At 38.7% G+C, this 1,075,728-nt stretch overlaps 5 protein-coding genes, 2 long non-coding RNA genes, 1 other non-coding gene and 2 pseudogenes across 29 annotated transcripts; 5 read left to right on the top strand and 5 right to left on the bottom strand.

Annotated features, from left to right (window-relative positions):
* Positions 1 to 102,833: 102,833 nt before the first annotated feature.
* On the top strand, positions 102,834 to 176,053 carry CDCA7L (cell division cycle associated 7 like). 7 transcript variants are annotated; one of them, XM_054692419.1, is made up of 11 exons: positions 102,834 to 102,948; positions 111,942 to 112,051; positions 143,776 to 143,916; positions 148,576 to 148,707; positions 151,720 to 152,088; positions 153,253 to 153,324; positions 153,439 to 153,609; positions 154,259 to 154,384; positions 155,000 to 155,149; positions 156,036 to 156,172; positions 158,863 to 159,853. In XM_054692419.1, the coding sequence occupies exons 2-11, from the start codon at positions 111,950 to 111,952 to the stop codon at positions 158,975 to 158,977; spliced, it is 1,515 nt and encodes a 504-aa protein (XP_054548394.1). In that variant the 5' UTR covers positions 102,834 to 102,948; positions 111,942 to 111,949; the 3' UTR covers positions 158,978 to 159,853. The 7 variants fall into 7 exon arrangements, with proteins under 7 accessions (XP_054548394.1, XP_054548397.1, XP_054548396.1 ...); XM_054692422.1 differs by lacking the exon at positions 111,942 to 112,051; XM_054692421.1 differs by lacking the exons at positions 102,834 to 102,948; positions 111,942 to 112,051 and adding an exon at positions 124,201 to 124,271.
* DNAH11 (dynein axonemal heavy chain 11) lies at positions 156,750 to 461,010 on the bottom strand. Its single transcript, XM_037508957.2, is given in 83 exon segments — positions 156,750 to 157,655; positions 158,382 to 158,522; positions 158,971 to 159,083; positions 162,301 to 162,416; positions 162,491 to 162,673; positions 165,027 to 165,269; positions 171,553 to 171,672; positions 174,360 to 174,551; positions 179,265 to 179,492; positions 183,414 to 183,541; positions 184,379 to 184,527; positions 186,416 to 186,609; positions 187,767 to 187,889; positions 188,530 to 188,700; positions 193,549 to 193,689; positions 195,625 to 195,789; positions 203,760 to 203,964; positions 221,203 to 221,325; positions 222,592 to 222,827; positions 225,275 to 225,441; positions 230,544 to 230,682; positions 236,594 to 236,695; positions 238,183 to 238,365; positions 238,985 to 239,128; positions 241,318 to 241,431; positions 248,808 to 248,954; positions 253,642 to 253,875; positions 263,244 to 263,405; positions 284,918 to 285,060; positions 286,749 to 286,872; positions 287,766 to 287,928; positions 291,922 to 292,115; positions 292,363 to 292,524; positions 294,241 to 294,480; positions 296,042 to 296,144; positions 296,766 to 296,931; positions 303,013 to 303,217; positions 306,530 to 306,703; positions 311,562 to 311,693; positions 315,321 to 315,471; positions 325,278 to 325,426; positions 327,578 to 327,713; positions 327,715 to 327,726; positions 329,406 to 329,542; positions 331,598 to 331,675; positions 332,479 to 332,673; positions 333,905 to 333,997; positions 336,204 to 336,342; positions 341,488 to 341,604; positions 344,651 to 344,796; positions 344,918 to 345,074; positions 348,131 to 348,291; positions 349,934 to 350,065; positions 368,346 to 368,579; positions 371,146 to 371,295; positions 385,507 to 385,633; positions 387,130 to 387,221; positions 388,270 to 388,494; positions 391,143 to 391,265; positions 392,003 to 392,125; positions 393,989 to 394,147; positions 395,519 to 395,602; positions 396,640 to 396,798; positions 403,451 to 403,537; positions 403,661 to 403,777; positions 408,479 to 408,701; positions 408,935 to 409,104; positions 409,184 to 409,438; positions 409,659 to 409,991; positions 419,531 to 419,923; positions 420,080 to 420,184; positions 422,611 to 422,806; positions 423,320 to 423,444; positions 425,105 to 425,242; positions 429,910 to 430,026; positions 435,472 to 435,639; positions 436,766 to 436,999; positions 443,317 to 443,528; positions 444,254 to 444,353; positions 445,038 to 445,227; positions 445,710 to 445,906; positions 459,200 to 459,343; positions 460,666 to 461,010. Coding segments are annotated over 83 exon segments (13,545 nt in total). The 3' UTR covers positions 156,750 to 157,407.
* LOC119257288 (midkine-like) lies at positions 205,571 to 206,028 on the top strand (annotated as a pseudogene).
* Positions 461,011 to 476,522: 15,512 nt separating the features above from the next.
* On the bottom strand, positions 476,523 to 547,576 carry SP4 (Sp4 transcription factor). The gene is made up of 6 exons (XM_037508902.2): positions 547,352 to 547,576; positions 546,835 to 546,947; positions 544,761 to 546,315; positions 503,912 to 504,140; positions 494,757 to 494,956; positions 476,523 to 481,381 (listed from the first exon to the last, which is right to left on the bottom strand). Exons 1-6 carry the CDS (start codon positions 547,356 to 547,358, stop codon positions 481,134 to 481,136), a joined length of 2,352 nt encoding a protein of 783 aa, XP_037364799.1. The 5' UTR covers positions 547,359 to 547,576; the 3' UTR covers positions 476,523 to 481,133.
* A 998-nt stretch (positions 547,577 to 548,574) lies between these two features.
* On the bottom strand, positions 548,575 to 1,044,385 carry LOC119248466 (uncharacterized). 10 transcript variants are annotated; one of them, XR_008550755.1, is made up of 10 exons: positions 1,044,054 to 1,044,385; positions 1,030,411 to 1,030,481; positions 1,009,191 to 1,009,268; positions 942,509 to 942,551; positions 874,051 to 874,215; positions 871,226 to 871,312; positions 830,065 to 830,132; positions 686,789 to 686,859; positions 602,409 to 602,486; positions 574,761 to 575,044 (listed from the first exon to the last, which is right to left on the bottom strand). It is a non-coding gene; the product is annotated as an uncharacterized LOC119248466 (long non-coding RNA). The 10 variants fall into 10 exon arrangements; XR_008550757.1 differs by lacking the exon at positions 871,226 to 871,312 and having other exon boundaries at positions 574,763 to 575,044; XR_008550760.1 differs by lacking the exons at positions 871,226 to 871,312; positions 874,051 to 874,215 and adding an exon at positions 582,630 to 582,719 and having other exon boundaries at positions 574,764 to 575,044.
* On the top strand, positions 692,684 to 692,959 carry LOC119248361 (U6 snRNA-associated Sm-like protein LSm5). The gene has a single exon (XM_037515352.1). It carries the CDS (start codon positions 692,684 to 692,686, stop codon positions 692,957 to 692,959), a length of 276 nt encoding a protein of 91 aa, XP_037371249.1.
* On the bottom strand, positions 801,855 to 801,955 carry LOC119251950 (small nucleolar RNA U13). The gene has a single exon (XR_005126668.1). It is a non-coding gene; the product is annotated as a small nucleolar RNA U13 (small nucleolar RNA).
* Positions 862,301 to 865,155, top strand: LOC119243232 (uncharacterized). The gene is made up of 3 exons (XR_005124662.2): positions 862,301 to 862,386; positions 862,854 to 862,945; positions 864,970 to 865,155. It is a non-coding gene; the product is annotated as an uncharacterized LOC119243232 (long non-coding RNA).
* LOC119243211 (G2/mitotic-specific cyclin-B1-like) lies at positions 1,023,687 to 1,025,564 on the bottom strand (annotated as a pseudogene).
* Positions 1,044,386 to 1,044,418: 33 nt separating the features above from the next.
* SP8 (Sp8 transcription factor) lies at positions 1,044,419 to 1,060,314 on the top strand. Of its 7 annotated transcripts, none has more exons than XR_008550751.1 (3): positions 1,044,419 to 1,044,700; positions 1,045,787 to 1,045,950; positions 1,060,203 to 1,060,314. XR_008550751.1 is itself a non-coding variant. In XM_037508863.1 (2 exons), the coding sequence occupies exons 1-2, from the start codon at positions 1,054,418 to 1,054,420 to the stop codon at positions 1,056,956 to 1,056,958; spliced, it is 1,524 nt and encodes a 507-aa protein (XP_037364760.1). In that variant the 5' UTR covers positions 1,054,336 to 1,054,417; the 3' UTR covers positions 1,056,959 to 1,056,961. The 7 variants fall into 7 exon arrangements, 1 of the variants encoding a protein (XP_037364760.1); XR_008550752.1 differs by lacking the exon at positions 1,060,203 to 1,060,314 and adding an exon at positions 1,055,456 to 1,055,477; XR_008550749.1 differs by lacking the exon at positions 1,060,203 to 1,060,314 and adding an exon at positions 1,050,606 to 1,051,058.
* Positions 1,060,315 to 1,075,728: the final 15,414 nt, after the last annotated feature.

Below are 1,075,728 nucleotides of genomic sequence, written 5' to 3'. Positions count from 1 at the left end.
CTAATGATGATGTTGATGATGATGGTGATGATGGTGTTGATGGTGGTGGCGGCTATGGTAATGAATCCTGCAATCATGCCAGAAGCTTTGCACCAACATTCCTACTCCACTGTGGGTGAGTTACTTAACTTCTCTTATCAGTTCACTCAGTTGTCAAACAAGATAAGTAGTAACCTCTTTGCACCAGGCATTCTCAGAAGCAATTGGGCCATGTGCACAAAAGTGCTTTCTCCGGCCCTGCCACAGTGAGATACGAATAAGAAATTTTCTTTGAATCCCCAGAACACAGCCACAGCTCCTCAAGGTCTGCTCATCAATCTAAGCAGCCATCTGCATATAGCTTGCTGGGGTGATACTGGTGTTGGAATCAACATTAATATGGGAAGCAAAAAGGCTGGTCAGACCCTGAGCCTGTTCACGTCTTCCCATCTGGAGCTGCAACCTCTGTGAAGCCCCAGTGAAGCTCCCAGGGGGGCTTTTCCTTACCCTGCCACCCCTTTCCCTCTTACCCCACTGCCTGACTAGGGCCCAGAACTCCCTGGCAGCCAGGCAGCAGCTCCACCCCACAAGCTTGTGCTTCCTAATGGTAACATGGAAGCATAATTTTTAAAAAAAATTTGGGGGGGGGGCGGGCGGTGAATGATTTGTAATATAGAATTCTATAACCATTAGCCATTGACAAAATTTTTAAATAGATTATAAATCTTTTGGAGGGCTAGTAATCATAGAATTACTTCTCATGCACTGACTCTTATAGTCTTGACATTGTATTCCATTGAAATAAGCAAATGGTCCTCCCCCAGATGTAAAAACAGTGCCTCTGCTTCCTCATCTGTGAAATAAATGAGCATTGAATTTATTCATATATGTAGTATAATTTGACTGGAATTTACCTGTGCTAGATATTTGAAATGATAATGCTGTAGACTCTGGCTTTTGAACCAAAGCAGGAAAATGATCGCAGGAATCTGACAGAGGAAATCAAGATCAGATTTTAAAAAGCAGATGAAAGATTAATGAGCATCATAATTTCTGACTGAGAGCAGGGTGAGTGCTCGTTGTACTGTAGTTGTGCCTTCTGAGACACAACTGAGGTTGGGGGAAATTTTCTCTGGTGTTATTTAGAAGTCAGTCGATGCAATCACTAGAGGGCTGACCCTAGACTCTTCCCTGGGCTGAGAAGTTCCCTTTGTGAGACAGAAGTGAAGGAAAGGCTGGAAGAAAGAAAGGGCTGCTCATTCTGGGCCTCAGGTTACATTGCCTGGTGTTTTTCTTTCTTAAATCAACCAGTCATCAATAGAGGCGATCAAGTTAAAATAAGTCCTCATAGGGTGGGCCATCTGGCATCACTGCGGTCCTTATAAGTACACTAAGTTTGGAGACACACACAGGGAGACAAACAGTGGATAAAACATGGATGAAACATCTAATCCTCCCCTCCACCCCCAGAAGGGGTGAACCCTGCTGACACCTTAATTTCGGACTCCTAGCCTCCAGAGCTGTGAGACAATGCATCTCTGTTTCAGCGACCCAGATGGTGGGACTTTATTATGGCAGCTCTAGCAAACTAACAGAGCCTTGCTGGGAAGACCTGAGGGGAGGAAAAGCCAATCATGCAAATATCAGAGAAGAGCATCCCAGGCAGAGAGACCCTCAAGTGCAAAGTCCCTGAAGGTGCACTGGGAGTTTCTGGGCCCATAATGAGCCTGCGTGTCTGCAGACAGTCCGCAAGGTGAAAGGAGAGGCGGCAGATGTCACAGAGCCTGGGTGTTTCTCTAATGCAGAGGAAGGTTTGGGGCAGAGAATGACATGATTTGAGTTGTGTTTCAACATCACTCTGGTTGCTGATCAAAGGACCAAGGGGGAAGCAGGAAACTTATTAGAATAAATGCAAAAAGACACCATGTGGTTTCCTCCAGATGGTGGCAGTGGCCTGGTGTGGTGTATAGTAATTTTGGAAGGTCAACCTGAGAGCCTTTGCTGGTGGATTGGATATAGAGAAAGAAGAATTAAGGTGATTTTCAGTGGAGAAACTGAAATAATGAGATTCCCACTAACTGGAAGGAAAAAGACCTTGGAGGTAGCAGGTTTGAGAGAGACTGGTTAGCTCAATTTGGGATGTGTTAGATTTGAGATGTCTAGAAACATTCACCGGAGTTTCTTTACACCAGCTCTGGCCTGTGTGCTAGACACCCTGGACCTTCAGCCCCATCCATTTCTTGGGTTTTCACCAGGGTCAAAGCCAGAATGTGGTGCAGAGTAGACTTCAAAGCACAGAACACCGGTGAACACTGGACACTTCCTCTGTGAACCACATCTTCCTCTTGGGTCTCACATAGTTGTCTCCTTCAGGCTTTCCTTCCCAGGAGAGATGCAGTGATCTGAGCTGTCATTTTGTCATCACGGACTCTGGAGGCAGCAGCTGGCGCAGATGAAACGCAGCTGCTCCAACACCCACAGTAAGATGCCTTCGAATCGAACTTTTTAAAAAAGTGGCCCCAGACTTTTCACTCAAACTTTACATGGCACAGCCAGAGACCCACTTTATCCTACATGAGTAGGGACCTTCTTTTTATTTTTAATCTTGCGAGCGAGGAATTTTTTACCGACAAAGTACTTCGAATCAGGTGCTCCGTGAGTGTTTGTGCACTTGAACGACGCCTTGACCGCTGTCGCGACCAAAGTGTGAGACGTTCGCGCCCTCTTGTGGGCGTGTGGGCATCCCGGGCGGGATTTCGGTCTCACCTAGAGATAAAGCGCGTTCTGAGGGCCCTAAATCACCGGACCCAAGGGGACCCTGCTAGAAGCTGCCGGCGCGCTGAGAGGCAAGGCTTTATCGCTCCTTCTTAGAGGGTCGCCGCTCAGAGGGGGCTTTTTTTCTTTTTAATAAATTTTATTTTTATATTCCCCATACAATTGCAACCCCCTTATTTTGACCCCAATCCCTCCCCTCCCCGCCCTCCACCCCCCATAGAGTGTCTCTGGTTCATAGTTGTTTGTTGATTTTGATTTTCACTTTCTTATAGTTATTCATTTTCCTGGTCCCTTTTTTAAGTTTTCTAGATTCCTGCTATGAGTGAGACCATCCGGTATTTTTCTTTTTCTTTCTACAGAGGGTGTTTTTCCCGTCCTTTACAATACAATGCAGTCTTTTTTTTCCCCCTTTGAAATGCAGAAACCAAGGGAATGCGCAGGGGAAGGGCCGGGATTGGTGTGTGAGGCAAGTCCTCAATTCCTCCCCGGGTCCCGCCACTGGCTCTCAGAAGGAGAAAATCTCCGGGCATCACCCCCCGATCTGACCCCGGCTTCCTTCTCCAGCCCCTTCCCCTGGGCACTGCTCCCGCCCAAGGGACACGCGTCAGCCCCAGGCAGGGGAGTAAGCCCGGCAGGCGCCCTGGTTCCCAGGCCCGTGGGCTCTTTCAACACTGATCTTGCAGGGGGGGCCGTGGCACTAGGGGGCGCTGTGCTGATCACGTCCCCGCGAAGCCGACGCGGTGGCTCCTATGGGGTTCGCAGCGCGGCGGGTGTGGTGTGGGCCGCATCGCACCGCCCGGGTCTCCCGGCAACCTGGGCTGACCCCTCGGGCCGGCTGTGGGGTCCCGTGCGTTGGATGCTCCTACTCCTGGGTACCCCTTTCCAGTCAAGCGACAGCCCGTGCACCGCTCAGCATCCCGCTCACCCCCACTGGATGGGCCCCCGAGACGACGGTGAATATTTTACCTGGGATGTGTCAGCATTTATCCCAAAACCAGGCACATGGCAGGTACTGGCGTGGCTGGGGAAGAGCGTTGGGGCCCATCGCGGACCCCGGGGCCGGACAGTGGGCTGCTCGGGTGCTGCGGCGCTTTCCCGCCTTCACAGGTGAGCGGGTCTCTTCAGGTGCCCTGCCTGAGGCCTGAGGATCCCCTGAGCCGGGGGCCACCGGGAGGTCTTTTCCGCCCCTCCCAGTCTTGGTGTCTGCCCGTCCAAGGGGCTGGTAGCCTTCCAGCACATTCCTGAGCGCTTATTGCTGAGGTGAACCCGAGTTCACTTTCCCAGAGCCGGGTCCAGGTAAGCCTCACCCTCGGTCTGTGCCAGCAGCAAACAGACGAGGGGATCCAGAACCACTGTTGTCACATTTTTTTCCTCGAGAGTCTGCGACACTGTAAACAGAGAGGGCTGCAGCAGACATTGGCTAAGCTGTGGTTGGAAACAGCACTCCCCTGTTTAGGGGAATCCTTGTGCTCTGCTCTGCTCAAGGTTCACCTCCCAACAGTTACATCAGTCCTGCCAGGGCTAGTCATGTCGTGGCTCACAGGTCCCATGGGGCTGGTTTCCTGGGCACACAAAGCCTGAGCTTTGCTTCCCCCGCCAGCCTTTTGCAAGCCTCTGGAACACTCCCCCGCATGGCCTTTCTGGGTGGCCTGCAACCTGCTAGGTGGAGGTGGGCAAATATGAGACAGTTTCCTTTCCTTCTCTCAGCTTTCCCATGAAAATGCCTTGATAACAGATCCAGAAGGGAAAGTCATCAGCTGTCCTTCCTTTGGTCACTGGCACTGGCCCGAGCTTCTTTTGTTCACTGAGACAGGCAGAGTTTGGGGCCAGGCTTCTCTGGAAAGGCCAGAGTCAAAATGCGGGGACCAGCCGTACTCTAGAGGAGTGCATGTTCTCCATTGTGCACTGAGATTCCCATTCGCCTGGGGTGGAGGTTTCCCCAGGATCATATGGGTCGGTAAAGGCCAAGAAGGACAAAGCACAGATGCGGCCTGGAAGCCAAGAGATGCCCAACAAAATGAAGACAAATGGCATTTCAGAGAGGCTCAGATAGTGGGCGTGAGGCATGGCAGTGCCCGGCTACTTCGTCTCCAAACAGTCCTTCATCTTGACGATGGCAGGTTGGTTTGCACCGGAAGCTGATGAGGGAGGGCCTGGTTGGGAGTGGGGAGGATTGGTGAGAAGAAGGCTCCCCTCTGGGTTTCACACACGGTACTGCCCGCACTTCATGCTCCCCATGTGGAGGGCACTCTTTTAAAAAAAATAAGTTCCCAAATTTAGGAGTTTTTTTTTTTTTTTTTTTTTTTTTTATAGAGGCATGTTTTTATTTTGTTTTGTTTTTTTTTTTTTTTGTTTTTGTTTATACATGCACTGGGTACAGTCAGAAGCGCAGGAGGGTGAGAGAATTCACCAGAGCCAGAGCAGGGAGCAGAGCAGGCAGAAGGACCGAAGTACACTGCTGAGGGGAGCAGCGGGCGGCAGGAGAGGTCTGCGCGCCCTGTGGGACCCTCCTCCGGTGGCCGGGGAGCAGCCGGGGATCGAACCGGCGCTGCAGAGGCCGCGGGCAGCTTTGCAACCCAGCGCTCAACCTCTGCGCCACTGGGGAGGCCCTAGGAGTTTTTTTTTAAGTGGTACAAATCCTGGGAATTCAGAACTCATAGCATCTTCGGGTGGGTGATGAACAGCCCAGTCTTCTCTCACTGTTCCCTCTGCCCTTCCTTCACCTCACTCAGTGCTCTAGTAGAAAGAGCCCTGGGGTCTGTGTCAGGAAACCTGGTTTTTGTTCCCTGCTCCTCCTTCCATGGAGCCCTGGGCCAGTCATTTGTCCCCTCTGAGCCCAATTTTCTAACACTCTGTGACTATGCACGATTAGTGGGAGAAGATGTGGCTCGATTCATTCTGTCACCATGTTGTAAGTGTTTTCATTCTCTTCGGAAAGTCCACTCACTAGCCCATCAAATTCTTAATACATGCAGGAATCCCAACAGGCTTGAAGCTATAAAGTCGAATAAGATGTGGTCATGTCCCTGATCAGGCAGCACGCCATGGTGGAAGGAATACTGAGTTCCCGTGGGGCATGGCCACACTCACTTGTGAACTTAGCTAACTTTTATTTTCTCTGGGCCTCAGTTTTCTCACCCATGTAACAGGGTTATTATACTGGGTAACTCCATTTACCTGGGGCTGTAGAGTTTCTTGAGACATAGGACTTTCAGTGCTAAGATCTAGAAAGTTCCAGGACAACCATTATGAGTTTGTCCCCTAAATAAGAGAGGGATTGAAATGACACATAGAAATGGCCATGGAACAGGGCCCTGCATGTAACAATTGCTCTATATAGGCAACCCTCCTATGCCCCACAAGCACACAGATACACACACACACACACACACACACATACACACACACCCCTCACAACATGCTAAAGGAAAAATTGAAATAAACATGGTGCGACTGAGGCAGCTCCTGGGTTCCTGTGCCCTGCAGCTTCCCTGGCTCTTCTCACTCTTGTTCAGAACAGGAATGCAGAGCTGTGCGCTGAAGAGAGGGTGGATTTTATCAGGTGAGGGGCGATGACTAGGGAGGTGCTTGCTATGCATGAGGCATTTGTAAATGCACAAAAGCTTACAGCTCAGAACTCTGAAGGGTGTTCTGTGTGGCCAGAACTAAGTAGAAATGATCCTAAAGATAGGTTTGAGTCATATCAGAAAAATCTTATGTACTATTCTAACTGGTTTAGGCATCACTTATACTTTTTTTAAAGATTGATTTATTTATACAAGAACTGGGGTACAGGTCAGAGGCACGGGAGGGTGAGAGAATTCACCAGAGACAGAGCAGGGAGCAGAACAGGCAGATGGACTGAGGACACTGCTGAGGGGAGCAGTGGGCGAGGCAGGAGAGGTCTGCCACACCATGTGGGTTTCTCCCTGGCCGGCCGGGAATCGAACCCGTGCTGCAGAGTCTGTGGACAGCTTCACAGCGCAGCCCTCAATCTGCTGCGCCACCAGGGAGGCCCTAGGCATCACTTTTAAAGTCTCATCAGTGATTCATCTTTTGGTGACAAAGTTGAAAACCCATACCTCTCCCAGTCCATGTAGATGTATAAATAATGCACATATATTGTGTAAATAAAATAAAGCATACAAGAGCCAGAAATGTTTAAAGGATCAGCTGAAAGGTAAATATAATGTTTTTGTTCTCTGTTCCAATGAATTATCTTGTCTGTTTTCTCAAGTACACACCCCTCTTTGAGAGAGCACTGCTTGCTGTAGGCAGTAGAGAGTCATGGAAGATTTTAGATTAAAGTAAAAAAACTGATGTAACCAGATTTGATTTTTGGGAAATGACCTTGGCTCCCTATAGAAAGGACTGGAAGGCTGTTGTAAAAGTCTCAGAGAAAGAGCCAGTGGCCTGGACTAAGGTAGCTGGTGGTATACAGTGAAGGTAACAGGCTGTAGAAATATTTAGGAGGTAAAATCAAGAGGACAGGTGACCATGAATAAGCCTATTGAGCTAAATAAATATATGAATACACATAGTTTGAAAGATTTTCACAGGAACAGATATGCCCTAGGAACCACATTAAATTTCAATGGCATTTTTTTTTTTAAAGATTTATTTTTATTTTATTTTTTATTTATTTATACAAGCACTGGGTACAGTCAGAAGCGCGGGAGGGTGAGAGAATTCACCAGAGCGGGGAGCAGAGCAGGCAGAAGGACCGAAGTACACTGCTGAGGGGAGCAGCGGGGGGCAGGAGAGGTCTGCGCGCCATGTGGGACCCTCCTCCGGTGGCCGGGGAGCAGCCGGGGATCGAACCGGCGTCGCAGAGGCTGCGGGCAGCTTCGCAACCCAGCGCTCAACCGCTGCGCCACCGGGGAGGCCCCTCAATGGCATTTTTTTAAAAGTTTATTTATGCATACAAGAACTGGGGTACAGACCAGAGATGCGGGGGGTGGGGTGAGAAGATTCACCAGAGACAGTGGGGAACAGAACAGGCAGACTGACTGAAGTACACTGCTGAGGGGAACAGCGGGCGAGACAGGAGAGGTCTGCTGTGCCATGTGGATTGCTCCCTGGCTGGCCAGGGGATCGAACTCATGCTCCAGAGGCCACGGATTGCTTCGTAAGTGTGGTGCTTAACCTCTTGCGCCACAAGGGAGGCCCTCAGTGGCATTTTAATCCACACTTCAAATATGATATAGAGAAACAGAGTTGGATCATGACTTTTGTGGACTCTGGACATTTTACTTTCACGGGCTGCTTCCTCCTTTAAACATAATAATATATAAATATTTATATATATTAGGTACATATAAATACTATATGTGTATATATGATATATGCAAGTATTTTATAACTGTATCGGTTCAAAATTAATATAATTCAGGAGTATTCCTTTTTCCCTACTGATTTGAAAAGAAACTAAAAGTTGGGCCCTGGGCACAGAGCCAGCGACACCTGGAGGATCAGCCGGCACTGGACGCCTTTCTGGTTGTACTGAACGTTGACGGTTCAACACGAGCCTGGAGCGCCATCTAGTGGCCCACGTGCTTTCAAGGCAGCTGAAAGAACCTTTTTTCTGCCCTGCTGAAAAAAAGAAATCTGCAAAACTTTCAATCAGGGGTCCCTGGCCAGGCACAACCTTATTATTACTGTTTGACTCAAATCCAAGCAACCCTAGACATGGGTTTCAGCAGCCAACGTGAGATCTCACGAGCATGAGAGCCCAATCGAGACCGCAAATCAGCTGAAAAAAGTCAACAGTTCGATCTTTCCATCAAACAGCTTAAGTACAATTGCTTTCAGTTTTTCTGCTTGAGGCGACGGGTTGACAGGAGTATAAATGGACATCAGTTTAGGAAAGCAAATTGAAAAATACTAAAAAAAAAATCAGTTTTGCAACATTCACTCCGTATTTCTTGCTTTCTTCTCCATTGAGATTCCTTCTGTACCTAGGAGGCAAAGTTGTCCCATAATTTGTGGGTGCCAATCTTTCTTTTAGCCAATTTGAGATGACCTCTTACTGTCTGCGCATTATGGTCTGTTCTATTCTGCAGTGTCCCTCAGTTGTGCACTCCATCTGAACAGTGACACTGGAGCAGTACACCTTTGAGAGACTGGACTCAGCTGTGTGTCCCCCTGGAGTAGCCTGTAGTGGCACTCTGACCAGCGACCACTAGAGTAACAGCATCTGCATCCCAAAGTTAGGACTCAGGAGCTTTTCTTTTCAACGGCATATGTTTATAAAAATGTGTTTAATAGTAAGTGTTACTATGTATATTGTTGTAGGTTCAGCTTTTGTGGAGCTTTTTGGTTTCAGTCTTCAATCCATTTCAAGGTAATTTTTGTGATTGGTCTGAGATAGGGGTCCAGTTTCATTTTTCTGCATGTGAGTATTCAGTGTTCTCAACACCATTTACTAAAGAGATTGTCATTTCCCCATTGAGCATTCTTGGCTCCCTCGTCAAATATTAGTTGACCATAATGTAAGGAGTTATTTCAGAGCTCTTAATTCTGTTCCATTTGTCTATTAGTCTGTTTTCATACCAGTACTTTTTTTTTTTTAAATAACTATAGCTTTGGGCCTCCCCGGTGGCGCAGCGGTTGAGCGTTGGGTTGCGAAGCTGCCCACAGCCTCTGCGGCGCCGGGTCGATCCCCGGCTGCTCCCCGGCCACCGGAGGAGGGTCCCACTTGGCGCAGACCTCTCCTGCCGCCCGCTGCTCCCCTCAGCAGTGTACTTCGGTCCTTCTGCCTGCTCTGCTCCCCGCTCTGGCTCTGGTGAATTCTCTCACCCTCCCGCGCTTCTGACTGTACCCAGTGCATGTATAAACAAAACAAACAAACAAACAAATAAATAAATAAAACATGCCTCTATAAAAAAAAAATGCAGTATAAATAACTATAGCTTTGTAATGCAGAGTTTGAAATCAAGAAGCGTGATGCCTTCACCTTGAGCTGTAGATGTTCTTTCTCAGGATTGTTTTGGCTATTCAGGGTCTCTTAATATGCCATATAAATTGTAGGAGTTTATTTTTCTATTTCTGTGAAAAATGCCATTGGAATTTTATAGGGATTTACGGAATCTATAGAAGACTTTGGGTGCTATAGATACAGACTTTTAAAAAATATTAACTTATGATTTGTGAACACGAGATATCTTTCCATTTATTTGATCTTCAATTTCTTTCCTCAAAATATTACAATTTTCTTTATGTAGATTTTCATAGTTAAATTTATTCCTGAGTATCTTCTTGTTTTCCATGCTATCTTTTTAAAAATCTTTTTTAAAAATATTTATTTATTTATGCATACAAGAATTGGGGTACAGGCCAGAGGTGCTTGGGGGGTGAGAGGATTCACCAGAGAGAGTGGGGAGCAGAATAGTCAGATCTACTGAAATACACTGCTGAGGGGAGCGGGGGGCAAGGCAGGAGAGGTCTGCCGTGCCTTGTGGGTCAGCTCCCTGGCAGGGGATCGAACCTGTGCTACAGTGGCTGCCACTAGCTTCATAGTACTGAGACTTAACCCCGAATGCCACCAGGGAGGCCCAAGTTCAGGCCTAGTGTAACAGCAGGAAGGAACAGCAGGATCTCTATGACCCGAGCAGATAGGTAAAGGAGGAGAGTCCTGGAGCCCTCGGTGTCTTTTTTAGGCTTTTACTGGGACTTTATCAGGTACACGGCAGGTAGGGGTGCCGGGGTGGCCAGGAGGCTGGCAGGCCTCCCAGGTCCTGGCGAATCTTCACTCTTCCTGGGCTCTCCAGCGTTCTCTTTTGGTCTGCTGCTCTGCTGGTGATGCTCTCGTCTGGTGGCCTGTTCTAGTTTCGTTCCGCTCGCTCACTTGTTCTCTCCTGGCGTCTCCGTGATGCCACGTTGTAGGCCCAGTCTCAGCCCAGGTGAATCCCACCTAGGTATGCCCACACCCTCCTCCAGGTGCCCTCCAGCAGGCGTGCATTCAGGACCACAGGGATCCATCATCAATCCTAATGGCACGCCTAGTTTGTAGAAATATGTTCAAGCATGTGGACTATACATCAAGGTTACATTATCATGGGAACTACATCTCAAGGCTACATGTTATCTACTAGGACATGTTATCTACCTATGCTGGAAGGTCACGGCAAAAAACAGTCTGAGAAACTCAGAAAACTGTTTTCCAATGAGCCTTACATATGGTCAGTTTGGAAAACATTTTGATGTTTTTTACCTAGAGTTGAACATATTTTTACCATTTTAATTCAGCACTTTGTATTTCCCCAGAGCCTTCTTAACTGTCTGAGTTGCATTTCCTGAACTCATACCCCAGCCTGGGTGATAGGGAGGAGGGGATGTCTGTGTAATCCATGGGACGTCACAGTTTTTAGTGAGCCTGTGCCCAGGGCTGTGCCCTTCACAAGCACTTCTTAGTTTTGTTTTTCTTCCCCTGGGGTGGGACAGGGAGACTAGAGAGGACAGAGTTGGGTGTTCCCCTTTCTCCGAGTGGGTTAGAGTTTGGTAAAACCCCAGCAGGTGGGGCTCTGGTGAAGAAGTTTCTCCTGGGGGCAGGCTTGTTAAGGGGCCAAGTCCCCAGGTGTAGTTAGGAATGGCTGTGGTTCCCTGCTCAGAGCTTGGTTCAGGCGCATCCCAAGTGAAACCTGAGTGAGACCCTGTAGGGTAAGTAAAGTATCAGGCTTTTCTGCCCTCTTTCCATTAGGACTGATGATGGATTCCTGTGGTCCTGAAAGCATGCCTGGTGGCGGCACCTGGAGGGGGATGTGGGCAAATGTAGATGGGATTCACCTGTGCTGAGACTGGGCTTATAAGGGCGGCGTCACGGAGATGCCAGCAGAACCACGAGAGAAGGAGAGAGAACACGAGAGAAGGCCGGAGAGCCCAGAAAGAGTGAAGACTTGCTGGGGGTGCTGGGAGGCCTGCCAGCCTCCCGGTCCCCCAGCACCCCTGCTGCCTTGGACCTGGTAAATCCCAATAAAAGCCTGAAAAGCCACTGAGGGTTCCAGGACTCCCTCCTCCTTCATCCGCCTGCTGGAATCATAGAGAACCTGTCCTGTGTCCTCCTGTCCCTTACAGCCAGAGAGCCCAGAAACAGTGAAGACTTGCTGGGGGGTGGGTGGCCTGCCAGCCTCTGCCCTCCCCAGCACCCCTGCCAGCTGTGCACCTGGTAAATCCCAATAAAAGCCTTGCAAAAGCCACTGAGGGCGCCAAGACTCTCTCCTCCACCGGCCTGCTTGGATCAGAGATCCTGCCCTTGCTCTCCTGCCTCTCTAGGCCCCCAGGCGCAGACGGCTCCAAGAGACCTAGGAGAGCGCAGGCTACTCCAGGCCGGCAGGTAGCAGTCTCAGTGAACAAGGGAACTTGTGAGGCTTTGTCCAGGGCAGCTTAAGAGCAATGTCCGCCTCACCCACACCCACCTTCTCTACCCACCAAATTTCAAAAAAAGAAGAAAAAAAGGCTTTAGCTGGATTCCTTCAGGCCTGCAACCCATTACTCTCTCAAGGTCGTAGCCTTGGAGCAGCGTTTGGGAACGGAATCCCCAGGGGCGGGGGTGAGGCACCTCCGATTGCCCGGCTCCAGCTGGAGGATCCAATTGATTGCCCTCCCCAGCCCCCTCCCCTTCCGGAATGGGGGGAGGGGGAGAGTGTTCTCCAACCTCCCCCGGGAGAGCTCAGAGGGACGCCTCCCTGGGGGTAACGCTCAGGAAAGAGTGGGAGCCTCCCTGGAACTTGAACTCTCAGCTTTGCCCACACCCAGCCCCAGCAACTCCTCAGCTACCGTGAACTTTTGCACAGCCTGCTGGTGTGCACCGAAGCTTCTGCTGCATCTGCTGCTCTGGTAAGTTGTGACTCTATCGACCTGTCTTTCCAGTTTTGGGGACAGTGGTTTGTCCTGCGACCTCTGTTGGGGAGAAACTATTGGAGTGAGGCCGGAGGCGAGGGGGGTGGTAGTGAAAGAATTCGCTAGTGGAGAACAGAAACGGTGAATTTATTGAAATACGCTGCTAAGAGTGACAGTGCGTGAGCCGGGAGAGGTTTGTTTGAGGAGGATTTGAGGCTCTTTTATATGATGCATTTGTGGGCTTTCTTACTTGGGGTGCCAGTTTGCACAGGTTACCTGCTGGGATGTGTGGGCTCAGGCGCTGGCCTTTGGTGCAGAAGCACGTCCTGGCCCAGCTTCTGCATTCCTGGAGCTGGGCTGCTTTTTCTGGCCATGGTGGTCAGTTTTAGGGCCTTGTCCCCAAGGCAGCCTTACACATTCCCTTACCTATCCCAGCCTCCCAAACCTGCCTGCTGGGCAAAGAGTGGGGACTTAGTTCTATACCTCAACAACCTCAGTTTTCTGATGGAGCTAAAAGGAGTTTGTTGATTTTTCGGTTTGTTCAGCTTTGCTTGCTAGTTGTGTGATTAGGAAAGATAACCTCTAAGCTTCTTTATACACAGAATGGGAAAACCGGCATTTGCAATACATTTGTAAATATTTTCAGCCCATTTTCATTATATGGGAGGAAGGGCAGGGTGGTTGTGAAAGGAGCATGGGCTGTAGAGACTAGACCGTTTCTCTAGCCACCCCACCCTCTCCTTCATGTCTTTAAAGCCACTCACGAACAGTCCTCAGCCTGCAGCCCCCTCACACTGGGAGCCTGGTAAAATTGCTGCACCACAGGCACCCACCCCCGCCCCAGACATCCTGCATCAGAATCCACATTAAAACAAGACCTCTAGGAGATTCCTACGCCTGTTAGAATTTGAAAAGCTGGTAAGCTCTGATTTGAAGTTACTTCACACCTTTGAAAGCTAATTAGTTCTCAAACTGTGCACCCTGGGAACCACGGTGAACTCATAGGGTGCTCTGGGGTGTTTTAAATGTTCAAGGGAAACATACATATCTGTATAATACTGTGTGAATCACTGGCTTGAGAGTTCGGTTTCAGCATTAAATCATGCCGTTTCTTTTTTGATGATATCATAATGAGAAGCGAGGATTTCAGCTGTGATCAAATACTAGTGAAAGTCAGTGTGGATGAGAAATGAGGTGGCAGTGTCATGTCTGCGTCCAAGATTTGAGAGGGGCTGTGCAGGGCCCAGCAGGTGTTGTCAGGATATCAGTATGTATTAAGCTTTTTGAACCAGATTTTGTATTAAATAGAACTGCTAGGTATTTCTTTTCCTAGGAGTGCTGACACCTTAAGAGGTGAACTGAGAACCTCTCATTTAAATTTGGTTAATTACTTCCCTCTCACTTGATTTTTGAGTGGATTAAATGTGATAAGGTAATTGAATGTTACTTGGTTTCACTTTGACCTTGTTCAATGTGCTACCTTAACTATTGAATTTCGTCTGTGCTCTTTATTTAGTTATTATTTTTTTGTGTGTGTGTGTGGGACCCTCACCGGCAGCCGGCCGGGGAATGAACCAGGGCTGCAGAGGCTGTGGGCAGTCTCGCAGCCCAGCGCTCAACCGCTGCGCCACCGGGGAGGCCTCTTATCTGTGCTCTTTAAAGACCTGTGCAAAGCCATCGTACCATGGTCAAGGAGCCCAGTCCTATTTGCAGGACATGTTTACAAACACGTAATCAATTTCCCTAACTTCCCTGCCACACAGGGCTTGCATTTGCATCACTCTATTGTACATACATAATCTCCTTGAATTTTCACATCAGAAAAGCCAAGGAAAGGAGCCCTTTGAAAGGAGAAAACCAAAACCTTGAAATTCAGAGGCTGCTGCATAATTGCACAAAGTCACACACTAGCCTTTTGATGCTAGAACACTGGAGGTGAAGGAGGCTATTCAACAACTGGATGGGGTGTGGGTAGGGAGTTTTCATTTGAACTTTGCAGCTGGATAGAGTGCTAACTTCTTGCTTCCTACAGAAGGCTTCCTCTCACTGTAACTATCAAGGTCAACTCAGCTGGCCTGGGGTGCACCCTTGTGATGCCAAGGTATAATTGGAGCCTGATTAATATCCTCATTGTGCCATGAAATTGCAAGGTCTGGGGGTGGGGTGCAGTAGATATCATCCCAGCTCACAGGCATGGTGCCAGCTGCCACTGTGGAATGACTGTCCCTTAGGTGAGCGCTGCCTCCTCAGTGAATGGAGGAAGTGGCTCAAGCTCTAAAATGGAAACCCACCTTGGAGACAGTGTAACATCCCACCCCCTCGATAAACCTAACTTGCCAGCCAGCCCAGGACAGACTTATAAGATGGGCTTCAAATTCCCAGTGGCAGGCACCGCATGTGATGTGCTGGTGAGAAAGACGTGTGTCCCAGACCGCTCAGGTAACGTGCACAGAAGGAAGATAGACTCGGTCTGTCTCCACCCTCTCTGGTGGACAAATAGAGAAAGAGGTTATCTGCTCACAGAGGTTGGGCTCCTATTTCAAGGTAGCCCTGTCTAACTGGCAGCTGGATAAGAGCCCTGTATGAGTTGAGGAAAGGGAAACTTCTCTGCTTCATTTATTTCCATTTCGCTGGATTTAATGAACCTTACACACACATATACACACAAAGGCAGTTTTGGAGGGTCTGAGTGGATCAGGGGATTGGTAATGGATTCTGGTCCCTGTGACAGGGATGCTGATGACCGGGAAAGGCTGGGACAATTCATGGAAAGCAACTGAGGCCTCCACAGAGAGCTTTACTGATGAGGTGAGCTCCATCAGAGCTAGGCAGGCCATTGCCTCTGGATCCCTCATTTGGTTCTTGTCCAGATCAGGGATGACGAGAAATGATGGCCATCTGTCCACTGTTTCACAGCCTCCAGCCGGGGCCAAGCAGGGGCTTGGCACACTGCCACCCCGCCTCTGTTCCTGTCTCTGTTTCTCAGGTTGAATCTCTACTTAAGGAGGCAGTGCACACTCATTTTCCCCACCTCCCTTTTAAAAGCTTAAGTTTTGTTTTTTTTATTTTCTTACATCATTGTTCATTTTTGTACGATATTCGATGTCTCCCCTCAGGTGTAGTCCCCATACATCTCCCATCACCACCTAACCCATGAACTGTCACCGAAGACCCTTGTGTTCTCCCTACCCCTCCCCTGCTGTATGTCTCAGATCTATAATTTGCCTGCTAGTTTTGTCTTTTTTTTTTTTTTGACCCTTTTTTCAGTTTACTGTATTCCTCCTGTAAGTGAAACTCCATCCATGTTGCTGCAAATGGCATGGGTTTATCTTTTTTGATTACTGAGTAGTATTCATTGTGTATATGTACCAGGTATTCTTGATCCAGTCATCTGCTTGGGGGCATTTAGGTTGTTTCCATATCATAGCTATTGTGAATAGTGTTGCAATAAACATAGGAGTGCTGCAATAAACATAGGAGTAATTTAATGCTTTGTGTCCTTTGGGTTGATTCCTAGGAGTGGAAATGCTGGGTCATATGGTAGGTCTATTTTTAATATTTTGAGAAACCTCCATCTTGTTTTCCATAGAGGCTCGCCCAGTCTGTATTCCCACCAGCAGTATATGAGGCTCCTTTCTCTCTGCGTCCTTGAAAACACTTGTTTCTGATCTTTATGATGTGGCCATTCTCAGTGGAGTGAGGTGGTATCTCATTGTGGTTGGGATTATCCTGATAAATGATGATGAGCATTTTTTCTGTGTCTGTTGGCCATTTGTGTGTCTTTGGAGAAATGGCTATTTAGCCCTTCAGTCCGTTTTTTTATATGGGTTTTTGTTGTTGAGTTAATTGTATGAGGTCTTTATAGATCTTGGATATTAGCCCCTTGTATATGCGAATATTTTCTTCCACTCAGTGGGGTATCTTTGTTTTAACAATAGTTTCTTTCATTGTGCAGAGGCTTTTTAGTTTGATATGGTCATTTCCATTGTTTCCCTTGCTGATGGAGTCAAGTCCCCCAAAGACATCTGTGAAGCCAATATCATGGATTGTTTTTCTTTTTGCATTTCATGGTTTCCGGTCTTAACATCCAAGTCTTTAATCCCAGAGCAGTGGTTTTCATACATTAGCAAGATCACCTGGAGGCTCCATAAACACAGACTGCCAGAGCCACCCCCAGAATTTCTTGCGCAGAAGGTCTGGGACTGCTGATGTGTTTGCATTTCTAAAAAGTTCCAGGTGCTGCTGCTGTCTAGGACCATACTTTAAAAAGACCGTCCTAGGGCCTCCCGGGTGGCGCAGTGGTTGAGCGCTGGTTGCGAAGCTGCCCTCAGCCTCTGCAGCGCCGGTTCGATCCCTGGCCACCGGCGAGGGTCCCACATGGCGCGCAGACCTCTCCTGCTGCCTGCTGCTCCCCTTCAGCAGTTTACTTCGTCAGTCTGCCTATTCTGCTCCCCGCTCTGGTGAATTCTCTCACCCTCCCACGCTTCTGACTGTACCCAGTGCTTGTAGAAATAAATACATAAATCTTTAAAGAAAAAGTCACTATTTGGGAGGGAAAAAAAAAAAAAAAAAAGACCGTCCTAGCTGGCTACTGCAGTGGGCGTGAAGGTCATGGGAGATTTAGTTTTGTCCCTTTGAGCAAAGCCTGTGGCCCACTCCAGGAGATTTTGATTCCTTGAATCTGGATAGGACCCGGAAATCTGCTTTATAGATAAGCAAACAAGTGATTCTGCATCAGGTGGTCAGTGGTCATGCTTTGACAATGTGGTTGCTGTCTCCCAAAGGGGCACCTCCCCTCACCAGATCCTCCCCACCAGGTCCTCAGTCTTAAATGCACATTGGAATCAGCTGGGAAACTTAAGCGCTACTGAACTGGTTTACCCTCACAGTCTGTGTCAGTGCGGGCAGTGGCCTGAGCTGCTAGGTGTTTGAGATTTCTTGCAGGTGACTCTAATATGCAAAGTTGACAGTCACTCTACCCAAGCATGGTAAAAAGCAGCTAGGGGCTGGCCTCTGTGGGTGAGATTCCAGGGCGTTAGTCCTCAAAGCCTGGAGAAGTCAAGAGCTCCAGTTCCTCCCCAGAAGGAGCCTCTTCATCACTAAGATCTTTTGCAACCCAAAAGCTTATATTTTTACCCAGAGAACCAGAATTTTTCATCACTCACAAAAGGCAGTGTGCCCCCTGGTGAGCTGTGAGGACTTTGGAGCCAGCCAACTGGTTTGATCCCAGCTTCAACACCCTGGCTAGGAGTGATCCCATGCACATTGTTTTGGGGGTGACCAGTTTTTCCTTATCCAAAAATCTTACCTCCTATGGTTGTTGAGAGGAATAAGAGTTACTGCAGAAGATCTTATACCCTGGCACATAGTAAACTCCAATTAGTCTATTTTATGATTTTTCATTGAATAAGTATGTACGGAGCAGCTATTATGTGCCCCATACTGGGTTACAACAGGGAATAAAACACAAGGTCCTGTATCTCCTAGAACTGAGGAAAAGAGGGAGCAGACAGTGATAACAGATAATGCAAGGGTATGGCATTTCTATCACCGAATCCCTAAGATGTCTTAAAGTGTCCTTATAGGGATTGCACGCTTGTGTCCCACCCCTAAATTCAGATGCTGCAATCTTAATAACCAACGTGGGGGAAGGACCTTTTGGAGGTGAGTAGATCATGAGATTGAGCCCTCTTGAGTGAGATTAGTGCACCTATAAGAAGAGACGGCGAGCTTGCCTCTGCTCACAGTCACCGAGGACACAGCAGAAGACCTCACTCTACAAACCAGAAAGAGGGCCTTACTGGTGCCCAACCATGCTGACACCCTGATCTCTGATTTCACAGCCTCCAGAACTGTGAGAAACACATTTATCTGTTAAGTCACAGTCTATCATCTTTGTTATAGCAGCTGGAGCTAAGACACACCCAAGTGAAGGAGGCCTCAAAACCAAGTCCGGTGTCTGCAGGCAGTGCCCCCATGGGGTGCAGGGAAAGACGGGGTGTGTGTATGGACAGGCCATGAGGGAAGTGTGGTGGGTTGGGATCCCCAATAACCAGCGCACTGCCCTCCCACCTCCCCTCTTGCGGATTAAACCTTCCCAAGAGAATCTCTTGAGCTCTTCCCCCACTTCCCCCTACCTCTGTCCTCTGTGTATTTGCCTTCCTGCAATACCACCTCCAAATTTCTGACTGCCTAGTTTTTCAGGTTCTCCTGCGGTTACAGGTTGCGATGTGGGGATGGGATGGAGTACGAGGGAGGGCAGGGCAGAGAAACCAGGCACAGGTGGTCGCAGGAGCCCTGACTCCAGGACTGGTTGGTAGGAAGTGCCAAGGGAGTGAAGTGGCTTTGGATTTTTCTTTTTCCTCTCTGAGGAAATGTTTCATCTTCACTTTCAGTGGAGCTCCTTAAACTCTAAGGAAAACAATAGCTGGCTGGAGGCTGCTGTCCTTTTCGTCTCCTAAAAGACTGAGTATTGCCCCCATTTCTTCACTCCCCACCCAAGATCTCCCTTCATTAAATCCCCTGGGGTAGAGGAGGCACCGCACTGAAATAACCCGGGCCCGCTGCAGCAGCAGCATCTACCAGCATCTATCAACAAGAGGAGGGGTCTCTTGCGGTGCGGTCGCCCAGCCCCGCGGCTGCTGGGCTCTCCCGGAGCAGTGTGGCCTCGCGTTGCATGCACCTCCTTGCCCCAGCAGGTGTCACTGTGGTCGGGAAAGTGAGTGCACACAGTTCGGTAAAGGCTGTGCAGCCCCCTAGATGGCAACGGGCGGAGGGGGGGTATGGGCGGGGCCCCAGGGGAAGGGGATATTAAACAGATGCAAATAACTGCACTTGGAAATTGCTCCCATCAGCTGCTGACTCTTGCGCCTCCCCTGTGGAGGCAAAGGGACCTTTTGCAAAGCAGGAATGAGAACTGCGTGAAGCTCGTCATGTTGTGTGGGGGCCAGAGCCCCTTCTTCCTAGACCCACCTGCCGCCCCCTTGTGGATGCTTCTAAAAAAGCATCCCCATAATTTGCTGGGGAGTCTGGGGGGAACCTTTAAACGCAGATCCCTGCCCCCACCCTAGAGTTTCTTGTACAGAACTAATGGGATGCTGCCCAGAAATCTGCATTTTTAACAACCACTTCTGGTGTCACAATTGGGGCCGTCCCTACTTCGAAAAACACTAATCAGTCAGAGCAAATCAATTTCTTGGAGATTTGCCAGGAATCTGGGTAGTATTTCGAAAGATGTTTCACAGGCTAATTAGAAAATTGCAGATGCAATTTTACCTCCAAAGAACAGACAGTGGTCGTTTTTTAACACCAATGTGGCTACATTTTGAATCCCATCACTTACCCAGAGCCTGCTACTTGGCTAAACCCTGACTTGTATAATTGTCTCATTTTTTTCTTCCCACAACTTGACCACAACAGTCCCTCCATTTCCTGGCTGGGAAGCTGAGCGTTTTGGAGCTCTGCTCACATGTGGCATATGGGGACTGCCCCCAACCTGGGTCTGTGTTGACCCCCCAAAGTGTTGTCACTTCTGTGCAATTTTTATCAATGGGTAAGAGAAGCACTGGTTCTTGGTCTTTCCATCTGACTCCTGATAGGGTGATAGGCAAGTTCTGAGACTTAAGAGCAGAGCTGAATTCAGAAGAAGGCTGGAGATTAATGTAGTGGCCATTGAAAACTTAGCAGGGATTTGAGGGTCTGATTTGGTCCAAAACTGCATGCTGTATGTCAGTGAATTTTCAGTTCTTTGTACTAATGCATGAAAGCAGCATGACCAAGACATGGCTCTCACTTGCATTTATTCCAAAAGCATCCAAACAGGGCGCCCTGCCTGCATGTGCCCCTGAGAATCTCTTCTCAGCACAGCAAAGTGGGCCTTAAAATGTCCACAGATTGTGACACTCAAATCTTTCAACGGGTTAAAATAAAACCGAAAGTCCTAATGTTAGGGGGAAAAGGATGTCCCAAAGCTAATTCCATACAGGCTTTGTGGACTCCACCCCCACCCTAGCTCAAAGTCAAAGACACTGGGAACTCCAAATCCCATCACCACCAAAGGAAGGTGGCTGGGACCTGAGGGTGGGGTTAAGCAGCCAGGTGGATATAAAAGACAGACACGTGGGCTTTGGGATCCCCCATTTTTGGCTCTCCGCCAGCTCGCAGCGTCCAGCCAGCTCTGAGAGTGACTTTGGGTTTCCAGGTCGTCGGATCGGGTAGGACACATTAAAGACTTTATTTCCCTATTTTCTCCCTGAGTTGTACATTTTCCTTATTTCCTTTTCTCTTGTAAATAAACCTTTTATTAACCTTTTGTGTGTGTGTGTAGTAGAGTTTTCATAAGTCCCTTTAAAGCGCGCGGGTGAGGACTCACAGCCAGGAACCCGTTCTAATATCGGGGCTGCTCTATAACACTAACTGTGGCCCTAAAGGGATCTCTCTCTCCTCACCTTTTGCCATTACCTGCTGCCCGCCCTGCCCCTCCTCTCATTCCCAGCCTAAGGCCTTTCCAGTGATGTTCCCTCTGTCTAGCGTCCTCACCACCAGCCCTCAGCAGGACCTGCTCTCTTAATTCATTTCTGTCTCTAGGTCATTTCTCTAGAATCTTCTTGACCACACTACACAAGAAAGCACCCCTCTACCCATCCCTATCACCCTTACTCTAATTCTATCATCATCATCGTCGTGTATCATAAAAATGTGGTATCACATAAAAATGCTTTGCTACCTTTATGTCCCCTCTCTAATAAGAATTTTTGGTCACATTTAGGTAATAAACCCTAAATTAATCACCTCTAAAAATAAGTAAATTTTCAGTTGATCATGTTCCCCTCCTTCAGCCTGAGCCTTGGTGGCAGTCATGTGAGGAATCTGTAGGCTGGGGCTGGGCAGCTTCTACTCCCCTTCCTCCTTGGAGTCTGTTCATTTCTTGCTTCCTGGTTTCTGATCTCCGCAGAAGGCAGCACAAGAGCAGGAGCCAAGGTGAAGAAGCAGAGTTCTGGCACTGAAGTGCCTATAGCACCAGTGTGCACCTCTTTATACTCCCTTCTCATGTGGGTTCTTATGGGTTCTTTAGAACCTGTCCAAGTCTAGAGAGATCTCAACTGTGGTTACTTTCACAGGAGCAGTGCGTTCCTTTCCTCGCTCAGCTCGAGGAACACAGCAGTATGGTCATCTGAGGTCACTCTACCTCCTCCTGGCTGCCCTGGACAGGACCCAAGAGGATAATTTCTTTTGTCCCTTCCCTGGGTCTGGTCCATGGAAAATATTCATGCATCCGTTGTTCAGTTTGGCTTTGCAGACCAACCCCAAATGAGAAACCATAGTCCAGCACACCAATCATCTACCCTTTGAATTCCTCAGTGTGGGTCAGTGGTCACTGCCCCTACCTCACAACACAGAGGGCAAACCCTCAGCATGGTTTTACCAATGCCTCAAGTGCCTGTGCTTTCCATGTGGGGGGTGGAGAAGATGAAGACCACATGAAGATGAAGAACATTCACAATTTGCTTTAAAGAATCTGCCTGTTCTCTACCTCTGAACCATATTATATTCTAAATGTGTGTTAGGCAGGGCTAGGACTGGGATGAGAAAAGTGAGACACCAAAAACCTCAAATGATGAAACAAATAATTAAAATAAATCATATGGTAAATATTTTTAAAGTCCATGTCAATGCAAACAAACACCCTAATCTGAAAAAAAATTCAAAATTTTATGTAAAAATGAAAGCATCAAAACAAGTTTGTTTTCTCTCCCCAGTTTTGCTGCAACTCTGTTCCACTTGGGATGTATTTTTCTATTATCTTGGAGCTTCAGCTCAAACCACCATTTTAATATCGTACTACACTTTTTGCTTATTTCTGTCTCACCCACTAACATAGTGGCCCTGAGAATAAGGCTCTTTGCCCTGAGCACACACATCCTGCAACAATTTGTGAATGAATTTCGTGATTTACATCTTTTGATTCTTGGATATGGTTTCATTAGGTAATTAGAGTGGGAAATAACTCTGGGGAGAAAAGCTCCCACCCTGTTGTATATCACTTCTACCTGTTGACCATACCTTTATGAGACAGATTTTAAGTACTCTTATAGAAAACAGTGAATAGTGTCTTCCATATATTAATATTATAGTATCCCCAGTTAAAAAGTATTTTAATATTAGGAATCAGTAATGTGCAGTCGTGTATCAGCATGATGCCTCAACCAAAATGTCATAATTCATTTGTGATCTCAGGTTTTCTGATGTGTTTTGTTGTGGTTGGTTGTTTTCCTTATTTTCATTTTATAGAAATAAATGATTGAGGAAGAATCACAATCATATGCTAGACAATTGCTTAAGTTTTGTTTCTGGTTACTTACCTTTTATTTTTTTTTTTTTATTTTTTTTTTTTATAGAGGCATGTTTTTATTTATTTTGTTTTGTTCGTTTGTTTGTTTTGTTTATACATGCACTGGGTACAGTCAGAAGCACGGGAGGGTGGGAGAATTCACCAGAGCCAGAGCGGGGAGCAGAGCAGGCAGAAGGACCGAAGTACACTGCTGAGGGGAGCAGCGGGCGGCAGGAGAGGTCTGCGCGCCATGCGGGACCCTCCTCCGGTGGCCGGGAAGCAGCCGGGGATCGAACCGGCACCGCAGAGGCCGCGGGCAGCTTCGCAACCCAACGCTCAACCGCTGCGCCACCGGGGAGGCCCTGGTTACTTACCTTTTAATACTCAGATTCAATTTATAATAGAATTAAAAATGTCCAGTGACAACTAAACCCTATCATTTGACCCTAGCAATATGCACATTAAATTAGGAAATAGCCATGTAATGCAATAATATTCCTCTTTTTAACAAACAGTGAAAACTTTCTTTGCAAGGAATAAAGAATTGTGCTTATTACTCTCTTATAGCCATCAGTTAGCATTATGGCTCACTCTTTAAAAATAACTGTCTTACATAGTTGAACTGTTTCTTCATCGTGTGCCATTTATACTGACGTAGATCTTCAAGAAAGTATTGGAATTCAAGACTTCACATTTAGATTAGATTTAAAACTTATTAGAACCTAGAATAATTTAGAATATATTCATGCATTTTAATGCAAAAATATTAATAAAGACATTTCTTACTATATATTTTTTCAAATTTCCAAGTCAGAATCACAGAACTAGCATTTGAATGGGACCACAAATAACTCCTGGAGGATCATCTCAAAAAATGCACCATCTTTTTATATAAACTTTTGCTGGTTTGCTTTAGTCTCATAAAATTCAGAATCTAACCTAGGCAGAGTTACATTTATTTTTACTCAAAAACCCCCCAAAATTTAGTTAAATTAAGCAGCATAAAACAGGGCTACTGTTGCCTACAGGATATTTAGGGATATTCCTTAGGAAGCCATCAGGCTCTGAGAAGAGGGGTATAGCCATTTTCAGCTCAAATCCAAGCAAGAGGTTATTCTTTCAGTCTGTAGAGTTTTGAGGTTCTCCCTTCCACTTCCTAGGGTCAACACATACAAAGAGCACAGGTTCTGAACAGGGAGAACAGTTAGCAAAAGGTACAGATCCCTTCTACCAGTCCGTTATGTCCTCCCAGAAAGGCTTGATCTTGGATCAGTCCATATTCCCTAATATGCTATGGAAGAGATTTCAATGGTTTCCTAGTGTGGAGACATAGAAGACTGACATCTGCACCTATTGTGGAAGGCATGTCTCAAAAAAAGCAAAAGCTAATGTGCCTGCCCACCCAGCCCAAAAAAAAAAAAAATTTACTCTCCGATTAATGGATTATGGATTTGGATTTGGCATATCCATTGATTAATGGATTTGGTGAAGAAAGGATGAGATTCTTAGGTGACAGTCTGGAGACAATTTAAGATGCACAGAATTTAAGATCCCTAGGTGAGACTGGAGGCTGTTGTTTGTTTCATTGATTTGTTTTGAAAGAGGTTGCTCTCCAAAGATCTAATGGTGCTTTTCTCATCCTGGGTAACATTGGAGGAACATTTCCAAAGAGGCCCAGAGTAAGGCTAAGGCTGAAATCTCCTGTTGTCCAAGCCAAGTGACCCCACCTGCTCAGCTCTGCCTCCCCAATTCCTTGGTCCAACAAAACCACCAACATGTGCCCCTTGTTGTCCAAGAACCTAGAATATTACTCAACAGTTGCAACTGTACAGACAGCCATTGTATAATTGTGATTTTTTTTTTTCAACACAAAGTAGAGGCAACTGAATTTCATTCCTGTTACAGAATAAGGTGTCTGTCATTATTAAAGCTTTTTCTTTTTCTAAAATATATCCAAGTTAAACTTTTTTTGCTGTGGAGACAGATAACTAGTGAAACTGGTGAAGCTTAAGGCTCAGAGGCACACACTGTGGTGAAATTAACAGAAGCCTAAATGTGCACAATATTCATCTTCCAGGGTCCTGGGTATGTGTTTTCCTGTCCTATATTTTTGTGAAATTTGAAAAAATAAGATAATCCATTAAAACCACTCTCTGTTTTCCACCTCCACTTTCCCCGTAATGACTTTTTTTTTTTTTTGCATCTGGTAACACTGGAGCGACCACAATTGTTTTGGGGACCCAGATATGGGAAAATTGAATTGCATATACATTTGGTTTGGGTTTCATGGAACTTTTTTACTTGGTTCCCAGTTATTTCATGTAAAATTAAGCTATGCTCAGTTATGCTGATTGTCCAGTGTGGGCCAGGCTTTCATGAGCACCTTGGCTCACTGCAGCTCGCTACCCTGGAGTCATCAGAAAGGGAGGGAAGAAGTAGATCCAAAGAGGGAGAAACCTGGTGAGAGGAGAGAGAAGTATAGAAATTCAAGCTGAGCAGGTGAAAGTGGGCAAGAAGAAAGATGAGGACCCAGTAATAGCTGCTAACTAGAAAGAGACACATAAAGCAAAATATTAGGAAAATGTAGAGTAAAACAGACTAAACATTTTAGAGGGTTTTTCTAACTCTTTGCCAGGCCTTTCCCAGATGGTAACTGAACCATTTGTTTAAATTAAGTCTTGCTTAAATTATAAGGAGCTGAGCTAATTTTCAATGTCAAGAATTCTTGGAACAGAGCCACGGGAGGCGGGAGAACACAGTGCTATTGGGTGAAGAAGCAGCTACGCATTTGCCAGCTGAAGATTTCTGGATCCTTCTGGCATTCACTCATGTTTCAAACAATAGTCACCCTCCAAAAGCCAGCTACTTCATCATGATCATAGTGCTGAAGCCAGGACACATGAAATATTCAGCATCTTCAATGGAAAACACCTTAAAAATTGCCTGAAATGAATGCAATGGATGGAAAGTAAAAACCCAAGGAGGTAGCATGGTGGGTGACTCCCCCCCACCCCAATACACACATACTTCCTTTTCTTTTTTCTCTTTTTACTGGAACTTTTGTAAAGTTCTTAAATTCCAAGTAATTCTTAAAACAAATAAACAACATACAAGATGAATGATTAAGCTAAAGCTGGCCTTCCTTCAGCTAAGCCACATGTAGAAATAAGATTCTTGACATTACAAAATAGTTGAAAATTGCTACATTGCTGGAACAGAATTTAAGATGTGCTGTCAAAGGAAAATAAACCTACTGTCATTGGGCAGAGACCACAGGGTCTAGTTCTGAGTACCTGTAAGAAAGAAGTAACTGCTGGATAAGGACAAATTGTCTCCTTTTCCTTCCGAAAACAGCGACTTTGCCCCCTGAAAATGCTCTTGGGGTTCTAAGTCCACCCCCAGCATCTCCAGCTAATTCAAATTCTCGGTCAGATGGCTTCTTCACACCCACCTGCCACAGCTGTGTCTTTCAAAAATACTTTTGAGGCTGCAGCCAAACTAGGTTGTTTTTGTTTTTTTCAACTTTTCATTTTTATTGAGAGGTAAATTAGGAGTTGGGAACAACCCCAACTTAACTTTCCTAATACTGTCACTAAGTGGCCACGGGTAATTGCTTGAAAGCTGCAGCCAACTGCCAGATGATAGTCTGAACAGAACAACCTATGGTGGCGGCAAACCTCACAGGGTCAGCCATTCAAGGCCACTCCACAGCCAATTATTTGTATGCTTTACTGAACCTTAGATGGAAAAACCAAGCCTCCTGGATCTGTGAAATTTGGATCAGAACTACCTGAACAGCTTCTCCACCAGCTTTTCTGGGCTACAGGGATGAGAATTTTAATTGTTGAAAGCTAATGATGATGATGTCTAACAGAAAATTATTTACCCGTGTACACATCAAGTTGGATCAGTTGCTAGGGACTGTTCACCCAGTGCAAATGACTCTGTGGGTATATGAATGCAAGTGCAAGCATTTCCTCTCTTTAAATTCCTGCAGAGGGTCCTCCCTGGTGGTGCAAGGGGTTAAGCACTGCACTATGAAGCAATCTGCAGCCTCTGCAGCAATCGATCCCTGGCCAGCCAGAGAGAAACCCACATGGCAAAGCAGACCTCTCCTGTCTCACCTGCTGCTCCCCTCAGCAGTTTATTTCAGTCAGTCTGCCTGTTCTGCTCCCCACTCTCTCTGGTGAATCCTCTCATCCCCCTGCATCTCTGGCCTGTGGCCTGTACCCCAGCTCTTGTGTGCATCAATAAATAAATAAATCCTAAAAAAAAAAATAAATTCCTGCAGAGCATATACAGGCAGTGTGGCATATTAAAAGGAAACTGAGCCCAGTTCCAGGCCTGTCTCCATTGCCTTCCAGCAAGCAGTGTAGTGGTAGTTAAGTCACCCCTCTCTGGGATCCACTTATATCCTTTTGTAAAAAGGAGGATGATGTCATCTACATATTTACTTGAAAGGATAGTTATGGAGGTCAAAGTGATAAATGCTGTGAAAGGATTTTGAAAATTTCTAGACAAATGTAAATAAATGTAAATGTAAATTTTCTCCACCCCAGCACTTCTCATTGTGGTCTTGATCACCAGCTCTGCTAAGCTGCTATGTAGATACTCTCCCCAAGGGCATTTCAGCGGATGAGGAACTATGCTGTTGAATGCCTTGGCTGTTGTGATTGATGAGATGCTTTCATTTTAAGTAAGAGTCAGTAGTATTTGCAAAGTCTTTTAAGGCTGGAAGAACTTTAGGAATCTTTCATTTGCTGCAAGTTTGACCTGAACCTCAACCAGCCTCATACAAAAGCATTGTGATTGATAAGCATGTGGTGATGGTGCATGAGTGATGGAATGGATGAATACAAATTAATGCACAGACAGTCTTAGCCTGTGGAGTTTTCATCAGTCCTTCCAGTTTTTAATCCATAATGATAATGAAGTAAACTGCATGGAAGCATCACCAACATAATGAAATTTGTCATTTCCTACTCTGTGGACAGACTTTCCTGGTTTACTTACTTGCTCCCAGTAGATCATTAGGCCCAAATTAAAGTTTTCTGCCAGATTCTACCTTAGCTTATTTAGTTGACCCTAAGCTTTCTAAGCAAAAAGGTATCTATTCCCCTTCATGGTTGTGTTTTCAATATTGAAAAATACACTCTTGGGTGAAATATGAAAGTAATTGTCAGCAATAGGAAAACAGATCTCAAAGCTTTCAGGTGGGGAGAATTGAGGGATTAGAAAACAAAATGAACTTTTTGTTTTTTTATTTTTTCAAATTATAAAATTTTTATTACATGCTTTTTGTAGAATATCTGTATAAAGAGGAGCAAGTATCCCATAATTCTCTCCTAATCATAGGCATAGACTGTGGGACTTTATCCTTTAAAACTGTGAGACTGTAAAACTGAGGGATCACCAGAGACACCAAACTGTTAAGGGAAGCACTTCTAAAAGGGTTTCACCATTTGTGTGCACAGAGTCAAAGAAAACATACTCTTAGAGAGAAAAGAGGGAAGGATTTCAAATAATAAACTCCTGATCAAACTCCAGAAATTACCCATTCTCTTGTGGGCAGCTTGCAGCCAAACAGACTCAGCCCAAAGTGGAACAGCTGAGGTCTCAAAATATGCCTCAAATCTCAGGCACCTTCTGGCAGGGAACCACAAGAAAGGGACTAGGCAGATCTTAAAGAGCGAGTATAGGAGAGACTTGAAATTCTCTCCTTCCACTATGAGGTCAGGATAACAGCTGCCATTATCTCTGCCAAAGACCAGGAACAGCCTCCCCATGTGTCCCTTCCAAGTGTCTCTTTTCCATGTGCGTCTTCTTCCTCCTCTCTGCCTTCATTTATATATCCACCCCAACCCTTCTCAGCTGTCCCCTATTCAGACATAGCATCCTGGGAATTATAGTCCAAAGTGGCTTCATCTAAGTGGGAGATGGGGAAAAGTGTGTCCATTCACTGCACTGTGATGCTCCTCCCCCTTTCACAGAGATGCATTCTGTATCAGGGCCCAGGAAGCTGGGCCTGGGAGAACATTCAGAAGGTTAATTAAAAGTCTCCAGCAAAAGGATCTGTGTCAACATGTATACATACATATGTGTGTATATATACAAGTATTTCATGTACACACTTACCTATATAAAGAAATATATATTGGGCCTCCCTGGTGGCGCAGGCGGTTGAGCGCAGTGTTGTGAAGCTATCCACAGTCTCTGCAGCAAAGATTTGATCCCAGTCAGCTGGGAAGATACCCACATGGCACAGCAGGCCTCTCCTGTCTGGCCCGCTGCTCCCCTCAGCAGTGTATTTCAGTCGGTCTGCCTGTTCTGTTCCCCACTCTGTTTCTGGTGAATCCTCTCATCCTCCCGCACACCTGGCCTGTACCCTGGTTCTTGTATACATGAATAAATAAATCTTAAAAAATATGTATATAAACATATAGTTTATTTAGTGGGTCTGTTACAGGGCAGGGAGAAGGGCACCCATTTCATATAGCGGTTGCCCTGAAACAGGTCCACTAGATGTGTGTGTGTGTGTGTGTATACACATATATATATAGTTGAAAGAAAAAGACACAGTATGCCACTGTTTTTATTTATTTTTAAAAAGATTTATTTATTTATACAAGCACTGGGTACAGTCAGAAGCGTGGGAGGGTGAGAGAATTCACCAGAGCCAGAATGGGGAGCAGAACAGACAGACTGATGAAGTACACTGCTGAGGGGAGCAGCGGGCGGCAGGAGAGGTCTGCGCGCCATGTGGGAACCTCGCCGGTGGACGGGGACCGAGCCGGCGCTGCAGAGGCTGGGGGCAGCTTTGCAGCCCAGCGCTCAACCGCTGCGCCACCAGGGGAGGCCTAGCCACTGTTTTTAATCCTTGTTCACATAGGGTGGAAATTTTTCTGCGGCATTCACGGACCCTCCAAAGTCACTGAAATTTTAAGAGATAGTCTTTCCTGTGCCTAAAAATGGTAAATCAAAAAGAAATATTTTTTTTTCACTACGTTTTTTAGACTTAAGCATACAGGTACAGACCAGACTGTCAAAAATCTCTCTTCCCTAGGATATAGCAAATACCTTCACCCCCGACCCCAGTCAAGAGTCAGTTAACTTCCCACTGACTTAAGTGGTCTCCCCAGTCAAGGAGGGGAGCTCTCTTGATTTTCTGTGTCCCCAGACCTCCCCTCCGGTCTGTAATGAAATGGTTTAAACATTTGTAGACACATCAGGCTCTGAGTTCAGTGTTCACACAGTGTGGAAGGCCGAATGGAGGCACACAACTGCTTTACAACCCATCCAGGGAAATTTTGGGAAGTTTCCTACTTTTTTGATAATACTTGCCAAGACTCTTTTTTTCCCAGAGCTAAGTTTTCAAATCAGTTTTTCAAAAATGAGTTACATGTGGTATTTTTCATACCACAGAAGTCAATGAATGTATGTAAATTTTGAGATTATGTATTCCAGTTTCTAGGAGATGATTTTTTGAGAAGCTGATTGACTTCTGTTGTTAGCAGGCAGAAGGAAGGGCACACCAGGTCCCCCAAACCTGCCTGCTCTAAATGGGTTCTGCCATCTGCTACTTAAAAACAAAGATACTCTCAGTGTGTAAGACCTTTGGTGGAAAAAGCTTTAATACAATTAGTGTGCAGTAGAGAGAAAAGAAAGAACATAGTTAAAATAGCTTCCAGTTAAGTACCCAATTACTCATCTCTTTGTGGGTAAGTGCCCAACCAAACAGGGTTGGCCCAAAGCAAGGCCACTTAGGCCCAAAAGCCTTCCACAAGTCTAAGGCACCTTCTGGTGAGGAACTGTAGGAAAGGGGCAGAAGGGGCCAGGCAAGTCTGGAAGGAAAAGCAAAATCTAAACACAAGTCAAGAGAAAAACTGCCATTGTCAACCTCCATGGGTCTCTTACCATACCTCTATTTCAAGTGTCTCTTTCCATATCTCCCCAGTCCCTGGTACAAGTCCAAGGCCAATAAGCAAGCACAGCATCTTCACATGTGTCTCTGCTCCTTGTGCCTCTTCCAATCCTCTTCTTTCCCCAACTGTTTCTTCCTCTTCTTCTTCACCTTCTCCCTGCTCAGCTCCATGCTTCCTTGGGAGGGGCAGGGAACTTGGAACCTCCCCTTTCCATGGATATCACACTGTTACTTGGTATTTCCTCTTTGTTTAGCATGAATGAAACACATTTATTGAGAACCTATTATGAGTTGACTCCGTCATTTAATCCAAAGCAAGAAAGTTTCTTTAGCTTTAAAAGAATGTTTGCTTTTAAACTGGACAATATGTTAACAGTATTACTAAAGTACTTATTTAAAGCAATCCTTATTAAAGCATTTATTTATCTTGGTTTTCTTTATTTTGATGAGGTGTGCAATGTAAGGTTGTGGTAGACAAAAACACTCAAATACATAGTCAAGCAATAATGTTGAAAATGATAGAAAGTACATTGTTAAAACTGGAATAATGTGCAATTTTGAGATATGAGCTAATAATCTATCTTCTCAGATGCAGTATTATAGGTTTATAAATTCCTTTTGTGATGCTGATTATGTGCCTAGTCAATGCATTTATTTTCTTTTCATCAATGTAACACTGCAAATGTGTTGATTTCTGTTAGATCTCAGTATTTTTGTATCTAAGCCAAAGTAATTTGAAAATGTATTCAATTTAAATATTAGTCATATCCCAGAGACCAATTTCAGAGTCTTTAAATTTTTTGAAACTAAACCAGTTTGCTCAAGGTCACATTAGTTGGTAGTGGATAGATTTATAATCCTTAAATCCATTCTTTGACTCTGTTACACTGATAGAAATAAAGGGATTTTTAGGTCTAGGGCATAGCTGATGCCCTCCATCCTTACACAGCACTTGAGAATAGATAGAAGAATTGCCATACTTCATTTTGGCCTATGACCCAAATCTCAGTGTAGAAGTTATTTTTAAAAGCTTCAACAAGCTTTGGTTTTAAGAATGTTTGATATCAGACTTTTTGGGATACAAGCATGGATTTCCAATCTGTGTGGCTTTAAAGACTTGACCCCTCTCGCCATGGTCTGATTTATTTTCAGTGCATCTGTTAGGAATGCAGCTCCAAGGGAGGCTGTCAAAATTCATAGGCTCTGGGCAACTTCTCCTCAATGAAATAGAGAACTTGGATCTGTTAATCACTTTCAAAGGTTGTAGCCAATAAGGCTAAATTTTAAGCATGAGGAAACAGAACAATCTTCCTTTTCTTTGCGCAGACACCTAAACTCGTGGTCTCCAGGTTCTTTTCTAAATATGAAATGTTTTTTGGATACTGTAGTTCACTCAACATTTATTAAGTGCCTACTATTTGCTTGCATCTGGTTTAGGCAACTAGGATACATCAAGGAGTAGTGACTCCCTTGCTTCATAAAGCTTTTGTTCTAGTAAATTCATCAGCTTTCTAGGCTATTTGAAAACATCAATACAACCCAGATGTTCCATTGGTCTAATGTTGCATTTGGTAACCAGAGGCTCAATTCAGCTCACAGATGATTTCTTTAGCTAACCTAGTGGATTTTAAAAGTTAGTTTAGGGCCTCCCTGGTGGCACAGGGGTTACGTCTCAACACTGTGAAGCTGTGGGCAGCCACTGCGACATGAGTTCGATCCCTAGCCAGGGAGCTAAGCCCCATAGGACAGTAGACTTCTCCTATCTCACCCACTGCTCCCGTCAGCAGTGTATTTCTGCTCCCCACTCTGGTGAATCCTCTCACCTCCTACACCTCTGGCCTATACCCCAGGTCTTGTATGCATAAATAAATAAATAAATCTTTTAAATAAAAATCTTTTAAATAAATAAATCTTTTTTAAAAAAGTTAGTTTGAATGCTTTAATAGAGCTACGCCAGTCTAGAAGACTTAAGCCTGAAGCACTTCTGTTTTCACTTCATCAGCATCACTCACACATACCTGCTTGACTCCAGAAGGCCTGAAAGTCAGTGGCCTCTGTCGTTTGGCAGGTCCACAGTTGGCAGTGGTTCCTCATGTTCATCTGGACTTTGCAGGGTAAACTGTTTTCTCAAATTCTTTCATAAGGGTTTGCATCTCCATTAAAAGCAATCATTTTACTCTAATTCTTCCTTGTTCCCAGTATCTGAATTCAGAGTACACTTACAAATAGTTGACATCATTGCTTTATTTATTCAATGTTTATTGGTTGCCATGCGCCAGGCATCTCAAATTTAGTACTTGATTATATACGTCTTGCAGGATTTGTTGGTAGTTTTTGATGTGTTCATCTTTTCTCCTCAATAAAATGTACATTTTTCCATGGTGGCATCTGAGGCCACCATTCACCACCCAGTGTTGTTGTATGAGTTCCAAATGGAATGTGGTGCTTGGAATACCCAACGCCTGCTTTCCTCCCCGCCTTTGCACCCTCCCTGAACTGGTACACCTGTGAGAGAGCCCGCCAACATCTGTAAATGCCCAGCAGAGAGGAGACACCTCAGAAAGGCTTGACCAACCATTCATTTTGTTTAGCGGCTAAAAAGTCTGTGATTATCATTTATCGAATGATTTTTTTCCTAGATTCGGGTTAACCAGGATCTCAAAGCTAACAGCCAATTTCAAATCCTATATTTCTGTAAGAAATACCACAAGCTGGTTGATTTCTGAGTAACAGAATTGCATTTCTCACAGTTTTGGAGGCTGGAGCATCCAGCGTGAGGACACTGGCAGATTTGGTGTCTGGGGAGAGCCCACTTCCTGTTCACAGACAAGTTCTTCTCACGGGGTCCTTAAATGGTACAGCAATGAGCCAGTGCTCTGGGGATATTTTTAGGAGAGTGTATTCCCAATCACTGACCCCCCTCCCCTCCCCCAAACCTCCACCTCCTAATAGTATCACTTTGGGGATTAGGAATTTAACATATGAATTTCAAAAGGTGAAACATTCAGCTTCTAGTGGAAATTGACATCTCTACTCTCTGGAGAGCAATGTGGGGTAAAGGGGAGCAACCTGCCTCCAAGGTCCATGTCATCAGTAAGGACCATAACAGTGTGTTCTCGTAGTTAAGCAAACAGAGTTGAGTGGACTTTGTAGGTCTCACTCATCACCATGGTCTTTACTGCCCTGATACTAACACAAGTGCTGAGATTTTCCAAAATAAGTCACCACCCCAACCAAAGGCTGCTCCCTTGCAGATCCTCCTCCCTGGCATAGGTTTTAGTATTGATCATTACCCTCCATCCTCATCATCTTTCGGCCTCTCAGCACCCAGAGTGGGGTGATGTTCTAGCTCCCTGGAAAGTAAACCTCAGGGCCACTTAAGGTGCTCTTTGGTCTATGAGGCAGGGTGCTCTGCCCTGGGTAGTCACTTAATAAAAGCTAACTGGGTGCCTGGCTATGAAAAAGAAATTGCATACTGGAAGTGGAAGAGTGGAAAGACATCAACTCTGAGATGTCTGTCTCCAAAGCAAAGGAAGAGGTTCCACCCTAAGGCATCATTAAGGGAGTGAAAGAAGGGAGGATAGTCTATTTCTTGGGAGCCTCATTTCTCTCAACACCAAAAAGTTTCACTCAACTCCAGCTTCTTAGAAAGTTTCCACTCTGACTCTTTCAAACATGGAGGACAAATGTTTAAATAGTCTTCAGGAGTTTCCAATCCTTATTAGGGACACACCAAAATATTTCTGACCCTGAGCCTTTTAAAATAGACTAAGGAACTCACATGCAATACACATGCACAAAGTTCCCTATATTTATGCCTATATGTATAGCTCATCTCTATACAAATAGACGCACACAAACACCTTTTATCTTGATAAAGAAAGCACGTTCTATTCATAGGAAAATAGTTGGGTCAGGCTTTCTGGGCTTTTTGTTTGTGCGCCACAGGGAGCCTGATAGCACTGCAGGGGCAGGCATGCGATGTCACGCCAGCCACCTACAGCATGCACGGTGCCAGAGGCAGAGATGAGAGTGCTAATTAGAGGGTGTCAGGAGACAAGGAGAGAAGGAAGGGGGCAAAAAAAAAAAAAAAAAAAAAAAAAGCATAAAACTTTCCATGAAGATGGAAAGTAAAGGAGGGTGGGTTTCTCTATATTTTTGGTGGGAATTCTCTGCTTTTGATTGTACTTACTTCAAAATAGTACTCTGTCTCCTTCATTCTGTAATTTACTGCAGAGTTGGATTTGTGGAAATAGCCAGATGATCTTTCGAATGTTGCCTACGTGCTTCTAGTAAAGAGTTTTCAATCTGCTTTCTTCCACACCTACAGCAGGGTGACTCCCTCGGACCCGACTGGTCATTGCTGAGTTTGTGTTCAAGAGGCTTCGTGAAGTTTCCTTGGTTTTGTGAAAGTGATTTTGTATAATCCAGCACTCCTGGGGCCATATGTGGCTTTGTGTTTTTCATGGCCTTACTTTTATATTTAAGTGGCCCAAGCCCCCTCACAGTGGATGGTGTGTTAGTGGTCAAAGTAAGTGTTGCCTAATCAGGTCATTATTAGAATCTTACCAACAAATTATAAGGACTTACAGTTACTAAAGGTTTGGATGGGTCCAGCCATAAAATTGGCATTTTTCTGGCTCTGATGTTACCTTTTTTCCTAACCTATACTTGTCATCTTTCTAGTTAAGCCTTTCACAACCCTATCTGAATATTAAGATCACCTAGGAAAGTTAAAATATGCCTGGGTCAGAGTTTCACTCTAGAGCAGTGATAGCACAATCTGCAGAGGGGACATTCATGTAGTTATTTCTTTAAAAGTTCCATTCTTCAGGCAGGTTTGTCCTCATGATGTGACACCAGGATTTCGGGAACATATACTTGTGAGCAGATCTGCTCTGCCCCATTCTCATCCCCCTTGGGCTAAATGCCACCTACTTAATCAGAGCACCAGGGCCACACTAGGAGGTGTGAGTGAGTCATCTAAGGCCCAAAATTTAAGGAGACATTCACTCTCAGGGTCCCTGGTGCCCCTGGTCTCATCCTAGTCCTGGGTCTGCAAATCAATTGACCTTGACAGAAACTTGCTTGTGACTGCTATTGAAACGAAACCCTTTCCTTATGTATCTTCCTCATGGCCAACTAAACCTACCCATTCTCTACCTCATTTGGCAGTCTTGTTTAGGAAATGTCACTTTAAGGAAATAAGAGAAATCTTTTTAAATATTGTCTTTAGAGCCAGCACCAACCCATAATTAAAAACATTGTTTTCTTCCCTTTAGAGGTGCAGTTGTGGGTTTTTTTTTTAACCAAAATATTTTATCCTGAATAATTTATTTCACTTTTTTCCGAATGCAAATTCTTCCTCCAAAGGTCAAATTCCAAATTCTTGCTTGAATGCTGGGAAAAATGCCATGGAGTCCCAAAGGCTTTTGTTTCCTGTATTTTCCACTGACCACTCACATCCACCTTGCGGTATAGAATTATTTCGCTTGCATAATGGTTATGTACGGTGATATATTCCAGATGCTAGTGCCGACCCAGATGTCAGATTTCTTGCCTAGAGCCCCTTCCAGTTGCCTACTACATACGCCACCACCAGGAGGTGTCTTTCTTAAATGAATGAGGCTGAAACTCACCTCATTAGCTTTCCTGCTGGACTGACTTTAAGTCTATTAGGACTATAGTCCTTTAGAATCCTCCTAAGCCTCCTTCTCACCTATTCCCTGTCTAGGTGACTCACCCTAATTCTGGAATCCTGGCTGGAATTCCAGTATCAGGCTGGAATCCTGGGAGACATCTGGTCACCCTCCATTCACTTACTCCTCCTACCATTCCATCTCTAAGACCTACTGATTATACTCCCTAAACTGTTCCTCTTCACCATAAGTAATTCCTGACCTATCTAATTTATGTCTCTTGTCACAGCAGTACACTGTCCTCCTGACCTAGTTGGTGGCCACCTTCCATGGTAAATCTTTGAATCTATTCTGGAGGATCTTTGGATCCTCCAGAAAGTGAATCCCCCAGTTCTGAATCCCTACAGCTCTTGCTGGATACGCCCATCGTAATCCTGTAGCTTTTATCATAATTGGTGTAATCGTCTGTGACTATGACTGTGTTCTTCAGGAACCCTGGATTTCTTAAAGCAAAAGCCACTTCCCATCTTGCTTTATAGCCCCAGTTATGAGCAGCTAACAGGTTAACAAGGGATGTTTGTTAAGTGAAACAACAGCACAGGAGCGATAGAGAGTAAGGACTCTGGAGTAAACTACCTGAAATCAAATACTGTGTGGATCCAGGCAAGTTAGATATTGCCTTTAGAGCCAACACCAAGCCATAATTCAAAACACTGAACTCCGGGCCTCCCCGGTGGCGCAGCGGTTGAGCGCTGGGTTGCGAAGCTGCCCGCAGCCTCTGCAGTGCCGGTTCAATCCCCGGCTGCTCCCCGGCCACCGGAGGAGGGTCCCACATGGCGTGCAGACCTCTCCTGCCGCCCGCTGCTCCCCTCAGCAGTGTACTTAGGTCCTTCTGCCTGCTCTGCTCCCTGCTCTGCCTCGGTGAGTTCTCTCACCCTCCCGCGCTTCTGACTGTTCCCAGTGCTTGTATAAATAAATAAATAACTCTTTAAAAAAAAAAAAAAAAAAAAAAAACACTGAACTCCCTCTGTTATGGTTTCCTTGTTTATGGGGTTACTGTAAAGAGTAAATACACTAATAACTTTAAAGAAACTTCGAACTCCGAAATTTAGAAATTCTTTGGATGTACTTCCTTTCTCTCCCCTCGGCAAGTTTATATATGAATTTAGGAATTGTATATAATTTCTTGAAGTCATCTGTAGCATCTAGCTCAGTACAGTGGTTAAAGCCAACTGTTTTTATCAAAAGATTGTGAGGAATAGTGAATTTTACACGTAAAGGACTTAAAATAGTGTCTAATAAATAGTAAATTCTCAGTAAATATTAGTTACTATTATTATTATTATTAGTGCTATTTACCTCCCCAATTCCTTAAATCCACCCTAATGTTTTGTTTTGTTTTCTCCAGTTTAAAAGGACAGGTTTATTAGGAAAAGGAGAAAGAAGAAAGGCAGACAGAAGAGCTGTCTCTCCAATCTTAACCTAATTAAGTTCAAACTCTGTAGCCTAAGGGAGAGTGACTTAGATTGATGTGCCTGCACTGCTTTTATAACTGATGTTTACTACCTTTTGCAAATGCTGTGTCTTTAATCAGTGTTCTTTACCCCAATCTTTTTCACTCATAAAATTCACTTGTTCTTTACGGCCTATTTCATATGTTAATTTCCTAAAACATTTTTCTGGACTTTCTAACTACATATGAACATTCTTCTCCTGAATGCTCTGCAAACTGTTTTCTACTTTTTTTTTTAAATTACTATTCTTGATATTCATTGAGCACTAATAAGCACAGAACACCTATCATTTAACTTTAGGAAAAAATAGTTTCAAACGAGAAAGTATTCAGAGAGGTCCAGTAAGGGGATGCAGTAGGGAGGGTATGTCTGTGGGTATGTGTGTCTCCACCTGTGTCTGAGGTTGATGATTTTACTGGACTGTAATATTAGAGAGGACATAATACACTTTTTCTTTGATGATCCAGACAACTCCTTTGTCAATAGGAGTATCCACTCTCCATAAAACAAAGTACAGAGGGATCTCTTCTTAATGTCAAAAATCAGCTGTTACTATATTTATTTGCATTTGTTCTACTTTAATATACTCCTGGTCATTGTTTCCTCTTTCCCCATCCTTCTCTTGAGTTATACACTCAAAGCATAATATAGAATTGGTTGATTATCACAATGCACTAGTGAAATACTTTGGGAATCAGAGCATCCCCAAATGACATGTAAATTGCGTAAGGAATTAGACCACCCCAACTACTCCAATAGAGAACATTTTATCCTTGGGATAATCAGTAGTGTTCAGTAGTTTATGTGGAATGTTAAGCCTGTAGATATGTAAGAATATTTGTAGATCTTTTCTGAATAGGCTGGTGTGCTGGAGAGCCTCTCTTCCTATTAGCCCTCCTCTATGCTCTGGAAGGTTGATCTGAAATCAATGAGTTTATTTACCTCCTGCATCCTGTTGGGTTTTGACCAAAAATAGGAGGGGGCACCAATAAGAGAAGGGAGAGAAAAGCCGCCTTCTTGCAATGGTGCCTTTGCCATTTCCATGGACATCTCTCTGGCTGTTGATAACCACTCCCACTCCATTGCCTTTTGAAATCTGGAGGTGGTAACAGCTCCAGAATCACCAGTCTTATGGTATCCTTTGTCTTGATGACATCTTTGTAAACAATCTCTCATCAGACTTCCCTCAGATTCCTAAGCGTAGTTCATGCCACCTGTTTTCTAGATACTGGCTGATAACCCACTGATGCTACATCAATACCTCTAAAAGTAATTTAGCCTCAAAGGCCAGGTAGGCAAGGGAAAGACAGCCAGGTACAGCAAGATCTTTCCGAATCGTTAACAAGTTCTAATTTGATGCCTACACAAGCTCTCAAGGAAAGGCTGTGGTGAATGAGGGAGGAATCCCTCATATGGTCCCTCTATTTCTTCTTAGAATTGGATCCATAGCAAAAATGCCAGTGAATTCTAAGATGATTTCTCAACTCAAATCCATGTTTACTTGAGAGGCTGCAAATTCATTGCAGCAGGTTTTGAGCAGAAAATATTTGTCTGAAGTGAAAAACTGGAGTCCAAAAATGTATGATTAGAAAACAAAAAATGTCATTTTTTTTAATTGGGGAAGATGGATGTAAAGTGGAAGATTCCATTCTGTTCTTAATTATGTGGCTGGGTCTTCCTGGACTCTTCGTCTAATCTACATAGATACAAAAATTACACAGCAATCTGGAAGCTTTAAAAAAAAAAAAGAAAGAAAGAAAAGAAAAGAAAAAATGGCAGTAATTAAACGACAAAAAAACTATATTCAAATAAAATTAAGGGTTTGACTTAAAGCCATGGGGGGCATCTCCTTTTGTTTCTTCCTATGTAGCATTTAAAGGAGAATGAAACAAAAAGAGCATTCTGGAAGTGTCTGAGCACTGACTCGTAGCTCCAGCCTGAGGAGGGGTTTGCTGGTTGAATGAACTCTGTGTGTCCAGCAGACCATGTTACTACTTTTGGTTTCATCACTGTATTCATGGAAGATTCCTGGAGCCCCAGAACTGGAAAGAAAGAAGAAACTCAGAGTTCAGTTGTCTGATTTATCCCTTGTATCAAGAAGATAAAAGACCTTAACTAAAATGGAAGTTATTGTTAACGGGCAGGATGAGGGACACCCCAGGATCCCACAAACCTACGTGCTCTAAATGGTTCTTGTCATCCACCACATAAAGACAAAGCATGCTCTAGTGTATAAGACTTTCAGTAGTAAAGAACTTTATAGAGACAAGAGAAAGAATATAGTAAAAATAGTTTCCCCATGAAACACCCACCCCCTCATGAGTAAATGCCCAGCCAAACAGGGTTGGCCCAGAGTAGGACCCGTGAGGCCCAAAAGCCTGCCACTAGTCTAAGGCACCTTCTGGTGGGGACCCATAGGAAAGGGGCAAAAGGGATCAGACAAGTCTGGGAGGAAAGGAACAAAATCAAAATAGAATTTAAGATAAAGGCGGCCAGTGTCAGCCTCCCCACTTCTCTATCAAGTGTCCCCTTCCATGGTCCCCAGGTCCCTGGTACAAGCCCAAGGCTGAGAAGCAAGTGCAGTTTCTTCACATGTCCCTCTGCACCACGGCCTCTCCAGGTCTTCTTCCCGGCCCTCCTCTCCCAAGTCCTTCTCCCAGTCTGTTCTAGCCTCTCCTCACTGCCCAGCTCCGTCCTTCCTTGGGTGGGACAGGGAACCTGGAACCTCCCCTTTCTATGGGGATTATACTGTTATATTCTGATAATAATGGTGAAAAAACAACTTCAGATACACCGAAAAGCACCAAAAAGCAAATATTTATATATATATAAATATATATATAAATATTTTGCTTAATTTTTAAAGTAATAAAATATTTTGGGTAGAGTTGAAGCCTCCATTGCAGCCTTCACTTTTCCCTCCCTGCCACCTTCTCCAGAGGGAAGCACAGCGCTGACACCAATGTTTACCTTTTCTGTCTGTTGAAATGCTTTGCCTCCATAGGAGGTCTCAAAAAACAGTACACATAGTTACAGTGTGTTGTGTACTTTTAAATTCTAGATAAATTGTATTATAAGTTATACATTTGTATAGATATAGATATTATTTACAATGTATTATAATTGTATTATGCTCCATTGTATTTTATTTCTTTTTTTTTTTTTTTTGGCCTTAACCTAGGAACCCCAAAGCATTTCACTCACAAATTCTTTTTTTTTTTTTTGATTTTTTAGCAACTTTACTTTTTCATGTATTTCTTTTTTTTAAATAATAAATTTTATTTTTATATTCCCCATACAATTGCAACCCCCCCATTCTGACCCCAATCCCTCCCCTCCCGCCCCCACCCCCCAAAAAGTGTCTCTGGTTCATAGTTTTTTGTTGATTTTGATTTTCACTTTCTTATAGTTATTCATTTTCCTGGTCCCTTATTTAAGTTTTCTAGATTCCTGCTATGAGTGAGACCATCCGGTATTTTTCTTTTTCTTTTTGGCTTATTTCGCTGATCCATTGTATTTTCAAGAATTATCCATGTTCATACAGGTATCCCCAGATTGTTCATTTCCAATGCTGCATGCTGTTCCATTATATAAATATATGTGATGCTTTATTCTCCATTTCTTTTTTTTTTTTTTAAAGATTTATGTATTTATTTATACAAGCACTGGGTACAGTCAGAAGCACAGGAGGGTGAGAGGATTCACCAGAGCGAGAACAGAACAGGCACACTGATGAAGTACACTGCTGAGGGGAGCAGCGGGCGGCAGGAGAGGTCTGCGCGCCATGTGGGACCCTCACTGGCGGCCAGGGATCGAACTGGCGCTGCAGAGGCTGAGGGCAGCTTTGCAGTCTAGCACTCAACCGCTGTGCCACTGGGGAGGCCCTCTCTATTTCTTATTGACAAATATTCAGATGTTCCCATTTTTCTGCCATTCGAGCAATACTGTGATGGCATCCTTGTGAACAAATTTGAGTGTGCATCCATGAGAGAATCTCTAGGACATATGTTTGGGAAACTATTTTGGGCCAGGTCATGTACCATTACCTTCCCCACCTGAGGCAGCATCCTCCAGAGGGGCTGTGAAGATTTTTTTTTTTTTTGCATTTCCCTGATTACTCGGAAGTTTGTGGTTCCTCCCACATGTTTAATGGCTCTTTCGGTTTCTCTTTTTCAAAAATCCTTTCATCTCTTCTTGCCCCTTTTTCCTATGGATTGTTTGTCTTTTCCCAACTGATTTGTATGACTTCTTTAGCTCGATGCTCATCCTTTGGCAGTTATATGTGGTCTTGGCAGAAGTGCCAGGTCCTATATGCCAAAAAGCATCCCATATGCCTGTCTCAAATGATACGTGATTCCTGGGTTGACTCCCAGCTTTGTCAAAAGGAAAAAACAAACCTTATAAGAGATGTCAAGGTGAACTTGAGACTAAAGCACCACAGTACTTGATTATTTGGCTTGAATTACTGGGGAGAAAGTTTCAGGGAAACACCCTAAGCAAAGAATTAAGAATCTGTTGGAGAATGAATCAAATCTCAAAGCTTAAACCCTGAAAATTTACAGTAGGGTCCAAGCAGAGGGGTTTCTAAGAAAATGTGCTGGTGGTAGGAAGGAAGACTCCCTAGGAGGGTGGCTGCAGTGACTGTCAGGACCTAGAGAGGGAGGCTCCTAATTCCTATCAGCCCCATGTCACAACATGTCACGGTGGGTGCACAACAAGAAGAGAACCAGAAAGAGTTCAAGAAGGAAACCTTCAGTGTCAACTGCAATTTGCCCATCGGAGCCCCTCAGGTCTTTGCAGTGATCAGCCAGTAACGGTGGCAGGTAGCTTTCTCCACTGTGGAGCATGACAACCAGGTGGGAAAGGAAGTAGAGCTTAGATCTGTCACCAAATTGTTAGTGGACTCCGACAGTCAAGCTTTACTCTGCTGCCTCCACCTCAGAACCAGCAAGTAGCAAAACCAGAGGTTCTACTTTTTTTTTTTTTTAAAGATTTATTTATTTATGCATACAAGAACTGGGGTACAGGCCAGAGGTGTGTGTGTGTGGGGGGGAGGGGTGAGAGGATTCACCAGAGACAGAGCAGGGAACAGAACAGGCAGATCGATCGACTGAAATACATTGCTGAGGGGAGCAGCGGGCGAGTCAGGAGAGGTCTGCTGCGCCGTGTGGGTTGCTCCCTGCCAGGGATCAAACTTGTGCTACAGTGACTGCAGACAGCTTCATAGGTTGCACCTTAACCCCTTGCGCCACCTGGGAGGCCTGGTTCTTCTTTCTTTGCTTTCCTTCCTGTCCACCTAGTTAGTAGAGGTTGCCAGGGTGGCAAATGACCCTCAAATAGGAGGAGGCAGGGGAAAGGCAGTCCTCGGCACCGGTTCTGGTCACTGAATGACAGAGTGGTTTTAACCTATTAGCCATATTGGCCCTGTCTCCTGCTCCAGAATGCAATGATATGTGTTATCCTCCAAGAAAGTGGTAATGGCTGAAATGCAGTTAAATGTTTTCCCAAATTAAACATCTCTTAAGTTTCTAGCTTTATCAGGTCTAAATTAATGAAGTACTTGATAAACCTGTTTTCACTTTGGCCATGAATACTGTCTCATAAATCAAGTGAAGAAGCTGGGTCCCCCACAGTGTCTTGGGCACAATCAGCTACATTAGAGAAGGAATTACAAAGCATGCCTGCCCCCCTATTTTAAACCAGATGGAGCCTCTTCTTATAAAGGCAAACTTCCATCCTTGTTGTTGTCTGTCTTCTTGCTAATGCATGTGAGAGTTGGTGTTTTCATCAAGTGCAGACTGCACAGCAGTGAGACATTATGTGCAACAGGCTGGTAAGGCTTGCTGTAAGCAAGTAAACAGTATGCTAACACCTAAGTAAACAAATGGGTCCTGCATTATTGAGTAATTCTAAAGATTTATTTCCTTTTGTTCTGTGTCATTCAGCAAAGTTTATATTTTCTGACTTCCTCCTTCATGACCCATCAGAACCAGTCCTACATGTCCTCATAGCAGACTTGGAAAACAAACAAAGGGAGATCAGAAAATTCCCAGATTTCTTTTTGGCAGTATCAAGTGGCTATTATCTTAGAGCCAAGTGATGTTGCCAAAGACTATTAAAAAAAAAAAAAAATCAACAAATAAGGAAGAGTCAAAGACTGCCAGGGAGTGAATTAGCATGTGAGAGGATCTCTCCTGCTCTTCCAATATTTAGAAATAAAAGACAAAAGTCTTAAGTTAACATGAAATGTCAAGCAAAGCAAATGACATTTACCTTTACAAGTCTATTAAAAGGGTTTTTTGTAAGAGTTTGGGATATTGGGTTTCCAGAAATGAACTGACAGTCATCACTAGGTACATTTATTTTCTAAGGCTATCATTTGCACATTCTCTGGAGTTTCTCATTATTGCAATTTTTGACAAAATTTACTTTTGCACAGGCTATGCTCTAAATGATATTGGACTCTTTAGGTGGTAACCCAGTGAAAATTCTCTGTATTCATTTTTATAAGGAACCCAGCTTTTTCTTACATTCCCAATTCACTTAGTCTGGTAAGCAAAAAAGAGTTTTTTAAATTAGATTTCACTTAACATGCACAACTCTTGCTCCCAATCATATGCTAAAAAAAGTGTATTTGAAATTGGCTTTTACCTAAAATTCCCAAATCTTGTTCCCAGTCAAATCCACATCACCTGGTTATTTGCGTGCTTCAAAATATTTCTCCTCAAAAAGCAATGCTGGGCCTCCCTGGTGGCGCAAGGATTAAGCACCGTACTATGAAGCAATCCGCAGCCTCTGCAGCATGAGTTCGATCCCTGGCTGATCAGGAAGCAACCCACATGTTGCAGCAGACCTCTCCTGACATGCCCACTGCTCCCCTCAGCTGTGTATTTCAGTCAGTCTGCCTGTTCTATTCCCCGCTCTGTCTTTGGTGAATCCTCTCACCACCCGCATCTCTGGCCTGTTCCCCAGCTCTTGTATACATAAATAAATCTTAAAAAAAAAAAAGCAATGCTACATACTTTCTCCAAATTTTTCAAAGGAACCTTCTCCCCTCAGGTAAAAAGCGCTAAGGATATGAAGGAGGGGAACCACCCCAATACTGACAGGTATGCACGAGAAAATCTCCCTGCCTGGCTCAGGGCTTCCCCAGCCGGGCTGCACATGTGAATCTCCTGGGAAACAAACCTGAGTGAAGCTCAGCTCCCACCTCATAGTAATTAAACGAAGATTCCCAAAGTAAAGTCCCCAGACCAGCAGTAGCAGTGGCTCATGGAACTTGTGAGAATTAAATGTTCTCAGAACTCATCCCACACTCATTCATCAGAGCTGAATCAAGCTCTGAGGAAGGAACCCAACAATCTACCTTTCCCCAAGGGCCCCCCCCACCCCAACCTTGAGTCTGATCGCGTTTCAGTTTGAGGGGAAATGCCCCTGCAGTGGATAGTTTTTTTTTAAGATTTATTTATTCATACAAAAATGGGGGTACAGGCCACAGGTGTGGGAGGTGAGAGGATTCACCAGAGACAGAGTGGGGACAGAAGAGGCAGACTGACTGAAAACACTGGTGAGCGGACCAGCGGGCAAGACAGGAGAGGTCTACCGCACCATGTGGGTATCGAACTTGTGCTGCAAAGGCTGTGGATAGCTTCATAGTGCTGTGCTTAACCCCTTGCGCCACCAGGGAGGCCTGGCAGTGAATAGTTTTAAAATGGTGACTCTAATGCACAGCTAGGATTGAGAACTTTTACATCTTCCCTTTTCTTTTTATTGATTTACTTCTGCTTAGTTTCAGTTAAGAAAAGTCCAACTGCATATTGGTGTTTCTGATTCTTTAGATGAGTCATAGTATAACAGAATTTTCCATTAAAAAGGGGTGGTTTCCTACGGGGTGAGGGGTGGAGCTGAGTGGCCCGGTAAAGCTACAGAAGACTTGGAGGAGACATAGGAGGGGACACATGGAACAGATACATGTGTAAAGTGGGAGCTTGTTTCTTAGTTTGGGACTTGCACCAGGGACTTGGGGGACATGGAAGAGACAGAGCTAACACTGGATACATGAAAGAGACATGGGGTCAAGAGTCAGAGACACTGGACAGGGACCCATGGGGTGGCCAATAATGGCTGTCTTTATCTTGATTTGTGCTTTAATTTTGCTCTTTTCATCTCATACTTGCCTGGCTCCTCTGCCCCTTTTCTATGGTTCCCTACCAGAACATATCTTAGACTTGTGGCAAGCTTGTTAAGCCTTAGCAGTCCCACTTTGGGCCAAACCTGTTTGGCTGGGCATTTACTCACTCAGAGATGGCTAACTTCAGTGTTTCACTGGGAAACTATGTCTTTCTATTCTCCATGTCTTTGCACAATCATTCTATTTAAGATCTTTCACACTGAGTAAGCTTTGTATTTGTGTACACGGTTGGCTGGACCCCTTTAGGCCATGCAAGTTGGGCATCCCAGGGTCCTTCTCAGTCTGCCTGCTAATAACTGAGAGGATTCTGGCTTCTTATATGATGGTTCTGGAAAAAAAAAACCAGTTTAAAATCTGGGGTATCAATCTCCAGTAACTTTCCTTTGACAGAAATCAAACAGCCTAGAGCACCAATAAATACTTCAAGACTCTAAAAGAAGTGGAGAGATGCATCATTTTATTGGTCACTATAATATTAATCATGCCTTTTTTTTTTTCACATTGATAGTGCTCTAAGTCTCAAGACTCTTTGACCTGCAAGGGATCTGACTGACTTCCTAGTTGCTACCCCTTAGTAAAAATCTCAGACGCAGTATCATTGAGCTTGAAGTCATATTGATATGGAATCTTGCAGCTAATTTAAATAGGAGGAATTATCCCTGAAGGCATTTCTTCTTCTCAACTCCAGTTTTTAACAATGTTCTTCCTTCCTTCATCCTTTCCATTAACCCTCACCTTACCCCATCCTTTCCCCTGTAAGGACAAACTTTTACTCCTGTATAAGACAATTAGTGATTCTTCTCAGAGCCACATACATGCCCACGCCCCTTTCTGAAATCCGTAGGACCAGATATGATTTTGACATCCATACTTTTTCAATCATAAAAGGATCATACAGTATGCACAGGGCATATCAAGGTTTGAAGCAGAAGGTATAGATATTCAGACTAGAACAGGGACAATAAATAGCTTTATGATGGCTAAGGTTAGGTTTTGCTATCAAATGAATTAAGAACAAAGATCTGTGGACTTTTGGAGGCTTTTGCATTTCACACTGCATACGGGATATGCAGACAGTGTCCTATTCTTGAAACAAGAGGCAGATGGACCCCAACAGGATTGAAAAGTTCCAGAATCTTGAAACAAGCCTAAAGCATCTTGATTCAATGAAGTTTAGATTTTTGACATTTGACAGTATACATCATTTATATGTACATATATCCAAATACAAATGTGAGTAGCTTTGCATGTTAGTGCCTAGACTTGTGACTAAAGCCATCAGGTTTGAAACATTTCTGAGATGACAGGAGCCAGCAGAATGCCCTTTCAAGGGAGAGTTTTATGTGGAAATAAAGCTGGACCTTTCACTCCCTTCTTTACTGTGCTTCACCCTAGATGGACCAAGTCATAAACATTCCATAAAGGAATGAATATTTTTATTGATACCACAGAGGAGAAAACTTTTCAAACAAAAAGAAAACAGCAAGAGTCATAAGAGATGAGACTTGCTAATATTTGCATAAATATAAAAAATTCTTTAAAGTGGAAATCACTGAAAGACTCAAAAATGGCAAGAAATATTTGTAACACACTCTGGGTAAACATGCATAAAAAGTGCTTTTATAAACGAACATAGAAAATACCAGCAAGGGCCTCCTGTGTGGTGCAGGTGGGTGAGTGCCACACTGTGAAGCTGTCTGAAGCCTCTGCAGTGTGAGTTCGATCCTGGCTAGCCAGCAAGAATCTCACATGGCGCAGCAGACCTTTCCTGTTGCGCCCGCTGCTCCCCTCAGCAGTGTATTTCAGTCAGTCTGCCTGTTCTATTCCCCGCTCTGCCTCTGGTGAATCCTCTCACCCTCCCACACTTCCGGCCTGTACCCCGGTTCTTGTATAAATGAATAAATCTTTAAATAAATAAAAAAAAGACCAGTAAACCTAGCCCAAAAGTGGGTAGATAAGCAATCCATAGACAAAAAACATTGCAAATGTGTTTGAAACATGAAACAATTCTCAACCTCATATTTATTTAAATAAGACATGGGAAAAACAATCAACTGTCAGATTAGCAAGGATATATAGTTTGGTAACTCCGTTCTTAGGAATTTACCCTGTAATTTTACTCCTCACAGAGATGCATGATGTATACAAGGAATTTCACTGCAATTTTATTTCCAATAGATTAAGATTTGGAGACAGCCTAACTTTGCTTCAGTAGAAGATTGGTTAAATTAATGAAAATGCATCCACAAGCCAAAGTATTCTGTAGATGTTAAAACAAACAAGATAAACCTTCATGTGATGATGTGGCAAGGTGTCTGCTGTGTCTGACAAATGAACAAAGTCAGTTGGAGTGTGATTACGTCTGTGTGTGTTGTATAAGCATAGAAATGTCTGGTATAATGCACAACACCCTTCATACTAGGGTTAGCCCTGTGAAGGCAAACGCAGAGGGAGTGTCTTATCCAATTTTCTGTATTGTTTGATTTATCTACAAGAAGATTTGATTCAATAACACAATGAAAAACTTCTAAAATCTGCGCTGTTCTTATAAGTCAAAGACAGCTTTCCATCAGTCTTATTTGATACTCATTGCTGCCTTCGAAGGAGGTGGGATGGAAAGGCTAGGATATTGTCCTTTTGTAAGGATGACTTGTTTGTAAAGAAGCTTAATCATCCATTTGCAAGAATGTTTTATTAAATCTTTTGTCAAAAACCAGAGGTAGCAAGTTGGAACCTGTCTGCAAAGGGATCCCAGACTAAGAATATTGGCCTCATCCAAAGGAACTTCATGCTGTTCAAATTTTCTTGACTGAGAAATATTCTTTCTTTCACGCCTAACACATTCTGTTATCCAGTGTGTCTAGGAGCAGAGGGAAGCCACAGGCTCTAAATTTTGTCTGTGATTGTTCAGAAAGTTCTGTACAAGTCCAGTCTTGGGGATGCCAGGAACTGCACCCATGGGTCCTCTTTTCCCTGCCTCGTGTGGCTTCTCTCAAGTGGCGCTGTCCAGACCTTTTGGGAACTTTTGCCAGCTGACTAAGAGGATGTAATGAGTAAGTTTGAAGCCCAAATTGGGATTACCAGAGAAAAGAAAAGTAGGTGCCAGCTCAAGACCCCGTTCGGATTTATTCCTGATGGTGTAGGAAGCAAAGAGCTGATGTGGCACTCCTAGTTCCAGGCTGTCCTCCCACAACCCAACATTTTACAAAAGACACAAAACACTTTAAACCAAAAGATGGTTGCTCCCCCCCAGCCAATGCCTCAGGCCATAGAGAGTGGGGCTGTTGCTGTGAGTGAAACCTGAGTGGAGACCCCAGACCCAGGAGGAAAGCAGCCCCTTTCCTTGTCCCAGCAGGTGTGGCCCATGGTCAAGTAGCCAGAGGCCTTGGGTGGGTACAAGCTAAAGGCTGTGGGGATTTTCCTGTCATCCCTCTAATTTCATGTCTTTTTCTCCCCAGCCTACTCTAACCCATTTTAAGCTCTAGCATGCCAGTCAGGTTTCTATTAGCAGCCAGTTGCACTGTTCGCAAAATAATTGATGAATCAAAAGGGGCTCCACTGTAAAAATAAAAGCCATGAAGCTTTTTATCACTGTGATTTGCATCTCTAGCTTCCTAGCAATCCATCTGATTTACAATGACGTCTTTATGACTCCAAATTTAGAATATTTATTTGGGAAGTTCGCTTCTGTCTCTTAACAGCGACCCCCTGACAAGGCACAGAGAAATGTTTGGGGTTTGCTAATCCAACAGTCATTTCTGAGATCCATACAAATGAAAAACATACCAATAAGACACGAAACCCTTAATTACTCTAATGTATGTACCGAGGCGCTCCTCGCGGCCCCTCCCTCCCTCTCTGCCTCCACCCCACCCTTTCTTAACTCCTCTGGGCACCATCCAGGAGCTGAAGCATCCAGCCCATGGCAGCTCACTTAAACGGCTGCAGGAAATTTGTTTTACAAGGCTGGTTTTAACCGAACTACCTGCTGTGCGGCACATTGCTACTGTTTGTGAAATGAATGATGGGAAAAGGCAAGTCTGTGATTTCATTTGTTCAGACCGATTACTCACACGTTGCACACGGTATCATTTGCTTGTCACTTAATGACTGACCAGCCTGCCTGAATCATTAGTGCTGCAGTGCAGTGAAAGGAAGACCTCAGCATAATGAGGAGCTGAAGGAAGTGGAGTGCTGTTTTACCTAAAAGAAATGGTGTGCAGAAATCCAGCACAGCTGCAGGTGTTCCGATGATAATGTGGGAAGCAGTTAGCTTCCAATTTAGCAGAAAATTAAGAGCGAAAAAACTGTTATTTGTGAGAGAAGATACTCATGGCAGGCAATCATCCTCGCTCTGCATCCACAAGATGAGCATTCAGCTGTCTTTGTCGTGACTTAAAACAATTGGTATCTTGGGCTGCATTCAACACCAGATTGGTGCTTATTATCTGCAGTTTATTCTTTCTTGGGATATTTTGTTTTTTTTTCCCCCCCTATTTTATGGTTAATTTGCTTGCTTGAATGTAAAGCCATTTAAACTGAAAAATCTGGATTGTGGCTGATCATTGTGCCAGGCCTCTGAGCTGTGTGATACAAGATAATTGGCAATTTTCAAATTCATAATCCATTTTGTTTCTCTCACCACCCCCTCCCCCTTGTCCCTTCTGCTGGCTTCCCTGCCCTGTCCTTCAGCACGATCTTCAGAATCAGTGATGGAGGGGTGCCTGAGGAACAGAGATTCCTCTAGTCGAGATCTCAGGCTCGCAAAACTCATCTTCGGGGAATCTAAAGAGGAAAACTCCATGAGGCAGACCTGCACACTTCCTGGAAAGCAGTCTCCTAACGGAAAGGTGCTTTCCCAAGGAAAGATTTCATTCCGTTTGGACCTACAGCTTCCAGTCCTATTGGTAGGACAATCAAAAGATATTTTTACTTCACTGGAGTTGTTTGAGGCAGGCAAGAAAGCCCTACTATCATTTTCTAAACCAACTCCTGCTTTCCCCTTGGGTGATGGTCCGCTGGACAGATCTGACACAGCATATGAAATTCCTCTCTCACCCCATTTGTGTCCCTCGAGGTGATGATAGATAAGATGCCCTAACCTCTGACCACCGACAGACTTTGCTATTTTAACTAGCCTATTGGACTCACCCCAGATAGTGTGATCCTTTCTGATTTCATTCTTTCCTACTTTCCTGATAGAACAATGTCATCAGAGTTCACTCATTTCTATCAAGTTATTGCTGAGCAGTGCAGTTGCACACAGGACAGGTAGCATGTTCCTGTTTTTCCATCCAAACCTGACCTCGGACAGTGGCAGTGTCCTTTGGACAACTTCTCAATGGACTTTTTATGAGTGACAAGAGCAAAATGTTAAACAAACCAGGGAGCTGTAAACAATACTCCTGTTGCCTCAGCCGAACAGAACAGGCAGAGGTTCTTTCTAAGTGAAGAGAATGTACATTTCAGTGATTTTTTTTTTTATTCTTTCAAATGGCCAGACCTTTTTCCTCAAAAGCAGGAGAGCAACACTTTGTCACTTTTCTTCACTTTTAGTGACAATGCATTTATTTGACCTATGCACATACCTGTTACTAGCATGAGTTGAAACTGTAAAATATCATGTTTCCCCATTTTGCAATCATTTTAGCTAGTATTGTAATGTTATTTTTCATATACTTTTGTCTAAATTCACAGAAGAAAATGCCAAAGAACAAGCATAGAAAACACAAAGAGCAATCGTAACCCAACAAGAGGTGTATTTGCGGACGGAGTAGGAAAACCACCAGAGAGACAGGAGAAAAGGTTTTCCGCCCTCAGATTCTATTAGTCGGTATTTATCTTTCATTGCTCTGTCTTTCTGCTTTCATCTTTCTCCCCAACTCAGATACTCAGATTCCCTTTCACCATTGTTGTGGTGATTTTTCAAAATGCTGACAGGCCGACATCGCCAATTTATGCACTGCTCTCCGTGGTGTAAGTTGGGTTTGCAAGCACTTCCATCCCATGTGTGGATTTTCATTTTACTATTTCCCCCTGCAGATCTCCACTTGTCACCAGCTGGCCTGAGAAAACACTCAGCCTTGCTCTATTTTTGTGTCTACTAATAGTCACTCTGTCTTCTGTTCTGCCAATTTGGTGCATAATATTTTCATTTCCCCTATATTCATTTCCAATACTCCTGTCAGCTTTCAGCATCCACTTCATTAAGCTTCTCCTCTGGTTTAACAGCAATCAGCAATGAAGGATCTTTTGTGAGGCGGAGGGAGAATTGATCTTGTTTTCTCACCACACTTGTGGACCTGCCAAAGCAGGAGGATTTACTGCGTGTCACACAGACTGCCCGGAGGACGCTCTGAGTCCCCATTTGTCATGCGGCTTCCATTGCTCACCAGGCACACGGGCTTGTAAACTTATTTCTGAAAATGTGAAAGGATTATCCTCGCTCATAAAATGCAAAATTTGCTTAACTGCCTTAGAAGATTTAAGGCTGCTCCACTTGTTTTTCAAGAGAGGCTTATTTGAATTACAAAGTAAGATTGCCTTGGTGTGGGCTAGAGGGAGGCTGGCCACAAGCTGGTCATCCTCTCCTAGGGAAAGCCAGATCAGATGCAACATGGGTGGCACATAGAGGAAGCTGTGATGTTGCCTTGGGTGCTATTTTACACAGGGAAATAAAGTAGTGGATAAAGGCATCTACTTCTTTTTAATTCTAGGATTCTTGCTCCCATCTGCCCGGTTTTCCAAAAGTAAAGACACTTCAGTGCAAAAGAGCAGCTGAAAAGAATTAAACTCCACTGACTATTTCATTTTTATTAAGCTCCAAAGGATTTATAGATTCTAATTTGAAGGTACAAAGACACAGGCCAGGAATAGAATCTCCATATTCAGTAAGTCTGGAACCCACTCTCTAGCTAAACACATGAAGACTTTCTTGTCTTTTATCATTGCCCAAATTCCATGGTCAACTTTTTATGTAAAGCCATCACCCAACTGAAGGAAAAAACCAAAAAGCAACGTGGTTTCTTATGAAATCTAGATCCTTGACAGAACACACCGTCTATGACCGGTGAGAAAATAAATGCCCTGTGAGGGCAGCCTGAAAGCCTGACTCACTTGCCCAGCTGTCCCTGTGACCATGTCTAATTAGAATTTGTATCCCATGCACCTTTGTGGTGGTTGGTACATAGTAGCGTTGGGAGGCAGGAGAACATCCCCCCGCCCTTTTAGGATATTTTCAGACTGGACAGGCAAACTAATTGACATCAGAAGGATTTGTATGAGAAAGGACCAAATTTAATTACGTAGGTGAGGAAACCCTACATGGCTGTAAATTCTAAAGCAAATGGGACCAAAGGGAGTTTTATTAAAGGCCTCAGTTGACTTTAGTTCCACATGCCAAGGTAACACATGAGAAAAAAAAACTTGCTCTGGGCATCTTGGGAAAGTTTATCTGAACATTTATTTGGAAACAGATCCTGCAGTAGGTTCTCAGTTAATGGCATCTGAATTATGTGGGTGAGGTGTATGGTTAAGTGTTCATTTATTTCTTCTTTGTTTTCAATCGATAATCTCAACTTGGATCAGCTTGCTCAAAGAAAATTCATGGATTTATAAAAAGGATAGATATTTCTGGTGGGAGTAACTTGTTGAGGGAGTATGAAAATACAAACTTAGAGATTTATGAAAGGGATTTAAAAAGAATTTTCAGGTGTAGTCTCATGTTATGGATGGATTAAATGATAGATTCGAGATGGAAGAAGAAAACAAAGGCTGTTATGCAAGCAGAGATGTCAGATGGGGAGAGGAGAGGAGGAGTCTGAATTCATTTAGAATCTGTAAGGGACGCGTCTGAGTACCAGACAAACTTGAGAGTCTGGGCAAGTTTCCCTTTTGTCTCTCTTTTCAATGCTCACTGGGTAAACTGTGCCCTTAGGCTGGCTACACATTCCTGTGTCTCAGAGGGAGCTGCAAAGGGATTCACTGATTTTTTTTTTTTAACCTGAGAAAACATTTTATTAGGGGAGTGCCTATGTAAAATTAAAAATGAGGGCTTAGGGTCAAAACAAGAGGGTGGGATTTGTATGGGGAATATCACCAAGATGAAAATGCATACATTGTGCAAAAATGAAAAATGATGTAAAAATATATTTAAAAAAATAAAAAGGAGGTCCCTGAGAAAGGGTTAGAGGGCTGTCAGACCAAGCTGCAAGTGTGACCCCAAGTAAATACAACAAACCTGGGCAAGCCTCTAGTTCTTAAGAATGTATCTGGAGGGCCTCCCTGGTGGCGCAGGGGTTAAGACGCAACCTATGAAGCAATCCGCAGCCACGGCAGCAGGAGTTTGATTCCCTGCCTGCCAGGGAGAAACCCACATGGCGGGGCACATGGCAGGACAGACCTCTCCTGTCTTGCCCGCTGCTCCCCTCAGCAGTGTATTTCGGTCCGTCTGCCTGTTCTGTTCCCCGCTCTGTCTCTGGTGAATTCTCTCACCCTCCTATGCATGTCTGGCCTGTACCCCAATTCTTGTATAAAAATAAATAAATCTTTAAAAAAAAAAAGAATGTATCTGGAGTTTTCATGCCCTTATGCAAATTTAATTTGCCAACTGTTGTTTTTTGTTAATTGAATTGGTTTACAATACTATTTATGATTTAAGGAACTAGGTTGCCAAATCTTTGGATTTATGTTACCACAACACACGCACCACCAAGGGACCCACAATCCCCACCATAGCCCATTGCCCCACTTCCTTTCTTCCCCACTCCCCACCCTCCCTCTTATAGCCTCAATTCTGCAATTAGATTGCTAGGATTTTTTGTTTAGTTTTTTTTTTTCCTGTTCCTTTTTTACTCTATTCCACATATGAGTAAAACCATCTGGTATTTGTCTTTCTCCTTCTGACTTATTTCACATTGTAGAATCCCCTCCAATTCCATCTATGTTCTCAAATGTCAAGATTTTATCCCTTTATATCTGAGTGGTATCTCAGTGTGTATATCTACCACATCTCCTTCATCTACTCATCTGTATTGGGGCACTTAGGTTATTGCCATTATCTGGCTATTTGTAAATATTGCTGCAGTGAACATAGGGGTGTATATATCCCTTTGAATTAGTGTTTTTGCATCCTTTGGATAAATAACAAGAAATGGAATTGCTGAATCATACGGTAGATAAATTTTTAATATCCTATGGAACCTCCATACTGTTTCTCATAGAAACTGGACAAGTCTACATTCTCACCAACAATGTAAGGGGGTACCTTTTTCTCCTCATCTCGCCAAAACATTTGTTTTATTCACATAGATATATGGGGTGAAGTGGCATCTCATTGTGTTTTTGATTTGCATTTTCCTGATAATAAGTGGCGTTGCACATTTTTTCATGTACCTGTTGGCCTTCTGTATATCTTCTTTGGAGAAATGTCCATTTAGCTCTTCTGCCTGTTTTTTGATTGAGTTATTTTTTGTTGAGCTGTATGAGTTCTTTGCAGATCTTGGATGTTAACAGCTTATCAGATGTATAGTGTAAAATTATTATCTCCCATTGGAGAGAATGTCTTCATTTTGATGATCGTGTCTTTCATTGTATAGAGGCATTTTAGGTCAGTGACATCCCATTTGTTTACTTTTGCTTTTGTTTTCCTTGCCATTGGATTTAAGTCCCCAGAAACATCCATGAAGCCAATGTTATGGAGTGTTTTGCTTTTTTTTCCCCCTGCATATTTGATACTTTCAGGTTTTATATCAAAGTCTTCAGTCCATTTGAGTTAATTTTTGTGTATGGTGTGAGACAGTGGTCTAGTTTCATTTTTGGCTGTCCAGTTTTCCCAACACCATTTGTTGAAGAGACTTTCCCTTCTCCATGGTATGTTCTTGGCTCCTTTGTTGTTGGATAAGATTCCTTATAAGTGAGGGCTTAGTTCTGGGCTCTCAATTCTATTCCACTGGTCTGTGCATCTGTTTTTATTCCAATACCAACAATTTTTATTACTGTTAGAGAAACATTAAGCAGCAAACTCTGAAGCAGTGAATGATATCCTGAATAAGCTCCATCTCCTGATGACTTCATGCACAAGAGATCTCAGGCACCAATAAGTACAACTTCCAACATACTTGCTCTCACTGACTTGCTTTTTGGGTTTTTAACTTCCCTTGGTAGCTCAGCTCAGATGGTGTTTCTGGCAGGACATATCAACCAGTTGATCTTTGCTCTCCCTCTCTCTCTTGCTTCTCATTCTCCTTGTAAATAAACCTTTTTTTTTTTTTTTTTTAAATCTCTCTGTGTCTACTTTTGGGCCTTATGGCCAGTTCCTAAATGTGGGAGTAAGGACTCACACCCAGGTTACCCTGTTTCCTCTTGGTTTGCCCTATCAGGTTACTATAGCATTGGAGTATAGTTTGAAGCCTGGCAGTGTGATACCTATATTCTTCTTCATTTTTGTCAAGATCGCTTTGACTATTCAGGATCTTTTGCAGTTTGATATGAATTTCAGTAATGTTTGCCTATTTGCTTAAAGAATTTCATCAAAATTTGATAGGGATTATATTGAGTGATTCACCAATTCTCATTAAGGCAGGGCGTCAGAAAGAAATGCTGTCCTGTTGCTATGGAAATTAAACAGTTTAAGGCAGGAAAAGCAACTAAGGATATAGAAACACAGAGAAAGCTGCTCTATATAACATAGTCAGGAACCTCTTTAAGACCCCATAGTGACTGTATCTGACAGTTGGATATTTTTTTCTTTAGCTTCCATTTTATGCTTCTCAATTTTAAACTGACAGTTGAATATTCTTTTTCTTTAGCTTCCATTTTATGGTTCTTAAAAATTCCCTTCATGGACTTTTTTTTTCGCTTAATCTTCTTTGGCTCTCTTTTGTCAAATCGGCCCCAGCCTCTCACTTAAAGATCTGTATTCCACAGCCACTGCTCCCATTGAGTGTTATTTTGATGCCAAACCATGCAGCACGGCACGCATCTGTGCTTTGTTGTTTCTGTCAGTGGCACCACCCTCATCCCAGGCTCCACCCCTCAGTTACAATTATGAAATTACCTTGACCCCTCTTACTCTTTTTTCCCTATCCTTTAACCATTCTCACCAAGTGATGTTGTTATTTCACTGTAAAAGTGGTTTTTATTTTCCTCCATTTTCACTGTTACTACTTCAGTCTAGACCTTCAGAGCTTTGTACCTAAATTACTGTTTCAGGCTAGATTCTCTTGTCTCATCACCAGTACCCCTCCCCCACAAATAAATAGGCACACCTTCCCTATCTCATGCATCTGACATGCAATTACCACATTAATTAGGTATAAGCACTGTTTTCATAAACTTTTTACCTTTTTAAGAGCCAAAAATAGCTTTCTAATTGGTAGAACAGCGTAGATTTTATTAAGTATTATCTCTATAAATCTCAGTGTGACTTTTTTTACATTAAGGCCAGGAGTATCTCATTCTGTATGGTTTAGAATGCAAGAAAAAGGCCCCCCAGTCAACTATCTACAGTTTCAAAAATCACTCCTCTCTTTAGAATTCAAGGATTCAGTTCTCATTCCACTTAACTGGAAGATGCTTTTGCCTACACTTCACTCTTTCTGCATCTATGATATTTCTTATCAAATATAAAAACTTTTTTTCATACTCATGTAGATTTAATTTATTTTATTATGCATGCAAGAACTGGGGTGTGGGCCAGAGGTGCAGGGTGTGAGAGGATTCACCAGAGACAGAGTGGGAGCAGAACAGGCAGATTCTTCATGTAGATAGTTTTATATTTTTTTTTCATTATGATGGTCTTTATTTTTTTAAAAGATTTATTTTTATTTATGCATACAAGAACTGGGGTGTAGACCAGAGGTGTTGGGGGTGGTGTGAGAAGATTCACCAGAGACAGAGTAGAGAGCAGAACAGGTGGATCTCATGTAGATAGTTATAAATGGAAAGAAGAATGTAGATATAGTAAGAGATTATAGAAGTCACATAAAAACTGGTATATGTTCTTTTTCACTGAAGATAAACTTATTCTGACACCCAATTGACTCTTTTCAAATTCCAAAGCTGCATGCTTTATAGAAATTTCTTTTATTGCAAATTTATTTCTATCAATGGACTGTTTAAGATTACATTTTAATTTTCCTCACTTATAGGTTGAGCATTAAATGTCTCTTTATAAAGGATAATGGATAGTTCTCTTTTGGACTACTTTAAAGTATATTTGAATAGAACACTTAAACTATGGTTTTTTTCATAGTTTTGCACAGGATGGGGGTGTTAGGGGAGAAGTAAGGGATTCTTTTGTTCAGCCTTAGCTTGGATGGTATGCAACTATGCAAAGTCAGGTTGGGACTTGCATTTGGGAGAAGGGACAGGGAGTCGAACAGTTGTACATTATAAGGAGAAAAGAGTTTGGCCCTCCAGATGGTCAAAATGAGAGGAAGGGGGTGAGGAAGCAAGTGGCAGGTTAGAGACAAGTTAGGCAGATGTGGAATATCACATGGAATGGATCAGTCAATGAGAAATGCTTACTGTCTGGGTAAATGGAAGGGATTTCAACAGCGGGAATGATGGGGCACTCAAAGAGCTGATCAGAGATCAATCCATTTCAGTATTTTCGTAATGGAAGGTGCCACAGCAGAAAAGATAAATGAATTAGTTATATAACTAAGTGAAAGTTGCAGAAATAGTTGTCATGATATAAAATTTTAAAATGTAGAAAACACTATATCATAAAGATATCAATAAATGTATGGCAATAATAATGATACCAGATACAGGATGGTGGTTGCTCTCAGAGAAGGTTGCTGGGAGTGTAACTGAGGAGGGGCTCGCAATGGAACCCAGTTCTGTTGGGAAACATCATTTCTTAAACCGGAAAGTGGACAAATGGGGCCCACTTAATTTTTAGCCTTATTTTGTATCTCAAACATTTCATAGCATATTTTCTTATCATAAATTTTATTTCTTAGAAGTTTAAGATTTACAGAAAAATTGCAAAGATGCTAGAGTTTCCATATACCCATAACATATCCAGTCTCATCTCTTTAATATGTTACACTAGTGTAGCACATTTGTATTAATTAAGGAACTGATATTCTGCAGTATTGTAAATGAAAACCCATACTGTATTCACTTTTCTTTAGTTTATACCTAATGTCCTCTTCCTGTTCCAGAAACCCATCAAGGAGAGTAAGATTAGTTGCAACCTCTCCTTAGCCTCCTCTTGGCTGTGATTGTTTCTCAGATGTTTAGTTTTCGATGGTATTTTGAGTTTTGAGAGTGCTGGTTAGGTATTTTGTAGAATTTTGCTCTATTGGGATTGGTCCGTGTTTGTCTCCTGGTTAGACTAGGGTTCATTGTTTTGGGGAGGTAAACACAGAATTGGAGTGCTATTTTTATCACATCATATCAAGAGTACTGATGTTGAAGTTGGTCACCCGACTGAGGAAGTTTTTCACATTTCTGCACCATAAAGTTGACCTTGTCCTCGCCTTTCTCCTTCCCCCCATGCCCCGTTTCTATACTGTGGAAAGAAATCCCTATCCATAGCCCACACTTAGGGGTAATGTGTCATGTTCCACCTTGACAGCAGAGTATCTACAAAAATTATTTGGAAATCACCATGAGATATTTATCTCCTCTCTCCCATTTATGTATTTGTTCAGTAATGTATATCAACATGAAGTCATGCATTTTTGTTCTACACTTTGGGTTATACTTCAGTACTACTTATTTTGGTACTGAAATTTTTCTAGCTTTGGCATTGGTAACACAAATTAAATTTTCTTGTTGTTGTCGTTTGTTTACTAAGTCACTTACTTTCTGGTACTATAAGATGTTCAGATTCACCCTTAATATTTCCTGCCCAGGTCCTAGAATCTGTCATTTCTCCTAGGAGGCTTGGTTGCTTTTATTAATGAATGGTATGAGAAATCAAGCTCTGGATGCCATGTGTGGTCAGGGCTACTGGGTTGTCACTTCTAAGCCCTCACAATAAATAGAGCAAGGAATATATGTGTTAAACTAATCCATGCATAAGCATATCTACAAGTATCCTTGTATGTAACCACCTGTATCTATTGTAAGTTACATATGAGTTCATACAGGTATCTCCAACTCCAGTCCATTACCATATGGGTCACTGTAGTCTTTTCCCCTTGCTTATCTGTAAATTTTCATTACAACAGCGAGGAACATGGCTCCCACCATAAGACATTTCTAAGCCAGTCTAAAAGTTGGGAGAAAGGAAAGAGCTTTAAGTATATTAGGACTGGATATTAATAGTTCTGATAAAATTTAATTCCATACATCCTAAGCCTACATAGGGAATTAAAAATGAGAGTAACTGAACTTTCATAAAACTATAAATACTCACGGTGAGTATAGTTTCCATCATTGTCATAGCAGAAAATTAGCAAGTTTGTCAAAGGAGGGACTGGTTAAAAACTTATGATACATCCAGACAGTAACTTGCTTGCCTTGAGGCAGGTCTACACGATTATATGTGATCTTAAATATTTAGTGAAAAAAGCAAGTTGTACTTTAATATTTTCTTCCTTTTAAAAAAATGATAATATATTCACATCAATAAGATTCTTTATACTTATAAGATAGCTTTTTATGAAAAACAAGAAACTAGAAAGATTAGTTGCCTGGAAAAGGGAACTGGTGGCTAGAAGATCAGGAGCAGGAAGAGTTTTAAGCAGGAGCTTAAAATCCTTTGTGTATTTTGAGTGTATTGCTAAACACAATGCCTTTTAAAAGAAAATGTTTTCATTTTAAATAAAAGAATAATGTGTCTAGTAAATAATTTCAAATTGTTTGCTATGTGTTGCAGTCTTGTGAAAACCTCACTCTCTCCCAAGCATTCCTGTCAAGGCTTCATGGGGGATCTTTTGTCACTGGGGCATCTTAAATTCTGCTTGTGGCAGTGGAGGAAAGTGGTTGAATTGCACATCTAGGCTGAGGCAACAGAGACAGGAATGGCAGTCTCAAGAGGCTCAAGACACTAATGATATAAGTAGTTCTCAAAATGAACTCAAAGCACAGAAGGAACTCAATCCCCAGGGGTAACCATACAAGTATAACCTTCCCCCCACCAAATTACAGATATTGTAGGGAGGGCATTAGAATTCACCCAGCACATGGAAATAGATGTAGGTGACTGAGCTCATTTTATCTAGATAATAAGGAGAAGGCTAAGTCCATCTGCCAGTGGGTTCATGTTTCTTCATGAAAAAACATTGAAAACCAGCTGTAGAAAAACTAGCAGGAATTATTATTCATCATAAGGACAATAAAAAATAAATTAAGCTGAGTTTCAAGGTTTTTCTTAAAAATCCCCCACAATGTTTGAGACTGACTCACTCACTGGCATCCTTCCATGCTCTTTTAGCGTGGCTGGATTACTGGATCACGTTAATGGACCACCCAGCTTCTCAATCTTCCCTGGAACTATCAGCAGTTGTGATAAGTTATAGTCCTGTATAAACCCTCAGTTCCGGTCACATAGTGCAGGTATTAGTCTATTTGCAAATGGTGTTAGATTATCACTATTCTCAGAGTAATGTACAATACTCTGTATTTGTAAGATTTTGAAACTGTCAGGCTCTTATATTTGTTGTCACTTCAGAGAAAAGACAAAAGAAGGCTCTGTTTTCATTCTAAGAAATCAATATGTTAGAGAACATGGGACTTAAACTTGAGGCAGAAAAAATAACAGTAAATTCACTTGCAGTTCAGTAATGTCTGAATTGATTAACAGTAAGTATAATTTGTGAACTATTACTATTTCCTATGCCAGGCAGGTTTTATGATTTTCCACAATTATCTGAAACATATTTTACAAACTTCTGACAGCAATAAAAATATAAAGGCCTGCAATTTAGGCAGGTAAAAGACAAGCTCTGTAGTAAAACAATTTGACAGTTTTCCTTGCCAACGTAGAGAAGGGATTTACAACACAGTAACTGGGGGGAAAAAAAAAGCAATTTTAGGTCTGTAGAGATTGTTTCAGAGTTTCCCTTTAATTAGAAATAGAATCCCTTCTTAAATGGAGAGTCATATTTCTGACATCATATTATCTATTGTAAAAGAGGGGATTTATATTATTTTTAACATACTATCAAATGTACTATTAAAATGCAGATACTTAAAATTTTTCTCTCCACTGGCTGAAAATATCAGATTATAAAATCAATTATAACATCTCAGATTTGTAGCAATGCATTTAGTTAATGGTCTTCTTTGTTTTCTCTCATTTAGATATATGATTTTTAGAAATCAGTAAATGTGTCCCCTATAATCTCCAATTTGGTCACAGGCTTTTCTATAAAATTCTCCAATTTTGTGTAAAATTCTCAAAAAGGCTTACTACTTTGAACAATTCCCCAGCTATCATCAGTTGGAAAGACAGTTAAATTACCTTAAATCTTACTTATCATTTGATTATGAAGGTGGATATGATGCGTTGCTGCCTCATAACCAATCCCAAATATTAGTAGCTTAAACAATGGGTTTTTATTTCCCATGATTCCATAATTTGACTGGGAAATTATTCTGCATGGCTCATTTGAGCTCATTCCTTTAACTGCAGCTTGGTGCAGGGCATGGTTATGACAGCACTGTGGGCCCTTCAGTATTGTCAGACTGTTGCCTAAAGCTATCAATTCTCAATTCTCAATTCTCCTTCACAGCCACACATCCTGTAGGAGGTAGACTGGGCTTTATGGAATGAAGGAAGTGTTTCAAAAGGGCAAAGGCAGAAGCTGTAAGGCTTCTTCAAACCTACAGTCTTGAACTTGGACAACGTCATTTCTACCACATTAACCATATTGGTCAAACTAAGTCACAGGCCACCCCAGATCGAGGACACCGAGAAACAGCTCGAGACTGGCATAGCTGCAAAATATCCTGGTCATGGTTTCTAACCACAACCATGTAAATGCAGATTCCAAAATGCAGTCCCCATTGCTACTTGTGCAGTTTATGGAAAAGGTACCTTAAGGCATCTTACTAGCATCTTCTAGCAAACTGTAGTAACTAACAGACCTACCAGGGTAACTAATCAGCACGATGTCTCCTGCAGTCATGCAAGAGCACAGACATGTAACTAAAAATAATTGTCCTGCCAATTTTATATTGCTGGGCACTTTATTAAATGTAATAAGGGCCAGAATAACAGTAGACACTTAGATGTAATAAAATTAAATGGGATAGAAAACAAACTGTGGTCTTCAGTATGTATGATGAAAATAGATTATAACAGTCAAGACTCAGACTAGATTTAGACTGTCTGGGATGAAACCCTGGCTCCATTTGTTTGTGAGTTATGTGATCTTAAGCAAAGGATTTCTGTGTCTCAGTTTCCTCATCTGTAAAATGGGGACATTATTGATCACCCACTTTGACTTGTGAGAAGAACTGATTGATGTACATAGAAAGTGGCTGCATCTGTAAGTGCAGTTGTCCTCATTGCTGGTGAAGGGGTCAGGGGGATCCACCTGATTGTGTATGCTGTTGAAAAGTGGGGAGAGATTTCTTTCCAAACCAAAATAATTATAATATATCCTATCTACCTTCATATTCGAGTTAAATGTTTAGGACAGAAAGAGGGAAAACAGTTTTTTTTTTAAAGATTTATTTTTATTTATTTATTTTATTTATACAAGCACTGGGTACAGTCAGAAGTGCGGGAGGGTGAGAGAATTCACCAGAGCCAGAGCGGGGAGCAGAGCAGGCAGAAGGACCGAAGTACACTGCTGAGGGGAGCAGCGGGCGGTAGGAGAGGTCTGCGCGCCATGTGGGACCCTCCTCCGGTGGCCGGGGAGCAGCCGGGGATCGAACCGGCGCTGCAGAGGCTGCGGGCAGCTTCGCAACCCAGCGCTCAACCGCTGCGCCACCCGGGAGGCCCAAAACAGACAGTTTTAAACATTTCTGACCTAAAAGAACTTTAGCCAGGCATCTAGCTAGGTCTTCGAAATGGGAGAACTCATTTACTTAAATAATTAGGATGAATGGCACAGTGCTAATAAGGATAGAACTCAATGTGAAAGGCAGGAATTATTCAAGGACTTTGGTTTAGATATTTTATCAAAATAACTGAAGTTTGTGAGAAGCCTCTGAGTAATCTCTTAGAAACTGAGGGATTCGGGCCTCCCCGGTGGCGCAGTGGTTGAGCGCTGGGTTGCGAAGCTGCCCGCAGCCTCTACGGCGCCGGTTCCATCACTGGCTGCTCCCCGGCCACCGGAGGAGGGTCCCGCATGGCGCGCAGACCTCTCCTGCCACCCGCTGCTCCCCTCAGCAGTGTACTTCGGTCCTTCTGCCTGCTCTGCTCCCCGCTCTGGCTCTGGTGAATTCTCTCACCCTCCCGTGCTTCTGACTGTACCCAATGCTTGTATGTATGTATGTATAAATCAATCAATCAATAAATCTTTAAAAAAAAAAGAAACTGAGGGATTCATAGAGAATATCAATGACTTCCACAGAAAATATATTCAATACATATTACATGTTAGTAACCCTCCTGTCTCCTCCCCTCAGTGTTCTGTTCCATGAGCAGTGTGTATATTTACATTCAGTGAGAGTCTAGGAATCCATGTTTTTTTGTTTGTTTGTTTGTTTGTTTTTTGTGGGACCCTGCTGGCGGCCGGGGAATGAACCGGCGCTGCAAAGGCTGCGGGCAGCCTCGCCGCAGCCCAGCACTCAACCGCTGTGCCACCAGGGGAAGCCCTAGGAATCCATGTTTTTAATAAATGCCCCAAAGGCTTCTTATGATGAAGCCTGTTTGGGATACACTGCTCCCACCTGACCCTGGTCTGTGGCCAGCAGCACTGGCATCACCTAAGAGCTTGTGAAAATGCAGAATCACAGGCTTCACCTAGGACCTCTTAATTTAGAGTCTGTGTGTTTAACAAGACTTTTGTTTGGTTCCTACGCACATTAAAGTTTGAAAAACAAAACTAGATGACAACTTTTGGCTACAGAGGCACTATTGTTCCCTTATCTGAAACATTATAATGTTTGACATTTAAATTACTAGCTATGTGAGAAAGAAGTAGTGTTCTCTCATATAAACTCCATCATTTCAACAAATTGTCTCAAGCAGATAAAACAAAGGTTCATTTTACCATACCTAGTGTTTATGCCTCAAGGCTATTAAGTCTTATAATGACAACTTGAAAATAACAATTATTCATAGGCAGATAGGAAGATAGAGATAGAAAATTTTACGTATACATATGTATAAACAATTTTATATATACATATGTATAAAATTAGGAAAGATTGAGTTAGAGTAGATTAAAATATATCAATCAGAAAAAGATTCAGTATGTATACAGAATACCAAAAATTATCTCTGTATAGCATATATAACTATATAGTGTATGTTTTATATATGTAACATAATATGTACACACACAGAGATAATTTTTACTAGTTGAAAAGAAATAATACCACCAACAGAACAACAGTTCCCAGTTCAGTCTTTCACAACAGGTTCTGCCATGAGTTCTGTGATTGATATATGTATCATCTTATATAATCTTGAAAGTCCATTTATTTAAACCATACTTTATCATTATATGGTAGTAATTTAGATGTTCTCTCTTAATGTCCAGGAAAAAATGCCCTATAGCTATGTTTTTTCCATCTACCTTTTAAGAGAGTTTTTAAGTATTTGGAAATTAATTCTCCTTTAATTATATTGCTCAGTTGCATATCACTTCACTAATAAATTGAGTACTCTAGTGGCTAAGTCACAGTGCAATCTCTCTTTATGATTTTGTCCATTCATTCTTTCTTGTAACAAATTATTATTGAGCTTAACATGTTTGAGGCTTTATACTCATGCAAACTTGTTTCAGGCTTTATACTTATGCAAGAAATACAGAGGAGAACAAAATATGATCTATGTCTCTGAGAAACATCAGCCTAATAGAAAAGACAGACAAGAAAGTCATCAATCATAACTGGATTTAGCAAGTAGTATAATAGTGCTAAGGAGTGCGGAGGAGAAGCTCATTACTCAGGGAGTGCTCAGGGAGCACTCACAGAATGAGTGACTCACGAGCTCAGTCCTGTTGGATGAGGGAGTTAACCAGGGAACATGGTGAGGGAAGGTGCAACTGACAGAGGAAGCAAACCAGATAGAGGTGAAATGACCTGCTTTTTTGGGGGAGTAGTTCAGCTTGGTTTGAGTAAAGAATGTGCCCATGTTTACACATGTGCTTGAAAATGTTGGCTGAGAACCTGTGTGTGCCAGGGTGAAGTTTGGACAGGATCCTGATAGCACGGCAAGATTTGGAAGGCTTATTTAGGGGAGTAAGATCATCATAAATTAGGAAAGATCACCCTAAGAGATACATGGGGGAATAATAAGTTTCTGAATTAAGCCATGGGTATGGAGAGATGAATTAGAAGTGTAAAAGGCAAAATGAACAAGACTTGATGTCCCATGGAAAGTAAGGGGTGCAGAAGAGTGCTTGGTCCCTAGCTTTCTGTCAGAGGTCCTGGGTAGGTGATGATGTCAGTCATCTAAGTTGGGGCCACCAGTGGAAGAAAATAAGCAGTTTGGAGTAGGGTTGAATTGAGAAGCCTGCCATTACCCACTGGAAGTGTGTGGTGTGTGGCTGGAGTAGGGTCCACAGGAGAGGCCCCAATTTGTTTATGGAGTGCCTGCTATGTGAGGCTGAGCGTGAGTCATTGTTCTCATATACTATTGTGCTATCCCCTGCTAGGAAGGAATTTTCTTTCTCTTGCATGCTGATTTTCTCTTTCAACAATGCTCCTGAGTAGAAGTTCTCTTGGTTGACTCCACTTAACGTACAGAATTAAACAAAACTCTCTAGTCTCTCATGTAGATCATGAATACTGACCTTACTGAATACTCCCAACTAGTAGGTGTCTCTCAAATATGAACTCCATGTCCTCTGCCGCCAGCTGAGTTAGCTGTATTTGTCCCTAAACCTATCTATACCAATTGTAACTGTTTTTATAATTACATAATGTAATTGAATAGTATACCCAGCAATGGAACATGAATGTGAGAATAAAGTTGTGGTTTCTATGAATAAGTTTCTCAAAGCTAAAACTTTGAGAAGACTTAATATAAAATATTCACTTTAAAAATTGCTTAGTAATTTGTGTGAATGTTTTTAAAATGTTTCCCCATGTTCAGTCACTTTTTGATTGAGTAACCAACTGTGGTTCTGAGTCTTTTTTTTTTAAAGATTTATTTATTTATTATTTATACAAGCACTGGGTACAGTCAGAAGCGCGGGAGGGTGAGAGAATTCACCAGAGCCAGAACGGGGAGCAGAGCAGGCAGAAGGACCGAAGTACACTGCTGAGGGGAGCAGCAGGCGCAGGAGAGGTCTGCGCGCCATGTGGGACCCTCCTCCCGGTGGCCAGGGAGCAGCGGGGGAGGGGGGGAGGGGAAGGGGAGGGGGGGAGTAGGGGGGAAATTGAACCAGCGCTGCAGAGGCTGTGGGCAGCTTCACAACCCAGCGCTCAACCACTGCGTCACCGGGGAGACCCGGTTCTGAGTCTTCTAATTAGAGTTTCATATGGAATCTGTTTTAGATACCATCTACAGCTTTTGAATTTTTAAAGAAACACATTGACCATGAAGAATTTAGCCTCAAGTTCCACCCAGAGCACAGGTTGCAGCTCTGCCTTTAATTATATGCTCGAAGACAAACAACTTTTTCCTACTCTGTCCCAGTCATTTCTCTTGAAAATTTGGCACTTTTAAAATAACTACATTTGAAAAAAAAAATAGTGGATGTGGCACACACAGTGAAAAACAAGGCAATGGATTTTACAATCTTTTGTTCCAACCTGATTGAACCAGATGTTATCATTCAGCATCACACACACACACATATGTACACACACATACATGAACACAGGTTTGCATTTTGTGTGTACACAATCACAAACATACAAGCAAACACATGCATGTATACACACATAAACAAACACACATGTATATGCACATATATAAACAAGCATAACTATTTGTTCAAGCAAAAGCTATTAAGAGCAATTAAAGCCCATCAGTCAACACTTCCTGAGTTTCATGCATCATGCCACATTACACCTGCCTGAAATGAGGGACTAATGGAGCTTGAGCAACACTCCAATTGTTAATCCACTGGCTAAATTTAGAAACATGAGAAAAATACTATAACTGAACTTATCTGAAGCGCAAACATTTTTGGAAAGAATGCCCTAAATGAGATTGTGTAGGAAATCGGCAATGGAGATCAGTTCTTCTCTCTTAAAAAAAATTATATAATACATATAACATAAAATGATTATCAACTAGTGACTCATGGGTCAAGAATTTTACCATTTTGTTCTGTAGGATTTTAAATTTAAAACTTGGGAGTTTTCATACATAAATCCAGAACATGGGGCATTTTTCATGACATAAGAAAGGCTGATGAGAGAATCCATTTGAGCTAAGCTCTATCTGCCCATTTGACCCATTTTGCCTCCCCCCACGTTGCCTGTTTGTTCACTGAATACATTTATGTGTGTAGCTCTTCCTGGGTTTAGCAAGTGACTAGAGTAAATTAACCATAGGTCGATGGCCAAACTTCACATTCATTCAGTTATGTTCTTTCCGTTCCCCTCTATCAGTAATTGGTCTATGTCTCTATCAGCCACGTACCAGCTTCTAAATTTTCTAATCCATACCTGTGTATTGTAGTCACCTTTGTGCTACATTGCTACTGCTTCTAACATGGCTTGAGGGGTTTCTTTCCTCCTCTCTATTTTATATTGTTTTTTAATTCTCTAAATATGGGTTGGGAAGGTGACATTCCATGTCAGGGCCAGCAAACTTTTTCTGTAAAGGACAAACAGTAACTACTTTTGACTTCGCATGTCCTGCAGTTTCATTCCAACCACTCAGTTCTGCCATGGCACAACAAAGCTGCTGTAGGCAATGTCTGAGTCGGCTCAGGCTTCTATAACAAAATACTATAGACTGGGTGGCTTAAACAAGGAAAATCTTGACTATGGGTAATAACATACATTTGAAAGTAACTAATGTTACTTCAATGAAAAATAAATAAAACCCACTGAATAAAATACAAAAAAATGCTCAGAAATTTATTTTCTCACAGTTCTAGAGGCTGGTAACCTGAGACTCAGGTGGTAGCAGGGTCTTCCAGTGCGGTCTCTCCTGGTTTGCAGACAGCTGCTGTGTCCTTGTGTCCTCACATGGCCTTTCCTCAGTGTGTGCTCCTGGAGAGAGAGCAAGCTTCCTTCCTCCTCTTACAAGGTTATTAATCCCGTCAGATTTGGATCCTACTCTTAGGATTTCATTTAACCTTAATGCCTTCCTAAAAGCTCAATCTCCAAATGCTATCACCTAGAGATTAAAAGCTTCAATTATTAATTTGGTGGGGGGGCAGGGAAGGTGGGGGCTAGAGCAATTCAGTGTATAGCAGACAGTATGTAAGTGAAGGAGCATAGCATTATTCCAATAAAACCTTATTTACAAAAACAGCAGCCTGAATTGGCCTTTGTGCTGTATTTTGTCGATCCCTGTTTTAGATCATTTCTTGATTTATTTTGAAACCATAGTGTCTCTGTATGTCTTCTTGCTATTAAAACTGTTGTCTCCCCAGCAGGCTAAATGGAACATGGCTATAAAAAAATGAAATGTGGTTTCCCAATTGCAAAGATAGTTCATCATGGGCAGTGTGTATTGATTAGCCTTGGAGAGGAGTGGAGAAATCCAAGAAGTGGGGTGGCTCATTTACCTAACTGGCTTAAGTCTCCCTTCACTTAAGTCTCTCCTTCACTTAAGGACCTGTAACTGGGTGGTCCCCAGAAAAGGGGGAGGTTCCAGGTTCCCTGCCCCACCCAAATGGAGGGTGGAGCTGAGCAGGAAGAGAAGAGGCTGCAGAGGAGACTGAGGAAGGAAGGAAGCAGGATGGAACCAGAAGGAGACCTGGAGGAGGCGCATGGAGCCTAGAGACATGTGAAGAAACTGCGCTTGTCTTTTGGTTGTGGACGGGGTGACACAGATGTGGGTGAGACCCATGGGGAGGTGACAATGGCGGCTTTTATCTTGATGTTGATTTTGCTCTTTTCCTTCCGGTCTTGTCTGGTTGTTTCTGGCCCTTTTCTGTGGGTCCCCACTGGAAGGTGCTTTAGACTTGTGGCAGGCTTTGGGGCCTTGCTCTGGGCCAATCCCATTTGGATGGAGTTTTACCCACGAGGGGACGGGTAACTTTGGGTGCTTCATTTAAAAAATAGACTCTTTGCCTTACCTGTATTGTTTCCTAGTTTTATTAAAGTTCCTTCCCATTAAAGTCTCATATGTTTTGTGTTGATGCAGCGGATGGCAGAACCCATTTAGAATAGGCAGTTCTGCGGGGTTTGGGCTGCCCCTCTCCCTGCCCTGTAACAGACCCAGGGAAATCTGAGATGAACCTGAAAGTTGTTTCAAAATTATGGAATTTCATGAGCTTACATTACTAGCTGGTCATGACCGCTGTCAGCTTAACAGGAATTAGTCCTGCCCTAAGAATGTGGTTTTTAAATCAGTAGAGTTGGTATGTTTAAAAATGAAGATTGGCCAAGAAATTAGCTGTAAAAAGTAACAAAACCTATCTTAGCTTAATGTTTCTCAAGACATGACTGACAGTCTGGTGGGGTTTCAGGACTAGGAGGAAAACAATCATTTCATTTCCAGGAAACCCAGAGTTCCTAACAGATTTTAGGTGATGCTGGGAGATGAGCTGAGGTTATTTTTCAGCACTGGGTTGCGGTGTTGCGCCTTTGACAGGGGCAGGAGACAGGGCCACAGCTGAGCTGGTTTCCTTCCAATGAAGAGCCCCACCCTGACCCTGTGGGAAGCAGCACAGAAGCCTGCACCGCCTCCTCTCCTTGTTTACACTCTCCCCACACAACCTTTGGTGATCAGCATAAACAGAGTGGAGGCAACATTCGCTGTTGTTTTCTTGGAAAGGATGTGTTGACACGAGCTACCTAGCTGTGAATGTAAACACCATGCTGACAGCCACGACTGTGCTTGGGTAGCAGGTACCCACTTACCGCGGGCAGATGTTAACCTTGACAGGATTGGTAATTAAGCAGAACCTCAGAAACCGGTGCCTCCCCAGGAGCCAATTAATAATTTGGTGGGGGAAATGTTATATGCAAATTTCCCAGACACACCGCTGCAGAGTGACATTCCACCCTCCACCCAGTGGACTGGGCTGGGGAATCCTCAGTAACAAAGCCCCGTGGTGCGGGTGTGAACGAATTGTAATTAGGCAAATTAAATGAGTGTTACATGTACATCAGTTAATTTCTGGTCACAAGCCACACACACGATTGGCACTACCTGGGCAGGGTAGCAAAGGCTTCGTCTTGGCAATGGCCCTTCCCCCCTCTCCTCCCAGAGGCCTTTGCCCCCACTTCATTCTCCTTGAGTTACTTCACCCCCACTTTCACTGATTTCTTTTGAACACTAATGTAGTAACATACACTTTCCAAATAGCAGCACACACATTCAACACACACTTTCCCAATAGTCTTCAGATTTTTAAAAGCCCCCCAAAAAAAAAAAATGCTGTTTATAAAATGCATATATGTAGCATATATTGCTGCTTCTGGGTACAACAGTGATAACATCCATTTCCTCTCCCACTGAGGCAAAGAAAATAAAATAAGGCTTCTGTGAAAGAATGGCAGGCACAAGTTGGGGACTTCCCCACAGAGTAAATTGTTTGGGGAAGGCACATGATTCAGAGTAATTGTCCCAAGTTAGGTCCCCCTACTGTGGATTTCTGTGGGACTGAGTCATCCCACTAAGCAAAAAGCCTTACAGGAAATGCAGTTAAATAATCGGCCTCTTGCTTCTTGCTGCTAAGACAGATTGTGCAGCATTAACCCCCCTCAAGGCTATAGTCATGCCCCTGTAGAGCTGTCTAAATTTGCTTGCTAAAATTTTATGGAAGAAAAACAAAATAATTTCATACACTGTATAGGGCCTGACAGGAAAAGAATAAATAAAAGCAAAGTTTAGGCCTTTGCCATAATTTAACCCTAATGTCTCTTTCATCTTCGACTGAAGGTCCTGTCAATGTAAACACTCATTCCTGTACCGTGATTTCATTTTCTACAGAAACTATTATCCATTTTTTACTGGTTTTGTTATCCATCACTTTTACTGGTAAAACTGACCATTTAGGCTGAATGGTCCCTCTTGGGTCCTGAGTGGTTTGAGGCAGAGGGCTGTTTAGATCATGCCCAAGGCCATCCTCGTCAATGCTCCAGTCTGAACTAATGCTCCTCTCCAAGTCAAAGCCCTAAATTCATTTGTGGAGGAGCTCAAATTCAATGTGGGGTATTCTTTATAGCTAAGCACTTTTTATTTATTTGAGTAGATAAGATAGTTCAGTGAATGAGCGAGTGTCTATATGGCAGTCCTCTCTGTACCCCCAGCGCTTCCTGACTCTGGCACTCACTGTTCAGTCATCCATATTAGACACCATTGTCTCTGTCACCACACATTCTTCAAAGGCAGATGCCAAACATTTTGTGACACTCCCCAGACTCACTGTGTCAAAGTTCAGTGCTGAGCATGAAACAACATGGATGATCAGAAAATACGCATCCAGTTGAATGTAGCAAAGGAACATGAAATAGGACTCAAGGTTGTCAAGGTAGAATTACCTTCTAGGTGTACCCCACCTGCCTTCTGCCAGCATTGTCAGCACCCCTCCCATCTTTTCCTCCCCTTAGCTCTTTCTGTACTAATCACAGTGGCCTTTTCTTCAGTTTTGTTTTTTTTTTAAATACCACATTCTTTCCTGATGCTAGATTTGTCTTACCCATAATCCCTTTATTGTTGTCACAACAACTGATGAACAACTTCCAATCTTTCTTCAAGTCTGAGCTTAAAACTTACCTCCTCTAGAACAACTCCTTGTTTTTTCAGGGAGAGGTGAGAGTCTCCTCCTGTATCATCCATAGTGAGCTGCTTTCCTGCATTGGAGTCATCATCCATGTGTGGTGTCCAACAGCTGTCCTCACTGATGTACTTCAGGTTGGACGCAAGGGAAGGTACTGTGGGGTTCAAGCCCACTCTTTTATTCCCAAGTACCTCACAAAGAAGATGTATTTGTTGGGCGCTTAGACACATGCGGGGAAGGTAGAGGGCAGGATGAGTGGATGAGGGATGAATAATGACTCAATTGTGGGTGGTGGAATGGCTGAGTAGGTGGATGGGTGCTGGGGAGATGGATGGATGCATTTGCCTCTCCTGACCCCCTTTGGCTTTGGAGCCCCAGGGCTCTGCTATGAGTGGGCTCTCTGGAGCTGAGCTATGATGGGACTTGGGCTGTGGTAGGCTTTGACCATAAGGTCTAAATCAAAGACAGAACCAAAGATGTGGAGGCAAAATGACAAATCAGAAGAATAATGAAAAAACCAAGAAGGAAGGAGAGATATGTTCTGAGGAGGAGCGAATGTAGCCAGGTCTTTAAGTCAGAAGGAAAAGGAGTTGCATTGGGGGGGGGGGCTCTGTATTTAGTGGTATGTCCTATTAAATAGAGTTTTTCTGTCTTCTGATGATGATAAGAAAGTTGCTGCTGAGCATGTTGAGCTGCTTTAGATGAATACAAAAACTTGGGGAAGTGTTACCATTTAAAACAGATTATTTCCAGAGAGCCTTCCTTTCCCCCTTCTCTTCTCCATCTTTTCAATGAATACCTTTCAGAAGCTTAACACAGGATATCCTCTGTTGCACACTTCTGATTTCATCAAGTCAGTAGCCAGATGGCAGATTATAGATGTCCAATTTAGCACACCCTGTCTCGGTGGGTCTCAAACCTGGCTGCAAATTGGAATCACTGGAGAGCTTTTAAAAAACATGAATGTTCGGGTCCCACTCACAGAGGTTTTAGTAGTTTGCATTGCCAGGTCATCCACCGCGATTCCAGCGTTGATCCTGTATCGAGAGGCAGCTCCTCCTGCTATTGAAGAACGGTCACATCTTGCTATGTGAAGTCTGGTCTGGGAACCAGCAGCATCAGTCAGGAGCTTGTTAGAAATTCAGTCTTAAGTCTCTCTCAGACCTACTTTCTCAGACTGTGCATTTCAGCAAGATCCCTGGGGGAATCCATCTACCCTAGGATTTGAGGAACTCAGCTCTAAATAATCCCAAATGTATGAGAATCTGGAGAATATTCCCCAAGGATAAGACCAGGGAAGAGGGCAGAATCAGTACTACTTTGCTAAGGATGCTACAACAAAGTACCACAAACTGATGGCCTAAACAGCAGAAATGGGTTGTCTCAGTTTTGGAGGCTAGAAATCTGAAATCAAAGTGTTGCTACAGTTAGTCTTTCTGAGAGCTACGTGAGTAGAATCTGCTTCAGGCCTCCTCAAGTCTTTTAGATGGCCATATTCATTTTCCTATGGTCTTCCTGTTTGAGCGTCTATGTCCAAATGCCCCCTTTTTATCAGGACACAGACATAATAGGGGTCTACTCTTTCATTGTGACTCCTCCTACTTTAATTACATCTGTATTAATTTCCTAGTGAGATCACACACATCCTGAGATACTGGAAATTTTGGAGGACACAGTTCAAGCCAAGGCCTACAGTGCTCAAGACAAGGCTAATTATTTGACATCCCTTTAAATACTCTTTAAACATTTCTCACAAACTGGTCTAATCTAAAGCAATTTTTCTAAGTCATGAAAAATAACAAACAGGACAGAATAAGAAGTTTTTAGTTTTCCTTCCACAGGAGAAAGTGTGTTGCACCTCTCACTTCCCCCTTCTCTTCTTGATTTTTTTTTTGTTTTCAACCCCCAATACCAAACAATTGCAAAATTCTATGCTGATCTTAGCAGAGACTTGAATTAGCCAGCTGAAATATGTAGATTTCTACCTTCTTCAGGTAAAACCTGAGGGTCCCCCAAAGGTATGGCTGAACCTTTTGACTTTATTATTTAAAAAAAAATGATCTTCCTGGGATGCCCTTTGAAATCCCAAAGCAGCATTAGTCCACTAAAGGAATATCCATATTTCTGATTTAAAATTAGCAAGGAATTTACTTGGTGGGGCGAAACAAATCATTGGCAAAACTTTAGAGAAAAGATTCTAATGTGCCAAAGTACCACTAATCTCTTTCCCTGGGTTTTACTCTAAGAAAAAAATCATGGGTGGGCCTGTAATCATAGAAAATGGTTTTATATAGCTAAACGAGGGTTTCTCAATCTCAGACCTGACATATGGGACTGAATAATTTTTTTTTTCCTTTTCTTAAATTTATTTTTTAATTTTATATATTTTTACATTATTTTTCATTTTTGCACCATGTATGCATTTTCATCTTGGTTATAATCCCCATACAATTCCCACCCCCACCCCCCTTATTTTGATCTTACTCCCACCTTCCTCCCCACGCCCCCGTAGTGTGTGTCTGGTTTATAGTTGCTTGTTGATTTTCATTTTTACTTTATTATAATTAGTCTTTTTTCCGGTCCCTTATTGAGGTTTTCTAAATTCCTGCTTTTTTTTATTTTTCTTTCTCTTTCTGGCTTATTTCTCTGAGCATGATTCCTTCCAGCTCCATTCATGTTGCTGCAAATTGCATGTGTTTATCTTTTTTGATTGCTGAGTAATATTCCATTGTGTATATGTACCACATCTTCTTGATCCAGTCATCTATTTTTGAGCATTTGGGTTGTTTCCATAGCTTGGCTATTGTAAATAGTGTGGATAAATTTTTTTATTGTGAAGGCTGTCTTGTACATTTTAGGATATCTATAGCAGCATTCTTGGCCTCTACCCACAAGTTTCCAGAAGCATGCCCACTCATAACAATCAAATATGTCTCTAGATATTATTTCCAAATGCCCCCTGGAAACTTCTGGGGGAAAAAATCCTGCTTGAGACCACTGAGTTAAAGAAAAAAATGACTTAGTGATCAACTCTGATCTTAAAAACCCTTTCTTAATTATAATGCTTTGTGTTCTTATTTATTCATTCATGTAATTAATTCCTTCTTGGATTTAGAAAAGATTTACTCAAGTGATAGTGGTAAACTTTTTCTCCCTTATTAATCACAACTGTTCTGAACTTTGGACAGACAATAAACAAAGGAAAATATAGTTGATAATTCTAAAACTACTGGCAAAAAGATGAAGCATCTTAAATCTACCAGAATATACTCTAGTCTCATAATAGCTCACTTTAAGACTCATTACAAATGTAATGTATCTAAAGATAGCCAAAATTTTCTTTAAAAGCAGCATAATTTACAGATCCTTATTTTGGCCTCATCTTTTCAGGATCAGGGCAAATCAAAAGGAATAGACTGAAATGAGTGAAAAAAGAGCAGCCCTTGTGAAAAACGGAAAGAATTGTGTCCTTAACAAAAAATTCCTTTAAAAAAGAAATGAATAAAAAGTATAATTTTGCTATCTTAGAAGTTTCTTAAAACAAAATTTCATACTATATTTATCAAAATGATAGAAGGCACAATTTTCTGCAGTTAAATGTATGTATGGGTATACAAACACATGCATGTGTGTATATGTAACATGTATATGCATATCTATGTGTGTATATAAATATGTATTTTTCATATATATGAGAAAGATCTTTCTTGACTCAAATTCATGCTTCCTCAAATCCTGTTGGAATCTGATGCTATAAAAGTAAGTGTGCAACTATACATCTTTCAACATAAATACTTTTTGATTGTATATCCTCCACATTACACTGCACATAGTAGTTGTTTAATAAGTGGTCTCAGGAAAACAAAAGAAGGAATTTGTTTTTTTGTTGGTTTTTTTTTTTTGCATTTGTTTATTTTTTACATCATCCTTCATTTTTATTTTTTATTTATTTTTTTGAAAAGATTTATTTATTTGTTTATACAAGCACTGGGTACAGTCAGAAGCACGGGAGGGTGAGAGAATTCACCAGAGCCAGAACAGGGAGCAGAACAGGCAGACTGATGAAGTACACTGCTGAGGGGAGCAGCGGGCACTGCAGGAGAGGTCTGAGCGCCATGTGTGACCCTCGCCGCAGCCCGGTATCAAACTGGCGTTGCAGAGGCTGCGGGCAGCTTTGCAGCCCAGCACTCAACCTCTGCGCCACCAGGGGAGGCCCCATTGTTCATTTTTAAACAACATTTGCTTCCCTCCACCCCCTCAGGTGTATTCCACAGAGTTTCCTTCACCAATGCACCCGTGCACCATCACCTCAGTTCCCTGTGCTCCTCCTCCCTCCCTCTGATCCCTCTCCCTCCTCCTCTCCTGCAGGATGTCTCTGGTTTATAATTGTCCATTTTTGCTTTGTTGTGTTTTGTACTGTTATTATTTTTTTACACTGATGTCTTATTTGGTTCCCCTGTATTCCTGCTATATAAGTGAAACCATCCAAAATTCTTTTTTTCCTTCTTGCTTATTGCACTGAGCATAATTCGTTCTAGTTCCATTCATGTTGCTGCAAATGGCATGAGTTTATCTTTTTTGATTGCTGAATAATATTCCATTGTGTATATATGCCACATCTTCTTGATCCAGTCATCTATTTTTGGGCATTTGGGTTGTTTACAGGTTTTACCTATTGTAAATAGTGCTGCAACAAACATAGGTGTACAGGTGTTCTTTTGAATCAATGTTTTTGTGTCCTTTGGGTAGATTCCTAGTAGTGGAATTGCTGGGTCATATGGTAGCTCCATTTTCAGTAGACTGAGGAACCTCCAGACAGCTTTCCGTAGTGATTGGACCAGTTTGCACTCCCACCAGCAATGTAAGAGAGTTCCTTTTCCACCACATCCTTGCCAACATTTGTTGTTGCTTGTTTTTTTTGATATGTGCCATTCTACTGGTGTAAGATGGTATCTCAATGTGGATTTTTTTTTAAGATTGATTGATTGATTGATTGATTTATACAAGCACTGGGTACAGTCAGAAGCGCGGGAGGGTAAGAGAATTCACCAGAGCGGGGAGCAGAGCAGGCAGAAGGACCAAAGTACACTGCTGAGGGGAGCAGCGGGCGGCAGGACAGGTCTGCGCGCCATATGGGACCCTCCTCCAGTGGCCTGGGAGCAGCCGGGGATTGAACCGGTGCTGCAGAGGCTGCAGACAGCTTCGCAACCCAGCGCTCAACCGCTGTGCCACCGGGGAGGCCCATCAATGTGGTTTTAATTTGCATTTCCCTGATTATCAGGGATATTGAACACTTTTTCATATGCCTGTTGGCCATTTGCATTTCCTCTTTGGAGAAATTTCTATTAAGTTCTTCTGCCTATTTCTTGACTGGATTGTTTATTTTGTTTTTGTTGAGTCCTGTGAGTACTTTGTATATCTTTGTGATCAGTCCCTTATCAGTTGACTGGAGTGCAAAGATTTTTTTCCTAATCAGTGGGGTGTCTCTCTGTTTTGGTTAATGTCTCTTTTGCTATGCAGAAGCTTTTCAGTTTGATGTAATCCCAGGTGTTTATCTTTTCCTTAACTTTCTTTGCTTTGGGTGATGAGTTTTTAAAGATGTTATTGGGATGTATGTCTTGTAGTGTTTTACCTATATTTTCTTCCATATATTTTATGGTTTCAGGTCTTATGTCCAGTTCTTTCATCCATTTTCAGTTGATTTTTGTGCACGGTGAAAGATAGCTGTCTAGTTTCATTTTTTTGCATGCGTGGTCCAGTTTTCCCAGCACCATTTATTAAAGAAACTTTCTGTGTTCCATTGCATATTCTTCGCTCCTTTGTCAAAGTTCCATTGTCCATATAAGTGTGTTTTATTTCTGGGCTCTCTATTTGGTTCCATTGATCTAGTTTCATTTTTTTGCATGCGTGGTCCAGTTTTCCCAGCACCATTTATTAAAGAAACTTTCTGTGTTCCATTGCATATTCTTCGCTCCTTTGTCAAAGTTCCATTGTCCATATAAGTGTGTTTTATTTCTGGGCTCTCTATTTGGTTCCATTGATCTGTGTGTCTGTTTTTGTTCCAATATCAAACTGTTTTAATTATTATGGCTTTGTAGTATAGCTTGAAGTTTGGAAGTGTGGTACCTCCTTTCCCCTTTGTTGACATCAGTAGGGCTTTGGCTATTTGTGGTTTTTTGTGGTTCCATATGAATCTCATCAGTATTTGTTCTATTAAAACAAGGAATTTGAATTGCCTTCTTTTGACTGATGATCAGATTAGAAATCAGGCAATTTAGAGAAATTACAGCATGTGATAGTTTTGTATGTGTGAATCCATGGACTGAGATTCACACTAGCTACATACACTTAGTCTCTGCTGTGAGACACAACAAAGCCAAGAATGCGACCAGTTGTCACTAGGGGACTCTCACCTACAGACTGCTTTCTAGTATGGGCTTGTGGAGATAGGCTGTTCCACGAAACACCAGTGCTGACGAGTGTGATAGGAGAAACAAGGCGCTCTGTGTAACCAACATCCATTGGCAGCGCGGACCTGAAGGAGCACCCCCCAGGTTTGGGATTACACATCAGAGATGACTGAGACCCAACCACTGCCTTTGGGGAACTTATAGTCTCAAAGGGGAAATGAGTTTTTAAAAGAACCATTCAGTGTTTGCACAGGTATGTAAATAATAGATCACTGATGAGGGCCAGGGAGAGGGCAAAGATGTTTCCCCAAGGGACAACTTTTATACTGAACCTTGCAAAATACATTTGTATTCACCTGGGTGAATGGGAAAGAGAAAAGGCAAAGTATTGGGCCAAGGCAATAGTATGTGCCAAGACAGAGGGCTGAAAAGAGCAGTCAAGTTCAGGGAATGACCAGATGCTCAGTGTTATATGGGATGCTGGCATGAGGCAAGACCATACAAAGGGAATGGTCAGAAAATGAAGGTCTTACAGCCATAGGAAGAAGTATGAATTTTATTCGGAAGGCACTAGGAGGTCACTAATGCAAAAGAGAAAAGTAATAAGGCACGGTTGTTTGACTGATTTTAGAGATGAGGCTGCAGAGTGGTCAAGTGTGAATTTCAAAGACAATAAGAATTTTCATTTCTACAGAAATGATTTAACACCGTAACAGCAATTTTAGACCCAGCATAAGTAGCTTTAAGTATCCATGCAAGTCAATAAGAGCACAGGTCAGGAAGAAGAGGGGGAGGAGGACTGAGTGTCCCTGGCTGGCATCTCCCAGTTCTGGATCTGGGATCATTTGCTACGCAGTGCACAGTCCTGTGGTCGGAGGAGAGCTCAAGGCAAGAGTGGCGCACAGGGCACGGGTGCGGAGGGAACAGCAGTGAGCTGAGAGCCCAGCCCCATTGAGCTCCTCTCCTCTGGGAAGTTCTCATACAGAAGGGGTCCCAGGGCCAGCTTGTGCTGTGGCCCTGGACAAAGCTGAGCCAGGAACATGCACACCTTTTAAGACACTGGGAAGCTGGAGTGTTTGGAGCCAAATTTCAGTCATGTCTGGGCTCCAGGGAACAAATCCACAAATTATATCTTGCAGCTGAGGGGAGGGACATTCCTCTACCCCAGGATTATATTTGTTCAGCTCTTTACTGGGGGCACCCCCAATAGTCTTTCAATAGATCTCCACCTTTCTGAGAGAAAGTCGGAGGAGCAGTGCATTCATTTGCTAGGGTGGCCATGACAAGTATCACAGATGGGGCAGCTTCAAGATCAGGGAGTGCATTTATTTATGGTTCTGGAGGCTGAAAGTCCAGGGTCAAGGCGCCATGTGTTGTGTCTTCTGGGGCCTGCTTCCTTGGCCCGTGGATAGCTGCCTTCCCCATCTTCCCATGGCCTTCCTTCTGCATGTCCGTGTCCAAGTCTCCTCCTCATGTTGGCCTGGGGCTGACCTACATGCCCTCGTGCACCTTGCTTACCCTATAAAGGCCCCATGCCCAATACAGTCACATTCCAAACTACTAGGAGTTCATATAAGACTTGAAAGTATTGGGACTCCCTGGTGGTGCAGCAGGTTGAATACAGTGCTGTGAAGCTGTCCTCAGCCTCTGCAGCGTGGGTTCGATTCCCGGCCGGCCAGGGAGATTCCTGCATGGCGCAGCAGACCTCTCCTGTCTCGCCTGCTGCTCCCCTCAGCAGTGCTTTCCGTCCGTCTGCCTATTCTGTTCCCCACTCTGTCTCTGGCAAATCCTCTCACCCTCCTGTGTCTCTAGCCTATGCCCCAGCTATTATTTAAATAAATAATAAAAAAAAAGACTTGAAAATATTTTGAGGGGACACAGTGAAGGCCAAAGCCATCAAAGGCCAAAGCCATCAAAGTGGGTTTCAGCTGCTTACAAAAAAAAAAAAAAAAACACTTCATAAGTACAGAGGATCAAAATGTTGCAGATTCTTTAATCATTTGTTTAAATTGCTTATCCTCAAAATCCAGGGCCTTGTTTCCTAACAGGCCCACCCTGCTGGGGGTAGCCGCCTTGTGATGCCTCAGCTCTGCTCCCGCTCTGCAGGCGCAACCCTGCAGGTGACACTCCCACCCGCTGTTTGGTGGGCTTGGACCTCCAGGTGCAGGCGGGGATGTGGCTCTCAGGTTGCCCTCTGCTACAGTCACTGGGTCCCCAGAACCACCAGGAGAGCTCAGGTCACAGAGCTGAGGTGGACACTGAGCCCCGCTCCAGCACAAGGGCATGGCTTGCTGCTCATTTCTTTTTCTTCCTTAACACTTTGCACTAAGATTTCACAGGGACTGTCAAGTTCCACCCACTGGCTGGCTTTTTTTTTTTTTTTTTCAAGATTTATTTATTTTCTACATACAAGAGCTGGGGGTGTAGGCCAGAGGTGAGCGGGGGGTGGGGGTGAGAGGATTCACCAGAGACAGTGGGGAGCAGAACAGGCAGATCGACTGAAACACACTGCTGAGGAGAGTAATGGGCGAGAGAAGAGAGATTTGCTATGCCAAGTGGGTTAGCTCCCTGGCCGGGGATTGAACTCGTGCTGCAGTGGCTGTGAACAGCTTTATAGTGCTGAGACTTAACCCCTTACACCTCTTTATTACTAATAAATGAGCAGCAAGAGATTAAGACATAGAAAAGGACAGATTAGAAAAAGGACAAAAATCTGAGATGAATTGACAAGATGTGCTTTTTTAACTTTTATGTGTGGCCTTAATACTCATTATAAAATTTCATATCAGCGAAAAGGCTGGGAGGCTGGGGGGGTACCCCAGTTTCATCATTAGTAATTTGTTCGAGTTGCATAGAATTACATTCAAATTCTGAATTTCAGATGAATTCTTGTTTCTCATGTATTTCAGTAAGTAGAACCTAATTAAAATTCTTAATGTTAGTTAATGTATCTTAACATACATTTCTATAATGTGTAGGACTACTTAATTTAGCGTAATTATCAAGAGGAGCCACATCTAACATTACAAGAAAATTGCAACCTGTCATAAAATAAGAGGGCCATATTATAACAGAGTCCCTACCCTCTGAGATACTCCATTAGAAAAGCCAAATAATGCAAATAAATCGTCACTCCCCAATTTGATGCTGCTTTGGTGATTTGATTAATTATTGTGAAGTGAAACAGCTAACAAAGAAGGATAAATAAAAATAACTTCTTGCATCCAAAAAAGGGTGTAAATTTTAACTGCAATGCATGACAGCAAATGTAAGCAAGAATTATAAACAAAGGGGTGGCTGAATGAATTAATATGCATCAGCCTTCATTGCTAGAAATAGGCCCCTGGCTTGTGCTGGTGCACTGTGGTTTCACTCAACTGCAAATTTGCCTTTTCTTTTCCACTTCTCCTGGGAATTCAGAAACTGTGTTCTTATTAACAACAATGAAGAAACACCACGACAAATAAGAGCCTAGAAATGTGTAGTGACTCTGGGTGCTTTGCCCTTTTCCTAGACCCTGCTATTTTTAGAAGGCTTTTCTGGGTTTCATTTTGTTTTTGTTTCTGTGTTTCATTTCTCTTCATTTCTTAACGTGGACTAGCTGACGCCGCAGACATTCAATCCCACCACAAAGTCCTGCTGGCTGATTTCCACTGGACTCTCACTGATTTGCCCTCTGGCTCATTGTCTATCAAAAGTTAAACCCCGACCCCCAAAGCTATTCTAAATATTTTACCTTTCTTTAATCCCCCAAACACAAGGTGACCTCTAAGCATCTACTTCATTGAGTTTAAGGTCTCTGCTGAGCACAGACGAGGCTTCTGTTAGACACTTGATGGATATTTGTGGAGTGACAGACCACCCTGGTTTTATCTGTCTGCACATAGATTTCCTTCCTCTGCCCTCAGTTTCATTCCTTTCTGGTTCTGGGGAGACTTTTTACCCACAAGCTCACGTCTATAGTCTCTCAGCTGTTCTCTTTCCTAACTGCTTCCTTGCAGCCTCCAAAGATTTTATCCCAAAAACTTGATTTGCAAAACAACCACAAAAGCCGACTAACCATCCTATCAACTTAACCAAAAAAACATTGTCTCCTTCATGTTAGATCTTTCAGTTCCCTGAAATCTGGGACAACTCATTCCATCACTCAATAGGCCATCCCGACAGTGGTTAGGTGTGTAGACATCCAGGACAGAGGAGAGTGTGTGACCTTTATACTGAACCTTTCTGTCTTTTAGCTCCAAAGAGGCCACTTGTGTGGGTGTCCAAGAGGCCTGCTCCCTGAGTCTCCATCTTTCCTTCCTTGTATTTTTTTGATGCCAGCAATTTGTTTGTTCTGGGATCACAAATTCTTCCTCATGAGGCACCACTACTCCCTCTCTTGTTAACGTGGACCACTTCTCATCACAGCATGTGTTTGTGGGATGCTACTAAAAGGCCCCTGTCGCATAAAGCTGGAGGCTCAGGGAGGAAAACAGAGCTTTCCTGCCCCTTCCATCTACCTTTCTATTTCTCTTAATTTCCTGAAATTTTTCTTTAAATGTTGTTCAGTAATGGCTCCCCTCTTCTCATGATGCCCTGCCAAGTGAGCATTTTGCCAGCTTCTCCTTGTTTGACCTCCCCCCACTGAGCACTCCCTCCAGATCCACTCTCAGGTCCACAGTCACCCGCTCTTTCTCACCTTGTAAACACTTCCAGTGCCCAGACCTAACAAATGTCCCTTCTTGCCTACCTCTCAAACCTCCATTCCCATCTCCTTGGCACAGGAATGGCTAGGCTGCAAAGTCTCACTCTTCACATTTAATAGCTCTGTCTGGTCTAGGTTTGGAGGGCTTATGTACTGTGACTTCATCCAGACTCAAACCAGCTTGTCACCAAATCATCAGAGTCAGTTACCTCTCCAAACACATAAGATGCCAACATTTTTCTTTGGCATTCTCTTTAGTAGGCATCTGGTCTTGTATTTCTAAGTACCCAATTTCACCAACCAGTCATGCGTCCTCACATCATTCACTCAAGCCAAAAGTGGTACAAACACACAAACACACTCTCACACACACGCGCTCACCCACACACACCCCTTACTATGGGAAACTAACCTCAAGTTGGAAATCTTGTTGCGGTATGAAGAAATTCAGCAAGGTCACATTATGATTTCTAAAAACACATGATATGTTTTATTTTCACTACTATAACTTGCAAAGTGCAGAAATGATGGCTTCTGCATTTGAATTTACAGACTATGCTGTGTCATTAACTCTCCATTAACATTTTATTCCTGACACCAATGTTACTTTTTGTTATGGAGCTTTTTGCCACCTCATGCTCAGGTGACAGCTATACTGTGACCCTCCACCAAGGGAGACTTGTCATCAACATCACGTACATTTGGGAGTGCCATGGTGGGGTGCCATTGAAGAGTTTGGGTATCAAAGGGTATGAGGTGAGGGTCTTGCCCTAAAGGAGCTATAAACACACAAAATGATAGATGCACACATGAAATGACAACTAAAAGCTCAGAGTACACAGAAGGGAGATGGGACCAAAATCATAAACCAATGGAGACCAGAGCAGAGAGAAGCACAGACAGAAAAGACATCAGGGTTGAGTCTGAAAGGGCTAACCTGTTGAGATATTATATGTGGTGAAAGAAGCTATTGGTCAACAAGGAGATTGGTCAGGAATGAGGCCATGGCCCACAGGGAGCCCAAGAGATGGTGGCCGGCGTAATCTCTTATCACTGGTCCAAGCGAAACAACAGGCTCACAGAGTCAGGTGCCACTGTCTACCTAATGCACTAAGGGGTCTTGAGTCTTTGCTCACAAAGCATCCCTGATAATTTGTACCCCACCCCATCCCATGCAGCATATGTATGTGAAACAACTGTGTTTATGACCCCTCCTCCATCTGATCTCGTTGAAACTGTTTTTTGTACTAATATTCAGTTTTCTAAGAAAGATCTATAAAACTCGGCTACTTGGCAGTTTGTAGAAAATGTAATTTGCTTTATTTTAGGACTAGCTTGTATATCAATTATCAAAAGCATTATTAAAATTATTATTAAAAGCATCTAGGTGATACTTTGTCAGTGATTTCTTTAAAACCTCATTAGGAAAAAAGGAGAAGCTCAGAAATGAACATTATGTAAAATATATCTCCAAACTTTTTTTAGTTTTAATTTTTTAACTGTAAAGCCTTTTTAAAGCAGTTAGGCAGGAGGCTTCCAAACTACTGTAGAGAATGGAATATGGAATTCTAAAGATAAGGGATCCATATTTGGAGAGCTATAGCATCAGCAAAGATTTCTGACATAATGACTTCAAGACAACATGAAGTACACCAATTTTTGACAAGGTCTGGAATAACATATTGGGGAGAAAGAGTAATAGATGTGACTCAAAATGACCAATAACCAGTAGAATATCAAATTATTAAAAATAAAATTTATTTTCAAATTTTTTTATTAAATAATTACCAAGGAAAGTAAAAGCTTCATTTGTATGGGTATATTTAAATTTTGTACTAAAAATTTAATATTATCTCAAGTACTAAAATAAGCTCCATGCATGTTATTTTTTGAAACAAGAATACCACCTTAGAGGAGGTCATTTTTATTTTAAACAGATATGTGAAAACAGTCACAAATGTAATGATAAGAAAATAGCTTCAGGCACAGCAGTGTGTTTAAAGAGTAAAATATTATCTAGCAATCAAAATTATTTTCAGCCGTTTGAACCTGGGAAAATTCTAGCTGTAGAATGTGAATAGAAAAGCCAGGATACAGGGCCTTCCTGGTGGCGCAAGGGTTAAGAAGCAACCTATGAAGCAATTGAAGCCACTGACCTCTCCTTGTCTCACCCACTCCTCCCCTCAGCAGTGTATTACTGTCAGTCTGCCTGCTCTGTTCCCCACTCTGTCTCTGGTGAATCCTCTCACTCCCCCCCATGCCACTGGCCTGTACCCCAGCTCTTGTATGCATAAATAGATAAATCTTTTTTTTTTAAATAAATGAAAAAGAAAAGGCAGGATACAAAGTTGAATGCAGTGCTATCTGACTATGTACACAGGGAAACAAAAGAGGTGAGCATTAGAACAAGGGTTGCAAAAGAGAACGAGTAATTAACAAAGGGTGTTTTTCCCTCAGGGGGATTTTGAGTACCTATTTTCTTTTTGCCAGCTTTCTTTTTTCCAGATTTCTGTAGTGAACACACGCGATTCCTCCCCTCCCTTTCTCTTTCCTTCTTTCCACCCTGTAGCCCTCCTCCCCCTACTCCGTTCTCTTCTCTCCTTCTTTCCTTTTATTAATTACCTACTAAGTGCCAGGCAGTGTGCCAGATTCAGAGAATAACCACATATAAATAGCACAGTCCCCTGAGGAAGTATTCACACAAGCCTTAAAATTTCTAGAATGTAGCTATAGACAGATTAAAAGGATACCTTTCCAAACCTGGGGCTATCAAGAATGGGGGCAGAGAGTGTAATTCTGAAACATATAATAATAATAATTTTTAAAACCTTTTTGGAATTTTCAAGTGAAATGTAGCTAGTAGTTATCCCACTATAAATTGCCGACCCCTTTGGACAAATATTTCCTCCAGAACAGAAAACACACTTGCTAGAGACTGGCACCTAAGAAGTGGGTGGTGGGAAGCTCTGTTCTTTTGGGAAGATCCTGGAGAAAGTTTACTGCTGGGGAGGCTTGGCCATGGCGGAGCTGAGCCGTGGGGTTCCTGCCCCATAGTCAGTGAGCAAACAGCTGCCTGGGAGGGAGATGCCAGGAAACTGCTGGGCTCCCTGACCCTTGGTGTTCTGGTGGTCGCTGGTGACTGGAAACATCTGCCTGCCTGTCTTCCTCCTGGACTCCCCTCAGAACATTTGAGGGATAAACCATCCAGCCTTTTTGCCAGGGAACCCTCAGAAAGAGCCCCGCAGGCCCGCTGGTAGGCAAAAACGAAAGCAGTGTGTACCTGGCATCTGAAAAGCTGTAGGAGGAAACAAAGACTTTTTCTTCCTCAAGCCTTGCCTTATCGCTTTCTTTTCCTTTTTCTCTTTCTGGTCTTAGAGGCTGTTTCCAAAGACCCACTGAATTGTAGCGCAGGGGAAAAAAATTGAAAATAAAACAAGTCAGCATCCAGAAATTTGAAAAGAAGAAAGAAAATCTCATGAATATAACTCTGACCTCAGCTGACTCAAATAAGGTGTTCATTACGGAGCGATTAGAGCCACCTACACAGGACAAAGTGAATTTCTAATCAACAGGTAGTAATAGCAAACCCCCCTCAACAGCCAAGAAGCATTAGAGTGGATTATCCATGAAGAGAGGATTAGAAAAAGAGAGACCCAGAATCCAGCAAAAGAAACCCCAGCGGGCCAGCTGGCTAATGTTTGGGATAATAATTCTAAACGTATTAAAATAAATTGTAAGAAAGAAAAGGCTGAAGGCAATAAAAGCAAGCTTCACACGATACTGTATATTGTGGATAAAATCATGCACATTTGCAATAATCACTTCCCCAGAGGCGAGCAGTAAACGCACCACCAGCAGAGACTGGTAGAATTTAAAGACACAAAGCCTGCTGTATGCTAACCAGAGTGGCTCCAAGTGGAGGGACTTATAATGGAGTCTCCCTAATAGACACCTTCCTGGTCCATTTTTTGCTGTGGCCTCAATACTGTGAAACAAACAATGGCAAAATAGAAGGAAATAGCAGGAGTAGACTTCACTCCTCCACAGCCTCAACTGAATTGCGCTGAAGGACTTCATTCCCTTAAGCAAGGAGGGAAATGCCTTTTCTTTCTCAGGGAGTTTCGCCAGCAGCACAGACAGAAATCATTCAAATCCCTTCGGCCTCTCAGCTCTTGTCCATCAGGGAAGGACAAGAATTCCAAAGCTGACAGGAGAGTTAGTCATTCATTTTTGTTTCACCATAGCCAGAGACTGCCATTTTCTTGTTCAATCTGCTGGCCTGTTTGAGGTAGCCCTGCTACTTCCAAGAAATCTATAAATGGTATTTGTTTAAATATTCCCCATATATTTTTTTCCATTTTTAACCAAAGTTAATGAAATATGATAACTAGCCCCAAGTGGGGGAAGTCACTGGGCCCGAGGTTTCCGTAATGACTGGCTTCTTTGTGTTTTCTCCATGAAATCTGAAATTCATCGATCCTTCATTTTTGAGTAATTGATAGTATCTTTACTCAGGAGTTTCCCTTCTGAGTTGATTTGAGAGTGTGCAATAAGTTCTTGGTTCAAGTTAATATCATTCATTGGTGGATATTAATATTCAGAGCCCTTATTTAAAAGAGTTCAGGAGGCTAGAAAGAGCATTCCCTCGCATGATCAAATCAGCAAGCTGCAGGCCCTGGCAGGTCTTACATCTCCAAAAGAAGTGCCATTTCCTCCCCAGGCAGAGCTGAGGGGTTATTTAGGGGGTTGTTAGCCTTGGAATGGGAAGTGCGCATGGATCTTGTCATTAACACACTCTCCAACCTGTCCCTTCTTCTGACAGTTTGTTTCTGAATAAGCCCTGCTTGTTGTGGGAATAACTGATGGCTTTGTTTGAGGTCAATATGTCCTCCCTTCCTCAAATAGTTGCTAACCTTTAGAAAGTACTGTTGTAGGTGAAGTGAGAGCAGAATGAATAAAATATGATTCTAGTCCTCTAGTCTTCATGGTTTGGGGGATGCGAAATAGCACAGTAAATAATCACAGCAATCAGTTAAGAAAAAGAATAGAAGCTTTCAGAGAGTTTAGTGGGAAGCCCAAAGAGAAAGCTCCCGATACTTTCAATGAGAACTTACATCGCAGGAAAGGAGCTGACCATGGATTAACCTTGAGGAAGGAGAAAGAAGTCAGAGAAGATGGATATGTGAGGGAAGGGCAAGCCAGCGAAAGAGAAAGAGGCAAATGCAAGTATAAGAACTGGGAGGTAAGAAAAAAAGCATGATGTGTTTAGGAAACTGTGAGAATTGTTAGGGTTGTGGATCACAGATGTGCACTGGGGATTTTGAGATTAGAGTAGAGGGAAGGGAATGGAGAGAAGTAGCTGAAGATGACAAAAGAAAGGGAGCCAGAGGCCAACCTTCCCCGTTCTTATGATCCATGAGAGAACTTAGCCAAAGCAAAGCTTGCTGTATACTGAATGCTACACTAAGCACACTATGCTCATATTCTACCTTCCAACTATTCATAATTACACCTTGCTAAATATTCCAGCATCCTCTCTTTTGGACCCATTGGACCGCTGTTTATCTAGTTGGTCTTGATTCATGCTGGTGTAAGAAATTTTCATGAAGTGATTTACCCCTTCTACAGATTCTCCACCAACCCCTGGGGCTGCATGTGTGAAGCTATGCAGGAGACGTGCTTTCTATTGCAAGCTGCCATGAAAGATGATGTGACATAGGTTGAAATTTTCAACATAATAGGTTAAGAGTAAGGATTTTTCTTTTCTTAATTAAAAGTATCTATTTATGGAACAATGTTTGTTGAAGTAAGTGAACTACAAAAAAAATCTATATGTATGAAGGCAAGATTATAATTCACACTAACCTACACCAAGCACAAGCAGACAGGGTTGGAGGATTGGAGGCAGTCTGAAGTGGTTAGTAGTCTGGGCATATTGATCAGATACTGGTTGAAATCCTGGACACACACTTCCTAGCTGGGTGACTTAGAGGATTTACTAAGTTTCTCAAACCTCAGTTTTTTCATCTGCAAAATGGGAATAATGAGGATTACATGAGAACAGGTCTTCGGTGCCAGCCTGATGCACATGAGGTAATGAGCGTGTGCTAACTGGTGTGATTTTGAACCTGATAACTCAAATGAGGTCTTAGCTCATATGTCACTTCCCCAGGAAGCATTTCTGCTCTCCCCCACCTACCACGTACTCCACAAGTCTGGGTTAGTGCTCCTCCTTAGAAATATATGCCAACAGTATCTTATTCTACCTTTACTTATGAATGCTGTCCCATTTTGCACTACAATTTCCCATTTATGATCTGCCTCCCATGCCCTTCCCTCCCCGCCCAGGCTGTGAGCAACTTGAATTCTTGCCTGGCCTCAGGTCCACTCAAACAGTCAGAGGGACACATCTAACTGAAGGTGAACTTTAGTTTAAACAGAAAGGAGCGGCATGTCACCATCAGAAACACAGCTTTTGACTTAAAAGCCAAACTGTTGTTACTACATCAGTTGCACGAAGATGAATTTTATTTACTATGTTGTCAGTTGCTCATGGTTGGACCATCTGCAGGTGTTAGCAGTGGGGAAGCCAGATCTGAAACCTGGCTTTGTCACTTGGTGGCTGGGTGACCTTAAGAAAGTTCCTTAATTTCTGTGAGACTCCACTTTGTGGTCATCTCTAAAATGGGGATAAATCAACAGATAAGAGAAAAGATGTAATATGCTTGGCATATAGTAGCCACCCATCAAATGGAAATTACTGACTTTATGGATATTATTTAAATTGTGCTAATCCCTTAGCTGGGGTTTTTGAGTACTTGGGAAAACTGTGAATGTGTGTTTTCTTTGACCATATAAATAATAATAGCTAATACTTATTGTGGGAATTTTACCTAACACACACAGTCTGTATTTGCTTTATTAACTTATTTAATCATTATAACAACTCTCTTAGATAATGTACCATTATTTTTTTAATCTTTTTGAATATTTTATTTTTTAAATAACATACCATTATTATCATCTCATTTTACAGATAAGTATATGAATAAAAAGAAATGAGCAAATCAATGCACAGTTAAGAACAGAGCCTAGACTCAGCCAGACATCCATGACCACACTTTTTCTATAACCCTGATTGAGGTCAGATCAAGAGCAAATGTAAGAAAAATGCACCGTGGAAGGGCCTCTGCCCTGCTTTATGTAAGGCAAAGTCAGCCATTTAATTTTCCTTCTGTGATATAGGAGGAATCACCTTGGTCCTCACTGAACTCCAAAGTCAAATACAGACATACACTTTTTTTTCTTTCCACAATGATCTCTTAGAAACCATAAAGTGAAGTATGTCATTGCCAAGCGTTGCATATTTTCTCACAGGAATAAATTTCTCATTGGATGTATTCATGAACAAGGCCTCAGAATCAAGTAAATCATTAATATGACCCAAAATGTGTCAAAGAATTAAAGATAAAAGAACCACAAACCTATCCAGCATTCTTTAAAAATAACTATTTTCAGGCACAAAATGTGTTCATACATGCTCTATTAGATTGGCCCAGGTTTAAAGAGGAGAGGAAACTGAATTCATGTGCTGAGTTTCCTTGCTACCTCTTATTTGTAATACTATAACTTGATTTTAGAAGTTAGAATCGCTTGGAGGAAATCATTTGATTTCTCAGGCTTCCAAATTTCTCTATGAAAAGCAAAGGCACTCAAAATAACTCCAGTGACCTCTGTGTTCCTCTTCAAACTGGAATTCGTGTTTTCCATGTTAGTCACTACAACTCTAAATAATTAAAGGACCACTGAGGACTCGTGGCTCTCAAGCCCTTTGAAACTGGTCTTCTAATTTATTTTGCATTTTGTGACTCATCACCCTGCCACCTCACTTCCCCTCTTCCAAGTGAAGGACAGTCTGAAAGAGGGGGAAACCTAGAGAGTTGGGAAATATTTAGATTCTTGCTCCTTGCCTTCTTATTGATAGTTTAGGGTTGACTGAACAGATAAACACCCTAGAGAGCCACATCTTTGTTTAGAAATGCCCCGAGACCGTGTTCTTCAAATGAAACTGAAATGAAAGTGAAGCACATTGACCCAGACCATGAGGATTAAAAGTGTGGGAATAATGATGATTATGTATGTATATAATATTACATTTGTAACAATGTTGATTATATACACTAAGGACCATATGTATAATACATGTATTATAATATTATATAACATATTTTGAATAAGATGATTGCACATAATGGTTAAGTCATTATTACTAAACAGAATAAACAGTTTGCAAGGAAAATAGGTATAATATGATCCCACAAACATAAATAATAAAAGCACAAAGATAACTGAAGGGTAGCTCTCTTTTAGCAGAATTATGGTGATGAAGTTTTCTTTTGGACTTCTTAAACGAGCTCGTCTTTTTTTACAAAAAACAATTTCTCTGAAATAATTGTTTTTTCAATTTCAAAGGAAAAATAAGTTCAAATTCCCAGATACACATCTGTTTCTAGTTAATCCAGTATGAAATCCCTGAGTGACATTTGTAAGCTAGTCTGTGGTGTTAGTGCATACACATGAATAGACCAGGTCTTTGCCCTATGAAAAAATATATATATTAGTAAAATAGAGCTGCTAATAACAGTAACTGATATTGGCAATCTTGACATGTTTTAGCTGGTCTTAAAAGTCAGTGAAACAGAAAAAAGAAAACACTTTAAACGTTTCTGGAGTGTCCTGTGATTCTAAATCATCCCAGCAGATGGCACTGTTGTATAAAAACAGACCATGAATGGGGCTGAAGGATTAGGGCAAGATTTTTCCTTGCTAGGAGTTCCTCCAACCTGAAATGGACAACTCACAGGAATGAGCTGAATAATAGAGTATTTTCTACTGCTGTACAATATAAGTGGTCTTAATGGGAAAGTAGTTTTATTTATTTAAATATGTATTTATTTGGTTGTTCCAGACTGAATGCTTTTATTTACATTCTTAACAGACTTTGCAAGGATACCACTTTTTCCATGTCCCACACCCAAGTTTAATGAACATTTGGTTTCAAAAAAGAGAAGTCACAGAACCTGAGCAGTATTTCTATATTTCACAACCCAATATTACCACTCTGAGATAAAATGTATGGTAAGGGATTAACCCTATTTTTTGTTGTTAATCTTTTCCTCAGTTTGTGTCTAGAAACATGTGATAGGAAGATGATGAGCTTTGGACCCTGGGTTTTCCACTTGCTTGATCACTGAGTCCTGCAATCCATGTCTGAAAGAATTGGAGTGAACAGCACATTCCTACACATGGCTTGAAGGCATTTGAGGTGTCCACATAGACAGCATGATGACACGCCCTGTGTACAGCAGACAGAGTGTGGCTGTCGATGTGAGCACTAACATTCCCATTGGATCTGAGTCATTGATTAAATTGCCCTGTGAGGGATTTCTGGTTCTATTCAGTCTTTCAACATTGACTTCAGAAGGAGGTCAGAAAATTGCCTGATTTAGGTGGGATCTGGTTCATTTCTTAAAGAAGTAGATAACACAGCTACTTCAAATTCATGTCTGTCCATTGGAGCAACGCTTCCATTTGAAACAAAATACCATTTTGGTCAAATCAAGATGATCCATCATTATTGCTCAAGTGCATATGTCGATAGTAAAGGGGTGACATTTGTCCAGCCTGGCAATTGGTGACTTTAGTTAAAGTGAATCTTATAAAATATGTAGTACAAACCACTCATTTTATAGACAAGAAACCTCAGGTCCAATGCAATCTTGTTTAAAATAACAAGAAAAATTCTTTTATAAAAGTAATTGAAACTTGTAGAAAAGTTACAAAATATTATAGAGAATTACTAGGCATTCTTTCTTCCTTAATATAAGCATCTCACATAGCCATAGTAGATTATATACAGAAATTAATTCATTATAATACTATTCCCTAAATCTATTAACTTCATTTAATTTTCTACTAAATAGCTGTTTCTTTTTGTTTAAAGATTTATTTATGCATATAAGAACTGGGGTACAGGCCAGAGGTGTGGCGGGGGCGGGGGAGAGGATTCCCCAGAGACAGAGTGGAGAGCTGCTGAGGAGGCAGCAGGGAAGACAGGAGAAGTCTGCACCATGTGGGTTGCTCCCTAGCCCGGGATTGAACTTGTGCTGCAGAGATTGCTGATAGCTTCACAGTGCTGTGCTTGCTTGACTCCTTGCGCCACCAGGGAGGCCCCACTTCTGCCCATTTTTTTTAAAAAAAAAAATTTATTTATGCAAGCACTGGGTATAGTCCGAAGCGCAGGAGGGTGAGAGAATTCACCAGAGACAGAGTGGGGAACAGAACAGGCAGACTGACAAAGTACACTGCTGAGGGGAGCAGCAGGCTAGACAGGAGAGGTCTGCGAGCCATGTGGGATCCTCACTGGCGATTGAATGGGTGCTGCCAGCGCTCAACCGCTGTGCCCCCAGGGGAGGCTCTTCTGCCCATTTTTTGACTGAATTGTTTACTTTGTTTTAGTTGAGTCATGTGAGTTCTTTGTATATCTTTGTGACCAGTCCCTTTTTGGTTGTACAGAGTGCTTTCTTGTGACCAGTGCAATTAGGTATTTTTTAGCAGAAATGGTGACAAATGGTGACTTTTAGCAGAAATCTTAGATAAGAAATTGTGCCCTCTCTGCATCTTATCAGGGGATTTGGGGTGTCAGTAGATCTTGTTACGGGAGGCACTCATCTTGCTTACTGGTTATCGTTGCTTCTACTAGTTTTTCCACAGTAAAATGACTGTTTCCTATTGTAATTAAGTGATTTGAGGAGAAATTTTAAGACTGTAAATATCTTGTTTATTCTTAAAATTTTACCCGTGCATTATCATCCATTATTGCCCACACAGTGAATGTGATCATGGATTTTTTTTCCATCCTGTTCTTTCTAAACTTATTAATTGGGTTTTCTGTAGAGCTGTGCCCCTTCTCCCTCATTCATTTATTTACTTAATTGATATCTATTGAATTACATGGATTATCCTTTAATGCTATTGTTATTTCTTTTCTTGTGCAAAATGATCCCAGCTTTGCCCACTGGGAGATCTCTCAGGTGGGTTTGTGTTCTTTTGACAGGGCCCCTTCCTTGTGGGAGCATTTCCATGTACTTTGGCAAGAGAAGTTTGCAAGGTTGTCTTGTATTTGCCTGTTGTCATCCTGAAAACAACTGCTCCTCCACGGAGCAGGGCTTCTTTTACTTGACCATGATCTTTGGAAAACAGGATCCATGCACTAGATGTGCCCATTGCTTCTAGGGTATCATTGCTTCTAGACTGTCCCAGTGAACAAGGAACTGTGTGTGTGTGTGTGTGTGTATGTACACTAATCCACATGTACACATATGTCTCTCTTTATTTCTGTGTCTGTATCTCTACACATGCTAATATCTCGGAGTGTAGTCCAGTACTACGGGATTCATTCTAGTGAAGGTTATCTTCCTTCTAGCCTAACTTGTATCTTCTTTCTGTGACATTGAGACTCCAGACTCTCTTTATACTCACTTATCCATTCAATTTAGCATGCATAACTAGAATGCTAGCCCACATCCCTGTTATAAACACACTTACTAATAGATTACATAATTTGTAAACAGTGCCTTTAGCTTTTAACCTTATAGTACCAAGTCAAAATATTTTATAAATTTACTTAGGTGAGTTCTTCTCCTCCCTACCCTCTTCAGTGAGGTTATGTCATTCATATTATATAACTAGTTTACTTGTTACTGTTTGTATTTCATTTTCAGTTCCTGCCGTGCTTCAATTGATTTTAACTATGTTTTATGGTATGTGAAATACAACCGTGTGCTAAGAGTCAGCACTATAAAAATACTCAGTTGTTTCCTCATTTCCTTGCTTCCTTCTCCTTCTGCCATCCTTTCTAGCCGTTTCTACTCATACACACCTATAGAGTTTAATTTCTGGTTTTATCATTTCTGTGTTTCTCTTCGACAAGTAAGCAGATACAGAAAACATGCATTTTTATATCATTCTTTCTTAGTGAAAAGTAGCATATTAGAGATAGGTCTTTGACATTTCTTTTAACATTTAAGAATATGTCCTGGAAATTGTTCTCTCTCCATTCATAGAGATCTTTTTCTTTTTCTTTTTCTTTTTTTTTTTAAGAGGCATGTTTTATTTGTTTGTTTGTTTGTTTGTTTGTTTGTTTTGTTTATACATGCACTGGGTACAGTCAGAAGCGCAGGAGGGTGAGAGGATTCACCAGAGCCAGAGCGGGGAGCAGAGCAGGCAGAAGGACCGAAGTACACTGCTGAGGGGAGCAGCGGGCGGCAGGAGAGGTCTGCGCGCCATGTGGGACCCTCCTCCGGTGGCCGGGGAGCAGCCGGGGATCGAACCGGCGCCGCAGAGGCTGCGGGCAGCTTCGCAACCCAGCGCTCAACACTGCGCCACCGGGGAGGCCCGATCTTTTTCTTTTTAATAGCTGATTTGTAATAGATGTGCTGTTACATCTGTTAGGTAGATGTGCTATGGCTTGTTTTACCCACTCTTCTACATGTCAGCATTGAAGCTGGTTTTCATATTGTCAATTCCAAACAAAATTGCAGCAAAAAACCCTATGCATACATATTTTATATGTTTTTATATTGTGTGTCTTCAAGGTACATTACTAAAAGTAGTATTGCCAGGCTAAAAAACTAAGTACAGCTATAGAAAACAGTTTGGCAGTTCTTCAAACAGTTGAACATACAACTACCATATCATCTAGCATTTTCATTCCAAAGATATTGACAGCAGGGACCCAGGAGCTTTGTATACCTGTTTTCATAGCAGAACAATTCACAATATCCAAAAGGTAGAAGCCATCCAAGAGTCCATCAGCAGATGATCAGATAAACAAAATGTGGCATATACATACAATGGAATATGATGCAGCCATAAAAATGAATGAAATTCTGTTATGTGCCACAATTTGTATCAGAAACACTGTGCTTAATGAAATAAACCATGCACATAGAATATATTATGATTCCACTTTAAGTTGTGCTACTACCACATATTTCATTAATGCTTATTAATATTTTTTTGGGATTAGTATTAACACTTATGCATTTATTCATGGGAAAAGTATATCTTTATCATGTCGAGCTAGTTCTCCTAATAAGAGCTGTCTTTCTGTTTGTTTAAGTCTACTTTTGTATCTTTGAGGAGTATTTTAAATTTTTCTTGTATAGGTTTACATATTTTTAGTATCTATTAGTTTTATTACTGGGTCTTCTCAACCATAATATAAATTACCACTATTTATTTTATTTGATAATATTTTCTTGTGAAAATATTTTATTTTTTTTAATAAATTTTATTTTTATATTCCCCATACAATTGCAATCCCCTTATTTTGACCCCTATCCCTCCCCTCCTCGCCCCCCACCCCCATAGAGTGTCTCTGGTTCATAGTTGTTTGTTGATTTTGATTTTCACTTTCTATGGTTATTCATTTTACTGGTCCCTTATTTAAGTTTTCTAGATTCCTGCTATGAGTGAGACCATCCAGTATTTTCTTTTTCTTTCAGGCTTATTTCGCTGAGCATGATCCCTTCCAGCGCCATCCATGTTGCTGCAAATTGCATGTGTTTATCTTTATTGAATGCTTAGTAATATTACATGGTGTATATGTACCACATTTTCTTGATCGAGTCATCTATTTTTGGGCATTTGGGTTGTTTCCAAAGCTTAGCTATTGTAAATAGTGCTGCTATAAACATAGGGGTGCAGGTGTTCTTTGGAATTGATGTTTCTGTGTCCTTTGGGTAAATACCTAGGAGTGGAATTGCTGGATCATATGGAAGCTCTATGTTTAGTAGGTCCAGAAATCTCCACACAGCTCTCCATAGTGGTTGGACCAGTTTGCACTCCCACCAACAGTGCAGGAGAGTTCCTTTTTCTCTACATCCTCGCCAACATTTGTTGTTGCTAGTTTTTTGAATATGTGCCATTCTCACTGGTGTAAGATGGTATCTTTTTTTTAATGTGATTTTTTTTTTTTAGATTTATTTATACAAGCACTGGGTACAGTCAGAAGCACAGGAGGGTGAGAGAATTCACCAGAGCCAGAGCGGAGAGCAGAGCAGGCAGAAGGACCAAAGTACACTGCTGAGGGGAGCAGCGGGCGGCAGGAGAGGTCTGCGCGCCATGTGGGACCCTCCTCCAGTGGCCAGGGAGCAGCCGGGGATTGAACTGGTGCCGCAGAGGCTGCGGGCAGCTTCGCAACCCAGCGCCCAACCATTGCATCACCAGGGAGGCCCCTCATGGTAGTTTTGATTTGCATTTCCCTGATTACAAGTGATGTTGAACATTTTTTCATATGCCTGTTGGCCATTTGCATTTCCTCTTCAGAGAAGTTTCTTTTTAGCTCTTCTGCCCATTATTGGACTGGATTATTTTCTTTGTTTGTGTTGAGTCTCATCAGCTCTTTGCAGATTTTTGTGATCAGTGGTTTATCATTAGTGTTGTGTGCAAAAATGTTCTCCCAGTCGATGGGGTTTCTCTTTGTTTTGGTTATTGTCTCTTTTGCTATGCAGAAGCTCTTTAATTTGAGGTAGTCCCAGCTGTTTATCTTTGCCTTCACTATCACTGCTTTGGGTGATGTGTCTGTAAAGATGTCTTTGATGTTCCTATCACGTAGTGTTTCTCCTATATTTCCTTCTATGTATTTTATGGTTTCAGGTCTTATGTCTAGTTCTTTATTCCATTTTGAGTTGATTTTTGTGTGAGGTGTGAGGTAGTGGTCAAGCTGTGAAAATATTTTGAATGAAATCATCTTAGCAAAAATGAGCTTAAAAAGTGTAAGTGCATGTTTTACGCAAAATTTATGTTAGACTTATATATTGCAAGAAAGTTGATAAACTTGCATCTTTCCCAGATTGCCAATATTTACCATCCATTATTAGCGTCATAGTGCTTTCACAGAGCATGTAAAAACCAGAAGACATAGAACTACTTAAAAATAGCATCCATTTTAAAAGTTACTGTACTTTTTTCATGTGCCTGTTGGTCATCTGCATGTCTTCTTTGGAGATGTGCTTATTTAGTTTTTCTGCCCATTTTTTTATTGGATTATTTTCACTTTGTTGGGCTGTGGGAGATCTTTGTAAGTCTTGGATATCAGATGTATGGTGTAAAATATTTTCTTTCTTCTTTTTGTTTTAGTGGTAGATTCTTTCACTGTGCAACTTTTTAGTTTGATGTAGTCCCACGTCTCTTGTTTTCCTTGTTGTTGGAATGAATCCACAAAGACATCTTCACAGCCCAGCACTTAACCACTGCACCACCAGGGGAGGCCCCACAAAGACATCTTTAAAACCTGTGGTGTGAGTGTCTGCTTATGTTTTTTTCCTGTGTGTTTTATGACTTCATCATTCATCATCAGAGAAATGCAAATCAAAACCACAGTGATTGTACACCTCATACCTGTGAGAATGGCCCATATCAAAAAGACCAGAAACAAACAAGTATTGGTGAGGATATAGAGAAAAGGGATCCCTCATCCACTGTTGATGGGAAGGTAGGCTGGTCCAGCCCCAGTAGAAAACAGTATGATGTTTTCTCAGAATATTAAAAGTGGATCTATCATATAACCTAGTGATTTCATTCCTAGATAACTACCCAAAAAATACAAAAATACCAATTCATAGGGATCTATACCTTCTTGTGTTCATTGCAGCACTGTTGACCCAAAAACAGATGAGCAGATCATGAAGAAGTTGTGTATATATACAATGGAATCCTATTATAAAAACAGATGAAATCTTTCCATTTGTGACAACATGGATAGAACTGAAGGGGATTATGCCAGTAAAATAAGTCAGAGGGAGAAAGACAAATACTAGATGCTGTTACTTCTAAGTGCACTATAGAAGGAAAAAAACCAAAGGATTGGATAAAGCCAAACCAACAGCAAACTCTAGAAATCTAACTATATAACTGAGGCTACCAGAGCAGGAGGGAGAGAGGAGGGAACAAAATAGAAAGGAAGCATAATGGACGATGGTGGAGAACTATGGGTGATTGGTGGTGGGTGTGGTGTGGTATCAGCACCTGAAGGAGAGATCCTTTACCTCTAAATCACAAACAATCTTGTAAACCAGCTACCTCAATTAAAAAAAAAAAATAAGTTATTGCATTATAAGAAGACAGTATTTTTCTTTCTATTGATACATAGCCTCTCTATGATGAATAGTAGTTAAAAAGCGTTTCCCTACACTGAGACGATAACATGCAGCTTCAGATGTGCATGTTCACACGTGGAACATGACTTTTTGGCTAGATCAAGAGAGTTGTTCAAAATCAGGAGTATAGGGATGTTTTCTATAAAAGCCCAGACAGTAAATGTTTCAGCTCCATGTGGTCTCTGGTACTTATCTGCTTTGTTTTTGGTTTCAGTTTTGATTTTCAATCTCTGAATAATGTAAAACACAATTCTTAGCTTGTGGTTGTGGTGTGTAGTTATCCATCCCTGTTCTAGATTAATTTCACTCATTTTCAATTCTGGTCATTCTTGTGCTTGTTCAAAAATAAAGTAATAGGTCACATGTCAGTTCCCTTACCAAAAGAGGAACTTCACAAACCATTAAATGGCGCCATTTTTATATCAGTGGTGTTTAGAGATATAGTTAATTTCAATTATTGTCCATTTTGGGGGGGCCTAATTCCTATATTCAACATAGTGTTCAGATGTTTATTCTGTCAGAGAACATCTGACATGTTATATGTATGGTGTGATAAATTCCACTGTAAAGTTAACATAAAGGATATGTCCATCATTTTGAGATTAATTGATAGTATGACATATCATGGTAAGAACAATTTTTTTGTTCACATATATTCAATAAGTTTTCTTATAGAAAAATTAACAGTTGGAATAATGTCAATTGCTGTTGTTCCTATTATAAAGTTCATTGCAATGTTCAATTTATTAATTGCTTTGGATCTAAATCCAATCTATTATTAGAGTATTAAAAGCTGCTAGAAACATGGAATTGCTATTTATTCTTTCTACCAAAAGACTCAGAATTTATACCAAAAGGCTGTAGTTAATTGTTCTAAGTGGATGAATCATGCTCGTCTGAAAATCCTGACTTATTTATTTTTTGCAGTAGAGATTTGTTGCTTGTCCAGATGCCTAAAATGGGGCTTTCGTGCAGTGCAAATAGAACCATCTCTTGTGGCTAAACAAAATTTCAGAGTAGAGGTTCTTAGGAGCAGGACATTTATCTCTAACCCCATGGGGGAAAAAAAACAAGATAAGATTTTAATAAAACTTACCAAAACTATTTTTACTATGAACCTACCACAAAAGTTTTTTGCCACCTTAACCCCTCCTCATTCATGCTTCTTCTATAACTGCAAGGTTAGCAGTGTAATACAATTGCTTGAACCACCTAAATCACTGCTGCTGTTTCCCTAAATAATGCTAAAAAAGCTTACATGTCAAGATTATACTTCCAAGCTATTCCATATATAAGTCTGAAATCTAAAATCTCACTATTAGGCAAAATTGCAGTGTTCAGTATTTGTGGTTGTAGTATAAAAACAATCTGCCTTCACTTAAACTCATCAGTAGTTGTAAAATGATAGGGAACCGCAAATGTCTTCAGCTTCCAGAGTGTCTTCTGTCTTACTAAGGGATTTCCTCAGTATCACATCATAAAATTTATTTTTTTCCCAACTTTGTTGAAGTATAATTAACATGTGGAGCTCAAAACTCAGACTCAGAAATATAGAACAGTGGTTACAGGGACTGGGGTGTGAGGAAAGTGGGAGATACTGGTCCAAGGATACAAATCTTCAGTTATGAGAGGATTAGGTTCTGGGGTTCTACATACAGCATGGTTCTACTTGAACTTGGCTGAGGGACTAGATTTTAAATGTTCTTGCTAAATCTAAAAGGAAAAGAATATGAGGTGTTGTGTTAACACAATTGTAGTGATTATTGCATAGTGCATGTGCGTATCAAACCATTAAGTTATTTACCTTAAAACAGTATTCTTACTTTAAAAAACCTGAAAGAGTAGTAATGTTCTTGAATCGGTGTGTTACATATATAAATTATAATTTCATTTCAAATAAATTACAATATTCTACTGATCAAAGTGGAAGTAATAGTTATCAAATTCACAGAGTAATCGCAACTCAGAATTTTTGAGATGAAGCTGTTGATTTGAAGGGGAAAAAAATGAAGCCTGGCAGTATTCACTCTCTGCTTCCTGCTAGAAGTTGGTTTTTAGAAACTTAGCTGTTGAACTGATGTGTAAATCAACTTAAGTCTTCTATGATAGTATAGAATGGTTTTGAAGTTAATTCTTTACATTTTAGCTATATTTTGTCAAAATCATTGGGAAATCTTTGATGCACAATCCTTAACACACAAAGACAGAGCATCAAGAACCAGCTTTTGATGTATTTATCAAATCACAATTATTAAAAACAAAATTGGTGGTTAAGAAGAGATTGAAGTATATTACTACAAAGCAAGAGAGGAGCTGAACTAATAAACACTCAAATAGTGTACAAGATACAATTCTAAGTTCTCAATTCTCTTTTGGAATATCTCCACGTGGAGAAAGAATTTTTCGATGGTGTTTCTAATTTTAATTGAATACATTTCTGTTCTCTGCTAGAAAAGAACAGTTAGTAGCATCTTAATTTGGCTGAATGGTAAATGCAATTGTAAGTAGAGATAACTTATTTGATAAGCTCTATTTCATAAAAGTATTGGTTTAAGAAAGATATTCTGAATGGAGACAAAATAGGACCCATGAGGCTTATGGGCCAAGATAGTGTCATAATTTAATATGAAAAAAATTGGAACTGTGGATTGCCTTCATTAAGCAGCATTTGCTCTAACCTATGTCAACTCTTGAAGAGAATATTTTCTCAGTGAAAAATATTATGGCCCAAGAGGAAGGTCAGTTTCAAATACATCAACCATGAAATGTAAATGTGAAGAAGATTGACAGCAATTTTAGGAAAAAGTTACAAATAGCACCACATATACTCTTTGAAAAGATATGAATGTGTAGAAACCAGTACAGTTAAGAAACAGATTGGAATAAGAGACTGTGTACCCAGAATGATTATTTTAATGCTTATGTTATTTTTAATATTACTCTGGGTCCAATCTGGGGATTATTTTGAAGATTAGTACAAAGAGTTTTTTAATTTTATTTATATATCAAAAGAGATGTGCTATTTTTATTTTCAGAAACAACTAAATTTTTGAATAAAACTTAAATAGAACTCTTCCATATATCTACCAATTTAATAAGATATTTGATCAATAAGTAAATCCTCCTTGAAATTTTGTTTATTTTGTTTCATGCTCAAAAGTGTCCCTGGATGGTAAAATATATAAGACATCACCTCACCTGTAAAAGGCAAACTACACCAGTCAATTACAATTATTTTATTCAGGCTCTTACAAAAGGGAGAATATAATGAGCAATATCTTAAAGCCAGAGCCTGGGGTTTTATAGTGGTAGGTAAATGCCCTACATGTCGATGTCTGATGGGCATCCACCCATCAAAATGTGTCATGAAGAAGAATGGAGGTAGGTCTTATCTCAAAATATGGTAGGATATTATGGTCCTTGCCATTAGATTTTCCCCAGATTACAAAAAGGTGAAGGGACTTTTTAACCATCACTATTTTCTGGGAGCACAGATAAACATATCAGAGACTCAGAAAAATTTCAATATGGTCAGTCCCCACTTTTGTTCAAATAGAGTATTATTTGTCCCTGAAAAAAAAAAGTGATCATAAACTCCCGGTATGGAGTGACAAGACAGGGCCTAAGAAATAGTCTCTCTAGTGTCATTTCTGGAAAACTAGTTGAACCATCTGTTAATTTTTTTTTAAAAAGTTATGCATACAAGAATTGGGGTACAGGCCAGAGGTGCCAGTAGTGAGAGGATTCACCAGAGACAGAGTGGGGAACACAATAAGCAGACTGACTCAAATACACTGCTGAGGGGAGCGGGCCAGATAGGAGAGGTCTGCTGTGCCACGTGGGTAGCAACCTGGCTGGCTGGGGATCTAACCCATGTTGCAGAGGCTGTGGCTAACTTCACAGTGCTGTGCTTAACCTTGTGCCACCAGGGAGGCTCTGAACCATTTGTTTAGTTGTGGTAACAAAAGTAGCTTGTTGAAGGGTCCTGGAGTTTGGGCATCTTGCTAGAGGATCCCTAACATGAAAAAGAGAAACATTAACTTAAAAGATTGTATAAAGAACCAGATCTTGAACTTCATAGTTCAGTGAATTCTAAGTCAGTAGAAACCTATTTCAGTTATATGTTCTTTGTATGCATTTTGGTTACACGTTTCTTCAAGTTCTCAAGTTAGGCTGCGGTACTCTTGGTGAAGTAGTCAACTGTTTGCATTTCTCTAGACTTGTGGTGCAGACAAGGGACATTTGTGTCCCCTGCAGTGACCAGTCCTTTAAGGTTTTGCATCAAGTACTCAGGCTCCAGTGAGAGGGATACCTTCAGATCCTGAGAAAATGCTGCCAGGTGCTAGAGTTCATAGAGGGGCCTGGGTTTTGGTTCACAGTGATGCTAAGTCACACAGGAGAAAATTTGGAAGAATGATTGGAGGATTATGCCAGATGCTGAAAAACACCAGAATAATTTATAATTTGGTAAGGATTGACAATTTGGGGAAGATGACAGGATCTAGTCCCTTTGACACAGAGCAGGGAGAAGTCAATTAAATCTCTAGGAAAGATAGCATTTGCATATCTGCTACAAACAATTTATGAGGACATAAGAGTGAATGTGGGGCCTCCCCGGTGGCGCAGCGGTTGAGCGCTGGGTTGCAAAGCTGCCTGCAGCCTCTGCAGCCGGTTCGATCCCCGGCTGCTCCCCGGCCACCGGAGGAGGGTCCCACATGGCGGCAGACCTCTCCTGCCGCCCGCTGCTCCCCTCAGCAGTGTACTTCGGTCCTTCTGCCTGCTCTGCTCCCCGCTCTGGCTCTGGTGAATTCTCTCACCCTCCCACGCTTCTGACTGTACCCAGTGCATGTATAAACCAAACAAACAAACAAATAATAAATAAATAAATAAGACATGCCTCTAGAAAAAAAAAAAAAATGGTCAAAAAAAAAAAAGAGTGAATGTGATCACAGTCTGAGAACTCAAAAGGCTGTACTATATAGAGTTTTCCATTGAACACTGATTTACATTCTACAGGTATTCCCTCTTTTAATCCAAAGAATCTCAAAGAAAGATTACTCTTCATTACAAAGTAAGATTGGCCTCATTAGATTTGTCTGGTTATTTCAGCAAGAATGATAATTCACTATGTAGATTTTCTTAAGTTTGGTTTGTTGAAGTTTTCATAAGGAATTTCTCATTGGACTTACATAGTTTTCAAAAGTGAATGATCTGACAAGAAAATTGGTTGTTTTGTGTCGTTGGAAAAAAAAAAGATAAAAGTCACTCCAAAGTATTTTAGACAGAATATCTATAAACATGTTGATTAACTCTAATTTTAAAGAAGAGCAAATTCTACATCTACCTCGTGAAAACTGAAAACAAATCTTTGTAGTAGTTTCTCAAAATAGCAAGAATGAACATGTTTATTAACAGACATAAATATATAGCTTCTCCATAGCATATGCATTAAGATGGGAGACAGAAACAATATAAACTTACAGTTATACTTTTAAGTTAAATTTTAATTTTAACTGAATTTGAAAATTAATTTAAAATTTCATTAAATGTTAATAATTAGTATTTAGTGTTATATCTTTTTTAAATGAGTTTATTTATTTATTTATTTTTTAATAGAGGCATGCTTTATTTGTTTACTGGTTTGTTTGTTTGTTTTGTTTATACATGCACTGGGTACAGTCAGAAGCGCGGGAGGGTGAGAGAATTCACCAGAGCCAGAGCGGGGAGCAGAGCAGGCAGAAGGACCGAAGCACACTGCTGAGGGGAGCAGCGGGCGGCAGGAGAGGTCTGCATGCCATGTGGGACCCTCCTCCCGTGGCCGGGGAACAGCTGGGGATCGAACCTGCGCCGCAGAGGCCGCGGGCAGTTTCGCAACCCAGCGCTCAACCGCTGCGCCACCGGGGAGGCCCTAGTGTTATATCTTAGAAGGGACCTAGGTAAGTTATCCAGTGAATATCAACAACTCAATTAAGTATAAATTTTAAATTACCTTAAACATGTTAATGATAGTAAAGATCAAGCCGACAGACTACAGAACACAGCACAAGGTGTGTGTGATAAATGGAATTAGCAATGCAAAGTGCTCAGTTCAATGTGTGAATCATTTTACACTTTTAAAAGAAATTATTTTGAAGTAGCACTGCTTTAAAACATTATACAGGCTTCGGGTCTAAAATCCAAGCCTTTGTTTTGTAACTCTCCTTCCATGTAGACTCTCACTTGACTCTGATAATGATGGCATTTTCGATTTGTGTCTCAGTGGCTAAGGGAGAGGGCAGCATATTTATTGTTTCAACTCTCAGGAGCTGTAGCCCACACTCTAAGGGTCCTGCTTGCCAAGGTGGCTGCTCTGCTGGGCTCCGCCCCACGAGGGATATGAGAAGCTCTAACTGCTTTCTTTCCTCTCCTCCTTAGGTTACAAACCCCAGGAGCGGTAGCACTACTCTGCAGGCACTTTGAAAACAATTAATTAATGCTAATTAAATGGAAAAGATTTTAAATTTAATTCAAAAAACATTTATCAAATTCCCACTGCATGCCAGATATTCTTCTGCCCTGGTGAAGAATATATTCAAGGCACATCCTTAAATATGAGGGAATATCACACAAGGGAAGGGCCAGGTCTTTGCTCTCTCGGGGGCTCAGCATCCATTAGGTGTCTGGTCCCAGATCAAGTCACCCCAACATATGGATTAAAGAGATGGTGGGTGAATGACCCTCCTCTTCTCAGTTTACCCCGGAAATAAAGGTGCCCTGGGACATAGATAGACATCCCCATTTAGTCAGAGACAGGGAGGGAAGCTATGTAAACCAGCTTGCTAAACTCACTAAAGCAGTTGTCAAAACCAAAACTTTCAAGTGTTTGTCTATTCCATACAGACTTTTGCCGCTTTGCCTAGAAACTCCAGAAACTGGATGTTTCGCGCATTCACTAGGTTTCATCTCTCATGGACCTTCCTGTGCACAAAATCACCTCTGTCTTTTCTCTTTCTGATCTCTTACATGATAATTTATTACTGGACTGCTCAAAGGACCCCAAGGAGGTCAAGGGGAGATTCCCCAAAAATCCTTACTAGAGGGGAAATGGAGACAGTTCCAAGTGCAGCCTTTACCCAGAGTGGGAATTCTGTGCAAAGTGCAGTTGCTCGCAGAACAAGGGTGTGTCTGTGCAAAGCCAAGGACAAGCAGGAGCCTAGTGAGATAGACAGCTGGGGGGAGGTAAGTCATGGCCACCTGCTGCACTCATTCCAGTCAGCAGGGCTGCAGGAAGTTTCTGGGGGCCAAGGGAAGAAGGAAACACTGCTGCAAACTCAGGCAGGGTCCAGAGCAGCTGGCTGTGCTTGGGATTTACCCTGGGGAAGCTTTGAAGGTACTTCAGTAGGGGAGTAATGATCAAATTTGTGGATGGAAGCTCTCTGGCAGCAGGCGGAGGCTACAGGGTAAATGTTTTTGTCCCTCCAAAGTTCATATGTTACACCCTAACACCCAATGTGATGGTACTAACAGGTGGGGTGTTTTAGGGGGCATTAGGTCAGGAGGGCAGAGCCCTCGGGTGTGAGAGTCCTTCTCTTATAAAAGAGGCTCAGAGAGACTCCGGCCACCTTCCCCCAAATGAAGTTACAGCAAAAAGATGATCATCAGGCCTCCCCGGTAGCGCAGCGGTTGAGCGCTGGGTTGCGAAGCTGCCCGCGGCCTCTGCGGCGCAGGTTCGATCCCCGGCTGCTCCCTGGCCACTGGAGGAGGGTCCCGCATGGCGCGCAGACCTCTCCTGCCTCCCGCTGCTCCCCTCAGCAGTGTACTTCGGTCCTTCTGCCTGCTCTGCTCCCCGCTCTGGCTCTGGTGAATTCTCTCACCCTCCCGTGCTTCTGACTGTACCCAGTGCATGTATAAACAAAACAAACAAACAAATAAATAACATGCCTCTATTAAAAAAAAAAAAATGATTATCTATCTAAGAACTAGTGGACCGCACCAGACACTGAATCTGCTTTGGTTTTGGACTTCCCAGTCTTTAAATGTGAGAAATAAATTTATATTGTTTATGAGCCACCCAGGCTATGGTACTTTGTTAAAGCTGCCTGAACAGACTAAGACAGTTGAATAGGGGAGAGGCACAGGACAGAAAACTAGGGCTTGAGAGATAACCAAGTAGCCCAGGCAATGACAGGTTATGGCCAAGACAGTGGCAGTGGGGACAGGGTTGGAGCCCAGAGACACCAAGGGATAAGTTTGTTGGATGAAGCCAAGTGGAGGTTTGTATCTATTATTTCCAAAAATGTAAGAATTATACCGTTTTTATTAACTGCTGTATTTCCAACACCTGCAATAGTGCTTGGCACATAGCAGGCAATCAGTAAATATTTGTGGATTGAATGAATGAAAGGAGCAAAGGTAATGGCTAGAGAGTAAATTTTACAAATTTGAGTTTGGAGTGGAATATTTCTAGGTGATGACAAGGACTGATGTTTGCTATGAAGGTGAGAGGAAAATGAGGTGTGGCCATAAAGCTCCCAGTGTTGAGAAGGACTAAGGGCTCTGAGACCATTGACATCTCCAAGGGAGAGAGAAGGGGTAATGGAGAAAGTGATTCCAGACATAGCTAGCCATTATTGTGGGCCTGCCATCTAAGATCAGCAGAGAAATTTAGGTGGAAAGGAATTTATTTCCCATAAACCAGGGTGCCAAAGGGAATAGTGGAGAGCTCTGAAAGTATGGATCGGGAAAAACAAACTCAGAGTATTGTGTGAATGGGAGAAAAATGGATGTTGATAGGAGCTTCCATTAGGAGCAGATAATGAGGAATACAATGTGATGCGATTAAATAGTGTTAGATATCCAAAATTCATTGTATCATTAGGGCATCCTCTCTTATCTCTGACAATATGCCATGTCTTGAAATTAACTTCCATGCTAGCTTCCATATAATCATCACACTAGCTTTCATATACATATATATATAGATATATAGTTTACAAAGTACATTTTTTTCTATCTACATATTTAAAAGATCTTGTGAACAGCATCGAGTTGAGTCTTGCTTTTATATCTGTCTGGCAATCTCTGCCTTTGCTTTAGAGTATGTTCTTATTTACCGCGTATTGGTATAGTTGGATTTAACTCTATTTTGATATGTGTCCAGACAGATTCAACTTCAAGTCTTGGTTTTACAAGTTCCCAGCTGCCTAGCCCTGGGTAATTGACTTAATCTTTCTGAATCTTCGTGTTCCCCTCTGTGCAGGACCAGTATTTGTTGCTGAGAGAATCAAAGACAATGAATGCAAATAGAGCCCAAGGCATATAGTAGGAGTCTACTTTTGGTAGACTCGTGGTAATTGTGGCTATTGCTATTGGAAGAATCAGTGCTCATTTATATAACGAAGATCTTTACTCTGAAAAAATAGCTCAGCAGCATTCTAAAGATCATTTTTTAACTAAGTGAAACTCATATAACATAAATTAACCATTTAAAAATCAACAATTTAGTGGCATTTTGCATACTCATGATGTTGTGCAACCACCACCTCTATCTTGCTCCCAAAATATTTTCCTTACCCAAAAGAAAACCCTGTACCCACTAAGCAAATGCTCCTCTTCTCAACCCCTGGCAGCCACCAGTATGCATTCTATTCCCATAGATTTACCTCCTCTGGATATTTCAAGAGAACTGTAGACTATTGATCTTCATGCCCAGCTGCTTTCACAGAGCATGGTGTCTTCATGCCACTCTCCATCCTATAGCATGGAACAGTGCCTGATTCCTTTCTATGACTGAACAACATTCTGTTGTATGGCTGTACCACAATTTGTTTCCCATTTATCTGTTAGTGGACAGTGGAGTTGTTTGTGGCTTTTCATGATAAGGAGAATGAGACAATTTCAAATAGGAAAAAAAAATAAAAACCTTGAAAAACCATGGAATCACAGACACTTAGGAGAATACCTAAGTGTTGATTTTTTTTTTTTAAAGATTTATTTATTTATACATACAAGAGCTGGGATACAGGCCAGAGGTGTGGGGAGGAGGGTGAGAAGATTGACCAGAGACAGAGCGGGGAGCAGAACAGGCAGACTGACTGAAATACACTGCTGAGGGGAGCAGCGGGCAAGACAGGAGAGGTCTGCGGCACCATGTGGGTTGCTCCCTGGCCGGGGATCAAACTCACACTGCAGTGGCTGCAGATAACTTCATAGTGCTGAGACTTAACCCCTTGTGCCACCCACACCTAAGTGTTCCAGCCACATCATTTTCCAGAAGAATAAGACCCAAGTTCCTCTGGATAACTTTCAGCAGAGTTAAGATTTAGAATGCCGGGTCTAGGCTCCTGGCTTTGGCACAAAGAAAACAATTGGATAAAATTATCCTTGGAGTGAGTCCCATCGTTCAAATAACACTCACCAAGAAGGAAATGGATGAGTGATGGCGCTGCCAAATGTGGAAGAAATAGAGAATTCAGTTCTGTTTTGGATTATCGATATCAAGATATCAAAGAAGTACACACAGTCCTGCCCATTATCGTCTGAAATTGCTTCATTTACCCCCTTAAGGCCTAAGCGCTTATTTCCCAGAAACAGGTCGTGAGACAAAGCATTCAGTGCAATGAGTTTACTTGAAAATATGTACATTAGAGGGAAGCAGAGAAGCCAGACTGAGGTGGAAAAGGGGGGCATTAAGGGCTCAACTGTTAAGTCCGCTGCCGCCGTGGCAACCAGAACTTAATCTTACAGGAAAGAGTGTAAAACACATACACAGTTATCCTACCCAGGAGCCAGGGCACCAGGGTATTCACCCCAATCATTGGTTGATGGGCATTTCCCTGCGTTCTGATGGGCTGTGGCAGTGTGTCGGTTATCTTCTCAAGTTCTACAGAAATAATCCTCAGAAACAAAGGTGCAAATCCTGGCAATGGGAAGCCAGCCAAGGCACCCTGCAGGATCTGAGGGTTACAGGCTGGGCACCCACCCACTCCTCTGGGCTGAGCTAGAGATTTTTGCCAGAACCAGGAGCAAAGAAACACAACAAAACAAAACACAGCAATATCTGGGTCCTCGGTTTATCCTGGGAGTGAGATTAGAGAAAACCTTTTTCATTTTAAGTTTTGTGAAGTCAAATCCCATGGAAAGTTATGCCTTAACTTTTAATTTTCTTCATGATCCTTTTAATCCTGGATCAAAACTTAGAAAATAGGAGCTAGTGAGAAAAGAAGATGAGTGAGCTGAAATGTTGATTTTAAGAAAGAAAAAGGAAACCTACTTCTAAGGCAATTTTGCAAGGAAAAAAAAATATTTCTGCAGGTGAAATGGGTTTGCTACCACTTAAAATTTTTAAACAGCAAACAAGGGGAAGAGAAAAACGTTTAAAATAGACTCCATAGTGTAACTAAGGAGAGTGAGATTAAACAAGAACCCCTTGGTCTAACGGAGGAAAATCAGGATCGAAGTCAAAAAAGGGGGGATAAAGTACTTCATGGTATTGTTCAATATTTTTTCTTACAGCCAGCCACATGTTATGCATACATCTGACTGAAGGAAGCTGTTCTTTTCTTGTGGAGGAGTTTTGTGAGCTGACAAAATTAGAGGATTCTCCAGGCCTGGGGGTGCAGCAGGTCAGTGAGCTTGACATGCATACAAACCGAATGACCCCTTGCTCACAGAGGGACTCTGGAGAGTCACATATTAGAAAGAGACCCAAAACAAAAATAATTTTTGCCTACGTCAGAAAAAATACAGGTAATTTTTTAATGTACAAAACACTCCTAAGGCTCTATTGAAATTCCTCCTCCCCTTTAGGAGATGACTTCACAAATAAGAAATAGTAGTGGCCACCAGGCCTATGAGCTGTCAACAATCAAGTATGTGGCCTTTAGAAGAGATTTGGAAACTGACAGGAAAATTCACTGCCGTGTGGCAAGGAAGCAGGCAGAACTGACTGCCTTAATACTTAGCAGAGTATGACCTTGTCCATTGTTGCCAAAAATGATGACAGTATAAACAGGGCTTTAGGAGGAAGTAGAATGTGTGGGGCAAGCACTAGAATAAAATCAGGCGAATGTTCTCCCTGCCCTAGTGCTGCTGGACAAGTCAATCATCTGGACCTCGGTTTCCTTATCTCCAAATTAACAAGTAAGACGGTAGTTTCTAAGCTGTCTTCACTAATTGAACCTCTGTGATTCTGTTTGTTTAATGGAGGTAACATTGGTTTACAAAACCTCACATGCTTTAGAGGGGATATGATCACACCCTTCAGGTGTGTTACCAGATCTCACCCACCACCAAGGCGCCCATAATCCTCCAGCACAACCCCCTGGGCCTCTGCCACACTGCTCTCCCACCTCCTCCTCCCCCCTTGGACCCTCAGTTCCACAGTCAAATTTCTAGGATTTGTTATTGGTTTGGTTTGTATCTGACCTTTTGTTTTGTTTCTCTATATTTCACATGTGAGTGAAGCCAGCTGGTAGTTGTCTTTCTCTTTTTTCTTTTTTTAAAAAAAGATTTATTTATTTATACAAGCATGGGGGTACAGACCAGAGGCATGGGAGGGTGAGAGAATTCACCAGAGACAGAGCGGGGAGCAGAACAGGCAGAAGGACCGAAGACACTGCTGAGGGGAGCAGCGGGCAAGACAAGAGAGGTCTGTGCCATGTGGGTATCTCCCTGGCAGACTGGGAATCGAACCCGTGCTGCAGAAAGCTTCACAGCACTGCGCTCAACCCGCTGCACCACCAGGGAGGCCCTGTCTTTCTCTTTCTAACTAACTTCACTTAGCACAGTTCCCTCCATGTTGTCACAAACGGAAAAGATTTCATCTTTTTGTTACAGCTGAGTAGTGTCCATTGTGCATACATACCACATCTTCCTAATCCTTTCATCTGTCTTTGGGCACTTAGGTTGTTTCCACAACTTGACTATTGTAAATAGTGATGCAACAAACGTAGAGTGGATATATCCCTTCAAATTAATGTTTTTTGCATTTTTCAAGTAGATACCTGGGAGAGGAGTTGCTGGGCCATATGCTAAATCTATTTTTAATATTTTGAGAAAACTCCAAACTGTTTTTCATAAGGGCTGGACTAATCTATATTCCCACCAATAATGTATAAGGGTTCCTTTTTTCTCCACATCCTCACCAACACTTCATTGTTTCTGGTCTTTTTGAAATGGGCCATTCTCACAATGTGAGAATGTTTTATATTTGTTTGAAAGCTCAGACATGGGAATACACAGAGAGAGAGAGAGAGAGAGAGAGAGAGAGAGAGAGAGAGGATTCATTTATGAATGCATTTAAGCTGCCACTTACTAGAGAAGGAGGGTGATAAAGAAGATCAAAGAGCAATGTCAGGGCAGATGTTAAAGGCGGAGCCTGTCTCTGGGTCAAGACCATGTTCTGACATGTACTTACTCTATCATTCTGTACAAATTACTCAAGTGTTCTTTGCCCAGCTTCCTTATCTATTGAAAAACTAGGTTTAGGGCCTCCCTGGTGGTGCAGGTGGTTGAGCGGCGCACTGTGAAGCTGTCTGCAGCCTCTGTAGCGCGGGTTCGATCCTGGCCAGCCAACAAGAATCCCACATGGCGAAGCAGACCTTTCCTGTCTCACCCGCTGCTCCCCTCAGCAGTGTGTTTCTTCAGTCTGCCTGTTCTGTTCCCCGCTCTGTCTCCAGTGAATCCTCTCACCCTCCCATGCAGCTGGCCTGTATCCCGGTTCTTGTATAAAAATAAATCTTTTAAAAAAAACAACTAGGTTTAATAATAGTACCTACTATAAAAGATTTTTGTGAAGAACAAATCAATTAATACATTGTGGCAGAGAAGTAGTTTAAAACCTGCTCATAAAGATTGTGATTTCCACGGCTCGCTCTCTCTGCTGCCCCAATTTCAGCAGCTTTAAATAGCAGAGTTAATATCTCATGCAGTTTCTGAGGATCAGGAAAATGGGAATGGCTTAGCTGTGTCCCTAGGTTCTGGTTTTCTCTAAGGCCACCATCATCTGAAGGAGATCTGCTCCTCAAATCACTGCGGTGGATATTGGGGGTCTCTAGTCCACATTGACTATTGGTCTCACTGCTGTGCCTCTCCACAAGCCACCCCAGAGCCTCCAGAGAGTAGCAGGGGGCTTCCCCCAGAGTAAGTGATCCGAAAGAGAGACAATGACAAAAGCCAGTGTCTTTTTTATTTGTTATGTTTAAACCAGCAAAGCATATTTATTGCATATGCCACATGGCTATCATGAATGGGCAAGGAGTTTCTGCTCATCACAGTTACCCAAACACCCATCCTAAACACGTGTTCAGAATTGCAGAGCCAGGGATAAGAAAATATGTTGAGCCACATGCTGGCTTTTAAAAATTATTATTTTTTTAGGATTTGAAATTATAGACATGCAGGAAGTTAGAAAAATAATAACTGGGGGCTTCCCCAGTGGCGCAGCAGTTGAGCGCTGGGCTATGAAGCTGCCCGCAGCCTCCGCAGTGCCAGTTCGTTCCCCGGCCGCCGCGCGAGGGTCCCACATGGTGCGCAGACCTCTCCTGCCACCCGCTGCTCCCCTCAGCAGTGTACTTCGTCAGTCTGCCTGTTCTGTTCCCCGCTCTGTCTCTGGTGAATTCTCTCACCCTCCTATGCTCCTGACTGTACCCACTGCTTGTATAAATAAAGAAATCTTAAAAAAAAAAAAAAAAAAGAAAAATAATAACTGAATTTCCCGAGTAGAGATCAAGTATCTTTTCCAAATAGAAAAGTGCTTCAGAGACCCTGCCCTCTGAACGCTGATTATTTTTGTCATTGTGAAAGTTATCATTGCCCCAAAGAAAATGAATATTTAGGTATACATTTAAAAACAGGTACAGGATCTATATGCTAAAAATTATAAAAGGCTGATGAAAGAAGTTGAGAAGCACAAATGGGGAGAGAGAATTTGTTTATGACTAGAAGAATAATATAGTAAAGATATCAACTATCCCCAACTGATATATTGGCTTAATGCATCTCCTATCAAAATGCTCACATGGTTTTATGTAAATATAGGTAAGCTTATTCTTAAACTTATATGAGAAGTGACAGTTCTTAGAGTTGCTAAAACAATTTGACAAAGTGGGAAAAATCACTGCTGATATTAAGGCCTTTACTACATAGTTATAGTAATGAAGACTGTGATATTGGCAGAGAGAGAGATCACTGGAACGGAATAGAAAATCAAAAGGTAGACCTATACAACCATGTTCCTCTGACTTTTGACAGAGTTGTAAAAGCTATGTAATGGAGGAGGTATAGTCTTTCCAACAAGTGGTGCTTATGCAATTGGATACAGTCCAGGGGAGGGGGAAAAAAAAAAACCTTGACCTAAATCTCCCATCTTGGGCCTCCCCTGGTGGCGCAGGTGGTTGAGTGCTGCGCTGTGAAGCTGTCCGCAGCTTCTGCAGCGCTGGTTCGGTCCCAGCCAGCCGGCGAGGGTCCCACATGGAGAAGCAGGCCTCTCCTGTTTTGCCCGCTGCTTCCCTTGGCAGTGTATTTTGGTCGTCTGCCTGTGCTGCTCCCCGCTCTGTCTCTGGTGAATCCTCTCACCCTCCCACGCATTTGGCCTGTACCTCCCGTTCTTGTATAAATAAATAAATAAATAAATCTATAAAAAAATAAATCTCCCATCTTACACAAAAATTAATACTAAATGAATCACAGACTTAAATGTAAAATATAAAACTCTGAACATTTTAGAAGAAAATCATCAGGATCTAGGTATAAACAAAGAGTTGTCAGACTTGACACTGAAAACATGATCCACAGAAGAAAAATTTGATAAATTGAATCTCTTACAACTAAAAACTTTTGCTCTGTGAAATCACTTGTGAAGAGGATGAAAAGACAAATTGAAGACTGACAGGAAATGCTTCCCAAGCACATATTGACAGAGGAGTAATATCTAGAACATAAAAGGAATTCTCAAAACTCACCAGTAAAAAATGGTTTAATTAGAAAATAGGCAAAAGACCCAGACATTTTATCAGAGGATTAAAGATGGCAGATAAGCACAAGAGAAAATGTTCAACTTCACTAGCCATCAGGGAAATGCAGATTAAACCCACACTGAGCTATTACTACTCCTGTCTCAGAATGGTTAATATAAAAAACAGTGACAGCACCAAATGCAGTAGAGGATACATATGGAGCAGGATATTGGATCCTGGAGAGGAAATCAATCACTCACACATGCCTGCTAGGAATATAAAATGGTACATAGCCAGTCTGTAATAGTTTGGCAGTATCATATTAAATTAAACTTGCCACTACCATATATCAAGCAAGTGCACTCTTCATCATTTGTTCCAGAGAAATGAAACCTACATTCACACAAATAACCATAGACGCCTTATCTATAATACCCCAAAACTAGAGTCAGTCCCGATGTCCTTTTACAAGTGAATGGTTAAAACCTATGTACCAGGGAATACTACTCAGCAGTAAAAAGGAATGGGCTGTTTAACAGATACAACTACTTGGATGACTCCCCAGTGAATTATGCTGAGCTTAAGAAGTCAATCCTTAAAGGTTATATGCTATTCTCCAAATAGTTATGGCACATTTTTGAAAGGCTCAGAAATGGAGAACAGATTAGTGGTTATTAAGGGCTAAGAAAAGAAATGGGTAGGAGGGAAGAAGGTGGGCATCATATCATTTTAATTGGATTGGTTCATTGTATCAATGTCAAAACCTGGGTTGGACAGTGTTCTGTAGTTTGCAAAAGTAATTGCTATTGGAGATAACTGGGCAATATATACACAGAATCTCTCTGTAATTTTTCTTTCCCCACCCTTTCCAGTTATGTTTATTGAAGTAAAGTTGGTTGACATCACTGTATGTTTAAAGGGTTATAGGTTCACACCTCTCCAAATGTATGTTTTCACACCATGTCTAGCACCAACGCCCCAGTGCAAATCTACAATGAGGACAATAAATATTTCAACTAAAAAAAATTTAGAGGTGTATTTCAACTTTAATCTCTGTTCCCAGAGAAGGCAAAAAAAGGAACTACTTAAAGATCAGCTATTTGCCAGAGAACCATGTGCTGTGTTGGGTTTGTTTTTTTTTTGTTTTTTTTTTTTTTGTAGTTGTAATCTGGGTGTTTCTAAAGTTTAGCGACCTATAACTATCAAATGCCAGCTGAAATAGGGAAACTGAGTGTATATAACAGCAGTACAGCCCAAAGGACTAAAGCTCAAGACTCTAAAACAGAAGTTGCTAGCATAGGTGTTTTTGCTTGCCTCCAGGGTTTCAGTGAAAAAGATTTCAGAAAGATTAAAGACACTCTTTCAAGCAGTTACAGTTTTGCAAAAAAAAAAAAAAGTTAATAAGCTTCAGAAACTGCCTTCTAGCCTGTGACATTTACCTAACCTATTTCAATTATTTAGTTAGCATTTTTTTTCCAAGGAAAGATGAGAAAGCAAGAGATGTTTCTATGGTGTCAAAGAAATGGTGTGCTGGATTGCCTTTTCTTTCTGTGTCAACCTGGTGACTAAATTCTCTCTGTGGCTGTTATGTAGACAGCTCTTTCTCTCAGAACATAGATTTTATGCTATGAGTATCATCCATGTCATTAATAGTCAATTTCTTTAAAAGCAGGGCTCTGTAGTCTTCTTGTTATCTTGGTTTCTGTTTGTTCCACTTTTCTTCCTTGGGAAGTATGTTTCAAGTTTCAAGTATAATAGATTCAACTTGCCTAAGGAATTGCAAAAACTATGCCTCCTTACAAAATTCAATTAAGTATTTCCTGACCCTATGGATTATCGCAAGCCCAGGTATACAAACTGTTGGACAGATTTGTTAGAGTCTTGGTGAAGAAAGTAGAAAAGATGGGGTGACAGCAATTGTAGGAAAGAGGCTAGGGTGCTGGTATGTTGCTTTCCTTAAAGAACGGAAAGACTCCATATGCACCATTTTAGCTTACTTGATCAGTGTCTTGTTGAAACAGTCCACCTTCTGTTTATAAGAGGAGTGTGAAAAGACTGTGCTTGCAAAATGGCATTGTGTATAAACTATATTTAACACCTTTTCAGAGTAGATGACTTCTTGTCCATAATTCATATACAGATATGCTTTGCTTTGGGAGTAACAGTCAAATGCCCAGGTCTTGTCATCCTCCCTTTCCTTAGCCCAGCCTGGAATTTATGGTTATCGGTTTCATTACATAGTCTTAATATTAGACCTTGAATTTTATGCTGTCAGGCATTTCCAGGGCTGGGCTACAGTCAGCAAGGTCAGGAGCTCATTTAGACTCAAAAGCTATAAAAAGAATCCAGACATGATAAGTAGGTCAGAACTGAAAACTGAAAGCTGTTAAAGACATGGTGATCAGATTATCAGCCTAGAGTGACCATCTAGGACAATTTAGCCACGTTGATGTCTAAGCCACGTGTAGATTTGGGAAAAAAGAGACAGGGTGTTGTGGTGGGGTGGTATGGGGAGAACTCTTGAAAAGAATGCAGGAGCACCTGCTAAAAGATGACCTATAAATGGAAAAAAATATTTTCAGAAACAAATGGGGGAGAAGAAGTCAGACTCCTAGACACAGTAAATAAGTAGACTGGGATGATAGTACATGAAGAACCCAGTTCCCATTGTTTTCAAGTTTGGAAGCTCCCACCCCATCCTGGCTAGCTTTGTAGTAGGACCAGTCAGGGTTCTTGGATGTGCTCAGTTCACTCTAAGTACATTTCTTAAACCTTCAATGCCTCAGTGTCCTGATCTGAAAAAAGGAGGAGAGCTGTGTGCAATCGTTGTGCAACCAGCCCGGGCCGGGGTAGGTTCATTGTTGAATCTGGCAGACAGAAAGAGAACTTCGGAGTATATGTAACATGTATATCTAATGTGTCTTTATTGCTGAATCAGGGAACTGGACACACAGGCACACCAGCAGACAAGCAGGCAGGCAGCAACGGAGCTTCCTAGCCCCTGTGAATCCCCCCTTTATCCCTCCCTTCTTGGCCCCTGACTCCGTAGACATAAGTGAGCATGCCCTGTGCTCATGCTCCCAAGCACCTTTGGCAATATCACGTGTAGGTAATGAAACCTGGGAGGAAAACAAAGCTGCAGGTGGCAGCCATAGAGGCTGGGATGGTGGGGGGCAGGCGGTGGTGGGAAAGAGCCTCAGTATCCCAGGTTCCTTTCAACGTCACACGTCTGTGGTGATGGTGGAGTGAGATAATCCTAGAATATGGTTAGTATCCAACAGATGGAAGGGTTATCACTGTTAATACTGTTTGACCAGTGTCTACCACTCTATCCTTCTGAAAAAGCAGTCACCTCTGATACTACATGTTCATCTTTGTAAAACAACAATAACAAAAAAAAAAAAAAACAAACCAGGAAGGTATGTAGTATCCCCATTTACATTTTACTTGAGAAAAATGAAGGTCAATGATATGTAAGTCCTGGGGTCACCCATCTGGTGAGCAGCCGCCTTGGACTACAACCATGCTGATTCTTACGTCTAACCCAGATTTCTGGGCTCCACTCCCCCAGTTTCCAATTCTGTAGTTCTGAGGTAGAGCCCAGAATTTCTTTATCAGAACTCAGGTGATGCTGCTGCTGGTCTGACAACCAACCCCACTTTGGAAACCACTCTGCAGGATGACAGCAGTGGTTCTAGAATAGTCTTCCCCTTAGAATCACCTAGAGGCATACAGGAATCAAAGAACCTATAGCCATCTCAAGTTTATGGTTCAGCTTTACCTCTGACATTTAAATACTTGGTTATTCCAAGATAACAGAAAGATAAGTCTGTCACAATTTTGGAATTCCACAAAGTCTAGAAAGTTGGTGGGGGGAATCCAAAAACACAGTGTTAATACAAAATATTTAAAGAACTTTTGCATTTCTGATACCAAATTTTCCATTTTATGACCCAAGATTTTCTACTATTGCTTGCCAAATTCTGTGAGGAGGGTTAGCAAATGTGATTACTGACCATAGCCATGGTGGTATTCACATTTCCTTGATACTGTAATGAATATTGACATTTTGAAATTCTTTTCTGAAGCACTGGGTAGTTGGTTATTTTAGCTTTGGCAAGATAGAAATAAAACTGCTTTAAAAATATTCTGCATTTTTTTATCAAACTAATGAAATGCCAGACTTTTTGTCATTTAAGAAGCAGTTTCAAAGTTATTTCTATACATTTATTCTGAACTCTTCATATTGATATTTTATAGATTACCTTTTAAAATACTGCCTATATAATTCTGAAAAAAATTAGTTCTTTTAAAACTCTGTTCCACAGTACTTTTGTTGGTACCAATTAGAAATGGATTATTAGCATTTCCTTTCATAATACATAAGTTCTTATATGTTATTAATTTGTTTTCATTTTCATCCACTTATTGTCAGTGCCTTATCATATTTCCTGTTAACAGACTAAATTATAATATGTCTTTTACAAAAGCCTATGACATATGGATTGCATTCATCATACATGGACTTCACACAGTATCTTTAAGAAATCCCAAATGCTTTGAAAATATCCTTTCATTTATTTTCACAGCATTACTTTTGAGGATCAGATGGAACTGTCACAGTGGAAGGATTAAATGGGAGAAAGCTTGCAAAGGTTAACTGGCACACAGTTTGGTTCCTAGCCTGTGGTCATTAAGTTAGCTGCTATTATTAATATCACTATTACTATTGACTTTTTGGTAGACCCACAGCAGTACAGTTTCATCCTGATGTGTACTTTTCTGCACATTTCTGTGAAGTCATTGATTATTGATTGTTCAGATTATCTTCTCCAAAGCCATTTAAGTGGTTTTCATCAGAATGTATTTAAGTTGTGGGGTCGTGACAGCATTATTCTGGCAAACCAAATCAGAAAAATAGACTCTCAGGTTGTAAGGAAACAAACTTTTTCCAAAAGGGTACCCAGCGACTGTTAGAGAATAACTTTGCTCTTAGAGAATTCCAGATCTTTTATTCTGCAGCAACTTGGGGATTTATCTCTGAGTGACTCAATTTAAGGTTACGTTCTCATCCTGGACTAGGTCTTATTTAATCACAATTAGAGAGAAATTTCAAGGGACACCGGAAGATAGAGACCCACCAGGATATTACTTGAACTGTCACTTTATTTATTCCTGATCAAACATAATGCCAGCAGTATCCAGCTATTCCTTATATTGCTTCTAGCTCCCTGCCAAAGGTGGATTCTTTGCTGAGTTGTTCAGAACATCAAATTGACATGATTCTGTTAAAAAGGATAGACTGAAGAATCTACTCACAAGCCAGAGGGGAAAGAAGAGCTGCTATTTCAAAGCTGAGGACAGATGTTTATAGACTCCTAGAGAACAAAAATTGTGGGCAAGGGCTGATGTCCATTCACAGCTATTTCATGTCATTTAAAGCAGGTTCAATGATGGCAGCTAATCACAAATTTCTGATCTTAGAGAAGGTACTATGAACCAAATTTTTTTTTTTATTTTCTCATAGAAATGTTTAAAAAGCAGTCAAGCACAGATTTCTAAATAGACTTCTTAAAGGAATTTTGCAAGCGTTTTGTCTCCTTTTACTCTGTTGCAATATGTATACTATCACTTCCGGGAAGGAACACTCATTTTTGTGGCAAAGCCCAATGCTCACATGTTTTAATCCCATCAGTAGCTCTGAGTAGGAAATATGATCACAGGATGTTAAAATCTCCAAATTCTTTAGAGATTGTCCTAAACAGAATGGAATCAAAATCTGACCCCAAACACACACCAGTGATTCCATCACTAAGTACCATTCAGCTGCATGCTCTTTGCCATGCAAAGGAAGGGCGTTTCTAGGTTGCCACCAAAGATTTAGGACTGCTAATGGCAAAAATCTAAAGCAGGAAGACGTAGCAGCTTTCAGGTTTCCACATAATAACTAGGTTACTTCAAATGTTTTGCAAAATCTGAACTATTTCAAATTTATACTTCCTTTTCTGAGAGAGATTTGATGTAATCTACAATATAAAGAAAAATAAGATTATTGGTTTATGGGAAAGTAAATATATAGAGAGAATCCTGGTTAATTATATCTGTCCCCGAGTTTCCTGGGAGCCAAAGGGGAAGAGAGACTGTTTAGTCAGGAAGCATCAGGAATGGATTTCTATTTGGCATTTTACAGCTGCCACATATAAACAGGTGATAGGGATCTTTCTCTTAATGTATCTTCTTAGGTACATTTATCTTCTGTTTCCTTAACTTAATAACATGTATTATAAGAATCTGGAAGGGTGAGAGGATTACAAAGAGATATGTATGACAGTAAACTCTGTAGCTTGTCAAAAATGAAAGTGCCTATAATCTACAAGTTTACATTAGCCAATAAAAAGAAAACATTTTCTTAAAATAGATGTTTTATTGGCTTTACCACCCCCAGGATCTGGAACAGGGAGGTATGTAATACATGTTTGCTAAACCAAAGGAGGACAGAGGAAGGGAAGAAGGAAGTCAGTTTCCAGATGTTTTTTTCCTTCAAACTTGAACAGATATTTGGTCCAGTACATTTACTCCTTCAAAAAGATGAGTGTCAGATCCCATGCAGCCAAAAGGGGCTGCAGCAAGTCTCAAGAATATATGTAGGCTTGAACTCATGACCACAGAGCTAAGTAGGTTTCCAACACTGCCCAGCAAATTTGCTCAGACTTCAGGATAATTGCATCTACTAGCTCTCCGCCCAGACTCGACCCACTTGATTCTTCACTCTTTACACCTGCCTCTAGCAGGCCTCCCAGGCCTACGCCAAATTCAGTGCCCCTATTTTACACTATCAGACTATCACCTTTTCTCTCAAGGCATCTAAAAAGCTTCAAATTTACATTTATTTGCACCGTTATTGTTGAACTTATTAACTAATGGTATCATTTGAATTCATGAATGTACCAATTGAATTGTTAATCAAATTAGTAATAATTACGTTTACCTGCATCATGATTATATATTTACAATTATGTGAGCAGCTGGTTCCCAGACTGTACAAACCAACAGAGCAGGGGCTTTTTCCTTCAACCTTGTGTTTCCAGGTCTAATACAGTACCTGCCACATAGTCGTGCTCAGCCAATAATAACAACAACAACAACAACTAAGCAATATTCCTAACCTGTAGGAACTCTGTGGGTGGAGGCCGAGGTGCACAATGGTCTAGCAAAGGGAGTTTAAAACTCCAGAGGTGGTGGAGCTCCACACCTCAGGCCTCGGTAAAGAAACCTGTTTTGCAACGTGAACCCTGTAGCAAATGATTTGGGAGGCTGCAGAACCCCGCCCCTTAACAACTAAGCAAAACAAGTTCCGAAGCAGCCCTAAAATGCTCTCCTGGCTCCGATACTGACTGCAGCTGAAGCTCGCGCTCCGGGGTACACCCTGGAATGAACCCTGCGCAGATCCGGCGCGCGGAGCCGGGCGTGCCAGCTGGAGGCTGCGCCGGGACGGCCCCCGCTCATTTCTCCCGCGCGAAAGCCGGCCGGACCGCTCCACTCCCTCCCTCCACTGCGGGGGGGAGTCCGGCGCCCCCATACTGGCTATTGCTACGGGGGCCTCCAACGGCCACCCCGTCTGGCGCCCTCTGCGAGGCGAAGTTCACTGCTCGCAAAGTTTGGGGCCGTGACCCGCGCCCCCAGGCCCAGCGCGGCGGCGCCGAGGGGGCGGCGAGGAGCGCTCCCCCTGTCCTGAGCTGAGTGCGCCCCTCCCCGGGCGGTGCGGAGCTCGGGCGCGGCGCGGGCAGCGCGGCCGCGGGGCGTTCTCGTGCGCCGGGCCGGTGGCGGGCAGGCTCCGGGGGCGGCGGGAGGCCCGGCGGGCAGGATGGAGTTGGCGACTCGCTCTCAGGTGAGGTCCCTTCGCCCGCCTGCAGCCCGGACGCCCCCGCGGCCTGCGCGCCCCGCGCGCCCCGGCTGAGGGTGGGGTGAGGGCACGTGTGGCTCCGGCCGCTGCGCTGCGGGTTCCGCGCGCCCAGCCCCGCGGGCGCCCGAGCGGGCGCGTCGGGCAGGTGTGCGCCGTGGGTCGCGGCTGCCCCGCCCGGGCTGCGGGGCCCGGGGCCGCCCTGCCCCGAGTGGGCGCTCGGCGTGGCGGGCCAGGCCGGCCCGTGGGCGCCGGGTGGGTGCGTTTCTGGGGACGTGCCGGTGGGGAGGCAGCAGGGGCGCCGCGCCCGCCTGTGCTGTTTTCTAGCACCCCGCGGGTGATGCTTGGGGGGCGGAGAACTTTTGGGGAGCGCCTTCCCCCTGCTTTCTCCAGGAAGAGGCACAGAGATGTGGAAGTTTAAGGAAAGTGTAATTTTCCTAATCATGGTTGGGTCCCCGGTTCCCCTGGGGTAATGGAGGTGGGAGGAGTTGCTGCTGAAGTTGTTGTAGCGCGGTTCTGGATGTTTTAGGGGTTTTTCTCACTAATTGGAAATGGCAGTGTCGTTAGGCCGCGTCAGAAAGCCCCCGGGTCCCACCCCAGTTAGGCATTGTGGTCTGAACTGTTGATAGATGTTAAGTATCTCGCGGATACTTGAGAGTCAGCTCCCCAGATTGTTTCAGTGGGAGGTGGTGGTGGTGGGCAAGCAAACGTGCTTCCGTTTTTTTGGGTTTTTTTGTTTGTTTTGTACTTTTAGAAATGGCTTTTCTTTACTTTTTAGTAGTGAGTAATGTATTTTATTGAGGTAAGCAACAAAAACTTTTCTAACGAGCTCAAAACTTTTAGAAAGGGAAGGAAGCAGCCCCCTGCAGCTTGTGGGAGCCCAGAAGACTGCTTTGTGAGAGTCTGTTGCTGCTTTCACGAGCTACTCTGACTCATTGCTTCCACCTTACCCTCAGTTGGTGTTTACTTCTGTTCTTCACCTGGGTGCTCAGCCCAGGAAAGGGGGCGGGCAGCGTGGAGAGACTGGGGGGGGGGGGTGGTTGCTATTCCAGCGTTGCCAGCTGCCTGTCTTGCAAAGTCTAGGCCACTGTCACCTGCCTGGGTCTGGGAGCAACTTAAAGAACCACTCTTGGTTGCCGTAGCTATTTAGTGATTTTGAAAGTGGATATTGGAGAAGGGTCTGTTGTGGAGGATAATAAAGAGTGTTATTTTAAACTTTCTCTAATGAAAGGTATAAAAAGCAAGGAAAACAGACCGAAGCCTAAGCGGGACTGACACCCTCTTACACTTTATTGTTGCCACGGATCTTTCACCCTGGAATTAGTATCCTGTGTTTCCTGTAGATTCTTGCTTCCCCAGGATTTAAGCCCTTCTGGGAGGCGCCTGGAGCCCATGGTGGGTTTCACCAGAAAATGTAGCCTGAATGTATCATTCCTGAAACCTGTTGTACTGATGGAATTACATTCCCACCACTTAAAACAGCTCAGGCTTAGAAAATTCAGAATGTCCCAGGATGTGGAGGTTGAAAGGGAACATTTTACCATCCAATAATGAAGCTAATTTTGGTAGCTCTATAATGTTAAATAAGCTCTTTACCATGTAGGGGTAATCAGCAAATTATATCTGACCCATTATCCACCAATTAGGGCAAATTACTATACATAAGATGATCAGGTGTTTTGTTTTTTTATTTTCTAAAGGCCTCCTAATTGGCAGCACAAATTGAGATGTGTGATGATATTTACAGTTGGAAATGTTCCTGTTCATCATAATTTAAATGTGAGCAGATTATAGTCTCTTTAATTTGAATTAGTGGAGAGTGGTTCTGTGGGGTGGGCAGGTGACTGCAGATAAGAGCACTTAATGAACAGTTCAGGCGCAGCAAGATGCTAGATTCCTCTGGTTCTACCCTGCATCCAGGCTTATGAATAAAGCAGTGTGATGAACTGCCTGAAGCGGCATTAGAGCACACTAAGGCTCAGCTCCGTGTGCAGTGGGTTTTAATATCACACATGCAGGAAATATGATTTCCATCCCTTGTAAAGCACAGAACTGCAAGCGGTTCCTGCAAAGCAGTTTAGGCCTGATGTTCCAGCAGGGACTCTTGGCAGGGAGAAGAGAAGACACTCATTTAAACTCTGAATTCTTTTCTAGTGTCTGCATCTTTGCAACCTTACCAATGTGAGGGACTTAATGTCCTCTGATAGCAAACCATGCTGCCTTTCCTTCCTGCTTGGTTTGACCACTGTGTCTCTGTGCTTTAATAATGAATGTCTGTGTATAATCCCCTGTAAAGGCAAGGATATGCTCACCCTTACTGTGAGGTCTTAGGGGTGCTGCTCACAGGAGGATGAAATAACCTCAGCTTAAGCAGTGAAAGTGGGAGGCCCTGCATGTCTGTATTGACCTTTCACGCCCTTCTTGCACTAGGGTGCAGGTTGTGTTTTTGTTTTTTTTTTTTTTAAGATTTATTTATGCATGCATGCAAAGCTGGGGTACAGGCCAGAGATGTTGGGGGTGTGAGGATTCACCAGAGACAGAGTGGGGAACAGAACCGGCAGACTGACTGAAATACACTGCTGAGGGGGGCAGCGGGTGGGACAGGAAAGGTCTGCTGCGCCATGTGGGTTGCTCCCTGTCCGGGGAACGAACTCATGCTGCAGGGGTTGCGGATTGCTTCATAGTGCAGTGCTTAACCCCTTTTGCCACCAGGGAGGCTCTTTGTTGTTTTTTTTAATACTCCATCAAAGTGGGATTGATACCTGTAGGGGCTGGAAGGGCACAGAGCAGGGTATCTGTGAGCTGAGCAGACGGGGTAAAGGAGAGTCTTGGAGCCCTCGGTGGCTTTTGCAGGCTTTTTTTGCATGTTTACCAGGTACGCGGCAGGCAGGGGTGCCGGAGGGCTGGGAGGATGGAAGGCCTCCCAGCCTCTGGCAAGTCTTCACTCTTCCTGGGTTCTCCGGCCTTCTCTCGTGGCTCTTGCTTCTCTGCTCCTTTTGCTCTCTTCTGGTTCTGCTGTTCTGCTGGCATCTTGGCACCACCCTTATAAGCGCAGTCTCAGCCCAGGTGAACCCACCTACGCATGCCCACACCCTCCTCCAGGTGCCCGCCATCAGGCATGCATTCAGGACCGCAGATCCATCATCAGCCCTAATGGCGGGAGGGCAGGAAAGCCTGGTACTTTGCTTCCCCTGAATACTGGTTGCTTGGGGGAGGGATAAAGAAAAAATATTAGTGGACCATTTTATTTTGTTATTGTGTACGCAAAGCAGTGGTTTCTGAATGTTTTAAAATCGGACCATTGACCGGCATGTTTGGTAAATGCGGATGAAGTTAACACAGACAAGTTTACCATCCTTAGTAGTAAAAACTAACACCGTGTAGAGTGGTGCAAAGATTGTCATGAGGCTGGAGTTTTAGTTGAAAAATAAGTGATGCTTCCTGGCTGCCTTGCTCCATAATCATCAGCTGGTGACTGAGGGGCCACAGACTGGGTTAGTTCATTTTTCAGATGATCCTTGAGCCCCGACCCTGTGCTGGGTGTTACGTTATGGTGGAAGAAACAGAAGGTAGTGCTTTTTCCCAGGCTCCCAACCAGAACTTCTTGCCTCTTTTACCAGAGTTCAGCTGCCCCTGGATCTGTGCTTTAGGAGAGTCCTTTAAGAGGAGCTCCCCCTTCCACCCTCCTGCCTGCCCCAGGACCTCACTGGAAACTTCCACTACCTTTTAAAAATTGAACTGTGCGAGGTACTTTAAGTTACCAGATTTTACCCTCATTGCAGTAATGTGAAGTAGGTTGTATTGGCAGCATTTTCAAGATAAGGCTAAATTGAGGAATTTGTTCAGGAAAGCCCAGGGATTAGCTAAGTCTAGATTCTGTTCTGAGCTGCTGCACCACTGGATCCTGGCAGGTCACAACTTTCAGTGAAATAACATTATGAGGACAGAATCTTTGCCAGCTTAACTTACAGTGCAGTTGAGATCATCAAGGGCATGCCAGATATACTTGAGTAGAATACATTCTGAATCCTTTTGAATTTTCTCATGTTATCTTCATTCCTTTAACTAGAAGGGCCTGGGTGTTACAGTGGCTGGTCTCATTCATTTTCTAAGAACTGAACTGGTGATTCTTTGAACAGGCCTCCTTGGATTCTGCCTGTAACCAACTTGGGACAGAATAAGATCCACAAAGCGATTTACATAGGAATGATTTTTGCATTGTATGAGTTGTGTGAAATGAAACCCAGCATTGACCTACTGCTCCACCCTGCCCTCTGGGCTTTGTTTTTCTGATATTTTTCCATCCAATGCTTGCTTGTGTTCAGTTTCCAATTTTGCTTAACTTATGTAGTCTGATAGCTATTTGAATTCTCTCCAGCAATGTCAGTACTATTTTTCTGAATAGCTTGGAGATCTTTACAGTTTCCATTTTTAATTACTATCATTTCATTGAGTAGTTATGTGTTTTATGTGTCAATTTTCTGCTGAAAAATCACTCCAGGACGTTTGCAATAAATCTGCGGGTGGTGCATCCCTTGTGCCTTGTATTGGAGTCCACGCTTTTCTAATTACCGTTTCTTCACATACAAGGGATGAGGATCTTGGACACCTAGTTTTCCTAAAGCATTTCCCCTTTATTTTTGTTTCTGTTTTTGTTTTTTTTTTTAATATGAAGCTGGTCTTCTTTTGTCACATTTACTCCAACCATAATTTGTTTCCTGGATTCCTGAGACTGTGTTTTCATTTAAGGTTGGCTGTCAGTACTGACAGTTGCGTGTCAGTTTACCCATTACAAGGTGATTTATAAGAGGTAGACATTTATTTTTTGACCTGGGTGCTTGTTATAATGCATGGGTACAGTTTGTAAAATTTCACCAAGCTGTATACCTAAGTGTTGCACTTAAAACGTTTTAAAAGTACCATATTGAATCTCTAAAAATGAGTCTGTTTTTGGATTGCCTGGGATACCAGATATGTGGGTGACAACTTCCCAGGTGTTTCTTACCTTGGCAGTTGTACTAGCATCACCAGAATTGGGCATGGTCCAGGGACACCCCCACAAACCCTCTCTGCTATTCCCCCAATCCCTCCATAGAAGCAGCACAGGTATGTGCTCAGCCCCCTTTCTTTAAGCCTCTGCTCCCAAAGGGCTTTATGTACACTGTGGAGAGTGCCCTCCTTTTGTGAGTGAACTCTGCCCTGCACCCCTTTGTCTGCTTGTTGGCTGACCTCTGTTTAGGAGGGCTCCAGACTTTACCGAGGGTGGTGACTGGTGACAGGATCATCACATGGTAGGGCAAAATGCTAATTACCCAGATGTGTGAGTGAGTTGGCATCTAGTATGTGTTAAATATTTGTTGAATTTTTAAAAAAATACATGATTTAGGGCTTGGCACTGTGTATAGTGGGTGGAAGTATGTGTTAGGACAGGTTGGAAAAGGCCTGTAGCAGAGCTTCTTGCATTTTCTGCTGGATTCAGCTGCTGCTTGCTCCAGAGTCCCGGAGATAAGGGAGCTCTGTACTGCCTGCACAGTTTCATCACCCTCCAGTTTTATCTGTAAAAGTCTGGCCTCTTTCGTGTTCCATTTTATGATACATTTTATTTTAATACAAAAATGACATTGAAAAATTCTTCTGGGGAAAAAAATCCCCTTCCCCTGTTCCACCAGAGGCCCTGAAAGCCTTTGTGGCTGTCAGGTGAATTCCCCAGTTTGAGAAGGATGGACAGCCACATGTAAGATTTAGAAGTCATACCTGTAATCCTGAAATAGGGAAGATATCTCTCTGCCTACTTCCCCATCCCACAGTATCTTGACTCTCAGGGCAGTTAAATGGAAACAAACAACAAACCCCCACAACTGTAGTTTATGCTGAAATCCCTAAGAATATTTTTCAGTGCAAAACATTGGGTGACTTTTTGTTCTCTATTAACATTGATTTGGAATAGAAAGTTAAGAAAAATAGGTGTGCATGTCAAATCATTGTACTTAATTCTCTTTTTTTTTCCTGACAGTTGGTTCCAGGTTCTGACATTTGGGGAGTTTTTTCTGATTAAAGCACTCCGCCAGGGAGACCTCATCCAGCCTGCCTCACACATGCACAGGGCCACTTACATCAGGCTCCCATACCTGACAAAAAGTGAAAAAGCCCACCTCATTGTTTTCCCCACACTGCCAGCTTCAAAAGTCCACTGAAAAGAGCATCTGGTTGTCCTCCTGACCCTCTTGGTGCTAAGTGTGTCCTCTTTCCCAGCTGTAATTAGGAACCGAGAAAGGATGCACTCTTAGGCGTGTGTACATTCACTGCTGCACAAAGCCCGGAGCCAAGTGGTGTCAGCAGCCTGCTCGATCTTTCGGATGCGTTTTCCCTTAGCAGGGTGGAAGTATGTCAAGGGGGATCCCTGTACAAAGGCTTCCGGCTGGCCCATAGGGTGAAGATCGACCCCCCAACCCCAGCCCTCGTCAGGGTGGAGGTCTGGTCTGTGCTTCTCTGCAGAGAGCAGGGGCACCTCCCCTTGCCTGCTTCCACTAGGAAGCATGTCCCCCCAGGCTGCCTGCAGCTGCTGTCACTTCTCCCGCAGGTCACCTGGACGTCCCTGCTCACATTTGTCTTGCGGCACACGACTCCTTCGCTGGCTCCCTTAGCCTGGTGCCCAGCACATACCTGACCTGACACGGTGCTGGTTACACTCTTAACAACTTTGAACAGTGAACACCAATAGAGCATCATCTACTTGACAGATCATCTTCCAGCCGTAGGTGGGAAGCCATTGGGGCTCTCCACTAACGTTCATGGTCTTTTCCTTCTGGGTAAATGGGAGGAATGCATTTTCCTGGCCCTTGATACCAGCCTGGCTGTGTTGCTGCCTTTGGGCTGATGTGAGCAGATGTGTCCTGTGTCTCTAGGTGGACTTATGTAAATGCCAGTGTGTCATTTACTGTGTCTCATTCCCGCTGCCAGCGTGCATGGTAGTGACAGCTCTGTCACGGTGTCCTGTGGGAGGACCGTGTGGGAGAGAGGGCATGGCTCACCTGGCTGGCCAGGATAGGAACCAAAAAGAAACCTTATTTTAAGCAGTTGAGTCTTGGAGTTGTTTGCTGTCATGGTCTGACAGACACAGCAACACTGATTTCGATTTTGGGCCTCCCTTTGTGATTCTCATCTGAGTGAGCTGGTGTGGTGATGGTAAAAAAAAGCGTGGGGGTTTTTTGTGTGTGTGTTTTTTTGGTTTTTTGTTTTTGTTTTTTTGTTTTTTGTTTTTTTTTTGATAATAGTGAGGGGCAAGTTCCTGTTTTGTGGTTCTGAGTTCATTGGTGGGAAGCACTCTGGGGTGGCAGGTGAACCCCAAGAGTAAAGCTCTTCTGTCCCAAATGCCACCACCACCTTGTCAGGAATCCCTGAGAACAGACTTTCTAATTGGATAATCAGCATCTTACTGTCAGAGAAGTCTTTTTTTAAGCAACAATTTTATTGAGATAATTAAGATAAATTTACATCCTATGCAATTCACCCATTTAAAGAGTACAAATCAGTGGTGTGTATATAGGGATGGTCTTCTGTTTTAACACATGCATGTACAGATATGTCTGCTTCTGTTTCTTCTGTTGTCCAGAGAAATCTTAACATTGGTCACATTTCCTATCTGCTGACCTTTCTGGAAAAGGAAATTATCCAGTACTTCTCAAGTGGTTTGGCTCACTTCACTCCCAGGACCTCTGCCAAAATTCAGGTTCCTAGGCTACTTAATTTGCTGAATAGCTCTTCTAAACCTTACACTCATACATGTCTGTAAATTTCTCCCCGATTATATTTCCTCTTTAAAAAAATTTTGATTACTTTGGCTTTTTTTTTTAATGGTGGTGGAATATATGTAGCAAAATTTACTGTCTTAAGCATGTATACAATTTAATCAAGTACACAGATCATTGGCGTTAAGTACTGTCCCATTGTCCATCTCTAGAACTTTTTCATAATCCTAAATGAATACTCTGTACTCATTAAACAGTAACTTAGCTTTCCTCACCTCCCAGGCTCTGATAACTACTACTCAGCTTTCAGTCTCTGAATTTGCCTGGTTTTGGTGCCTTGTAGAAGAGAAATCTGGCGCTGTTTGTCCCTTGTACCTGGCTGCTTTCATTTAGTATGTTTTCCAGGCTCACTCATGTGGTAACATGTATCCGAAATAAATTTTGTGAAGGCTGAAAAATCACTGCATATACCACACTTATTATTCACTGCATTTCATTTGTTCATCCATTCATAGACATTTGGGTTGTTTCCAGCTTTTGACTAGTGAATAATGCTGCTGTGTACACTGGGATACAAATATCTGTTCAAATCCCAGTTTTTGGTACTTCAAACATATACCTACATGAAAGTAGAACGTGCTGATTCTGTGTCTAATTTTTTGAGGAACCACCAAATTGTTTGGAAAAACAGATGCACTGCTTTACATTTTTCCACATACTTGCTAATATTTCTCAGATAACACCATCCTAATGATGTAAAGTAATACCTCCTGGTGGTTAGATTTGTGTTTCCCTAGTGACAGTGGAGCATCTTTTCACATATTTAGTTGACTATTTTTACATCCCTGGAGCAACATCTAAGTCATTTACTCATTTTTAAATTTTTTTTTTCCCTCCTGATCTGTAGGAGTTCTTTATTCCGGGTAAATTATGTTTCAGATATGGTTGCAAATAGTTTTTCATTGTGTAGGTTGCCTTCGCTCTCTTGATGGTATCTTTGATGCACAAAAGTTTTTAATTTTGATAAAGTCCTCCGGTTTATTTTTTTTTTCTTGGTTTCCTATGACTTTGGTATCATATCTAAAAAATCACTGCCAGATCCAATATCCTGAATTTTTTCCCCTTTTTTTTTTAGAGCGTTAGCTCTTTTCATTTAAGTCTGTGATGCGTTTTGAGTTTTTGTAAGTGGTGATAAGGTCGAACTTCATTTTTTCCATGTGGAGATCCAATTTCATTTGACCATATCTAAGAGTTTATTTCTGTGCTTTCTTTTATTTCATTGATGTGCATGTCTATGCAGAAGCATCTGTGTTCCTCTGTATCTGTTCTTAATTGAAATCAGTGTGAGTCCTCCAGTATGGTTCCTTTTTAAAATTGTTTTCTCAGTATTTTATTCTTTTTAATGCTGCTGTAAGTGGACTTGTTTTCGTAATTTCTTTTCCAGACCTTGATTGTTAGTGTATGGAAATACAACTTATTAATGTGTTGCTTTTGTGTTCTGCAGTCTTACTGAATTCACTAATCAGCACTTAGTTTTTGTGGAATCTTTAGGGATTTCTACATAAAGGATTATAAATGTGAGAAGATACTTTTCATTTCCAATTTGGAGACCCTTTATTTATTTTTCTTGTATAAGTGCTGTGACTAGAGCTTCAACTATTCCATTGAATGAAAGTGAACATTTGTCTTACTCCTTCTGCAGGGGAAAGGTTTTTATCTTCACTGTAGAGTGTGATTTTTGGTGAAATTGATCTTGTTGCATCCTCCTGTCGAGGATATATACCTTTATATATGTCTTTATACCTGTCTTTATTTCAATTCCTTCATCCATTTTGTCTGTCTGATTCTTGATGCATTTCATTCTGTCATGAGCATTTCAGTAAAATTAGTGTGTTGTATTTGTGGCAGATCTTTCTCCCCAACTGGGTTTTTGTTTGGGGTTTTTTTTTTGTTTGTTTGTTTGTTTGTTTGTTTGTTTGTTTGTTTTGGTGTTGCTTTCTAAATAAAAAGTTTTAAATTATATGGTCCAGTATGCTATTCTTTCCCTTTTTGATCTTTACACAGATGCTTAAATTCCTCCCCATTCTAGAAGCCAGGGGCATAGTCACTTTATTTTTTTTTTTTTTTTTTTTTTTAATAGAGGCATGTTTTATTTATTTATTTGTTTGTTTGTTTGTTTTGTCTATACATGCACTGGGTACAGTCAGAAGCGCGGGAGGGTGAGAGAATCCACCAGAGCCAGAGCTGGGAGCAGAGCAGGCAGAAGGACCGAAGTACACTGCTGAGGGGAGCAGCGGGGCGGCAGGAGAGGTCCGCGCGCCATGTGGGACCCTCCTCCGGTGGCCGGGGAGCAGCCGGGGATCGAACCAGCGCCGCAGAGGCCGCGGGCAGCTTCGCAACCCAGCGCTCAACCGCTGCGCCACCGGGGAGGCCCGGCATAGTCACTTTAATATCATCTCTTGTGGTTTACCTTTTTACTCTTGGACCATCTGATTTATAGCATCAGGAGAGAAGCAAAGTAGACTGTTTGTTCCTCCTTGAATAGCCTGCTTACAGTACCATTTATTGATAACGCCATCCCTTTCCAATTGATTCATGGTGTTTCCTTACATCAAATTTAAATGTATTCTAGAATACATTTCTAAGCAATCTGTATTGTCCTACTGTTTCCACACCTTTTTGGTTTTCTTTTTTTTTTTGGACTAAGCCTTGATTCATACACAGTGTAATTTACCCTTCTTGGTGGTCAGTTTTAGTTCTGAAAAATGCCCCCGGTGGTGAAGTCACCACTACAGTCAGATTTATCACCCTCAGAAATTCTTACCTCTTTGTAGTCAATCCCTACTTCTAGCCCCAGGCAGCCACTGTTATCTGTCTGTAGTTTTTTGCCTTTGCTGAAATGTTATGTAAGTGGAACCAGACAGTTTGTAACAGCTTTCTTTACTTGGCATAATGCATTTGAGATTTGTTCTTGTTGTGCTTATCAGTAATTCATTCTTTGTTATTGTTGAGTAAATATGCAGTGGTATGAATGTACCATGATTTGTTTATCCATTCCCTAGTTGATTTGGAGTCTTTCTAGGTTTGGGACTAAAGCTGCTAATTACAAGTTTCATGTGAATGTAAATTTTCATTTCACTTGGGTAAACCCCTAGGAGTAAGATTGCTGGGTCTCGTGGTAAGCATATGTTTAACTTTGTGAGAAGCTGCCAAATTGTTTTCCAGTGGCCCAACCATTTTTGCATTTCCATCAAGTGTGTGAGTGCGCCAGTTGGGTCCCTGTCTGCACTTGGTATTGTCTCTTAAGCCATCCCGATAGTTATGTAATCTTTCTCATTGTAATTTTAATTTGCATTTTCCTAATGATCAGGAGACCAATATCTTTTCATATGTTTACCTGCCATTGTGTATCTTTGGTAAAGTATTTCCTCACATCCTTGGCCCAATTTTAATTGGTTTAGTTTTTTTTTTTTTTTTCTTACTGAGTTTGAGGCCTTAGTTCTTTATCAGATACATTACTTGAAGATATTGTCTACCAGTCTGTTGACTTTCCTTTTCATTCTCTTTGTTTTTTGAAGAACAGATGTTTCCCTCCCTCCTCAGCAGAAGTTCTTAATTTTGATTATCTAATTTATAAATTTAAATCTCTGTATTGTGATTTTGATATTGTTTGTGAGAATTTTTTGCCTAATTCCAAGTCACAGAGATCTTCCGTATTCCTCTAAAAGTTTTGTAATTTAAGTCTTTGATGCATTTCAACCTAGTTTTTGTGAATGGTCTATGGTATGTGTGTTTCTTATGGGCCAAACAGTTTAATCATAATCATAAGAGATGTAAGGAAATGATGGTGTTTATGGTAGAAAATAGTAAAAAAAAAAAAAAAAAATCTTTCTTTTTGGTGGGTTAAAGGAAAAGCTGAAGGAATGTTTTCCTCTATGTAAAAGGTCTCTTTCCAGAATCAAGATAGTATTCCCTGCTTGCAAATTCTGCCATCCCTGCTATCAGAATTGCTTTCAGAATACTTAAGGTAAAATTCCAAAGCATGCATGAATCTCTTGTGCTGATCTTTAGGGCTTAAAATGAAACATATTTCCCGGTGAAATACATACAAAATATTCTTGGAGAAACATTTCCTTGAGTTTTATCAAAATCAGCTCTTGACTCATTAGCCTTAAAGAGAATCTCAATTTCTGTTCCTTCAAAAACTAATAGATGATAAATGTGTTCTTCCTGGAGAGATGGTCATATTTTTTAATCCAACAAGAATGGATTTAGCTATCTTTGAAATTTAGGTTAAAAAATACTTAATTTTAAAATGTGAAAATTAAACTTAATGATACAATAACTTACTTTCAAAGGAAAATACTTGACTGAAAAGCAGCCAGCAGTTGGAGGCATCTTTTTGTGGTTTTTTAGTTTGTTAAATTTTAATGGAGGCTCTGACTGGCAGAGGTCAAGGTAATGTGGAGCCCTCCAAAGCAGTGCTTGCGTTACTCAAGTAATGCTGGAGAAGCAAGGGCTACTTGGCAGGTTTTGTGTTAGTAGTAAAGCTAGTTGGATAGAACAAAGCTGGATTCTACCCAGTGTGGTTCTGAGGAGCTCAGATACCAGGGCTCATGGCATGGTATATCAGTCACTAAAGCTAAATCCTCGACATAACATGTACAAGTATCTGGATGTATCTGGACCCCACCTTACATCACAGGGTTGGTGCCCAAATCACACACTCCTATAGCATGAGGATTGGGTGGAAGTCTAGGCTTGTTCTGTGGATTTTGAAAACACTTTTATTTAAGAAATATAATATTTTCCCACATTTAAAAGTTGTCTTTGATTTGTATTTTGTTGGATTTTTTAAAACTGGTAAGGAGCACATAATACTTAACATTTTTAAGTAGTGTTTAAATTGTTGCATATACAATCTCTGGAACATTTTCATTTTGTATAACTGAAACCTTGTACCCATTAAACAACTCCCTATTTCTTCCTCTGCCAGCTGAGCAACAACCTTTATACTTCCTGTGTCTGTGCATTTTGCAGCATGTATAAAGTACCTGGTATGAGTGGACTCATACAGTATTTTTCCTTTTGTGACTTATTTGACTTACCAAATGCCCTTCTGGTTCTCTGGTTCATTCAGTTTGGTGCATGTGACAAGATTTGCTTCTTTTTTAAGTGAATAATATTCCATTCTATGTATAAGGCATTTTGTTTATTTCCAAGTATCCATTGATAGACCCTTGGGTTGCTTCCACTTTGAGGCTATGTATGAAGAAGAATGCTGCTATGAATATGGGTAAGGCATTTTTAAAATTGCTTCTGAAACGGAGAAATTCATGGGTCTGAGAGTGCATCCTGGTTTCAGGCTAGCATTGATGCTTGATCTGCTGTCTGGTGGTGGCTCCTGTAACCATTTTTCCATGCGCCCATTGGTTGCTGGCACTGTCTGTAGGGCGCACAGGTGAATGGTGGCAGCCAGTGGCAGCTGCAGCACAGGCCCTGCATGATCTGCTGACAGCTGTAGTCAGGAGGCTGACTGAGCCCAGCAGATGATGGTCAGGAATAGCAGCAAAGGCAGCTGGATGATGGGACTTCACAGTGCCCAGTCCTGAGTCAGTCCCCAGGATTGGTAAGGCAGGTGCAAATGCTGCCTGCCATGACTTTGACCAGCAGGCATAGTCTCGTAACAGTGGGGCCTGAGGCAGGAGGCAGCCACACCCCCCTCGGCATGTGTCCCCCTCAGGCTGACTTGTAAGGTGCTCCTCCAGCAATTTCCCCACTTTTACCTTTTTGTCAGCATTCTGTGGGCCACTGCAACACCTGATTTTACTTAATTTTTTTAACACTTCATTTTCCAGTACTATTACTGCTGGACACTACGTAGGTATATTGGTGGTGGTATTTGTAATTCTGGCATTTAAAATTTCCCTGGTGTTGTGCAAGTACCCTGAGTTCTGCTGTACACCTACCCTGAACAAGTTTGAGATCCAGCCTGGGTATTTGGTCCTTACATTAGAAAGTGACAATTGGGATGTTTCTCCCCGTGACTTAGAGTTCTGGCTTCTTGGAGGCCCACTGCAGGATGGGGACAGCTGGAGTGGGGGAGGCTCCCTTTCTGGTCTTCTGTCTTCAGTTGAAAGTCAGCACTTCCCTGGTTGTCTTACCCTGAGCTGCTGCCGTCATTGCTCCCGGCCTCAAAACCTACTTGTGTTCCTAAGATGAGCTCTAAGGTAATTTGTGGGTCTTACAAGTGAAATTGGCAGTGTTTTTCTAAGAGGAGCTGTTGGTATGACTACTTCGATGACCATGTCCTAGTATTCTGGGTGAAAATCCTTCATTCTCGTATAGGAATGTTGCGGTGGCACCTTTGAACCCAGAGCGCCTTCCCTGGGAAGCTACACCTACAGCAAAGAAATGCTGATGACCGTGAGTCCAGGCCCTGTGTTAGGTGCCTGGGACTCCATCCAGGGGCTATGTCCTTATGGGGTGTGAATCATGATCCCCTGTGACCTGTGCTGCCCTTCACAGTTACCCCTGCAGGGGAGAGTGAACAAACGAACCACGTCCTTGAAAGTTAAGAATCAAGTAGATGTGTCTATGGATTACAAAAGCAAGTGTGAATAATACGTCTTCATTTTCAGAAGGGGAATTCTCTGGGTTTTTTTTTTGGGGGGGAGGGGAGGATCAGCTTTTGTCACATTTACTCTAACGTACGTTTCATTACTATCAACTTACCCCGCTGCTTGGAAATTTGTACTTTTTTTTCTTTTCAGTTTAAGGTTTATCTTTACGAGTACTATGTTTGCCATTGTAGTCAAATGGATAAGCTGTGGGAAATACAGTCTGTTGTGCTTTGTGGCTAGACTACGAATCTGCCCAGGGGATCGCTGCTGAACGGAACAGGGAATGATTGATGCTTAGGCTGTCATTGTTGAACTGCTGGTCAGGCTTTGGAAGGGTGTCCTATAAATCCTGTTTTATTGGGTTCTTGTCATACACAAATTTTCCCTTTATTTTATTTATTAAACAGTTTGTTACATGGAGGACTCTTGCATATTTTACAGAGATTTTTGCAAAACTTGGGAGCTTGTGACTGACTCTTCTCTTAATGCCTTTTGGAGTTTGGCAGCAAGAAACAGCCCTGCATGCTGCAAGGATGCATAGTGGTTTTCATTTTTGGAAAGTGTGTTCTTTCCTTTTGTTTCTAATCAGTAATTACAGCCCCCTAATGGCACCTCTGGAGCAGATGCAGAAGTCATAGATGAGGGAGGAGGAATTGGGTGGACATGCAGGCTTCACAGCACTGGCTGCTTTTGACAATAGCCCTGGGGCTAATGCAGTTGCCACTGGAAGCAATTGATTCCTGTCCCCAGCCTCCCCAGTCCCTGTATGTGCTTCCATTTAATCGTTACATTGGGGGCTGCTTCTCTTTTAACCTTTTTTGTTAAAACTTGCTTCTGGGCTAACAAGCTTTGTGAGTCATAGAATGATGTTACCAGCTCAGTGCCCCTTCATATTTGTCCTTTGGTATTTGTTTTGATGGCACAGACGCAAAAGAGGAGAAAACTCCTGATGGTTAATGTGAGTCAAGGTGTTAACAGGGCAGACCCAGCAAATCTGCCCACTCTAAATAGATTCTGCCATCCGCTACATCAACACAAAACATCTGAGTCTTTAATGAAAAGGAACTTTAATACAATTAGCAGACAATACAGGAAAGGCAAAGAATATAGTTTCTAAATGAAGCACCCAAAGTTACCCGTCCCCTCGTGGGTAAAAGTCCACCCAAGCAGGATTGGCCCAGAGCAAGGCCGAAAGCCTGCAACAAGTCCAAAGCACCTTCCAGTGGAGAACCACAGAAAAGGATCAGAAACAACCAGACAAGTCTGGAGGGAAAAGCGCAAAATCAAAATCAAGATAAAAGCTGCCATTGTCACCTCCCCATGGGTCTCTCACCCACATCTGTGTCACCCTGTCCACAACCAAAAGGCAAGCGCAGTTTCTTCATGTGTCTCTCTGCTCCATGTGCCTCCCCCAGGTCTCCTTCTGGCTCCATCCTGCTTCCTTCCTTCCTCAGTCTCCTCTGCAGCTGCTTCTCTCCCTGCTCAGCTCCACCCTCCCTTGGGTGGGGCAGGAAACCTGGAACCTCCCCCTTTCCTGGGGACCACCCTGTTACAAAAGCAGTGGCACCAAACTGGACTGATACTGCATTTCTCACCTCTGTGCACTCGATTTCAAAAGAGAGTGCCAGTTTTGCACATAAGAATGTCGTATTATAGCAATAACATTTATTAAAATCTTGACACTTGAGGTATCTCTTTAATACACTGCATGATGAAATGGGAAGGCACATGAAGCACTTTTGTATCCCCCAATACAAAGATTGGTTATCTCAAGGAAAGATACTGTATACAGTGGAGTTGTGTTCCAAAGATAGGATGATACTGCAATTTTCAAATTGACTATTGCTGGGGATAGTATTGCTGATGTAGGATTGAAACTATTGAGTGGGTAGATCAAGTGAATGTGTATATAAGAAATATTGGAGTTGGGGTTTTCCTTGTCGGGGGTACTGAAGGTACTAATGTGGGATTGAGGGAGGTGAGGAGGAATCCTCCATGGAGGGTTCAAATTTAAGGTGTTGCTCTGAACTTGGGATTCAGGATACTTAAAATATCCTCGCTCTGTTGGTCAGAGAGCCTAGAAGCAATGATACTTGACTGGCAAGCAGCACACAGAGCTCTCAGATCTTGCGCCTTCCTGGACCTGTTGGAGAAATGGCTGCTGCCAGTTCTGGAGCAGGTGAAGGACAAGATAGCTCGGTAGGCTGCTTGTGCCAGAAAGGTTGTTGAGCTAAAAGGGTCGTATCAAAAGGACACAGAAGCAGATTTAGAGGAACTTTCTTTGGCCAATAAATCTGGGACAATTAGAGCATCAGAAGGAATGACAGTAATGGTTTATGACTCATTGAATTAAAGAAAAAAAAACCCATGTATTTACATGAGGCAGTGGGGAGCAGGGACAGGGAGGGAATATTACATTACAGAATGCCAGCTAGTGTATGAAGTAGGAATAGAATTTGAAAATCATCATTGTAACCCCTAATGTGTTAATTGATCTGGGCAAACATTATCAAAGGATACTGAGATTATTGAGTGAAATGTTACCGTGGAGAAGGATATTCACAGTGTCAAATATCACCCCATTATTATTAAGTACCAAGGGTAATAGATATTTCTGATAGTTAGACATCTGGCATATCCTTGTTTACCAAACAGCATCACCACTACAAGAGAAAGCAATACTACCTACAAAGGAGTCTCGTCAGAAAGGAAGCAGACTTGATTTTGGCCAAGCCTCTAGTTTCAACTACCAAATTACAGGAAATCCAAAAGCATCTGCTAAACACCATCTTGGGGCTGCAAACTCTAAGTCAAATGACCCAGTTTTTTGAAAATAAGTTGCAGGGAAAATATCAGGAATTGAGATACAGAACTGAGAGACCTCTGTGTATGGGCCTTTATTAGGTCATGATGTAAACAGTTTAAAAATGTGAGGCAATAGAACTGTGAACACAGACTATATTTGCTTATAAAGTGTGAAATGGTGCTGTGTTTATAAGTAATTTAAAATAAATTTGGAAGGAGGGCAGGTGGGTAGGGGTACAGATGACACAAGAGTAACTATGCGCAGATGCTTGCTAAGGAGTCACTATATGTGTCCATTGTACTATTTCATCTATCTTTGAATATGTTCGGAAGTTCTTATATTTTAAAACACACTAGTACTTAATAGGAGATACTCTGACATTTTGTGTTTTTAATTTATATACAATGCTTTGCAAAGTATATGTTGCCTGTGTAGAATTGTTGCCAGAAATTGTGTATAAATTATGTCCATTGGAAACAATCCAATAAACTCAGTATGTGTGGCATTCTATAGACAGTTGTCTTGGGCTGTGTAAAAAAATGTCAGTGTTAAGAAAAGCAACAAAAATGTCATAAGAATCAAATACAATGTGTGATCCTTATTACCCTCCCCCAAATTATGAAAGACATTTTGTGGAAAGAGGCACGCTTTTTTTTTCAATTACCATTTTAAGAAAATTTTTAAAGATTTTTATTTATGCATACAAGAACTGGGGTGTAGACCAGAGTTGCAGGGAGGTGAAAGGATTCACTAGAGACAGTGTGGGAAACAGAACAGGCAGATCTACTGAAATAACACTGCTGAGGGGAGCAGCAGGCGAGACAGGAGAGGTCTGCTGCACCATGTGGGTTTAGCTCCTGGTTGGGGATCCAACTCAGGTCACAGGAGCTAGCAATAGCTTGATTGCACTGAGACTTTAACCCCTGCGCCCCCAGGGAGGCCCAGTGGCAGACATTTAAAGATGGTGTCAGTTTTATAGAATTGATTTTGTTATTTTAGGTATAATTATTTTTTTGATGTTCTGTAGGAAGATGTCCATATTCTTGGGAGAAAAATGCTGAAGTATTTTAGGATGCATTGGTATTATGTTTGCAAATTACTTGAAACATACATGGATTAGGTTGGCGCATACTAAATTGCTGGTTTTCTAGTCAGACAGTCAAATGTCAGCAGATGTATCTTGTTCAAACCAATATTTGTTAAGAGACAGCAAATGTGGTAACAGGTCATGGCTCCGGAGGAAGAATATATGGCTGTTTATACTACTCTTTCAGCTATCTATGTGCTTAAACTTTTTCAAAAAGAGGTGGGAACAAATTGGCTAGTCAGTATACAAAGTGGACTCAGCAGATAGTATTTGTAACTTCCATGTGTTGACAGTGTTCTCTCTAGGAATAATTGTCCAACAGCATTTTTTTTTTTTTTTTTTTTTTTTTTATAGAGGCATGCTTTATTTATTTGTTTTTGCTGGTTTGTTTGTTTGTTTTTTGTTTATACATGCACTGGGTACAGTCAGAAGTGTGGGAGGGTGAGAGAATTCACCAGAGCCAGAGTGGGGAGCAGAGCAGGCAGAAGGACTGAAGTACACTGCTGAGGGGAGCAGCGGGCGGCAGGAGAGGTCTGCGCACCTTGTGGGACCCTCGCCGGCGGCCGGGGAGCAGCAAGGGATCGAACCGGCGCCACAGAGGCCGCGGGCAGCTTCGCAACCCAGCGCTCAACCGCTGCGCCACCGGGGAGGCCCCTGTCCAACAGCATTTAAACTCCCTTGAAGTTAATTCCAAAATTACTTAAATTGACTCAGGTTATGAAAAAGAAAACTACTTATTTCCCTGTATGAATTTTCATATCTCTGAATCACTGACAAAACACAGAAACAGGAAAAAACTGTAGGTGGAAATTAAGAGGAGCTACGTAATACCTCATGGATTTTTTTTTAAAGACGTGGATAACATTGAAAGATAAATCCTCTGTAAGTGAAAAATAGAGAACTCATTGTTTTCTTGGAAACCAACATCTCTTTTCTTTCTTTTTGTCAAGAGATCAAAAATGTCTTACATCTAGCTACAGCGGTGACATTCGCTGGAAGATAGGCTACAAGCCTAGAATTTGAGAGAGAAAAGTCTTCTCCTCCCCGCCTGCCCATGTTGCTGTGAGGGATCAGCTGCAGCACATGTTACTCCGGGTCCCTGGGGTGTGCCGGGCAGCCTCGACCGATGGATGGAGTTTGAGATGGTCGTTCCTACTGCCCTGTAGAAAATTTTCCTCAGTGGTGAGAGCAATAGTTATATACTTCTTCTTTTCTGCATCCCAAGCAGATCCCCAAAGAAGTAGCTGACATCTTTAACGCCCCCAGTGATGATGAAGACTTCCTTGGTTTTCATGACGATGTTCCCATGGAAACCCTGTCATCAGAGGAGAGCTGTGATAGTTTCGACTCGCTGGAGCCCGGGAAACAGGTACCGCAGCTCTGGCTTCGAGGCAGGCTGTGTCTGGAAGCCGGAACCTTGGTTAGATATGCTTTCTTTTGGCTGTGCTTTGAGGTTGGTGATAGCAATTGTTGCATATTTTTGTTTTCTAAGTGTTTTAATACCTTCACAGTTCCAGACTCTGGTGCTGGAACTTGGCCTCACTTTTGCTGCTTAAATGCTTTCTATGTAATTGATTGTTTGTTTTTTTAAATAAAGGGGACTTCACGTGATTAAATCCATTTTCTTCCACCTTGGAGCTGCAGCCCTGTATTCAGAGCGCTGCCACGCTGCTGGCCGTGAGGGCGAGCCCCGCACAGGGAGAGCCCAGAGCATAGGCAGGAGCTTGTGGTTGCCCCGAGACAGCTGCGTGAGTGTGGCTCTGGGGGCACCTTGCTCTTGGAACTGCATTGTTCTTTCCTTAATGGCTTAGATCTGTGCAGACACAAGTTACCGTTCTCTGAGAGACTCCTGGAGATTGATATTGTGCCTCAGCAATAGAATGGCCAATCAACATAGCTAGTTTTCTGTGGCCTCATCATGACACTGAAAATTCTTCATTCTCCTTTGACCGTGGACTCTCTTAAAAGACTGTAAATCCCATCTTGCTTCGATTGTACAAGTATAAGGGAAGCAGTTATTTTTATATAGACATACGAAGGATCTGCTTACTCAGCTGACTTGTGTATAATCTGGGGGGATGTGCTGTTGAGGTCATTGGAGGCCTCCCCATCTCTGTGATCCTCCCCTGATGTCAGCAGAGCATCTGACCCCTATAGCCACTTCCACTCTCTGGTTTTTTCCTATTACATCTTTATTGTGTTGAAACACAACATTGTTTATTGTCACCTCATCTTTCTCCTGCCCCCCATGTAGGTGTTCTCCAAGTTTTGTCTCCGGACCTTTTTTTGCTTAGTGATCTCCATGATAGCTTGGCTTCAGCGGTTCACCTCCAGGTTTTTTTTTTTTTTAAAAAAAGGTTTATTTATGCATATAAGAGCTGGGGTACAGGCCAGAGATGTGGGGGATGGGGGGGTGAGAGGATTCACCAGAGACCGTGTGGGGAACAGAACAGGCAGACTGACTGAAATACACTGCTGAGGGGAGCAGCGGGCAAGACAGGAGAGGTCTGCTGCGCCATGTGGGTTGCTCCCTGGTCGGCCAGCATTGAGCTCCTGCTGCAGAGGCTGTGGATTGCTTCTAGTGTGGTGCTTAACCCCTTGCGCCACCAGGGAGGCGTCGCCTCCAGATTCTTGCAGCCTCAGATTTATTTCGCTAGGCCAGTTGGACCAGTCAAGGGTTGGACCAGTTCAAGGGTTATCTGAGACTGCCATCTCCCTTCCCCTGCTTGTCTCGCTGGCTTTCCCATTTTATCTCCTCCTTTCCTCTTCCTGCTCCTCTTCTCCCATCTCCCTGACTCTTCCAGGAGTTGATGAAACCTATGCCATGTTCCTCGCCTCCACCCCTCCCTCTCTCTTCACCCCTCTCGCAAGGTCCTCGTAGCCTTTATACGAATGTTCGTCCCTTTACTTCCCACTGTGGTCCCAGTCTGTCTAGCACCCCCTGCTCCCATTCCGCAGCTGCCTGTCCCCATTCCCAAGTGGCCAGGCAGTGATGCAGAGCAGAGCCTGTTGGGTCCACCGGGAAGGGCTTCTGAGCGTGGAGGACCTGTTAGGTGCCGTGCACAAGGCTGGCTTGTAGTTGACATAAGGAAATGAAGCAGCTGGTTTTGCTGCTGTAAGGACTGATTTTATCTTGCAGTTACTTCTCCCCCCAACCCCCCAGTCAGAGCCCAGCCAGTTAGCTGGCCCGTGACTACGTGCTTTTTGGACAAGTCGCTTGTATTTCACATCCCTCCCTGGGAAGCTGTAGGTGCTGTTGTCATTCCCCATTTGACAGGTGATGAACTGACGTTCAGGAGGTGACTTGTCCGAGGCCCACCTCTGAGAAGGCAGCCGAGGTGCTTCTCAGCCTCTGACCTCCCATCATCCTCCCTCCTGCCCACTGTGCTGCATTCGGCCAGGAACTGTGTTGGTCCCCGCGTCACGCACTGTTCTGCCCTCTGCTCTGGGGCAGGCTGCGCTCCTTGTCTGGGCGGCCTCTCGTCATTTTCCTACACTCTACCCCCCCTTCAGATCCACTGTGGACATTCCTTCTTCCATGAAGCCTTCATGGATTTCCTTTCTCCGGATGCTGTACTGCTTAGGTCTCCCTCGTAACACTGATCCTCACGGTGGTGACCTGCCAACCTGTCCAGCTTCCTCTCGTCATAAACCACTGGTGGAAGGGACCTCAAGCTCGAGAGGTGCTTTTCAGCTTCCCGTCTATGACTGCGCTCCTGCACTGTCCCTTTCCTCTCGCTTCAGACATTCAGCCACCAGCCCGCCCATCTTCACTTTCTAGTCAGTTTCTTCATGTCAGAATAAAAACGAAACCATTCTGGTAGCTCCCCTTCTCGAACCTCTTACATGCTCATGTTCTTGGTCATAGAGGTGACTACAGCCCATAGCACGCTGCCTGGATCGATTTGAAAGAATGACAGACAGATTCTGGGTGTCGTAACGAAGGCCATGTAAGCTGGGTGTTTGTTTCATACAGACCCATGTGTTAAAAACAAATTTTTATACTCTGGGGAATAAAGAGAAGGAAAACACTGCCCCAATTTAGTACTGTAGTTAAGTCATTTTTTTTTTTTTTGCCAGCAGAAGCAGTTCTTGTGATTGCTCCTGTGTTGCCCTGTGAGGCCAGCTCAGAGGATAGAGGGAGCCAGAAGGACGGGAAAGTTGAAGCTTGGTGCTCTAAGCCAGCTCTCTTGAGGCCTAGGCAGGGACTGTGGCGTATGATAAAACTCACACAGAGGTCCCATTGCCGTAAAACAGCCTGCGGGCAGCGCAGGGCGCCAGGTGTTTCCTGCTCTGCGCAGTGGCAGGTCAGCGGCGGGTTCCCTGTAGAGAGTGGCTCTTCCTGAGCGGTGCGCCCCGCCCTGCTGCTCCCCGCCCTCCCCCTGCGCGCTGGCGCCTCTCGGCCAGCTGGGAGAAGCTGCCTGAACTCGCACAGGGTATGTGCGGCAGTGCTGCCTTTGGTCTCCCTTAAACACAATTTAAGTTTCTTTAAAGAAAACTTCCCCTTTGTGTGTGCATTATTTTTTTTTTTTTCAAGCAGCTGCACCACAGCTATCAACAAAGGAACAAAGTAATTTAGCTCTGAGCACACTTACTCCACTTACCCATAATTCAGAGGAGACATTTTTAAGCTTAAGAAAATGCTGGATATAGGCGTTTCTTTCTCTTTCCCCCCTTGTAAGTTTTTCCGCTCATCTATTATATCTGTTTTTCTCCAGAGATTATCTGAGCTCTAAGAAGTGTATAATTAAAGTCAAGGAAAGGCAGGGGGAAATAAAGATTCTCCAACCAAATGTGATGCGATGAGGGGTCATTGCTGTATTGGGCGTGGGAGGAAGTGACGTCAAAGGCAATTGGGGACATGGACTCAGCCCCAGTTGCCCGCATGGAGGAGGCTGGGTGTGGGTCTCCTTTCTTTCGCCTCTTCCAGGCATGGAAAAAAGTCATAATTGGAAACTGTCATGAAGAGTCAGTCATGAGGGCCTCCCTGGTGGCCCAGCGGTTGAGCGCTGGGTTGCAAAGCTGCCCACAGCCTCTACAGCACTGGTTCGATCCCCGGCCACCCGGTGAGGGTCCCACATGGCACGCAGACCCCTCCTGCCGCCCGCTCCCTCAGCAGTGTACTTCGGTCCTTCTGCCTGCTCTGCTCCCCGCTCTGGTGAATTCTCCCACCCTCCCACGCTTCTGACTGTACCCAGTGCTTATATAAATAAACAAATAAATAAATAAAAATAAATCTTTAAAAAAAAAAAAAGTCATTCATGAAACATCTTTCCTTCTCTCTCGCTACCTGTCTGGCTGGCTTCTCACGTGCCAGAGAGGAGCTCCTGGGGGTCAGGATTCCAGTGGGCAGGGAGGGCAGAGTGGGAGGTTTCTCTCAGCCCCCTGCAGTGATGGGTCACGGGGCGACTCCAGTGTCTCCAGCAGCGGTCACGGAGGACTGTGGTGGTCTTAGCCCTTTTCCACAAAGACGTACCTTTTGCTAGAGGAAGGCACACTCGGGACTGAGACCTGGAGGAGACCGACTTGGGGTGGCTGTTAGAAGGGAAAGTCAGCATGTGGAGGATGCCACGTTTTCTACTCGCATCTTCCCATGTGTTTCCATTTTGTGTGAAAGCAGACGATGGCCAGCGCTGGCATGAGAAACTGAATTGCATCAGCACTTAGTGATGGAGGCTACAGTCATTCTGACATTTTTTTTAAATAATTTGATTTCTGGGTCCAAATTTCGCTTTAGAAAATGGGAATATATGTGCTGTTTAATGTAAAATACACAGCATGAAATGTACCCTTGTAGCCATTTTTAAATGCAGGCAAGTCCCTAGTTCCTGGCCAGCAGGACGCCAAGTGGCACTGAGTACATTCATGGTGGTTGCAGCCATCAGCAGGGCCCTCTTCCAGAACCCTGACATCACCTCGGACGGCAGCTCTGCCCCCATTAAACGATAACTCCCCACTAGCCCCTACCCCAACCCCTGGTAACCTCCAGTCTTTCTTTTTCTGTGACGTACATATGTTTTTAATTTAGCAGGATATGTGTTTCCACTCCAAATACTTCACAGAAGAACTGAGAAGAATCTTCATAGAGGACACTGACTCAGAGATGGAAGATTTTGAAGGGTTTACACAGAGTGATCTGACTGTCAACAGCAACCCAGAGGTAATGGTAATAATTATCAACATGAAGGAGTGTGGGTTGTAATATTTTTAGTCCTGTTTCTGATTTGTATCTTTACTTGTGACAAATCACTTCACAAATGAAAAGATTTTACTTTGTTTAAACCTTTGTCTTATAAACTAGTTCACAGAATATAAGAGTCATAGCTCTCAGGCGAATCCCTCACCTTCTAGTCTTTGGTTCTTTTAGAGAAAATCCAGGTTTCTCCCCTGGTGCCTTGGGAGCCTTGGGGGGGATGTGTTACAGGTGTACATTATTGTTCTTATCAAAGAGTATCAGATTTTCTTCAGCCACCATGTGAAAAGAGGAGGGCCTATTTGGAGTAGTATGGTTTTTAAAGTCATTTTCTTTCTTTTTTTAAGATTTGTTTGTTTAGCTTGCAAGAACGGGGGTCTAGGCCAAAGGTGTGTGGGTGAGAGGATTCACCAGAGACAGAGCGGGGAGCAGAACAGGTAGATCTATTGAAATACACTGCTGAGGGGAGCAGCGGACAAGACATGAGAGGTCTGCTGCGGCATGTGGGTCAGGTCCCTGGGTGAGGATCAGAGTCGTGCTGCAGCGGCTGGCGTTAGCTTGATAGTGCTGAGACTTAACCCCTGTGCTATGAGGGAGGCCCTTAAAGTCATTTTCTGTTGTGTGTGATGTCATAGTGTTAGGCGTGGAGTTTGACAAAAATTTCCCATGCATTTTTTTAATAGATTTTATTTTAGTCAATTAAAATTTTTGAATATTGGTTTATAACATCATATACCTTTTTTTCCCTGTGCATTCTTGATTTAGGTGCCGACATACTTAATGATACAGTGTTTTATCATTGTAAAGCATTTCCTGGATTCCTGAGGGGAATCCATTCTCAGCACAATGTCATGAAGAGATTTATTCATCTCTTCCTTTATTTCATGTATTAAGTCCACTTTATTTGCCAGTGAGTATTTGAATGCTGGGGTAACTTTAAAGACTAGCCCTTGGAATTTTTTTTTTTTTTTTTAAGTGTACAAGTGTATTATGGTGACTGAAAGATAGCATGCATTTATCCCAGATCAATATACCATTCCTTCTTTGGTATCAGAATAGAATTTCAGCCTCTTAACATTCTGAGAAGCTTCTAAGGAACCACTTCTGGCTTGGAACCTATGTAGAAGTATAAATAGCTGTAACTAGTAGGTTCATTTTGTCTCTCATCTTTTCCTGGGGGGGACTTCGGCCTGAAAACCCTAATGGTAGGCTGCCTTGGTTGATGATGCTTTTTTTTCCATGAATAGCAACACAGAGACCCCAGTGTCCTTTCACTTTCTTTACAGCAACTCTGTGTATGGCAGCTTGTGTGTTCTGGCCCGCACAGCTCTAGTTTCCTGCCAGCAAGATACTAAAATCCTTCCAAACCTTATTGGGTATTGTCTACTCTTTGTGACTTATTTTATATTTTTTAGTGTTGTCAGCATAGGAAAGTGAATTACCCCCAAACTCCTTTTTTCTCCCTCATAGTTTCTTTTTTCTTTTTTTTTTTAAAGATTTATTTATGCATACAAGAGCTGGGGCACAGGCCAGAGATGCGAGGGGTGAGAGGAGTCACCAGAGACCGTGTGGGGAACAGAACAGGCAGACTGACTGAAATACACTGCTGAGGGGAGCATGGGCGAGCCAGCAGAGGTCTGCTTCGCCATGTGTGTTGCTCCCTGGCCGGCCGGGTATCGAACTCGTGCTGCAGAGGCTTCAGATTGCTTCATAGTGCGGTGTTTAACCCACTGCGCCACCAGGGAGGCCCGTTCCCTATAGTTTCTAAATTTAGGGTGTGAACTGTAATGTTAATGCCGATAAAACTCATAGCTCATGGCAGTTTTACCTGAAAATTTTATTTAAAATTCAATGAGAAATCAGTGTTGCCTCCCTGCCCAACCTCTTGCCATCCTGATGAGGTCTGGTGAGCCTGTTTCTGACTGTGGGATCTCACCAAGCCTTGGTGTCTGGGGTGGTTCTGCCAGACGTGACATATCCCCAGTGATGGCCTTGGTCCTCGCGTTCAGCCCTGAGGGCCTGAGTCTCCCCTGGTATTTAGTTTGCCTTTTCTCTCCCCTAGTCCTTTGCAGTAAGCTGCTCTGCATGCTTTGTGAGGAGGCAGGTGGATGGTGACCAGCAAGTTCTCTAACAGTATCTGCCAACTACATGATTCTATAGCCCATTGTTTTTAATTTTGGAGTGACTACTAATAGGGGGGAAGTATAGCATATGTAAAAAAAAAAAAAGGGAGGTAAATCAATGCCAGAGAGTCCTGTTTCTCTCCTTGGCTTGATGTGCAATGATACATACACCAAAGTCAGGCAGTTTTCATTTTTTCCCTCTTATTTTCACCTTGAGGCCAGCTATATCTTGGAGGCTCCCTGAGGACGTGCAGTTGTCATAGCAGCCCTGGTGTCGGGAGCCCCTCACAGAGGTTCCTAGACTAACCTTTCTGGCTTGTGGGCAGGGAAAGACGTCTAGGTCGGCTTGATACTGAAACCTGTCTCTGCTGTTGCTTAGAGTCCCCTCACAGCTGAGATGTACCCACTGTCATCTTTGTTGTTAGTGTGTTCTTGTGGGTCTTTAAATAACACATTAATGCTGGAGACCTATACCAAGCAGAGTTGGAAAGTGAGGGGGGAGAATTTCTTCAGTGGCCTGAAGGGGTGCTCCACAATAACCTGCAGCTCTGCCTTGATGTCACCCCACAGCCCTGAAGATTTACAGAAAAGGGGTGGGGAGTTTCCCTCAGAGTAAGAACCCATCTCCTAGCAATGAGGTTCCCCCATGGACCCTGATGGCTGGTCATTCTGCTGCTTCTCTGGCTTCCAGAGGTGGAGTTAGCTCTGTCTCTCACTCATGAATCCTGTTCCTGCTCTCCGGAAGGGGAAGATTTTGACTGTTCCCTTCCCCCCAAAATAATGTCAGAGTGGTTTTAAACATGTCTTTGTGAAGGTCTGTCACATAAAATACTTCTGTTCTTTCTCGTTTTGTTAGCTTGCAGAGTCGGATTTGAGTGACAGCGACAAAGCATCTTTAGAGAGTGAGCAAGAGGACAGTGACAAAAAAAAGGCTACCCCTAGAAGAAGCAGATCTAGAAGAAGCAGTATTGGTCTTCGAGTGGCCTTCCAATTCCCCACCAAGAAACCGGCCAGAAAGTCAGATAAAGACAGTTCTGAGCCATTGTTTCCTAGCTCTTGCTTACAGGACAGTAAAAAAACAATTCTTGGAAGAAAGAACTGCAGACTGGGGAAGGAAAGGGAAGATTCTACCTCTGAATCTGAGGATGACTCCAGGGATGAGGGCCAGGAGAGCTCGGATGCCCTGCTGAAGAGGACCATGAACATCAAGGAGAACAAAGCCATGGTGAGGTCATGCAGGCAGACCCCAAGCAGCTAATCAGCTTTGTTTTGGGAATAGAAAAACTTCCTAGGATCCTTTGTAGCCCCTTGCACAGTGCCGTGCTCTCATGCCCGCTCACTGTTGAGTAGGTTAAGGTTTGCATACATAGCGGTCCTAGAATTCTGGACAGTGGCTGCCACTGTCTGGTCCCCAGCAGAAAGAAACATGATGTGAGCAGGATGTTGCAAAGTCCCCTGAGGTTTGCAGTGTATAGGTCAGGCGGGCAGTTTTCAGCCTGGAAACCGTTGTCCTGTGGTGACGGCTGTGGTTTCAAGGCAGCAGCCGAAAGAGGCCTAGGCATTAAAACAACTTGCACAGTTTCAAATCACATTAAGAATGTCTTCATTGTAGTAATGAATGGAACAAGCTGAAATCTTAAGTGGTCAGTAGGTTCTTTGCTTCATAATTGTGTGTGCGTATAATTATCTCAATGAATTTAGCATTTTGGTATATAAGTAACTTCTCTTTAATGTTTTCTTTCAATAAAAAGCACAATAAATAAGTTACTGAAGAACTTATTAAGCCTACACATCTGTGCTTAGCTCAGGGACGTTTAGCACTGTAGCTATCTGCATTTTAAAAATAACATTGTTCTTCATGGTTTTAATGACACCTATACATTTGTCTAAATAGGAAACTTTTAAAAATATAATGCTAGTTTTCCGGTGGGTATACAGCTGCATTACCTGGTACTCGTAGGTGTTACTTTATGAAAATATTCCCACATAATTATTACTGATAAGAAGTTAACCCAAAAAAAACCCTATCAGAATAGTTTAGTTGAACCTTTTATTTACCAAACATGATGGAACTTGATTGAGATAGGCAAAAATACATTCCAGGGCCACACTAATCATGAACCAGTCAGGACTTTGGTTGTCCCGGGAGGCATTTCAGTGTGTCATGTCTATATATATATATATATATATATATAAAAGACATGGGCACCAGTTTTATTCCTGTGGATAACAGCTTCTCACCTGTGGAGAAAAAGATGTCTTGAGGTTACAAGTATAAGCGTACATAAACTAGTGCAGTTAAGTTTCTACTAAAGTTGAAGACTTGTGCTGGGTGTTGGCTGAACTGCTGGTCTTTGGTTAAGCTCCTTTCTTTTGTTCCAAACTTCAGCTTGCTCAGCTATTGGCGGAATTGAACTCAATGCCAGATTTCTTCCCAGTCCGGACCCCGAGCTCAGCTTCTGTAAGTGGAACACCTTATGGTTGTTTATAGCACTACTGATATATAGTCATCAGTTGGCACTTGGCACTCGTTCCCGAAAGTACCCACTTTCCTATGTCTCGCTCTTGCTTTCAGAAGAAGAAAACAGTGAGGCGGGCCTTCTCCGAAGGACAGATCACGCGGCGCATGAACCCGACCCGGAGTGCACGGCCTCCTGAGAAGTTTGCGCTGGAGAACTTCACTGTCTCAGCCACCAAATTTGCAGAGGAGCTTCATGGTTTCCGAAGGAGGAGGACAGTTAGTGGGGTATTTGCTGGCTGTAATAAGCTATTCTTTGTCTAAGCCAGTGGTCCTCAAATTTAGGCACATTATTAGTGCCTCCGGGGCTGGTTCAAAGTACAGAGGTTCTGACCTGGTCAAGCTCACCTGCAGAAGGTGAGAATTCACATTTCTACCGGGCTTCCAGGGCCACCCTCGATGAGCCTCCCTGGTCCAAGCTGTTGACCAGAGTCCTGTAAGCTGAGCTCAGGAGCTACTCAGATGTCAAGAGTCTAGTTTGACCTTTAGTGCCATCAGTAAAACCCGCTTAACAGCTGCAGTTGGCTCCCTAGATTTGGGAAGGTACAGTGACCATTCCAAGCCTTTCTGCTGTAATAACTTCCTGGCAGGAGGGAAAAACTTTGGCTTCTTTACATTTGTGGCTTTTCGGTGTGAGTCACTTCTTTTCCTCTCCTCAGTGTGTGTACCAGGTCACCAGAGAACCTGCATTTCATTGACTGGGCTGTCACCTTGCTAACTGAGCAGGGTTGGCGTGACCTCAGTGAGTGAATGAACGGTGCCAGGGTGATGGCACAGTTAATGTTGATGCTGGAGCTGGCTGGGTTTTTCAATTACAGTATTTTTTTCAACCATGCAAAATACCTCACACTGACTTCTGCTTTGGCTTGTTTTGCAGGGGAAATGCCAGGGGTACAGACGGCGTCGGCGTGTGTCGTCTTTCCGGCCAGTGGAGGATATCACAGAGGAGGACTTAGAGAATGTTGCTATTACTGTTCGAGATAAAATCTATGACAAAGTTCTCGTAAGTTACTTTTATGATCATGACTTATTGGGAGTCCAAGTCACTGGTGGTTGACATCCTGCATGGCTTTCATGCTGTTTGGGGGCTTAGAACAATGCGCCCATCCCTGCAGAGCTGAGAGGCTGCCTCTCAACCGGGGGAGGGTCTCTCTGGGGGACAGCATATTTAGATGTAATCGTATTTTAAATATATTTCAAATACTTGGGGGGGGGAACTATAACCATAGAAAATACTTCAACTCAGATACTGTCAAATAGTGACTTAGGGGATGCCAGGGGGAGCTGTTCCCAGGTCTTCACTGAAGGTCACACTAGAGTCCCATAGTTGACGTAGCTCCTCAGTATGGCTTTGTTTTTTGATAAATACTACCTGGTAGTAGGTATTTTCCGTCAACATTTTAGTAGCCTTAGAGGGGGCCACTCAGGCACCCTGTCTCCCCAGCTCTGTACCCCTCCATCTGGGCGCTTTCGTCAGGTCTCTGAGCCTTCCATTCCTCACAGGCTACTGGTGGGTACATGGCTTGAACCAGGGAAGTGATGCTTCGTGTGCCCATGGACAGCACGTGGGGTTCACCCTGTTCGTCCCTTGTGTGCTCACATCACCTTCTGCTCTTAGGGCAACACTTGCCATCAGTGCCGACAAAAGACCACAGACACCAAGACGGTGTGTCGGAATCAGAGCTGTGGCGGGGTGCGAGGACAGTTCTGTGGGCCGTGCCTGCGGAATCGCTATGGGGAAGACGTGAGATCAGCGCTGCTGGACCCGGTAGGTGCAGCAGACACACTCACACCGGAGTGCTCCCTGGGCCATTCACTGGGGACCTGCAGCTTCACAACTCTCCTGGAAATGAAAATTAGCATTTCCTTCTGGAATGAAAGCAAGCTGCCTAAGAGATTGCATTGTCCAGGCGAATGTGGGTGCCTTTCACTGCTTCAGGTTAAACTGTACTAACACATGTGAAACCTTTAAGTTAAATAGTTTCCTGGCCTCTGAATCCCTCACTTTCCTCTGTAGAATGAGGTAACAGCTTCATGGTTAGTATGACCTTGAAACACTGCTCTCTCTGGGAACTCTTACACAGCAGTTGCTGTATTACCCCTACTATGTAGAGGGCTAGAAGCTGCTACTCAGAAATTCACGCTGAGGGGGCGCAGCGGTTGAGCGCAGTGTTGTGAAGCTCCATAGTGCTGGTTCAATCCTTGCTGGCCAGTAAGGGTCCCACATGGCACAGCAGACCTCTCCTACCTCACCCGCTGCTCCCCTCAGCAGTGTAGTTCATCAGTCTGCCTCGTCTGTTCCCCTCTCTGGTGAATCCTCTCACCCTCCCTCGCATCTGGTCTGTACCCCGTTCTTATATAAATCTTAAAAAAAAAATCCTTCAAAAAAACACACTTGGGGGGCACAGGGTGTGCAACAGGTGAGCTATGCAGTTATACCAGGCCTAATGCTCCTGAAGTCTAAATGCGTAATAGGTATTTTGTCTAAAAGCATTTTTCAGCACCTCTTGTGGGTTGTTGCACAACCAACCTTTCTGGGCCTTCATGTGCTGACAGGAGCAAGATTTTTCAATAGACCTTGTAGGAGAGGCCAGGTTTAATCCAAATACCCTGTGTGGCTAATGGGGTAAATTCCTGCTTCATTTCTCTTCTAGGATTGGATGTGTCCTCCCTGCCGTGGGATCTGCAATTGTAGTTACTGTCGAAAGCGTGATGGCCGTTGTGCCACAGGGATCCTCATCCACCTGGCCAAATTTTACGGTTATAATAACGTTAAGGAATATCTGGAGAGGTAGGTCTTAACCATTCAAAAGTGGCAGCTGTACTTTGGGCCATACAGGCAGAGGTTGCCTCATTTCTAGCTTCTAAATCACCTTCAGTGCCACACAGTCTGTTTACATTGAAAAAGCTCACGGTACAGGCATTTTCCCTATTTGGAAAATCCCTCCTTATTTTAACTGTAAAACTGGAAGGAGCTTACAAGAAAGGTTTAGGGACACCTGCAGGGCCAGAGGCAGCGCTCACCCCACTGAGCAGAGAGGTGTGGGGTGAAGCTTTCCACTGTTAGGACACGCGCAAGAGTTGCTTACCTCCCCATGGGGCAGCGTTTTCCTGCTGGGTGTGCTCTGCTGTGAAAGCAGCGAGGGGTCAGCGCTGACCGAGATCCCAGTTTGGACTAACACTTCTCTTTTCTCAGCTTGCAAAAGCAGCTGGTAGAAGACCGTTAGGAAAAAGGAGCCAGCCACACCAGCAGAGGACTCTCCCGCAGGACGTGCCATAGACCGCTGTGCCTAAGATTTTTCTTATAGTTGTGCTTTCTTATAGACATTCTTTATATATCTAAATGCTGTTTTAAAAAGATTGTTGATATGCTTAAAAAGATTTCTCAGGAAAACACAACAGAGGAATCTGTGTATACACAGAAGTGTTTCTATATTGAGTTGTTAAAAGCATCTGCAGATGGTTAAAACTTAGTGGAGTTAAAGAAGCTCAGGTAAGTTACAGAGAAACATTGTGTAAGCAGCTCTTGCTTCTGTTCCTGATCTTATACTTCCTAAACAGTCACTCTAGGCCAAGTTTTTATAGGGGCTCTATCATTCTTTAGTTGCAATCAATAAGTAGTTTTATATTGAAGAGTCTTAGATGAAAAAGTGCAATTAATCACAGAACTTAAAACTTGAACAAAATGTGGATGTGTTACCGACACTGGAGGCCTTGGAGTGCTGCTGGCCAGCAGGAGCAGCTGCCTGTTTTTTTGCTGCTTCTATGTTTTAAAGGAATGTAAGGGCTTACAATTTTTAATTTAAAAATACTCCATTAAAAATCCCATTTAATGACTAGGAGAAACCTGCTGAGTCTGAATAGGTTTCCAGTATTTTTTTCGTACATTTTCTTGTTTTCAAGAGTGTGTTTTGTTTTTAAATTCACACTTCAGCTGGAGTCTGTTGTGTGCCTCTCAGAGTAAGTTACTGTTCATGAGAACGACGCAATGACATGATGCTCACTGTGTGCTGACGGCGGCCCATCTCACGCTTCCAGCAGCAAAGCCACGCCGGCCAGAACCCACTTGGCTGGCTTCTCTTTGCTTTTCAACCTGAAGGTCCAGACATAGTTGGCACCCCTCATTTTGGTTTTGTACACCGGGCACTCATAGGTGTGTTTGGTTTCCTGCCTGTCCGTGGGGATGGCCTTTGCGAAAATGACTGGCATCATGGACGTCAGCTCCTTGAGGCGGGCTTCAACAATGGTTCCTGACTGGGTATCCCATCTGGCACCTGTGGCCCAAAAAAACACAAGGATTGTGACATGTTGGTAATGAGTCTCCAATTGTTACAGGCAATAAATGTTCTGGTTTTGTGACATTACTGCTTTTCAGTGGCTTCCTTGCTTAGCTGGCTTATGAAATGCACAGGAGGGATTAAGATGGGTGCTGTGAAAAGAGATTAAAGGGAAGGCAAATTTGAACATTTATAGTGTAAGAAGTGCTGGTCACTCATATTGCCTCCCCAGCTAACCTTTTTAAGCGTGACCTTCTGGAATCTGGTTAGAAGTGAAAAAGAGCATCTTGGCAGAGGCTAGGACAGCAGATTTCTTGACGTGTTCTGTAGGATAAGAGGAAAATCCTGCAGAATTAATACATGGCAGATAAATTTGGAAAATACTTTTGCTGCTCCACCTGCCTTGGCTTTTCTTTCAGGCATGGTGACAGTGTAAAATTTCAGAGTAAAGTTACTGACAGTTTTCAAAGGGGTAGAAGGATGATTTTGGAATATATTAAGCAAAATAAGTAGGTTTTAAGTTATACTCGGGCATTAGTACTAGCTACACATGCAAATTTAAGTGACAGCTATCAACTTATATGCTTTAAAATGTGGCGCATATTGAGTAGGGACTGGCATTTGAATTCTTCAAAATAATGAGCATTAGCAGGAGTAAGTAGATGCTGAGAACTGGAATCTGCGTACGGAAGGTCCTGATCCAGAGAGACTGGGGTCTCTTACCTTCCATGAGAAGCCCGTGCAAGTAAGCGCCTTCCCTCGGGGGATGGCCATAATCCTCCTTCGTTTTTTTGGTAACATCAACAGTCAAGCACATTCTATCCAGTGGCCACTCATTTTTTCGAGCCATGGTCTGCATGATCGCTGTGGGAGGAACAGTACAAAATGAAGCTGTACATAGGTCCCACGGGTACACAGCAGCCCTAGGGAGAGAAGCTCTGCCTAAGGCCTGCTGGTCCCCTTCAGTGTTTTAGGCTCTAGAGCATTTGCATGTGGTTGAACTAGAGCAAGGCCTGAAAGACAACCTCCCTGCTTGTATAAATGCAGCTTTATTACAACAGCCACATCTGACTGTGCTGTGCAGGGGGCCGTCTTGGCAAGCGGGACCATTGTGAAAAAAGAGCATTTGGCCCTGTCCAGGTTTGCTAGAGGACACTTGCCTGCTCCCGTGGCCTCTTTCCCTGAATGTTACTTTCCTCTGCAGTTGCTGTTGTCACTCCTGCTCCCTGATCTGCAAAGGGTCTGGCACGAGAACTGGGGGAAAGGCTGGGGGAGTCATAAAGAAAAGCACACAGCATGGGAGCTGCCTTACCAGTTAAGAAGGACTGAGGGTTGAAGAAGCCGGAGAGCCACACCACAGCTGGAAGGGACAGATCTTGTGTCCAAGTGTCGAGTTCTCGACATCGCACAAGGAGGTCATTAAACCTGGTTTAGCGGAAGGTAGGAAGAAATAAACTTGCTTTTTAGAAATAGTTTACAGCAGATGTAGATTCTGGAGAAAGGGTGGTGGGCTTGAGGAGTCCACCACAGATAAAGTGTTACCTGGATGGTCACAGAACATTGTCCCTCTAAAGGTCTACATTTTTTTCCTGTTGGGATGTTAATAGAACTATTACAATTAGGGACAAACACCGGGGAATGAGGAACATTCATGTCCATTCAGTCACTCAGGAGAATAGCAATAGCATATAGATCCTCCCCAGGGGAGGTGGTGAGCGTGCACCGGTGAGCTGTGCACGGTCCGGGCAGGTGCCAACAAGGTCTGTTCAGGGGCCTGTGGGAGCCCACAGCCAACTCCCATGTGGGGGTTGGCGCAAAGGGGGTGTGGGGAAGGCTGTGACAGTGGCCAGAGTTGCCGGGAAAGGGGACAGTGGAGCATGTGACAGTACGTCTTCCCACGTGATTACTACCTGAAAGGGAAAAGGTTATTAAGGGAAATCATGCTCTTACTCCATACTCTGCAGGCTCTAGTTTCAGATGCTGTTTTAAAGCAGGTCCTAATTGGCACCACCGTTGTGCAAGGTGGGATGTATCTGCCATTTACCCTTGAGGAAGCTGACTTCACTGAGGTGAAGGCAAGATGGACTTTGGTAAAATTAGGAGATGTGAGAGGCAGGTTGAGGGGCTGCCGCCAGCAGTGGGGAGACGGAGCACAGAGAGGATGGCCCAATGAAAGGTCAGGAAATCAGGTCTCCAGAGTGGGGGCCACAGGCCGGGCATTGAAGTCCTGCGGGCCCTGGGCTGGCCGGGCATTGCGAGGGAGCAGCGCCCGGCCGCCAGCGCTGCAGCAGGCCGCGGGAGGTGCTTGGCTGACCCGGGGCTGCGAAGGCGAGGCTCTGAAGTGTCCACATGCACTCAAGGACCTGCTAGCGTAGAACACGGGCCTGTGCTCTGCTTCGTATTTTTAAAAATAATTGAGGGAACACATACTCAGAGGTGATAAAAAGGAACAGCAAGGGTAGACACACAATACCTTAAAAATTTGTCCCGCGGGTGAACAATGCTACCACACATTTTGCAACGGGAGATTTATAAATGATGCAGTTACTTCTCCAGACAAGGCTATGGTGCAGGTAAGGTCAAAATGAGGATATTAAGTTGGAAGATAGCAAGTAGAGAAATGATGGGTGCAAAGGGAGACTATTAAAAGCAAATGAAGAGTTAGAGCGTTTGAGTGAAAAGAAAATAGGTACTTTGACACAGACTAACCAAATGCTAATTGGACTACGAAGAGAAAGAACCCTGGACAGCTAAGGGTAAAAACATGAAAATATTTATAAGGGGAAAAAAAAAAAAGCTAGGCTCAGAAACAAGCAGAGAATCACTTATGCCTCACAAGCCCTCTGACCTTTTTTTTATACCTGAACTCATTTAGTGAGTGTGAAGTCAAAAAGACTGTCAGGCATGAAAACCAGCAAATCCAAAAAACAGGTTAATAATCCAGAAAATAAAAATGAGTATTTGATTCCTCTTGAGTATGTTTAAACTTCTAAGGAAAAAAAAAAAAAAAAGGAACAGTATGCTTGAGTGACATGTCACTTCTCTTGCAACACAGCCAGGATAGAGAGACAGACTGAAAATACAGAATTCACATAGATAAATGAAGAGGCGGACAGGGCAGTGGAGAGAATTAGGAGGAAAGATGGCTGATGATTTTTCAGTGGAAGCAACACAGTACAGGTGCCTTTGTAAACATCTGCATCCAAATACAGCAGTGAAAACTGTAAGGATGATATTTCAAACTACCTAGAGAGAGAGAGACATGAAGGAGTAACAAGTGTATCTAAGGACAGATGTGTCAGTGACAGTGCAATACTGGTACTCTGAGAGAAAATTAGTTTACTTACCTAGATGTAGAATTCTAGGATACACTTAAGACTGGGTGCAGTGAGGAGAATTCTGACATGATACCTCTTAACCATGCCCCTCCCCAGACAGCCCTGCTGTATGTTTTATCCTAGTGACTAGAAGGGTTGGAGGTGGGGTAGGCAAAACCCACAAAATGCAACAATAAGTAGAGAAATTGATACATGTTAAAGTAATGACTAAAAATACTGTGGTCTGAAATGAAGTTAGAATGAAATTCCAGTCCAGAGGAGCTGATGTTTGAAGGGAGGCTAAAACGTCTCAAGGAAGGAGTGTTGACTTTATGTTGTGCATGTTACAATAAAGAGACTCCACTAAAGTAATAGTGCCTGTACAGAGATAAACACAGAATAAAGAAAACTAAAACCAATTGCAAACAAATTGGGGAAACCACAAAATAAGAAGATGAAAATAAGCCCAAAGTTAATATTAATACAAATTCTTATTTTTAAATTGGAAATATAAAATCTGACTGAGTGTTGATAGCAATAGCAGGAGTCCACAGCAGGCTCTGCTCACTCCCTGCTGATGTGATTTGCCCCCGTCTGGCATTTGCATATTGCCCCGCCCTGTCCAGTGTGCACCTGGCGCACACCCGAGGGCCTCCAGGCAGTCACTTGGAATTCTAATGGGACCTTCCAGTATCAGGCCCAGGCCCAGAGGAGCTTTCTGTTTCATGAGGAAAGATTCTCTGGGCTGAAGAACCAGGAATAGAGAACAACTCCCCACCTTGTCTCCCATGGCCAAGGAGCGGCTGGAGAAAACTCCAGGCTTGGAGCTGTAAATTCCTGTCCTTGGTTTTGTGATAAATCTGCAGTCATAGGCACACACTGAAAGCTATCTGATTGCTTGCCATATTACTAACTTAAAAGTTGGCTATTTAATAGCTTTAGTAATCGCTGGCTTCAAAGACCAAGGATATAAAATATGATAGCATAAGAGCAAACTCAGGTTACCTTCCATGCCTGTTTAAATCAACTCAGAGAATTCTGTTCAATATTTTCAGATGCTAAGCTGAAGAATTAGATCAGGCAGTTTGTTCAAGATCAAATAGCTAATAAGTGAGGCAGAATTTTTAATCTTTGACCCTTTTAATGATTTCTGCCTTTGAAGTAACACACTAAGGAAACTGAAATGAAGCTGGTGGTAGTTTGCAAACTTAGGTTGAGTGCAGTCACAAAACACGGTCTTCACAGTTCTTACGAGTTACAGTTCAGAAGGCTAAACCAGCACCTCTGCAGATAAACACTGAATGAGCAAGGAACGGGCAGCTTACCACTGGGCCAGGCCATAAGTAGATGGATAGGCCAGCTTGCGCCAAGTATCTGGTACCACATCGTAACTCAACGAGGACTGCTGTGCTTCCATGTTGGGAGATAACGTCAGTTCCCCCTGGTATGGAGAGAAAAGGTCAAATAGTGCCTCTCAGTTGAAGAAGCTTACAGCAGTCCCACTTTTACACTTACCTTCAAACCAAGGTCTAATTGTTGAAGTGACACACGGATTTCCTGAAGGAGAAGATTCATCCTCTCACATTCTTGGAAACAAACAAGGACGTAGGGGTTTCTGTTTGAGGTTTTTTGCATTATATCTGCCATATTGAATTCTTCTGGAAGTTTGTCCAAAATGTCATCCAAGATGTTCTTAACCTTAAATCATTAACACAAATATTTAGATCCTTTATCTCCTTTTTGACCAGTGAACACACACACATTTTAGGTCCTCGGCAACTTGTCCAAGACTGAATAGCCAATAAGAGGCAGAATAGATGCCTATTACTCCCAGGAGGTGGACTGAGTAGTGCTGCCAATTACCCCTACATCAGTGTCACCCCCTCCCCTTCTTTAGGTCCCACAATCCAGTCAGGGAGGAGCTGCTGTTTGTTTGCAGTATATTCATTGTTAGAATTAAAGGAACATAGAAATTCACCAACTACAAGTGGATGTCACCAGAATACTTCTGGTGACTATTCTGCTACTCCCAACTGACTGTCCTAGAATTCTGGGGACAATTTAGATCAACATTTCCAAAACAAAGTCTCTACTATAGTTATTGGCCTAGAGCAATGAAGGCTTTTCTTTGAGGATGTGAATAGGTATAGAGTAAATGTATGTATCAGTGTATCGTCTACGCTGTTTTGCTGAGAAAAATGCCTAAATAAGGACAAGACAAAGTATTGCCTAATTTCAGCCTCAGGCTGCTGTCTGGCATTCCTTAATTTCTCAGACTACTACTTATGGTTGGTTCTGACATGCTCATCAGTTGCTTTAGCACCCTGGCAAGTAATCTGTCAGGTCCTGGAATCTTAAACTCATTTACAGCAGTGACAATATGAAACACAATGTGGAAGAGGAATTAGCCTAAAAAATAACTTCAGAATTAGCTAGAATTTGGTTTCCTCATTGACCCTTTCTAGTCGTCTGGCTTTGGCAAGTCACCTAAACCGCTATCTGCAGTAGGGATCCTGATACTCCTCAGCTATTGAGGAGTAAGTGGCGGACCTGTAAAGTGCTGGTGCCTAGCAGAAAGCACCCAGTAGGTGGTGTGGTTACAATCTGTTTGCCCATCTGTGGTGTGGAAGCATTTACCTCATTTGTTTTGCAAGTTCTGCTTTAACCATGAGCTTCCTTGGAAAGATTGAAGCCTAAAATCTAGGTGAGCACCTCTCTGCTTCTGTAAACACTTCAGTTTTTCCCAAATGAGTGAACTTTTCCTTCCTTAAAATTCTACATTCATATAGGTAAGATATCTACAGAATAAAGTACACGGCAAAGTCCTAAAGCTTCTGTAATACAAACAAATGTCTTAAACAGTCTTATCTCAAAAAATAATATGGAAAGCTCCTAGGACCTAGCTATAACTAGATCTAATGGTGTGTTCCAGCCACCTGGATCCTTGTCAATCAAATCTTGATGAATTATTCTTAGAAATAGGTCAAATTGTGGAAAAATAAACTAGATATGTAAATAAAAAATTCTAATTTTGTAAAAAAAAGTTTCTCACAGCCATCATTCAAAGGCAAAAAAAAAAACCCCAAACTTCAAAGAATAGTGTCAATCTACTAAGAAAATGTAAAAAAGATACCCTAATAAAATGATGTGTCAAAAATCATTGAAAGTGAAAGGCAAGCAGATTTTGAAAATATTTGCAATATATGTATATAATAAAGAACATACATTTAAAACAAAGAGTTCTTACATTACAAATCATGGCAAAGCTTGACAATCCAATTAAAGCTGGGTGAGCAACCAGAACACATATAAGCATATATCTAATTAGTCATGAGCAAATGGAAAGATGCTCAACATTATCCCTCAGCTTAGGAACACAAAGTTAAAGCCACAGTGAAATACCATTACCCCTAATAAAACTACAAGGACAAAACAACTGAAACCCTCCCACACTGCCAACCACTTTGGAAAACTTTTGGGCGTATCAACCAAAGCTCAGCATTGTACCCTGTGATCCAGCGATTCAACCTCTGGGTATAGAGAAGTGAATAATATAAGAAAATAACTTTGGGAGTTAATCTTTGTCTATTGACAAAGCCTGTACAAGAAGAAAATGACTGCAATGTTCACAAAAGTGAAAACTGGAAACCCAAATACCCATCCACATAGACTGTATGGGTATGACAGAATACTAAATAAAACAAGATTCAACAATGGGGATGAATCTCACAAGTGTGGCATAAAAAGAGCCAGACATCACTGAATGCATGATGCACGCACAGAAGTCCAAAAAGACAAAGGTAATCTCTGGGGGCAGGTAAGGGGGGGGTGGCTGCCATTGGAGGGGAATGGACATGTTACCCGGTAAGCGGATGAGTATCCTTCCAGAGTACTGGGATTGTGCATATTTTAATCTGAGTGGTTTTTTGGGTGTGTAACAAAGGTAAAAGCCCATAGAGTTGTATAGACTTAATATTCATGCACTTCACTGTCTATACATAATATTCATGCACTTCACTGTCTATACGCAGTGAAAAGACAGACCCTCTACCTTGTCCTCCGTGCACTGCCCAAGCTCCTCACTGCTGAGCACGTTTCTGGGCTGCATCTCCAGCAAAGTTCTGAAGAGAGTGTTGGACATCACCGTCAATAATTCCAGTTCCGCGTTTGGGTGGAGGCCGTACAGTGCTGGGCTCTCTGGAGGAAGCCTCTCCTCTATGTACTGGTGGTAGCCCGGGTAATCGAGATTTGGTGGGGCTGCAAACCCAGGCGCCAGCATTAGTTCATCTTCAATCTTTAGCCACAAAGGAAAAGCTGGTTATTCCAGATCTAAATGGGCATCGGTCATTGCTCCCACTTTGTGAACATTCTGGTAACATTCTGGTAAGGCCCTGCACCATGCTAACCCTTTTGTAATCAATCCTTCCTCTTCCATGTGTGACACAGGCAGACCTCTAGGGAGGATTCCCAGAAAACACGTGAGGCCCAGCTGGCGACTCACATGGAATGTGATAGATGCACACAGGGGTGAACAGGGGCTGAGCCCCCTTCTGGGTTACATGCATCCAGTCACAGGTTCTCTCAAACATCTCTATTACTTGGCAGAGAACGACAGACCCAGCATAACTGGCCTGGGCAGATGTTGGATTTTAATGTTGATTCTCAACTTCGAATAGGATTGCGTAGCCTGAGCTCTCCCAGTGTACTGTTCTTTTCAAAAACATACTGCTTCAAATTATTTTTTATACAATACACAGAACTTGCATAAACATATGTACAAATGTTGAAAAACATGTATGTGTGTAACATTTTACAAGGTGGAAGATACTGCGCGTCAAAGGCAGCACCACCTTCCCACCAGGCAGAGTCAGTGTCGCTCATTCTGAGATGCGCACACAGCCCCGAGGCTGGGGGCCGCACACACTGATGCTACCTGCACAGGCTGATGAATGCAGGGCTGAAGTCTACAAGCCTTTAGCATGAGCGCCCACTTCTTTAAAGTTAATGAAGAAGCTAGACATTCCATATGGAAGAATGTTCTTGAAGAAGGTAATATGAGCAGCAATACCAAACCTAACAGCTACAGTGTAGTTCTTCAAAATGTAACAAAAGAACCTATAGACCTAAGTGTCTGACCAGCCAACACAATTTCCTAGTTTAGTATAATTTCAGATGTCTCCCCCCAATTGTTCTTTAGTTCCCCGGGCCTCCATATACCTCTGTTTTAACTTTCCCAGTTTCTCTTGCTATAAATCCAGTCCTCAAATGTACAGCGGGATTAAAAAAAGAAACTATTACCTAATATAGTTTGTCTAGATTTCTCCATTTTCTGAAAATGAGCTTTCTCTGTATAACCCTGTATGTTATGCCATATACACGTGCATTATAGCTTAGCAGAAGACACTGTGGGGACAGTGAATGTTCACTAATTCACTCAATAATTTGTCCTAAGCACCTAGTGTCCCCAACAAGCCTTGCAAGTATAAGAGAGCCATGTGACCTACTTCAGGAACTCACAGTCTAATGGGGACAAAATCAGTGTGATTTTCTACTTGTCATCTGTAACGGTGGTGTGTTCCTTCCCTCTCAAATGTGCCATCCAGATGCCTACAGAGCCCATGTCCACACAGACAATGCTGAGTGTGAATCCCAAAAGGCATTTAAAATGTTGAGTCAGCATGTCTATTTATTTTTAGCATTTCTATTTTGTACCAGGAGGATTGTCAGAATATCTAGTCTTTCATAGCACCAGAACAGACATCTTGGCAAAATGAATATGAGAAGAATCAACTGGGAAGATCTCACTATTAATATCCATTAGCTTGGCTTGTTTTATTCAACTGTTAACATTTGTCATTTCTCATTTACATAACAAAGACTTTCCAAATTTAAATTTCACCTCAGGGTAACCACAACCCAACCTGTGGAAGAGACTGAAACGTACCATTATTAGCCTCTGACAGCAAAGTTAGCCAGAATAAAAATAGGATCACAAAATATGAATAATAAAAGCAAGAGTTACACACATTCAAACTAAACTATATTTCCTATAAACAAGGGCTTGGTCTTCCTGTGTTTACTAGATGAAAGAAATTTTAAAGCCACTGTGCTAGGAGAAGGCATGCTTAAGTACATCTAGATTTTTTTTTAGAAGAAAAAAAGAATGCCTGAGAAATGTCCTACTATAAAGCCCGAGTACGTTGTCAAGCAAGCAAACCTGAAAAGCAAAGCTTGGTTTAGAGAGAGCTGTGTTCTCCTCCTTTACGCAAACTATGAAGATTTCACCGTACTCAAGGAGCTCCGGGAATCTGACTCTGAAGCCGGGCCTTCTCCCTTCCCACCCCAGGGCTCTGTGAAAGCTGCTGCTTGCTGGTGCTGTTTGAAAAGGTTACTGTAATGTCTCTAGGACTCACTAGTTCTAAAACGATGTTTCTTGAAAGGAGACACATAAGGATGCTCGGCTCGACATCATGAGTCTTTGGGATAATGCAATTCAAAACCATAATGTGACATTTCTCACCATTTCACCTCCACCAAGAAGGTTAAAAGAAAAACTGGACACCAACAGTGCTGTCAAGATGTGGAGTGACTAGAACCCTCATATGATGCTGGTGGGAATGTAAAATGGTACAGTCACTTTGGAAAACATTTTGATGGTTCCTCAAAACATTAAACAGAATTTTAATGAGTCCACAGAAATGGAAATATCCACAGAAACACTTGTACATGAATGTTCATAGCAGCATAACTCACAATAGTCAAAAAGTGTAAACAACCCAAATGTCCATTCCTGGATGAACGGATAAGCCAAACAGATTGTCTCCATATAATGAATATTTGGCCATATAAAGTAATGAAGTACCTGTACATGGTACAGTATGGGTGAAACTTGAAATCATTAGGCTAAGTGAAAGATGTCAGACACAACAGGCCACATAATGTATGATTCCATTCTATGAAATGTCTAGAACAAACAAATCAAGTTGTGACTAAAACCTGAGCCATGGATCCTGAGGAGGCAGGAATGGTGAGTGACTGCTAATGGGCACAGGGTTTCCTTTGGGGATGATACAGATGTTCTAAAGTAGGTTGGGATGATGGATGATGGCTGTACTACTGTGAATACAGCAGAAACCTCTGGATCATCCAATTTAAAGTGGTACATTTTATGAGATTTGAATTATATCTCAATAAGGCTGTTTTTAAATAAATCAGTGGAATTGTGCTTAAGAAGGATGAGGCTCCACATCATGAAAAAATCCTAAGGGATTTGAAGTCATCTTTGCAGAAATCAGTGTCATCTTTGCAGAAATCAGTGTCGGGCACAATTATTAGAAATGGGGAGAGTGAGCGGTCCGGCTTTCTGTTGACCCCATTGGGCTGCTATCTGCCCAGCACTTCCTTTCTGGTATGGAGTAAAAGCCTCACTTCCTCCACTGCCTCTCCCAGTGGTCCTGGTTTTGTATGAGAAGCAGCTCCCAGTTCATTGGAAGTCTAAACAACTGCCTTTGCTCTGGTCCTGTGCCTGGCCCCAAAATGCTGTCAGGGATTTTCGGAAATGATTCAAGGTTGGAGGACGTTATTATGGGATCTCTAGATAATACTTCATTTTACAAATGAGTAAGTTGAGGGAGATCCTGCAGAAAAGCTAGATAGCAAGTTAGTGGCACAGCCAGAACTAGATAGAGCTCTGTTCTGGATTGTCCGGAGTTGTTCTCAGAGGCACCAGTCAGTGTTTGCATGACCTGTGCCCCAATTCCTACTCTCAGATCAGCTCCACCCAGGCAGTGTCCTGCAGACACTAGGGTCTGGTTGGACGCTCCAAGGCTGGTTTTGCTACTTGCCAGCCATTCGACCTCTTTGAACTTCAGGGTTTTTTTTTTTTTTAAATTAAATGGGATATTACCATCTTTGCAGGATTGTAGTGAAGAGAAGAAATAATACACAGAACTGTGTCATACTCGCCTTGACACGTAAGGGGTATTTCACGAATGGTTTCCAGTGTTATCGCAGATTAAATAAAGCATAGTAAAATATTAAATGTTACGAAAAGGTATACTTCAAGATGATAAAACTACCTCCCATTTGTTAAGCATTTTGTTCTAACAATGTACCAAAGTTTAAATCTGACAGCAAAGCCATAGGTTGAGCCAGTCTTGATTTGTCAATGAAGCTGAGGCTCACGTTCAGTGATGCCTAAAATCACACAGCAAATCCAACGCAAAACGGAATTTGAACCCAGCTTGCCTTTTTTTTAAAAAAAAGGTCAAAGCCTCTGAATTGTTACTCTATGTCACCAAGCTAGTTTTTAAATATATGACGACTTTCTGGTGACTTGAAACCTTATTTTCCAAAAGCAATTTGCTGAACAACTACTTTAGCACTGCCAAGAACATGTCTGACACAGGAAAATGTTTCCTTCCCTAACTTTGGTCAGAGACTCCTAAGCTACATCAACATCGGGAAACCTTGAGTGCAACCTCATTCATTTAACAAAAAACTCAACCATCCTCCGAACAGGATGATGTTCCTGAGAGTACTGATTCCTTGCTTAAGAGCAGCAGGGCTTTAAACCCCACCATTAGTGGGTTGCCTTTTTGGTCACCTTCCAATGCAACCAAAGATACTAATTTCCAAATAAGTTAACCCTATGGGAGAAGCGGCAAAAGAAATCCTGCAGATGCTGAAGCATTGGATCAGTTTCCTAAGGACATACACATTGCCCACGCCTGAGCAGGACAAATTTGCACGAGAACAAAATAACTGGGATTTTGAAACATCTGACACCAAGTCAGCAAGTGCTTTCATTTTTGCTTTAGTGAGCGGGAAAGGTAGCGCCGGCCAATGAAGATGAAAGACTGTAAATGAAGCATTTTCATCCTGAAAAATCTCACCAGGTCCGCATGGAAGGGCGGGTACCTAAATTTCTAAAGGGCTAAAAGACACACCAGCGATGGCCCTCAAGTTACATCATCTGTGTTTATTTTACAATTATTTGAATGGGAGTTCAGACTTGTGAAGGTTAATGGACTGTCTCATTTGGCAACAGTAATTCCCTCTCCCTCAGGCCGCAGCCAGAGAGGGAACATCAGCCTGAGCTTCTCGCTCTGCCCCTTGACCTCCACCATCGTTCGGAGAAATCAACCTCTAGAAAGGTCTTGCGCCAACACTGTTTATCTTTCCCATCTCCATGGTAACCTGCTCCCAGACCTGTTCTGAGGAGTGACTACCAATTGTGTTAAAGTGAAATTGTCATTCTGACCTGTGAAATCCTACTCGTTAGAACTAAGGAAACACCAAGAAACTCGCAATCCAAGAAACACGGCGTTCGCAAGGAAGGAAAATATTTTTTCTGCATTGTCCCCACATAGTTTAACATTAATAATAAAAACTTGCCCCTAATTTCGTACATTTAAAGTATAATCCATTATGTCTTATAATACATGTTCATATTCATATAAATAAGTGGACATACTGAAAAATGGACTTGAGGAAGGTGATCAAAACTATGCCTTGCTTTTATGAAATGAACTCAGAGAAATTATAAGCGAGATGTTGCTCAAACTATTTAAAAAAATATATGCCAACGCTCTAAACATGTTTGGTGTCTCACCCAACAGGGAGTTTAGGTGTCTCGCCCAAGAATGGGGTAGGATGTCTTAGTTTCCAAGAAAGAAGCAGGTAATGGCCATGAAGGCAGAAACATTTAGAGCGCGAGTGCGCTGCTGAGGAGAGTGGCAGCTTCCACCTTCAGCAATTTCAATATGGAAGATAACGACAGAGTCCTTCTGCCAGAAGACAGAGCCCTGGTCACAGCCATGTGGGAGTCTGGCCTACACAGACATAGGGTTGATGAGAAGGGAAACGGAAAAGGGGTGCCTGGACTTTTTAAATTCCAGTACAAGGGTCTTCTACCCCTCCCTCCCAGGAGAAGTGGGCTTTCAGTCCACCACATAATCGTTGACCACATGTTAGAGATCAATAGAGAACATTCCATTGCTTCCTTGACATGGAAATAACTATAAATTTCACTTATTTAGGAGCCTCCAAATTCAAAGACCTACGTTTTGGTTAGAGCTCTGCCCATAATCACTGAGTGCCCTGGGGCAAATCACCATTCCTCAGTGTTTTTGTCTAGCAAATGGGGTAACAGTACCAGTTCTGCCTACTTCATAGGGCTGGAAACCCAGTGGTCAATGTGGTGAGAAGGCTCACCTTGGCACATTCTAACTCTTACAGAAATCATCTTGATTCTGAGTATTTACGTTTGGCATATGGCCAGATTCTGCATTTTAGAGAGTACTTAATGTAGCATTGAATATATACGCCTCAGTTTTTAAAGATCACACCTGGAACTCACATAATGTTATCCTGCAATGTTATGTTAATTAAAACATTTTTTAAAAAAGATCCTACATTTCTAACAAATTTCCAAACTCTCTTGAATGTGGGCCAGAATCTACTCACAAAAGGCCAAGAATCCTCAATAACATTCAAGAGTTTTCTATAGAGTGAAATTAGTTTTAAAAATTCTTTCCAGACTTTTTTCCTCAGTGAAATGAATTAAAAAGTCTTACCAGCGAGGGATTCATAAGTTCTTCTAAATACACGCGACACAGCTTGCGATCCCAGTCATCTGTGATGTGGCCCCCATACATGATCTCACCAAAGAGGTACCGGAGGTCTTCCCATGGGACCTGGGGGAAAATCACGCAAATGTTCACTGCTAGATGCAGGGCATCTGTGTGGGAGCAGTCAGCCAGTGGCCCAGACCTCACTGAGGTCTCTTGAACACAAGGCCCAGCTTCCCAGGCCCCCTCAACGGGAACATTTACGAGAGATTCAGAAATTGTCAAAGCTTTGGCAAAGAGTTTCTTGGGAGAATTATTTTCCTTGTGCTTAGTATGTTCAGTGAAAATTCATGTAACACTGAGCTTTTAATGCGGATTTTAAAGCAAACTGAATTCCTAGAACATGTTATTATGTAGGGAAAGTTGACATATTCAAGATCTCATGCAAAAACCATGAAGGGATGTTGTTTCACAGGGCCTTTAACATACAACATGGTTTTATGATCTGGTTTAGAAGAGAAAGAAAACCCCATATAATTTGAATTGGAGGTGTATTTCGAATTCTATCACCTTCCAAAAGTCCAGGCAAGCCAATCCCTTTGCCACAGATTGATTTCAGGGCTTGGTTTATGACTGGCCTGCGTGATTGTTCTGAGGGTTATAACTAATGACAGTGCCATGGCTTAGTCAAGAAATCACTGTATCTCCTCTTTATTTGACTGAGCAGAGTTTGAAGTCTCTCTTTGCTACCCTTTAGCTTCCTCTGGGTTTGCAAAACATGCCAGTTTATGATGAAGCCTTTCTAGACAGGAACCTTTATACCCTCGGGGGCAGTATATTACCTCCCAACCGTTCAAGTAAAAACTTAATTATAGCCTTCATTTGTTGCATGATGTGACAGAACAAGTAAAATTGCTTCAACTATTCCAATGTACTTGCTACAAGTTTATTTGAATTTGAATAAATGAACCTCCAATATGTCTTTCTTTTAAGCCAGCTTAATGCGAGTGCAAAATAAGAGAGAACTGACGAGAGGGCAACGTGCTCTTTCAACCACCCCATGGCCTACCTTCCATCTAGCGGAAATGGATGGGAAACAAAGATTTCCTAATTTTATTCCCCTTCCTGATTACATTTAATTAATGCCTGCTATACATTTTAGCATCTAATACGTATCTCCCTCAAGATTTTAATCAGTTAGGGATTTGTTCTTTTCAATAATTAATTCTCTTTTCCCAAGCCCTAATCTTTATTTTGTACATTTTAAAGAATGTTTGGAAAGACCATTTTGTAGAACTAAACTATGTGCACATACTAACTTAATCCCCAAGTCCTGGTAATTTGCTCTATGATAGGCGGCTAGTGTTGGGTCAAGATATCAGAAAGACAAGGGAGTGTGTTAAAAACCTAAGGTTGCGTGGATCCTAGAACACCAACAGAAGTGGCAGGACACAGCACAAATCAACTGGCCAATTGGTGGTGTCAAACCTGGGATGTGAGAGTTGGAGGAAAATGTATCAACTTCTCTCTCCCTCCCTTTCATTTTACCTCAATTGTGTCAGGACTTCATTCAAATAGGCCAGTTTTCCTGGTCTCAGCCTCCTGTACCAGTTATGGACAATTTGGAAAAAAGTATTAAATTTCAATGTCTTTTTCTACCCAAAGCTATTACAATAATCATTTTCACATGCAACATTTTCAACAAACATGTTAAGAGCAACACAAATATTTATCAGAATGGTCAAAATATACTCAAAGCATATAGACTTGCCTTGTAATTTCATATATTAAAAATTCTATCTATGGAATATTGATCATCACATAGCAGATTAAACCATGTATTTTGGATACAGCTTATTCAAAATGTGTGCTTTGAGAGAACATACCTATCTTAGGTACATAGTGAATATATTCTGGTAGCAGTCAAATCACCTTTGAAGCTTGAGAAAACTGATAACAAAAATTCTAATAATGGTCAGCAAAAAACATAAGTGTCTATTTTTTATGTAGAAACAAGAATATGTTGTTTTAAAGGCACTTTATAGAAAGTGTGCCCGACAGCCTGGCACCTCGTAGGGTTTTGACAAATATACCTCAGTTTTAACAGATTTAACTTAATGTGAAAAGTTCCTCATGTGAGGAGTAAGTTAGAAAATCCTTAGGAATGGCTCATCCTTTTTGAAGTTCAATCATCAGGTTTATAGGAGTTTACACAAATGTTCTTGATGAAGCATTCCCATCTGTAAAATACATTTTAGCTATGAAATAAAATCATTCATCTACCTTTAACTTCAAACCAAGGGGAACGTTACTGAGAAAGTCACAACAAGGTGGCATCCTTAATACATAATAATGACATATGCAGGAAATGCACCATTATTTATACATGTGACGCGCTGTAAATTGCTTCCATCATCAGAACTAATTGTAGTGATTATTAATGCAGTGTTATGAACTGTCAGAATTGCTGTATGTAATTACATTTGTGCAAATGCTTCATTACCTGCCTAATGAATCTGGCATATATGCACATGTAAACCACTGTTTTTGTTAACATAATGAAGGACATTTTTTTTTTATTTGCACTAAGCTGTTGATGTAGAACTGGTTTGACCTATCTTACGAAGTTCAAGCTTCTGCTGCTGGAAAAACCTTTGATCTGGTTTCTTTTCACACTTGGCAGAAGATGCATATATAGTGTCAGCTATTTCAGTAATAGCTTCAAAAGAGAAATTATGGTCCATTTTGACAGTACCCAAAGGCTGACAGATTCAGTACATTCTGCAGAAGGTTGTCTGACCACTGGCACTTACATTAGGATTTGCCTCTAAGTAGTTGTAGAGGACATTGGCACAAATGGTGAGGTCTCCAGGATTGAAGGGGTAGCTTCGGCTCCAGCCCTGTGGGCCAAACCTCAATCTCCCAGCAACACAGGCATGGAAGTAGCAAAGAGAAAAGAGGATGCTTTTAAACTCCTGCTCCTTAGAGCATGCTTCCAGTGTATCCTGGGAAAAAAGAAAAATGTCTGGTTATCCACCTGTATGGTTTCTATGGGCAAGGGTCTGAGTTTTCAATAGTCTTGTAAAGGATTTTGAGACAGATGTGAGACACATTTAACATTCAGTTTTAAGCAAGCTACCTACTCATGAGAGCACAATAGGAGACTACTTGGCCTTTACCAGCCTGTTGATTTATGAGGAAAGCTAATCAGGCTTCAGTTATTCTTCCAAATGTTTCTAAGTTCATTAGAGAATGAGACAAGTCATTGTGACCAAGAGTTTGACATCATTTTACCCTGAAAAAAATTCCTGGGAAAATCCAAATGACAAAAAGTACATCATCTTAATATCTTCACTGTAGGAGAACATGAGATAACTAACCCCAGTTCTCTATTCCCCCAGGTTCCACAGTAATACAGATTATCTGGGCACATGGCCACCCATCAGAAAAAACTACCTCCCAGTCTTGCTTGAAACCAGATGTACCAGATGACCACATTTTTTGCCAGCAAAACTTGACCAGAAGTGAAGTATGCAAAGTGTCATTTGTTTAGAAGGAAATTATTTGCCACAGTTGTCATTCTATTTCTTCTCCCGTGGTCTACAAATGATAACTGGACATCTCTGGAAATCTCAGATGTGGCAGAGGCCCCCATCAACTTGGGAGTGTGGTTGATCTCATGCAACAGAGCTGCCAATGATGTGCGAAAGAATCAAACTTCCATCTTGTTTCAACCTCTATAATTTTGTACTGTATTTTAACACAATCACCGTGACAAATAATTTCCTTCCAATGAAGGAGTGAGAGAAAGGCATATGGAAGACTGGAAAACATATGCCCTGTATACTAGATCTGTGAACATTTTTGAAAATGGAGAAGGAAACTGGAATCCTGGCATGCTGCCCTGACACTGTCATGGCCCCAGCAGCCATAAAAATCAAAGGCAAGAAACAGCCGTCCAATCTATGGCCTAGAGCTAGTGATCTGCCCATCCTTCACTTTGGCAGTTCTGTGAGACCAATAAAAAAAAAAAGTCAAGGATTTCTTCTGCTGTTGTTGGGGAGCAGAAGATGAGGCCAAACTATGCACCTTCCTTTCTTGTCCTTATGGTCAGACTACAGCCAGTCTACCTTCAAAGCGGATAACTTGAGCCACCAAAAATATATATTTAGGACCTTTGGGGAGGTTGCTCAGGTCTGGTCTTCCAAGGCATGTCTGGTACTAAACTCAGACTAGATTGTTCCCTTGTTCTAGGACCAGAATAACTTTTTAGTTTCAGCAGAATCCAGGGTTACCACCAACTATAGCTCTAGAATAAGCTAAGTCATGTAATAAACAGAACCAACTAAATCACCAGGTCATTCCAAGCCACTAGACCAGATTTATGGAATGGGGAAATAAACAGTCATTAAAAATAACTTTCCACAATTTAACATTAAATAAAAGGCATGTTTTTATTTTTAAAGGCAAGCTTTTGAAGGAAGAAGAGAGAAAGCATGTAAGCAGAATTAATCCAGAAGGATAGAAACATATGTATCACTTTCAACTGTATTTCTAGGAAAGCAAACAGATGTATCAAACTTTTACTTAGGAATTATGATCTAATGAGGCACTTAACACATCCCTGAATTACAGGTAGTCTACAGGAAGCCCAAGATACTAAAATAAATATATTACTATACTCTGTATTGCATATAATGTATATCCTGGGCATCCTATTTTGTTGGCGCCTATGACACAGGGACAGAGATGTTGATTAAAGTAATCTATCTTGGTGCCCATTTTGGCTGGGTATTTAGCTAGTTACTTGGGTTAGTTTTATCCTCAGTAAAAAAAAGTGATAGGTGAATGTCCATTTATTAGTCTCTAATAACATAATCACTATAGGAAGAAAATCAGGCTTTCTTGAGAATAAGTATGTATGTACATGCCATTCCACATTTCAGGACAACTATAGTTTCATAAACCAAGTGATAAGCAAATTAAGGTCAGAAAAAAATATATCAATTGTTCTGTATATTTGTGAACAGAGAATAGGCACCTACACACATATACCTGTTTCTTCCTGTGAATCTTATAGAATTGAATCTTATAGAATCTTATAGAATGAATCTAGAGTCTGACTTTTAAAAATCTGGATTTTTTTTTTAAACCAGAGGAGTCAAAATAGCACTGTTGATGAATCTTCTTCAGGAGGCAGACACTACTGAGTTGAAAGAGGCATAGATTAAGCCACAACCAACAAGAAGTTGTTCTTTATGTCCTGGATAACTTATGATCATATTTACATAAATATCCCCTAATGGGTAGAGTAATAATGGGATTAATATTACATAAACTTTGTTAAGAATAAACATAAGTTTGGAGGTAAATGCTGATTCAAAATACAGATTAATTTGACTTAAAAATTAAAGCATGCTAAGCAAACTAAGTCAAAAAGTGAAAGTAGACAGTTTCCCACAAATGTGACATGCAAATAACCAAAGCAAATGAATTAACAAATCACAACAAAAATAACTCTAAGACCCTTGTGGAAAATGTTGAGTTACCAAAGGAGTTGATGAAGAGGGAGGGAGGGAAATCACAGGCACTAGGTAAGTCAAGGCTAACACACTTACTGTAAAGCTGTACTCCTGACATTTGTGGAGTACTACCAACCAATGGTAAATTAACAAAAAAAAATTTGTTTCAAAAAGCGAAATTCTGAAATACAACATTTTACTTGTCTATATTCCTTGGGTGTTCTTTTCACCCAAGGAGGGCACCAGAGAAACAGAGCAGCTGGATTCACTTTCCTGACCCAAATGGGTACTAAGGGGGATGACATGCAGCGCCCTCTCTGCTCACGTTACAGGCTCCAACAAGACAATGCCAGGGATGAAACACTCTCAGGAGAGTGTTCACCGTGTTGCCAGATTATCAAAGGGCTTACCAAAAAAAGCTGAAGGACAACTGGGTTGAAGCATATTTGATCATGAAATGCTCGTTTTTCATGAACATATACAATTGATTTAGGGGATTGAGTTAATCTCATTAAATATGGGAAACTCCTCTTGTTTTTTTTTTTTCAAGATTTATTTATGCAAACAAGAGCTGGGGTGCAGGCCAGAGATGCGGGGGGCAGGGGGTGGGGGTGAGAGGATTCACCAGAGACAGAGTGGGGAACAGAACAGGCAGACTGACTGAAGTACACTGCTGAGGGGAGCAGCGGGCGAGACAGGAGAGGTCTGCTGCGCCATGTGGGTTTCTCCCTGGCCAGCCGGGGATTGAACGTGCTGCAGAGGCTGCGGATTGCTTCATAGTGCGGTGCTTAACCCCTTGCGCCACCTGGGAGGCCCCAAAAACTCCTTTTCTGTACTTAATTTGGGGAAGAGTTTAAAATATTTTAAAGTAAAAATTTTAGTTTTATAAATTAAGGGATGATTAAAAACAAACATGCGCGCCATCATTCATAAAAAAGCATATGGCAAATGTGCAACAGATTCAATAGGTTTTGAGTGCTTTTTTTAAAAACAGTCTACTTACAGCTAAAAATCACTGTTATTTCATTAAGCAATTAACTGCATCCTTCAGTACAATATTCTTATTTGGCCAACTTATTATACTTACTGTTGGTTTGGGTATTGGTATAGAAGGTACGATAGAAAAAGCTAAGCTGTTTGGTATCCTTCATAGTACACTTCTCAGAGGGGGCTAGATATTTATCACCAAATAATATGTATTTCCTTTTTTTTTAAAAAAAATTTATTTATTTATTTATTTATTTATTTACACAAGCACTGGGCACAGTCAGAAGCACGGGACGGTGAGAGAATCCACCAGAGCCAGAGCGGGGAGCAGAACAGGCAGAAGGACCGAAGTACACTGCTGAGGGGAGCAGCGGGCGGCAGGAGAGGTCTGCGCGCCATGTGGGACCCTCCTCCGGTGGCCGGGGAGCAGCTGGGGATCGGACCAGTGCTGCAGAGGCTGCGGGCAGCTTCGCAGCCCAGCGCTCAACCGCTGTGCCACCAGGGGAGGCCCTGTATTTCCTTTTAAGGCTTATTCTGCTTCCAAGAAAAATATTATTTACTAAGGATTTCTCAGAATTAGAGACAGGAATAGGAATTCTGAGAAATAGCAACAAAGAAAACTGAAAAACCTGATTATTTATAGAGAGAGATGACCATTTGAAGGAGAATGACAATAATGCAGGTATCACTAATTTACCTATGCAATAACTTATTTGTTATTTTGGTAGGAAATGAAAATAAAAACAATAGCGCAGTATGGATATAATCTGAAAGGAAGGACTTTAAATTTACTAATATTAAAACTAGATCTAAAATACTAAGTATTATACTAAAACTCTTCCAAGTTATTATTGTTATCATTCTCAACATCAACAAGAATAGCAATAGCTTTTCCTCTTTCTTTCTGTGGTAAGAGACGCTAGTGTGACACATTTATCTTCAACAAGCAAGTTCCTTAAAGAGGAACACAGTTTATTCTTCTTAAATATGTGATTGTAGTTTCTTAGTTTAGGGTGAAACTTAAATATATTTTCTAGCAGTAGGAATAGGGGATGACAAAAGCAAGTCTTTGAGGAGATTAGTGTGACCACCCCCGCCCTGAGATGTCACCTCATTCCCCTGCATGAGATGTATGAGTAGATGATGGGCCCAATGTCTTGTGAGAAGGCCCTGACCTACTCTCCAAGCAGGTTTCTTCTGCTTTCTTACCTGGTCAAAGTTGTAGAGGGCCGCATGCAAATTGGCCAGCATCCCTGTAGGGGGCTCATTAGTGATTTTAATGGAATTTTCTAGGAGTCCTTGAGGGATGATATGTTCATTCGGTGTAGGTGCAGACTCAGCACTCATGAAAACCCTATAATCTCTGTGGCCGACTTGACTGAATCTTTCAAGGAGCTTCTCCAATGTTCCTAGCCACTTGGCTACCAAATGGACATTCTGAAAGACAGTATGATTTAAAATTCTATGAAACTTAATTCTATTAAATTATAGAAATGTATTTTCCTATATATAAAAAGGGTTGAAAACTCAGAACCACGATTAAAATTTTCCTTTACTATTGGAAAAAAAAATAAACAAACCAAAACAGACTTAAAGAGCAAACCGCTGAAGTGCTCCAAACCATCACAAGCTGTCTTTGTAAACCAAAATCTCTTCCCACACACTTATCCCTACTTCAGCACCCATCAATCACTTCTGAGATGGAGGTACTGGATACTTTTCTTTGTGTCAGTTCAGATTCAATTACCGAGACTTATCAAGTACAAAAACTAAAGGTCAGAGAGGTGCGTGATCCATCAACCATGTTCCTGTTTGACTTAAGTCTCCTCTAGTCAAACTTCTACTCATTGCTATATGGACTCAAAAGGATATGAAAGAGGAAAGTCCGGCTGAAAAAGAAAGCAATCACTCTTTGTTAAGATGCTGTGCATACCCCTATAATTTTCTTAAACCCTATCATGAAACAAATGCCACCCTCATCACTGATGGCTCTTCAGTTTTCTGCTTCACACACTTGCTCCTCTAATGCCAAACACCAACAGGGTAAGCTTGGCAGCTGGTATTGGGCAGGCTAGTAAATGCCATGCTTCACAGACTCCTTCGCTTTGAAGAAATTCTTAATATAATGAATTGAAGTATCACCCTTAGAGATATGTGATCATTTCCAACAACAACAAACATTTCAGAGTACAAGAGCAACAAAAATACAGAGAATGAAGGTGAACAGGAGTAGCAATGTGGCTATTGTTTCCTGAAATAGTTCTATTTTAAAAAAGCATATCCCAATTAGTGATTTTTTTTCTCTTTGGCAAATATTGAACATGGGTAGATGTCAAGGGCTGAACTGTGTCCCTGCCTACCAAATTCATACGTTGAAGTCCTGACTCCCAATACCTCAGAATGTGGCTGTATTTGCAGAGGAGAGAAAATCCTCCCGTGCATCGCTGCTGGACACAGGCCGGCTTTAGAATCCACCCTGGGAACCACTCTCGACACACTGACTTGGGGACTAGATTCTTGTACCCCTTTGCCTAAGCGCAGCAATGCCTGTGCAGCACTTTAGCTGATACATCTATTTGAAAACCATGCATTTTGTCCACAAAATGTAATTTTTAAAGCTCATTATGCTAATTCATAAATCATCTAGTGTGCATTTGAGATCAAGATAGCTGCTAGCCTGTTACCTTTGTAATAGATTTCTCTGGAATGTGGGGGTTAGTAAAATGCTAGCTAACTATACACAGAGGGTTGTATCTATCTGATCATAATAACTGACCACTGTAGGGTTTGGTTAAGAACTTACTGACATGTGGAGGTATATGTGCCTGTGGTAATATAATTTAATGTAAGTTACAAACTATGAAACAAGTTCCAATTATACTGATCATCTCCTTGTTCAAAGTCCTGCTTCTGTTTTATGTGTTGACCAAAGGGATACTAGAAACCTCCAGAAACTTGAACAGTTTGGGAGAGTCTCTCCTCTCCAATCATTCCATGTGGGGGCAGGGGGTGAGGAGTGGAGAGAAAGTTACACACCAGATCCAGGATTCTAGACCAGATAATCCAAAAGCAGATCCTTGACTGAGGCACCTTAAGACTTTAAGTTAAAACTTGTGCGCATTTTTGGAGGGCAACTGGTAGCTCAACATGGATAGAAAAACACAAGAAATGTTTTACTTTGAATACTATGTTCTCTTGTGGATGACCACGCCCCTCCTACAGTTCTCACCAGTCTGACCCACTAGACACATGAGAACTCAACGAATTCTTCCTCTTGTGGGAAGATCTTATGCCAAACTGTCTGAGCCACATCACTCTCTGAAAAAATCCTACCCTCCACTCTTCCCTATCTGACTGTGAGCCTGAGAAGTGGAAGCACCATCCAAGTTACCGAGGAAGACTTCATCCAAACAGTAAGTATAACTCTCCCAAAGGGCTATGTTCTGCTTGGACGCTGGGCTGCTTCTTGGTGACTCCAATTATATTTTAATCAGAAATGCAAAATGTATCAACCCTGGATACGGAGGACCCCCAGGGAGGTCCGTGGCCTGTCTTCACATGAGGGCGGTGACACTGGCTAGCAGAAGGGACTCTGCTTGTAACAAACAGATCTAGATTCAAGTACTGGCTCAGTGACTATCCCACTCCCCCTCAAGAACCTTGCACGGCTCAGACTCATCTGAGGCTCATTTTCCTCATTCTTAGAGTAGGGGTGGTCATCCCCATCCTTGCAGCTGTGTTGTCATTAGAGCCAGCACACGGGGTGAATGACTAGTAGAGTCTGCATGTGGATGACAACCTCTGAGATGACTGTGCTATGAATCACATGGCCATTTTCAGACCTGTTGAGACAGCAAGGCCTTGCTGTCAAAGGAGTAAGGACAGCGTGGGTTGGGGCTAGGAAGCTTCTGTAGAGTCCTTTCCTGCTGCTGTTCACTGCACTCCCTGCCAGTATCAAGACCCCCAGCTGTGGCTAAGCCAGATGTGACTCACCAAGTGCCCTGGGTGGAATCAGGCTCCAGTGATGCCATCTCTGCTGCACACTGGCAGTGGGATAAGTTGGGGTCACTTGGGCAGAGAATAAGCCATCAGGACATGGCTTTGCCTAGATGGTGGCATGGACAGTCTATAGGAGGAGCTACAGGGGCAGGCCAAGAAGGCAAGGTTCTATAATCTTGATTTTTCCTTTGATTTGGGAAAAGGACATCATTTTGTATTTGTTCCACCAATGCAGTTTAGAATCGCACCTCAGATAATCGTGGCAAAGTCTTCACAAACTGGAAAATGTTGACAGCAACCATTCTTATTTTTTGTTTGCTTTTTATTAAATCTTAAATCCCCCCATGGGATTTAAGATCCCCCCCCCCCGGTCTGGGCTGGGCTCCATGGTATTTGAATTCCTGCTAGAAAACCTCACCAAGGGTGGTACCTGGAAGATTCTAGATTTAGAATCATAGAACAATAAAATGCTAGCCTAGAAAGGACAGAGGAGTTATCTACTCTTCTTAACTTACAAAGGGGATGTTACATTGGGGTCAGAGTTGTATGAAATTGTTAGGGGGAAAAGGATGTCCTGAAGCTAATTCCATACAGGCTTTCTGGACTCCACCCCCACTCCAGACTAAAGCCATCAAGACATTGGGAAAGACAAATCCCATCACCACCAAAGGGAAGGTGGCTGGAACCTGAGGGTGGGGTTAAGCAGCCAGGTTTTGTATAAAACCAGATATGTGGGCTTTGGGGGGTTCCCTTTTTGGCTTTCCCCAGCTCGCAGCTCGGCCAGCTCTCAGAGTGCCATTGGGTTTCCAGGTCAGCAGATCGGGTAGGACGCATTAAAGACTTTATTTCCCTATTTTCTCCCTGAGTTGTACATTTCCTCATTTCCCTTTCCCTTGTAAATAAATCTTTTATTAACCTTTTGTGTGTGCCTGTAGTGGAGTATTAATAAGTCCCTTTTAAGCGCGAGGGTGAGGACCCACAGCCAGGCAACCCGTTTTATATCGAGGCTGCTCCATAACAAGATCAAATGTATCAAACACTCTGTCAACTGCAAAGCCACATGCGCATGAGAGACACCGTGACCATAGCACTGGCAACCTATACAAACCACTGACGGATTGTTCCAGATAGCTCTAAGTCAGAAGAACAATGTAACGCCCTCTAATATTTTAAATTTTAAAGCACCATGGCTAGCAAATCCCCATATCACCTTTGAGGGTGCTGAGAGAACCCCTGGATTCCGCCATCCGCCATGTGTTGTGTGAAACGCTCAAGTCCCCAGGGGCTGGGCAGCTCTGCACAGTCAAAGACAGAACTCTGTGTGCATCCCAGTGTTTCCCAGGAAAACACGATACCCACCTGGAGTATGACCCAGTGTCCTCCTTTGGAAGCTTTCTCCAGTGCCATTTCTGCCACCAACTCCTGACCTTGTCCCAGAGACACATTGTGGAATTTCCCTGAGTCAATTGTGAACCCAAGTCTCTGGCCTGTGGGAGGACACAACACAGTGAGAGGAAAAGTTAATCAGGGAGAGGTGACATGAATGTGGAACTCTGTGGCCCAATGTCCATCTGTGGTCACTGCTGCCACCTTCTAGGTCATTTTCATGAAGAATCCAAACTAAACCTCTGCTTTTCAATAAGCATTATTATGAGCTCTCACCAAGCATTAGCAAGCATTAGCAAAGCTTCTGGAAATCAGTTCCTCTGGTTTTATGGTAATGAAGCTTTTGACATTTTGATAGATGGGAAGCATTGTTATTGAGCTTTATAAACTCTTGCAGGAGTAGTAAAGCATTTCCCTCATAAAAAGGAGCAACATGTGGTAGATATCACATCATTTTCTGACTGGATCGGCTCATTGGGTAAATGCACGAGTCTCTCACCTTGTGAGGCCGCGCTTGAATCAAGCACAGTCAGGCCATGGCTCTATTAACCTGGTATTCTCAGGGCAGGCCCTGGGGAACGGTAATCCAAAGCACAAAGCGACAGTGCCTTGCACAATCGAATAGACTTGCTCTAATGACCATTATTTAGTCACAGGGGGCACAAGATTACATGAGCGTGGAGAAAATTGCCCTCTGGCCCTCATGTAGTCAAAAGGTAGAAAACAGAACAAAAGAAACTTACATTATGCCAACCAGAGGAATGTTCCCTTTGATCATTTCTTCAGACTAGAGTGTTATTAGCCTTACATTCCCCATACACTCACCTTCCAACAGATTAAACAAACAACAAAGATAACTGTGAACTCAAGAGGAAGGTCAAGTGGGTACAGGTGAGAGGGAGGGAGGGAGAGCAGCCGGCAAGCCTCCTGCCACTCACCAAGAATCTCCAAATCCTTAAGGGCATCTACCCCAGGGGATAGGATGAAGAATACTGGGGTGGCTGGACTGCTTTCTTCAAATGCTTTAACTAAATCCAATCTGCTTCTCTCCACATACTTTGTACCCAGTTTTTCCTCCACAAAATTCCTATAAAAAAGGACAATGCAAAAAAACAAACAAAACAAAACATGATCAGTGTTCTTGACCTTGAAAAGTATCACCACTTGGATCAGCTTAAACTGTAGGCAAAGGAAGGAAGGAAGCAAACCATGTTCATTACATGGGATGTTCTGCTAGAATGACAATATGAAGCCAACACAATTTGTGCACTTGTATCAGTGAAATCCATCTCTGCTTTAGAAGCTCTGAAAATCAGAACATTCCATTTTGGGGGGCTACTGAGACCCCCCTCTGAGTACCACCAGCTGCCTGCATATGGCTTTGTATCCCCCAAATCCCCTGCCAGACCCCCCCCCCATTACTTATTAACAGTTCATTAGATTTGCCACAGTGCAATTTTCCAGCCTGCTGAGCTTCTCATGAATATACAAAAGCTTTTTGGGGTGTTTCTAACACAGGGAAGCTCAATTAAGCACGGATTATTTTCCAGCAGCATCAGACTTAGCAGAAAGTAAGTACTACTAAGCAGAATTAACTTGTAAAGTAGGATTCGGCAGAGGCTTCTGCAAAGAGAAAATTGGCTGAAGGAGACAAAGCGAAGGGAAAAACCTGAGGCATGTGAATAAGACTGAAGAAAAAGGAGCAAGGTAGGGAAGGAAGTTGGAACGCTTTGGTTGGTGAATTCAAATTAGAATGCAGCTTGAGTGAATTAAGTAGCATAGCACCATTTAGAAGCCAAAAAGGGCAATGAAAAAGAACATTTGGACCGAAATACGGACGGGAGATTCTGCTTTTATTTTTATGAGATATCACATTATTGGGATATTGTATAACCAGGATTTGGAATGGTAAAGACTAAGAAAGAGAAAAACTGATTACATAATTAAGCTCGCTGAAAAAAGTAGGATACAAAAGTGTAAAACATTAGAGTCAACATTTATATTTAAAAATATAAATGGGAAAAATACAAATGACAAGAATTGGTAGAAAGTCACACATGAAAATCAGTGGAGACTCTAGATAAATATTTCTTGGCAGTTTTGTTTAGTGCGGCAAATGTTACATTATGTAGTAAGAAAGTCATAAGCCATCATTACTAAATATTCAAAATAGCAAGGCTTGAAATTTAAAATATGAAGACTACATTTTATTTTTACAGTCAAGTGATTTATGTTTTTGAAGATTATTTTTAAATATAAAATTTTATATATCCAAAATTCTAAGATGGCATTTTCTTTAATTGTATACTATTTTTTTTATGCAGTAACATTGGTTAACAACACTGTGTATGATTCAGGGATTCCCACCTTTTCAGGTGTATATTCCCATACTCACCCATAATCCTCCACCACAGTCATCGGGTAACCTCCGCCCTTTGCTTCTTACCTCCCACCCTTGCCCTCCGGTAGCTTCAATTTAGAAACAAAACAAACCCCACACAAATGCTGGGAATCTGAGAGCAGGAGTTTCTGCTTTTAAGTAATATTGTAGAGTTATAATACCCCAGGTATCTTCATAAAAGGAATTTATTTTTGTTTGACTTGCAAAATTTTCAGAACTGAATGCCACCAATGAATAAAGTTGGTGGAAATTATACTTGACTATATATAAGGCATGTTCTTGGTCTTTGAGCTCTGCTGACACCCACCTCTCTTCCTAGAATTCTTCTATTGATTGTTTGTCTTCCCTATTTTAGAATTAAGCTTTTCAGGAAGGATGTGCTGCGTTGGCCTATACACTAGCACACTGCTTAATGTTCAGCAGATTCTTACGATAGTGGTGATTACAATATCAACACTTCAGCAGAGTTGCTTCTCATCAACATAGACCATAAACTCCTCCACCAGGGTCCTAACCCCTAATATTAAGTTTCCTCTAGGTTAACCTGAATTTCTGAAAATGCTGATGGCCTCACCTAAGAGCATATGTCATTCTGTCAGGGCGCATTGCTCTCAAAATAATTAACTTCTGTATTAAACTTTTCTTCTTCCATTCTTGTGGCAGCTTTTCTTTTTCCGGACATTCGGATTCTACCCATTTCCTCCACTGCTTGGCAGATCCTTCCACATCTCGGTCTATGCCTCGAAATTCTTCCATAAGAGCTACTGCCTATAATACATAAGGGAACACATGGGAATAGTGAGTGTGAGAGCTTAAATTTTCACATAAGGACTCGTGAATGCATTGAAACCTATGTAAATAAGTGCTAAATAGGCTTCATTTCCTCTCCAGATTCACTCTACATTCTTTTCTGCCCTGCTAAGAAGGGACTCTCTAAGGATTACATGAACTAAGATCCCTGTTCTGTAGCCGGGTTGGGTCTGGTCAGTAGGAGGAACTGCAAGAGACTGGAGAGCTGCAGGAGACAGGGAAAGGCGGGGCCATTTCTGCCTCAGCAACTTCCCTGTTGTGACAGCGTCTGCTCGTGGCCATGTTGCTCTACCAAATCCCCTCCCACTTCATTTCTCAGTAGTTCCAGCAATGATTCCTTTCCCTTGCTTATTCTTCCCCAACCCTAGTTGATTCCTTCATCTCCCTATCCAGACTATGAAAATACACTTTTTGTTAAACTCTTTCTTTGTCATCCCTTTGTAGGTGTCATCTGTGCTCTGCTGAGATCCTCACTGACCACACAACTAAACCTAAATTTATAATTCTAAATGAATTAAAATTCCAATGAAAATCTAAACATACTATAAAAAATAAAGGATGTTATTTTCAAGCATAGAAATATCCCTTCTTAGAAAAAAGAGTAAGGGAGAGCTTAATATATTATGAGCATCTTTTAGGAGTTCCAGATCTGGAAGAATAAACTCTTAATAGGATTTGCTAACAGAAAAATGGATTATGGATTGATAACAGAAGTTGAAGAATTAATATCACTATTTTCACTAAAGCTGCTTAAAGGTTTACAATGCGAATAAACTAATATATGTATAATTAACAAAACAAGCAATCAAGCTAACAAAAGAAAAAAAACAAACAAACCAGATTCAAGTAAATTGAAAAATTTACTTACATTACTTGACTTTAATCAAAGGTCCTGATGGAGCATACATATTTATTAACTCTCCTGCTCACAAATAGGTCACAAGCTCCTTTATTTCCAAATAAACAATTTAGCAATCAAAGATTAAAGAACATCACATTATATTTCTACAACTGAAATGATATCTAGTTGCTGGATCATACGGTAATTTCTACATTTGAGGTAACAGAGATTTGAAATCAGATACAGAAATTAAAAAAATCACGTTCCTAAGTACCTTAATTGCACTCCATGACTGAGTAGTTAGGAAGTCAACAGGACTCGGGTAAGTGTGTTCAACTGTGAATCGAAGCAGGAAATCCAGTTCAAGAGGGTCTATCTCTCTCTTTCTCAGCAAAATCTTGAGGGTACACAAAATTGAAAAGGATCATTCAATTTACATCAAAATCATGACACAAAACGGCAGTCACCATATAACAGATGTAATTGAATAGGCAGATCCAAATCTTATGAGAATTCCTATATTTATATATCTGTTCTGTACATGAAACAAATAATCTGAGATTACTTATGCCCATGTTCTTGAGCTCTTGATCAGAAATCTAATAAGTAATTATGAAGGCTGGTTTAATCCAACAGTAACACCTATACCTATTAGCAATATATTTGCAATATGCTTTCATAGTTAGCCTTCTGCTCTTAGATCACACTTGTCTTAAAACTTGTTACAAAAATTGAGAAAGCCTCCAAGACAATGGAACTACTTACTAAAAAGAAAGCTGCGCTAATATTGATAGTCTTGTTATTGAAATTATGTCTAAATAACTACAAGATATATGAAAGATTTTTCTTTTTTATGAGATTAAATTGGGAAAAACCCTGGGAATTGTTTTACAGGTACAACTAACCTCTCCTCATGCCACTAGGGTTTCCAAAAAGGTTATCTATGTATGCGTCTCTTCAGTAGAAGTAAAGCACGTAATAAACAGAGGTGTGGGAATTTAACACTGGGGGTGCTACTGACTGACTCACTCCCTTACCTGAAAAGCCATCTGAGACAGGAAGGTGAGTTTGTCCTTCTCAAACAGTGCCTGGCTGGTATAGAGGAATATAGCGTGGGTGATGTTCTCCATCAGGACTGAGATGCGTCCCTGCATGTCCTCCACCTTGTCAGCCTGCTCGATTGCTCTGTGGAAGAGCATGTTGAAAGCCTGGGAAATTTCACTGACTGTTAAAAGGTGTAAACTGGTGCCTGGAAGTCTAGCTAGCCCCAGACACACAAGGCTCCAGTTTACGGTTTATTTAGGGGGAAGAGAGAACAGGAGAGGATTTTTATGAGGATTATATGAGCTCTTAGAACAGTTCCTGGCACATGGTAAGAGCTCATTAAACGCCTGCTGCCATCACTATTATGATTAGCATCCTACCATAAACCCTAACCACATCTCCTCCCTAGTCAACTGAATTGTACCATCTTCTCTCCTTTTACCAAAGTACTTAAAAAAATTAGGCGTGTGTGTATGTGTGTTTGTGTGTGTGTGTATATATATATAAATTATTTGTGTGTATATATACATAAATTATGTGTGTGTGTATATATATACAGATATACATTTTTAATGGTAAAGTACACAAAACATAAAATTTAACCATCTTAACATTTTACTGTACTGTTCAGTAGTACCCGATTATTGTACAATCAATCTCCTGAACTTTTTCATCTGGAAAACTGAACCTCTGTACTAATTAAACAATATTTCATCTCCCACTTCCCCTAATCCCTGGCAATTGCCATTCTATATTCTGTTTCTATGAGTTGGACTATACCAGATGCCTCATGTTGTGGAATTATATAGTATTTTCTTTTTGCAACTAGTATATTTAATGATCTTAGGTTCATCCATGTTGTAGCATGTGTCCGAGTTTCCTTCATTTTGAAGGCTAAATAATAATCCATTGTGTGTATATGTCACATTTTGTTTATCCACTGATTCACAATGGACATTTGGGTTGTTTTTATCTTAAGCTATTATGAAAATGCTGCTAGGAACATGGATGTTCGAATCTCTTTGAATCCATCTTTCCATTCTTTTGTGTGTATACCCTGAAGTGGAACTGCTCAAGCATAAGGCAATTCTACTTTCAATTTTCTGAGGAACTGTCACATTGTTTTCTATAGTTTTGCTGTTTTACATTCTTACCAAGTGCACAAGGATTGCACATTCTCCACATCCTTCTCAACACTTGTTACTTTTTTGTGTGAATTATTTTATTTTATATAATTCTTACATCATTTTTCATTTTTGCACAATATATGCATTTTCATTTTGGTTATATTCCCCATACAATTCCCACCCCCTTTTTCTGACCCTAATCCCTCTTCTCCACTCCCCACCCCCCACTGTAGTGTGTCTCTGGTTTATTCTTTTTCCTGGTCCCTTATTTAGGTTTTCTAAATTCCTGTTATGAGTGAGACCATCCAGTATTTTTCTTTTTTTTTCTGGCTTATTTCGCAGAGCATGATCCCAACTCCATCCATGTTGCTGGACTGGATCAAGATGTGATACATATACACAATGGAATATTACTCAGCAATCAAAGATAAACTCATGCAATTTGTTACTTTGTTTTTTAAAAGTAGTCACGCCAATGATTATGAAATGGTAGGTATCTCATTGTGGTTTTGATTTGTATATCGCTATGTTGGTTTGTGTATTGCTAAGGATTAATGAAGTTAGGTTATCTTTTCATATATTTGTTGAACATTTATATAATTTCTTTGGAGAAATGTCTCCAAAGACATTTCCATGTCAGACCTTTTAAATCAGTTGTTTTTGTGGTCTGTTTGTTCATGTACTTTCGGGATGTCCTTTGATCATCTTTTTCCTTTAAAAACACTCTTGATATTTGTTTCATTATTCTATAATACTTCATGTTTTGATAATGATGACTGTATAGTTTTTTAAAATATATATACCTATATTAAACATATATTTAAATATCTATGTAGCTATAAATAGATATAAATGTAAATTTTTTTTTTTGGCTAGTTGGATTAAGACCAAATATTACAAGTTTGACTTGAATTTCATATAAATATATTTATATATATATATATATATAATTTGAGAAAAGGTAAAGCCCTACAATAATAGGGAAAATATTGCTAAGAAGGTATTTATACATTTGATATTTAATTTTAAAATCAGTTTTCCATTTACATACAATAAAATGCATCCAGTAAGTGTACATCTTGATGAATTTTGATAACTATATTCTTCAGTATCAACCAACAGATCCTTTCAATATATACTACCAACAAACAGATCCTTTCAATATATACTACCCCAGAGATTCCTCATGTGCCTCTTGATGGTCAGTGCCCACAACCCGTGTCAGACACTGCTGATGTGTCTCTGTGACTACAGATTGATTTTGCCTGTTCTGTAATTTCACATAAATAGGATCACACAGCATGAACTTCTTCTCAATATAATGTTTTCATGACATATCTATTTTGTGTGTATCAGAAGTTTATACTTTATACTGTGAATAACATCCTACTGTATGGCTATATTCAGTTACCTGTTAGAACTTTGGGTGGTTTGTAATTTGTGGACATAATGAATAAAAGTATCTATGAACATTTTTGAACAAGCTTTTGTGTGAACATGTTTTTACCTCACTTGGGTAAATACCTAGGATAAAGACCAGAATTATTTAGCAAGAGTATGTTTAATTTTAGAAGAAACTACCAAACTATATTCCAAAAATGATTTTTTTACATTCCCAGCAACATCGGAGAGTTGCAGTAGCCTATCTGTGCTAACAATTTTTAGTGACAGTCTTATATATCTGTGCTAACACTTTTTAGTAACAGTCTTATAAAATTTTAGCCAGGGCCTCCCCTGGTGGCGCAGCGGTTGAGCGCTGGGCTGCAAAGCTGCCTGCAGCCTCTGCAGTGCCTGTTCGATCCCTGGCCGCCAGCGAGGGTCCCACACGGAGTGACAGACTTCTCCTGTCTCCTGACAGACTTCTCCTGCTCCCCTCAGCAGTGTATTTCGTCAGTGTGCCTGTTCTGTTCCCCACTCTGGCTCTGGTGAATTCTCTCACCCTCCCGCACTTCTGATTGTACCCAGTGCTTGTATAAATAAATAAATCTTTAAAAAAATTAAAAAATGAAAAAAAGTAAAATTTTAGCCGTTCCAGTGGGTATATTTTGCACTTCTCTGATGGCTGTTGAACATTTTTAAAATGTATTGCTTATGGGCAATACATATGTCTTAGAATATAACATGTCTATGTGAGTCTTCCATCTATTTTTTAAATTGGGCTATTAGCCTGAGTTGTACAGGTTCTTATAATAATATATAAATTTATTAAAAATATTGTTTTCAATAGTCTGTGACTTGCCTTCTCATTCTTAACAATGTCTTTTGTAGATCATGTTTGTAAAAATTTGGCAAAGTTCAATTTACCGATTTTTTTCTCTGTTTTACCTAGAAAACAGCCACTTAACCTAAAGCCCAATATTTTATATTTTTATTTTAACCTAATTTTTATTTTAACCTAAAGCCCAATATTTTATCCAATATTTTCTAGAAATTGTATAACTTAGCACATTCCTCTTGAGTTAATTCTGCACAGTGTGATGTAATGGCTGAGGCTTATTCCATTTCATGTAGATATCCAGCTGTCTCAGCATCATGTGTTATTAAAAAACTATTCTTTTCTCATTGAATTGTCTTGACACAACTTCCAAAAATCAGTTCTCCATACATTTTTCAGTGTAGTTCTGGGCTCTAAGTTCCATTGATCTATGTATTTTTCTTTGGACCAGTTAGTATAGGTTTATAGTATATCTTAAAATCATATGCTGTACATTTTTCAAATTTCTCACTCTCTTTCAGAATTACCTAGTTATTTAAATTGCTTTGCATCTCTACACAAATTTTAGAATCAGCTGGCCAACTTCTACAAAAAGAGCTTCCTGGGATTTTGACTGAGACTGAATTGAATCTATATATCAATTTTGAGAAAATAACATCCTAATAATAGGGAATGTTGCAAACCATAAGCATGGTCTATCTGTTTCTCTCATAAATTCCATTTAGCCATAATATATCTTTTATATATATATATGGATGGGTTCAATTTGCCAATCTTTTCTTAAATAGTGATTTTCATGAGGGCTCTGCCTTGCAGTTTTCGTATTTGGCCAATACTGGGCAGATACTATTGAACTAGCTGTCATATTTTCCTCATACACTATGCTTAAAATTTTTGCACACACACTAGAAACCTATTAGTCATTCCTGACCCTTTCCTTTCGTTACTGCCCATATCCAGTCTACCTCCAAGAGCAGATTATTCTAGCTTCAAATCATATCTCAGGTCTGTTCATTTCTTCCAGTCTTTCTCTTCTACTTAAAACCTTTCAATGATCTCTTGTTGTACACAGACTATTACTCAAAATTCCTAACAAGCCTATCTGGCCCATATTCCCATCTGTCTAGGTTGGTGTCCTACCACCTTCTTCCCTGCTCATTACCCTCCAGTCTGAAATGTTAGGTTTTTTTTTTTTTTAAATAGTAATAAACTATTATTATATTGAGATGTTTCAGTCATAAACATGAGCTACAGTATGAAGTGTGGAACATGTAATAGTGGATTAAAAAATAGTTGCTCTTACTGTTTCTCCTCTACATGAAAAAAAAAAAAACAAGAAATCTACATATGCAAAACATTTTCATAGAAAAAGTGTAGGAGCCTTAAAGAGGATTCCCCTGTATTTTATAAACTCCTGAAGACTTTATGAATAAAAAAAGTATTATAATATTATACCAACAGTTTTAGTACCTCAAAACCTTATTGAAAATTATAAATGAAAACTTGAGAAATAAAGATGTTGTGGGTTTTTTTTTTCTTTTTTTTTTTGGCTAGCTAGATCCTCATGACTCTGTGCTGGATGCACTGATTGCTTAAGAATAAATTCTAAACTTCCAGATACAAGTTGAACTCCTGAAATTTATAATTTTTCTTAGCCTATTCAGTTTTACCTTCAAAGAGAATTGATAGATGGGGTTTATTTTTCGGAGGTCATTAATAACAAAATAAAGAAGAGATGCTCTTGCTGCCACTGGTCTGTAACATTCTCGAGCCTCGTTAATTTTTCTCTCATTTTCTTCAGCTTCAATCACCTATGGGATCAAACAAAACAAGTAACTTGGTTTTCCTATTCTCTTTTCACATTCAAGTGAAATATTATTTCTTCAACTGAGAAAATACTAACAAGAGATAACAAATACAGCATCTATGTGCTTGACTTTTAAAAAATATTACTAAATTCATATTTTCAAATAATTCTTCTTATAACTGAATTTTCTGTGAGAATGGAATAACTATCTACTGAATGGTTACAGACTAAATAACTTGACTGTTTTCAGTTCCAGAGAATTTATTCCTGAGTAATGTCACCTTCCTGCCTCTCCTCTCTCTTTCAGGGGTTAATAACCCAGCTATATCACCTCCCAGGGATGGCTCTAAAAAGTCTGTTGGGTCAATTCAGTGCCAACAACTTTATTAGTCAACAAGGTATACAAAAGCAGCAAGGTCAATAATATTCCAATATCTATGCTTACTAAAAAAGCTTTTATATAAAGATTCTCATGACTCTAATTCTGACTTGACACTAAATCACCCATATGTGCACATTTAGTTTATCTTTCCATAATAGCCTCTGGTACATTCTAACAGATAACTAAAAAAACAACACACTATCCCCCAATTTATTCATTTCTATCTCAGGCTAAAGTATCTTTTTTTTTTTTTTTTTTAATTCAGATCCATTGCTGGCCCTGTAGCTCTATAAGATATAGTATTTTTCTAACCTTTTCTATTGAATTGACTCCTCATATTTATAGATAAAAGGAAATAAAATGTAGAGCAAAGAGGGAAGTCAATGAGTGGTGATATATGAAGATTATAGATAGAGACATTTTAAGAGACAATTAGAAGTTAACTTCAAAGCTAAGACCTAATTTACTTAATTGCTCTAATCTTCACCATCATAGAACCACCTAGAATTCACTTACTTAAAAAGGATAGAGTAATTTGGGATTCCATTTCTTTGCTTAAATTAAGACAAATGTATTGGATATGTGGTGACACAGCCTCTGTGGGTAATTAATAGATTACATAGTAATGAGTATATTCCAGACAGCAAATAAAAGTTCCTCTCACTTTGAGACAGTGGTGTTTTAAGGGTTAAGAGTCACTTATGAATGTTCACAGTGCACACCATGTATCAGGCATATTGGGACACATATTAGATGTTCAGCAGGAAATCTGTTCAATGAAGACTTTTACTGGCTTTTAGGAAATGTAAGTTTCCCAGGTGAATAATGTACTGGAGTAAAGCAGGAAAACCATCGCTTGCTCAGTCTCCTGCCACTGAAGGCCTGTAAACAAAACTTCAGCTCTAAGTATTTCTCAATAATATGCAACAGACTGGAAGCCAATGGAGAAACTGTAGGATGTCAGCTTGCCAGAGCAGGAAGCTAAGCCTTTTTAGACCATATAAGCCAGTGGGCCCAAATTTCCTTCAAATTTGGTCATCCAGAAAAGATAACAGCAAGACAAGTCTAATTGGAATGACTGGATCTCTCTTTTGTTAGGAGAAGTATAAGTTCAATCACCTCTACCTCCACTCAGGACCCCGCACAATCCAGTTTTTAAGAATAGCTTATTAAATGACCTAAATTCCACAAGTTGGTCCTCTTACAGAAATTACCAAGTTTAATAACCCTTCATGTTGAACACTTCATTCAAAAAGAGCACTGATGACCAGCCACTGCAGCCTGAGTTCAATCCCCGGCCAAGGAGCTGACCCACATGGCGCAGCAGACCTCTTCTGTCTCGCCCGCTGCTCCCCTCAGCAGTGCATTTCAGTCAATCTGCCTGTTCTGCTCCCCACTCTGTCTCTGGTGAATCCTCTCGCCACCCCTGCCCCGCACCTCTGGCCTACACCCCAGTTCTTATATGCATAAATAAATGAATCTTTTTAAAGAAAAAAGACAATCAAAACAAAAAGAGAACTGAAACCTTCCAGGAGGGAGGACTTTGCCTTTGCCTACCTTGCGCTCGACCTCAGCAGCAGTTGCCTTTGTTGTCTCCAGTCTCTCCACCAGCTTGGTGTCATCTAGAAAGCTCCCCTCTGCTGCAGAAAGGCGAAGGAGGAGGTCATCCTCCAGATATTTCAGCTCTATCTTAAAGTCATTTTGGTGCTTTGTCAAAACCAGCTAAGACAAGCCAAGAAAAATGTGAGAAAGTTTGGGTAAATTCATGCTTTTTAAGCAAGTTCCTTAATCACACATTTCATAGACTCAACCTATAAGATACAGTTAATATTAAAACCACACTAATCACAATTAAAAAAATTCTTTATGAAAAAAATCAGAAGATATGTCAACATTTTGATGTCCTAGAATCCAGAATATGAATATCTATCATAATTGTTTTAGATCATGAATCAATTTAAAAAATAATAAAAACTTCCATTTTCTGCTCCAACAGGTAAAAAGTTGAAATCATAATTTCCATCTTCACATTAAGAAAAAAACTAATTAACAACTCTCCTATATCCATCAGTTAACAGAGGTCACTGGGCATAGTGCCACTTTGACAGCTTATCAGGAATATTTAAGCAATAACTGGATAATTGCTGGACGCAGAGCAGAGTAAAAACTTCTGAGGGCTTAGTCTTAGGAAACTCTCCACACTTTTGTAACTTTGACTCTTACAGTGAAACAACAGATTCTTACAGTGAAATGAGAGAAAAACCCATTCCTACTTTGGGCAGCAGAAATGGGGCAGAGACAGCAAATATTTTGAAATATGCCCAGAGGGAAGTTACTATTTAAGATATGTTTAGAAATTTATGAAAGTTCTTTGTTCTCCTCAACAAAAGCCTGCTTTCTGGGAAATATACTACAGCTTTATCTGATCTAAGGGGAAGGGTAATTACACAACTCAGTCTCTTCTAGACTTTCTTTCTCACACAGGTGATAAAATATGAAAAAGATACTCTCCTGAAAGTAAAAGTCAGGTGACTCAGACCTACTGACATTTCATAAGATTATAGAGCGATTCCTGTCCACAATACTTAGTAATGTATCAAATGAGAGAGCTGCAAGATGCACTACTAGAGAAGGTGCTTTTAAGGAAGTCCAAAGACACAGGGGAGACAAAATCAAAGATACTGAAGCCCATGACACCAACAGCCACAGCGGCCATGAAACATAGCTTAACTTCTAGTCATATAAAAATATAAATAACCACACCAAAGCTCTATTTACCTCCATTTCAACGCTCCAATTTATCATGTCTAGCTTTCGGGAAAAAAAAAAAAAAAATACAAAAAAAAAAACCAGTCTGGAGAGACAAAGCAAATCTCAGAAAAAGACTTAGGATTGGCAGAGTTTGCAATAATCGTACTGAGAATTAAGTGCTTAGTATGGCAAAGGGCTCTAATGGTCAAAGAAGATAACATGCAAGACCATATGGGCAATATAGGTAGAGATGGAAACTAAGAAAATATGGGAAATGCTACAAATAATAATAAAAAAATGTAAAAGAAACAAAGAATGCCTGTAATGGGTTTATCAGTAGTTTAGACATAGTTAAAAGAAAAATCAGTGAACTTAAGCTATGTCAATAAAACTAAAATGAAACAAATGAAAGGAGAAAAAGACTAAGAAAAGGAAAAGAATATGCAAGAACTATGAAACAACTACAAAAGGTCTAATATACACACAAAGGAAATACCTAAAAGAGGAGAAAAAGGAGAAATATTCAAGGTAATAATGTCTAAGAATTTTCCAAAATTAATGACATTCACCACAATACAAATCCAAGAAGCTCACGGCAAACTATGCAGAATAAACAACAACAAAAATCTGTAACTAAGCATATCACCTTCACATTGCAGGTATTCAAAGAAAAAGGACAAAACAATCTTGAAAAAAAGTCATGGGGGGGGGACAAGGTGGAAACACCTGATATACAAGGGGAGAAAGGATAAGAGATTACTGGGAAATTCTTTAGAGAAAATATGCAAGCAAGAATAGATTAGAGTAAAATAATTACAAAACTGAAGGGAACAACACCTTTGATTCTGTATCATTCACCAAATTATTTTTCAAAAATGAATGACAAAGACCTATTCTGAAAAACATAAACTGAGGGATTTTGTCACTAGTAGACCTATTCACAGAAAAATTTTTTTAAAAAAGAAATATTTAAAAATTTCTCACAGAGAAGCAAAATGGTATAGGTCAGAAACTCATATCTATAGAAAGACAGGAAGAATGTCAGAGAATGAACAAATGAAGATAAAATATTTTATGTTCTTATTCTTGAGATAACAAATTGTTCAAAATAACAAAAGCAACAAAGTACACTAAATTTTTTTTTTTTTTTTAAGAGTTTTTTTTTTAAGATTTATTTATTTTTATTTATACAAGCACTGGGTACAGTCAGAAGCACGGGAGGGTGAGAGAATTGAGCAGAGCAGGCAGAAGGACCGAAGTACACTGCTGAGGGGAGCAGCGGGCGGCAGGAGAGGTCTGCGCACCATGTGGGACCCTCCTCTGGTGGCTGGGGAGCAGCTGGGGATCGAACCGGCACCGCAGAGGCTGCGGGCAGCTTAGCAACCCAGTGCTCAACCGCTGCGCCACCGGGGAGGCCCCAGTACACTAAATTTTTAAAGTATAATTTATAAGCTAAAAATCATGTAAAATGCTTAATTAAAATCAAAAGGAATAAACAAAACACATAGTAGGATAATCCAACTATATCAATAATCTGTTTGAATCTGTTTGAATATCAATTATCTAAATGCACCAATTAAAATGGATAAAAACACAATAACCAGAAATCTGTTCTCAACAACAAATCCACTTTAAACATAGGCAGATTAAAGGCATACCACACTAACTAATGAGAGACATACCACACTAACATTATTCAAAAGAAAGTTGGAGTACTTGTGTTAATTTTAGACAAACCAGACTTAGAACAAGAAAATTACCAGAAGCAAAAGGGACATTACATATTGATAAAGGATAAATTCTCCAAGAAAACATAACTATTCTTAATGTGTTTGTGCTGAGCAACAGAGTTAAAGCATATGAGATAAAAATTTAAGGTACTGCTAGATGAGCAGACAAATCCACTATTATTGTTGGATAATCCCAAACCCCTGTTTTGACAGATTGATTAATAAATCTAGAAGACAGAAAATCAGTAACAATACAGTTGAATTAAACAGAATCATCAATCAACTGGATCTAATTGATAGCTATATCAATTAGAATATTTCATGCAGTAACAGGAGAATATACTGTTTCTCAAGTTTAAATGATATATTCACAAGATGAACAAAATTCTGGGCCATCAAACACACCCAAAAATATTTTAAAAATATGAATTATACAAAGTTTGTTCTCAGACTATAACAAAGTTAAGTACAAAATCAGTAACAGAAAGATAGCTGAAAAATCCCCAAATACTTGGAGATTAAACAACACATTTCTAAATAACACCTAGGTCAAAGAAGAAATCTCAAGAGAAATAAAAATATTTTGAAATAAGTAAAATTTAAAATACAATTTATTGAAATGTGTGAGATGCAGCAAATGCAGTGCTTAGAGAGACAATTATGTTGAACATACAGATTGGAAAAGAAGAAAGATCTTAAATTATCTAAGCTTTTGCCTTAAGAAACTAGTGAGAGGCCTCCCTGGTTGCTTAGGGGTTAAGTCTCAGTGCTATTGCCACTAGGCTCTGAGTTAATCTCTGGCCAGGGACCTAACCCACATATGGCACAGCAGACCTCCTCTGTCTCCCCTGCAGCACTCCTTAGCAGTGTATTTCAGTAAATCTACCTGTTCTGAGTGGGGACTCTGTCTCTGGTGAATCCTCTCAGCTCTCCTCATGGCCCCCTCCCCAACCTCTGGCCTACATCCCAGTTCTTCTACAAAATAAATAAATCTTAAAAATAAAGAAACAAGTGAATAAAAATCTCAATGGAATTCTTCAAGGAAATGGAACAAATATTGCTGTAAGTCATATGGAATCACAAAGACCCTGAACAGCTGAAGCTCTCCTCCTGACTAAAAAGGATAGAAATGGGGGTATTACACTTAGACTTCAAGCAATACTACAAAGCCAAAACAATTAAAGCAACATGGTACTGGAACAAAAACAAACACAGACCAAAGGAATAGAATTGAAAGCCAAGAAATAAAACCACACATATATGGACAACTAATCTATGACAAAGGAGCAAAGGATTTACACTGGAACAAGTGTAATAAATGGTGTTGGGAAATTGGGCTACCACATGCTAGACTACTATCTCACACCACACAAAAAAATCAACTCAATATAGTTAAAAAAAAAAAAAACCTTGGATTTAAAACCAGACACCAAAAAACACGTAGAAGAAAACACAGATAAAACATTCCATCACATCAACTTCAGAAACAGCTTCGAGGACTTTTCTCCAGCAGCAAGGAAAACAAAGGAAAATAAAAACAGTAGGTACTACATCAAACTAAAAGGCTTCTATATAGCAAAAGAGACAATAAACAAAAAAGACAACCTACTGAGTGAGAGAAAATATCTGAACACCATACAACTGGTAAGGGACTAATATTGAAGATCTGCAAAGAGCTCACACAACTCAACAAAAAAATCAAATAACTCAATCAAAAAATAGGCAGAAGAGCTAAATAGGCACTTCTCCAAAGAAATGCAAATGGCCAACAGGCATATGAAAAATTGTTCACTGTTATCAGTGAAATGCAAATCAGTATCACAATAAGATACCACCTCACACCTGTGAGGATGGCTGATATTAAAAAAAAAAAAACCAAACAGAAACAACAATAACTGATGAGGATGTGGAGAAAGACAAACCCTAATTTTAATTCACTTAAAAATTAAAAAACAAAAACTTTCAGCAAACTATTAATAGAGGGTATTTTCGACTTGGTAAAGAACACCAAAAATGAGATCTCCAGCTAAGATCATACTTAGTGGTGAGAAGCTAGATGCATTGTCTACAATTGGAAACAAGACACAGGTATCCCCTTTGCTAACTTTCATTTAACACTGTATTAGAAGTCCTAACTAATCAGTAAATCAGTGAGGGAGGGAGGGACGGAGAGGGGGTGGGGGGAGAGAGAGAGAGAGAGAAAGAGAGAGAGAGAGAGGGAGAGAGAGAGGGTTATACAGAGAGGGAAGGAAGAAATAAACTGTGGTCAGGCATCACATTATTTTTATAGAAATTCCCAAATTCATGCAACTAATAAGAAATTATAGCAAGGTTGCAAGATACAAGGTTACTGTGCAAAAGTCAGCTGTTTTTCTATATGCCAGCAATGAACAATTGGAAATTTGAAATTTAAAACATGATGCCATCTACACTTGCACCAAAAAATTGAAATGTTAGTTATAAATGTAAGAAGTTATGTCAAAGAGCTATAAGAACTTTGCTGTACTCTGATGAAATAAATTAAAGATCTAAGAAAAAGGAAAGATATTCCATATTTATGGATAGAAAATATAATTTCTTCCCTTCTGGGATTCAACACATTATTAATTGAAATTCTAGTACATTATTTTGAGGATATTGACAAACAGACTCTTGAGTTTATAAGGAAAGGCTTAAGATCCAGAATAGCAACGATACATGGGAGAACAAGTCAGAGGGAAGATACCACCCAACCTCAAGATGTGCTATAAAGCCACACGAATCAAGACAGTATGGTATCAATGAAAGACAGAATCAAAGAAAAATATGATAAATTGATCTTTGACAATTCAATGGAGAAAAGATAATCTTTTCAACAAATGGTGCTGGAAAACAAGATACCCATAAGCAAAAGATGAATCTGGACCCCTATGTCACAGTACACAAACAGTAACTCACCCATAGCTCATGAAAATGCAAAAAGATACAGCAGTGTTGAAAATACTGTTAGCTCTTCAAATGATTAAACATAGAGCTACCATATGATTCAGCAGTCCGGCTCCTAGTACATAGCCAAGAGAAATGAAAGCATATGTCTACCCAACCTGCTTATGGATCTTCATAGCAGTATTACACATCATAGCCCCAAACTGGAAATAACCTGAATGCCCATCAACTGATGAGCAGATAAATAAAATGTGGTATAGCCGTACAGTGGAATATAATTCATATATAAAAAAGAAATGAAGGATGAATACGTCATACAACACAGATGAACCTTGAAGTAAACGAAGGTAGAGACAAAAGAACATTTATTTTATGATTCTATTTGTATGAAATGTCCCAAATTGGCAATTCTATTGCAACAGAAAATAGATTAATGGTTGCCCAGGGATAAGTGGAAAAAACATTGGGTGCATGGTATGTGAATTATCTCAACAAAACTGTTATAAAAATGGGGAAAAACAGAATTTATTAATGAGTGATTTTTCTTGAATGTGTTACTGAAGTAGAGCAACATTTGGAACAACTTATTTTTATATTTAAAAAAGAATGATAACATTAGAGAAACTGAAAATGAATAAGGGTGAAGTTTAAAGGAACAGTATTACATCTTTGCAAACTTTTCTACAAGTTTAAAATAATTCTAAAATAAGATTTTAAAAAACAGCTTCAGATAAAAAAGTATGACAGAATGTTGAAAATTATTGAAGTTCCATAAAGGTCACCTGGGGAGTCAGAACTATTCACTTTCATGTTTGAAAATCTTCATTATCAAAAGGGAAAATAACCAAACTGTTGGGCCTCCCCCGTGGCGCAGTGGTTGAGCGCTGGGTTGCGAAGCTGCCTGTGGCCTCTGTGGCGATGGTTCGATCCCTGGCTGCTCCCCAGCCACCAGAGGAGGGTCCCACATGGCGCGCAGACCTCCCCTGCCGCCCGCCCGCTGCTCCCCTCAGCAGTGTACTTCGGTCCTTCTACCTGCTCTGCTCCCCGCTCTGGCTCTGGTGAATTCTCTCACCCTCCCACGCTTCTGACTGTACCCAGTGCTTGTATAAATAAATAAATAAAATCTTTAAAAAAAAAGAAAGAAAATAACCAAACTGTCAAGCCTTTTGGGAGAAAGAAGATGTAGAATTATGTTACATAACATGACTGTTTTCATATCTGATCACAGTGTGCCAAATACAGACATGTATTTGTCTCTAGTGTACAGACACACTCAGCTGGGCGGTGAGTGCACAAGGTAGCCAGCCTGGGTACTCTAAACCCTGATCTGCGGGTCACTCACTCCTGCCTACTGCAGTGCCACTGCCTGTGGGCACCCCTGCCAGGAGCCCTCAGGGAACCATGCCCATCACAGCCACCTTGATCTCCAGGCTGGCTCTGCCCTGTTAGTTGATGGTACAGTAGCAAATCCAAGTGAAAGCAGGCTCAGAGAGAGTCTGAGCATGCGTGAGAATCACCTGCAGAGCTGAGATAAACACAGATTTCTGGGCACACCTCCAGAATCTTTCATTTGGTGGGAACTGAGCTGTGGTATGAAAATGTTCTTTTAAAGAATTTCCCACTGATAATACTACGATTGTTCAAGAACGAAAAACTGAAAACCACTGATTTATAACAGGAGTGGCAAACTTTTTCCATAAAAGGCCAAATAGTAAATATTTTTGGCTTTTCAGGTCATACAGTGTTTGCTACAACTATTCAACTCTGCCATTACCTTCCCTTTGCAATTTTAAGTTCACTCTGTTTTCCATTAGTATAATGAACTTAATTATTTTCAGTATTTTTTGCTGTATCAATGTACTTAAAGTTGTAAATTTCCCTTTAAATACTAGTTATAAGTCCTCTTAATTTTTCCAGCGTTCTCCATGACTCCTCTTTATTTTTTCACCATGACTATATTATCATCAAACCTACCAGGCCATATACCTGCCTCAACCTCTGTTCTGAGACTGATAAGCCTCTTTACTTCTCCCTCTCACCTGCATCTAACAAGACCTGGAGGCAGCCCATCTACTTCCTGGAGCACAAGCCCAACCACCGTTAAACACCCCTTGAATTAACTTATATGTATAAAAACACGTGTTAATTATTCACAAATATCCTAATTTTTCTCTAGTTGCAAGATTCTGAAGGGCAGGAATCCTATCTTATACTCTGGTGTCTGACACTTTAATTTGTGCAAAGCAAGCACTGACTAAACTTTGGGGGAGGATTTAATAACCTTACCTTAAGTTTCTCCAAATCTGGCCTTTCAATACTGACAACTTCTGCCAGGAGCTGGGCTTCTAGGCCATCTTCTGTAACTGTGAAATTGAGGAGGGTTGTCTGAGCTTGCAATTCTGGCTTATAGTGAGGATTTGCCAATTTTGTGTGAAGGATAAGGCGAAAGTTCTTATTAAATTCACATTCTTTATTTCCAATCTTGACATACCTAACAGAAGCAAAAGCACAGATTCTCATGAGCCATAACTGTAATCAAGTTATCATTCCATTTTTATATTCTGTACTGTAATACCAGGTGATTCAGGACTTTTCAGCTACTCTGTGTTTCTAATGTATAGGAGGGATCAGAATTATCCATTAAACCTCTACCTGATAAAGATTCCTCATTCGTAAAATGATAAATGTACTTTCATAGTACTTTTATAATACTTCTACCACAATTAAATATGATAAATTGTATAAGCAATCTATAACAAGTTAGTTTTCTTTTAATTATAACTTCTTGTGATTAACCTTATATTAAATATTGCTATTCTTTAAGGATGAATATGTGTTCATATACACACACACACATATAGATCTGTGAATACATGCATTAAAATGTACATACACATATCTAAAAGACAGCAAGCATCACTGAACACCTACACCATGCTGGGCCATCAGTCTTTTTTTTTTTTAAAGATTTGTTTGTTTGTTTGTTTATTTATTTATTTATTCAAGCACTGGGTACAGTCAGAAGCACCGGAGGGTGAGAGAATTCACCAGAGCCAGAGAAGGCAGAGAAGGGGAGCAGAGAAGGCAGAAGGACTGAAGCACACTGCTGAGGGGAGCAGTGGGCGGCAGGGGAGGTCTGCGCTCCATGTGGGACCCTCCTCTGGTGGCCGGGGAGCAGCGGGGGATCGAACCGGCCTGAAGAGGCCTCAGGCAGCTTCGCAACCCAGCGCTCAACCGCTGCGCCACCGGGGAGTGGGCCATCAGTCTTGAAGGCACAGACATGCGACCACTAACAAGACATGCATGGTCTCAGCTCTCACAAACATTATTATTATTATTTTTTTATTTTCTTACATCTTTGTTCACTTTTGTACAATACTTGATTTCTCCCCTCAGGTATAGACCCCAAAATTCTCCCACTACCACAGTACCTGGGATTCATCACCATAGTCCCCTGTGTTCTCCCCTCCCCCTTTCCTGCTGTGCGCCTCAGATCTATGGGTTGCCTGTAAGTTTTATCTTATTCCTGATCCCCTATTCGGTTTCCCTAGATTCCCCCTTTAAGTGTCTGCTCTCACAAACATTATTATTTATGCTCTCATAATGGGCATGAGGAGCAAAACATTTTATATACTGATTCATTCATTCTCTTATTCAGTCAGCAGTAAATATGAATTAAGAGCTTACAATGTGATGTACAAATAAAGGTAAAAGATGTGCCCAACTAAAAGATTGCCAGAGGATCTGATGAAACTTTTCTCCAAAAAAGAAATACAAAAGGCCAAAAGCACCTACGAAGATGCTCAACATATAAGTCACTAGAAAAACAGCCGTGGGGCAGCTGTCTGCGCGCTGAGATGACAGGGGTGGGGGTCTGGTCCTGGGCCAGGCATCCCCGCAGTGATGCCTGGGGGCACCCCGGCCGTGGGCAGGGGACCGACCCCTCTAGGCGTGCAGCCGCCACCTTAGGGGCTGACCCTTTGAGCCCGGAAAATAGGGGGGGCGGGCGGCCGTGCATGCGGTCCTTGGTGGGAAGGGGCCGGGCGGGAGTGGGGGGGGGCGGCGGGCGGGGAGTCTGACCCGCGCTCTTCCCCAGGATGCAGCATCGAGGCGCCCTCCTCCTCGCCCTCGCCCTGCTGGCGCTCACCTCTGCTGCGGCCAAAAAGAAAAAGTGAAGAAGGGCGGCCCGGGGCTGAGTGTGTGGAATGGACCTGGGGACCCTGCACCCCCAGCAGCAAGGACTGCGGCGTGGGTTTCCGCGAGTGTACCTGCGGGGCCCAGACTCAGCGCATCCGGTGCCCTGCAACTGGAAGGAGTTTGGAGCCGACTGCAAGTACAAGTTTGAGAGCTGGGGAGCCTGTGATGGGGGCACAGGCACCAAAGCGCGCCAAGGCACCCTGAAGAAGGCGCGGTACAAGCCCAGTTCCAGGAGACCATCCGTGTGACCAAGCCCTGCACCCCCAAAACCAAAGCCAAGGCCAAAGCCAAGAAAGGGAGGGGAAGGACTAGCTCCAGCTGGACGCCTGGAGCCGCGGCCCACCCGTCCCTGGCCTAGGGAAAGCCCACCAGTGCCTTTTGTCTGCTCATGTAGCTTTATCAATCATGCCCTGCTGCTTCCCTCTCACTCCCTGCCCCAGTGCCCAGAGTGGGGAGGGACAAGGGATTCTGGGAAGCTTGGGCCTCCCCTCAAAGGGATTTGATTCCCCGGACCCCCTTTTGCTCATCCCCACAATGATGCCATTACTAAGGAACAAATAAACCAAACTGCGTTTCTTTTTTCCCAATAAAAGCTTTTCTTTTAATATAAAAAAAAGTCACTAGAAAAACACCAATCAAAGCAAGTGAGGTGCCACTTCACACCTACTAGATGGTTATTACAGCAAAAACAGAGACAATAACAAGCGTTGTTGACAAGGATACAGAGAAATGAGAATCCTCACGCACTACTGGTGGAAATGTAAAATGGTGCAACCAGTTTGGAAAACAATCAGTAATTCCTCACAACGTAAATCACAGAGTTATCATTTAACCCAACACATATATATGCAAGTTATATATTAATTATATGATACACAAATTAAAACATGTCCACATAGAATTCTTATTTTTAAAAAAATTTAAAGGTTTATTTTTATGTATTTATGCAAACAAGAACTGGAATGTAGGCCAGAGGGGCAGGGGGTAAGAGGATTCACCAAAGACAGAATGGGGAATAGAACAGGCAGATCTACTGGAATATACTGCTGAGGGGAACAGGGGGCAAGACAGGAGAGATCTGTTGAGCCATATGTGGGTAGCTCCCTGGCTGGGGATCAAACTCAGGCCATCAAGGTATTAGCACTGAGACTTAACCCCTACACCACCAGGGAGGCCCTCCACATAGAATTTTTTTTTTTTTTAAGATTTATATATTTATTTATACAAACACTGGGTACAGTCAGAAACACGGGAGGGTGAGAGAATTCACCAGAGCCAGAGCAGGGAACAGAACAGGCAGACTGACGAAATACACTGCTGAGGGGAGCAGGGGGGGGGGCGGCAGGAGAGGTCTGCATGCCATATGGGACCCTCGCCATTGGCAGGGATCGAACTGGTGCTGCAGAGGCTGTGGGTAGCTTCGCAGCCCAGCGCTCAACCACTGCGCCACCAGGGGAGGCCCCACATGGAATTTTTATACAAATGTTCACAACAGCATCTGTCACAAGAGCCAAAAATAATCCAAATATCTGTAAACTTACAAAGTTAATCAAAAGATGGGATACCTAAACAAAGGATTATTATTCAGCTATAAAAAGCAAAGTGGTACTGATAAAGGCTTCAACATGGATGAACCTTGTAAACACATGCCACGTGAAGCAGTCAGAAAAACACCACATATTGCATGCATGGTTCTATTCACAGGAAACATTCAGAATAGTCAAATCAATAAAAAGTAGATTAGCCTAGGAGTTTCAATTCTAAAACTTTTTGTGGTAATGGCTGCCCATTGCTCTGAATATACTGAAAGCCATTGAACTATTCACTTTAAATGATTAAATTGCAAGGTGTGTGAATTATACCTCAATAGTTAGCCCAAAAAGAGAGAAAAGAACTATGGATCAGAGGTCAAATCACTAACATTTGGGCTTATAACAGTCTATAAGGTAAGTAATCATGCTAACCACAGTTTCTCAGGGTTCATGCTTGACTTTTAGGCATAATGACATGCTTTTTGGGATATTTGATAAAGGACACCTTTCTTAGTTAACCTGCTTCTTTTTGATTGATGACATATATGTATTCAACTATATCTACATTAGGAGCGTTACTGAAATTTTTTCCCATGAGTTTTCCATTTCAAGGGCTTCCAAAATTGATCTCACAAGTAGTTTGGGGAAATCTTTCTTTGTTGACTCAGACTCCAAGATTGGCTTCTAAAGGCAATTTCAAGAATGAAAGTCTTATGTAATTACTGCCTGGAGTTCCCACACATATGAGATACCCAAGTTTATACTCACTTCTTGACAATAATATAACCTATACTTTAACTAAACCTCTGTGCATGTCTTGCAATTTTCTGTTTACTGCTACATCTTGGTTTGAATTCCTTCCTTCCTTATGCAAAGAAATGCCAGGTCAGTCACAACTTTCTGTGGGTTCAGGTTGAATTTTCTTTTCCCCATTTGGTTATGAATTTTCACCAGATTTGAATTTATATTTTATAAACTTCTGTTTTAACCACTAACCTATGTTCCCAGATAAAAACAGAATCTAAACATTTTTATGCTTTAGGAATGTAAATTTAAATGACGAGCATTAAATGAACCAAGGCTAGAATTTCCATTATTGTCTAATGGGACAGCTAACTGTCCCATTGACAGGATTAGGAGCTAAAAAGTACAATTGTGGTTTTGTGTGTGGGATGTGTAGTGTGTGGTGTATGTGTGGCCCTGAGAATCGCAACAAACTTCCAGCAAGATGATTAACATGTTTTTAAAGCTGTAGGTGGGCAGGTGTTAGGAAGGAATCGTCTATAACAGAGGTGGAAGAACTTTTCTGTAAAGGGCCAGAGAGTAAATATCTTACATTTTGAAGGACCACTTATGCCTCTTCCATAGATAGCTGACCCTTGAACTGTGTGGGTCCACTTATATGAGGAATTTTTTCATATCATGAGTTCCTCATTCACGAATTCAATCAACTACAGCTGTCAGTTGGTTGAACCCGAAGATGAAGAACCCACAGATATGGGGTGCTAATACAAGGGGTTTATGCATCAAAATATATTGGCATGGGACTGTCCCAAAAGCAGCTGTGCTGGGATATCAAGGGATAATTGTAGTTAAAGTTTTGAGACGTTAAAAATTATATGTAAATTTTTGACCTTGTGTTGGGTCAACCCCTAAACCTCTGAGTAGTTCAAGTGTTGACTGTATTCTTCATGACTGTTGACAACCCTAATAGAGCATAGTGGATGAGTATTGGGGTGCTGGTGGTGGGCATGGTGTGAAAATACACATTTGTAGAGGTTTAAGCCTATAGCCCTTAGAGCAGATACAATGAAGTAGAAGATGTTACCTCAATAAATATAATTTGAAAAGTAGAAAAATAAAACCATTCTTAGTTCATGAGCTACATCAAGATAGGTTGTTTGTCTAAAGGCCTAAAGCAGCGCTAGAAACCATGTCAGTTAGTGGTATGAGTGTAATCTCCTCTCACAGCAACAGTAGCTAATTCGACTGAACTTCCAACACCTAGTTACAATTTTATCAATCAGTCACTGTATGCATTGTTCTGCACTGTGACTCTCAAGAAAAAACACGAGATTGCAACACTGAGCATGAAGTTCTGACAATTTTGCTTCTTTGCAAATGACAAAAGCTTTTAACTAATATATACTTATTTAACCCAACATCTGCATTAAAGCAACCTCCCTGAGGAGACTCTGGGAGCTCCACATCTTCCCTGCACACCTACATATACCCCGAGGCATTATCATGCCCTGGTTTGAAAAGGAGAAACCCTCCTACCTGGGTGACAAGTCTGAGATTTCTCTGTGAATAGAGAGTTAATCAAGGGAAAAGAGAAGGATGTCTGCCTATAAAACTGCATTTTAAATTTTGCTCTGAAGCATTGTTTTTATAGGTTTAGATTTCTTAGGGATAGTAAATTATCCTCAATTGGAGTGTTTATGATCTATGAAAGGCAAAAACTGCATAATGACTCAGCGGGTTTTATCATTGCTGCTAGGTTAACTTTTGGTTAATCTCCTATCTGGGGCAATTAAACAGGCTGCTACTGCTGCTCTCTCCTGATTTGAAGGAGCCAAACATCAAAGGAGTTAAGCAGAGGGGTGGGGAAAGCAATCACTTTGTTGTTTCTGTGAAAGACATGCATCTAGCGGTTGTGACTTCCACAACACAGAAGGAAGCTACAAGCTTCTGAACTAGGAGCAATAGGTTTGAGGAACAACATAAAAGAATTGCAGCTACTTTCTTAAAGCAGCTCTTCAAGCATTTTCCCACGTCATGCCTCCCAGGAAAAGGACAGCCCTGACCCCTGACACACTACACTGCAGAGAGAAACACGCAGGGCAGGAATTTCTGAATCTGGCCGGGGTTGGGGGAGGGGGTGGGAGGGGGGTGGGGGGGGGTGGGAAGGGAGGCGGGGGCGGGGTGGGAAGGGGGTGTAGGGGTTTGCTTACAGAGGGATTTTATTACTTCCTTCCAGGAGTGAGTTCCTTTACATCCTCCTCACTGGCTAAGATTGTTGGTTTGAAGATGAGAGACTGATTATATGAATTCAGATCTGAAACAAAATTCTTCCCATTATAAATGCTTCCATTTAATTGGATAGTACACAGGGTAAGTCAAAAACATTGTTTCACCTAGCAGAGTTATAATTTTAGATAGGCAGGCAGGATGGGCCCCAGAGATCATTCCTATTTATGGACTCAAGAGTTTATGACTTGTCCAAGGTCATATAGCTTAGTGGCAGAGTTGGGACTAGAACCTGGGTCTCTTGACTCCTACTATAAAGTTCATTTCATTGCACCACATTGCAGGTTAATTTGCTGTGCTTGACAGTGACAGCTTGTGACCCCAACTTCTGTCAACCTGTCTGACTGCCTATCACAAGAGGCTACTGACAGTGTACAACTGACTCAGTAACAAACATGGCCACTAGAGAAAATATAAAGACACACATCAGAGAACAGGCCCTTCTGTCTTTGGTTGTAAATTCTGTTCCTTGTTTAGGAGAATAACATCATTATTGAGGAGTCCAGTTCCAAGCAAAAGCTGTAATTTTTGTTGCTATCTTCATAAAATGAATTTCTTAATTCACAAAATCTAAAAAGTCACTCAATTTATGTGAAAGTTGGTTTTCAGGAAAAAGAAAATATATTTGAAGTACGCCAAAATGCTCACTAATTAGCTGTCTTTACACAATCATCTACAAATTAACTATAAAGTCAGTTTCCCATATGTCAGATTTGTATAAAAATCAGATACATTTGAAATTTCAAAAATCATTGGGTGTGTTAAACATTCATTCAAAAGGTGTTCTGGGATAAAATGATTCCTAATATCAAGTCACCGAAGGTCATTAATGTTATGCAGGATATACAAATTGCATTAAAAACACCTGGACATGAGTTCTGAGCTAATGTGCACAGCATTGGGGAAATATTTCTCCCATTATCAGATTCTCCAGAAAAACCAATGGGTTGAGAGAGGGAACATTACCTCAGTATTACCAAGATGAGAATGTAAAGTTGGAGATGAGAATTTGAAGTCGAAGACTGCAGTCTGGAGATACGGGTCTGGAAACTAAACTTTACTTTTGTTGGAGCTGCTCTTGAGATTTAATGTAGTGAGTGTTGAAAATGCCATTAGTCCTGGATCATAAAAACATAAATAAACTTCTCTAGTGATCAGATACTCTGAGCACCTGAATAAACACCATCATTTTTTATTGTCATCTAACACCAAACTTGGAAAAGTATATTCAATTTAAAAAAAGGAAACTGGCAGCCTGGAGTCTTTACTAAGACTGGCCACAGTAAGACCTTCATTTAAAAGACTTGCAAAATCTTTGCTGTCTGAAGAGATATTTCCTAAGCTAATGTTACATACCGAAGGTTCTTTAAGAGGGACAATTCAGGGGGACAACAATTTCATTGAATATGAGGAATTCCACTCTCTAGACCACAACAGAGCCATTTTGTCTATGTAAAGAGATAGCAGGTGAATTCTGAGATAAGTAACGGATACAGTCCCACTAGTGGGGAGAGGGAAAATCCACACTTAGTAGAAGGGGAAAAAAAAAACAACAACTTTTCAATGGACATCTAAAAGCCTTACTGCATGTCCTGCTGTTTAAAATTAAAAGCTTCTAGATTAGACTTGTGAGCTCCAACAGCTCCAGACAGCAGCACAGCCTAAGGATGAGGTGTAGCCCCTGGCAGAGCGGAGGTGTTACTTAGCAACCTCGGCAGGAAGGTCTGTGTGAGCTGGTCAAACCCTGTTCCTGAAGAAAGGTTTTGGCTGAAAGCTGCACAGCTGGCAAAATATTCAAGGAAAGGAAGGAAAGTTCTGAATAGAAATGAGTTAATTGTCTTGCTGCTTTATACAGTTAATATAACCAACACGTCCTTCTAAGATAAAAGCAAACTTCAATTAGAATAATAAAAGAGAAGATTAATGTTGCAGGAGTCCAGGTACCAATGAATAGAAAAAGGCAGGCAGCAAAAAGAAAAGTCATAGCATATTACTTCCCTTTTGATACATATAAAACATGTATATTATATATACACATATTTCAATACAACCATATTTAGATATTGTCATATGCCATGAAAAATATATTCTGGTTCCATTGATATCTGCTTTCCTTTTTTAGAAAATAACATTTTTTGAAAAAAAAAAAAACATAGAATGGTTTCTCATCTGTGGCCCTGTTTGGTATTTACTTTTATAAAAAGTCACCAAGTATCAGCAAGATGACTGTATATATATATAAATGCACTGTCTGTAGAAGCTGAATGTATACTCGGAGACCTTGATTGTATTTAGGAACAGAAAGATTGCTGGTCTTTTCTGAATTTAAGATTCACTTTCAACTTAGAAATTTAGAAACTAGAAAGCTGAATTCTATTGCAGTGGGCAAAATGTAATTTGAAAAAAAATCTTACCTATAAGACATAATGGGAGAACTTGCTAAATTCAAAGTTTATCTAAAAACAATAAGCTTCTAGCTTGTAGAGGCAGGAAGGGACAGGAGCAGGTTCTCTATGACCTGAGCAGAAGGGGTAAGGAGGGAGTCCTAGAGCCCTCAGTGGCTTTTTCAGGGATTTTATTGTTTACCAGGTATGAGGTAGGCAGGAGTGCTGGGGAGGGGCACCCAGCCCCCCACAAGTCTTCAATCTTTCTGGGCTCTCTGGCATTCTCTCATGACCTTGTTCTCTCTCCTCTGCTTCTGCTGTTCCTTTTACTCTGCTCTGCTGTTGTGCTGGCGTCCCCGTGACGCCGCCCTGATAAGCCCCGTCTTAGCCCAGGTGAATCCACTTACATATGCCCACACCCTCCTCCAGGTGCCCGCCATCAGGCATGCATTCAGGACTGCAGATTCATCATCAGTCCTAATGGCAGGAGGGCAGAGAAGCCTGATACATTTTTTGCCTTACCCTACACAGCTCAAAAGAGCACATTTGATCATAGGTTAATGGAACACGTTGCTATCTCAAATCCACCCAAGATCTCATTCGAACAGATCTATAAACAACTATAATACAATCCTATGACATCAGTTCTAAATGCCACAACATAGTAGTATTTAATAAACTGGAAAACTGCTAGCCAAAACCAAATGCTCTTATTAATAATATCAGCACAACTTTCAGAAAACCACACCAAAATAGTATCTTCCTTATCTTGTATTACTTCTGTAAAAATAGAATTTATATCATAAAGCTAATGTTTCCATTAGTTTCTAGATTCTCTCTAGGGAATTCTACTTAAAGACTATTGTTAGAAGAATAGTTACATGAACAATAAACATGAAATAAAAAGTCTTCAAAATATTTATATACTCAGAAACAGACTGAAAAATAATCTTGCAGTAAGGTTACTTCAGCTAAGATTAAACTTCAAAAATTACTTTATAATACTGGGGGAAATTTGAAAGATTAAAGAGAGAGAATTTTATGAAGATGCTTCACAGATCAGCAACTTCTCTAATATGTAAGCCAGTAAATTTGCTTTGCAAAAAGTACATGTTGATAAATCTTCCCAGAAATGTTTTCTGTCGATTGATACCGTAAGATATATTTTACTCAAAATTAGGATTGTCTGGAGTTTGGTGGATTTAATTATTTGTAATTACCCAGCTGTTGTCAGCCTGTGGCCATTTTATGACAGTGGTATCTACTATGTGGGTCAGGTTCAACTGTATATCTTCTCAAACACAGATTTAATGTGCTATTGACGAAACCATTACTAGAACCAAATTAAAGTCTGGGCTGATGTATTGGTCCACAGGGAGCTGTCAGACATGAAAGGAGTAATTAGTATTCATTACTTCATACTCCACAACATTCCAATTATTAATGAACTTCAACTTTTGGACGATGCTGTATCTATCACAAGCATCTTCTCAGACACTCATTATTAGGAAGAATAAACTAATATTGGTTTTAAAAAAGGCCCCAAAATAAACATTGGTAAAATAAATAAAAACACTATTAATAGCCACCAACTTTCTGAGGGAACGTACATATTCAGGTGTATGTGTTATTCTACCAACACTGAAGATCATGATAGCGTATATTTGTAACCCCCACAGGTAATCAGAGAGAGTATCATGGAAATGTAAAGACAGAAGGGATAAAAAAATCATGTAAATTGTTCATTGTTGGAGATCAAAACAGGAGACCTATTAGGTGATTAACAAACATGTGGATTACTTTGCTATGTGATCACAATGAATATAAAATCTTTCTGTTCGTGTTATAACACTACAAATGGGTAACCCTTTGTTAAAACAAAGCCATGTCAACATTTTCTTTTCCATTGCTTTCTTTCAGTTTTTGTTTCCTGCAATGAAAGAAAGATAATTCCTATTTCTACTAATCTATATTTTTTCCATATCCCCTTTCAGTTTGTGTTGGTATGAATATTTTTAAGTTTTTCTCTTTTTAAAAAAGAGGTACATGAAGGAACAAGAAAGTGTTTGCTTTATTTAAACAAACTTCTTGTCAGGTAAAAGAAAAAGTGCCATCATTAAAATATCAAACTTTATTCCAACATACCTTTAAAGCTTTCATAAATAAAACCACACCCAAAGTTTAGTGTCTCCTCAACGTTTTCCACTCTAAAATAGGAGGTGAGAATAGTCTTAATAGGAAGAGGTGGCTCATCTTCTGTATCATAAAAAACAGCTAAAAGTAAAGTACCTAGTTCAGTTTTCTGAAAAACTTCACAACTTTGATTCATTATGGTTAGCAAGTAAATTTGAAGAAGAACTCTGGAAAACAATTTGGCACATGCTCTATAACCCAAGTGTTCTATTCCAAAAAATAAACTCTGAAGGGCCTCTTGCTGTGTGCACCTGTAGATGTGCATGTGAATGCTCAGTACATTGATATTCATAGCAGCATGGCTTGTAATAGCAAAAATTCTGAAAATAACCAAAATGTCCCTCAATAAGGACATGAAATAGAGGAACTGCCATGCCACAGAATATTATAATTATGAAGATCAAAGAATGAGAGCTAAAAACAAGAATATGGGTAAGTCTTAGATACAAAATTGAGTTAAAAAAATCAAGTAACTTTAAATTATATACACTGTGATGGCCTTTTAATTAAGCCCCAAATCAGACATAACAAAGTATTTTGTTTAAAAAAACACATTATGTGATAAAACTGTTTTCAAAAAATAATGAAGTAGTAACAAAATTCAGGGAATTGATCACCTTGGGAAATAAGAGGAGCATTGGTATTCTTTCAGAAATGATAGATAAATTGATATATAGGTAGATATAAATCTAATTCATTATTATGCTTTATAGCTTTTATATGTAATGTATTTCACATGTATCAGTAGTAAAATTTTAATAACCAAAACCCTCTATTCCTCCTAGAAGGCAATTTAATATATCACAAGATATGACTGATTTCTTTCCTTCCCAGCCCCTTTTCATCAATACCCTTTCTGGCTCCACTTGTGGTTTATTGCAACTTCCCATATCTAAAAGACAACATCTTACTTCAAGAACTCTGGCTTAGCATCTGCTTCATGTTCCAACCAACTATATACCACCACATACCACTGCCTAATGATTCAAAAGAAATAATATTTAATGAGTACTTGTATGTCCTATATTCCTTATTTGTAGTTTATTCTACTCCAGGTAAGAAAACATTAACATTGAAAAACCAGCTAACCAATTTAACCCAATTTAACCAGCTAACCAAGTTACCCATCTAGAGGGCAGCATATGCTAAAATTCAAATCAAGGTTCATCTTACTTCCACCCAATGCTAGTTTCTAACAACACACTTAATGCATAGGCTCCACCTCATAAAATGTTTCTTGGAAATACACAGGGAACTAATTCAAGACAGTGGCTTGACCTTTGTATTTACTTTCCTTGCCAAACCCAATGGAAAAGAAGAAAAAGTTACATGTTCCAAGAAATAATAATTCAAAGTCAGGCTGGAAAACAAGAAAGAGTACAATGATGGATATAAAAATATTGAGGAATTTATGGAAGGTTAAGAAACACATCCTTATGACAATGAAGAAAATATAAAATTAAGCAGCAATGAAATAAAAAAAATCTAGTATTTGATGCTTTTATTGGCACTTGTTTATGGTAACTTGTTTCCTTGTATGTTCTGTGATTTTGTTGCCTGTGGACACATACCTTGGAATTATATTATTCACAATCCTCTCAAGTATGGATTATTACAAACAGACCCTCTAAATTATGGATTATTACAAGCAGATTTTTTTCCTGCTAAGTACACTGGGGTATGGTCAAGTCGAGGCACAAGGAAGTTAAGTTATTGGTTTGAAGTTTTTAGAAAATACAATAATAAAATTGTGTTTTAAATTCCTAAGAGAGATGTTTTCTGATTAGGAATTCTGATGGGATATTATTCTATCAATTCCCAGTGTCGAAGTAAAGACAGGAAAGTTTCTTTTCTGCAGTGATAGCTTTTGTTTGATTTTTATCAAATTTATTCTAAAGCAGAAAATGTGGCCCCCTGTGACTCTAGCATTATACAGGAATCTCTCAGCAGACTTCACACCCTGAATAGGCCCAACGTTTGATCCAATCCCTGTATATCCATTGAAACAGAAATCAAAGGCCATCAGATTTTCATAGGAAAAATACCAGCTTTGGTGTTCCTTGTTTTTCAGATTCTATTTTGTGTTATTGTTGTTAAAAAACGATACATGTCTAAAGGTGTTCTTAATATTTCAACTAATATACTTAGTTGTTTCTTAGTAGACACATGTCTAATTTGTCCTAGTGCCTAGCGTATGATTTCTAGCCAAAGAAAACTTTTAATCTAATAATGATATATGAGTTTAAAAAAATTTAAGTGTATTGTAAGGAGACATATATAGGTAAAATGAGGCAGTGACATCATACAGCTCTTACTCAAAAGGCTCCAAATAGCCCAAACAATACTGACAAAAAAAGGGTAAGAGTGGTGGTATCACACTCCCAGACTCTCAAATGACACTACAAAGCTATAGTAAAGAAAGCAAAATGAACAAAAAAAGACATGCAGGCCAGTAAAATTGAAAAGAAAGCCCAGAAACAAACCCACACATCTACCAAGAGTTAGTTTATGGCAAAGGAGCCAACAGAATACATTGGAGAGGGGAGAATCTCTTCCAAAAATACTTTTGGGGAAACTCGACAGCCACATGCAAAAGAATGAAACCAGATCACCACCCTACACATCACACAAAAATTAACTAAAAATGGATTAAAGACATGAAGGTAAGAGTGAGAATGATAAAATACAATGAAAAAAATAGGCAAAGCTCTCCATGATACTGACTTGAGTGATGTCTTTATAGACTTATCTCCAATAGCAAGAGAAACAAAAATATAAACAAATGGGACATCAAACTAAAAAGCTTCTGGACAGTGAAAGAAACCATCACTAAAACAAAGACACCCAACTGAATGGTAGAAAATATTTGCACATCATACATCTAACAAGAAGCTTAAAGAACTTATAATTCAATAAAAATACGTAAAGAACTTATAATTCAACAAAAAGAAAAGATACGTAAAGAACTTATAATTCAACAAAAAGAAAACAACACAAGCACTAAATGGACATAGTAGCTAAACACACACTTCTCTAAAGAAGACATACAGATGGCCAACAGTCATGTGAAAAAATTCTCATCATCACTATCATCAGGGAAATGCTAACCAAAATCACAATGAGATACCATCTTACATTTGTAAAAATGGCCCATATCAAAAAGACCAGAAACCACAGGTGTTGGTAAGGATGTGGAGAAAAAGGCCCCTGTAGAATACAGTAAAGAAGTTTCTACATATATAATAAAAAATATATCCACCATATGATCCATTATCTACCTGGTATCTACTCCCAGGTATCTACCTAAAGAATGCAAAACATGAATTTGAAGGGATAATATGCACTCCTAAGTTCATTGCAGCACTGCTCACAATAGCCAAGTTATAAAAATAATCCAAGTAGCCAAAGACAGATGAGTGATTAGAGAAACATGACATATACACACAATGGAATACTATTCAGCTGAAAAAAGGAAAAAAATGAACGTGTTCCATTTGTGACAATATGGATGGAGCTGGAGGGGATAATGTTAAGTGAAGTAAGTCAGAAGGAGAGAGCCAAATACTGGATGGTTTCACTTACACATGGAAAGTAGAGAAACAAAACAAAGGGTCAGATACAACCAAAGCAATAACAAACCTTGAAATCTGACTGTGGAACTGAGGCTACCAAGGGGATTGGGAAAATAAAGTGTGGAGGTGGCTCAGTGGACCATGGTGGAGGACTATGGCTGCCTGGCTCGTGGGTGTGGTGTGGTGACATGCATCTGGGAAAGCATGATTCCCTGCATATGAATCACAACACTGTTGTAAACCAGTGTTACCTCAAAAAAGAATTTTTTTTAATGCTGAAATTATATGAATTATTATTCTAAGTATACTAATTGGGACTAGATTGTTCTGGCCTGATAATTTGTGATATAGACTTGGTGTTCCATGCAAAATAATTTTTTTCTAAAATATAAGTCTTCCAGGATTCTCACTGATACTTAGCTATATCCTTACTAAGAAAAAATTATGACTCAAATTTATCAATCTTTGGAACTTTCAGAAAATCCAAAATATACATACACATGTATTTATACATTATATATTTATATGCTATACATTCATATATAACGGAGTGTCACCAAATTTCTTAGACCTAAATTATATTATTCAAAGTCCAAGTTAAAGCTAGAGAGTATGTATTTCCCTGACAAGAAATTTTAGGTCTTCATAATAGAGTCAGAACCTTAATAACAAGGATTTCACTTTAGTGACATTCAAGATTTTACACTATATTTTTAACGCATCAGACACAGCTACAATTATATTTATGTTAGAGTTGCAGTTTGTCAAGTGGCTTATTAGATTGTTCTAAATGCATGTCTGGGCAAATTTTGGTTTATTAAACAATTATAACTTGTCAGTCACTGTAAATGCGTTTACTTGGTGAGTTGTAGGATAAATACTATACTAATCAGTTAGAGACTATTTGAAAAATAGAAGTTAGTTTTTCTACCTAAAATTGACAGGAACAATCTAGTGATAAAGAAGGAGACAGATACTTTTGAGGCAGAGAGTGGGTGTCAAAGGAGAAAGGGGTTGGGAAAATTCTAAAATTATATGTCTGTGAAGCACAAGCAACAAAGAGAGAAAGAAATCCAGTGAAATATGTCTAGTGAATGTTGGTTTCTTGAGTGAAGCATAGAGTGGCTTTGGAACACCACAGTCTCCCCTAAGCCCACACAGGCATGGTTAGAAACACAATTGCTGCCTCTGATCTTTTATACACACATAGAAAGCAAGATGATGGCTCCTTGGAATTGGCATCCCTGCCCCTGGGACAATGTCCTGGACAGTATGGTGTTCCAAGGGGAATGGCAGTCATCTGCAACACCATACAGAACTCGCTAGGGGTACTTCCCAGTTGCTGCAAGTCTGCCGCTGCTGGTAGGGAGAATGATTTAGAGTGCAGTAATAAACGTTTAAAAATTTATATGTATATATACACATACACATGCATAGTTGTATGTATGTATGTATTTATTTATTTTTAAATATTTTTTTAAAGATTTATTTATTTATTTATACAAGCACTGGGTACAGTCAGAAGCGCGGGAGGGTGAGAGAATTCACCAGAGCTGGAGCGGGGAACAGAACAGGCAGACTGACGAAATACACTGCTAAGGGGAGCAGTGGGCGGCAGGAGGGGTCTGCGTGCCATGTGGGACCCTCACCCGGTGGGCGGGGATCGAATCGGCGCTGCAGAGGATGCAGGCAGCTTCACAGCCCAGCGCTCAACCACTGCGCCACCAGGAGAGGCCCAGTTGTATGTATTTAAATGTACTAGCACAGTAAACCCATGATTTTGTGAGTGCTATTACATGGAATGAGGCTGAATCAGAAGAAATAGTGGTTTTAGGGGGCTCCCTGGTGGCGCAGGGGTTAAAGACAGAGCTATCAAGCCATCCCCAGCCACAGAAGCATGAGTTCAATCCCTAGCTGGCCAGGGAGGTGACCCACATGCCGCAGCAGACCTCTCCTTGTCTCCCTGCTGCTCCCCTCAGCAGTGTATTTCAGTCAGTCTGCCTGTTCTGTTCCCCATTCTGTCTCTTGAGAATCCTCTTATCCCCCACATCTCTGGCCTGCACCCCAGCTCCTGTATGCATAGATAAATCATTTTTAAAAATAGTGATATTAAAACCGATTTAAAATGGGAAAAAAAAAACCGATTTAAAGATAAATATATTAGGTAAAAGGGGAACAAGTAGTATGCAGTTATGACCAACATACTAATGGTATTTTGCAAAGTAGTAAAGCTAGAAAAACACTGGTATAATAAAGAAGCAAGTAACCTCAGACTTGTGACAATGTATTTTGTGGTCTGTATGTCAGGCGTGGAGTAATAAGAACCTACATCCATCAAAGAAATAGACTGAAAGTCTGGATCACGTTGCAGTTGCTTTGGTCTTGGAATATAGGTGTCATGGAATGGAAACTCAGGACTATCGCAAAGAAGATGCTGAAAGAGTTCCTCCCTGGTGGCGCAAGGAGTTAAGTCTCAGCACTATGGAGCCGTTGGCAGTCACTACAGCATTAATTCTATCCAGCACGAATTACATCTAGCAGGAGCTTGATCCCCTGGCAGGGAGCTAACCCACATGGCACAACAGACCTCTTCTTTCTTGCCTGCTGTTCCGCTCAGCAGTGTATTTCAGTAGCTCTACCTGTTCTGCTCCCCACTCCGTCAGGTGAATTGAATCACCCCTCACACCCCTGGCCTACACCCCAACTCTTGCATGCATAAATAAATCTTTAAAAAAAAAGAAGATGCTAAAACATTATACTGGATTATGAAGCGAAGGGATGAAAACTGAAAACGGAAAGTAAGTAAGTAAGCAATACTTACTTTCCCTTTTTAATTGTGTTCCTGCCAAGCAGTGGATCAAGGACCGGATCGATTGTTTCTTCAAGATTTTCAATTAAGATGATATCTCCAAAGGCTAAAGCAGTTTCAATGGCATTCAAAAACCTGAAAATTCAGTCAGAATTGAGACAATGAAAGTGAGTAAGTATAGGTAAAACATTCATAATTATTTATGATACATCATATTTCCTTTAATGTAGCTATTTTAACTGAAACTTAGGAAATTAAAATTCAACAATTTGAACTAATAAATCTATGTGTATGCTAATTAATTTTGATATTATCATGGCTGAAATAAATGAAATGTACCCAAATATCATGCATGTAAGTTCATTCAATTGGCTATTTTAGATAAAAAATTCAGATTCTATTAAATGTCTTGTGGTTTTATCAAGGTTTCATTTTTTTTAAACCTTTAAGCTCTGTCATATAAAGTGGTATACTGTCATTTTATTTCATGCCTGCTCTGCTCTCCAAAAATACTCTCACCTTCAAAACTAATTTTCTCCAAGAATTCAGATAAGCAAGGCCTACATTTATCTGCACAACTGCAGAAATTCCCTATTTCATCTTATATGTGAAAAGATGATGGAGTCGTCAAAGGAAATATCAGTGAGTCTAAAATTACTCATTCAACATTAATTGTTATGAGGACCCAATGACAGAAATTCTCAGAGTAGACACAGCTCTCAAAAATGAAATGTAAAATTTGATTAAGAAATTAAATTATCTTTGGGCATCCAATATTGGGATTTGCAGTCATGTTAAGATCCTACTGTAGACAAAGCAGACATTTAGGAATAGGATTGTAAACATCACGAAGTCTATAGGTGCAGCTGACAATTCATGTATAAGCAATTCACCACATACAAAACACCTTAGTGGAGCAATATAACACATTGTTTTTTCATTTTCAGTCATATGAAATTTGACATTTTCCCTCTCAGATGCAGTTTTTGTTCTAACCTTCAACTTAATTTCTTTTTCAGATAAATGGATACTGCTCACTATGAATGCCTTTTCTTTTTCTTTTCTTTCTTTTTAATTTGATTTTATATTTTTATTGAAACAATATATATACCAGCATATAATTTTCAGGTGTTTATCATTAAGAATCAGCAAGTATATATTACATTAAGATCATGGAGAAGAAGCCAAAACTACCCCTTGCTCCCTCTCTCATTTGCTGGTATCTCTTCCCATGCCCTTTCAACAGAGATACTTGATGTGAAATATAAGCAGGCAGGTAAACAAGTAGTACTATAGTGTAGTATTTCAAGGTGACCGAGTGGGCTAACAAATGCCAAGACTTCATAAAAATCAGACCCATTGCACATAAGCTTAACAAACAGTCCTTCAGATTTCACTCACCCTTTTTGGCACAAATGTGTGACTTTCAGGTCCGTTCCATACTTATTCTTGATCCATTTGATTCCCTGTTGTTGGGGATCTATCAGCAGGGGCCAGCGCTCGCAATGTGTTAGGATGGTGGCATTTTCAGTTGACATTCGGTCACTGGGCAGTCCTTCATTATTCCACGTGGCGATTGTTGCATCGTCTGTCAACATGGTGATCAAGTCCAGGCCTTCAGTAATTGGGATGGAAACCTTTAAAATCAGAAGTCAATTCAACAAACTGCCAGTGTGGCAGAGGAGAGTACTCAGCATGACAGACAGGAAACAGAGTTCGAAGAAAAGAGAATACATGCAAATACTCTGTGAACACCCAGGAGCCACAAAATACCTCTCATCATGAAATACAAATCAAACCCATAAGCCTGCCACTTATCTCTCACAATTCTGTCAACTCTAGTAGTCAACTCCTGGTTGAATAACTGCATGTATTGGCTTCAGGCAAATGAGACTGTGCCCTACACATACATTTACAGTTACTCCAAGGTGAGAATGAATTTAGATGCCAGGAAGTATGGCAGGACACCGGAATCCCATCTGCCCCTGGAGTAATCAACCCAAATAAGCAATGCTAAAATGTAGTAGTTTGCTTGGGCATTTCATCTTTCACTACAGCCCAACACCACAGAGAAATGATTCAAAAGCAGAATTGTTGGATCACATGGTAGTTTGATATTTAATTTTTTGTTGAATCCTACCATATTTTTAATCACTAGCTTTTGGCTATATTCCCCTCTCTATTTAAGCACACCTTCCACTCCTGAATTGCTCTTCTGCCTGACCACAACCTTCCCAGTCTCCTTATCTTTCTGGCTTTTCTGCCTGTAAATCTTGGGTTAGCTGGATTTACCATTCTTTGTCCTCATTTCTTATTCTCAGACTGAGTATTTTGAGTAAATCTTTATTAATGGGATTATAAATCTATTTTTTCCAAATATATTTTTGGTTCCTTAAAGCTGCATGACAACACTTAACATCTACTCTCCTGTTGCCTTTGGTGGGTATTTCTGATGTTATCACCACTCTCCCCCGTCTTGTCCTAATTCCACTTTTACTCTCTTTGAGAGTAAAATGCAGCTGGCACTGCATTTCCCTACTTTCCCAAGAGTATAGACACCAGCAGGTAGAACCTCATCAATTTTCTTTCTACCACCACCTCTGCCTGTGCCCACCTTCGCCTTTTTCCCTCCCATCTGGGTTGAAGAAGTCTTGCTTCTCCTACTTGCGGTCACAGCTTTTACCTCTATTCTAGAGCATATCCTCTCCCGGTTCCTGATGCGTCATATCTCTTCACCCTTTTATCATCAGAAATTCCTTTTCCAGTTTTCCTGAGCACAGACACATGTGCTTGTCTCACTCATACTGAGCAAACTCCTCACTTGGCTTCATGTCTCTCATGAGGTCATTTTTACTTCCTCCCTTCACAGACAAGCACCGACAGGAACAGGTGGTCCCACTGTGTAAAACTCAGTGAAATCTGGCTTCTGGTTCATTAAACCTTTGCAGTTACAAAGGACCTTCACATTTGCAAATCTGAAGACATTTTTAGTTCTCAATTCACTCAGATATTTCTATACCTTTGGCACTTCTGACCATTCCTATCTTTATATTCCTGTCTCCTCTCTGGCCTAGGGGTTGTCCAGTCTTTAACTGCTCCATTTCATCTTCCTTCACTCTCCATTTACATGTCAACCCTGAACCAGCTCTCTGTGTCTGTTCTATCACCTCTTCCTACAGGTTTGTATTCTGCAATTATAGTATGGCCCCTTACTAATTACAGTGTTCATCTATAGTTTTCAGTTTATATTAATACATCAGTGAATCTACATTTTCTTTCAAGGTATTGAACATTCTAAAACCTAAAAGTCACCTATAATTCTTATTTGCCACAAAGCTATGAAGGAGAGATTTAACTGCAGTTTTCCCCAAATGGTTGGTCAGTTCTATCACCAGTTCTATTTACTGACAAATTCATTTCCTCTCCCACTGACATGCTATCTTCACTTAAGGATATATTAATTTATTTTAAAAATATATGATAATTTAGTAATTCCTTATAAGATTAAATACAGATTTACCAAAGTTCTGGAAAAATTCTACTGCTGGGTATATATCTTAGAGAAATACAGTATGTCTACACAAAAGCTTATACACTACTAGCTAAAATGTTCATAGCAGTATTATTTACAATACCAAAACACAGAAACAGCTCAAATGCTTAAGGGTTTGAACTTTCAAATTTAGGATGAGTTCTTTCTTGTCCTTATATACTAAATGTTATACACGTAATCTGAAAAGTAGTCATGGAAAAAGACTGTTTAATAATCCATAGTATTAGTGAGAAAACAAAGAGTTTCAAAGTATATGATAACATAATTCACATTCGAATTCAGTTATTCAGTCATTTAACAGTTGATTTGTTAGCAAACTTTCAACTTCTTATCTATAGTTTATATAAATCATTTTCATATTTTCCACATCCCTGTTGAAACCATTATTCAAATAAGAAAAAGTACAATACACAAGAAACATCTTTACACTAGAATTTCTAGTCTGGTATCATTACAAAGGTATAAAAGAGCCTGACATACAATGTGTTTTTACTACTAAAATTTCAATTGGAGGACAAACGTTGAGCTTACCATCTGTTGAAGAAAGGGAACCCACTTGCAGTCTACCAGTTCCTGGCGATACTGTCTCGTAAAAGACCCAACATAAGATACAAAGGCTGCTGTGAGGAGAACATCTCCACAAAGTGTCTTCTCTTGGGTTTCAAAAGATTTAATAGACTGACTCCAGCGAATCTTCTCTGACTGTAAGATAAAATTTTCAGATATAACTGCTGGATGAGCACCCACTCAGCAAATGTTCAATGTCATTACCCTACAGTAGTTTCAGTGTGTGTCCTTTTGAACTTTCTCTAGAAGGAAGAGAACATGATTGGTTTTACTATAATCATTCATATATTTGAAACCCATCATTATCAGTAAGCTTTCTTCAATGAAGTTTATGATGGCATTAGATCCTTAGCATCTCCTTCTCTTTGGAGGCCCTAACCCTTTAAATATGATTGGGGTCTTTTTTAAAGGCTGAAAAGTGCATGCCTGATACTATGGTAATAGAGGATCAAGTTCTGTGGCCAAGACTGAGTGATGTTAGGATTTTTAATAGTGTTCTGACTATTAAGTGTCCGGACCATCCATGGTAGTACTCAACTACACTATGAAAACATTTTTTTCTTAACATAGTGGTTATGAACTGATTACAGGAAGAGAAAAATGACAAACATCACTCATGTTAACTAATAAAAAAAAAGCTTTAATAGTCATCTATTCTGGATTCTATAATTAAAGAACAGTGCCCACAGTTACTAACTCATTTTTCTCATATAATTGCTGATCAATGCAAGAACCTATAGCCTATGTAAAAAGATGGAAATCAGAAGACCTTCCCTAACCTTGAAGACAATATGCTCAAAGAATGCTGTTGAAGTGCTTATATCTAGTCAAGTGGCCATTTAAAATATGATTTCTAGGTTAAGTATGTGGAGCCCTTATTATTGGATTTGAATAAAACTGCAGTAAATATCTATGGATTGATTGAACTGCAAGGTAGCTCACTAATTCACTTTGTTTTAATGCATGCTAAAATTAATACAACACTCTAAGAACATGCAAATTAATTGGACCCAGAGAAAAAAATCAGCAAAGAAAAAACTGAGAGTACAAGCAAAGAAAATCCCTGTGAATCTGGCTTTTTTCATGAGAACACAGAAAATAAGAATGATGTATGTCCAAGTAGACTGGAATGCTGGTCCCCTGCAGGCCATTATAATACCTACAACACTGAGGTTATAAAGTGAACAGGTGAAATGATTATCAAAGCTGTTTAAAGATAGTCTCCTTATTTGACTTGACAAAGAATATCCCAAGTTAGCTATATTATTGAGCACTAAGAAACTTTAATTCTCCAGTGCTCTTTACAGAATTCATTATTTTCCTTCCTCAGCTATAGATAATATATCCATTAATTTTGAAAAGGAATCTCTCATTTGCTTTCCCTCTATCTTTGTTGTCTTTGGTTAGTAAATAATAAACAATAAAGTGCACCCATCCCATTCTCCAAAACAGCTCTGAAATTTCAAGATTTACTAAACACAGACTTATTGGCTATTGAAATCGTCAATAATTTCACTATACCCCCCATGCAACATAAATCATTACTGACACTGGCTAACAAGGGTTTAAGAGTTGGAACATGTCCTGTAATAAATTTCGAGACAGTTAAAAATCACTATAATTTTATTCTAATGCATTATAGATTGCCTGTAATGTCATCCTGGCTGGGGTGACCCATTTCTAATTTTGAACAGCTGTTCAGCTCAGGAGTTAGTTAATGATTAAATATAAATTGCCTGATTTATTAGTCTGAATGGTTGAGCTTCCAGGTCAATGCTATATAGACAAAATCATCAGTCTTGATGCTATTCAGAAGTTAACTGTCTCCTGTTCTAGTCAGAAAGAATTTATCCTCAAAGGAAAAGGTGTGACATCTTCAATTAATCCTTTAAAAAATGTATACTTTTTTCCCCCTAGTTAACATTATTCAACCTTTTCCCCCTTCTTCATCTAAATCACCATCAGTAACTAAAGCCTTATAAGACATTGCTCTATGTTAGGGATGCATGGTGGAGCCTGTTTGTCTTTTGATAAAACTTGTAGACATTCCAGAATTACTTCAGGAAAACTGCCTAAATAGCACTTTTTCTTTTCCTCAAATGATGAATACTTCAAACTACTTAAATCTTACTATATTAAACAGGAGAAGTTGTAAACTTCACTAATAGAGGTAGAATTTCTCAACTGACCTAGAAGAATGAGTCTTCAAGGGCCCCAGTGTTTTTTTTTTAAATCATAAGGGGCTCATAAAACTGCATTCAACAAGTATCTATTGATGCCTATGACATGCCAGGGAGAATTCTTCATGTTTAGGATCAAGTGGTGTAGAAAACAGATGAAGTTCTTGTTTTTGAAAAGCATATATTCTAGTTGGGGAGAACCCCAAAAGTACATATATTTATACATGTACAAGTGTGTACTGTGATGATAAATGCTATAAAAAACAACAAAGTAGAGTAAGTAGAAAGAGAGCTATCAAGTGGGGAACATCAGAGCTGACTCCTGTGTGTGGAGGGGCACAGCTGGTGCTCTTTTACATAGGGAGGACAGAGAAAAGCACATGAGAACTTTGAGCAGGGAGGTGAGGGAAGTGAGGGATCCAGCAACATGATTATCCGGGGAAGTGTAAGTCACATGGAGAAAAGAGGCAAAGGCTCAGTAGGACAGCATTTGCAGGACAAGGAATGGCAAGTCAGCCAGTGAAGGAGGATTAAGAGGGAAAGTAACAGGAGCAAGGCATCCAGAAGCCATGGGTCCTTGGAGGCCAAGTGGGACCTTAGGACTGTACTTTGAGTTAGATAATTACTGGGGAATTCTGAGAAAGCAGTGACATGAATGGATTTAAATTTTTAACACATTGCTTAGCTACAATGAGGGGAGTGGCCTTTGTGGAGGGTAGGGGGGAAGGCTAGGGCAGTACTTCACGGAAGAGACACTGGAGGCCTAGACCAGCATGGTGACGGGAATGTGCTGAGAATGATGGGGTTCTGAATGGACTTTAAAGGCAAAGTCGGCTGAGGCACTGGATATGGATGTGAGGAAGAGAGCAAAAAGGGTGATTCCAAAGGTTTGGGCCATAACACTTGAAAGAAGAGACTTATAATTAAGGAGATAGAATGGAGAGAGTGGATTTTGCAGAATTAGCTATGAGTTTATGTTCAGTGAACTATGAGCTCCGGAAAGATAAAATTTGATTAAAAAGTCTACCGTTATAATGGGCCTCCCTGGTGACGCAAGGGGTTAAGCACCTCACTGTGAAGCAATCCGCAGCCTCTGCAGCATGAGTTTGATCCCCGGCTGGGCAGGGAGAAACCCATATGGCGAAGCAGACCTCTCCTGTCTCACCCGCTACTCCCCTCAGCAGTGTATTTCAGTCAGTCTGCCTGTTCTGTTCCCACTCTGTCTCTGGTGAATCGTCTCACCTCCCCCTCGCATCTCTGGCCTGTACCCGAGCTCTTGAATGCATAAATAAATAAATCTTAAAAAAAGTCTACTATTATTTATAAGAAATTAGAGTGTGACCCAACCTAACCCCTCCTGACACACATTTCTCCCACCTCTCTTGCTAAAAGAACTTGAATTTTGGGCCTCCCTGGTGGCACAAGTGGTTAAGTCTCGGTGCTATCAAGCTATTGGCAGCCACTGCAGCATGAGTTTGATCCCCAGCCATGGATCTGATCCACATGACACAGTAGACCTCTCCTGACTCAACCGCTACTCCCCTCAGCAGTGTATTTCAGTCAGTCTGCCTGTTCAGCTCCCCACTCTGTCTCTGGTGAATGCTCTCACCCCCCACACCTCTGGCCTATACCCTCAGTTCTTGTATGCATAAATAAATAAAATAAATCTTTTAAAAAATTAAAAAGAACTTGAATTTTGACAAGAGCTGTCTTGTGTCCAGTGCCACCAGATGGACTGTGGGTGAATGAGTCAGTCATACAGTTCCACATCCCATTTTGCAGCTAAATGTGGTTGATCTAGTCCCAACTAAAGGAACTTAAGCTGAGTTGGCCAGAGGGGTTTCCAGGAATACTTCAATTTTTCTTACAAAAGGAGAAAAATATAACTGATTTAGATTATTCTGTCTTGCCTGACTGAATGGAGTAGCACATGGCAAAATGTGGAGGATGAGTGACCGAACACCAAGTATGGAGAAGCAGAGGGTACAAAGAGCTTATGCATCTGATCACTAATTACATGAATCAGAAATGATAATGATATACCCTTGGAATTTTTTGCATTCTGTGAAAAAATATAAACTCCCATTTGTTTAAACCACAGTAAATCAACTTATTGCCTTCAGCTAAATGCATTTCTAATAGTGCACTTACATACTTTTAGGTAGCACTTAAATAAAAATAACAGCTTTATTGAGACTTAATTCACATATCATGAAAGTCACATTTTAAAGTACACCACTGAGTGGGTTTTAGTATATTCACAAACTTGAGTGATCATTCCCACTATCTCATTTTAGAGAGCTTTCCTCATACAAAAGAGAAACTGTGTCTCCATTAGCAATTACTCCAAAACTCCCGCGCCCTTGTCCAGCCTCTGGCAACTGCTAATCTTACTTTCTGTTTCTATAGATTTGCCCATTCCAGACATTTCATATGCTTGGAGTCACACAATATGTGGCCTTTTGTGTCTGTCCTCTCTCACTTGGCATGACATTTTCAAGGTTCAACCATGCTGTAGCATGCAGTAGTGCTTTAATCCTTTTTATGGTCAAATAATAAAGCAAATAAAATATGTGACTTACTGATGTCAAGGCCTCTGTGTTCTCCCACCTCTCCTATTCAAACAGGAGAAACTTAGTAACAATTATTCTTAAAAAATATTTATTTCATGGAGTTAACTATTAACATTAACATGTCAATCACCTATAAAAAGATGTCACGGGAAAAAATAAAGCACTGTAGCCTTAGCTTGAAGTAATTTTGTTGGTAGAGTTCCACTGCAAATGCGCATAAAAAGAATCAACAGTAGTTTAATAACACAGTTATATAACAGTGGTCCTGAGTTTGAAATATATCTTAAGAAAGCCAGAATCCATCATATCTTCCTTTGTTAAGTTAGAACTTACAGTATGAAAGATGATTAAATTTATTCTCCTTTGTGGATGATTCCCCTTGCTCTTTGTTATTGTTATTCCCTTCCGTTGTTAATAAAGATAAAATCCAACAAAGCTGACCTGAATGTTTTAATTAGAATTTTGGAAGTAAAGGTCAACTTGCCTCAAGCTCCTTGACGAGTCTATTAGCTTGTTCAATGGTGTTGTTGGTTTGGTTCACCTCTTCTTGACTCCGAACTTTCTCTGCTATTGCCTTTTCAAATGAAGCTGTGAGTCTGCTCAGATTTCTATCGAGATCCTGAATAAGAGTCAAAATTAAATCATGAGTCATTTTTAATAAAATGGAAACATTATAATCATCTTAACACATCTATTACTTTACAGTACATGAAACGAACCACCCTTCCTCCTCTGACCTCTGTCCCTTTAGCATACTCATGTCATGGAAGAAGGCACAGAGCTAATAAAGGCATCAGTGCTGCTACAGACTATCAGTCGCCATGTGGTCTTCTCACCTTCCATCTGCACTGTGGGGAGGACGGACGGTGACTAGGGGGAACAGACTTGCCCTGCTGACTCAACACCTCACACCTTGAGGGCACTGTCCCAATCTTGTGCCTAACACTTATCCTCCAATGCCAGCATTATTAATGGTAAGGGCCACCTTTTGGTTCTCCGCCCACTGACTCTTCTCATTAGTCCGCAACTCAGGCAATGAAGAAAGGTGATTGAGCCCATTGAGACCCTGGCAACCTGACCTAGCTTAACCAATCAGATTTTCTCTTCTGGAAGTTTAGGATTGAAACTCAAAGGTAAGTCCTTGTCTTTAGCATCGAAAGATCTGGGAAGATGTATAAATTCTGGAGGACTTCATTTAGCAGGGAACCATCTTCTACTTATGACAGAGGAAACTATTAAGAAGAGGGAGAGAGCATGAAAGGGACAATGAGAAGTGACACAACCCTAAAAGACACCTGAAGACATTCATGGCAGTTTCCTGATTCCTGCTTCTCTTTCCTCCTGAAGCCTAGTTGCATTCTCCGCAGCCCCCTCCCCCGCCCCCCGTGTATCTGGTAGGCAAGTCTATGTCTTCTACCAGCATTTATGAAAGTGTGGCAGGTTAGCCTTTTGGCTTGCACAGAAGGTAAAATCTTGGTTCTTTCAAAGTTCTTGATAGACCCTGACCTCTCAGGTTCTAGAAATAAGTAGAGTGAGGAATCGTGGGCCTCAACCCAAAGACCCTAACTTACCAGACATCTGAAACCAGTGGCTTTAAAGCTTCAGTGTGCACTGGAACCCCCTGCCAGGCTTGGTAAAATCCAGACACCTGGGCTACCCCAACAGAGTTTCTCATTCAGTAGGTGTGAGGTGGGGTCTGAAGGTCTGTATTTCTAAATAGTTCCCAGGTGACCTGACACTGCTGCTGGTCTAGAGAACACACCTGGAAAACCTCTGCCTAACTAGACTATGGGTTTTCTTTATGACCATCCTCAGGCCCTGTATGTTTGAGAAATATGACTTCTATTCCGCTTTAGCAATTTCTTTTTTACACACCCTTCAATATGAGCCTGTGTATTAGATTGAAACTAGAGATAAAGACTCAAAAGAACAAATGCATATGGACTAACCCTGGTATGAATAAATTTCCATTGCAGCACAGCTGCTGAAGCCAGACACGTGCCTACTTTGCTAGGCAACAGGAGACTTAAGATCAAGAGGAGAGAGAAACCATGAGAAGGAAAAGCAAGCGGCTGGAGGAAAGAAAAGAAGGCAAAGTTAGCAAAAATTTCATTTCACTTAGGCTCAAACCTTGATTTGTCTGTGCAGCAGACAGCAGTGATCAGAGGTACTTTGTCCTTGGCATGACCAGTCATACTATATTCATGGAGAATTGAAACTGGTGGGAACTAACCAAAGATTCTGGTGCATTAATAACTATTCGCTGACACTTCATTCTTGGGCTCTTGGTAGGGGCCTTAAGGGACCAGTTCTTCATAAAGCCAATTTGACTATTACTCTGGTTTTTTCCTCTGTACTTGCAAACTTAGTTCTGTGGTTTATTGAATGAAAACCTATGCAATTATTGTGTGTCTTAGTAAACAATAGATGTAAACCAGTTTTTTGGCTAGTTAGTGGCTATATCCAAAAAAGTACTAGTTCTATAGCCACAGAGTCTTAACTTATGGGTGACACATGACTATCTTGAGCAGCCTTATCAATTTCTCTATCAATATTAAATTGCTTACTTTACGTAAAGATGGGCATTTTTTCCTAAAGGTATTAGTCGACTTGGTATACTTTTGACCAAGGAATGAAGGTAATTTTTATAAAATGATTTTTATAAAATGATCATATAAATATGATCCTTCAGCCATATGGACCTGAAATTGAGCTGGTTCACTAATTCATGGACATTTTTCAATAAATACAGTTGACCCTGTATAGGTTCACGGATTCTACCTACTTCATATTGGTGGATATTCAGGATCAATTATAATGGACTTTTAGTATTGGGGATTTTGGTATCTGAAGGGAGTCCTGAAACCAATCCCTGTGGATACCAAGGGACCACAGAAATTAAGTTTTGGAGGACTCAAAATTTATACCCAAATTTTTGACTATAGGGGGATTAAGGTTCCTAACTCTGTGCTGTTCGAAGTTCAACTGTATTTTTTTTTTTCTAAATTTATCTAACTCAGCTGTTGTTATTGTTACCTTACTTTTCTTTCAATAGTTGCCAGGTATTTACTGAACAGTATTCTGGGTGCTGTAACAGGAATATATGCTAACTGGACAGAGAGAGAGGGATGGTCAAGTGAGTTGGGTGTGAGGGATGGTTGGGAATGTCTACTAGACGGGCTGTAAAGATGAGGGGCTGTAAATTATTGTGAGCAATGCTGACACTTTACCTTTCCTAAGGAGAAGCCTTTAAGGTTATCAACCACCCTATTAAAATAATTATCATTAAAAAGATGTCTCATAATTAATAAATAGTATGAGAAAACAATTAATCCCTTCCTGGTATATAAAAGGAGACAATGCCATGCATGGGCTCTGCTCTCGAAAATGATCTCACTTTTCTTTCAAGCACCTGCCAGGAAATCTGGGAGGCAACCTCTGATGGAAAGAGACCCCTCCCTTTTTGTTTTCTGCCAAATTAATAAGTTGTGGCCCCAGTGGCTAAACCAGACACATCCCTAGTTCAATCCCTGCTCTATAAAAATCCTGGCCTAGCTTCCTGGCCACTCTAAGCATCAGAGACCAGACTAGTTACTGACTTCATAGGCTCAGTGACTCTGGGCAGGATTTACCCTGAGACAGGCACACCTCCCTGAGATCTCCCCTCAGCTTCCAAAGTACACAATCTCTCTACACACATAATCTTCACACCAAAAACTCCCAAATCTATATTCTTGAGCCCAGTCTTTCTCTCAAACTCCAGTTCTGGAGTTCTGACCCTGAACACCTACACATAGATTTTCCACAGGAAAACAGAGCAGACAGACATTTATGAAGTACTTACTGTGTACTTGCACTCTGAAGGCACCAGGATGAATACAATGGAAACAACTTCTAGCTAATTAAACCTAAAGGGAATTTCTTGGATATTGGGGGTGGGGTGGGAATCCTTAGAGGGAGAAAGAAAAGGTGAAGAACCACATACAAGCTCCAGGGTTGGGAGCAGGAACTGTTAACAGTCTCATCTGGACCCGAACTCTAGAACACATGAGCTTTGCTTTTAGTCATTTGATTTTTATTTTTATTTTTTTGCTGTGATTCAAATTCTAGTGTAAAATAGGCCCAGCTTATCATATCTAGTCTTTGGCAAGGAAAGGTAAGGACACCAATACTCAAAGCCCCACCTGAGTATCTCCAAGGAGAAGAGGTCATTAATGCCACAAAGATAAACAGGATGTTATCACCCAAAGAAGGTAGGCTGCATGCTAGGTAGCCAAAAATCACAAATGCTGACCTGGAGATGAGGTTATTATTATGACTATGTTGCAGAGAATAAACAAACACTCTGAAGGTTTTCCTAAACTGCCAAGTTTATATGGCCTCAGCATTCCAATTGCATTATACCACCTTCTCGGGTACCTCAAACTCAGCATCTCTGTACACCTCCCCTCTCCTATGCATCCTTTCCATTAGCCAGCCCTACATCCACCCTGCCCTCTTCTTCACAGCTGCTCATGCCTTAGCTCTGAGACCTATTGTGTGCTTTGTAATGTGCTTTTCTCCGTCTAGACTCGTCTCTCCTTCCAGCTTCCATTCCATTGCTAAAAATCTAGTTTGAACATGTCATTAACCTATTAAAATCTTTCAAAGACTCAATATCACTTGCCAAATAAAATTTAAATTCTGTGACATGAAATGCAAAGAAGGCTTTTGTTCAACTTTGCAAGTTCACATTTCCTTACTTCCTGCTATTTCTAGCCTTCCCCAATTGTGGGTCTGCTAATCCTAAGTGGCCTTTTTGGCCACCATTTTTGTTATCTGCAGTTCTGCATTCTTATACAAGGAATATATTAGTATTAAAATAGCAGAACAACTCAATCAGTTATAGGAGCCCAACCTTACAAGATGCCTCTCAAATCAATGAAGAGCAGAAAGCTTGATCACCCTGTAAAGGGTCTGCATCACGAGGTACAACCTGGAATACCCGGGGGGACACTGACCAATGCATAAACTTACTCCTGACTTACATATCATGAGGTATGACCTGGAACACCCAGGGAGGGGGAACCCTAGAAGCTGATCAGTAGACCACCTTGTTGATAAGATTGGAACCATGGCCGGGGCTCTGGGGTCTGGTTTCAATTACAACATTTGGTCATCAAGGAGGTTAAGAATTATCTGGTCAGCAGACTCATGTTCCCCTGAACCTCTAGATGACATAAGCACATTTTCAGTTTCTACCATTTTTTTCTCTGTCTTCCTACCCCATGTAAATGATGCTGTATGATTATTCTATCAATAAAAAGCCCAGGAGCTTGCTCGTTCAGCAGCATCCTGCATTATGCAGCCTCCACCATGACTCCCATTTCTTTATCAGTGCAGTGTTGCTGACATAACATCCAAACACTCATCTTAGTGCTCTGGCCCGCTGAGATGCTTCAAGTGTACCAATTGTTTCTTCTCCTTTTTCTTTATTCTCTGTCAGAAATACTGTCCCCAACCTATTCTCCTAGTTACTTGTAGGTCAAGTAAGAACCCACATCAAGTAATCATCTTTACTATAAAACTTTCCCAGATTTCCCCAGGCTTTTTTGATATGTTTCTATTGTTTCCTCTCTCTCTCTCCCTCTCTCTCTCTCTCTCTCTCTCTCACACACACACACACACACACACACACACACACACCCATCACACATATACTTAGAATGATGGACTAGAATGAGTTACACATTAGTGAAAGCAATAATATTTGTAGCTAATAGTCCCCAAGTACATATGATGTGCTAGATACCATGCCAGATTCTTCATATGAATTATTCTCAATCCTTAAAATCCTACTTAAGAAATGGATGCTATTTTATTTTTATTTTATTTTAAAGATTTATTTATGCATACAAGAACTGGGGTACAAGCCAGAGGCATGGGGGTGAGAGGATTCACCAGAGACAGGTGGGGAACAGAATAGGTGGATTGACTGAAATATACTGCTGAGGGGAGCAGCAGGAGAGACAGGAGAGGTCTGCTGAGTCATGTGGGTCACCTCCCTGGCCGGGAATTGAACTCATGCTGCAGTGTCTGTGGGTAGCTTTATAGTGCTGCATCTTAACCCCCTGCACCACCAGGGAGGCCCCATGGATGCTATTTTAATATTTACCTCACAGGTGAGGAAACAGGCTTACCAACTTGTGCAAGGTAAAATATTAAACAGTAGAGCCAGGATAAAAAGCTAAGCAGTCTGGCTCCAGAATCCTTACTTTGAATCTGCTACCCAACTTCTTCTATTACCAGACCATGAAAAGTTTAAGTAAACCATGGAAGTTTCCTCCTTTCCAGTTCAGAGTCTAGCATACAACAGATTAAAAATATCTACCGAATGAGTGTATAAACGCACACATGCTTGAAAGATCAGGTTCTTTTCTACTTGGAAGTGCTCAGATGTGGCCCTGCCTAAAGGTGGAATTCTCAAAAAAGAGGGGGAGGGGTTGTCCCAAACTCTTGAGAACTTCTTCAGTGTCATACTTTGCACTCACCTCAAGTTTCTTCCTGATAGCCTCTAATTTTTCGGTAGCTGCCGTCAAATCTAAGTTAGCCTGGGCTAAAGCTTGGCGTTTTGGCTCCACATCACAGTAGACCTGAAAATCCATTTAGGGTATAATTCATGAGATAATAAGGATGCAAAGAGAACAGACAATCTTTCCATCTGACATTTGATGGAAGCTTCACATTCAAACTATCTAAATCATGTAGTACTTTGTTGTTTCTTAACAATGGTACTATCTAAGAGCAGAGCCAAAATCCACATAGCTTCCCAGGTCCTCTCTGGCCGTCCATCATTCATTCCTTTATTCTGGAGGAAATTAACATTACAATTATGTATATAAAATGCTAATAGGTCAAACAACATTAAGATTCTAAAATTATTTTGTCATAAAATTTGCATTCAATCCTCTAGTAACCAATAATTGCATTATGTAGGAACTAAGGCTGAAGTTGTCATTGAGACTAGCCTTTAAGGCAGAAAATAAGGTGGAGAAATTCTCTGAACCCAGAATATCCTTATACAATATTAAGCACGTTTTCAAATTCTTTTTTTTTTTTTTTAAGTTCCTGGCCACCTCAGTTGTATGTTATTTGAATGGGTGATTTGGGTGATTGGATGTATCAATTTCTCTCCTGTTGGGGAGAGAGGAAGGAAATTAAACTTTATTGCCTAGCTTATAGCAAACAACACAGAACACAGCCAGTCTTGTGCCATGCTTATCTTTTCATCTACGGTGCAAATAGAGCAGAGTGAGAACTGTCATATGGAGGGAGGCCATGCACCACTGCAATATGTCCAAACTCTGACTCTGCAAGTCCACTAAAGACAGAGAAGGATCAACAGGGCTTTATTTCTGTGGATTTCCCTGTGAAAATGATATGACCTGTTTTATGCAAATCATTTTGGGAATGACATTAACTATGCTTGGGATATTCAGTAATTCTGTATTTGAATCTAACAGATAGCATTCCAAGACCAAGACTGTTCTTCAGTGTTAATCACCATACATTATTCCCTTTAAACATTCAGCATGTGTAACACAGTTGGTAGAAAGAATCATTTGATAAATAAATGACTAAATGAAATATTAACCTGTCTCTGTTCTAATTGGAAGTACAATGAGTCCAGAACATATACAGGCAAAAAATTAATTATCATTAAAATATCAAAGCAAGAAAAAAAGTTTCTTCTTTATTTAAGTTGAATTTTTTGCTTTGAGAGGAGGGATTAAGTTTCACTGAACAAGAATTCATACTTGCAGTTATTTTGAGTCAATATGAAATTAATATTTTGACATAAATATAATTCATCTATACAACTTTTCATCGAATCAAGTTAACTGCTGTTATTTGATCTAAGATAGCTGATCACTCTACCCTAAAAAAAGAGTTTTCATCATTTCAAATATCCTCCTTGTATATATTTCTCTTTAATCTGACATGTTCATGTCTCTTTCTTAGAACTTTATCTTATTCAAAAAAATTAAATGTCAAATTAACATTTTTGCTGGCATAGAAATTAATATTTTATGACCCTTTGTGACTAACACCTGTAAAACCATTAGATTATGACTGATACCTCATAGAATTTAATAATGTTGATGACCCAAGCACAAAGACCAGCCGCTGCAAAAGATTTGGTCCGAATCAGGTTTGGGTTGAACTCTGGATCTTTCAAATACTGCTCATTCACCACTTTCAGACAGTTTTCTGGAATGTGCTCTTTGTCATAGTTAATTAATGCTTGCAAAAAATCATCAACCTATAAAGCAAAAAGACTTATTGCAATGAACCCCTTTTGGCTGCAGAGAAAATTCCATGATCAAAAGTTAAAATCAGCTTTTAGGACTCACATCACAAAGGGAAAATTGGCAAGCTGCATTTATCCTACTGTTTGACTTTTTCGGTCTTTAGAGTATGAAGTTAGAATTAGCAATGGACACTTTTAAAATCTCTTCTACCCCAGGGTAAAATATTCAGTCCCTCACAGGAGGCATTTACATTTTGAAGAAAAGCAGAAAAGGAAAAAACACACACATATACCCAAAAGCCCCTTTACTACACCTTCTTGTACATTAGTAACATTTTTCCACCATAAGAAATCCATGTAATTTTCTCCCTCCTACACTTAACTGCTTCCATAATTTTGCAAATAATTAGCAATCTTCCAACGACTGCTGCTGTTGACTTAGGTATGTTGTAACCCCAAGCTAACTCCAGCTTGGCAAACAAAAATTTTAAGTCTGGAGAACACAGGGCAGATTACTCCCAGGGAATATGATTTATTTTGATTTGAACACCTTTTGCTGTCAAGTATAAGCATAGGACCGAAAACAGCAGTGAAAGTGTCATGATTTTCATCTTGCCATGATGTCTGATACCTTTCCCATGAAAACTTTAGCTGCTTTCCAACTTCTGTCTTTTGGCACTCTGCCCCGGGGAGCCAGAAGGACCATCACGGCTGCAGTAACATTGGTAACCGCGTTTGGGGGGTTGGGAAAGGCTTTCAGCTCAGTGAGATTGACCTAGGAAGAAACACAGGAGAGACCTGGAGAAGTGCTGCAGTTAAGCTGATCTTCAGTCCTCCTACCTTGCTGTTTCATAAATGTCTCTGTGCGGCCATATTTCCCTCCCACCCAGGGATTCCTCCTGGCACTCAGGAGGGTCAGTTCCTGCAGACCATTGTTGTGATGCTCTGGAAACACCACTGCCCATTTTTACCACCAGGAAAAATGACTCAGCAGGTAAACCATTCCTGCTCACTGAGTTCAAGGAATTTTAGAAACATAGATGTTTTAAGAATTTATGGGATCCATTTCATCTACATAATTTATTAGCATTTTCACTCTCCTGGAAATTATTTAACAGTGTTTCTTAGCTGTTTTTCTGCTTTACATGCACAAGAAGCACTACAGTTCTCAATGCATGAATGAAATCTACTTGCTGCCCTAGTCCTCAATCCCCTCAGGTGAGAACCTTAATTTACCTACCAGACAGCATTAAGGGTATAACTTACAAGTATCAGGATAAATACTTTTGGGCAGGAGTTAGTACCCATAAGAAGTACACATAGGCTCATGATACATGATTGGGAAAAAAGTATTTCCTGTGATATTTTATGACTATATAATATACTCTTACTTATAAAACCTTATCAAATATCGAACCTAATTCTGTGGCATTACCACAGCTGCCAACTTATTTGGGGAATGATTGCAAAGAATGGAAAGGGTATGAAAATAAGAGCAAAAGCAAACACTTAAAATATGCTAATGATGCAGAGAGCTCTCTAACCAAGATTCTTTTGTCATACGTAAATATCATTTATAAATATACTAGCTTTATATTCGTAACATTATTTTGTCTCATTAAATAATATGTTCAGAGAAAAAATTTGCAATTGTAGAGAAGTACATAGAATATAAATATTCCATTGCTTAGAAGGAGAGAGGAAAATACAAAATTCGATTACTCAGAGACTGCCAGTTACTATTGTCGGGGTTTTTTTTTTTCAAACTCCTTTTTTTTTGTCAGCAGCAATGTTCTTAGCAAAAAAAAAAAAATGCTAGTCATATACATGATTTGATAATCTGCTTTATTCACTTAGTATTAAATGAACAGCTGATGTTGCTTACTAGTATTCAATATCATTCTGACCACAGCAGAGTATTTGGATGCATAATCAATCACGGTATATTTACGTTCTTTCAGATTTTTCAATTTTATATTGACACTCTAAGAAATACCCATGTGGAGGGCCTCCCCTGGTGGCACAGCGGTTGAGCGCTGGGCTGCGAGGCTGCCCACAGCCTCTGCAGCGCCTGTTTGTTCCCCGGCCACCAGCGAGGATCCCACAAAAAAAAAAAAAAAAAGAAAAAAAAGAAATACCCACGTGGATAACTCTTTGCTCATGGTCCAAATATGCATGGGTCAATTGGTGGTGAAAATTCTATGGGGACTACAACTGAGAAAAGAATGCAAATATTGTTAAAAAATGAAAAATGATGTAAAATATATAAATTTTAAAAATGGGTGAAATATTTCATTGAAGAGCAGGGAAGTTTGAATCCTTTGCTCACTGGAGTTTAATCTTAAGATCCTCAGGCCTAGTGACTCCCTGGGATTCTTACCAGAGGCCTAGGAAAAACCTGAGGATAAGGTTAGTGGCAGGCTCTTAAAATATCATTGCCCACAATTCTACTTTCCCTTATGATATCCTTCTGGTGGTCACATTATTTTGTTTTATGGGAATCTGAAAATACTCAATGAGATTTCACTAATAGTCTGAAGCTAGAAAAAATGGTTCAGGACAAGCCTAAGTATATTTGTTCCCAGCCATGGTTATTTTCATATTTGGGAGGAAATAAAGAATCCCCCACTTAGTTCTTAAAGCAACACATAATAGGAATAACTGGATTTAAGCCTAACTCAATTGCTAACAACAGACTTGTCTTTCATTTGACAACAAGCCTCCTGGCACTGGGAGTATTCAAGAGGAGGCTGCTTGCTGGGTGTGGATGGACAGCCTGCTGGATGAGAAAGGAGTATGACTCTAAAGATGCTCTTACTCATTTGTTCCAATTTCATTAATTCATAGGTCTTTCTTTCCTTTTTAAGAAGTTTTTAGGTTGGCTGGACTTAATCCTCAGTTATTCAAACTTAACCCTTAAATATAATTTTGAGGATACCCCAGGAGCCAAGAAATTATCTTTACCCGGTTAAGCGTATCGAGTGCGGCTGTGGCAGCTACTAGTGCAGGCTCAGCCTTGAGTAAGTCGGCTTCACACTCCCTTTGTTTCTGGGACACTTCAGTCTGGATGGCTTTCACCTAGCAACAGAGGAAAGGCACACACACACACACACAATCATTGTAGGTGTCTCTATTGAAAAATGCAGGCTGACTCAGAAGTACTGCTTACTAGTTCCTTTGTCCATATTTTGAACAGGTGAGGAATTTGTGGGAGGACTAATTTCCCTTTAGTCACAGTGTCTTCAAAATTTTATATTTGCTCAAAACACACAACCACAAATCCAAATCCCAACACTAATGTATGTGAATGTCAAAATATTCCAAGTAGGGTTTTCACTAACAATAAGGTGCCACTAGTAATAAAGACAAAATCAAGCAATTCCTGTGTTCATCAAATTGAAAACTGTCTTGTCTCTTGGACAAGTAAAAACCCAGGCTGGCTTAGCAACTTAAATCACAAAATATTCTCTAAAATTCTCTAATTTTTGCTAACATCAGCCTAACTGACATGTTGGCTATCTTTTAAGCTTTTTGGTTCAACTGGCTTAAAGATACTGTTCTAATCTGTGTATGTTTAACCACAGATAGGATTTAATTCTTATTTTTAATGATTTTCTATTTTTTAAATTGAGGTAATATTGCATTATAACATAAGCTTCAGGTGTGCATCATTGAGAATCAACATATATAGAGATTACATAAAGTTGGCTAAGCATCCAGTTCTACCCTTCAACTTATGTTCTCCCCTTTGTCCTGATTTACTCACTTCCCTTTTAGTAACTACTAATTGGTCTTACAGTCAAACATTTTATTTTGTTCATTTGTTTTCTCTACATACCACATATGTAGATGTGGCATGTATGGGGTGCATCTGTCTGTGTCTACATTATTTCCCTAAGCAGATCCCTTCAGGGTCCATCCGTATCATTGGATGGCAGGATTTCATCTTTTTTAAAGAGTTGAACAGTATTCTGCTATGTATATATACCACATCTTCTGTATCCATTTGTCTGTTGATGGGCACTTAGGTTGTTCCAATTCTTAGTTATTGTAAATAATGCTGCAGGAAACATGGGGATGCCTGGTCCTCTTCAAATTTTTTATTTTTCAGGTAAATACACAGAAGTGGAATAACTGGCTCCTATGCAAGTTCTTGGAGGTTTTAAAGATTATTGGTTTCTCAAGGGAGTTGGTAAGGACTTATAGCTACAGCAGTAATGGAACAATGGAACAATGACATTTGATGTCTCCTTGACTGTAGAGTCTGGTGGCACACTTCACAACCATAGAGGTTGCTGCATCAGTCTCCTGACAAGAACACATCTACTACAAATAGAAGGAAACCATGTGAATTTTTATTTCTCAGCAGAAATTTGAGTTTCTAAGTTATGGAAGTGGGCACCAGAATCCATTCATGGTGAGGGATGGTTCCTGTGTGATGGTGATTGTGGAACATTAGTATAAAGAGAAGTATAATTCTTCGGATGTGTTTGGAATGAACAGGTTTCACTATACCATAAAATAGAATACTCCTCACAACAAATAAGGTTGTCTACTACAGCTTTATTAGCAGTAATTATCCTTTTCCTGATTAACTGTTATTTTGCTGTATGAATATGATTGGTTCAGGGTAGATATGTGATCTCCTGCCAGCACATACCCAGCTACTATTAATGTAAATAAGAGAAACCTGAGATGTGGTATATATACACAATGGAATATTACCTACCCTGCAATTAAAAATGATAAATTCATGCCATTCGCAGCAACGTGGATGGAGCTAGAAGGAATTATGCTCAGTGAAATAAGTCAAAAGGAGAAAGAAAAATATCAGATGGTTTCACTTATAGCAGGAATATAGGGGAACCAAATAAGACATCAGTGTAAAAAATAAAAATATGAAACAAAAACAGATAATTATAAATCAGAGACATCCTGCAGGGAAGGAGGAGGGAGAGGAATCAGAGGGAGGGAGGGAGGAGCACAGGGGACTGAGGTGATGGTGCACGGGTGCATTGGGGAAGGAAATTCTATGGGGACTACACCTGGACGGCGGGAAGCAAATATTGTTTAAAAATGAACAATGATGTTAAAAAAATTTAAAAAAGAGAAAAACCTGTATGCTTAGTGAGAACTACTCCAAAACCACAACCCTCAAAAATTGCCAGGAATGGACCACAAAAATCATACAGATACCAACTTTTCAAGAGTACTAGAGTATACCTTTGCAGACAAAAGAGTATATATAATGGGCAACTTTTTTTACCTTTGATTTATCCCCCCCCATAAGGATTTAATGAAGCTATAAGTGCTCTTTGTAACCATTTACAATAACATCATTTGAAACTGGACTCAGGATCATAGATTTTTAGCACTAAAAGAAACATTTAAGTGTTTCTCTTAAGTGCTGTTTCATGAGACTAGGAGTTGCTACTATTCTCTTGACCCCTTTACTGTTAATGGAGTATTATTCCTTTGAGTACTTTTTATAAACACAGAAATCTTGGACATTAAATAAAAGGTATAAGTGCAGAAAAAAAAAAAAAACACTCTAGGTTGATCAACTTAATTCTCATTCACAGTACCTCTTACCCTAATGTGCAATAGTACTAAGTAATGCAGATGCTGTAAAAGTTAGTGACTTGGCAAGACCCAGTGTGCAGTTTCCTCTGCCCTGTGACACCTGGGGAATGCCCAGCAAGGGTCAGCCTGAAGAAGAGGGATGAGCTACGCACAATACATGTGTGTGCTCTTCCTCCACACCTGTCAGCTAAAGTAGAGATTCGGAGCTAGCCCCATTCTGGGTACACCAGACCTTAGCCATGCTTTGTTAGTCAAAAGCTCTTTGCAAATGGTACATGATATTTAGTTGTAGTCATACAGAAAGAATAGAGTCCTGATAACTGTTATCAGCTGAATTGTGTCCACCCCTAATTCATTTGTTAAAGCCTTAACCCCCAGTACCTCAGAATGTGACTGATTTGGGGATAGGGACTTGAAAGATGAAATAAGCCTATTAGGATGGGCCCTAATCCAATATAACTGGTGTTCTTAAAAGAGGAAGAAATTCGGACAAAGAGATACCAGGTATGTGGGCACATGGGAAAGACTGACTACACAGCAAACAGGCAGCCAACTGCAAGCAAGGGCAGAGGCCTTGGAGAGGAGGAAACAAACATGCAACACATTGTTCTTGGACTTTCAGCCTCCAGAACTGGGAGATAATAAATTTCTGTTACTTAAGCCTCCCAGACTGTGCCACTTTGTTATGACTTAACTAGTCAACTCATACACTGCTTTTACCTGGCTTCAAGCTGTCAGAAATTACTCTGGGTGGGTGAAGGAAGTCAAAGAGTACAAGCTTCCATTTACAAAATAAACACAAAATGAGTACAGTATGACACTATAGTTAACAATGTTGTGCTGCATATTTGAAAGTTGCTAAGAGAAATCTTAAATGTTCCTATCATAAGAAAAACAATTTTTTTTAACTTTATGATGAGAGATGTTAAATAAATTGGTCATCATTTTGCAATGTAAACAAATATTGAATGTTATGTTATATACTTGAAACTGATATAAGTTAATTATAACTTAATTTAAAAAGAAACATGGAAATATAAAAAAGAAGAAATTCCTATGGTCCTCCAAAGTGCAGCCCTACCTACATTTAGAAAAGAAACACATGTAAAAACTAAAGGCCATCCAGAAATCAAGGGATTGTATTAGCCCTGCAATTTAGAAAGTACTTCTGCTTATGAGGATTCCATCTCACTCAACAAAGCAAGCAGTTTGAAAAGGATCAGAGAAGATCCTTACAACTTTGGAGCTCAAAATTGAAAACCAAAGGATTAATTTTCACAGACTTAATTGTACTTTGTTACTTAAGTTACTGCCATCAACGCTAGTGGTTTGAGAGGTCCTTGATTATTTTATGAATTTGAAGCAACAACTTCAACCTGCTTCTGGACACAGGTTGTCAAGATGTTCAGTAAGGAAGTTTCTAAACCCCAATATTTGTTTAGTCATATTAAAGGTGGCAAGGTACTTTATAAGTTAGGAAGCACATCTCTTCAATTACTTCCCATGTATTAAGCACTGAGACACTAATTTCACCAGCTCACAGAGTCAACATATACACCTTTGAACAAATGCACAGAATCTAGCACACTGCTGAACACATGACTGTGGGAGCCTGTAACACACCTCCAGGTGTCAAAAAATGCCTTCATTCTACACTGTCTACTTATAAACAGACCTTCCCCCATGGCCACCTAATTAATTTTTTTTTAAGATTTATTTATTTATACAAGCACTGTGTATGGTCAGAAGTGCAGGAGGGTGAGAGAGGATTCACCAGAGCCAGAGCGGGGAGCAGAACAGGCAGACTGATGAAGTACACTGCTCAGTGGAGCAGCAGGCGGCAGGAGAGGTCTGCATGCCATGTGGGACCCTCACCAGCGGCCAGGTATCGAACCAGCACTGCAGAGGCTGTGGGTAGCTTCACAGCCCAGTGCTCAACCACTGCTTGGGGAGTCTCGGCCACCTAATTTAAAATAGTTCCTTCTAGAATTGGACTTTCAGTGGTGCAGATGTTTTATGACCATGCACACCTGAAACTTCTATGTTAAAAAGCAATGCTACTTCAATAAGAAAATTATAAAAATAGGGCCTCCCCGTTGGCGCAGTGGTTGAACGCTGGGTCTCGAAGCTGCCCGCAGCCTCTGCAGCGCCAGTTCGATCCCAGGCCACTGGTGAGGGTACCACAGGGCGCGCAGACCTCTCCTGCTGCCCACTGCTCCCCTCAGCAGTGTACTTCTTCAGTCTGCCTGTTCTGTTCCCCGTTCTGGCTCTGGTGGATTCTCTTACCCTCCTGCGCTTCTGACTGTATGCAGTGCTTGTATAAATAAATAAATAAAATCTTTAAAAAAAAATTATGAAAATAGGTTTTTGTTCCTTTTACCATATCTATTTTATTTTTATTATAATCCTTATGAATAACTCAAAATATTTTTTCTATCAACATGATATTTGTCTCCTCTCAGTCTTCTCCATCATAACATGAGCTACATGAGGGCATCTTGCTAGGCAAAAAACAGGTATTCAATTGTTATTTATAATTAAGCCTCATGTATAAAATGGGAATATTTGTAAATATTTTTGTTTCTTGGTATGAATTAGAAATAAAAAATAGCATGTATCATTTCATGTTTGAGGAACCTTGTGAAAAAAACCTGTCAAGTGAGTTCTAATTTGCTAAAGCCTCGCTTCCCCTTTTGTGAGGTTTATTTTGCCTTAGGAATTCACACGCAAAAATATCTTTGAAGATCTCTGAAAAATATCTACACAGACAGATGATGGTATATTAATTATTAAAAACCACACATTTGTGTATTGCCTGAGAAACTGTCCTACATGGAATTAGCTATGATAATCTACTATGTGTGATTCCCAATTGCTTGATATTCTAATATACTTTTACAGACATCCTCTACTTAGCTAAAAACTCAATAGAAAGAGAGTTAGGAATTAGCTATCCATCGGACATGCCAAATGTACCTTATTTTTCAACTTCAAAAATTAAAAAGGAAACCTGTACTCCTACATTTATACCAGCACTGATATGGAAACACCCAAATGCCCCAGAACAGATGAGCAGATCAAAAAGATGTGTTATATAAAAACAATGGAATATTACTCAGTGATCAAAAAGATAAAGTGCCATTTGCAGCAACATGGATGAAACTGCAAGGAACTGTCAATCTGTTAAACAAAATAATCCAGAAGAAGAAAGATAAATACCAGATGATTTCACTTATAGGTGGAATATAGAGAATCAAACAAAGGATCAGAGAAATACAAACTTTAAAATTGACATCTGAAAGCTAACCATAGATCTGAGTCATCCAGGAGGGGAGGGGAAGGGGAGGGAGGGGGAAAGGGGAAGGAAAGAGATAAAAACGAGATGGGGAGACAAGGAGCATAGAGGACTATGGGTGTTTTGGTGATGGAAAAACTATGGTGACCATACCCGGGGGGAGAAATCCTATATTCTGGAAAAAAAAAAGGATGTAAAATAATTATATATCATTAATGGAAAAAAAAAAAAGAAAATACTAAAAATTTGAAAAAAACATTTTTTCAAACTGATTTAGAATTTTGATTTCAAATATATTTTTCAGGTGTTTAGTTGTGCAAGTTAAAAGCAAATCTGCTCTAGGGGGGCCTCCCTGGTGGCCCAAGGGGTTAAGCACCGCACTATGAAGTAAACTGCAGCCTCTGCAGCATGAGTTCTATCCCAGGCTGGTCAGGGAGTAACCCACATGGCGAAGCAGACATCTCCTATCTCTCCTGCTGCTCCCCTCACCAGTGTGTTTCAGTCTGCCTATTCTGTCCCCCACTCTGTCTCTGGTGAATCCTCTCAATCCCCTGTATCTCTGGCCTATACCCCAACTCTTGTATGCATAAATAAATAAATAAATAAATCTTTAAAAAAATAAGGCAAATCACTCTAAATACATTAGAAAGGAAAACCAACTCAATTGTCTATGAATGAATGGTGACTTCACAAGAAAAATATATTTTCTGGTATCATAAAATGCAGAGATAATGGTATGATGGCTATAGAGTCAATGAATAAAGAATATTAACAGTTTATAATTTTTTAAATTAACTAAACCCTGGTTATAATCTTTTGTCTAAAACAGGAGAATATGTCTCACAAATATACATTCATTGAATTTTTAAGCAAGTATTTGTTAGATCATTGTTTACTATGAAATTTCTTTCAGGAAATAAAATACACATAGAAAAAAATACCTTCCCCCATTTGTTGCAGAAGTTTTTGTAAAAGAAGATGACAAAACAAGTTATATATTTATTTCAGAATTGTTGGAAATCTGAGTACAAAGAATCTATAAAATCTTAAACACAATTGTTTCCAACAATAAAATATAAACCAGAATGCCAGGGCCTCCACTGAATCAAAAAGAACAAATTTAGTTTAGGATTTAATAATAAACTCAAGTTGTATTATTAAAATGCAAAATTTGAAAACCATCTTGCAGAGAGTGCTGGAATGGGCTTTGTTAACAATTGAGTTGTTCAATTTGCCTAAAAACTAAAAACCTTTAGAAACCTCAGAGGTGACTTCATGACCTTTACTGTATTACAAATAGGCCTGATGTTCAAGATCCACATCCATTATATGCCTGAATGAGCTCAGTATTTATTGTTCTTTCATATCATTAAAAGAGCTAAAAGGTTGGGAAAATGCATAATGTAAAGAAAGGTCAAGTGGTAATCATGGTGTGAAATGCTGTTACATGTGTAACTATAATAATTCTTTAGATTTTATGCTCCCTGGAGAGGAAGTTGTTCAAAATTGTTCACCTACAAAGGTTTATTTTGTGCTAAATATAGCTCAGCACTCTAAATGGTGGAATTAGCCTGACCTTTTGCTCCTCGGCATCAGCGATGGCCTTTTCCCGGCTCACTTTCTCCGTCTGAAGCCCAATCTTTGTGATCAGAGCTTCAGCATCATGATTTCTCAGTTGCAACTCGGCTTCTTGAGAGGCAAGTCTGGCTTTTAGCTCTCCCACCTAAAGGAAAAGTCATTATTTTGAAGTCACTTGCCTTGATAACCACAAATATAAGGTACAGATTATATTTGAAAATGAATCCAGGGATCCTGAACAGTTTGCATTTTTTTTTTTATCCTTTTCTCCGTGATTTGGCACAATCCTATGTGTAAAAATGCAGTCCTATTTTTCCCACTGTTTAGGAATAAAAATAAGTTTTCCATAAAATTATCTTCAGCACCAGCTATAATAGAAGTTTATCTTCTCAATCTTTGCAGTCAGGAAGCACTCACAAGGTTTCACCATTGTAGATGGGTCTCCTGCTTTTCTGGTCTCATGCAACTCAGGCTCAGGACAGCAGAGGCCTTAGGAAGATGTGCTTGGTGAAAGTAGACCTTGCATGTGCCAGCAGAAAATTGCTACAGGGTTCACAAAGCGTGAAGCCATCAGGACCCATTGGCTATTACCACTTTACTTGGTCAATTGCTTAGTTTGATCAAAATGTTCACAGAGAGCTCTTACCTCTTCCCACAAAATATGAAATGGCCTTCCCAATTTTTTCTTTTTCTTTTTAAAGATTTATTTATTTATTTATACAAGCACTGGGTACAGTCAGAAGTGCGGGAGGGTGAGAGAATTCACCAGAGCCAGAGCAGGGAGCAGAGCAGGCAGAAGGACCGAAGTACACTGCTGAGGGGAGCAGCGGGTGACAGGAGAGGTCTGCGCTCCATGCGGGACCCTCCTCCGGTGGCCGGGGAGCAGCCGGGGATCGAACCAGCGCTGCAGAGGCTGCGGGCAGCTTCGCAACCCAGCGCTCAACCGCTGCATCACCAGGGGAGGCCCCCAATTTTTTCATCTCATGTAAGATTCCACTTAATACCTAACTAAGAAGGGCAAACCACCAGTGCCTTGTGTGTATCAGAACAGTGTCATCAAAAGCTCAAGAACTGTCCTGGATTCTTAGTGTGTATCCTAGAAAACTAGCCCTAGAAGGTCCTTCTTGGCTTAAATAACTTCACTCAGTTCTTGCGGAACTCAGTCTTCTGAGGCATCAACAGATTAATCATGTAAGACTAAGAATCATTTTGTAAGCTGGGAGTTGATGAGGTTCCATAGACCCTACTAGGTTCCTATGTTTAAGGATCATGTCAACAAAAGCAAGGAGAAATACTGGAGAGAAAAACACAACTTGGTTTTCAGAAACATAGGAAAGCAACTTTATACATCATGATAATTAACTCTTCATTCCACTTATTTTCCCAAATTATAAATATTTTTTAAAAATCATACAATTAAGAGTAATCCTAACCATTAATTTTGACTCAACAGCTAAAGGCACTTCAACGGTTCCTTCTGTGGACTGAAACCCCACTACAATATTCAAGTGACCCTGTGAAGTGCCCCCCCCACCCCACAGTTTATTCACATTCTGCCTGGAAGGCATGATTATTACTATGACTGCTATTACTATGACCTATTGTAGTTTAAGCTAAGACTGATTTTTCAGCCTCTCTATGAACTCAGAGTAACTTGCATGTGACATTTGCTTCTCTGCTACATTTAGCTATATGAAATTTGTCATGTGTTAGGCAATAGCCAAAAGAATCATCTAAGAGACTGGGAGGAAACTATTTTGAGCCCAATTTCAGTTTCTAAGAAAGCTATTAGGTCTGAAATATTCAGTGACTCTAGCCCTCACTGCAAGGCCTCATTGATGAAGGAAGGTCACTATGATGACCTATGCTGACATCCAGAGGGGCAAAATGTGGCTATAAAAAGGGTTTACAGATTTATTGCAAGGAATGAACTGCACTAAATTTAGGCATTTATATTTCAAATTGCATAGATAGCGGGCTCTATGGAGCTGCTTAAGGCAGACCTGTAGAGGACCTAGATCCAGCAGGCAAGCATTTTGCTCCTTGCACCCATATACTCCCCTCGAAGGCTTTCCAGTTGTACACGCAAGAAACCATGTTCCCTTTTCATAGTGAACCTATATCAAAAACTCTTAAGGAGCTGTTAAGTGTTCTACCCACTCTTCTGATACTAAGAACACTGCAAGCACAAACAACCAATGAAAAGAAAGCACCAGTTGTCCTCAGTTTATGTTTCTTGTATCTTTGTCTCAGACTTTCTACCTCTTGTTTCTAGCTGAGGGGGAGAAGGAGACCCCAAGCAGCCCAGATGCTGTGGTTGCCTGTCCCATTCTTTCCTCTTCCCCCCTTGGTCCCCCTGGTATCAACAGGTAAGTGAGATGGTTATTAGGGAACCACAGGCTCTCTCTCCACCGATTCCCCTAATGCCACTGGTATGTACTGAGTTGTTATTCCACTTTTGGGAATCTCTGTCACTTGGGAAGAAAACTCTTAAGTGTCACAGTAACTATTTTTTTCTGTACCAAGGATTGCCCCACCCGTATTGATGGCTCAGCTTGGGTGCCAACATTACCTTTTCCTGAGCGGGGGGGCAAAGTCAACAGGTTTGGTTTGGGGCCTCATTCAAATGGACAAATTTCTGAGATACAGATCTTCACTCATCTTTGAGCTCAATGGACACCTAGGAAAGTTGTTTACTAGGGAAAAGGTGTTGATTTTTTAAAATATGGAATTGACAGGCATAGGGAAGAAAAAGAGGGAAAAGCAATAAAGAGTATAAAGATAAAAGAAGAATAGGGCCTCCCCAGTGGTGCAGGGGTTAAAATCTCAGCTATTAAGCTATCCCTCGCCACTGCAACAGGCCAGGGAGCAACCCACATGGTGCAGCAGACCTCTCCGGTCTCACCCGCTGCTTCCCGTAGCAGTGTATTTCAGTAGGTCTGCCTGTTCTGTACCCCACTCTGTCTCTGGTAATATTCTCATCCCCTGCACTTTTGGCTTACACCTCAGTTCTTGTATGCATAAATAAATAAATCTTAAAAAAAATAAGAGTAATGAAGTTCTTTGAAAAAAAAAAGAGATGTATAAATATGATTTTACACTTGGGAAGCCTTTCAGCAACTGCTCTTCACATCGATCTAAGAAACTGTCTCAGAAACCTTCTCACTCTGGTTTCTCTTTCACAGTCACAGATCAGTGCTTTCCCAAGAAGCCATGCCTTGTAGAAGAAACAAAGGGGAGAGAAGCAAGCAGCACTCTGGCTGAGAGTCGGTTTGAAGGACATGGCCACAGAGCCCTGCATGAAAAGGTGCCATCAAATGGTCCCTCAACCAAATCTGATGTATTTCTAGCCTCGTAGAGATGGGTCACTGAGCCTGCTTGGTGAAGAATTGGCTCAATCTTTTGAAAGGTGAGAGTGTGACCTGACAGAACGAGAGGATTCTGAAGAAGACCCCTGGCTTTCAGGGGACCATCAGTGAGAATTTTCTTCCTCCAGTTCTAGGGCCCAGCTGCCTTTATAGGTTGAATCACTCTATAAAGTCTCCATACTCTTTCATTCTAATATATTTTCCCTAGTCACAGAGAGGCAGTACTTGACCATGGATCATGACAGGCTTTAGAGTAAGACAGATCGTGGTTCAAATCTCATCCTCATTGACTCTGTGACCTTAAACTCAGTAGGTGCCACATTTAAAATGCTAGTAGCAACATCTATTTCATAAACTTGTTTTTAAACAATGAAATTAGATGACATACATGTGTACAGACCCACACATGATGAATATCCTATACTAATTCTCTAGACGTAAGCCTGCAGGTTAGAGTCTGTCCTTCGAGGTAGCAGGAGGTTTTATGACCGGGGCTGAGGCCGTCCTGGATACTTTTACCTAAGAGAAAGGGTGGCTAAAAGGAGTGAACAGATACCAAATTCGGAGAAAACTATTAGATGAGGGACCCCAATCACATCGATCCTTATCAGGAAATGATATACATTTTATCTCTATACTCTAGAAAAGGAACTGCTAAGAAAAATAAATCTTTCCCTGTTAAAGAGTCATAGACCTGGAAATGTAAATAATAAGTTTGCTTCCTTAATAAGCATATCTAAACAAGGTCTGGCAGCAGGCCATCCTGAAAGATCTATATCCTTCCCCTTTTCCAGAGTCAAGAATTTGTATGCTAACTAACCAACTTTATCAATGTAAAGTGATTGTGTAAAAAAGAAACTCTTTGTCCCTAGACCAGTGCTCAGACCTGATGGGACTACCCAGGTCTGAGACCTCATGCACGAGTAATAAAGCTTTCCTGACCTCACCATTCCTTAAGTACTGCTTGTTCTTCCCCTGCCTGGGTAAAAGGCTAGAATTTATTTCTGCAACACTCTTTATTGCTTTTCCCTCTTTTTCTTCCCTATACCTGTCAATTCCATATTTTAAAAATCAACACCTTCTCCTTAGTAAACAACTTTCTTAGGTGTTCATTGAGCTCAAAGATGAGTGAAGATCTTCATTGGGAGGGTTGAGAACCTGAGGTCAAAAGGGATGCAAGCTCCATTCTCAGGTGCTAAAACTCAGAGCAGTCAGAGACAAGGGGGATCCAGCTGTGCCTGAATGCTGCCCTGAATCAGGCCAACAAGGGAACGCCTGTCTCCAAACCAGCTGTGAGAGTAATTGGCCAATCTTTTCCAAGCTCAGGAAAGGAACAGTATGTTCTTTGTGTCATTAAACTGTAAATTTTGGCACCAGGCATCTTATATAAATGGGCTAAAATGTTGCTTCAAAAGAATTTTAAGCGGGTACATTTCACTCAGTAATAACACATCCTGGTCATACCTGAGAAGTTGTAGTTTTCAGCTTCTGGATTCCATTCACCAAGCGCTCTTTCTTCTGGGATACCTCTTCTTGTTTCTTCTTTAACAGGTTGTTGAACAGCGATATTTGTCCTAGAAAACTCTTTGGGGTGGTATAGTTGTGTCTTCTCTCATTCTGGTAATACCTGGTACTTATCTCATTTACACTGGTGTGAACGTGTGCCATGAAAAGGCTAATGGAATCTTTTTCCAGTGGCTGAAAACATGAAAATAGCAATTCACAGGAAAGTCTCTCCAGTTAAAAATGCAATTTAAAAAAAAAAGGAAAAATTAGCAAAATTATACCAAGATTTTTTTTTCTAAAAGACTGAATAAAACTATAGCAGAATCTAGGAAGTTTATTCAGCCTTTAAGGGATAGACACAGGATCAGAGATGACAGGAAAGCATTCAGCTTTAGTAACTCTTCTCGCCAAGTAGGGCAAAGGATTTTTATGTGCTTAACATACCAAATCCTTAAGCCAACACACAACAAGGACTGCTTTTCACAACATGATTGTTATCTACCAAGTGTGCAAAACAGAAAAGGAAGAAATTAAGACACAGTAGCCTGAGAAGTATTTTTGATGTTGCTTTCAAACTAAACTTTAGTCAAAGGGTACCAACAACCTGCAGTCACTGAAAAAAAAAAAATGCTGAGAAATACAGTTTGGTAAAAGCCCACCTGAAGGCAAACTGGATGGCAGGGACTAACATTTCTGGGACAAAAATAATCATAATCATTTCTATTCTCATTTGAACCAAACAACAACAAAAATTCCAAATAACTCTTATTTGAAGATTTATTGAAGGGTCCTCCCCCCACCCCCATACACTCTTTCCATTTTGTCCTCTATGACTTCTGAAGTAGTTAACTTTTTAATTTGTGGAGTCACATCTCCCTCATTTTAATGATTATTTATTGCAATCTGTACAAGATGAACCAGGTTCAATTAATCAAGGGAAGCCTAAAAATCAATTAATACGAATTAAATGAGCTACACCAACTCTTAGGAAAGTCACACATAATTTACCAAAGTGTTGTCAATAATGCTCCGACATCTTTGGGAAAATTGCACACAAGTGGCTGGTGATGCAGTTAAATGTTTCAAACCTGAGCCATTAATATCACAAGCAGGGGTGTTAGAAGGGGCCGGCCAAGTGGCTGCTGAGCAGCATCTAAACACTTAGCTTTCCGACATCAAGAAAAATTCCTGGCTAAAAATTATTTCCACCCTGGATTGTTCTGCATATCGAAAATCCATAAGACTCCTAACTAAAATAATATTTTAAGGCAAACGCTAAATACAGGATGATACAAATCCTGAGCATTCTTTGTGTCTGGTAGATCCAAGACATGTGTATATTATCAAACCAGTGGGCTAGAAAATATAAATTTACAAGGAAGTTATATAAACGATATAAATCATATCCCCTGGGGGGTTTTATCTTTAAAAAAGCTAGGCAGCAATATAACCATGGCAGAAATTCACTCCTGTCCTGCCTCGCTTTAATGTGGGCACATATCTTTCTTCAATACAGATAAATACTTCCCCAGCCAAGTGCAACCTCCTTACAGGGAAAGAAAAAAACAAGCACCCTGGCCTCCGCCCAACCATGATCCTTATGAGGAGGCTCCTCGGCTGCCCTGAAAAGCTCTCTTTAACAACAGTTTCATTTGTAAATCTGAGATGAAGAAGTGGTTTCCGGTAGAGCTGGAAGTGGCCCGAGACAACTTGTCTCAATGGGGCAAAATAACTATTGTTATCGGGCTTAACAAAATGGCACAGCATGGGAGACTTGCGGAGCCAGGGAGCAGCTGGTTGTAATTCACACTGTTTTTCAGAAAACTCTAATCGTTCCAGAACAGACCTCTTTGATGACTGGTCTTCCCTGCATTCTCAATTTGTCACTTTCTCTTATGATAAGGTCAGTAGTGACAGCACTTCCTGACATTAACAGCTGTGGCTTTTAAAAGGGTCATTGTAGAACTACTAATTGCAGTAATTTCATTAGCATAAATTATTTATTCTGCCATTCATTTATCTCCAGTTTTCTTTTGGGGTGGGGGCAGCAGAGAGGAAGGGCTGCTGGTGCGGCGCAGCGATGGCAACGCAATGCTGTATTTTTCACTTTTAAAGATGCCAGTGAAAAGCATCGTTCCTGCTACATTTGGCCCCTTAATGAAAACCAGTTGATCCCATTCTGTAGTCATTTAGCAGCCAAATGTGCTGGAGGCAAAAATAAAAATAAGCGAAGTGCCAGTATCAAGTGGTTATCAATCCAAGGTTTCCCTGCTCGGATGCTTTGGAAAACAATGGCGTGCCCAGGGCATAAGCAAAAGCAAAAACGAAACTCCTTTTTCCTCATGGGAAGACAAAGTGTTTAATTCCACTCTCTCAGTTGGCTCACTGTAAACACTGAAACAAACAAATCTCTGCTACTTGTGTGACAGTTTTGGGGTGGTGGCAGTGGCTGCCTCACCACGCACCCCAGTCACCTGACTCTGACAGCAAGTGCCCAAGAGGACAACAAAACAATGACTGAAACACCAATATCAAGAGGTCAGCACTAAATCAAGCATCTTCAGTGTTATTTAGGACTTTACACTTCTCAGAACCATTGAAGAGGACTATACTGGTCTGTAATTTTAAATTTAAACTGTCAAAGAGCACTGCTTTCAAGATAGGGAGGAAGGGTGGGCAAAAGAGAGGGGACAGAGGAACAAAAAACTTTTTAAGTTTAACTTGGGTTAATTTTCATATATAATGTCTGATACCTACAGTCCATCCTGAGAGTCTCTCTCAAATTATTTCTATATAAATTATTTTACAACTTTATTGAGGTATAATTGATATAAAATTTATTTATTTAATATATATGTTAATTTAATATCTTATTTAATATCTATGTTACTTTTTTAAGACTTCCAAACTATGGAATTATAAAATCAATTATTGGTACCTTTTAGTTACTTTTGGAGCTGGTAAAAGTTGGTACTAGATTAATTAGAGATTGTGGTTGTGTTATAGAGCAACCCCGATATTAAACGGGTTCCTGGCTGTGGGTCCTCACCCGCGCGCTTTAAAGGGACTTATGAATACTCTACTACAGACATACGCAAAAGGGTTAATAAAAGGCTTATTTACAAGAGAAAAGGAAATAAGGAGAATGTACAACTCAGGGAGAAAATAGGGAAATAAAGTCTTTAATGCGTCCTACCCGATCCAACGACCTGGAAACCCAAAGTCACTCTCAGAGCTGGCCCAGAGCCCAAAAATGGAGAGCCCCCAAAGCCCACGTGTCTGCCTTTTGTATCCACCTGGCTGCTTAACCCCACCCTCAGGTCCCAGCCACCTTCCCTTTGGTGGTGATGGGATTTGGAGTTCCCAGTGTCTTTGGCTTTGACCTGGGGTGGGGGTGGAGTCCACAATGCCTATATGAACTTTGCTTTGGGACATCCTTTTCCCCCTAACAGTTGGAGGATTGTTTAATCAAATAAAGAAACTTTGATAATGTGCAAAATGAGCAGTATTGTATTTAAGCACCTCTCCTAAGCTCCTCTTAGTACTGATTTACTCTAAGAAAAACTCCAGGAGGCATTCAGGAATTCAGGGTTCAAATCCCAGGACTTGTATTAGATTTCCAGTTCTGTAAAGTTGGACAAATTTTGATACTCCTTGCACTCCCTCCTGCCACAAAACCTAAGGTCATTCCTTTTAACCATTTGTTTTCTTCCTTTCCTTTTTTTTCTTTCAAAAAATATTAAAAATTTGTGCAATAGTCAAGAGAAGGATTAAGACGATGGGCTGTAGTGTCAGAACCTCTTGGGTCCCTTACCTTCAGAGTGATGTTGTGCTCATGGCCTTTATCCACTCGACTGTGTGATAGAGAAACCAGTGGTCCCTCCTTAGAGGCCGGTATTTGAGGTAATAAGCAATGCAAATTTGGAGTGTTAACTTCTGCAGTTGGTGTGGGTAGCAAGAGCCCCAAGGATAGCTCCAGGAAGAATACCAACACCTCACAGGGCAAACAGGAGCACTAAAGGCAATGCCAGGTTTTCTAAATCCCAAACTGGCATTTAGTTCTTGTTTGTTACTGTAGCGACTGCATTTCGTTGTTAGGTTGTTTATACTTTTTTTTTTTTTTTGGCTTTAATTTTAGAACCAATTTAATTTTGTCCTGGTCAAAGGCAAGAACAAGTTCAGCACAATCCCATAACCTTTTAGATGAATTTCCTGAAAGATTAGGAAGCAAGAAACAGTGAAAGGGGTGCCTCCATTGTTCTCTGATAAAACATTAAAACGAAGAAGCAAATAAAGACCGAAAGAGTCTGAGGTGAAGCAGGAGCCAGCTATTCCTCTGAGATCAAGCCAAGGAGAAGGTGTGGCTGGTTCTGGGGAGTCCAGACCACCCAGGAAAACCATAAACAAAACTTGGATGTCTTGATGGCTCTATTTGACTTAGATAAACTTGTAGCTTAACTATATGCCAGGCTCCTGGGTAGCTACAAAAACTGGATCTACCTTTATTTTTTTTTTTTTTTTTAAAGGTTTATTTATTTATTTATACAAGCACTGGGTACAGTCAGAAGCGCGGGAGGGTGAGAGAATTCACCAGCGCCAGAGCGGGGAGCAGAGCAGGCAGAAGGACCGAAGTACACTGCTGAGGGGAGCAGCGGGCGGCAGGAGAGGTCTGCGCGCCATGTGGGACCCTCCACCGGTGGCCGGGGAGCAGCTGGGGATTGAACCGACGCTGCAGAGGCTGCGGGCAGCTTCGCAACCCAGCGCTCAACCGCTGCGCCACCTGGGAGGCCCTGGATCTACCTTTAAAGCAAAAAGGTTTCCTAAGTTTAGTTAACTGCAAAAAATCCTGGGAAGCAGCTGACTATGCTTTGCAATTCTATTCTATTTTTTTTTTTTTTTAAATAGAGGCATGTTTTTATTTATTTATTTATTTATTTATTTGTTTGTTTGTTTTGTTTATACATGCACTGGGTACAGTCAGAAGCGCGGGAGGGTGAGAGAATTCACCAGAGCCAGAGCGGGGAGCAGAACAGGCAGAAGGACCGAAGTACTCTGCTGAGGGGAGCAGCGGGCGGCAGGAGAGGTCTGCGCGCCATGTGGGACCCTCCTCCGGTGGCCGGGGAGCAGCCGGGGATCGAACCGGCGCCGCAGAGGCCGCGGGCAGCTTCGCAAGCCAGCGCTCAACCGCTGCGCCACCGGGGAGGCCCTGCAATTCTATTCTAAATTGGATTAGCATGCACAGAGGAAGAACTGTATGATGAACAGTATTGTGTGCATTGTGTGCAAAAAGGAGAATGTGGGCTGAAGAAGGAAAAAGGATGGTAACAGCTACCTGTGCCTTTTCTCACTTATTGAGTGTACCCTGGAGTCACATGAGATTTAGATGGATTCAAGGCAAATTTGATTGTATCTGTCTTGCTCTTTTAAGTGACTTCAACATTCCTCAGAAAAAGGCTATCTCTTCCAAATTCGTAGAATTTCTAATGAACATCATTATCTTTCTACTTCTCTGTTCACACCAGATAATTCTAATTCACATTTCAAAGCAAGAATTGTACTAAAAAACATTAACAGAAATGCTGCCAACCTAGCTATCTCTGACAAAATATTGTTTACTGCTTTTCATGCTTGGCTTAACATTTTTAAAACAAGCGATCGACCACTGCAGCAATCAGTCTTTAAATACAGCAGTTATGTAACTTTCCTTGGAGAAAGGACATTTTTCATGATGGGTTTAAGATATGGTAGCATAATATGCAATTCCTAAGTTCCCAAGCCCTGCAACAAGTCTGGAATGAAGAGGTGTTGGCATGTGGAATAAATTCATTCCATTGAAAAAAGCTGATGGTGCTGAGCTTGTGTAATTACTTTCAGGCCCATCACATGAAAGGACAGAACTTTATCTTGCCAGGTGATGAACAAGCCTGTGGAGGATGGGCTCCTCCACCCTGCTCAGCCCTCATGCTACTCCTGCCAGTGCAAACCTCACATCTCACTCAGCTCACTTTTTCATTTCCTTTCAATGTTTTCTCCTCTCATTAGGCCCTGCTGTCATGTCTGTCTATTGTCTATTTTGATTATTTTTTTTTTTTTTTTTTTTTAAGATTTATTTTATTTATTTATTATATAAGCACTGGGTACAGTCAGAAGCGTGGGAGGGTGAGAGAATTCACCAGAGCCAGAGCGGGGAGCAGAGCAGGCAGAAGGACCGAAGTACACTGCTGAGGGGAGCAGCGGGCAGCAGGAGAGGTCTGCGCGCCATGCGGGACCAGTCTGCGCGCCATGCGGGACCCTCCTCCGGTGGCCGGGGAGCAGCCGGGGATCGAACTGCTGCAGAGGCTGCGGGCAGCTTCGCAACCCAGCGCTCAACCGCTGCGCCACCGGGGAGGCCCTCTATTGTCTATTTTGACTTGAAAAGCAAAAATACTTTTAATACCCATCTCCCAATTTTCTCTTGAATGTTCCTCACTGGGATGCACATACTTTCTAGTAAGTTCTCCTCCCAGCGTACTTCTCTCAAAGGACCTCTCTTTCTCCCCATCCCTCCAGTGCATCCTCCCATCTCTATTTACAAATCCTCTGTGAGGAGGAGTGTGTGGAAACAAGATCTTCAGATAAATACCCACTGATACTGAAATGTCAAATTATTTTGGTCATTCTGTCAGTTGTCATTTTGTTCACTACCAGGTAACAGGAAAGTAGCACAAACATTTACTTAGACACACCCCTGGCTGCTGAGTGTGTACTGATTGAAAATTATATGTCAACACACACAAAACCGCTTGCCTTTAATGAATCCTTTCTCTGTGGCTAAAGGGGGTCACCTTGTGTAAGTACCTCACACTTAGCAAATGAGGTCAATAATTAAGAAGTGCCTAAATTATGCTGATAACTTTCAATCCTAATGGTAGAAATTAAAACTCAGAAAGTGATCAAATTAGTGCTCATTCAAAAAATTTAAAAGCTATTTTTGACCTTTACAGAAAAGGCACCACACATTTTTAAAAGGAACACAGACATGTTACACTCTAAATTATAATTACTGCTCCTGGGTAACAAATTAGGAAGGTGGGAAAGTGAAATAAGCACACTGCACTGAAATGAAATCATCTGGCTAATTTGTTTCCAGGCATAATTCAGCTCCATAGAAATAGCAAAGTGCTTTTTCAACTCCTATTTGGCTCTCGGCTTCCTATAGGAGGCGTCATGACACCACCAGATAAAGCTCAGGGCCTTCTAGGAGCCTCTGAACTAACATGATGCAAGTCCTGCCTCGTCCAGCAGATGTCAATGGTCACTGGCACATGGAGCTGCAGCAGCGAGTTTCCAAAGTGGTTCCTACTTTGCCTAGAAAGTCTGCACCAAAGCAGTAAAGGCAAGGACATTAAAAGCCCTGGGTCAGACACAAACTGATACCATGCAACTATGTCTGGTTTCCCCCAGACATAGAGAAAGTAATATTAGAAGTAAAGTACATTGGTCCTTACCTCTTACTGACAATACCAGCCTGATACAAAAAGAACTGGGTAAAACAGAATTTTGCTATCAAAAGATACATAGACTCTCTCCCCTCTGATAAATGATTATTATGACCCCTTCCTGTAATTATTATAAGACAAAATAATGTCCTACATAATTCTAGTAATGCAGTGAACCTAGCAGTAGTTTTAGATATTTGTTTGTTGTGACCATGATTTGTTATATTTAATGGCTTTCCAGATTTTGAAGTATAAAATCTTTTGGCAGACTTTACCTAATACTAGTGTTAGTGTCTATTAAACAGGGTGACTTAGCCTCTTCAGGAAGACAAGGAGTAATGAAAGCAGTGTTTTAGACAAGCTTTAACCACTCCTGCCAATGTCTACCACCTTCCTCATCAGTTCACAACAAATTTACATTCATTTTCCAAAATGGAAGAACTGCTCTGCGGTGCTCCCTGACAGTGAAAAATCACTTTGAAAAATAGGTTCATAGATGAAGATTATTCGTTCTTTATCCAGGAAACCAGTGGCTGCTGCTATTTTTCTTAAGGTACAGGTGAGTATTTTTCATTTATTTCTAGAAATATTTTAAGTGTGAGTAGGCAGGAAAGGAGAGGTAAGGTATTTGAGTATCATAAAACCTCTATTGTATACATATTTTAGATAAAGGTGGACATTTCTTTCCTGGCAATTCAACATTAAATATCAGATTAATAGATGATATAGGAAAACAATAAATTATATATAATAAAGTTATAGATATGTAAAACATGAAAATATAATCAATAATTTTAACTGCATACAAATAATTAAATATGTAGCTATGCCTAAATTTCTAACCATCTGGCCACCAAAAGATTCAACACAAATGTTAAAGGACTGCTTTGGAAGAATGGCAGGTGTGTCTTTGGTTACAGTAGGTTGTCCCTGTTTATCATAAACTCTCAATTGCAAACAGACATCATTCCTTACATTTCCTCAATTCTCTCTCTTTTTTTTAAAAAAAGTTTTATTTATTTATTTATACAAGCACTAGGTACAGTCAGAAGCACGGGAGGGTGAGAATTCACCAGGGCCAGAGCGGGGAGCAGAGCAGGCAGAAGGACCGAAGTATACTGCTGAGGGGAGCAGCGGGCGGCAGGAGAGGTCTGCGCGCCATGTGGGACCCTCCTCTGGTGGCCGGGGAGCAGCTGGGGATCGAACTAGCGCTGCAGAGGTTGAGGGCAGCTTTGCAACCCAGTGCTCAACTGCTGCCCCACCAGGTAGGCCCTCAATTCTCTTTTTGATTCAATCATTTGGATTTCTGCTCTACTTTAGGTAACTTTTTCTTTATTGCTAAGTGGAATCAGAAGACAAACCTCTCTAAGAAATGTTCACAATCACCACCCCTCCTAACTAATCAGAAAGGCACCAGATATAAAGCTCCAGTTCTATGAAAGTATACCTCACATTCCTTTCTTCCTTTGAATCTAAACACTTGGGATTTTTGTTGTTGTTTCATGCAGCCATTTAATAATATAACCAGAGGTTCGAATTTCATTATGATTGAGTGACAAACATATCTCATAAAATAAAACCATAAAACAAAGAAACAGATACATTTGATTTAGTGATTACTAAATCCCTGACATTTATCTGTCAGTACTATAATGAGAAAAATCACAATAACTGCCTTACTTTGTTAAAATAAAGTATTGTATGACTGTAGGTGGCTACTTTTTTATTTGTGCTTTCAGTTGTATATTTAAAGGATTTATATTCACTAAACACTATTATGACTCAAGGCAGCAATGACTCTGGCCTTCTCATGAGCCCCTGCATGAATGAGAATATATTCACGTGCTTTGTGTGATTGCGTATGTGAGTGCACATGCATCTCAGCCTGGTGCAAAAAGGTTGGTCTTCATTTTCCATATAATATAAATTAACCAAGATGCTTGTATTATTTTAAACAAGGGTAAGTTTCTGATGGGAGGCATATTTTGGAAAGTGCTTATTTACTAACTCTGTGTGTCTGTGTGTGTGTGTGAGAGAGACAGACAGACAGAGAGAGAGATTTTCAGAGTCTGACCAGCATACCTCAATTCCCTTGGTTTCCTCAATGAACCTCCTGCTGACAGAGACTAGAGCCTCCTGTGGCCACGCATGAAACCAGTCAATAGCGGTGCAGTTAACTATGGCTGGGAACTTCCGAGCTCTAACTCTCAGCGTGTGACCAACTGGAGAGAAACACAAAATGATCTGTGGAGACATGTGGGCAGGGCAGAAACAAGAGGGTGATGGTGAGCAAAGAATTACATTGCAATCCTAGACAATGAAAGAAAGGAGCACGGCCAACCGTGACATTAAACTATCCTGAAGCACCACAGAGTAGAAAGCAACATTAACCTCCTTGCTAATCAAAGTATAAACCTATGCCAAGTGGCTGCCCATCAGACACACAGCAACACTGCTGTGTGCTTTCCTTAATACTTTTTCTTCTTTAAAACATTTTTGAGGATTATCATGCATAGTGGAAAATTTTATGCTTTTCCATTAGGAAAGCAGTATTTTAACAATAAAAAAGTAAACATCAAACCCAATCACCATGATAAAGTCATACCAAATACATTCACCTTCTGTTCAATAAAACTGAAATATATGTATAAAAATATTTTATCCTATTTCAATGTGTTTACTTTGTTCACTTTAAAAAACTATAAAGACTTGTGTTCATATTTTTAAAGGAGTAAATTTCACATTAAACATGTTCTTGGTAAGAAATTTATTTAGTTTCTGGCATAAATCTAAAATGTTAACTATTTAATGAGTTAAGAGCTAATTTAAATTTGAATGGTTCCATACTCTGCAAGGACACAGATAGTCCATCAGCAGTGCTTGAGTGTGGCAGGTCAGTGAGCAGAGCAGGACCTCAGGACTGCAGCGGCACTGAGTGGTCCCTTCTGGGATTCTGAGTCTCACAGGGCTCAACCAAAAAGAGGCCCTGTTTAAAGTGCTACCATGGAGGAGGTGTTATGGGGTGCTCCTTTTGTTCCCTACATCCCCTCTGCAAGTTCCTGTGGACTCAAAGGCACTGAGGGGAAATAATGCCAGCTGAGCTGAGGTCTGACAATGCCAGTCTTGTTTTCCTCTTTTCTAGATATGCCTACAGCATGATGATATAAAACACAGAATTTTGCAGTTTTAAATCTGTAACACTTTGATATCAGGCAATTAATAAAATCATTTTTCAATGCATTTGTCTTTGCTACAGCATTTTAAAAATTCACATCATAAACATCCTGTGCTTGTATGAACCCACATATTCCATTTAACATGTGTTATTATGTTAATTTTACATATTATGAATCTTCAACAATTTATGAGAGGTAAATCCTAAGCTCCAAAATGTTTTTTAATGATTCATCACTGAATGATCATTTATTCATTAAATTCAAGATTCTAGTTACCAGCTGAATAATTGCTCTAACATTGCATGTGCTAAGTTAAAGAGCCTCAGTTACTATGCATAATTCTCACTTATATCTCAGTGTTTCAGTTTTTCCTACCAATCTTCTTTTCCCTCAATACTAGAATATTTCTCCTTTCTATCCAGGAGGTGGTTTTCCACACCCAACTGCTCTCCCATTGGTGACAATTTTTAAAAATTCATTTGCACGTATTTGTAGCAACGGCAGATGAAAAAAAAAATACCCTTTATGTGAGATTCTTATATTTCCATCACTTCTACACTATCTTTTTAAACTTGTTACTACACACTATCAGGTCTTAAAAATGTGTTAGAAAACAATGTATCTGAATCATGTGTGTTTAGCCTGAAGAAAAAATACTTTTTCTGAATCAATTTAATGACATGCCTTCACTTTTCTTTGAAAGATAACACAGAATGCTCCCTCTCTATTCTTTCATAGCTAAAAACATGTTTTCCTGTTATTTACAATTGCTTAAATAAAGGTCTGAATGCCATCTGAAATTCCACATGGAGAGAGGGTGGCAGGAGCCCAGAGATTCTCAAAAGCCTGCCATGGAAAGGAGCTGGTTAGAAAAGCAAACTCATGAACTCACTCCAGCCCCAAGGAATCAGACCAGAGGTGGGACTTGGCAACCTGTGTTTTGCACAGGCTCCCCAGATCATTCCAATACCCAGCACTATAACCTAGTGATTTTGTATTTTCTATGGAAATACTTAAGTTAAATGTTTACACTTTCAATTTTTGCAATTGGTGAAATACATGTCTATATCTACAGACTGAAACAGAAAACTTAGAGAATTTTAGATAAACTAGGTACTCATTAAAAACCTGAAAGTTCTGTTATCTAAAATGGACCCTGGGAACTAGAGAAACATACTTGTTCTTCACTACTTCCTAAGAAAGTAAGACACTGACACACTAGCCTTGGGGTGCATAATCATTTACCAATTCACTGCTCAATAATTTCTAGTTTTGCTAAAAATCTAGTGCAAATGTTCTTCTGCTTTGGTAGTAGTCTTTTTTTTTTTTTTTTAATACCTTAGACACCATTGTTCATTCTCCTTTCAGGTGTAATCTCCATAAAGTTACCACCACCGAGACACCCCTGAACTATCATTTGGTAGTTGTGTTATATGAGAGTCACACACACACAATTATATATCTTACATTATCTTGAGCCACTCATCCATTAACAGGCACTTAAGCTATTTTCATACTTTGGCTACTGTGAATAATGCTATTATGAATAAAGGAACACAGATAACTCTCAAGATAATGGTTTTGTTTCCTTTGGATATATAACCAGAATTGGGATTGTCAGATCATTTCATAGTAGTATTCTTGACATGTTGCGGAAACTTCATATTGTTTTCCATAGTATCTGTACCAGTGCCCATTTCTAGCAACATTGTAAAAGGCTTCCCTTTTTCTGTAAATCCTTGTTATTATTATTTTTTTAAATAACAGTCATTCAATAAGCATGAGCTGATATCTCACAGTGGTTTTGATTTGCATTTCCCTGATGATTAGTGATGTTGAACATCTTTTCATTTACCTGTTGGTCATCTGTATGTTTTCTTTGGGAAAAGGTTATTCAGTTCTGCCCACTTTTTAATTGGGTTATTTTGTATTTTTGCTATTGAACTGTATAAGATCCTTGTAAATTGAATATTAACCTCTTATTGGACATGTGGTTTACATATATCTTCTTTCATCCTATAAATGCCTTTTCCACTTGTTGATGGTTTCTATTTTTGAGCAGATGTTTAATTTGATGTAGTCTCACTCATTTAGCTTTGTTTTTACTTCCTTAGCTTTTGGAGTTAAATTCAAATTATTATCACCAAAACAGATGTTAAGGAATTTGCCCCCTATGTTTTCTTTGATTTTATAGTTTCTAGTTTTACATTTAAGTCTTTAATCAATTGAGTTTATCTTTGCTATGATGTATGATAGCGGTCCCATTTTATTGTTTTTCACATGGCTATCTAGCTTTCCCAACAACACTTATGTTGATGACCCTGTACTTTTCCCATTGTATATGCTAGATTTCTATGTTGAAAATGAATTACATATATGTGAGTTTGTTTATGGATTTGCTATTCTACTTCATTGATCTATGTGTCTATCATTATGCCAATATCATACTGTTTTTATTATAGCTTTGCAATATAATCTGAAATAAGGCTACCTGAGCTCTTAACTAGTTTCTCTCACCAACACAAATGGTTGATTTGTAAGCATCATGGATCTGGATGTGATTTTTCATTGATGAGACAAATAGAGTTCAAGATATCTGAGGGAAATAGCAATATTGTACATTGACCTCCATTGCTGTTTGAACAAAAGAGAATTCAAATGTTGAAGTATTCTAGTAATTACATACTTGACTTTTTAGACTTTGAATTTTAACCAGTCCTGTGGTAAGCATGACTAAAGATTATTATTTTTATAAATATGATCCCAATGAGAAGGTCACCTGAACCCCACCATGAAAATAGTCCCAAAACTGTACAAAGAAATCTTCCAAGTGAGGGATATTCAAGTTCCCAGAAGTATAAAGCTGAAATTACAACAAAATGACAGTGCCTCCTTGTCAATACCTGAAAAATGTACAGCAGAGTTCAGTCTAAGACTTCCTTTCCTTGAAACACACCTTGAAGGGGCAAATTTAAGATGCACTCTTCTACCTGAACAGGTATCATCCATCCTATGTTGAAATTCCCCCACAATAATTCCTGACAAATGCAGTGACCAAATTGGCTTAAGTTAATTCCCAGGAGTAGACTGGAAAGAAAAGTAAGCTAAAAAAATTAAGTGAAAAATGCCTCAAGCAGCTGTGTTCTTTTCTAAAAGCAAATTCTCACAAGTAAAAAGCAAACCCTGAAATCACTATGTATTTCCTGCAGCTCTAACATTTGGATGTCAGGAACTTGCTTTTAGAATCCATACCATAGAATTTTCTGTTCTTTTTTTTTCTTTTTTGCCCCTGCACAGGTGTTATGACTCATTTGCAATAACCCACTTTTCACTGTGCTAGTTGTGATACGTTTCTATTTCTTTTAGCTAAGAACCTACTATAAGTATATATTTATTTAGTATATCACTAACAGAACTCAGTCCATTTCCTCTTGTAATAGAAATCTGAATTACTACCATCACTCTGTCTTCTGCATTATTTTCCCAGTCGATATAGTTTACTCTCAGATAGAAGTACCCTCCCACATACTCATGAAACTTCTATCTGTAAGTTACATTTACATTTATCCTTAGAAGTCTCAGTATTTTTCAAGAATGCCAAGAGCTAGATCTTACTGAGAGAATGCTCATAGGAATGGTAGTATGACTCGTTTAGTGTATCCTCATCTTTACATCTTTTAAACCACCCCCCTGTCAAATAGCTTTTAATTTCAATTATTTTTATATGATACAACAGTATTTTCAACATCTACACATTCAGTATATTTTCATATTCATTTTCTTTTGGTAACACATAATGAAATTATTCTCATGAGCTTTTACTTGTGAATATTGGTCATTAGAGATTTTTACAAGAAGTAACACTTTATATTGGAGATTTAATTTTGTATTTCCTTTTCTTTCCAACAGAGAAAGGGTTCAATTCACACAGAAACTGTGTGTGGAACCCCAAAAGACAGCAGGGAGTTAATCCATTTCTGATAGTAAAGACAGTATGAGGAGCACTCATCTCAGAAGACCTGCTAGTCAATGGTACCCACACTACCCACACAGTACTTACCAGTCCAATCCACAGCTAACTAACCTCATGCAATATTTTTTTTTTTAACAGAAAATAGGATGCCTGACTATCTCCTGGATACATTAATATTTAAATCATGTCATGCTTTTGGTTTATGATGTGTGTGGCTCTGCTAAATGGTAGTCAGCATTTCTGTAGACACTATGTGGTTGTGTAGACACTATGTCTACATAGACATACAGTTCCAAGAATAACAAGACATACAGTTCCAAGAATTTGCTGGCAAATCCCTGATCCAAATGTCAGAAAAATTGGGAAAATAGAAGCTTGATTTTCAAAATGCAAAGTTTATTCCATTCAAAGGGATATCCTTTATTCTGAGATTAAATCTTTTATTTCTCCTGTTATCTTTTATAAAATAAAATAATGGAGATGACTTCTACGCACTGTGTGAAACATCCCCAATTTTTTTCCTAAATAAAAACTTGTTCTGTGTTCTGTTATCTTATGTACCCTTTATCTCTCATATACATAGATGCATATTTATTCTTGTTTGGTGTGATTTGGGAGTTGATGCTTATCTTTCTAACAATAGGGTGGGCTCAGGTGTGCTGGTGCTGGTTCATGCTCATATTCCCGGGGTCTAGCACATCACTGGCACTCAATAGCTACTTATTGAAGGAATAGATGAGTGAGGAAATAGATGGTAGTGTAAATTTTTTTTTCATTGAGGCAATATTGGTTTATAATGCTGTATATGATTAAGAGCTATAAGATCTTATTACCCTTCAAGTATAAGTTGCAAAATACCACACCTACCACCAAGGCACCCTTAGTCTCCACCATAGTTCATTGTGCCCTCTCCCTACTCTATCCTCCCTTTTCCCACCCACTCTGGTAGCATCAATTCTACAGTCAGATTTCTAGAGGTTGTTATTGGTTTGGTTATATCAGTCCCCTTGGTTTTGTTTCTCTGTATTCCACTATAAGTGAAGTCATCTGCTGTAAAAAACAAAAACTGGGCTAAATAAAATATTGATATTTGTGTCTTATTTTTTTTTAGGTTTTGCTTCTTGGGGAAAATTTAAAGACAGTGGACCTCAGATACATAGTAAAAGGCTGAGTTATTCATCGCTCTCTGAAATTCTTTCTACTTGTGTCAAATAATACCAGAAAATGAGAGCACAGGGCCCATGGCCCTATATTCAGAGATATGGTCCTGACAAGCAAAACACTAGGCCAACACTGGAAACACTAGCCTTCAGAATGTTTCTTATCCTCCATCAATACAAATGTCCGAATGAAGGGTAAAAGGGATAGATGACACCTCTCATTGCTAAAGTTATCCTAGGTGGCTGTCCACAAGGAAGGGAAGGAATTGGGGTGCTGTGACTGTCAACCAGCTGTAGTCTGAAAATACTTGACTTTATATCATGCAAGCATGAGGTTTTGTGTCATCTCCTTTTGACTGAATGAGCCAGTATTTGAGCATTTTATACAAGACCATGTAGCATGAAAAGTGCTTCTGTTAGTACTAAGTCTTTTGCCTTATGCTGTGTGCTACTGTGTTCACCGGCTGCACATTTTTTGTTGAGATGGTCATGCTGCCAGATGAACTACTATGTGAGTCAAGAGCACATCGCCCACCTATCTATTGTAAAACTCCAGATATGAATTGCTCTCTCTTTCATCTAAGAAGAAGAAAAATGTCTAACTGTGGCCTGAGGGGAAAATAATACAAAATTAAAAAAAAATTAAAAAGTCTCCTGCAGAGTGAAAGGAAGATAATTACTCTGAAGTTAATTTGATACCAGAAACTAAAGGAAGTGATAAAAATCTGCTTCATACTCTCAAGACACTGCAAGGAAATAAAATGACAAAAACCCATAATAAGAGAACAGACCAGGATGAAAGAAAATAAGACAAGGAAATTTATGTAAGAATGGGAATGGTTAAAATGTAACACCTCTCTCTAAAAACATTAAAATATCTTAAGCCAATATTTCACCAAACTTCAGCAAAGGATTATGAGTGCTCTGGTAGTATCTGTGGTGTGTCGCATACATCTCAAAAGGTGTGAATCTGTCCCCTATGTCATAGGCAGCATTGTAAGCCAAAGTCACTTCAATAAAAAATCAAAAAAGATTTAAATAGAACCATTTTAAAAAATGATATGACTGTCTAGTTAGGAAACCCTAAAGAACAAAATGCAAAATCTATTGGAAATTAATGAGGATTCAATGAGTTGGCTCATAAACAAACAAGCAAGCAAACAAGTAAATATCATTTCCTCCCTCTATACAATGGGTGGGCAACTAGAAAATTTGGCAAGAGCCAAAAGTAATTTTAAAAATATTGAGAAAAAGAGCTTAATAAGCAATGTGTAAAAACATTGTGAAAGTAGCTAAGTGCTTTACTGAAGGTCAATAAAGACATTTTGACTAAATAAAGAAATGTACCACATTCCTGGAGGAGAACAACTGTTTCAAGGTGTTTATTTTCCCTACATTTATTAACAAACTTGTGGCAATTCTAATAATTTTCAACAGGATTAGCAGAGCTTGAGAAAGTGATTCTACAGCCCGTACAGAATAAAAAAGGGGTGAGAACATCAAAAGACATTTGGACAAAGAGAATATTGACAAAGGATTTATAACAAGACTTAATAATAATACAGTATAGGTGAATTAATGGAAACATTCAATACTGTAAATATATTCATCATCCCCAACCTACTCTATATTCTTTTTTAAAAAATGTATTTATTTATGTATACAAGAACTGGGGTACAGGCCAGAGGTATGGGAGGGGGGTGAGATGATTCGCCAGAGACAGAGTGGGGAACAGAATGGGCAGACTGACTGAAACACACTGCTGAGGGGAGCAGTGGGGGAGTCAGGAGAGGTCTGCTGTGCCTTGTGGGTCACTTCCCTGTCTGGGGATCAAACTCATGCTGCAGTGGCTGTGGATAGCCTCACAGTGCTGTGCCTCACCTTGCACCAACCACCAGGGAGGCCCTACTCTATATTATACTCATTGGATTTCTTTTAAATGTTAAGCTGCTTTCATAGTTCATCTGGAAACTTATGTAAATAAATGTAAAAGAGGAAGGGGATATTGCTCTACTAGATTACAGAATATATTGCCTATCTCAGTGGTGAAGTGATTCTATATATAAAATAAATGGAGTTGGGACAATTGGGAAGGGGGTATAAAAGCCACCTTAACAGTCTAAAGCATTAAAGCAGTGTGGTACTTATAAAGGCAAATGAATAAATTTAAATGACTAAATGTGTTATTTTTACACCCTGGAGAATGGAAATGCTTCCTAAAAAAGTCTTCTACACAAAACCCATAAAGGAAAAACTTGACAAATTTTTAATTCCTATAAAGAGACAGAAATCATAGTAAACAAAGTTAACAGACTCATGGTGAACTTTGAGAAAAACTGGCAACATGTGAAACAGACAAGGACATTATGGACATATGAATATATTCAGGTATGTAAAGAGTTCTTACAAACAAATAAAAAATTAAAATAGGAAAATTCACAAAGAGTATGAATGGATAAAGGTTGTATATAAATGGTTATTCAGAACAATGCATCTGAGTTAAAATATTTCACTCTATACCCCAAATTTTTGGAATTGTTTGATATTTTTTCTGGGAGGGGAGACTTGTAATCAAAAAGGCAAAGAGTGAGGTAAAGAAAATAGAGACGTGAAAAAAAAACAGTAAGTTCTGAATATGTGCCTAGTATGCATTTATATACATATGAAAAACTGGAAGGAAGCATCAATATGTTATCAGTAGTAATTATTTCTAGGTGATATAACTAAGCTTAGGTTTTATTTTCTTCATATGTTTCTGTGAGGTTAGCTTCTCTACAATGAGTATGTATTTCTTACACTGTCTGAAACGGTTCCCTCTCCCTCCCCTCCTAGAAACATAGGGTAGTTAGGTAGAGATAGATAGCTAGATAACAGCTAGCTAGCTAGACAGACAGATAATGATAGATATCTATAATTTTGGGAAAGAGTCGGGCTGCTCCATACATAGCAAGTGTTCTTTGTCCTGTGGCATTAGAAGGCCAGGAAGGAAGACAAGTAAGCAAAGTTTTGGGGTTCACTAAAGTCAACAGGGGGGAACATGAAAGTACTTGCAACTCGAATTTTGTGAATTACATAGGAAAAGATGCACATATCCAACTGTGAGGGAGGGAAGGCATCTGGCATTTATTCATTGGTTTATTTCAGGCAATCCAAGGACACACATCTGATCGTTAATGGGAACTGCTCTGTGGGATTCAGAGGTCACATTTTGCATGCCAACAGGTTCTCACTGTCCCTGCATTCCAAATGGGACCTGGCTTTGGGTGGTGAGCATGGGTAATGGGGTGGCAACTTCACATCATTTAGCTTGACCTGCCAGGTGTGCTCACCAACCCATGTAACACATTTAGCTTCCCAGGTTGCCCAGTTAGAAACATATGCAAAGGAGGTATCAGCTCATCAAAACTTCAGTCTTTAGTACATACTGGTGAATATCATGATATTTGAAATGAACAGAGCAATCCAATATACTTTACAAAACAACAACTCCAGGAATTTGAGGGCAAGATATGTTTTAAAAAGAAAGAAGCTGCCATTTCCTAGCTAAAAGGTGACCCATTTTTATGGTGTGGTAGTTCTCCCTCAGATAAAGGTGCTAGCCACTAACCTTTCTCAGGAGGCAGCAAATTAAGTGACAAGGCTAAGAAAGATCAGGAGAGTTTGACGGAGATACCCTATCGCTCTTCTTTAGCATTAAATAACAACAGCAGCAAATTAAAAAAGAAACCTCTTACTCATTTGCATAGCAAGGAGATGCTTTTTTTCAATTAATAATCCTATGACAATGCAGGGAAAATGACCCACATATAATTCCAGGATAAATTCTAGCTTGCATAGACGTAAATGTGAGCCTAACAAAAGAATTAGACAATAATAATGATGAATAAAAAAACTGATCTCAGTTTTGGCAAGCACTGCCTAAGCATAGACTCAAAGGGAATATACAAAAAATGTAATACTATAAAGACATTTCTTTGCAAATATAGATCCTGAATCAGAAGCTAATATAAGACATAATAGCTAATCAAAGCAAATTCCCACATTACTATAACAATGTAATATTATTCTGTACTATTTACTAATGCAATGAGGGAAGAAAGCAGATAAACAGAATCCTAGGCAAGGAAAATATTACCTACAGGTTACATGCTATCAACCAACAAACATACAATCAGAGATGCAGTAAAAGTAGCTGGTTATAAAAGTGAAAATCATTAATTATTCTATATGCCAATAGTACAGCACCAGAAAGCTTTATGAAATATCCCTTCTACAGGAGATTTCCTATCATAAAGATTAAATCCTCTCTAATATAAGCATTTAATATAATTTCAATAAAAATTAAAATGGAATGTGTTCAGAATTTGACAAAATGATTCTGATGTTTATTGAGATGCATAAACATGTAAGAACAAAGAAAACTAGACAAGAAAGAGTAATTAGATGCTTGATATTAAAATGCACACTAGAACTTTAGTAATTTATACAGTTCATGGCTGGGATCAATAGTAGAGACTTGTGAAGAAAATAGAGCATTTGGAAACAGACACAATATGTTATTTGGCATAGACTAAAAAGCGGTAATTTAAATCAGTGAGGAAAAAATGCATGATATTGAGATTTTGGGAAAAAGTAAACTGTAATCTCTCAACTCACCTCTTAGCACATTTAGTAATAAATGTATTCCAGATGTAGTAAAATTACAAACACAAGGTATGAAAGCATAGGCCTAGGATGATCTATAAACTGCTATTCCAAAATCCTTTTCTGATTTTATTCATAAAGGTCATATGACAAGATCAAATGTTTACTTCCCCAGATTCCCTGGGAAGTAGAGTTGTCTATGACATACTTAGGCTCAGTAAGACATCGGCTTAGAATTTTGGGGGGGGGATGTTTCAATTTCTTGATACAAACAGCCCCCAGATCTTCTTTCTCCTGCTTGAATAGAAACCCTACTGCACCTATCTTGTTACCGTGAGGCAGGGTGCATCAGGAGGACCCCTGGCAGAAGAAAAAGGCCAGAAAGCATGGGTCTCCAGGGGCATTACTGAGCTAGTCTGGACTCAACGAGGGAGGAAGCTTTAAGATACTCTTTGTCAGATAGTCTCCTATTTATTTCAGTTGAACAATTGAGTTCCAACTGATGTTTGTGAAATTCTATAATTCTGGAGAGAAAATTATTTCCCAAATTTTTAATAAATCCAAATCCATTAAGGAAAAACCACTAATAGGAAAGCTTTTTAAAGCTTTAAAGTTAGAAACCAGTGCCATATGTACATCTAAAAGACAAATAACAGAATAGGAAAAATATATTAGAGATACAAGAGGACTAAATGCTTAGTAGAAATGCAACTCTTGAGTCTTCTGGAGTGTGGCGTCACCAGGATGGTGACATAGGTTGTTCCTAACTTTGCTCTCTTTCACAAGAAAAACAGCAACTACTCAAAAATAATCTTCACTAGGTGGTGCTGGGATAATTGAATACTCACATGTAAAAGAATAAAAATGGATGCTTGTTTTACACTGCTTTAAACTAAATCAAAGAAAGCCCTTTAAAGAATACACGGGCCTCCCTTGGTGGCACAGCGGTTGAGCGCTGGGCTATGAAGCTGCCCTCAGCCTCTGCAGTTCCAGTTCGATCCCCGGCCGCTGGCGAGGGTCCCACATGGTGCGACAGACCTCTCCTGCCGTGCCTGCTGCTCCCCTCAGTGGTGTGTTTTGTCACTCTGCCTGTTCTGCTCTCTGCTCTGGTGAATTCTCTCACCCTCCTGCACTTCTAACTGTACCCAGTGCTTGTATAAATAAATAAATAAATCTTGGAAAAAAAAAAAAGAATACATAGGAAAAGAGCTCCTTGACATAGGTCTTGGTAATGATTTCTTGAATATGAAAGCTCAAGCATAGCAACTACATAAAAAAATAAACAAGTGGGACTACATCAAACTTAAAAGTTTCTACACCGCCAAAGAAACCTTCAAAAAAGTGAAAAGGCAACCTATGGAATGGGAAAAATATTTATAAATCACACATCTATGATATCCAAAACACATGAAGAACTACTCAAGAGGAAAAAAACCACTCAACTGAAACATGGATAGAAGACCTGAGTAGACATTTCTCCAAGGAAGATACACAAAAGGTGAACAGGTACATAAAAAGTGCTTAACATCACTAGTCATTAGAAAAACAATGAAATAACACCTCACGCCTGTTAGAATGACCAACATCAAAAAGACAAGAGAATCTGCATGTTCTGTTTCCTACTCTGTTTCTGGTGAATCCTCTCACCTTCCACACCTCTAGTCTGTAGCCCAGCTCTTGTATGCATAAATAAATCTTTAAAAAAAAAAAACAAGCGAAAATAAATGCTGCTCTATATGCAGAGAAAAGGGAATCCACAAACACCGTTAGTGGGACTATAAGCTGGTGTAGTCACTATGGAAAACTAGAGATTCATTAAAAAATAAAGAACTGGGGCGGAGCAACATGGCGGCGAGGAGACGCTGCGAGTAAGATCTCCCATTAAAAAAAGTTAATAGGGAGGAAAAGCGGCAGGTCCCAGTGAGAACTGGGACACGGAAGATAAACGGACGACTCCAGCAAACTACCCGAAGAAGAAAGTGGCCATAAAAGAGGACCAGAAGGGAGGGAAGTGCAGAACCCTGCTCCCCTCCCCCGCCCACAGAGGCGGCACTCTCCGTCCGACCAGCAGAGAGGAGGGAAACAACAAAGCAAAACAACAAACAAGAACAAACGACGCAGCAAGCGGGACTGTGAGTGGAAAGGAATTATTGCAGCCACCACACCCCGTGAACGGGAGCTGAGGTGAACCCTGCAGGATTCGCCGCAGCGGTGAGCGAACGGCTCCGAGCGCCATTAGAGAAGAACAAAGACCCCGGGAGACGCGCACACAGCCCGGGCTGCCGGTAAGCTTGCGTGGAAAGGGGCGCGCTCCGCGAGCTTGAAAAGCAAGTGCAGACCCGAATCGCGGCTGCCCAGGTACCCGCGCCTGCGACCTAGGCTTGCGGGGAGACGACCTAGGCTTGCGGGGAGACGCGCGGAGGTCCTCACTGACGTGAAGGTCCCTCCCTGAGTAAGCAGGAACCAGGCACCCGGGCACGGGAGCGGTGCAAAAGGCGCCATTCCCGCGCCACTGAACTGGGCTACAGCCCGCGTCCTGGAACTGAGGGCTTTGAACTGAGACCCGGGGCACGAAAATTCGGGGAGTGGGTTCTCCACGACGGTGGGGCACAAGGCAGACACAGCACCCCAAAGCTGTTGAGGTGTACCCTACCATTCCCGCTCTGTTCCCTGTCCCACGGGATGGGGGGGACGAAAAACAGCCCCCCAAGGACAATAGGAGAGATCTCTGGCGCCACCTAGTGACCAGGAAAAAAAAAGTCACAAACACCCCATAGAACAGGAAATTTCTTAAGACTGCTTGAAAAGGGCAGAAGGCTTCTGGAGGACCCAGTGGCCAGCCGGGAAGTTAGCCCATGCCAGGCCCCTTCCGACCAGCAGTCTGAGCCCACAGAGGGAGCAGGCACCCACGTCCGGGGCAGACCGGGTGCGCAGAAGAGTGTGCCTGAAACCGGAGGCGCAGGGACTGCATCCCGCTTCGCCATTTGAGAAAAGGGACATTTCTTCAGTAAAAACTGCCTAAAACCAGCAGAAAGCTCCCCCAGAAGGCAGAGATGGCTCCTGGAAGAGCCAGAGGGGAGCGGAGAAGTTCACCCAAGATGCCAGTCAGTCCGAGCATCACAGTGTCCCAACGCATACGACAAATTAGAAAACAGACAGTAGGGAGTAGAAGAACCACACGCAACCTAACAACTCCTCAGGAAAGAAGCACACCACAAAAAGAAAACCACTCCCCAGATTGCAACGACAGCAACTTGGAAGAACTTCTGAGCCTTCCAGAAAGAGAATTTAAAATTGCCATGATTAAAAAAGTGATAGATCAGAAGAAGGAAATTGAGTCCCTAAAGAGGGAAAACAATGGTCAGAAGAATGAAATTGAGTCCCTAAAGAGGGAAGTAAAAGAAATGCAGGAGATCAAAGAATTAATGGAGGAACTAAAGAACTCCGGGAAAAGCAAGGAAAGCAGAATAGATGAAATGGAAGAACGAATAAGTTCTCTTGAAGACACAGAAATAAAAAGAACCAAAACAGAAAAGGAAAGAGAAGTACGAAGGAAAAAGAATGAAGAAAGACTTCGAGAACTATCTGACTCCATGAGGAAAGGAAATATAAGAGTTATAGGAATTCCAGAAGGAGAGGAGAGAGATGTAGGAACAGAGAAAATATTCCAGGAGATAATTGAAGAGAACTTCCCAAATGCGAAGAAGGAACTGAAAATTGATATACAAGAAGCAAGAAGAACACCAAACTTCCACGACGAAAGGAAAAACACAGCAAGACACATAATAGTAAAGCTCCCAAGAATCCAGGACAAGGAAAAAATAATGAAGCTGACAAGAGGGAAGAAACAGATAACATTCAAAGGAAAACCAATCAGGCTGACACCAGACTTCTCTGAAGAAACACTACGGGCAAGGAGAGAGTGGAGGGACATAGTCAACAGACTCCAAGAAAACAGATGCCAACCAAGAATACTCTATCCCGCAAAGCTCTCTTTCCTCCATGAAGAAAGAATATGGACCTTCCCAGACAAAGAGAAACTCCGGAATTTCATTACGAATAAACCTCCACTCCAAAAAATACTACAAGGAATCCTAAAGCCAGAACCTCAGAGGGACAAATAAAAACGAAAGAAGACCAAAAAAAAAAAAAAAAAAAAGTTATTAAAAGAATAAATAAAATCAAAGGAAAGACAAACATAATGGCAAATACAGATGCTAACATATCAATATTAACTCTAAATGTAAATGGACTAAACTCTTCAATAAAAAGACACAGAGTTGCAGCCTGGATTAAGAAACAAAACCCAACCTTTTGCTGTCTCCAGGAAACACATTTAGCTACAAAAGATAAAAATAGGCTCAAAGTCAAAGGATGGAAAACAATCCTACAAGCAAATGGGCCAAAAAAGAAAGCAGGAACAGCTATACTTATATCAGATAAAACAGACTTCAAACTCAAAAAAATAAAAAGAGACCCCAATGGTCACTACATTATGATTAAGGGGACAGTACTTCAAGAAGAAATAACACTCATTAACATATACTCACCAAACGAAAGAGCACCAAAATATATCAGACAACTGTTGTCCTCTCTGAAAACAGACATCAGAGAAAACACATACGTAGTGGGAGACTTCAACACACCACTATCAACAATGGATAGATCAACAAGACAAAAAATAAGTAAAGAAACTAAAGCTCTAAATAAGGACCTAGAGCATTTGGGCTTAACAGACATCTATAGAACACTAAACCCAAAAAAAACGGAGTACACATTTTTCTCAAGCGCACACGGATCATTCTCCAGGATCGATCACATACTGGGGCACAAGACAAACATCAACAGATACACCAAGATTGAAATCATACCAACCATCTTTTCTGACCACGAAGGCATCAAACTAGAAATAAATCATAAAAAGAAGGCAAGGAACTATCCTACCTCATGGAGATTAAAAGCCACACTACTGGAAGACCACTGGACTAATGAGGAGATCAAAGAAGAAATTAAAAAATTCTTTGAATTGAATGACAAGGAGGACACCAATATCCTAAATGTATGGGATGCAGCAAAAGCAGTAATAAGAGGAAAATATATAGCAATAGAAGCTCACATCAAAAAACAAGAAAGAACTCAAAGAAACAACCTAATCTCGAAGCTCAAAGATCTAGAAAAAGAACAACAAAAAAACCCCATATCCAGTAGAAGAAAAGAAATAATAAAAACCAAAGCAGAAATAAATGAAATTGAAACTAAAAAAACAATCCAAAAGATCAATGAAACCAAGAGCTGGTTCTTTGAAAAAATAAATAAAATAGACAAACCCCTAGCCAGGATCACAAAGGAAAAAAGGGAGAAAGCACAAATACACAGGATCATAAATGAAAGAGGAGAAATCACAACGGACACAGCAGAAATCAAAAGAATAATCAGTAACTACTATGAACAGTTATATGGAAACAAGTTCAACAATCTAGAGGAGATGGACAAATTCCTACAACTCTACAATCACCCAAAGCTAGATAAAGAAGAAATAGAACACCTAAACAGACCAATTACAAGCAGCGAAATTGAAATGGTAATCAAAAACCTCCCCAAAAACAAAAGCCCAGGACCTGATGGATTTACAAATGAATTCTACCAAACATTCAGAGACGAATTAGTGCCTATCCTTCACAAATTCTTCCAAAAAATTGAGAAGGAAGGGACAATACCAAACACGTTCTATGAAGCCAATATTACACTAATACCAAAACCGAATAAGGACAACACAAAAAAGGAAAACTATAGGCCAATCTCCCTAATGAACACTGATGCAAAAATCCTCAATAAAATTTTAGCTATCAGAATCCAACAATGTATCCATAAGATAATTCACCACGACCAAGTTGGATTCATTCCAGGGGCACAAGGATGGTTTAACATCCGAAAATCAATCAATGTTATCCAACACATCAACAAAAAGAAATATAAAAACCATATGATAATATCAATAGATGCTGAGAAAGCTTTCGACAAAGTGCAACACCCATTCATGATAAAAGCCCTTGAAATTCTTGGGATACAAGGAACATACCTTAACATCATAAAGGCCATCTATGACAAGCCAACAGCCAGTATCATTCTCAATGGTGAAAAGCTGAAAGCAATTCCATTAAGATCTGGAACAAGACAAGGATGTCCACTCTCACCACTGCTTTTCAATATAATACTGGAAGTCCTAGCCAGAGCAATAAGACAAGAGAAAGACATCCAAGGAATCCAAATAGGAAAAGAAGAAGTCAAACTATCACTATTTGCAGATGATATGATAATATACATAGAGAACCCCAAAATCTCCACAGAAAAACTAATTCAACTCATCAGTCAGTTCAGTAAAGTGGCAGGATACAAAATCAACACGCAAAAGTCAGTAGCCTTCCTATACACAAACAATAAATCTGAAGAAGAAGAAATCAAAAAAACCACCCCTTTTATTATTGAAACAAAAAAAATCAAATATTTGGGAATAAATCTAACAAAAGAGGTAAAGGACCTATACAAAGAAAACTATAAAACACTGTTAAAAGAAATAGAAGAAGACACAAAGAAATGGAAAGACATCCCCTGCTCATGGATTGGAAGAATAAACATTATTAAAATGGCCATCCTACCAAAAGCAATATACAGATTCAATGCTATTCCAATCAAAATCTCAATGGCATTCTTCAAAGAAATAGAACAATTATTGATGAAATTCATATGGAATCACCAAAAACCCCGAATAGCCAAAGCTCTACTGAAAAAAAAAGAAGGAAATGGAGGCATCAAACTCCCAGACTTCAAACTATACTACAAAGCCATAATCATCAAAACTGCATGGTATTGGAACAAGAACAGACATACAGACCAATGGAATCGAATAGAAAATCCAGAAATAAACCCACAGATTTATGGTCAACTAATCTTTGACAAAGGAGCAAAGACTATGCATTGGAGCAAAGAAAGTTTGTTCAATAAATGGTGCTGGGAAAACTGGGTCGCTACATGCAAAAGAATGAAGCTTGACCACTACCTCACACCATACACAAAAATCAACTCAAAATGGATTAAAGAACTAGACATAAGACCTGAAACCATAAAATACATAGAAGGAAATATAGGTGAAACACTACGGGATTTGCACATCAAAGACATCTTTACAGACACATCACCCAAAGCAGTGATAGTGAAGACAAAGATAAACAGCTGGGACTACATCAAATTAAAGAGCTTCTGCACAGCAAAAGAGACAATAACAAAAACAAAGAGAAACCCCACCAACTGGGAGAACATTTTTGCACCCAACACTAATGATAAAGGACTGATCACAAAAATCTGCAAAGAGCTGATGAGACTCAGCAACAACAAAGAAAATAATCCAGTCAAAAAATGGGCAGAAGAGCTAAAAAGAAACTTCTCTGAAGAGGAAATGCAAATGGCCAACAGACATATGAAAAAATGTTCAACATCACTTGCAATCAGGGAAATGCAAATCAAAACTACAATGAGATACCATCTCACACCAGTGAGAATGGCACATATTAAAAAAACTAGCAACAACAAATGTTGGCGAGGATGTGGAGAAAAAGGAACTCTTCTGCACTGTTGGTGGGAGTGCAAACTGGTCCAACCACTATGGAGAGCTGTGTGGAGATTTCTGGACCTACTAAACATAGAGCTTCCATATGATCCAGCAATTCCACTCCTAGGTATTTACCCAAAGGACACAGAAACATCAATTCCAAAGAGCACCTGCACCCCTATGTTTATAGCAGCACTGTTTACAATAGCTAAGCTTTGGAAACAACCCAAATGCCCAAAAGTAGATGACTGGATCAAGAAGATGTGGTACATATATACCATGGAATATTACTCAGCATTCAAAAAAGATAAACACATGCAATTTGCAGCAACATGGATGGCGCTGGAAGGGATCATGCTCAGCGAAATAAGCCAAAAAGAAAAAGAAAAATACCGGATGGTCTCACTCATAGCAGGAATCTAGAAAACTTAAATAAGGGACCAGGAAAATGAATATAAGAAAGTGAAAATCAAAATCAACAAAAAACTATGAACCAGAGACACTTTTTGGGGGGTGGGGGGCGGGAGGGGAAGGATTGGGGTCAGAATGGGGCGTTTGCAATTGTATGGGGGAATATAAAAATAAAATTTAAGATTAAAAAAAAAAAATAATAAAGAACTACTATATGATCTAGAAAGTCTATGGTTGGAAATATCCAAAGGAAATAAAAACACTAAGACACACACACACACACACACACACACACACTCCCCCAAGCCCACACATCACACAAACAATGGAGTTATTCAGCCTTAAAAAAGAAGGAAACCTTTCTATGTGTGATAATATGGATGGACCTTGAAGCCAATAAGCTAAGTAAAATAAGTCAGAGAAAGACAAATACTGTAGGCCTCACTTTTATGTGGGATCTAAAATCAACAACAACAACAAAGCCAAACTTACAAAGAGATCAAACTTACAGACAAAGAGATCGAACTCATGGTTCTCAGAGATAGAGGATGGGGGTAGGATTGGAGGAAGGGAGTCAAAAGGTAAAAACTTCCAGTTATAAGGTAATTACTAGAGCTACAATGTACCACATGATAACGATAGCTAACAGTGTTGTATGGTATAAAGTTGTTCAGTAAATCCTAAGCATTCTGGTCATGAGGGGAATGTTTTTTCTTTTTTTTTTTTTATTATGTCTATACAAGAAGATGGATGTTAACTGAACCTACTGTAGTAATCATTTCACAACATATATAAATGAAGCCATCATGTTGTATGCCTGAAAATTAAACAGTGAAATGTCAGTTTTTTCTCAATAAAAGTTGAAAAAACTTTAAAAGTCAAGTCTTGTTTAAAAAATACATGAGGGGGCCTCCCTGGTAGTGCAAGAGGTTAAGTCTCAGAGCTATGAAGCTATGTACAGCCACTGCAGCATGAGTTCAATCCCTGACCATGAGGTGACCCACATGGCACAGCAGACCTCTCTTCTATTGCCCACTGCTCCCCTAAGCAGTATAATTCAGTAGATCCACCTGTTCAGCTCCCCACTCTGTCTCTGGTGAATTCTCTCACCTCCCTGCACCTCTTTTTTGTATGCATAAATAAATACGTTTTGTATGCATAAATTTTTGTATGCATAAGTAAATCTTTAAAAAAAGCACATAGAAATTTTAAGAACAAAAGTACATGTTCAATCTAATAAAAAAGCAAATCCTTTACAGCTTAGCATCAGAAATTATTCAGTATTGTGCTATCCTGTTAGTAATGCAGTCATAAATCTATGCAGATTCAAGGGGAGGACATGGAGACCCATCTGTGAGTCAGAAGAGCATAAAAAATATGCAAGCATATTTTAAAACCACTACAAGCTATTACTATTAAACCTAGCATTCCCCTTCTAGGAATTTTTCCTACAAAAGCAAGCAAAGTTGTACATAGAAGAACATATAAAGAATGCTCATTCTGGCATTATTTTTAACAATGGCCCTCAAATTTCAGCATTCCTCAAAATACCTGGAGAGTTTGTTAGGACAGATTGCTGGGTCCCACCCAGAGTTTATAAAGTTTCTGATTTAAGAGTCTGGGATGGGACTGGAAATTTTGCATTTTTAATAAGCTTCTAAGTGATTCTGATTCTGATGCTCTGAGGAACTAACAAGCAGTGATTTATAACAATACTCTCTTAAATTCTATTGCTCTACTCATTCTCCCATTTCATAAAGAAAATATGATCCAAATATACCACCATCCAACAGGAAGAACTCCCCAGCCTTGTTACCACATGACAAACATATCCTTAGTCATATTTTTGGTGGGAAAATGGGCAAATGATCTCCTAAGCCCAGCTCAGAATTTCTCAGTAAGATTAAGTTGAAATTTGAAATAGGAGGACAAAGAGAATCTTATAGATTACTCTGTTCTTTAGCCTCCAGGCAGAGGAACACTCCTGGCTAGTGCCTCATCCCCTGTCCTGTGTACACCAGGTTCTGCAGCAGCCCCAGGGCCTGCTATGAACTTAACAGGCACAGAATACTACAAGTAGCTAGGAAGTAACTTTCGTAGGTCAGTACCATTTCTATACTAGAAAGCATGGATACAGCTTATTTAAAATGTCTTCTTGCTATGAGTCTGGGGTATTTATTTTTAAAAAATGCTTGACCTTTATTGTTGCTGTTACTTGGCTGGATTATATCCCACATGCTATACGATAGCCAAGAGTCATCTATGGGGAAGAACTTCAGGTTAAGCCTCGGAACATCTGAGTTATACGCCTCAATTATTGGTCCTGAAGTTCTGAAATAATGGTTGCTTCCTTGATTCAAAATTCTCCCCCTCCTTTCTTAATGATTTACAAACTGCTTACCTCATCACAACTTACTTTCCCTGCCTGATCCACCTCATTCTTTCAATAAGAACTCTATGTTCCAGACCTCTGTGTTACAACAATCTTGGGTTTCTCCAAACATACACTGTACAGCGCAGCTTTACTCATCCACTTATTACAAGGTATGGACAATGCAGCTCTTACATAATTTGCTTCAGCACAATGCTTTATAGAAGCTGTCATCACAGACAACCTTAGGAAGACACATTCCAGACATGGGCTTGTAAACAAAATAAAGCAAATATCTTTACAAAATGCATGACTGAAATGTGAGCTAATATGAATGATAATCATATTTAGACCTTGTATCATGGTTTCAACAGCAGGCTTTAAATTATGTATAAGTAAAACTAGCATTTCTTACTTTGAGTTGCAGTTGTACCCTGGCCAGAAAGAATTTCCAACAGTTTTCTCTTGAATCCACCATGCCCAGACTACGAACTTCATTACGAATCCCAGAAATTATCTTGTCCACATCTTCATCACTGAACAAATCTGGGATTTCTCCTGCCCCCAAAAGAATGAGGAAAGTTTCTGAGAGAACATCATAATTTAAATTTTAGATGGCTTTTTTCCCAGATTATTTCTTATTTTTTTAGAAAATTACAAGTAAAATTTCTACTAAATTCCACAATGTTGAATTTTTTGTTACAACTTTAAACATACTTCCCCATATCATTTCAGACAACATACAGGGATTATGCCCAATATATGTGCCATGAATTAAAGTGTGTTAAGAAACTCTTTATGATGACACAGAAACATTAATTCCAAAGGGCAACTGCATCCCTATGTTCATAGCAGCATAACTTACAATAGCTAAGCTATGGAAACAACCCAAATGCCCAAAAACAGATGACTGGATCAAGAAGATGTGGTACATATACACAATGGAATATTACTCAGCAATCAAAAAAGATGAACACATTTAGTTTGCAGCAACATGGAAGGGATCATGCTCAGCGAAATAAGTCAGAAAGAAAAATATTGGATGGTCCCACTCATAGCAGGAATTTAGAAAACCTAAATAAGGGACCAGGGAAAAAACTAATTAATACAAAGTAAAAATCAAAATCAACAAGCAACTATAAACCAGAGACACACGGGGCGGGGAGGAGGGGTGGTGTGAGGGGAAGAAGGGAAGGGGAGAGGAAGGACTAGGGTCAAAATAAGAGGGGGATGCAATTGTACAGGGAATATAACCAAATTGATAATGAAAAATGAAAAATGATGTAAGAATTATATAAAATCAAAAATTAAAAAAAAAAAGAAATTCTTTAAATTAGCCAGGAAAAGATGGTAGTGTCTTTCATAGGTCCAAATATGCTTTTGATTATAAGAGTTGTTTTTTTTTTTTTGTTTTTTTTTTGTGGGACCCTCTAGGGATCGAACTGGAGCCGCAGAGGCTGTGGGCAGCCTCGCAACCCAGTGCTCAACAGCTGTGCCACCAGGGGAGGCCCCTGATTGTAAGAGTTTTTAGCTAATTTGGAGGCTTATTTCTTTTATTAGTTTTGAGATTAGATAAAGATAATTTAAATATTTTAAATTGAGTAAGAAAGGACTTAAATTTGACAGGTGAAAGTACTCTAAACATTACTTCGCAAATATGTCTGTACTTTGGAATTACAGGGAAACTTTAAAATCATTTTCTGCCAGTTTAGGAGTAAAAACACTGTCAATTAAGTTATCACTCATTATAATATATTATTCCTACACTTATTTTGTCAATGCTAGAGAAAAATGTTACTCCCCCAGGCCACTAGTCCCTAAAGCTAACAGTTATTATCAGTTCTAATTTCACTTTCCCCCCATATTTACATATGCTTTTTTAAGTGGAAGTGATTTATAAACCAATTTCAGCTTAAATGACAAAGTTTGAAATAAAAAATGTAATTTTTTTTTTTTTTTGCATTTACAAGCTACACTACACACTGAGGAAAAGCTATGATGAACACACCCCTGAAATTGTACATGCAGGATTAACACTGATCACTGAAGGCCCCTCGAAGATCCCTCCCTTTCGGAAGCAGACTAAGAAAGCAATATACCTCAAATTAGTTAGGTTTATAGGTTTCTCCCCAAAGACTGCCCCAGCAAACATCTCAAAGACAAATTATCTCTCTTTAAAGTTCACTGAAACTACAGATAATTTGTCACTGGGGAAGATCTTTCAAGAAATGTGTTGGTTTAATCACCTGATGCCAGCAAGTCATTAATCAGCACGAGAAAGCTCTCATCTAGAACCTGGGCATCTGTCAGCAGGAACACGGTGGGCATGTTCTTGGCTCCAGTTCTGATGTACAAATTGGCAAGATCTACCTGTAAGGAAAGGAGGCCATCACTCATGTTTTGTTAAAATGCTGATGTGACCACATTAGATGCATGTGTGTGAGTGCTGGGAAGAATTGAGTAACTATAATGCAAGAGCAGCTTTTGGTACTTTTCCTCTGTTTACATATTCTTTCCTGTCAGTGACCCCTTTTTAGAGGCAAACAGCATGACATCACCTCCATTCCTGGCACACAATGATGAGCGTCATGTTTGCGGTTTAATGGAGCACAGGGATGGAAACAGTCTGCTGATGCAAGCTCCCTTCTCAGAGTGAGGGTGAATTCTACAGTGCCTCAGTCAAGCAACACAGTGATTATTAGAACAACTGTCAGTTTCACTGAAAACAGTTTTTGTTTGGGTTATTTTGTTTTACTTAATCATATTGAAAGTATGTGATTTGATTTTTAAATAGCACTTGCCACAAACTCTAAGTACTATTCTGTAAGTATTATTGTGGTTAAAAGCAAAAATTAACAACATGTGAAATTCTTGAATGTATTCCCATTACAATTTATTTTCATATTTTTGTCCAAAGCAGAATAATTCTGTTTGCACCTGTAAAGGCAGTATCTTTTTTCTTGTCCATCCCACATGAGCACTAAAACTGATGAATATCAGATGGAGTCAGTGCAAAGGTAAAAACATGTTTAAATAGCAAAATATTTCCTGGGCCAAGTCTGTAGGCTGATAGACTTTTAAACCTACAAAAATGTTGTCGAAATTTACTAATTCGATCATGAAAGGTAAACAGGTAAAGACAATTATCTTCTCTAAAGCCCTTCTCCTCTCCCTATCCCCTCCCCCAGTCTCCATCACACGGTTAGTTTACACTTATTTGGCAGACACATGGGGGGATAAGACTCCCTGTCACCTTTACACACCTGAAATTCTTGGATTCCAAAACCTTCGGTGAGGGTGATCTGAAAGACCTCAAGGCCGCAAATGTAAGCCGCCAGCCGGGACAGGCTCTGCTTCCCACTGCCACCCACCCCAATCAGGAGCGCCTGGCGCTGAGGGGTCCTGAGGATCCGGCTGATGCGACACCTGGAAGAGAAAGCCCTGGGACATGCTGGTTTTGCTTCTTAAATATTTAGACATTAAATTCCTATTTTTATTTTGAACCTTTAGGCTTCATTCATCTGTTCTCCATCAAACAACAAAGAGGCTGCCTGCATCTGCCCACACGCTGCTTCCCTGGCAAATGGTCCCGTGCTACTAACATTTTGGATTCTCTTCACTGTCCTCCACCAAAACTCAATAAAGAAAACATATACATGCTTTTGGGAAAACTTAAAATATGTTTGAGAGCAAGAAAGATCCCAATTTCCACTACAAGGAAATCAAAAGGAGAATGTCACTGAGTCATCTAGCCTTGCCAGTGGAATTTCTTTATTAAGAATGGATTGGTTTAGATCAACAAACATCTCATCTGTAATTTTCTTCAAGCAGATTAAACATTTGCCTCTTTAGATGAGCCTTGCTTCCTTTCCACTAAAGCTTTCTCTGTGACTCTAGCAAATTTACTGAAACCACTTAGAATCAGAGTGAAATTTTCAGCAAGGTCAATGAACCCTTTATATTATCCAAGAGATTATGAATGCTTGAACTAATACTATTACACTTTATAGTTAGGAATAATTTGGTGTTATGATCAAAATAAGGGTTTGGCTGAAGAAAGGTGACATAATAACATTATAAATACTAAGCAACATGAAACAAAAAAAAAATGAGCATGTCAATATCCAAATGCTAAAAACTGGACATCATCATGTTTGCTTTAGGTTACCTTTCTAAAATGAATTGAAACATCTGGCCCATAATAATCCATAAGTGGATTTTTATGAAATCCATTTAGAGAATTTTTTTAAAATGAAATTGGGAAGTAAATTATACCAGAACCAGTATATCGAGCATTTCCTGAGAACCTTCAATAACTGAAAAAACAGGTCATTTTTACAAGCTCAGTCTTACACAAAATTTTACTTTATATGGCCACAAAACAAAACCACCTTGGGAAAGTCGTAAAATTACCCTGACACAAGCGCAAGCCCAAGTTACAAAGCAGGGTTTCAATTTCTTTTTAATGCATGCTTTGAGATTTTACCTTACAAGATTCTCTAAGTGGCAAAATCTGTCTACAACACTCAAAGACACGTTCTTAAATCCTCTCTAATGCTGAGCAAATCAGCGTCTAGTTCGTCATCCCCGATCACAGAAACAGCCTTCCCTTTGAGGCCACTGGGAATTCTAGCTTGAAGATTATATGGGAAGACTCTTTCCCTCAGCATCAGTAGGAGGTTTCTTCCACCTGAGCCATGACCTTCACACAGTCAGCTTATACTAAAACCAGAAATAGTGTTAACGCATTCACTGAACACCAACAATCATAGATTCTAAAACTTCCTTTGCATAATAAGAATGGCAACTGCAAAGGGATCAATAAAATGATCAATACTTTGCATGCTTTTATTAACTGATAATTGGAAGACCAGTAAAGTTTTTCTTGGACACCTTAGTAAACATTTCCAAGAGCAGTTCTTCTAAAAACTGAATTTTCCACATTTCCTCATTTTGGATTCCCTTCCTTGCAAAGTCTTTGATTTATTTTTAATCATGATTTTGTTTTTTTTTTTTTTTTTTTTTATGATTTCGTTATTTTAATCTCTGCCCAAATATCACTTACTAGAAAGGCCATTATTATTATTCACTGAGATAAAATTTCAACTACAATTCAAATTCGTATGTTGACACGCCAAACCCTAGTACCACAGAATGTTACCTAACTTGGAAATGGGGTCATTGCAGAAATGATTGGTAAAGATATCATACTGAAGCAGGGTGAGCCGCTTATCCAATATAACTGCTGTCACTATACAAAGGAGAAATTTGTATATGGACAGAGCAAGAATGCCATGTGAAGTGTGGCATTATTCCACTGCCATGTGACAAGAAAGTAACAGAAGCTGGAAGGGAATTCTGTAGCAGTGTCTCCCTAGCACCTTCAGAGGGAGCAGGGCCCTAGGAGACCTTCATTCCATTCTTCTTGCCCACAGAACTGTGAGACAAAAAACACCCATTTTTCTAGACTACCTAGTTTGTGGCACTTCATTACAGCTTCTCTAGCAAATACAACCAGTGAGAAAGGGAGGTGAACAGGAAGCAGAATTGGATATAAAGACACATAGCAGCAGCAATAGTGAGGTATTCAGACTATTCAAATAAGTTCATTCCCATGCTAAGATCCATCCAATAGCTTCTCACTTCACTTGGAATAAAACTGAAACCCCTTACTCTGATTATAAAAAAAGACTGTATAAGTAAGGTCTGTTCCTGTTTCTCTTTGTCACAGATGATTCTCCCCACTTCTCTATGCTGCAGCAGACAGACTCTAGCCTTTTTGAACAGTTAGCCTTAGGAACACATAAAATCTGTTCTCAGCCTAGAATATACTCCAGACCTCTACACACCTAATTTCTGCTCATCATTTAGATCTCACCTTAAATGTTACCTCCTCACATTAGATACCTAATACCTCTTCGGGAATCCACTTTTTTCATTTCTCAGAAGCAACCTACTGAATTTCTCAGCATGACACCGCTTCCTGATACACTATTGCTATTTGTTTATGTCCTTATAAATGTCGATCTGCATTAGTGTCAGCTCAGCTAGAGAAGGGACTGGGCTGTCTTGTTTGCTGCTGTTTCCCCAGCACTGAAAACACTGACAGCAGGGGGGCCACAGAAGGTCACACAGTGCACTATATGAAGGCTGAGGAGCTGAGTGAAAGCCTCGTCAGCCATCTCTGCACCAGGACAAGGGCCTTTTTCTAATTTACTACCTGGAAAACATGCCTCCTCTTTTTTTTTTCATATTGCACAAAAGTACTGAATAGGTTTAGCAATGTTCTTGCTTAGTACTCAGGGAGCACCCGATAAAACATGCTTAAAAATGATTAAATCAGTCTTGGTCCATCATGTCTCTTTCACTTAAAGACTTTATAACTTTGAACAAGTCACCTGTCTTCCTTTTTCTGAATATTTGTACCTAATGGTACAGCGAAATAAATAATCTGAAATTACAGCTGTGTTGGCAATTTTAGAATGTAGTATACCTAGCCATGACATTATTATTACGATTGTGACAAGCACACTTGCAATCAGGGAAATGCAAATCAAAACTACAATGAGATACCATCTCACACCAGTGAGAATGGCACATATTAAAAAAACTAGCAACAACGAATGTTGGCGAGGATTTGGAGAGAAAGGACTCTCCTGCACTGCTGGTGGGAGTGCAAACTGGTCCCACCACTGTGGAGAGCTGTGTGGAGATTCCTCAATCTACTAAAGATAGAGCTTCCATATGATCCAGCAATTCCACTCCTAGGTATTTACCCAAAGGACACAGAAACATCAATTCCAAAGAGCACCTGCACCCCTATGTTTATAGCAGCACTGTTTACAATAGCTAAGTTTTGGAAACAACCCAAATGCCCAAAAACAGATGACTGGATCAAGGAGATGTGGTACATATACACCATGGAATATTACTCAGCATTCAAAAAAGATAAACACATGCAATTTGCAGCAACATGGATGGCGCTGGAAGGGATCATGCTCAGTGAAATAAGCCAGAAAGAAAAAGAAAAATACCGGATGGTCTCACTCATAACAGGAATCTAGAAAACCTAAATATGGACCAGGAGAAAGAATAACTATATGAAAGAAAAAAATCAAAATCAACAAACAACTATGAACCAGAGACACTCTTTGCGGGGGGAAGGAGGGATGGGGTCAAAATCGGGATTGCAATTGTATGGGAAATATGAAAATAAAAATTAAAAAATATTTAAAAAATAAAAAAAAAGATTGTGACAAGCAATAATAGTTACTAGAGTCACCTGTTAATTTTATACTATATGGCAAATAGGTAAGAATTGAGCTCACAGAGTGGTAAGTATGGGCTATGGGAAAACAACAATTTTAAAGAGCCAATCATCTCCACTTTGTGCAAAAGCATCATGATTAGTCAACTCACACATGTTGCATGGCATCTTCAAATAACACTAGGTGCATGGCAGCATTTAGTTCATTGTAGTTGTCTAATGTCTCTGTAAGAACCATCTTCAGCACCTCCCAGTCCTTCACTGGCATATAGCATGGCTCTTCTCCCCCATTAGCGAAGTGGCAATAAATAAGAGGCTGTTGGAGTAGCACATGGCTCTCTACACCCTGCAGGAGGAGTAAGAGAAAAGTATGGTCATGCCGGTCATCCAGAATGGTTCCTCTGGAGGCCTAGCCAGGCAGAAGCTTGCAGGGAAATCTGTGAGTGGATGTACACTGTACCCAGTATACACTGGAATCAACAGCTGTCTCAGAAGCTAAGCACTGGCACAGTTCCCTTACTGCCTCACCTACTTCTGTCCTAACACCAATTGGTGACAAAGCAAACAGTGACCTCTGACATTCATAAACTTACATCGAAACATTTATAAGCAGTTTCCAGCAATTTTTTCTGAAACAAATCACAATCCTTCATGTCTATAAGTTTATCTCCATAAACACGAGAAGATTCATGAAGCCAGAGGCGTATTAGATCATTTTGATCCTTTAAACATTCAGGAGAAGCAAATAAGATCCCCTGTAAAGGAAGGATAGAAAAAAATTAAAAATTCAGAAGCTGATGACATTGCTAGACATTTTCTTTAAACATTTCCTTAAACCATACACTGACTTTAGCAATTTATTGAGTAAAGGGAATATCCAGGAATTGGTGCCTATTACATCTTCCAACAGGTAAAGGTTACAAAAACAAACACCAAAGAACTAACATGAAAGTCACAGGATCATAGTGTGTTTTTTTTTTTTTTTTTTAATTCTCAAATCCTTTGATATCACTTAGTCTAACACTTTTGTTTGACAGGTGACTAGGAGACACAAAGGAAGTTGCCTGAATGTCTACTCTCAGGAAGACCCAGGACCAGTTCCTAAAGATTTAACTCCCACTCTCACTCAACACCATGCCCTTCAGGATTTTGGATTCATAAAGACTCACTCCTCATGGAGAGTCAGTTTGTTTTGGACTCAAGAACACCTTGAGTGCCACAACAGACTAAACAACCATTTGTGGTGTCAGGTGCAGTTGACTACTAGAGTGGATGGTGACACAGCAGGCCTCTCATGCCAAGTCACCCACAGCCTTCTTTCTCTTTTCTTCTTAAAATCCACTTTTATTTTTTTTTAAATCTTTTTTTTTTTTATAGAGGCATGTGTTATTTATTTTTTTATTTATTTGTTTTGTTTATATATGCACTGGGTACAGTTAGAAGCGCGGGAAGGTGAGAGAATTCACCAGAGCCAGAGTGGGGAGCAGAGCAGGCAGAAGGACCGAAGTACACTGCTGAGGGGAGCAGCGGGCGGCAGGAGAGGTCTGCGCGCCATGTGGGACCCTCCTCCGGTGGCTGGGGAGCAGCCGGGGATCGAACCGGCGCTGCAGAGGCCGCGGGCAGCTTCGCAACCCAGCGCTCAACCGCTGCGCCACGGGGGAGGCCCTTAAAATCCACTTTTAAACAACCCTTTAGAGCACAATCTTTCAGGCAGATGCTAGAGACTCAGAGATGACAAGGAATAGTCCATATTCTTAGGAAGTTGCTATCCAGTGTGGTGGTATAGTTTTGAGGTAGTTGTCGAATAATGTAGAAAAGATGGTTATAAAAATATCCAGAAACAAAAATGACTAAATATGAAGTCCCACAAAGTTTCCATATTGAACCAGTTTAAAACCTTTCTCACTAAAGAACACTAAGGCATAAATAATCCTCCCAAGTACTTTTACCTATAGGACAGATCATACTTGTTCAATATTTAAAAATTCTTTTTAAATTCCCTCTCTAGAATTTATTTTCTAAATCAAATATATAAATCAACATTGTCATTTTAGGTAAACAGAGTAAGGTAAACAGAGTAAGGGTCACTGTCAAGCCAAAATAATCTAAAGATTTAAGAAATCATAATTTTTCTTGATGTATGCTTAAAAACTACATACATACTTTATTAAAAAATGACAAATTATCCCTCTCAGTGCAAAAGAACACTCAAATATTTATACAGAATAAATGAAATAGGGAGTTTGGACTTTTAGCCATGCACCTGCTGTTATACAACTTAGAGGAACCACTACTCTCATTGATAAAACAGGACAAACCAACCTGCCATACTTACTTTATAGAGAAGTTTTATAGTATGAAAGTATATAAAATAGTAGCATAGTTCTGAACTAAGGTCTGTAAGTGGATGCCATATTGTTCCTCTGATCATTCCCCTGCCCAAAATGCCTGACATAGAGCCATCAAGGTACCTGGAAGATGTTTGTAAGGTCTCTCAGATTAAAGAGGTAGTGGAATTTAATAGCTGTGGGTAAAAAGTTCTGTGCCATCATCTGATGGAACGTTATTGTTGCCTGAATCAAAGTGGGGCCACTCCTGAGAATGGCCGGAGAAAATGCTTGCTGCTGGAAATGGAAACTAAGGACCTGGCCATAGATGGTGCTCAGTGCATCCAAGGATGGAAAGTTGAATGCAAACACTGTAAAATGTCTCTGAAAAGAAAAACAAACACAACAGTTACATAAAAGAGGGATCATCATGGTACTAGTAGATCGCAAAATAGGGGTCTATTTTATCTCTTCCTGTATCTGCACTAACTGCCATGCAACTCCGTAGTGCCTTCTGCTGACTCTGATTTGGCCATAAAGACTTGATGGAGCAAATAGAATGAGGTAGGAGAGAGTGTAATACTCACTGTTAGAGACTCGTGTCTTTACAATTGCTTTCTTTCTTTCTTTTTTTTTTTTTTAAAGTTTATTCAGCACAACTTTTTTTTTTTTAAAGGTTTATTTATTTATGCATACAAGAGCAGGGGTACAGGCCAGAGGTGTGGGGGTGAGAGGATTCACCAGCGACAGAGTGGGGAACAGAACAGGCAGACTGACGAAATACATTGCTGAGGGGAGCAGTGCGCGAGACAGGAGAGGTCTGCTGTGCCATGTGGGTTTCTCCCTGGCCGGCCGGGGATAGAACTCGTGCTGCAGAGGTCGTGGATTGCTTCATAGTGCGGTTGCTTTACCTCTTGCACCACCAGGGAGGCCCTACAATTGCTTTCTTAAATCTCTCCCTTCACCATGAACTCCACAAGCATGCTGAAGGATGAGACACATGCAGCAGAGCTGTGTTGTCCAATCACTATAGTCACAGCTACATTACAGCAGCTGAGAGTCAATACCCAGACATATGAATGAGACCAGCCAACATAGGCAGAGTCCACTAGCTGACTCCCGATAAGCGAGTATAAAACACTATACTGCTGTATGTGTGTTGTTGTTGGTAGTGGTTGTTATTATTAAAAAGCTATATGCACATTCAAAAATCTGCACATATTTATAGGGGCTTTTATTCATAACTGTCCAAACTTGGAAGCAACCATGATGTCCTTCAACATGTGAATAAATAAACTGTGGTGCATCTATACAATGATTATTCAGTTATCAAAAGAAACGAGCTACCAAACCATGAAAAGACATGAAGGATTCATAAAATGCACATTTAAGCTAAGTGAAAGAAGCCAATTTGCAAACGCTACTACATGATTCCAACTATATGACATTCTGGAAAAAGAAAAACTATGAAGACAGTGAAAGGATCAGTGGCTGCCAGGGATTCAGAAGGAAGGAGGAGTGAGTATGTAGTAAAACAGGGTATTTTTAGGACAGTGAAACTACTCTGTATGAAACTTGAATGGTGAGTTCTTGTCACGCATTTCCCAAAATCCATAGGATACACAACACAAAGAATTAACCCTAATGTAAATTCTAGACTTTAATAACTATGTTAGCAATATATCAACATTGGCTTATCAATTGTAACAAATGCACCACACTAACGCAATATGTCTACAACTGGCACAGTGAGTTGGAGTGAGGGACTACGAGGGAACTCTGTTAACTGGTCTTTTAAAAAGTCTGTCAACTTTTTAAAAAGCTTACATGCTTAACTAAATGTCCAGTAGACACCCTAATTTGTGAAAGCACCAAGAGGCAATGCACAATGTTTGAGTGTTAGATTTAGAGGTTGTTTGGGAAGAGGCAGTACTCAGTACCCCACCTGTAGTCTGGGATTGACTGTGAAACTGCCCGCCATGGGATTCATGCAGGCAACATACTGACAATTGTGGACTTCCTTGAGCATCGCCTTCTGTCTATCATACCTGGGAGAGAGAAAAAAAGAACCTGAAATCCAACTGGAGAGGACAATCTAGCAAAATTCACCAGTTCACAAAGGGCGTCATTACAAATTGTTTCTGATCTTTACAATCGCTCTGTCATGTTGAGAGACATAAACACTGAAGCTCAGAAAACTGAAGGCTCCATAGCTCCTTTGATACTCAAATTAAGATCAAGAGCTGAGTCAATACATCTTACTGCTTATTGATTCTCACATAACTATTACTGGTGAGAAATACCCACAGCAAGGCTGCAGGTTCTCCCTGGAGTTAAGCAGGGATTGCAGACTGCAATACCTGAGTACTATGAACTAGGTATTCCCCCCAGGGTAAGGTCAAGCTTTTCATCAGCATCTGTGAGTTAATGCTTAAAGAAGACATGATTTGAGCAGATTATGTTTTGATGAATCTTTCAATTCCATTCTTCCAAGATACAAAGTGAAACAATTCCATTTAGGATGATGAAAAGTGAATGAAAGCAAACTCAAAAGCTATTATAGAAAATGCTCTTCAAATGAATAAATTGGGGTAATTCCATTTTAAGTGTTTATTAGTAATAACAACAATCAGATTTCAGCAGAAAATGAAGTATAGAGATTCGCTTACCAGTGTCCATAATCAATATGCTGCCGAATAAGTGTGTGGGGCTGAACAGTGCCATATGAGTCCACTGCAGGCATATTCATATCATCAATAAAATAAACCAATTTTTTATTTCCTCCTGGGCCATAGTTACGACCAGCCTTTTTCTCTAGAGGTTTCTCAAGAATTCCTGAAACAAAAAATCAATTCCATCTACCAATAACAAATAAAAGGTAAACCTGTCCTTAATCCTATTTCTCATTTTCTATCCATTCAACCACTCTATGACTTCAGTATCACCTCTTTCCAAGTTAGAGACTTGTTGCTGGTTACCTTCCTAGCTGTCATGCTCTCCAGTCAATATCCCTCTTATCCCCAGGGGGGCACCTGACCTCTCCTTTTCTGTAGATACATGTCTGTAACTTGTCATCACACTGGCCATCAGATCTGAGACATTGCCGTTGTCTTTCCTCCCCTAAACCCACTCCAGCACATGACCAACTCCCAGTCTCCCTCCTTGAAGACCCCTGCAGAAGAATCTACAAACAGCTCAAGGGGTTGCCCACACCTCTCTTATTTGGTCATCAGAGAGCAGAAGGACAAGAGGACAAGTATGTAGACACTATCCTGGGCATATGTGAAGTTACATTTTTTCACAAGCCCAGATAACTTTGGAAGATAAACTTGATTAAGAAAGAGCGTTGAGAAAAATCACTCTTGGTTGAGTTACTGATGCCAGCAAGAAAACATACTATTAATCTCCACCAATAAAATTAAGAAAATAATAGCAGCAGCACATGGCCATGCACACTGCACAGAAGCCACATTCAGGGCAATTCAACAGGTTTAATAAACTGGACAATAGTTTTTGCTGCCCCTCCCTTCCCCAGAGTATAACTTCATCACTCCGCTGGTCAGAGTGAGAAACCTCCCAATTATCAGCTCTTTTTTTAAAAAAATATTTTATTTATTTATACAAGAACTGGGATACAGGTCAGAGGTGCAGGAGGGTGGGAGGATTCACCAGAGACAGAGTGGGGAGCAGAACAGGCAGACAGACCAAAGACACTGCTGAGGGGAGCAGCAGGTGAGGCAGGAGAGGTCTGCCACGCCATGTGGGTATCTCCCTGGCTGACCGGGAATCAAACCTGCACTGCAGAGGCTGTGGGCAGCTTCACAGCATGGCACTCAACCTGTTGCACCACCAGTATTTCTCCTCTACTCCCCATGTCTATTTGCCTTGCCCTTCCTAACACTGGGAATGACTCCAAATCTGTCATGTTCTTTTGATTACAGTGATATATGTATTCAACAGTTGAAAATTAGTCCCTCGAGAGTGGAGGGACATAGTCAACAGACTTCAAGAAAACAGATGCCAACCAAGAATACTCTATCCCGCAAAGCACTCCTTCCTCTGTGAAGAAAGAATAAGGACCTTCCCAGACAAACAGCTATTAAATTAAACAGCTATTAAATTCCACTACCTCTGGAATGACTAAACCCCCACTCCAAAAAATACTACAAGGAGTCCTAAAGCCAGAACCTCAGAGGGACGAATAACAACAAAAGAAGGCCAAAAAAAAGTTATTAAAAGAATAAATAAATAAAATCAAAGGAAAGACAAACACAATGGCAAATACAGATGCTAACATATCAATATTAACTCTAAATGTAAATGGACTAAACTCTTCAATAAAAAGACACAGAGTCGCAGGCTGGATTAAGAAACAAAACCCAACCTTTTGCTGTCTCCAGGAAACACATTCCGCTACAAAAGATAAAAATAGACTCAAAGTTAAAGGATGGAAAGCAATCCTACAAGCAAATGGACCAAAAAAGAAAGCAGGAACAGCTATACTTATATTAGATAAAACAGATTTCAAACTCAAAAGATAAAAAGAGACCCCAACGGTCACTACATTATGATCAAGGGGACAATACTTCAAGAAGAAATAACACTCATTAACATATATTCACCAAACGAAGGAGCACCAAAATATATCAGACAACTATTGTCATCTCTGAAAACAGACATCAGAGAAAACACATACGTAGTGGGAGACTTCAACACACCACTATCAACAATGGATAGATCAATGAGACAAAAAAATAAGTAAAGACACTAAAGCTCTAAATAAGGATCTAGAGCGCTTGGGCTTAAAGACATCTATAGAACACTAAACCCAAAAAAAAAAAAAAAAACGGAGTAAACATTTTTCTCAAGTGCACATGGATCATTCTCCAGGATCGATCACATGCTGGAACACAAGACAAACATCAACAGATATACCAAGATTGAAATCATATCAACCATCTTTTCTGACCATGAAGGCATCAAACTAGAAATAAACAATAAAAAGAAGGCAAGGAACTCTCCCACCTCATGGAGATTGGAAACCACACTACTGGAAGACCACTGGACTAATGAGGAGATCAAAGAAGAAATTAAAAAATTCTTTGAATTGAAGGACAAGGAGGACACCAATTTCCTAAATGTATGGGATGCAGCAAAAGCAGTAATAAGAGGAAAATATATAGCAATACAGGCTCACATCAAGAAACAAGAAAGAACTCAAAGAAACAACCTAATCTTGAAGCTCAAAGATCTAGAAAAAGAACAACAAAACAAAAAACCCAAAACCAGTAGAAGAAATAATAAAAACCAAAGCAGAAATAAATGAAATTGAAACTAAAAAAACAATCCAAAAGATCAATGAAACCAAGAGCTGGTTCTTTGAAAAAAATCAATAAAATAGACAAACCCCTAGCTAGGCTCACAAAGGAAAAAAGGGAGAAAGCACAAATAAACAGGATCATAAATGAAAGAGGAGAAATCACAACGGACACAGCAGAAATCAAAAGAATAATCAGTAACTATATGAACAGTTATATGGAAACAAGTTCAACAATCTAGAGGAGATGGACAAATTCCTACAACTCTACAATCACCCAAAGCTAGATAAAGAAGAAATAGAACACCTAAACAGAACAATTACAGGCGGCAAAATTGAAATGGTAATCAAAAACCTCCCCAAAAACAAAAGCCCAGGACCTGATGGATTTACAAATGAATTCTACCAAACATTCAGAGACGAATTAGTGCCTATCCTTCACAAACTCTTCCAAAAAATTGAGAAGGAAGGGATAATACCAAACACGTTCTATGAAGCCAATATTACACTAATACCAAAACCGAACAAGGACAACACAAAAAAGGAAAACTACAGGCCAATCTCCCTAATGAACACTGATGCAAAAAATCCTCAATAAAATTTTAGCTACCAGAATTCAACCATGTATCCATAAGATAATTCACCACTACCAAGTAGGATTCATGCCAGGGACACAAGGATTCAACATCCGAAAATCAATCAACGTTATCCAACACATCAACAAAAAGATATACAAAAACCATATGACAATATCAATAGAGGCTGAGAAAGCTTTTGATAAAGTGCAACACCCATTCATGATAAAAGCCCTTGAAATTCTTGGGATAAAAGGAACATACCTCAACATCATAAAGGCCATATATGACAAGCCAACAGCCAGTATCATTCTCAATGGTGGAAAGTTGAAAGCATTTCCATTAAGATCTGGAATAAGACAAGGATGTCCACTCTCACCACTGCTTTTCAATATCATACTGGAAGTCCTGGCCAGAGCAATAAGACAAGAGAAAGACATACAAGGAATCCAAATAGGAAAAGAAGAAGTCAAACTATCACTATTGCAGATGATATGAAATATACAGAGAGAACCCCAAAAACTCCACAGAAAAACTAATTCAACTCATCAATCAGTTCAGTAAAGTGGCAGGATACAAAATCAACATGCAAAAGTCAGTAGCCTTCCTATACATAAACAATAAATCTGAAGAAGAAGAAATCAAAAAAACCATCTCTTTTATCATCGAAACAAAAAAAAATCAAATACTTGGGAATAAATCTAACAAAAGAGGTAAAGGACCTATACAAAGAAAACTATAAAACACTGTTAAAAGAAATAGAAGAAGACACAAAGAAATGGAAAGACATCTCCTGCTCATGAATTGGAAGAATAAACATTATTAAAATGGCCATCCAACCAAAAGCAATATACAGATTCAATGCTATTCCAATCAAAATTTCAATGTCATTCTTTAAAGAAATAGAACAATTATTGATGAGACTCATATGGAATCACCAAAAACCCCGAATAACCAAAGCTCTCCTGAAAAAAAAAAAGAAGGGAATGGAGGCATCATACTCCCAGACTTCAAACTATACTACAAAGCCATAATCATCAAAACTGCATGGTATTGGAACAAGAACAGACACACAGACCAATGGAATTGAATAGAAAATCCAGAAATAAACCCACAGATTTATAGTCAACTAATCTTTGACAAAGGAGCAAAGAATATGCATTGGAGCAAAGAAAGTTTGTTCAATAAATGGTGCTGTGAAAATTGGGTTGTTACATGCAAAAGAATGAAGCTTGACTACTACCTCATACCATACACAAAAATCAACTCAAAATGGATTAAAGAACTAGACATAAGACCTGAAACCATAAAATACATAGAAGGAAATATAGGCGAAACACTACGTGATATGCACATCAAAGACATCTTTACAGACACATCACCCAAAGCAGTGATAGTGAAGGCAAAGATAAACAGCTGGGACTACCTCAAATTAAAGAGCTTCTGCACAGCAAAAGAGACAATAACAAAAACAAAGAGAAATCCCACCGACTGGGAGAACATTTTTGCACACAACACTAATGATAAAGGACTGATCACAAAAATCTACAAAGAGCTGATGAGACTCAACAACAAAGAAAATAATCCTGTCAAAAAATGGGCAGAAGAGCTAAAAAGAAACTTCTCTGAAGAGGAAATGCAAATGGCCAAAAGGCATATGAAAAAATGTTCAACATCACTTGTAATCAGGGAAATGTAAATCAAAACCACCATGAGATACCATCTTACACCAGTGAGAATGGCACATATTAAAAAAACTAGCAACAACAAATGTTGGCGAGGATGTGGAGAAAAAGGAACTCTCCTGCACTCTTGGTGGGAGTGCAAATTGGTCCAACCACTATGGAGAGCTGTGTGGAGATTTCTGGACCTACTAAACATAGAGCTTCCATATGATCCAGCCGTTCCACTCCTAGGTATTTACCCAAAGGACACAGAAACATCAATTCCAAAGAACACCTGCACCCCTATGTTTATAGCAGCACTGTTTACAATAGCTAAGCTTTGGAAACAACCCAAATGCCCAAAAATAGATGACTGGATCAAGAAGATGTGGTACATATACACCATGGAATATTACTCAGCATTCAAAAAAGATAAACACATGCAATTTGCAGCAACATGGATGGAGCTGGAAGGGATCTTGCTCAGTGAAATAAGCCAGAAAGAAAAAGAAAAATACCAGATGGTCTCACTCATAGCAGGAATCTAGAAAACTTAAATAAGGGACCAGGAAAATGAATAACTATAAGAAAGTGAAAATCAAAATCAACAAAAAACTATGAACCAGAGACACTCTATGGAGGGTGAGGGGCGGGGAGGGGAGGAATTGGGGTCTAAATAAGGGTGTTACAATTGTATGGGGAATATAAAAATAAAATTTATTTTAAAAAAAAAAAGAAAATTAGTCTCCCCATTCTTCTAAGAATTAATAGCTCATGGCCTATCATTTCATCAATGTAGTCTTAATAAATGTTTACCTTACCTAAGAAAGCACCCTGAGCCCTTTTCCTGTGGTATAAGGGTTCCACTGACCTGATTAAAGGTAACCAAATGGTATAGAGGGAAGCAATAAACATGGCTGATGTAAATTCTTGCTATTCTGAACAGTAATATCCTAAATGAGGTGATAAATGATTAAAAGTAGAAATCACAATATTTAGCAAAGTATACTACCAAAAACAGTGATAAGTAACAACTCGTTTGAGACCTAATCAAAATGTCTAAAGCCTAGAAAGCATAAAAATCTTAACAGTTTCAGACAATTATAAATCAGAGACATACTACAGGGGAAGGGGAGAGGAATCAGAGGGAGGGAGGGAGGAGCACAGGGGACTGAGGTGACTGTGCACGGGTGTATTGGGGAAGGAAACTCTATGGGGACTACACCTGAGCGGGTAGGGGGAAGCAAGTATTGTTTAAAAATGAACAATGATATAAAAATAAAAAAAATTAATAAAAAAATTTAAAAAAACTTAAGAGTTTCTGATCTCATTTCTGAATACAAACTGGAGAAACACTTACTTTGCAGAACTGCAGATGTTGTGTAGTAGTTGAAAGGCACGCGGGACACGATGTAACCCTCAGGGAGACTTGCTAGCGCATCACCGACAAAGACTGTTTTTCCTACCCCAGCATTTCCTACCAGCATTAGTGGCTGTCCTCTCTTCAGCAACAACTCTGTGAAGTACCTAAGACGAGTTGTCTCTGATGTGGGAACCAGAACTCTCTGGAGGAGGGTGGAATGGAGGGGAGAATGAGATAGAAGTCAGAGAGACAGGCATTCCAAAATTTTATGTCTGATCCGACACAGTAACTTTATTTTTTTTTTTAATTTTATCTACATAATATACACAGCCTTGATGAACGTAAGTACCTTCGTTTAATCATATAAGAGTAATTTCTGTTTGTTTTTTTTCAGATTTATTGTTTATTTATACAATAGCTGGGGTATGGGCCAGATGCGCGGGAGGGTGAAAGGATTCACCAGAGACAGATTGGGGAGCAGAACAGGCAGACAGACTGACAGCACTGCTGAGGGGAGCAGCAGGAGAGGTCTGCTGCGCCTTGTAGGAATCTCTCTGGCTGGCCAGGAATCGAACCAGCTAGCAGAGGCTGCGGACAGCTTCACAGCACTGCACACTAACCCACTGCGCCACCAGGGAGGTAATATCCTAGATGAGGATATCACACAGTACCTTTAGAATTGAGACCCAAAGAAGCCTTAGTTCAATCAACATCCATTGGGGAGATGGATGTTGAACTGACAGAGTTCAGATTTCACAGCTTAAGGAGAGCAACTGGGTAGTTCCCTCAAAGTGTTACAGCATAAGCAACAGGTTTATTTTTTCCCATCTAAGTACCAGCATTCAAGTTTCCCTACAAGGGTAGACCCTGTCCAACCATGGGTTAGGTAGACGTTTAAGAAACTGTCCATCACTCTTTAGGGCTGACCAAATATTTGCAAAGTCAGGTTGCACAAAGGAAAATTGGTATCAAAACCTTTGTCTGGTAAATGACAAGGGCATAATCCACATTGGAGCTCAGCATAGCAAGAGATCAGTTCAGGGCAAAACAGTGACTTTAATTTTTGTGGAACATTCCCAAGTCGAAAGGACATTTGAAAGATATTGCGTACTGTTTTGTTATGAAAATTTTGTACTTATTGGTTATTTATTTACCTACTACATTTTTTAAAAGATTTATTTGTTTGTTTGTTTGTTTGTTTGTTTATTTATTTATTCAAGCACTGGGTACAGTCAGAAGCGCGGGAGGGTGAAAGAATTCACCAGAGCCAGAGCAGGGAGTAGAGCAGGCAGAAGGACCGAAGTACACTGCTGAGGGGAGCAGCGGGCGGCAGGAGAGGTCTGCACACCATGTGGGACCCTCCTCCGGTGGCCAGGGAGCAGCCGGGGATCGAACCGGTGCTGCAGAGGCTGCAGGCAGCTTCGCAACCCAGTGCTCAACCACTGCGCCACCAGGGAGGCCCACCTACTACATTTTTAAAAAAATATTTATTTACTTATGCATACAAGAACTGGGGTACAGGCCAGAGGTGTGGGGGGGTGAGAGGATTCACCAGAGACAGAGTGGGGAACAGAACAGGCAGATCTACTGAAATACACTGCTGAGGGGAGCAGCGGGTGAGACAGGAGAGGTCTGCTGTGCCATGTGGGTCATCTCCCTGGCTGGGGATTAAACTGGTGCTGCAGTGGCTGTGGACAGCTTCACTGGTTGTGTCTTAACCCCTTGAGCCACCAGGGAGGCCCTTACCTACAACATTTTTGCACAAAGAATTTGAGGTAGCTTACAGCAATATAATTAAATGAAGGATAAAGATAAACAGAAATCAGACTTGGAGAACAAAGACTAAAATATAAGACAGGACAAGGGGTAGTAGATGTGAACACATAGGAATAGATCCTGCACAATGACTCAGAGCCAACATTTCTGTGTATTCCTTTATGGCCAAGTTAAAAAAGGGGTAAACTTCATATGAGTCTCATGTTGCTCATAAGGAAAATTCTGTAATGGATAAAATTCTTCCCTACTTGGATGGCTTATACTGAATACTACTGAGTATTTTATAGGTGATTCAGGATGATCATTCCATTAGAAACATTTATTCTTAAACTTTGTTTTGATTCAGGGACACTCTCAGGGCTTCCTTTCTGAAAGCTTCCTTTCTGCTAGGTGTTATGGATTGAATTTTATTCTTCTCAAATTCATGTGGAAGCCCTAACCCTAGTGCCTCAGAAATGTGACTGTATTTGGAGATTGGGTCTCTAAAGGGGTGATAAAGTTAAAATGACACTGACAGAGTAGGTCCTAACCCACTCTGATAAATATGGGATAAAAGGAGGATATTTGGACACAGTGTGTCCACAGATGCATGTGCATAGAGGAAAGACCAGGTGAGGGACTGTGAAAGGCAGATCTGCAAGCCAAGGAGCAAGGTCTCAGGGGAAACCACCCCTGTTGCCATTTTGGTCCTGAACTTTCAGCCTTCACAACTATGGGAAAAGACATTTCTAATGTTGAAACACCCAGTCTATGATGCCTTGTTATGGCAGTGCAGTGATGCAAGCAGAGTTTTCCCCTGTTACAAAATGACTGCTCTCTTTATAGCAAAGGAGATTTTAGGGGAAAACACCATGTGAAGACTGGAGTTATAGTGCCACAAATGAACACCAAGAGTTCCCCCAATCCAGCAGACATTAGGTGAGAGGCATGAAACAGATTCACTCTTTGTCAAGCCTGTTGACACCTTGATTTTGAACTTCTGGCCTCCAGATGTGTGAGTTGATACAGTTCTGTTCTTTAAGTCACCTAGTTTGGGAAGCCAGCTGCAGGACATGACTCTACATAGGGTTTTCTCTCATTGACACTAGCTGTCTCCCAATTAATGAGTTAGAAACCACTTATGTCCTACTCACAGAGCACTACTTGAAATAAGCAGTTCTAAAATGAATTAAATGATTTTGAGAAAGAAATATAATAAAAGGAGGATGGAATAAGGCAGAATAAGATGATTAAAGAATAATTTGACATAGAGAAATATAGAAGGACAACTCAAGAAGAGAAACTAAAAAAGAGAGAGAGAAAGACTCATTTAGATTTTGTCAGTACCATGTCAATCTGAAACATGAAGAGACTAAACAAATTCATATTATGCTTTGTGGGGTAAAGGCAAAAGTGTATATGAAAGTGCTAAGAAATTACAATAAGGTCAGAAATAAAAATCAAAGAACAGGAATATGCTTCCAATTGCCATGAAACTCACAAAGTTTCTCAGAAAATATTAAAAAAACTATTAGCACAGCAATAAGTTTAAAAAAAAGAGGTTTGCAGACATATAATAGCCACCTTACTAATCATTCCTATAACTGTGATTCTTCTCTTCCAGGAAATGTTTTCCATGCTTAGTGAATCAACACAATTATTTATCCATCAAGAAGAAGTAATTTGCAAAACAAAAAAGGAGGGAGGGGCCTCAAACCAGCACACTCTGTCTTGAAAATTACTGTTCTCAACCACCTACCTGCAGAGGTACATCTGGATCCATAGTAAATTTTGGAATTTTATCAGTCCAAGGCAAGAATTTCTTAGTTTTGTGGTCCAGATAATAATCAAAGATTGTTCCCTGGGATGGAAACTTCACTGCTTTCATCTCCTTATGCCACCACCGGCTGAATTCAGCTTGATAACCAGAAAGCTAAGAAGAACAAGAGCAATCCTTATTGAAGACTTAAAAAGCAATTTTGGAAACATAAAAAGCCCCTTCTAATCCTGCTCATCACATACAGTTGTCAGCATACACAGTCATAATTACAAATGGGATTTAGTAACAAACCCAGGAAAAGTAAGTAGAAATAAGTTAACAAACACTGCTATCAGAGAAGTAGAAAGCTGCAACTGTAATATACCCATCAGGTACAAATTTTCTGGAATAATTAGTAACATAAAAAATAAGGTAAGGCTAGATGAATTTTAAATTACCCCTGGGTTATTCAATTTAACAATGAGCTATCATGCAAATTAGCATGCTAGATACAAATACTGGCACTGAGTTCTACCATTGTTTGTATAAATTCACAGTAAAAGGAGAAAAATCAGAACAATGGAGTGCCTTTTAAAAAAAGGCAAAGTTTGATTTAAATACTATTGTTTATTTTGAGCTTATTGCACTTTTGGATGCTCTGGTGTTATAATACCTTTTCCTTTATAAAACCATGATGATGATAATCATTTGTTTTTATAAATGCCCTCTGAAAAGCAAACAGCTGATAACCCTACTTCCTTCAAATTGCTATTGAAATATTGTTGACCTTGAAATTCTAAATCCGGGACACCCTGCCACTAGGGATAAAGGTATGAAGACATGCTGGGCCTTCGTTTTCTACCAGGGCGTAAGGAGTAGTGTAGGCGGGAAGCCCATCTCCTCTGGAGAGGATGATGGGGGCAAGAACAGGCTCTGCACAGCAGAAAGTGCTTCTTTTATAAAGTGAAAGGTACAAGTCCCTTGCTGCGAGACCAGAATATGGAAAATAGATGAGGGGAAATAACAACTGTGTACAGAAAGTAACAGGCCCTCCCTATATTCACAGGATGACCTGGCCTAATGAGTTTGGTAAACTCCAAAAATTGTGTGTGTCCACTGCATCCTGCAAACTCATACTTATCTGGGATGTTAATTCCCATTCTTTGCCAAAGGAAAACTTAAACCTACTTTTACTTTCAGGTTCTATGTCCTTGGCCTGTGACCCACTTTGTGTACTAGTTGAGGACACACATGAGGAGAGACATTTTGGATGGCTGGAGGCAAGCAATAATCCAGGCCCAGAGTAGGGATCAGCCCCAGCAGGGAGTGCCTGTTCCACCACCTTTAGCCCCAGCTGACTGCTTACCCTACACACTACCACTCATGCACTCTGGACATTAGCACCATTTAAGTTATTTTCAGACTGGTGGCAAAGGATGCTTATAAAGCTAGTCTTAAAGTTAGTTCAGAAATATTTATCTGGAACCATTCTCTGTAGGCAGAATATCAATGACTTCTACCTGACATCAAAATCTGTTTTACTTAAGCACTACATCAGCAAATATTTTGGTGACAAATCTTTGATTCATTATTTCACTCAATTAAAACCTATTTATTCTACAGTGGGAAAGAGAACCCAGAGTTTCTGCCCTCACTGAGTTTATGGGGAAGACAGCGGTGGACACAGGGGAAGCACAGTGGAAGCGCTGGTTAAGCCAGTAATGCAGAGATAAACAGGTGCCTCGAAAGCAAAGCGTGTTGTGAGAATGATGGGAATAAATCTATTGTAACTGGACATACAGGAAAGCCATCTTTGAAAACAGGTGCTTATTGGAAGGGGGCAGGGATAATTCTGGAAAGCAGGAAGAGGCCAGTATGGGCAAGGACCCTGCTGGTGCAGTTTTCTTGATGGGGGCCAGGAGGTGGGGGAGCAGTGGGGAGGGAGTGACAGGGGAAGAAGCAGGGAAAGGGAGTCAGAGCCAGAGCCTCAGAAATAGCACTAAAACTTTTTATCTTACAGGCAACAGTAATGCAATAAAGTAACTTAAACTCTGAAGTTTATCATATATTTCAAATGACAATTTGAAAAAAGCCACACTGGGTTACTGAGTGAAAAACAGATTATGGAACCAGTGAAGAAGCAGAAAGACCAGTGAAGAGGTGACTTCAGATGCTTGGTGAAGAGTGATAATGACAGATAACCTCCTTGGTTTAGTGAAAGCAGACAGGAGGCCTGTGTTGGAAGTTGTCAGCAATCATCTGGATTGAGAACTCAGGTTCTGAGTCAGAGTGCAGCAGTTTGAACCTGGCTCAGGTATCTGTTAGCTGTCTGGTTGTTAGCTGTCTGGTCTCAAGCAGGCCTTATCAAACCTTAAGTTCCTTATTTATAAAAGGAGAAGAATAGCTGTACATGTCCAGGCATGTTTTATTTTTTGGTTGAAGATTCATGAGATCACCTGGGGAAAGCCCTAAAAACATTCCCTGATAGACTGCAGATACTCAAACTTGTTGGGTAGACAAAAGGCTATTCTAACAATATTTCTTGTGTTGCCTGCTTTACTCATGTGCACACTCCATATTCATTCTCTTCATAGTTCTCTCATGAATGTTTCCTAGAGAATTTTCAAAAACTTGATGACAATGACATCGAAAGTTACTTAGTTAGAGAGCACCTGGGAGAGAAAGGTCCCAGTGTGACACCCAACTTTTGGCTTAGACAACTGGGTACGAGGTTTCCATGTTTGCAAATTGTGAAGACAGAAAGAGGATCAGCTGATAGGAATGTGAGGGCTATGACTGGGAATAGAAGGATCCCAGCTGTCCATTTTCCTCATACAATTTTACCTGGGTTTATAGTCCTGAAAAAGAAAAACTCTGTGAATAACAAACAAGGGGAAGAAGAAAAACAAAAAAAACATGGGGGTGGGAGATTCTGCATGTGGCCTCTGTGAATGAGAAATGCACACATTGTAAACTGTGCCTTCAAGGAAAACCACATGAAGCCACCCAACAACGATGCTTGATTCTTACATAGGCAGTTCTTTAGAAGCACTTGGAAATTACAGGAGAAAAACTGGCTTCTGAGAAGGGTTGAAATAAAATCTAGGATGCCATGTGAACACCAAATTTATTTATAGGTATGATTTGTGGTAACCTAGAAACAAGAAGTGGAACTGCCCACAGGTTAGCACAAACATGTATTTTAGGACCTGCAGCCAGTAAACCGAGGGAAATGTGGGTCACTCTTGGCTGTGATGCCTTCCTGTGTAAATCCCTGTTTATATCTTCAAACACTTAGGGAAGCTCAAGAAATGTGTGCCATCTAATTTTAATGCAAAGATTCAGTGGCATCTGTGCAAATACTATGGTCACAAGAAGTTGGGAGACACCATAGGTGTGGAGACAATGAATGTGGATAAGAATCCTTGTGTCATTTCCTGTCAGTGCAACTTTGGTCAAGTTAGATCTCTCTCTGAGCTTCACTTAATCTGCACAATGAGATTAAGTAATTACTATAAAGATAACAATGAAAAATTACTATAAACAATGGAAAATCTATATAGAGAGGTATATGGTAGATATAAGACTTAGAAATTTGCACGAATTTCTAAAGTTAAAAAACTCCCACTTTGTACTTTGGCAAGTCTAAGCAGAGTATGTGTGTGTGCGTGTGTGTGTGCACGCGTGCGGGCGCATGTACTTGTTCAAGTTCTTTTCTCAAGAGTTTGCTCAAAAGAATTCACAGAATCCACAAATGGGCTAAGACACGAATGTGCAGACATGATAGCTTCACTTTAAGCCAAAGTAAAGACCAGTGGAAAGGAATGGGTCCTGGTTGGTTAATGAATTACTCTGGGGATCATGGGTGAGACTGATTAGAGGTTAAGAGGCTAGAGGTGGGAAAGCAATGCTATGGACTGAATTGGATCCACCCCATTCATATGATGATGCCTAATCCCCATTGTGATGGCCTATGACGATAAAGCCCTGGGGAGGTAATTATTTAGCTGAGATCTTGGGTGTTAGGCTTTCATGGCAGGATGAGGGCCCTAGAAGGGACACCATAGTTGTTCATGTCTCTCTCTTCCTGCTCTCTGAGGTCACTGCAAAAGGGCAGCCATCTGCAAGACAGGACAAGGGCCAAACTTGACCCTGCTGGCAGCTTGATCTTGGACTTTGGGCTTCCAGAAATGAGAGAAAATAAATTTCTGCTATTTAAGCCACCCAGCATGGTATTTTGTTACAGCAGCCTGAGCAAAGACGACATGATCGCCCAGGACAATCTAAAGATGAGACTCTCTAGAATGAAGGCAGCAGGGACCGAGAAGAGGGAGAAGATTACGCTGAAAGAACCTGAAAACCATGGGACTTACAAGTAAGAGTGATGTCTCCAAAGGTTTTAAACCAGAGCTGCTGGGAGGAATGTGTCACTGAGGAGAATAAAGAGTAGAAAATTTTGGGGGTAAGCACATGGAGAGCGGCGTCTCAGGCACGGCAAGTGTGAGTACACTTGGGAATAGCTCACCACCTGCATTGCTAAGGGAGCAGGACACACAGAGCCTCTCTCAGAAGGTAAAGAGTGGAAGGATATGATCTGGCATCATCAGTCAAATTTAGCTCTATCAGTTGGAGGAACTTTTTGAGAAAATGTACAGGCTTAGGAAAATATATAGCAGATAGGATAGGCTTGTGATAATACACAAAACCAATGGAATCACATGATATTTCCCACTCAAAGAAAGCTGACTCTATAGGGGACCCTCCTTGGTGGTACACTATGAAGCTATCTGCAGCCACTGCAGCATGAGTTCGATCCCCAGCCAGGGAGCTACCCACATGGCACAGCAGACCTCTCCTGTCTTACCAGCTGCTCCTCTCAGCAGTGTATTTCAGTACATCTGCCTGTTCTGTTTCCCACTCTGTCTCTAGTGAATCCTCTCACCCCATGCATCTCTGGCCTGCACCCCAGCTCTTATACGCATAAATAAATCTTAAGAAAAAAACCAACTCCATAAACTATTGCTAAACATACCTGATCTTGTAGCAGAGTGCCACCAAATGCCCAGATACAAGCAAAGACAAAATACACTTCATAAACTTCTTTCGGGCTGTCAGAAGGTACATTTTCAGGAGTCAACAAGCATTCCAAAAGAGCACAAATAGTCTAAGGAAAAGAAACAGCCATTCATTTAGGGCAACATTTTTTTAAACAGTAGACTATGTTCAATAGATTTTTTTTTTAACAAATGTACTTTATCCTTAAAAGAGTATGTAATTTTCCCTAACTCTGTGATATACTACATTGGCAGACACAAAAATTACTGCCTCATGTTTGCTGGCAAACACTTTTTGCCACTTTGAATCAAACTGATCTTATAGGAAATAAAGTATTTATAAAAACTCAAATCAAATCTTAAATTTTCCAATTAATAATCACTGTAATAATTAGAAATATATAAAATCAAAAAGAAAAATGGTTATCTATCAAGGCTCTTTTTTTAAAGGGGGGGTTTTATTATACATAGTATTCTATAGCCATTTAAAAACAAACTCAAGACATCTGTCCCCACATCAGTGTGACTCATAATATCATGAGGAATGAATGCACAGGATTCCACTGAATGGAAAGACATTTATTTAATTCTTTGCTGCTCATTGGATATTAATATAACCCTCTTTCCTTTAGTGTTTGAGCTCCTATTTCTCCTGTCTGGTGTCATAAATATAGAAAGTCAGGCTGGAAGCCTTAGTCTGGCATTTTTTGGGATACCATCCTAAATTAACCTTAGAAGAAATTCAGGACCTTGTTTTTCACACACTCCAGGTGAAATGGGAATATGCTTTGTTGGCTCAAAATACACCCCATCTTCAGGGCCATCGGTTCAGCTCAGTAATAAGGAGTTGGGGTTGCTGCTAAGGGCTTTCTAGTGTGAAATAAGAATAGATGAGCTCTCTAAAGCACAAAAACCACCATCAATAGCATTGCCACAGAACCTCAAAACTCATGATACCCTTCTCCTAATTATTAGTGACAGAAATATATTTTTACCACTATCATATATACTCAACAAAGGGACTAAGGATTGTGTGCACATCTTTTCCTCTTTGCCAGGAAAGGTAGGGGAAATTCATGGAGACTTGGAAAATGGGTCCTGGAAATAATTGGGAAATACTTTCAATTAAAAGAGTTGAGCAGTTGTTATTTTTTAATCTTCTCTCGATTTCTATTATTTTAAATTGTGCTATGCTTGCCAATTTAATACAATTTTCTAACAGAATTCACTGATTTGTTATCAATAAAAATCATGTAAAACTCTGAGGCTTTGTGATTTCTAAGAAGCCATGTTGGTCTAAGGAACTGCAAAAACTGTAACAAAAAAGACTACAAGGTCTCAATGCAGCATTATCCAGTGATCTGAACACTGATAACTCACATGTTTCCACTTTTCCAAACATAATGATTGAAAAACATTTTGAAGAAACTGTAGGAAATTAAGCATACTTTGGGGCATTTTTCTGAAAAAGTTAATATACCTTACCAAACTTAAGGCAAAGACGCTTCATGTACTAGAAAACAGAGTACATACTTTTCTTCAAGTACTGGGGGAAGGTAGAGGAGGGTTTTGAGACTGTCAAAGTGGTCTTCACTTTTGAGTATGGTTAAAGAGAGGTTTCATTTTCAAATACTCCAGGGCCAGTGCACTGGGGCATGGCCTGGCACTACAGGACTTTTCTGTGGGTGTCACACTACAGGCCTCCCATGCCATCTGTTCCCGAAAACCCCATGGTTTCAGGCATCCCAGCCAGGGCCGTCTGTCAGTATGTGAGCTTATAAAAGGTTCCTGAGTCTACCCTCAGACTGTCCTCCACTGCCCAGTCCTGATATACCCATGTCAACTCCCTTTCCTGCCTCCCAGATTCATTTCCTTCAAAGCTTGGAGCAGACATTTTTCCATCTATCTTAAGTTCACAGGAGCCTCAAGTTCTGTGCAGCCCCCACAGGCACTCACATGAGTAATGGCTGAAAAACTCAGGAGCACTTGGTCTGCGGCACAGGTGACAGACCACATAAAGGCATTTGGACAATGACAGGCAACACAGGGAGAGACAGCACACGATGACCCATACTAGCCGAGGTGTGCAGTAACTCTCCCAGCTAGGGTTGTGTGATTATACTCTGGCCTCTGCATGATGAAATAACTTGATGATGCATTTCTTAGGAAAAAATGTGTCCTCGTTAAAGGACACATGGCTGCGAGTTTTCACACGTCCAGTCATGCAACAAAATGTACTCAGTGTCTCCCCTGTGCCTAATGTGCTAGGTCTGGAGCACTTGTGATACATTTCCTCACTGTGGGGTTGGGGATGCCCACTGTGGGCAGACCTACTTAAAATAGGAAGCAACACTGACAGTTGAAAAGAGGAAGCTAAAGCAGCCATTTCAAACTATTCTCTTTTTTATCCATTTGTGTCTCAAATTTGGTCCTTATAAGTAAACACAGAAAAGAGATTATAAAAACAACTTCAGAGAAACTAAGGACAAAATGCTATTCTGAATCCTATAAATGGGAGAAATGAGAGCAAAAGTCATATTAATTCCCACTGACCTATTTTCACATGACTTGAATGAAAAAGTTCACACCACAGAGAATCACACAAACACACAAGTCAACTCGAGAAAGAATACGATCATGCTTTTTTGCAAGTATTACACCAGAGGAAGTCTAATTAGGCTAACCACATAATTAATTCATTATGAATAAATTCAGACCTGCTTTCAGAAATAAATTATACCTCAGATAATTACTGTTGAAGACTATCGTTTACTTAATTGGTGTGTGAATTATCCAAAAACCTGAACTTTCTCTTCTTATTATGCTTGTGACTATGTCTAATTTAGCTTCAAACAAATTTGGTAACATAGTAACTTAATGGTAACAAAGTAATTAGAAACCGATTTTGCTCCTATAGGAAAAAATACAAGGTTCTAATTGTAAACCTTTTGTGGAGTTTTATACTTATAAAAGGTGGGGATAGTTTTTTTCTCATGCTGAGATTAAGATCACAACCTTCATTTCTGTGTGCTGTGTATTATTTTCATTTGTTTCCATGACAACATATCATATATACCCCTCACACTTCCCAGCTGCTTCATTATGAAGATCAGAAAAAAAAAGGTGTCCCTGGGATATTATGGATTCTCCATGTAGAATGACCTGACTTTAAAAGTATTTTTGGGGAGAGGGAGAAAATAAAGAGAGAGGGCTGTCTATTGGTGGTGGCAACCATAGGATAGAGTTCAGAAGCTTTATTTTATCCACTGGCTAACACCTTTAACTGTGTGGCTTTATTTTATTCATGAAACTAAGCGAGGACCTTTTCTGGGCCAGCTGCATAGGAGATAGAGAAATAAGGGAGTTACAACTTTGTCTTTCCTCTATTTGAACACACTTAAGAGAAGTACAATGATTCAGTGAACACATACTTAGCCCCACTGTGTGCAGGGAACTGTGTCAATCTCTGGGGAACACAAAACATAGTTTGAGGCCTTCTAGTTCACAATCCTGTGAAAGAATCAGGCCACAATTCCAAATGATAATTGAATGGGACAGGTTTGTGATGGAGGTTTGCAAACAGCATTAGGGAACATGGGGGCTACAGAGGAGGGTGGAAGCAATCTAACAACTCCAGAAATCTTTCTATCGTCCTGAGCAAGCAAATACTTCTACTGTCTTGACCAAGCCATACCACATCAGGCCCAGAATATCAAAGGGTCTAAATGAAGACAAACCTGCACCAGGCTGTTCTCTGGGATTGAAGTAACAGTCTTAAAGCTTGTTCTCAGCTTATCCAAGCATGCCGGAACGTATTTATCAAAAAGAATAGTTAAATTGGCCTTCTCTGATTGATGCCGCCTTCTGTCTATCCAACTGGCCACATACCTGTAAAAAAAACACAGAAAAGCTTTTATTGAACACTAGGCTTGAAAAGCAGAATTTTATGAATTCAAAAGCTCCCCCCTTCAACACAGCTTGGTGCAGCACTTCAGGGACATGTTTAGCGAGTTCATTCTATTTCTCAAATGGCAAATATTTTTAAGTGACCCTTTAAAAACTTGTTTTAATGGCCATTTTTACCTTAATGAAAAGAATGTAAAAGAAACTCCTAATAGCACTTAGAAGCCAAACATAATAGAGTATAAGTAGGCCATTACTGAGCATTTATAGGGAAGTACAGTTTGTCATTTCCTAAGGGACTGAAACTATTTTCATAGGGTAGACTTTATTTATGAAAACTATTTATTTATTTATTTATGATTATTCTTGATTAATCTTGGCATCAATTATTTAGAAGTGAAAAATTAGTTACTAATAATAAGATGAAAATTCCACAGGGGCTATTTCTTTTTCAAATTTCCTCCTTTTCTACTGAATCAAATACGATTCTAACCTGATAGCTCATAATGTTTTTCTGATAAGTGGCTAGAACGGCATCTCACACTTGGGTACATGTGTATTAATCTGAAGTTTATGTTAATCATTTTGATACATTAATATATCTAACACATTAGTAAAATATTACTTATTAATAAAAAGAAACTTGGTTTAGTAACACCCACTGGGGAGAAAGCATACCATGTTAAATGATAAATAATTGCTCAAGAAAGTCTACCAAATAGGAAGCAGTGATGACAAATACATATAGCTGCCAGCAGAGAAGCAGTGTAACCACAGACAAATTATAGCCAGACCTTGCTTTACACCAATCAGATATCACATTTTGAATATCAGAAGAAATGAAGGCAAGATAATTAACAAAATTCTCCCTTTTCATATGGCATCACAACAGGGTTTCATTAAATTTTCAACTACCTTTACACATTGCTAGGTTTATAAAATGTCAACCATTGATATGTTTTCAAGTCCAAAAGCAATGGTTTTTTTTTTTTTTTTTTTTTTAAATATTAAATTTTATTTTTATATTCCCCCATACAATTGCAAACGCCCCATTCTGACCCCAATCCTTCCCCTCCCGCCCCCACCCCCCAAAAGTGTCTCTGGTTCATAGTTTTTTGTTGATTTTGATTTTCACTTTCTTATATTCATTTTCCTGGTCCCTTATTTAAGTTTTCTAGATTCCTGCTATGAGTGAGACCATCCGGTATTTTTCTTTTTCTTTTTGGCTTATTTCGCTGAGCATGATCCCTTCCAGTGCCATCCATGTTGCTGCAAATTGCATGTGTTTATCTTTTTTGAATGCTGAGTAATATTCCATGGTATATATGTACCACATCTTCTTGATCCAGTCATCCATTTTTGGGCATTTGGGTTGTTTCCAAAGCTTAGCTATTGTAAACAGTGCTGCTATAAACATAGGAGTGCAGGTGCTCTTTGGAATTGATGTTTCTGTGTCCTTTGGGTAAATACCTAGGAGTGGAATTGCTGGATCATATGGAAGCTCTATGTTTAGTAGGTCCAGAAATCTCCACACAGCTCTCCATAGTGGTTGGACCAGTTTGCACTCCCACCAACAGTGCACAAGAGTTCCTTTTTCTCCACATCCTCGCCAACATTTGTTGTTGCTAGTTTTTTTAATATGTGCCATTCTCACTGGTGTGAGATGGTATCTCATGGTAGTTTTGATTTGCATTTCCCTGATTACAAGTGATGTTGAACATTTTTTCATATGTCTGTTGGCCATTTGCATTTCCTCTTCAGAGAAGTTTCTTTTTAGCTCTTCTGCCCATTTTTTGACTGGATTATTTTCTTTGTTGTTGCTGAGTCTCATCAGCTCTTTGCAGATTTTTGTGATCAGTCCTTTATCATTAGTGTTGGGTGCAAAAATGTTCTCCCAGTTGGTGGGGTTTCTCTTTGTTTTTGTTATTGTCTCTTTTGCTGTGCAGAAGCTCTTTAATTTGATGTAGTCCCAGCTGTTTATCTTTGTCTTCACTATCACTGCAAAAGCAATGGTTTTCACTGGAAGTCCAACTGCAGGAGTCTACCCTGAGAGAGCATCTCTGAGTGCTGGTTACAGGGAGCACCACGCAGCAATGGGAAGCGGAAGTGTTATTTGTTGGAGATGATGGTATGGGGTTTCACTTAGCCCTCAGCTACCGATTTTATTGCATATCAGCTGCCAGAAGTGGAATCCAAGTGTGCAGAGCTTGTGTGCTTGCGTGTGTGTGAGTGTGTGTGTGTCTCTCTCTCTTTCTCTCTCTGTCTGTGTGTGTGTGTGCTGTTGAGATTGATGATGCTCTAAAGTCAGATTGCTTGGATCTGCATACAAGTCCCATCGTTTTGTAACTGTTTCAAGTTAACCTAATCTTTCTGCTCCTGAAGTTTTTCATTTGCCAACAGTGATAATAATAATATGGACCTCCTACAGTAGTTCTGGGTTAAATGAGTTCTCGGGTATAATGTGCTTAAAAATTTGACATGCAACAAATTTTCAGTAAATGTGATTCAATAGCACAGAGTTAGTGGAACTGGGAGAACTGGGTTCAGTTCTGGCCCTGCCTCTGTGCAGCTCTTAAAGGCAGCAGCACACATTAGCACTCAGGAGCTGACAGCCAGGTGGTATAACAAATCCCTTCCCAAACTCCTGACAAAGTTTCTTCAGGACTCTGTGGGAGCAGAGACAACCAGGAGGAGCAGCCTCCATGTAGCCCCAGAAAGGAATATGGACTTGGCAACTAATGAAAGGGGATACCTACTTCATTGAACTAGACTGGCAGCAGCCAAAGTCTCAGCATGGAAAACTGCCGGGCTCACATGCACAGGATGCTCTTGTACAAATCATCCACATAGTAGGTGCTGCTCCAGCAAGGAGGTGAATTCAAGCAAACTAGTGGACACAGTAAGAACTAATTTTGTCAAAAAAAAAAAATTAGCCCCTGATTGACCTCTCTGTAGGGTGAAACACTCCACATGGGATAAAGAGTAAACATTTTTTTTTGAAAAATAAGGAGAGTTTGCATTGTAATTCAGAATAATAACAGACATTGAAAAATAGCAAATTCGGAAATCAAGATTTGGCAAAATCTAAAGCTATAAATCTGCATTTGTTGGTCATTCTCTACCTTCATTTAAAAAAATCCTTATTTTTAAAGGATGGTATAGATTTCATCATGACCAAGTGAAACATACTCCTGTCACAGGTCATGCAACTGAAAATGACACACTAAATAAAATGGCCTATTTTTTTCTTGCCCACACAAGAGATCAACTACATTGGCATCCCTGCCTCGGGAAATAGCTACATCTCAATGCTTTAGTGCATCAACTAATTAATTGCCAATATCTGGGTCACTCACAAAGACTCTTTGGCTCTTCAGCATTTGCAAATGTTTTTCATATAATGAGCTATGTTTCTCTTCTCTCCTCCAGAAGAGCTGTGAGTGCATCACACGAAGTCAAAACCCTGTAATTTGGAAACTAGGCAGCTAGTTTTCAGACCTCTGAAAACTTGCACCTATTGCTCAGCACTCTGGGGTTGGAATCCTGTCATAAAGGATGGCAGGATTTCATCAGAGCTATCAATGACTTGCCCCTCACAACAAGCATTAGCTTCTCTACCATTCTCTGTGGCCTGGAAAAATGGAGATGTTAGGACATGCTGGTCAGTAGTGTATGTCTACAGTTTCTGAACCTGTATGTTTACAAATACAGACAGCACTCAAAGGTGAATGAATGGGGTTGCAGGGGCAGAAGCCAATAAGCTCACCCAATGAAGGTGAGAGAATTAGAGAAACAAACACAAGCATTTTATTTTATTTTTTTTTAAATAATAAATTTTATTTTTATATTCCCCATACAATTGCAATCCCCCATTCTGATCCCAATCCCTCCCCTCCCACCCCCCACCCCCCAAAAAGTGTCTCTGGTTCATAGTTTTTTGTTGATTTTGATTTTCACTTTCTTATAGTTATTCATTTTCCTGGTCCCTTATTTAAGTTTTCTAGATTCTTGCTATGAGTGAGACCATCCGGTATTTTTCTTTTTGGCTTATTTCGCTGAGCATGATCCCTTCCAGCGCCATCCATGTTGCTGCAAATTGCATGTGTTTATCTTTTTTGAATGCTGAGTAATATTCCATGGTATATATGTACCACATCTTCTTGATCCAGTCATCTATTTTTGGGCATTGGGGCTGTTTCCAAAGCTTAGCTATTGTAAACAGTGCTGCTATAAACATAGGGGTGCAGGTGTTCTTTGGAATTGATGTTTCTGTGTCCTTTGGGTAAATACCTAGGAGTGGAACGGCTGGATCATATGGAAGCTCTATGTTTAGTAGGTCCAGAAATCTCCACACAGCACTCCATAGTGGTTGGACCAGTTTGCACTCCCACCAACAGTGCAGAAGAGTTCCTTTTTCTCCACACCCTCGCCAACATTTGTTGTTGCTAGTTTTTTTAATATGTGCCATTCTCACTGGTGTAAGATGGTATCTCATGGTAGTTTTGATTTGCATTTCCCTGATGACAAGTGATGTTGAACATTTTTTCATATGCCTTTTGGCCATTTGCATTTCCTCTTCAGAGAAGTTTCTTTTTAGCTCTTCTGCCCATTTTGGACTGGATTATTTTCTTTGTTGTTGTTGAGTCTCATCAGCTCTTTGCAGATTTTTGTGATCAGTCCTTTATCATTAGCAAACACAAGCATTTTAAACTCAAGTAACAGGAAAATCCATGATGTAAACTTGTGGCTTCTAAAAAGTGATCTTGCAGTGATCTTTTGCTATTTTGCTATTTTGCAGTAATCTCTTATAGAATCAGACTAAATTCCAGAGCTGCTCCCCCCCTTTCCTGTCACATATTATATGCTAAGTATTGATAATGTATCATTGGGTAGAACCCTTTTAAAGTGTTACACTCACTTTGAATAATTTTCATTTAAATAAATACTAAAGTAATCCACTCCTGTATGTTTTCCCAACTTCTATGCATGTTCATTTGGCTTATGGAAAACATTCTTACTGATTCTAATTTTCAGAAATTGTCTCTAATCACCATGCTTATTCTAATTCCCAAGATTTCAACAGACATGTATGAACTGCCCAGGATTCTTCCAGTAAACTGAAACCTCAGAATTAAAATGGAATATGATTTCTGCAGCTAGAAACATGCTGATGTGATGTTAAGGATATTGTCTGACCTGATAGCCACAGTGCCTGCAAAGCGTAGACATAAAATTATCATTAAAAATAGCTCAGTGAATTTTAACAAAAATATTCTAAGAAGCTTAAGTGATAATGACACTATATCTTTGTCCTTAAATGGAACACCACAGAGATACTATGGTCATAGTATCTCTTAATCTCCACTATCCATGTCATCTTCCCAGTTCCTGTAATATAAATTAAGGAAATATACTTCCTAACTCTGCTCACTGAAAGGGCCTAAGAGCAATGACACAGCAGTAGTAATGAGCACAACTGGAATACCTTCTTGAATTCTTAATACCACTCCTTTTATAAAATCTAGTCTCTTCAGGCACCTTGAAGAAATGGCTGAATCAGGCCATTACCTGAATCAGTAAGGGATGCCTCAGACAAGCCAGAAGCAAGGCATTTAGCAAAGCAAATATGAGCCAGAAAGCAAAGCGAGCCCAGGTTTAGGAGGACATGTGAAAGAGAACACAGAGGGGTTGGCTCCCACTGGAGAAAATCTGCGACAATTTGAGCATCAAAAACAGTAAGTTTGTAAAGAATACTACTCACTGAACAAAATGAAAAAGCATAAACAGAAAATGATATTCTACAAAAAAGAAGGGCAAGGGGGAGGAATAAAAAGGAAGGGAGGGAGGGAGGGAAGCTGGGAGGAAGAGGAGGAGAAGTTATTTACAGAAATCTGTCACCTAATATATGAAGATAGAATGATTCAAATAAGAAACCAGCACTTTGGAACCACTGGTGGGTGATTCTTTGAGACATCTGGCTTTGTTCTCCTCAAAACTGTAAATGTCATGAAAGAAAAAAAGTGGAGGAATGTTCTAAATCACAGTAGAAAATAGAGAAAAGTACATGCATTGCAAGATCCGTTTTGATACTAGATTTTTTAAAAAGCTGCAGAGGAAATTACTGGGGTAACTGAAAATATTGAAAGTATAATTAGGTAATTTTGTGTCAGGATAAGCTAACGTGTGTTTGTTGTATTGTGTTCATGCAGAAGAACCTAGCTCTTAGGGGATAAATGCTGAAATACACAGGGATGAAGTGTCATAACGTCTCCAACATATTTTTGATAATTCAGCAAAAACCAAAAAAAGGACAAAACATTTCCATGCTTGAGAAATAAAAGTGTATTACAGCCAGAGTGAAAACTAACTGAGTAAAATGGTAACAAACAGTGAGTGTAGGAAAAGAGTATCTGGTAGGATAGTGTCTCCAACTCTTCTATAATTTTGAATACTTTGAAATTTAAAAGTTGGAGAAATTTGAAATACCAAGATACTGATTTGAAAAATTGAGTTAATCGCTATATCAAGTTTAGAAGGTAATTAAGAATTAAATGCGTCACTGAACGTAAAAATTTCACATTATTATCAGTATGACATTCAAGTAAAAAAGCACCCAATAAATATGAAATGAAAAAAATTAATCCTCAACCTGAAATAGGTTTCAGCTACATGCTTGTAGCTTATAACAAGTTCCTAGCAGGAGATGAAATCATTAAAATATTTTTTAGAAAAGATTCCTATTATTTTGAAACATGACCTGGAGGGACTCTGGTCACATACATGAAAATTAGAAACTGTGCATCAGTCGTGAACATAACACAGACCATTATAAAAACAAAACTGAATGGCAAATGTAGAGTTGTTTACCTTTCTTAGGAATACAAACTGGGTGTGTCTCTAGCCAACCTGCACCCTTGACTTATGGGACAAAAGTCCTTCTTTAAATAGTAAAAATGCTAAAAATAGCTCTAGACAGCTTTTGTTCACACAAATCTCCACACCAAGTTACTGAGGTTGAATCACGTAGGCCTTGGGAACTGTGAGGTTTATTATTTAAACAGACCATACCCAGTAGTGAGGGTGAGTAAGTGGTTCCGTGAAGGAAGTGGGCTTGGTGACGCCTCTGCTCTCTGTACAGAAGTGTATAGGAGTGATGAGCCCAAGAAGAACGCTCCATTTTAGACTTTAAAATCACTTTTACACTCAGCAAAATTCAATAAAGATTTGTTATGCATGAAAGCCTGTGTATGGCTCTCTTCTGCCACAGCTAAGGGTTGAGACCTTTAGTGAGCAAATAGGACACAATAAAAAGCAGCCTGGAGAAGCAAATTAGTCAGGCTGTCTAGCAGGGAACAGATGTCATCCTGGAATTAGGATAATAAGAAAGGGTCAATAAAAGGCTATTGGGAGCAGGGAAACTGCAAGGGAGAGCTCAGTGCCAAGGGGCCAGAATGAAGACATGGTTATTGTACCTATTCCTGCAGGGACAAGAGAACCAAGACTACAGAAAAGGGAAGGAAACAATCTTGCAGAGAGATTTAAGAGGAGCTGTGACCTGAAGCTGAGGGACAGAGCCATCCTGATGTGACCCTGCAGGGAGGCAGCCAGGAAAATAAATAGCCCGACCTCACTCTCTGCTCTCCCTCTCATTTCCTGCCAGGGCTCCTCATTGGCCAAATCACCCAGAAGCCAGAGGGCAAGGAGCCCACTGCTGTCGTGCATACAGGACAGCCACCACGGGCACAGCAGGGTGGAGGGGGAACTTGCAGGTATCTGACAGACGCAGCACACTGGACACAAACACATGTTCACTGCAGTGCTGAGACATTCCTGCAGCTCACAGTGGGAATGCAGGAGAAGGTAAAAAGTGACTGCCAGGACGAATGGTTGAAAGTGTATGCATCGAAGTGGGTACAATAAACTGCCCTAAATCAAAGCATTACTGCTGTCATGTGTGCCTGTTTTATGTGTGTGTGTGTGTGTGTGTGTAGGTATGTTTGTATGTATGTGTGTGTATATATATATAATGTTTATATATAAATATAAATATATATGTACATACATACATAGAAACTCACTAAAGCATATACATATATCCACATGCAATTATTTCTCACTTATTCAAAAAATGCTAAACTTATACAAAGTATGAATAGGGGAGTGTCTAAATAAAAATGACAAGACTCGGTGGCATACCTTTGCAATAGATGTAATTTTATCCTACAAAATAGTTGTATAAAGTGAGAATAAAAAGATAGACCATCAAAATAGAAAAAAATGACAAACCCATACAGGTGCTAACTATAAATTAATCTAATTAGTTTAAATTATCAATACTTTCTTCTAATAATCATATATTGATATTTTTAAAACCTAAATTTTAAAAAGGGAATATTCACAACCAAAAAGCCCAAACAACTTGAGTTAAAAATATGAAAAAAACTGAAACAGACATTTCCACAAAAAAAGACAATAAATGAGATTTATGCACATCTATGTTCAGAGCAGCCTTTTCCATAATTGCCAAGTAATAGAACTAACGTTAAGTGCCCATCAATGGACACCTGGAAAAAGAAATTGTGGAATATATACTCAATGGAATACTACTCAGCTATTTCAAAAGAAATAGCATCTTTGGAACAAAATTGCTTTGAAGTGATTATGGTAAGTGAAATAAGTCAGAAAGTGAAAGACAGATGTCGGATGCTTTCACTTATCTGTGGAACATAAAAATAACAAAAAATGTATATATACTGGCAAAGCACAGCAAAAACAATTCACACATTTTGTTGTGTGAATTGTGAAAAACAATTCACAGCAATTTACACATTTTGTGAAAACTATACTGGTTACCAGAGGGGAGGGGAGGAGCCAGGAGGAGCTAGGGGTGGGAGGTATTGGCATGAGAAGTTTGGTGGAGGGTGAGTGAAGCATGTGTACATATGGTGAAATAAAAATGTCACCCCAAAGTTATACAGAATTGTAAACAACTGACAAATTAATAAAAATTCTCACCCACCATGATTAATCATTAGGGAAGTACAAATCAAAACCACACTGAGATGCATTTCACACCAATTAGGATGGTTATTATAAAAAACATGGAGAAAAACAAATGTTGGCGAGGATATGGAGAAACTGGAACACCTGTGTACTGTTGGTGGGAACATAAAATGGTGCAGTAAAAACAGCACAGCACTTTTTAAAAATATTAAAAATAGAATTACCATAGGATCCAGCGATTCAATTTTCAGGAATATATCTGAAAGGATTCAAAGTTGGGGCTCCAAAAAATATTTACATGTTCATGTTCACAGAAGCATTATTTAAACAGCTCCATTAAAAGATGGAAGCAGACAAAGTCTACATCAACAATGAACAGAAATGCAAAATGTGGTATATGTATACGATGGAATATAACTGAGTCTTAAAAAAGAAAATTCTGGCACATGCTACAACACTGAAACTTGAAGACATTGTTCCATGTGAAGTAAGCTCATCACAAAAGGACAATCACTGTATGATCCCAATTCTGAGGTACCAAAAGAATTCCGATTCCACTGAGGTGGAAAGAAGACAGGTGGTTGTGAGGGACTATGGGCAGGGAAGATTGGGAGTTACTGTTTAATGGGTATGAGGTTTGAGAAGATGATAAAATTTTTGGATGTGATGATCATAACAGCCGCACAATATGAATGTTCTAATGCCACTGAACTGTACAATAGAAAGAGCAAAAATGGTAAATTTTATATTGTGTCTATTTTACTATAATAAATAAAAGAAAGACTCACGGATTCCAGCCCAGGTCTTGTGGGTTCACATACAGAATACCAGCTCTGGAAACAGTAGCTGGGGTCGCTGTACTTAAGTGATGAATCTCAAAGAGCAGTCTCATGGAGGGAGTGAGGGCTACACGCTCATTGCTGGCCAAGGTCAGCACCTGGATGGAGCAGCACAGCATAAACGGAGGCCTGGTCATTCAGAAGCAAAGGTGTGCTGCTAACTCACCATACGCCACAAAGTATTTTCCCCAGAAGTGCCCTGGGCTCTGTGCTCAATGTCCAGGCTGAAGGTGCATATGAAATAAAGCCCTCAATTCAGCCATGAGGGGAGTTCATGAACCCCTGAAGAACAAACTGGCCAACAGGAATTTCTCTGTGGCAACCTTTAAATAACTGTGGGAATTATTACTAAGCCAGAAATAAGATATTTGTTCTGAGAGTTGATTACATACAAAGGTCTGCATACCACACAAAAAAAAAACTTTCTTTAGACTCTGAAACACCACAAGTATCAACTGGCCTATAGAAACTCATGCAAGTATAAAGATTTCAGACCTATATTTTATGATAAATGTTTTAGTTCAAAAAGTAGTAATGGGGTCTCTCTGGTGGTGCAGGGGTTAAAATATCAGCACTATCAAGCTATTGCCAGCTATTGTAGCCTCCTGAGTTCAATCCCTCCCCCAGGGAGATGACCTGCATGGCTCAGCAGACCTCTCCTGTCTCGCCCCCTGCTCTCCTGAGCAGCATATTTCAGTCAATCTGCCTGTTCTGTTCCCCACTCTCCCTGGTGAATCCTCTCAACCCCCTGCACCTTTGGCCTACACCCCAGTTCTTGTATGCATAAATAAAAATCTTTTTTTTTAAAAAAAAGCAGTAATTACTGTTAATTTAAGGTGGTTACTAATGCTACTGTGTAGCAACGATGATTACTGATTTCTTTCTCCAGACCCTAACAACAGAGCTTATGTTCCTTGAGTGGTAGGTATCTCACTGACTCGTACCATCGCCTTTTGTTTTTGCTGGAAATGCTGGATTAACTACAATAAAATGCTTGGCAACACCACAGGAACTGCTTAATTTCAATAGTTAAATTTTATCAGTTAACACAGGACACAAACTTCTTTTATTGTTCTTATTTTTTTTTAAAGATTTTATTTATTTATGCATACAAGAGCTGGGGTATAGGCCAGAGGTGTGGGGGAAGGGGAGGGGCTGGGGTGAGAGGATTCATCAGAGACAGAGTGGGGAGCAGAACAGGTGGATTGACAGAAATACACTGCTGAGGGGAGCAGCAGGCAAGACAGGAGAGGTCTGCTGTGCCATGTTGGGTTAGCTCCCAGGCTGCGGATCAAACTTGTGCTACAGTGACTGATAGCATCATAGTGCTGAGACTTAAACCCTTATACCACCGGGGAGGTCCTATTGTTCTTATTCTTAGTGAAAGATAAAATGTAATAGTTTATACATAGCTTTTAGAAAATGGTAAAGCATTTATGAACTAAATTCTTGGATATTTTCACCTTTAAAGTTGGTCAAATGTATACAGATTAAAGTGTATCTCTTAAATTTTTTTTTAAAGATTTATTTATTTATTTATACAAGCACTGGGTACAGTCAGAAGAGCGGGATGGTGAGAGAATTCACCAGAGCCAGAGTGGGGAGCAGAACAGGCAGAAGGACTGAAGTACACTGCTGAGGGGAGCAGCGGGCAGCAGGAGAGGTCTGCGTGCCATGAGGGACCCTCTCCCGGCAGCCAGGGATCAAACCAGCACTGCAGAGGCTGCGGGCAGCTTCGCAACCCAGCACTCAACCGCTGCACCACCGGGGAGGCCCTGTATCTTTTAAATTTTTTTAATAGGTGGGCCTCCCCGGTGGCGCAGCAGGTTGAGCGCAGCACTGTGAAGCTGTCCACAGCCTCTGCAGCACGGGTTCGATTCCCGGCAGGCCAGGGAGATTCCCACATGGCGCTGCAGACCTCTCCTGTAGAGTCCACTGCTCCCCTCAGCAGTGTATTTCGGTCGTCTGTCTGTTCTGCTCCCCGCTCTGTCTCTGGTGAATCCTCTCACCCTCCCATGCCTCTGGTCTGTATCCCAGATCTTGTATAAAAATAAATAAATCTTTAAAACAAATAATTTTTTTTAACAAGAAAGGTAAGGAGAATTATTAGGGAAGTGTCACTTTTCAAAACAGCAATTAAGTGAAGATCTGGTTAAAGATTACATACTAGTATTAACATAAACAAGTGAATGTAACTCTTAATACACTCTCCAGTTGTGCTCAAGACTTAGCCCTCAGGTGTTACTCACCTTGTTATCATCCATGACAGTATTTAGTGATTCAATCCACATGGGATCAATGTCTCCATCCAGGACTATCCACTTGGGTCCACCATGCATAAGACTTGCTTGTTCTCGAAGAATGGATGAGAAGAGACCTACAAGTTGAATAAACAATCCTAATATATAATGGAGTTGTGCTATTGATAAATTTGCTGTCTCTCTCTGGTGGCAACATGTAGTAACTGTGAGAAGTCTCCTTAACGTCTATGTCTAAGCTTCCCCATGAATAAGAGCTGCGGGATTTCTAAAAAGTAATTTACATAAAACTCAAAACTTACACCAAATGGAAACATTATCCTTTTCCATGCACACACATTCAGTATCTATTTATTTCACTTATTCCCTTTTTTATATAATAATAGTCAAGGACCATAAGTTAAAGTATTCTAAGTGCTATCCATTTCTTTGAGAAACAGTCATTGGCATTATATTAACAGGATGTATAGGTAAAAACATTTTAAATCCATAGTACATTTTGCTATTACTCTATGTCTAAGCATTGTGTGTGTTACAGGGACTATTTATAATGGCTGGTTTTTCAAATTCAAGTATATGTTGAGAAAAACTGTTTGATACATATATGTGGAAGTTTTAATTCCTCTGTGAAGTACCTCATGCAAAAATAAGTGACTGTAATAGAACCTGCTACCATGATTCATAAAAAAGCTAGTGTCTTTTCTAATGGTCACTGATCTGAACAATTTCCACAGATTTTCAGCATTAACTAATATTTAAGGACTGCCAGAGTCCTTAAAAAAAAGTTAGGCTAAGCAAATTCAATGAATAATGTAAGAAATAGCAATGAAATAATGTAAGAAATAGCATATTCATCACAAGAGGATGAAGAATGATGAGGCACACCTGTACAGACAGGAACAGTCTCTGATGTGAGATTTAACCAGATACCTTATTAAGATAATGGAACAAACCACATGGCTATCTGTAGTGCAAGGGTCCTGGCTCAGAAAATGCTTGGCATGTTTCAGGAACAGTGTGAATGGATTTTGTAAGCCAAGGGTAGAGCACCAGAAATAAGGTCAGAGATGGGGAAAGGGAACCTCATTTCAAAGGAGCCTTCTAGACCTTGGGAGAAGGTTAGATTCTAAGGGTAGAAAACTTAAGCAAGGAAATAACATCTTGAAAACAGCCATAAAAAATAAACTGTAGAGCATCCAAAAGATGATAGTGGCCTGAGCTAATGAGGCAACTGTGAGAAGTGAGAAGTGAGAAGTTCTGGAATACTACAAGTATTTTAAAGAGAAAGGCTAGAGCATTTGCTGTGAGGTCCCAGTAGGAAGTGACAGTGAGCGAGGACTCAAGGATGACACCAAGGTTAGGGAATTTTCTGAAATGGAAATAAGAGGTTTTAACCAAGATATATATTTGTCAGGGAATATACTCAGGGCAAGAGACATCTCCCACTAACTTTTGTCCCTGTCACCTAGAACAGTGTGTGCCTAAAACTCAGTTAGTGTCTTATATCAGATCCTTTATAAATGTTTCCTGAGGCATTTATGGGTTGACTTCTCTTCCGGTTTACAGGGAGCCCTGACATAATGGATGTGGGATAAAATACACAGCTCTGAGCATGAATCTGCTGAATGCAAATTGACAACTTATTCAAATTGAGTTTTAATTTATAGGTTATAAATGCCGTTGTGATCTGTTATAGTTCCAATAACACCAACACGTAAACAGTAAATCTACAACTATGACTGAAATTGACTTGAGCTGAGAAAGGGCTTTCTGGATAGAAAAAAAGATACTTTTAGCACCGCAAAAGGGAGACTACTACTTGCCATCTTTCCATTCTCGGGTAGCATGATGTATGAAACCAAAGAGTTCATCTGTTGTCACAGCTTTAGGGTTTAAGTCATTCCAAATGGGTTTCTGTTTCATGTTAACATATGTTTGGTTCAGTGTTCTCAAAATCTGAAGAGAGAAAGGAAAAGAACTGAGAAAATTAGTACTAATGTAAGCTAAGTGGAATGCAAAAATTTCCAAAGGGTTTTCCTTATTACATGTTCCTAGACATTCTGTGGAAAATTGGGAATGGGAAAAAAATTTATTCGTGTACATCTTGAAAATCCTAATACAATCCCTTAGGATCAGTTCAGCTTATTCTTTGAACAAGACTAGACAAAGTCACTTTATCATTTGAGATTTGTAATCATGTGCACAAAGTGAAGTACTATCTATAAGTGCTGTTCGTATTATTATTGTCCACTCTTCCTGTATTATATAAATTGTTCCCAAGATTTAGGCTGCACCAGAATCACTTAGAAGGTATTAATATTCAGATTTCTGGCCCAGTCCTGGAATTCTGAATTCAGTAAATCCGGGTGGGACTGATAATCTGCATTTCTAATAAGGTCCCACGTGGTGCCTACAATGTTGATCTGGATGTGCTTTGAGACCTAGTCATTAGAGTAATGGTTCTCAGCAGGAGACTGTGTCGACTTGGGGGAAGAGGGTGTGCTACTACTGGGTTTCTAGGAGCAGAGTCCAAAATGCTGCTAAATACCTGCAAAGCACAGAACAGGTCCTACAACAAATAGAACAATGGGTACAGAATGTCAAAATGTTAATGCTGAGAAAACCTGATTCAAATAATTGAGGAAAAGAGGCCTTGAGCATAGGAATTCCCAGGATTGATACTCCATGCCTGTTTAATTGATACCCTCACCCTAATATCTGCTCAACTATCCTGTCTGCATGCCTCCAAAAGCCATGGCTTCAATAAATTTATCATACTGACCTACTCACAGTGCTTGAAAGACTGATAAACAATTGCCAAATAATTTGAAATAATATTTTTTTAAAAAACATGACCCTGTGCTTTGCTGCTCTGAGATCAGTTTGAGTAAATGTTGACTAGAACAAAATCAGTCAAGACTAGATGAAGGAAATTGAATGCCTTAGGAATATTAAACTGTATTTTTAGAACCATTAATCTACTGGAAATTATAGAATTTAATTTTATCCTTCCTTGAACCATGGCCTATATCTGAAACTTACTCTAACAAAATAATTACAGTTCTATCAATTATCTACTTTATTATTTCAATTATTACATTTTTTATTAGAAAAATCCCTATAAAGGACCTCCCTTTATAATTGTTCTACTCTGGATTCTGCTCTAAATGCCCCAAGTTCCATATACACCCCCGGTCTAAAGTCTCCTATGCCCACTCTGATTATTTTTAGCGATTGGCTACTAAATATGTTTGTACTCAAGCAGCCTGAATTAAAATGCAAGCAGCTCTGCATATACTGTGTGCCAACCAAGAAAATAAGTATGTTGCCAGGGCTGTCAGTAAGACCAACCAAAGTCAAGCAGAGAACTAAAAATGGGGATAATAATACCCACAAACATATCATCATAGTGTAGAGTATATCAAACTTCAAGTACCTAGCACAACACGTGATAGGTACTTTAAAAGAGTGATTTTTGCTGACTCCTTTTCAAGTTTTGTTTTGGCCCTATAGAGGGTTATATATCACAAGTATTGAAGGAAAATATCTGTGTTTTTCTTAAAGATAGGGAAAAGAATGTAGAATGTTTTGGAAAAAAGAATCATTTTGATAAATGTGGATCAGGCCAATCCAATTCTACACGCCAGACATCTATTCCAGAGTCTTTCAATATATTCACTTTGAATAATTCAGGTATAAGATGCATGAAATAGAATGATATAATTCTAAATGCATGACTAAGATGCTAATAATTTCATATGAAAGTCCAATCTCCATCACAATTTCACATTTCCCCTTTGAACGCAATGTTCTATTTGTTACTATCATTACTATTGGCCCCAATATAAAGGAAAATAGAGTGAATTGATCAAAGAGCATTATTAGAGTCTCAGATTCTAACCCCTACTTGTGGTGGACCTCACTGAAGGGAACTCTTTTAAGTAGTATTGAAAATAGGCCAAAAAAGTTTTGTTCCTTCCATGGTTGAGGCTAACAGGTTATTTTCCATACCTTACTCTTTCCGGTGCCTGCATTTCCAACCACAAAGACAGAGTGCCGCACAGCCAACAGCTCCTCAAGCTGGACTACCTGCACACCAAAAAGTCAGTCACTGATTCCCTTTAATGAGTTGGTGAGAAACAAAAGCACTCATTTTTGCCCAATTCTTTCTTTACAACTCAAGCCAGCGCCCCACTGACAACACTGTGTTCTGAGAAAGTCAAAAAGAGGTGACAAATGCAAAATATAGTTTCTCCTGCATCTCCCAGTATAGAACATGGTGTGAGAATGAAGAAAAACCATTACACAGTGAATCAATGACACAGGCAGAACTGAAGAATGGTAGTGCTGGGCACGTGACAGGAGTTACTTAGAAAATCAATGACACTGCAGCAAGTGTTGAACAAAAACAAAGTACTGCCAGTCACCATCTATAACTGAATAATGACATATCGTCTAGAATAACTGAAATTGATACTCCATATGTATTTTAATGTCATGTATTCACTCTACCCATATAGAACATGATAGGCACAAACTCTAATAAGTCAGATGATATCATACATTTCTTCCCCATTTAAAGCATTGCTAATGATTTTACTTCCAATTTTTCTAAAATGGAGAGAAAGGGAGCAAAATTATCCTTGAGTGCATGTCTCCAAAAAGAACTAAGAATATTTATAACTAACGGAAAGTATGCTTACATTTAAAAACAAGAGTTGATCATATCTGTGTTGCCACCTTCACAGAGATTGAGCGTACTAAATATTTATATTTGCTTTAGAATACTTTAAAGTTTGTATTATGATAGTAGTAAGGTCAGTATCCCTGAACTATAGTTACTGGTACTACACATCCCAAGGGCTGCCATGACTAGTAAAGGTTCATTTTACTTTGAGAATGAAGCTTTCCTCAGGTTGCAGGCGGAGTTCCAGGGTAGACTGCTTGACCATCTGTTCAAAGTGTGGTGTCCTCCTCCGGGGCACATCCAAGGCTGGAAACAGGTCACTGACCAGGCCCAAAAACACGGGGATGTCATCAGTTACTATTTTAGGCATATTGAAGTCCCTTAAAGCTCTCATGAGCACCTAGAAAGGAGAAAACACCATTAAAAGACCAGTACAAGGTCTACTAAATATCTAAACAGCTAAAGATGTGATTTTTAATCCTGTATCTAAAGCATGAGCTATCAATACTTTTCTCTGCTAGGAGGGTGCTCTATCTACTGAGGGAGGTTAAATGTTTGCAGGTTCCCATACGAGCACATGAGAAGGCTGTGTTGATACCATGGACAACCTCAGACTAAAGTGTGAAATTCCTTCTCAGCCAACAATGATTGATTTTGAGAGGGGGGTCTGAGATGCTTCTCTCCTTAATCTTCAAACTCCAGGGCGTAAATTAAACGGGCCCATAAGATAATTTTGTGCAAAGTACTCTGAGAATCTCAGAATGATAAACTTGATTGGTTTTTTGTTTGGGTTTTTGTTCTGTTTTGGCTACAAACCAAAGAGGGTTTTATATTTGAAAAGCAGTAATTTGAACAATAGGATGACTTTTACAGAAAAAATCAAGTGTTCCAACAACAGCAGTTATATAACCAGAGAAAAATAAAGGCAAGAAAATCTGTAGCCAATCATGAATTGTGACAGAGATAGGGAGAGAAATATTGGAAAAGTAGGAACTCACATAAAATATCCTTAAACATGCACAAAGACTCACAGGTATACATCTTTACTAAAAATACTTCTCCAAGTCATACCGCATGCACTGACAGGTCAGTGGATCTCACCACTGTTCTCACCAGAGAAAAGTGCACAACGTGGCTGTTACCCTTTTTCCCAGAAGGGATAGCAGCACTTTTCCTACCAGAGCTGAATAACCAATGAAGCATTTTATTAGGTGTTAGGTGATCGCCCTTCCTGCTCCATTCTTCATGCACATCTTAAATCCCATGAAATGGACATATTTTGTTCCATTATATTATGTCTTCACTGACATTTTCAGGATTAATATCTCAACTCAGTCAGATTTTCTAAATGTCCCTCAGAGGACATCAAGCAGTAATTATTGAATTATTTTATTATGAGTGCCAAAATACTTTCTATGGCTGATATTTCAAAAGCACTTATAAAATCACCTTGTATTTAAGAACACTCCTGATCTTTGGCAACATAAGAAATGTCAGTCTTTTGAAATATACCATTGAAAGTAGATGTTACATTTTTCGAAAGTCATGGAATGCATGTTCCACCACCCAGGTATACCATTTATAAAGATGTCAGCTACTCATTCAGCAAAATCCTATTAACATTGCAGTACCTGATCTTCGGGTCTATTTTTATCTCCTCGTTTCAGGGAGCCAGCCACAACCAAGACAGACTTAATAGCACGTAGTCCCCAGTCATAATGATCCTAAAATCAAAATATAGGTAAGTTTTCTTAAAATTTTTATGAGGGATTAAGATTGCCATTCCAGAAGAAAAAGTTTAAAGCTCAAAGTTCATATAAATGCATGCTTTAATAATGTACAGTGAGATTTCCCTCTCCTCACAGAAACTATAAAAATCAGATCCTTTCAGCATCCTGCTGATCCCTTCACCAGGTTCTCAGATCCTGTCAGCAAATCTCTTCTTTCCATAACATTTAGCTGCAGTATTTGTGCAGGGCTCCCTCTGCCTTCCTCGCTCTTCTCTCAGGAAACATGCTAATTTAGGAGCTCAGGCGCTTCCATGCTTTCACCTCCAACCACAAGCACATTTCTCCAGCTGGATACAGAGAGCCCTGACACTCCACCCTGGCCCAGCTCATATCTCTAATTCACCTAATGACTCTTAATCACTTGGATGATCCAGACCTAATACTGGCTCTTAATATTCAAAACTGTATTATTAAAATTCAGTGATAAACTAGTACCTGTTTGGAACTTGTACGTTATCCCTACTAGATAGTCCTCTCACAGGCTCTGAGTTCTTTGATGTCAGAAATCTGAATGTTTCTTTCATTTGTTCTGTGTCTTACTCTCCCCTCCCCCTTTATCAACAGCATCAATAAATATACTACTTGGATAACAATAAATATACTACTTGGATAACTGTTTATGCTCAATAACTGTTTAAATATTATTAGTGGGAATGGATATATGGTTGCAACTCCATGTTTCCTGGGTTCAATGACATTTTTTCCTATGACCATTTCCCCATTAAAAATTGAAATGGGTTCACTGGGGGAAAAAAAATGATATTACAAACTAGAGAAAACTTAAATGCATGTAACTTAATGCCCAAAGACAAATGTCAAAAATCACACTGTATTTTAAAGTCACTTTATATATACGATGTATATAAAACACACAGTATAAGACATGAAACACTTGCAAATTATAGATCACATCTATAGTGTGGCATGCTGAGGTTTTTTGGCATATAACATTGTCATAATTTTTTTTCATGTTACTAATATTACATGGTTTCCCCCAGAATGTAAGTCCATAGTAATCAAAATGACATCATGACCTTGTCTCTGAGGTTCCAAATTTCACCCAATGGTGGTAAGTTAAATGTGTATATCAGTAGGGTACAAATAACTGTGCTGTTGTAAGTGAGGTATTTAAATGTTTCCATCCTGAAATAGCTGCAAAATAATGTCACCAGGAATTAATAAAAGGTCATCAAAAGACCAAAGTCAAAGGTAACCACAAAGCTGAATTTAAAAAGTGATGCTAATACACATGCAATTTTTTTGATACATCAGCAACTTCAATGTAAGTGCAAGGAGTTAATGAGTGGAGAGTAAAGAATATGTAATTTTGATCCCTTTCAGAGGTTAGGGAGTAGCACAGCAAGTTTTTTTTTTTTAATTTATTTTTTTAAGATTTATTTTCATTTATTTATTTATTTATTTTTAAAAAGATTTCTATTTATTTATTTATTTATTTATTTATTTATTTATACAAATACTGGGTACAGTCAGAAGCATGGGAGGGTGAGAGAATTCACCAGAGCCAGAGCAGGGAGCAGAGCAGGCAGAAGGACCAAAGTACACTGCTGAGGGGAGCAGCGGGCGGCAGGAGAGGTCTGCGCGCCATGCAGGACCCTCCTTCACTGGCCGGGGAGCAGCCGGGGATCGAACTGGCGCTTTAGAGGCTGTGGGCAGCTTCGCAACCCAGTGCTCAAACGCTGCGCCACCGGGGAGGCCCAGTTTGTTTTTTTTTTTTTTTAATAACGCAAAGACAGCCTTTTAACATTTCTATAGGTGTTCCTTAGAAAATCAGCTTTACTTAATTCTTATGAACACTCCTACCTTCTCTGATTAGAAAATAATATTCTCACCAAGAAAAGGAGGCAACATAAAATTCCATTTATAATTATAGCGCTGGTAAAATCTAAAGAAAGTCACAGACATCGATATAAACAGTATTAAGTACAAATTAAACAGGAACCTTAAAATGTCTCCAGTTTCATTTCAGCAAAAAAGAGAAATGTAAAAACAGATTTTCAAAATTTCATGGAAAATAAAAATTACCCCTCTAACTACAATTTGAATGATAATTTGAAGTAATTTCAAAAAACTGTTTTAATGGGATATAAAAATGAAGGAAAAGTAATAAAAGACTCCTCACCTGCTTGGAGAGGAGCTCCCTGCAGAGCGTGTACAATGTAATGAACTTTCGGGCTAGTGAGCGTGCGTCCACAAAACCTTCAGCAACTAACATGATTTCACAGATTAGCTCAATGTCAGGGGCCACCATGGCACAGGGTCTAAAGAGTAGATATGAAATTTAGTTTTAAACTGTGATAAGGTAATAAGTACCAGCTGCTGAAATCAAGTGATTAATTTATACCAACATTCCAACCATTCCCAAGGAGGTCACAATTACTTCTGTCAATCACAGATAACAAGACCCTTCACTTCAACAAAAAAAATGTCCAGTAGTTACACAATACATAGAAAAAGATGGAAAGTCTAAAAATGGCAGTAGCACAAGTGTGGGAGTGCAAGAAAAATCTGTGGGTATATCCCGTAAATTTCTCATGTTGGTTGTCACTACAGAAAGATGAGTGATGTTTTATGCTATATACAAACCAGCCTTTACTGTGGCCAGGACTGTCCTGAAAAATACTTAACAACTTGTTCTTCAACTGATTTTTCTGACTTCCAGGGAATAATTACTTCATGACATCACTAAGCTTGGAACAGAGCAGAGGTACACAAGTTTATACAATTAACTTTTTATTAGTAGCTGATTAAACAATCATCTCACAAAATTGATGAAAATATAACTACTTCAAACTCCTACAAGGCATCTCTGGCACATGCCTGCCTGAGGCCAGCTTGATTACAATTTAAATGAAAATCTACCAAAACTTAACTTGAAAATACCTGTGTTTTTGAGGGGATCTTCCAAAAAGTTCTCCCTAAGACTATTCCCATGAACAGCAACATTTGAAAAAATTTCACTCAACTGAAGTAAAGGGCAAAGGAGGAGCCAAGGTAAGTAAATACACCTGATATCTTAGATTTATGACAGCATACACCCTAACATTTACCTACCTGTTTTTGTGAATATAATTACAGTCTACTTCACGTTTCATGATACTTCATAATCTTTCATCCTAAACATTCCTCAGAGTCCCTTTGGAACTATGTGATCCAGTATTTCTATTTAAGGTGGTCCTACATTTCCCATACATTTTTTTAAAAGATTTATTTATTTGTTTGTTTATAAAGATTTATTTATTTATTTATACAAGCACTGGGTACAGTCAGAAGCGTGGGAGGGTGAGAGAATTCACCAGAGCCAGAACAGGGAGCAGAACAGGCAGAAGGACCGAAGTACACTGCTGAGGGGAGCAGCGGGCAGCAGGAGAGGTCTGCGTGCCATGTGGGACCCTCGCCTGGCGGCCGGGGATCGAACCAGTGTTGCAGAGGCTGCGGGCAGCTTCGCAACCCAGCCCTCAACCACTGCGCCACCGGGGAGACCCATTTCCCATACATTTTTAAATCTCTATCATATGCTAGAAGTAATAGTAATAAGACTAAATAGGAGGAAAAGTGAACAAATTTACTTAATACATAAGCATTGACAATTAATAGTTACTGAGCACTTCATGTTGTATAAGGTGCTAAAAATTTTTCATGCACTCAATTCTCACAACTCTATAAGGTGACTCTATCTATATCTTAAAGAGGCCTTATAGACTAAGGTTCTGGGAAGTACAAGCATATGCCAGAGGTCACATGACGTTTAGGCTGGAAACACAATACTCAAGCTAGTGCATACTGCCTCTATTCTTGACTAACTTTACCATCCAAATTTACCTTCAAACTTTGCTGACATAAGGATTAACACCCAAAATAAATGAGGCTGTACTTAAACCAAAGTTAAGAAAGTTTCACAACAAAGTTTAAGACCCAAATGAAAATGCATATGAGATGAATTGGGTTATATTGTAAAAATACTGGCAAGGTAAACAGTATTTATTTAGTTATAACTACAAAGCTATAGTAATCAAAACAGCATGGTCCTGACACAAAAACAGAATAACAGATCAAGCACAGCAGAATTGAGAGCCCAAAAGTAAACCCACACATTTATGGACAGTTAATCTATGCAAAGGAGCTAAGAGTATACACTAGAGAAAAGTATTTCAAAAAACGGTGCTTGGAAAACTAGACAGCCAGATGCAAAAAATTAACTTAAAATGGATTAAAGATGGGGATATAAGACCTGAAGCCATTAAAATCATTGAAGAAAACACAGGTAAAACACTTCACAATATTGGCTTCAGTGATGTCTGAATGAGACAAGATGAGTAGACTCATCTCCAACAGCAGGAGAAATGAAAATAAATATAAACAAACAGGCTATATCAATCCAAAAAGCTTATGCACAGTGAAAGAAACTATCATTTAAAACAAAACAAAACAAAACAAAAAAAAACCCACCCAGCTGAATGGGAGAAAATAATTGCACATCATGCATCTGACAAAGGGTTGATAGCCACAACCTATAAAGAATTCACACAAGAAAACATTTAACCCATCATAAAAATGGGCAGAAGAGTTAAACAAGACACTTCTCCAAAGAGTTAAACAGATACTTCTCCAAAGAAGGCACACGGAAGGCCAACTGGCACATGAAAAAGTGCTCATCAAACCACCATGTGATACCACCTCACATTTGTGAAAATGGTCCATGTCAAAAAGACCAGAAACAACCAGTGTTGGCGAGGATGTGGAGGAAAAAGAACCCTCATACACTGTTGACAGGAATGTAGATGTCCAGTCCCTAGGGAAAATAGTATGGAGGTTTCTAAATGCATTAAAAATAGATCTACTAAAGAATCCAGAAATTCCACTCCCAGTTATCTGCCCATATAATGCAAAAACACTAATTTGAAGGGATATATATATATATATATACACACACACACACACATACATACATACACACACACACACACTTCGGTATTCATTGCAGCACTACTTACAATAGTCAAATTATGAAAATAACAGAGGAGTAGATTAAAAAATGTGGTCTATGTACACAGTGGAACGCTGCTCAAGTATAACAAAAAAATGTCTATCTATTGCTATTTGCAACAAGGATGGAACTGGAGGAGAAAATGTTGAACAGAATACATCACAGAGGAAGAAAGACAAATACCAGATGCTTTCATGTATATGTGGAATATTGAGAAACAAAACAAAGGATCAGATAAAACCAAACCAACAGCAAACCCTGGAAAACTGACGATGGACTCAAAACTGCAAAAAGAGGAGGAGGAAACACAGCAGGGAGGGAACCAAAACGGAAGTGGAGGATTATAGGTATCTTGGTGGTGGATGTGGTGTGAGGACATGCATCTGAGGAGGTGTGATTTTATGCCTCTGAATCATATACACTGTTGTAAGTGATTCAATATTGTGATTTAAAAAACCCAAAATAGGGCCTCCCCTGTGGCACAGCGGTTGAGCGCTGGGTTGCGAGGCTGCCTGCAGCCTCTGCAGCGCCAGTTTGATCCCCGGCCACCAGCGAGGGTCCCATAAAAAAAAAAAAAAAAAAAAAAAAAACCCAAAATAAAAAAGATATAAAGAAGGTTAATAGCAATAGAAAAAATAATCCAAGAAAAAAAACTCCTTATCTAGTAAAGAAATTGAATTAATCACTAAAAAGATTTTCACAAAAATGGTGTTCAGATGGTGTCATTGATTAATTCAATCAAATATTTTAGTGGTAAATAATATTAATCCTGACAAACTCTGAAGAAAATACAGAAGGGAATATTTTTCTAACTTACTCATGTGGTTAATATAACCTGATTTAAAACCAGACAAAAATAAGAAGAGATATACAGACCAGTATTTCTCATGGCACAGATATTAAATCTGTAACAAAATGTAGCATAATAAGTCCAGAAATACATATATACATACATAGACATTACATATATACATATTTCTCTTGCCTACACAGAATTTAGTCCAGGAATCCAACACTGAAGAACTGTTTAGCATTTGAAAAACCTATCAATATAGTTGAGCGCATTAACAAAAGAAAAAGGGGGAAAATCTATATTGAAATCATTATGCAATAAAACTAGCAGAATCTATATAAAACATTTTGTAATCTATACCTAGTCAAGCTTTCTTAATAGGATACAAAATAGGGCCTCCCTGGTGGAACAGGGGTTAAAATGTCAATGCTATCAAGTTATCCCTTGCCACTGTGGCCTGAATTCAATCCCTTGCCAGGGAGCTAACCCATATGGCACAGCAGACCTCTTCTGTCTCACCTGCTGCAACCCTCAGCAGTGTATTTCAGTCAATCTGCCTGTTATTCTCCCCACTCTGTCTCTGTTGAATCCTCTTACTCCCTGCACCTCTGGCCTATGCATATCCAGTTCTGATATGCATAAATAAATAAAAATAAATTTTTAAAAAACAGGATATAAAACAAACACAACCTCTCCCCACCAAACTGATAAATGATATTTCATCAGATTTAAAACTTCAAACTTTGATGATTCATTTAAGAAAATGAAAAAAGCAAGCAACTAATTGTAGGAAAGTATTTGCAACATATGAAATTTAATCAGGGAATAGAATGTGGAATGCTGCACTTCACAAATGACAGTATGGCGATAATCTGTATGGCCCATGAAAAGATGCTCAGTACCTTTAGCTATCATGGAGATGCAAATGAAAGGTCTTTTAATTATTCACTTAACCATTCTATATTTTGGAATCTATTGGAATCTATCTTGTGTATTAATCTGAAAAAAAGTAACACTTCATTTAAGAGATATTTATAGCCTGCTATTTTATGATAAAAATCAAACCGAAAACAAAACCTATACATCAGAAAATAAGGAATGGTTAAGAAAATTATGGATAAGCCATGGAAGAAACTGTTTTGAAACTACATACAATATTTCCCAAAAAATGTCAATACTATGACAAGCAACTTATGTCAAAATATTAAATAATAAAAGTCAACTCTAGCCTAAACTCCATAAAATATGAATTATCAAAGAGACTAAGACAAAATACAATAATTTCTGGGTGGTAATGCTCTATTTTTTTCCTTTATTCTTTTCTGTATTTTGTAAATATTCTATAATTTCTAAAAATCAAGATTATATCATTATTAAAGAGCAAGCATTATGTATTCAAATGTACCATGTAGCTTTTCAGCAATGATTTTATATCCCAATTTCATAATTCAAGAGAGTCAATTTATCATGGTGAAAATTCGCTCTATAAAGGAATTCCAAAGAAATAGTAAGCTTTTTTTTTCTTCTAGGAATTCTAGAGAAAAAACAAATCATTTAACAGTGCAAACCAGCAACGTTAGGTGGCATGAGTGTTCCAGATGCTAAGCAGCAAAGTTTAACACTTGCCTGAAAAGAGCTTTGAGATTTTCCGGTAATTCAGTACGACCAGCATATCCTGGGTTCATAGTAATAAATATTCCAACTGATGGCTTCAGTGTGATAGCTTCTCCAAGAAATACAAATCTACCATAAAAAGAACACCGATGAAATTAAATGTGTTCATTGAATATGAATGCACATTGACAAATGCAAACCACTGCAAAATGCAAATTATTATTAGGAAGCTGTTTATTCCATGTAATTTTCTTTAAAATTCATAAGTGCACATACTTTGAATATATGCTTTAAAGCATGTTTATTAAAAATACACTCCCTTCCCCCAAAGGAATTATAAATATGGGAAGTATTTTGTTTATCGTTTAGCATAGCCATAGTTTGCTAAAATAGAAAGATGAGGACTTGACTATTGTAGCAGTTAATAAAGGTGATTTTCTTGCCTACAGCGTGGGCTACAAGTCCGTGACTGTATTTTGCATAGACTAAGAGGAGAAAGGGACTCCTTGTTCCTCTGTACTTTGTCTATTTGCTTGCAATGTACTCCCTCCCCCTCCCTTCCTTCTTCCTATTTATTCAACAGCTATCAGTTGATTACCACTGAGAGGTAGAACAGCCTGGTGGTTATGACAGTTCCAGAGGCAGACTGGGAGTAGTCAGAGACTAGCTAGTTCACTACAGACACGTTTCAATTCCCTCAACTAATAAAAGGTGGGGGGTACTAGAATTAACCACCTGATTGCACTATATGAGGATTAACATTGGATATGAGAATTCATATATAAATTACTAAGAGTTCAATGCCTAGGACATGGTAAATACTCAATAGATGTTACTTATGACTATTGCTATTATATCACTTAAAGGTACTGGAGAAGTAGGAAAGATTTTCAGAAAGAGTTGCAAGAACTAAATTAGGCTACTGATGGCCAAGGAAGTGGATGCCAAAGGGCTACAGAGGGAACCAAGTTGAGGGGAAGGAAAAGGTAACTTTCCAATGGGAGTAAATGAGACAAAATATAAGGCTTTCTCTTGATGGCAATGGGAAGGTCTGAAGTAGGTGATGAGCTGGCCTATACACAGAATAGAGAGGGAAAAGAGGTAGTTACAATTTTAAGACAAAGATTCTTAAATGCTAGAGAATTCAGAGAAGGTGATTTTTATGTATTTAAGTGAGAATGGAGAAGTCTCTGTTCCCAGAATGTTAGGCTAGGGACAGCAGGCTTGGCAGGGCTGCTTGCAAAAAGAGAGGTAGACATTACAGCAGAACAACTGACTGCTCTTCCACTATACACAGTGGAGAGAGATACAGTTCCAATATGGACTTCAAGAGGGTACAGGCAGCAAGATTCTAGAGGAATAGCCCCATCTCTTAAATGCTCAAATGTCTAAAACAATTCATAAAACTCATGAAATCATGAAGGAGCCTACCCATATAGACTAGCATAAGGATGAAGAGGTACAACTCCCAGAATGAAGACAGAGAACACCACCAAGAAGCATGATTGGAGATTTTCAGAAAGCCTTGCATACAGCAGCAGTTCAATAAATCTCCTTAAGAAAGGGTAGCCACAAATAACATCTTGGTTAAATCAAATAAGATTTTTTTTAAAAAATTACATAATTTTTCATTTTTGCACAATGTATGCATTTTCATCTTGGTTATAATCCCCATACAATTCCCACCACCCTTGTTTTAATCTTACTCCCTTCTCCACCACCCACCCCCACTCTGCCCGTAGTGTGTCTCTGGTTTATAGTTGCTTATTGATTTTGATTTTTACTTTATTATAATTAGTCTCTTTCCTGGTCCCTTAATTAGGTTTTGACAAAAATCCTTGATTTTGAGACTATGTCTGGTGATCAAAGAGGAAGGAACTAACTTCTCTAACACTAGAATTATGGCACTAGAATTATGGCAGTGAAGGGCACAGACATCCGGTCACAGGGCTGATATCCAGGTGTCAAGTGGCAGAAGGACAGAGAAGTTTTCTATAAGGTGGAAACATCTACCTACAATATGTACACCTACAATAACTGGAAACTTCTACAATAGGTTCAATCTCAAGGAGCTAATCTTTCCCTGCTTGGAGGGCTGGAAAGTTCTCATGGATAAGACACCTAGTTGAACATACCCTAATAAATGGGTAGGCCAAATAAAAGACTACAATGTATAAATTATGTTACAAAGAAAACCAAAATTTTGTACTTTATTTCTCACATTAAGCCATCAAACCCCAAGTGTTAGTCACATTTTGTATTTCTGAGAGTGGTGCATGGAGAAGTAGGTAGGTTCTGGGTATATATGGAAGGTTTTCATTCTGAGTAACTGGAAAAATGTGAGAGTATAATCTATTGGGACAGAGAACTAACAAAGCAAGTGTTGGTGGAAAGATCCGGAATTTGACTATGGATATATTAAATATAATAGGCCTCAGAAATATCAAGTGCAATTTTGAGATGTCCCAACAGGCAGTGCCCATGTATTGATAAGTCTAGATATCAGGGGCTAGGAAGTCTGGGCATCAGGTGGCCAGCAGCATACAATGGTATTGAAAGCCATATGACTGGATAAATCACCAAGAAGACAAGACTGAACCCCAAGCTATTGCATAGTAATAGGTCAGGTAATCGTATCAATGAAAATAATATCTAACACTAATATGGTACTTTCCACACGTCAAGCACTAGTACAAGTGCTTTATATTTAATCACCACAGTCATCTATAAGGAGCTTCCATACTTGCCCTCATTTTATAGATGAGAACAAACCAGCAAAGCAACAGCTGTAAGCCAGGGAGCAAACTAGAAAGGTGTGGTGCCCCTGAACCCACATGGAGACAGTGTGTCACATGGAAAGGAGGGGCCAACCATGACAAATACAACCAGAAGATCAAGCCTGATCAGGCCTGAGAATTGAATCTTTCAGATTTAGCATTGACATGGAATTTATTCCTTCAGTGATTAAAGCAATGAATAAACCTCTGTTGCCTTCAACACTTAAAAAGCACTTAAAATGGGCAATTATTCAAAATAATTCTTCAAAACTTATAATCTCTCTTGTTTTATCCATTTAATTAGACAGAGGAATAGTAAAAGACGGACAAGAAGGTTTACTACCTTATTCCATGTTATTCTTCCTATTTGTAATAGAAAAGAGTCACATGCCACATACCTCTTTCTCCTGTTTCTGATGGCATCGTGTATCATTTTCACTTGGACTGCCACCACTGACAGAACTTCAATAGAAATTCGATTGAACTCATCAAAGCAGCCCCATGCTCCTGCCTGCACCAGTCCCTTATAGATATCTCCTATGGACTGAACGGAGTAAGCAGTAAGGATTTAACAGGAGGGGTTTCTAAGCTATAACTATGAATCATTACAAGTCAGGAGTGATGCTGTTCGAATCTGTCATCTTACACAACGTTTTGCAACTCACTTTGTAGTCCATTTGTTCTGAACAGTTGAACACGTAGACCATCATGCCCAGGGCACGTCCAAGATCTTTGGTGGTTTCTGTTTTCCCAGTACCAGCTGGGCCAGCTGGAGCTCCGCTCATGGTGAGATGAAGTGATTGAGTTAAAGTAATGTAACACCTGTAAGCAATGGAAAACACAAACATTACAGTCTAATAAGAGATTTCTGGAAAACATGAGGGGCAGTCCAACATTTTTTCAAAGTTTAAGAAGCCAGAGTCTAGAATGAGGTAGTAACACAGAATATTGATATACCTATGACTTGTTCATGGCAATCAGTCATAATAATATTTTATATCAAATTTATTTTTAGGTTGGTTATTCAAAAACAGAATGTACTGCTTTATAAATCTCATTTTCTAAGAGCTGTGTATTTGAACAAATAACACATGATTTGCAATGCCACTGAATTTCTGGTATTTCTAGGTAAAGACACTAATATGACACTTAGCTCAAACTATTGTTTATAAAAGATAATTCAAAACCTTGGATGATGTATTAAACACTGACTTCATTAAATTACTATGTAATGAATACATTAAGAGATAAGATATATAAATGTGCATATAAACACTGAGCATGGAAATAATATATACCTATTTCAATGCAGAAAGCTAATAAACACAATTTATTATATTGCTTGAGGGATTAATTTTAAATGTGTTGACACATGCATTTAGGTTATAATACTATTTTTGTAGGAATGTTTGAGAGGTTCTTTTTAGAAAAATCATTCAGACAGAATTGTAAAAAATAAAAAGGGGAAACTAACAAATGGCAATAACCTTACATGGGGTTTTGTGGATTTATAAATTATTGTGTTTTACAGTCACTGTATCTAGTGGAAAGACATACAGGTGGAAGTCAGACAACCAAGGTTGGTGTCTACTCTGCTGAGGATCAGGTTTTAATCTTAAATAGGTCTTTGGATGTCAACATGACTTAGTTTTCTCTGCCCATAAAATGAGGCTTACTGTAGGAAAATAAGGAAAGTCAAAGATATGTTGAAAATTTGGAAGCAGTGTGCAAATAGAAACAACTACTTATGAAAATGGTGCTTCTGTAGTTCAAGGCCACCACATGTTTAAGTGTCTCTTACTATGGGTTCACAGTGAAAAGACCCCTGGACTAGGAATACAGCTCTTTCTGTAGTGGAGACTATCCCCTAATATCTTTTCATGTGGTTCCAAGTTTCGTTGGACCTCTGGCTGCCTCTATGCCACAGACTACATTTCCAGGCAGGAGTGGACAAAACCAGTGTGTTATGTGCTGACTTGTTTGCCATGCCTAGGGCACTTCCTTCAAGATGTTTTCTCCTTTTTCATTAGCTGAAACACAAGTGGGCACCATACTTAGCAAGTCAGTCACCTGTCAGTCTTGACTCCTGCATTACTCTCCTCTGGACAGTTACCCAAGTGAGGTATCAGCCTTGGTGTTACTGAAGGCTTGTTTTTTGGGTCTCTCTGCAACAGCAGCTTGGCCAGCAATCCTAACCAGACCACCTCAAATTTGACCTCAGGCAAGTTTTTGAAAGGTATCCTGTGTTAAGCAATTAGTAAATAACCCAAAGAATGAAATTAAAAATGAAATGTATATACTCTCTTCTCCAGCACTGTCAATGCTGTTCAAAGGAATCTTCATCTTCCTTTTAACTTCCAAATAAACCAGTGATATTTGTGATTAAAATAAGCGATCAGTCTTCACATAGTGATAAACTTTAAATGGCTTGTCACTTTCTTCCTTATATCCTGTGTCTTTCTTCCTATCTTCTCCATTTATGGCAGCATGCATACAGTAAGTTCTTAACATCTGCAGTTTTGACTATTCTGAAGTGTTTTGTCAAGCTACAACTTTTAACCTCTGATACTGCAATCAGGGTGTAAAATAATGAACAAGGACTTTTAGTTAGAGACAAGTGAAAGGAAATTGGAGAAAGAGAATTCAGAAACAATACAATATACCAGTGATGAGATTGGTATGTGTGAGGACAAGCACAAAGCAAGTGAGAGAATTCTGCCAACCACCCAGCACCATCATCACAACCTAGCATTTCAGACTTATTGTTGAAACCATCTACTCTTTAGTCCCAAAAAAAATTTAGTGTCATGACAGTGGATAACTGGGAACATCCTTGTGATACTGAAGTGTAACTTATCTTTAGTGAACACCAAGAATTAAATATGCTTTCTCCCACATTTAATTAATTCAGCAGAGGCTGGGAGAAGAATGAAGAATTTCATGGCCGTGCAATATATCCTTGTCTCTGCAACATTCTGACTGTGGATTTATTTATTTGGTATAAATGGCAATGAACTTTTAATAACTCCTTGCTCCCTTATATACTTGAGCCATGCTGCCTCTCTGTCCATCCCTTGAACTGGCAAGCTCCTTCCCACCTTAGAAACTTTGTATTTTCTTTGCTTGTAATGCTGCCCCAGCATGTTTGCATAAGAGATTACTTGTGATCATTTAGGCTCAGTTTAAATATTCTTTCAATCTATAGTAGACTTTCCCTTCAAGACACTTTCTAACATATATTTTTTTCATTCCATATACCACTGCCTAAAATAACTTTACTTCTTCTCTTCATTTCCAGCCAGCCACTCTCACAATATACTCACTTAACTAGAAAGTGAGCTTTGTGACAGCAGGAACTCTTTCTATCACGGGATTTAAGTATTTAGCACCATGTTTTGTAAGTATTGTTGGATCATTTAATGAATGTGTATGTTCTCTTCCCATTCTTCCTTTGTATGTAATCCTTCAAAAATGAATTAACATAGGTAGTTCTTATTATTACACTGCCAATAAAGGGATCTGGGACAGGGGTGGTTATAAACCTTAACATCAGGATGTTAGCCATAGATAGCCAGGAAGAATGGACTCAGTAATCAAAGATGCTGCCTAAAGACACATTTATCTGTTTGTTTGTTTGTTTGTTTTTCTGTATTTGTGTATTATATGGTTTCTAGGATTCTATTTCTCTAATTTGGTTCTTTTGTCTCTAAAGTCAACACTATGTTACTTAATTAGTTCATTTATATACTGCCTTCATATACTTTCCCAATTCATTCATCATTTTCTTCCATTCTTTTCAGGGTCACACCTCTACACCCATGCTTGGGGAATTATTTTGACTTGGTTTTTCCTATCTAACTAACATCTGTAATAGTTACCTGTCTGTCAGAGGAGTGATCACGAGTCGAGGGCTGTTTCCAAGGTATTCGTAGAAGTACTGGAACTGGGCATCACAAATATTAACAAAACAGTGTTTCTGGCTGTCCTCCCACTGGTGACGGAGTTGAGACAGCCAAGCAAAAGCTTGGGGACTGACAACCTAAAATTATCACATGACCCACAAAAGTAATCTGTTAATATAATCAACTCTGCTGGCTCACATTTCATATCTAAAAATTTCACAAAAGGGAAATATCTTCAATACTACTGAAAATTGCAACTGCTTGTAAATAAATGGAATGCTTAATCAGAAATATGTGAGTAATAAAAGTCTTCATTTTAAAACTTTCAGTATAAAATAGTATCAATTTGTCCATGCAATGCTTTTCCCCTTTTTTAAATCACCCCAGGGAATTACATCATTTTTTAAATATTTTACTCATACCACTGAAATCAGATTTAATACCCATATTAAGACAGCACATGATCTGTAATTTTTGAATGTTGGAGATATAAACACACTATTTTCAATAGGTCTATAATGACACTAGTTTGCTTTTAGTAAGGAGATATTCCACTTTGTTTTTTATTAAATCAGAATATTTTTTCATTGCTAATTCCTTCCTATCTTAATTCAACCTAGTCCTCTTGAAATTATAGGTGACCTAGTGTTCCTTGAAGTCACCAAAATTATTAACTACTTATATGTTTGATTCCTAAAGAAGTCTCAATACACTTACAATAATCAGGAATTAGACAAAGTTTTCATCTCTTTTGGCACACAATAAAGGACATATTTTAAATCATAATCCATCCTACTGCAAACAAGTTACCAAACTTATAAAATAGACTAAGATTTATAAGAAGGTGCAAGCTTGCATTCTAAGAGTAGTTACTGACAGCTCATCACCGAAGTGAGAAAGTAAAATAAGTAATGATTTGCAAGGATCAGTTTTGGATTAGCAATTAAAAAGCATTATTCACTAACTGTCCTGAAACTAGTTCAAGAAGTAATTTTAAGTTTATGGCTGACATGAAGAAGCATTTGCTCATACTTTGAGAAAATTAAAATTCACATTGATTTCAATAAACTGAGAACTAGAAATACAGAAAACACTTCATGATACATACATGCATTCAAATCATCTTGCTTTAGTACCACCACTGAGTAAACAAAGGGATTTGGATGAGTAGGTGACAGGCATGTTATATCAATGACATTAAGCACAGAAGCATATTTCTACCATTTGTAAGTACGAACATATTTTGGAAAAAGGGTGAGAAATTTCTCCTTTCACATTAAATGCTGCCAGCACCTGGCATGTGGACTTGTTAAAGAGATAAAGAAGGTTAGCAATACACTAAAGGATTAGAAAATAACTTCTTCAAAGAAATTTATTTAGTCATGAAATGAAAAGAGGTAACCAACACTTCGTTTTCTTTAGAAGGAAAATAATCAAATGACACATACATAGCTCTGATGTAGGCTGGTTACCAGCCACCGAGGTGATCATCAGAGGCAAATGACTAAGATGATGCTGCATTACATTCTTGCATGATCTGGATTGGAGCCTCCTGACTTGGCAAAACCCTTTGGGATATCACTTAGGATAACTCTCACAAGGATATTATCAGCCCAAATCTGACTCACCCAAAGTAAGTATAACTAACTTCTCAGGACTAACTGAAGTATACCAAACAAAACAAAATTTAAAAAATGACTTTCTTGAAAATATTCTTGCTAATAAACATCATCTTTAGAAATCAAGAAAAAAAATGTGAAATTTTCATGAACAACTTGCCTTCTGAGAAATAAGTTTTGCCACCACATCTCTGGCATGGACATCTATGGTACAAATTGTCATGATCTTTTGTCTGTCTCCAGGTAGAAGTTCTCCCAGAAGAAGTGCAATCAGTGCATTCAACTGAGAAATCTAGAAGCAATTTTAAAAAAAAAATCTAAAAATTACAAATAAAGAATCTAACACACATATAGTCAAATATTACTTCCTTTGAGCTAAGAGTCCAAGAGGACAGGCGAACCTGTGGGCAACGACAAAGCCAGAGGTAGAAGCAAGGTTTCCTGGCTACAGAGAACTCACTTTCCACCCTAATGATGATCTAGTCCACAACTCTGCTGGAATAGGAATGAATACAAATCTCAAATCATCAAAGTGGGCTAAGAGCTACAAAAGTGTAGTATGAACTAAATATCAAGTGCATTGTTGTTTTTTGATAAGAGATAGGAATGCTGAGAAAGGCTAAAAATGTCAAATTGAAGAACATCCTCCTTAATTCTTATTCACGTCACTATTTTTGCTAGGTCCATTGATTTCTTAGATCTTTATTTTTCAAACTACCAACTTCTTTTCATAGAATGGGAAGGATTTAAATGGAACAGAATGATATGATATCATTTCTGTGATATTAGAAATGATACCACAAAGTGATAAGAAAAATATTGTGTTATGGTACTAACGGTATTGTTCTGTGAAACTTTCAGACCCAAATTTTTGACAGTGTATATACATGTGTAGATATGATCTGAGAGAAAATATTTCATATTAATTGTGTAAAAGGTATAAAAATACTATCTTTGGTGGCTGTTTTAACACTTATTCACATAAAATATTGAAAGGTTTAGCTGAGGAAAATATTCTGCTTTACTCCAGGGTAGCATACGCTAAAATACCATTTCCTTTCCCCTTTAGTTCTGCAAAAGACAGTCATTTACAAACTGAGTGAGGTGATAAGAGGTGAATATGACAGATCACCAAAGGCTCTCAAACCTTTGTAGTCTACTATCAAAAACAGATTCCCTACAGCACTATTACCACATCCCAAAAACATGAAATCCAGCAGACTTCCCTCAGACTACTTTGTGGCTGAACTAGAGAAGGTTATAGAACTATAGTAAGAATGGAAAAGGCAGGCAGATAAGCTAACATGTATAAGCTATATGTAATGTATATTCTCTACATGAGAATGGACAATGTACAGGCACTAAGTGTATTGCCTATATCATATCATCTAGTCTCCACAACAGGCACAACACAGACTTAGTAACCACATTTACCAGTCAATGGAGAAAGAACTCAAACCCAGACAGTTTGGTTTCAGAGCCTGAACTTTTACTATATGTAAAAGTAGGTCCCCTGTACCAGTCTCCACAAGCTCAACCCACCCATCACCTTTAAGTTGGAGAAATGGCTGCTGGGCAAGTAGCATTCCAGAGAGACTGAAAACCAAGCACAATAAGGAATGCATATAAATAATGACAAGTGTTTTGCTACGGCAAGCACGGAGTACTGTGATGACACACGGCAATAGGCCTTGACTAGTCTAAGGCTCTGAAAGTCATTTTGCGGAAAACCTGTATGTAAGATTGCAGAGAATTTAAGAGCTGGCCATGGGGTGGAGGTGGTATTTAATTACAGGAGTCAGCCTGTATGAAAGTCTAGGATATAGCAGATGACCTTATCAGGCAACTGAAGAAAGTTAGAATGAGGGAAAAAATGGAGAGTTAGATCAGATGCCCAAGGATGCTGCGGAGGAAAGCAAGGGACCAAACATGAGGGCTAGCCCAGCTTATTGAGGAGTCTGAGGACATGAGATGCTATTAAAGAGATTTGGGAGGTGAGTGACAATTAGACAAAAAACGAGTTTAAGTTTTCTTTGGTTATAGTGTGAAGAATGAATTAGAGGAAAGACTAGAGGAAGAAAAACAAGATCGGTGTATGCTACCATCATCCAAGGGAGAGAAGAGTGGCTTGGGCTAGAATATTAACAATGTGATAGAGAAACAAATGAAAAGGGAGATATTGAAGATACTTGGTGGTTGATTCAAATGAAAGAGTTAAAAGGACTTCTAGTATGACCAACTGGTAAAGAGTGTTGTGGGTTTTTGTTTTTCTGAGTTGAGAACACTGGAGAAGTAGATTTGAGAAGAGTGAAAATGTTTTGAATGTTCTAGGTTGAAGCACTTGTCACTCTTCCAGTGGAAAATTCCAAAGTGTTTCTGGCTGTGCTTCAGGAAGAGAGTCTGTGCCAGAGATCAAAGTTGCCAGCATATCAAGGAAAAAAACCCAAAAAACAAAAAATGGAGCAGCCATCAAAGTAGATGAGACTAGCCAGAGACGTGATGTGGTGTGATGAAATAAAAAAAAAAAGGGACATAAAGCCAAAAGACCAGGAATGTTCTAGGAACAGGAAGAGGAGGAAAGAGAATTGAAATATAGACCAAGAAATGAGTGAAAAAGTAAAATTCAAATAAACATGAATATAAAGGAAAAGAGTATTTGAAGCTACCAGGAACAGAAAATAAAAGACTCAAGGTCAGAGGGAAGGGTTGGTTCTCTCAATGGTGGTGGCAGGGCCTCCATTTTGATGGAGCTGTAGTGGCAAAGCAGCTGGAATGGACCCCTCTGTGGAAATGTTAAGATCTGGAGTTCATAATCCTCAACTCAGCAAATTTAAGTGAACATTACAATGCAACTGACGTAGCACTTTTGGGGGTCAGCTACCAGGACTTTCAAATACTTTCCAACTGGACATCAATGCAGAATTTTTTTTTAAAGATTTTATTTATTTTTATACAAGAGATGGGGTACAGGCCAGAGGCACAGCAGGGTGAGAGGATTCACCAGAGCGGGGAGCAGAACAGATGACCGAAATACACTGCTGAGGGGAACAGTGGGCATGACAGGAGAGGTCTGCCATGTGGGAATCTCTCTGGCTGTCCAGGAATTGAACCCATGCTGCAGAGGCTGCGGACAGCTTCACAGCGTTGCAGTCAACCCGCTGCAGCACTGGGGAGGCCCAACATGGAATGTTTGTTTCACAAACATAGTAACAAAAATTTCTATCTTGAAACCCACTAATTTTTAGCATTATCACCTTTAGCATTATCAGAAACAATGGATTTTCATTTCACCTGAAACAAGAAAAATGTCAAAGAATCCCGGTCCCATCCTCGACGCTACTGGGTTTGTGTTGTAGAATTTCAGTTTGCTGCTCTCCTTTCCAATGTTCATTTCCTACTTCTCCTTAATCATATTGCTAAAACCACCAGCACAATATTGAACAATGAATGTCAGAGATAGTGCACGTAATTACCTCATTCTTGACACTAATGGAAATAATTCTAATGTTTCACCATTAAGCATGATTTTCTCTGCAGGTTTCCAGAAGATATTCTTCATCATTAAAAAGCTTCCATCAATGCTTATATTAGAAAAGAAAAAGGTGTAAAATCAATCATCTAAACTCCTATCTTAAACCTCTAAAAAGAGGAGCAAATTAAACTCAAAGCAAGGAAATACTCGAGATGAAGCAGAAATCTGTAAAATATAAATGAAAACCAGAAAATCAAGAGATTTGTTTTTGAGAATATAAATTTTTTTTCTTAAGGAAGCTTAAGAAAGGGCCTCCCTGGTGGTGCAAGGGGTTAAGATACAACCTATGAGGCTGTCCACAGCCACTGCAGCACGAGTTCAATCCCCAGCCAGGGAGCTACCCACATGATGCAGCAGACCTCTCCTGACTTGCCCTCTGCTCCCCTCAGCAGTGTATTTCTGTCCATCCACCTGTTCTTCTCCCCGCTCTGTCTCTGGTGAATCCTCTCACCCCCCCCCCACTTCTGGCCTGTACCAATTCTTGTATGCATAAATAAATAAATCTTTTAAAAAAAAAGTTTAAGAAAAAAAAAGTGGGGTGGACAAAAATCACCAACACCAGGAAAAAGACAGGATCCTCCCTGTGTGGAGATAGATCAACTCACATCAGTAAATTTGAAACCTGGATGTTTGAAAAGTGAGTGGTGTTTAGCCTTTGCTAGTAGCCTGGTCTCTAGCATGACTCCATTCAGCCACTGTGAGTGAAAGCAGTCAAAGGCACAGTCAGCTGTGACCTGCCTCCCACCACCACTCACACCAAGATGATATAAACACCCTGAAAAATACATTTCCACAACTGACTCTGGAAAGGAAAAAAGGCTATGCAGCAGCATATACAGAAAATCAATCTATGATTTTAAAATGTTCCTCAAAGAAAATTCCAGATCCAGATGGCATCACCAGTGATTTCTATCACAAAATATATAAGAATAGAATATTTTCTATTTCCTTTAAAGGAGCATGATCCTGATCCCAAAACCTGGTAGAGATATTTAAGGAAAGGAAATTATAGATAGTCTTTTATGAACATAAATGCACAATTTCTTGAAAAAATATTAGTGAATAGAATGCAGTAAACACACATACACACACCCCCCCACACACACACTCACTCTAAATTGTAACCAAGAGGAATTTATTTCAGAAACGCAAAGTTGGCTTAGCATTAAATAATTCCCTGTAAAGAAGAAAACCACATAAACACCTCAACTGATTTGAAAGAGTTCAAAGCCTTTTCAAGCTAAAAACTTTCAATATATCATAATGGAAGGGATTTTCCTTCATTTGAGAAATGCATAAACAAAAAACCTCCAACTACTATGACACTTAATGGTGAAGCATTAAATTGTTATTCCTTGAACCTGGGGATATCTACTCATCACTTCTAGTAAACACTGTATTGAAGGTTTTAGTCAATTCAGTAATTAAAAAAAAGGACTTGTATTCAAAACAAAGAAACGCTACAGGTAAAATAAAAAGGTAAAGCACCTTACTAAAAAAATCAAAACAGCAAAATATTTGCATATTTCACTATAGAAGATATATGAATTCCAATAAATGCACAAAAAGATTCCCAATACCTTTATACATCAGAGAAAATCTAATCAGAGAAAACTGAACCCCCAATAAGATTATTTCATACCCACCAGATTGGTGCAATTATAAATACTGCCAATACTCAATACTGGCCAATATATGAAGCAACTGGCATTTTGTTACACTGCTGATGAGAGAGTGACAAAGGAGACCTGTTTAGCAGTTTCTTTAATAGTTAAACATATACCTTCCCCATGATCCAGGACTTTCACTTCTTAGACTGGAGAAATGAAAATATTTGTCCACAAAAATACTTGTTGAAGAATGTGGCAAGCAGCCTTAGAAAAAAACAGCCTGGAACTGGAAACCCAAATGTCAACACAACAGAATGGATGAACAAAGTGTGGTATATTTATACAATGGAATACTAATCAATAAAAAACAATGAACTTGGGCCTCCCCGGTGGCGCAGCAGTTGAGCGCTGGGTTGCAAAGCTGCCCGCAGCCTCTGCAGCACCGGTTCGATCCCCGGCTGCTCCTTGGCCACCGGAAGAGGGTCCCACATGGCGCGCAGACCTCTCCTGCCGCCCACTGCTCCCCTCAGCAGTGTATTCCGGTCCTTCTGCCTGCTCTGCTCCCCACTCTGGCTCTGGTGGGTTCTCTCACCCTCCCGCGCTTCTGACTGTACCCAGTGCTTGTATAAATAAATAAATCTTAAAAAAAAAAAAACAATGAACTTCTAGTATATACAACATAGAAGACTCCCATAAATGTTTGTCCAGAAACGCGAAGGGCCTGAGAATTTATTTGCATGCTGAGTTAACCTGCCAAAGATACATGGATGCTGGTAGAAGACACAAAAACTTCTGGGTCACAGATAAAGGATGTTTATTAGTCATAATAATAGCACTGGGTAATTTCAGCATATCAGCAATCACCAGCCCACGAGTTGAGAGTCCCTGACTCCCAACTTTCAAAGAACAATCTAAAAAGAGCCAAAGAATGCTTGCACAACCAGTGAGCTGTTATAGGAAAGGATTTTTGAGTTTGGGGAGCCCAAATCATTTATAATAGATAGTTATCGAGCTTGACATTTGTCCTGGAAATTTTCTTTATTGGATAGTAAGTCAACAAAATCTCCACTTGAGAAAGACACTATATTTTCCAAGGATGTTCACAATGCAAATGTCCTTACAAAGACAGTCTAGAACAAAAAGAGCAGTATCTCCACTTAACAGACAGACATAAATGTGAAACCCACAAAGGATCATCTCGCAACATTGTCAGGTGAAAATTTAGATCAAACGAAAGGATATTCTAGTTGGTGAGATAGGTCAACAGTATTTTCTTTTGTCCTTAATCATTGCCTACATTTTGTACCAAGTTTATTAGAATTTTATAAGAATGAGTAGGAAATCCACTGGACTCTGTTTAGGGAGGTATGTATCTTTATCTTGATTACCATTTCAATTATTTCTGAAGATGGTCTATGAAGGTTAACTCATTTTGAATCAATTTTGAAAAAGGATTCATAGACAATCATCCATGTAATTTGGACTTTCAACTTAATTACTAGTATAAAATTATACATAGTGGGGTGAGCGTTTGTGTGTCTATTCAAAATATTTTTCAAAGAGGTTATGTTTTCTCTCACTATCCCTTTGATGATTTTTGCTTTCTTCTCTGAACTGCAAACCTTGGTCAGTAATTGGTCTGTTCAAAGAACTTCATTCTTGGATTAATGGATCAGATCAGATTCATATGGGAAATATAGATACCAAACCCTTTTTCCTCCTACCTCCATCTGTTATCGTGGAGATTCTGAGTTACTTCAAGATCTGTTCTGCTTCTGTCTCCACAACAGAGGTGGGGAAACTATAAGCTACGAGCCAAACCTGGCTTACCACCTGCCATTTATAAGTGATGTTTTACTGTAACCCAGCCATTCTCATGAATTAAAAGATTGTCTATAGTTTCTTTTCTACTGCAACAGAGATAAGTACTTTATATTGCTTACAAGTACTAAAATATTTACAATCTGTTCCTTCATAGAAAAAGTCCATCCCATACCCTATAGTCAAAACATATACCCAGGTCCTTAGTCCTCAATAAATGTCTCATTTAGTTACTCAGAGCTTTATTTTGGGGGAAAAACATTTCCATTTAATAATCTCTTGGGATATAGAGGGGACAGAACAGGTTCTGTTCTCCATTTTTTGTACACTTAGTCATTATCACTGACCATGCAACCCAAATTTTTATATTTATTGAATCTAATTTTATAATTTCTGTGGAATTTCAAGGAAACAAAATAGGTTTATCATAGTAATAATTCCCTGTTTATGCCTTGAAAATTATTTTCTCTGTTTTAACTCATTATCCTGTTAACTAATTTATAAGCCTTCTCCAAATTACCTGGTCAATATTCCTATGAACAATATGATTTTTTTTCATATACCTTGTTATTCAGTGTAATTTATGACAAGAGGGGAGGGAGAGCAGAGAGTATTGCTCTGCCCATGATTTTGTGGGTCCCTGCTACATTATGAAGAATGAGACCAGATTAAACTTCTCTATAAAGGTGAAAAATATAAAAACATGCTTGTAGCTGCAGGTTTGGCAGGCCTCCTTAATTACTACTTTGAGGACAAGAGAAGACCACTATCAACATTGTGTCCAATTGCTGTTGAAAGAACTTCTCACTCAGTGATTAAAAGTGAGGCCAAAAATTTGGCTCTAAATAACAAAATGAGTCTGTGGTCTCCGTGTGTGTGTGTGTGTGTGTGTGTGTGTGTGTGTGTGTGTGTGTGAATATATACACATGAGTTTTTGTGATGGAGAGGATGATGATAATAAACAAAGCCATATTGCTAATCTTAAATCTAAAGTATTAAGTAATGTCCCAGTACACTAGTTATTAATTTTTTAGAGTTCAAAATGCTATCTTCTTTTTGTTGATTTTTATGCAGCTGAGCAATAAAGGAAAACTTTATCAAACTCCAAGTTTCCAAAATAAAATATCTCTGTTAAGGAAGCCTCAAATGTGAAAAAAATCATTATTTTAGTTATATTTTCAAAAACTCTAGAAAAACAGGAATGTATAGCTAAAGCATGGCATTTTTTCATTTAATCCCAACATTAACTGAAATAGGTCTTGGAGAAAAAGAGTTTAAAACAATTATCTTAGTTTACTTAACTTACTATAATTTGGAAATGAGATCTAAAGAAATTGCTTATTCAGGCAGATCATCAATTATAGCCAATTCTTATCTCAGTTTTAAAATTAAGCCATTTTAAGATGACTGGATCAAGAAGATGTGGTACATATACACCATGGAACATTACTCAGCATTCAAAAAAGATAAACACATGCAATTTGCAGCAACATGGATGGAGCTGGAAGGGATTATGCTCAGCGAAATAAGCCAGAAAGAAAAAGAAAAATACTGGATGGTCTCACTCATAGCTGGAATCTAGAAAACTTAAATAAGGGACCAGGAAAAAGAATAACTATAAGAAAGCAAATAAGGGGGTTGTAATTGTATGGGGAATATAAAAATAAAATTTAAATTAAAAAAATAAAATTAAGCTATTTTAAGGGGACTAAAGTTCATTTTAAAAACTGCCACAGTATTAGCAAGAATAATTTAATTAAAAAAATAAACTCCAGCAGATGGTTGCATCCTTTTTTAAAGAGAAAGCTAAAGGGGTTTCAATTCAGATGCACACACATTGTACATAAAGTACAACTTTAAAAATATTCAAATGTTAGCTCTAATATGCATATTAGTATCAGTCACAAAATTGAAATACTGTATTGAAGACATTTGTTGGCTGGTCTGTCAAACATTTCAATTTGTGTTCATAATTAAGGAGATAAATGCTTTCTTCAAAAGCTACCACTTTGTCTACTTCTCATCCAATGTGAAAAAGCATTATATAACTCTTGAGCAAAGTAGAAAACTTTAAAACTATTTTAAGGGAGAGAAAAACTAAATTGTTAATTAGCTGAACAAGCTAAAGCTGCTGTGATATGAATAACTTTAGCTCTAAGAGTAGTAAAAAAAAAATCAACCCAATGTTGAAGAAAATGGATGCTTCTCATACACTGGTATTTAGAAGGTAAATTTGATCCATCTTCAAAAGGCTTAGAAAAGGCATACTCTGAGATTATGTGATTTGCCCAAGACTACACAGATAATAAATGATGGGAGTGGATTTGAAGGCAAATGGTCTATCTCCAAGCCAGTGATCTTAATTATAATATGCTGCTTTCTAGAAGGAACCTAAATCTTCAGGATTCAGGAAGCTGTATTGTATAATGCTATAATCACTCATCACATGTGTCACCAGGTGGCAATTATTTGCATACCAGTCTTCATTTTCTTAGTAGACTTGTGAGCTCCTTGGGGGGTGGCAGGGGTGGTGGTGGTGGTGTGTGTGTGTGTGTTGTGTGTGTGTGTATACATACATTAAATGTATGTAATATACACATATATCTATATAAACACATGTCTCATATAGATATATATATGAAAAGGCATATGCTTGACCTAGCAATTTTACATCTGAAAATTTATCCTGAATAAAGTAAAATATGTGCAACCTATATGCATATGCATAGCTGCAATATTATTGAGAGCTAAAAAGAAAACCAAAAAAGCCAGTAGTAAGTAATAATAATAATCGTCATCCTACAATATATTGTATTAAACTGAATAAACAAGTTCCTTATTAACACAGGAATTTTATATAAAACAAACTCACACACAAAGTACATAGCCAAACAGGGGAGGTGGAAAGCAAGGGGCATAGAGGAGAGGGCTAGAGGGAGTGAGACTGTGAGTTGCTTCTTGTACCTCAGGGTCAGAGCAGTAGAATGAATAGGCTACTGCTATGGCAGCCTAAAATGGGATTTGGGTAGAGATCCAAACATCTTGAGACTGAGGATTAAACTGCCACATAGAAACAAAACATTTATGTTCACAGTCTCTTAAACTCCCTAAGCAAGGCAGAGAATTGGAATTGAGATGTTGACATAAAGCTAAGATCCTCAAAGCAGTACAGTCAAAAAAAAAGGCTCTAGAAAAATTCTAACCACCAGCTCTGAGAAGCAAGATGAAAGCTTGAAATCTCTTAGGTCCTGAAGAGGAAAAATTCCTCTAAAAAATGATGATTTCAAGTCTGTGATATAAGAAGTTGTGACAAATTGACCCTACTAATGTGATCTGGAAAATCTAAGCTTAGTAATTAACCACAAAATTAATCCAGAAGCCACAAAATCTGTAGATAGTTGGATGGAATATGGAAAAAAACATGCTATAGGAACATCTGCTCAACCCTGAACACATAGAATTCCCGCAGAAAATACAAATCTAGGCCATATTCAGACAGGGAATTCTGTGACCGTCCGGACCTCACAAAAGCTGTGTGTGGAACTGAGAAAGGGCTGTCCCCAGTCAGAGGTGAGCTGAAGGCCCCCACAAGTCAGGCCCCACCTGGAAGTGAGTCAGAGCCCAGAGGGGCATCCAGTGATTTGGAGCCCAGCGGGCGATCCAGCCACCACCAGGGCAGTCTGTGGTACCTTGAGACCCACCTCTGGAATTAAACAAATACAGAAGGAGGAGATTTTCAGGGACAGCGACCATTAACATATCCATAATACCATTGCCCTACTGGACTTCTGGCATAACAGTATTGGACACAACTGAATCACCAGTTCCCAAATCCCAGAAAGAGCACACCAAAGAGATGCTGGGCAGTATCAGCAACACAGTGTCCCAAAGCACAGGACAAACATGCAGAAAGGAGAAGAAAAATTACAAGCAACCAAGCAAGTCCCCAGAGAAGACACACCACAAAAAGAAAATCAAACACCAGATTGCAACATCAGTGACTTAGAAAAACTTATGAGTCTTCCTGATAGAGAATTTAAAATTGCCATGATTAAAAAACTGAAAGAAGTAAAAAATGATATGGGAAAAATAATCAACAATCAGAAGAATGAAATTGAGTCCCTACAGAGGGAAGTGAAAGAAATGCAGGAGATCAAAGGAGTAATGGAGGAGCTAAAGAGCTCTAGAAAAAGCAATGAAAGCTGAATAGATGAAATGGAAGAATGAATAAGTACTAAGACACAAAAATAAAAAGAACCAAAACAGAAAAGGAAAGAGAAGTACAAAGGGTAAAGAAAGAAGAAAGACTTTGGAAACTATCTGACTCCATGAGGAACGGAAATATAAGAGTTATAGGAATCCCAGAAAGAGAGGAGAGAGACATATGACCAGAGAAAATATTCAAGGAAATAATTGATGAGAACTTTCCAAATATGAAGAAGGAGCTGAAAATAGACATGCAAGAAGCAAGAAGACCAAACTTCCATGATGAAAGGAAAAATACAGGAAGACACATAATAGTAAAGCTCCTAAGAATCCCAGACAAGGAAAAAACAATGAAGCTGATAAGAGGGAAGAAACAGATAACATACAAAGGAAAACCAATCAGGCTGACATCAGACTTCTCGGAAGAAACACTACGGGCAAGGAGAGAGTGGAGGGACATAGTCAACCAACTTCAAGGCAACAAATGCCAACCAAGAATACTCTATCCCACAAAGGTTTCCTTCCTCTATGAAGAAAAAATAAGGACCTTCCCAGACAAATGGAAACTCTGGAATTTCATGATGACTAAACTCCCAATCCAAAAAATATAACAAGGAGTCCTAAAGCAAGAGGGATGAATAAGAACAAACCAAGGGCCCTCAAAATTTTTTTTTAAAAAATAAATAAAACCAGCGAAAAGACAAACAAAATGGCAAATACAGATGCTAACATATCAATATTAACTCTAAATGTAAATGGACTAAACTCTTCAATAAAAAGACACAGAGTCGCAGGCTGGATTAAGAAACAAAACCCAACCTTTTACTGTCTCCAGGAAACACATTTAACTATAAAAGATAAAAATAGAGTTAAAGTACAAGGATGGAAAACAATCCTATAAGCAAACAGACCAAAAAAGAAGGCAGGAAGAGATATATCAGATAAAACAGATTTCAAACTCAAAAAGGTAAAAAGAAACCAAGACACTCACTACATTATGATCAAGGGGACAATACATCAAGAAGACATAACACTCATTAATATATATTCACCAAATGAAGGAGCACCAAAATATATCACACAACTATTATCATCTCTGAAAACAGACATCAGAGAAAATACATAGGTAGTAGGAAACTTCAGCACACCACTATCAGCAATGGATAGATCAAGACAAAAAATAAGTAAAGACAATAAAGCTCTAAATAAGGATATCTAGAGCTCATGGGCTTAACAGCTATCTACAGAACACTAAACCCCAAAAAATCTGAGTACACATTTTTCTCAGGTACACACAGATCATTCTCCAGGATCGGTCACATACTGGGACACAAGACAAATATTGACAGATACACCAAGATTGAAATCATACCAACCATCTTCTCTGACCATGAAGGCATCAAACTAGAAATAAACCATAAAAAGAAAGGCAAGGAACCCTCCTACCTCATGGAGATTGAAACCCACACGACTGGAAGACCACTGGACTAATAGGAGATCAAAGAAGTAATTAAAAAATACTTTGAGTTAAATGACAGAGAGGACACCAATTTCCTAAATGTATGGGATGCAAGAAAAGCAGTAATAAGAGGGAAATATATAGCAATACAGGCTCACATCAAAAAATAAGAACTCAAAGAAAAATCATAATCTCACAGCTCAAAGAACTAGAAAAAGAACAACAAAAAACCCCTAAAACCAGAAGAAAGGAAATAATAAAAATCAAAGCAGAAATAAATGAAATAGAAACTAAAAAACAATCCAAAAGATCAATGAAACCAAAAGTTGGTTTTTCAAAAAAATAAATAAAATAGACAACTCCCTAGCCAGGCTCACAAAGGAAAAATGGGAGAAAGCTCAAATAAATAGGATCACAAATGAAAGAAGAGAAATCACAACAGACACAGCAGAAATCAAAAGAATAATCAGAAACTACTATGAACAGTTATATGCAAACAAGTTCAACGATCTAGAAGAGATGGACAAATTCCTACAACTTTGCAATCACCCAAAGTTAAAGAGAAAATAGAATAACTAAACAATTACAAGCAGTGAAATTGAAATGGTAATCAAAACCCTCCCCAAAAACAAAAGCCCAGGACCAGATGGATTTAAAAATGAATTCTACCAAACATTCAGAGACGAATTAGTGCCTATCCTTCATAAACTCTTTCAAAAAATTGAGAAGGAAGGGATAATACCAAACACGTTCTATGAAGCCAACAATACACTAATACCAAAACCGAACAAGGACCACAGAAAAAAGAAAACTACGGGCCAATTGCTCTAATGAACACTGATGCAAAAATCCTCAATAAAATTTTAGCTAACAGAATCCAACAGTATCCACAAGATAATTCACCATGACTAAGTAGGATTTATTCCAGGGACACAAGGATGGTTCAACATCTGAAAATCAATCAATGTAATCCAACATATCAACAAAAAGAAATAATAGAAACCATAAGATAATATGAATAGATGCTGAGAAAGCTTTTGACAAACTACAATACCCATTTATGATAAAGGCCCTTAAAATTCTTGGGATACAAGGAACATACCTCAACATCATAAAGGCCATATTTGACAAGCCCATAGCCAATATCATTCTCAATGGTGAAAAGTTAAAAGCATTTCCATTAAGATCTGGAACAAGACAAGGATGTCCACTCTCACCATTGCTTTTCAATATAATACTGGAATTGCTAGCCAGAGCAATAAGACAAGAGAAAGACATACAAGGAATCCAAATAGGGAAGGAAAAGTTAAACTATCATTATTCACAGATGATATGATAATATACATAGAGAACCCCCAAAAACTCCACAGAAAAACTAATCAAACTAATCAATCAGTTTAGTAAAGTAGCAAGATACAAAATCAACACACAGGGCCTCCCTGGTGGTACAAAGGATTAAGACACAGCACTATGAAGCTGTTTGCAGCCACTGCAGCAGGAGTTTGATCCCTGGCCGGAGAGGTGACCCACATGGTGCAGCAGACCTCTCCTGACTCACCTGCTGCTCCCCTTAACAGTGTATTTCAGTCAATCTGCCTGTTCTGTTCCCCATTCTATCTCTGGTGAATCCTCTCACCTCCCACACCTCTGGCCTGTACCCCAGTTCTTGTATGCATAAATAAATCTTTAAAAATAATAAAAATTAACATGAAAAAATCAGTAGACTTCCTATTCACTAGCAATAAATCTGAAGAAGAAATCAAGAAAATCATTCCTTTTATTATTGAAACAAAAAAATTCAAATACTTGGGAATAAACCTAACAAAAGAGGTAAAGGGCCTATACAAAGAAAACTATAAAACACTGTTAAAAGAAATAGAAGAAGACACAAAGAAATGGAAAGATATCTCCTGCTCATGGATTGGAAGAATTAACATTATCAAAATGGCCATCCTACAAAAAGCAATTTACAGATTCAATGCTATTCCAATAAAAATTTCAATGACATTCTTCGAAGAAATAGAATATTGATGAAATGCATATTGAGCCACCAAAAACCCTGAACAGCCAAAGCTTTCCTGAAAAAAAAAAAAAAAAAAAAAGGGAATGGAGGTATCACCCGCCCAGACTTCAAACTATTTATGGTCAACTAATCTTTGACAAAGGAGCAAAGACTATGCAATGGAGCAAAGAAAGTTTGTTCAACAAATGGTCCTGGGAAAACTGGGTTGCTACATGCAAAAGAATGAAGCTTGACTACTACCTCACACCATACACAAAAACCAACTCAAAATGGATTAAAGAACTAGACATAAGACCTGAAACCATAAAATATATAGAAGGAAATACAGGCAAAACGTTATATGATATACACCTCAGTAACATCTTTAAAGACATATCACCCAAAGCAGTGATACTGAAGGCAAAGATAAACAGCTGGGACTACATCAAATTAAAGAGCTTCTGCACAGCAAAAGAGACAGTAACCAAAACAAAGAGAAACCCCACCGACTGGGAGAAAATTTTTGTACACAACACTAATGATAAAGGACTGATCACAAAAATCTATAAAGAGCTGATGAGACTCAACAAAAACAAAGTAAAAATCCAGTCAAAAAATGGGCAGAAGAGCTAAAAAGAAACCTCTCCAAAGAGGAAATGCAAATGGCCAACAGGCATATGAAAAATGTTCATCACTTGCAATCAGGGAAATGCAAATCAAAACTACCATGAGATACCATCTTACACCAGTGAGAATGGCACATATTAAAAAAACTAGCAACAACAAATGTTGGCGAGGGTGTGGAGTGAAAGGAACCCTCCTGCACTGCTGGTGGGAGTGCAAACTGGTCCAACTACTATGGAAAGCTGTGTGGAGATTCCTCAAACTGCTAAAGATGGAGCTTCCATATGATCCAGCAATTCTACTCCTAGGTATTTACCCAAAGGACACAGAAACATTAATTCAAAAGGGCACCTGCACCCCTATGTTTATAGCAGCACTATTTATAATAGCTGAGTTAAGGAAACAACCCAAATGCCCAAAAATAGATGACTAGATCAAGGAGATTTGGTACATATACCCAATGAAATATTACTTAACAATGAAAAAAAAGATAAACTCATGTGATTTGCAGCAACATGGATGGAGCTAGAAGGGATCATGCTCAGTGAAATAAGCCAGAAAGAAAAAGAAAAATACCGGATGGTCTCACTCATAGCAGGAATTTAGAAAACCTAAAAAAGGAAACAGGAAAAAAACTAATTATAATAAAGTAAAAATCAAAATCAACAAGCAACTATAAACCAGAGACACACTATGGGGGGCGGGGAAGGAGTAGGATCAAAACGAGGGGGGCAGGAATTGTATGGGGACTATAACCAAGAAGACAATGCATACATTGGGAAAAAATGAAAAATGATGGAAAAAAATGTATAAAATATATAAAAAAACCAATAATGTTAACAGTCCTCCCACATTAATCAGTGTTCAATGCAATCCCAATCAAAATGCCATAAGATTTTTTAATAAAGACTGATTCTAAAAATAAAAAAAAAATACAAATCTAGGTCAAGATAACCTTGAAAATAAAATACAACAAATTTATTTTAAACAGAAGAACCAGCTTCAAGAGAACCAGAGTTAGAACAATCCAAATAAAACTATTAAAATATCTTTGAAGCAATAGCATGATAATAAAACCATAATAAAAGATAAGTCATTATAAAACTTTTTTAAAGAATTAAAAAGAAATTTAGGAAAAACATATAGTAACTGAAATTAAATTTTGATGAAATAGGTATGTAAACCTAAGTATTTAGGGATAAAGATTGCTGATATCTACAACTTCCTTTGAAATGAATCATGGCCAATAGGCACATGAAAAAAATGTTCATCATCACTATTTTTAGGGAAATTCAAATGAAAGGAATCCTTGTACACCATTACTGAGGATGTAGACTGGTCCAGCCCCTATGGAGAAAAATAAGGAGGTTTCTCAAAATATTAAAAATAGACCTACCATATGATCCAGCATTTCATTCCTAGGTATGTACCCAAAAGAAGGCAAAAACACGAATTCAAAGAGAAGCAAAGCATGTTCACCTATATTCATTGCAGCACTACTTATAATACCAAATTATAGAAGCAATACTGAGTGCCCAAGGAGAGACGGATCAATGGATTAAGAAGATGTATTATACACATACAATGGACTACCACTCAGCTATAAATAAGATGAAATCTTGCCATTTGTGACAACATCAATGAAACTGGAGGTGTTTATGCTAAGTGAAATAAAGCAGTAATAAGACAAATATTGGATGGTTTCATTCATCTTTGGAATACAAAGAAACAAAAAAAAGGTCAGACAGAGCCAAAACAAGGACAAACCCTAGAAGTCTGAGTATGGAACTAAGACTACCAGAGGGGGAGTGGAGAGGAGTACATTGAATTATGGTGGGGGACTATTTGTGTCTTGGTGACAGGTATGGTGTGGTAACATATAGCTAAAGAGGTATGATCCTATAATTTTGAATCATATAGTTTTATAAACCAATGCTACCTTAATTTAAAAAAATTTAAATGAAGAAAGATGAATCAATGAATCTATGCAGGATTAAGCACATAAGTGATAAAGAATGCAAATTGCAGAATATGAGTGGTAGGTATGCAAATCACTATACAAATCTTTCAACTTTTTTGTATGTTTGAAACATTTTGATAAATTGTTAGGGAAAATCCCATTAATTTGTATCACATTAGAAGCTGTTGTAGTCATTATCATTATTTTTATAACAGCAAATATCTATTTACAATAAGAAACACCCTAAGTGCCCAAGGACAGAGGAGTGGATCAGAAAAATGTGGTTTTCATACATAATGAAAGACTACTCTGTTATAAAAAAGATGAGCTCTTGCCATTTGTAACCATATGGATGGAACTGGAGGGGTTTACACTAAGTGAAACAAGTCAGAGAGAGAAAGACTAATACCAGATGGTTTCACTTACATGTGGAATAGAGAAACAAAACAAAGAATCAGACAAAACCAAACCTATAACAAAACCTTGACATCTGACTAAAACTGCAGCAACCAGAAGAGAGGATGGGGGAGCAGGGGTGTGAAGGCCCCTGTGTAACATGGTACAGGATAATTGGGGCTATGGTGGTAAGCATGGTGTGAAAGCATACATTTGTATATGATTCTACCTAGAACCCCCAAGCAAACACAGTACTATAAACCAACTGTACCCCAATAAACATAACTGGAGGGAGAAAAAAGTCAGACTGTGAGAGTGAACCTGAAGAAGGTAGTGGGAGGAAATGTGAATTTGATGTGTTTTTAACAAGCAAAAAGGGAGATAATATAATGTATGAAAATGTAACAAAATGTATAGGTAAAAATGGATATTTTTCTAAGTTTATTGATAATTCTGCATATGCTAACATAAATAACTGTAATTATATGTTAAAAGCTGCATATAGATACATATTTATATATGTGTTTATATGTGTATATATACATACATACAGTGACACAGGGAGAGGTATGTATACATTCACATAGAAAGTAGGTGAAGGGATAAATTTTGATGTTTCTATAACAAAATGCTGTTAGTAGCAAGTGAATCTTAAATTTCAATTATTACTAATCATTGCTTAAATTTAAGTTTTTCAGCAAACATATTTCCATTTATTCTATTCTAATGTTTTCCCTCATAATTTTCCCTTGCTGCCTCCAATTTACCATTTTTGGTGATTACTAGAATTTTCACTGCATGAAAGTGTAAAGTATGATATTTCATGTACATTTCTTCTTTATATCAACTTTATTCTTTTCCATTTTATGATTAGTTTATATGTTTTGCTAAATATGAATGGATGAAGCAAACTTACCCCTTCAAGTCCCTGCAAGTCTTAAAATCATGAATCTATAAAATACCTGTTTTTTATGGAAATCCCTTAGGGCCGTTTCATAACCTTCTTCCAGTCTACTGAAGGCTATTCCTACATCTGTGGTCCACCAGATTTGTGAGCTAGTTAGTGCAACTTGAGCTGGGAAGTCAAAAATCCAGAGTTCCCTAGGTTTTTCCTCATAGGCTGCTATGGCTTCCATGATAGCATGTCGCACTGTGTCTTGCATGGTCTGTTCAAGTTGCAGAAGCCACATCTCCACCTATTGAAGTCAATTTAAATGTTACAACACAGGCTTAACTATGAACTAGTGATGATTCAATCCTCTCACAGGCACCAAAGCCATGCACACAGTGAGGCCTGGGGGCGGGAGCCATTATTTTACACCCACAGAAAGAAAACTAGAAGAGGGATATCTCAAAGGAGAAGGTTTATGACAGATGAAGTCTTTCCTCCAAGAACCTGTCTTCTCCCAGGGATGTTACCAAATGGCTAATAAGCTTTCCAAACTCTGAGTAGAGGAGATATTTTTGATTATTTTTCAGATTTGAAGACAAGGGTGTTCTAAATCAAGATCCCCTCTGATAATGCACAGCATTTTGAGAAACCACATGAGTCACCTACACGTAATATTCTAGTGATGATATTCCAGAGCTTTGGGGATATTGGGAAATAGATTTTTAAGACATACCTTTTGATAATTTTTAAATCTACTGAAAAATTTTCTCTAAAATCTCCATACTTATTAGTCTTAAGACAAAGTGTTTTCAGCAAGTATCTTAATTGTATTCCCTACTGATTCTCATCTTCACACTTGTCAGAAATTAGACAGCAGGAGTGTACGAGAGATAAGACACTGCTGACTTGTGAAAATTATTATTTAATTCAGTTCAAGTTTATCTTTCTCCCACAGATATATTTCAGGTTACTATTTTATTCAAATATGCTTTGTTATATTTATCTGTATGTTTCCATGGACATTATATACCATTTGCAAATAATTGACTACCGCATTAAATATTGACTATATGTAATAAATTCCAAAGATACATGAGATGAAGATGCTAGAATGGATTTCTTTCCCCACCTCTGTGAAGATTACAATAGCATTTATTCCTAGAATCTCACTCAAGAATTTACAGGGAGTGATTAATGAACTGACAACCTTCTCTCTTGACAGAAAAGGGAAGCATGTCCTTGGCAAAGGCCAAAACATCCTAAGAGACTTCTCACTTCAGAGTTGGGCTTTGATATTATGAGTTTCCAATCTCATCAGTAGGGCCCTACATCTCTACTTCAGTCACTAAGCACAACTCTTAATGTCACACCGAGCAGTAAGTTCCCTCCATAAAGCAGTCATTGTTTGAGCATCTCCCAGGTATATTGCCACAAGTCCTTAAGAATGTTGCAAATACACATTGATTTTCCCCACCACTTATGGTATTTCATGAGCTTCTATCCAACCCTTTATAATAATTACCACTTCTTACTACTGCTAAATATGTGTATCCTCTCTTTATCAATGAACCTAAGAACACCTCAAAGGTAGGAACCATGTCTTATTTTTGGATCCCCAAATTCTAACTCAATATCTGGTACATAATAGGTATTTAATAACCTTTTGTCAAATAAAATGCAAACAATCTAATTTGGGAACAATAAAGAGGCAGGGGGAAAAAATCTATAGTAAAATACCCTTTTTATAAAACAAAGGCAGTTAGGGGGTGAATGTGGTATATATACAAAAGTCTCTAGCCTAAGTTGCTTTAATAGAATAAATCAGAGCACTGTAAAACTTTCAAATATCAAGGGCTCCTGCTAGTGACAACCACATCGGTCAATTGGACTGTCCTCATTCCGGGCAGTATGCCAATCGGCTAGCAGTCTGCTGGGGAGGGAGGAGGCAGGAACGCACTTTTGTCAAGATAGTTTATGGTGACTTTTTCTAATCATTGTAATAATATCCTTAAAAGCCCAAGAGATTAAAAAATAGATTTTAATCAAAGTATTCCACCATCTGCTTTCCCTACATTTGGCACAATTTTTCTGCTACAATTAAAAAGCAACAGAGAGGTATGAAGAAAACCCCTGTTAAAAAAAAAAAAGGCTGCCACCAAGTTTCTGCAAAGGACATTTTTAGGAGTCTTCTTCCCAGCCCAAATGGTCCTCTAATACAAGTGATTATCTCTACACAAGAGTCACCTAAGAAGAGACAATTCCTTTCCATCATTTGAAAACAACAAGAGTTCTTTCATACATCATAATGAGACATTCTTACAGATAACTCAACATCTTTGAGATATCTGGCTGTGAGAAGAGAGCATACTAACTTGCCTCACTTTGCACATGGTAGACTACCTGACATCAGCCTGGTAGACTCAGTCAATTGCATTTACTAGCTGCCATCCACGGCATTCACTCAGAATGCTGGAGTGCAAGCCCCTTTAAAACCTGCTTTACTGCAAGGTACTGTTTCACTCTAACACTCCCCTGTACTCTGAACAGTGATAAAAACAAATGGCTTTGTAGGAGACTCAGTCACTGAGTTAGTTGCATTCTGTACTAATTGTGGAATCCACGCAATCAGTGACAATTCCTCCCGTCTAGTATCTATGAGGGCCTGCAGGGTGCTGAAGCCAAATGAGCAAAGCCGGGAAGTATGGCAGAGTGGCCCTGTCACCCTGGATCCAGAAATGGGAAATCTCCCAGCACAAAACTAACCACAGCCTGATTTGACATGAGCAGATTTCTTTTCTTGTTCGATTCAACCTTAAAAAAAATCCTGAAAATACTCCTCTAGTATAGAAAACCTTATAATTAAATCTTACGTGGCCAATGCAGTCACACTGGGCTTGGAATGGGACATATTCCTTTTCTTTGCTGTACATTCCAATTGCTCTGTGTGCGGAAACATCCTGATCATCTTCAAACCGCAGATCTGTGATGCTGTCGAAGAGCTTGGCAAGGTGACATGTTACCTAAGACAAGATAATTAGAGAAGATGAGGGTGGTTCTGACTGGAGATGTATCCTGGTTACCTAGGGATGATGGTATATAAAGTCACAACACTTTACATAGAGTTTTCTCAAACTGTTTTTCATCAAAATAAGAATCACTTGTAAAATTCCAGAGTTTGAAATGACCTTGGCAGGGCAGTGGCCAGGGACTCTGGTCACACCATCAGGTGTGTGTCTACCTGAACAGTTACCTGTTCCCTACTTGTGGAGACTCCTTAGCTTTGCTATCTGTGACACATTCCTGTGGGCAATCATCTGCTAGGAGTTTTGTGGTTAAGGCTTTAAAATTCACACTTACGTTTATATTTATACTACAAAAAAAAAAAAAAAACAACAATGTTAGGATATCTGAAATAAGACTCAGTGATACCAATCACTTTACTCTAGAGTTGGCCCCCATGTTCTCATGCCCACAGTATATTTGTTACATGAGAGGTGACTAAGATTCCTCTGTTTTCACTGATAAGGAAATTAAAGCCAAAATAAAGGGCGACATCTTCAAGCTGTATTGCTGAAGTGTCAGATTTTAAGCCTCCAAGACCAGTCCACATCTACTAAGTTCAGATTCTTCTGGCATCATGACATTTTATTTCCTGATATATGGAATCCAGCATACTGAAGTCTATGCACTATGCTCCAGGTTATTTACAAAAAAAATCAGAAGACCAAATTAAAAGACAAAGAACAGCATTTGTTCTGCTATGGGCCGGTTTGGAGACAAAAGTCTAGTGGCCTGTAAAGAGAACACCAAGATGAGCAATAGTTATCCATTCAGTCATGTCAGCACAGACCTCATCTCCTAGAGGAAGGGCTACATCCTGTAGGTAGACTCACGTCCATGGAGAATGAGAAAAGACTATCAATCAGGTATTGTTACAGGGCAAGGAGAGGGGCACCCCAAGAACCCTCAAACCTGCTTTTCTAATTAGGTTCTGCCATCTGCTGCATCAAGACAAAACATATAAGACTTTCAATGGAAAGGAACTTTAATACAATTAGTGAATACAGAAGAGACAAAGAATATAGTTTCTAAATCAAGCACCCAAGTTACCCAACCCTTTGTGGGTAAAAGTCCACCCAAACAGATTGGCCCAGAGCAAGACCCGAAAGCCTGCCACAAATCTAAAGCACCTTTGGGCAGGGACCCGTATAAAAGTATCAGAAACAGCCAGACAAGTCTGGGAGGAAAAGAGCAAAATCAAATGTAAGATAAAAGCTGCCATTGTTAACCTCCCAGCGGGTCTCTCACCCACATCTATTTCAAACAGTCCAGGACCAAGAAGCAAGTGCAGCTTCTTCATATGTCTCTCTGCTCCATGCACCTCTCACAGGTCTCCTAATTGCTCTCCACCCTCTTTCCTTCCTTCTCCAGTCTCTTCTCCAACTTCTCCCTGCTCAGCTCCACCCTCCTTTCTGTAGGGCAGGGAAGCTGGAATCTTTCCTATTCCTGGGCACCACCCAGTCACAGTAGGACACTCCACCTCCCAGTGGGACTGGTAAAGGGCAGACAAAACGAGAGGAAGTTTCAGGAGTGGGAAGTACTCCCTCTTCACACATGATACAGAAAAATCTGCTGAATGAAATATAGCTTGACAGTTTCTCCAAAAGTTAAACACAGAATTACCATATGACCCAGCAATTCCACTGCTAGATAATCAAAATAACTGAAAACAAATACTAAAATACTTTTATAATAATGCTTATAGCAGTACTATTCACAATAGGCAAAAGGTAGAACCAACCTACTTAGAGTCCACTAACGGATGAATAAACGGACAATGGTATATATATACAAGGGCGTATTATTCAGCCTTAACAAAGGTTGAAGTACTGATGGAGGAAAGAATAAAAATCCTATAAAAGTCATCACGAGATTAGAACCTGACTCGCATCACAAAACTAGAATCTGATTCACATAAGGACATGGGGGTAGAGGGGATTAACATGACCATTACCCCAGCTATAGAAATCAAAATCCTTGGTCGCCAGTGCTTATCACAAGGTGTAAGACCCAAGCAGGTATCAGAGTGCTGTAGGGAGTGTTGGGAGCACAGACTTGAGGGTAAAGATACGGATAGGGCCCACTGTGGAATCTGCGATCTCTTTCTGATGCTGCATAGTTGTCCAAAATCGGCAACAATCTAACCACTCACAAAGATGAGCCCCTCCCTACCAAAAGAAGAGGATAAAACCTAAGGCTGCCCCCACAACAGGGCAGCTCTTTCTGCCTGCTTGTGTCTATGCAAGTGTCCTTTGTTATCCTTCTGTCCCCTTTCCCTAATAAACCTGCTCTTTAAATATAACTAACATCTCTGTCTCGTGGGAAACTTGCCTGGGAAACTTGCCACATGCGGCTGAAAGGGGAGCTCTGGAAAAACATTTCCCAGAGGGAACCCAAGGACCCCACTGTCTAAACCCATCAACTCCAAAACTACATCACTGACTGGTATGGACTAAAATGTGGCTGACCCTTGAATACATCCAGTTAAATTAAAAATTCACAAAAGAATACCTACTTTATGATTCCAGTTATGTGAAATGTCCAAAATAGGTAAATCCATGAAACAGAAAGCAGATTGGTGGTTGCTAGGGACTGGGAGAGCAGGAAACACAGAGTGACTGCTTAATGAGTATTTTGGGGTGATGAAAATATTTTGGAACTAGATTAATGCAATGGTTGCACAACATTGTGAATGTACCAAATGCCACCGAATTGTGTATTTTAAAATGGTTGCTTTATGTTATGTAAATTTCACCTCAATAGAAAAAAATAAAAGGTGCTGACAACCAAAAGATGTTTTGAATCTATGTATTATTTACCAGCATGGAGGTGTCATCTCTGTACCGACTCACTAACTTTCCTAACAGTGGATTCTAGAAACAACAGCAACCTACTTAAATTTCCTACACAAGACCAACACCAATATATTGGTAAGGAACTCCTTAAGGGTTATTTAATCTCTAAAGCTTTTAGCCTTTATATTTTTGCTGTATTTGCAGTTTCAGTTTTAAAGAAAATCACAGCTAGCTATCTTCTGAGTTTAACATAGATGAGTTTTTGAAACTTTCACCTACGTTAAAGGTAGACAGAGTGGTAGGCGCTGATCACTGCTTGGGTTATCATACTCTCCTCCATCCCTCAAAGGACCTTTATACACAGAAAGTATCTCCAATAATCTAACAATTCACTGTCACTGCTGAAGTGAGCAGGAAGTGCACAGATGCTTAATGGCTTCTACCGTGTAATGGGTCCGCATAATATTCAGGCGAAAAGCTGTGGGATAAATGAGACCTCCACCATGAGGTAACTCACACATTATTGCCCGGGTGAGAAAACAGCTTCAAAGGAACTTCAAGCCTGTAATCACTCAGTGAGCAGGAAATACAAATCCCGTGGCTTGAAGTTCTCCTGTGACTTATACCTGGCATATTTGAAGTCAGTTATTTTCATATTCTGTTTAAAATTGCTGCGAGAACAAGACTATTTTTAACAGACCCCCTTGTCTTAAGATTGTCCCATTTCTAATGAGGTCTCTTTGTATTTATTAACATGAAAATACAACCCCCTTTTCCTAGTTAGGTGCTTGGAAAGACCTTTTAGTTTACATTAAAAAAGAAAACAAAGTGCCTTATAGGCTCATTTTTTTCCCCTCTCACTAAAGAAATAGAAAGAATCTGCATACTTCAAATCACTATTAAAAGAGCCATTGGTATTGCCTCTTAAGCAGGTTTCTAAAAGGTTAAAAACTGTAATGCATTCCTTCAAGTTAGAGTACTATGTACATTGGGCGAGTCCATCCCCAGTGTGCACATATGCAGGCAGTCCTCTTTCCACATAGCCATGGATGTGGGACTCATAAAATTGACCATCAAAAAAAAAGAGAAAAATAAAGAAAAAATAAGTGGCTGTATCTTAATCAAATAGGGAAACTTACAATTGTGCGTGACCTCTAAAAAAGCTATCAAAACATTAAAATCTCACCCCTGATTATAAAAGCATAAGGAAATAAAAACTGCCAACTGATACTTATAATATACTATAATTTAAAAAATTAAAAAGAATGATAATTAGATATTTTATCTCTGAAGAAAACTTATCAATATTAGTATGAACAGAGCTTGCCTTATCCTTCTCATCTCATAATTTACGATACAGAATGAGCTTCTTTTCTCTGCCTTGTGTTAATTTAAAACCTGTAAACAAAGTGAAAAATATTTACTCATCTGGGTAATTCCACAATTTAAAAACCAATATAGTAATTGGGATAAACTGGTCTACCCTATGACCCATACCCGTTCACTGAGAAAACAAAGGGAAGTAGGGGCCTCCCAGGTGGTGCAAGGGGTTAAGAGATGGCATTATGAAGCTATCAGCAGCCACTGCAGCACAAGTTCATCCCCAGCCAGGGAACTACCCACATGGAGCAGCAGACCTCTCCTGTCTCCCCTCTGCTCTTCTCAGCAGTGTATTTCAGTCAATCAGCCAGTTCTGCTCCCCAATCTGTCTCTGGTGAATCCTCTCACCCCCACACCTCTGGCCTGTACCCTGTTTTGTATGCATAAATAAATCTTTAAAAAAAGAAAACAAAGGGAAATGAAGTTACCAAAGTTTATAATTATGTTCTCAATGCTTACCACTTGCTTTTCAGTTCTAAGTTCATTTTTACCCCAGCTATGAAAAATGTCAGGGCTAATTACTGAGATAAAATGAATACAAAGACCTATACCAATTCTGCCATACTAAGTACCTCACACTTCACTCATATGTAGTTATTAACACATTTATCTGTACGCATGATATTATTTGTCAGAATATAACAAATAATCAAAATGTAAGCAGTCCCATCCACTGCAGATATTATTCTCTAGAAAGATTAAGTCTCTTATCTTTACATGTGCAAAAATTTGAGTCAATCTGTGAAAATGTTAGTTTGCTATTTGTTTTTAATTTTTCTTCTCAGCATTGATGGGAAACAGACAGGCAACATTGTGAAAATGTAAGAAGAACTTCCTAGAGATGGTTAGCAGATGGTTAAGTTGACTATGGCATATCCATGTAATGAAAACATTTATAGATATTAAACATATAGAAGAACATGTAGAAGAATATATATGTGATGACATGTGCACAGATATATTTTTAAAATCCAACTTTGAGCTGTTATAGCACACACACACACAAACAAATGGATTTTAAAAAACTATAATCATGACTACTACCTAACACCATGCACAAAAACCAACTCAAAATGGATTAAAGAACTAGACATAAGACCTGAAACCATAAAATATATAGAAGGAAATGTAGGCAAAACACTACCTGACATGCACCTCAAAGACATCTTTACAGACACATCACCCAAAGCAGTGATGGTGAAGGCAAAGATAAACAGCTGGGACTACATCAAATTAAAGAGCTTCTGCACAGCAAAAGAGACAATAACCAAAACAAAGAGAAACCCCACCGACTGGGAGAAAATTTTTGCACACAACACTAATGATAAAGGACTGATCACAAAAATCTACAAAGAGCTGATGAGACTCAACAAAGAAAATAATCCAGTCAAAAAATAGGCAGAAGAGCTAAAAAGAAACCTCTCCAAAGAGGAAATGCAAATGGCCAACAGGCATATGGAAAAATGTTCAACATCACTTGCAATCAGGGAAATGCAAATCAAAACTACCATGAGATACCATCTTACACCAGTGAGAATGGCACATATTAAAAAAACTAGCAACAACAAATGTTGGCGAGGATGTGGAGTGAAAGGAACTCTCCTGCACTGTTGGTGGGAGAGCAAACTGGTCCAACCACTATGGAGAGCTGTGTGGAGATTTCTGGACCTACTAAACATAGAGCTTCCATATGATCCAGCAATTCCACTCCTAGGTATTTACCCAAAGGACACAGAAACATCAATTCCAAAGAGCACCTGCACCCCTATGTTTATAGCAGCAATATTTACAATAGCTAAGCTTTGGAAACAACCCAAATGCCCAAAAATAGATGACTGGATCAAGAAGATGTGGTACATATATACCATGGAATATTACTCAGCATTCAAAAAAGATAAACACATGCAATTTGCAGCAACATGGATGGAGCTGGAAGGGATCATGCTCAGTGAAATAAGCTAGAAAGAAAGAGAAAAATACCAGATGGTCTCACTCATAGCAGGAATCTAGAAAACTTAAATAAGGGACCAGGAAAAAGAATAACTATAAGAAAGAAAAAATCAGAATCAACAAGCAACTATAAACCAGAGACACACTTATGGGGGGACAGGAAGAGGAGGGATAGGGGTCAAAATAAGGGGGGTGCAATTATATGGGGAATATAAAAAAATAAATCTTTAAAATAAATAAAAATAATTTTTTAAAAAATTAATTAATTAACCTATACCTACCTGGGAATTGTTAGGTGTGGTGAATGGTAGGTTTTCTCCTCCAGCCCTGAAAATTAATATCCAGTTCACCTTAGATTCATTTATTATTGAGGTTTGATTCTCTGAATAACATTCTCCTTTTAGGGGGTCTGACTCCAGTTTTTATATTTTGTTTTCCTATGTTTTTTTCATGCCCATGACGCTGATGAAAGCTCAGATCAGCTGCTCAAACTCTTGCCCACATCTTATAAATCACTTAACGTTCCCAAAGGGAAAAGCTGTGGCAAATATCAGATAGTCTATGGTTTCCTTCTGCTCATACCTTAGCCCCTGAAATCTTGACTTTTCTTCAATAATTAATCAGATTTAGTTAAATATTTTAATCCACTTTTCTAGGCGTTACCAGAAGTGACAGCGCTCTGTTAAAAGCTAATCTGATATAGTGGAAAGCGCTGCCCACTGAATTTAAACTGGAGTTCACCAACCTTTATCAAGGACATCAAACCAAGGCCAGAACAGGCATTTCAGATTCCAAAGTGAGGCCTAAAAGTCCTTGGTGGCAGACCCCACATGCATAAGACTTACTTTGGGGACCTCATAACATTAAGGAGGTATTTTATTTTAATCCTACATTGCAATAACCCTGATTCGGTTGTGTAACTATAAGCAGAATTCTAGAAACATGTTTGCAAAATGAAAAAAGATTTTTATATAGCGAGGCAATTTGTGGTCAAATATTAACTATTTTGCAAGGTTTGCCAAGATAATCCCTATTGGATATATAGTTTATGACATTTATATTAAAATTACATTCTCTATTTTCTTGTCAGACATCCAAAAAAGCCTACATCCTTTGGGTAGTTACCTTTATACAAAGGCATCCACTTAAAATATGACACTTTCCTAAATTATGCAAGTGTTGCCACTCTCACGGCAATTTCTGTGACAAAACAACACTTAGGTGAGCAGCTTCTATTCCTTGTTGATTAGCTGAAGGAAAATAAAGAGCAATGGCAAGATGGTCAAAACCTTGACCATTTTTGGTGTCCTTTTACTGCCTTTCCCCATTCCTTCTTCAGACTCAACCCAAACCCAGGTCAACCCCCCTTCCTTCATGTTAGGTAGTTGAAAGCCCTCCAGCCTTCCTCTAGAAAAGTTAGGATTTTTCTGTTCATTGTATTCCAACCAAAACGCATTCACTTTTACCATGGCCTCAACTAGTAACTTGCATTTTGAGCCTTTTTCCCTCTTAATTGCCTAAGAAGACCCCCTTGCCAGAAAAGTTGTAACATGCTAACATGTAACATGGACTGTTTAAGCTCTTTCATCCTGATTCCTCAAATACATAAGCTCAGACACACTCATGCTATCATAAAGATCATCAGGTGGAAGCACTCTGTGGGAAGGCACACCCTTGTGGTGTATTTGCCCCTTTAAGCACCAATAGTGCTTTTTATTACCTAACATTAATCCTATGTCTAACAAGTGCCTTTTGGAATGTCCATATTTGCAGTTGATTAAAGGTATCAATCTGGTGCCATCTGCCTCATCACTGCAATTTTAGGGATTTCTCAAAAGACAAGTTGGCAGATTTCCTCTTATGCAGATTTGTATTGATGCCACTGAAGAACATTTCTTGGATGCAAGCATTAAACATTTCTGAGCATATATCCTCCTGATCTTATCATCTTAAGAAACGCACTGTGGCCTCCATTTCAACACTAGTAGAAAGATGTGAATGGATTTTAATTTCATTTGACCTAGTATACCCAAGATAGTTTTACTTAAAAATGTAAAAACAAAAATAACCAATGAGTTAATTTATATTATATTCTTCATACAAAGTCTTTGAAATCAGGTAGCCATTTCACATTTTCAGCAAATCTCAATTTGAAATTGTCACTAGAAACATTTGATGTGTATTTAGATTTCATAATACACAGTTGCAAAAGTAGATTCACATACCCAAATTGTTTCAAACATATGCATTTTCCAATAACTGAATCAAGTAAGTTTCTAAGTTTAATTAAAATTTATTGAACTTAAAAATTTAGTTCCTGGGCCCTCCCAGGTGGTGCAAGGGGTTCCACACAGCAGTGTGAAGCTATCTGCAGCCTCTGCAGCATGAGTTCGATCCCTGGCCATCCAGGGAGCTACCCACATGGCATGTCAGGCCTCTCTTGTCTCGCCCACTGCTCCCCTCAGCAGTATATTTCAGTCACTCTGCCTGTTCTGTTCCTCACTCTCTCTCTGGTGAATCCTCTCACACCCTGCACCTCTGGCTTATATCCCAGTCCTTGTACACACAAATAAATAAATCTTTAAAAAAAATTTAGTTTCTCAGTTGCCACATTTTAAGTGCTCCACAGCCACATGTGGTTCATGGCTCCCATTAGAGAAGACAAATGCAGAAGATGACACTGAAAGTGTCTTTTTGACAAATAGATGATTTCACTCATGTGTGGAATATTTTTAAAAAACAAAGCAAAAGAAACTAATGAAACCAAAACAAAACAAACCCTTGAAATCTGATGGCTGCCAAAGGGAAGGGAACTACAAAATTATGGTGGAAAATTAACAGTACTTTGGTGGTAGAAGAAGAGAACATACATTTATAAGGTGGGAGCCCATGCTCATAAACACACACATTTGAAAAGTCAACATTACCTCAAGAAACATAATTTTAAAATGGGAAAATAAGTTTTTCTTTAGTATAACTATTGTAGAGACGCTTTCATTAATCATCATATAGTGAGTAAAGGAAGAGAAAATGTACAAACTCTTCTAGGACAAAAAGATCTTGTTAGTCACTAGATACGACTGGCTAAAAACCTCTTGACAATTGTTGTCAGCTATTCTGACATTCTATAACAACCCAGAAGGGCAGAAAGTGATGTACTAATGTTATTCTGTCTAACCACAACACTGGTTCAGTTAAAAACATACAAAAGGATGCTGTCCTAAAATGGTGTGTGTGGGGGGGAGAGGTAGGAGATCAAAGAATGTTAATATTGAATCATGTGCAACTTCAAACAAGCTGCATGTAACTATATTTATACTGTATCAATTAATCTGCAAGTGTATCTCTAAATTTGTATTTCCATAAGGGACTACCAGAGATTTTTAACTACTTAAATTAGGTAACAACTGTATTCATAGTCATTTAGATATTCCATGCCAGTGAGCATTCAGGGTGAATCCTGAGTCAGGAAAAACTTTTGGGGTGAATTTGATCTCAATCAAGTTTATTGACAGCTAGTAATCACCAAAGGCATTCTAGACACACCAGTTTCATTATCCTGACATTCCATCTCTAGAATCTTTAACTGGGAACTCCCTGCTCAGAGAATGGAGAACGTAGGGACATCAGATTTCTCTCGCAGGGCTCAGGCTGACACAATCCCACAAAGAACTACAGAAAATTTCACTTTCAGCCAATCTTTTAAATTGAGTGAGAGGTGGTAGAGGACAGGGGACTGAAGAATTCAAGTCACTCAAGCTGTTAACATGAGTTATCTGCCCACCTGGGGGCCAATTGCATCGCTAGTCCACACACTGCAGTTGCCATGTTATGGTGGTCTCTCTACAGGGAATATATCCAGGAATGATGGCACAAAGGCAGAGATGGAATGGCTGTGTCTGGTGTTCTGAAACTGATTCTAGTATTGAAAAGAAGGAAAGAGAAAGTAGGCAGGCCAGGCTATTTGGCATAACTGCCAAAGCATTCCATAGTAAGTGACCATTGACCTTGTGGGACCAGTTCAAGACAAGACGCAGATTTTAAGTCTATATGTCTCAAATTGCTCTTAGTTCTTTCTCAATCCTCAATACCAACAAGTCACTCCTGGGTTGTTTGTACCATAGAGGGTGCTAACCACTTTCTAATAATGAACCTTAAGGAATAGTGTGATAGCTTTTTATGTGAATTTAACTTTTCAAGGTTTAATTAGTGTAACATTGCTATCTCAATGAGATCACATTTTGAACACTATTTGAAATAATATAAATTTCAACATTTCAAAATATATATAGAAAATCGAACCAACTGAAGTTGGGAGATTGGGAAAAATGTAAACCTTTTTTATACTGCAGTAACATAACTGGATTCTTTTATTTTTTTATTTTTTTTTAAGATTTATTTTTATTTATACAAGCACTGGGTACAGTCAGAAGTGCAGGAGGGTGAGGGAATTCACCAGAGCTAGAGTGGGGAGCAGAGCAGGCAGACTGAAGTACACTGCTGAGGGGAGCAGCGGGTGGCAGGGGAGGTCTGCATGCCATGTGGGACCCACCTCTGGTGGCCGGGGAGGCGCCGGGGATTGAACCGGCGCTGCAGAGGCTGCAGGCAGCTTCACAACCCAGCGCTCAAGCTCTGCACCACTGAGGTATGTATGGCCTAGAGAGCACTGGGGCTGGAGTTCAACAGCTTGGCATTGAGTAAGTTTGCAGTTTTCCATTCTGTGATTTAAACATTCAGCTTCATTAACATTTAAAATCATTTTAGGGCCTCCCTGGTGGCGCAAGGGGTTAAGCATCACACTATGAAGAAATCTGCAGCCTCTGCAGCACGAGCTTGATCCCTGGCTGGCCAGGGAGCTACCCACATGGCACAGCAGACCTCCTCTGACTTGCCCACTGTTCCCCTCAGCAGTGCATTTCAGTCAGTCTGTTCTGTTCCCCACTCTGTCTCTGGTGAATCCTCTTACACATACCCCCCACCTCTGGTCTGTACTGCAGCTCTTATATGCATAAATAAATAAATCTTTTAAAAAATAAAATATTTTTAATGTTTTATAGTATCTACTCATTAAGTAGTTGTACCAGTCCTAGTACTGAGCAATAGACCTGAAATTTCAGGATCTAGAATTTACAATGGAAATGCCAAGAATGTGGTACATGGGATGATTACTAAGTGGGTCATACTGATATTAGAGAAGATAGCACTGTAAAATATTTAAGTTTTGCTGTAAAATTAATTTAAATGTAAACTTCTGAAGCTTACAGAAAATTCACCCTATAACTTAGGTAAGATAATTTAAGAAATAAATAAAAATCAGGGATGCATAGACCTGTGAGCCAACATATTGTCTGGCTAAGGCATGAAGCATTTTGATGTTGAATGGAGGTAAAGAAAATTTGTGAGAAGTGTATGTTGAGTGATCCATTCCAGTAACATTAGCCTCGGACTTAAAATTAAGGACAGAGGCTTTAGACATGTGCATATTCTATAAATAGCAAACAAGGGTTAGGGTGGGTAAATCTCTTCTAGGGCTTGGTAAAACACATTTCAATCCTTTACCACAATCTACCGCAAGTCACCCCTCTTCCAGGAAAGTACTGTGGGGAAAGTGAATTGTTTTCCCCCTTCTGGCCCTTTATGTCACCAAGTGAGAGGAGCTAGAGAATTGCTCACAGAAACTGGGTACCTGCAAGAAGTGAACCTGTGAGGTGTCCCTTGTTAGGACATTTGTTAAGGCAGACACAAGATGAGGATATAATCAGATAACTGATCATACTACAAAAGGCAAGAACTGAAGGAGTTAAGAACGAGCTGGGGGCCTCCCTGGTGGCACAGCAGGTTGTACATAGTGCTGTGAAGCTGTCTGTAGCCTCTGCAGTGCGGGTTTGATTCCCGGCCGGCCAGGGAGATACCCAACATGGTACAGCACACCTCTCCTGTCGCGACTGCTGCTCCCCTCAGCAGTGCTTTCAGTCTGTCTGCCTGTTCTGCTCCCCACTCTGTCTCTGATGAATCCTTTCAATCTCCTGCACCTCTGGCCTATACTCCAGTTATTGTATAAATAAAAAATAAATCTTTAAAAAAAAAAGATGGAGCTGGCCCTACATACACACATACTTATACATACATATACGTACACACACACAGACATATATCCTCTGAGAAGTTCCCCATGCCCCTTGGAGACTTGCACATGTGTTGCACAAGAGGCCCAACATGTGGATGTTCACTGGTTGAGGGTAAAGACCGACTGTTTCTGCTGGCCAGAAAAGCAGGAATAAGCACTGAAAACAGGCAATGAAGACAGATGATGGCCATCCTTCCTCTCTATAATAAATGGGTAGGGAGGAAGAATAAAAGAAACAATTACTCCCTTCCAACTCCAAATTCATTAGGTGAAGGCTTCATCTTAATATGAAAGTGAGATTGGAATTTTAAACTAGACCTTGCCAAGTTGCTTTTTAAACAGAAAAGGGGACCAGGATGTAACGATGCCTACCCAAGAGTTATAGAGGTGACTGCTACTCAGTCTATAGAGATTCAGTAGGGCACATTTGGGATTAAAAACTACAGAATGATGAAACACTTTCATGTCTATAGTCTATGGAATTAATACTGGCAATACTGTGACTGATTCAATAAACCACTCACACAAATGTTTCTTGAATATTTTTAGAATTTAAAGAATATTATTAAAAGAAAGAAGAATGCTATCACAGTTAAGCTCTGTGTATCATCTCTCCTCTAATTCACATATTAAAATTTTGGAAATATAAGCCTTTGGGATTTGAAAGTCTTCAGGAACATGTATTTGGAAGCCAATATGAAACCTTCTCTCTTATATAATCACCACTGGCAGTAGGTGCAGCTGCTGGTCATGAGGATGTTCCCAGGAATTACTGAAGCATAAGTATGGCTATGATTGCTATGTTTGAAATTAGTGAAACAAAAATAAAATATCTAATTCTGTGCTACATAAAATGAGCAATGGATATATTGGGTTCTGAGCCAATCTAACTGTAGGGGTCTTCTTTACACAGTCATCTGGGATTAGAAAGAATATACAAAACAGTACCTGAGTCATGATCTTGAAGATGTTACCCAAGTTGACTAACAACTCTTATAGACAACCTTACTGCACTTACATGATCAACAGCAAGAGTAACCATGTAACAAAATGATGAATGAGAAATAATCAAGATGAATACTATGTCCAAAGAATTGCAGAATTCAAGAAACTGAAGTGTGAAGAGACACATATTGCAAAGATAATAGCATCAAAGTATCCAGAGAAAGAACACAGAGCCATTCACAGTGATCAAGCACAACCTCTGGCTTCAAAACAATCTGTCATACACAGTCAGCCTAAGGAGTAACCACTTCTTTCAGCTGCAACAACTGCAAGATCTAAGTGAATGTGAACTGAAAAGAGATGAGAAATGCAATATGCTATAAATGTTTAAAGGAGTACTTTGGGATTTGAACACGTTTTCCTTTAATCTGAATGCTCAGGTTACAAAAGATTATTGCTGCTTTTATGTTTTTTTTTTTAAATATTGTCATGGGTGAGACATTAATTTTGTGTAGGACATAAAAGATAAATTTGAAACTACACCAATCCACTCCAACAGCACTGAAGGCTAGTCCAACTTAATAGTTATGACGGTTACTCTGGAGTCAAGATAAGGAATAGTAAAAAGGTACCAGGCATGATCTTTTTTTAGTGACCATTCTCCATGAAGAAAGCTGCTCACTCACCAGGCAACAGATGCCCCAGCCCTTGTCCCAGAATTCTGGGTATTTGGAGCTAATATTTCTCTCATAAGCTTCTTGTGGGATCCTATGTCTTGTACATATGAGATCCTTTCCCTCTCCTGAGAACCAGGCAGATAACTTTCAAGGTCTTTTAGCATGACCTCTGACAGCCACATTCATCTGTGGCTATGTTTCTGGCATGTGACATGGCAGGTGACATTTGACAATGATAGAGAAAATGTGACATTTTTTAGGTAACATAGAAAAAAGTGAGACATTCAAAAAATATACCTGTTTAGGCTGAGCTCCCTTTGAGAGAATGTCAAGTAAGTCTGCAGAAGAGATGAAATAAAAGCGTGGAAAAGCCACACGCTTGGTTTCCAGGTATTCAGCAAGAGCTTTTTCACAAAGAGCAAGCCTGTATGAACAAAAAAAAATCTTTTAATGTCTTGCACATTCAGTTATTAAAAAGTCAACAAAACCCAGCTTCTCTCATCTGTCCATTCATCACACTGAGCTCACTTTTAATAGATAAGCTACCTCCTTCCACTTGACGCATCATCTTACTGATGACTAATATACAAGTCATGCCATGTAAAAGACACACACACATGCACATATGCCACACATCCTATTATTTGAGGCTAAATATAGGTAAGATTTAGGTTGAAGTTACTCATCACTTTTCCCTGTGACACTCCTAATCAACAAGGAGAAAACCAGGTTTGGAATCACTCAACCTGAGCACAAAATACTTTAGTTAAGATATAACTGGTTTAAGTCTTCCTATTCCCATTGAATAGCTACAAAACATAAGTGACTAGAACTCTCCCTGGTTATCAGAGAAGTCACAAAATCTAGACTCGTTCCCACTGTATTGTTCTTAGCAGAGCAGCGATGATCCAGAGGTAAGCCCCCAAGCTTCCAAAGGTCACTGACTAAATAGAAATAATTAACTTCTTAGCAATCCATCCCTTTAAAATTATGGTGATTTTATCTCTAAAACTTCTAGATTATAAAATGATTATTATGTACTATGTACTTTTTAAAAATCCAAATCTTTGACCTACCTACATCACAATTCTATATAGTTTTTCTTCTAGTAACTGATCTGCCAATTTGCAATAAAAAACCAGAATATTCTTATGACCACCAGCTGCTATGAAAGTTATAGCAATTATGTCAAAATTACAAGTGGCCCTTAAAACAAGAATTTTAACAGTACAAATATACTTTCTAAGGATAATTTTAGTATAATTAAACTATACACATATTGGGGCCTCCCTGGTGGTGCAGGGGTTAAGTAAGTTTCACTGCTATCATGCTATTGCCACTGAAATCTGAGTTTGATTCCCAGTCAGGGAGCTAATCCACTTGGCACAGCAGACCTCTCCTGTCTCCCCCGCTGCTCCCGGCAGCAGTGTATTTCAGTAGATCTGCCTGTTCTGCTCCCCACTCTGTCTCTGGTGAATCCTCTTACCAGAGCCCCCCCTGCTGGCCTACCCCCCAGCGCTCATATGCATAAATAAATAAAAATAAATCTTAAAAAAAAAACTATACACAGACTAAAAACGTTAAAATAACTGAGTACAATCCCAGTTGCTGGAACACATATGATTAATACATATTTGCAGCATTGGTTTGATGAAAAATTGATTAATCAATGTTGAGTCTCTTTGATAAGATATTCTAATTTTACTACTATGGTCCTTTCAAAAAGCAGAAATACATTGGGACTTGATTATGTTAATTCACATGGTACATACCATGTAATATGAATAACGTAGCTAGACAACTATAATCATAAATAGAAAATAATTTAGTAGTGTTTGTACCAACAATAGCATGATTAGATACCTAAAAGAGAGCTCATCAAATTATAACAAATTGATCATTTGATAGTTTTATTCTTACCTGTACTGTAAATCTTTAAGTTTTTCATAGAGATTAGGTCTGCATGCTGCTTCTAAAACATTTTTTATTTTTGCTGCATTGAACATTAATTCCTGCATGAAAGTACAACATGAAGCCACTGAATTTAGAAATTCACATTCTTGCTCCATTTTTGGAATTACATAATGAACAAATACGAAAAAACAAGTTTAAAGACACTCCTAACACCATGTCTGGTCATTCTTTGGCTTTTAAACTTTTAGATAATTTCAAAAGCCAAGTATGATCACAGAGCTTTTATCAAAATAAATTCCACAGGCATGACCACCATTCTGGATCTACACAAATGTCTCTCCTCTAAACCAAACAAAAGCAAAAGCAAAAAAAAAAAAAAAGAATAAAAAGGAGAATACAGAATCTTAAGGGTATATTCACATAAGAAAATGAGAGGACTTCTGAACAACCCTATCCACTTTTTCTTCTTTAAAAGTTAAACAAAATAGAATTCCATTAGGTGTTCGACTTTGAATAAGATGAAAATATTTCATCCCCCTTTCTGTTTTAAAAGGTGTAGCAATTATTCTTTGCTAAGGGTCTCTCAAGTCATTGATAATCATGTGTACATGTCCACATATTCTTAGTGGCTTTTATGAAACAAACAACTGGGAGAATTACATTGTACTTGCTCCCCCTCCTCAGTTTTTCCTTTATCATGCCTTGGCAGGATAGGCAATCTCTGACCGATGGGGAACATCTAGACCGCCAACTATTTTTGTATGGCCCAGAAGCCAAGACCAATTTTTACATTTTTAACTGATTGAATAGAAATCAAAGGAAACTTGATGTTTTGTGACACACAAAAATATGAAATTCAAGTGTCAGCATCTATAAATGAAATTTTATTGCAGCACAGTCATGTCCATTTGTTGTCCATGTATTGTCTTTTTTCCCACTCTATAATGATAGCATTAGACCAATATAAAATTGCAAAGCCTAAAATATTTATTCTCTGACCCTTCACAGTAAGTTTTCTGACCCATTCCCCAAATGCAAGCCTATATTCATTTTTGAATGTATGACACCTTGAATCATGTTTCTTTACAAGATTTTCTTACTATTAGGAAAATTTTGCTAGGATAGTTACAGATTGTATTCTCTAACCTTAAATTCAGCATCTACTTCATCAAATCTTTTAACATCTTTCACAAGCTGGATTCGAATGTCTTCTGAACAAACAAAGATACTTTCCAGGTGAGACCAAGTTCGCTGGACTTCCATCCAAGTAAAAATAACAGAGTCTGCTATGTTTAATTTATTTTGCCAGCTTAAGACTTGTTCAATGAAATACTCGACATACTTGCTTTGAAGAAGTGTTTGTAACTGAACCTAAAAGAAAAGTATTTTACATATTAGCCAGACAGGTACCAGGAGGGAGGCCCGTACCTATTCTGTTTATTGTTGGATTCCTAAGACCTGTGTAGGCAAAATCTGGAACAGGCATTGAATAAGTAGTCACAAATTAGTGGTATTAAATATTCACAGTAACATTTTTCCCAAAAGAAAAAACGCAACTGCATTTTAATATGCCTTCTATAGAAAGATCATGTATCTCTTTCTGAGCAGAAAAAATAATAATGCGTACCGGAATACAGGATTAAGAATTAAACTTTATTCTTTCATCCTTCTTTCACTGTCCCCCAGTTCCCTAACTGTGAATCATTTCAACGCTATGGATTTTTTCCGAAGCAAAAAGTCTCCCTCCAGCATGTTAGGACCTCAAGCTTCCATTTTCCTCCTCTTTCAGTTTATTGCCAAGCTTTACAGCTCCCTTCACACCAAGCCTTGCTTTAATGCCATGCACTGTGGGAACCCTTTTCACTTTTTTCTGACATGGAAATCCCGAAAAGTCACTGAGTAGTTTGACCTCATCTCATTCTCCTCATGCTTTCATTTTTTTCAGCTTTACCAAGATATTATTGACATACACCATTGTGTAGGCTTAAGGTATACAGCAAATGACTTGACACAAATATATATAATATAATATATATCATATATATATAATATATATATAATATATATAAATGATTACCACAGTAAATGATTACCACAGTAAAGTGAGATAACAGCTCCATCGCCTCCCATATGTACCATTTTTTGTGTTGTGGTAGCACTTAAGATCTCTTCTATTAATAAATTTCAAGTATGTAATATGGTATTGTTAAATGTAGTCACCAACTGGACCTAGACTCCAGAACTTACTCACCTTATACCTGAAATCTGTACCCTTTGACCAAATCTCCCCTAGCCTCTGACAACCACTACTCTACTGTTTATGAGTTGTTTTAGATTCTACATAAAAGTGAGAAAACAATATTTATCTTTCTCTGACTTATTTCACTTAGCATAATGCCCTCAAGGTGCAAGAATGCCACAAAAAAACTGGATTTCCTTCTTTTTGATGACTAAATTCTATTCCATTGTGTGTGTGTTGTAGGTACCACATTCTTCATCTATTCATCCATCCAAATGGACATTTGGGTTATTTATATGACATTTAACTGCAGAAAAATGTATTATGCAGTATTGTTTCTACTACTTCTGTGATCACTCTCTCTGCCTCTATGTTTTCTCCTCTTGTTCCCCAAATGCAATCCTTTTTGAAGCTCTATTCTCAGCTGGGTTACCTTCATTATCTCTCATTACCCAGCTCATCAATTCTCAAGACACCAATAATAACCTCCCAACCTAAAGTTCTGGACTGAACCTCTGTGCTAAGCTCTGGGTCTGGCTCTCCACCTTTGTATAAATGTCCCTCATCTAAATACAACAAAAATAATGAATATCATTTCTCTATACCAGATTCTTTTCATTCATGCTTTTTGTCCAATAATAATAGTGCTGTTATCGTTTCCTCTGAATATTCTGTCTTTTTCACCTTTCTTACCTCTTACGTCCACAGATAACTAATTCCTAGAACTGTAGAATAAATCAAAGAGCATAAATGATGTTCAATTGCCTGTCTCTCTAGCTTTTTCATTCCCATAAAGAAAATCTACATTCTGGGCCTCCCCGGTGGCGCAGCAGTTGAGCGCTGGGCTGCGAAGCTGCCCACAGCCTCTGCAGCGCTGGTTCAATCCCCAGCCACTGGTAACGGTCCCACATGGTGCACAGACCTCTCCTGCCATCCCTGCTGCTCCCCTCAGCAGTGTACTTCATAAGTCTGCCTGTTCTGCTCCCTGCTCAGGCTCTGGTGGATTCTCTTACCCTCCTGCGCTTCTGACTATACCCAGTGCTTGTATAAATAAATAAATCTTTAAAAAAAAAAAAAAGAAAGAAAATCTACATTCTAGGGAAACTAAACTCTTAAAATTACCTTTGAGTGGTAGGTACTTTCTGGCATTCCAGGATGTGCTATGAGCATCCTCACCACCTGTAAGACCCTTTCCTGAAAGTCATTTTGTATCAAGTATCAGCCTATCCTTCAACGTTCAGCAGAAGTAAGCAGGGCTTACAAGTCCTTCCTGAATCTTTCACCCTCCCCATTACAGAATGACTGCTCCTTTTAGACAACTTGGAACCCTGCTGTCTCCCTTCCCACTCAAAAACAAGCTCCTTTCAAACACAAAATCACATCTTTTAAGCCCAAATGGTACCAGTAGCATGCCTGGATCCTGGGACAAGTAAATGTTCAACAAATGAATAAGTACTGCATATTAGAACTTAGGAAAAAAACCTAAAATCGGGCCTCCCCTTGTGGCGCAGCAGTTGAGTGCTGGGCTGCGAAGCTGCCCGCAGCCTCTGCAGTGCCAGTTCTATCCCCGGCCACCGGCGAGGGTCCCACATGATGCTCAGACCTCTCCTGCCGCACCCGCTACTCCCCTCAGCAGTGCATTTTGTCAGTCTGCCTGTTCTGTTTCCCGCTCTGGTGAATTCTCTCACCCTCCCATGCTTCTGACTGTACCCAGTGCTTGTATAAACAAATCTTAAAAAAAAAGCTAAAATCATAATTGAAAAAGAAAAATTAGTCTTACTTGGTTGTGTTCTAGCGTTTCAAAAAGTTGTTCATCAGACTTTAATAATGGGATGCCTGTCCGATAGTGAACTTCATAAGAGAATTCCATATTTGCCCAGGTCTGACTGATTTCTGTAATAACCTATATGTGAACAGTATTAAGTTATGTGCACAAAAGTTCAATCAAGATTCAATATCTAGGCAATCATCTAGAGATATTTTTACACATTTTTTATAATTCAAAAAAAAGTGATATTAAATATTATTGCCCTCAATATTTTTTCCTCCAAATAATTCATGGTGATGAGTTCTAGAGAATGAATCATTACACAAAAGAAACAAGTATCCTATCAGTATCACAGTTCTTCTGAAACTGAGTTTTAATCCCTCACTAAAACCGAAAGCTAGAACAGTAGGGTACTTAAAAGGTTACTGAATAGATTTGCAAATTCATATTTACATATTTGATGGCATGAGACAGAGAGTGCTCTGAGTGCCTGAATGTGAATCCTAGTTCTCTGTGTGAAGCTGCTTAAGTTTATCACAACTCAGTTCCCTTTTCACAAATAGGAAAATGAACATTAACCTGTTTCCGATGATTAGATGAATTAATATAAATAAGGCACTTAGAACAGCACTTGCTACAAAATAAATGATACATGATGGTTTCTGCTATCATCATCACCAACTGAGCCAACCCTCTTGTTTTACACATTCACTCAAAGGATTCAATTTGCTGCCCAAGTTACATACTTAAGAGCAGCAGAGAACAACCTGGGTCTCGTGTCCACACTCCCATGGAGTGAGGACTTCCCCTGAGTCTGATTTGCTAATGCACAAAATTAGCCCAACATCAAGAAATGGCCCCAAGGGCCCTACCTTTTCAGTCCCAAGTTCTTTCACTGCTTTGTCCACAATGCTTCGGACATCATCTTCCACTTGGTGTAACCGCAAAGCTAACAAATCTGCCAGAGTTGTGGCTTCGTTTATTAAAATCTTGACCTGATTAGGATGGGGGAAAAGGCATAATTTATATTCCACATATATTAATGGCTCGCTTTACCTACTTGTCAGAGGAATGAATCACAGCTAAATATACTCAACTCAGCTGCTGAATATGCCATTAGTTCTAAAAAGTATGGAAAAATCAGATATTTTTAACTCAGAGTTACCAAAGCATTACCCACTGGTTGCTAGGACCAAGGTTTAGGCCATGTTCACATGTTCTTTTGTTACATATCCTTCCCTTGTCAACTTACTTCTTATCTCCTTTGCCCACAAAACCCATTTTTAAAGAGAATCATAATGTTCATTTATTATAATTTGGTTGAATTCCAAGAATTAGGGAGTAAGTAGCTCATTTGTCTTTTCTTCCTAAAGTACCCTATTCATTGAACATGATTTCCAGTTGCTTCCAGGATTTAGCCTAGTTTTAACACTAATCTTGTTTCCTTGGCAGAAAATTCTCTTATTCATAGTATCTATTCATATTTACCATGTGAAAAAATAATTCACATTTATTTCCTCATCCTCTTGACTCCTCACCCCCAGTATTTGCCAAGAAGCTCTTAGGTCTTCCTAACTAGCTAGAATCACCACATTCCTTGCAAATGGAAGGTTGACCCAGTCACATGGTTGCATGAAAGTTATTTCCTTGCCTGCTACTGTTAATATTCACCCCCTGCTTCTGGATGCTGCAGTCCTCATTATTCTTCCCAGCCTGCAGTATTCCTTAGCAACCACCCACCTCTTTGCATAGGGGGACTCAATATTCCTATTTGCCCAGAACTGAGGGGTTTCCTAGAAGTTGGCCTTAAAGTGCTAAAGCATGGAATGTCCTCAGAAACAGGTGAATTGGTTACTCTAACTCTGTACCACAATATCTAACATTCTTTGCAGCCCTGTCGTGCTCTATAAAATGCCTTCATATTATTTTACTTGATCCCCACAAAATCCTCTGATATATAAGAGCAGATAATATCCCTTTCAATTTATTAAAAAAAACAAAATTCAAAATAAATTGTCTTGTTTAAGGTCACATAAGTGGTAAGAGACAAAAGCTAAGTCTTATGTTAGGGCTGCATTAACAGAATACCATATTCTGGGCAGCTCAACCAACATTTTTATTTCTCAGTTTTGAGGACTGCAAAGTCTGAGGTTAGGGTGCCAATGTGGTTGGGTTCTTGATAAAGTCCCACAGACTGCTTTAGAAATGCCTGTTATCTTGTATGTGGAAGAGAATAGAAAGCTCTGGTCTCTTTACCCTCTTAAAGGGCTCTAATCACATTCATGAGGGCTCTACCCTCATGACCTAATTATCTCCCAAGGGTCCTCACCTCCTAATACCACTGCATTTGGGATACAGGTTATATGAATTCAGGGAGGAGGGCATATTTAGGCCATAGCAGGAGGCCAAAGCTAGGATTTTTGTATTTCCAGTCCACTGGTCCTATCTCAAGATTGACCTTGCTCATTTATCCAGAGACCTTTTCAAAAACCTTATTTCAGGGCCTCCCTTGTGGCTCAGGGGTTAAAGAAGGCATTATCAAGCTATGGCCAGCCACTGCAAAATGAGTTCAATCCCTGGCTGGCCAGGGACAACCCACATGGTGCAGCAGACCTCTCCTGCCTCAACCGCTGCTCCCCTCAGTAGTGTATTTCAGTAGATCTACCTGTTGTAGATTTACCACTCTGTCTCTGGTAAATCCTCTCACCACCCACACCTCTGGCTTACACCCCAGTTCTTGTATGCATAAATATAATCTTTAAAAATTAACATCATTTCATCCTAGATGAATGATATAAACCAAGGAATAATACTCCATAGTCACAAACATATTCAGTTAATGATACCCAGAAACTGACCCCAGTGGTCTGCATCAGTTGGTGCCAATGCCTGGCCCTGAGGGCTGGGCTCTGCAGCTCCGTGATGGCTCTCAGCGAGGTGGTCATGTCCTTCACTGTGCTCTCCAGGCCTGCATAAGCATCCCAGACACGGACTTCCTTGTCCAGTGACCAAATTTCCTAAAGTAAAGTGAGAAAACATAAAATTGCTCCCTACATATAATAGTGCATTTTGAAATTTACTTCCTTTGAAAGAATAGCTATACATTTCTCTGGATTAGGAAAAAGTCAATGCATTTAATTCCTGGATTAAGGACTAAACCCAGAGACACAGAAAAGACTCCATTCGTGTTACCAGTCTACTATGTATAAGCTACTTGGATACAGTAGTTTCCTATTCACTGGTTCTAACTGGATGTCTTTAATGAGACATTAAAGGTAGGGAAATAATCAAGTTTACTGGACAGGTACAATGAAGAATACTTCCTCTAGAAACAAAAATAAGCAGAAAACTGTGATCTTCCAATAAACCTGATTCATTAAAATGGTAACCTCAAAATGTTGGTTTCTCAGAATGTAGAGATTTCATGATTTTAAGATATGTCAAATAGGGCCCTTGACTTGGTGGTGTTCTTGGCCCATAGAATAATAACATTAACTATTGCAACTGAGGAAACCCATAGTAAAACAATCTCAGCGCAAAAAAAGGTATGAAGTCACTTCTTTAAAACAACAGAAGAATTTCAGCTGAGAATAGGGGTTCCACCATTCTCTGAACTTAGAAAATCAAATGGTAGAGAAGGAGTGAGCAGAGAAATGAAGCACAATGATCCCACAGCATCCACAAAAATAGATGGGACATTTTAGTCAGGGTCCTTGGAACTTGGGTAACATGGGAGAAAAAGGTGGAGGAGTTGGTAGGACTCCACTCAGGATAGAGGCTAGGATGCTCAGGGGTGAGATGAAAGCGTGGACCCTGCCACTGTTTAACTGCTTCTCACTACTGTGCATCTTGGCTTTATCCAAAGAGGTTCTCCTTTCTTCAAAGTGGTATGGGAACTATTGATAGAAACCACCGCACTAAATTCACTTGTGCTCAATATCCTTGGGATACCAGAGTAAAGCAATAACACACACACAAATCATAACATTCCATAAAAATCCACTAGTGGCATATTTCAATCAGTTGTCCCAAATTTCAGAACCTTTTAAAATACAAAATGTTTACAAAATGGTTGCTAAGGAAAGAATTCCAAAGCTGAACTCTGATTTTTTTTTAATCTTCATTCTAGACAGCCATAGGAAACTATGATAATAGCAGCTACCCATCAAGGCTTTCGTCTTAATATGCTTTTATCCACTCACTTGCAGAAAGGCAGGCTTAATTAAAAGTGCAACTGGCTGAGAGTGAAAAAAAAATGTGGTCTCATATCATCCTGTTTGAAGTAAATAAGGACACGGGCCCAACACACCAGATATGAGGTATGGGAAGATGGAAGGAGGTGGTGCTGAGAAAGATAAATTGTTGTAATAGACAGTTATAGAACTTGCCTTGGCAAACCTTCTGAGTTCTACATCCATCTGTTCCACATTAATCTGTCTCCACTGGGTTTTAGTCCAATTATCAATGCTTCTCTGAAAATGTACAAGCAGATAAAAGTGTCAACAACATTTGGTGAAAGCAAGACTCCACAACAAAATACATAAACTGATGATATACAGTGATTCTATCATCCAGTGCAAAGTCAATTATTTAAATATGAACTGCACTTGTCAAAACTTCTCTATCACTAAAACAAAAAAAAAAGATGTCAGAACTTGTCAAACTTAAGGCTAAAGCATTTTGACATATTAATCTCTAGTAGCAATGACAAATTCCATACATATTGTCATTTAAACTGAGTACTTTGAATTAAAAAGTACATTACCATCAAATACCAGATTCCCATAATTCTACATATAAGCTTTCATAACACAATTTTCATCCACTATAAAAAAATTCTCATGAACTTTTTGAACATATTCTGTCTCGTTAATATATTTCTATGTGACTTTGCACTAAATTCAAAGGAAATTAGATTTAATACCATTATATGTATCATATTATATTTTCACACATGTTTTAAACATATGTATTATATATGCTGCTAACACATGCTATTATGTGAGTTCTCCAGAATTTATTTCTATAATAACTTTTTAAATGTAACAAACCATATACAAATTGATTTTTAGTCAGGATCTGTTACATATATATATAAGATATGTATTTTATGCTAAATGGGTGTGTACATGACTTTGTATCCACAGGGGTGCATACATAATACAGATACATCTGTATTTACATATAGATACATATAGATATATATTTTATATATGTGCTAGAGTGATTTTTTTTATCCTATATAATTCCCAAAGAGGATGTAAAGTGGTCAATTCACTATAGAAAGTTTCACTCAGAACCAAAAACAGAAAGAAATGATATTCAGGAAGAATCTTCTATTAACAGATAATCAAATTCTAACTCTGGGGGTGGGAAATATCTAATACCTACATATCTCAAGATATTAGAAAACCCAAACAGTTTGATATTGACACTAGAAATTTTACATTTACACAAAGAAACTACCAGAAGGGAAAAAAAAACATGCTTTCAAAAAGCAGGGTCTTACTCTAATGTAAATAATGACATCCCAGAGTCCCTTGAGCAATTTCATTTCTTTGCGACACTGCTTCATTTGTTTGTACTCTGGAGGAGCCACTTCAAAAAGGCGAGTTGATTCTTGCATCTGCAGCATTTCTTCTTCTAATGCTTCAAGTTCTTGATTTGCCTAAGGAGAAAATACACTCGCATGCACACAAATACCCTCAGTATCTGACAAACTACCAAAGAGAAGTCAAATCATTCTGTAGCTCTAGTTATGTCAACGTTGACAACTCTCATTTAAAAATATTTATCTGCAGTATAGTTACTGGTAAAATGTAGAAGGCTTTAGATGGGCAAATTCATTTACTCAAAAAGTGAGGGTTAGACCATCAACAAATACAATCATATTTTGTCTATACTCTTCCTTTGTACATTTTCCAGATAAATGTGCTCTTGCATCAGATTCCTAGATATACAGTCTTTGCTCTTGATTTTCATTCTACAGGTGTGGAGCAAAAGATGATGCTTTGGAAACTTTCACTTCAAAATAAGTCTCTTCTTTAAAAAAAAAAAAAAAATTTCAGATTTAAAAATTTCCCCAAATCATCACAGTACAAATGTACTGAAGATAATTCACGAAATAAAACACTGGCACTAAGCACACAGTAGGGTATGAGAAATTTCTCCATAATTATCTTCACTCAAGCTCATTTACCATCCTGTCTATGTAGAACTTATGTTTTATACCAACTATAAGTTAACTTTTCTTTCTTGATAGATCAATTCTTAATTCTTACTAAGAAGTATATTTACATAATACAAGTTCAAGGTGAGCAGAAGAGCTTGTGATGCAGAAAAACCTTCAGGCTCACTCTACAGTTCTGAGAGCTCACGGTCCCTGACTACCTATGCTCTGCCTTTCTTGATTTTCTTGACATTCCATGAGGTTACCAACTTTGCAAAAGGATTTAACTTTGCTTTGCCCATTTTATGCTTCCTCCCATCATCCCCTCAATATCCGGCTCATTAAATATCCAACTAACTGAATTACTTTAATTCATTTGATTTTCAACTTTGCACAATTCTAAACCCTTTTGTGTTTCTTAGCATTCTGCTTTCATTTTCACAAGTTATACTTTTATAAACAAGATGTACAATTTTATGCTCAGTTTTACAAAGGCTTGCCATGAAAAATTCCATACACATAAACTGGTGTGTGTCTAAGCGCCATCCAGTTTAGTATATTATGTTACTATCAACTTTGAAGGGTCATCTTCATTTGAACCCTTTCTGTCCCATTACAAATTTCACCATCAGATCTAAATTTTTTTTAATTTTATAATATCTTTTTAAAAGATTTATTTATACAAGCACTGGGTACAGTCAGAAGTGCGGGAGGGTGAGAGAATTCACCAGAGCCAGAGCGGGGAGCAGAGCAGGCAGAAGGACCGAAGTACACTGCTGAGGGGAGCAGCGGATGGCAGGAGAGGTCTGAGTGCCATGTGGGACCCTCCTCAGGTGGCCGGAGCAGCCGGGGATCGAACCAGTGCTGCAGAGGCTGCAGGCAGTTTCACAACCCAGCGCTTAACCACTGCGCCACCGGGGAGGCCCAGATCTAAATTTTTATTTAATGTTCCTGATTTTTAAATATTCTCACTACATATGTATGTATTGCTAAGTATTAATGTTGCAAAATTTGTGTTTTTGAGACATAGGAATAGTTCCATGTCCTATAAAACATTCAATATTTATTTTTGAGGTGTATTTGTACATTCGCAATGTGTGCAAAGTTCATTACTACTACAACAAACAATGTATATACTATAATTTATTCCACTTCTGATGATTATTAAGGTTTTTTCTGCATTTCACCATTACTGCTAAGGCTACTAACAATTTTCATGTCCCTGATGTAAACATTTTATGTATAACTTTTGTTATTTAGTGGGTTAAAAAGACCTTCTAAGAATTTCTTTCAGAATGGAATGTTGAGCGATATCAAGATATTTTGGTATTTCTTGAGATGATCATGACTTTCTTTCCTAATCTGTTAATGTGATGAATTATATTAATTTTCCAATGTTTAATCAAACCTCTTTTCCTAAAATGAACTCAACTTGTTTATAAATCAGTATAATTCAATAATATTTTAGTTGGTACATTTGCTTCTATATGTACATAAGAAAGACTATTCTATAATTTTTCCTTTCTCGTACTGTTTTTATGAAAATTAGACATGGTGCATGGTGATTTTTATGTGCACATTCTCAGTATACATGGTGATTCTGAGTATACATTATGGTGATTTTTTCTTTTTTTTGGTAATTTTATTTTTTTTAAATTTTTTTTATAGAGGCATGTTTATTTATTTATTTATTTGTTTGTTTGTTTTGTTTATACATGCACTGGGTACAGTCAGAAGCGCGGGAGGGTGAGAGAATTCACCAGAGCCAGAGCGGGGAGCAGAGCAGGCAGAAGGACCGAAGTACACTGCTGAGGGGAGCAGCGGGTGGCAGGAGAGGTCTGCGCACCATGTGGGACCCTCCTCCGTTGGCCGGGGAGCAGCCGGGGATCGCAGACGTCGCCGGCAGCTTCGCAACCAAGCGCTCAACCGCTGAGCCACCAGGGAGGCACTACATTATGGTGATTTTTGAGTAAACATTCTTCTTCTTGTCTCTGGACTTACAAGAATGAGATCTATTTCTCTTTTTTTTAAAGATTCAATTTATTTTTGTGTAAAAGAACTGGGGTGTAGGCCAGAGGTGTGTTGGGGGTGAGAGGATACACCAGAAACAGAGTGGGGAGCAGAACAGACAGATCTACTGAAATACACTGCTGCGGGAGCAGTGGCCAAGACAGGAGAAGTCTGCTGCATCATGTGGGTTAGCTCCCAGGCCGAAGCAATGATAGCGCTGCAATTTAACCCCTAGGCCACCAGAGATGCCCCATGAGATCTATTTCTTGAAAGCCCCTTTGAATTTACCTGTAACACCATAAAGGGTTATTAGTCTATCTGTTGGAAGACTTTTTTTTTACCTCCTAGTAATTAACTTTCCAACTAATTTATTTTTAATAGTTATAGGACTATTTAGATTTACTGTTTCTTGAGACTAGTAAATTATCTTTCTCTAAAAATTAACCTTGTTTTCATTTTTTTATTACACTGATTTTTTGAATTTCTCCTCTTTCTGTATTACCATTCTCTATTTCTTAGACATTTCTTTTTCCTCTTGATCATTCCACCAGAAGTCTGTCAATTTTCTGAAAATCAAATTTGGCTTTGTTGATCTCTTTTCTCAAAATGCAAGTACTAGAAGTTTAGCGATGATTTGTTGGTGATGCATTCCATTTCATTTATCTGAAATATCTCTTACTCTTGTAATTGAAATATAATTTTATTCAGTACAGTTTGGAAAATATCCACTACCTCTGGCCACATTGTTGCTGATGAAGAAGTTTGCTCTTAATCATCATTCTTACAAGTCATCTGTCTTTTCTTTTCTAGTTCCTATAAAGATTTTCTCTTACGTCTGGTATCCTGCCATTCGCTGGGTGTATATAGATGCTGACTTTGCATTCATCCTGGCTGGGATCTGACGAATTTCCTGAATCTACTCATGTATACTTCGATCAGTCCTAGAAAAACCTGTTATATTTCTGACTGTTGTCTGATCTCTTTATTCACTCTTCTAGAAAGTCTAAGAGTTAAACATCATTTTAACTTCTTACTCTCTGTCCCTTTTATATTTTCTCTCTCCTTACACCTATGTGCTGCCTTCTAAGTGATTTCTTTTGTCACTTTTTAAAACCCAATTGCTGAAATGTATTTTTTAAGTAATTTTTGTTTTCATAAATTCCTGGCCTTTTTCAAACTCAGCTATCCATTGCTGATAGTCTTAAAACAGAAGTTTGTTCATTTACCCCCCAGCATTATCTTTTACTTCCTTAAACATCTTTCAACATCTGCTATTTTATGTGGGTCTATTATTGTGTTTTTCTCTTTCTGCTGACTCTTAGGTATTATGGTGTGTTTATTGACTGCTTTATTATCAATTCAGATTTGACTAACTTAACCTGCTGGACTTATAAGGAGATTAGAATGCATGAACTTTTTACCAGGTAAAATTTGGGCTCACTTATACCAGGTACTGTGAAGAACTAAATGTAATCATTTCAAATTTCTGGCCTGGAAATTCCTTAATCACAGGCTGTATTATAAAAGTGAAGCATAAGCCTTGTAAGAATAGGCCTATTTTACAAATTCTCAGAGAATCTTTCTCTTTCTTTTTTTGTCTTACTCTGAATCTCAGCAAGGACTGACAGGTAGTCTCACAGGCTTGCAGGCTGCAGGGTTTTCCCAGTCCCTCCTTTCAGTGAAGGTATAACCTCTTAAGAACATCACCTATTCTTCCTTGAAAGTATTAGTCATAAAGTTCTAGACATGTGGTACTTTGATTTGCCCCTACAGTATCGCAGGCTTATGCATTTGCCTCTACTTTCCATCCTGGTTTCAGCTATTCTCTTCTCCCCTGTCCTTTAGAGATTTCTCTTGTTTTCTCATAATTTCAGCAATAGATTTTATTTTTTTTAAAGATTTATTTTTTATTTATACAATAGCTGGGGTACAGGCCAGAGGTGCGGGAGGGTAAGAGGATTCACCAGAGACAGAGTGGGGAGCAGAACAGGTAGACAGACCGAAAGCACTGCTGAGGGGAACAGCAAGGCGCGACAGGAACGGTCTGCCATGCCATGTGGGAATCTCCTTGGCCAGCTGGGAATTGAACCTGCGCTGCAGAGGCTGCAGACAGCTTCACAGCACTGAGCTCAACCCGCTGCACCACCGGGGAGGCCCTCGGCAATAGATTTTAAATTGTACACCTGTGAATATCTTTCAGCATGTTTTACAAAAGGGCTGTTGAAAATGTCCGATAGACCACATTCTCAAAGCCAATAGTCCTTTAATTTTAATCATTTCTCCTATTACTTGTACTAATTAATCATTCCTTGACATAGACCCAGTAATGTTATTCATCTATTTACTGTATCTTTGGGAATGAAGAAATATTAGCATATAATATAACTTTAGCATGGACTCTTAGGCTAAAAGGAGAGATTCACCTCACCACTGCCCTTGTTCCTGGGGAGTCGATGGTTTCTGTTTGGCAGGGTGAGAGGTCTTGAGCACCACAGTCTACCATACCAGCCCAGAACAAAGATACCCGTGCCTTTGGTTGAATCTAATGTTGAACTAAACATTAGATATGCATGCTGAACAAACACACAGGAAAAGAACTTCAAAATAAAGACAACCCAGTCCTACTATATTTAAAAAATCTCTCAACACATTTGGCAGGAACAAGGATAAGTATCTTTGAAATACATAACGATATGTATTACAGTATAGTGTGCAAATGGTAGGATCCAGTAAACGATAACTATAGTAAATGTTTACACAGGGAACATTGGTTAGTCAAGTAAAAAACATCTTCCCAGCCAATCTGTTGAGAACACCTGCAATTTAGATATAATGTTTCAGAAAACACAACTCTATTAGCATATTCTAACCCACTCCCTTTCAATGAATATATTAACCACTTTTCTTCAGCCAAGGAAAAGAGAAGACCTTATGCTACACAACGATGCTTCCTAAATAGGTTTAAAGCAATTAAACTTAAATTTAACCAAAAATTTGGAAATTGAGATAGAAGCTGTGGGAGCTCCAGCTCTCTACTAGTCTAAAGAGGGAAGACTGGGCCTCCCCGGTGGCGCAGCAGTTGAGCGCTGGGTTGCGAAGCTGCCCGCGGCCTCTGCGGTGCTGGTTTGATCCCTGGCTGCTCCCCGGCCACCGGAGGAGGGTCCCACATGGCGCGCAGACCTCTCCTGCCACCCGCTGCTCCCCTCAGCAGTGTACTTCGGTCCTTCTGCCTGCTCTGCTCCCCGCTCTGGTGAATTCTCTCACCCTCCCGCGCTTCTGACTGTACCCAGTGCATGTATAAACAAAACGAACAAATAAATAAAATAAAATAAAAAACATGCCTCTATAAAAAAAAAAAAAAGCTATAAAGAGGGAAGACTATCTCCAACATGAAGCAATATCCGAAGGGCACCCAGAGGAAGAACTCAAAGATTCCCAATTCCTAAATCTAACATTCACAAAGTTATTGTTTCTCTTGGCTAAAATAACATAAATATTTTTCTAATAAAATTTCAAAACTTTACTTTTAAGCCCATTATGAATTATTCTCCGTCTTGGATTATTTGCCCATTATATTCTTTTTTATAGTCAACTAAAATAGGTAATAAGAGAATTAAATGACTCAATATTTGTATACAGAGTTAAAAATAATTTAAAATTATGAATGACTTATCACATGGTGAAGTCCCTAATGGCTAAAATCCCTTAATTAAAAATATGTAGACAGCTAGAATTTTAGTATTAGCTTTCTCACAATGTAATATCCAACAATTATACATGGTTTATCTTTTTCAAAAAGGAAACTAATAGAAGCCACACCAGAGGGCTGTTGCAAAAACTGAAAGGAATATTGTAAGTTAGTGCAAAATTGTATACATATATCTACACACACACACACACACAATGTTTAAAAATAGCTGTCATTTACACTAGTATGATTACTTTGATGAAGGCAGTGGTTTGGGAGACATGATTTAAAACACAATTTACTTAGTGAAACTTGTTTACATTTGGGTTTTAAATACTTAATTCTCACTTATAATTGCAAAATGAGGACAAGTGATAGCAGTATCTCAGTGCCTAAAATTATTTCCTAAACTAGTTAGTGTTACACATACGAGATAACTGAGACCAGCATTACCTTATCAAGCACTGCGTATGGATTTGCTGCATTAAAGCCAAGAGGAGCATTGAGTCTGAATTTCTCTCTGAACTCAGTCTGCTTTCCCTGATTAGGAAAGAAAGAAAAAAAAAAGCCCGTAAGTGAATCGCAAACAAATAGCTTCAATTATCCTTGTAAAATCTTTCTTAAAAAAACACTTAGGAAAAAAAGACTTGATAGCTAGCTTACATCAAACAAAATGCATTTTTTTCTTATAAGAGTGACTTCTGCATTTTGGAGAGGAGAAACTTCATGTCTGACAGTTGCTGCAATCTTTTTGGTAGTTTCCCATCTTTCAGGTAATTCCTACAAAAAAAGATACGAATGGGAAATTATTTCACTGACTAAAACAAATCACCTCCATAGAATCAAATAATTTGAATTTCTTTATAGTAAACCATGACATCTCTCATTCTGATATAAGGAGTTTATCCAAAAGAAAAGGAAAAAAGATGCAAGTGATCACTAGGCTTAGCACCAGGCTGACACCCAAGCAGACCCCCTGACAGACCATACTTAGGTCTCCCAAGCATAAACCAGAGCTGTTCTAGGGCATAAGATTTACCTAAAATAAGTGAAAATCTTTTCAAAACACATAGAAAAACTCTAAATTGTTTTGCTGTTAAGGGAATAAAACTAAAGTGCTCTGGAAATGACTTTGCTGATCTCTAACAACTAGAAACAGAAGCAAGTCATGGTCAGCAATTTAAGGAGTGAAAAAAGATGTCTTGAATCTGGAAGGGCAGAACTGAAAATGTTAATCAGTTTCATCCTCTGCATTCCTCCAGCTCCCAAAGCTCTGTGTGTACTCTGATTCGATGGAGAATTTGAGCATTTAGGTTAATGTTAAATGACTAGGATTCTGAAGTAAGAAGAGGCAAAAGGAAGGAAAGGTTAATTCCTACTTGATGTAGGACAAGAGAAGCAATAAGTAGTTCAGGTAGCAACTCAACTCTGCTCTCCCACCTACAATGAAAATAGGACGACACCAAGTTTTTTTCTCTGAAGAGCCGTTGTGCATAATTGCTGTTGAAAGCATTCCTTGTGTCCAGACTAACAAAGCAGTGTTTCTCTGGGTCATCTCCTGGGACACTGAAATTGTTTTGTCACATAAAACTATCCATGGTGATGGGACTCCACTTGAGTGGCTGAAGTACAAAAATCAAAGGTTCTAAAGACTATTTTGTAACCCTCAATAAATATTTGATGACTGACTCAGTAACTGCCAATTATAAAGAGTGTATTATGCTAAGTATAATTTGTACCTGTGTGGTGGGCGAGTGCTACACATACAAAACACATTCTTTGACATAAATTGTTTTATAATCTGTCAGATTACCCATGACAGAATGTGTTAACTTCCACCAAGAGGTCTATATATATTATGGACACAAAACACTTGGGGGAGTGGGCGGGCAACACAGTGACAGGAAGACCAAAAAGGCCAGGAACCAAGAGACCTGGGCTCTGCTCTGAACATACTTGTCCTATCTTGTACTTCTACTGTTCATCCCCTCAAAATGGTGTTCTTGCTTGTACAGTTTCACTTTGCATTTCCAATTGACTCCCCAAAAAAAATCTACCACATGGAATTTTCTTTTGAGCCCATGACTGGGAAGCCACAGAGGTCACATCAATGGACTCAGGCCCCTTAAACCTCCTTCAATCACAGTAGATGGGGGTGGGGTGAGAATTTAAGCTCCTATAGAAACTGGACAGTACTCAGGAAGCTAGGGAGCAGTCAGTGAAAGTTTCCTAGCAGGGACAGAAGTTGCTAAACTCTATCAATTAGCAGGTTACTTAGCTTCAGAGCATATTGTAGACAAGTTGTGAGGACACATCCATGTCTAAGGTCTTTTTAGCATAAGACCAAACACAAATGCATATTTGGAAAATACCGAGAATAACTATCATGAGTTGCTTTAATTAATATCAGGGCAACCTCACATGCAACTTGCACTGCTTACAAATCTTGTTTTTGCCCCTGACCAGCTGAAATTATTGACATAGCAACACAATAATAGCTAAACGTGTCCCTCATTTGAAATGTTGAAAAGTCTAGTATTCTTGATAGTGCCGTAAGATGAGGTATTGTGCCAAACTTTTATAACACATATTCTGGATGTTATGACTAAAATCCCCTTATCAATGACTTATTGATTTCTCTCTATATTTTGAGGCCCACAATCTGACTCCAAGGATATCCAAATCTTTCTAAAAACCAACATGTATATAGCATGTTCTCCTCTATTTTATCTCAGTCTTATTATATATCTTTATATCCATACCTTATCTGGATTTTCAGTTCTAAGGACAGTTTTTTTAAAAGATTTATTTTTATTTATTTATGCACACAAGAACTGGGGTACAGGCCAGAGGTGTGGGAGGTGAGAGGATTCAGCAGAGACAGTGGGGAACAGAATAGGCAGATTGACTGAAATACACTGCTGAGGGGAGCAGCGGGCTAGGCAGGAGAGGTCTGCTGCACCATGTGGGTTGCTCCCTGGCTGGGAATCGAACTAGTGCTACAGGGGCTGCGGATAGCTTCATAGGTTGCATCTTAACCCCTTGCGCCACCAGGGAGTCCTTAAGGACAGTTTTATACTTAAATACAATTTAATAATTCACATATAATTCCTTAGTCTTTACAGTCAAAACAGCACTAATAAATACATAGTTGCACTTAATCCTTAAAAAATAAAATGAGGGATAGGAAATGGAGCAGTCCTTGTGAAAAGCTTAGTAGTTCCTCAAAGCATTAAACATAGAATTAAACATCGCTATATGACCCAGTAATTCCACTCCTAAGCCTATTCCAAAAAGAGTTGAAAACAAGTAAACACATATTTTTATGTCTATGTTCACAGCAGGACAATCACAACTATCAAAAGATGAAAATAACCCAAATGTCCATCAGTGGATTAAATGCTAAACACATTGTGGTGTGTGTACACACACACACACACACATGGGGAAGGAAGAGAAGGAAGAATATTATTCAGTGATAAAAAGAAATGAAATAGTGATATTTACAACATGAATGAATCTCAAAACTATTATTCCAGTAAGTGAAATAAGTCGAAAGAGAAAGACAAACAGTGTATGTTTTCACTCATATGAGGAAGATAAACCAAACAAATGAACAAACAAAACAGAACAAAACAAACCCTTAGATTATGATAACAGAGTGGTAGTTACCAAAGGGGAAGAGGATGAGGGTCGGGGAATAGGTAGAGGTGTTGATTGGATGGTGGTGGTGGGAAAATAGACCTCTGGTGGTGGGCATGGTGTGGTCCAGACATTTGTTGGGGTGAGCCGGTACAGAGCTAAAAACAAATTTACCTCAATAAAAAAAAAAAATAAAAAATTTTGTGCCAAGTAAAAGGAAGGACACATAGTGTATTCCATTTATATGAAGTATCTATAATATGTAAACCTACAGAAACCAAAAAAAGATTGCTGGTAGCTAAAAAAAGTTGGTGAGGGGGAGGAAGATAAAAGGAAATGACGATTAATGGGTATGGGGTATCTTGGGGAGGTGATAAAAATGGTTTGAAACTAGATATAGTTGGGACTTGCACTATATTGTGAATGTACTAAATGCACACACTTTGAAATGGTTACTTTACTTTTACGTTATGAAACTGTGAATGTAACCTCAATCAAAAAAGAGAATAGAAAGTGAGAAACTAGAGACATAGACAAATTTTTTTTTAATTAAGGATCTTAAGGATATTTGAAGCATGCTTTAAGGAAAGCAGATGGATGGATTCACATCCAAATGTGAGTCCATCAATTCAAAATAAATTTGAGTTGAGTTCCATGCTCTAAAAACTGAAGTAGGACAGAAGTAAGTTTTTAGTGAGTGTGAGCACTGATCACATTTGCAAGGTTATGTGTCAGCCTAGTCTGGAAGCTAGGGCTTGATAGAAACATCTAACTACCTATAGAACTTCAATACAGAAATGTGAATAGAGCTTGCACTGTGTTATCTTTTTTTTTAATTGTTTTAATTATAAATTTTATTTTTATATTCCCCATACAATTGCGACCCCCTTATTTTGACCCCAATCCCTCCCCTCCCTGCCCCCCCTCCCCTGTGTTATCTTTTTTCATGGTTTCAGTTAAAACTAAAAAGATGGATTTCATTGTTTGATAGAGAAGCCAGCAATTCTTCCAAAGCACAGGAACAGGAGGATGGCACAGAACTCTTATTTAGAAAACACAACAATTTTCCTATCCAAATTGGGCTTTATTTTTTCTTTATTTTTTTAAATGGGAATCACCAATTATTCATTTTTTAAATATTTCTTAAAAATGAAGTACCAGTTTCTTATATTCTTGTAATTTTTGGACAATATAGGATTTCTCCCCTCAGTTGTGGTCACTGTGATTCTCCAAACACCAAAGCACCCACAGTCCTCCAGCATAGTCCATGTGCATCTGACCCTCATTTTCACTGCTCTCCTTTTCACTCCACCTCCCCCTCTCCCTTCTCTCTAGGATGCCTCAGATCTATGGTTAGCTCTCTAGGGTTTAAAGTCTGTCTTTATCTGACACTATGTTTGGTTTCTCTGTAACATGTCCATAGTATGTTTCTAAACAATAAACACTTCTCAACTGACAGGCAGTTTAAATGAAAGAGTTTGGATATATTTCATGTATGAAGGAGTTTGTATATAGAAAGTAAAAGTGGAACTCAAAAAAAAAAAAAAAACCACTTACAGGCTTTCTTAAGTATCTTCTAACAGAAAGGCAGTGTTACACAGCAGTTGAGAGTACTCTGGTATGAAACAAACCTGGATTTGAGTGTTGACTGGTTATACTACTTGTGTGACCTTGAGAAAGTTATTCAGTGACCTTATGCTTTTTTCTAACCTATAAAATGAAAACATTAATGTCTACAGTATAGGTTGTTATGAGGATTTTATAAAGAATGCACATAAAGAATTTGGCTGAAAGAGATACTCAGTCAGGGGGTTATGACTATTTTACCACTACACTTACCTCTAGTTGAATGTAGACTTGCTCAGGCATCTTCTGGCCATAGGTTTCCAAGAGTGTGATAGTTTCTTTTAGTGGTTCAAAGAGCTCATCAGTAGCTCGCTGTCGACTTCTTACAGCCAGAAGATGCCCCATAATGTCAATTAAACCATCATGATCACCTTCACTCAATTCTCTCTGAAGACCAGCATCTGTTTCCTTTATAAATTCTTGTAGCTCATTCAGACTATTAAATATATACACACATCCATACATAGACACAAATTAAGCACATTAAACATTTAGAAGGGCAAGATTTCTGAAAGTATCCTATTTTCATTATTTGCCTAATTTAACATTACTTATTATCTCCACTTATAAAACTGGCAACTTTAATGCTTCTAAAACTAGTATCTCAACTTTAGAAAGCAATCAGGTGTTAAAAGCTGTAATGCTAAATACCAAAGCACAAAAGACTACCTGTCAATGACAAATCTCAAAAGATGCTCCTGAAACATCCAGCTCCATCTCTTAATAATGTTCAGCAAGCTCACTTTGAAAGGCTTCATGTCCACCTTGAACCAACTATCAAACACTCTGAAGTCATCGAAGTTGCTCATCTGAACATACAGAGCTTCATAAATATCAATCTGAAATTGGAAATAAAAAATAAGAATTAATTGAATCTAAAGTCAAACAACTACATTAAATGCAAAGGGGTTTCCTTGCCTGTTCTTTGAATTGTTCTAGAGTTGGTGGCTGTTCAGGTATTTCTTCGCTTGCATGAGCATCCAAATCATCAGATGATAAAGTCTGGCCATACAAAAGAAAATGCTTCATAAACTCAGTCCGGTCATCCACCCAGAGGTAAGCATATGTGTCCAGGGTATTTCTGAAGTCCAAAACTCTGCTGATAACGTCCACCACTCTCTTCATTATTTCCTGCCTGACCTCCACCAGACCTAACATGTTATCCATGTCATTCTAAAGGAGAGGAAAACCACATGCTTATTAAAATCAGTGTTACTGTAACAATTATGTGAATATAACATTATTCAAAGCAATCCTTCAAAGGGAGAGTGGTTGTTAATACCAAAAACTATGTTGTTTTTTCTAAATTCTCCTTTTCCTTCTGTTCCCCAGCATTCCAATTTATTTTAGAACCATCAATATAAAAGCTGATGGCCACTAAGAGTGCAAATACCTGATAATTTTCTATTTCCAGATGTCCTGCTACTCGCTTCATTTGGGAAGACATTCTGAAACTATTGCAAAGCATTTCTTCTACCAGATCATAGAAGCCATCCCCAGCCTCTCTTTCTAAAGAAGGTTTAAACAGAATTTCTGGGGGCATTAAGATCATTTGTGCTTGAAAAAATGGTGCAGGTTTCAACTGTTTTTCTGTATTCATCAGAAAGAAGTCTAAGTCATGCATTATAGCTTGAAAAAAGCCTTCTACCACGATATCATCGATGAATTCTACATAAATCTTCCAGGTATCCAGAGAAGGATTGGCATTGAAGAGCTTCCTATTTTCCTGCAAACATACAAATATGAATGAGTGAATATAAATAATGAATATAAAAATGCTTTCTATTCCAATGATTTGTTAAAGAAAGAACTATACTTTTTGTGAAAAAAAGGGGTAATTCAATTGCCAGGTTGCAGAAACTTAAGCTAGACAGTTAATAGCAAAGCAGAATTTAGTAACATTAATTCAATTATAAAATACATTCAAAAGTCATTCTTTAAAGGAAAAATCAACAGAATGACTGCTATCTTCAAATACTGACCAGTGGTACACTAGTTCCCAATGCATTCTAGATGTATTAGACCTGGGTTCTACTCTTTGCTGTTGCTGACTCTCTATGCCTTTGGATTTTGTCTTCCAGGACCCTGCCTATAAATGAAGTTTCCAAAACTGGTCCTTCAGAGAACACTGTCCTAGGACAGCCAAAGATCACAAAGTCAATCTAGTGTTATGTTCTCAAGGCCATCCCTGGAGACTCATGGTGCACACATCACACATTAAAGTCCTTTTAACTTTGTTGAGCCCAGGTAATTCCAAAGCTTTTTCAAAAACAAAAATGCATAAACAGTTGATGAGGCATCCTAAATGTCACAGGATAATACCTAGCAATCCAGAGAACAACAGTGAATGGTCAGTGGCATGACAAAGATTACTGCTTAAAAAAACCGAATTTCTAGACACATCAGAATACCTCTTCTCGGAAGTATTCTCAAGGCTACTCAGGCCTTCCACAAGGCCTTTGTGGGAATCCTGCCCACTCCTTGACTTTAGACTTCTAGCCTCCAGACTCAGTGAGAATAGATGCTGCTATTTTAAGAAACCCCATTTGTAGTACTTTGTAACAATAGTCCTCCCATGCTATAAGGCAATGATCAAGGAAGAAGGGACAAATTCTTTGTCCTAACAAATGATGTTAAGTAAGGAAAATGAAAACTTTCTTTAAAATCTCGGACAACCTTAGAAGCTTTGAAACCGAAACTTTGAAATTCATATTCATTTTTTTCTTTTTGCTACACATGCTCAACACAGACTGTTAAGCATATGCAACTCATCCTCTTGTGTTTTTCTCTCAGGATGCAGGACACTGCCCCTTCTGATTTACTAACACCATTTCAGTCATTCCTTCACTGCACCTTTAGCTGGTTCTTCTTCCCCTCAGTTTCCTGAGGGTGGTAACCCCCAGAGAAAAGTTCTACTTTAATGGATCTCTTTCAGTGTCCTGCGCAGGATCTTTCGATTCTCGCTCATCCCAGGGATGACTTTAAGGCCAGTTCTTAGACCTCGTCTCTATATACAATTAAATCCTGTCAGATCTCCCCATGTGCATGCCTTTTCATATCACGAATATGCTCCTGACTTCCGATTATATGTCACTCAGATGGACCTCACTCCAGAACTCCAGACTCACATTTGCAATCCTAGCCTGCCCAAAATTTCATGTTGGACAGGCATCTCTAACACATCTAAAAACCAAATCCTGTTTTCTCCTAAAAAATATGCTCCACCACAATCTTCCTCATTATCAATAAAGGGAAACTTCATTTTTTCAGCTGCTCAGACAGAAAACTTCAAAGTCAACCTTGACTCTTTCTTGACTCATCACAGCAAATCCTGCTAGCTTTCCCTTCAAAATACATCCAGCATATGACTGCTTTTATCACTACCACTGTGACCCAACCCATCACTCTTTCTCACCTGGATTATTATAATAATCTCCTAATAATCTTCCTGTCTACCACTTTCTAGCTCCCCTGTGGTTTACACTCCACAGGAAATATTTCGAGCAAAGTCTCTGACTGCTATTTCCCCTCAGAGTAAAAGCCAAAATTCTCATAACAACCTTTCAATCCTATGTGATGTACTCTTAGTTGTCACCTACCACAATTACCCTTGCAAATTCCATTCCAGGTCTGCTGAATCTCTAACTGGTCCTCAGGCCAACCATGCTCCTGCTTCAGTGCATGGGATACTGTATTTTTCACCATCTGGAACTCTGGTCTCCTTGTTAGAGGGAAAAGGATGTCCTAAAGCTAATTCCATACAGGCTTTGTGGACTCCATCCCCCCCCCAGGCCAAAGCCAAAGACACTGGGAACTCCAAATCCCATCACCACCAAAGGGAAGGTGGCTGGGACCTGAGGGTGGGGTTAAGCAGCCAGGTTGGTATAAAGCCAGACACGTGGGCTTTGGATGTCCCCCACTGGCTCTCTGCCAGCTCGCAGCATCCAGCCAGCTCTGAGAATGCCTTTGGGATTCCAGGTCGGCGGATCAGGTTGGACGCATTAAAGACTTTATTTCCCTATTTTCTCCCTGAGTTGTACATTTTCCTTATTTCCTTTTCCCTTGTAAATAAGCCTTTTATTAACCTTTTGTGTGTGTGCCTGTAGTGGAGTTTTTTTTTTTTTTTTTTTTTTTTTTTTAATATTAAATTTTATTTTTATATTCCCCCATACAATTGCAAACGCCCCATTCTGACCCCAATCCTTCCCCTCCCGCCCCCCACCCCCAAAAAGTGTCTCTGGTTCATAGTTTTTTGTTGATTTTGATTTTCACTTTCTTATATTCATTTTCCTGGTCCCTTATTTAAGTTTTCTAGATTCCTGCTATGAGTGAGACCATCCGGTATTTTTCTTTTTCTTTTTGGCTTATTTCGCTGAGCATGATCCCTTCCAGTGCCATCCATGTTGCTGCAAATTGCATGTGTTTATCTTTTTTGAATGCTGAGTAATATTCCATGTATATATGTACCACATCTTCTTGATCCAGTCATCTATTTTTGGGCATTTGGGTTGTTTCCAAAGCTTAGCTATTGTAAACAGTGCTGCTATAAACATAGGAGTGCAGGTGCTCTTTGGAATTGATGTTTCTGTGTCCTTTGGGTAAATACCTAGGAGTGGAATTGCTGGATCATATGGAAGCTCTATGTTTAGTAGGTCCAGAAATCTCCACACAGCTCTCCATAGTGGTTGGACCAGTTTGCACTCCCACCAACAGTGCAGAAGAGTTCCTTTTTCTCCACATCCTCGCCAACATTTGTTGTTGCTAGTTTTTTTAATATGTGCCATTCTCACTGGTGTGAGATGGTATCTCATGGTAGTTTTGATTTGCATTTCCCTGATTACAAGTGATGTTGAACATTTTTTCATATGTCTGTTGGCCATTTGCATTTCCTCTTCAGAGAAGTTTCTTTTTAGCTCTTCTGCCCATTTTTTGACTGGATTATTTTCTTTGTTGTTGCTGAGTCTCATCAGCTCTTTGCAGATTTTTGTGATCAGTCCTTTATCATTAGTGTTGGGTGCAAAAATGTTCTCCCAGTTGGTGGGGTTTCTCTTTGTTTTTGTTATTGTCTCTTTTGCTGTGCAGAAGCTCTTTAATTTGATGTAGTCCCAGCTGTTTATCTTTCTCTTCACTATCACTGCTTTGGGTGATGTGTCTGTAAAGATGTCTTTGATGTGCAAATCCCGTAGTGTTTCGCCTATATTTCCTTCTATGTATTTTATGGTTTCAGGTCTTATGTCTAGTTCTTTAATCCATTTTGAGTTGATTTTTGTGTATGGTGTGAGGTAGTGGTCAAGCTTCATTCTTTTGCATGTAGCGACCCAGTTTTCCCAGCACCATTTATTGAACAAACTTTCTTTGCTCCAATGCATAGTCTTTGCTCCTTTGTCAAAGATTAGTTGACCATAAATCTGTGGGTTTATTTCTGGATTTTCTATTCGATTCCATTGGTCTGTATGTCTGTTCTTGTTCCAATACCATGCAGTTTTGATGATTATGGCTTTGTAGTATAGTTTGAAGTCTGGGAGTGTGATGCCTCCATTTCCTTCTTTTTTTTTCAGTAGAGCTTTGGCTATTTGGGGTTTTTGGTGATTCCATATGAATTTCATCAATAATTGTTCTATTTCTTTGAAGAATGCCATTGAGATTTTGATTGGAATAGCATTGAATCTGTATATTGCTTTTGGTAGGATGGCCATTTTAATAATGTTTATTCTTCCAATCCACGAGCAGGGGATGTCTTTCCATTTCTTTGTGTCTTCTTCTATTTCTTTTAACAGTGTTTTATAGTTTTCTTTGTATAGGTCCTTTACCTCTTTTGTTAGATTTATTCCCAAATATTTGATTTTTTTTTGTTTCGATAATAAAAGGGGTGGTTTTTTTGATTTCTTCTTCTTCAGATTTATTGTTTGTGTATAGGAAGGCCACTGACTTTTGCGTGTTGATTTTGTATCCTGCCACTTTACTGAATTGATTGATGAGTTGAATTAGTTTTTCTGTGGAGATTTTGGGGTTCTCTATGTATATTATCATATCATCTGCAAATAGTGATAGTTTGACTTCTTCTTTTCCTATTTGGATTCCTTGGATGTCTTTCTCTTGTCTTATTGCTCTGGCTAGGACTTCCAGTATTATATTGAAAAGCAGTGGTGAGAGTGGACATCCTTGTCTTGTTCCAGATCTTAATGGAATTGCTTTCAGCTTTTCACCATTGAGAATGATACTGGCTGTTGGCTTGTCATAGATGGCCTTTATGATGTTGAGGTATGTTCCTTGTATCCCAAGAATTTCAAGGGCTTTTATCATGAATGGGTGTTGCACGTTGTCGAAAGCTTTCTCAGCATCTATTGATATTATCATATGGTTTTTATATTTCTTTTTGTTGATGTGTTGGATAACGTTGATTGATTTTCGGATGTTAAACCATCCTTGTGCCCCTGGAATGAATCCAACTTGGTCGTGGTGAATTATCTTATGGATACATTGTTGGATTCTGATAGCTAAAATTTTATTGAGGATTTTTGCATCAGTGTTCATTAGGGAGATTGGCCTATAGTTTCCTTTTTTGTGTTGTCCTTATTCGGTTTTGGTATTAGTGTAATATTGGCTTCATAGAACGTGTTTGGTATTGTCCCTTCCTTCTCAATTTTTTGGAAGAGTTTGTGAAGGATAGGCACTAATTCGTCTCTGAATGTTTGGTAGAATTCATTTGTAAATCCATCAGGTCCTGGGCTTTTGTTTTTGGGGAGGTTTTTAATTACCATTTCAATTTCGCTGCTTGTAATTGGTCTGTTTAGGTGTTCTATTTCTTCTTTATCTAGCTTTGGGTGATTGTAGAGTTGTAGGAATTTGTCCATCTCCTCTAGATTGTTGAACTTGTTTCCATATAACTGTTCATAGTAGTTACTGATTATTCTTTTGATTTCTGCTGTGTCCGTTGTGATTTCTCCTCTTTCATTTATGATTCTGTGTATTTGTGCTTTCTCCCTTTTTTCCTTTGTGAGCCTGGCTAGGGGTTTGTCTATTTTATTTATTTTTTCAAAGAACCAGCTCTTGGTTTCATTGATCTTTTGGATTGTTTTTTTAGTTTCAATTTCATTTATTTCTGCTTTGGTTTTTATTATTTCTTTTCTTCTACTGGTTCTGGGGTTTTTTTGTTGTTCTTTTTCTAGCTCTTTGAGCTTCGAGATTAGGTTGTTTCTTTGAGTTCTTTCTTGTTTTTTGATGTGAGCTTCTATTGCTATATATTTTCCTCTTATTACTGCTTTTGCTGCATCCCATACATTTAGGATATTGGTGTCCTCCTTGTCATTCAATTCAAAGAATTTTTTAATTTCTTCTTTGATCTCCTCGTTAGTCCAGTGGTCTTCCAGTAGTGTGGCTTTTATCTCCATGAGGTAGGATAGTTCCTTGCCTTCTTTTTATGATTTATTTCTAGTTTGATGCCTTCGTGGTCAGAAAAGATGGTTGGTATGATTTCAATCTTGGTGTATCTGTTGATGTTTGTCTTGTGCCCCAGTATGTGATCGATCCTGGAGAATGATCCGTGTGCGCTTGAGAAAAATGTGTACTCTGTTTTTTTTGGGTTTAGTGTTCTATAGATGTCTGTTAAGCCCAAATGCTCTAGGTCCTTATTTAGAGCTTTAGTTTCTTTACTTATTTTTTGTCTTGTTGATCTATCCATTGTTGATAGTGGTGTGTTGAAGTCTCCCACTACGTATGTGTTTTCTCTGATGTCTGTTTTCAGAGAGGACAACAGTTGTCTGATATATTTTGGTGCTCTTTCGTTTGGTGAGTATATGTTAATGAGTGTTATTTCTTCTTGAAGTATTGTCCCCTTAATCATAATGTAGTGACCATTGGGGTCTCTTTTTATTTTTTTGAGTTTGAAGTCTGTTTTATCTGATATAAGTATAGCTGTTCCTGCTTTCTTTTTTGGCCCATTTGCTTGTAGGATTGTTTTCCATCCTTTGACTTTGAGCCTATTTTTATCTTTTGTAGCTAAATGTGTTTCCTGGAGACAGCAAAAGGTTGGGTTTTGTTTCTTAATCCAGGCTGCAACTCTGTGTCTTTTTATTGAAGAGTTTAGTCCATTTACATTTAGAGTTAATATTGATATGTTAGCATCTGTATTTGCCATTATGTTTGTCTTTCCTTTGATTTTATTTATTTATTCTTTTAATAACTTTTTTTTTTTTTTGGTCTTCTTTCGTTGTTATTCGTCCCTCTGAGGTTCTGGCTGTAGGATTCCTTGTAGTATTTTTTGGAGTGGGGGTTTAGTCGCAATGAAATTCCGGAGTTTCTCTTTGTCTGGGAAGGTCCATATTCTTTCTTCATGGAGGAAAGAGAGCTTTGCGGGATAGAGTATTCTTGGTTGGCATCTGTTTTCTTGGAGTCTGTTGACTATGTCCCTCCACTCTCTCCTTGCCCGTAGTGTTTCTTCAGAGAAGTCTGATGTCAGCCTGATTGGTTTTCCTTTGAATGTTATCTGTTTCTTCCCTCTTGTCAGCTTCATTATTTTTTCCTTGTCCTGGATTCGTGGGAGCTTTACTATTATGTGTCTTGCTGTGTTTTTCCTTTCGTCGTGGAAGTTTGGTGTTCTTCTTGCTTCTTGTATATCAATTTTCAGCTCCTTCTTCTCATTTGGGAAGTTCTCTTCAATTATATCCATGAATATTTTCTCTGTTCCTACATCTCTCTCCTCTCCTTCTGGAATTCCTATAACTCTTATATTTCCTTTACTCATGGAGTCAGATAGTTCCCGAAGTCTTTCTTCATTCTTTTTCCTTCGTACTTCTCTTTCCTTTTCTGTTTTGGTTCTTTTTATTTCTGTGTCTTCAAGATTACTTATTCGTTCTTCCATTTCATCTATTCTGCTTTCATTGCTTTTCCCAGAGTTCTTTAGTTCCTCCATTAATTCTTTGATCTCCTGCATTTCTCTTACTTCCCTCTTTAGGGACTCAATTTCCTTCTTCTGATCTATCACTTTTTTAATCATGGCAATTTTAAATTCTCTTTCTGGAAGGCTCAGAAGTTCTTCCAAGTTGCTGTCGTTGCAATCTGGGGAGTGGTTTTCTTTTTGTGGTGTGCTTCTTTCCTGAGGAGTTTTTAGGTTGCGTGTGGTTCTTCTACTCCCTACTGTCTGTTTTCTAATTTGTCGTATGCGTTGGGACACTGTGTTGCTCGGACTGACTGACATCTTGGGTGAACTTCTCCGCTCCCCTCTGGCTCTTCCAGGAGCCATTTCTGTCTTCTGGGGGAGCTTTCTGCTGGTTTTAGGCAGTTTTTACTGAAGAAATGTCCCTGTTCTCAAATGGCGAAGCGGGATGCAGTCCCTGTGCCTCCGGTTTCAGGCACACTCTTCTGAGCACCCGGTCTGCCCCGGACGTGGGTGCCTGCTCCCTCTGTGGGCTCAGACTGCTGGTCGGAAGGGGCCTGGCGTGGAATAACTTCCCGGCTGGCCACTGGGTCCTCCAGAAACCTTCTGCCCTTTTCAAGCAGTCTTAAGAAATGTCCTGTTTTATAGGGTGTTAGTGACTTTTTTTTCCTGGTCGCTAGGTGGCGCCAGAGATCTCTCCTATTGTCCTTGGGGGCTGTTTTTCGCCTCCCCCCACCCCATGGGACAGAGAACAGAGCGGGAATGGTAGGGTACACCTCAACAGCTTTGGGGTGCTGTGTCTGCCTTGTGCCCCACCGTCGTGGAGAACCCACGCCCCGAATTTTCGTGCCCCGGGTCTCAGTTCAAAGCCCTCAGTTCCAGGACGCGGGCTGTAGCCCAGTTCAGTGGCGCGGGAATGGCGCCTTTTGCACAGCTCCCGTGCCTGGGCGCCTGGTTCCTGCTCACTCAGGGAGGGACCTTCACCTCAGTGAGGACCTCCGTGCGTCTCCCCGCAAGCCTAGGTCGTCTCCCCGCAAGCCTAGGTTGCAGGCGCGGGGACCTGGGCAGTCGCGATCCAGGTCTGCACTTGCTTTTCAAGCTCCCGGAGCGCGCCGCGTTTCCGCGCCAGCTTACCGGCAGCCCGGGCTGTGTGCGCGTCTCCCGGGGTCTTTGTTCTTCTCTAATGGCGCCCGGAGCCGTTCGCTCACCGCCGCGGCGGATCCTGCAGGGTTCGCCTCAGCTCCCGTTCACGGGGTGTGGTGGCTGCAATAGTTCCTTTCCATTCACAGTCCCGCTTGCTGCGTCGTTTGTTCTTGTGGGCCGTTTTGGTTTGTTGTTTCCTCCTCTTTGCCGGTCGGAGAGTGCCGCCTCTGTGGGCGGGGGAGGGGAGCAGGGTTCTGCGCTTCCCTCCCTTCTAGTCCTCTTTTATGGCCAGTTTCTTCTTCGGGCAGTTCGCTGGCGTCACCCGTTTATCTTCCGTGTCCCACTTCTCACTGGGACCTGCCGCTTTTCCTCCCTATTCACTTTTTTTAATGGGAGATCTTACTCGCAGCGTCTCCTCACCGCCATGTTGCTCCGCCCCCCTTGTAGTGGAGTATTAATAAGTCCCTTTGAAGCGTGCAGGTGAAGACCCACAGCCAGGCAACCTGTTCAATATTGGGGCTGCCCTATAACAGCCTGATATCTACATGACACATTTCCTTTTCCTTTCAATCCTCCCCTGAAATGTTTCCTTAGTAAAGAAGTCTTTCCAACTACCTCATATAAAACACCCCCTCAATTCCCTGTCTACCTGCTTTATTTTCCACTATTACACTTATTATTGACATATAAAGTATTTGTTATTTTCTCTCCATCTTCGCTGACTAGAAAGTAAGCTCCATGATTCAAGGGACACTTGTTGGGGGTAGTGAAGGAGGTGGGCAGGGGTTGTTGATTTCATTTTTCTGCTTTCACATATTTTTGTTTTATTTTTCTCCTCTTAAACTGATAAACCTAGACTAGTGCCTGTTACTGTTTCAATAATGCAAATATTTATTTAAAGTGTTATTATTACCACCCTCAGGAGATGCTTGAGTTTCACATGAGATGAGGTAAACAAGATGGCTGATACCTGCAGGCATTCAAAAGATGTAATCCTGACAAAGATAAGGATGCCTTCTCTAGCCTTTGTTTCTTTAAAATATCTCACATTCCAAACTCTTCCCTCAGAATGAGAGTAGTGAGAATTACAGAAACTACAGGAAAATAATGTAAATTTCCTCATTTTAAAGGCTTAACAAAACCATACACAAAAAATTTCAGTCCAGTGAAAGAGTCCTATTACTGAGTTAAATACTTTGCTCTTTTCTAAACTACATGAAAAGTTTTGAAACCTTAAAAGCAATTACCTCTACCAAGCTGTGTATTTTGCAGCCATCTTCTTGGATGAGCTTGTATTTTTTAGTGAACAAATCGCCCTTGTCCTCCAAAGTGAAGACAGCCTCCCTTCTGTGCTCTCTCCTAGGAAGGAGCAGGCACTCCGACCAAGCCCTCATCATCTGCTGGATCACATTCACGTTGCTCTGCGTGCGCTCCACTCGGTGCTGCAACTCTGTGGTTGTCGCTTTCACCTGCTCCACGTACCCCCAACAGTCATGCTGCCATGTCAGCCCTGTCGCCACTGCTTGTAGCTGCTCATCAATGGCACTGAGCTCATCTTTAATCAGGGGGTATTCAACTTCCAGAAGAGACTGTTTCAACTTATTATATCCTTGCACAAGAAGTTCAAGAATTCCAATGTACTGAGCAAAGAAAACCCCAAAACAAAAAAAAAAGTACCAAATATGTTAAAGTTATTTAATCGTAAAGCCAAAAAAGTATTGTCAGGTTATATGTTAGCAATTAAAATTCAAAATACATCTATTCAAAATATGCACCTAATTTCTAAAATCACAAACCTTTAAAATAGTGTTTCTTTTTTCAAAGATGGCTAATGCTGAATTTGGTATGTCTGACTTCTTCAACATCAAAAGATATTTTACTTCTCTCAAAACAGCCACTAGCTTTTAAAAGAAAACAAAGATTAGTACATATTTTAAGAATCTCATTCTAACACAAGTTAGAATCAAAACACTTAAAATTTCATCCAATGATGACCACATTTCCAAATTGTCAAAGTGAAAAGGCTTTTGTTTCATCTGCTTTTGAAAAGCAAAACTCATACATTCCCTTTGCTGTGTAATTAAAAATAATAAAGGTATAAATCAAACTACGACCCACTGCTAAAAAAAGAATTTGAGCAAAAGATGGCAACATAGGCACATCAAAATGTGGAATGGAAGGCCACAAATGGATCCCATTCTTCTTCCAGAAATGTCAGTTCTGTCATAACACAAAGAAAACACAAACTTGTCCCAACCTGTTTGATATACTAGGGAGCAATGTGAGTACATCACAGGTTTTATCTTTGCTTATCCACAATTTCATCAGCAAGCATACTAGGTGAGTGCTGAATACTGCACCCAACCAAACCCAAAGGCTTAGAAATATGCAAAATCCTCCCATGCACACATCTCAAATAACCATTAGGTATCTCAGCTCACCAGTATGTGATGAGCCACATTCATCCACATCTATTGTAAGGTCTTATGTGGTTTTTCAAACAATCCTCTTTTTTACTTCACAATAATGCACAAGTTGCAGCGTAAATATCAGTTCTTTGTCAGGAGGAAATGTCATTTACTAAAATATTTATGCATGACCTAACCTTTTTAAATGTAGTAAGCTATGCAACTGTTATTTTTTAAATTCCTGTTATTTAATGTTATCACTGACACAGGTTTTTAAGTACTATACCTCTCACCCCCATTTTCCCCATAAGCCCTGTGTTTTTATTGTGCAATTTTCACAGTACTGATTTATGGGAATGCATGTATCACGCTGTGGCACACTGACTGTATCCCTAAATCACAGGTCCTGTTATTGCACAGATGCCTAAGAAGGTACACCAATTTTTCTCAAGTTATCACTCCATAGGTTAACTAATACAATATTGTTTTGTATCTTTATAATCCCCTCAGGTAGAATCATTGAAATCATTCCAAAAACATCTGAGGAATTTAGTTTCTATAAATTGTTTTTATAAAATCAGAAGGAGAGGAAATCCTTAGTTCTCTTGGTCAAATACTTAAATGTGCTGAGATTTAGAAATAAAATTAAGTGATATTTTAATATTTTGGGGAAATGTCAAAATTTGGGTACAAATTATGGCTATCAAACTTAAGGAGGATAATTTTCCTGCTTCCTAAGTATATAAATTTGGACTGCCGAAAAAGAATGCAACCACTAAAAGGAAATATCTGATTTTCACTGTCCAAAAATTCAACCAGAGATTTAACTACTTTTTCAGTCACAGAGACTTTATAAATAGATATTCTTATATACATGCCCTTTTTCTTTTTTTAAAAAAAATTTATTTATACAAGAACCAGGGTGCAGACCAGATGTGCGGGAGGGTGAGAGGATTCACCAGAGACAGAGTGGGGAACAGAACAGGCAGATTGACTGAAATACACTGCTGAGGGGAGCAGCGGGCGAGACAGGAGAGGTCTGCTGCGCCATTACCTGCCCTTTACTCTAAAGCATATTCATGTAGGTAAATAGAAAAGAGCTTATTTTGCACCTCATATCTAGCAAGTTTTCAGACTTGGAGATAGGTTATTTAATATATATATATATACATGTTTATACATACATACATGTGTACATATATATATAAACACATACACACACAGTTGCTACAGGAAACATGAAATTTCTGTTAATTATTCTGGAATAACAAAAGATTTGTTCAATAAGGTAATTTTTCATCTGAATTACTTAACTGTTAATATTCTGACATTTATATGCTCTTTGCTTTTCTAAAAATTGTTTTATAAAAATTACCATCAATTTAACCAATGTATTCAAGCTTATTGTCCCTCTGAAAATAATTATGACAAAATTACCCTTATTTTCCCAAAGAATGGCAAAGTCTCTCATTCCTTACATTCTGTGGATTCCCCAATACTTAACTTACATGATGAAACTTTAACTAGGAATACTGGTATGTGTGTTACAAATATATATAATTCAAGCCAGAAAACAAATGATAAAAGACTAATGAGTCAATGCAGTTGAGCTAACAAAGTTGTCAGCTGAATACTTCAACTTATTAAGTATTCCCAAGTGCCAGACACTATGCTCGCCATGCAGAAAACAAAAATGAAGTGAAATGGATCCTACTCTCAAGTAACTTATTATCCACTGATGGTGGGAGTGGTAAATAAACAATTACAAGGCAAAATAATAAAACAAAGATCTATTAGAAGTCATTTATAGTTATATTCCTTATAGCACATTTTCCCAAAATAAAAGTAATGAATTATCAGGAACATACTTAATAATAAATGGCATCTTTAAAAATATCTTAAAAACATTAAACCCCTACCTTTGGGTCAAAGTTCACGCTGAGAAGACCATTTATGGCACTGAATTTAACCAACGGTTGATTCAAATTGAATTCACAGATTTCATCCACGTTACTTTTCCATTCATTATAGATATGACTTTCAAATTGGTCTAGCAAAGATGTCATTTCAACATACTTCTGATAAACTAAGGCATCTTCAGGACTTTCCAGGAATCTGTAGGAATATAGTTTTTCTACTTTCCTACACATTTGACAGATTTCAGCTAACTACTTTACAATAACAAAATGCACAGTGAAAAACATAATAAAATACACTATAAAAATCAGAAGAGAAATAATGACCCAATAATGCTTTGAATGGGCTTTGCGTCAAACGATAAATAAATAATAGGAAATAAATGAAGCTCCAATGATTTACTAAATACTAGTAACAAGATACTAAGTCCTACAGAGAAAAGAGAAATGTACAAAAGTCTGTAAAAAAAAAAAAGTGTTAATTATTGAAGAAAAAAAATAAAAGGCTACATACTGTGTGTGAAAAGTAAAAGTACCTGAAAACATGGAAATAGAAGAAGTTATGAGTCCCATTAAACATATTCTAAAAGCACAGCAATACCTCCTCTCAGTGAGCTCAGCCAATGAAAAGAGTAAGGTAGAGGTTCTTTACATGTTAAAATGAACAACTAACCTCTAAAAATTGTGTCATTAAGATAATTTTACCACTTACATGTAATGCAGAGATGCAAAACTTGACCAAAACATTTGAAGTCGTTCAAGGACCTCTTTAGCCCACTTGATATTTCCTGAGGCAAATGGCATATTTTTATTAAGAACCACATTTCCATGTTCAATCTGCAAATTGATATTTTGGTGAAGAGGAAGACAGAACTCTAATCAGAGTGCATTCAAACCTTGTAAGCAATTGTTCATTTTGGTACTTTTATGGTACAAATATATGAAACACATCTGGTAAGTAATTCAATTCGTAGGAAAGTGATGGGCCTAAAGCAGTTTCTTCATCTCCATAAGGAAACTAAAGTGTGAAAGTTTTACCATCTCACACCTGTGAGAATGACTTACATAAAAAAGACTAGCAACAAGTGCTGGCAAAGATGTGTCAAAAAAAGAACCCTTATACATTGTTGGTAGGACAATAAATTGGTGTAACCATATTTGAAAATAGTATGGAGGTTCCCTAAACAATAAAAAACAGAACTGCCACATGACACAACAATCCCACTTCTGGATATCTAGCTGAAGAATACAGAATCACTAATTCAAAAAGGTATATATTAGTGATTCTATATTCTTAGGTTATCTACTCTCTCAGTAGTGCTGTGCAGTAAAACAGAGGGATGCATGTATCAGTAGTGCTGCAGTAAAACAGAGGGATGCATTAGATATATATATGCACATATATATGCACATATATATGCGCATATATATCTAATCTATATATATGCACATATATATCTAATTTATATATATGCACATATATATCTAATACATCCCTCTGTTTTACTGCAACACTACTGATACATGCATCCCTCTTTTTTACTGCGCAGCACTACTCAGAGTGGATAACCTAAGTGCTCACTGAGAGATGAGTAGAAAAAGAATATATGACATATAAACACCATGGGCTACTACTCAGCTATTAAAAAGATGAAATATTGCTATTTGCAGAAAAATGGAAAACTCAAGGGTATTATGCGAAATGAAGTCAGGAGGAGAAAGATATATATTGGATGATCTCACCTACACATGGAATATAAGGAAACAAAGCAAATGAATACAACAAAATAATAGACCAGTGACTCTGACAATAGAACTAAAGTTGCCAGCGGGAGAGGGAGGATGGTAGAAGCAGGTTGGAGGACTTTAATGGAGGACAGTGATGTTCTTATTTTTGTTTAATAAATATTAAAAAAAGAAAAATTTCAAAGGAATGGTATTCAAAACTTCAAGATTATAAAAGAAAAAAAAAAAACTGAGGATACATTGCAGACTAACAGCCATGACAAAGGAACACATGATTTGGACTTGGACCCTTTTCTCTAAAGGACATATTGGGACACAGGCAAAACAGTGGGACTTGAAGATTTTATACTGGCAATGTATTAGTGCTGATTTTCTGATTTTGACGATGATACTGTTATCTATGAAACTTTTTATTTGCAGAAAATATCACTAAAGTGATTTGAGTCATGGAGCATCTAGCTGGCAACCTACTCTCTAATAGCTCATGGGAAAAGATTCTCGGGTCTGAACAAGAATATAAAAATATTGCCTAAATCTAAATGTTATACTTTGAGAATGAGTCCGCTTCTTTGCTGGCCAAATTTAGACCAAATAAATCTTTCTGGATATCTTCAAGAGTAAAAAAAAAAGAAAATGTAAATGTTTGAGTGCTTGTATCTGATCTTCAGAGATCATTAAATACAGTTCCAGCTGATGGCCATTATGCACAAAAACAGTACTGTGGATGTGCTTAACTTTATCCCCCACTTACCTGTTTCATGTGTTCATTATACAATTGCTTACACATATCCAACTCTGCATTAAACATGTGCACCAGTGTACTATAATGTGGGCTGAAAATTTCCATGACAACTGGTTTCTCTAAAAAATTTCCAAATACGGTCAAAAGCTATAAAAATCAAAGTTAAAGAAAGGTTAGAACTATGGATTTTTAATACTAATACTCAGCTCACTAATTGCCCCATTAAACCTTTTACCTGGGTAGAGAGAGCAAAAATCTAGAACCCTAGAAATATTCTGCAGTGTTTCTAAATCTAAAACCTACTTCTGTGCCTATCCATCCCATAAAGCAAATTCTAAAGGTCAGTTGCATTCCTCAGTGGAAAATGAAAGGAGTGAGAAATGAACCCTTCTGCAAACAATCTATGTGCAATTTATACTTCCTCCTGGTGGGCACCAGGAAATGTTTTAGAAAATGCTTTGTGATCTAAGTACTAAGCACAATTTCTGTATCTGAATATCCATAGTCCACACCATTAATAATTAGATGGAATGCACCAGTTACAGTGACTGTCCTGCCCATGGCCACCCATACTCCATACCACACTTCCCAGTGACCCCCAGAATGGTAGACTTGGACAGCAGAGGCGGTCTGTCCCAAGACAACCATTCCACAAGTGGACAGTTCCTTGGATGTGCATGTCCAGGCTCAAACCAGTGGCTTCAGTTAATTAGAGCCTCTTTCTCAGAAGGACAATTCGGGCATGGCAGACTGAAGCTAAGTCAGCAAAATTTTGTGCAAGCAAACTACTAGCGAGCAGAGGAAGCCAATGAGGAGGGAGAGAAGAGAGCAGACACATGAACAGGACCACATCGCCAGCAAGCAGTAGAGTGAAGGTCCACAAACTCCTAAGTTTATTCCATGGAACCCCCAGATCTCAAACTAACCTTTACCCCCAGTTTCTACAACACCAAGCTATCTGGGGAGCCTAACCTTGGATTCCCATTAGCCTCCTGGCTTGTTTTCTGCTTGGAGTCTTCTGTGTGCTAATGTGAAGCAGCTTTCCTTGCAAGAAAAATACTGTAATTAATCAAATATTCTTGCATAACCAATGCTTATATGGTGCTGATTATGTACCCAGAACTATAGTCTTAAGAATGCACGTTTCACATAAGGAAACAGTGATGGGGATGGAGTAATATGCACCCCAACACACAGGCTGAAGGCAGAGCCACCACCTGACAAGGACAGTCTGGCACCAGGGTCTGCTGTGCTTCCTGTGAGGCCTCTTATCCACCAAGGTAGTGTTTAAAATTTTGTTACTTGTTCACTCTGTGTGGTTTTCATAAAATGTTAGTAGGCATGTTATATACAGTAGAAACCTGGTAGCCTAAGTTTGTGCCTTATAAGCAAAGGAGAGGGTTTTGCTTTTCCTCTTAGGGAAACAGGATCTATTCTCCAAATTTTGTTATTACAAAGCAGCTTCACTCAAACATTTTATAAACATTTACAAAAACCAAATTCACTGAGGCAAAAATCAACACAATGAGAATACAAACTGAAATGTAATTCTAAACAGATCTGAGGGACCAATTTAGATATCCACTGCCTGGCCCCCCTTTTTTTCCCTGGTAATATAATTTGTTAAGTACTGCAGAAACTAAGTATTTTGAGTCTGCTTGGTTAGCTGTTACCTAGGAAAATGCAAATTAATAACTTTCCTTTCACTACCACAGTTTTGAGTTTGGACTTGACATTAAAATTCAAAAACACCGCCACATAGATTTAACCAAGAACACATACTCTGACAACAGTAGGGAAAACACATTTATTTCACAACTTTTGTTTTCAATCACTTATCATATCAACCGCAACTGAAACAAATCAAGAAGCTTCCTAGCTACATCTCCTCTTGCCTACCTGGTATGCTTAGTGAGACTTAACTCCAAGTGTAAGAGAGGAAAGAGAAAATGTCACTCGAGGAGGTTGTAAATCACAAAGCAGTATTAAGAAAAGCCTTAACCCTTTAGGCAATATAAATGGTCATAATTTTTCAATATCAGATATATAAAAACTACCATCCAGGATGAGAACAAAGGTCATTTAACCTCCTGCTTCCCTGTCATGGTAGAACTAAGAGTGACTTTATGAAGAGTATAGACTTTGTCCTTCACATCAGCCTCAAAAGGTTCAAGATTGACTCCCACTATGTGCTTCATTCCTATATATTCCATTTGAGATCTGTAAGGTTTACCCTCATTTTCTTCTACTTCTCAGTTCCATTATGTAATATCGCTTTTCATAACACTGCTCAAAGTAGTACCTATTTATAGTTTTCCTAGCTTGGCTGCTTTCAAAGATATTTTTAATCTGTTGCCATCTGAACCATACACACTTCACCATTTTATAGTTTTCAATTATATTGTCCGAAGACTTTTCTGATACCTTTTTGTCTTACAAACTTATGTCTACCTTCATGTAAACACAATGTAAACTTTAGGGAACCACTCATTAGTATTTGTGTGTGTATGTGTGTGTGTGTGCCAACACCACAGGTTTTAAAATACGCTTTTATACTACAGTAAAATAATGTTTGATTCCAGTGACTTTCCTGAGCACGTCTTTTCTAAGAGCAGGCATTGAATCATGGCCCTCAGAGAACAGTCTACAAATATTGATTCCCTAGGACACAATAGTGAAAGGCCAAAGTTCATTATCCTATACTTACAATAGAAATCATTTTCTCCCTAAATATCCAACCTATAATTTTTTCCTTTGCCACTTACTCTTCCTGCAGTTTACCTTTCTTAGTGTGTCATTTCAGCATGTTGATTAGTTCTAGTCTCAAGCACTCAAGTGCCTGCTTTATATACAGTACTGCAAAAGGCAATCTACATATAATGAGAACGGTAAGATGATGTTCCATCCCTACAGAACTTACAAAGGCAGAATCTCATATTTTCCAGTGGACACAATGCAAGTATGTTGAAAGTTAAAGAAAAAAATCTGACATAAGGTAAGATAAAGTTGTTTAAAAAATAACTGGCATGTACTAAAATAGAAACCATATTAATGGTTGTGAGAAGGAAGAGACTCAAATTAGAAAAAATGCAGTTACTTCTGTAAATGTGATTTCTTTCTTCCAGTTATTTCTAAAGAAGGAAAGTAGTTCCAGTAACAGAGAATATGACTGACTACTACAAAGCCATTAAAAATAATATTGTTGAGGGCCTCCCCTGGTGGTGCAGGCGTTGAGCGCAGCGCCTGTGAAGCTGTCCGCAGCCTCTGCAGTGCTGGTTCAATTCTGGCCTACCTGCGAGGATCCCACATGGTGCAGCAGACCTCTCCTGTCGCACCTACTGCTCCCCTCAGCAGTGTATTTCGTCAGTCTGCCTGTTCTGTTCCCCACTCTGTCTCTGGTGAATCCTCTCACCCTCCCACACATCTGGCCTGTACCCCAGTTCTTGTATAAATAAATAAATCTTTTAAAAAATAATATTGTTGAATTCTGTTATAAAAGCAAGGGAAATAGGCTTCCCCTGGTGGAAGAGCAGTTGAGCGCTGGGCTGTAAGGCTGCCCGCAGCCTCTGCAGTGCCGGTTCATTCTCTGGCCGCCAGTGAGGGTCCCACAAAAAAAAAAAAAAAAAAAAAAAGGCAAGGAAAATATTTATGATTTGCTGCTAAGTAAAAAAAGGTTCCTAGGATCAGAATATATCACTTTTGTTAAATATGTAAGCATAGTTAGCTCAAAAAAAGAGTAGTAAGAATTAAATATAATAGTAATTTCTGGGAGATGGACTTACAAGTTGTTTTATTTTATAACAGACTATATATAACAACTAATACCATCTCAGTTTCATTGAAGAGCTCTTAAAAATCAAAGAACTATTTTATCTTTGAGAATTCTCCAAGTTGAAATGCTTGACTGGGACCAGAAGACATGAGCAGCATTCAACACCACCTGACCAATTAATTTGAATTTGAAGGGCAAAATAAAAAAAAAATCTCATATAAAATGTGTGTGTGTTATACCATTTTGCAATTTCATTTTCAATGAATTAAGCTCATCATTCTGTAGTCATGTTTCTTCTGATAATGGTTTCAATTCCTCTTGTGGGATGTCACCTAAATTTTGCATTCACTTGCAATTCTTTGACAAGCAAGTTTCACATGGTTTCCCTGTTGCCCATGCTATAAGCTTTCCACTGGAAAGACTAGGAAGACACTTTTCTTATATACAACTCTAAAAACATACATAGCCTAGTTTACCAGTTCTACAACAAACATTCTCTCATGTTTTAACAATTCTGGAATTGGACATTATATAATCAATGGCATCACAATTCTCAGCAGCACTTTTCTTTGATACACAAAATGATGATGTATCCAATAGTCTGTGGTGTCTTATGCCTGAGAAATTTAGTATATAAATTGCTACTTGTTTCAGTCAAAGCAATAAAGTGGGCTGGTGAATATAATGTGCAAATAATGGCAATAGAAAGAAATTCTTGAATTAACATTTTCATCACTCAATGTGGTTTAATTTTGAATAGTATTTTGTTAGTCATGCAAAACTTGCTGTAAAGGTAATGAAAACTAAAAGACTGTGAATACAAGAAAAGCTCAATGGTTAAACATCCTAAAACTGACCTTGTCCAAAGTAAACTTCATTATTCATTAGTGCATTATTCAAAGTTTATAATTCAGTGAGCTATGAAGAGAATGTGACCAGTTAATAGTTTACCTGGACCAGAAAGAACATATTCATTCCATTCATCTAATAGTTTGATTTAGTCATTAATGGAATTTTTTATGATTATTTCTTCAGAACTAACCTTAAATGCAGCTTCTAAACCATTACAGTTAAAGAAACCTTCACAAAGGATTGTCCCAAGTCTTCTGTCAAAATCCAAAATTTTGGATTTAAACACGACATAATCACTTTCAAATTCCTGCCAAATGCAAAACAAAATATTAATAGGAAAGAATCCAGTAGTGAAAGTAGTAATCACAGGAGCATGATGACTCCCCCCTTCTTTGAATTAATCAATTTTTTAATAACGAGAGTCCAGAGAACCTCAGGATGGAGCTATTTCTGAGTAATAGTTCACCGTGGGGGCTTACAGGGGCCATTGTATGTTTAAGTTTATCAGTTCAGACCACATATCAGTACTTTGTCAATCAGTCCTTCTTCCTCACAAACCACTTTACCAATAAAACAGCAGAGCTTTACAAAAAATTTAAAAAAACACCTACTCTCATCATAACTTTAATATATCTTCAAGCTTAGAGATTTTTAAATTTTGTTTTCATGGAGCAAAAAAATACCTATCAGGAAATACTCTTGCTTTAAGGGAAAATTAAAATCCACTGGTCCATAAGAAAGTATCATCAAAGCAACAGCAAGACAGAATTCTCCTCTTACATTTTTCAGTTTCCTATTAATGTGCAGTTAATAACCCTGGTTTCCTAATCCATAACCACCGACTCCCATAATTAAGAAACTGAAAATAACTAGCATCCTAATAGCATTGTAATTCACAGTCTTCTATGAAGTCATCCCAGAAATTCAGAAATAATAATAATTTGTAGTGCACGCCTCTGGAGTACACTACACATTTGAGTCCTATGCTACCTCCATAAACAATAATAGTAACGACAACATGTATTCAACTCTGTTTTAAATACTTCATATTATCAACTCAATTCTTATAACACATGACATAGGAAATTCCTCCCCTCCCCCATTTTATAGATAACAAAACAGAAATTAAGTAGCTTGCACACTGTCATAGAGTTGGTATATGACAAGGTCAGAATTTCAAGCCAGATAATCTCACTCCAAAGCCCACATTCCAACAATGACATTTCTATGCTTTTGTAAAGGAATGAGCCTTATGCTGAATTTAACATGCACTGAAAAATATTATAACAAAGTTCTAGCACACTATGACAAATACTGCAATACTATATTTAGCATCAAGAGAAATCTCTGTTTCTCTGAAATTGGAGCCAACAGCTCTTCTTTCAAGGATCACTGACTTTTAAAAGTAAACACAACTTTCCAGCAAGTTGTAACAAGCCTAACTTATGACAACAAAGAACAGGCAACTTAAGATCCTCAAACATATTTGAACACTGACTAAATAACATTTCAAGGAAGTGAAAAAATGCTAATCTCTATCCAGGAGATCTTTCTTTTTCAACCTTTGTTTTTTTAAATCATGCATTCAAACAAATTCTGAACCACTGATGGGAACTTTCCCATAGGAAGTCCCACAAGCTTAACCAAGGAAGTAAAGGACCTGTACAATTAAAAGTATGACATTGTTGAAACTGCAGATGATATAAAGAAATGGAAGATGTTCCCTGTTCATGAATTGGAAGAATTCATATTGTTAAAATGGCCACCTTACCCAAGTGATATACAGAGTCAATGCAACCCTATCAAAGTTCCAAAGGCATTCTCCAAAGAAATAGAACAAATATTGATGAAATTCATATGGAACCACATAAAATCTCAAATAACCAAAGCTCTCCTGATTAAAAAGGAGGAGAATGGAGTTGTCATACTCCCAGACTTCAAAACACATAATAATTAAAATAGTATAGTACTGAAACAAAAACAGACACACAGACCAATGGAATTGAAGAGAAAACTCAGAAATAAAGCCACACACATATGGACAACTAATCTTTGACAAAAGAGCAAAGAATATGCAAAGGATAGTTTGTGCAACAAATGGTGCTAGGAAATGGGACTGCCACATGTAAAAGAATGAAACTAGATACTACCTCATACCATGTACAAAAAACAACTCAAAATGGGTAAAAGAATTGCACATAAGACCTGAAACCATAAAATATATAGAAAAAATAAATAGGTAAAACACTGCATGACACACATCTCAATAACACCTGTAAAGATTCATCCCCCAAAGGGGCCTCCCTGGTGGCGCATGGGTTGAGGACAGCACTATCAGCTGTAACCAGCCACTGTGGCACAAGTTCAATCCCCAGCCAGCCAGGGAGCAGCCCACATGGTGCAGGAGACCTCTCCTATCTCACCTGCTGCTCCCCTCAGCAGTGTATTTTAGATCTGCCTGTTCTGTTCCCCACTCTCTGGTGAATACTCTCACCCCCCTGTACTTCTGGTCTACACCCCAGTTCTTGTATGCATGAAATAAATAAATATTTTTTTAAAGATTTATTTATTTATTTATACAAGCATTGGGTACAGTCAGAAGTGCAGGAGGGTGAGAGAATTCACCAGAGCCAGAGTGGGGAGCAGAACAGGCAGACTGATGAAATACACTGCTGAGGGGAGCAGCGGGCACTGCAGGGTCTGCGCACCATGTGGGACCCTCACAGGCGGCCGGGGATCTAACTGGTGCTGCAGAGGCCGCAGGCAGCTTCGCAGCCCAGCGCTCAACTGCTGCACCATGGGGGAGGCCCAGTAAATAAATCTTTTAAAAAACAAAATACTCATCCCTAAAGCAAAGAAAGTGAAGGAAAAGATAAACAGTTGGGATTACATCAAACTAAAAAGCTTCTGTACATGTAGAATCTTCTATGGTGAAAAAAATAAAAAGCTTTAGTATAGCAAAAGAGACATTAACCAAAACAAAGAGACACTCTACTGATTGGGAGAAAGTTTTTGCACTGCATACAAATGATAATCAGGGACTGTTCACAAAGATCTACAAAGAACTCACACAACTCAACAAAAACAAAGTAAACAATTCAGTCAGAAAAATGGGCAGAAGAGCTAAAAAGATGCTTCTCCAAAGAGGAAATGCAAATGGCCAACAGGTACATGAAAAAATGTTCAACATCACTTATAATCAGTGTAATGCAAATCAAAACTACAATGAGATACCACCTTACATCAGTGAAAATGGCACATATTAAAAAACTAACAACAATGAATGTTGGCAAGGATATGGAGAAAAAGGAACTCTCCTACACTGCTGGTGGGAGTGCAAACTGATTCAAACACTATGGAGAGCTGTGTAGAAGTTCTTCAAACAGAAGTAAGCAAAAATGTGAGTTAAGGTTTGGCACAGTGCCCAGTACCTAGCACTTGCTCAGTAAATATTAATTAGCTGATAAACAGAGACTAAGTGGAACCAAAGGGTGTCCCTCAAGAGTAGCCATGCTTAGTTCCTCACCATCTGGGGAAATTTAATCAAGTAGCACCTCAGGGTGTCAGCCAAACAAAATTGCCAAGTCTACAATTAGTTGTTAAACATGAACAATTAAGGAAGCAAGTCTCTCCCTGCTATTGTCTGTATCTCAAACAGTCCCACAGGATGAAGTCAAAGAAAATACCTAAAGTGAACTCTCCATTTAATAGTAATAAGAAACCCAAAAACACATCTATAAACCTGGGAGAGTCCCATGTCCAGTAAATGACCCACAGTGGCAGACCTTTGCCACACCAACAGCTCAAAGTCTAATTAATAGGTTTGAGATTGATGAAGAGAGAAAAGTAAATAGTACTCCCAAAATTACCAGTGATTATTTCTTTGATTTACTAGAAAATATTTAAATAATTTCTACACCAAGCTACAGGAAGGCTGATTATGATATACTCAACTGTTATGTTATTAGCATTAGAATATATTCAGTGGGGACTGAGGTATGCAGGGGGTGTATGCAGTGGGAGGGGAAGGGTATGTGGGTGGGTGTGTGCCATGTGAATACACTTGCATGAATATACTAAATTGCTTGCTAAATTAATGTCTCAAAGATTACTGATTTCACCATATGATCAGAGTACAATGAATTCAGCTAAAGAGCACCAAAATCACAGCTTATTAAGCAAAAATATGTAATCGTTGCAATATTCTGAAGAAACACTGAAAACCAGGACACATTCATAAAAAGCAAAGGTCTTCTTCAACACAAGTATATTGATTAAATAAACTTTTAGTTAAATCACCTTTTGATTTCAAAGAATGTGCAAGTCAAGGAGTTTCTAGATGCTATTCTAAGGCAAGATAATCAGGAGGATGAAGAGGAACCTCAAGGGCAGGTTATCTATGCTCTCAACCCAGACCTGGAGACCAGAGGTAAACACTGTCCATGTTATTGGCAAAATAAAATAGGGGTCTAAAACCAACATACAGGGGTCTGAATACCAAAATACAAATACTGAGCAGAAAAACATGTCAAGAACAAATGAATTTTCTATTCTTACATGTGACTGTGCAGGCTTTGTGCAGACAGGGGCATAAAAAGCAGAAACTTTGGCATTGCTGAGGTAGTCATCAGTTAAACCTGGCCAACTCTGGCTCTTTACAATACAGCCAGGTTTTGTAATTATGAAGAAATCAAGACTCTGCTGCTATTTGAATGCACCCTTGGGTCCTGAGCACACTAGGTCTCACCCTCTGCTGCTTGGCTGCTCAGGAGAGCTGAGCTGAGTCTCTCTTAAGAGTCCCATTACATCGTGAGCACGGAGTGCCTGCCAAGTGCCAGAAGCTTGCCCGGCTCTGGGGAAGCACTCAGGCTACCCATCACCACAGTGCTAGGCTCCTGCCTCTCCACAAATTAGCAGGGACACACAATGGCATTACCATTGAGTCCATTTCTCAAAAACTGACCACAGTTCAGAGGTTTAAGGCTGCCCATCACATTCTTCCAGAGCTGACATATTGCCCATAACCATTTAAAAGAACTGATTATTGGTTAAAAAAAATACAACAGTGAATAAATTCACATTTTACAGAGAACAGTGAGGATGGAAACTAAATCATATATTTTTTTGTACCCAGACTTCACTGTTCTTGCAAACACTATAATGAAGCTATTTTTATCCTGGAGCTGCAGGGATGCTCAAAGGTTACTCCCTGGCTACTAACATGCTGGGATGCTGGGAGGGACAGAAAACAGAAGCAGTTTAAATCTGAAAGCTTCCCCCTACTCCCTGAGGCAGAAATGTGAACTTGCAAATACCTCTAGTGAATAAGAATAAATGAGACATCAGATATGTTAATAATATATGGAGTAAATGTGGTGAAACTAATTGTCCAACTAGAACCTGAAAAATTATCTAGTGACTCAGGAAAAGGTTAAAATAAAAATACTAGGTACATGGACATTGTGTTATCAGATAAAAATAAGCTATGTGGAAAGTTCCCTTTCAAAAGACATGAACAACAAACAAGTCCAGACCACAGTCACTAGAAACAGTTGCAAATGGAAATCTCAAAGGCCTCAGTTCTGGCCTCTGATCTACCACTAAAAGGCTGAGCTTTGAGGCAAGTCATTTAACCTCTCTTCTTCCACAGAGCCTGGACTGGATGGTACCTATTATCACTGCGACCTATCACCCTTTCCAGCTTTAAAATTATAGGACTCTATGAAATGAAAATGCAAAGATACAGTATTACCATGTTATTGCAATCAGATGGGTCATAAGTGCTCTGTTTAAAAACTTTACAGAGTTCTGTAAATTCTTCACACATCTCATGGATTTGTTCATTTAAAATTGCTCCCTTGGTACCGCCAAATTCAAGTCTTTCCAGCTTTTCAAATTCCAATATGGTGACAAATATATCCTTCATAAAAACATAGTACAGTAAATCTCTTTCCACCATTTTGTGCAACAAAATAACAGTTTATATTCAAAACTGGAGAGTCAATGGACACTTACATAACACAAAATAAATATTAATGACTTGAACAAAGTTAACAAGTATGTAAAACAATGGCACATCATTAAAAAAAATCAAAGTAACTGCTAATTTTTAAATTCAAATTCCCATTTTCACATTTGCTGATAATTATCCAACAATACAGGCAATGCCTAACTGACCATAGCTAAACATGACTCCCTAATTTTATGTCCTTCTAATCATGTCAGATTGCCAGGTAATATCCAAAACTTATTTTTAGCCTCCCACACCTTGCAATGAATCAGTTCCCTTATTGGAAGGGAGCTTAGGAAACTGTTAGAAAAGGGTAATGTGAATTGTTTGTAGTTATTCATTTAGTGCTCAGACTTTAAAAGGCATCCAGGCTGATTTTAGTGATAATGAAAATTTTCAAAACATGAGGCTCTAATTTTGAGCATAGTCAACAAATTTCATAACAAAAAAATGTCCAAGCTTAAGACAAAGAGTTACAATACTTTACAAAGAAAATAAGGCAGAACCATTACTGCAAACTTTATAAACTCTCTTAGCCAGTTGGCATGTGGATGCTAATACATGTGGGTTTCCATTCAATATTTAGTGTTAGGTATTTAAAATGATAGTCATGTGTTCATGCTCTATATTAATAAAGAGTTTTAATGGTTTTGTAGAATATACTAAAAGACTGCAAATTTTAGGCTATCAAATGGGTACATTATGGAATCCCAATAATAATCACTAAACAGAGGAAAAAGGAGATCAGTTTATAGATTCCTAATTTACAACTGCATTCCAGGAACTTAGGTTAAGTCGAATCACTGGTTACATGGAGATTCACTTAAGCTCAGTATAATAAAAGGATCAAAGTGAATTTTTAAAAAGTCAAACTATCTTCAAAGCACTGGCTTTTTGATGGTCTCTTAAGAAGCAAAAAGAAAGGAGACGTCCCTCTTCCACCCAAATAAAATAAAATGTTCCCTGAATCATATAAACTCTAGGATTTTTGAGTCTACCTACAAAATGAATAAACTACAAATCAATAAATGAATACCTCTATTTTCATGAAACGGTCAAGAAATGTGTCAAATCTATGAAACACCAGATGAGACTGGAAATCCCATGGTTTCAACTTCTTATTTCCAATAAAACAGCTTGGCAATCCTTTTCTGTAGTTGAAAAAAGAATTTCTGAAAGTCTTTAAGATGTTAATGGCCACCTGCACCTTTTCCAGGGAGTCTTCAATTTCTCCTTTCAAAAGGTCTTCAGGAGAAAGGTAAGCTATTGCCTAGGATTTAATGAAGGGAAACAATGATTAAAAATATGTAAAATATGTTTAGTGTTTTTGACTAAAAACACGTTTCAAAAACTATTATTTATTTTCTTTTTTAAAAAAGATTTATTTATTTTTGCATACAAGAGCTGGGGTACAAGCCAGAGGTGTGGGGTGGGGGTGGAGGGTGAGAGGATTCACCAGAGACAGAGTTGGGAGCAGAACAGGAGGACTGACTGAAATACACTGCTGAGGGGTGCAGCAGGCGAGTCAGGAGAGGTTTGCTGCGCCATGTGGATTGCTCCATGGTCGGCCCCGGGATTGAAATTGTGCTGCAGTAGTTGTGGACAGCTTCACAGTGCTGATGCTTAACCCCTTGCACCACCAGGGAGGCCCTATTATTTTTTTTAATCAATCATTTTTAAATGAAAATATGTAGAACTTGGTCAGCAATGTGGTGAAACAGCACAAATTCCAGAAATTCAGGCATTTGGTTTCAATGACATATACATTAAAAAAAACCTACAGGAGACATACAATTCCTGGATTTACACATATTAGCAATGACTAAAGTTTTGCTAAGATTCACAGATATGAAGACTACCATGTCATCAGAATATGTATAGATATTTCTGCCAGCATATATTTTGCACAATTTTTTTTTCATATAAATTAATCCATCAATCCATGGTTTTTTGGTCACTTTACTTAGTAGCAAGGGTCACTTGCTCAGGTGAGAAATGGACAAAATAGGTGGGCATGCCACTGATAATTCTTTTAGGTTGCAAGCTTTCTTTTAAATATCATTGTAGACCTTGAAATTTAGCTGAAATATGCCTCATGAACTAGTTTTGAACAGAGGAAAGGGAAAGGAGAGAGGATTAAGACGACCAGCTGATCCATGGAACACTGATCAAAATCTCATAGAACCATCATCAAGTTTCCTTCCAGTTCTTCACTCCCCATTTTTATCATGAACATTTAGAATTTCCCTCTCTGGAGACCTCAATTCTAAAGGCTCTTTTGCATGCCATTTTTTTCCTGATGCATTTTAACTTCATTTAAATTACAAGTCTGATCCTGTGTTTTTAATTATGTGGTTGCTTAGGAAGTTGTTAGAGATCTCAATAGAGAATGTAAAAAAGCCAAAACTGAGCATAACACAGCAGATGAAAGGATTTCTCCCCCATAGAACTATTACCCTCATTCTCCTGTTAATGGATAAGTTTTACATGCAATATATATTCGATCATAATGTATAAAGTAAAAAGGAAGCCATTTAGTGTCTAAAAACCTTCCTGATTAGAATCCTTCAAGTTCTAGGTTTAGATTGCCAGTACATGCTCTTAATTTTCACTCCGGATGGGTGGAAAATTAACTCTACATGAAGCCGCTGACATTTCCACACAGAACAGGGAAGAGAATTACCAGTAATCCCTCAGCAAATGTGAGTTTTAGAACAATTTACGCTTTGGTATGGACGGTGGATTCCACATACTGTTATCTACATATATTCTTTATAGTAAGAGCGTCCTTTTAAGAAACTAAAAAATCTATAGGTGTGACTCAGTTGCTTCCTGTTTCAGCAGCCCCTTGTAACCTCATTATCTACATCTAAAATAACTTCTCTTGGGTAAGTCATCTGTATACACATGACTGTTCTTCTTAGCTGACAGTCATACCAAGTAACATCCTGTGTATACAACCCACTGTTGAAAAAAACTTCCAAAGTCAAAGGTACAGTACTATATATCCTAGAGTGGAAAATCCAGTCTATACTTTTCATTGAGCAGCACTGTATGGGAAAGAAGACTGACACAATACAATGAACTGAGGGGGCCAGTAACTACTTTTATGGCATTAGTTGTTTCAAAGGACCTCAGCTGCCTTATCTGCAAACAAATAGAGATGTATTCAGTGAACCTCAAAATCTCTTCTAGCTTTGAGCCTCCCCTGGTGGTGCAGCGGTTGAGCGCTGGGTTGTGAGGCTGCAGGCAGCCTCTGAAGCGCCAGTTCGATCCCTGGCCACCAGCGAGGATCCCACAAAAAAAAAAAAAAAAAAAAAAAAAATCTTCTAGCTTTTAAGTTCTGAATTCTTTGATTTCTACCACAGTAGCTTTTTAGAATACACCCAAACTGGGCCTCCTGGTTGTGCAGGGGTTAAAGTCACAGCACTATGAAGCTATCACCAGCCACTGCAGCTCAAGTTCAATCCCTGGCCAGGGAGATAACCCACATGGGACAGCAGACCTCTCCTATATTGCCCCCTGCTTCCCCAGCAATGTATTTCAGTGGATCTGCCTGTTCTGCTCCCCACTCTGCTTCTGGTGAGTCCTCTCACCCCCTGTACATTTGGCCTACAACCCAGTTCTTATATGCATAAATAAAATCAATAATTAAAAAAAAAGGACACCCAAACCACATCAGCTCTATTATCTCAGTGGTATCAATACAAACAGTCTCTGGATTTAGAATGATGTCCCACTTCAGAAGTGTTATGAACTAAAATACTGCTAACCAATTTATCCACAACCCAATTAATTATCAGTTAACCAATTTGTCAATAATATGTTAGTTTGACACCTGTCTCCCAGATTCTTCCCCTTTTCTTTTTTATGTGCTCTTACAGAGTCTTACTTTTGCTTCTTGACCTCTCAGTCTTGAACTCATCCTCACCTAGGATCTCATGCATGACAACATCTACAACAGAGATACCAAGTCATGGACTAGACAGGACAGTGGGTCTAGAGTGATACTGACTATACAGTGACCAAGAAATACATTCAGATTATCAGAGAAAAGAAGGAAATAAAAAAGACTCCATTAGCAAAATTCAAGTATACCATCAAAGAAAGTGACCAGATGATGCCTTTTATGTGTCTGACCATGTTGATGGTCACTATTAGAAAACAAGTGAACACATGTGTTTCTAAAGGCACAAGAGGTTTCTGACTGACTGAAATGCTTAGAAGGATCAGGCAGATAATAAAAATGAATGAAGCAGATAAGAACAGCAGCAAATTGTGGAGACCATGGTCACCTGGACAGCATGTGGTACAACTAAAGGGGCACTGACAGTTCTAGCAACTGACTGTGCCAGTGGGGATGGTGAAGCCAGGGTACTGTGAACTAAATTTTCAATAAAGGCTGCAATGCTGGAATTTTATTAAACAAGACCTCCTCGATTTAGGCATTGTCAACAATTGTAAATTTTAAAACACTATGCAAAACAACAACCTACAGGCCAAATGCTGCTGAGAGAATGCCACTTCATAGCCTCTGATATCTAATCTAACACAGCCACATACCTGAAAATCTTGTAAAAATAGAAGTCCACAGATTCATGAAAGTGTGCATGAAGCAACAATTATAAAAAAATACAAATCATTCAAGGTAGTAAAAGACTTCCTATATATCACTATACATTCAATAAACTGTATCAAAAATTTAAAAGATGGTAATGCTTGAAATTAGCAAGTTAAAATAAAATTATTTACACAGTGATAATAGCAATGTATTTGATAGCATCTTTTAGAAATTATAAATATTAAATAGTGCTCATGAAAAGAACCTTTGATCAACATTAGCATTTACCATAAGCCAATTACACAAGTTAAAGAAAAAGGATTTTTATATAAAGTTTTCTGCATGTTGGTTGTACAGAGAAAGCTGTAAACAACCTAAATTTTCAAAACTAACAATTATTTTTTAAGAAGCTAGTAAAAAATTATATGTATGTGGAGGGGAACTGGCGGGGAATAAGTCAGAAGGAGAAAAATACTGGATGATTTCACTCATGGAATACAGAGAAACAAATAGAAATATGACAAGAATTGAGGCCACTGGAGGGACAGGTGGATGGCGTGGGGACAATGGGAAAGGGACCCAATGGCCAAGAATAAAGGGCCATTGGTGCTTTGATAGTGGGGGTGGTATGGTCACATACATCTAAGGAGGTGGAACCTATTCCCCTATCATATATAGTGTTGTAAACCAATGTTACTTCAGTAAAAACAATTATACATATAATGAAATGAGTAAATGAGAGTAAGCTCTGGGGGAAGGAAAAATAAAAAAATGAATTTTAGGGTGAAAGGACTGGAGAACTATTCCCATTGTTGTAAATTTTACATCATGAAAACATTTTACAGTTATCATTAGTATACCACATGTTATAATCAGAAATAAACTGTTATTTTAAAATATGAAGCAGAGTACAATGGGTAGGTACAATGGGTGAACATGGGAAAGCTATTCCTCTTCTCTGATAAATGAATCTACTGATAGTACCCATGTTAGTGTTCCTGTGAGGATTACACTTGTGGATTTTATAAAGAGTTTATAGAAGTTCCTGGCAAATAGGCACTATACAATGTTCGTTAAAATATCAGCAAAAAAAACTGGTAAGGAAGAGAACAGCTCTTCAGAGGAACAACCTGCCAGGTATGAAAGTTGGTTTACTGGTGATTTTTGACTGTTAACATGTTAGGGCAGATTTACTGTAAGCCCACTGGGAGAATCAAGGAAATCAGATCAACGGACTCTTTGGATAGAAGCCAGGCAGAGTAACCAAGCAACTAGGCAAACTCTGGCTACCGACACAGATTAGGAGCCAGGGTTAATAGGTTTATAGGCTTATAGGTAAACAAGGCTTCTGAAGAACCACCTACAACCATGAGTGACTACTGCTGGGGTTTATACACTTAAGTGTTTTTTTGCAGTAGCATAGTGGAGATTCTTAAAATGAAATAAACATCTGCCAAGGTAGGGTGGGGAGAAGTGGTCATCACAGACCCTGAAGCAGGGATCCCATACAGAGCTTTCATATGCCAATCAAGTCATTAGGACCCAGCCCACGTGCTTAACAGAGCAAATCTGAGTCTGCAGAACAGAGTGACAGAAACAGAATGTAGCCGAGATGATACAATACAGCAAGCACTCAACCTGTCAGATCCTATCAATAGCTACAACTAGCTTGTAAGTTATCAGTTTGGAATTAACTTTTATTGAGCCTCAATTAAATGCCAGTCTGGCCATTTCACTTAGGTTATCCCTTTTGATCCTCACAATAGTCTATGGACTAGGTATGATTGTACTTAGATGTGGAAACTGAGGCTCAGAGAAGTAATTGAGTTTCCCATAAAAGGTTCAATTAGATTTGACTCCAAATTGTTCTCAGTACAAATTTCTTTCCACACACACACTCCACTTCTTTGGAAGAAAAAAAGTAGTAGCCCAGAAACTCTAAATTGCAAGTCTGTATATATGCATTTCATTCTCAAATATCAGGAAAATTGAGCAATGATGTCATCATTCAAGTCTCAGTTAATTTATCTGAAAACCAGCTAGGACTGGATTGGATCAGTTTCCCAGCCCAGCCATCACACAATGTTGTTCTCTATGTTGCTCAGAACAGCAAGTTTCTGGAGACTAGGGCAATGAGAACTCCAAGCTGTTTGCCTTGACTATCAGCAGACTTTCAGGGATCCAAATCCCCTCCAATTTACTTTACAGGAGGAGGAGAACATCTCTTATTCTCCACCAAGAGAAGACTCAGAAAGAAGGCAGTTGTTTGCACAGCAGGACAAGCGTTCTCACAGGCCACCATGTTGGCGGCTTGATCTGGGTATCCATCTCCAAAACTGTAAGAAAGCAATTTTGGAAAATAAAGCTACCCAATCCACAGAATTTTATAATGGCAGTTCAAGGAAGCTAAGACACACCCCAAATGAGAACCACTGGATTATGTGCCCTTCAAGTATCATTTAGCACTCAAATTACATAATCTCTGATATTATTCTCTGACACAGAATAAATGAAAGTTCACAGGATAAAGGATAAAGCAGTCCACTTTGAACATTTTGCAAATTAAGAGAATCATAAAGACGAGGTATTTATAAAGATCAACAATGAATCAGAATTTTTGCAATGTAATTCCACTATTTTTTGAGCATCTTTTTTTTTTTTTCAGAGTCTCTTAATTTACTTTGCTTTTCAAAAGTCTTCACCACCATTGCTCCTGTGGAAATCACAGAGAAGGATACAAAGAAAATACAAGCATTTCTGCCTGTTATTAGGAGATGTATTAAATCTCTCTGAAGGTTGGATATTAAACAAATTCCAATAACCACCTCTCCCTTGAATACATCAGGCTTATTTTAGAACTCCTTTCCCATTTAGTATAAAAAGTCACCTCCCATTGTTACCACAAAAGTCCTTTCTGGAAAAAAAGGAAAATGGTGTTTTGACTACATATTGGATTTATTTTTCATTGATTGAGAAAAACTTTCTGCAATGGTTTATATTCTTGCTATTTTTTAAATGCTACATACCTGGTCAATGAAGAGATTACAAAACTCTTGCAATAAAACTATAACTCGAACAGGAGTATTATAAAACTTGGAATGACTCCAGATCAGACAGACAGTATGAAATAATGGCGCGATTAATTTACGAGTCTGTGGGAATTCCATCTCCTGGAGACACTGAATGTGTTTCCTCAGTGGTCTTAGATAAAGTTCCACATCTTGGGCTTCAAGGAGAGCTGAAGGAAACCAAACCACCATGAGAGCGATGGAGTCTCTTCTTTCTAAATACATACTTTACAAGTTCAAGAGAACACTGCAAAGTACCACGGCTCCACTTAAACGCTGTCCTGTTTCTTTTTTATATCACTTCTGCCACTGGCACATTTCCTTTGGAAGTATTCCTAACACCCTTTGGGAGAGATACCCTTAGAGTCTAAAGAATAGTCAACGCATAAAAACTGTGAGAGTAAAACAATTCTACGAGGTTGTTGTCACTTTATGGTTTGGACCATAAATTTCATCACTGGGATGTTAATTTCTCCCTGGTCCTTGTTAGCAGCACAATTTAATCTTTTATTGCCTCATTCCAGTGTCCTATGAGAGCAACTCATGCAATGACTGGGAAATTCCTACCATGTATGTAATCAAAATGTAACAAAATCATTAAGCCTGGGAGATGAAACTATATGTGGATGAAGGTTTTATGACACTGTACTAATTAATGCCCTTCCCCCATTTAGTAAGTGAATGAAATGCTGCACTTGATGTCTTCTAATGACACCTTCGTCCTGATCATGTGTACTTTATTCTCCAGCTTTATGAAACTCTTCAGGTTCTATAGTAGCTACCGACCAAAGAGCCTCCAAATTGAAGTTCTAATGAGAATGTGTGTGGTCATCATTGATGTTTTGGTTAAGATCATGAGGGACATAGAAACCAAGCCAAGGAATAAGAGTCTTACCATTTTTCACAGCCATGAAAATGTCCTTTAAAGTTGGAAAATAGCTGCTTTGTTTACTTTTCAAGAGCTTGACCATTTTGAGGACAATAGGAGCCTGAAGCTGATTGAAAATCAAAATAAACATAAGCTAGATTAATTACTATGTAAATGTATACTGTAATACTGAAATTACATTCCACTCACATATAATACACAGAGTATTAAACACTCAAAGACATAAAGCAACATTTTTCCCTAAGCATTTTATTTTGCACTTACTTAATTTGACTTTTTAAAAAATCTGTTAATTTTCATATTACTATGTATGAAAAATATTTAAACTTCCAATAAAACATTTTCTTGCTGTTTCAGAAAATCTCTAAGGGACATGCGAATGAGTGAATATCTTAGTTTTTAGAACATTAAATTGAGTAACTTATATGGGAAATACCCAGCAAAAGAACCAAGGTTAGAGCTTCCACAGCTCTAACCATAGCCTCTAATCTCTCCAAGATTCTACTCCTTCCCAAACCAATCGACTAGATTCATCAAATCTTACATGCTTCAACATTTCCCTAGGGAGTGAATTTTTCAATGCCACAAATTGTTTTCAATTTCCCCAAATGCTATCAAAATATTCTCAAAAAGGTATAATTACTTTTGGAACAACAGAGGAGACAGATAAGTAATCCAAAGATAGCATGTTAAACCTTTAAGGCTACTGAAAATAACTGCTCTGGAGACTAATTCCACAATGGACTTTGCTAATTCAATTTACAAGCAACTTCTAGGGCGAGCTACTTACTTGATCATAAATACATGACAGATTCTCTCGCCTCATTGTCCAGAAATCTAATTCAGTTTGAGGATTTGAGTGAAGACCATATAGCAGAGGCTGCACTGAATCTTTTTCTACAACTTCTTGGATTTGATGTGACCATTTAATAACCACTGACTCAATTTCATGGAGTATTGTCCTCTCATTCAGCTCTAGCCTATAAATATTGAAATGACTGGTAAGATAATTCAAGAGCAAACAATCAAGACTTGGCTTTTAATAATTTTCTAAATGATCTTCTAAAATAATTAAAATTTTCTAAACTATTTTGTACATAGAAATACTTCAAAATCAGATCCATTAGTTTTATGGCATCGATTTGAGTTGTGGCACTGTTATTGTCATTGGTGTGTCTCTAACATTAAAAAATATAGGTAAGCAAAAAATTATATCCTTAAAATCATTTCACCAAAATCATCATCAATATTGGCATAATAGCAATTCTTACAGCTCGCTTGTCTTTTTCAAAAGTACACTTTAAAAAGAAATATATGTATATATGGAGTTTTTCAGCATAACATTTAAAAATACAGTTATAATTCTCTAACTGCCAGCAGTTTGCTGGCAGTAGAATATTAAATGGGTATTCTGGTTCTCGATTTTAATATACTATGCTGCATATACTATATCATTACATACTTGGTCTCTGAACACCTCTGATCCAGGCCAATGTTTCCTGCAACAGTGGGAATTGGTAGAAGAGTTCTTCTCAACATTTTGCCCCTAAAAATATGCATTTTATTTTTCATGACTTCTACGTGACGTTCCATATCTTTCGAAATAAAACAGGACCAGGATTTATGGTTGTTCCTATTAGAAAGAATTGGCACTAAAATCTAGAGCAGAGAAACATTTCAAAAAATTAATTAACAGACAACATGCTCCTTCAAAGACTTTTTTTGTCATACAATATTGGCAACAAAACCATTCAATTTCATATTCTCCTATGATATAAAATCTACAGAGAGGACAAAGTCAGTGATCTATTTTCAAAGTAAAAACACTATAATTTACTTATTATCAAACATTTGTGGAGGTTCCCAATTATTCAAACACTGCATTGAAATAAGCAAAATCATGTCAAGTAAACTGCTTTTTAAAATTCACTTCTTTTAAAAAAAAAAAAGTAATTTTGGACAGTATATGATTTCTCACCTCAGGTGTGGTCACTATAACTCTCCCACCACCAAAGTGACCATAGTTCATCACCATAGTCCCCTGTGCTCCTCCCTCACAGTTTTCACCCCACCCCTCATGGATGCCTGTTATCTATGATCAGCTTTCATGGTTTGCCTTTCACACTTCGTTTTTTCTATATTCCACATATAAGTGAAGCCATCTGACATTTATCTTTTTCCTTCTGACTTATTTTGGCTAGCATCAATCCTCTGGCTTCATCCATGTTGCCACAAATGACCTGAGTATCTTTTTTGATCACTGAGTAGTATTCCATTATGTATGTATTCTACATCTTCTCGAGCCATTCATCCATTTTGAGGCATTTAGGTTGTTTTCATATCTTGGCTATTATAAACAGCGCTGTACTAAACTTTCAAATTAGTGGGGTTTTTTTTGGCAGGAGGGTAGATTCTCAGGCCTGAAATAGCTGGTTAATATGGCAGATCCATTTCTAGTGTTTTGAGGAACCTCTACACAACTTTTCATAGTGGCTAAACTAGTTCACATTCCCACCAACACTAACTACTTACATAATGCAAACTGAACACACTGTCAAATATATTAATAAAAAAAATGTTTTTGAGTTACATAGAGGTAAGAATAAATTAATCTCAAGTCCTGGGTGGCTTCCCAGTGGGTTAAAGTTTGATAGAAAGATGTTTATTATTACATAAACCTTTTCCATTGATGTTTCAGGAATATCAATGAAATTATGTATGTGAAAACTCTCAAAAATGATTTTTTTAGTCCCGGAGTCTAGCACATGTTAATAGGAATTTGCTGAGTTAATGAAATTGATCTCTTCTTGCTTTCCTACTTCTTTCCAATATCTACTAATTTTAAACATTTTTCATTTTTTTTACTCTATCCAGTTTCATCAGCATTATACAAAATTATAATTATGAAATTATAAAAATGATAATTATAGATTATATGTAATTAACAAACTTATTATATAATGCATATTAATTATAATTATGAACTTATAGAATTTCAATTAGCTAAAATGCTCAGAAAAATTATTCTACCTTTTTATTCTGACAATACAGTCTCCTAAATTGTTTTCTAATAGAGCTGAAACACATCTTTCCAAATTATGTTAATATTACATTTTCCTGCTTAGCACCCACAATATATCAAGCTGAGAATACAAAGATACAAAACAGTTTCTGCCTTCAGAGAGCTCAGTGGGTTAGGATCCTTGATGTAAGAGCTGCCACACAGGAGAAACACCTGTTTCTACAAAGAAATATGAGGGAAGACTTGCCAAGAAAGTTGCTACTTGGTATAAATTTTTAAGGTGAAAGACCGGGCAGACATTCCAGAAAACTGAACAATGATACAGAGAATCACTGAGGACTGTGGAGTAAGACACAAGTGGAATACTGCCAGTCTGGCCTAGAGAGCCAGCACCCAAGAAGAATGGCTGTGAGGAAGGCTGGGGGAGTTCATGAGGAGATTTGGAAATCAGACTGGAGAATTTTGGTTTACTGAGCTGAACATCCACTGACCCCATGGAAACTATTTGCTAGATTAAATCCCCAATATTAATAGCTTTTTCTATAAGTCAGGTGCAAGGAAATTTCTGGTTATTCAACATTAATGATTTAACTGGGTATTGATTCAAACAGGTACTATTTCAAAACTACTATGCTTTGAGGAAGCCAACTTTAAAATTAAATGCTTGTGTCAGAAATTAGTTAAAACTTATGAAATTCTGAGTCACATTTTGCAGAGCATTTAGACACAAAGCTAAACTATATAAATAGAGCCTTTTAATTATAATAAATCTTACTATCAAAAAGTATATACAAAGTAACTCAATTTGGGGTTCAGTTTTGTATTAGGAATTTTTATCTACTAGGAATTTTTATCTACTTTTTTTTTTTAAAGAAATCAGACTTCATAATTTTTTTTTTTTTAGATTTATTTATACAAGCACTGGGTATAGTCAGAAGCGCAGGAGGGTGAGAGAATTTACCAGAGCCAGAGCGGGGAGCAGAGCAGGCAGAAGGACCGAAGTACACTGCTGAGGGGAGCAGCGGGTGGCAGGAGAGGTCTGCGCGCCATGTGGGACCCTCCTCTGGTGGCCGGGGAGCAGCCGGGGATCGAACCGGTGCTGCAGAGGCTGCGGGCAGCTTCGCAACCCAGCGCTCAACCGCTGTGCCACTGGGGAGGCCCCTTTATCTCATTTTATAAGAAAAATATCCATGAGGTAAAATACATATAAAATAGAAAAATTAAGTAGAAATAACTTACATAAATAAGAGAATATATGTTCTCTGTATAGCGAATATAAAAAAAAAGAAAAATATACAATTATAGACAAAGGAGTTATGGTGTCTTTACTATGGTTTTCTTACCTCTTTTAAGCTGAAAATATTTTTTATGAGGTTCTTCAATCAACAGAGATTATTACCTGGGTAATACTAAAAACACAGGCACCTAGGCCTCTCCCAGACTTCTTACATGGGATGGAAACTAGAGAGGACTATAAGAACCAACTTTTGTTTCCATTCTGGCTTAGTGAGCATTCATAATCATTGTTTCTATCAACATTTGGATCAACATAATGCATAATGAAATAAACAACTAGAGGACACATCAAATACTTTTGCTAAGTAAAATTATACACAACAATACAGTTACAAGTAACATACGGGGGTGGGGGACACAAAGCTGAGCAGCAGAAGGAAGTTAAATTTTGGGCATATTAGGTTTGAGATGTCAATTACACATTAGGTGGCCATGTCCAGAAAGAAGGTGGAAGGAATTCCTCTGGGAATTCATGAAGGAGACTGAGGCTAGAGGGAGAAATCTGGGAGGCATCAGCACATCAGTACAAATTATGAGTAATCAGTGCATAACTGAGTCAAACTCGATGACAAGTGAGTGTTTTTAGATCACTTAAATGAGGAAAAAAAAAAAAGCCATAAATGACTTTCTCCACCTACAGTTCAAACACTTGGTTCATCCCTTCCTTATTCTATTCCATTTAAGAACCCAAACATTGGAAAACTCCAATACTTTTAAAATCCAATCACTACCCCCCCAACATATTCCCTCCTTTATTCAATTCAGTCAACAATTCACCAATATTTGCATGAAATGGCTCTCTTCTTAAGGCACCCAAAAAGGTAGAGGTTGATTAGCCTGAAATGCACGTTAGGTGTGCCCTAATATATATATTTATTTATATCACACACAAAAAACTTGTTTAGGATATGCATTACCACTGCTGCCTTCTAGTAAGTCAGTTAGTGCATGAATTTGGATCTTACAATGTTGCTTTGCTGGCACCTACCAATGGAAAAATTAGATGACTTTATTTTTTAATCAGCCTCACCAGCCTTATTTTTCACCATCTCCAGCTCTTATTCCCCAATTATTTACACTATTTTAAAAAACAAAACTGCATTTCATCATCTCTGTGCCTTTGCAGTGCTTCCTCTTTGCTCAAAATGCCCTTCCTTCATCTTCTACCTCTAGTTAATGCCTTAGATTTCAACACTATAATGACCGAATAATTTACCATACAAGTCTGGATGCTTTTGAAAGTAAAAGAAAGCACTAAAAATTATTTGAAGATGTTAAGTGATCTGTACTGGTGGAATCTGGAACTGCCCCAGGCAAACAGACCTGTGATCATCCTATTCCAGACTCCCCACCTTCCCTGCCAACCACCTAGATGTGGTAGGATGCCACTAAGCTCCCACAGTATGCTAAAACCCCTAGGGTGGCCCTGCTTACCATGTGGCATCACTGATGGCTTAGATGTCAGCTGCCCTAATTAGACTACTTGCTTTCTGAGGGTAGAAACTGCAACCCAAATTTTTGCATTTATGTTCAGTCACTAGAACCAAGTAAGTATTTAATAAATATTAATTAAATAACTGGAGTTTATTAGCATGAAATTCCTCAAGTGTCCTTTCCAGATAAATGCCCCGCAAAAAAAATTAACATGGAGCTAGCAGAGATCCTACACCATAGGCTTCTACCCTAAAACAGTATGTTGACACTTTAGTGTCACTTGCTGTTTTGTATCCTATCAAAACGAGGTATCAATTAACCCTTACTTAACCTTATTTACTTAACAAGTATTTACTGAGCTCCTATTGTAACAGGGTGGTCCCCAGAAAAGGGGGAGGTTCCCTGCCCCACCCAAGGGAGGGTGGAGCTGAGCAGGGAGAGGAGAAGCGGCAGAAGAGACTGAGGAAGGAAGGAAGCAGGATGGAGCCAGGAGACCTGCAGGAGGCGCATGGAGCCTAGAGACAAGTGAAGAAACTGCGCTTGTCTTTTGGTCGTGGACTGGGTGACACAGATGTGGGTGAGACCCGTGGGGAGGTGACAATGGCAGCTTTTATCTTGATGTTGATTTTGCTCTTTTCCTTCCGGGCTTGTCCAGTTGTTTGTGACCCTTTTCTGTGGGTCCCCACTGGAAGATGCTTTAGACTTGTAGCAGGCTTTGGGGCCTTGTTCTGGGCCAATCCCATTTGGATGGACTTTTACCCACGAGGGGATGGGTAACTCTGGATGTTTCATTTAGAAACTAGACTAGAAACTAGAAACTAGACTCTTTGCCTTACCTGTATTGTTTCCTAGTTTTATTAAAGTTCCTTCCCATTAAAGTCTCCTATGTTTTGTGCTGATGTGGCGGATGGCAGAACCCATTTAGAATAGGCAGGTTTGCAGGGTTTGGGCTGACCCTCTCCCTGTCCTATAACAGATTTGGCGTCCAACGTGATTTAGGACAGAGCCATCCGTGGTTAGTCAGCCCCATGGGGAAATTGGGCTTCCCTGTGGCGCTGGCTACCATAAGCGCAAATGTGATTTTTGGTTTCTCCGGTGTGTTTGTTTCATATGTCGATTTGAAGATCTGTGTGTCTGTATGTAATTTGTTTGTAGTGACTTTCTAAGACATTTGATTTTGTGGAAATTGTTCTGTGCCAGTTTTACTCAAAAGATTAGGCAGTACATTGGACCATGTGGCCAGATCAAAGATGGCGTCTGAGGCCACTTGGCTGGCTCTTGTAAAATTCAGAGTTTCTTGTTGCTAGGACTTTGGAACTTTTTTTTTCTTTCTTTTTGTAATCTCTACTGTCTCATTAGCATTTCTAAAGGCAATAATGGTTCTTCAGTGGTATGTTGCTTTGTCTTTGACTACTTCCTGCCCTGTGTCTGACCGGTTTTGCAAGCCAACTGTGGAGAGGTGGTGTTTTTAATTAGCAAATATATGCCTGGGTGTTAAGGAAAGAGTAGCCTTATCAACTGGTAATCGCTGGTATCCTTGATGGATTCTTGGAGATAACTTGAATTTTTGCAAAGTCTGGATCAGAAAAATTAACAAGATTTTGTCTGAGTCTGAAAGGATTTGCTGCTGTGAATTTTGTCTACACAATTTGTTTTGGGCATGTTTGCCATTTTTGAATACTGGATTTGTTCAATTGCTGGTGTAAGACAAGATTCTAAGTTTCTGCTTCCTACTGAGGAAGGTCTGTTATGGAAAGCACTCTTTAGGGTGCATCATGTACCAATACCAGGTTTTCATACCTGTGTTGTTGTTGTCCCTCCCTAGTGTGGGGGAGGTGTAATCTGTGCTTAGATGTTGAATCTGCTCTTTCAGCTTCTGTCCCAGAGTGGCTAACAGAAGTAAGGAGATGACTCCTTTTAATTGAATGTTAATTACTGATATTTTGATTTTGCTTTTTCAGGTTCTATTCCAGGAAACCCAAGGAGTGCCTGCTTGGTGGCTAACAAGAGATGACTCCTTTTGCTTAAAAGTTAACTGTTACTTTTATTCTTTCAGTTGCTGTACAGAATACCCCAGGATTGACTTCTAACAAAAAGTCTTCAACACTTAAAACCCTAATGTGATAAACAAGGTCATGTAACTCTTGTGATTAATAAAACTTTTCCTTCCTATTTCCAAAGTCTTAGGTTTGTAGGATGACAACTGGAAGTTTTTCTGCCAGCAACACTCCACATTTTTTTTGGACTTTGACATTTTTTTTCTGAGCCTATGGAGTAAAACTGCAGTTACATAACATATTCTATGTGGCAAAACTAAAAAAAAAAAACCTGTCTTTGTCTATACGTTGTATGTCTGTATGTCCTTGTGTCTAACTGTCTTGACCTCCAGTGATTGACAGATTGGTATACATGGTGCCCATAGACGTTGAAAAAAAAAAAAAGAGTTTCCGGTTATGAGAAAAACAAAAAGTTATGGTTTGATTGTCAACATTGTGCTACTGAACTAAGCCGGTGCCTTCATAGAGATTGAATATTGTTGTTTCTGTTAATTTTCTGATATTTATGGCAAAGCTTCCCAAAAATCTAAATTCAAGTACAAATTTGGTGGCCTGTCATTTGACTGATGCAAGGAAATTTTGTGGAACCTCAGTAGAGCTCCTGAGACACTCCACGAAGTTTCTCCTTTTCCTCCTGGGAAAGCATTACATGAATTTGTTCTATTTGGCTTTTACCTAATGAAGTAAAACTGGAAGGGAAGCATTGTCACTTGGGAAAATGGTAAAACTTTGGTGTATACAGAATGTTAACAGTGGTTTTCTAAAATGTGTATTTAAAAAAAAAAAAAACAACCTCTTAGTATCTGGTATGTATTTAAATTGTCACTGGTGATTGTCACCTTGTAATATTGTATAATTCAATTGTTTCATATCTACAGAAATTGTATCTGGCAATATAGGGAGAAAAGGTCTCAACAGATTCCTATTGATGGAACTGTTGAGAGAAAAAAACTTTTCTACTAAGGACTGAATAGACTTGGAAATACACCTCATATTTACTAAGTTTTCCTTGACATAATAATACTGATGATTTTTTTGCATTTTGCTCTAAATCCACAAAGTTTTCTTGTTTTGGTGACCAGGATCTGCAGCAAGGTTGTAATTTTTTTTTTTCCAACAAAGCTAACTTGTGTTTGCATTTTCTCTCCCCTTGATACCAACACGGCATAAAATAGTGGTAGTAATCTTTTACTACTTATCTCAGAGTCTGTTTTTGCATAACTTCCATAGGGATTTTGTTTAAACTGAAAAAAATTGGACATAAGTTTCATTGTGTGGCTTTGTGTGGAGCTCCTCCAGAAAGTTGAAACAGAGCTGAACCAAGAAGAGGAGAACCTGTTTGCTTTGTTCGTAGGGTTCCAGAGACCTCCAAAGAAGGTGAGGAAGCTTGCCTCCATTGGCAGGACTGGACAACCCGGCCAACGAAAAGTCCCTGGTACCCTCAAGAAGAGGAAAGCCCAGGTGGAGTCTGATGAGACCAACTTTGTACCTGAAGCCTGCATCGACTGGATGCCAACGGTTCGCTCTGATCCTATATGGAGTATTTCAACAAAGCCAGCTAGAAATTGCTGTTGGTTGTTTCTGCCCTGTGATTTTATGCAAAAATGGGAAAAATGGTTTAAAGGTAGATTTAATTTGCAAACTTTTGCTATGCTGTTAAAGTTTGGGATCAAGGTTGAGAGAATTCGTTTTTGCATAAGTTGAACCATTTTAACATTTTTTCCCTGTGATTTTGATATATTTGCTATCTTGTTTTAGCCAATGCTCCAACTTTTTTTCTTTTGGCTTGGATAATGGACTATTTTTCAGTAATGAAACTGTCATACTGGACATTCATGGACAATGCTGCTGACTAATTGTTGCTTCTCTTACACACATTGGAACCCTGAAAAAAGACTGTCTCCTAAGACTACACCCTGAGATCTGTGCCACCATAGATATGGTGGAATAAAAATTAAAAGGGGGGATTGTAACAGGGTGGTCCCCAGAAAAGGGGGAGGTTCCCTGCCCCACCCAAGGGAGGGTGGAGCTGAGCAGGGAGAGGAGAAGCGGCAGAAGAGACTGAGGAAGGAAGGAAGCAGGATGGAGCCAGGAGACCTGCAGGAGGCGCATGGAGCCTAGAGACAAGTGAAGAAACTGCGCTTGTCTTTTGGTCGTGGACTGGGTGACACAGATGTGGGTGAGACCCGTGGGGAGGTGACAATGGCAGCTTTTATCTTGATGTTGATTTTGCTCTTTTCCTTCCGGGCTTGTCCAGTTGTTTGTGACCCTTTTCTGTGGGTCCCCACTGGAAGATGCTTTAGACTTGTAGCAGGCTTTGGGGCCTTGTTCTGGGCCAATCCCATTTGGATGGACTTTTACCCACGAGGGGATGGGTAACTCTGGATGTTTCATTTAGAAACTAGACTAGAAACTAGAAACTAGACTCTTTGCCTTACCTGTATTGTTTCCTAGTTTTATTAAAGTTCCTTCCCATTAAAGTCTCCTATGTTTTGTGCTGATGTGGCGGATGGCAGAACCCATTTAGAATAGGCAGGTTTGCAGGGTTTGGGCTGACCCTCTCCCTGTCCTATAACACTATGTTTCAGACAATGTCTTTGGTGTGTTTCAGACCTAAGGATTTGGTGCTGGGCCTAAGGTAAGGTAGGTGAGCCATTTACCTTGGGCACCCAAATCACAGTAATAGAAATGAAATTTTTTTTTAAAGATTTATTCATGCAAACAAGAAATGGGGTGTAAGCCAGAGGTGCGGGGTATGAGAGGATTCATCAGAGAGAATGGGGAGCAGAACAGGCAGATCTACTGAAATACACTGCTGAGGGGAGCAGCAGGCGAGACAGGAGAGGTCTGTTGCGCCATGTGGGTCAGCTCCCTGACCGGCCAGGGATCAAACTCTTGCTGCAGTGGTTGTGGATTGCTTCATAGTGCTGTGCTTAACTTCTTGCACCACCAGGGAGGCCCCCAAGATGAATATTTTTAAAATCAAAAATTACTGCAAAAAATTTCATGATAAAACATTTTTTCAATAGACAAGATCAGTATCACTGACTTTTCCTTTTGCCTCAGGCTCCAATATTACTGGGCATGCCACTGTTAGTGATTCCAGTTTTTACTTTAAAGAGTTTTGTTGTTGTTATTTTTGATTTTATTAAAATGTTATCTGAGGGCCTCGCTGGTGGTGCAAGGGGTTAAGATGCAACCTATGAAGCAATCCGCAGCCACTGCAGCATGAATTCGATCCCCAACCAAGGAGCAACCCACATGGTACAGCAGACCTCTCCTGACTCGCTCACTGTTCCCCTCACCAGTGTATTTCAGTTGATCTGCCTATCCTGTTCCCCACTCTGTGTCTGGTGGATCCGCCCACCCCCCACACCTCCAGCCTGCACCCCAGTTCTTATATGCATAAATAATCTTTAAAAAAATGTTATCCGATTACTGAGGGTTTTTTTTTTTTGGTCCCTCCATGTTCTAAAAGGGGTGCTACCTGCTTTACTCCAGCATTTACAAAGATCCCTGCTCTCCAGAGAGCAGATTCACTGGAAAAGTTCAAAAAAGTTTTTGAACAAAAAGATTTAAAGGATATGAAGGGATTGGCTGAGTAGATTCTAGAAACAATGAAGAAATAAGTACAAAGGCCCAGAGCATGGGTGTGCTGAGGTGACTGAGGAAGGGCAAGGCAGCACCAGTTGTTGCAAAATGAGATGAGTTTAGAGAGGTCATGGGGAGGTCAGAACAGAGAAATTTTGGTCCTGTGCTTTCTTCCTCTAACAAACTTTAAGAATCACCTACTTGCTGATCCTGATTCAACAGCTCTAAATCTGGGGCAGGGCCTGAGATGCCAGTTATAACAATTCACTAGATGGTGCTAATATTGCTGATTCACAGTGAGTTGAGTGATTACACCAAGTCTGTGCCACTGCAAGCACTGGAGACCCATTCAGAGTAAAGGGAGAATCAGTATAGCATGAGCACAAAGCAAAATATTCTGACTTGTTTCAAGGATCACTTCTAGCTGCTGAGTTAGGGATCTGTCATAGATTGGAGCCACAACAGGAGGAGTCCAACCAGAGGCTAGTGCAGTAACACGGGTAAGAGGTTATGGTAAACTGGACCAGGCTGGTAGCTCTGGAGGGGTGAAGGGTATTGTTCTGGTAGTAAGCTTCTCTATCAATTTGGGAAGACAGATAAAGGAGAGGCCTGGAGCCCTCAGTGGCTTTGGGGGGCTTAATGCTCTTTCTCTGCCAATTATTGTGGGGCAAGCCCAGAGGCTGGAAAGGCAGGAAGGCTAGGGGGCCAGGAGGCTGGCAAAACCCCCAGCCTCCAGCAAGCCCTTTCTCTTTGGGCTTTCTGGCATTCTCGTGGTCGCTTTCTCTCACAGCTGTAGCTTGTACTCTTGTAGCCATTCTGTCTTTGAGTGACACTGCCCTTACAGCCTCAGCCTCCAGGCCCAGGTGTGCACACTTATGCATGCCCACTAGACTCCAGGTGTCCACCATCAGGCGCAAGTGCCCTACACCCACGCTCCCAAGCGCCCTCTTTATTCAAGGCCATAGGTGATAGCCACTGAGGCCAATGGCGTAAAAAAGTCTGACCATCTTCATTTACCCTACAGGTACTGATTCTGAAAGTGGAACTTGCAGCATTTCCTCACAGATTACATACAAAGTGTGAGACAGAAACAGGAGTCAGGGCTGACTTCTAGGTTTTCTGGCTTGAGCACGTGCAGGAGGGAGTTCACTTTCCCTGTCCTGTGGATAACTGCATACACATAATACAGGGTGAAGAAGATTAGTTCTACATTGACATTAAGTTTGCGGTGTCCATTACACATCAAATGGGGTGTCAGGAAAGCAGATGGGTCTATAAATTTGAAATTCAGAACAGATCTCACCTGGTGAGAAGTTTGGGAGTCCCTGGCACATCATTAACCACTACTAATGAGCCAACTGTGTGGGCTGTGGTGGATACAAAGCAAAGACAAAGCTTGGAAACAATCTAAAAATTCATGGCCATGCACAAGGGTTTAATTTGTACTGAATTTTAACTCTGTCCATAAATAAGCCCAATACTCATATCCTCTTGCATAAGTGAATGAGAATTTTCCAAAGCTTTAAGTGTGTGAGAATGTTTTTTGCATTCTATAGATGGACACATTGACAGCTTACTTCCTCTCATTCAACCCGTAAGAGTGGTATGCAGATCCTGGTACTGATAAAAATTGAGAGAGAAGAACTTGAACAAGATTTATACTTTTTGTTGCCAGATAGATAGTATAGGGTAAGTGAAAAGGTATCAGGCTTTTCTGATATGAAAAGCCAGCAGAAGCATAAAGAACGAATGGAGAAGGAGAACCACAAGAGGAACAGAGAAGCAGAGAGAACGCGAGCAAAGGCCGGAGAGCCCAGATAGAGCAAAGGCTTGCTGTGTACCTGGTAAATCCCAATAAAAGCCTGCAAAAGCCACCGAGGACTCTAGCACTCACTTCTTTACCCAGTCTGCTGGATTAGAAAACCTGCCCAGTGTCATTCCTGCCCCTTACAGATAGTAAGGTGAGAATTCTAGTAAAGAATATATCTTTGATCTTCCAACCCCACTTGATGGCAGTCGATGTGAATGACAAAAAGGCATTCATATTTCATATGAAATCTTTTATCAAATTCAATTCAATAAACATTTCTTGATTACCTGCTACATACCGAAAATTGTCCCAACTGCTAAAGATAGCAAACTCATCCTCAAGACTCGCTGAAATCAGTTGTAGGGTAAGTTAAAAAAGTATCAGGATTATCTGCCCTCCCGCCATTAGGACTGATGGTGGATCCCTGCGCTCCTGAATGCATGCCTGAGGGCGGGCACCTGGAGTAGGGTGTGGGCCTATGTAGATGGGTACACCTGGGCTGAGAGACTGGGCTTATAAGGGTGGCATCATGGGGATGCCAGCAGAAGCAGAACGAATGGAAGAGCAGAGAAGAAGAACCAGGAGAAGAGCAGAGAACATGGCCACGAGAAAACGCTGGAGAGCCGAGATAGAATCAAGACTTGCTGGCTAGCAGGCCTAGCAGGCCTCCCGGCCCCCAAGCACCCCTGCCGTGTACCTGGTAAATCCCAATAAAAGCCTGAAAAGCCACCAATGGCTCCAGGACTCTCCTCCTTTACCCTGTCTGCTCAGATCATAGAGATCCTGCTCCGTGTCCTGTTAAAAGTACATTCAATAATAGGAGAGGGAAACCTGTCAGGTACTAAAGTTGTGGATGAGGACTTCAGCTAGCCCAGCCAGAGCAAGAAAATACCTCTCTTCAAATGAGGAAAAGAGACTCAAAGTAGAAGCGGTGTGAAAGAGGGAGATTGGGAAATCACTAGTATTATGTTGGCAATTCCTACCTTAGGTGTTGTCTTGGACAAGACTGCACTGATTACGAGACACATTACAATCACCTGGAATCTTTAGTAAAGACTGCTGCCTGCCTCCCACTCCCATTGATTTAATTGGAACCAGGTACGAACTGGACAGTGGTAGACCAGAAAGCTCCCCCAGGTGATTCTAATCTTTGGCAAAGTTTGCTGATCACTGCTCTGGATCGAGGAAATCTGGTCATTTGATGTTCCTTAAAGCTGGCCAATAAACAAATTAGAAATGCAGAATCTCAGCCCACCCAAAACCTACTGAATCAGCTTGCCTAAGGGGTCTAGTGAGCATAAAAATGCCAAGTAATGTGGGTTCACACAGCATTTCTGATTTAAAGCAAATGTTTCTAACACTTGTTCCCACTACCTATTCTTATGATCTGTGATGAGTGACACATAGATACTAACAGAACTCTGAAAATTTGGTAATTCCCTTTTCCTACATTTAAGTTTGTCCCTACTCCAAATGTAAAGTTTAGTGATGCTGCTTTAAATTTACTCTCCTTTAGAAACAAGGAAAGAAACAAGGGAAAAGAGGAGCCTAAAAGTTGCCACCTGTTGAATATTAACATCAGTATCAGCTCATTTCAGATACAACCTAAATGCTATCATTTGCTGCCCACCTGGCTAACAGGCTTCTACACATTTCTCTTGTTTTTAAATAGTCAAAGTTGTCCTGAATAATCCCAAGTATCACAGAGATAAATGGAAGATTCAAATATTAAAGACTAGTACCTCATCTATGAAAGCAGTTATGTGTCCAAGAGATGAAGCAGGTAACTCTCCAAATAAAACCTTTTGAGAGAAATCATTTACTTCAGTGATTTCAGTAGTCTTCTTGGCAACATAAAGAAGTTTATGTTTTGTATCTCTTGGAATCTGAAACAAGAGCAAGATAATTAGTTTAAGTCCACAATGTAGCTTTCATGTTAACAAGAAGGAATTGCTGTATCTAACTTGTAGCTAAACTGTTAGAACAAACAAAACCTGGCATCTTGCCTACCTTTACAAATAAGGTTGTTCCACTGCTTTTCCCTACTCTTCAAAGTGCACAGTTTTCTTTGTTCTTTTATAATGCTAATTTCACAGCATTGTTCGTGTGGAAATATCACCTCTAAAAGCCATGTCAATTATACCAGATTACAGACCACAACATCTCATAATTAAAAACAAATGTAAGGAGCATGGTAGAATGTTGCCATTTTTGCAAAAGTTATTTTTTATATTCTTTTGTTTGGAAATAAGCCAAACTGAAATAAACACCAGATACAAAAGGTTACTTTGTGTTTCTATTCAGGCAAAGGATATCTTTAATCAAAATATTCTAACATTTCTACAACTAGTTATTTTTTCAAATATAAAGACTGTTTAACTTGGGAAATAACTACAGTTAAGTAATACTAGAATTGTTTTACCACCTTGTCTACTGACAATTTTTAAAAAAAAAATCAGTTACAACGAAGAGCAGCGGAAAAAAAAAAATCAAACTCACAAAACCCTAAAGCAAATAACCTAGGAATTCTATTTCCCAACTAAAGACCACATCTAGAGATGATAATGTCACTTTGCAATATTTAACTGACGCCACACGGCTTCAAGTTTGCAAATATTGCTCCAAACTCCCCATAATTGAAAACTTCTATACCAATGCTCTACGTGGAGCTAATTCCTTATCCTTCAAGTGAAGGCGCAATCTAATTTTAAGAAGGAAGCTTGGTAAATACCAAGTGAGCGTAGACTGCCCCGCAACTCCTTTTTAAAACCCTCAATATTTCCCGCAAGAGGTGATGTTGTGGACAGGCCGTCAGCCTTAGTACACGGCAAATTTGGGGTCTGCTAAACACTACCTTTTTAAAGGAAGGCTATGGCTCCGGAGTAGCCCCCGAACGACTGAAAAGAAGTTGTGGCCCAGAGAACCCACCTTGCGCCTAACGCCCAGGCAGCTGAACCGAGCGCTGTTCTCCCCGCTTTGTCCGGGTGGAGCAGCTCAGAGGCGGCCCCAGAAAGCAAACTAATCAACAAGAGTCCTGACAGCCGAGTGGGCGCACGTGGGGGCTCCGCGGACTCCAGCGACTGCCGCAGGCCAAGTTTCTAAAACGCCGCAGCGCGTCCCTGGCGGGGACCCCAGGAGGCGCGACGGGCCCGTCCTCGCGCGGGAGCCCGCGATGCTGGTGGTGCGGCCGGGGCCCCTCGCCCCTTACCTCTCCGGAGACCGTGAGCCGCTTCGCCGCGGCGACGCCGATCACAAGGAACGCGGGGCTGGGGCTCTCCAGAAACCCCCCCAGGACCTGCCGGTTGTCCTCGCTCTCCAAATACTGGCTCCATTTCTCCTCCGGGAGCCCCAGCAGCTGCTCCAAGCGGCCTCCGAGGAAGCGCACCCGCGCGTCCAGGGCGAAACTCCGAGCCCTCCTGGCCGCCGCCGCCTCTTCGTCCTCCTCCTCCAGCCCCATCTCGCCCGCCGCCTCCAGGCTGGAGCCCGAGGTTAAGCAAAGGGTCGGGACTTCCCGGAAACCTAGTGCCTCTCTGGCTGCCACACGGGCTGCCATCCGCACGAGTGGACTCGGGGTGGCCGGCTCCTCTGGCACCCCACGCGGGGGTCGGCGCGGACACCCTTCGGCACGCGAGCCTGGGGAAGCGCCCACCTCCTCCCGGAATCCCCGCGCGTCCAGCAACGCGTCCCCCAGCTGTTGCTGCTCCGCCGCCAGCGCCTGCGCGCTCTGCGAGCCAGGTGGGCCACCGGGACCGACCGCGCGTCCGGTTTCCCGGGGACGGCGGCCCCGCCCCGGCCCGGCCCGCTGGGGGCGGAGTGAGCCACCGAGCTGAGAGGCCTTGGTGCTCTGGCCCCAAAGCCGAGGGGAAGAGACTTGCCTGAAGGTGGTCGGTGCAGTGCTCTAGCTTGGCACCCTCCAGGACCCCCAAACCCTGGCTCTTGACCTGTGGCAATCCCTGTGGAGATCTCTGACACGGAGAATAATAGCCCAGAACTAATTAACAGCTGTAGTTGAAGCAGTGCTGCCTTGTGCCGAATGCTGTGCTAAATTCTTTACCTTGATTATTGCATGTAATCCCTAGAACAGCAGGGCGTCGACTGGTCAGTTTATGGGCCAGGAAAGTAAGTCACTCACGGTGACTAAGTAACCAGGAGATGGTGCGACCGGGATTCAGCTCCCTTGCTGAAAGCTATGCCCAAATATTACCAGAAAAGAGCCAAACTGCAATTCAGTTTTCCTAGTTGTGTATGTCCAAGATCTGTATTCCAAGTCCTGTGTAGTATTCGGAGTCCTGATTGCGATAGGCACTTACCACCATACTAGTATGTTAATGTGCTGTAGGGTAAGTAAAGTATCAGGCTTTTCTGCCCTCCAGCCATTAGAATTGATGATGGAACCCTGTGGTTCTGAATGCATGCCTGATGGCTGGCACCTGGAGTAGGTTGTGGGCATGCGTAGGTGGGTACACCTGGGCTGAAAGACTGGGTTTATAAGGGCCGGGTCACTAGGATCCCAGGGAAGAGCAGAGAGCGACAGAGCGCGGAAGAGTGAAAGACAGCAGAACAGAGTTACGAGAAACAGAACCAGCAGATAAGCAGAGGCCACGAGAGAAGCCGGAAAGAGTGAAGAATCGCTGGGGGATGGGAGGCCTGCCAGCCTGCTCACCCCCACACAACCCCCACCCCCGCGATGCCATGTACCTGGGAAATCCCAGAAAAAGCCTGCAAAAGCCACCTAGGGCTCCAGGACTCCTCCTTCACCCGTCTGCTCTAGTCATGGATATCCTGCTCCGTCCCCTCCTGCCCCTACACACGCCCAGTAAGAGAATGCACAGCCTTTTTGTAGATTCCACATTGTACTAAAACTACCTGGAATTTATTATTCAACCCAAGAGTGAAAGATCAAAAGTTCCACACTAAAAACGGGCTTCATGACATTGAAACGGGATTTTGGTAGGCCCTATTATTGGCACTTGTGAGAGTATTAAGGAAATTCTGATTAGTAAGGTAGCCAAAATTTGGGGGAGGGGGGTGTCTTCAAACTAAAGTTTTTAGTTGGTCCCCTTTAATTTTTCATTTCAAAATAAAACTATACATCCATTTCTCCCATAAGAGCTATGAAACTGTTTTGTCCTCAATAATCCATTATAGTAACTGATTATTGATAAACAGGTATTCCAGCAATATTGGGAGTTTCAACAATTATTTCTTTTCAGATGTCTCTGATCATTGTGCATAATCTTTCCTAATTGTATGATCATCATCCTGAATTAACACAGGCTCCTGGAAAGTCTTTATAATGAATGTCTGTCCTGATCGCTGTGTGGTCCCTGGCAATCACTGGGGCTCTAGGGGATAGTATCAAGTATGTAGATCACTGCATCCTATATATAAAGCATTTTTAATCTCCCTTTTCACCCCTGCATTCCAGCTTTGTTACTCTCTACCCCAAAGAAAAAGGAACCGTGTAAATAAAAGTTTAATTAATTTGAAAGGGGGACACTTTCAAATTCAGCAGGAAAAAATTCAAATAATAATGCTTTTCAGGAAGTTCCATGTGTAACTCAAATGTGGAATGAAAATATGTCAAAGACTTACTCAACTCCCTATTAAAGAAACCAACAACATGATGAATTCTAATTCTCCAAGGGGAATTAGAGAAAGAGATGCATAGGTAGCGGAGAAAGTCTGCAGGGAAAAGATTGAGAGGTTAATATAATCTTTTGGGTTTTTTTTGGGGGGGGTGTGGAGAGGGATGGGACTAATTTAATATTTCAAAAATAATTTACATCTGTAATGAACAAAAATCTATAAATAAAAATATAGCTTCACAGAGTTTGGGCCTGTAATCAACAGTAAATAGTCAGGAAAGGTACATTTTCCTAGGTCTTATTTTTTTTTAAGATTTTATTTATTTATTTGTTTGTTTATTTATTTATGCAAGAACCTGGGTACAGGCCAGATGCGCGGGAGGGTGAGAGAATTCACCAGAGACAGAGTGGGGAACAGAACAGGCAGACTGACGAAATACACTGCTGAGGGGAGCAGTGGGCGAGACAGGAGATGTCTGTCGTGCCATGTAGGACCCTCGCTGGCCAGCTGGGATCAAACCGGCGCTGTAGAGACTGCAGACAGCCTCACAGTGTGGCGCTCAACCACCTGCACCACCTGGGGAGGCCCTTCCTAGGTCTTATTAAACAATCCTTTGTTGGGCCAAAGATGTTCCAATGGGACACTGAAAAGATATGCTACTTTTCTTATATTTTATTCCCATGTTTTGAGTAATTTATCTTAATAGTAATGAAACAGTGATAAAAGGCTCTCTTTTCACCCCAGCAGATAAGCATTCCCATCACTTTTATTTACCCTCTATATTTAACAACCTTTTTTGTTTTTTGTTTTTAATATTGGGAAAAGAGCGTCATAACATTGTGAATTTCTGACCACCAGGTGATGGTAAAAGAAAGCTGGCATCAACTGGTTGCGAGGATAAACATGCTGACCCTTGCGCACTCCCCCTTCTACTCCCTTGTAATTCTGGATAAGTACCCCTGCCCTCTACCAAAGAGAAGGACAGTAGTCTTTTAGACACAAGTCTACCACCCTCCTCAGTTTGTTGACAAATTAAACTACTTTCCTTCTCCTCAAACCCTGTTTCCTTTTATTGGCTAAGTGAAACTGACCAGCATTTGGTAAGAGTATTAACTAACATTTACCAAGTACCAACCAATCAATGACCATGTACTGTACTGAGTACATTTATTTGCTCCACAAATATATACTGAATACCAAAGCAGTGCCCTGCTCTGTTCTAGGTGCTGGGAATAAACAGGAAGTAACAGACTAAGTTCCTATTCTCATATTGCTAGACTATGATAGATTTATATTGGCTAGACCAGACTCTACCAAGCGGCTTTGTACCACACTTCTGCCAGCTACTTACCTTCTAGGTGCTTTGGTTTCCTCATCTGAAATAATAACAAAAGGGCAGACTACCTTTCAGTACATACTCCCTCTCTCCCACATTCATAAGAGCACACTTTCCTGTTCCCTTGAAGTTGTGCTTGGCCATATAACTTCTTCCATCAATGGGGTGTTAGCACACATGACAAACAGAGGCTTGAAATGTTTATGCATGTCAGGGCTTGCCTTCTTGGGCCTGTCATTGTTGTTAAAATAACATCCCCACCTAACTTACTGGTGTCAAGAACCAATCTGGATGCTACTTGTAGCTCAAAGGCAAGTTTGGCTAAGCCTAGTCTAAATCAGTCTATCTTTAGTTAATCCACAGATGCAGGGACAAGAATAAAATGATTACTGTAATAAGATACATAGTCGTGGGGAGGTTTGTTATGCAGCATTAACATAGTAATAGTCAATCAGAGGGTTGTTGTGGTAACTATTCAGTTTAAATATTTAGAGTGCACACACACTCAGTGCCTGGCACATTTACTATTAAAACATTATTAGGAAGTCGAAAACCTGAGAAAATAAACAATAATAAAATGTGTTTATTATGTCAGATGATGATATGTTCTAAAAAGAAAAACAAAGGCGAGTAAAAAGGTGGGGAGAAGGGATATTAATCAGTATCACTGGTCAACAAAGCCTTACTTTTGTAGAAATCTAAGTGAGAGAGAAAGTCATGGCTTCTAGGAGAATATTCCAGTCAAAGGCAATAACAAGTGGACCCATAAAGAGGATGCTTGGTCTTTGGAGAACAGCAAGACCAGTAAGGGAAAGAATAGTAAAAGATAAAGGCAAAGAAGAAACATGGGGACAAATCCTGTAGGGATGTGGTCATGGCTGGGTTTTTCTTAAAACAAAAGCATGTGGCAGAAATTGCTGTTTCCTGTGTCCCATCCACCCTTCATTCCTCCATATAATAAAACACTTACCCCCCCATTCCAAGTTTCAATGGGACTCCCGGTCACCCCACTGTAAATTTCATTCCCTAGTTTCTCTTGTAAATAATGGAAAGTGAAGGAATGAGATACAACTTGTGTGTCATGTTCTTAAAAACAACCTGCCAGTACTCCTTTCCTTCTTGTCTAACTTGCTGGTTAGCATATGACCATAGTATGGTCAATCATGCTAATGGCCCTTAAGTACATGAAAAGATGCTCAACCTCACAAAAGAATAATATAAATCCAAACTATAGTACAATTTTTTACTTACTGGCTTTATGATTGACATCATGTTCATGGTATGTTGGGGAAACAGACACGCATGTAAATCATTGCTGGCAATTCAAAATGATATGACCCAAAAAGAATTTGTCAATTTCTAGAAAAATTACCTACACATTTGCCCTTTGACCAAGCAATATTTCTTCTAGGAATCTATAGTCTAGGCTAGGCATTACAGCATCATTGTAAGAGCAAAATTACTAAGTTTAAGACTGGAAACAACCAAATGCCCAGCTCTAAAAGACTGTTTGAATACACTAACAATATCCAAACAATGGAGTAATATAAAGCTACAAAAAAAGAAATGTTTTAGTGGAGTAATTTCCAAGGTATATTTTCAAGTGATAAAAGAGAGAGAGAAATAAGTGTATTTTGCTACCATTCATCTACAAAAGCAGAAGAGTGTACCCCCCACACACGTGCACACACAGAGTATTTGTTTAATTAATGTATAAATGCCACAATAAAAGAATAAGTCAAAAAATTTAAAATGTTTACATGAGACATCAGGAATAGAAGCTAGACTTCTGAAAATATATATCATTTTCTATAGGAAGCAGGTGCATATATAATAAATAAGCTGACAATGATGCACAACAATGTTACCCCAATAAAAAAAGAAAGAAGCTTAAACTTCTAAGAAAATTTCTGAAAATCAAAACCAAAATGAACTTACACTGAACACTGAGTCATATAGAGAAGAGCTATTTCAAGTGATTTTCAGACAGTAATGACAGCTGTCCCTAAAGAGATATAACCTAGGAACAAAACGAACTAGACAGAATTAAAAAAAAAAATTAACACATCATTTTAAATTATTTGCAGTAGCTACACTGTGAATAATAGCATCAGTAGTATTATTGTAAGACTGGAAAGTGAGAATAAAACTGACATAGGTTGGATTCTCAGATAAGCAGTCAAGCTCTTTTGTGGGATTAGCCTGCGAGTCATTTGTTAGGAAGTTCCGTCAGGGAAAAAATATCTGAATGGGACTAAAGGAAGCAGGACAGAGCAGAGGATGAAGTTGAATTGTCAGGCAGTTGCAGGAGAAGCCATGGTTGATCCCATGGAGAGCTCTTAGGTTGTGATGGCCTCTACAGATGTCCCAGATTGACACCTGTATTGTACTATATGAACCAGTCTTTGAATGTGAATCGCACCAGGACAGGAAGTGTAACTTTGGCTAAGGCTATATCCTTTGACTGTGGATAATTCCTGGTGAAGGACTTGGTGGGAGGCATCAGCAGGTAACATTTCCAGTAGCAGAAGGAATGATTAGCTGTTTCTGAAGAGAAGACCTGGGAAGCTTGGAAAAGCAAATGAATAACACTGCTGGCATTACTGGAAACACGGAGCACTGGCATAGGAGAAATGAGAAACAGACAAGATAGAGGAGTTTTGAATAAAACCCTTTAGTCCTGATTTTGAAATAAAAGTTTCAATATAAGTTCACAATCTATTTTGTCTTTAACAAAATAGTCATTTCTTAGTTGTGCTCACTGAAAGAGTTTGAAATCAGCTATGGAAGTTCAAGTTGGTCTTGGAACATTTTATAATGTAAGAAAGCAAAGAAGCTATTAAACACTGGTGAGAGTGTATCCAGAATTTTCAGGGGATGCAAGTTAAAGGTGCTTCAACTACCTTAAACTTGAGCTTACATAGGAATCGTTATCTATAATAACTTCAAATACTTCAAGTCCGAGTGTATAATGAAATCATGCTTCTGAATTCACTTATGATATAGAAATTTGAGAAGAGCTTCCCTCCCACACTTTCAACAATAACAAAATACTGAGACAGCTGTAAATTCATAAATTTACTTGAACCCATTGTTACAGGACAGGGAGAGGGGCACCCTAGACCCCGCAAACCTGCCTGCTCTAAATAGGTTCTGCCATCCCCGCATTAACACAAAACTTGAGACTTTAATGGGAAGGAACTTTAATACAATTAGGAAACAATACAGGAAAGGCAAAGAATCTAGTTTCTAATCAAGCACTCAAAGTTACCCGTCCCCTCATGGGTAAAACTCCATCCAAATGGGATTGGCCCAGAACAAGGCCTCAAAGCCTGCCACAAGTCTAAAGCATCTTCCAGTGGGAACCCACAGAAAAGGGTCAGAAACAACAAGACAAGCATAGAAGGAAAAGAGCAAAATCAAAATCAAAATAAAAGCTGCCATTGTCTCCTCTCCACGGGTCTCACCCACATCTGTGTCACCCCGTCCACGACCAAAAGAAAAGCGCAGTTTCTTCACGTGTCTCTAGGCTCCATGCGCCTCCTCCAGGTCTCCTTCTGGCTCCATCCTGCTTCCTTCCTAACTCAGTCTCCTCTGCAGCTTCTTCCCTCCCTGCTCAGCTCTACCCTCCCTTGGGTGGGGCAGGGAAGCTGGAACCTCCCCCTTTCCTGGGGACCACCCTGTTACACGATGAGGAAGCTGAGACCTCGGGGCAATGAACAGGTCAGACGCCTTGAATAGGACACGAGCACTTAATTAGCTGGACTAGATACCACTACACACTGCTAAGAGACATTTAGCTAAAAATTTTCACAAATTGCTATCAATACTGAAGTCTATTTAGACAATACAGGGACTGGGGGCCTCCCTGGTGGTGCAAGAGGTTAAGTCTCAGCACTATGAAGCTATCGCCAGCTACTGTAGCACCAGTTCCATTCCTAGCCAGGGAGGTGACCCAAATGGTGCAGCAGACCTCTCCTGTCTCGCCTGCTGCTCCCCTCAGCAGTGTATTTCAGTTAATCCACCTGTTTTACTCCCCACTCTGTCTCTGGTGAATCCTCTCACCTCCCCACACCTCTGGCCTGTACGCCAGTTCTTGTATGCATAAATAAATAAATCTTTAAAAAAAAAAGATTTAAACAATAGAGAGACTGTTGGGGCCACAGATAAAGAAGGATTTTCTCCTACAGGCTCTTCTCCATGGACATCAAAGAGTCTTAGTTTAAAAAGTTTGAGAGAGTCCTAAGAAAGTCTCCTTGGTGGTTTAGACCTGTGGAAATGGAACAAGACTCCACTTTCATCCCTTTCTCTGATCCCTCCTGTGGCAGTTTTCATCAATACTCCTCTACAAAGAGATTCATATTGCAATATATAAATGTATCAAACCAACATATTATATACCTTAAACTTAAACAATATTATATGTCAATTACACCTCAAAAAAGGTACAAATACTTTTGACCCCAAAATAAATGGAAAAAAAAAAAGAAAATAAATAAATTCATCAACACTCCTTCCCTTCAAAAGAAGGAGCCTAATTCCTTTCGCTTTGAAGGTAAGACTAGATTTAGTGATTCTCAGAAAGACTAGAATATAGCAGAAGTGACAATGAGTAACTAGGTCATAAAAGGCACAACAGCTTCCTGCTCTTACTTGGACCCCTCACAATAGGGTAATTTAGCTGCTATCTCATGAGAATCTTCAATAGCCTATAGAAAGGCCCTCCTTCCATTGGTCATGATCCATCCTGAAGGCAAATCCTGCAGCCCCCATCAAACTTAGTGATGACTTCATTCAGCCCCTGCCAACATCCTATAACCACCTGAACCACCTTGAGCCAGAACCACCCAATTAAGGTGCTCCAAAATTAGTGACCCATGGAACTGTGAAGTCTGATCATCAGTGTTTGCTGTTTTAAACCAATGGCCTTTAGAGCAATTTGTTATGTAGATTGTAGTGAAGAGCAGATGTTGTCATGGCAAATACCTAAGAGGCAGTGGGAGGAAATAGCAAAGACCTTTCGAAAAGTGTTGGCAAAATCTTAGACTTATATAAACCACTGTAGAAGACAGAAGGAGGCTGTAGGTGAAGATTTAAGGAAAGGTAAAAAATATCTTATTGGAAACTGGAAGGGAGACCCAGTTAATTGCTCAGCAGCACCAACACCTGCAGTAGTGCAGAAAGAGAATAACCTCATGTACTGAGTGACTTAGCTGAGTTGCTTTCCAGGTAGAATGTTGAAGGTACTGTTTGGTTTCTTCCCACTTAACAGTAATATGTAAAAGATGAGAAACAGACTAAAGACTGTTCAATAAAATCAAATCAGGACTTACTAGTTTTGAAAATGCAGTGTCTCTCCAGATGGCAAACAATGCTAAAAATTAAGAAATGGCAATATCAAAGGCCCTACCAGAATACAGTCTAAAGATGAAGTTGAGATTATAAGTGTAAAATCCTTTGTGAAGACCTTAGTAAGATCAAATTTAATTTTCTCAGTCAAACCAAAGGAAAGGCCCTCTAAAATGTGAAGAGTGTTGCTTAGTGTCTCAGTCAAATAACATCCTTCTTAAAAGTTTTCTAAGAGTATGTTGTCTCCCACTATAAAAGCCCAAGGAAGAAGTAGGTTTACCTCAATGAGTTTTTTAGACATAGCTTTTATTCAATGTATCAAGTCCTAATAAAATATACAGGCTATTCCTTCCCAAAAGCCTTAAATCACTAGTGGAGGGCAACGAATATCACTGCCCTTTAGCCTTTGGTGAAAATCAGTCGCAGCTGGGGTAAGAGAACAGAAAAGAAAATGTTCATTTCCAGGGAAGAGAATGAATACATGCTGACCCAGGCTTATGGCTGGTTACTGCACCTACCGAAGACTGAGGCCTAATTAGAACATCTTTAGTTTTATATTCTTTTTCGAGTGAAGAAAACTTTCTGAAGTCTTCCAGAAGTCTTCCCTTTACATCTACTGGCCAGAATTATATCTCCATTTCTAAATCTTTCTTTTGTCAAGGGAAATGAACTTCATTAGTTTAACAAATCAATATCCATCTCCAGTCTTGTTTTAAGGATGTGGCCACTAGGAGGAGCCTGAGCAAAATCTGGGTTGTTAGGGAAGAGAAAAAAAAATAACAACTGCACTTGATAATCAAGAAATGTATGGAGATTTTTTTACCTCACATGGTCCTAATACATATATCACCATGGAAATTATTATCTACATTAACACAATTTCCCATGAATCACAAAGACTTTGTTACTGTGTCTTTTTTGTAAGTGTGGTTAAACATGAAAGGAACTTTATTTTTAGAGAGGATCGTGATTGAGATCAATGTAAGATTTTGGAAAGAGACGGAGAAACAGTGATTTGAGGAATTTCGACATCAGGATTTTTTAGAGCTATCAAGAGATAGAAACAAGTGGGTGAAGGAAAAATAGAACAGAGTTGGTTTTCAGACATGCAATATGTGACGTGGTCAAGGGTGGTGGACAGAGAAAGGTGAATCAAAAGCCAGTCAAAAAAAGATAAATCACAAGCAGGAATGACACTCCTAAGGTCAAAACCAATCAAATAGATATAAAATAATAATTATACCTGCTGGCTTTAATTAAAAAAAATACCTTTGCAGTATATAAGCATGAATTTAACAGTTAAAGGTGAAAGGATAGTAGAAAACCTAAGAAGTTTCAGGAAACTACTGAAGTATCCTGGAAATGATTTACAGAAAGCAAACAAACACAAAAAAGAACCACAAGGCTCTTAGAAATCCTTCCCCAGTGTACTTACTATCATGTCTTCCCATACCCAGTATAAAATTCATCTGCTTTGCATTCTAGTTTATTTTTGTAGCTTCTTATATTTCCTTATTAATAGCTAAACCCATTCTAGGCAGGCATTATCATTTATTTACTTTTTAGTTGCTGTAGCATCTAGCATAGATCCTCTAGCAATTCTATATTCAAATATTTTTATAGATTTTTATTTATTTATGCATACAAGAACTGGTTGGCGAAAGCTTGATAGAGCTGAGACTTTAACCCTGTGCCATCAGGGAGGCCCTTCCAATATTTTTTGAATTGAAACAAGTCATTCAAAAAATGCCAGCACAGGAAGGACTTCTGTGACCCAAGAAATTTTAGTCAGGGAAGGAGAACATTGTAAGGAAAGAGGGAAAATAAATTTGCAAAAAGTTTAATTAAATTATAGGTGATCAGGACAGGAAAGTAGCTTTATTTTCAGAATGTTACTTCTAGAGAAGAAGCTTTACAGAGTAAATAAAGTCACCAAAAGAATATGAACGGGAGTTAAGTTGTAGGAGGTAAAAGCACAATTATTACTGAATATCTCCTAAATCGTATTAAATATTATTTCTATTCCTGTTTGTTAAACCTTTCCTTGAAATTAGAAATAAGGAGAAAGCCCAGAGAAAGCACTTGAGCTGGCACAGGTGGGAATTAAGTGAGGATTAGTTATCCTTCCCGGCATGGAGGCAACACACATATGTAATTAAGCCTTACATTTGTCTAGTGCTCAAGAGTTTACCAAGCTCTTTTGTGTGTGGTATCTTTTTTAGTGAAGAGAGATTTAAAGAGAAGAATAGTGTAGTTAGGTCAAGTAAATCTCTCCTTTTCTTCTGTATTTACAAAAGAAAAGTGTACCCTTGTAAGATTTCTCTCTAGACCAATAAGCATTGTTTGCATTTCTGCTTTTCTCCCTAAATATACATGCTTATATTCCTAATATGATGGTAGAGAATTGTTCCATGGTATAGAATATCACATATAACTGGAATATTCCCAAATCTCCAAGGATTAGCATCCCGTCTTTAATATCCAAATTCTGTCTGCACCAAGAAACCCCCACCACTTTCCCAGCAATCCCAGTCCCTTACAGAGAGGGTACTTTTCCTTATGACACAAAGAGTGGCTTGCTTGGGCTGGGAAAGGTTACTAAAGCACTCTTTCAGTTCACTCCAACAGTTCTTCCCTAGTCACACAAGTCCCTTTACTCCATATAAAACAGAGGATGCAAAGAGAGTAATCCTCTACTAAACTCCGTAATCTTGTCCTGAAGTGGTCAAGTGATCAATGTCTTGGAGGAGGTTGATGAAAGCAGACAGAAATAATAAACATAGTTTAAAGCGTGTTCCATTTATTCTATTATGCATATTTTAACATCTCTGCAATGGGGGTGTGTCTTACATTATTGTCTGCCTAGAAGCATGTCTGCTATAGTTATTGCTGTACATGCATCTATGGCAAAATCTGCAAATGGAATATTACCGGTATAGAAATTGCTGGGATAATAGTGAAGCATTCTTTTAAGAAATGCTGTATCTTCAAGGCTCTTAATAGCATAGATGATGATATTGGTTGAAATTATGACTTAAGTCCTCTACTGGATCATACCACATAACTCCCACAATATCACATTTTGAAACAACAAATCTAGTAACTCACAGCTTCTGTTGATCAAGAATCTGAGAGGGGCTGTGCAGGGTGTCTGGCCAAGCATCTCTGGTGAGGTTGTAGTCCAGACCACAGCTGGTGCTGCAATACTGGAACACTTTTCTGAGCTGGAAGATCCACTTCAGTACAGTAGCAACTGTCCACAGGTCTCAGTTCCTTATTTATTCCTTAATAGAAAGGGAGAAGCAGCAACTACAAAACTAGTGATTTATAGGTTTAATTCTGATTTATAAACTCTAATTTCAAAAGTATATAAATCTTCATCATACACACTCATGTACACATACACATTTTATATAGACATATATGAATTTGACAAGAATAAGCTAACAAAAGCAGCTTCAAATACATGAAGTTGTAACCATTTACAGTATTCCTGAATTGAGTTGGGATGAATTTTTCAGTGAGTTTGTTAGCCTTTATTTCTCTCAACATTGTTTTCAAGCTTGTTAGGGAGAGTAAACACTTGGCAACGTCCTTCACACAGCATCATGAACTATTGATGTATTTAATTCCATCATAAAATTATGCAAGCTTGGAATGTTACCTTAAGAAAATATACTTTATTATGGCTTTCACATCTCAAAAATAATACAATCAATAAAATACTTATTAAACCAATTTCATAGCAGGATAACAATTTCAACCATGCCAACCATCTAGACTGGCATGATTCAAAGACAAATTGGTGTTTGAGACAACTGCTCAAGTAAAACTTCCCATTTCCTGTAGATTGCTCTTTTTGATCTTAGCTCCCAGCTCTGACTTCTTCGCCCTCTAACTTGAAACCTGTTCATCTAAACTTGGGCCTCCCTGTAGATGCTGGCTTATTGCACTGCAGTCTCTGCAAGCGCTGGTCAGCCCATCTTAGGAATCAGTGAAAGGAGCTCAAGGTTTTCCAGAAATCTAGCAGCAGTCAGGATGCAAGGTAAGTGCAAAAAAGAGAGGATCCCCTGTAACTGAAACCTAGCTGACAAATAAAAAGGTGCTTGATAAATGTAACTGACCAACAGAAAAAAGCATCTCGAAAGAAAGTGAGCTTGGGAACAAAGGGGGCATGTCAGAATCAGAAGTGGGATCTTAAATCAAGGTTACATAATTAACTGGACAAGAAGACTGTAAACAGAGAATAGGATCTAGCCAGGTGCCTCTGAGCCTTCAGGGCATTGTCAGTTTGAATAATTTTTTTGTTTATATCCTAACTCCACAAAAAGTATAAAAATCTAAGTCAAAGTAGCTTTGAGTTCATACATATATAAAGGATCCTATTCTTTTCTGAACCAAATCTGAAAGGAAGCTGTTTGGATTAAAAAAAAAAAAAATTTGGACACCAAGTTGCACATTTTTTGTATGGCTGCAATTTCATAAGGTGCTGAAAACACAGGAGTACATTTGCTCTGAAATATCTCATTCATTTCATTCATCTAATAAACATCTCTCTAAACATAAGGAATAATTTTAAATATAGAAAATTGCCCACAAACATATCCATAAAAAAGTTATTGAACAGCACATGAGCAGCTGTTTCTCAATAACTGATTTCTTTGTGTTCACTTGTTGGGAGGCAAGCATAGTCTGCTATTACTATAAGTTAGAAAAAAACTAAGATTTGAAACTTTAATTTTGCTTAAAGAATTGGAAAAGATGACCATCGTGTAATTCTGAGGTAAAACATCCGAAACTAGCTCATTGGCAGGCAGTTTGAGGAAAACAGATGCTTGAATCAGAATTCCTATGGAACTATCTCCCTCTTTTTCTTAAATGGAGTTAAACCTTTCACTCTGTTGCACATGTTCAAAGTATTTGAGCATTGACCTCAATGCTGTCCATACATCTATGGCAAAACTTGCAAATGGAATATTACTGGTACAGAAATTGCTGGGATAATAGTGAAGCATTCTTTTAAGAAATGCTATAGTTGGGAAATATTCAATTACACCACCAACACCTTTTGGATTAATTTATAATTAACAATATATTATTATATTAAGGACTTGAGATTTATCTTATTTGATTCTCTCAAGAGACCTATGGCCTTATTTTGCCCCCTCCAAAAAAAAAGGCAGAGAAAAGTTAGATCATTTGCCCAAAGTTGTGTGGCTGAACCAGGAATCAAGTTCACACCCCTCTGCCTCCCAGTTGGTGATCTCAACTGCCACAGAGCTTTGCTATTACCAGGGAGGTCAACATACCCCATTATAAGTAGTCCTTTACATATCAGTGGCAAAAATCACAGACTGTACAGGATAATAGTCTCACCTCTTTCTCGCTGTCCTTTCTAGCCCTTCTAGGTGGCTGTGCTTACACTGTGTGCTTCACTGGATCCCTCTTCCTGCAACTTCCTTCAGATATAATGTGCAAGGCTTACTTCCTTGCTTCAGGTTTTGCTGACATCACTTCAGGGACGCTTCCTGTCTACCTTAATTACTACTGCAGCTCCAGCTCTCCTTATTACTTGTCCTATTGTCCTCTCTTGCCCTTACCACTTTTTAATATGGGTAAACTCTATGAAGACTGGGATAGTGCTTTTTGTCTTATTCTTGATCTCTCCGACACCTGGAATAGTACCTTGAACAAGCAGACACTCAATATTTGTTCAATACTCAAAATACAAACCTATTACTCATTACTAAGTTCTATAGCAAAGTAATGTCCAGAAATAGGGCTAGATAAGTGGCAGACTGTGTGAGGGGTGTGAGAACCAAGGGGTTAGGGGGCCCAATGGACTATGGCAGATTACTGGAGCTTTGGCAATGGGTGTGATGTGGTAACATACATTTATAGAGGTGTGAACCTATACACCTAAATAAGTGTTTTAACTCAATGTTACTTCAACAAAAAGAAATAGCACTAGGTAAAAATGTAGTTATGGAAATTATTGGTACAAATCTTTATATGGAATTTATTAAAGGCCATATGTATACAATCACGCCTATGTGCAACTGTGTTTTTTCCTTCTTCTAGTGGCTTTAAAAACTAGATTTACTTTGAAGTCTGAACTTCCTTATCCAACACAAATGTATTGATATATATCTAAAATGTTAAACATACCATATATATTCATTAATTACATAAGCACAACTTTATTAAAAGGAACAAAAGCCTAGTGGATTGCTTCCAGGGAGCACAATTTTTTTTAATGGTACCAGTTGTGCAGAGATCATTAACTGCTTTCTTGAATAAAAAATTTAATATGGTAATATATTTTGTTTTTATGGGACTTTTTAAATATAAGCTCATTTGGAATTTTTGCTCAAGCATCACCCAGTTTTCCTGGTTGACTTTATTAGAAAATGCACCCTGTATTTAAGGAATGAGTATCCTATCGATCTGTGGGCAGAATACATGATTTAACATGAAAATACTATTCCTGTTAAAGAGAATATATTTTAGGTCAGTACTGCCTCATACCATTAAGCATCACTGATCCAAATCATTACTGTAAAGAGTTGCTATATATGTATGTGCATATATAAATTACTTTTCTGGGTCAAGGTATTACAAATAGCATATTGATTTTCTTTTTATACATGAAAACTTGAGTATAATTAGAATTCTGTAATCTAGTAACTTTTTTATAATCAGAACATATTTTTTTCCAGGAGAAATTATCCTTGCATTTGCCAAACTATTATCTTAGACAAAAATAAAGGTTTACAAGATTTATTCTCCTTACTCCTAACTGCCTCCTTCCTTCCTTTTTTCTTAAATGATCTGCACTTGAGGTTACTCTCAGATATCCAATAATTTCATTGCCACCTGCTACTAAGAGGAACACAGCCTAAAGCCTTGGCTAATTAGTAAATCTTAAAAGAATAGCAATACAGTCCTTAAAAATCCAGCAACACAATTACAAGTTGGTTGTGTGTATATCTAACAGAGTTACTGCTGGGGCAGTAAATATGGTAATGTATGATTCAGAGGTATTGAGGGATAAAATATTTCACCTTCCCTGCATCTACTTTGCACCCTTTTTACTAAGCATCTGAACTTTCAAATAAAAATTAACATGATTTATCTTTTACCCCTCATTTCTTATCATTAGGAAAAACAATGTAAACCATACCACATAATACAGGGTAGCTCTTAGCACTGCTTCAAATTTCCTAACTTATTACAACAATAAGCTTTATGTCAACAGTCTATGAAAAAAGTAAAAAACATTACTTTGACGGTATTTTCTTTGATTCAGTCTTGTTCATGGCTAGATAGCTGAAGTTCTAGAAGTCCAAGAATCAAACTAGCACTACCACACTAAAAATTAAAAAACACAAAATTTTAATTTTCTAATTACATCATCCCCCCCCTTTAATGCAATATACCCAACTGCGATTTTCCAAGCAACTGATAGTTTTGACACACACCTTTTCAAAATTGTATTCCTTGTCTTGTTTGCCAAGTAGCATAAATTCAACTATGATTCAATCATTGTATAAACACATATTATCACCACAGCGTTTTAACATAACCAGGTCTTTACCTTCCAGCTTTGCTGAAGATCTATCCATCCAAACACTACATAGTTACCCTCTACCCACTACTACAGATTTCAAAAGACTCTCAGTGGGTCAGTGTACTTCCCCTGGTGCTTAACATTCCCCACCTGCCCCAACCCCTTGTTATATCTAATCTTGCCTGCAGAAATCTTATAACCGAAGTTGTTACAATAATGTATTTGTTATGTCTTCATGAGATTTGCATGGCTCTCCCAGGAACTATACATTGCTTAAGCGTTTCTGAAAGCCTAAATAGTATTTATAATGTTTTCATCTTTAGCCTTCCCTATAATTTTCTAACATCTATTGCTCAAAAATATTTAAGTCTCTAAATTAAATTTTAATTTCCATAAGTGTCTAAAGCAATGGCTACAAATTAACATGAAATTTGAATTGGTGTTCTTTGGAAGTACATTCACAGAAAATGGTGACCAGATCTTAATACCAGGAATTACAAAGAGTTGCCAATACATTTTCTAGTGAGAAACATTTACTTTCCAGTGTTTGTGATAAGAAGGTTGAAGATTCAAACAATTTATTGCTGCTTTATAGTATACATAATTAAATGAAGAAACATGTTAAACTCAAGGGAATTTTTAATAGGTTACTTGCAATTGTTATTGCAGGCAACAACTTGTACATGATTTTATTTCCAAATCCACAAAAAACAAATTTTATACAAATCAGCACTGTAAAAATGTCAATTACAGCCCCAGAGGCTTTGCTGGCAGAATAATTGTCTAAACTCTAGGATGTGGGAAACAGGTTTTTTTCTGGATTCATCTTTTTTTTTTTTTCATTTTCTTAGTTTTTTTTTTTTTACAAAAGAATTTACAAGTGAAATGTTACTACAAAACTTTTTATAAGGAATTTCTGCAAAACATTTACATTTTACCATCAACTATTTCTGTTTTAAAATCATTATGTAGATTTAATACCCTATGCTGCACATCAATTTATGTGGGATGACAACTTAGTGACATGCATAAAAAAACACCACAAGGCATTAAAATGAAGACTTAAATACAAATATTGTTGCAATAAAACAGTTATAAAATTGAAAAATAGGACCTAAACATCATGCTTATCTAAGTTTGACAAATTAACTTTTTCTCCTAGATTACACACTTTTATTACTGCTCTCATGAGAGTGTGATAAATAATGACTTAACATCAAGTTCTAATGTAATCAGCAACACATACACAAACCTAACCAAAGAAAGTATACTGTAAGAAAAAACTATTCTAACACTGGAGTTCTACCATGATAAATACATAGCTTTGCACTGATAATTACAATAAAGAAAAGTTCCATAATGGTGGCAAAGGGAATGAACAGTGAAATGCCATTAAACAAGACTCTACTGCACATCTGTGCCCTATTACTTATAACAGCTATCTCCCACTGAGTCAAATAAAGGACATTGAAATTTACGATTCTTGTAAGACGGAAAAGTGGATTCAGAATGGTATGCAGAACAGACTGTCAAAATATTTCTATTTTGTGGTGAAATGTGCACCTGCTAACACAAATAATATATTTTTATATCCTATAAAGCTATCCAGATTCAGTTTGTTAAATTTATAATAGGCCTCATTGTTGATTTAAAAAATAACTTCCATTTCTGATTAACATACATATAGGTATGCATGAAAACTGGTTCATGGTTATTTAAATTCCACAAATGAGTGAAACCAACCAGTAACTGGTTCATGGAATAAAGGTGCAGAGAGCTCATACTTGGTATTAACAACAACAGAAAGTGTCAGTCTGAGGAAACATGATTCAAACATTAGGAAAAATTCTTTGCATAAAAAAATTTATAGCACTGATTGTGTAGCATAATGATAGATAAAATATATATTTGATGTTTCAGTTCCTATATAATAAAATTATAATTAACACTACCAAATGCTCCTCTGTACCAAACAAAACAACAAACTGAGTCTGATGTTTTAAAGCCAGATACATCAGTTGTTAAGAGTACATTAAATAAAATATACAAAACAATTTACAAAATCCAACTAAAATTTAAAGACTTTGTTACAAGTCTACAAAAGCTTTAAGAAACTTGAAATTTATAACCACAGTGTAAAAATTTTTTCCTTTAATCTCAAAGCTTTTTTATACAAACTGAAAGCACAAAAGACCTTCAGTTTTATATAACGCTACAAAGGGCTGGCCTAAAGTGTACATAGTGTAAACAGTGATCATTACAGTATTTCTCCTTCATCAAAAATACAAGAAACATCACAATTTTGGAAGAGAATTCACATGAGTGGTATTTTTTCCTGAAATAATAGAGAATGCACAAGAAAACATGTATCTATATTCAAACAGTCCCCAAACTAATGATGTTAATAATAATAAACTGAGCAGTTAAAAACCTTAAGTTTTCAAATGGTCAATTCCATTATGATTCTCTATAAATGCCTTTTTAAAACATGAACTATCTAATATTTAAGCTATTGGTATAAATAATCCAATTTTTTCATATGAAACTTTTAGCCATCTTTCCCTATAAGACCCTTGCATACACAATGCAGTATATTTTTTCTTTAGTTACTTGACTGAAAATTATTCTGATTTTTAAAAATAACTTTTGTTTCATAATATCAATCTATTATATATTTGTTAGAATGTCTTTTTAGGGAAAATCCAGTACTGACATAACAAAGACATTACTGCTTTATAAATTCTTAATCAGTCCTCTAACAGTATTAAAATGGGGTTGGCTAATTTTTAGTAGAGAGAAAAATGTAAATTATAATGTAGTTAAAAGATCATTTTCTGCTGGCCTTAAATAAAAGTGTGATAATTCTTTGGCTACCAAGTCAAAGCATAAAGAATTCTGCATATTGTCAACATAACTCATATTTACAGAATATGAAACTACAGAGTGATTTATACTCTATGCAAATATTTCCAATATAAATATTTGAAATGAATTTTGTGGTTCAACCTAGGGTTAGGAATACAATCAATCCTACCTTTAAAACCTTACATATTAAGTTGCCTCATTTAATTTTTCTGAAGCTACTAGGAATTTTGTTTTAACCATTTTTTCCCCCAAGCACTTTCCTAAGGTTTCCATCTAAATTTTAATCTAAGGTTTAGCTCTAAGTTCCTCTTGTGGTCTCCAAATGGAGAAAGTAATTGGACTTCACTGATTGTCTGCATACACACTACTATAATGTAGTGGTAATAAAGATCTGAGATGTATCTCAGAGTATTTTTTTGGAACTTACCTAATTCAACTGTTGAAGAATTTCTAACATTTCAAAAAAGACGGCCAAAACTATTTTCAGTCGATTTTCCAAAACTCAAGCTAACGTACCCCTATCTTTAGTTAACTGTTTTCTGTGCTATAGGGAAAAAAAAAAATTCATGTAAGTTAGTACTGACTGAGTTTATAACAAAGTACTTTCAAAGAAAATAAGTCCTTAAGGTCCAGCCTGCCAACTACTGAAATCTGTCTTTTTAAACATGTTTATACATGATGTTAAGAGAGGGGAAGATTCAGTTTAAGATTATGTGATATATTTCCAAGTAACTACAACTTATATTAGGGAGGAAATACTTTTCTGTTTCCAGTACATCAGTTTACTTTTTGTGTATTTAAAATTTCAACGTTTGACTTGTTGACTCAAAGCCTTGGAATACTTAAAGATGTCAAGAATGAAAACATGATTTCCTACTCTGTGATCCACCTGACCAGCCCATTTCCAGATTTTCAAAGGTGTGTAAACTTAAGTGCAGCACTAGAGGTCTCTGTTATAAATAACTTTTCAGAATTCTTCCATATTGGTTGAAACATTAGGAGTTGCTGGATTTGAATCTTGAGAAATGGCTGCAACTGTGACAATTCTTGGGGAGCCAAGCACCTCTGTAACAGATGAGTCCAGTTCTCCCGAGGTAACAATGGCAAGAGCTGTCCCACCACCTTTCTTATTCTGGTGCGTTTTGACATGTTTGGAGAGATGATCACTCCGCATAAACCTTTTAGAACATTCTGGGCATTCAAATCTCTTTTCACCTAAACAGAAAAATAGTAAATAAAGTTATACACATTTTATTTAAATGAAAATGTAATTTTAAATAACACCCCTTCTGGTCATATCACATTTTTCACTTTTGACTAATGGCAAAATAGTCCTGTTTTCAGTTTTAGTGCTATCAAACAAGAACTGCAGAAGAGGAAAAGGAGCAATGTGACTGGGACTAAAAGTCCTGAGTTAAAGTTCTGCTTCTGCTACAAACTGGGAATAAAAGCTGTAACAAGTAAAATAACCACTCTTGGTTTCAGTTTTCCCACCTATGAAATAAGAGAGTTTCTAACAGATGATCAGAAAAATCTCTTGCAGGTATACAATATACAACCTATGTTCAAGGTTCATGTCTACTCTCCCTTACTACCTGAGTTTTGGTTATGTTTAGAGGCATGAATATCTTAGAACTATTTCTAATAAAGTAAGTTAATAAATCTGATAGAGCATTAAGCTTCTTCACAAAGCAAGAGTCAGGCAAATATTGGGGTGGGGGGGGAAAGAATCAGACAAACACTACATTTCATATTTGGATAGAGTTTTTTTAGTCCTCACCAAGTAAGACTTAAATATTTCAATACATCCTTTAACCTTACAATGGGCCTATTAGAATGAAGTATTTCTATGCTTTAGAATAAAAACTAACTGATAATTAAGAAGAAAAAAGCCATTTTATTTCTGTATGTAATGTATGGGCAACATGGAAGTTTAGTTAATTGGTGCAGCATGATATTCATAATGAATCAACTATCAGCTTCAGTTCTTCCCTCCACAATTGTTACTTAAGGGAATGAAATGATGTTTCCCAGGCTGGTAGTAAAACTTGGAAATAAGAATTTAATTCAGCTGACTTCCTCACTGGGCCCTGCTTTTGACTTACCAATAGAAAATCTATAGGCTCAAGTTTGTCCATGTCAGATATTTTCCCCTCTTCTTTATGTGTTTGCTTTAATATTTATAAAAAATTGCATTTGCAGTATCTCATTGAACTTTTCTTTCTCTTTCAGTCTTGAAAAATTAAATGAAATGATAAATGGTTTAGACAAAACTCTCAAAGACATTAAAAATACAGGCAATTAAGTTTTAAGGTAAAGTGACTTGAATTTTATGAATGCTGACACCTAGACAAGGATGAAAAAAGATTTACATTTTTAAATCAATTTTATAATAAATACCTTTATGTTTCAAGTTTCCCATGTTACCTCAAAATAAAAATTTACAGTTTTACAAATGTTAAAGCTGGAAAAAAATCTTGAAATTTTACATTTTTGTTTTATAGATAGGTAAGCTGAGTTCAGAAACTATTTGCTTCAGAGTAATACAACTTGATATCAAAGCAGAACTCAAGGCACCCAATTTCTAGTTTGAGCTTTTTATGTTACATAACTAGATGCAACTGGAAACCTCAGTTGTTTTACAGCAACAATAGTCAAGAATAATCAAAAAGACATCAGGGGACATGGCCTGAGTACAAGATCATTCAGTAAATACCAAATCAACCAGATGATCAACCTGTTCACACACAGTGGCTATTTAATAAAGTAAATACTTGATAACTGTGATGCTCATGAACTCAATACTTTTCAGCAAATATTTGTAAAATACATACAAATATCTACTGGTAATACAAAACTGAACAAGAGACTCTGACTTTAAGAAGTGTCCATTCCTTTAGATAGTTATTTGCAACCACGTGAAGCTATCAGTACCAATTATGAAGGAAATTCTAGTCTTTGGTTATTCACTGACAAACTAAGATACAGGAAAATGTTGGTGGCTTGGTTTTAATGGGCTTTCTAGTCTGTTCACTCCTAAATGGTATAGGTGGCCAATTACTCTCAAGCAATGAAAATTGACTAGAATGTCAAAATAAGTATACTTTGATGTACAATTAAACTATTATTAGGTGAACAGCATTTCCTTTTATTGTTCCTTTTTTCTATTTTCTGTGGTGTCCAACAATTTCTGAATTCCTAATCCTTAGTAAACATTAGCATTTTACTTTATTTCAGGCAGTAGAGAGCCTGGACTCTTTTTTACATTTTAATCTTTTTTACAACTTTTTATTATATTTATTCTAGGTAGGTTAACTAAAATTAATACAACTAATCAAAATTGTTGATATTTACTATGTATGGTATGCAGAATGATCCTCCAAAGACGTCCATGCCCTAATATTTGGAACAAATGAATATATCTTATTACATAGCCAAAGGAAATCTACGGGTTTTACTAAGGTCACAGAAGTTAATATAGGGAGATTATTTTGAATTATCTGGGTGGACTCAATTTAATCATACACACTCTTAAAAGAAGAGTTAGCTGCAGTTGGCTAGATGCAGTAGAAGGAGCAAACAGAGAGACCAGAAGTCTGAGAAGGACTTGACCTTTCTCCTCCTGTGGATGCAGGGAGCTACAAAGAATATGGGTAATTCCAGGAACAAACACCAACCTCCAGCTCACAGCCAGCAAGGAAACAGTATGTCCTATAATAGCAAAATCTGAATTTGGTTGCTAATGTGTATGAGTTTGTAAACAAATTTTTCTCCAGAATCTTCAGTAAGAAACTAGCCCAGCTGACACCTTGATTTTGACTTTGTGAGACTATAAGCAGAGGACCCAGGACAAGTCCAGTTATATTTTTGACTTAAAGAAACCCTGACAGTATGTTGTTTTAAGCTCCTAATTTGTGGTAGTCTGTTATGGCAGCAATAGAAAACTAATGGATAATCTTGAAAAAATTAAAGCCTAATCAGAAGAAGATAGTATAGCTTATTGTATGGTTCAAGATCTGTGAAATGTCTTTATTATAGGTATGTAAATAATGTCAAGGACAAATTCCAAATTTTATTTCTCTAAAAAAATAAAATCTCAAGAATGTAATCCTGACACCTTTGGCTTGGTAAACTGAGCAAAGACAAAAGTCTCTTCTTTGGTCTAGTTATCTAAGAGAATGACATGCTATAATACATGATTACTAAAAGGATTTAAATATAAGATTCATATTTAGAAACTATTATTAGTCTACTTGTTAGCTTCAATTTTCTTAAAATTAATTTCTTTCAAAAAATTGCTGAGATTTTCAGATGGACTCACAGATTTCAAAGGCTGGACATAATAAATCAGATCATGTAAGTTTTGTTTATCTTAAGTACCATCAAAAGCCAGTTATTGGGCCTCCCTGGTGACGCAGCGGTTGAGCACTGGGTTGCAAAGCTGCCTGCAGCCTCTGCAGCACCAGTTCGATCCCCGGCCACTGGGTGATTGTCCCACATGGCGCGCAGACCTCTCCTGCCACCCACTGCTCCCCTCAGCAGTGTACTTCATCAGTCTGCCTGCTCTGCTCTCTGCTCTGACTCTGGTGAATTCTCTCACCCTCCCGTGCTTCTGACTGTACCCAGTGCTTGTATAAATAAATAAATTAATTAAAAAAAAAAAAAAAAAAGGAGCCAGTTATCTAGTTGTCATTCTGTATTACATTCTGGTTTTCAAAATTTACCCTCGCACTTCAGTTATCACAATATACAAAACATAGGTTAGTATGAACTAAGGGACTGTTTTAGTTTCCTAGGGCTCCTGTAAGAAAATACCACAAACTGGGTAACTTAAACAATAAATAGGACCCCCCCCGATGGCACAAGGGGTTAAGTCTCAGCACTATCAACAGCCACTGCAGTACAAGTTCGATTCCCAGCCAGGGAGCTGAGACCCAGAGGGTGTAGCAGACCTCTCTCCTGCCTCACCGGCTGCTCCCCTCAGCAGGTATTTCAGTCAATCTGCATCTTCTCTCCCTAATACGTCTCTAGTGAATTCTCTCACCTGCCCTCACCTCTGGCCTACACTCCAGCTCTTGTATGCCTTAATAAATAAATCTTTAAAAAAACAAAAAACAAATTCCCAAATAATTATTCTCTCACAGTTCCAAAGGCTAAACATCCAAAATAAAGATGCCAGTATAGCAATGCTTCCACTAAACACTCTAACCAAGTATTCTTTCTTGCCTCACCCTCACTTCTGGTGACTGTTGGCAATCCTTGATTTGTAGCGTCATCTCTCCAACCTCTGCCTCTGCCTTTGCATAGCATTTTCCCACTTGTGTCTTCTCCCCTACTTACGAGGACATCAGTCATTGGCTGTAGGGCCCAGTAGGTTCTAAATCGTAGGCAGTAAGTAACACTGGTACAACCTCATCCTACTTATGATTCATCTGCAAAGAAACTATTTCTGAAGAAAGTCACATGCAGGAATATCAGGAATTAGCACTTGACCATATTATCCTTCTGGGAGAAGATTTAACTCACTCCAAAAAAATTTTTTTTAGAGTCCGGCCATTTGTTATAGCTCAGTAAAAAACACACCCTTTGCTCAATGAATAACTTCCACCAATGTTCCACAATGGACATTATACATACATATAAAACCTCACATTATAGAAATCAATTTTTGATTTGTTCTAAGATCCTAAGTTATTAAAACTGAGACACTAGTTCCTGGATCACTCCAGCCCTTCCCTACAACATTGTCAACCTATCATTACCTCCTGGACATTCTTTCTTACCTACCCAGACTAGAATATCTAAACTAATCTTTACATGAGTATCACCAATTCTACTCTATCATTACTTGTAGACAAAAGTAAATTATAAAAGGAAAAGGGATGGTAACTTTAAAGAAGTCATGTGCTTAAGTTTTCCTGAAGTAGATGACTGGGAGTAAGAAGCTGAGTGGGAGTGAAAATGTACTCAGAACACTTAAAAAAGTTTAGGTAGTTATTAAGGTACTGAGGAACCTGACAACAAAAAATAGAATTGATAGGCTGTTCTGAGAAGCTGGATGAGATTAGAGACCATGAATTTACAGGGACATCAATCTGTATAAAATGTAGTTTTTCATTTTCTCCTTTAGCAATAATCTACTTAAGTATAGAAGCTCTTTGGTCATTTCATTACACATGCTTTTTTGTTAGGCAATCTTATCTACTCTAACTGTTTGAATTATCATCCATTTATAGCATGCTTTGTGGTGTTTTTACTTTGTCTAGTTCCACTTCCCAGGAGCCTGGAAGCCATCATTGGGAGCAGAACAAAGTGGGAGTTCTTCAAAATCTCATCCCCATTAATTATTATTTGTTCTGTCTAGTGGTTCCTTGGAAGACCCCACTTAAAAGACTGTTGTATTTAATCTGACTCATAGGTAAGCCAAAGGGAAAATCTTCTCATGGGGGAAGAGAAGGGTGTATGTTTAGCTAAAACAATTACAGGCTGAATGTTTTAATTTCATGGATACCTGATACAATGGATAATACTTGAAATAAACAATAAGTAAACTAAGCTGAAAGCTTCCATAGAGGCTTTGAAAAACTCTGACACACTATTTGGAATCTAGAAGGTCACACAAATGCTTTGGGGTGTGCGTTACTTAGGAAAGACCTGAAAATGCCCAACTCTCATTTGTGCCTAACCCTTGAGGCTCTGCACAAACAATAAGTGAAAGTTAAGGCTAAAGTTGTCAACTATGTAGCTCAGTGCTAGGGTGTATAAACACCCTCCGGTATGCACAAACACCTGATCCCAGGTGTTTAGAGAAAGTATATTTTGAGAAATAATGGCTGAAATTTCCTAAATTTGATGAAAATCTTCCTATAGACCCAAGAAATATGATAAACCCCAAGTGGCAAAATATAAAGAGATTCAGTGAGACACATTCTCAAAAACAGAGAATCTACAAAGTAGTAAAAGTGACTCATAACCTACAAGAGATCATTAATAACAATAATAGCTGATTTTTTTCATCAGAGATCACAAAAGCCAGAAAGCAGTGGGATGACATCCTTAAAGTGATAGAAAAAAAGTTCATTCTTTCTCTTCAATGAGAACACTGAGGAGGGGTCAGGAGTAGTGACCTTATGGCAGACAAAGAACTACAAATCTTTGTGAAGACCATCACCCTCAAGGTCAAGTACAAAATCCAAGTCAGGCATCCTGTCTGACCAGCAACATCTTATTTTTGTGGGCAAATGCAGTTGGAGGAAGGCGACACTCTCTCGTTACAATATTCAACAAGAGTGCCCACCTTGCACTTGGTGCTTTGCCTACAGGGTGGCATTGCAGAGGTATCCTTCTACCATCTTGCTCAGAAATACAACCCCAACAAGATGATCTGCTGCAAGGGTTATTTATGCTCACCTGCACCTCTGTGCTGACAACTGCTACAAGCTGTACAGCCACATCGAGAATCTGTGCCCCAAGGAGGAGAACAACAGACTACTAGCTCATCCTCCACCCATGCCACATGGCCCTGACAGCATAATGAAGCTTCATTTTCACTGACTAGGGAAGAAGAAACTCGCAATCAAAAACTTTATTGGGTAAAATTGTCTTTCAAATATAAGGATAAAGATGGTATAAATCTTCTATACACAAGAAAGACTAATAATTGAACAGGTAATGAAGGAATTAGAAAATAAACTTTAGAACACCACAATAATAATTGTTACAGGCAAAAGACAATGAAGTGAAATTTTTTCTTTAAAAAGAAACAGATTACTTGCATAGACTTAACTAATCTCCCTACAAATGTTTAATAACTGCTATAGTTGTTTTAAAATATGCCCTTGATATTCCAACCTTTAGGTGGTAATTTGAGTTGAGTGTGGATCAGACTTAGTGACTTGTTTCTAAAAAACAGTATGAAAAGAAAAAAATAACTTCACAGTGGTGATGCCAGACACATATCTTAACAAATTCATCAAGGCTAATATCCCCAATAATAAAACATAATGGCATCATTTACTTCCTGATATAAGAAAGAGAATAACATCTGTGATAGTCTCCTCAATAACAATTCATTAACCTTAGTCAAATCACAAGAAAATATGAGACAAATTCAAACCTTCCAAAGTAAAACCACGATTTCACTTACAAGTAGACAATAAAGAGACAATGCAAATGAACAAAGCTAAACAAAAATAAATGCTTAGATATAAAGAACAGACAGGTGGTGAGCAGAGGGGAAGAGAGTTGAGAGAGGTAGATGAAAAAGAGGGTCAACTTTTGTGGATATGTAGTGTATACTGATGTCAGATCATAATGCTATTATATAATGTTATAAACCAATGTTGCCTTAACAAACCTTTTTTTTTTAGATTTATTTATTTATTTATACAAGCATTGGGTACAGTCAGTAGCGCAGGAGGGTGAGAGAATTCACAAGAGCCAGAGTGGGGAACAGAAGAGGCAGACTGATGAAATACACTGCTGAGGGGAGCAGCAGGCGCAGCAGGAGAGGTCTGCGTGCCATGTGGGACCCTCGCCGGCGACCGGGGATCGAACCGGTACTGCAGAGGCTGCAGGCAGCTTTGCAGCCTAGCGCTCTACGGCTGCGCCACCAGGGGAGGCCCAACAAACATTTATTTTTAAAAAAATGAAGAAACGCCAAAGATAGCAGGAGACTGAAGACCACGGCAAAAAAATACAATTTATATTGTGGACTGAGTGTTAGAACAGAAAAAATACATTTGTGGAAAAGTTTACAGTTTATTTAGTAGTACTGCACCCATATTAATGTCCTAAGTTTTCATAAACTATTGTGGTTATGGGTGAGGCTAGCATTACAGGAAACTGGTGAAAGGTAATATGCAACATTCGGGTAAATGTTAAGTTTGTTTCAAAGTAAAAAGTTATAAATAAATAGCCTCTTACAGGTTGAAAGGGAAAAATTAGGTCACCTATTTAAAAAAAAAAATCAAAAAAAGAACAATGGATTTATTAGAAAACCAGATGCAAGACAGAGAGCAGTGCCATTAATGCTTTGAGTGAATACAATTTTCAACCTACAATTCTGGATTACACAAACCCATTATGTGGAAAAGCAAAAGAGACATTTTCAGACAAATTTATTTCCCTATGCTTCTTTATAGGAAATAGCTCTGAATATCGTCCAGCAACCAAAGGAAAAAACTTAGAAAAATAAAGACATAAGGCTTTCAGAACACTTTCAGAATACATCATGGAAGAAATGTCTTGAGATTAGAGTTGTACAGTAGACCAAAAGATAAATTAGTCTGTATTTGATCAGAAACCTGGAACCCTCCAAAACAAGAAACAACTGGATGGAACTGATAATATTCTCAAGAAGAAAAAACAGCCAACTGAGGTTAAAGTTAGCCCATACAAAAGAAAAAAGGTGATTAGAAACTTTAAGAAGAAACAAAAAACACACAGGAAGGATTATGCGGGCATAGACATTACACAGTCATAATATAATTATATACTAATTTTCAACTTTAAGACCTAAACTATATTTAAAAAGGAGACAGTATTAATTGAAGAAAATATAAACATTATAGCATTGAGAGAAAGTAAGATATAAAAGATGGGAAAAAATATGCAGTGAAAGGGATGGAAAATAAAGGAGAGGCATGGTAATATCCTTATCACAGAATGGTGAATCAAGATATAATATCTCAATTATGTACAGTATAAAGAACTGGAATGTTGTCAGATGGTGCAAAGTGAAGTAAATTCTAAATGCTGAATGCAAGAACAGTCTAATAATAATAATAATAATAATAATATAAGCATATTATTTAGATATATAGCAGACATCACAGGAAGGAAAAAAATGTAAAAGTAGTTAAAAGAATAAATGTAGTTTTCTCTAGGGAGAAAATATGGTTTACTCTGGGGTGGGGTAAAGTATGTCCTTAACATTATAAATTCTTCTATATAATGTAAAAATTTTTCACAAAGCAAAAACAAAAAACCCTACTACAGGGCCTCCCTGGTAGCGCAAGGGGTTAAGACACAACCTCTGAAGCTGTCCACAGCCTCTGCAGTACAGAGTTTGATCCCTGGCCTGCCAGGGAGCAACCCACATGGCGCACGCAGCAAACCTCTCCTGACTCACCCGCTGCTCCCCTCAGCAGTGTACTTTGGCCAATCTGCCTCTTCTGTTCCCCACTCTGTCTCTGGTGAATCCCTCAACCCCCACACCTCTGGCCTGTACCCCAGCTCTTGCATGCATGCATAAATAAATATTTTTTTAAAAACCCCACTAGAGTCAGCAGTAAATAAATTTTTTTAAAGATTTATTTTTATTTATGCATACAAGAACTGGGGTGTGGGCCAGAGGTGAAGGAGTGAGAGGATTCACCAGAGTGGGGAGCAGAATAGGCAGATCTAATCTTCTCAGGGGAGCAGCGGGCAAGACAGGAGAAAGGAGAAGTCTGCTGCACCATATGTAGGTTATCTTCCTGGCCAGGGATTGAACTCATGACGCAGTGGCTGGCTGGCAATAGCTTGATAGCACTGTGTCTTTAACCCCTGAGCCACCAGGGAGGCCCCATAAATAAAAATTACTTATTTATTCATAGTAAGGTACTGAGTTTATACTTAGTGTAGTGATTGGGCATTAAATAAAACATGTTTCTTGCCATGAATGTTTAAGGCTTTCAATTTAAGCATATTTAAACTTACTAATTAATATCTATTTCAAAATATTTCGTTTTTTAAACAATTACAATAAACACTTAGAAGTTACTATATCAAATCTTGAAAAGTAACATAAGTATACTGATATTAAGCTTAAAATATTTCTGTGTAACATATTTAATTGAACAATTTTGCAGATGACATAGTCAAGATATTTGAAACATAAAGTAAATGCACAGTAATTTGATCCTCAATTATTCAAATCAGTAAAAGATCATAATGGTGCAGAGCTATAAAAATAGTAAAAGAAAACATGTCTTCCAACAATTAATATTGTTTTTAAAGGATACATGCATATAAATTCCTGGATAAATTTGTTTATCTATATGATTGTGAATGTGTGATAGAGATGTACATTAGAAACTGATCATTTCTCAAAGAAATAAAATCACAACACAAGGTTCCAAATCAAAGAAAGTGGCAATTTCTCTTGACTTCCTAACCTGTCCTAATGCTAATCTGGTTTGCAATATTGCGTCCTCTCATACTAACATAAATAGCAAAGTATTTTTCTAAAGCAGGTATCAACATTGTTATGAAATTGATTTATCTCATGTTATTTGCCAGTATGAATGGTAAGGTAGCATTAGAAAGCTCCAGTGCAATTCCATATAAAAAGCATTTAAATCTTTATTAAAATTCTTAGTTTTAGCATAATGTTAACTCAAGAACTGAGCCAGCATACCAACACTCATCTGTGTTACTAATTTATGTGCATATCAAACTGGCAAACTATCACATTTAATCAGTTTAACAAGTATTTTCTCTTGAAACTATTTCCTTATCTGTTGTTAAATGAAGTTAATTTCTATCTCACAGTGTTGATGTTAGAAGCAAATAATATATTAGAAATATGTGATATGTAGCAGCTGACCAATAAATGTCAGCTATTCCCTCTTTTGAAATGTACACATTGAACAAGTGGGACATGTACATTGGTACAAGAGTTAAAGTCAAATTCAAACATTTACCTAAATTTATTAATTTATCCATCAATTAAATATTGAGTATCAAATATGTATCAGAGACATGTTCTAAACAGAGAGGGCCAGTGACATGAGCAAAAATGAAAATTGCCCTACCAGATATCAGATTTACTATAACCTTGGGATTATTAAAACAGTGTAGTATTGGTATAGGAACTGACAAAGAGATAAAAGCTTAAAAATAGAGGGACGAGAAATTGAGCTACTTTAAAGGATACAGTAATATATGAGAAGTTTTACTACCAATCAATGGAAAAAGAATGGGCTATTCAAAAAATGGCTTTCCACATGGAAGAAAAATAAAATTACAACCCCATTTCATTTATCATCAAAAAAAAAAAAATCCTAGACTGATAAAAGACAAACTTAAATATATTTTTTTTATGTCATTAGAAGAATGTTTCCTAAAAATTTATGATCTTCTGTAGGAGAGAACTTCATTTAAAAAAAAAAAAGACAAAAGACTTGTATTTGGCTAAATAAAAATGAAAACTTCCATATGACAAAAGATAGCACAAAGATAAAAGACTAGCAATACAGATGGTCCAAAAAAACTTAAAGGTTTTTTGACTTTAAAATGGTGCAAAAAGGGCCTCCCAGGTGGCGCAGCGGTAGAGCGCTGGGTTGCGAAGCTGCCCGCGGCCTCTGTGGCGCTGGTTCGATCCCCGGCTGCTCCCCAGCCACCGGAGGAGGGTCCCACATGGCGCGCAGAGCTCTCCTGCCGCCCACTGCTCCCCTCAGCAGTGTACTTTGGTCCTTCTGCCTGCTCTGCTCCCCACTCTGGCTCTGGTGAATTCTTTCACCCTCCTGCGCTTCTGACTGTACCCAGTGCATGTATAGACAGAACAAACAAACAAACAAATAAATAAATAAAAAAGCATGCCTCTATTAAAAAAAAAAAAAAAAAAAAATGGTGCAAAAATATGTGTTCAGTAGAAACTGTATTGCAATTTTTGAATAGTGACCTTTCCCCAGGCAAATGGTATGCAGTCTTGTGCTGCTAGGCAGCAGCAGTGAGCCACAGCTCTCAGCCACACCATCACAAAGGTAATAACCAGTACTCTATAATGTCTTTCTACCAGTTCCTTTCAAGCCTCAGGAGAGAAAGTGATGACCTGGCTGCTATAGCATCTCCATCATTCAATAATTGATTTAATTAATTAATAAGTAATTTTAGGTTAATGCTTCATTCTTCAAGTCAGGTATGCTTTTAGCTGTGTACACCAATGGTGAGAACCCGTAAAACCATTCTGTTTTTCCATTTTCGGTACAGTATTCAATAAAATACATGAGACATTTAATATTTTATCATAAAATAACTGTGTTGGTTAGATGATTTTGTCCAACTGTAGGCTAAGTGTTCTGAGCATGTTAAAGACAGAAGAGGCTAATCTATGATGTTCGGTAGGTTAGGTGTATTAACTTCATTTTTGATTTATAATATTTTAATTCATGATGGTTTTATCAGTATGCAATCCCACATTGAGATGAGGAAGATCTGTATGTGAAGGAATTGCAATATTTAAATTAGTAAGAAAAAGGAAAACAATCAAGAAAGATGAACAAAGGAACTAATCAAGCGTACAAGAAACAGACATGACCAATAAACATATGAAAAGATGCTTAATCTCACTGATAACCAGAAAAACACCAACTGAAAAACTGAAAAACCATTTCAGGATTACAAAAATTTTCAAAGCCTGATATTACTGAATATTGGTGAACACACTGCAAAGAAGAAACTCTCAATCACACTAGTGAATCAGAGATGGTAACGTCACTGCAGAGATCCATTAGCTGTTAATTTAGCAAAATCAAACATAAGCATTTCTCTTTGACCCAATAATTCTATTTCTTATACATGTTTACTGTATGCTCACAGAAGTAAACACAATGATAGTAAAGAACTTAGTCATAATCTAAACAGTATAGGAAATATATTAATACTAGTGTAGTACAAATATGAGAAACTGTACACCTGAAATCAAGGCTGTTATAAATTGTTATTTCAATTTAAGAAGAGAGGAAAAATTACTGTGATGGAGTCATGTGATAAAATACTATATAGAGTAGTTAAAAAATACACACATGCATAAAAATATACATTAACTTAAATTCAAAACATAAATGAAATTATGATTCTATATATGATACCATTTATGCAAAATTTCTTATTATACTATTATACATATATACTATATATAGTATATATACTATTATATATATGCATATACATATGCATGAATAGTACATATAAGAATATTAAGACTGTACTAAAAAGTTATATTCTAAATTCATGGTAGTTGATTTTGAGAAGAAGATAATTTGTTATTAAAAAATAACAAAATATAGGAGGCCTCCCTGATGGTGCAAAGGGCTAAGTCTCAGCACTGTGACACTATTGCCAGCCACTGCAGCACGAGTTCAACCCCTGCCAGGGAGCTGACCTACATGGCGCAGCAGACCTCTTGCCTCACCTACTGCTCCCCTCAGCAGTGGATTTCAGTCTGCCTCTTCTGCTTTCCACTGTCTCTGGTGAATCCTCTTACCCCTCCACCCCCCACGCCCGCACCTCTGAGTGACAGACAGGGATTTGTTATATAATTCTTGATACTTTAGTCAATTTGGGGGATTATAAAATTTAAAAATAAAGATCATCAATAACATAATTGAACTTTTTTTCATTTGCTTAAATACTAACCAAAAAAAAAAAAAAAGTGACAGGTAAAGGATATAGGTTAAGAATCTGAACTGGAACACCTTTCAGTTATAATCACTCATGTGAATTCTAAGTGTTGTATTTCCAATCTGATAGCTAAACTATTACTCAAATTTTTATCTAAACACTAAAAAATAAAAAGAACAAGTCCTAAAATAAATCAACTAACCTGTATGAGTTCTTCTATGTCTCTGTAGTTCATCACTCCTTGTGAATCTTTTGCCACAAAACATCCAGTTGCATACAAAAGGTCTTTCTCCAGTATGCCAGCGAAGATGTGCTCGAAGGTGAGATGTTTTGCCATAAACTTTTCCACATCCTTCAATATGACAGATATGCTGTTTCTTTTTTCCTGGTTCATTACTGCCTCTAACGAAAAAAAAAAAAACAAACATTATTACAATATCAAATACCACGCTTAAATTATGGAAAAATAAACGGGAGTCAAGATGAATGATGCCTTTCTCAATGCTTTTAATCACGATGCCACTACTGCAGTTACAAATCAAATAATCAAAATGAAAGACTGTACAAAATTCAAAACTGTTATGAAAACATGTTAGTATCAGAGTGGTTATGTTCTACCACAGATTTCATGTTCCACCCCTAGTATGCTCTTCACTTGAGAATAAATCTGTTCAAACCTTTCAAGACACTTAAACATTATTCTGTAAAATAGCAAAAGGATGGTAATCCCCATTTAAAAGTCTGAGGTTCATTTTCAGCAGGACAGTAGGTGTTCCTTGGATGTGCTCCTGAGCAAAAACTGGTAAAAATTTTAACAAACAGCATTTATATTCTCTGGAAATTACCCTATAAGCATACCACAAGCAAAGAAACATTTACTCAAGAAAATCAATAGAATTGGGTAAGAACAGTAAGAGTCTGTGGCATTTGAATCAAGACTCATTTCCTCTCTCCCTCCTCCTTCCCAAGAAATACTTTAGAATGGTGAAGCAAAGAACAGGGTTCCTGCTCCTCCCACCTTCCTGTTAGAGGCTTATCTCCCTAGGGGGCAGGATGTCAGCATTTCTCATTCTACCTCCAGCTTCTGTTGCTAAGGCTAAGTTCCAATAGAGTGACAGGTAGGGACTCCCTTCTTCTACTTCAACTGCAAAAGCAAAGGCTCTACTTTGGATATGGCTCAACAAAGATACTGGAATCCAGGATGCCTTTGACCCAGTTCATTTATAGCTTATAAATTAGAGGTTCCAAGGCAGGAGACACACGCTGAGAAGGCCTAAGGCTATCACTGCCCCCTGCTAGACAATGCTCAGCATCTAAGGCAGGGATGCACTGAGAGAGAAACAAGCCCTTAGTTCACCCGTTACAACACAGATATTTTGGCTAGAAGGAGAGCATACCACAAAACTGAAAGATCCAGATCTCTTCTCAAAGGAGCTAACTTCATTTTCAAGAAAGATGGATAAGTTTTGGTCTAAGGGTACTCTCAAAAACAGCAGTTGTTGGGCCTCCCCTGGTGGCGCAGCGGTTGAGCGCTGGCTGGGCTGCGAAGCTGCCCGCAGCCTCTGCAGCGCCGGTTAGATCCCTGGCTGCTCCCCAGCCACCGGAGGAGGAGGGTCCCACATGGAGCACAGACCTCTCCTGCCGCCCGCTGCTCCCCTCAGCAGTGTACTTTGGTCCTTCTGCCTGCTCTGCTCCCCGCTCTGGCTCTGGTGAATTCTCTCACCCTTCCGCGCTTCTGACTATACCCAGTACTTGTATAAATAAATAAATAATTAATTAAAAAAAAAAAAATAGCAGTTGTTGTAAAAGGCATTTGGGGAATAACTAATAGATTAACTGAAGAAACAGGGTGAACTGTAGGCTAGTTAGGCTGCCAGAGAGAACCAAAGAAAGGGGCAGGCGGAGGTGTTCTTCAAGGTCAGAATAAATCTCAAACACAGATCTTCTTGAAAAGGAATTATTTAAAAGGAATTTGATTGGATCAGTCTGTGCAGTAATATATTCATTAGAGCACTGATGAAAACAACAATAAGCTAGAATTTGCTGGATGCAGTCAGGAAGAGACAGTAAGAAAGATGCTTGCCATGACATTGTCATACAAGGGACACTGCCAGCACCATACCCCAATTTGTACATGCTTCATAATAATGGAGGACAAGAATACAAAACTGGAAAGGAGGTGTCCCAAGACCAGAACCTGACTCACAAGGAGGTGGAGGTTGAGGGGAGTAATATGAACATTAACCCAGCTGTAGAGGTCGTGAACCTTAGGCACCAGGCATGAGACCCAAGCAGGATCAGATGCTATAGGGAGTGGAGCACAGACCTGAGGGTAAAGATATGGAGATTGGGCCCTGGAATGTCTGGTCCCTTTCTAGTTTCGCCTGTTACCCAACATCAGCAACAAGCAGGCCACTCCACGGAGAAGAGAAAAGGACTGTATCAGTGTAGTCTTTGCACAGGCTGGGGGCAGCAATCCCACTGCCCACCTATGACTATGCAGGTGCCTCTTTCTACCAACTCTCTCCCTCTGTAGGGCAGCAGCTTCCTGCCTGCCCCTGACCTGTCAAGGTCACCTGCCTGCAACAATGCAGGGCTCTCTTAGCAAAACCTTTTTTTACCTTTCCTAATAGACCTGCTCTTTAAATCTAACTACCATCTCTGTCTCGTGGAGAAACTCACCGCATGCCACCGAAACGGGAGCTCTAGCGAAACCTTTCCCAGAGTGAACCCAAGGACCCTGCACTAACTCTGCAAAACTGCGTGCAGATATCACTAAAATGACCCAGAGGATCATTAAACAAACAACAGGCCAGACTGGGGGCAGGAGGTATAGGAGTGTTCTTCAAGTTACTACAATACATAACTGATCAGTTTCCAACAAAAAATTAAAAGACAGACAAAATCCCAAAACAAACAGCAAAATAGTCAACTATGACCCATAATTGAGGGGAAAAGAAGACAAGAGAAACTGGGAAAGAAACCAGATTTAACAAAACTTCAAAGTAACTGTTATAAATATGTTCAAAGAAGTAAAGGAGGGCCTCCCCGGTGGCAATTGGTTGAGCGCTGGGTTGCAAAGCTGCCTGCAGCCTCTGCAGCGCCTGTTCAATCCCCGGCCTCCCCGGCCTCCGGGTGAGGGCCCCACATGGTGCACAGACCTCTCCTGCTGCCTGCTGCTCCCCTCAGCAGTGTACTTCATCTGTCTGCCTGCTCTGCTCTCCACTCTGGCTCTGGTGAATTCTCTCACCCTCCCGCGCTTCTGATTGGGCCCAGTGCTTGTATAAATAAATAAATAAATATTAAAAAAAAAAAAAAAAGGATACAATGATTAAAGAAAGGATAACAATGACACATCAAATAGGCAGTATCAATGAAGATACTGAAATGATTAAAAAGGAAAAAAAGAACCAATTAGAAATTCTGGAGATGAAAAGTATAGATGAATGAAAAATTCACTAGAGAAATTTGAGAGAAGAAATACTGTGTCTAAATATAGATCAATAGAGCTTATCCAAACACCAGGACAAAGGGCATGAAAAAGAAAAATGAATAATGTCAGAGAAATGTGAAATCCAGCACATAAATTGTCAACAGGAATGCTAAAAGGAGGGGGAGAGAAAGAGAATGAAGCAGAAAGAAAGACAAAGAAATGATGGCTGAAAACTTCCCAGATTTATTGAAAGTCACTTATCTAACTCATGCAGGAAGCTCAACAAATCCCAAATAAGATAAATGCAGGAATCCACAAATAAACACTTTATACAAAAAGTCCTCAAAAATTAAGACAAGAACACAATTTTGAAAGCAGCCAGTGAAAAACAGTTCATGAATTACATGGAACCCCAAAAAGTTGAACAGTTAACTTCTCAATAGAAACAATGGTGGTCAGAGTGCAGTGAGAAAATACAAAATGCTCAAAGTAAACTATGAAATAAGAAGCCTATATCCAGCAGACTTTTTAAAATAAAAGTGAAATAAAGTTATACCCAGATAAACAAAAAACACAGAATTTGTTGCTAGTGAACCTGTTTGTGAAGAAATATCAAAGGAAGGGCCTTCTTGGTGGTACAAGGGGTTAAGTCTCAGCATTAACAAGCTATAGGCAGCCACTGCAGCACAAGTTAGATCCCTAACCAGGGAGCTAACCCACATGGCGCAGGAGACCTCTCCTGTCATGCCCACAATGCTCCCCTCAGCAGTGTATTTCAGTAGATATGCCTGTTCTGCTTCCCACTCTGTCTCTGGTGAATCCTCTCACTCCCACACCTCTGGCCTACACCCCAGTTCTTGTATGCATAAATAAATAAAATAGATCTTTTATGGGCCTCCCTGGTGGCGCAAGGGGATAAGCACCACACCATGAAGCAGTCTGCAGCCTCTGCAGCAAGAGTTCAATCCCCAGCCTGACAGGGAGCAACCCACATGGCGAGGCAGACCTCTCCTGTCTCGCCCGCTGCTCCCCTCAGCAGTGTATTTCGGTCCTTCTACCCATTCTGTTCCCCGCTCTGTCTCTGGTGAATCCTCTCACCCCCACTCCGCATCTGTGGCCTGTACCCAAGCTCTTTATGCATAAATAAAAAAATCTTCTTTTTTAAAAAAAGAAAAACCAAAGGAAGTTCCTTAGGCTGAAAGTAAATGAACTTAGAGAGTAATTAAAATGTAAAGAAAAAACAAATGATTACCTGGCAAAGGTAATTATGAAAGATAGTAGTTCTTCTCTTAACTGATTTAAAAAGCAACTTTATAAAACAATATGTATAAAATGTATTGTCAAGCCTACGACATACAGAAATATGATATATGCGATGTATTTGCCAATAATCACAAAAAGGAGGTGGGTGAGAGCAAAGCTGTGTACTGGGCTAAGGAAATGACCCCAGATGATAACACAAATCCACAGGAATAAATTAACTAGAAATGACAGAGTTAACAAAAGCTATAAATATATATAGGAGGTCTTTGAATAGCATCAATGTTGACTTATTCAACATTGTTTTGTGGTAACCTTTATGAGAAAAAACAATCTTGGTCCATGTTGAATGAAATAAAATAAATATTATCCTATTCAAAGATTTGCTCTTATACAGTTTTACTTAAAGTCACAGTTTCCAAGAACCTATTGATGAGGTTAAGTGAGGACTTACTGGACTCACTCCACTTCTTTGCTTCTCTAAAAGGCACATAATTACATAAAATGATAATTATGAAAACTTATTCTTGGACTTGTAACATTTATAGATAAAATGTGTATAACAATAATAAAGAGGCAAAAGGAATTATATAGGAGGAATGTTTCTATAATTCACTAAAATTAATAAAATTTGAATCTGATTATAAGATCTATATAGTAATATACAGAACAACAACTAAATAACTTAAAATGATAGTGAATAAATTATTAATACAATTAAACTGCTACATTACAGTTTTAAAATGTTTTATTACATTCACTTAATGCAAAAAGAGAAAGCAGTAGAGAAGGAAGAGAGGAACAAAAGAGACATGAGACACAGAAAACAAAAGTAACATGGCAGACAATCCAACTACATTAATAACACCGAGTATTAATGGATTATATTATCCAATCAAAAGGCAGATTTTTGTCAGGCTCAATTTAAAGATGAAAAAAAATCAAGATCCTGGCCTCCCCTGGTGGTGCAGCAGCTGAGTGCTGGACTGCGAAGCTGCCTGCAGCCTCTGCAGTGCCGGTTTGATACTCAGCTGCTGGGGAGGGTCTCACATGGCACAACAGACCTCTCCTGCTGTGCCCACTGCTCCCCTCAGCAGTGTATTTCGTCAATCTGCCTGTTCTGTTCCCTGCTCTGGCTCTGGTGAATTCTCTCACCCTCCCGTGCTCCTGACTATACCCAGTGCTTGTATAAATAAATAAATAAATCTTTAAAAAAAAAAAAATCAAGATCCAATTATATGCTGCCTAAGGGTAACAAACTTTACACTCAAAGATACAAAGAGACTGAAAGTAAAAAAGATACCATGTAAGCAACAGAGTACTGAAGTAATTATATTAACACTCGAGATAAAATAAACTTTAAAGCAAACAAACAAACAAAAAAAAAAACCCTGTTATTAAAGAGGGAGATTTTATAATGAAAAATGGGTCAATCCGTCAGGAAGGCATACCAATTATACACACATATATACACAGACTTAAATAAAAGAGTAACAAGAGTTCACCAAGATGAAATAAAAACCGACAGAGGGAAAACAGACATTAACAATTGTAGAGATTTCAACACTTTATTTTCAATGATGTTTCAACTAGGCAGAAAATCAATAAGGAGAAGAAAATTGAAAAACACCACAAATGAACTAGATCTTACAGACATCCACAGAACACTCAAGCATCAGTTACTCTTCCCAATAGTGTAGAGAATATTCTTATGATAGGCCATGAAATAAACAATAAATTTTAAAAAGACAGAAATAACACAAAGTATGTTTCTTAACTACAATAGAATGAAGTCATAAAAATCACAGGAGGAAACAGAATAATTTACAATGATCTAGAAGTTAAAGTATATATCCTAGGTAACGACTAATCAAAGAAAGAAGTAAAAGGGATATTGGAAAATACTTTGAGATGAATGAAAATGAAGACATAATAGCGAAAGTTAGGAAACCCATGTAAAGCAATGCTTAGGAGGAAATTTACAGCTATAGTTACTCCATTAAAAAAGATCTCAATCAATAATTTAAATCTTCCACCTTAAGATAATGGAAAAAGAGAAAACTAAGTCTAAAATAAAGCAGAAGGAATGGAAAGCAGAATGTAGGAAATAGTAAAGACTACAGCAGAAATTAGTACAGTAGTAAATCAATGAAACCAAAAGCTGATTCTTTGAAAAGTTCAACAAAATTAACAAGTCTTTGAACAGACTGATCAAGGGGAAAAAAAAAAAAAAAAAAGACAAGACTCAACATACTGGACTCAGAAATGAAAGAGGGGACATCACTACCAGCACCATCTTCACAGATGCTTTTAAAAAATAACGCTGGAACGAACACTTCCTAACTCATTTTATGAGTCTAGTATTACCTGTACCAAAAGCAGACAAGGAGGTTATAAGAAAAGACAAATACAGAACAATGTATCTCATGAACAACAAAAATACTAGCAAACTGAATCCAGCAACATATAAAAACAATGACATACCATTAACAAGCTGAATTTATATCACAAACACAAAGGCATGCTAACATCTGACAATGTAATACAGCATATTGACAGAATGAAAAATAAAAACTACATGATTATCTCAACAGATGCACAAAAACACTGGATATAATCCAACATCCTTTCATGAAAAAACACTCAACAAAATACGAATAGAAAGGAGCTTCCTCAACTTAATCAAGAGCATGCATATATGAGAAACCCACAACTAATACATACATAGTGATAAGAGGCTGGATCTTTTACCTAAGATGTAAACATTTTTACTACTTTTAGTCAGTATTATTTTTTCCCCTGTACTGTAAGTTTTGAACTAAGCAACTAGGCAATAAAGAGAAATAAGTCATCCACAGTGGGAAGGAAAAAGAAAACGCATTTCGACTTGCAGATGACAGCCTCTTACATACAGAAAATCCTAAGGAATCCACTAAAAAAAACCTACTAAAATACAAGAGTTCAGCACAGTTGCAAGATTGCAAGATACAAGACCAATACACAAAAACTAACTGTTCTTGGATCAGAAAACTTAATATTGTTAAATAGGTGAAATTCCCTAAATTGATATATCGATTGAATGCATCCCCACAAGAATCCCATTTGCAGCCTTTGTAGAAATTGACAAGCTGAACTGTAAATATTTCTGAATAGTCAAAATAATATTGAGAAAGAACAATCAAGATGGAAAACTCACATTTACAATTTCAAAAGTTAATACAAAGCCAAAGTAATGAGGCCAAAGATAATGCCAGAGATAGACAAGCCTTTAGTCAACTGGTTTTTGACAAGAGTACCAACACCATTCAGTGACTGAGAAATGGGTATCTTCTCAACAAAGGGTCCCAAATAGATCCTTACCTCACACCCCATACAAAAATTAACCCCTTATTGATAAAAACTTAAAAGTAAAAGCAAAAACTATAAAAACTCTCAAAAGAAAACAAGGATCCTTGAATGAATGAATTCTTAGACCCAAGAAAAGACTGGATTTTATAAAACATAAAAACTTTTGTGCTTCAAAGGACAATATGAAGAAAGTGGAAAGAATATATTACAGAATGTAGGAAATATTTGCAAATCATATCTACATTCATTATATCTATAATATATAGAGAACTATTATAATTCAATAATAAAGACAGCTAATCTACTTTTAAAATGGCAAAAGATCTGACCAGGCATTTCTCCAAAGTTGTACAAATGACTAATAAGCACATGAAAATGTGCTCAACATCATTAGTCATCAAAGAAATATAAATCAAAATCACATTGAAATACCTTTTCACAGCCACTAGATCAGTTATAATTAAAAAGATTATAATGCATGTTGGCAATATCAGAACTCTCAGACACTAATAGGAATGCACAATGATTAAGCCACTTTGGAAAACAGACAGTCCCTCAAATGGCTCAATCTACTGTGAACCAGCAATTCTAGTCCTATGTAAATACCTAAGAGAAATGAAAACATACGGCCAAGTGAAAACTCATAAATGAATGTTGAAGGTACCCTAACAGCCAACAATGAAAAGAATCCAAATGTCCATCAACTGATATATGGCTAAACAAAACACTGTATAGCCATAAAATGGAATTATTTGTTCACTGAAAATGAAATACTGATACATGTTATAACATAAACTTAAAAACATTATGCTAAGTAAATGAAGTGAGTTTGCAAATAACCACATATCGTATGATTCCATATGTACAGAGTCCAGAATAGGCAAAATCTATAAAGAAAGAAATACGAGCTAGGGGGTGGGGGTTGAGGTCAGGGAATGATGGCTAAAGAGTACAGGGTTTCTTTTGGTAGGGTGCCAAAAAAAATGTTCCAAAATTGATTCTGGTGATGGTCACAGAAGTCTGAATTTATTAAAAACCAGTGAACTGTATGCTTTAAATAAATGTTGTTTTATATAATATTACACAATAAATGAAAAAAGAAAACCATAAAAAACATATAAGGTACAAAGTGGAAGACTACTGATCCCCATCCCTAGCATAGTTTAACTTAATCCCCTTTATAACAATATTTTACTTCAACTTCTGGGCTGCAAAGCCAGTAATATTTTAGTGATCAAAATACAGAGTCAATAGATTGTTTTTAACTATTGCATGTCTTCCAGAGAGAGAGAATGAATTGGTAACATAACATTTACCTTCCTTCTCCTTCCCTACAATTAGGACAGGAGCAGGCAACTCTTCGAAGTCTCTTGCCAGGCTGTACCTCTTGGTCAGAAGCTTGCTGGCCTTGCTGCAAATGCACTTGTGTGAGTTGGTCAGGACTAACAGCACCTATCGTTGCATTAGCAATTCCTCCAACTGCTACAGTTACAGGAGCTATTGTAGCCTGTTGGACTTTTACTCCATCTTGTCCTTGCTGCTGACCTAAAAGGGAGAAATAAAAGAGTATTATAATGTCTATTTCTAGAGAAACAATAAAGAAGCAAATGCCATGTGGACATTTTAAAGTTACCACATTTGTTCCAATAGATTATATGTGAAAAGTGCAAAAAGCAAAGGGGCCAATAACCTTTATTAAGCCAACTCTCCTAAAACATAATATTCTTATTTTAGTAGTTCAGGCTGCATCTATATCTGGTAGGTGGGACTAGTCATGCATCATGTAACCCTCCATGGCTTGATTTCTCCACTTGTATAAGATAATTGCATTAGCTATCTACCTACTTTACTAAAGTGCTGTGAGGATTCAGGAAACATTTGAAAAAGCAGCTCTGAAATCCTCATATGAAAGATTATATATAAATACTAAGTGCAATTATTACAATTTCCACATTAAGTAATATATCTCATTCACTCCAAGAAAATGCAGGAATTAAAAGTAACAAAGGATTAGATTTCATGGATATTTCTAATTCTTAAATACATTTAAGCAAAAATTTCTTTACTGATGAGTTTTTTTTTAAGTTACAACACTGACTTAGCTTAAAAATTTTTAAATTCAAAACCATCCATACTGTCACAATACTCATGAAACAGACATTTAGAATATTATTACTTTATTCACTCGGATTAGTTAAGACTTTACCTCTTCAGTCGGTATGTATACTAGTTTTACTTCTTTGCTTAGGGGAAAATTATTATAGAACATAGTATGAACAAAAAAATCTACTCACAAGTCTTAAATTGATCCTGACATATGTGTGGGTATGCCTTTTGATTATCCTTTCTTTAAACATAGCTCTACTTTTCCCCACCCGGTATAGGAATAACAAATAAGTGAAAGGACAAGAAAGAAAACACCAATTTATGAAGGAATGTGCCCACCTAAGAGAGCTAATATAAGGACTAATGTTAATTTTTACAAATGCTTCACCACAGTCCCTGGCACAGAATTGTTCATTACATGCCAGCTATTATTACTACCAGTCTCCACAGAGTTGGGTGGCAATGCAAGAATCACCTATGGTAGCAGACACAAAACATTTTGACTACAGGACAGAAAATAAATGAACTTATTTTAAAGCTGCATATATAGTATTTAAACATATGGAGTAGCCAGGAAGAGACAATAAAAACAAGCAAGTGAGGGCCTCCCCGGTGGCGCAGCGGTTGAGCGCTGGGTTGCGAAGCTACCCGCGGCCTCTGCGGCGCCGGTTCGATCCCCGGCTGCTCCCCGGCCACCGGAGGAGGGTCCCACATGGCGCGTAGACCTCTCCTGCCGCCCACTGCTCCCCTCAGCAGTGTACTTCGGTCCTTCTGCCTGCTCTGCTCCCTGCTCTGGCTCTGGTGAATTCTCTCACCCTCCCGCGCTTCTGACTGTACCCAGTGCATGTATAAACCAAACAAACAAACAAATAATAAATAAATAAATAAGACATGCCTCTAGAAAATTAAAAAAAAAAAAAAAACAAGCAAGTGAGAAAAATCTCTTCTGCATATTTATTTATTTATTTTTTAAAATATAGAGGCATTTTTTTTATTTATTTATTTGTTTTTACATGCACTGGGTACAGTCAGAAGCACGGGAGGGTGAGAGAATTCACCAGAGCCAGAGCAGGGAGCAGAGCAGGCAGAAGGACCGAAGTACACTGCTGAGGGGAGCAGCGGGCGGCAGGAGAGGTCTGCGCGCCATGTGGGACCCTCCTCCAGTGGCCGGGGAGCAGCCGGGAATCGAACCGGCGCCGCAGAGGCTGCGGGCAGCTTTGCAACCCAGCGCTCAACCGCTGCGCCACTGGGGAGGCCCCTTCTGCATATTTAAAACATTCTGAAACCTATGGTAGCACACACAACCATAATACAAATAAAAAAAAGTGCTTTACCACTGTTTTACTAAGGCTACATACTTTAATTCTATTACTAAACTTTACAATTTTGTTCACCTGTGAATTAACATGACGTGATAGGTAAACAATGCAAGTAAAGTCTGAAGTTGTGAATTCATGTCCCATCTGTTGAATGCACTTGGAGATACTCAGTTTCTGCACCTAATAATACTGACCTACTAAAGCCCTGACCTCTACCTTAAAGAGTTGTTTTAAAAGATCAAGTTTATTTCCTAAGGGTAAAGCCTTTGTAAATTGTAAAACATTACCTAAATGTAAAGTGTATTATGCCTCCATAAATACTATGTATCTTTTGAGCACATACAAATTTTACAGTCAGTAAAATGATTTCTTAATGATGACCCTGATTAAGCAACTATTCAAATTATTAGTATCTAGAAACACAATGATATACATATACTTCCCCTGTTTACTACAAAAAACACACTTCTGGAAATGGGAGTTTTATCTGAACCAGCACTATATAGTCTTCATACAAGTCCCTGTAGAGATGCAGGTATTTTAAGTTAACAAGTACTCTTTTTCTCTTCTTCGTTCCTCCCCGATCCCCACACCCCCCCACCCCCACCCCGATTTTCACTACTCCCGAACTTCCCCCCTCTCCCTCCCTTTCTGGATGTCTCATATCTGTGGTTAGCTTTCAAGGTTTGTCTTTGTCTGACTATAAGTTGGCAAATACTCATTGTATCTCCTAAAGTCATGAGATATTTCCAGCCATAATTTTTCCAGCTACTGTTTATACAACAGTTGGTCATTCCTGTCAGGTTGCAGTGGTATTTAAGGTGCTCTTCATTATGCCAAAGAACCACTAGGGATCTCTAATGACTCAGTGGCTAATTATTTTCCTCCAGATCCCTTGACCATTTCCTTGATAAATTCCTCAAGTCTCCAAATTGTGGGCATTATGTCTTCAGTACCTAACAACTTGGCAAGTTATTCAATGAATACTAAGCAGACATACTTGAATTTATATATTTAAGTATGACACTTCTCTTGACTTCCTCACCTAGAATTTCGAGACAGTTCAAGTTCAACATAACTCAATACCACTTTCCTTTCATTTCCACTGCTACCAATGAAGTGCAGCCATCAAACTCTTTACACAAAGGCCTCATTTTAGCTTAATTCCATGGCCTCTCAGACCTCATCTTGTATTAGTCTCTCCCTTGCTCACTCTGCTCCTGACAGAGCCTTTTATCCTGGATCTTAAATCAGGTTCATTCCCTTCTTAAGGGCCATTGCCATAAGAACACCCTAATGGCCAGCAGGGACAGTGGTGCTGAATACCTCTCCCAACACCTTCTGAGATCAGATCAATTTATTAGAGACATCTAGGATGTCTCTGTATTGATCTTTGCATAGAGAGCTATGGTAATACTCTGGTCCCAATAAAAATCTTTCCTCTTTAGAAATACCACTCCTGACCACATCATCTAAAATGGTTTCCTTTAACCTATCTCTGTATTGTCACTAAGTCACTGTCTTGACCCTTATTTATTTCTTTTTTTTTTGGCCTCACTTTTGAGTTTCAACTGCTTTTAGCATAAAGCATAATTACCTGTTAGACTTACTGCGCCATGCCCAGCATTTGAACCAGCATCCAACACAGTAGTCACTCAATAACAAAAGCATCATAAATACAATTTTAAAAATTATTTCAACTCTTGTTTCTATTAATTTCTCCCTTTTAGTAAATATGCTACTACCAATCTCCTTGTTACCCATACTCAGAACCTTAAAAAATACAAAAACTAACTTTAGGCTACTTCTCCTTTACCCATTATATTTAGTAATTGCCAAGTTATAACTGCACCTAGGCGCATAGCTCTTGCATTCACTTCTTTCAGTTGCCAGCACCACCACCCTGGTCTAGGTCCATGTATCTTCCTTTACCAACTTAAAGGGACCTTTGTCTCCTATCTTATCCTTTAAACTGCTATCAGCAAAAATAAAATGATATTCTGATATCACTTCCATGCTAATTCATTTTCAATTGGTCTCCCTTGACCAAAGCCTAGCATTCAAAACATCCCAACGTAAGGACTTAGTTCCTGGCTCACAGACTTCCTCCTAATAGCCAAATCAAATCCAACATGCATTTATTTTCTAAGTAAGCATTATTATAGGATTGCTTTGCTGCATTTCACACCACTGACCACTTTGTTCTTGAAACTTTACTGAGCTCTCTGCATCATCAGAAACACCTTCCTTTGCTGTTAACTTTCTAAACAGTTTTTAAATCTAAACTAAAGTTGCATCCTTATGTGTTTTATCTACATTGGTTGCCTTAATTCATCTCCCATTCTCTCTTCAAACTACAGAAATTAAATGCCCATTTCATCCATTCCTCCGCTAAATCATGACAGGGCTTTATTTGTTGGTAAATTAAAAATATTCTTCTTTTGGATCTTACTTCACCTCTCTGAAGCACATGGAAGCTTCCAATTTCACTCTTTAAACTCTCTCCTTCTTGTGCTTCATTCATAGTACTTACTGTTGGTGTTCCAGCATTTCTCTAACCACTCCCACTTGATACCCTTTTCTCAGCCTCTCTCACTTTGCTCTGCCTAGGCTACTCTCCAGGTCTTTGACTTTTCATTCTAACTCTCTCCTTGGGTAATGTCATCCACTTCCACAGCTTTTACTACTGTGTAAAAGCTGATTATCTTCCAAATCTGTATCTTCTGCCCAAGTGTCTCTGAGTATCAAACTCTTATTGTCAATTGCCAGGGAACATTTCCACTCAGATATCTCACAAGCAATGTGTTTAGGAATCAGACAGTTTACCTAGCTCTCCTAAATGAGGTCTTACTGTCCAAATAATAACACCTGGAAGTCATTCTTGATACTCCTCCATTTCCTTCATCCCTCACATTAACAGTATGTATCATTTACTTACTATGTGAAAAAGTACTTTAGAGGATCCTTCACATATATTGTTTACTGCTATACCTATGGGTGTGGTATTGCTGTCTCAATTTTAAGTTGAGGGAACTGAAGTCCTAGAGGGATATTAAACATCTAAAGTCTAAATAGCTAAGTGACAGCATTTGGGATCTGAGCCAGTTCCAGCTAGGTCCAAAGGCTATTTATTCTCTGCCATATATATACTTACATTGACCAGTAACGGCTCATTATTCTACCTCTTCAAAATATCTCATTTTCCCATTCTCAGTGCCTGTAAATTAGTGCAGGTCCTTATCACCATTTTATCAGTTTTGTCCTTTCCATTGTATCAAATTTGGTTCCCCAGAAAACCAATGGACCCTCAGTGCATTCACAATAAGGTCACTATTTCTTTGAATAGTAGTGCATAAAACTCTGCACAATCTAGCTCTCACTAATGTTCACAGCTTCCTCTCTTGGCACTCCTCCTCCATTCCCTCTCTCAAAACCAAGCAACACTGAACTGTTTTCTCTAATGTCTAACGCTTGTCTCTGAGTCTTCAAGTAACATACAGCTGGAATCCAACATACTCTCTTATCCCAAAAGCCCATCTCCCTTGTTTTGACAAAAGCTAATCCATGTCATAAAACTCAGTTCATGTGGCATCCCTTTGGAAAGTCTTCCTAATAAAGTGCTTCTGTCTGATAGATGCACTGATAAAGTACCCCAGTGTAGATCAGACATTTCTTCCCTTTCTTCCCATAATATCTGGTGCATGACTTTATCTTATTAATAGACAAACTATACAGCTAGTGTATACAGTAAATACTTGTTTGCCTTTCCAATTAGATCATAAATTATTATCTTTGAGGAGCCTTACTGTCCATTCCTAAAAATGTACTACCTGGGTTACTAGATTCATGAACAAATGATTAGCCCACATACTAATGGATGTTGTCACTGAGTTAAAATTAAGAGTACAGGAATTTTTCCTAACATTTTTATATAGAATGATGTGGATATAGCGTAACTTATTAACTAGAGAATGCAGTTGCATGAAGAGAGAATTATTAATTATGAGTCAGTCAGGAAACAATAAGGCTGTAATTTTTAAATGAACATAGAAAAGTATGGTCAAGGGCCTCCCTGATAGCACAAGGGATTAAGTCTTAGCACCAGGAAGCAATCAGCAGCCACTGCAGCATGAGTTCGATCCCCTGCCAGGGAGCTGACCCACATGGCATAGCAGACCTCTCCTGTCTCACCCACTGCTCCCCTCAGCAGTGTATTTCAATCAGTGCACCTGTTCTGCTCCCCGCTCTGTCTCTGGTGAATCCTCTCACCCCTACCCCCTACCTATGACCTACACCCCTATATGTATAAATAAATCTTAAAAAAAAAAAAAGTATGGTCAAATTTAAGCAAAATGGCTAGTTTGCCAGAATGATCCTGCGTTCCATTTGCCAAGTAAACACTGGTTGATAAAGACATTAAATATAAGTTTTCCCGGTTTCTTTTATCAGATATCATCTCATTCTATCACAATATTAATCACAGATTATTTCTAATAAAAGCTGCTCAAGACAAAGGATTTCTTTGCAGTTTTATGTCACTTTTCCTTTGACAATTCCAAGTTCTTGACATAATGAAAGTACTTAATGAATGCTTCTTAATTAAAGAGAATGGTAATCTAAATCCATGTAAACATAACAGCAATAGATCACAGAGCTAATACTAATAATAACTTACAACAGATATGCAATATGCATGAGCAAGATATAAAAAATAAATTGATATTTACCACAATTCTATCCTGCTTCATTAATCTAGAATTCAGATCATATAGGAAAACATCCCAGACTGTAAATCACAACCTGTCACTAAAAGCATCGTGTTTTTCTCTTAGGTATCAGATTTATCCTATAAAATTTGTTACCCATATTCAGCAAAATCTTTTTTGAAGAGCATTCTACAGTATACTTAAAAATGTAAAAAGGGCCTCCCTGGTGGTGCAAGGGGTTAGGCACCGCACTGTGGAGCGGTCCACGGCCTCTGCAGTGTGAGTTCGATCCCCGGCCGGCCAGGGAGCAACCCACATGGCGCAGCAGACCTCTCCTGTGTCTCACCTGCTGCTTCCCTCAGCAGTATATTTCGGTCAGTCTGTCTGTTCTGCTCCCCACTCTGTCTCTGGTGGGTCCTCTCACCCTCCCATGTCTCTGGCCTGTACCCAGCTTTTGTATGCATAAATAAATAAAAATTTAAAAAAATACATTTACAGAATGGACAAAACTCAATTTAAAAAAAAAATAAGAAAACAAAACAGTAAATTAACAAATACACACACACAACCTTGCCATTTAATAAAGGGGTAAGCTAAGATTATCTATTTTCTAACTAGTATCAGGAAGGTTAAGATAGTTTACTATTACAGGTATATAAGTAAGTTTTTAATCCTTCTGCTTTTAACAACAATGCATGCTTGCCATAGAAAAGTATGAAGGAGGAAGTAAAATCATACATGTATCAATCCATAGATTACTACCACTATCATTTTGGTCTATTCATTTCTAACTTTATTTTGTGAATTTTGATAATGATGCAATTCTACTACATAAACAATTCTGTGTTCTGTTCTTTTTTATTTACTTAATACAGGAGTTATAAAGTTAGTACGAATTCCTTTAATATAATGGTTGTACAATATTCTGTCATATATAACTACAATGTATTAAAAAAATTACCATAATTTACAAAACCATTACCCTAATATTAGACACTTTGGTTATTTGAAACAGTCATTACAAGTATCATATAAGTAACACAAATAATGAACAAGTTGAACAAAAACATTTTTCATTATTATTTCTAAGGGATAGTCCTAAAAGTGAGGGATTACTGTATCAAAGGCTATAAAACATAAAACTTTGCAGATTACAATATCATCTATATATAAAATTATATAAGTACATAGAAAGAGCTCTATTCAGTATATGTATATGAGAGTACTCTTGCAGAAGAAAATTCAGTAAGATTTAAAAACAACACTTAATAGACAAAAAATTGGTATCTCCTATGGTGGGTTACTAATAGTGATTTCTATTCTCATCTCTAATATTCTCTATGTATCTTGAAAGTATATGCCAATGCACCAATGTAGTAAGATAAAGAAATAGACCTACATAGTAAAAATAGTCTAGTACATCAAATTATTAGAATAAGGTATTTCAGCAGGATGACCAAATATAAGATCAACATTGAAAAAAAAAAAAAAATCAACAGCGTCCCTCTACAACTCCACAACACTCAGTTCAAAAAATGAAAATGTGGGCCTCCCTGGTGGCGCAAGGGGTTAAGACGCAACCTATGAAGCTCTCTGCAACCACTGCAGCATGAGTTCGATCCCCGGCCAGGAAACAACCCATATGGCACAGCAGACCTCTCCTGACTCGCCTGCTGCTCCCCTCAGCAGTGTACTTCAGTCAATCGCCCTCTTCTGTTCCCCACTCTGTCTCTAGTGAATCCTTTCACCCTCCACACCTCGGGCCTGTACCCCAGTTATTGTATACATAAATATTTTTTTAAAATAATAAATAAAAATGTATTCCATTCACATCAGGAACAGCAATAATAAACACCTGAGAATCGATCTAAGTAGAAAGGTGCACAGCCTTGAGGAAGATTTAATAAAGACATGAGTAGAGAGAAACACAAGTTCTTGAATGATTATATGGAAATAATCATCATATCAATATATTAATTATACATTATATAAATGTATAATCATTATATACATGTATTAATATTTTGTAAATATTTCCTATAAAGTAAATGAATCAGAAAATTAATGAATGCCCATAAAACTCTACTAGCTGATTCAACATGTGAAAAATAAGCCATGACAATTTTGAAAAGGGAGAACAGCAGAAAATAATGATGTTACAAAGCTATAGTAATTGCAACAATGTGGTAGTGGCTTAGGAATGAGTAAAAGAACTGATTCCAGAGAAGAAAACAGATGTATGTATACATGAGAACCTCGTATATGATAAAAATGCTATCTCTTATCAAAGGGAAAAAGAAATAAGTGTATTGACTTGGGACTGTGAATTAGCCAGTAATATAAATTTGGAAATAAGCTTTAACAGGTGTGAATAGATAAATTCTAGTGTACTATGGTAGTTAAAAGAATAATATCCTGAGTTTGGAAATTATGCTTATTACAAAGAATTTTTTTTTTACAAGTTTTGTCATACAACTCTCTTTTTTTTTTTTTTTTAAGATTTATCCATTTATTTATACAAGCACTGGGCACAGTCAGAAGCACAGGAGGGTGAGAGAATTCACCAGAGCCAGAGTGGGGAACAGAACAGGCAGACTGACGAAATATACTGTTGAGGGGAGCAGCGGGAGAGGCAGGAGTGGTCTGTCGCGCCATGTGGGACCCTCACAGGCGGCCGGGGATCAAACTGGTGCTACAGAGGCTGCTTTGCAGCCCAGCGCTCAATGGCTGTGCCACCAGCGGAGGCCCCAAAGAATTTCTTGAAGTTACTCAAGAGTGTAACTACTTACTTTTCCACAGATCAACATAACCTGAGAATATTAAGAAATAAGCACTCTCAGCACTTATTAAATGAAGGTGAACCATATTAGCCAAGACTTCCAGTAGTATTTACATACGATAGGCCACACACAACTTGTAAACCAAAATTAAGTTATTGAGTAGGCAGAAGAGATGGTTTAACAAAACCTACAGATTAAACAGAGCTTTGGGGTCAGACAGATCTGTCTTTTAAGTTCTAATTCTCTGCAGTTTCTTTCTGTTAGAACCTAGGAGTGGCAGGAATCAACTGAGATAATATGTGTGTAACCCACTTAGCACAATGTTTGGAATAAGAGAAACATGCTAGAGAAATGTTAACTCTAATACACTTAACACTCTTTATGTTACTAAATACAAACACTTAATAACAGCCAGTCATATGTCTATAAATCTTAGACGTTTAGATGAAAACCTAGTATACAAGTGAGACTTAATCATTCAATAAACATTTCCCAAGTACCTGCTATATGCTGAACACAACTAGGAAAATAAAATGTAACTTGAAACTCTCACATATAGGACAGACAAGCTCAACAACAAAAACATGCATAGATATTTGAGCAGTACAGAAGAAATAACTTTACTGTAAAGAAGAAACAATGATGGTTTCAAAGGAGATGAAAGAGCTTGCAGTGTGAAAAGGAAAGCAAAGAGGAAGGCAATGGGAAGGATATATTTAAAGGCTGAACTCTGACAGCATATTCCTGGAGACAGAAGTGGGGCTAAAGATAGGGCTGGAGGGATTGTTCAGCAATTTAAGAAATTATTCAATTTCTTAAAGAAGTGATTTTTCTAGGGTAAGGTCAGGGGATGGTCCTTATTAAGACATGCTCATTGTCCCATTTTCGATTCAGAGAATAGCTGCCATATAATAATCATTTATGTTTACTAAATTTCCCAAATGCCCAGAACTGAACTCAAGTACTTTACATTTATACTATGTCATCCACTGCTCTCCTCAGGCTCTGAGAGGTTATGTAAATTTCCCAAGGTCACACAGCCACTATTAACTAACAAACCCAGATAAAAACTTAAGTCAGCCTGAATCTGTACTCTATTACAATTGGCTATACTATTTCCCTGGGAACCAGGGATATTATTGGGTTTTTGGAGCCTATAAAGAATTATAAACAATCTTAAGTAGGGCAATTAATTAATTCTAATTTACATTTTAGATATAATAATGCCATCACTTCAAATGGAATTAAATGTGGAAGTTCTAGCCATAATTTTTTTAGTAAGACCTGGAGAAGATCTATCATATCCTCCAAATTACAGTATGGGCATCAATAAGTCAGTGTTCTATTATGGTTTTTACTCAGATTTGATAGAAAAGTTGCCTTGACAAAAACTATGCATAAATTTAACATTTGTGTTTCCACTACCTTTGTACTAAAAAAAAAAAAAAAAAAAAAAAACACCAACAAAGCCAACATTGATTTACAGGCCAAATAGCTCTTCAAATGGATCAGAAATTCAACAATGCTTAAGAGACATTAGAATGTATTTCTAATGCAGATATCTCAGAAAAACCCCCCTCTTAATTTTGATGTGTGAAGATGGCTTGTCTTTTGAACCTCTCTGAACTAGGAAGGAAAGGCAACTCTAGTCACTTAGAATCTACTGTTAATGAACTATGGCAGGTGGCAATGAAATTTATTTATTTCCTATTTCAAGTCCCAGGGAATTAACCATTATTCATGAATAACAAATAAGGGAATGAAGCGCAGATATGGGTATTTTTAAAAATGTACCCTAAACCTCACAAATGATCAGATATGTACCAAATTCAAGAAAGTCTGAGGAAGAACTCCATTTCTACAGAATGAACATTTAAGCAGGGGCATCTAAGCAGAATTAAGAAGGAGAAAACATTGCTTATAAGAAGACAAACACCATCTCCAAACTTTCTGTACTACATAACCCTATTAGTAAAAAAAATCTTGATTTCAGAATCTAATATATTTATAACTTACATGTATATGATAAATGTATACATTATAAATAAACACAAGCAGACATTTTAAATTATTTGGTTAGAAAATAAAATAATATTTTCTTGGTGCCTTCTGTTTTGGAGACTAATGCCTTTCAAAATAGCACAAGATGTAAGACATAAACAGACAGAAGACCTGTAAGACATAACCATGAAAATTAAAAAAAAAAAAAAAAACCCAACCTAGACACATTGGCAAAAGTTTGTCTATGGAAATTGCTAAAAGCTCAATAAGTTTGCTCAAAAACCATTGTAACTTATATAGTTTGAAACAGCTATTTGATTTGGAGATCCATCTAAAATGTTTTGATAAAAACAGAAACAAAAAGCAGTGCAGTCATCACTGTGGACTCTACAATTCCCAAAAGTGTCACACCAAGATTGAGGACACTATAAAAATCCATCAGTATGTAAAAGCGTTTCGGACAAGAAGGAACACTAAATAGATTAAAATAGTCATTGCAAAAAATAACTTTTCCTATAGAATTTTATATGTAGTATTGGATCGAAGTTTAATTCAGATGGCATTTTTATTTTTTTTTAAAGATTTATTTATGCATATAAGAGCTGTGGTACAGGCCAGAGATGCAGGCGGTGAGAGGATTCACCAGAGACAGAGTGGGGTACAGAACAGGCAGACTGACTGAAACACACTGCTGAGGGGAGCAGCGGGAGAGTCAGGAGAGGTCTGCGCCTCGCCATGTGGGTTGCTCCCTGGCCGGCCCAGAATCGAACTCGTGCTGCAGAAGGTGCAGATTGCTTCATAGTGCAGTGCTTAACCCCTTGTGCCACCGGGGAGGCAGCCCTCAGAGGGCTTTTTTTTTTTTTTAAAGATTTATTTATACAAGAACTGGGGAAAAGGCCAGACACGCAGGAGGGTGAAAGAATTCACCAGAGACAGAGCAGGGAGCAGACAGGCAGAAGGACCGAGGACCGAAGACCAGGGACCAAGGACACTGCTGAGGGGAGCAGCAGACTGAGGACTAAAGACATGGCCTCGCCATGTGGGATTCTCCCCAGCTGGCAGGCCGGGAATCAAACTGGCACTGCAGAGGCTGCGGACAGTTTCACAGCGCTGCGCTCAACCTGCTGGGCCACCAGGGAGGCCCCCCAGATGGCATTTTTAATGCTCAGTATTGAATATGGGAAAAAGTGAAGAGTGAGAATTTATTATTCTTTATCTAGAATTACTAAATTTAAAAACAAACATTAATGAAGGTATCATTTTTCTAGGTGTGAGAAAAGGAAACCCTATAGCAGTGAGTACAGTTTCAATCCTGAGGAAAATCATAACAGTTTCATGTCAGGCACTGTGTTAGGCCCCTTCACATACTTCACACACAACTTGCTGAACACAGGTTATTACTCCTGAAGACCACCTACCTCCCACTGCTCTCATTTCATGTTCACCAGTTAACTTTTTTAATAATTTAGTTTCCTAGGTACTGTGACCCCAAAATATTGGGTTGTTGGAAAAGTCGTGACATATTTTTTCTGATTTTTTAAGTAAAAAGGCATAATGATTTTTCCAACAACCCAACAGAAGGTTAAGAGCATTCTAATATTTAGCTAAGATTTACCTCAACTTCTATCTAAAAGGAAAAATAAGGCATTCTAGTTTCTAAATCAGCCTCTTATGAATTATGATTTTATAATTTGATTTCTCTGAAAATCCTCAGAATTTCAAAGCTAGAGACTAAATCAGATCTATTTTGACTCAAAGAATCACATTAGGAAGCTCTTCTCTGAAATAGGAAAATTACTTAACCATTTTAAGATAATCAATTACAAGCATTTCAATACTGCAATAATAATTTAAATGCAGGCTGACAACTTTCAGTGTTCATATGAGCTAAAATAAATAGCTTGCAACTTACACAAAAACATACAAAATACACCTTGAGTCACCAAGCTCAAATGTGCCTAAATAAGAACTCTTAGAAACAGTGGCATAGACCCCCCACTATAGACTGGAATACCTAAGTGTCATGAGAGTTAACAGACCTCCATAAATGCCTAGTTTAAGAATTATGACCCTGGTGAATGTGAACACACTCATTTTCTAGAGTTGATGCTCCACAGAAAAATCCTGCTTGTCCTCTACACTTGACTTGTAGCAGTATTACTCCTACAATCTATCATGAATAATGATTTTTTTCTTTTTCTTCTTTACGTGAAATTCTTTGGTGTTAGTTTGTAATAAAATTTCACACATTCCTCTAAAATTATTTGGTTACAGATTATTAGAAGGCAGTTCTTAGAGTTAGAAATTAACAACACACACACAGGAACTCAATTTAAATGTATCTTTCCTCATATAGGAGAACCAAACAAGGGATCAGGGGGAAAACAAAAGCAAAATTTATAGTCAAACTATAAATTAGAGACATTCAGCAGGGGAGGAGGTGGGAGAGGGATCCAAGCAGAGGAGGGAAGAGCACAAGAGACAATGGTGACTGTGCAAGTGTAACTTGCTGGAGGGAACTTTATGGGGATTACACTGAGAGGAGAAATCAAACATAGCACAAAAATGAACAACGATGTAAAATATATATATATATATATAAAATTATCTATCCTCATTATTTACAAATAATTCAATGTGTAAAGCAGCTCCAGTTCATGCATTCAATTCAACTTATGGAAATATGCATTTATTGTGTGTCCCCCATGTGTCAGGAATACACAGATGATTAAGGTAGGATATGGGGAGAAAAGCTCAATCAAAACAAGAATATATATACACTAATCTCTGACTCCTTGTTATTTCTATTTATTCTTGCTTTTATCCTGATTATCTTTCAACCGTAAACTTACCCCAGTTAGACAACCAGTTATCACAAAAGATCTATACAATTACTTTAGATAGAACTGTAATTATTTTTTAAATTTTATTTAAATAAAAAAAGATTTTCCTTCATTTCATTCAATCTTTATTAAATCATTTATCTAAGAGGGCAGTGAAAAAATTAAAGGAAAACTTGACTCTCTATAGAATTCAAAGCATGTTCCAGTTCTTTAGAGGGAAATTAAGTCACCATAGGTGTCCTCAACCGGTATGACCTCTATCACATAGCCTGTCCTACTTTAGGCTCCCTCACCTCTTGAAAATGAAATGCATTAAAGTTTAATAACTTGAAAAATCTGCAAATAGAGATCTATGAAGGTTTTCAGGAAAAGAGAAGGAGTACATTCTTTTTTTTTTTTTTTTTAAAGATTTACTTATTTATTTATACAAGCACTGGGTACAGCCAGAAGTCCGAAGGGTGAGAGAATTCACCAGAGCCAGAGTGGAGAGCACAACAGGCAGAGAGACGAAGTACACTGCTGAGGGGAGCAGCAGGCAGCAGGAGAGGTCTGCGCGCCATGTGGGACCCTCGCCTGGTGACCGGGGATCGAACCAGCGCTGCAGAGGCTGTGGGCAGCCCCGCAACCCAAGAGGAGTACATTCTTAAACCTGGGTTTGTTAAGCATGTGATAAAGATGTGAAAAGTCAAGAGGCAGAGAAGCCAATTAAGAAGCAGCTCTTTTACCTTTTGGATGATGAGGCCCTGAAAAAGAACACTGACAAGAGAAGGAAGAACTAAATACAGGACTAATTATTATAATAAACAACTGCTAGCACTTGGTGAAAACTATTCTGTGCTCTAAGCACTATGCAAAGCACTTCACACCATTAAAGAAAAACATGATCATTACTATTTTACAGGTGAGGACACTAGGATATACAGAAACACTTGATCAAATGGTTAAACCAAGACTGAATCAAGATCTGCTTTATTCCAAAATTCAGTCAACAAACGATAAATTTTAGTTAAAATTTCTGTTATGGAGGTGGTCAAATCAGCCTATAAGAATTTTAGTTTGGCTTGAGAAGGAGTAGGCTGAGCCCATTACCCAAAACAGAAAAACAGAGTTGGGTGGGGCCTCCTTCGTGGTACAAGGGGTTAAGACACAGCACTATGAAGCTACATGTAGCCACTGCAGCATGAGTTCAATCCCCAGCCAGGAAGCTGACCCATATGGTGCAGCAGACCTCTCCTGCCTGCTGCTCCCCTCAGCAGTGTATTTTAGTCAATCTGCCTGTTCTGTTCCCCACTCTGTCTCTAGTGAATCCTCTCACACACACACCCCCACCTCTGGCCTGTACCCTAGTTCTTGTATGCATAAGTAAATAAATAACTCTTAAAAAAGAAAAGAAAAAGAAAAATAAGAGAAGGGTAAGCATATTTGGAAAGGAAAATCAGTTCTGAATTCAAGATGGTCCTTATAAGCAGAACCACAACTAAAATTCTGTCATCAATTAAAACTGCTCCACCTGTAATTCAGGCCTAACACTGCCCTCTTCTCCGACCCATTTCATCTCCTGCTGCTTTTCTTACTCCCCACACTTTTGAATTTCATCTTCATCCTTGTGTTGCTCTCTATAGTGATTTGACGAGACACTCCTTTGCTAATCCCTTGCCTCTCTGAACTTCTGCCATATCTGGTAGTAACTCTACTACCACCACCTCGGGAAATGATGATTTTACCTCCGATTACTGCCATATTCAGTTTTTCCTTAGTCCTCACTCTCTAATCCTTCCCACTCCATTAGTTCTAAGTTCCTACTAAGCTATCTTCTTAAAATTAGATTATCCTCTCCTCTCATTATCGTCCATATTATACAATCTAAAATGCATATCTGACCATGCTATTTACTCCCTTAAAGGCACCCCATAACTTTCAGGATATAGTTTTAAATTCCTTATCATGGCAAGGGAAGTCTCCATGACGTGGTCCTGGCTACCAAGGCTGTAATAGCAAATGAACTCTTGGTAAGAACACATGACTCTTACCTTTGCCTGCAATGTCCTTTGTCAACTTCTAATCATCCTACTTATCTCCTCAAGAAAACCTTCCTCAAAAATCCCCTCATTTGAACTTTTACAGAAGAGGGGCCCTTTCAAAGCAATTCACACTGTATCATAACTAATTTTATTTCTAAACACCCACCCCCATCGTGCCTTCTTCAGCATCAATACCTAGTACAGTACCTGGCAAATAATAAGCCCCCCAAACATATACTAAATAAATTAACATGATCAATCATATTGATTGATCTGTATCAGCCTCCACAATACCATCCTCTCCTGTTTTCAAACTTTTCCAAAGTGTGTCCTATACTTGCTTAGTCAATATTTTCACCACTTTTGTCACTTAAATGCTTTTAGTCTTGCTATAGCATTCTCTATGGTTTATGAAGTAGTGCTGCCCTTTAAAACTTTCTGCAATAATAAAAAATACTCTATACCAGGACAGTCCAATATGGATACCATGAGCTCTCAAAATATCATTAGTGTAACTCAGGAAATAATTTTCTAATTTTAGTTAATATTACCTTAAATAGTCACATATGGACAAGTGGCATTCATCTGAACAGCACAGTTCTCATTTTACCAAAGTGATTCAAATGCAAAATCCAATGAACTTTTCTCAACACCTCTCCAAATCATCTTTACAACATTCAACACTTTCTGAGATTCGTCTCAGCTGTTGACATATCATTCTATTCTTTTCCCACCTCTCTGCCTGCTCTCACTTTTCTTGACTCAACGCTCTCCTTTCGGAAAAATATAATTCTAAGTCTAGTTCTTATCTTTCTGCACTTCAAACTCAAAAACTATCTCCCTCATTCATTTTACATACTGCCAAAATTTCAACCACCATCTCTATGTAGAAGACTTTCAAATCCAAAATATGAATTCTGATCACTCTTCTGAGATCCAATCCTTCTTTACTGTTTTTTATTTAGATGGTACAATACCTCTCATGTGCATCTAGCCTCAAACCTTTAAGAGCTACTCTTAAGTTAGTCTTCCTCTCATATTTATGCATCAAATCCCATCTATTAGATTTTCTTAAAGTCTTCTGAGTCACACCCTTGACACCCAAGAAGTGAATTTCCTGCTACTCCTATGTCTACTGCAAACTAAAACACCATTTTACAAATGATACTTCCTTTTCCTTAGTCCTTCAAAAATGCATACATTCAGGGCCTCCCTGGTGGCGCAAGGGGTTAAGACGCAACCTATGAAGCTGTTCGCAGCCACTGCGGGACAAGTTCAATCCCTCGGCCAGCCAGGGAGCTACCTGCGTGGTGCAGCAGACCTCTCCTGACTCACCCGCTGCTCCCCTCAGCAGTGTACTTCAGTCAGTCTGCCTGTTCTGTTCCCCACTCTGTCTCTGGTGAATCCTCTCACCCCCCCCCCCGCATCTCTGTCCTGTACCCCAGCTCTTGTATGCATAAATAAATTAATCTTTTTAAAAAAGATTTTTTTTAAATCTTTAGTTGTTAAGTGTCTCTGGTTGCTGATTTTCCTTTTCTTATTACTTGCTACTTTTCAATTACGTGTACTTGAAAAGTACATTCACAAAGTCCGAGATCTGACACTGTTACTCTACAACCAGACCTGATAAACCTTGTCAACTTCATTGTCTATCATTCCCCTCAGATGGTGTGCCAATATTTAATATATATACATAATATATTCCAGTTTCCTCTCATTTGCACTTGTTTTTCTTGTCCATAATGCCTTCCTTCTTTATTCACTCCTTTCCCTCAAAAACCAGTTTAAACCCTCTAGGCTTCATGAAGCCTTCGTTTCCAACCTGGCACTCAATTGCTTTTTCCTCTTTTTAATTTCAATATCACTACTATTTACCAATCAATTTGCTTATATATGTCATTGTGATTTATTTCTATATACTGCATTTTATTTTAACATATATTTTGTCTCCTCGCCTGAATCAGAAGCTTTTATAAGACAAAGACTTTGTCTTATACCATATTTATTCCTTGAAATCTAGCCCTCTGCCTACACTTAGTAGGAATTTAAGAAATAATCATGAAAAAAGTACATGTAATTGAAAAGTAGCAAGTAATAAGAAAAGGAAAATCAGCAACCAGAGACACTAACAACTAAATGGGTAGAATAGGAAATAAGAGGGGGAAAAACAATCAAATGTGAAAGCAAAGAATATGGGCAAGGTGATAACAAAATCAGGCATTAATGCGCTAACATTCAAAAATTTAGGACCACAATGATCATCAAATGACTTGGGATTTTTCTGCCTTACAAACAGTTCATCCAAACAAGCAATGTCTAAAATAAATAGGTAAAAAACATAATTTGTGTTTTAATTACATTTCATCCCTTATAATGGTATTTATTTTAATGAAATCTGATCTAGCTTGTGCTGATCATGTTCCCACAACATCAGAATAGTAGCCTTAGAGAGTTTATACCTTATCTGTCTAGCCATGGAAATACAGAACTAGCACTCAGTGCTATGAGAGAACAATATGCCTTGCAGGTTCTTAGGGTCACAGCTTAAAATAGTTGCATAGTTCAGGGCCAAGGGATGCTGGGCCAACACTGTTAGGCTGTCATGATCAGTCTAAACCCATAGATGACTATTTTAAGCAACAAATAGAGCAACCAGGAAATACTAGCTTTCTATCTTCAAGAGCAGATGAACCAGCCACAGATTTTCTCTAAAAACTTAAAACCATGAAAGAACCATCCTACATCCTCCACCATGCAATCTAGGCTCATGTTCAGTTGTAGGAAATTTAGCTCTAGTCATTCTTTGACTTCCAGTTAAGATGAGAAGACTATGGACCATCTTTGTGAGGGTGGAGGAAGAGGATTTTTTAATAATATTGACTTGCTTGTACACAACATTTGACATATTTGGGGGATAAAGAGATCAAAACATAGGCAAAGAAGGGTTTTATTCAATGAACAAATTGCTTCAATGAATGAATTTAAAATGTGATTTTTAAAAACTCATTTATAGAAATAAACTGACAGAACTGTTTGTACATTTAAGAGATCAATTTAAGTAATTTAAAAATGTATGCAGACAAGGAATGAACTTTACTGTAAAATTATAACTAAAATCTAATTCTCTTAAGGGCTCTTTACATTTCCTCTTCAAAAAAAGTTGTAAGAATTCTTAAGTTTAATTATTTTGTCCTTTAATTTCTTCATCATCATAAAGCCCTGAAATGTTATGAATTTAAAATACCTATACTATTTCAAAAAACTAGTTATTTATTTCATTAATTGCACACAGCTAACATATCTCAAGATTATTTCCACATACGTATATTTAATCAAAACATATGGCAAAAGATGGGAAATGTAAAAGAATGTAAAAGAACTAATAAAAAACCAAAATATTGGACCATAGTCATATGCCTTTTCTTTTTGTCATATTAGGAAGTTTAATTATTATTTCACATTTCTACTTTGTTGCTCCTTGGAAAAGTTCAGTGTGCTTTTTTATCAGCTGCAAAGATCTAGTGATTATCGAAGACTATTCTTTTCTGCTTACCCTTGATAATATTAAAAAGGAAACGAGCATGTGAGTATTTCATTTCTACACCTAGTAAATACTATAAATTTAGAGAATGGTTTAGAAAAACAAACACACTTATGTATCTATCTTAGAAAGTGTAAAAAAGTTACTAAGTTCTTCCAAAGGATGCCACTAGATTTGTATCACATAAAAGTTTTAGTTTTAATTAGTAAATGATTTTTAAAACCTAAATAAAAAAATAAAATTTGGTCAGATTTATAGTATCAGAAAATGGCTGCCCATGTTTCAGTATGAAATGGAACTAAAATGCCAAAAGAAATAACTTAATTGCTTAATGTGACTTTTACTAGCCATTACAAACTACAAACTCAATATAAAACAGATACATATCAGTTAAAAATAATTTTGCATTACTATAGAATACTGAGGTTTTCATGCTACTGGAGAATAAAATAGATATCTGATTTTACTCAATTAACAAAAAACCAAATCATTCCAAAAGATGAAATCTAAAGTTTCTATATGCATACTACAGCTGAAATATTAGTTCTTGAAATAAATGAAGTCTTGAAAAATACATTAAGAAAAATGAAAAAATATAAAATAAATTTTGTCAATAGTGTTGCATATTCTCCATAAACTATTTATTAAACACCAACTATATGCAAGGTACTGTATCTCTGCACACTGGAAGAAGCCATGATGATAAGGGTTCTGTTAGAAGTAGTACAATGGACCATTTTTAGTTCCCATTTATAGCTGTTTATTTTCCATTACAATAGCTAAAAGCTGTGGCAATAAGAGCATTTCAGAGCCTCTAGGTATAACAGTTGGCAAGAAAAGGGTAGCTGGGAAATCTGGCAGAGACTGGAATTTTTTTTCATAATGCTTGAGTTCCCAAATGAACCAGATTATTTTACATTGTTCTTTCATGATTTAAGATTGTACTATAAAATGAAGTTGCTAAGTGCTTTATTCAATATGATTAAAAATATATAATTTCTCTTACTTAGAAGTTATGCCCTTACTCAGTAAGTTATGCCCTGAGTTATTACTTCAGTTATTAAGAGTGTATTTCTTTAGGGCCTCTCCGGTGGCGCAGCGGTTGAGCGCTGGGTTGCAAAGCTGCCGGCGACCTCTGCGGCGCCGGTTCGATCCCCGGCTGCTCCCCGGCCACCGAAGGAGGGTCCCACATGGCGCGCAGACCTCCTCTGCCGCCCGCTGCTCCCCTCAGCAGTGTACTTCAGTCCTTCTGCCTACTCTGCTCCCCGCTCTGGCTCTGGTGAATTCTCTCACCCTCCCGCACTTCTGACTGTACCCAGTGCATGTATAAACAAAACGAACGAACAAACAAACAAACAAATAAATAAATAAATAAATAAATTAAAAAATGCCTCTTAAAAAAAAAAAAAGTGTATTTCTTTAATCTGACCTAATTTTTTTCTACTAATGTAATTTTATTTTGTTCAAGCTTTTTGAAGAAATTGAAAACTATCAGTAGTATTTGTATAGAGGGCCAATTTTTTTTTTTTTTTAAAGATTTATTTATTTATTTTTATTTATTTATACAAGCACTGGGTACAGTCAGAAGCGCGAGAGGGTGAGAGAATTCACCAGAGCCAGAGCGGGGAGGAGAGCAGGCAGAAGGACCGAAGTACACTGCTGAGGGGAGCAGCGGGCGGCAGGAGAGGTCTGCGCGCCATGTGGGACCCTCCGCCGGTGGCCTGGGAGGAGCCGAGGATCAAACCAGCGCTGCAGAGGCTGCGGGCAGCCTCGCAACCCAGAGCTCAACCGCCGCGCCACTGGGGAGGCTAGAGGGCCAATTTTAAGAAACATCTCAAGCTTTCTTTCTCTTTCTTCAAATGTGTAGAACCAAACCTGAGCCAACATAGAGATCCAGTAATACAGAAGCAGAAGTGATGATGCAGAAATTGGTATTCTCTATGCTTCAGCACTTCTAGAAGAAAATTCTAAACCTCCAGTAAAAGAAAATGTTCTCACGATACCTCTTAGAATACAGAATAAGAAATACAAAAGTAAAACTAAGTTATTTCACAGCAAATCTTGTACATTTACATTTCAATATTATTTCTACAGGAAAAAAAAAAAAACTACCCAAAAATCCACTAAGGAAAACCCATTAAAAATCCTCATTTCTTGACTCACTATAATTCATTCTTTTTTTTCGAATCAACAATTTCTCATTACCTTGGTTCACAATAAGATTATTAGACCCAGTCAAATTTATTATAAGAGTGCAAATACTGAAAAGTGCTTATAATAAAATATTTAGTGTAACGGCGGCAACGTTTCTAAGATTGTAACTCTAACACTGGAAACAAAAGTGAAGGGGGTAAAAAAAAAAAAAGAAAACAAAAAAAGCTAGATTAGTTTTACAAGCTGGAAAAACTATATCAATTGGAACAATTACTTAGCAACCAAACCACTGCCACTTGGGACAGGAGAAAACAAAATTAACTTTAAGACCTTATTCCCTAGAGATAAGGAAAGAAACATGAAAAACTTGCCTGTAATTTTCTGCCTACTAAAACAGCTTATGACACCTGAATGCCTGTTTAAGCCTCAAGGTGCAGACCTGGGTTATCCTGAGTTTGTCAACAACTAAGGATGTGATTTGGGGTTAACAACACATTCACTTTGACCTTTAGTTGTTTCACCAACAAACAAAAGAACTAAATAAAGGATGATCTTGTATAGGTAGCTAGGTATCAGAATTATGTCATCTTCCAATGAGGTTAAAAAGAATTTTATACACACACACGTGTATATACAAACATATGTATGCATATAAATATGTATTTCAATACCATTCTGAATCTCTGTTCAAGTTACTTCTAAAGAAAACTTCAAACTTTAACAACATTTAATACTATTTCTTGATGATAAAATATTTTGCCATAAAGATTATTGAAGAATTCAGTAGCCTACTGTTTGAAATAAAGTGACAGAAAATTTGAGGTACATTAAGTCCACAGATAAGATCATCAGTGAATATTTGTTGTACATGGTTTCCAAGAGAAGTGGGGGCAGGGAATGCCATGCCACATGGAGCCATACCAGGAAGCACCAGAGGTCTAAGAGGCAGGAGAGGGAAGGGAAGAAGCTGTGGGTGCAAGTCTTCATTATGGTTCCCACAGGAAGGAAAAAAAGCAAGGCAGGAGAAACAGAGGCAGTGAAAACAGGCTCAGGACTGGCAAATTTGAATAATCTCCAAGGACTAAGGGGCACAGGGTCAGTCCCTAGTAGTCAGTATATACCTGGCCCTGGAGTGCTTTTGGGACAGGTGGATGGGGGCCTGAAATGTGAGGTCCAATAAAGGAGGTGGTTGGGGAGTAGACTCCAGATTAGCTGGTTTGCAACTGAAAAGCACTTAAAGGGCCGTTGTTTACTATTCCTAAGAGCTGGTTAGTCCTCCTGGAAAGGACAAACCCCTCCAGGGTCAGTAAGGTCCCAGATACAAAACATCAAAATACAGAAAATAAAACCCACAGTTAACATATCCATTAAGTTAACTAACAGGGAAATCTTATTTCTACCAAGTATTTATTGAGCACTCATGATACATAAGCAAGCTAAGAATATAAAAATAATCATACAATAGAAAATAAGACTGCAAAATGCTAAGTACAAACACTAATTTAGAAGAAAAGACTATAGGTAAATTTATAACAATTATAATTTACATCTATTTGGTACTTTGACATTTACAAAACATTTTTCACACATTATTCCATTTAATCCTTAGAAAAACCCTGCATAGTAGAGAGAGTTTAACCTCATTTTTACAGGTGGTATGACTAAGGCTCAAGAAAGCCAAAGTGTTACAGGGCAGGGAGAGGGGCAGCCCAAACCCCGCAAACCTGCCTATTCTAAATGGGTTCTGTCATCCGCCGCATCAACACAAAACATATGACACTTTAATGGGAAGGAACTTTAATTAGGAAACAATACAGGAAAGGCAAAGAATCTAGTTTCTAAATAAAGCACCCAAAGTTACCCATTCCCTCGTGGGTAAAAGTCCATCCATATGGGATCGGCCCAGAACAAGGCCCCAAAGCCCGCCACAAGTCTAAAGCATCTTCCAGTGGGGACCCACAGAAAAGGGTCAGAAACAACCAGACAAGCCCAGAAGGAAAAGAGCAAAATCAACATCAAGATAAAAGCTGCCATTGTCACCTCCCCATGGGTCTCACCCACATCTGTGTCACCCAGTCCACGACCAAAAGACAAGCTGTTTCTTCACGTGTCTCTAGGCTCCATGCGCCTCCTCCAGGTCTCCTGGCTCCATCCTGCTCCTTCCTTCCTCAGTGTCTTCTGCAGCTTCTCCTCTCCCTGCTCAGCTCCACCCTCCCTTGGGAGGGGCAGGGAACCTCTCCCTTTCTTGGGGACCACCCTGTTACAATAGGACAACCCCACAGCAAAGTCAGGGAATTTGCTGGCAGGTCAGGGAATTGAACCCAGCCTTGAGTTTTGTGCATTGCTAATTTCAACAACACCATGATGTTGCTTCCATTTTAAGTTAAATCTATAGCATTATTACGGAGCGACAAATACTAGCTATTCCTAACCATTAAGAATTGACTGATTGTTCCACAGCATCTACCCTAGCAAGACTAGGTTAACATATTGAAAAAACATATAGGACTCTTAGCAACTGATAAAAACAAATTCTTTACCAGAGTTACTTGTGAGTTATATTTGAAGGTACAATTTTCTTCCTCTTCTTTAAATTTCTGTATAATAAGCCTGTTAGACCTCATAAAACCTCTCTAAGACATGATTTCCAAACAGCTATTTCTCAGTAATCGTAAGTAATTAAATATACACTTTTAAACGGTGTTTTTATAATTTAACTTCCAAAATGAAATTCAAGGAAATTGCATTTAAATTTCTTTTAAAAATCCTGTTTAAGGGCCTCCCCGGTGGCGCAGCGGTTGAGCGCTGGGTTGCGAAGCTGCCTGCGGCCTCTGCAGCGCCGGTTCAATCCCCGGCTGCTCCCCGGCCACCAGAGGAGGGTCCCGCATGGCGCGCAGACCTCTCCTGCCGCCCGCTGCTCCCCTCAGCAGTGTACTTCGATCCTTCTGCCTGCTCTGCTCCCCGCTCTGGTGAATTCTCTCACCCTCCCGCACTTCTGACTGTACCCAGTGCTTGTATAAATAAATAAATTAAAAAAAAAAAAAATCCTGTTTAAAAAAAATTCCTGTTGTATCATTATTTACTTCAGTAATTTTTTTTTCACTGAAGTTATTATATAAATGAATCTTTTGACACTGGGGAAATCCAGTATTTAAAGACACATGTTCTGGGGCCTCCCCGGTGGCGCAGCGGTTGAGCGCTGGGTTGCAAAGCTGCCCGAGGCCTCTGCAGCACAGGAGGAAGGTCCCACATGGCGCGCAGACCTCTCCTGCTGCCCGCTGCTCCCCTCAGCAGTGTACTTCGGTCCTTCTGCCTGCTCTGCTCCCCGCTCTGGCTCTGGTGAATTCTCTCACCCTCCCACTCTTCTGACTGTACCCAGTGCATGTATAAACAAAACAAACAAACAAACAAACAAAACATGCCTCTATAAAAATAAATAAATAAATAAATAAAGACATGTTCTTCCCAAGGCAACAGGTAGCATCTGATAAACTCCATTTATGCCAGTAGTGGTGAAAAATGGTGTTCTTTTTGGTTTAATGTCTCCAGCAGAAGATTCCAAACTTCTGGCAAAGACATTACTGCTCTTATAATACCACTGACACTGCAAATCAGCTATCATATTCTTCACCTTCTTCAATAAGAAGTAGAAAGTTTTCTCCTTCTAAATTTCTACATCTTACACTATTGTCCCTGGGACAGGATAAGTGAAAGTGCAAGTCATAAGGTGCTTAGGTAATAAATTGGTTAAGTTGGGATATTTAACTATAACGGTGGAGAGCAAAGGCTATAGCAAAACCTTTGGTGCGAAAATCAGGAACTAGCTTTTGGAAAAGTTAGGAGGTAATACTGGATAAGACAGCTCTCCACAAAGTTACTATGGCAGTATTTATTCTCATAGGGCTCTCCATGCTGCTTGTTTGCAGAGAAGCTCAGACCTAAACAAGCACACTCCCTGACTTAAAGGGCAGCTGGTCTCCAACCAGGCATCTTCAAGGTCTATATCCACTGGCAAGGGCATTTTAAATAGTCAGATGAGGTCCCAGATGGCAATCTGAATGCCCAAGGGTTTAGGGACCTGGCCCACATCTTTAGCATGGCTGAAAGCTGGGCATGTGCCTAGTTCAAAGAATGGTGGTAGAGAATCATTTTTAAAAAAGATTCTGTGAATTATTAATAATGACTCAAACTTTAGATAAATGATCTTCTTTAAGGGACAACAGCATTAGATTCAAATTATATTTGGCTTTAAAGATTCACCAAAACCAAACCAAACCTTGCATTTTCAGAAATACTGACATGTCTCATTTATACTTTTACTACAAAAAAAAAAATCATTTTGATTAAAAAAATGTTTTAACATTGTTAAATAATATTTTCCCTTTGGCTCACTGAAATAAACTTAAACTCAATTTGGTTTCCACATATTTATGCTTACAATTATGGAATTTTAATGCCAGATGAAAATGTCTCAAATATTTCATTTTATAATACACAAATATTTCATTGTAACAAAAAAAAAAAAACCCAACACTTCCATTTCCAAAGGTCACACAACTATTTAAAAGCAAAGACAGCTTGCTATACAGCAGAGTTCTTTTCTTAAATATGTCAGTTACCCCCACTAGTCAGTCACAAATTGCTTATGGAATGAGATATGTTTTCCTTCGAGTTTGAAGACTATAGTTATCACTACCAATTCAGATAGCTGCCAAAGAACCCTTTTAAAAGCACTGAAAAGTGGGCCTCCCTGGTGGTGCAAGTGGTTAAGGCACAGCCTATGAGACAGTCCGCAGCCACTGCAGCATGAGTTCGATGCCCGGCCAGGGAGCAGCCCATATGGCACAGCAGACCTCTCCTGACTCGCCCGCTGCTCCGCTCAGCAGTGTATTTTGGTTGGTCTGCCTGTTCTGTTCACCACTCTGTCTCTGGTGGATCCTCCCAGCCCCCCACCCACGCCTCTTGCCTGTACCCCTGTTCTTGTGTGCACAAATAAATAACTCTTAAAAAAAAGAAAAAAGGGAAAAAAAAGCACTGAAAATTGTCTGAATGCTATTTGATTTCAACGAAGTTTTCTCTGTGACAGTGGGGGTGAGGGTAGGGTGTGAGGAAGGGTGCTAATTTTTTTTAAATTACCCCAAAACAGGTTGGTATTCTTAATTATCTGGTAGGTAGAACAAAGAAGTGATGAATTGGTCCAGATACAGAATATAATCAATTCCCTTAAGTTCTTATACAATATGTTTATAATGAATAAATGTATATATGTGAAGGGACACACATACAGACAAAATGAACTCAATCATATCTTTTGAAAATATCGACTAAAATAAATGTATCTCCTCGTATATTCTAAATTGTTCTTAAGTTTTCCTGGTAGTTTGTTACTAAAATAAATGAGAAAAAGAACTTTTAAAACTTTTCATGGAAGCTAATTTACTTGACACCAAGGATTTATAATGAAACAACTGTAAGAGTTTTGAAGCCATATGGAATATGGGTTCTTTTCCCAATTTCCCCTTATATTATTTTGTAACACTGGGCGAATTGTTTAACCTTTCTGAACACTTTTTCTCATCTATTAAAAACAGTAGTACCTAAGATGAGATAAAACCAAACTCCCATAGAACAAAGTACAGGAGAGCATATGCTTGTTTCCCCAGTACCTAGAACAATGTCTAATATACAGTGGTACTCAAATATCTCATGTTAAATATTTATTCACTAAGCAACAATAAAGTTGAGCACCATCCTTGTCAATTGTGCCAATGCTACATAAAAATTATATGCTGGATTATCTGAAAAACTCAAATTCCATGCATGCAATTCTTTGGATTTTCTTAAAATCATTCAATATGTTCTTCAGAAAAAGAACATAAATTCAATTCTGCTGACATGTCACATCCTAATCAAGAAGCAAGTCATGAAATACATGTCTCATAAAGTATACTATTCATCACTTCATAATTCTATTAATTTTTATTAAGAATATGAATTCATGACATACAATATAAATACTGATTATTACTATGCTAATCATAATTATTACTACTTAATATGAATGTCAGTAAACAATCATTTTATTATTTTTCACAAATAGTAATAAAAATAGAATATGGGACTCCAGTCAAATTTGGTTTGTGGCACACATATAATTAGTAAGGGAAATCATCTTACTGGCCTCAAACTTTTAATCAACACAGAATACTACAAAGCAATACTTTTTAAATTTTACTTGTCTTTGTGGCATATATGGCCCTTGCTCCAAAAGGGAGACAAAGAGTACTCAGTGTGAGATGAAAGACTCAGTTCTTTATTGACTAGACTGCAGTTTTTATAACAACATACTTAAAATAGTATTGCTTAACAGTAAAGGTAGGTGATGGTCCTATTCAGCTAGACCAGTCTTATGAGGTATTTTCACTTACTAGCTGCCTAACAGACTGGTTATTACTTTGGCCTAGATGTAATTTTACCTCTGACAGCTTTAATTTCCTGTCCTATAAACTGAGGTCACCATTATTACCTTCCTATAGGACTGCAAAAAATTAAATGAGTTAATATATATAAAGTGCTTAAAAGACAGACTGAATTTTACAAATGATTACAGGAGAGACACACTGTAATACATAGGAAGTACACAGCAAGAGAAAGTGGTAATGGCTTAGGTATGAGGTCCCAGATCCAGAATACATATGGATTATGCTCTATAACTTACTATGTAGCCTTATGCAAGTTACTTAATGATTGGACACCTTAAATTCTGCACATGACAATAAGCAGGTAACTTTATAGTGTGTTCTAAAGTCTAAATGAGTTATATCAAGTTGCTGCACACAGTATCTGGCATTCTATAAACATGCAGTAAAGGTGGGCCAAAATATAAAACAAATATAACAGTTAATGAAGATCCCTTTATGTCTTGCTTCATTCATAAAAGTGAAGTGAATGATTTATTTCTCTATTAGAACACAATGAAAATGGGAACTGATGCCATGTTATTCAACCTTACAAGGAGCACATCAAGCTTCACAATACAGATGCTGAGTACCTCTTTGCTGACTGAATTTATGGATTCTGTTTGCCAGCAGGGAGTCCAAGAAATGGATGAAAATCTATCAAGAGGTTACTGAAACCACTAACTAGCCCTATCATTAAAATCAATATAGGTACTGACATTCTACCAATGAGGACGAAAGGTTAGGGAAATTCACGAAATAAAAATAAATAGCCCTTAACTTTATTATTAGTAAAGTCACAAGTACTCAACTGCTGTTTCAACAAGCATATCATCATTGACTGCAGTACTCATGACAAATACCTGTCTAACGGCATATGAAATACCAATCTCAAATCAGTTCCTATGCAGATTCAAATATATGGAAAAACTAGCAGGATTTACAAACCACTTTAAGTATAATTATTTCTCCTATGTAAGTTAGTTAACAAAACAGTTTGTAATCACCATCATAGCATCTAATCTCTTCCTCTTACCTCTTCTGCCTCAACTCCCTAGACACCCTCACCTAGAATGAAAAAGGATTCTCCACTCCCTCCCCCAATCCCACAACAGGCACAGGTACCCACTTACCACAGCACAGATCACTATCTGGTTCCTATACTCCTGTGCAAAAGCAGCTCCGCTTCTGTGAACAAAAAGCTATGGTAACTTGACTCATTATTTACAGAACTATACGAAACCCTTCTCTGATAGGCCACATTATGAGGTGACTACATTAAAAACTTCGGAGAGAGAGGAACAAGCAGAAAATTTTAAGTATGTTCAATTTCTCCTCAAAACTCCCCGCACTGCTAAGATTCCCACCTGCAACTATCAAAATATTAAACGATCAGATGTAAGTTCCCACTATTTCATTTTACCAATCACTCTTCCTATTATAATCATAAATTCTCTCATTTGTTTTCAAATTGTGCATCTTTGATCTAGTCCAAGGATCTATCCAACCCAACCTCCTATGAAATCAAAGTTCTCCACCTATTTCTTTTCTCTAAGTTCAGTATCTCCTAGTTCGATATCAGGATTATATCAATATACACTGAGCAATGCTCATCAAGGTGTGAGGATTTTTTAAGTGACACTGCCCCTGCCTACAGGATATTTACAACTTTAATGTAAGCAAACACTCCTTGATTCAAGTCACAATACTGCAATACTTATGGAACAATCCTTAATTGTATTTCTAAACTGCAGGTAAAAATCCAATACAACTAACTTCTTCCTCATCTTTTAGTCATCCTTGAAGGCCCAGCTCTCATGAAAACATCCAGAGACCCTATAAACAGAACTAGTTTTTCTTTCCTCTGGTCTTCTGTAACACCTCATTCATAGCCTTTATAAATTAACCAAATGCCACATTATAATTTAATTAACCATATATCATATTCCACTAAGACCAAGATGCAAATGATCATAAGAAAAAATAAATTTATATGCTTCTGATTTGTAAGGTACATTTCAATGTCAAAGATGTTAAAATGTCCAAAAAGAAAAAAGCCTTAATAGCAAAGAAATATAGCATATTTCCCACAACAGATAATATATTCTGTGAGTGCAGCAAACATGTCTCACCCATCTTTAGTTCCACAACATCTATTACTGTGCTTGACAGGTAGCGTAGCGGAAAAGAGTAAGTAACATTGATTGTTTTTGCCCAATTCCTTACCGTTTCTTTCATGTTGCCATTCTGTATGCTAAAGAGAAATTCAACAACCTGTTTTGTGTATTAACTTCACTTCTATGGCCTTTCCAGAGACCACTGTGAATTCATGACTAAATAACTGTAAGAACAACACCCTTTTTACTGAACTCCTTAAATTTCTAACTTTTCCACTTTTACCTATAAACACTCTATCATTTGCATCACAAATATTTCTATTCAATCCTTTCCATACACTAGATTCATGTTTTTCAAACTTACTTTTTTTATTATTATTTTGGCAGAATCTCTTCTTCAAACAAAATGTTAGGAAACAGCCCAATGAACACAACTTCTCTGGCTGAAACAGGGGTGGCAGTCTGTTCACTTGGCACACACTGAGTTACTCAGGGAGAGCGCGGTACCGCCACAGAGTAGAGACAAGAGCACACACACCATTCCCTGTGTTCGCTGCAAACTTCCATGTGAGGGCTTCATGCTTTTCCAACCCCTGGTCTCTGTTAAACTCATTCCAAGCTTAGCTGCTGAGGTCAAAACATTCTTTCTCTTCACTATTCTACTCTCAAAGTCGCCAATATCCATGTTCAGGACTGTGTCAAGCCGTCTCTACCATAGAAAGTCTTCCTGTTTACTCCAGTCCACTGATCTCACTTGTCTCTGAGCTCTCGTACTCATTTTCCAGACTTACAAAGCCAGTACTTAGTACCTAAAGTAAAAACTCTCATATGCAATTGCAACTGCCATATAATTGTTTCATGTATGTATTTTCCCAACATAAGTATTCCCTTAAAGACAGGTGAGAATACTTTCAGAGACTGAACACAAAGCAGACATTTCTTACTGCACTGAAATGCAACGCTTCCTTTCCACCTGTAGATATACTTCTCATAGCCTTGGCTGCACATCACCATAGCTTTCTACTATTATTTTTATACAGATTTCTCTTGTTTACTAAAATATTTAACTTAAGCTAATATTCGTATCTAACACTACTCATTTCTCCTACTCTACTTCACATTCTTCTCATGGGTGTCTATAGCATTTAAAGTCTTTTTCTATGTATCTCATCTGACCTTTGCAACTCTAGGAGCTAAAGAGGTAAGGAATTAAGACCACTATCTGACAACTTAAAAAAGGAATGAAGCTCCAATTACATGTTTACTCCAGGTGGAAAAGCTAATGGGAAGCATCGCCTGAGCAAAAATACTGAGTTCTAATTGTCAGTCCTGTTGTAGTACAATTTTAAAATGTTATTTTCTCACACCGCCATCAACTTCACCACAAGCAGGCTGTGAGCACCCCACCCAGGCAATCAGATGCACCAACTGTGATGTCACGGGTAGCTCCTATCAGGTGTTTCCCACCCTGCTGTCCCCTGACTATGACCCATTAACATTTAAACACAGTAGTAAAATCCCCTCTCACCTTCCCCTGTGTACCCCAGCCTGACCCCCATAAAGGCAATTGGTCCATGGGTATTTACCTTTCTGCTCCCCAATTTTATGGATGAGCCCACTCCCTTGGTGCTCTCTCAAATGTGACACTCTCAGATGTGCAGTGACTGTCTCTCTAGGACTAGTGACTATAATAAACTTTTTTCTCCCTGTGCTTTTCCTTTGTCTGTTGTGGCTGCACATGATTAATGATCACCTAAAAGACACAAAATACCAGTGCTCTAGGAAGTCTCTCAGTACATAGGTCTGTAGTAATAAGAAACTTATTACTACTTGAACTACACCTCTGATCAAGTATAGATAATTTCTATCCCTAACTTTATTACCATACTCAAGGAAAATGATCTTCATATGTGTGAATTATCACTTTCTCCATTCAAAATAGTTTAAGATTTCAATTTTAAAAAAGAAACACCTATGTTCTAGAGACGCGGTCAAAAAGAAAGACATACTGGTGTGCTAACCACAGAAGGTAACTTAAAAAATTTGAACCTGTGTTTCCCAAAAATATACTCCATTAATTTTCCAGTTGCTCTCCAATTCCATTCAAGAAAAACAAATTATTGCTCATACTAAAGTATCAGAAATATGACTGTGGTTAAAGAGCTACTGAGATAAACTATCTCAACTACAATCAATGCTGGGCACTGACGTGTCTGTCTAAAATACTAAAGCCCAGATGACACACAGGAATAGCATCTAAGAACACAGCAAATCTAATAAGGAAGACTAGAAATCCATTCATTTATGAATTAACGTGTTAAAAGAATTGTTTAATAGAATTGTTTAATAGAATTCACCTAATTTTACTGCTTCTGTATTTTAAAAAGAGGGCAATTATTACTTTCAAGCCCCCTCTCCACAGTCAATCATCTAAGTTTAAGATGTATAGTAACTCCCAATATGTCTGAAGGAAGTACCTAGAATAAGACCATGTGCTCAAATACTGCTTACAATGTAATATACTCAAATACTGACACAATGTTATGTACTCAAATACTGATAACAATGTAAAAATTCAGAATTAGAGAAGGCTCTCAAACTTTCTATACAACAGAAAAAATGTTGCCATTCTTCATTTCTGATTGATGGACATCCAGCCTGTAATGATGGGAAGATCACTACCTTATGAAACAAATCATCTCATTATTTATAGCTCTAGCCCAAGTGTACACACAAAATACATAATCCATTCCTTCCCACCCCACCTAGGTCAAACAAAACTATTTCAATTAAAAAAAAGCCATTCATATAGCTGAAGATAACACAGTTTTACCTTCTTTAACAATAAAAATCCACACTCTTCAATTACTGCTAGAATGAAATGTTTTCCTCATTTCTGATCTTGGGAATCCTTCTTGATATGCTTGCCAGTGTGTCAATGTCTCATTTAAAATGTGTCACCTAGTACTGCACACAATATTGCAGAAATGGTCTGACGAGCATAAAGTACAAGGAAAGCTTTACTTATTTCTTATTAAGTCAATAAACCCCAAATCATATCCACATGTATACTGCTGTCAAGTCAGATCTTTCATCTTGTTGTAACACAGTCCCCCTTTAAATAGAGCATCTGACCTATTGTATTCATCTTGCTAATTCTGGCTCAGCTTGCCAGCCTACTAAGGTCATAGAGAATCTCAATTCTGTCCCTATCATAGTGTTAGCAACAAAGCTTTCCACCAACTTTATCTCATCTTTGAAGTCAGTAAACATGCCATCATTCAGTCTGGCATTTCAAAAAAAATCTCCAACAGAACTACATCAATGATTAAGATAATCAACATTTTTCCATATAATTGAGCAACCAGGTATGAGTCGTTAAAGAAATCGTGACTATCAAACCTGAAATCAAGATACATTGTTCTGAGAATGTTATTTCCTTTGTATATTCATCTGGAAACACAAAAAAGAAAGAACTTAGCGTCTTAGTGAACCTACACTGCCACCCAATGATCCTGCATTATTTCTTTAAATGCTCAAAGGTCAATCACCAAATAATTTATTCAAGGACTTTGTTAAGGATGGTTATCAAGCTCATTTGTAGTTTAGGAAATTTTGAAAAAGTGAAAAATTCTTGTGCATGCTCCATGTTGCATACTTTTTACATTACTGATAAGTGGTCTACAACTAAATCAGCAAGTTTCTACTGATCCTAGGAGAGCATCCATGCGGATCATCCTGGCTTCCAAAAGGCAAGGAAAGGTCCTTTATCTTCTTGAACAAATATCTCAAAATGAGTCACGGCTCTAGTTATTTCGGCTAGAATTGCATTTTCCTTGCTAGTTAGAAGGAGGATGGAGAAGGAGGTGCCTTTCCTCTGTTCTCTTTGCACTAAACCATCTCTCTTTTTACCTGTTCTATTTACATCATACCTTGGGCAAGTAAGTGTCTTCTTGCCTTGATTTAAAGCTTTACAGTTGTTTAAAATAATTTTAAAAGCCTACATTTATTATGAGTTTCTGCTTTCCCGACATAATCCTTAAAACATCATGCTACCTTTTGCTTTCATTTTTGCTTTCATTTTTAATTCTGCGCTCCTTCTATCTTCCACAAACAGTAGTTTAAAATCTGGTACAGATGTCTCCAAGCAGTCATAATACTTTCTACTCACTTTTCTTATTTTTGGTAATAATTGTCTGCAAATACCTCAGATGTTAGTACTAGAAGAAATCTTAACCAAATAGTCAATAGTTCAATTTTCAAAATCACCTTTTAAAGGATTTGAGTAGACATCAAGGACAAAAGGGTGAAAAATAGCCTTTATTGGTAGATTGATTCTTTTACCTTGTGTCACATGAACAAGTCTTGGAGTCAAAAGTGACTTTAAAACATGGCTCCGCCACTTACTGGAGGGCAGATTTTCTTTTAAGAAATTAAAACTCAATGAGGTTATCTGTAAAACAGACATCATAATGTCAACCTTGCAAGGATATCATGGATTTTAGATAGTGTGGATTTGAGATAATGTAAATACCAAGCGCATCACCTAATATACAATAGGTAAACAATAAATGTTTGTTTTCTTTCTTCACAAGTATCATTTTTAAAATACCATTTCTAACTATAGTTTAGGAAAAGGACAATATTTCAACAGCACTAAACACAGAATTTACTCATCTCTTTAGTCCTGAATTTGCTCTTTCAAGAAAGGACAAAATAGTATCACTGAAGTTCCACCATTATCTTCAAAAACATGGAGGCCTTTTCACTAATACTGTATTATTACTGAGGCTGAATATCCAGTGAAAACAGGCACAGTTTATCTAGCAGAGGACAAAGTCAACCTGGATATTCTCCTTGTCTGGTTCCTACACCATTGCTACATCGGCATATTTGTTAGTAAAAGATAACAAAGCTAGAAATACAGTAGACACACAACTGGAGCAAAAGTCAAAATACTAACCCTCATCCTTTACCATAAAGCACAAGAAAATCATTCAACCTTTCTGTGCTCTAGTTTCTTCATTTCTAAAATACCACTCAAGAATGAGAAAGAGATGCTCAATTATCCTGAAGTTACCTTAGTTAACTACAATTTCATTAAAGACTTTATCTCACCACATACTTACATAAGCAATTTGTGGTTCGATAGGTTTCCTTTGCCACAATGTGCTCTCTCACCAGGCAGCAAAATGACAAGTATTATGAACATCCAATCTTATCGCACACCTAGATCAAGAGTGTAGAAGAGCATGCACACCTGTACAGTCTGATACCAGGCCAGGTTCCCCCATTCACAGTCGATTCTTACTATGTCGTTCCCAAGTACTTAATGTGTATCACAGCAGAACCTCTGAGCTATATATTTTGGCTTTTACTTATAACAGTTAAAACACAAAAATTCTTTATTAATAGACTTCAGGAGCAATTCCAAAAGGTCACAACTAGTGAGCAATAATCTGGAAGGTACTTTCAAAATGAAAATTCTATCATTTTGTAAATCTGTTATTTCTACAAAATCTATACATAGCACCTTTCCTCTCTTCCCTCCTTTTCTTTTTTCTCTTCAACTTGCTTTCATGCCTGCTCCAAAATTCCTCGAGTATTACTCAGATTTGCAATGCAGATGACTAAAATTCTATTTTCTCTTGCTCCTCTTCTCCATTCTGAAATTGTTCTCCAAAAATGCCCCTTTTAAAAAGTGATGTGGTCTTTACATTGAGTACATTCTCATCTTCCATGAAAAACTTAAAAATAGGCAATATTGTTAAGTCATCACCAACAGATCTTAAAGGCCATACTATATTATCATCTAATGGGTAAAACCAATTTGGTAGTTCAGAGGCTAAATAAATTATTCGCATGGGGCCTAAGCTTTAAGGACTTCATAATGAATTCCAATCTAAAACAGTAATAGATGACTTTGGAGAAACAAAATTACATGATTAAGCTTAACTGCTCAGAAAAAAAAAAAAAACTACACACAGGAGCACATGTACATGTGCTGTACATAAACATGTATACAGGTGACATATATGTATGACATGTTATTATAAGGTGCCTAATAGGAAAATACAAATTAACAGAAGACATACGGCAAAGGAAAACATGTTTGTATTGAACTTTATCAGTTTTCTTCTTATAGAAGTTCTGGGGAAAAGTCTGGTATAAGAGAACAATTCCAGTGGATTAAGTTAGGTTTTAAAATTAATGTAAATGGGCCGCCCTAGTGACACAGGAGTTAAAGACACACCATATGAAGCTATCAGCAACCACTGCAACATGAGTTTGATCCCCGGACAGGGAGCTGACCCACATGGTGCAGCAGACCTCTCTTGTCTCATCTGCTGCTCCCCTCAACAGTGTATTTCAGTTCATCTGCCTGTTCTGCTCCCCACTCTGTCTCTGGTGAATCCTCTCACCCCTACACCTCTGGCCTACACCCTAGTTCTTGTATGTATAAATAAATCTTAAAAAAATATTAAATGTAAATGTCAATTATTTTGTTGGGTCCCCATTTTCAACAATATGGTGACAAGAGCAGGGCCAAAACCAAATCAAATAGCTGGCCACTGTAAGTTAATTACAGATTTAGGTATCAATGGTTCTTACAGTAAGTTCTAAATTCTTTAAGGAGAGAGATTTTAACCCCTGAAGAGTCCTTTATCTAGGGCTCTTTAGCTATCAGAGTACAGCATGGGGAAAAAGTAGTTCTTTTTCAGGAAATCATCTTCCATGTTCCTCATCTTTGTTTCCAAAACATCTTTCACTTAGTAAAACAAAAGAGGTGAGGAAAAAAACAAAAAGATAGCATTTTTTAAAATGATAGATGAAAAAACAAAGTAAGACAAAGGATGTTCTTAAACCAGCAGTACAATTACATAGTTGCTCTCAACTTAAAATAGGATTTATTCTTTTCCTTCAGTCAAAGTCAAACTCTGAATCCCAAAAAAGGAAACAAAATGTATGTAGGTGATACATGTATTTAGTTTCTACTACAATTTCAAGAAATTAAATGCTAGTTACTCAGGATTCTGAGACCAAAGCACAGAACCATATCACACTGAATATACTGCCAAGGAACGAGGTCCCCGCTACATTGTCACTAACACTGTCATTTCAAATAAAATTAAGTATGAAGAATACCAGGTTCAAAAATTGGTTTCATTTCATTTACCTTGTATGGTTTTTTTTTTTTTTTTTTAACCACATCATCAGATCCTTCCCCTACAGCCTGAAGAGTAAACAGAGGATGGACTGCGAAGAACTTTTAACCACACACCCAACCCATGTTCTTCAGCTAGACATTATTTTCTATCAAAGCTGACTAGCAATTTTTTTTCAAACCCTGGCAATATAGCTGTCATGATGTTTAGAGCAAAGCTTGTCCCATAAACTCAAAAATACCACTCTCTTGGGGAGGGAGGAACCAATATAAAATAAGCAAAAAAGTACTAAACAGTAAATGAAGACACAAAGTAAATGATCTGAAATTCCAGAGTTCATTTACAAAAGAGACATACAGGTCCTTATTCCTCATTGTTTCCCTTCCAGAGGATACCAGAGACCTGGTATCATACTCTTAAATGTCTTAAAAGCAAAACGCCAGAAATTAATGAAAACAGATTTATTTCATTTGCCTCTTAAAACTACTCTTGGGGCATTGTCCCCAATTCCAAATTTTTATTTTCTACATTACCTTCTACAATTTAATTTAGAAAACTTCTGTCAAGAACCTACCACGCTAGACAACAGGGTAAACGCTACAAACAACTGGGCCCAGATTAACTGTGCTTATTGGCAGAAATTGGTGTATTTCTGGTCTTTGTAACATGGTTATCTTAAAATTATTGAGCGTACCTAATTAGAAAATAAACTCTTAAACATCAACACAATTTAAGATCTTCATTTTCAGGGAAGGAAAATCAACTGTAAAGTTAAAATTTCCTCAATTAAGTGCCCCCAGATCACGTGAACTCCTTAAGAAAAAAAACCTATCCCTGAAAATGGACTAAAGATTCCTATTGGGCTCAACAGGTATAGCTGGACAGTACCGGTGAAATAAAAGTTTAAGTAGTATTTACCACTGAATCCATTCTCTAATGCACACCTGACACCCATCTTTTTCACCTTTGCCTCCAGGTTCACTGCTGAAAACTAGACTCTTGGTTCTGAAATTTCCATATTTAGGATCACCTAATTTGTTTGACAGGCAAATATCTTGACCACACCCCCCAAAAACTACTGTTCCAGAAGTTAGAGCTTACACATTTGTAATAGCCACCATTCATGTGAATCTGTGTTAAGTTCTCAAAAGATCAAACTCTTGGTAACAATGGCTTCCCCTCAAAGAGGGCAAGGAAAAAACCCTGGATTGTAATGGACATCAATTAGAGAACAAAATTGACTATTTTGAACCTAAATTATAGGTTAATTTTCTTACTCATAATTCACTTATGTTTAATAGGCAAGACAAAATATAAGTAAAAGAACTTTCGCTTGCACAGTGCAAACATTCCACGCATCAAAAACAGACACGTTTCTGAAATACTCAAGTTATTGGTCAACATTTAGGAAAGAAGCAAGCTAAGGAATGTAATCTTGACAAACACAAATTGTGCTGCAACAGCTTTAGAGGGGGAAAAAAAAAACCCACACTTAGAATATTCTCTGACTAGGTTACTGTGTTGTCGACCCAGGACCCACTGGTCCCATGCGGCTATTTAAATTAAATCAAAATCAGGGAAGGGATAAAAATAATAAATTAAAATCAAATCAAATTAAAAATTCGTGCCTCAGTTGCACTAGCCACATTTTAAGTGTTCAACCGTCCCAAGTGGCTAGTGGTTAACATACTGGATAAAATGGATGCAGGGTATTTCCATCATCACAGGAGATTCTATTGGACAGCACTGGTTTGGAGGTAATGCTTACCTGAGTAAAAAATGTAATCTCTGTTCTGAATCAGAAGACTCTACTTGGCATTTCCAATTTTAAGTCTATACATCTATTTTAGGTATTAAATGTAAAACAAGAACACTACCATAATTTTTCTAAACGCTTTTTCAAGAAAGGTCATTTTTAATGACACGCTTATTCATTGCAGACTGTCAAAATAGAAATATTTATCCAAAGAGGTCTGAAAGTATCAAAGACACTAAAACCAGCACTAGATTTTCATCAATCAGAACCAATGAAAAACAATCAAAGTACTAGAAGAAAAACGGTATTAAGACAGGTGCAGAAAGGTTAAAATACTTTATAGGACTAGTTTTTCAAATACTTCAGAGCCACAGAACCATCCATTTATCTGCATATTATAACAACAACTTTTAATTGGTTTTAAAATGACCTTGATGCAATTAAGTGAAATGAGTGACATTTTACTAACTTCATTTTTAATTGCTTTCACCATCTTGACATTAAAAAAACACCAGATTTACTTAATTTTATAAAGCACTATTAAGTCAAAATCCTGTCAAGTCAAAATCCTGAGCAATCCTTGTGTTACAGCAACTTAAGATGTGAAAATTAATCAAGTGATTATTCGCAACTTAAAATGTTAAGTTTTCACTTTATCAATATCTAGCTTAAAACAACCCAATGCAATAAAACATAAAAGCATAGGCAACAAGAAGCTGAAGTAATGAGAAGTAACTCTGAATTTAAGAAAAAGTTAGCCTTATTACACAGAAGGAAAAAACCTTCAATTAACTTGCAATTCTACACTTAGTAAGCTTTAAACCTACTGTCCCTTAAAAATACAAACATCGTTTTATAGTTTTGAGTTCAAGAGTATTCAAACATGGCCTCTAAATTACAAGACAATTATGATTCTAATCAGGAATTTTGCTCATGAAAGAACAATTTTATATATAAAACTGTCTTAACAAATTTAAACCATAAAACTCAATACTGAAACGCGCAAACATGAAGGGTTCACCCTGACCATTCCAGAGTTACGGTACTTAGCATACTATTCCCGTATAAACTCCTAATGATGATGCTTGCTTTTGAGGTCTAGGTTAAACCTAGTAAGAATCAGCAAAGCAAAACAGTAATCAATCATTATTCAAAACTATTTCAAAGGCTCTTAGAGGAAAGATTGTAGGAACTTACCTGCAACACTAGTGATTGTAACTGGAACTCCTTGCACTTGAACACCTGCAGCACCCAGGTTGGCAACACTCACTGTCTGAAGGTTAGGCACTGATGCAAGCTGGGCAGTATTCAAAGTTATTGGGGCACCAGCAACAGCCACAGGAGCAATCTGAGCAAGAGTTGTGCCACCACTTGAAGACACTGGGGTGATGGTTAACTGTTGGGATAACCCAGCATTCTGAACTTGCAAATTTGAAAGACTCTGAATATTCTGAACCTGTACAGTCTGCCAACTGATTTGCCCTGAAGGTGTTAAAGTTGGAGCCCTAATAAGCACCTGAGTCGGATTTACTGCTTGAAGTTGAACATTCTGCAAAGGCTGCTGCTGGATGGCCTGAATTGTCTGCCCTGACTGGAGTTGAAATGACTGTGGTGGAATTGCCTGAATAATCTGTTGCTGAGGCTGTTGGATCTGGATCTGTTGCAAGATAGGCTGGCCTACAATTTGCACCTGCTGAAGAGAATTTGATTGCTCCTGTGCATTCTGTATTCCATTGGGCTGAAGCTGACTAGAACTCTGGGCTTCAGACTCAGTAGCAGCAGGTGTTTGCGATTCTTCAATAGTTCTTTCAGAACTACTGGTTGAAGTGCTTGCATACTGGCCCGTGTCTGCTGAGCTCACTAACGTGTCACTGCTCGTCAGAGATGTTGAAGCAGTGGTTGTGCACGTAGTGGAGGATGAGGGAGATTCCGGCATAGTACTGGCAGAAGCAGTGGTGGTGGTGGGTGTAGAAACTAACTGACTCCCATTGGAAGTCCCACTATCAGTAGTTGTTGTAGGCTGGCCAGCCTGTCCAGTCCCTCCTCCAGCAGCCACGTTGTTTATCACTGGCAAAGCTAAAGTCACTCCTCCAATGTTAATAGGTAGAGTTGTTACAACTTGAGCCTGAGTACCAGGAAGGGTCTGTAATTGCAGTGGTATTGAAACACCAGGTCTAATTTGGACTGGAACTGTCTGATTTGCCAGGTTTTGAGCAAGAATATTACCAGAAGCTGTCCTGTTAGCAGCAGTGAGTATAGCTTGATTATTACCTGCAGAAATGAGTTGAATTTGACCCTGCAAATCCTGTAGAGATGAACTACTAGTTGGATTGATTTGAATTTGCTGGCCTTCCACTGTCTGAAGCTGTGGAATCACTTGGTACTGTACACTACCACTTGGATTTTGTACTTGTATGACTTGAAATTGACCAGGGGTGGAAGAATTACCTGATTTAGTTTTTGTAGGAGATGCACTCCCGTTATTACTGTTGGAAGAACTAGACGAACTAGAAGCTGGCTGAGAAACGTTACTTTCTTTTGAAGCAGGAGGAGTGGAGGCAACAAGTTGCCAAGCGTTTCCAGCAAGTTGTGTTGTTACCAGTTCTAGCTGTTGTGGTTGATTTTGAAGTTGCACCAATCCTTGGCTTGGATCTATAATAATTTGTTGTTGTCCAGTTGCTTGATTTTCACCAGGAGTCCCTATTTTGCTGCAAGTAGCTGCCAGTAAAGCCAGAGGAGAGGGCTGAGAGTCCTACCCAAAATGGGTGGGTAAAGGAGAGGAGGGAAAAAAAAGTGGGCGGATTTAGTGGAGGCCAGTAGTTGAGAGGGGGTTATTTATTTATTTTGACAGCTCTACATTTCAGAACTTACTCAGGATGTGCAGAAATCAAAAGGAAATATGAACAAAAGTAGTAAGACATAAGAGTAAGGAAGCAGACCCTGTAACACAAAGTTTAAATAAAAGGAAATTTCTAACCAACTTTCTTAAAAGTGTTATTTTCCTGAACCCAAAATGTCCTTGGGAAAATACACACCGTTGTTGTTATTATTTTTTTTAATCGTCTGAGCGCCTGATGTAATTTTAAGCAACGGTATCCCTCACACACGTGAGATCTTTTTGCATTTACAATTTAAGTTCCTCACTCTCAGAAAGATGCTTTCGAGTGGATAAACGTTTTTATTCTGGCCGTCACTTTGGGGCATTTAAAGGGCACACTCCCTCTCTCTCCCCTCACGTCTCGTGACGGATTTTTTTCCTGTTTGTTTTTACCTGGGAGCCTGAGGTTTTGGGTTTTTTATTGTTATTCTCGGGCTCAGAGGGTTTCCCTCCTTCTGCAGCCATCGCCGCCGCCGCCGCCTCCTCCTCCTCCTCCTTCTTCTGATCTGCAACAAGCCCCCCGCGCCCGTCCCCGACAACAGGTTATTAGGATTATTAGCATTCGTCTGCCCCCTCCCGCGCCCCCTCCCCCGAACATCCATCTCCATAACCGGAGCTCCACGCACGCCGGCAGGGGTGGGGGAGAGGGAGGGCGGGAGGAGGGGGATCGCACAAAACGTGGTTTGAAACCCGACCCATCGGCTCCAGAGCAACACCCAGAAGGAGGTTGTTCTCGCTCAGACATTAAGACAAAACACAGCCCTCCTTCCCTCCCTCGATTCCCTCCCGCCTCCTCCTCCTCCCCTTAAAGCATCTCGGCGGCCCCGGGGGAGGGGAGAACCGAGCGGGGTCCGGGCGGGCGGCGGGCGGGAGGCGGCGGAGGAGACCGAGGGGGGTGGAGAATACGTACCGCTCATCCCGCATTAACAGGACAAACCCTCAGACGGAGACACTGGGATAGAGGTGGGTGGGGGTGGGGGCGAGGCGGGAGGAGAGGCCGGTCCCGCCCGCCCGCGGTGGCTCGGAGGAGGCAGTAGCTGGCACAGGCTCTGCCTCTTTTTCCGCGAATGGCCGCCGCTGGGCTGTGGCGTAGCAGCTCCTCTCTCCGCCCGAGCCCGGCTGACTCGCCCTTGATTGACAGCGGCGGCGCGCGGCGCGGGCGGCGGCGCGGGCCGGGGGCGGGGCCAGGGCGGCGCGAGCCCGGCCGACTCCCCACCCCCCTCGGCCTCTCTCCTCCGGAGCCGCCGACTCTCCACCCCTTCCCCCAGCGGATTGGCCGCCGACCTGCCGGGGCCGGGGCGCTGGGGCCGCCTCCTCTCCACCCCTTTCTCGGGTTATTCCTTTCGCTGCTTTTCTTCTCCTTCCTCGGCTCCTCTGCGCGCTTTCTCGCGGCGTCCTAGCTCAGCGCGCGGCCGGCAGGCCCTCCATACAGCCAAACTTGTTGTCTCAGGATATCCCGCCCCCTACTCATTTCCCGGCGCCCTCCCCTCAAAGACCCCCTGCAGCAGCCCTCGCAACGGCCACGCAACACATGAGTAGGGCCGTCTCTCCAGGGAAGAGAGAGGGGCGAGGGCGCGCGGAGCGCCCGACGACCCGCAGCGCCCGGCGAACGGCCCGCTGCCCCCGCGCAGGGAGCATGGCTTTCCTGAGGCGCATCCGGACCCGGGCGCCCTTTTTCCCTGGCTCGGTTCCCATTGGCTGAGCCCTCGGTGACGCGCGCTGAGTGGTGGGAGAAAGGGGGCGGGACGCTGCCGCAAAGGATGGCGGCCCTCGTAGTTTCTGGCGGCCGCGGCGGCCCTCGCGAAGCACCGCCTTTCTTCCCGCCCCCGACCGAGGCCCGGCTGCCGAGCGGAAAGCTGCCCGAGGGGGCGGCGGCAGCAGGGCGTGGCCGGGGCCGAGTGGGAGTTGAACTGAGCGGGAGGGAGGGAGAATGGGTGTTGTTTGCCTGGGCCTATCCGCCGCTCGGGGCTGCCCAAACCACCGCTGCCACCGCCTCCTCGGTTCCAAGCCGCTCCCCGCGGGGCGAGCTCACACCCGGAGCGCGCGGCGATTGAGCGGGCGGCGGCGTGGGGAGGCGGGGTTTGCTGTCCTCAGGGTTTGAATGAACCGGGCGACTTGGGGCAGCCCCTCGCTTTTCTTTTCTTTGCTCGCCTCCTCGCTCAGGCCCCTCGCTTCAAATCCAAGGCCTGTTTTCCCACGGAGGAGCTTCCATTTTATGTTGTTTCTGGCTGATTTTGCTCTTTTTCTCCCAGACTTGTCTGGCTGTTTATGACCCTTTTCTCTGGGTCCCTGCTGGAACGTGCTTTAGACTTGTGGCAGGCTTTGGGGCCTTGCTCTGGGCCAATCCTGTCGATGGAGAACATTGGATGCTTGATTTAGAAACTATATTCTTTGTCTTTTCTGTATTGCACACTAATTGTATTAAAGTTCCTTTCCATGAAAGGTCTTACATGTTTTGCCTTGATGCGGTGGATGGCAGAACCTCTTTAGAGCAGATAGGTTTGGGGGTTCTGGGGTGCCCCTCACTGCCTTGTAACATAATGATCACTCGGCTGGTACACTGCCAGCATACCCCCATCATAACTTAAGGAAGAGCTTTAGTTTATCTACAGATAGTACTCCCTCCCCTCCCCTTCCCCTTAAAGGATTTTAGTTACAATCCTTTGTTTCAAAACCAGTATCCTATGGACTATTTTCCTTCCTCCCATCTCTGGAGTGGAAATTTCATATATATAGTTTTAAAAGATATTTATACATGCTAGAGCTGGGGTACAGGCCAGAGGTGTGGGGGGTGAGAGGATTCACCAGAGACAGAGTGGGGAACAGAACAGGCAGACTGACAGAAGTACACTGCTGAGGGGAGCAGCAGGCGAGTCAGGAGAGGTCTGCTGCGCCATGTGGGTTGCTCCCTGGACAGCTGGGGGTATCGAACTCGAGCTGCAGAGGCAACAGACTGCTTCATGGTGCAGTACTTAACCCCTTGTGCCACCAGGGAGGCCCGGAAAGTTCCTATTTTTTAGTAGTGCAGAGCAAATGTAATACTCAGGTAGCTTTCCCATGCACTGCTCTGTACACCTAAATCAATTCTTAGCCTACATTTGGATAAATGATGCTGGGACTTTTCACAGGTCTCTTTTTTAGATATAAAATTTCTGCTGGTCACCACGACTTTCTAGGAAGGACCTAGCATTTCTCAACTAACTATTAATTCAGTCAACAAGTCTTGAATGCTACATATAATTATACTAAAATCACGACTCCTCCCCTCCCCCCAGTTGAAGTCCTTTGAGAGCAAAGTTCAGGGCATTAATCCCCCTATAGTGCATTTAGTTACATTTAGTAATACTTTAGTACATAAGCATTTGGATGAATGTAAAAGAAGTAGCTCCAAAGGAAACTTTATAATACAGCTGAGGAAACTGAAGCCTGGACACGTCAGATGACTTAAATGACTAAAAGAAACTGTTTTTGAGCATCATCAGGGAGCAACTTGCTGAAATGTGTTAAACTGCTTCCCTTTTGTCTTTGGGAAGCACAAGGTAAAAAGGTATTGCGAGGCTACAAGCCAGAGAAAGGTCAAAATGCAACATCCACCTCGGCTCCACAGTGAATTAACTGAGAGTGTAATCAGGAATCATATACAAGCTCAGTGAGCATATTTTGATAGAACAACAAGCTTCATTTTTTTCCCTAAAGATTTATTTATTTATGCATATAAGAACTGGGGTACAGGCCAGAGGTGTGGGGATTCACCAGAGACAGAGTGGGGAGCAGATCAGGCAGACTGACTGAAATACACTGCTGAGGGGAGTGGCAGGCGAGACGGGAGAGGTCTGCTTAACCATGTGGGTTTCTCCCTGGTGGGCCAGGGATAGAACTTGGGTGCTGCAGTGGCTGCGGATAGCTTCATAAGTTGCGTCTTAACCCCTTTCGCCACCAGAAAGGCCCAACTAGCTTCATTATTACATCTGGACACCATGTATAGCCTGTATTGTAATAAAACCCTAGTAGTTTACAAAATTACATTAAAAAATAAGTTCCTTCAGTGACAACAGTAATTTTTTCAGGACATAGAGAAAGTTTTAGAAACTTAAGTAATGTAATTGGGAACTGAATATAGAACACTCACATGGAAATAGTAAGAGATGACCTCTTAATAGTTATAAATAAATGAAATATAAATATAAATAAATAATATTTATAAATGACCTTCTCAAATAGAGAATAAAGACAGAGCCTCAGACTGTCTGCATTTCTCCAGCAATGGTTGGTACCGTCACAATTCCTTGGCCCTTTCATGGATTGTTCATGTACAAATTCAGAACATTTGATTCATAATTTTAACTGAGCAAAGCTTATGACTTTAACGCAGTTACAATTATTGTTAATTACTAGAACACAATTAGTAGTCATTGGTAGTTAATAGAACATCGAACATCACATAAACATTTATTCAATGTTTTATATCAATTTATATGTGCAAAGGAATATAATGAGGCTCTTTGTTGCCGCAAGAGATTTAGTCAATATGGCAATTAGATATAAATTAATTTTCTTAAGATTATATAAAATTGATGATTAAACACCATGAAAATATAAATGTTGGTTGTATTTGCAATTTTAACTTTCCAAAGCACTGAAATCAAACTAGTTGATTTAAATTCTGGCCTGCCTATTACTAAATGTATAGCTTTGGGCAAGTCACTTTAAATCCTCTGAGTCTCATTTTCATCTATAAAATGTTGATGATGATAATATTGCCACTTCATGAATTTGTTTCAAGAATCTAATGAGATTAAAAACTCCTCGGATTGGGGGGCCTCCCTGGTGGCACAAGGGGTTAAGCACTGCACCATGAAGCAGTCCACAGCCTCTGCAGCACAGAGTTCCATCCCCCGCCGGCCAGAGAGCAACCCACATGGGGCAGCAGAACTCTCCTGTCTCCCCTGCTGCTCCCTTCAGCAGTGTATTTCAGCAGTGTATTTCAGTCAGTCTGCCTGTTCTGTTCCCCACTCTGTCTCTGGTGAATCCTCTCACCCCCCACATCTCTGGCCTATACCCCAGCTCTTGTATGCATAAATAAATAAATCTTTAAAAAAAATTCCTTGCATAATCTCTGTTACAATGTGGTTAATGCTCATTAAATGTTACCTGCTATCTTTTGCGTTACTATTAATATCACTAAGCTGTACTAGTTGAAACAAGTGAAACACAGAGGTTTATAAGTAGAAATCTTTATTTTCCATCCACCTTGATTCCAAACATTAAGTTCACTGGTGTTAACTGACAAATTTCTTCTCACTTTTGATTTACACAAAATGTGTGTGTGTGTGTGTGTGTGTGTGATTTTTCAATGCTCATACACTTGTACATAGAGACTTACTATTCCATAGTATGAATGTATTTTTTTAAAATAAAAATATCCCTATTGATAGCCAGTCAACCTGTTTGTGTTTTTACTCTCCTGAAAATAATTTGCAATTGAATTTAGTTGTATTGGTACTTGCGAAGATATTCTTTTATGTTGGTATTTTTATTTTAGTAGAAAGATTTCCAACAGTAGAATTACTGTCAGAAAGTGTACACAGATCTAAAACTTTAAAGTTTACATTAAGGTTATTGTACAAAGTTACTTTATTTTGCATACTCACCTGCTAAGTATGAGAGTACTCATTTCTTTATAATTTCACCAGTACTAATCATTCCCAGCATTGCAAATTATTGCAAATCCTTTGAGGGAAGACTATTTACCTGGCTGTTAGACTGAACATCTTTGCATTTGTTTAGGGACCACATACATTTCCATTGCCTATTCATATCTGTCTTCTTAATTTCCTGTAATATTAATTGTCTTATCAACTAGGAATTGAATGTATATGACAATATTAAATCTTTGCTTATCATTTCTGAAAGGTTCGGCCCGGTAAAGAAAAGGAGAGCCAGGCTACATTTCTCAAAGGGAGGGAAAGTTTATTGCGCCCCCGGCGGACCTCACGCACCCAAGGTGGGGGTCAGTGAAGCTGCGCACGTTGTTAGGGGGAAGCAGGGTTTTATAGGGTGAGGCGAGGTCAGGTGGGTAGTTGGGCTCGTATGGCGGGAAAAGTTTGTGGGGCAGGTAGAGGTTTTTTGTCTGAGAAGAGACTCGTAGGGGGTGGGGGGAGGCTCATTGTCCTCCAGGCAGGTATCCGCATTCCTGCCCCCCAAGTGGGCTTCCTGGTTGGCTCCTGCATTCCGGCCCCCTGCATGGACCTTTCAATTTCTTTTTTTAAAGATGTATTTATTTATGCATACAAAAGCTGGGGAGAGTGGGTGAGAGGATTCACCAGAGACACAGTAGGGAGCAGGACAGGAAGATTTACTGAAATACACTAAGCAGCTATTCTTATAATAGCAACACGCATTGGTTTTTTAATGATGGTTATCGTTAATAAATCTCTCAACTATTCCAAGGGCAAATAGTTATAATAATATTGCTAAATTCAGATTCTAATTCCATATTTATTTTCATTGATAATAATTTTCTTTTCACAAAGAACTCAGTCATACATAATAAAATAGTAAAATATGAGTTGAAATAGAAAACCAGTTACAATGAAAAAAAGAAAAATGTGACCACCAGAAGTATTGACATGTCTGTTTTATCTGAACTACAAGTTTAACTCAAAACTTCCTAGTAGTCAGAGCAAATAAAGAAACATGATTGGTTGTGTAGTTCTCATTATCAGAAAGGAGAAAAATGCCACTTTCTCAAGGAAAGCAAAACTCAGCCTAGCTCCAAAGATATATCATGCAAATTTGTAAATGCCATTTGCATGATAGGGCTGTGAGTCTGCCATTTTGGGCATTTAAAATGCTTGGAAGATTCAATTATATTAAATTTAAGAATGTGGTTTGAAATAGTTAATAAGTTTAGTTCCTATATGAGATTATTTAGAAAATATTATGTTTATTTTGAGACTAGTAGAGCATTACTCAAATTAAAGGGTAAAGGTAAATTTTAAATTTTATTCAAATACTTCTAGACTTGACCTAGAAGATTTGAAAATTGGATTGAAGGCTTGAGAAAATACATTGTGACTTTAGTAAGGTGAATGTTAATATAAAACCCAAGAATCTATAAACTTGTTGTTCTAAACCGTCTAAAAGTTTCCCTTGAACATTTAAAAAATTCACAGTAAATGAATCAACTCAAAACTAGATATTTAAGAATTTCCACTAAAGCTAATGGTTTTTGTTTAGGTTTTAGACTCAATCCTTCTCTCTAATATCAGGAACAATTCTCTGCTGAGGCTACTGCATTTTGTGATAATACCAAATCTTTAGTCTACGCATGTTAGCCAAACAGGACTCAGGGGAATAAATAGCCAGTTCATCTAAGAGCAAATTCAGTTCAAAGATATGAAATACTACTCTTCCTGCCTACCCAGATTCTTGAGGGGTTATGAAAATGCAGGGTTTTTTTAAAGGTTTATTTATTTATGCATACATGACTGGGGTGGAGGCCAGAGGTGCAGGGGGTGAGAGGATTCACCAGAGACAGAGTGGGGAGCAGAACAGGCAGATCCACTGAAATCCACTGCTGAGGGGAGCAGCAGGAGTCAGGAGAGGTCTGCTGTGCCATGTGGGTAGCTCCCTGGCCAGGGTATGGAACTCATGCTGCAGTGGCTGCGGACAGCTTCACAGTGCTGTGCTTAACCCCTTGAGCCACCAGGGAGGCCCGAATATGCAGGTATATTAAGGGCATCCATAATGAAATTCATGCAGCTTGGCTTCTGGCCATTCTAGAAAGAGTGAGGTAAAGTCCAATGAACATTAGCTGCTCCCAGGCAAGAAGGGCTCCCTTCTCAGTTACCAGGCAGATTACTTATCTGCTCCATGTTTCCTCATCTATATGTAAAATCTTAATAATTTCTGCCATATATGTTATTAGGAAGATTACCTGACGTAATCTTTGGGGCAGGCATTTAGTAGTTAATTTGGATTTCTTCTCTTTCTGGTTCATAGTGTTTTTATTATCTTTTAAGAAAATTGCTTTAATTTTGTTATTTTCCTATCTAAAACTTAGCAGTCTGAGTTAAAGTGCTTTCTATGTGCAAATAGCTTCTGAGGTTATTGGGGGCTTTTTTGATTCTTAAGATCTATCTGTATTTAATTTTTTAAAGCAATTTACTATAAAGCTTACACAAAGCAACTTCATTAAAATTTAATGGGGAAAAGATTTCTCCTTTTATCTCCCAAAGAATTTAAACTCTGAAGTTTATTAATTTCTCTACCTAAAAGACCTAATTGTTCAACAACAACAAAAAAGGCATGAAGGTAACATGAGGGACTCTTCAGTGTATACAAGGCAAGATGAAAGAAAGGGTGGAGGTCGAGGGCTGAGATGTAGGAGAACAAAGGTGAAACCTGTAAAGAATATTATTTGGCTTCCCTCTAACAGAACTTAATACCTTAGTGTGATAGATATACTTGCTAGTGTAGAAGATGCATGGGCTTGGGGGATTTCTCTTCCCTATATCACCACAGATTAATTAATTAATCTGGGGCCTCCCTGGTGGCCTAAGGGTTAAGTCTCAGTGTTATCCCCGCTAGGACTTGAGTTCAATCCCTGGCCAGGGAGCTAACCTACACATGACACAGCAGACCTCTCTTGTCTCACCTGCTGCTCCCCTCAGTGGTGTATTTCAGTAGATCTGCCTGTTCTGCTCCCAACTCTGTCTCTGGTGACTCCTCTCACCCGCCCACACCCCAGTTCTACGCGTAAATCAATAAAATAAATCTTAAAAAAAAAAAAAAGACGATGAGTCTCCAGATAAGACAAAGGGGAAACTATAAACAATAAAGCAGAAAGCAAAAGGGTTGAGACAAATTTACACAGAAAAGTACATGAATGGCAAATGTAACCCTTCAATATCATAATTATCCCATTTGATGAGCTTTTCCTATAAAGATTTGTTTTCCAAATGTCATAAGTAGCTTGAGAAAATCAAGATTAAGAATGTGATCACTCAGGGGTGGGGAAGAACACCTGCCAAGGCGTAAAGTCCTGGTCGTATTATATGCAAGGACAGCTGTGGAGCTGTGAGTTTGCTGTCTTCCCAGAATGTGTCAGGAATGTGCCAGGAAGCCTTGCTAAATCCTGCCAACTCCTTGACCTTTACCAACTCCTAACGGATCATATAATATGAATGACATCACAAGAAAAGTAGGAAGCTACTCACAGAACTATGAAGTCTGAGGTAGGAAACCAAAGTAGGGTACAACACGATTCGACAATCTACAGAAATGAGTCAAATACAACGGCATTGCTCAATATCCACAGTGAAAAATGCAAAGTCGTCAACAGACAAATACAGCAAAGGGGTTGTTTTGTTCTCTGTCAACCATGCCAAACCTGGAATGCTTTTTAAGAAGGACATCCACAACTGGAAGAGACGTTGGGCCAGATGGCAAGAGATGAGGAATGGTTATAAGTATTGAGGATGGTTTGGGAAAGGAAACCATAACACCCTTGAAATACTTTCAGATCTATCAGATGGAGTGGGATAAGGTTTACTTTCTGGAGTATCAGAGGGCTTGAATTTCAATCAATAGGTGGATGTTGATTTTGGCATGGTATAAAAAGAAGTTCTGAGGAATTAGAACTATGTGAAATGAGACAAACTCTCTGTGAGGTTATGAGCTGCTGTAAATTGGAGGTACTCAAGTACAAGCTGAACTACTACTTACTAAGAGTGTTGTAAGAGAGGGTTTATGTATTTGGGAGCAAGAGAAGGCAGGTTCAGATTTTGTGCAACCCAACATTTTAAAATTTGGGGAGCCTTTTTAAGAACAAGAATGCAAAATTATGAATAAAAATTAGAGAGCCTTGGAAGGCACCTTTATAATGGAGGAGTTCTGGAAATGTAGGCCTCATTAGCTTTATGATAAATTCATATCAAGGGAGTCAGTTGATATCAAATAAAGTGAGATTTGAATTTGTTTTAAAATAATGAATAAGTCTTCTGAATTTTAATAAGTAGTCTGTTATCTACAGGATGGCATGTAGGTAATAAAAGGAGAGGAGTAAAATTAAACTCACCTGGGTTGCCAGCCTGCATCTGTGTTTTCATAGCTGGGTAACCTTGGGAAAATTACTTAACCTCTCTTAGCCGCAGTTCCTTCATATATAAATTGGAGATAATGATCTCTATCTTAAAATATTGTTTGGGAAGAATTAAATAAAATTACCTATGTAAAACACTGGCATGTAGATGTGTCAATGATGACAGCTAAATTGAAGGACTAATATGATTTAGGTAGTCATAAGGAAAAGATTTTTAAAAGTGCCATTTGGAGTTATCTGTCACCCTGATGGGAATAAATGACATTGTTCCACAGCCCCCAATTTAAGACATAAGCCAAGAGTTCACAAAATGTCACCAAGATGTAATAGGCACATTAGGCTTACTGCAACCAACCCTGAGAAGAGACTGGAAAAATCACTCACAGAACTGGTTGGCCAAGATAAACACATTTGTCCTCCTTGTCTCCCTTCACTCGTTCAAAAGTTTGGGGTCAAGATTAAGGATTAGAGAATTTCTGTTCTCTCCATACCCAAGATATAGACTGGCTAAGTTCAAGTGTTCACAATTGGGCAATATCACAAGGCATTCTTGGGCATCACACAACTCCAGGTTACCAAAACTCTTGCTACTCTTAAGTGAGGGCCTCAGACATCAGCAATGAAATTACCTGGAGACTTGTTAACAATGCAGAATTTGAGGCTACCTTTGCACTTTAACAAGAGCGCCATGTCATGTGATGCTGGTCTAGACTACCATGTGCTGGTCTAGACTACAGTGTTCTCGGGTCCCATTCTTTGGGCTCTTGCAATGCATTTTCTTTTATGAGGTTGGAAAGGTGAAAAGGAGTGAGGGGCCACCTGCTGTTCCGTGGGCGAAGGCCCAGTCCCCCTGCTATTTGTTGACCTTTCTTTCTTCAGATTGTCTATCTTTCATGCAACTCATGAGATGGAACACTTCCCATCTTCAGGGAGTAAGTTATACTTGGCAGAAAACCCAGTCATCTCTCTCTGGCTACCATCTTTCTTTCTCAGAGGTAGAAGTGAAAAGATGGGGCCAGGAGTTGGCTCCCACTTCAGAGGGATGCCGAGTTTTCCCCTATCTCCCACTTCCTTATCCTTCTCTTCCTTTTGCTTTCCCCTCCTCCTCCCTCTTCTCCATTAGCTAGGCAAAATAAGCCAGGAAGAAAAATATTTGGGAATGACTCCTCTTGTTCTGGGAGGAACAACCAGATGGGCGCTCAGATCTAGGTACGAGGAACAACCAGATGGTGGCTCGGATCTACCTGATTGGTGTGTTCTAGATCCACCTTTCCTGAACTTGGCTGTGACCTTACAAAAAATGGGAAAGAGAAGGAGAAAACTACTAGGCCATATTACTTAAACCTCCAGCCTACACAGAATGAGTGTTCCCTCTGCCATGTCATAGCTTCCTGGAGAGCATTAGCTTTTGGGAAGGTTCATTTAATGCTGAAGGAAATGTCTTTCCTGGCCTGAACCCTGTGCATATATTAATAGCAAAAACTTCGGGTATACTCACATAAATCACAGATATCAACTCATCTCCAAGTAACCCTAGAAGGTGGATAACTGTAGTTCCAGTTTTATGGATGTGGGAATAGAGTCACTCAGTTTTAATAATTTTCAAGGTTGCCCTGAAATGAAGTGGAAGAGCTGGGATTTGAACCCACATGACCCCCACCAGAGACCTTGCTCTAACCTGTCTCTGATAATATTTTTCTCAGGAATCCTGTAGGAAGGCTTGGGTGTTCTTACTCGCCCCAAGTCAGTTACCTACCATCCTAATCGCATTACCATTCCCTACAGAGCTCCTTTGTCACTGCTCAGCAACAGATTTTAAACCACAAAGATGCATATTATTTTGGTGAATGTGGTGGTTTGTTTAGTAGATCAACCAGATTTAAAATGAGAAAAGGAAGCATGTCATGGGCTCAGAAAGATTTTCCCTAGCACTAAGAGTTTTTTTGTTTTGTTTTGTTTATAATGAAGGCAACAGAAGATAATCAGGATAATCTAATCAAAGTGAGACAAAGAGTCTCTCTTTTCCTGTAGTGAATTTTCTAAGGGTAAGATTTTCAAAACAGAGGCAATTAAATTTGTTTCTGTTCTCAACCACAGTTCCTTGCTTTCGGTAAAGCAAACACTCTGTTTACAAATGCTTTCACAGATGTTTACTCTCTGATCTTTATAGCACCCCAAAGATGTTGAGTGTCTTGCCTAAAATAACGAAGTGGCAGTTTAGACTGCAGCCTGTTCCCCTGAGGTAGAGACCAGAGCATTCTAGCTTCCCGGCCTGCTCTCTGCTCCTTACTAGTAACAGTCAGGAGGAAAGAGGTATGAGAACCTTGTACTTTATGCTTGAGTTGCCCAGTATTTTTAGTCACCCAAAAACACAGCTAACAAGTATTGAAAGCTTTATGATGCACCAAATGCCAACCTAAAGTTTGTCTGAAACATATCATAACCGCCATTTTTCAGATGAAGAAGCTGACGCCTGAAAAAGTTAAATCATTTGCTCAAACTCGCACTTCTAGCAAGCAGCAGGATATCTGAGTCCAGAAGCTCTTATCCATTGAGCACTCCTCTCTCTGTGGAAAAATTAAGTTCAAATGTTCTGACAGAGAGCCCAACAGCATCAGTCCTCTGAAGTATCTGTACAGGAGGGTAAGGGAGTTCTAGACAGAGAACAATGCAAGCATAGGTGTGGAGGCAAGAAATGCCTGGAAGTGCGCATCTGAGGTGGGGACAGTAAACAAAGTCTGACAGGACCTAAATTATTCTCGTGTCAATCCCTCACCTTCAGGGTTGTTGCTGTGGAGAATTCTTGGTAAGGTGTCCTGGTACTAAACAATCTCTAAATATCCATCTGTTCCCTAACTTGCCAGGGAATCCTTGATAACATATCATCAATTGGATGGGTAACTCTTTCCAGCAAATCTATGTTCCTCTCACACCCCAGTGGCTGCTGTTCTCTCATGTGGATTCCTTCAGGAGTGCAATCAATCCAGAGAAGGGCTGATGGTTCTAAGTCTGTTGGAAACTAAATCAGCAAATGTCATTACATCCTCATCCTTGGAGAATTCCTAAAAAGTTCCTCTGATCATCCATCATCACTGTCTTTGTGTCCCCATATTGCTTTGGGCTTCCTAAAAATGACCTCTGCCCACTGGTCTACTTCTCAGGGTTCCCACTGGATTCCATTACACGGCAACAACTTCCCTTCCTATATATATCCAAGCATTTCTCTCACATGCTTCACATTGTTAGGGTTAAGGTACTTTTATAGTGTACTGCCATTGCCTTCATTCAAGAAGACATTTATGCCTTCTATGGGATATAATGCAGAATTACAAAAAAATCTTGCCTTTGCATACTTCCAGTCTTCAGAGTGGGTGCTGGCAGGTTACAGGGAAGGGTAAGGAGAAGTAAGTGTATATAAAGTTGGTTATGACTCCTGTGTAGAAAAATGAAGCAGGAATGTAGAATAAGGATTACCTACAGGAGTGGGCAAAGGGGGAAATCAGAAATGCCTTGTGAAGCAGATGAGAGTTGAGCAGAGATCTGAAGGAGGTGAGGAAGTGGGCCACTTGGAGAAGAGTTTTCCAAGCATAGTAAAGAGCAGTGCAGGGGCCTCCCCGGTGGCACAGTGGTTGAGCGCTGGGTTGTGAAGCTGCCCGCAGCCTCTGCAGCACTGGTTCAATCCCCGGCTGCTCCCTGGCCACCGGAGGAGGGTCCCACATGGCGCGCAGACCTCTCCTGCCGCCCGCTGCTCCCCTCAGCAGTGTACTTCCGTCCTTCTGCCTGCTCTGCTCCCCGCTCTGGCTCTGGTGAATTCTCTCACCCTCCCACGCTTCTGACTGTACCCAGTACGTGTATAAATAAATAAATAAATCTTAAAAAAAAAAAAAAAGAGTAGTGCAAGGTGAGGACACTTTTTTTCATGCTTGGGGATAACAAGGAAGTCAGTGTGGCTGGGCTAGGATAGGCAAAGATTAAAGTGCTAAATGAAGAAGTCAGAGAGGAAAGATAGGCAAGCCAGATAGTGAGATCATGGTGAAGATATTGGAAGTAGAAAGCATTAGCAGGTTTTGAGTAGAATAATAACATAAGAAATATATACCAAAAAAACCCCAAAACAAAACAAACCAAAAAACCAAACTCCTGCTGTGTGGAGAATAAACAATAGAAGCAGCAAGATAGGTTCCACATTATTCTTCCATTCTTTTGTTGGAATTCTATCTTTGAGGTCATGTCATCCTCTTCCCTTGACCATCACCATTGTATCTCTTCTCTCCCTGTCATTCACCAGAGATGTTAACTCTTAGTCTTTTCCCTAAGACTTGCCATCCAACAGGCAAAGTTAATACACACATGGATGATACATTCGACTCATTGGCTTTTCAGTTAATTTTTTTTTAAGATTTTTATGGTTTTTTTTAATTTATACAAGAGCCGGGGTACAGGCCAGATGCGTGGGAGGGTGAGAGGATTCACCAGAGACAGAGCGGGGAACAGAACAGGCAGACTGATGAAATACACTGCTGAGGGGGAGCAGCGGGCAAGACAGGAGAGGTCTACTTGCCATGTGGGTTGCTCCAAGGCCGGCGGGAATTGAACCGGCACTGCAGAGGCTGCGGACAGCTTCACAGAGCTGTGCTCAACCACCTGTGCCACCGGGGAGGCCCTTTTCAGTTTATTAACTTCTTACTTCTAATTATCGTCACATCTTTTTCCCAATTAGCCACCTGGCCCCATTGCCAGGCCAAGATCTTATCATCACCTGGGACTGATATACTTCTGAAATTGTACAATAACACATCCATTCTCAAATTGCAAATTCCTGTCTTTGCAATTTTCTTACTTATTTACTCCTAATTTAGCTGAGCCCCAAATTCATGAGAAACACCAGTTCATTTGCTATCATAACTCAATCAGTTTATAGTCATTAAAACTATTTTAAACAATCCTCATACTCTACCCTATTTTTCTCTTGCTAACTTAGAAAATGAAATCTATCAAATTCCTGTCACCCTATCCACCACACTTATCCTTGCTTCTTCCTTCTAATTCTACAGAATGAAGTTAAAACCTTCATCTTGCTCAACTTCTCAGTCTCTCCCATATTGGGCACCTTGCTCCACCACTGTTCCACAAACTCCCTCTTAATTCTGGCTTCTTCCCTTCATCATTTAAATTTCTCATATCCCTCTTATCTTAGAAATGCACATAGAAACACTCCCCCAAAACATACACACCCATCTATCTGTCTCTTGCCTTATCTTTTCTCCTTCACAGCTAAGCTTATTAGAAAAATGTTCTATCCCTTTTTGCATTCACTTTTTCACTCCCTATTCAATTTGGCTCCTACTTTACTCACTGAAACTTCTCTGTTTTACATTCACCAGATTCTCTCTCTAAACCTCATATCTCTGCACTTGTCCTTCCTGACACCCACCTTACTGAGGGGATTCATAGAAAAGCCAAGCTCATGCTGGGATATCCTCTCCTCTAACTTCTGTTGATCTTGTTTCAGGAGCTCTTCTGGTTTCAAAAATTGTTTCTACCAAATTTCCCTCCCCACTCGCCCCCTCTCCCCCCAGTTACTGGGTAAAATAACCTATTGTGCTGGCATAGAGGTTTATGCTTAAATCTTTATTTACATTTGTTGCATTGTATGAAAATTTCTTGTTTACTTCTGAGCTTCCCTTGCTAGACCATAAGTTAATTGACATCAATGTCTATATCACAATTCTTCATATATGCATGGATTATTTTTGTCAGTATATGCTGTATTAAATTTGTGGTGAAATCCAGATTTAAGTAACAGCATATAGAGTTAGGGTTATCTCTGCACATGAAAGAATAACTAAAAGCTGTCAACCAAAGGAGCAAGTTGATCAAAGGAGTAATTTATCATATCCTCTCTCACTTCCCTGTTCTGTTTGTGTCTGTAAACGTTTTCATTTTATTGTGCCCTATGAAATCCTTATTGCATTGTGTGCAAAACTGCTCTAACTCTCAAAGTCTTTCGATTTTCCAAAAAAGGGTGTACAGGACAATAAAATGGATGAGGAAGGAGTGATGTTGGGCATTTGAGTTTGGGACACATGAGGGGCAATAGATGGAAATGTCTGGTGGGCAGATGAATAACTGGGGTTGATGGTCAGGAAAAGTCTAAGCTGGGAATATATATATATATGCACTCAGAAGACCATACCTGGCAATAGCAACCTGGGAGAGTGTGTGCTTACCAAGGGAGAGCATGTAAAGAAGAGTAGAAGCTGCCGCGTGGAGCCTTTAAGGAGATGGGCATTTGATGGATGAACAATGAAAGATGGAAGGTGAGAGAAAGAAGACTATAGAAATGGTCAGAGAAGAAAGAACCGCAGAGAGGACAGATGGTGACCATGTCTGCCTTCTAATCTTTAGCCACTTTGTGCCCATTCACCTCCCTACTCTGCAGACTCTGGGCTGAAGAATTCTGCCTTTGCAGATTTGACACTCCTGCACATGCACAGAATCTAATTTTAATAGATTTTTCACCACTGGGCAGAAACAGTTTGCTATCTGTGACCAATTCCTACCATATTACCCTAATAGGTGATACCACATTTGCCCTAATACTTAAAACTTCACTTTCCCAAGGATTCTAATCATTCTCAACTCTTATTCAATAATACCAGGCAAATCACCCATTTGTTTTTCAAATATATTTAGAGCTGTGCAACCATCACCAGAGTCCATTTTAGAACATTTTCTTACTACAAAAGGAAGTCCTATGTGCTTTAGATTTTACCACACAAACTCCATTACCCAGCCTTCTAGTCCTAGCAAGTTGACCAATAATCTATTTCCTGTCCCTATAGGTGTGCCTGTTCTGGGCCTTTAATTTACTGGAATCACACAATATGTGGTCTTTGTGACTGACTTCTTTCACTTAGCATAATGTTTTCAAGGTTGATCCATGGGATATATATCTGAAAAAGATTCCACTGTGTAGACAGATCACATTTTGCTTATCCATTCAACAGGTGATAGATGTTTGGTCGTTTCTATCCTTTGGCTATTGTGAATAATGCTGTAACAAACATTCATGCACACATTTTTTGTGTGGACATGTTTTCTTTCTTTTAGGTATATGTCTAACATTGGAATTGCTGTGTCATTTTGTAACTGTTTAATTGTTTGAAAAACTGCCAGACTGTTTTCCATGTATCTTCCCCAACTTTAATTCTCACGATCAGTGTATTATGGTCCCAGTTTTTCCACATCTTTGCCAACCATTGTCTATCTTTTTGTTTTCAGCCTTTCAAGCACTTGTGAGAGGATATCTCAATGTGGTTTTGATTTGTATTTTCCTAATGAGGAATGATATTGAGCATGTTTTCATGTGTTTATTAGCCATTTACTTATCTTCTTTGGGGAAATGTATATTCAGATGCTTTGCCTATTTTTTAAATTGGATTATTTGTCTTTTTATTATTGAGTTGTATATTAAGTATTCTCCAGCTACTATAACAAAATACCATAAACTCCATGGTTTAAACAACATACATTTATTTTCTCACAGTTCTGGAGCCTGGAAAGTCCAAGATTATGGTCTAGCCAGGTCCAGTTCTGGTGAAAATAGTTCTTTATGTATTCTAGATTTGAGGGTCTTATCAGACATGTAATTAAAAAAATATTTTCTCCCATTAAGTGAGTAGTTACTTTCTTGATGGTGTTCTTAGAAGCATAAAAGTTTTTAATTTTTATAAAGGGCAAGTTAGCTAGTTTTCTTTTTGGTTGCTTATGCTTTTTGTTCTATCTAAAATGGCACTGTCTAAGCCAAGATCATGAAGATTATGCCTATGTTTTCTCTTTTTTTAGAGATTTATTTATTTATGCATGCAAGAACTGGGGTACAGGCCAGAGGTGCAGGAGGTGAGCGGGGGGCGAGAGGATTCACCAGAGACAGAGTGGGGAACAGAACAGGCAGACTGACTGAAATACACTTCTGAGGGGAGCAGCGGGTGAGACAGAGAGGTCTGCTGCTCCATGTGGGTAGCTCCCTGGCCGGCCGGGGATGGAATTCGTGCTGCAGAGTGTGAAGCTACTGTGGATAGCTTCACAGTATTGTGCTTAACCCCTTGCACCACCAGGGAGGCCCTATGCCTATGTTTTCTTATGAATTATTCTAATTCATATTTTGGTAGTTAGGAGTTGGCTATAATGAAGCACTGGGTTTGAGCTAAGATTCCTCATTCACCAGTTGTCTAACTCTTGGCAAATTTTTATATTTAACTTTTTGAAGCCTTGTTACCTCTTCTCTGAAGTGGAGTGAGTTAATTCTCAGGAGTATAATAACTGCACAAGAATATTTTAAGACTCTATTAAGTTGGTGTTTGTCAAAGCTTCTAACATAATATATGGCACATGTAAGTACTCTAATGATATTAGCTGTTAGAGACCTGCAAGTGTAGCTTCTCATTATTTTCTCACCTTCATCTTAATACTTTTTTCTTTCACTTCTCTATCAGAACAAAGAGTGTGATTGACTTTCAAGCTATTTATTACTAATAACATATACACAATTGCATTTTTTAAAAAACTATGATCAAAACTTTCCAAGAATAAACTTTTGGATGCATTCCTATATTTCTGCAAAACAGGGTGTCACATTATATTGATCACTTTAGCATTACCGTACAAGCTATGTTTTTCATGAAATACAATTATGGCAATTTTATATTGCATTATATAAATCAGAAAGTATTACCACTATTAATTTGGATAATAACAACAGCTATATAGACTGGATGAAGAAAAAAGTCTACCATAACATTTTGTTTTCATATAATTATATAGTTCATTTATTAACAGAATAAATAACTAGTCAACAGTATAATCCACAGTAAAGCCATGATAATTCTTTAAGAATTTGGTTAGGAGTTATTCAAGTATCCTTTGGGAGTAATTTGGAATCAGAATACCTACTCTTAAGGGTGTCTTAAGAGTCTGGTTGGTGAACTTCATTTCCAGTATGCTTGGATCAATAGTTCTCAAACTTTAGTTGTACCAGAATCACTGGAGGGTTTGTTACACAGATTCTGGGCTCTATCCCCAGAGTTTCTGCTTCAGAAGTTCTAGAGTAAGAGCCTAAGAATTTACATTTCTAACAAGTTCCCGGGAGTACATTTCTAAGTACATTACAAAGTTTGCCCAGCATCCAGGGAATTCAAGTGTCCTCAGGACACATTAAATCTACTGGGATTCCCTAGAGCCTCTATGGAACTCCGAAGATCTCAAAACTTCTTTGGACAGCTAGCTATGGGAATTTTGGAAAATTTAGGGTATAGTATTAAAATTTCTCAGAAAGCTTCAAGACCTTTGAGGTTCTGCTGAATTTTAGTCAGGCTTACCCTGCAGCCTAACTAAATAATGGTCCAATTGATTTTGTTTTGACTATTCTCCCCAGCAGAGTAGGACCTGTAATTGGTGTTAAAAATTTTACAAGTTCCAAGACAAAGATCTAATTGACTTTATCAAATGATTCATGAATCAGGCAGCATCCCATACAGGTAACTCCAAAGATTACATAAAATGGAGGGTATTTATAAGGCAGAAAGAAGGTGCAACAAGGTGATCAGTAAAAGAAAAGATAATTTCAGGTAAAGCCACCTTCCCTTGGGGGGCAGGCTTGGGGGGCAGGCTTGGGGGGGTTTCATCATACAGATTACCTCACTGGTGCTGATTAGGTAACTCCAGATTGAATGGTTTAGGATTCCATTTTTGGGAGTAGTTGAAACTGCAATAGGTAGTCGGGGGGTGGGGTCTACAAGAAGGACTCCATTTTGAGCCTGATTTTCATATTTTCAAACATTGGTATCAAGCATCCCACCCTTGTCCAGTTATTCCCTTAAAATAGCATAGGTTAAATTACTGTATGCATACTCCTAAATTTATAGTCATTTCCACACTTTCTGGTCCCTCCCTACTAACATTTTGGGCCTTGGGCAATTTCCTTAGTCATGCTTTGTAGCTGTGTAACCATGTGATATCCACAGAAAGGGGAGGTTCCAGGTTCCCTGTCCCACCCAAGGAAGGATGGAGCTGGGCAGTGAGAGGAAGCTAAAAAGGACTGGGAAAAAGAACTGAGGGAAATAGAGAAGAAGCATAGAGAGAGGAAAGAAGAAGCACTAGGTTAGAAGAAGACCTGGATGGGGCACATGGAGCAGAGACATGTGAAGAAGCGTATTTGCTTCTTGGCTTTTGACTTATACCAGGGACTTGGGGGACAAGGAAGGAGACACTTGAAAGAGATGGAGATGTGGGTGAGAGACCCATGGGGAAGCTGACAATGGCAGCCTTTCTCTTGACTTTGATTTTGTTCTTTTCCTCACAGATTTGCCTGGCCCCTTCTGCCCCTTTCCTATGGCTCTCCGTGAGAAGGTGCCTTAGACTTGTGGAAAGCTTTTGGGCCTCAGTGGCCCTGTTGTGGGCCAAGTCTATTTGGCTGGGCATTTACTCATTAGGGGATGGGTAACTTTGGGTGTTTAATTTGAAACTTTTAACTATATTCTTTCTCTTCTTCTTCTTCTTCTTCTTTTTTAATATTTATTTATTTATATAAGAACCAGGGTACAGGCCAGATGCACGGGAGGATGAAAGGATTCACCAGAGACAGAACGGGGAACAGAACAGGCAAACTGATGAAATACACTGCTGAGGGGAGCAGCGGGTGAGACAAGAGAGGTCTGCCGCGCCATATGGGTTTCTCCCCGGCCGGTCAGGATTGAACCTGAGCTGCAGAGACTGTGGATAGCTTCATAGCACTGTGCTCAACCGTCTGCACCACCAGGGAGGCCCCTCTTTCTCTTCTATTTATTGCACACTAATTGTATTAAAGTTACTTTCTATTAAGGTCTTACACATAGAGTATGTTTTATCTTGATGTGGTGGATGGCAGAATCCATTTAGAGAAGGGATGTTTGGGGGTCTCAGGGTTTCCTCATCTTGCCTGATAACAACTAGAATACAACCCACTCTATGCAAAATTAATAGAACAAGTTCATCTTTAGCATGGAGTTGAAATGTGGAAAGGCATAACTGTGGGACTATTACTAGCCATTATCTCTGCAACATGGAAAAGAAAATGCCAACTTAAAAAGAGAAATAGAACCAAGAGAAGGAAACTTAATATTGTTTGAACCTGGATTACAAACATACCCTTCTCATTCTGAATTATTTGTCAATAAATTTCTATTTTAAGTAGGCTACTTCATGTAAAATTGAGGGTTCCTGGGAGTAGGGGAAGGGTAGAGAGCAAAGTGGGGGAACAGTGGACTCTCATGGAGGATTATAGTGCCTTGGTGGTGGGTCTGGTATGGAAATGATGGAGGATAAGAACAGAAAAACTGGAAAGGAGGCGCCACAAGATCAGAAAGCTGGCTCACACAATGCCAAGAGCTGGAGGTGGAGGTAGGAGGGATTAACATAGCCATTAATCCATTATAGAAACTATCAGAGTGCTGTAGTGAGTTTCAGGAGCACAGACCTGAAGGTGAAGATATGGAGATTAAGGAACAAACCATCCACCCACAAAGATGAGCCCCTCTTTACCGAAAGAAGATGATAAAACCTAACGTTGCTCCCACAAAGGGGCAGCAATCCTGCCTACTTGTGACTATGCAGGTACTTCTTTTCACCAGCTCTCTCCCTCTGCAGGGCAGCAGCCCTTCTGCCTGCCGGTGACCTGTACCATGCCGGGGCTTCTCTGCACTGACCTTCCTCAGCAGAGGCAGCTCTCCTAAGGCCTTTCTCAGCAAACCTGCCCCTCGGGGCAGCTCTTTCCACCCGCTTGTGTCTCTGCAAGTGTCCTTTACTCTTCTCTCCCTTTCTCTAATAAACCTGCTCTTTTAAAATATAACTGGTATCTCTGTCTCATGGGGAAACTTGCAGCGTGCCACTGAAAGGGGAGCTCTGGTGAAACATTTCCCACTCTCAAAACCCATCAATTCCAAAAATGACATCAGTAACAAACGTCTCAAGAGATGTGAACCTATACTTCTAAATCATACACAGTGTTGTAAACCAGTGTTACTTCCAAAACATTGGTTGTATTAATTAATAATAAAATAAGTAAGCTAGTTTCAGTTGGGTTTTTATATCATTACAATTAAGAAAATCCTAACTTCCTGAACTCAACTGCTCCGTAGGGTAAAAAAAAATTACTCTTGTGTCTCTCCACTATCTTAAGTAAGACTCTACTCACAGAATACTTCTCTTCTGACACTTCTGGCCACCAAATATATGGTAATTTTTTTTGTCCGGAACCAAGGAATTCTCTAATTCTCCAGACCCCTGGGTGTTCTATAATTTAACTCGATTCTGACACTAGCTAATTGAAGTTAGTGTAAGATCCCACAGGTAAGGGTTAATTCCCACAAGACTACAATACCCTACCTTCAGAGGTACAATCCAAGTCCACATGTGAAATCACGGCTCCTGATCTTCTCACTGGCCATAAATTGAAGGTTTTCACGACTTCCTCCTAAGATTCCTAGAATGGCTCACAGAACTCAGGGAAACACTGTACATGCTATTGTCTACTTGTTACAAAGTTATTTGAAAGGATATAAATGAACATCCAAGTGGGAGAGACAGGATTGGCAAGTTTTTTTGCTTGACCAAACTTTAGCTGCCCTGATCCTTCTCTCCAATAAGGCCCATCCATGTACTACCTTGTGGAATCCAGTTTCAGCAAAAATTTTATGTCAGTTTATCAAGAATTCCCAACCCTCCATATCTGATCAAATTCTTCATCCCACAGGCCTCCTCTAGGTGGTATTTGATGAACCTGACCTGCCTTCAGTCAGAATCCTAGTAGGTCTGTTCCATCAGAGTCCCCCAGACTTACTGTCTTTTTTGGTAATTTTCTAGCCGTCAATGCCCCTCTCCCTCAACTTTCCCCTTTACTATAAATCTCTATTTGTTCTGGTTGTATGTAGAATTGAGTTCAATTCTATATTGGAATTTCTTTACCCTTGTTGCAATAGTTTTTTGAATAAAATCTTTATCTCTTCAATGTCCAGGTATTATTACTAACCTTAAAAACTAAGCCCCCACTCCTTGCCCACCAGTCAAGTTTGGGAGGCTTGAATAGATGAGGGGAATACATGAGGTTGCCATAGTAACCAGGCCTAAGACCAATTACCTAGACCAGGATCGCAGAACTCTAGGAATGTGGAAGCAGTCAGGACCCTTTCTGTGTGAAAGGTCAATGCCCAAGACCAGACATGCCAGCAAATCACTGGAGCAAAGTGATGCACAGCCAGGAGAGAGTATAAAGAGCCTTGAGCCCCCCTTCAAGTGCAGACCATATTTCCAGTCTTGCCCCCCTCTTTTGCAGGGTACTCAGTAAATCTGCCTTTTCTGTTCTCTACTGTCTCTGGTGAATGCTTTCACCCCCTGCACCTATGGGCAAAATCCTGATTTTCTCTGCACCATTTAACATCTGTCCAGCTAGGATTCTCTCTGTAAGAGGAAGCATTCCCATGTCCTTTCCAGGGGCTCCACCCTCTCGCCACCTTCATGTGTTCAACAACCCAGATGCCCTCTGATCCCCATCTTTTTGCAGTTTTTTAAATGGCAGCTTCATTATGTAGGCCCCATTAATTAAATCTTGGCTTTTGATGATTAAGTTGACTTCCAGTCCTCCTCCCAAAGGATGGCGGGCAGGACAGAAAGTTTCAATCCTCTAGCCACAAGGTTGATTCTTCTGGGAAACAACTCCCATCCTTAGGGAAGTTTCAAAATTCACTTCATTAACATATATTCAGATATGACTGACAGGAACCTGTTATGATTAACAAAAGAGATCATTTAACCTCACTCACTCCAGAGCTATTTCAGGAAATGGAGGACAAACACCAAATATTTTAACACCAAATCCCATTGCTCTTATCACTTAAGAAATGTACATATAATACAAACACTCATAGTCTCCAAATAAAAGATTGGCCACCATACTTTGAGCTTTACTTAGCTATTCCTACTATGAAAAACTGTTAAAGAAATTCAGTTTAACCATGGCAGTAAGAGTAATAAAGAAGCAAAAGATGTTAAGAGGATCACAGATTTATTCTCAAAATTGCTAGGATAAATATTAATAAGATTTTCCTGATATATCATTGACAATCAAACTAAGATAGTGTTGGTAATATGGAATTCCTCATAGTTAAAAATGTATATCCCCACAAGGCTCTCAAATTTATAAGTCACTGTTAAAAGCCAACATAAATTCATACTACCTTCCGGTCACTGGGGTATTTACATTTAACTTTGTAATAATTAATGTTTAACTATATTCTGAAGACATGAGTGAGTTAACCTACTTGGGACAGTTGCAATAACCAAAGAGTGGCTACAAACGGTTCATTTAAAACTGATGATAATGATAGCATGCAATCAAGGGGCACCTAGGGACTCCAGACTAGGGCCATTCATGCACACAAACACAAAGAAAGCATACTCTAGTGTGAAAGTGAAAGATCTTTATAGAATTATTATGCATAAAGAGAGAAGAGAAAAAAGGATATTCCTAACAATACTTTCCCAATAAAAGCCCCAAATTACCCATCCCCTCACAGGCAAATGCCCTGCCAAACAGGGTTGGGTCAAAAATAGGGCATCTCCCTCCCTGGTAGCGTAAGGGGTTAAGTTACAGCACTATGAAGCTACCTGCAGCCACTGCAGAGTGAGTTCAATCCCTGGCCAGGGAGGTGACCCACATGGCACAACAGACCTCTCCTGCCTCTCCTGCTATTCCCCTCAGCAGTGTACCTTGCTAGATCTACCTGTTCTGCTGCCCAGTCTGTCTCTGATGAATCCTCTGGCACCCCACCATCCCTGCACCTCTGGCCTACACATCAGCTCTTGTATGCATACATAAATAAATCTTTGAAAAAAAAAATAGGGCTTCTAAGGCCCAAAAGCGTAAGTTTAAGGTAGTTAAAGGCCCACAAGTTTAAGGCAGCTCCTAGTAGGGAATGATAAGAAAGGGGTAAGGCAGATCTGGGACAAAAAGAAGCAAAATCAAAGTACAAATCAAAATAACAGTTGCCATTGTCAGCCTCCCCTCATGTCTCTCACACACTTGTCTCCTTCAAATATCTCTTTCAAGTCTCTACTCCACATATTTCCTCTAAGTCCTCTCCTACCCCAGCAGTACCAGAGTATAAGTCAGGCTACTGACTGTCCAGTTGGGGCACCACAGCCCCACTGCCCCCTGAGCAGCAAGGACTCTTGAGTGTGACAGGACAAGGGCGACAGGAGCAGGGCCATTTCCCGGACATGGACTATGAAGGCAGGGCCGCCAGGAGAGAAGGTGCAGAAGTGAGAGAGTGCTGGAGAAGAAGAGACACCAGAGGCTGCCTGTGTTCAGTTATGAGCCAACCATGGCTGCTTAACCCCACCCCTCGGGCCCCATAGCTCCCCTGATCAGGAAGTCTGGTTCATGGTTATGCTGGGACTTGTAATCCAAGGTGGCTGAATGTAAAGGTATAGGGGGAAGTGGCATCAACCTCCCCCTTCACAGAGGTATAGTTTATAACAATTACATCTACATTTGAATCTTGGCTTTTTAAGTGCTTTTCCGTGGGTTATCAATATTGTATCTTACATAGTCACATAAAAGAAATCAATCAAAATGTTTGTAGAGTTTAGGCATTAAACTTTTTGCTTTGTGAACGCATCCTTTCATTTTGGCCTGCAGATCCTCATATCCAGTCCTAATCTCCTACCTCACAGACAGCTGTATATGGAGCCCAGCACGTCCCATGCTCCCTCCTTGATGCTGTCATAACTTGGCCATTTGCCTTGTCCACTCAGCAGCTCTTAGCATTTCCAAGAAAAAGACTTCCCCCTTATTCCTCCTTCATGGAGCTTCTGCTATTCAGTTAACCACCATCAGGGGTAGTATATGGAGTGGGATTGAGGACACAGCATGTCATAATCCACACACTGTTGTACATTTTCAGTGATAGGCTTATATTTAGCCAGAAACTGGCAAATCAGATTAGGAAACACATTATTTGAACTTGTTAAAAAAAATTCATTAAAATAAATTTAGAGCTGTAATTAGTTATAACAGGTAAGAAAGTCTCTAAGCAATTTATACAAAATCAAAGGCACTTTTAGTCAGCAGAGTGGAACAAGATTGTTAACAAGAGAAAAGAAACATTTCAGGTAAACTCACTTTCCTTTAGCGGAGTGGTGTCTTATTATAATTTTAATTTTGGGCCTTCCTAGTGGTGCAAGGGGTTAAGTCTCAGCATTGTGAAGCTACTGGCAACCACTGAAGCAACAAGTTCAATCTCCAGCCAGGGAGCTAACCCACATGGCACAGCAGACCTCTCCTGTCATTCCTGCTGATCCCCTCAGCAGTGTATTTCAGTCAGTCTGCCTGTTCTGTTCCCTGCTCTGTCTCTGGGGAATCCTCTCACAGCTGCCCCCTACCACCCCGCACCTCTGGCCTACACCCCAGCTCTTGTATGCATAAATAAATAAAATAAATCTTTAAAAATTAATTAAGTAATTAATTAATTTATGAGTAATGACCAGGAGTCTCTAGATTGATTGGTTTAAACTTCCATTTTTGGGAGAGGCTGAAACTGTAATTGGGTTGGTACTAGATCTGGCTGAGGCTCATCATAAAAGAATTCATTTTGGGCCTGTTGTTCCTTTTACTAACAAACAAAAATTCAATTCAAATGTCTTGTATTAAATTAATTAAACAAGGAAGTCATTTGACATGGGTGGTTCTAAGTCCTTGGTGGCATATATAAACAAACTTAAACACAAGACAGTAAGTGCCTCAAGATTAAGAAATCAAAACCTCAGGACAAGCAATCACAAACACTCTACTAGAATTTTTTTTAAGATTTATTTTTTACTTATTTATGCATACAAGAACTGGGGTGCAGGGTGTAGAGATGGGGGGTGAGAAGATTCACCAGAGACAGAGTGGGGAGCATAACAGGCAGATCTACTGAAATATACTGCTGAGGGGATCAGCAGGTGGGACAGGAGAGGTCTGCTACGCCATGTGGGAGGAAAAGGTAATAATTTTGGTCTTTTAAGTTTCTGACTACTTCATAAATACACTATTAATTTGGTACTCTTATGACTATCTAGTTGTCAATAATACTGTCATTTAATCTTAGTGTTTCAATTCCCTTTGTTTTAGGTTGATGATTTGCTTAATTCAGCTGAAATTATCGAAGCTAGTTTGTGTATTACTTATATAACAAGTGGGTGCATTAAAGGTCAAAGAAAGAAGGCAATCCATTCAATTACAGGTACAAGGCAATCCATTCAATTTATTGTACTATTACAAAGTCATTTAGATAAGTAAAGTAGGTCTAATGCAAGTAACAGCTAAGGTGGTCAAAGAATAAGTAGGTGCTAAGAAACTAGCTAAGGGCAACTATTTAAGCTTAGTGTTAAACTTGATGGAAAATGGAATTATGACGTGTTAAAGATTATGGCAGTGTATCAAGGTAAAAATCTATTCCCTATCTTGTACTTGTACAGGAATCTTGACTAGCACAATAAAGGCATTCAAAAGTTTTTTTTAAGGGAAGGATCATTTTTATCTTAGTAAAACTGAAATCCGACTAATGAAAAACAAAGTGTTAACTCATGGTTCTGCGGAATTTCTATGGGGAACTAAAGTGCCATGCAGGTTGACAGATTACTGATGAATTATCTTGTATAGGTGAAAAACTTAGAGAATCTAGGAAATTGGTCTTCAGTTTTTGTCTTCATATACCTCCTAAAATAATTTTGAAAACTCCTATGTCCCCATCAACATTTTAAAGTTAATATCTAAAATTTTCTATCAGAAATCTAAAAGGTTAAAGGATGTAATTTTCAGCACACTTTAACTATGGCATTTAAAAATTGAAAGTAATACAGCACATTTAAAAATATAAGGAGATAATTTAAATACCATATAGATTCGATACCTTCATTATCCATTTAAAATGCATGCACAAGATTTACTTCAGTAGTCAGAAATTCACATTGTTTCTTACTCTTTTTGAATTCATTTCCATTTAATTTCCACTATAGAGCTGTCTTTGGGGATAAATTATCCTTGAAATAACTACTGACTTTCAACTGTCAAAAAATTGCAATTGTATACATTTCTAAAAATTTATAATTGGTTAATTGTCTCTTTCCATTCGGACTTCCCTCTTTCACACTTCCCTTTTTTGTTGGCTATTTTGGGGGTTACTGTTGGCATTTTTGGGGAACCACCTAAAAGGAAGTTGGAGACTCAAAGACAAATTTGGTGTGTGTTTATTGGGTTACATATTTATGAAATTGACAGACACTTCTGCATATTTTTAAGTAACAACCATCTCAGCATAGGAGTGACACCTATACAAGTAAGTCAGCTCACCCGAAATCTTGACACGAAGCTGCAGGGTTAGAGGTTGAAGGTTGATATGAATGTGTCCTATAGAACAGGCACTAGAAGCAGAGAGGTGGTAGAGAAGAAACAAAGCTTATTTGGAGATGGAAGCTATTCTATGGGAAATTGTCAGCGAATGATTTACTTTTTACAAACTTCTGGTCAAAATAGAAGTTCTCAAATTTCAGAAATATTCTTGATGGTGCAGTGCATATAATTTTGTTTTTTCCCTTTTTGATAGACTTTACACAAAATAGAATTTGGCAGTCACAGATCTATAGCAATACCACAAACAGTATTTATATGTGTGAGTAAAGTCACATGCTTCTACACTATCAATAATAACTAACTATTGATCAAGGGGAAATAATACTAAGTCATAATCTTATTCTTTCCTTAAAATTGACATCTTGGAATTATTATTATATAAATATGCTATCAAAGTGTATGAAGGCAAACAATTTTTTGAAGTAAGTTAGAGATGCGTCAGGCATTATTATGGTCTGAGTGTGTCTCCCCAAAATTCATATGCTGAAATCTTAACGCTCAATGTGATGGTATCAGGAGATGAGGTCGTTGGGAGGTGCTTAGGTCCTGAAGGTGGAACCTTAAGAATGGGTTGAGCCTCCCCTGGTGGAGCAGGTGGTTGAGCGCCACGCTGTGAGGCTGTCCACAGCCTCTGCAGTGCCGGTTCAATCCCAGCCGTTAGGCCAGGGTCCCACATAGCTGGCAGACCTCTCCTATCTCATCCGCTGCTCCCCTCAGCAGTGTATTTTGTCAGTCTACCTGTTCTGTTCCCTGCTCTGTCTCTGGTGAGTCCTCTCACCCTTCTGTGAATCTGGCCTGTACCCCGATTCTTGTATAAATAAATAAATCTTTAAAAAAAAGAATGGGTTAAGTATTCTTATAAAAGAGACCCCACAGAATTCCCTTCCCACAATTGCACCTTATGTCCATTACCTTTTCTCACGTACATTTGCAAGATTGTTGAGTGTGGTGAAAATTGCCAGCATTCCCCCAGTATCTTTTTCCTGTTTCTTTGCAGTGAGACTGATCTATCTGGGTTGAGTACAAAGTGCTTAGTTTAAGACATTTCTCAGCTTATCTACACAACTATGGATATATGACTAAGTTTCAGCTAAGGGATATGTGTGATAAAGAAAAATGCAGCTTCTGGGTCAACTTTTTGAAAACAAAGCTTGCTGTTGCAGACATTTTCTTTCTCCTTTCTATAGGTTGGAATCCAATCTGGACTTTTTGGTATTCTTTGCTCCATCCACCAAACCATGTGTTCTGTCCACCCAGCAGAAAAGATACCTTTTTCTTGATACAAAATACACTTTCCCTTAGCCATGGTCCCATGGAGCTGCCTCCTTCATAATAGGGTGTTGTTTTTTAATTTATCTGTGTACTCTTTTTCTTGCAAAGTTACCTTCCATTTGATGTGAAATGCATGTCTGAAGAAGACATCCTTTAACATTTGCAAAGAGGCATTTTATAGCCTGCAAAACTATAAAATTTGCATAGGGGCAAAGAGACGGACTGGCAGTAAGTCAACTTTAACCACATAGATGAGGATCTCTTAGAGAATGACAGTGCAAAAGTTGGAATGTGCCTGGTTCTTTGAAACACTGTGGAGCAGAGCAACCCTGGAGACAAGACCACCTACCTCCAGACCACTATACGAGAGAGAAATAAATTTTTATCCTATTTAATCCATTGCATGTTTAGGTCCCCCTTCCCCGTCCATCTCCCCCCTTGTTATAACTAAGCAGATTAGTTGCAATATTTACATTTTGGTCCTTTAACCACAAAGTGGTCTTCTGTGCTTTATCCTTAGGCTGGTTGTAAAAGCTGAAACAGTGCTTACATTTTTTTGACTACATGATTGCTGCTTAACATAGGGTGGAACTGTTAGCCAGGATTCTATATATATGTATATATTTTTTTAATCAGTGAATGTCACAAGTGCCTAAGTCACTTGAAAAATAGTTATAGTATCAAGATCAAATGGATTCTTCATTATTATATTCCATCATTTTCATTTCTCAAAAGACAAAATTCTCCTCCCTTGGATTTTTTTTTTAAACCTTGTTTACTATTACTATGTCAATCAATCAAATAAATTTTCCTCCTATCAATATTTCCTCCCTCCCTCCCTCCTCTTCCCTTCCATTGCTCTCTGTCTTCCCTTCTCTCGCTTAACTTGGAGAAAACTCTCCTCTATTATTGTTTTGGTAATTTCCTGTAAAAGATGTCCTTCGAGCTTCCTTTCTGAGAATACTTTCTATTAAGTTGAATGCTATTCCTCCTGGTTTGATTTTCTTGATTTCTTTCTTTCTTTCTTTCTTTTTTTTTTTAAAGAGGCATGTATTATTTATTTATTTGTTTGTTTGTTTGTTTATACATGCACTGGGTACAGTCAGAAGCACGGGAGCAGAGCAGGCAGAAGGACCGAAGTACACTGCTGAGGGGAGCAGCGGGCGGCAGGAGAGGTCTGCGCGTCATGTGGGACCCTCCTCCAGTGGCCGGGGAGCAGCCGGGGATCGAACCGGCGCCGCAGAGGCCGCGGGCAGGTTCACAACCCAGCGCTCAACTGCTGCACCACCGGGGAGGCCCTTGATTTCTTTCTTTTTCACTATCAGATCTTTTTGGTTATTTCCCTATCTTTGTATTCTATTTTTTCATTTTAGAAATGATTTTTAATCTCTAAGAGTACTTGTTCTGATCATTTATTTCTTTTTCTTTTACTTTTTAACATCTATTTTTTATTTTATGAAATGTTACTGAGGTTCTGTGTACATGTTAATTAGAGCATTTATACTAAACCTGACACCACATTGCAATTATCTGCAGAGTCTTAAAAAGTGCTGACACATGGGGTCCCATAATCGAAGATTCTCAATTTATTGGTCTGGGGTCAGCCTGGGTATCAAGACTTCTTTTTTCTTTTTTTTTAACCCCCAGGTAATTCATCTATTCAACAAGTTTGGAAAACACTGTTTCAGACTGCACCTCCCCTGAAAGTTTTATTCTTCTACCTAAATTATCTGATTCTTTCATGGCCCACTTTTTGTTATCTTGTTATCTTGTTTCTCTTAGTCTGTCTTTTATAATGCTAATTCTGACAAGCCTTGGCATAGGAGGTTGGCCATCATATTTAAGAGAGGACAATAGATGAAGTGGCTTGGGTTTCTTCTCCTTCTTATAAGTTGGATCATTTTTTGCCCTCATTTCTCACTTGAGAGGGATTTCTGACTCTGTGTTCAGGTTGGGCCTGGGCTGGGAGGAATGCTTGAGTTGATTTCGCCTCTGGTGAGAGGGCAAGATGAAGATGTCAAAATGTGGCATCAGGAATGCCAGACAGGGGCATTACTCTGAGGGAACCAACATAGAAGCTCTGCTTTTCCGATTGTTCACTCAGTTTTTAGGAAAACATGCCTGACAGTGAATGCAGATTCCCTGTACTCTGTGTTGAGGGAGTAAAAGTGGTAGCAGGTGCTACCACACTTTAAACTGAATTATAATCAATTTTCCTCTTGTCAGCCTGGCTTCTACTTCTCTTGACGTTCATGCAGACTCTGTGGTCAGAACTTTATAAACCCAAAGAATTTCCTTGAGCAGATTGGTTTCTATTTCCGCTGAATCACTTGGGGAATTTTTTTCACTAATATGGATGCTTAGGCCTCACTCCCTTACTAGATCAGAAATTCCAAGGAAAATCCTAGTGCAATTATCTAGCATTAACTTAAGGATTATTGTTTGGAAACCAATAACGAAGACTAACTTTTAAGAGTACAGCAGGGAACCAGCTTGAAACTCACTTGAACTCGCATGCAGATTCATTATTCCATAAAGATATCTCATTTGGATTGTAAGTCAAGAATAAGCCAGCCAGTTCCTTTTCTTAATTCTTATTTTTTCCATGTAACAGAAATCTAACTCATAATCATGGGTCTTTGAGAGTGGCATTAAATGCTTTATCCTTTCTCAGATAGTTCTGGATATTTGCATCAAGCATGGATCCAGAAATTATGAAGTTTTCTCATTGTAACTACTTTCAGCATTTTCTAGATACTGGAAGGTCAAATATTACAATTAGAGAGTTATTAGAAAAAGAGTTCCTAGCCTACCACTAGGGAAGCTCTTGGCTCTGAAATATATATTTATGCTATAATTGCAGGATTTAAACATGATTTAAAAATATGTCCCCGACTTTTTTTTTTTTAATCCCCCTAGCCCATTTCACCACATGGGGAAAAATACCCACATATTAGAAAACAATCAAACTCTTGCTGAAACCATAAACCACAGTTTGGTTTTCCTGAGAAACTGAAAAATCTTATCTTTACCATTAAAATTAGAATATTTCAGAATGAAATCAAAATACCACATGTATTGCAGAGATACACCACTTAACCAAGACTGTAAGATCACAGAAATGGACTTTATTGGCTTCGGAGAGGGGAGGGGAGGGGAGGAAAGGGGAGGGGAGGAGAGGGGAGGGGAGGAGAGGGGAGGGGGGGAGGGGAGGGGGGAGAGGGGAGGAGGGGAGGGGGGGGAGGGAGGAGGGGGGGGAGGGGAGGGGGAGGGGAGGGGAGAGAAGAGGAGAGGAAAGGAAATGTTCACCTCATCTTTTATTTCCTTTCAAAAACTAAATTAAATGTGAAAAAGCAGAACCTTAAACATGCTATCCATCTCTACTCAGCATGTTGAACAGATCTTATTTACAACTTTCACTACTTTTTTTTTTAACCCTGAATTAAGATCTGATGACACATTCTACCTTCCTGCCGTTCTTTATTGAAACAGAAGGCTGGGGGTTGGCATTTGGGTAAAGCTCCCATTTATTCATGTACTGATGTCCTTTCTTGTTGCACATACCATGGGTGCTGTCAGTACCAATCCCAGCACACACTTTCTAGTTCATATCACGGTTCACAGGTAGGATGCCTTTGAATCATCCTTCATCCAGAGAAGTTAAACTTGCACACAAGGAAAAGGGGGAACTATAAGATTTGACTGCAATTTCCTCACTAAGGGATAATTTATATATGTTACAAGAGTCTTGAACAAATGTAGGAGGGGGTTTGCATGCATTATCTTATGTGACAAGACATTTTCATACAAATTGCTTTGTAAAATTTCTAGTAAAGAACATAGGGAATATGTCTGTTGGTGCCCCAAATGGGAAAGAAAAGTAATTGGTGTTAATCTTTGCCAGTCATCTCAGATACAAAAGGGAGACAGGTCATTAAACAGGAGAAAATCTAACTTAAGTTCATGAAGTTTGACACAAATTTTTTTGTCAAAAGAAAGGGCAACTCTTCTGTCAGAAACTTGAACAGTTCAAATAAAGGGACCCTATAGCAGACACTAGAGAAAATGAGGTGGGTAAAAAACTAATTGTGAACTTAAAATTATTTTGAGTAGGGGCCTCCCCGGTGGCGCAGTGGTTGAGCGCTGGGTTGCGAAGCTGCGCGCGGCCTCTGCGGCGCCGGTTCGATCCCCGGCTGCTCCCCTGCCACCGGAGGAGGGTCCCACATGGCGCGCAGACCTCTCCTGCCGCCCGCTGCTCCCCTCAGCAGTGTACTTCGGTCCTTCTGCCTGCTCTGCTCCCCGCTCTGGCTCTCGTGAATTCTCTCGCCCTCCCGCGCTTCTGACTGTACCCAGTGCATGTATAAACAAAACAAACAAATAAATAAAGCATGCCTCTATATAAAAAAAAAAAAAAAAAATTATTTTGAGTAGAATACACAGGATACCATGAAGAACACCTCTGCAAATACCTATCTCTTAAAGTTCTGGTTCTTTCACCTAGCTATTGACTTGTTGAATCTGTCAAGAAGACTCTCTAGATTAATCTTGTCCATAACTTCTCCTAAGTAGAACACCAAGATTTTAAATGATAAAGGGAAAACATGGTCAAGTACATATCCTTCACCTGAATATCAGACAATTGCCAAGAACTGATTCAAATTGTGCACAGATGTAAAGTTGCATATTTGCTTGTAAGCAAGTTCACACACATCTATAATCCTGTATTTACTTACAGTGGGCATCTGTTCTGATTGGTTGGTGTCTGTGCCTTATCAGTTAAATATTTTGGATACTGAACCTGGCCACTTCACCAAATGACAGTGCTCTTTAAATTTTTATGCTATTTATGTTATGCTATTATCTACTAGTGTCATTTGGTAGCGGGTTGTTGCCAAAGGTTGCTCTGTTTTGTTACTGAGCAAAATGTATATTATTAATATCTGTGGCTAATTTTCCCAGCCTGTTAGCAATAGTACTACTTGTCCCTACTTTGCTTTGAAGTGTGCAGTATTAAATAAAGTCTTGATAGTTGGGGAGAAGTGATACAATTTATCAACATTATATTGGAAATACAGTTTTTTGATTGTTTTGGAAAAACTAAATTGCTTTACTGAGAGAAAATGTACCTTTTTGGGAAATGGAGCAGAAGCACAAAAATTTCATATTATTTGACAAAATTTCAAATTTATTGGGGGGTGGGGTAAGTGGATTGACAGTAGAATCATATACAAGAGTTAGATATTATAATGGCATTTTCTATCTGTACTTTTCTTTTTCAGTTCCTTGTATAAAACCATTCCACTCCATATTCATTTTTCCCTGACCAGAAAGAGTCATATTTAGATTTCACAGTAGGGATATGCTATTCATCTTTCTTTATTAAATTATTCTGTGTTGTAGAGTTTGTTATTCTTTGCCATCTTAACTTGATGCTTCCATAAGTAACTACTGGGTCATTTTTGTGACTTGGGGGATAAGGTACACTAGTATTAATTAAAATGCAAAATAATAGATATTTAAAAAATGAAAATATTTTCTAAGATAAGCTTACAAATGCAGGTTTTTTTTTTCGAGAACTCAAAGCAACAATTATTAAAGACATAATAGAATTTCTTTGAGGCTAATATTTAATCTGAAAACAATGTTTTAAATAACAATCTCAATTTTGTGAGATGCATGTGAATAGTTTCCTTCCATTTTTTACTTTCATAAGGACAGATTGCCTGTGAACCATTGTAGATCAGCCAGAGGTCTCAAATAAAAATCTGTTCATGCTCAAAAGGAACTACACTGGTTTACATTCCCAAAAGGATTAACCAGTATTAATAATGTTTATAATAACCAGGGTGTGGAAATTTATTTATATAATCTGAATATTTTGATTAGTGTTTGAAATGATATGTCTTTAAAGTAGATGTCTTTATAATCAAAATGAGGTTCTTACAGAAAACCCATAGTTGAGTCTTGGTTTTTTAATCTAATCTAACAATCTGTCCTCGATGGTGTTTAAGCCATTAAACCATATTTAAAGTATTGATATGGCTAAGTTAAGATCTGATATCTTGCTAATAAATTGTCTGTTCTTTTTTTCTATTTTATTTCTTTTTCCTCTTGTGCTCATTAGATTAGTAGAACTCCTTTTATATTCCCTCTTTATCTACACTAAGTATGTTCCTAAGCTTGTTTGTGAGCATCAAACACAAGTCTGTGAAGAAGAGCCACAATGGGTGGATTTCTCTGTATCTGCAATTTACATGGGTTTTGTAATATCATGCTAGCCAATAGACAGTACTTTGTTAGAAATTGCTTATGAATTCTCCTTACCTACTTATATGGCAGTCACATATTCCTTTTGTGCTCTGCCCAGTAGAGTCGGTCTTTGGATTCTGTCTTCTTTTTCATTTTCCTATCTTTCTTTTTTTTAAAAAAAAGATTTATTTTATTTATTCATACAAGCATTGGGTACAGTCAGAAGCGTGGGAGGGTGAGGGAATTCACCAGAGCCAGAGTGGGGAACAGAACAGGCAGACTAACTAAGTACACTGCTGAGGGGAGCAGCGGGTGGCAGGAGAGGTCTATGTGCCATGTGGGACCCTCGCCCAGTGGCCTAGGATCGAAATGGCGCTGCAGAGGCTGTGGGCAGCTTCGCAACCCAGTGCTCAACCGCTGCACCACCAGGGACACCCTGGATTTTCCTATCTTTCCTTAGGACAATTGGTTGTTCTGAGACTGTAGTTTTAGAAAAATTATAATTTTGAAACATTTCCAGCTTTGGGGGGGTGAATGTTATGGAGATAAAGAGTGATGCCCTGTCTATCTTTCAACATCCAAATCTGAAGTACAATAATAAAGATATTTTGTATAGAGAAATGAGTATCCCAAACAGAAAAGGATTTAATAATTTAGATTTTTTCATTGATGAGAAGTAAAGGATCTACTTAAAGAGTGCCAACTTTATGAAAGTGCTATAAATTTAATTTTAAATAAATTTCTGAAGAAAAATTTACTTATGAATTATATTATTTTAAGTTTAGAGTTCTATAAACTATTAGTATTTTTATTAATATTTAATTTTTTAAAAGCAAATATCCAATCTCTGATGTTCATAATCTGGTTGATTTGATTACAGTATTTGTATGTGTATTAATGTGAGGTTTTCAAATAAATATCTGTAAATTACACACTAATAGTAATCATTAACATAAATTTTAGGGAAAGATATGTAAAAAAATCCTGAAATAATAAGAAATTTCTTTTCAGCATTGCTACAGCTACTTTATTAAATGTAATTTTTTCCATTATAGGATATTGTAACACTTTTTATGTGAATAACTATCTAAAACCTTTCTATTAATAAATTAATTAAATAAATGAATGTTTCATAGTGGTACATAATTTTTGAAGTCTAGTCTATTTAACATTTCTTCTGTGTTATATGATAGATCAATGAAGATTCTATACCTAAACACAACTGTACATATTTTGGGTAAAAGAACTTTTTTAAAAAATAATCCTTTTACATGCTAATACACATTAAAAATAACATGAACTATAATGTCAAGTGTATCCAAACTTTAGTGATTGCCAAACATTTTTGGAATTGCTAATTTCTAAATTAAATTAAATTAAATTATTAAATAGAAAAATGTCAAAGGATAGCCACTGAGTGCCAGGCTGTTTTTTAGATCCTGGAGATCTTTGTGAATAAAATAATCATTATTTTTGCTCTCATGGAACAAATATATATTTTAAAACAGATTCTATTTCTTAAAAGAAAGGTAGAGAATCATTATTTAGAATATTTTTATATACTTTGTCATAGAAATTAAAATAAATATCTTTAATATGTATATAAAATATAAGAAAACTTTAACAGAAAACAGTTTGTATGAGTACCAATAGGTTAATAGTACATGAATAATTAATTTGAATTTTCAAGACAAATAGCAAACACTAATAATAAATGACCAAAGGTTAGAAATAGATAAATCATATATTGTAAAATAGCAACCAGCAAACATATTATAACAAAACTGCTGTTTCCAGTAATCAAAACAATATTTTAGTGCCACTGAATAGCTATGAACTTGCCCATATTAAATAATATACAAACAAAACAAGTGAGTATAATACCTAAGAATAGCCAAAACTACATCTATCTGCTCACTGAGTAATACTACTATTGGGAACTTTTTTCCTAAGGAAATAATCTAACAGAACTATAAAACTATGTTCATGATCAAATATATGTTCACAGTGACTTCATTTATAGTGTTAAACATTGGAAACAACTTCATTACCATGGTAGGCAATGGTAAATATTGTTATGCTAATTTGGTGGGTAATTATAATTTCTATTATGCACCTAACCTAGACAGTTTAGACTTTCTGAAAATAATGATAAAAATGAGGCTACTTAGGTATGCTGCAGGGGGTTTATAAACTCCTGTAATTATTAGAAGAAAAACTTCATGGTTGTGTAGAGATGGTCGTTATTATATGATTAATTTGGGAGGGCTATCCTTAAGGGTTGGTGGCCTGATAAACCAGCTGCCCCTAAATTGTCACCTAAATGTAATTTAACATGGAAACAATGATTTACTGTGCTAGAATAAAGATTTAAAGCAATCTATAAACATTTTGCATATATCTACATAACCTACAAATAACCTATTATGTAATTAATAAAATGACTATGAAACAGTCAAGAAGCAAGATGATGAGTAACATATTAAAAGGGTGTCATAACCAGGGAGGTACAAAATTCAATTAATGCTAATTGAAGACAATTGGGATGCTAATATGGGAGATACTGAATTCCATCTACCTAAATCAGTCAATAAAAACCTGAAAAAAATTTGCATAAAGGTGAAATTCAAAATATATCCAAGGAACATGTTTTGTGGATATAAAATGGCATGAAAGTTAAGAGCATGCTTTTGAGTTCCCCTGTCGATATAGCAAGCAGCACTGGATTGGAAAAAGAAGCACAAATCTGATCTCACAGTCTAGTCTCTAAATTCAGACTAATTACACAGATCCTGTGCTGTGTCTTAGTTTTGAATCATAAGTCAAGGAAACTGGTACTACTGGAGATAGTGTTTTTCACTCTTTATTTAGATAAATGACTTCGCAAACCCAGAAAGTTGTAGAAATAAGTATGGCGATAATGAAGTAAGTCTACAGAAAAGTATTAATACTCTAATAGTCAGTTTATGTGGAATATATTTTAAGTCAATGATAATTTATGCTTCTTATATGCAATTTTGAAATGTCCCAGAGATGGCATGTTAGAAAATGTCTGACATGTTAGAGGATCTAATTATTTGCCTTGTACTTTTAATTAGAAATGCCTGATTGGTACTTGTGACTTAAATTTGACATGCATTAGAGAATGTAATTAACTAAGCTTATAAATAATGTTTGAATGCTTACTAAAGTTGTAAATTCAATTTGCTATATTTTAAAAAGCTGCTCAAGAAGTAATAAAGATTATTTTAGTTTGTAAGCCTTATTAGGGATGTGATGTATTTGAGAAAATAAATAAATATTTGAATTTGTATGCATACTTTAAAATGTTTAAGGGAATTCAGTGAAATGTCATTTGAAAGGATTTAATAATGATATAAGATCATCAAATATATAAAATTATTAGTTAAGATGAATCAAACATAAGTAAAAGTGATTGTGCTTATTTTAATACAAATTATTTATTCATAAATCAACTAGCAAAAATTATAAGTTGAATTTAGAGGCTTAAGAAAAATTCAGTCTTTTAATTAACTACAGTTACAAATTGCATATTTAGACAGCTCTAAGTGGTTCATTTTGCATATAAAAGCCCTCCCTTGGACATTAAAATATTCACCGACATGCTAAGTCCAATGATAATTGTCAATTGAACATGACAACATGACAAATGTATAAGTCACTCTAGAAAAGCCAGTCCATTATACTATTTGCATTTAAATAGTGCATTTAAATTTAAAATTTCTTGCATTTAAAGTAAACAAGTATTAAATTTAAAAGTATCATGTTTATTATGGAAAATTTGTAAGACAAAGAAAAGTATAAAAAGCAAGTAAACATTGGCAGTAAGAGAAGCACTGCTTACATTTTGGATCACTAGTTCTGTCTTTTAATATATTTTTAAGCATTAAATAAATTTGTGACCTACTGTATATATTTTATTTTATTTTATTTTATTATAAAAGATTTATTTATTTTTATACAAGAACCGGGGTACAGGCCAGATGCGCGGGAGGGTGAGAGGATTCACCGGAGACAGAGTGGGAAACAGAATAGGCAGATTGATGAAATACACTGCTGAGGGGAGCAGCAGGCGAGACAGGAGAAGTCTGCTTTGCCATGTGGGATTCTCGCTGGCCGGCTGGAATCGAACCAGCGCTGAGAGGCTGCAGACAGCTTCACAGTGCTGCGCTCAACAGCCTGCGCCACCAGGGAGGTCCTGTATATATTTTATATGTTTTTTGTGTATTGATTTAGGACTTTTAAACTTTTTACTCTTGGAATATTCACAGATTTTTACATATCCAGAAGAGAGAGCAAGGAATTTGAGTGACACTTATGCCATGTAACAGAGGGAGCATGGGATTTGATGGAAGCGAAATCCTGATTTCAATGTGTACTAGCAGGGAGGAATTTAGACAAGTTTCTTAATATGCCCTAGCCTCAGTTTCCATACCTGTGAAGTGGAGATGAGATTATTGCTCCCTAATCTTCTCCTTGGGCTGATGAAATATCTATTGTATATTTGAATTACAAAGGGCAGCACCTGATAGTCAATGGTAATGGTTATTTTTATGTTTAGAATTGTAGAGATTGTTTTCAGAGGTGATTTTTTTTTTTTATTAAATCTATGCTCTTAATCTGAGGCTAGGGGATGTCAGAGATGCGGAAGGATTCTTTGTTCTCCCTGCAGTTTCACATGTAAGGACTCAGAGCTGCTGGGCATGACTACCTGCAGGGTGGGGAGTGTGTTGTAAGAGCTACACAAGGAGTGCACTGGAGAACTCACAGTTAGAAGTTGAAAATCAAGAAAACAGCCAAACTAAAAAATGCTCAGGCAGGAAAATAACACCTGGACGTATATAAAAGTATTTGTTCTAATTTCTTTTATGCATAGTCAGAGACAAATAATTAAAAAGGACAAAAACAGGAACAGGTACTTTGGAAAGCTCAGCAAGCATTTCGGGCCCTGGAGAGTAATAGTTATGAAGAAAAAATACCAAGAGGGTGGCCCTTGATTTTCAATAGGAAAATTGGAGGTTGTATTTGTATGTGTCCAATTAGTGCAGCCAGTCAAATTTTGTCAAATGGAAGAATTCTAAGTCACTTTTTAAAAAGAAATTATGTATGTACCCCTAACAATTGTCCATGTTCTGGCATGGTTGGAAACCACCCCTTTCTTGAATGTGTCTTCTCAGAAAAGAAGCATTTCACTTTATGTGTGGGATATGCTATCTTTTTAAAAGACAATGAGCTTCATAGAAGACCCAGAAATGATCAGAAGTCAGCTTATTCTCAACATAACGTTCTGATTTCCAAGCGTCCGCAGCCACCACCTTTGTTCAGAAATGCTCTTGTGCTTAGCCGAGGCTCCACTCATTCCTGAACCTGACAAGCTCTTTGCTCTTACTTATCATTGTACTGATATCCAGTGTCAGAACATTGTGGATTGTGCTGGAAACACTATGTAATTACATGGGCTTTCTGTGCTCAAAGTTACTTCACCTATTTCATCACTACCTTTCTAAATGGGAAAAAGAAACCCAAGATATAAGACATCAGTAGGAAATTGGCACCGTGGATACTGGAGAACCAATGACACTATATTAAACTTCAAAATGAAAGAAGGATACTGATGGCAAAATTCACTTGCTTCCACTTTCAAAGGTCAACAGGTAACATGCCGGAAACTAGAGTGATTTTTCAAGCGATCTGTAAATACTTCATGGGCTTAGAAATGAATGTGGTAACCTAATCATTTTGGAGACTATAAATTTGCAGCCATCATTGCTCTCTGTCTTCCTCCTTATAGCTGAGAATCTGCACAATGTGTAGACGAAATGGGTTTACAGTTAAAGCAGACCTTCAAGTGAAACTTCTACATTTTTATCTTATTAAATATGTTATGCAATTTTAATATTGCATTACTTAAATATATTTAATATTGCATTTAATACTGCAGATTCAAGGCATTTAAAGAAAGCAGAGTTTTCAATACAAAGATACTCTTCTTTTTGATTTGGAAACAACATTTATCCTCAGAAAGTCCAATAAGTTGTTTATAATCAGTGTTTTATTGCTAGCAGGGACAAGTGTTGAAAGAAAAAAAGGAGGAATGGTCATTAAAAATTTAAAACAATCTCTTTTGCTTTCAAATGACTGTTGAGGTTATTTGATGTCTATGCTTTTGAAACTTCTAAATTCAATGTTTTTTTCCCTATGGACATGAAAAGACTCATTATAGAAATTAGGGAAAAGACAAAAGCACTAAAAAATGTACAAGTGTGCAAGTGATAGGATTTTCTAGTCTTTTATGCAGATAATAAGGGTGCTTTAAAAATGTTGCATGATTAGTAACAACAAAAAGACAAGTTTTTTAAAGGCAAAAATCCTTTGGAAATCAAGAATCCTATCTTAGATCAGTAAAATTTGTTCACTTCATTAGTTAAAAATAGAAAAAAATTATTCTTACTATTGTGACTTTGCTCAACTCTCACCACTTTTGGTGAAGTAGACTCTAAAATAAATGAGTGATTCTAATTTTAAAAGGTATCAATAGACTGGAGCGGTCTACTTAAAGTGATCAAATACTAGTGCTACCACTACTACTACTACTACAACTACTGGCAATGGTAATAGATTTTCATACATTCATTTAAAAAATATGCTCCCTTTTAAAATCTGAGCATTTCTTTGTTTTTGTTTTTATTTTTGAGGAATCAGGTTTGTTTGAGAGCTCAAGCAGTCATCATTGTCTTCCAAAGATGATTAACTCAAGGCCAATTTACCTAATTGATTAAAGCGGAGTGATGAGTTAGGCCACAGGTCTACCTGTGCAAAAGCCAACAACCTTCATGGAGAGAGACGTTCTGTTGCCAGCCTAACACTAGCACCCTAAGCAATGCCATTGGCCACCAAGAAACCTGGGAAAATGAAGGCTTTGTAGACTCCCACCAGCAAAAATGAACATCAGCTCAGGCTTATCCCCAGATGTATTTGTATTATTATGATAATTGGAGATGCACAGAATAGTACACTTGTATTTATGGCTCTAGATCTGCATCTACTAATGTTGTGGCCTTCAGGATGGAGTACCTCTAGAAAGAAAGGTAGTTCCCAGTGTATGCAAACAGTTTTTCTTCCCTTTGCACACGAAGGCAACATTTTGGTTACATGGCATAATGAAGGAATGAAACAAAGAGCAGCAGCAGCTATTTCAACAACAGCAAAGACGTACTAAGGCAAAGAAAGATGCATAGTTAGCAGGACAAAGGATAGTTTAGATCATGGTTGGCAAACTACAGTCTGAAGGCAAACTGCCCAATTTTATAAAATAAAGTTTAAAAAACTTGTGGTAAATATGTATAACATAAAGTTTACCCCTTTAACCATTTTAAGTGTATAAATCAGGGACAATTCACTACATTTACAGTGTTGTGCAAACATTACCATTATCCATTTCCAGTCCATTTTCATCATCCCAAACTGAAACTCTGTACCTATTAAACATTGACTTCCCTTCTTCCCTCCTGGCAGCCTCTAGTAATCACTATTCTGCATTGTGTTCTTATGAATTTATCTATTCCAGATACTCTACACGCAAGCATACAGTACTTGTTCTTTTTCATTTAGCACAATGCTTCTCAGTTCCATCCATGCTGTAGCATGTACAAGTAAAGTTTTTTGGGAATCCAGCCAAGTATACTAGCTTACATATTGTCTATGGGTAATTTCACATTACAATGGCAGAACTGAGTAGTTGCGACAAAGAGTTTGTGGCCAGCAAGAACCAAGTTCTCTACTATCTGACCCTTTGTAGAAGTCAGAAGCCCTAGTTTAGATTAAAGAATCATAAACCCCTCTTTACTTGTGAATCTGTATGAAAGTTTATGTAACATGTGAAGATAAAAAGTATATGATTTTGTTTAAAAGTCTGAAAATCATCTACTTAAACTACTTAGAATAGCTATTTTATTTTATTAGTAATGCTCAGGACTCCTTTGATTATAAATGCCACTAAATTATATATTGACAAATGGAGACTAAACAGAGAAGGATGGTTTTTCTTTGTATCAAAGAAACCAGGAAATGCACATTGTGGTTGTAGATACAGATGAATTGACAGGTAATGCTATTTCCCAGGAGGTCAGGTTTAGATGGCCAGTCCAGGTTAATAAAATGTAATGAACATGGGCAAATACTCCAGAACACCATGCCGAGGTGCCTTGAATATAGCTCTCAATGGGTGTGGTCACTCACCAAACACTACAAAAACAGCATCTGTTCATACACCAAAATAGTATCCTAACAAAATAAAGACATATCCTGGGAAACATTTCCATTTAAAAATATGGTACAAAAGGAGTAGAGACAGAATGGACCTAGAACACCAGAGAGGTAATATTTTTCAGGAATAAGGTCAGCAATGTCCATGCCATAAGAAACAAAGATTTTAAAGTGAGACAAAACATAGGACAAAGATTTTAAAGTGCCTGTCGACTTGGGTTATCAGGTCCCTGTCAACCTTGTATCTGGGGAGGCAGCCTGGAATACAGAATCAAAGAGATAGGAGTTTCCATCCTAACTCCACTCCCTATTCAGTACATGTGTATCCCTGGACAAAATTCTTAGTCTCTCATCTACAAACTTCTCTTTAAAATGACATTTAAAAAAATTTTTATTATAATTTTGGGGTTACATTTTTACTCCTTTGTATGTGCTCGTGCTTTACTCCCCCTCCACCAAACCTCTTGGTCAATGACCTCTCCCTTCCCTCATCTCCTCCTCTCTCCCCTGTTTCCTTTGTAACCAATAAATTTTTCACTAAGTCTAAGATTTGGTTTTGCTTGTTTTTTTTGTAAGATTTATTTATTCATGCATACAAGAACTGGGGTACAGGCCAGGTATGCGGGAGGGTGAGAGGATTCACCAGAGACAGAGAGGGGAACAGAACAGGCCGACTGACTGAAATACACTGCTGAGGGGCAAAGCGGGCATGACAGGAGAGGTCTGCCTCTCCTGGCAGGAGCTGAAGACAGTTTCACAGTGCTGTGCTCAACTACCTGTGCCACCAGGGAGGCCCTGTTTTTGCTTTATTTTGCCAGTTTATGCTTTTTGGTTATTTATGTTCCACACATAAGTGAAACTATCCATCATCTTCATTTTTTGACCTTTTTACTTAGCACAATCACCTCAAGGTCGATCCATTTTTGGCCAAAAGGTGTCTAAAATGACATTTAAAATGCCTTCTCTAGGGCAGTTATTGTCAAAGTGCAGTCCAGAGAACAGAAGTATCAGCATTACCTAGAAACCTATTCAAAATGCAGTTCTTTAAATTCTGGGGATGGGCCCAGAAATCTGTTTTACCATGACTTCCAGGCATCTGTGATCCACACGTCTGAGAACCATAGCTCTATAAAATTGGTGCAATAGGTAAAAGAAATAGAGTGTGAAGAAGGATGGATGGTAATACACAGGAGATCTTAAAAGAGACTCTGCCCATCATCTTTATACCTCCATTCCTACTCTCACTCTGAACCTTCCTTGGCTAACCTGCTAATTCTTATTTCTCAGCAATCTTTTCCCTCCCTTTATTCTCCATTCCATCATACACAAAAACCCACTCCAACGTACTTAACTCTCCTAGGCCAATTACTGATAATGTGGTCCACATGGTGATGAAAGAGCCAATTAGTCCAAATGCATTCTCTTTTTACTGAATGAAAAAGAACTAACTGGTTATTTAAAGTCATGCAGGAACCTCCACACACAAAGCCCAATTATTTGGCTGAATTTTTCACTTTCCAATTGCTTATGTTGGTGTTGTGTAGACAAAATCTAAACTCATTACTCGGTAGGTTTCAGGCTCCAACTGTATCAACAGAATGTAGAAGTCACATATTTGAAGATGCAGCCAAATGGGGTTCCCTGGGAAGAACAAATAAGCAATGGCTTTCCCCTAAATTTGTTTCCGTATTTATTTCTAGTAAAAGCTCCTAATGAAAATTGCTATGTGCACTCGCTGACAGACACATTGAAATGAACAGAGCATCATTACTTGGCACAAGTTTTTGCTTCATAGCTCTGTTTGTATAGCATTTTCATCATTTACCAGAACTTTGTTTTTCTAATCACTAGATTGATAGAAGTAAATGTGGAGTATCAAGAAGAAAGAAAAAGCCTGAAAACAAATAGCCAAGTGCAGCATTTTTATCAATCCCATTGCTTAATTGATAATCAGTGCATTTCCATTCAGTTTAAAACCAATTATGTGATTTAGCTGTACAAAAGAAAATTCTCCTTTCAAGCTACTTGAGGTACTAGAAACAACTTTTAAAAATGTCACAATTTAAATAGATTTTATTAGGCAGATTATGTGCAATCAAATATCAATTCTATTTGGGAAACTGTCAAGGAGCATCAAAGATACTATCAGGAGAGTTTTGTACCATGATGAGTTTTGTACCCTGTCAACGTTTCTATGGTTTAAAGCATTGATGGACTTATATATCTTTATCTCACTTCTATAGATCTATTTTCTAAATCCCCTCAGAGGAGCTGACATCCCTTCTTGAAAGGCAGCCTTGCCCCCATTTCCTGGGTCATTCCTGACACAAGCAAAGAGAATTTAAATAGTCTAGCATCTCAGGACTGATTACTGGGTTCCTGTGGCTCTCCTGAATTAAAACCCTGGCTTTGGGAAAACAGAAGAGGGCGTTCTCCTAAATTTGGGTCCATATTTATGAACTAAGGACTGGCTAGATTCCTGCTAAATTTGCTTTCTTCTTTTTTCCTTTAAGTGCTATTATCACGACCATTGTACATTTAATAAGGTTTGCAGAAAAATCCCCAAAAACATAGTAAATAAAGGTTTACAATGTTGTAGTCATTGGTGAATAAATTCCTAACATAGATTATAAGTGGGGTCCTGAAAAGTCAACCATGTGAAATTTGAATTTCTTTATCACCAGGTTGGTGAAATCTAAGCCAGCCCTCCCCACAGTCAGACAACTGCAGTTCCAGGGCATGGACTGATTACCAATTGCATTATACTGACATCTGTATTGTTACAGGGCTTTCTTACCTTTTTGCATATATTATCTCATATAATTTTCACAAAAACCTATGAGAAAGTTATGACTATTACTCTAATACAATGTAAAGAGGATATGGACCTTGCCTGTGGACACAAATCACTGTTATTTTCATCTCTATCCTAGACATGGCTTGCTAAGCGCCCTATCTCTTATGCTATAACTCTGCTATGACTTCCTGTCTTTGTCACACTCCTAGAAGGCTGAAAGCCTTTCCCTGAACTCCAGCCCCCAGTAGGCTGAAGACAGATTTTCCTGATGAGACCAGCGAACAAAAAACCCCACAACACTGCTTGCCCCTTCACCCTACTGTCAAGATCTGGCTGCCTGGTGGAAACCACACAACTTTCTGGACTGGGTGGGGCTGCCACTTTAACCATGTGACCTTAGCAGAATAACCTCTTTGACCTCAGCTTCCTCTTATGCAAAATGAATGATAATGGTCTTGCACTTTTGTCATGTAAGTGACAGAGAATATATATGTGAAGCCTTTCTCACCGCCTAGGTACTTACATGCTCAATTAGTAAATAGTTTCACCTTTTTTTTTTTTTTTGGCCAGTATGCCTACCAGCTACTTGTGCACAGTTCATAGGACCTGACCCCAGCTCTCAATTGCGAATATCATGCAAACCTTGAGTTTTTTTCCTTCACTGTGTTTTTTCTCTGCTACTAAGAAAAAGTATCACCCAGCTTCTGCTAAGATGCTATATATTAGGCAGTAATTGTTAAGACTGGTTTCTACTTTCTAAATATCATATTAATAATTTTTTAACATTCCATTTTGGGAGAGCCAATTTCCTATGAAGTACTTTTTAATAGCTTTAATGTAAGTGACCCAAAATTTAGCCAAGTCTTTAAGTGCTTAACTGACAGGAAAGTCTTCCCTTATCTCCCCCTTTCTATACCTCTCTGGTTTCCTCTTTGTTCTTTTGGTATATCTGACCCTTTGAGAACCGCCCCCTCCCCACCCAGGCCACACACACACAGACTTAAATGGGCTAGGAAGATTCTAAAATGTTAAAGAATCAATTTTCCCTATGTTCAGAAAGGTCCATTTGATCCCTCCAGGGATCAAAACTGTAACTTTTTATATTAAAGAGATGCAGAGTTAGAGGTCCTTTATGGACTCTAAGAGATGCTAGTACAGTGATATGAATGAATAGATGTTTCTCTGTAGTTCTGCTAAGCCCTGAAAATCCTTCAGCATCTAGAATGCATTTTCCAACTCAGAGACAGAGAGAACTGAGCTCTGATCATGTGAGGGAGAGAATATTCAACTAGAAGTGAGGGATTAAGGTTCTAATCTTAGCTCACTACCTATATTCCCCAGATTAACCCTCATTTTTCTCATTTGCATTGTGAGATTCGAATCAGAACTTTTCCATGATCCTTTGGAAACATGATGTGTGAGTCTATGACTTCACAGAAGTCACAGACTTCCACAGAGGGAAAGGGGAAAGGAGATTGGGAAAATGGAGACAGGAGTCCAGAATTGGGGGAATTGATGCAGAAAGAGTGAATCCTAAGCATTCAGTTACTAGAACATTGCCCAAAGCAAGGCCTGAGTTCTTAAAGCAAGGCAGTGTGGTATATCAGAACGAGGCTCACAAATCAGACAAATTCAGGTATAAATCCAATTTGTACCCCACATTTGCTTGTGACTTTGGAAGAGCTGGTTAGCCTAGCTGAGTCTTAGAGCTACAATCCATGAAGAAGGGATAGTAATGTTTATCACATGGAGCTGTTGTTACTTACATGAGAAACTCATGTAAAATGCTGATGGCATTTCTATTGTTCAAAAACCATGTGATCTCCTGCCTTTCCTTCACTTCTAGTCACAAGAAGTGAAGTAGGGACAACCTGAAAGAGCATCCAGGGGTCAAAATGGGAAACATTTGAGCAGTAAAATAACAAAAGTGTTGGATCATAACCCACAGAACACAACAAATACCCATGGTCCATGCCAATACAAATAAATAATTAAATGTATAAATAAAGTACACAGGAAAGCTCTTCTGTATGGAAACTTTTCAATTAATAATATGTAATAATTGTCATAGACAAGATCCTCTCATGGATACTAAGGTATGTGAACAAAATTGGAGGATTAATAGGATATTTTCATAGTCTTAAAATATTTATAAATTATACTGGGAAAAAAACAGTAACTTTATAGTATGGAAGGCCAGTAGATACCAATGTAACCAACTAATTAAGGCTAACATCATGAGAATTAAGATATTGGCATCACATGCTCTGTTTATTGGGAAAAGAAATCTTTTGGTGCATCCTTCCCCAGACTACATCCCCATAATCTACTCATGAGGAAACAACAGATAAACCCAAATTGAGGGACAGCCTACAAAACTGCTAACCAGTTCTTTTCAAAAATGTCTGGATCATAAAATACAAGAAAAAAATTGAGGCATGAACACAGATTGGAGGAAACTAAGGAGATGTGACAATAAAATGAAATATGGATTCTTTGATTGGATCTGAGACAAAAGTAGGACATTAGATGGAAAACTGGTATGTCCAAAGTCTATAGTTCACTTAATAGTGTTATACCAATGTTGATTTCCTAGTTTTGATTCCTGTACTATAGTTATATATGATGTTAACATTGGAGTAAGCTGGGTGACAGGTATATGGAATATTTATACATTTGTATTTCACATCAACGTGAAATAGAAACTTTGCCCTCTAGGTAAAGAAACAAAGCCAAGTATTGATTAATCCCACCAATCTGAACAGAGTCCAGAAATTAGACTTCTGGGAATCTGTAGATTTCTCTGCATAAAACATTTGCCTTCCTGTTCTGTTAGAAGAACCCCTCTTCATGTGGAGAACAGGGAACCAATCTTCCTGTTCAGGGATGGGAAAGTGACCCATCCCTGGCCAATCAGGATCATTCCCAGGACTTATGCTACAACCAGTGTCTCTCTCTGAAATTATAGGCTATAAAGCAGAATGTATTCTGGAGCACTATAGTTACCATCTGTTCTACTAGTGCAAAAAAATTTCCATAATTGAAGATAACATGGGAAAAGCAGATTTGAAACATGGGAGAGAGAAAGAAAAAAAGAGATTGAAGGGTGTAGGAGTTGAGAAGGAATGAAAGAAGTTAGAGATGGAGAGGAAGAAATAGAACCAGACAAAGAGGAGAGGTCTCTATTAACTTTTGACACAAGAAATCACCTATCCACCATATCTGAAATCTGCATACTTCTGGAGTCTTCAATTATATGACCAAAAGTATTCCTATTTTTCTTAAGAAATGAGTTTGTCATTCACCACCTCAGAAAGTCTTAATTTTCCATTATAGCTCAAAAAACTGGGGAAAATATGATTTATAATCGTTAATATGGAAATAAAGGAATGATGTTGATGGGAAGAAAAATATTTAAGAAATGTTTCATTTTTAAATCTGTTTTAATCATCAATGTAAAAGAGAATATAACCAATTTATGTATCTAATAAGGGAGCAAATTTCTTTGCCTCGATATTTGAGCATGCCTTTGACCATGCAGTAGTAGATCAGGTTGTAAAAATCTAAATTAGTCGGGCCTCCCCGGTGGCGCAGCGGTTGAGCGCTGGGTTGAGAAGCTGCCCGCGGCCTCTGTGGCGCCGGTTCGATCCCCGGCTGCTCCCCGGCCACCGGAGGAGGGTCCCACATGGCGTGCAGACCTCTCCTGCCGCCCGCTGCTCCCCTCAGCAGTGTACTTTGGTCCTTCTGCCTGCTCTGCTCCCCGCTCTGGCTCTGGTGAATTCTCTCACCCTCCCGTGCTTCTGACTGTACCCAGTGCTTGTATAAACAAAACAAACAAACAAACCAGCAAACAAATAAATAAAGCATGCCTCTATTAAAAAAAACAAAAAAAACAAAAAAAAATCTAAATTAGAACTTAATTACAATCTTCCATCCAGGGCTTACACTATAGAGAATAACAAAATCAGTTTACTTTGATATTAGTTTCACTTGCTTGTTCTCCTATCCAAACAGATTTTCTCTCCCTTGCACATGAGCAATGAGAACCAGATATATAATATTTAAAAGTTAATGAACTTACATTTTATTCCTTTCAGTAATGTAGCTGCATTTCTTCAAGGTTAACATCAGTGTGTACTCTAAAGAAACGAACTTCTAATGGTAAATTACAAGATCTGTAGTATGTGGGTGAGGAAGATATTTTCTGTTATTTATCCTGCTGTTTACATGGGAAACCATAAAGATTTCAGACATTTGGGTATCTCTTACATTATTCAAAATTCAGATATATGGTCATGTAAAGGATCAACTCAACTTTAGTTTCTTAAGGTAGAACAAGGCATATAATTTCACAAAAAAATAATTCAGAATTATTTCTGCCAAGTTCCTTCAAAATCCAGACAAATTAATATCACTTACTGCCCACAGGGACTTTTGCCAGAAGGCCATTCTTTACTACCTGGGTGCATAAAAGATCAGAAATGTTCAAACTTTAAATTTTAACTATTTTTAATTAAAATAAAATCCATTTATGATTTCTGTTCACTCAAGTCACAAAGCATGCCATTAAAACAATAAACAAATGTCTAGTTTACACAATTAAATAATTAAAACATCTAGTGAAAATAAAAGGTGGATTGACTAGCGTGAACTTTTGGAGAAGTTGAAGGATAATGCAGACTTTTGGGGATACATGTCCACCATGTTTTCAGTGAAACTCCTTTTTAAGCACTCTCCCCTACTCTAGATCTCTTTTATCACTTCCTCCCCCTCTATTTCTGTTCTTTTTTTCATTTAAAAATTTTTCCTTCCTTTGATCTTCATTCCATCTTCCCTTCTTCCTACCTCCTTTCTCCATCAATTATTTGATTAGTTCTTAGTGGGGAGCTAATCAATTCCAGGTACTGTGTTAAACAATGGGGATTAAATATGAAAAGACAGAGTGCCTGCTTTAGTACTTTTCTATTGCTGAGTGACAAATTACCACAAATTAGTTACTTAACCAAGACCCCATTTATTAATCTCCAACTCTGTGTGTCAGAAATTCAGCATGGTGTAGCAGGAAATCTCTCTCGGCTCAAGATCTCACCTGTGTCAGCCAGGCTAAGAACTCAGGTATAGTTCTGAGACAAATCTATTTCCAAGTTCATTCATGTTGTTGGTGAATTTAGTTTCTTGTATTTCTAGGACTGAGATCCCTGTATCTTTGCATCTGTCAGCTCTTTCAGATGTGTAAGGCATTTCTTATTACATGGTTCTCCATCTTCAAGCCAGCAATAGTGTGTGGAATCCTCCTCTTACTTTGATCTTCCTGCTTTCTCTTTAGCCCCAGTCAGAAAAAATGTGCTGCTAGAGATTTTTATGATTATATTGAAAACATCTAATCCAGGTTAATTTCAGGAGAGATATCATATGCACAGGTCCCAGGGATTTAGGAAGAAGATTTATGGGGGTCGATTTTAGAAATTCTACTTAATACATCTACCTTCAAGGTGCTCACAGTTTTGGACCAAACAATAGCATTGCAACATGATTATTGTGGGATAAACGAATTGTGATAGCCACACAAAATGGACCATTACTCTGTCATAAAAAGGAAGGAAATACTGACTTACACCACTGCTTGGATGAACCTTGAAGTAAATCAGCCACAGAAAAACAAATATTATATGATTCCACTTAGACAAATTATCTAGAAGAGACAAATTCATAATACAGAAAGTAGAACAGAGGTTACCAGGGACTGAGGTAAAGGGAAAGGGAGGGTTTTTACTGTTTAATGGATACAGAATTTTTGATTGGGATGATGAAAACATTCTGGAAATATATCAGGTGATGGTTGAACAGCACTGTCAATGTATTTAATAGCACTGAATTGCATAGTTATAAGTGATCTAAATAGTAAATTTCATATTATGTATATTTTACTGAAATAAAGTTAAAATGTTGAAAAAGAATAGAGTCTGGGCTTGGGTAAAGAATAGCATAAACTGCCTCCTGAAAGATCAAGAATAGCATAAACTGCCACTGGGCAAGAGATGAGATTGGATGGAGTGCGGGCAGGAGGGTGTAGACTGTGAGGAAGGCAGGGGTAGTGTCATAATTTCAGTTCTCTCTCTTTTTTTTTAATTAAAGATTTATTTATTTATGCATACAAGAGCTGGGGTACAGGCCAGAGATGTGGGGGGTGAGAGGATTCACTAGGGACAGAGTGGGGGAAGAGAACAGGAAGACCAACTGAAACACACTGCTGAGGGGAGCAGCAGGCGAGACAGGAGAGGTCCGCCTTGCCATGTGGGTTTCTCCCTGGCTGGCTGGGGATCGAACTAGTGCTGCAGAGGCTGTGGACTGCTTCATAGTGTGGTGTTTTAATCGCTTGCGCCACCAGGGAGGCCCTCAGTTCTCTTTTTAGTCATCTCAAGTCTAAATTAACTTGAGATTTTGTTAACTTGAGTTAACAAAATTAACTCATTTTGTTCTGATGTGGACTTCCTTTGTCACAGAGCTACCTGGAAAGCAAGCCTCACTTAGCAGACATTGCTGGTTGTAGGGTCTCGAGTTTTAGTGGCAGAAGTGTGAATTAAGAAACTGCTATCAATTAAGTGGCAAACTGGTGACCCTGAGTTCACCTTGCTTATTAGGAAATAAAAGAAAACAAAAACTGAACACTACCCCAGGCAGGGCACTGTACTTCCTCACGGTGCTTCAGTTCATACTAGAAGGCTTGATTTGACCAATGAAATAGTTGTGGTTTTGAGAGATAGATAATTTCCCCTTATATCAGGTAGCTAAGAAGGTGAAGCTCTATCTTACATCAGGATCTTTTTGGTTTGTTTTATATAGTTGTTCAATTTTGTACAGTATTTAATTTCTCCCCCCAGGTGTAGTCTCCCTAATTCTCCCACTGTGTGACCCATCACCACAGTCCCTTGCATTCTTCCCTTCCCTATTAAGCCCTCTTTTTCTCCCCTCTCCTGCTGCACCATGTCAAGATCTTGTAATGTGCTGTCTCCTCTACATGGAATGTTTATCTTCTTTTTTAACACTATCACCAGGTGTACCCACACACAATCTGCTTAATACTATTCATCTAATTCCTATCCATAATTAGGTAGGGCTACCATGTTCAACTGTATGTACTGTGCTTTGCAAAAGACTGAGGAACAACATTTATACAGAATACAATGGAAAAGCAGCCCCTGGGCTTGTACAGTGCCCAACCTGCACAAACACACATGGCAAGCAAATTAAGGTTTCGGACTAGGTGCTGTTTCCTCTCTGGTGTCTGGTTAGATCTTGACTCATATTCTCCTTCAAAGTATCTACTATAAGCTACTTAAACAGTTATTTGCATAGTAAGTGTTTTATATGACTTTCCTGCTAAACTGCAAATTCAATAAAGGGAGAAAACATACTTGCTTTAAATCTTTTTGAACCAATGAGGTAGAGCTGGATTTATGTGAGTTCAAAGCAAAGTTTTTTCAATGGTAACTTCCTGATTAGTGCCTGTGACTGAAGCACAGTGCGATGTGGAATGCAAATAATAGCATATTAGCTCTCTAATCCTTAACTTTTGCCTTATTCATTTTTTCTATAGCATAGTAGCTTAACATTTTTTTTGTAATTTTACTAAATATGTCAATCAAGGCTTAACATGCCTATATTATCTGTTAAAGGGGGTATTCCATAGCACTATTTTGTACTAGATTACTGTTCTCTCTCTCTCTCTCTCTCTCTCTCTCTCTCTCTCTCTCTCTCTCTCTCTCTCTTCTCTCTCTCTCTTTCTTCAACCACTGGGTACAGTCAGAAGCGCGGGAGGGTGAGAGAATTCACCAGAGCCAGAGTGGGGAACAGAACAGGCAGACTTATAAAATACACTGCTGAGGGGAGCAGCAGGGGCGGCAGGAGAGGTCTGTCGCGCCATGTGGGACCCTCGCCGGCAGCCAGGGATCGAAATGGCGCCACAGAGGCTGAGGGTGGCTTTGCAGCCCAGTGCTCAACCGCTGTGCCACCAGGGGAGGCCCTAGATTACTGTTCTGATTGAATAGTGTCTCTCAAAGATTGTTGTCCATCTGTAACCTCAGAAAGTGACCTTATTTGGGTATAGGATCTTTGCAATACAATTGAAGTTTTTAAGATCTTTTGGGGTATAATTGGTTAAAACAAGGTTACACTGGATAAAGGTGAGCTCACAAATTCAATGACCCATATCCTTATAGGAGAAAGGAGAGGGAGATTCAGACAGAGAGATGCAGAGTAGACATAGGAGGGAAAAAGATCATGTGACAGCAGGGGCAGAGATGGGTAGGACACAGCTGCAGTCCAAGGGAAGCCAAGGATTACCAGCAATTCACCAGAAGCTATGAAAAGGCAAGGAAAGATTCTTCTCAAAAGCCTTTGGAAGGAGTATGACTCTGTCACGCCCTGACTTCAGAATTCTAGACAACTCTGGTTTGCTGGACCATTCTGCTTCTTTGGAAAAGCTCTATATTAGCTAGCGTTCATGGCCAACTAGAGCTTATTCAAGATTCTCAGTTGCAGATAACAGGATTTACTCTGGCTACCTTGAGCTGAAAGATTTATTACAGGATATTAAGCAGTGATCAAAACTTGTAGGATGTAAACAAAGTTTGGACCCAGCTAGCAGAAATGATCAACCATTCAGAGAGATTGTTCTAGCAAGTGCTTAGCACCTATAATACTAAGAATGGGAAAGAAGACAATTCACAACAGCTGTCCCACAGCCAAACCCCTCCTGCCATCTTGTTTACCTGAACATCTGATTCCCCAAAGTGTGACTGCCTCCTTATGTTGCTCTCTTCTGCTGGCAAGTTTCTTGTCAGCAAAACCTAGATTACAAGCAGAAATTCAGTAATGAGTATGGGAAATGCATATTTTAACTTTCTAGTCTTTGTAGTGTAAGAGGGCAAGTGGAATTGCAATGTATCCCAACTCCTAAAATTGAGCTATTTGAGGAGAACTTTTTCTATAGATCCAACCATGGTGTGTGGTAGAAATACTAGTCCAGATGGGATGTTGAGTGAGAGAACCCTCATGCTTTATCTAGGAAGACAGGAGACTGAGTGAGACCAGATCTTCTGAGTTTAGCAGAATCACTGATTTAAAGGACTTTGACAGCAATATTATTGACTCACCATCTTTTAGCGTTAGATAGCGAACAGTGATCACCAACACCAATCATACCTCTAGAGGCCAGTGTAAATATTTGAAAATAATTTTTAAAAAAGATTTATTTACTTGTGTGTAGACAAAATGGGGTGCAGGCCAGAGGTGTGTGGTTGAGAGGATTCACCAGAGACAGAGTGGGCACAGAACAGGCAGATTTACTGAAATACACTGCTGAGGGGAGCACTGGACAAGACAGGAGAGGAGAGGTCTGCCACACCATATGTGGGTTAGCTCTCTGGCTGGGGATCGAACTCAGGCTGTGATAGTGATAGCGGTGATACTTAACCCTTACACCACCAGAGAGGCCCTAATATTTGAAAATAATTTGATATTTAATCCTAGAACTTCATTGATTATCAGAAGAAAATATACAAAATCAAAAACTAGTAAGATAACTCAGACAATTTTGAGAATCATTGATATTCTAAGATTCTAAGATTAATAAAGGAGGGAGGGGCCTCCCTGGTGGCACAAGGGGTTAAGTTGCAACCTATAAAGCTATCTGCAGCCACTGCAGCACAAGTTCTATCCCTGGCCAGGGAGCTACCCACATGGCACAGCAGGCCTCTCCTGACTTGCCCACGGCTCCCCTCAGCAGTGTACTTTGGTCATTCAGCCTGTTCTGTTCCCCACTCTGTCTCTGGTGAATACTCTCACCCCCTGGACCTCTGGCCTGCAAATAAATAAATCTTTATGCATAAATAAGTATGCATAAATAAATAAATATTTTTTAAAAAGAAAGGAGGGAGGATAGACACCCCAATTATCTTAGTTAATATCTAAGAATGAAAAATATGGGTGGTAAATGTGAATTACTATTCGTGAGTAGTCAACTCTGATTTTTTAAGCTAAAGGACAGACTATTCAATTGGAAAATAAAAACAACAGTAGATAATTCTCTCAGGACCTTCTTTAAGCACGTTCATCTCTAAAATGAAGATGCATAGTCCACACTACATGCCACCATCAAATCCATCTTTCTAACACATTTTTTTAATCATGTCACTCTCCAGAAACTTAAACAGCTTTTTAATGTCAGAAAAAAAAAAAAAAAACTTCTAGCAGTTGGGGTCCTACACATTCTGGGACTAAGCTAGCTCTATAGTATACTTAGATTTTATATTTTGTTTTCAGGTTGGTCTCTTGCCTGTCACCCACAACACATGGCAGAAGCCCACTGCTGTATGTTTATTCATGTTGCTTTCTCTGATAAAATCACCTCTGACTCCGAATGTTATACTTTCTCTGTATGAGACTCCTGCGACCAGCTTCTTCTACAAGCTTTCCTAGAACATTCTAGCAAGAGTAACCTCCTCATCCCTGACAACCTATTACATGCTCTCTTGCCATGTTCTCTTATGTTATAGTGTTGGGTATATATAGCTTTGCTGCAATTTCTTCTCAAGTCCTTGGGGCCAGGGACTGTATCTGTTTTATCTTTATACCCCACAAAGTACTGTCCCAATGATTTACACATAGTAAGGATTTAATACATATTAGCTGTGTGCATGTACATTTGTATGAATGAGTTAGGAAGCATTATGAGTAAAGAGCTATGGTATGTATAATATGCCTTTTTTCCTTTTCTTTTCCTTTTTTTGGTAATTGAATATAAGTGATCAAATTGACCACACTTAACAGCAGTTTGAAAACATAGATCTCTTTTTTGTATTTGTAAAGAAAATTTCCCCGCTTGTAAAGAAAATAATGACCTGGTCTTAATTCTCAGTGTTTGGCCATGCTCTGTCTACATTCAATAGTGCAGGAGGAAGATGTGTCAGAGAAAGGGCTGGCTCTCAAAGTACATGCAACTTACGCAGGATTTTGTGTGATGGTTTGTCATTTGTCAATGTTAACAGGTTCCCCAGCAAAAAAGCCACATCAGATGAATTATGGTTTCCTTTTTGCTCTCAGATCAGCAGTAACCCATGGCCACGTCTTGTTAGAGCAGAGTCGTTAACCACCATTACAAGAGACTCAGCCTTGACGTAGAAACACTTCAGCAGCTATTTGGCAGAAGGCTGAAATATCTGGGTTATTTACTCAATGTCAAATCCATTTTGTGCACTTCTGTGGGACTGCTTAAAGCAAAGTGAAGTTATTGGGGCCTGCTAGGTACAGTAAATTGACTCCTAGAAAACCTCGTTCAATGTCAGGCAACTGGGTATGTGTGTGCTATGAAATTAAAAATATATGTGGATACACAGTTGTAAATCAAGGTGTATTCTTAGCTAGATTGAAGTCTGCTGTGTATCTGCTCTTTTCCCCACAAGCTTTGTTTGTTTTCCTCCCCTTAGGAACAGCAACCTTATGATGCCACATAATTTCAGGAGATATCAGAAAGTAATCTCCTCTATTCCCTCATGAGTTTCAAGAGCTAACCCCTGGGGGAAAGAAAAGAATTTTGTGATATATCAACTGCCTTGTTTAAACACTTCACAAGTGAATTATTGCAATCTGCATGAAACTCTCAAAATAACAACTCTGTCTAAATACTAACCATCATTCAATCACCAAATAAGAAGACAGGGAAATACGAGCATCATAAAATGGCAGTCCTTTTCCTGAAGCCAAGAAGAAATTCATAAAATCATTAAATTCTGCCAGAAGTCACTATATTAAAAGTGAAACACTTGATCAAAGAAGAGGCACACTAAAATGGAAGCATTTGACTTATTATTTTGCCCTTAGGATTGATAACTTTTAATAGAATTAGATGGTTGAGAATTTTTAAGAAATCTTTGAGCAGGAAAGGGAAAATTTGAGTTGCCATTCTTAGATACTTTTTGCTATTACCTTTATGCTTTAATTTATATCCAAGGTGAACCTAAAAGATAATATAAAATAGTCCTTAGTAGAACAATATGGTTGTCTATTGTTCTGTGCTACATAGAAGGAATGAAATTTGCCCCTTCCTGCTTGGTAGAAGCAGCTCAAAATAAAAATGAGAAAACCCAGCCTTATTTAGTGACACAAGAGGAAATACATGGAAAAATTATCATAAATATAACAAAATATAGTAAATGCCTTGGAAGTATCACCTTGTACTCAATGAAAAAAGGAACATGAAGAATGACAGAATCTTTTGCCTACTTATTCCAAGAAAGAGAGCAAATAGTGCATTCAAACAACAAGACAATAATGAGTTTTGCAGTAAAGACAATTGCTTATTGAGCTCTATGTATGTGTTAGGCACTATTTCAGATACTTTCTACAAATTATCACTAATAAGTACCAGTAACAGATAATAAGTATTATCATATTCTATTTTCATTTTACAGAAGAGGGAACTGTTGTTCAGTGAAGATCAGAAATGTTTCCAGAGCATCACAGCTAATAATTTGTGTTCTCTCCAGTATATCACAGTAATTCCCAAAACACAATATTTGGGTATACCAAAGCTAATACTGCACAGAGCTAGACAGTATATGTGTTACAGACACACCTCCATGACTGGGGTAGGATCATAGAATGGGTGTCATTCTTTCCACCCCCACTTACAGGCAGTTGCCTTGGACTACAAGGCCCAGCATGCCATGGAACAGACTTCCTGAATGGGGGGAAGCTGGGAAGGAGCAAGGTGAAGATATAAATGGAGGGAGAGGCACGTGTGAAGAGATCGAGGAGAGACATGGACAGACATCTGGAAGAGACATTTGTTAGAGACATATAGGCAAGAGACACATGGGAAAGCTGCAGAGATAATGGTTCTTGAGAGAGATAATGGCAGCCTAGTGGCTTGACTTTAGGATGGATTATACAGTATATTTTGAATTTTGAGTCTCTGCTTCTGTCACAGCTACCTAGACCTTGCCTGATGTCTTTATTGTGGTTTCCCACCAGAAGGTAATTTAGGATTGAGACAAGCTTTTAGGCCTCAGCAATTTCATTTCAGGACAAGCTTTCTTGGCTGGGAATTTGCCCATGAGGGGATGGGTAATTTTTGGATTTTTATTGGAAAACTATTATTTGAATGCTTTTATCTCTTTTTATGTGTGTGTGTTTGTGTTTGTGTGTGTGTATCTACATATATCTATATAGACATATAGATATATCTCACTAAGAGTATACTTCCTTTGCCTTTGTGTGTTTGTGTGACCAAATTCCTTTCAGAGTGTATCCCCCTTAACAGTCTGAGTACTAACTGGGATGTGTGCTAATATATGAAAGAAATTTTTGGACCTGTCTTTAGCTGTGTATGGGGTTCAGAATTTAAGAACCACCCTGTGACATGCAAAGTGATAGACCATATTTGAATAATTGTCTCATATACAAATTAAATTAATAAATAGGCAGTTGTCCCCAAGGCAGTTATCAGAAGACTTTCCATTGTTGTACCATGGAAATGCAAAGTTTTCCTTTTAATACTGTCATTTATTTCTCTGTATTTATCTGTGGGTTCTTAACATGTCATTGAACCTCTCAGTGATAGTGTCTAGCTCTGTGGGACATAAACTATATGTATTCAACATACAGAGATGCAATGTAATTTACCCTGCTCTTTTTCTTGCAGTTCTACACACCTCTAACTTCTTTAGTTTCCTCCTTTTTCTCGTCTTCTCTTCCATTTGTGACTCTACCAACCCTGAAATTTAAATAAATTTAAAGATTTCTCTTGGCGGCTCTGGAAACGTACTATTCGAGTATTCTTCTAAAATGTAGAGACTCTCCATTTGAAGTCTTTCTGTCTTCTTAATCATTTTTTTAGAATATGGTTTCTATTCTAGAAGACTTGACCTTTGTTAACAAGTGTTTTTTTATTCATGCTATCTACCTTATCCTTCCCTCACGTCTCAATGCTTTCTCATTTCCTGTTCTCAACTATTATTTTAGCATACCTCTATCTGCCATCTTGACTTTCTCTTTTACATGAACTTTCTATCAATTTATTCCATTATCTGCTTGCCCATATGCACTCTTACCTCTGCCAGACAGAACTATTTTCATAGCTGCATGTAATTTGGAGATAACAATTTTACCATTATCATTGCCATTCAGAAGTTACCAAGCAGCCAATGAAAAATCCAGTTTTTAAAATGTTATTTTTTTCATAGCACTTAATTGGTTGTTTTGAGGATCAGTACACAGAAATTTACACACAATTATTTATATCCCAAAAGTCTAAAAAGTCATAGTTATGATTCTTTTCAAAACAGATTTTCCAGAGAGGTTTCAGCTTAAAATTTGGAGGTAAATTTTCCTTAACTGGATAACAAATACCAATATCTCCAAATATTAATAAGCTGTTATATCATAAGTCCCACTCATTCATAACTTAGTATCATATACACTACAATTCAATTTCAGTCTTTCATAGTACATAAACAAAGTTACTAGGAAAGCCGGCCTATCACCACCAAAAGTGTTACAAAGTACAGAAAGTTCTGACAGGATAGCCAAAATAGAGGAGTGATTTTGTTTAGGAAATAATTATACCAAAAAAACCCGTGGGAATAGAAGTAATTTTAAACATTCAAGCCATTCAATGCATATCTGTGACTCCAAATTGTGTTTAGTAGCTTTGTAGAATAGGATATAAAAACTACCCCCATCTATGGAATGTCACACAGACACCCAGGACAATCAAAGCCTCCCATATTCAATATCTTACTATTTTCTGGTTGCTCCAAAAAAAAATAAACAACCTATTCTTTTAAAAAAGGGAATGAAGAGCCTCCCCTAGTGGCACAGCGAATGAGCGCTGGGCTGCAAAGCTGCCCTCAGCCTCTTCAGCACCGGTTTGATCCCCAGTTGCTAGCGAGGGTCCCACATGGCGCAACAGACCTCTCCTGCCATGCCTGCTGCTCCCCTCAGCAGTGTGTTTCATCAGTCTGCCTATTCTGTTCCCCGCTCTGGCTCTGGTGAATTCTCTCACCCTCCCACACTTCTGACTGTACCCGGTACTTGTATAAATAAATACATAATATTAAAAAAAAGGGAGGGATGAAGTGGGTTTCCTTTTTTTTTTTTTTTTTTTTAAAGATTTATTTGTTTATACAAGAGCTGGGGTATAGGCCAGAGGCGCGGGAGAATGAGAGGATGTACCAGAGACAGAGAGGGGATTAGAACAGGCAGATGGACCGAAAGCACTGCTGAGGGGAGCAGCAGGTGAGACAGAAGAGTTCTGCCCACACCAGGTGGGTATCTCCCTGACTGGCTGGGAATCGAACCAGCGCTGCAGAGGCTGCGGACAGCTTCACAGCACTATGCTCAACCCACTCGCCACCAGGGAGGCCCTCCTTCTTAAAAATGTTTCTAGAGCTAGTAAAAATTTGCATTTATGAAAATAGAAGATAAAAAAATTCCTTTGGATTGTACAAGAAGGGAGAAGAGAGACAGGTACATGATATTCATCAGACTTGGCTTCTTTCTCTCCTGCAGCATCAGAGGCTGACACTCCTGGAGTTTCATCTCTCCATTCTCTGCAGGGAAATCTTCTTCAGTTTCTTGAAAAGCTACTTGGCTTTACTTTCCCTTTGCCCATTTTCCCTCTTGCTTGCCCTTTTTTTTTTGTCTGAAGATTTATCCTTTCCTGCCCTTTTGGATTTCATTTCCAATTTGGCAAGAGCAAGATTACCTGACAACCTCACCAGTCTCCTCTTGGGCTCTACATGTTCACCTCCTCTGCCAAGCTGACCATCTCTTGAGCATTATGGCAGTAGGATCAACTATTTTTTTTTAATCCACAAACTTTGATATTGCTTATAAGTTTTGCTGAAGGAAACCCTGATGTTAAATCTGATCACAAATCAGGCCTTTACTGGATATGGCTTTGGCTTCCTGTGTATGTGTCAACTGCAGCATCTTCTTCCAACTGTCTCAACCAGGTTGTATTTGTTTCAATAAAGGGACCCTGGTAAGGGTAACTCTCTAATTGGTTTTTGTCCTTTTCCTTCTTTCCTCCTCCCTTCTTTTCTTGCTTTATTCACAAAGCATCTAATATCTAACAGTTGCTTCAAGTATCTTTTTATGTGTAAGTTATACCCCAACTAGACTGAAGATTCATTTAAAGCAGGATCCTCATGCCATAATCTTTATGCCCCCAACAATACCTAGAATAATAAGCAAAAGATAATTAAAAATATTCTTTAATTTTAATTTGCTCTTCAGGTATATTTATAGCCACTAGGTACATTTGATAATCTGAAGATGAGGATACTCTGGACAATCTAAAATTTTCTTCATAGAATGGAATTTCTTTTAAGGAAAAGGGGAAAAAAAGGTCTGAGAAGAAACGACATTTAAACTTTATCTACTGGCACCAAGTTAATATTTAGTTTCTGGAATTATTGATTTCATTTGGATTCCAGTTATTCTTGGTCTTTCATCAAAAAAAATTTGAATTCCAAAAACATCTGAAGTGGTCCAAACCAATACTTCTGATTCATATACCACCAATATTGCCTCAATTTTTAAAAATGTGTATTCCTTTCTAGGATCATGCAGAAGAAACCCTATTTACTCATCTTTTTCCTAATTGGTTTCCCAAGCAAGTCATCATAGTTGAAAATTATCATTCTTAAGTTTTAGAAAACAAAGATCACATTGAACTAAAACTATATAAATGTTAAAGAGACTGTAAAACATACAATTTATGAACATGCAATAAATTTATCAAATTTTAAGAGCCTTGAGCTAAATGTTTGTATCCATCCAAAATTGACATGCTGGAATCCTTATACCCAATGTGATAATGTTAAAATGCATGACTTCATTTATCCTTCATATAAACTTATGAATTAAGTGCTGTTATCTGCCTCATTATTAAAGATGTAGATTCAAAGACTTTAAAAGGTTGAATAACCACAATGAGATACCACTTCACACCCACTGAGATGACTATAGTGAAAGGAAAAGACTAAAAAATTTACAAGTGTTGATGAGGATGTGGAGAAAATGAAACACTTATATATTGCTGGCAGGGACATAAAATGCTACAGACACTGTGGAAAAGAGCTTGTGGTCCCTGTGCTAAAAACCAAAATTTACAAATTCAGAAATCTAATTGGCTTTATTAAACAATTCATGAGTTGGGCAGCATTCCACTTATATACAGCAGCAACTTATATAAAATGGAGGGTATTTATAAACAGAGGGAGGGTAGGACAAGGTTATTAGTAAAGAAAAGATTGATTGTTTCAGGTAAAGCCACCTTCTCTCGGGGACAGGCAGAGTTAGGAGGGCTCTAATAGTTAGGTGCGTTGGCTGAAACATGGACAAAAGGTAGTCCACAAGGAATAAAGTTAGAAATGTCAAATCTGCCTGGGTTTAGTGCAGAGAAAAGGATTTAAAGGCCTCAGGAGATTGGAATGTTGGAGTGGATTTGTCATTTAAGAATTACTCATCTGCCCTTATAGGGTCCAAATGACATGCCTTTTACTGTGACCATGAGAAATAAATTTGTGGGGAGCCCAGCATCCTTGAAGAGCTCTGTGGTAGTTCTCTGTAGGGCAGACCTTGTTGTGGGAACTATAGTCACTGAATTGGGAAACCTCTATACAACGGGTGATTGGATCCTGGGGAGCAGGAGCCAAATAATGGAATAGTGGTTCTTAGTGACCAAAGGCAAATAATGGACAGCAGAGTCAAAGAAGCAACCAGAACAGTCTGATTCCTATAGGGTTGCCTAGTTGATCAATCATCATGTTCCTGGAAGCAAAGTGGATAGAAAGCCTACTAAATCCTTACTTGATCTATATAAGCAGAAAGTCCTAGGTTAAATGAACAAAAGTCTAACCTGATCAAAGAGTCATGGTCCCTCACAATTTCCACACTTGAACTCGTTCATAGACCCAGAATCCCTTGAAAGAAAGGCCAGTCCTCTTGAGGAATGACCCTGGCAAATGTCACAAGTTTGTTCTGTTAATCTTTCTCCCAGCCTTCCCCAAAGGGACCTATGGTCTTGTGCTATGATGAGCTTATATTGGTGAAAAGGAAATAATTGGAGCTTTCAGGGCCAGCTGGACACCATGTCTGAAATGACACTAATTCTAGGAGACCCGGAAGGTCACTGTGGTTCATGAGTCAGGGGCTTAGGGATGTCAGGGGCTTAGGGATGTCAGGTGAGCAATGGAGTCTTAGCCCAGGTCCCTCTCTGTGGACCCAGTGGGTCCCTAAATGCATCCTGTGATTATTCCCCCAGTTCTGGAATGCCTAATTGGAATCGACACAATCAACAACAGGTAAAATTCCCTCATTGGTTCCCTCACCTGTGGAGTAATGGGTGTTACTAAGAAGATAGTAAATAAAAGCTACATTGAATTCCTGGAGAGACTGCAGAGGTTAGTGTCAACACCAAGGACTTGGATGATGCACTTCCCACCACATGCCCATTCAACTCATCTATTGGTCCTGTGCAGAAGACAGAGGGATCTTGAAGAGTGTGGATTCTCATAAGCTTAACCAGTTAATAACTCTAATTGCAGCTGCTGTACCAGATGTGGTTTCATTGCTTGAGTTAATTAACACATTATATAGTGCCTGTTATATAGATGTTGATCTGGCAAGTCCTTTTTTTCCACACCTGTTAATTAATAAAGACCACCCAGAAGCTGTTTGTTTTCAATGGACCTGGCTTGCAAAACACATTCACTGTCCTATCTCAAGGGTATGTTAGCTCTAGTTCTAGGTTGTAATTTTGTTTATAGGGATCCTGATCACTTTTCCCTTCAACAAGCTATCACCTCATTCATTACATTGATTACTTTGTGCTTATTAGACCTTAGTCAGCGAAAAGTAGCAACTGCTCCAAAGGGTGGGAAATAATTCCAACAAAAATTCAGGGGCCTTCTACTTCAGTGAAATTTGTAGGGATCCAGTGGTATGGGAGAATGTAGAGCAATTCCTTCTAAAGGGTAAATTGCTATATCTGTCCTCCTACAGCCAGGAATAGGCACAGTGTCTAATGAATCCAAACAAAAGAGACACTGCAACAGATCCAGGCTGCTATGCAAAATGTGGTGCTACTTGGGCCACAAGATCCAGCAGTTGAAATGATGTGTAGTGTCAGTGATTGATGGGGATTGCTGTTTTAATCCTTTACCATGTCCCTATAGGTGAATAACAGCAGACTTGGGATCTTGGAACAAAACACTGCTACCCTCCTCAGATAATTTCTCTCTCTTTGAAAAACTGCCTTGGCTTGCTACTAAGACTTATTAGAGATGGAACACTTAAGCATGGACCACCAAGTTACCATGCAACCTGAGCTGCCCATCATGAATTGGGTGTTATCTGACCCAGCAAATCATGAAGTTTGGTGTACATAGCAACACTCGATGGTCAAATGGAATTGGTAAATATGTGACAGGGCCCAAGTAGGCCCTGAAGGAATAAATAAGTTACAAAAATAAGTGGCCCCAAATTCCCACATTGCCTTCTTTCTCCTAGTCTGCATCTAACACCCTGTGGGGAGTTACCAATGATCAGTTAACAGAAGAAGTAAAAACTCAGGCCAGGTTTATAAATAACTCTGTCTGACATGCTGACAAAACCAGAAGGATCAGACAGCCCCTCTCTGAAACATCCTTGAAAGACAGTGGGGAAGGGAAATCCTCTCAGGGGGCAGCTCTTCAAGCAGTGTAGCTGGTGGTTCACTTTGCTTGGAAGGAGAAATAACTAGACATGTGATCACACACGGAATCATCGACTGTGTCCAATGATTTTGAGTACGTGGTCAGGGACTTGGAAGGAGTTAAATTGAAAATTGGTGACAAGGAAATTTGGGGGAGAGGCCTATGGCTAACCCTCTCTGCATGGAATAAAAGAAGGTATTTGTGGTCCATGTGAATGATCACAAAAGGATTTTAATAATCAAGGAGAGGATAATCCATTCTGTGGGTATCAGTCAACCTCTCCCCATCTGCCCCTGCCATTGCTCAGTGGGCTCATGACCATGTGCCCATGTGTCAGAGATGTGGTTATGCACAGGTTCAGCAATGTGAACCTCTCTCACTATGGCTAATCTGGCACTGCTATGCCAGCAGCAGAGGCAACAACGAGTTCTCAATATGGCACCATTCCTTGGAGGTAAATAGCCAGCTACCCATTGATTACAATGGACTACTTCCATCTTGAAAGGGGCAGTGTTTTCTTTACTGGACTAAATACTCTGCATATGGATTTGCCTTTTATGAACACATTTTCCCTTAGCATGACAATTTGTTAGCTTATTTATTTATTTTTTTAAAGATTTATTTTTTATTTATAACAATAGCTGGGGTACAGGCCAGAGGTACAGGGGGTGAGAGGATTCACCAGAGACAGAGTGGGGAACAGAAGAGGCAGACTGGCCAAAGTACACTGCTTAGGGGAGCAGTGGGTGAGCCAGGAGAGGTCTGCCGTGCCATGTGGGTTGCTCCCTGGCTGGCCGGGAATCGAACCCGCACTGCAGAGGCTGCGGACAGCCTCATAGCGCTACGCTCAACCCGCTATGCTACCTGAGAGGCCCCTGTTTTAGCCTTTTTAAGTGCAGATCTGCTGATAAAGAATTCTATTTCTGTTTATCTGACAATATATTTTATCTTCCTTGTGGAATATGTTCTCTCATCAAACTCTTCATGAAAAACTGGTCATCTTTTACTTTTATTAACAAACAAAAACAAATAACAAATTCTGGCACTGCACAAGAGGTTATTTAGGATAAAGCTAAGTAATTTAGAGATATCTGAGAATTAACACTAATCTTCATATATCCATTGGCTCCTGACACTATAAGCCTTATAAAAATGCCTGCTTTAGCACAGTAACTTCAATGTAGTGTTTATGAGGAAAGTTTACTAGTGGCTGTGTTCTACTCCATGTCCATTAAAGATAATTAATTTGTAGATCATTAGGTTTTAGAATATAAAACAATATCTTCCTTAATAGGGTTATCTATACTTTTCAAGAATTGGACTCTTGACTTTAACAATCAGCATATAGGTATACTATTACTTTTGGAAATCTCTCAGTTTCTTGAGCTCATATTTTCTATTTGCACAGAAATTGGCTGAGCCTTAGCAAACAGCCTTAAATGGATTGATAGGACTAGTCATTCATGGCTGACTGCTCTGGATGAACTGACCAGGAAAGCAGATTATAATAGTTGAGAGTAAAAGCTTTTATGGTAAGGAAAATTCTTCTGTATCATTCGAGTATTATTTTCCAATATACCAATCTATAGCCATTTAAACCACAGAATTCCAACACTGCTTTTGCTTTAGAGCTTTTCAATTTTCAGATTTTAAAGTTAGTATTGTAGAGGCCCATTTCTTATAAATTACTGCATCTGGGTATCATCTATATGAAGTAACATTGAAATTACTGGAAAAAAATACTGACTCCATACCCCATTCCACCCGTAGATAACGAAGTCAGTTTTGGAAGTCCTGTCACCAGATACAATACAATATATAACTAAAGTCAGGTTAATTATAAAATGTTAATAACTACCAAAAAGCTGTGTTAGTTGTAGTGTATGTTTCCTGGATAACTTTAAAAATTGAAACCCCAAGCATCCACAAGTTCTCCAGACTACAGAGGTCATTGTCCTTTTAAGATTTAAGTAACAGTAATCAGATGTCCTATAAACCATAGTTTATTAAAGTATAGATGTGTTCTCAAATGTTATCTGGATCTCCAGAAAGGGTACAGAAACACAATTAATCATATCAGGCTTGGAATATGGTTGCACTAGAGATGTATTAAAAAGAATCAAACATCAATAGGATGGTCTGCACAAAGCTTTGGAGAGGAGGGATTGGGGTCAAAATAAGGGGGGGTGCATTGTATGGGGAATATAACCAAGATGAAAATGCACACATTGTGCAAAAATGAAAAATGATGTAAGAAATATATAAAAATAAAATAAAATAAAAAGTTAAAAAAAAAAACCAATACTAGTTCTTTCCCAAGGTATGTCAACTGAGATACTGAGATTTATTTCTCATTTGTGAAAATACAAAGAAATGGTAGTAAACAACCAGCAGCTCATCATTTATGATTTCCAAGAAAAAAGACACTACGATTGTAGGTAGAGAAATAACTCTTAATAGAGATGCAATCTTTCTTAATGAATATTCAAGGAGCCTAAAGGACTCTGTTTCGCATCTCCGGGGAAAGAGAAGGCTTAAAAACAGCATGGTAAACTCGAAGTCATGATCTTCTGGATCAAGAGTGTATTTTAGCCCTTTACTCCTAATTTAAACAAGTGTTTCATTGAACAAATGACAGTACTAATTGCCATATTAACCTTGTGATACTCATTGCTTTACATGACATTTTGATTCAGAATCGAGTTGTGTGGGGGAAATATCCATTTTGCTGGCACAGACTGTGGCAGAGGCAACATAACCCCTGAGTGGGCATCTGTGGTGGCTCATCATTTGGATTCAGCAGTTTCCTGAGCACAATAGGTACAGTGAAGCTTAGGGGAGAGGGTGTGACCTGTGGGATATGGTTCTGGGTATCATGGTTGCAACATCAGTCTCTAATGTCTTTCAAGTGTTCCCAGTGACTTTAAGGCTATCTACATTACACAGTAAATCCTAATAATAATCCTAACTATAATCCTATATTATCTACAACTGAGAAACAGCTTATTACACTCGTCATTACTCAGCATGTCAGTTGGATCTGTTATTCATTTATAACCTTGACAGATATTATTGGAAATCATATAACAAGCTTGTCAAGGCAATAAGCTTCATATATATCATGACATCAAGTTTACTGAAGTGTCAGTTGTTTCTCTATTTCAGAGTAAAATGCATAGTTTTTTATATTATTTTTGTATTTTACTTGAAATACATTATTGGGGCACAGTTCAGGGGACTATTGATTGAAGATGTCCAGAAAAGCAGAAATTACTTTAATACAAACTTTAGAATGGTGGAATACACACACTAAAATCTTCTCACTTTAAAAGATAAGGAAGTACTTATATGAAACAAAAAATTCAAAATGTCCAAACATATTCTCTAGATTCCAAATTTTTCTACATGATTTTAAAAAAATATATATTTCTCACAGAAAATACAGTGCTATTTATGTTGTCACTCACAAATCTCATTTCAAGGAACTGCCCATAATAAGGGAAGTCATACATATGTTGGAATGTACACTATGGGGTGAATATTAATAATTACAATAATATTGTCATAACATTAATAATTACAAAAATAATAAAAGTTAATAGTCTGAGGAACCCAAGTCCTAAATATACTGGCATCCATAGCTCATTATAAAATTAAAGCTGTCTACAAAAACAGTGATTCAAAAGAGCACCTGCACACCTATGTTTATTGTAGCAATATTTACAATAGGTAAAACCTGGAAACAACCCAAATGCCCAAAAATAGATGACTGGATCATGAAGATGTGGCATATATACACAATGGAATACTATTCAGCAATCAAAAAGATAAACTCATGCCATACGCAGCAACATGGATGGAGCTAGAAGGAATTATGCTCAGTGAAATAAGCTAGAAGGAAAAAGGAAAATATCGGATGGTTTCACTTATAACAGGAATATAGGGGAACCCAATAAGATATCAGTGTAAAAAAAAAAATAACAGTACAAAACACAACAAAGCAAAAACAGACAATTATAACCAGAGATATAATGCAGGGGAGGAGGAAGGAGAGGGATCAGAGGTAGGGAGGGAGGGCAGGAAGGAGCACAGGGGACTGTGGTGATGGTGCATGGGTTCCTTGGGGAAGGAAATTCTCTGGGGACTCAATATGAGGGGGTGGGGGGAAGCAAATATTGTCTAAAAAATTTAAAAAAATGATAAATGTTAAAATAAAAAAAATAAAGCTGTCTAGATTTCTAATGTATGATTGAATTTGACTGAAGCAAAGTAAATATGGAAAACAACATGTGGTCACCATTTAACAACCAGTTTATAAAGTTAATAAAGATTAGATATGAGTATTATTAGCATTAAAACAAAAGAAACAGATAAATAGAAAATTACTACATAAAATGTTAAATCCTATGTAATTTTAGTTTTTTAAAGGAATACATCATTAATAATAAAAATATGCAAGGCACAGATAGCTACAATTAACAGTTATATTTTTAATTCAAGTATTTATTCAATAGTTTTTAATTATTCTGTGATATATAAGTACATAGGTATTCTAAGAATTATTTATTTTACTTAATTTTATAAGTGCATTTTTTTTATACAATTCACACAACTTTATGAGTCTATAATATTCCCAGTTGGCATCCAAATGTTTAAGATATTCCCCTATTAATTATTACCAAACTTTGGGTTGTTTTATTTTAATGGTAATATAAAAAATTGCCTAGCAAATACCTTTGTGCTTGTATTTATTTTTCATTTTTAGGATTCTCTCCTTAGGAGATTCACAGAATAGTAATTAATAGCCTCTTGATTAAAATTAACTCAAGTTTTCTAAAATAAACAGTCCAAACTATATTTCATGTGAAGTACCAGGTATTATATTTATATTTTTATAAAGATTTATTTTTATTTATTTATGCTTTCAAGAACTGGGGTGTAGGCCAGAAGTGCAGGGGTGGTGGTGAGAGGATTCACCAGAGACAGAGTGGGGAGCAGAAAAGGTGGCTCTACTGAGAGGAGCATCAGGCAAGACAGGAGAGGTCTGCTACACCATGTGGGTCAGCTCCCTGGCTGGGGATCAAACTCATGTTGCAGTGGCTGCTGATAGCTTGACAGCATTGAGACTTTAACACCTGTGCCACCAGGGAGGCCCCACCAGGTATTTTGTTTAAATCCCCAAACCATACCATCAGGAGTGAAATAGGGTGGTAGAGGGGCAAATTTACCTCGTTAAAAATTTAATGTAAATTTTATAATTACTAGTAAAATTGAATATTTTTCCATATATTTGCTAACTAGCAAAAGCTGTTCCTTCATACATTATGCTCTTTGTACATTTTTTAATTCAGGTCTTGGTGCTTTTTTTTTTTTTAAAAAAAAAAAACACTTTATGGAGAGAAAAATTTCAAAATGTGACTTTAGACAAGGTCATAGATAGTTGAGGGAGAGGCAGAAAACAGAGTCTAAGTAATGGCCAGAGACATATGTGCCAATTAAAATAGAAATCATAAAGTAGAGAGACCAAAGATATAAAAATGTGAGGAATGAACATCAATGTGAAAAGTTAGATTACTGGTATTCTTGTTACCTCATGAAAGATTTGGTTGAAGTAATTCATATTGTTGGGCACTTCATCTTAAAGTGGCAGTGCAGTGTGATGGAAAAAGTGTGGAAGTTGAAAGATAAAGTCCACTTTTATCTTTTAGTGAGTGTCTATATGTGGCAGACAGGATAAACTTCATTTCTGTAGATGCAACTTTTGCAATGTGCTTTTGCAGCAACTTCCACTAGAGATAGAGCCTCTCTTTCCCTTTTTTAAAAAGATTTATTTATTTATGCATATATAACTGGGGTACAGGCCGGAGGTGGGGGGTGGGGAGGGTGAGAGGATTCACCAGAGAAAGAGTGGGAAACAGCACAGGCAGATTGACTGAAGTACACTGCTGAGGGGAGTAGCAGGTGAGACAGGAGAGGTCTGCTGCGACATGTGGGTTGCACCCTGGCCAGCCTGGGATGGAACTTGTGCTGCAGTGGCTGCAGATAGCTTCATAGGTTGGGTCTTAACCCCTTGCACCACCAGGGAGGCCCCTGGAGCTTCTATTTTTAACACTTGAATCAGTGCTTTGTCATGTGATTTGTTTGGCCACTAGGTCATTAACAAACAATCAAGGGCAGTGGGGGTCACTGTAAGTTTTCCAGCAGAATAGAAATGCTTGAACTATGTTTCTTAAGGCCACCCTGATAGTGTTATTAAGAGAAATTATGAAGTAAAGAGATTGGAGGCAGGGAGACCCATCAGTAGATATTGGAAGATAAGGAAGACGTGCAAACAGACAGTGCAGATGGCATTACCACTGAGGGCAGAGATACAAGTTATTTTGGAAGTAGGATTGATGGTGACTAGACAGTGATCTGACATGTGGTATTAAGGAGAGAACTGAATAAAAGACAACAGTTTCTAAATGATGGCACTAGGAGGGTACTGCTGTAGGATTGGGATGCTGGCAGGCCATTCCTCTGAAAATAATCAGGAGACATTGAAGATGGTGCAATGGACAGATTATAACCTTTAGTCACAGTCTCCCAATTTTCAGCTGCCTTGCTTTATTTTGCTTCGTACCTTCTCCATGAATCTATTCTAGAACTCAAAATGTAGAAAAGAAGTTAGCACCATTAGTCCAAATTACACTGAAAAAACAAAAAGTATAGCCTTAATGTATTCTATGGTTCTGCTATCATGGCTATTTTATTTCCTCATTACTGCAAAAATCTAGTTATCAAGACATTTCCTGTTTTAGCATTTATATGATAGAACAGAATAAAATAAATTGTAGGTATGCTTTCAAAGTTCTGACATTTTACTATTTATTGAATATCTACAAAAAAAGGAAAGTGAGTAAACCTGTAAGGACCGAGGTTAGGGTTGCCAGATTTAGCAAGTAAAAATACAGAGCACAAGTTAAAATTGAGTTTCAGATAAAACAAAAACAAAAACAAATACTTGTTCTATTTAAGTATGCCCCAAGCAATATTTGGGATTTACTAATAATTTTTTTTTTTTAAATCTGAAATCCAAATTTAACTGGGAGACATGTATTGATCAGGGCTACCAGAGATATCTTTTATGTAAAACAATGCTCTCTAAAATGCTGATGCATATTAAATGGAAAAAGTGTACTATGGTCCAAATTTTTAGGGAATGCTGGAAAAAGCAAAGTGAAACGCTTCAGGACTATCTCCATACCTTTAATCAGCTACCATACAGTAAAAGTCTCTACAGGAATATAGTATGAAGCATTTCCCACTTTTTGACTGTATGTCAAATGCTTTGTAGTTATTGGGTGGAGGATGGTGGTTAATCTATTTATGTATTCACCAGTATAAGTAATAGGTGTTGTGACGTGGTTGACATGGCATAAGACGTAGGTTCAAAAATCTAAGCACAATTCCCTGGCCCATGTGTCATTCAGTGCTCAAGCAAGTTGCCAAATTTGAGTAAGCTTCACTTACTCCTCAAGTGATAACAATGACACCGAAGTTTCAGGATTTTTCCAAGGCTTAGAAAACACAGCATATGAGAGAGCATTTTGCACACCAAAAAGCACAATCCATATGCCAAAAACATTTAACACGAGAGGAGAAACAAAGTAAAGGATTAGACCCCTGGAGGAATTTCCTAATTCTCAGAGCTACATATTTAGCAGCACACCTGTCCCTGGGGTCCCCTGACTATAAATTCTAAATGTCAGGCTATATGACCCAATGCATTTTATGCACATCACAAAGTCTCACCAATGCCTGATGCTGTTGGGTGTTGGCCGATTCTATGTCTACGGGAGCTTCCATCTCCTGCAAGTGGCTGAAAGTTGCTATCTGGTACAGATTTCATCCAGTTCTGCCCCTGAACACATAGCTGATCCTATGAGGATTGATAAGAACACAAAGGAACCTGTCTATCTGATTCTCTGAAAGCCAATTTAGCTGATTTACTTGTTTCCATTAATTATATAGTTTCAGCTGACTGCTTTTCTTGGTCATTACAACTATAGTTGCTTCTGTACTCATAATTTTGAGGAAAGTTTAATTTGTCTTAGCTTCCTATTGCAGCTAAAAGTTGGGAGGAACTGAAAAGGGAGAAAAAGGGGCTTACTTGAATGTGAGGGATCCTTATGAAACTGTTTTACTAATAAAAATTCTTCAAACCTAATACTGTTAAATCAGTCACTTGTAAGTGGCTTTTTAGGAAACTGATCTAGAACCAAACAGAAATATTAACAAAGATGTTTGGAGGTTTGTGCTTTCCTTTGTTGGAAAGTCATTGAACCTTCCATTTTGGTTTTGTTGAACATTGAATAAAAGCTAGGGAGCCACCAGAGAAAGCTTCTTGGTCCTGAGATACAGTGAGTTACAGCAATTCAAATGTATGTACACTTTCTAAAAACTGAGATATTTATTAACATAGAATTGACATAGAACACTATATGTCATCTAGTACATGTTAGTTTCAGCTATACAAGATAAGATTCAAAATTTGCATGTATTGTGAAATGATCATCACAGTGAGTCTATCTTATATTCATAACCATACACAGATAATTCTTTTCTTGTGATGAGAACTTCTAAAAATTACTCCTAGAAAGAGGAGAGAAATCAAATATTGTACAAAAATGAACAATGTAAGAAAATAAAAAAAAATAAAAATTACTCAGCAATTTTCAAATATACAATATAGTAATATTAATTATAATCTCCATGCTGTACAGTATATATCTCCATAACTTTTTATACGTAGGAGTTTGTGCCATTTGACTCATTCTACTTATTTCACAGACTCCCACCCTCCTTTGACAACCACCAGTCTATTCTCTGTATCTATGAGCTTGTTTTTATTTATTTATTTATTTATTAGATTCCACATATAAATGAGATCATATGGCATTCATGTTTCTCTGATTTATTTCAGTTGCCATAGTGCCTTCAAGGTCCACCAGTATTGTTGCAAATGGCAAGATTTCATTCTTTTTATTTTTTAATTTAATTTATTTATTTATTATTTATACAAGCACTGGGTACAGTCAGAAGCGCCGGAGGGTGAGAGAATTCACCAGAGCCAGAGCGGGGAGCAGAGCAGGCAGAAGGACCGAAGTACACTGCTGAGGGGAGCAGCGGGCGGCAGGAGAGGTCTGCACGTCATGTGGGACCCTCCTCTGGTGGCCGGGGAGCAGCCGGGGATCGAACCGGCGCCGCAGAGGCCAGGGCAGATTCACAACCCAGCGCTCAACCACTGAGCCACTGGGGAGGCCCAAGATTTCATTCTTTTTATGATTAAATAATATTTCATTATGTCTGTGTATTTGTACACTATAAATTCTTTATCCGTCCTTCGATAGGTTTTTTTTTCCCCATATGTTGGCTATGTAAATGATGCTGCAAAGAAGGGGGGAGATAAACATCCAGAAGTGGAATTACTGGATCATATGGGAGTTCTATTTTTAATTTTTTGAGGAACCTCCATACTCTCTTCCATAATGGCTTTATCAGTTTACATTCCCACCAACAGTGTGCAAAGTTTCCCTTCTCTCCATATCCTTGCCAATACTTGTTTCTTATCTAATTTGATAATAGCCATTCTAATAAGTATGAGGTGATATCTCATTATGCTTATGAATTCTGCTTCCCTGATGACAAGTGATGTTGAGTACCTTTTCATGTATCTATTGGCCATCTGTATGTCTGTTTTTAGGAAAATGTCTATTTACATTATCTGGCCACTTGTAAATTAGATTGTTTGGGTTTTTTGCTATTGATTATATTAGTGCTCTGTAAGTACATCCACAACTTTTTATATCTTCAAACAACACAAAATCAGGAAATTGGCAAGAAAATAAGATTCCCTAGTATTATTTCTAAAGAGAAATGTAGGGCTATGAGCCTTTAGTTTTTACTTAGGTTTATACTGCTTGTTTCTTGCAATTTGTCACTGGTAAGCATCTTGCCTTTCCACCATCATTTAGTCTTGACTTCCAGATGATTTTGGGTCTGGTTCCATTGTCTGTGAAATGGTTTCTAATGCTGGTACTCAGAAGGGCTTCCTTCTTAGAAGGCTATTAGTAGCCAAACAAAAAAAAAAGGTGTCATTTAACTTGCAGCTAAATGCATAACTGTAGCTATGTAGAACAAATGAAGAGAACATATGCTATAAACTGATATTCAGGGGACCTTTAACACTTCAGCAATATATGGTATTGTGAATATAACTGAACTATAACCAAGAGAAAAGAATTTATCTTCTCTCTTCAAAGAATCATACTCCTGTGGCCTCCCCTGGTGGCGCAGTGGTTGAGTGCTAGGCTGCGAGGCTGCCTGCAGCCTCTGCAGCGCCGGTTCGTTCCCTGGCCACCGGCGAGGGTCCCACAAAAAAAAAAAAAAAAAAAAAGAATCATACTCCTAAAAGTATTATCTCACCCAATTTGTTAGCAGTAAGAGCTTACAGACGTAAGAACTTGCAAAAGGATGACAGAATGAGTTTTAATGTATCTTGCCAAAGGAAAATTCACCATCTGCCTGTCTTCATGAATCACATATGCTGAGAATAATATTTTAGAAGATTCTGACAACAAGATGCAGTAATTTGTAAATGAATATTACTGATGCTGCCCTTTTTAAAGCTATCTGTGGAATAAATCAGCACACCAATCTATAGGATTATAAGTCAAAGACTTGAATAGGAGAATAATAAACTATATCATTGGCTTTTTGTAATTATAATAAAGATCCCAAATCTTTAAAGTGTAATTACTTTGATTCAAATTTTACTGTTCCCATATGCATCCTCTCAACCTGCCTCTAGATAGATAGGATAGGAAATACATCATTAAGCCAAAACTACAATAAAGTCTTATTAGCAAACATTGTCAGGTATGCAATTAAAGATCATAGAAATATGTCATTGACCAGCCTTATTTCTCAGAAAGTCTTCGCTGTAGCACAAATCTTGAAGATGTTATCAGTGGGAGACTTCTATTTTCAATGGGTATAGCTCTTTCAAAAGACACGACATTAACACTTAAGAAAAAGTGAAATAACTTAAAATTATAGAAATTCAGTTAGGAAATTGGAAATAAATACTTCTGGCAATGGTATAATGAATTTTATTTTTGCTTTACATATCTTGAATTTAGAATAAAAACAATTCAGTTGATGAAAATTAGGAAATAGGTATTCTCTCTTAAAAACTGGTTTAGAAAGGGTATTTCAAAAATGGAAGAAAAAAAGGTTTGTATAGACAGTGACAATTCTTCTATTGTAAGTCACATCATATATGCTTGATCATATGTGAACTGAGAAACCAAATTTTCAACTATTTTCTATTCTCTCATGATGGCAGTAGTGACACTGATACTGTCACACTGTCTTGCTGGCTTTTAAAAGATCTTAAAGATGATTTTCTAATGACAGAGATATTACATGAAAGACAAGTTTGTATTCAGTGGGCAGGAGGTAGAGGACCAAGAGGAAAATTGCTATTTTCTGAAACAAGAAGAATATATTTTTCTTCTCTGCAAACTGAGTAAGAGGAAACCTCTGCAGAGGGAAATACACATTCTGGCAATACTTATGCATGTTTCTTCCATGGAGATAGGTGGAAATGACATTTATACATAAATTCAAAGAATTTTATTCTTCCACAGGTGTTTTTTCCCCAAATAAAAGGATATTAGTGAGGTACATTTATCTCTTGGATCTGGCAGGGAAAAAAAAGTTCTGCAGTTTCATAATGATCACAGTAATGATGTATATTTATCATACGTTATATAGGATATAATTGTTGTTTCTTTCTGAAAATAAACATTTGCATGACAATTAAGTGGCATTTTTAGGAGCTATTTTTGTTTTCTTAATCCCTTGAAATATAATGTTAAGTGATTTTTAAAAAGTACATTTTCATTTTGTTTCTCTTCTACCACCCCACTCTCTCTCTCCTCCCCAACTTTAAGGAGGAAAGATACTTAATAGCTCTTGGATGTGGAATTAAATCAGTGTGGATTCCAAGCTCTTAGAAGTTCTAAAAGGTGTCAAAGTGCCTTCGGGAACTTTTTGCTTTTTTTTCCTGAGAGTCAGAATTTCCAGATGAATGTTAATGGAAGCTTCTAGAATAAAAACAATTGGGGTTGGGAAAGCACTGTTCCCAGAGAAGAGTACAAATCCCAAATTACTATCTAAGATGCTGATTCAAAAAAAAAAAAAAAGAAATCACAGGAACAGAGTTACAAGGAGACATAAGTAAATTCCCTTGTTGACTAAAACTGCAACCTCCCAATTTGGAGTGATTGGCTTTTTCTTCTGGGCTCTCCTCGCCCTTTTTGTACTGGACCAGTTTCAGATCATATCTGGGAAGTTCCTGAGGTTGTAACATACTATTGTCACCGCCAGTGATGTCTTCCATAAATTTTGACATTTTGCATTTTTATTTTCCTCTAATTTAAGCTATTCTATAATTTTCCTTGTGATTTTTTTCTATGATCCATGAATTATTTAGGAATGTATGGCTGACTTTTCAGTAATTTGGGGATTTCCCAATTGTCTGTCCATTTTTGGTTCCTAATCCCACTGTGCATTGAGAACATAGTTTATATGATATCAATTGTTTTAAATTCTCTTTTTTACAGCTTAGCACATGATCAATCTCAAAGAGCCAAATAATTCAATAGGAAAAAGCAAACCAAAAAATAAATGATTTGATTGAAAAATGGGTAGAATATTTGAATAAACATTTTCCCAAAGACATACAGATGGCCAACAGGCACATGAAAAGATACTCAACATCACTCATCAACAGGAAGTACATTAAAACCACAATGAAATGGTTTTAATTGCCTCATACTGTTATAGAATGACTGCCATGAAAAAAACTAGAACTATCAGTTCTAGTGGCAAGGATATGGAGAAAGGGGAACCTTGTATATTATTGGTGGGAATGTAAATTGGTGCAATCACTATGAAAACTACAGAATTTCCTCAAAAAATTAAACATAGAACTACCATGTAACCCAGCAATTCCACTTCTGAGTATTTATTACAAGAAAACAAAAATATTAACTTGAGAAGATATATTTACCCCCTTGTTCATTGCAGCATTATTTCCTATATCCAAAATATGGAAACAATGTAGGTGTTCATTGATAGATGAATGGGTAATAAAGTTGTGACACATATACACATAATGGAATATTTAGCCACAAGCAGAATGAAATCTTGCTATTTGTGACAACATGAATGGACCTTGAGTGCATTATGGTAAGTGAAATAAGTCAGGGAACCAAAAATAGGACTCTAAACAACAACAAACAAAAATAAAACCAAGCTCATAGATAACAGAGAACAGACTGGTAGTTCCCAGGGGTGGGGTTAGGAGGAATGGGTAAAATGAGTGAAAGAGGTCAAAAGGTATAAATTTCTATTCATAAAAATAAGTATGGGCATCTAGTGTATAGCGTGGTAACTGATTAATACTACCAAATTGCATATCTGAAAGCTAAAGAGAATAGATCTTAAAGTTCTCATCACAAGGAAAAATTACATATTGTAAATATATAGTGACAAATGCTAATTAGACTAATTGTGGTGATCCTGTATAGATATATGTATGTACTTTTTTACTCATTATGCTACATATACCCGAGACTAAAATAATGTTATATGTCAATTATGCTTCAATAAAAAAATTTGGTTTTGGGCCTCCCTGGCGGTATAATGGGTTAAGCACCACACTATGAAGCAATTCACAGCCTCTGCAGCATGAGTTCAAATCCTGGCCGGCCAGGGAACAACCCACATGGTGAGGCAGACCTCTCCTGTCTCACCTGCTGCTCCCCTTAGCAGTGTATTTAAGTTAGTCTGCCTGTTCTGTTCTCCACTCTGTCTCTGGTAAATCCTCTCATTTCCCGCATCTCTGGCCTGTACCCAAGCTCTTGTATGCATGAGTAAATAAATCTTTAAAATAATTTTGATTTAAAAATAGGAATAACAAGTTTCCTATCTGATAGGGTTGAGGTAGCCCATGCAAAGTATCGAGTGTGTTATCTATTTTTCTGAAACTAGGAGTTTAATGATTGTTGGCCCACAAAACAAAAAAATGACATGAAGGTCAGATTACACTACTGGGTAAAAGTATGATACTCAAGACCTTAAAAGCCTTAAAATCCTGTGATCAGTGTATTAGGATATTATACAACTGAGCTGCTTTCATTCTCTGCCCAGCTTGTATTTTCAATTGAGATAGATGAAGCAGGCAACTCAATTTTGGAAAAAGGCAGGAAAAGAAGAGTCTTGCAACTCCAGGATTTTTCTTGACCAATCTCCCCCATCATAATCATACATGAATCAGGCACCAGTCAATGGGGAGATTGTTGGAACAATGCTTAAGTCCTGCAAGTCCTAGATAGCCACAGGAGCCAGAACTGTTCCTATTGATATTTAGATCAGATTAAACCACTAATAGACAATCACCACCAGATTAATGTACCAGAGTGATGATTCATACCCCAGCAACTCTGAACAGGCTATGTGACAGATTTATTCCATTATTCCTTTAAAAAATGCAACTCTGGTGATGGTGCACGGGTGCACCGGTGAAGGAAACTCTATGGGGACTACACCTGAGGGGGTGGAGGGGAAGCAAATATTGTTTAAAAAGGAACAATGATGTAAAAAAATTTTAAAAATTAAAAAAAAAAGATACCAAAGAAAAAACTATGTGCTTATAATGGGTGCCTTTTTCTGTACATGTGCTATACTTCAATAAAAGCTTACTAACAAAAATAAATAAATAAAATGCAACTTCGAGTTTTATGCAATTTGAACTTTTGAACTTCTTATCATGTAATGTTTAGCAAATCCATTTATTAAAAATCATGAATAGATATTTACAATGTATTAATCACTTTATCAAATGAGTGTTTGAAAATACATTTAGCAGTGAGTCATTTAGCTGATATCTTTCTGTTTCAAAGCAGAAACCATTATGCAGTTTGGTGTTGTGAATACCTGTGCATGTGCACCTTTTTTCTTTAAATATCAAGATATGCATATTGCACTCAAAATTAGAAAGATTGACATAGGATTTTTTTTTTCACAAGGAAAATGAAATGCAAATAAATGGTCCATTAGCACACAGATTAGTGCTTTTGACTCATGCATAGTGTTTCCACCTGCTTGGGTAATGTGTTCTCTGATATGAACCATCCAGGTATTGATAGATTTCCTACTCTCTATGAGTTTATCTGGATGTTTGGACATAACATGAATCTAGCCTTAAAGGGAGATGTTTGACTTGGAACTTAATTCTTAAAGAACAAATTAGCCAGATTATATGTTGCTAAAATAAGACAAATGAAGAGTGACTTAGATTTTCACCCAAGTGGCAAAATTAGGGGAGGAATAAATAAGTGACCAGGCTATTCTAGTTTCTAGAAGCAGAAGCCATAAATGATTAGATGGAGACTATCTAGGCATTAAGGAAGTCTCTATCCCCCCTCCTAGTGCTTTCTGATTTTTTTTTTCTAAAGTCATAGAGATTAAAGGCACTTAGCACATCTTTAGGCATTCTAATTTTAGCCACGTGATTGGTACTAGAAGCCTACTGAAAGTTTATTCTCAAATAGTTGACAAATTGAAAGGATCAGCAAAATAAATCACTGACAACTGAAAATGTGTGTGTAAGTGAAGACCTGCAGTGTCATTCGTAGCATTCCTCATAGAAGGCTCAATCTGTTGTTGAACTTCACACTGTTGCATATGAAGTGGTGTGCAAATTACACTTCACAGCACACCCTTCCCTTTTACATGCTAGGAGCAAAAACACATTCTCCAAGTCTCAGTGAGACATAAGTGAGAGAAGGCAAAACTGAGCCATGGTAGGTCTCTTATTTTTGCCTGCCTGACACAAAACACAATGTTTAGAAAGGCATTTGAGGGGGGCAAAAAAAAAAGCATGATGGATAATTTTGTATATTGATACACCACTTGACTTTTTATTTGTGCTTGCAGTATTGCAATTAGTGTATTAATGCAACAAGACAACAGTGCATTCTTTTAATGGAAAGTATATCTCTGTGTGTGTATTTCCAAGAGCGTGTATGACTCCTCGCAAAGCCCATAGCCTAAAACTTTCCGGATTACACTAAGGGATACTTGATCATCTTTGTCTAATGTGGGGAGCATCTTAGCTCAGATAATCCAAAATTTCATGATTTGAAAGAAGGCAATGCGAAGTTTGACCTGAATTAAATCACTTGTTTCAACTGTTTTTGACCTAAAAAATAGTAATATATATGTTTCAACTTAATACTGTTGCAAGGTCAAGAGTGGAAGGAGAGTCATTTGCTGATCTATTTTTCCTTTTTCTTTGAGAACATTTGGTTCAGAATCATATTAATGATTTTAAGCATGAAGGTGTTTTCTCTTTCTATCTCAATTAAAGAATTTGATAAACTACAATATATTCTGTTTTAGATGTCTTTCCTAATTTCCACCTAAAGAAACAAACCAAAACCTGATTTATAATATTTACATTTTCTTAGGATTGGTCAACTTTTCTCTTTGTTTTATAGGCTCTGAACCCACTAAATGAAGGTACACTAATGTATCTGAAAGTACTCTACCTAATCTACATATTAAACTATTTTAAATCAATCAGATTAAAAGGAAGGAAAAGTCAGACAATTCGTGCTCTCATTTTTTCTTTGTGGCCCCTCTGTCATTACAGAATATTAAAAATGGTATCTTACTCATCTCTTCTAACACAGCAAATGTCCCATCAGTCAGCTCTGAAAGAGGAGGCAGCCTTCCCTTAGTGTCATCTTGCTAAAGGAACTGTAGAGCTCTTCCTGGCGGTGACATCTTCGGGGTTTTTGACACCCACATTAATAATAAAGAATGGTATCTCTATTTAAAGGACTTTCCTGTTAAGGATACATTTCTGGATTAAAAATTAAATTCCATCTAATCTTTTAGTTACTGCCAGTCTCCCTAGAGACTGTCTCCAATAAAAAGTATTTGATTTGCTAAAGCTGCGTAGCATTTTCTTGTTGACAGATAAATTAGGCCTTTCTCAGGGGAGAAAGGGGAAGCAAACAGGAGAGAAAAAGGAGATGAAATTTCAGAAACCCTTTGGGAACTTATTCCAATTTATTGCAATCTATCAGATTTTTTTCTGTTTCCTTTTAAGTCTACTGAACTCAGAATCTACATTTTGTAAAATATAATTTTGATAATTTCCACTTGTCTTTTCTTGCCAAAATGGGAATACTAACTTTGCAATTTGCAATTGGAGCATTAGAAAAATAAAACTGAAATTTTAACTGGGTTTCAAACTTTTACCTTTCCCATAATTAAAAAAAAAAATGCCTTCTTCATGGGTTTTCCTTTTTTTTTTTTAAATTTATTTTTCCATAGAAGAACTGGGGTATAGACCAGAGGTTGTGGGGCAGGGGGCTGAGGGGATTCACCAGGGACAGAGTGGGGAGAATAACAGGCGGATTTAATGAAATACACTGCAAAGGGGAGCAGCGGGTGAGACAGTGAGACGGGAGAGGTCTGCTGAGCTATATGTGGGTTAATTCCCTGCCCAGGATTAAACTCAGGCCATAGCAGTGACAGTGCTAAGACTTAACCCCTATCAGGGAGGCCCCATGGGTTTTCCTTTTAAGTCAGTACTTTGTTGAGTGTCTTTTATAGCATGCGATGGTAGTAAGTGTGATTTGACCAAGAAGGGGCATAGGTATTAATTATAATAATATTTTTTTGCTACTTATACAATACTAGTTCAAGGATCTTAAAGAACATCTTAGCTAATTTCATTTGCAAGTACTAGTGTCTTTACTTTAATGACAGAAAACCACAGAGATGTTAGGCATCTTCCCTAAGGTTTCAAATAAAATCAATAATTACAGAAATAGAATTTGAAAGGCAAATTATTCTAAAACATTGTATGCCATCAAATATATCACAGAATAATAGAATTCAAAGGCTCTTAAATGTTGTAAGGGAAAAACCCATGTTGAGTAAGCATTTAATTTCTTCCTTAACATCCTGATCTAGAGTTTGTATTATCTCTACTGATACATTTGCTTTTGGGGTGACCTATTCATATGGTGATCACAAAACAAAAGCATTACAGTCACATATACAAGTATTACAAGAAACAATTTACTGATAAATGACCTACAGAGAGCTAGAGCAGAAGTCTAAAACTGGAGATGGAGCCCCAATGATTAATCTTTTAAAATCTTGGTAAAATGCACATACTATAAAATTTACCACTTTAATCAAGTTAAGTGTTCAATTCAGTGGTATTAATTACATTCATATTGTTATACCACATCAGCATCATCAATCTCCAGAATTTTTTGTTTCCAAACTAAAACTGTACCAAATAAACATGAACTCTTCATTTGCCCTTCCCTTTAGTCCTGGGCAACCACCATTCTATTTTCTGTCTCTATGAATTTGACTATTCTAGGTATCTCATATAAACAGAATCATGAAATACTTGCATTTTGTGTCTAGCATATTTCATTATCATAACATCTTCAAGATTCACCCATATTTTGTATTGTGTGAGTATTTTCTCCTTTACAAGGTGACATTCTCTTATATATGTATATATCTTAATTGTTTATCTATTTAGTTGTTAATAGATACTTGGGATGCTCCTACCTTTCAGCTACTGTGATTAATATTTCACTGAGTATGGTATACAAACATCTCTTGAACACTTTGCTTTCAATTTTTTTGGACATAGACCCAGTAGTAGAATTCCTGGATCATATGGTAATTGTTTTTAATATGTTGAGGGACCAGTATATTGCTTTCCACATTGGCTGTGCCATTTTACATTCTCATCAGCAATACATGAGGGTTCCAATGCTCCACATCCTTGCCGATACTTATTTGTTTGCCGTTAAATTTTATTTTATTTTTTATAATAATCAGCCTACTGTTTGTGAATTGGTACATTTATTGTATCCTTGGATTTATTTTTTTTGGCTGTGGATGTTAGACCTTCATAGTGCTTTACAACTGTTTGATTTAGTTGCTAAATATCAGGAACATAGATTAAAAAATTCAGATTTCTATCATCTCATAAAAAAATAAGATGACTGACAACACTGGGCTCTAATTCTTGCATGGCTATTCTTGTCTAGAATTGATGGCTGCTGCCCCTTCTGGACATGGCAGGAGATTTATGCTCAGGTTTTCACATAGACCCCACCCACCACTTCTTGTTGCAACTCTCTTTTACATCCTATATAACTTATTTAATTGCCTAAGCTATAGGTATTTGCACTTGCACCAATTTTTGCATTGAAAATTATTAAAGATAAGATGATATCGTGAACTGTGAAATATAGAACATTGCATAAAAGACTTTTATTCTGAATTGCTCCCCTTAAGAGCGGAGAATAGAATCTATTCTATAGAAAACTATAGCAATATGAAAAGATATATATGATATGTTCATCATTCAGTCAGTAAAAGATATTTATTGACATGTATGCTGTACCAAGTATTGAAAGGTATCAGTGAACAAATAAACAATACTCACTGCCATGCTCTTGTTATATTTATATTCTAGTAGGAGCAAGGGGGCAGAAAGTAAAATATAAGTATAATTAAATATGTGAGTAAGTGATATTATATATTAGGTCATTATATTTAATTGTACCATATAAAATCATGTCTATTGAAAAAATGGGAAGTAAAAGGGCAAAATCTTAATAGTTGTATCAGGATTTAAGATTTTACATCTTTTTAACATATTCCAAATTTTCATTGATATTTTTTAATTTGGTAATTTAAAAATAAATTTATATATTTGAAAAGAATACAGAAAAGTAGCCCATTTAGATTTGGGGTACCTTTTTTTTTAAAGATTTATTTATTCATGCATACAAGAACCCGGGAACGCGGGAGGGTGAGCAGATTCACCAGAGACAGAGCAGGGAACAGAACAGGCAGACTGACTGAAATACACTGCTGAGGGGAACAGCGGGAGAGACAGGAGAGATCTGCCTTGCCATGTGGGAATTTTGCCGACCAGCAGGGATCGAACTTGTGCTGCAGAGGCTGAGGACACCTTCACAGCGCGAGCTCAAACACCTGCGCCACGGCCCACCATTTTTTTTTTAATGAGAGAATGAAAGTAGATAATGTGTATTGTTAGGCCATCTGATGGCCCAATTTCAGTGGCTGAAATTTTGTTTCTGCTCCCAAATTTTTAAATACTTATTTTTTCTATACTTAATGCAAAAGTCAACATAGAACTCAAGTTTCAGGAATACCTTATTCTCTGAAGATGGGGATACTCAGGAATCAGAGCAAATACATTTAAGATTTTCTTTTGGCAAGGCACATAACCTGAAATACTTATATATCTCGGTTGTATATCCTTAATAATGATAAAAATGTTGAGTCTAACAGAGCAAGTCACTCTTGGCATGGATATTTTTCTTTATTTTTTTCATTTAGCACTTACAATGTATGCACTTTTAAATATTTCTGAAAAACAATTTTCTTTTTTTTTAATAATAAATTTTATTTTTATATTCCCCATACAGTTGCAACCCCCCCTTTCTGATCCCAATCCCTCCCCTCCCGCCTCCCACCCCCCAAAAGTGTCTCTGTTTCATAGTTTTTTGTTGATTCTGATTTTCACTTTCTTATAGTTATTCATTTTCCTGGTCCCTTATTTAAGTTTTCTAGATTCCTGCTATGAGTGAGACCATCCGGTATTTTTCTTTTTCTTTTTGGCTTATTTTGCTGAGCATGATCCCTTCCAGTGCCATCCATGTTGCTGCAAATTGCATGTGCTTATCTTTTTTGAATGCTGAGTAATATTCCATGGTGTATATGTACCACATCTTCTTGATCCAGTCATCTATTTTTGGGCATTTGGGTTGTTTCCAAAGCTTAGCTATTGTAAACAGTGCTGCTATAAACATAGGGGTGCGGGTGCTCTTTGGAATTGATGTTTCTGTGTCCTTTGGGTAGATACCTAGGAGTGGAATTGCTGGATCATATGGAAGCTCTATGTTTAGTAGGTCCAGAAATCTCCACACAGCTCTCCATAGTGGTTGGACCAGTTTGCACTCCCACCAACAGTGCAGAAGAGTTCCTTTTTCTCCACACCCTCGCCAACATTTGTTGTTGCTAGTTTTTTTAATATGTGCCATTCTCACCGGTGTAAGATGGTATCTCACGGTAGTTTTGATTTGCATTTCCCTGATTACAAGTGATGTTGAACATTTTGAAAAACAATTTTCTTGAAAGAGTATTTTATAGATTGTATAAATATACTAAATATATATAGTATACACACATATGTATGTATATATACTATGCATATTTTTACCATGATTCATCAATTCACATGTATATATGTATATGTGTGTGTATACTACAGATTCTTGAAAAATGTCATTTTGTTATGATTGATGAGAAACATTTTGTTATATTGATGAGGAAAAGCACAATTATAGTTAAAGCTGAAGGGAACCATGTTATTTATTTATTTATTTATTTATTTTTAATGTTTATTTTTTATTTTTTTTATTAATAAATTTTATTTTTATATTCCCCATACAATTGCAATCCCCCCATTCTGACCCCAATCCCTCCCCTCCCGCACCCCACCCCCCACCCCCCAAAAAGTGTCTCTGGCTCATAGTTTTTGTTGATTTTGATTTTCACTTTCTTATAGTTATTCATTTTCCTGGTCCCTTATTTAAGTATTCTAGATTCCTGCTATGAGTGAGACCATCCGGTATTTTTCTTTTTCTTTTTGGCTTATTTCACTGAGCATGATCCTGAAGGGAACCATGTTATTTAAACACCTGCTTTTGTTATGCATTGTTTCACTTAAAGTCTGTTTCTAAGAACCTATAAACAATGTTGAGGACTTAGCATACATATGTATACACATACATGCATACACAAATGACCTGAAGCATGGTACACAAACACATGTACAGATGCATATCCAGAGTATACACATATGTGTTATGCATGTATGTACATATGTATATAAGCATTCACATAAATGTAAATCATTATGTACATGGCATACACATATATGCAAGATATTAAGTCATGTGCACATACGCACATATATGTGTACACTACTTACATATGTACTTGCATATCTGCATTGTATACCTGTATATATTGGAAAAGTCATGACGCATTTTTGCAACAAAAATACAGAAAAAATATGTCATGACTTTTCTGACAACTCAGTACACGTATCTATAAATATATTATGCTGAGAGTGTCTATTGTTTCTTTTTTTCAAAAGGAAAAAGAGCCTTAAAAATGTGCCTAACATGTTTTTAAGCAACAATTATACTTCTGATGATTTTTATTTTTCTTTATTTATTTTTTTAAAAGATTTATTTATTTATTTATTTATACAAGCACTGGGTACAGTCAGAAGCGCGGAAGGGTGAGAGAATTCACCAGAGCCAGAGCGGGGAACAAAACAGGCAGACTGACGAAATACACTGCTGAGGGGAGCAGTGGGCGTGGCAGGAGAGGTCTGTCACGCCATGTGTGACCCTCGCCGGGGACTGGGGATCAAACCGCGCTGCAGAGGCTGCAGGCAGCTTCGCAGCCCAGCGCTCAACCGCTGCACCACCAGGGGAGGCCCACTTCTGATGATTTTTAAAAGGAAATAATTTGAAATACCAAATATAGTATTTATAGTTGTAAAAAATGTGGAAAATTAAATGTTCAAAAATGCTTGAATGGTTGTATCAATTTTAATATACCCATATAGTGAACTATTTTGCAACCATTGTAAATAACGTTTGTAAATCATATTTTAATAGCATGGAAAAAGGCTATATTTATAATTTAAATGAAAAAAGCATGACTAAAAAGTATAAACACTAATCTCAAATATAAAAGATATGTACTAAAATATACTGACATGAAACACATCAAAATTATAATAATGATTATCTCCAGGTGGTAGGATTATGTATTATTTTTATTTTCCTTATATTTTTCACATTTCTCACAATAAGCCTCCATTATTATAGTAAGTTATTTTAAATCACAGTACAAAGGCTAACAGTAGACAAATTAAAATATTTAAAATTATATCTCAATTGTTAAACCATTGCAGAGATAAAACTGAACAGACAAAATGATATATAAATGAGAACTGAAATTTCAGGAGTCAACCTGTCTCAGAGATATGGACTTACAAACAAGTCATTTATTTTTTGTTTTTAATTATTTCTATTTTTTTTTTTAAGATTTGCTTATTTTTATACAAGAACTGGGGTACAGGCCACAGGCACGGGAGGGTGAGAGGATTCACCAGAGACAGAGCGGGGAGCAGAAAAGGCAGATGACTGAAATAGACTACTGAGGGGAGGAGCAGGCGCAGATAGGAGAGGTATGCCTCGCCATGTGGGTTTCTCCCTGGCCAGCCGGGAATCAAACTGGTGCTGCCGAGGCTGCGGACAGCCTCACAGTGCTGCGTTCAACCTGCCCCTACAAGGAAGGCCCTCTATTTATTTTTAATTGAGGTAATATTTGCCACCCTCATCAGGTATTTCCACCATAGTACACCCACCACCAACTCACCCATAGTCCATCACCAAGTCATTGTGCTTCGTTTCCTCTTTGTTCTTATACCTCTTTCACTACCCTCCCCACCCCCTTTGGTACTTCAATTCTATAGTCAGCTTTCAAGGGTTAGTTTTCAATCTAGTCTTTATCAAGCAAGTCATTTAAATTCAAATTTCAGTGTCTTTACATATAAGGTGAGATAATAATGGCACCAACCTCAGCGGGTGGTTTTCAAGATTAAAATTGAAGTATATTTATATGACTTAGTCCTATACTTCTTACCTGGTAACTCTCAGTAAACAAACTTTAACCATTATCATTGTATTATAATATCTAACTACTTTTTCATTAGATATATTTCAGAAAAGGAATCTAAGAACTCTTGGCTTCAAGATTGCTCAGCCAATCATTATACACTGAGATCACATGCTGTTTCTCATAACTCTAAAGTCTCTAAGTACACAGAGAAAATGAAACCAAGATAAAGAGAATATTCAGAACACAGCCTATGTGGAAATTGGTAAAAACTAATAAATAGCAATGAAGCTTTAAGGTTTAAAGGTGGCTATAAAAGCCGGGCTCAATGATGAAAAGCTCTGGCTGTCAGAGACTCCAACTCTGCTTAGTGCACTAAGCAAGTAGGAGAGAGTTTTCTCAGTGCCCTGCCTGGGACACAGTGTCCATTTTCTTAATGTGCTGTATTTAGGTCCTGTTTCTTCAGTACTAAGTGCTGGGGAATGCCAAGGCAGCAACATGGGTGCCATCTTTGACATCTCTTTCTCTCTCTCTCTTCTATAGCATTCAAGTTATCTTCAAATCCTGGTTTTTTTTTTTAAAGATTTATTTATTTATACAAGAACTGGGGTATTGGCCAGATGTGCAGGAGGGTGAGAGGATTCACCAGAGACAGAGCAGGGAACAGAACAGGCAGACTGAAATACACTTCTGAGGGGAGCAGTGGGTGAGACAGGAGAGGTCTGCGGCACCATGTGGGTTGCTCTGTGGCTGGCAGGGATCTAACCAGCACAGCAGAGGCTGTGGTCAGCTTCACAGTGCTGCACTCAACTGCCTGCACCACCAGGGAGGCCCAAATCCTGTTGTTTTGACCCCTTAAACTTCTCTTTCTAATTTGCTCACTTCTTTGTATCCTCATTGCCACTATTCTAAAATTATAATCTCCTCACCTGTCCGCTTTCTGTCTTGCTCCTCTCTAATCTATTTTTCCTATTATAACTAGCATTCAATCCCATTATACCCTTCTGTGATGAAAGTCTTCTGACAAATTCTAACTGCTCTTGCTGTCTGGATGAAGTTTAAACTCCTGTTTACCTGGCTACTCTTCCTGTTTCTAGTTTCCAAACACCCTAATTATTGAGTTGTGATCAGATCCTTGAAAGCAACAATTTCTCTGTTGTTTTCCTGAAGCACTCTCCATTCCCAAACCCTGTCTAACCTCCCGCCCCCTATTTATATGTGTGGACTGAAAATTTTGCCTCCCCCCCTTCATATGTTGGAATCTCAACCCCAATGTTACTAAATTTAGAGACAGCCTTTTAAGAAGGTAATTAGGGTTAATGAGGTCATAAGAGTAGGGGGTCACTATAAGAAGAGAAAGCAGAATACTCTCTTGCTTCCTCCAATGTTCTCCCCCATGAGAGGACCCAACAAGTCGGTAGCTATCTACATGCCAAGAAGAGAGGTTTTACCGGGAACTGACTATGCTGGCATCTTGATATCAAATTTCTCAGCCCCTAGGACTATGAGAAATAATTTTCTGTTGTTTGCGCCTCCCCGGTGGCCCAGCGGTTGAGGCGCTGGGTTGCGAAGCTGCCCGCAGCCTCTGCAGCACCGGTTCGATCCCTGGCCACCAGTGAGGGTCCCACATGGCGCGCAGACCTCTCCTGCCGCCCGCTGCTCCCCTCAGCAGTGTACTTGGGTCCTTCTGCCTGCTCTGCTCCCCGCTCTGGCTCTGGTGAATTCTCTCACCCTCCCGCGCTTCTGACTGTACCCAGTGCTTGTATAAATAAATAAATAAATCTTTTAAAAAAATGTTAAAAAAAATAATAATTTTCTGTTGTTTAAGCCACAGAATCTATGGTATTTTGTTATGGCAACCCAAGCTGACTAATACACAGTGCCCTCAACAACTACCACTTACATCTCATTTTTAAAAGACTTCAAGTGAGGTAATTTTTTCTGTGGGACCCATCTGGGTGGAGTATCCCCAAACCCCAACATGCTCTCACAGCATCCTGTATTACACCCTGTCTCTCATTACAATATTATCCCTCATTTCACATTAGGGTTCCCCATTCTACTAGCCACCATGAACCCAAAGAACCCAACTCTATTTAGCTCCAGAGTCTGGCACTCTCTAATATGGCGGTGTCTCAATGAGTATTTTATGAATTGATTTGACTATTTGAAAAGTCAGCTATTTCTCCTCATTTCCATTGTTTCCTAGCCATGAAAAAAATCTGCATTGAAATTTTTGAAAAATAAATTGAAGGACCAAGAAATAACAACTTTAGGGCACCAACCGATTTATAAGAGAATGGTCTTTTATGTTATTTGTAAATGCCTATGAGTCTAAAACCAAAAGAAAAAATGAATTGTAAAAGGATTTTTAAGACCTTTATAAGGATTTTATAAAGTCATATTTCATACTGGCTAAGAACAGAGGTTTAGAGTCCTGGCTGCCTCCATTGGGACCCCAGCTTGCACTTACCAGCTGTGTGACCTGGAGAAACATTCTTAATTTCTTTATCATTCAGTTTCCTCAGTTACATTCCTGGGGATAATATTAGCACCTGTCTCTTAGAATTGTCGGCAAAATTAAGGAAATAAACACAGATAAAAGTTCTTGGACTAATAATTTAGCGCATACTGAATACTCAGTAGATGTTAGATATTTTATTTAAATTAGTAAAATAGGTACAGGAAAAGGCAAATTGTCAGTTTTGCTACTCAAAGTCTCAAGATTAAGGGCTGAAATATACTGTTTTAGGCATTAAGAATTATGGTTTTCCATGGGTTCTCTTTTTGAAGTTGCCATCTCCAACATACAATATTTTATTTAATTTATATCTCACTCTGTTCCAAAAAGAACTTCAGGGAGCGTACAGATGAACATAAAATACAACAAGTAACATGAGTTAAAGGCAGAATGAAAGAAGAGAGAAAAACAAGAATGAGGACAAAGTTGGGCTAGGAATAAATAATACATCGCTAAAAATTACGAGCATGTAAAGACTTAAGATGAAACACTAAATCAAAGAAGCTATGGTGGGAATGTTATTTTAATTTCTTCTTTTTCCTTCCCCTTTTCTTATTTCTTTCCCAAGATGATTTAAATGCCATTTTAATTTAACAAATTTCAAACTATTGTTACTTTTAGCATCAAATAATTGTACACTTAATGAATGGAGACTCATTTTCCATATCTTGGTTCAAGAAGCCATATTTAAACTTGTAAACAGACAATTAATGGGGATGAAGGAGGTTAGTAATGATTAAGCACCTATGACCTTCTGGATATCAGTTCAAGCTTTTATCCAAGTTGTTTTTTGATACCACAACCCTGAAGTGTTTAAATACCCATTTTATAGATAGCACAGAGAATTGAAGTGATTTGTTCACTTTGTTGCAGTTATAAGAAGTTAGAACTCTAAACTATGTGCCTGACTCTTGATGCCTGAACTGCTATCATCATATAAGGAGCAGCTCTTCAAGAGATAATACACATATTTGCCAAAGACAACAGAGCAGTTCTAAAAGGCCCTCTAAACACTCAGCTTCTTGGTTTCACTTTCCTATTGAGAATTTATTTAATATATCACTTGCTTTGTTTACATATTTTGCCATACTGATATCAGAAAGGAAATTTAGGGGGGTGTAAGGAAGAAATCTTGGCAGAGATATGCAGGGCTACAATAATCATGCAGAAGATTGCAGATCGTTGAGCTCAACTGTAAAAAACAGAGAAGCTAATGGATGTCAGGATTCAAGAGTAAATAAGGCAGACTTAAAAGCTTATGGCAGGATCTGAGAAGATTTTTTAGAAATATAGTTGGAGGCAAGAGGGAATTGAAGATGTTAAAGCCATGATGTTCATTTTATGCACAACTGACACTAGGAAACAACTGTAAGTGGAAGTATGATCACCCAAAGGTAGCTGAGACTAAAAAAGCACAATGAAAGAAAAAGTAAAACTAAGATCTCTCTTATTACTTCACAGAAATTATTATTACACAGGAACAATTTACGGTATGAAACATAAGGTCTAACCTTATTAGTTCAATTTTCTGAATAGTCTGAATTTTTTTTCATGACTATAACTTTTAATGAATTTCAATCTTACTTGATTGTATTGTTTGTTTCTTGAATCACCATCCTGAAAAACCCTTACTCATCCCTAGTTGTTCTTAAAATAGAAAAATTTGGACATGTACTACCTTTTAACAACAAATCTCTGGGTTAGGGGTAAAGCAGGAGTTGGAAAACTATGTTCAAATGCACCTGGCTGTTTGTTTTTGTAAATAAAATTTTGCTGGACATCTCTATGCTCATTTAAAAAAATTATTTATGTATTTTCACATTGTTGTTCATTTTTGTACAAGTTTGATTTCTCCTCTCACATTTGTTTATTGCCTGTGGCTCTTCTGTGCTACACTGGCATTGTTGAATGGCTGTGACAGAGACTATCTGATCTATACTATTTATTATCTCATCTTTTAGAGAAAAAGTTTGCCAACACTAAGGGTAAGAAGGGAGAGAATTTTATTTCTTATTTTTACATGTCGAAGGACAAAACAAAACTAAATGTGTGATAGGTGATTTGTATGTGTTTGTGTACTTTTTTGTATTACATGAATTTTCTTTAAATCAATAAAAATAACTTAGAAATATTTTTAAAGCTTCAGCTCAAATGGTATTTCATCTCTGGAATTTTCTGTTTCGGTCTGCTTTCTATACATTTCCAGGGAATTATAGAATTTTCTATATTGGTACTTCCCATACTGCATGGCAAGTCATGTTTCCACATTTACCTTAGCCCATGATCTCACAATGACCATGAACTTGCTAGGAAGCCCACAGACTCCATAATGACAGAGAGATGGGGCTGTGTCTTTTTAAGGTCCTAGCCAATAATAAAATGATTTTATAGCACAATGAGAGAAAAAGTTCTTGACATTATAGTTTACAGAATATTTTCATGATAATTATTTGATTTGTTTTTACTCAAATACCATTTAATCAGAGAAGGTGCCCCTAAACACCCTCATAAAAAAAAAGCAACCCTAGAAACCCATTCCACTCTACCCCTTTATTTAATTTTTAAAATTTTTTTAAAGATTTATTTATTAATGCATTCAAGAGCTGGGGTACAGGCCAGAGATGCAGTGGGTAAGAGGACTAACCAGAGACAGAGTGGGGAGCAGAACACTGGGTAAGAGGACTAACCAGAGACAGAGTGGGGAGCAGAAATACACTGCTAAGGAGAGCAGCAGGAGAGTCAGGAGAGGTTTGCTGTGCCATGTGGGTAGCTCCCTGGCCAGGGCTTGAAAACTCATGCTGTAGTGGCTGTGGACAGTTTCATAGTGCTCTGTCTTAACCCCTTGCACCACCAGGGAGGCCCTAATTTTATTATAACTCATGTTGCTACTTTGACTAGTAAACATTTATTGATTAGGCTCCCTCTTTCCTTACTTCCCAGCAATGTAAGCTCCCTATGGGTTTTGATCTATTCTATTTTCAGTGTCTACAACACTGCCTGGAACATGAGATTGGTAGAACTATCCCTACCCTCATTTTACAGACATCAAGGAAACCAAGATGGAAAATATTTTTTGATTTTTTTTTTCCAAATGAAAGGGGTTTTATTTAAACTATACGTAATTGTCTTGATTGTTTTCCCTTTGAAAATAAAGGTGAGGGCCTCCCCGGTGGCCCAGCGGTTGAGCGCTGGGCTGCGAAGCTGCCCGCAGCCTCTGCAGCACCAGTTCGATCCCCGGCTGCTCCCCGGCCACCAGAGGAGGGTCCCACATGGCGCGCAGACCTCTCCTGCCACCCGCTGCTCCCCTCAGCAGTGTACTTCGGTCCTTCTGCCTGCTCTGCTCCCAGCTCTGGCTCTGGTGAGTTCTCTCACCCTTCTGCGCTTCTGACTGTACCCAGTGCTTGTATAAGTAAATAAATAAATCTTTAAAAAAATTTTCAAAAATAAATATTTAAAAAAAAAGAAAAGAAAGGTGAGCTTACTCATTTAAGATTTCCTATTTAAATTCCTATTTAAATTTGAGAAAAATCATTTTGCAAGTGCTGGCAGCCTCTCTTCTAAAAAATTTTTCTGCATTTAGCTAATTATTTGTATTTACTGAGGTTTTAAGCAAGTTACTTTAAGTTTTATTGATGTATAATTGCCAAAGAAAATTATAAGATAACGAAAGTCTAAAAATGCTATGCCTTGTATACCTGTACATTGTGAGAGAATTCCCCCATTGAGTTAATCAACACTTCCATACTTCCATCACCTTACATATTTAACTTTTTTTTTTTTTTGCATAGAAGAAGTGGGGTATAGGCCAGAGGAGTCAGGTGGGAGTGTGTGTGAAAGGATTCACCAGAGACAGAGTAGGGAGCAAAACAGGCAGATCTGAGGGGAGCAGAAGGCAACATAGGAGAGTTCTCCTGTGCCATACCTGGGTTAGCTCCCTGGCCCAGGACCAAACTCAGGCTGTAGTGGTGATAGCTCTGAGACTTAACTCCTAGGCCACCAAGGAGTCCTTATTTACCATTTTTTTTCTTTTTTAAATATTTATTTATTTATGCATACAAGAACAGGAGTATAGACCGGAGGTGCGGGCAGCAAGAGGATTCACCAGAGACAGAGTGGGGAACAGAACAGACAGATCAACTGAAATACACTGCTGTGGGGAGCAGCAGGCGAGTCAGGAGAGGTCTGCTGCGCCATGTGGATTGCTCCCTGGCCGGGGATGGAACTCATGCTGCAGTGGCTGTGGACAGGGAGGCCCCTTATTTACCATTTTTGATGAAGTTTTAATTGATTGCCTATCGTCACACTGACTGTAATTGTTGCACCAAGAAATAATAAATGGGAATAATAGATGAGAAATGGGAAGGAAGAGCAGACAGGAGAAATAAATGGATGTTTTCTCAGGATCAAATGTGTCAAGAGGAGCGTTTGGTTAAAAGGATAGAAAAAGAAAATACCTATGTCTCAGTAAAGAGTAGTGGTGATAGCACCAGCAACATTGTTATTTCAAAAAGTCTAAAAAGCTATTGAGTGTAAGATGCTCCTTTATTAAGAAAAATTTTCCAATTTAGAACTATGCCTTTCCATTGATTAGATGCATCCTCATTTCTGAGTTGCTAACATGCAAAAAAAAGTATTAGAATAGATGTAATAAAATTAATAACCATCTCCTCCATCCCCATGCTCTCCCATCCCCAATTACTACCATTTCTAGGTTACCTCAGGCTTTCACAACTTCCCTTATGACCTTTGATTTATAGGAAAGGAAACTGAATCTTTGCATCAGCTGAGTTATTTTCTTGAGATTACAGCACTAGGAATTTGAGTTCATGGCCACTAATGTCTATGATATGGAAATCTAGTAACAGGCACTACATTAGCAAAATGGGCTTGCAATTAATTAAAACAATTTTTCATAATATTTAATGATCATCTACATAAGACCTGTTTCAAAGACTCTACTGCTGTATTATCGTACCAAAATTCAACAATCTATATATCTGTATGTCTTTACCTATCTAGCCTTTAATGTAAAAATTTTTTTAAAAATAACTACCATAAAATTCATCTGTTTGATGTGTTCACATCAATGATTTTTTAGTATTCACAAAGTTGTGCAACAATCACCACTACTTCCAGCACATTTTTATCTCCCCTAGAAAAAATATAACATACCCATTAGCATTCACTCCCCATTTACTCACAAACTTCTTAGCCCTAGGCAACTATCTATTTTCCTTTCTCTATAGATTCTATTCTGGACATTTTGCACAAATGGAATCATACAATATCTGGTATTTTGTGTCTGGCTTCTTCTACTTAACATTTTCAAGGTTTATAGAATGTACAGTACTTCACTCCTTTTTGGAGATGAATTCCATTAAATGCACAGACTGTACTTTATATATTCATCAATGCCAGATGATAGGCACTTGGGTTGTTTCTATTTTAGACCTATTATGAATAATGCTGATGTGATCATTTGTGCAGCCATATGGCCTCAATTCTTTTAAGTATATATGCAGATATAGGATTGCTGACATATAGTAAACTCTATGTGTAACATTTTGAAGAAATGCCAGACTGTTCTTTACAGTTTTTGTATTATTTTACATGATCATCTGCAATGTGTGGGGGCTCTAATTTCTCCACATCCTCACCAACACTTGTTAATATTTGTCTTTTTTTTGTAGCCATTCCAGTGGGTGTGAAGTAATTTCAGTGTTGTTCCACTAATTTTTAAAGTATCAGTTTCTAATTCTACTATATATGTATATATACACACACAAATATATGCATGTACATACATACATATGTGTATATCATGACTGTGATCTCTGAAAATATGGAAAATTGTCCTTACAGCCATATGTGTACATATTCACTTCCATTAAATCCCCAGGGCTCAGTCTGATGGATGTTAACAACACTCCTATGGAGTAAGTTGGTAGGAAAATCATCATCTCCAAGAGCTATAAGCTGAGAAAGGCTGCCAGCCAAAAATAAATCATTCTATTTGCAGTTCGGTGCTTTATTACCAGGTCACTTTGCCTATAGATAAGGAATGTGAGATATAAGAGACACAGAAAAGACTCACTGAATTGTATACTCCATTAGAATATCTAAATTTAAAGCAGAACCTACACCTACAATATGTCTTTTTATGACTTGTCCCATTCGCTTTTAAAGCCAGGAAGTTGGCAATAAAAAGACTCTGTATCATGTAAAATGACACGTTTTATTTTTCATATTTGTTCCCCAAAGAGGTAGCATTGCAAGGAAATAGCATCTTTCTGAAAGCCAAATACTTCATCATTTATGAATTCTCCATGGTGCTGGCAGAAAAACAAATTATTTCAGTTCTCAAACTCAAGACACATTTAACTTTTAAGTCAAAGTCTTGTTATAAATTGTATATGTACATATATAGAGAGATTTTATAGTCAGATTTATATATAGATATCCTAGTAATAAGATACGTAATGTGCTATTTATATATAGATATCCCAGTCATAAGATATATGTCAATCAGAATGACTTATATTTTTGTAAGTTCTTTTCTTAATGAAACAATGGAAAGAAGCAAAAATACAACAAAATACCATCCCCCCAACCCCTCAAACTTGCTAAACTGAGCACCCATATTCTTATCCGTCAAATAAGGATTAAGTTATCAAGTTGTAAACCTTAAATGTGTATCTTATTATACCAAGAAGGTTTTACTAAGTACTTTCAATTTTTTTCCAAATCAATCTATTGGCATGTCTAAGTACTGATGAAACTTCTAGAAGTAGTTGATAACTTAACATTTCTTTGAATACTATTGTATTAATTAGTTCACAATAATATTGAGCATCTACTACGCATAAGACACCAGGCAAGGCTATTTTTTTCTTGTTATTCTAGCTCACATCATCAGTAATGAGAACTTCCTTATTATCTAGAATGATCTGATCAGATAACTTGATCATTCAATTCTTCACCTGCCTTAAACCTTTGTTCAAATGCCACTTCATAGTTGAAGAACACCGTACCTAAAATTTAAAACCTTCCTCCCATACCTCCAGCTCCAACCATTCTCTTTCTCTGTCTCATTGTTCTTCAAAAAATACTTATTACCTTCCCACTTAATTTATTTTATTCATTATTTGTTTTCTCCACTATAATGCAGGGAGGGATTTTTGTCTATTCTCTGTCTCAGTGTCTCTCTCTCCCTGTGTCTCTGTCTCTTTCTCTCTCTCTCTCCACCCACCATGAAGTAATATTGGTTTATAATCATCATTTCATTTCCAGTGCCTAAATGGCTTTTAGCACATTGGACTCAATAAATATTTGTTGAGGGCCTCCCTGGTGGCACAAGGGTTAATCTGCAACCTATGAAGCTATCCGCAGCCACTGCAGCACAGAGTTTGATTCCCAGCCAGCCAGAGAGCAAGCCACATGGCACAGCAAACCTCTCCTGACTCGCCTGCTGCTCCCCTCAGCAGTGTATTTCAGTAGATCTGCCTGTTCTGTTCCCCACTCTGTCTCTGGTGAATCCTCTCACCCCCCTCCCCAACACACCCACATACACCTCTAGCCTGTGCCCCAGCTCTTGTATGCATAAATAAATAAATCTTAAAATAAATAAATATTTGTTGAATAAAAGAATGAATGAAAATGGCCACTATTTATTGGGTCTTCCCCAACTCTGACTTCTTAGATGACTTGGATTTTTTTAAGTACATATTCATTAGATTTTTCCTTACTTTGATTTTGACTTTGATGCCTCATAATTCATTTTTCTTTTTTTAAGTTGCTTATTTAACTTTTGTTCTGGAGTTTCTTCTTTTCTATATATTTCCTCTCTTATTACCTAAGGTGTTCGCTTGCCTCTACCACGTAGATGGGTCCCAGCACTAACTCCCTTCATACAATCCATTGCTAACAGGTCATCTGTACCTTGAGCACCTCAAGTTGAATAAGTCTCAACCAGAAATGATTACATTCACTTAAAATTTATTGTGGATTTATAAGCTCACCTTGGTTAATAACATCACTAATATACAGTCTCCTAAGCTAGCAATACCCTCTTCCTATGATATTAGGACTTCTTGGTTCTTCTTAATTATATTATGGCTTCTACCTCTCCAACCCTAGCTTCTCCACATCCACAAAGTCACTATTTTAGCCAATACGCTTATCTCCTACCCTGAGACAATGGCAGCCTTCTCTGTAGAGTGTCAGGAAAGGGCCAGGAAACCTCAGGAACTTACCACACATACTACTACATTGGAGGAGAGAACATGAGGTTTTTCTGGGGTAAGCTACTATGGCTTATGCAGCATTTATAGGGTGGAAGCTGCCTTGCTACATGATTGATCCAATGCTTGACAAAAGCTAAACATAACCACATGTGGTCTAAACACAGGTCCGTGTTCATCATCTCTGAGGAAGTTGGTGATAAACCAAGAAAGCAGCCCTTGACTGGTTGAATTGACCTAACATCAAGATCTCTGTGTGGTTAGCAGCCGACCTGACATTCATAGTTAAACCATGGTGCTCTCAGAAGTCTAACAGAAACCTAATGTCAGATAGGACCCCTCTTTGATTGTGATAAAGTGGCATCAAATGAACAAACAAATTTCATAATCTTATCTAAGCACACACAAAACAAGTTCACTGTTTTAAAGTCATCTTTCCCAGCTAATATGAGAGGCTGATGCCTCTAACAATTACAGCTTTAGCATCATTCTAGTTTCCCCTTATTTTATTTTTTATTTTGTTAAAGATTTATTTATTTATGCATACAAGAACTGGGGTACAGGCCAGAGGTGTGGGGGGTGAGAGGATTCACCAGAGACAGAGTGTAGTTTCCCCTTACTTTTAGATATAATTTAAGGTACCCAAGTATAGAATTCCTCCCACACTCCCACTTCCCCCACTTCCTGAGATTGTCCAATCCAAGGCAAAGCTCTGCTTCCTTGAGCCCTGCCTCAAATCATCTAACACCAGCACAAACCCATAACAAGTTTTTTCTAACCCACAGTTCCCCATTATGTACATTCTTCTTTGTTGCAAGAACAATAGGCCCATCTTGGCCAACTTTTGGTTTGTTCCTGGTAGTCTTTAGCTGAAGGGCATGGACACCTGGCATTGGAACTGTGCTCCATATTTTAAGATTTATTTATTTATTTATATAAGCACTGGGTACAGTCAGAAGCGCGGGAGGGTAAGAGAATTCACCAGAGCCGGGAACAGAACAGGCAGACTGACGAAATACACTGCTGAGGGAGCAGCGGGCAGAACAGGAGAGGTCTGCGCGCCATGTGGGACCCTCACCGGTGGCCGGTGATCGAACCGGCGCTACAGAGGCTGCAGGCAGCTTCGCAGACCAGCGCTCAACCGCTGCGCCACCAGGGGAGGCCCTGTGCTCCGTATTTGAATGAACTTTCAGTTGGTATTTATGAGCTCTGAGTTTTTCCACTAAGGGGTTCATTTTGCTATTTCTCTAGTGGCTGATTTGAATGGGCTTGACCTTAGAAGGCAGACCTTACAGAGAATAGACCATATCTGTGGCTAATACCTTGAGACACACATGGATCTGGTAAAGCATAATGAACTCCACATTTGGAGTACTATTGTCTAAACATTACAATAATTCCCTTGTGACTGAGCTGTAATGCATCATATAAATTTGTCTACAAATAGTTGATAGCACTCTTGAGTGCTTACTGAGTATGATAGTAATATCCAAACCCCTTGCATGGAGGAGACTGAAGGCAATTTATTCTGGTAATGTGGACTTGGGGATTTAAGTGGAATAAACATAAAGGTTATTGATTCCAGAATTAAGTTGATTACCTTAAAATTCCATATTCCTGATTGCTCATTATCATCAGTAAGGCCGGTACAGATTTATAAAGACAGAGTTAGCCTCCTCAGTGACAACCCAGAATATCAATGTCTATCTTCTGGGGAAAAGTACAAAATTCCCCTGAAGACTGAGAAGGTGAAATTATACTGGTCACCAATTTAAGACATACTAGTTGAAAAAGTTAAATCTATAGAAATTAAGTATTCATATCTTAAACTGTCATGAAAAATCAGTTTTATCAATGCACATAAGTCTATTGACTTAAACATGACCTCATATATATGTTACTAGAAAAGGGGTTTTTATTGTAAACCATGACTGTATTTCTTGAGTTTCCAATGTTGACAAGTTAACCAATAATCTAGGAAAAAATACAGAATCTGCTGTCACTTTGATTTTGCTCTTTCCAGAATGCAGAACTTTGAGAAATGTTTGCTGAGTAAGTCACCCAGTTTATGGTATTTTATTACAGCAGCCAAAACTAAGACAATTCTCATAGTTTTTTTTTTAGAGATTTTTCTCTAGAGGGTCAACTTTTCCTAGTATCCTTTTCCTCTGATAGAGGCATGTTTGACTTTCTCCATATTCAGATATCACCTCCTAACATAGGCCTTTACTGATATCATCCAAGTTAGAAGAAATGGCAAGACAGTCTTTTTCTCTCACAATCTTCATATTAATTTTTAGTATTTTCTTTTTCAGACATATTTTTACTTTTTTATTATTTATACATACAAGAACTGGAGTACAGTCCAGAGGTGTGGGGGGTGAGAGGAGTCAGAGAGAGTGGGGAGCAGAACAGGCAGATTGACTGAAACACACTGCTGAGGGGAGCAGCAGGCGAGTCAGGGGAGGTCTGCTGCACCGTGTGGTCAGGCCCACAGCCAGCTGGGGGATAGCTTCATAGTGCTGTGCTCAACCCCTTGAGCTACCCAGGAGGCACCCATATTTTTACTTTTATTGTATTTCACACCCAATTATAAATCCAAGGACTAGAAGAGAGCTTATATATTGGTTTATTACTGCAATGCCTAGAAAAATGTTTGGAACATGAGGAAAGCTCTGAAAATATTTTTCAATTTAATCAAGAAAGCCAGATTACCAGTCAGCTATCATCCAAGCTATCCAGGTATTGCATCCTCTTTACAACTTTAGAACACATTCTCTAAAGACATAGTTTATCTGAAAGCTTAAGGGTTTATTTCAATAATCCATGAAAATCTGAAGTAGCATGTTTTCTTCAAACAAGCATTCCCACTTACACTAGGATTCTCAAGGCTGCAAGTTTTCCTTAAGCATTTGACATACATCTTCAGTTTGAGTCACCTACCTTATCTTTGTCTATCCAACATTTAATATTGACAAAAAGAAATGACTTCTATAAATACATTATAGCCAAAATTTTATGTGAATTTTTATAGTTATAATTTATTATTTAATTAACTGCTTAATAATAGGACGTGTTATACAGATTTTTTTCTTAACTATCAATGGACTTGAACTGCAAACTATGTTGTGACCATCTTTATATGTATATATGACTTTCTGGTAATTAATTTCTCAGAGCCATTAAAAAAGCAACTTTATATCAACTGATATCAAGAATGAAGTTGAGAAAATGTAATAATCTTCAGAAGTGTGTGTGTGTGTGTGTGTGTGTGTAAGCGTGCATTGGGGAGAGGAGTCTGTGAATATATATAACATATAGTAATAATACTTCTGTGTCTCACAAGAATCTATGGTGAGTATAGATTCCAGTAAAATTTATAGTTAAGTGAGAGTAAACTGACTGAGAAGTTAGGCAAATACGTTTAAAAACATTCTGAAAAAATAATTACATAGACTATAATTTCAGATTATCCAAGTTGAGCATGGGGATTGTTAGTGATGTGGGTAAGGGACTAAAATGCATCACTCTTGACAAAGAGGTTATAAAAGAAGCCTTGATGTTGATAATTTACATTGCTTTGCTAAAAATTTAAAGAAAAAGAACAATAGAGTTATAGTCATAATTTCTAAACCACTAGAGTAAAAATTATCCAATTCAGTCAATTCTGTTTAAGATATAAACTTAATTGGTAGAGCCTTTACCTTAGAAACCAATTTGGGATGAACTGACCTCTTAATACTGCCCAGGTTTTCATGTAGGCAAATCTTTTGAAATATCTAAAAAAAGATTTGTACTTTCCTTCTTATATTTGGTATACATTTTCTATTTATTCTAGCTGTATGTTTACACATATATGAGTATACTCAAATAACTTTATATGTCAATTATATCTCTATAAAAATAAGAGCAATATATAAAATGTGAACATAATCTTAGCTTTTTACTTCTCTATCATTTTATATTTATTTAAAAGAGTGATTGATTTGTTTTTATATTTTCCATCACTTTAGTGACATTCTTATGATTTCAGGAGATTTTTCCAAAAAGCAAAAGACACATACCATATGGCTTCACTCATTTGTGGAATATAAATAACAAAAAAATACATATAGGCAAAATACAGTAGGAATAAATCCTGAACTCTGTGAAAGAATACAATGGCTACCAGAGGGAACAGGGGAAGAGAAGTGAGGAAAGAGGAAGGAGGCAGAGGGGGTGCTGGCATGGGTGGTTTGGTGGCTGGTGAGTGAAATGTGTATACATGGAAGACCAAAATGTAACCCCAAAGTTAAAAATAAGAGTTTCACTGGTTTTCTAAGTATAGCATTATACTGATTAAAAGTAGGGTCTCCGAGGTGGCGCAGCGCTTGAGCGCTGGGTTGCGAAGCTGCCCGCAGCCTCTGCAGCGCCGGTTCGATCCCCGGCTGCTCCCCAGCCACCGGAGGAGGGTCCCACATGGCGCGCAGACCTCTCCTGCCACCCGCTGCTCCCCTCAGCAGTGTACTTCGGTCCTTCTGCCTGCTCTGCTCCCTGCTCTGGCTCTTGTGAATTCTCTCACCCTCCCGCGCTTTTGACTGTACCCAGTGCTTGAATAAATAAAAAAATCTTTAAAAAAAAAAAAGTAATGCCAATTTCTTTCCTCCTTAAAATAGTTATGTCTCTTGTTTTGATTTTGCATCTCATTAATTGACTATATTCAGGAAAATATTATATATTTGAGATAGCATATTCTTTTATTTCCTTAAAAATTATTTTTAAAGATTTATTTATTAATACAAGAACTTGGGTACAGGCCAGATGTGCAGTAGGGTGAGAGGATCCACCGGAGACAGAGCAGGGAACAGAACAGGCAGACTGACCGAAACACACTGCTAAGGGGAGCAGTGGACGAGTCAGGAGAGGTCTGCCGTGCCATGTGGGATTCTTGCTGGCGGGCCGGGAATTGAACCCACGCTGCAGAGGCTGCAGACAGCTTCACAGTGCTGCGCTCAGTCGCCTGCGCCACCAGGGGAGGCCCCTAGAGTAAAACTCTTTTATAAGTAATACACAGTTTAATTTTCTCCATAACATGTAGAAAATTTACATTAAACAGCGATATGAAATTACAACAAGATTTTTGTGTTCCTACTCTTTTTTTCTATCCATTTAAGCTTAATAATTCAAAATCATGCTTTTTAATATTATGCTTATTCAATTATTTTTGAGTTTCTGTCACAAATATTTTTTCTTGTAGGTTACAATACATCAAATTTGATTAATGCAGAAAGCTGTGACAGACATTTTAGTGAGTAGATTTGCACCACTTAATGTTTGAAATTTATATAGTTGGTTGACAGCCTAGCTAAGGCAATAAAATACTGAGAAATAAGAATACAAGCTTGTTTTTAGAGTTAACATATGTTTTCTGTATCAGCACTAAAAAATTCCATATTTATAAATTTATATGTTGTCACTTTACTGGAAGCAACAAATTGTTATCATATGGATTTCTCTGAGTTAAAACAGTAATCTAAAGACCTAGTTATGTGTGGTTTGCTTAATTTTCTGGCTTTTCCTCTTAGAAAAGATCCCTCTAAAATAAATTTTTTCATAGTATCTCAAGATTTGCCTTTATCATGAAAAATGTATCGATACTCTCTGCTCTTGAATTCATTTATTCTTAGCACTTATGAATACCTATCATGTGCTTTGCATGCTTGAGATAATTCACAAATAAAACTGATAAAGATTCCCTACCTAGATATATTTAGATGCCATGCAGCAGGCAATAGGCATCAAACATACAAGTGAATTAAGTGGTATGTTAGAGTCTTACGTGTGAAGTAGGGGTGTTGATGTGGGAAAGAAGTGAAGAATGCAATATAAAAAAGTGATTGGTACAAATCTCAATGGGTGAGTTTTGAGGAAAGACTTGATTGAGGCCAAGGAGCTAACCAGGCACATATTTTGTTGGCTTGTTCGAGGACTGGCAAAGAGACCACTAACTGAAAGAGTGAGTAAGGAGGAAGAGTAGAAAAAGCCAGAGGTAATTAGAGGGTGACACAGAATTACTACAGAAATGGTGACTTTCATGGGATCCATCAGGGGATTTTGCAAAGATCATTTTGGCTATAGTGCTGAGAATAGATTGTAGGGGGCCAAGGGAGAAGCCATGAGAACTGCTAGAAAGTTATGTGAGAACTCAGTCATCTAGGCTTAAAGGAACTAAATTCATTCCTACATTGGTCCCATGGATCATGTTTCTGACAGAGATTGGCTGTAGTTGGGGATGTATCTAGACAGAACTCACAACTCACAGCTAAATTCATTTTTGAAAAATCCCAGGGAGGAGTAATAAGTTCTTTCTTCATTGTGCTCCTCAACACAATGCTCAGCTCAGTTTGAGAAGTTAACCAGTGACAATATTTCCAGTCTCTCTCCTCTTGTATAGGAAATAAGTTCTAAAGTAAGGGAGGATCAGGACCAAGATGGTGACAGGGGAGATTCCTTGCTAGGATCCTAAGAAGATCATCTAACAGTTAACCAGAGTGATACTTCATCAGAGAATCCTGTGGCATGGGACAAAACTGGAACCCCTCTCAGACACTGGAGATCAACACAACAGGAACAGAGATGAGGAGACCAAGAGGAAGAGTCACAATTTATTAAACAGGAGGTGGGTGGAGAGAAACAGGAGGGCTATAGTTAGGGCAGGTGATATATATGGTGTGGCTGCCAGAGTAAAATGTTGGAAGACAATTCTAGAAGCAAATGGCACTCTTAAAAAAGCAGGGCAGTCATACTTATATAAGATAAAATAGACTTCAAACTAAAAGTGTTAACAAGGGACAGATATGGTCATTATGCGTAATGAATAAAGGATTAATAAGTCAGGAAGACATAACACTTGTTAATGTATATCCACCAAATAATGGACTATCTATCTATCTATCTGAAACTATTAATAAACCTAAAAACATGACAGAAACACAATAGTGATAGAGGAGATAGTGGACTTCAAACTTATATGAACATCAATAAATAATTTATTGACAGTAATCAACAAGGAAACAATAACAGTAAATGAAGAATTAAGATCATGGGCTTAACAGAAATTTATAAGACATTGCACTCCAAAAGAGTTGAGTACATATTCTATCAAGTGTACATGAAGCATTCTCAAGGATAGATCACATGTTGGGATAGAAAACAAGTATCAATAAATTAATAAAGATTAAAATCGTATCAGGTATCTTCTCTGATCACAATGGTATCAAACTACAAATCAATCATAAAGGTAGGAAAACCTTAAATATGTGAAGATAAAACAACATGCTACTGAATCACTATTATGGTAATGAGGAAATCAAACGAGAAGTTTAAAAAATACCTGAAGATGAAAGAAGGTGAAGACGTAAGTTACAACTTTTGCATGCAGCAAAAGCAGTACTAAGAAGGAAGTATATGTCAATGCAGCCCTATATCAAGAAACAAGAAAGAGCTCAGAAAAATCTAAGTATACACCTTAAGGAACTAGAAAAAGAAGAACAAATGAAATCAAAATCCACTAGAAGGAAGGAAAGAAAAATTAGGAAAGAAAAAAAAGTAAAAATTGACTGAAAAAATAAACCTCTACCTAGTGTCACAAAAAAGTGAGAAACTCTAATAAATAAAATTAAAAAAAATGGCTAAGTTAGAACAGACAGCTCAAAAATATAGAGAATCATAAGAAATTATTGTGAAACTCTTCATGCCAATACACTGAATACATTAGAAGAGAGGAAAAAATTTATGGAAACATACAACTTTCCAAGACTGTGTCAGGAGGAAATAGAAATCCTGAAGAGAAAAATTACAAGTAAGGAAATTGAAACAGTCATCAAAAGTTTCCCAAAAAAACAAAAGCACAAGTCCAGATGGTTTCCCTAATGAGTTATAGTTCTAAATCTTGCAAGAGGAACTAGACTCTATTCTTCTCAAACGCCAAAAAAAATTGAGGAAGAGGGAATGCTTCCAGGAACATTTTATGAGGTCAAAATTACTCTAATACCAAAAGCAGACAAGGATATCACAAAAAATTAACTATAGACTAATATCTCTAATGAATATAAATGTAAAAATTCTCAACAAAATTTTAGAAACCCAAATTCAACATTGCACATTAAAAGCATCATACATGATGATCAAGTGGAATTTATTCCAAGAATGCAAGGACAGATGGTTCAACATACACAAATTGATCAATGTAATTTACCACATCAACAAAAGGAGAGATAAAAACCTTATGATCATTATCAAATGAAGCAGAGAAAGCATTTGACAAGATTCAATATTGTTTCTAATAACTCTCCAAAAGATTGGGATAGGACATAATAAAAGCCACATGAAAAAATCTCACAGATAACATTATACTAAATAGTGAAAAACAGAAAACTTTCCCTCTAAGATCAGGTACAAGATTAGGATGTTTACTTTCTTTTCTTTCTTTCTTTCTTTCTTTCTTTCCTTTCCTTTCCTCTCCTCTCCTCTCCTCTCCTCTCCTCTCCTCTCCTCTCCTCTCCTCTCCTCTCCTCTCCTCTCCTCTCCTTTCCTTCCTTCCTTTCTATTTATTTTTATTTATTTATTTATTTATTTATTTATTTATACAAGCACTGGGTACAGTCAGAAGCGCAGGAGGGTGAGAGAATTCACAGAGCCAGAGCAGGGAGCAGAGCAGGCAGAGGCAGAAGGACGGAAGCACACTGCTGAGGGGAGTAGCGGGGGGCAGGAGAGGTCTGTGCGCCATGTGGGACCCTCCTCCAGGGCCAGGGATTAGCCAGGGATCGAACCGGTGCGGCAGAGGCTGCAGGCAGCTTCGCAACCCAGCGCTCAACCTCTGCGCCACCGGGGAGGCCCTAGGATGTTTACTTTCACCACTACTATTCACCACTACTATTTCACTACTACTAGTACACAATACTGGAAGTACTACTTAGAGCAATTAGGCAAAATAAAGATAAAATGAATAGAAATTGGTAAAGAAGTAAAATTGTTGCTATTTGTAGACAACTTGATAATAATATATAGAAAACCCTGAAGACTCTACTAAATAATTATTAGAAACAATAAATCAGTACAATGACATGTAGGCTACAAAATCAATATACAGAAATCTGTTGCATTCCTACATGCAAAGAATGAACTAAAATAGAAAGGAAATCGAGGGAACAATCTCATTTACAATCACATCAAAAAATTAAGTACCTAGGGATAAACTTAACAAGGGGTGTGAAAGACCTGTACAATAAAAACTTATTAGACATTGTTAAAAGAAATAGAAAACACATGGACTACTCATGTGTTACAAGAATTAAAGCTGCTAAAATACCCGTGTTACTCAAGGCAGCATTCAGATTCCATACAATCCCTATCAAAGTTTCAATGGCATTCTTCAAAGAAATAGGACAAACATTACTGAAATTTATATGGAACCACAAAAGAACTTGAATAGCCAAAGCAATTCTGACAAAAAAAAAAAAATGAGAGAGAATTGAGGTTTCACACTCCCAGATTTTATACTACAAAGGTATAGTAATCAAAGCAGTATCATACTAGAATGCAAAAATACACACAGAAAACTGGAATAGAATTGAGAGTTCAGAAATGAATCTACATTTATATGGACAGATAATTTATGACAAAGGAGCCAAGAGTATACATTAAGATAGAAAAATCTCAGCAAACAGTGCTGGAAAAACTAGACAGCCACAGAGAAAGAATGAAACTAGCATACTATGTCACACCAGATACAAAAGTTAAGCCAAATGGATTAAATATTGGATATAGGACCTGAAACCATAACAAACATAGACGAAACAGGCAAAATACTGGACATTGGCTGTAGGGGTGTCTTTGAGGACTCAACTCCAATAGCAAGGGGAACAAAAGCAAAAGTAAACTACTAGGAATACATCAAGTTAAAAAGCTTCTTTCTGCACAGTAAAAGAAATTATCATTAAAATGAAAAGACATCCTACCAAATGAGAGATACCTGCACATCATACATATGACTGGGGGCTAATATCCAAGATTTATAAAGAACTCGTATAACTCAACAACAAAAAAAATCAAATAACCCAATCAAAAAAAAAAAAAAAAAGGGCAGAGGATCTGAATAGACACTTCTTCAAAGAAGACATAAAAATGGACAACTGATGCATGAAAAAATGCTCATCATAACTTATCATCAGAGAAATTCAAATCAAAACCATAGTGAGATACCAATTCACCCCTGTGAAAATGGCTCATATCAAAGAAAATAAGTGTTTATCGGATGTGAACAAAAGGAACCCTCATACACTATTGGTAGGAATATAGATTGGCCCAGTTCTTATATAAAAATGGTATGGAGGGACCTCCCTGGTGGTGCAAGGGGTTAAGCACAACACTGTAAAGCTATCCACAGCCTCTGCAGCATGAGTTCGAGTTTGATGCTGGGCAGGCCAGGAAGCTACCCACATGGTGCAGCAGACCTCTCCTGTCTCACCCGCTGCTCCCCTCAGTCAGTCTGCCTACTCTGTTCCCCACTCTCTCTCTGGTGAATCCTCTCACCAAACCCACACCTCTGGCCTATACCCCAGTTCCTGTATGCATAAATAAATAAACCTTAAAAAAAGGTATAGAGATTTATCAAAATATTAAAAATAATTCTACCATATGATTAAACAATTCCACTCCTAGGGTATCTATCCAAAGAATGCCCCCCCCCAAAAAAAAACCCCACTATTTCTAAGGGATATATGAATTCCTTTATTCATTGTTGCACTATTTAAATAGTCAAGTTATGGAAACAGTCTCAGTGACCAATGACAGATGAGCAAATTAAGGAGATGTGGTGTATATACACAATAGAAACCATTCTGCTATATAAAAAATATGAAACGTTATTTATGACAATATGGATGGACCTGGAGGGAATTATGCTAATCAAAATAAGTCAGAAGGAGAAAGACAATTGACTTCACTCATGTAGGATATAAAGAAACAAATGAACAGACAAAATTAATCCAAAAGAAACCCCAGAAATCTAACTATAGAACTGAGGCTACCAGATGGAGAAGGGGTGAGGAATGAAACAAAGAGGGAGTTCAGTGGACTATGGCAGTGGGTTATGGGTGCTTTGGTTGTGGGTGTGGTGTGATAACATATATCTGAAGAGGTGTGAATCTATACCTTTAAATAATTTCATATGGTGTAAATTAATGTTACCACAAAGAGAGATTATACAATTTAAAAAATATCCTAAAGAGTATCAAACAAGAGTCATTTTAGTGTGGGTTCTAGGATCTCTACTGCAAATAAAAGGAAATGGTACATTTCATAAGAGGCTTGCCCATTGGTTATTCATTGCCAAGTCTCAGAACATATATGTGCTCCAGTGATTTCTGCAGTTCTATTTTATTTGGCAAATTGTCACCAGCACTTTTGATGTTGGAGTAGTGGCTCTCAGTCTTCTAGGACCTCCCACAAATCTAGCTTTTTCCTTGTTTATTTTTAGTTCTAAGACAAGTTAGTGAAGAGGAAGATGACAACTTGTAAGACTTAGTGGTCTTATTTTAGCCAAGTTAATCTGGCTAAAATCATAGGATTATCATTTTTTTTTTAAAGTAGCAAATATCTAAAGGTATCTAAGCCCTCATAAGGAAGTATTATCACCCATGGTCTTTTATAGGGGTTTAGAAAGAGTATTTTGCTTCCATTTCTTAGAATTTTAACAACCAGAATTTGTAACGACAAGATATTGTTCACTCCTCAATGGCTCCTCCTTATTTTAAACAAATGGCATATACAAGATCTCAATGTTTTTAAAATCCTCTTCTAAATGGATAATAACTCTGATTGTTGAAATGACTAGAGGACATTTAGCGCTCACATCCATGCTATTTACATGAGGAAACAAAGCATGGACCCTCCAATTCCCAATCACATGTTCCAGAATTTCCTCTCTATCATTTGTACACTACATATTATTATGCACAGTATTCACCATTAAAACATTTGGAGTTAATAGGGGACAGAGGTGAGCAAGAAAACACAGTATGGCTCCCTTCCCTTTTTTCCCCTCCTCTTCCTCTCTCTCTCTAAGGACTTGTTCCAAAATCTCTATTGATTAAAGAATATTAATGCTTCAAGGCATCTCAAGTCAAAATAAATATTACTTTCTGGCCAAACATAAATATCACAATGGGAAAAAATGAACATGAGTGTGTCTAGAAGGGCAAAGTTAGAATTGTTCATCCTTCAGTGGTTTTAACTCAAAATGGTTGAAGCCTTAGATTTCTCAATCTCAAGTCATGACATTTGTATTGTTCGATTTCTAGATGCAAAAAGCAATGAAATTTAAATAGATATTTTATTTAAAAGTCAAGCATAATAATAAATTTATCTCTCTTCAAATCTGTTAGACTAAAAGCTGACTGCCCTCTGGTGGGCTGTTTCTAAAACATTTAGCACCTCTTTATATGAATTGCAATGTAAAATATTACACAGTGTCGTGAAATTATTTTACAGTTCAATTCATGTAAATAGCAAAATTACTACGGAAAAGGAGACACTCTAAAAAGTATTCTATGAATGTAAGTTTTAACTTGAGTTTAGCTAATTCTTAATTTTCAAATATTTTGAAGTGTAAATTTATTTTAGTTTCAAGTTTAGAGTGATGGAAGCAAATTAAACAATTTTTGGAACTTCATTTTTCAATTTTGACATATCTATATTTTGACAATTGTGTTGATTTTCAGTTGTTAAGTAATGGGGAAAAGTTAAGTGTTTACCACACTTAGGTCTGTTCTCTGTCACTGTTTAATTTTACTGTTTCAAAAAAGAAATAAATATGAGATAATTATGTTTTTGATCAAAAAAATCCTACACTACATTTCTTCAGAATAAAAAGCTAAAAACACACCACATTAAAGTATAAGAGCTAAGATGGTCTTAAATAGGTGCACATTTAGGGAGTATTGATAAAATACTATGAATCTTAGAAAATTCCTGAGGAGTACCGTCAATCTTGTAATACAACAGGATCTCATTCTCTTCTGTTTGCAATTCCCCCCAATACAGAGGTTCTAGTGAGCTGAAATCTCAGTCATGCAAAACAACTGAATTTTTAGTTTTCATCTTTGAATTTGTGTATATTAACAACATCTGAAGTCACCAGTCTCATTTTGTTGGACAATACCACTATGTGAGAATTCCAATTCATGTTTTAAATTATTTCCTCATCATATATCTCATACTTATGCAAAAAATCATATGGATAGAAATTTATAATATTGTTACAGTAATAAACTTATTTCAAATAGACAAAGATTGTGTATACAGAAGTCAAGGGTAAGCAAACCTTAAAAAAAAAAAAATCTCAGCATCTCTGTAAGAAAAATGAAAGAGAGTAAGGAGCAGTTTATGTGGTCAATTTCATCAATACTGATAACATCTAGAAAATTCAATGTAAGTCCCCTTCCCCCTTTTCTTAGTAGTACTCTTTCTTGGAAAAGGCATAAAGATCAACTAATTAACTCTCAATTTCATTTTGCATTTGCAAATGGAATCTTAAAGAAGAAAGAAAACTCTGTGACAACTGAATTCAACACCGCAATCAAATTATTACATTAGGTTCATTTTGTGGTTGCAAATACTAAAGTTGAAGCATTTACATCTAAACATATGCAGATCTCTCCAAATTCAACCACGGACAGAAGACATTTGAAATGCACAATAGCAACTAGATGCATTCCTCCAAAAAGTCAAGAAAGTCATGTAATTTAAAATGTTAGCTGCAAGTGTTCTGGTGGAATTTACCATTTTCCATGTTTGCTTTTAAACTGCTTAACAACTGAGAGAGCCTTATAATAATAGGCTGTTTTCCCTTTGACATTTGATCCCCCCTCCCAATTAAAATACAACGTAAATGGAAATATAGAAGTGAAGAGGTGAGTAGTCATTAATTAATTACTATTTTAAATTTGTAAAATCGACTCATTTATAAAGGCTTAATTGAAGTTGGGTTGAAAGTGGCCAAAGCAAACCAGGTTGTGCATTTTTCCTCGCTATAGCGAGAGAGCTAAAGGATGCTCTCAGCGGTTTTGCTTTTTGTCCCCCACCCCTGCCTGAGGGAATTAGAAAGCTCCATGATGTCCGTGTTCGGCTGAGTTGTTACAGTTTTCATTTTAAAAATTATTTAAATTACAGATCCTGAGCTTTCAGCGTCATTGTTCAAGCCAACTTTTCTATTCCGTTTCTGAAATATTTGAATGGAAATACAAGTGTGAGTAGGTGACTATATCCACAGAGTAACAAGAAGTCCTCTTACCTAGCATTTCCAGGTATGTAGAAACGGAGTAATTTGTGTGTATGTGTGTGTGTAAAATATGTAATCCTCTGAACTTGTAATAATCTGCACGCTATCGGTGTCCTTAAATCAATATTTTTATGCTTAAAGTGTGATTTTACATCACAAATGTGTACTGGCTGCTGCTTTTTTGACTTGTGGTGGGAAGCTTCTGGATGTATGCTCCGCTGCGCATTCCTCTTTTCATCAATAGAGGGCACTCTGTTGTTTGCCAAGGAGCTCAGCTATGTAAGGAGGCCGAGGGATGAGAGTTCAGCGTCTGACAGAGGAGGTTTGCATAGTTCGCACCATTAAGAGGCAGAAGCTCTTCCATCTGGTCAGTGTATAATTTGTAAGAAATGCTACTGATTATTGAAACAACATACCTAGATGAAAAAGAATCTCATGATTTATAAAAGTTGGGTGCAAGTGATTTCATGTCAGTGGTTTTTGGAGTGTCACAAGTGTTAGTACTGGAAATCACCATATGCATAAAAAAAAAAAAAACAAAACAGATGCATGCTCAAATACAGGCTCACCTTGTAGAGAATGTGACAGCTTTATTTATGTTGCCTGCCCTCGCCCTGTGTGCGGGAGTGTCTTTCGTGTGCCTGCTTCAGTAGGACTTAAATATATTATAGCTGCTTTATATTTGATCCAAGAAAGATGAAATAATTCCTCATATGGTAATCTATCTGGGTCATAATTGACACATTAGAAAGGTTCTAGCTTTTTTTCTCTGCCACAGGTTATAAAGAAAATTTCAGGTGTTGGTGCTACTAATTTTTCACCAGTCAAAGGTACTAAATTTAAACTGAAAACTTGAAAGAATGAAAAAAGACACACTTCAAGAAAATTAGATTTTCTCCGGGTATTTGTCCAAGATCTACATTTACTGATATGTAATTTATTAGGTGCTTCAACACAATGAAGTAATCATAACCAGGTAGTACAAAGATTGCATTTTACTCTCTGTGGCAGAAAAGTTTTACAAATGTCTTAAAGCCATTGTAAAAGCAACAGTGAGAAATTCTAATAGGCACCAGAATCAACATATTTGACAGAAGTGTATGCATTATCATGGCCCATTATTTTAAATGAGAGTATTCAATCTCAAGAACTGGAATGATACCACAAATAATATAGTAAAAATGGGAATGTGAAAGTCAGACAACATGACAGAAACTGCTTAGATCTAGGAAAAAGGGGCTTTTTAGGATGCAGTTGTGTTCTAAAAATCTTATGAGAAAATGTGCTCCATTATCACAGAAGGAAAGAAATGCAAGGTTTTCTTATTGTTAAATGTATGTTTGTGTAATATTAAGGATGTTGAAGCAAATATTTAACAGCTAGGATACTGCATACCACTAATAATAATTCCTTTATCATTTATCCGACTAGAAGATAGGTGCCATTTTCTTTCTTTTGCATATATATTTGCCAGCAGCTGTTTCAACATTTATAAAGACCATTTCCACTGATTGCCAAATAACCATAAATTCATTTACGCATATTTTTGAGTTGGAGGCATAAAAATAATTACATGTCTGATTAAATCCACTTATGCCTTCATGTCTTACTAAATCTATAATAGATATGAATTGTTACGATGTATTACATCTAAGTGCATAAATAATACAATGCAGATGTAGAGTCCAGCTTTCCTACAACAGAATGTGCAGCTATAATTTATACAGATTCAGTTAGGATACATTTTTAAAAATAATTTATTTTAGAAATTGTTATGGAATGTCTGACATGGAAGAGCAGGACTTCAGCTAGAAAATGGAAGAAACTAATCTTGTTTATTATTGCTTCACTAGAGTGAAATACGTTATAAATAATTATTTTAATGAGCTGGTTATTAGAGAAAAATAATCTGAAAACTCCACTCCTTAATATGCAAACTATGGAAAATCATATATGTGTGTGTATGTATATATACTTCCAACTTGGCTGAATTCATGATGTATATCATTTGCTCCTCCCATCAACCTACCTCCTACTCCCACCCTATCACTCCGTCCTTCCCCAACCAACTCCTTGGCTACTTTGAACCAAGGTAATTTAAATGATTACAGTATTTGGAGAAAACCTTTAAGGGACTGTTCAAAGTTAAGAATCACCATGCTTAGAAACAACAGTTTGATTCTACTCTTAACTCCCTGCAATAGAGATGGAATTTTGCTTTCTTTTGATTGAGGCTCAGCTTATAATAACTTTAATCACATAATATTTAACCATATTTGTTATACCACAACACTTGGTAACACTTCATTTTGAGTGTTCCAGCATTATTAATTCATTTGTATTCATTGTAATAACACAGATCATAATGAACTCATTTGGTATTCATGTGGATGTCATAAGTACTTCCATAGGAATTCTACTGCATTTCAGCATTAATTAGACACTAATTTTCTTAGGAAAACAGGAATATACTATATTTCTTAAGAACTATGTCAATAGCACATACACTGGGCTGATTATTAAGTCATACTTAGAATTATCTGTGTTTTTGAACATATCATTTTATATGCGAAACAGCTTACAAACCAAAATCAATGTCTAGGTTTTTGTGGACCACGGTATATTTTCTTAGTATCAGCATTTACCATCATGATATTTACCATCATGTTTCTCATGTAAAGGAGAAAACAACCCTGCATTAATTTCCAGAATCACAAAGAAAGAGAACATCTTTAAAAACAAATACACATACAAATATCAAACATCCAGAGAAATGAAAGTCGTCTAAACAGAAGGGACTTTGCATGCTCCTGTCCTTCCTGCCTCATTTTTTCAGATCCAGAGGTACCTGTGGACTTTGTTCCTTATATCTGATATTATGGTATGCCACTTTTGTGATGTCCTTCACTCAGCAAGGAAAAAACACCATCCCCTATTAACATCCTGAGTTGGTCAAACCAAGTGGCTTATTAAAGAATAGTACAAACCAGTTTAATGAAAAATCTAAAATTTAATAATCTTCAGTTACCTCAAGGTTTCTAAAGTTATAAAGGCTTTTAATGTGTTCACAAAATGAACCGATCACATCCCCTTTTCTGCTGCCAGAGAGTATATTTCTCAGCCCTAATTCCTTACTCTTTATATTAAAGAATAATAATGATACCATAATTGATAGTATGTGAGACCCCATCATGAGTTTTAGCTTCAAGCACCAGGGGGGTCTCGATGTTAATATGAGAGAGATACTTTTGGTTTGATTTTGCTTTTTCTTACCATTTATCTGGAAACCAAAATCAGGTAGCAGAGTTAAGAAGTAAAACCTTACAGGGTATTAGGTTTTCCTCCCACTTGATTTTGTAATTTTAACATGGGAAAGGAGGAGGAATTATTTAACTCTTAAAGCATCTGAATATGTTTTAAAATGGGAATCTCCAAATGCCATTTAAACTCTGGGATTATTTGTTCTTTATTTCTGAGTTATGACGAATAGAAAAATAGAGCTAAAAAATGGTATTTTTATCAGGAAACACTTTCTCTCCATGCTGTGATAGAGTAGAAACAGTTCTAACACTTCCTATAAGAATTATAATTTTAAAATATATTAAAATAACACTCATATTGTACTTTTCTAAAACAGAAAATGAAAAGGAGAAGAGAGTTAATGAAGATATTTATTTTTTTCCAGTACATTTAGAGATAATGTGTTTATTTTCAGTGGAACCCCATGCAGTGAGAATAGAAAATTCAGTTCACAATTCTAATGTAATAGAGGAGACAGATTGTTTTTTCTCCTATGGCTTGTAACTCCTGTTACATTTAATAGGGACTGTACATCAAGGCGTGAGGAACGAAAGCAGATTCCTGTTCTGGAGGTTGGAGAATTACTGACTATTCAGAATTTCCCTGACATTTGGCTACAATGGGACAGGTTAAAAATGTTACCTCCTCTGAATTCTAGGCTTTTGTTCATTTCAACATTCAAGGCAGACCTCTCATACACACAAATTACTTCAACGGTATGCATTCATTTTTTGTTTATTTGTTTAGTTTTGCAGACCTTTTTCTGAGAATAGTACTTATTAATCTTTGGACTGAAATATTTTTAGTAGGCTAATGCCATTTACCTTGACGTTGCCTGTTTAATAGCTGCAGATTCTGTTTTGCCACTGGTGGCAAACAATTTAATTAGGGACACAAAATAGCTGGCTGCTTTATATCCCCCCCCCCTCAGCCCCAACCCTGCAAATGATTCTCTATGTCCCAGAATAAGAAACCACCACTATAAAAATCTTTGTTTTTGAGCTGTCTCTAATGAAACTTCCCTATTCCACTTGTTTCACTGAGCTTTCTCTGCAACATTTTATTCTTCCTTTCTAAACAGACCTTAGGTATGCGAGGCCATTTGTAAATTATATGGTACTGGCAATATCATGAAATATCATGACTGCAGTTTATGGGCAGATGAATGGGGATGAGTTGTAACAAGAATAAATTACACAAAATACATTGGGGGAGGAATGGGAGAGCACTGGTGCCAGCAAAATTATTAAACTTTAGAGTGGTACTTAATGAAGACACTAAATTAAGTGACCTTGTGAATGGATGGACAAAGCAAATAGGATTCTCGGGGAATTATCTTCCATTATCTTACAAAGAATTAAGGGGACACAGTATCAGAGGCCAAGATCAGCACTGTACAGGTGAACTGAATATTAGCAAAATAAAGCAGTTGAAGGAAAACAACTCTCCCCTTAGAATCTTCTAGAACATACAACATAAAATCACTAGCTGGTGAAAAAAACATAATTTATGATTTGAGGTAATACATTTTATTCCTAATTTTGCTTTTTTACAAATGTGTCTTGGTCAAATCATAAGAGCTTTTGTTGTATCTGCCATTAATGTAGACATTTGAAGAGTATTGGGAACTAGGGAAAAAAAACAGTCATGAGCTTTAGATTTCTCTCTCTACCTTACTTACTATGGGAAAGGGGTGGTAATTCTGACCAACCTGTAGAAAACTAAATGAGGAATTACTAATATATGGTTGAATATAAATTTAAAACATATAGGCATATGGGATATGTATGCGTATGCTGTTTGCTCACAGATACCTTTTTAAATGAGTGAGAATTAACATGCTATAAAATGCACAAATCTCATACATACAGCTCAATGATTTTTTTCTTATTTATATACTCCATGACCACATCGATATTTTCAGGACCCTAGAAAGTTCCCTCCTGCCCTGTCCAGTTCATACTACCCCAGAGCTAATGCTTTCTGACTCCTCTCACCATAGATTAGCTTAAAATATTATTGAATTTCATTTATGTACACAGATGTGAAATCATACAGTATAAGCTCTTTTGTATTTGGGATTTTTCTAACTCAACATAATTTTGACTCTGATGCCATCTCCATGATTAAAGATTGAGAGTTGGGGAAACAGAATTAGCTGCAGTCTAAATGTTAATGCTCAAAGTGTCAAAACCCTCTTACCTCCCTTTGCGCCCCCCTCCCCCAATTCTACTCTGTTCTACATCATTATGACCAAATGGCCTCTGATATCTCTCAGACTGGGAATTAATTTTAGCTCCATCACTACCACTGTGTAAGTCTGGGTAACATAAAGTCTCTAAGTCTTAGTTTTCTAATTAGAAGATGTAATAAGTAACTGCCTCATATGATTGTTGTGAAGGCTAAATAAGATAATATACATCAAGTGCTAAGTATATCTTCTGGCTAAATATATCTTCTAAGTATATCAAGTATATACTTCTAAGTATATCAAGTGCTAAGTATATCTTCTTCCCCTAAATAGTAGTCTGGCCTATTCTAAGTCAAAAAAGGACTTTTTGGGTTGCCCAAAAGGACAGCAGGGAGAAGGATCAAGACTTCTAGGCTCTGAAAAGAGTGGTTCCAATAAAACAAACAAACAAGCAACAGCCCTAAACCCATCTTTCTGTACCTCAGTAGAGCAAAAAAAGCTTGTTGATGTGTGTTCTTTCCTAGATATACCTGTGCCAATTTTGGTCCTTTTGAATAAAGGAAACACTACTAAAAATGTATTTACATGAATTTCACAATTACCAATGCATTTTTTTTTTTATTTTGAGACAACTGCAAATAGTAACGATTTTTAGAACTACAGGGGAACTTACAAATCAATCGGCTTGTCTTCATTTTATAAATGAGGAAACTGAGGCAAGTAGAGTTATTTTCTAAGGTCAAGAAAAAAAAAAAAAAAAACTAAAATCTTTGTCTCATAGTCCAGGACAATGTGTCTCAAAGTGCTGTTCCCAAACCAGTAGCTACAGCATCACCTAATGCTGATGGAACTTGTTAGAGATGCATATTTTCCGGTCACACCCAAGACCTATGAAATCAGAAACTCCAGGGGTAGGGCACAGCAATCTGTGCCTTAGCATGCCTCTAGGTGATTATTTTTTTAACCTGTCTCAATATAAGGCCTTGCTATTCTAAGTACTGTCTGTGTACACCTCACCTGGAAGCTAGTTAGAAATGTACACAGGCTCTCAGACCCTGGGTCAACAAAACTCTGCAGTTTAATATAATGCCCAGGAACTCTGTATGCCCAATACTGCTAGTAAGTCTTCATCTAGACTAGCAGCTTCTTGGTTGGAACCCCTTGAGACTAAGTTGTCTACCAGGTTTAACACCATTTTCCATTTTTTGCCATCAGAACCCACTGACCCTAGTCTCTCCCCCAGAGGAGGTGCAAAACAAAAACCAACAATGAGAGTTCCACACATGTGCCAGAGCCTGCACAAAGAAGCCTCTATAAAGCCATTTAGGGTAAAAATCCTTTAATATAGAAATAATTATTGCCATTTTACCAGTAGGAAAAAAGTCTCAAAAAGTTGTTCCTCATCCAAGGTCATGCCATCACTAGATGGAAGAGTTAAGGTAAAATCTTTGCTCTTTGGGACCTTGTTCCAACATACCATGTGACACCAGTTTCCTATTTCCCACTGGACTAAGCACTCTGGCAATTATCTAAACCAGGATCTTCTCTGCTCTAAAGCTGATATTAATTTATAAAATCATAAGAAGTATAAGGGTGTCGGTGAATATAATATCTTGCATATTACCACTGATTAATGACAGCACTAGGACGATAAATGAGGTCAGTGCTTCTCAAACTACCTGTAGTGAAGGAATATTCTTTCCCCACCCCACCTATCAGATACCAGTACTTTTATAACATCTGATACAGTGAATTACTGGAAAGATAATTAAAAAATACACACAAAAGATAAGCCAAAATTGAAAAAAAATCAATAGCTGTAAAATTGCACTGAGTTGCTATAAAAATTTCTAAATGCTTATTCTTACTTTCTGTCCTTACATAGTTACAGATGAATACATGTTATATATTCATTCACTATATATATATACTATAGACTGGTATTGTTCTGGAAGTATGCTTTGAGTAGCAAGGAACTAGGCAATCTGCTAATGAAGATGAGGCACAGTCCCAACCAGTTTTAAATTACTATTAAATAAATAAAAGGTTATCTCTATGATGTTGTATTTACACCCATAGAAAGTTATGGAAGATCATTGATATTTTCCCTATGGCCAGCTTTAGGAAAATAAGAAACATTTCATTTTTTGGTGCATTCATTCATTCATTCATCCAGCTAACATTCAGTGATAATTATGTGCCAGATTCTTGGGATATAAAGCTGATGAAGACATGATAATATTTTAAACAATGCTATAAACCAACATTACCTCAATAAAAAAATTATTTTAAGTACAATGACTCTAACAAAAGAATAACATGGTCCCTATTTTTAGGTACTCATGGTTGTCGGTAATAATAATTTTCTGTCTGTATATTATATATTGATTTCTATATTTATATACCATTAAAATTGAAGTGGCTTAGTTTATACTAGAATGAGATAAAAATAAGGCCAATAAAAGATTTATGTTGTGTAGTATTTTATTAGCATCTCATTTTAATCTTGACTTTTCACAATAAGTTGTGGTGTAATTAAGATGGGGGTCATTGACATTTTAAACATGAGTAAACAGGCTCAGAAGGATTGCCTTATGTGTTCAATATTACAAAGCCCCTGTAAGGCAAAGCAAGGAGTCAAATTTAGGTTTGTTGCCTCCAAGCTGTGCTGTGTTCACAGCACCCTAGCCATGCTTGTTTTTCTTCCACAATTTTTCAGTCACTTTAATCCTGGGCTTACCTTTTGGATGCCAGCCCTTCCCCAAGCATCTTGACCTTATGACCCTCTACAGGCAACCAGACTCTCACTTGGGCTTCTATCTACATTTCTTCAGAGCTAAGGGATTTGTACTCTTTTTTTCAAGTTCAGATTTAACTGACCTCTATCCTATTCACTCTTGAGCTTACTCTATGCGGGATGACAGCACAACTACAAAATTTGAATATATGTCTCTGTTTAATAGTAACCAATAGCTAATTATTTCCTTTCTTTCTGGGGGAAGACCAGTTAAATTTATGAGATAGTAGAAGTTTGTCTTCATTACTTGTACTCTCTTGGTGCTGCATCTTCATCCCCAAACCAGTGATCCACAAATGGATACCTTTTTCTTCATTCCTTTAGGAAAATGCTCCCAGAGCATTCATTCATCTAAAGGTATAATATAATGGTGGCTAGCAACACAAAGCATTGGCTACATAGATGCATATTTTTGTGTTCTGTTCACTATTGCATTGCCATAACTCAGTATATATTTTTCATGTGGTAAGTGCTAAATATTTCTCAAAGAATTGTAACTAATTTATAATTTGGTAGGAGGAAACGTTTTTTTCTAAGTGGCTAACAGGAACAGAAAGGAAGATGTAAGCTTTCATCTTTTGCCTGGTACCATGTACAGAAGTCATATGCTTTTTATTTAATTTTTGCCTTAATTTAATTCATCACTTTGTCTTTGGTCTCACTTCCTTCCAGTCTTTTCTCTGCAGATCTGTTAGAATGATAGTACTAAAATTCATATCTGACCATGCCTCTTTCTTGCCTTAAATCTTTTCTGCGTATTTCTTTTGCCTTTAGTTTATAATCTAAGAACTTTGTCAGGTGATATTCACGGCAGTAGCATGGAAGCAGAAAGAAGTGAACAAATACAGGATTACAGAGGATGCAACTGATAGGAATTAGAATCCAATTGGATGAAGGGATTGAGAGGAAGAAAGGCTTGCTGATGATACTACAGATAGGGCTGGTAAGGAAAATAATGGAACAAGTCACATCATAAAAATGTCTGCTTATTTCTATGGTCCTCCTACTCAGACCCCCACTCTTTCTCAAAATATACAAAGTCCAAAGAAGCTCCTTAAAACTCATCTTTTAGGGGCCTCCCTGGTGGTGCAAGGAGTTAAGCAATGAACCATGAAGCAATCCGCAGCCTCTGCAGCACGAGTTCGATCCCCAGGCGGCCAGGGAGCAACCCACATGTCATGGCAGACCTCTCTTGTCTTGCCTGCTGCTCCCCTCAGCAGTGTATTTTGGTCAATCTGCCTGTTCTGTTCCCTACTCTGTCTCTGGTGAATCCTCTCACCACCACCACCACCCCTCACCATATCTCTGGCCTGTGCCCCAGCTCTTGTATGTATAAATAAATAAATCTTTTTAAAAAACCAAACTCATCTTTTAATATGGTAAAGAATTCAGGAATGATAAAAACATAGTTGTATAAATATATTAAAGGATAAAACCTTACCCAATGTTTGCCAGTTTTAGATACCTGATTTTCCCATTGTGAGGGTATTAAAAATCCTTAAAACTATAGGCTTTACATATTTTCTGTGTCAAAAGAGAAATGGATGGGCAAAAAGGTGATTTAGATGATGTGTCACTTCTTTCTGGATATTGGTTATGAGCAAAAGCCCAAAATGGAATGGGTGGTGGAAACTTCCAAGCATAGGAGCAAGGTCCTGGGCAACTGTCGGGACCAGGTAATAGGCATAGGGAGATACAGCCTGTGGGGCATAATGGCATGAGTCTGGCCCCAGACCTAGAGAGGTCCTCTCTATCTCTTATTAACTAGAAAACAAGTTACTTAACCTCTTTAAGCTATAGTTTCAACATCTATATAGTGAGTATCATAATAGCACATACTTCAGAGACCTATGGGTTAAGTAAGATTTTTCTCCATAAATGCTCAATAAATATTCACGATTACTGTAATAATTACATGACTTAATAGAAAAACCATGGTGGTCTCTATGGCATATGGGCAGGGTACTTAAACTCCCAAAGTGTTTAGGTCATCTAGAAAATACATATTTTTCAAGATTTTCATGTAAAATTTTTGTTTATTGTACACTTTACCTCACATTGATATAATTTAGAGAAAATAGACTTAGTTAATATCCTTTCCAAATAGAAAAAAAAGTTTTTTCACTGTGATTAGAATAATCAATAAAAGGGAGAACAGATTTTTGGGACAGTGGATTGCATTCCTATAAGATATGCCATGGAATGGGGAAGTGTTCCTCTGCTTATTTCCTCCTGTTCCAAATAGAAAGCAAATTTCTTCCCCCAGCTCATGGAGATAGTTACTGGGAAGCTAAGAGGGTTTATCTGAGATATTATGATTTTGGTTAAGTACTTTCTAAAACTCCAAGACTAGTTTCATTCTATAGAACAGTGGAGTCCATACATAAACTTGCTTCAGAATCTTCAGAGAGCTTGTAAAATTCAGATGCCTGAGCTTCAACCCACGGTGTCTGATACTTACGTCTGAGGCATGTTTAACAAATTCCCAAAAGTTTAACAAATTCCCGTGTTTAACAAATTCCCAATGATTCTGGTCAGGTGCCACACTTGAAGAACCATTTCTTTAGAACTGAGAGTTCATTCCCCAGCTAAAATGAGATTCATAGTATAGACATTTCTTGATGAGCCATTAACATTATTTAAAAAAATGTTCTTTTTTTCTTGCAACACCCTGCATTTATGGGCCTGCCATTTCAACCCACATTATCAACATGTCCCTGTACCCTTTCTCCTTCTTGGCAATTTAGTTTCTTCTACTTCTGCACCATGCTTCTGGAAATCTTCCCAACACTTTCTTTCTTTCTTTCTTTCTTTTTTTTTTTTGGTGAACACTTTGGCATGCTCTGTATTGCATTTTGCTTGCTCTGTCTGTATAGTAAGTTTTGCTTGTTTTTATAATTTGAATCCTCTCCTTTGCTCTTACTTTTGACCTAACAGTTTCTCCCCACAAAGTTCTTGCCTCTTATCTTGTATGCAAACAATCAATACAGCTAATAGAGTTAAATAATAGCATACTTCATTAGAATATGCTTACTATCCAGCATGCATCATTTTTAACCAAAAATAAAACTAAAAGACCAACATTTGCAATTGATATTTAAGCAATGAGTAATTAATTGACTTCTTTACCAATTTCATTAAAGATGTTGCTGCTTAGCTCACTTAAAAGATATTTATGCTGAAAATCTATTGAAATTTTTTGTTTTTTCCTACATTTTATTAATTTCCTGTTTTGGTGTTAGTGTAAACCTTAATTTAGAGTTATGGAAAATATAATATTAATATCAATTTTCAATACTGTCTCAACTGGATTTCCCATTGTGACCAAATTTGTTTTTTAATTTTTGGAATGGCTAAATATAGCTTTACAAATGTTGCTCAAATGTAAATACATAGTCAACTATGTATTTATAGCATAGTTGTATTTATAGTATATATGTATTTATAGGACAGTTGCATTTTTATTTATTACAACTGACATCTTCTTTACAGCTATAAGAAAATGAACAGCTTGCCATATTCATTAAAGAGAAACCATGGTGCATGTGTGTTTGTGTATATACATTGGCGTGCATCCTTAAAAATGCTACACCTTGCGGGCCTCCCTGGTGGGCACAAGGGGTTTAGCACAACACTACGAAGCAATCCGCAGCCTCTGCAGCATGATTTCAATCCCCGGCCGGCAAGGGAGCAACCTACATGGTGCAGCAGACCTCTCCTGACTTGCTTGCTGCTCCCCTCAGCAGTGTATTTCATACAGTCTGCCTGTTCTGTTTCCCACTTTGTCTCTGGTGAATCCTCTCACCACCCCCGTGCCTCTGGCCTGCACCCCAGTTCTTGTATGCCTAGATGAATAAATCTTTAAAAAATAATGCTACACCTTGCTACATTGTACTTAACCTCAATTATAATAACTAGTATATAATAAAATATGATTATCAATTTGTGTTCTGCTTCAGAAAAGTAAGCATTTAAGTTAGCTCCTCAGAATCAGGGCATAGGATTCCTTTCTATGGAAGTTGACAGGAAACAAATAAAAACTATATTTCAAAGGAAAATTATTGCAGAGGAGGATCTAATAAAATGGTTAAAAGAAGGGTAAAAATTGGTTGAAATTTGCCCTTAAATTACGAGGACATTCAGTTTTATCTAGTTGCTATAATTGCTTAGGAAAAACAAAAATTCAAATTAAATGGGAAGGTGAGAGAGCAATAAGTAAAGATGGCCAGCGGTTGAGAGGACTTGGCTACAAAAAAAGGAAAGGCAGAAAGACTTCAAATTCCCCTTTCTTCCTTTTTGGTTTATACTTCAGCTCTTTCATGATGAATTTTTTATGTATAAAATTTGAAAATTAATATTTTGATGATTATTAAACATTTCATATTATCTTAGCCATCAAATTTAGCTCAACTGTGCTAAACACAAAAATTTCCACATTAAATAACTTTTACACATGTGGAAAGACAAATGTTCCAGTGATATTCATTGAAATGTTGTTTGTAATAACATTTATTTATTAATATGTAGCTGATTATAAATTTTGTTTTACTCCACAAAAACAGACAATTATAAACCAGAGACATCCTGTGGGGGAGGAGGAGGGAGAAGGATCAGAAGGAGGGAGGGAGGAGCACAGAGGACTGTGGTGGTGGTACACAGGTACACTGGTGAAGGAAAGGCTAGGGGGACTACACTGGGGGGCGGAGGGGAAGCAAATATTGTTTAAAAATGAACAATGATGTAAAAATTAAAAAAATAAAAATAAATTTAGTTTTATTCCATCTGATGGAATATGATACAAACAACCTCACCTTGTGGACCTCCCTGGTGGCACAAGGGGTTAAGCACAACACTATGAAGCAATCTGCAGCCTCTGCAGCATGAGTTCGATCCCCAGCCGGCCAGGGAGTAACCCACATAGCACAGCAGACTTCTCCTGACTTGCCTGCTGCTTTCCCTTGCTGCAGAGGCCTGCAAGGTTATTAAAACAACCTCAATATGTATTGGTGTGGAATGATATCAAAGAGATATTAAGAAAACCACATGTTTATATTTCATTAACATACAATATCTAACATAAAATACCTCTGAAGAAGCTGGTTTAAGTGGCTGTGTTAGGGTAGGGTGTGATGTAGGGCAGGGAATCCAAGGTGAGAGGGGAATTTCACAACATTCTTTGTGGGAACTTTTGAATTTTAAACCCTAAACATCTACAGAAAATCCTCACTTAATATCATTGACAGGTTTTTGGAAAACTATGACTTTAAGCAAAACAACATATAAAGAAACCAGGTCCTTGAATAATGTCATTTCGTTTAACTTAAGTCAGAATTCCTTTTTTCTCATTACTGTTACAATGAAACAACATTGAATAGAATGAAATTATTTGAGGACCTGCTCTAGTTTATATTCAAATGAATTAAAAAAAATTTAAAAGCCCATGGAAATTAAAAAATAAACCTGAGACAAACTGGGTTAATGCAACTTACTTCAGTGACAAACTGGGTTAATCCAACTTATTTCAGTAACCCAAGAACTGAGAGTCTAAATCATTTACTTCTGATTATAATGAGAGGTAGTCTATACAGAAGGCATGAGTCTTATTCTAGGCCATGCAAACTCAGAGTCAGGAAAGTACTTACTGTTAACAATATTATTTCTTACACAGGCATTTGTAAAACTAAAATGCGCCCATTCTTTGCTTTTCCTGACATGCTTAATAAGTTTCAAGCCTGTATCTGTAAGGTAAAATAAAGGAAGCTTTGTAGCCATCATTAAATGTCCTCCCTGGAAGATTTATTGCCATAATTGTGACAGAGAAAATGATTTTTTTCCTTGGCAGCAAAAGTAGTCTTAAAAAGAAACTAGGTATTGTTTTTTCTTTTCCAAGCAAAGTATAGATACCCAAAAAATTACATGGTGTCACAGAGCATGCCATAGTTAGAAAAAATGATGCACTGCCTTTTCAGTCTTATTAAGAAAATTACACAGTTAACTCTTTGTATCTTTGAAGGATGTCTCTGTCTGATGAACTTTGTTATTAGAACAACATTCAGCTGGAAATTGTGTATTGAAACCAACTCATTTTGGAGTTTACAGAGTAGATTTTGGAATAAAACAGAAATGTCATAGCAATAGATAAAAGTTCTGCAACTATGACTGCACATTCCAAGGTTTTTTTAATTAGCTATTGGTGGAGAGAACAATAAAAAATGTAAAAAAATCTATACTCTACCAAGTGATTAACAAATGGGTTATTAATGTACTAAGGGAAGTCACCATGTCATTTTTTTACAGTGCTATCTGCACAAATTAGTATCATGGGGTACATGATAATCATTCATTTATTCACTACTCTCTCATTCTTCTGATTTGGATAGTTGGTCACCAACCCTGATCTCATTGTTAGCTGTTAAATTTTTATAATGTAAAATTCTATAGCTATATCTCTTTTTCTTTAAATATGTTAAAAAGAAAAATTTGGGGCCTCCCCTGGCTGGGCAGCGCTGGGCTGTGAAGCTGCCTGCAGCCTCTGCAGCACCAGTTCGATCCCCGGCCACTGGCGAGGGTCCCACATGGCGCGACAGACCTCTCTTGCCACGTCCGCTGCTCCCCTCAGCAGTGTACTTCGTCAGTCTGCCTGTTCTGTTCCCCGCTCTGGCTCTGGTGAATTCTCTCACCTTTCTGCGCTTCTGACTGTACCCAGTGCTTGTATAAGTAAATAAATAAATCTTTAAAAAAAAGTTTTAAAAAAATTTAAAAAAAAAAGAAAAATTTGAGAATTCTTATTGCTTCTTTCTGAAAAGTAACTACTTTTCCCCTTGTTCTTTGTGTTTTAAAAATTTTTTAGTGCTTATTTAGAATAATTTTGCCTAACTCATGGTAAATCATTTTGTATTGTGATTTTTCTTCAGCTCAGGAAATTTTCTTCTATTATATTTTTTCTATAGTTTCACTCATTATTGCTCTGGTCACTGCATTTGTAAAATAAGTCTGATCTCAAGTCTCTCATATTTTTTCACAGCTCTTTACCTATTTGCATTGTGGGAGTATCATCTCAAATGTGTTCTCCATTGTACAGATATGAATTTATAAATTATTTATGTGGTCTTTAACCAATATCAAAGCAAATTTACATTTTTCTGTCACATTTTTCCATGCTCTATTTTCCTATTTTAGCTGTGTCCATATCCCCGTATTTCCCTCAGATTTATCTTTCTGATGGTGGCCTGCTCTTCTTTCAAAGAGACTTGTTTTGAATTCTTTTGTGAGACCAAGTAGAAACTCTCTTATTTTTGCCAGCTTATTATAGGAGGAAGTCAGATATTTTCTTTAAAGTTTTAAGGCAAGATCCTCTTTTCCTTAACTGGCATTATTTATTAACATTTTCTTCACAATAATGATTTGCCAGATTACTTGAAGTATAGCAAAAGAAGATCACTTAAGAGGCAGAAAGGAAAAGGGGCGGAGCAACATGGCGGCGAGGAGACGCTGCGAGTAAGATCTCCCATTAAAAAAGTGAATAGGGAGGAAAAGCGGCAGGTCCCAGTGAGAACTGGGACACAGAAGATAAACGGGTGATGCCAGCGAACTGCCCGAAGAAGAAAGTGGCCATAAAAGAGGACCAGAAGGGAGGGAAGCGCAGAACCCTGCTCCCCTCCCCGCCCACAGAGGCGACACTCTCCGACCGGCAGAGAGGAGGAAACAACAAACCAAAACGGCCCACAAGAACAAACGACGCAGCAAGCGGGACTGTGCGTGGAAAGGAACTATTGCAGCCACCACACCCCGTGAACGGGAGCTGAGGCGAACCCTGCAGGATCCGCCACGGCGGTGAGTGAACGGCTCCGGGCGCCATTAGAGAAGAACAAAGACCCCGGGAGACGCGCACACAGCCCGGGCTGCCGGTAAGCCTGCGCGGGAAAGCGGCGCGCTTGGCGCGCTTGAAAAGCAAGTGCAGACCGGGATCGCAGCTGCCCAGGTCCCCGCGCCTGCGACCTAGGCTTGCGGGGAGACGACCTAGGCTTGCGGGGAGACGCGCGGAGGTCCTCACTGAGGTGAAGGTCCCTCCCTGAGTGAGCAGGAACCAGGCGCCCAGGCACGGGAGCGGTGCAAAAGGCGCCATTCCCGCGCCACTGAACTGGGCTACAGCCCGCATCCTGGAACTGAGGGCTTTGAACTGAGACCCGGGGCACCAAAATTCGGGGCGTGGTTTCTCCACGACGGTGGGGCACAAGGCAGACACAGCACCCCAAAGCTGTTGAGGTGTACCCTACCATTCCCGCTCTGTTCTCTGTCCCACGGGGGGGGAGGCGAAAAACAGCCCCCCAAGGACAATAGGAGAGATCTCTGGCGCCACCTAGCGACCAGGAAAAAAAAAAAAGTCACTAACACCCTATAAAACAGGACATTTCTTAAGACTGCTTGAAAAGGGCAGAAGGTTTCTGGAGGACCCAGTGGCCAGCCGGGAAGTTATTCCACGCCAGGCCCCTTCCGACCAGCAGTCTGAGCCCACAGAGGGAGCAGGCACCCACGTCCGGGGCAGACCGGGTGCGCAGAAGAGTGTGCCTGAAACCGGAGGCGCAGGGACTGCATCCCGCTTCGCCATTTGAGAACAGGGACATTTCTTCAGTAAAAACTGCCTAAAACCAGCAGAAAGCTCCCCCAGAAGACAGAGATGGCTCCTGGAAGAGCCAGAGGGGAGCGGAGAAGTTCACCCAAGATGTCAGTCAGTCCGAGCAACACAGTGTCCCAACGTATACGACAAATTAGAAAACAGACAGTAGGGAGTAGAAGAACCACACGCAACCTAACAACTCCTCAGGAAAGAAGCACACCACAAAAAGAAAACCACTCCCCAGATTGCAACGACAGCAACTTGGAAGAACTTCTGAGCCTTCCAGAAAGAGAATTTAAAATTGCCATGATTAAAAAAGTGATAGATCAGAAGAAGGAAATTGAGTCCCTAAAGAGGGAAGTAAGAGAAATGCAGGAGATCAAAGAATTAATGGAGGAACTAAAGAACTCTGGGAAAAGCAATGAAAGCAGAATAGATGAAATGGAAGAACGAATAAGTAATCTTGAAGACACAGAAATAAAAAGAACCAAAACAGAAAAGGAAAGAGAAGTACGAAGGAAAAAGAATGAAGAAAGACTTCGGGAACTATCTGACTCCATGAGGAAAGGAAATATAAGAGTTATAGGAATTCCAGAAGGAGAGGAGAGAGATGTAGGAACAGAGAAAATATTCATGGATATAATTGAAGAGAACTTCCCAAATGAGAAGAAGGAGCTGAAAATTGATATACAAGAAGCAAGAAGAACACCAAACTTCCACGACGAAAGGAAAAACACAGCAAGACACATAATAGTAAAGCTCCCACGAATCCAGGACAAGGAAAAAAATAATGAAGCTGACAAGAGGGAAGAAACAGATAACATTCAAAGGAAAACCAATCAGGCTGACATCAGACTTCTCTGAAGAAACACTACGGGCAAGGAGAGAGTGAGGGACATAGTCAACAGACTCCAAGAAAACAGATGCCAACCAAGAATACTCTATCCCGCAAAGCTCTCCTTCCTCTTTGAAGAAAGAATATGGACCTTCCCAGACAAACAGAAACTCCGGAATTTCATTGCAACTAAACCCCCACTCCAAAAAATACTACAAGGAATCCTAAAGCCAGACCTCAGAGGGACGAATAACAACGAAAGAAGACCAAAAAAAAAAAAAGTTATTAAAAGAATAAATAAATAAAATCAAGGAAAGACAAACATAATGGCAAATACAGATGCTAACATATCAATATTAACTCTAAATGTAAATGGACTAAACTCTTCAATAAAAAGACACAGAGTTGCAGCCTGGATTAAGAAACAAAACCCAACCTTTTGCTGTCTCCAGGAAACACATTTAGCTACAAAAGATAAAAATAGGCTCAAAGTCAAAGGATGGAAAACAATCCTACAAGCAAATGGGCAAAAAAGAAAGCAGGAACAGCTATACTTATATCAGATAAAACAGACTTCAAACTCAAAAAAATAAAAAGAGACCCCAATGGTCACTACATTATGATTAAGGGGACAATACTTCAAGAAGAAATAACACTCATTAACATATACTCACCAAACGAAAGAGCACCAAAATATATCAGACAACTGTTGTCCTCTCTGAAACAGACATCAGAGAAACACATATGTAGTGGGAGACTTCAACACACCACTATCAACAATGGATAGATCAACAAGACAAAAAATAAGTAAAGAAACTAAAGCTCTAAATAAGGACCTAGAGCATTTGGGCTTAACAGACATCTATAGAACTAAACCCCAAAAAACGGAGTACACATTTTTCTCAAGCGCACACGGATCATTCTCCAGGATCGATCACATACTGGGGCACAAGACAAACATCAACAGATACACCAAGATTGAAATCATACCAACCATCTTTTCTGACCACGAAGGCATCAAACTAGAATAAATCATAAAAAGAAGGCAAGGAACTATCCTACCTCATGGAGATTAAAAGCCACACTACTGGAAGACCACTGGACTAACGAGGAGATCAAAGAAGAAATTAAAAATTCTTTGAATTGAATGACAAGGAGGACACCAATATCCTAAATGTATGGGATGCAGCAAAAGCAGTAATAAGAGGAAAATATATAGCAATAGAAGCTCACATCAAAAAACAAGAAAGAACTCAAAGAAACAACCTAATCTCGAAGCTCAAAGATCTAGAAAAAGAACAACAAAAAAACCCAGAACCAGTAGAAGAAAAGAAATAAAAAACCAAAGCAGAAATAAATGAAATTGAAACTAAAAAAACAATCCAAAAGATCAATGAAACCAAGAGCTGGTTCTTTGAAAAATAAATAAAATAGACAAACCCTAGCCAGGCTCACAAAGGAAAAAAGGGAGAAAGCACAAATACACAGAATCATAAATGAAAGAGGAGAAATCACAACGGACACAGCAGAAATCAAAAGAATAATCAGTAACTACTATGAACAGTTATATGGAAACAAGTTCAACAATCTAGAGGAGATGGACAAATTCCTACAACTCTACAATCACCCAAAGCTAGATAAAGAAGAAATAGAACACCTAAACAGACCAATTACAAGCAGCGAAATTGAAATGGTAATTAAAACCTCCCAAAAACAAAAGCCCAGGACCTGATGGATTTACAAATGAATTCTACCAAACATTCAGAGACGAATTAGTGCCTATCCTTCACAAACTCTTCCAAAAAATTGAGAAGGAAGGGGCAATACCAAACATGTTCTATGAAGCCAATATTACACTAATACCAAAACCGAATAAGGACAACACAAAAAAGGAAAACTACAGGCCAATCTCCCTAATGAACACTGATGCAAAAATCCTCAATAAAATTTTAGCTATCAGAATCCAACAATGTATCCATAAGATAATTCACCACGACCAAGTTGGATTCATTCCAGGGGCACAAGGATGGTTTAACATCCGAAAATCAATCAACGTTATCCAACACATCAACAAAAAGAAATATAAAAACCATATGATAATATCAATAGATGCTGAGAAAGCTTTCGACAAAGTGCAACACCCATTCATGATAAAAGCCCTTGAAATCTTGGATACAATACATACCTCAACATCATAAGGCCATCTATGACAAGCCAACAGCCAGTATCATTCTCAATGGTGAAAAGCTGAAAGCAATTCCATTAAGATCTGGAACAAGACAAGGATGTCCACTCTCACCACTGCTTTTCAATATAATACTGGAAGTCCTAGCCAGGGCAATAAGACAAGAGAAAGACATCCAAGGAATCCAAATAGGAAAAGAAGAAGTCAAACTATCACTATTTGCAGATGATATGATAATATACATAGAGAACCCCAAAATCTCCACAGAAAAACTAATTCAACTCATCAATCAATTCAGTAAAGTGGCAGGATACAAAATCAACACGCAAAAGTCAGTAGCCTTCCTATACACAAACAATAAATCTGAAGAAGAAGAAATCAAAAAAACCACCCCTTTTATTATCGAAACAAAAAAAATCAATATTTGGGAATAAATCTAACAAAAGAGGTAAAGGACCTATACAAAGAAAACTATAAAACACTGTTAAAAGAAATAGAAGAAGACACAAAGAAATGGAAAGACATCCCTGCTCATGGATTGGAAGAATAAACATTATTAAATGGCCATCCTACCAAAAGCAATATACAGATTCAATGCTATTCCAATCAAAATCTCAATGGCATTCTTCAAAGAAATAGAACATTATTGATGAAATTCATATGGAATCACCAAAAACCCCGAATAGCCAAAGCTCTACTGAAAAAAAAAGAAGGAAATGGAGGCATCACACTCCCAGACTTCAAACTATACTACAAAGCCATAATCATCAAAACTGCATGGTATTGGAACAAGAACAGACATATAGACCAATGGAATCGAATAGAAAATCCAGAAATAAACCCACAGATTTATGGTCAACTAATCTTTGACAAAGGAGCAAAGACTATGCATTGGAGCAAAGAAAGTTTGTTCAATAAATGGTGCTGGGAAAACTGGGTCGCTACATGCAAAAGAATGAAGCTTGACCACTACCTCACACCATACACAAAATCAACTCAAAATGGATTAAAGAACTAAACATAAGACCTGAAACCATAAAATACATAGAAGGAAATATAGGCGAAACACTACGGGATTTGCACATCAAAGACATCTTTACAGACACATCACCCAAAGCAGTGATAGTGAAGAGAAAGATAAACAGCTGGGACTACATCAAATTAAAGAGCTTCTGCACAGCAAAAGAGACAATAACAAAAACAAAGAGAAACCCCACCAACTGGGAGAACATTTTTGCACCCAACACTAATGATAAAGGACTGATCACAAAAATCTGCAAAGAGCTGATGAGACTCAGCAACAACAAAGAAAATAATCCAGTCAAAAAATGGGCAGAAGAGCTAAAAAGAAACTTCTCTGAAGAGGAAATGCAAATGGCCAACAGACATATGAAAAATGTTCAACATCCCTTGTAATCAGGGAAATGCAAATCAAAACTACCATGAGATACCATCTCACACCAGTGAGAATGGCACATATTAAAAAAACTAGCAACAACAAATGTTGGCGAGGATGTGGAGAAAAAGGAACTCTTGTGCACTGTTGGTGGGAGTGCAAACTGGTCCAACCACTATGGAGAGCTGTGTGGAGATTTCTGGACCTACTAAACATAGAGCTTCCATATGATCCAGCAATTCCACTCCTAGGTATTTACCCAAAGGACACAGAAACATCAATTCCAAAGAGCACCTGCACTCCTATGTTTATAGCAGCACTGTTTACAATAGCTAAGCTTTGGAAACAACCCAAATGCCCAAAAATAGATGACTGGATCAAGAAGATGTGGTACATATATACCATGGAATATTACTCAGCATTCAAAAAAGATAAACACATGCAATTTGCAGCAACATGGATGGCACTGGAAGGGATCATGCTCAGCGAAATAAGCCAAAAAGAAAAAGAAAAATACCGGATGGTCTCACTCATAGCAGGAATCTAGAAAACTTAAATAAGGGACCAGGAAATGAATATAAGAAAGTGAAAATCAAAATCAACAAAAAACTATGAACCAGAGACACTTTTTGGGGGGGGGGCGGGAGGGGAAGGATTGGGGTCAGAATGGGGCGTTTGCAATTGTATGGGGAATATAAAATAAAATTTAATATTTAAAAAAAAAAAAAAAAGAGGCAGAAAGACCTTAAATAGATCTAAAGATAAAGCTAATATAAAACCTACCCTGAAATCCCATTCTTTGGCATTAGCAGATACATATTTGAACCATCTTTATAAGCAACAAATGGCAATATACCAGCCATAAAAGACAAACAAGAATAATTGTTATGAGAAGTTCAGTTCCTCCAGATGCTAAAATGAGGAAGAAATTTTACATAAGGTCCAGCATACCTGGTATTCTGTGCAACATAGTAATCACTGTCCTTAACAAGACTTGGAAGAGAGGTACTGACCAGTTTCAAATAACTAATGACATAGGATAATATTTTAATCCAAAGGAAATTCAAGTATTAGAGTATGTGGAAGGTTGCATGAATTTCATTCATAGTCTTTGAGTGATTATCCAAAATTTTTCTTCCTTCAGTTAAACTTTTGCTGAATATTGGGCAAATGTGATTTTGAGATTGTTTTCTTTGGCATTATATGAATAGTGATTGTTCTGTTCCTAAATGAATTTATTTAAATTTAATTTAGAACTACACCTTAATAAAATGTCCGACCAGAAGAAGGGTTAATACTCTTGTGAAATTACTGGAGCCAAACAGAAAAACATGATTTTAAAAAGGCACATAAAATAATTTGATTGTCACACACAGAATTACCTAGGAGTCAATGCATTACTCGTGATCAGAATAAAGTTTCTTCTTAGAAATAATTTATCCTCACTTTAATGCACACACAAATGGGAACAGAAACTCCAAATTTCTACTCGTAGAAGTTGACTATAGCAATTTTATCATGGGAATTTTTTTAATTGATTAAACATTTTTACTTTCTTACATTGTTGTACAATATTTGATTTCTCTCCTCAGATAAATCTCCCATCACTACATCACCTGTGAACTGTCACCATAGTCTCTTGTGCTCTTCCCTCCCCTATTTTGACCCCTCTCTTTCCTCCTCCCCTGCTGTATGCTTCAGATCTATAGTTTGCCTGCAAGTTTTATCTTTTTTTTTTTTAACCCTTGTTCAGTTTCCCTATATTCCTAGTATAAGTGAAACCATCTGATATTTTTCTTTTTCCTTCTGACTTTTTTGACTAAGCATATTCCTTTCTAGCTTCATCCACAGCATGGATTTTTTAAAGGCAGATGTACTCAAATACTCAACTGCAGACATAACACATCTCAATAAAGTATTCAGAATCCATTACTTTGAGCAATACTACTTCCTGTTGTGTTCTCTAAAAAACTGTTACCTAAATAAATACAAAACTGAGTTGATTATTAAACTAAAACTTGGAAGTATTATAAAAATAAGTTTTTAGCTTTAAAATGAGCACCATTTGAAGAAATAATCAGATGGGAGAGCCAGGTGTCCATAATGGACACACTTTAACCATTTCTGAGATAATCTCTTTTGTATATTTGAAAATTCTCATATTTTGCCTCCTATAAGAGATTCTTTCCAAAGCATTTAAGGCAATAGTTGAAATGGATTTGAAACCAAGATAATCCTGCTTGCAAAGGTAGTGGGAAAAATCATCCTATATGTTCTCCCACAGAAAAAAAGATAGACAAATCAATTGCGGAAAAAAGAAAAAGTTTCACTGTGTGAAACTAAAATAAATGAGTAATCTTTAAAGGATACTGTGAAGCCTGTGGGGATAGTGGTGATGAAGTTAGACTGGTTGGAATGATTACTAGACTCTCCCACTGGCAGTTCCTTGAGTATCTATAGAGCTAACAGCTAAGGGGGGGTTTCCCCAAGAGAGAAGCCTAAGCTATTTTGCTCAACAGGGCAATCTCAAATTGCACCATCAGGAAATCTCAACTATTTTATCACAATTATTCTGGAGTGGTCCTCCTAAAAAACAAACAAACAAACAAACAAACAAACAAACAAACAAAAGGTCTGTTTCTTCCCTAAAACGGGGTGTGTGTGTGTGTGTGTGTGTGTGTGTGCACATGTGTGTGTATGTGTATGTGTGTGACTTAACACAATACCTGGCAAATTTTTCATACCTTTTTAAGTGTCAGTGCAAAATATGGTAAAAGGCATCCAAATGCAATCCAATTATCCCTTTCCCTTGCCAATAGAAAGATTGTTCTGGTGTAGATCTGACCCTTGTGACAAATCAGAATGAAATGATGCACTTTAAGGTGAATCTTCTTGGCTGGGAACATATAAGCCTGTGAATTCTTGGAGGGACTGATGAGGGCTACAGCTCAAAGAGTGCTTCTACAGCCAAAGATGCTGCTGCTTAAGGGTGTATTTCAACACTGTGAACGTCATTCCCATTATGTGACAAGATGACAAATAATATCCAATGAACCACAACACATAAAAAGGAAAAATAACATTTTCTCACCTTGGGAGGGCTTGAAAGGTCCATCTAGCTGCAGACACCAGCTTCTATTATTTTGCCAAGATGTTTTCAACCTGGGATGGGTTCAAAGAGTAGAATACTAATTAAGAAGGAGATTGAGATAAAATAAGAGTTTTGTTAGAGGCTAATATGGGTAAAACAAGATGGACTTCGATAAAATATTCTTAGCCCTTTTTTTGAAAGGGCGCTTCTGGACTCTTCTTTTTTACATCTGTTTTTAAGTAGGTAAATAGGTGAAACATTTTTCTACAAAACAACCTCCCAAAATACAGAAGGTGAAGCAGCGCTCTAATAAGCACAGGCCTCTAAACATCTGGTTCTCAGTCCTAACCCTGTCTGGGTATCACTTTCAAGAAGATCATTTTTTTATTGTTTCTTCAGGCTGAGACTAGATAAGAACTTACCATCTATATGATCAATAGTCATTTTGTAAGTCAGCTCCACTTATGGATGCAAGCACGCACAGCCAATCTGCTGTCAGTCAATTGAGCTGTCCCCTTAAACATGCAGGCTTGACTGAGTAATTTAGTTTTTCACAGTCTGATCAAACAAATATCATCCAGAATGGCTATTTTCTCCCACTTGGGGCTGTTTGTTTAAGTTCAACAAGTGTCAGGGGAATTTAATGAACCATGTGGTAGCAAAATCAGTTAAGTGAGTGATTCTTTCTTTGATGTCCCTGTTCTTACAAGGGCATTAGTAGATGTCAGACTAAATTTTGAGGACAGGGCTGTCAACGTATATTCTAGTTAAAAAAAAAAAAGCAAAAGCAAAAAAACACAATTCTCTATTCTTTAGGAACTCTGATTTTAAAATATAATCATCAGTTCCTATGCGAGTTCTACCTCTGAAGATAACTTACAGAACAATATTCATATTCATGGAATGATTTCATTTTGGCTGTTTGGAGGGATCAGACATTGATGTTTTAACTCTGGAGGTCTCATTTTGTGATTCTACAGATAAAAAGAAGTTCATATAAAGAGGGAGAATAAAAGTTCACACTTTGGAGCATCATGTTTTGCCTACTGTAGAAAGTTCATTTGTCATCAGAGCTTCCAGCCTACATATACATTGTTGGCTCTGTGTTACATCTTTGTGATAGGTACTAAAACCTACAAAACACTTTGGAATTCCAAAGCCAAAATTACAGGCACGGAGAAGTACTGATTAAATACACAGGCTCCGGACCATAATGTCATGTTCCTATCTTGCATTTACCCACCATCTATTAGTCATTTGACTTTGAGTGAATTACTCAACCCTTTTGAATCTCTGTATTTGCAGCTATAAAAAGGGGATAATAACAGCTATGCCTTAAAGGAGTGATATGAGGATCAATTGAACTAATATACACACTACCTAGCACACTGCCTATCACATCGTGGTAACTCAATAAATGATAACCACAACTCAGAGATGTAACAAGTGATCTTTGGGAATGTAACACTTGCTGAAGTCTTCATTCTCATCCATGAGAAGTAAGAAAAACCAACTTGATTAAGGGTCTGATTCCCTGATTTCTATATCTCCCTTTGCTTGCCTTTTTTCATCCTTTCATCACTGCATAATTCTCAACACAATCCAGTTTAAGACAATTCTGCTAGAGGAGAGGCAGAGAAGAATGGGAAGACAGTGTGCTCCCCATGAAGACTAGCAGAGCGAACAAATAAATAAAAAGAAACCTGTCATCTGGCTTAGTGCAGAATGTTTAGTAGGGGACTTGGTATAAGTTGAAATGTAGTTTTATGTGAGATATCAGTTATCATGATTTTCTTGATAATAATTAATATGGAACATTAAGAGGTGAAGAGAGGCATGTGTGTGCATATGCCTAACGCTCTATGCAAGCACACGTTTTTGTGCACACATGCACACAATTTCCTTCTGACATTAATCCCTGTACAGTTACAATAAATTCTGCCTTCAAAATCCTGCATGACATAGCTCGGAAAAGGACACAGTTCCTAGACAAATGTCTGAGGCACCGACAGCAGTCCCTGGACTCAAACATTGACTTGCTGGTGTTCTGCCATCTTCTATAAAGATCATGTCCTCTGCTTCAGTGATAGAGAAATCTCCAAAGAAGGGGTTAGTTAAAAATGAGTATTTTAGTAAAAATACTTGCTATTCCTCTGTCACCGCCTGAGATAGGAAGATGTGGAGTCAATTTAGTGAGCTTCAATTGCAGCTGACTTTGGAAGGAATAATATACTCATGTCTCTCTAGATGCATATCGAGTAGGGAAGCTCTCTCCAGGGCTGCGATTTTACAGATTGCAACCTGATCAGATTTCCTAACACAGAATGTCCCCTTAAAACAGGGAGAGGTTACTCCTTAGATGTGGGGAGATCAGTGATTTAACGGCTTCCAATTCATTTCTAAAACATATGTGGGAGGTTCTCCAATTTCATAATTTCCTTGTCAACCTTGACACTACTCGATGCCTAAAATGCCACCACAAAACCTGCATCCGAAAGTAATTTTCTTTGAAGCCACAAATTTGGCATGAAGGAATTAAACTGGCTGAGGTGGGGTGTAGTTGGGAAGAGACAGTGCAGTCAAATACCCTCTTCACAGTTTTCTGTGGCGCTGGTCTCAGAAATCTTGCACAAACCTTGAACAATCCTTTGGTGTTCAGCAACATGGTCAGATGTCCTATACTAGCTTTGATGCCTCTGATTGCTCAGACCATTGAAGAATGTCAATTCCAGGCAGAAGACAGGAAAGGACTTTGCAACTCATAAGGAATGAGGAAAGAACGAAACCCTTCAATTGCTCTTAGGCGGCTCAGTCAGGATATCACATATTTCCAATTCATTTATCAGTACATTTATTCAATAAATATTTATTTAGAGTCTAAGTATGTTCCAGGTGTAGCCAAAATATAGGGAATTCTATGGCAAGAAAAAACCCCAAAAAACCAGCTTCATCTCTGTCCCTACGGAACTGATATTCTATAGATGCTTCTAAAGGATCAATAGGCATTACTAATAGTAATATATGTAAAATTCCATCCTTGGTCACTCCTGGAAAGGAAGAGGAGATTGTGTTGCAAGAGCAGAAGATGTGGCTGGCAGACATCATCAGGAGGGTAGAGGGAAGTTATTCTGAAGAAACAAAGACCCAGTAAATCTGAAGTGTGGGTTGGATAATTGAAGGAAGTAGGAAGAAAATACCAGGCAGAGAGAACATTATTTGCATATTTTGTGGCAGGAAGGATCAGGGCACCTTCAAGGGACAGAAAGAGGCCTAGAGTATGGAGAATAGGGAGAAGAGGGAGAATAGGGCTGGTGAGGTGGAACCAAACCTGCATTTGCAGGCCATTTCAATTATACTGTTTGCTTGAAGATTAGTGGGAAGCCTAGAAATACTGTTCTTTAAAAACTGGCAGTGCCACAAAACAGATAGGACACTCTTGGGCTTTTTTAATCTCCAGATTAAAAAAAAAATATGTCAAGTTTCTAGAAAATAGGGTTCATCTCAAGGCTGTTAATGTGGTCTTTGTGTTGTATTCTGGCTATTCATATCTTACTCTGTTGTGACCAAATAGGCTTCCAGGAGCTGTGGGGATAGGGGAAGCCGCTGTTAGACTTTCTTTGATCAGCAGACAGGTTGTTTTCTCTAAGTGGAGACTCAAAGGACACACTTGAAATGGAAAGTTGTGTGAAAGGAATCTAAATTGGTTAAATGTCATATATATCTATGATTTATGCCTCCTTTACATCTCAATGCTGATAAAGCTAACACTCCTTATTACTTGTAGTCGTGTGTGTGTGTGTGTGTGTGTGTGTGTGTGTGTGTGTGTGTGTGTGTGTAGGAAAAAAATCCCAGGCAAAGAGACTGGAAGTTCATTGCCTTATTTCTCTTGGCACAATGATATGGTTAGGAAAACATCTAAATAGAAAAAAAAGAGGATTTCAAGCCATGCACAGGGCAAACTCCATACTAATTTTTTTATACCAAACAGTTCATACTCCTTATAGAAGTTGGAAATTTCTATGACAAAAAGGTAGAAAATTGAAACATCCCAATTCTATTAATAGTTTAGTGTATATACTGCCAGATACTTGCCTCTCTCTGTGTGTGTGTGTGTGCATCTTTAAAATTTCTAACATGTCATGTTATTGAATGACATGTTAGAATTTTGAACAGAAAAACTAATTCCCATTCACAATGGAAATTAATCTAGAACTACATGAGATGGAGAAGTCACAGCTTTCATTGTGAGATTAGTCTTTTTCTGTGAAACCCCAAATTTTACAACAAACAATTCTGTCTTTTAATTTTCAACATAATTATTTCCTTTCAAGCTGTTAGTAATTTTAGGCAACGACAAGGATAAAGGAAAGGTAAATCAATGTCTTTAGATGTTTGATAATCAAAAAGAATTCTCCAGACACCCAACTGCAGATTTTTCACCTATGTTTGTGGAGGCCTGGAAGTCCTGGCTCATGAATTTTATGCCAGAAAACAATCTGAAGCATGGTTCTCTAACACATTAACAGATGCACATGAATTCATTTTCTAAGGCTGCCATAGCATATTATCTAAACTGGGTGACTTAAAACAAATTTGTTCTCTTAAAGTTCAGGAGGCCAGTAGTCCAAAATCAAGTTGTTGACAGAATTGGTTCCTTTAGAAGTGCTGTTTTCTTTAGAATCTGTTACAAGTCTTTCTCCTGGCTTCTGGTGCTCACAAGCAAACCTTGGGTTCCTTGGCTTGTAGCCACCTCTTTCCAGTCTTTCCCTTCACTGTCATGTGACCTTCTTTCCTACATGTGTCCTATGTATCTCTGTATACAAAGCCCTCTCTCTTTTCTTTTTTTTTTTTTTAAAGGATTTATTTATTTATGCATACAAGAACTGAGGCCAAAGGTGTGGGGAGTGAGAGGATTCACCACAGACAGAATGGGAAACAGAACAGGCGGATTGACTGAAGTACACTGCTGAGGGGAGCAGCGGGCGAGCCAGGAGAGGTCTGCTGTGCCATGTGGTTTGCTCCCTGGCTGGCCCGGGATCGAACTCATGCTGCAGTGGCTGCAGATAGCTTCATAGGCTGCATCTTAACCCCTTGCGCCACCAGAGAGGCCCTCTCTCTCCTTTCTAATAAAGACTCCAGTTTCTGGATTTAGGGACCACCACAATCCAAAGGACTGGATCTTAATATAGTCTATATTTACAAAGACCTTATTTATAAACAGAGTTACATTCATAGGCACCTGGGATTAGGAATTGAATGTATTTTGGGGGACACAATTTAATCCTCAGTACTATACTACCCAATGTACAGTAATTTACCTGGATATTCTTTATTATCTGTACATTATCTATCTAGCTAACTTATCTATTCATTACTAGCAGCATTATGGGAAATTTAAACTAGCAAAGCAGTTTTATTTTCATTAATGATACAAAGATCATCTCCTGAGCTCACTACCCCATACCTAAAATAGTAATTCTCAGAACAAAACAATCCTTTTCTTTGGCAGATTATGGATAGACCTTAGGCAAACACCAAATGAAATCTGGGCAACAGAAGGGGCAGAGAGCAGATTCATGAGTCCTTATGATATTATCCTCATATATTAATTTAAAGATGCATTAATGTATTAAGGAAAATTATAGATAAGAGTATCCTATAGTAAATGAATTCTCATTCTCAGTATAAGATGCCACTTGCATGTAAAAATAAAGCCAAACAAATGTAAGTTACTTCATAATTTTCATAGAATTGGGGCAGTCTATTTGAAAAATAGGGCACGAAAAAACTCAGATTCTTTTTTGGCAGGATGTTTTAATATAAAATCTGATCTGAGACTTTGGGACACAGTATAATTGCAAGTACAAATCTAAGAAATGAACTTCCAGCGTAGCAATGGCGGCTAACGCTACCACTAACCCGTCGCAGCTGCTGCCTCTAGAGCTTGTGAACAAATGTATAGGATCCAGAATTCACGTTGTGATGAAAAGTGATAAAGACATTGTTGGTACGCTTCTAGGATTTGATGACTTTGTTAATATGGTACTGGAAGATGTCACTGAGTTTGAGATCACACCAGAAGGAAGAAGAATTACTAAGTTAGATCAGATTCTGCTAAATGGAAATAATATAACAACGCTGGTTCCTGGAGAAGAAGGACCTGAAGTATGAGTGGATTTCCTTGACTTATGCTAGATTCTGTTTTGTCTTAAAATGACAACAAAATAGAAAATTTGTTTTAACCTTTTAATGTTTGGATTCTGTGAAGCGAAGTTTCCCGTTAAAGGGAAATGCTTTGGAAATGCATTGTAAATGCCCATGTTTGTAAGTTAATCATGATTATCTCAGAAAAAGAGCGGTTTGTTCTTTATAGACTAAAATCAAGGTGTTTTTGGTTAAAAGAAAAAAAAAACAAATCTAAGAAATGATAATAACATTTGTCTTCACTAATACTGAATTTCAAATTTATTATTTTTCTATAATTTCATATTTTAAAAATATAAATATTTAATATTTTTAGAAACTTTTTTAGTAATTAAAAACTTTCTTTTTAAAAAAGATTTATTTATTCATACAAGAGTGGGGTGCAGACCAGAGGTGTGGGGGGTGGGTGGTGGTGAGAGGATTTGCCAGAGACAGAGTGGGGAACAGAACAGGCAGAAGTACTGAAATACACTGCTGAGGGGAGCAGCAGGGCGAGACAGGAGAGGTTTGCTGCGCCATATGAGTTAGCTCGCTGGCCGGGCATCTAACTTGTGCAGCCGTGGCTGCTGATAGTTTCATAGTGCTGATACTTAACCCCTTGGGCCACCAGGGAGACCCCTCAATTAAAACTTCCTGTAAGATAGTTCTGGTGGGCCTCCCTGGTGGCGTAAGGGGTTAAGTCTCAGCACAATGAAGCTATAGGCAGCCACTGCAGCAAGAGTTCAATCCCAGGCCAGGGAGCTAACCCACATGCACAGCAGACCTCCCCTGTCCCCCCTGCTGCTCTCCTCAGCAGTGTATTTCAGTGAATTCGTGTGTTCTGCTCCCTACTCTGTCTCTAGTGAATTCTTTCACTCCCCCACATCTCTGGCCTATACCCCAGTTCTTGGATACATAATAAAATAAATCTTTAAAAAAAAGATAGTTCTGGATATTGAACATTTGCCCCCAGATTTACAGTTTGACATGAAATGTGACTGTATATTATAACTACAGTTTGGCTGTGTTTTGATAATGGTCACTATTGCAAGAGTATAATGTGAGGGGAGGGAGGACCTGTGTTCTCTTATGGAGCTTTGCTTCTTGATCCTACAACCAATTATAAACCCCTACTCTTTTCTGTCCTGCCTTGACTTCATGTCGATCACAGAAGATTTAAAATATGTCTATTGTGCAAATTTCTGTAAAAACTTAACTCTTTGAACCAAAACTCATGTTGATAAAAAATGCTGCTGCGGAAAAAAAATTACAAAAATGTGTGGATGTCTGACCCAACAAGCTCCTGGTCTCCATCCTCATCTGGGACTTGCCTGTTGACCTGGGATGGCTCTGAGTGATGCAGGCCAGGTTCCTCACACATACCACTCACATCTGTTTTCTGCAACATAGACTTACAGAGGGTTCAACTTAGGGTTTATAGGATAACTTCTCTGATTCAGGCTGAAAAGTCTTCAAAATCAATTGTTGATGATTTTAAACTTTATACAAAACTCCATTTGGGGGGAGCACTTGTATTCATAGCAGAGGAAAACAATCAGAAAATTCTATCATCAATATAATAGAGTAAAATGTCAATTTTCTACTTATTCTGCTCTCATGAATTGCACATAAAATGGACCTCAAGAAAAAAATATTGAAGTACCAAGCCATAGCTTTAAAGAATCTGTTCAGTGATATCTATGGTTTAGACTTGAAGTTTATTTTGTTTTTTTGTTTGTTTGTTTGAAGTTTATTTTGGGACCTTACTGTTGTCTGTCTTTATAAACATTGACATCTTTGAAAGAGTGAATGAAATGCACCTGTTTAAACACAGAAAATCTGGGTTCCTTTCCTTTCAATTATGGGCAACAGAGAAAATGATTTTCTTTTGCTAGCAGTTAAGGTTTCATAGTTGCCAGCCCTCCCCCCACCATAAGCCATTAGTATTTTTTTGTTAGGTTGCATAATTTATTGTATCAGTTTTGAATGCATAATGTAATACTGTATACTGAAGGGTAGTTAGTCTTTCTTCAAATAGGTTACTGAAAATGAAATAAATACCTAGATTAAATTTCCATACCAGGGAGAAAGAAATGAAGTAATTTGCTGAGTTGCAAAAATATGTAATAGACACGTAGAGATAATCTAAATTCTAAAATATCACCTCATTGTTCTAGTCCTCCTGAATGGTGAAAGTAATTCTTAAGAAAAATGTTGCTGCAATAGTTTTAAAAGAAGTATCTTAAAATGAATTGAAAAATATAATCTAAATATTAATAAAATGAGATAAAATTAGTTTAGGAACTTAATGTGACTAAAATAAAAATGGTCTGATTTTACAAATGAAGAGATTATAAAATCTTCAAGATAGGACCAAAAGTTGGAAAATTTTTACTTTTCTTTATAATTGACCCTGAGGTTTTATTCTAAGGAAAAAAAATTAAAGGTGAATTATATTTCTAGAAACTTTCCGACATTTCTAGAGACTTGTATTCTGTGGTTATAATTCATTTCTTATTAAAAGACCATATATATAGTCTACTAAAATGGCTATATATTTTCCCCCAAACTACCATCTGTTCCTTTCTCATGTCTACTATAAATTAATAATATTATTCAATTCTCCTTTCACTATATTGTCATATTTTTCATGAATCCAAACCCCTTATTTTACTAAGCTTCTTTCTTCCTGAGAAACTATCAAACTTCAACTATGGGATTGGTACTAGACCCAGTGGGACCCCCAAATAGAATTTTAATTTTCTCTGGGCATTGAGAACCACTTGTTTATTTCTCTGAAATGGTATTATTTTCATGATGATAATAGGATTATGTTCATCAGAACATGTGTTATCTTCCATAGTGTAACTTAACTTTTTCCCCTTTGGAAAGGGAGACAGGAGTAAAGTGAAGACACGGAAAGATTAATTTAGGCATAGACAGTAATGAAATTAAAGGATGGGTTAATGACTCAGATACTTTGAAATAAGTATGGATCAAAATCAGCAGGGGAATCTGATTTGTAAAAGTAACAAGTTTTGATGATATATAAATGGATTGCTCCATTACATTCTTCTCTTTAAAGCCAAATATGATTGGAGGGTGTTTTTGATACATATATATTTTTACCTTTAAAATGTTCTTTCCAGGGCCTCCCCTGGTGGCACAGCGGTTGAGCGCTGGGCTGTGAGGCTGCCCGCAGCCTCTGCAGCGCCAGTTCGTTTCCCAGCCCTCGGTGAGGGTCCCACAAAATAAATAAATAAACAAACAAACAAACAAACAAATAAATAAAAATAAAATGTTCTTTCCACATGTTTTAGTACTTCCATTTGTAATGGATGATTTACAACATCTAGAGTAAAACACATAGAGTAGTTTTGACTTATTGTTTACTTAATGTGACTTATAAAAACTATAAATCACTAATTATTTGGTGTTTAACATTTTGCCCTATCCTAAAGTACCCTGTAAATAACACTATTATTGTAATAATTAATACTTAAAGATGGAACTCTAGGGGAAAAAATAAATGTTGAGTTCATTTAACTTTTTTGCTCTTTCCAGATGTCACATTGATGTACAAAAGCTTAGTAATTTTGCTAATATTTGGCCATATCTGCAAATTTACTACATTTCTAAATTTAGAATTTTTTTACACGATTGAGTATTTCCTAATTTGTTCCTTTGATCTTGCTTGGATTGTGCACAAAATAAAGTAACAACATGCTCAAGTAAGGGAAATCATACATAACCTTGATAAGCTTCGTAATGCTAATGCTGTTTTGATAGAGAAAACCACAAGTAATGCAAATAGCAGCCTCTACTCTCCAGTACAGGTGTGTAATAAGCACATATAATTAAACCAAAGATACATAATGGTTTGTTGTTGGATACGCATTTACAACAGCTGACTACGCTCTTAATGTGTGGTTCATGAGTTAGGTAATTTTCTTATGTCTCCACTCCTTGAACAGAATATTCCTCATGGACTCATATACAAAATGATTCTGTGCCTTTTACACAGTAGAATCCCACTGCTGCCTGTAATTTAGCATCTTTGCCATATCAGCATTACCTAAAGATGATTAAAAAGAGCATGTAAATTCACAAACAAGTCATTTTATTCTTCAACTTAAATAATTTAGAAATGCCCCCCAAAAGGAAAGTTATCAAAGCGTAAGCCTTTCGACATGGTTTCCATCTTAGTGAAATATATCAACCATGCATTTAATCACTGTTATGCATAAAATATGGTTTATGGCTCTGCTCTATATATCACATAAACTTCTTTGTACATTATGAATCTGAGTCCTTTAAAAGGCATAAAGCAAATATGAAAAACTAGTAAGGGCTTTAAAAAATCAGTTTAGGAATAGTCAGCAATGCATAAACTATTTTCAGTTATTTTTAATTTTCTGCTTTCTGAATTCAACACACACACACACACACACACACACACAGTCTTTGGATTTTGAATTGGGCAAACTGATAAGTGATGACTCTATGTAAAGGACATGCAAACTTCTTTATTTTAGAGACTTTTAATCCCATTTCCCTTTCCATCATGGTACTATAAGACAAGATATTATAAGACATATCATCACATGCATGACTAAGATGATGCAGAGTGTCTCTAACTAGGAATAGTGAGAAGAGTCTGTTTACTAAGGTTCACAATGTGGAGAAAAATAGATAATGTAAATGTGGAGAAAAATAGATAATGCAAATCTGATTTAAAAAAAGGTGAATCTTACATATGTATTGAACTATAGTATGTGGTAAAAATTGTCATGATACTATCTGAGTTCAATAGCATTTTCCCATAAATTACTGTGTAGGTATCATTAATCATTGTACTCAAATACTGTGTATCACTTGTTTAATTCAGGTGGTTCTGATTTACACGTCATTTCAAAGAATGTAAAGGGAAAAAAGTTAAATGTTTTCCTTTCCACATTACCTATACAGCTTATCCCCTTCTAGTCGTATCTCAGGACAGGAACTATGTAGTCAAATGGGTCATTTAGTTAACTTTGAAAGCCTGTGTGTGTATTTGTGTGTGTGCGCACGCGCGTGTAATTGCATGTACATGTACGTGTGTGTGTGTGTGTATAGAAGGGAGCAGTATGTCCTCAGCCTACATACTGTTAATATATAAAACTTGACATGGGATGTTAAATTTTTTTTTTTCAAAAACAGAAGTCATCAAAGGAGAATTCTATCTCCTTCCTAGTACCATGTAACACTCCACCTCTATCTGTTTCCAACACTCTGCAAAAACTAGTGAGTGAGTCCATATGGTTTGGTTTGCCTTCCTTCCCCTTTCTCAGATACCTCACACCATTGGTTACTCTCCTAGTCTCATTATATCTTGCCCACATAGTATTTTCAATCTTTCTCTTACAAACAGACTCTCCCCATCAGTCTCAAATATGTTCCCATTTCAGCCAAATTATAAAACCCACCAGGACTAATTTCACCAGGAAATATCCTATCTACCAAGACCCAGTTTTAATGTTTATCTCTCTCATGTTTGCCCTGATTTCGCCATCTAAAAATGATCTCTCATTCTCAAAATTTCTATAGGATTTTGTTTCCCTCTTATGGCACTCCCTAATTTTATTAAGTGTGTTTGTGTTATTTCTTTTTTCTGTCTAATTTTTGAACTGTAAATTCCTTGAGAGCAGAGGTAGCCCTGCATATGAACATATGGATATATCTGTAGCATCAGTGAACCAAGTATTAACTTTTACCATCAAGTACATATGTCTCAGATATCTGAGAGTTAATGTTTCAGTCTTCAGCTTCAGGCTCATTTTCCTTGTGCCTGTGAGCAGCTTCACATGACTTAGCACAAATGCAGAATTTTGTGACCAAATACTTCATAAAACTGCCATCCAAAAGGCTAGATCTTTTGTTAAAGATTAAACAACATGGAAGTTCAATATATTTAAAATTCAAAGTTGAAGGTCATTAAAAGGAGATGTATGAGTTAGGAAATTTGCACATAAGCAAGGTGGTATTTCGAGTCACCCAGGACACCATGTCACTTGCTGTACTGATGCAGGGTTTGTTGGTGGGGCAGCCCTTGCCATCCACATGTGTAACTCCCTTTCTCCTAACACTGCAGTTTCTCTCACCTGTGTGTGCTTGGTGGGGTTCAATAATAAATAATGAGGAACCCAGGTCCAGAAAAGAGCTTCCCCCAGCAGTGGAAGCTTACGGTCAGAGTTGGTTAATTGAAATCATGCATCGAACTAAGTTGCCACTCTTATGCGATCTGACAAAAATGATCATAGGATAAAATTGCCTCTTGCTGATCCCCACCTATCTTACATTTCAACTTGCAGCAAGATTGAAGCAAACTGCTCCAATTTACTGCTCCCGACCTGCTGATAATGGACACTTTGCCGTGCACTCTCCCTTCATTACTGCTCAGGTCAGGGCTGTTAACAGGGACTCTTGCCACTTTTGACAGATAGTCACTACCAAGATGAATGGTGGTAGCCACATGACCACTTAGGACCAGGCCTTCCCACTCCAGCACCTTCAAAATGCCTTTTTTAAAAAAAAATAAAAATAAAAGACCATACTTCACTGTTTAACTCTTTATTAACTAGGAGAATCAATAGAAACCAGGCAACTGTGACCTCATGATTCCTGTACCATAGAGCTATGACTATTTCAAAGAAACCATTTAACAGTATTTTAAAAAAGAAACTTTCTAGTGAAACTGCCTTTGTACGTTCTGTTCTATTGGGGAATGGAAACTGGGCTATAAATTGAGTTCTTTGGGAGAGGGAGGGAGTTATTAGCCCAATGTCTCAGCTGTGCTAAATCTCAGGAAGAAGCATTTTTTTCCTGAGATAAAATGGGAATAAAAATTATTTATTAGAGAAAATAGGCTATTTTTAATACTATACAGATGAATGGCACCCAAGATGCTAGCAGTCCATTATTTCAGTTGTTCATAAACAAGCCTTCACGAAGAACTTTTTAACACTAGCTTTTCTAAGTTACTCTACAGTATTTATATGGAGAGGGGAATCCATCTGTCATTCTGTGCTATCTTCTTTAATAGACACACCTTCATTTAGATATTAACCACTTAATGAATAAGTTGTAAGATCAATCTAAAAGGGGACTAAAGTACATATTTTATGTTCCTCAAGGCTTCTAACTTAATTTTATATACAAACTAAATACTGTTTGTATAGGATGCTTTAGGTAATGTTTAATTCCTTATATATTCTTTTTGTCATTTGACAAACAGCCAAATGAGTGCTCACAACTCTTATTAGATTTACATTACATTGTCTGGCTCACTTTGCCTCATGAAATTAGATGAACTATTAAATACCATAATCTGTTATCCACCATTAAAATTAATTGATTTTCATGTCACTTTAGAACTAATGAATTATCTAGAGATAGTCTCATAAACTACAAAGCATAGTGGGAAAGCTCTTTTATTCCCCATCATTTCTAGTAAGGCTGAACGGGCATATGCCTTTGCTAGTTTTTCTCTAGCAGAAATCTCAGAAACACAGCTCTATTCAGGAATTATGCTTCATGGCTAAGAGTCACATTTATGAAAAAGATTTTGAAGATGTGGGTGATGCTTAACATTGCTCCAGGAGAGGTAATTTTGTCATATGGAAGGGTATTTCCAGATATAGTATGTGGTGTGGCCATCAGGATAATGCAATTGGAATGGACATGCTATTAAACAGAAATAAAACCCCACCAAATAGTAATAGTCATAAAAGTAAACACATGGGTAGTATTTGATTGTCTTGCCTGAAAAATCTTATTTGATATTTTGGTTCAAAAATTGCATAGTTATATTATAATAATTGCTTGTGGTTAGTGAAAATTTATTACGTGCCACGCACTGTGCCAAACATTGCAACATGCATTATTTCATTCAGTCCTCAAATGCTCCTATGATATAGGCTTTATTTTTATACTTATATCCCAGATAAACTAAGACTTAGAGAGACTAGGCAACTTGTCCAAATTAGTTAATAACAAAGGATTTGGAATGTGAACCAAGGCAGACATCCTCCAAAGTCAACTCCTAATTGTTATACCCTGCTACCTCCTACTTCCGTAACATCACTATATCATGTGGCATAGATGATATAAGGGGCCATTGTTCACAATTTTTATACATTTAGTGTTTATTGAAAGATAATTCTTTTACTTATCAATTGGGTCATTCCTGCTTTTTAAACTAACAAAGTTTTCTGTGTCTAATGACAACTCCTCCCATGCTGACATTAAAAGTGGGCAAGAGGTGGGACCTCCCTGGTGGCGCAAGGGGTTAAGATGCAGCACTTGGAAGCTATCAGCAGCCACTGCAGCATGTGTTTGATTCGCACCCAGAGAACTAACCCACATGGTGCAGCAGACCATTCCTGGCTCACCTGCTGCTCCCCTCAGCTGTATATTCAGTAGATCTGCCTGTTCTGCTCCCCACTCTGTCTCTGGTGAATTCTCTCACCCCCTGCATCTCTGGCCTGCACCCCAGCTCTTATATGCACAAATACATTTTTTTTAAAAAGTGGGCAAGAGGTACATACATTTTTACATATACTGAAGAAATTTTGAGAGGTGAGTTAAATGATAAACTCAAAGAATCTCAAGCTGAGTGAAGGGACCACATATTCAGGTTTGCCTTGAACTGTCCTGGTTTCTGCTAGTGGGCCTGACAAAATTATTAACAGAACACTATTTTATTGTCCCACTTTGGATAACAAATTTAAAATTGCCTTAATTAATTGCCTTAATTTTGAGGGAGAAGTTATTTTGCTTATTTGTAAACTCAACTGTAAACCACCTCTACCAAACTCATGGAGTTGAACAGACTGCTACTTCAGTGAACTTTATATCTTTCAAAGATGCATGCTAGAGCATCAAGAAAAATAGATGGACCTGCTACACCTAACTTGTGCTACACTTACCTTTTCTGTTACTTCTTTTTCAGTTTGTTACTAGGATGGTCTTCTTGGTGTATCAGTTTGGCTAAACTACAGTCCCTAGTTAGTCAAACACAAATCTAGGCGTTTCTTTGAAGATATTTATAGATGTGATTAAGGCCCACCATAAGCTGATAGTTTCAGCATCATTTTTTTTTTTTTATAGAGGCATGTTTTACTTATTTATTTATTTGTTTGTTTGTTTTTGTTTATACATGCACTGGGGACAGTCAGAAGTGCGGGAGGGTGAGAGAATTCACCAGAGCCAGAGCGGGGAGCAGAGCAGGCAGAAGGACCGAAGTACACTGCTGAGGGGAGCAGCGGGCGGCAGGAGAGGTCTGTGCGCCATGTGGGACCCTCCTCTGGTGGCCGGGGAGCAACTGGGGATCTAACCGGCGCTGCAAAGGCCGCGGACAGCTTCACAACCCAGCGCTCAACCGCTGCGCCACCGGGGAGGCCCACCAGCATCATTTTTTAATTAAAGATTATTTCATAATCAGCTGATTATAAAATAGATAAAATAATCATCTAGGAGATGAACAAAAATGGGGGCTGATTCATTCAGTTGAAATGCCTTGAAAGTCAGAGCTGAATCTTCTCTGAAGAAATTCCACCTGAGTACAGCAGTGTCAACCTGACCACCTGCCCAACTGATTTCAGACTTGGCTAGCCACCCCCCCCCACACACACAGTTGCATAAGCCAATAAAGCAATAAATCTCATATGTCTCCTATTGGTTTTGCTTGTCTCTTTGTATCTTAACTGATACAGTCCCTCATGCATGTTGATTCTTACTTCAAGTCCCTCACACTCTCTTCTAAGACACTGTAACTTTATGCCTAGGCAGATAGCTCTACTCTTCCCCTTTCTCCTTGTTAGGCTACCAGATTAATGGTCCTAAAAAATTACCATCACAACTCAGCATCTAATCCTCACTGAAGACTGATATGTCCCAAGCACACTGACAGATTCTGAGGATACAAAGATAAACTAAGGATAGTCTGTTTTCTAGGGTCTCACCACCACGTCACTATCCAGTACAAAACTTGCCAAGTCCCCTCCAATGCCTGAAAGACAAGGGAAACCACTCAGTCTGGCAAGGCAAAACCTGCTGATTTTAATGTCTCACAGGACCTCAGATTCCACAAGTGCCTAAAAAATAAAACAGAGCCTCTCTTCACAGGGCAGATTTATATCCCTATATTCTGCATCTTCACCTTAAAGTTAGTGTTTTGCTTTAGGGAGAAAAAAACTAGCTATTTAAGGTGCAGTAGGGATACAAAGAATTAGCTACTTACAAAATTGTACAGAGCCTCGACTGGTCCGTCAGAAACAGTTCTCAGAATCACATCTGCTAATTCGTACATCATGGAAGCCGCCTGCTCTGCCACAGTCAGGGATGTGGAGAAGCCATTGGAATTATTGACCTGGACTTTTATCTCAGGGTCAGGAAGCTTGCCTTCCACTTTGCTTGCCACCACTGCTGCAACATCTGTCTCTCAACTTCCATGAAGTGAGCGTCTGGTTTAATAGAAACTGCTACAGAAAAACTAACATTTCTCTGACAACACTTATCAGTAGAAAACCAATGAAGCAACAGGAAGGTAGCTTCTGCTTTACTTCTTCCTTCCAAGTCTTGTGTGAGTGTATCTAATTGGCATTCAGAACTCCAGTTGCAAGGTATTCTGAAAAACGAGGCATTTTAGCTTCCCAGCTAAAAATGTAGATTGAGTAACAACCCACATTTTCCACGACAGCTGTTTTTGATTCAACATGGAAAGTTTTCATGCCTATTGTATTCAAATAAAGATTACTTACTTTAATAAAAAGCCTTAATGTTCTCAGCACTTAGTTTAATCTCTAGCATAGAAGTGCTTCACATATATATGTTGAATGAATGAATGAAACACAATTATTACTTATTTATGGACACAATCAAAATTATAAATTATAACTTGTTTTAAGAGAAATATTTCCAACAAATTAAAGGAAGTACATCCCATATAGTGCCCAATACAATACTTGCAAGGGGAAGGTACTTAATAAATATTTCTTGAATGGATAGATGCATGAGTAAAGTGCTATCAGAGAGTAAGATCTAATATGTTTACCTTAAGTAGATCCACATAATTAATGATTTTCTAGGGCACTAAGTCATTGAATTGGAAGGTGAGATTTAATTCCCTGTATTATAGACATCCACAATATAAATATTGCCTCTATGTTTACATGTTTTGTCTCCTAGGAATTATTTTTACTGGGTATACCATCTCCAAAAATTATAGCCTAGTGAAAACAAATTAATTCTATACAAAAGTGATATAATTTTCTGGACTAATAATGCAATAATACATTTTTAAAGGTAAAGGAAATTTACATAATATCATGCTCCTTATCATGTATGTTTGCAGTAAGAGAAAGGCAGATAAAACCTAAGTGAGAGAAGTTGGGACACCATTGTATGTATGTAATCATGGTGCCATAATCCTAATGTTGTGGTCCCTGTTAAAATTCTTACTGAAATCCTTATGCCCAATGTGATGGTTTTAGGACCTGGTGGGGCATTTGGGAGGTCCTTACATCACTAGGATGGAGCTTCATGAATGGGATTAGTGTTTTTATAATGAGCCATCATAGAGCTCCAACACATGAGACATAACAAAGAAATCTGTAACCAGAAGAGCTCCCTTGTCTGATCATATTGGCACCCAGATTTCAGATTTCCAGCCTTCAGAACTGTGAGAAATAAATTTCTGCTGATTGTAAGCCACTCAGTCTGTGGTATTTTGTTATAGCAACCCAAAGAGACTAATACATATGGCAAATTAAAAACAAACAAACAAACAACTGACAGAAATAGATGGGGTGCTTGTCACACATACTGTTGCATTTCTAACGCTTGCAACAAACTGAAAGAATGCTATGGAAATGGATAATTTCACATCTGTATTGCAGTCACTGTAGTAAGACATGAGATGCGCTACCCACGGGAGAGCAAACTGTGCTTCATACACTCTGTACTAAAAGAAAATGCCCTAGCTATCGATCTTTGGAAGCCTGAGTTGTTTCCCCGGAGGCTGTGTTCTCTTCTTATTTAGGGACATCACTATGTTTTAAAGAGGTCTTCCAATCATTTCCTTAGAAAACCTCGTTAATTAAAATTAATTTTTTTAATGAGATTTTTCATTAAACTGAAACTCCTATAATATGACACATGTTTTCCAAAATAGGTCCTGGTTGAGAAATTTTCCTTGTAATAATTCACTGAATTCATACTTTTATAACAGTAAACTAGGCTACCTTAGCTTTAATGCTATCTTAGGATTTCTCAGCCTTAGCACAAAGAGCATTCTAGGTCAGACAATTATTTGCTGGGGGTTGGGGGGCTATTCTGTTTTGTGCACTGTAGGCTAGATATCAGCATTCCTGACCGCAACCCTCTAGTTGTCAGCAGCAAATCCTTTCTCCCCGCCCCCAATTTGTTATAATCAGAACTCTCACTAGATATTGCCAAATGTCTAGACATTGTAAAACTGTCCTCTGGTTGAGAATCACTGCTCTTACTCCTCAAGGACAAAGTTTTTGGTGGTTAAACAGCTGTTGGTAGAAATCTGAACAACCAAAGATGTATCTTCATAAAATCAGAGAATACATTATTTCTAAGTGTTTGTGTCTGTGTGTTATGTAAGATACAGCATAGTTATTTGAATCATTCAAAACTACTCAAAACATGAATTTTGCCATTATTTTAGAAAGATAAATCAGATGTCTGTTTTTCTGCACTCCACTACTGTATATATAGAGATCACAATATTTGGAATTTACATTTCAATACTTCACCGTAGTTTTATTAAACTTTCCTTATTTTGACTCAATTAAAATTGAGCTAATTCAGTATAGTGAGTGTCAGTTGATCTCTCAGGCTTACAAAGAAAGAAACCAACACATAGTTTGCAGGAGGCTTGGCCTTATTTTGTAAGAGAAAAGAGATGTATTTGAGTTGCATTTTCATTGCCTTTGCTTGTTTTAGAGTCAGACAGAACTAGAGTAAGTCTTAAGTGGGGGGAATATGTCATGAGACTTTAATAGTGAACCAGCTCATTTGACTAACCTTTAGAGGAATGTGATTGTTCAAATGAGGTTCTCCTCATGTCACTGGAGTAAATTCTACATTGCGGTTTTTTCATGACAGTGTTCTTAGTGGGTCTTGGAAGCGCTTCTGGTTTGCCAACTCTACCTTTTGCCCAGTTCCAGTCTTTTTTGTATTTAGGTTTCTGATAATAAATATGAAATCTCTGTATCTTCCTTTTATAACATCTACCTCTCTGCTGTTTAGTGACTATCCTTAAGTTTTTTTTAATCCAGTCTCAATTATACACCACATGAGTATAAAGAACCTGTAGTACTTTCAGTCTTTCTCAAGTTAAGTTGGGATTTAGCAGCACAAACATTCCAGAATAGTTTCCTGGGAGCAGTTACTGAGAAGGTGAGGATAGATTCAGTCAGAGGTTATAGATGTTTCCTTTTGTTTGTGCTAGAAAAGCATGTCAGAATCCTCTGAACACCAGGAACACACTTGAAAGACCTAACTGCTTCCTTTGAAGCACCAACAGAAGCAAAACGTTCTTCCTCTATATGCCCTGAAGTGAGATGAAGTAGTTCATGATTTTATGGATTTCAGGCAATGGTTAATGCAGTAATTCCTTATGTCTGTAATAATGCCTACAAATGACCTGTTCTATAACACTGAGAACAACTGACCCACTGCATTTAACTCTGCTCAACCACGGGTGTTCCAAGGAATTAGCAGAGCAAGCCCTGTGGGATACAAAATCAACACTGAGATGTTTCCCACTTCATCATCCACAAAGCCCTCATGGACCCCCATATTAAAGACTGTCTACAAAAAATGCAAGGGGGTGAGTTTGTCTTTAACAAATCTAGTTACCTAAAGGAACTACTAAACTAAGCACAGAACCCTAGAAAAATGAAGCTATAAATCAATAAAATTATATACACACACACCTACCACCTATTGCTTTGTGCTTTCAGGGTCTCAGGTAAAACTGGCTCAGAAAGAATCCCATGATAACATACCACTATATTTATACAATGAAGGACAAGTTGGTATAAAAAAGGTTTTGCAGACTCTAGCATTCAAAACCAAGTGATCTGTAAATTCTAACCCTTTTTAGTAACAGAAGGGTTTTATGCTCTGATTGGCTACAGTGCATAAGAATAAAGGACTCTTAATCCTTATAATCACCTATGCTAATGACCTTCAAAATGAGCTTGACACCTGAGAAGTCAGCAAAAATACCCTTGTGGGTAAATCAAATGTATCCAGTAGGAGATAAGTTTGAGAGGAAGGAGGTGCTAATTTTTCTTTTCTTTTGTAGTGAGAAAGGCAGAGAAGAGAGTAGGGTTTTGGGGGGGTTGGGAATCGACTGTGTTGCTTTCTTGGACAGGTTTGAAAGTTACTGACCTAGATATAATATTGGGAGGTGGAATACCTCCAAACTCCTTTCAAATAAATTCTTCTTGGATAGTCATATAACAAGAACCAGATACCTATGGAGACCCCATGGTTTCCTAATATTTAGTTTTTAGAAGATCTCCTCTTTTTGATTCCTTTAAAGGATCAAGTTCTTAGGTTACCACTCCTAGGTATCTATCCAAAGAGCGCAAAAGCACTAATTTAAAAGGAAACCTGCACTCCTATGTTTATAGTAGTACTACTGATAATAGCAAAGATATGGAAACAAACTAAAGGTCCCAGAACAGATGAGTAGATCAAGAAGATGTGGTATATATACACAATGGAATACTACTTAGCAATCAAAAAAGATAAACTCATGCCATTTGCAGCAACATGAGTGGACTAGAAGGGAATATTTTAAGTGAGCCATAAGGATAAACATAAATACCAGATGGTTTCATTTATATGTGGAATCTAGAGAAATCAGCAAAGGATCAGTGCAAGACAAACTGTGAGATCAGCCCTTTAAAGTAGATCGCAGATCAGAACATACATGAGTGGAAAGCTCCTATAATGCGAGAAAATAGACAAATTTTTTTTTAAAGTTCTTAGGTTGTCATGGTGTGGATTCCTTCAATAAGTACTTATTGGTACCTACTAAAACCCAGGTGTTAGAGTTATTTCAGTGACCAAAAGAGACCAAATCTACCCTCATGAAGTTACATTCCAACTGAATAGCTAAAAAAAAAAAAAATCCAATGATGGGCCAGGTATAGTTGTAAACACTTCACTTGTATTATCACAATCCTTCACTGCAACCTGGTAATTACTACTATTATTCCCATTTTGCAGACACAGAACCTGAGACTCAGTGAATTGAATAACTTGCCCCAACCTCTTGGCTGCAGATCCAGCCTCTCAACCACTGTCTAATCTTTCAGCTAAAAGAACAGACTTATTAGCAGGAGGAGTTAGAATGGTAAGACCAAGTTGTTTGGTGTGAATTTGGAAACTTTGGTGCCAATGCTATAATGTCTAAATGCAGTCCTTTAACACAACAGGACAGCTTCTCATGCAGGCTGCACTGTATCCACGAACTGAGATGTAGAAAAGGTCCTTGTGTATTTTGATCCACACCAGACTGTGCTCTCTCCACTTACATAAGTTAGTTCCTGTGAAACTCTTTACCAGGGAATCTAATCTGTTCATTCAGTGTTCCGAGAGTCAAGCTTTTGTTCCTAAAGACCAGTCTCACTCAAGATTCTCTCCACCGAAGAACCTGTTTATCAGGAAGAAGTGGCATGGCAGCACATAAAGTTTTAGGTCATTCCACTCATAGTGGAAAGAGTCCTAGAGCGAACATTCCCTGACTAAACAATGAAGAATTGCAGTGACAAGATGATGAAAAGAAAATCGAATGTGCATAAACAAAGTCACCCAAACATATAAACAAACACTTACCATTTCATACCCAATAACAACAAAAACGGCCACACACAGCCAGACACATAAGTTTGTAGTGAGAACAAAGGCAGCTATAAATATTCCAAGGAGCCAATAAAAAGAAGAAGATGAAGAAGAAGAAGAAAAAAACAGGAGTGGTTAGCTCTCCAGAGTAATGGGCTCTATAAAAGCTTTTATTGTTAAGAGAGTTACTTTACTAAGAGCTATATGAAGAAAGCTGAATGAATGTGAAAAATTGCATGCAATAACCGGAGTTGAAAGATGATTATCAACGGCTGAGTCCTGTATTTTGGAGCAAGTCAGTGCTGCTATTAGAAGATTGCCATTGTAGTAAAAGAAAAGCTTGTTTTGTACTTTCCTCCCCCTTCTGGGTAAACAGAAAGTCAATATAGGCTTCTCCTCTGTGCTAGTACATTTATTTGAACAATTATTTTAAAGATGTAATCCAATCTTACCATCTTTCCAAAAGTAAAACTCCTGTGAACTTTTCCAATAAAGTTCTGCACACATAACTTGCTAAATGAACAATTGAGATATTTCCAGCATGTATTCCTTCACTCCCATCTGCCTTCACCCCCATGCTATTCTTTAGCCATCTGTTTGTTTCATCCTTGGCTATTGACAGGATAGTGGGTGACATTAAAGACAGCTGACCCATCTGCACTTCAAACACTCACAACCTAGCCAGCAAGAATTGTAAAAAACAGAAAACTTCAATTTTGTGGGGGATATTATTGTCTTAGCCTATAGTCCAGTTTTCTTGTATTCTTAATTTGAAGGACCCTGCTCTGTTCTTTTCTGGACGGGGGAAGGCAGTACAACCTTCCAAAATGTTGGTGTGGGAGACAGAGGTGGGGAAGTGTAATTTGTTTAGGAGATAATATTGTTGCGTGGATGTTAATGAGTTTTACTCCTGAGATTCCATTTTATTTCATTAATATTTTCTGTGCTAATAATTGCTTTATTATTGTTTTGAGTTTATTCAATGGAAATGTATCAAAGTTTTAGTTACATAATGTAGAACATGTAACAATAGGGTACGAAATCTTTGGAAGGTCAAAATAAAATCAAGATGGAACTGGGCCTCCCTGGTAGCACAAGGGGTTAAGACACAACCTGTGAAGCTATGAAGCAATCCGCAACTGCTGCAGCATGAGTTAGATCCCCAGCCTGGGAGCTATCCACATGGCGTAGCAGACCTCTCCTGATTCACCCACTGCTCCCCTCAGCAGTGTATTTCAGTCGGTCGGCCTGCTCTGTTCCCCACTCTGTCTCTGGTGAATCCTCTCACCCACCCCCCAACCTCTGGCCTGTACCCTGTTCTTGTATGCATAAATAAATAAATCTTTTTAAAAAAATCAAGATGGAACTCTTGATCAGATATCAGGAAGATGGTGCCTTAAAAAAAAAAAAACAAAAAAACCCAGCTAAAATATTTAGATAGATTGGTGGCAGATTTCTTTTCACAGATTATATAATCAGAATTACATTTTAATAAGGGGCAACTTGAGTTGACCTTTGAAATGGCAACCTGGTTTTTCCTCCTCATATGGGACACTCAACTTCGAGCCATTCCCAGTATTCACATATGCCTGGGCAAGTGAGGGATCCCGAAACTTATGGTTCATGAACTATGCTATATAGGATGTTCACATTTGATTATTTGCTTTGTGTTACATGAGCTAGAACAGTAAAAACAAACAAACAAACAACAACAGCAACAACAACAATAAAAAAAAACGAATCCATATATACCTTCTGTGTAGTTGAAAGTACGTAGGAGGGAGAGATAATCCATGCTGTTTGTTTTCTTCTGCATGAAGCAGGTATGTGAATGAAGTCTGATATAAAGTGAAGCAGACAACATTCTTGTTTACTATGAGAGCTACATCAGCCTACTGGGAGAGAGGTAAGGTTCAGGAGGAGAGAATTAGCAATTTTGACTCGATTACTAAGATCTGTTGGGAAATACAACTCTTCTTTTCCTTCCTCTTGGGTCTAATCCATGCATCCTGTGGAGGTATCTGGAGTAATCATTTTGAGTATCCTGGATATATTTTAAAGGTAACATCAATAGGACTTACTAATGGTTTAAATATGTGATATGAGAGAAAAAGGAGGAGTCAAAGATGGTTCATACATTTTTCATTTGCAGCATTAGAAAGATGGACTTACTATTTATTGAGAGGGGAAAGTCAGGGAGCAGGACTGGGTTGAGAGACAGGAGTTCAGTTCTGGACATGTATGATCTCCAAAGGGAGATGTCTTGTGGATGTACACACAAATCTGGAGTTCAGTGGGAGAGGTCAGGAAAAATGGTGGGCTTGTAAGTGTTTAACAACTAGCTCTCTGAGGAGAGGGGTAATGGGTGAAGAGGCCCAAAATGTAGATGGGTTAATTTCTTTATTGTAAATACTTCATCATGGCTGATTTCTAGTTGCCAAGTTGCACTGTCATTGACTACAGAGTTAGTAAGATATGTGCTCTTTTGAGTTCAGGTATGCTGGCTCAGAAACACCACTAGGAGTTGAGACAAAATGTGGGAGTCATCAGTATGTCAATGACATTTTAAGCCATGGGACAGAATGATGGCACTTAGAGAGTTAAGGAGGAAATTCTGAGTTGCAGGCACTGCAATCTTCCAATGTTAAAAGAGTTTCAAAGATGATGAGGACTCAAAGATGAGCAAACTGAGAGGGTAACCCTAACACAGGGTTTCAAAAGGAGGGTGTCTGTCAAAAGATACCAATGAGCCAAGTAAGATGAGGACTTAAATAAGCCACTGGCTTTGGCTCTATAACCTTGGTAGGAGCAGCTTCAATGGACTGGAGGGAACAAAAGCCTCAGATACCTCACCCACACCTTCTCAAAATAGCAACACCTGGAGACAGGGGTGGCTTTGGCAGCTGAACCCCATATTAAGATCTTTAAAATGTACTTTGGACCTTTGAATCAGAGTAGATTTCAAAATCACATGATGTCAGGACTGGAAAAAAATCTGATAGAACTCTTGGCTCAAAAAAGGCTCAAAGCCCTAAGAAGAAAACGGAAGGGACCAATCTATGTTCAATAATTTGAAAAGGTGTTTTAAAATCTATACAAATCTCTAGTCACTGTAATTATCTATTGTTTCATGTGACTGTGAATACAAATCAGGGCCTTTCATCCAGGTTCTCTGACCAACACCTCATTCCTTTAATACTGCAGAGGTTGTACAAAAGTTTGGGAGGACATTTTTTGCCTCAGACCCTCAGCAGGTGTTTCTAGTTCCTGCTTTACTTTTTTGTTTTCTGTTCTTCTTCCAGAGTTTAGTACAACCATGAATATCTGGGATGTATATCATTTATAGGTAAATTCTCAGTGTTTATCTAGTTTTAGGCAATCTATTTCTGGGAAAGGCTATTATTGACATAATTTTCCTTCCGGAGTAGGAACTAATTTTCCTTAGTTCTTCGCTGTCCTTACTTGATTATTCAAAATTCACTGAAGAGGAGTGGTTGTGGGCAAAAAGGCTGAGAAGAAAAGCTTTCTGAGGGAAGATTAGCAGTTGCAAAGACAAGGAAGCATCAGAGAACATGTCAAGTTCTAGAAATGAAAATATAAAGGTTGGACCTTGCAGGTGTGGGATTGGTGAACTATAAGGCTAAACAGGTAAGCTGTCCTAACTTTTAAGGACCTTAAAAATATGCTGAGATAAGTTGCTTCCAAAGAATGAGGTACGGGACGCTTTACCAGTGGAAACTTTAGGAAACATTAATTCATAATCTTAATTCTTTGCTAGCCACATTTAGCTATATCCTTAAATTCCTTTATGTAGTTTAATTTTTTTTTTAAAGTCTCCCTCTTTTCTCTCCAGAAAGGAAGAATCATTCAAGATTCTTTGAAGGATTTTAGCAATCTTTCAAGAGTTCCTATCAAACAGGCAAATTAAATAAGGCAACATGCACTAGAGTAATTCTGAGCTCTCTAGGAATGTAATCTTGGATTTTGCTAGATTTCTACAAGGATTGTCAAAAGGACCCTTTTCTGTTCATTTTCTGTTGGCTCATGAAATGACATTGCAATGCTGGGCCTTCAGATTACAGTCTCCATCCTATTAGAGCCAGATATTTTGTTTTTAAGTTCTCTGTAGACACACTTTCGGCTGTTGGGGGCTAAGGATCATCTGAAATAGGCACCATGATGGAATTAATTTATGGACAAGTACAGATGAAAAGAAAAAGACTTTTATCTTTTTATTTGATTTTATTTTTAAAAATAAAGCTAATGGAATGTACTAATTCTATTTTTTTAAAAGATTTATTTATTTATACAAGAGCTGGGTTACAGTCAGAGCTGCGCGAGGGTGAGCGGATTCACCAGAGACAGAGCGGGCAGCAGAACAAGCAGACAGACCAAAGACACTGCTGAGGAGAGCAGCAGGTGTGACAGGAGAGGTCTGCCATGCCATGTGGGTTTCTCCCTGGTTGGCCGGGAGTCAAACCCGCACTGCAGAGCTTCACAGCGTGGCGCTCAACCCGCTGTGCCACTGGGGAGGCCCCTAATTCTATTTTTAAACCGGAAGAACTTCATGCTTGGGAACTGTTATGGAGCATCTCAATACCCTAGAACTGAGCTCTGTTGCCATGTAGGCTGAAATGCCCATCACAATGAGCCAGTGAAGAATAGTGTCTGTTGGCTAAGTGTTCCTATTGTTCACGCCCCCTCCCACAGCCACTCCTACTTACCCCCCACCCTCAGCACATATGTTGAATTCTGCATTCAGGGACTGAGTCATGAAAGTGGGCATGACAACAGGCACATGAAAAAATGTTCAACATCACTTATTATCAGGGAACTGCAAATTAAAACCACAATGAGATACCACCTCACATCTGTGAGAATGGCCCATGTTAAAAAACAAAAAACAAAACAGAAACAACAAATGCTGGTGAGAATGTGGTGAATAAGGAACCCTCTTATACTACTGGTGGGCAAACTGGCCCAGCCACTGTGGAAAGCTGTGTGGAGTTTCCGCCATACACTAAAAATGAATCTACCATAAGCCATATGATCTACCACATGACCCAGCAATTTCACTCCTAGGAATTTACCCGAAGGACACAAAAATGCTAATGTGAAAGGAAACCTGCACTCTTATGCTTACTGCAGCACTATTTACAATAGTTAAGATATGAAAACAACCTAAGTGCCCCAAAACAGATGAATGGATCTAGAAGATGTGGTATAGATACACAATGGAATACTACTCAGCAATCAAAAAAAAAAAAACTCATGCTGTTTGCAGCAAAATGGATGGAACTGGAAGGGATTATACTAAGCAGGAATAAATCAGAAGGCAAAAGATAAATATCAGATGGCTTCACTTATGTGCAGAATGTAGAGAAAGCTAACAAAAGATCAGGGAAAAGACAAAACTTGCAAGCTGACCACAGATCTGAGATTTACAGCAGGGGAGGGACATGGGTCAAAACAGGGGAGGGAAGAGCACAAAAGACTGTGGTGATGGATCATGGATGCTATAGTGGTGAAGAACTACAGGGAATACACCTGAGGGGTGAAATGAAATACTATCCAAAAATTAACAATGATGTAAGAGAATAAATATAAAAAATAGAATAAAATGTTTAAAAAAGGAATGAGGGCATGAAATAAAACAAGAATATAATAGAATCAAAGTCTCTTCCTTTCTCTACCTGAATATGAGACGCAGGAACTTGGGTGATAGTGTCTATCTATGGGGAAAGAATTTAGGATTAAATAATTACATTATTTTAGGATAGAGCTCCTTTCTTTAGAGAATAGGATCCCAGGGCAGTAGCTCTATGGCTTAAAGGGCTTAAAAGCCCTTGGAGACACTATTCTAAAGGCAGATTCCTGGCAATATCCCAGAGGTTTTTAAGGTTTCCTACCTCCCTGATGTGATCCAGACATAGGGATAATTCTCAAACTGAATTTTGACACAAGCCTTAGGGAAGGAGAATAACTTTAAAAGTTACTCTTTTCTTTTTGGTTGATTGGATACCTATCGACCCCCAGATTTCATAAGCAGGCTTAGCCCTTACAGTGGCATGTCTGTGTCTTTTCTGGAGGACTGACTGGCAGGGAAGAGAAAAGGAAAAAGAAAATCTGAACAGAGACCCAATCTAAAAGTGAGGACAGAAAAAAGAACGTTGGCAATTGGGAGTGCCCTGTCTGGGGAGACCCAGCATCTAACAACACTTGAGATGGGATTTCAGAAATAAGCAGCTATCTCTGAGATTTATACTGATTGATATGCTTTATTGTCTTCTAAAGATTAGAGAAATAAGAGAAATATATCTTGATAATTAGTGAACACTAAGGAAACCTTGAAAACCTATGACAGGTGAGTAGATTTATTAAAGGCAATTATGACATGCCCATTTTTCAGAGTTCGGTGTTTCACCAGCAGAATATAAAATAAAGAAATCCAAGATTTATTTTCACATTTCACTTGCTTGGTTTAAATGAGACTATTTCATAACAAAACAGCTTCTTTTTCTATTTTGCAAAGGGAAAGTGTTCCCAGAAATAGCTATAAGATACCAGAACAGATTTTATTTCTCTCCCACTTAATAGTTTCAAGCTTAGACTAAATACAAAATACATGGCAATGCACTAAAGCAAAAAATTCGGGTTAGCAATGATCCCTGGTAAAACACAGGAATAGAAAATATTTGTTTTCTAATCTTTCTTAGTTTTCCTTTGAACTTTCTCCTCTAACTTTCTAAGTAGCTAGAATCTTCTGCTTTCTCCTCCTTCTTATGGGAGAGATTAAATTAAAAAAAAAAAAAAAGAACTCTTTTACACTCAGGTGTAAATGACTGACAATGTTTAATTTACATCTCCCATAGGTGTTCACATTTGGAAAGAGTTCAAGAGTACTTGAATTAAATGGGAAAAGATCCTTAGCAATAAATTAAAAAGCTACTGATCTGGTAGGGGAAATATTTCCTTGGACCCTAAAATCACCCCCTTCTCTTCTTTCTTTAGTCAAGCACTTTAATTAATTCAGCTTTCTGCTCACTGACTCTCATTCAACTCATTTACAAAACATCACTCCACCAGTAAGAGACACTGCACTTTTTGCAACAGACAGGTTTTCTTTTCTATGTCTATAGGAAAATGAGAATTGTGCAAAATGAAAAAAGAGGCCAGTAAGAAAAGAATTATGACCAAGAAACGAAAACTTGAATGGAGTTACTAAATAGTACTGAAAGGGAAAACTTTCTACATACCTGAAGCCATAATTGAGCAGGATGGCTGAGGGCTTCAGCGCGTTAGACTACACAGGGTCACTTGTTGAACCACAGTAGAATATTTTGTTCATAATGAGACCTTATTGGGTTTGGTTGCTGTAAGCTTTTCAGCTTCTAATTATGGTGTTTAGAAGACAATGGAGACAGCTTAAAATAATAAGAATGCTGCTAAAACTAGTGAGATTGCTGCGGTGTTACAAAAAGAAATGTTGGCTCTCTGTGTATAGTATACATTTAACCTGTCAGCAAACAGAGAGCGTTTTACAGGTAAAATGTAGAGGGATGCATTTAGGAGCCATCACATGAATGATGAGGTTTTTCGTTTTGCTTTCAAAATGAGCTGCTTAAGTTATAATACTAGTTTAATATAAATTAGAGTTTATCCTTTAGAAACCACTTGCAATTTGCTTCTGTTAGGCCGCAGGTCATTATGATGCAAAGTTAAAGGTTCCTGGAACATAATGTGATTCAGGCCGGCATTCTTGTTGCCATGTCCAATTCAGCTGAAAATGAGAATTATAGTGAGAGCATTTCCTGGTCTTTGACCCTTCGTGTGAGCTTTTTAAAAGCAGGGTTTATGCAGAACACTAACCTCATTCTCAGACATTCAGTTCCAACTAATATTAGCTGTGTTAAAACTCTTACATAAATTGAAAACTGTTTAAAAATACCTCATTCCAAGTTTAAAAACAGTGGGCGCTTACCTTCTGATTTCCTTCCTTAACATACAAAAAGGTTTGCCTGTGAAATGGGTGATGTTTAAATGCTAAAAAGGGTCTCTCTGCCACAAATGTAGTCAGGCAATATGAAGGGCAGTAGTTTTTAAATCACCAACTGACTAGGAAAAGCAGTAACCATCACAGGAAAAATGATATGCAGTGTGTAAATATGTTTTATATGCCAATTTCTTTTGCAAGGACTTCAAAAGAAACTAATTTATATCTTGACAATAACCCTACTCTTAGGACTCCCATTTTATTTTATTTTATTTTTTAAAGATTTATTTATTTATTTATACAAGAATTGGGGAACAGGCCAGATGTGCAAGAGGGTGAGAGGATTCACCAGAGACAGAGCAGGGGACAGAACAGGCAGACTGATGAAACACACTGCTGTGGGGAGCAGTGGGCGAGACAGGAGAGGTCTGCCACGCCATGTGGGACCTTCGCTTGCCAGCCGGGACCGAACCAGTGCAGCAGAGGCTGTGGACAGCTTCAGAGGGCTGCGTTCAACCGCCTGCGCCACCAGGGGAGGCCCAGGACTCCCATTTTACAGGCGAAAAAAACGAGCAGAGAGATTGAGAAACTGATCCAAATTCACACAAGTCATTGGTCAGTAGAAGAACTGAACCCAGGAAACCAGATACCTGAGTCCACACTTTTAACCTCTGCTTCTCAAGATGGGAAGTGATCTGGGAGCAGCATACTGGACTCCCAGGAATATAGAATGTCACAGAATAGACACTTCTAAAACAAAGTCCATGATATATGAGTGTTTGGCAAGTCCCCCCAAATACAAGGGACCAATTCATGCAACATGTTTTCTTTCTCTTTCCTTTCTTCCTTCCTTTACTACAGCCCTTCCTCCCTCTTCCTTCCTCTCCTTTAGAGTTGAATGAACTCAATACACAAATCTGATTAAAATACCACTTCAACTGTGTATCTGCTCCCAATAGGACATTTTTCAAGACCGTAACCTCTGGGCCCAGGAAAAGTCAAAGAACCCAGGTGTGGGTGTCTCATCTGATGAATTTTAGCAATGAAAAAGAGGAACAAGGGGCCATGACACTGCTACTCAATTCATCCATACTTTCCACACGTTTTTAGCTTGTGTGCATATTCTGGAGACACACCTTTTGTGGGAGGGGATACACTGAAATCATCAGATGGATCTGAACTGACGTAACTCTGTGTTCCAAAATATTCTTAAAAGAACAGAAAAAAGAAAAATCAGGATCAAAAAACAAAACACAATACCTATGAACTTTGGTTTCCTAAACACCTGTCTGAGGCTATGCAAAGAAGCTAATTGGTGTGAGCTATGCTTGCCAATCAGTTGGAGAGGATTTGCAGGGTGAGTTGGAAATCCCCTGAAGCTTTGGAAGCTCCAGAACATAAAGGCAATGAATAGGTCCCCAGAGGCTTTTCCTTGAGGAGCTTAAGGAACATTTTCCCCTCTAGCCAAAGCAGGGCTGAATCCAATGATGAGGGTCCCCAGGGATCCTGGAGGGCATTGTAAGCTTACTGATCAGACCCAAGCCATAGTTGCATAGGATTACTGGGTGTCTGAATTGGCCCTGTGCTCACAGAGTTACTAGCTTGAGAAATTCTTGCCCTCTGCAAACAAGATTGGAAGCATCGGTTTGACAAAATTCTATTTTAAAAGCACGTGTGAAAAGCACTGGAAGAACCAGGTGTCTTGAGCAGAAGATCGATACAGCAACGGAACAGCAGATACATCCCCCTGTCATCTTTCCTTCTGGTGGTTCAACAGTGGAACAAGCCAAGGCAAGAGGGCCTCAAGTGCCCAAGTACTAATGTCCGAGGGAGCCGTGAATTTCCCCTTCCTTCCTTCACTGTGGTACAGAAAGCATTGCAGAAGGGCAGTGTGAGACTGGGGAGAGCAATTGTGGGAGGGGAAAAGGTACACAAGTAAGCAGCAGTAAACGGTGGGAAGTGAAACAATAAAGAGGAACAGGTTCAGGAGAAACATTGGTAGGGCTAGTGATGTGTGAACAAAGTTGTAAGTCTCGCGTATGCCCTCATGAGAACCTTGCAACAGGAGTCACAGAACTAAGATTCTGTCTCAGGCCTATCACTTCCTAGATGTGTGACCCTGACATAGTCACTTTACTTTTCTGAGTCTCCAGTTGTTGTGCACACCATAGATATACTATGGAACAGTATTTTTAAATGACATAGTTTGTAAATATAAGTGTCTGAGGTCAGGTTCTGGGGAACAGATTTTGAGATGGCAGTTTATACACAGAAAGTTTATTGGAGTGTCAACAGAGATCAATACTTTTGGGTTGCGAAGGAAAGAAAATGTTGTAGAGGGAGAAGTTGAACTGTGGAAAAGGTCCATGAATGCCTGGCTGGGAACTCTGGGACTGGGGTGGCCCTTCAGTAGTCCCACACAGAGGCAAGAGGTCAGGGAGGGAGCAGGTATCTGGGGAGAGAGGGCGGCTGTGCTGTTCATGAGTTTAATTAATCCTAATCCTAACTCCTTGAGTTTCATGGGCACAGGGTACCCTAACCACTCTCCTTCCATCACCAAAGCAGGAAGTCACTTTCACCAGCCAAAAGTGAAACACACTTGGATCCTCCCCTTTCCTGCTATCACTTCCTTTCTCTCACCTCACCTTTTTCTCCCAGACACTCCCTCCCTCCCTCTGCCCTTCTACCCACTCCTAGAGAAAGAGGAGAGAAGGAACAAACCACACACTCCATGATTATAAAAAGAGCCACCTCCAAGTAAAATGTGTTGTAAGTTTTTTACTTTCTAGATCAAGCGGACTTTGGGTGCAGTCTACCACAGGGAGGGAGACTCTCCTTAACAAAGGCCCTTCTCTTAAGCTGAGTGCAAAATTATTAGAGAGCTGAGATGCATCAACAGAAGATACACACTAGCTGGGAGACGGAGGTCTGGGTCATGAGAAATGGTGGGTACTTTGGGGAGCACATAACAGTATTGACCATTCTGAGGCATTACCATCATATCACTCATGAATATTTGACCCTGGGAGAAGTGAAAGCATTATAATTACTGGTGTCCCTGTAAGGAACAGACTTTGCCCTCCCAGATCTTCCACATGATCTTACGATCTTACTTTACCCTCCGGGGCCTTGGTTTCCTTGGCTGTGCAACAAGTTACTGTGAATCATCAGGTCTTATGCTTTGTGGGCAACCAAATAACTAGTTCTTCCTGTGACACCTAAGTCTGACTTGCCAGATATTGTGTGAACAGAGATCTGTTTGGTATATGCTTTTCTGAAAGTCCACTTCCCATACTACATTTTAGAAAAATATCTAACAAAAAACATCTGCTAGGAACAAATAAGAGCTTTCCTTCATTCCCACATTATCTAAGTTACTAGTGAAGTTTATAATGGGAAGTGTGAGTGGAAAGATAACTGAAAGAAGGATTTAAATTATTCCAAGGAATGTGAAGGAAAGCATACAGGTAAAAACTTTAGAATCTGGAATTTCTGAAGTTGGTAGTCATTTTGTTTAAGAAAAAAAAAATTAAAACAAAATGAATTTCCAGTCATCTTTAAGAGTTGGGGCTTTTTTACTTCTACCATACAAAAAAAAAAAAAAAAAAAAAACTTTTTAAAACCCCCTTTTCTTTCTTTTAAATTTGTAGTCAAATTCTCCAAATCTGAGTCAGTGAAGCTTTGGATTTCTAGGCAAAATGGCTGTTGCTCCTACAGTTCTGATGAGGGAATTTCTGGAAATTCTGGTTATTGTCTTAAAGTTGAACTTAGGTCACTAGCCAGTATATACATCTTTCAAGTCCCAAAGTAAAAGTTTACTTCAAATGAACTTGATGATTCAGACGGAGTAAGCAGGGGAAGTTGAATAGGAGGAATCAGGCCGAAAACAGAGGGTGATGAACTAGGGACCAAGGATCTGTGGGCACAGATCAGAAAGAACCACGGTCTTAGGTGATCACAAAGCAACAGAGACCTGTGAAACACCATTGTCCCATTTTATCCAGCTCATATCCTGTCCTGCTGCTCATCTTAGCAGAAAAGGATGCTTCTGTCACAAGCAGGTACAGATATTCCCTGCCCTATTCTTCTGGAGACTGTGTCCAAGTTGTTGCTAGGCTACTGACAATATCTCTCTCTCCCTAAGTTAGCACCGCCACTCACGGACTGTGCAAAAATAAAAAGAGAAATTTGAGATGACATGAGAAAAATAAACTAAAAATCTTGTAGAGACCCAGCCAGATCAGTGAGCTTGTAGGAACCCTGCCGCAGTGTGGCAGAGCATCCTGAGAAACACAACCAAGTCCCATGTGACCAGCCTGAGCTGCTGATCACTATAGTGGGCAGGCTCTTTCCACTGACAGCAATGGACATTTGAAAATTGTGCAATACCTGCTTTACAGCATCTTCATTTCTGATGGGACCTGGCAATCTGTGAGAAATGAACTTCAATTGCTTTTTCTGCGAGTGCTAAAAAGTTACTTTTACATCACTGGAGGGCTCTGGCAAAGCACATGTCAAGGACCAGTAGGTCAGTGGGACTGAAATAGCAGCTATGAAATGAACACTTGATACTGTATATAAATTGAATGATCAGCTGGATGATTTTAGAACAACCTGGGTAGGAATTTATGTGTCTTCTGCATGAGATGATGGTTCTAGGCCAGTGGGAGTATCCCTGACATATAGTACAGTAATCAGTGCAAGGTGGGAGGAGAGCTGGGCGGGGAAGAGGTGGGTGAGTAGCTTGACCTTGACCTTGTTCTCTTTCACCCCTCTCTTCTGACTTGTCCTTTAGTGTGAATTCTGAAACTGGCAGAGCAGTTGCCTCCTGGCTCTGTGTGAGCTCAAGAGCTGACTCAGTATTTGCTGTGTGCGCGATGGTCAAGTGCTTCTTGACACCAGGTCCCTAGTAGATTCTGAGAGTGAGCTCGTCAATTTGCAGCTTTTACTTGGAAAAGCAAATCATTACAGATAATGATCAAGAAAAAATGTCTAATATTTACATAGTCAACTTTGATCTTTTAATTTACATCTGGGTTTTCAGAGACAGACAGAGATAAGGGAACAACAGAGAGAAAAATGCACAGTGGGAGAGATTGAGATGGAGACACCCACTCAAAAGAGGGGGGAGAGATGGGAAAAAAGGAGGGAGGGAGGCAGAATGAACATACCACAGGCTGGAGCAGAGGAAAGACATAAAGGGAGAGAGATAGATAAAGGAAATGGAGACAGAAATAGGGAGAACGGGCCTCCCCTGGTGGCGCAGGCGGTTGAGCGCTGGGCTGTGAGGCTGCCCGCAGCCTCTGCAGTGCCGGTTCGATCCCCGGCCATGGGGCAAGGGTCCCACATGGCGCGCAGACCTCTCTTGCCGCCCGCTGCTCCCCTCAGCAGTGTATTTCATCGGTCTGCCTGCTCTGCTCCCCGCTCTGGCTCTGGTGAATCCTCTCACCCTCCCGCGCTTCTGACTGTACCCAGCGCTTGTATAAATAAATAAATAAATAAATAAATAAATAAATCTTTAAAAAAAAAAAAGAAATAGGGAGAACACAGAGAGGAAGGGAAAACGGAGCAAGGAAGAAAGAGGAAGCAGCAGAGAGACTAAGAGGGGCTTACCTACAATGCAATTCATGCTGTTTAAAAAGGTAACTTTCATGTTAAAACACTTGTAACTTTTTTTCCTAGTTATTTTTTCTTATTCTTTTAAAATCAGTATTAGTCTCTTGATGAGGATAATAGGATTCTTTTTGTTGTTGTTTCTAAATTACAATCACCACTTTTGACAACAAGCGTAACTGGAAATAAAGTAAGATTTAACTTTCGAAGAAGATAGGAAAATGGAAAGAGAAAAGAAGGAAAGATGGAAAGGAAATCTCACCAGGTCCCTGGGAAGCTCAGACTCCTAGGTTAGTGCTCACATCAAATGGCCTGGAGGTGACTAATCCAGTTTCTCCCAGAATATTTAGGTGTTCATAAACAATCTCAGCATTCCAACTTACCCACTGAAAACAGCTTTAGGTATAGCACCCTACTGGATCTTGAGTGGAAATGGGGGAGAAATGCTAATTAGGGAGGGGGAGGATAAACCAAACGTAACTCCTATTATGGAGACTGAAAATTTCTATAGCTCAGGGTGGGAAAGTACCTTTATTGAGCCTCTTTTATTTTCAGTCAGTCCTATGTGTTTCACACAACTTATTTCACTTTAATCCCCACATTATCCATATGGGCCTGGTATTTCTTTTTAGCTAATTGACAAAGGTTAAGACTCATAGATGCATATTCTGATCTGCTGCCTTTCTTTTCCCTAACATGCAGCGTGAGCTCCATGCTCACTTATCAAGTAATTTAACAAGTAGAATATATGAACAAAGCATATATAATCTTTAGTTCAGCCTCAGATAGTTAATTCCATGCATCAGAGAAGAAATTATTGATGCATATTAATAGGTTGCTAATTTCCAAGTATAGGTGAGAGGTAAAAAGACAAGTTCAAAGATGCTACTCTGTTTTGATAGAGACGCTTAGGCATGTCTCAATAGAATAAGAAGAAATCGACCCCAAAGGCTAAATTTCAAAACCCTTCAGACTTGTGGGGAGCATTTTCACTCCCTCAGTGGCACAATGAAAGCTGGCATTTGTTGGCATAAAGCTGGTACTCATGCTCATAATTACTTGATTTGCATGAACTAAAAATATTTCATTGCACTGCTTGGTCTACCTGGCACTGACAAAACATGTGGATTTGGGGGAATCAGGCTCATGCATTTTGAGCTCAAATTTGAGCTTTTCTATTTTACACAAATAACATGAATTCAAATCTTCTAGATATCGATATATTCCCTGGGTATTGCTTCCCAAAGGAGAAATACATATCCAGATAGTGGGTTGCCTTGGCAGGCTGCTATGATTCACTTAGCTAGAATCTGCCATAGACAGGAAATTAGTTCATTTGTTAGTTATTCACATTCTATTATATCACAGGTCCTGAGGTTTTTCTTAGCATCGAAGGAATGCTAGTTCCTTAGCATCAAATATGTGAACAGCAATAGCAATTGTTCCTGCTGGACATTCTTTTAAGGTCTCTAATTCCATAACTGAGAGAAATAAGATTCTTTTTACAAGGAGTTGTGGAAGTAAACAAATTTTGAATAGCCAAAAGGACAAAATTATGAAGGCATTTAAGCCTTAAGTGTTCTCTCTTGATGCAGCACAGGTAGACCCCAACCCTGAGATAGTTCTTTCAACTGCCATATTAGCAGAATTGGTGGATAAGTCAGGCGACACAATGTGACATATCACATGTGAATTATAAGTATGTCAAACTGGAGCTTACATTTTAAAATTTTCCTTTCTAAAGGACAAAGCTATATTTTTTGACCCAGGAGAATGATGTCAAATAATCACCTGGTGTCTACTTGATGTCCTGTTTACCAGCTGGAAGGGGACAAAACAATTTCATATTTTCATCGACTTTCATTCCACTCAGAAACTTGCAGTGGGGTTGCCACCCTATTCCTTGCCTGTGTGCCTTCCCAGGACAGTGGCTCCACATATGCAAAATACAAAGGGGGTGGGGGGGAAGTCATAGGTTGTAAAAACAAAACTAGATCATTAATTTCCACAAATGCTGAGATGCAGGCTAGAGGGAAAATATTCAGCGCATAGCACAGGAGAGGCCCAAGTCTGATGTTTTTCTCTGATGAGCTGTGCAAAAGCTGATCGCGGTCAACTGGGCTTTCCCCCCTAGTAAGTAATGAACACAGAACACGGACAGATCTCAGCGCTGTACATACCTTTCTCAGAGCAATTTTAACTTTTCCCATGTCCATTAGGCCTTACAGCCTAATCTTGCTCTGCCAATTGCTCCCATGGTGAGATCATTAAGTAAATTATTTTAAGATCAAACACCCTGCAGTGACAATAGCGTCCCATGTAAGGTAAATGCTTCAAAGGCCCCCCTTTCAAATTACAGCTCTCCGGAGTTATTCATCACCTCTCCGTAGGGCTTGCCCCGCCATTACTTGGCTTTTTGCCGCAGGCTAAGGTAGCACTGCTAATTGGCCTCTGTAACAAAACTGACCTGTGGACAGGGTAAAACTTGTTTGGAGCTTAGAGACAAAAATTATTCAAGGTTAAAAACACATGAATGCCCCAGCTACGTCACCAAAAAAGAGGAGTGAATGAATGTCTTCCCCTGCGGTTCTTAATGTGAAAGAATGCGCTCCTGGCGTGCCTGGGTCAGACAAAAGCGCCTTCAGGTAGCCGAGCTAGGCCGGGGTTGCAGGATCCCTCTCTCCTCCGGGTTTTTCGCCCCCCTCTGTACTCTCCTCGTAGTCGTCCTCTTCTATTTAAACTCCAAGACAAGGAGTTCCATCCTTTGCTTTGGTTCTTGGGCACCCCTCCCGGGGAGGGCCTTTGATCTCCAGGGATAATGGCAGATGGAACAATTTAACTGCTTCGTACAGGTGCAGAGAGTTTACTTGACAGGTTGGGGCTTTTATTTCTAGCACATTAGCCAGGCGCATACAAATGGCTTTTTGACAGACTCAAGCAGGTAAAATAGCACCGACGCTCCGCAAAAGCTCGGTCACACCTGCCGGGATGGCACAATTTGAAAATGCTGCATAAATTAAAGACAGGTAAAACCTCAGGGTCTCCTGCTGAGTGCTTTTTTTTCCCCCCTTAACAACTTGTGAAGGTGTGTGTGTGGGGGAGGGGGATGATGGTGAGGGGGTTGAATCTCAAATGTGTAAACAACAAATGAACTCCTTGATCTCCTTGTGCTCAAAAGAAAGGAGGGCTTAGGCTGGGTGATTCCAAGTCAGCACTCCAGTGCTTGAATTCGGTAACACTTCATTGATATTCACCGACAGAAAAAGAAATGGAAAATAAAGGACATTACAATATGTCCCCTCTTGCTTCCTCTGGAGGTTTATTTTCTTTCCTGCCACTTCCCTCCTCTCCATTCTTCCTCTCCAGGTAAAAAGATCGTGATAAACAAAGTGTATCTGCGTGATGCGATTGTTATTCCATTGAGAAAACTTTGGTAAATATTACATTCCAGGAAGAGTCAATATTCCTAGATTGAACATTGACTGCTGGTTAAGAAAGTGACTGGAGATATTGAATATTTTGCTATGAAAAAAAATTATTTTGGTGATTGACAAGTCCGTGTTCAGTTGATCCTGTTTCTCTAGCAAAATGTCATACAGAATTTCTTTTCTTTTACTCTTCCAACTTGAGTACATAATTTTCTCACAACAAAAGGACTTTCCTTTTGTGAACTGGCATGCCAAGAAATTAAAAAACTAAATCTAATTATGTTATTTGGTGATAACTTTACATTGCGCATATGTTTGTGATAATATTTTGTGATTTTCTTACTTTACATTGCGCATATGTTTGTGATAATATTTTGTGATCAAATTAGGTTTTAAGTCAATAATGAGAGTTAAAACTTTCCTTTGATCAATTCTACTTTTGTGTAACAGTTTCGAGGAATTCTGTGGTGCTAACTTTTCTTATACTCAATAATAGGTATTACAGCCAATAATTTACAGTTTCTTGGGAAAGGGGGTACTCCTTTCTTTACTGTGCTTCCAGGCCAAGTAAGATCAAACTACTTGCTCTATGAAATGGAAATGCCAGTGTTTAGGCAGCACTTACAAAGTAGGACAGGTCTAACCCAAGCTGTAAAAAGAATGGGCTCCAACGAAGGTGCTGTCTTGCAAAGTCACAGCATTTATTCTGCCTTCTTTGAGCATATATTTTACCTAGAACTTGCCAATCGCTGTCCTTTGAAATCATAATTTTGGCTCATTATTTCTTAGGATTATAAGATTTCAGGGAACATTTAAGCTGCTCCCCAGGTTTTATAGAGGAACTATAAATAAGAATGAGAAGCTGAGGACCAGAGACATAAAATGAGTTATTTTCTACAAAAGAGCTTATATTTCTTTGCCCATTCAATAAATTCCTCCAACATTGCTGAGTACCACTATGTAGAAGGCACTAGGGGCATGAAAGAATGAACAAGGCAATCATTCCTGAGGTTGAGGTTCATTCTTCAGAATGAGGTTCAAGAAATCCCCCTCCTTAGTAGAGAGTTTAGTAGACTATGCTAAACACTCCGATAAGATCTGTTTAACTTAAGACACTGCAAACTAGGTTTGTTAGCTCTCTTTTCCACATGAAGAAAGGAAAACTCAAAATTTGAGCAAGCTTAAAAATTTTAAACAACTGACCTCGATCATAGGCCCAGCAAGGGGTCAGGCTGGAATTTAAACCTAATTTGTTGCAGACTATATGCTTATTACCCCCACCTCCCTCCAAATTCATATATTGAAATCCTAACCCCCAATGTTATAGTATTTGGAGGTGAGGCCTTTGGGAGGTGAACAGATCATGAGGATAGAACCCTCGTGAATGGAATTGATTTCTTATAAAGGAGACCCCAGAGAGCTCCTCTGCCTCTTCTGCCATGTAAGGATGCAGCCAGAAGATGGCCATCTATGCAGGAAACAGGCCCTCACCAGCCTTGACCATGCTGCAGCATGACCTGGGGACTTTTAGCCTCCAAAACTGTGGGAGGTACATTTATGTTGTTCATAAACTGCCTAGTCAATGGTATTTTTGTTACAGCAACCTAAACAGACTAAAACATACTCTAGAATGGGGCTCTGTCACTTTAATACCATTTTCTCTTTTTTGTCATAATTATTTCTCATAATTAAATACTTTAATTATGTAAATCATCTTGTTATGTTTGTAATACTTGTTAAATCTAAACTGATACGTCCCTCAGTCTTTTACAATTGCTTCACTTGACTGTATTTTCCTCTTAGCTGTTATGTCTTTTGTTTCCTGTTTTTTATCTCTTCGCCATGAATGTATAAATCTGATTCTCTTCTGCTCTATCCTCAGTGCCCAGAACACAGCCTGGCACACAGTAGCCACTTAATCACTATTAGCTGAATAAATGAGTAATCAAATGAACCCAAGAGACTACAAATACTATAAAGGATGGGTCAGAGCTGCTGTGGTGTTCACCATTTCTTTTTTTTAATTCTTTTTTTTTAAAGATTTATTTATTTATTTATTTATTTGTTTGTTTGTTTGTTTGTTTGTTTATTTATACAAGCACTGGGTACAGTCAGAAGCGCGGGAGGGTGAGAGAATTCACCAGAGCCAGAGCGGGGAGCAGAAGAGGCAGAAGGACCAAAGTACACTGCTGAGGGGAGCAGAGGGCGGCAGGAGAGGTCTGCGTGCTATGTGGGACCCTCCTCTGGTGACTGGGGAGCAGCCGGGGATGGAACCGGCACTGCAGAGGCTGTGGGAGGCTTCGCAACCCAGAGTTCAACCGCTGCGCCACTGGGAAGGCCCTTTTTTTTAAAATTTTTTTAAAGATTTATTTATTTATACAAGAGCTGTGGTACAGGCCAGAGGTGTAAGGGGTGAGAGTATTCACCAGAGACAGAGTGGGGAACAGAACAGGCAGATTGACTGAAATACAATGCTGAGGGGAGCATCGGGCGAGTCAGGAGAAGTCTGCTGCACCATGTGGGTATCTCCCTGGCCGAGGATAGAACTCGTGCTGTGGTGGCTGTGGATAGCTTCATAGGTTGCATCTTAACCCCTTGTGCCACCAGGGAGGCCCGGTTTTTATTTCTTCTTGTCCCTCTTGTGCTATCTGTCATAGGGTAGTTGTGTGCAGGTCTATATCTCAGAGTGTGCTATGCATCTTTCTCTACTCATTTGACTTTACCATCATTTACTTCCCACCAATGCTTTTGTAAACTACTCCAAAGTAGCATCATTTTGCACTAATCTAACAAATTGCACTGAGCAAGTACCCCTGGGTAATGGTATTAGTCCCTAAATTTCAATATGTGTCTTGTTGACTTAAAAAATGAAGATCCTGACTGACTCCAGGTGGCTAATACAGGTTTATTCCTAAATTCTGTCCTGGGTGACTCTAAGAAACACACCATTCCTACTCTCCCCTTGAAGGAGAGGAGACTGACCTAATGAGGGCAGTTTCACAGGAAAAAGTGCCCTCACTTGGTTTGAAGGTCCCTGAGCACCAAACTGAGTCCTAGAGGGAACCTTATGTATTTAATATAGCAAGAGAGTCTATAGCCATTTGGGGCTGGGAAATTATATTCTGCCAAAGGAAATTAATATATTGAGAAATTGTAAGGAAATTGCTCTTTTCATTAGCATACATTAGTTACGTAATAAAATAGTCAAAATTTTTACAGTTGGTAGAGATCACTAAATTAAATTCTATAAGCCTTTATCTTCTTTCCCATACATGTTCTCAAATATTAAATATTTAACTGTCACTTGCTTCACCCTCTAACACAACGTAAGCCTAACTGTTACATACTGAAATTCCTTAGGCTCTAAGCCTTGTCCTCACTCCCTTTAAGAAAATGTTATTCAGGGCCTCCCCAGTGGCGCAGCGGTTGAGCACTGGGTTGCGAAGCTGCCCGCAGCCTCTGCAGCGCCAGTTCGATCCCCGCTGCTTCCCGGCCACCGGAGGAGGGTCCCAAATGGCGCGCAGACCTCTCCTGCCGCCCGCTGCTCCCCTCAGCAGTGTACTTCGGTCCTTCTGCCTGCTCTGCTCCCCGCTCTGGTGAATTCTCTCACCCTCCTGCGCTTCTGACTGTACCCAGTGCTTGTATGTATGTATGTATAAATCAATCAATCAATCAATAAATCTTTAAAAAAAAAAAAGAAAATGTTATTCATTTGTATAGTTTCAACTACCATCTCTGCATTGGTGATTCCTAAATTTTTATTCTCTACTCAAACCTCTTTCATGAGTGTGATCCCAATATCAATTATCTGCTTGATGTATGTACTTAGATGTTTTACAGGTATTTCAACCTCCAAACCTTCAAATGGGAACATAGAAGCTCCCCTCACCTCCAAAGTTGCCCTTTTGTGTTTCCTAGCTCATAGATGGGACCACTGCAAAACTTGTAGCTCAAGCCTAGATCCCTAGAAGTCATTCCTAACATCTCCCTCTCCCTCACCTTTCACATCAAATAAAATTGATGTGAAACCTACTTAATATTCTCCTTACAGACTCTAATGCTCTCCTTGAATTTCTTCTCTGTGCTTCTCAATGATAACTACTAAATGTCTTAAAAGTTTACACAAAATTTGAATAGTACAACCATATATGATGAATTTGCCATAGACAGACCTGGTTTACACATGTGTTGTCCTGCTATCATGAATAACAGAACCCCCATAACCGCTCTTAGAAGTCCTGCTGGAATGATAAAGGATATTGTCATCCTATTTAGTGACAGATAAGTAATTGTGAATGTGTGCTATAAAATCCTTCTGAACTTGATCTTTTCAGTTATGTGTAATTATTTAAAAGGGAAGAAGTAAAACTATCATTATTTGCACTTGTGATTTGTATATCACTATTTTGTATATAATAATATATGTAGAAAATCCCAGTGACTCCAGTAAAAGTTATTAGAATTAACAAACAAATACAGTAAAGTTCCAGGCTACAAAATTAGTATACAAAAATCTGCTGCTTCTCCATATGCAAATAATGAACTAGCAGAAAGATAAATAAGGAAAACAATTCCATTTATAATCACATCAAAATTACCTTGGAGTACATTAACCAAAGTGAAAGCTATAAGACATTTTTGAGTGAAATAAAAGTCAGAAAGAGATAGATATTCTGTGCTCAAGATTTGGAAGAATTAACACCATTAAAATGTCTACATTGCCTAAAGCAATATACAGATTCAATGCAATTGCTATCAAAATACCAAAGGCATTCTTCACAGGAATAGAACAAAAAAAAAATCCTAACACTTATTTGGAACAACTAAAGAATCTGAATAGCAAAAACATTTTTGAGAAATAAAGAACAATCATCTATTTTTCAGACATTTGGGTTGTTTCCATAGCTTACCTATTATAAATAGTGCTGCAATAAACATAGGGGATCAAGAAGATGTGGTACATATACACAATGGAATATTACTCAGCAATCAAAAAAGATAAACTCATGCCATTTGCAGCAACATGGATGGAGCTGGAAGGGATCATGCTCAGCGAAATAAGCCAGAAAGAAAAAGAAAAATACCGCATGTCTCACTCATAGCAGGAATTTAGAAAACCTAAATAGGGATCAGGAAAAAGACTAATTATAATAAAGTAAAAATCAAAATCAACAGGCAACTATAAACTTGAAACACACTACAGGGGGCGGAGAGAAGAAATTGGGATCAAAACGGGGGGGGAGAATTTTACGGGGACAATAACCAAGATGAAAATGCATACATTGCACAAAAATGAAAAATGATGTAAAAAAAATATAAAATTTTTTTAAAAGGAAATAAATAACAAAAGTGGAGGTATCATGCTTCCCAAATTCAACCTATACTACAAAGCAATAGTAATTAAAATGCCTGGTAGTGGGATAAAAATAGATACACAGATCAATGGAACAAAACTGAGAGCCCAGAAATAAAGCCATAGACATACGGACAACTAATTTACAACAAAGAAGCCAAGAGTTTAAAAACAGAGTAAGGAAAGTCTCTTCAACAAATGGTGTTGGGAAAACAACACAGCCATATGAAAAGGAAGGAAACTAGACCACCATCTTATACCATACACTAAAATTAATTCAAAATTAATTAAAGACTTGGATGTAAGACCTGCAACCATCAAATACACAGAAGAAATCTTAGATCACACAATCCTTGACATTGGCCTTAGAGATATCTTTGGGGACTGGACTGCAATGGCAAAGGAAACAAAAGAAAATACATAACTGAGGCCACATCAAACTAAAAAGTTTCCACACAGCAAAAGAAACTTGTATCAAAATGAAAAGACATCCTACTGAATCGGAGAAAATATTTATGCATCATATGTCTGACAGGGGTTAAATTCAAAATATACAAGAGCTTATAAAACTTAATAAAAAAACAAACAACCCAATTAAAAGTTGAGCAGAAGATCTAAGACACTTTTCTAAAGAAGACATATAGATTGCAGAGAGATATTCACCATCTCCTATTATTACAGAAATGCAAGTCAAAACATCAATGAGGGCCTCCCTGGTGGTGCAAGGGGTTAAAACGCAACCTATGAAGTTGTCTGCAGCCACTGCAGTGTGAGTTTTATCCCTGGCCAGGGAGAGACCCACATGGCTCAGCAGACTTCTCCTGACTCACCCGCTGTTCCCCTCAGCAGTGTATTTCAGTAGATCTGTCTGTTCTGTTCCCCACTTTGTATCTGGTAAATCCTCTCAACCCCCACACTTCTGGCCTGTACCCCAGTTCTTGAATGCATAAGAAAATAAATCTTTTTTAAAAATCACCCCAGCGCCTCCCTGGTGGCGCAAGTAGTTAAGCACTGCACTATGACGCAATCTGCAGACTCTGCGGCACAAGTTCAATCTCCCGCAGACCAGGGAGAAACCCACAGGGCGAGGCAGACTTCTCCTGACTCGCCCGCTGCTCCCCTCAGCAGTGTACTTCGGTCGCTCTGCCTGTTCTGTCCCCACTCTGTCTCTGGTGGATCCTCTCATCCCCCACATCTCTGACCTGTGCCCCAGCTCTTGTATGCGTAAATAAATAAATCTTTAAAAAAAAATCACCCCATACTTGTGAGAATGACTAATATCTAATAGACAAGAAATAAGTGTTGGGGAGGATGTGGAGAGAAGGGAACCCCTATAAATGGTTGGTGGGAATGTAAATTGATGTGGTCATTATGGAAAGCAGCATGGAGATTCCTCAAAAAATTAAAAATAGAAATTACAGAAAATTGTTATCCCATTTCCAGAAGTGTGATATATTTTCCTGAAAAAATATAAAAACACTAATTTGAAGAGATATATGCACCCTCATGTTTAGTATAGCATAATTTACAATGGCTAAGAACTGGAAGCAACCTAAGTGCCATTGATTGATGAACGCATAATGAAAATGTAGTATAGATACACAATGGGATAATATTCAGCTATAAAAATAGATGAAATCCTACGACATGAATGGACCTACATTTGCAACAATATGAATGGACCTACAGAGAATTATGCTCAGTGTAATAAGGGAGACAGAGTAAGACAAACAACACATGATTTCACTTATATGTGGTATATGTGAACTAAATAAAACAAAAATAAACTTTTGTACTATAAGATCAATTAGTGGGGGCCTCCCTGGTGGCACAGGGGTTAAAGACAGGTAAAAAAGCTATTGCCTTGATAAAAGCTATTGCCAGCCACTGCAGCCAGGAAGCAACCCACATGGTGCAGCAGACCTCTCCTGTCTTGCCTGCTGCTCCCCTCAGCAGTGTATTTCAGTAGATCTGCCTGTTCTGTTCCCCTCTCTGTTTCTGGTGAATCCTCTCACTCCCTGAAACTCTAGCTAACACCCCAGACCTTGTATGCACAAATAAATAAATCTTTTAAAAAAAGATCAATTAGTGGTTACCAGGAAGAAAGGGAGAAGGGGAGTGGGTAAACAGGGGAGAAGGGGACAACAATATGATGAAGGATAGAAATAGAAGTTTAGCAGTGACCTTGGTATGGTATTTGTACATGGTGATTCTCAATGAACACCTGAAACTTAACAAAATGGTATAATGCAAAATTAATTCAATGAAAAAATATTAAGAAACATGTTTTATTGTAGCAAAATATACATAAAATTTGCTTTTTTTTAACCGTTTTAAGTGTATAGTTCAGTGGCATCAAGTATATTCATATCATGTAACCATCATCACTATCTAAAAATATTTTAATTAAGTTCAAGCACACTTCATTATACACAATATATGTGATTTTTATATCTAATTATAAATTTCATGATATATATTACATGAAGATTTTTATATGTAAGTATAAATTTCAAGAGAGATCCCAAATATTAAATTACATGTGATTACATACACATTTCATCCTTTTGTTTGAATGTTCTACTTTTTAGTAGGTGATGTATTATTTTTACATTAGAATAGCTTATTTTAAAAATTCAGTAGGATAAAATGTTTTCCTCAATAAACTTTAACATATATACTTCAGCCTTTCTTACACAAAAGTTAGCTTAATATAGGTCATCTGTGGGGCCCAATCCATAAGTTTTGTTTTTGCAAAGAATAAGAACTTCAACTCTTCATTTATAATGTGGTCCAATGGAGGAGTCCTAGGACAGCTTTACCAAACCCTCAGTCTGAGTGGGCATGGCCATCTGGAAGTTCCTTGTAAGGAAAACATGTAATGAGTTGCTCTGATGAAACTACCACATTTGGTAAAACACGGAGCTATGTTGAATTGGACTTTTTTTTTTTTTCAAATTCAGAAGGATGGGAAGAAAACTTCTGAGAATTTTATTTTGTCTATCCCACTAGTCTTCATTCTGTAAATTATAACCAGATACTAGATTATCCCCCTCCAATACTAGGGGTGGAGTGTGAACTGTATGTCTGTTAGAATACTTCACTAAGTTTAGTACTCAGGAACTGTTTAAGAACACGTTAAAGTTTCTATTTGTTATGCTTACATGCTGAGGCATAAAATATGCCTCAGCCGGCCATATTTCTGTTAAAGCTACTACAGGTTTATGGGAGTGCTAAAATGGTGCAGCAAACATGGAAATTAGTGTCACCGGCTTATAAGATTCTTTATATGCCACTCTTATTTTAGGGAAACATATGATGGTTATTTGGCACTTCTGGATAAGTAGGTTTGTTTTTCAAAATTTGAATTGCTGTCAAATCCACAGCCAATCCATCAGTCTGCTTTTCCACAGCCCCTTTCATAGACAAACACCGTTAAGCACTTCAGAAATATCAGATTAACATTAATACCCAATGGATTAGAAACCAGACAAAAGTGGGCTTAGGAAAACGCTGCAAGTGAAGTTGGAAGATAGGTGTACATCATATCAGTTTCCTGCCCGGTTCAGCTCTCAGAAATTTGAGGGGCGAGAGGCCCACTTTAAAGTATTTGCCATTTTGATGAGCCTTCGGACACTGAAAGCATCTGATGAGAAATCAAATATCTTGCCCAGGACAGCCTAAGAGCTCTTTGCTGAGAGGGGCTCAGATCCAGCAGTCCAAACTGAAAATTTCCTCTTCTTTCCTTTGTCTTTCTCTACCCAACTTCCTTTCTTCCTCCCCTCCCCCCTCACATTAAATCTATTATGGATAGGGCTGCTGTTGCATAATGCAATGGGAAAAATTCCAGGGCTAGTACTCCAAAAATACTAAAATCATTATACACTGACAGGAGAATGACTTTGGCTTATAGGTGTGAGGAAAAAAGAGCCCATCATATCAGCTATTTAACACACAAATGGATACAAGGTGAAAAGGCAGCCAATGTGCGCCTTGTCTCAGGTGTCATTTGGTGTGTGGGTTTATGACTTCCAACAGGCCTGAGGCATATATAGATAATAAAATTGTAACCATGAAGATGTCTGAATACTATTTGCTTGTGTATAAAAATTCCTTTAAGGAGTGTTCATCTGCCTTCCTTGAAAGTTTCCCTGCCCATCTTCCTCTGAGGCACAAGGAACCCAATTCTTTGCATCTGATAGCCTCTTTGCTACAGAATCTAAATTTGCCAAAGCATATCTCATTTTCTCAGGCACCTTTTATATTTTGGATCATCTTCTTTTTTCCTTTTGAAAAGCTCTCAAGGACTTTTACTGGAGTTTAGATAATTAAAATTCCCTCAGATCATTATTCCTGTATTCTAAGTAACAGGCAGCTCAAATCAATGGCACATTATTTTCATTTCCAATATTAAGAGTCTATGGGATTTTGAGATAGAAAGTGTAATCACTTATGATTCTGGAGAAAGAAATTAATGATGTTGTTGTTTATTGCCCTAAACACTGATATGTGAGCTATTGCTGTATTTTAGATAGAAGTCTCTAATCTATCACTGCTGGAGGTATTATTACATTGCTATCCTGTAGCTATGAAAATGTTCATGAGAAAGGTTGTATAACTGGCCACTCATTTTTTTCCCTTGCCACAAAGGAATGAAAAAAGACTTTATTAATTCCTTAGCAATATTATGTCATTAGTCCTTGGGAAGCATGGTTTTATGGTTTTCTTATCTTGTTTTCCTCCATTATTCTAGCGACCTCACCAGTGATTAATTATGAGGAGACAACATGCTTTAATGGTAAAATCAAGAGAAAGTCAGGGCACTAAATTGCAACTTAGTTTCACCACAGAACAGAGCAAATGCTTTAATCACTCTGGCCATCAATTTCCTTCTAGAGGCCATAAGTCTGGTCATAACCACAGTCATTCCTTCTCAGTTATAAACCAGCTGTTCTCTGAAGCACAACTTAGAGTGAGATGTCCACTTGCTTGCTCTGAATTCAAAATAGAGTTTACAAAATCCATGCACTGAATTGTGGTTGCTTTACCAATAAATGATTGCTCACTCAAAATTTGTTCTCTTTCTTTAAACATTACTTTAATAGGAGGAGTGTCTGCTTTTCAGGTCTACAGCAGAGTCAAAGCCACATAATAGGTGCTCAATAAAGAACTGTTGTCTAGATATACTAAATTGAGGAGAGAGAATGGGTCTAGGCTGCTGGAGTAATAGTAGTTGCAAGTAAACAAGTCAGAAAACTGTTAAAGAAGAAATAAGAAGTCAAAAAGTGCAGTTAAGCATATTTTTACAGTAAAAACAAAACAAACAAAAAACCTCCTTTAGGGAAGAGATTCCTAAACACCTTTTTAATAGTCTTTGAAAGTTCAGTGTTTCATAGTGAACTCCGCCCCTGCCACCCACTTTTTAACATCAAGATTTCTTTTGTTGCCTGGAAAATTAAATTAATGGTGAATATTATTTTTTGAACAGGTGCCTATGAGACATAAAAATACTCCTGTTAAGTGTGTCAGATTTGGAAGCCTAAAGCATAAATGAAGGTTGGAATCAGTTATGCTTTGATTACCAACTCAGATCCTGCACTCTTCATTCATTCAGTGTATTCATTTGTTCAAGCATGCTGATTTGGTATATACGTTATTAAAATCCTCAGGCACTACCCTATACTATCTATGGTAAAGGGTCAAAAGATTCAGATGAAACTTCCTCTGCTCTCACAAGAATTACATTTTTGTAGAGATGAAACACGTATACACAAGGCTCACAGTATAAAGCCCTGTATGAGATGGGCAGGAAGAGTAGTTTGAATCCAAGGCTATAGCAATTCTGAGCACGAAGAGATCCTTCTCTGAGGCTGAGACAATTAGGGGAGGCTGCTGGAGAGAGGCAGCATTTAATTCTATCAAAGGATACATGCACTTTCTATAAACTGAGAATGAAGGGACAACTCCTAACTCATTTAAATTAACATTTATTGAATGCATAAAACATACTACAGGGGAAATACAGATTAAAAAACATGACTCTTGACCTTGCAATTTGATAACAGATGTAGAAATGGAATCAGCTAAACAGGAAAGCAGAACAACATAAAGGTGATGGCAAAGGAATGAGTAAATGCCATTCACGGAAGGAGCAGAATGAGTAAAGCCTGCAGGTGAGAAAGCCAAAACCAGTGGGAGCCAGGAGTGACCAAGGGTGCAAAGCTTCTGGGTCCACTGACTTGATGAAAACCAGACTCCTCAGACACCCAAGTCACAGGGTCAGGCAGACTGTCACCTGAACGCAGGAAGCAGGGTCTGGAGCAAGTGAGGACCTGTGGGAGAGGGGAAAAGAAACTGGGGGGACTAGAAATGGCAGGGCATCAGTCTACAACTCTCTCTGGAGAGTATCAGTGCTGGCACTCTGAGGCAGCATAAATTGATAGCCTAATTACATGTCTGCCTTCATTAACAAACTATTTATGATCTTGAGGACAAGGTCCTTACCTGACCTGTTTGCCCTTTACTCCTAGGACACAATTCTGTATCTAGCATGTGGTATTAACTGACCCAATATTTTCTGTATGAATGAATGAATGAATGAATGAGGTGAACTCAGACCTGCTCTTTAGCATATATTAGACTCCCATAGAATTTACAAGATACAGGAAGACCCCAGCAAGCTATGATGTGCATTTTGTTTTACTCCCTCGGACAGCTTAAAAGTGGATTTAGGTTCACAACTATTATTCTCTTTAAGATAAAAATCCTTCCGGAAAGCATTGAAACCCATTTTTTAGTCAGGTAACATCTCTTCTATCCTTTTGAGGTGATCAGGGACCACTGAGAAAACCAGGTTTTGGTTGGTTTTAGTGGGGAAATGAAAGGTGATTTTGGATCTCAAAGACCCCAATAGGAGGGTAAGGCCTGAGGATGGGATTGAAGGGCAGGGGATTTTATGGTACCAAAAGGCCAGATTAACTCTTTGGATTTTAAGATTTCAAAAAGCTCGTATATTTAAAAGTTGTAAGTTGGAAGCCGTTTTGCAAAATTCTGTGTCTCACTGACATGTTTTCTTTGGCCAGTACAATTATCTAAAACATGTTTCATTAGTTACTAAGATTCTAAAGTTTAAAATTTGGAAGAATCATATGAAAATAAGGATTTCTAGATTCTCTTAAATAATTGAATGATCTCACTTCTTTGGGACCTCACCATCATGTGGTTTGAGGTGAGTGGGTGACTGCTCCCCTCAGAAGGGCATGTCTTGTGCATTTGTTAGGGGGAAAAGGATGTCCTAAAGCTAATTCCATGCAGGCTTTGTGGACTCCACCCCCACTCCAGACCAAAGTCATCAGGACATTGGGAAAGACAAATCCCATCACCACCGAAGGGAAGGTTGCTGGAAACTGAGGGTGGGATTAAGCAACCAGGTTTGTTATAAAACCAGACCTGTGGGCTTTGGGGGGGCCCTTTTGGCTCTCCGCCAGCTCGCAGCGCTCGGCCAGCTCTGAGAGTGCCATTGGGTTTCCAGGTTGGCGGATCAGGTAGGACGCATTAAAGACTTTATTTCCCTATTTTCTCCCTGAGTTGTACATTTCCTCATTCCCCTTTCCCTTGTAAATAAAACCTTTTATTAACCTTTCGTGTGCGCCTGTAGTGGGGTATTAATAAGTCCCTTTTAAGCGTGCAGGTGAGGACCCACAGCCAGGCAACCCGTTTTATTTTATATCGGGGCTGCTCCATAACACATTTACCACAGGCCCCTACTACCTTATACTCTACCTGATTCAATCAGTTAATTTGACTTCTTGCAGGCAACTGAGTTTGTATCTCATGGACTATATTATTCTATTTTACCAGTCTCCAATTAACGCTGTTAATCCTCTTAGTATTACTGGCATCATTGCTACTTCCCTATGACATGCAGAAATGGAACTGGATATTGTGGGGCTGAAATTTATACAATTGGGGACCATATTTAAGTGACCATCTTTGTGGCATGAACAATGTGTGTTCTTGATATGATCTACTGCCCAACAATGAATTTAGTTCATATATTCAAAATTACAACTTTAATTGATTTCAGGAAAATAAATTTATTCTATTCTCTCATTGTTTTCAGCAATATGTGTCAAACATAGAACCTTCCTATAGACTCCAGAAGGAAGTCCAGCACAGTGTCTACTAGGATTCTGTGTTCACGTAAATGAATCAAACTATTCTGATATGGGGAATTTCTCAAGAGTTATACAGGATGGCACTCTGGCCCATGTTACTTCTAGATTCTTCTATAGCTGGCAAAAAAATCCCTGCCCTGATTTATTTTTGTACATTAATTGAGATCCTGGCTCATAATGTTTTGTAGTTGTCTGAAAAGGACCACACACAAAAGAAAAGACAACAGCCGCAACCACGAAGCTTATGTGAAACACCCAAACAGCATTTGCTAATTCTGCCCAGATGGTAGGAGAATACATGGCTTAATGATGTGAGTGTTGGACTTCACACTTAACTTCACTAACACAAGCCAAGATGTCCCAGATTCCATGTAGGCAAAGTGCATGCCCCTACCTACCCTAGTAGCTAACTGACTTCAGGATTGCTTGGAAGAGTGAATATACAATAAATGTACTTCAGAAAACTCTGATTTTAAAGGTAGGTTTTTTTAGTGTCTTTTTAACCTGAACCTGGTGGAGATGTGCTGGGGAAGAGGAAATAAATGTGAGACCTCTTTCTCTGAAGTTAATTTGGGGGAAGTTGGGGACTCAAGGGTAAGCCTGTTCACAATTTGAACCTCACAATGGAGTCCACAATTTATCTCACTTCACTTTCCAGGACCTTCCATTTTTCTCTTCCCAAGAGCCTTTTATCCTCCTCTGTTGTCAAAATTATGGTCTACCAACATAGTTTTTAAAATCAACTTTTCTTGAATCTGCAGCATTTTTCTTGCCAAAGAAAAATTTTCTCTTTCCTTTTCCTGCCAAATTTCCATATTTTGCCTTCCTTTCCCCTCCCAGTTGGCTCTTAATCTTAATCTCTCATCTATTTCAGTTGTTACTACTCTGATGCTTTCTGCTCAAAAGAAGGGCACTAGTGATGTCAGTGGAGCCTTTGTCTTTGCTTCAGAGTTTCTCCTCTTTGAAGGACTTTGTGTACTTCAGTGCTACACTTCTTTTGGAAACTGGCTCCTTTTTTGGCTTGCAGAACCCCATACTATTCTGGTTTCTCTCCCACTCTGAGCATCTACATTTGTTTCTTTTCTTGGTCTTTCCTGATTTGCCTGCCCCTTACTAATAGTCATCTTACTCCAAAGCCCAATTGGGGCTTTCTGCTATTTTTGTTCTGCATTCTCTTCAGTAATTTATTTATTCATTATTTCAGTGCAGAAGACTCCTAACTCTATACTTCTGTGTGGTTCTTTTTATTTAAGTGGCAGTCCTATATTTTTATCTGTCTTCAAAGAAAGTTACAATCAGCCCTAACTCAAGATTTTCAGAATCAAACATTTTCAACATTGGTATTTTGTCAAAGGGTCCCTTTTCTACATCCCCAAGTTCAAAATCCTATGTCACTTTTATTCTAGTCACTATTTAGTTTTCAAATCTTGTCCAATTTTCTTTAGAAATGTTTTCCATGTCTCTTCATCCCTCACATTCTCACTACCTTCGTCCTAGCCAAGGCCCTCACATCTCATTCCTGGATTACAGAAGCAGTCACCTATCTGGCCTTCTTGACCCCAAGCTTTCTCCTCTCGGATCTCACCTTCATGCCACTGCCAGACTAATCTTCTTTAAGTGCCACTTTCATCTTGTCACTGTCTGCTCAGACTCTTTCAATAGCCCTTTAATCACACAAGTGTGAGTTGAAGGAGACCTTGGAGTTCATCTTACCCAGCCCCTCACTTTACAGACAAGGAAACTGAGGCTCTGGAAGAGGAAGTGGTTTACTTCCTTCTTTACAAGGTCGCTGTTAACAAGCCACAGAAGTGGGATTTAAAGCCAGGCTTTCACTTTGAGGCTCAGTGCTCCTCCCACTGTAACAGTGACTTCTAAACTTCCACTCACATGCCACCTTTAGGATTTTTGTCACATCAGCATGTAGCTTATATCATTTCTTAATTCATACACTGATAATTGTTCTGCTCTTTAAAAAAACTTACTTTTAAGTAAATGTTATATCACAGTTGTAAAAATGAAACCATTACCACTCAGTGGCATTAAAAGAACACCTTAAAATTAATACAATGGATACACAACAATGTAGGTAGTTAATTTTGCCAGCTGAAAGTTCTATTCTGATGTCTGTTTTCTCTTTATATACAAAGGGAAATTAACAAATGATAGAAAGTTAATAAAGTCATACTAGCATAATTAAAAGAATTCAAAGAGGAATGACTTTCTCATAAAATTTTCAATGTTCCTTAATGTTTTTTCTCTATACACCTAAAACTCTTTATACCACATGTTAAAAGCTTCGCATACTAGAGAAACACAACAGTTCATGTTTCCTTTTTGCTACCACATAACACCCTTCTGATGCTCATATCTGATCTCACCTCAGCAAGGTGTGCTCCCATGAATTGCGAACATGTGCCTCCATGGCAAATGCAAATCTCCTTTCTACACATTCATCTCAAATTGATCCTCCGGCTTAGAAGTATCTATTGTTCTCTTTCCAACTGACCAAACCTTATCCAGTTTTCAAAGTCTAATTCACATTCTAATTACAAAACTCTGACCCATTTCTGAATAGCACGATCCCTTTTGATTTTAGTCTTTTCTAAATTCTACAGCACATTCCTCACACAAAATTTTGGAGTTAATTATTTACTCTCACATATAATTCAGTAATTATTTTGTGTGTTTGTAGGGTAAGGAAAAATGTCAGGCTTTTCTGCCCTCCCACCTTCAGGATAGATGATGGATCCTTGCAGTCCTGAATGCATGCCTGACGGCGGGCACCTGGAATAGGGTGTGGGCATAGGTAGATGGGATTCACCTGGGCTAAGACTGTGCTTTTTACCGGCAGCATCCCGGGGACGCCAGTAGAAGCCGAAAGAGAAACAAAAGTCAAAGAGAAGCCAAGAGAGAAGCAAAGAAGCAGAAGCAGAGAATGCCAGTGAGCCCAGATAGAATGAAGACTTGCTGGGGGCTGGGAGGACTGCCAGCCTCCCAGTCCCCCAGCACCCTTGCCTGCCATGTATCCACTAAATCCCAATAAAAGACCTGCAAAAAACCACTGAGGACTCTGACTCCTCCTTTACCCGGTCTGCATGGGATCAGAAAACCTGTACCGTGTCCATTCTTGACCCTACAGTGTTAATTTCATTTCCACAACAATTTACTCAATTTGAGGGCAGATCTCTTTTCTTATATAACTTCCATATCCTAGTAGACCTGATTTTGAGCTGGGCACACCCAAAGATATAAAGCCAATCCACATTAGACCATGGGTGAGTACTCAATGTGGAGTTCACCAACATTTTACATATTTAGACACTATCAAGGGCTTTAGGTCTTTTAAATAAGGGAGAAGCTATCTGCTGTATTTTCTGTGATAGACAAGAATTTTCATTAAAATAACCATTGTTTGCCTCAGTCAAACTTAATAAAGGAGAAACTATTTGTACTGAGATAATCATTAGTTAGAAGCATTCATGCTGGGCCTCCCTGGTGGCAAAGGGGTTAAGTCTCAGCATTATAAAGCTATCAGCAGCTACTGCAGACCTCTCCAGTCTCACCCACTGCTCCCCTCAGCAGTGTATTTCAGTAGATCCACCTGTTGTGCTCCCAACTCTGTCTCCAGTGAATCCTCTTACTGCACCAACCACCCCTTCCCCTTCCTGCCACACACCTCTGGCCTACACCCCAGCTCTTCTATGCATAAATAAAATAAACCCGTAAACAAATAAAGGAAGAAGCATCCATGCTAATATGTAATGAGTAAAAGAATGATGAAATTAAATCACCCTCCAGCATCTGGCTCAAAGTCAGATTTTTGTAATTGGAAGAAATCGTCCAGAGTACAGATTATCTCAATTTGTAGGCAAAGAAGGGACCTAAAACCAGTAGACTAGTAGGTGAGTTCCTTGGCATTTCAAAGCAATTTTAGTGGTAGAGTTTATAATCCATCTCCCTGACTCCACAATGATCCCATGTCCCAATTGCCCTGGGATAGTCCTAACTTATGTCCATTGTCCCAGTCTCTTATTAGTAACACTAATTAGTAGCACTCTTACAAGCAACCTGGCCTGACAGATTCTGACATAAACATGCTCACCTACTTAAGTCAACATTCTTTTTCCTGCATTAAAATAAAGGAACACATTTATTTCCTTTTGCACATTTTTAAAAAAGATTTTATTTATTTATGTATACAAGAACTGAGGTACAGGCCAGAGGTATAGGAGATGAGAGGAGTCACCAGAGACAGAGTGGGGAATAGGCAGACTGACTGAAATACACTGCTGAGGGGAGCAGCAGTCGAGTCAGGAGAGGTCTGCTGCGCCATGTGGGTATCTCCCTAGCCGGGGATCAAACTCGTGCTGCAGTGGCTGTGAATAGCTTCATAGGTTGCATCTTAACCCCTTGCGCCACCAGGGAGGCCCCCTTTTGCACATTTTTACACAAAAATATTCCTCTTAATGATTTTTGACTTTGCTTCTAAACCCCAAATGACCAGTGAACATCAGGGAAACAAACAGAATTTTAAAAGTGGTTTGTGATAAAACTTGCAGTCTCTCCATTTATAAAGAGCTTTTTCTATGTGCACAGGTCTTCTTAAATTTACATGAGACACAAATGAATTTTCGACAACCCCATTTGGTTACTTTAATAGAAATAGAGGTCTAGTGTGTTATTACTGTTACCATAGAAGGTGAATGACCTATTACAATTAACAAGAGAACTATTCACCAGAATTTATGGATTTTGTTCTTTTTAATCTAATGAGCACTGCAGCGTATTATCACTTATATCACTCTAGATTGCCCAATCACCCTACATAATATTACTTCAATCCATTTTGAAACAGGCCTAAATTGTCATTTTTTTTGTTGGAGTAATGATCAAGTATTGATGTTTCTTGAGTTCATACAAATGGCTACAACCGCCTTGCATGCAGCCTGGTCAATACAGTCTGATGTTCACATTAGGGATTTGGAAATCAATGTAGTTTTCCTGTTATTCTTTTATGATTAAATCAATTGAAGTTATTTACTCATAGCAGAAAATATGGGTGATTGCCAACCCTATGGCTTAGTGAATTGCTTTCTCACCACTGCTGCCCTGTAATGAGAAGGTACATGTTCGCTTCAGGGGTTGACTAAAACCTGTTCATGTATAGCAGCAATTTGAGATGCAGAAAGTGTTTATTATTAAAGGCTAAGAGTGTTGAATGCCAAAGGGCATCTTTATCACTTGGCATTGCATTAACATTGACAAAGGAAGGAAACACGCCCAGAAAACCCCTCAGCATTGGTCAAATGGTGTTCAGTTACAGAAGCAAAGCCAGGCAGCAGCCAATGGGTGTCCTTGCCTCATGCTTCCGGGTGTACCCTGTTATGCAGAGACCCCAGTCAGAGACAATGGGAATGTCAATTGAGCTGAATGGACAGGGCCTATTTGTTGATGGGTTTTCTCTCTTTAGCATGTGGTGAGTGACCTACAGTGTTTTGATGCGAGAATAAATAATGGCTTGTATAACACGGGCTGCATTTAATGTGTTTGAATGCAAAATAGTATCAGGATGAAGCAAATGGAGATAGCAGTGCGGAGGCTGTGGAGGCAGGAACAGACTATGCAGGAAGCTGCATGGAAGTAAAATCACTTACAAGCCAAGAAGAATATAATTTTCTCGTATTCTTTATGTGACGTGAGTGATAAGCGGACAATAGAAGAGTCATTTCATTTTTAGACCAGTTCTGTGCAACCAGCTGCACTGGACTACGGTGGTGCCAAACCTTTATAGTTACTTGATCTTTTCATTGTGTTTGATGAGAATAATGCAAAAGCAGAAAATTCGGGAGCTTTGGTCAACGTCTAAATGTTCTGGATTTCTCTTAATTTTTTCCTCAATAAAACCTGCTCATGTGAGAAGAAAACTAATCACTCTGACAAAGTCTTTTCAGAAATTTGACTTTAAAGATTTGCCTTCTGCTCCTGGGGAATAGTACTGAAATGATTAATATTTTTATGAGAGAGATCCTGATTGGCTGAGGTACAGATTTAGTTATCCCTATATTCCTGATTAGGGAAGCAGAGCTCTTTTCCTCCCTCCCAGCTTCTCTCTTCTCATCTCTCCCTCTCTCTCTCTGTCTCTCCAATAACTTATTGAAAGATCAAATGACTTCTCTGAAAAGTTTTCAAGTCATGTCGATGTTTCAAGTTCTGGAACACAGAAATGCCTTATGACAAGGAATAGGGCGGAAGGTGGGAAGAAGAAACAAGTCAAATTGCAAAGGAAGATTCCTATCATCTGATGGGAATCCAACTTCCCTTTGTATTCCCCAGAGAAGAACGTGCTTCTGGAAGGGAGCATGATGGTTTCACTATAACTTTAAGTGATCCAACCAAAAATGGCACATACATATGAGAGGCAGAATGGCATGGCATGGTCATAAGGATACATATTCTACAGCCAGACTGCCTGGATTCCAAGCCCAGCTTTCCTCCTTGCTAACTTCTTCACTATAAGATGTCTCAGTTTCCTCATCAGTAACATGGCGGGGGGTAAGTTTATAATAATAGATACTACTTCACAGAGCCTTTGTGAAAATGACATTAATGAATGCATTAAAAGCACTTAGAACAGTGATTAGTAAGCTCTTAATAAATATTAACAATTATTATTCCTCTGGAGTCATTATCCTTGCAGTTACAGTAAATGGGAAGAAGTCGACTCACACTCCCTCACATTTCAGGATGCTGAGCCATCCTGTCATGGGTCTCTCAAAGTAAAAATACCATACAAAAGGAAATTGTGAGTCCCCCTCTTATAGCACCATTGAGGCAAGGCTGTCTTTGTCACTCTACAGTTGGAATTGAAGCAGTACTAGCAGAGCCATGGTGACTGAGTGCTGTCTTGTGCTCACAAGGTAAAGGGGCATTGGGGTGGGCTTCCAATAGGAGTAGTTGTTGCAATAGTGGGCTTCTAATAGAAGTAGTAGTTGCAATAGTGAGCTATGGGCCACCAGTGATTCACTGAGACACTAGCAGGGATGGCTCAGAGTAGGTTGGAGGTGGTGGTGCTGAGAGGTGGCAGTGGGGTCCTAAGTAGAAAATTCTCTTAGGAATGTCCAACAAAACTTGTAGGGAGGAGGAGGAAACTCAGAGGGTGGGCTGGAGAGAGATTTAAAAGTAACATAGATGTGGGCTGAAGATTAGTGAAATCTGTGATTCAATCATAATAAGAGCACACTGGAAGTGCCCACAGTGAGGCTCAGGGTGATTTGTGCTACATGTGGGGTTCCTTTAGGGTTATTTGAATCCTGGATCATACACTCTGTACCAGGGATTAACTACTGCTCCAGGGATTACAGCTAATTGATTTGTTTGTTAAAACTCCTCCTCAGGCATAGAAAGTGCTTGTCAGAATGTTCATGAAAGAAGAAAATGTGAATGTAGTCCTCTAGAGCTGGCTGAGAATGTTAATTTTCCTTCTTTCCTTAGGAAGATACAAGGGGAAGGGGAGGGATCCCTAGAAAAGTGATTTCAGGGAGTAGAGCAAGATGGAAGAAGAGTAAAGATGCTGGGATCACCCCCTCCACGTATTCACAGCTAGATTGCAGCAAAACAAAGCCAGTAACTCCTAAAGGAAAAACAGATGATTACAGCACATACTAGGAGTAACATCCAGAAGAGGGGAACCCCAGCAAGCAGTGGAACAGGCCAAGCAGACCCACCAAGTAGGCCCCCACAGACATGGGTGCAGACACCAGTAAACTCTGGGATAGGAACTGGAAGCAGCCTTAATGGCAGTAGCCCTCAGCAAAGCTCAGGAAGCCTCAACTAGGACCTGTAAGTAGACTCATCAAGGTAGGCCCCTTACAGACCTCGGCAAGTCCTACGTGGGTCCTGATAGCAGCCTTTGCCACATAGGCCCTGGCGGACCTCACTGAGCCCAGGGATGGGACTGGGAAGCAGATCCTCTCTGATATGCATCCACAGACTCCAACAAGACCCAGGGAGAGTCCTAGAAGCACCCCAGACAGGGTTGTTTCCGGCAAGCAGTGGAACAGACCCTGCCAAGGAGAGTAGATGTGACAGGCCCCAAAAAGACAACTGCAGGGACTTGTCCCCAAAGACTGTGACTCTTGGATCGGCAAGCCAGAGGGACACTGTTCAGGCAAAAGTCTCTGGGATATGAGTGGGACTGATGATTCCTTGGTCAATAGAATCAAGCGTAGGCTTCGACAGGGTTGACACTGAAGAGATTCACACTCTACTGAACTGGAAGTACCTGCAGAGAGGGACCGATGGGTTGTGTAGGCAACATCAATGGGAGGGCATCATCTCAGCCAGAGGCCCTGAGGAGAGCAGAGTGGAGGTTGTGTGGAGGCATGTTCTCTTGAACAAGGGGGAAACCTTGTGGAGCAGCTGAGGTGCTCCACACAAACTGGATACCCAATAAAGATAGAAGCAGAGTAGGCATTCTAATCTACACTCCCCCTTCCCACTCCCTAGGACTGGTACTTACTTTTTGAGGCATACTTGAGAGCGTGGGAACTACTGGGTCTCTCACCCCAAACCCCAGAGAGGAGGGATATCAGTGTTGCCACAAACATAAGCCAGTCACACCCCAACTCATCCACACCAAAAACAGAATCTCTCCAAGTCCCTCCACACCCTGCTGATCTACAAAAGAGGCCCAAGTATGTACAGAAGTCAGCAAAGGCCTAAATAAATAAGTAGATAAATAAAACCAAATGCTAAAGATATTAAAAACAAATAAAACAGGGCCTCCCCTGGTGGTGCAGGCCGTTGAGCACAGGGCTGTGAAGCTGTCCGCAGCCTCTGCAGCACCGGTTCAATCCCTGCCAGCCAGGGAGAATCTCACATGGCGTGGCAGACCTCTCCTGTCTCGCCCGCTGCTCCCATCAGTAGTGTATTTCAATCAGCCTGCCTGTTCTGTTTCCTGCTTTGTCTCTGGTGAATCCTCTCACCTTCCCACGCATCTGGCCTCTCCCCCGGTTCTTGTATGCATGAATAAATAAATCTTTAAAAAACAAACAAACAAAAACCAAATAAAACAGAGAGACCTCAAGCAGTAAAATGGACAGACAAAATATATTATCTGGAAATACTACCTCAAGAGACTATGACTTCACAAGGTGAGAAAAACTCTCTAGAATATCCAAATATAAAATAATGAAAGATTATTATCTCCCTATGAGATAAAGAGTTCAGAACTACTATAATAAAGAAACTCAAAGAGACAGGGAAAAAAAAACTCAGAAGGCAAGTCAAATTAACAGAAGAGAACTCAGAATGGCAAGTCAAGGAAATACAAGAGAACTCAGAAAAAACAATCAAGGATACAATAAAATTAAGAAAAACAAATTGATGAGCTCTGAAACACTGCAGGCAGCCCACCCACCCCCCCTTTACAGAAATCTTGTTATGAAAACGGGCCCTGCAACAAAATGTAGTGCAGATTGGGCCAACCTCAGGTTAAGTCCTGCTCTCTCCTGAGTAAACCACTTTGGGGCAGCTTTGTTTCTTAGGAGCAGGGGGAGGCCACCTTCAGTGGCTTAAGAGAGAAGATCAAGCCAAGCAAAATAATCTCAAGGGTTCCTGCCAGTGGTTAGAGCTGCCAGCCATTGGGTCCCTCGGAGCATGATCCTTTGGAATTGGAGGCCACTGTGATGAGAGAAAGCACCTCCAGCCCCCAAAGGCACAATGCTGAGACTCTGTGAAACAGTCTGATGTCATTTTGTTTTCAATGTGTTGAAATGTATGTAGCATTGCTAAGTATCAATGCTACAGCTTCTCTGGAAAGGGTGAAGGATGCAAATCATACTGCAGTATGTGATGTTCTCTCTCTTAAATGGCTCTAGAAAAAAAAAATTCTTGAAGGGGAAACTGGATGGCCATCAAACTAAAGACAGAGAGAAGAGCATGGGACAAGCTACACATTTGTCAGGTAACGTCTATAACTTATCACCTAAAGTGAAACTTGTATTGCATTTTCCCACCACCTCTGTCTATGTGGAATCCAGAAACCCAGCAATGAAGTCCATTAAATTATGAAGCTGTAACTAGAGATAAGGGTTGTGGAGTTAGCTTGTCCCCTTCTGCCTTGATAAAACCAGCTGAAAGTGTCAGTTTACCCAGAGGCATGAAGGAACTCCCTAGGATCATCAGAAACTTTGCCTAGGACAATCAGTGATCACCTCAGAGCATGAAAGTGACCAAGGAAAGCTGAGGGCAGAGGCAGCCCTGGAAAGAAGTGATCTCTGGAGGGAATAGATTCCCAAGAAGGGTAGTCTTTGCTCAAAAGAACAATTGACTCTGCTCAATTCAGAAGCACATGCAAGATCACCCTAGAGATTCATCAGTAGGGATATTCCCCTCTGCAAGACCAGGGGCTGAAGTCCTGAATGTGGGAGGTAAAGAATGTGAAATGCAGGCATTTGAGTTAATTACATTAAATAACAACTACTCATGATCTCAACTAGCTTTTACCAGTGGGAAGAAACTTTATGGAGGGATGCTTCTAAGACCCTGGGGAAGGGGAACCCATACCACGTCTTTCAGAATGATTAGTGAAACCACAAATTCAGCTTTGTTCCTCCTTCTTTACATTCCTCTGGCATTTCTGTTGCCAACCTCCTGATAACTTTCAAAGCCAGAAAGAGAAAATGTAGTGCTGACCCTGAAGTCAAATGTCAAGTGTATTTCTCATTTTATCTGGTGTTTACTGTGGACACATGTAGGGTAAATGGAAGGAAGGTAAACTAGTTCTCTTTCTTCTGCTTCTCTCTCTCTCTCGTCGAATAAATGCTTAATGTACAATGAGCAGGTACCTAGTCACACCTAATTTCTAGATGTTTACAGTCCAGGAGTAGAGACTGGACACATGCGTAAATAGGCCTATTACAAGGCTAAAGGGAACAAGAGTTTTATGTAATGTGCAAACAGTGCCAAGGATTTTAAAATACAGGACCTTCATATGCATTCAGGTCAATTTTCAGCTCTTTTCAGCTACCTAGGGATCCATTTAGTATAAAGCCAGGTAAAAATAATCTAATGGCCTCATTATGGCTTGAAAGGGTTATTGAATGCCATTCGGTCACTTATGAAATTTAAAAACACAATAAAGTCATAAAAATGACAGGTGAATTTTTTCGGTGTGTTGCAGTTTTTTGCTTTGTTTTTGTTGGTGAGGGTGGGGGGGTCTTGTATGGTTATTTATTCACCACAGGCAGGATGAATCTTCTAGGTGTCCAGAAGCTCTGGCACCCTTTAGGGGAATATCAGTGCTGGTGTGATCATCAGGTGAGGTGCAAGGGTTCCATCTCTACAGGGATATAATTCATTGCTACTTAATTGGTAATAATGACAATGGAATATGCAAAATTGGGACAGCAACTTGGGAGTCTAAGACAAGTTAGGGTTATTGGGAGACTCATCTGTTTTTTAATATGGTTATTGATACAAATGAAACTCTACTGAATTATTAACATTACTTGATAAAGGAATTAAATGCACCAAGATCTTATATCCAGGACCTTCTGTGCAAAATGTTTTATCTGGAGCTGGTACATCCATTCCAGTCTGTCTTCCTCTTACACAGATGAGCAGAGGATTGGCAATTTTCTCTTGGCTGAAAGAGCTACGGGGATCAGGTTTCTCTGTCTAAAATAGAATAAAGTATGCTTAGCTGTACACATATACCAAGAAGTAGCTTACTTAAAAGGTGGATGAGAACTTAACACCATGATTTCACATGAGTGCAAAGCCCAAATCTTTCCACTGATTGCTGAGGGGGCGGTGGGATGCTTCTAATATCTTCCCAACTGATGAAGCAGTCTACACTACGCAATAAGTCAATCTGCAGAATTCCTGCACCATGACGTGCAAACCACCATCCATTACTTTTGGGGGAATATCTCAGGTATTTAATAGAATCATTTTACCTTCTTCTTGCATCAGAGTAATTAAAGTATATCAGAAATGGCAAAGGGACATTTGAAATGTTAATCATTGAGAAATAAAAATAGTTCAAAACTTTTTAATAAACAGCTTTCTCAAAGTATTTCCTTTTATGTCTTTCAAAGACACTAGCAGCTATTAAAAGTTTAAAAATAATGGGCTTGATCCCTGCATTTTAATTTTCTTTTTTTCAAAGATTTATTTATTTATTTATTTATTTATTTATTTATTTATTTATTTATTTATTTATTTATTTATTCAAGCACTGGGTACAGTCAGAAGCGTGGGAGGGTGAGAGAATTCACCAGAGCCAGAGCGGGGAGCAGAGCAGGCAGAAGGACCGAAGCACACTGCTGAGAGGAGCAGCGGGCGGCAGGAGAGGTCTGCGCGCCATGTGGGACCCTCCTCCGGTGGCCAGGGAGCAGCCGGGGATCGAACCGGCGCTGCAGAGATTGCGGGCAGCTTCTCAACCCAGTGCTCAACTGCTGTGCCACCGGGGAGGCCCTGCATTTTAATTTTCTAAAGTATTTGAATTAGTTTCCTATTGCTGCTGCAATAATTACCACAAACTAAATTTATATTTAGTAATTTGTAAATGTAAAGCAACACAAATTTATTCTCTTACAGTTCTGGAAGTCAGAACTCACCAGGGAACTGCCTTCCTTCTGGAGGTTTTTGGGGAGAATCCATTTTCTGACTTCTCTAGCTTTAAGAAGGTGTCTACATTCTTTTTTTTTTTTTAAGTACATGACAACTTTATTAAATTATGATTTCAAAACTCAGTAGAATGACACTGCTTAAAAGATTAGTAAAATAACATGTTTCCAAGTTGATGTCCAGCCAACTTCAAATATCCAGTCATGAAACACGATTGCTGGAAAGGCAGTGACCTTCTTTGCCCTATTTTTTTTTAAATAATAAATTTTATTTTTATATTCCCCATACAATTGCAACCCCCCCCATTCTGACCCCAATCCCTCCCCTCCCGCCCTCCACCCCCCAAAAAGTGTCTCTGGTTCATAGTTTTTTGTTGATTTTGATTTTCACTTTCTTATAGTTATTCTTTGGCTCAAGAACCCACATCACTCTGCCTTATGCTTCAATCTCATCTAACTTCTCTGATCTTTGACCTTCCTGCCTCTTATAAAGACCCTTGTGATTACATTGGGACCATTAGATAATTCAGGACAATTTCCCCTCTTAAGATCCTTATCTTAAACACATCTGCAAGTCCCATTAGCCATGTAAGGGCTGAGAGACTAGGACCTGGACATCATTGGGAGGCTATTATTTCTCATTATATATGGTGGGACTTCTCTCATTTTATATCTGGGTGACTTTTCTTCAGTGAGATTTTACCTATCTGAAAATTGAGTCATCTTGTTCTCTCTCTCTCTTTCTCTCTCTCTCCAAAAGCAAATCAGAAAAAAAGTCATATATAGTACGCTGCTAGACATGTGTTGCATAATTCACTTTTTAAAAATAAACTTTTGATTTTCCATGGGGTTACAAATATTTAAATTTTGGTATTACAATGGTTATATAATTCTTTAGACTCTTCACATACAATTATAAGAATACATTATTCATGGCATTTAATGTAATCACCACTGCTAAACCTTGAAAATACAGCATCAAATTTATAAATCAATCACATTATGAAATTTCTTATGCCCTGTAGCATAAGAAATACTTTTGCTCCAGTTCATCATATCCATAATTTTAATTTAAAAACAATTGATGATTGTTCTTCTGAACATAAAAGTATTATGAGTAAACCACTATTTGGAAAGCATAATATAATTTTATGCTTTTTATGAAAAATGTGATTGGGCATTGGATTCAGGCATGCCAAGTTTCAGTCAAAAGTAAATTTTATGACTGCGTGTTAGGTACCTTTAAACAGGGGTGTGTAATGGAAATTGTGACAGGTACTTAATTATAATAATGCTACTCAGTGTGGATATAATAAATGTGCCGAGTGAGTTCATAAAACACTGTAACATGGCCTGGAAACCTGTGAATAACATGGACAGTCACCAAGTGGCCACATCTTTTCAATTTGCCTTAAAAGCAAGTGGATAAAGAGAATGTCTCACAGATTCCTAAGCTGATTCTTGACTCACAGCTCCATGATGTGAGGCCCTCCTTTCAAACAGAAAACTAACAAGACATTAGCTCTCAGTGGCAACGAGTCTTAATTCTATCTTTCTTTGGTTCAAAATAAAAACCAGTACCTTTAGAAGAGGCTGGTGTGAGAGAGCATTTGAGCAGGAAATACTGTGTGATTGGCTGCAGCCATTTGAATATAGTAAAACCTCTGACAGAAATTTGCAAAGGACCAGTTAGTTAGAAGGGAATTTGCAGGGATTCTGTTATAAGGTGATAAAGATATAAGAAAATGTTAAAATATCTTTAGGTAAATGGAGAAGTAATCTTTATGCAAGTCTTTCAGGACTCAAGAAATAAGATAGCCTTTTGCCATTAGACACCTGTGTGTCACATTATGGGTTAAAAGGCACAAGGTTAGAATTGGAGAGCTACAAAAAAATCAATAGTGGTCACATGTATTTAATGGAAATGACTTAAATTCCTCAGTTAATAAGAGCACATCGGATGTTAGGTGGCATATAAACAATCCTGGACAAAGTCTGCAGAACGAACTCAGTTGGACAAGTCAGTGGGCTAAGAGTGAAGCAGAGGAAATTGATAAACAGCAGAGCTAGAAGAGATTAGAGAGAGAATTCCAATACCTGTGTTTCTCAAACTCAAACTCAGTGTTTACCCAAGTCACCAAGAATCGTGTTAGAAAGTAGATTCTCAGTAGGTCTGGGGTGGCGGCTGAACTTCCTGCATTTCTAACAACTTCCTAAGTGACACTGATGCTGCTAGTCCTTAGATTACACTTTGAAGTAAAAAGATTTAGAGAATTACCAACAAAGGATTCATGGCTCCTTATGCATTTTTGAAGATGGAAGCAAGTCAAGGTATTTAAAAAAAAAAAAAGACACTGGGCATTTATTTTTCAGAACAAAATAGTAAATAAATAAAAATACCGAATGACTTTGTATCTAGTTAATAACTCACTGGGATTCTGGCCTCAAACTGTTCATGTTTACTCCATTCTAACTATATGTCCTCAAGTTCAGAACTCCTCTCTGCCTCTGTCCCATCATCTATAAAAAGGGGCTGACAATTAGAGCTCCCTGGCAGGTTTGTGGGAGGATTAAATGAGTTAATATATGCTATATGCTTACAGCACTGCATGTCCCAGCACAAGTCCTCAATCAAAATTAGCTAGTGTTTTTGTCAGATGCACAGATTAGTGGTGGCATGACTTTGATTTTTAAGAAAAACGGAGTAATTATCTTTTTATTCATGGAAGATGCTAAAGTCAAATCTTTCATCCCAGAATACAACTTTTCTGTTCAGAAGCTGAGGACCTTTCGGGTGGATGCATGAAAACCCAGGACGGCTGTGCTATATTTGACTGGTGCAAACAACTAATTACAAAAATAGAGCTAGAATCTAGATTTCAATTCTCTAGTTGAATGGATATTCTGATCTCTTAACACGAAAAATATTTTTCAAAGCTTTCCAATAACTCAATCACAAAAGTGGGTGAAATAAGATTCACAGTCAAACTTTCAAGTAACTGAATCTGTTATCCATTTCTACTTTCTCATCATTCACTTTCTTCCTAAATTTTTACAATCTGAAAGCCATTCCTTATATTATGCTAGTTCTACCCTTTTCCACACATTGCCCCTACTGTGGCCAAGCCAAATGGTCTAATATTGATTTTCACTTTTTTGTAGTGCAGTCAAACATTAGACCCTGAAGTCTGCATCTTACTAAAATGCTGCTCTCATGACCTTTATGAAACAGCACTTTCTTACCCTTTCCACATATCTGACTCTTTGCCTTCTTCGCTGAATCTTTTCATTTTTTCACTCTCTACCTGTAGACCTTCTTCCTTCTGCCTTCTATTTTTTATATGCTACCCTTACCCTCTATTTCTCTTTCTTGATATTTCCTCAGAGATTTTATTCATTTCTGTGTCCTCAATCATAATGTAGAGACTTTGAACTTTGGAGATGGAAAAGAACTTATAAATTACATTTAATAACCTATGCCATAAGAGTATTTATTGGTAAGTAAATGAGTCTCAGATAGAATATTTCTTGAAGATCACACGCAAATTTCTGAAAAATTAAGATTTTAGGTGGCATGGACCAATGTGAGAGAAGCTTGGACTCTGGAGTCAAGTCATTGAATGTGCCTGCTTTGGTCCTGCCACTTTCATTTGCCTGTCAAATTAGGCAAGTTAATTAGCCTTTCTGTGTCTGTTTCCATATCTGTAAATGGGGATGTTACCATCTAACTCATTGGGTTGTGCCATGGTATAGGAAGTTTTTCACAGGGTGGCTGGCCTAAGGGGGCATTCAAAAATGCTACCCTTCCCCTCTTTCCTTTTGTTTAAAACCTGTTTTCTGTTCTTCAGGAGATGCCTCTTGGAAATTCATCTCCAGTCCTGATCTTCAGCACCTGTTTCCTGACAAGTATTTTCTTTTATACAATTCACTATCTTCTCAAATTCACAGTCTTGAACCAATTCATCACCTTCTCTACCAAACCAGTTGTTAATATTGCCATGTTTGGATAATACTGATAGTGTTCATATCTCTCAAACACAATCTTTGAATTACCTCTAATCCACTGTACTGCATCCCCCACTCCCCATTGGTTAGTCATTAGGTACTTTCACTTCTTCACCAAGTCCCTTCTATATGCTCATGTCTTCCCTTGCTCTCCTTCAGGGTTTGTAATGTCATTCCTCAAATGACATCTATTACAGGTTCTCAAATAACATTGCTTCCTTCAGTGCTGTTTCACTATAATGTTTTTTTTTAAGTATTTTTTTTAAATCTCTCTTATTTTTTCAATTTTTTTTTTTTTTAAGATTTAGTTATTTATTTATACAAGCACTGGATACAGTCAGAAGCATGGGAGGGCGAGAGAATTCACCAGAGCCAGAGCGGGGAACACAACAGGCAGACTGATGAAATACACTGCTGAGGGGAGCAGTGGGCACAGCAGGAGAGGTCTGTGCACCATGTGGGACCCTCGCTGGCGCCCGCCCGGGATGGAAGGGGCGTGGGCGCTGCAGAGGCTGCAGGCAGCTTCGTAGCCCAGTGTTCAGCCGCTGGGCCACCAGGGGAGGCCCTCACTATAATGTTAATGAGAAAAAAAAATGCCAGCTGATGTTGAACCAAAAGAACACTATTTGAGGACCTGTTTTGTTATACTTCATTTTGCTTAAAGTCACAGCTTCCAAGAACCTATCAATGAGACAACATTAAGTGAACACTCACTGTAGTCATATTGGGCTCCAGTTTGCCTTTGTGCTTTCCAGGTCAGCGTGCATACCACAGCCCATCCAAACTTCCAGAAGCACAACTGTGACAACTTCCTTCCCATATTCAAAAATCTTCAATGATGCTTCATCCAAACATGAGTGTTCACTGAAAACTTTCAGTGATTCAGTCTTAACTTTTCTTTCTAGATTAATTTTAATTAATCCATTAGATAAACTTATGCTTCAGCCAAGTCTATATATTAATTATTTTTCTCTAAATTATATTTTTCTATCTCTGAATTTTAAAAAAAATTGTAATGAAAGTATAAAACAAAAATTATCATCATGAACATTTTTAAGTATACAATTCAGTGGTATTATGTACATTCAAATTGTGGTGGAACTATCACTACTATCCACCTCCAGGACACTCTTCATCTTGCAAAACTAAAATGCTACATAATTAGAGAATAACTCTCCATCCTCTCCCACCCTCAGCTCCTGGGAATCACCATTCTATTTTCCTTCTCTAAGAATTAAATTACTTTAGGTACTCATATACATGGAATCAGAGTATTTGTCCTTTTGTGACTTACTTCACTTAGCTTGATGTCAAGATTCATTCACTTCATATCATTCCTTCCTTTTTAAGGGCTGAAAAATATTCCTCTGTGTGTGTGTGTACACCTCATTTTGTGTATCCATTCAGACATCATTGGCTACTTGGGTTGTTCCCACACTTTGGTTATACTATGGTTGTTGTGAACATAGTCGCTATGAACACTGGTGCATAAATCCTACCTCTAAGCTTGTACATGTGCTATCTTCTCCCCTGCAGAAATATCCTTTCGCCTTCTTCCCACCGATTAGAATTCTGCCCAAACCTTAGAGTCTGGGTTGAAATAGCATTGCATAAAGCTGTCTCCCATCATTATACCCACTTGGTACTTAGCACATAGTCTAGTCCCTTGTTTTCAGTTTAAGCTTACTTATGAGAGATTTGTAAGCTTTCAAAAAGATATATAATGCCCCCTTCTGCCTTCCCTGCCCTCTTCCCCTTACTGATTGTTCGATTAACAGGTCGCCATAGAACTTGGTTTAGTTATTTTTATAGGGAGAGCATGTAATTAATAAATTTTATGTAGACGATCATGAGAAGGATAGAGAGGAAATGATGGAGAATTAGTAAGACTATTTTCCAATTGGTCACAAGTCAGTATGGTTAGTGAAGATTCAAGAGTAACAAAATACCCTTTCTATTTCTTTTCCTAACTTTTACATCTTTTTGACATGCAAAAAAGATACAGCATTAACAATCACCAAAAAATGTTGTATATTAGGAAGAATTGTATATTAGAAAGAATTGACTTACTGCAAGTCACACAGCTAATAAATGCTGACTCTAAGCAAAACCCAGGTATCTATTCTCGTTACCACTGCCAAACCTCAGAACACGTACTGCCATGGGCAACTTCAGAACCTGATGACTATTTTACCCACTTTGGTTTTGAATCTTCATTTTTCACCTATATTGTATTTCCCTTATACTCTCAGGGGCAGAGAAAACAGAATCTTCAAACTGAGCCAGAGAATTTAAAATGGTTTTGACAAGCATCATAATGTGGCTTAGAATAAGCAGAATGAAAATTCAATATGGATGATCATAGCTCAGCAAATTGTGGAAATAAGCTCTAGAGAATCATAGAATATTATGCACAGCAGGAAGACCTTTAGAAGTTAGTTGACTGTGGCTGAACATGGATATGCAATGTAAGATGCAGGGGTAAGAATGGATTTTGATAAAATATCATAAAAGAAACATAACACGAACTACTTATATAGTAATTCATTTTTCTTCCAGAAAAAAATAATGGCTCATTATCAGAGAATTTTTTTCTGTTATTGGGGATTTCTGATTTATGCATGTATCTTTAGGACAATAATCATAAATGTATTCATCCATTTACTGAAATACTTATTAAGTAGCTGTTATGTGCCAGGCATGGTGGCAAGGTTAGGGAGGAAATTACAGTCACTATCATGAAAGATTTAAAAGTGTACCCTTATAAACAGGTGGATAAAAGATAATTAAAATTTGAAAGAGATATAGACATAAGATCATCAAGGAACAGACTTCAGAAATGTCTAACCCCGCTGGGCTGCAGGATTTGGTGAGGGAAGACTTCCTGTCTGAGTTGGGAGTTAATCAGGAAGAGAAGGGGGAGGAGTGGTCGTGTGTCATAAATAAAGCACTTGAGCCATGACATGAAAGTAAGAGAATATGTGCCCAGCTCTACCTGATAAGGAGCAAGGTATGACTGATATCATAAATGTGAGGCTGGACGATGGTGGGGAAAACTGGTGTGGAAGGAGAGCTTGAATTTTAATCTGTAGTTTATCTTTGATTCCCTCAAACAATACTTGTATATGCATGTGCACTGGTTGGACAAATAAATTAGTGCTTCATTCACAAAGTCAATGTGAAAAATTATAAAAACCAAGATATTTGAAACTAAGAGCAGACAACCTTAGTGATATTTTATGAGGAATACTTATGACAGCTTCTCTATTTTCCCTCTATAATACCAAACTAAGGAAACTAACAGAAAAAAAACCCACTTAAGTTCTATATAAGAACTCTCTGGCTGTGAATAAGTTACTTAGCAAATAGCTGCATTATGCAAACTCAGGCAAATAACTGATTCTTCTTTGAAGCATTCTCACAACATGGTCATGGCCCACAACAAGGGCAATCTCGCCTAACTGAACCTGTGAAAACCTTTGTTCTGATGTGGCCAGCAACCTCCTCCTTTTAGTGCAACAACTCTGCATGCAACTTCAGGGTTAACATAACTTATTTCTCCCTGCTGAATCCTGAGTGATGTGATTACAGTTTTATTTTGGCTGCATTCAAGGTAACCTTTTCTGCCCTTTATGTGCATTCAAGAGTGTTGGCGAGATGGTGGTACCCATATTGCTTTATAGTCACTGGTGGGGGTTAGGGGCAGAGAGAATAGAGGACATTTAAAGAAAAATCAGTTTGCTGTGGTCCTCCAGAGATCTTCCGGTCGACACCCCTCATTGCCTTTATCAACATTCTGCTTTTGTGCTGCAGCTAACCTGCGGCATGGGAAACAGAGTGGTAATAGCACTCCTAGTCCACACCTGGAAGCCCCTCAGAGCATCCAACAGCATTGCCTGCCCATAAAATCTCAGCCCAGCTCCGGGAAATCTCCCTATTTGTAAAGGGCTTTGTACAGTTAGAGCCAGCACACAAGAACACACAACCTAATTTTCCTGATAAGAGGCCATTTTGCATATAAGAAACATGCTCAAGACCCTCGCTCAAGCTGCTAAGGCCCCAGTGCTATTTTTGCTGGCCTAGTGGCAGCCTCCTTAGCTGAGTGGCAGTAGGAGTCAGGAAAAGTCTGCTTAGGGCAACCACAGCCAGGATTTGCTAATAGAGACAATACCTTGCCCAGAAGGCAGCTTCCAGCTGCAACCCTGAAGCACACACATTGAGAATGTATCACACAGAACTGTCAGTCAGTACTGGAGCCAGAAAATTGTTGTTTCAAATGTTACAGTACAGGAAAATCGCCTCTCTGCACTTGCTGCCAAAAAAATGACAGCTTAATTTATGCCACACTGAAGCTACATTACAGAGCCATTCAGCTTGGCAGTTAAGTACGCTCCATGCTCACATCTTCCCTCTGTGCAAGTGCACTGGGGGGAAATACATAGGGGCTATAATAAGGACAATTGGCCGAGGGGTTTGCCATGTCAGTGGAACTAAATACAGGTGAAACAGAATCAGCAATAAAATACATCACCCCCACATCATTTGCAAAACCCACTTCTGCCTGCGTAGTTGCAAATATTCGGGAAGGCTCTGTGGCAATATCGTTATGCACGGGATAGATTAGGGAGAGATGTGCTGGTGTCAACCCCCTGGGTTTTATGTTGAGGGGAGGTGCTGCAGTATAACCCGTGACTTTGAAAATTATGTCAGTATCCTTGGTGCAGACCTTCAAAACTTGGCAGTGTTTATCCTTTCTGAAATTAAAAATCTGACAGTATTATACAGTAGCCAAGTATCTTTATTTTTCACCTAGATGTATATTAGGATATTAAAGACACACTTAAAAGTCAAGCTTTTAAAAATCAATCCAAATAATTACTATCAACCCATTTCTGTAATTTTCACACACAATGAATCATTATCTATGTGAATGGCAAACAATCTGACTTCTTTGAGCAACAAAAATAGAAAAGTTAGAGATTAGCTAGAGGTGTGTTTTTTCTTTACACTCTTAGGAGAGAAACTTCCCTAATGCCATACAAATTCTCATAAATAAACAGCATTATGTATACTGACTTTTCAGATGAGGAATCAAAGTCTCCTAGATATAATCATGTCAGGGCATATGGCTACCATTTAAAGCAAAAGATGCCAGATTTCAGAGTTCCTTTTGTGGGTACCCTCTTCCCAGGAATGGCTACATGGAATTAGAACACTAATTGGGCTTCGGAATATTTTGCGAAGAAGAGATTTATAAATAATTTACAAAAAATTTATATGGCAACCCTTGTAAAATATCACAGCCCCAAGAAAGCAGATTCTCTGCAATTGGCGTCTCTGCTCAGTAAGCCATTCATAATAAAATGAGCAGCCCTCAAAAGAGAGCAAATGCATTTGCAATGGCTGTTGATGTGCTATAAATCATTCTCAATAAAACGACTTGCAGAGATAAATGATACATATCTATTTAATAATCCATTATCCAAAATAAATATTCTACCTTAAAATAAAGCAAATGCACTTGCACTGGCTGTTGATGTGTTAGAGCTGCTCAGGCTAATGGTAAAATGATTTGTAAAGTGGAGCTCTAGTGTTGGGCATTGTGTCTTGTGTGCTCAGGAGAGATTAATGTATCTTTATAACTCATCAATAGAAATGCCTTAAAGTAAAAACATCAACCAAAATGTTCCCACACATCTGTAATCAAACTCATTTTAGTTTCCTCATTGGGTGCCTTCATTATCAAAATACAGATTTTTTTAAGCATGACTTTGTAGGGTGGTGATGTGCTTACTAAGTTATGACAAAGAAGGTCAAATAGACAAGCCTCTAATGGCTACAGGTTTATTATGTAAAATAGCCCATTGTTAGGAATGAGAGAATCAACATTAAACAATATTAAAAGCAGCGCTGGTTCAATTCCCGGCTGCTCCCCAGCCACCGGAGGAGGGTCCCACATGGTGCGCGGACCTCTTGCCGCCCGCTGCTCCCCTCAGCAGTGTACTTCGGTCCTTCTGCCTGCTCTGCTCCCCGCTCTGGCTCTGGTGAATTCTCTCACCCTCCCGCGCTTCTGACTATACCCAGTGCTTGTATAAATAAATAAATAAATCTTTAAAAAAAAAAGCACTTGGATTTTCACAAGTAGGAGAATAAGGGGTTATTCTAAAAAAGGCGAATTTTCCCAGATTTAAAATCCTACTGACCTCAGTATGGTGCAAACACACGAACAGTTATTCACTATTCAAATACTGTGTATTATGGATCCTTCTTATAGCCCCCTAGATTAAAGTTCTTGGTTCAGTTATCAGCAGTGATGATAGTCAGGATGACTTGGGACAAGCCAGCTCTTTGTGTGCTTGATGGATCACTCTCCCAAAAGAGGACTCAACCCTAAGTGACCTGTAGAACTTCTATCAGCATTAAACACCTGTATTTTGCTTTCCTTTTAAATTTTATTAATCTTTTCACTTTTTGTCTTCTTCTGGTTCCTCTTCCTTGCATTTTAACATTTTTAATTCTAACGAATAAGGACTCATTCTAAATAAGCCCAACACTATTATCCCACATGGCACCTTAAAAGGATGATTATGGTCATGATTTTGGTTATATATCATATTCAATTAATTGAATCTGCCATTCACATATCCCCATGTATTCATTTGTACAAAGTATGACTGTTGCCTCCCCTCACCTCCTCAAGCCGACTCTGGAGCATATATGATTGTTTAGTGGCCACTAGATAAGTAATGTCCTTGTGCTTATGCTTGTCCACCACTCACAGTCTCGCCTGTGACCATGGTCTACCTATTATAGAACTCTTGCCTAAAGTTGAATGGCAGCGGTAGTCCAACTCTGATTCACTGACAGTTTCATAGAGACTTCCCACACCCCCACGATGTCCTTCATATTACTAGTTCATGTGTCCAGGTTCTTAATATTCCTTAATTGTAATGTGCTTCTGATTCTATTGGTTATATTTAATGGTCCCAAATGAGAACATTTCAGGTAGTAAGTGACTGATGGATATACTCCACGGAGTCACCGGCAATTCCTTTAAAGTAATTTTTTTACCTTTGGGTTTTAGCAGTCTAGTTAAAGGAGACTAAGTTGCAAAAATGAACTTCATTATTCAACAGGAAATTATTAAATACCTACTATGGGCCATGTCTTATGCTAGGCACTAGAACAGACATTATCTTTCATTTCAAGGAATATCTAAGTTACTAGCTGAACAGCTACCTCTTATTTTTAATAAAGCTCTCTCTCATTATCTTACACTTTGATGAACTTCTTTGAGTCTTTTCGTCATGAACAATGAAGTTCTTATGCTTTCAAGTTTGTGCTTTAATATGCCTGTGGCTCTCCAGAGAAAGAGTAGCAAAGTATAGTTATCATTAGGCCGAAATTTCCATTCCAAATTTCTCATTTAATTATCCTAACATGAACGCATTGAATTATCCTAAAATGAACACATCTTTACGATCAACTGTTCCTAAACCCGTAGAAACAACAGGTGTAATTCCTGTCAATTAACATGGCAAATCTCACTGCTTACCTGCTGACTGGGCCACCTGCTTGACTGCCTAATGCCTTCCCTCCCACTGGCCTCTGCGTGGCTTCCCAATTTTACTCTGAAAAAGCACCTTCCTTCTTTCCTGCCTGAACCATTTTTCCTTCTTAACTTGGGAAGTTGGCTTTTCTTTTTCTTTTTTTTTTCTTTTTTGTTTTTTTTAAGATTTATATGTTGATGCATACAAGAGACGGGGTACAGGCCAAAGATGCAGGGTGTGAGAGGATTCACCAGAAACAGAGTGGGAAACAGAACAGGCAGACTGACCAAAGCACACTGCTGAGGGCGAGACAGGAGAGGTCTGTTGTGCCATGTAGGTTGCTACCTGGCCAGCCGGAATCGAACTCATATTGCAGAGGCTGCGGTTTGCTTCATAGTGCAGTGCTTAACCCCTTGCGCCACCAGGGAGGCCTGGCTTTTCTTTTTAAAGCATGAAGAGGGAACTAATAACGTGAGGTTGTTCTTTCTAAGGCATGAGGTGCCCTATGCTGAATCAAGGGAATCTAGGTAAAAGATTGAGAACTCCAAAGAAAAAGGACTCTTGATCAATCTAAATAAGAATTTAGCTAAACCAGCCGGCTTTTTACAGATGTATATTTGAAGGTCAGTAGACATCCTGTCTCATATTGGAACTTGATTCATAGTTCCACTGGTAGGAAACTTGAAGGGCTCCCTAGAGAGGGCTTAAATCATACATGTTGCCTCATAGGGTCCCTTATCCAAACATGATCATGTTCTGAAAAATCTCTGCAAACTCCTTGTAAGAAAAATCACTGGCAGTTAGATATCATATGCATACACCCTGAAACCTCTGTCTATTCTAGTAGGACATGTGATAGTCTGATGCAGCCATTTTGACATAGTCAAAACTTTAGTTATCACGTATGCTATCTCCAGATAGTAACTGTGACTATTATCCAATAATTCTGAAAACTAATTGAAAATAAAGATAGAGCATTTTGTCTTTAAGGTCCATAGTAAGGATGAAATCATTTTGTCTTAGCTTCTCTCAAGCCCATTTCCATCCCATCAGAGGCCATACTGACAGGGGTGTCAGCCCCAGGTTGTCTGGCTTTTGACTCTTTACCAAGATTGACGCACCAACACCAGGACAGTGCACCCATCTATACGAAGTTGCTCACATCCAATCCTGATTTTTTTCAGTCATGCAAAGTTAAGGGAAGGAGACTCACAGATTTACTTTAAGACCAGAAATGAGTGGTTAATAGGTGGGATTTGCAAAATGAGGGCTTGATTGGAATTGGGAATAGATTGCGACACAACAGTTTTGGAATGATGAGCATAGGTAGGGAAGGGTTTTAAAGCAAATTATCTTGGTTAGATCATAGTCTTATCTTCCGAGAGCAAGTATTTCTTAGAGCAAATATATCTGGCTCCAGCACCACTTAATTCAGGGACAGGAAATTATATTGTTCTCAATTCTCAGAATCTGCACTTGCCTGAACAGTGTCAGAAAGAGAAGTACTTTAGAAGTTCTCAAATACACAACCCCTTTCTCCCAACCAACCACCCAAACCACAAATTAATGAACTGCCCACTTTGCTTTCTTAGCTCTCTTGACTCTATCCTAGATTCTGGGCCCATACTTCCTTCAGGACATAGTTAAAATGCCTTCCACCTGAAACTGTATGGACCATGAATCAGGATTCTTTCCATAGTCAAATCATTATAAGGTTTGGTGTAGGGTTAATCTTTTTTCCCTTGATAGTCCTAGGACTAGATCTCATATTGGCTGGTTTTGAGAATTGCAAGTTCTCCTCTGATGAAAACTACATACGAGGTGATTTTTCTCTTCTGTCAAGTCTTTCTTATTATAGTCCAACCCTGACCTATAATAGGAAATATTCAGTAGCCTCTTCCTTGATCTCACCTTATTTTATGCCTCTTAGCCTCTTATCCTAACTGCTCACCTCCAAGCCTCTGACTTACCTCCAAACTGACAATATATCTGTGTTGATCTTCACTGTTCTACATTGGTCATGGTTTTTCACTCATATTCTGGCCTACATTCTCTCAGTGGCTTTGAGATATCACTCTGTTATCTCTTTGTTCCCTCATGAGGTTGTAAGCCCCCTCCCCAATTATAAAGTTTCCTCTCACCAAACTGTGCTCAAGAATATATCAGATATTTCCTAACAAGCCTGAATTGCTACTTTAAATGTGCTCCATGCTCTCATAAGTTACCTTTGAAATTTAAAACATCTAAAGATACACAAATATAGTAACAACTACAGGGTTTGGTTTTGTTATTGTCATATCCCAACATCTGTTTAAAAATGAGAAAGCTCCTGGGGTAGGATATAGTTATCAAGATAGTGAGAAAAGTTGATCAACTTTACACAAATGAATTCTGGATTTTGGAAAACAAACAAACAAAGATGACTATAGAAATTAGCTGTAGATACTGATCACAGAATGAATAAATGAATGAACAGATCTGACAATTACTGCATTGCCTTGGTTCCAGTACTCAGTTTCACTTTTGGTTTGTAACGATTATGTGTAAATTGTTGTTCCCATGAACTAGACTTGCAAAAAGGTGAGCATCTTTTTTCCCCAGGAGAGTCTCCTCTGGTTTGTAGTAGTTTCATTCAGGTGGTCTCCAAAGTTTCTGCCAACATTTCCAACAAATGTCATTGAAGAGGATGTTATTTTTCACATGTGAAAATTAGCTTAGATAAATAACTGCTTAACTCACTTAGGTTTATATGATTACTCACCTAGCTGCTAGGAACTATGAATTGTTATTATTTAAAGGAATAAAAGCCAGTGTCTCATAAAGAACTTCTTGGTGCTATTACACTAAGGCAAGCACAGGCTTCATGACCCTGTATCTGATATTTGCAATGTGTTTGCTGGTAAGTAATCAAGATTTTGAGGTGCATATTCCTTTTGATGGACTCTAAAACCATTGGTCTTAGGGAAAATTGAGTAAGGTTTATCAGAAAGATTTTATCTACATATTAAATATAATATAAACTATGAAAACAAAATCATGGAAGGAAATGCAGAAATACTGAGTGAACCCAGTAAAAGAGGTCAACTGTTTGGTGATGGATGGAAGTTAGAATTCTGGAGGAAAATAGAAGGTAGTTTATACAGATACTGATTTAAAAGGGATTATATCAAACTAGAAAATTTCTGTACATCAGAAAAGATAATGACCAAAGAGACACCCTACTGAATGGAAGAAAACATTTGCACACCATATATATATATATATATATATCTGACTGACATCAAAGATCTACAAAGAGTTTATACAACTCAACAAAAAGAAATACACAACCCAATCAGAAAATGGGCAGAAGAACTAAATAGGCACATCTCCAAAGACATGCAGATGACCAACAGATGAATGGAAAAATCTTCATCATCACTTATCATCAGGGAAATGAAAATCAAGACCACAATGAGATACCACATCACACCTGTGAGAATGTTCCATGCCAAAAAATCCAGAAACAAGTGCTGGTGAGGGTGTGGAGAAAAGGACACCCTATTATGCTATTGGTGGAAGTGTAGACCGGTCTAGTCCCTGTGGAAATAAGTGTGGAGATTCCCCAAAAGACTGGAAATGAATCTACCATATGACCCAGCAAATCCACTCCTAGGTGTCTAGCTAAAGAGCACAAAAACACTAATTTGAAAGGAAACCTGAACTCTTATGTTTATTGTAGCACTACTTACAATAGCCAAGATATGGAAACAACCTACCTGCCCCAAAATAGATGAACAGATCAAGATGATGTAGTATAGATACACACTGGAATACCACTCAGCAATCAAAATAGATAAACTGATGTCATTTGTGGCAATATGAGTGGAACTGGAAGGGATTAGTCTAAGTGAAGTGAGCCAAAAGAAGAATGAAAAATTTTGCATGGTTTCGCTTATGCACGGAATTGAGAAAAAACAAACTAAAGATCAGACAAAGACAAACTACAAGATCGGCCCTTGAGAGGGCCTCCCCTGGTGGCGCAGTGGTTGAGCGCTGGGCTGCAAAGCTGCCCGCAGCCTCTGCAGTGCCGGTTCCATCCCCCACCACCGGAGAGGGGCCCACATGGCACACAGACCTCTCCTGCCGCGCCCACTGCTCCCCTCAGCAATATACTTCGTCAGTCTGCCTGTTCTGTTCCCCACTCTGGCTCTGGTGAATTCTCTCACCCTCCCATGCTTCTGACTGTACCCAGTGCTTGTATAAATAAATAAATAAATAAAAACTTTAAAAAAAAAAAAAAGAAACAAAGTGCAGCTTAGTATCTAAAAATTATGTGAGCATTCTAAGTTACAAAGGCTTAAATCTTAAATGGTATTAACAATAGTATAAAATTATTGTTCTATATATTTCTATTTAGCTTTTCACTGTTAACTTCAAATAACACTAAGTACCTACTTATTTGAGATTTAATAAACACAAGGACCATGCTGAAAGAAATATATTAATGCAGCCTATGGAATATAAAATCTTTTGACTATGATTGTTTTTTTTCTTTTCATCCTCACGAGACTTTAATACATCTGGATTTAAAAGCTTAGTTTACTAGCTCCTTAAGGGTTTAAAGTCACATCATCATTGAAGATTAATTTATTGAGATACTGATTTGTATGTGTTCTAGTTTTTTGCTCTTCTTCCCCTCTAAGTAAGTCTTGTATTTCTTTTTGTGGAGGATGGGCAAGGTACATATTTCAGAGTAGAGGTTTTTGTGAGTAAAGAAAACTAAAGTTACTTGGAGTCAATAGTACCTATTCTGTACTAGCCTAAACTCATCAATAACAATACTCTGTCTCTCGTGAAGAGAGAGACACAGTTGTCACTCCAGTTGCAAAAAGAGAGACTAGAAGAAGAGATTTCCTCCAGGCTAAGAAGGTACATAGGTGGTAGGACAGACCTCGGCACCAGTTGGTGTTAGGATCCTGGGGTGGTGGCAAATTCCTGAGGAAATGGTTGTGTGCGCGTTCCAGGAAAACAGATTCAGGCATCAAATGAGGGCTTTCATTCTCTGCAAAGATTCCTGTGTCCCACAAAAACATGATAACAGAGATCCACCAGAATTCAAGCACTGGATTCCCATATGGGTGGTGGCTTAATGGCCCAAGGTTCCTGATGGTCTATGTATTATGTAAATCTTTTGGGTTTTTGTATGGCCTAAATAGAGGTAGAGATAGAATCCTAATGTTGAATTTCAGATAGGAGGGTTCAGATGAAGTTTGTTTATTATTTAAGCTTATTAGTTTACTTCTAGTTTATTTTTTAAGATTATTCAGATAATATAAAGAAAGAGACTTACATTACAACCTCATAGTTTATAGATTAATAGTACAACTGCCATGCGTGTCTTATAAGCACAGTACTTTGCACATTAGGTGCTTAGTAAACTTTTTGAATGGTGTGAAACTGCAGGTGAAAATTTATGGTAGCAATGCTAATGAGTTTAGCCAATAAAGTAGATACTTGCCCCAACAGAGATTAGAAACTATCTAGAAAGCCATTACTTCAGTGATTAACTGTGATGTTGCCACCAGGCAAGTGTGTATTATAGAGTATGTGGAAAAGGGTAAACAAAAAAGTGCCAGTTCAGTGTGGTGATCTTGCCATCACTTGCTAGCTGAAAGGATGAGTTATGCCCTTGTTTAATTTGTCAGCATTTCAATTAGAACATCATTGGTGACCCTTCCTCCTGACACAGGCTATTTTGTTCTTGCAACAAACTTGGCCATTGGCCACATTTCCTATTATTGATGATGTGAATTTATGTATTGCAGATATAAATGATTTAATTGCATATATAAATGATTTAATTGCAGATTAGATAAATATGATGTAGACATTCCCAATCACATAATTATTCAAAAGATGATAATAATTTGTCCCATTTGTCAAATAATGTTACTGCATTTTAATTTACATTTTCAGAAGATTTAATTAACCAAGTTCTAGGAATTTAGACAGGAACAAGCCGCCTTAAATTCTTCCTGGAACAAGGCAGGATATAAATAAATAAATAAACAGACAAGAGCAGATTGTCCCTTTTACTGATATGATTTCTTTCCTCTAAAGATTCCTTTTTTTTGCTCCCAGAGAAGAATGGTGTACTTGAGGTGACCCATCAAAATTAAAACAACTAGAAAAAACATTCAGTAAGTATATCCTGAGTTGGGACTAACATTTTAAGATCCACTTCTTTCAGAGCTATTATTTGATATTAATTTAGATCAGGGATATGTAACTAAAATTGGGGTTCTGGGAATCTTAAAATAAGGATGAGAGAAGAATTGCATCATTACATTACCTGTAATGAGATTTAGCCTTCCTTCAATTATAAGTGTAGGCAACAAATCAAAGTAATATCTGCTGTACCTGGGATATCATTGATCAAAAAAACAAGATATCCTTTGATCTTGTTTTAAAATGTGTCAGTAAAGACTCATGTACCTTCTATGTTGCAATTACGTATTTTTATCTCAATTTCCTTTGCAGTGCTATATGTTTGACTTTATGCATTTAAAAATACACTGAGAAGGGGCCCATAGGAAGCAGAAAACTGTCAAAGGGCCCAAGGCAGAGAAAAAATTAAGAACCCTGGGTGTATATGTGGTTTCAGGAATGAATCCTGGGTTCAAAAATCTCCTCAGTTAGTGATAGGCACCATCATGTATGCTTTTGTGTTCCCATACTTAAAACAAGTTCTGCACATAGTAATAATAAATACTTGCTAAATATTTAATAAATGCATATATACACCTGAATATTAACATGATAAAGGGGATATGAGTCTGTGCTCATCTTTTCAAGATACAGTTTGTGCTTAATACTTTTTGCCAGGCAATGAATTCTTTAAAATCCATTGTAAAGAAAAACACCAATGCATACCCTGCATGTTTTAATATTTTTCAGCAAATCATTTGGCTTCTACAACATATGTGTGTAAGACACCAAGACAGAAGTTAAAAATTGTGATGCAATTTTCGTCTAGGCCAGTTGCAACTTAAATATGTGCCATCGCTTTTATAGATTATCTGTTCATAGCCACAGGGAGAATGTGAGTTTTTATTTTTTTCTGTTAGAAGATGTCTTATTGTAAAAAAAAAAAAAAGAGAGAGAGAGAGAGGCCTCCCCCGTGGCGCAGCAGTTGAGCGCTGGGTTGCAAAGCTGCCCGCAGCCTCTGCAGCGCTGGTTGGATCCCAGATGGCGCGCAGACCTCTCCTGCTGCCTGCTGCTTCCCTCAGCAGTGTATTTCGTCAGTCTGCCTGTTCTGTTCCCCGCTCTGACTCTGGTGAATTCTCTCACCCTCCCGCGCTTCTGACTGTACCCAGTGCTTGCATAAATAAATAAATAACTCTTAAAAAAAAAAAAGAGAGATGATTTTAGACATTTCAACAAGTAAATTTTCCTGCTTTAAATATTTCCAAGTAACTCATTCTTGAATTTACTTGTCATAAAAGAAATAGCTTTGAACCAAGGCATTATTTCTACATTGACTCATCAAGTATAATCTTATTACCTCAGATTGAAAGAAAATTTTAATTGTCAAATAACTGCTAAAGATGTCATTTATTTTGAATGACCCCCTTCATCTCTTAAATATCGTTTTAATTACAATCTGAGGAATGTTTCTCTTAATAAAAAGTGATGGAGGACAAGAACAGAAAAAAACAAAACAAAACTGAAAAGGAGGTGCTCCACAAGACCAGAAACCTGGCTCACACAAGGAGGTGGGGGTAGAAGAGATTAGCACACAGTTATGGAAACTAAGATCCTTAGGCGCAGACTAAACAGGTAGGAAACTGGTATCCTTAGGCACAGACTAGTATCCTTAGGCACGGATGCCCAGATTACAAAGCATAACTTGCAAGCAGGTATCCGAGGGTGCATCCAAAGGTAAAGATATGGAGACTGAGCCCATTGTAGAATCTCTGGTTCCTTTCAGATTCTGCATAGTCATCCAAAATTAGCAGCCAACTGAGGGCTCACAAGGAGTGACCCCTCCCAAACAGAAGAAGACTACATCCTCAGTTCAGTCTCTGCACAGGCTCGAGGCAGCACTCCCAATGCCCACCCGTGACTACGCAGGTGCCTCATCTCACCAACTCTCTCCTCTGCAGGGCCGCAGCCTTCCTGCCTGCCCGAGACCTGTCAAGGCCGCCCGCCTGCAACCATGCAGGCCTCTCTTAGCAAACCTGTCCCTTCTGGGGCAGCTCTTCCTGCCCGTTTGTGTCTATACAAGTGTCTTTAACTGTTTTAGCCCTTCCCTAATAAACCTGCCCTTTAAATATAACTAGTGTCTCCGTGTCGTGAAGAAACTCGCTGAGGAAACTCGCTGAGAGCTCTGGTGAAACTGTTAGGGGGAAAAGGATGTCCTAAAGCTAATTCCATACAGGCTTTGTGGACTCCACCCCCACCCCAGGCCAAAGCCAAAGACACTGGAAACTCCAAATCCCATCACCAAAGGGAAGGTAGTTGGGACCTGAGGGTGGGGTTAAGCAGCCTGGTGGATATAAAAGGCAGACACGTGGGCTTTGGGGGTTCCCCCATTTTGGCTCTCAGCCAGCTTGCAGCGTCCAGCCAGCTCTGAGAGTGACTTTGGGTTTCCAGGTCGTCGGATCGGGTAGGACGCATTAAAGACTTTATTTCCCTATTTTCTCCCTGAGTTGTACATTTTCCTTATTTCCTTTTCCCTTGTAAATAAACCTTTTATTAACCTTTTGTGTGTGTCTGTAGTGGAGTATTCATAAGTCCCTTTTAAGCGCGCGGGTGAGGATCCACAGCCAGGAACCCGTTTAATATCGGGGCTGCCCTATAACAAAACCTTTTCCAGAGTGAACCCAAGGACCACACACTCCAAACCCACAGACTCCAAAAACAACAACAAAAATGACAACAACAAGTATTTCAAAAATAGACCTAAAAATACTTCTTACAACTCATCCCGTACCACAGCCTCCCTATCTCCAACAAACCTCCTTGAATTAAGAAAAAATGGACCCAATAATTAAATATTGTATAATCAACAGTCTATACTTTCGTCTCTTGAATCTAAGATGAGCAAATTTGCTTAAAAGATTTGACAGAACACCCTTGATTCTTTTAAAATTTTCTGATAAGGAAGATCCAATATTGATCATTATGGTAAAATGATTTCTCAAGCAACACTGCTTGGTTTGTATACTCATGGTTGGCAAAAGATCAGCATTTACAATACAGAAATGACAAAACTGTCTCTCTCAGGATCTTGACTACTTTATTTTAAAGTAACACAGGGGCCACTGCCTTAGCAGAACTACTGTACACTAATGAGCAGCAACCAGGAAAATGCTGTGTAGGATAGATTTAATTTGCAGGAAGAATCGATCCTTTTAAAATGATAAGTTTATTTCAGGTTATGGCACTCTGAGTTCTGATAATAACATATATTTTAGCAGTAATTGCTTTAAAAACAATGACTTGTGATCATTTTACAACTTTATAGCAGCACCCAGTTGATCAGAGACCCAAGAGACATTTGAACAATTTCCCCTAAAACCTAAGAATTTTGTAATCATCAGAAGGACACTGCTGGTTGCTGAGAGACTTGTCTCTAACATGACCACCCCTGATAAACAAATGCCTCATGAATTATGGTTTCTAATTTATGGATATAATTACCATGCAGTTACATTTCTATTTTAACAATATATCTTACCATATACACTATTTACACTCATAATGCATTAGTTATTTAAGTACGTAAGCAAATAAATTTGGGCCAGGGCAATTCTTTCTGCTTCTCAAGAGAGAGAGTAAGAAGGTTCAATTAAAATGCACATAATTACAGTACAGTAGAGTTGTTTGTAACTGTCTCCAATACAGTGGCCTTTTAAAAACTAAAAAGCTAAAAAGGAAGTTCCAAGCAATATGTTAAACAGAACACTTTGTATTGACTGACTTGTATTGTCTACAGCTAAGCTTTGATCACCATTTAATAGAACATGGCTTCAGGCCAGCTATAGAACACCTAAAGATAAACCTTTAAAGACTCAAGTGATGTTTTCTCAAGGAAATCAAACACATAGCTAAAAGGCATCATAAATAAATTTGATCTCTCTTCAGGGGGTGCCCCTGACCAAGCCATAGAAAGTCTGTCTTTAATTCAACTCAATTTGAGAGGAAACTAATTAAATCCACTCCCAGATAAAGTTGATTAGTCTGGAAGAAGAGCTTGAAGTTTGGAGACCAGGACTGAAACACTGTGCTGTCAGCCTGGTCCCCACTGTGGGAAAGCTTGGACATAAAACAATTTCATAGTAAAACTCAGCCAAGCCATTGAGAATTCACATTATCCTTTATATCAGAAGATAAGAACTCCCCTGAAGTCCCTACCTAGGTGCACTGCCCCTGAAGCTGCCTAATTATCCCTAACTTGCCCTAGGACTCAACAGTGGTGCCATTCTTCCTGTATCAGTTGTGTTTGGAGATAAAAAATTTAGGGACAGTTTGGTGTATTGATGCCCCTCAAAAGATCTGAGAGCAGATTAGCTTGTTTCCAATCTGTCTTGAATGGATACTTTCATAAAATATTATATAGGGCCTCCTTGGTGGCACAGGGGTTAAAAACAGCACTATCAAGCTACTGCCAGCCACTACAGCAAGAGTTTGATCCCCAGCCCTGGCGGCCAGGGAGCAACCCACATGGCACAGCAGACCTCTCCTGTCTAGCCTGCTGCTCTCCTCAGCAGTGTATTTCAGTAGATCTGCCTGTTCTGCTCCCCACTCTCTCTGGTGAATCCTCTCATGCCCTCCCCACCTTTGGCTTACACCCCAGTTCTTGTACGCATAAAGAAATAAATCTTTGAAAAATATATTCTATAAAATATGTAAAAACAAAGCACACAATTTATCTCTTACCTTTATATTACTGTATTCAGTAGGTATAAAATTATTCTGTGAAGTTACTCCAAACATGTCTAAACACTCTCAGTCCTGGACTTATGACCACATTTGATGTGTAACTAGTGTAGAAGATAGACTTTCACTTTAGACAGACTTGCTTAGATTTTACTTATCACTTATTGTCTGTGTAACTTGAGAAAGCTGTTTGACTAACGATGTATAGGAAAATAAAACACATGATCAGCATATATTTCCTAGTCTTACTAGTATCATATACAGGACCCATTTTGTAAATATTAAAATACTGCGCTATCTTTAAATTGTTATGAGGAGTCCCTCTCTAGTTTTCCCCATTTCTGTTTAGATGTAATTTTAGCTTCTCACAAATGCTAATGAAGCCAAAACTTGCTAATAGTGCATTGGAGGAAAGGCCAAAGGCTGAGAATAATGATTTCTGGGTGGGGGATTGTAAAAACAATCTAAGCACAACCATAGGAGCAGCTAAAATGAGCAAATCAAGTTCCCGGATGATGTCTTAGGTGACCTAAGGCTGACTTGAGGATAGGGTAATGAAAAATGATGAATTAAATAAATATTAATGGAATGAATATTGAGAAGAGTAACTTTCTGATTTAACATCAGATTACCCACTGGGTGAGTATGCTATCTCTTGTGCAACACTATTATTATGTTACTATCACAAGTGTCAGGGTACAAAGGAAATCATTCCATACTCCTGTGTGTTCTTTTAGGCTGACAAATAAATAAGTATCATCCAGATTGATAAGAGAAAAATCCATAGAGAAATTTAATAATAATACATATACCTCCTATATACATGGGAGAGACCAAACATGAATGAGTAACTTGCCCAAGTTGCTTTAGATGCCTGCCCTCTTAAATAGCTTATCTAGGACAAGAGAAGTTGGGAGAAGAAAAGGGAAACCAGAGAATTTACTGGGGAAAACAAAGAAACTGATACTGGGCAAAACTGCAGGGAACCAGACTGACACTGGGTGAAATCAAGGAGTGTCCAGTGAACCTGTTGAAGCGTAAAACCTATGTTGTCTGTCTAGGATTTGAATCATCCTCACATAAAGATAAGGTAATCAGACTAGACTGTGCTCAAATCTGTGAGAGATTTAAAGGGACTTGAGAGAGCAAAAAAGGAGTAGGATGAGAGAAGTATTTCAAAGTACAGAATCCTTATTAAACTTCAAAATCACCCATCCCGTCATGGGCACCAGTTCAGCCAAACAAACAAGGTCCAGAGCCGAGCAGCCAAGCCCCAAAAGCAAAGCTGCCAGAAGAATGAATCCAAGGAAACTCCTGCCAGGAACCACAAGCCAGGGATCAGGCAGATCCCAGAGAGCTGGGAGAGGAGAGGCAAAATGTACCATACAAGCTGAATCTACCAGAGAGTCAAAATGACAGAGTCCATAGTCTCCTAGTTAAGCCAGATCCAAAGTGCTAGAGTTTCAAAGAGCAAAGACCAGAAAAACACTGATGAATGTCTTCTATTCCTTCTTCCCATTCAACAAGGATGGAGGTGGAGTCAAGAGCAATGCTCACTGGCTGGGAGGTCCAGCGATCCCAGTGCCAGTGTAGCTCTAACAGTACTGCTTCTCCACCAGAAAGAGATAAAGGGATCAGATCTTCATGGAAAAGATCCTTACAAAGAAAATTTTGATATAAACATCAAAGCAGCCCCTACCTAGCCTTCAGAACTCCTCTACTGAAATAAATCTCTTGCCATAGACATATTAGATTTTACTCTCCTCATAAGCATATTATTTTCAAATTTACTATTATATATAATGGCTTACTCACTAGACAAATAATTTTGCAATATTTTTAAACAGGAAACCTTATCATGAAGTGCTACCTTAAATAGAAGCCCACTGCATAAAACAGATGAAATCACAGTAGTGCTGGCTGAAGCAAGAGGTAGAAGAATTTGAGCTTTGTCTACTTTGTCTCCCCAACTCAAAATGCCTAGGACACAACAGAGTACAATCTGAAAATTACTGCAGAGCAACATTCCACTGAACTCCATGGACAGTCCATGGAATTGATAAAGAATTAGGTTTCCTATCTTACACCAGTGAGAATGGCACATATTAAAAAAACTAGCAACAACAAATGTTGGCGAGGTTGTGGAGAAAAAGGAACTCTTCTGCACTGTTGGTGGGAGTGCAAACTGGTCCAACCACTCTGGAGAGCTGTGTGGAGATTTCTGGACCTACTAAACATAGAGCTTCCATATGATCCAGCAATTCCACTCCTAGGTATTTACCCAAAGGACACAGAAACATCAATTCCAAAGAACACCTGCACCCCTATGTTTATAGCAGCACTATTTACAATAGCTAAGCTTTGGAAACAGCCCAAATGCCCAAAAATAGATGACTGGATCAAGAAGATGTGGTACATATACACCATGGAATATTACTCAGCATTCAAAAAAGATAAACACATGCAATTTGCAGCAACATGGATGGCGTTGGAAGGGATCATGCTCAGCGAAATAAGCCAAAAAGAAAAAGAAAAATACCGGATGGTCTCACTCATAGCAGGAATCTAGAAAACTTAAATAAGGGACCAGAAAAATGAATATAAGAAAGTGAAAATCAAAATCAACAAAAAACTATGAACCAGAGACACTTTTTGTGGGGTGGGGGGCGGGAGGGGAGGGATTGGGGTCAGAATGGGGCGTTTGCAATTGTATGGAGGAATATAAAAATAAAATTTATTATTTAAATTAAAAAAACAAACAAACAAACAAACAAAAAGAATTAGGTTTCCTCCATGACTCTAGTAAAATTGTTGAAAATAGCCAACTATAGTTCTCATGTATAACTAGCAGGTGTTCCATTGGCTTGAAATTCTCCATTGAGAGACCTCTGAGATGTTGCCATCCTCTGTTCCAGGCTCACCTCAGTCTGTAACAGGGTGGTCCCCAGGAAAGGGGGAGGTTCCCTGCCCCACCCAAGGGAGGGTGTTGCTGAGCAGGAAGAGGAGAAGCTGCAGAAGAGACTGAAGAAGGAAGCAGGATGGAGCCAGAAGGAGACCTGGAGGAGGCGCATGGAGCCTAGTGACAAGTGAAGAAACTGTGCTTGTCTTTTGGTCGTAGACTGGGTGACACAGATGTGGGTGAGACCCATGGGGAGGTGACAGTGGCAGCTTTTATCTTGATGTTGATTTTGCTCTTTTACTTCCGGGCTTGTCCGGTTGTTTGTGACCCTTTTCTGTGGGTCCCCACTGGAAGATGCTTTAGACTTGTGGCAGGCCTTGGGGCCTTGCTCTGGGCCAATCCCATTTGGATGGACTTTTACCCACGAGGGGATGGGTAACTTTGGATGCTTCATTTAGAAACTAGACTCTTTGCCTTACCTGTATTGTTTCCTAGTTTTATTAAAGTTCCTTCCCATTAAAGTCTCCTATGTTTTGTATTGATGCGGCGGATGGCAGAACCCATTTAGAATAGGCAGGTTTGCGGGGCTTGGGCTGCCCCTCTCCCTGTCCTATAACAAGTCCACTATCATTTTGCCCTTCTCTCAGTCTCTTTGTCTCTGAATTCTATCCAAATGTCTACTCTGCCACATACTAGCACACTTTCTTATTCAAAAATATATCCAAACTCAACTCAAGGGTTCTGATATATCACTGGTTCTTTCTAGACAAAGAAAGCTTACACAAACTGTCCATCCCATCTGGTTAGAGTATCCAGTATGTCATTCCTCTTGCCAATGATTGCATTAATGTAACTGAACTTGTACCTATTTCTTACTGGGATATATTCTCTACAAAATTCTTATCTATGGATCCATAAGCGATACTACCACTTCAGGTTTGCTTCTAAGTAAAGACAAAAATTACAGAAATCTCATATGTTGGGAGGAATTTTTCTTGTTTTTTCTGATCTTATGGCTTTTAGTATATGAGCATGAAAGCTCCTCCAATACAATGACCTTAGTAAATGTTAGTAAAATCAAAACATAGTTACATGAATATTTCAGAAACACAGGGTGATAGCTTCATTGTATGCAGTCAGGATAAATTATTTCTTCAAATGAATAACATCAATGAACTCCTACTCTAAGTCAAGCCAATCATGGTCTCCAACTTTGTAGGACAGTAGGATCTGAGTGAATCTCAAACTCTCATTTTTAATCCAAAATGTTTAACCTTGTCCATTTACAATGTCATGTTTTAGAAGCACATAGCAAACAAGATTCATTTCCTTTCTCAGACATTACCCTTAATGATTTCTGAACTTGCTGACACATAAACAGTATTACTGTCAGTCTTATAAATAACTCTCTTATAGGAAATTTATGTACATTACATTGAATCTATAGACAACTTATAAAATATTAGGCAAATAAAACAAACTGATGTCTGAAAATATATTTCTTTACCTTCTAGTTAGAATTTGGGAAGACAAAGACAGCTTCTATTTAACTTCTAAGAGGCTTTAAAAATACATTACCATGTATGAAAACCCTTAGTCTTTTCCAGGGAATATTAATATACTATATCAATTAAATCCTCTCTTGACAATTACCTCATTATTTCAAAAGAATGCTTGGTTACAAACAAATGTAAAATAAAGAGCAAGTTGTGAAAGACTGGAATTTCTAGAACTATTCTTCTAATAAACCTGCTAATAAATTTGCATTACTTACAGGAGATGAGAGAAACATTCTAACACTGAATCACAAAAGAACACCCATAATGTAGCACAAGGCCAAAGACTGCTCGGAGCCTGTAGGTGCTGAATGGAAGAAGCTAATGAGAAAAAGAATGATTGTGACAAGCAATTATGTCACCTATGTGAACAGCTTAATTTTCTAAATTAGCCACTTTGATAATTATGACATCTCATTTGTCTTTTAATTCCATGAGCGCTGAAGTTTACCTTTGATTTTTTCCAATCAGATAAGAGGCTTTGATAAGCCAAGGGTCTATTATGTGTCTGAAAAATTCAGATTTCAGGCTGATTGGCCTTACTGTTTGCTTGAGCCAGAGCAAAAGGCTCTCTCCACAAGAGCTCTCCAAGCCTTGCTTTCCTTGCTTCTGTTCGCAACAGTGATGGTGAAAAAGGGGGGTGGGGAGAGACTGCAAAGCAAGTTAATAGTGTCAACAGGACTGAAGAGAAACTATTCAGGCTACTTCAAAGGAAAGGCAAACTGTTTTCTGAGTACACTAAAAATCACTTTAACAGCATCCACTTTGCACTTGTGCCCCCAAATTATCAGGCTAATTACAAATCATTTTGATCTACTCATTGAATCACTTTCAATATCATCAGAAGACTATGTGTTTTGTTTTTATTATATTGACCTGGGAGGTTTACACAAAAGTTTGTGCCTGTATATATAGCTAGATATATTGCAAAGACAGATAACTTGAAAGGGGAATCACAATGATCATCACCAATTGGATTTCTGAAGCTGAGTTACACATGAAATGAAGAAGAGTCCTGATGTATCAATATGCGGAAACTTGAGTGATCAACTGGGCCCCTGGACCTCTCTAACTTCAATGTCTGTGGGCTTGGCAGAAAAACGCCAAGAAGCACCAAACCAGATGAAATAGTACTTGGCTTACTCTGTCGGGAATATAGCCTTCGAGAAGACTATATCTTCCGTGATACCTGAAACACTTAGTAGTCTCAGGAAAATTGTTTCAGCCTCTCACTTTAAGGCAGGGTCATTGATGTTTGTGTTAACAGGTATGCAATGGTTTAAGAAGACAGCTCTCAGGAATTAAATATGGTTTGATTGTTTACACAAACACACACACACACACAAAACATACACATGTATGTGTTTGTTTGTCCCTATAGCCTACCATGGCCACTGTCAATGAGTGGATGACACTTCTACTTTCCATATATTCTGAAGACTAGATGTTATCTTTCCTCTTCCTTTTCTATTCAGGGTTTATTTTAACTTGATATTGCCCAGAAAAAGATTTGTGTGTGTGTGTGTGTGTGCAAATTACTACATATCTCATACCCATGTGTGTGTATATACCTAAAACTATGATTGGAACCAGTGTTTCCCAAACCTGAGTGATCAGATTTTCTCTCTCTCTCTCTCTCTCTCTCTCTCTCTCTCTCTCTCTCTCTCCTCTCTCTCTCTCTCTCTCACACACACACACACACACACACAGAGAGAGAGAGAGAGAGAGAGAGAGAGAGAGAGAGAGAGAGAGAGAGAGAGAAACACATACATAAGACACCAGTCATAGTCATCTTTGGATGGGGAATCTTGAACATCCTAGCAGTGGTCTGGAGCCCTCCTGAGTCTTTGGGATTGATACTAGATATGGGCTTATGCAAAACTCTGCACCTGTGACTGCCCAGAATATAGGAAGTTTCTTGGTTGCTAAATCCCCAACAATTTGTTTCAGACTGGGAGTCATTACCCAGTCACAGAGAGCAGAATGAGATACTCTGCTTAAAAAACAGGCAGATACTAAGAGGCTGAATTAGGATTTTTTGAAAAGGCAATCTATTCTCTTCTGCTTTAATAAACTGAAAATAGATATAAAGATATCAATATATCTGTCAAATTTATCAGTAGCTTACTTATCATTTCATTTTTTAAATAGAGCGGGTCCTTAATATTTTTTAAGATAGAATTTACATATAGTAAAATTCACCACTTTAAGTGTTTAGTTCTAAAAGATTTGATAAATGCATACAATTATATAACCACCACTACAATCAAGATATAAAACTGTTCTACCACCCCCCCAAATTTGTAGTTAGCCCCTCTCCTCGCCTCAAAAATAGCTCCTCACAAAGCCCCTGACAACGACTGATCTGTTTTCTGTGTGTTTTTTGCAATTTTCAGAATGCCTATAAATGGAATCATACAGTATATAGCCTTTTTGGCTTGGCATAATGCATTTGTGATTCATCCATGTTGTAAGTAGCAATAGTTTATTCCTTCCTATTGATGTGTGTCATTCTGTCGTATGGTTGAATCACATATTGAAGGACATTTATGCATCAAAAGACATCTGGGTTGTTACCAGTTTTTGGAGACTCCAAAGAAAGCCACTATAAATATTCACATATTTGAATTGGGATTCATCAAGAGATTTAGTTTTCAGATTCTAAGATTAATGCTAAACAATTTCACAGGTGCTCTTCCATAGAATGAATCATCCCAGACCTCACTCGCGACCATCCTTGGACTTGGAACCTTTCAGATCTCTAGAGAGACTTCTTTTACATCTTGCACAAAATTTCTTGAAATTAACATCAGAAGTTCTGCTATCTTTTGTTTTCCCATTACATAAGTTTCTACAAACTAATGAAGAAATATGAGCAAGCCTGTAATACCTATATTTTAAAAAGAAACTTCCCTACTTGTTAAGGACTATCATGCATTGAGCTTGTCTTTCTCCCTTTTTACATATAGTATAGTATGGGAAATTCTTTTGTTACATGGATAAACACATAGAGAAACATTAGTTCTTACTTTGGTTTAGTATATTTTCAATTTCCAGGTCGACAAAATTTTACGTTTCAGAAAATCAAGTAAATAACAGTAAAGAGAGAAAATGTCTACAGAGTGCTCATGGTTAAGATGAGAGATTTTGAAGTCATGGAATATATCCAGTCTTTTTTATAGGTGACCCAAGTTTTAAGTGAAAGCAGTATGAGAAAAATCTCAATTAATAAACCCTGTCTATCAGGTTCTGGATAGTCATTTCTGCAATTATCATTTCTTTCAGAAAGAATTCACCTCCCAGGTTTCCACTTGGAAAGCAAACTCACTAGTTCTTCCAGCATGTTGAAAATGTTCCCCTTTCAGCAGCATATCTATTGCCTCAAACGAGATAAGCATGGTTTTATTTCTGATGCTAGTTTCATCTTATTGGAGGGTAATGACTACCCATCCTCTATGTATTTGGGAGTGGGGGCAGTGGGAAATAGTGAGGCCTGTTAATTTTTTCATGAGATCATTTTTCCCTTGACATGCAATTTGATGCTTAACAATTTTTCTGAAAGTCAAAAGGAGTACTACGTACCCTAATTTCACAGTACTATAAATAGCTTCTCACAAAGCATAATTGTATAAAAGAGATGACACTTCTTTATGAAAGAATTTCCACTGGAAAGATAAAAGGAGGTCAGAACTCTTATGTGAGATATGTATTTTCAAGTATTCATAAAAATAGAAATCATCAGCAGTGGGAAAATTCTTCATGATAGACAGTCACACATAAGATACTGGAGCCAAAGCCATTTTCACAGGCGCCAACTGTAGTTTGAATGGAACCCAGCCAAGAAACAGCTGCTGGGCATTTAGCTCAAGTGCCAATAAAAGGGAAGAGTATAGTATACGTACACACACGCACGCATACACACACACGCACACACACACTCCAGCTCATAGAGGTATTTGCCAGAAACATTTTCAGGCTTCTGCCATCTGGGTCCTGCAGCCATCAATCAGGTCCTGTGGTGACTCCAGCTGCTGAGTCCTGCTCTTAGAGGTGGAATAATGTGGGAAAAATGAAAGAGGAAAAATTAGGAGAGCCATGACAGCAGCTGGAAGGATCAGCTAGAGAGCATTTAGATAACATCGACACCCCAATTCATTTGTAATGAGTTTGATGTTATGAAAACTTTAAGATGTCTGCATGGCTGAAGTGATCACACATGTATTTTTATTGTTTACAAACCACCAGAAATATATAGGGCAATTTACAAGAAAAAATTTAAAACACCAAAACCCTGTCTCACAGAGTTTATGGGCTTACAAAAAAAAGTATGTGGATGACACATGGTGAATTATCTAAAAAATCATTAGGAGACATGGTATTGAGCGACCATGTATAGAATCCTTACCAGGTGCCAAGTACTGAATGAAGTCTTTACACAAACTTTTAATGTTATACTTTACAACACCTCATGAGGAAGGTATTCTCAACAGCCTTATTTTACACATGAGTGAATTGACTTTAGTTTAAGTGACTTGCTCAATATCCCTCAACTGACTTGCTCAACATCATACAACTTGCCCAAGGGAGAGGCAGGATTTGAATCCTGCCAGGTTGTGGTGGATTTTGGAACCGCCATGCTTAACCTCTGCTATATTGCCTTTAGATGCAATTTGTTGAGTCATTCCTCCAGAGCCTAAAAAAGTTCCTGTAACTTGCAGTTATCTGAATTCACTAGTATCTGTTAGAACAGTGCAGCATAGACAGTCGTTATGACATTTCCCATGCAAATGAGTCTTCTAGCCACCCAATTCTGCGTGAGATTGCTCTATTATACAGGCCTTCTGGAGAGTGCACAGAAGTCAGATGCCTCCTCTGGATAATGATGATTACATTGCCCCAGCATCCCATAAAGGCAGGACCATGCATTGGACCCTTGGACAACTCAGTGCTCCTGGAGAGAGTGAAACATGACTATTCACTTCTTTTCTCATCCTTATGAGAATGAGAGTTAGGGCTGAAATGAAAACTGAAAGTTAAGATTACTTCCTGGCTGCAAATGTTGTTTTCTCTTTGCTTCAAGTGTCTGTGCCCTCTCTGTTGATTACTTCCTGCCACATTCTCAGTTATTACACATAACAAAATGGGGTGGGGGGAGAAGAAGAAAAACCTATGTAGGGTCAGATTCTCGTTCACCTCATCACTTGGTTCATTTCTTCCATGCTCAGAACTCCCTTTGTCATCAGAGAGAAAGGGAACCTGGGGGAAGAAGGGAAAGAGAACTGGGCCTGAAGTAATTTATAACCACAGGAACTAGATCATTTTATACCAAAATGGTACTTTCTCAAAATCTCATCATTCATACCAGAAGTATTTCTTATGGAGTAATACTCCTGTGCTTATGAAAACATTGTGTGCAGTTGAACTTGCTTAATCTGTGATCATTTTGCCTCTCTGAAGATTTGAGGCAAGGGTATTATGCCATTATAGTGTTAAAACGCATCAGTGGCTTGATCATTTGAAATGCTTTAATAAAAATGAATTCTGTTAGCTGATTCTGATTATCCAGCGCCAGACTTTATAGGCTTTTAAGACATTTTCCAGTTGTCAGATATTTTTCTATGAGACATTTAAATATTTAGATTCCATTCTTTCTGGATATTCCAAATATAGGAAACAGATATCTCAATAGAAGAAATATTAACAGGATTACTCTGTGGACTGTCTTCCCTAATGGCCTTTGAAAATCAAATCATGTTCCTTGATTATATATCAAACGCTTCTGCTTGAGGTGAAGTAACAGGTAGATATCCTGGATTCAGTCCTATTAAGATTAGGTCTTTTTTAAGGAAACACACGATTATGGTCAATCAGGGAGAGCAGAACGTGGCTTACTGGATTCACTCAAGGACTTTCCCAAGAGCAGTAACTTAATAAAGGATACATGTGTGATAATAAAGTCTGCGTTTAAATGTGTGTTTATCATGGCTTCCTTGACCTGTTCAGCAAAACTATTCATGTGCATAACTGCACATGCATGCCACACGCATACACACACACACACTCACTCCTTGATTTTCATGGTAAAGTACTAGGAATCCTAAAAGTCAAAAAAATAACTTTAATATTTTAAATAATGTATGCTTTTCATTACAAGTATTTCCTCTATTTTCAGACTTTTCCCATTTTAGGTAAAAAGAATCCATTTCTTCAGGAAAGGGATCCTAAACCACAGCAGTGTAGATAAAAATCATTTGATGGTCCAAAAAGAAGACTTAAGATATTTGTTAGAGGTAAGATCTCCCCAACTCCATGCCCACTCCTAAAGGCATGTGAAACTCTATGGGACAAAAGGAGTATGTTGAAGGGAAATGAGGGTATTGGCATTGGAGGATCCTTACAGAAAGGAGCAGAATCAGTACAGAAATAGCCTCTCCCCCCACACAGGTCTCTCTACCTAGTGTTCTCCTCAGGTCAGGAGCTTCAAGGCTCAGGACCAGTGCAGTCTCCCAGGGCCCTGTGCTTAGGATGGTCCTACACTTAGGACATAATGCTCTGCTATTGCTGTCGTCAATTCCTTTTATCCTTGATTTTGTGTTTTGTAAGTGAAGCCTGATGGGACAATAGAACTTGTTTTGGGGGACTTGGAGCCTTGATTCAAGCATGGTCCCACTTTCTGAGGCTTCCCACCTACCCTGAAAGGGTTCTTAAGACCTATTCCTTCATTTCTTGGTGTGTTGGGCTTTCCAAACCTCTACTTTCTTGTCTACTGCCCCTCCACGTACAGTGGGGACCAGGGCATGGGTGTGGGTGTGTGTGCTCTGGAGCCTCCAGGTGCTTTGGCAGGTGCTTTCACCTGGTAAGCCTCACCCATGTCCTATCCAGGTACCAAGTTTATCCTGATATGAAGGTTGCAACCCCCAAGGTGGTTCTGTCTACGACAAATTGAAGCAGCAAGCCCTTTAGAATGAGAAATTGACTTTCCCATCTCTTACTGAGCAGGGCCTGTAGATTTGGATGCTGGTGGGAGGGGGCCCTGTTAGCAGGCTGGTAGCATGTGTGCATGAATGTGCAATGAGACTGGGCAAGAGTCCAGGTGTCTATATAGCCTTACCCTTCTAGTAGTATTTTTGAACCTGAGGGAGCTTGACATTAAATATCAAAAAACTACCAGCAAAAAAACCAGAAACCCAAAGAAATAATGGGCAAAAGACCTAAATAGACACTTTTCTAAAGAAGACATTCATATGGCCTATAGACATAAAAAATATTGTTCAACATCACCTATGATAAGGGAAATGCAAATCAAAACCACAACGAGATATAACCTTGCCCCTGTGAGAATGATCCATATCAAAAAGAATGAAAACAACAAATGTTGGTGAGGCTGTGGTGAAATTCATCATTAATTAATCATTCACTGTTGGTGGGAATGCAAGTTGGTGCAGCCTCTAGGGAAAATGGTATGACTTTCTTAAGAAAATAAAAATGGAAATTCCTTATGATCCAGCAATATTTCTATTAGGTATTTATTCTAAAAATATGAAAATGCTAAAAAAGATTTATGTACACTGAACAATAATGTAATATATATATATGTAAATAAATATTTTCAAATGAAAAGCACCATGAGGGGTCTAGAAAGAGATCATGGAAGAATGGAAATTATGTATTAGTATCTTCACCTTTACTTTCCCCCTGCTTTTTTGAAAGCAGGGTCAGTGTTTTCATTTCCTTCTCTTCCCCACACATTATGTAGCCAGCCTTGCCACTTAGTGATCCCAACATATACAGACAGGTTAAAGTGAACTCCCAGCACAAGTGACATTTGTCATTTTCTGAGACCTTGCTTATTCTTCATGGACCTTAACCCATCTAATCAGCCCCAAAGGGCCCCAAAATCCTAGATGGGGTGGAAAGAAAAACTATCCCTACACCCCAACACATTCTTCAATTCAATGGAAACTAGTCAAGTCTCCACACAACATGATCAGAACACTCCCAAAGTTCCTCCAAGTCGAAACACCTACAGTAGTCAGGCTCTACCACTACAGCTGCATCTCTGTGTATCAGCTGCATCTCTGTGTATCTCTTGATGTTTTTTTTCCAGAGCAGTGAGTATTGAACAGTATTTTGTTTCTTGGCAACTTTCTTTATTATCTCAGGTTAAGATAAGATATGATTTGTCCCCAAATATAGAAAAGATTAGTGAGCTCTTAATGACCCTAAATCTATAGCCTTGAAGGATAAAGTCTGAAGATGATTGATGGATCAATCAAGATATATTAATTACTGAACATTTATGGTATACTCAGCATCCTACAAAAGACTGGAGAGGGGGTAGGACATGTACAATATATTGGTTTTCTATTGCTGTAATATGAATTACCACAAATTCATGACATAACACCACACACATTTTTCATCTCATGGTTCTTGTGGGACAGGAATGTGGTCACAGCTGGTTTAGGTTCTCTACTCAGTGTCATACTAGATTGTAAACAAGGTGGCAGTTAAACTGTGTTCTCATCTGGAGGTTTTGCTAGGGAAAGATCAGTTTCTAAGATTCCTCTAGTGGCTGGAAGGATACATCTCCTGTGATTGTAGGACTATATCCCTGAATTTTTGTCAGCTGTCAGCTGGGAAGCACTCTCAGCAGCTAAAGGCAGCCCATTATTTTCTGCCAATGGCCCTCTCCATAAGTAGTTCACATGATGGCCCTTTGCTTGTTCAAGGCCAGAAGAATCTTCCTTCTCTATCCCATCATCTTTGCCATGCCCTGTTGCTGGAAAAAAGTCATCGGTCCCACCCACACTCTAAGGATGGGGATTAGAGTTACACAGGCATGATTCAGGAGTAGACATCCCTGGGTCACTTTAGAATTCTGCCTACTGTATTCAGGATATGATTCCTTCCTTCAGGGAACTTGCATTTTAGGGAAGACACGACTAGTATTTCTGAATCACTGAGACATGAAATTAAACACTTCTATAATTTTCAGAAGAACCTCCTACCCCCGCTCTCTTTCAAAAGATTTGAAAACCATCAATCAAAGAGTGACTGTAAAACACTGGGCCAATTTGGGAGTCAAATGTAAGTAAATAACTCAGTTATCTCTACCACCAGAAGGTTTTTGATGTCATCTTCTCTGGTGCAACACATTATTCTACTTTTATAACTTAAATAGAAGAAACCTTCTTCCTCCTGTTTATGCCTAGGCCCATGGAGCCCTCCAAAGGAAGCTGAGCAATGTTGGTTTTCTCTTACTCTGTACTGTGGCTGCTCCTTTCTATAATCATGATTTAGAAGGCAAGTAGAAAGAAAGAACTTGTCTGCTTGTTGATGCCAGCTGCCATTACAGAGGTTTCATCCAGCACTTGGTGAAGGCAAGTTTGGTAGACAAGCAGAATTCCACTGCCAAACCAGGGAAGATAGAGGCATTCCAGGATATCACAGAAAGTACCCAGAAAATGGAGAAAATTCCTGAATGGTAAAGATGGTAGTGATCTGCAATATGGAAGAGAGGAAGTGGGGACATGCAAAGCAGCAGTTCACACTAAAGGTACAAAATTTCCATCACAATCTAAAATGGAGTCCTGTGAAGACAGACTGATTCCCAGCAGCAGTGGCCTGTATTGGATGTGGGGTATCTCCACTACCCTGAAATACAACTCACTGATAAGTTAGGAGTGTTATAAAGGTAAATTCTGTGGTATATAAGCTACTCTATCCAATTAGTGTACTATAATAAGAAACATGTATTTTCAATTGGACAATGTATGCTTATTGATTCAGTAGAGAATTTTGAAAGTCTTATAAGAAAGTATTATTTAAGTATTAAGTAAACATTGGATCACTCAGTTTTCTAGAATATCTTCTCTTTCTACTGATTAGTCAAGTGACATATCCAAGATTCACTGTATGGTTGGTACCTTGTAGACAGGTTCTTGGAATATTTTATAAGAAATTCATTTTAAAATATAGATGGAGGGCCTCCCCGGTGGCGCAGCGGTTGAGCGCTGGGCTGCGAAGCTGCCAGCGGCCTCTGCGGCACCGGTTCGATCCCCAGCTGCTCCCCGGCCACTGGAGGAGGGTCCCACATGGTGCGCAGACCTCTCCTGCCACCTGCTGCTCTCCTCAGCAGTGTACTTCGGTCCTTCTGCCTGCTCTGCTCCCCGCTCTGGCTCTGGTGAATTCTCTCACCCTCCCGCGCTTCTGACTGTACCCAGTGCATGTACAAACAAAACAAACAAACAAACAAATAAATAAATAAAACATGCCTCTATAGAAAAATAAATAAATAAATAAATAAAATATAGATGGAGCTATAATTTATTGCTTGCCATGAAAAGGAATACTAAGCAGGCTCTACAATAATACCCAATGGAAAAGATGCTATGTATTAGGTAGGTCACGTTGCAGCATAAATATACTTATCTAGATTTTGCTATTTTGTTTTACCCATAGAAAAACTAGAACAGTAAGACTATCTTACACTAGCATCCTTTGGAGTTCTTAGCCTTACTCATGCATATTTTGGGTCAAATCTGACAATCTTTTCTTCTACCACAGATTTGAGTTTATCCTTTATTTTCATTCATTCAATAATTGTTGCATAGTCTTTATGGGCAAGGCATTGTGTTATGTAATAGAAAAAGCAATAAATGATAAGTATGACTGGATCCCATCCCCTGAGACTTACATTCTAGACAAGTGCAGCTGTTAGCTTGGTAGTCATCTTTCTCTCAAGTCTTGTGTGATAGAATGTTTAAATGAAGCAGACTGCTCATACTTCACCCATAAATACACACCTTTTCATTCAGGAGTTTGTGTAATGATTTTTTTTAAGGTCAATTACTAAATCTAAAAAAAAAAAATCACTGATCTTGTTTTATACCATTGTGATTTTCCTTATCAGTCCTCCACAATTTTTGGGGGGACTGAATCAAGCATGATAGTCTTTTTATTTGTATTTTTATTTCATTGTTATCCTCATAATTTAAACCTCTTTGATTGCTATCAACTGTAAAAAGTGCACCTGGCTAAATACAATAGATGAATCTCTGAAACATTGCATGCAAATTGGATATTTATAAATTGAATCACATTTATCTTAGACTATAATTTCACAAGTATAGTACAAAAGAATGTACAGTGTGAAGAAATGATCAAATAATCTCTGAAGCCTACTTGCAATTATTAAATGAGTATGCCTACATCTTTTCACTTTGTTTAGAACATACAAAGTAGGATCAATAATGGGCCTTAGAAAAAAATCCACTGTCTAACATTTACCTGAATATTGAACACATTTTTCTGGAAACCTTACTTGCATTTTATTTTTTTTTTATTTTTTTTTTTTTTATAGAGGCATGCTTTATTTATTTGTTTGCTGGTTTCTTTGTTTGTTTTTGTTTATACATGCACTGGGTACAGTCAGAAGCGCAGGAGGGTGAGAGAATTCACCAGAGCCAGAGCGGGGAGCAGAGCAGGCAGAAGGACCGAAGTACACTGCTGAGGGGAGCAGCGGGCGGCAGGAGAGGTCTGCGCGCCATGTGGGACCCTCCTCCGGTGGCCGGGGAGCAGCCGGGGATCGAACCGGCGCCGCAGAGGCCGCGCGCAGCTTCGCAACCCAGCGCTCAACCGCTGCGCCACCGGGAGGCCCCTTACTTGCATTTTAAACTTAGATTGATTCAATTATTTTACCCACAGGGAAATGGATTTGAGCCCAATTCTTCAATTTAAATATTGCTATCAGTGTATTTTGGGATTATCATCTAGAAGGTTTAATGCTCTTCTGATCTTGTCTGATACCATGGAAGTGTTTCTATTTTCTCTTTTCAATGTGATGCAATACAATTTAGGAGCCTCCCTGGTGGCGCAGCGGTTGAGAGCTGGGTTGCGAAGCTGCCCACGGCCTCAGCAGTGCAGGTTCGATCCCCGGCTGCTCCCCGGCCACCAGAGGAGGGTCCCACATGGCGCGCAGACCTCTCCTGCCGCCCACTGCTCCCCTCAGCAGTGTACATCGGTCCTTCTGCCTGCTCTGCTCCCCGCTCTGGCTCTGGTGGATTCTCTCACCCTCCTGCACTTCTGACTGTACCCAGTGATTGTATAAATAAATAAATCTTTAAAAAAATACAATTTAGGATGTAAGTCCTACTGAAAAATTCAAAGGGGAGAGGGATATAGGTATGAGTGGAACAAACTTTTGTTGAGTTCTTCTGTGTATCCAAACCAGGTGCTATGGATACATTATTTCTCATTTCTCCCTACCTGAACAAGCTAGGAGAAATATTAATGTATCCATTTGAGAGTTGAAGAAACCGGGAATTTGAAATGAAAAGTAATTTCATTTGCCTGAAAACTCACAGTAATAAGTACAGTGTGGTAAAGGGGGAGAGGAGGGATTTAGAAATCAGAGACTGAATTTGAATACCTGCATGACCCTGGGAAAGAGGTTGAACCTTCTGAAATCTCAGTTTCTCCATCTATAGAGTACTGCTAGTGATACCTCTTTCCAGATTTATTGTGAAGATACAAGACACACAATCGTAGCATACAAGGGTTGCACAATAGCTATATACTGAACTCAAGCCCAAGTCCAATTTCACAGGTAGTGTTCTTTTTTTGTTAACATTTATTTAATTTTTTAATCAAACCCACCTGTTCAAAGTAATGGCCAAGCCAATGAAACCTAGAAACTTCATAATAATCCCTCACACAATGGTATTCTTAGAAAAACCTATGGAAAATTAGGTTATCTCTGTTTTTTTCCCTTCTAGATTTTCCTGACACCAATAAGCAAAAAAGTTATCAAGGGAAAACTCCTGAACAGGCTGAATCTAACCCCGGCTCTATTATGCGCTACATTGCCTTGGGTGAGTCATTTAATTCACTAAGCATCAGTTTCTTTACATTAAAATGGCAAAACTGGATGAGATGACCTCTAAGATGTCTTCCAGCTGTAAAAGTCTGTGATTCTCATTTGACAGGGACCTGGGAGACAAATCCTGAATCTTCTTTGTGTGACTCTTTAATAAGTCTGTCAGGCAGAAACTAAATCTAAAGAAGTGAATGATCAGTCGATCATTTCAAAGGCCATTTCCTCATTCTCTGCTCCAGTTTATCAGGAATCTTGTCATTGAACCACACACGTAAGCTAGAGCCAGAAAAAGTATCTACAATAGAGCTGCTTTCAGCCAAGAGGGGTTGAAACCAACCAAAGAAGTTGATGATGAGAGATAACTGCTGGTCTGCGTGTATCGTAGACCATGTAACTCTCCATGTCAAATTAAAAATTGAAAAGGCTCTTTGAACATCAGGGGCAGCTTTTCTGTAGCTTTAGTATCTACCATCAACAAACAAAATTAACCATCTGAGGGTCATTCAACAAAGGACTCATCCTCTGTTGCATTTTGTCAGCTGCACAAATCCACGTAGTAATGGATATAAGGATATATTAGCATCAATCACAGTTTAAAACACATGACACAGTGTTCCCTTCCAATGGACCTTTATAGTAACCATTTACTAAGCTTAAAAGCAGAAAGGTATAATTTATTAAAATTATCTTGACTCCTGATTAACTCTCCTGGTTTACATATTTTCAACCTATGTCATTTTTAAAAGTATGATTCAAAAACTGAAGTCAACAAATATTAATTGGGAATCTGCTGTTTGCCAGGGTGTGCAGAAGAACAAAGAAAAAGGATTTAAAAATAAACAAAATATGACATCTGCCTTAAAGGATATAATTTCCCTAACTATAAATTATTTTTGAGTCCTAAGAGTTAAACACGGGAACTTAGCAAACACATTTTTTTAAAGATTTGAAATGAATTTTTCCTACAGATGAAGGAAACCCAGCTCTTTGGGAGGGATGTTGAGGGCAGAAGGATGGTTTGTCCTTCCTCTACCTCATTCTGTCAAGTTGGATGATTATGCTCATATTTCTTTGGGTTTTGTGATCCCAATCAGGGCATCGGGCAGGGCATGAAGCAAGTGGGCTGAACAATGTTGGCAGTTAGTAATGCCTTTAACCTCGTTCTAATTCATATGTATCAGAATAAATAAAAGATTAAGAAAGTCTCGCTCAGCAACCATGAAATGCACAATATGGCTTTTGCCATAATCAAGAGATGGTTGAAGGGAGAAGCAAGTATGGGAGGTGTGAAATCATTTCTTTTTCCTTAGGTACCCTCTTAGTCATAAGGAGAGAATTAGGCTATGACATTTTATGATCTGATTTGATGACAAAAATTTAATTTAAAGGCTGATATCTGAACACTGAGATTTGTACGTTGAAGATTTTGTTCCAAGTATTTTATCTTGTTGATTCATACAGTTTATAATCAGAAACCCTGATTAAATTTTAGATATGTTTTCTTTATACATTGTTATTGATACACTTATACACAAATCACACACAAGATGCATATTTTACTTATCCATACTACATGCAATGAAGAGAATGGATGCCGGTTTATAGTGAATATATAACTCATAAGCATTTAATATTACCCTTTCAAAAGGTTTGAAAAATCAGAACCCTATCAGTTTCTGCATTTTGAAATTGCTGGAGATAATATTGTAATTTTTTTCCTATGAAATGTAGTAAAGAAAATAGAGAGCTTCAATGAGTCTCCACAGGGGAAATACTTGATAATCAGCATCTTGCTACCTCCCTTCTTTCTCACTCTCCCCACCACTACCATCCTGATTTAGGACCCTATGGCCTCTGCAATCACATCTTGTCTACCCCCTTCTAATCCATCCCTCCCACACCTGCCAGATTTATGGCCATAAAATCCTACATTCTTTATAACATTCCCCTGTGCAGTCTTAAATGTCTCCCGTGTGCTTGTAAAGCACAACTTAAACACCTGACTCCAGCATACTGGTACAGCCTTCCTTTGGTCCAGTAAAGCTGGGAATTCACCATGGAGCTTTCCTTGACTCTTCTTTCCTACCTAGAATGCCCTTTCTTTTATTTGTCATTCTCTATCCTTTCTTCAAGATCTTTGTAAGACTCATTCCTTGGTCACTCGAGTCGCAGGAATCTCATTGCCCCCACAGTTGTGTAAAAAGTCATCCTCTACAGCCTCCTCACATCTCTATTTTTTGCAATGCTGGTAATTGGTTTGGATATACTTGGTCAGTTATTTAACTCACAGAGAACTGAAAAGGTTAATATGTTACTTGTTCTTACTGGAGACACAGCAGAACTGTGGTATCTCCTGCTATTACGGTTCTTGATATACGAATTTCAATCATTCTCCAAAGGACAGTTGTACAGTGAAAGGGAAATGAAAACATTCTGTGAGGTTATCCATGTTGGTTAAGTGTAAATGGGACTTGCAGATTCCCTTAACCAAGTAATACTAAGAATTCCAGGGTTGGTAAGTGAGGGAAGAAAAGGCCAGGTAGGGAGAGGCAAATAAACTCAGTAGTCCTACAACTCAAAATTCCACATTCCCTTCGGAAATCTCTTTAATGTTTATTGCTTCTACCAAGAGAATGGCCACAGGGGAACTTCTCCACATTACACTCTAGCTCAAGCATAGATAAAGACACTTTTCCTTCAATCAATCATGGCCTTTTCTGTAAAGTTGAAGGATGAATCTCCATGTGGGCAGGAAGCACTAACCTATACCTGTGACTTGCCTCAGAGGTTCTTATTCCCTTTGATGGTTATTTCTGGTCCTACCACATGTAAAGGAATGCACCAGCTTCCTTATATTAGCTGTCAAAGAATGTTGAGAAATATCTTGTGACAGAACCTTTATGCAGGACAAAGATGTGGCTCTTTCTGGCATGTGTACAAACTGACTCTCACATCTAGGATAAGAGTTGATTTTAATATAATGAATCAGGGCCTCCCTGGTGGCGCAAAGGGTTAAGCACCACACTGTGAAGCAATCTGCAGCCTCTGCAGCATGAGTTCAATCCCTGGCTGACCAGGGAGCAACACACATGGCGCAGCAGACCTCTCCTGTATCGCCCGCTGCTCCCCTCAGCAGTGTATTTCACTCAGTCTGCCTGTTCTGTTCCCCACTCTGTCTCTGATGAATCCTCTCACCCATCCAACCCCGCAACAACAACAAAAATTAGGAAGATGTCAATGACCCCTAATGTTCTATGTCCTTGTGGCATAGATCCTTCCAGCCCTATATATACTGCGATCAGGGGAAGTATGTAACATACATATGTACATATTTCCTGCTTTTTAAAGGAGTCATAATATGTTTTGGGCATTTCACTGGGAAAACTGATAAACAAGATGTTAGAGATTTTAAAAACTTATGCAAAATTAGACATTTAATGAGATTTTCACTTTGAATAGTTTGTATAACTTGCATAACATGATCATATTCTTGTTGTTATTCTATATAAATCTCTATATGATTCCCATTTAACATTCTGATATCCTTTATTCCTATACATTCTCATATCATATGGGGAGATAGCCCATATGATAGTTCAGTGTGGAATGGAGTGCTGAACCCTCCACTCCCACCTAACAGCTAAATAGTCTTGAGAAAGTCATTTAACTTTCCATGACTCAGTTTCCTTATTTACATGCAAAATGTTAACGTCAGCTCTGAGGACTGAACAAGTTGAGTTAATAAATGTGAAGTGCTTATTAGGGCAGTGACTGGTCCATGAGTGCCGATTGTATGGTAAATAAAGTAAGCATCCCAGTGTTTACAAATAAATAGTTTAACCTGTATTTGCTCATGTACTATGTGGTTATCACACATTTCTCTACAAGTCCCTTGAAAGATTATTTCCTTTGATGTTAGGGAGGCCCTCTTAAGACCCCGATTTTACTCTCTGAGTCACCTGCTTAAATCAATGGTCCAATATCTGTAGCATCTGACTTCATAGGTCAGCTTTTCTTATTTCATAGAAAACAAAATGGAAGATTAGAATTGCCAGCTGTCTGGTTTTTAATGGGGAAATTTTTCCCCTCCCTCCCCACCATTTTTTTTATAGTTCACCTATCGTACTCATGTGCAATTGAATGCCTCTCCCGTACACTATACTTGCCAACTCTATCTCCAGTAATTATTCTGTTTTAGTCCACTGCAATGTACCTGCCAACAATCTGAAATGTGCAGGTGGTGGCTGCTCAGCGCTGCCTGCTCTTGCTCTCTCTCTTCCATTTGCATGCACCCTGTGGTGGCAACCTAATGTGATGGCTCTGACACCGCTTACAATGGAGACAATGACAGGAGGCCAGGGCTGCACAAGTGCCTCTTCTATTTACCATCCAGACGATTTTTTTTTGGCATTCCCTTTCCCTTCTTTTCGTCAAAGAGAGACAAGGTAAAAGCCCGCACACTCACTATGCAATAGTCTGGTGTGGATCACTTGCAATACAGGTCCCCGGAACTTCAGGAGGATTATCCCCCCTTCTCTCCCTTTCCCTCTTCCTCATCCACTTTGCATCTACTCTGAGCAATTAAACATAACACAATTCACTGGTGACAGCTTCTGATCATGAGAGTACATTATTTTTTCTTTGACTTTTGTCAACAGAGATACCTTTTTAAAATGGATTCTATATTCCCTTAGGGAATGTGACATAACAGCTAAAAAGATGATTTTTGCTCTATCATGCCATTTTTGCTCATTGATCCTTTTCTCTTGATTTTCTCAAAAAAAAAAAAATCCCTTGGGGCTGGAATTTTCTAAGATTGGACTGAACTTAACCATTATCTAAAAAAAAAAATTCATTATTTCAAAATTGTTGAGCTACATTCTTTCAATTATCTTTGAATTATGGAAAAAGTACAGTTTTCCCACTCTGACAATGGACTTCAACCATTTACTGGTATGACTCAAAAACAGCGATCAGCTCCAATATGACTAGACTAGCCTTTTGTGAAGAGTGAAAAGGAATCCAAATTTGAAGTAGCATGTTTGGAGCCCTTAACATCTTGAATTTCTAAAATTACAAGTCTGAGTGTGCAATTATTACATTTTTGTCTCAATCTTTTTTAAAGTGCTCCTGTTAAAACTCTCATTTTGAAGCAGCTCCAATAAAGTATTAGTGACAAAAAGGCAAGAAGCTTCAGACACTTTCTGAATTTACTCTCAGAGTGAAAGTGTAGATTAAATGCCTTTTACAGTCTCCCTCTACTTTCTGAGCCTTGCCTTTGACCACAGTTCTCTTCCCTTAGACATGCCTTAGACCAGCTCTTCTCTCCAGTTACTTTTGAGTCTTTTTCTACCCTGTTTCATTTTCTTTTCCAAATGCTAGCCTCCTTATGTTCTTTCTATCATTCATATTATTTTCCCAAGGGTAGAATGAAATACAAGGGCATACGGGAAGCATGGGTTGCTCCCGGGAGTGTAAAGGTCTGTTTCAAGTTTACTTTTCCTTTGCTTTCAGATTAAAGTTACCTAACTACCTGTATTGAGTGTTACCCTAACATTCAAAATGGAAACTGAGAAGTTTCTTGGCTTCTTACTTTAAGAAAATGTTTTAAGAAATGATTGTTTACAGTCTACAAAGGAATATGAAAAAAAACACGCACACTCAGGAGAAGCTGATTTAGGGAAGAGGCAAATAAACAAGCCAATGTGACCCAAACGGTTCATAAATTCAAGGAAAGAGATGTTAGAAGCAAAAAAAGCTCAAGGGGGCCTCCCTGGTGGCGCAGCGGTTGAGCGCTGGGTTGCGAAGCTGCCCGCAGCCTCTGCAGAGCTGGTTGGATCCCCGGCTGCTCCCCGGCCACCAGAGGAGGGTCCCACATGGCGCACAGACCTCTCCTGCCGCCCGCTGCTCCCCTCAGCAGTGTGCTTCGGTCCTTCTGCCTGCTCTGCTCCCTGCTCTGGCTCTGGTGAATTCTCTCACCCTCCCGCGCTTCTGACTGTACCCAGTGCTTGTATAAATAAATAAATAAATCTAAAAAAAAAAAAAAAAAAAGAGCTCAAGGAGGGCCATGCAAACCAGCCTTCACCTCTGGAGGGTAGGGCCATAGAAGGGAAGGAGCTAGCACATGGCTGTGGGACTGACTGAGGGCTGCTTAGACACATGATGGCAGAAACACAGCCAGATCTGGAATCCAGATCTCCAGACCTCCTTTCCTGGTAACTAGTGCTTCACCACTCCTCCTTTGAAGCCAGTTTGCAAAGTCAATAGTTTTTCTCTTTTTCCTTTGTTTTTGGACACCCTCTGGAATCCATCAAAAAAGGACTCAAATTCCAAATCACCCTAGAACAAACTGGATAAGCAGTGGATGCTTATTGACTAAAATCTTCCTATATTTCCTATGGGAGTGCAATCAGGGTTATGCTCCATATATTGGTTCTGAGAGGCTTATTTTTAACAGCATTAATTCTAAAAGAAAGAAAGAAAATAAGAGTGCAATTCTCAGTCTTAACATCTTTTGTTTCTAAACACTATAATAAATGCATGATAGAAATTCTTTCTATTTAATTGGTTTCTTTATTGGTGTCCTGACTCATTTCTAGAAGGATCTGAGGTGACGCAGAAGTCCACACTATGTAATAAGATTAAATAGATAAAGCAATCATAACACAGAAAAAATAGGTGATAAGATCCAAGTGCAGTAGATACACTGAGAATATATTGTGCATACAATAGTCAAGGCAAAGAAAAAAGATTTTCAGATGGAAAGCCATCTTTTTCAGCCACAGTTCAGCAGGCGAAGTCAAAATAGTAATTCTACTTGGGAGGCCAGCAACAGTGGCCATGTCTGTTGTGGCCCTGGAATGTCCACTAATGCACTGCTTTTGAAAGGGCAGAGTTGATTTCTCCTTATACTAGTTGCTTTGTTTTCCCTTGCTTTAAATTTCCAAAATTTCGGGCCTCCCCTGGTGGTGCAGCGGTTGAGTGCTGAGCTGCGAAGCTGCCCACAGCCTCTGCAGCGCCGGTTCGATCCCCGGCCAGTGGCGAGGGTCCCACATGGCGCGCAGACCTCTCCTGCCGTGCCTGCTGCTCCCCTCAGCAGTGTGTACTTCGTCAGTCTTCGTCAGTCTGCTCCCTGCTCTGGCTCTGGTGAATTCTCTCACCCTCCTGCGCTACTGACAGTACCTAGTGCTTGTATAAATAAATAAATAAATAAATAAATCTTTAAAAAAAAATTCCAAAATTTCCCAAATTAAAATTTCCTATCTTTTATTATCATGAAAAAACTGCTGTTTTTTTTCCAATTTTATTGAGATGTAATTGACATATAACATTGATAAGATTAAAGTATATTATGTGATGATTTGCTACATATATGGATTGCTGAATCATTGCCATAGTCGGGTTAGTTAAAACCTCCATCACCTCACATAATTACCATTTCTTTTTTGAAAACATTTAAGATCCACTTTCTTAGGAACTTTCACGTATGTAGCACTGTGTTATTAATTATAGTCACCAGGCTATACTTTAGATCTTCAGAACTTATTCATCTTATAACTGGAAGTTTGTAACCATTGACCAATACTCTGTTTTTACAATAAAAGTCCCACTTTTTAGATTCCATATATAAGTGATATTATAGTCTTTCTCTCTGACTTATTTCACACAGCATGATGCCCTCAAGGTTCATCTACATTCTCACAAATGGCAGGCGTTCCCTTTTTCTCATAGCTGAATAATATTCCATGTGTGTGTGATCTTTATCCATTCATTTGTAGATGGACAATTAGGTTGTTTCTATATATTGGCTAATGTGAATAATGTTACCATGTTCAAGGGAGCAGATATCTCTTTAGGATCCTGATTTTGTTCCTTTTGATATATACCTGCAAGTGGGATGGCTGGATCATATGGCAGTTCCATTTTTAATTTTTTAAGGAACCTTATAGTTTTTTTCCACAGTGGCTGCACCAATATACATTCACACCAATAGTGTACAGGATTGCAGATTGCACTTTCCTCACAGCCTCACCAACACTTGTTACTTCTTGTCTTTTTTAAGACACTGGGTATCAGTTTCTCAGGGAGTCCAAAGTAGAAAAAGACCTATTGGGTTTTTTTTTAAGTGTAAATTCTTTTTTTAAATTTTATTTTATATATTTTACATCATTTTTCATTTTTGCACAATGTATGCATTTTCATCTTGGTTATAGTCTCCATACAATTCCCACCCACCCTTGTTTTGATCCCACTACCTTCTCCCCCCACGCCCATAGTGTGTCTCTGGTTTATAGTTGTTTGTTGATTTTGATTTTTACTTTATTGTAATTAGTCTTTTTCCTGGTCCCTTATTTAGGTTTTCTAAATTCCTGCTATGAGTGAGACCATCTGGTATTTTTCTTTTTCTTTCTGGCCTATTTCGCTGAGCATGATCCCTTCCAGCTCCATCCACGTTGCTGCAAATTGCATGAGTTATCTTTCTTGATTGCTGAGTAATATTCCATTGTGTATATGTATCACATCTTCTTGATCCAGTCATCTATTTTTGGGCATTTTGTTTGTTTCCATAGCTTAGCTATTGTAAATAGTGCTGCTATAAACATAGGGGTGCAGGTGCCCTTTTGAGTTAATGTTTCTGTGTCCTTTGGGTAAATACCTAGGAGTGGAATTGCTGGATCATATGGAAGCTCCATCTTTAGCAGATTGAGGAATCTCCACACAGCTCTCCATAGAAGTTGGACCAGTTTGCACTCCTCCCCAGCAGTGCAGGAGAGTTTGAAAAGGACCTATCTTGAAGGATTCTGTGGAGTGGAATCTACTTTGATGTACAGGAATTTCACTAAGTTTTTAAAGGAATTACATCATTGGGAACTGAAATAGTCAAAATGAAAAGGGTACCCTTGCTATTGAAGCTCTGAGCCACCATGTGAGAAGTATGAACAGCTGATTGGTGAAAGCATGTGAAAGGCCCTGAAACTACATGTAAAGAGAGTATCACAGCTCAGTGCAGCCTTTCAGTCATCCCAGTCTAGCACCAAACATGTAAGTGAATACTTTTTGGGCACTCCAGACAAGAACAGTCATGAACTAAATATCACAAAGTGACCACAGTTGATACCACACAAGGCAGCAGAATCTCCCAACTGAATTCTACTGAAATTCCTGATCCACAGATTGTGACTACAGTGAAATGAATGGTGCCTTTAAACTACCAACTTTGGGGTGGTTTCAGATAATTGGCAAAACATTTTGTAGCTAGAATGATCTTAACAATATCAGTAAGTAATAATAATGAAATCATGTTTCTCTAGGCTTAAATCTTCCAGTACTGTCTCTCCTGATAGCATACAGCTCTTGAGTAAATATACAAAGTCAGGCAAAATCTGGACCCTGTTCAAATATTTGTAATGCTTCATTCACATTAATCTATGCTCTAAATCAAATATCTTGCTGTCCCGCCCCCCGCCCCCCCCCCCCGCAAATGTCCATGCTCTGAGCAGCTATGAAATTGACCTTAATAGCTGCAAAACTGATCTTGCCAATCTCATACTTAAAATCCTCTCATGGTTGTCTTTGGGGTTAGATCCACCTTCTGAAGTATTTATTACTTTTGTCTTTCCTTTGTCATTCTCTGGTACTTTATAACTTGAAATATTCTTTTAAAATTGTGTTAAATCTCTCTTCTGGGCTCTAGCACATGTTATTTTCTTTACCTGGAACATTTTGTCTCCCACTTCTTTTGGTTAACTTCACATCTTTAATGAGATTTTTCATGAGCCTTTACTCCATGCTCCTACATTTGTGCTTAGAAGTTTAGTGCTTAACACCCTCATTTGGACTAAATATCATTCCAAAAAAGTGTATATAATTTTAGCAAGCTAATTCTGATTACCTTAGGCTTTTAAACATCTAAAAAATTGATTGAGGAAATGATTTTTTTCTCATGTCAGAAGGGTAATGTGCCGACGTCGTAACAAGGTTTAAGGGAGGCACATCTCACACAGCGGCGTGAACACCCAATCATGCTTATGAACCAGAAAAGGATCGAGGAAATGATTTTTTGCACTTAATGCGAAGAGGAAAAAGAAGACAACCCACATGTTGCTGAAATAGTGACTCAGAGCCATCAATATTAATATTGATGTCCTCATGATATGGAGGACATGAAAATAGAGATACCCAGAAGTATTTCTTAAAAGATTAAAAGTCTCATTTGTTTTTTCTATAACAAAATAAATTTAAAAGTTCTGTTTATATAATGATTTCCAAACTAGCTTTTGCTGAAATGCTACTTTTTCTTTTTAATTAACAGCCTTTAAAGTGATGGATTTTGTAATAATGGGTTAAAAAACAGACCCTATATTTTCTTCAATTATAATTATGTGGTAAACTTAATGAAATAATTTTGAAAGTACCAGGTTACAATCCCTACCAAAGGAGTCAACTTTTTATTTAAAGTTTTCTCTATCCCAAAATCAGTAGAATAGTTGAACCAAGACCTTGAAGATTTGAGGACAGCTTAACTTCTGCCAGGATGCTGCAATAGACTTTGAGTGATCATTTTCTTTCTTATCCCAAGTATGGTACAGATACATGTCTAGTATGTTCTGTGTGTTTAAAAATGAAGTCAATTTGTTATCTATATTGGATGTCTGAGGGAATTTCACTAAGACCTTTGGGATACTTTGTAAAGTCATCTGGTATTATGGAAGTTTACGTCTTACCAATTTATTTACTTCTTGCAATTGGTTTTTCATGATAATGATGGGAAATATGTCCAATTGAAAAAAACATCATCTCAGAACAAGCACTGGCACTCAGGGAGTTCACCAATATAGGTGCTACTTAAATACTTTAAAACAAAGATTTGCTTCTCCATTGAGTACCTTCCCTTTAATTTAAACTCCATAAAGCAAAATCATGAGAAAACAATGGAGCTTTGTTCAAAAGTAAAGAAGGCCCTATATCTCCTTTTGTAGCAGATGGGGGGAGTGGTCAAAGTACTTTCTCCTCTGCACTTAACTTATAATTGTTTAGAAAAGGCTTGTGATTTTATTTTAAAAGTGTGATTTCCCATGAACTCTTGACATTTAGTTTATTTTGCAAAGACTCTCTTTCTTCTGTCTTGTACAGCATCACATAGAAGTTTCCAATAGCCATTAGGACTTCTGTTTTAAAAGACTGTTTCTCCATGGATCAACCCCCTTTGTCCAGGGAAGGTTGGGACAGTTGGCATGTTTCAGAGGAGTCACATGCTCTCCAAACAGAGATGAAGCCAGTAAGTTGCCTGTCTCACAACTACAGAAAGCAATTTTGGAATATGTGATGTGATTTAGGCCAAAGCTATGCCATCTAGGACTGCATTTAGACAATCCCTGTCTATACTTATGGTTAATGGCAGTGATGCCACTAAAGGCTACTTCACTGCCACAAACAATATATCTCCTCTTGCCTTTCATTTGATATGGTTTAGTTAAAGGGAAAAGAGCTTATTAAAAGGAAACCCTCATTACCCTGGTGCCCACTAGGACCATTATAGTTAGGAGTCAATCATCACAGCATCTGTAATAAACCTTCCCTCAGTATTGTGTGTTTTAATTTGATCATAAAATTTTTCTCTTAGCTGAACATGACACCTCCCAACTCAAAAACCCCTTTCTTATTTGAGTAAAAAGTGAGTCTACTTGGCAATTTATTCTGTTATTGTTGTTGGTTTGAGGTTATTTTTCCTCAAAATTATGTTTATTGAGGTAAAGTTGGTTTACATCTTTGTATCTGCTCCAGAGGTTATTGGTTTAAACCTCTACAAATGTGTACTCTCACATTTGCGATTTCTAATTAACATAAGTGGAAAACATTTACCCTTTGTCATTCTCCCTCATGTAATTCCTAACTTTTATTTTATTTTTTTAAAAGATTTTATTTTATTTATCTATACAAGCACTGGGTATAGTCAGAAGCGCAGGAGGGTGAGAGAATTCACCAGAGGCAGAGCAGAGAGCAGAGCAGACAGACTGACAAAGTACACTGCTGAGGGGAGCAGTGGGCGGCAGGAGAGGTCTGCACGCCATGTGGGACTCTCACCCAGTGGCCGGGGATCGAACCAGCGCTGCAGAGGCTGCGTGCAGCTTTGCAACCCAAAGCTCAACTGCTGTGCCACTGGGGAGTCCCTAATTCCTAACTTTTAATGTCTCAGAATCAAATAATTAAAATTAATTTATTTAGTGTTCTCATACCACAAAGTGAACATGGAATCACACTGTGGCATATCTGGGCCCATTATAGCAAGTTCCATACTCTACAATATACAGAGGTAATTTCCTGTCAATGTCTCCAGTTACTCTTTCTTCAGACTTTATGATACTATGCCTTTAGTACACAATAAATGTATGAAGTGTTTAATAACCATTTATTGATGTGGTTATATTGTTTTATTAAAAAAATCTTCCCTGGCCCCAGAGAATATCAGAATGCCCCACCGATGAGTAGCAGCCACCTTTCACTTTTTTGTAGATAAAAATTTGAACAAAATGCCAAGGAATGGTCTAAAGAGCTGAGGCAGAGAGTGGATCTTGACAAAGATATATTTGCTGATCTGTAAAGCAAATTTGTGTTCTGGGAATTCAATTATTGGTACAAAATGATGAGGAAAAATAACATTCTGATTATAAGTATCAACCTGTATGCATTGGTAAAGTTTAAGCACAGGGATAGATAAAAGCTCTGGAAGTTGCCATGTTTAAGTTCTCAGGCATAAGCTTAGCCCTTCGTAGGTCTAGCCCTCATCCATGATCTAATACTCACCAAGGATTTATAGCACATCTTGACTGAATTTTGGATCTGCTCTTGGGACTATGTCTACACCTGGAATGCTTCTCAGCACCCTACACCAACTGGATAAGGATCCACCAGGCAATTTGAGACCTTGTTTCAAACTCACCAAGAACCCAATTTCGAACATGACCACTAGCCCAAGCCTACTGAAACTGTGTCTCACTTACCAATCAGAGACCCAAAATAAAGTCCAGAGTAAACTCAATGAGTGGGACTGTTAGGTAACCCCTAAGATTCCCATTACCTCTCCTTCTCTAAGACGCCAAAGTAAAACCACTGTAAAAGTCCCAGAAGTCTCTCTGCCAAATTTTCCCATGATATAACAGAATTATGCAGTGATGTGAGACAAATCAGGCTGTAGTATGAATAGTTCTAGGGTGTTTGGGTCCCTGAAGGCCCTATGCCATTTGGAGATGCAAACATCATCTATGGCCCAGCTCAAGTGCCCTGTCCTATGGAAGCTGTCTCCAGTCACCGTCACTAAATACGCTCATGGCCCTTAACTTCTCCTATGAGATTCTTATAGGCAGTAATCATAGTCATTGGGGTAATTTTTAGTACAACCTGGTCTCTCACATGAGCCCCATAATGGCAAGGATTACTCTTACTTTGCTTACTGTCACATCCTGGTGACTGGCATGTAGTAGGTGCTTAAGGGATGCTGGGCCAATACATGAAAGAATGAAGTAGGTAATTAAAAGTTGTATTTAATGAAACACAATGACTAAATATATGTTATTTTCATTCTAGATTAGGCGTAAAAGTGTAAGAGAGGCAGTTGTGTCACCTCACTGAAATATTGATTTATTTTAAAATATGGTTAAGCAGTTAGGAATAAGAAGCAAACCTGACAAGCTGCTTGATATTTTGCAAAGTACCATCTCTAAGTCTATTTCCTTGTTTGTAAAATGGAGATACTAGAACTGATAGCATAAGGATAATATGAAAATTAAATGGATATATATTGTATAGGATGCATACCCAATACATCTCAATTGCTTCACAGTCATTATTATTCACATATATTTATCTATGCAATTAAAATAATATCAAAATACAAAGGAAAGCCTATAATAGAATTCTTTGTTATTAAAGAAGTTGACTACATTTATATGGGGTCTGATGTTATCACTTGATAATTTGTTTTTCTGTAGTCATTGCCTTAGGCTTAAGTATGGAATGGCTTCCCCATGGTCAGGTGATAAATTCCCAGACTTGAAGAAAATGAAGGACAACAAGTTCAACAACTTGTTGTATACTACGAAGTGAATACATTAACAACGAATTTTCTGAAAAAGAAATAAATGCCATTCACAACATCATGAAAAATAATAAAATATTTAGGAAGAAATTTAACTAAGGAGGAGCTGAAAAATCTCTGAAAACTGGAACACGTTTATGAAAGAAATCTAAGAAGACACAAATAAACAAAGAAATATCCCATGTTCGTGGACTGGAAGCATTAATATTCAAAGGTCAGTACTCCTAAAGGCCATCTACACATTCCATATAATCCCTATCAAAATTCCAATGATATTTTTCACAGTTGAATTAAAAAAACTCCTAAAACTCAGGTAGAGTCACGAAAGACCATAAGTAGTCAAAGAAATTCTGAGAAAGAAGAACAAAGCAGGATGCATAACATTTTCTGATTTCAAGCTATACTGTAAACCTATAGTCATCAAAAACAGTATGGTACTGTCATAAAAATCAGACAAACAGATCAATGGAACAAAATTGAGGGTCCAAAAATCAATCCAAGTATATAAGTTCAATTAATATTGGACAAAGGAGCCAAGAATACTCAATGGAGAAAAGGTTGTCCTTTCAATAAATGACATTGGGGAAATTAGGTATTCACAAGTAAAAGAATGAGACTGGATCCCTATCTTATACCACTCACCAAAATTAACTCAAAAATGAATGAAAGATTAAATCATAAAATATGAAGCATTTAGAATAAAACATAGGAATAACTGCTTTACATGGGTCTTGGCAATGATTACCTAAAGCACAAGCAACAAAATAAAAAATAAACAAGTGGGACTACAACAAATTAAAAAGCTTCTGCATAGCAAAAGATATCGACAAAATTGAAAAGACAATTTATATTTGTTAACCATACATCTGCTAAGGGGTTGATAGTTAAAATATATAAAGAAATTATACAACTCAATGACAAAAAAATAACCATCTTACTAAAAAATAAAGAAACTTAATAAACATTTCCCCAAAGAAGATATATAAAAGACCAAGAGGCACATTAAGAGATGCTAAACATCACAAGTCATCAGGGATGTGTAAATTAAAAACCACAATGAGTTTATATCACCTCACACTTATTAGGATGGCCAACATCAAAAAGACAAGGGATAACAAATATTCACATGGATGTGGAGAAAGGGAACCCTGCACACTATTGGTGGAATTGTACAGCTGCACAGTCACTATGGAAAACAGCATGGAGGATGCTCAAAAAATTAAAAATATAACTACCATAAGATCCAAGAGTTCTACCTCTGGGAATTCACCCAAAGGAAATAAAAACACTAACTTGAAAATATATCCTCACCCCCAAGTTAATAGCAGCATTACTTACAATAGCCAAGACACAGAAACAACCTAAGTGTATCAGTGGATGAATGGATAAAGAATTGTGGCATATGTACACTATGAAATAGTATTCAGACATAAAAAAGTAAGGAAATTCTGCTATTTACAACATGGATGAAGGCATTATGCTAAGTGAAATAAGTCAGAAAGAAAAGAACAAATAATACATGTTTTCACTTATATGTGGAATCTAAAAATAAAACTTCATAAAATGAAGATCAGACTTGTGGTTACCAGAGGCAGAGGGTGGAGCTAAGAGGAACTGGAGGAAGGTGGTCAAAAGGTATTTCAGTTATAAGATAAATAAGTACTGGGATGTATGTGTACCATGATGACTATAGTTAACACTGCTTTATGATACATAAGAAAGTTATTAAGAAAGTCATATTGCAACAGGGTGGTCCCCAGGAAAGGGGGAGGTTCCCTGCCCCACCCAAGGGATGGTGGAGCTGAGCAGGAAGGGGAGAAGCTGAAGAAGAGACTGAGGAAGGAAGCAGGATGGAGCAAGGAGACCTGGAGGAGGCGCATGGAGCCTAGAGACACGTGAAGAAACTGCGCTTGTCTTTTGGTCGTGGACTGGGTGACACAGATGTGGGTGAGACCCGTGGGGAGGTGACAATGGCAGCTTTTATCTTGATGTTGATTTTGCTCTTTTCCTTCCGGGCTTGTCCGGTTGTTTGTGACCCTTTTCTGTGGGTCCCCACTGGAAGATGCTTTAGACTTGTGGCAGGCTTTGGGGCCTTGCTCTGGGCCAATCCCATTTGGATGGACTTTTACCCACGAGGGGACGGGTAACTTTGGGTGCTTCATTTAGAAACTAGACTCTTTGCCTTTCCTGTATTGTTTCCTAGTTTTATTAAAGTTCCTTCCCATTAAAGTCTCCTATGTTTTGTGTTGATGCGGCGGATGGCAGAACCCACTTAGAATAGGCAGGTTTGCGGGGTTTGGGCTGCCCCTCTCCCTGTCCTATAACAATATAAGAGTTCTCATCACAAAGAGAAAAATTTTTTCTTTTCCTTTAGTTGTGTCTATATGAAATAATGGATGTTAGCTGAACTCCGTATTTCACAAAATATGTAAATCAAGCCATCATGCTATATGCCTTAAATTTATACAGTGATATATGTCAATTATTCTCTTAATAAAATTTATACAGTGATATATGTCAATTATTTTGTTAATAAAACTGGAAAAATATTAAAACAAGGCAGACTTGAAGAGCTGTTTGACCTTTGGCAAATTACCATCTCTATATTCATTTCTTCACTTGTAAAATTTTTATAAATTAAAAAAACTTCAATGTACTGAAATGTATGTTTTCCAGAGTAACTTTCAAAATTGAATTCAGATGTATACTCCTCCTCCCAAAAAATGAGAGAGAAGAAAGAAAAGTAGTAGCATTATTTCTAAGCATTTTCCCTAGTGAGGAGTTGGTCTCTTGCTCTCGCCACTCCATTGAGCCCGTGAAGTATAGCTCAATGAATAACTAACAGATGATTACATTTATGAGGAAAGAGTACTCAGAGCAGACAGCTACTTCCTACAGGTGACAAGCAATCTTCCGCCAGGGCTTCACCTGACGAGTCATTTTGGGACGTGATCACAAGGGTTGGAGACTGATGAAATTATCCTGTCCAACATCAAACACAAAATGGTTGTAAATCAGCAGAGGTTGTGGCAGAAGGACAGCAGCTCATTCTTTATGCTTTGCAGACGTGTCTTCCTCCTGGGGGGCTGCATCAAACATCCTAACAATCATTAAGTGACCCTAAAAACAGATTTAATTAAAAAATTAGGGTATCTATTGACTCCAATTCTTCAGTTGTCTTAAGGAAGTTGATTTGAAAGCAAGTTATATGATTGAAAAACTTGAATATGCTGAGGCTAACTCAGCGTAACATGGCAACATGTATAAATAAACAGATGTCTGTTAGAACTGCCCATTTGACCTTGCCAGGCAATTGTGAATGGAACTTTGACTATCATTGTGTTTTCTGAGGGTCACTTAGGGAAAAGCAAACCAAAATAAAAAAAGCAAACCAGCTAGAGTTTAACCTGGTCAAGGGAATTCTGCAGAATCAGAAATTGATCTTGCAAATGCATTCTATAAAAAGAGAAGGAATAAAATGTGGATGATTTATTCATGGTATCTGCTGAACAGCACTTGATTTACACATGATCTAAAGAAATGTGGAGAAACCATTTTGAAGTTGCCCTGTGGACAGAATCATATTTTAAGAGTAAAAAATTGGCAGGTTTCATTGAATAGGGAAGGAGCTTTCTAAGGATCCCATTTCGCCATCACTGCGAAAGGGATTTATATGCATTGTTCCCTTTAGTGGTGTTGGGAAGTTCCAGTGTAAATCCTTTAGGTTTCACTGTAGGAACGAGCTACTCAGAGGTTCCCAATGCTTGATGATTTGCACAAAATTGTGGTTTTAAAAAAATGAATGGAAAAACTATTTTTTAAATGGTTATGCTAGAAAGGTAACCGAGCTTACCCGGGGTCATGTTGCAGTCTTATACAATCCCAATGCCTTCCTGATTTACTTGCAGAACCTGCTATGCAAGGCCATTGGAGTGGCTCTGCGTGAAAGGCCTGTGCACATTTAAATAGGCTGTTTGAATAGGAATTGTGACTGATGTAAAAATACCCCTTGCATTTTATTTAGTTCTTAGTTCTCCATTTGTAATTGAAATGAAGCTTCTAAAATGCTTCTTTTCCCTTCAATTTTTATGAAATCATATACCTTTGATTTCTTAACAGTGTTCTTCAGGTAATTTTGCATAGATGATTGAGGGGGTGGTAGCTTAATATTTTTTTTAATTCAGAATTTTTCACAAAATAGTTAATACATGGAGGAAAAAAGAAAATACCTCTGATGAACTATAATTGAAAAGAAAAGGAAGTGAATGTAGCAACAAACTCTTGATGTTCCCAAAGAGCATGCTCTCCAGAACATTATTGATGGCTATTTTTGTGCACACTCTGCGGTGCTCTCTCAGTAGTTGCACTTTAATTATCCTGCACTTTGTTCCAGGAAGGTATGTATTGGCTCTGGGCCAAGGTGGGCTAGGACTCTTCTTGTCACTACAGTGTCTAACAGCATGTACAGAACAATATCCCAATTAGATCTTCAAGTGTTAGAAACATGATACACCAGTGCATTTTTCTCCAAGGCTGATTAGTGGGAAGTTCCAAAAACATACAGAAGGTTAGCTTCACTCTAATGCTTTAAACATCAGCCCAAGAAGGCAGCAAAAAGCAACTGAAAATATTATAAGATATGTCAATATCTGTTCAGCTTGTGATTTTGTTTATCTTAAAACAAGTCATAGGTTAGAATTATCAAATCATCATTTTCAAAGACCATTTTTTTTAATTGTCACCTCCCAAAATGCAACTTCATTTCTTTGGGAAAAAAAGAAAGTTGTTGCCTCTAGATTCATAATGTTTTATTGATAACTGAGATTCCTGGACAAATTAACAAAAGGGATATTTTACACAACCATGTAACTTACATTGCTTTTCAGGGTAATTCTCCAAACTAAGGAATACCTCCATAACACAACTTTCTCTCTTTACTCCCTCTGCCAAAGCCCCCACATGTCAGCTATAGTAAGAAAAAATCCAGGGCAAAGGAAGTAAGCTCCTTTTATTCCTCTTTCCTGTTGAGACAATAATTATGTAAAATGTCTGGACTAAGTTAAAATAGTCAAAGACAGCCTTTAATTTACACCCTGCAATGGGTTAAGAGTCCAGTCAGTCTTCTCTGTGTCTATCAGCCACTCTCTTTATAATAATTAAACTAAGTTATTTTAAATGGTAAAGTATTTAAATTTTCCTATTGGCCCTACAATCAAACACCACAAGGATTATCAGCTCAAACACCACAAGGATTATCAGCTCCAGTGATTAATTCAGTTTTTAGACTGATGTGTAAAAGCTTCAGATATCCTATGCTAATGATAACACTTGTAGGAGAGATGTGGAGCAGGGGTCAAAACTAAGATAGTTCCAGGGTCACTGGAGAAAAGGGGAAGAGCAAGTCCAGATATCGATCACACATGCATGGTCTCTGTGTTTCTCTGGTCTCTCTGTTTCTCTCTGTCTCTGTCTCTCTGTCTCTCTGTGTCTCTCTCCTCTGTCTCTGTCTCTGTCTCTGTCTTTCTCTCTCTCTCTCTCTCTCTCTCTCTTTCTCTTTCTCTCTCTCTCTCTCTCTCTCACACACACACATACACACTTAGATTTTCCTTTATGATATGAGCACAACAGATGCCATAAGCTTGATTTAGTTTGTTATTTCCAGTTTCCTTAGTTCACTGTAACATTCCCAAATAAAAAAATGAAATATTTCTGAATCCTCGGTGGTCATGATGGTCATTTCCTATTTCTGCTTATCTTGCAAGAATGGCAGGGCAGGATTGCAATGATAGCGCATAAAACACCCTTACCCATTTTTAAAAAGGAAAAAACCTTGATTTTTAAAAATAAGTTGACAAGTTGTGTTTCAGAGCACAGGCCCAGAGGAGTGTTCACTATTCTTGAGATGACCTCTCATCACCCAGACCAATAGCGACCACAAAAGACAGAACTAAGATGCCTAACTAGAAGTTTAGGTGGACAACTTTTAGAAGTGAGGGTGTTTAGTCTGTTGCAGTTCTGGGTCCAAATTCAAATGATACCATGATTTAGCAGAAAGCAACTAACCAGACTCTATCAAATTGCATTTTTTATATTTGCTCTCAACCCTATAAATACTGCTTCAAGTCCTACCATTGGGGAGACTGGTTTGAAAACCTTGCCTCCAGTCTCCTGCCAGATAAATTTGCATTAAACTAGCTCTTTTCTCAAAAGCTGATGGGCAGATTTTTGATTTTTTATACCAGGTAGTGGACCCACATTTGGCAATATTTCTGCTTTCTATGGGTTATCATACAAATTATGCACTCCTTTTGAAAACTACATAATGCCAAAAACAACAACTGGACACATTCCTCCTTTCAAGATACTGGCAAACATTTAACGGAAAAGGAATGCCCAACATTCCTTAAATGAAGAACCATAGTATGCTGAATTCAGAGATGAAATAAGATTTGGTAAAAGATTTAAATAAAATTTCAAGTTACCAATACCTAGGTAAATTTTGGTTAATATTGCTAGTTAGAGAAGTCTGAGACAATTAGATGATATGAAATTACTCTCTTCATGACTTTTCTCATGAACTTCACTCCAAAATTCACTGGCAATACCGCTGTCTCTTATCATTTTGCCCAGTTTTTTTAAAAGATTTATTTATTTATGCATACAAAAGCTGGGATACATACCACAGGTGCGGGGCGGGGTGTGTGTGTGTGAGAGGATTATCAGAGACAGAGTGGGGAACAGAACAGGCAGACTGACTGAAATACACTGCTGAGGGGAGCAGCAGGTGAGTCAGGAGAGGTCTGCTGCGCCATGTGGGTTGCTCCCTGGCCAACCAGGGATTAAACTTATGCTGTAGAAGCTGCGGACAGCTTCATAGGTTGCATCTTAAGCCCTTACACTACCAGAGAGGCCTCACACTTTGCCCAGTTTTAGTTCTATCTGGATTCATATTGGAAGAGACTGCTTAGTTGGAAAAGAGAATCTAAGATCACTGCATATATTATGAATCAGAACAAGCACAATTTATTAAGGGCATCAAATTGATAAATTTGGAAGTCTTTTATGGATTCTCAAAATAGATATAATCTTGACTGCAGTGGGACAGAATTTACTGCTGGCCCTCAAGGTTGATTTCAGGTCTCGTCTGGTGCCCAGGTTAAAGGAATTAAAAGTTGATCTAATGAAATGTTTTTTATTAAATCAGATTAATCTTGAATAAACTGAATTCATTGACCAAGTCATCATTTTAAAATAGATATCTTTCCTTGATGTGGTTGGTTGCAACAATATCACAAAACCTTAATTTTTCTCCAGCATCCTTTTATGGATCGAGAAATTGACACAAGAAAAGTCAAGTTACTTGTCTAAGATTGCACAGATAGTGTTACAGCAGCATTAACACCTGTGAATTTACTCCCCCAAGCACAACTTTCCAGCATTGTGAAGATGTTCAGCTTGTCAAAGTAAACCGTTGCTACTGCAAAGATGACAGTGGGCTTTCTTTAATTTTCTCTTTCTTTCTTCAGTGGATACTGTGTAATGCAATGTAGTGCCACATTGGAGCAAAAGGTGAATCAATAATACTGATCTTTATTTGAAATATTGATATTTTTACTCATTACAGTTTTTTGCAGTAAGTTACATTAACATATTATTTTTTTGATGGTTGAGCTTTTGAGTATGTCCATTCCCCTTAAATTTTGCTCCTCGGGCAACTATATTACTTGCCTCATCAAGTCCTGACACTTTAGCTATGACTAAAAAATTCTATCCAATTTTGTCTAGTCAAGTATCTCAGAGAGACAGATTGCATTTGAGAAAGAAGAAGAACGAAGCAGTCACTTCTGTTTTACTACTGCCACTTTTCTGGAGTTTAAGGTTGGTGTTCAGGATTCCATGCTCCCAGATGAAGGGTTTGTCTTCACCTGTCTGGGAATTAGGAGTTGAGATGGCAACCAAGTGCTTCTGGATTCCTGAGTAGAAGGCCTGGGACCTGGTCTGGGTCATACAGTGGGAAAACAACTGTCCACCTATATTTTCTCTATCGCTTATATAATATGTTTAAATCTAGTGGAAACACATCTTGCAAGTTTTTTTTCTATGTCTAGAAAATTTCAGGAGGAATGATAGTGCAAAAAATACATTTTATATAAAAGAAACCGGAAATGTTTATTTTATTGAATTCTTTCAAATCAGCATAAATTCAATTGTAGTTGTGCTGATAACCTCAACATAGATCATTCTAATATTTAGCCTGGCATTTAGCATGTACCTGGTCTTGATCCAAATTACAGAACCCTGATGATAGATTAAATAAGATATGGTATGTAAAAAAAGGACAGAAAATTCTTTCAGGGTGTACTTGACAACTATTGGCAACTATTAGATATGTTCTCTGCTTTTCTGCTAAAAGAACATTCTGGGGCAAAGTTCTAGTCTGCAAACAAAACTGCTTTTCTATTCATTTTACTACCTACCTGAGTGGAGCAGTTACTTTAAAAAATTAAAATATTTACATTTGAAAAAGACATTTCAAAAAAGTTGCAGCTGCATGGGAGGAGGAAAAAATCAATACTCTTTGTGTCGTGTGATCTTTAAGTTATATCTGTCTTCATGGATTTTGATAGCTTATGTTTTGCCAGGTTTTCATTTTATCTTAGCTAACACCCTGAACAGAAAACACAGCAAGTAGGTAAAAAAATCATCTGTGACCCATAATAAATGGATTTCTGCCAATGACAGGTCATGATACAGAAAAAAATCTGTGATGACCCTCTTTCCTCTACACTCATTTATCTCTTCCTGGTGTCCACTGATAGATTCTTGCTGTATGATTTATTGCAGAAAAACACCACCTAGAAATGGGCTTTTGATAAAATTGTTCAAGGATTCCTGGACAATAAATCCTAATCTTAACATGCAATGTTGCAGAATGTTTCACCTTTCTTATGCTATAAATAAAATATGCCAAATGTGATAATAAATCCATACATTTAAGCACTATCTATGTAGTTTAGGAAATAAAGTCATAGTATGTACGCCTGATGTTAATAGCAGCTCCAAGTCTGGGGATATTGATGGTAGTATTTGTGTATTTGCCATCGAAATTTTTAGCACTTTATAGTACTTAAGAAATTTCATGACTTTTATCTGCCTGGGGAAGGCTTGCTCTGCAAAGAGCATATGTGAGTTAAGCATGATCGGTTTCTGGTGGCTTGAACCAAGTGATGTTTCCTGAACACAGGCAACTTGCTCTGGGAGACAGCTAAAATTTTGAGTTCATGCAGAGACTTTTTTCATAGTTAATCTTCGGCTAGAAGAAACAATGAGAAGCTCAGTCTCCTTATTCTCACCCCACTAGTGGCACTGGATGTTAAGCATACAGAGCCCTAGTTTTTAGGCTTCCTCTCATAAACTCAAGGACAATTATCTGACCTCCACACATAGTAGAAGGTTGAGGGAGTCAAGCCCTACTGATTTGCTTTAAGCTTAGTTTCTCCTCCCTGTGTGGAAACTGTCAGGGCCCAGGAGAAAATTCCCATACCCCACCTGGGCTCTTCTAAGGCTAGAAGGACAAATGAGTTAACATCAGATGGATTAGTAGGGGAAAAGGTCAAAATTTAATAACATGTGTATGGAGAATTTACATGGCTGTAAATTCTAAAGAATAATGGAGTGGACCAGGGATATTTATTCTGTGTTTAGGGACCTGAGGCATCAAGGAGAGAGAATAAGAGATTTCACATGACAGACAAGAAGGGGATGACCTCATCTTTGGAGTAAAGATGACATTCTTAGATTGGGGGACATGTTCACTGATTAACCTAAACCTGAATGATGCCCACTAAACTACTTCTAGCTCATAAAAAGGGGGGAAGTGATTGCTTCTTGGAATAGGAGAAAAAGGGCAAAGGACAAAAAGCTCCTAAGGTCTTCAATGCTTTTAATGTAAAATAATTTGCATTCTTTAAGTAATTGTAATAGACTTCTTAAGGCCACAGGGTCTTGATTAACCATTAGTTCTCCATAGCAAGGTGACATTTATTAGAAAAGGCCTACTATCGGCATATTGAGAAAAGCCTATCTGACCCAATTGGGGAGACCAATCCCATGAAACCAAAAGACTTATTTTAATTATTACTAGAGCTTCTAAAGCTTATAAGATATTATAAGCATCATCTATGCAAAAAGATGGGAGGCAAGATCTTAATCTGACTCAGGGTTTCTCAAACTAGGCACTGCTGAATAAATAGGTATTTGGGGCTGGATAGTCTTTGTTGTGGGTGTCTGTGCATTGTAAGATATTTAACAGCACCACCCTTCTCCTCTTAATCCCCCATATCATAATAACCAAAAATGTCCACTACATTGCTAAATGCTTCCTATGGGGCAAAATCATCCCTGGCTGAAAGCTATTTATCAAACCTATAAGAAAAATGTTAATAATAAAGTCATGGCATTAAAGAGGACAAAATCACTTTCATTGGCAAAAGAAAAGGTAAAAGGAGTCAATTTAAAAGTAAAAGATACTGTGTTTGGGAATAAAAGTGAATGGGGCTTTTATTTTAAAGAGGATTGAAAATATCTGTGGAATGATCTTGCCATGCCATGCACAGAAATAAAGGAAAAAAACCCCCAAAATGCTATCAGCTGCTAAGAAATCATGTGTTAAATACCACATTTGTATAATCATTTACATTGAACTTGACAGAATTAGGATAAAGATATAAAAATAGTATGTGCTTGCACAGGGTAACCACACTAGAAATAAAGAAATGGAAATGAGAATCAAGAACCTAAGGCAAGTTTTATTCCTTCAACGGACTGGAAGTGAAGAAATCCATTATATCATGTGTACTTTTCTTTGTGTCCTCAGATATTTATTGAAGGTCAAAGACAGAGATGCCTAATGGGTTATGATTATGTGAAATGAAGTGAGAAACAATGTTTTATAACAGCAAACACTTTTTATACTGACAGTGTATTATGTTCACTAAAATGTCTTACAGCTGCCTTTCCCCTGGTATCCATGGCTCAAAGCAGGAAAATAATACGTTATTCAAGAAATACATAGAAATTGGGGGGTGTGACTTGTTCAGAGTCATGGCTCTTGTCTCAAGACCCAGGAAAAATTTCCCACTATGCTTCATCCAACTTGAATAACTATTTACTCTAAAAAACATATTGCTTCCTTCGTATCATTTTTTCCATCTCAATTCTGAAAACAAAGTTTCATTTTAGTGTTAAAGAATTTATGAAGATTCCTATGGATTCCTATAGCTTTGAGTTTAAGCATACTTTTATAATGCCAAGAAAATTCAAGATCTTCCTTGTTGTTTTTCATAACCCTGATTACTAAAATAATATAAAAATTCTGTTGTTAATTCAGTAGCATTTTTAAAACAGACTTGCATTTTATCAACCACAACAGTGTCTACATAAGTTTTAAAAACTTATGAAGGACATTTCTTTATGAAGGACAGCTGTTAGATTTTCTAACAGTCCTATAGTTCCTAACCCACAGGTTGGGAACACAGGACATTTTCTTGAAACACTTCCTATATTAATGTTTATAAGGAAAACCTTATGCAACTGTAGTGCCTATTTTTGGCTTTGCCCACATGCTTTCGGGTCCCTTTACCAGCTCCCTCCCCATAGCTTCTGTGTCAGAGGACAGTTGCCCTTCTACCTGTACGTCAGAGAACTGGAAGTTCCTGAGAACTTGTGCTCCCTTGGATATATATGAGGACAAAAAAGTACACATGATATAATGGATTTCTTCATTTCCAATCCATTGAAGGAAAACCATGTGGAAGTATAAGTGCCCCACCTCTCTGGTCCTGGTGGAAACAATTCTGATGTATGATCATACTGCCTCCAAACCTGCATAGAATTAAGTCTAAGTTACCCTCTCTGGGATTATACTTAATCTTGTACCTTTGCTTGGTTCATTCCTTTCCACATCCTCCCGTTGTTATTTTTTATAGACATATATGTAATAAATCACTTTCACGTGAATCATCATTGCAGGCTCTGTTTCAGTGGATCCCATCTTAAGATAGTTACCATATAGACAATAATATTTTCATTTTATCACTCCTTCACTTATTTAATAAATATTTACTGAGCGTAGTTTAAATGCTAGACTCTAGGAATACTATAATGAAAAAAACAAATGTTCCCTGGCCGTGTAAAGCAGGCAGTCTAGTGGGAACTACAAGATGTTCACTGTTACCTCTAAGACCTAACACAGAGTCTAGCACAACGCACATGTTCCATCAGTATTTGTTGCCATTTAATGTATGTAGACATATATAATAAAATCCAAGCTTCTGTTAGCCTGTAGGAACTTGCAATATCTGACTCCTTCCTTTCTGACCTTACCTCTTAGCATCCCTCGCCTCACCTACTTTCCTCTAGCCATACTAACTTCTCTCTGCTTCCTCAAACTAAATTCTACCCTTCCCCCAACACAACCTTCTTCCCCACATGCCTCAGAACCTTTCTCCTTACATGAAAAATTTCTTGCAAATCTTTTCTGACTGGCTCCTTATAGTTTCATGTTCACTTCAATTGTCACCTCTTCACTGAGGTCTTCCCTGATCTGTCTCTCACAGCCCTGTGTTGTTTTCTTGATAGCACTGAGAACTCTCTGACACTTTTTAGTTGCCTTCTTTTTCATCATCTATGTCACCGAAAAGAATGTGTGTCCCATGCGTATAGGAATCTTATCAACTATACTTGTCAACTTAATGCCAGTGTGCAGAACACACCTGTATCACAGTAGACAGTCAAATATTTATGGACTGCTGAGGAAAATGAATATATATGTTAATTAGAAGACTCAAGGGAAATACTACTGAGGACACAGAGCACTGGCATGGAGAATAAAAAGAAGAGAATAAGGTACAAGTACCCTAGGAAGTAACATTTAGGCCCAGTTAAATGCTACTAGGTATAGGCTGTGCATAAGCCTCAAGGGTAGCTTTTTATCTTGGAGGAACTGAGAGGAAGCTGTGTGATTAGAGCGTAGTAATCTCTAACATTGCTAAAGAGGGAGTAGAATGGAGAAGAAAAAGCAAATTGATGAACTATGGCCTGTAGGCTAAATCGGGCCTGCCACATGTTTTGGTAAACATAATAAAATTTGGAGAACAGACATGTCCATTTGTTTACAGATCACCTATGGTTGTTTTCTTACCATAAAAGCACAGTTTAGTAGAAAGACTGTCATTTCACCTATCAACCTATAATGTTTACTATCTAACTTCTGCAGAAGTTATCAATCCCTAAGCCCTTGAGGATGAGGGTAGGGGCTTAATTCATTTTTATGCAATGGTGTGGCAGTTTTCAAACATGTCTGCAAATTCTTTGACATTCTTCCTCCCACTTGAATCAGATTCTGTGGCACCTTAACCAATAAATACAGAAGTCACACTATGCAGAAGAGACACTATATAGAAGTGTCTTAATGTCTGGGCTCAGACATTAAGATACTGGTTCCTCTTAACTTTGTGTCTCCTGAAACCTTGCCATCATGTTTTAGAAAGATCAAGCTGCCCATAGGGAAGCCTGCATGTTGAGACCCACACGGGCACAAAAAATGTCAGGACAAATGCCAGCTCTCTTGAAAGAAGATCCTCTAGGCTTCAGCAGAATCATCTACTTTAAACCATGTGGAGTTGAGAGGAGTTTTCCTCACTATAATTGCAGGTTTGTGAGCAATATAAACAGTGATTGTTTTTTAGTCATAATGTTTCAGGTATCTTATTATTTGGAATCAAAACAAATGGAAAGGCATTAATGTTATTTTCTTTACATAGTTGATATTTATCTTAACATTGATAATGTAAAACTGTTATAGAATGAATGTCAATTAAAGGAGAAGGAGCATCGAGGTGAAATGAGCGAAACAACCTATTCCTGCATTTCCCCCCCCAACCCAGCCACACACACACACACACACACACACACACACACACACACACACACACACGCAACTTATAAGCAGCCACTTTGGGCTATAATTCCCAGCAGGCAATTAACTGGAATTCCTGAAAGGGGTGCAGCTAGAAAGGAGTAAAGCAGATAAATAAGTGGAGATGAAACAAAAGAGGGAGTGACAAGTAGAAGAAGAAAGGAGAGATACATGGAGGAGAGACATGGGTGAGAAACACATGGGGAGGCTGATATTGGTCTTTGGCAAAGGCAATGGCAGCTGTTATCTTGACCTTATGGCAGATTATACAGTATGTTTTGAGTTTTGGGTTACTCCAGTTATACCAGCTCTTCGGGACCTGCCTAACCCCTTTTTTATGGTTCCTTACCAGAAGGTGCCTTATACTTGTGGTAAACTTTCATGACTCAGCAGTCAACTTTAGGGCTGAGCCTGTTGGGCATCTGCTCATGGGGGAATGGATAATTCTTGGAGTTTTATTGGGAATCTATTATTTGAAATCCTTTTCTTCTATATGCACACAAATTCTATTAAAAATCTTTCTCACTTAAAATCTGCTTTCTTTTCTTTTGTGCACACAGATGGCCAGGTCCTCTTTCAGAGCACGTACTGAGTACTTTCAGAGTATGTACTCAGTACTCAATACTTAGTACTCAGTACCGAGTACTTTCAGAGTATGTACTCCTTTACAGTTTGGGGTCCCTCAGTCTTGCATGTAGAAAATTTCTTCTTTAATGTTTATCTAATCTTTCTATTTTCCATTTAAAGTATCTTCCAATTGATCTTCCAGCTTCATGCATTCAATAAGCAATTGAATACTACTGTGTACAAGAGTAAATATCATAAATATTCAGTGCTTAGTAGTTTGATATTTGAACAGGACATTCATAAATAAAGTTTGAAAGTGAAGGTTCATAATTTCAGGTTTACCCTTGTCAATATAGAAAAACAGGTATCTAAACAGTTATGAAAAACAATTTTTCTGTTCTTGAATTTTAACTGTGAAATTTAGTAATCCCCTTTTTGCCATTTTCTAAAATTTCAAAGAATAGTTCAGTGATAATTGTAGAACTGTCATATTAATTGATAAATCTGGCACTTCATAAATATCAAAGTATCTCCCATTTATGAATTAGCCATTTTCCTTTAAACTCAAACATACATTTTCATTCAAACATACTTAGTGCCAGTTTTTTTCCTAATATATAAAAATTTAATCCAATCCAACAGAATTGGGTGTTAAAATTAGAAAAATGAGTACCTGAATATGAAGAAAAAGGTTCAGAAAAACTGAAAAATGAGTGTTTCATATATTGTTTCTTTTGGACATCTGGCCTGGCTTTCAGAAGATTGATATAAAAAAAGCTGATAGAAAAATTTCTTTAGTACTACGTAAATAACCAATTTATAAAAAAAGCTATATTGTCTGCCTGCATATGAAGAATAAAAATCACTGGGCTTTTTTTTAAATCCTTTCATTTTACAGGCCACAATAATAGGGCAAGTTACAAAAAAAATTGTTTTCTTCCTCCTTTACAGTTCAAACTCTGAGTAAGACAGAGATAATTTATGGTGGAGAAAATGATCTGCATCTGGAAACTCTAGTTGAACCTGCCACATGACTGAGCTAGTTTTTATAAAGAAGCTAGAAATCTGGCGCCACAGCAAATGAAGAAAATGAGTGTAATCACTTAACAAGCTTGCTGCTTTGGATCCTGATAGCTGGAACTGAATGAAACATTGTAAGAAAAGAATAGTAGGTAGAAACATTGAATGACTATGGACCACTGATGGCTGGGCATGTCAAACAAGCCAAAACAAGTAAATTTCCAGGGACATGAAGAAAAGTGAAGGACAGGATTATGGGATTATTAGTGCAAGAGGTAAGTTCTGTGTTATCTACATGAGAGCAGTCAAGAAGGTGGCAAGTGAAGGGGTATGATACTTGCCTGTCATGTCAAAGTCATATCAAGGAACCCCCAAAGGGACTTTATATTCAGAACTTAATCATTAAGTTACATTTACTACCACATGGCCACCAAAAGGGTCAGGGAGTGAAGTGGAGAGAAGCAAACCACAGAAATGCAGAGCAACAGAAAGCAAGGCATAGTTATAGGCTCAAGCAAACATGGCCAGAAAAACTTCTCCAAAGTTAATAACTGTAAAGTAGCAGGCATTTTACATATGAAATGGATGTAACAAAACTGTAGGCATTGCTTTAAAACCTCTCTTAAAGAGAATATTGTACAAATTCATAAAGGAAATATCCTAGACAAGATTTATGAACACTGACTCAACAACATCGTCAGTGGTTAGGTCATTCATGATGTTTTTACAATGTTCAACTTATTATTATGTATATATATTTATAATTTTGTATATATTAAATCGAATATAACACAGAACTATGTTTGAATTCCAGCTTATTCACTGTGTTACTTTGAGTAAATTACTACACGTTTTGTATCTCAGTATCTGTAAAATGTATAAAAGTACAAAACAACCTCATTTGGATTGTTCAAGAAAGAAATGAGACCATACATGAGATGTACTTAGCACATAGATGTGATTTATTTCTAAGGTTGAGGATAAGTGTTCAGACACCAGAAAATAACATTCCAGCATGGACTGTGATGGAACAACAATGGCATTGGACACACAGACGAGAATGAGGATAATGGAAAATGTAATAAAAAAAAAGATTCTGGACTGACTGAACTAGAACGAATGCTAGTCTCTCACTCATAGTAGTAAAGGGTGTCCACTAAATCTTTAGCACTAACACAGGAAATTCCACTGACTAGTAATTGCAGTTTGCTGAATAAAATTGATTTTAATAACAGTACATAAAATGAATAAAATTCTTATACCACACTGTGGGTTTAGTCATTCTCAACATTTTTGAGAGACTATCCATTTTAAATCTATTCACTTTTACTAAAGCGATAAATGCAAGGATGTTAGAGGTCACTCCCCAGAGGTTGCTGAGGCTCAAAACATGACCTTTAAGACATTAGTAATAGACCAAAAGTGGGCAGTGACAGTAATCAAGGCAGACACTCCCTCCCTCCTCTATCCCAGTAGCATCCCTTTAAAATGTAGATACCTCTGGACGGTAAAATTCAATATTATTAGATATCATCTTGCATTGAGACCTTACTAGTTGGCAAGCAGGTGAAAGCCCAAGTGGGATAAATATTGGACTTACAAAACAAAGGGAGAAGAAACACAGAAATCCCAAGAAAGAGGAGGAAGAGTAAGTGATGGGTGAAGTATAAAAGGTGAACACTATGGATTTCTCCATTGCTGAGGACAAGTCTATGAGTTATTGTTCCACCTTCTAGTAATAGGTACTCTAGGTCATGGCTTCCTTTGACTGCCTGCAAGGTCATTATCCAAACAGTCATATTCCAAATGAGACAACTGATAGTAGCTCCAATTCAAGAGTCCTTTACAATAACCCAATCAATATTTGAAAGTATTCAAACTACCATCTGTTAGAGTCTTGTAGAATTAGAATAGACTGTTGAATTAGAATATATTTTATCACTGATGAGAGATGCAAATCAAATCACAAAAATGCAAGTATTTAATAATTGCAATGTAAACTAACAAAATACAAAGGCTCCTCAGAAGTCTAGACCTTCTTATGGTGAAAATAAGGGATGAGCCATAGGTGAGGATTTTAGTGCATCTGCTCCTGAGAAACAGTAAGTGCCTGATGAGGAGTGAGGTGAGAAATCACACAGGTGGCCAGGAGAGGAAAATGAAACAAACCGGATGGGTTGCACATACTTCATCTCACAAGCTTCCTCACAAGAAAATACATCTAAGTCAAATCAAATATTACACATGGCTTCTAAGACATCTTGTCATTTTATATCTAGAAGGAGGACTTCAGTATGCTCCAGTCTGAGAGTTTTCAAACTTGGCTGCTGATCAGAATCCACGCAGGACATTTTTTCACTATCCAGATTTAGAAGACCTCAAACCAAAGTCTATTAGCATGGCAGGTTTGGGAACCAGCTTTTGGTCCAGTGCCTTTGTTTGTAATGGCTGTTAGCTATTGAAATATTAATATTAAGAAGTACAAAGGATGTGATAGCAAACATCCACACAACACCTGCAACTCCAAATCATCAAATGTGAACTTTTAAAAAATATTTATTTCTTTCTATCTAAAAATTTTATTTGAAATAAATACTTCTACAAAGAAAATATATAGAAACCCTTTTTAAATAGAAGAATTAATGTCTGAAAGTTAAACAGCAAGTGAACAATAATATCTTCTCATCAATCTCAAATAACTGTATTGAGATACTGATTTTAAGTTTTTAGTCAACTTAGCAATTCATGATAAATTTTAAGCAATGAAATACAATAAAAAGGAAAGTGCTTATGAAATCTCCTTATACCTACATGGCCTTGGGGACTAAAGACAAAAGAGGGTATATTTACCAAGTTATTGGCTTCAAATTTTTAAATGTCATATGTTGATGTAATTATAGATTTACAGGAAGCTTCAAAAATAGTACAAGGTGGGCCTCCCCTGGTGGCACAGTGGTTGAGCGCTGGGTTGCGAGGCTGCCCGCAGCCTCTGCAGCTCCAGTTCGATTCACAGCCACCGGCGAGGGCCCCACAAAAAAAAAATAGTACAAGGTGGTTTCATGTACCCCTCAACGAGTTCCCCATTCCAAGGTAACTAGTTTCTTACAAAACCATGGTACAATATCAAAACCAGAAAATTGACTTTGGTACAATCAACATACCTTATTCAGATGTCACTAGCTTTACATGCACTCATGTGAGTATGAATATGCATACATGTGTACCCAATTTTATGCAATTTCAGCATATGATAGATTGATGGAACCAACACCATAATCAACATATATAGTAGATATATAACTCATTACCACAAAGATCCTTCCATTTCCTACCTTTCCCTGTAAACTTTGGAAGCATTATCTTTGAATTCTCATTCCTAATCTTTGGAAACCATTAACCAGTTCTACATTTCTTTAATTTTTTCATTCTCAGAATGTTACAAATGTAACAATACAGTATGTAATCTTTTGCGATTTCCCTTAAGAAAAAAAAGATTGCATAGTCCCTTAAGATTCATCTAAATATTTCATGTATCAATAGTATATTTCCTCTTACTGTTAGTAGTGTTCCATCATATGAATGCATCAGTGCTTAGCTATTTATCCATTAAAGGACATTTGGATTATTTCATTTTTTTGGCAATTACAATAAAACTGCTACGAATAGTCATCTATACATGGTAAGGCCAATTTATCTCTCCCCAGACCACATAGAGAGGATTCAGGCACATTCTTTGATCTCTCTACAACATAAACATCAGCTTTCACTCCATTTTGACAATTCATTCATGAAACCACTATCTCTCAACTTTCTCTTATATTGCAGTTGCAGTCATTTTACCATTTTTAGTTTATTTATTCAAAATATTGAGCTCTAATGGCCAACAGGCATATGAAAAAATGTTCAACATCACTTGCAATCAGGGAAATGCAAATCAAAACTACCATGAGATACCATCTTACACCAGTGAGAATGGCACATATTAAAAAAACTAGCAACAACAAATGTTGGCGAGGGTGTGGAGAAAAAGGAACTCTTCTGCACTGTTGGCAGGAGTGCAAACTGGTCCAACCACTATGGAGAGCTGTGTGGAGATTTCTGGACCTACTAAACATAGAGCTTCCATATGATCCAGCAATTCCACTCCTAGGTATTTAACCAAAGGACACAGAAACATCAATTCCAAAGAGCACGTGCACCCCTATGTTTATAGCAGCACTATTTACAATAGCTAAGCTTTGGAAACAGCCCAGATGCCCCAAAATAGATGACTGGATCAAGAAGATGTGGTACATATACACCATGGAATATTACTCAGCATTCAAAAAAGATAAACACATGCAATTTGCAGCAACATGGATGGCGCTGGAAGGGATCATGCTCAGCAAAATAAGCCAAAAAGAAAAAGAAAAATACCGAATGGTCTCACTCATAGCAGGAATCTAGAAAACTTAAATAAGGGACCAGGAAAATGAATAACTATAAGAAAGTGAAAATCAAAATCAACATAAAACTATGAACCAGAGACACTTTTTGGGGGGTGGGGGGTGGGAGGGGAGGGATTGGGGTCAGAATGGGGGGTTGCAATTGTATGGGGAATATAAAAATAAAATTTATTATTAAAAAAATAATAATAATAAAAAAAAGAAATTGCATAGCTCTCAACAGACACACAGAAACTATTAATGAGTAACTGTCACTCTTAAAGAAGGAAGTGAAATGTATTATTTTTATTTTTGTGTATTATTTTTGAATGACTTCTACAGTGTCAAACTATAAGTGTTTTTTTTTTTAAATTTGTGAAAAAAAAATATTGAGCTCTGTGTCTTAATACAAATTGCACAAGTCATAAGAAAGTAATGTCAGCATGAAAGGTGGAATCAAGACCTCTGTCAATCCTTTCACCATAAAAGCAATGAGTACATTTGAAAAAACTGTTAAACTTTTTTAGAACTTAAATTAATCAAAGGCTTAATTCACTTAATTCACTTTGGAAAGCATTTGACTTATGAAAAAATGGTGAAATATTAGGGTAGGCCTTAAATTTTTAGGTAGGTTCTAAACATTTATACCAGAGATATTCATGGCATTTTAAACTATCATTATCTACCCCTCCTTGGCATAGCAGTCACCTTGAAAATCAGCAGTTTAGTAGCCATGGAAGGGTGCAGAGTGGAATTGGAGGTCCCCCAAATTCCATTCAAAGAATTGCCATTATTTGGTCTGTCTGAAAGTTCTACTCTTAGGTTTGTCTTAATTTGACCTGACTCAGAGTTTACCCAGTGCAAACGGGCTTTTCTCTGGAGGTGTTTGTTGAAAACAATTGGAGATAATGGTTTAACATCACAGCTGCCTGAGGTAACAGTAACAGTTGGGGCAAATAACATGCTAGTCAAAAAACCCAAAGGAAAATCTGGGAAGTAAAATAAACATGGGGATCCTGAAAAAAAATTTCACACATATCTGGGACTCTAGAAGCTCTTGCACAGGCTCAGGAAAAACCTGTGAAAACCCTCAACTCTCCCCTCTGGGTAACTGTGAAGCTCTGCACTAGTAGAAAGTGAAAGCCAAGGCTGATGGTAAAGTAAATGTTTAAGACATACTACAGCACTCAGAACACTTCACCCAAGGATGGGAGGCTTATTGATTCCAAGTATTTAAGGAAATCTTTGTAAATTAATGAACAGAGACTTCAGTGATCACATATAACAAAGAATACAGACTTCACTGAATTAATTGAAGAAAATCATAAAACACTCAGCAATAGCAGCAACAATAATAAGCAGCAATAACAATTCCAGGGGAGACTGAGGAATAAAATTTCCAGAGTTGTCACATTATATTATTTAAAGTGTCCAATTTTAATAAAAAATGATAAATTAGATCTTTTGTGCTCCCAAGGTCCAAGAGGATTAATATATAACTAGAATTTCAATCTGGGAACTACCATTTCAGAAGCCCTGGCTTTCATTTCCAAGCCATGTATATAAATTAGCTATCACTGTATAACAAACCACCTCACAACCAGTAATAAAAAGCAATCACCACTGTTCAACATTCTGTGCTAGAAAATCAGACAGGGCTCAGCAGGGAATGCTCTGTCTGCTCTACATAGTGTTGTTTGGGTTGGCTTAATTGGTGCTACAGTAGTCAAGATGGTCTTATTCACGTGACGGGAGCCACGATGATGGTTGCTGGCTGAAGTACCTTAGTTCTCCTCTACACTGCCTCTCTTACTTCATGATATCTCCTTCCTCCTCTTCCCCACAGAGTTTTTTTAGCTAACTTCCAAAAGAACAATAAACAAAAACTTCAAGGTCATTCTGAAGTCACACAACATTACTTGCACTGCATCCTACTGGTTAAGGCAAGTCACAGAGCGGAGTGGAAGTTACATTGCTCAATGCGAGAAGGGAGGGATGGTTGTACTTATCTACCATATTGCAGGCTTCTGAAAGCAACTGGCCCTGGATAGTTGATTGTGATGGTGACTGATGATAGAGATGTCAGTCCAGCTGACCCTCCTGTCTCACCGGCTGCTCCCCTTTGTTTATTCCAGAAAATCCTCCTGTTCTGTTCCCCACTCTTGTCTCTGTTGAATCTTCTCAACCCCCTCCCCACCTCTGGCCTATACCCCAGTTCTTCAACACAAACATAAATAAAGTTTTTAAAAGATTTAAAATATATAAATAAAATAAAAGACTCTCATAGTAAATGAGTTGTGATTATTGCAATAACCTTTGCCTTCTTGCTACCACTAAAACTGAGTGTAAGCCACTATCCTCTCTTGGAGAGCAATGATACATCTGCTCATTCTCAGAGTCATCTTTCTAAAACACAGATCTGATCACATCACACATCAATTCAGTGGCCCTTCCACTCTCCTAAAACATAGAAAGCAAGTGTGAAGTGACTGTGCACATTACAGTAGGAGGGCTGGGGGTGGGGAGGGCTTTAGCCTCAGCATTAACATTAGTCCATTCTTTGGTAAAGACAACTGGCATTTTTTCCACCTTTCCATAAAATGTTATGTGAATGCTACTTGAAGTTCTCCACTCATCTTCCATTCAGATTGCTGCCTCAGTCCCTTTTATATAGAAATTCTGAGGTACTACTGTCAACTGGGAAGATTTTCTTGTCACCCTACCCTCTATGGCTGCCCACTCATCATCACAGAATTTCAGAAGCAGTACTACAGACAAAATTCTTGAGGCTAGAACAGGTCAAAACTTTGTTAGTACAAACTGATCACCTTCAAGGAAGGACAGAAGCATGGTAACCCAGGGGCTTTTTTTTTTTTTTTTATTTTTTACTATTCACACACATCTCTAATAACAGCTGCCTCCACGGTTGGTGTGACAGGCAGAAACAGGGCAAGTGTCAAACTACCAATGATAGTGACAATTCAGTGGTTCCTCCATTCAACTAAGTACTTAAAATTCTTTTGCATAATTACGCACATCTCTCTTTAAAAATATGTACGTATTAGTTTTAGCACAACTAATGATAGCTTTTCTGACACAGGATGTCTTTAGTTTTTCTCAATAAATTGCTATTTTTTATTTTTTTATTATGGGTTTTGGAATGAAGATTGATTTTTGAACCATTTTGGGGGGATAATAGCTGACTTTTGTGCTACTGTGGCATTGCACAGTTCACATTTCAATAATTAAATATAAACACGCTCTCTCAAAGAACAGAGTCACTTAAAATATGGCAGTGCTTCATTAATAATCGATTTACAGAATCTTTCGTTGTGGAAACGACAGCCTCTTGAAGCTGTCATGACACTGTCAGTCTTGCTAAAGCAGGTAAGAATTACTTCTTGAGCTCTAAACAGAGTCACAAATAGCAATGGTTTCCTTGGAGACTTAGCAGCAAAGCTTAAAGCTTTGCCTATAGGACTGGGGTTCCAAATTTAATGGGACTTCCTCTCCAAATATTAATCAGTCTTACCAAATCAAGGAACTTTTGGCCCAGTTCTAGGGAGGCACCCATAAATGATTTCATAGGGGGATTGTGAAGGGTTAGAGGGGATAGGACACCAAATGTGCAAATCTGTGGCTAAGGAATGGTCGGAGCCCACAGGCACAAACTACTTGGTCTGTATTGCTAAGAGGAGGCTGAGAGCAGCAAGGTGAACTCTCCTTAGGAGTGAGTCAACCCACATGAAAAGCCTTCCTGTCTGCCTTTCTTGACACATTATCACCAGGTCACAAAGCAGAGGATATCCTGGAAAAAGGAGACAAAGATAACACAAGCCATATTTTATAAAAGGGGCATATAGTGATTTTGGTCCTTTACTCTTTTCATGTTATTTCATTTGCAGATACAAGCAAATGGTTGTCCTTTTGATAATTTTAGCATTCTGGACTTTTATTTCTTTTCCTATTTCCTTTTATCATTCTTTTCAGGGGAGGTATAGATTTATAGGGGAGATTTGAAGGAGACTGGTGCAAGATGGTATCCCCCATATTCCTTTTTCCTCACTTACCTCTGGTCTGGAGAGCCAAGGTTCCAGCATAGGAAGTGATGACAAAGAATTCAGATTTGATGCAGATTCTGAGGAGGCAAGAAGCAATATGACTTATAAGCATAAAGTAACTGCATATAATGATGTGCCAATATGAGAAGATGGGGCCACTTCAAAAACCTGTATGTCCTTTTAAAAAATGCATTTGCCTGAAAGCCATAGCAACCACTGTATTGCTAGCCTGCATTTTTCACTAAGTGTGCCTTTTAAAGTTACTTACTTATAACTATAAGTACTAAGTAACAAAACATAGAAAATATGAACTCAATGTGCTGCATTTATATAAACTACAGTTTATATAATATGTTGCATTTGGAAATTGTTACTAGGCACAACTCTTTACATGAGGATTTATCTTCATTCACTACCCATGAAAGCTTATTTTGCGGGACAAATGAGGCATACTATGTGACTAATTTTCTTTAGATTATCCTTATTTCTTTAGGAAGATGATTCGATTACACTTCACGAGGTCTACATCCTTGAGCAAATAAAAACGACTATTACAAGTTCCTGTCTCAGAGATTTTTGTTGGTGTTTATTTCATGCTTATTGCAGGGCCAAGTGATTTTTTTTTAAAGATTTATTTATTTATGCATACAAGAACTGGGGTACAGGCCAGAGGTGTGGGAGGTAGGAGGATTCACCAGAGACAGAATGGGAAACGGAACAGGCAGACTGAAATACACTGCCGAGGGGAGCAGCAAGCGAGACAGGAGAGGTCTGCTGCACCATGTGGGTTGCTCCCTGGTCGAATGGTGATCAAACTTGTGTTGCAGTGGCTGCAGATAGCTTCATAGTGCTGTTCTTAATCCATTGCCACCAGGAAGGTCCAGGGCCCAGTGATTTAAGATCATGAGTCTTGGTACCAGGCAGATATGGAGTTCAAATGACAACTTCAGTTGTGTGGTTAGAGGCAAACCTATAAGACTCAGTTTTCTCATCTGAAAAAGGGGCTAACAGTTCCTACACCAAAGGATTGTTATAGAAACTGAATGAAATAATGTCAGTAAATAGAGAATTTAGCATAACCACAGCACATAATGAGAACCATTCAATGCTTACTGACAGTATTTTATAGTTTTGACTGTGTTTAAAATTTATGGTATCCGACTCTCCGACCGGCAGAGAGGAGGAAACAACAAACCAAAACGGCCCACAAGAACAAACGACGAAGCAAGCGGGACTGTGAGTGGAAAGGAACTATTGCAGCCACCACACCCCGTGAACGGGAGCTGAGGCGAACCCTGCAGGATCCGCCGCGGGGGTGAGCGAACGGCTCCTGGCGCCATTAGAGAAGAACAAAGACCCCGGGAGACGCGCACACAGCCCGGGCTGCCGGTAAGCTGGCGCGGAAACGCGGCGCGCTCGGGGAGCTTGAAAAGCAAGTGCAGACCTGGATCGCGGCTGCCCAGGTCCCCGCGCCTGCGACCTAGGCTTGCGGGGAGACGCACGGAGGTCCTAACTGAGGTGAAGGTCCCTCCCTGAGTGAGCAGGAACCAGGCGCCCAGGCACGGGAGCTGTGCAAAAGGCGCCATTCCCGTGCCACTGAACTGGGCTACAGCCCGCGTCCTGGAACTGAGGGCTTTGAACTGAGACCCGGGGCACGAAAATTCGGGGCGTGGTTTCTCCACGACGGTGGGGCACAAGGCAGACACAGCACCCCAAAGCTGTTGAGGTGTACCCTACCATTCCCGCTCTGTTCTCTGTCCCACGGGGTGGGGGGAGGCGAAAAACAGCCCCCCAAGGACAATAGGAGAGATCTCTGGCGCCACCTAGTGACCAGGAAAAAAAAGTCACTAACACCCTATAAAACAGGACATTTCTTAAGACTGCTTGAAAAGGGCAGAAGGTTTCTGGAGGACCCAGTGGCCAGCCGGGAAGTTATTCCACGCCAGGCCCCTTCCGACCAGCAGTCTGAGCCCACAGAGGGAGCAGGCACCCACGTCAGGGGCAGACCGGGGGCGCAGAAGAGTGTGCCTGAAACCGGAGGCGCAGGGACTGCATCCCGCTTCGCCATTTGAGAACAGGGACATTTCTTCAGTAAAACTGCCTAAAACCAGCAGAAAGCTCCCCAGAAGACAGAGATGGCTCCTGGAAGAGCCAGAGGGGAGCGGAGAAGTTCACCCAAGATGTCAGTCAGTCCGAGCAACACAGTGTCCCAACGCATACGACAAATTAGAAAACAGACAGTAGGGAGTAGAAGAACCACACGCAACCTAACAACTCCTCAGGAAAGAAGCACACCACAAAAAGAAAACCACTCCCCAGATTGCAACGACAGCAACTTGGAAGAACTTCTGAGCCTTCCAGAAAGAGAATTTAAAATTGCCATGATTAAAAGTGATAGATCAGAAGAAGAAATTGAGTCCCTAAAGAGGGAAGTAGAGAAAATGCAGGAGATCAAAGAATTAATGGAGGAACTAAAGAACTCTGGGAAAAGCAATGAAAGCAGAATAGATGAAATGGAAGAACGAATAAGTAATCTTGAAGACACAGAAATAAAAAGAACCAAAACAGAAAAGGAAAGAGAAGTACGAAGAAAAAGAATGAAGAAAGACTTCGGGAACTATCTGACTCCATGAGGAAAGGAAATATAAGAGTTATAGGAATTCCAGAAGGAGAGGAGAGAGATGTAGGAACAGAGAAATATTCATGGATATAATTGAAGAGAACTTCCCAAATGAGAAGAAGGAGCTGAAAATTGATATACAAGAAGCAAGAAGAACACCAAACTTCCACGACGAAAGGAAAAACACAGCAAGACACATAATAGTAAAGCTCCCAAGAATCCAGGACAAGGAAAAAATAATGAAGCTGACAAGAGGGAAGAAACAGATAACATTCAAAGGAAAACCAATCAGGCTGACATCAGACTTCTCTGAAGAAACACTACGGGCAAGGAGAGAGTGGAGGGACATAGTCAACAGACTCCAAGAAAACAGATGCCAACCAAGAATACTCTATCCCGCAAAGCTCTCTTTCCTCCATGAAGAAAGAATATGGACCTTCCCAGACAAAGAGAAACTCCGGAATTTCATTGCGACTAAACCCCCACTCCAAAAAATACTACAAGGAATCCTAAAGCCAGAACCTCAGAGGGACGAATAACAACGAAAGAGAAGAAAAAAAAAAAAAAAAAAGTTATTAAAAGAATAAATAAATAAAATCAAAGGAAAGACAACCATAATGGCAAATACAGATGCTAACATATCAATATTAACTCTAAATGTAAATGGACTAAACTCTTCAATAAAAAGACACAGAGTTGCAGCCTGGATTAAGAAACAAAACCCAACCTTTTGCTGTCTCCAGGAAACACATTTAGCTACAAAAGATAAAAATAGGCTCAAAGTCAAAGGATGGAAAACAATCCTACAAGCAAATGGGCCAAAAAAGAAAGCAGGAACAGCTATACTTATATCAGATAAAACAGACTTCAAACTCAAAAAAAAAAAGAGACCCCAATGGTCACTACATTATGATTAAGGGGACAATACTTCAAGAAGAAATAACACTCATTAACATATACTCACCAAACGAAAGAGCACCAAAATATATCAGACAACTGTTGTCCTCTCTGAAAACAGACATCAGAGAAAACACATATGTAGTGGGAGACTTCAACACACCACTATCAACAATGGATAGATCAACAAGACAAAAAATAAGTAAAGAAACTAAAGCTCTAAATAAGGACCTAGAGCATTTGGGCTTAACAGACATCTATAGAACACTAAACCCCAAAAAAACGGAGTACACATTTTTCTCAAGCGCACACGGATCATTCTCCAGGATCGATCACATACTGGGGCACAAGACAAACATCAACAGATACACCAAGATTGAAATCATACCAACCATCTTTTCTGACCACGAAGGCATCAAACTAGAAATAAATCATAAAAAGAAGGCAAGGAACTATCCTACCTCATGGAGATTAAAAGCCACACTACTGGAAGACCACTGGACTAACGAGGAGATCAAAGAAGAAATTAAAAAATTCTTTGAATTGAATGACAAGGAGGACACCAATATCCTAAATGTATGGGATGCAGCAAAAGCAGTAATAAGAGGAAAATATATAGCAATAGAAGCTCACATCAAAAAACAAGAAAGAACTCAAAGAAACAACCTAATCTCGAAGCTCAAAGATCTAGAAAAAGAACAACAAAAAAACCCCAGAACCAGCAGAAGAAAAAATAATAAAACCAAAGCAGAAATAAATGAAATTGAAACTAAAAAAACAATCCAAAAGATCAATGAAACCAAGAGCTGGTTCTTTGAAAAAATAAATAAAATAGACAAACCCCTAGCCAGGCTCACAAAGGAAAAAAGGGAGAAAGCACAAATACACAGAATCATAAATGAAAGAGGAGAAATCACAACGGACACAGCAGAAATCAAAAGAATAATCAGTAACTACTATGAACAGTTATATGGAAACAAGTTCAACAATCTAGAGGAGATGGACAAATTCCTACAACTCTACAATCACCCAAAGCTAGATAAAGAAGAAATAGAACACCTAAAATAGACCAATTACAAGCAGCGAAATTGAAGTGGTAATTAAAAACCTCCCCAAAAACAAAAGCCCAGGACCTGATGGATTTACAAATGAATTCTACAAACATTCAGAGACGAATTAGTGCCTATCCTTCACAAACTCTTCCAAAAAATTGAGAAGGAAGGGACAATACCAAACACGTTCTATGAAGCCAATATTACACTAATACCAAAACCGAATAAGGACAACACAAAAAAGGAAAACTATAGGCCAATCTCCCTAATGAACACTGATGCAAAAATCCTCAATAAAATTTTAGCTATCAGAATCCAACAATGTATCCATAAGATAATTCACCACGACCAAGTTGGATTCATTCCAGGGGCACAAGGATGGTTTAACATCCGAAAATCAATCAACGTTATCCAACACATCAACAAAAAGAAATATAAAAACCATATGATAATATCAATAGATGCTGAGAAAGCTTTCGACAAAGTGCAACACCCATTCATGATAAAAGCCCTTGAAATTCTTGGGATACAAGGAACATACCTCAACATCATAAAGGCCATCTATGACAAGCCAACAGCCAGTATCATTCTCAATGGTGAAAAGCTGAAAACAATTCCATTAAGATCTGGAACAAGACAAGGATGTCCACTCTCACCACTGCTTTTCAATATAATACTGGAAGTCCTAGCCAGAGCAATAAGACAAGAGAAAGACATCCAAGGAATCCAAATAGGAAAAGAAGAAGTCAAACTATCACTATTTGCAGATGATAATGATAATATACATAGAGAACCCCAAAATCTCACAGAAAAACTAATTCAACTCATCAGTCAGTTCAGTAAAGTGGCAGGATACAAAATCAACACGCAAAAGTCAGTAGCCTTCCATACACAAACAATAAATCTGAAGAAGAAGAAATCAAAAAACCACCCCTTTTATTATCGAAACAAAAAAAATCAAATATTTGGGAATAAATCTAACAAAAGAGGTAAAGGACCTATACAAAGAAAACTATAAAACACTGTTAAAAGAAATAGAAGAAGACACAAAGAAATGGAAAGACATCCCCTGCTCATGGATTGGAAGAATAAACATTATTAAAATGGCCATCCTACCAAAAGCAATATACAGATTCAATGCTATTCCAATCAAAATCTCAATGGCATTCTTCAAAGAAATAGAACAATTATTGATGAAATTCATATGGAATCACCAAAAACCCCGAATAGCCAAAGCTCTACTGAAAAAAAAAGAAGGAAATGGAGGCATCACACTCCCAGACTTCAAACTATACTACAAAGCCATAATCATCAAAACTGCATGGTATTGGAACAAGAACAGACATACAGACCAATGGAATCGAATAGAAAATCCAGAAATAAACCCACAGATTTATGGTCAACTAATCTTTGACAAAGGAGCAAAGACTATGCATTGGAGCAAAGAAAGTTTGTTCAATAAATGGTGCTGGGAAAACTGGGTCGCTACATGCAAAAGAATGAAGCTTGACCACTACCTCACACCATACACAAAAATCAACTCAAAATGGATTAAAGAACTAGACACAAGACCTGAAACCATAAAATACATAGAAGGAAATATAGGCGAAACACTACGGGATTTGCACATCAAAGACATCTTTACAGACACATCACCCAAAGCAGTGATAGTGAAGAGAAAGATAAACAGCTGGGACTACATCAAATTAAAGAGCTTCTGCACAGCAAAAGAGACAATAACAAAAACAAAGAGAAACCCCACCAACTGGGAGAACATTTTTGCACCCAACACTAATGATAAAGGACTGATCACAAAAATCTGCAAAGAGCTGATGAGACTCAGCAACAACAAAGAAAATAATCCAGTCAAAAAATGGGCAGAAGAGCTAAAAAGAAACTTCTCTGAAGAGGAAATGCAAATGGCCAACAGACATATGAAAAAATGTTCAACATCACTTGTAATCAGGGAAATGCAAATCAAAACTACCATGAGATACCATCTCACACCAGTGAGAATGGCACATATTAAAAAAACTAGCAACAACAAATGTTGGCGAGGGTGTGGAGAAAAAGGAACTCTTGTGCACTGTTGGTGGGAGTGCAAACTGGTCCAACCACTATGGAGAGCTGTGTGGAGATTTCTGGACCTACTAAACATAGAGCTTCCATATGATCCAGCAATTCCACTCCTAGGTATTTACCCAAAGGACACAGAAACATCAATTCCAAAGAGCACCTGCACTCCTATGTTTATAGCAGCACTGTTTACAATAGCTAAGCTTTGGAAACAACCCAAATGCCCAAAAATGGATGACTGGATCAAGAAGATGTGGTACATATATACCATGGAATATTACTCAGCATTCAAAAAAGATAAACACATGCAATTTGCAGCAACATGGATGGCACTGGAAGGGATCATGCTCAGCGAAATAAGCCAAAAAGAAAAAGAAAAATACCGGATGGTCTCACTCATAGCAGGAATCTAGAAAACTTAAATAAGGGACCAGGAAAATGAATATAAGAAAGTGAAAATCAAAATCAACAAAAAACTATGAACCAGAGACACTTTTTGGGGTTGGGGGGCGGGAGGGGAAGGATTGGGGTCAGAATGGGGCGTTTGCAATTGTATGGGGAATATAAAAATAAAATTTAATATTTAAAAAAAAAAAAAAAAAAGTAAAGATACTTTTTGGACTCTCCGGCATGCTTCAGTAGAGAAATAGCTTGGTTTTTGAAGCAAGGAAATGCCATCTGTAGCAGAGAATTACTCATTATTAGCATTGATTTGCATTTTTTTGTATAAGTCATTCTCATAGATGTGATATCACATTATTCTCATTGTGATTTTGATTTGTATTTCCCTGATTATATGTGATATGTGATGAAGAGCATTTGTTCATGTGTCTGTTGGCCTTCTCTATGTTTTCTTTAGAGAAGTGTCTATTTATTGAACAACTAGTCTATTGTCATCTTGGTGACCACTATCCATTTTTGCTAACTTTAAAGCAGGGCTCTTTGCCTTATTATATAATATTGAAATATTTTTTAAAAGAGGAAAGTATAGCAAATGTTTTATAGAATTCCATTGTTATTGAAAATTTATGGACATTTAACTCAAAATGTTTAATATTAAGGATTCGTAAACCATTTCTCCTAAACATGAGTTAAGTATCTTATCACATTTAATATATACTAGTCATATCACTACCATGCCTACTTGATTACTCTTAAATATCTTTGCTCTCCTAATGAGCCAGTATAAATTCATTAAAAAAGTAATTGTGTTCACATTTTACAGACATCTCTCTATTCTGGGATAAGGCAATTTCAATTAAAAGTATTTTGAGGCAAGTGTGAACTCTCCTTACTTAATGACCCACAGATATTTTAATCTAGGAGTTAGATTGCCAAGTAATATACTTGCCCTAGAAGTTTTGACATCATGTCATCCTTTATTCTTGTATAACATTCATTTTTAACATTACTTACATGGATAGTGTGAAAGTTTGATTTGATAAGTGTTCAATATAGTGTAAATTTTTTACATCACTTCTGATAAAGCACCTTCATAATAATTATTTGTACTGATCTGAATTCACATTTCAACTGTATAAACTTATGCAGTATTATTGTACTTAAGCCATGTGTTATAAATTAATGGTATATTGTGGTATTTAAAAAAAAAAAAAAATTTATGGTATCCATTTAATCAATTCTTTATAGTTTTTTTTTTACTTTCTATGGATAATACACTGATTTAGACTGCTTTTATTCATTAAGCTAAAATTTGACTAAATTATGCTATTTAAATTCAATCAAACTTTTAAAATTGCATATATTTCCCAAATATTTAAAAAAATCTCTCTCTATACATATAACATATTCTAAGGCCTAGTTTGCCCTAAGTATGCCAATATGTAATTTATTGAATGCCAAGTAGACTAAATCACTTTGATAGTTTATTTTTTCACATTTATAAATTTTTGTCAATACAACAACAAATACTGTTCCACTTGCAATATCCTAGGTCTCTTAAATGTTTTGTAATGTGTACTTATTCTCATAATATCATTACCCCATCATCATCATAATAATAATCATAAACACAGTATTAAACTAAAATAAAATTTAAACTATGTATCAACTTTTTTCCTCTTAGGTTTTATTTTATTTTAAAGATTTATTTTATTTTTATGCATACAAGAGCTGGGGTACAGGCCAGAGGTGTGAGGGGGGCAGTGAGAGGATTCATCAGAGACGAGTGGGGAACAGAACAGGCAGACTGACTGAAATACAATACTGAGGGGAGCAGCAGGCTAGTCAGGAGAGGTCTGCTGCACCATGTGGGTTGCTCCCTGGCCGGCCGGGGATCGAACTTGTGCTGCAGTGGCTGGGATTAGCTTCATAGGTTGCGTCTTAACCCTTTGCGCCACCAGGGAGGCCCTCCTCTTAGATTTTATATTAAATTGAGTTCAGAGAAAATTTGACTGGTAACACTTTGTTTTGCCTATGCTCCTATAGCAACCTGGAATATGTTAATTTTCCAAACATAAGTACTTTGTCTTTATAGATAAGTATCTTTATAGATAAGTATAGATACTTAAAAAGATAAGTATCTTTATAGATAAGTGTCTTTATAAAGTATTCTTAAAGATCTTTAAGTATCTAAAAGGCTTTGAGTATCTTTAAGTATCTATAAATCTTTAAAGTATCTGTAAGTATCTTTATAGATAAGTATCTTTATCTTTATCTAAGTATAGATAAGTACCAATATGTTTCCAAAGTGGCTTAGAGACATGTTCCAAGACATTTAAGGTTAAGTGAAAAGTGAATTTTCAGACACTAACTTATTTTTGGTAGGATAACTCTTAACATTCTGGTTTTACTAAAATGATACTTATGTGTTCCAGAAAGTTCTATGTTGTTGAGATATTTATCTTCATAATATTTCATGCTCTATTTATTTATTAATCACTATAATTTGGTGAATGCTGCTATATGTTACACTTGGCAGTGTTGTACCTTTCTTGCAGGTCTAAAATTCAGGATCAGAGAGTCAAATCCTCCAAGAGCATTAGCTTAAGTTAGTGAAAAGCAGAGCCAGCTGCTTGAGGACAGGGTGCTGGCCTGCCTAGGTGTGGTGACTATAAGGAGGAAAAGTAATTTCATAGTACCAAAAAAGTGGTTTTTATCAGCTAGTGCTAAACTATACCTAATGCTTATTAGGTATTGTACTTACCACAAGAAAATAACCTGAAACCAGCTCTCACAATTGATAATCCTACCAAGGATATATTTTAAGGAAATTTCCCTTCTCTTGAGTATATAAATATCAGACAGGAGACTCCAAACTTTTGACTTCAGAATCACGGATTTAAAGAATGTTAGAGCTGGAAAGATTTAAGAAAAAAATAGCACTGCTCATAATTTTATGGATAAGAGACTTAAGGACAATCAAAGCTAAATCACCCACCAAAGATCAGGTGGGAAAGCAGAATTAAGGATTTGGGGATTCCTACTCATTGATCAATAATTCTTTTTTATCTTGAAACGTTGAAATCCAGAATGAATGGAGCATGGAATGAGAAGTGGAAGGAAATATGCATTTTACAAAATTAATTGTCTGATTTAACAAGATGACATTTAGCAATGCTTTACATAAAACAGTATAGAAAAATATAAGTTTCACACTAAATATTTTTTTTTTTATTTATTTATTTTATTTGTTTGTTTTTGTTTATACAAGCACTGGGTACAGTCAGAAGCACGGGAGGGTGAGAGAATTCACCAGAGCCAGAGCGGGGAGCAGAGCAGGCAGAAGGACCGAAGTACACTGCTGAGGGAGCAGCGGGCGGCAGGAGAGGTCTGCGCGCCATGTGGGACCCTCCTCCGGTGGCTGGGGAGCAGCCGGGGATGCAGCCGGGGATGGAACCGGCGCCGCATAGGGCGCGGGCAGCTTCGCAACCCAGCGCTCAACAGCTGCGCCACCGGGGCGGCCCCACACTAAATATTTTTGGCTAAATTACTAATTATATCCACTTGTCTTTCTCCAGTTTTTTTTTTTTTTTTAAGATTCTCATTAGCTTATTTCTGGATAGGGTTTTTATAGCATTATATTATTGAATAAGTGTTTCTAATTATTTTTGAAAATATGTAAGTCGAAACAAAGCTAGAGAGATTTTTCCCCTGGTATGCTCCTTATTATTATAGAGGATATACCCAATTGTCCAGTTCTCACCAAAAATCATATCCACGTCTGATAACTTGGGCTGGTAGAGCCCAAGTACATCAAACTAATGACCTTATCTTGACCCAAGTGAGAATTTTTTCACAGTAGAGAAAGAACTGATATGAACTGGTAGCAAGATAAAAAAGCACTCCTGAAATTCTTTGTAAATCAGGGGGGAAAGAAGATTCCATGGAAACAACTGAGACTTTATAAGATGACTGAGCAATACATGGTATTTACTAGGATTTCTCAAAATGAGGTCTGAGAGTCATTTGCCATTATAATCAACTGTTGAAGGACTAAGTTTGCACCAAGAAAAACATGGGGCAAAATTGCAACCATATATTAGAATTAGACTCAGGGGATGCAAAACACAAGAATCAGCAGAAATTCAAGTGCAAGCTTTCGATTTTCCCAGTTACAGATTGGTTGGGATCTATATCAATTATTCCCAGATCTCTGAAGAGTGGAGTGTACCTAAAATGAAACCCAGAGCGATAACAGAGTTACATTTTAGAGTCCTATCTGAAATCTGACACTAAGTGAGATTACTACACTAATGACTACTATGTGTCCTGGCACATAGTCTTAATACATGTGTAGAGATTTACTGCATGTAGAGTAGAGGAAAGCAGAACTTTACCTTGCCTATCTTACTCTTTATCTTTTTTGACATTGTTGAAGAATATAACTTTTTTTGTTGTAGGTGTTTCTGTAAGGAAAATCTTTGCATATATAGTTTTTGGTCCATTTGAATGATTTCTTTGGGAAATGTCTCTGTATTCCTACACTGAAGTGTGTGAATATTTTGGGAAGAGGAAACATGATTCCAAAATCAAAGGTGATGAATATCGACTTTTCACAAGTCTCATCTTACTCATGAGAACTTCCTCAACTTTGGAGGTAGGAATCCATCACCCACATTCTCTGCCAGCTTGGGAAAAGAAAAGAACAAGCCCCAAAGTTTAAGTCCATTTCTGCTTTAGTTCAAACCCTCATCATTTTCTGCCTAGATGAGTACAATGGCAAGTGGCATCCCTGCCACCAAACTTGATGCTAAGTGCTCCTTCTAACTCTGATATGATCTAACAAATCAGATCATGTCTTTTTGGTAGTATATATAAGGACCCCTGATTACCTTCCTAAACCCATATTCCTTCTTTCTCTCTCTCCCACCTGTACCTAATGCTGAGACTGAATCTTACTACTTAAAGTTCCTCAAGCATTCCAAACCCTTCTAGGTTTCATTGTCAGCAGTAACACTGCTCCTTTACTCTTACATCCTTTCTCTGCATCCATATATGGCCACCACTACTTGTCTTTTAAAATCCAAGCAACACATTCTGTGGGAAACTGTCTATTCATTTAAGTTTCTGCAGTAGCTAGATCATACCTCAACTTTGACCCTTCCCACATCATCTCTTCCTTGTTGGTCTAGTAGACTTTCTTCCTCTTTAGATTAAGAGCACCATGAAGGAAAACTCTATTTTAATAGTTTCTCCATCTTTAGTGCTTAGCACAGTGCCCACCACATTATAGATAAAGACAAATAAAGAACACAACAAACAAAACCAAACCAGGAAGAGTAATATGGGCAGAGGAAGAGTAGGTCAAAATGATGATAATGAGTTGGAGGAGGATGAGGAAATACAAGAGCTCAGATAATAAATTTGAATTTTTAATATGGAACAGTAAGGAAACAGGTACATTGCACTTGATAGATAGCTGTCTGTAATTGTCAACTCTTGGGAAATCAATCACAGACATTTGAAGGGTAACCAAAGTGAATAGAGAATTATCAGAGATAGAAGCATGGAAAGAAATGGACAAAAAGAATTTAAACTTAAGCTAGAAGTAGTGACAGGGACAATATGGCAGATGTAATATGTCACTTCTGAAATGCCGATTGGGTTGTTCTATGTATAGAAATGGGTTTTGGATGCTTGGTGAATTTAAGCTTAAAAATGTAATGACATTTATAGGCTTAAAAATATTTTGTAAGTTTGATAATAATATGAATCATAGATACATCAACATAATACATCATTGTAATGATGACAGTCAACACTATGAAACACTCTGTTGCCAGACTCCAACATTTATTATAGTAAGCCATTTAAATAACCCATTTAACCTTCACAAAATTGATAGATAGAATTTTTACCCCATCTTATTGACGAGGAAGCTTAGGTTCAAAGAAATTACAATTTCCCCAAAGCCAGACAAACATGTCACTAAGACCAGATTCCAATCAAGGTATACACCCAGTTCTTGAGGGTTTTTTCCCCTCACACGACCTCATTGTGCCAAGTGCTCATCAACAACACCTACTGCAGTGTAGCTGTGCTATTTATATGACCATGTGACTATGCCTGTGGGAAAAACACTTTGCTTGGCCGTTGTATAGCCAGGGCAGTACTGTGAGTCAGTCAGAGGTACAGGTGCTATGTGGCACTTAATTTGAAAAGCAGCCACATATGGTAACCAGAGAAGGTACACAGGGTTCTTGAAGCACAAGATTCATGGAGGAAATGCTTTTAACTTTCACCTCCCTAATTAGGACATCTGAGAGTAACTGACATAGAGAAAGACCTTCATATAAACACATATTTATGTGTAATGAACAATGGCCCCCTCATATACCCATAGTACTTTACAATTTGCAAAGTCCTTACTATAAATCATCTCTTTGGCCCTCAGAAGTCTTCTCTAAAGTATAGGACAGACCTATATATATATAGCTGTTTTAGAAAAGTAATTACAACTCTAAAATGGGGGTAATGTATATTCTTATATTAAGTAAAATTAATCTTGTGAAAACTTAGTAAAATCATGGCATGATAGGGCATGATCTAAAGTTTGGAAAAAACATGATAGTCAATCAGCGGAGTATACAAGGTTCAAGGAGGTTTAGTGACTGGCCCAAGATTACCCAAGTGCCAGTAAGTCTAGGATTGATAAGTCTAGGACCACTGTAGCTTCTGCACTTCCACAAGGTTAAGTACTTCCTTAACTTGCTTAGTTAACACAGAGAGCAAATAAGATGATAGTCCCCGAAGTAGGAATTTCATCTCACTATCTCCTAATCCCCAGGCCCTAACTCAGTGCCTAGCATACAGTGTGAGCTTTTCAAAGGTTGCTGAAAGGACTGTAATTGGAAATTGAAATTCCTGATATAAAAGACTTTGGGCTTTCTCCCACAACCTATCCCTGCCCTACACTAAGCCTATTATTTCCTTTGCTCACATTATCCAGAGATTTCATTCTAATCATCAGTTTTCCAACAAAATTCAGAATATATTTTGCCACAGAATGATGGAGATTTGAAGTTTAAATTAAGACATTCTTATTCATAAGCACCACACAATCCTATGGATCAAAAATGTTGTGTTAAATATTTTCTTTGGGTTAGCCTAAGAACAAAACACAGAAACACAGTCTTAAAATGCTTACTAATGTACTTATCATGTCCTAGATATTGTATTCTTCTTCTACGGAAAAATATATTTAAATTTCAATAAAAATTGAAAAATATATTCTGAGAACTAAAGCTGGATATTGCCTAATTAAGAGGAAAGGAGAGAAAGACTGAACATTAAATGAAAATGAAGTTGGTTGGCAATTTATTTCCTGTGTCTCCCTAGTGTTCAAAGATTTCCCAAAGTGAAGAATCTCATACCCTCAAGAACCTCTATGATACTCTATTTCAAGGTCCTCAAAGTATAATCCCAGAATCAGTATTATCAACATCAACTAACTTAGTAGAAATACAAAATTTCACTTTCTACAACTGAAGGAGAAAGTTCACAGGTGGAGCCCAGAACTCTGTGGTCTAACAAGTCTCCCAGCTGATTTAACGCAGCCTTAAGCTTTCCAATTACTGCCTTGTCTGAAAGTACTAGCCTGTGGCTTCACATTGGTCCATCAGTGGCCTGAAAAAAACAAACCAAAAAAAAAAAAAACCTATGTGCCTGCCTCCATCCCTAAGCCAAGTGGATGGCTGAGGAATAGCAACAATCTAGCTTACTGTGCTATAAAATTAAATAAAAACTACTACATTAATAACAAGGTTATATCTATGAATAAAACACTATACATAAGGGCAGGAACCCTCAGTCACATAAATGTCAATGTAATAGGAATAAAAGAAACAGTATTTAAGTCATTCTTACTAACATATTTTCAACTTTTATTATATAAAACACTTAATTTTTTTTTCCATTACCCATTTTTAAGGATCCCTTCCTCCATACTTTTTTGATTTTGCACAGATTCTCATTAAATCTTTCATGAATATCAAGGGGAGTGAAATCTTCCTACATTTTTGTACACCTTGGTAAGGAAAGCATGGGAAATTATGAGAACTTTTAAAAATCTTTAGTTAAATTTCTATTATGGACTGATTTACCCCTGGAGATTGCCAAAAAAAACCCCTACATGCTATTCATTCATTAAAATTCCTTTCACTGATACCCAAATGGCTAAAACTCTACCTAGCTACAGAGAAATGGAATCTCCAAATTTGATCAAAATTAATCAAAACAGAGGTGTGTGACTCATTCAAAAGACAAAGCATGCCTATTAAAAATGTTCCAAAAGAAGATACATGGATGAAGCTGCTGGAGGCCACTCTAACTTGTGTTATGATCATTTAAAGGGATTTTAAATGACTATTTACGTTAGTATTCAATCAAAGATAACTTCTGTGACAGCCCCTGAATTACACAGAATATTTATCCGGTGCCTGAAATGCAGAGCACCTACATATTTTCCAGCCAGCTGACTGCTGTATTACATTTGACCTTTCGTTTAATGGCAAGTCTATAATCATATTTTGTCACTTTTTTTTAATATCATTTGTGAAAAGAGATAGGATGCAAGCCTTCGATTATAAATAAGGAATAGTAAAGTTAGGACAACTGGATTATATTTGGTTTGGCCCTCTTGATTGTGTCAATTCAAAAAAAGACTTTTCAATGAAGCAAAAGTATATATAATAACTTTATAACTTTTAATTCCTACTTTAAATATATTGCTAAAAAAAAACAAATACAAACCATATGCTCAATACAGCTAATCCTTTAATTTTTTTTTTCATTTATATAGCTACTTTTCTACCCCCAATATAGTTTAACCTAATGTAATTCCTCATAAATGATAATCACAAGCTATCAGCATATATAGGAAAGTGGTACTTTCTTTTTTTTTTTTTAATACAAGAGCCAGGATACAGGCCAGATGCGCGGGAGGGTGAGAGGACTCACCAGAGACAGAGTGGGGAACAGAACAGGCAGACTGACAAAATACACTGCTGAGGGGAGCAGCAGGCGAGACAGGAGAGGTCTGCTCGCCACGTGGGTTGCTCCAAGGCCAGCGGGGATCGAACAGGCACCTCAGAGGCTGCGGACAGCTTCACAGCGCTGCACTCAACCACCTGCACCACCAGGGAGGCCCTAAGTGGTACCTTCTTGAAACAACCTAAAGTGGTTTCACAAAGAACAATCTTCTCTATCAGTTTTGGTTGAAGGATCATTGGAGGAAGTAATTAATTCAACATTTACCTTTAGTCTCTGAAAACAGAGATGCTAAGGGGTCGTATGTACCTCAAATCAAACTATTTTTAAAGCTTCTTTGTGCCTTGTAGTTAACACTGCTTATGAATTTCTTCCTGTCAGTTGTTCATAATGCTTACTTTCAACTCACTATAACACATTCCTTGCTAGGTAGATATACTGATTACCAGCCATGATTTGGTTTGACCAGATTTAGTCTGACTATGGTGAAATTCAGACCAAATTTTTTGTTACAGGTGAGACGATATTATTGAAGGAAAAAAAAAATCCAAAACCAATGTATTCTGTGATGTGCTTGTAGGATAAAGCAGTTTTCATTAAATGTAGTTTCTCTCACTTATTTCTCAAGGCCAGACAGATACCTAACAGAGCTAAGCCAGATTACAGAAAGCACAAGAGTCTAATTTTTGAAGTCATTATTTTAGCATTAATAATCATGTTATCACAAAATTATTTAGATTTAGTTATAAGGAATCTTTATAATCTTGCGTGGAAGTTTCAGTGGCATGGTAGGGATGAAAGTCAGATGGTTGCAGATTTAGAAATGAGTAAGAGATGTGGAATGTTTAGGAATTAAGATTTTGAATTGAGAAATAACTATTCATGTTATTTTGTTTATGAGGAGTTTTTCATAATTTTTTTGAGAAAACTCTCCTCAAATCTTACAAGATATTACCTTTTCTATTTTACCATCATTTAGGCCAAACACCTGAGTATAACCATCTGATATTTAAAATAGAAGGTGGGATGAGAGTAGAAGGTCCACATTAAATTATGCATTACTGGGGCAAACGAAGCTCACATCTGGCTTGTCAGGTAGCCCATTAGTCAGTCAACACTGATCACCTGTATAGAAAAGGAATTTCATCCATGAGCATACACATATACAATTCTACCCGCTGGAAAATGGGTTAAAATAACTGGACATTATGGCACTGCCTTCAGAGCACCTGTTTGGTATAGTCCAAGAATAATAGCTATGAAAACATGAACATCTATTTTGAATATCTTCATGCAGGAAGACCTAAAGCCACGTTAATTTAATCTCCTTTCCTAAATGTTAACAGCAGTGTAGAAATGGACGCTCTCATCCCTGTAATCAGTTGCACAGTGCACGAGGGCAGCGGTCTCCTGTGCCTCATCTGCGAGCTAATCTTTCATTTCATAGCAGATCTTTCCATATCAAACAACACAAATGACTTAATTTGCATGACAGGATTTGTAACGGGGCAAATCTAGTGTCAAAGTCGATTAAAGATTACACCAGAGAACTATCATAATCAGTCCTCTAATGAGCCTAAATAGTACATGTAAAGTCTCTCCTTTTTGCCATTCCAGTCATGTATAAAAGGGAATGTGTTTCTTTTCATCGATGAGCCAGTCCTTTGGTTTGCACATTACGCCCTACGTTGAGCTAAAGTCATGTCAGTCTGGTTTCAGAGGGAGAGAAAGGGAAATAATAAAGCAAACATCACTTCACAAATGACATTGCTTGGTATAAGCCAACGTTTGAAGCCCTTAATTCTTCTAATCTGCAAAATAGTCAATGCTAATGGGTTTTTGCCTTTGTGAAAGCTGATGCATAGAAAGAAAAACTTTAATGAGCTGCCTGGGCCGTATGCTTACAGATACCTGTCAAATGTCTGTCATCTTAGCTATCGCTGAGGCATTATAAAGAAAGTAAGAAGGAAGGAACGACAGTATTTGTACAAGCATTTTCATGCTAAAATGGCACAATTTTCTTCCTGTCATAATTTCATTGTATCTGAAAGTCAGAAAAGCTTAACCCTTTCCCTAGCACGTCCTGTGTAGTTGTATCACAAGATCTTGGAGTGAGTGGTTTAAAAACAGCACTATGATTTTGTAAACAGCATCTTCTGTTAAATTTGTTTTTGAAAATGGAATCACCTACATTTACAAAAATGTGACAACAAACTATTTGAATCAATTGCTTCACCCCAGGGAGATCAGGAGTTTATTAAATGCAAAACCTTCATAATGTGCATGCCTGTCATTTGAATCAATTCTTTGAGTTCTTAATTTAATATTTCTTTGTATCTTTGTATGCTTGATACTCATAAGACGACAAAAAGGTCAACAAACTCCCCTAGTTTCACCTTCCCTTTTATTCACAAAAAAAACAGGGAATGCAAATATATCTTATTACACCAGCACCTGCAAACTCTGCTACAAGAAGATTGTGTTAGCCTTATTTTCCAGGATTTATAATAATACAGTCATAAAAATGCAATGTGAGTTAAAACTTAGCAGGAGAGAAAAGTCTCTGTCCAGCTGTCTTGTTTTCCCTCTTTTAAATTAAAATAAATGTTAAGTGTATAGACAGACAGACAGACACACACTCACACAAACTTTTTAGCTTTGAGTCCAACAGCCTAGACATTTCATTTACAAAATGGAGAATAGACCTTAATTCTTAGGCTCCTGGGTAGTTAGAAAGATAATAGAAATGTACCATCTGCTGATCCTTTTGTTTGCCACATCCCTCAACCTAAAATAAAGATGGAAAGAAAGAAAAGGAAGTACTTTCTAGAGAGGGACTAGCTTTTTCAGGGATGCATTCTTAGTCTTCCCTCTCTCTTACTATGTACACTAGAAGAGCTTCTGTATTATCACTTTTGCAAATTTAGAAAATCATGTTAGGATAACTCGATGTTTAGAATGAAATGATAAGAATAAAATGAGTATCCGTGCATCAAATAATGGCTGATGTTTTATCCCTGTGACTTTTGTAAAGTAACAGTGACCTGTAATATTGTCTCCCCTAGGAGCATATTAAAGCAGTTGTGTTCTTTTGGGCTGCTAGCTGATCTCCAGCTACCTCAAATTAGTGTATGCATACAAATACACTAACAGGTTGCAGGCATTCAGGATGATGCTTGTAATAGGTGGTCACTCTGTTGTTCATTTGTGACTAGGACACCCTAGGAGGTTTGTGCGCTCTGAATGTCAATCCCTTCCCAGAAGACATATCAAGGTTCAGCAAAGCAGAACCCTCTTCAATTTGCCTCCAAGTGGGGCTTTGACTCATTTGCTATCCCTCCCCTGTTACACTCTAAAGAGACCAACTTGAATGAGCTCATTGGGCTGTATTGTTTCCAAAAAAAACTATTGTGACTCAGGGGAGGAAGTATTAAGTGTTGATGCTGCAGGTAAAATCTGAGGGCCCTAATCGGTTCTCCAGCCCCCTGCTTCCTTTTCCCAGAGTACAATAAGTCAAAACAAACTCAAGTAGAGGGTAAATTTTCCTCAAGTGGCATTAAAATTTCAAATTAGATAAAGCAAGCCAAAAGCATTAGAATAAGGATGCCTCTAGCATTCAGCCCTCTAGATGTGGCCAAAAAAAAACGGGTCTCCAATTACACGTTCTTAAGGCCAGGTTTATTGAAAAGAAATTAGGCCAATGTTAATTTGGAAGTGAATTGTTTTAACATCTTTTGGTAGAGATGTTCAGCTAATTTGTAAAGAACCAAATTTACTTTACCAACATAAAAAAACATCCTCCTTGGTGCTTATTCTCATAAGAATTCTTATTCTTATTTACAAACAAGTAGACTCTTAAGCAAAAAATGAACAGCAGAGTTAATTTCTGTGGCTGTGGGGTCCTCATTTATTTAACAAATATTTATTGTCGACCCTCAGTTCACCAGGCCCTGAGCCATATGATCACGCTTTGTGACAAAACCCAACTCCATAGCTCTAACAGGTAAGTGTTTCCCAAAGTTGAAAAGTTTTCCATCTTCAAGAAATCCAGCCACTCTATAAAAGACATGTTTTGTCCAGAGGTCTCATTTATCCAGTTAAATATAAAAATCTATTAAAGAGATCAAATGTCAAGGATTGTTTCAGTGTTGCTATTGTTGTTACTGCTTTGCCTTATTCTTACTTCAAAAGATAAATTAGAAGCCCAGATCTCCTTGCATGCCACTGCCCATTCCATGGTACGAGTTCAAGCCCACCTATTTTATCTTGAAATGCACATGTATTAATCACTCTCTCAAATTTCAACCTGCTATTTATCCAGAGACTCCCATTTTCCACCCCACCACCACCATTGTGTCTGAGCACTTGAGTCCTTATACCATGTGGAAAATAGAACTCCCAGACATTAACACACAAACTTTAATAACATACATTAGCCATACATGTATGGTTTTGACTGAAATTTCTACTACTTTCCAATATGAATAATTCAATGTCTCTACCCAATTGTTCCTGTAAGGATACGATATGAATTAAAAGGCTATAAGCCGTGTTACTAAACAATGCTTTGCATTTTCCCGCAGCAGTTGTGTGCAGATAGAGACACGGCCATTTGTATTTCAGAGATCATTTTCTCTGCAGTCCTAAACTGTCCTTCCCCTTGCACACTGCTTCTGTGACCCAGTTGCTATACCTCTGATCCGCTGCACCCCAGAGGCTGTCACAAGTCTCCCTCCTTCCCAGGAGTTGAACACACAATAGAGAAAAGGCCCTGGCTGGGAGGTTCAGCCGCCATTAACCCCTACCAGCTGTGCCTGTGGGGAGCCTTCTGGCCTGAATGTCCTTTCTCTGCGGCCGCCTTCATGCCACTAATCTAACCATTGTTGAGGAGGAATGCTGACAGGAGAAAAGAAATTTTTCTTGTGTCCATGCAAGTGTGTGTATCCATGTGTAAGTGAAGGAAGAGTGAAGGCTAATTTCTATAGTTGGCATGAATGGAGGGATTGGGAAAAAAACCTAGTTAAAATGTGTTTACTTGCCTAAAAGGCTCAGTCAATTTAAATAATTTTAGTACTGTGTGCTATTTTTTTAGGGAGGGGGGAAAACTAGTTACTATTATAATTTTCTTTAAATCCCCTGAGTTGTTTAGGCATGTTTAAGACTTTTAAAATTCACTAGTGGCAGAAAAAAATTGAATTGAATTTCTTAAAAATACTGGCATAAAGTTACAGACACACAGAATTACTCACTTCTAATGGACCTTAAAAAATTAGCAAAAGAGAACTGGTTATACGGGTCACATTTCCTTCAGAAAAACCATTCACATTTAATGCTTAGCAAAGTTAAAAAAACTCTCTTAGAATTGAAATGAGAAAAGATGTAACTTTATCAACCACTTTTAGAGTAAGTAATGAATCTAAAGAAAGGCACTATATATATATATATATATATATATTTTTTTTTTTTAAACAAATTCTACTTTCAGTGAATCTTGAGATTCAATGAGGGAATGTGATTTTCTTTTAGCTTAAAGAAGACATTCAGAGAGAACAAAAGTGACTACCTGAAATCAGAACTTTGCAAACTTAGGCAGGTGATGACGCAATTCTAATTTTACTTCCAAGTAAATATTCTAAATATTTGAAAAGTTTACAGAATTTCAATTTTTGAGGATTTCCTTTGCTTTTCGAAAGCACTAGCACTGAAGAGAAACTATTCTTAAATTTAATGCTCCATGTTATCATTTGATAAAGTTCCGTAAAATACAACAGTTGGCCTATTCAAATCAAATTAAGAATAATTCATGTAGAAATGTATTTTCTGGGCAATTAGACTGTATCGTAGTAGGGCAAATGTCTGATATAATAAAGCTCTACTTTGCATCTGTTCCTATGTCTAGACTGCTGCAATTACTGGTCCTTACAACAGCAGCAGCAAGATAATGCTCCACTCACAGGTTTTAGCCATTAAAATTCAGCATTATCTTTCTTTGGCCCTTTATTACCTTAATCATTTGATTGTGATAAAATAGATTTAATTTAATGAAGTTATATTTTTCTAAATCTACATGCATATAGTTACATAAATGGTGAGTGCAGTATCAGGTACATTGTTTTACAAAACATTAGAGGTAAATACCCTGGCACTCATCTCATTAAGGTGCAGTATGCTTGTTAAACCAAAACAACAGCAGCAACAGCAGAACAGGAAAGTCCATCTCTTTGAACACTGTACCTATCATTTAGTCATTTCTTGTACTATCCCATTTCCCAAGTAGGTAATTATCCTAAAGAGGAGATGGATGTGATAGCATAAAGGTTGATGGAATAGATGAGAACAAAAATGTAGGTTTGATTCTATTCATTGACTTAATCATTTAATCATCCATTCAACAAATATTTATTGGGTTTCTCCAATCTGTGAGAGACATTGTGTCAAGTTGTTTTGGGAGTTACAAAGATGAATCCTACATATAGCTGCACTCAAGAAGTATCCTATCTAATATAAGAATTTGCTGTGTCATATAAGTAACTATACCATCAAGTACAAATGTAGTCATGCTCTCTGTGGGTGTTAAGTCATTGCAAAAAAGTCTAATCCTCCCCTCTCCTCCCTCCGACCCTCATGACTACTACAGTGAGCATTGCCTAGCCCTACCGTACCTTTGTTTTACATCATAAGTTCACTTAGGCAAAAAATTATAACTCTAGTCAAGTGTAACTTAAAGAAATTGTCCTTAGGATGTACCCCAATTATCACAGCTATTTGATATAAGCTATGTTCCCTTTATATTTTGAGGTGTTTAGAGAAAGACAATCAGTATTCTTAAGACTTTCTAGCAGAGAAATCACTGAAGGATATGATTGTGCTGACTGCTTAGCAAATACCAGCGGACTTGTGTAGAGTGGATGCTAACCTCTACGTGAAAACCCCCTATCTTCCTCATGTAAAGAGTTGTGTGATTTCTACAATCCAGTGATTTGCTCCAACCCAGTTCACCCTACTATATTTAAAGTCTATTAATTTACTCCTAAATATAGTAAAAATGATAAGGCATTGTTCAGGAAGTCTTTTTGCCTCCATAAATAAATAGCCAGAGGGGAAATTCATAATCTTTAGAAACTTGTAGTATAACAAAGAAAGTAAAGTTGTTTTAACTTAAGCTGATACCAAATCACATCTTGTCCCTATACATTCTTGGTAATTTTTTTTTTAAATCCTGAGTTTTGTTTTGGATAGCTAATAGAATTTTAAAATAGAATAAAAGAACAGCATTCCAAAACCAATACGATGGTTGCAGCCAGTAGAAAAGTGACTAATGCCCATGTTATTTTTGTGCCTCCTGGATAAAGGCAGGTTTGACCTTATTATGGTAACAATTATAACAAAAAAACCTTATTGCTTTATTATAGCCTGAAGAGTAAGTTTAGACTTATTAAACCTTCCAGCTTCATCTTCCTCTATCCCTCCCTACACTTTAGACCCCAGTCAGATGTCTTACTCCTCTTGTAAGATCAGCTATCGGTTTTACTGCCTCTTGCTTTTCCTGCTTCTGCCCTTCCTTTCCCCAACCTATAGAAATCCTATAGAAATTCCACTTATCCCTCAAGGTCTACATCAAATAAACTCTCCTCTGATTCCTCCCAACAAGATGTATTCATTCTGTAAATTATCTTGGCCTTTGGCGAAGGGCAGTTTGTCACTCTCCAGAAAACCCTTTTAAATGCCAAAACACAGCAATTCCACTTCAAAAATCTATCCCATAAAAACACACTTGTACATAAAGGAATGTGCAGGGATGTTCATTGTGGCACTGCTAGTACTTAGAAAAATAGAAACAACATAAATGCTCATCAATACAGAAATTTTCAAAGAAATTCTATAGCAGCTGTATTTTAGAATATTTTACAGCCAATAAAAATAACTAAGTAAATTGTTATATATTGACCAAAAACATAATAATTTCAACATGTAACTATGGCAAAATTAATAATCCAGAATAATGTCTATAGTATAATGCATTTTTTTTTTTGGGTGGAAGGAAAGAAGGAAGGAAAGAGGAAAGTGGAACAAAGAGAAAGACTTTAGGAATAAATAGATATGTTTACAAAAGGCATGTTTACCAATCCATATAAAAAGTTCTAAAAGGATAGATATTAATCTGGGTAACATGCACAATTTTTATTTGTCAATTCATATCACAATACAGCTGGAAAAATATCAACCCAAGTGGTGGTCAAAGTTGAAGGAATATGATACATCAGACTAACCCCCAAATTCATAAAACTTTCTATGCTTATGTTTGGTTTGTCTCTAATTCTATCCACCTTTTTGTGGGGGTGATAGGGGGAAGAGTGTTAGCTCTGAAGAAAACAGGTTGTGCAGTCCTATCGGACCTGTTTTCAAATCCAGCTCTGCCACTGACTGGCAATCTTGGGCTTATTACCGTCTCTGATTTCCAGAGTAGTTTATGTTGGTGTGGCACTAATTACACAATTCTCCAAGGCCTTTCACAATCTCAATTGATTCAATGGTGCAAGACAGAAAGGACTTGAAACCAATAGACTGGGTTCTGGTCTTGCCTCTGATACTACTTGACAAACTTCAGTCATCCCCCCCTTTACTTCCTCAGTCCTTCTCTATCTTCATGTAAAAAAATAAGATAATGCATTTATTTGGACTTTCAATCTGTAGATCCCAGATTACTATTTGCAAACTGCAACTTGTGACCATTAGTAAACCACATCTCTCTATATATATTTTTGATTATTTATTTATTTATTCAAGCACTAGGTACAGTCAGAAGCGCGGGAGGGTGAGAGAATTCACCAGAGCCAGAGCAGGGAGCAGAACAAGCAGACTGACAAAGTACACTGCTGAGGGGAGCAGCGGGCAGCTGGAGAGGTCTGCACACCATGTGGGACCCTCACCCAGCAGCCAGGGAACGAACCAGCGCTGCAGAGGCTGTGGGCAGCTTCTCAACCCAGCGCTCAACTGCTGCACCACCGGGGAGGCCCCACATCTATATTTTTAAATGAAATAAAACAGGGTAAAAAATATCACAATAAAATCTACAAGCAACTATAAACCAGAGACACACTACGGTGGGGGGAGGAGGGCTTAGGGTCAAAATAAGGGGGATGGGAATTGTATGGGGAATATAACCAAGATGAAAATGCATATATTGTGCAAAAATGAAAAAATGATGTAAAAAATATATAAAAGAAAAGAAAAGAAAAAAATTACAATACTCCATACATAATGAGTAAGGATAAGTGTTATTTATTGGGGACAAAACTATCTCCAATACTTATTTAATGGACACTGAAATCAGATGAACAAAAAGCTCTTTTCAAGATAGAACTTAGAGTCTAGTATGATGTTTATGTATATTGTTGATCTTATCAGGGAAGGAAAAAGAAAAAGAATTTGAGAGTCAGTGGTGTGGATAAATGCATTTTGAAATCCATTATTTAAATCAGACCTGTTTAGCATTACTGAAAAATTTCATAGCTCTAGAATATATTCATGTATCTGTAAGCTTGATACACACCATTCACTCAGTATATTTAAAAGCATTTAATGATGCTATCAAGGAATTAAGTCAACTGACCAAATCTCTTTTGGGAAATAAAAAATTGCTTGGACCAATGCACTGACTCAATTAGGAAGAAGGGTAGAGTGTATGGAAGGGTTTTGCATAGGTAGTTAAAATTGAAGGCAAAAAAAATGGACATCTGAAAATCAGATGTCCTTAATGCTTTGTGAATCCATAAAAGGAAGGGTTTTTCCTTGGTTTTTATCATCTTTCATTCTTAACTGAGGGTCAACTCTCTCCTATGACATTTTTTGAGACCCTCAGGTAGTGTTAACTTCTTCCTTTAATATTTTACTTTTTGTTACAATTTTTGTTGTTGGTAAGGCTAATCAAATTGCATTGTGCATATAAATCTCCTGGAGATGTTGTTAGGATCATATTCTGGTTCAGGAGGTCTAGAGTGGGTCCTGGAATACTTTATTTCTAATAAGCTTTCAGGAGATCAACCTATTAGAATAAAGCTTACACACACATCACACACACATACTCCCCAAATGTGTGCACACATACTTAATATAGTTTTATGTGTTCAGGACAGGAATTATATTATTTTCATCTCTATATTGTTTTCCTAGTGGTAGAGAATTGTATAATTTGTAGACTATGTTCTGAAAGACTAAGTGGCTGATCACAAAGATTTTTTATATTTCAACCATTTAGATAAAATATTGTGAAATGATGAAGTAAATGTTAATGATTTATGTCATAAATATTATCTCCACCATATTCTATTTGAAGTCTATCAATTTTATTAGTTCATGATTTCTACAAGCACCATGAAAGTATTCTACAAGCAACATAAACAGTTACCTAGCACACAGTGGGGCATGGAAGTGCTGAAATATTGGTGAGCAATAAACCAGTGTAAGATATATTTATTTATAAAATAGTGAAAAAATGAAAATTTGGGGTATATTTATTCCTTTTATAGGATTTCATTTATATGAAAAAAATTATCTCTAAGACTTCTCTAAATCAGTTGCAACCAATATGAAGCAGAACTCAGTCCATGGGTATGCTTTACATGAGTGTTTTAAAAGTAGTTGCCAACACTTAAAAATTGGGTAATTTCATGTTGAAATTAATCCAGATTTCTGGTTCCTCTTGCAAAATCAGAAAATCTTAGATTACTGGATCCTCTTGCCCTTACTAAATTAGAAAAGATACAGTTTTTAGATGTCTAATTTCCATTGATGTTGCTGCCCTACTCTCCTATTTTTGGGATTTTCCAATCCTACATTTGTGTATTTGTGGTATGATTTGGATCATGGATCTTGCCAATAAACCCATCATAAATTGAAAATATCATATCATGAGCTGAAAATGCATTCAATACACCTACCTACTGAACAACATAGCTTAGCTTCTTCTACCTTAAATGTGCCAAGAATTCTTACACTCTAGCACATTGTAGAATATCAGTTGTTTACCCTCTTGGTGGCATGGTTGATAGGGATCTGTGTCTTACTGCCTCTGTCCAGCATTACAGAAGAGTATGGTACTACATACCACTAGCTGGGAATTTACGTGTCATTGCAGAAAAATACAGACTTAAAAGTGTTTTGTCCCATCAAATAGATGTCTTTCCCAGAATATATTCACTGTGTAAAAATGTATTCAGATACATTGTTTATTTTATTCTTAGAGACTCCCATTTTCCTTCTATCAGCAAATATGTACTGCTAGATTAGTAATTTCATTTGTGTTAGATTTTTCTTAATTGGTCAGTCTCTTCTTTTTTCCTTTAAAAATATGTTAAGCTATTCTATTACAGTTGCATTTCTCTCTATGAAATAAATAAAACTTAACCCATGTAGATAACTACATTCTTACTTAAAAAATTAGTGACAGGGCCTCCCCTGGTGGCGCAGTGGTTGAGTGCTGGGCTGCGAAGCTGCCCACAGCCTCTGCAGCACCAGTTCGATCCCCAGCCACCGACAAAGGTCCCGCATGGCGCAACAGACCTCTCCTGCCGCGCCCGCTGCTCCCAGTGTATTTCGTCAGTCTGCCTGTTCTGTTCCCTGCTCTGGTTCTGGTGAATTCTGTCACCGTCCTGTGCTTCTGACTGTACGCAGTGCTTGTATAAATAAATAAATAAATCTTAAAAAAAATTTTAAAAAAAGTGGCAAAAGTTCTATCATTTCAATATTAGATATAATACAAGACTTCATCATGTTTCTCCAACATAAATTATTTCACATAGACACTGGATCTCATTGTTCTAAAATACATTTGCATAAGAATGTTTTCCACTAATGTTTTGCAAGGCAATACTTAAGCTACCTGGATTTAAAAAAAGTAAGAAGGCAATACTACCCCAATATGCACTACACTGGATACAGCTAAGCTTGGTCTTACTTAGAAAGTTTTACTGTACTCAAGTACATTCCCCAAGACATTTATACTTCTTGTTTCCTTGTCCTCCAGATTATCACATGTCCTGTTTCCTTACTTCTTTCAGTGTGTACTCAAATGTCCTTTCCTCAGAAAAATTACGGATCATCATAAAGTAACAGTCCCACAATTAGCTTTATCAACTTATTTCCCCAATACCATTTATTACTACTTGACACATTTACTAGTATCCGATTCTACTTCTATGTCACCTTCCAAATGCAACACCTATGAGGAAAAGTACTTGTTTTCTCTCTTACTAATTTCTACAACATTGTGCTTGACCATTGTAGAAAACATTTGATAAATGAATGACTGTATGTCTCTGAAAAATTGCAATTCTGTTATTTCATATTCCAACATTTGACATTTGAAAGAGAGTTAATAATAATTAAAGACATATACTCATTACATTTCCTTACTTGAGTCTAGGTATCTTTGAAGAGGGGAAGCATAACCTACAAAGTGGGTTTTTCTCCTCTTTCCTATCTTTTTTTAGGATCCAATGCTTCTTTTGCATCACATGTAGCTAACTATTCTATGAGCACTTTTTCTCAAATATGATTTTATATGACAGTATGGTAAACAAAATGTTGATGGGTTATTCAAATCGTTTGGCATCACTAGCACAGAAAGGGAAGAGTTCCAATCCCCAAACATACCCCATCATAGCACACCTCACCCTTCATCATTCAAAGGATGGTTGACTTCCCTCTGATCAGAACATCAAGTGAGGAAATCCAGGTGGTGGAAAAGAATGGTAAGAGAATTTTGACTCTTTCTTGAAATGTTTTAACTTGTACTCTTCTGTGTTGTACACATAGACAACCCCATTAATGTGAAACATCAAGGATTCAATGGCTAACTTTTCAGAAAATGTTGGCACCATTGCTACATTTTGAGAAATGCAGAGTCTATTTCTAAAGAGTACATCAAGGAGCAGATTTAAAAGCATGTTCAATGAAGTGAGCAAACTCTATCCTCCCCCAGAGCCCTTTCAGAGCAACCTATCAGTGAGCTGCACTGCCAGAAATATGTGTGCATGTGTGTCTGTGTGGGTATACACATATACTGTTGGGTAAAACAGACAACTCATTTTTATTCTAAAGTGGTGATAACGCAGAAGTGACTATCACACTCGTTCAACTCATTCTGTCATTCTTAACTTGAGAAAATAACTTATTTCTCAAAGATAATAGTTTCTATGTGACATGTTACAGACACCTGAAGTGCTTGATAAAAATAGTATTCTGAGAATATTCGATGCACAGAGTCCTTAAACAGCTTAATATACATATAGATTACAGAAAAGTAAACATATAGCTATGATATATCATTCATTTGGGAAAAGACACTTGGAGAATCTATTTTGTTACAATGACACATAAATTCCCAGATATGTTCTTCTACACAAAGAACAGATTAAATGTATAATTAAACAAAGTAAATGTTTTAGAAGTACCTTTAGAAAGGAGAGAAGGCATATGTCAACCAAGCAACAAGGTTTCTACGATATGTTTTGAATTGTTAGGAAGAACTCAGCGAAAAGGATCCTTCAAACATCATGTTCGTGTTGAATTCCTTGACACCTTGAACACACTAACTCAATTGACCTCTGAAATCCACACTTTGATACTTCAAAGTCCACTCTGGATGGTACCATCAGACAGAAGATAGACTGATGTTGCGGCATTGCCAAGTTATAATTTATAGGAATATTTATAGGAATTTATAGGAATATTTCTTCATTTATCCCCCACCCCACATCTTCTCTTGAAATTTTCTAATTTTAGAACACTTCAAACGGAAAAATCATAGAAGATTTGAACATGTATGAAAGCATTGTAGCTGCTCACGATGAAAATGGTATATTATTTTACTTATTATTTCTCTAGGATGACAGTTTATATTCTGGGAACCCTGTGGTAAAAAATAAACTATTAACCAAATGATCATTTGATATCAAAATACTTTGGATCTACTTCTACTTAATTTCCATACAGTTGCATGGATTTAACAGATGAGATATTTTAATTTATGCATACATGTACATACCAGGTACTATGTAGAGAAATACAATATTTTTTTAAAGTAAGCTTGGCTGTCAATTTTCAAAGGAAAGATTTTAAAAGCTTCTGCTTCAGCAAAGAGTGTAAATCTTTGGAAGACTGGTATCTTTTAGAAACCATGAAGACTAAGAAAGAAAAAAAATACAACTATTAAAATGCGCATACACTGCTGGCTGGCACTGTTGTGACAGCCAGCAGTATCAGCGTCAGTCAATTATCTTCACAAATGCCTCTTGTGCTAATGAGCACTCACAAAAATCAGCAGACTTTTCTGGCAAGGAGAAAAGATCAGTTTCATTGCTTGCAGAACTAATTCAGGGTACAAAAGTGAAGGCTCCGCCATCGCTGCCTCTTTTACTGCTCCTTTTGTAAAGGCTTTTGATGTGTACTGAAGAGCTGGGCCTGTGTTTGGGCCTCTTCATCTCCAGTTCATTGCCTGCCATTAACATACATATCCATATGAAAAGTTCGGTAAGTCACTAACAGCTGTCCAGAAAGGAGTTTGAGAAGGAAGGGGGAAAAAGGACCTATTCCTTCTCAAAATGCTGACAATACTATTTAGCCCCTTTTTGGCAATGATATACCTAACTTTTTAAAGCCGCCTTTCACTCAGAAAGGGACTAGGCATAATACAACATTCAAACACATAGTGGTTTTTCATTTTGAAATAGTCATTTGCTGTATTCAGGGGCGGGGGGGGGGTGGAGTCTATAGTTACCAGATGCAAAGGAAATCCATCATTCATGATACATATGTATCTGGCGGGTGCACACACACATGCACAAACACACACACGCACACACTCACTTCATATTGTTTTTGCAGGATGCTAAATAACCTCACATCTTACATTTAACCCAGAGGAAAACCCCCTGCAACAGATGCTCGAGAGGTTTTATGCCCATTGCCTTCTTCAATTTATGACACTGACAGTTATCTATGGTCGATTTGTTATCAATGGATATTGTATTAGTAAAAGAAAATGTTATCGAAATTGTGCCACAAAATTTTTAAAAAAGATTAATTTCATTGTAGATGAGTTGGTTTTGAACATGGAGAATTTGTATTAAACATTTTCAAGTCTGCATAATTGGATGACTTTTGTTATATGATCCTTGGTAAACAATTTCCAAAGAAAGTGATAAAAATCAGAGAACATACATCTTCCAAAAGTGTAAGAGTTAGCTTTCCTTTAAGAAGAGGTCCTGGGGGACATAAGGGGATAACTAAATCTATTTTAAATTAATGAAAAGGAGTGCTTCCCAATCATTTGGTGTGTGGCTTAGTTTTGTCAAACTCAGAAAGAAGGCATGTGATGGATAAATGCTTTTCCTCCCAACCCCCTGGAGTTCACGACCCTGGGGCCATCTCAAGCACACACTGCACCTAGCATTTGCTGGGCCTGAGCTTGAAAATGAGGGCAGGCAAATCTTTCAATTATCAAGGTTTGACAATTTATAAGAAGGAACTTCTCTTCCCTTCTCTTCTCTTCTCTTCTCTTCTCTTCTCTTCTCTTCTCTTCTCTTCTCTTCTCTTCTCTTCTCTTCTCTTCTCTTCTCTTCTCTTCTCTTCTCTTCTCTTCTCTTCTCTTCTCTTCTCTCTTCTCTCTTCTCTTCATTTCTTTGCTCCTTTCCAAATCCTTTCCAAATCAAAATCAAAATGCCAGGGAAAATTACCACCTTCCAATACTGTTAAGATTTTGTTCCTGTAAGGATCCTCCCACCATGCAGAAACAGCTTTGCTATATAAAATACAAGACTTTAATCCCACTTGTTGCTCCCCTCACCCCCCCACCCCTATTCATCAGCATCTCTCCCAGATCAGCCACTAAAAATCTTTAACTTTGCCTATTTTGATCTGAAAATTAAATCTTATTTATTATGCATCCTGTTTGTTGTCCTTGAAGAACCCCAGCATTCATTTAAAGGGGTCCAGAATGACTTCTTAAACACATTTCTCTCTTTGCTGCAATTAAACAAAGTGGAGCTGTGATTAGTCCTCCACAGGGGGGAAAGAAAAAGACACCCTTGAATCAAAATGGGGGGACCTGGCTAGGCATTATTGCCTCACAATGCAGGAGTTTATTGCTGAAACCTGCTTATCCCCTAGCTCTGCACTCCATGGGAACTTCAGTCAGGTGGAAAGTTATTCTCTTCTCTGCTCGAGCAGCTTGAAGTATGTAAGACCCGCTAAAGCTCCTAAAGCTCTTCCTCGTAACTGAGACATTTCAGATAATCTTTATGGGAGTTTTGCATGAGCTTCTGCTTTTTGTTGCACTTAGAAGGAGAGTTAATGATGAGCTTTCACAGCTTCTCCTTTTTTTTTTTTTAAATCTAAGCCAAAAAGCGCCTGTTTAAGTTAAGTACCACCTCCCTCCAGCCCTTGGGAAACCACTCAAGAGGGCTTTGCTTGGCTCTGTGTTCATGACACATAATGAAAACAATTTTACGCTGTGGAGGGAAGTATTGGGCAATTACTGATGTAACAGCCACCTGCAGTAGCAAGCCCTGGCTGCAGCATTGCGCGGTTCATGAATATTTTATGGTGTGATGTTATTTTGAATGGCTGGGGCAGGTGAAGGGGGCCGAGGGTGTAATAAGTAACTCTGCTGGAGGCTGTGTAGCTGCTCTGTTTCCCCGCAGAGCCCACAGTGTAACACCAAGAAGCATCCTGACCCCGCCTGGATCGACGTGAGGGCAGATGAGGCTGAGGCAAGACGCTATGACAAGTCACGGTGGGCACCCTTTACAAACCCTTGTCTGCCGATTTTACACATGATGTCCAGCTTGAAAAGCCCCGGGTTCAATCTTGTCTGATTTAATTTGATAAATTAAGTGTGGATAAGGATTAAATGAGAATTTTGTAATGGAGAAAACTTGTCCTTACTCTGTAATCCAGTTAAGATAGTATGGAAGAAACCCTATAAAATAAAAAGCAATGGTTAGAAAAAGCGAAGTAAGAGAGAAAAAGACACACACACAAACAGACACGAGAGAGAACTGTTTTTTATTTTCATGCCATCATGTCCATATAGAAGTTGCATGAAAAATGCTACTCTCCCTTTGCATGTGAAATACACACAATCCTTGTACCCTCATATGTACCATCACGTGTGCATATTTTACTGAGGGCCTAAGAATACAGGAGAGAAATAGAAACTGCAACATGTTTTACATAATAAAATATGACAATTGAGAATTGTTTATGAATAGGTGGAATATTTTGAACATCATTCCTTTTGTTAAACGTTATTTTCGTGACAGGAAATGTCAAGATTTAGCATACAGAATACATTTCCGGCATCTCAGACTTTGTGATTCTTCTGACGGTATAGTGAAGAGTTCAGGCACAAAATTAATTCCGTATATGACCACGATACAAACAGTAAAAGAATTATTTTACAATTACAGTTCTATTTCTATACAATGAAATGGTATGAAAAATCACTAGCTATCTAAATACTTGATGTAAATTCAAAACAATGCCATGAGACTCTATTAAAATTCTTTTTAAATTTATGTATGTTTCTAGAATGGTAGAGTGTGCTTTTGAGGAAGAGTCTGGGAAGGCTGTACATTAGACTTCAGGCTGAATAAATAGCTCTGTCATAGAGAATATGCTTAGAAAAAGGTACAAAAGATTTGCAGAATCCTTGGACACAATTGGCATAGAGAACAGAAATCCCGAGCAGAAGCACAGAATGTAGCAAAGACTAGACATTCTGGGAATAATGTGGGGTAACAGAGGAACTGTTAGAGTTACAGTTTGAAGATTATAAAAGATACTCTTTAATTTTTATAAGTGGTAGTTTTATAGGCATGCTCACAACATTTCATAACATTAATTTAGAGCTTGTACCAGAATGAAATAATATGATGCTATGTTAAATTTTCCACTTTAACATTTACCTTATAGTGAGGAATATTGATGTACCACTACTTCTAAGGGTTGACAATCTCATTTGCACTTCAAAAATGATAAAATCAGGATGACAAAAATGATAAGTATTTATACAATCTGGGCATGAACCACTTTATCAAATGGCAGTATATCACCTAAATTCTAATCTCATTATTTAGCATTGGCATTAATATCTAGTGTGTTCATTGGAAGAATTGTCTCAGCTGTTTTGAATATGCCATCTATCGTCTACACATAAGGTAAGATGGCAGTTCTTTTTAAATATTGGTACTTTTCATTAACAAAGAAGAAATGATGACATCAAATGATCTTGATAAATCATGTCAGTGTAAGCTACCTCTCTCCACAAACAGGTTGAATTCAAGGGAAATGCAACAAGATACCAAAATGTGTTAATATAGTAATATTAATAGAAATTAACATTTATTCAAGAAATTCCAAAATATTTAATTTTGCCTCTCTATATGTATTTTTCTGATTCATAATATATGTTAAAGGTGCTTTGATGTAGCAATTTTAAAAAGACCAAATTATAAACATGCAGTAAATTTCAGATTCTTGTAATTAGATTTTTAGCTTAAGAGATGTTAAACTCTGTATGTAAACGACATTATTTAAAAGCCTGCCTTCTAAAAGAAAATTGCTGTTTGACAATTCTATAGAATATTCAAGAAAGGTAATTATACTGCGCTGGTTGTTAAAGATGCAGGTGTTGAATAAAGTCACTGCTTCAGATTTGCAGAAAACTCTTATGAGGAAAGAAAGGAGATTCTCAAATCTTTATCCTCAGAACATCAGCATATTGGTTCACACTGTCCGTCTCCTTTCCCCCCATAGGTAATACAATAATGTTCAGAAGGAAAAAGGCCCAGCTAATCCACTGTTGCAGAGAAACCATGAAGGAAGAAAGCAGATACCTCTGTAAAATTTATATGGGCCCTGCAATTTTCAAATCAGATAAGATATTAAAAAAAATAACAGCAAAATGGGGAACCATTTTTTTAAATAAAAGGCCATAGTGAAATAGGGACAAGAAAATGAACACAGTAAAAATTTGTCCTGACTGGCCCAGTTTTATAGAAATGCTTGGGACTTTAATTGTGAGAATTACAAATTTAATTATAATCTTAAAATTAATATTTTCATTAAATTATTTAATTCAACTGCAATATTTTATAATACTAAGAAATGTTGGGCCTAGAGAAGCACTGAATGTCTTCGTTTTTTTGGTAGAGCACAACACTTTTCATGGAGAATGGGATGCAGAACACCAAACATGAGCGTGTAGACACACAAACACACTGACACACACACATTCACATTCTAAGTAGTAAATGTTATTAGAAAGAATGTTCTAAAGGATACTGAATACCTTTGCTCAATAGCAACCACTAGGCTTCTTCTGAGTTAATACATACAAAGATTCCAAAAGGCATTTAAATTATCCTTTCACATTGGATGAGGAATAAAAATTAACAGAGAATAGATCAACAAAAAGACAAGAGGAACACAAACATTTCAGGTATTGCGCACTTCATTCTCCATTTGACCTTTCAGTGCTTTTAGAACAGATACTTGAGTTGTGTTTGAATTGAAAGTGAAAAGATGAGGGCCTCCCTGGTGGCGCAAGGGGTTAAGCACCGCACTATGAAGCAATCCACAGCCTCTGCAGCACAAGTTATATCCCTGGCACCCCAGGCCGGCCAGAGAGAAACCCACATGGCGAAGCAGACCAGACCTGTCCTGTCTCGCCCACTGCTCCTCTCAGCAGTGTATTTCACTCAGTCTGCCTGTTCTGTTCCCCACTCTGTCTCTGGTGAATCCTCTCACCCCCGAATCTCTGGCCTGTATCCCAGCTCTTGTATGCATAAATAAATAAATCTTCAAAAAAAAAGTGAAAAGATGAATGATAAATCTTTGTCCATAAACTGTTCGCATATCTTTAACAAAATTAAGAACAAATCACAGCATTTTCTCTTACTCTTCCTGAAAGTACACCCAAACAATATTCCTCATGCCCTTAATTTTACGAAAGGTCTTTTCTCTTCTCATTCCAATCAGAATGTCTCCTTTTCTACAAAATAGTTGAAGTCCCATTCAGTCTATTCACTTTTTTTATGTCTCCAAACTGAGTTCCTACCTTACTTATGGCTCATCCTTCAATTGATAAGGAATTATTTACCTTAATAAGACATTACTATTAAACTCTTTCAAATATATGCATAGACTACAATGTAAATGGTGCTCCCTAGAGTTGTGTAGTACATTGGCCCCTAGTGGCAGGAACCCTATGCTTTAATGACAAAGAGTGTGTTTTCCACACATATCCCTTCACCGCTGTGCTTTCTGAGTGCTCTTCTCATAGCTGATAGCCAATTAAAACAAACTCTCCAACTTGAAACTACTCCATTTCTCTCACTTTCCATTTTGATGTAGCAGCCTAGGTTTATAAAGCACTTTCCACAGATAACAGCTACTTAATTCCCACCACAACCCTGTCAGAACAGCAGGGAAAGATTTTTATTCTTTTTTTTTTTTTTAAATAATAAATTTTATTTTTATATTCCCCCATACAATTGCAAACGCCCCATTCTGACCCCAATCCCTCCCCTCCGACCCCACACCCCCCAAAAAGTGTCTCTGGTTCATAGTTTTTTGTTGATTTTGATTTTCACTTTCTTATAGTTATTCATTTTCCTGGTCCCTTATTTAAGTTTTCTAGATTCCTGCTATGAGTGAGACCATCCGGTATTTTTCTTTTTCTTTTTGGCTTGTTTCGCTGAGCATGATCCCTTCCAACGCCATCCATGTTGCTGCAAATTGCATGTGTTTATCTTTTTTGAATGCTGAGTAATATTCCATGGTGTATATGTACCACATCTTCTTGATCCAGTCATCTATTTTTGGGCATTTGGGCTGTTTCCAAAACTTAGCTATTGTAAATAGTGCTGCTATAAACATAGGGGTGCAGGTGTTCTTTGGAATTGATGTTTCTGTGTCCTTTGGGTAAATACCTAGGAGTAGAATTGCTGGATCATATGGAAGCTCTATGTTTAGTAGGTCCAGAAATCTCCACACAGCTCTCCACAGTGGTTGGACCAGTTTGCACTCCCACCAACAGTGCAGAAGAGTTCCTTTTTCTCCACACCCTCGCCAACATTTGTTGTTGCTAGTTTTTTTAATATGTGCCATTCTCACTGGTGTGAGATGGTATCTCATGGTAGTTTTGATTTGCATTTCCCTGATTACAAGTGATGTTGAACATTTTTTCATATGTCTGTTGGCCATTTGCATTTCCTCTTCAGAGAAGTTTCTTTTTAGCTCTTCTGCCCATTTTTTGACTGGATTATTTTCTTTGTTGTTGCTGAGTCTCATCAGCTCTTTGCAGATTTTTGTGATCAGTCCTTTATCATTAGTGTTGGGTGCAAAAATGTTCTCCCAGTTGGTGGGGTTTCTCTTTGTTTTTGTTATTGTCTCTTTTGCTGTGCAGAAGCTCTTTAATTTGATGTAGTCCCAGCTGTTTATCTTTGCCTTCACTATCACTGCTTTGGGTGATGTGTCTGTAAAGATGTCTTTGATGTGCAAATCACGTAGTGTTTCGCCTATATTTCCTTCTATATATTTTATGGTTTCAGGTCTTATGTCTAGTTCTTTAATCCATTTTGAGTTGATTTTTGTGTATGGTGTGAGGTAGTGGTCAAGCTTCATTCTTTTGCATGTAGCGACCCAGTTTTCCCAGCACCATTTATTGAACAAACTTTCTTTGCTCCAATGCATAGTCTTTGCTCCTTTGTCAAAGATTAGTTGACCATAAATCTGTGGGTTTATTTCTGGATTTTCTATTCGATTCCATTGGTCTGTATGTCTGTTCTTGTTCCAATACCATGCAGTTTTGATAATTATGGCTTTGTAGTATAGTTTGAAGTCTGGGAGTGTGATGCCTCCATTCCCTTCTTTCTTTTTCAGGAGAGCTTTGGCAATTTGGGTTTTTTTGTGATTCCATATGAATTTCATCAATAATTGTTCTATTTCTTTGAAGAATGACATTGAAATTTTGATTGGAATAGCATTGAATCTGTATATTGCTTTTGGTAGTATGGCCATTTTAATAATGTTTATTCTTCCAATCCATGAGCAGGGGATGTCTTTCCATTTCTTTGTGTCTTCTTCTATTTCTTTTAACAGTGTTTTATAGTTTTCTTTGTATAGGTCCTTTACCTCTTTTGTTAGATTTATTCCCAAATATTTGATTTTTTTTTGTTTCGATAATAAAAGGGATGGTTTTTTTGATTTCTTCTTCTTCAGATTTATTGTTTGTGTATAGGAAGGCTACTGACTTTTGCGTGTTGATTTTGTATCCTGCCACTTTACTGAACTGATTGATGAGCTGAATTAGTTTTTCTGTGGAGTTTTTGGGGTTCTCTATGTATATTATCATATCATCTGCAAATAGTGATAGTTTGACTTCTTCTTTTCCTATTTGGATTCCTTGGATGTCTTTCTCTTGTCTTATTGCTCTGGCTAGGACTTCCAGTATTATATTGAAAAGCAGTGGTGAGAGTGGACATCCTTGTCTTGTTCCAGATCTTAATGGAATTGCTTTCAGCTTTTTACCATTGAGAATGATACTGGCTGTTGGCTTGTCATAGATGGCCTTTATGATGTTGAGGTATGTTCCTTGTATCCCAAGAATTTCAAGGGCTTTTATCATGAATGGGTGTTGCACTTTGTCGAAAGCTTTCTCAGCATCTATTGATATTATCATATGGTTTTTATATTTCTTTTTGTTGATGTGTTGGATAACATTGACTGATTTTCGGATGTTAAACCATCCTTGTGTCCCTGGAATGAATCCAACTTGGTCGTGGTGAATTATCTTATGGATACATTGTTGGATTCTGATAGCTAAAATTTTATTGAGGATTTTTGCATCAGTGTTCATTAGGGAGATTGGCCTGTAGTTTTCCTTTTTTGTGTTGTCCTTATTCGGTTTTGGTATTAGTGTAATATTGGCTTCATAGAACGTGTTTGGTATTGTCCCTTCCTTCTCAATTTTTTGGAAGAGTTTGTGAAGGATAGGCACTAATTCGTCTCTGAATGTTTGGTAGAATTCATTTGTAAATCCATCAGGTCCTGGGCTTTTGTTTTTGGGGAGGTTTTTGATTACCATTTCAATTTCGCTGCTTGTAATTGGTCTGTTTAGGTGTTCTATTTCTTCTTTATCTAGCTTTGGGTGATTGTAGAGTTGTAGGAATTTGTCCATCTCCTCTAGATTGTTGAACTTGTTTCCATATAACTGTTCATAGTAGTTACTAATTATTCTTTTGATTTCTGCTGTGTCCGTTGAAAAGATTTTTATTCTGATTGCACATATTAAAGAACTGAGGTTCCAAAAGTGGTAGCATCTGAACTTGAACTCTGTTCTATTGATTCCTGATTCAGCGCTCTTGCTACATTCACAATCTCTTTTTCTCTTTGATGCTTGTTTTCACATTAGCCTTTGAATTGACAATTTGAAAAGCTCCTGCATACTTTCCAAGGCAGAGTTTGGGGATAATGCTTCTCACAGGGCAGGGATTCTGGGGCAAAGGCAGTGACAAAAAGGCTGAGCCTATATTGCTGTCCTTGAAAATATAAGTCTGTGCTGGGCAGGGAAGGGGAAAGGAAGGAAGGAGTAGGGCACCTTTTGATTAGGTAATTCAAGAGTCCTTTTGAAGCAAGTAGGCCTTACAGTTACCCAACTAACTCTTAATGACACATATTTCTGAAAAAAGAAAATAGTGGGATGTAGACATACGGTGATAACTTTAGACACTGAGTAGTTTACCTTCTTATGAACAGAAATGCAGTCTAAAAACCTACTAGGCAGAAAATTTGAAGCTGCTTCTGTGGCACCTAGACAAGGGAAACTGGTTTTTAGCTATTAATAAAAACATGCTGGTTATGATTTCTCCTTTGAAGTCTAGTTTCCCCAAAACAAGACTTCAGGAAATGGCAGGTAGGTGTCATGATATTTTTATTAACCTAGATAGAGCAACTGGTCCCCAAGATTTACTCTGAATCTTTTTTAGGACAGAGCAGCTACACCATTTAATGTGGAAAAACATCCTTAGTCTAATCTACAAAACTCTAGAACATTCTGTGGTTTTTTGGAGATTACAAGTTCCAGTTCTCTGAATTTATCTCACCCCACTTTTGTCCTCGCTCAATACACATAAGACTCACATATTATTTCTAGTTCTCAAACATTTACAATTAGTCTGGTCTTAGGATCTTTGTACTGGCTGTTCTGCTGAGGAACAATGCTCTTCCCTAGTTCATCTGACTGACTTTTTATTGACGATTTTTTTATTGTCTTTTCATTCAGATCTCATATGGAAAGTCACTGCTCAGAAAGAGGTGCTGTTGTCATGGCATCTATTGGGTTGTCAGAAAAGACATGACACATTTTTGCTTGAAAAACATAGGAAAAAATACATCATGACTTTTCCAACAACCCAATAATTTCATTTTTTGGTAATGGTGGTAATGGTCATGACTAGCTGAAATCCTTTTACTTTTAGTATTTTTATTCCCTTTTCTCCATGAGAGTTCTGCTTACCCTTTTAAATAGATTTTCGGGGCCTCCCTGATGGCGCAAGGGGTTAAAACGCAGCTTATGAAGCTGTCCGCAGCCACAGCAGCACGAGTTTGATCCCTGGCCAGGAAGCTACTCACATGGCGCAGCAGACCTCTCCTGGCTCTCCTGCTGCTCCCTTCAGCGGTGTATTTCAGTCAGTCTGCCTGTTTTGTTCCCCATTCTGTCTCTGGTGAATCCTCTCATCCCCCGCACCTCTGGCCTGTACCCCAGTTCTTGTATGCATAAATCTTTTTAAAAAAATAGAATTTGGTTTACAGAAAAATTGAGCAGATACAGAGGATTCCCATGTGCCCTCAGCCTCCATCCCCACTCCATCATACAGTTCCTCATATTATCAACATTTTATGTTAATATAATACAGTGATTACAATTAATGAACTAATACTGATACATTTTTATAACATTATACAAGTTTCAGGAAACTGAGTTTAAGTAGCTTCCCAAAGTCAATACCTGATTTATGGTAAAAAGTGAGCCTTGATCTCAGGCATTGTGGTTTCCATTCCAGTGACTTCACTTCATCAATTGTGTCTCCAAAACCTACACCAAAGGGGTATGCATTGAGTTTTTTGTTTGTTTGTTTGTTTTAAAGATTTACTTATTTATGCATACAAGAGCTGGGGTATAGGCCAGAATTGTGGGGAGTGAGAGGACTCACCAGAAAGTGGGGAACAGAGCAGGCAGACTGACTAAAATACACTGCTGAGGGGAGCAGCGGGCAAGACCGGAGAGGTCTGCTGCATCCTGTGGGTTTCTCCCTGGCCAGCCAGGGATCAAACTCATGCTGCAGAGGCTGTGGATTGCTTCATAGCGCGGTGCTTAACCTCTTGCACCACCAGGGAGGCCCTTCATTGAGTTTTTATTCCAGTAATAAAACATGACTCTTTAACGTAAATGTTACCACTCATTTCCTTCTAAAAAGTGATGGATCAATTCCTTATAATGAACAAATACTTTTACTTCTACCTATCAAAACTGTATTGGCTGAAAAAGGGTGTGATTCCCATTTTTAAAGGGAAAGTATAAAAGAGGAGTAATATACCTTTGCCAATCAACAATTTCTATTGAATTTTCATTCTATTCTTCCTCAAGAGAAAAATTAGCAATCTTTGTAGATGCTCCTAAAATAGAAATAGTATTCCAGAATAATGAAGTAGTTTAGATACCAAATCAATACTTGCCATATTTGAGTGACACAATGATTAAAAATACCATTATAAATAAGCAAGAAACGTGAAGACTTCTCTAGATGGTAAACTGTGAGTGAGACTTGATACTGCTGTTACCATCCTCTTATATTGCAGGAATTTATAATGTAATAGCCAAGTCTATGTAAGGCTGGTGAATGTTATTTTTTAGCTCCACATGAAACACATAATGCCTCCTGAACTGATTAGCTTATTTGGAGGCAAATGTTACAGCTCAAAATGTTATATAGCATTTGGTGACAGTGACTAGGTAACAAGCATAGGACAACCCTATTGATTTAGGGGAAAAGACAGAGGGCGATTTTTGTTGTTTTTAACAAATTAAGTTACTAACTTAGACTTCTGACTAAACAGGTTACTGAAGACCAATATTCCAATAGGGTTGATAACCTGGACATAAAATTTTAAAAACCCATAAAAAGAACTGTAATAAGATTATTGGGGCAATGTCCTACTTTTATGTCATCCTATCAGCCAAGGTGAATATGAAGGATTATCAAGAGAGCCTGGGTCATGGGCAAACCCTCAATTATGTTAGTAGTAGCTATCTGCAGAGTAATGCTATGATGTGCCTTCCAAATGAATGAACTGACTTATTTGCAGGTAATGTATGCATTTTTTTTAATTCTAAAGTCACAGACTTGTTTATTTTTGTTAATAAACTAAATTACCTAAGAAATATTAAGGTATTTGTTCTATAGTAACAATTGAGCCAGCAACAGCCAAAGAATTGCAGATCTTGTGTCATCAGATAAATTAGTCAGAGTCAATTTTTATAGTTTCCTCTATGTCTGTAGTTTGAAAAATAAAAAGTCAGAGGCATAGTTACCACTGACATGAAGTTTACAGTTTAAATCTTATGTTATAAACTAGGGAAACACCCATTGTGGATTTTGGGAAGGCTACTTAACTTTTCAATCTATGCTTATTACAACACTAAAGTAAAGGAGTTTAATGAGGTCACTGATAGAACGAAGGTTAATATACAAAAGTCAGGGGCCTCCCTGGTGGCTCACGGGGTTAAGATGCAGCACTATGAAGCTATCTCAGCCATTGCAGCACGAGCTCAGTCCCCAGCTGGCCAGGGAGGAGACCCACATGACACAGCAGACCTCTCCTGTCTCGCCCACTGTTCCCTTCAGCAGTGTTATTTGTCAATCCACCTGTTCTATTCCCCACTGTCTCTGGTGAATCTTCTCACCCCCCACACCTCTGGCCTGTACCCCAGTTCTTGTACGTATAAATAAATAAATCTTTAAAAAATATATACAAAAGTCAATTCTATATCTATACATCAACAATAAAATTGTAGAAAATAAAACATTAAAAGTGATACCATCTACAGAAAGAATAAAATGTATCAAACGAGAGGGCCTCCCCGGTGGCGCAGCAGTTGAGCGCTGGGCTGCGAAGCTGCCTGCAGCCTCTGCAGCACCGGTTCGATCCCCGGTCACCTGGTGAGGGTCCCACATGGCACGCAGACCTCTCCTGCCACCCGCTGCTCCCCTCAGCAGTATACTTCGTCACTCTGCCTGTTCTGCTCCCACTCTGGCTCTGGAGAATTCTCTCACCCTCCCGGGATTCTGACTGTAACCAATGCTTGTGTAAATAAATAAATAAATCTTAAAAAAAAAAGACTTAAAAAAAAATCAAACGAGATATTTGAGAGTTGTACACTAATAGTATAAAATATTTTTGAGATAAACTAAAGGATGCTTAAATAAATGGAGGTAAAAACCATGTTTATGTATTGGAAAACTGAATAATATAAAGATGTCAGTTCTCCCAAATTTGAGCTATAGAGTTAATACAATCTCAATCACTCTCCCAGCTGTTTCCTGTGTGTGTGTATGCAAGCACATGTGTAGAATTTGAAAAGTTGATTCTAAAATGTAAGTAAAACATAAAGGGTTAAGAATAGCTAATGTAATCTTTCAGAAGAATGTAACTCAAAGATCTAAACTAGCAGAAGTACTAATGAGTAATAAACTGATATTGGCTGCAAGGGTAGACAATAAGTCCGTGGTAACAGATTAGAACTCAGAAATGAATCCAAATACATAGGGTTACCTGATGTTTGACAAAGCTGACACGACAGTGTAATGGGGAAAGGATGACAGTTATTTTTTTCAATAAATGGTTCTGGGTCAATTGGATATCCATTTGGAAACAAATGAATGCTGAACCTTTTATCTTACACCATCGACAAAATTCAATTCAAGTTGGATTGTAGATCTAAATGGGAAAGGTAAAAAAAAAAAAAAAAAGCTTTTAGGAGACTACTTAGGAGCATATGCCATGACCTTGGAATAGGCAAAGATTTCTTAAAACACACAAAAATTAAGAACTTCTGGTCATCAAAAGACACTATTAAATGAGAAAAAAGGCAAACCAGAGTGGGTGAACTTATTTGTACTACATATATTCATCAAAAGATTTCATACCCAGAATATAAAGAACGCCTATAATTTAATAATTAAAAGAAATCAGCACAGCATAAAAATGTATTAGATTGAACAGCACTAAACAAAAGTTACCTATGGGCCTCCCCGGTGGCGCAGCGGTCCAGCGCTGGGTTGCGAAGCTGCCCCCAGCCTCTGCAGCGCCGGTTCCATCCCCAGCTGCTCCCCGGCCACTGGAGGAGGGTCCCACATGGCGCATAGACCTCTCCTGCCGCCCGCTGCTCCCCTCAGCAGTGTACTTTGGTCCTTCTGCCTGCTCTGCTCCCAGCTCTGGCTCTGGTGAATTCTCTCACCCTCCCGCGCTTCTGACTGTGCCCAGTGCTTGTATAAATAAATAAAAATAAATCTTTAAAAAACAAACAAACCAAAAAAAACCCAAAGAGATACCTAAATGACAACAGGAAACCAGAGAAATGCAAACAGTCTTCAATGAGACAACTCTATGTGCTCACTAGAAAGGCTAAACTTGAAATAGAGGCAATATCAAAAGTTATAAGGATGTAGAGCAACAGAAACTAACTTACACTTTCAGTGGAAATGTAAATTGATACAATTACCCTGAAAACTTTTTTCACAGTATGAACTAAAGCTGAATATGTATATTCCATTATAAATATAATTAACACTTTTTTCTTGTTATGTAATGGATAAGTATATACTTCACTTACACAGAGATGAAAAAATACTTTGTAAAATGAGATACTATAAGAAAAATAAGCCCACCATTAGAGTCTTGAGACTCAAAATAAACGAAATCTTCAACATTGCCCATAAGTGCGGTCTGCATTGCAAAAACAACTTAATCTCTGACTTTTCTGATGCTGATATTTAAACACACGCTACGACTTTTGGGGACATGATAATCACATCATAAAGCTGCTCATTTCCTACCATCAATAGATGAATCAGCTACTGTAAGCTTGTAAATCATGAGGGTTTTTTCCAATTTAGATAACCTTGGTTTTGTACCACCCTGAAAATAATTTTTTTCAAACCTGCAAATCTTTTGATAATCTTAAAACATAGTAATTCTGCTCCCAGTTATAAACCTAACACAATGTTCACAGGAGAACATGAATAAATGAATTGCGGTATGGAATGGAAAGAATAGAATGAGAAAATCAATCATGGTTTATTTATTTAATTGAATACTATAGAATACGAGAAGGAATAAGTTACTGTTGCATGCAACAACATAGTTCCATCTTGCAAACATCATTTTGAGTAAAAAGTACTTCATGATTCCATGTATATAATATATTTTTAAAGATTTATTTATTCATGCATACAAGAACTGGGGTACAGGCCAGATGTGCAGGAGGGTGAGAGGATTCACCAGAGACAGTGGGGAACAGAACAGGCAGACCGACTAAAATACACTGCTGAGGGGAGCAGAGGGTGAGATAGGAGAGGTCTGCCGCACCATGTGGGTATCTTGCCAGCTGGCCAGGATCGAACCCATGCTGCAGAGGCTGCGGACAGCTTCATAGAGCTGTGCTCAACCGCCTGCACCACCAGGGGAGGCCCCATGTATATAATATTTAAAAACAGGAAAATTTTATAAATGATGCTAGATGTCAGGATGAGATATGGCTACTTTTAGAGGTGGGTTATGGTTAGGATGCAGTTTGAGTAATGATTATTCATATGTGCTGGTAATAATCTTTCTTAATCCATGTACAGATTCCAAGGATGTACTCACTTTATGAAAATTCATCAAACTTTACACTTAGATCTGTTCAAGTAGTCACACTTAAAAATAAACTTTATTTTAGAATGGAAAAGGACATAGGTTGATAGCAGAAAAACAAAAGCATATGACACGACACTTTGATGTCAGCTCAGTGCCCATGAGGCTTACTGTAAATGAGTCAGTCTGGCTTGTGTGTAGAACAGAAGTTGGGTGTGTGAGAGAAAAGTAAGCTGAACAAGCTTTTTAGAATAATGAGCCACTCCTCAAATCCAGGAAGACTTTGGTCAGAGATGATGGGGATGGATGTGTGGTGGGCAGAGGTTTGAAATAGTCAGAAGAATAATTAAATTTCAACAAAAACGAGAAAAGACTTGGTCCTGCATTGAGAAGAAGGCAAAGGAGAGTCAATGTGTTCAGTCATGGTTCTAGTCTTTCCAAGGGTAGATGAACAATACATTTTCAGCTGCATTCTTGTCTCTTCTAATCTGATCCATGATTAAATTGATTAGCTTAATATAGGTAAACATTTCATGTATGTAATGTTCTTAAATGATGGGTGTGAGTGTAGCAAAAGCAGGTTACACAACTGTAGATTTATTTGCTAGAGCTTCCTGACCATAATACAAAAATGCATGAATCCTCAAATACTATCCAGTATTTAATGATCAACTCCTATATACTCAGACAGAAAATAGAATATAAAAGATGTTAGGATTCAAAAGAGCTAACAATATACACAGCTATGAGGCTTCCACATATAAAATCCCTGAGAGGGTATAAGAATCATGTTCCAGTGTCTACCTTGTCTGAAGGGATAACACCAAGGATTCTTGGGGTTAAACATTTCAGCTAAGTGAAGGGACCATGGGGTGCAGCACTAGAAAACACATGGAAGAATTTTCTTGACAACACTGCTAAAACTGCATACCTGTTTATGTTGTATATTTAGGCCACTGATGACACTAAATGTAAGTTTTTACATAGGTATGGGGACCAATTATTATTGCCCAATGTATTCAAATAGGATATCAGTATGATGACCTTAAGCAGCAAAACCCATGGATCATGTAACATGGAGGATTTGAGATATTGGAACTCATCAACCCAGTCATTATGACAGTTTTTATATGAGATGGAAGGTTAGTAATACTTTGGAGGTCTGGCAACTTTGCTATGAGATTTCCTTGCTGATCATACACAGAAAGATGTGCCCACTCTCTCACATAAAAGAAGCAACTGAATAGGCACAAGTCAAGAAAATCAAGATGGTGCCAGAAGTAGTGAATCTCCCAATTAAAAACAGCAAAGGCAATCATTAAGTATAGAGTCCAGTTTTGAGGTAAACATCTGGGTTTTAGAACCCTGGCAGGCAGCAAATATGACAATGGATTTGCAGGCACATAGATATAAAATATTTAGCAAAGAACTTCCAAATATATTTAGGAAGTCACTATGAGAAAAAAACAGGCTGACTTTCAATGGAGGGGATCTGAGCATTAAAATTGGAGGCATTTATGTAAATGTTGCCTCATGTATTCCCTTAACAAATATTTATTGAGAAGCTATTCTCGTACCAGCCACAATTTGATTCCCGGGCATATGACAGTGAATAATGTAAACAAGGGGCCTGTTATCAAAGATATTATATTCTAGTGGAGAGAGAGAATACAAACTTGGAATAAATATTTAGGTTAAAGATAAGGACTCTAAAGAAAAGATAAAACGGTGACAGTACGAGTAGTGTCTGGAATAGGATGTGTCCTTTTAGTAAGGGTTCTTGCCAGGCCATTCTGTGGACCCAAATGATATGAAGGAGGCATCAGTGAGAAGATGGGGGAAAAGCAACCGTATAGCTCCAAGAAGTCTTGACCATGTTGGCTAGAACAGCACTGGGGGATTTACATGACTTTTAGGCCACTGCAGAACATGTAAATAACTATCACCAGAGGCTTCTTGGGGGGAAAGTCCCATACCTGCTGATGCATGTTAATGAATACACTTGAGTCAAGGAGAAAAACAATTAGAGAAATTGTGCTAAGTCAGCACTGCGCTTACTTTAACACATCTGAGGATAGTCTATTCAAACACATCACCAAGCTCCATCCCAATAAGCACAAGTAAAACTCAAATAATTCCTGAATTCTGTATAATTTTGCAGCTCTAGCAGTGCATTGAAACACCTTAACCCATGAAGCCACATTGAATGTCACTACAGAGGCCTCACATTTCAGTGGCAACTGTACAGACCCAGAGCTTAGGGACTTGAGTTCAAGTCTGGCTCTATATGTCAATACAGAGTAAACATAGACAAGTTACCTAATTTTTTGAGTCTTGGGTTCTTCATTTATAACCAGAAGAATGATACTAAGATCACAGATGATGATCTGAGATCACTATCTATAAAATTGCTTTGTTTATTCCAAAACATAATTCAGATATTTGCTGTCAGAGTTTATTATCCTGAACCAAATCCAGCCCCAAAAGACTATCCTCATTAATGCCTGCTACATTAGATATTTCCTTTATATCCTCTCTCTGTGAATGAACAAAAAAATAAGTGCTGATTGCCTTTTCATTTTTTTAACTTTTTAAATTTTTTTTAAGAAGAAGGCTTTTTTTTTTTTTTTAAGATTTATTTATTTATGCATACAAGAGCTGGGATACAGGCCAGAGGTATGTGTGTGGGGGTGGGGGGGACGGTGAGAGGATTCACCAGAGACAGAGTGGGGAACAGAACAGGCAGATTGACTGAAGTACACTGCTGAGGGGAGCAGTGGGGTGAGTCAGGAGAGGTCTGCTGTGCCATGTGGGTTGCTCCCTGGCTGGCCGGGAATCGAACTTGTGCTGCAGTGACTGCGGATGGCTTCATAGGTTGCATCTTAACACTTGCGCCACCAGGGAGGCCCCTGACTGACTTTTTAAAGAGGCATCTAACTCTGTCTTTTCTCCAAAAAGGACAAATTAATTCAGAATTCCTTGTTTCAGGCCCTGTGCTTATTTGATGCATCATGCACAAATTCAGGGCAAAATTCCATTCAGCCTTAGGCAACTCACATTAGAAATATTCAAGCCACACCTCTGTTCATTTACCTTCATTTCCGATAGAGCCTGTGGCCATTCTTGACTCAGTCAGTGTTCAAGTGAGAGGAAGGGGGACTGCAGCAGGAATAGTCCTGTGATAATGGTCAAAGGTCACAGCAATATATTGTACTCACTGGTAAATTGTCCCACTGTGTGTCATCCTTCTCAAGTCGGCTTTCTTCCTCAGATTTCTTCTTCTCTTTTTTTCTTGTTTAAGATTATATGAGTTAGTACTTTCCAAAAAATAAAATAATCAATCACAGGGCTACTCATTTCTGAAAGAAAGGTACACTTGGACAGTGCAGCTTTATAATGAAACATGTCCTTTATTTATTTATTTGTTTGTTTGTTTATTTATTTATTTATTAAGATTTAGTTATTTATTTATACAAGCACTGGGTACAGTCAGAAGCGCGGGAGGGTGAGAGAATTCACCAGAGCCAGGGCAGGGAACAAAGCAGGCAGACTGACGAAATACACTGTTGAGGGGAGCAGTGGGCGGCAGGCGAGGTCTGCGCGCCATGTGGGACTCTCGCCCAGGGCTGGGGATCAAACCGGCGCTACAGAGGCTGCGGGCAGCTTCGCAGCCCAGTGCTCAACCCTGCACCATCAGGGGAGGCCCGAAACATGCCCTTTTAGATAGAAAATTATCAGAATACAAAGAATGGAACCTCTGCAGATGGCTTAAAGGTATGAGTGAACAGTGACTGCCAGGCCACATGTGACCTGCTCAGGCCACATGTGACTTTATAATAAGTCCCACGATCTAATGCTACAGCAAAATAATTCAAAAGGGAAAAGTCTCCCAGGGGCTCCATATCACTTAAAGGAAGCTAGATATGTGCCTTCCAGCCAGGTGGTACAAAAGTTATTTTACCATACACAAAGTTGAACTGTGGCATCTGGCCCTTATGAAAAGTTATGGCAGATGGGCTCACCATTCATCTGAAGAATTAGTTTTCTACTGCTGCTATAAGCAGTATAAATTACTACCTTTGGAGGTTTTGTAAATCAACACAAATTTATTCTCTTTCAGTTTTGAAAAGTCATGAAGTTAGAAATGAGTCTCAAAGGACTAAAATCAAAATGTTGGCAGAACGAGTTCGTTAAGGAGGATCCAGGAAGAACCAATTCCTTGGCTCTTTCAGCTTCTAAGGACTGCCAGCATTCCTTGACTTGTGGCACAGCGTTATGATTACTTCTTCTATGGCACCTTCTACTACTATTTATTGCATCTCTCTTATGAGGACCCTTGTGGTTACATAAAAAACAGATAATTCAGGATCATCTCCCCATTTCAAAATCCTTAATTTAATTATATCTGCAAAGCTTCTTTTGTAACATTCATAGCTTCAAAGTAACATTCAAAGCGTCAAAGTAACATTCATAGATTTTGGGGATTAGGATGTGCACATTTTATTTATTTATTTATTTATTTATTTATTTATTTATTTATTTATTTATTTATTTATTTATTTATTTATACAAGCACTGGGTACAGTCAGAAGCATGGGAGGGTGAGAGAGAGAATTCACCAGAGCCAGAGCGGGGAACAGAACAGGCAGACTGATGAAATACACTGCTGAGGGGAGCAGCAGGCACAGCAGGAGAGGTCTGCGCGCCATGTGGAACCCTCGTCGGTAGCCGGTGATAGAACCAGCGCTGCAGAGGCTGCAGGCAGCTTCGCAGCCCAGCGCTCAACCGCTGTGCCACCAGGGGAGGCCTAGGATGTGCACATCTTTAAGTACCATTATTCCCTGGATTGTCTGTTTCAAGCTGCCCTGCCTAGCTGAGGATGATAGGAAATCTTCCAATCAATGAATAAGAAAGCTCAGACTGACTTAAATTGACAGGAGGTAACCACATTTTCTTCTTTTCTTTATTCTAATGTCTCAACTAGTTCTTAACATACAATAAGGTGCTCCAAATGACAAAGATTGCTAGTTGTATTAATATGCATTTCACACTTTGTTCTTTGTCTATAGAATGCCCTGATTTAGTGAAGCACAAGGCTGCTTGGCATTAGATGTTTTTAAATTCTGGCTTATAGTAGCAGGAAACATGTATACAACTTCTAGATTGTACTCCTAGAATGAAACAGTGAGTTCTTCTTCCCTTTCACAAAGATGGAATTAAAATGTTACAATGGGAACTGAAACCACTGAATGAGATCATGAGATGGAAGCCAAGAGCTGAGGATTAAACAAGGTAGATGGAGACTCGGTCCTCAGAATGGTGGAATTGTCTTAAATGTCTGGGACTATTTATGGTCAGACTATTTACAGACAATTGTGTTAGAGAGTAATAAGCTTCTCTCTTATTTGAGTCTTTGTTAGAGGAGCCAAATTCATATCTAACATAGTTCTCAATGTATGAACTTGATATTGGAACAGACAAATTCTCTCCACAGCTTTGCTACTAAATGGCTCTATGATCTTACATAGATCAATTTGCCTCTCTAAACCTTAGTTCCTTTAGCTGAAAAATAGAATTGATAATAATATGTACCTTATGTGTTGCAAATATTAAGTGACAGTGGACATGTGACCATCATTTGTGAACTCTAAGGCACTTTACAAATATAAGGGTTAAAAGATTAAAGTGTAATTTCTGATTCTTCCTCAAACATACTTGGCTTTTTAACATTTTATTGTCTAAAAGGCTCTGCCAATTTTCTCATTGACTTTCATTTATTTAATAAGGTCAGCAATATAATTTTTAGAATATATATATATATATATAAACTTACTTCTTTCTTCTAGCACTTAATAAAACTATGTTTATTCTGAATGGAAAGAATGAGACTTGTTTCATTATTATTTTTCTGAATTAGCCTTTGTAAAAATGCTTGCTTACCACAGTGTGGGAGAGAAAAACTAACCTTTCCTTGTATGCTTATAAGTTCTCAGCTGGGGCCCATAAAACAAAAGACAGATAAAAAGGGGGAAAACATACAAATGTATTGAATCTAAGTTTTACATGACACAGGAGGCCTCATAAGGAAATAAAGACCCAAAGATCTACTTGGAGTCCAATGCTTCTATACGGAATTGGACAGAGTAGAAGTTACGAAAATTTGACAAGACAAAGGGGCTTGGGCTATGGCAGTTAATGGTGAGAAAATACTAGGAAGAGAAGGGTTAGTTATAACAAGGTTTATCTGTACATATTTTTCTCTGGTTCAACTCCCATCTTTGGTAATAGGAATGTTACTTTCCTCCTACTAAAGGTAGGCCATCTTCCATATGGGAGTTTTAGCTCCTACTTTCAGGAAGAAAATGGTGGGGGTGTGAGGGGTGGGGGGAGTCATAACTTCTTTCATATGCTTTCTTTTAAATGCCTGTAACTCAAAATAATCCATATGCTAAAATGGCATATTTTGGAATGGCATACATTTTTTCAACCTTCACCATGTTTAAACAATGTCTGTTCCTCCAACAGTGACTATTTATAAGAGAACACAATTATCCAGGGCCTCCCTGGTGGTGCAAGGGGTTAAGTCTCAGCACTATGACCGATCAGCAGCCACTGTAGCCCAAGTTTGATCCCCGGCCAGGGAACTAACCCACATGGCGCAGTAGACCTCTCTTGTCTCACCAGCTGTTCCCCTCAGCAGTGTAATTCAGTAGATTCTGTTCTGCTCCCCACCCAGTCTCTGATGAATCCTCTCACCACCCCTTAACTCTGCCCTAGACTCCAGTTCTTGCATGCATAAATAAATAAAATAAATCTTAAGAACACAGTTATCCAACTGTGGCTTTGGAATGAATAACTTCAAAAAGGAATGTGAAAGACTGAGTGCTGGTTGGAGTTAGAGGACAAGTTCAGGCAACAGGACTGTTCAGAGTGTGAAAGTGGTAAATCAAAAATCAACACACTGTTTAGCCCTGGAAGCAGTAACATAACAAACTCTGATGTTCTCAGTAATGTCATTGTCTCCTAACTTTAGATCTCTGTGCTCTGGATAAAGCCACACTTTCAATTCCATATTTCGGATGTTTTTATAGTAGAGTTTGAAGAGCACAAGTGAAGAAGGGTGCAGGCTGACTTCTAGACCTGCTCATCTATGGTCTTCATGACCATTTGGGTTTGGATCAGGGACTGACAACAGCCATGCAAGGACTCTATGAAACCCTCAGCTTGTTTTTTTTTATGACTTTTTATCATTCATTTTAAGGTCTTCCCATTATACCCTCTGTGGAAACAAAAATTTGGCAGAATAAAATTCTGCCATAGAAAGAAAGTAACTTTAAACCCTTTCCTTTGGCACCAGCAAAGATTTTTGTTTTTTTAATCAATGTTTAATATAATGGGAGAGTGAAATGAATATGTGTTTCTTTTTTGTTATCCTTTTGTTCACACATATAAGACTCATACTTGCATTTATTTCTTTTCCAAACAAAAGTTCTTCATTGACAAATTTTATCAGGTTTCTATGCAAATTTAAAGACAAACCTTAATAAATAACTGAATTTCAACTGTTCAAGCCGGTGGTCACACAGAACTCTCTTTTGTATTTGGCATATATTGGGTACATTTTAGGAGCTGTTACACATGCAAAGGGTTGTTCCTCTGGATGAATAACAAACTGGTGCATGTAAAACCATACAGCACACTATAATTACAAACTGGAAGCTCATAATTGGTGCATGAACCACTTCCTTTATGAGTTGCTGGGCTCTACTCACAACTTTTCTCACTGGAAGGGCTGTGTCTTCTGGTTCTACCTTTAATAATGGTGATAATCATAATAACTGTAATAATGCAGCATTACTTTCTAATTACAAAGAAAATTTCTTCTAAAGAGCTCAAAGCCCTTCACAGACATTATCTCATTCATTCTCATAACCTTTCTGGGCTGCTTGTCAGCCACTAGCATGATGATAGTAACAAGACAGCCATGTTCCACCTCTCAATGATCTCAAAAGGCCACAATGACAAGGTGAAACTTCAAACTTCTCAAACCCTGGCAGAAACTTTCAGCTAGTTACAAATAGCCTTTTTTATACAACTTAGACATCAGTAACAAGATACAAAGCATTACAGCTATACCTTAATGGAAGAAGAACTTTTCCTGGTTTCATCATACCCTTAGAAAGCACCCCGTAGTGCTCAGGACACAGTGCATTGCATTCTGTGTCAATGGGGAAGTCCCAAATACACAAATTTACCCTACTTGTGAATGACAAGCAATTCCTTCTCTTTCTCATAATGGAGCCTAAGATATTAATCAGTGGTCGTCCAAAACAGGGTGCAGCAAAATGTGTTTCACAGGCCAAATTGGGTTGAGAATAGCTCTAATATTTTTAAAAGATTATATCTGATGATGAGACTCAACAAAAACAAAGAAATTAATCCAGTCAAAAAATGGGCAGAAGAGCTAAAAAGAAACTTCTCTGAAGAGGAAATGCAATGGCCAACAGACATATGAAAAAATGTTCAACATCACTTGCAATCAGGGAAATGCAAATCAAAACTACCATGAGATACCATCTTACACCAGTGAGAATGGCACATATTAAAAAAACTAGCAACAACAAATGTTGGCGAGGGTGTGGAGAAAAAGGAACTCTTCTGCACTGTTGGCAGGAGTGCAAACTGGTCCAACCACTCTGGAGAGCTGTGTGGAGATTTCTGGACCTACTAAACATAGAGCTTCCATATGATCCAGCAACTCCACTCCTAGGTATTTACCCAAAGGACACAGAAACATCAATTCCAAAGAGCATCTGCACCCCTATGTGTATAGCAGCACCATTTACAATAGCTAAGCTTTGGAAACAACCCAAATGCCCAAAAATAGATGACTGGATCAAGAAGATGTGGTACATATACACCATGGAATATTACTCAGCATTCAAAAAAGATAAACACATGCGATTTGCAGCAACATGGATGGCGCTGGAAGGGATCATGCTTAGCGAAATAAGCTAGAAAGAAAAAGAAAAATACCAGATGGTCTCACTCATAACAGGAATCTAGAAAACTTAAATAAGGGACCAGGAAAAAGAATAACTGTAAGAAAGAAAATATCAAAATCAACAAACAACTATGAACCAGAGACACTCTATGGTGGGTGGGAGGCGGGGAAAGGAGGGCTTGGGGTCAAAACAAGGGGGTTGTAATTGTATGGGGAATATAAAAATAAAATTTAAATTAAAAAAAAGATTATATTTGAATAAGTCCTCATATAATACCCTAAATTTTGCCTTTTGAATTCCAAAGTCAAAAACATTGACCATATGATAATTTCCTGTAAAAGTTTGACAACCCCTACTCCAAAGAACAGAATACAGACACAAAAGCTTGGATAGCAGGAGGTAAACAGAATGGGTGGTCCCTGAGGCTTCCTAGAGTACAGTAGGAAAGATCCTGACGTTAAGATTCATACGGCAGTAATTCACCTGAGAGAAAACAGTAAGACCTGGTCATGATTTGCTTGTGTTCTATTGATCTTAACTAAACCTTTTCCAGAACACTTATTCTGTATATCTCTAATATGGTTACACTGAATGAAATTTCTTTGTTTCCCTTTGAGGCTCAGATCTTTAAACTCTTATACTTGTCACACAATTGCTGAGATAGTCACAACTGTCTGTATTTTTAACTGTATGTATTTGTTGTGTCTGAGCTGTTTTATTTTTACTAGGAAAAAGGATTAAAAGCATAATTACAGCACACCTTAGAGATGTTTACTAGTCTTTACAGTCCATGAATAAGCAATGGGTGTGGCAGTTTTGACTTATTCATGCTCACATAGTGTTTTGCTTTTCTGATCTCTCAGCTTTGGATTAGGCTACAGCCTGTTTCAAGGCATTTAATATTCAGACCTCCCGAGGAACTGTTTGATAAGAACCCCTAAGGAATGGAGAGACTGCTAATTCTGTTACTGGACTGGTACTGACTTTACAACTTTCCTAGGTACCCATGTACCTTAATCTTTCAACTTCTCCAATTCAACAACAGAATCCAATTCAAAGTAGGCAGATGACTTGAGCAGATATTTCTCCAAAGATAAAATAGGCAGTGAACACATAAAAAGATGCCCACCATCATCAGTCATTAGGGAAATGCAAATCGAAACCACAGTGAAATACCACTTCAGACCTACAAAGTTGGCTATAATACTTTTAAAAACTAGAGAATAATGATGCTGGAAAGAATGTGAAATAGGAACACTTGTGTCTTGCTGGTGAAAATGTAAGATCTCACTATGATAAACAGTTTGGTAGTTCCTCAAAAGTTAATAGATAAAACTATGATATCGCTAAGCATTTCCATTATGGGTATAGATCCAAAAGAATTGAAAGCAGGCACTTGAACAGATATCTGTACACCAATATTCATAGCAGTATCATTCACATTATCCAAAAGGTGGAAACAACCCAAGTGTCTATAAATAATTGAAGGGATAAACAAAATATGGTTATATGTACAAGGAAATATTATTTAGTCATAAAAAGGGAAAAATGATATATGCTACAACATGGATGGACCTTCAAAACATCATGTTTAATGAAATAAGCCAGACATAGAAGGGACATTTATTTATATGCTTCCTTATATGGTGTGTCTAGAATAAACAAATTCTTTGAGACTGAAAATAGAGGAACTTGGCATAAAGGAGGAGAAGCTATTCGTTAATGTGTGTAGAGTTTATGTTAGTGATGATGAAAAGGTTTTGGATATAAATAGTGGTGATAGTTGTATAACATTATGAAAGTATTTAAAGTGACTGAATTCCACACTTACAAATGGTTAAAGTGATAACTATTATGTCAGCTATATTTTACCACAATAAAAACTATTTTAAAAAAATAATCTTTAATCCTTGTTTATTTGTTTATTTTGCCAGAGATTACTTTTGTATTCATATTTGGGGCTTTGGTCTGATCATCTGGAAGGTGGTTTTCTAACTTGAAACTGACAGCTAAGCTTCCTGAAAGGGCAGCTGTGATTGTGTGCTCCTTTCCAGAAACTGGAATTATGTCTAGTTACAATTTCAGCACATGTAGCCTGAACTGGTAATATGTGTATTAAAGAGCAGAACCACAATTCATCTTAATGATGGTATGTGAAAGAACATCGGCAGGGCACCTTAATGAAATGACAATTGGTTGAAGACTTAGAAGATTAAAAATACCCAAGACTTTCAGAATTCATATCTACTCTCATTTGGATCCTTTAAGGTATAGTGTAAAATGATGTTCTCTGCCAAATAACATGAAAGCTTATAGCAAATAGAGTAAAAATACTTCTAATATATTTTTCAAGGATGTGACCATTAAAAATGTTTAATCAGAAAAGCTAAAAAACGGAAACTAAATTCTCAATTTTGAATATATCATTTAGACACCTTATGGCAGAAACTTCTTAATGAATGGACTAAAATATTGCAAAAAAAATTTAGGTACTTCTTAATATTTATAATATCCTTTATGAAACATGTATTCGTGTTTCATGAATCTTAGTCATGAATCTGTGAGACACAAATGTACATTCTTTCATTTAACTCCAAAAAGGTAGGGAGAAAACTGGGTCTCAGCGATGTTATGTAAATTGACTGGAACTAAGAGTAGGCCAGACTTCATGGCTTTTAATGCATGGCTAACATTAAATACCAGAAATGTGACCATACTATCCCAAATGCTTCATTTTACGATCATCATATTGATCAATACCACAAAGAAAAAAATTAAAGTCAGGCAGTCTCCTACTGTAAGTCCAACACATTAAAAAAAAAAAAAAAAAGGCAATGCAATCAATTACAAAAACTCTAATTTTCCTGTCTTCACCATGGTCCAATTTAGTAGTCCCTAGAATATTTTGATTTTTCGCCTTTCATAAGTATAGTTCTACTGTTGAGTGTGTACTGTCCCTAGCAGAATCTCAATGTGTTAAATGTAATTAGGGTGATGTTACTAGGTCAAAGTTATCCTATGCTCAACAAACTAAACATTATAAACCAGACACTGACACTCTCCTAAGCTTCAATGGAAAACAAAATTTTTTTAGATCGTATTAGGCTATTTTGTCAATGTGTGCACACACACACCCATACACACAAATATGAGTTGACAAGTAAAGTGGAAAACTTCACCTATGAGACCTGAAAAAACATTATAAAAACAATGGAAACTATAGTCAAAGGCATGATTATGCCAAAGATCTCCTATTCAAGCCTTTGGTATTTTTGTAAAGAGTGACTCAACATGATACTTAGAAACAACGGTTAAGTGTGATGATTAATTATAAACTTTTGGAATTAAGAGTCATCCTAATTGAGAGCTGAAGAGTAGGCTTGAGATGAGAGAAACTTGGTTCAGTAAACATGTAACATATATAATATACACACACATAAACATATAACTATTACATATGAACTTGAAGAAGTGCTGATTAGATCTCAGGCATCAGGGAGAAAAATAATACAGAGACTGAACAAGGTCAGTGTTTCACAATCAGGGGTGATTTTTGCATTCCGGGAGACAGCTGGCAATGTCTGAAGACACTTTTGGCAGTCACTTTTGGCGTAGACATGGGTTAATGGGGGTATGTGCTACTAGCATTTCATGGATAGAGACCAGGATGGCAATCAAATATTTTTATGTACATGACAATTGCTCATGACAATTATTCAGCCCAAAGTCCAGTAATAGTGCCAAAATTAAAAAAATCCTTATCTAGGCAAGTCCCAGGAGCCCACACACCCAGCAAGATCACCCATACTAATATCAGCCATATTTATATCAGATAAAATAGACAAGAGCCATAGATGGACACTATATAATGATCAAGGGGAAAATACACAAGAAAAATGTAACACTCGGGCCTTCTTGGTGGCGCAAGGGGTTAAGACGCAACCTATGAAGCTATCCACAGCCACTGCAGCACGAGTTCGATCCCAAGCTGGCCAGGCAGCAACCCACATGGCTCAGCAGACCTCTCTTATCTCACCTGCTGCTCCCCTCAGCAGTGTATTTCAGTCAGTCTGCCTGTTCTGTTTCCCACTCTGTCTCTAATTCTCTAGTGAATCCTCTCACCCCCCACACCTCTGGCCTGTACCCCAGTTCTTGTATGCATAAATAATAAATAAATCTTTTTTAAAAAAAAGAAAATGTAACACTCATCCATATATACTCACCAAATAAAACAGCACCAAAATACATCAGACAATTACTATCATCTCTGAAAGCAGACATTGGAGAAAATACATACGTAGTAGCAGACTTCAACACCCCACTCTCACCAATGGACAGATCAACAGGAAAATAAATAAGGACATAAGAGCCCTAAACAAAGATCTAGGGAACATGGGCCTAACAGACATTTATAGGACACTGCACCCCCCAAAACCCGAATACATATTTTTCTCAAGTGCACACAGATTATTCTCCAGAATGACTACATACTGGCTCACAAGACAAACATCAACAATTACATAAAGACTGAAATCACACCAAAATACCTTCTGTGACCATGAAGACATCAAACTAGCAATCAACCATAAAAATAAAACAAAGAAATCCCCCATTACATGGAGACTGAACAACATGCAGTTTTCCCTGATTATTTTTGCTTCCTTTTCTCTTCACAGGTATTAAGAAAACATTCCCAATAAACCTTTGTATAAATCTCAGGGTTTCAGAGCCTATTTTCTGGGAAACCCAACTATGACAGAAAGCTACAATGCTGCAGAGTTTGAGTCAAGAACCAAGAAGGTAAGATGTACGTATATAAACTTTCCCTTAAAGCGAAGCCTATAAAGTCTTACTATTCGTTCAGAGCAATAAATCAACTTGAGTAGAGAAAGAATTTGGTCTCTCAGTTATGGCAGTGACCTCCTTCTCACCAACAGTGCCACTGGTCACTCATTCCTTTCATTAGAATGCCTCGGGCATAAAGGACACTGCATTGGGAAACAGTGCATCTTCTGCTCTGCAGGGTTCTCTTGCTTTGGATTAGTTCCTTGACTTCAAACAGTTAAAAACTGGAACATAAGGGACTCCCCTGGTGGTGCAGGTGGTTGAGCACTGCACTGTGAAGCTGTTCACAGCCTCTGCAGCACCGGTTCCTTCCAGGCTGGCCGGCGGGGTCCCACATGGCACCTCAGACCTCTCCTGTCGCACTCACTGCTCCCCTCAGCAGGGTATTTCATCAGTCTGCCTGTTCTGTTCCCCACCCTGTCTCTGGTGAGTCCTCGCACCCTCCCGCACATCTGGCCTGTACCCTGGTTCTTGTATAAAAATAAATAAATAAATCTTTTTTTAAAAAGTTGGAACATAATATATTATTTATGTAGTATGATTTGAGATGTGTCAGGAAGGTGATGCTCTTATTTGTCTGATATAAACTCTGAAATCCACCATTAAATATTTCTTCTGTAATAGAATGCATATGGAAGTATAATATACAAGATATTCAGTTGATGATTGAATTCAAATTCAACTTACAGATTTCTAATATAAGGTAAGTTTTCCTACTGAGATCTAAAGTTTATTAGCTAAAATCTCTTTTTTCCCCAAAGATTTACTTATTTATACATACAAGAGCTGGGGTGTAGGCCAGCAGTGCGGGGGGTGAGAGGATTCACCAGAGACAGAGTGGGGAGCAGTACAGGCAGAGTGACTGAAACACTGTGAGGGGAGCAGTGGGTGAGACAGGAGAGGTCTGCTGCGCCATGTGGGTCACCTCCCTGGCTGGGGATCAAACTCGTGCTGCAGTAGCTGCAGATTGCTTCATAGTGCTGAAGCTTAACACCCCTTAGCTAAAATTTCTTGAGGAGTAAATTGCAACATTAATTTCAAGGTTGTGGGTAACTGAGAACAGGGCTATCATGGTGGAATGGAATACAGACCTGAAACATGAGGGTAGGAAAAGGGGGAAAGTTTGCTTACAAGGGTGGTAGGATCAACCGAAAGGAAAACTTTTTATGAGCTCGTCATAATTTTTTTGCTTCATAAAGCAGCAAAAAAATGACATGAAAATTTTCATATGAAATTTACAAAAGATAAAACCATTTTCGATAAATTTTTCCTGTTACGGGCCACATTATGAACAATCTATTGTTCTATTAGACATTTGTGAATTCCTCTACTCTCAAAATTTATTTGTAATCCCTAAATTAATACTCCCACTGCTTTTGTGGTCATACACAGACATGCACATGTACAAAGAAGCAAAAAAGAAACTGAGTTCCCCTAAGTGTGCATTTCTACATGAATTTGTCCAACTACTCTGCATTCTTGTTTCGAAGCTCCAACTCACAATCTATTTAATGCCACATATTTTGCATTTCTGTTAGTGATTTCACTGTTAAAATGACCCCAAGCCAAGTGTTTTCTAGTGTTCCTAAGTGCAAAAAAGGCTGTAATGTGTCTTATGGGGAAAATGTGTGTTAGCTGTTTCATTCAGACATGAGATACAGTGCTATTGGCCATGAGTTCAATGTTAATGAGTCAATGATATATAGTAAATAAATTGTCTTTAAACAGAAACACATTAAACAAGGTTATGTATTGATAGGTCGACCAAAATGTCATGACCTGAGACTTGCAGGAACTCTGTATTTCTCCTAGGAGCAAAGGTTTGGAATTTGTTAAATTTAGTGCTGTGATGATTTCATAGAACATAACTATCTCAAAAAACAGAAACTGAATATATTTCCACAGACAGCCTCTCCATGTTCTTACAAAGTTCAAACACACACACACACACACACACACACACACACCATTTTGAATGTTCTGCAGAGCCTGCAGGTCCTCTGACAGTCTCCTAGACTCAAAGTCTTAATTTTTCAGGTTTAGGAAGCTACTACAGACTGAGTTTTGTTCCCCCAAATTCATATGCTGGTGTGGTATTCAATGTGATACTAGAGACGGAGCCTTTTTGAGGTTATTAGGTTTAGATGAGCTCTAAATTCCTCAGAAAGTTTGCTTTCTCTCTTTTCTTCTTCTGCATGCACCAAGAAAAGGTATTGTGAGGAAAAGTGAGAAGGCAGTCATCTGAAACCCAAGCAGAGAACTCTCACCACATATCTACCCTACTGGCATCTTGATTTTGGATTTCCAGTCTTCAGAACTGTGAGAACTAGATTCCTGTTGTTTAATCCACCCAGTCTAGGATATTTGTTTTAGAGAACTTGAGTTGACTAAGACTAAAGCATCTGAACAAGAAGTTCTAAATCCATAGATAGATAGAGAGAGAGAGATAGTGCTGATGCTTAACACTTGCACCACCAGGGAGGCCCCCTTAGCTAATATATATATATATATACACAATATATTTATATATATAATATATATGTATGTATGTATATAAAATTCTAGTACTTTGCAAAAAAATGTGTGAATCCCCTTCTTCCTCATTTCTTGATCAGGGCCATGTGGGCTCACACAGTGACAATCCAAGTCCTGGCAGCAAATATCTGTGTTAAGCAGGTGAGTAAGCAAAAAATGATTCTAGAACTTGAAGACTACTGGAGTTGAGTTGACGTAAAGCCACAACAACAACAAAGCAAGTTATCTGTCAAAAGTTGGAAACTGAATTCGGATTCTGGGAGGGTGATATTCTTCCCTTTATCTAAAAAAAAAATCTTCACATTTCCACTGATGTAGATTAAAACTACTCAGTGAGGGCCTCCCCCGTGGTGCAGTGGTTGATCCTGGGTTGCAAAGCTTCCTGCAGCCTTTGCAGCACCAGTTCAATCCCTGGCCACTGGGCGTGGGTCCTACATGGCGCGCAGACCTCTCCTGCTGCCCGCTGCTCCCCTCAGCAGTGTACTTTGTCAGTCTGCCTATACTGCTCTCTGTTCTGGCTCTGGTGAATTCTCTCACCCTCCCGTACTTCTGACTGTACCCAGTGCTTGTATAAATAAATCTTAAAAAAAAAATACTCAGTGAGACAGGGGTACAGCTTTTATTTGAATAATAAAAAATCTGATTATAAACATTATATGTAATCATTATGAAAATTCAAATAATACAGAGAATCACAGAGGTTATCACTCCACATTCTATCCATGGAGATAACAATTGCTTGCATTTTAGTGGTCAACCTCCAGATGATCTCAACAACATGTTCTAGACATCAACAATTTCGGTGCAAGATAAATATTTTAAGCATATGCATAAGAGTCAAAGACATTTATGAATCATAATTTACTTTAATGGGGAAAATTAAAGTATAGGGGAAAAACCTATTTTTTCTGTGGGCAATTAAAAATAAAATTAAATATTTTTTTCCCCAGAAGCAAGACTTCAGTGAATAGCCATGTTTGTCTATCTAGGCACACTTGTTGAATTATCTTTTCTGGTTAAATTCCTAAAAGAATAATTGCTGGGCCTCCCCTGATGGCGCAGCGGTTGAGTTCTGGGCTGTGAAACTGCCCACAGCCTCTGCAGCGCTGGTTCAATCCCCTCAATCCCCTGCCGCCGGCGAGGGTCCCACATGGTGCACAGACCTCTCCTGCCGCGCCCACTGCTCCCCTCAGCAGTGTATTTCGTCCATCTGCCTGTTCTTTTCCCCGCTCTGGCTCTGGTGAATTCTCTCACCCTCCCACACTTTTGACTGTACCCAGTGCTTGTATAAATAAATAAATAAATAAATAAATAAATCTTTAAAAAAAAAAAAGAATAATTGCTTAGCCAAAGTGAATACACATTTAAATTTTAGATATATATTGAGAAAAATGATCCTTTCACAAGCTTGTTAAATGGCATTAAGAAAATTTAATCTGGCAAAAATACTGCTTGAACTAATGGATATCCCACACCCCTCTTTTGGCCAAAATAAAGTCTGATAATGGCTGTGGCATGAAATCGACCACCATTTTCATTGTAAGTAAATTTATCCTCAGAATGCATGTGTCAATAGTCTAAAAAGCCTGACTTCCTACTGAGGGCTTATTCAATGATGGAAGTCAAATTAATGAAGAAGTTATAAGTACAGAAACTTTGTGACACTCTATAAAAACCTCATAGTTGATACCTGAGGGTCTTTTAAATTCATTTTTCTCTCTACTCATAATTTCTTGTGAATATGTCTTACTTAATTAGTTTGGGCTGACTACAATACCACAGACCAAGATACCATAACAAGAAACCATACACTAGGTGACTTAAACCACGAATATTAACTTTTTATATATTTCTGGAGCTGGGAAGTCTAAAGTCTAAAGTCAAAGCATCAGCAGATTCAGTGCCTGATGAGTCCAAAAACAAGACACCATTATGTCCACTGTCATTTGCAGATGGCCATCTTCTCGGTACAGTGTCATATATCAGAGAGAGGTCTAGTTCTCTTCCTATTCTTACAAGGACACTAATTCCATCATAGCAGCTCTACCGTCACAATTTAATTAACTCTGAAGACCCCCTACATCCCACACCATCCCATTAAGTCTTCAGTATATGAATTGGGGCACAAACACTTAATCATAATAATATGTTCCAAATACTTTATGTAATTAAATATTTAAAATTTGTAAATTGCCCTAATCTTTCATTTTCAACATTTCCTAGACATCTCCATCTGGATAGTCTATAGACTCTTTGGACCCAATCAAAAATAGTAACAAATAAAATTATTTGAGTTGATGACATATGTCAGGTGCTGCCACAAAAACACATCATCATTCATCTTCTGCATGGTAAGAATTATCTCATTTTTATAAATGAGTGAACTAGGGTTTTTCAATAAATGATTGTCTAAGGCCACCACTGCCCAACCAGTAAATGAAGAGAAGTATCATTATTAAAACATTACTATAATCTAACTATTTTATATATTTTTTCCCCACATAATGCACATAGTAACTCTGTAAGGTAATATGTCTCTAATGTATAGATGAAGAAACAGGCTTAAAGAGTTTCCTATTCATTTCCTGTTTTCTAGCACATAAGACAGAATGCCTGTCACACAACAGATGTGAGTACATGAATACACAAATGTCAGTGCCAGTCAGCAAACTAGGGGCTTCTATATGAAAACAAAGTAGCCATTTAAATGTTTCCTCAAACTTCTTATTTCTTCAAGAAAAAAAAAATCACTTAAGAGTTCAGGTACTAAACAAAAGGAAAATAAAAAAATACAAGCAATTACTTGCAGTCATTTTCAGATGTTTATCAGCTCTCTCAAAGTGGTCTTGTAAAGTATTACAATGGTATCAGATTGATGGGGCTGGGGGGGTGAGGGGGTGGTGAACATAGTAAATATATTGCCTTAGTACATATTTTCCTCTCAAATTTAATACCCAAATAATTAGATATTATTTATAAATTTTGAGATATTATCTCACTGTATCATGGTCTCCATAATAAATGAAGACGAATGTTTAAAAGAAGAGGAATAAGACTAATCATTTCAAGGCCAAATATGTGTCACTTGTAGATTAAATTTGCAAATCTATTCATTTAGTATGCTCAATTGGGAAGACAGGAGATACAGAGTTAGTCCCCTAAATGACCTTTTCCTGAGAAATAATTAATTGGCATGTGCTGTGCTTTGTTAAAGAAAGCAAACACCCTTCATGAATATGAATTTAATGCCTTTTGAAACAAATAGATCTAGATTTTTTTGAAACCACCTCTCCCTTCTTTTTGGATTCTGTACTTCTGAGAAAAAATAAAATTCTATATCATCTACATAAGTTTCCACAACAAATAAAATGTTTCTAATACCATTTTCCTATTCAAGGGTTTCAGTGAACAATTATTAGAGATCTAACCACAGTATATAACTCATAGACAAGGTACACAGAATATGTCAGAAGTGAGCGATGCCTTTGCAACACTTGATCCAACACCTCCATCCACCAAAACCAAAGACAAAGCAGCAGATAAACCTGTATGTTGGGTTTCTGTAGCAGACAGAAACATAATGTGTTACAAGGTTGATATTTAATGCAGAATACAAATAAAGGGAAGAAGACATCTCTTGTGCCTCGTCCATCTCTTTCTCTTTCTGAGTAGCAAAACGTAAAACCTGAAAGTCAAGGACACCTTCAATAATCTATGATGGCAAACACTACAATCAGACATGAAATCTCTAACTCTTAAATTCTGTGTGTATGCTTTATGAGGTTAGAAGAGATACTGTGTCTCAAAGTATTGTGGAAAGTCTTGATGTGCAAGAAGTTTTAAAGCTGAGGAAGAGTATTAAAAGACTTTGGCAAAAAAAGAAAAAGAAAAATACCAGATGGTCTCACTCATAGCAGGAATCTAGAAAACTTAAATAAGGGACCAGGAAAATGAATATAAGAAAGTGAAAATCAAAATCAACAAAAAACTATGAACCAGAGACACTTTTTGGGGGGTGGGGGGCGGGAGGGGAAGGATTGGGGTCAGAATGGGGCGTTTGCAATTGTATGGGGGAATATAAAAATAAAATTTATTATCTAAAAAAAAAAAAAGACTTTGGCAAGAAGCAGGAACCAGAAAGAGACAGAGACAAAAAAATTTCATCTTCACAGTTTATTATAGAAGGCAAAATGCTTAGTGGTTATTATTTGCTCAAACTATTCAAAATAAATGAGTATTCCTCCTGATGAAAAGGGGGAAGGAGGGAGGAAGAAAAAGAGGGGAAAGTAAGGGAAGGAGTAAGGAAAGGGGAGGGAAGTGGGGGGGGGCAGATAGGAAAGAATAAGAATGGCTTGGTCCATTTTAAAAGTTAATCAGTATCCATAGTGATGTATCCCTTCAAAATAATAAAAATGGATTAAGCAGGAGCTAAGGGAAAAAAGAACAGCCATTTTATACCCCTCCCCCCAATTCAGATGAAATATACATAACATAAGAAAGGACCGCTGGCAAGTAGCCACAGGAAGAGCACCTGGAAGATTAAAGCTGTGGCTATAACATTAACAAAGTACAGACCACACTGAATTAATGAGCACTGGAGATAGACATTCAGTGGAGTCTTAATTTATTTTCCTTTTCTAGCTCATCCTTTAAGAAAATGACAGTGTCTTCTTATCGATTTTACACTCAGAGATCAATCAGAATTGCCCTGACTCAGACAAAATTTACAGCAGTCTCTGACACCGCCCCGAGCATGTGGGCCCAAACAGACATTACAAGGAAGCAATAGATCATGTTTGTATGTAGAGCTTGACATGCTTAAAAATAAGCTAATCTGTAGTGGAATTTCCTTCTTTTTGACAAGTTGTTCTGCCCAGCTCTTCGGCCCCTTGTTATGAATTTATCTCCTGGCTCCACTATTAATTATAACATACGAAAAGGATTCATGTATTTAGGCCCTAAGGGAGGTCATCTGATCTGCAGTTTTAGATAAAATATAAACTAACAGATCACTCCTACTTAAACAATGTGAAATGTCACTCTGAAGCACTCCATAAAAAAAAAAAAAAAGGCTAGAGGTGTTCCTTCAAGAGCTATGATCAATTCTGACAACCCAACAATATCAGGGCTAAATGATGGGCCTCTACATTCCTAAACAGCCCCCAGTGGAAATTGCTGTATCCGGAAGCTCTTTTGTGCAAGTAACTAGCTGTATTAAATGCAATAATTACAGAAAAGACACTGACTGTGGCGCTCAGGCAGTTGTTGGCTAAGCTGACTTGTTTCCACACCACCATTTATCTTGTAACTGGGGCTGTGTGTGCCCTGACTTGACACACTGGAGAGAAAGTCTATGGTGCTTCCCTTCCAAGCCAGCAAGCGGCTCTGAATCACAGTGTGCCAGTGGAGAGAATTATTCTGGTAGGCATTTGCTCAACAGGGACAGAGGAAAAACATGAAAACAGTTGCTTGGGGGAACTGTATTTTGTGTGTGTATCTGGCTGGAATGGGGTTGTATCTGCCAACAGCTCAGCTACAGGGAAAGCCCTTGCTGGATGGATGAAACCTGCTTCCATCCAAGGCACATGGTATTTATACTTCCAGGAGACACAGTCACTGAATAAAAGACAATGGAATGGGTCCAATGATACATTTTCCTTACAACTAATTGATCAATGACATATGATAGAATAGAACATTGCTCTATGTTGCTACCTAGAAGGAAAAGAGACCATTTAGATATCCGAATGTCCATCTTAACAAAAAAAGGATTTGGAGCAGTTTGGAGGAAACTGAAATCACTGATTGATACATTTGACCATATTACATTAAGAAGCAAATATGACTTTATAATGTATGTGGATGCAGTTTGCAGCAACATGGATGGAGCTAGAAGGGATCATGCTCAGCAAAGTAAGTCAGAAAGAAAAAGAAAAATACCAGATGGTCTCAGTCATAGCAGGAATTTAGAAAATAAGGGGACCAGGAAAAAGACTAATTAATACAAAGTAAAAATCAAAATCAACAAGCAACTATAAACCAGAGACACACTATGGTGGGGCGGGGGGGGGGAGGAGAGGAAGGATTAGGGTCCAAATAAGGGGGGTTGCAATTGTATGGGGAATATAACCAAAATGAAAATGCATACATTGTGCAAAAATGAAAAATGATGTAAGAATTATATAAAATATTAAAAAAATAAAATAAAATGCATGTGGAGAGCAACATAATTGTTTTCTCTTGTAGGGAAAAAAGCCACAATTTCTAGATTTTCCTAAAGTTATCTTTTAAAAAATCACTAGAACATATCAACCTTAGAAATATTTGAGTTGCTGCAAAGCTGCCCGCAGCCTCTGCAGCGTTGGTTCTGTCCCTGGCCTCCGGGCGAGGGTCCCACATGGCTGACAGACCTCTCCTGCCACGCCCGCTGCTCCCCTCAGCAGTGTACTTCATCAGTCTGCCTGTTCTGTTCCCCACTCTGGCTCTGGTGAATTCTCTCACCCTCCTGCGCTTCTGACTATACCCAGTGCTTGTATAAATAAATAAATAAATAAATAAATAAATAAATAAATAACTCTTTTAAAAAAAGATATTTCAAAGTTAGGTTAGGTTTTAGGGTTGGTTGGTTGGTTCTGGGCTATAAAACACCCATACATGAACCCTGACATTTTATTTTGCCAGGAGATAGTAAATATCCACAAAATGATATTCAATAACAGAAATTGCAATTTAAAACTATTTACTGAGAAACTCCTCTGTGCCAGGACACAGAAGAAGAAGTTATGGCCACTTCCTAAGTTGAATGCAGTCAGACAAAGAGATACGTCAACTATTATCTTAATATACTGTGATAAGTGTTCCATAAAAGTATGTAGTGCTATAGAAACACAGTTTGAGAGGACTCAAAACTGGCTAGAAAGAGAGGGGACTTTATGAAAAGTAACAACGAGAAAATAACATTTCATTTGGAACTTGAAGGATGAGCAGAACTTTTCCAAGGTAACCTGGGAGAATGGGGAGGAAAGGCATCCCTGTCAGTGAGAACATCATGGACAAAGGGATGGCTGGAGATCCTGAAATAGTAAGTAATTAGGGAGAGCAACACAAACAGGGATGGTAAAGGAAGAGCAGGAAGAGAGGTTCAGGTCAGCTCACAGATTTCATAAAAGGTAGGTAATACGGAACATGTGTGTATATATGGAGGGGCATACGCACATGAACCTGTTCAGCAGAAGTTTAAACACAACTGTTCCCTGGAATGATATCTCTGGCAAAGCTGGATGGGTCCATTAGGCAACTTGTTGAAGCAGTAAAGTCTAGGCTATAACAATTCAGGCAAGGAATTGTCATGCCTTCACCTCCAGGTGTCTTTGCTATACTTAGATCTACTCTTCCTTCCCACCCCTCTCCCCAGTGCTTTTTCTCTATCTTGGCAGATTAGTTTGTCCTAATTGAAATTTATAAATACTCATTTTCTTCCTGTGAGTAACTCTGTTGTGCTTGTTCTAGATAAACATAACTAGTCCCTGACTTCTGGGAGAGGGGAATGAGTGGTTGAGTGCCCAGATTCTGTAACTATAATGATTCCAATGATGCTTAGCTCCACATTTTAAGGTGCTCTGTTGTGTCTGGGTGTTGTCCACTGTAAAATGGTGATAATCACAGCACACACCCTTTAGGCTTGTTGTGGGGATTAAATTAGTTAATGCATTAAGTGCTAAGAACAGTGGCTAAATTACCAGATCTCGTCTCTCAAATTTGAAGAGGGATTTAGAAACTAGCATAATGGAAAAACTGTCTAGATCTAAAATTATTATGATCATATATACTGATCAGTGATTTTAGGTCCCTTAAACTGCTCCAAACCATTTTCTTTCTTAGAATGAATATTCCTTTTTTTAAAATTGAATAAATTTAACATGCAAATTAATGTAAGTTGGTAAGGTTGGCTCCCAGGCTCAGGGGTTAGAGCACTGGTCATGCAGAATTGTGTAAGTTTAAGAAATACAGTATGTAACTTTGCTACATTTCTATATTATAATATGATCACCAATATAGTTAGATTTATCATATTACATAATTAGAGTACATTATTATTGTCTATATTCATTACCTATTCATTATTCATTAGATTTCTATGATTTATTTACTAGTCATTAGAAGTCTGTGCTCTTTAAACACCATCACTCATCCCCATCCCCAGCCCCTGGATACCACCATTTTATTCTGTTTTTTATAAACTGAAGTTTTTTAGATTTTATATGTAAGTACTTATTTTTCTATCTGATTTATCTCACTTAGCATACTGTGCCCAAGGTCCATTCATACTGTTGCAAAGGGAAGAATATTGTTCTGTCTCATGGCTGAATTCCATTGTACATATGTACCACATCTTTTTTTATCCATTTTTCTGTTGCTGGGTATTTGGGTTGTTTCTGTGTCTTAACCATTGTGAATAATTATGTGATAAACACAGAAGTACATATATTATGAAAAATCTGACACCTAGCTTGTATTCTTCCAGATAGATTTAAATATCTTGATGTAAATGAATGATTTAGCTCTATTTAAATACACATACGAGTTTTACAAAATATGGATCTCAAAAGTGAGGTAGCTGGGGGCCTCCCCAGTGGCACAGCGGTTAGTGCTGGGTTGTGAAGCTGCCCGTAGCCTCTTCAGCGCCGGTTCAATCCCCGGCTGCTCCCCAGTCACCGGAGGAGGGTCCCACATGGCGCGCAGACCTCTCCTGCCGCCTGCTGCTCCCCTCAGCAGTGTACTTCAGTCTGCCTACTCTGCTCCCCGCTCTGGATCTGGTGAATTCTCTCACCTTCCCACGCTTCTGACTGTACCCAGTGCTTGTATAAATAAATAAAAATAAATCTTAAAAAAAAAAAATGAGGTAGCTGAATCATGGGCAAGTGTGACCCAAAGAAACAGAATGGGATAACTAAAAATTGTTGGGACACACACAATATGGTTATATGCATCCTCCACATACAGGTCAGAGAAAATCCAGCAAGGATGCCAATGCAGAGGACTGGAGATTCTCCAAAAAGGAAATATTCTAGAAGACAAGGGCAGAATCAAAATGGATTGTTTCTGAAAGACAAAAAAGATAGCAGGGCCCACTTCATCAATATGAACATGATGGGATTATACTGATTTTGAAATTCTGAACTTTCACTTATCTCTTGACAATAAAGTGAGATACCAAGTACTATCAACTATTGGCTCTTAAGAGTTTTTACCTTTTTCTTTCTTAGATTTAGAATTTTGACTAAACTAGCTATGTTATTTTGCATATTTCATCTGACTGGGGGTTGTGAAAAGTGTATGAGACTGTTTTAGTTTCCACTCTTTGTACCCTCCTCTAGGGCTTTCCTATTCTGCAAGCAACCCTCTGTCATTATATGACCTACTGCTGTCCTTACCCTTTGTCTAAGTCAAAAAGAAAGATTAAATAAGGTAGGTGGGGAGGGGGAGAGAGAAAAAAAAAAGAGAGGAGAGGGAAAGGGAGGGGAGGGGAAGAGGGGAGGGGAGTAGGGAGAGAGGAAGAGAGGGGAGGGGAGGGGAGGGGGAAAGGGGAGGGAAGGAGAGGAGAGGGGAGGGAAAGCAAGCAAGTGAGCAGAAGTAGTGGTAACAAGAGTCTGTGAAAGCAAAGTCTGGAAGAGAAATTCACATTTCCTTAACTGTAGCAGAGTTATTAACTTCTCTTGTTCTCATGAATATTACTAATTATTCTACCCAGATATGAGAGAACGTAGAGTTAGTTCCCAGGTAAGAATAAACTCTATCATACACATCTTACTGAGCATATCAATAACAATATTAATGAAAACGATTTATAAATTCTCAGACTTACAAATATGTGGACGAAAGTCACAGGATACTTATGAGAAAAGTTAATTGGAAATGAAGAGATTTAACTTCCAAATTCATTTTCATTTTGAAAACCAGCTGAACTAGTGAAGTTCACATTTTGAAGTTCGACTTGAGTAAAAACAATAAATAATAATTGTTAAGTATTTTACACAGTGCCTGGAACATGGCAATGATTGAAGAAACATTTTTTGAATGAGTAAGTCTGATTTATAAAATAATAATTTTATTATGAATTTTAGCCATTTTACTTTTTTTTTTTTAAAGATTGATTTATTTATTTATACAAGCACTGGGTACAGTCAGAAGCGCGGGAGGGTGAGAGAATTCACCAAAGCCAGAGCAGGGAACAGAACAGGCAGACTGACTGACGAAATACACTGCTGAGGGGAGCAGCAGGCACAGCAGGAGAGGTCTGTCGTGCCATGTGGGACCCTTGCCACCCGAGGCCAGAGATAGAACCGGCGCTGCAGAGGCTGCGGACAGCTTCACAACAAGGCGCTCTACCCACTGAGTCACCTGGGAAGCCCTACTTTTCATTATTAACACAAAGTATCCAAGAGTATACTTGAACATATGCCAAATGTATAACTTACTAATTCAATGTCTACTATCATTGGGAGTAGAACAAATGGTTATAAAAACAATTCCTTGAAATCTGAGTGCAGACTGAGGCTACCAGAAGAGGGAGAGTGGGAATGAAGCGAGGCAAGGACCCATGGACTGTAGAAGATTATCGGGGCTTTGCTCTTGGGTGTGGTGTAGAAGTGTGACCCTATATCCCTAAAACTTATTCAGTGTTGTAAACCAATGTTACTTTAAAAAATATAATTTTGAAAATGGATGACTCAGTCTCCCTTCTCTAAGTAAGTATTCAGTGTCATATAATCATATCTTGGTATTTTATATCATTCCAAAGTGATGGCTAGTCAGTATTTTTCTTTTTCTTTCTTTATGAAGTACTATTGTTTTACATCCTTATTAATTTTTTGAAAAGGTACTTTTCTTATGAAATAACTCTCAAGTGAAATAACTCACACTGGCGTTGCTTCTGTTTCTTCTTGGGCAGGAAGATTTATATATGAATATAGTTTCACCTTGGTGGTTTTCTAAATATCATTCATTTATTCATTTACAATTATGGAAAAAAACCACATAATATAAAATTTACCACTTAATAATTTTTAAGTTTACACTTCAGTGCTGGTAAGTATATACAGATTGCTGTACTACCATCACCAGCACCCATCCACAAGTCTCCTTTTACCTTGTAAAACCAAAGTTCTATAGCAATTAAACAGTAACTCCTCATTCTTCCCTCCCAGTTACCCTGGAACCACCATTCTACTATTTGTCTCTATAATTTTGAGTATTCTAAGCATTTCATATAAGTGAAACCATAATGTCAAAAAAAATTGTTGGTGAGGATGTGTAGAAATTGGTAAGCGTTATGTATTACTAGGTAAAATGGTGCAGTTCTAGAAAATGATATGGCAGTTCCTCAAAAAACACTAAAAAAAAAAAGGATTGCTATTGATTCAGCAATTCCACCTCCCAATATGTCCTTAAAAGAATTTAAAGTAGGGACCCCAAAAGATATTTATATAACTAAGCTCATATAAGCAGTTTCTACAATAGCTAAAACATGGAAGCAATCTGAGTGTTCATGTATGGAAATGAATGGATAAGCAAAATGTAGTACATGCATGCAATGGAATATAATTCAGTTTTGAAAAGGAATCCTGACTCATGCTAGAACATGGAGTGCTTGAGGACAAAGATTTATTTTTGCAGACTGCTACCTTGCTTATTTACTGATGCCTTAGGTTGTTTTAGATACCAAGGGAATTGTAAACTCATGAAACACTGATTTGGCACAAGGCACAGATACATTGGCAAATGAAAACAAGTACTTATTTTACCTCTAAACTTTTCATTTTGTAAAAGGAATACACAGATTGTTTTCATCTGCCTAACCAAATCATAAAAAAGTCTTTTAATTTCACCATCTTCATAAGAAATATGAAGCTGTATTTCCTTCGTGTGAGTCAATTCACACTATATTAATGGAAAGCTCAAGTTTGTAATCAACACTCTGAAATAATGAATGCTGCCCCAAAACAGATGCATGGATCAGGAAGATGTGGTATATATACACAATGGCATACTACTCAGGGATCAAAAAAAGATAAACCTGCCATTTGCAGTGACATGGATGAAGCTGCAAGGAACTATGCTAAACAAAATAAGCCAGAAGGAGAAAGATAAATACCAGATAGTATTTATTTACTATATGTGGAATACAGAGAAACAAGACAAAGGGTCAGACAAAGACAAACTTTAAAACCAATCCTTGAAAGTTGACCACAGAACTGAAGGGTGAGAATAAAGTGGGCAGAGAGTAGAATGGACTATGGTGAAGGACTATGTGTGCTTTGGTGGTTGGAGGGCTATAGTGACTACACCTGGGAAATCCTACACTGTCAAAACACCAGCAAGGACGTAAACCAATGATACTTCAATAAATAAAAAAAAAGCTTCTCCTTCCTTGAAACTCTATGGCTTTTTGTTTTTATCTTATGTAATTATGTACTCTATACTATGTACAAAATTTTCACTTTTCGATTTCTGATTTAAATATCATGAAATTGCATAAGAGAAATAACTGCTGAAGAGATAAAATGGTATATTAAAGTGAATGCAATATGCCCTTCAGTCACAAAATTTAATTGTTTTTTGCTATGCAGCATTTAACCATATCTAGTTTAGTTTAACTCACTGTTACTATATAAATTTTAAAGATCTGGTCTATAAAATGTGATAGTTACATGAATAAATTCATTCTTTTAAAAATTTCCATCTATATAGTGTTTTTTCAGAACAAAGATCTAATATTTTACTCTTTCAGTCATTTAAAGTGTTCGTCCTTGAACTTAAAAGACATTTCTCCAAAGAGGAAATGCAAATGGCCAACAGGCATATGAAAAAAATGTTCAACATCCCTTATAATCAGAGAAATGCAAATCAAAACCACACTGAGATAACACCTTACACCAGTAAGAATGGCACATATCTAAAAAAACAAGCAACAACCAATGTTGGCGAGGATGTGGTGAAAAAGGAACTCTCCTACATTGCTGGTGGGAGTGTAAACTGGTCCAACCACTATGGAAAGCTGTCAGGAGGTTCCTCAGTCTACTAAAAATGGAGCTACCACAAGACCTGTCAATTCCATTATTAGGGATCTACCAAAAGGACACAAAAACATTGATTCAAAAGAACATCTGTACACCTATGTTTATTGTAGCACTGTTTACAATAGGTAAAACCTGGAAACAACCCAAATGCCCAAAAATAGATGACTGGATCAAGAGGATGTGGTACATATACACAATAGAATATTATTCAGCAATCAAATATAAACTCATGCCATTCGCAGCAACGTGGATGGAGCTAGAAGGAATTATGCTCAGTGAAATAAGCCAGAAGGAAAAAGAAAAATATCACATGGTTTCACTTATACCAGTAATATAGGGGAGCCAATAAGACATCAGTGTAAAAAAATAATAATAGTACAAAACACAACAAACACAAAAATTATAAATCAGAGACATCTGCAGGGGAGGAGGAGGGACAGAATCAGAGGGAGGGAGGGAGCAGCACAGGGGACTGTGGTGATGGTGCATGGGTGCCTTGGGGAAGGAAATTCTTTGGGGACTACACCTGAGGGGTTGGGGGAAGCAAATACTGTTTAAAAATGATAAAATAATAAAAAATAATGACTTTATAACAAGTCTTATAAAAAAAAAAAAGTGTCTTCCTCTGGTGGAGATAGTGGAAGAAATAACGCTTCTGAAATGTTTCCTAAATTAAATTTGACTAACCCCCCTTAATTTTCACTCACAAAAAATGTTTCCTATTTACCAATTAAGTTTGTTTGCCTTCTTTAGCAACCTAATTGCTACTCACTGGTATAAGGTAAACAATCCAAATGATGAATTGAAAGACACAAGGGATACAGAACATAATTTAAATTCACTAATTTGCTATAAATCTCTCCCAAGGAATTGCTTTGCATCTCTCTGCCCCTTTTGCCATTTGCTCTCTTGGTGATTCAGGCTCTCCAGGAACTTCAAGGGAAGTTCCCAAATGGATAATGTTCTATTTAATTTTGTCTGTGCTAGTGGTCCCCTATGATGTAAATATTGAGGAACCATCTTAACTCATAAATCAGATGTTTTAAAAAGATAAAATGGGATAATGAAATTTAAATAATCTTGGTATTATTTTATTTTACTCTTCTTTCTATCATACAATTAATACTTATTCATTGAAGTATATCAGAAAAAGTGTGCTTTTCTAGAAAGTGAAAATATTTGATGAAAGAAATTAGTGGTAATTTTCTGAGATTCTCATTCCACCCTTTTTTCAAGAATAATCAAATGACTAATTATCTGAGTATCTATTTGAGTATTTTACCTTCCTATGAAAGCAAAGTGAAATGCATTGGAGTTTCACATTTGACCCCATTTTCTTCTCACTCTAGTAGCCCTAAATTTCTCAGGAGATCGTAATGGCAGAGTGAGCGACAGGGGCCTAGAAATGTAAATTGAACTATGTACAATTTTTGTAGCTTAAAAATGGTTGAAAACTGGCAATTTCATATTGTTTAAAGTTAAGTCACTTTATCCAATAAAGCAAATGGCATTTTCCCTGATCCACCGTGCTTAGAACATACTGCTATTTTGATCTACTTTGGTGCCCTGAGCAATTTTTATTTTGGAGCTTGTGATGGAAAACATTGTTTGTCATGACAAAAGTAGTTTAGTTGACTTGTGTACTGTAAATTCATTAAGTCAAATAAAAGGTACTTCCAAAATTTATGTAGATTCTGAGTATGTTTTTTACAATACTAAGTTGGATTAGAGAATAAAGAATGCTCAACTTACTTTGGCGATGTGCATGCTAGTTTGGAGAATTTTCTGATTTCATTTTAGGGAAGAAACTATTTCAAAGTATCTGGGTGTCCTGAGACACCTAAGTAGATAGATTCCAATGGTTATACCCTTGGCTCAGGGTTTACAATTATGGAAACTCTACATTAGCATGCTGTGTGGGTGAACATAAAGGTACTGTAACATATGCCTATGAAGGAAAATATAGAATCAAATGAGCAAGGCTTGACAGGCAGTTCCATTTTGATATGGGCCATGCTGCTGATAATACCTCGGTTTTTAAAGGTTGCATTTTATGAGACTGACGCGCTGCCTACTGCGCTAAGGAGGCAACTAAAGGTTGCATTTTAAAGGTTACATTAATGCTGAAGCTGTGCATGAAGATGAGTACCCTGTGTAACTATAAGCTTTATATTTCATTCATCTCTTGTCATCTTAAAAATATAGTTAGTGATACAAATGGGACATAACATTTTGTAGCCCTCACTTGATATGATAAGGATTTACCCAACCAAGGCACCCTTTTCTTCTAAGGAGTAATTCCACTAAGGAGAAAAAAAAATCCACGTAACCTTACTTTTTTTCTTATCTGCTTTCAATCACAACACTATATTATGAAACAAATTGCTACTAACAGTGAGGCTGTCATATTTAAGAATGAAATGGGTGAGCCCATACTGCCAAGTGATTGGCACAGTGCAAGTTTCTATTCATCAATTACGCTACTGAACAAAATACCAATGTTTGAAAGGGCTCTACAAAGTCATGAACTAAGATGAACCCCATTCATTCATTGAATTCTGGAATGTCTTCATGGATATTCCTTTTAGAATTCACCAATAAAGACATCAGAAATTCAGTAGTTATGGATCCTAATCCCTGCCTGAAAATAGTCAGGTTACCACCAAGATGACATTGCATTCTATAGGGCCCTGCTATTTTTATCTATCAAATGGGGTGAGAAACAATGTTCAATTTTACTCCAAAAAAATGTATTACTAAGACTAATCTGGTGAAGCATGAACCCTGAGACTTAAAATCTGTATCCATTAATAATTTGAGAATTTTCACAGCTCCCCCACTTTTTACTTTGATAAAAGTTTTTAAGTGACTCCTTCAACAATAAGTCTGTGTTGAGCACCTATTATTGTGTGGTAGGCACTGTATTAGATACTGAATCTAAAACAGGGAACTGCACAAAAAAAAAATCTCATTCTGAAGTGTTTTCATTCTGATGAGGGTAACTGAGAATAAAACAGCAAACTGATAGAAAAACTGGGAGAGAAAAACATTTAGTCTTTGGTTTCATTTTTGCTACCCAGTCATACCAGTAGTCCCCAGATCAAAGACTGAGTTCCTGAGTTTAGTCATTTTCAAACTTTGTTTGCTGGAGTTTCATAGCTCCTCAGGTAGGAGTTGAGAGGTGCAGGGAGGAGAGTGATGAGCAGAATTTATGAGACCCCTGACTATCCACTTCAGGTTTTGTTGTGTTGAGCAACACCACACTGACAAACACACAGGAGTCATGGAGCAGGCTGCACAAGGCAAGATGCTGCTCAGAGCAATATCCTGGCTGTTTTTATTGTTAGAATAATCATAGAGCATCAGCTACGTGCATTAGGAGGACAAGGAGAAAAGGATGGGTGAAACTCAGGAAGGTTATCTAGGGCTTGGGGGTCATGAGTCTGCTGACCATGTTGACCAATTGTTGTAATCGAAACTAGACCCCAGACCCTCCCCCCAGGTTCTAATCTTATCAACAAGGCATTCCACTGATCAGCTTCTGGGGTCCCTTGTCATACAACTGTCCTCAGTCCCCCGGGCATTCCCAGACATACCTCTTGATGCATACCCTTCCCAGAGTGATCAAGCTTTCTGCTCTTGATTGGTATGATAGGCACCTTGCAAGGTTTGGCTCATATGACTGTGACTGGACAGTTCTGAACTCTGTATAGGAATGCAGAACTGCAGGTAACGATAATAGTGGCTGAACAGGCCGCTTAAGTCTAAGAGACCCACAAGGTTCCACCATAGTAGTTCCAATTTTAACTGTTTCACATACTGCAAAGATTTTATTTGGGTGGCAATACCACTCTACTATTTTAAAAAGGGAAGAAATTAGATTAAAAAAAACTTTAACCTTTCAGATAGGGCTATTGAGAAAAAAATAATATATAGTATTGTTTAAGGTGTTAAAATGGTAGCACACCAAGGGTTTGAACACAGATTTCCTAAGATTTAGCTTAGGGCTTTTTGTATTTTGCCATTCAATTGATTAGGCACATACTCCTCAGCCTCCTGTAGAGAAACTTGCAATTTTTGGTGCTACAAATTATAATCTTAGAGCTAGTAAAATGTTGAGAGTTATCTAATGCAACCCTGCCCCATGCTACCTAAAAGAATTTTTCAACCTGTGGACAGTGATGCATTAGTTGGTCAAGAAAATTGATTTACTGGGTGGCAACAAACACGGATTTTTTAATTTTATTTCTTTTTCTTTTTTTTATTTAAATTTTATTTTTATAATCCCCTTATGATTACAACCCCCTTATTTTGACCCGCCCCCCAACCCCCATAGAGTGTCTCTGGTTCATAGTTGCTTGTTGCTTTTGATATTTTCTTTCTTATAGTTATTCTTTTTCCTGGTCTCTTATTTAAGTTTTCTAGATTCCTGCTATGAGTGAGACCATCCGGTATTTTTCTTTTTCTTTCTGGCTTATTTCGCTGAGCATGATCCCTTCCAGCGCCATCCATGTTGCTGCAAATTGCATGTGGTTATCTTTTTTTGAATGCTGAGTAATATTCCATGGTGTATATGGACCACATCTTCTTGATCCAGTCATCTATTTTTGGGCATTTGGGTTGTCTCCGAAGCTTAGCTATTGTAAATAGTGTTGTTATAAACATAGGGGTGCAGGTGCTCTTTGGAATTGATGTTTCTGTGTCCTTTGGGTAAATACCTAGGAGTGGAATTGCTGGATCATATGGAAGCTCTATGTTTAGTGGGTCAAGAAATCTCCACACAGCTCTCCATAGTGTCTGGACCAGTTTGCACTCCCACCAACAGTGCAGGAGAGTTCCTTTTTCCTCCACAACCTCGCCAACATTTGTTGTTGCTAGTTTTTTTAATATGTGCCATTCTCACTGGTGTAAGATGGTATCTCATTGTAGTTTTGATTTGGATTTCCCTGATTACAAGGGATGTTGAACATTTTTTCATATGCCTTTTGGCCATTTGCATTTCCTCTTCAGAGAAGTTTCTTTTTAGCTCTTCTTCCCATTTTTTGACTGGATTATTTTCTTTGTTTTTGTTGACTCTCATCAGCTCTTTGCAGATTTTTGTGATCAGTCCTTTATCATTAGTGTTGTGTACAAAAATTTTCTCCCAGTTGGTGGGGTTTCTCTTTGTTTTGGTTATTGTCTCTTTTGCTGTGCAGAAGCTCTTTAATTTGATGTAGTCCCAGCTGTTGATCTTTGCCTTCACTATCACTGCTTTGGGTGATGTGTCTGTAAAGATGTCTTTGATGTGCATATCATGTAGTGTTTCGCCTATATTTCCTTCTATGTATTTTATGGTTTCAGGTCTTATGTCTAGTTCTTTAATCCATTTTGAGTTGGGTTTTGTGCATGGTGTGAAGTAGTAGTCAAGCTTCATTCTTTTGCATGTAGCAACCCAGTTTTCCCAGCACCATTTATTGAACAAACTTTCTTTGCTCCAATGCATAGTCTTTGCTCCTTTGTCAAAGATTAGTTGACCATAAATCTGTGGGTTTATTTCTGGATTTTCTATTCAATTCCATTGGTCTATGTGTCTGTTCTTGTTCCAATACCATGCAGTTTTGATGATTCAAACATGGATTTTTTAAAGGAAAAGAGCAAAAATTCAGAATGCATACTTTGTGGGATAAGAGTAATTTCATAAAACTAGTGTATAAATGTGTAAAAAATACATATCAATACATATATATGCATTTATATATGTAATGTATGTATGCACATAATTTTATATATATACACATATTTGTATATGCATGATTGTATCTGGTCATGATTTAAATATACTAAATGCATATCTTACTGTGGGTTATGAACAAAATAGCTCAACCACCACTGATACAAAGAAATCCCTTTTCATTATTCCAAGATGAAGACTTCAGTAATAAAATAATGGAGATACCCGCATAGCGCAGCAGACCTCTCCTGTCTTGTGTGCTGCTCCCCTCAGCAGTGTATTTCAGTCAGTCTGCTGGTTCTGTTCTCCGTTCTGTCTCTGGTGAATCCTCTCACCCTCCCACACATCTGGCCTGTATCACGGTTCTTGTATACATAAATAAAATCTAAAAAAAAAAAAATGTACCTTCTATTCCTTCCCCAGGTAATCGTTTTTAGTTCTTCTAGATGAATACAATCATAAGACATTATACCTTAATCACATTATATTTTGCTAACTAACTGTTCCCCATTTCTTCAATAGCTCCCCTCGTGAAAATTTGAAACCCTTCTTCATCCTGACATTGTCAATGGCTTTCTTGAATGAGGCGCCCATAATCTAAAATAGCCTTCCAGTTAGAATTTGTTACATGATGAAAATAGTCTCTTGTCCAAAAATGATTAAGAATTTAGAACATTAAGCCAAGTTTGAGTCTTCTCAAGCATAAAACTCTGTGCGACTATACAGGTGCATATCCACGAACCCAGTCCCATCTAGAGGGACAGCACTCCTATCACAAGGTACCCTGGGTCTTTTGCTGGTGGTGTTTCAGCAATAATTCCTGTATTATTGCAGCTCTGACAACAGGAACTTGTTATTTCCAGGGTGAGCAGTGACTACAAAAGTCCCTTGCCTGCAGAAACTCCATCTGGTCTCCTAACACACTGGGAAGAATTCAGCCTGCTTTGTACATTCTCTTTTGCCCTGGCTACACCACCCCTTGCATCTATGCTTCTCAGACATGGAGGTCTTTGATTTGAAATTTCATGCTCAATCTCATGGTAGCCAAACCCATGAGTTATGTGTTGCTCAGAGTTCCAGAGACAGCAGTGTTCGGCATGCCTGGCTATCAAGTTTGTTTCAAAAATGCTCTTTTCAAGGTAGTGAGTTGCTCATTAAAATGTTCTAAGTAGGTAAAATACTCCTAACACAGATACTTTTTTTTTAATTTCAGCAAATCTGTGAAACCCTGTACTTTAGAAAGAGTACTATTATAAGTCTATCTCACACCTATAAATAAACCAAAATAAGATCATTTTATCCTAAAATAATGAAAATATTCAGGTTTATGAAGAACGTTATGAGTAAGAAAGTTTCGCTCTTTTATTTTAGAAATATTAATCTAAGCTACATATACTTTAAAACACAGGCAAGCTGAAATTTTAGGTTAAATATTCAGTGAATGTCAAAATGTTAAAGTCAGGTTAAAAATCATTATTATGAGCTCCCCCTTATATCTATTAAAATGATGAAAGTCTCCATTTAATGCAAAATTCTATTCTTGGGTCTATAATTTTTTGCTTTTGCACTGGCATTTAAACATATATATATATATATATATATCAGATTATTTTAACTAAAAGTATATTATTTCTCTAAATAACTCTACGTTTTAAAAGAAGTCTTTGTTGTAGCTAACCACAATGCATGCCAACAGACTGTGGGTTTCTTAGAGGAGAACTCTTGACACTCCTTTTGGGTCCTCACAGTGTTAAACTAGTAAAAAGTGCTCAGCAAGTGTTTTACTGAATGACTGAATGGATTCTTTTAATCAAACCTCCAGGACTGAAGATTGTCCTACCTGAGAAATCATCTGGTTCGCACTCATTTTTTAATGTAAGAAAAGTAAGTATCCATATTTGCTTTGGAATTGCTTCCCAGATAACTAAACCTGAGCAGAGGACAGGTTTAGTCCTGGTTTAGTCCAGGTTTAATCTCAAACATTTCTGTCCTTAAAGAACATCCTGTATAGTAATGTTAAATAGAATGGTGTCTATCATTCAGGACAGATCTAGGCAGGTTAATAGATTAATTATATCTTTATCTTCCCTGACTTTATCACTCTCTCTCTCTTGAGTCTTGCCATTTCTCTCTCTGCTGCACAGCTAACTTAAGTCCTGGAAAAAATCCACCTTGAGAGAGAGAAAGGAGGTGTTTCCATATAGGTGCCTCCATCCATACCTTCTTTTGAGGTAAAATTTTGTTTTTATTGGGTTAAGAATATTGTCTACCGCACCATTATATTATTTACAATAATGCTTGCCACCCAAAAGCTGAAATATGATGAATACTTCATTGACCATCATGAGTCAACTGAAAAAAAAAAATTTGTGAAGACAAGAATGACACTGAATCCCAGGTAGGGATGTTCAGTAAGAAAGTGACCTCACAGAAACCTATGGGGAATTCTAAATTGTTGTGCATTATCAGGAACTTGGGAGCTTGTTAATGATTACATAGCCCTTGTTGGTTTTCTCAATTTCTAAAATGTCCCTTTCTCTCCCCTCCTCTTTCCTTTCTTGTCCTTACCTACCTTCCCATTCCTTTCCCCTCTGCTTGAAAACCAGTAATGACTTCCAGACTGAGTTATAACCCCAGATCCACCACTAATAAACCATCTGATCTTGAAAATGTTTTTTAATCTCTCTGAACCTCATATTCCTCATTTACTTAACAATAATAATAATAATATGTACTATGTAGATTTATTTGAATCATTAAATTAATTAATGGATGTTAAATAGTATAGTGTCTGGTTCATAATAAATCCTAAATAAATGTTAAACATTATTATTATTATTACTAGTATATCAGTCAATGAGCTATTTATCTCAAAATTATTTTCTTATTCCACAAATTTTATTAAGTCTTCTCTGTGGCATACTATTTCTATTTGTTCTTAAATCATACAATCAGAAGGGTGCACCATAGTGAAAAACCATTCATAAATCAGATATAAGAGATGTAAGGTGCTTTTTGTTGTGGACATATTTCCCAGTTTATCTTCTTGTAGAGAAGTGAAGGCCAAGCAAGCTCAGAGAAATTTCTGTTTCTTTAGATATCACTATTATTATTAATGATGAAAGTACATTGCATCATACAAATTTGATAAAATAAATTCAATATCCATTAGAATTCTGTAGGTCAATCTATTGTATATTCAATCTATTGTATTCCTTTATCCCTTATACCTCTTGGGGCAAATGGATACTGTTGGTTATGAAGATAATTATGAGAGAGCACAAGTGATCCTCATAGAATTATACCCCACAAGAGCACAAGGAATTGCAATGGTAGCATTATATCACAAAAGGACATATCACAAGAAAGAGGTTCCAAAATTTGTCAAGGCCTGAAAATTTCAAACATGTTGTTCTGTTTTTGAGTGAAATAATGTATTAAATTTTCTCAGAATATTTACTAGACAAAGATGTTGTAAATTGTTACATAAATGATCCTCTTCTAAACTAATATTCCCCCCACCAACCCTTCAATTCTAAATTAATATTTGTGGTAAATCTAGAAATTAATATATCATCCTACACAAAGGGTTATATAGGGTGCTTTCCATTTCTTGTTTTTTCCCCAAGTTTTCCTAGTATGCTAGAACATGTGGTTAACTGCCATTTCAGACATTAGAGTATTTTCAAACCTGTACTGGCTTTTCAGGGCTGTGTGGGATTGGGATATCAAGCAAAAACACACAGGATTTTGCTTATATCACTGTGACAACTGTCTCAAAGAATATTCCATTCATGCTATAATTTACTTGTAGATCCTTGAAATGGGAAAACAACCCCCATTTCCTAAATCTCATTCCAGTCCCCAAGTATTTCCTTTGCAGGAAAAAAAATCTGTTAATTATTCTTACTATAATTACTTTGACAGAGCTTTGTAGCAAAATGAGATGGTTCCAACTATCTAACTGAAACTGTGTAAAGCTGGGGGTCAAATGTCACTGTTGCTGGTCCTTACCTGTGCTCTCAGAACTGCAATTGCAGGCTCTCACAACTCAGGCTCAGGATGTAGCAAAAAGGGTTATTTGCAAAGGGGAGAGAGAGATAAAGACATTTGGATAAAGGAAAGAGAGGCAGGACCTAAGGCAGTAGCAACGGTCAGGCAGGGTTTGAAGCAGAGATCAGACATTAAAGTCTCGAAGTTCAAAGGTGTGCAAAGGTCTCCATGAAGATTTCTAAGGTCTTTCCAGAGGTGGTACCACAGCTGTCATCAACAGCAATACAAAGGCGTAGGCAGGCAACACTGGACACTGGACTGTACATTGCTGGAGGCAAAAATACCAGGGGTGGGGGGTGCTGGAATTGTGAGAGGCAGGAACCAATGTTACAGGTCATAAGAACTTCTGGGCATAAGCCAACAGCAAACAGTTCTTTTAGAGGCACTGGGCACAGGCCAACAGTGTCATTCAGAAGGTGATGCTGGAGGCAGGGTCACAAGTCAGGTTTGTGAAGGAGCAGTGCTAGAGAACAGGGACCAGTGTTAAAGCTCTACAAAGGACTTTCCAGGAGAAAGTCTAGACAAGCCTATCTTCTGAAGCTGGCTGAGGTCTGGATTATAGCTCCTGCCTTTCAAACTTGATCAGTTCATTTTACTTGATTGGTATCAGTGCAAGCTCAAACCTGATTGGTGCCTGTGTGAGCTCCAATCAGACTGGCTCATTTTCAATCCTATGCTGGTTTCAAAAACTGAAACTACCAGTGCATCCAACCTGACCTAAACTGACACTGGGCTTCAAAACTGAACACTAGATGGTTTTGAAGGAGCCATAAAGGGAGTTTGATGGACCTCCTCTGACAAACATAGTCATCTCTAAATATCCATGGCCTCAGCTGTCTCATCTATAAAATGGATATAACAATAGTATCTTCCTAATAGAATTGTTTGGAGGATTAAATGACATGAGTCAGTTAAAGTACTTAGCACAATGCCTGGTACGTCATAAGCCAGACCTATGTTAGCTGCTGTTATTATTATCCATTTCATCATCACTGGACTCAGTATGGACTAGAAAGATGAATGATGAGAGTTTGAGTTCGGACAGTAACATTAAGAGCAGTAATCGCTGTCTACACCAACCTATGAGCTCTCCCCCCCCCACTAAATCCCTCTTGCCCATCACCAACAACAAAAATTAAATTGTCTTAAAGCATTTCCACAAAGTTATTGAATAAAGTCCTGCCACAAGAAAGATTTTTTTTCTAGTACTGCTCCCAATTAATAGGATACTCATTTTTAAAATTCATACTTTTTTTAATATTTAAAATGTTTTAACAAAATAAACACTGAAATAAATGTCACCCTGTCATCTAAAATATGTTTATATTTAAAGTTAGAAAATGGAATCATGGATCTAATTGTTCCCCAAAAAATACATGTTGTTAGTACAAAATAATAATAATTGTATTAGACCTCAATATCACAGTGAAATTGGTTGTTATGAACACTTTCATAAGCAGCAGATAATAAACACATTTCTTTGCTTTCAAAGAATAAGAAGCTGCTGTAAATAAATCATTACATTACATCAAAAGTACTAAAATCAACAATCACCTGATCATCATTGGCAAGCCTTGTCTGAACTCCATTTTTTTCCTAATTAAATGAAAGAAGAGAGTAAAAGAAATCTTTGCAAAATGTCCCTCATACAATGGAGTTTCTAACTGTAGGGGGTAGAATGATGCATCCATTTCCACTTACTGTATTAGGGAATGACTAAATTACTTGCAGCTTCCTTTCTGCACATACACTTATGAGTAATGATATAATTTTCTAAATCACATAAAAATACATAAACAGGATTCAGTACAGTTCTTGCTCCATCAATGAGAATTCATATGGATCACAGTTTTATAAAACATTAGGATTTTTTTAAAAGACTGAGTTCTGCTATAATTCAGCCCACAGATATGCATCACATACATTTGTGGCTTTGAACATATAAAATAAATAGTCATGTGTTGGTGTGTTTGGCATTCTTAAACTATATCTTAAAAAAATCGCTATTTCTCTGCTTGCTCACAACTTTCTCTCATAAAACTAAGCTGTTATTCCAAGTCTTAATATTTCAGTCATTGAAGTATCCTTTTTAAATATTGAGTCAACATAAAAATAGCAATGTGAATTTTATTTAAATTGATTTTGTATCTTCATCATCACTCCTTAAAAAGAATCTCGCCTTATTACTAGAGATAATGTATGTGTCAAAAAAGAAGCCTCAAATGCACTTCCTGTGCACTTGACAGGGTGACAAAATATTTCTCCTATCCTTTCCTAATTGAGCTGCAGTACAAAGGAGGACATTATAATAATATTAATAATAGTTACATGGATATTTGTAGGTACTGTGTAACCCTTCAGTCCATTTTCCCAGACAATAGTGGCTACAAAGAGGCTTCAAAATAGAACATCGCACAATATGAATGCCACTTTTTTCTATCTTACATTTTAAAAACATCATTGAAATCAGAAAGTTCATTTACAAAGGACTGGCAGTTGCAATCACAGCAATAATGTAGTGCTGAGAAAAAAAGGGTAATTGGTTTGGTAAAGATCGCTTTCCATTACACCATAAAGCACTACACAATAGGAAAGGTCGCCAATTAAGCAATCATGAATACCAAGTACTGAAGCTGATGAAAATAGGGCAGTGGTTTAAATAGATTTGCAAGCAATTTACCTTTTCACAATGTTGGCAATCTGATGCAATTTGCTTGCAATTTTGTCTGCTTTCAGTAGCACTCGAAGCTGACACTACACAGACCAAATGGCAAAGAGGCCCTGCATAGAAAATGTAAAACTATCTTGGCTGCATCAGGAAACCAGAATGGTGGTTCATCAGGAAAATTACAACAATTAACATAAGTGCTGCAAAAATCAACACTTTAAATGTCACACTCACTAGTCTGTCCAAAGACTGTAAAAGTACCATCCCCATTGCCGGACTAACAGTAAATATGAAGCAATCACCACCAAACCTTGGGGCTGATGGCTTTACAATTGATGTGACATTCTCTGAGTGATAAAATAGCCTCTCATTTTACAAAAGTAAGTATTTTTCTTTTTTAGACTTAACCTGGATTATGTCAACAGAAAATTTACGTTTAATTTTTTTCAACTTTTTCGACAAAGTCATTTCATGCCAGTGTGGGTGTAGTTGGTCTTGACATTTAAAAAATAACTTTATATTTCAGAGAATTAGAGCCAAGTTGATAAAAAATAATCCTTCCTCAAATATTGATCTGGTGCTTTCAAATGTAAATCATGTTCCAGATTTATGTCGAAAGCTGTTACACTGTGCGAGGTACAGTGTATCTGACCAGAGCCTATTTTATTATCTGAGAGAGGGCTCCAAAAAAGCATCCGTGGATATCCCCTTGGGGACTGGCTGGAATTACAGATGCCATCACATATCTGTATCAATGTATTCCCAGCTAAAAGTTAGACACCTTGAAAATAATTGATAACTTCTGCTTTGGCATCCATGTTTTAAGAAGCTATAAATTTGTCAGGCTTCGAGGAGAATTGGCTTATAGTGTAAACCTAATGATTTCTCAGTGGACTGGGAGGATCTAGTGGTGAGAGAACAAGAGTGGAATGTCAGAAAATCTAAGTTTAATTTTCATCTCTATATTGGCTGACTGTGAGAGTTATTTTAGGACTGTGTCTACAGAGGACCCATCTTCCGATTTTGAATGAATTCACTAATCATTTCAGCTTAAAAACAAAGTTGGATTTTTTGTACTCATGAAAATCCTTGGATTACATGAGTTTAGCTACCATGATTTCCATGCCAGCAAAGAAAGAAGATTAACAAACACACATATATGTAATATGCTCACAAGAGTTTCCTGATGAGTTTAGGGAAAAGCTCCACTGTGATAACAGCAACTCCATCCCCTGTCAACTTTTACTGTACAATGGGTCTCATCTTTTACTCCCTTCAGGTCTGCAGAAAATCATTTCTTAAAAGGGAATTCAGAGTTGACCTGTAGAACCTAGATTTGTCCATATGATGGGACTTAATGTATTATGGTGACACATGTTTCTGGGATTCTTCTCCAGATGACCCCTTCTGTCATCATTAATGAGGCAGTTTATTCTGTCAAGAGTTTCTTTTCCCCAATACCTGACTCCCTACTAGTCTAACTAGACAACAGTGTCAACTGCAGGGACCAGTTTTATTAGCTGCCTCTACACATAAGCTTCTTAATGAACATCAACAAGCAGTACTCTGATGATAGAGTCTCAGGGGCTGTCATCCATAATACCCAATTTAGGCTGTCGTCCCCAGACACTGAGAGCATTGTCCAGAGTACTGGGGGGCCCAGTACTACCATGTTAGTTCTTTAGGAAGTTGTTCATGGTTCAGTTGAAAGTTGAGGGGTCAACCTCCATGGGAGCTGCACAATCCTCTTAGAAGGGTTTACATTTTCTACAAAGTGAAGCTTACAGTAAGAGGAAATGATTCCCCTCCAACTCCCAGTTTTAGGCCTGTGTGCAACCATTTTCTAAAGGAATGCATGCATTTGATATCTATTCTCTGACAGACTCAGAGAATAAGTCACTACAGAAAGGGAGTGACCTCTGTTACCATCCACAACATGACAGGGATGATTCTATGGAAGGATGGCATCAGCAGTCTCAAGAGTAAATTACAGGCTTGGAATAGCAATAAGACATTTACTATCTCACCTATACAAAATACTCAAAAGTTTGTAAGATTGCTTCCAGAGAAACAAACATTGAGAAGAATTATCATTTTTTGCCCCCCCCCCCGTGTGTGTGTGTGTGTGTGTGTGTGTGTGAGTGTGTGTGTTTATGTGTGTGTGTGGGGAGGATATGATGCAGCATGATCAAAGGAGCAGTATACAGGAGGGTGGGGAGAAACCATAGTTAATTTTGATAAATATAATGACCTGTGGTTTTTTTTCCTCAGCTGTTGATTGGTACCACTGAAAACAATTATTACTGGTTAATTTAGTTGCTGGCATAGTGCATAGTAAATATTTTTGTTGTATCACTCTTTATTAACTGCAGAAAAAGCCTTTGGATTTTATTTATCAATTTAGTCAAAATCACAGATGAAAACTATATGACCATAACACAGATAATATCAGAATCATCAACACTATTTCAAAATCACTATTATAGTCTTTAATGTTTATTTCATAGGAAGATCAGAATTTAGTAGCATTCAGTTACCATAGACTTGAATCTAAAAGATAAATTCTCCCCAACGAAGCTTTCAGAATTTCTCTTAACTAGTTTGGATTAAACTACATGTATATGTTGGCTAACTGTGCCCTATCAAAAGTATAATATGAATAAAATGTCATCTAAATTCTAAAATTACTCCATTGAACTTGCCACACAAGCTAAAAATACATCAAAACATGGGTCCTTTCAGGGAACAATGCTATTTGTACAAATTTTTAGTCTTCAAAGTATTTTAAGAAGATAATAAAATGAAAATATTTTAAATTAAAATCAATGCTTAAAATAAGAAAAAAGGGGGCCTCCCTGGTGGCGCAGCGGTTGAGCGCTGGGTTGTGAAGCTGCCCACAGCCTCTGCAGCACTGGTTTGATCCCCGGCCACCAGGCGAGGGTCCCACATGGAGTAGACCTCTCCTGCTGCGCCCGCTGCTCCCCTCAGCAGTGTACTTCGTCAGTCCACCTGTTCTGCTCCCTGCTCTGGCTCTGGTGAATTCTCTCACCCTCCTGTGCTTCTGACTGTAGCCAGTGCTTGTATAAATAAATAAATAAATCTTTAAAAATAAATAAACTTATTAAAAATAAATAAAATAAGAAAAAAGTTTTCCTTGAGTGGTAGTTATAAATAATTTTAAATCATACAAGGGTTGAATTTGGCTTGGCTATTGATTAGCCCTATAGGTTCAGGCAAATCATATAATTGGAGTCCAAATTTTGTCATCTGTAATATGGAGATTATAAATCTTACAGTGTTTTTGAGTAGCAAGACTATATCAAGAGTAATGGGGGACCTCCCCGGTGGTGCAGCGGTTGAGCGCTGGGTTGCGAAGCTGCCTGAAGCCTCTGTGGCGCCAGTTCTATCCCCGGCTGCTCCCCAGCCACCGGAGGAGGGTCCCGCATGGCGTGCGGACCTCTCCTGCCACCCGCTGCTCCCCTCAGCAGTGTACTTGGGTCCTTCTGCCTGCTCTGCTCCCCGCTCTGGCTCTGGTGAATTCTCTCACCCTCCCACACCTCTGACTGTACCCAGTGCTTGTTTAAATAAATAAATAAATAAAATCTTTAAAAAAAAAAAGAGTAATGGCATATACTAGATTTCTAAATAAAGATTGTCAGCTATTATAACTATGGTTGTTTTTGTTATAGATGATGGTGATATGGTGGTATGGTGGGAAATGTAACCTGGTAAGCATCTAAGAACTTCTATTTAATATTTTCTATGCATTTCAAATGCTGACAGAGCACCCAGGAATAGAAATGTAAAATAACCACACAGTCAAACAAGGTAACCTGCACTACAAGGTTTATATGTGCAAGAATTCAAGAAACTTTCAATTTTTTTCAAAAGGAGAAATATTATTCAAAGGGTATTTTCCAAGTAGAAGTGAAATTACATTGCAATTTTTTGTCTTTTGATGAGTACAAAGTAGTTTTCAAGATAGAATGACAAAACTCCAAAAATTCAACATATGTTTAAAAACTGTAAGTTATTTAGTTTCTCTAAAATTCACAAAATTAAGCAGAAATTTTCTGTACTTATGGTGTCTCTGATACTCTTGATCTGATCCAGTGTTTCTGATACACACTGATACTAGACGTCAGTGTGGAAGACTGTGGAGAATGTCATGGGAAAACAGATAAGGAAGAGGAGAGAGTTAGAATGAAAGCCCGGGCAACTCCAAAGCGTCTGAACCTCTAAGGAGGCCTACATTGAGATTTAGATTTTAGATTAAATCTGAATCCAGAACAAGATGGATCAGTTCTAGACCAGCAGGACCCAGCAGGTTCCTCCAGGGATCATTGCTCTAGAGTAAGCAGACAATTCTGAATGCTTCAGGAATTCTATTTTGGACTTCGCTTTAGTGGAACATGGGTAGATGTTTCCAAGACCATCTCACTCCTATAAGATACCTTAAATCTCTGAAACCAGCCTCTCATGGCTCCCAACTAACATGTGGAGGCAGCCGGAAAAATAAACACATCCTCAGGGTTTATGAAGCTTAGTTCAGTGGAATATTTACTCAAAGACCAGTCACTGGTCTTGAACACCTCTGATATGAGTCAAATTATATTTACTCAACAAACATTTAATGAACCTCTATAATAAATTCTACTTTATTATAAATAAATAATTCATGGCCTCTGTCTCCAGGAAGTTTATAGTCTAGTATAAGATAAGCAATACTTCATGGTATACAAATTTTTAAAGATTTATAATGGCAACCACCATAAAATAAATGCAAACTGCCAGTTGATAAAAAGAGGTAGATAATGCAAGTAAAGCTATAGTGTACAATGTAGTAGTTTCAATAAAATTTTCCCTTTCCTTAAGGTAGGCTGACAGTATTATAGAAAAGTTGGTATTTGAGACCATACTTAAATGCGTAATTAGGCAAGCTTTGGATGAATAGGGAAAGTATTTCAAAGTGAAGGAAAGAGCATAAGCATGAAGAAAAGACATGGAAGGAAAAAGTGAGGGACACAGGGAGGCAGGGAGAGAGGAATGGAAGAAGAGAGGAATCCCACTTAGGCTAGAATATTCAAGTCCAGTTCAGCTAGAGTGCTATAATGAGATTATTCAGAAATCTACATGTGATACTGTTTGCATTTACCTAAATATCCTGAATTCTCTGGATAAATGAGTTTCTCCATTTATAATGTCACGCATCAAGCATTTCATAAAACATGTCTTCAGTTACCAAATTTTAGTATATAGTGTAATTATATTCCATGTGTGCTTGGGAATAATAATCCTGAACTTGAATTATCTTGAAAGGGTGAAACAAAGTCAGAAACAGGCTGATTTTTCATTTTTCCCAGGTCAAATGACACTCTAATAAAATCTGATGTTGTAATCTTATATATTCAATAATATTTCAGGTTGAATCTGAACTTGATACCAGGCAATTCAGCTCTTATATAAAAGGCTGTTACAGAGCAAATGAGGAATACTTCAAACTGTACTTTCCAGTTTATTGCTAGGTTGAACAGGAAGTTATGATCTGTGTCCATCCACAAGTCAATGAAAGTTTTTAGTGACATTGGAAAGCCTCGTGTACACTAAACTAATAAACCCTATAAAATCAGATCTTTTGGTTTCAGTTCCCTCTTGAAGCTGCCTATAAGTAACAGGATACTCAGCTATAAAAATTCCACTTTCGGAACACTCAGTTCCTTTATCATACCTGGCCATACAGTATCATGGCACTTGCAGTGTATACACTCCTATGTCTCAAAATCAGCTGAGAGCTACTCCTACTTAAAACAAAACAAAGATCAATTTTTCAGAAGCTATAGATTACCTCTTAGTCACCACAGATGGTGACTTGGGAATTCTAAGAGTCTTTCTAATGAAGATTTGGGAACAGAATTATCAAATGTCATAGACCTAACAGCTCTAACAGCCTCACTGCTGCTGATCTACTTGATCTCTCAGCTCCCAAGTTTGGTGGGAATAAAAATAATGCACAGATGGGACTATAACTGACCGTAGCCTGCTCCATTGTATGTCCAAGCATCTCTAATTACAGCAACACAGGAGAGGAAGAGATTTGAAAGGGCAGGTGACGGGAGAGGAGAGGAACCTGGTTTGACTTAAACAGCACAGGATCCCTCACCATCAGGCCTGATGTACATCAGCCTGACAGCTAATTAGGGTAGACATGAATTTTTCCAATGTAACAGATGTTCGCTAATCAGGCCAGATTTGGAGCCCTTGCGCCAGCAACATTTCATGCACAATTTAACTATCTAAAAGGAATAAACTACTTAATGCATTGTACTGAAGGCACAGCTGTTTCACAATCAGAAAATTTGCTGTCAAAGATGTTCTCTTTAAAACTGACATGTTTTTATATAACTCTGATGGGGTGTTTATAATGTATTAATAGTTGTCAGCAAGAGCTGCTGTCATCATCAAGAAGTAAAATATTTCTGAAGGTATATTAAAATGAACAGACTCCTTTCTCTTCCCCCCAAATCCATTCAGATAATTTAACTAGGTTGAATGTGGTCTGCTGGGTTCCAAAATGTATTTGAAACAAAGAATATCAGTGCATTATTTCAATTTATTCTAAATTTAAGACAAAAAAAAGAAAGCTTTGTGCCTTGCTTTTTGGTTTAAAGTCTTAAAACAATCATAGGTTCACATTTGTTTAAAAGCTAGAGTTTTTAATCATTCCAGTTTTATGGAAATACACTAGGGGGAACATCATTACCCCACCAAAAATGTTTTATTGGATAAAATGAAGGTTTGACATCTTCATAAGCACAAACTAATTTGGTTAAGAATGAAATGGGATTTCTCTTTCTCTCCCTCTCTCTTTGCACCTCATGTACTAATCAACCATCTATTGTAAGAAAAGACTCCTAAATCTGAACTTGAAACTTTAACTATTTTCTTTCTTTTGACAGTTTAGTTTTGCATTTTGTTATTTGTGTTTTTTAAAAAGCAAAGCAAAAACAATATTTAATATTGAATCATGAATACTAAAAAGTTCACATCATTTGACAATATGGATTTATAAATGTTGAAAGTTTATATTGATGTAGATATTAAATATAAGCTGGTGATTTCAAATTCTATAATAGAGACAGACTGTAGGGCTTTAGTAATCTACTGTATACATAATTTAGCAATTTGCTTATTTTAGTAACATTTTAAACTGTTTCCCCCATCATTTTATGATGCATAATTTGTGCACATTATTTTCAACCAATAATGTTAACAGTGTCATGAATTGTGCCTAAGCTGGTAAGAAGGCTAAAAGTAGGGAATGTAGTTTCTATGGTGACTCGGTTACTATTGACTCTCTTTTTCATGTACTGGTCTAAGTGGGTTTGGGACTCTTGAATGGCACTATGCTGCAATAACAGTATCAGCAGCTCAGATCTTCAAGCATATTCAACAATGATACCTTTAAAATTCAATCTCAATTAAAGAACTATTTTCAGGACTGATAAGGCAGTCTAAGATTCTCTGTTATGACTTGAGTATCCTATTTTTATGTTTTTCTGATGTAATGACTTATTCACTGGAAACTTGCTATAGACCAGTTGTTTAGAAAGTCACATTTCTAATGACAAATAATGCCACATCTAAAGAAGAAGGGCATCATATTTGTGTTCAAAGCAGATTTTCCCTGAAAGATATTAAAACTTAACCTCAGAAAAGATTAAAATGAAGTGCCTTGATTTCACTCCCTCCTTGGCTTTTCTACATAAGCAGACTATTAGTCATGTTGATTCCCAATATCTTGAGAACAAAACTTTGAATCTTTAAGACAGTTTTATAAACACCAGGAGTTCTTTAACATGGGCACATATTGAACTAAATTGTAGATAAAGTCTTTGAAAATAAAAAAGTTTCATATTTTTATCCTTTTCATATTTAAATAATTCATTTTTCACATCAATATTTTATAGGATAATTTGATTTCTTTTAAAGATTAGCTATAAATGTCACTTTTCTTTTTGCTTACCAAGATCTAACCCACACTTACCTGCTTTCTGAAACTCAAACACTCCAACATCTTTCTATCCATAGGATTTTTTTTTTTAATTGTTTCTTTCAGTCTAGAATGTCTTTCCCTGTTCTTGGAATGTCTGATTTCTTATTTTCACTGAGAAATCAGTTTAAATGGAACCTATTTTAAGAAACTTCCCTGACAACCTTAATTTATTTTGCCATTCCCATAACCTCCATCCTATCACTCTGCTTATTTTTGCTATAGCACTCACCAAAATAAAAATTAATTTGCTTATGTTTATTTTTTATTTCTCCATCTCCTCAAACCCTGTAGAACTATGATGTCTAATACAGTAACCACTATTAACATGGGACTATTTAAGTTTAAAGTTAATTAAAATTAAATTACAAATTCCATTCCTCGTTTATTCTCAATAGCACAGATAAAAACATTTTCATCTCACAGAAAGTTGTATTGAACAGTGCTGAACTGGAAATAATCTATGAGAGCACAATAAAGCTCTGACCTATTTACTTCTATGTGTTCAGTGCCTAGGACAGCAATTGGTCCATAATAATTCTCAATTACTTAAATGGATGGATAGGTAAATGGATGGACATGTGGATGGGTAGGTGAACTCTCATTTATGTATAATCATTGGGAAATGATACTCCAACTAATGTAATACTATGGTTTCTGTTGATTCTTCCATTCCTGATATTATTACTCTTTCTACTCATATTTACCCAATCAACTACAAAGGACTCCAAATGTTTATTTCTCCATATCTCTTGAAACCATTCACTTTTGCCAGTATCCATCACCACCATCCCATTTTGATCACTGTTATCTCTCATTTGGACATTATGACTTTTTCCTTTGATTGCTCAAATTTGATAATGGTCATTAACTTTACTGGGCACATGTTAAGCACTTTACAGCCAATTAAATCCCACAACAATCATATACAATGGGTCTTATTACTCTTTCCATTTGCAAATAAAGAAATTGAGGCACCAAAACTATGTAACTTCTCAAATTCCCATTGCTAGAAAGTGGTAGATCTGATATTTAAATAGAGGCAGTCTGGTTCCCAGTCTGGTAAAGTCCATGTTCTTTACCACAGCTATTTAGCTATTTTGGATTAGGTCCTACTCCTGTTTAAACATCTAAAGCCTCCCCATTACTCTCAAGATGATGATCAAATTCCTTACTATCCTTTCCAAAATCTGACAATTACTCTTCTCTCAAACTTTACTTTGACTGCAACAGTCAACTCACCTCCACCCCACAACATTATCTCTCACCTTAACCTTTTGCTCCATCAGTAATTAACTTATTTCAGTATATTGAATGTCTTGTGCTCTTGAACATGCTGTTCTCTGTGCTTAGAATACTTGATTATTCCATGCCATTTACCTGAGTTATCTTTACCCACCCTTCATGTCTCACCATAGACCTGAGGGGAAAAGTCCCTATTTCTCCATCGTCACACCTCCACATCAATTATGGGGAACTCACCATTTTGTTCCTATACCTCAAGATTGTGCTATGGGAACTCCTTCCTTCTTGATATACATGATTCCACTATAAATTGTTCCAGTCCTATGCCAGTAATTCCTAATCTCTCCCTGAGTTCTTCCTGAACTCCAGGACCAGATGTCTCACTGACAATTTGACATCTCTGTCCAGAGGCTAGACAGGTCCCATTCAAACTTAATACAGTCAAAACAGTTATTGCTGCATCATAACCAATTCATAATGTATTCACTTGTGCAAATCCAGGGTTAATTTGGATTGCTTTTGTTCCTTTGCACTCTAACTCTGCAGCAAATCTTATTAATCTTGTCTCTAAAAAATATTCCAAATCTATCCACCTCGATCAGTCTTCACTCTTAATACATTGTAGCAAACAAAGTAAATGTCTAAAATGTGAATCAGAATGTGTACTCTTGTACTCAAAATACCCAATGTCTTTCTTTTTTTTTTTTTAAAGATTTATTTATTTATTCATTTATTCATTCATTCATTCATTTGAGCACTGGGTACAGTCAGAAGCGTGGGAGGGTGAGAGAATTCACCAGAGCCAGAGCAGGGAGCAGAGCAGGCAGAAGGACCGAAGTACACTGCTAAGGGGAGCAGCGGGCGGCAGGAGAGGTCTGCGCGCCATGTGGGACCCTCCTCCGGGGGTTGGGGAGCAGCTGGGGATTGAACCGGCACTGCAGAAGCTGCAGGCAGCTTTGCAACCCAGAGCTCAACCACTGCACCACCAATGTCTTTCCATCACACTTTGAATAAAACTACTCTTTACCCTGGTTCAACCATGTCTTTGATTTCATCTTATATAACTCTCTCTTTATTACTATTTCCAGTCATACTGCCCTTCTTCCTAGTTGTTGTATATGCTAAGTTTGGATTCATCTACAAGTAACAGAAACCCCCAAATAAAAATGACTTACAAATAATGCCCATTTCCCTGCCAAATAAAAGAGATCCAGGGCTAAGTAGCCCAGGATTGGTATGGTAGTTTCATAATCATCTAGGTCTCAGGCTTCTTCTAACTTGTAGTTCCTTCATCCTTTGCACATGGCTTATATCTCATGTTCAAGAAATCATCTTGAGCGCTATCCATCACATTCACAATTCAGCAAGTAGGAAGGTCAAAAGCATAGGTGTGGCCTTTAAGGACATATATGTTATTATCTTGTTGGCCACAACACAGTGACATGGTCACATCACACTTCAAAGGAAAGTATATCAATACTTCATTCCTTTTTATTGCTGAGTAGTATTTCATGATACAAATATAAAATAGATTGATCATTCATTCATTGAAGGATAATTGAGTTTTTAACCCTTGATTTTGGCTAATACAAATAAAACTACATTGAAAACTTATGTATAGGTTTTAGCATGAATATAAGTGTGCAGCTTGTCTTTTCATCCTCATGATAGGGGACTTCCATAGAGCAAAAGTTTTAAGTTTTAATAAGGTTAAGTTTGTCAGTTTTATAATTCATACTTTTGGTGTCAAAACCAAGAACTTCTTTCCCAAGCCTCAGGACCTAAAGGGTTTTCTTTTTTTTTTTTTTTTCCATAAAAGTTTTATAGTTTTGAAAAGCTTCTGCACAGCAAAAGAGACATTAACCAAAACAGAGAGACACCCCACTGATTAGGAAAAAATCTTTGCACCCCAGTCAACTGATAAGGGACTGATCACAAAGATATGCAAAGAATTCACACAACTCAACAAAAACAAAATAAACAATTCAGTCAAGAAATGGGCAGAAGAACTTAAAAGACATTTCTCCAAAGAGGAAATGCAAATGGCCAACAGGCATATGAAAAAATGTTCAACATCCCTTATAATCAGGGAAGTGCTAATCAAAACCGCAATTGAGGGCCTCCCCTGGTGGCGCAGTGGTTGAGTGCTGGGCTGCGAAGCTGCCCACAGCCTCTGCAGCACCGGTTCAATCCCCGGCCACCGGCGAGGGTCCCACGTGGCGTGACAGACCTCTCCTGCCTGTCACGCCCGCTGCTCCCCTCAGCAGTGTATTTCGTCAGTCTGCCTGTTCTGTTCCCTGCTCTGGCTCTGGTGAATTCTCTCACCCTTCTGCACTTCTGACTGTACCCAGTGCTTGTATAAATAAATAAATAAATCTTTAAAAAAAAAAAAAAAAAAAAACAAAACCGCAATTGAGATACCACTACACCAGCAAGAATGGCACATATCAAAAAAACAAGCAACAACAAATGTTGGCGAGGATGTGATGAAAAAGGAACTCTCCTACATTGCTGGTGGGAGTGCAAACTGGTCCAACCACTATGGAAAGCTGTCTGGAGGTTCCTCAGTCTACTAAAAATGGAGCTACCATATGACCTGGCAATTCCACTCCTAGGGATCCACCCAAAGGACACAAAAACATTGATTCCAAAGAACACCTGTACTCCTACGTTTATTGCAGCACTATTTACAATAGGTAAAACCTGGAAACAACCCAAATGCCCAAAAATAGGTGACTGGATCAAGATGTGGCATATATACACCGTGGAATATTATTCAGAAATCAAAAAAGATAAACTCATGCCATTCGCAGCAACGTGGATGGAACTAGAAGGAATTATGCTCAGTGAAATAAGCCAGAAAGAAAAAGAAAAATATCAGATGGTTTCACTTATAGCAGGAAAATGGGGGAGCCAAATAAGACATGAGTGTTAAAAAATAGTAACAGTACACAACACAACACAACAAAGCAAAAACAGACAATTATAAATCAGAGACATACTGCAGGGGAGGAGGAGGGAGAGGGATCTGAGGGAGGACTGAGGTGATGGTGCACGGGTGCATTGGTGAAGGAAACTCTATGGGGACTACACCTGAAGGGGTGGGGGGAAGCAAGTATTGTTTAAAAATGAACAATGACGTAAAACAACAAAAAATTAATATATATAAAAAAGTTTTATAGTTTTGCATTTTACATGTAAGTCAATGGTACATTTTGAGTTAGTTTTTTTATGCTATGAGAATTTTTTTTCTTTTCCTTTTTCCTTTTTTTTTTCTTTTCTTCTTTGCCTATGGATGTTGAATTTGTCTAAAAGAAAATATTTTTAAAGGAATTATTAAACAGATATTTGTCTACAGATACAAAAAAAAAAAAAAAAACAAAACATGGTGTTAACGAGAGCCAGAATGGATCACTAAAACCAAGTTAGGTCAGACCAACTTCTTTTCATTTTTAAAAAATAAGATTTACATGTTTTGTGATTTGGATCATTAGAGGAAAAAAAATTAATATACCTACTCCCTAGATGGAAATTTAGGGCTCAGGAAAGGAGATATAAAAGTCCCAACATACTCAGTATTTTTCAGAGCCTCTCCAGAGCACAGCTTTGACACTGAGTGATACCTTTAAAAAGTACATCAAAGTGTATGTGGAGAAGAAAAGTCAAATGCTGAAAGGTCTGAAATCACACCTTTTGAGGAATGCTAAAAGACTAAGTATTACTTATTTCATATTCAATGAATAGTGAAATGGCAAACAGTGAGGTTGAAAAACAGTCATTATAAAGAAGACAAGAAGCAATTTTCAAATTTTTAGCAGGCCACCTCATGGAAGAAAGAGCTCTGGGTAGACCAAGTTATGGTACAAGGGTAGAAGTTATAGGAAGTTTGATTTCAGCTCATTGTGATGAAAATCTTCTTTAATAATTTGTGCTAATCAATCCCAATGAGTGATCTAGCTCAAAATATAGTCAACTCCCCGTCAATATAACACTGCATGAACTATAATGAAAGGTTGATCCAGATGATTTCACAAGTTTAGAGATCTTAAATTTGAAAGAGGATTTTCTTAGAGTCTGGAGAGTTCACGCAAGATTTTCAAACTAGAGCATACATTTTCAGTTTTCTTAAAAAGTTAGAGGAGTTGTACTTTAAAAAGTTGTACTGTTAAAGACATAAAGGTAGTAATTTGAGCCAAGGAAGAGACAGAAAGCTGTTAATTTCAGTTGAAGCAGAGATTTTATGTGGGGAAGTATTACCTAAAGGCACCTCCTAACTCTAAACCAACTGTTTAGTCACAGCTAGGATGTGATTGTCTAAAGGAGTATTATTCCTGGACATAAGACTCAACCTAATGATTTAGATGTAGATGAAGATGACATATATAGTTGACTGGGTTCTCAACATAAGTCTTTTGCCATGGATTCATATGCATGCACTCCTCCAAGTACATTTTAAATGAAATCATAAAATGCTGAAAATAGAAGGGGCCTCATAACAGATAACTGAATAAAGAAGGTGTGAAACACATACACACACACACACACAGACACACAACGGAATACTACTTAGCAAAGAGATGAAGTCTCACCATTTGTGACAATATGGATGGAGCTGGAGGGGATTATGCTAAATGAGCAAAATAAATCAGGAAAGATAGAAATCCCAGGTGTTATCACTTGTATATGGAATAACAAAGAAAAAAAAACCAAAGGGATAGCAAAACTAAACGCAAACAAACCCCAGAAACCTGACTGCAGAATTGAAGCTACCAGAAGGACAGAGTAAGACTGGGGAACAAATGGGGGAAAGGGGCCTTTGCTGTGATGGGGGATCATTGGGGCTTTGGTGGCAGGTGTGGCATTGTGTAACATGAATCTTAAGACATGTGACCCTATCTATATCCCTAAATCATAAGTGTTATAAGCCTACATAACCTCAATAAAAATAATTTATTGCTGAAATATTAGAAATACTTTAAAGGGGACTCACTTCAGGCACCATCACTTCTAATCTGCACGCTTTATTTTAAAAAATGCACTTTATTTTAAAAAATACCAATTTCTAATACTGCATGTAATTTAAACATTTCTATTTTATTAGTAATTTTTAGTTACAAAGGTAATTCAAACCCAAGAATACAGATACATATATTTAAAAAGTTACTAGCAGTCTCTCCCTCTCTCCAACTACTCTCCTAGGGTAAACAATATTTCCAGTTTGATGCAGGTGTATTTCAACTCCTTTCTAAGCAACACCAAAATGCTTGACCATTTTGTTATGCAATCTTCCTAGTTCAGTGTTCTTTCCAGCATAAGCAAACTACTTCCAAATTAAAAAAGGGCGGGGGAAGAGGAGAGGATTTTAGAATGGCATGGTAAATAAGTATCACCTGCTTACATTTAATTGATATTTAGCAAATTATATAGAAGTGGCCTGAATAGGAGGTTCCATATACCTGAGGATAAACATTTTCTGGTGAGATTCACTCTGATGAGTATGTGTAATTAAATTGAAATGGCAAGATTTTAAAGTGTGTGTGACTGTGCTATGCAAAATCAGTACTTTGTACCAATAATAAACAATTGTTCTTTGCATGAGAGCCAAATTTGTAAGCTTAGCTTCACTCTGGAAAATAAATGATCATGAGCAATTGCATAGAACTCTGAAAATAAGTCTTCTCTAGAGAGGATTCTAAGGGGCATTATCTGTTGTGGTAAGATCGGAGTAGAGAGTTTTCTTTCTCATCCTATCAAGAAGCAAAATGCCCCTTTTATTTTTCTAAGATAACAAATTTGCATTTGTCATGGGACAAGTATATTCAAATACCTGTATCTTTTCTGAGGAGTGACAGATTGAAAGGGATGGAATTATTTCATTGTGTATAATCTGATATTTGGGAAATAGTGCACAATTTAATCCCACAAATAAAAACATATTCATCCAGAGTCTTTCCCATTTTGATTTATCACCAATGTTGTATTTTAAAAAATTTTAGGGGCCTCCCTGGTGGCACAAGGGGTTAAGTCGCAGCACTATACAGCTATCCGCAGTCGCTGCATCACCAGTCTATCCCCAGCCAGGGAGGTGACCCACATGGCATAGCAGACCTCTCCTGACTCCCCCCACTGCTCCCCTCAACAGTGTATTTCAGTACATCTGCCTGTTCTTCTCCCCACTCTGTCTCTGGTGAATCCTCTCTCTCTCTCTCTCTCTCTCTCTCTCTCTCACACACACACACACACACACGCACCTTTGGCCTGCACCCCAGCTCTTGTATGCATAAATAAATAAATAAATAAATAAATCTTAAAAATAAATAAAAATTTTTAATTGTCACAAAATTACTCTGACAATATAGTGCAATTTGTCCCAAATGTGCCATTTCTAACCTTATTAGCTGAAAAGTTTTTCTAGAAAACTTTCCGTGGAAGGATATTTCTCTTTGCAGTTTCAAACAGCTTAACAGCAGATCAAAGTACAGACTCAATATCACCATATTAAGATGTATGGAAAATAGGAATACTTTCTTTGTATCTGAAAATAAACTATTTCAACATGTCTAACAAAATGAATCAGGGAGGGAGAGCTTGTAGCTCTAGCTCCTATGTGACTGACTATTCCTTTCATTTCTTCCTCATACATTTAAAAATGCAAATTTAGCAATGGCTTTGCCCAATGGCTGCCAATTGAGGCACCAACTTTCTTAAAGAAATAGCCTGATTAGAAAATAATTGTACTTCTTTCTGGTTACCGTTGTCACACCTGCACTTTTCATTTCCTATAAGGTGCAGTGGCAAAACTGCATCTTTCAACTCTGCCTCTTTTATCTGATGTAGTGGATGACAGGTAATCTAGCTGAAAGTTCCGACAATTGCACCACCAGAAAAACACTGGCTGATGAAATCTGAGCAGTTATCACACTAACCATCACCTGTCAAGCCTCTTGCTTCAATTTAAGGGCGCATCAATTTTCTGAAGAGGAAATCAAGGGCAAAGAATAAAAGCGCTTCAGATAAACACTGACAAAGGCCCTTTCTGCCTTTTTTTTTTAATTTATGATGGGATGTACTATCATAGGTTGCTTCGTGAGGTTTTATCAACTGTCCTGATACATCCCAGATAGCTTGGAATTCTTTGGCCATTGATGAAGTGCTATACTTGCACTTACTGAAAGGGCAGAAGATTTCCAACTGAAAATTACTTTCACTAAATACCACACAGATATTGAAGGCAGAGAGAGCCAGGAGATGGAACAAATGACAGCTGCATATAACAATGAACCTCTCAGTTCTCGAGGCTGGCAGACAAGACTGATTAGAGTAAGAACATGAAATAATGTTTTCTTAAAGCCAGGGAGCATATTGTGTAAAGTGTCAGGCACAAAGAGTTCATATGTTCTTTGTGGCAAGTTGGGAACACAGTGCTGCCAACTGTACTTACAGTGTGTCCTGTCAGCTTCCAGACCAAGATTTTTTTCTAAATATATCTGGTTACCACATTCAAAATACACATGCAAATAATGGTATTTGGTGAGAGGAAAGATAAGAGATAGGAAGTAAAAAATATAGTGAAATAGATTTTGTAAGGCACTTGGAAACTGGCCCTTAGCTAAATAGATCTGTTTTTCTTGTAGAACTGAGAATAGGGTTGAGGTGCCTGGCTTTCCCTATAATTTTTTTAGTATATTAACAGAGGGCATGTCCAAGTAGGGAATAACATGAAGACCAAATATTAATTTTTACCAGTCTTAGGTGATAAGATTTGACAAGAGGCTAACTCTATGAACTTTTCTCACTATTGATATCTCTGCAACTCTTCTGCCCAATGGGAAGTGTTCTTGGTATATACTAGATGCTGCTGGTAGTCAGGGATGAAAATCTCAGTTTTACTAGCATTAAGGTGAGATTAGAGAACCTGGATGGGATCCATCAGCCCCAGCAGGCTCACCAAGCAAAGGAGAAGAGAATGGGCGCAGCCTTTAGGCCAGCAAGTTTTGAGTAGCCAAAGGTAGCATTAACCGCCCATGTCAACTGAAGCGCTTTTCAATTTTCCTAATAAAGTAAGCAGCCCCTCCTTTAGGGAGGGGTAAAAATGAGGGAAAGGTATAAAAATGAGGATAATACATTCTAACAGTTTGAAAACTTTAATTTTGTGGGTCAAACCCCTACCCTGCCCGATATTTTTGTTTCTTTATTGATTCGTTTGCCCAATAGATCACACTTCTCCAGGTATCAACTGGACACTTTCCCAGAGGCCTATGAGAACAAGTTTGTACCGCAGGGGTTGATTCTATTAATGGGAAAATTTTATTGTGGTAGAGTCACCAGTCTGACTCAGCTCAAGGCAGTCTTTCTTAACTGTCATTGTATTATTGACAAATGATGTACTATTGACTAATGATTGATGAAATAACAGAAATCACCTCATTTATGAGTATCACCCCCAGAAGCAGTACTATTATTTTCTGTCATCCTAGAGAAATATTTCTGGGGGAGGATGGAAGACAGAGAGGCAGATAAGGATAAAGACATACAAAGGCCAGCCTTTCCCATATCTACAAAATGAAAAACGTAACAGTGCTTAAGAGCAGAAGTTCCTGAATCAGGCAGACTGGGATTAAATGCTACCTCCGTCTTTACTAATTGTGCTTCCTTACCAAGTCAATGAACTACCTATGTCTCAATTCTTATTTCCAAAATGAGAATAATAACAGTACCTAGGAATGTAGGGCTTGTACAGGGAGTACATTACATATCACATTTAAAATGTTTAACAAAACACCAGGGACTTCGTAAGCATACAGGAAACATCCCTCCTGTCTGGTAATGTACTAAGAGGTCATGGATCTTGAACTCATTTCTCTTTTAGCAGAAACAATTCTAGAAGATCTTTCCCCATTTTTGAATCATGCAGTATTTCTCCCAAATATTACAATTTCTCAGGAATAAGTAACCAAAAAAAAGATATATTCTAAACTCTGATTTACCAGGAGAAAAATGATAGCTTGTTTTTTATTTACTTACATGTAACAGATTTTTCATTTGTATCTTTCATGAGAATCTGAATAGAAACCACAATGGCATTTTTCTGTATTCTCCTAAATAACAAGATTATTTTTACTATTTTTCAAAGGTCAAAAGAAAGGAGTTCTTAGGACTTCATAGTTATAATCTATTAGCATCCCTATTCTACACCTACTGTAATTCTCACACCTTCACAAAGTAGAGTTTAATTCTCACATGTTCACAAAGTAGAGTTTTGTCATGTCACTTTTGTATCATTTATTCTAGGAAGCTCAAAGCACAGACATCAATTTTGCAGTATTCCTGTGATTAATGAATGAAGGGGGAAGAATGAAGTTGAGAAGACAATGAGGTATGAGACAGCTGATGGTGCCCAAGTTACTCAGTAAAGCCACACCAAGGGGAACAGTGGCCACGTCGCTGAGCCTCCACTGTGCCTGATCTTTCTGCATGTACCCAAAGCACATGATTCTTTGATTCTGAAGTTTCTGTTTTTGATGATGGAATTCCTCCTGCCAATGCTTGTATCCCTCATTAGATTGATGGTAAGCACTAAAAAGGCAGGAACTGGTTTTACTCGTAATTTCTCCTAGCAAACCATTAGATTCACTAGAAATTGTTTATTTTGTCTGTTTTTGCCTGATAAAGGAAGCAAATTCACCAATGTAGAATATTGAATAAACTGTTCATCACCTCTGAAAGGAGCAACTCTTGGAATTCTTGTCCGTCCTTTTCCAAAACGGTGGGAGAGAATTTTTTTTCTAACTTTTACCCTTTTTCTTGTCATTTTCTAAATACATTTGACAAAGCAATCTTGCATTTTCTGCTTATTTCCTGTCTCCCTATCTTAGATATACAAGACAAGGTGAAAGGTGGGGGAAAAAGAAGGAAAGGCAGATGGCAATTATATTTAGACAGAACTAGATTAAACTGCCACTTAACCAGGCAACATTCTTAATAGCACAAACAGTTGGGGTTTTTTGTCTGAAACTTCATAACTTTATTGAGTTGATTAGATAAAATGGCATGAACCAAGTGCACCCAAAAAGGACTTAAAAGTGTTCCTCTTATCTACTCATTTTCCCTTCTCTATTCAAACATCAGTGTTTATCCCAATTGTTTTTATGCTTGACTGACTATATCCAAAGGCAGCATTTCTGATTTTTTGCTTGTTTTGAAGTTTTGTTTTGTTTTTTTTTTAATTTAAAAAGGCAGTGCTTTGCTACAAAAGTCATGCAGAGTGCTAGTAATCCGGGGTTGAAACTACAAATGGGAAATATTTTGGAACAGAGGTTTTTCAAGTAGGATTTGATTCTAGGGAGTCTTTTATAAGTTATTGTACTATTAATTTTGCCATAATTATTGACAAAAAATAGCAATCATTGCATTCTAGAGAAATATTTTAATGGTAGTAACTAAGGACAGGGTAGTGAAATATTTTTGTCTTACTCAATTAATTTATAGACAAAGACACAAGAATCATTATTTTACAGCAACCTATACACTCTCGGTCAGAGCTAGCAAAAACTAAGAATCAAGTATTTGAGTTTGCCTGATTATATTTAAAAACAAACAGATTAACTTTTTCCCCTCTGAACAGTGTTCTCCTTTGGAAAGAAAGGTGTTATTAGCAATCCTAAAACAAGCAAGGAAAATTGTTCCTATTAAAGTGGAATGTAGAGAATAAAAGTTTTATTTCCTGTGAAGCTTTAGAGGTACTCTTTATATCTTGTAGAAATGGAAAATAAAAGTATATTTTTTACACTGTACTTCCAATTCTAGGTGAAAGTTGCTATATCAAGAGAATTGTTAATGTAATCTAAATATTTCTTCCTATCACTTCAAGATTCTGGGCATGCCTGTCAAAAAAAAATTAAACTGTATTTCCAACTTTTAAAGTCCCTTTAGTTTAACATAATTAATTCCTCTATTTTTTGAATTATAATATCTTCACTGTCATTCAGGCAATTCCACTTTCTCCTCCCACAAGCCATTGGGGTATGATGGAAAAAATTACAGTAAACTGAAAACTATCTTGGTTTTCAGAATTTTTAAAGAAATTTGTATTACTGGTTCATAGTGGAAACCAGTTTTAGAGATAAAACCCTGGGATAAAGTGTTAAGTAAACTTCAACTATTTTATTCTTTTGATGGTGGCACATCTATTGCAAAACAAACAAAAACACATTAAGAAAATTAAAAAGAGAGAACTCCCCCCCCCCAAAAAAAAAGCCCAAGCATTAGAAATGTTCAGATTGGGTAGAACCAACCTTTATTTAACTAAGGACAGGTTAGTTATTTAACTAACCTTTAATTAAAAATTTGTCAGACCCTCATGCCCAAGTGTATTCTCTTCTCTTCTCCCAAAGAATGGCATTAGAGAGTCAGGTTCTACAGGGAATCCCTTCTCATGCTTCTGTCAGTCCAAAGAGTAGTAGCTTCTGACACCATTGCTGGAACCCACTGAAATCTTGTTTGCTACCAATAGTCTGTGTGACTAAGATCCAGCAGTTTAACTGTCTCATTTCCTTCAATTGTGAAACTCCTTGGTTCACCTAGCAAGTCTTGGTCAGGAAATGCCACCAATAGCACACATCATTTGGTGAAAATTAAATGATTCTGACCACAGAATTAGCTATTTTTAAATCCTTGGATCTAGGTCTTGCACAAAATCTGGATGCAGATACAGAGATGTACTAGATTTCTCAGTTGATAAGAGAAACAGCAACATGAAATATGAAATGCATGGCTTCATTTTTCTTTCTTAATCACACAGTAACTCCTGTTACATTTGCACATGTACCTGTCTCCTCCTGGGCTTATATTACACCTACTTGCTCCTTAATTCTCTCCTTAGGTTGCATAATTAATTATTTTATTCAGGGAAATTATTATATATTTTTATATTCTAAAGCCACATTTCAAATAAGAGATGCTAATGGTGCTTTCAATTGCTTAAGTTGAGCTCTCATGTACTTTAAAAAAATGCAGTAAAAAATGTATATGTAAAAGAGGTTTCTTGGTTAGGAGTAATATTTGAATAATCATTGCCAAATCATTATACTGGGTGTTAACTAAAATAAACCGCATTGGGCCTCCCTGGTGGCACAAAGGGTTAGGTCTCAGCACTATGAATCTGTCACCATCCACTGCAGCGTGAGTTCGATCCCCAGCAGAGACAACCCACATGGTGCAGCAGAATTCTCTGACCTTGCCTGACTCGACGCCTGCTCCCCTCAGCAGTATGTTTCAGTGGATCTGCATGTTTTGCTCCCCATTCTGTCTCAAGTGAATCCTCTCACCCCCTGCACCTCTGGCCTACACCCTAGTTGTTGTATGCACAAATATATTTTTAAAATGTTTTAAATAAAATAAAATAAACAGCATTAACAATTATTAGACATTTTAAATAAGAGCCAATATATTAATAAACATGTTTAGAAACTTAAAGATTATGTTTTTAAAAATTCACACAATTTTATATCAAAGATTAAAGTTTAGTTTTGTTTCACCATAAAACTATAAAAATTTTTATGAATGAAATGAAATGAATTACTTACAAATACTGGCTATAACTGATCATTGGAAAATTATTCTCCTAAGTCATCAATTAAAGACTCAGATATTATAGGTTAGAATTCTTTCAAAAGTAATTTTCAGTTTAATTATATTTCATTTAGCATCACAGCCTTGCTGTTTGGCTGATGGAAATCATCCACCAACTTTAAACTTCTATGATGGAGACTTAATTATTTGTTATTTAAAAAAATCACAAAGCTATTGTGTCCTATTTCAAAAAATATTACTGTGAAAATGAAAAATCTTTTATAATTTCTTTAAGGGCAGAGGTTTTGTCTTCTCCTGTTGCCATCAACTCATTCTGTGACATACAGCAGACACTCAATAAATGTTTTTTTTTTAATGAAAGCAAAAAATATAATATTTCCTGATTTCATGATTCTAAAACCTAAGGAATTTATATTTTAAAAAGAACAGCATTAAACTATAAACTTTTGGGGCCTCCCCTGGTGGCGGTGGTTGAGCGCTGGGCAGCCTGGCAGGTTTGTTCCCCCGCCGCCAGCAAGGGTCCCACAAAAAAAAAAAAAAAGCTATAAACTTTTGACTTTCATACAATTGAAAGGGAGAACTGACACAATTAGTTTTAAAACACATAATTAGTGAATGGTCATCTTCTCATGGAATGGAATAATATATCTAAATTATAATACCAAATTTTTTCATAAAAATTATGTGCATTCTTAAGATAAATTTCACCTAACACTTAAGGGTTATTATTTTTAAGTTAATAATGATAATTTTGAATTTCAATATCCTACTTCCAACAGATAAAATTTCTCTTCAAAGAACAATTTTGCAGACAGAAAGTGGTATTCAGTCGGACTGCAATCATTATGAAATGAAAGAATAGATGAAACACCCTATAGCAAGAGACTAGAAGTCAGATTTTAGTTTTTGTTAGTGCTTTTATTTTTCATGTCTGAATTAGTTTCACATTAGTTCTTCCACACACATTCACCAAATTCATACATCGTGAGAAGGCAGTTGGTAGTTTAACAGGAATCATTAACTAGGTTATTTTTCTGTGATGCTAGTTGTACATACTGAGTTGAGTGATGTGAGTTATGAACATGAAATTGCCTACAAAGCCCAAGAACCTTGGCAAATATTCACAGAATAGAGCACAGTGCTTTAATACCACTAAATGATTTAATGACATGCAGGGAATTACTGTAAAATATAATGCTAGTGAAAGGCAGCAAACAGCACCTGCTGGCTAGACTAAGAAATCCAAAATGGATTCCAGGAAGAGAGTACAATGCCCAGCTGCTGCGGTGGTTGCCTGTTCCTCCTATACTGTTATTATTGTTCAGCAGTCCTGAAATCTGAATGACAGTGGCCTGAGCCCTTTCAAACAACAGAAAGAAGGTCAATTTTTGTAATGAGGAAATGGAAGTGGTGGCGCAGAAGATCACTGACCCTTACAGTTTCTTGTGTGATGAAGGAGCAGTGAAGTGAGCAAGGAAATTATGGTGTAGGAAAACAGTGACACTACCATCACAAAACACAGAACCAAGGAACAAGTAACAAATGCACAAAAATGTGCATAAATCAAATACATGCTATCAACCCTGGATTTATTCCTGTTCTCAAACTGTGAAAAATTGGGCCCAAACAACTCTTGAAGACAGGAAAAGGCAAAGGGCCAAAAATTAAGTTAATGAAGTACAAATGATACATTTAACCAGGGATAATATTTTAAAATATTTAACAATTAGAAGATCTAGGTACTGACCAATCAGAATAGTTGCTAGTTAAGATGCTGGTGCAGGATTCATGAGGCCTGTTGCCCTGCCAAAGATTACTAGTTAATTCCCAAATCCTGGGTGAGCTTAGGGGTCCAAATAAAGGCCAAGGCAACTTAGGTAAAAATATAGGAGTGGGAGCACTTACAGCTGGGTCAACGGTTGCTTACCAACCAGTGCAAAATTATTTCAACATTTCAACATAAAGTTATGCTCCCAGTGCATTAGTACTACTCTTAACCTCCTTCAGTTTACTGCCACAATTATACACAAGAGGTGTAAAGGAAAGGAAGAGTAGCTTGTTAGCAGAAGTAATTGAAAACTTGTGACCCTTTTATATTTCATTTCCTTCAGCATTATTATCAAATCCAGAAGTTTCTGGATAAGGAAGAAGACATGCTAAACTCATCAATTTAATTAATGAAGCTTATTTCACAGGATAATAATGATGCTAGGTTATCTGATGATTCGAGAAGCTCAAAAGGTTTTTATAATGGCATTCTCGACTTCCCTTCTGGCAATAATGCAGAATTGCAATTCTGACAAAGTTAGACCAGGTCTAGCAATGTTTATGGATTAGAAAACTGTACTTCCACTTAATTCTCACCAGTTTAGTGAGTATAGTTATTTTGAAGGAAAAAATGTAAAATTTTAGTAAACAGGATGTAGAAGGCGCATTTGAAAGTATCAAGATGTCAAAGGCACACATAGACCAAATGTTAGTTATCCTGTAATATGAAGTAAATGTGACCACTTACAGATGATTCTACTAACAGTAGTTAAAAACTTAACAGGCACCTCAAAGGACAAAGAACCTCTAACAAAAGCAGTGACTTACCCAGATGTTTCACCCACATGTAACACTGGAGGAAATGCCCAGCCTATTAAAGAAAGAAGACATCCCATCACTGAAAGGAAGTTAGGATGCATGGTGGCAGAAAGACATGATATGCTTGCTATGTTTGCACAACATGCAAGACTGGAATATCACATTCATAAACATCTAAGAGAAATATTTAATGACATATGTGGAGCTTCCAAGCAAGTAAATTATCACAGGAAAGAAAAGGGTTTTCAGGCTATAAAGACATGACTATTTTTCAAAATGGCTAATAAACACTCCAAAAAATGCCACCGCTGAGGTGGATATTATGGACATTGACATTAAGGGCTACAAGAAGGCAGTAAGCAAAAGCAGTATACAGACAGAGGTTGGTGGTGGGAACAGGTGAAGAAATCATGTTTATCTTTATTCTACTTTACAATGTAACAAAAATTGAAGTGCTAATTTTTAATAGTCGAAAGAAGATAAACTAAAGTCAAAACTTCTTTTAAGCCTCCGCTTTCAAGGGGTGTCTTCTTTGAGGCTACACATATAAGAAGGCGGGAGAAAATGCCCATAAATTTGAAAAACTATGTACCCTCATACATTTCAATTTGACATCTTAAATTAATCATAAGCGAAAATAGTTGTAAAGGATGTAATATTGACATTTTAAAATACACTCTACATCACTCTTTTCAATGAATTCAATGGGACATAAATGCCATAGTGATTTTACACCCACTATCATCCATTGAAAAATAGATTCAACCAAGTCTTTTTAAATAGTTGCAAATTTTACGTAATTTCCCCCGAAATTGTGTTCCTATTCCTCTTTTCACATACAGCTCTATCTTACTACAATAAGTGTCTAATATTTGAATGTCCTTTATTGATTACGTTCTCATACCTCACTACAACAAAAAGAAACATATAAATTGAAATTTTAACTTAAAAACTTCCCATTATCATGGGTTTCTAAGTACCGAAAGCATTCTTCTGGATAGAGTTTTCCTCAAGTGTAAGTAGTAAACAAATTAACAAAACAATATTTCAAAATATTTGATAAAGACCATTAAGTATAAAAGGTAAACTTTTATTGGAAATGCATCTACTAGTGAGATGGAGGGAATAATTGTGTCTTTATTAGAGAAGATGTGTTTCACACATCAAATAGATAAATTGTCTGTGTGGCACCCTGGAACTATGGGCCACTGTAAGGTGTCTCTGACTTTTTGGTGCAATATAACTCCAACTTTGTATAAAATTTATCCTCCCACCATTCAGGTGCTCAATGAATATTTCTTTTCTCTTCTTGGTTCTCACCCTTCCATCTCTCAACCCTCCTGGGGCAACTACTAGTATAACAAATGAAGCTATACTAACTTTAAGTGATCTGTCTGAATAGGGCTCTTCTCAGATAAACAGATGTAAATAGAAACTTTCTTTGGTATTGCAATTTTTTTTTCCATAGCAGGAAACAAAGATTTTTTTTTTAACTAAATTTATTTATTTATTTATTCATTCATTCATTCATTCATTCATTCAAGCACTGGGTACAGTCAGAAGCGCAGGAGGGTGAGAGAATTCACCAGAGCCAGAGCGGGGAGCAGAGCAGGCAGAAGGACCGAAGCACACTGCTGAGGGGATCAGCGGGCGGCAGGAGAGGTCTGCGCGCCATGCGGGACGCTCCTCCGGTGACCGGGGAGCAGCTGGGGATCGAACCGGCGCTGCAGAGGCTGCGGGCAGCTTCTCAATCCAGCGTTCAACCACTGCGCCACCGGGGAGGCCCGAAACAAAGATTACTTTAAACAGGTTTACACATACAGATGCACATTTAATCAACTGGCTTAATGTAATATTTTCACTTAAATCTCATAGGCCAAAGTTATTGAAATATGCGGGAAGTTCTATTGAAAGAGCCTTTAAAGATTTATTTTTTTATTTATACAATAGCAGGGTACAGGCCAGAGGCACGGGAGGGTGAGAGGATTCACCAGAGACAGAGTGGGGAGCAGAACAGGCAGACAGACCGAAAGCACTGCTGAGGGGAGCAGCGGGCGAATTGTGACTTTTATTGCAAAGATACACAAACTTAAAAAAAAATTTCTTTGCCGATGTTAAATGCTTACAGTATATTAAGCAAGTAGAAACTGCACTTGGATATACAATACCTGGAATACTTGAGTCATTTTAAAAGACACAGATGATGTTTTAGAAAGAGTCTACCTTCCTGTTAGCATATTTAGGTTGTTTTTTTTCATACATAATGACTTCTGTTTCTACTCTCTGGGTATATGGCCTACTATTGAAAGGTCTGATGCTACATTCCCCATTGGTCTCCCCATACTTTTCTCAGATGGGAAAAAACACTCTCCACAGCAGGTACTTTTTTGACAGATTTAAAAAAAAAAAGGCCTGTTGTTCTTTTTTTAACCATAGATTATTTATCACAGTTATTATTATTATTATTATTATTAGGCTAGGATATTTCTGCTTCTCTTCCAAAGAAATGTGCAAAGTATTTAAAAGATCTTTCAAAAATAAATAAAATCTTGTTTCAAAATAAAGACTTCAGGAGAAATTCTTTGTAAAAGCAAACTATTGCAATTTGAATGTCTTTTTTGTTAGCAAGCCCTAATATAGCAACTCAGCAGTAATTGCTATTTTATAATCTCCTGAATATTGAACTATTTATTATGCAAATTAATACTCATTGGCATATACACCAGCCTAGCTATGTATTTCTTTTTGTTTACACATTTTACTTTTGCCTCCTTTGCCAGTCAGTATAAAGATACATCTTGATATTTACTAATTTCAAGCATAAACAGATTTCTGCCAGACATGTGGCAACTACACTTCATGTCTTTGTTTTTAAATTAAAGAAAGACATATGGAAGATTTGCAAAATTAGGGTGTTTTTTTTTTTGTATCAGTTAAAAGAAGTTCTCTTCAGCAGAATTTCATTCTCATGACTACTGAGCGCTGGGACAATGCTATCCAGAGCAAACTGGTTTGAAAGATGTATTAGACTGAACCATATGAAATTGTCATTTTGTGGGTCAAAAATGGTCAAATAATGTGATTTTGTGTGGTTTAATCAAATAATTGCTGCATATAGGCTCTTTTCTGAGAGGAAGCTATATACACTTCCTGGAAAACAGTGCTGCAGAGGTGACCTTCCAGGAACTATTTGCAAAATGTGATAAAACTTATATAGTAACATTTTATGTGATTTTAACATATTCTACCAAATCATTTCATATAACACAGATGTGATAATAATGTGTTCTACTGTTAGAGCAAAGTTCTGTTCAGTCTTCAATAGCCCTTTTTTCCTGAAAAAATATGCCCATCACACCCTGAATGATGGGCAAGAGTCTACACTGGGCTAAAGTTTGAAAGAGTCAATAGGGAGAATCAGAGGCCTCCCTGGTGGCGCAAGGGGTTAAGATACAACTTATGAAGCTATCTGCAACCACGGCAGCAAGAGTGTGATCCCCAGCCAAGGAGCTATACCTACAGGGAGCAGCAGACCTCTCCTGACTCGCCCACTGCTCCCCTCAGCAGTGTATTTCAGTCAATCTGCCTGTTCTGCTCCCCTCTCTGTCTCTGGTGAATCCTCTCACCCCCCCCCCACATCTCTGGCCTGTACCCCAGTTCTTGTATGCATAAATAAAATTTTTTTTTTAAAAAGGGAGAATCAATGGGCTGAATACAATAAAAGGATATTCACCATCTTGAATGGGTCCTGTTTGTAATGGTGGCTTCCTACTAATTTTACCTTGCATTTTTTTTGAAGGCTAGACCTCCCCATGATGTTCAGAACAGATGTTTTCAAGGTATGGATTATTTTTGGTTTAAGGATTATTTTGATATGTGGATTATTTTGAGCTAAGGTCAATTGAGGCCTGGCACAGTCAAAGAAACTTTTCCATTCCCTTACCTACCTAAAAGAATAAAAATTGAGGGTATTACCTAAAATTAGGATTTTTATCAGAAATAACCTTTCTATGGGAAAAAGCCTATCTATGCGACAGGGTAAACATCTCATTACATAACATCTGGTCTTCAAGTGAGTCCCTGTCTCCCCAATATATGAGTCTCCTCATCTTCAAAAGACTAGGCCCTTGTCCTATTCCTTTACTCAGGATATCTATATCAGTATCTGTCTATCTATCTACCTACCTACCTATCAATCATATATGCCATCATTTTGCCCCTCTGACTTAAGATTCCACCTCCATGTAGATTGTCCACACTTAGGTTATTGAATTTGTCCTTTTCTCCTACTAATCTGTCTGATGCAAATGTCATTGCTTCACCAGCCTGAGAAGACTCTAGGGGGGTTGGGAAAATATCTTTTCTACCTCTACAGTTTGATTACATCGACAAAATAAGCAGGGTGTACTATTATTCCCATTTTACAGATTAAGTAACTGAAGTTTCTATTAAATATTAATTAGTATTAATTATTAAGATGAGGGATCTTAAGCAGAGTCACCAATGAAAAAATTACATCTCTAGGCTAGAATTCTATTGTATTTTCTGTTGTATTTTCCTAGCACTATTTCCTTCCCTCCTCTCCTTACTTCCCTGCCCATACAGCAAGGAGGTATGATGAACAAAGTGTGGGAAACTAGATGTGAGTCCACGAAGAATTAGGTGTCTCTCTATTTCTGTGATTAGACAAAGAAAAAAATGGTGAAGAACACATACTCCTTAGGAGAGAAACGAGTAAAAGTGAAAGTAAACATTTTATAGACCTCATGAATATGGAAATCTAGAATCTTTATATCAGTGTGGGCAAAGAAAGGGTGAAGAAAACACTCTTATTCCTTGGCAAAGAATGCCTTAGGGTAGTTTCTGGGCTTTATTTTTTTTCACTATAGCAACATGAGTTAAGTAGGCCCTGTGGACAAAGACCAGTGATATAAAAGAAATCACACACATACATATACACACTCGTTGACCTTAAGAAATTTACAAACTGAAGAATAAGTCTGGACAAATGAAAAAAACGGAATGTCAAAAAAAAAATGTGAGTGTTAATATGGGTGTTCAAATGCTTGGAATGACAGATATCATAAGAGATTAGCTATAAAAGCCTTGAGTAGAAATTGGCTCTCAAAAAGCTGGGAATTGTAAAGAGATGCTTAAAATTTCAAATAATTGCCAAACGCTGGAGTAGAGTAAGATCAATACAATGTACTTCTCTTTGAGAAAAAGTGCTTACCTGTTTTGGGGTGCCAAGTGGCCTGGAAATACCCAGTGGTACTTGACTTTAAACTCTATTCATCTAACCCACTGTAACATGAGTCAATAAAAATAACTTGAATTTGTATACTAACTTTTTTCTATTGACTCAATGAAAACTATGAGAAAATGGCAGAACGAGTTTAAAAAAAAAAGTCCATCATCTCTATCAAAAAATATGTTATGATAAATATTTCCATCCCAAAGTGACATTTTATTTTTGCAATGTTGCATAAAATTTTTGTCATATATCATAGTGAACAAAATTGATTTTTAAAGCACTTAACACTAAAGGCAGAAGACACTTGTCACAATGTGCAGCTTTCTGCACATATAACAGTTTTGTTAGAAAGCTCATTTACTGTGAATCCTCTAGGCCCAGTGTCCCTGAATTTTTGTACCAGATTAGGTTGCATAGCTGCATCTGCATGAATATACATACTGAACTTGAATCTTACAGAAAGGTAAAATGTAAAAGCTTAAGGCATATAAGAAATTTGTTTAGATTGTGGTCTGACCTGTTTGTGAAAATGCAGACATCAAGGCCACTGAAATGAAACCTTCAAAGAAAGTTACCCTTGACCATTCCAGATTGACCTCTTCATGGGTACATGTATGTCTCCTTCTGTAACCTAGTATATAACACCATGAAATATTCGAACATGTCAACCACAGGCCAATTTCAGGGCTTGAAAAAACAGAAAATGCCCAACAACTGAAAATCTTAAATGTGTATACGACAACTGAAAATGTGCTTATGCTTTAAATGCCTTTAAGTGCCTCAGGTGTCACTTCTGATATTCATTGCAGATATTGCTACATTATTCCTGGACAGATTATTTTGGTAACCCTTTACTGAAAAGGTTGCTAGAAGACCAAGCATATATGTCCTGTCCATTTCTTTCTTTATTCACTGAATGCCAGAGACCAACTCCGGTGAACAGGGTTGAGAGAGGAATCCGATTGAGCTATAAAAATTACCATGAAATGATAGACACAATAGAGTTTAAGCGGGAGCCAGGGGATGCAAGGCCTCTCTTTTGTCCTCAAGCGTCCTGAGTGCCCGGTGCAACTCGTTTTTATTGATACAAGCAGACCCCTCCCCCACCTTGGGTTAGTTACTAGATAATGAAGCATTCTCTTAACATTTGGCCTTGTCCAGGCACACATTCACCACCAAGGTTCTATGCCATCAGGTCATCGTGTTTCTTTTTCTAATCTAGTTTGTCCCCCAGACATAGCTTCACAGACACAAGAAAGGACATCCTGACCTGTACACAGGCCAGTCCTCCGACCTGGGTTGATCAGTTTTTTAGCAATGATCTTGATGTCTTTCTTGTCTCAGCACTGCATGCCTCAGGGGTCTCCAACAACTGAATCCCTTCAATGCTCCTTTTACCTGGCCCTCCCCACCTTTTTGTGAATGTCTTTACCAGTGCATACTCATTACATTTTCATTATCAGCATTTATCTCTGAGCTTAGTGTATTAGTTTTGAAGGACTGCCATAATTAAAAAAACATAAACTGGATGACTTAAAACAAAGAGCTATTGTATCATAGTTCTGAAGACAAGAAGTCTGAAATCAAGGTATTTGCAGGCTATTCTGCCTCTGAAACCTGTAGAGGAATCCTTCCTTCCTCTCACTGGCAATCTTTGGCATTCCTTGATTTGTTAGATATAATCACTCCAATCCTCCATCTTCCCATGGTATTTTACCTGTGTTTGTTTCCATGTTCAAATTTCCCATTTTCATAAGGACATATGCCATACTAGATTAGAGCCCAAACCAATGACTTCATCTTGACCTGATTAAACTTACGAAGACTATTTCCAAATAAAGGCACATGCTGAGTAAGGTATGGGGGGTTAGGACTTCAACATACGTTTTTGGGGATGGGGGGATGTAAGGGGAAAAAAATTTAACTCATAACACTTAGAATCAAATGCTTCATTCAAGAAGTAACCTGTTAACTAAATAACTTATACCATTTATTGGAAAAATTAAAGGGTACCCTTTTTAATGGCACAGTTATCATCATCTTTGTTGTCTCATGACCACTATAGTAGCTAGCACAAAATTTTTGGTGTGTTAGAACATTTTATTTATTGTATTGAGAATGGGTAAAAGAAGGGAGAGGTAATTCCAATGTTGATATCCTAAATTCAAACCCTTATAAGATGCCTCTCCCTTCCAGAGTCAAATATAAGGTTTTTGTTTATTTTTCCTTCAGTATCGGTTTTTAAACTAGTCAATGCATAAAAGTGCTAAAGAGGCAGGGAAGAATCTACATCCTGGTTTCTTACTCAGCACAATTTGTGTTTCTAGTAGGAGTTCAGCAATGACTACTCCATGGCACTTAATAATAACAGCTACCCTTTGTCATGTGCTTACTGTGAGCCAAGCATTGTCCTAAGTATCGATTATTTATCATCTCATTTTATTCTCAGTAAGACAAAATAAACTATTATTATTAGTACTATTTATTACTGCTATTATTATTGTTATTTCCATTCATCTGGCAAAGAAATCTGTGCCCCACATTTCGCTGTTAGTAAGCAATGCAGAGCAAGAATGCAAACACAGGTCTGTTTGCCTAGCTAATGTGCACCTGTGCACCTGCCCATATATGTCTTCTGCCTCCTGCATAGAAAAAGCCCCAGGTTGAATTTACAGAGCTCTATCAAGGCCCTCATTAATGAACTGCCAAGTTGATAAAGGTTCATGCAAAAACTTCAAGTCAGGAATCTGGGGTTACAGCAATTATAATCTTTGAAGCAGTAAACTACCCTTCTTGCCTACTCCACTGAATCACTAATCTGAGTTGATCTGCTGTCATTTTTGCCTTCAGCTTAGGCCTCATGATCTCTCCTTTAAATCAGCAGGTTAGTGACCTATGATCAGTCTTGACCCAATTTTATGGTAGACATAGCCCCTGCCATAGAGACATTAACTCCATCTTCTTCCCCATGTGATTTAGGAACTCTAATCAATTCTTGTAACCCATTATGCCATCTAACTGGAAGTGTTTGTGGTGAAAAAACACTTTAAATTCCATCTTTTTCTTTGAAAAGGAAGAAAACAAGGTTTAGAGAGTTAAGTAACTGATCTTTAGATTAGCAATGCCAGACAAAAATGTGAATACCCTGAATAGTATGATATATATATATATATATGTATGTATATATATATATACACACACACATAGCACTTTGGCAGATGTTGTGGAGGATGCCCAGATCAATTATATGTTTCCATCCCTGGAAATTATATATGTGTATACATACATATATGTATATATGTGTATATATGTATATATACACCCACACTGTGTCTATAGAATATATATACTATGTGTGGGTACATGTGTATTCATAAATATATTCCATTTCTCTGGAGAACTCAGGCTAATACAGTCATCTATGAAAAATGGTAGATTATATAGTTCAGGAAACACACAACAGATGAATTTGCCAGATAGATATAGGAAAATGGATAGGCACAGAAAGTTGAACAGTTAAGCACAATGTGGCAGAAAAAATGGGGTTTAACACCATAGGCTAAACAGAAGAAAGAGAACTAATAACAAGGGTGATTAAAAATGGCAACCAGAAAACAGGATGGACACATGACCCAGTTCTGGCAGAACTTGGAGAATAGGCTAAGTGCATTTTTTCTTGAAACCTGGGAGAAAGATCTTGCCTTAAGGAAGTATTTAGGTTTAATCACTCCATGAATTTCCTTCTGGTATAAGAATGGGTTTATTTGACCATTTGCAAATCCAGATGAATTAGATTTAGGTTGGATTAATGTAAGCAAAAAAAAAAATGAAGCATATAATAAAAATCCAGGACTTAGAAAAATGATTATTCTGGCCATGATTATTCTTATTTATAAGTGCATATATGCATCACTCAATAAAAAATACCATGTGATTTCACTCATGTGTGATATATGGAGAAAACAGATAAGCTAAAATAATAATAAAAATAAACTTTAGACTATGAAACCAACTAGTGCTTACCAGAAGAGAAGGGGGAAGTGAGTGGGTAAATGGGAGCAAAATGGACAATTGTGTGAGAAAAGATGGAACTGGACTTTTACTGGTGAATTAAATGTAAATTATACACATCTTGATTTTCAATGATGCACACCTAAGACTTACTTTATGTCATAATAATTATAACATGTTACTTCAATTAAAAAACAACAACAAAATGCACAATTTAGAGAGTTCATTTTCTTGGCACTCAGTTTCAATCACAAAATGCTTTACCTATAGTCTATTTTTCAAAATCTGTTTGTGTTTTAGGGTTCACCATTAGGGATCTCACATGAGAACTTACACTGAATTAGTGTCCCTTATGGAAAAGCAGGGTTAGCATTCCCCTTGGGTCTTCTATTGATAGAATTTGCATTGAATGACAAGGCTGAGGATGAGAAATACCCTTGGCACAGCACTTTTCAAGTTCTACTTGTAGGACAGGAGATTTGTATTTTAAATTTTTCTAATAGACTAGCTTTCCTAACCACCTTTGTCCATTATTCTATTCATGCAATCCATCATCAATGAATATATGCATATTTATGTGCAGTTCTAATATGTATAGCACTTTAGCAGGCAATTCCCTTAAAGACTAACGCAGTGTCCTGTGAACAAATATCAGAGGGTTCCCATGACCCTCTTCTAGGTCAACTTTTAACCTGATTAATTGGAATTATACCACCAGGCAAACAAAAGTGGGGAAACAAAATATGAGGCAGATTATGAACACAGTGAGTTAGGAGCACAAGTATGAGTCAGAATCCCTCAACTAAGAGAATGGGGTGTGCATACCTGACTCTGGGGAGGGAAAGGTGAAGAAAGAAGGGCAACAGTCAACTCAGTCTTGATACTGATTAATCATCTTAGGAAATTCTTGGGACTTGTTTGTTTCTATTTTCTATGCTATGAAAATTTATAAACTTAACGTTGCCACAACCCCCAAAGCCTAAAAGTTATTTCCCAATGTGTAGTTCTATTGTTTCCAACAACTATGTTTTTTGTTTTTTGTTTTAAGATTGATTGATTTATTTATTTATTTATTTATTTATTTATTTATACAAGCACTGGGTACAGTCAGAAGCGCGGGAGGGTGAGAGAATTCACCAGACCAGAGCGGGGAACAGAACAGGCACACGGACGAAATACACTGCTGAGGGGAGCAGCGGGAGGCAGGAGAGGTCTGCGCAAAATATGGGACCCTCAACCGCTGAGCCACCAGGGGAGGCCCCCAACAACTGTATGTTTTATCAAGAGTAGTACAGGAGGGGCCTCCCCTGGTGGCACAGTGGTTGAGCACTGGGTTGCAAAGCTGCCCGCAGCCTCTGCAGCGCCAGTTCCATCCCTGGCTGCCGGGTGAGGGTCCCACATGGTGCACGGACCTCTCCTGCCGCCCGCTGCTCCCCTCAGTAGTGTACTTCGGTCCTTCTGCCTGTTCTGCTCCCTACTCTGGCTCTGGTGAATTCGCTCACCCTCCCACACTTCTGACTGTACCCAGTGCTTGCATAAATAAATAAATAAATCTTTAAAAAAAAAAAAAAAAAAAAAAAGAGTGGTACAGGAACATAAAGAAGGGATTGCGTGTGTACCCTATGATCCTACCTTCCCTCTCAAATGCCAGAGAACAAGACAGAAGTTTAAGTGAGTGAATGAGGGCATGTTTGATAGGGGAGAGATTTAATGAATTACCTCTCTTATCCAATCCAAGGTCAGAGCCAATTAAGCAATAGATAGGGAGTTTGGCAGATAAAGAGCAAATTTCCAGCTTCATGATCATCAAACTCGGGAAAACAATGCTTAAATATGTGAGCACAACTGGATTCCCTCATTAAGGTCTAGAATTTGGCTAAACTCATCACCAAGTCCATGCATAGGAGGAGACCATTTCACTTACAACTAAGAATAGCTGGATGTAATCAGCCTCTGGAAAAGAAATTTTTTCTAAAGGGCTGACCAGGTATGAAACCACAGGGCCTGTTCCTCCTCTACAGCTCACGAATTCCTTGTGTCCTGACAAGTCATGCTTCCTTCCATGGGGAGGCAGAAGTACAAGGGCAAAGAGAAGCCAAAAGTATGTCTCTAAAGTAGTTCTCAAAGTGTGGTCTGAGAACTACAACATCAGCAGTATCTGGGAACTTGTGAGAAAAGCAAATTCTCAGGACCCTGCATCTAATCTAACTGAGTAAGGAATATAGGTACCGAATAATCTATGTTATGTTTACAGGCCTTCTAGGTGATTCTGATTCTCATTAAGGTTTGAGGATTACTACTCCATAGAGTAATTCTCAACCCAGAAGGCATATAAAAATGTTCCCTGTTTCTTAGAGGGCATTTTAATTACTAGGTTGTGCAAGTCTTCCTTTATACCAATTAAATCAGAACCTCTGGGTTGGGGCCTGGTATTGATATATTTAATACTTGTGGTGATGACTGAATACAATGTCTAGATATTGAAGATGTCAAAAACTCTTTCATGCACAACATGTATGACTCTGAAGTCCTCTCTCCCCACACACATACACCCACATTACTGAGGATCTCCCTCCTTGTAGTTACCTAATAAAACAGTTCTCAAATGAGAGAAGTTTTGTCCCCCAGGCAACATTTGGCAACGTCTAGAGACAGTTTTGACTGGCATAACCAGGAAGGGGCATGGAACTGGCAATTAGTGGGAAGTGCAGATGACAGTTCCTCACAACAACAACAAAGAAGTATCCAGTACAAAATATTAATAACGCCAGTCGAGAAATCCTTCTTAAAAGTATATATTGCTAAGCCTACTGTATAGTAGTATATATTGAGTGTGGGTACAATGAAATGGCATGTTAAAATTATTTACAAAACCCTTTCCTATAACTTAAACTAACTTTTTCCTTATTTAGGATAGATGAGGAATGTTACAGATCATTGACCAATATTTCTTCAGTTATCTCCTCTATGATTCTATTTAAGTGTAGATAATCAGATTACAGGTTGATGTAGGCTATCCAACACCAGTTTTCCTGCTTTATAAAACATGTTGCACATTGTCCCATGTAAATAGGCACTTGATGGATGCTATTTGATGATTGAATTAGCTTTTACTAGTTAGAAAGGTAATTCTTTAAAAGCTAATACCACCTATGTCCTCCTAGTATAATTTCAAAAGCATGTTATGTGCAACCTTTGTAGTCACTAGTTCCATAACTCCACAGTTAACATTTCTTGCCATATCACTGGAATTCCACAGTACTACATCATCAAATATGCTCAGGTGTTCTCAATGTGCTGTGCTTCCTCTAGCATACCTTTCTCCTGTCATTTGACACTTTCAATTGGATATTGATAAATTTCCTACTAAATGTATAATATTTAGGGTTGCCAGGTAAAATACAGAACTCCCAGTTAAATTTGAACATCAGATAAACAATAAAAATGTTTATGTAATAATCAAATTTCAGAAATTTCAAATTTCATGGATGTTTCTGAACTTTTCCTTTATCATATTCTATCTCTTTGAGGACATTTATATATTTTTTTAAAAGATTTATTTATTTATACAAGCACTGGGGTACAGGCCAGAGGCGCAGGAGGGTGAGAAAATTCACGAGAGACAGAGTGGGGAGCAGAACAGACAGAAGGACCGAAATACACTGCTGAGAAGAGCAGAGGGTGAGACAGGAGAGGTCTGCTGCGTCATGTGGGAATCTCCCTGGCTGGCTGGGAATCGAACCCATACTGCAGAGGCTGAGGACAGCTTCACAGCGCTGACTCAACCTGCTGCACCACTGGGGAGGCCCTGAGGAAATTTATATTCTTTTAAAACTAAAATTACTAGATAAATTTCTATTAGAATTGGGGCACATATTTAGATAATACTTACATTGTTTGCTAAAATATTAATATCTTCATACATGCTGGACATAGGTACTACTCTGAACCTTTGAAATGGTCTGCCAACCTCCCTTGAATCTGCAACACCTGGCACTTGGGTGGAGTCAACACTTGGCTTAAGTACCTCCCCTAACATTTGTCGCGATTGGTGAATGGCTGAACACAGTGATGTTAAATAATTTTAATATCAGTCCTAGGTAAGACCCCAATTTTAAAAAATACAAATGATTCCCTCAAAGAATCCAAATATGGTTATAATTACATCCTCAGTATATAATATGAATAAACATTTTTCAAGTCATGTACACTTTCATCTCATTTTGAAACATGTCTTTGCTCCACCTTTGTCCTTCCTTAGTAGACAGTGATGGTGCTTTTTATTCATTTTTTTTTTGAAGTTGCTTTTGCTACCATAACAATTCTCCAGCTTTCCCAAGGGATTATCCATGGCTCGATTTACTTTTCAAGGAGGGCCCATTTATCTTCCCCCTGACAAATTTCAACACATGCACAGCTCTAGCATGAACATTTCTGCAGATTAATCCCTCACCCTTCTCAAAGAGAAGAATTATTCTTAAACAATCTATTTCAATACGAAGTTCCTGGTGTAAAGTTAATTTCCAGAAACACTGTGAGCTTGCTACCAAAACGCCATCTCAGTAATTCACTGAGAACAGCAGAAGCCCTCCCTCCGGTTTGTAGTTTTTTATCCTTATTGTTTATATGTAAATAGGAAAGAAAGGCAAGGCAAAGGATGCTTTTGTAAAAAAAAAAAAAAAAAAAAAAAAATCAATGTTTCCTGCAAGCTTTTGGAATGGTTTGTGGGTCCAAGTCAGTGTTCATTAACTATGGATATTTATTTAGCATCTACTATACAATTTCTATATATATATATATATATATACACATATATATATGCTGCAAAAAACAGTGATATAAGATATATATGTGTGTAATCTGACATCATGAGGTTTTGAAAAAAAGCTATCAAAATCAGCCAAGTATTCAGATCAGTATGAGAACCCGAAGAAATAATTGTGCTTTGTAAAACATGATCATATTTTTCTTTAACAGGAACACCTAATTATTAGGACTAGCTACAAAATATTTAACAGGGCAAGTACAAAGTAATACAACCTGGAAAAAATTTTCAGGCACCACAAATACATGATAGGGGAAGTACGGACAAATAAAACAGAAAGAGAGCAAGGGGATGACTACAAGCTGAATATGAATCAGCAATTCAGTGCTATTGTGATAAAAGTCAATATGATACCAGCACAAATCAATAGGAGTAGAGTAGGGAAGGCTGACACATAATTCTTCTTCTCTCCTCCCCATTAGTCAGAGGGAGGAAAGTACCCTCTTTGAACAGCACAGTAAAAAAAGAAAAAAAAACAACCAAAAAAACTGTGCAGAACCTAACTTCATTCAAAGAAGAAAAAGCACATTAGGTAAAGGAGACTGATAAGTAAAGGTAAAAACACTTTTAAGAACTGGCTCCAGGGAAACTTGAAAGCCGTTTTAAAGTCTACCTATTTTGAAAATAATTTGGGGCTGTAACTCTGACAATGGATGTCCAAATAAGGAAAAATATCCATCTGAAATAAACCTTACAGAAGGCAGAGGAAAGACTAACAGGCACATAAAAAGACATTCACCATCTCTTATTATTAGGGAAATGCAGATCAAAACAAAAATGAGATATTACCTCACATCTATGAGAATGGCTAACATCAAAGAAAGGAGGAAGTGAAGGAGGGACGAGGGAGGGAAGAAAGAAACAACAAAAGTTGGAAAGGATGGAGAGAAGGAAACCCTTTTACATTATTGGCGGGAATATAAACTGGTACAGCCATTAAGGAAAGCAGTAGGGAGATGCCTCAGAAAATTAAAAACAGAAATTCTATGTGATCTACTTATCCCACTTCTGGATATTTGCCAAAGCATACAAAGACACTAATTTGAAGCCCTATAAGCATGCCGCCCTGCCCCAGCCACAATGTTCATTTCGGCTCTATTTACAATAGCCAAGAACTGGTAAAGGCCTAAGTGCCCAAAGAGTGATTTAGTCCTATTTGTTTAAATTCTTTTTTGCGGGCCTCCCCAGTGGCGCAGGGGTTGAGCACCGGGTTGCGAAGCTGCCCTCAGCCTCTGCAGCACCAGTTCAATCCCCGGCCGCCCTGGGCGAGGGTCCCACATGGTGCGCAGAACTCTCTTGCTGCCCGCTGCTCCCCTCAGCAGTGTATTTCAGTCAATCTGCCTGTTCTGCTCTCTGCTTTGTCTCTGGTGAATTCTCTCACCCTCCTGCACTTCTGACTGTACCCAGTGCTTGTATACAGAAATAAATAAATCTTAAAATAAATAAATAAATAAATAAATAAATAAATAAATAAATTCTTTTTTGCTTTTGCTGTTGGAGACAAATCCACAAAACTTCACTAAGACTGATGTCAAAGGGCTTATTATCTATGCTTTCTTCAGTGTATTTTATGATTTCATGTCTTATATTCAAGTCTTTAACCCACTTTGAATTAATTTTAGTATATAGTATAAGTTAATGGTCTAGCTTCATTTTCTGCATATGGCTGTCCAGTTTTCCTGGCACCATTTATTTATTGTAGAGACTTTTCTTTCTCCATTGTATGCTCTTGTCTCTTTTCTCATAAATAGGTGACCAATATATATGTGTGGTTTTATTTCTGGACTCTTAATTCTAGTCCATTGATATGTGTGCCTATTTTTATTCCAATAACATACTGCCTTTGATTACTGTAGCTTTGTATCTGAAGCTTTGTATACTGTAGCTTTGTATCATACTTGAAGCCAGAAGCATGACACCTCCATTTCTGTTCATTTTTTGCTCAGGATTTTTTGACAAGTCTTTCTTTTTTAACTCTTTATATATGGAACCAATGCCAACAAAGGCAAGAATCTGCATGCTCTCTCCCTTGGGGTGAAGCAGTTCCAGGTTACTATCTGAGCATCTATTTTGGTGTCCCTTCTGCATCTAACTCCAAACTCCCACATTGTTCTGACCTCAGACCTCTCCAGACATACTCAAGTTCTAAAGTTTCAATGCTTGCTTAACTCAGCATTCTCATCATCTCCTTTGTTTCTGGCTCCAAGGATTTTCCTTATTTTCCATTCAATTCAGTTATGCATTTAAATTATTTGAAAAAAATTTTTTCTTACATTATGAAAAGTTCTGTATTGGGAAAATTTCTCTAAATATTTAGTCTACCTCTTCAAAATTAATCTCCTTAAAATTAACTTTGAAGAATGGATCTTCACAGTAGACATTTAAAAAAAAAAATAAGAGGCCCACAATTGTACAAAATAGCTCTAGCAGATATAAAAGTCATAAAGTTAAGCAGAATTACCTCAGATAAGTTAGGCTGTATGTGTTTGCCCGTTTTTAATTCTAAGAATGCCATAAAGATTGAGAGAAAAATAATCACATTATCATAGTCACCCAACAAGGACTTAAGCTCTAAAACTATACAGTAGAGGAATTAATTCTAAGGTGAACTTGTTTTCGATGATACAATTGTTAATAAACAGACAGCTATTCTATATAGAAATCCCTACTGCATTTCCTTCTATATTAACTTTTATCTGTTTATTAAAAAATTAAGTTGGGGCCTCCCCTGCTGGCACAGCGGTTGAGTGCTGGGCTTTGAAGCTGCCTGCAGCGCCAGTTCGATCCCCAGCAGCAGGTGAGGGTCCCACATGGCTTGAGAGACCTCTCCTGCCGTGCCCGCTGCTCCCCTCAGCAGCGTATTTGGTCAGTCTGCCTGTTCTGTTCCCCACTTTGGCTCTGGTGAATTCTCTCACACCCCCCCCCCGTGCTTCTGACTGTACCCAGTGCTTGTATAAATAAATAAATAAATTTTAAAAAATTAAGTTGCCCTACCTACACCCCTATGTTTATAGCAGCACTATTTACAATAGGTAAGCTATGAAAACAACCCAAATGCCCAAAAATAGATAACTGGATCAAGAAAATGTGGTACATATACACAATGGAATATTACTCAGCTATCAAAAAGATAAACTCATGCAATTTGCAACACCATGGATGGCGCTGGAAGGGATCATGCTCAGCAAAATAAGCCAGAAAGAAAAAGTAAAATATCTCACTCATAGCAGGAATTTAGAAAACCTAAATAAGGGACCAGAAAAAATACTAATAAAGTAAAAATCAAAATCAACAAGCAACTATAAACCAGAGACACACTATGGAAGGGGGGGGGAGAAAGGAGTAGGATCAAAACAAGGGGATGGGAATTGTATGGGGACTATAACCAAGATGAAAATGCATACATTGTGCAAAAATGAAAAAAAATGATCTGCCTATGAATTGACTATCATAAATTTGACTAAGGATTCTTAGGATATTACATGAATTCTTTTACCAATGAAGTATATTTCATTAAATTTGACATTGCCAACACATTATGTGTAGATTAAACCAAACTATTACACTACCACAAATTGTTTCTTGGGTCACTTAAGCAACTCACACAAAAATCCATGGACACACAACAGGAGTCATTACAACAGTAAATTAAAAAACCTAATTAAAACACCACAGTTCTGTGCCATATGTTTTTTTCTTAATGGCAATATTTCCTAATATAATTATCTCTTCTTTGTTTGAAACAATTTTTTTTAAAAATAGTTTCCCTCTTACCTACTCTGGTATTAATGAAAACTTATAAGAAATATGCAGAAATCAAACACCGGTTTAGTGAAATATTCTATCCTCTTTATTCATTCATTCAATATTTGTTTGTACACTAACTCATTCCTTTGTGTTAAAGGAAGGTACATACAAACAGTCAATTAGCTGGTCACAGATTTCCTGTAGTCAGGGACGGTTTAAATCTATGTATCTACACTGGAACAAAAACAGACACACAGAATCATATCATATCATACCAAAACCCAGATATAAAGTCACACATATATGGACAACTAATCTATGACAAAGGAGCAAAGAATATGCAGTGGAACAAGGATAGTCTGTTCAATAAATGGTACTGGGAAAATTGGACCAATATGCAAAAGAATGAAACTAGACTACTACCTCACACCATGCATAAGAAACAACTCAAAATGGATGAAATACTTGAACATAAGACCTGAAACATTAAATTTATAGAAGAAAACATAGGCAAAGCACTCCATGACATACATCTCAGATACATCTTTAAAAACTCATCCCCTGAAGTAAAGAAAGTAAAGGAAAAGATAAACAGCTGGGAAAGCTATGTGGATGTTTCTCCCTCAAACTATTAAAAATGGAGCTACTATATGATCCAGCAATTCCACTCCCAAGACACAAAAACATTAATTCAAAAGGATGCACTCCTAAGTGAGAATGGCACATATTAAAAAAACTAGCAACAATAAATGTTGGCGAGGTTGTGGAGAAAAAGGAACTCTCCTGCACTGCTGCTGGGAGTGCAAACTGGTCCAACCACTATGGAGAGCTGTGTGGAGATTTCTGGACCTACTAAACATAGAGCTTCCATATGATCCAGCAATTCCATTCCTAGGTATTTACCCAAATGACACAGAAACATCAATTCCAAAGAGCATCTGCACCCCTATGTTTATAGCAGCACCATTTACAATAGCTAAGATATGCAAACAACCCAAATGCCCAAAAATAGATGACTGGGTCAAGAAGATGTAGTACATATACACAATGGAATATTACTCAGCAATCCAAAAAGATAAACACATGCAGTTTGCAGCAATAAAGATGGAGCTAGAAGGGATCATGCTCAGTGAAATAAGTCAGAAAGAAAAAGAAAAATACCGGATGGTCTCACTCATAGCAGGAATTTAGAAAACCTAAATAAGAGACCAGGAAAAAGACTAATCAATGCAAAGTAATAATCAAAATCAACAAGCAACTATAAACCAGAGACACACTCCGGGGGGGGGGATTAGGGAGGGGCAGGGAGAGGAAGAACTAGAGTCAAAATAAGGGGGGTGGTGCAACTGTATGGGGAATATAACCAAAATGAAAATGCATACATTGTACAAAGATGAAAAATGATGTAAGAATTATATAAAATAAAATATTAAATAAAAATTATAATTTAAAAAAAGGATGCACTCCTTTATTTATTACAGCACCATTTATAATTGGTAAGATAAGGAAACAACATAAATGCCCCAAAACAGTGACTGGATAAAAAAGATGTGGTATATATACTCAATCGAATACTATTTAGCAGTCAAAAAAGACAGAACTCATGCTATTCACAGCAACATGGATGGAGCTGGAAGGGACTATGCTCAGCGAAGTAAGTCAAAAGGAAAAAGAAAAATATTGAATGCTTTCACTTATAGGAGGAATATAGGGGAATGAAACAAGGGATCAGGAAAAATAAAAAACAAAACTAGCAGGCAAAAGATAAATCAGAGACATTCAGCAGGGCAGGGAGAGGGTCAGAACAGGGGAGGGAAGAGCACAAGAGACTATGGTGATGGTTCACAGTCAACTTGGTGGTGGGAATTCTATGGGAATTAGACCTCAGAGGAAAAATGATGTAAAAATATACATGTATAAATTTTTAAAAACTTATGTATCTCCAAATAAGAGAACTAATTTTACTAAGATACAAATAACTTAAGGTTGAAGACAAAAATTCACAATATAAATACACTCTATACTGTAATATCCTTGAGAGGCAAGACTGCTTCCTTGGCTGCCAATGGCATAGTGACTTGCACCTAGTAGACAGGTAATGCATAAAATTCTAACAAATCATGTAAAGTTCAGCACCAACAAGCCTATTCTTTAAACCTTCCTTTGCATGTGCACACTTGTGTACATACACATGGAACACATACATACACAGAGCCATACAACACATGTCCTTATGAAGAAAAATAGACTAGATCCGGATATTTAAAAAATGTGCTCCTTAGTTTAGCTAACCTATAACTAAACCTATAACTCAGTTTAGCTAAACTATAACTAAACCAAGACTGAAAAACATTTCAACAATTTCTAAAAATATACAAATACACCACAGCCATCTTTAAAAAATGTGGGTCCAAAATTCTCCTAGCAACAAATCCCCATTAAAAAAGCCCCAGTGCCACAAAAATCTTATGATAAAAGATTAATAGAGTCCAAATGAATAGAATTTCTTATCTTTCCTAAGAAAGAACACCTGTAGCTGCTCTATATTTTACCTCATGGCATTATTTGGGGAGGACTATGCAGTAATGACCAGAGTCTAGTCACAAAAGACTTTAAAATAGTGTGAAAATCTACTTTGATAATGAAAGAATGTTTATTGAATCTTCAATATAATAATTATGTTTCTTTTACCAGCTCCGCAATGATGAAGAAGTGAGCACCTCTTAAATTCAGTGTTTGTGTCCAAATGACTCATGAGTCTGGAGACAAGAATATCAGTGTCTTAAGAACCACTTTTTGAAAGTCTCCCTGAGGCTACCCAAGTGTATTAATAGCCAAGACATGTGCTGGGATACTGTCAAATGAGAATTTAAGGTGAAAAAGACCCTATTTATCTTACCTGAAAAATGATTTTAGAAAACTAGTATTTAGCTTCATTTATTGACTTTTTGAACTTTCTAACAGCTAGTAGACTTCTTGCACCTAGTTTTGCAATCTTCTGCTCTTTCTTCCAACTGCAAAATACTACATTTTTATAAGATTATTATTTCTCTGAGCTGAAATTGGAAAATGTTTTACCAAGAAGCATTTTTAGTTGCCTACTACTTGGTGAAAAGATACTTACTCTTCTTGTTGAAATTTTGCACTGTTAAGATATGTGGAGAAATATTGATTATTAAAGGCATATTTTTAAATTTACTTAAGGTCCACCAGTCAATTTTTAACCTTTCTTTAGGTTGCAGTCTCATAGCAAGATGCACTAAGGAGTGATTTTTGCTACTACTTCCTCATCTTTCCTTTTAAAAAATCTTTTCTAAATTTTTTTCACTTGAAAACACATCTAAATTTTATGTTTAAAGGCCCAAAACAATATCAATCAACCACCACCAGAATCAAAGCAACCATACAAAAATGTTACAAAGTATGAATAGGAAGGAATGTATATCAAGCACATTTATCCCCCTCCCCTGTAACAAGTATACACAAGAACAATGTATGTTTAAGATGAGAAACTGAGATGGGTCATTCCTGTGTATAGAATCTCTGGAAATCCCAACCACTAGCATTGTCATTCATTAAGTGATTTACATCCCATAATTCCGTCAGAAAACAATTTTAATTTCTCCCACTAAATATATGTTATGCAAAACACATGTTCATAAACAAAATGCATGAGGTAGTAATAATGTATGGACATTAATCTTGTAATTTGTTTTTTGTATTTAAACACTGTAATAATTAAAATATGTGATTCACTAATAAAACTCTGTATAAGAGATTGTATACTCTTATAAGTGATGTTCTTTATCTTTCCATACCCTATCTCAACAATCTCATTTGAGCAGCTGTTTCCTCAGTTTTTCTCTGTTAGCCTTTGTGCAGAACAAACTACCACAAAACAACAATTCCAATGCCAATTTTGCCTGATGTCACTCATGTGGCTGCACCAGCTGGATGATTAGAGGTCCAAGGTGACCTCACTCAGCACCGGATATGGTTACTAGCTGTCCACTGGAAAGCCTCAGTTCACCACATGGCTTTTGAATCTCAAGTAAAGCAAAAATTCATTCACATGGAGGTCAAAGGCAAAAGCTGCAAAACTTAAGTTCTGTCACTTCTGGCACATTCTATTGGTCAAGCAAGTCACAAGATTAGCCCACATTCAAGGTGTAGGAGAGGAAAAGACAGCACACTTCTGGATGGAAAGAACACAGTTATATTGCAAAGGTACCTGGTATAGAGATTGGAGGACTGTGTGGCTATTAAACAATCTACCTCACGTAATTACAAAGGCCAACTTCTCAGTTCATAGTCTCATTGCAGACTTTTGAACTGGCAAATGTCCAATGCTTCTCTGTGGTAAGCATTTGAAAAACCCCTTATGCAATATTAAATATTAAATATTCCCTAACATTTTCAAGAAAACTATTCTAGAATTTAATTTTTTTTCTTATAAAACCAAGAACTTGATATCATTAGTCTCACACTTTATTATTTCAATCTAGTATTTCTTGTTGTGTGATGGCAAGTTTGGTATGAATTCAGCAAAAGCTCACCATGGACCTACTGGACCACAATTTCTAAACTGATTAGGAATTTAAATATTCTTTTGAACAAGTACTGTATGCCAAGAACTGTGATGTAGGCCTCAATTAGAAAAAATAGATAAAGGCACACTGAAATAATAAAGAGATGCCCCAGATACTGAGAGAACAGACGCAAGAAATTCCATCTACCATAAACTGGAAGACAACTGAAATAATTTTGAAATAATAATTATGACTTGAAAATCACAAAGATAAATCCTCTCTCATGTTGCACCATTTTAACTATTGTTTCAAATCAAATGTCAGATTATATTCCAGAGACTACACAATAAGCAAGAGCATACTTATTTTTCCAAATAAGATTCTCTTTATGTTATTTAAATTCTAGTGATAGCACATACTTCTTATAGCCTACTAAGCTTTTACTAGCTATGCTTTAATGTATGTAAAGTAATAAAATAATAGCATTTATTTTATCTAAATCAAAGATGTTATTTGTGCTAAAAGTAGCACAATTAGTACTTGTCCACAAACTTTAAATACTTTATATTATGTCTCATTATGGCAAACACCTACAAAATACAGCTTCCTGTTCCTTTACTTCTAGGTAAAGAATCTCTAGATTACAGAAAGGTTCATTTCATATACATATGTATACATCTTTTTGTGAACTGAAGGTAAAAAATTTCTTTCAATTTTAAACATTTCCCTTGGCCAGTGATCAATTTTTTGTGAGCAGTATCTTTTAATTTATTTTAACTGCTTGAAATGGACCAGCTGCAGAATGGAAGTGTGTTGACATTTATCTGAAGTCTTATCTTTACTAAATCACTTGTATTATTGCACTACATAAACAACTTAATAAACATAGCAAATACTTATCTAACTGGAGTCAGTAAGTCTATTGAGCCAGTCAATTTTTCTCTTAATTTTCTGAAAAAGATAAAACCTCCTGTATCTGTTGAGTCACTGGGGAAATTAAGTCTTCAGTTATCAAATCTGTTACCAAATCCAAAGTACTCCCCATGAGTACTTGCAGGGCTTTTGATTCATTTCTATAGACATCCAATGAAACCTTATAGTGACCTTTCCACTCATTCAACTTTACAGATGTAAACACAAGAAGGTTTTTTTTTCCACCCCACCAACCCCCAATAACTTTCAGTTGTCCTTTGCTATACACTAAAGTATATTACCAAGAGATTATTGTTTTCTTCAAATATTCACATTCTTATTAATAATGAAAGAACAATGAGATAGGGCCTTCCCAAATCGAAGGCAAATGGAAGGTTTAGAATATTCTCTGTTGTCTAAATTTGTGTTATTCAATATGGCAGCCACTAGTCACCTTAAAATTCAAATTAATTTATGACTTAGAGCAATGAAAATTACATAAAAATTTATTTATTTATTTATTTATTTTTGCATAGAAGAACTGGGGTGTAGGCCAGAAGTGCGGGGGATAAGAGGATTCACCAGATCCAGAGTGAGGAGCAGAACAGGCAGACGTACGGAGATACACTTGTAAGGGGAGCAGCAGAGAAACAGGAAAGGTCTGCTGTGCAATGTGAGTTAGCTCCCTGGATAGAGATTTAACTCAGGCCCCTCTGGAGGGACATCGCTGTGGTAGCACTGACACTTAACCCCTAAGCCACCAGGGAGGCCCCTCCATAAAATTTTAATAATCTGTTTCTCAGTCACACTAGCCACATCTCAAGTATTCAGTAACCACATGTGGCTAGTGGCTAGGGATTGGATATCACAGAAAGAGAACATTACCACCACTGAAAAAAATTATTTGGGACAATGTTGGTCTAAATAACAGAAAATGACTTTAATAGTCTAATTCAAACATTTCTTTTTTTTTAAATGCTAAGGCTATTTATTCTGATCGTACTTTAAAGTGTTTGGTGATGCATTTTATGGTACTTTTGTAGTATTTTTTTCCCCTTTTAGCATATTTATTTATGGTTTTTTTTGTTGTCTCTATTTTATTTTATTTTTTTAAATAATTTTTATTTTTATATTCCCCATACAATTGCAACCCCCTTATTTTGACCCCAATCCCTCCCCTCCCCACCCCTTACCCCCCATAGAGTGTCTCTGTTTCATAGTTTTTTGGTGATTTTGATTTTCCCTTTCTTATAGTTATTCATTTTCCTGGTCTCTTATTTAAGTTTTCTAGATTCCTGCTATGAGTGAGACCATGTAGTATATTTTTTTAATGTAAAAAAGTATATTGAGGGCCTCCCCGGTGGCGCAGCGGTTGAGCGCTGGGTTGCGAACCTGCCCGCGGCCTCTACGGCGCTGGTTCGATCCCCGGCTGCTCCCCGGCCACCGGAGGAGGGTCCCACATGGCGCGCAGAACTCTCCTGCCGCCCGCTGCTCCCCTCAGCAGTGTACTTCGGTCCTTCTGCCTGCTCTGCTCCCCGCTCTGGCTCTGGTGAATTCTCTCACCCTCCTGTGCTTCTGGCTGTACCCAGTGCATGTGTAAACAAAAACAAACAAACAAACAAACAAATAAATAAATAAACATGCCTCTATAAAATAAAAAAAAAAAAAAAAGTATATTGAAGTCTCCTTTGCCCCACTCCTCAATTAGTCTAATCCTGAAGGAAACACTACCATGTAGTTGATGAGCTTTCCTCCCAACTGTTTCTTAAATAAATTTTTCCTACATTAGCGTATGATACCATTTACATTTTTATATCAAGAATAACAATCTAATTAAAAATTCTAACTCAATATTTTAATTTAGAAATTCATGAATGTTAATTGTTTAGTAGTTCATTGCAGGTACATCTCAGATCATTTGGTGTTCATTGCAGACACATACAATGATCAGGCATGTTTGATCTTACTTTTTTTTTTTTTTAAATATTTCCATTCCCAGAAAGTGTCACTTATATAGTAAGGTGATCAGTGCAGGGATTGGGGGGGAGGTTATTAGTTCCTCACACACTCTCAAGAGAATATTCTTTTGTAAAGATCAGATTAAATTTGAATTTACATATACTGGGTTTTATTAATGCAGTTTACATGAGCGTAGCAGCTATAAGGAAAAATTGATATAATGTGCCCATGTTATTCTTTCTGCTTATTAAAAAAGAAAACATGGATGCTACTAAAAAATATCTAAGAAGACATTTGGGAATTGGTTATTAAGTCTTTATTGCTTTACTTTTCACAATTTAGCATCACACAATCCCTTTAACTTAAGTTAAAGGGATTCAGTTAAGTTCAGATACAGTATTCTAAAGAGATTTCAGTCAATCACTATCAGTCTCCAGTTAAGAAGGCTGCATCTTTATCACATGGTCCCAAGGGAAACCGTGTGTGGGAAATTCAATACTTTTCTCAACACATTCTGCAAAAAATCTGAGAATCCTAGGAAACAGCTAAATGACCTCTTGACTGACATCTTTCCTGCTAAGGAGGTAAAACCCGATTTACCACATCAGTTTGGTAACTTTATTTTCTTATGTTTTGGAAGGGGGAGATGAAGTAATGGAAAAGTACTTCATCAGAATGCTTTTGGGTAGAAGAAAAAGAACACAAAAATTGGAATAGAAATCTACATTCATCCCAATTTCCCCTTATTCCACTACCTTCACAATGAAACTTGCATTCATCTCACACTCAGAACTCCCTTTCACTTCAAAGGGAATTCCATCTTTCCCAAGAATAAAAGAAAGAAGGCAATGAGGCATAGTCATGATGAAAAACAGTCCTAGAAGCATGACGCAGTATCCAGAAGTAATGCAAACTTGATAACACTGGTGCATGCATTTCCATTTTAGGTCAGAACACTAAGATGCAGTTCTAATAGTGTTCCAATTCATTTCGACCTGAAATAGATTAGCAATTGGATTTTGAAAAATGTGTGCCATGCTACATTATTAAATCACTGTAAATCAAGAGATGATGAACTAACCTGATGTTAATTGTGAATATTGCTTCCAGGCCTCATTTCTTTAACAATGTAGAACTATGCTTTATTTTCAATAGCTTTTCCGATATGCTTAATTGCATATTATAACTGAAAGCTCCTTGTAAAATTCTAAAACCTTATCTATTAAATGTTCTTCCATTCTTATTTATCTATATGCAATTCACACAAGGAAAATCTTTCCATTTACTACTCTCAAATAAAACTTTAGTAATTGTCAGTTTTCCTAATATAAAGATCTTTACAAAGCCCAATAAACTCCTCCCTCTCTCCTCTTTGATTCATAGAGTTTAATCTGATAATACAACTCAGCAGGTATCCACTATAACAAGTGTTAAATGTAAAACACAGAAACATTCATTGTTAGAAAATTCCGAAATCCTTTGATTGAATAGATCCTAGGACTAAAAGCATTTTCAAAGGAAAAGGGGAAAGACACAATCCCGTTATTACATTATTTTCCTGACATTGAAAAAAAGTTCCATGACCCACTATATTAGTAGTTTTCCAAGTCAAGCTTATAATGATTTCTGGCCTCTGCCCTTGGGTGCTTTCCAAGGGATTTAGAGGCATATATCACCTTGACTGATACGCGATATAACTATTTAGTACAGCTATGAAATTAACTGTTCACCCTTAGCCTGGGGCTAAATGGGATCTGGACTTGATACCATGGGCATTATTTAATAATTCAACACTCAAATTTTTTGCTTTCTGAAGTTCAACACTTTAAGAAATGCTGACCACTTGTGCTTTTGCTGAGTTTCTCCACTTTTAGCCTCACAAAGAACATTCTTCCTACTCATTCAACAAATATTCATAGAACACCTACTGTGTGCCAAGTGCTAGATGCTGGAAGATGATGGTGAAGCAAACACACCCACTTTTCATGGAATTTGCAGTGAGAGGCTTTCCATAAAAGCATTAACATTCATGCTCTTTCAAGTTCCTATATATACTTACCTACTACATTTCACTCATTCTTGTTCATCTGAAATTCTGGGCTATATTTTTACTCATCTCAAGTCCCTATGTTTATAATACAGTAAAATATTTGTGTGGGAGAAAGGCAGAAGAACTCCAAATAATTCAATTTGTTGTGTAGACACTGTTATTATTATGTGTGAAGCCATATTTCTAGATCATGCTTTCCCCAGACAATCTAAATTTATGGGACAGCATTGAATTCCATGTTAATATTGTGGTGTTTTGGAATCATTTTGTTGCATGACTTTGCCTTATTGTTTCTCATGAATTGGAGGTGGAAGGGAGGCGGGAGAGAATTAAGAAAGTTAGCAACTTGTTTTAAGGTATCACAAGCAATTTTTGCTATGTGTCCCCACAGTACGCAACACATAAATCTATATATTGCATATTATTTTCTATAACCTGCCTTTTCCATTACAATTTCCAATTCCTACCCTATAATTTCTAAGTACACATAATTACTACTTCAGGTGTTAAATTCTACATTCACAAGTATCTACACCCCAGCCCTCCAAAACAAAAGACATCAGCTAGCTAAATACAACTACCACTTTATAAAATGTGCAAATTTTAGCAATAATCATGGACTAAGAATATTCAAACATAGACACTCTTCCTCAAGGAGCTTAATTAAGAGACCTAATGGTAAAATTTAGGTTTTGCTTCAATAATTTTCACTTTAGGATACATCTTTAATAAGTAACCAATCTCCAAATGTTAGGAAACAAAAAAAAAATAGATCAAACAAGAAAAATAAGAGTTACAATGTGAATATTCACCACCTCTCACCATACTTGTATGGAAGATTATCTTCTTAATTCTTTGTTTAGTATTAATTATTTAATCAGTAGGGGAACACATATTCTGAGATCCAACTACCTCCAAGCATTTTTCTAGGTGTTTAAAAAATACAAAATGAAACAACTTCCTGCCACCATGACACTTACCCTCTAATGAGAGAGGCAGATAAGTCCTCTTCTTCAGTCACTCTGTCACGGACTCCTGCATAATGTTAATATTTTCAGGCAATGCTGAATTTTGTTTGTTATGAATAGTATACTACATTTATTTTTTTTTAAGAGAAGCACATTTTTTTTCCCTAAGACTTATTTATGTATGCATACAAGAGCTGGGGTACAGGCTAGAGGTGCAGGGGGTGAGAGAATTCACCAGACACAATGGGGAACAGAACAGGCAGAAGGACTGAAGTACACTGCTGAGGGGAGCAGCGGGCGAGACAGGAGAGGCCTGCCTTGCCATGTGGGACTCTCTCTGGCCGGCCGGGAATCGAACCGGCAAAGCAGAGGCTGCAGACAGCTTCACAGAGCTGTGCTCAATCCGCTGCACCACCGAGGAGGCCCAATATACTACGTTTAATATGTAGTCTAAATATAGTCCCTCTACCATAGCAATCTATCAGTGGTCTTCAGTAACATTTTTTTTGGCAATAATGTTCATATGAAAACCATTGATATTTACCAAATTCTGTAAATGGAAACAATAAAAGAATAGTATGACACCTATTCTCATAAAAATTTAAGAGGCCAACCAATTACAACTTTGGAGGGTAACATGACAATATTCTCATCTGATATCCAGCTTTTACCAGCTGTCTACAGCCAACAGCCATTCTGATCTGATTGGTGCCTATGGCATAACAATTGCTAACAAGCCATATATCACCCTGTCAATGCTTGCCAAAATATTAGTTAAACATGCCCTTTGACCCTACATTCCACTTATGAGTATAACTTATAGATACACATATAAGAAGTAATATATGCAAAAAAAAATGTTTATTGAAACATAATGCAAAACAGCAAGGGATTGGAAATGACCTAAATGTCCATCAGTGGAAGGCTGGTTAAATAAATTATGATACATCCATTAAATGAATTATGGAGTTTTTAAGTAAGGACAACTCTGTGAAATGATACGGAAAATTCTTCAAAGAGCTTTGTTAAATTAAAGATCACAGTGAAGAACACTGCACAACACTGTACAACACAACATGCCATTTGTGTACACACACACATACATATACAGGATGGACAGTGTAAGTGTACTGAACATGTCTCTGAAAATATAGACCAAAAAACCAAATAACTGGTTGCCTGAAACAAGGGGATTAGGTAGCAGAGAAGAGGATTACTTGTTACTTCAAATAAATTGGCTACCTTTTGAATTTTATGTATGACCATGTATAGCCTACAAACACTGCTTTTCCAAAGAAAATCCAATAAACACAATGCCCCTTATTTTCTTTTTGCCCAGCGGAAATTTTAGCTTATTAAAATAAGCACATAAAAACCAAACATTCCCAAGTAACTTCTAACTAGAACGTATATAATATATACACATGCTGTGGGTTTTTTTTTTTTTCCCTCTTTGTCTTATAATTTCAACAAAATGTCATTAATCTGTATTCTTTACATTTTTTCATGATGGATAATATGTCTGAAAAACAGCCCCACGTAGTTTAGGATCAGTTCTTGATTTTTTTTCCCTTTGGGCTTAATGTTGATTAATAGGGTAGAAACCTGTTTGCAAACCTAGCATACTCCATGATAAAATTTGGTTCATAGGTTTATTGAGAGCAATGAGTCAAGATCAGGTTCATTAGTCATCCTTTAGTACATCACTTGTCAATTTCTACTCAGTCACAGGTATACAGAAAAGACTCAAACCTGTTGGACTTGACCTATTGTTTTCAGAAAATTCAGAAAGCACCAACTTATATACTTGGCAATGATTATTTTTTTAAAAAAGGAACTTAATCCAGTTATTTAGGGGTAATGTCTTTAATTTTCACTTTACTTATTGTCAACTGCTGATGCATATTGACAAAAGTACAAATAGATTATTTTCAAAGACTGTCAAGGAAGATTTTTAATCTATAATAAACAAAGAAAAGTTTGCATCTCCAGAAAAGTAATGAAACTTTGTGTCAAGATAAATTTAGCACTTAACATTTGCTGCAGATTTAAATCAATGCAGATAGTGCTAAATAAAACAAAACAAAACAAAAAAATATAAGGCAAGATTCAGAAACATTGATCATGGCCAAAATATGCTCCAGTGCTGTTAAGAGGTTTACTTCAGTAATATCTGTGGTCATTGACTAGATCAATGAAACTCATTCTTTCAAGAGCATCCAATTATAGTTTACTATAGAGTGAGCATTCTAATAAATCAACATACTTTATAAAGAATTAGACAAAGCCAACATGCAAGTTAATAATACAGCACAAAAAAACTAGGTTAAACTCCTATAGGCCCAGAAAAATAGTCTTCATTTAAATTTGATTCATAGATGCAAACAATTCAAAGCCATGTCTGATAGATAGTTTATGGCTAGCAGTATTAATAGAGTTTGATTAAGCACTTAAGGGAAGAGATCAATATACCTCTGTCATATTTACACAATAAAAAAACAGCATGTTCATTGAGTGCAAACTAACATAAATTGAGGTACTATATTATTCAGAAAGTTAATAGTAACATTTTTCCCGACTTCTTTGGTCATTTGGAAAATGTACCTTCTGAATAGAATTTAACAGCTTAGATTCAATGAACTGAAACATGAATAGAATAAGAGAAATATCAGAAACAAAATAAATCAAGTCAGTCAATATTGGCTTAAGCATTTTTTCCCCCAAGAAATATATACTGATTATGAGTAACAAATAATGTGATTGAGGGCTAAGCAAAATACCTAATAACAAATGGCTAAGAGTTTTTGGACACTTGTGGTAAAAAAAGGAATTCAAACATCGAATCAAATTTGCCCTAGAGCAACGTGAGTCCTCTTGCAAAATGCATTATTGGTTAAAGTTACAGTTCACTACAAGAAATTAAAATTGAAATCTAATTTTTATCCAGTTAGTCCACTGAATGTAGACAGACAATCCAGATCATTAACATCCTAAGGAGCACTGAGATACAATGTGCACTGAATTTAATTCATGATGATTCATGACAAACATGTTTCCAGGAGTGAAAAGCAGTTTCTAAAAATGCATATCAAGAAGCTCATGGAAATGTTTGTTGTTCCTCTAGGATTGAAGACCCTGGTATGCTCCAAGGAGCTAAAGAGCTTGAGCTTGAGGATTTGGACCCCTATAGTCCTGATTCCAAAAAGTAATCTTACAGGGCTGAATTATTACTGGATTAAGTTTTAAATTTAGGAGCTAGAGCATTAGACTAGAGAGAAGTGCCAAGTTACCAATTTGACTCTGCCTTGTATAAATAGGGGGTAAGAATTAATTAGTGGAAAGGAGATGATAAGAGAAGCCTTTGAAAATGAGTACAGTACAGTGGAAAGATTATAAACTTTGGAACCCCAAAAATCTGGGTCTGACTCAGAACATCCCTGCCTGGCTTTAATATTCTCATCTATACAGTGAGAATACTAATTCCACTTTTCTAAAATATTATAAGAATTTAATGAGACTGTATATAAAATATCTTACAACAGGCTCGAAATTGGATATTATTTAATTAAGCAGGTCCACATGTTTTCTCACACTATAACTTAAAGAGAGATATAATTTCATTATTTTTTCTTTAAATATTCTTGAAAGTAGAAGTGTGCAGAGTTTGTTTGTGCAGCTAGTTTGTTTTAATATTTGGTGATTTCATAATTTAAACCAATGATTCTCATCCACAGCTGCTGTTGAACTTCTATAAATAGTGATATTCAGTCTCACTCTAGACAAACTAAATCAGTAATTTTGGGGGTAGATGCCAGGTTTTAGTAATTTTTTTTCAATTCCTCAGTTCACTAAAATATATCACCAAAATGGAAAAATCATTGATTTATTATCTTAGGCATTTTTTAGTCACTTTGGACTATCACAGTTTAGACACTCAAGATCCATCCTTTGAGGCGAGGCACAGTGGGTACTCCAAAGTCTGCATCCTGTTACAAAGATTAGAAGTAGGAAATAGTTGTTGGGCAAGCAACACTGTTTGACACCTTTGCTAAAGAGATTTTTAGTGCCTACTAGTACCCAACACTCTTTCCAAGATTATGCCTAATCCAGTTCCCTCCTGCTTTGGAACAATTAACTTTATGGCATAATCTTAGAGATAAAAGTTTGCAAACTTGAATTAAATAAGAAATAAAAGTTTATCAACTTAATATTTGTAAAATTTTATTTCCTACTCATTTTTAATGTCAGCAATGGGCAGCTTGGTCAAAACCATGGCATGTACAAATAAGCACAATTTCATCACATTTCTCCTTTACTCTACTCCCCCATTTCCTATGACTTTCCATGGAGGCCATGTGCTGCTTATAGGTACAATTGTTGCTATACAGTAATATGCATTTAGAATGGGAGTTAAAATTACAGGGCGACAGACTACAGTTGTTATTCTGTCAAGCATTAAAGAAGAATGCCAATTATTAAAAAACCCTGAACAATCAATTAAAATTGATCCTGGTTTGCTGCCCATTGATTCTCTGGCTAAAACTTGGACAAGAGGGAGTGACTCTAGGAGATAATAACTATAAAGTAGAGTTCCTCCTGTCCATATTCCTGGATGCTGTGGTATATTGAACTCCCTTTGTAAGTGACAGATACCTCAAGATGCACACCATTTAAATGTGAAAAATTCTTATGTGGAAAAAAAATGCAAGAAAGGGAGATGCTTCCTGTAATACAATATTTCACAACAGCTCACTCTATTAGTAATCTATCACTACTACTCAGTTTTAGAGAAAACTAGAAGTGACACTACTAGTTAACAAAAGTGCAAATTGACAGGTACTAATATTAATATTTGATTAGTTAAATGTATAACTAACTGTTTTGCAGATTTTAATTCTGTAAAGAGACTATTGCTGTGCCAGTTCAACCTGGTGACTCCTATACATTTAGATACTTCATTAATGAGAGCCAAATTCAAGGACCACATTCAGTTATTATGCTTTCACTTCCACATATCTATTTCATCACTTTGACTCTCTTGGGTTATTCTACATATAACAATCACCCTTCAGCTCCCCTCATAAAAACTACTTAACACCTTGCCACTAACTTACCAGTCTATTCAAATGGGGGGTATCTGTTTAATTACAGTGAAGATTATTTCAAATCCAGAAAGGCAATGATACTGAAAATGTAGTCTTTGGACCAGCATTATTAGCATACCTGGGAATTTGATAAAAATGAAAACCCCTAAGTCCTATCTTTGACCTACTTAATCAGAAACACTGGCTAGTGTCCAGCAATCTATGTTCTAACATACGGTACTGACACATGCTAAACTTTGAGAAACATTGCAATATAACAAGCTGCTCTGAAATCTTTCTTTCAGTGGCTCTCATTTTCCACTTGATGGTGACTTCTGCTCTTCTTTTTGGAAGAGATGTTGAGGGCAATTCCCTAATATTATAGTCACAGGATAAATTGGCTATCACTGCAGATCTGTGAACCTTTACCTTACGGTACAGAACAATGGCAAATTAATACTACATTTTCTATCTCATGCTCCAAGGGCCATTTGAACTCCTTTTTTTAAAGAAGGGGTGAGGGGGCAAGTGGTGGTGGTGGAGACAGGATTCACCAGAGACAGAGTGTGAAGCAGAACAGGCAGATTTTTTACTGAAATACACTGCTAAGGGGGGCAGAGGGAGAGGCAGGATATCATTTGTCAGAGGACAGATGATATGTGGTTGATGAGTGGACCTTAGTGGAGCGCTCACATTGCATAATTTCTGTTTCCATGTATAAGCAGACAGAAGGGTTAGGTTATTAGTAAGCAAAAGCTTCTAAATAAATATCTTTTGAAATTTTCTTAAAGACTACAGTATATAAAGCTAGAAGAGTTTTCCAGAGGATGAGAGGCAAAGACAAACGAGATTGTCAGGTAATTATTACTTCAACTACAAGCTGTACACATGAGAAAAAGCAGAACTGAGCCTAGGAACAGACAAAGCTGTGTTCTCTTGATTTGCAAACAGAGCATGGCTTTGAAAGAATGCTGACACAAAAACCCAACCAGCCACATCTGTAGGCAGCAGTCTTTGGAACTAAGTAGATCACCTTAAACTTTCAAACATAAAATCTGAGAATTTGAGAATTATATGGAATCTTAGTGAATATAATGCAGTTCCCTCATTTTATAAGAAACTAAGGCACAGAGATGTTAATGTTGCTGAGGTAATACAAGTAGAGGATAGAAAATCTGAAACTAGAATCTAGGGATCCTACTTCTACCCACCATCCTTGCACTACTCTGTGCTAAGCCATCTGAGACCTGACAGGACTTCAAACTACTCGTACTGGGCAATATTCTTATTAACAAATACCAACTGTTCTTGAAAGGCAGCTCGTGTATTTTGACAAATTAGGACAAAAGATATATCTCCTACATTTCCTGATTAACTCAAGAATCCTGATAAAAGTGAGAGTGACAGACCAAACACTGAGCCAACAAGCATTTAGTAACTTCACTTTCTGTAGTAAAGCCTGCAGACAATTATCGAAAATGTGAACAATGATTCATACTTTTAAAAATTATAAAAAGCATAATTGTTAGATAATAGATTAATAGTTACTTAAATTTTCTGATTTTTGTACGGTAGAATACTATTAAAAGATTAACACTATAAAGAACTTTTAATAATGTGACATTAAAATGTTAGACAAAATGTCAATATGTAAAGAAAAATTGGATGTAAAAATATATACAATTCTCTATCAATCATACTTTACATTATATAAATTTCTATTTTATGCTATATTTAGAAATCCTAGACAGAAATATTTCAAAATGCTAATAGTGTTTATCAAAATTGTATTGGAAATATACTTTTATTTTACAACATGTACATATGATCTATATTTGGTAATTTGAGCATATATTATATTTATATTCAGATTTAAAACTTAGAAGGGAGACACTGTGAGCAATTATTTACACTGGTGTTTTCTTAAATTCTCTCAGAGAAATAAAACAAGAGTATTTTCAACTTATATGTCTACATATTTGACACAAAGGCAGCTTCTTTTGAAAAATACACTTAAATTACTTAAATTAAATTACTTAAATTAAAAATACACTTAAATTACTCTCAAAATGTCTTTCATAAGCTTACTTAAGAATTTAGTTAAGGGCCTCCCCGGTGGTGCAGCGGTTGAGCGCTGCGTTGCGAAGCTGCCCGCAGCCTCTGCAGCGCCGGTTCGATCCCCGGCCGCCTCCCCGGCCACCAGAGGAGGGTCTCACATGGCGCGCAGACCTCTCCTGCTGCCCGCTGCTCCCCTCAGCAGTGTACTTCGGTCCCTCTGCCTGCTCTGCTCCCCGCTCTGGCTCTGGTGAATTCTCTCACCCTCCCGCACTTCTGACTGTGCCCAGTGCTTGTAGAAATAAATACATAAATAAACAAAAAAAACAAGAGTTCTCCTTTAAAAAAAAAAAAAAAAAAGTTTAAAAAAAAAATTTAGTTAAAGTTTAGCTTTTGAGATAATTTAAATTCCCAAATACAAATGGATGAGTGACTATGATAAGATGAAGACTGCTTGCAGGAGCTTCTGATTAACCTTAGGAATTATATCCCTCTAAAGAAGAATGTAAAATTTTAGAGGACACATACAGTGATTATCTGTACTATTGAACATGGTTTTTAAACTTAGTAATGACAGATACATTATTTCAGATGCCAACCACAAGAAAGGAGGAAGGAAAATCCTCAAGTACGTGGTGTCTAAACAATATGAAGTTTAGAGCAATACAGGTTTTCATCAAGAAACAAGAAGTAACTCAAACAATAACTTTACATTGCAAGGATCTAGAAAAAAGAACAATTGAACCAAAAGTAACGAAAAGGAAGGAAATAATAAAAATTAAAGTAGAAATAAATGAAATAGGATCCAAAAACACAATACAAAAGGTCAATGAAACTGAGAGCTTGGTCTTTGAAAACAAAATAAACCAACCTCTATGCTCATTAAGAAAAAAGAGACAATTCTAATAAACAGAATCAGAAATGAAAATAGAGAATTACAACAGACATCTCAAGAATACAGATGAACATAAGATACAGTTATGAACATCCCTATGCCAATAAATTATCTGTAAGAAATTCTGAGAATAATACAATCTCCTATAATTGAATAAGGAAGAAATAGAAAACATCAACATACCACATACAAGGAAATCAAAACAGTAATCAAACATTTCCCCCCAAAACAAAAGTCAATGATATTATAGTTTCACTTAAAAGTTCTGCCAAACATTCAAAAACAAACTAAGACCTATCCTTTTCAAACTCTTCCAAAATATTGAAGAGAGAATGTTTCCAAAATCATTTTAGGAGGTCAACATTACCATGATAACAAAAACAAAGAACATCATCACACACACACACACACACACACACACACACTACATACCAATATCCCTAATGAACATGAATACAGAAATAAATTCAAAACAAAATCCTAGCAAATCAAATTTAACAATACATTAAAAGGATTAAATATCATGACAAATTGGGATTTATTCCAGAAAGGCAATGATGGTTCAATATATGCAATCTATATAAACCACCTTATCAACAAAAGGAAAGATAAAAATCATATTACCATATTAATAGATGCAAAGAAGGCATTTGACAAGGTTCAAATATCCACTTATAATAAAACTTTTTTTAATGTGGATTAAAACATCGTCAAGGACCTATATGACAAACCCACAGTCAACATCATACTCAATGGTAAAAATCCAGAAGTTTTTCCTCTCATATCAGGTATAAGACAAGGGTGTGCACCCTCACCATTACTCTAAAAAACACTATTAGTAGCCTTAACTAGAGAAAAACTAGGCAAGAATAAGATGTAAAAGGACCCAAAGGGAAAAGAATAATTAAAACTACCACAATTTGTAGATGGCATGACAATATGTATAGAAAGCCTTAAAAATACCACTTAAGGGGCCTCCCCGGTGGCGCAGCGGTTGAGCGCTGGGTTGCGAAGCTGCCCGCGGCCTCTGAGGCGCTGGTTCGATCCCCGGCTGCTCCCCGGCCACCGGAGGAGGGTCCCACATGGCGCGCAGACCTCTCCTGCCGCCCGCTGCTCCCCTCAGCAGTGTATTTCGGTCCTTCTGCCTGCTCTGCTCCCCGCTCTGGCTCTGGTGAATTCTCTCACCCTCCCGCGCTTCTGACTGTACCCAGTGCTTGTATAAACAAAACAAACAAACTAATAAATAAATAAATAAAAACATGCCTCTATTAAAAAAAAAATACCACTTAAAATATATAAGAAACAATAAATCGGAACAGTCAAGTGCCAGGCTAGAAAATCAGTATGTACAAAGATCTATTTCTATATGCAAAGAACTAAAAGAGAAAGAAAAATCCAGAAAATAATCAAATCAATCCTTACAAAAAAGAATAGCGCTATCGTGCTCTATGGCTTTAAACTATATTACAACGGTATAGCAATCAAAAGAGTATAGTATTAAAATAAAAACAGGTACACAGATCAGTGGAATAGAATCAAGGTCCATAAAATCTACAACAAGTGAACTAAGACTATATATACCATGAAGGATGAAAAGTCTCTTAAAAAACGATGTTGGGAAAACTGGACAGCCACCTGCTAAAGAATGAAACTAGATCACTATCTCATACCACATACCAAAATTAATTCATGAGGAATTATTTGGATGTAAGGCCTGAAATCATAAAATGCATGGGAGAAAACATAGGCAAAACACTCATTGACACTGGCTTCAGGGATGTCCTTGGGGTTCAATTCCAATGGTAAGGGAAACAAAAATAAAAATAAACAAATGGGACTACATCAAACTAAAAGTCCTCTGTACAGTAAAAGAAATGATCATCAAAACAAAAAGACACCCTACTGAATGGGAGAAAATATTTGTTCATCACACATCCAACAAAGAATTAATGTTTTCCAAAATCAAAAAAGAACTCATAACAATAAAAAAACAAATAGCCCAATTACAAAATAGGCAGAAGTGTCCTTGACACTTTTCTAAAACAGATATACAGAGATATCTAAAAGGCACATGAAAAAATGTTCATCATCATTAATCATCAAGAAACTGACATCAAAACCATAATGAGATACTACCTCATACCTGTGAGAATGACCCATATTATAAAGACCAGAAATAACAAGTGTTGGTGAAGGTGTGGAGAAAAAGAATCCTCTTGGTGGAAATGTGGACTAGTCCAGTCCCTATGAAAATAGTATGGAGGTTTCTTAAAATATTATAAAAAGAAGTAGCATATCATCAAACAACTCTACTCCTAGGTATCTAGCTGAAGAATATAAAATCACTAATTTGATATGCATCTCTATGTCTATTGCAGCAGTATTTATAATGGCTAAGCTACAAAAAAACCTAAGTGTCAAACAACAGATGAGTGGATAAAGAAGATGTGGTATATATACACAATGGAATAGTACTCAGGTATAAAAATAAAAAAGATTAAATATTGTCATTAGTGACAACATGGATGGAACTGAGGGGATTATGCTAAGTGAAATAAGTCATGAGAAGGACAAATACTAAATGATTTAATTCATATGTGGAATATAAAGAAACAAAGCAAAAGAACAATCTCCTTCAGACACCATAGTTAAGACCTCAGCTTTAGGCCCAAACCATCTCAGCTTGAATCCTAGCTCCACTATTTGACAGTTGTAAGATTTTGGAAAAGTTAAATAACATCACTGAGGAAGCAGGAGATTCCTCATCTGTAAAAAGGGGATAAACAATTTGATTGTTGGGAAGATTAATTATTTAACCATGTAAAACATTTTGAATAGTCCCAGCCATGAAATAAGGATAATCATTGTATCTCACAGTGTATTCTAAAAGAGGAGTGCCCCTGAGGGCTCTTTAGGTTCTTAACTCAGGGATGGATTTGTTGTTGGTTTTTTTTTTTTTTAGTCATAGTTGTTAATTTCTTTTTTTGTTGTTTTTTTGTTTTTAAACATCCCTGTTCATTTTTTCACAACATAGGATTTCTTCATGCAGGTGCGGTCATCATAGTTTTCCCATCACCAAATTGCCAGCAGTCCTTCACTACACTCCATGGCGATCTCCTCCCCACACAGGTATGGATTTGAATCATACTTACTGAATTTTCTGATGCAATCAGGGAGACTGTCCAACTACACCTCAAATTCCTAGGATGTTTTAATTGATCCCCAGAAGGATAAATGTATTTACACTCTGAATCCTACAAACTCCCATTTGCATTTCTCACAATATTCCCAAATACATATTTCTTTGCATGTCTAAATCCTCCCACTTTGCTAGTTCTTTAAGGGATTCTAAATAAAATGTTGATACAATCCAGAACAGGCAATGATGTGGGATTAAAAGCACTTTAAGGGCCTCCCCGGAGGCGTAGCAGTTGAGGGCTGGGCTGCGAAGCTGCCTGCAGCCTCTGCAGTGCCAGTTCTATCCCCGGCCCCCCGGCAAGGGTCGCACATGGCGCGCAGACCCCTCCTGCCGCGCCCGCTGCTCCCCTCAGCAGTGTGCTTCGTCAGTCTGCCTGTTCTGTTCCCCACTCTGGCTCTGGTGAATTCTCTCACCCTCCCACGTTTCTGACTGTACTCAGTGCTTGTATAAATAAATAAATAAATGAATGAATGAATGAATAAATAAATAAATAAATAAATCTTTAAAAAAAAAGGCACTTTAAAAATCAATCATGAAGCTCTCAGCTACCTATCTCTGGAAAATAGAGAATGAGAGATTGAGGAATAAATTACAGCACATGCAACTTTAAGTGGAAGAAAAGAATTATTCAGAAAGAAACAGATTAGCTTAGGACATCACCAGGAAGGTGTGGCATTGGGGAGGAAACAGAGAAAGTGTGAGGTTGGTGACAGGAATACAAAAATAAATCTATTATTCTTCAGAGTACCATAAAGGGGGCAAAAATTCTATTTTTCCCAATTTTTTAGCCAGAAGGTTACTTAGAATCAATTTCAATCTTGCACAAAATACAGTAGCCTGAATTGTGTGGAGGATTAAAAAGTTAATAAATCAAAACACAAAAAAGAAAATTAATACCTGTCTTTGCTTATTTTAACTATGAAGGCTGTCATAGTTAGCAGTAATATTCAGAGGAAGGAGCAGTTCATATGCAGAAACAAGAGTCACTTGGCACCATAAAATAGAATTCACATTAAAAATTAGCTAGCATATTCCTCATGTTTCATTTACCCATCTGTATAGACTTTAACAGAAAATAGCATGTTGGCATGAGATTGGTTCCCAAAGTTTCATTACATGCTCATTTGGAACAGAAAACTACATAACTTCTGTTTTTCTTTTCAATTACATTCCAGTACTCATCTCACTTCATGCCTAAAAATATTGTGACGAAACCATGAGTTCAATGCATACACATATCTTAAATTTTTAATGAATTAAATATAAACATAAATGAAAACTGCACCACTCTTACAGGAGGAAAAGGTAATAGTCATTTTACCATTAGTCATTTGAGTATGTTACAAAATGAGCTAAGCAGTATCAATTTCCTATAAGGAAGTCTAGCTACGCTGAATGGAGGCATAAGCACCTTGATAGTTCACTGTGCATCATTAGCAAAAAGCAGTGACTCTGTAGAAGAATAACGAGGAAGAAGAAAATCAGATTAAATAATTAGTGTCAATTAGCTCCAGCAAAATCATTCTATAAACAATTGGTCTCTGGTGCCCTACTTAATTATGTGAGACTTCCATGTTCCTTACCAAGCCTGCTTTGATTCATGTTGACTCCTGTGCTTCCCAGAGGTATAATTAATTATTGTCTTGTAAATAAACCCTTGGTAATTAATGGCAGCAGAAAACAATACATTACCTTTTTGTAAAAAGTATTCAAGGAGAGGACCTTGACTATGTGAATGACCTTTGCAGTATTTTTTAGGGGAAACCCTCATATAGTTACAAATAAATGGCTGGTAGTTGTGACTGAAAGCTGGCAAATGGAAAGCATCCTCCCTACTACACATACTAGAAAAGAAAACATTTTATGTGTTGCTTTTGAAATGTTTGGTATTTACTAGATACCATCCTAACTTTTTTTTTTTTTTTTTTTTAATAGAGGCATGTTTTATTTATTTATTATTTGTTTGTTTGTTTTGTTTATACATGCACTGGGTACAGTCAGAAGCGTGGGAGGGTGAGAGAATTCACCAGAGCCAGAGCGGGGAGCAGAGCAGGCAGAAGGACTGAAGTACACTGCTGAGGGGAGCAGCGGGCGGCAGGAGAGGTCTGCGCGCCATGTGGGACCCTCCTCCGGTGGCCGGGGAGCAGCCGGGGATTGAACCGGCGCTGCAGAGGCTGCGGGCAGCTTCGCAACCCAGCGCTCAACCGCTGCGCCACCGGGGAGGCCCGGATACCATCCTAACTTGATCTTGATTCTAATTAAAGTACATTTTCAAACACCCAGTTTAAAAAAATCAAACCTTTTATTTTGAGGGTATTGTAGATAGTGCATTCAAAACCACCCTCCCCCCAAAAAAAATGGAAATGAAAATAGCATTCCTATATATTCAGGAGTGCCTTTAAAAGCTAGCACCTGGTCTTACCATCACTTAAATGGCATTCTAATCTACTAAAAATGGTAAATGCCACAAGTTTATATACACAACAGGACCTCCCTGGTAGTACAAGGGGTTAAGACACAGCCTATGAAGCTATCAGCAGCCACTGCGGCACAAGTTCAACCCCAGCCAGGGAGCTACCCACATGGTGCAGCAGACCTCTCCTGTCTCACCCACTGCTCCCCTCAGCTCTACTTCAGTCAATCTGTCTGTTCTGTTCCCCACTCTGTCTCTGGTGAATCCTCTCACCCCCCCACCTCTGGCTTGTACCCTAGTTCCTGTATGCATAAATAAATAAACCTTTAAAAAATATATATACCTACAACAAACATATGTCATTATTTTGTATGTCAGTGATGACTGTACATTTCATGTGTGTATTCAGGTCCTGTAAATCATTTAGCTGGATTATTTTTTCTTAATAACATTACAATATCGTATACAATATTTTTTAAAGCATTTTTAAAAACACCCTGAAAGTTTCCAATTTAATAGAATATTAGACATATCAATGCAAACACTGGGAAATTCTTTTTTTTTTTTTTTTTTAAGGTTTCTTTTCTTTTTTATTTATTTATTTATTTATTTATTTGTTTTTTTAATCTTAAATTTTATTTTTATATTCCCCCATACAATTGCAAACGCCCCATTCTGACCCCAATCCTTCCCCTCCCCCCCCACCCCCTAAAAAGTGTCTCTGGTTCATAGTTTTTTGTTGATTTTGATTTTCACTTTCTTATATTCATTTTCCTGGTCCCTTATTTAAGTTTTCTAGATTCCTGCTATGAGTGAGACCATCCGGTATTTTTCTTTTTCTTTTTGGCTTATTTCGCTGAGCATGATCCCTTCCAGCGCCATCCATGTTGCTGCAAATTGCATGTGTTTATCTTTTTTGAATGCTGAGTAATATTCCATGGTATATATGTACCACATCTTCTTGATCCAGTCATCTACTTTTGGGCATTTGGGTTGTTTCCAAAGCTTAGCTATTGTAAACAGTGCTGCTATAAACATAGGGGTGCAGGTGCTCTTTGGAATTGATGTTTCTGTGTCCTTTGGGTAAATACCTAGGAGTGGAATTGCTGGATCATATGGAAGCTCTATGTTTAGTAGGTCCAGAAATCTCCACACAGCTCTCCATAGTGGTTGGACCAGTTTGCACTCCCACCAACAGTGCAGAAGAGTTCCTTTTTCTCCACACCCTCGCCAACATTTGTTGTTGCTAGTTTTTTTAATATGTGCCATTCTCACTGGTGTGAGATGGTATCTCATGGTAGTTTTGATTTGCATTTCCCTGATGACAAGTGATGTTGAACATTTTTTCATATGTCTGTTGGTCATTTGCATTTCCTCTTCAGAGAAGTTTCTTTTTAGCTCTTCTGCCCATTTTTTGACTGGATTATTTTCTTTGTTGTTGCTGAGTCTCATCAGCTCTTTGCAGATTTTTGTGATCAGTCCTTTATCATTAGTGTTGGGTGCAAAAAGGTTCTCCCAGTTGGTGGGGTTTCTCTTTGTTTTTGTTATTGTCTCTTTTGCTGTGCAGAAGCTCTTTAATTTGATGTAGTCCCAGCTGTTTATCTTTGCCTTCACTATCACTGCTTTGGGTGATGTGTCTGTAAAGATGTCTTTGATGCAAACACTGGGAAATTCTAAAGCTTGGTCATCAGTATACAATTGCCATACTGGGACAGCTCTGTCCAGACTACTGATTTGGCATATGCATTGACAGGTTTCTAAAAGATGATCAACGTGAAAAGATTTACTAACTTCCTATGGCCAAAATTCTTAATATTAATATTGCCTTCAACATGGTTACATTTCCCTTGTAACAACCACTGACTCTGTAGCAGAGATTTTGGCTTCTAGCTCATTACAGCCTATAATTTTTAGCAACTAGAAGAGTCTACTTTTAGATGAGAGCAATATAGTATGACTAAATTACATTAAATTCTACATGTAAAATAACAAATAATGGGAACTGATAAATCATGGTTTTATTGGTTTTCACATGGAACTAGTTTATTTCATTTATAAGCTATCAAATTCCATTCAATATTAATAACTTTAGCAAATTTAATTTTATAAAGCAAATTATTGAAAAAAATTTAAGCAAAACTAAAGCCAAAAACAGCTCTTATATATACTTTAAGATGAAGGTTTCATCATGTCTAGAAAAATTTAAGATCCTTGAAAAATGTCTGAAACAAACACAAAACAATGCATCATTTATCACATCTGATTTCCTAAAATAGCATGGAAATATTTGCAATAACAATTATTTTTAAAATGGCATTCTAATACATAACAAAATTACTAATAATCTACCTCATGCCATAGTTTGGCAGTTGATATTTGCCCAAACCTGATCAACTTTAAAAATGGGTGCTATACAGCAAAGAGTAATGAGAAAACCACTGAAGAGAGAATGATGAGAAAATACTTCTTGCAACTGTGTACTGTGAAAGTGATATTTTAACTATAGCTCATAAATAAAAGTATTACACAATAACATGGATTGAGTTAATGATTTCATCCATTTTTTTCCATGTCACATCAGGTTTTAAGACATATATTTGATTATGAGAAAAGAAAAATTCAAAAGGTGGAGAGTTTCCTAAAAAGTTCTATTATATACAGTGTGAGGGGAACCCATTAAAAAACTACATTTTTTGGGCCTCCCCTGGTGGCACAGCAGTTGAGCACTGGGCTGCGAAGCTTCCCGCAGCCTCTGCAGCGACAGTTCAATCCCCAGCTGCTGGCAAGGGTCCCACATGGCACAACAGACCTCTCCTGCTGTGCCCGCTGCTCCCCTCAGCTGTGTATTTCATCAGTCTGCCTGTTCTGTTCCCTGCTCTGGCTTTGGTGAATTCTCTCACCCTCCCGCACTTCTGACTGTACTCAGTGCTTGTATAAATAAATAAATAAATCTTTAAAAAAATTTTTAATAAAAAACTATATTTTTTGTTCTAAAACATATTAAATAATTTACATGAAATGCACTACATGTCTTTAAAAATATGCACAATGGAAAATGACAGTGAAAGAAGAGGGATGCTTCTGTGTAGAACTAGTGGCATCAGAAATACAACTTTGAAACTCAGGGCTGTGCACAGTCAAAGCAGACAGCAGGCACAATGACATGTTAAATTACCCACATGATGTATAGCTTAATGAACCCCCTTGTGTTGATCACGCTTGGCATTAATCAAGAGCCATGAACAGATTCCCTTATTTTCTCAATGCTGCTCTGATAAACTGCAATTTCATTTAACCTTGGACAGCAACTTTAATAGCTTCCATGGGACAACTGTCGATACCTTCCTGGGTATACAGTGATTAAAACACAACCCAAGATGCATGTCATGAATTTTCTTCATTTGAAATTAGAATTTTTATCCTTAACAACTATTTGCATAAAATATGCTGAAGACACTGAAATGTGTAAATATTTGCATTTATCTGGTCTAGATGTTATATTATAAAATATTAATTAATATCATATTCATAAGCATGCTTACTGGTGTGTTTGTTTTACTTCTTTCAAATAACACTTGCCCTTGTCAGAAGCAGAAGGGAAAAATCAAAGTTGAAATTAGCTTTGATGCAAATCCTCTCAACTATCTATTATATGTATCTAAAATACACCCTCCAGGTATTAGGGGGTCAGAGTAGATCCAACTGGGCAGTGGTGCTATCCTTTGATTAAAACAACACATGTAATGTCCACATAATATAATTAAACCTAAATGTGGATTATTAAATAAAACAAAACCATTCCATTTCCTTCCTTGATCTTAAATGTGGTTTTAGTTAAACATATCTGATAGCTGGTTGGCTTCCTAAATTTTGAAAACATCTGGATGAAAAATATAATTAGACCATTTTCTTTATACATGATGATTATAAAACTAAAACACTTCTAACCTAACCAATTCTCTTGAAATTATATGATATGGAGTTTTCAAATATGGGACTTTACTTTAGAAGTTCATAATATCTCTGACATCAATAGAGGGTGGAATGAAGCATAAGAGGCCAAGATTCATCACAGGCCTGAATTTCTTTCCCTCTGAAAGGAAGATAAAATTAAAGAAGCACAGAATGAACAGGATGGGGGAGAGGGGTAGATGGCAGAGGAGAGATAAAGATAGAGTCACAGAAGATATGCAATCCTCCACTTTGTAAGAAAACACTCATGGCGATCAGTGTTTTCAAAATTTGGAAACTGGCACCAAGGGCTAGAAATTGCATTGCAGGTGTTCACAATTAGTTTTTTTTTTAATAAGTTCCCCAGGTTAGCTATAAACTTATGAATCATTTTAATTTTAAAAAATTAATTTTTTTATTATTGATACAAGAAGTTGGTTATTTTATAGTTACTAAGGTTTGTGCAAAAGGTACTGAAATCATAACATTTGTTTCTAAACCTAGTTCACTTCTATCTAAGACCTAGGCACATCGATTTAATCTCTAGCCATAGATTAAAAAGTCACTTTACCTCTTTAGGATTCCTTATCTATAAAGCAAAGGGATTTGATTTTATTATAGTTGAGGTTTTTTTTTTTTTTCTTCCTGATAGTCTTAGTCTAAGATCTATGACTAAATTCTATGAAAGTGCTTGCTTGTGGTTTGGGTTTGGATTTATTTTAAAAGAGATGACTTCCTATAATAGAGCTCTTTGGGGCTATATGTGACCTCTACGCTTCAGCACTTGATTTCACACATATGCTCAGAACCTGTTTGAGGTTATGGCTTGTTATTTGACAATATTTAGAAGAATGAAAAGAACTGAATTTAATACAAATTTCCTCTGAAGCTCAGTTGCTGTCCTGAAGAGAGTTTTTTTTTTCCCCCTGCCATTTTTTAGGCAAAAAAGGGAGCCTAAAAGTAGATCAATGGCATCTTCATAGTTCTTCACTAACTTTTCACTCTGTGCCTCAAATTCTTGTGCTGCTAAAGAGAAAATACAGCACTGCTAAAACCCAGGGAGTTTTCTTTAGGAAAAAGTCATTCGCTGTAATGTGACTAGCACATACACCAGTAATATTCAGCTCAGAATATTCCAAGAACAAAACTCCCTGTTATGGGTCTATACAAACTGTCCAAGAAAGGGCTGCATTCTTGAAAGATAATCAGGACTGCATATAAACAAAATCATGGCTTATTAGAGCACAAGCAAATAGCATATTGCGGACCAAGCAGGTTCATGAGTTGTCCTGTTCAAGGACATCCACATTCCTGACCTTCATCTATATCCTTGAATATGCCAAGCTTTTCCTGCCCTTGTGTCAATGCACATGCTATTCTTTCTGACTGAATTGTTCTTTTCCCCCTTTTGGACTAATTCTTTTGCAACTGTCAGGTATCAGTTTTAATGTCATGTCCCTAGAAAAAGGTCTTGTCCTGACAGTGTACTTCCTTCCCCTACCAATCAGATCTGAATTAAGCTACAAAACAAATACAATAATTTAAAAAAACAAACCAGTATAGTCTCCTCCTCCAGTCTATGTAGGTTCCAGAAGTATTCATAAAAAATGGCTTCCATCCAAAAAGTAATGACATTAAATCGACTTAACAAATAGTCACTGAGTTTGCAGTCAATGACAGTGGAAGGTGTAAATTAGTCCTGCCTTTAGGTTAATATATTATTGTAAGCAGAACATTAATATTTTGAGGGGTCCAGAGATATGCTCCAATCAAACAGAAAAAAAACCCACACCAATATGGGTATTCACCTATGACACATCAATCTTAGTCACTTAGACATGACTTTCTGTTGGACTCCAATATTTAAAATACTTAATAAAAGTTGCAGCCCATTTTCTTTGAATCATAATTTTGATTTTCAGTTGGGCCAATCAACTTATATAAAACTCTAAAATTTGGATGCTTCTACAAATACTCGACAGTTAAAATGTTAATTCTGCCACAATAACAAGAAAACAATATTTTTTCAACACAAAAGTTTAGACTCCTTAAATAGAATATTAGTAGCATAAGGTTTTGTTTTTGTTTCACAAAGATGAAACCTCACAAATGAGTAAGCATTTAAAGAAGAATTTTTATTTGAATCTAAAAATAATAAATACATGTTTAAATCAACTAAAGTGAGTATCAGTGAAAATTCATTTTAAAGGAGTAGTACTGTCACTTCTTTATAGCATTCTGACTTTAGAATTAAAAATTAAGGGATGAAACTCATAATCCATCAATAAGAGGTGCTCCATCGGCCTCCCCTGGTGGCGCAGAGGTTAAGCGCTGGGCTGCAAAGCTGCCTGCAGCTTCTGCAACGCCGGTTCGATCCCCCGCCACCAGTGAGGGTGCAACAGACCTCTTCTGGCACGCCCACTGCTCCCCTTAGCAGGGTATTTCAGTCACTCTGCCTGTTCTGTTCCCCGTTCTGGTTCTGGTGAATTCTCTCACCCTCCCACACTTCTGACTGTACCCAGTGCTTGTATAAATATATAAATAAATAAATCTTTAAAAAAAAAAGAGAGAGAGATGCTACACACTGGGCTAGCAAAGCTTAAATATCAACCACACCCAAAAAGATTCTGAAAGAAAATCTGCTTGAAAGGCTGCCTATTGGTACAATTAAATATCTTCAAGATATAGATTTTCTTCTACTATGATATTTACCCATGACTTATGTTTACATTATTAGATGTCTTAACTTTTATTCTGTTCTCTTTTTTACTGTTAATTGAGATTTTAGCATTACCTTAACTTTGTTAATAAAGGAAAACGATTCCACAAAACAATAATTATATTTTTATACAATTATAAGAATCAACCTAATCGTTCATGCTTTATAATAATAATAATTTAAAATTACTTATCTTTTTCTATCTTCTCACTTAAAATCTCTATTAGTGATTTGAGCTCAAGAAAAGGAATCTTATACATAGACAAAGAGATATAATTCAGCACTAAAAATAAATGATCTATCAAATCATGAAAAGACATGGAGAAGCCTCAAGTGTATATTGCTAAGAGAGAGATGCAACCTGAAAGGGCTACATACTCTGTGATTCCAACTATATAATATTCTGGAAAACAAAATCATGACAGTAATTGATCAGCAGTTGCCTGAGGTTGAGAGGAGCAAGGAATGAATAAAGGGAGCACAGGGGATTTAAGGATAGTAAAACAATTCAGTGTAATATAATGCTGCATATGTACCATTATACATTTTCCCAAACCCATGGAACATACAAAACAAAGAGTGAACCCTAGCGTAAACTATGGATTTTGGCTGCAAATGATGTGACAACGTAGGTTTATACATTGTAATAAATGTACTACTCTGGTGGGGGATGTTGACAACCAGGGAATCAATAGGGTGGAGGGTAGAAGGGATGTATGGGAAATCTTTACACATTCACCTCTCTTTTGCCGTCAACCCAAAACTGCTCTACAAAAAGTCTATTAAAACTTTTTAAAGGAGTCTAAAGAATGTTTTATGTTCCTTATTTTGAGGGTTTATCTTCTTTCACTTCTATAATTACTTTGTTAAAGTGAATAAAAATGCTTCTGGCCTGAAGGTATTTTCAGCAAAAGTGAAAAGAAGTGGGATCCCTCTGATTCTTTATATATTTAGTGAATAATAAATAAATGAAAAGGGAAAAAAAAAAAGAAAACCTACTATCCATCAAAGTGAATGCATCACTCACCTTTTAAGGTGCAATAATTTGGCCTGGTCACTAGGGATCCACTTAGCATCCTAGAAGTAATTAAATAAATGGGCCCTTGTGGCCCAAAGAAGCTAGTAGAGCTGCCTTTTCAATAATAAAACATACTATTTCTTCCTGACAAGATAGCAGTTAATTTCTAATCTGAAAAATAGGAGCTGCCATACTTGGCTGTGTTGTTCCTTTCAGCTATGCTGTTGATGACTCAGAATTACAGTTTTTTTCGTGAACTTACCTACTTTCAATTTTAAACTCTTGACTGAGTTTAGATGAAATGGAAAATGTGAGGACACAAGAAATCTGTTTTTCTAAACTTCCAACTACCATCCCTTAATGCTCATTTTCTTCTGTGTGATGTCTAAGTATTTAATTGAATATTTTAAGGCATAGTGGCCATCCTTGAGCCCTGGATTTGGCTAGTGCAACTTTGGGCAAGTAACTTGAACTTTTGAGGTCTGAAGTGGATTAGATTTAGTTATTTTCACTTTAAAATCATACAACTCATATTAAGCCCTCAGGATTGTTTCTGGAAAAGCATCCCATGCCTTTTTTACATGAATAATTTCTTCTGATTCTTCAGGTCTAGTTCATGCTCAGCAGAGAAGATGTCCCTGACTACTGACTCTATGGTATTACATAAATACACAAACACAGAGAGAAAATATACACAAATTTATGTACCCATAAAACATGGAAGTGCATACACACTTTATATGACCTATTATGAGCACTTTTCCTTCATGGCCCTCATATCTATTCATGTTGTTTACCTATTTCTTTTTTGTCTCTCCCACAAACCTATAAGCTCTCTAAAGACTGAGAACTCCCCTATCTGATCCACAGATACATTTTTTGTTGTTTTTATTTTTATCTTTTTACAGTCCACAGGTCTTCCCCAAGTCCTCACCCCTCCCCCGCCACCCACCACACACACCTATCATACCAAGAATTCACAGGGAGTGGGTTCCAGCAGCTCAGGCACCTTTCCATTGGTCATAAAGTATACTTCTCTGAGTGGAACAGGCTGGTGCTTCAGCTCAAAGCAAATACCATTCTCTTCAGCTTCCTTTTTTTCCTAATCATTTTCTTTAATGCATTTAGGAAGCTATCTTGGCTCTTAGAGTTTCTTGATATGCTTGATATGAACATTAATTTTCTTGGCAAGAATCTTGCCCTTTACTTGTTTGCATACATTGCCAGCTGCATGCTGTGTAATATTATAGACCCTTCCAGTTTTGCCGTGGTAACATTTGTGGGGCATTCCTTTTGTAATAATGCCCATCCCCTTGATGTTTACAATATCACCTTTCTTGTAGATTCACATGCCATGTCGCCAAAGGAACAACTCATGTTTTCCAAAAGACCTAGATAACAAATAGCAGGTGTCTCTCCTCCTTCTCTTCATGTTGGCCATTTGGCGACTTACTAGAAGATGGTAGTTACAGCCAAAATGTCACAAATGTACTGTAGGAGCCTTACACAATACTTGTCTAATGGAAGATCCTCAAATATTTATTAAATACATGAAGTAAACATAACCCATACTGTATATATTATAAAAACAAAATTAAAATCTCTTAATCTATGAGGAATCCATCTCAGCAACACATATGGATGGATGTGCATGAGATATTAAAAACATTATAATAACCATTTATTTATTTTTTTAAAGATTTACTTATGCATACAAGAGAAACAGGGGGTGAGAGGATTCACCAGAGACAGTTTGGGGAACAGAACAGGCAGACTGACTGAAATACACTGCTGAGGGGAGCAGCAGGCGAGTCAGGAGAGATCTGCTTCGCCATGTGGGTTGCTCCCTGGCCGGTCGGGGATCGAACTCATGCTGCAGAGGCTGCAAATTGCTTCATAGTGCGGTCTTTAACCCCTTGTACTGCCAGGGAGGCCCTTATAATGACCCTTTATTAAACACTTTCTATGCATCAGCACTAAATGAGTGTTCTGGATGAATGAGTGAATGAATGAATTTCACTGCACCACCAAAATCAAGTGAACCAAAACACAATTCCAAAGCTTAAGTGGTAATCAAGTCATGCCTTAATTTTTACTTCAGTTTCTTAACATAAGTCATCAATTATTATCTTTGTTTCCTTTCATATATGTTATGGTAAAAATATGAACAAAAATTGCTAAGATAACCTAATTAGCTATCTTATATTGACTCTAGCATAACTGGATATTCCCTTTGGTTACATATTTTTAAAGCTACAAATTTCTACTCTGAAACATTTTAAATACACATTTTATTCAGCAAGTCATGAAAGATAACTTCATTGAAGGCTTGTCCTTTTTTAAATTCATTGGATGCAACTAAGTAACCTAAAGCTACAGGATATTAATAAAATTAGCCAGAAATAGAGAAAGGACAACTAGAAACATAGAAGTATAATTCATCAATTGCTTTAGAAATTTCACATAAACATTTTCTAATCTTAAATGCATTACTTGGTTCCCTTTTTTTCATATTTCTCTTCTATTATTCTTGGTGCCAAATTGCTTTTTTTTTTTTCTGGTACAATAGAAACATTTTCCTGATTACTACTGTGTCTGATTGTGTTTAAATGCAAAGCAGTTTAACATCACGAGGGTCGATGCATTACGCTTCCTAGACTTAACTTATTACCATCCTGTTACTTGAAAAATTCACAGTATTTGTTGCAATAACTTCATTCCTCAATGAGGTTTTTCTTTACTTTTGCCTTTTGGGATTCATTTCTTGTAATAATAATGTGTCTTTCTAGCAGTCCACAAATATATTAATTCCCCAAGATCACCTGTTTTACACTCTTAAAAAAATCACTGGTAAAAATTTCTGCTTAAAATTAAAAATTTTTTAAATCAATATTTAGAAAGTAACATAGTAATAATTTATTTAGAGCAAAAATATCAGTAAATGTTTCATCTTCTTGGCAAAGTTAGTAGGGGAATAGGATCTAAGTATCGCTACTTGATTTACATGTTAAGTACTAAAGGGAATGACATCTGTAGAGAGTAATCCACACCTCAAGAAAATGGTAAAGTTAGCATCACCAATAATGGGATAAAATGACTTCATGTAACACTGAACGACAGACTAGAAAGACAACACAGCACATAAACAGTACTTCTGAGCCTCCCCTGGTGGCGCAGCGTTTGAGCGCTAGGCTGCGAAGCTGCCCCGCAGCCTCTGCAGCACCGGTTCAATCCCCGGCCCCTGGCAAGGGTCCCACATGGCGTGCAGACCTCTCCTGCGGCCCCGCTGCTCCCCTCAGCAGTGTATTTCGTCAGTCTGCCAGTTCTGTTCCCCACTCTGGTGAATTCTCTCACCCTCCCATGCTTCTGGCTGTAGCCAGTGCTTGTATAAATAAATAAATAACTGGTCTTTTTTTTCTTCAAAATGTCATGAAAAACAAGAATATCGAAGGACTGGTCCAGATTAAAGGAGACTAAAGAGATAATAATGAAGAACAGTGTGTAGTTCTGGATTGATGCCAGGAAAGGAAAAGGGATTCTTTTGTTTTTATTTTTATTTTCTCTAAAGACAATTGGCAAAAATCTGAATATGGATTTAATATTTGCGCTGCATTAATGTTAAATGCCCTGAACTTGGTAACTAAATTGTATTAAATTATTAACAAATTACAATCATAAAATGGCAAACTGTATTAAATTAATACATAATATTTGGTGAAGTCATGACTCCTGTCAGCTTATCTCAAATAATTTATCATGATAATAATTAGATGGATGGATAGGTAGATGATAATATGTACATATTCATGGAAAGAGAAAACAAATGTGAGACAATATCATTAAATGGAGAATCTAGGTATACTAAAATTCTGTAAAGATCTCTATAAGTTTTCTGATGGTTTGAAATTTTTCAAAATTAAAAAATAAGATTAAACTTAGAAGAATTTCTGCAAATCATATCACAGTAAGATATTAACAATCTTGAAGAAAAGGAAAAATTAACATTAAAAAAATGAAGCCTTCTAGGCTGTGTGGAGGTTCCTCAAACTACTAAAAAATGGAGCACCCATATGAACCAGCAATTACTCCCAGGAATCTACCCAAAGGAAACTAAATTATTAATTAAAAGGAATACTTGCACCCCTATGTTTATTGTAGCACTATTTACAAAAGGTAAGATATGGAAACAACCGAAATGCCCAAAAGTAGATGACTGGATCAAGAAGATGTGGTACATATACACAATGGAATATTACTCAGCAATCAAAAAAGATAAACCCATGCCATTCGCACCATAGATGGAGCTAGAAAGGATTATGTTCAGTGAAATAAGCCAGAAAGAAAAAGAAAAGTATCAGATGGTTTCACTTATAGGAGGAGAGTAGGGGAAACAAATAAGGGATCGGGGGAAAATAATTTTAATAAATTAAAAAACAAAACTAACAGGCAACTATAAATCAAAGATATTCTGCAGGGGAGGGGGAGGGAGAGGGATGAAAACAGGGAGGGGAAGAGCACAAGGGACTAGGGTGATGGTGCACAGGTGAACTGGTGGTGGGAATTCTACAGCTATTACACCTGAGAAGAGAAAGCATACATTGTACAAAAAAGGAAGAATGATGTAAAAAATATATATAATCAAAAAATAATTTAAAAAGGAAGCCTTCTAAATTTGAGTGAATTTGTTACCATTCCTTCAGTTAATAAGGAATATTTTTAAATGTGATTATATTTCTGTAGTGTTTAAGAATTTTCCATTTGTTCAGTCTGATCTTAGGTACCTTCAGTCTAAGTTACCTTCCTAACTGCTAAAGTTCCTCATTTACTTTTGCCATAATTAACCATTTATAGATTGTAGTTTAAGGTCACAAACTTGAACATCTGAGACACTTCAATTTTTTTTTTCACTTTTAACTCAGTTTAGATTTTCGTTCTTAAAAAAAAAAAAGCACCCTTTTTCTGTCACCGAGGAAAGTACTGCTTCCAAAATAATGAGTTTAATTATAAAAATAAAGTTTGATTATCACCCTTCCCTCTCTGAATCTCAATTCTCGGTATGTGTGTATTTCAAGAATTTTAACATTATTATTGTGTAAGGGCAGGACTGGACCACTGAGCAGGTTTTCTAATGATCCCATGCAGACGGGGTAAAGGAGGAGAGAGTCCTGGAGACGTCGGCAGGTTTTCAGGCTTTTATTGGGGTTCACCAGGCATATGGCAGGCAGGGGTGCTGGAAGGCCGGGAGGCTGGCAGTCCTCCCAGCCCCCAGCAAATCCTCACTTTATCTGGGCTCTCTGGCGTTCTCTCTGCTTCTCTGCAATTCTGTTAGTTCTGCTGCTTCTTGGCTTCTGCTGGCATACCCGTGACACCGCCCTTAAAAGCCCAGTCTTAGCCCAGGTGAATCCCATCTACCTATGCCCACACCCTACTCCAGGTGCCTGCCATCAGGCATGCATGCATTCAGGACCGCAAGGATCCATCATCTATCCTGATGGCGGGAGGGCAGAAAAGCCTGACATTTTTCCTTACCCTACATATTGTCTAACCACTTGGAAGAAAGCCATTGACAGTTTCCTAAACTTGCTTGATTCTTCCATCCTCAACCTTCATTTTGACCTAAGATTCCTAAGAAAACCACCTGTAAAGGCAGGAACTGGACCAGTGCAGGTTTTCTGATCCCATGCAGACCAGGTAAAGGAGGAGTCAGAGTCCTCAGTGGTTTTGCAGGTTTTTTATTTAGGGTTCACCAGGCATATGGCAGGCAGGGGTGCTGGCTGGGGGGCTTGGAGGCTGGCAGGCCTCCCAGCCCCCAGCAAGTCTTCACTCTATCTGGGCTCTCTAGCGTTCGTTCTGCTGCTTCTCCGCTTCTCTTTCGGCTTCTACTGCTGCTGCTGCTGCTACTGCTGCTGGCGTCCCCGTGACGCCGCCCTTAAAAGCACAGTCTTAACTCAGCTGAATCCCATCTACCTATGCCCACACCCTATTCCAGGTGCCCGCCATCAGGCATGCATTCAGGACAAGGATCCATCATCTATCCTGATGGCGGAAGGGCAGAAAAGCCTGACATTTTCTTTACCCTACACCACCTTTGCTAATTCCTGTTTTTCATTGTTTTCAAGGCTAACTACTGTCATTCCTTTGCTAACTTTGTAGTCAATCTTTATAAACTGCTTTATGTATGAGAATTTTTTTTTCTAGGAAAACCTTTTTAGTTTTCTTCTTTTGGATTTTGGGGTCAATACAGAACAGATGGGAAACATACATAAGAAATCACCATATGCTCTGTCCAAGCGCCAACTATTACAGCTGATTTCACTTGGTGAAGGCAAGGGGAAAGGGCTTCAGTTTAAGGTGGCTTCATTGAAACAATGGAAACTACATTAAACAGTAAAATGCTTATGCCGTCAGGAAACTGGGCACCAAAGTAGCCTACACTTTTCATAAAGTCTAATAATCTCCATCCAGTAATGCTTGAGAAGAGATCACCCCATCTTTAGCAACGCTAAAATGTAGAAGTTTTCCTATTATACTACACAGAGAATGTTCCCTAGATCTCAAAAATAAAAGTGTTATTTTTAAGCTCACAATGCTAATTTTTCTGTTTTATAAAGTAATAATGCCATAACCCATGAAAGATACCACCACAGTGTCTGGCACATGAGCAACAACATGTAAATGTGAAATATTATTAATATTTTTTTCACTGTTTGCTTAGCCTCAACAATATTTTTCTTTCCATCTCATTTCATTTTTTGACAGCTCAACCTCCAAAAGCACCCTCAGAAATCTATGAAGTCCTGACATTCAGCAAGTTCCATTTACCAAATTTAGAGTCATAACTTAAATTTTTTGTGTGTTTTTATCAGCCAGCTGTGTAGCCAATCACTCAAAACTTGCAATTTGGGCAAACTTAGTGCCTTTTTTAGTAAGCTGGCAGCTCTTTTGCTAGAACAGCTCCTCTAGAAACTTGGCAGGCTTTTTATGTGTCAGATTATAGTCTACTCTATTTAGCATAGGACTGGTAGATTGTTGCAGTAATAGTCCCAAATTGGTTCATACCTTTCTGAATCCATCAACTCCCTCATTGTAAGCCCTTGCCAAATTCCTCCCCACATTCACTCTAATCTATACTTGGCCATGTGATTTGCTCTAACCAATGTTGCAAAAATAAAAGTGACATAAGCTAAAACTTGAAAAGTCCATTCACATTGGGACTTGCCCCTTTGCTTGATCTGGGAATCCTTGTCAAGACCAGCGTGTGAGCGTCCTAGCTAGTCAACTTGATAATGACAGACATATGGCTGAGACTCCTATTGGACCTCTCTATAGCCAACCAACACCTGAAGTGGGGGCTCTTCCCTAACTGTCAAAGACTGTGAGTGAGTCCAGTCAACACCAGTGAAGTTCTGCCCTGTTGAGTCCACATGTGTCATGAAAACCAAATATTGTTTTAAGTCACTTCTAAGTTTGGGATGTTGACTTTGCAGCAATAGGTAAATGAAAAAGAAACATGTGTTTCTGTAATAAAAACATGTAGCATTGGCTTTGGATTAGAAGCTGGTGGAGGGCAGTAAAGCTGTAATAATACTATGAAGACTGGAAAAACGGTAAGCACGTTCTTAGCAAGTTATGAAATTGATAAGGAAACTGCTATAGCAGACTAGAAAAATAATGACCTAAGATAGATAGTTATGGAACAATTAATGACAAAGTTGCCTGCAGTAATTAATGAATTTCTGGATTTGCTAGGAGAATTGCCTCATACAAAATTAAATTTGTCAGTTGGTCTCTTTTAGTTGCCTATGATAAGGTACAGGAAAGATGAGCTCTAGAAAATTCTGTTTATAAGCAGAATTTAGCAAGAATATGGAGGGGTCAGGATATGCTGAGAAGAAAACAAACTTTCAGTAAAAATCTGTCAAATAAATGCTTCTGTGTCTTTAATTTAAAGACAAATTAAAGTATGACTGTAAGTACTTTTGTTAAGAATTTTAAAATTTGGGCCTCCCCTGGTGGCACAGGAGGTTGAGCACCGCGCTGTGAAGCTGACCTCTCCTGTTATACCCGCTGCTCCCCTCAGCAGTGTATTTTGTCAGTCTGTCTGTGCTGTTCCCCACTCTGTCTCTGGTGAATCCTTTCACCCTCCCACGCATCTGGCCTGTACCCCGGTTCTTGTATAAATAAACAAATAAATAAATCTTAAAAATTTTTTTTTAATTAAAGAACATGCATAGTAGATATTCTTAGACTTTTTAAATTCTTAGAGGTATTTTCCCCAGCAGCGTGGCATACCAAAGTTAAAAGAAATTTGTCTCAATAACTTTGGATTATTCAAAGTTGCTGGATTAGTCAAATTCAAATAACTTTTGACTATTAAAGCAACTGTGGAAGTGGCTTCTGCCGACAAATCATATTCATAGGAAATTCTCAAAATGCTGAAGTTAGCTACATAAAAATACAGCTGACTTGGACTGAAAGAGACCAGGTCATCTTAAACAAAAAGACACCTCTGGGTCCCCAATCCTTTATAGGAATGAAAAAGGCTGAGGAAGATATTCAGCTGCATACACAGGTCATTTGGATGACATCTCCAAGGGCAGCCTCAAGACCATATAGAACAATGGATAGGGATACCACTCTCAGAGATTTGTAGAAAATAATCAACTAAAGAAATATTTCCATGAAGCACAGTCTCAGCCTAATCAAGGAAAATTTCCTGGTCCTGGTATACAGAGATCTGGGAGCATGTGCCATGCTGGTTACAGAATTTCTATGGCCCGATGAGTATTCCATGTCCCCATTCTTCCCCTTTCATATGTCACTCTCTATTGTGGTTATCAAATCACATCACTGTGTGCTATGACTTATCTTTTTAGCACAACTGGATCAAAAGGAGCTGCATCCAGAAATTCACACCCAGACAATATTATAGATCAAGAGATCCTGGACTTTGAGCTCGATGCTATGATTGAATGAAATTCAGGGGAACTTTGGAGTATGGGAATATATTTTGCATGTGGGAGGAATTTAAACATCAGGGTAGAGGGCTTCCATGGTAGACTATGGTAGTAACAGATTCTAATTGTGAACTAATTTAAGTGTGAACTTGACTTTATCCATACCTTTATTAGTCCATTCACACACTCTGGTCTTGTCCAATGTGACTTGTTTCAATCAATAAGACAAGAGCAAAATTGAACAAGCAGATCCTAGAAAAATGTTTGCATATTGGTCTTGCCTATTTTGATTGCTCTTAGGACCAGACACAGGCTAGCCTGCTGGATTGTGAAAGATACATGGCCCAATCATCTCTATTGCCCTAGCCAGTAATCACTAGAAGCAGAGCCAACTAAATGACCAACAGCTGACCATAGAAACAAGTGAAACTAGTCAAGAACAAACCAGTTGATCCCATCCCAAATTGCCAACCAACAAATGGCAAGCTAAATAAAAGATTGTTGTTTTAAACCACTAAATTTGTTGTGCATAATAATGTAGCAAAGAATCATGTTCTGGTTCACATCCAGTAAATTATAGCCTGCAGGCCAAATCCAGCCCACCCCATGTTTTTATACAGTCTGTAAGCTAAGAACGGTTCTTACATTTGTAAGTGGCTTGAAAAAAAATCAAAAGAATATTTTTAACATGTGAAACTTACATGAAATTCAAAAATCAGCATCAATAAATAAACTGTATTGGAATACAACCACACACCCACTTATTTAACAAATAAATAAACTGTATTGGAACACAACCACACACCCATTTATTTACATATTATCTATGACAGCTTTTGTGCTTCAAGGCCCACAATGAATAATAACAGCAGAGACTACATTACCTGCAAAGCTTAAAATATTTATTATCTGTCCTTTATAGATAAAGTTTAAAGATCCCTGTTCTAGCTAAAGTTCATAGTTATTTACTTGTGGTCAAAAATAAGATAGCTGAAGTTTGGCATTAAGAAGGAAATGGGTGTGCTATGTCTTGGCAGTCCAGGCACAAGCTATAGGCCGCTATGCACAAATACATGAGGCTGCCCATAAATACAGTTTTGTGAGATCTCAGAAGAGTAAAGGGGGAACTAAGAACAACCAGGCCTCTTCAGCAAAGAGTTTAAAAAAGGAAAGAGAGAAAGAAGCAAGACACAAGTAACCTAATAACCAAAGTAAGGAATCTTATGTTTGATGCCAGAAGCTCTTTTTACCTCCTTACAATATTGTAGCTGGAACAACAAAGATTCAGCAGAACTCCAGCTTCATAAATCCAATGTAGTTATCTACTGCAGTGAGGAAATCAAGCTTACATCAAAACAAGCAAGCAACTAAGATCTCTAATCTCATTATTAATATTCCACCAGTATAGACAGAGAGGCAAGGAGATTAGAAACAAATGACTAATATAGCTTTTACAGTATTACTCTCATTATTTCCATAGTAATGTCTTTGCTTACTCATTTTTCCATATGTTTTCTCTTTCTTTGGACTCTTCTTTTTGATTACCCCAACAAAGCAAAACTGATAATTGGAATCCATTAAGCTTCAGTTTGACCAGCAATGAAAAAAAAAAGCGGGTGCCACTGGGTGTTGTCACATATCCACACTGGTCTCTTTTTTTTTTTTTTTTTATAGAGGCATGTTTTTTATTTATTTATTTATTTATTTATTATATTTGTTTGTTTTGTTTATACATGCACTGGGTACAGTCAGAAGCGCGGGAGGGTGAGAGAATTCACCAGAGCCAGAGCGGGGAGCAGAGCAGGCAGAAGGGCTGAAGTACACTGCTGAGGGGAGCAGCGGGTGGCAGGAGAGGTCTGCGCACCATGTGGGATCCTCCTCCGGTGGCCGGGGAGCAGCCGGGGATCGAACCGGCGCCGCAGAGGCCGCGGGCAGCTTCGCAACCCAGCGCTCAACCGCTGCGCCACCGGGGAGGCCCTCCACACTGGTCTCTTGACAAATTTAGGTAGAGAAATGATAGCCAGCAAGAAAGGCTACATAGACAGAAAATGAAAGAAGCGGAGAACAATGAGAAAAAAAGGACAAAAACAAAAATACAAAAATCTACCCTGACCTCTTTACATATGATCAGAAAGTGTACAAAGTGCTCAAAAGAACAGGAGAACAGGAATATTCTCTAAATTCCCCATTTCAGGAACAGCCTCTGATCCATAAGAGCAATAGAATAATAACTCACTACGATTAAAGTCACTGGGGACTTCAAAGTACATTGGCCAGTCAGGTACCTGTAATGACGTCTTAGTTGATACAGAACATCTGAAAAAGGGAGTAAAAAGTTTCTCCTGAAATTCCTACATTTACCTTATCTTAAATTAGAGTGGTTTGCTTAGCTCTAATGACAAATCAAGGTAGGGGCATGGAGGAGCAGTCTGTCTGTGTCCCTATAATCAAGGAGCGTATTTATAGCAAATTTAAAAATACAATAGAAGTGAATAAAAACCAGCCTGCTTAATAGTACTATGTCCAGAAAATTCTAATTGATGTCCATGGTAAAATATTTCTTCTTACCAGGCCAAACCACCTGACAGTATCTGCCTCTTACTACACCACAGCTTATTTTAACTAAAACCTTACACGGTTCCTGTTCTTTTCATATCCATTGATGCTTTAATGCCAGCTTCCAAACATATATGGAGAATAAAAAGCAAATATTAGCATTCCGTGAGTACAGGTCAACAACTGAATTTTATTTGGTGCTGAGTCTGAGCAGAGAATTAATTTTGTAGATGACATAGATCTTTATAATCTTGCACATTCCCTGAAATCCTTCAGATTCTCTTCCCTCTTTCTGTCACCTGAATCTTCTTCCTTCTCCTTAAACTCTGATACCTCCATAGGGTCTGCCTCTTTCTTTTTTGAAGAAATTTCTCCAGCTTATATCTTTACACTTAAGCCCTTTCACCCAATGAATAATAAATGTGTTTCTTCTCAGTATGACCTGCCCTCCTTAGCCTAAAAAGGGCAGAGATAGGTGGAAAGTGTAAATAACTAATAAGTTAACACAGCCAAGTTGATAAAATAACAAAGTGGGTGGAGTACATTTTAAAATATATATAGACTGAACTACAACTCTTAATATATTATAGACAAAAACAAAAATCATAATGTGTGAATGAGAAGTATTTTCTAAGAGTTATTTCTTGTTATTTACATTACACCTTGTACTATGAAGATAACATACATTTCACTTATATTAGTTGAGCATTTGTATTTTTGAATCATAACATCTATGATATCAAGGGAAAATTACTGATAAATAAAAAAGGCTTGCATAGCAAGACTATATAGGTGATCTAAAGTGCTTACCACAGAGAGTGTTTTTCTATAGAATCCATCTTTATAAGGTTGCTTATAGTGAAATCCACCAATGGTGAAGTAGAATAAAAGGCCTAAATTGCTTCAGCACAATTCAGCAAGGTTTCATTCCACTTACTGAAGTATACTTTTACCTACAAGCATGTGCCTCTGTTAAGTGATGCACTTATCGCACACCGCATGGGTGAAAAGTGCTTATATTGAAATGTTCCCTCTTTGCTTTCCCAGAGCGCATGAATGAAAAACAAAAGTGAATTCTCTTCCTGAAGGCTAAAATAACCAAGAAACTCTGCTGGATAAAGTTTAGTTTCTCTCTGAAAATGCTTTCCCCAACAATCAGGCTAACTGAAAGAAAGTAAAATATAAAAGGGTCAATTTTGTCAGGTTTTCATTTTTCTTTGGTCTATTTTCAAGATAGACAGCTAAACATCAATTCTAGATGATAGAGGAAGTAGCTGACCTATTCAGAAATGTGTTATTCTTTGCTGCATATGCTAAAAAGAATCTTCATAAGTCATTCTATACGTATATATATATGTTATTTTGAATGGACTCTAAAAGTATCAGCTGCAAGTGATCTGCCAAAAAATAAATCTAAGCCAGGAAGGATTCCACTCTTATCTTGAAGGGATAAGAGTGTTCCTGCTGCTCCTGCTCTGTAGACTTATCATCAATGGACAATCAGAAATACATTATTTTCTATACAATAACAAACATGAGAAGATACTATAAGATACTAGAGAATAGCCTTAATATCCTAGAACATTCATCTTCAAACTTTTTGGATAACATCTATTTAATATTAAATGTTGGATTTGAATCAACACCTCTGTGGAAGAGGATAAAGTGTCAACATTAGTAACAAACAGGTTGTTTTAGTCATTTATTGCTAAGTAACCAGCTATCCTATAACATAGTGGGTTAAAATGATTGATTTCTTTCTTACAATCCTGTGGATTGGCTAGGCTTGTGTTGCACATGATGTCAGTAGACACACACACTAGAATATTCTAGAAGGGTGATTTTTTTTTCTCTTAATGCAAAATAATATTGTAGTAACTCGTTCTGTAACCATTCTTTACTAAAACATTGATTTTATCCTTGCCAAAAAACAAATTGTAAATAAACAGACTATTTGGATTTTCAAACACTATATTAATGAGATAAACTATTTTGATGCCATAGTTTTACCTTAACCAAATCAATCATATATATTGGCAAAGTTTTGAAGTATCTACCCTCAATGCATAAATCCCTACGATTTATGGCCAAATAGGAGCAGAAATTCTACCATGAGAGGACTAATCCCTTGTTGTTTTCCAGAGGGAGGCCATGTGGACACTGGATGAGAACAAAAGGAGTCCAAAAGGATCCTCCAAATGAACAAGGGCTAATCTAGATACCAAATACAACAGATATTTAGCCTCAAGAATTTCATTCAAGGTTTCCATTAGACAGCTTGGGACCTACAGCCTTATAGGAATCTGTCATTTTCCCAAATCATGAATTTGAATCACATAGTTAACAATAGATAAAGGAGTGTTAAAGACTGAGTATAGTTGATTGTCTATCATCTGCTCTCAATTGGGTTTTGTTACTCTCTTCTTTTTATGAATGAACTTTAAAGAAGTAAATTTATATGCTTTACATCAAATGTCAAAAACTGATGACCCATAAGCCAGCTACAACAACAAATGTGTTTAGTGGCTTAAGCACTTTTTTTAAGCAGAATTGACTGCAACTTTTAAAATAACAACACAGTACTTCTCAGAGGCTTATTTTTTAAAGATTAAATGTTGTGACTATATCTTAACATTTTAGCACTGGTTCTACACAAACGTACTACAGAATTGCTCAAGGGAAAACATAACAACCAGGGGCCTCCCTGATGGAGCAAGGAATTAAGCACAGCACAATGAAACTATCCGCAGCCTCTGCAGCACAAGTTTGATCCCTGGCCTGCCAGGGAGCAACCCACATGGTATGGCAGACCTCTCCTGTCTCTCCCCCTGCTCCCCTCAGCAGTGTATTTCAGTCAGTCTGCCTGTTCTGTTCCCCACTCTGTCTCTGGTGAATCCTCCCACCCCACCCCCTGCACCTCTGGCCTGTACCCCAGTTCTCATATGCATAAATAAATAAATATTAAAAAAAGAAAAGAAAAAGAGGGCCTATCTGGTGGCGCAGGCGGTTGAGCGCCATACTGTGAAGCTGACAGCAGCCTCTGCAGCACGGGTTCAATCCCAGGCGGCCTGTGAGAATCCCACATGGCATGGTAGACCTCTCCTGTCTCGCAAAGGGCAAAAAGGAATGCAAAATATGTGGGTTTTTTCGATAGCATAACTATCCTATTTATAGGTCACTACCATCATTATGAAAGCTAAACCAAAATACAAGCATTTGTATGTTTCAAATGGTTCATTTAAATTTCTGGGTGCCCAAACATTCTGAGGGTATCTGTGATGATAGTTTTGGATGATATTAGCATTTGAATAGGTAGATTGAGTAAAGTAGGTTGCTCTCCCCAGTGTAGGTGGACATCATCCCATCTATTGAAGGCCTGAATAGAACAAAAGGAAGAAATAAGAGAGAATTTGCTCTTTTTTGCCTCCATAGCTTTCTTCAAACTATAACATCACAGTCTTCTGCTTTCAGACTCAAACTCATACTATAATTTACAGCACTGGTTCTCCTATTTCTCAGGCCTTTGTACTTGAACTGGAATTATACCATCAGCTCTCCTACCTCTCTAGCTGATCACTACAGATCCTGGGAATTCTCAATTTTCATAACTGTGTAAGTCAATTGCTTACATACATCATACATATCACGTATATGTTTATCCTATTGGTTCTGTTTCTCTGGAAAATCCAGACTAACACAATTTCTTTTTTTTTTTAAATTTATTAATTTATTTCTACAAGCACTGGGTACAGTCAGAAGTGCGGGAGGGTGAGAGAATTCACCAGAGCCAGAGTGGGGAGCAGAGCAGGCAGAAGGACCGAAGTACACTGCTGAGGGGAGCAGCGGGCGGCAGGAGAGGTCTGCGTGCCATGCAAACACAATTTCTTAATGTTAAATATAGTTCCTACTGGCATAAATATAATTTCCATGCTTACCAGAACTGTGTCACCAGTGTAAAATTAAAATTTTTACCTAAGGGACAGTAATAGCAGAAATAACCCTTAAATTGGGCCTCCCTGGTGGCGCAAGGGGTTAAGCACCGCACTATGAAGCAGTCCGCAACCTCTGCAGCACGAGTTCCATCCCTGGCCGGCTAGGGAGCAACCCACATGGCATAGCAGACCTCTCCTGACTCGCACGCTGCTCCCCTCAGCAATTATGCTTCAGTCAGTCTGCCTGTTCTGTTCCCCACTCTGTCTCTAGTGAATCCTCTCACACACACACACACCCGCATCTCTGGCCTGTACCCCAGATCTTGTATGCATGAATAAATAAATCTTAAAAAAAAAAAAAAAAAAAGAATCCTCAAATAGTAGTAATCAGAAGACTTGGATTAAAATTCTAGCTCTAGGGCCTCCCTGGTGGCACAGGCAGTTGAGTGCCACACTGTGAAGCTATCCCAGCCTCTGCAGCGCCTGTTGGATCCCAGCTGGCCAGTGAGAATCCCACATGGCAGGGCAGACCTCTTCTGTCTCTCCCACTGTTCCCCTCAGCAGTGTATTTCGTCAACGTGCCTGTTCTGTTCCCCGCTCTGTCTCTGGTGAATCCTCTCACCCTTTTGCTCATCTCGCCTGCACTCCGGTCCTTGTATATATAAATAAATCTTAAAAAAAAAAAAATTCCAGCTCTACCAGTTATTCTTTAAGACCTGGGACAAGTCAATTTATTTGCACATATCTACTTCTTTATTACTACAGGGCACAATTGGGACTCAATATTTAACATCCAATACTCATGTTTTAGATTTTATAATTTATTATTCTAATTAGAAAGTTTCTCGTAGTCTGATTTGTGAATCTCCAAAACGGTTTCACTAAATTTTGAGGAACAAATGCTATTTTTGATTTTAACTTCCTCAAAGACAGCTCTCTGTAAGTTAATGTTTGTATTAAAAAGGGGCATGATATTTCAAAGTATGTTACTGGGGAGCAGAGCACTGGCATTAGTATATAAGATAAAATTCAAAATCTAATATGAGATTTGAAAAACATAGTCTGGGTAGAGGATCCTGTGAATCTTAGCTTAAATAACCAGGTTTCAGCATTATAAGCTTTGTACTGACTCAAGAGTCATTTGGCTACATGTGATTTTTACACATCTGTCAACTAAATCAGAGCTCCAAATGAAAAATCTGGCACACAGAAACATAATGGGGATTTGTGAGTCCCCCTGGAGAATTTTGGGTCCATAAACCATTGAATAGATTACTATGACACATAAATAGAGTATTTTCATCTGTGACAGATATAATCTTCCTCTGGTTCTCTTTGTGTCATGTTGTAGGAAACTACACTCACTATCTTCAAACCTGCTTTAGAAAATGTAAAAGATGAGCAACAACATTATATATGAGACAAATCTACAGGATAAAAAGAACCAAACCACTTTTGAGAAGACCTAAATCCAGAGTCTGTCAATATCACTAACTTCAATCTTTGAGTTAGTCCTATAACTCCAGTCTTGATGTAAATAGTTTACATTTCAAATCATTTCAACAGGCAAGATTGCATTCATCCACCCAGAAAAGCCTGTAAAATGGTAGACTTCACTAGTAAGGAAACTAAGACTCAATGAAAGTTTGTAGCTTACCTAAATTTGCACAGGTGTTAAAGATGCACCCCCGTCCATATTCAGATGTTCTTTCACTCTTATAAAATCTCTTTAATCCTTAAAATAAGAAAACAGCAACACTTTATTAAGTTTTGGATTTTGTTTACTAATTCAGAAAATGATTATTTATAATTTGTATGGATCAAAACAGGTACATAAAAAAGAAGAACGTACGTGCCACTAGAAAGCAAAGAAAATATTGTAAGAGAAATACCTAATGGTATTATCATAGTTGGAGATACCTTTATCAGAAATGGAGAGATCCAGTGAATAGAAAATCAGTAAGAACACAATTTAACTCAATAACACCATCAATCAACTGGGTATTATTGACATCTATAGACTACTTTATCCAACAGCAGTAAGAATATACACTTTTTCAAGTTCACATAGAATATATACACCAAGATTAACCACATTCTGGGTTATAATAATGCTTTAGCAATTTTAAAAGACATGAAGATTAAACAACATACTTTTAAAGAACATGTGGGTCAAGGAAGAAATCTTAAGAGAAACTCAACAAATTTTTGAACTAAATGAAAATATAATAGAGCTTATTAAAATTAATGGAATGTAGCTAAAGTAATGCTTAGTGAGAAATATGTAGCATTGAAAGCATATATTCGAAAAGAAGAAAGATTTAAAATCAATAATTTAAATTTCTACATTAGAAAACTAGAAAAAGAACAAATCAAATAAAAAATACGCAGAAAAAGGAGCAAGAGACCTGAACAGTGCAGCTGCCAGCTGCCTGTGCTGGGACCTTGTTTGCTTCCAGTATCCATGTGCTACCCTTACCTGACTCAGAACAAGCAGGTAGACTGTATGTGGTTCCAGAGCATCTATAGTCTGAAGAAGTTCTACCGCAAGTTCACAGATGCCTCATGGAGTGTCCCAGATTAGCAAGCCAACAATGACATTCCTCTAAAATACTTGGTAATATCTTATAGTGGTTGTGGGGCTAGAAAATTAAAGTCAACTCTAAAGCTGAAGTTTGGTTCCATTTAGCAAACACCAGCTGGACTGTTGCTGGTCTTCAGAGGTAAGGATAAAACATGAATAGGTAAAAGCTGAGACAAAAGAGAATAAATGCTACCATTAAGTCAAATAGGAGATTGAGTAAACTGAACTCATCTTCTAAAGCAGGCAAAGAATCTCTTCAGGGAATCTGGGCAGCTGCAGTGAGAAATTTAACATAGTCAGGAGACTTGTTTGTTTTGATTGCTATCTCTCTAACATTGGAGTCATCACCAGGATAAGCATTTGGGAAGTGGGTTACAGGTATTGGTTGTAAAGACTTCATAGGCAATTACTATTCTGTCAAACCTTAATTATCCATTTAATGTATTAATTGCAATAAAATTTTAAACTCAATAGACAAAAAAAAAGTAAGCAGAAGAAAAATAATAGGAATTTGAATAGAGATCAATGAGATTGGAAAACAGGAAATCAATACAGAAAATCAAAGAAATCAAAAGCTGGTTTTCTGAAAAGATCAATAAAATTGATAAGCCTTCTAGCCAGGCTAAGAATAAAAGAGAAGACACAATTTACTAATATCAGAAATGGAAGAGGGGACATCACCACAGCTCTAATAGACATTATAGGTATAACAAAATAATACTATGAATGCTATGCCTACAACTTTGACAACTTAGTGAAATGGAACAATGTCTTAAAAGACACAATCTGCCAAAACTCACACAAAAAGAAACAGACAATCTGAATAGGCCTGTATTTATTTAAAAACCTGAATCAATAATAACTTTCCAAAACAGAGGGCACAAGGGCCAAATAAGTTCACTGGTTATAAAAAAAAAAAAAAAAAAAAAAAAAAAAAAAAACTTCCAAACATTTAAGGAAGAAATGATACCAATTCTCTACAATCTCTTTCAGAAGATAGAAACAGAGAAATACTTTCCAACTCATTCTATAAGGGCAGCATTACCCTAATACTAAAACCAACAAAAACATTACAAGAAAAGAAAATTACAAACTAGTATTGCTCATGAACATAGTTGCAAAATCCTCAACAAAATATTAGCAAATTAAACTCAACAATGCATAAAAAAATTATACATAATGAAATGGGATTCATCTAAGGTATGCAATATTAGTTAAACAGTCTAAAATTAATTAGTGTAAATCATCACATCAACAATCTGAATAAGAAAGAGCACATGATCAAAACAATAGATGCAAAAAAAAAAAGCACTTGATAAATCCAATATCCATTCACAATAAAAATTCTAATCTGGGGCCTCCCTGGTGGCGCAGTGGTTGAGCGCTGGGTTGCGAAACTGCCCGCAGCTTCTGCAGTGCTGGTTCAATCCCTGACTGCTCCCCGGCCACCAGAGGAGGGTCCCACATGGCACGCAGCAGCCCTCTCCTGCCTCCCGCTGCTCCCCTCAGCAGTGTACTTCGTTCCTTCTGCCTGCTCTGCTCCCTGCTCTGGCGAATTCTCTCACCCTCCCGTGCTTCTGACTGTATCCAGTGCTTGTATAAATAAATAAATAAATCTTTAAAAAAAAAAATTCTAATCTAACACTAGAGAAGAACTTCCTCAACTTGAAAATTATCTACAAAATACACACAGGTAGCTTCATCTTTAATTGTGAGAAACTCAAGACTTCCCATTAAAATCAAGCACAAGGCAAGAATATCCTCTCTTACCATTCCTTCTCAATAACTTAATGGAAGTCCTTGCAAATGTAATAGTGCAATAAAGAGAAAGAAAAACTATACAAGTTGGGAAGGAAAACATAAAATTGTTTTTATTCATATAATTATCTATGTAGAAAATCTGAAAGAACTGACCAAAAAAATAAACCCTCCTGGAACTAGTAAGTAGGTATAATAAAGTCTCAGGATAAAAAGATAATATGCAAAAGTCAACCAACTGAACAATGAGTAATGCACAAATGGACTTTCAAATTAAAAACACAATACTATTTATATTAGTAGTCCCCTCCAAAATGAAATACTATTTATGAACCTAACAAAATATGTACAAGTGCTATATGAGGAAAACTATGAAACTCAAAGAACTAAGCAAATGGGGAAATAGCCATCTTCATGAGTAAGAAAAATCAATATTGCCAAGATGGCAGTTCTTTCCAATTTGATCCATAGATTCAGTGCAATTTCAATTAAGATTCCCAACAATTTATTTTATGGATATCAACAAACTAATTCTAAAGTTCATATGGAGAGAAAAAAGACCCAGAATGTCAATATAATATTAAAGAACAAAGTTGGAAGAATGACACTATCAAAACATACTATAAAATTACAGCATCAAGGGCCTCCCTGGTGGCCTAGGGGTTAAGACTTAGCCCTACCACCACAAAGGCCCATTGTTACAGCCTGAGTTCAATACCTGGCTAGGGAACTAACCCACCTAGGGCACAGCAGACCTCTCCTGTCTCACCTGCTGCTTCCTTGAGCAGTGTACTTCAGTGGATCTACCTGTTCTGTTCCCCACTCTGCCTCTGATGAATCCTCTCACCCCCCTGTACCTCTGGCCTGCACCTCAGTTCTTCTATGCAAAAATAAATAAATATAATCTTCAAAAAAAAATTCACTTTTTTTTTAAAAAGTTTACAGTATCAAGACAATGTGGAATTGGTGAAATATAGATGAACATATTAATGGAAGAGAATAGAGAGCCTAGAAATATATCCACATAAATATAATCAACTACTCTGACAAAGGAGCAAAGGTAATACAAGGAAACAAAGATAGTGTCTTCAACAAATGGTGCTGGAACAATTGGACATCCACATGCAAAAATGATTAAAGACACACACAATTTCACAAAAATGAAATAAAAATGGATCATAGACCTAAAACTATAAACATTGCTTTGCTCTTACATTATAGTCTAGACTATAGTCAAAACTATAAACAAATACGAAACTATAAAGCTCCTAGAAAAAAAACTAGATGACCTAGGATATGGTGATGGCTTTTTAGATATCAAAAATACCAATGACACAATCCATGAAAGAAATAACTGATAAACCAAACTTCATTAAAATTAAAAATTTCTCCTCTGTGGAAGTCAATATCAAGAGAATTAGAAGACAGTCACAGACAGAAAGATGGATATAATAAAGGGTGGTTGTCATATATATATCATATATAAACTTAAGAATAAGAAAATGAATAATCAATTAAAACATGAGCCAAAGAGCTTAATAGATACCACACCACAGATTGTAAATAAGTATATGAAAAAAATGCTCCATATTATAAGCCATCAGAGAAATGCAAATTAAACAATTAAAATTAAAACAACAATGAGATGCTATTACATTCCTATTAAAATGGTGAAATCCAGAAAATTGACAACACCAAATGCTGACAAGGATATAAAGTAACAGGAATTCTCATTCATTGCCTGTGGGAATGCAAAATGTAATAGCTACTTGGAAGATAGTTTAATGGTTGCTTACAAAACTAAACATACTCTTGGGCCTCCCTGGTGGCACAAGGGGTTAAGCACCTCACTTTGAAGCAATCTGTAGCCTCTGCAGCCTCTGCAGCATGAGTTCGATCCCCGGGCGGTCAGGGAGCAACCCACATGGCACAGCAGACCTCTCCTGACTCGTCCGCTGCTCCCCTCAGCAGTGTATTTCAGTCAGTCTGCCTGTTCTGTTCCCCTCTCTGTCTCTGGTGAATCCTCTCACCCCTCCACATCTCTGGCCTGTAACCCAGCTCTTGTATGCACAAATAATAAATCTTAAAAAAAAAAAAAAGCTAAACATACTCTTACTAGATGATTCAACCATTATGCTCTTTGATATTTACCCAAAGGAGTTGAAATTTTATATCTACACAAAAATCTACACATGAATGTTTATAAGCAGCTTTATTCATAATGGTAAAAACTTGAAAGCAACCAAAATGTCTTTCAGTCAATGAGTAGATAAGGTTTTTTTGGGTTTTTTTTTAAAGATTTTTTATTCATGCATACAAGAACCGGGGTACAGGCCAGATGTGTGGGAGACCAGAGACAGAGCAGGGAGCAGAACAGACACATTGAAATACACTGCTGAGGGGAGCAGGGGGCACGACAGGAGAGGTCTGCTGTGCCATGTGGGTATCTCCACAGCTGGCTGGGATCTAACCCGTGCTGCAGAGGCTGTGGACAGCTTCACAGCACTGTGCTGAACCCGCTGCACCACCAGGGAGTCCCAATAAGTAGATAAGTTTTGTTAAATCCAGACAATGGAATATTATTCATCACTAAAAAGATCTGAGCTATCAAGTCATGAAAACACATGAAGGACCTTAAATACATTATTACTAGTGGAAAGAAGCCAGTCTGAAGAGGCTAAATATACTATATGATTCCAACTACATGACATCCTTGAAAAGCAAAACTATGGAAACAGTAAAAAGGTTAGTGATTTAGGGATTGAGGGGAAGAGATGGATGAATAACAGAACACAGAGGATTTTTAGGCAGTCAAAGTACTCCATATACCATAATGATGGACACATTCATTATACATCTGTCCAAATCCATACACTGTACAATACCAAGAGTGGATTGTATGGATGCTAGGTGATCATAAAGGGTTAATGTAGGTACACCAATTATAACAAATATACTTCTCTGGTTGGTACTGGGTAAGGCTATGCATCTATGGTAGCAGGGATACATGTCAATCTCTGTAGCTTCCTCTCAATTTTGCTATGGATGTAAAACTGGTCTAAAATAATAAGATGCTTTTAAAAATCTAGGAAAGATGATCAAGTCATATAGATATATGTGTCTGTTGGTGTTATGCTCCTAAAGTGATGTTTTTCTTGTGGATTCTTTTGGCTACTAGTGAATTTCTCCCATCTATGCCCCAAAGCTCCACTGTTACTGAAGGACTGTGTCTAAAAGTTTACCTCCTTGCTGCTATCTCAGTCCCCAAAAATGAATTTGTAGGACACTAAAATACCATAAGTATTTATGAATGGGCTTCCATTTGTCACTATGCTTAAATAAATTTTAAGCAGATTGCCCCTGTTGCTTCAAAATAGAGTTCTCACCTCTACAACCAGCAAATACATATAATACATAGTTAGAATTTAGAATATTTTTGCCAATCTGTCATATAAATTATAAGCATGACAAATAGGCTCCTAAGAAAATTATGTGATTAGTAATAAGTGTAGTAGTTTTTTGTTAATTCAAAACTACAGTATTTTCTAATACTGAATATTTGCAAAATGTTCGGGAAAAAAGACTATAAATCTAGTATGATCAAAACACACTTCAAGGTAAAATTATTTAAATGATCCATGTTGCCTGACATTCCTTCAGAAAGTTCAAGGCTTTCTGTGGAAAAGCCCTTCTTAGAATGCCCTAAATTGAATAGCCACAGTTGAATAGCAATTTTCTACATTCCACTCCAAGTCATGTTGGCCTGCCTTTTTCTGATGTTATTAGCTTGTCTCTCTAGAACTCATGCCTCTCCTGATTGCCCCTTCCTACCACATAAAAACTTCAAGGAAGCTTGCTTCTTTGGAGAGTCTGACCTGGTCCCTTCCCTCCTGACATACAGGACCAGTGCTTTGGGGGAAGAAAGATGGAAGAGGATATGAGGGGGTAAAAGAAATTCCCAGCCCAACAAGTACATGTGGAAGGGGAAAATTTTTCTTTTCTTAGCAATTCAGAGATCCTGACTGGCATCACCTCCCAGGACTCCAAATGCTTCCTTTCTTGTTATAATCCTCTTAAGTTCTTTTTCATCCCCCCCTTATTCCCCCTGTGATTCTGTCAGTGTTTCTCACTCATTCTTCTCCAGGCTTGGTGCCCCTCCTCCACCTCACAAGTCTTATACAGGGACAGGGAAAGAGGCCTACCAGGCTTTCAAGTTTATGGCCCATTATAGGTGAATTCTGGGAGGTGTTTAGCAGTACTGCGGAACTAATCAGTTATCTTAACACTACAGACAGGAGGGTGAGGGTTTATAGATAGCTAAATGTCACTGCTTATTTTAATTGTAAAGGAAAAAGAAAATCAATTTCATGAATTACTGATCAGCACTTTGAACACTCCCCCTCAAAACAATACAAAAAAATTCACCTACCAGAGCAGACCAACTAAGAAAGTAAGTTTAAAAAACCTAAAAAGAAGTTATTTGTTTATGGACAAAACTAAAGGTAAATCATTGCTATTGAAGAATTTTTAAATAAAACAAAGAGAAGTACTTTATGTTCAGATGTGGCTCATATGAAACTGACATAAGATTCCATATTCAGAGCTAATCACAAAAGCATAGCATGTGGATTAAGTTACTGTGAAAGGTAAAATACAAAGCTACAGGACAGAGAAATTTTAATCAGGAACAAAGATTACCATAATCCCCAAATGGGCTTACTTTTGAAAGAAGAGATATTTGTGAGGGACAAACATTCTTAAAACAATAGGAGTGGTGTATAAAATTAACCCAAGTAAGACTTGGGCTAATGTTTTGGTCAATCAGGATAGGTACTTTCAAAAGACAAAAATTTTTCCATGAGGCGCAAGACAAACTTTTTCTGTGCATCTATTCAGCATGGTCCAATTTATCTAAGGTTAGAATGTGAACTTTATAAAGACTAGGGTTTCTTCATTCTTCATGGCTTCGAATATGTGTGCATTACTTAATTAATAAAAAAATTAAATAATTCACTCCCCTAGTGCTATCTTCTTTTCCTGGGCAGTTGTAAGGAAAAAAAAATATTACTGTAAAGCTCCCTTTCCATTCATTTTTATTGGGGTTTAGGAGAAAATTTCACATGAAAGTATGCAAAAATGGAAATCGTAGGCAATTGTGAAAAAGAGTAACTATTTGAAAATAATCACACCATTCAACAATAACAATAGAGGGCCTCCCCGGTGGCGCAGCGGTTGAGCGCTGGGTTGCGAAGCTGCCCGCAGCCTCTGTAGCGCCGGTTCAATCCCCGGCTGCTCCCCGGTCACCGGAGGAGGGTCCCGCATGGCGCGCAGACTCTCCTGCCGCCCGCTGCTCCTCTCAGCAGTGTACTTCGGTCCTTCTGCCTGCTCTGCTCCCCGCTCTGGCTCTGGTGAATCCTCTCACCCTCCCGCACTTCCGACTGTACCCAGTGCATGTATAAACAAAACAAACAAACAAACAAATAAATAAATAAAACATGCCTCTATTAAAAAAAAAAAAAATCTTTAAAAAAAAAAAAAAAACAATAACAATAGAGCATATTACAAGAAAAAATAAATTGGTTACTTTAAAAATAAATGGATTTTATTTTTCTTTTCCAAAGAGGCACTCTTCCTTTCTCTCACCTACTAGAATAGGCACTCAGCCACAGTACAAACAACCCCCTTTTGTTGGGATACTAAGTAGAAATATTGTAGAAAAGTTAAGGGTTACTTCTTAAAAGAAGATTCTAAACAATTCTGGGAATCTGAATGGAAAAGTCAGTATCACAACACACAAAGTTAAATTGTATTTATTTTTATTTTTTTAAAGATTTATTTATTTATGTATACGAGAGCTGGGGCACAGGCCAGAGGTGTGGGGAGTAAGAGGATTCACCTGAGACAAAGCAGGAAACAGAACAGGCAGATTGACCAAAGTACATTGCTGAGGGCAGCAACGGTGAGTCAGGAGCGGTCTGCTACGCCACTCAGGTTGCTCTCTGGCCAGGTGGGGATGGAACTCGTGCTGCAGAGGCTATGTATGGACAGCTTCATAGGTTGCATCTTAACCCCTTGTGCCACCAGGGAGGCCCACAAAGATAAATTTTATTTATTTGTTTATTTTAAAGATTTTATTTATTTATACAAGAACTGGGGTACAGGCCAGATGTGCGGGAGGGTGAGAGGATTCATCAGAGACAGACTGGGGAACAGGCAGAATGACCGAAATACACTGCTGAGGGGAGCAGCAGGCGAGGCAGGAGAGGTCTGCTGAGCCATGTGGGTTGCTCCGCGGCCAGCGAGGATGGAACAGACAATGCAGAGGCTGTGGACAGCTTCACAGTGCTGCGTTCAACCGCCTGTGCCATGAGGGGGGCCCACAAAGATAAATTTTAATGAAGCTTTTTCTTAAAGAGTAAAAGCAAATTGTAAGAAATAAGCATAATTTTTAGAGAACTAGTATGTTAATAATATAGGAAACCTTGTAAGTTCAGGACAAAAAGGGAAAATTAGATAAATATTTAGATTATGATAATTAAAACATAGGGTTTCACTATATTATTCATTTCTGTGACAAAGCCTGTTATATTTATCATCACATTTTAGTCACATTTGCTAATCACATAGAGCTTTCTAGGTAGGATATACTGTATAAGTGAAACAAAAAGGTAAAGAACAGAGAGCATTTTTTACAGACCCCAACCCTTGTTAAGCAAATAGACATGAAGCTCTATAAAAAAGAGGTTGCTAACACTTATGTAATAATACTACTAACATAATAATAATAATGCATTCATGCAGGGTTGTGTATTTTCCAAAGTGCTTTTATATTTATTATAGCTTCTTTGATATCTCCAAATAGTAAGTATTCATTTGGGGTCCCTGAGGAAAATATATTCTTCGTTCAAACGTTTCCTGGGCTATCTGGCTTTGTTTGAGAAAACTCAGCCCAACCCAGTGTATACTTTACTCCCAACCATGAGTTTTGCTCTCCAGACAGCATGATAAAATAGCAATCCATTGGAATATGAAAGCAGACTACACTGCTATAAATTAGTAAAGAAAACATTTTACTAAATTTCAAATTATTTATCTTGGAAATATAATTCTGCAAATCCACAAAACAGTATTTTTTGTGGAACTAATAGCAGCTGACAAAAATCTATATTCCTTTTTCTGGGCACATGACTACCAAGTTTGACCACATTCCCCAGTATCCCTGTGGTTAGGTACAGACATAGAATGTGAGAAGTAATAAATTCCACTACATGGTCTAAGATTTAGGATACTGAGCTTATTTTTCAATCTTCTTTTCCTTTTCCAGCTGAATAAAACTGGATAGAGGGCAATCCTACTTTGACTAAGTAGATAGCAATAATGTCTTAGGAGATGCTTATATAAGCTGAAAATGTACCTGGATCCTTGAATTATCTCACAAAGCCTAGCTGCCCGGAATAGTTCTGGCTATAAAAGAGAAAAATAGGCCTGTGTTTCTTAAGCCATTATATTTAGTATAAGCATATCTTTAACATTACATATTTTCTTTGAAGAGACAGATTTTTCTCATGATAATAAATGTTATATATTTGTCAGGATACAGTTAAGTGATACGCGATACAGGTCATAATTGTTAAATGGAGCAAAAATACATAATCCATACTGGTTTCCAATCATGATTCATGCTGATAAATTAAGCTTACCATCCATGTATGCTTATAAATTTAAATCATATTCATAAATAAAATTTGGTAATCTTGAGCAGTTAGATAAACAGTTTTTTAAAAAAAAAAAAGATTTATTTATTTATTTATATAAGCACTGGGTACAGTCAGAAGCACAGGAGGGCGAGAGAATTCACCAGAGCCAGAGCGGGGAGCAGAACAGGCAGACTGACAAAATACACTGCTGAGGGGAGCAGCTGGCGCGGCAGGAGAGGTCTGCGTGCCATGTGGGACCCTCGCCAGCACCCAGGGATCGAACCGGCACTGCAGAGGCTGCGGGCAGCTTTACAGCCCAGCACTCAACCGCTGCACCACCGGAGAGGCCCTGTTGTATTTTGTTTGTTTGTTTGTTTGTTTGTTTGTTTTTATTATTTATACAATATCTAGGGTACAGGCCAGAGGTGCAGGAGGGTGAGAAGATTCACCAGAGACAGAGTGGGGAGCGGAACAGGAAGACAGACCAAAAGCACTGCTGAGCAGAGCAGCTGGCATGACAGGAGAGGTCCGCCTTGCCATGTGGGGATCTCCCTGGCCAGCTGGGAATCCAACCCACGCTGCAGAGGCTGCAGAGAGCTTCACAGTGCTGTGCTCAATCCGCTGTGCCACTGGCCCTAGATGTACAGCTTTTTAAAGAAAATCAGGAAACACAGGAACCAAAATACCATCAGTGTTCACATATTGAAGAGATTTGGTCCGTCTCTAAAAATATCTAGCATCTGATAAATGTTTTGAGATTTAAATATTCAGTCTTAACATGAGGTACCAGAAACTATAAGGTGTAGTAAAAGTAATACTAAGAGGGACATTTTTTAGCAATGCAGGCCTACATCAAGAAAAAAGAGGGGCCTCCCCTGATGGCACAGAGATTTCCCACACGGCGCGGCAGACCTCTCTTGTCATGCCCGCTGCTCCCCTCAGCAGTGTATTTCAGTCAGTCTGCCTTTCTGTTTCTTGCTCTGTCTCTGGTGAGTCCTATCACCCTCCTGTGCATCTGGCCTGTACCCTGGTTCTTGCATGAATGAATAAATAAATCTTTAAAAAAAATAAATAAAAACAAGAAAGATCTCAAATAAATCATCTAAGCTTATATCAGGAAACTAGAAAAAGAACAAAGAAAACCAAAAGTCAGTAGAAGGAAGGAAATAATAAAAACTAGAGGGGGAATAAATGAAAGAGAAATAAAAAAGACAATACCAAAAAAAGTCAATGAAACCAAAGGCTGGTCCTTTAAAAAGATAAACAAAATAGGTAAACTTCTAGAGTGAAAACTCCAGTGGAATCAGAAAGGAAAGAGAGGTTACAGCAGACATCAACACAATACAGAGGATCATAAAAGATAAACTGTAAACATCTTTATGCCAGTAAGTTGAATAATCTATAAGAAAGTTTTAGAATCAACCTCAGGCCTCCCAGGTGGCGCAGCAGTTGAGGGCTGGGATGCGAAGCTGCCCACAGCCTCTGCAGTGCCAGTTTGATCCCTGGCCAGCCGCCAGGCGAGGGTCCCACATGATGTACAGATCTCTCCTGTCACCCGCTGCTCCCCTCAGCAGTGTACTGTCAGTCTGCCTGTTCTGTTTCCCGCTCTGGCTCTGGTGAATTCTCTCACACTCCATCGCTTCTGACTATACCCAGTGATTGTATAAATAAATAAATAAATCTTAAAAAAAAAAAAAATAGAATCACAACCTCCCAAGATTGAATCAGGATGAACTAAAAAATTTGAGCAGATCAGTTATCAGCAAAGAAAATGAACCGTATTTAAAAAAACATAAAAACATTAATTTGAAATGATATATGTACTCCTCTGTTCATTGAAGCACTATTTACAATAGTGAAGCTATGGAAACAATCTAGGTGCCCAACAACATATGAGTGGATCAATGGTATAGCTACACAATGGAATAATACTCAGCTATATAAAAAGATGAAATCTTGCCATTTTTTGAAACTATGGATGCAACTGGAAGATATTATACTAAGTGAAATAAGTCAGAAAGAGAAAAACAAATACAGGACCATTTTATTCATATGTGGAATGTAAGGAAACTTTGATAGGGACAAAATAAAAACAAACCCTTGAAATCTGAATGCAGAAATGAGGAGGTGGGTGGGAGTGGGAACAGAGGTGGGGAGGGTGCCCAATGGATTATGATGAAGGACTATTGGGGTTTTTGTGGTGAGCATGGAGTGATAATATACATTTGTAGAGATGTGGGCCTATACCCCTAAATGCATATACAGAGTTGCAAACCAACATTACTTCAGTAAACATAATAAAATTTTCTTCCAAAAATAATTCAGTCTTGAGATTTTTATAGTGATTTTCACATTTATCTAGAAAATAGCTTAGGAAGATATAAAGCATATTTTATGTCTCACATCTGACATCCATGCACTAATTAAGAGCAATTTTCAGTCTCACTCATTTATTGCTGACTCTGCAACAAATGACAACCCTAATTAATTTTGGGACACAGCAGGGCTTTGAGGTCCTTCATCTACTGGAAATGCTTATACTTGTGAAATGTTTATTTACTTGTGAAATTTACTTATAATTAGTTAATCTGGGGAGAGGTAACATAACTGAAATTTTTAAGCAGAGAAGGGTTTTTGTGTAAAAATGAAGTTTAAAAGAGAAAGAATATGCTATGTAAATTTATCTCATAAATAATTATAACATTTACTGAGCACCTAGTATGTTTGAGGCACTATTCCAAATATTTTACACATACTCATTGTATCCTCACAGCAATCTTGCCAATAAGTGGCAGAGCTAAGATCCAATCCAGAAAGCCTGGCCCTCTGTCTCATAAGGACTAGCATAAAAACAACAATTATACACTATAGAATGTTTTCATGTTTGAACCTAGATCTTTCAATCCCAGTTCATCCTCTTTAGTTTCAATAAGTTAATGTGAATTTATCCATATTATAAATGGTCTGATAATTACTATTTGTTGTTATTTCTTGTTGCATTCCCAGCACTTAGAACAGTGCAAGGCACACAATGAGAAATGGTTAAATATTTATTGAGTAAATGCACAAATTGATGAAGTAGGTCTTGAAACTTGAGTAGAATTTTGGTTTTACTTGTCAGTCTTGAAGTCAGGAAATCAAGGAGGGAGATACTTCTTCATATTTATTGGTGGGCATTGGTCTATCTGTGTGAAGGTTGTTTGCTTACTGAGTATCCAGGGAAAAGGGCCTAAGTATACACATACACACAAAATGAAAACCTATGTCTTTATAAACACTCATACATGAATGTTCAAAGAAGTATTACTCACAATAGCCAAAAGGTAGAGACAACATAATATCAATTAATTGATGCATGGACAGGCAAAATATTATTCATTCAAAAATATAAGGAATGAAATACTGATATGTGCTACAACATGGGTAAACTTTGAAAACAGTACACTAAGAGGAAGAAGCCTGTCACAAAGATCATGAGGTATGCAATTCCATTAATATAAAGTATCCAGCATGGGCAAATCTATAGTGACAAAAGGATTAGTGACTGGCTTGGGTTGGGGGAAGAGGGGAACAGGGAGGTTTGGGAGGTGATAAAGGGTATGAGATGCCTTTTGAGGGATAAAAATGTGAAATACACTGATGGTTGCACAACCCTATGAATTATACTAAAAAAGAACACTTTAAATGACCGAACATTATGACATCTGAGCTATTATTTTATTTATTTGTTTGTTTTATGGGTGAGGTGGTATACTGTTTACTTCAGTAGAACTAAGAAGCAAATTCTCTGAAATGACTGGATTTATGTGCAATATGTCCAATGGAAATGAGGGCTTTTAATGCTTTCACAACCTTAGTCATTCATATTAATAAAGTAACAACCAGTCATATAAAACAAGAATCAAGAATTTTAAGAACAATTAAATACACGACTTGTTTTCCCAGGTAAAATGAAAGTATATTTTTTTATATTCCCCACCACACCTTTAAGATAACTTTCAGACTACCATAGAATAGGAAATAGCCTTGAGTTAAGACATAAATAAAACAGACCACAAACTTTATTAAAAGTAAATGTAATATAATCTGTACAGATAGCAAGTAGTGGCAATTTTATTTGCAGATAGTATAGTACTTGAAGTCAAGTTCACAAGCTATACCTTCACCACAGTTTTGGCAAAATCTTTAATTATTGCAGAATTCAGCTGTGCTAATGTGCTGGTTTTGGCATGCTTAAATGTGGCATATTTGTTCTTGATAGTCACTTGTAAGTCCATGATTCACCATGACTATATTCAAAGCCAGGTGTTGCGTAAGAAGAAGGGATTCTTTAAGTGTATGACAGGTAATGCTGTAGAGTTAGTATCCATTCACCAATATCAAGAATTTGTACTGCTAAGCAAAAAGATCCTGATGTAATTTGAGACAGAGGAAAGTGCAATATATTGCAGTCCAACATATTTCCATCAGTTATTTGGCCAGAGTATGTTGCTCAACATCTACATTTTTTTTTTTTTAAAGATTTATGAATTTAGGCATACAAGAGCTGGGGTGCAGGCCAGAGGTGCAGGGGTTGAGAGGATTCACCAGAGACAGAGTGGGCATCAGAACAGGCTGAATGACCAAAGTACACTGCGAGGGGAGCAGTGGGCGAGTCAGAAGAAGTCTGCTGCACCATGTAGGTTGCTCCCTGGCCGGCTGGGGATCAAACTTGTGCTGCAGAGGCTGCGGACAGCTTCATAGATCTTAACCCCTTGTGCCACCAGGGAGGCCCCAACATCTACATTTCTAATCTTGAATTAGGATGTAGAATTAGAATCTTGAATTAGAATCTAATCTAGAATTAGAATTCCTCTAAAGGAAGTGCATAAACAGAGAGTAATGCATGCCAAAATTTAAAGTGCTCAAAATCTTCATTTCAATCTGATTTAGTGTTTGGTGTAAGTGTTAGTCACAAAGGCAAAGGTGATGAATTCTAGAGGGGACATTTCTTCATACACACTTGCAATAAACATGGCAATAACAGCAATAAGCTGCAGCATCTTCTTGGGCACACAATTATTCTGCATAAACTGATCAATAATGGAAACAGTCATGTACATGGTCTCCTGCAGCAATCTGAATTTCATTTGAACCTGCACCAGTCAATTAGAATGGCTTTCATGTTTCCAGTGACTTCCTGGTACAGTAGATGTTTTGGTTTAACAGTTTACTCTCCCTCTAGTTGTCTCCTATATAAGCATATCTATCTTTCTCATATAAGTACTATAAAGCTTTGAATCAGTTCCATCTTCTGTGTCCACATTGTTCACTACAAGAATTCTATCAGAGGGGCCTCCCTGGCAGGACTATGAAGCTATCCGCAGACACTGCAGCACGAGTTCAATCTCTGGCCTGCCAGGGATCTACCCACATGGCATAGCAGACGTCTCCTGACTCCCTCCGCTGCTCTCCTCAACAGTGTATTTCAGTACATCTGCCTGTTCTGCTCCCCACTCTGTCTCTGGTTAATCCTCTTATCCACAGCATCTCTGGCCTGCAGCCCAGCTCTTATATACATAAATAAATATATCTTTTAAAAGGAAAATTCTTCTGCAGCATATCCAGATGTTCCCACTGGGCTTGGAGAGGAACCTTTCAAAATATGTTCAAAGTTTTTCTTCTTTAATAGGTTCAGTTTGAGCTCAGGATGAGGTTCAGGTTCCCACTTTGGTTCTGGCTCTACCAGAGGTACAGGTGCCTTTTCCATAAGTTTTGGTAGTTTTTAGTAATAACTTTCCCAATAGATAAAGGTTTCATTTCCATTTTCAGAAGCTCTTTGGACTGTAGTTGTTCACTGGCTTTGTTACCCATGTCTCCAAGAGCTGTTTTTGGCCTCTGCCTTGGGTTTGGAGGCTGCAGCAGAGGCCACAAGCACACACTTCACCCATGTTACAAGGATCTTTGCCTCATTTTGAGCAACAATTTTTGTACTGGCGATCCAGAGGGCCATGGCTTCCTCTTCACGAGGCAGTATTCAGTGGGAGAAGCAAAGGACGGGAGTCCCACATGAGCCCAAGACCTGAACCCACCGCCTATTATTTTATTTTTAATGAGTTGATTAGGAAAGTCCTGGAAAGGGGTAGAAGTTGAAACAACCATTTTCTTCTTTCTTTTGGCTGCCCTTTAAGAGATTCCTTTTCTGAAGAAATGTCTTTATTTTCTAAACTCTTGTAAATCTGTTTTCCTCTGACCTCTCTGTCAGCTTCTAAATCCCAGGGAATTAGTTTCCTTGGTGGAATGATTTTTAATTGAATGATTTCTGTTGATAATCAGTGGGTTCTTAAGTAGTTGATAATGGAGTCTGATGGTTTTGGCATTGACCAATTCTTTCTCCCAGGCAATTAACCAAATAGGGCCTATTTATTTCACAAAAGAATGTATTCATATTTACATGAAACTTTTAGAATGAAACCCTTACCGCAATCTAGTTCTTTCTGTGTTCTCTGGAGTCCTTTAAGCAGCTATTCTGAGCTATTAACTATAAGGACATTTCTCATGTGTATATAATATGTCACCCATATTATATGCATGAAGATTACATAGACAAGAAAGACTTCTTCCTTAAGGTTATCTTAGTTTAGAAAAGAAAGTAATCATGAACTAACTCTACATGCCATAAGAGAAATCCAGTGAACAGAGAACAGAGTTAGCAGTCACCAGATAACGGAAGGGAAAAATGAGAGACGGGAGAAGCAAGTTGAGGAAGCTGTCAATAAGCAGGTCTTACCAGATTTATTGGATTTCACTAAACAACAGAAGTGAGGCATCCTAACACAAGATGAGAATAGGCCATGACTTGGGGTTGTTCACATATTCTATTACCAGGCAACATAAGTTACCTGTGGTCTAATAACCTCAATCACCCTCCTCCATGGGTATCTATCCTGTCCATATTCTAGCCCTCTCGGTCTAATCAGACTACCAGGGCCTTGCCCTTCACCCCATATTAAACAACTTAAAAAGGGAACTCAGTAACTGGCTCCATGCGCTAACTCATATGCTCTTCATTTTCATGCACCCATAATTCTACGTGAGACAATTCCATTCCTGCCATCTTTCAACTACAGAGTAGGGAAATCAGAGTTGGCAACACTTAACCAGTGGTGATGCTTTGCCGTTTCACACATAAGCTCTATAAGGGTCCTATAAAAGCTAATTACCAGGGGACTCCCTGTGGTGCAAGGGGTTAAGTCGGAGCACTATGAAGCCATTCACAGCCACTGCAGAATAAGTTCAATTCCCGCCCAGGGAGCTAACCCATACATGGCGTGGCAGATGTCTCCTGTCTCGTCTGCTGCTCCCCTCAGCAGTGTATTTCAGCAGATCCGCCTGGACTGCTCCCCACTCTGTCTCTGGTAAATCCTCTCAATCCCCACACCTCTGGCCTGCACCCTAGCTCTTGTATGCATAACTAAATAAATCTTTAAAAAAAAAAAGAAAAAGCTTATTACCAGAGGCATTGGGTATGGAACATAGCTTAGTCTAGAAGAGTTGCTGGAAACTAGTAAAAGCAAATCTGAAAAGCAGCTGTCTTACTGGGTTGAACCAATAAGACAGGCCCACAACCTCTGCATACACCCACTGTACTCTTCAGGTAGTGATAGCATATGCTGCCTTGGAATCTGCAGTGGCCACACTCTCCACAAACATTACTTCACAGAATCAGGGCAATGAAACTGGGTTACCAAAGGCGCTGAGAATTCAATCTTTGGTTCTTCAGTAAACTTGTTGCCATTAATTCCAACTATACTTAACATAAGATCCTCATTCTCTATTAAACAAAACCATTTCCTTGTTCACTGTTTGATGAATTTGTGAATGCCTACTGCTTAGACTATCTGAGCACCTTCTTATCAGCTACACTACTGGAACTAATTATTAATCAATAATTAAACTCATATTTTAGTTTCTTAAAATGAAGCAATGGTTGAATATTAATACAAAATGAGTAATTATAATGTATCAATATTATAGTTGCTAAAATCTCAAATTCCATTTATTAATTTTCCTTATGCTCTTATATTTTTCTTGTACTGAACTTGATTCCAACAGCAACATAATGATTCTTCCAATCATACCTCAATCAGGTTACTTACCATCCCTACTACAAAAATCATGCAGTATAGGAGTCAAAGATTTACGGAATCACTTTTCAAAATAATTCATTGAATGCATTAGCTGAAATATTATAAACCTCACAGAAATCAGTTGTACTTATACTTTCTCTTGTCGTATGATTTGAAATGCTTTTTAGTTCTTCAACAATTTTTTAGGGAAAAAAAATTTTATAGAAGCATGTTTCATCAGTGGAAGATAAAAAGACAAAAATATAAGATATAAAAATACATTTAAGAGGAGGAAAATGACTGATAGCATTATGGTAAATTGGGAATGAGATTCATATTTAAATTACATTCAAAGATAAAAATAGATTAACATATTACTTTAAATTTTAAAATGAACCATTGCAGAACAAATCATATTCAGTTTTTTTAAATATTCTGATTTTATTTTCAATATATTTCAAGTTCAATGATAAGGGCAGACACAAAGTACATAAGTCAGAGTCAACAGTCACTTAACTGTTCACATCAACTGGTTTCCTCCTGCTTTGAAAACATAAAAGGGTTAAAGTGGATTGTGATGAACTTGTACATTCCATTTGAAATGACAATTTTGTGGTTAATGTGAAACCACCACAATGTTCATTGACTCCTACAGGTCACTTTATAAATTCAAACTATGGTCTCTTAGCAAAAGATAGATGGTACAGGGAAAATAGATCAACACTCCCTGTATGTCACTGGATGAAGCAGGAAGTTCCAATATACTCCCCCAAAGGTCTTATGAATTATTTGGCTGGGATTGCAAAATCATAGCCAGGGATCTGGCAGTAATTCAAAATAACTTTAAGAAAGATTATACATAGGGACCAGGCTGAATTTTTTGAAAGATTGTTTTTTGATTCTGAGATATGCTAAGTCACTTTAATCTAGTATCTATGTCATAGAATTTGATTGTTGTGGTTGTTGCCACTTAGTTATAAATGAGAAAGGTATTCACTCATGCTGAATGAGGATATTTATATGTAAATAGAAGATGTTTTGCTTTGGCAATACCACTATTCCTGGGATTGAAGTGTATATAATTTTACAAGGGCAACAGCAGCTACTAAAATAAAAAACAGAAATCACAATTTAAAAAGAACCAAGATTTGATGTATTTTGAATATTAACTTCTTATGTTATGTCTAATAATGCCCAGAAACAAAAGAATTAGAAGTAATCTAACTTACATATATGATTCCATGTGTTCATATGATTCCATGTGTTCATAAACTCAAACCATTATTTCACAATGACTATTTAAAGAAAAATACCTTCATCAAAACATTTTACCAAGTATATCTTATCCACAATCCCAGGGTTTTATTTGGTTTTCTTCTGAACCAAGATAATAAACCCCTGCAGTTCTGCAACTTAATTCAAAGTCTTTCCTTCTAACAAGGTAACCAGAAGTGATAAAAGCTAGAAGTTATATTAATAAGATTTACTATATACAAATAAAAAATCAGAGTCCATCCCCAAAATTTCACATCTCAAGCTCATCATTCTTGATGTTCATTTAATTCATTTGCGCATTTATTTAGTATTTTTCTACTGCAAGATAATGTATGCTGGAAGGGAAATAAGGAGGTCAGAAGACTGTCATTTCTCTCAAATGAAGTGAAGGAGACAGATATATAGGTCCTAGGAGGTGAGTAATTTTAGCCTCTTAGTAATCCTGCAAACAACATCTTTGACTCATACACATCATTTAGAACTCAGGTTAATTCCAAATCTACTTACAAGGGGAACAAATATTTCACATTTCCATAAAATATTTTCTTTTAACAGTTGTCTTATGACAAGTTCTGTTTTTTAAAATACTTAGAGCACTGCAAAATGTTATCAAAATATAAGTAATCAAATGTTTATCATTTTGTAGCTAAAACCTTAGAGTTAAATTGTTGGGAGTCTATGATTAAGATATACTTTATGATTCAATAAGAATATTCCACATCCCATATTCCTGTGGAAAAAAAAGTTGTTTTGTATTTTCAGTGTCACAATAATCCATTACTCGATATAATATAGAAAAAGCAGTATTTGTCACAGTCTTAATTTTTAGATGTTCCACACAATATAAAAATGACTTTTAAATACACACTTTTGGGAATGCTGTTACTAACCTATCTGCAATTTTTGAGATTTTTGTATAAATTTTTGCTTTGGTGCTACTATATATTTTTGGATATGAGTTGAAACAAAAATATTAAAGGGCTTCTGGGGTCTCTCTGGTGGCACAAGGGGTTTAGTCTCAGCACTATGAAGCTATCAGCAGGCTCTGGAGTTCAATCCCAGGCCAGGGAACTAGCCCACATGGCACAGCAGACCTCTCCGGTCTTGCCCGCTGCTCCCCCCAGCAGTGTATTTCAGTCAGTCTGCCTGTTCTGCTCCCTATGCTGTCTCTGGTGAATCCTCTCACCCCCGGCACCTTTGGCCTATACTCCCAGTTCTTGGATCCATAAATAAAATAAATCTTTAAAAAAAAAGGGGGGGGCCTCCCCTGGTGGCGCAGTGGTTGAGCCTTGGGCTGCAAGGCTGCCCACAGATGGTTCATTCCCCGACGCCGGCAGCGAGGGTCCCAACCAAAAAAAAAAAAAAAAAAAAGGGCTTTTGAAAGGTCACCCCCAGCCTAGTGAAATTCAATCAGTTCCCAAAGTCCCAATTATTATATTTCCCACACTTACTTACAAAATCTCACAGTGGCAGCAGTTTCGAGAATGGAAGGATGGTCGGGAAATGGCCATCTACAGATTCAGTATCTAAAAGGCAAATGCAAATACCAAAATGAGATATGCCAGAGAATGAGCACAATCCTTTATAAGAAACTACACTAGAGGGGGGGGCGTCCCAGTTAAGTCTCAGCACTTTCACTCTACTGCTTGAGTTCCATTCTTGACCAGGGAGCTAATTGACCCACATATTGTGCAGCAGACCTCTCAGGTCTTGCCTGCTGCTCCCCTTGTAAGTGTATTTCAGTAAACCCGCCTGTTCTGCTCCCCACTCTGATCCTGGTGAATCCACTCACCCCCTGCACCTTTGACCTACACCCCAGTTCTTCTATGCAGAAGAAAAAAAAAGAAAAAAGAAACTATATTAGAGGGAAGATGTTGAAAAAGTCCTGGAAATGTCATCCCGCTATATTCTCTGCAAAAATTAATGCCCACTATGTACAGCACAAACAATGCCAAGCACTCTGCTTTAGGTATTTATTCCTCACCACTGTATGGAATGAATACTACTCTACTCTCCTTTTTACAGATAAGAAAACTGAGAATTAGAGTTATGTAATTTGTCCAAGATAACCATGAACATGAACCAATATTCAAATCTCTGTACTCTTAGTAAACTCTACTTTAACATTTCACATCAGGGATATGTCAGTCATTGCTATCATACTGAACCTTTCTATGGCATTCCAATATCAGGAATTCACAAGGATAGTGGACAAACTAGGGCAACTAATGAAATGTTATTAAGGGATCAATATGGAAATCCCACATTCCTCCTGTTTATAGAGATACTGAAAATCTGGGATGAAAGATAGTATAGTAGCAATGGAGCATGGAATTTGTAGTCATGTTTCTCAAGTGTCTCCATGATCCAAGCCCTAGAAAACTAACCTGGTCTGCTACACACTTATAAATTGATATCCAAAACCAACAAACCAAGTGCCACAGAATCTAGAGACCCCTTCATTAAAATTAAGATTGAGATTAACATATTGTCCCATTTGACTGAAAAGTTTAGAAAAAGTGAGAGGTCACAAGAGGGCTATTGCCAGAAGAAAGCAGGAATGTCATTGTTATTTTCATGAGGCAAGTTTTTTAAGAGTAATGCCGATGCAGACTGCCTGGGGTCACCTCTTAAAAAAAAGGACAAATTCCATATAAGAGGTCGTTTGCTCCTAGATAATCTGGGATGGACTGGCCTAAACCAGGCCTGACTTTCTCTGGATATTTAATATGCTTTTTCTTCTGAGAGCCCTGTTCACACACACATTACCCTTGGTAGCACTGTGTTATAAATGTGTACAGAGAAATCCCACCACTGAACTGCTTGAAGATAAAGACCATACCTTTCTTCTATGTATGCTCAGCACTAAGTAGAGTGCCTATTGTATGGTAAATGCACTATAGCTACTAAATGAATAAATGCACAAATAAACCAACTAAATCAATGGGGAAAGCTTTACAGATCCTGCAGCAGCCAAAGGTACCCCTATAGTTATTTAGGATTCAAAAATGCCATCCATTTGAATGCACTGACTGCACATTCAATTTTTTAAAAGTCTTAATGAACTAACATTGGATTAGGTGTATGGCACAAGTATACTACATATTTTTTTTTGCCACAGTCTTTTTTTTAATTTCTTCTTTATTTTTGCATAGAACTGGGGTGTAGGCCAGAGGTTGGGTGGTGAGAGGATTCACCAGAGACAGAGTGGGGAGCAGAACAGGCAGATCTACTGAAACACACTGCTGAGGGGAGCAGCAGTTGAGACAGGAGAGGTCTGCTGTGTCATGTGGGTTAGCTCCTGCTCAGGGATTGAAATCATGTTGTGGTAGCTGGGGATAGCTTGATAGTGCTGATACTTAACCCCTGCACCACCTGGGAGGCCCAATGTTGATTTATTGGCTGTGAGAAAACATTTTAATTTGACATGGACTCATCTTATTTTTGCCTTTGTTATGCTTGTCTTTGGAATGGAATCCCAAAATATCTCTAAGGTAGATGTCATGGAGTTTGTCTGTTTTCTTGCATTTATTTTGTGGTTTCTGGTTTTATACCTAAGTCTTTCAACCATTTTTAATTAATCTTTGTAAATGATGAGAGATAATGTATAGTTTCATCGTTTTGTATGTCCCTGTCCATTTTTCCTAACACCATTTATTGAATAGACTTTCCTTGGTGTAGTCTTAGCCCCTTTGTCATTGAATAGACTTTCCACTGTGTAGTCTTAGCCCCTTTGTCATGTATTAGTTGTCCATATATGTGTGTTTTTATTTCTGGGCTCTCAATGCTTTTCTGCATTTATGTCTATTTTTATTCCAAAAACATGCTGTTTTAATTACTATTCCAGAAAGTGGATAACATATTTCCATTTTTATTTTTATTTTTTTGTTAAGATTTATTTATTTATTTATTTATACAAGAACCAGGGTATGGGCCAGATGCGCAGGAGGGTGAGAGGCTTCACCTGACAGAGTGGGTAACAGAACAGGCAGACTGACGAAATACACTGCTGAGGGGAGCAGCAGGCACAATAGGAAAGGTCTGCCCCTTCATGTGGGACCCTCGCCGGCTGGCTGGCCAGGATTAAACCGGCGCTGCAGAGGCTGCGGACAGCTTCATAGCGCTGCGCTCAACAGCCTGCGCTACCAGGGGAGGCCCTCCATTTTTATTTTTCTTACTCGAAAGTATTTTTATTTTTAATTTTTAATGAAGCACCATTATTTTACATTCTTGTTAGTTTTTTGACAGTATAGGATTTCTCCCCTTAGATGTGGTCAGCATAGCTCTCCTGCCATGAAAGGACCCATTATCCTCCACCATAGTTCATTGTACTCTCACACTCCACCTTTTTCATCACTTTCCTTCCTCTCCCTCTGCATGCCCCAAATCTGTAGTCAGCTTCCAAGGGTTTGTTTTTAAAGTTTGTCTTTGTCTGACCTTTTGTTTGGTTTCTTACTATTCTACCTGTAAGTGAAACCATCTGGTATTTATCTTTCTCCTTCTGGCTTTTTTTTTTTTTTTTTTAAGATTTATTTATTTATCTATACAAGCACTGGGTACAGTCAGACACGCGGGAGGGTAAGAGAATTCACCAGAGCCAGAGCGGGGAGCAGAGCAGGCAGAAGGACCGAAGTACACTGCTGAGGGGAGCAGCGGGCGGCAGGAGAGGTCTGCGCGCCATGTGGGACCCTCCTCTGGTGGCCAGGGAGCAGCCGGGAATCAAACGGGCGCTGCAGAGGCTGCGGGCAGCTTTGCAACCCAGCACTCAATCGCTGTGCCACTGGGGAGGCCCTCCTTCTGGCTTATTTTGCTTAGCATAATCCCTTCCAGCTTCATCCACGTTGCTGCGAATGGCATGAGTGTGTCTTTTTTGATCACATGAGTAGTATTCCATTTTGTATGTATACTACATCTTCTTGAGCCATTCATTTGCTCTGAAGCATGTAGGCTTTTTCCATATCTTGACTAGTATAAGTAGTGCCACTATAAACAGAGAAATGCAGGTTTCCCTTCAAATTAGTGTTTTTGTGTTCTCTGGGTAGATACATAGGAGTGGAATTGCTGGGTTGTGTGCCAGATCAATTTTTAGTCTTTTGAGAAAACTCCACACTGCTTTCCTTGGGTCCTGACCAGTCTATGTTCCCACCAACAGTGTAAGAGTGTTCCCTTTTCTCCACACCCTTGCAAGCATTTGTTATTTCTGGTTGTTTTTTTTTTTTTTTGTTTTTTGGGTTTTTTTTTTTTGGTTTGTTTTAATATGAACCATTCTAATTGGTGTGAGGTGGTATTTCATTGTTTTGATTTACATTTCTCTGATAATAAATGCTAATGAACATTTTTTCATATGCCTGTTCACTATCTGCATGTCTTCCTTGAAGAAGTGCCTATTTAGTTCTTCTGTCCATTTTCTGTTTGTTTCCTTTTTGTTGAGTTGTATGAGCGCTTTGTAGATCTTCCATCTCAGTCTCTTGTCAGATGTATGGTGTGCAGATATTTTCTCCCATTCAGTAGGGTGTCTCTTTGCTTTGGTTACTGTCTCTTTTGTTATACAGAAGCTCTTTAGTTTGATGTAGTTCCAGTTGTATATATTCCCTTTTGTTTTCCTTGCTGCTGGGGACAAATCCACAAAGGTATTTCTGAAGTTCATGTCACAGAGTGTTTTACCTACGTTTTCTGCTATGTATTTTATGGTTTAAGGTCTTACATCCAAGTTTTATCCATTTTGAGTTGATTTTTATATTTTTATACTTTCATGTCAGGAACACTTTGGCTATTTGGTGTTTTTGTAGCTCCAAATAAATTTTATGACTTTTTTTTGTGAAGAAAATCTTTGAGATCTTGATAGGGATTATGTTGAATCTGTACTGCTTTAGGTAATATGATTCTTTTAATGATGTTAATTCTTCCAATCCTTGAGCAAGGAATGTCTTTTTTTTTCTTTGTATCTTCTATTTCTTTCAACAATGTCTTACGAGTTTTCAGTTAAGGGCCTCCGGGGTGGCGCAGCGGTTGAGCTCTGGGTTGCGAAGCTGCCTGCAGTCTCTGCAATGCCTGTTTGTTCCCCGGAGGCCAGGGGAGGGTCCCACTGTACCCAGTGCTTGTATAAATAAATAAATTAATTAAAAAAAAAAGTTTTCCGTTACATTTTGGTTTAATTTTGAAACAGTATTTTATTACTTATTCAGTAGCACTTTAGTAGTGCTAAAATGAGTTAAAAGAATTGAAGCACATAATGTATTACACTAGAACAGATGAAGAGTTTTAAAGACATAAACTATATATTCTATAACAAATTATACAACCTCATCAAACCTCAATTTTCTCACCTGCCAAATGGGGGTAATAAATTACCTACCTTCCTTAAATGTTTAATTGAGTGTGTGTGTGTGTGTGTGTGTGTGTGTAGCAATTTAAGATTGACAAATAAAAGTTCTATATAATTATAATTAATATTAAATTTACTCTCCAAACATCAGGAAATAGTTGTCTGTTCTTGCATAATATATAATTAAAACACTTATTATGAAATTAGTTCAGTAGTACACCATATAATGGCCCATAATTTATTTGTTTTCAGAAAGAAATGTAACTAGTGATACTATCTAATAAGGCAAGTTAGAAAGCATTTAGTTACCCAGTGCCGGCACTCACCAAATAGTTATCATTTTACATTTGATTTTAATTAAATAATTATGTAGGAATTTAGACATTAAATAGGACTGTAAAGAGGTCAAAATCTAAGAGCATCAAGATAAAGCAAAAGAAACACCAGCAGAAGGAAAGGCTTTTAGTTTAGTACAGGTTTGAGAGAGCATTGCTTTCCCTGTAACTACCAGTGCTAAGTAATTCAACTTATGCCCTTTCCCCCCCACTAATAATAGCACTAGATTATATCTACTGTACATGAATCATGAGTGAGTATGAAGAAAGGGTGCTATAGAAATTATTATTTAAATAAATCTACCAAGAACTTTAGTGCATGCTATTACACAAGGAAATAACAGTGCCACATTAAAAGTTTAAAACCTAAGACAATTGTTATAACACCAATGGAGGCATTTAGTAAATATTGAAGTAATGTAGTCCTATAATACAGGGCTCTGAATCCTGTTTACTTTGGTAGTATTCTGAATTTATGTAATGTGCCCTACCTGCTACTTTCCAGTTATATATTTGAGATTCTTACCCTTTACTGAAAATTCAGGGAAAACGGGGAGAGGTGCCACTAAGTTTTAAGCTCTTTTTTTTTTTAAGGTTTATTTATTTATACAAGAACTGGGGTTTAAGGCAGAGGTGCAGGGGAGGGGGGGAGGTGAAAGGATTCACCAGAGACAGTGGGGAGCAGAACAAGCAGATCTACTGAAATACACAGCTGAGGGGAGCAGAGGATGAGACAGGAGGGGTCTGCTGTGCCATGTGGGTTAGCTGCCTGGCCAGCGGGGATGGAACTTGTGCTGCTGTGGCTGGCAATAGCTTGATAGCACTCTTTTAACCCCTGTGCCACCTGGGAGGCCCCAGTTTTAAGTTCTTAAACATATTCTAAATAGTGCTTGTGTAGTCAATGTTTCCGTTTCAGCTGCAGGTTAGAATCATGTCCCAAAACTCTTGGGGGAGCATTCAAAACCCCAATGCCCAGGCCACATTCCAGGCCATTTAATTCTATTTCTGAGGGTCATGACCAGACATTAGGATTTCTGAAACTTAAAAAGATCATGAAGCTACATTAAGGTCAAAACCACTGAGATTCAAGGGAGAAGCCAAAGGATGGATAATGCATCAGGATTATGCATTTAAATCCACAGCAACTGAGCAAGGACTACCAAGTAACACCTTAATAGATGTCTCATTACATTGTTTCATAGGTGTTTAGGTAGAACAGAAGGGAGTGATTAAGGCATTTTTCTGATTTTCTCTGCTGCTGAACACTTAACAGTTTGGAATAGGAACAAACCTTAAAGAAAAATAAGGGTGAAACCTAAGAGTTACTTGAAGCTGAAGTTCTGATGTCGATACTACTGGATTTACATTTAATACTTCCATCTTGATAAAATCAACAGTACAGTACTAAATAGCTAACAGACAAATCTCCCAAATAACAAAAGAACTTCTAATTTATTCCCAACAATTAACAGGAATAAAAACAGCTTTATATTTTTTCTTATTTATTGTTTCATGTAGTATTAATTCCAACTACACCAGTTCAAGCCCATGTGTGCATTAATACATATAGAAATCTTATACACTGTTATTTGTGTGGCTAAGTTTCCTAAGGCAAGTAGCTAGGCATGGTATCCTTTGGCAAAATACTACTAGGTATAGAAAATAAATTTGAGGGCCTCCACTGGTGACACAGGCAGTAGAGCACCACGCTGTGAAGCTGTCAGCAGCCTGCAGCACCAGTTCGATCCGCCCAGCTGGTGAGGGTCCCACAAAGCATGGCAGACCTCGCCTGTCTCGCCCGCTGCTCCCCTCAGCAGTGTATTTCATCAGTCTACCTGTTCTGTTCCCAGCTCTGTCTCTGGTGAATCCTCTCACCACCACCTCCCCCTGCACCTGTGGCCTGTACCCTGGTTCTTGTATAAAATAAATAAATAAATCTTAAAAGAAAAAAAAGAAAATAAACTTGAATTTCCAAATGGGAAATATTTTCAGAATTCATCACTATCTCCCATGATTTATGTTTAGAGTGTCTTTCTAGGAATTTATGTTGCTATTTATTGGCCCTCAAGTCTGCTTCCTTGGAACTGCCCCAACCCCACCTGTGAAATGATCTCAATTTACAGAGCAAGAAATTAGAATTAGTAATTTTTCATCAGGATTATTGAGATGATTATATATGAATTCAAACACACACAAGCTAATTTCACTCACTCTCTCTACACTCAGCCAGTGAAAAAGAAAGCTTGAATGAACTTTGACCTTGCCTTCTTCCACTAATTCCAGCTCAAAGCTACAGTTTGGCCAGAACCAGCCCATCACCAACCAATAAAAAAAACCATTTGATTGTATACTTTCAAGTTACTTTGACAGTTCCAAGCCATTGTGACTTCCAAACACAAAAGACTCTTTGCTTAGGTTCCCCATGTCTTATTTGGGAAGTCAACAGATTAGTCTGTATTTTGGAAGGAAACCTAACCAGAACCTTCCAACTGGATTCTCCTTTCCTCTTTCATTTACTAACTACTTCTGGCTATGCAAATGCATGCATGTGCATGGCAGAACATAAATCATGGCCAAGTTTGACACCACTGTTTTATTAACAAATACAACTCAAAGCAAAATAATTAAATGAGGACACATACTAAAATAAAGATTCCAATGACCTTTAGACTAAAAAGTTCTGCTCTGCAAATAAAGAGAATAATACAATTACAGGATAGTGCTTGTACAGACTTGCTGAATATGTGATGAAGCCTTGACTAGCCAGCCTGTTGTCTCATCTCTTGCATCCCAGAAAAGATTGAAAAGAACAAGACAGCTGTAGTGTCCCCACTTTGAGACTCACTGAAGAATGGGATAACAGATGTAGAGTCAATGCCTCAAAGTAGGCAGGACTTTATCCCTGACCAACAAAAGAGGGTGACAGTCTTAGAGCCCCATTACTTTAAGAAAAAAAATTTTTGAAACCTTCTGTCTCTTTTATATGATACTAGTACAAGACAATATTTACTGATGAGATCTCAGAACAACATTTTACTTGATATCAAAGCAAAACACCAACTAGTTTTTTTTACTAACTTATTACCTTTTAATTCTATCTATATTTCACAAAGACATATATTGTCTGCTACTGTTCTATGTTTACCTTTATCACATGTCAAATAAAAAGGGCTATTCTAGATTCATCTTAAGTTTTACCCATCAAAAATCTGAAAAGCAAAAATTTTAATCTTCAAAATGTTCCACATTTGTTACATGTGTCCTCTTATAAATCTACCAAAGTTCTCTAGTTTTGTCTTCTTGTAACTCTACTGATCCCAAATAATAATTTGAACAATTCATTAAATACATATTCTATTCTTTTACCATATGTTATATTAGTGACTTCCTGCTAAAGAGCTGTATATGTCCTCAAATCAGGGCATCTACTGCTTGCATTTGCCTAGAATAGGTGCTCAATAAATCAAATGATGCATATACCATATTTAATTGTATCCTCAAAGACTTGGGGAATTTGCATGGCAAATAATCTCCCTATGTTATAAGTCAGACTGAGGCTCCAGCAGGTTAAGTGATTTGGCATCTAAGCTAACTCAGAGAATCAGTGAAATGCTCCATAACAGTCCTATTATAGCTTCTAATTCTATTTACACCTTCTCCAAGTGTATGGAAAAGTATGTCAACTGTACAAGTATTTTCATTCTTAATTTCTTTCTGTCAATCAGTTAAAAATTCCAAAGGACAGAGACAATAACCATCAGTACTTGTCAAAACATGGATTATAATTTAGGTTTACATTCTGAAGCTTAGATTAAAATTATTCATACTGCAGTTCTTTGTTTAATAGAATTAACACAATTATCAACATTTTTGCTTCGCCTTGACAAGTAGTTTTAAAAGATACTTTACTGAAAGATATTGGAAAGAATCATGCTTCAAAACGTGAACTACATTAAAAAAAAAAAAACTATATTCATACAAAATAAAGTGACAGTGACCCAAGGAGGTGTATGTATAAAATGTAATATTCCTGTTAATTTTTAAATAGAGTTGTATGAATTTCACACATAGAAACTGCAAAAATTCATTGACATTTATTTGTAAGATGGTTTCAAGATCCAGGAATTTTATAGAAGTTTTCTTTCTATAGAAGAGAGAATAATGCTAATGAGTGAATATTAAGTATAAGACACTAACACTACAGAGGTAAATAAGTAATTATATACATTTCCAAAAGTGGGATAAATCACACATTCAGTTATATAATAATTCAAGGACTTGTAAGAAGCAAGATGTACTTGAGTGTTCAGATAATTACTTTTAATTAACAAGTCTGTGTCATAAAAATCCCAGAATATTTTGTTAGAAATATAAAAATATTCAATAAAGGAAAAATATGGATCTTTAAAGATAGAAGGGGTCAACCACTGGAAAGAGGAAAGGTTTTACTTCTTTTGCCTACTCATAAAAGCTAAGTCTAGACATTCATAATTACACCAATTAATTGGCCATTTTGGCTAAATTATGTAAATTGTCTGCATACTCTTCTCAAAGTACATAACTGCCAATGCTATTTTCACTTTGGTCAAGTCTACACTAGCTGGCAAAATGAAGTGGATAATTAATACAATTATTCTGATAATTTAGATCAAACATTAATTAAGGTAAAAGCAGATTTATGGGGGAGGGGCTGGAAACAGAATATAAATGTTCCTCTTGTGTTCTATAAGCATGTCGAAAAGATTTTCTATTTCTTGAATTGTTTTTGAAATCTGGTTTCAAAACACTTAGTGTGCATTGTTTCTATAGCAATTCCTTAGTCAGAATCTCAGGTTCTATAATTCCCAAGATGTCTAGGTAACAGAATGGTATTTTAGAATTGTTATAAAGAATCATTATAGCTCCATTCGCATAAATCTCATTTCCTAAGTTCACTGACAGCACTAGTAAAATTTACCCACATTCTCAACTCAAAATTAAGTCATTGAAATATTTTTAAACCAACACTAGGAATATTTTCTTTATAATGGCATTATAGTTATGCAAACGCCCTTTTCCCATAAGTGTGCTGAACCAATTACAAGAAATGCAATGATGTTCATAATTTACTTCAAATGGGTGGGGAGAGAAATAGATATATGTGCGTGAATTAACAATATATCTATCTAGATAAATTGATAGTATGTTGGTATTTATCATCTATCTACTTACCTAAAGAGAAAAACAGAAAGAGAAATTTTAAACAATTGTCTCAAATTATTAATGATGTTAACCTAAATGAAGGGAATGTGGATGTGCTCTGAAATTAAGTGTTTTATTGTACTATTATTTCAACTTTTCTGTAGGTTTGAAAATTTCAAAATAAAAAGTTGGAAGAAATATACATTATAAGTTTCATATAAAATAACTCGTAACTATTCAGTAGTCATCAAACCCACATGAATATGATACCCCTGAGATGGAAAATTCAGCAGTACCTCATTTCTTAAAACCATACTGTGAAATCTATAGTAAAGATTCTTTCCAAAAGGTCTTAAGTGAGCACTTTAAGATATTCCCAAGGTTTCCCATGCAGGGTATAGTTAAAGAGCATTCCACTTGAGATCCTTGCCTGAAAGGCCCTATAGAATTGCAAAGTATCATTATTAAGCAAATGTTCCTGGGCCCTTGGGTGGTTCACTTAAAACACATTTCACTGTATTGAATATTCAATGCCAAAAGCACACTGTTCAGTGTTAAGATTTGCAATTTAAACCCAGTTGGGAGAAGTAAAAGGTTCTTGTAATTTGCCTATATGGTATTGCATTGATGTAGTAGCTTTCATTGATAATTAAGTTCCAAAAATATGAGTTAGATTGTGTGAACAATGGAGGAAAGCTAACCTTTCTATTATAGCCTTAGCTCTTGACTTCTTGTATTTAAGATTACAGATGCTCCATTAAATCAATTTTGTGTTTAATCTCCTCTTGAAAAACAGTGAAAGTAAGTTCCCAACTTTCTTCCCTTTGAAAGAACCAAAGTATTTGACAATGAAAACTACAAGGCTCAAACCAACTGATTAATACCGCCCACTGGGGATAAGAAAAGTTTAATGTGTCCCTTTTGGGTAGTTTTCCTCAACTAACTCTCATTGGTTTGGAATGTCAAATTATATTCCACACTAGATTTTCAAATAATTTTTGGAGGAATCAGATTTTACAGGCCAGGGAGTATGTTTAAAGTAAGATTAATTGTGTTGGGTATACTTTTAACAAAATCAGAATTTCTCCATTGTAATGTGACGTAAAAGTCACCTAGTTCCCTTGCCCTGTTTTAAAAGTTTTTAGATCCCTCGGTAAAATATAAAGATTCAGAACAGAGAACAGAAATAAATACACACATGCATGCATACCCAAAACTTACAAAGAAATCAGGGGATGGTCATTACATCAAATTGGAATTACTTGATTCCCTTTGGATTTGCTCTGGAGTGGTCAAACCCATCTCCCTGCTTTAGATTCTGGGGAAATGGCCAGCTGATCTATCTGTCCCCTCACCTTTCCCAGCATCAGTGGTGCTGGGAATACACCACAGCACGTGGTCACTGTCAACTTTAGAGCCATGGAGAAAATCCAGCTTATACTCAATATTGAGTTTACCTTGAAAGGCAGTAAAACTACCTTGGCAATGAGAGCATAAATGGTGCGTTTAGGGCCTCTCTGGTGGCGCAAGGGGTTAAGCACAGCACTGTGAAGCTATCCGCAGCCTCTGTAGCAGGGGTTCGATACCCCACCAGGGAGATACCCACATGGCAAAGCAGGCCTCTCCTGTTTCGTTCGCCTGCTGCTCCCGTCAGCAGTGTGTTTCAGTCAGTCTGCCTGTTCTGTTCCCCACTCTGTCTCTGGTGAATCCTCTCACCCCCTGCACCTATGGCCTGTACCCCAGTTCTTGTATGCATAAACAAATAAATTTAAAAAAAAAATAAACGGTGCATTGGGAGATTTGGGTGGGAGATCCCGCCCCCCCCCCCCATTTTTACAGCAAGGGAGTGGTGAGGCAGGAATGGTACATCAGTGATGCTCTAGTGTGGTACCCAGATTAGCAGCTTCAGCATCTTGTGGAAATTAGAAATACAAATGATCAGGCCCCACCGCAGGGCTACTTAAGCAATCGGTTTCGGTCCAGCAATCTGCATTTTACTTATCCCTTTGGGTAATTCTGATGTCTCCTCGCTAACAGAGAATAGAGAATATACATTTTCTAAAGCAGCTCTAAAGTCCAGTCTAGTCCAACCTAGAGGGGAAGGCCAGCGAGCAGGAGATTCAGCCACCGTGAGGCTAGGGTGGGTCCCAGGTCGTCTGACCTGTCCACGACGCCCTCCCCGCACACAAGCCCCCGTGGTCGCTGCCCGCCCCGCCCCGCCCCACCCCACCCCATCGCACCCCACCCCACCGCACCCCACCCCACCCACAGCCTTTCCGCCCCCAGGCAGCGCCCGCCGCCCAGCGGGAATCTGGTCGGCAGCCCCAGGCGAGGCAACCCCTCCGGCGGCCGCGCGTGCCGGCCGCAGCCCCCTCCCGCCCGCCAGCCCCTTTGTCCGCCCCGAGGGCGGCACCTTCCCGCCCGCGGGGTGTGCGAGCCCTCGGGGGGTGGGAGAGGAGGAGGGACGGGGGAGGGAAGAAGGAGGAGCGGGGCGGGCGGCTGAGTGCAGGGGTGGGGAGCCGGCGGGGCACACTACACTCCCGTCCCGCCCGGCCTGTGGAAGGAGCTTTTGTAGCCGACTCGGGAGTCCGCGCGAAACCACCGCCCCGGGGCGGGGTGGCGCCTCCCCCTTAGCAGGAGCCGACGCGGCCTTCCCGGCCCCGGAGCCGCGGCGGCCTGCGCGTCCCGGCCCGGCCTAGCGCGGAGCAGCCGGAGGCGCTCGGCGGGAGAGCGCGGCTAAGCGGAGGGGAGGGCCGGAGGGTGGAGCGGGGCGGGGCTGGGCCGGGCCGCGGCGGAGCCGAGCGCCCGCTCCTCCGCCTCCCGCGCCCGCCGCAGCCTGGCCGCGCGGGCGTGCGGGCGGGCGGGGACGCGTGTGCCCCCCGGCGGGCGGCCTGCGCCCCGGGCTGGGACGTGCGAGGCGGCGCGGGCCCGAGTGCAGCCCCGGCCGCGGCGGGCCAGCGAGACTCGGACGGGCGGCGGCCGCGGTGGGGGGGTTTGCGGGGGGCGGAGAGCAGGAGGCGGGGCGGGGCGGGGCGGGAGGGGGCAGGCCGGGGAGGGAGGGGCGCCGGTCAGGGAGGGGAGCGCAAATATTGTGACTGCCGGGTACGGAAATCATCCGGGAAACTGCCGGAGCGCCCCGCACCCGACTGCTGGGACCCGACGGCCCCTCTTGGGAAGGTCTCCCCGACGGCGCCCATCCGGCCGTCGCTCGTCGTGCCCCGTCCGGCGGCGGCTGGGGAAAGTTGTCCACGACTCACCTTTTATTCTAGTTCCCCAAAGACAGGCTATTAATTAAGCTGACTTCTGGGGAAGCTGCAGTTCCGGAAAGCGCGGGGCGGTTGCCACCGTCTGAGGCGAGGTGAGGGGGCGCCTCTCCCGTCAGTGCCTCCACCCCACCCCCGGCGTTTCTCGCTGCCGGCCTCTTAATCTGATCCCTTAGAGGGTCGTCGCACAGAAAGGGGACCCAAGGTGAATGTTCAACTCTGGAGGGCAAAACACCCCTGGCCTACGTGAAACTGAAAGCGGGAGCGCGCCCTAAAGTTGCCCGGACAGTTGCTCGCGGGACGCGCGGATCCTCGCGGCTTCCTGTGCGCGGGGCGGCCTCGGCGGGCGGCCGCGGCGCCCCGCGTAGTGGGTCCTGCGGCGCGGAGGGACTGCGGGACTCTGGTTCCGCAAGGCCCTTCCGCCCCAACTGGAACTGGGACCTACAGGCCTTTTCAAAGCCAACACCCGGTTGTAATTTCCTCCCGCAGAGCATTTAACCCACAATTTTGCTATTTCTAACCGTTTGGGAATTTCATTTCTCAAATCTTACCCGAGGGGGGGAGAAATTCGAATCAACGGGAACTTAAGTGGTTTTGATTCAGTTAGTACATCAGCAGCAAGTCACCTAATAAAACTAGTCGTGAGTATCTAAAGCTTATTTTGAAACTTTAAATACCACGTTAACTGTTCCAGTTTCAGTTAAATACGTGCTGAAGTCTATCAACACACTCAAATTGAACAGAAACACTCATTTTAATATCCTAATACCGATCAATCAGTAGTGCAGGTGTCTTTTACCACCACACAAAAAATGTTTCTTTTGTTTCGAGTTTGGCTCATACTAGTTTGCTGCACACCTTTCTTCTTAGACTTCTACTTTGGTAAAGGTATACCGAGATTGTAGAGATTTTGTCTTCCTTTCATTTTCTAAGTTTAGAGGACTTACTGAACCAAGACAGGAAAATATTTTAAGTGGATCCATGAGTCCTTCTTTATCCAGATAGTTTCAAATAAACTGACCTTGTACCATATTAGTCAAATCTTTTCAGTTTACAACTGTTTTTTCAAGCTTCATGAGAGGTGGGGGCGGGGAATGTTATGCCTCTGTTAGAATATGTAAAATCGAGAAAACTACTGAAGCACCATCTACAGAAAAACTTTGTTGTTAATAGCTTGCTCTTTTGAAGGTAATGGGCATTCCATCTCAGGGTTGTAAACGCCAAGTGTAGACACCAAAGTCGTGGGCTTTGGTTCTTCCAATGTTTGGTTTTTTCAATGCTGATCAAAGAGCAAGGTTTTTGCCCTATGCGGTCCCGATGGAAAATGTTTTTAGAACAATTAGACATGATAATAATCAGTTGTTTTTTCCACTTTAAGAAATGTTGCAAAACTTTAAAGGAAATTAAATAAAGACTAAGGAAAAGAAGAAAGGTTGGCTAGCATCTTAAGGGCAAGGACTTTAAGAGGAAAAAGTTTGTCACTTTCCCACTCCTTAATACCTGCACCCCAGGTCCTTGTTTTGAATTAAAATGGGGCAGTCTTTTTTGGTGACCAGCAGGATCCTTGGTATTTAAGATGGAGAATCTTTGGGGCAATGTTGGGGGAGGGGTGATGCAAAGTGATAGGGAGAAACGCAGCTTAGAGACACAATTCAGCAATTTGGAATGTTCGGGTGAGGTGATTGTGGAAAACTGTTCTGTCTGAGCAAACTTCATTGCTTTTTCAGAATCCATAAGCAAGAACCAAGATTTTATTTCCTCTTAAAAAGGAATCTCTGCCAAGTACAGGAGTCGATATTTGTCAAGCCTTAAATTTAAAAAGCATCTCCATTTTTCGTCTAGATGAACGTTTCCGTCTGGATTTGGAAGCGAGGACTTCGCTCCAGATAAGGTAGATGCCCTTAGACCCAATGATTAGTACATTACGCCAGGAATTTCTAGAGCTGATGCAGATATTTGATGTCTAACTCCTGAAGTGTGGGTGGTATCTACTAAGTTGGCCCCCTCTCAGGTTTATACCCTGCACCCTCACCCAGCAGCCCTGACCTCCAAGGAAAGACCTGAAGGTGGACAGCGCCTCTGCTTAGAGAGGAGGACTGCATAGATTTGACGCCAGTTTGTAAACTGGTGGACAAAATTAATCACTGTTTCCACCTAGAAGTCCCCAGTCCCCACCAAAACCAACTGTCTTCTCAGGAGAAGTAAACTGAGTGTGTGCGGGTTTTCTGGCCAAGACCATTGCTAAGTCCTGCAAAACTCACTGAAATGAAGCGTGAACGATGTTTAAAAAGAAAGAAAGAAAGAAAAGAAAAGACAGACCTGGGTGGAAGACTTCGGTGTGTGGGGGAGCGTGATGTACGACCTGGGGGCTCTAACCCAAAATTACAAAGGCTGCGTGGGCGGGACTCACCCAGACAGTTGTACTGGACCAAGCAAATCCCGGATTCACACGACACCCTTTGCTGCGACCAATACGTGCTTCCAGTTCGATTACCACGGAAGCTCTTTGGGCTGATTCAACTTGACCTAAACGTGTGACCCATCTCGTTTACCAGAGGAAAAGGGGCCTGTGACTCCTTTCACTTTGGCAGCACCAGAAAAGTGGAACTGTGGGCTAAAGCGTGTGTCTGTGTGTGTGTGTGTGTGCGTGTGTGTGTGTAGTTTGGTAGGTGTAGACGCACATGTTCGACTTCCAAACATTTTTGTAAAGGTGTGTTCTCGTTTGTAATTTACAAACCAAGTAAATTTCAAGGAGTTTAATAGTGTTATCAAACACTTAAATGCAATCAGCTTTCCTCCAAAATTGCATTCTCTTTATTCTTAACATCCTTGGCTAAGAAATGTGGGATTTATTGGGAAACCTTCCATAGGAAATTCTTAGTCAAGTCAGATGTGTTAAATATATACGGACTGAGGTAACTTAAAAAAAGTTAAAGTGAAGCATACAAAAATATTCCAGTATGCTTTGCAACCTTATTCAGAAAAGCACATCTTTCACGTCCCCACAATAATTCCTTGCCCTAGTATCAAAGTGGCTTCTGATAGTTCCACATCATGGGGGGGAGGGGAAGTTATCAAAAACCTGCACCCAAATTTTGATTGGGATTCAATATTCTAAGCAAAATATGCTCAACAGATGATAGTAGAGATGAAGCCAGAAAACAACTCCAGCTATTTAAACTGCCAAATGAGACATAAAGCTGCATTGTAAAAATCATCTGGAAAACAGGTTTTCCCATTGAAGTCGCTATGTGTTAATTACTGTGAGCTGGAAGGCTGGAGATCGAATGCCTGGAAGCCGACTTTCACCCCGCATACGTAAACGGAAAAAGTGCTGAACCGCAGCCAGAGGGCTCCTGCTCGGACTCATTGCCATGCATGCCTAGACATTAATATGTGTTCATGGAGGGCTCGTACAGTACGAGGTGTTATTTCCTTATAAAGAAACACCAGGTCTCGCTTTCCATTCTTCTTACAAAATTATTCGCATTATTTATGCTACATTGAGCGATCTAATTTCTTCGTGATAGTCAGCTAATTGCTCTGGCAGGTAATTAGAAGCGGTTTAAAACGCAAAGGGCTTTTGCATTGCCCCTCGGATTATTAAGTTGCGCTGTAAATTATACCATATTTGCTAGGGAAAAAATTCTTTTGAGCAAGTTCTCTTCCTGCGATCCGAGATGAAATCGGCTCCCCCCCCCCACCCATGCACACACCCCTCCCTAACCACCCCCACTGCCACCACACCCCCTGCTTTTCCTGGACTCAGAGTCGAATGATTCTAAAGCACGCGATTTTGTTCGTGTTCACTGGGCCGAAATAACGTGGCCATTATGGCCTGAAATGGGCCAGGTTTGAAGCGAGCTTCCTGCGCGCCTGCAATATCCAGCAGGCATGTGGGAAAAGAACGGCTTAAATGGGGACATCTGTTCAGTGCTGCTCATCTTACTCTTACAGCCAGGTCAGGTTAAGAGAATAACCTGTTCGCCACCTTTTTTCTTGTTAATAAGACTATTAGAAAAAAAAAAAAAGCGAGCACACACACACACACAAACAACTCTAATTGAGCTGCCATATAAGCAAAGAATCAGACATACAAAGGTAGTAGCTGAGTTACAAGAGGAACTGTGAAAAAAATAACCATTGGGCTATTTCAGAGAAAATTTACAGCACTTCCGTCAGGAAAAAAATATAAACTGAAGAGTATGCGAACCTAAAAATGCACCCTGCAAAAGTGGATTTGCATAAGGAATTTTTTTAAATCAGTAAAGAATGGTTTATTTTCAGGTTTTCATTTAAATAAAATTGACCTAAAGTCAGTCGACATTTTTTCTTCTTAAGCTTTCCAGTAACCTGAGGCCCCACACTTTGTTGTTGTTGTTGATATTTTCATCTGTGTTATTTCCAAAGGTCTGAGGAAAAACCCCAAGTAGGAGCATCCTAGATTGTCCCCCGGTTTTAGAAAAGTGAATTGTATTCCCTTTCACAAATACCACCCATCTATAACCCTTGTACAATGATTTGAACACATGTGTGGTTAAACCCAGAAACCCGGTGCAGCTCCTAGATTATTTGTAATTAAACACAATTCCCAAAGTAACATTTATCTTCCCGAAACTGCGATTGCAATTGTCAACCGTCTGGAGGAGACGGCAGGGTAATCTGGGAGCATTACCTCTTCTAGTAACAGAACAGAATGAAAAGAAATCAATAGTGTTGAGGATAAGAATTTAGTAGTTTTTAACTCTGCATGTTAGCTCTGAGAAAGTGATATATAATACCAAATGAGAAAACAACTGAAACAAATCCATTCTAGGAAAAAATCAAAGATGAACTTGCTTGAATGTCGTATCCTTTCTTTCTCTTGCCTTGCACTAGAATATATACACACACCATTCGACACACCATTCACCCCCCTCCTCCAAATGAGCAAACTCTCTTTTCCCTACATGTGGTTTCTTCATTTATATGATGAAGGAGGAATAGGAAGTGCTATAGAATTAATTATCAATTTCATCTATGGGCTGGCAGAAAGATGAATTTGAAATATACCATTCAGTACAGTCCTGCCTGAAGAACTAGCATGCAGGGTCATATTAACCTACCAAGAGGAGATGAACATTATGCATGTAGATGGCAAATAAGCAAATGTGATTTCCCCCTATAATATTGGAAGAAATTCCTATTTTGGTAAATACTTCATATTTTTCTACCTGGAAACTTACCTATGTAGTCAACGATTGCTTGGTTGAAAAGCCCCTCTTTTTTGTCTTAAGAATAGTCTCAATTTCAATGCCTTAACTAAAGTGGATCCAAGCAGGTAATAGCCTAAGTGTGTATGTGTCTCATTTAATTAAGCCGTCCCTAACTTTTTAATGTTTTGAAGTGGCAAAGAAGCAAAAAATAAATAAATAAATAAATAAAAATTGAATTTTAAGAATTGTGATGTGGGAAGAAAAACATCAAATCAATTAAGAAAAAAAATATGAAATGCTCTCTATGGTGGCCCTACTCATTGGGAAAAAAAAAAAGTCACCAGAGCAATGCTTTGCATCCACCGGGAGATCCCATGCAAGCAGTTCAAGCGTCACTCTAGCTTCACTGTGGTCAACAAATGCATCCAATTAAGCAGTACCAGGAAAGTAAGGATTCAGCTGTAAATGTGGCCGGAGTTTTAAACCGAACAACCTCACTAATAGGAGCTATTGTTCAACGTGGAAGTTCCCATTTTCCAATCAGGAAAATACAGCCCTCTGCGGGCTCTGGCCGACTGATCCCTTCCCACCTATGGCTCAACAATCTGCCACCAGCGAGGGGCTTTTATTACCTCCCTTCCCAGGAAATGTTAGGCAACTTCCTAGTAAAGCCGCCCGAAAGCAGGAGTGGACGACAAAAGGACACCCCTCAGGAATCCCACAGGTCCATGCCTGGCCAGGTTTTCTTTTCAGCAGGAAAGAAACTTTGACCAGAGAGCTCCAGACGAGAAGACACCCCCCAACCTGGCCCAGCCCGCTCCAGCCCGCAGTCGCGGGCTGTCTGGACTCGCTCCCCACCCCTCTTCAAGCTTTATTTAGTAGCCAGCGCGTTCGCGCGCTAGGTCCCCGCAATTGCCATGGACTGGGGGCCGTTGTGGGTTTTTTTTTTTTTTTTTTTTTTTTGAGGAGGCGTCCACCGGGGACGCTCTGGCGGCGACGCCTTCACTCAGTTGACAGCGGGCCCTGCTGATCAGCTTCCAGAGCTTGCGCGTCTCTGCCCACACTCCGAAAACCGAGATGCGAAGAGCCGGGTTTAAGCGTACCTACCAGAGGTACGCGCCTCTAGTTCATGTGCATCCACTCCCGCACCCACCCAGGTTTTTCCAGGGCTATGTATATACCGGACCACATTTAGCACAGTATTTGGGGGTAGATGTGTTGCCAGACACTTGAAAGTCCGGATAACTTTGATGTTTTCGACTGTAAATGCCTAATTGTACTTAATGGTTACAAATGGCTTTATTTACTTGTCGCTGAATTTACACATTTTATAATCTTTTTAACCAAACAGCAGGGGAATATTTCACTCTCCACTTCCCGAAAAAAGAAAAGCAGGGATCGAGGCCTCTAACATGCCTTTGGAACCTTCTATTTCTTTGGTCGTGAAAGCCTAAGAGCTCCAGATTCAAGCATTGATTAGTCTTCAAATCCGCCTGCAAAAAGCTCCCCTTCTCTGCTCCATCTATGGAGATGTTGATATATAATATAGCTGCAAGGTGTTAGATATACTTGAGCAAGTTGTTCCCAGGATGTAAATTAGGTCCCAAAAGCTGTTGTCCAAATCGAAGAAACAGAGAAATTAATCTGGGAGACTATCCATCATCACCGGTAATAAAGAGAGCGACATGGATGAGACAGATGATATGATTAAGGGGCTGTGGTCGTTTTAATTAACTTTTTGCTGTCCTGTAATGATCAAACTGGTCACCAGACCCGGTCAATAAGCATGTTAATATCAAACAAATAAAACCAGGGATGATTAAAAACCTCCTGGTTTATTAAATTTGAAATTCAAATGAAATTTATGCTGCAGATGCATACAGAATGCTAATAGATTTTAGCTTTATTGAAAGTGAATCCCACAGGTTTTCAAGAAACAGCAGAATATCTGTCTACCCCTCTCCCTGGCAGCAGGTTAAACTTCATATGGGGTGGGGGAAACTTTTAATTAATGTCAGAAATCCTACACTTCCTACATTTATTTCCCCTTCCCTTCCAAACCTCTATATTATCAAGGTATAATAATCAGGAGTAAAGATCAGTATCACAAGAGATAAACTGAACTGAATGTGCCATGAAATGCTTTGGGGACAGGTTGATCTACAACAGATTACAGATGTTCCTCCTGTAGGAGATTAAAAAATGACCAAGTTCCTTTTCCAAAGTGGAGAAAGAGTTGCCATAAGACCAGTTTCACTGAAACCAGAAGCAAGATTATTATTACTATTTTAAATTTTGGTCCAAAATTTTGGTCAATTCTCTTTGTCTTTCCTTTTAACTCTATCTTATTCTTATGACGAATACTAACCACTTCTTTGTGGGGGGGGGCGGGAGGGAGAGTAGTAGATGAAAACGATGTCTTTTGACCAATATTACTCTGAAACAAACACCTAACCTTCAAAAATGGAAGAAAAGAGAATACGTGTTTCTTCTAATCAAGGGCTGCATATACAAATTTTTGTGAAAATCCCCTAATGCTTCAAGCTAACCTTAACAAATGCCAGTATATTCTTTAAATCCACATGAATGTTGTGACCCATTGTTATAAGAAGAATGACATGATTCTAGAGTTAATTTGTACAAATAAAAAATCTTAGACGTAAGTAACTCCAAGTGTAATAACATGATACTGAGTTTTTCTAATTTCCAGCATTTTGTTTTTCGAGGAAACAGTAGTTAACACTCTCTGTTTACGCTCAGAATCAGCATTTAACTTTTTAATAGTCCTGCCTCGCTTCCTTCCAAAAGATAGGAGGATAAAAAGATAAAATAAATAACTATACATAGAAGCGAGTCTTCCCTCAAAGCTTTATTCCTCCACCTTTGAGGGTGACATATTGATTAGAATTAAACCCCAGATTTGAACAACTGTGTATTAGGTCCTTAAAATGAATATCATTATAGAAGGAGACCAAAGCAATGAAGTTAATTCTCTTTTATTTGTTAAACGAAGTTCCCTCCTTCCCCCACCCCTTCCTCCTTCTGGGCTGGCCTGTCACGCCTTCTCAACACGCTAAAATCATTCAGAGTGGCTTGCAGGGAGAAACACGACATTTATGGTAAGCGTCAGCCTTCACAGAAAGAAAGCAGTTCATTAATTTACTTCACACTTACTTCAAAGTATGAGTGTATCTTACCCCCTAATCAATAGATATGATGTACAGTCAATACTCCAACACTGTTAAAAAGGGCTCAGAAACACACAACCTCACACCACAAACAGCCTCCACTCTGCTCAATGAAACTTACACAATCGGTGCAACCTGACTTTGGAGTTCAGTAAACCTCAGGAGGATTTTTTTTTCCCCCAACTCCAGAAGCTGTGATGCACTTGAAGAAGATTCAAAAACAATAATAAAATAAAAATGTTTCACCAGTCAAAACAAAACAACCCTCCAAACTAGTAGTATTTTAATCCATTTTGCCTTAAAATTAGATATCCAGGAGCATTTGTAACTGCTTGAACTATGAATTTTTAAAACGCTGTGGACTTTCTTGCTACTGTGGTGCTTTCTGTGGTTTAAAAATGTTCCCAATGAAACAGCAATAAAAATTTTGATGGCAACTAATAATATAAATGACAAGCAAGTGAATAAAACCTGCTGAATTTGAACTATTTATCAACATGCACTCACACTCATAGACATCTGGCCCAAATGCCATTGGACTCTGACACCTCTGTGGTCCAAGGTTGGTTAGTTTTTCTCTTAGAGAAAAACAATAGAATATTCTTTTCTCTGATAAATTAAGCCCCCAGATTTCAATTAAAATCCTGATTTTTTTTCCTCAGAAAGAGGCAGCGGTGTTAAATGTGAAAAATTCTAAAATTTCATAAAACACTCCTCAGTTTCTCACGCATTAAAAAAAAAAAAAGTCTGACTCCCTTCTCTAGTTCTTTTGTATTGAAATGTACCCTTCGCCACGGGACAAGCACACTCCCCTCTTCTAGAATGAGATTTGTGCTTCCAAAGTGAATCCCACTTCAGGGAGAGAAAAAAAGCCACCACATCAAAGTTAACTACTCGTGAACGCAGGCGCGCGCGCGCACACCCTAATTCACCTCACCCTTAAAAATTCTGGCTTTTTGCGGCTAGAGCTGGACAGGGCAAGATAGATATTGATACGATTTTCTTTTAAAAGGTAGTGACAATGGCCAAAATGTTAAGAAAAAAATCAGCCAAGATGTGAGGTATAAGGAGTCAAGAGGAAGTTAGCGCCAGTGATATCGTTTGCGAATATTTATTCAGCCTCACTTAACTTCGCAGTTTCACTCTTCAAATCGCCAACCGCCCATGTACTGCATTTTATCGCACTGTTCCTGTTCCCCACCCCCAGCTTTGTGGCACACGCACACACACACGCACACACACACACTCCTCTCTCAGACACATTCACACAACCTCCCTCTTCCCCACATCAAGTGCACAGCAGCACACACTCATGCGCCCTCCCCGCTCGCCTTTCACACCCACAAACACACACTCACGTCTGCCTCTCCCCTCGTAGCCACTGCACTCACCCCCTTCCACTGTACTGCCGTCCCTTTCCTCCCTACGCCTGTGAGACTCACTTACACACCATTGTACACTCATACCCTGCCCCTCAACATTTTACTGATTCGCTCCCCCCCTTTTTTAATGACAAACGCAGTTGTACTGTCACCTACGCCACCCTTGCCCTCCTCCGTATTGTCCCTCCCCTCGGCTCGGGGCCCCCCTCACCACCCCGTCACACTCACATCCCCCCCTGCACTGTCTTCTCCTGTTTGTTCGCACGCGCGCACAGCTATACTGTTACACACTCACACCCGCTGTGGAGCTCACAGCCGCCGCGCCCCTCCCGCCACCGCTGCCCTCCCCCCCCCCCCCCCGCGCGGCGGCCGGCGGCGGCGCCGATGACCTCACGGCGCGCGCGCGGCGCGGCCCGGCGAGGCCGCAGATTGGCTGGCGGCGCCTCCGCGGCACTTCAAAGCCGGAGAGGGAGCTACAATTGTGGTGGAATGGGCGGAACTGATCATTGTATTGCACACCTCTAAAAAAAACACTGCCTCTGATTTATCAATATAAAAAAGATCCTCTGAGAGGAGGAGGGCACTTTTGTGTGATGGCAACTTCACTTCTAGGGGTGAGTCTCAGGATTTTCTCTTGCTGGTTTAATTAGTTTCCTTTTATTGCCGATCGGAGGGGGTTAAAGTCGCCCCGGCCAGGCCACGGGCTATCAGTCTCTATTGAGAACTTTTTTTTTTTTTTTCTTCCTTTAAATACAAGTGAGTTTGGAGAAAAGAAAGAGGGGGAGAGGGGGGCAGAGTCACTTTTTTCAGCGCAGGAAAAGGTTCGAAGGGCATTTAGACAAGCCACCTCGAAGCGCCCGGCCGCTCCCTGCCCGGGGGACGAGCGCGCCCAGCCCATTGTACATGCGACGATTTCGGGGGTAAAGAGAGCAAGTTTTTCCTCCTGGGCAAACTGCATTTTCCCTCTTCCCCTTAAAACATTCCGCAGCCCGCCTTGTCTGGAAGGTACGTTGAACCCATCTTTTTTTTTTTTTTTTTTAAACTATTGTAGCTATGGGTATGCTTTAAGGAGAAAAACAAACAAACAAACAAACAAGCAAACAGGAAGAGCGAGCGAGCCTTCTAGTCTGACCTCCTTCGGCTTAGGACAAACAGCCCAGGATGGGTTTCTGGGGATCGGAGCAGGATTTTCAAAGCTCTCTCCGGATGACGGGGGAAGCGCTCTTAAAAGCAATCCACTGGTTTTTCCCCAGGCTTCTCGGCAAAGGAAACTTCCTCCCTCCCCAATCTGGACTTTTTGCTTGCATGTTTGTTTCGAAGCGCCTGGGGCCTTGTGTGCACGGGAGTGTTGTTGTAGGTGAGAATACTTGTCAAACTCTTCTTTAGCTGGGCGCTCTGCTCCGGATTCAGCCGCCGGCAGCCCAACTGGTCCCCCCCCAGTAGAGTAGGCAGCAGCCGGGCGCCGGGGCAGTTGGGGGCACCCGGAGAGCCGGTGGAGGCGCGCCGCCCCGAGTTGGGGGGCCCCGGGGCGCCGGGCAGGCGGCCGGAGGACTGATCCGCTTCTCTCCCCTCCCTCCCCCACCGGCCCCGGCCCCCTCCCCTCCCCCCCGCTGTCGCCCTCCTTCTCGCAGGAAGAACCGAGGTTGGGATCCACTCCGCTGGCCATGCTCGCGGCTACCTGTAACAAGATCGGCAGCCCCAGCCCGTCTCCCTCCTCCCTCTCGGACAGCTCCTCTTCCTTCGGCAAAGGCTTCCACCCCTGGAAACGCGCTTCGGCCGCGGCCTCCGGCAGCTGCAACGTCGTGGGCTCCGGCCTCTCGGGCTTCGGCGTGTCGGGCGCGCCCCGGAACGGCGGCTCCTCCTCCGCGGCGGCGGCGGCAGCGGCGGCGGCGGCGGCGGCGGCCGCCCTGGTGTCCGACTCGTTCAGCTGCGGCGGCTCGCCGGGCTCCAGCGCCTTCTCCCTGACCTCCAGCAGCGCCGCCGCGGCCGCCGCGGCCGCCGCGGCCGCCGCGTCCAGCTCGCCCTTCGCCAACGACTACTCGGTGTTCCCCGCGCCCGGCGTGTCGGGGGGCAGCGGCGGCGGCGGCGGCGGCGGGGGCGGCGGGGCCTCGGCGCACTCGCAGGACGGCGCGCACCAGCCGGTGTTCCTCTCCAAGGTGCACACGTCGGTGGACGGGCTGCAGGGCATCTACCCGCGCGTGGGCATGGCGCACCCCTACGAGTCGTGGTTCAAGCCCTCGCACCCCGGCCTGGGCGCCGCGGGCGACGTGGGCTCGGCCGGCGCCTCCAGCTGGTGGGACGTGGGCGCGGGCTGGATCGACGTGCAGAACCCCAACGGCGCGGCGGCGCTGCCCGGCTCGCTGCACCCCGCCGCCGGGGGGCTCCAGACCTCGCTGCACTCGCCGCTCGGAGGCTACAACTCGGATTACTCTGGCCTGGGCCACTCCGCCTTCAGCAGCGGCGCCTCCTCGCACCTGCTCAGCCCCGCCGGGCAGCACCTCATGGACGGCTTCAAGCCGGTGCTGCCCGGCTCCTACCCCGACTCGGCCCCGTCGCCGCTGGCCGGCGCCGGGGGCTCCATGCTGAGCGCGGGGCCGTCGGCGCCGCTGGGGGGCTCCCCGCGCTCCTCCGCCCGCCGCTACTCGGGCCGCGCCACCTGCGACTGCCCCAACTGCCAGGAGGCCGAGCGGCTGGGCCCGGCCGGGGCGAGCCTGCGGCGCAAGGGCCTGCACAGCTGCCACATCCCGGGCTGCGGCAAGGTGTACGGCAAGACCTCGCACCTCAAGGCGCACCTGCGCTGGCACACGGGCGAGCGGCCCTTCGTGTGCAACTGGCTCTTCTGCGGCAAGCGCTTCACGCGCTCGGACGAGCTGCAGCGGCACCTGCGGACCCACACGGGCGAGAAGCGCTTCGCCTGCCCCGTCTGCAACAAGCGCTTCATGCGCAGCGACCACCTCAGCAAGCACGTGAAGACGCACAGCGGCGGCGGCGGCGCGGGCTCGGCGGGCTCGGGCAGCGGCGGCAAAAAGGGGAGCGACACCGACAGCGAGCACAGCGCGGCGGGCAGCCCGCCCTGCCACTCGCCCGAGCTGCTGCAGCCCCCCGAGCCCGGCCACCGCAACGGCCTGGAGTGACGCGCCCCGCTCCCGCCCCCACCCCCCACCCCGGCGGACCCCCCCCCCACACCCTGTCCTGGGGCGCTCTCGGTCCTGGGCGCAACTCCACTCCCTCTCGGCTGCACCCTGCTCGCTCTCTGTCTCTCTCTGTCTGCCCCGCTGTCTTTTAACTCCCTCTGTGACTTAACTTTATAAAGGGGACATGGACATGTAAGTAACACGCGTTGCCATCGTGGGCCCCGGCTTCCTCTCCCCCCCGGTGACACAGTCCGAGTTCTGCACGACTGCACCCCGCGCCTGGCCTGGCCGGGCCTGCCTTTCGTTCTCGTCCTCTCCTCCTGCCCCTTCCCCACCTTCCCCAGGCTGTGATGGCAGATCTTTGGGGGCCAGGGGCCGCTAGAGGTAGAGGTGGATGAATCCAGTGCCTGCGAGGCCCGCGGCCTCCCCGCCCGCAGGAAACAAGTTGGCTGAGCGAGGTTGAATGGCGCCGTGAGGAGGGCGAGGCAGGAGGCCCCGGCAGGGCGCCTTAGCGGGGGCAGCCTCCGACTTGGTTCCAGAACCCCGATTCGGGGCGCCTAGGTTTCCGAGCGCCCGGTCCCGCCGTCACGCGCCGCTGCCAGCTCTGCGCAGAGCCGTCGGAGCTCCGGGAGGTTGCCCACGCAGGGCACTGAGGTCCGGATTTTACAGTTTAGCTCCCCTAACGTCAGGTCTGCCTCTTTTTCTTTGTTTCTGAGGTGGAACCCATGCAAGTTTCAGCTAAAGGCCATCTTGGTGAATCGCTGCAGCAGGCTTTTTCTTCTTTATAACATTTAAAAAAAACTAAAACACTAAAGAAAAAAAATCCACCCACTTGGTTTCCCTTCTAGATAGTTGTTTTCCCTCTAGCAGTGAGCAAGTCTTTCTCAGAACTGCTAATATTGATCCCAAAGTTATTTTGATCGCATTAACTTAACTTATGGGGTGGGGGTGGGGGGTGTAAGAGTAGGTGTCTTTTTCTTATGCAAAAATACCCCTTTCCGGTGAGACCAGATTAACTATCTCCGTGTTTGTCCTTTTCTACCTCGTTTTTCACCACTCCCGAGCATAATCTTTTTTTTTTTTTTTGGGGGGGGGGCGCTTATCCAGCCGTCAATTTGTATAGTATCCATTTATGTAAATTCTTGCAGTTCATTGAAGTATCTTAGGGTTAAACTTTTTTTGTGTGATTTAAACTTATAAACAAGTGAAGAAGCTTTCGTTTATTTCAGACGAGGCTGTAGTTTAAATGCCAAAAGAGGGAAAGTAGGAAAAAAAAAAAAAACCTTTGTAAAATATATCTGAACCTAATGGTTTGTACAACTGGAGAATCGTTCTAGATTAGTTACCAATTAACTATAACTCCACCAGTGTATGGGTGTGAGGTGCAGTTGTCCAGGAGACGATTTTGTATAGTATTTTTCTTGTACATTACTTCCAGTAAATATTTGAAAATATATTGAAGTAAACTTGATTTTTTTTGTCACAAGAAAATATTAAGAGTTATTGTTGCAGTGATGATGAGCTGCAGGTTTTATGAACTCACTTCTGGAGGTGCAGAGCCACAAACGCACTTTCAGGGCCTAGTTTTGCTCGAATATGAATTTAGATAGGTATCAAACTGTAACTAAGACAATATTTGATAAATGTGGGATGACATTTAATTTAATGGAGCATGTACTTATTTGCATTTGCTGGCAGTTCAGGCATAGTTAAAGTGAGAGTTCTCCTATATTTCATAATAACTGGGTCTGCCAAAACCCATGTATTAAATAAATTGTCCAAGTGAAACTCAACTAACTTTGGCCTTTGTGTATTTCCTGAAGGTAATATTGTTAACTGTTAATAAACACTCCTGACACTACATTTAAATGTTTGCAGTTTCTGCAAACTAATTGCTCATTGTAATGTTGAAATAATTTGGATATTTCACATTGAAATGAAAAGCCTTTCTCTGGAACATTTTAGACTTGCATTTTAAATGCATGAAATGTAATTGATTTATTTGTAATATTTTAAATGGTATTAATAAACTCAGATAAAAGACTAGGCCAGTTAATTTGGTTTTTTTTTCTTTTAAAACTATGGACATTTGCATTTTATCTTTAGTTAAATGTCTAATTTAAACAAATATAACCCTGTTTTGTGGTAATATTTAAGTAATTGCCTTTAAGATATAACTTAGATGGAATGATCTATTTGGCAAAGCTGTTTTTTCTCTATTTACCAAGATAAAGATTATAGTGTCTAAGAAATGTAATTAATTATTTACCAGTAGATTTAGCTCAAAGCATCAGGATTTACTGACCTCTTAAAAATTCGTACTAAGTCACCAAACAATTCAAAGAAATTTCCTCATTCTGCTTCCTTCTCACTCCAGAAGGAGTCAGGTTGTTAGCCATTGATTGCGTTTGGTATTTAAAAGGCCAAGCCTTACATTGGAAGATCAATACATCTAAAATAAAAACATGGGTTTGGGGATAACTTTTGTTGTTAGGGGGTGGAGGAGGTCAAGCTAACAAAAGCTTGTTTTTGGCATTCCATGTCTTAGCTAAAGATTATGTAGAGGTAAATATCAGTAGTAGATTCCTGTTGAAATGAGTTATCTGTTCTTTTAAAGTCTCTAAACAGCCACCAAAGAAAAGGAAGGTTAAACCTTAATCTATTTACTAGGCTATTGTTCATAGGTGTCAATGATGCCAATAAAAAAATATTGTCTTGTTATGTCTAAGTGCATTTAAGCAATGGGTGTTCCTTGAGCCATACTTTGAAACATAAACTACTTTAAATGTTGATTGCTGTTATATTAAACTATTCACTATTAGAATAATATTATTTTGAATCAAACTGAATAAAAAGTTAGTGTGTTCAGATTCTTATAAGTTTAGCTTCTTTCTTTCTGTTTGCATTCTCCTTGTCCCAAGTTCAGTCTTGGTGTACATCTTGACCTGAAAATTTTCCATTGAAATTTATATAAATGTATTATCCGTAGAAACAATGAAAATACAGAGTCCCGTGAATATTGTAAATTTGGAAGAAAAAAGCCACTAGGTATATAACATGTTTTAGAATAATGCACTTTGTGTTTTAAGTAGCAGACTGCTTTCATCCTACAGTATGCAGATATTTGAGGACAAACCCTGTGATTTTAGGCAAGCCCATTAGCTCTGATTCAATATACTATTACTCTAAATAATGGTGTTAAAAAAAGTAAAATACTTTTTTTTTTCTGTCACTTTCTTCCTAGGAATAACACGAGAACACAGTTTAAGTGTTGTTTCTTTTTTATTGAAAGTTGCAGTACTGAGGGATTCCGGAAAAAAAAAAAACAAAAACGGTTCTGAAGGAGTTAAATGTAGTGGCAGGTAAGAGGAAAGCTGCTGGGTACATTTATAATATCAGTTGCAATACATACTAAATCACATTGATTTAAGAGGTGGGTGATGACAAGGAGAGATATTGTCTGGAAGAAAATTTCTTTGGGGTGGTTGAAGGGGGACAGATTTTTCTATAGTATAGATGTGCAAACTTTCACTTTCTTCCTTCAGCTCCTCCCCCTTCTAGCTTCAGTTTATTTTGTTTTGATGGTTATTGAGCAGTATTTCTAAATTCATTTTCTGCAGAGTGTGCAGGGATTCCTTTTGGGGATGAACATCTTTTCAGAGAACAGAGGATGAAGTGCAAAATTGTGATTTCTCCTGCTTTGTCTGTGATAAAATACCTCTTAACAGTGCCTGGAGGCTCACTCAAATGAAGCCAAAGCCTGGGGTCTCACTTGAGCCAAGGGACAAGGTTCCAGTCTTGCAGATCAAGGTAGAGTTAAACTGGCTGTTGACCTGGAGGTCAGGCCAGCATATATATCAGTCCACTCTCCAGAGACTGGAATAGAGCTGTGGCTCAATCCAGCTCTTCTGTTGACCAGCCTCTTCTCTTCCAGTCTTGAGTGTTTCTTTTCCATCCTACTTTCTCCCTTTCTGACTTAACTTTTCTCCTTTGGGGTGATCGCTTTTGCTTAGGGATGTGACTATGAGTTGTTGAGGTTGGACTTGCAACTGAAATGTTTTACAATAGAAACTTAATTTAAGCAAATGTGATGAGTATCAGCTGACTGATATTGGAAAAAATTCCTGGATGGGTTTGCCTTCCTTCCACTCTCCTGTTACCCCAACCTTGGTCTAAATTCTCATCTGGGCTTCCCTTGGGGATAGAATGTTGAAATTAAAAGTTAAAGACAAGTAGGTGATGAAACTAGATTCCTGAATGGACAGATCGATAATCCTGACATCAGTATTTTCATCTCCTCATGGCTATTTTGGTGAGATTCTTGAACAGAATGTTACACAATTCTTGTGGAGGATTTTCTTTAAAGTAAATATTTTAGAGGATTTCTTCAAAGTTCAGATGATATTTTAGGATGGTAAGCTTAAATTTAGCTGGAACTTTAGAGGGAGAAAGTGTGGATGTGCTTGTTCTCTGGTTGTCTATAGTGGCAGGAATAAATATGACGAAAGAAGTTCTATATTTTGCTCAACTTTTTTAACGCAAATAGTGTCAAATTTGATGCAGGTACTTTGAATAAACAGATTTTATTTCCCTACTGATTTTTGCTGCTTCTATATAGACAGCATTAAAACTTCTCCTTGCACTCCTAAGCAGAAATCAGGATGATCAAATCTCGCTCTCAAAAATTATGGTTTCTACAGATGTCTGCTTTCTTTCTTTAAAAATAGCCTAACAGGTTGGTTCTACCCACTGTATTTAAACAACAACAACAAAAAAATCGTGTTAATCAAGGGATCAAATGGAGTGAAGTGTAGAGTAATGCTGTGCTCATTTTTAAGTTAAGATTGTCATTCTGGGTGGCATCTTTTGAAGACTTTGCTCCATATACAATTGTTGCTGTTGTTAAAGATTCCGAATTTGCTTGCGCCCTATTTATTCCCTGCTTCCGGATTAAAGGAAAGCCGGTAATTCCTTGCTATCCTGGGCTCCAGCCGCCGCTGTTTAAGGAGATGCGCGTCAATGGCCATCCTTTGGGTTCGCCTCACTCCCCTCAGCGCAGAAGTGTTGATTTGCTATAGCTGGGGGGAGGGGAGATCTATTTTCTTTGGTCTCTGGACACATGTTTAATTTAATTTAATTTTCTTCGGAGTCTCCTGGCGGCGAGGAAGCAGCCGTATGCATTTTGCTTTGGTTCCTAACGACAGTCGGGGCTCCCTGAGCTCTGGGGACAGCGAGGAGAGCTTTGGGGAAAACAGAATCAGGACTAAAGCGCCGTCTCAAAGCTGCGCTTTTCAGCGTTGTTCCAACGGCCATTCCTTCAAATCCATCCACTGGAGCTTCTTTCAGCTCACTCTCTTAACTTTGCTGCTCAAACAAGCTTTTCTTGCTGCGCGCGAAGGGACGGAAGGTCTCCTTTTTGCTTCCTTGCAGAGTTCTTAGCTGAGCTCTGGGCAATCCAAAGTTTCCCCATTCTCTTTCAGTGAATGTTGGGGAAAGTTCTAAGTTTTTCCTAGTCCAGCTCCTCGACGTGCTGGCTGCTTTCAGAAAGATTCCACGAAGAAACTCTGGAAAGGGTTCCCGGAGAGCTAGCCGCACGGTCCTGCGACCGGTCGTAGGGAAGGGTGGTTGTTGGTGTTGGGGAATCAAGGATCCGGCCCGCATCCACATTTTCCTTCGGCCAGCGGCCGCCAGCAGCCCCGCACCGCGCCCTGCACACAAAGGCGCCAAGGCCGCCTCCGCCGGCTGCGTGGACAGCGAGCGCCACCCTGTGCCCCACGCCCGCTCTGCAGCGCGTCCGGTGCGGGCGATGCCAGCCCCGCCGGCTCTAGCCCTGGGCAATGCACCGTGGGAACCGCCGCGGTGCGCCCCGCGCGCTCGCCTCCCGGATCTCAAAAGACGCTCCTGCCAGACGGGGTTGGGGTATTCCTCTCTCTCCGCCACATCCCGAGCGTCCTCCCTCTGCCCTTGGTCATCCGAACTTCTGGACCTCCTGGGGCCTTTCCGGTGTCACACCGGCCGGCCGAGGCTTGGACAGGCCAAGGGCGTTCTCCCCGAACTTGTTTGGAATTTTCTCTTGGTTTTATCGACCACTTGCCTGGCTGCGATTGTCTCCATGTTCTTTTCTTGGCCAAACTGCCGTGTTCACTCGCACCCGCCTCCTCCCCACCGCGGTGATGGCCAAAGTGCAGCTTCCTCCATCAGTGGGAAATTTTATTCTTGTCATTTTATTGTGGGTTCGTTAGACGACAGTGAAGGAACTTGCGTGCCTTTTCCCACATTATTACCATAAAGAAAGCACAATGAAGTCTCATTGGCTGTGAAAACTGCCCGTTTTGATTTCAGCAATTAAAAAACAGGTTAGTTATCACTGACTACCATGCACAATATTTTATGTGTAGATAGATTAAACAGATCTAGATCGATCAATAGAATTACTATACCAGTTGAACAGAACACAACTTTTCCTTACCGCGCTGTATCTTTAAAATCCAACCTCGTGTAATTTCTCCCCATCCCTTTTTTGCCTCGAGGCTCTTTGGACGGCCGGATATATGCTTCATTTTCCAGGCCCCGTATATTGGTGTCACCTGAAAGCATGTAACTATGGATCAAGCCCTCGGAACAGTGCACTATGCTCTCCTTAAAAGTCTTTCCTTGGAGAATGTACCTGCCACTCTCTGGGTTGCCCGAGGCAAGGAGCCAGCTCCTGGTAAACCTCCCCTCCACGCCTCTCTGTGGCGCCTCTAGCACTTAGGGCCCCTCTCATCACTCCTGCTTGGATCAGTGGGTTCCAATTTGTATTCTCGAGGTATGCCAAAGATTAAACTTGGCGCGTACTGATGGTACTGCACGCACCATCTATATGAGTTTAAGGTACCCGGTGCTGAGGTTGCAGCACAAACATCTTCCTCAACTCTTATATCCAGGTAGTTAGTTCCAGAGCTGCACATCTGCGTTTGATTTAGCTTCAGGCACCTCCCGCCTGCGGTTAAATCCTCGAGTTCCGCTGACCACTACCTTGGTAGGGACGGTAGAAGGGAGGCCTGTCTGCAGTGATGGCTTCCAACCCCAAGGCCCAGCCGCTGCCCTTAGAAGCAGTCTGGCCGCCGGGAGCTCCAGGATCTATTTGACACATCCACCTCCGGTGCCTCCCCCACCGCCTTCCCTGAAACCAACCGGTGACGCTAACCCCCGCCCCCACCCCCTCTCCGGGGTCCGGAAAGCCGGGAAGTGCCGGAATGCCTCGTTCTCTCACCCTATTGTGCCTAGGTGTTGCAAACCACTGGAGGAACGAGCTTCGCGCTTTGATCTCATGTCCCAGTCATTCTTTAGCACAGAGGGGTGAGTTTAAATTAAATTTCTTTCTCTGCTGATAAGTTCTAATGGGCCTCTGAAGGTGCATAATTATGCAGTAACATTTCATGGGTTGTTGGAGTGGGAATTCCCACTGCGCTGTCACCAGGAACAGAATTTCCCCCGTACGCTCAATGCTAAATGAAGCTTCGCGAGTAAGCTACAAGTGTCTTTCAAATCTCAGAGCAGGCGTTATAGTCCTTCCTCGCTCTCAGTTTTCTTGCCCCTGCAAAACAGTCTGTTGTTCATTTTTTTCATTTAAGTTTGATTTGTAGCTTAAAAAATGTTACCACAATTAAAAAAATAAAAAAAAAAACTTTTTTTGTTTAAAATCTCTTATTTTCGAGGGTTAAAATTTACTTTGATGATTAAGGATGCATTCCTATCAAGACAAAGTACACATTGACTCAAGTGGGTGCGGGGGGAGGGGGCTGCAATTTCCTGGAAAAAGGGCAGATGAGCTACCTGGGATCTGCCTGTGAATATCTTAACTCAGTCTTGCTATCCCTCTCTTGACTTATTTTATGGAATTAGTACTTTTTAGCTTAATTTCTGAAAGGGGGTCAAGATCTGAAACGGCTACAGTGTTCTGAAACTACCTGTTTTGCAGTTCTGAAATGAATTTTCTACGGTGGGGCGGGGGAGCTTACAAGTGAAAATGCCTCTGCTGCTTATTCAAAATAGTCATCTACCTTCTAGAAAATGTGAACTTAATTCTTTAAGATTTTGATTTATATTTAATTTCCCCCAAGATAGATAAGAAATGGCATCAAACTGTGAATGTTTAAATGGGTCAGGACATTTTAATACTCAAAAAGAAATCAGACTCTTAGCCAAAATCAAAGAACTCTAAATTTGTAATTTAAAAGCACAATGGAACTCTTTATTGTTTTGTTTTTTAAAGAAAATCCTTTATACCCCATTCATCAGTGTTTCATTGCACAGCATTTTCCTTGTTTACTTTTAGTCCCTTTAAATTTCTTCCTTCAAATGAATTGAGCTCCCACAAGCTTTAAGATTTCTAAATCAACACATAGAAACTGGAGCCTGCTTATCAAGTTTTCACTCCTCTCTTGGCAACTAATTTGAAAGGACTCAAACAATGAGTTGATTTACATTATGCTCATTTCACCCTGTACTTTATGGGAATGTTGAAAAAACCTTAATAATTCACCAAGGGTTATCTTTACATCTTTGGGGGAACTGATCCTTCCAGCTTTAAGTTTTTTAGTCACTCTATTTTAAGCACTGAAATAGAAGAAAGTAGATGTCCCCCCTGAGTTCAGGTGATTGTCTATCAGTTCAACTGAAAATAAAGGATTTGTACTGCCCAATTTTGCACCCAATTTAATGCCCCTAATTATGAGGGCACCCTATCATCAGGTTTCCTTCCCATCATTTCAGGAAGTTTTGTGCTCATTCTTCTACACTGATCAACGTTTTATTTGTCTCTTACATACCTATCCCTTATTTTTTGCTTTTTTTTTTTTTTTCCCCATAAGCAGTTTCTTTTCCTTTTCAATTGAACAAACAATGGCCTTTGTAAGGGAGGAGGAATCTAGTAGCAGGTGGAAATGCATTTGAAAGATACTCGTACTGATGCTTTGAAAATACTAAATTGTACACATTCTTTAATACATTGAAGTTTCTAGGGGAAATTATCTTTTTTTAATAATATTTATATTTCTCCCAAAACTTCAAGAAAATAAGCTTCTGGTATATGAGAATGCAAAAGCCTTTATACTCTGAGACAAATTAAGATATGCCCTCTCTCCCAATAAATACCTGACTTAAAGTTGCAGTGGTTAAGCTTGAGTAAGATGCACATGTTATATTTACTATACTGTCAACTGTGACATATTTTTTTAGCTTATTACCACAATTGAATGTTACAGTAGTAATAAACAGAGAGAAACAACCTTGTAAACGTTTTGGCAACAGAACATTGTATGTTCTTCAGTTGCATACACTTTGTAAAAAGCATATGATATGATACACTTATTTAGTGTATATTGTAATTATTAAATCTATACACTTTTCCGAGTGATGTGTTTACTTGAGTGTTTTAATATGTATATTCAGGAAAATCAGAACCAGTGAAATGTTCCATTCTTAAAATCCCACCTGTTGTTTTGCAGAGAAAATTTTAGTTTCAAAAGAGGCGTAATAGAGATTCTATTGTAGAGAAGTAATACCACAACTCTATGTCTGTGAAGTGGCTTTGGAGCTGTTTTTATTATTTTGTACTCCAAAAGTAAATGTTTAATTTTGGAATAACTTGGATTTATCGAAAAGCTGCAAAAATGATACAAAGAATTCCAGAAGTTTTCCCTGTTGTTATCATCTGAAATTACTGTAGTATATTTGTCAAACTCAAGAAACCAATATTGGTATAGCTTTTTAAAATAAAGAAATAGAGGCAATAAATACTGCACTGGGTATCAGTCAGTGGTAGATTGTAGCTAGGAAAATGCTGACCTCTATTTGGTCAGCTTCTATGGAAAACTTGCCTGTGTCAACGGTGCACTAAATTAGTTATGTAGAAAGCTATTCCTCAGGAATATTGTCACTAAAATACAGTTTCTTGGCTGAAAAATTTTTGTTTCTTTCATATTTAGTTAAGAAAACACGTAGCTCAGTTTTGCATTTTATTTCATGTTTAGATGACATCAAATAAAAATTTGAATGATTGATAGTTTCACTTCAAATTGTTAAAAATTTATGCTTAGCAATATTCTGTTTGTAGCCTAGACCAATTTTTTATTCTATAATTTAAGCTCACTTATTTATTCATTATTACCATCCTTAATGTAGTAACTACAAAATGTACATGATTTACTTATTTCCTCCACATTTTTCAAGTAAATTTTAGGGTCATTTTTGCTAAGGAATTGAGTTTGTCTGAGTATAGAGAATTTAAACTTGATAGTTAAATAATTTTTATTTTTCACATGGATAAATGTATTGTGGTGCAATACATTTTCATGTATTTTTATCTTGTTTGAGTACAAGGAATTTCATTAAATAGGAAAATAGTACCTATTTAGACTATATCTTCATTCTGCCTAGAGTTGCTAAGTGAAATGCAGCTACAAGATTAAATTTGAATTTTAGATAAACAACAAGTTTTTTTTTAGCATAAGTATGCTCTATGCAAAATTTGAGACATACTTATACTAAACATGATTTGGTATTTATTTGATATTCAGATTTAATAGGACGGTCCTGATTTTTCATTTTAATTGCTTTCAAACAAAATTCATGTAGATATAGGGACAAAGCTTACAAAATAAGGCATCTATTAACAAACACCCTCATGCCTATTCACGAAAATGCTAAAGGGTTGCATCATGTACTATTTAAAAAAAAAAGATACAGGGGCCTCCCTGGTGGTGCAAGGGTTTAAGTCGCAACCTATGAAGCTACCCACAGCCACTGCAGCATGTGTATGATCCCTGGCCAGGGAGCTACCCATATGGCGCAGCAGACCTCTCCTGACTTGCCCGCTGCTCCCCTCAGCAGTGTATTTCAGTCAATCTGCCTGTTCTGTTCCCCACTCTGTCTCTGGTGGAATCCTTACCCCCCCACACCTCTGGCCTGTACCCTAGTTCTTGTATGCATAAATAAATAAATCTTTAAAAAAAAAATATGGGACATAGTGAACTTAGGATTCAATTGTTACCTACAGGGTGAAAATATGAAATTGTTTTTCTATTATTCTTTTGCATTACTTTTTTATTCAGCTTTTTAAATTTTAGTTTGGGCTGTTATTACACATTTAGAAAACTAGTACTACCTAGCTCTATTAATAAACTACATTTACCTAGCTTCCAAGATAGTAATGTTATGCTGATAATTGCTGATATCACCACACTTCTTTCTATATTAGAGCTGTAAAAAAAACAGAAGGTATCTTAAAAATTCAAACTTATACTTTAGAATATTCATGTAATTGAGGCCCTACACTGAAATTTTACTCCTGTAGATTCTCTTGTATACCCCTATAAATTGCTCCATGTAATTTACTATCTGTTTTTATTTTTTTTTAAAGAAGAACTCTTTTGTTTTTTTGTTTGTTTGTTTGTTTATTTATTTATTTATTTATTTATTTATTTATTTATTTATTTATTTATTTATACAAGCACTGGGTACAGTCAGAAGCGCGGGAGGGTGAGAGAATTCACCAGAGCCAGAGCAGGGAGCAGAGCAGGCAGAAAGACCGAAGTACACTGCTGAGGGGAGCAGCGGGCGGCAGGTGAGGTCTGTGGACCATGTGGGACCCTCCTCCGGTGGCGGCCGGGGAGCAGCCGGGGATCGAACCTCGAACCGGCGCTACAGAGGCTGCGGGCAGCTTTGCGCAACCCAGCGCTCGAACGGCTGCGCCACCGGGGAGGTCCTACTATCTGTTTTAATTGCTCTTGCTTAAACTGCACAAAAGTGGACTTCTGTATTTTAAGAAGCCATATATAAGTAAATTGTAGTAGCAGCATCACACATGAAATTCATTTGCCAGGTGTTCCACAAAATTTAATTAAATGATCAAAAGTTAAAAAGTTCTCTATGTCAGGAAAGTTTCATCTTCCCTTGGAAAGTACTACTTTGGAGTTACTACTATTGGAAACAGAGGTAATATCCATTCATCCATGACATTTTCTCAATAACCAATCCATTGTATTTTTGAAAACTTTTCTTTTTTGAGGTTCAGTTATGCTATTAATTTTATTTCCTCTCTCTTGATAATTATTGTTTGTGATCATCTCCCACAATAAAGAGTAAAATTCTCTGCAGCCTTTATATACAAATATCACAGGTTAATAAGGGTTAAGGGGAGAATGAGCCTGGCATCTGTTTATCCATCTTGCCTTCACACAGGTCAAAGAGTAAGTAAAAATATTAACAAGGCCATAGATGCCAATCAGGTGATTCCTTAAGAACAATACAGGCAGTCTTTTTAACTATAAAATGAAATTTATCAAGGACCCAGACATAAAAGGCAGCCATGCCTTAGATTCTGCTTTTTCCAGACAATGTAGCTATTATTATGAGGGTTCAGAATAAAGTGGGAAGTTTAGGAAAACTTTTTTTTGGGAAGCTGTCAAGAGGGTAGCAATCTTTTTTTTTAAATATATATTTAAAGATTTTTCTTTATTTATACAAGAACTGGGGTATAGACCAGATGTGTGGGAGGGTGAGAGGACTCACCAGAGACAAAGTGGGGAGCAGAACAGGCAGACTGACTGAAATACACTGCTGAGGAGAGTAGCCTGTGAGACAGGAGAGGTCTGCTATGCCATGTGGTTTAGCTTCCTGGTGGGGGATCAAACTGGTGCTGCAGTGGCTGCCAATAGCTTCATTTTGTTGAGCCTTAACTCCCTGCACTACCAGGGAAGCCCAAGAGGGTAGCACTCTTTGAGAAATTAATTGTAAGCAGCCACCCACAAAATACCATATCTTTTTTCACTTGACTTTATTTAATAAAACCCATTATAGATAAATATTTGGGTTAATAAATATTTTAAAATATATAATTACCTCTATGAATTTTTAGCTATTCACATACAAGTACAAAGGTGTATAATTATATTACCTCCAGCCTAATCCAAAGACTTTCCATTTCAAAAGAAATTTTAAACTTTAGTTTTTGCAGATGATTGATTAGATGATCACTGAAGATATTCTGAAAGTACAAAAAATTGTAAGAAAGTAGGGAAAATAAAGTACCTCAATCCCACTTTTGAGATAGAGCAATTTTGCTTTTACTTACAACTTTTGTGACTTTACGTGTGATTTTTTTCTTAAATATATGTGAAGAGTAAACCATACTTTTCTCCCATGAATATTAAAATACATTCCTGCTACTATTAAAAATTATCTGTAAACACATTTTAAATGGTTTTAAAATACTGTATGAAACTCATATATATATATATATATATATTTTTTTTTTTTTTTTTTTTTTTTTTTGGTGGGACCCTGGCCTGTGGCCGGGGACCGAACTGGCACTGCAGAGGCTGTAGGCAGCCTCGCAACCCAGCGCTCAACCTCTGCGCCACCAGGGGAGGCCCGGAACTCATATTTTATAAACTAAAATTTTACCCACTTTCCCTACTTACTTGTATCCAAATGATTAGTATTACACACAGTGCTGTACTGAACATCCTTATGCATTACTTTTTGTTCTAATTTTTAATTATTTTCTTAATAATTAGATGAGGCAAAATCTTGAGGGATAAAAGCATTTTAAAGACTCTAGACAGAGACTATCAGAGTTCTCTCTGGGAGGTATGTAGCAGTTTATACTCTAGGAAACAATGATTAATGGAATGAGCCTTATATCTGACTAGCACTGGATTTTTAATCTTTGTTCATTTTATTTAATAAGGAAGAAATGAATCTCATTGTTGCCTTAAGTTACAAATTTTAGATTCCTAAACTTTTCTGTATCTTTATTTGCCATTTTAATTTCCTCTATCTTTCCATGATTGTCTTGAGAATGAGAGTTTAGCTGACTGCGGAATCAGGCAGAGGCTTTGGGCCAATGGAAAAACATACGGGAAAGGGAGTGCTGGCTCTGGAAACAGAAACTAGCTTCAAACCTATAAGTAACACAGTTCCCTTAAACTGTAACTCAAAAGTCAGTTTCCTTTTATATTAGTACTAGCTTAACTATGGTAGGTAGGCAGAGTGGAATTTTATTTATACTACTTTTTTTTTTTAATATTCATTCATATAGGCATACAAGAGCTAGGGTACAGGCCAGTGGCATGGGGGGAGCGGGGAGGGTCTCTGGATTCACCAGAGACAGGAGGGGGAACAGAATAGGCAGACTGACCAAAGTACACTGCTGAAAGGAGCAGCAGGCAAGCCAGGAGAGGTCTGCTGCGCCATGTGGGTTTCTCCCTGCCTGGCCGGGAATCGAACTCTGCTGCAGTGGCTGTGGACAGCCCCATAGGTTGCATCTCAACCCTTGCACCACCAGGTATAAATAGGCCCCTATTTATACTACTGCTTTACAAAATAATTTTGGGAAAAAGTCACTTGTATTTCCCAACTAAGAGTAGATGTTGTTTTGCACTATTCCATGCTGTCAAGATAAGTCAACTGAACATATTTCTGAGTCTTAAACTTCCTTTTTTCTGTCATTTCCAGTGGTAGCATTAATAAAAGATATAACTGGTTGAAAAGGAAAAATACATTCAATCTGTTTATAAAATAGAAAAAATGCTTTAGGATTTTTATATTATACTTTATTGAATGAATTAGCCAGATATTTTGGTCTCTGACTTCATAAAGTCACAGAATTGACCTTTAAACAAAGTCGAGCATTCATGGCTACCATAGACGAGTCTAATTTGAGTCAGCTGTTATAGCTGGCCACAATAATATTGTCCAAGAGTAAGATTAGATTTACTTAATTACTAATTCTAAATCTTTTAAGATTCCTACTTAATTCTATATAATTAAGAATTTTTCTTTAGCAAACTTGAAGTTTTTGTTTTATTTATTTATGCATACAAGAGCTGGGGTATAAGCTGAGGTGCAGGGGGTGAGAGAATTCACCAGAGACAGAGTGGGGTGCAGAACAGGCAGATCTACTGAAATACACTGCTGAGAGGAGCAGAGGGTGAGGCAGCAGAGGTCTGCTGTGCTATGTGCGCGCAGGATCAGTAGCTGAGAATTGCTTCCTAGTGCTGACGCTCAACCCCTTGCGCCACCAGGGAGGCCAAGCTTAAAGTTTTATAATAGGTGGTGTATGCATTATCACATGAAGGAAATCCTCCAATACAACCACTAAAGAATTTTAAACTCTTGAGTTGCTGGGAGGAGGGAAAAAAAGATGGTGAGTAGATGGGACATGTACATTATCTCTAATATAGCCTCAGCTTGCAGTAGACATAATAGTTTATAGTGATATCTTAAATGATGTTTGCTTTTGTTAAAAATTTTTAAAAAAATCAACAAACACAGAATGCCTACTTTGGTACTTTAAGTTAAACATAGGCTTTGAGCATGATCATGAATCACAGTTATAATTTGAGAACTTGTTTGTTTTTTTTTTTTAAGATTTATTTATATATGTGGCCTCCTTGGTGGCACAGGGGTTAAAGACAGCACTATCAAGCTATCACCAGCCACTGCAGCAGAAATATGATCCCTCAGCTGGCCAGGGAGCTAACCCACCTGGTGCAGCAGACCTCTCCTACCTTGTCTGCTGTACCCTCAGCAATGTGTTTCAGTGGATCCTCTCATTCTGCTCCCCCACTCTGTCTCTGGTGAATCCTCTCTCACACACACACACCCTGCTCCTCTGGCCTACACCCCTGTACCTCTGGCCTACGCCCTAGCTCTTGTATGTATTAATAAATAGATCTTTTTTAAAAAAAACTTTTATTCATAAATTCAGTATATGGAATGACTGGTTTTAGAAACAGGTTTTTAATTTTATCTAGAACAATGCTTCTCAAACTTGTTTTTTTTTTAGATTGTTTTGGTTAGCAAACCCTTTTGAGACTGAATTAGGCTGTCACTCTTATCTTTAAAATGTCCTCTTTGTACTTTTTTGATGACTATAAATAGACCCTAGATTTAGAGCTAGAGGTGAGCTAATGAGTCCCTCGTTTCTGCTACTAGAAGCTTTTTTAACACGCTTCTAAATGTTAAGCTTTTTGGAATAATTTTACTTGAGTAAATCAAAGAAAGTGTACTTTATCTTTAGCTCTAAGTCTACTTTGATAAAAACTAACATGGAGAAAGGAGAAGGGTTAATTTTCATCTGACAGACTGTGGTATTTATGTGCAGATTCCAGTTTTTTCCTGAAGGAACAACCTGGAACATATAAGAGAAAAACTATCAGGATGTTGTCCCTTGCACTTCAGAAGTGTATGAGCAAGATTTGTGATGTTTGCAATTTTGCTTGATCTGTGTATGCTGGTCTTGTGATATAATTTACTAGTTGTCCCTCAGATGTATTAATTTTGTTTAGGCTAATGGTGTAAGGACTTTTTCCAATATAGAAACAGAATTTTGTACTTCATCATTAAAACATCCTAATTTTAAAACAATTTCATTATATTCATTATTTGTATTTATTTTATAATATTTGGAAAATGATTCATATGAATAAGAACCTCTGTAGATAGAATTAAGGAAACCCAAGCCACTTTTGATTATTTCATCTCAGCCAATGCAAGAACCAGTGCCTATGTTGTTACTTTTATTCAGTTACTTACATTTTAAAATGTGTCTTGGTTTTTGCATGATACAGCTATCAAGATCTTCTTTATCTTAATCAAAGAGACTATGCATCAGCAAGTAGGTTGCAAATAAAACATAAGGGTTATGATAAACATCCTGAAAATAAAGACAGGAGGGATGAATCAACAGTGAGAGACAATCTGTATAGATACTAGAGTCTGATCTTCCCCGCACAAACTGTGTCTTAGGAAGACTTAAGAGTTGTAGAAAAATGTGCAATGCTATAGCAGCTGTATTTCTAGCCTTTCCAAGTGTAAATGGGTTGTGTATGATAATTTTTTTCAGGGTATGGGTGAGGAGAAAAAATCCAGCTTCACACTAGAATATTAACCAGAGAGGAACCTGAGCCTTTGTATTTCTGCAGTGTAAGAAGAAGGCATCTGTTTTCTATGTGAACAATTAAAAAATACCTTACCATTTCCAGTTCCATCTTAGATGGAAAATGGAGTAGATGAGTGACTATAGATTCAGATTTTTTGGGTGGAATCTTCATTCTGTCACTTCCTTGGTATTTGACTTTGAGAAGTTTCCTTAGTTACTCTGTACCTCAATTTCCCCATTTGGTAACATTTGAATAATAGAATGTTTCCTATTGTAAGTATGCCAATGCTTATAAGGCTCAATCACGGTGCCTAACGGATGAATGCTCAGTGAATATGGACTCATTTTTAACAGTTCTAGTTTATACTGTTGATCTTGTTATTACTGCTAATGACAGGAATTTTGCATTTTACACTAGAAGGAATTTACCTTCTCCTTGATACTTTGGATGTTTCTCCTTTCTCCATTCTTTTTTTTTTTTTAAAGATTTATTGATCGATTGATTGATTGATTTATACATGCATACATATAAGCACTGGGTACAGTCAGAAGCGCGGGAGGGTGAGAGAATTGACCAGAGCCAGAGCGGGGAGCAGAGCAGGCAGGAGGACCGAAGTGCACTGCTGAGGCGGCAGGAGAGGTCTGCTCGCCATATGGGACCCTCCTCCGGTGGCCGGGGAGCAGCCGGGGATCGAACCGGCGCCGCAGAGGCTGCGGGCAGCTTCGCAACCCAGCGCTCAAACGCTGTGGCGCTGGGGAGGTCCACATTCTTTATTTTTTTAGTGTTTTCATATAATTTTTTCTTTCTTTTGTCTCCACTCCTTTCTTCCCTCCCTCTCTCTCCTTCACAACTATCCAGAATGCTCTGATAATATAACAACTTCTTTTTTCCTAGAATCTCTTCTAATCTTGACCTTCATTTAGGTAGAGAATATTTTAGCTGTGTATTATATTGCTGTGATGTAGTAAAGTTGATGGTCAGGGCCTCCCCGGTGGCGCAGTGGTTGAGCGCTGGGTTGCGAAGCTGCCCGCAGCCTCTGCAGCGCCGGTTCGATCCCCGGCTGCTCCCCGGCCACCGGAGGAGGGTCCCACGTGGCGCGCAGACCTCTCCTGCCGCCCGCTGCTCCCCTCAGCAGTGTACTTCGGTCCTTCTGCCTGCTCTGCTCCCGGCTCTGGCTCTGGTGAATTCTCTCACCCTCCCATGCTTCTGACTGTACCCAGTGCTTGTATAAATAAATAAATAAATAAATCTTAAAAAAAAAAATTGATGGTCAAACAAATTACCTCCATTCAATAGAAACATTTACTTATAAAGAATAGTATGCCATCATTTACATCTACAAAATCACAAGTCAGTTTTCTAGACCACTCTCTCTGTTTAATAATGCAAGTGATTGCATTATTTATAGTTTTTTTTTCTGCACATAATTTTGCTTTTCTGAAATTTTTTTAAAGATTTATTTATTTATGCATACAAGAACTGGGGTATAGGCCAGAGGTGTGGTGGGTGAGAGGATTCACTAGAGAATTAGAGACAGAGTGGGAAACAGAACAGGCAGACTGACTGAAATACACTGCTGAGGGGAGCAGAGGGTGAGACAGGAGAGGTCTGCCGCGCCATGAGAATAGCTCCCTGGCTGGGGATAGAACTTTTTCTGCAGTGGCTACATAAATTGCGTCTTAACCCCTTTGCACCACCAGGGAGGCCCTCCTTTTCTGAAATTTTAATAAACATCTTTAAGCAGATTCTCAAGGAGTTTAAAAAGAAAAATGAAACTGTAGGTTGTGGAGTTAGACATGGGTTTGAATCTCAGTTTAACAAGTTTTTTTTTTTTTTTTT

This window comes from Talpa occidentalis, unplaced genomic scaffold (genome assembly GCF_014898055.3).
Source record: "Talpa occidentalis isolate TD23 unplaced genomic scaffold, MPIMG_talOcc4v2.1, whole genome shotgun sequence".
NCBI classification, from domain to species: domain Eukaryota; kingdom Metazoa; phylum Chordata; class Mammalia; order Eulipotyphla; family Talpidae; genus Talpa; species Talpa occidentalis.
This window is presented reverse-complemented; position numbering and strand designations above follow the sequence as displayed.

What these genes read in the sequence shown, in the direction of transcription:
- SP4 (XM_037508902.2), bottom strand. An exon ending in CCAAAACCTCAGGCTCCCAG is followed by an intron (nt 546,316 to 546,834) that starts GTAAAAACAAAC and finishes CATTTTGGGTAG; the next exon opens with GACTCTCAGCCCTCTCCTCT. An exon ending in TGTAGGGAAGGAGAAGGAAG is followed by an intron (nt 494,957 to 503,911) that starts GTAAATGTTATG and finishes TTTTTTCGTTAG; the next exon opens with AGGCAGTAATGAACCAGGAA.
- SP8 (XM_037508863.1), top strand. Translation starts at nt 1,054,418, where the DNA reads ATGGCAACTTCACTTCTAGGG. An exon ending in TGGCAACTTCACTTCTAGGG is followed by an intron (nt 1,054,439 to 1,055,455) that starts GTGAGTCTCAGG and finishes TCCTTCTCGCAG; the next exon opens with GAAGAACCGAGGTTGGGATC.
- LOC119248361 (XM_037515352.1), top strand. Translation starts at nt 692,684, where the DNA reads ATGGCGGCTAACGCTACCACTAACCCGTCGCAGCTGCTGCCTCTAGAG.
- CDCA7L (XM_054692419.1), top strand. Translation starts at nt 111,950, where the DNA reads ATGTTATGCATACATCTGACTGAAGGAAGCTGTTCTTTTCTTGTGGAG. An exon ending in CGCTGGAGCCCGGGAAACAG is followed by an intron (nt 143,917 to 148,575) that starts GTACCGCAGCTC and finishes TTTTTAATTTAG; the next exon opens with CAGGATATGTGTTTCCACTC. An exon ending in GTTAAGGAATATCTGGAGAG is followed by an intron (nt 156,173 to 158,862) that starts GTAGGTCTTAAC and finishes TTTCCTCTGCAG; the next exon opens with TTGCTGTTGTCACTCCTGCT.